The 1085521-nt window shown below is 39.9% G+C and overlaps 5 protein-coding genes, 2 long non-coding RNA genes and 1 other non-coding gene across 31 annotated transcripts; 3 read left to right on the top strand and 5 right to left on the bottom strand.

Annotated features, from left to right (window-relative positions):
* Positions 1 to 5116: 5116 nt before the first annotated feature.
* TASP1 (taspase 1) lies at positions 5117 to 85547 on the bottom strand. 5 transcript variants are annotated; one of them, XM_065059909.1, is made up of 15 exons: positions 85429 to 85547; positions 81235 to 81452; positions 79437 to 79504; positions 77825 to 77893; positions 69323 to 69443; positions 67878 to 67962; positions 61720 to 61799; positions 49883 to 49989; positions 45024 to 45143; positions 44053 to 44131; positions 28814 to 28924; positions 20672 to 20782; positions 18156 to 18229; positions 13459 to 13519; positions 5117 to 6634 (listed from the first exon to the last, which is right to left on the bottom strand). In XM_065059909.1, the coding sequence occupies exons 2-14, from the start codon at positions 81377 to 81379 to the stop codon at positions 13481 to 13483; spliced, it is 1209 nt and encodes a 402-aa protein (XP_064915981.1). In that variant the 5' UTR covers positions 81380 to 81452; positions 85429 to 85547; the 3' UTR covers positions 5117 to 6634; positions 13459 to 13480. The 5 variants fall into 5 exon arrangements, 4 of the variants coding, with proteins under 4 accessions (XP_064915981.1, XP_064915978.1, XP_064915979.1 ...); XM_065059906.1 differs by lacking the exon at positions 13459 to 13519 and having other exon boundaries at positions 85429 to 85546; XM_065059907.1 differs by lacking the exon at positions 13459 to 13519 and having other exon boundaries at positions 61735 to 61799; positions 85429 to 85546.
* Positions 85548 to 94428: 8881 nt separating this feature from the next.
* Positions 94429 to 125225, bottom strand: ESF1 (ESF1 nucleolar pre-rRNA processing protein homolog). 2 transcript variants are annotated; one of them, XM_065059845.1, is made up of 14 exons: positions 125090 to 125225; positions 123098 to 123791; positions 121988 to 122373; positions 121113 to 121226; positions 120446 to 120546; positions 118753 to 118905; positions 117262 to 117376; positions 116173 to 116311; positions 109924 to 110085; positions 102357 to 102478; positions 101860 to 101950; positions 96917 to 96984; positions 95911 to 96057; positions 94429 to 95351 (listed from the first exon to the last, which is right to left on the bottom strand). In XM_065059845.1, the coding sequence occupies exons 2-14, from the start codon at positions 123789 to 123791 to the stop codon at positions 95052 to 95054; spliced, it is 2592 nt and encodes an 863-aa protein (XP_064915917.1). In that variant the 5' UTR covers positions 125090 to 125225; the 3' UTR covers positions 94429 to 95051. The 2 variants fall into 2 exon arrangements, with proteins under 2 accessions (XP_064915917.1, XP_005510750.3); XM_005510693.4 differs by having other exon boundaries at positions 124788 to 125096.
* Positions 125226 to 125228: 3 nt separating this feature from the next.
* NDUFAF5 (NADH:ubiquinone oxidoreductase complex assembly factor 5) lies at positions 125229 to 133296 on the top strand. Of its 6 annotated transcripts, none has more exons than XR_010471913.1 (11): positions 125229 to 125513; positions 125601 to 125641; positions 126319 to 126382; positions 127059 to 127106; positions 127206 to 127309; positions 127785 to 127824; positions 129609 to 129862; positions 130321 to 130381; positions 131618 to 131718; positions 132036 to 132118; positions 132251 to 132391. XR_010471913.1 is itself a non-coding variant. In XM_065059862.1 (11 exons), the coding sequence occupies exons 1-11, from the start codon at positions 125229 to 125231 to the stop codon at positions 132335 to 132337; spliced, it is 1095 nt and encodes a 364-aa protein (XP_064915934.1). In that variant the 3' UTR covers positions 132338 to 133296. The 6 variants fall into 6 exon arrangements, 5 of the variants coding, with proteins under 5 accessions (XP_064915934.1, XP_064915935.1, XP_064915937.1 ...); XM_065059862.1 differs by having other exon boundaries at positions 129609 to 129806; positions 131635 to 131718; positions 132251 to 133296; XM_065059863.1 differs by having other exon boundaries at positions 131635 to 131718; positions 132251 to 133296.
* A 31994-nt stretch (positions 133297 to 165290) lies between these two features.
* Positions 165291 to 180198, bottom strand: LOC110364885 (uncharacterized). The gene is made up of 2 exons (XR_010471914.1): positions 179767 to 180198; positions 165291 to 178058 (listed from the first exon to the last, which is right to left on the bottom strand). It is a non-coding gene; the product is annotated as an uncharacterized LOC110364885 (long non-coding RNA).
* Positions 180199 to 180417: 219 nt separating this feature from the next.
* Positions 180418 to 1049667, top strand: MACROD2 (mono-ADP ribosylhydrolase 2). Of its 14 annotated transcripts, none has more exons than XM_065059851.1 (19): positions 180419 to 180665; positions 193654 to 193752; positions 212853 to 212960; positions 372524 to 372553; positions 447926 to 448042; positions 689522 to 689643; positions 765324 to 765354; positions 791684 to 791757; positions 961319 to 961400; positions 975426 to 975467; positions 982676 to 982756; positions 995033 to 995095; positions 998471 to 998539; positions 1007834 to 1007911; positions 1008548 to 1008622; positions 1009234 to 1009332; positions 1039124 to 1039207; positions 1044424 to 1044492; positions 1046497 to 1049667. In XM_065059851.1, exons 1-18 carry the CDS (start codon positions 180620 to 180622, stop codon positions 1044483 to 1044485), a joined length of 1362 nt encoding a protein of 453 aa, XP_064915923.1. In that variant the 5' UTR covers positions 180419 to 180619; the 3' UTR covers positions 1044486 to 1044492; positions 1046497 to 1049667. The 14 variants fall into 14 exon arrangements, with proteins under 14 accessions (XP_064915924.1, XP_064915929.1, XP_064915923.1 ...); XM_065059850.1 differs by having other exon boundaries at positions 982673 to 982756; XM_065059855.1 differs by lacking the exon at positions 180419 to 180665 and adding an exon at positions 180711 to 180820 and having other exon boundaries at positions 982673 to 982756; positions 1046501 to 1049667.
* FLRT3 (fibronectin leucine rich transmembrane protein 3) lies at positions 287800 to 300424 on the bottom strand. The gene is made up of 3 exons (XM_005510692.4): positions 300267 to 300424; positions 292278 to 293016; positions 287800 to 291171 (listed from the first exon to the last, which is right to left on the bottom strand). Exon 3 carries the CDS (start codon positions 291124 to 291126, stop codon positions 289177 to 289179), a length of 1950 nt encoding a protein of 649 aa, XP_005510749.1. The 5' UTR covers positions 291127 to 291171; positions 292278 to 293016; positions 300267 to 300424; the 3' UTR covers positions 287800 to 289176.
* On the top strand, positions 579660 to 579850 carry LOC135579256 (U2 spliceosomal RNA). The gene has a single exon (XR_010471979.1). It is a non-coding gene; the product is annotated as a U2 spliceosomal RNA (small nuclear RNA).
* LOC110364884 (uncharacterized) lies at positions 813610 to 818172 on the bottom strand. The gene is made up of 2 exons (XR_002423961.2): positions 817939 to 818172; positions 813610 to 813942 (listed from the first exon to the last, which is right to left on the bottom strand). It is a non-coding gene; the product is annotated as an uncharacterized LOC110364884 (long non-coding RNA).
* Positions 1049668 to 1085521: the final 35854 nt, after the last annotated feature.

Raw genomic sequence — 1085521 nt, 5'->3', positions numbered from 1 at the left:
TTCAATTCAGGAACTTACTGCAGTTCTTTATTCTTTCTGGCCACATACATTAATTTAACTTGGGAAACTTAATTGTTTACCGTCTGCTAAGACTGTTGAGCTGAGACAAGCGATGCCATTGGGCAAAGAGAGAAGAAAGAGGAACAGAGAACAGTGAATACACAACATAGATGAACATAAGCCGGACGTGTTATCTCCACATAAGTAAAAGCATCTTTGCTTTAAATGAGTTTATGTGACCTGAGAGATACCTAAAGTAAAAATACTTTTACTCTAGCAAGGCAAAAGCCCCCAGCAACAGCAACAACAACCACCAAAAACCCAAACCATGGCATCTTAAGTTTCAAAATTGAAAACAAATAAAATAGAAAAGTACTAAAAGAAGAACACAGCATTAGCTCATACCTGAACTTAAAACTCTGTCTGAGTCACATTTTGGACAACAGGATAATCAAGTTGCCTTCTGCCCCTTGTACATTGTTTTTAACAGTAAAATTTATCCTGGCATTCTGTTCATCATTTTAGTCTACATTTCATCTACTTTAGGTACCTCCCTGACATTGCTCAAGATTCTTGAAATTACCAGGGATTAACTATTTTTATGTGCAATGGATACACGCAAAATCAGGCTTTTTCTATTAATTCATCCTTTTCCCTGGGGACTGCAGTTTTCAAATTGTAACATTTTGCAGGTCATATATCATAAAGTGTTTTCTGCTGTGCAGTAGCATAGTTTGTCTTCCGGTTTGCTGATTTTCTTCCACAGATGTTACATAACACATTAATACAATAAGTATGGGGTCTGAAACCACCTCCCTTTCCTCCTCAGACACACACAGCATTGGTTTCAAAGGCCATCATGTCACAACACTGACTGTTAATTACATTAAGACTTGTCATGTTCTTATCTCCCCAGAGAAATTCAGGCCTTTCCAAAGGACAGGCCTCCAAACTTCAGAAACTGTTTCTTCATCAGATTGCACTTAAACAGAGTCAATTTCTGTAAAATTAGACACAAACGCTATTTTATAAACATAGCAAGTCTTTCCCAACAACATCCACGGTGCATTGTAGCAGTTATGTCCAGAGATCGACAGGAACAGAATAAAAGCAAAATCCAACAAGATGAATAACCACAGCAAGTGCAATGAGGGGGCAGTTTCATTTTATACCTAATCTGGTATAATGTCAGCCAAAAGTGGGTTATCCCGTCCTCCCCATCCCTCTCACAGCCATGTGCTCCTGTCTCCTTTACATTAGCTCTGACAATCACGCAGCCGCGGGGCACGAAAAATGAGTTCACTAGCCCGAGAGAAAACTAACCTACCAGGAGAATATCTCCTGCAAAGTATTACTTGTGGATTTGGTCCTGAAGGGAGTTCTGGATGCGACTGAAATCGGTGCCTGTGGTGTGTTGGCGCCCAACCAGCCGCTCCCTCCCTCACCTCAAAAGGACAGCAGGGGGAAAAAAATACGATTAAAAAGTTATTGGGTTGAGGTTACCACAAGGAGATCACTTGTAAAGTACCATCATGGGCAAAACAGACTCAACCTGAGGAGAAATTAATTTATTGCCACCTAAAATAGATTTGGATATTGAGAGACAAAGGTGAATTAAAACACCACCTTACCTACACTCCTCTTTCCCAGACTCAACATCACCCCCTCATCCCCAACTCATCCACACCCTCCCACAGCACTGTTTCTTAACTTTTTTTACCTTACTTCTCGCTGCTGAGTGCTGTTTTGTCCCTTTCTTAAGCTGGTTTCCCCGAGGTGCTGCTGGCAGCATGGAGGAGCTGGGCTGTGTGGGGAGCGGCTGTTGGAACCGGCTGGAACCGGCTGGAACCGGCCTGAATGGGCCACACCTGGGGTGGGGCAGCCCCGGAATCTCCTCACAGCACCTGGGCACCTGCACGCAATGCAGCACTACAGACAACGGAGCTGATTTTTAGCCACAAAAAGTGGAAGAAGCAGCGTTTTCAAACGTGGAGAATTTGATGTCAAGTTGAAATTGAATTTTCTCTGGCCCACGGGCAGCGGGGCCAGATTTCCAGCAAGGTGTGTCACACTGCCCAGCTGTATCTGTCAGATACAACTTACATTGTAAGGAAATAATTTCTAGAAAATGATGTTTAATAGGATTTCTACTACAGGTACAGTATGTTACAGTCAAGGCTGGTATTGTGGTTTATTGTCATTTAACCTTGAACACAAGGGTTTTGCCACTGCTGAGAAGCAAACCACAATCCTTGCCGACATTTGTGCCATGATGGTATGGAGTCTATACCATTCAAACACATGCACCTGAAGTGAAACCAGGGCTGTAGAAATGATCACCTTTAGGAAAACTGTTTAAATAATAAAACTACACTGAAAGCCCTTAGCTAATGAAGAGCTCCTTTTAAAGCGGTCATCGCCTGGCTACATCTGATTAATCTGTGGCTTAATTCTTCCACTCGGCTTTTCAAACCCTGCACGCCCACCACATAGGCCAGATAATCCAAAAAAATAAGCCTAAATCATCAAAACATCTTGCATCATTTTATTTCCAATGTCTCCAGTTTTGACATTAAGGAACTCATAATTATTGAGTCCTCTGGAAGAGACACCTCCAAGGGTGACATCTCGGCTCTGTCGTAGCTGATGGCCGAGCTCCAAGTGACCTTGCTGGGGATAAGATCTCACTTCAAACACTTGCCTTCACATGGTGCTTTCTGGAAACTGCATTTTAACAACTTGGAAAAGCTTTTTGTTTTAGGAAGATGAGTTTAGTTGGTCTCGTTCTGTATGTCTATGTGGATATTTACAGTAATGTAACTGAGCAGAACAAATTGGGCAACCCTAGCCTAAATATCTATTACAATTTATTGTAGCTGACAGGCTCCACAAGGGATGGTGACTTCTAAGGCAAGTGAGGCTATTACAGTTAAGGCACAAAGCCATAGGAAAGCTGGTCTCACTGTATATGTTGCTCATGTGGTCACTAACATGTTTTATTTGGTTCATTATGCAGACGGGAGTGGGTAACAAGACAGACGTTTATTGTGCTTAAATCATCATTAAGTGATGCTAATGGTCTTTATGGGGATTTATTGCTCAGGTTATGTGGAAGATAAATGGTTTGTCACTATAGGATCTAAAACAATAAAAGTCAGTGTACAAGTCCTCCTTATCTCTCTGTTATCTCATAATGGAGGGAATGATCAAGCACAGGGCTGTCAGAACAGAACAATTTACCACAAGGTTTCCTGTAAAAATGGGGAAAAAGAGAAGGGGTAAGTTTTATTAATCAGTAGTGCTACATTTAGACTCACTACAGGAAGCCTTTTCCTCAAGCTATTGGTCATGTCAGCTTCCATATAAAATCTCAATACAATTTCCTGCAAGTTGTAGGAACTGTGAAAAGTTGCACCTATTTCACCTGTAATACCATAAAATAACCAGTAATTTTGGCTTATTTCTCTAGACTCTGCTCTTAACTTGCAGTTTAGGAAATGACAACAGTTCCCACAGCCTTGCTAATACCCCTGGATTTATTAGTGGCTTTGTTTCCACTTTGGCTTCATTCTTCTTTCACAGTACCTTCCATATTGGCCTTGACAGAGGAAAAGGCTGTGGTTTCCCAAAATCAGGCCCCCTCTGCTTCTTCAGTCAGATCACTTACACTTTGGTGTTTCTAGAGGTTAGAAGCACATTCCTCCTCCCTACCGAGTGTAACAGGCCTCTTCCACGACTTGCTCAGCTGCAGCTCTCTGAAATCACTCATTGCAAGACCATGTTGTTAAGGTACAAAGACTAAAGCGCAGGAGCAAAGGACGACTGAAAATGGGGTATATGTTTGGTTTGTTTTAAGCTATCGCAAGCTTTTAGCAGTGAAATGGACTACAGCAGAAGATTGACAACCCTGGCACCAACCTGTCTGCTACAAAACACTCTCAAACATGTAATTGCATGTTTGAGCATAAAATCAACAGTATCCAAACTGTTTGTATTTATATGCATTTCATCTGGTTGCCCTTCCTTTATAATTTTAGCCAGCTATTGCTGCCAACTGTATAATTTCCTCTTGTACTGTATCTGCTTATGCCAGTGGCAAGGGTTACTCATCACACACGAGTTCACAGACCACGTCACTGCAAAGCGTCCCCACCGTTTATTTTTAATAAGCCACTTTTAAGCTCAAAATAGAACTAGTATCAGAATTAGACCCATAATTAAAGTAGTGGAAGATCTTTCATTGGCTTAAGTGGGAGTTGGATAATAGGAAATTCTACTCCTGCCATTTTTCAAGATTATTGATACGTAAATTCCTATGTGCTAGTACAGTTTCCTTCTCATAAGTACCTTAGGTAGAAACTCAGCTGTGTGCCTGGTTTGTGCTCTGCACCTTGTGATTCTTTAGACAATCCTCCTTTTTTTCCTCTACCTAGACAGAAGGAAGAAAAGTTGGACAATGAAAAGGCAAACTGCTCTATTTCAATGCTGTTTAAGTTATGATTTTGTATATGTATACATAATACACAATTTTGAGATGTTGTGGGGGAAAAAAGTCATATGCTAGAAAACAAATCTCCATAAAGACATAAGCGAGAGGAAGAAGCAATTTATCAATTTACAAACCATTCTGCCGTGCTTATTCCATGAAAGACTGAATTTATGCCAGAGTTTCTGTGAAGTCAACACTGAAAAGCACTTTTAGAATGAAAGCAGGCTAACACGGTTACTGTAGCTTTTCCAAAAACAATGCCATTTTTCAATATGGGTATGTACAAACCCATACACACGGTGACCAATTTTTCACTCACTACATGGTGAGGCATCCACCCAATCATTTAATGTTGCACATTAGAGCAATTTTAATGGCTGAGACAACACAGCTGCGTAGGGGCAACATTTCAGAAGTGTTCTCATATCGTTCTTCATTTAATGAGTATTATCACTAAGGACCCAGCCTGATATCTCAGACATTCAAGACCGATGCATTCCACGTTTTTGTTTTTGCAACCTGGAAAGCTCCTGTTTTATATTATTTACAGAACTGATAGAAATATATTCACCTATGGGACGTTTATGTCACAATTAAAAAAAACCACACAATGATGATATCTCAATGTATCCTGTAACGTAATAGTGAAAATGAACTCAGGCTATTAAAAAAAATTTATTATGTTTTTTTTTTTTCATGAAAGATTGGTACTACAATCAATGTAACCATTTAATCAGTCAAGTAGTTTTGTTATAGGCAGGCACAACATTACAAAACAGGCAAGTACAATGCCCGATTAAGCGAATACAGTCTGAATATCTATTCATCCACTATTTCTGAAAACAGAATTATCAAATATCCACCAGGGAAAAAGATGAACTATTTTAGTTTCTCTTTGGCATACTTATCAGGACAAAGAATTCATTCCAAAAGTCTTCTATTGCTGCCAGTGCTGTGAAGAAAAAATACCGAATGGAAGATTGTGTGTCAGAACTCACTTTTAAGACTCAGGCGAATGTGTTAGTACTGGTGGCAACGGCCAGTTGAGCTGCCAATGCTTCACAAGGCAGACAAGGATTACACTTTATAATGCAGTCTTGTTGAAGGTATAAAAGAATTACAGTAAATTTATGCACAGTACATACTTATTACATACAGTTATATAAATACCCATGCTGTGGCTGGACTTTAGGAAGCTGCTTTATCAATAAGAAAGCTAATATCCGACCTCCTAACATCCATTTCATACACATTGCACTTTGCATCCAGTAATATGTCCATTTCTGTACCTCTCTTAAAAATAGATTTAAAACAGAAGCAAAGAATAATATTGAATCTTTCCATAAACTTTGTTTTCTTATTTACATTGTAATATTCCATTATACATAAAGACTGCGTTACGATACATTATCTTCATATAAGCTTTTTGCAATACATACAGCTTGAAGCTATTAACAGCTTAGTTTGAGAACAGAGATATGATCTATCAGACTATTTAAAAACAATTCTAGCCTTAATTTTGCTTTAGTTTGTTTCACTGAAACCATTATTTGACAAAAAAAATCCTCCTTATTGGGGAGGAAAAAAAACAACCCATGTTTAAACCATCACTGGATTTCCTTAAACTACTGAGAAACTTAGAAATCAAAATAATTTTTGCATAATTCTATAGCCACTTCAAAGGCCTGTTACTTTTAAATTTAGAACATGAATGACAATTGTGACCATATCTTTAAATTATTTTTTTTAGACTTTCGGTTATTTCTCAAACGTAAAACAATGAAAACACAATCATTAATCATACATAATCTTTGCACAACCGGGAAGAGATCCTATTTTATTAGGGGAAAAAAACCGAGCATGCACACACTCCCATTCACAGAGTGAGAACATAAACTACAGCAGTACTTGTCTCAAGTTATGGTGCACATGGTTGCAATACAGGGTATAAAACAAGACTAGAATTTCCAACATCTGGTAAAACACAAAAAAAAACCCTTATTGTACAAAAAGTCTTTCACATTCTTTGCAATGAAGCGAGGAATCAGCTGTTCAGCTGTCTGGACTCTCCAGCCGGCAAACTCCTCCTTCTATGGCCACGGACTGTCCGGCCACGGCTCCAGGAGGAAGCCTTGAAATGTGAGTCTGTGGAAAAGTCAAGAGTATGATCAAGTGAGAAGATGGACAAAACTATAGAGGGCACAAAGCAGCTTGGATGTATTGAACAATTACACTGTTCCATCACTGAAGTCTGAGGGCAAACTACAAAGCAACTTGAAAAGCCGCAAACAACTGGGATTTTTTAATTTTTATTTTGTTTGTGTTAATGTTTAACACAAGAAGAGAAAGGCCATGACAGATGTGTAGAAAAGGTAAACTGGATGACCCAATGCATAGAAAAGAGAAGAAAGGAATATCCAGCATGAAGACAAAAGAAAAAATGGCTGTGGCATTCTATGGATTATAAGTCTATTTCTTAAGGAGATTCAAAAACTGCACACAGAAATATACCTTATGGAAGAGTTAGACACAAACTATTTGACAGAGATAAACCAACACTTAAGAGAATTAGGCAACTGCAATGTTCACGATGCAAAAAATAAATTTCTCTGCATAAAACACTTACTTGTCCACCTAAATAACCAAAGACTTCTTCTAAAATATTTTTTTGCCAACTGACAAATAAATGAACCCAAAGAGCAATTGTGTTTCTGTCAACAGGTATCTCTCCCATTAAGAAGTTTTAAAAGCAGGCCTTTTGAGATGGCTCTGTAATATTTCAGCCAGAAAGAGGGAGCATGCATATGTGTACATAAAATTTTGGCTTACAACTCAGTGACACTAAAAATCTGTTTAAGATGTTTTATATTCTGAAGTGCATTTTATTACTGATGAGCAAAAGCGTTCACTTATGAAAAGATACTCTGACTAACTGTTAAATTAATGTCATTTTTCCCCTTTGCAGTAGGGCTGATAAGAGCATTTCCACGGGCTTGAGGCAGAAGTGGCCCTGGAGGGACCACCAAAGCAGGAGCACTCGCCTCCATGTCCCTCAGGAGCTGCACATCTCATCAAGTGATTCATTAACACTCAGACAATGTAACGCTCAAACAATTATTAAATTATGAACTAGAAATGATTCCTGCTAGAGTCTAAAGCTCACAACAAAGAAGTCGCTGGCGTTTAGAAATTACAGCTTCCCGTAAGTGCAGCCAATTGCATATTTCAGTTTTTATATGTACGTTATTTCATTAAAATATTAAAATGCTGCAAAATGTATAACTTGCAATGAGGCAATGGGTTGTGACATAAAGCATAGATGTAGAAGTTCACCATGAATAACTTGCATTAATTGAGCAGAAAGTGATTTGAGATTGTAACCACTGCATCGAAGAGACATTTTGTACCTCACAGGCAGGTTCTTTTTAATTCCTTTCTTGATAAGGGAATCCTGGTGTCTGCTCTTAGGTGGTCTTGTTTTCAGTTAAATTACAGAATGAGATTTAATTAAAAACTTGTAAAGGTTTTCATTTTACTGCTAAAACTTTGATCTCTGCCCTTTCTGCTTGATATATGAAAACCTTCCTACTCCAGAACAATTTTGGTTACAACTGTAATTTACCACTTCAAGAAGAAAAGATTCCTTTCAAATCTGTTACAGTATTCCCCCAAATGTAACTGACAACTTTTGGAGATGTTGTAATATTTTATAAGTTTAAAGAGAAGGAAGAAATGCAAGTGGAAGAAGGGTATTTTTTATTTTATGACTGACAGACCCAAGACATTCCTCCAGGTCTGTGAAATTTTCTAAATGATAAGTGGGATAGGATGACAGTGTAAAAGCAAAATTGTTCAATGGCACAGTAGCACATTTCCTTAGAATGACACTAAAGTGAGATACTGCAATCAAGGCAAACCAGCGGTCCACTCAAAGGCAGGCAGGACTCAGAGGTGAAATTGCTTATAAAGTGATCAGTCAATATTACTAGCAGATCACTGTAGCAATATTATACAATAAAAAGCACCGAGGCCCAAGGATGTTGCCAAGAGGCATAAGAGAGGAAGCTTGTTACTGAAACAGAAGAAATATTAGCACTATCATGATTATAATGAACCTTATAATCAATTTTTTTAATTATACCTACAACAGAGCTGATTTGTGTAAATTAGGCTTCTGCCCCAAGTTCTGGATTAACCTTTTGCATAGGCTTGGCTCATCTCACAACCCCAAATTAAATGCCTAATAGATCCTTTGATAAATGCAGCAACAAAACATGAGGCTTCATTGAATCCACATGAAAGGTATAAATCCTGTTATTTTTAAAAGTTAAGCAAGTTTCTAGCAAGTTTTTGAACAAGGAAAGGAAATACAAGAGGGGACAAGCAGATAATAATCTATCAATACATTATCAAGTAGCTATGCTTAAATAGCTGTCCAAAACCCGTTTCTAATACAAAACCTCGTTTCCTATAAAAGGAAAAACACATTTCTCATACAAAAACCCCAAACCATTCTACACTAGCATCTGTATATTTCTATTCACAGAAACACCCCAAGCACACATAACAAAACCTTTCTTAAAGCCTTTCCTTGCATCCTGTTTATTTGGATACTTTATACAACAGAACAAATGCAGACGTTGTTTTACACTGACTACTTCTTAATACCTTCACCTATGGCTGCCTTATGTACAACAAAAACGAGACAGATCTAAGATAGTGTTTAAAATATGTTATCTAACAAATAATATGAAAGGATAACATTGCCATGTCAAGACAACTTGAGATAAACTCCCAAGTGAATTCTTACAGTTATATCTCTTTTGTTCTTAGCCATAAGAACTCTAGTAAATAAAAGATCAAAGAATATTTAATATTTTTAAATGCAACCACAGAGCTTATTTGTACAGTTTGTTACATTCTTGTATCCCAACATCATATTTTGCATTAAGTCCAGATTGTACAGTGGATTAGATTGAGATTTTTAAGACACAAAAATGAAAAGCAAACAAAAAAGAACAAAATTGGAAAGCTTTTAATTGAATTTGATTAGTCCGTCAGCTTTACAAGTTGAACAAACCCACATCTGGGGGAAATTGTGCCTGGGAGCACAAAATGCAGGAATAGAAAAAGTTTTCCTGAATTAATCCTCCGCTCAGCTTCATGGAAGCCTCCCTGCGAGGAAACTGTGCCGAGGAAAGGTAGATTAAGAGCAATGTGGCTGTGAACAGCAATGTTACTGTCCCTGAGAATATTTGGATTTGATTTGCTTTCCTAGAGGCAAGTGAGGTTGATGAGGGGCCAGTAGGGGCAGAGCTCCTGACAGGTGGGAATCCAGTTGGTCACCAGACATCTGTCTGCAGCTTGGAGGAGGAACCTCGTGCCCACAGTTCCAAATGGGAAACGGCAGATGAAGTCCTTGATTTTGCTTCCCACCCTTCCATAAAGCACAAACCAGGTAACCGACCGTCAGACGCTGATTCCTGCTCCGTGTTCTTGCCATCCATATGCTCAATGTCTCCCTCTTTCCCTCCTGACCCAACCAAACCCACTGAGTAACCAGCTCCCCAAGCCCAGTGCTGCAGACGCTGCCTGGGGGACCTTCCTCCCTCTCAGTCCCTTTGGATGCACACTGTGAAGTTTCCCTCTACCCTTCAAGTCCAAAACTAACAGGTCTTTCTGCCCTGGAATAAATGTTAACTGCTACAGGGACAATATATGGTTTCACCTTTGTGTCACGAACATTCCAGCTATTTTTGAAGTTCAATATTTTTAGTATACCTTTTAAAAAAAAAACACTACAAATTATGCCAACTCTACTTCATGTCTCCTGGACAAAGATACTGAAACAACCTAGACACCAACTAATACCAAAAAGACTTTTTTCTACTCTTTAAAGAACTACTCTTCTCCTTTCATTCACAGAAAAGTATTCATTTGTCACAACAGCTTCATTTTTATTTTAAAGCAGAAATACAATGTAAAATGAATATAAAGTTAAAGCCAGAAGACTGACAGCACTGTGGGAGAAAACTGAAGTCAATCAAACACCGCCAAGAGGACAGAGTACAACTACCAGATGGCAGCACATTCAGTTCTTCATTAAATCGGGGGAGTACTTCATGTGTTTAGCTTTCTCATTACATGCTCAAGACGTGCTTTGGACGGAATAATTTATAAACCAAACTTTTTCCATTCATGACTCTATTGAGATGAAATATAATGAAAAACCAAGGACATCATGCACTTAATGAAATTGCTTTCTAGCACCTTAAAGAAAAGCAGCACCAAACCCTAGATATTCTTTCAAAATTCTAAATCGCTCAGAGGTTTACAGGCTTTATAGCTGGTACACGCTTCCACCATGAGAACCATTTGGTCACCTATTCTCAATTAATTTTCTAGGCAGTAACAGCCCATTTTGGCAGCAACACACATCCTCTGCTGCTCTGTCTCCCGGGAAGCTTTCCTGCAACACAGTTGGAACGTACACCTATCATATGAGATGAGAAGGTGCCATGCAAAATAGAGGAGAAGAGGCAGAGGAGAAGAGGCAGAGGAGAAGAGGCAGAGGAGAAGAGGCAGAGGAGAAGAGGCAGAGGAGAAGAGGCAGAGGAGAAGAGGCAGAGGAGAAGAGGCAGAGGAGAAGAGGCAGAGGAGAAGAGGCAGAGGAGAAGAGGCAGAGGAGAAGAGGCAGAGGAGAAGAGGCAGAGGAGAAGAGGCAGAGGAGAAGAGGCAGAGGAGAAGAGGCAGAGGAGAAGAGGCAGAGGAGAAGAGGCAGAGGAGAAGAGGCAGAGGAGAAGAGGCAGAGGAGAAGAGGCAGAGGAGAAGAGGCAGAGGAGAAGAGGCAGAGGAGAAGAGGCAGAGGAGAAGAGGCAGAGGAGAAGAGGCAGAGGAGAAGAAAAGAAAAAGAACGATTGCCATGTTGGCAAAAGATACACAGACATACTGCTGGCATTCTTCTGGCTCTCAGGTGCTAAAAATACTACTACAAGTTTATTTCAAAGCGAACAGTTTTCCAAGCTCAAATTAATTCTGTGGATTAAGTATATTACGATACACTATTTTTGTAGCTAAAAACATTAATATAATGCATTAGGGAAAAAAATCAAATTATAAGAAAGTTGGCAGCTAAACTAAAGCACTTCAATCTAAGTAATTCACACGTGTATTTAGACAGTCTAAATTAGTTTATCAACCAATCATCTATTCAGCTCAGCATCCCAGACTCTTTACCTTAAAATGTCATTCTTACCATTCTGAATCGCAGGTGCTAAGCCAGGTTATTGCATTTACATTTGCATAGCTGGATACGCAATTCCATCTTCCATGCTTTGTTCTAAAATACGCCAGCCAAACATGAGGAGAGTTGCAGAACTACTGGCTTTATGCAAGAACTCAACCCCAAAAGTGAATTTATCTTCCAACCTCAGAGCCCATAATTTCCACTCAATTCTATGAGCCAAATATTTTAACTGGTATCATAGCACTTAAGGTTATTTCCAAGAAATATAAATACCTTACTTTTATGAGAGAACTAGATGCTCTGTTGTATGAACAGAGTTGTTTTCAAGTGAAAATTTCTGACCAATTCCCCAGTCTCCAGACAAGAGTGCAGATTAAAGAAAAAAAGAAGTAGTATAAGTGACATATACTTTTCCTGTCTCCTGAAGTTAAAAGACTGCTTCTGTAGTCTGAAATGAATAACTGAATTATTTGACTTAGTAATTTCTGTTAACTAAACAGGCTCAGTAATTTTTTTCCACTAATTTTCAAGTTTGAATTAAGATTCTTCCAGGATGTATTTCCTCACCCAGTGAACACTGGATAACTGCCCTTCTCCTGACAAAAGGCTTTTACAGACCTTTTATTCACAAGGTAAAACACAGAAGCCCATCATCAGAAATCCAGCAAGAATCCCTACAACCAGCGTTTGTCATATGTAACACTTCAAACATAGAGGGAAGTGATTTTGCTAAATTGTACAGTGTTAGTGAAGGCGAATAAATCTGATGACGATACCTAACATCTCAACAGGAAAAATGAATTGGACACGGTCTGCCTTGTCCACTATGTCTCCATGTACCGGAAAATGAAATTAACTGTCAAAGTTTTTGTTCGCATATTGCAATCACAACATTAGGTGTAGACAGCACTTGTTGCTGACAGATGTTTTCAAACATAGCAAGATGCAACACTCTCCATGACTGCTACCCCATATCTTGCACAGCAACTTGATTTCGGTTCATTAGAATATGGAAAGAACAGCATATAAAGCTTCGCAATATTTAAACCTGCCATAACATAGCTTAGTAATTCATGTTGTAAGAACCAAACATCTGCCAAAGAGAGATTTAAAATTGCAAGCGAAATGGATTATATCCAATGCTACAATTAGATTTTTAGAAATTCATTGCCTGGGTCATCCAGTTGTTACAAAAACTAAAACCTATGAAGCTGAACTACACGAATATCTCAAAAGTATTGCAGCATTTACAATAATTGCAAAAGTTAGCAACATTATGCACAGGTCATAAAGCTAATCCATACCTACTAAGAACCACAGTGAGCTGACAAAATATTTCAAATACCTACACATATCACAGGACCAAAACTGCTCATTGTTGGTGTTGACACTGAGTGTTTCACTGGAAAGCAAGCATTCTGACTTCAAACACTACCGAAAACAGAGCGAAGAAGTACCTGTTTTCAAGCAAAAACATCATCTACCACCAACTACCCTCAGTCACCAAGATAATATAAGAAACTTGGGAGACTCCGGAAGAAATTTCTGTGGTACATCCTGCCCACAGAATATCAAGGGCCTTGAGTGAATAAATATTCTGCAGACCCTGCCTAAGACAAAGAGCTCCTGCTTGATTATGCACAGATACACAACATTAAAACAAAGGAAGGTCGCCTACCCATAACCAGAACCTTCAAGAGACGCAGTTGGAATGTGAACTCACATTGCAGGCATATGCTGCACTGTCATTTGAGATGGAAGAACTTCTTTTCCTTTGCAGCGTCCTCCATTGGGCAAGCAGACAAGGAACAAGAAAATACGAAGACTATGTAACTAAAAGGAGTGAATTAACCTGTAGCCTACCTGCTAACCTCTTTTCTTTCCTGTTCTCCATTTACATCTAAAAAATCACATTATGGGTGAATACAAGGAGTTATTTCTCCCACTCCCAAATGACAAGGCAGAAGGTCTCAGAACCCTTTGTGTAAACTGACCCTTAAACTGCTCTACCAGATGGTACACCAACTGCTAAGGCCTCAAATATTGCACACGGCCTGCAACAGTATGGACAGAGCTCCAAGAAGCAACACTGCAGTCATCAGAATAGAACTGCTTTCCTAATGGTGACAACACAATTGCTTAAGCACTCAGAATGTAACCTAATCGGTTCACAAAAATTGGAACCGATTAACTGAAAGCTGCCAGAATATCTTTAAAGAGGTTGCAGCTCCAGTAATAGGATGACCTTCTGTGATCAGTTGTTGGATCTATTACGGGTCCATAAAAGAAAAAAGATCTGGAAGGTTATTCTGAAGACTAGTGTCTCCAGAAAGAGAAGGTTTGGGCAGGAAATCTAAAAGCATTAAGTGCTTATCAAAGATCTTGAATTCATAAAGTAATTTGTCAGTCAACATCACGATAACAAAAAACAACATACCTCCTCAGTTCATGAAGATATTTAATGTTCCAGTCCTTCAATTCAGAAGACTTAACCTTTGCTGATACAGCAGTTACTGCTGCAAAAGGAGCTTGGCAAGTGCAGGGGAAGTCTAATATTTCCCATCTATTCTCATGGCTACAGCCAGAAACTTCCACTGCAGCCTAGAATATTCTAGCAACCTCACTAATGGCTAGAAACAGCTGACTGTCTGCTTATGTGACAATTCTACTGTCATATAGATGGCAATGCAGAAACTTGCTTCAGGAGATCTCTGGAAGTCTACTCATCTTCCCAAAGAACAGACCTAATGTTGAAACAATCTTTGACGGTATTGCTTCAGGAAGGATGTCTGGGATTGGCAGCTTCTAAAATAGATATATCTGTTTTTTTTTAAACTCATCACAACTGATGCTCCCAAGCGCCAGCCTGGATAAGTTATAGCAATAGGTGGTACAGGTTAGTTTCGAGACAGAGTTAAAGCTGTTCAGATAAAAAGTTTGTTTCCTTCCAAATCCAATATGCGACAAAAAACATGGGCACCGAGTGATTCTGGAACTGCTCGTGTCAAGAGGGATGACAAAAAACAAGGAAGAGTGAACCAGTGAGGATTTGTTTTGATCAGCTGCTTGTGGCAGTGATATAAGGGTTCAAGGGCATAAGAACCATGGGATGTCAACGAGATATCTACTGTCCAGGTAGTAAAGGTGACATTGCCAGGGATATCAGTGGTGGAGGAGCTGAAATACTCCCAGCCTTGAGAGAGAGTGAAAGGCAAGTAATTGGACACACAACCAGAGATGACTGTGTCAGTGATAAGGTATGAACTCAGTTCATCTGGCAAGCGTCCACAGTATTTTTAAAGTAACCATCACCCAAACCCTTTAAATGTTTGACCAGGCATTTTAAACCAGTGTTCAACAGGAAACAGTGACTTTCCCAGGAAACAGGTTTTTCCCAAAAAAGACTGGACACCTTTCCAAAGAGTATGCTTTAAATCAAACGACCACTAGTCACAGTGAGAAATCGTTCCACAGCTCTTGCAGGCTCAGCCATTTTATACATTGGCATTCAGGCAGTCTAGTTTGGAGGTGAGCGGTCAGCTGCAGAACCCCATCTTGTCTACATCGGGAGGAAACAAAACCCCGTTGCAAAGATACTTCCAAACCGGTACTTGGAGAGCTCATGGAGCTAAGAGCCAGAAGCACCAGCAGGTCAGGATGTCCAAAGCACTTCAAGTCTCCGATTGCACTTTGCTGTCCCACTGTTCTTCTAAGGAGTTGCTGAGAGCTGGTTGAGTGTGTTTCCACCTCTTGACGACACCCAGGTCTGCAGGTGAGCTGGTATCTAGCATACAAGTGTCTGTTTGCCTTAAAAGAAAGGCCTCCAATACCTCCACAATCTGGGGTTCAGAACCAGCTAGGTCCTATTATTAAACGCATTAGCCTCCAACGTGCAAAGAGTCACTCTAAGACTATAAAGCAGGATCCTTTTTTCCGTAGTACGTACCCCTTGATATAATTACGATTCTAGTATTAGTCTAATTCATAACAGCAGACACTTAAAAACCTTCTCACTTTCTGAAAGTCTTGCTACAAAAATATGTTTTCATGTTCATTCCATTGAACCAGCACAAAATCAGCCACTGTGACAACCCCTTGGTTTAAGAATAAAACTCGAGTCCTAGATTGATGAAAGAAATAAAAACTGAAGCTCTTTACCACCCTAGAACAACAGGAAAGCAAGATGTTTCCCTACAAGCTGCTGCCTGATCATTTCCCTATGGTACTCATAAACAAGTGATATTTTATACTTTTATGAATTCTTACACCATTATTCTTTCATGGCAAGTACCCAAAATTAATTGTACCAAAACAGTTACTCTATTAAAGAAAAGGGATTTTTTTTTTTTTTTACTTACAAGGCATTGTGTTCTATTTCAAGCCCAGTTTTCTGTCTATAACTTAGCCCTAGTTGTAGCAGAATAAAATTCCAGCTTTTATGACAGAAGACTTTTTTTGATCAATAGAAGTCAGCAGCAAAAGCATTTGTGGTTTTTCTCTGGAAAGCATTTGTGGCCACAGACTCAAAGAAGGAAGAAAGGGAGGGGGATTAACTCTTCAATGAAGGTCAAAAACATAATTTAAAAGTGAACCAAGAAGAGCAGCTGTGCCTGTCAGCGCAATCAAGATTACCAGCTGGAGAATTTACCAGCAGTATGAAAACAATGCACACCAGATGTCAAATGTTGCAACTGTGAGTAGGAAAACATCTCTGGGCATGGCACTGTCATGCTAGTACTCATTACCAGACAGACTTCATATTTAGCATTTATTTATTAATTAGACAGACACTACCGGGAAGAAACAAGAGTGTTTCCTTAGAAACGGCTTTTGAGCATGCAGTGTAAGCCAGAGGCAGGTGTGCACACTGTAATCATTTAACGTGCATTCTAATAATTCTCCTTATTTTACTATAAACACAATACGATGACTTTTAAACTAACTAGCAAATACTGGAATATTTGCAGCTGAGCTTATTTAGCTTCATTCAATTCAATCTGAGCTTTTAGCTTGAGTATGGATTCTTATCCAACAAATCTAAAATAAATATTAAGATAACAAATAAAACCACACCCTATTCCACAGATAATCAACTGCAAAGGACTCGACATAAGCCATGAAGTGAGTACTTCAATAACACCTCTACCAGCAGTTCCCTCACCAGCTGCTTTTTATCTTCCTCCTCCTTCTGGGGCATTCTTGTCTTTTTTTTCCTATACATATTCATATTCCTATACACATTTCCTATACATATTCACTCACATGTTCCTTTGTATTTATCTCTCAAATGAAATATGAAGGAGAAAGAAAAAAAAACAAAATTAAGGAGAGAGAAAGATATGGGTTTTGTATTGTCCTCCCGCATTGCTGATGACTAAATATTCTTCCCCAGCAGACCCACAAGCAGCCACTTCTAGTGAAAATCAAACAAATCCAGGCCCTCAAATTCTTTCCTTTTCTAGGCTTTAAAATTCATTCTCCTTTAAATTCTACCATCAAAATGCTGGATGTCTGTCTTGCTCTTATCTGCTGGTACAAGCTTCCTGGCTGTCATCTCCTCCTCAAATACATGCAAATATTCCAGTAAACACCCCCGCCTCCCCTATTAGTTGAACCATAGTGGGAGCCTTCTTATTCTAGCTTTTCCCCCCACTTTTGTCACTTCCTTTAACTAGTTCTGACTGTTAATGCTTAATCTTGAATACCGACAGCTGTACATTTATAAATGTCTATAAATTATGACTGTTTTTCTCTGCTTGCAGCTTCTCCCATGTTCATCCTCATTGTCCAAACACCTCTCCTAAATATCCTATTGCTGCATCACAAAACCTGCCTTTTTCTCCTTTCAATGCTATATTCCCTAAGGGTTAATCCCTACTATTTGATGTTAAGGATTTTTCCAGTTTCCACTGTTAAATGCAGTTTTAACATATTATTTCTCTCATTCCAGAAAAACAATAAATAATTAGATCCCAAGAAACTAAAAGAACCATGGATGTTAATAATCAAATTGTCAACTACGGATGCTATTCTAGGAACTACCTCGAAGTTTGTTTTATATCCTCTTCCTTCTTCCTTGGTGCAAATGCAGACACGCTCATATAAAAATACCGTACCACCCTAACTAGCCAGGGTAACTGAGTCAAACTGTAGTTATTCAAATACAATTACTGTCAGCAGAGGAAATGAAAATGTTTATGGCACCTTTTCCTGATATAATCTATATGTTAGCGCAGGTTTGTTAACTGCTGCAATTGAAATAAATGTGCAATCAACAGATATATTTAACTGCTTACGCACCCATTACTTCTTCTGTTCTCTTAATGATAGAAATTTCTTATAAATATATATAATTATTTTGTATTTTCTTTAGCTTCTGCACTTGTTCTACTGTATTACAACCTATTCTTCATGGCTTACCTTAGCTTTGCCATCCTGTGCAGACATATAGCCTACACACATGCTCTCGGTCGTATGGCTCCACAGAAATTCCACTAGAAAGGAAAATGCAACAAGTCACACACACACACACAAAAATCTATTGATTCCTATTCATCACATTCCTTTAATATGGTTGACGAAGGTCACAGCATGCTGGGTACGGTTATCCTTTGAACCATTTATCCTTGCATAGCAATTAACTCAGAGTAGGAGATCAAAGTTTAGACAATCCCAGCAAGACTGGGAGATCCTGACGGATAAGTAGATATCATCATAAAAGAAAAATGAACTTCGTTTAGGTATGTGCTTTGCTCCCCCGTAATAGATTCATGACTGATACCACCAAAGGTTCGTCAAAAGCTTTCAGAGAGTGAAACATATTTAGTGCAATAGAACCGCATTTGATGAGGCCAACCCCTCCCTAACACCCTACAGGTTCAACTGGCAGGGAAAACATTCATTTTTTTGGAGACAAATTTAATCTTATCTTTTGGTTTTGAGAAGTTCAGGCCAAATACCCTCAAAATATTATTTCTTTGCCTTTGGTAACTCTAGGCATATTCTTTTAAGCTTTTAATATTTTTTTCCTTCTATATTATCCACCAAAGGCAGCATGTACTAGCAGAAAACATGGTAATTGCTGGCTATTACAAGACCTGGAATTACAATGAAAATCCTAAATTACATACTTATCTGAAGACATTGCACATATTTTCAACTACCTAATACATTACTTTCTTGCAATTTGTTTCAGTAGTTACCAAAAAAATCATCCCTGCAATAAAGACATGAGATTTAGTTACCCTGTAGAACAAATTCTTCAGTATGACTTCTGTGGTACATAAAAAATCTTGAGAATAAGCTGTGCTACATGAATCTTATTTCAGTGAAAGAAAACCAAAAATCAATGGACAAATAGTCTTTACTTATTACATATGATGTATGGGGATTTTCTTTATTACCTTTTCAGGAAAAAACATATCAAATCTTCCTTAATAGAAAAACGTTTTCTTACATAAATGACAAACATTAAATGAATAGAAATATTTCTCTCACTTGCAAACATAAGAAACAGAAGGCTAAGGTGATCTCATTTGTTCTTAGTTAAGGAAACTTCCATTTTCATTTTTTCAACTCCTTTTTAGGGATAGGATTTTTGTTGTAGGATGCTTTTCCACTAGATCAATAATGTCACAATTATTCCATTCTTAAATCTGAAAACTGAAAAATCAAACTTGCAATATTCTCTTATGTTTAGTAACCCATGCCCTGATTCTGGAGTCAGGATTAGACAGTCTTGGCTTTCAAAGAGTTGAAAGCCAAGAGCAAGATGATCGTCAAAGTCTATTTTATAGTCTCCTTCTTCAAAAACACATGCTATTCAAATAATAACTCCAAAAATATAATATACAAAAGCTATTTCTAAAACCTTTTCCCACCCAAGCCTTCCAAAACTCCTTTGTTGTCCATCAGGATAATCTCAGAACCATCATCAGCACTTTAAGGATTCACCTCCCAAATCACAGGTTCTTTGTAAGAGCAAAATAAATGTACATGAAACTCTTATGGATAAGATGACATGTTGACCAAAAGCATAAAACACACAAACTACAACTGTTGGCTAGAGAAACGCTAATGTTATTAACTGGATTGAGCAAAATCACTTCTTAGAGTGAATGACTGGAGGGGGATACGATCAGACCCAAGTTGACCAACACAGACAAAAGAGTACATGATATTTAAAGACTCTTGTAATGCAAACCAGCAAGGTGTAATATGAGAACAAAACAAGGACAACATACACCTCATCCTGTGCAACTGTGATAGCTTGACCTTAATGTCCTGGAAGTCACTGAACAGACACAGCAAGAAACACTGGAGTTTGTGTGGGTTAACCCATTGGTAAGAATATTAAGACTATATCTGCCAGCTCCCCTTAAGCACACGCTCTGCCTGCTGCTCCCGGCGGGCTGTAAGAGGGCAGGCTCTGGGGACACCACGTTAGGATTTAGTGGGACAAAAGCAGTAATGAATTAAAACAAAGGTGAGGTGACTTTCTAAACAATAGCCTAGAGGTTAAAAAGAATTTCTAGGGGAAAAAAAAAAAGAAATCTAACGGCATTTTTAGTGTATCAACCACTAAGAAGCAGTGAACAGTCATGTGCGTTATCTCTTGCTAAAAATGCAATCAGTTTTATGTGGAGTATACCTTGCCTTTCCACAAGCAACCATAATTTCTGTGCTGTAGTTTCAGAAGGAAATCTGAATCACAATGCTGATCAGAAGTCAGGAAAAAAAATGCTCTTTTCTGCAGTTTTAGAGAACAAGGCTAATACTACTATTGCGTTTTCTAGAGTTCTATCATCTCAGACAATTTCAATTCCTTTTTCTCTGTGGCCTCTGAACAATGGGAAACACGCACACATGCGGATTTCATCTCTCACCTGGAGTTAGCACCTAGCTAAATGAAGTAAAAATGAAGGAGAACTTCTTACCTAGTAAAGTTGGCTTTTCCTGTGAAGATTCAGGCTCTGCTGAACACCTGCAAGACCGAAGAACTATCACACCTCCAAGAACTCCATCTTCATTGGCAAGAAAAGGGGAACCTAGGAAAAATCATGGGGAAGAATTATCTGCAATAGGAGCAGTTTCTTGTGTGATTGTCTTATTTCACTTTCCTGCCTTCCCCCTTTGATCTTGTCACTAAACATTGAGAAGACTCTCAGGTCAAGCAGGGCTTTTACAAAAGAAAAAGGAAGAATAGCTACATGGAATAAAAACAATACTGGAAACTGTATCTGTGAGTACAAAACCATTTGTTCTCGGATCAAGGAAGATATAATAATGAAAAACAGAGTTTCAAGTTGAAAAAAAAAAACTCATGTCTCAATATTTACTTCTTTCTGTACTATAATTAATATAAAGATGGCCACATATGAAAAAAATCAAGCAAATTTGGGTCACTTCTACAGTTTATTCATTTTTCCCAATTTAAAGCACTTTGTACAGAGACATCATCAAACTGCTATAGACTGTCTTCCTTGCTGTTTTATGAATATTAGCAGAAAAGCCAAAACACATCCTACTTTTTAAAGTGGCTTTTCTGTTCTTAATTTGAGACATATGATATAAAACATCTTCTATCAGAAGCTGGAAAAGTTTTAAAGTTAGCTGAATCAAGTCTAAGTATTCTTTCTCTGGTTTGTAATTTGAAATGAGATTCCTATAGTTTTAAATGTGGAAACAATGCTATGATTTACATACGACTTCAAATGTCTTCAGCCACAAAATTAACCAAGTTCTTGCACTTGAGCCCAAACAGACCCCAGTCACACATTTGCAATAAACTGTGATTTGAAGCTGAACATACAATTGCAACACACATTTTATATATCCCTTTTCAATTATTTTCTTTTAAATCAATTAGTATTCTATGTCTAGTGTACAGACACTGTAAAAGGCTTTGCTGACCACAAGGACTTTAGAGCAGATTTACTCAGCCTCCTTCAACTGCCCATAGCTATTTGTGTGTTTAGAATTATTCCTTTAATGTAAATAATACAACAACAACAGACAAGAACCAACTTCAAGCCTCACTGTAAGGAAAACTAAAAGCTTTACCATGTTCTCTCTAGACATAAGAGCAGCTACGTTCAAAAGCGATACAAGGTGGTCACTGGAACAGAAGTCCATATTGCAGAAAAATGATAAATGTGTTAAGCTTAATGAACAGTAATACCTTATTTAATCTAAACAGATATTACCTTTAAAGAGCCACTTGCTCTGTACAAGAACTATAACTAGGTCCCAATTACACCTCCTGTATTAGTCCTTGGCCGCAACCAAATCCCTGCAAACCATGAATCCCGCCAATCATAACACAATAGATAACAACACAGTAAAATCTGTTTGATTAAAACAGAAATGCAAGGCTTGGGAAATGGCAAAGAGCTCTACCATCCAAATCAAAATTTTCTACTCCATATTTTCTGAGATTTTAAGTGTGTCTTATACTTTCACTACATTAACCAAACGCTGGTTAAGTATTTGGTATGACTTCTGCAAGCAAATGAACAAAAAGAGTGGGAACATACATCCTTTGGTCTTCAGAAACTCAGGTAATTCAAAGACCACGTCTTAACCTGAACTTGGTCTGCAGACCTAAACCTATATTCAGCTGCAGAAACTGTTCAGTCTATAAGACATGCTGCGGTGAAAAGTCACGGCAAACAGACAGAATAGTTCAGGTTGGATTGTTGTGTTGTTTTTTGGTTTGTTTTTCATTTGCTTGGTGGTTGTTTTTGTTTGGAGTTTTTGTTTGTTGGGGGTTTTGTTCATTTCTTTCTTCTTTCTCCTCTTTCGAGGCCTAAACAGTATCTAAAAATTAAGCCATCGAGAAAAAAAAAATAAGAGAACAGACTTCTGTAAAAAATAACTATATAGGTAATGGCATTTTTTCACATAACATTAATTAGTATTTAAACAGGAAGAGAAAAGGCGCAACTGAAGCACAGTCACGTATATTAAAGTTATAGTGGTTTCTCATTAGAAGAAAAAAGTAATCTGGCTCCCACACTCTCACATCATTTTGCTCTCTCTGTACTCTAAAGAATGACAGATCTTGCTGTACAGTTAGAAATTCAGTAAAAATAGAACAAAATATGCCTACTAGTAAAAAAAAATATACTGTAACAAAATAAAATTGCTAGTTAAAGCTTTGATCTAATAGATTGCTAATGACAAAACTACAAAAACCTGGAGATTTTAATAATATTTTAAGTCTCATGAAACCCATCGTTCCTTCCCAGTCGCATTGGTGTAACACTGAAGAATTTGGCATGAAAAGATCCAAATCAAAACTTCAACTCCAGCATTAACTAATAATGTTAGCACTGCCTGGTCACACCAGAAAGAAGAAGTAGGAAAAACCATCTTTCAATAGTTGTGGTTTAATCCTCACCTCCCCTAGTCACAAAACTGTATTTACAAAACACATTTCCCTCCTTCAAAGCTCAACTATTCTGCTATTGCTGTCTGACATATAAAAAGCATTAGCGGCTTTTATTTATATATTTTGTATCTGCAGCAATGGTCTCTTAAAAATAAGCAACTAGGTCTTCATAGCAGCCCCACTGATCCCATCACATTCTGCAAGAACAAGCACAACTGAACGCCAAGACCCAGGTCCAGGCTCAGAGAGCAGGGACAGAGCACGTGGATTTCCCAACTGTTAAGGCAAATCATGGCCTCAACATTCAGTCTTGCTCTGGAGGAGCTACAGTGATGAGCAAAGAACGTTTTATTTCTTCTATGTAAACTAAACTACTCCCATGATGAAGGTCACCTGCTCCACGGCAAGCGATCAAGTTGCTCATTTCTGACCCTCTTCTCCCATTCCAGACAGATCCAGCCTAACACAGATTCAATACTAAACCGTAAAAAGAAGTGTTTTGTTTACACTTGCCCAGCCGAAGCGCTAACCAGCTGTTCATCAGATGTTTTACATTCATACTTTTCCACAGTAGAGAAACCATCACCAGCTTGATCGTTTACATTAGATTTCAAAGCCTTCAGAACTTTGGTCTGAACGGGGTGTAATCAAAGTGCTTTAGCATCCCTCAGTTTTAACGGAGTGCAGCTAAACAGCTCTAAATCTGACCATGCTGTAATGTGAGTGAAATCCAGATTCTTTCAGGTCAATAATCTATAGATCACCTACCCCACTGGACTTCATCCAGCCTGTGTACAGAATGTGTTTAAAGTGAAGCTCTTTACCACTCTGCTTCTGCCGTGTATTCCACTAAACTTCCAGCTTACAATTTAAACAAACATTAGAGGAATATATAAGCACTAAATGAAGCCTGCTTTTAATTTCGTGCACCATTATTTGTTAAATGTTTAAGTGCAAGCTGCCTGAAACCAGAGATCTTTATATTTTATGGTAAGTAAGTAATTTAAAACATCTCTTTAGAATTTTTAAAGAACCTACAAGGAAATGCACCTGTACTTTCAAACTTCACATGAAAAATTTTAAGAAATTAAATAACTGAGGATACCGCTGTCCAATAAATTCCCACTGCTTTTGGGAGAAGCACAGTCAGGACCAAGACAAACCCTCGTGTAATATCACCATGTTGTATTAATATTAATTTTTCAGCTGGTTTTATTGTACAGGTAATGCATATAATTTAACATTCAAGCCTGTCTGCCATACAACACAAATACAAACCTGTGAAATTCTAAACTTGCAGTGGATAAAACAGATTATATGAAACTTTAGGATCACTTCATACTCTTCTCAAATCTTTTCCTTTGTGTCATGGAGAAGACATCTCAATGCTCTCATAGCGTGCTTCCTCCACTATAAAACCACAAAGGACACTACAAAGCATATTCTGTGATTCCCAACTGCCCAAACTCCTGCTCCTAAGAGAGGTATTTGACACAACATTTCTGAAAGAGAAACTGTCAGCGTCATCCTTCTGCTGTTACCTTTCTGCAGACATTGCTCATTTGTGAATTGAAGCACAACTTGAAAACAGACAACATATTTCCGCTAAGGAAAGAACAAATAACAGATTCCATCTATGTTTTTCAGCTCATTATTTTCTAATACGTTATAAAAAGCTTTAAAGTACAATTCATAACATTGCCATTGATAAAAGCCCAGATTTCCCGCCAGTGAGATGACACAAACATTAAGTCTACATTCCGCAAACTTGGCCACATTTGAAAGGAATGATGAGTAACAAAATCCTCTGTTCTTCTGTTTGGAAGGTATTTGTGTTTACAGAACATCATTCTTCGACCGCATACCAACACTAGCGCTCTTCAACTAATGATATCAAGCCTGCTCAATTTACAAAAAAATCTAAATCTAATTTCTCTCACCTCCAATTCAACCATCAATTGTGCATTATCCATAGTGAGCTGGCTCTGAGAAAGGACGAGAGAAGCACATCTGCCATTAGTTTGCTCATCACCTGCTGTTTAAACAGCACTCACTGTTTAAGCCAGGCATTCCCTAGCTGGAAGGATTCCCAGGGCTCCGCGGAGACTCGGAAAGTTCTGTAAACAGGAAGCACCAAACTGATGGCAACTGCCAAAAGCAGCTGTTCATCCCTCCAACACAAGTAACGCACATTTTGACTTCTGACAAAACGTTCTAGCTCTGCTTTGTTAAAGCTGTTGGGTTTTTTTTCTGGCTTCAGTCCATTATAATTCTGGCGAAAGTTTGACATGACCACAAAATACGGCTTTTAGAAAGAGTAGTAAGGACAGAAGCCATGCTATTAAAACAGGCTAATAGCCAACTTGCTATCTTCTTGTTTCACACTGGTAAGAAATCCTGTATCGTACCATATATCCTGAGATATCAACTAGTGCACCAGCATCTATGAAAATTGAGAGGAAAAAGTTATTTAGTATAAGCCTAATGTTAAGTTTAATGCCTTTTTTAAACTGTTGCACTATATTGGCAAGACAACTTTCCTGTTCCATCTTCAGAATTGCCAAGATGTTGGTCTCTTCTCCCAAGTAGCGAGTGATAGGATTAGAGGAAATGGCCTCAAGCTGCACCAGGGGATGTTTAGATTGGATATTAGGAAAAAATTCTTCACGGAAAGGGTTGTCAGGCACTGGAACAGGCTGCCCAGGGCAGTGGTGGAGTCACCATCCCTGGAGGGGTTTAAAAGGCGTTTAGACGAGGTTCTTAGGGACATGGGTTAGTGCCAGAGTTAGGTTATGGTTGGACTCGATGATCCTGAGGGTTAATTCCAACCAAAATGATTCTATGATTTGAAGATCCCCCCAAACTACACTACTGGCTACAAACTTAATACTATGTCACATGTGAACAGCAAGACGTATCTGGATTTTGATGTTTCCCTCAATCAGTCCTCATGACAGCAAACTAGATTTCAGGCTTTCTCATCAAAACACGGAATCCAAGCGTTTCACCTACACTAAAAAGGTGGCTGTATCTTAGTTGTTTCACACGCCAGCACTTTCTGATAGCACAACTAAGATAATACACATACCTGCTGTTAGGCAACAAAAACTAATTAGAACATGAAACTTTACAAAGGAATTTTAAAGCACTTTTTTTTCAAATTTTCCTGTCATGAAAAGTATTAATTTGATACTGTAATTCTTTTTACTTTCCCTTGTTCTGTTTGTTTTAGTGTGTCTTCCCAAGGCAATCTGACATCACACTGTTAGTCTGGTACCTCTGCAGCTTCTCTTTCTCTGCAATTGATAATTACAGGTAAAACAAAAACCTTAGCAACATTCAATATGTTCTTAAGTCCCACACAAACGTTTACACATTTTCTGTGAAGAATTCAATATATATATAATTTGACAGTCAGTTGACATTTAAAATAAAAGCATTTGCTGTGCCAACTGATGGCAAAATATATTTGGACCAAACAGCAATATTTACCAAAAAGAAAGCCCAGAAAACTCAAAGCATCTTAAAGGAGGTATCTCAACTGAACAGTTTCTGAATTTTTTGACTTTTATCAGGCAGTTTTTATGAATTACTTTGGCAGTAGCTTTCCATTTTGTATTTGTACATGCGCTAACATGAAATTGCATGAGGATACGTACAATTTGTGCTTGCTTCTAGTACTCCTACCACAAACAGCAGAAGAAATGCTAAGAGCGTGGATTAAAGATCTGACTTTACTGAAGTTAGGTCAATTCCATACAACAGAGTAGTGTTACAAATTAGTGAAGCTTTAATATCACGGGCATCCTTCCTAAAGGCTTCTCTTGGGTAAATAAATCCCTAATTTTGTGCCACTATGCACTGGAACAACTGATTAAATACAAAAAGTCATATTTGTGCTTCTTGCATGATAACGTCTTTGGGGAACACACCGGGATTACTTTGCTCTGCATTCTTACAGCACCTAGAAATGGGTGCAATACAGCAGCAGATTATCAAGTGCAGCCTTCCAGTGTGAAGGTGACTTGACTTCCCCTCAAACAGTCAAATGTAATGTTGTCAGTAGCAGAGTTTAATATAGATTCAACATTCTAAACACAAATAAAGAAATGGCAACACACTGCTTGCCAGGACCAAGGGCAACAGTTCTTGGGTCCCAAAAAGGAATGCTTATCTTCCTCTTTCAGTTCTAATTAAAACACCATAAAAATGAACTCTTGTAACACAGTGTACAGTAAGTGCTATGTTGCTCACAATAAATTTTTAAGGCTAAAATTGTCTGCAGATTCTAAACGTTTAAAAATTGTAAGGGCTATAAAGACAATGCAAGTCAACATATCTGACGGAAGCCTCACTGGAATCTAGGCTGTCTTTAAATGTTCAAGCTTATACAGATATTTCTAATTCCACATTGTCCTGGTTTTGTTAAAAACAAGTTTCTCTTTTAGTGAATTTTGCCTGTCAGCTAAAGCCTTCATATTACCTGCATTTTCCTGGAGAACCAGACACATGTTTTGGTAAACCTAGCAATGGAATGCAAACTTATTGATAAGCACGGATGGACATCTCGCAAGAGGGGTGACAAGAAACAAGTGACCAAGAAACTGACCAACTGTGTATAACATTCCATTCATGTGAATACTTCATATAAAAGTGGGAGATCACGAGGATCTCGTCCCTTTTTCCTTTTTCCCTTCTGCTTATGGCCGACATTAGGAGAGGACCTTGCTAGTCGTCCCTGCGAACTGAGGCCTAGTGAGAGACTGAATCCAGCTCCGACTGGCTGCAGAGTCCAATCCAGGACTTTGGGTGCCGGCTCTGCAGTTGCTGAGACTTTCAAGATTGGTTTTGTATATTTTGTATTATTTTCTCTATTCTTATTAGTAGCATTAGTAAAACTTCTTTAATTTTTCCAACTCTCTTCTCTCTGTCCTTCTTTTCCTCCCAATCGCCTCTCCTTAGTGAAAAGGGGGGAGAGGGAAGGGTAAAAAGGGGGAAGTGGGGGGGGAGAGGGGGTTAACAATACATCTGCCAGGGTTTTATTGTCACCCCGCAATCTTAACCCTCAACACACATTCATATCTTGGTTATGGCTTCAAGAAAGAAAACAAGATCTATATTCACAAGAAATCAAACAGGTATAAGTAGTCATGTGTAATCCTCTCAAATCAAGGAAAAAAATGGGTTTAACTTACAATAGTCTTGAATGAAGTCTACTTCATATTTCAATAAGTTAATTTCATCATGTAAATAGCAAACCAGAACCTGTCTGTCCAAAGCATTTAATTAAAACACGCAGTGGTTTTGAGGGCTATTATATTTACAAGGGTTAACATGATTAATAATTTTTATTAATACTCCTAAATCACCAACTTGAAAAATATGCAATTCTACAGCAGAGCCAGTGATTCAGGCAGGAAATTATTTCTTCAAACCTCTCTGGGTAGTCTATGACTCACATAACAATTGAGATATTTCCAAGGATTTTCTGTGCGATTTCCTAAAATATTCTTCTGTAGTTTGATTTAACATTTTTAGGTGTAACACAACACTAACTTTGAAGCCAACTGCAACATAAGGCTACAACAGAAATCACAAAAATAAGTCTCTTACCTTTATTTATTAGGGTTAATTGCACTTTTAATGATGTTACACAATGCGTAGGCAACTAGCACCATATACTTACCAATAAACTTGTTTTGCATAGTCTCTAGGAGAGCTTGGTGGGCATCTTCCGTTTGCAAAGCACATGAACATTCTCTGGCCAGTATGGTTCGGACAAGGTGCTCTCCACAACCTAAAGAAATATTAAGATTTGGAATAGTCAAAATATAGATATCACTGTGAAGAAACTCTGTCATTATTTTACATCCCCACGGCCAAAATGGGGGGAAAAAAAGCATGACAGGTGTCTGCCATATTTTTAAAATATTTTTTAAAGATTGTGACACTGCGTCACATGAAAATTGAAGATGTCAGCAGTTTTTCCTCACAACTTTCCTGCACAAAGTCATAAACCAAAAAAGGTTAAGTACAGAAAGAAGGAACAGAAATACTGAGAAGGAACTCTGAGACTGTCTCTGACTCGTCATCTTAATCCAGATCCTCCAATTCTCTCCCAAATAATCCACTTACTAATCATTCTCACAGGAACGATCTTGGATGCAACTCTCTTGAAGCCAAGAACATTATTAGTGAATGCCACAGTAACTCCTTTGCATGACACAATCTTCTATTTAGTCCATCTGATTTAACCTTTTGTCAACAAAGAACACATGAATTCATCTATGCTTTTTGACAGGGTGGCTGCTCATTGGACTCCTACTAAAAATTCTTGTAATTTTTAAAGGTTAGTCTTTAAGAAACAACAAAGCTCCAGCAAACAACCACTTATTGCCTCTGTGCTTTCTGTAATTATACCCCAAAACCATTAGTGCTACTTTTGCTCTGTAGGAACACTTTTTCTCCCACAGTCTATTGTTGTAACGTGATTTGGGATGTACAGCTGTGGTCAAATGATACAGTGCATGTTTATTGTCAAAGTTATCTTGGACAGGAAAACACATTGGTGATACCTATATATATATATATATGTATATATATATATATATATGTATATATATACACACACACACACATATATACAAAAGTATATATATATATATATGTATGTATATATATACACACACATATATACAAAAGTCATCATGTCTTCCATCTGTTGACATTTTTCCTCAATGGCAAGGAAGCAGATGAAGCAGCTAGAAGAGGTCTAACCAAGCACCAGTTAAGCTGAAATGTGTTATCCAGTTAGGAAGAAAGGAAAACCACAGCTAACCAATTCAACGGCTGATTTTAATGATCTAAATCATCTGACAATTATTTTAATTATTTAAGTGACTACAGTCTGATCAGACATACATCAGGGTCTAAAACAGCATTAGACACCAGAATATATATATAGAGAGGTCAAATATAGTCAGTTCCCTATTATCTATATGTATTTCTAGCGAATTTCTCATTAACCAAGACAACATGCAAGCACTGTGCTGGCTTCCATACAAAAATCAGCTATAATCCAGTTATTATTACTATTATCCTTAGAAGCTCAGGTGCAGAACTACACAAATAAGCACACCTATGTAGCTTCCAAAGACAATTTCTGGCTGGAAACAACCTATTAACAGCTGCTTTCACATGGCAGAGAGCTGCACCTGGTATAAGACATCAGACCTAAGCTGGTTTCAGCCAAAGGCAGCTCAGCCTCCATGGCCAACATTCACTTCACTAACAAGGTTGGAACAGAGAGAACTGAGTGACTCTGGCTGCAGCCAGCCTAGATCTGGCAGAAAGCAAGAACTAATAAATAAACCCAACCCAAAGTGGCTCCAGCGCAGCCTGCTGAGCGTCTCATCGCTCTGCTTCCCAATGTGCTGAGTTTAGGTTTGGGCACAACATCTCACAGAGCGGATTCTTGTTCTTGCCACCACTTTTCAGCCCTAATTAACATGGCAACCAAGAATCTCTCTGCTTACTTGTCACAGAATTACATCCTTCCCCTAAAAGGCAAAGTGAGTCCACAAACACTCTTTTTCAAAGACTGCTATTAGATAGAAAAAGAAGACACTTCACCCCTCATTTTCAACATTAAACAAACTGCAAAAAAACCCTATGGAGCATTATGTATGTGTTAAATGTCAGAGAATAACGCCAGGGAACAGATTGCAGAAGAACTGTGTACACGTGTCCTGCAATCTTGGTATCTTCGATCATCAAAATTACACATTAGTCTTGAGTTAAGTATTCCAGGCAGTGTTTCCTGATTAATACGATTCAGTTAAACTGAACTGTTCAAATTGAGGTACTTTGGTGTTGAATCAACATGTAATTGGCACACCAGAGAGACAAAAAATTCTTTGTATAGCAAACAGATTGAGTAAAAAGCAGTTATAAATTTAGAGCATGGAAACCCAAGGAAAACAAACTTCTGTGATAGCTGAAAATGAAGGAGCTGAAATACAAATGCACAGCAAAAGGAGACGGTTCTTGAGAGCACAAGCAGAAAGAGTGTTTATTGAAGTTATTGAGAGCAGGGTCCTGGTTAGGATATTATCTTCAAGAGGCTCACAGCTCAACAGCTGCTTACAGGAGGATCTATCTGTTCGTTGCCTCCATGCTCAAGAGCTTTTGACCACAATAGAATTGAGAGTTATCTAAATTCAGGATAAAGTAATGTACAAAGAATATGCAAAAACTGCAAAACGCATTTTAGGCATAGACCATAACACGACTATCACTTCTTTTTAAACTAAGTAAACGTATTCCTCATGGAGTTTTGCTGTGAAGAATCAAACTAAATAAGCATGTGCTCCAGCAAAAACTTAGCAAGTTGATATTTTTTTCTCTTGAAAAGAATCTGTTAACAGCTTTCAATATAATATTTATACCCTATATGAGGTAAGAAGCATGGGACTTAGAATGTGAATCAAGCAAATGAGACACAAAAATCAGAGTGAGCTTACGCATCTCCTATGCATCTAGTAATAAAAACAGATGTTACTACTTCACCATTTTTAAGTAATTCCTAAATTAGCATCAAAAAGACAATAGCCATTTTTTAGCATGATGTATAATGTTATTTTCCCCTAGGAGAATTATTTTATTGAAGAGTTCCCATAACATCAAGTCTGCTACAAAAAAAGAGAGAGAGAAAACTTAATACGGGTTAAGAACAGCTGCAGCCCACTGATGTGATCCAGGATCAACCACAAGGAAAGCAGCCTTGCAATTCTACTAACACATCACACATCTCTACATCCCTACAGACAAAGTCATTTCTTTTTGTCATATTTATGTCAACCTATAAGGCAGCAAACTTACAGACTGCTGCTGGCAGTGTATGTAAAAATCTTTCAACACATCACATGCCAGCAATCTGCAGGGACAGATAACTAAGGAAAATAATCCCCCCATCTTGAAAAGGAATATTTGTTACTGCAGTTTTTGATGTAGGAGCATCTATTTTTGAACAAGAAAAAGAACTAAGCAGTGTTTCACATACTTTGACCAGATAAAGGCTGAGAAAAATAACTACCCTAATTATTCCAATAGATCTGCCCTTCCTATCATTTCACGTTAGAACCAAATACTACAGTGTGAACTGTCTTGCAGGTTTAGCAGACCTATATGTCTTTATAGTCTCAAACTGGGAAACACTGTAGATTATATTATGGCTAGACACAAAATGAATGTTTATAGAATTACAGTAATCAAAACCTAATTTATAACTTACAATATAAAGTTGCGGGTTCAAACTTATAGTTCCATTCACTTGTAATGTGAATTAGCCAACAGCATTAGCCAACTGCTTCAAAACTTTTACTAAGATGACTCGAGACAGCAACTACAGTTGAAACTACCTTAACACACTTCCAAACCACGCACATAAACTGATGGAAATGTAAATCTCGTCCATTGGCATAACTATCTCACATTGTACTGCATTTAACTGTATGCATTGTTATATTTTGCTGTTTGTCACCGAATAATACTGAAACCAAAGCACCAGGGACTCCTAGGAAGAATTTTTCAATTCTACATTGAAGTCTCAAATGCACTTGTTTCAGAAACTTTCCTGCAAGCCGAGTTTACACCATTTTATTATCCTTTCCCAGATAAGACAACTTCTTCAGTAACCTGAAGCTCATTACACCTCAAAGACAAACAGTTTGCAGTGACAGACCAGAGCTTTCCTAAGTCTTCACACACAAGCGACTCAAATGGAGACGACCGTCTGGAAAAATGTACTGGGTTCGGTTAGTGCATTTTACTGAAATAACTTTAATATAATAAGAAAATTCTTTTTCTAGTATTGTGCAAACATATTGCATACTCATAACCCAGCTGCTGACAAACTACTGCAGTCCATGCTTGCAGAAGTAAGTACAATTAGTTGCTCTTCTCTAGGATAACTACTGGTGAAATAAGCAATGTTTCTACAGAAAATGTCTCTGGTTTGACAGAGAAATAAATACATACATAAATGCAAAGACGCATATTTTGATGCAAGTTTAAAGCCGCCTCGATTAAGGGGAAAGAAGTTTAAAAAAACAGATTCCTAAAGGCTCCAGAGGTCTATGGCAGCAACAGGCTCCTATGACAAGGGAAGCAAAGAAGGATAAGGCTCAACAGTCGTAACATTTATTTTACACTTAAACCAACACACTTAGCAAGAAGCAGAATAAACTAAAGAAACAACACACACAAAAAGCCCACTCATAAAAACAACAAATGCAACAACAACAAACAAACAGACAAACCTCACCCAAAAAAACCCCAACTTCTCTTCAACCAGAAGCTTCTAACCCTGCCTGAGAACTTGGAGATCAAACAGAAAACCCCTGATGATCATAGAGAACTGATTTTCAGAGACATGTAGCTTCTTGGATCACACCACAGTACAGCTTCTACTGCAGTGTTTCTTTCAAAGTGCAAAGCTGACCAACAGTGGAATATGACTTCCCTCTTCTGTAGGTATTTAAACGTGTAATTAATTTCTGGGAATAAGAAGCACTTCTCCTATTCAGACATCCCTCATTGATTCCTGCAAGATCCCCACAAGAACAATCTGGGAATCTACAGCTTCTTCTTTTTTCACAGTCTCTTTTTCTTCTCTTATCCCATTATAACTTCACAGTTATATATGTATCAATAGCCCTCGAGTTACTATTTAAGCCAAAAATAGCACAGAAAAGCAAAAACCCCCAGCAGGTTTTGGCACAGTAAGATGGTCATTCCTGCACTCCATGCTCCAGATATTGCTGTCAATCAGATCAGGAAAACTACAAGTACCTGTTACGTTGTACAGTGCTGTAAAAGTGAGATACATAAGAGATAGGAACTGATCATGGAAACCTGTTACTATCCTGACAAACAATAATTTTTCCACTGTCATTCACAATTCCAGTAGTGGGCAGATACTCTAGAAAGCAACTCTTCGGTACCTAAATATCAATATATGTACAAGACGAGAAATGTATCGGGGCTGCATACCTTAGCAGGCATAAACACAAACTGCACACCCATTTAAAGATTTAATGACTTTTTTTGTTGTTATAGTCCATAAAGTTAAACAATTTCAGTGTTTGCTGCATATACTTGATCGTATTAGTACTGAACAAAGCCCAGCAAAGGCCCACAAGCCACCAGCCATTATGCTGTAGAGCCAGGCCCTGTCTTCGCATTCCACATAGTGCTTAGCGCTGTGTGCTTATAGTGGTTTTAAGCTCTATTTTTGAATGTTTTGTTCCATTTAGCTTGTCAGTAAATTAAAGCAATGAAATTCAGCAGCACAGGTAGGTACCAGGCAGGTACACAGTGCAGCACAGCAGCTGCAGAGACAATCCAGATGCTCTTTGGGAAAGTGTCAGCTGCTGAACTAGGAAACCAGGCAAGTCAATGACATGGAAACTAGAGCTTAACATTTTTTATTTTACCTACCAAATTGATCCTTAATAGTCCATAGTTCTATTGTATAGTAGTTTACTAGTTAGCCTACACAAGACTTTTGCAACAACCAAGTTAACAGTTGGTTTGGGGTTGGTTTGGTGTTTTTGTTTTGTTAGATTGTTAACATCTTTGATTTTGAGCTATTACATTAGATACTATTTTACACTACATACTATTTTGAAGAAAAGGCAAGAAACCTGTGCTATAATACTTAAATTTTAACCCAGCCTTCTGTACCAAACAATAACTAATTGTCTACTTGATTCATAGGTTATACAAACCTTAACTTGCTATAGACTTTAGTCCTTAATTTGAGCTTCACGCAAGAAACTAAGGATTAAATTACTGTTTTTTTTTTTTTCCTCAGCACAGTGACTTCTCTTTTTCTATTTCTAATGCTTGAAATAACCACAAGAGGGGAAAGAACACAGCACAATATAAGCTGGACATCTTATACAATGCACGCTCTGCGTCTCGTAATGTTCTACCAATGGAACCAAGATGGCAAGTGAAAGGGAGGCCTTCTGCAAAGCCAGGGCCTCCGAGCAGTGTGTCAGAAAGAAATTGTTTTTCTGCTTCTTTTGATGGGAGATGCTTTCAAGTCAGGAAATTAGAAACAGGTGTGCCAGAGGGCACACACACAGCCATGCACCACACTGAAAAACACGCGTTTTCAATTTTCAGACATGAAAGAGACTCCTGTTGAATGGAAGGAGAAATGAAAATCTAGCTTGCTTTCTGCGAGCCATAAGCAGAGAGCTTATGGAGCTTTGACAAGCTGCTGGAGCCAGTCGAGCTATTGAAACATACGGTACCTCAAGACAAAGTGTTGGAACTTGTTTTAAAGGAGTACAAAATGGAAACTTGCATTACTCACATTCATTTGAGAATGGAAAAATTAATCTAGTTTACTCCCCTGCCAAAGTATGACTCTTCTCTTTTCAGAAGCTAAAGACAGAAGTTACAGGTTATCTGTGTTTTATTATCTATTCCAGAGTCTGAACCCGGTCCTGTTAAGTTGTTTCAACTTCGGTATTATTTTCAGTTAAACAGTAGTGCCTATAAAAGAAATGTCAGTAAACAAGTTAAAAAATTACTATTTCTGCTTTCTTTCCTGAATAACTTCTAGTTATGCCTAATGAAAACACAGTGAAACCTGGGTTTTAGTACACTCTGGTTGTCATTACCAGCATCTCCAGAAAGAGCTGACTGAAAACTTGCAAGTCAATGATTTTAAAAAACAAAATACAGTACAATCAAAAGATTTGGCTGGCAAGATATCGATACAGTTAGTTACATATTAAAATTAAAATTTAAAGTCCAATTCTGCAAAGGCATAAAATGCTGCAGACTAGCATAAATGCTCTACAGTACTAAATTAAAGTTGCACAACTCTTTTCTTTCTGTACTCCTATCAGCTGCTGCATCTTACTGACCTGGTGCCAGGAAGAGCACCTGCAAACAAAGTCCGGTCCAATTCCTAGAGCATCGATCCTGGAGGGATCAATGGAGCACATTCTTGCTGCAGACAGAAAATTTTTAGATGATCAAACTTCTAAACTAACAAACACTCACTAGTGGCAATTTTTCAAAAGGCTGTAACTTCAATAAGTTTGGGTAGGTTTCAAAGATAACAAAGACAAATTCAGCATCCAGGCAAACTATGTCTTAAAGTATCTCCTCTAAGGAAAGGTGGGAAAATACTTTTTGTATTTTTAAGTTTTTAATATGGGCAAATAAACTAAAATCACTCAGAAGATCAACTCATACAGCTTTTCTACAATTTGACAGATAAGAAAAAAAAGGCTAAAGAGTTAAAATATGCCAAATGTATGAATCCTTCACTTCTAAATAGTGGGAAATGCTAGATAACTTTGACTATTAAAAAGAGCTATTTGCTTCAATTATCACAAACAAGAAGAATTTCAGATATAGCTCCAAGAAAGGTTAGAATGATGAAAAAATGTAGTTTCATTACAGAGGATATGGATTTTTACATTGTCCTTTACATTTAATATATTTTGAAAGATTAATTTCAGTCAAACTGAAAAGGAAAAAGCAAACTCTTTTGCCTCGGCTTTCATCAGAAGCTTTATTGCTATTGATCTCTTCCTAAAAATACTACACCTCTCCAAACTACATCACTTTTGTCATTTAAGATTTACAGGAAAGGAAGACAGTAGCTTAATATATAAGCTAACTACATGTATATGATTATTTTCTCCCAATCACAGAAAAATGTTTGAAAGCAGAGTTAAGTTTGCCACTGTCTCCATTTCACTTGATATCATTGCACCTGTTTCAAAGCATTTGGGCAAGACATGGCAAACGGGAACAGGACTAAGAGCATTGAGAGGACAAGACTGTGCTGCATGGCCGGCTGCTGCCCCCACTAATGAACACCCTGATCCGCAGCAGCAGGGCTTCTGCAGGACACACCACTTCCAAGAAGCCCCTGCTACTTCATGTTTACAACATGTTATTACGATAAGTCCAATTAAAATTTCAAGAGGCAATAAGCACTCTTTGATTGTTGCATCCATCCCGTTCTGCTTCAAAACAACCCTCCCAAAGGCCATTTAAACCACCGTTCTGATTATTTTGTGCACAAACCCCCTCAGCTTTGAACACTGCGGTACCGTGTTCACTTCTTCACGCTACCATTCTCACAAATCATCTCTGCCTGGTGCTTCCTCTCTCTCCGTACAGCCTCGTGGTGGTGGTTTGGCTCACTGTATCAATGACATAACTCTTCTCCATATGCAGCTGCTTCATCTGCGATGCATTAAAATTACCTATTATTCCCCAAATCTTACAGGACCAGACTGATTTTGAGATAACACAGATTTCTACAAAGACAAACTGCACCATAGCATGTATCTCACATAGTGCAGCTCAGAGGATCTATACAGGATACAAGATTTGCATGTGAAATTCCTCTGGTCGTTTGGAGCACAGACTCCGAAGGACAAAGGCCAGACAGACAAACAGCACCAGCCCAGGTATCGGCAGTCACTGGATCCCAGCCCTCAACACACGGGGATCACAAAGGCAAAGCCCTACATCATAAGTCAATTCATTGGCGTTAAACCTTCCCTAAAAAATATTTACTCCACAGATTTGCATATCACTGTGGTTCCTGTCAAAAATGAGTTTAACTCAGAACATTGGCTTCATAAGGAAAGAGGGAAATTGGCTTCGTTGGGAGGAATTGGCTTAATCGAGGGAATTGGCTTCCATAAGGAGAGAGGGAAATGTTCCTGTTCCATTTTGCTAGCAAAAGCATCCATGAGCTACAAAATGGACTGGGAAGGAGAACAGATATGAACAACAAGTAAAAGTTTGAACAGCAAAAGGCAGGGAGCAGAAGAGTGAACATACTTATTTCCTTATGAATAAGGATTTAAAAAAAAACAAGAGAACCCTCCTTGAGCAGGGGACTGGACTAGATGATCTCCAGAGGTTCTTTCCAAGCTAAACCATTCTGTGACTTTTCACAATACAAAATGTGTTCTTTTTCACTTCATGGAATGGTGCATCATATATATGTATGTATAACAGCTTTTAAAGTATTTTGATGTAATCCCTAAAATGCCTTTATGAGAAGAGAGGCCACTGCTCTCGACCAGAGATCTTAACAGTCACTCCCTTAGGATCTTGGTGAATTCACCAGCACAAGAAATTGTTAAGGGAGTCAGGCACATGCTTCTTATTTGCACAGAATACATACAGTCTATCTGCCTTCATTAAAACATGGCTGTTACCTGTACCTGATTTTCATTCAGTCAGTAACGGACTCTGGGCAGGGGAGCAGAGCAAGACATCATTGAATAACTTCTCTTAGGCTGAATCCTCACCTACACCTCACTTTGGGTCCAGAAACCAGATATCTCTGTTGTTTTCTCAACAAAACACCAGTTCAGGCTCAGTCCTCAAGCCCAACTATATTTGTTAACATGCTTAAGTCTTCTGAAAGAACTCAATAAATTGAAAGATTCTACTCCTTTTTCTTTAGGATTATAAACCCCATTTAAACTTTCCCTAGGACATCACATCACTGTCCCTTTCCTATATCAAATATTCTCCTCAGAGGGAATAAAAGCTGGAGACTTTGCAGCTTTGTGATACAGAATTTCTGCATTTAAGTAATGCAAGACCTCCTGTGCGTCTTCAGAAACACAACATTAAAAGGTTTGAGGGTTTCAATGGCTGACACACATATACAAAGCACATTCTTGAAGAATGGGTAAATATGCTTTCTACTGCCTACTGTTGTAAAGATGTAAAAAAGGGAATTCAACTTTATTCTCGGTCTCTACATTTCCACTCAAAAATTCCACTTATAGTTGCATTTTCAAAGCCTCCAGCATCAACAGTTTCTGTAAATTTTATATTTACCTTTATATATTGAAGGTCCTGTATATTCAAAGAGAATTATTACTTTTCAAGTTATCTCTGAGGAAAAGCACAGCCCGCCTCTTACCCCGGTAGTATTATTTCTGGCACGGTTAGTAGAGGAATATTCACAATCATCATGGATAGTCCAACTGGAGAAGAGATTCCATGTCACACTTGATATTATTTTGAATGAGAAGAATATACACAAAGTCTTTGATTCCTATTATGTTCAGGAAAAAAAGGAAATGTTTTCTTCAAGTACAGCCAAAGAATGGACTATTGTTTCTCCTGTGGTCAGGGTTTGTTCACAAATGTTTTTGCTCCAAATAATACCCATCTTCCTATGTTTACATTCATATCCCAACAAAAAACATTCACTAGAGTTCCAAGCAGCCTTAGGAGTGTGGTTTTGGCCTCTTTTTTTGGGGGAGCTCGAGGTGGTGGGGGTGTTTACAAGGTTTTAAAGTCTCAAGATTTGTCTTCTGCTGTTTCTCCAAAAGCCAGTTTAGCTGTTTCTTACATTTATACCACATAAAGGCCAGTGGCCATGCTCACCTCATTAACAAGCTTTCACTCTGTCCCTATCATCATTCTAGCATGGAACGGTGCTTACATGAATGTTGCTACGTGTCACTGTTAGGGTTGCCCAGGTATCTTAGCTATGCCTTCAACATTCTCTGAACTTCTTGAATTTGAACACTGGTTTTGAGATACACACAGAATTCCTCCAATGTTTATAAATATATACCTATATATATATATATATATATATATATGAAATTCAGAGTTCATATGTTGAAATGTCTCCAAAAGTAAATTCTAAAAAATCAGAAAGATTTTACTTGTATTATACTGAGATTACAGAATAAACCTTGAATAAAAGGCCCCTTATTTTCACAGTCGTTTCGAAGTTCCATCGTCTCCCCCATCCTGTCTTCAGAAAGTCTTCATCTTTTCATTTCAGTTGTTCCACCTCCTGTTAAACTATATCCATAAAATATGAGTTTTACAATATCCTGTGTTTTATAAACCATGAAGTAACTTTTGAAAAGCCAAAAAAAATAAAATCAAAGACAGTGTGGCTAAACAACAAGGCCAAGGCACTGTTAGAGGTAAGAAAATACTGTTCAAAAAGTTGAAGTCGTGCCCAAACAAGTTCAGAACCACCACCTTTGGCACATTCAATATAAAATCAGGTTAAAAATGGCCAAAAATATTTGAGAAGCAACTTGGTAAAGGCATAAGAGCTAATAGCAAATCCTCCTTGAACATACAAAAAGCAGGAAGCCTGCCAGCATCCACAGGGCCAACAAATGATCAAGATATAAAAGCATGTCTTCAAATAATACATGGCCATTGAAAGCAAGCTACATGAATTTGGAAGTACTTTTAATGAAGTACTTTTATGGTATTGCTTTCTTTTTTCTCTTTTAATGAGGAAGCTACTGAAAGTTATGCCTCAAACTGAAGCTTCAATAGAAGGATTTTAGAACAAAATAAATAGAAATTATAAAACCTACTGTGTTACTAACCATGCCATTTAAACTAACACTTTTTCCAAGAAAACTTCTACAAAGGTAAACCATCACAGAAAGACATAACTGGCCTTCTAAGTGCAAAAACAGAGAAATCTTGAGGAATCATCCTGACCTATTAAAACCAGAGGTATCTACAGCTTATAAAGTCCCAATATCACAAATTGCTGGTAGTTTGGAGATCACAGTGAAGGTGCTTTTCCCCGTCCCATGTTGTTCCTTGGAGACCTGCAAACACCCTCTTCTATCTGAAATAAGACACCAGCCATCTGGAGCTGTGGCTCGACCCAGTCTGTCCATTCTTACATTCCTGCCAACTCTGCATGGATTTCAATACGCAAGAGTTTGGATTCTGTATACTTTGAATTAGGATTTCAAAATCTCCCCACACCAGAGGTTTTCCTCAACTGGTTTGACATTTGCTGCTCATAGCCTCCAAAACTCAAAGGCATGATCAATTTCATAAGTATGGAAGCAAACCTGGCCCTCAGAAATTGCTTGTAGGAAAGTGATGCCAAAGAACATCCTTTATCAAGACCAAATATAGAGCTTGATGTACTAAAATCAAGGTTTGAATTTCCACCCCCAGCTACCACTAATACAAAGTTTAAAAGCTTAAAACAGCAGGAATGCAAAACCTTTTATGTCCCAAAGAATCTTTAAGTTAAAATTATTTTGTTTAACATATATTAATACTTAATAATTTAGACCATACTTTTGGTAAAGCTTTAAGGGAAACAGTTAAACTTTCCTCTTCATTAAAGATTTTTGTTTTAATTACAAATGTGGTTTGATGAACTAAAGACTCTATGAAATCTTTCAATAATAAATATTAAAGATCTACACATAACGTACTCAATACACACAGCAACCAAAGCCTAATTGTCTTTTCCACCTCCAATACAACAGAAGAAATATCCCCTGTAGAAAATGGTAGGATAACTTTGTGCCAAATTTACCACTTAAAGACAAATTAAAATGTAAAAACATGTGAAATTAAAACAATAAAATGTTAAATTGTGAAAAGCCCATAAATCTAAACCAATTGTAAATTTCAGTTTTAAGTACTTATTTTAAATGTGTTTACATAGAAGCATATAAGTATGTTAAATGAAACATGAAATGAATATGCATGCACACACAGTTTTTACTTAGACGTAACATACAAGTTTCATTTGTTGCTATTTTTTTTAAATGTATGTCCACACAAAACCAATTTAGAAACCTGCAAGAGGTGGGTATAACCACTGCTATAAATACAGTCTAGTCTGATTTTACTACAGATATATCAAGTGAAAAAACACTTATAGAATCCCAGAATGGTTTGGGTTGGAAGGGACCTCAAAGCTCATCTAGTCCAACCCCTGCCATGGGCAGGGACACCTTCCACTGGACCAGGTTGCTCAGAGCCCTGTCCAACCTGACCTTGAACACTCCCAGGGATGGGGCACCCACAGCTTCTCTGGGCAGCCTGTTCAGTGCCTCAGCACCCTCTTCTTCTCTTAGGAAGCTCTGTCAATTTGAGACAAGTTTCATTCTTTCAACCTTTCCTATAATTTAATTTTTCCATTCCTCTATCCCTTAATTAACTTCACGGTTCACATTTTTGGATACTCATCTTTTCAATAAGGGTCAGGCATCAATATATTTTTAAAATGCACTAAACATAAAATACATTATAAAACAAAACATTATGAGCTTCTGAAAATGGAAAAAAGAATGGTATTGATTACAGTTCCCACTTCCTGTAAACATTTCTATCTCCCTCTCTCTCACACACACAAACACTTTAAAGGAAAGCCAGCAACAAGAGTTTAATTAAACACCGCTAGTCTGAATTTTGAATCACTGAATAAACAGATGGCCATGCTTCATAAACCGTTAGCAGTCTATTTCAATTAACCGGGATTGGTACTAAAGTAATGTCATGGAAGCTAGAAAATTTGAACCAAAGAAACATATATATGTGTGTGATAAGTTATAAATAACATTAAAGTATTTACCACTGTATAAAATTGGTACCAGCAAAAAGAAAGGGGATTTCTGTTTAAGGCTATCATTAAACCCAGACGTCTCCTTTAAATGGATTGGGACTTCAAATCCAGTTGACTTTGAAAACAGAGTTTTAAAAAATTCAATAAAGGTGTCCTTCTCAACTTTTCCACCATCTCTAATATTGGACTTAGACTTGCTAATTATTATGGTCCCAAATATTGCAATATTTACATATATTTGCTTACATAGGTAAGCATTTATTAAACTAGATCAATACAGTGTTCCTTGAGGGGAAAGATCTTCCAACACTTCTGCATTCAGTAGGACTTTCCTTCGCTTAAGTACTAAAAAGGACACTCGCTATTACAACATTAAACATCTACATGGATTTTCAACAGCCCACGACAGACATAAATAGAGGGGAAATTTGAAAGGTATATGACTTTAAACTTTAACTTTTTTTTTTTTTACTATCTTTTTACTAGTTTTCATGTCTTACTATTTGTGACTATTCATACAACTAGAAAAAAGATGAAATGCAGTCTTTTCAAGTGCTTTTATGAAGGAGTTGCAAAGTCTAAGTAACTACCACATAACTTCGCCTTAAAGGTTTTGTGTTCTACAGTATTCACCCAGTATCGTATACCAATACAATTGTCTTTTCACTGTCTGTTCCTGTCAAGCCAAAACAACCTGTCTTACATTCTCAAATCTTGCACTATGAGCTATTTTCCCAGTTATCTTTAGTTGCTTTTGGTGTTTGAGGTTTTGTTTTGAGAATACCAACTGACAGCTGGCTGATAGGCTTCATCTGAACAAAATATGTTTGCGTGTAAAGGATCCTGAGACTTCCAAATGGAAGAGAAGCTACCCTAATTCTAACATGACTTTCACAATTTCTAAACAAATGTTTTCCAAGGCACTCTAATAATTTAGTTCTGCCTTTTCTCCTTCCTTTTGAGAGGAAAAGAGATGAAGAACAAATTCATTTAAATATTCACTTAAAATAGTAATAAAATATTTTGGAGGTAAAAATGCTGTGTGTAGCATTTTTGTACCCAAGGGACCCTCTATGTTAAAGGGCGCTCTAATTATCTTAGTCCTGTACAGAATGCATCCAGTCACAGAAGAATTTTGTGTTTAACGCCATATCAGGCTTATAAAAGCACTTCTTTACAGGAAGACAGGTCCCTTCATACATAACAAACACAGTATATCCTTTCAGTGAAACACAAAATCCTTTAAATGGGATAAAAATTCACATGGTTGTTAATTAAGTAAAAAGATAAGCAACCAACAGAGTAATTAATGGACTTAACGACAGTACTGACAAATATATCTATGTGTAAACAAATGATACACACGTACAATGTAGTCTGGAAATAATATTATAATTCACCATTCATAGAAATCTTTTATTTAGAATTTGTAAACTAATTACAGAGAAAGATAGCAACTTTTAAAAAATATTGATAAAAGTAGTAAATACCTGAAGTACTCACAGCAGTGGAGTAAGGGGTATGAGCTCCTGTATTTTCAGCCCAGCAGCCACAACCATAAAGAGCTGCCTAAGGAAAAAAGTATATCTTTCATAAATTTAAGTATCCAAGGTTTTTAGCTTGTTCCTTTCCCTTAGTTTTAAACAAAAACAAAACCCAAAACACCAACACACCAAAAAAACAAACAAACCCTACACAACAAATAAAGAAACCCAGGAAAAATTCAAGTATTATTAACAGTCAAAATAGCAATTCCAATTCATTTTGCTACGTCTTCCATTACTATTCTTCAGAACTGAGTGATTATCTTCGAGGTGTGGTATTCTAACCTAAATTCACAAAAATGAGGATACAGATCCCAAAAAGAGAAAATAATGCCAACTGTTTCCTATTTGTAGAAAGTCCCTTTCACTCTGCTATTCCAAATGAAAACTTTAACTACATTTCCAAAGAGAACTCCTTATAGAACAGTGGCAAAAGTTGACCCGAAATACAGCTGTAAAGCAACAGAGTATGACATTGCTGATGCAGCTCAAAATTCCCTTGCCGAATAACAATAAGGAATGCCTATACCTGATGTGTCCTTTGTCACTTCAACCAATTCACAAGAAAATTTTACAATTAAATTATTAGGACAACTTCCTTAATATTAATGACAATATTATTTAAAAGCGTTGTAAGCATTTCAGAGACTATTTGTGGTATCAAGGAGGTGATGAAGCCCAAATAATTAAGTTACTAATGGCTTTGGCAAAAGGTAACTGACTATAGAACAGTTTCTTACCTATCAGTGTTTTATAACACTGATGGAGGACACTAAAAACAAAACTTGCATTCCAATGCAGTGATAATGCCTCTGGAGTTTAATGTAAAGGAAGGGAGAGTAACAGTTTGCTATCACAGCTCTTGTTTAGTGCCACAACTCCTGAACAATCATTTTCAACCAAAAAAGCATGTTCACCTGACCAACTCTTCCAGGATGCTTTAGTGCTAAACCTCCACTGGAGACAGCAGCAGCAACATTTCCTTCTTGGTCAACAACGACTGCACCAACTGTATCCAATGTTCCTGAGTCATTCTCCTGCAGGACACACAAACAGAAACAACTACTAAAAACAGGATATTGAACTCAGATAATCTTTCTCAGGAGTGTGAAAACTAATGTGCGCAAAACCAAGTGACAGGCCGATTAACAAAACAGATTTGTTGTCATGCATATTGTACTGATTGTGCTGCCATAAATGTGCTTCCCAAAATGCTCTCTTCCCTCAGGACCTGAAAAAAACTTCTCTGGAAACAAGAAGGTAATAAATATCTCAGAATTCATTAAATGCTTAGATTACCAGCCTTTACTCACAAAAGCGTCAAAAATGCTGTTTTCTTAGTGGTGGGCCCTTGTCCTCTAAGAAATGATTCAGCAACACATTCCAAAGAGGTCACATCAAAATGTCTTTCCCCAAAGCTTTGAGATGGCATTTTTGGAGACTCTGATATTTAAAGCTATACATTATTAAAACAAATATCCACAAGAAGCAGTTTACCACATAAAGAGAAAATTCTGATATTCTGAGCAAGACAATAAATAGAAACCTTAAGTAGAAATCTCCCCCAGGAAAGATTTTCTCTCCCAGACTTGTTCTTGGTTCAGCAACCTTTAGTGGCTTCTTGGTTGAACCAAATTACCCTTTGCTCCCTCTGGGTCACGAGCAAAGAGTCTTCACTTCCATCGCTTGCTCCCCTAAGGTCTTTCAGCATTCATTCCCGATGCAAGCGCTCTGCCTGCTGTCTCACCAACACTTCAGCTGTCTTACCTTGGATCTTTCTGTCCTTCCTTCTTCCTTAATACACCACATTCCCCCACTCTAAGAGCAGTTTTCCCCTGCCTAGGCTTGCCCCAGATACCCTTCTCTACAGAACCCAGGACAAGGCACTTGGACTTCATGCCCAATCACACGCTTTTGATGAGCCACAGCATGCAGCCTATGTAAAATGAATAAACAAAACCAATATATCATCCATCACATACTCCAAAGATGAACGCTGCTGTTGCAGAAGCCCTCCAGTCTCTGGCTGATCGGTTTTTCCTGTATAAGAACTTACCTGCATTAAAAAAATCCTATATAAACACCCAAGCAAAGAATCCCAATGGATATTAGGCTATCCATATAAATGTATGTTTTCTGGACTAGGATCCAGAGGGAGGAAGGAAAAATACCTCTAGACCAAATTATTCAAATTATCAATTCCCATCACCTATTAAAATTTCCTTGGACATACAATGTCATTCGTCAAGCAGAATTCTTAAGAGACTCATGCTGATGATACTCAGGCCACACTCAATTTAAGAGATAACACTTCAGTTAATACTGCCCCACTCGGAAAAATACACAATGCAACACTACAGTGTTCTACAGCACTTTTCAAGCAACTGGAACTCCTAAGCAGGAGTGTCATCCGTGGCTTTTACTCAGAGTAACACTAAGTTTCTTCTCTTTACCTACACATAGATCTTCCTGAACGAGTTCTACACTCAGAAGCTGGCAATAACCATATTCAAAATTAAAACAAAGAGATGTCCTAACAGTAAAGAAGAATAACTGCTTAGAAAAAGAATGGTGAAAAATTATGCATCTAGGGTCTCAGCTGGCATTAGGAAGAATAACAAATCGAAAAGCAGAGGAAGGTAAAAACCAGGATTAGGGAAGGCAAGAGAAGAAGAGAAAGGAATTTTGAGGACTGGAGTAAAGGTGGTAAGGAAAGAGCACATCACCTTCCAAGTTGTAAAGACAAAAGAAAATTAAGGAACCCTTCCTTAACATCTCATGGGCAAATGTATTTCACATGCCCCAGGACTGCCAGCCACAATGTAGTTCAGGTATTACTAACCCAGTTAGAACAACACTATTCAGTGGATTGAAAAGATCTTAAACAGCAGAGCAGGCTGCTCCCCGGAGGTGCAGACTCGCATCCTTGGAGTTTTTCAAGATCAGACTGGATAAAGCTCTTGCCAACATGAATTTTCCTATAATCATATGATTTCTATACAGAGAACTACTAAAAGTCTTCCACATATGTAAACTGCACTGACAACCCTGTCATTTCAGAACCAGTGAATGAAGAGCTCATCACAATTTATCAAAGAAACTTTCCATACGCCTCTAAAAAAAAATGCCTCAATGTTCCTGAAGAGTTCAGGAAGAATGCACCTGATGAGAAGACTCCAATGTCACACTTTTCATCTCTTCAAACAATATAAATGTTGAAAAATAAAAAGTTCACATGGCACATTCAAGGTGATCAGTAACAAAAAATACAATGCACAAAATACTCCAAAGAAAATAATGTATTTCTGTACAACGACGTATTTTTCTTTTCTAAATATGTTCAGTGTTATTGCCCCAATACAGTAGCTGAAAAATAAGGAACTGCCAATTCCATACATAAAATTCAAACTGTTGTGCACATACTTGAGTGCATATGTTAAACTAGATAAAAACCAAATCAGTTTTAGTAAACCTCAAATCAAATAATGTTGTTTATGGAGTTAAATAACTAGCCTACAAAAAAATAACCTACAAGAAATATTCATGTGCACTGGAAATTCTTAATACCACTTATTCAAACCAATCTTACAAGTAACTTCAGCATAGAAGCATCAGTTACTTCTGACGTTTACTGGTGCTTGAGGTCCAAATTATCATACCCAGTCCCCCTATAATTATGTTTAGTTAATTCACGCACAAAAGTGATTTCTTAACTATGCAAGTCCATATGTAAGTCACTATGACTTGAAAAAAGTCTCAATTGTCACATCTTCAAAACTCAGTGAAGCTATTAATGGATCTTTGTATGTGCAATCATATAACGCTCTTACAAATCCTACATAGGGTAAACAATGAAAAATACAGCAAAGGGAATATTCCATTTACTCAAGTCCTTTAGTAAGTTACACTGCCTAGCTTTTCCATACAATCTTTATTAAATTTCAACAGCTTCTCACTCTTTTTGAGCTCAGTATAATCTAACTTTTATTGAAAAGCAGTTTTTAAAACTGTATGTTAATTTTTAGCTAGTCAAATTTATCAGCAGCTACAACTACCAGGTAATTTCAGCCATTTTTGGTCTACTATACTATTTCTTTACATAGGCCTTTTAGTTATGATTCCCATTCAACTGTTAGCATCCTTTCTACTTTGTTCTTCCCCCAACTTTCAAAATCTCGTAGATAAAACTGACCAGATTTTATAAGAACTGTGCAGTGCTGATAGAAGCACACAAGCTCAGCTGCAGCACAGGGTTGAAGCAGGTGAAACTCAAACCAGACAATGAAACCGTTATGAAGTCCTGCTGAAAGGGTCAGGCCCGCAGCTCCAGAGATGCACAGCAAATTAAAAAATTAAGTTATTATTTATCAATTAAAGCTTGAGTTTGACAAGAAGATAAACTTTGAATTATTCAAGTACTTAAAAGGTTTTTAAACAATTATTTTTAAACCTTTTATGAGAGCTTAGCTTTGACAGTACGAGTTTGGGGATCACATCATGTGGATCATGCTTGCTAAAGGACCTCTTCCTAACAGCTTAGAGAGAATTATTCTACCTTTTTTTTTATTATTTAATTTTTCATTTCCATTTCATTTTGAAAAACTAAATTTCCTGTAAGGCTGAAGTTGTCTTCCGCTGGGTGGATAACAACAAGCAGCCCATATTGTTCGCACAGTTTGATTTTCATCCCCCCTCCGTGAGCAAGATGTGCCCAGAAAGTTGCCAAAACCTGTGTGTTCCGTTACTGGATTACTCACTGGTGAGTAGAGCTCTATTTGATCACCTCCTTTACCTACCCCATCATTGGCCTTTGGGGGTCTCCCATAAGCGCTGCACATGACTCTGGACCCTTCGAAATTTCAAATTGCAGGTCGGTAAGCTCATGCATTGGCATATGTTTCAAGCATTGACTTGTCCCTTATTACATGAACACCAATAATGTACAGAGACCCCTCCTCCCTTGGGTACATTTTAACACCAGTAGTTTCACAAGGAGGTATGTGACATACCATAAAAAGGAAAGATTCCAAAATGAATAACTAACTTTCCCCCCTGCCTCTATCCTTACTTTCTTCACAGGTCTTATCTCCTTGAAAATAGAAAAATTAGCACCTGCTAGGGAAAACTTCGTAGCTAAGAACATAAAACACCTAATTTAACACTGACTTGCACAGGCTACAGAGAATAAACTTTTTTGACAATTCTCTAGGATTGATGCAGTTGCGTATCTTGATATAAATAACATATAAGGTCAGTCAGCTTACCAAAGCAAAGAGAAACGGCCAATTTGAAAGGCCACGGGGCCCCAAATGAAGCACAGGCATTTAATTGAATGAGCTATACTTTGATACTCAACAATAAACACAAATACTGTGATTGACATTCTGAGATGGTAACAAAGGCTCTAAATTCAAACTAAGAGTGAGGGAAACTGAGGGAATCCTAAATAGTTCTGTAGTACAAGTAATATGGGCCAGGTCAATGCCAGACGCATGCACAGATGCACATGTTTACCTACCTGTTATTTCAAATTTCACCAATTCCAGTTCAAAATGAGCAAAGTATTTTTCACAGCACAAAGATACAAAGTGACAGTTTTGTTTTCAAATAGCAAGGCAGAGAAGTTTTAATTGCACTAAGTTATCATTATATCATCTAAACATTAGGATGGTCAAGGAGAAGTGGATTCTGATGCTACGTTAGTCTCATATATGACAGGAATTTTATTAGCAATCAGTGCAAGTTTAGGATGACAACATTTGAAACAGGAACTAACCTTTTCATTTGATTGTCTCCTCTTCTTTAGTTGAATGAGATCTGTTTCCACCTTTTCAGCCAACTCCAGCTTCCTCTTGTTCCTCTTAAAAGCTGCTAAACTAAACCCTATAAAAATAATTCAAAAGCATTTAACTAAGTAAAATTTACTTAATTTAAACAAATATTGGTAACTTTACATTTTGGAGGTCATGCCACCCAAATATTTTTGTTTGTGCAAAAAGCATCACTAAAAAAGCCACCAACAATGTATTTAAGTTTCAGTACAACATGTTTACGTATTTTCCTAAGGGAAAAAAGTTCTGCTATTGTTCAGCAACAGTGATGGGTAAATTATCTGGTAGGAACAAGTCACTGAACACATATGGAAGCTGTGCTGCTCTAAACAGCTCTCTGGCTTGCAAAGGAGCATCACTGCACAGAAGAGAATGGAATAAGTGGCTTACGTTAAAATTATTGGGTTTGGCTGTAAATAGATACCATGTGAGCTCATTCCGATATCCATAAAATTAGGCTTCTATTTTATTACCTTAATTGCATATCTGTATGTTGACCCATATATTTAAAGCCACATGATAGTCTAGCAATACTTTTATGTTCCATACTCCAACGTAGTCTAAAGACCACCTGGGTATTGAAGAGACAAACATGTATTTTCCACATCTAAGTCCCACATTCAGAAAGGAAGTGTTCTCCAAAGTGCAGTAATAAAATACATTATGCTTAAGAGAACAAAATGACATATTCCCATTTTAGGCATTTCAGTTCATTAAAAAAGTGTAGATATTGACATATTTAAACTAGTTTTGACTTAATATTATCCACAGATTGTCTTCGAAATGTAGATAAAAGAGGAGGGGGGGAAATGTCTTCTGTTGCTTGTTTAGTCATGTAAAAATCAAGCTATTAGAAGGGCAGAGTTCTACATAGGTAAGTTAGAAATTCAACTGAAGTTAGAAGCATAGGTTTCCTATTTAATCTATAAGCCTTAAAAAACTCACTTAAAATGAAATTCTGAATATAGCTACACCACTACTATTCGGAAGGCTGGAACAGCTGCAAGAACTGTCTAGGAATAAAATCAATATTGCAGAGTCAACAGAACACAAAGCTTTCATTTACAATTTTCAAAGTACACAGACAGCGAGCATTTTACTTCTTTGAAACTCTCCCATGCAGGTGCCAAAATCACCTAGTGAACTCTCCTTTAAAGCTGTTTTTAAGTACATAAAACTAGACCTGAAACTACCACAGTTGTTCAAGTATATAACCTGAAATTAATGAGAAAGCTGGCACTTCTCTCCAAAAACCTGATGAATACCAGTTTCTTTAAAGTGTAAACACATATTAATCTGCCATCACCAAGAAAGGAACTCTTTCTGCCATACAAAGCTGATTAATGCAGCCACTTTGGACAATATGTTTCTATGTTTGAAATGAGGTCCAAGAGGTAAAAAAACAACACTTGAAAAGGGGGAGCAGGAAAAGAATCATTTTAGTCTACTACTAATTGGGGGTGGGGAGAAACAGACAAAAAACTCACCCGCAGATGCAGAATTTGTTAATAAGAAGTGCCGCAAAATAAACCAAGCCAGTACATTGTTTTTAATAGAATTTTTAAACAAGAGAGCCTGTAAGTTGACATTACTCCAATAAATCTAACAAATACCTATAGGCAGAGCCACAATACGGGTGAGTAAGCATGGTACCTGGCCTTAGTACTCCTCAAAATAAGTATTACACAGGAATAAATATGCCTAAGCCTGTTACTTGCTGCTGCCTTTGCCTCCTGCCAATTCAGAAAAGAGATGTACCTACACAAGCAAGACGAATATTTTATACAAGGGTGCAGGAGCCCATACATGAAAACCAGGACGCGACAAGTTTTCCTTGCACTCCAAAATCTAATGCTAGCGATGGCCTGAAAACTTCTGCAATATTTGCATGTTCACCACTTCAAATATATGCACAAAGATCCCATCAAAACTGGAGAAGACGGGGGCTGGTTCCAAGCTGCCCTGCCCGCTACACAAAGTGCAGCTGTACAGCCTCTCGGCATCACCACCCCAACTGTACCTTGGGTGCTACTTATCCTGCCATTTTTTCCACAACATACTAAATTCTCCAAGCTTAAGAGCAATGTTTCTGTCACCCAAGTCCCAAGTCTCTAGCTAAGCAATGAAACAATTTTCAGGTTTTGCCTTGTGAGATTCTATTTGTCTTTTCAAAACAAGAAAAAAACCTGAAGATTCGCTTTGAAAGATCTCATTGTTCATAGTAATTTCATATCTGTATCGTTAATTTGAAGTGGTATCAGTAAGCTTGGAAATATAGGGCAGAAAACAGGCCATTATTAACGAAAAAGTATATGCTTTACTAGGCAATTAGAAACACTGCGTATGAAATTAGGCTGGCGATGTACCAACCATGTTTACAGAATGGATGACTCTATCCTACAAAGCAATAATTACAGCTGACAAGAAACTGTATTTAGCTCTCAGGTGTCAGAAATATTGTCAGTTCCTGGGTATCCCAACTGCGTTTCATGTGCACATTGGGATAAAGCCCTATCATGCATATTTTCCTCTACTGCGGTTCTTACTTCGCTAGTCTCATATGTGGGAGAAGTGGCGCAGTGCATCATGGAATATTTTATTGGGCGATCAGATATCCAGAGCCCCAGGCTCTGCATATTTTAGATCATGTCAGACAGACAAAGAAGTTTTGTAGTAACATACAGTGATGCAGGAAGGGATCTTAGGAGGTTGCATAGTCCAATCTCCTAAGAAAAGCAAGTCCAATTCAAAAGAGCTGCACAAGAACTTGTCAAGTTTTTAATATCTTCAAGGAGGGAGATTTCACAACTCCTCTGTTACAGTACTTCATTAACCACGTTTAAAAAAAATTAGTCAAAACCTCACGTATTCTAATTTATGTCAGTCCTCTATGATCCTACCCCTGTGCAGACACACCACCATAACTAAGTAACATAACAATTAAATGCACAAACACAGACCAGTCTACGCTAAGGAAGCTTGCAGGTTTGCCAAGTAAATACACAAACTTGCCCAGTTTCCTCCATCATAATATCTACAAAACTTAATAATTATTTGTGACAGGTTCTGTGACATTTACCACATTAGGAAGTTCATACTGCTCCACCAGACTGAGGTGCCAGGCATGATTCGGTACTTCTGGATGACATGAATTTCGATCAGAAACATCTGAGGGGAGCAGATTGTTTGGGGGAAGTTCTTTTTCAAGCGTGGAAGAGGCTGCTTTTTACTATTGTGTCTCCCTTCCCAGATGAATTTACATGAATTATTGTCTTAATTCCATAACTCTTAAGTTTTGTTCAGTTTAGCATGAAATGTCTTGCCTTTCAATACTGTGAGGGAAAGAAAGTCTATTCAGACTTCTCCTTGAGTGGAAATTCTTGTGCTCGGGCTATATCCAACTTCAGACCAGTTATTAGGATCAACTTCCATCTGAAAGCTTAAGATTTTGTTTTAACAAGGACTGATGAAAAATTGCCTTTCATTACTTAGGGGAAATAATTACTATCAGTGATTATCAATTCCTCTTGGCAGGATAAAACAGCTAATACTTCCAAAGCGACCAGAGAATTGTGAAATAATGGACTGGTTTGTAAAACAAATGCTAGCAATTTCTCTTTTATCCTGTAACATAAATTTATGCCCAACTTCGGATGATCAGTTAAATATAAAATGTCTTGATTCTTAAATTTGATATTTTTTTTCCAGAATAAGGCAATAAAGGCTAAGAACAGGTGAAAGGCTGCCCGCCCTGTTTATTCCACCTTTGTGATGTTCTTTACATGGGAAACCACTATAAATGCCATCGAACTGGCTAGCACTGTGGATGCTTTTTCTTGCTCTACAAGTGACAACAAAAACTGGAAAACATAAATGAGCTTCACACTAAACAAATGAAAGATGACATTGATTTTTTTTAAAACATCCTGTAAGTTTGATCCTTGTCAAACAATATATTTTAAGTTCAATAACACATTTTATGAACTAAAAAATAAAAATCCAGGATTCAAATGTGCTTGGTTAAGGATGCACAAATTACATTAAAAAAACACACTGAAAAATTATTTTGAAAATTAGCACTATATATAGAAGGAAAATGCCAGTTTAAGTTGATAATTCACATTAAGTCTAAAGCAAAAACTCAACTTCGTGGTGCAAGGATCAAGAAACTTGATTTGTCCTAAATGACAGTACAAAAAACCACTCTCACCTTCTCCAGCAACGCAGCATATTCCACACTTGGGAAGAAGAAAAGGACACAACCAAAACCAAATGCAATATAACTACATCAGCCTGATGTTGCCTGGGCCAAGGAGAAAGGGAAGCAAGAGGGCAGAGCTTATTGACTGAGGAGGGGAGAAAGCTGGAAAAACAGAGGTAAAGGAGTAGATAGAATTTTAGTTTGGAAAATTCTTGGATCACAGCCCAGATGTATTGCTGCTGGAATCTACAGAAATGTATTTCACACACCATCCTTTGATTTTGCTTAAGTATTTAAACATTTAGATGAAAAATCAAACGTGCTTTCAGATGAAAGTCCCTGACGATCACTACCCTACGTGGTAAGGGTCTGTACACTCCAACCCATTCTTAAAAGAATTGCATCTCAGAAGCCACAGAGTACAACCAGCCATTCTGTTTTGCTTTCTCATTTATGTACAGTCTTTAAATGCAATGCTCAGGCCTCATCCAGATTAAAACATGTAACGACTGACAACATAAGCATTTCAGAACTAGAACACTATTAAAAGCTCAGGACTCCAGTCTCACGTTTATGGTATTTACCACATGGCCCTGCGATGCAGCATGGGGTCCCTCCTTAAGAACGAATAATCTTCAAGGACCTCAAAACATCTTCCCAGTCCTCCGCATTCTCCTTTCAGCCCTGCAAGGTACCAACAGGAGCTACCCACATGTACTCTGTATGTAAATACACTGTATTTTGGGTCTAACTGTGCTAGATGGCAGAAGCACTGGGTGGAATACTTGGGCAGAGCAGAGTTCGAGAAGTTGAGACAAGTGGAGGGGATTGCAGTGGAAAAGGCTCCGTGGCTGAGCACAGGACAGGTGGAAGGAGTTCCCACTCAACACCACTCACCTGTATGAGAGGGTGGTATTAGCAGAGATGGTGCCAGAATGTGTGCTTGATAATATGATGTATTATATCTATAAATAAATGAGAAAAAAAAATCTCACAGGCACATCTTGCTCAAAATGAAGAATAATAGAGATTTTCCCATTTTCAAAAGGTTCCATTGTTACTGATGAGAAAGGACCACAAGACCTTCATTGCATCATACATTAGCACTGGATCCTAATCTACGTTATCATGGCTGGGTAATAAATACAGCTTTTATACATGCTTTTTACATTGTTATCATCACTTTACAGAAAGAGATGAGTACGAAATTTTCAGCAAGCAGCTCAGCAGAAGAAAAAGAAAGAGAACATCGGTCTCTGAGGCAGCTCAGAGATGTCAACCGTGTAACAATTGTTTGCCATAACACTTCTACATCATTTACTCATCTCTTGTATGAATCCCGTTGGCACTCTGACAGCCTGATCATTCCCATAACTCCTTTTACCTTTATACAATGTACTGTAAAAATTTAACCAAAAATCTTGACAGTTTTACTATATAATGATACAGCGACTCAGTAAATTGAAGACAACACTATTTTCCTTTCTACATAGCTCTTCTTAGCCACTTTTCACAGCCCACTAGAGATGATCCAGACAACAGAGGTAAGAGAAAAATTATTATAGAGAAAATTAGAATTGTCGCGTTCATGGACTCCTTGAAACCACTGAACTGTATATACAGAACTAAATGTAAGACTATGGCACTTTTTATTTTTCTCTTCTAATAATGGTAAAAGTCATACATAGCTACTTGTTAATTCTAGGTCTGTGTGCTTTAAGTCTGTAGCTGACAAAGCTGTTTACTACAGTACACTAATCCTTCTTGTCTGGTAAAAAGCCCATGTTTCCTTAACATTCCTATGCTTTTGTAAGTCACATCTCTTCCGTTGCATATTTTCAGGCTAGGTAAAAAAATATTGAAGTGAACAACTAAATTTTCAACTAGGAGTTAACAAACACAAATCTCTAACACCACTAAACCACAAACCAAGTTCACGACAACATTAAAACCTCCCTATTTACAGTGGTGGAACAGCAAGCTGGGAACACAAACACCAATGTTTCTATTACGGAAGCTGGGAACACAAACACCAATGTTTCTATTACGGACATAAATTATTATGCAACAAAACATTATGCAACCTATGACTATTCAGCAATCCTTGCTTAAAAGCAAACTGTAAATTGGAAATACTAAGAAATTACAAATAATATTTTGGAGTACAGATTGAGCTCTGACCAATCATATAGCACCCCCTGGCAGGCACTTCTTTCAGTCAACGGAAAGAACCAGAAAGAACTTTCTACATTTTATCTTTCTATTCCTTATTAAAAGAGTATGCAACTATTGGAGGGAAGCGAATTACAAAGTAAATTAGTTAACCCACAGGAACTATAATGATCCAGTGAAGAACTCTATTGAGCAGTTGCTAAAATAATTGGCACAAATGAAAACAGACAAATTAAAATAAAGTTTATTTTAACAAAGCTTTTTAAAACGACAAATTAACACCACTTATGCTGCTTGTTGGGCCCAAAGACTGCTAGTGCTGCTTTCCCATGTTGCCACACTGCTGTAAATGGAAAAAAACCTGGAACTCAGCATCGAAAGCATATAAAAGTATTAACATGTCTTTCTCAGAGCACTACTGTACAGATCTGTTCTTTCTAACAGGAACTCAGGGTGAACTGTTGCCGGACACACTATTTCTTGCACCTTCCTGGAAGAAATCTCTTTTTATTCCCCCATCAAAGAGTTTTCCTGCTCCCTGATTTTCATTCAAAGCATCTTCTGGATAATTCAGCCCAACCTTTTTTCCTGGCTAACTTGTACTCTTCCTATTGGCTGCAGTAAGCTGTCTGGATTTCAGAACTGCAAGTGAACCTACACTATTATGTCCAATTCCAGGCAGGGAGGATTTACATCATGTCTGGCCTTTTTTTTTTTCCTTTCTTTCATTTTTTTTTAATTGCCAGTGAAAAACATACACTAACCAGAGTTCATTTACTTTGCATCCTACAGAACAGAGATAGCAAGTTCTACCTCTGTTCTTTTAACAGTAGTTAAAAAAGCACCTTCTACCTGTTAGTTTCCTAAAACCAGATTAACCAAGCTTCCTAATGAAAGCCCTTGAGTTTCCCTCCAGATCTCTTTCATTCTCACCCTAAATACAAAGCAACAAAACACGGTCTAAGCCAGCGCCCTGAGCCACTGACTGAACCTTGTAGCACAGTTGCAGCAATATGGCAAATGTTTTTCTTAATGCAATAATAGTGAAGTGCAGGAGAGAACTGGGAGTGGGGTGAGGTTTGGAGGAGAAGCAGCTTAAGCAGAGAACAGGGAGACATACGGTGTCACCTGAAGTGTGACAATCTGCATGACACTTTTCTAGAAAAGACTTCCAAGCAGTCACGAGAGAAAAGGGAATTCCCTTGAGTAGACAAAATTGGTTAAAAAATGCAAAACAAAGTATGAGTAAAGAAATGGTCTTTTCCAAGTGGAATGCCAAACCAATATATAGTAGCACTTACTCTGTTCAACAACAAGATGTGATTTTTCTGATGACACTAATTTATTCAAGGTAATAATAAAAGGGCTTGGCTGAAGAATTATTCTGAAAAGCGACCTGACAATAAAACAGCAGATTTGATTCAGCAAGGCTCAAAATAACAAAGAGCTAACTCTTCACACAAGCCAAAGCTGTAAAGGTTTTTGCAGATGCTAGAAATTAATATGTGCTCAAAAGGAAACGACAATTTCATGGCAGAAAATGCCGCTGATCACCTCCATGTATGCAGGAACCAGCCACAACTCAGGAATATAGAGTCTGGGATAGTAAACGGGGTAGCGAACGCGAAGTACAGATTTGCTCTGTTCTTATATTCTTCCTTAAGTATCATTTGTGGCTACTCTTGAATTCCAGTTATCAAGCTACGTGGCTCCACTGCAGCTGCTTTTGTTCTCATATAATATAACTTATTGCACCTACTATCGGCTGAACTGAGAAATTCAGATAGAAGCACTTTGGTTATTACAAGTACAGGCAAAGATACGGACAGTTGAAGATGTACCTCAAATCTATGTTGCCTATTTAAAGTATACTTTTAACATTTATAGGAGGTTGCATGAAACAGTAAGTTAGCATTTCTAAACTGTAATTACAATTAAACTCTTAATACTTCGATCACATTTTTCAAAGCAGTCTCTCTAGTATAGACCGTAGGCAATACAGGCACATCACACTTCAAGTTTTTATTTTTTAAGAAAAAAAAAAACACCCACTGACTATACTGGAAAGCCACCAGTTTTCTACAGAGTAGAAATCCCATTTCCTAGCACAACTGGCAACCCAAAGACGATGAGCAAGGTGAGCCTTGACATAACCTTGAGGTAGTTCAGCAAGTAACATGGTTTAAAACACCATTTTAGTTCGGTGCTTGGACACATGGAGAGTTCTGAGAGAATTATGGAGCGTGACCACAAATCTGATCGCACAACTTTCTCTGTAACTGATCATATAGAGAGCTTTATCCGTGCAAAACCAGCCCCAGTCCTATAGCACATATACCATTACTCCTGACATCTCAGGTCTAGGAAAAGGAAGACAAAATAACGCGACTTCAAGAATATATTTTCCATGTGCAGCGCAGAGAACCCAAAATATATGCACCTAGTTCTCCCTGCTAATACTTACTGGAAGTACATGCCTAAGACTTGGATTGGTGTTTGGGGGGGGTTGGTTTTTTGTAATTAAGTTACTAAACATATTTTCCTCATGTTTGGCAATTACTTCAGTTGTTAATTTTACACAGCTATTCAACAGTCACAGAATTTGAAGCTAATTTACCCCCAATTCTCCATGCAAACTACCACAGCAATTGTAGCAAGCAGAATCAAAAACCCTCCCATTTTCAGAAGCTTGTTAGAGTATTTAGTGCAATGGCTTCCTTCAGATGAGGTCTTTTGTGGTTGCTTGGAAACAACATTTTCTTTCATTGTTTCTGAAGCACATGGAACTTTCCTTCCCCTGCTAACGCTAGAAAAAACAATTCTGGCTTTCTTACAAGTTACCGGTGAGACAGTTTCCAACTTGTTTTCAGCTATAACAATCCTATGTTGTCACACATGCTGTTAATGGTTCTTTTCCAGCCTCACTGACCAGAAGTCTACTTGTTACAGGAGTAGCTTTACTAAGCACTGATGTGTAAACTAGCATAACATTTTCTGGAATTGATTTTTCAGGCTTTTGTTTGCCCTTTCTTGCTGCTGTGTTGTTGGTTTTTTAAAGAGAAAAAAATCAGATATATTACCATTAATATACTGCAAAATTAACTGTACTCAAATCTTAGGAAAATGACCAATTTTAAGTTGCTCAAGCAATATTTTACCCAGATGCCTCTCAGAATGATCAATAATGCAGTTTCAATGTAAGCTAATATTGTTTTCCTACGTATCCATTTCAAGCACTTAAACAGCAGACGCTGCCACCTCACCTGTTTTGAAAAGGCAACTAAAGCACAAATGATAATAGTCAAATAACTCCTTTTTGTAAATCCAGTTAGACACAGATTATCATTTATGCTAAGGTTAAGCAACAGAATTAGAGAATATCTACAAAAAAATCAGTTTAAAGTTATTTGTTGAGTATTACAAAGAATATCTGATTGAATCTCAGTCTCTGCCACGGAATTTTTCAGCATATCCTTCCATTACCCTAATTTGAAGGCATCCTTCCAGCAAAACGTTCACATAGTCTTAAATCTTATCAGTCAGATCCTGCTTCCCAGCATCAGGTCATTCTTCCAGCAGGTCCATCCTATGCAATGCTCAAGCACATAATCACACGTGTGTGTGTGTGTGTTTCAGTACGTACGAACCTGGGTGAAAGCAGAGGGTGCATGGAACGGAGCGGGGTTGGCAACTTTAATACCAATATTTTTTTCACTGGCATTGCAACAGCAAATGGTATTTTTGCAGTGACTTTACAATAGGAATAATTTCCTGATCCTGGTTATTTTAGTTGTTGAAATGCAAAATGTTGTGCTAAATAGAATTTTGCTGAATACACTGAGGAGACAAAATCTCTGGTGTTTTGGAGCAAGTTTGTGAAAATATGTTGGCTGGGATTATTCTTACGATGTTTCTCCAATGTAAATTCATAATCTGGGTTAGCTAAACCAAATTAGCAGTGGCAATCCTTATTTTTAAGCCATACCATGTATGTTTTAGCTAGTAATCTGGCAATTAACATTATAATCTAATCATCTCTGTCACAACAGAAACACAGAGGTACTAGAAACAATGGAAACTTCTGTGCATGCAAACAGCATTAGTCAACAAACCTTCCTTCTGGAGCATCTCCTACACATAAATAGCAACTACTTTCTTAAAAACAAAACAAACCCACAACACAAACACACCAAATCTTAAAGTGTTTTACTCTTCCTAGAGTCCTAGAGTCACAGAAATAAAGCTTAACTGAGCCCAAAAGTTGTTCTGCAAACGCTGCCCTTTTGGACATTAGATGGATAGGGCAAAAGGTTCACTCATGTGGAACTAGAAATCAAAACTTTCAGTTCAAAATGAAATGTATCATGAGTACGTATGAAAATTGGCATGATCAAGTAAAACGCTGCCACTGTTTCAGGGATTACTTTTAACCATTGAGTATTAGCAACTTGGAACTGCAGCTTCTGGCTGTTTACCCACATTTAGAACTAGACCAAATAAAAGCCTTAATGGCTTAACGGGAGCCCTGGGTTTCAATCTCTGGTTTACAGACTACCTATGTATTTTATGCAGTAATAGTGTTTACTGTAAAATAAAGAAACATTCTATAATCTGTTGGGTAATGATCTCCCATTCTTTCCTGCATAACTTCAACAAGAAGTGTAGGGCAGGCTCTCACCTGGACCAAACTCCAGACTAGCAGTAATGGCACTTTCCAAAAGGGAGGGGGACTGAAGAAGGAAAGGGAACGACATCCTCCTTTCCATGGGTAAGTGCACTAATTTTTAGCCTAGTTTACAGATGGTGTATCAATATAACATAATCACTTACTTTCCTTTAAGAAAAAAGGTTTTGTAAGAGACTTGGCTACTGTACAGTATAATCCAAGTCCCTTTTCCAGGTCAGGTTATTCTACTACATTAGATGAAGCAAAGCCTATCTAGGTTAAAAAAAAAAAAGACAAATTAATTCAACTGCCTGTTTAGACAGTTCTGCACAACCACTCAGAGATGGCTGTAACTGCAGAATCAGAGATTCAAACTGGCACCTGCTGAATTCAGACCCATGGCTAGCTGGTGCTTTTAGCATCCAAGATGGATCGCAACTGGAGACCCGCAGGACTGAGCAGTGAAAGAGCCTACATTTCCGTAAAGGAAATCCTTCATGGGATTTAATCCTAGAATCACAAACTCACTTGAATTTGAGTCGCTATAAATGCAGCTGAAGTAATAGTTTATATTTTTTTCTACTTAGATACGTAACAGAAAATTAGTAAACTTAAACCAAGCTTATATACCATAATACCATGAGCTAGTTAAGAACAGTGAAGTGATGCACGCCTCAAAATACGAGGCACCATTTAAAATTACTCTGTCCTGTTCTTCCTACTGACACCACCAGTTTACTCACTTGTAGCCATGATACCTGGAGGACATGCTGGTATCCCGTGATCAACTGCCCATCTGTAAGCTCCTTCACCAACTAAAAAGCTAGGAGACACAGAAGAGGGAGTTTAAACAAAACCATATAACAAATCCCCCTTTTCTTGCAATTATTTTTTTCTATTTGGTTTGGTCATTTAAAAATTGTAAGCTGTCTACATTTCACAGAAATGTCAGCTATAATTACATTTGGCAACCTTGTGTAGTTTCATTAAAAGTCTATGCAGCTCTGACATTAAGCTCAGTATCAGATAAAAATGTGCTATTAAATTTGAAATTAATTACCGAATAGCACCAGCTTTTCATTGCAGCTAAACCAGGGCAAAGCCATCTAGAGTCTGGCCTCTATAACAACTTAGTAAGATCCTGAAGACCAACAACAAGGGATGAATGAGGTGAGAATGGCGAGCAAGGCACTTCCAGTGAAGTCAGCCAATGCCACAGGAATATCATGAAGTCCTTGGAAAAGTACAACACAAGTTAAAAATGAGCCTTATTCAGAATGATAAAGGTCTGTCTCATGGAGTTTTATCAAGAATTTCCAAATGAGTCAAGTCTACTGAATTTTTAATACATTAAAAAAGACAAAGAACAACCCAACAATTTGAATTGTCTTCTAGTCTGAAGATTTTACAGTATAGAGACAGTACACACTACTGTGACAATGAATAATAGCAAAAAAAAAATATATATATATATACACGTAGACATATAACTTTTAGGGGGAAAAAAAGCTTCAGTTATCTATATTGCTTCCCCTTAAATAAACTAATCTCAGTTCCTGAAAAGGGGAATATGGTAGTTGGAAATCACACATTTTCAGAAAGCTGCTGCACAACAGTACCAACAACAACAACACAGTAAAGGACAACTATTTCCAATTGTAACTTCATATCCCCCTTTTGAAATAAGAGTAACACAATTGCCTAATGGAAACAACAAGTAAAGCCTGAGGATCTGCAGCTATTTCAAAAAGTTTCACAGAAATAGCAGAATTACAAATACGAGGCTAAAGAAGTTATTTCAGCTACAAAGAAGTCCCTGGGGCCACAGAGTGCTACAGTCTGAGAACATTATTGATATAGCAAATTTGTTGGCATTAATGGTGTTGGAAGTTTTCTTGATGGTGCTATATCTGACACCTGCAGCTTTCAGTATGTAGGATTTTGAGGTAGTATATCTACCTTCTCTGTGACTTAACCCATACAAGAGGTACGTCCAGTCTTTTCTTACAAAAGTCTCCAAAAAAGAGTTTCTATAAGAACTTTAATTGTTAAACACATATTTCTTACCATTGTTACTGTAGCTCCAGATTAATATTGTTCATGTTGCAAGATACTGGAGAAAGTTACTGGCTACTTTATGAGAACTCAAGCATCTCCTAATAGGTAAGCTAGTGCTCAAGAAAAGACCTATCTCCTTCATTAATACAAGAGAGAAATGCAAACCACAGCCAAATCTAATTAAGTAGTATTGTCTATTGACTAAAAAAAGAAGATTTTGGTCTTTAAAATTAAAGTTTTCTATCAACAATACCTTCTCAGGAAGTGAATAAGCACTTTCTGTTCAAATAAAACAATTTACACAGAAAGGAAGGCTAAGTGGAAAAACTATCAAGCTCAAATATTAGGAGTTTTATAGACGATAACTTGAATAGCACAGATCAGCTAGAAACACTGCATTTTACAAGCAATCTCACAATTGCTTTTTTAATGCTTAAAAACACAGCAGTCACTATTATTTATGAAGAGCGCAAAAAAAAGCACCCAAGAATGTCTCAAAACTTAAGTAACATGACTTGTACTTTGCTCACACATCCGTCCATAATTCCTCTCCCTCCTATAAGATGGACACACAGTATTTCCCAGTTCTGGTCCCAGAGGATGGTTAGATTAGCAGAACATCTCCTGCTGACATCTAATTGAGGCCCTGTACCACGGAGATCATCCACTTTTTAAAACTTTTCCGTTCAGATGCCTTGAAACAATAGAATAACCACAGAAAAGTTAAAATAAACAGTATACAAAAAAAAGAAACCAGGATCTCACTGCACTGTTGTCTGTAGCACCTATACTGTATCTCCTATAAACTGATGTAGTTGGTAAGAGACTCCTACAGGACATACATAAAATCTAAGCAAGACTAAACAGTCTTGACACCATCCCAAAAGGCAAGTTTTGTGACCCAGTTCCACATCCAGCTGCAGACACCACTGTACCAGCCACAGGTGACAGGGTGGCAAGGGGGGGACCAGCCACCTGGCACCAGGGAAGGGCTTGAGTTGCCATGAGAGTCATCCATGTAAAAAATGGTGTTTTCTACATATAGCTGCAGCAGGCAAGAATGAACAGGGCAATATTTTAAGCTGACAAAAAACCCAAACTACCTCTAAACAGCTACCAACAAGCTCGATTTACTGGGGGAAAGGGAAAACGGGGAATAAAGCCAATGGGCTATAGAAAGCAGCCAAAAATCTCAGGCTTCAAAAACCCTTAGGCTAATTAAAAATACCAAAAAAAGGATGAATGAGTTTGTGCTCCCCTACTCTGAAAAATGCTTCTGCACAAACAAGATGAAAAGATCTGTCTTGCAAGTATATTAGTCCTCTGTAGTTTTCAGAGCCTCAGAACACACAGAAGATGAAAACGTCCTCCCAGCAAAGAGTTGACGCTTGGATGCACTTTCCAGTTCCAGGCAAACTAGATCATGTTAACAGAAAATGCAAATAAAGGTAGCTAAAAATGGTCTTTTTAGGGCATTTTCTCCAACAACATTGTTATCCTGGTGTTATTTGCTCCAAACAGGACCATTGAATAGGAGCTGTATGGAGACGGGCCACACCAAGCTAAACAGAATTGGCAGAAGAAGGTTAAGTTCATTAAAGATAGGAACAAACTCAGTCTGTAACATTGATTATAAAATGCAGCAAGGACTCAAAAATCACTGTTAAAAAGAAGAAATTGTTCTGAAGAAATACATATAGGTGGTGCAAGTCTTCACTCTAGCCACATTCTTGACTATGTGCTCCCTACGAGTTACACCGTGTACGTATCCTGCCTATCATAGCGTAAAACTGTGAAGCAACTACAAATCCCTGTATCCCTGAAAGGGGTAAAAAACACCGAAGAAGGGGTTCTTTCCCATATGGGTTACTATTAATACTGAAAAAGGGATATAGACATGAACTTAGGTATCAGTAGTTCTAAGGAGCTGTAAGAAAGGAGCCGTTCAGGTGTATTTGTATCATCCTGCAATTTTTATGTATCTCAAGTTAATAGTAAACAAATGTAAATAGGCTTTTTCCTTAAGCAGGAAAAGGTTTCAGCATGAGAAATAGAAAAACTTGAAACTTATTACTAAAAGCCATCTAATCCATTATTCTGTGACCAAAGACCACTTCCAAAGATCCACCTAATACATAATTCTGAAATTACATTAGTAATTTCTTTCGAAAAGTTCTACAATGAACAGGAATATATTATATGATAATATGTAACGTCTACAAGTTCAGTATTTTCTGTTCTTGCATACAGAGGCAGAGAAAATCCTGACAACATCAAGATAAATAAAATATCATAGAAAGATGTAAGGATCTTAGAAGCTTCAGCAAATGCACTCATGCATTCAGAGATTGTCTACTTTAAACTTTTGAAATTTTAATTTGGATAGTGGGATTCTGCATTTTAAACAAGATGACAAGACACTGAGCCAGAATAACACACTCCACAGAAGAACTTACAGCAAATTGGATACATCAGTTAGGACACTCGATCCCTCCTTCCCAATAAACTTACTATCTCAGAATAAATTCATTCACACTCTTTAGAATTTCTACTGAAAATGAGAAGTGCACCACTTCAAATCGCTTTTCAACTGTCACTATAAAAATGGGTGCTGAACAGGGGTAAAGAGGCAAAACTCCCTCCATATGTTCTTTTATAGACAAGCATCTCCATAATGCCACTGCTAATAATATCACAGTTCCTGATTTTTTTCTTGTGGGGTCGTGTACCAAACATTTCGGCCAGAAAACATTCAGCTAGGTCAAATCATGCCATAGAAATGGTCTCTTCCACCAGGTTGTTTAACAAGACAGGTTTTTAGGCTAAGCAGTATTGGGAAGATTCCCTGATAAGCTTTCCCATGAGAAATACAATGAAACTTGCAGATCTTTATTTGTAAAGATCAGTTACTAAAAATCCTGACATTTGGTAGGAATGCCAAAAATACAGCTGTTCTCTTGTTATTTGACTATCTATATTCCCACCTGGTGCAGGAATATATTTCAATCCCAAAACAACCATGTGTCATGCCAAACCCCACCAGAAAGGCAAGGCATGAAATTGTCAATACTCATCGCCTATAATGAACATTCCGAACGTGGGATATCCTTACAGGCAGGAGCATCTACCAAAGCAAGTCTAACGCACAACGCATCATATCCCACTCGTTTAGGTTGTTCCCAGAGTAACTAATCTGCTGTGATAAAATTCATGTTCAAAATCCAGAATGGAGAAATCAAAATTAAAATATGTATTAAGAAACTCAGGTCCACAATGTTTGCACAATAAACTGTACGTGTCACCTCCATCATTTGAGCTCCCTTGTCTTTAAAAGCATCTGTTAGCCAAGACCTTGCAGCGTTTGAAAGATTTAGTCTTGCCTTTTGAGGGCAAAAGAATGTAGTTCCCTTTGTATTTGTTAAGTAATAGCAAGAAAAACTAGGTCATGAAGTTACAGCAAATATGCTAAAATGCCCAAGTGTTCTTCTGTACCAAAATTCAAGAAAACACTGTAATGATACAGACGAAACTAAATCACAAGTGCTTGCTCCTGCAGCCGACTTCAGTACTAGCTCTGGAATATCAAAAAACCTCACCTCATTTGATACTCTTTAATATAATTCAGCTAAACCCTGCCTTTCTCCTGACACCTAAAGAAATGAGCTGCTAACAACAGCTGAAATTAAGATACCTATTCCTTAGCAAACAACTCCTGTGAAAAAAAAGAAAAGAAAAATAAGTCAACTCACCAACTACGCTTACTCTTTTCCTTCTTCATTAAAGAGTTTTACATATAATATCTGCTTGTTGATGGTTTGGTTTCAGGGTGGCTTTTTTTGATCTATGACCTTCCTTTGCAGCATGGTACAACACTGAAATAGTGCTTTTCCTCACTGTTTAAGTTGGAATATTATACCATCCAGATACAGATTATTGGATAATTTTACAGAATAACAAAGTAAGGAAAGAAAAATTTGTGAATCTAAATATACATATCTTAAACAACATAAGTGTTAGTTTATTACATCTGCAAATACTGCAGTCCATTAGTCAGCAAATGGTAGCAAATTTCTGCAACATTTATTGATAACTGAGGATAGCAGACAAAAAATATGAAGGGATTATTCAAGTTCCCTGTTTGTCAATTTAAACTGCTAATGAAAATAAGATGGTTTTAAGAGCAATTCATTTTGACACATTTCTTGGATTCCTTTCAAAACGATGCAAGAATAGCTAAAGTTGTTATGCGTTCAATGGTTACCTCTTCCATCTAAGTATTATACCTATCTCAGTCAAGGAGTGCATGTTTCCATTATTGTTGTAAATACTATGAAATTAATCTTTAAAATAACTTCTCATTTTGGCTAAGAAAACAGGAAGTAACTAAACATTGCATGTTTCCACACTATAGCTACAAAATAAAGCCATAAAGACAGGCAGTATAGAATGATTTTTGTATCTACTTGTTTAAAACCGCTGCTTTTTTTAAAGGTAGACAGAGGCAAAGGCACTAGAATTTCATTTTAATCTTGATGTATTCAGAGATTTTTCAAAATGATACAGTAAAAAAAAAGTAAGAATTCAGTCTGGCAATAATCACACAGACAAATTATCACAAAATGATGTTGCCATCTATTCACAAAATACTTCATTCGGCCCACAACTTCACCAAGTGCACAAGATGCTTCAAGATGACAGAACAAAGCTTATCTTCTTTTTAAAGGCACATTATCACAGGCATGTAAAACAGCACCAGCCTTCTTGGGCTAAGATATAACCTTCAAATATTGCATGCAGTAGAGGTGAAAGACCCAAGTAAAGTCAAGCAGAACAAAGCATTTACCAAGGTGGAATTCTGCCAGCAGAGAGTTTTCCCTTCTGCCCTTCACACAACAATCTATTTGCAACTGAAACCGGATTCTTGATTCCTGAAAAGAAAAATTAGCAAGAAAATGGGAACAAAACATTAAAATATTTTTCCACGTAGCATTGTAGCATTCATTTTGGCAATGGGAGTCAGCTTCCTTTAATTCCTAAACCTTTGCCAATTCATTAAGAGACACCTTGTGGTGTTATATTTCAATTTAATAAAAACTTCATCAGTTTTTCCTTCACATGTCCTAGCAGTGGTGACAAGGCCTCCTAATGAACACTTCCCACCCTCTGGTTTTTTGTTTGGTTGGCTGGATTTTTTTAATCATATTGAAATATCAGGAGTGATCTCCTACCACAGAAATCTCAAATTAAATCTGTGGTATTCTACAGGCCAGAGATGTTTCATGAACATTAATTTTTCAGGATGGAAAGAGCTTTCATTTGGATCTATCTGGCCAGAACAGGGATTACAGGATTCAGACTCAGTCTCTCATTTCCTCCTTCCCCATGCTTGGAAGCACACATTTCGTAACAAACAAGCCTTGAAACACTTAATTTTACTATTTATTTTAGATTTATATCTACATGAGGAAGTTATTACCATGGTTTAGAACTATTCTAGGATAAAGAACAAAGCCTGAAGTGTTGTCAGAAAAGCTGTTCAATAGTAACAGTCAAGGCTGTTCAATGTACTTATGACAAAACCTCAACAATCCCTATTTGGGACTCTATATTTGTTTTGTACTGAAAGCTAAAACTAGATCAAAAAAAAAAAAAAAGCACATTAGTTCTCAGATTAAATATATCCCATATGCAAAGGTATTTAGCCTTGTAACAGTATCACACAAAATAAATCCAAATGTAACTGCTTATGTGAGAGAATCATAGAATCATCAAATCATGGATTCGATGATTCTATGAAAAGAAACTTCGTTCCCTTAGAATCCTAATTTGATCAATTTAGCTATGATACCAAAATATCATTTGGCCTTATGACTGATATACCAGTAGGTTCTTCGAGGAGACAGAGAACAAAAACAAATACAAAGCTTAATTGAAATGCTTGTACCTTTTTTTTTAATAGTTGCATTTCATTATAAAGCTGCTATTCTATAACACAAATCCATCTCAGCAAACTCACTCCCATTGTGAATACTCTATAGTATCATCCGTTTGTTCTGCATCAAAGGATTACCAGCGAACCAAGACCACACACTTATGTAAAACAGATTAACACAAAACAGTGCTTCAGGGAGCAGGAATGCCTCCCTTTTTTATTTTATAGGAGGCAGAATTTATTTATATGAGGCAATATTTACAATGTGCCCGTCACTCTGAAAAAGTAACAAAAGAGGACAAAATTATCTTTGCACTTAAACCAGTAGTTAGCTTTACAATACATAGTTAACGTACCACTCAGTGCTCCAACTGCTCCAAAATTTAATGACTTTCCATCCATTATACTGGCATCACATTCTATCTCACCCAGAAGGTTTAAGTTAGACCCCAATCCTGCATTTGTAAAAGGAGAATCCTAAAAACAAGAACAAAACACTATAAGGCCACATCCATAATAGACGAGATCAAAACTTTTGTATAACTGATCTGATGACACTGATCTTGGTACAACACACTTTCTTGCTCTAATAATTTAATCTTCCGTAACAAAACCAACAGTAATTGGAACAGGGCATCTCAAACTACTATAATAGATACCTTACACCCTCTATAGGGTGTGACATATCTCCAGCGTAATAATGGGCTAATATAAAAACCAATCACCCAATAATTTAAGATGATCATTTATATGCAAGCAAAAGCTTTATGACGCAAGTGAAAATCTCTTCCTCCCTCCCCCAAAATTCACACTTCATGTGGGCCCTTACCCGTCAGTTTAAGTCACACCTAACAACCACTGCATAGACCACAGTCTACCTTAGAAACTCTTAAGTATGATACAGCAGCAAACTGTCCCCTCAACATCCTAAGCCTATGATTCAGCTCTGCACACAGAAACTAAGAATCAGCATTAGTAATAATTCGCTTTGTAAAATATCTATTTGATCGTTAGTGTAAGGACAGTCGTTACTGTGATCTGTAAGTTTAACCAAGGCGTATTTCATAGAAAGTATAGCACATTTAATAAACTAATTTACAACTAACTCCTCTTCTATAATCACCTTCTGTAGCTTTTTGCAAAGTCAAGGCTCACAAACAAGAAGCTTTACATGCTAGAATCAAAACCACCCACCCCAATTCCATCAGAGCATCCCCATGACTTGAAAAACACCAAGTTTTTAAGTAGGGCAGTTGAGGACTCTCACTGGCAGTTCAATATAATTCCCTCTTTCTAGATGTGAGCACAAAACAGAGCACAGGGCAAAGAAAGAGAACAGCCCAGAACAGCCAAACAGCAACATTTCAGAGGGATGCTGCTGGATTTCAGAGTTTATCTGTTTTTATTACAACCTGATGTGACAAAGAAGATGGTTGTCTAGACCAAGTGTGAACATGCCAATGAAACTAGATGGTCATACTATCACAGTGTATGTAATATAAGCTGAATTAGTAAACAAATCTACTGGAAACAGCTCAAGGTTCTGTCTTCAATGTTAAATGAACCGGTTCTTTTTTGTACATACTAATTTGTAATGAACACAAGGAAACAAAAGAAAGAGAGAACACAGAAATGGAAAATTTGTCGATGAGCTTTTGTCAACTTCCAAATAAGCAACTAGTAAGTAAATTTAAAACCTGTTTTCCAAGATTTTCAGTCTAATTTACGGATGTATTTAAAGTGTTCTTAATGTTTGAGTCACCAAAACGCTATCTTCCTGAAGAATCATGAATACATAATGCATGATTAATATATAATCTTGAAACACTATACTATCTGTGTTCATTTTATACTACTCATCTTTACTATCTGCTTTTTGCTTCCGCATCCAAGAAGTAGCAAGAGATTTTATCCTATTTTATCACACACCACAACAGATCTTAAGATTCACTGTGTACTTCATTGTGGTGTTCGACAGCTATGCCTCACAGCACTTAAGGAAACTCAAAAAGATCTTAGGATAATGAAATATTTGCAGTTTAGTGCACAGGGAATGACTTTCCCTAAAAGGGAGTGGGGGGAAAAGGGGGTGGAATATGATTTTTAAAAGGCTACCAAGATGATGGCAGAAGACTACAGAGCAGCCATTGGCTTAACTGATTTCATTGCTCCCCAGGCTCTACAACTATAAAGAAAATTACATCAGTGAAGTTTAGAACAAAAGGATGATAGAAGGGATGGAAGAAAACTAAACATGAATGGTGAAAGGTACTTGGAGGACAAAGTAAAACCAGGAATGCATTAGGATGAACAATTCTTACTCCTAGCACTGTCCAAGTTCCTTGGGTCATCAGAGCACATAGACCTGGAAGCAAAGACAAATTTCTGACATTCTATTCCAAAAACATTCGCTCAGTGCACTATACTCTAAAGGATCAGCAAAGAGGAAAAACTTTGTGCTCTACAGATTTGTCACAGCCACAAAGCAAAGACAGCTGTTATCTTAAGACCAGATGTCATGGACAAATCAAGGGAGTAAGAAGGGCCCATCAGAACAGAAGTTCTAGTAACACGGTCCAGAATCCTGCAGCCAAGACACAAAGCTCTCTATCGTCAGATAAACATAATAATCAAAAGAGGGTAGGCAAAAAATACAGAATACAGAGGGGCAGTAGTTCAGTTTATTTCTAAAAATCTAGATGTGCTTGATGCTTTGGCATATCACCTTCACTGGCACAACATCAGGGATGCACCAAGATAAACTACTCTGATCTCAAGACCAAGGAAATGCCACGTGTCTCTCCATACAGAATATTTCTCACCATAGTACAGAATATTGGACAAATAAAACTCTACACCAACAAAACTGTAGAAGCCTCTTTGGTGGTGTACCTCTTTCTAGAACACAGAAGGAATCTTACCACTACAATCAGTCACAATATGAGTTACTCCCTCAGTAAAAAGAAATAAAGACCAAATTCCAAGTACCTGTTCAAAATTTCTGTGGACCTTTACAGTCTGAACTCAACTAAGAAGATGGTCTCAGAATTGCCAAGAGCAAGATGGTCTAACTCTGTCTTCACAGATCTGAAAGGTGATGTGGTAACAGCTTTAGACAATGGAGGAACTGGGTGTGAACACACTGAATTTATGATACCTACCCGAGTGTCTCCAAGATGAGATAATAAGCCTTAGAAATGAGGCAGGGAAAAGCCTTCATGAAAAATGGAAACAGAAATTCACACCCACCTCTATGAATAGGCAAGGACATGGAATATACCACACAGATACATCTCTCTTTGAAAACATGAATTTCTGCAAAGTCTGACAAAAGATTTCAAGAGTGATATACAAATGGAGGAATACAACTTATGAAAACTAAGGTGTATTTTTGAATGAAAATTCAAAACGTTCAAGGAATGAAGAAACATTATGAAACCAGAAGTGTACATGCTTTCAAAAGGGGAAAGAAAATAAACTGAGTTAACTGAAACAGTCTCTTCACACACTCGGACAGAAAAATGCAGTACTGCAAGCACTATCTTATATGACTGCCGTAGGATGGGGAAGAACCCAGTCAAAGCATGTATGCAAGAAGAGGGGGAAAGGGAAAGGGAAAGGGAAAGGGAAAGGGAAAGGGAAAGGGAAAGGGAAAGGGAAAGGGAAAGGGAAAGGGAAAGGGAAAGGGAAAGGGAAAGGGAAAGGGAAAGGGAAAGGGAAAGGGAAAGGGAAAGGGAAAGGGAAAGGGAAAGGGAAAGGGAAAGGGAAAGGGAAAGGGAAAGGGAAAGGGAAAGGGAAAGGGAAAGGGAAAGGGAAAGGGAAAGGGAAAGGGAAAGGGGGAAACCACTTGTAATACAGAAGGTGTCTTCAGGAATATACTTCTAAATAAAAACCCAAGCAGAAATCAGCCTTCGTATTTCAAAGGAAACTGAAAAAAGACAAGAAAGCAAACCAAGCATGATCTTTGCATGAACAGCGAGCCCTACTACCATAGAAAAGAGGGAAAAGACACACAAATGGCTATTCAAAGCATTTTCACAAAAGATAAGCTTTCAATTATGTGAAAAATATTAGAATACCTGGCAATTACTCCACTATTGAAGTATCTCTAACTTACAACATAAACCTATCGCAAAGGAGGTAATTCAAAGCTTTAAGACATGAAACAAAAGTTTCATTTGCCCAAGTCAACTCATCTTGTAAAAACTCTCAAGCTATCGAGGGTATATTTTTTATTTTTAGAACCCTTTTTACTTCAGGATGTATTTATAAATGCTCTGGCAGGAAACACAGGCACGCTCAAGTCTCTAGCTGTGGTCAAAGTTGGAATGCTTGAAGAAGTTACTCAACACTGTAACACTAATAGTGCTGAATTACATCTAGGCAAATAGTTAAACTGCTCTATTTTCAATATGCATTAAAGAACTTTCCATCCATCTTTGATACAGTTTTGGCTACGGTTTACCTGCAACTTTTAAAAGGCATTCAAAGTCTAAAGGCATTTCTTTTTACACACTGTAATTTTAAAATTTATTTTTCTGAGGGAATTTAGTGACAAGAACTAGTAGTCTACAAGAATGAGTCACATCCCTTTCAATTAAACCCGCTAAAATTTTTTTAAAGAACACTTCTGCCACAGATTACTGTTGGCCACTCTGCTGCAAAACATCAGAGTATTGCTTTTAATTAGCATTAACAACTTCCAGTTCATTACCCATTAAAAGTTCATCTATGGTGACCGCCTTAATACAAAGAGACTGCTGGTGCTGTGCTCTCTTCTTTAAAGAGAAGTCCCTGGGACTCAGATTGTATATTGAAAAATCTTCATTAGTACAAAATAAGCAAACAAACAAATAAAAAACAATTCAAGAAGAAACAAGTTCTTCCACTGCAAAATTTTGCTGACAGCCACTCAAACCCACTGCCTGAGTATTTCAACAGGTTCAAAATATCCTTTGCATTGATCCACAACAATAAAAGAGTAAATTCCGCAGTTTCAGGAGCAAGGAGATCAAACCCCAAAATGTGACACGCGCTTCCCCATCATATTAATTTCCAATTTACATGATGTTCCTAAAGAACATTCTACTCAAATCAGATTAAAAAACACAAGTGAACTATACAGTATTAATACACTAAACTTCAAAAAAGTTCGAAATCTTCATCATTCTTTACAACAAACTTACATTTTTGTCTCCAGTACCTGAACAGCAGAGCTTCTGAAATGCTCCATAGTCAAAGGAAAGCTTGAGATTGCACGTTATCCTCATATCCAGCTAAAAATGCAATGTGTTTCTGTTGAAAACTGCAAGTTTTAAGGGAGCTTGTGGAGGGGGATCTCCTCCTCCCCCTAGAAAAGCTGCCCAAATCACATTATGTTTCAAGAGAAGTTCAGACTTCATATGGTGGCTGATAGCAAGAGTGCAAAAAGAAACATGACTGCAATCATGTCTTTGTGGAAGCATCCAGTGTAAATGATGAGAGTTATGAGGCACCTTGTCTACACCCATTTTATTACCAAAAGCTGAAAGAAATAACGTATTCATTTGTTCCTCTGCAATGACAAGAGTTCACAAACTGGAAAACATAACTGCCTTTAATCACCTTATCAAATTCAGCTGATGCTTACGAAGGCCAACATGGTTATTTTAACAGTATTCTGGGTCAGCTGCTCTTGTTACTTTGCCAAGGAAATCTACCTTTTCTCTAGTTAACTATTAGCTGAATATTATCTTGATCACAGAATACTATTTAACTTGAGATTCATATAGTCCCACAAATAAAGGCTGTTCTTTCTTCCCTTGGAGCCTGCAAAAATAAAACAGAAAACAGACAGCATACCACAAGCAAACTGTCAGCTTGCTCATAAAAGATCAAGAGCAAGTCTTGCGCCTCAACAACTCTTTGAAGTGATGCCTCTTGGATTAGCTGAAATTCTGTGTAATAAGAGTTGTGTAATTGAGTGGAACTGAGGAAAAAAAATCATCTTTTGTGACATTTCCATGAAAAGATATTTATGCCTTGCAAAGACTAGAGATTTCTGGAACGCAGCATCAAAAGTCCTAGAGAACTGTGAAAGTGATTAAATATTTCTGATAAACTCACAGCAACGTGTTCTACATCAGCCAAAATATCAAGTAGTTACAAACAGTACTGCACAATGGAATCTGTTAACACATGTTATACAAACTTTTGTTGTTCTGTGTCTTCATCTGTATTACAGTGACACATGTAAACAAACACTGTTTGCATAGAGATTTTTGTATTTGCCAACTCAAAATGCCAAAGTACTTTACGAAAAGTCACTATTTCTTCCTGCACAAACAAAAGGGTAGTGAGAACTCATTACAGAAACAGTCAACATACAAACCTACATTTTTAACTGTAAAATTTTGTAATTGATGAGAAAAACTATTCTGTTTGCTTTGTTGACTTGCCACATGCAGTTTCTGTTTTCCATAGAGCAATAGGAAAAAAATATCATAATTAAAACAAAAGCTCTAGAAATGGCAAGCGATGTCTGAAGGTGGTATTCAGAATGAGATAATAGTAGACATAAACCTTTCAATATTTTGAAAGATGACAGTCTAACACATTGGAATTTCTAATTCAAGATCCAAAAAACCTGCCACTAGAAACCACACAATTTTCTGTTTTGAGCATACCTTTGATTTTTCCTCAATGTAACTCCATAGCAACATCCTTTAACTCAAAAGAAGCACAAACCCCAAAGCCTACACCTTTATCCCAGTAACAGAAAGAACAACCCGCAATTCAGAGGTTAAATAAATCACTTAATGAATAAATGAAAGCAAATAATTACATTAATGACAGCAGTATAACCTGAACAAAATAATATTTGATCTTAAAAAGGAGAAAAAGGGAAAAAAAATAGGTTTTGTGCAACAGTGCACATGAAAATACTACCAAAGGAAATGATAAAACCAGAAAGTCAAATTATGGCAGGCCCGACCAGAATAGTAGCACGAGAGATGAGGAGAAAAAGGTTGGTGATGGGAGTAATTTCATAAAAAGGTTTTTATTTTCATCTTAAAGCTGTAGCTTCTTACACAGATGTCACTTCAGAGTATTTAAATCTACTAAATAAGTCTCTTGGAGATAAGAAAAACAAATAAAATCTTTACCCCAGGCACAGCTGCAAAGAGTTACATATAATAGCTGTTAAGCTTCTCAAAATATGTTTTTTTCTGTGTAGACCAGGAACATGATAAAAATCACAACATAAGGTAGATTTCTTTCTTTCCACTGAAGAGCCAACTGACACACAAAACAATCTTGTGGAGCAATAGCAGCCTCAGTTAGTTTATGGAAGTGCATTCTAAATAATTCCATTAGAGATATACACATTAGAGTATTGGCAGGTGAAAACAAAAGGTAAGATAACACATGAAAGCATATTTGAACACTTCAGTGGAGACCAAAAGTACCGTTCAAAGCCTGCCTTACTTACAAAGCCTGCTAACCTTATCAAGTATGCAAATTAACACCTTCCCAACATATGTGTCAGCAAATCCACTGCTAACCCTCTCAGAACACCACCACAAATTCCAAAGGCAGCTAATTATTTTTACAGCACAACACTTACCTTGGCTTCCTTCTTTATTAATAAAGCTGGAGAGGAAGAAGCAATTACTCCTTACAGGAGAAGAGTAATACCCATTTCAATCATTATTGCCATGAGGGATTAATGGACCTTGGACAATAACCAAACTGTCTCATCTATATCCCAGAAATTTTAGCTTTACTCTCTCCGACATTATTTCGTAGGGACACTTCACTAAAATCAGATGCTGTAAAAACTTCACCACTCCAAGAAGACACTTTTCCAAAAGCCTCACAAACCGCTGCTTATCTCTTTATAATTAGCAAGACTTTCTATCTTAATTAACAAGTACCATTTTGAAATAAAGGCCTTACTTGTCCTATTGTTCCCCGCACAGTTGTCGTGAAAATCAGAAAAAGGCGTTATCTTACACTGAAGTCACATTTCTCTGTACAGCCTGCTTCTAGTCTCTTATCCCATCAGGGAGATCATACAGAAACAAAGTAAAAAATGTCAGGAAAAAAGCCTTTGAGAACCACATTAATTTAAGCCCATAGCAGAAGTACATTGTGGGACAAACGAGAACTTAAAATTCCTACTTCATTTTCACATAGTCCTTTATTTCGATGGAGAGACAAGCACCCTTAAATTTATGTAATCACTTTTGTAGATTTAACCTGAAGAAGTGAAAAGAGTATGAGTAACACAACCCAAGAAAGCTCAGAGATACTCAGAGATAGTTACCTCAATGTAAATACTACATGAGAGTATCAGTAGAACTACTGAAGAGAAGACAAACTACATCTCAATTATTCGGATCATAATTTCAACAAATGAAACATAACTTAGTGTGAGATATTAATGCAGACAAAAGGAATGAAGACTTAGCCTAGATTTTCTACCTAACAGATGTGACCAGTCGCATGATTTTTTTCCCCCCCCGTGTAAGAAACAGGGCCAGTGCAGTCTACCTGTAGCTGTTCCCTACAAAGTGTTTGTTAAGTCTTGAATCACTGTATTTATTCTTGAAAGTTAAAGACTATCTGATAACACATGCCTAAGATGACAATCAAATTGCACCAACAACTTTTATTCAGATTGCATTTTTAGAAACTCTTTAAATACATTTACTTCAAAATACAGTGGATGAGCTTCCATGTCTGTACAGATAGCTAAATATAAGATACAAAAACAGAAATCCCAGCAGATTTTATCATTTGAATTAATACCTTCCTACAGAAAAATCTGGCAATGTACTAGAGAGACATATTTACTACTAGTCAGAAATTCGTACCTCTAATTCTATAAGTGCTGCAGTCACTGCATCTGTTGCAAGAGCACCAGCCTGTAGCTTTTCAATTGCCTGCAAAACAGAGTTTTTTGCTGATGATTAGTAAATTCTGATCTTCTATGACTAAGCCCTGCATTTTCCTAACCCTATACAAAACAAAATCTTTGCCAAATCAGTTTAAAATGTAGGAGGACATAAAACCAAGAAGCACTGGAAACAGTCAGTATGCACCACGTAAGGGCAGATCTGAAGGCGTGATTTCACTACTTTGACATTGCGACGCTGCGCTTCGTAGCACATTACTGCATCATCAAATTTATAGGAAAATACATTCTTATACCTGGTGTCCTCAAACAATGTTTCAATCAAGAAGTTTCTAATATTCCTTCCAAGATTCAACAAAAACCTCTAGTGCCACATACAGCAATTAGTATGAAATTGAACAAAAACCATGAAGTAAGCTTATCTAAAAGGTAACACACAAAACCACATCAAATAAGACAATGTTATAGTCAAACTATATATCCATTAAAAAAAAAAATGAACTTCTAGAGCCTAATGTTATTTTAGATCCACACTGGTCATGAATTTACAGTCAAGTCTCTCAGGGAACCCCAAAAAAACAACTATGGCTGCATCTGCAGTTGCAAGACAAATCTGCAGCTGTTTGTTCTTCATACAAGTTATTTATGTTGGCTACCTAGCTTAATGAACCAAACAGAATCTCAAATGAAGACTTTACATTCAACAACAGCCTTCTTTTTTTTTCACACATGCGTAACTACTGCACAACTTCAATGAACTAGTGTTATGTTTGGATGATTTTTGAAGCTTCTCATTACAAAATTAGATCGGTATTAAGATTGAGCAACAGAACTGTGAGATGAAGTGATATAATTATCAGAGGCCAACTCTGAGACTCTTCTAAAAAGCCTGCGAAGTTCCCCAGCTGAAGAAAGGAAAACGCATTAAAAATTTCGGAGACAGGTCTTCAAGCTTCTCATTCCACACTTAATAGACAGGACTTGCCAGCTCCAAAACTAGAGTTCTTGGAGAAGATTAAAAAAACCTAATAATTTCAATGGAAATTAAAATCTTGCCATTTCTCCCCTTCCAGCTTTGGGAAGAGGGTTTTGATTTTCCTGTTTCTACCTCCTCTCCAATTAAGAAGTTAAGAGCTATCAAGGAGAACAGAATTCTAAAAATCCCTGTGTTCACAGAGCAACCTGGATGCTAGAGTTTAAATAAATTCCAAAAAGAGTGGACATAGTTGAAAGAAAACCCCAGGTACCGTATTTAGCTCCAGAAATCCCAGAGCCTTGGGAACAGTGCAGGAAGCTGTAGAAATATTCCATGTAGGTACCAGTGTGACCTTCTTCTGTTCCCCCACCGTTCCGTTGGTATCTGCTATTTGCCACCACTGATGAGAATGTTGCTGCACCTCATGGCAACGCACTCTCCTGACTCTGTATTTTAACTTTTGCTGCTTCATTTTTCCTCTAGAAATGCATACGGCCTAAATAAACCCAAACATGCCCGTTCATACTGAAGGAACAGCGCTACCAAATGTATTTCTTCTGTAACACCACAAGACCGTAGAGCTGGTAAGACGTACCTTCTGACAGGCTCTTTTGCACACATGTTTGTATTCTTTAGCTTTGGATTCTGAATGATAACCTGCACCTACAATGAAGGCAAAAGGAAAAGAGATTAAACTACCTATCAAACTACAGCCTGTAGTTCGCATAAAGAATTAAGATACAGCCAGAACCAGCCTTCCTTATTTTGGATTACATTGGTAGTTCCTTTTTGTATCAATGATTGACAATTTTATGCATTCCAACGTTGATTCAAATACGCTCAGTAAAACACAGGATACAGAGCATGCATGCAGAAGCGTGCAGGTATAGATCTCAGCATCATACAATCTCTTACTACAGACACTTTCCAAAAGATCGCCGTTTTCCCCATTACTGGAGGATTTCCAGCAGAGCTTTTTGTACTTATTGTCCATCACTGGGCAAAACCTTTGGTTTTAAGTCAAACTCCGATTTTTCTTCTACTGCTGGTTTGCAAGTTGGCAACTACCATTCTGTTCATCTTCTCATGTTTATGCTACATTTTAGACCCCATTATTGCTGCTTTCGAACCAGGAGAGTTCCTTCAAATCAAGAACATAACAAGGTTTTAATATTTTTCCCATTTTCAGTCTTTCTGTCTATCCTGTTGCATCTAACCCTTTTGCTCTGCTTTACTGCTACTGCCCCCTGCTTCCATACTGTAAAGATTTATCAGTGCCCTCTATTAGACTAAATACAGCATCAGAAAAATAACAGACAAGACTAACATGCTGATATTCATACTCCACCTTCTTAGGTTTTCCTGGTTTTTGAAACTGAAAAATATGCTCGTATTTATCTCCACTTCCCTTTCCTCACCTTTACAAATGTTAGCGTTGAGAAACTCTAATAAGTTTTAACACTACTAGTGAAAGACAAATTGATTTTCAACAAAGTAACACAGTAAACACATACTGAAAAATTCTATTTGCTCTTAAAATAGAATACCAGGGTCTTCAAATTTCAGCACAGAAAAAGTTCTTTGAGGAATTTTTCTTTGCCTTAAGGATTCTGTGTTTTTCTAAACCAAGTAGCGTGTGGTTTTTCAAATACTTTAGGTGTCACCAGGCTACTTTGCTCAATTTCACCTCATGTCATCACACGTATGTTAAAACCAAATATACAGCCAGATATAAGCATCACTAATGTTTTCAAGACTAACAGCATTTGAGAATTTATGAACAAGACACACGTAGGACATCATTTTTTTATCAAATCTGCGTGGATGACCTCTTCATTACATGTGGAAAGAATAACAGGTAATTCACTTAAATATGAAGAAAATGGGAATTAGAATCGGAGGAAAACTTTAAAAGGGTAAAAAAAAATATGTCAAGTTCTGCAACAAACTGCCTAAGGAGGTTTCACAAAGTCTTAACGAGACTGTTCTTATGGACAAACCAAACACAATAACGGACGGTAATGCTTGATCTTTCCGTTGGGTAAGAAAATAGACTGAAAGATCTCTCACACTGTGTAAATTTCCCAAGCTTAGCAGATAACTGCAGAATTTGACATTTTACAACCATATACACTATGGGATTTTGTTTGCGGTTTTCTTTGTCAAGGAGAAAAAAAGTACCATTCAGAATACTCAAAACCTGCATTTTTATTAATAGCTTCCAAGGTCCTCCGATCCAATGCAACTTCCAATCAAACACTCCCAGATTTACATCCTAAGTTAATGTCACTTCATTAACATACTAGAATTCTAAGGCCAAGACAACATTTTAGTTGATATTTAATTTGTATATGGATTATTTCCATTCCAGTTGTTACACATCTGCATCTTACCTGCATGGACAAGCACAAATCCCACTCGTTTCCCTCTTTGGGTTTGCTTTGTTGTGGACTCTTTGACCACCACTTTTACAGCTGTAACCTGAGACGATTTGGAAGGTAACACTTCTACTGAACTTATTCCCTTTTCCATGATCATACATTAGGATCACCATCTTCTACTGGGAAAGAGCATCCTTCCATTCAAAAATAGACTCTGCAGAGGAATCATCCTAAAAACAAAACACATGCATATGTTAGACGCTGATTTCCAAGAGACAAAGTTCATACAAATCAACTTCAGAAAGAACATTTGGAAGAGAGGTTTGAAACAAGGAGATTACGCCTCTTGAAAGATGGGCTTTCAGGTACTGCCTCTTCCCTACCTAACAGTATTAATAAGGCTTGGAATAATCCAAGTCCATGTTCTAAGTCGAAAGAAGCCTTTTCATTACAACTTCAGTTGAACCTAATCATCTTTCCAGACATTGTAGGGAACTGTTAATCTAAGGTCTGCCTATAATGGAGAAAAAGCTGCTTTCCACGGTCTCCTTTTATTCAACAGTACAACTTATCTCCCCACCCATCACACTTAACTGGTTTTTAATGTGATGATGCTCCACAGCCACAACCTTTATTTCTTAAAAAAAGTCATTCTCTGCTTGTATGGAAAGGCCTAAGCAGCACCGCAGCAGCACCGGCAAAAGCCAAACGTATCCATGGTTGCGCAGCCAAATCTCCTGTCCTCAAACCACATGCTGGCATCTGCCTGCGTGATTTTGTGTCTACATTTTATGTAGGGATGTAGAATCCGTGCATTAACACAAATTACATAGTCATATAATAAGTTACAAACATGTGCTCCAGAGACTTGTAGCATATGAGTAACACTTAAAAATCCTGTACCTTTAACATTCTTTTGCAGGAAATAGATGTTTAAGATCCTATAATGAACTCATATTCTTCAACACTTTCATTCCTTACCCTTATTATTCTCCATTAATTTGCAAGGGGAAATATTTTTTTTTAATGGCAAAGTATTTCTAAAAAAATGCCAAAGAAGCCTAAAACAGTGAAAGTTTCCCTGGATAAGCATAAGAACAGCTAACATGATTATTAGTGAACCACAACATGCTTTAGTTGATTTCAAATAATTTAGTAACCCATTTGGTTTTGATCTTAACACTTAACGTTTACAGAAAGCTCATGAAAAAAATGACAGTATATTCTAGTATACAAAACAAAAAAGCTCTCAGGTTAAAGTATAGAATAATGCATTTCAGGAACCAGAAAACAAATTCACTGTATTTACTGCTCCTCTTATCCACAGCCTAACACACAACAATCCTGACACAATACCATTTCTCCAGTTCAGCAGATAAAATTAAAAACAGGGATGTTCCATATACTGAATTAATTCAGGAAGCGAACAAGCTTTAATGCACAAATGGAGAGCACCTCTATAACATATTAGGATATTCCAATATGATAGATATCACTCCTACCAACTTCAAAGGGACGACTTGTGACGTAAGAATACTAATAAGTGAAGAGAAATGAAAAAAATGGGATGTTTAATACATAGAGTTTAGACCACAGATTTTGCAAATGCTATATGGCTCACTCCAGTAATTAAATAGCATTCCGTTTAAACAACCAAAACCATGCAAACGACATTGAGCAAGATTCAGCACTGGCACAGAACAGACAAACTTGCTGGTTTACCACAACCATCTTTTCAACAATTAAAATTAGCCCAGCTTTCTAGGAAGTTGTTTATTTCTGCCCATTTATTTTCTGCGAACATCAAGAGGTATCTTCGTATGTTTAGAAATTTCTATTTTAAAATTAAATATGAATTTTTGGTAGAATTATAAATATTTGTACAAAATGAAAGACCACTGCGAAGCACAGACTACAGAGAGAAAAAGCATTTATGGACTATATCAAATTATAATGGTCTCCTGTATAAACTTCAGAGCGACAATTAAAGTCCTAATCACTGCATTTACTTTCTTTTTGCTAATAATAAAAATAATAATAATAACTAAAAGCTCCAGCAGCTATCAGTACAGGTCGTAAGAAGAAACACAGTCTGTTTCTACAAAATCTGCTTTCCTACTTACACCACACGGAATGTCATAGCAACAGAGGCACAACAAGGACTCAAGTAAAATGCTAGAGGAACAAGTAAGGAACACATATTCTTGCAAAATGGAAAAATAGTGAGGTGGTAGGGAAAGTCATAATGACGGTAGTTGTTTTTCAAAGTGACAATACAGATGCCACTTTGAGCCTCAGAAATAGCATAACTCCAGACTGAAGACTTTAATTAGGCCTTTACATGCACTTGGGTTTGAGGATGCATCTACTTTTACTAGACAATGTATAGTCAATCTATCTCAATACATTTCTTCAGTTTATAACACTTCTTGCACATCAACTCTATTCTGTCAAACCCCCTCCATCTCAAACTATTCTACAAATCCTTTCAAGTTTCATTCACAAACCTGCTGCTTCCACTTTCTAAGCTCCCAGTGGACCAAACCTTCCCCTTTTCAGCTTCTTCTAGTATTTATCTGTTTTCTTCACTGCCTGTCACACATTCATCACTTCTGATCACATCCCTCCTTGTTACACAGGTCAGTGTTCTACATCTGTACAGCTACAGCAATGGGGGAGGAATATATTCTAGTTTGACTCTGCAGAATATGAACCACAATTTTACCAAAGTAGCCCAAAAGCACTTATTGCAATGAAAAAGTAATTTTGAAATCCTACACACGCACACAGAAAAAGGTAAATAATTTGAGTGTCACACCCAGTGTAGAAGGTGTTACTCAGACTTTCCACGCACTTGCCATGGACACTATGGCTATTTTAGCAGCCATGAGGTGACCCTCACCGCTCCCTGCAGACTCAAAGCTCTGCCTAACACACCCTGCACAGAACACAGCCCTACAGAGCAATCCCAAACGTGGCAGAGGGACAAAGGAAGAGACGCACATATCGACATCTCTACCGCGATACTGGCAATATGGAAAAGTTTCTTTTTAAGAGCTTTGGGGTGTTACAGTATGAGGCCAAGGGCTGGAGGATGAAGAGCAACAGGGTGAGGAAAGCGCTCAACCCCCTGAGTTGAGTGAGCAGCCCAGTCCTTGCAAGGGAATCTTCCGACAACTGAGAGGGAACAAGAGCAACTGAGAATCAGTTGGGTTTGGAAGGGATCTCTGGAGATCGTCCAGTCCAACCCACCTGCCAAAGCAGGTTCACCAGAGCAGATCACACAGGAACGTGTCCAGGTGGGTTTGAATGTCTCCAGAGAAGGAGACTCCACAATGTCTCTGGGCAGCCTGTTCCAGGGCTCCAGCACCTCAAAGTAAAGAAGTTTCTCCTCATATTCAGATGGGACCTCCTGTGCTTCAGTCTGTGCCCATTGCCCCTCATCCTGTCATTAGGCACCACTGAAAAGAGTCTGGTCCATCCTCTTGACACCCACCCTTGAGATATTTATAAACATTGATGAGATCCCCTCTCAGCTTCTCTTCTCCAGGCTGAACAGCCCCAGCTCTCTCAGTCTCTCCTCAGCACAAAGATGCTTCAGACTCCTCACCCTCTGTGTGGGTCTCACCTGGACTCCCTCCAGTAACTCCTCCTCACGCTTCCTAAATCGGGAGCCCAGAACTGGACACAGCTCTCCAAGAAGCTGACGAGGAAACGAGCCATCGGCAGCCGCGAACCGAAAGTAGAAAACAAACTTTTGTGTTTTTTGGGGAAAAAAATCCAACAACACAAACAAGCGCTCGGCGAGACCGGACCAGGGCCGGGCGGCCCCTCTCCGGCAGGAACCAGCGCACGGGCGGGAAACGCGGGGGCGGCCGCAGGGCGGGAAGAAGCCGCCGCCCGGCGCCCCTCAGCCCGTCACCCCCTCAGGGAACTCCCGCCGGGCCCCGCCGTCGCCATGGCAACGCCCGGGGGCGGGGCCGCAGCGGAGGGGGTGACGTCACCCAGGAGAGCCCCCACCGGCGGAGCGCGGGAGCCCGCGCGGCCGCCTCGCGGCGCGGCCGTTACGCCCCATGGCCGCCCCCGGAGCCCCGGGCGGAGTGGGAAGATAGGCGAGCGCGGGGAGGTGGGGGAGGCCGGGCCGGGGAGAGGCGGGGAGCGGCGGGCTGAGGCGGGGCAGGGCGGAACCAGGCGCGCAGCACTCACCCTCCGCCGCCGCCAGCTCCGCGCACACCCGGAACAGCCCGCCCGCCCGTTGCCTCGGTGAAGATGAGGCGTCCCGCCCACCGCCTCCCTCCCATTGGGCGAGACCAGTCAGGCGACCGGAAGTGGCGTCACGCCGATTGGCGGTTCGGAAGGCGAATGCTGTGCCAATGGCGGTAGTGGGAGGATAGAGCGTCCCCGCGCCCCCGTCAGGCCGGGCGGACCGAGCGGGGTCCCGGCGCCGCTTGTCGCCTGTCGGGGTGGCCACTGAGCCGGGCGGTCACGAAGCCACAGAGCGGCTGGCGGTGCGCGTTTGCGAACCGGAAAGCAAATCGTGCCTTGGGCTGCATCAGAAGCTGCGTGTGCAGCAGGTGGAGGGGGGGATTGCGCTCTGTGCGCTGGTCAGACCCACCTCGCGTCCTGAGCTCGGGTTCCTCAGCACAGGACAGACAGGGACCTGTTGGAGAGGGGACAGAGGAGCCACCGAAATGATCAGAGGCTGGAACAGCTCTGCTCCGAACAAAACAAATGGCAACCAGCTGCATACGTGTGTGCCGCTTCATGTATCCCAGTTCACGTTGTCCGTGGTTCCTGAAGTGCTTTACTTCTTCATGTGACACTGAAACAAGACCAGCTGCTTTTACGGACTTAGATTTCTCATAGAGTACATTTATCCTAGCTGATGCCTCTAATTTTCATTCGCAAAGATCAGCTTTTTCAAGTTGAAACTGTAAAGTTTTTATATGACCAAGACACAGTTGTTCATTTTGCAGAATCCACTTAAAGCTGTGCACAAGGGATACGCGTTTGCTATTAAACTCGGTGAGTCACTTAACACCATAGCAAGCAAAATCGTTTGCCTCAGCTCAGGGAAACAAGGCGAAATCCAACCTGTGTCACCTCACAACTCCTGTTTCAGACTCAGGAGTATAAACTCCCGTGAAGCAGGGTTAGGGTGGATGCCCTACACACATCCTATAGTTCCTTAACTGCGGTTTTGGTTTTGTTCTGTCTCTTGTTGATTATCTTCGATTTCTTCTTGCACTTTGTCTGTGTTTTGAAGCAGATTCTACTAGTTTTACTTCCTAATTTGATAAAGAGCTCATCTGCTGCTTTAATTTATTGTGAATAAAAGTGACTTTTCAAGCCCAGAGGCTTCAGTGAGCCTTCATCTCTCTTTCTGTGTTACAATGAAACCATTATAAAAACTGAGGTAAGAACGCAGAGATGTGCGCCACCGCTTAATTACTTCTTGGAACTTATTGTTTTAATACTGACACCCTCCATTTCCTGAAATAAAAGCTCAGACAGTGGGTACTTTTTGGGTTTTTTTGACCAAAGGTTGAGTGGGGTGATCCCATGTGCTAAGTAAGAATTCAAATGCATTTGCAGCCAGACAGACCCACGGACATTCACGCAAGAACAAGCACATCCCTACAAGAAGCATTTTAACACAATGCAGCTGGAAATTTCTCCTTTGACCAGGATTTTGAGAAACCTTCTGCTCCAGATGTGTGAGCGACACTCAGTTAGGAGCTGTGCACAAGGGATACGCGTTTGCTATTAAACTCGGTGAGTCACTTAACACCACAGCAAGCAAAATCGTTTGCCTCAGCTCAGGGAAACAAGGCGAAATCCAACCTCTCTGTCACCTCACAACTCCTGTTTCAGACTCAGGAGTATAAACTCCTGTGAAGCAGGGTTAGGGTGGATGCCCTACACACATCCTATAGTTCCTTAACTGCGGAAATTCCTTGCACAGACAAATTATGGTGCTTCTTTGCATAAGTCTCGGCAACACAGTTTGCATCTATGAGGTTTCCGTCCAGTCAGGCTCATGTATGTGACAACACATATTCAGGGATTGGATTAGTTTGTTACAATGATGTGGACAAAGTGCAATGAAAAGGAATAAACTATTTGAAACCTCCACTAGTTATAAACCATTCAGCACTGCTCAGTTTTATTTGTAACATGACATAACTTTGTTAAGAAACATATAGCAAAGTAATTTGGCTACTTCACTTGAAGGCAGACTAGAATTTGGAGATGGAAGTGCAAAGCTGTGGCCCTCAGGTGCAATGGAGCAGAATGACTTAATTTAATAATTGGAGACAGGGAAGGCAGGCTTTTCATCACACCTCACATCTCCATTCTGATACTTCTTCAGCTACTTTGCGTGGCGACACAAGAGGTGCTTTGGATAAAGAGATCCTGATCACACAAAATTTCAGGCAGCAAATAGCTGAACCTTCGGTTTGGGAGGTTTCAGTGCTTTTGGGTACCTGTTAAAGGACAGAGGAGCTGGGAAAAGGCATTACATCCCTCTCCTATCTCTTTTGACCTAGATAAGAGGACAACCTTTAACAGTCAATTTGATGCTTTAATGCTTTAACAAAGAATTTGTCTGGGAAGTGGCCATATAGTGAAAAAAAAATACAGCCCTATATCAACCATCCCACTTGCATTTCAGAACTTAGCAACTCATTTCTACAGCCAACAGAAAAAGAAGCTGAATGCACCAACAAATACAAACAGAAATTGTTATCGGAATGACTACATGCAAAAGGAGAATAGGGTCTGAAAGCCATTGTAAAGGCTGGAATCAATCCACTCAGATACCCCATTATTAATCTCCCTGAAAGGCTGGCTGATCTTTGTAGGTAGCATAAATAAGCCTGCAGTCATTTCCAGGCATGCTTGTTGTTTCCTCTGCACACGAAGAGGCCCCTTCTTTGACTTCCAGCCAATAAAATAATGTTTTTTCCAGATAATGAGCTGCTTTACATGAGGAAAATACTCCAGCATCCTGGACCTGTCTAAATTGCATTCCATGTACTCCCGCCCGCTCAACACCCACACACAGTTATTTCCAATGCTTGTTCCATCGCACCTCAAAAAACTCTAATTCAGTGTGATTGTAGCCTTCTCTCAGCCAGCTTTCACAGTTGTAACTCGATGGGGGCCGAATCATAAGACACAGGACTTTTGAGAAATGAAACTTCAAATATGCATTTACCAGCTGTTGCCAAAGTAATCACCAGTAGTAAATCCCTGCAAGGTTTTTGTCTTTATTCCTTGAAGATGGAAAGCGAGTTCTGTGTGTCGTGGGTACGTCCTGGCCGTTGTAGCAGGATAGTTGTCTCCCCACCAACCGCTATGGGAAATCAGGAAGCCAGGGCTCACAGAACAGTGGTTTTGCAACTCGGAGATCATTTGTCTTCAAGCCCACACAAAGCACGGTGCAGATTTAAATGTGACAATTTGAAAGTACATATTTTGGCAAAACAAGCCAAGTCGGTGACTAAGTAAATCCTGGACTAGATTTTCTCCGCAGGTTTTATCATCTCATTATTTTTATGGGTTTTGACCTGCATGGTTGCTTTCTGCAGCAATCCGTGGGTAATGATTTAGTCCAAACCAAAGTTGTTTTATTGCACCCGAGGTGTGATACAATTTCGGTTGGGCAGTCTTCACAACATCCTCCTCTTCAAACTCTGTGATACTGATCCAATTGCAACAAAGAGAGTTTAGGACACCTAAATGCACTATGAAGCTTTAAGAATAATTGGCAGAAACATTCTTTCATTGGGGAAGTTCTGATGTTCAGGATGCAAAACGAGGAAGAAAAAACACCCATTCTCATCTCTCGGAGTAGCTCGTGCTCTGTCAGCAAATTCACATTTTGGAGGGGTTGAGATCTGTACAAAAATCGATGCAGGTTTACTTTAGAACAGAATTTGCGCTTTTAAACTACATCTCTTAATACATAAATTTAAGTTCATTACTGTTACCCGTCTTCTGTATATTGTACCTTTAGCCTTTCCAAAAATTTGACATAAAGCAAAGGCAGTCATTTCTGTGACAAATGCATCTTCGCTTACCAAAGCAACTTCTACCAAGCTAACTTTAGTGGTAGATTTGTGTTCATTTTAAGTGTCATTGGTCTGCTACACCTGGTTTGATATCAATATATATAATGGATGGATTTACAGCCATCGCCTTGTGCAGCATCCCTTGGGCTGGGTGGGCTCCACACAGGCTGTACCCAGCACCCTGCTGGTCACTGCCAGCTGGTAGCACATGCAATGACACAGTCAGTCTGGTGACGATCCACACGTGAGGCAGATTGGGCTTCCACGGAGCTACAGGGTTGTGGGGTTTATGTAATTATAATCAATTAAAATTAACCCGCTGCTAACAAAACAGTTATTTTGCAAAGTGGAGCACTTGAACACCAAAATAGAGAACAATGAAGACTGCTTCCCTTCATGACGTTTTCCTGTCAGAGCACAGCTCAAAGAAAAGCATCCATTGATATAACTGAAACAGATGCCAGAGCTGATTGATTTTCTGTCCAACGTGGTTTTGGTTCCTAGGCATTTGTATTTAGTTTCCTCATACAGAGCTTTAAAATTCGCCAAATGAGAAACACGCGAAAAAAAATGCAGTTAGTCTGGGAATTCCTGACCTTCTTTCCCACCTCCGGCTGTCAGGACGCCCTTCAGAACAACTCATCGTTCAGCACTGTGCATCCTCTCGGGCTCCCTCCTCAGTGGTGCTGCTCAGGCGCTACTTTTGCAGAACTCTTCAAGGAAAAGAAGCGACTGCCCCAGGCTGCCCCAAAATCCCACTCAAGCCCAAGGCATCCGCTCTCGGGGCAGCTCACGCACCCACTCCCCTCTTTGGGCATTGACCTAAAGGAAAAAGCAGCCAGGGGAAGGAGGAGGGGAAGCAGCTTGTGCTTAGGGGGCTTTGCACTGCACAAGGGTGATTTTAACTCTTAATCACCTGTAGAAATCTCAGCCATCCCGAGACAGTCACTTTGCTATTCTTAGTCCTTTCGGTAACCACTTCTGCTCAGACTTATATTTTCCACGGACAAACTGCCAACTCATCTGAGCGGTGGTTCAGCCACACACGTTGCAGGCTGACACAGGTTGTTTCTGTTGTAGTTCAGACTTAAAATGCCAATCAAACTCAGGGTGTTGCAAGTCAATACAAACCTTACCAGCCTCAGTAGTCCTTTCCTTCCTTCCTTGTCACAGAAATAGAAAAAGGTTTAAGTGCATAGGGCAGGATTTCTGTGCAAAGCCGAGAGATTTGCACGGTGCCAGGGAGCACATGGGACGCAGGCCAAGAGCGTTTGCCCATGAAAACGTGGCGAACGGCCTTTGGGTTGGGTGTCTCTTTGAGAAGGGGATGGGAGCAAGGTCCCACCTGGCTCAGATCCAGAGCTGGAACAGCGCTGAGCAGGGATTACTCATCTGCTGGTGATGAGAAGGATATAAAGTAATAATGACCTTAAGTGACATTAATTTAGATTGGATCCAGAAGCTGAGCACAAATATTGCCATTCGTAACACTGTATGCCAAGCACAAAACCCACTCCCCCAAGACAATATAGGAACATAGTCATGAACATGGAAAGGTACATTTTTATATTAGGAGGGTGGCAGTTTTTTGAAGTATTCTACAAAATAATGAAAATTACTGTGCCATCAGAACTACTGTTTTTGTTGCTCTTATAGCTACAAAACTGAGGTTGAAGTATTTAACTCATGCTTTAAGACAAGTGCAAAACAACCTAATTACTTCAGTAGTTTTAAATCTGTACCATATATAACAGAAGTTTCTAAGACTTTATTAAAAAAGACACAGTATGTAGCTTGGTTGTTTTGTTTGCTAAAAAAGTATGTGACAGCACAACTTGCTCTTGCTTTTGGACACTACTGAAATGTGAAAAGAAGAAAAAGCCAGCTTGTTATTAATTGGAAATAATACATTTAACATTTAGAAAGAAGGAATAATTGAAAACATACATGGCTCTTCATCACTGCTTGTCTGATCTTTCTCGGTTTTTAAATAAATCAAACCCTCTTGTGATTTCCACTTGTAATATTAGATCGTTAAACGCCTGGCTTACACTCTAGCATGAGCTCTGATGGCTGCCAACTTGGAGACAAACTACTTCATCCCAGACCTCCATAAGTCACTAGAAAAATTAGTTCCATCTTACTTTTAATAGTCATTTTTTAAATGTGTTATTTTACTTAATTGCTGTCACTTTTGCTGGATACAGGACATTTAGTGAAAGAGAAAAATAAAAATCATATTTTGAAGTTCAGAGGTTAGAACTTCTAGATCCTGTTTTCCTGTTTCAAAGGATGAGATGGTCAAAAACATCCTTTGTTGTGTTTACACCAAGGGGAATGAACTGCAAGGAATTCTAGATGAGACGTGACCGCTTCTTACTAGACTTCCAAGATATGCTGGTGGTGAAAGCACAGAAAGAAATCACTTTGTATTTTGTTAACATTGTTCTGGAATTACGGAGATCAGATGATGGGCTATGAGCTATAAGCAATTAATTATCAATAACTTGATTTAACAAAAAAGTGGGGATGGAGAGAAGTGGATTTAGACCTAATGGTTTTATAAACAGACCAAAAATTTCTCACCTAAGATGCCTGCTGGGACAGATCCGGCAGTTCTTCCCAACCAAGATGCCCCTTCAGGACTCAGCAACTCGAGAACAAAACCAACAACAAATAAGAACATCTGATTAGATAAAATTATCACACAGCAAGCATTTTCATGATAACAAATATGCATTACCACACAGCAAAATACTTTTTTCAAGCAACAGCTGTAATCATTGTCAAGTCTGCCTTCATAGTTTTGTGCATTTTGTGTTGCTATGACTTCCAAGTGCAGGCTGAGCTTCCCACCCGCAAGAGAATGTAGCCAGCACATGTACACTGGAGGAAAAAACACAATGTAACTCATACCTTCTAATTTAATAAGAAATCATCACTACTTGTGAGTGTTTGATTTTATAATTTGTTGTTGTTTTCAAATTAGTCCTCCAGCAAAGTTACTGCAAAGGAGGGATGTGTTGCAGAAGTACAGAAGTCCTGTTGGAGAGTTTTGTACCAGCGAGTCATTCTGCGTATCTGGGCGATCCGGAGGAACGGACATTCGCTGGTGCCACCCATTGTTTTCCAGTAAAGTTATAAAAGCATCAAGCCAAAAAGAAGAGCACTGATAATTCCACTGCCAGGAAATCAAACCCAGCAGGCAATGGCCACTGCGAGCGCGCACACACAAGGAACAGTCCCGTGGAAACACATCAAATGCATCACAACACAAGTATTTGGTAGAACTTAGCAGGGTTAGAGGATTCAAGAGACAGTACAGTTTGTTGCTTTCATCCCTCACCCAATTTGCTTTTCCATACAAATTATTAAAGTTAAAGGAGACTGTCTGTGGAGCTGGTATTAAAACAGAATTTGTAAGCGCACCAACACAGAATGAAACTCCCTGCTCCGACAACTACAAAAAGGTGCTTTTACAAAGTGAGTACCTACAACAATTTGTCCTGCCCAAGATGTATTTCTCAAAGTTAAAACAATTATGAACTTATCCACGTCCCCACTGACAAGATGCAATATTATAAGTGCACCAGGAGGATCTCCTGTCACAGACCATGCACTGAGCTGGCTGGTTCCTTCATTTGACTTCTGTTTCTGTTCACACCTTTTGCTTTTGTTCTCAGCTGTCCAATTTTCCGCATGCTTTACACATAAAAGCTTCCCCTTCCATCACATTAGTATATCCAACCTCTAAATCCCATTCAAGGTACTGTCCCTTGTGCATTTCGTATGCCTACAATACAAAAATCATACAATGAATCACACTTAGAAGTCTGTACAAATAAATGGTACATCTAAATTTTACCTTTTCAGCTTGCTATCACTACTTAGTGCCTGGAAATCATGTCACAGGTGCCAGTCTTCAGAAACTGCATTGAAGACAACCACTTAGTTTCCCATGCCACAAATTTTAGCATAAAATTAATTTAATCTCTCATTATGGGAGAAGCTTGTCTCCTTATCCACTGTCTGTATCAGATGCATATGTGTACACTTTTATCACTTTTGTATGACACTTCACATTCTTTTAAGCAGGAACACTTGCCTTGGTGGAAAATTCTGTTTCCCAAAGTGTCTGTCTTTCCTTCTTTATAAATTTGTAGCTTCCTGTATATTATTATGCTGGTCTCAACTGTACAGCCACGTTCAGAAGCTTCTTGCCACTTCCAGCAGGACAAATTTCCCTTGTTCTCCATCACAGCTGGTCAGTTCCTACTACAAAATGTGGGTTTGCATCCAGGTGTATTACCTGAAAGGCTAACAAGCCACAGAAGCTGGATCCAAGTTATGTATGATAGACAGTAATATCTCCTCAGCTTTTTCTGTTAGCTGCTTGAATACGAATCTGAGATGTTCAAATGTTTATGAAGAGCAATTACATTTAAACGTTTGAGGTCTGCAAATATTCCTCATGCCCACCATTGCAAAGCATTCTTGCAAAAATCATCTCCACCTGCATTTCTAGGTTGTGTTCCTTAATTACTTGGTCCGTTTTGGCCTCTCACGAGCTACATTGGACTCCGTAATCTCTTTTACATATCGACATATATTTCTTTCATATTAACACTAGTTTTGATTGCCTGTAGTTTCTAACCTCTGTTTTAAAAGAATTATCTGAATTAGTAGAATGCCTTAGAAATTAATGGTATTTCTTTAAATTTACAAATTATCTTTTATCTCATTGTTTGTAATATTTTCATTTCTGATACAATGTATCTCTATTAGAGCTGCTACAGCAAACACTTCAGAACAACAAACCAAACCAACCCTTAACACAAATCAATTGTCACACTCCAGCCAAGAAAGAGCCTTTTCCACCTACTGTATTTTCCCTGCACCATTGATACCTTAATTACCAGCACTAATACCAACATAACCAAACAACAGGGTTTCTAAAATTGTATCATCTAGATCTCCCTTTGGCCCTTCCCTTTCCAACACTTGCAGTGCTGGAAAACTTTGTATATGTGTAACCACATTAATGAGAATGCAATATTAATAGCAAAAAGTTGAATTTTGATGTAATGTCATTTAGGCGCAGAAGAAAACATAGCTAAGTGCCCAAAAGTCCTTCAGGCCAATTTAAACCGTTTATTTCCAATATATATTAATGAAACGCTTCTAAATGGCAATATTTCCATTCATTAGTTCTATGATCCAAAAGTCTTCAAGTATTTAAAGGAGAAATTAATGAAGCACATGTAATCTTTTAAAAATATACAAAAACCTTGTATACAAAATTTCTTCAATTTGTAGTTATGTTACTACCTTCTTTATCAATAGAGAAACGCTTTACAGACTTCTGTGGAATTAAAAACATTAAGACCACTCAGCAATAAACTTGCACAGAAGTGTTCCTCTTATTTATAAATACAACCATAATTATGAAGTTTTGTAGCCATCTTCAGCACTTTTATTATCTTCAAAAGGTGACACGATACAAAACAAACTACCCCCCAACTCATTAATTGCTTATTTCCAATGTGTAGTTTTTCAATAATAGTACAAAACAGTATTTGTTGTGGTAGAAGAGTGATTATTACTCTACTTACTTCAAACCTCACCACCATAATTGACTTTTTGGGAAGTTTTAGGTGGATGGGAATCAGAGCAGGGGGTAGTACCTTTAACACATGTTACCAGTTAGAAGAACTGAGACTAAAGTGAAGTCTGAGTAAAAACAAAGTTCGGTTATTTGAGTTTCTGCTTTTTCCTTGCCTGAAACTCTTCGGTTTTATTTTTGACAGATTTTATGAGCATTGACAAGGCAGGATCTATGGCTTTCTTAGCGACCTCTCCTTTCTTCGCCACCTTGTTCTCCTGCCCCTTGCTTGTCTCCTGAAGATCTTGCTCCTTTTCTTCTCTTCGCCGAGCTTTCTCTTCCAAGATCTTTTCTACTGCTTTTGTCTTCTTGAAATTTGGATCGGAAGGATCCAAATTAAACAGGGGAGAAGTAAACATGGCTTGGAATCTTCTATCGGCAACATCGACCTGAAGGCAGAAACGGAGTATTTATTTTCAGTGACCTTTACCCACGATAGCAAAGCTTTTGAACACAATAAAATATGAGCTGCCTAAGGAGTCACAGCTCATGAGACTGTTCATCATCCCTGGAACTGCTCCAGTCACAACATCCCAGTGAGCGTGCAGAAGAGAGCCAGAAGATACTATTGGTATTAATTATTGGTAATAAACCAGACAAGTGAACGCTTGTACAAATCCCGCCCACGCCTCTGTCGGCAAGCCGAGGAAAGGCTTGTTGTTGAGAATGAAAGCAGCAGTGGTATCAATCAGAACAAACATACCAATGAGTATTTTAGTTGTACAAGGCCTTGCATAAATAGAGTCTTGTTATCTTACACAGAGTCTGCTCCCTTCAACACCATATCAGAATATTTCTCGCTTTTTGAAAACAGCCTGTAACTCCCTAATAAAGTAGATCTAGTACTTCTCCTTCAGATAGAGAAAGGGAGGAGACGCATGTGAAACCACCCAATTTGTCCTGGAAATAATGGATATCAACAAGGGTTCTAGCTGAGTATACCATTACCTGGAAGTCATCTTCTAGTAATTCTTTCTTTTTCATTAAAAGCTTCTTTTTCTTCTTGCTCAAATTCTGTTGTTCTACAATCTTTTTATAATTAAAATGTTTTCTGGCATCATCCTCATCATCCATCATAAGCAGGGCCATTTCAGCCTGTTACAAAATAAGAAAGTTCACATACACAATGAAATTAAGTTTTCTACGAAAAATATAGCATATTGTTAATAAAGCCTGTATGAGTCTACATACATATAAATGAGTTGCAATAAGGTTGTCAGAGCAGTGTTATTTCATCCATAACAACATTCTTTTAACATTGCGGTGTAATATTAAATACAATAGTTTATTTGCTTTTTGTTACATATAGAATAATTGCAAATGCCCACATTCAACTTTCAAATATACAAATAATTTAGTATGAAAACTGTACACCATAACTTAGAAATCCCAAACAGATACCATTTTATATTGATATTTAAAGAGCAAAATAAAAAATTAACATATATTCATTTAATAAATCTAGTCAATTCACTTGTTCTGAGAAAGAAGGAGAAACAAACACGCAATAGCAAACAATTCCATTCAAGGTTAAAAGCCCACAGGACAAGGTTTGAACACACAAATGTTTCATACCATACTGATGTTAAAAGTAAATGTTCAGCAACACCCAACACACAAACATACATGGATAGTTTTAAAGGCAGAGAGACTATCAGCACAACCAGTTTGGCTTCTGTGCCCCTACATTTCAGTGTTACCTGACGCCGCTGAGCTGGGTTCAACTAGAACCTTCCAGAAAGATACCCTGGTGTGATCTTAACACATCAAGGCATGGACCTTCTACCATTCTCCTTGGGTAGTTTTTGTTCCAAAAGCTCTCACTATTAAAATGCTACAGTTTTATTTTATTGCCATCCTATGGAATTCAGTAATCCCACTCACAAACATATAAATATTTGCAGAATTCAGGCAACGCAACATCTGTAGCTCTTAACATTTTAAACCACTTTACCTTCTGTTTTTCAACTTCATCTTCATCCTCTGAGGTACTTGCAACTGATTCTGGCTTCTTCTTTAAACCTAAGTGCAAATATAGGACATGCACACATTTATTTGAGCTTATGCAAGAGAGCATCATTTACCTATGAATAGAACCTCTAAGTGTGTCTCACTTTCTTGTAATCAATATTTAAACATCAGATGCAGAAAAAGACTGAAAAGAAACACCAGTTAGACTTAAAGCAATACAAATCCACTCAATAATTGTTGACCTTAAGGAGGCAGCAATATTCAAGGGGCATAAAAAAGTCAATAAAAATAACAGAAAAAATGATTTTACTGTATTTTTTCATAGAGAGTAGAGAGAAGTATTACAACAATGCAGGCAGACATGTGAAATTGTTCCACTCCCAGGGCGTTTTAAAGATAAATTAGTTTATATTCTCATAAATGTAACTGAAGTGTTCTGCAGTTCTCAAATTGTTCATTCTTAAGAAGACAATGCAATAAATACTTTAGAATAAATAGCAAATGCACATCTCTTCTCTGTATCCAGTCTGCCAGCTGAATAGGGATATATCGGTCAAAAAGAAGAACAATAAAAAGGACAAACAGTTTAAAAAATTTACATGCAAGGCTAAAGACCCTATTGTGCTGTTAGCCATGTTAGGGCAAAAAATCCTTGTGAAAAAGACATGAACAGAATCACAGGAATGAAAATATGATTGATTTGGAACAGACTGAATTGAATATTCTTCTGGTGGAGCCTTCTTACTCTCTTAGAGTTTACTTTAGATGCACAGCGCTGATTAGACAGGCATAATGAATAGTAACATCATAAGACATTAGTCAAACACAGATTTTAACAAAACAGACCCGTTTAGCAATCCTGTGGAATACAATTCTCTTTGGAAGGCCTGCACACCTCAGTCTGGAAGGAGCAGGGAAAGCAGCAGCTTTCCTGACCTGAACCGCATACTCTGACCTTTGAGTTTGGAATTAGATTCCCAGGCAATTTATTACAGGGTACTCTTAAGGAAGCTAATTGGCCCCACTTTGTTAAGCCAGATTTGTAGTCAGACTAGGAATACAAACATGCCAGAAAAATGTCGAGTTACATCGCTAAGTATACTCTGGAACAAGACACACTTCTTCAAGAACAATTTTTCCTCCCTTGACTATTCTCTTGACTATTTCCAAATGAATTCCAAGCTGGAAAAGGACTTCTAGAAGAAACAAACCACCACCACCAAAAAATCAACTATCCAGATGAGCAATGTCACCAGCTCAAGAACTACATTGTTGATTTAGTAGTTCCACAGAACATGCAGGAAAATCAGATTCAGATATAATGTTGTTACCTAACCTACACAATTTATATTAATGTGTGGAAGGGAAAAACAAATGCCTTATGTAAGACTTCAACAACTATGAAATATTTTGTTTCTTCCCAGACCTGGATAAACTACAGAAGATGAAACAGGACACAGAGATACAAACTGGAGACAATTATTCTAGAAGTTAAATCAGTAAATGGCTTAGCCTTCCCACCCAATGCTGAAAGAAGGGCTCCTCAAGTCACCTCTCCTTGTCTTTCACTGTATATAGAAACCCAGAGCTGTTCATTGCTGATCTTCATGCCTTCAGACACATCTGCTGCTGCATATGGGGGTGAACCAGCCACTAGTATCAAACTATTTATTTCTTCCTATGACCCTGTGCAGCTAATAAAAACAATCTGGTACCTGAAGTTTACTCTGAGCGCTAAAAACTTTGCATTGTGCTGAAAATAATTTGGTTTCAGAATTCACAAATACATAATTTTCTCTTTTTCCTGACATAGTCCCTCTCCCCACATATATTCAGCTCCAGAATTTAGTTTGCAACATTGATTTTGCACATCAACAACTTTCCAGTGCTAACAGTAAAAGCTTATCAGAATTTTGAGACTTGTACACAGACGGACCCCAGGCTAAAAACTCCTCTCACAAGACCTCTCATCTTACTCAGCAGCTTGAAAATCAGTCTCCAAAGCCTTGCAAAGACCTGTATCTTCCACGTACCGGTCCCAAAACTATACACAGATTTTGCTGTCAGCCTCTTATGTCCCCGCAGTCATGCTGCTACCTTCCAGCATTAAAAAGCCATCAGTTCCCACATATATCATAAATTAGATCATGAGAAGGCACCGAATGGTTTGGAACCTATAAGAGTTAGAATAACCTAACGTAGCCCTTTTCCTCAAAGAGAGATCAATAGAAACTGTGTTTAATAGTCTGAAATGTTCTGAAACTATTCAGTGATCTCCAAGAGCAGGATGTTGCTCTCGTGTTAATAAGCAATTACCCTATTCATCTATTAATCTTCCAACAGTTTAAGCTACAAAAGTCATCCTGTCTTACATGAACCTTTTCTAAGAGCCCATAGAAACAAATGCAGAAAGACTGAAACTGGCCAAGGCAAATGAAAGTTTTACAGCGCTTTTTGAAACCGCATGCGCATCAATGTAAAAAAGAAAAAGACAGATCATGTTTTTCTTGACAACATCAAACAAGAATCAAGCTTCTGAAACGCAACATCAAGGCTCATATATATGCAGCATTTTACATTTTAGCCTGCGGTACTATTGAAGAGCCACAAAGGGATGATGCGCATGTGAGAAGTTTGTGCAGGGCAAGCACTGTGATGAATGTCAGGAGTGCAAATTTGCACACACACTCTTTGGGCGCAGCACAAAGAATTTGCTCTCTCTCGGCTCTCCCAGGATGAAGCATCCACAGAGCAGGAATCACCGCCAGCTTCACAAACAGTCTTGAAGAACAAAGACAAACCTGATGAATTCATGCTCGAGTAGACTTGCCATAACTTCCAGTTTTCCTTTCACGGCACTCAAATTTATCAGGCCCTTTGGCTAATAGCTCCTGATGTTCTTGCTTCCCTTCAGTTACCTCAGTTTGTGAAAAACAAACTTACACAAGACCCATCCACATTACAGTCAAGAAGTGAATTCAGTTTGGGAGCAAATAAACCACTGCAAAACCCTAATGATACTACGACGTTCTCACAGTTTCTGCTCCGGTCCACCTGCGTCTGCAAATATATTCTATCCTTTTTCAGCATAATCTAAGATCATCTGACAGCCAGTTTAAGGGAGAAATTTCAGTCTTTCACGGGAATTGTGGAAGGCTTATGAAAAATCATGATCATGCGAGTTATTGCTGCCTGTACCCTAAATACAAAGTTGGCAGAGCTACCACCTACTTCAAAGAAGACCGTAACCCATTTTCCCCAACTGGATAAGCTCGCTGTGCTTAAAAACAACCCCAGCTATGAGACAGAGGCTGTTCAGGGTAAACTTGCTGAAAGCCAGGCAAAGTTGTGCTGTGTAATCATCCTTCAAATGTCAACTGGCTTGCAGCCAGCGACTGTATTCTTCCTTTCAAAGTTCTCCAGAGTTAGCCACATTCTGTTTTTCTCCTCCTTCTCTGTAGATTATCAGTAATCTTGCAGACAACAGCTTCACTTTCTTAACCTTTATGTCTATTTTACTACCCCCAAAGACTCCACGTGCACTAAAAGCCTGTTGGCTGTGTTATGGACCAAAAGGTTTAAAAATCTGCAGATACAATTGTTCTCTGCTGAGCCCCTCCGTGACAGAAAGAATTTCTTGCATAACATTTTTTTCAGAGATTCCACAGAGAACACCGAAACATTAAACATTAGTACGAAAGTACGTACATAATCCTTCTAGTAACAAAAAAAGTGGTGGAAGGAAGGAATGGCATCTTTACAGTAAGTCCTGAAACAGCCTATATACAAAAGTCAGCAGGAAAGCATGGCAGAAAACAGCATTGCATGACACCTTCAATTGTGATACTTTCTGTAAAACATGGATAGGACTTACCATACTGTTCTGTGCTTCAGACTATTAAGACATGTACATAAGTAGGTTAAGATACAAAGAAGTCCAGATTTTGTTTTTTAATTCTTTACTTTCTCCTAATATAATCTTCAAACAATCAGGACAGAAGCCTATGCTGTCTGGTATCAGATTAAAAGTAACTTACTCTTTTAAAATGGAACGTGGATCTGCACTGCTATATTAAAAAATAACACAAACCAAAACAATAAACTGGTGATATTTGTAAATCTGTTGCTATCTTATCTTCGTTTGTTTGTTTCCTTAATAACTTTTTTTTTTTTTAATTGTCTTTTTTTCTTAATACCATAGTACGAGCCACCCTTAGGTTTTGGGTCCCAAAAGCATGGAAAGCCAGGAACTCACACTTCTTGATTATTCCTTCCTTAACATTTTAACCAGCTAAATCATACACAAATAAATTTGCTGCTACCACAGGAAATGCCACCTTAAACATCAGACTAAAAAGCCTGTAAAAAACTATCCAAAAAATCTAAAATGGACAAGTTGTTTCCTAAAATATTACGTTTCACTGTTTGGGTTTCCAGGCAGGCAGAGTACACCAGTAAAAATGTGTATCAGACTAAGGTAAAACAAAACTGATTGCTTCTGAAAGACAACTTTGGTTATGATGCAAAAAACATTTGACATTTATGTAATTGCCCCAAACTTCAGAGAGACCCATCCATATCTGGCTCCTCCTATGTAAAAGAAAACAGGCTTTGAAAGCGATGAAGTTCTTTTCTCTGGAATATTTAGGGGAACAGATGGTCAGCTTCTTTCTAACAGCTGTCCCCAGAAACTGGCTAAATAATGGTCTCTGGTGAAAGCAAAGAGAATAGTGTTCCCCACCATTCCACATATCAAAATATACATCATTTTACAAGAACATCACCTGCAACTTTAGGCAAATGACACCAACTTTATTTCACTCTGAACATGCTATCTCTGCATTTACTCTAGCCTGACTTTGTTTCTAAAGCTCATTATTTAAAGAAAGGGTAGATTTATTCCAGAAGTCACCTGTCTTGACCCACCTGTTTTCTTAAGTTCTTCAGCAAAATACGGGTCGTTGAGATCAACATCAGATGGAACTTCATCTTCACTCTGGTCTGTCTCAGCAGTAGCCTGTAACAAAGCATGGACGTTATTTCAATCAACATATAAACTATTACTTAACTTTCACTGGAATCAGATGTTTCTTCTGTTGGTAACTATGAAGATGAAAACTGAAATACCGAACATCATGAAACCAGAATATACTAAAAATCGCTAGTAAAGACAAATCAATGATTTAAAATCGGTTTCACAGATTGAAAGCTTTTAATATAGCTAAAGAAGGACTATTTACATATTCCAAGGATCTGTAAGTTGGATGATGCACTCTCAGTCTTTCCAAACAAGTGACCGCTGCACATTCAATAGCACTGGAAGCTGTACAATTTTGTATTTAGTTTATCCAAAGCAAACAGTAACAGCAACTTAAGAAAAACAAACAAACAACTCCCCCCCCAGTGGCCAATGCAAACATTACCTTTCTCTTTTTTTTAAGCATTCTTTTCTCTTTCTTCTTCTCTAGATACTTTTGCCATGGAGTTAGGTTATCCTTTCCTTCCAACCTGTTTTTGACCATTTCTTCAGCAGTTTCTTTGAGGCCTAGAACAACAAACAGCAAGTAAAAAAAAATGAGATTAATTAATTTGTTTTTTTTAAATCAACTGTTTTCTCCTTTGTAAAATAACCGTCTAGTTTTTCTTTAACAAGTCTGTGAAAACAACAAATATTGCTTAAAACACATTTATAAATAAGATTAGTTTATAGTATATGTTTTTCCAAATAAAACATTTCTTCAGTAATAAATGGTACAAGAGCCAGAAGAAAAGCTTGTTTATGTGCCATCTGATTCCCAACACTCTTGCTATTCTTCAGAAAGGTCTCCCTCTGCAATCTACACAAGCCCCTTTCTAAGGGTGAGTAACACAACAAAAATAACCAACAGACATATACAGAGCTTTTATATGTAATCTATCTTACTGTGATTAGTTAAGATTCTCAAATACAGTCCAGTCATTCCCATTTTTTCTGCGTTGCAAAACAAAGTACAAGAGATGAAGCTCAGGGTCATGTCACAGCTGGCTCGAACCTCTCTAGCTGGTCTCTCTGTTCCTCATAGATATTATCTGGTTGTCGCTGTATCAGCGTGCCTCCCTCCCATGATAAAGTTGCTATATATAGTTGCTATATATGTTAATATCATCTCTATTGCTGAAACTCTTTCTCTGTGATCACACTCTGACAATACTGCAGCATCTCTGATGACCAGTGTATTTTTCATCCATTGTTGTAAGAGAAGCAGCTATTATTTGTATAAGTTTAAGGTAAAAATAAATTTCTAGCTAAAAAGCACAGAAAAACATAAATAAAACCACAAATAATTTCTTGCATTATGTACTAATGTCACGTGACATGTATTAAGTTAAACTAGACAAGTTTTCAAGTAATCTTTTAAAGCTACTTAGTACCAGTCTGCTTTAACAACAGAAAACTATCTACAATTAAAGAACAGTACACACCTGGTATGACAGTAAACCTACGTCTATCTTCAATGCTTAAGATAAACAGAAACAGAGATTAAGGGCATAAACTCCTTGAAACACATCAGCATCTCAAAGAAACAAAACCAATATTTGAAAGAATATTTTCTGTTATCACTGATTACCAGTTCAAATGTTATTAACTCAAGATCAAAAATAGAAGAGAAATAAACTATCCTCTTATTTGCTTGGCCACATCAAGTTTTGAATTTTGAATTTAGCAGTGACATGACCTGAAAAATCAAAGGCGAAGATTTGGTGAGGAACTGTAACTATTAGACCATTCACTCCGACCTGTGCCCCCTCTGTGTCCTTTTGTTAGCGGTTTGCTGTAAGTGAGGCCCTCAAGTTTCAATTTCCCAACCTGTCAACAGTGGGAATGGTGGCTTCATACTTGGCTGAAGGAAGTTTCCTCTTTACTTCCAGAGCATGACAGTTTTCCTAGAGTCCTAGAAAAGCAAACCCCATAGAACTGCAACATATCTGGCTCTAAATAATTCTCACATAACAGGATCAGTTAAGCTTGGATGCATTCAGTAGGTTTCCATTAAATGCCACAGTTTAGGACAGGCTGCCACTGTTTCAAAGTCTAGCACTTGAAGCTGCATGGACAAGTATGTCCTAACTTTTAATTTAGCTTTTTGGATCATATGATAATATTTTACCTTTTTCCAGAGGATCTTAACTGTTTGATCTACAGATCATGAACACTTAACTACTCAATATTTTGTCTTACTGTTTAATTTATAGCTAAGTTACTGACCGTAGTAATGCACAGCAGAACTACCAAACGTAACTGAAACCTACTCTAAAACAGAATGAAGTTTTCTATTGTGTATCATTACAGTATTCAATGCTGCAAAAACATCACCTTAAAAAAGAATCAGTTAAATTACTGGAGCATCCCCATTTGACATCTAGAATATTTAAGTCCAGAATAAGACCTTCAATTAAAAGCAATCTTCATTTTTTGGTGAAAAAAATTCAGGAATGCTTTTTCAAAAGTCTTTACATCACAAACCACTTGTATGTTATGACGACAAATACTGATTTCAGATGCAGCTTATACACTTTCAACCCTTCTTCTCAAGATGGGCACTTGCAAAACCAAAACTTTATGATGTAAAGAGATGAACGCGCTTGCCTTGCAACCCACGGGAGCAGAATTCAGTGGCAGAAAGACAATTCACTTCCCTGGCAGGAGATAACAGCCTGAGCACTGAAGTATTTTTCTCCTACCTTCGTTCACTACACACTTTTTCTTTTTAAACTTCTGTAACAAATGAGTCAGGCATCCTATATTTAACATCCTCCTTTATGACATGATTGACAGATCTTGGGAGCGTACAGGAATCATGTTTTCCTTCTGCCTCCAAGTATTGGCATCTCTTACCCAATTCTACTTGTCCCAACCGTCTCTCTTCAGCATCCCCACATCCCCAGCCCAGCCCAGCCCTCTCCTGACCAAATCCTGCCCCTCATACTAGTTTTATTGCTCAAAAAAAATCACACTTAGACCTCTCCTGATGTCCTAGACTTAGATCCCATTCTTTCTCCCAGATTTCTCCTTTGGCCAGTGCCCACTCCTCATCATTCCTTCCAGCTCTCCTAAGTAACAAGGAACCAAAAACAGAGTTCATAATGGAAAAAAAATGGGCAGCCTTCATGGACCGTTCTACCCGTCGTCAGAAAAGCAGGCAGAACATTTCTGAAAAACTGCAAACACCAATTCCTGTTCTTGCGCTTGTCGACACTCCAAAAATAATTCAAAGGCTGGAAAGCTGGTTACAACATGTCTGAAACACAAAGTGTGGACACGATCTAAAATCATATTAAACCATGCCTTATAGGAAGAAAAGTGTAGAGCAAAATAAAGATAAAGGGTCCTTCTTCTACCCTGGGAAGAAGCCAGAATTAACAGTAAGTGGCAAACTGTTACGGCCACAAAAACTGGGTAACTAAACCAGCAAGAAAATGCAGCGCCACAATAAAATAAAGATATTGCATAGGTTCACTGAAAACATGCCCCTAAGAAACCCTCTCATACAACAAGAATATTATTTCCAACATAAGTTCTTTCCAGCTGTACACCTCTTCCTCTCCAAAGACAATGAAAGAGTTGTCAGCTTCCCAGAAATTTAACTATATTACTTTGGATATTATTTCACAGTATTTTTGTGGAAAAAATTGCTGCTCAGGTAGCAACCTTGTAGATTGTCTCTGAAGACAATAAATACTGGATTTAAAAAAAAATATATGTCACATCTCCAGAAAAAGAGAAACCCAAAATCTCAAAGGAGGTTAAAAGATTTCTGATTTATTTGCCTGGAAAATGGAATCATTTGATCCATCTGGCACAGAAGGACTTGGAGGAAAATACAGCCCTTTCTTGTGGTATCTGGCAGTCTCACGAAAAGCATTAGAGTTTCTCCGCAGATTAGAATGGCTTAGAAACTACTGTCCAGACCACTTCCCGAGAAGAAGAGTGTGTTTAAGTGGTCAAAAAGGCTTTTGATTGCAAAAGGGGAAAGGAATTGTCTACTTGAGGTAGAACTATTAACTGGCCATAGATAAGGGTAATTTATACCCTTATCTATATATGTGGGGTTTTTTAAATGAATCACACTAGGCTTATGTAATCTCCACAAATAGGGGCCAGAAAAAGAGGGGAAAATGGTCTTCTATATTAACATACAACCAAATCATACCGAGATAAAGGATGGAAAGTGTGATAAATGCTATAACAAATGCCAGTATGTCGCTTCTCAGACTGGGACAGGTGGGACAGTGAGGGAAGGTGGGCGGGCCAGAATTTGTACTCCTCTAAACACTTAGTTTTGAAAACTTGTGGGATGCAAGTGTCACAATTATTAGAAGCTAAGATGATCCTTCTCTTTTTTTCAGGAAATCTAAATGAGCAAGGTCATCTTGCACATAATACCAGAAAAATAAATCACCGTGTTGCAGAAGCTAAAAGGAATGGCAAACAGAAATATTCTGATAACATCAGAATTTGTCACCCCTGAAGACAAGACATCTGAAGAGTGTTCCTAACATAGTAGAACTGCCTGAAAAAAGCCCACCACCCTCAGCAGCCAAGATGTCAAGTGTGGAGAACACACTAAGCAGTGATATAGATTGAGGTATATATATTCCATTATGAGCATTTTTTGTGCTCCATATAATCTGTAACAACATACAGCTGGGGTTCACTACACACTTTACAGAGACCTGACTGCCAGCTATTCTACCTGTGATGAAAACAAATGTTAAAGTTTCCTTCATGCCTAGCTAAATATTTACATCTTATTCTTCCCAAATGAAGAATTAAGTACAATTAAAAACAAATCTGTGTGAAAAACTGCTGAATAGCATCAAGAAATGCAGTTGTGATCTTCTCCTTCTTCACCTTCTAAAGGGAGGTTTGGGAGCTGGATAATGATGCATAGTAATTGTTGCTCAAATCAGATGTGATTAAGAAAACAGATGGATGTTTAAATATAACACTGATTTTGTGCCTAAAAGAAACAGACCAAAGAGAGTTGGAACTACATCTAATTTATTTTTGCTGGCACTGTGGTTTATTTAAAACTATTTTGATTCAAGAATAACTGAATCATTCACAAAGTATGCTTTCTATAACCATGTGTAAATATTTGTGCCAAAACTCAAATTTTTAAACTAAGGCAAATCTCTGCCTTTCAGTTGAAAAGGTTCCTAGATTTAACTGTTGTAACTCTCTTTATATTAAATATTGGGTCAGGAAAAAGATTTTGCAATAAGTCAAACAGATTAAGGCAGATCTTGATAATAAAAACACTTCAACAGACATAAACTAGTTCTGAAAAAACTAAGGAGTCGTAAGACAAAACTATTTTTGAATTCCCCAACTGAACATAATGAAATTGTTTTGGAATTTAAATAAGCACAATTGTTCAAGAAAAAAAAATTTGGAGAAAATTTTTTGGAGAAAACCATATTTCAGGGGATAAGAGCTGGTAGTGGTGTTGACTGACCTCATGGAGGGGAACAGGCCAAGTAGCAAAGAAGTGAACACATCTGTGATTTCCAGAACCTCTGCTCTTTGATAATACTTCAACTTTTTCCGAATAAGAAATGAGGAAACATTAACACATGCTGCAAAATCAGAGCTGCTAAACTCACAGCAAATACTATAAACTACCAATGTAAAATAAACTGTGCACACGTGCACATCCAACCCGTCACTAGATGAACAAATCTGACCCAGTGCACAGACATAAAATTGACTCTAGATAGAGTCAGCCATGGTTAGGAGGATAGGTGTGTGTTGGGTTTGTTGTTGGTTTGTTTGTGTTGTGTTTTGCTTTTTCCCATCCCTCTCTCAATAGAGATGAGGATACAGATGAGGTCTCCCCTGGGAGACCCACAACAAGGTGCGGTAAGGAAGGGCTGGGACCAGATATAATACCAAACACATCCCATTTTCTAAAGTCAAGTTCAGTTGCAAGGAACTGGATTCCATCTGTACTACAGTTTCTAAACACTAATATAATTTACTTGTAACACGCAAGGCACAGCTTTAAGAGGCAGAACCTTTCAGAAAACTTATTGCTCTCCCTGTGCAAGAGAGACTAAACAAAGTTTCCTTTAGTTTCTCTTAAAACTACTTCCATCTCCTCCAATGAATGGTTTGCTCTAGAGTCCTAGACCTTTTTTTAACAGAATTTCACTCATACTATTTTCAAGATTCTTCGAAAGACAGACTGTATAACAAATAAAACCCCAAACATGTTTTCCAAACCAACACCAAAAATAGTAGTTTCTCTAGCTGTTTACACAATGCCTGGCCTATATATTATAAATACAGAGCCCATTTCCAGCAACAATTGTTGACTGTGGTATCCACCTTCAGTCTGAAAGGTGGAAACAACCAGTCTTTGTAAAAATCTTACAACAGCTACCTATGTATGAAAACTCATTTGTGTTGAATGCTCTGTGGCACAACGAATCAAAGCTACTAAGTGAGCAACATCAAGAATGCGAATACTGACACAGTGTGGCCCGATGAAGTAAAACATGATGATACAGCTGTGTCAGCAAGCACTTGTCCTGTCCTGCACAATATGTGGTTTCTCTTAAGTTTTAGGAGAATTCTTGCTAGAAATTATTGGAATTGTATAAGCACGACTGAAAACAGACAATTATTTTTAATGGCAGTGTATGCTTTCGAATATAGTTCTTATCGAGAACGAGGAATAAAACTATTCAATTCAGTTCAATCCATCTCAGTGACTCAGTACAGACCAGAACAAGATTTTTAAAGGGAGCATTTACATTCAACAGAAGCTACCAGAGTGAATTCAGAACAATATGAGTGTAAAACGTATAATTAGATATGTATTCCTAGCTGGAATTAACACATCACTGGTGAAAGGGCTGGATTCTATTATGTCTCTGGTCTCAGTATTTACAGGATCAGATCAGGCTGGGTCCTTATACCTACCGAGCCAACACAGCAACCAAAAAAGTAATGGCCCATTTCCGCAGCCCTTGGACTGCATAATTCAACCCCCTGAGCATTCCCTACATGCTTCCATTTGCCTATTTGACTGACTAACTCAGTGGAAAAGATCCAGATTTTTTCTTCTTTTCCAGAATAATTCTGTCATTTTCTTAGCGAAGGAAATTAAGCTGGCAAAGAGATCTAACAAGTGCCAGGGCTTGTACAGGCAGTCAGGATGGGCTCTGAGCCAGGATCAAGGAGGAGAGGCCACAGTGAAAACCCTTTGTGGATGTAGCGAGTTGTTTAACTGGCTCATTGTATCTTGTGGAAAGCACGCACCCATAAATAAAAAATACACATTTAAAAAATAAATAAAGAGAACGGGAAAAAAAAGATCAGTGTGGCTGCCTTTTCATCATAAAGGAAAAAAACAGACATTGGTTTTCAGATCTCAGGATGAATTCTGCCGGGATGCTATATGCTCTATCTCCAGATGAAAATCTGGATGTCACTAAATACACTTAAATACCCCTGGTAGCTGGGATTTCTTCCTGGTAGCTTGCTTTCCCACAGAGGAGTCTCACTGGAAGGTCAAGCTTCACCCTTCTCTGTTCCCCTTCGTCTTCAGCATTATGGAGGCCAGATTTTAAAACCATTCTCCTCTAATTTTAAGCTACGTTTCTAAATCATACTGGTTGTCATTTTTAAAATCGTAGGTATGTTTTACGACTCTATGGTAAAAACATGAATTTTATTCAAGAAAATCTATAAAGGGATGAATGAAAAAGCAAAGCACCAAAAAAACCTGGCAAAAAATAAAAAGTAACAAAGATAAGCTTACAGCTGAGGAACTGAGTTCAGTCAAATTAATTATTTACCTCATTGTAATCAAACTGGATTTCAATTTATGGAAAGAAAACAACAGTTTCTACTAGCATAAATCTGACACCTTACACTATATTCCTACCAGAACGCTAATACTTCATATCCTGCAAGTTAGTAGAAGAAAAAGTATAGCTTACCTGGAACCCATTTAATCTCCATTCCTATATCCTTTTCTTCCTGTTTTTTCTCTTTTTCTTGGATACTTTGCAAAAGTTCTCTGTACTTGGCGATTTGTTCTTCATCATCTTTCTGGCTTTTCCTGGGTTTGTCATCTTCTATTTCATGGGCTACATCACCACCTAGAAAGAGAGAGCAAAGATATCAAAGACAGACGTAAGAAAGTAATCAATTGAAGTTAATGTTTAGGAAACACACCTAAGGCACATACATTGTTCCTAAAAAACTTGCATCTATTATTGCCCAGTTTTAAAATTCTCCTACTTACATGAAATAAAAATAACATCTGAAAAGACAAAAGAAAAATTGTCCAGCAAAGGAAATCATGATTTGACACAGCACCCTTTACTGCATTTTACAATTATTAGTTTCAGAGTCCCTTTCAGAAGAGTAGCGCCTAAATCTCAAAAAAATAGTTGTGTAAGGCATTTTGAAAAGACATTTTAACAAATAAACCTGTAACAGAGATAATTGTTCAATGCCTTAACCTGATTTAACAAATTAAACAAGATGGAAAGAGGTTTTCTTCTTCCTTTTTTTCAGAAAAACAGAACTACAATGTGACTTACAATAACCTTTCACACAAGTGTTTTAGAAAGAACAGGCTTTTTTAAGGCTTTAAAGATGCTGCAGCTCCTTGAACCGTAGAAAACTAGGATTGGCAGGCTCCTTTTTTCTTTTTCTCTGGTTTAGCAGTAGCACCGTGCTTCCTACAATACCAAGTAGCACGGAATGAATAACCAGTGTCTAGAGAGACAGACCGCAGATTCAAGTTAACAGAGTGATCTCTGGTCTTTGGTTAAACCTGAGGTGTGACACTGTTGTTCTCTTTCATATCCCATCACCGCACGGAGCTGGTTGTTGGCTGGGAGCAGAAATCTTTACTGTTCAGTCCACTGCAGCTGCTTTTCCACTCTCCTCATCGGTAGCTGCGATCTAAGAGGAAAGCATCTGCTCATGCAGCTAGCAAAAGGCTTTTGGTTTTCAAGGCTAAAAAGAAAAATGAGCCATTCTGTTGTTTTTTTCTTCCTGGACAAGTAAGGGCTACTGATTTGTATTTATGACCACTTTTGTTAAGATTGCTAGGAGAAATTTAAGCAGCAACGCATATTGTCTTACTTTCTCATTGAGAGAAAACATGCATTTCTTTCATCAAATGCTCAACATCACCTTCAAAAAGTCCTTAAGAGCCTTTTCATTCTGTAAGCAAATAATACTTGACAACAGCTGTAAGAAAGGAAAATGAGCTGACTATGTTCTCCAAGTTTGTTCAGAGTTCAAATAACCTTGTCACCAGCTTTCAAGTATCATGCTGTAATGCACAACATGAGGAACCACTTTTGGATGGATATTAAGGCAGTAATGCTTTCTGCCAATAGCTTGTTCAAAGACTTTTTGAACTAAACACACAAACAAAACACACTGGTGCATTAACAGCTGCACTACAAGAGAAATACAATTAAGAGAAAAAAGCTTAAACTGTGAAGGAGAAAAGGGCAAAGGCTGATGAAGTTTACAGTATAAAATACAAGCACATTCTTAACATTTTCAAAGGAGGGTAGTAACAGAAGTGCTAAAAGAATAATGAAAAAAAAGTTAAAATCCTGAGGCAGGTCAGAAACATTCTGATACAATAGTTCATAGGGTTTGTTTTCAATAGCTCTAATTAACAATATTTAAAAATGCCGAGTCTCAATTGCTGTCAGCTGAGATTATCTTCTTGTAATTACAGTGTTTTGAAGAGATCATATTCTTAGTTTAAGAAGATTATCTTAAAATGGCTGAGGAAATGATTCGTCTTTTCTTTTTAAACTCGATCTTACAAAACTAAAGAGAGTCGAAAAATTGTAACAAACAACATTTGACAAGAGGTCTGCTGCAAAACTGAGTTTCTTTTAAAGATGGAAAGATATAAAATTCTCCCTCATGATGTAACGGCACACCAGAAAATTCAGCTACTGATCTGCACGCTGATGCTCATACCATAAAAATGCACTAAATGTCCCAGTTCTACCCAGGGCAGTTACTCTAATTCAGACAGACACAAAAAATCCCTACTATGCATGTAGAACCACAGAATGAAAAATAAAAAGCTCTACACTCCAGCGTTCCGGAAACAAGTCTGAGATGGAGGTTATTGCATTGTACTACAGCATATGAAAAACTCAAGTTGTTGAGCTCAGTCTTGAACCAGAAAATAGCGTGAACCAAAACTATGGGTTTTAACCCCGCTTTCCCACATTCTCAGCACTCTCTGAACAAGAAGTTGTGCAAATCCCATTAGTTCGTCCAAATGATTATACAAAAGGACAAATTTTTGAATCCAAGGTAATCAAAATACACTTATTCAAAGGTATCACGGCAGACATCTTTTTGTAAAAGATTTTTATGCAGAAGACATACTAGAAGATAATTCAAACAGATAGCAATAAATGAATGGGAAGCACTACATTTGGGTTTTTTTGCAGCCTTTAAGCACCTGGCTGCACACGAGAGGTGACTATACATTCCTAGAGCCAAGATTAACACACTTGCAATTAGAGCTGGCCCCAGTTGAGTCATTTCTGAGTAGGGGGACACTGGCCTGCAAAAGCACACACAGATGTGTTCTTCAAGTCTATGTTACTGGACACCTCCAGCAGCTTGTATGAACTTTTCAGAAAGAAAAGTGGAGATGACTCTTGTTCCTGGCCTTCCAAACACCTTCTGGTTTTCATTAAACACCACACCAACCCAAGACAAAAGCTCCTGCAAACGTGCTTTAGAAATGTCTCCAACACCTGCGTCACTTGTGTCAAGCTCCTGATGCTTCACAGAAAAGGAAATAACCAGGTTGTGGTATTTCTTTTCTGTCCCATGGAATTCCACACAAGTTTGGCTAAATCATAAACTGCTAACTCCTCTTGCTAGCTTATTTCCTTAGGAAATACGTTAACAACACACCACAACTAAGCCAACAGAAATACTCTAAAAAGTCAGATCTTTGTTACTGTTGAAGCAGCAGTGATGCCTGGGAACATCCAAAGCAGCTACACAGGAATAAGGAATAGAAACCAACTCCAATAATATCCTGTTTAATGCATTTTATAAATACCCACTGGATTCAGGGACAATATTAAATAATTGCATGTTCTACCTCTGTCACCTTCCACTTCTTAGCTTTCCATAATAGTTCTAGCAAATATAAACACATATGAATACTGTTCATTTTTAAGACAGCATGAAGGACTGTACTGTCATGCAATAATTGCACCAAATAGATTTCAAAATTGTAAAAAGATTTAATAAATGGTCTGATTTTATTTGACATTGATCAGTAAAAATAAGGTTAGCAGCGTTATTTACAAAAGTCCGACTCCACCCAGCAACTCCTCTTTCCCAACAACTACATTTTGTTTCTCTACACTTGTGAAGTTTTAAGTTGCCCTGTGCGGAGTCAGGACTTGGACTCAATGATCCTTGAGGGCCCCTTCCCACTCAGGATATCCTATGATTCCACCATCAGGGACAGCTACTTAAAAATACACTGATCAAAGTATTTTGTCATACAGTCTATTCAGGTATTCTGTGTGGCTCTGTGAAGTAGAACAGCAGAAAAGATGTTGCTCTTGCAAAGATAACAAAAATTAGAATAAAAGCTTAGTCATAAAAACCATAATGCTTAATTTGAAGCACCATTTAAAATGCCATACACTAAGTCATTGGTGCTTGTGGTCAAAATCGCAATTTTGGGCTGGACTGGATTTGATGCACACCACAAACACTTCCTCACTGGAACAAAGGCATCCAAGTAACAGAAAATTCAGAAGCCACGTAAAGGAGATACTGCATGCTCTGAACCACAACATACCAGGTCACTGAAATACTTGACATTACAAAACTGTTGTATAATAGTAATACTCACATTCATGACATGCATATTTTAATTCTAAAAATTCCATTAAAAACATATTAGGTTGGGCCAACAAAAACCTGTTTATAAATAAAACATTTTAATAAGTTTTTTTAAAAAAAGTCCAGAACATTTTTTCCGTCTTATCACAATGCGACTTTTCCATTCAAACAGCTGACATTGATTTCTCCCATTTGTTCATTGCCCATTTTGTCCCATTGCACATAATTCCGCTGGACGGAATCCTGTCAGATGGAATCCTATTTTCTATCACATTAACTGCATGGATAAAAGGTCAAGAACATACTGAAGAAATGGCAACATAATTCATCTATTAATAACTGATTTTTCAAAACATCATTACAATCTAGACAGTTCCAGGTTTAAAATTTATTAGTGTGACGAGATTAGTTAAGGTCAATTTATTTTCCTTCCCAGCAATGGAAGTTTACTTTTTAAAATTTCAGAAATGTTGGCCACTTACAGATGCTGTAAGATGGAAATGCTTTCCCCTGCATCTACTGCTCCCATTCAGATACTTTACTAAGCATTACCAGAGAAAATAAAGCTCACAAAGGTGCAGTTCCTAAGTGTGTTTTTATGTAAGACAAGAAACAAACGGACATTAACCCTGCCAAGATATTGCCAAGCTGAGTTTGCTGCCAGAAGATTTCCCAACTGTATAACTGGAAAAATCTGTAATGTCCTTTTGCACGCTCCAAACTCATCTCCGACTCAACAACGTGCTTTAACGCAGTATAAATCAATTTTAACATCTGTTTGAAAGACCTGGCTAAGGTTTAATGACATTCTCTTTGCCTTGCAACTTAGGCTATATACTATTCAAGAAGATTGAATTTTAGAGCGTAAACAAGCAAGGTAATTGACCCTGTCTAGGCCACCCCAACAAGCAGAGTCTTAGCGCAGCTTCTTCAGTCTCTCCTTGCCCTGCAGAGACTTTAGTAGGTGTATAGAGGGCAATGAAGAGAACACACAACTATATTAACCCACAAATAGATTTCCACAGTGAGCATCATACCTAACTCTTTTAGTCATTAACCACTTCACATGTCAAACTAGGACTTTTCATCTGAAAAAGAAGCACCTCCAGTTCTATTGAAAATAATTTAATCTCAGAAACGCAGAGACTAAAGTAGGTATTGTCAAACTTGACAAAGAAATGCCAAGGTATCCTGAAAAAAAAGGAAGAGAGGGATAAAAGAAAAGAAGAAGAAAAAATTCTTTTACACTCAGAGGTGCAAGCTCCTAATTCAGAAAGCAGCTATTCAGGGGCTTAAACATTAGGGTAACTCCTAATCACCTACCATTTGGCAATTTTTGATTAGTGTTACTCAGACTTCTACAGAAAGGCAGCAGATCTTCATTCAGCACTGAATCAACAGAATAGCTACCACATTTTCTACATAAATCACTCAGATGTACGAGGAAAAACAACTTTAACAGATTTATCATACCAACAATAAAGAAAATATGCCATGACTGGGATCTTGCTACTTGAAATCACTCACATTACAACCATAATACTTAATCAAACATTAATTACACCAGGTAAAGACATCTTGCAGAACAGAAATGGAAACTGGAAAGCTGTTTTAAGGCTAGGGTGATAATGCCTAAGTCAAACTCTCACTAACAAATCTAAGTAAGCTGTAACTTCAAATTCAGCTAATGTACTTTGTTTTCAAAAAGAACGTAGTAATTTTGGGGTCGTGCTAGTGATATTATTTATTTGGAGAATCAGAATAGGGGTTGTGTAATTATCTCAACAGCGGCTTTAGAGATATCATTTTAAAAACTAGTACATGTGTCTTATTGTCATGTGTAAAGAAGACTGGAAATGTGTATTTAGCTCCAACAAACAAAAGAAGAAATAAAGAAAAACAAATGTTGAGTTCCAGTAAATTTCAAGAACTCTACAGCTTCCATGTTAACAAGCCTAACCTACCAATCTTAAAAAGCATTTTTAGCATCTCTTAGTGTTCTGTCATCAATCCATTTATTTCATAATTGAAAAGAGCAAACAAAAAAATACTAACGTGCTCACCACCAATTTCCCTCCACCTTTGGGTCACACACAAAAAGTGTCACTTTTGGAGATGTTTAGCTCTGGAGGAAAGTTAGGTTATTTTCATAGTAGAACCTAAGCACAGCTTTTCTACAATAAGCATAATATTGTCCCTGTAAAAGATGACTTACAAAGCATTTTCTAAAGATACAGAATTTACACATTCAAATAACTTGTGTTCAGACCACTGCAGCTAATGACTTTGTGGACAGCACTTATTAAAGCAAGTACCTTGCTGCTGTTCTTCCTCTTCTTCACTAGACGAAGCCAAGTAAGCTTGAAAATCCATGTCAAGAAGTTCATCTTTGTTAAAAGTTCTGCTGAGTGACGTCACTCGTTCGTGATCTGTCTCATCCCATGTGATTTCTACCTTAAAAATAAGAACGCCACTTGTAGAAGCTGAAACACTAAAATTAAACATTGTAACTGTCTGTTTAGGGAAAATTACTTGATACCTTCCATTTAAGCAGTAACATAAACCTGTTACTAATGTTCTCTACATCAATTAGCTATAATAACCATTTACCAAAATAAATTTAATTACAACTTCTAGGAATTTGTTCTACAATGAGTTTCAAGGAGTGAAAGAATGAAAAATTCTGCTCATGCAGTGAAGGATTCTGTAACAGCAGGTCACACAACACGAGATCTCCGTAAGCCACATTTCCTTTGCAGCAGCAGACACTGATGCCGAAGCAGCCAACTCTTCTCCTTTCCTCCTCCAGCACTAACTCATTCCTGGAATCACGCACGGATTGCAACAGGGACAATGAAAGCGCTTGCACAACGGCACCCTCAACCAAAAGATGAGACAAATCTGACTGAAAAATGACTTATTTCTCAACTAATCACTTCTCCAATACGGTTCACTTCATGGCCAGATGAAAGTTTTGGCTGTCACATAAGAGAGTAGGAATGAAGAGCTGCAAGGAGGGAAAGCAGCTGTTCAAGCCCAGCACCACCACTAAAAAGGCTCTTGAGCTACACACAAATGCCCATTTTAGGCAAATTAGATGATTTAACTGTGAATAACAAAGTAATTCCATGTGCAACTTGTAATAGAAGCATAATGAGGTCAAAATATAGTACTTAATTTGTAACAAAGAAGCCAAATTTCTTTTAAAATCCAAAACTTGATCTTATTTATGGGGTTGCAACTTGTAGCTCTGTAACATGCTTACATTTTTAATACGTTTGATGTCTTTATTTCGAAATGGTGGAGATAATCAGGGTTCTTTTTCCCCACTACTTATCTAATTCATAGCTTGACAACAAAACTAAACAAATCAGAAAAACGTTACAAAAACATTGTAAAGATACCTTTGATGTCCCCATAGCTGCAGATGTGAAGTACTTTGGCTTATATGCAGCTACGTTCACTTCTGAGGCTTCATCTTTTGGCTTATCATCAAATGTAACATTATCTGGAATAAATCTTAAATAAAACATAAAGCATGTTATTATTCAAATACACTGGAATAGCACAGTATAAACACTAAGCTTTTCATGAGCATGGTACATCAACACGAAAGAATTTGCTAAAAGTTCATAAGCCTGAAAGGAAATAAAAGGACAAGTACTCCACACATAGGAGATTAACTCTCGGGCTTCTGCACAGCTATTCCACAGGTTGTTGACATATAATCTCACCATGCTGGTGAGGTAAAGTAAATGAATTTCAGTCTGGTATTGGCAGGGTCAGGGGTGGTTTTTTAGGTGTTTCGTTGTTTGTTTTACGAATCATCTTTTCAGAAAGCTTAGTGTTAAAAATTCAGAAGAAAGAGTGAATAAAATAGAATTTGGGATCAGATAAATTAAAAAATGGAACACACTTCAGGAAAGCCTGGTACGTCATTAACATTACAATTAGTAGGGAAAAAATGTTTAAAAGACCAAAGTCACATATAATGATGGAGTCAAATATATTTTAGAATATGTGCACTGTATGAGAAATACAGTGCACTGTATGAGAAATAACTTTTTTAATCATTGTAAATATACCATGATGAATACTATTCATCGTTAAAATATAACAAAGTAGAAGCCTACAAAAAGCATTGGAGAATTTTAAACAGCTGTGGCTGTTGTAAAACATTATCTCTCTAGGTTTAAAAGCATGAAACATTACACGTTCATTTGGCAGAGATCATCTTCTCCACAACAGTTCAAAGCAAATGAATTAAGCTCCTCTAGAAAATAATTCAAAGAAAACCAGTTATCTTTCACTGATTTCCAAGAGTGCCCATGACACAGGCCCCAGCAGACAAAGCCAGCTTCTGTCAGTACTTATGATTTACTAACTTCTGCTCAGACTAGAAGGCTTTTTGGTAACAAAAGGAAATATTAATAATGAGCACAACTATAATTTAAAATTCTTTCTTTCCCAAACGTGACTTTAGAAATATTACAGCTTCCAGCTCATTTGTAGGGGCTGGCATAGTAATCTACTGCAGCTTCATGACAACTGCAGCAATATTCTTGCCCTGCAATCCTGAAAAAAAGCCACTTCCGGACCCATGGCGGGAGATGGGACGAGCAACACTAAATTGTTTTGTTTTCTAAATCCTACCACTTAATTGTACAAAAAGGTTGAAGATACAACCAGAACATGTGACCAGTAAAAATGCTCAAAAAGAAGAAAAAAAGAATCAAAGGGAAACTTAAGAACTCACTGGATGCCTAATTTATTTACATATCTCACTTTGGTTACAGGATAAAGACAATATAGTTTACTCCAAATTATTTTAAATTGGCTTTAATTCTCCCTCTCCTCCCCAGCCCAATATATAATAAAGCCACCGCTGGAGTTACCTCAGGTCTATGAAAGAACAGCTACTTTCAAATTCCAGTCCATCACATTCCTCATAAATCTTATTGGCTGTTTCAGGAGAATCACATTCTACCACTGCATAGAAGTATTTCAGTCGCTTAAATTGATACTCTCGCAGTTTTTCCCTATAAAGCCTGCAAAAGTGGGAAACAGCACAATCAAGTGAGCTGACTTTAACAACTTTTCATTTGCAAAATATTTTAATTCAACTCATTAAAAACAGGCACCAAACACTCTCCAAATCTTATAATATGATTAGATGTTAAACAGCATGAAGTTCCACCAGTATCTACTCAGCTTTACTCAAGTAAAAAGACAAATTCACACAGTTTTATTAAGTCTACACTTTATCTGACTGTGCTTCCCACAGGCATTCTGAGGTTAGAGTCCCTGTGCAGGTCGTAGAGTAGTGTCTCCGTCTGCCTCTCTGTAGGCCAGAGAAAGTAGCATTTAGTAGTTCCTATCTAGCTGTTTTGCAATTATCCTGGCTTTTAACAAGGTTGATGAAAAGGATGTTCATACATAAGTCAGGGTACATGTTAAGAACTGTAAGAGTAACCAGGAGACCGTAAGGAAAGATCCTCATGCTAGAGCAAGGCAGTATAGGAGTGATGAGTGAGAAAGTGGTACACGTGAGAAAAAGAATTGGGATACTAACTCGGGTCGCACGGGTGGTGGTGTCATAGAAAACGTCAGCAAAAGCAAAGCAGAAAAGAGACTGGGAAGTGGATGAATTGGTGGAAGGGTGCAAGAGAGAGATCGCAGGGCTGAGGTCCTGCCCCATGGATTTAAAGGGTGCGTACACAGGTACCACTGAGGAATCTCTGGGGTATTTGGGCTTCTGTTTGTTGTATTCCAGAATTTCTAGAATCCACTCTCTGGAACACTTCAGGATGCACCTTGGCGTACACAGTGCAGCTGACTTCAGCACGCACTCTGTGTTCATCATACAATTCCCTGATGCACTAGAGACTTTCTTCAAATACTTATTTTAGAATCATCAAGATTTTTCAAACATAGGACAGTCTAGAGGGATGTATTATCCAAAAGTGGCCCCAGTCAGGCTGCCAAACATCTGGAAATTCTGGAAAAATATAAAAGCAAAACCTCTCAAGTTCCATATAGACAAGACCTCCAAGCAGAACAAAAAGAAAAAAACAACACAAACCCAAAACAAAACAAAAACCAACATGCCTGAAGAAGCCTGGACAACAATAGGCCTGGAGAGCTCAGCCTAGTAAGGCAGGGCTGCTGCTGGTGGCATTCAAGAAATCTCAGCCTGGGAATTCTTGGCCTAAGTTAAGGTCCCTGTTGGTTATGCAGATAAAAATTTCGACAGTAAGCAAAAAAGGGAGTTTACTGCATGAATGGCAACTTGTAGAGGAGAAATGCTATGTTAAGCTCTCCACACATTTGTTCAATTTTTTGTTCGAATCAGCTATATAATACCAATTTGGAACTCAGTTATCAGCAAGCAAATTTTCTCAAGTTTCATTATAATGCATTTATTCAATGCATTGATCATGAATCAGGGCAGCGTTAAAATATCCCTTGGAAAAAAACCATAAAATTAAGGCATCCACAGGGGACCGCCACATTAAATTTTGGAAACAGGAGTTGATTGGGATTTTCACTGAAAATTAGACATATTATCTCTCTCATCTGAAGATATACCCATCATTCTCTGTGGTATTCTCTGGAAGATCAAAGAGCTCCACAGGTCCTTTTTGTTCTTCCTCTTTCAATCTCTCTTTTCCAAATTCTGAAGGATAAATCTACAAATAGAACAATAAGAAAGTAAATTTTTAACAGTAGCAGCATAATTTACTAATGTATTTTTTATTAGTTGCACTAAAACACAACTAAGAAAAAATCTCATGAAGCCTTTTAGACTTTATCTTTTTTCTCTAAAATCAGTGAAGGGATCAACTCCATAAACTTTAATATCCTCTTAACTTTAATTTACAGAAAAGACAATACAATATAGAAACTGCTTGTTAGGAATTAGAGTATTTTGGGAGAGATAAAACACAAAAGGAACCCTGATTTTGTCCATTTCATTGTGGCCCTTCCTAGAAAGGGGTATTTGACCAACATTTCTTCAGAAAACTGGAGGCAGATACTAAAAATGGAAAAATGTAACTTAACTGATCAGAATTCAACCAGTTTATTAATAACTCAAAAGTGCTGAAAAACAAGAAGTGTTGTGCAATGGGTTGGAAGGCATTTAGAAAATGCCAGATTTAAGGTTGGGCTAACTACCATAAAGACCATTGAACATTAAACTAGCAAGCTTTTTTTACAATAAAATCCATTACTCCTTTTAAAAATCAGGTCTTACCTTAACAGAAAATACCGTTCCTCCTTTGGGTGTGAAAGAATTAAATAGAGCCAGCAAATCCTTAGCCTTCAACCTATCCCAATCCATATTACAAACTGCCAATCTACTTGTAATCTGAACAGAAAGGGGAAGAAAAAAAGACAGACATAAAGTTCATAGGTTTAATTCCTGACTGCTATGGGGAATACACAATCCTCTAGCAACTATCCTTGATGAAAATAAAAGTCATCAGTAAACTCTGCTGAAAAAAACAAAGTAAGCATTTTCCTCAAGAGCTTCTATCACTTAAACAAAGGTCAGAAGCAGCAACCACTGGTGCAGATAAAAAAGACGCAGTGATGCACCACAGAACAGACTGTACCAATCACAGATTTAATACTGCAGTTACGACATTAACATTTAAGATTTTGTTATCATGATAGCAATAGCAACTACTGTCACAGAGCAGCACTAGAGTACTGTGATTTCTTATACACTACATGTGCTCAGTTTTAAAGTCTAAGCATTTGTAAATCTCTTAATGTGCAAGTTAAAACACTAAATTAAAAAGAGAAAAAAAAACATAGTGAACAAGAGCGAGAATATTTAAATTCTAGAATTTCTGAAAAGCTCAGTTGTTTGTTCTATCACTTCGAGATAACTCATGTGTCTACAGGTGAACCTCTGCTTAGAGGGAAAGGAGACACTGATGAAAACTGCAAGTCTCATTCTCAGTCAATTTCATCATCATTTGCATTTTGTAACTGAAGTGCTGAAAAACCTTCATGAAAAATACCTCCGCAAACTATTTCACAGATCATCTATAAGGAACTTATTATAACATATGTTTCTGACTTTGTCATGTAGCAACTTCTCACATGCAGAACTATTATTACCTCATCTCCACGAGGGGCATCTTTATCTAGCTCACGCCACGAATGCTCGATCTCTGGCTCCTTTGGAAATATGTCATTTAAATCCTCATCATCCTCTGAGCTCGTTTCAATGTTCCCTATGCCTCTGGCTAGGTCAGGCCCACTACCACTTTCCTCATCGTCTTCTGAATCACTGTCTTCTTCATCCGTTTCCTCATCGTCTTCTTGCTCCTCTTCCTCGCCTGTTTCCCCACCATCTTCTGGCTCCTCTTCCTCGCCCGTTTCCCCATCACTTTCAGGCTCTTCTGCCGATTCTGCACATTCAAAATCTTCACTTGCAGAAATGTCTTCCTTTAATTGTCTTTTAGTGATGTCACGTTGATCATCGGTGTCTGTGCATATAGTCACTGAAAGATAAACATTAGGTATCTGTTTTTATGTTGTAATTACATATGATTCTTCACAAGGAAGAAAAAAACCTCAGGTTTTCTTCATACAGTCTTACAGACCCCTTGAAATATGTAACAATGCAGAAAAAAATTACATCAGGGAAGTGCGAACATAAATCAGTATTGGCTCTTCAGCTTGTCTAAGCTATTGCTCTTTACGCCCACAATTGTATTATCACTCTTAAACTCTGAGAAAATGTTAACCTGTTATTCTATTTATAAACACAGAATCAAAAGGTAAAAGTTAGACTGCAATAATGCACATTATATGCATGCATAAGCAGTATAAAGAAAGCTTTTCTTCAAGTCACCAGTTCTCTCTACTGGCCTCTCATATGAGTGGCTCGATGCTGCCATGCTTATGCTTTCAGTCAATAAGCACTGACAGGCAGAAGCATTCATGGTATCACACCTTATATTGCCACACAGTTTGAAACTACAATACTATATATGCTACAATGTTTTGGATTTCTAACTGAACAACAATTTCAACTCCAACAGTCTTACTGAAGAATCAGCACTAATTCTGTGAAGAGCTGACCATCTCCGATTCCTCAGCAACACCGAATCCGAGTCAGTCAGCTATTTTACAACTGATCTTGAGAAAGACTTTCCATGGATAAAACCAAAGCAACAACCAAGAAAACACAAGCAAATTCTAGTTGTTATTTGAACAACTAACCTGATTCTTTTATTTTACCTCCTAGGGAACCATCCCTCCTGGAAGCTTTAACTGATTTAGTATCGCTTGGCTGTGAAGACTTTAGCTTGTTCTGAACCGAAATAGATCCTCCTCCTGACGCATCTCCTTGCTTGGTTTCTCTTTTGTTTAAAACCCCCTTGTTTCCCCGAGGACAATCAATTTCTGTTGCAATTTTCTTAGAGTCCCCTTTCAAGTTGAATTTGGATGTAATTTTTTGTCCTTCCTTTTTAAGGTCATCCACTTTTGTCACTGCTGCACATGTTTGGTCCACCCCTTGTCTGTTCTGCCTCTCCTCCCTAGAGCGACCATCAGCAAGTACTTTTACAGAATCTGCTTTTCCTTTAGGTTTAGCTTTTTTTTTCTTCTTTTTCTTTTCAGCGTGTTCTTTACTGTCATCTTCTGAAAGATCAGAGTCAGATTCTGACAGGGCATAAAATTTCCTGAGGTTCTCTGTAGAAGTATAGTTAACAGGTCGACCTCTTTTATCCACTGTATATTTCAGTTTAAATTTCTTGTCGTGAAACATAGCTCGGAATCGTTTGTCAATCTTGATTTTACGTTCTTTTTCTGGCATCTCCCAAAATCGGGGATCCCTAGCAACGCGGCTAAACCGCCCATCACTCAGTATTTCCTCTTGAGATGACATTTTGGATGCTGGTGAAGACTTGGACATCTATAATGAAAAAAAAAAAAAAAAATTCTGATTAAAAAAAGCTTATTAATACAGATTTAGATATATAATTGAAAATGCATGCAAATGAGCCAATTTCTGCACGCAGAGATGACATATCGATTTTATTACAGAGTGGTACAAGTCTGGATGTTAGACCAAACTACCATACCAGCAATATAAAAGTCTCAGTCATTTATACAAAACTTTATATACACTCCCTCAGGACAGTCCTATAGTGCTGACTGGTTATGATACCTGCATGCAAGTTATACATTATTTTTACTACACGTGCTCAGTGAGTAGGGGTATTCTCCCGGAGGCGGGAAGCCTTCAACGAAGAGGTGTGGTTTTGGGTTAAAATGATATTGTAAAGAGCAAAGTTTACTTTAGGTTAAGCATGTCCATAAAATTTGGCAATAATCACTAGATACTCAAACTGTCCGCGGTTGACTTCTCAGTTCCGAGAGAGGTTTTGTTATAGAATCATAGAATCATTTTGGTTGGAAGAGACCCTCAGGATCATCGAGTGCAACCATAACCTAACTCTGACAACTAACCCACGTCCCTAAGAACCTCATCTAGACGTCTTTTAAACACCTCCAGGGATGGTGACTCCGCCACTTCCTTGGGCAGCCTGTTCCAGTGCTTCACAACACTTTCCATGAAGACATTTTTCCTAATATCCAGTCTGAACCTCCCCTGGCACAACTTGTGGCCATTTCCTCTTGTCCTATCACTTGCTACTTGGGAGAAGAGACCAACACCCTCCATGCCACAACCTCCTTTCAGGTAGTTGCAGACAGCGATAAGGTCTCCCCTCAGCCTCCTTTTCTCCAGGCTGAACAGCCCCAGGTCTCTCAGCTGCTCCTCATCACACTTGTGCTCCAGACCCCTCACCAGCCTCGTTGTCCTTCTCTGAACTCTCTCCAGCACCTCAATGTCTTTCCTGTAGTGAGGGGCCCAAACCTGAACACAAGATTCGAGTTGTGGCCTCACCAGTGCCGAGTACAGTGAGGTTGTTCTACAATCGGAAGTTAATTACTGCCAGACATCAGTTACTAGTCTAAGATTAACTTTCCAGGAGGCCTCATGGTCGGTCTTTCGGCATTTCTAGCAACATCAGCGCGGCCCAGCAGCAGCACAGCCTTCTCCAAGGCGCTCCTTGCTCTGCGACCCAACCGGTCACGACACGACACGACACGACACGACACGACACGACACGACACGACACGACACGACACGACACGACACGACACGACACCCCCGCTCCCTCACAGCCCCTGGCCGCTCGCACCCACCGTCACCGGCCGCACTCCCTCACGCGGAGCCTCACACCCACAATCCACCGCGCGCTACGGTGGCCGCGGCAGGACAAGCCCCTCCCAGCCAATCACACGGCGCGACGGGCGCAAAGCTGGTGGCGGGGCGGCAACGCGCATGCGCAGAGGCGGCGGACACCGAGCCCGCTGCCTTCGGTTCTTTATTTTCCCGCCCATGGCCGCGGTGGCCGTTGCTGTCGCGCGGGCGCTGCGCGTGGGCTGTGGCGGCGGGCGCCGCGGGCTCTGGGCGCTCTCAGGAGCGTCCGCCGCCGCTTCTCCTCCCGCCGGGGCTTCGCCGGGCTCGGGCGCGCTGAGCCCCTTCGACCGGCGGCTGAAGCGGAAGCAGAAGAACTGGGCGGCGCTGCAGGCCGAGCCGGCCAAGTGCGACTACCTGCGGGAGGAGGTGGGGGGCGGTGTCACAGCGGGTCGCGGTGAGGGGGGAAACTGCCGGGGGGGGGCCGGCCCGCTGACTGGCGGCTTTTCCCCTCAGGTCGGCAGCAGGATCGCGGACAGAGTGTTCGACATCACCAGGTGAGCGTCGCCATGAGGGGACGCGGGACTTGGCGCCAGAGCCCGTCAGCTGCCGAGCGGGCGGGAATGGTCAGGGGACGGCACAAACCAACAGAATCGTGGTGGTTGGAAGAGACCATCAAGATCAGAGTGCAACCATAACCTAACTCTGGCACTAAACTATGTCCCTAAGAACCTCGTCTAAACGCCGTTTAAACCCCTCCAGGGATGGTGACTCCACCACTTCCCTGGGCAGCCTGTTCCAGTGCTTCACAACCCTTTCCATGAAGACATTTTTCCTAATATCCAGTCTGAGCCTTCCCTGGCACAACTTGTGGCCATTTCCTCTTGTCCTATCACTTGCTACTTGGGAGAAGAGACCAAGCCCCTCCATGCCACAACCTCCTTTCAGGTAGTTGCAGACAGCGATAAGGTCTCCCCTCAGCCTCCTTTTCTCCAGGCTGAACAGCCCCAGCTCCCTCAGCCGCTCCTCATCACACTTGTGCTCCAGACCCCTCACCAGCCTTGTTGCGCTTGTGAGTGCATTCTGCCACACTTTCTCCTAGTGGTTACTGCAGAAGTATATATAGTCAATGTGTTTAGTTCAAAAATATGCATGGAAATGAGCAGACAAAACAATGTAATCTAAAACTTGAAATAGTTGAGGTCGTGATAATGTTGCTGAACTTATCCTTTAGAACGTTCCCTCTTGCTTTGGATGTTGGCTCTGGAAGAGGTTACATAGCTCAACATTTAAACAAGGTACTGGCTCTTCAAGCTTCAAAGTGTTTAAAATAAGTATGTGTTTATCCCTCTGTTTTCAAATAGAGCTCTATTGTAACTTAAAACAATTACCTGAATCTTGATAAGGCAACTCTTTTTTTTTTTTTCCTTTAGTGTCTGTAACCACAGTCCAAAGACGTGTGTTGTGCAGGCTGTTGTTCTATTATTTATTGTCACCAAAGACTAGGAAAATAGTAATGCAAGGGAAGCTGTATGTTGTACGACAGTTAAGCTTTAGTCCTGAGTAAGAACATGAATGTTTTTTGATCTGTCTTTGTTGGATGCACTTAATTGTTAAATAGAAGCATTGTTATACAGATTTCTAAGTGGTGAACAGTTTACCCCTTGTGAACTGTGCTGTAAGTAAAAGTACTTCAGTGGCTGTTTATCTATGATTTATATCAAACTGAACTTATATTTAAAAGTACAGAGTGTGTTTTCTGTTACTACTTTTATTTCAGCTATTCTTGCTGGGAGCTATTTCTAAGTATTATGTTGGGGGGGAAAATGCTTTCTGCTTTATCTAAAGTTTTATCAAGTATTAAAGAGATTCCTTCCAACTTAGTATAAATATATATAAGCATTCAAAAAACTGACTAACATCAGCTTGTAAAACAACTTAAAATTTTAAAAGTTTATCAAATATTTATTTCAGGAAACCATTGAAAAACTTATTCAAGTTGATATTGCAGAGAATGCTTTAGTAAGTAGCTTTCTGAATGCTAATACGCTTCAATTTCATAATACGGGAAAGTGAAAGAAGTGAGTTTCTGATGTCATTTTTCTTCTAACCCAACGTTAGAAAAATGCTGTAGAATCTGAAATCCCTACGGTCAGTGTTGTAGCTGATGAGGAATTCCTTCCTTTCAAAGAAGATACATTTGATCTTGTCGTTAGCAGCTTAAGGTATGTTTTAATCCTTTTTTACATTTTATTTTTTGGTTAAAGATGTTAAATAATGTTATTGTCATAATAACTTTAGGAACAGAAAAGAGAAGGATTAGCAGTCCATTAAACAGCAATAAGAAATGTACTTGCATAGTTAGCATGAGTGTTCGTTAAGAAAACCTGCTGTCCTGATGGTTCTTACTTTTTTGTTTCTTTGTTTTCATTCAAAACACATGTAGCTTCTCTCTTTCCTACATTTTGGCAAACTAGTCTTCAGGACTTGCATCTTGTCAACTTCCAAAAAAATCCTATGTCTGTGAACTGTCATTTTTATTTAATATCACTTTTATGAGGATATTTCAGAAAGTTTTCAGCTTGAAAAACTAGTTCGTTGCTTTGCTTCTGAAACATTCTTAGTTGATGTAACAATTATTTTCATTCCCTAAATTCTATTTTATATGCAATTATAAAAGGTATGCCTCTATTATTTCAGTTTGCATTGGGTGAATGACCTTCCTAGAGCTTTTAGAGAGGTAAGAAACTGCTTTTTTAATTCAAAAAAATCAATACTTGCCATTACTTGCATTCAGAGCACTCCATATTTACAGATCTTGTTTAAAGAAGAGGCACAGAAATAGCTCGTGTTTACACAAATATTTTTGCAGTATATTTGGCAGTTTGAGGAGCATCTGTTGCAACTTCTACTAATTTACTGTCTCAAATCAGTTAGGGATAAATAACTGTGAAACAGCATGTTTCTATAACCTTTTATAGTCTCAACAGCTTAGAGCTTGGTAACTAATACAAACTGAGCTAATACTATTGATTTTTTGTGTGTTAGCCCTTACTAATAGTCCAGAAGTTTTCAAAATCTAACTTCTCCAGTACTGGTTTTTGGAACTAGTATTATTTTTATGTCTCAGCTATTTATTTTGAAATACAGGTTTAATCAGATAAAGGGTTTTTTATTTTTAAATACAGCAAGTAGTGTTTGAGGACAGAAAACTAAAACTATTACTGAAAAAAAATCTTATTTTGCACTATTTCAACTCCTTCCTGTAGGTGTGGGTTTTTTTTGTTTCAAATTAGCTACGTTTGAAGCAAGAGCAAGCAATGTTTTAACCACTTTGCTGGTTTTTGATTTATTTCAAAGTGGTCAGTCATTACAGTGTTATTTTATCACCTGTTAATGCAAACACAAGTACCCTGCTGTTATGGTAAAAATAAAAATGGAAATTAAAATGCCTTCTGTACTTTAAAAAACATAAGTCTTGGAAAGAAATATATCATTTTCTCCAGAATTAAAGTATTCTGTGGAGGGTCAAATGTTTTTACCCCCACAATAAAAATAACTGATACATTATAACTTCCCACAAAGAGGAGGGAACTGGAGTTCTTGGCCAACTCTCACTGTGAATGCTTATTTCTTACGTTGGGACCACTGGCTTTAACTATGGAAATTGCCTTCAACTGCCCAAATTTCTTACCTGTCAACCAAAGGCTTCTTTACTACCATAGAAAACATAGTTTGATTAATACTTAATTAAAAAACATTTAAAATTTTTAATTTCAAATCAGTAAGGTAAACTGTTGGAAGCTTTTGCTGTCCTGTTAGCCTGATGGTGTAATATGGCACTTCTGGATACCTAAATCAAGGATCGTTGCCAGTTCTTCAGGAAAAATAAAACATGAATTTATTGACCTTCTCAGTAGGAAGGGAGCTAGGACTTACTAGACAAGAAATCAGCTTCTCAGCCTTGGCGTTTGAGTCATAGTATTGCTGTTCCAGCCAGTTAAAAGTAAGTAGGGGTAGAAATAACAAGAACTGCATTACTCTATTGTGTGTTGAGAAGTGCGAAGATCACTTATGGAAGGTCAGGCCTCTATTTCTCTTAAATCAAGCCATTGAACTGTATTTTTGCTGCCCTCATCTGAGAAAGCTAAATGTGAGCGGAAGCTATGTTAATCTACCTTATTTTCAGAAGTAAATTAATTGAGGGTATTGTTTTAGGAGTATCCCACTGAAAACAGTTTCCACTGTACATTTTTTGTTTTCTGACTGTAAATGTGTTTTTAGGGCATACACTCTTTCTTAAGAATAAATAGTTTCTTTTCAGACAGAGTATTTATCTTGCAGTGTTATAAAAAGCTTTGACATAGCTTGGCTTTGTGGAATACAGTCAATATTAAAGATCTGTTACAACTATTATAATGACTGCTTTTAAGTTAATTAAAAAAAAAGAGTCCTAATAACTTCTTAGTTACCTAGACTTAAGAAGTTTTTTGTTTTTTTTTCTTCTTTTTTTCTGTGTTGTAGATTCACCAAGTTCTTAAGCCAGATGGAGTATTCATTGGTGCAATGTTTGGGGGGGACACACTGTATGAGCTTCGCTGCTCTTTGCAGCTGGCGGAATTGGAGAGAGAAGGAGGATTTTCTCCTCACGTGTCACCGTTCACTGCGGTCTCTGATTTGGGACATCTGCTGTCGAGAGCTGGCTTTACCACCCTGACTGTGGTAATTAAAAATAAGAGAACAGTCAGGCAGAACAGTTCAGAACATCAAAGCTGTTGGTATATAAATATAGAAAAAAACCCTATTTACTAATGGATTAGTAATGTATTGCTTCCTTCTGCAAGTCCTGTACCTTGCTGAATAGTTTTCTGAAACAATCCGGACTGCCTCTGTTCTCAGCTTTGCTGTGATTAATGAAACCAACTGAAGCGTAGGATTTGCATGGTCTTCTTGGAGAAATGTGTCAGAGAAAGTTAGACCTGCTCAAAAAAACTTTAGGCACTCTTATGGTTTCTTCTAAAACTGAGAAGAAAATAATGGCATTTCAATTAAAATTTGATTGCATTTCAGCTACTAAACAAATCCTTTTAGAAATTTTAAGACATTATATTCTTCTGAGGAATGTGCAGTCTGAACAGAAGTGGCAGATGAGTTGTCTGTTAGCAGCTCTGAAGACTAGCATAATGCTGGTCTTTTAGCTTGATAGCCCTAAAACTAAGCTTCTCAATTCTTTTAGGATACTGATGAAATTCAAGTCAACTACCCAGGGTTGTTTGAGCTTATGGAAGACTTGCAAGGCAAGTATATACTTTGTGGAAATATAAATGTTTTCTGTATTAGTGATGTAGACACAGAGGAGTTTAATTATATGTTTCTTAACTCCAAAGCATAGAATAGTTTGTGTTGGAAGGGACCTCCAAAGCTCATCCAGTGCCACCCCTGCCATGAGCAGGGCCATCTTCACCAGATCAGGTTGCTCAGAGCCCCATCCAGCCTGGCCTGGGATGTCTCCAGGGATGGGGCATCTACCACCTGTCTGGGCAACTGGGGCCAGTGTTTTACCACCCTCACTGTCAAATATTTCTTCCTTCAAACAAACAAAGAAACAAAAAATCTAATTGCAGCTCTGGAAGCGTTACTTTTTTCCTGATCTCCAGTAGGTCAGGAAGTTATGCCAGTCAGCAGATTTGTGTTGTCAAAACTTTGCCACTTCGTGGTCTGCTCTGAATTTTCTACTTCCCTTGTATTCCTGTGCTTTGTGAGCCCATTCAATCTAAGCTTCTGGAGGACCCTGGAAGGGAGACAGAATTATATATCCCACATACTAACTTCTGTGAGCCTCCCTAATTATCAGGACATTCAGGAGCCTGCTTTGTAATGAGAATAAATAGAGCCTCAAATTGAAGTCATCTGAAGAATGCAAAGAACAATTGAGATGCTTAACAATTGAGTTAGTGTTGTGATTGCATTTGTCATGGATTGTAAAGCATTTGTATGCAGTCAGTTGATACAGAGCAATTCAGGGTGTCTTCATACTCTGGATCAGCTGCTGTTGTTTAGAGTAATTCCTTAATTAAAATAAAACTTTCGTTCTCTGCAGAAACATTTAGATGCAGTAAACGATTAAAGAGATTAGAGTTGTGGTTGGTTGATTTCTAACCAGAAATGTCTTGGGATAGTAATTTTGATGTTTATCTGTTTAAAAAAAAAACCCTTATGTGTAGTGTGTCTGAATACACACTTTGTACTCATGATTAAAATAAATTATACTAGAAAATCTAAATGTTTGAAGACTCAGGCTGGAGAAGTATTAATTTGAAGTCATTCCTAGCAAAACAAACTGAATTGCAAAGCATTGGCACTAAGAGACTTGTATTCTTATAGGTAAGAAACTTGCCTAATTATTTGTGATATGTTGTTCTCTCTCAGAGTGAGATTCAGAGGATTCTATACTTACTCTGGTTTAGTAAAAATCTGTCATTAGTGCATGACACTTAACTCATGGCATATGCTATATCTTCTTTTTCTTAAAGCTAAAACATATTTTTAGGTATGGGTGAGAGTAATTGCTCTTGGAACAGAAAACCTCTGCTACACAGGGAGACGATGGTGGCAGCTGCTGCAATATACCGAGGTAAGTATTTGAGGGGTAATGAGTTAATGGCTTCAAGAACATATTTTCTGTGTATTTTTTTTCTGACCTCTGTAAGAAAAAAAAAGAACAAAATAGGATTATCGTACAGATATTTTTAACCTTAATTTTAATGGTAGGTTTTGAACTATGTTGAGGCACTAGTATGAGATATTTTTATTGTTCCAAATCTTTCACCAAGAGTCGTCATGACAAATATGTCATACTTAGTTTTAATGTTCTGAGAACTAAGTATTTCTCAGAACTGATATTCTGTGTATATCTTTTATTTTTTTTTCTCTCCCTTCCTACCCTAACAGAAATGTATGGAAATAGTGATGGCTCGGTACCTGCCACGTTTCAGATATTCTACATGATTGGCTGGAAATTCCATGAATCGCAGGTAATGTTAAGCTGAACTATTTTCTGTTTGAAGACACTTTTTATGTTACTGATGCTTTAAAAGCTTTTTACAAAATATTTTAACTTAAGATTAGCCCTATATACTTGTTTCTTCTTTTTTTTTTTTCCTTAGGCAAGACCAGCCCAGAGAGGTTCTGCAACAGTTTCATTTGGAGATCTGGCAAATATAGGTGGACTTCTTTCAACAGAAAAAAAATAGTTCTTCATCAGAAATAATATTTGTCTTGAAGCTTCTATAAAACTTCTCCCTGCAGATAGTCTTCACTTGTGCTTATTTTGTGGCGACATTCTGAGATTATAATAATCTGCACGCAGCAGTGGATGTTTTTGGTGGTTTTTTGTTTGTTTGTTTGGGTGTTTTGTTTTGGTTTGTTTTACTGGCTGTGCTATGACATCAGCTGTGTAAAATGCTGTTCATTTTTTGTTTCTAGAGAAATATTTGAGCAGTATTCGAAGTGAGTACATGCTCTCCCAACTTTTGATTAAATTACTGTTCTCAAATATAATGCCTCTTCCAGCATTTCAGCATTATACACTGCCCTGGGTATGATTTCCAAGTATTGAGTGTATATCACCGTGCATTATTTTTAAATTATTCTTAAAGGGTGGTAGATCATAATAAACAATAGTACTTGGTGGCCACTTTATTTATAAGACATCCTATACGAGAAAATATAAGCTAATACACAGATCTAAACGATTATGGTTTTTTGTGGGTTGAAAATTACAGGTAAAAGGTTGTTTGAAATGTGAATGTTTGACTTGTATATGAGGAAGTGGTTAAGTAAGTTCTGTATTATAAAAATATATGGGCTTGCTACGCTTTACCTACAGCCCTCAAATTCTATTACTTTTCCTTCCACATCCAAAACTAGAAACATTTCTAGTTTCTGAATGTGAATAGTAGAGTGTAGCCATAAAGAAAGTTGGATACTTCATTGTAGCTCTTAACAAAATGTATGTGAAGAGTAGCAAGCAGAAGAGTCACCTGCCACTCAGATGTGTACATTTCAAATAGTTAATTACCTTAGAACTGGCATTCTCTGGAGCTGGTACTCATTTGGAGTTTCATGGCTTTTTTTTTTTAACCTGTTCTTTTATCTCATAGCACTTGAAAAATTAAAGGCAATACTTTATCTAAACGTTGGTTAAAAATTACGTATATGTGTGCTTTTTTCTCCTTAGCTATGACATGGAGCTTTGCATGGCTTTTCTGCATATAACCACATTACCAGAAATTGCTATTAGTTACAAATATGGCCTATTAACCTGAGGCCTTTAGAAAAAATATCTACCTGGTCATTTCGCTTGATTGTGGTACTGCTAGAGAATGGTAGAAATGAAAAATGTAAAGCATAATCAGGTGTACTGTTCAATCAGTTTTATCATCATATCCAGGTGGTTTATCAATACTGGTGAAATGAAAGCTTCTCTAGGCTTGTTTTAAGATTTACCCAGCAGGTGGAGTTTGACAGACTGGTGTAGCACAGACAGAATAGATAAGGTAGGCAGAAGCCTTCATATTCTGTCAAGGATTATTGAATTATGTTTCAAAGACTAGTACTGATATTGAAGTTACCTCCTACTGCTTAACCAATGTTTAATTTTCAAAATAACTAAAATGCTCTTTAAAAAGAAACTGTTCATGCAGTATTCAGCTGGCTAGAAGATCAATTTAAGGGCCTAATGTGGGGTTTATTTTATCTACCAGGCTTTGATTTTGAATAAGAAGTGGGCAGAGAAGATGTAAAACCTCATAAGGGAGGGTAGGAACATTTTGTCCTGCTTGTGCTCACAATCCTAATTCATTGTTATTCAAGGGGAATGAGTTCATCTTTCATTTTCCTTAGAAAATAACAGTAACCCTCCTAGAAAAAGGGAGAGAGGCTGTAAGTAGTCTGATAACCTTTATAGCCGTTTACCTGAAGACTAAATCGAAAACAAGGGATTGTTTCTCCAAAAGCCTCCTTTTTTTTTTAATAGTACGTCAGTGGACCTCATACAAGATACCGCATTTCTCTACAGATCTTCTCTGGCTTAAATAAAATTCATTTATTTCAAGGGCAAACTCTCCAATTTCCAAGATGTAGGTTTCTATGAAGTTTTATGTCAAATGTAACTTTATGCATTTTTGCTTTGGTAGGTTAATTTGCAGTCACTTGAGCTGGTGGTTGTGACTCAGATGTGTTAAGGGAGTGAGGAGGTGGAATGTGCTGGGGAAATGTTAATTGGAGAAGTGCTCCTGCTGTGTTTGAAGCACTCACTTAAGTTACAGAGAGAAGGATTTCCAGTTCTTTGATTCTATATTCCACTGATAGAATATGTAAACAGTAAGGCAGGTAAGAATGTGGTTTGGTAATGGGGAAACGTACCTTCTGAACAGGGAGAAACTGAAGAGTAGTTTTCTTCCTAGCACTTGGGAAAAGAAGTTCAGATATTCTGTTACCTTGGAAAGGAACTGGGGAGTAGTAATGTGAGGAGTAAGAAATAAAGCAGTGGAGCAGTGCTGGTTGGAATTAGGGGGCATGCAACTGACAAGTAAGGTGTTTGTTTCTGTCACTGACTACGTTTAAATAGCTGTTTTTTATGTGTATTTTTTAACTGCAGTTATTTTTTTTGTCTGTAGTATTTCTTCTTGGAAACCTAGGTTACTCTGGTTTCCACTAGTCACTTTTTGTATGGCACTTAGCTTTGAAAACAGTTGGTTTACTATGAACAGATGTTTTTGTCATGTGAGGCTCTGTTATATTTTAATTCTCTTTTTCAGATTTAAGTCTTTATGGCGTTCTGAAATTGTAATGAAGACAACTGTGGTTGCCAGTTGCTAGTCTAGAAATTACTTCTTACTCTAAGTGTGTGTTAAAAATCAGCTTTTGCAGAGTAAGTAACTTCTAAAAAGTAGTTGCTAAGGTGACATAATGTGAGCTTAGTTTTAAAAATCTTTATGCATAATACAGAATGTTTTTCTCTTGATTGCAGAAGAATGGAGGAAAAGCATTCTGGGAGATAATTCATTTGACTACTCAAAAGTTAGAGCCCACAAATTAAAAAAAAAAATTTAGAAGCAGCACATTTACACTTAAAGAACATTAGTATTCTTGAGACTGAAAAAGGTTCTGAGGGTCTGAGTCACACATCAACGAGCATCCGTGTTCAGGGTCTTTGATTACAAGATCTGTCGATGTATAGTTTATGCAGGTCTGCTTAATATATAGAGATGATAAGGAGGCCCTACATTTTGTAACCCAAGCATTAGATTTGTCAGATCCTCTGCTTTCAAAAGACTCTCAGATGTGAAGTTAAAACATGGGAAAGGATTCTCAATTACCTCTAATCTATAAAAATGTCATCAGCAGAAATACAGAAGTGAACCGTACTAAATTAACTGCATGTTTTTACTCTGCTTAAAAAAGAAATGAATATGAATGACACTTTTTTCAGTGTTTTCTAGAAGTGAGCTAAAACCTAACTTTATCAGTTGCAGGGGGAGAAACACACCTATCTTTCATATGGTGTTTAACTGGAATTTCCTGATCCAAAGATCTGATCTAGTAGCTTAAATTCATTAGAGCATCTTATTCAAGAAGCCACAGGAAGAAAACTAGCATATATGTTAAACCTTTTAAATTTTCATTTGTCTAACAAAACAACTTAATATTCACTTTTTAAAGACTTCATGTATTTTGATCCAGGTTTTGGAGCCATTATTTTGGGGGAGTACAGTTATTGTAGTAGTTTGATTGGAGTCAGTGTGAGTATAGAAGCAAATGTGACCTGTGCAGCTATTTGGTTGATTTCCAGAGTATCTTAGGTGCCCTCAGGTGAAGGAAAAGAATTTTAAAAATGAGAAAGAAAAACCTGAGACAGTTAAGTTTTAGCCAAAGGCTGCTGATCAGCGTGAAGCAGAAAACACTGAAGAGATTATATGTGCCTGTTGTAGGGGAAAACAACTTGCAACTTAAGTTAGAACTAAAGTGGTCTGCTGATTTATTAATAGCTTGTTAGTCCGTGAACTATACGTGCAGGATTAATAGCAGCAATATAACAGATAAATGATTATACTGGACCCTTACAAAACCTTAGTAAACACCTTCAGATATCTAAACACCCTTCTACAGCAACACCGTGTCAGGCTGGGTTTTGACTGCTCTTTTCTTACTGTTAGAAATCTTTGACTCTCTTTTTCCTACCCAAGGTCTTTTGGTAACTGCCTGGTTACTGTTTAATATGGCTGATACTTCATTTTCAGCCCTACCAGATTTCGAGCAAGATATCTGATTTTTAGATATTCTGTTTACACACATTGCACTCGTATTTCTATCTTAGCAGCTGATGCTGTCCAGGCTTTTTGCCAAGAGGAGGCTGTGTGGATTTCCCCCACTATTTGGAGCTGGTTCTTGGGGTACAAGGTACATTCATAAAGTAAGAGACCAAGTCCTTCTCAGAAAACATGTTTATGTTTGGAACCTTATGTTGGAGCAGTGATGATGAATGCTGGGGAATCTCATTTGGCCTCAAAGTGTTCATGATAGGCCAGAACATATCGCACAATAGCAGTTTTATAATGACTGCATAAAATAAGGAGCCTTTGTTTTTACCCCACTAATAAATGCATTTGTTTTTCTGTATTCTGTAGGGATTCCTTTCACTTTGTAGATGCAGAAGTGCAACTTGAAGTTGGGATCTGCATGTTGTGTGTGACATCTGATTATTGTGCACCTTGGATGCATTTCTGCTGTATATAATACCATGTTTTTAGCCAAATGAATAACCTAAAAAAGGTGACTTTTATTTAGTACATGCATTAATAAATGGTTTGAAGCACTAATCTTAAACTTTTTACCTCTAAGGTGAAATGCCCTAATAGTAAGAAATTACTTATTCTGTGGAAATGCTATCCAAAATGAAGAGTTTACTAAGGGAATGAACAATTTACTGAGGGAATCTAATGGATAACAGGTAATTACATCTCATGTACGTCTAATAGGTAGTGACTTCTTATTTTTGTTGGTGCTGGAATAGCTGTACTCTGTTTTCTCCATTAACTGAGCCTCTGATGGATGTAGGTAATGCCCCCTTTTTAGCTCCACTATCTCATTTCTACAAAATGTATACTGGTTTAGCATTCAGGGGGCAGGTGCATCCATTCTGTCCAAAAGCTACTGAAGAGATGGTGTTAAGTCTCCCACTTCTTTTCTACTCTGTCTTTTGTTTTTGTGAAGATCTATTAGTTTATTGAAGTTCTGGAATTATTCACTGCTTTAATTTGATGCAGAACTTGCTGACATTTGATACAGGACTTTTGGTATTTCCTAATATCAGAGTTGCTTCCACTTTTGTAATTAAAAATGTAATTCCCTTAAGAACCACTTTAGATTTGATGGTCATATTCCCAGTCAATGTCTTTTCTGACTTAGCAGTAAAACGCCTGATCTTACAGGAGTAATATCGCTGTTCTGAGGCAACAGCGGTAGCAAGGCTTAGTTAGTGAACTAATGCTAAATGCCATAGTTAGCCAGGTTCAAAATAGAACCAAAGTTATGTCTTAGTATCCACGTAACATGCAATTGCGTAGCATCCCATCCATGCCTGGTATTTTGCCTGTGAATTTCTTCAGTTACCTATGGTTATTTCTGGAATTCCAAAAAATAGCAGAGATGTAGCTACTGCCAAGAGGTTTTGTTAGTCACGTCTGAAACATAAGCATTCCTTAGATTATTTTGCCTACAGGAGTCAACTTAGAAGACATTCTCAGGAGGAGCTGCAGTGCTGTCACAGCACCGTTCAGTCAACAGAAACAGAGCACTTGTTTGATGCACGGATGACTGATCTTCGGTTTCCGCCTTCCAAAAAACAAACTAAAACATCTGTTATTTGTATGTGAGCTTTCCCAATAGTAGCTTACAGTTTTGTGGGGGTTTTTTTGTTTGTAGTTTTTGTTTGTGGTTGTGATGGGGTTTTCTTTGTTTGTGGGCTTTTGTGTGTTGGGGGGGGTGGTTTGTTTTTGTTGTTTTTTTGTTTGGGTTTGTTGTTTTGTTTTCTTCTGTGTCAGTGAATCTTTATTGTATGAATTTTGAACACTGAATGGATTGAGTGATGGTGTCTATATTCAGGACACTTTACAGCATGGTGGTTGGTACTTTTTGGTAGCTGAGAGTTAATTATCCCTTACTCAGAAGATCTAATTTAATGTATAGCTTCTATGACTCTGTGGTAAGTAATCTCAAAGATATAGAATTAAAAGATAGTAGTACAGTTATTTATTGGCCTCTGAGATATGTTTGGAGTAGATTTAGTTATTCTGCTTTAGGAAAGGATTCAGGTTTATGAAGCCAAAGACTTTCTAAGCGCAGGGAAGTGTTTCCCTGCAGCTTTCTGCAGAGAGTTAGTATCTCTTCACAAATATAAAATTACTTTGTCTCCATGCATCCCAGTCTCCCATAGCATCCTAGCTGCTAAGTTGAGGAGGTGTGGTCTGGACAATAGAGTAGTGAGGTGGATTGCAAACTGGCTTAAGGAGAGAAGCCAGAGAGTGGTAGTCAATGGTGCGGAGTCTAGTTGGAGGCCAGTATCTAGTGGAGTGCCTCAGGGGTCGGTACTGGGGCCAATATTATTCAATATATTCGTTAACGATTTAGACGAGGGAATAGAGTGTACTATCAGCAAGTTTGCTGATGACACTAAGCTGGGAGGAGTGGCTGACATGCCAAAAGGCTGTGCTGCCATCAAGGGGGATCTGGACAGGCTGGAGAGTTGGGTGGGGAATAACCTGATGATATTTAACGAGGGCAAGTGTAGAGTCCTGCATCTGGGCAGGAACAACCCCAGGTTCCAGTATAGGCTGGGGAATGACCTATTAGAGAGCAGTGTAGGGGAAAGGGACCTGGGAGTCCTGGTGGACAGCAGGATGACCATGAGCCAGCACTGTGCCCTTGTGGCCAGGAAGGCCAATGGCATCCTGGGGTAGATTAGAAGGAGGGTGGTTAGTAGATCGAGAGAGGTTCTCCTGCCCCTCTACTCTGCCCTGGTGAGACCCCATCTGGAATATTGTGTCCAGTTCTGGGCCCCTCAGTTCAAGAAGGACAGGGAACTGCTGGAGAGAGTCCAGCATAGGGCAACAAAGATGATGGAGTGGAGCATCTCCCTTATGAAGAAAGGCTGAGGGAGCTGGGTCTCTTTAGTTTGGAGAAGAGGAGGCTAAGGGGGGACCTTATTAATGTCTATAAGTATATAAAAGGTGAGTGCCATGAGGATGGAGCCAGGCTCTTCTCGGTGGCAAACAATGATAGGACAAGGGGTAATGGTATCAAGCTGGAACATAAGAGGTTCCACTTAAATTTGAGAAGAAACTTCTCAGTGAGGGTGACAGACACTGGAACAGGCTGCCCGGGGGGTTGTGGAGTCTCCTTCTCTGGAGACATTCAAAACCCACCTGGACATGTTCCTGTGTGTCCTCATCTAGGCGTTCCTGCTCTGGCAGAGGAATTGGACTGGATGATCTTCTGAGGTCCCTTCCAATCCCAAACATACTGTGATGCTGTGATGCCCCTTGCTGATATTTTTTGCTGGGCAGCTTGGCTTTGTTATACCGGCTTTTCTAGATCTCTGAACAGTCACATAGAGACTCTGTGTAACTTCAGACGTCTGGATCATGGAGTCCCTTAGCCGTAAAGGGATCTAAGAGTTCGATGTTGGAATACTGGGTACTGCAGCATACAAATGTTTCTGTGGACCTATCTTTTCACATTCTGCTGTTGAGTATGGCTGTGTAACTCCATGTTAATTGTACTGTAAATATTATTTGTTTTCTGACAGTTAACCGTATTGAAAGCACATCAACCTGACTTAGTAAGTATAAGACGAGACTTGAGATTAATTTCCAAATGAATATTGGCATAAGACAAATGTATTTTAACACTGCGGTTTTTATGCCTGCTCCCTGCATATTTATTTTCAACCTCCGGTTGATTAGCTGCTTTGTCTTCTGTACAGAAAATGGCCTGTTTAATGCAGTGGGAAGTCGAGTAGAAGCCAGCGTTTGTTAATGGGTGCTTAGAATGGGCACAGTCAGTTTAAATTATTCTAACTAAGCAGTAATTCTAACTTATTTTTAAAGATGGAAGTATAACAACCCAATTACCTAGATTCCTCGCAGACTGTAATGGGTACAGTTAGCATAAAATTGGTCTATAAATTTAATGGGTGATTTCTTGTGTGGACATTGAAAACACTAGCAAAAATGCGGCAAGCCATGTTAGAGTCTGTGTAGTAACTTGCTCCCATTGAATGCTTCCGTGACAAAATGCATAACTGTAAAATACCAATCTGATCTGTTCAGTACAAGGAGTTTTTAAAATATTGGCTCAAACAGTAGAGTTGAAAGTTTCCTCAAGATTTTTTTTTTTTAAATCTAGATTAGCAGTAGGGTTTTCTTTTTCCTTTTTAACATGGTATTATGACTATATATATATTCAAACTTGTAATATATGGCAGGATGTGGCTGATATCAGGCCAGGTCTTTATGTGGAGGCTCATAAGAATAGTTGGATTAGTTCTTGAAATGTAGAATATACACATATAAGATAGAGATAAAAAATACATGTTAATACTCTGCTGAAGAGGGAAGGGGGTGCTGGAGTCCCAGTGCTGAGACAGCGATTCAAACCATGATTCAGGCAACTGCTCCCACACACGGGTGCCAGCCGTTGTGCAGTTCGTTGCATGTAACCAGGTGTGGGGCACTTGAGAAGAATTTCTGGCTGATAGAATACGAAGGACACTTTTCCCTCCCTTGTAGAGCTCATTTGTTTATGAAGGGAAATTCTCTTTGTGTCTGTATTTTCATACAGTACAGTAAAGAAAACTGAGAAGGACCTGGCAAAATTGCAGTGACCTGCTGAGACTGAAGTGGTGAAGACTGTGGGCCCCGAGAACATGTACTTAGGAAAACATGAAGTTTTTTTTACTTTGTCTGTTCCCTAGAGAGTGAATAAACAAAAACCTCAAGATTTGAAGAACAGAACCAAGTTTTTTGAAGTATGTTTTTGTGATGGACTTTTGATTTCACCTCTCCTATGCAAGCAGGCATTACTGGAAAGAGAGATGAATGTAGAACACTTCATTGTGAACTTCTTGATCATGGAAATGCTCTAATTACTTCAACAGTGCCTCCATTTAAAAAATACTTTTATTGCATTCTATTCTGTTAAGTACAATGAATACCATTATAACTGTGACCGTGAAAGTAGCAGCAAGTTATTTATTGTGCATTAGGACACCAACTTAGTGGCACCACCTTCCCTAGGGATTTATGCTTTGCCACTTTTCCCTACACGATAATTTTGTATAGCATGCTTGCCTGCTTTTCTCTTTTGCATTATAATGCCAACTGAGCAAATGGAATAGTGTGGCTGATCCTGGGCTGCTTTTGTGGGCTGGTGGGCCACTATTTGTGGTCTGTGGTTAGCAGCCTGCCGAACCAAACAATACTTGTTTATATGTCCATTAAAAGATGCATCTTTACATTTTTAGGATTTAACTCAAGGCAATGTAAAGTATTTTATTAAATTGCATTATTTGCATACATTGTAGAAAGAAATATGATATTTCGGTTTCCTGAGCGCGTAATGTTGGCTCTTCATACTGATCTCCTATTAACAATTACATTCCAAGTTAGACCCAAAGAATTTTAACCCTGTGGGATTTTGAACTTCAGTTTCTTCAAGAAATAGTATTTAAAAGCAGGTATTAAAATGAATAAGTTTCTTTTTTAGTTCCCCAACTCAACTTGAAAGCCTCAGTGAGGGGAGAAGTGTATGGAGCATTGCTGGCCTCCATCAAACTGAGATGAACTCTTCTAAAATAGAAATTCTTATGCAGGACAAGTGTACTCAGGTCTTTTGTTCAGAGAGGGCCACTGAAAAGGTAGGTCAACGTTTTAAATCTCTTTAGAGAGTGTATTCATATCCAGTAAATCAGTGCATCTCTCTTCACTAGTAGCGAAAGAGTCAAGATCTAAATGAAGTGGAAATTAATACTTATTCCTCCTGGAAAACACCTTGGGACTGACAACATAGGAGCAGGTATAAGCACAAAGCAAAGTCCTTTTTCCCAGGAAGTTTCCTATGTAAAATATGGGCACGTGGGTAAGTTTGGAAGTTGGCTGCAAGGGCAGGTAAGTAAAGCAATATTATCATTTATAAGAATATTTGTGTTGCAGTCCAATATTTGATTTTTCTCTTTTTTTTTTTTTATTTTTTTAGCTCAGGTTTTCACTATCAGTTGGAAGTAGAATGCTTGTGTTCTGTAATGAATGCAAATATCCATTGCAATATACATCATAGGCCTGTCCTGTGTCAGTACTGTCTTCCACTTGCATTTTCTTATGGACAAATTGCATACAACTGTTAAGAGAAAATGAGAATGTGATGTTAAGGAGCTTGCGAAAAACACTTCACTGTTGCAATGGCAGGAACATAATCTATGTTCATATAACTTAGGTCAGAGTTTTTCTATAGAGTCATTCTCACAGTTTTTAGGTTGTGTATGAGTTACGGCTCAAGATTTGCGATGTAAAACCCAGCACGTATGTACACATACGTGTTTTTCTTCATGTGAAACTTGGCGTTCAGAACAGGGACCTCCAGTGATCCCCACCAGCCACCCACTGAAAGTCCTACACAAATCTCATTTTTCATGTTTTCCTACATATTTTCAGCAGTGTTCTTGTGGAACTGAGCACGTTTCACTTAAAAACAAACAAAACCCAACCCCAAACTCCAATACAGTGCCATTAACTGACAAAATTTTTAAAAAATGGTACACCTGAGAAGAAAATAATTTACCAGTATGAGGACATTAAAATCAGTATTCTATGAGGCACATGCAGTTTGTATTTTAGTAAAACATGCATCTTTCATTTTTTATAATGTATCTCGCAGCAATACGGAATGTGATTACTCTTCGTTTAGTGTCTATATTTGCACTTCCTGTCACTTGCATTAAGTTGCTTTGCAGCTTGTCTGGCTCTGTGGAATACAGTTTACTGTATGTTGCTGATTATTTATATGTAACTTTTTTTCTCAAAAGGCAAAAAGGCATCATTATTTTTAACACTATGTGTGAAAGTACCTGTTCTGGTAGATTTTACTCGAGTGCAGTATAAATTGACCACAGGAGAATGAAGTTTGTGATGGAAGAGAAATGTAACTTGAAAAGATAGAGCTGTAGTAGATGAATGTGTGTGATAACCATGAAAACTTCCCTCTTAACAAGAACTATTACAGCAAAGAGAAGGAAAGTAAGGAAAGATGGCTCACAACTTGTATATTGAAGTTTGCATTCAAAACTAATGACAAAGACAAAAAAGGCAAAAAGTAATATTTTTCTTTAAGCTTATTTAATAATTTAGATTTTTATACGTATTTTTTCCATTTCACTTTTTCATGCCCTGCCTTCCCCTTTAAATACTGTAGATGATTCTCTGCTAGCTTTTCATTTTCAAGCTGTGTTGCTTAGGGGTACTCAATCACAATGATGTGTTTCTTTCCATTTAGTAAACTAAAGCGTGCACATCATTTCTGGATTGAGTGGTAAGTTTGGTTGCCATGAATGCTTTGGCTTAAGACCTTGACATTCATTCCCTCTCCACAGGCATTTATGTCAGGAGAACTCAATTGTGTGAGCACTCACGGAAAGTAAATGCAAGAAGGGTCCAGTATGACTAAAGCAAATTCACTGAAAAATGTAAGTCTGTAGATGGTTTTCAGTACTTTCTGCAACAGCCAAAACTAACAAAAAAACCCTGAAATTCCCTAACTGGTAACACAACCATGATGTGTGGTAGTTTTTTGATTCCAAAATAAATCTGGTAATGACAAGAAAAAAGGTACAAACTGAAAATGTGTGGCTGCAGAACTGAAATGTGATTAGACGTGGAAATAAGCTTTTTAGCTGGCTTGAGCACCATTTTTTTAATTACTCATGCAGAAATTAGTTGCACATTGCACAATAAACTTGACAGATCACACAAGTCTGGCTGGAGCAGGTCTGGAACTTTGACCTCCATATCACTGAGTTATCACAATCTATGTTTTCCTTTGCTGAATGAATTTATTACTGTTTTTTAAAGCTGGTGATTATTACCACATGCTACTCTGAAAGGCAATAAATGGCACAGCTACAAAGAGTGGAGCTGGCATTTATGGCCAGTGTATAAATAATATCATTGTTCTAAGCAGTCCTAGATAGTTTCAGGGCTGGAAGTTCCAGTTTGAGGCAGCAGGCTCCTGATAAGTGTGTGCAAAGGGAGAGCAGGAGGCACAAAGAATAGAAAAATGGATCTTTCTCACAGTTTTCTGTTTGCACCTTGTTGCTCAGGCCTTCAAGTGCAAAACTTGCAAAGGGGCTTGAAAGTTTCTGCTATTTGTTTTTTTAAATTGGAGATTGTGCTTTGCCTTTTAAATCATAAAAATAAATAAGGTGTAAAAATTCAAATTACTGGCTTTGTCCTTGTTAATTTTATATATGTTCAGCTCCACCATGGTCCCATGTTATTCCTGGAAGGACCTAAACCATGTTCATTGATACATAAGGCAACTGAACAGGGATTGAGTGCTACTGTGATTAGCTGTAACATAATCTGTTGTGCAAATGTAGGAGTGATAATGGCTGATTTCAAATTTAGAAAGTATTTCTTAGGGGGGGGGAAAAAAGTTGAACTATATTTTGTGCAGAACTTAGTTTTCTTCCATTTATCTGGTGTTAAAATGAAGAATTGCACTTTCTATGATAGAAATCCTATGATTTATAATAAATAGGAGAGAGATTAAGAAAGAAATCTTAACCTAAAATTCTTAGTGGTTATTCCAAACAGAATAGTATTGGATAAAGGTGTCGAAGTACAGACTGAGAACACTGTGAAAAGGACGCAGAAACAGCGCATTTGGAGGGGGAGGACTGAGGCAGCACCATAGGCTGAACTAAAGGCCGAGGTGTCAGTTTAGGTAAGAGTTGGAGAGTTCTGAAGCTGAATCGAAAAGCCTGGATGTAATGTGCAAGGTAAAAGAAGGACAAAACCAGGTGCCAAGGGCAGGGTGGTTGGGAGCTGTACTCCCAATAAACCAAGGAATGCAGGGTGACAAGTGGGAAAAGGGGTAATGTCAAAAGTATCTACTATGGTTTCAGGATCAGAGAGAAAGAAAAACAGATTTCAAGAACAACATGAAAAGGAAGCAGATAGGATTTAGCAATAGCTTAGCTAAAGGAGAAATAGGTTTGAGTGTTCTCATGGTGGAAGAAAAGAAAAAGTTTGACAGAAGGGAAGGAGATCTAACAAACTTGAAACATTCTTTTTGTTGTTGTTGTTAGCTGGAGGTGACAATGCACACCTTCGATTCTACTGCTAAAAATGGGAGCTGGGAGTACAGCCAGCAGAGATTTAGATCGCTCAAAGGCAAAAATGACTTGGAAGTACTGAGAATAGGTGATGTCATTTAGGTGAAAGAGACAAAGTGCACCAAAGGAGCTCCCCTCGAGGCTGCAGGAAAAGGAAATTTGTCTTTTATCAGCTTATTCAAGGAGATGAAATTATAGGAGGAGGAGTTATTACTTTTCCTTTCTTCTTTGACATTATCTAGATTGATAGGTGCAATCACTGAAAATATTAAAAAAAAATATTATGAAGATAAGATTTGAATTTTGTCAGTGTCTTCCTGGTTGCTTGGATAAGTCAAATTTCAGTCAAGGAAAGGGAAGGTGTATGCTGTAGATTCAAAAGGTTTACAGCTAGTGGAGCAACAGGAGTTACTTCGCTATACAAAACACTGAAAAAGTTTTGGAGAGAGGTTCACTGGAACAGGTTCAATAGTGAAGATGAGGCTGACAGTGAGAGAAGAGCCCATGTGGAGAGTGGTGCAGGCTGACTACTGTATGTGAAGTTCAGGGTAAGCTCAGTATTTCCTAGCAGTGTGAGAAGGTTGAGTTTTAATGTCCAAGAGGTGAGGGGAAAGTATATTTTCTTTCCCAGAGAGGATGAAAAGTGACTCCTGTGACTGCTTCTACCTGCCTGAGAGAGTAAGTCTGCAGCCATTGTAGACAAGAAGTCAGACACAGTGCCATGGCAACTGCTATGAGACCTGGCAAGTCTGTCTCTTGTTGTCTTCGTATGTTATGTTTTTTCCATCCCATTGATCTGAAAGGTTTTCTTCTCTTCTCCCCACCCCCTGTAATTGCTTGCTTTGCTAATATGGTGAATGAAAATGAGGAATGGTGTCGTACAAATTGTTAGCCAAAGGTAAGGGCACCCACAGGGATGAAATCACTTCAGAAGGCATCAACAGCCAAACTGGCTGTTTTTAATGGGCAGATGAAAAGGCATGTTTCTCTTTTCTGAGTAAATATTTTACTGTCTAGAAGGAAAAGTTAAGTCCATCAGTAGGAGTTATTACTACAGATTGATTTAAGGGTACAGATGAGGAAGTAATTCAGGATATCTGTTTGCTTCATGTTGGCAGCTTCATATGATATGGTCTGTTAGTTTTCGAAGGCTCCAGTGGAGTCGTCTTTCCTTGAAAATATCTTGGAATTTTTCATGTTGACTGGTAAAGCTTTTTGTGCCTGGAGTCTTGATTACATCAGGGGCTTGATATCAGTCTTTGTGCCATCACCTCATAGCGGCATCATTCATAATACCAAAGAAGCCTGAACAACTTCAGTAAAGGACTTAAAAGATGTTTTGTCCTGATCTGAGAGCTCAAATGCCAAAGAACCTGCTACAGACCTTATCTGCAATGGTTAATTGTTTTTGCTTTTTCAAAAGGTGAGCCTTACCCTTAGCCTTAAACCTTGAGCTGCTGAATTGATCACAGATTGCCTTATTAGACTAGCCCTTCAGAGTCAAAACTTATCCAAGAGTAGGTGGTGATCAAATTATATTTTAACACGCTTGGATGAAGAGTCAAGTAAATGTTTAGACCTGCTTATTCTTGAAATAGTATTTAACCGAACTAAGTACTGTATATTTAATAAGGAACATCTTTTTACCTGTTTCCCTCAGGTTTTATGCTTAATTTTCTTCAATCTGGGGAGGGAACAAAGTGATGTGTTTCTCCAGAAGATATTCATTTCACTAAAGGCAGCTTTTTTTTCTTTTATAGCTTTACTGATTGTAGGTATACAGACTGCACATGGTAGAGAATTTCTTATAAAAAGAATATTAATGTATGATGATTATGTAAATGAGTAGTACGGTTGTACAACTTGAGGATATGAAGACCTACAATCTATCTGTAATTTTTAATATGTTTAAGCTTTATAGTACATCTTATTTTGTGAACTGATGCAAGAATAAATCCTATAATAGAACAACTGCAGTTCACAGTACCAAACCAAATGTGGATTTATTCCACCAATTTGGGAAAGAAAATATGCAGTATGGAAGTTCTTAGAGCAGCTTTCCAGTTCAAAAGCACTTTGGTAAAGCTGGACAGAAAATAAGCGGTAGAACTAAGTGAGATTTTACACTTTTGCAGCAAATCTGAGCAATCAGTCAGACCTTAGTGTTTTAATATGCATAATCCATTCTATGGCTTAATGAGATCTTGAGCTGTTGGCTCTGAAGATTGTTAGTACCCCAGTGAATAGCCCTTCAGAGTTCAGCCATACAATGACATTTTGCTTCCTCTTTCAATTCTTCAACTTCTTGGATAGAATTTATTACTTCCCTAAATATAAGCAGCTGCCAAAATTCCTTACATATTATAGTAACGCTTTCTGCTATATTTAACTCTGTCTCGTTAAGTGGATTACACGGTTTCCCGTGGTAATCAAGTGCAGATCAAATACTGTATTGCAATATCATTTTAAAAACATAAGAGATTACACTTTTTCAGTTGGCATTCTGAAATTCTTAGAGACAGAAGTGCTGCTCTGATGCTGATGTTTATTTCCAGAAACATCTGGTCAATATAAAAAGTATATCTTTTCTTTATAGATGTGATAGTAAAGTCAGAATATCACAGATGACATATGCTGTTCTTTCCCACTTTAATACCATTTAAAGAGAGTTCTTTCTTTTCCTATCTTATCCTTTCAGTCCTGGGTAATAATGACTTCCTTCAGAGATTTATTTTGGATATGGGTTACCTGGGCACCAGCAAACTTATATATTGGTAGAGCTCAGGCAACAGAGAAAAAAAATGTAAATCTAATAGAGGCTTATGTAATAATTTGGTAAGTATTTGTTTTATTTTATAACAAAATAGCATTTCTATTTCCACTAGTTACTTAAGGCCAAATCAGTCTTTGAGAATTGCTTATAAAAATTCTCCTGCATGTTTTAAAAATCGACCAAGACAAGCATTGTGAACCCAAGCCTTTCTTCATATGAACTGGTGGAGTCCCAAATCTAAATTCAACCCATTTAACACCAATCACATATGAAGGTTCTTCAGTTAAGACTCTCTATAGAAATAAGAGATGGATTTGTTGTTCTACAGACTTTATTCCTACCGAAGATTTGCATGACCTTTGAAGGAACCTCTCTGCCTTTATTGGCCACAAGGCAGTGCAAGGCAGCCATGCTCATGATCCACGTGTCCCTGATAGTGCCTCAAATTGGGGGATAAAATGCAACCGAACTGCTCTGTGTAACTTGGTCCTCTATCTTTGGAGTTAAATAGTAGGCAAATGACAGCATTTCTCAGAGATTGGTTCAGGTATGATTTAAGCATCAGCTAAGTGTATGTTATTACTTATCTCAGTCTGTATCCTAGAGAGATTTCTTTGGAGAATACTGTTGCTAACTCTAATTTATCTGCTTTCAAACTGAGTCACTAATTACATGATTTCTAAGAGCTAAAGTCTATTTCCCAGCTCCAAGAGTAAGTAGAGATGAGAAGGTGGGTAGTTTACTATTGCATGTGTAAGAAAACAATTCCCACTATGTACGTGTCCCAGCTCTGTACTGCTCAGCTCTGCCTTTTACTCTTTTGTACCTTTTTCCATCCTACGTGGCTGTGATGTAGTGGCAATCAGCCCATTCTGTCACCAGTGCTTGAGTCAAGCTACAGCATTTTCTTGAAAGGAACAAAGGAAAGGCATCATACTACTCTTATTTACCTGAGCAGCTGCATTAGACCTTGCTATTACAAATCCTTAATTATGGCAATTTATCAAATTAGCCTTGAAGTGACAATACCTTTTTCTGAATGCAATATCATTAGCATGCCCTGTCTTTATGAAATAGTATAAAACTTTCTTTAAAATAAGGCAATCTTTCCATACACCCCCTTTGGGGCTGAAACGAGCTTGTACGTTTTCACTTTGTCTTATATGGGTTGAAAAGTATTAAAATGCACAAAAAATGAGTTTCCCTGATCAGGTTCTTAATCTGTAATTTCTCGCAAAAAGTGATTATTGCATGTGGAGTCCCACTCAACGGAGATTCATGATGACAACATAGCCATCGTTTCGTGTGGGAGGTGGAAAGTGGCTGAATTTTAAGGTCATATGGGAACAGTTCCATATTTCAGCTGAAAAGACTTCTCTCTAAAGAACAAGGTCAAGTTAGCTCTGCAAGAGCCATACAAACCAGCAATCTGAAATGTGTGTTGCAGTGAATTGGTATATATGGAAAGTGCATTACTTTTTGTGAAAACATCCATTAGTGTTCATAAGTATTATCACTTAAAATACATTCCCTGCTCTGCCCAGCTGATGATAGTATCTCCAAAAGTGCTCGGCAAAGTATAAAATGTAATCAATATATATATATTTATGTGTGTGTGTGATTTATATTTGTGGTTTTTGAGAGGGCAAGCCTTAGGCATAAGGAAGTACTTGCATCTTTGTTATTTCACAAAGCCTTGAGGACTATGCTGACCTAGTAAGTCAGAAGTTGTTCCATCTTCTCTTCTGACAGTAGGAATAGAAATAGAAAGAGAAGACAACTCACTTTCTGATTTAATTGCTTTTCCTACAGCCCTAAAGTGGGAAGGAACTTTCCCCTAGTTTTATTGTCTGGCAGCCTCAGTCCCCTTTTAGTTGGAGACCTAGAACCTACTTTGATTCCAGATTTGCAGCTGCTTCTGTGCTGCTCCCTTTTTGCCCCACACTCCCAAACAATTTTATCAAAGTATTTGAGTGTGTCTCCCAAGTCCTCTGTTACCCAACACATAGCTTAGTGGTTAAAGGCTCAATGTTTTTGCTAGTATATCTTCAATCTTTTTAACCTAACAGCAGTTGATAAACTGTAAGACCTAAAGTTGAGATGAAATAGCAGTATATAGTAAGACAAAGAAATCAGAACAGCCAGCTTATGTTAAACATAATGAAACTGTGCACAAACTTGTTAGGTAACTAGAATAAACATGCACAAGAAAATATTTCCAATGCTCTTCATTTCTCCGTTTAGTAATTATTAGACGGTTCAGAAAAACAAGAACAGTATCTTCACATAAGATCACTTCTCACTAATGGCAAAATTCCTCAACAAGTCAGCACAGAATGGGTTGTTTTGAGGGGACTGGGGAAGATACACAGATAGGTTTCTTTGTTAAGAAATAATGCCTTGGCTCTGTTATTATTGTTCTAGCATGGTACAGGATAACTGGTCTGTCTCCTGGTCCTGCGTACCCAAGTAAATTGGTGAAATCTGAAAACTACCAAAAAGCCTCTGACAAATCGTCATACAGATAGTTTTGCTGGTGGCTCAACAGGAGCTGCGTCTATGAAGAAGCAGATAAAGCCTTCACTCTTCTCGGTCTGTGAGGCAAAAGGTAAGAATTAGAATTTAGAAAAAGAGTCAGTGCCAGGGCTTACACTGCAAATTATCAATAGTTTGACCTTCATTTGGCTGCAGTGACAAGGCCAACAAGAATTGAGAAACAATGATCATATTTACCAAAATGTAGGGTATTTCTGTGAGCTCTGTATTTACTGTTGCTACACCAATGGAACTATTTGAGGACTGTTGGTTTGCAGAATTAGATACTTTTATTTTACCATAATAACTCAAACAAACTTGATGCCCTACTGCTGTTACAATAAGGATAAAATTCTGCAAAACCAGAATAATGTAAGAAAAATCAAGTTGACTGTATTAACTTCAGATGGTAAAATACGGTTTCAGCCCTTACAAATACAATTTCTTATGAAGCTCACTGTACTTTAGAAAAAAGTTGAAAGAAAAATATATTACTTAAGGTACAATACAGATACACTTTTTAAGTACAGTATATTCTTGTGAATTAGGGAAACTTTTAGTTAACCCTTCAGATTCAGGGTTCGCAGTTGTTCCTATCTATACCCATTTGCCACTTGCAGAATGGATTTCACCACCAGTTCCCACAGGAAGCTTAATCAGCTCTGTTCAATAAATTGCCATAGTATGGTTTTAAATTGTATGATAGAACTTGACACCTACTCCTGCAGTTAATGTAGGGTACAGTCAATTATAAAGAAAAAAGTATTTGGGGAACTCGTAACTCAAGTGGCTGAGCAGATTTTGCTGATAATGGGAGTGAAGCAGTACAGGTCTCATGAGTTCTGGCTCTGCTTGCTGGCTGAGCTTCATTTCTATGAAATCTTAAGCTCTCGTGCTTTACAAGACTAAATAGGGTTTAAGTATAATCAAATGTGAAGCCATTAAAGCTGCAGAGTTTTTCAGTCAGATTCATTTTTCCACTTAAAACACTGGTGCACCGCTGAAATTTGAGATGCAAGTCTACAAGGGCACTCAGTGCATCAAACTGCATCTGGTGGAAACTCCGCAAATTTTCTTCTTAGAATATGTCAGCTACTCAAATGAGAAGCATTTTTCAGGAAGACGTATACCCAGTTGATTCAGTAAAGATTTCATAGGCGCACTTTGGAAATTCTTATGAAGAACGGAAAGAGAGTTAATTGGGTATTGGTAAAATCCAAGTTCTTCCTCTGTATAAGTTATGTTTTTCATTTAAAAACCAGCAACAAACCAAACAAAAAAACCCCTCAAAACCTCAATTTTTGGATCTAGTCTAGAATAGAAATGTCTTTGATATCTAAAAAAAGCATTATTTGCTGTGTAGGCTACCAAGAACTAGACTTAGTCAAAGAGGATTGGACTAGATGATCTTTCGAGGTCCCTTCCAATCCCTAACATTCAGTGATTCTGTGAAACAGGTGGCAATGGCTCAGAAGTGCATATAATCACATAATTCTAAAGGCTGGGAACCCACAAATAATTTCAGAATTAAAACTATGGAAGAAAAATTCTATTTCTTCCTCATTTAACATCTTAGCATCTTCTTTTAAACTGTACAGGTTGGGTTTTTCTGTTTGTGTGGAGTTTTGGGGTGTGTTTTTGTGTTTGTTTTTTTCTAAACCTGGTGGGCTGCAAAAGGTACATGAATTATACACTCATCTTTCCCCGTCATCCATTTTAAAGGCTCTGAAGAACTGCTTCTTGCTTTAAAAATGCATTATATACATACAAAGTTTAAAGGAAAAACGTGCTGAAGCACGTGAGAGACTTTTGACCAAATGCAGTGGAAGATTCACAGTTAAGAGTCACAACATCCAAGCAGGACTGCAGTGTGGCACACTGTTTCTTGCAAAGCTATAACAAACTGCTACCCTAACAAGGTTTTATTCTACAATTGCAGCTTAAGTTGTTATCTAGTACAGAAGTCCTTGTTGGCCATGGCATTTTGTTTCATTTTAATTTTATTTATTGTAAAACTACAGGAAATGTCTCAAAGGAATTACAGGAAAAGAAGCTTATTTTTCAGGTGCTCTGCGGGAGACTGGAGCAGGCTGCCAGGCAGAAGTTTCAAATGCAGCTTTGCTAAGTGAGATGCTATGAGAGCGCGGAGCAGCTGAGGAACAGAGAATTGCCATTAACAAACCTTCTAGTTCCTGGTGGAACAAGACAGATTTCTTGTAGAAACTGAAGTTACAAGCTAATGGAAATCCCTAACATGTGTGACCAAAAAAAGTATCACAGCGCAGCGGGAAAAGGCATCCAGTGTCAGAGCTCTGGCTGGATGAACCCAAGAGGGGCAGCTGCCCCAGGTGTCTGTCTGTGAGGTGCATCAAACGAAATGTAGGTGAGTCAAATTGTTTTACTGACAAAAAAGAAGGGGCAAAGAAAGTGGAATGAGCAGGTCTGACTTGTATGGACAAGGAAAAGAAGCAAATGGTGCCATGCTGACAGGAGCCTTGACTTCTCTCCACCTAATGCCATCGAAGGCACTTAGCATCAGGTCCTTTGCAGTGGGATGCAGTCATGGGGTAGGTACCAAACTGTGCCAGGTGCAGTGTCCCACTCCTTTGAAATGCACACTTCATGGGGAAGAGCAAGCAGAGGTCCTGCTAGGGTTCTTGGTGGATTCAGTTCAGCCGTAAATACTTGTTTCTTCCATCTTTGGAAGGAAGAAAAAAAGGCAAAATTCATGGAGAGAGTGCTGTCATTTGGAAAAGAAATTCTTGCTCAATCGAGGACTGGGCAAAGTTGATATAAATCTTGGTTTGATTAGCATGTATATCAGTCATTTACAGTCACTTACCTGCTTTTTTACCTAATGCTTTTGTCCTAAACTAGTTATTTTGCTCTGCAAAAATAATGCAGCAATCAGCTGCTTTTCTGTTATCCTCTGAGGGAAGAGTTCTGTGTGTGCTGAACTGCACTCAGAACAGTGGAGAACGATCACCATGATTTACAAGGAAGCTTCAGGTCAATACCCTGCTGAGGAAGAGAAGGAACAGGTTCTGATCAGAGAAAGATAACTGCTTCTACCTCAAAGTTAAACAGCTGCCCTTGAGGGGAGACCACACAGGGATCACAGATTCAGAGATATGGTAATCACTAGATGGGTCATTTACCTAAGTAGTCTAGAGGTAGCAATAACTATTCATTACTGCACAGCTATCAAAATGATGGTTCTTTTTTTTCCTTCTTTTCATGGGCTTCCTTCCCTCAGCACATAGAGAGCAAAACAGGAAAGCTATTATATTAAATAGCTCTTAAATAAGGTGGAACAATGAGCTTGGTTATAAGTAGTGTTTATAAATGGTATTGATGGAGAAAAAAATCCACAGACGATGGTCTACGGCTATTAACACAAATGATTTCCACTCATGGGTTTGGAACGTTCTTAGTCCAAATTAACCTAACTTTCTACCTTTGGGCGAGTAACATCACAAGAGATTGATAGTCTTTCCTTTTGAGCACAGGAATAAAAGAAGAAGAAAGATGGGCATTCAAATCAGTGTCATCCAATGAAAGGCAGATCAGGCCACAGAAATCTGGAAGTGCAAACTGCCCAAGACGCAATCTGGCACAACAGTCAAAACAAGTTATTCAAAGCTGCACGTATAAAGAGGGCAGGTTAAAGAGGCCGGACAGTTGATACCCATTGAAGAGAGAGCTGTTCCCATATTGATAAGACTAATCTGTTCTCTTAGACATTCAGCTGGAATGCAGAAGACTTGTATTTAGTTCCAGGCTTTAAAAACAGCCTGTGCTTCCTGGGTAGTGAGTTATTTGACCTCTTCTGTGGTTCCTATATGAGAAATCGGTGTCATAGTTCTTTAGCTCATGGTCGTGTGCTGGTAGCCAACAGTAAAGATCACTGCGAAGCTGCTCTAACTCTGTGCTCCATCAACTCAAAGATAGTTCAGAGAAACAAGAATGGATGTTTTCTTTCTGTGAGCTTTGCTTTTGAAATATGTTCTCACCGGCAGCCATTAATCAAAACATGGTTTGATGCATGGTTATTTGCTTGATCAAATGTTTACTGAAGTCAGCAGGAATCTTTCACTGAATGTTTAATGTCTTCCTCCCCACTGTCTTGCTGTGATGCTTTATGGTCAGTGGACCAGCTGAGGAGAAATGCTTGAGAGTGAAAGCCCTTGGGATGAGTATGAGGCAACAAGGATCCAGGAAAATTAATCTGAAGGGTTACATAGTTTGTAGTTTAAAAGTAATCATAACCCTACAGTTAAGAGACAGTGTAAGTACTGTTTCAAAGGTATAAAGGAAATAAGATTTATTTAACTTATGTTCTAAATCAACTTTAAATGCATTTATTCTTCATTTTAATACACTTATCCCCATAGTCTGAACTGCAGAATAGATGAACACTGCAAGAAGATGAACACTGACCCGATAAATCTTTGTATTTCATCAGGTAAAACAATTGAATTTTGAAGTTATAAGTGGCATTGTTTGAACTTCTGGAATTCTTTCCTTGAGACGTAACCTTGATTAGATAACACTGTCTTGAATTTGCCTTATGTTCCCCCAAAGCCTGAGAGTAACCTAGCATACAGTCTGTAGGTAAGGAAGAGAAGCAGCATGTGGTGCAAGAAAGGATTGTGTCCAGCCGCAGGCCACCCAGCTCTGCTCCAGCACAGGTGGTGGTTGCCTTAGCACTTGCTCCTTGAGGAGAGCTCAGTGCCAGAGCCTCCAAGTGGTGAGATTCCCACTTTGGGGACACCAAACAAACTCAATGTGCAAGGATGTAGGCAATGGCAAGGGAAACCAGAGAGGTCATTCCTGAAATGGCAGGATTTTGTTTTGATGGGAATGAGGTGGAGTTCAGTTTTTGCCTCTTCTGGAAAAAAAATCCCACCATTAGTGTATTCTTCTTTCTCTCCCACTCCCGTTCTGTGATTCATGTATCCTGAGTTATTTTATTATAAATAAGAACTCCATGATGAACTTGTCAGCATTTTGGCATGTTCAGCATATTTTTTTCTCATCGAGTGCTTATTTAGTAAATACTGGAACACAATTTGTAATTACGGGAACAAAGTCAGGATGTCCACCGAGTGTTTTAACTGGATTTATTTTAATCTACTTGTTTTATCTTTCTGCTAATTGTTTCCAGAGTGATTTTTGTGCCTCTAAGACAAATTAACTGATGAACCTGGATTGAAAAGTAAGATTTATTCCTAAAGACCAAAATTCCTAAAAGGCCCTTAAATTCTACAGCTATGGGATTTTTATGAAGGAAATAAGGAGCAGCACACAAGAGGTCTTCAGGTAAGATGCTTTCATAGTACGTATATTAAGTGAAAATGCATCTTGAAAATTCTGCTCTCACTTCATATTTATTCTGCTATCCATTATGCATTGTCTGTAGGACTATGCTTTCTATTCTGTATTATTGCACAGTGATAAATGTTTCAACAGAGTTGAAAATTAATATGATGAAAAATGGGAATGCGATTATGTACTTTTACGATGACTTGTCTGGTTTGTAAAGATAAAGGAGTGTATGAAATACAATATTATCAGTTTAATCTATGTTACTTTGGACATTACCATACTTACAGTTCATTAACAGTGATGTTTTTACTGTGTAGGTTTTGTACCAGTTAAGTTGCTTAGCAACCTTAACTCTAAGATAATGATGTCTTGCTGCCTGTGATTAAGGAATGTTTTTTCCTGTATTCTGTTTATAATCTATCTAGTGTACTTATTTGCTTGTTTGCAAACTCTGGTCCCTATTTTTCATTCCAAATATAGCAAGGTATATATACGTTCCTTGAATAATATTATATTTAAAATCCACCACATAGTCACCTACTCAAGTGAACGCAAATAATACAAGAGTATTATGAAAAAAAACCCACACTGTACAGTAATGCAAAGAACATAAAATGGAGGAGGAGTCTATAGAACTACTACTCATACTGCCAAATAAATCCTTAAAACCTTTTCAGCAGAGTGCATTGCTAATAACCGTGGATAATGCTTTAGTTCTATGATATAATTCTCATCTTAAATAAATAGAAAGCCATGGGACTTGCCCATATGCGATGCTGTACTTTGGAACTGGTCCCAAAAAGTGAAATACTATACTTTAAGTGGTAGCAAATGTCTCTTGATACTGTTAGTAGAGGGATCAATTAGTTTAATAGTATTTACAGAAGCTCATTGGACCTCAACACTAACAGTTTTCCAAGCTAATATCTGAAGGATGGAGCACATTAAAATGGATATTGGGTGATATTATCTATTTAATAGATTTCAAATGATTCTTCTAATTCCTGCAGAACTTAGCACTGTGGTTACCATGACAGAAATGGAACAAAGAGGAAAACTTGAAAATTTCTCCGCCTTTAATAAGATTCCAATGGGATTTAGAGCCTCTTTTAAGCATTGGGAGACACATTACAGAGTGATAGCTCTTTAGCTAATAGTACAACCCATGCCTACTGGAAGGAGGTGTTCTGTCCTAGGTTTTGGTGTCTCTGTCATAAATGACTTTCCAGATGGCACCATATAGGAAGTGGTGGTTTTGGAATGGAGGGAAGCCTTGATAGGAGTTACTGATTCAAACTGTCAGCTTCCAATAGACTGGAATTAAACCAAAAATTCTTCATGGTATAGAGATTCGTGACTGAAGTACTAATATTAGTACAGATGCACTATAAATGGAAATACAGGTATGTGACAGCACCAGAAGTTACAACAAATTAAGTGTTACAAGATTGGGACTTGTACTGAACTCTCAGGACACTGTACCCAGTAGTAACATTGAGAAATATGCTGCTTAAATCCAAATGAGAAAGCTTGCACTCTGGTAAGAGCACAGCACGGATGCTTCTGCAGCGCAAGACCCTCCATCCTAAACCCAGGAGGACGGCAATGAGTTGCAGCATATCACATATGCCAATCCTTTTCTTTTTCCCCAATGGGCAAACATACATTTCAAACAAACAAACAAAAAGTAAAAACAGGCAGTGCATGGAAAGCTTAGCTGAGGCTTATGGAGCTGCTAGAGTCAAAAGCAAAGCAAGGCATCAGCTACCAAAGTGGGTAAATGGCTTGTCTCTGTGGTTCAGCATTACTTTAATTCTAAATTCAACTATCTGCATCCAAGAGATTCGAAAAATTCCTGGAGTATGGCATTTACCTACCATTTTGAAAGGCTTCTAATAGATTAAGTTGCTTACAATACTTAGCTGTTCATATTTATTTCAACAATTATCATTACTTAAAAATACATAAATTCTGATCTAACTGAGCATTTAGAGTAGGTTTTTAGTTACTGAACTTGCCTGACTTTCACTGCAATGTTGGGTATGTGAGGATGTTATAGAAAGCAGGAGGGGAAGGTATCTATATTATGCATTTATGTTAATGTCTATAGTGAACTTACTGTTACAGTAGTTTCTTTAGACCAGTGATGTAAAATCTCATCATTTGTACAGTGAATTCCTGCTGGATCAGTCTGTTATTTCTTCTATGTTTTTGTAAAGAGTACTTTAAAAACCAGATGTGTTTACCTTAGTAGAAGCTGGAAGTTGTCCTGTGTAGGATATAGTCCCTCTACATGAAGCATTTGTTTCAAATGCCTACCTTGCAGATGTATAACAAATTCGAGATCATGTTTGGTGCTTAGTTTGAACTGGAAACCCTGTCTGCTTGCCATGGGATCTGAAGTGAGTTTAAAAAGTATTCTTCACAAGGAAATTCATGCAACCAAAGTGCAAAACCTTGATAAGAGCAATAGCAAGGCATAAAAGGAATATAGTGATGTCAATTAAAATACCCTCTGGGGTGACAGGGAGTTCTGGTAAGTTTAGTTCATGTTTTCTTTACATTTTACTACAGCAAATAAGCATGCTTATACACGCAAATCTTCAGCATCTGGAGATCCCCCTTTACTTGAAATGAGGCATCAATTAGAACACTTCAGCTTATACTGATCTAAATATTAGTCTGACAAAACCGTACAGTGAGAAACATTTGGGAAGCTATTAACAGACATACAAGGTTGAGGATCTCATCCACTGATAACTATGAATGAATTAATTAGAATGTGGAGCACCTGATTTATTTTTGTAATGAGGTCCCCAATGGCATGTTCACAGAGGTGATGTTGGCTGGGTCTGGAGTGGAAGCTACGCTGAATTATAGTGAGTAATAATGGCATTTGAATCTCGTATGAATCATCAGAAAGCAGCAACTTGGAATAACGCAGCATTTTTAAAGGAATCCCCTATAACCCATGTAGTGCATGTGGAGTCACAAAGGAGTTTTGCTCAGCCCCAAATTCTTCTAAATGACACCTAGCATGTAAGAAAATCAAGCAAATCAGAAAGAGTGCACTGTGCTAAGTTAAAATATTTTCTGTTTCTTAATTATAACTAATGTTTTTCCACTGGGAAGCATTTCCCACAGAAAAACATTTTGACCTTGGCAGCATTTAAAGACAAACCTATAACTTCAACAGCCAAATATAGTTTTCAGTGGTGGTGTAGAACATCTGAAATAAAATAGTCAAAACAACTCTTATATTATACAGTCACCCAAAATTCACATTTAAAACCTTCCTGGGGAATCATATTTAATATTTAGTTAAACATTGCCAATTATCTTTGGAACCACAGAATAAAACAGAACTCTAGTACTTGTCACAAAAAGTGACATGGAACAGCCTATTCCAAAATGAATGAAGCTCTGAACACAAGTAATCCTTTCAAAGAATAAAAAGGAAGTACATTAAAGGTTCAGTGGCTCTCATTAAAATTAGTTATTCCCAACACTGATCAGGAAATGTGATCCTCTTAAAGCTATCTCAAGGAGGATACTGTCGTTTTGATAATTACACATGACCCCAATTTATGCTGAGATGTATGTAAAAGTAAACTACATCTTACTGCTATTCAAATATTTATAAGCCTTCCAGCTGAGCAGTGCTAATTAAAGCTTTATACACTTGAAAAGGAAATTTAACTAGTACTTTTAGCTTGGCTTTTATGAAGTTATTGTTTTCGCCAAGATGTGATACAGCAGCAGAGCTGCAGTGGCTTTATGTGCAGAAGGCCATCATAACTGAAGAGTAAATCAGGAGCTACCGTTTCCATTGCATTCAAATTCTCCATGACTTGTTTTCTTGGCATTGGTAGAGCTTAATTCAGAATTGTGGGGTTCAAATTTAATTATTTAAGTTGAATGTTTCCCGAGGCTTTTAAGAGCGGTTATGGAGAGTGGTCTGAACACCCATAGCTGTTATTCCACTCTCCGCTGGCTAACTACAATACGTTTTTTTGGCAACAGATGTCTTTGAAGTTCTGTTTCTCCTCTCACACTCTCTGAGGTTCAAGCTTCAACTTAATCTGACTATTATTTGGTAACATTAATATTAACATCAGGTGTAGGGTTAATAACATTAAAGGAATAAAAAATATCATAGAATCATAGAACAGTTTGGGTTGGAAGGGACCTTTCAAAGCTCTTTCAGTCCAACCCCTGCCATGAGCAGGGACATCTTCACCAGATCAGGTTGCTCAGAGCCCCGTCCAGCCTGGCCTGGGATGTCTCCAGGGATGGTTCATCCACCACCTCTCTGGGCAACCTGAGCCAGGGTCTCATCAACCTCAGTGTAAAACATTTCTTCCTCGTGTCTGGCCTGAGTCTCTCCTCTTTTAGTTTTAAACCATCACCCCTTGTCCTGTTGTAATAGGCCCAGCTAATAAGTCTGTCCCCATCTTTCTTACAGGCTACTTTTAAGCACTGAAAAGCTGCAATAAGTCTCCTGGTGTTTTCTTTCAAGGAGAAAGAAGAGAAACAGAGTATGTACTCATGTGCCTGTGTGCTACACAACTGCTTTGCACCTCGGTACACACTTGGGCTGTTCTGGGCAATAAATGGGGAAGTACTTACTTGAAAAGGAAGAATACATGCCCTGATATTTGCAGCTTCAAATGTTTGTCACTTCCTAAAGTAAAATCACTGAGTGTCAATATTACTTGATAAAGGTGACATTAGGCAGCAGTACTGCAAGATTTTAGGTGGAGGAACATTCTTCCTCTTGTCAGGTGCTACAGCTGCCAAGTGCTCTCTGTAGAGAGTGCTGTGCATCAGACAGCAGCTCATTATGGGGACAGGCCTTAGCTACTGAGATCTTTCAGTACACCTGTCCTACATTCTTATTGAGCATGCTGGATGCTTATTTTTCCATAATATAGATGAGGGCAGGTATGTACCACAAGTTATTTTTTTGAGTTCTTTAGATGTTTGTGCTGTGAATGGCTGCTAGAAAAGTACAAATTGCTGCCTTATTATGAGCAGCACTCTCCCTTCTCAGTCTGCCTTCCCTCATCCTCAAGTTCTAAATGAGATTTTTCAGCTATTTTTCTTTTGTGTTTTTAAGGATTAAAAGTTACCATTATCTTGCATATTTAATCTTTTCTTATGTTAAAACCTACAGCTACTTTAAGGAGATGCTTATATTGAAGAATAGTACTTATAAAATCTATTAAAGCTAAGTGTGATATTTTATTCAGGTATTGCTGTTCTCAGCTGCATTCTAGTTGAGTGTAACTTTTTGAAAAGCTTTATTTCAATACTTAACATCTTTGACATATATAATATCTTATAGAGCTATTTAACTTGTAACAGTAATGCATTGATGTGATACAAATTAATATCATTATTTATAATTCGGGTGATCTCATTAATATAACTGTATAAAGTAACGTTATCTTATTGCAATAATATTGTAAAATGATACATCTTACTATCATATTTACTGTGTAGTTTAGACTATGCTTGACATTTGACAATGGTCATATAGTTCAGAGCACAGATCCTGTGATCCCAAACCACTCTTCAGTGTTCCCCTGCTCATGTGCACTCTAAGAGAGCAGTGTGTGCTGGGAAGGTTGGTTTGGATCTCTTCCAGCTCCCCTTTTTTTACCATTTTTTTTTCTCCTTCCTTTTTTATCTTCATCTCCATCTTTTCTGTTATTTCCTATTTTCTGCAATAATTTGTTTCTTCCTGCAATGCTTAAGGGAGGACACTTCAGCCTTGAGAGCAGACTTCTGCTTGGCCTTGAGAGGAGACTCAACAGTGGCCAAATGAGAATGGTTCCGAAAGATTAAAAATGGGTGAGTACATAGGATACTTTCTAGCCTCCATCTACTGAGTAGCTCAGAGGCTTCTTGACCTAGATATAGTGCCTGAGCATTTAATAGCCCTCAGTGGTTTCATTTTCTATGAAGTAGTCCAGTCTCCCCTAGGGTTCCTGTAGGCTTTTGGCACTCACCATACCTTTTGGCAAGTAGTTCCTTAAATCTGTTCTCTGCTACATGAAGAAAACTCTTTCATTTGTTTCTGTTGTAGCTCCTAATAGCTTAATGTGATCTCCTGCAGTTTTTGTTTTGGAAGAGGCAACGAATACTTGGTCTCTATCCAACCTCTCTGTACCACTCATGATTTTGCAGATCATTCCTCTTTTTACTCATCACTTTTTCACACTAAAAGAAAAATATGTATTTGACAAGTTCTTTAAAAAACACTTTACTCAAATGTTTTTAAGACTTTTGGAAAACATTGCTGCTTATGAAAGACACTAATGGTTCTGTGGAATGATTGGCAGTGTTCTGCTTTGCTCCACGATTAATAGATGGTTGAGCTACCTGCTTTTGTGTTTGGTATGCCTTTATTGTCACTAACTGGGGACAGTCCCTTTACTTGCATGTAATCCTTACCATAACGAGGTTTGCTGCAGTCTGCCTGGCTGTTCTGTGGGCAAACAGAACCACCCAAATAAATTACAGCACCGATAATAGGTAAGAGACATTTTCTTCTTCCCTATTTAATATCTTACTGAAACAGCTTTAGTAATAAATAGTTAACAGAAACAGACTTTTCAATTGATTTTAAAAGGACTATCAATCACAGTGGAGGTAATACCATTCTGTCTGCTATTTGTAGAAAATGACATGTTCATTGAATCTTCCTGTAGACACAAAATAGGAGTTTTTGCTGAACTTGGCAAGAATCTACAATCTCAGCACATGACAATCAAGTAGAAACAAGCAAACGGACAACATCAACTTGAAATAATCAGAAGAACTGCAATGCACTACTTGAAAAAATCTAGTAATTTAAATAGATTATTATTCTTTTGGGGTACTTCAGTGTAGATTAGATTACATCAAGCAAAAAATACCATGATTCTGGCTGCTTTTTAAATATATATATATATATATTTTTTTTTTTTCTAATAGAGGCAACTGGATTTCTTTGCTTAATTTTTTCATAGAATCACAAAACGGATGAGGTTAGGTGGGACCTCTGAAAATCAGCTGGTCCAATGTCCCTGCTCAGGCACAGTCACCCCGAGCACGTTGCCCAGGACCCCGTCCCATCAGGTTTTGTCTATCTCCAAGGGTGGAGCCTCCACAATCGCTCAGGGGAACCTATTCTAGTGTTCAAACACCTTCACTTAAATAAGTAGGTTTTTTAATATATCCAGCCAAAGTTTCCTATGTTTTACTATGCTTCTTGTCCTGTTAGGTACTACAGAGAAGAGTGTGGCAGTTTTCTTTACTGAAGGTCAGGTGCAACAGGAAAGAGTGAAGCGAAGAAGGCATTGAGTGTTCTGATCTTTCCTGTGTCCTTTGTCATCAGGTCCCCGTCCCATTCAGCAGCAGGACTGCATTTTCCCTAGACTTCTTTTGGCTGCTCATCTGCTTGTAGAAGCCCATCTTTTTGCAGTTCACACCCTTCAACAGATTCAACTCCAGATGGGCTTTGGTTTAATGTAACAGATGATTTTAGATAGATTTAGCTAATTCCAAAGCCTCTTGCAAATTAGTCTGGCTCTAGCAGGGGTTTCAAGACCGAGTTTTACAGATCCTACTTGTTACTTGAAGAACCATGAGTTTAAGAAAAGTAAAATTGCAGTTCCAAACCAGCACAATTCTAGCTTTGGACCTCAGTTTCCTGAAATACAGGAGATCTGTTTACTTTCAAATTAATTTTTGCCAGCAAAGCAAATCAGTCTCTCACGGAGCTGTTGTAACTGACAAAGCACTTAGAAATTGAATGACCTGTATGAAAACTGAACTAACTGTTACATTGCTCAAACTGTCTGCCTCTGGTTTTCGCCCTTCTCTGTAATTTGCCCTTTAAAAGAATGCATAATACTTCCTGAGGAGATTAAATGTTATTGTCACTCAACTTAGCTGGAGTTTATGTGAAACAGGTAGCTTATTAGAATTAGCATGTAATTAATAAATTTCCTAACTATAAATAATTGATTTTTGAGTAGGCAGTAAGAAGATATTTGGTATAGATGGTACAGTGCTCTAGAAGCATGAGGTCAAAAAATTCCTTTGCCTCACAAATCCCTCTGACACATCCTACAGCACTGAACAATACTATTGACAACAATATAGATCTGAAGGCTGTGTATTTCACACTTAGAATACATAGAATGTTTAAAAGGTTAAGAACGCTTCATGTTTTTCCTCTAACCATGCCTATTTCTTCATTGTAATGTGCTGACTGCACATTTTCCCCCACTGAGTCACTTATATCATGAAACAATCTATAATCTCATTTTTTAAAACCTTTCTGTAAAATACATAATCTATTCCCAAATGCAAATTAAGCGAACAATGATGAATTGGGCCCGCATTCAAAAAAAAACATTCAATTAAAAGTATAAGCAAATGCTCAAACGTTTTACCATATGGAAGTAACTTTAAGCAAGAATTCAAAATTAAACCTGTATGGGATGAACATGCTGAACTGGGAGAGCAGGCTGTGTTTGTAGGATAAAAAGGTGAGCACCCAGAAGTCAAGTGTAATACTTCTATTTACTGACTGATTCATTGTCCTCTTTTATCATGATAGTAAGGAAGAAGAGATGGGGGAGTGCAGTTCTCCACACCTGATCTGCAAGCAGAGAGACGTTACCATCTATACATGTGCTTTACTTGCAACTTGTAGTTTTTTGGTGCATGCGTGAGTATTTTTTTAATATCGTATGTGTGAAATGAGAAGGAGAAATGACCATTTACTATGATTTCCATGGTGACAATCCTCATTTTGTTGTCATTAAACTGTTTGTTAATGTTGGATTAACTACACATGACATCTGGAGTGGACATGATATAACAAGTAAAAGTATCAGAAAGTGAAACTTAGTGCTTTAAATTTTTTAGAGACATCAGTTTTCGAAAAGCTCTGCAATTCTGTTGTCTTACGCTGTCAGCATGCTTTACACAAGGCAAACAGCATGCGGGGAAAACAACTACTTACAGCCAAGGCTGTTAACTTGCAGAGAGGTTATGTCTTATGTTCTTAACCTTGGAATTTCAATCAGTGTGCCCTGGATATAAGAAAAGAAACTATGCATCATTTCTTTCAAAACCATTTTTATTTTTGAGGTATACATACATTTATATGCACTTCTAGATATCATACATCATTCACATTAGCAATAACTGAAATAAAATGTCACTTGTTTCTCTACTTTTGTTCTTAATATATAGGGTATACATTAAACAGTCTTGTCATGCTGCTACTGAGCTGCATTTGCAACATTTGTTAAGACTGAAATCCCATAAATAAATCATCTAAGAATTCAGCTTATCTACTTTTGAGGTGGCACAAATATGTTCACATATTGTATAAGCTGAAGGAATCTGGGATTCTTAGATTGAAGAAAAATAGGTTATAATTCATAGCAGCAGATAGTGCGATCGTCAAGAAAATGTACACTGTATGTGTTGACTTTTAATCAACAGGGGTAACAGCTCCTTTTCTGTTTAGTAGAAGACACTTCAATAAGTATTTAGAGATTCTGCTTTATTAGCACTAGGAATTTAGTAGCAACAGGTATGAGAACTCCCATGTTACCAATGAAATCTCAAGTTAAATGTTATTTAATACTTGCTAATTTTGCAGAAAACCAAAAGCAAAAGGAATGGTTGTGTGGTAAACATTTACGTCATCCATTTGTTACTGTTAATAATTTTGTCTGTGCTTCTTTTTTTTCACTATTTAAAATGTTTCTTGATTGTTCTTATTCGAGGATCCTGTTCCTTTCCAGATTTATGGATTTGCTTACACTTACGCACCACCATTATTTCACCCAAGTCAACACGTTTATAGAACTTGCAAACCTGAAACCAAAGCATGTCTCAATAAGTAAGTAAATCAGAATCTTTCCAAGTATAATATCTGTCAAATGTAATGTAAATACAATAATGGAGGGGGCTTTCTCTAAGGAGATAGGTTGGTCTGTTAACTACGTAGTAACGTTGTGAAATGTTGCCATTTCTCCACCTAAATTCCAAGGCCCAGGTGAAGCTGCTCCCCGTCTCATCATAGTTGGACCACAGCAAGCCAGACATTAGCCCAGGTACTTGTGGTTAATGTTTGGAGATCGACAACACTTTGCTGTTGACCACTCAGCTAAGTGGATGATGTGAAACACTCTCACTGCAGAGCAAAAGTTTGCTTTGGCGTAGTGTCCAGGATTTCTTTGGCAATTATTAATTTTGCTAAACACGGTATCAAAGTAGTGTATTTAAAAGTAAAGGTACTGTTTTCTTCTATTTAAACACAGTAAATATCTTCTTTTCACCACAGTCAAAAATCTCTGACTTAAAGCTTTTTGAGCCACCATATGGCTGTAAATTAAAATTTCTTAGGCAGGCATTTTTAAAGACAAAATAACTGAGGTCTAGTCTATAGTCAGTGACTTTTGTCAGTCCATACAAGCATGACAGGTATAGCGTGAAGGCTGTTTTTTCTTAGGGATCATTGTTCTGTCTTATGCTAACATTGCCCACATTTTGGTGACATCTTTCTTTATGTGCTTTGAGGAGTGTTACATTCCTGGTTAAAGGACATAAAAGTTCACTGAAATCCTCTCAAACTATTGTTTCATTTAGTGCCATAGGCATCACAATCACTTAAACATTTTTTCTACACGTTTGCCTGATTGTATTTCACATCAGCCTGGCCTGACTTACCCACATATGAAAGGTCACGTCAGGTTTCATTCCCTGTAAGTCAGCACAGCCTCTAGTGACAGCCTGGGGATAAATACAGATCTGGAGAGAGTAGCTATATGGCTTGTTTTACTATCGCTGGAATTTGAGCTATAAGAGGAAACCTGGCTTCAGTTTTTATCCTGCAGAAGCTGTTTCTTAAGCCAAGGAACAGAAATTCTGCTTTTCCCTGCAGTTTTTTTCTTTCTCATATCTAAGCTGACTACTGAACTATTTTGGTGGTTTCCGAAAAGCATGCTGGTGTTTCCTTATTTAAAAACAAAACACAATTTCCCACTCACCTCCACCCACCAAAACACTCTCTGTGCCTACTGATATAAATCATGTTAATGCCCTTCATTGTGATTTTGTGTTTGGACCTATTCTTGATCTACTTTTTCTTCCAGAAGGAAACTCCTATAAAAACCTTTTCTATAAAGGGAGATTGTTATAATTCTTCGAAGAAATAACATTTCAGTATCCTCACTATAACTTAATCAGAATTTGGAGCGCAGCTTCTTGTGTTCAGGTGGTTCCTTATCCCATTTTAGTTTTCCCTTTCAAGGCATTACTTTTTCAATTGGAACTTGACTTCACTTTTGAAATGGCATTTATGACCCTGGGTGCGATTCAACCATCATTAAGGGCAGCAGTGACTTTTGTCTGCAGCAGCTGCTCTTTGGGACTAAAAACCCCTTCAGGCTTCTCTCTAATCCTGCTCGGATGCAGGAATATACCCTGAGAATCCAAGAAGACTCTAACATCAGAGCAGTTTTAACAGTTCTATACCATTTACTTATAGTAAGCTATAGTATAGCGTACCAAAGAAAGTCAGGTTAATGCAGACAGTATAAACCTGTAGGTATCACTGCTGAATCACTGCAGAACTCGATTTGAATAACATAATGTGAAATTGCATGTAGAGGGTGATGGCTAATTAAACATAGAAAGAAAGGCAGAAACAGATCTCGTATGAGGCTGGATAATACATATGAAACAGTTTGCTGGCAGAGTAGCATCAGTAAATGAACATTTTGGCTAGACTTGCTTTTATTGGTTCATCAAGCAAAGCCAGTTGTACTTTCAAAAGCACTTTGATATCAGCCTTATGTCTATACTGGAGAATTAATTAAAAAATAATGAAAAAATTCCCTAGGGTTTATAAGTTGGAACTTTAAATTTTTAGAGTGGGTTTAAATTGATTTTTGCTAAGTAACTACTGCTAGTATTTCTATTTTCTGGGATTTCTTTCTATGCATGATTTGCATTCTACTGGCCTTCTTAATCTAGGCTTTAAATAATGTCTATCAAACTATATTATCTTGGTATTATATTGATAATGTGTTTTGTTTTCAGCTTGGCAGTCTTGTTCGAGAATGTACATCATTTATATTCAGGTAAGACTTTATTTGCATGAAGAAGTTCAAGTGCGGCAGCTTTTCTATTTTCCCTGGAAGGTTTTTCACATTTTAAGCATGTAACCATTCTAGATCACCTTTTCCATAGCTTGTGTAAGTCTATGAAAATCAAATTTGCTCTAGGCAATAAACCAGCTTAAAGCTGCAATACAGGCTGTAACCCTTTGGAAAGATGGAAAGAATTTATCAGAAGAAGTGTTGTGTCCCTTTGGCAATGTCACAATTAATTATCCTTCTGACATTGTATATCTAGCAAGTATATTGCCATCAAATGGCCAGGGCGAACTAAAATGTATTCTGTTTTTCCATATTTCATACAGAAAAAAAATTTAAAGTTAAGCAGATATTGTTATTATAGAAAGGGGAATATTGTGAAAACTTACAGCAAAGGCAGCTGTAGCGATATATTTCTAAGTCCACTGTTAATCTAGCATTTTAACATCTCCTGAATGTTCTGGTGTGTACCTTCTGCTGCTATCTTAAGTGTTATGTTTAACCAGAAAAACAGAAGTAGAAAACACAATTTATCTATAGGTAAATTGTAGCTGATCTTTTGATTGATCCAGGTGAATTTTACCTGCTGCACCTACATGTGTGGGTTAGTGTTGGGGGACTGACAGAGAGTTGTTCTGTCAGCTCTTCTTCAACTAACCTCATTACTCTGGGATTCTTCCCTGAGGCTATTTCTACCCCATTTTGTACAACTAGAGCAATGTGAAGAGACTGAAGTTTTGCAGAGACGTGAGTTTACAACATGAACTACTGATTTATCGAACTTCTTTGTTTGTCTGAGTAGCTGGTTTTCCTTCTACAAGACACTAAATTGTCCAATTAGATTGCCAGAAGGAGCATTTTACTATTAAGATCTGAGAAGGTATGTTTGAGGTGTTTGTGTTTTAAAATCTGTTATGATTAACCAATATTTTTTTCATAAAATTCTGTGGTTTTTAATGTTTAGGGTGAGGTTAAATATGGGAAATGATCAACAAATAAGATGTGTGAAAAATCATCATGAAAATTGTTTTGCTACCTTTACAGACGCAGTCTGTAATCATAATATTTTTAAAAATTAGAATACCTATTTTGTGCACAGAAAGCTGTGTACAATGTATTTCATGAACTACAGAAAATCTTAATGATAAATACAGGATTTTTCTTTCTGATGGCATTTACCTATCCACAGAAGTTAACATGGTTTTCAAATGCAACTTAGGCCAATGTTCAAAGAACTAACTGAAATATTTGATAAATACACACTGGTTTCAGGTGGATTGTATATTGGTAAAACTGTTTGTTACTCCACATGCAAAGCATCAGCAAAAGAAGGTTCAGTCTAAAATACGCTCATATCTCTAGCAGAAAAAGATTAGCAATAAAAAGCTTATGGAGAGCAGCCTACAATAATACTGTTCATAGATAAGAACCTTCTTTGATAAAGTTTCTTGTTTCAAATAAGATGAGTGCCTTAAACCTTGACAATGCACTACTAAAATAATTGCATCTGGAAGCGAGTATTTGATAAGCACTTCTTATATACATCACAGCTATAGCTCAACACTCAAAACTGAACATTTAATAAGTGGCATCTTCACAAATCACATCTATGGAATATTGAGTGAGATACAAAAAATGAGCAGATCCAATATTAATGACCACTTTGCTAAATGTAGTTTTACTCAAATATTGTGGGGCAACTGTAGCTGTATTTGGTGAATTTCCATTTCCACCAGATTGCTAGTGTAAGAACCTGGACTGATTTATCAGTCTTGGGGAGTACTTTTCAGTTTCTTGCCCTACAAGCAGCAATATACAAGACACTGACATTATATGCTGTTGTGTATAACAGCAGCTTATTGCTATTTAATTTTTCTAAGAATAATCATATATTTCACCACAATAATTATATTGTATCATAATTTAATTAATTTTATGGAAAATTGCAATTTTTAACTGTCGCATGAGAAAACACTTACTGTAAGAAGCAGTTTTTCAGACTCAGGAGTTAAAAATGAGCTCACATTTGTTCTACCCGTTTCAGATGCTACGTGTTCAAATGTATTTCACTGACCACTTCTGTATTGGTGACCAGCTACCAGAAAGATGGACAGAAGATGAGAGACATTTGTGGCTCAGCTAATAACTAGTAAGTCCACCTGTAGTAAGGTGTGTGGTGGTGGGAGGGAGCACGATTTCTGTGAGGTAGTGACCGTTTACCAAATTCATTGCTGGGGGCCTGGGGACAAACACCAGAGCGTGTGTCCCACCAGTGGCCCTGCTCAGTACTGTGACACAGTGGCTGGACTTGGCTGCTGTGTGCAGACCTGGCATCTGCTACTTCTGGTGACAAGTCACTTGGGAGCACGTGGCCTTTGACATCTGTGGTGGCCAGGGTGGGACAACCAAATCGTAAGTGCAGGCGGCTGCGCTCTTAAGCTCACAGGCTGATTTCTTGAGGGGAGGAATAAAAATAAACCTGATTCCTGCAGATCAAGAAACCCATGTGGATTACGGTTTGCTAATAACAAGATTTGCACTGATTTGGGCACATTAGGAAAAGCCACTAATATGTTAGCAACAAAAAATATTGTAATGAGCTAAAATGTATGTTAAAACTAAAGGTGATGAGTACTATAAAAAATGAAAGTCTGAATGAAAACATTTTGTAAGAAATATGATGTAAATATCCTGCTTTCCTAGTATTTCATGTGCTATAAAGCCAATGATACATTAACATGCTATTTAGTAACACAAAGCAATAAAATACAATTGATGAGGAGGACATTTTAATCACCAGCATTCAGTCTGAGTATTATTGCAAATCTCCTAAAAAATTGCACTCCCAAATTATGAACCTATTTTTGCCAGGTGATATAACATAAACTAAAACCAGTACACAAACTGTTATGATACTCGGGTGATCAGAGGTAAAGCAGTTATTTACATTACATTACTGTGCTACCCTCACACCAAACAAATCATTTAGAACAGCTTAGTTGAGAGGAAAGTACTGAAGTGGATATGGGGTGTATTGCATTAAGATAAATATAAGGAAAACATATATATGCTTTTGCAATGCTAGAAGCATTCCAAGAAAAAGAGCGGGAATAAGCATTGTATTTATAGGGGATAAAACTCAAGAGTACTACTAATGCAAAAATGAGCAATAAGTAACAGGAAAGGTTAGGTGAAGCAAACGAAATAAAAGAGAAGACAAAAGAGTAAAGTTAGAAAGAAAAATAGCCTGGAAAATAACCATGTCATTGCTTCAACAAAGTTGAAGCACACCCCCCCCCCTTTGTTTTGTTTTCATGTTGGGCTCCACAGAAGTGAAGAGAAACAATTCTTTGTCTGAAAGCCTCACAATCCAGTATGAAGGCCAAAATGGAATGCAAGGAAGGTACTGCGTAAAAGTGATACGCTCTTATAGTTTTATGTTTTGTGGTACATCAGTTAATTGGACTTAAATTGTATAAGCTAATTTTAAAAATCTTGAAGATGAAAATGCAAGAAAGATGGTGGTAAACTTCAGCATATCTATCAGGAGTTGGGACAGGTTGCCAAGAGAGGCTGTGGAGCTGCTATCCCTGGAGTTTTTCAGCACCCAACATGTAAAAGCCCTGAGCACCCTGATGAGAATTCAGCACAAACTTGCTTTAGGCAAAAACTTGGAGTAGGGACCTCCCGCCAGCCCTCCAGCCACAGTGAATTTGTAATTCTTTCGTTTTCTTCTAGCTCTAATTCCGCATGTATCACAAGCACTATCTCGCTCATGTTAGTTAGCAGATGTACTTTTATAACCTTGAGAAGAGATTTGCCTTCGAACTACAAAAGGTGGGTAGGAATTGATTAATTTAAAACAACAGAATCAGTCAGAAATGGATAACCATGAGCAGATGGCATCATTTGAGGGGAAAGAAGCCAAAATAAACAAAACAAAGGAGAAAGGTGGAAAAGCAATGAGCTGAAATATTAATTCAGTTATTTCTTATATGAGAACTAAACATATATTTGCGGTAGTATAATTCCACTGATTTTGATGATGCATGATATCGCTTTTAATGAAAGTAGTAAGTTGCATAACATTTACATTCAACTTTTCATCAATAACTATTTTGTACCAACTTTCCAGTATATATAATTTTAACTTGTCTTTCCAATTCTTAAATCTTTTATCTACTCTCTGTGCTCATTCTTTCAACTCTCAACCATATCTCTTAGCTTTTCTTTTTTTTTCCCTGTCTGCTTGAAAAGTTGTTGTGAAAGACAAAACAGATAAAATAGCAGAATAATGAAAGTGGATGTCCCCTCTGGTGAGATCTAGATTTCCTCAGTGGAGACTATATGACCTTCTTTCATTTTTGACACTTGAAAGCTTTCTTTAATAATGTCATTTCAATCTAATTTTATCTAATCAGCATGTTAGATGTCTTTTAAAAGTACTCCCATCTTTTATTGTTTTTAGCAACCAATTAGTTCCCAGCCCAACGAGTCCCAGTTGCTCAGCTGTATTCTGGGGATCTGGCATAGCGTGTTGGAATAAATCACTCACTCTCTGCCCCTTGCAGCCTTAAAATACAAATAAATGTAGATGAGTGCGGTGACAATGGAAGAACCAAAACAACAAAATCATCTGTTTACCCCTTCTTAAAGTCAACCTATGTAAACCTTTCTAATGCCAGGATGTTCTTTTTCTGGCAAGGAAGCAATCATTTAAGGAAGATTGTGATTAAGAAATATTTCTTCTACTACTGCAGATTAATATGCTTTCCTCTGCTAGACCTGATCACATTTAATTATCTTCTGTCCTTGCAATGATGATGTGACTCTCTTGATTATAAGCAGGTTGTACGCAGCCAGCAGAGGTCAAGTTGCCAAAGGTGGTACCATACATCAGTGATGCCAAATTACTTTTATGTACTTCGAGTTTGAGCATATAGTTAAGCTTTGCTTTTTTTTCTTTTCCTCTTCTGTGTTGAGGTCACTCTGACTGTTTCATTCTATTTATGCTCTCAATCTCCTTTTTTTGACTGAGGACATTGTAGGCTGAACAGGAATCCCACGTTTTCAAGTGTCATACTGAAAAGTGATTTCCCGCTTGAAGTTCTTCCTCTTTATTAAGTACTTTCTGCAATACATCTTAGTTTATTCTGATACAGAATGACTGAGGCCAAAAGGTATTTCTGTTTCCAACAGCTGCAGGCAGAGGCCTGAAAAGGCTTGTGCAAGCACGGGCATCACAACTGCAAACATCTCACATGTGGCAAAGTCCCTGGAATTATAGCTGGGACCAGGGTGCCAGTTTGGCGTTCCTCTCCCCACTCCATTGTGTCAGCTCCGAGGTGGGACACTTCTCTTTTCTTCCTCTCTAAGCCAAGAACAGTTCCAGGAGCAAAAGGCAGTTTCAGTCTAGATCACCTGCTGTTTCTTTACTTGTATTTTTATCTCTTCCATATGATGCTGGTACCTGAGAGAAGCCCAAGTTGAACGTTCCTGTCTTTTTTCTGGTCGCTCTGCTGCACATAAAAATGTGGTTGTCTGAGGTTCTTTTGGAAACTCTGAAAAGCTCCTTGTCCTTTGCATTTGCAGACATGGATGTCGATCATAGGATATGGCTGGTGTGAACAGCAGCGTTCCCCAGAGCGCAGAACTCAGGTACAACACGGTATTGCCATTGCAATAATTAAAACATGCCTTGGTCTCACATGGTGCACATACTGAGACTTCAAAACTGTAATTAAGTTTTGGGACTTGTGCAAAGCTTGGGAACACGCTCTGCTTATTTATAGCATTAGGATACTGTTATTTTGGAATAATGTTTTCCAAAATAGTTGACTTAAAATAGGTCTGACTTCAAATGATCTACAAATTTATCTTCTAAAAGCCTAACAAATAAATCAAATAGACAAGTGTATATGTAAATAATAGAAAATAAGTCTTAATTGTCAGAAGAGTCACTTAATGTGTATATATTAGATGATATGAATAATTAACTCAAATTATTTGTTTTGTGTGTTTAATATTCTATTTCTTTACTATCAAAAATGACCATTTCTAGACACAAGCATAACCTTAGTGGTTAAACTGAAAAACTATGCATCTGACTGCTCATGAAATCATATCTCTACTAAATCGTATTAACAAACATATCAACAGGACAGAAATGTTCCTTTTCTCTTTGAATAGTTTAGTTATCACACTGTTTGATGGACCAAAGTGTATTTCTCTGACAAAACGAATTAAAATCGTAAAGCTGTAAGAAACACGTGAGCACATTGCATTTCATCTTTGTCTCCAATCACCCAGTTGGACAAATGGGTCTTGCAGTTACTTGCCTCCTCTTGAGCTCATTTGCCCAAGGCAGCAAACCATAGAAATTACAGGTACCAATTTATCAAATGCTTGTAGTCAGTTAACTCCCTCTCTACCTGCCACTATTCTATAGCATTTTATTAACAGAATCTTGACCCAAGTGCACTAGCAGCTTGAAAGTTCAGGAGGTAGGATGTAACTTTCAAATCAAATATGAATGATGTGCATTTTATGTTTTCAATGCACGTTAGTGTATCTGAGAATGAATGTGCTAATAAAAGGTGACATTTTATCAATGGTATTGTGAAAGCCTTGTGAAAAGGACTCAGCAGTTTTAGCATATGATATAAATGGACAGGAGAGACTTGATGGTTAATACACAGGGGCTCTAAGTTTGCATTTGAATTTCCTGCGGTGGGATTTAATCAAACCAAGGCCATGCATAACATGCAGTTTGCTACACAAGCGAGCTTGGATAAATAAAAATAATGGTGCTTGAAATACATTTTTATTAAATATAAATAATTTATAAACCCATTTTAGATTTTTATATTGCTCTGGTATTGGTATAATAAAGCAATTTGGTTTAATAGCTACTGAAATTATACGTTTAAAAAAGTACCTTCATATACAAGAGGAAGGAATTTTCTCTTAACATGTGAAACTGTCTGTAACGTTCTGTTGCCTTTTTTCTAAACGAGCTAGAAATGGAGGAAATAATCTTAATCTTGATTGAAATTTGTGATTAATTTTTTAATCAATTAATTACAATGATATTTAATTATGAAAATTCAAAATTACTTACGAGTATGTAAGACTTCTTAATTTCATCTTTACCTTTTTCACTGTATTCAATGAAAAGTTGAATAAACGGTGTAAATACTGAAGAAATAAAGGACTACTTTCCATTATACACAATGAAAATGACTGCTTAGTGTCCTTTTAATTTCTCTTAATTTATTTTGTTGTTCCGTACCCCAGTGTTTAACTTTGTAGCCACACAAGAAGCCCTTGAAATGAATTCATAACCAAGGCAACTTCTAGTTAAAAAAAGGAGAGAGAAGAACAACTCCAATGTTTTGTGTTAGATGAGATTAAAAAAAACTTCCAGGTAAAAAGATTGAAAACATAGTTTATCTCTTGATTCTGTTTGCAGTTTGTATACTATTTTGTTGGTTTATATTTTTTTTTAATAAAAACCAACCAACCAAAGAATCAATCTTTTTTTTTTTTGGTTGGCATTTACAGCCAACTGAGTGTTATTATCTATATAAACACACTTTTTGAAGTGAAGCATAAGGAAATAAGAATTTATTCCAGGTAACTCACGTTGCATGACCTGTAAAATGAACATATCTACTTTTTTCTTTTTATGTATTTTAAACTGCTTTATGGGGCAGCAGCTTCTGCCAGCTTCTTCTGTGATGAAGATGATGTAAACTTTCTTCTTACTAAACATTAAGGCTTTTCCCACAAAAGCGTTCAGTTTTAATGTCCCGCATCGTGGCGCGTTCATGAATGTGGTGTTGGTTTGCCACATCGAAGCGCCCGCATCTCTTTGCATAGAATTTTCCAAACGTTTTTTCCATTTCTCCAGCAACTGATATTTTTATTCTTCCTTTAGGATTTGCATCTTGGAGCAACCTCCTCCTTCCGCTCTTCTGCTGTGCTTTGTACCGCACGCCGTGACTGACCCCTTGGAGCCAGTGCTTGCCCAGTGGCCAGGACCTGCCTCCTCCTGGCACCCCCATCTCTGCTTTACTCCGCTACAGGCTCCATGTGGAATCTGCCTTGATTTTGGTGACAATGGTTGATGGCGATTGTAATGCTGTATATAGGTGTCTTCATGCTGGTTTGGCTGGATGATCCTGCAGTTTGAATTGAGGCTCCAGCTCTCCTTTGGCACATTTATTCACTCCTGTATTAATTTACATTTCCTATTATATCTCTAACAGGAACTCTCTAACCAGTCATTACTTTATGCGTATATTAAATGTTAATTTTACAGTTATTAGTAGAAACCTATATTCTGCCCAGGTTATATATCTCTTCAATGCTATTTTGGACGTTTCCCAGTTTTCCTGGCTGCAGAATGTCACCAGTGTGTTCACTAGGCGTTGGGTGGACTAAATACACCCAGATCTTGAGACAAGTACCCATTCCCTATCAGTCTCATCTTCATGCTCATTGTTTTAACAAAACATTTTAAAGCCCTCTGAGCATTCCTTTAGCCTACCACATATACAGCTCACAACAGTTTTCACAAAAAAAAAAATCATCTCCTGTTTTGCAGTCTGTCTGGTTTTCATCCAAGTACCGAAATGCTGCTTTTTAGATAAATTTTCGCACCATGTTTAATACTTCTGATTACATCTCTCAATTGCTTCTCTCACGTCTTTGAATTCCACGCTTCTGTCATAGTGCTTCTGCTCTTTTCTGGCCCTTGCGCTGGTGGTTTTTGTGTAGGTTTGTTCTCCATTAGCAGCTCCTGGGATTTCTGTTCGTGCTCAGTCTGCCTCTTTGCTGTAAATCCAGTGTCGTCCTTGAACAACCTCATCCATTTACATGGACAGTTAAGTGTCTGCCTAGAGGCAGGAGTTAATTACTGTATTGTGTGTTAGACAAATTAGCATTGTGTCGAAGCATCACTCCGCTTCTAGGACGCTATTTGTTTCCTTGCCCGGTAACAATGGGCAAACTTTCCACTTCAGGCTAAATCTCCGATCAGCTATGTTATGAAAAAGAGAATAAAATGTATTTATATTTAATGTTATGCTTCTGTGCCTGCTAGTCTGTTGCAGGAAGAAAAAGACAATCTATATTTTGTTGCTGCTTTCCTTGGAGTTCATTGCCGTGTGTTAGTCTGCTGCCAGCATCCAGGGAGCGGGATTATTATTCTCGTCATGTGGACGTTTTCTTTTCTCCGCTGACTGAGAGCCACAAACTTGTCAGAGAAAATCTCTGATACATTTGTACCTTTGTCCCTTTAAAATTCATTCGCGGCAGGCATCACATGTAGTCAACCAGGGAAAAACATCTTTCTTTATAAAGAAATTAGGTGTGTTCCCCAAACAGCATTTCTAACAGCTGATTTCCCATATATTATTCTAGCTCTGGCTGTGGGAATTGCATGCTTGCAGACAGCTGTGGAATGATTATTCATGTTTCATATCTACCAAGCTGAACGTTTTGTTCCTTTCCAGGAACAGCGTGGAAGACCTAACCCAAGTTAGCTGGAAAATGACTTACAATTTTACTTGACCTGGCGGATCAGTGATCTTCGGAAGATTTAAGGCCTCCAGAATCAACAAGTGTGAGAAGTGAAGGAGAGGTCATGCTCATATTGAAGTCAGTGACATATTTTCTCACTGCTTCAATGGAATCAATGGTATGACCAGCACCTGGGAGGGGAAAAAAGTAAAATGCCATAATAATTTTCCTACTGGAATTGGAACATCTGAACATTTCTAAGTTGAAGAAAGTTTTACTCTTATCTTTTACATGGTCTTCCCTTTTGGTGCTGGTGTAAACATCAGGCTTCATATTTTTTTTCTCTTTTGTATATGTAGATAATTTCTTTACCTATTTTCCAAAATTATGATTGATGTAGCTGCTTTTACAAATGAAACTGAAGAATGTGTGCAGATGCCCTTTATAGGAAGAGACTTAAGTTTTCTCTCTCTCCCTTTCTGGTCCAATAAGCGTTGATTTACAAAATGTGGAACAGATCCCACAGGACACTAGAATATTCAGTAGCTTGGTAAATATGCAGTGATATGGGTTCAAATATTTGCTCTACATCACGCAAGCAAGCATGATTTAAACCAAGGTATCTTTTTATTAATGCCTGTTACCTGTTGGCTTCTCTCATTTTTATTATCAAGATTAGAGAACTATGCTTGGGCTACCGAAGCACATCACCTGGGCAAAGTGAGGAAATCAAGTAAAGACGGAAGATGATGGTGTTCCCTTAGGAGCTGATCTAATCTGAATATTAAAATATTCTGTGTAAGAGGAATCTTAGTCTGATTTATAACTGTTTAAAAGGTAAACCAAAGTGCTCCCTCGTGTCAGTGTGATAAGACTAAGGATTTTGCTGTAAGGAATTGTACCGTGAGCTAAGATTAACGGCAATGGTAGAGGTGTGTTTGTTAATCAGAAACTACGAGAAAAGAAGTTGAAATGCTGCTCCGTTGACCCTCACCTTTCTGTGTTAGAGGTCAAGCAAACAGCCCGTTCTTGACCCGAAGGTATGCTTAATATACTCTGTATGATTTAGCTGAGATGGTGCATTTTTCATGTGGACAGATGGGGACACCTTCCTATGCTTGACTTCAACCTGACATCTACGTCCCACTGTGCACTACTCCTTATAGGTGGAGTTGTGTTGTGTTACAGGACAGAGGAAGGTCAGGAGCACGTCCTTTGTCCCCAGCCCCTTGTGACTCCAAGTTAAGCACCTGCCAGCACTGTGTTCCAGAGCCACAGAATCACAGACTGGTTGGATTTGGAAGGGATCTCTGGAGATGATCCAGTCCAACCCACCTGCTAAAGCAGGTTCACCAGAGCAGATCACACAGGAATGTGTCCAGGTGGGTTTGAATGTCTCCAGAGGAGGAGACTCCGCAGCCTCTCTGGGCAGCCTCTTCCAGGGCTCTGGCACCTCAAAGCAGAGAAGTTTCTCTGCATATTCTGATGGAACCTCCTGTGTTTCATTCTGTGCCCATTGCCCCTCATCCTGTCATTAGGCACCACAGAAGAGAGTCTGGTCCATCCTCTTGACACCCACCCTTGAGATATTTATAAGCATTGTTGCGATTCCATCTCAGCTTCTCTTCCCCAGGCTGATCAGCCCCAGCTCTCTCATTCTCTCCTCAGAAGAAAGATGCTCCAGACCCCTCATTCTCATCCTTCCTAACCTGGGGAGGCCAGGCCCAGCCAGTTCTCCTGCAGGAGGAAGAGCCTTTACCTCCATGTAGGTGCAAGTGAGGATCTGTACAGCTGCCAGGAAGCTTTTGTATTTACCACTTTTGTCTACAGAAGTTTGTGTGTTTATTTAGACAAGGAAACTGAGTCTCAGTAAGGAAAACAGTACGTGGCTTCCCTGACCTTCAGTCCCCGGGTGGACGTTGACCCCTGCGGCATGAGCGGTGGTTTCCACAGCAGCGGTGCGGGGAGTTCCGAGCTTCGCTACACCAACAGCGCGCCGGGGGAACCCCGTGAGCCGATGGAACGCGGGCGGGAGCGCTCGGCCAACCGGGGCGGGCTCTGCCGCCCCCGGGACACCCCCCGGCCCGCAGGCCTTGGCCCCGACGGGCCCCGACGCCGTCACTTAGCAACGGCTCCCGGCCAATCGGCGGCGCTCTCGGTAACGGCCGACAACCCGGAAGCAAAGCGCGGAAGAGGCGGGGCGGGGGGCGGCGGCGGGACGGGGGTGCCCGCCCGGTCCCTCCCTCCCTCCCCGCGGGGGCACCGAGCGCTGCCGCGGGCACCGCGCGCAGGCGGCCACTGTCGCACCCAAGCACCCCCCCACAACCGCCGGTCCCAGCGGCCCCACACGCATCTCTCGGTCAAAAAACAAAACACCCCGGCGCCGCCGTCCGCACCGGCGCCGCGCTCAGGCCCCTCCTGGCCGGTGCGTCCGCCGGGCCCGGTCCGGCGGCGGCGGCAGCGGCGGGCGGAGGAGGGGGCTGCTGAGCGGCGTCTGGCGGAGCCAACGGGCGGCGGAGAGGGGGGCGGGCGCTGCGGGGGTGTCGGGTTAGAGCGAGGCGTGACCCAGCTGACGGGCGCCGTGCAGAGCCGGGCGGCGGGTGCGGAGCCGGAGCCGGCGGGGAGCGGGAGCAGCGGCAGCAGCGGCGGCGCACGGCGGCGTCGGTAGCGCTCGGCTCTGGCGCGGCGTCTCCTCCACCCCCTCGTGAGCCTGGGGAACCTGCAGCTCAAAGCCGCCGCCAGCCACAGCACCATGTACTCCGGCAACAAGCGGAAAAAGCCCTGGCGGGAGGAGAAAGGTATTCACCGCCCTTCCCGCCGCACGGTGCCGGGCCCGCTGCTCCCGCCTCCACCTCCCGCTGACTTGTGCGGGGTGCAGGGGGTGTCCTGTCCCCTCGGAGCCGCCGCCCCGCCGGGGAGTTGCCTGGCGGCGCTTCCCGCCGCCTGGGCTGAGGTGACGGGAGGGGGGGAGGGCGGTGCGCCGGGCTCTCCGCCCTGAAACACCCGAAAACCGCGCACCCCTCCGACGGACGGGGCGGGGGGGACCCCGGGTTGCGGAATTCTGAGGTGTTGCCCCCCGCGTTGGTTGTCGCTGACTGACTTTGCCCGTGAGGAGAAGGGCGGTGGGGGTGGGAAGTGCCCCTCAGGGCCGCCCGCCCCCGAGTCACCTTGGGCAAGTGTTTCAGGCCGAAAAGTTGGGCACGTGCTGCCCAAACGTGCCTTTTTCTCGTTTTAATGCGTATGTTTTTCAGAGGGGGAAAAAATGGTTTATTGGTACGGCAGGTTAAATGCACTGTAGTGTAGTTTCTGGCGTTGATCAGCCAGGGTGAAGCGTTGGGGGTATGGGGCTTGCAAAACACACACAGCCCCCTGTAAGAAATACTTATTCTGGTTTTTTTAAGGGTCCCCAGCCTGTGTAGTGTCAGCTTATAAACCCCCAGCGTTCAACTCCAGAGTGTGAGAACCATGGGACAAGCATTTTACGCAAACTTTGCCCTTTAGATATTTTATATTGATCACTTCTAAGTTTTCTTTCTTGTCTTCCACCAACCCTGTGGCTGTGTCTGCATTTCAAGCCAAGAAGGCAGAAGACTAGTTCGAAGGAGGGGATTTGTCCTTGTTGTCTGTGGCAGAAATCAAGTGCGTGTTTCTGAGGGAAAAAAGCGTTAAAACAGAAATAAACTGAGCTCTCTGCAGGTTAGCTGCTCCTGCCAAACTCTTCTCAAAGGAAGCAAGTTTTGTTACGTACTTTTTCTTTCAAAACTGCCTTACAGAGCATGTTTGTGTAGTTAAGGTGAGGAAACAAATTTTTGTCAGATGTCTAAGTTGTTTCCAATAGTTAAATCTTCTCAGGCCTTGCAAATGTGTGATCAACTATAACTGACTTTCCCTGTGCAACTTCTTAATGCTTTATGTTGTTACCTTCAAAAAACCACTGGTTTTGTGCTGGGGACAGATGGGGAAAGGTTTCTTGTAGGCTCTGGTGAGTGCTCCCGTTGTTCATCTCTTCCAGCTCTGCTGCTGCCTGTGTGAATTCGCAGCCTGGCTTGTAAACTCGAACCCTCGACAGGAGGGTTGAGCGGAGGGGCTGAAGGGTAAGCTGGGAACCTGGACGGCAGACACGCGTTGCTTGTCTCGGCTGTCAGGACGGTGGTCTCCATCGGTATGGCGATGCTGCTGAATGCAAACCGGAGCTTATGATTACTGCTGAGATTTTTCTCTCTAGGGCAGCATATTTGCAAGTGCTGGCTGGCCAGAACGCGGTGTCTCTTTGTCTAGTGAGAACGAACAGTGTTTGCCAGTCTTCTGCTCCAGTAACTGCGTTCCAGCACCGTGCTCATGATGCTGGCCCTGGGTATTTTGAGTGAGAAGGCCAGAAAAAACTTCAGCGTTTATTGTTGGCTTTGTTCTTCAGTTCGTGGCCCTGTGTGACTGATCTTACCAAGTGCCTTCTTTGCTACAGAGGAAAACTGTAGAAACCCAACTTCCTACCTAGACTGCACTTTTGAAATAAAATCATTTCTTAGGTGCATTTTTGCCTTTCCCAGGTGCTCCTGAACCCTCGTAAAGCTGCTGTGCTCGCTGGTTCTGCTCTTCCCAGGAAGCTCTGAGCGCAATAGTTTTCAGCCTGCTACATTCTGCAGAACTTTCTTCTTAAAAAGTGCCAGTTGCTAAATATTGAGTTCAAACCCACTGACAATACGCTTACTTTCCTTAATTACTTTCTTGGTAATTAAAAGTTGGTCCCCATTCTCCCAGGGTGGATCTTACTTGAGGACAGCTGAAACCGAGTAGGAGCAGGACTGGAGTTGATTTCGGTCTTACAGCACAGGACTGGTCTGTTCGCAAGCTTTCAAGGCACTTCATAAAGCTACATGCAGAAAACTACTTGTAGCTGAGGATGGTGAAAGCATCTTCTGGGACGTCCCTATACAACTCAGACTCAGTTTAAATTCTTCCTGCTGACTTGCAAGAGCGGAGTTTTATAAAACCTTACTAGAGAGAGGAGCTTGTGTTTTGAAGGCACTGAACTGGCTCTGTAACCTCTTCAGCAAAGGGCAGTTGAACTTCTGCCTGTCAGTCTCTCAAACCTGACATGCACAGAAACACTCTCAGGTTTCCCCTGCTGTGGTAGTTCCACTGCGCACCTTAGATACTTGGTGTTTTGCTTGAAGATCAAGTAGTGGAGTTAAGTGTGTATCTGTTGTGCATCATGGTGATCCTAATCTCATTAGCTTTACTTTTGCATGTGTAAATATCCAATTAAGATACCAAGCCTGAATAATAGGAGAGAAATGTTTTTGTCAACTGAAGAAATTGGTAATACTGTCAAAAGAAAAATCAAAATAAATAACCGAGTCTGTGCTCAAAACCTGCCTTTGGTTATTGGACTGTGGTAATTGCAGCTTGCATAAATAGAAAACCTTATTTTGCAAATAAAACCCATGAAAGTTATTTTTCTTAAGGTTTGATCTGAGAAGCAATTTCCATGTTTAGCTTACTCACTGCTCCTTCAGCTTGAGATGAAAATATATTTTCATGTCTGTCTAGTGCTTTATGCTAAAGGCAATAATGTGGGTCTAGCCCTCCCCTACACCCCTAAAAACTCCTGAATCATCAAAGAGCATTTATTAGTGATTAATGCGTCAAGAAAAACTGTTAGCATGGTAATAGTAGCACAGTGCCGCTGGTAAAAACAGACCCAGAAACTTGATTAGTGTATGAGTATAGTTTTTTTTTCCCCCCCCTCCTTTTGGAAAGGGAAAAGCTCTTCTGCATCTTGTGCTGAGCTCATACTAAGTATTGATGAGGTGGGGAGGGAGAGGAGGATGTAGCTGGAAAAATCAGGTACAGGGTCTTGCTGAAGCATCAGGGTTGTTTGCGGTGTTGGGTCACTGGGATGTGTGTTCTTTTTTTTCTTTCTTTTCTTAGAAGTTGGTCCATTTATAGCAAGTTCTGAAGAAGAGTGCAGTTGGCAGTAGCCGTCACAATTGTACAATCTTTGAGGCTTTACTTTTCACTAAATGGCTTGTTATAAATAAGAGCCAATCAATCGATTCTGAGTCAATCAATCGATTTTATTTAGCAAGCGGTAATTAGGCAAAACAGCGCTGGGTGACCGGGGGAAGCTCAGTTCCACCAACAGGCACACCAAATCAACCTTTCGTATGTGCTTATATACGTTATACGTTCGTTTACGTGCTGGGAATTTCCGTCTCTGGAACTTTTGTTATCTGTTGCAACATCCGAGCGCTTTGTTATCTGTAACACCATCTGGGAGTCCTATTATCTGTGGCACCATCCGGGAGTCCTGTTATCTATGACACCATCCGGTAGTCCTGTTATTTATGGCACCACCTGGTAGTCCTGGTATTTATGGCATTGTCTTTAACTACTACTACAAGGTTCTACAAAACATAATCAAACTCGCACAAGCACAGTTACTGCTTACAATAATATGCATAATACAATTGAATCCTACTCGATTTGTTCAACATTAACAATTTTGACCATCACTTATTACAATTCCCCCCTTTTTTTTTTTACTCATTTATTTGTTGATCAAATCGAGTTACCGCTTTTCGGGCTAGTAAGGTTATTTCAGCTTCTTCATCAGTTCCATGTTTCTGTAGCAACATAAGGTGTACCCGCTCTATACGGTTTTTAACTAGTCTAATAAGTCGATTTAGGATACAGGGTCCAAAGGTTAGGGTGAGTAATAATATCATCAAGGGTCCAGCTACTGTGGATAGCAATGTAGTTAGCCACGGAGACTGAATAAACCAAGACTCGTACCACCCTTTTGCAGCTTCTCTTTCCCTTTTTCTCTGTTCCAGTCTCTCCCTTAATTTTGCCATCGAGTCTCGGACTACCCCTGTGTGATCTGCATAAAAACAGCATTCTTCCTTCAAGGCAGCGCATAGTCCACCTTGCTGTAAGAAAAGGAGATCCATCCCTCTCCTGTTTTGCAACACCACTTCAGATAGTGAGGTTAGAGACCTCTCTAAGGCGGTTATGGAGTTTTCAATTCTCTCTAGGTCCTCATCTATCGCAGTCTTCAAGGAATTGAATCCTTGATTTTGTTGAACAAGTGAAGCTATCCCTGTTCCTGCTCCGGCTACCCCTAACCCTAGCAACGTAGCTAGAGTAATGGCTGTAATGGGTTCCCGTTTGGTACGATGGAGCCCTGTATCCCAAATATCATACATTACATTTTCTTGATGATACAATATCCTTGGGATGATGGTAACTAACATGCAATACTCTCGGGAACTGTTGAACACCTTTAAAGACACACATGGAGTAAGTCCCGTCCTGGAACATATCCATTTTGTTCCATTCGGAGGAATAATATATCCTGTGGTTTCATTAAGGCTCAGTACGATATTCCCACAAAGTGGTCTCTTGGAATTTGGTACTCTACCTATACAAGTCCCTAACCCAGTTACATGTTGCATAGTTATCCCTCTTTTCTGCTTTTCCCAAGGACATTGAATAGGCACAGACTCCTTGCTTATGGTATACCGACGATTATCCCCTATAGCTTCATAAAAGGGTGGATTAACATTATAACACAACCAGCAACCCATGGTTAAGTTGGGTTGCGTATAGTTTAGAGTTTGATAAGCAGCCAGGATAATTCCCCATAAAGGATTCAAAGATTCCGGGGCTTCAATATTCAGAGAGTTCAAGGCTTCAGTGACAGTTTCCTTTATTACTATTATATTCTCCCTCTCTACTGTCTTTGTCTCCCTACCCAGAGAGGGAGGCGATTTTACTACTGGATTGGGACCTATCGCTCGAGAGGTCGGTTTAACTTCTTCTTTCTTTATGAGAAACATGCCTCCTCGATCAGCACCCGGTTGATAATATCGCATTCCCCAGGTTTTTCCAACAAACCATCCACTATGTTCAGGATCTGTTACGTTAAGGAATATATATTCACAGTTGCCATCGGGTGGGGTGTACCCGCGGGGAGCTAATTGTAGGGAACTCCTTTCTCCCGAGGGAGGAGTGCACCCTGCAGGTCCCCATCCAACCCTTAAGAACTTATCAGTATTTGCCCGAGGAATTGGCCAGTTTGAAGCAATCGTTTCACACCCCCAGTAAGTGCAGTAATAATGTCCTGGGGTATTACAATACGAGGGTCCTGTACTGGGGCACATATAAACCCTATTTTGTTAAAGCATGGCTCAATTTGAACTAATTGGCATAAGGTTACAGTAAAAGAAGGTGACCCTGATGTGGTCTGTTGTTGTATTATCGTTTGGTCCTCCCATCGATAGAGAGTCCATTTAAAAGGTTGGTGGGAACTCCCCTGGTTTATTGCTATTATTACCGGTAAGGTAAGGAGGATTAGGGAGAGCGACCTGGCCCCTGGTTGGCTGAAAATCAGCCAGTGGAGGTTCATTTTGTTGAGGGTTGTTCTGCTTAAGGAGATGCTTTATTTTAGAAGTCTTCGGAGGCACTTGCCAATCCCCACAAGGATACCCCTCTGCCTTGCCCTGGGCCTACTCTGTTGCTTCAGAGTAGCCGGGTAAGTTATCTTCTCGGCAGCAGTTGTAGTCTTCAGGGGACTGCCTCCTAAATTCTCTCCTTGTTCTGTCACAACCCACTTTCCAATACTGAACCCAATAGGGCTATCTTCAAATACAAGGGTTTTGCCACTGTCCCGAATCCTCACAGGGTTTGGAACACTTTCTCTTGGTTATTTCCCAAATGTCTGGACTTTTTTACTGCTGTATCCCGCACCCGTTACACACACGACGTACTCACAGATTGCATTGCTTACATACAGGACATGCGAAGGGCGACTTATGTAATTCCCTACAATTGTCCATAAAAAGCCTAGTGTCCAGGGCTATGCGTCACATGTCTGTTTCCTCTTGAAGGTCAGCTTCAACTCATCTGGATCACCGGTGACTTCCCAGTCTGTATGTAGGATAGGACCTTTTACTCGGCTAGCGTGTGTCCATCCTCTTTCCGCGGTGCGGACTGCGGTATCTGTAGTGAGTAAAACAAGGAAAGGTCCCTCCCAGCGAGGGGTTAACGATGATTCCTTCCATGTTTTTACGAGTACTTGATCTCCCGGCTTAATACTATGTATTGCTACATCTAAAGGTGGTCTTTGAACCACCAGGCCTCGCTTTAACAGTTCTTGCCTCCTTCTCATGAGTTCTATAAGATATTCTTGTAACATCTTTTCTTCCACTTTAGGGTGTTCGATTGGTTTCTCCAAATCATAGGGCATTCCATATAACATTTCAAAGGAGGAAAGTCCTGTATCAGCCCTCGGTTGTGTCCTTATATTCAAGAGGGCTAAGGGGAGGCACTTTACCCAGTTCATTCTGGTTTCTATCATTAATTTGGTCAGGTGCTTTTTAATTTCTCCGTTCATCCTTTCAACTTTTCCTGAACTCTGGGGGTGCCAAGGAGTGTGATACTCCCACTTGGTTCCCAGAGCTTCTAACGTTTCTCTAATTATTTTGGAAGTAAAATGGGGTCCTCTGTCCGAATCAATAACTGACATGATCCCATATCTAGGTATGATATGCTCTAATAATATTTTTACTACTGTCCTCGCAGTGGCCCGAACTACCGGAAAGGCTTCGACAAAGTGAGTTAGGTGATCTACCAAAACTAGGAGATACTTATACCTGCCTACCTTTGGTAATTCCGTAAAGTCTACCTGAATCCTTTCAAATGGCTTCTTGGCCAGTTGCCTCCCCCCAGGGACTCTTTCCCTAAGACACTGTTTATTTATCCTTTGACAGGTTAAACATTCTCCAACGATTCTTTTTGCTAAATCATACACTCCCAGGGTCATATATTTATTAGCGAACTGGTCTACCAGGGCCTGTACTCCCCAATGGGTTTGCCTATGAAATTCTCTTAAAACTCGCCAAGCCACTCCTTTCGGGAGCATTTCCCTCTCATCAGGTAGCCACCACTTCCCCTCTTGTTCGACTACTCCCATTTGCCCCAATTTCTCCTTTTCCTGATTTGTAAATCTCATAGCATACCTAGTTTGTACAGAGTCCTGTTCAACTGCTTTTATCACCAGTAACGCAGCTTTCTTAGCTTCCTCATCTGCTAAATTATTCCCTCTTATACGCGTGGAGGTTCCCTTCCGATGGCCCTTTACATAAACTACCGCGATTTGTTTGGGCCCTCTTAATGCCTCCAAAGTTTGCTTTATTAAGGTCTCATGTATTAATCCTTTACCCTGAGAATTCATTAGTCCCCTCTCTTCCCAAATTTTTCCGAACGTGTGAACCACCCCAAACGCATATTTAGAATCTGTAAATATTGTTCCTCTCTTATCTTTTAACAACTGTAACGCCCTCAATACTGCGAACAGCTCACAAGCCTGCGCCGACCATCCTGAGTTAAGCGGACCTGACTCCTTAGTTGTCCAGCTATTTCCATCTATTATGGCGTATCCTGATTTCCTCTTTCCATCCACTACCCGCGATGATCCATCTACAAATAATTTTTCTCCACATAGCAACTCCTCTTCTTCTAAATCCTCTCTTATTTTGACTTGATATTCTATTACCCTGATACAATCATGGGAAAGAGATTCGCTCGGTTCCCCATACAAAAATTGGGCTGGATTCTGCAAGTTAGTGGTTTCAAGCTCTAACTTAGGAGAGTGCAATAGGATCCCTTCATATTTCAATAACCTAGCATCCGTAATCCATTTGTCAGCTTTCTGCTGCAATACCCCTCGTATATTATGAGGTGTGTATACCTTTAATTCCCCTCCCATAGTTATTTTTCCAGCTTCTTCAACTAGGAGAGCAGTAGCAACTATGGCCTGTAAACAGGTAGGCCAGCCGCGACTAACTGGATCTAATAATTTGGAATAATATCCTACGGGTTTCTTTTTACCTGCCCATTCTTGTGTTAGGACTCCAAAAGCTGTTCCACCCTCCGTGTTAACAAATAAGTAAAAAGGTCTTCGGGCATCTACCAGACTCAGTACTGGGGCATTTACTAAATCAGCTTTTAAGTTTTCTAATTGTTTATCATCTTCTGTACTCCATTTCATCAGACCTTCCCCCACTAACTTCTGATATAAGAACTTAACCTTGTTACTGTAATTTTCAATCCATTGTCTACAGTAGCCGAAAAGACCTAAAAGTTGTCGCACCTGCCTTTTATTCTTGGGAGGCTGGAGGGATAAAATAGCATTTACTCGATCTGGATCCAGCTTCTTAGTCCCTTTGCTCAACCAGTGCCCTAAATATTTTACCTCTTCCTCGGTAAATTGCAGTTTAGATCTTGATACCTTTAAACCCTTTAGACTCAGGAAATTTAATAACTTAATGCTGGTGCTTCGCACACTATCTTGACTTTTTCCAGCTATTAATAGATCATCTACATATTGTACTAAAACTACTCCAAGTTCCAGGTCAAAATTCTCCAAGACTTGTTCCAGGGCCTGCCCAAAGAGGTTTGGAGATTCAGTAAATCCTTGTGGAAGAACCGTCCATCTAAGTTGTTGCTTCCGATGGGTATCAGGGTTCTCCCACTCAAAGGCAAAATAGTCACGACATTCTTCTCTCAAAGGACAGGCCCAGAAGGCATCCTTTAGGTCTATTACACTATACCAGGTCAACTCTGGGGACACTTGGCTTAATAGGTTATAAGGGTTGGCCACTACCGGAAATCTAGTTACTGTTCTTTTATTTACTTCACGGAGGTCTTGTACTAGACGATAGGACCCATCTGATTTCTTTACAGGTAAGATGGGGGTATTGTGGGGCGACATACATGGTTCTAGTAACCCTTGTTGTAACAATCGATTAATGACTGGTTGCAGCCCGCGTCTCCCATCCTGTGATATAGGGTATTGTTTAACACGTATTGGTACTTCCGGATCCGTTATTGTCACTGTAATTGGTGGAATATCTAATTTTCCAACCGACTCAGGAGTGTACCATACTTCAGGATTGATCTTAGCTTCGTCTTCGGTTGTTAAAGCGTACAGTTTTACTTTCAATTCTCGATCTTTTACCTCCAAACTAATTCCCAATTCGACGATTAAATCCCTTCCTAACAGGTTATATTCAGCTTCAGATACTAATAAAAAGGACCCTACCCCTATCCGGGATGGGGATTCTACTTCCACTCCTTTAATTATGGGTACAGAAAAGGGTTCTCCTTTTGCTCCTATTATTTGTACTTTCTCCGAGGATGGAGTGCATCCCCAGGGTACAGTTTGGACAGTAGATCTTTCTGCCCCTGAATCTACCAGGAATTCCATCTCCTGGTGCTGGGGACCTAATTTCAATTTTATCAAGGGCTCTGTTGTTTTAGAAGTCCCCAGCAGATAGAGCCCCTGACACCCCTACTCGGCAGAATACATTTTCTCATCCTGTATACGTTTCCTACAGTTCCTTCGCATATGTCCCTTCCTCTGACAGTAAAAACATTCGATTTCCTTCCAGTCCTTCAGTCCGACTTGACTTCCCTGAGGTGGCCCATTCCCACCTATGCGTGGTGGCCCTCCCTTCTGTGGAGCCGTCCTCTGTCCCTCTCGAACTGCCGCTACTAAAATTTTAGCTTGCCTCTTCTGAGTCTCTTCCTCCCTTCTCACATAAACCTTCTGTGCTTCCCTTAGCAACTCATCCAACCCTTTCTCTTGCCAATCTTCCAACTTTTCTAACTTCTTTCTAATATCCGGCCATGACTTCGCCACAAACTGTGTTTTTAAAAGAGCTTGCCCGACTGGTGTCATCGGGTCTATCCCAGAATAAAGCTGCAAGCTCTTTCTTAGTCTTTCTAACCATTCTGTGGGAGTTTCATCTTTCTTTTGTTGTTCATTAAAGGCTTTATTTATGTTCTGCCCTCGAGGGACAGATTCCTTAATCCCTTGGATGATTATAGTGCGAAGATCTCCCATATGGCCCCTGTGTTCCGGGTTTTGATTATCCCAGTTAGGACGCTGCTGGGGCCACTTAATGTCAGCACCCGGCCCTTGTTGGTGTTGCTGGTCCCAAACTCTCATCCCAGCCCTCCGAATCATTTCCCGCTCTTCTGCGGTAAATAGTATCCCTAAAATAGCTTGCAGTTCATCCCAGGTATATAAATTAGGTCCTAAAAACTGATCTACCCTTTCCGAAACTCCTAAGGGATCTTCTAACAAATTCCCCATTTCCTTCTTAAATTCTCTTACATCCCCCGAATTTAGAGGCACTGACACAAACCCCACTCCGGGTTGTGGACCTCCCATCGCTATTTCTCGTAATGGGTATAGCCCTGTTTCTGATGATGCTTGCTGTCCTGCCCCTGATGTCGTTTGCTGCCTAGCTTGACTCCTCGTGAGTCTTCGGGTTCCCCTAAGTGACCCCGAAGAATCGGAATCCTCCTCAGAAGCCGAAGGCATAAGGGGAGAGGAGGGCCTTGGATTCGCTGCTGGCGGGGGATCATAGGGAGGGGGAGGGGGTGGAGGTTCCTCGGGAGCCCTCTTTTTGCGGCCAGATTTCTTTTCGCTTATGGTAAAAATCCCAGCGCGAGTCGCAGGAGGTAGCCAACAACGCGCATATTCGCTCTCCTCAGGATCAAAGGGCTCCTTATCATTTACATAAAAATTTAGGGCCTGACAAATCCAATCTTCAAATGAACCAAAAATTGGCCAAAATAAATGATCTGGTCTAATCTGCTGGTTTCCCCAGACATGCATGCAATAATAAACCATTTTTTCCCTCTCTTTGTTTCGCGTGCAAGCTGCACCTTCCCAATTCTTGAGCATAAGGCCCAATGGGGAATCTTGGGGAATATCCGGTAACCTCTCCTTGGGTCCCTTCCCCATGAGATCAGAAGGCTTGCTCTTCCTCTGTCCCATCTTCCGGAGTGTCTTCTTTCACACACACACACGCACCCCTCGTTCGTGGCTCACGCCCTCGCGGGCTATGAGAACCGCACTACTAGAGAGTCCCGCCCTGCCTTACGGCAGGGTCCACACTCACTTCGCTTCCTCCCCAAGCTGGGGGGGCGTCTCGTTCATGCACACTCCAGGATACCCACCCCAACCGAACGGAATTACTTTATACTTACCCTCCCCGGGGTCTTCGTCCGGTTCTTCGTGCACAAAGGTTTACGGGGTTCAATTCTTTTGCCTAATTACCTAAATTTCGGGTTCGGAGGTTAAGGTTTCAGGGCGATCCTCCGTCCACTCCAGGGCCGTCTGAAAACGGGACGGGGCGCCTCCCTGAAGTTTAGGAGTCCCTCCCGGAGATCCTTAATCCGAGTCACGGCACCAAAATTTGTTATAAATAAGAGCCAATCAATCGATTCTGAGTCAATCAATCGATTTTATTTAGCAAGCGGTAATTAGGCAAAACAGCGCTGGGTGACCGGGGGAAGCTCAGTTCCACCAACAGGCACACCAAATCAACCTTTCGTATGTGCTTATATACGTTATACGTTCGTTTACGTGCTGGGAATTTCCGTCTCTGGAACTTTTGTTATCTGTTGCAACATCCGAGCGCTTTGTTATCTGTAACACCATCTGGGAGTCCTATTATCTGTGGCACCATCCGGGAGTCCTGTTATCTATGACACCATCCGGTAGTCCTGTTATTTATGGCACCACCTGGTAGTCCTGGTATTTATGGCATTGTCTTTAACTACTACTACAAGGTTCTACAAAACATAATCAAACTCGCACAAGCACAGTTACTGCTTACAATAATATGCATAATACAATTGAATCCTACTCGATTTGTTCAACATTAACAATTTTGACCATCACTTATTACAGGCTGAAAAAAGACGTGGTGACTTTCTCAGGAGAAAACAACCATCCGTATGCATTTTAGTGCAGTAACCAAGTGTTGTTAGTGCTCAAAATAAAAATCTCTAAAGCTTAACCCATGCTGCTTGCTTTAAACTCTGGTTCTGTTTTGTAGCCCTTTAAATGCAGCAGATGCGTTTTGTGCTGGTCCTGCTCTGCTTTTCAGAAGCAGCTGGTGGATGGCAGTCGCCTTTCCTAGTGCTTGGGATTATGTTCAGCCAAAGTTTGTCAAACTTTGTCATACTTCTATCGCTTACCTCTCGAGTACCTAACAGATATCTTTATTTTCTACAGCTACTTCTTTTGGGCCCCAAATGGGACTAAATGCATGTGTCTAAAGCAAACAACAGTGCCTTTCTCATGTTGAAAATTACATTTTCTGCTGAAGAAATAAAGCCCAACCAAGGGGAAACGCTTTTCTCTTCACCCCAGTCATCTAGAAAGTGACATAACTTTTGCTTTAGCTCTGACTTCACTAATTTTGTCCTGTGCTCCCTGCCTTCATTTGCTGGCATTGGTAAACTCATTTCAGTAAAAATGTTTCAATTTAGATCTTACTTTTTTTTTTTTAAGTTATCATTTACAAATGCAGAACCCAAAGAACAGACTTTAATACCTGAAAACTCTCTATAAACCAATAATTCCTTACTTAATAAATGTGCTGTTAGTTTTCTGATCCTTGAATTAAAGTGGCAGGAAAAAGGCACAGTGGTGATGTGAGGAGGAAGACGGGACAGCTGAGAGTGCTGTGAAGAGGCCTTTTGTTTTACTGAATAGGGATATCCAGAAATAGGCAGGTGTAGTTGTTTAGATGCACTGTGTTTAGCTCCCATTACTTTGTAACTCATTGAATCACCAGTGCTTTGTTCTCTCAAATGGGTTTTAATTGCATCAAGGGCACTGAATTGGTCACTACTTGGCCAATGTGCCGAAATATATGAAAGCTTGCAAAACTTGTTTTTATTTCTTTTTCCTCTAAACAGAGCGTTTGCTGAAGATGACCTTGGAAGAAAGACGCAAAGAGTACTTAAGGGGCTACGTTGCATTGAAAAATATTCCAACGTGGATGGAAGACTTAAAAAGTAAGAACAAAAATGATGGTAATTAAAACAGGGGAATGTTTTTAAATGTTTTTAAATGTTTTTAAACCATTCTGGTTTCTCAGTCTAAAGTTACTTTTAGGAGGGCCAAGACTCAGAATCCCCATTGTGGCAGCCTGACATGGGGACAAGAGCACTTTGGGGTGAGGGGGAAACCCCAGCAAAATTCATTAAGCCTCAGTGGTGTCTGCTAATTCTGCAAGTATTCCCAGAGAGAGTCATAATAATAGCGATACCCTTAAGTGTGTAAAATAGCTATTCTCTGCATGAGTCTTACGTTCCAGATACTCCACCAGTCAGCCATGCCTGATGAACTCACCAAGCAAAACAATATCGAGAACCTGGAAAAAATAGTGTTGTTCTGCTAGGTGGCTGAAAAGCAGAGGAAAATTGCACAAATTGTGTTGTTATCTGAAAATCCAGGAGCGGGAGAAGATTGGATTGGAAGTCTCTCTTGAAAACAGCATTTATGGTTCTTTGTGCTTTCTTGGGCTGAGGAACATCAGCCTGGCCTGGATTGACTCCACTTCTCTTAGCATGTGTAGCGTTATGGTTACGATCACCTGCAAAGTTGTCTAAATACTTGCAGTGAAAGCTGACCAAAAATGAGAATCCGATTCACTGGGATAATTCTGCATGTAATTCTTGAACTAAACAAAGATGTGTTGTTATCTTTCATCCACAAAAGGGTGTGGAAGAAGAGGGACTTTTCCGGAGCCGGTTTCCTCCTCCTTTTTTCTTCGTGTGTCTTGTCATCTCACTCAGCTGAAGCTTGTGTTTTTTGGAGGAGGATCTAACTATGAGACCTGAAGTGCTTCCTGCTTCTGCAGGTGCATGACTAGTTTTCTGATGCTTCTGTTGTCATTAAGGGACAATAAATTCTGGCCTGTGTGAACAGGTGTGGAGAATAATCTCGTGGCTGCAGGTGAACATGATGAGGCCTGGAACTAATCAGCTGTTTTTAATAAAATGGGCAAGCTGCAACACTTTTTTAGTACAATCTGGAGGAGCTGACAGATTCGCAGATGCCGTTGTCATAAGCAAGTACTGCCATCATCTACTCCCGAAAGCATCTTTAGTGACTTTTGAAGTGAATAAAACGTGAGTGGTGGCTGAGTAGTTGTGTTTCTCTCTGTGTTGTGTACACAGAGACCTCATTCTCCCATTAGAGTGGGTCTTTGTATCTTACAATATCAAGAACCCTGTCCATCTAGAAAACAAAGGCTGCATAAAATAAAAAAGATGACCTGGCTTATCCAAAGTTCACATTGGAGGCCTGCAGTGCATGGGGATGTGCAGTATATCATGTGGTTTAACTGGGAGACTAAACTATGTTTTTATTCTAACTGCTCTCAGATTCTGTATAACATGCTAAGATTCACAGTTCTTGTATTACTTGGGCTGCTGAACCTGACAAGGTGTGGATTTAAGTTGTGATTGCTCTTACACTTCACGTAAGGAAAACGTCAGTGTGTAGTGTGCAGGTATTGGGTTGTGGCAGTGGTGAATATATGTTCTTGTAGCTGCTCTTGCATTCTTTCTGTTAGTACCCAGTACACTGCAAAAAGTGCTGGAAGGCAAAAGTGGAGCTGAAACACTTCTTCTCTGCTACTTGAAGCTTTTGTTATACTGTACATTCAGGAGAAAATATCCATAGTCACTTGTTTTCTTTGATGTGTTTGTTGTAAATAAGCCATGTGGAATAGTGAACTTCTAGGAGGTTAGATGCTGAGATGCTTTATTTTTCAACTGATCAGTACAATTAAAAGAAATGTATATTAACGTGACTATTACTGCATCTGTTTCAAACTTTATTTCCCTTATATGTTGACCCCACTCTGTTGCCTTGCTGATGAGAACTTCGTCTCTTGTATACTGGGACATACAGAGGGCAACTGGTACAACGTAAATTACATTGTGGAGATGTGATGAAATCGGTGGTGCCTTGACAGTGCCATGCCTGAGTTTTGCTGTTTTCTTCAAGTGAAAGGCTACTTCTTGTAGTGACAAACTGAGGAGGTCTGAAGGGGTGGGAAAAAAGTTCTCTGTATGCTTGACAAGCCAAAAGAGCAACTGATGGGGAATGTGGAAAAAGTCCTTTACCATTTACTTCCGACACTGTATACAGTGGAAAAAAATGACAGCTTGATGAGTAAAGTGTGGAGTGGCTGTTCAAGAAGAGTGATGAGGAAAAATCAAGAAAGGAATCGAGAACAAATAGAGCGAAGCAGGTGCAATCAATCAGCTGCTGGAGTAAGAAGCTGTAGGAGAAGGGGAGAGCATCTGGCTTGGCAATAGTCCCCGTAGATACTCAACTGGAGATTAAGGGTGTTCAGTGCTCCACAAATTTTTGTACTGACTGTTAGGAAAAATTGTGTGAAAAATACCATGTCTTTGTGGTACCCATTTTTAAATGCGAATGACTCGCTGGAGAATGTTAGGAGATTACAGTTAGGCACACATTTTTGTTACATGGAAGTTTAACAGAAGATTCTTGGAAAGTGTGTGTGGAAGTGCTGAAACTGAGGTGACTGAAGAACTTCATGTTGGGAAGGAACCAACCTGACCCCCATGATACATCTGCATGCTCTTTATTGACAAGTTTGGAGAACATACCTTAGTTTGTGAAGGAAAGTGTTTTTTCCACACCCCTCCTCCTCCACCTCTTGGTGTCAAGTTGCGTACAGAACAAAATTCTGAAGAAAACCATAAAACTTGGTATAAGTTGATGTTGACGTAAATTTGGACAAGGCTGGAAGTCTTTATAACAGAGGGATGCGTAACAATGTAAAGGCTTCTGAGGAGTGAAGTTAGGGAATTCTGGATGGCAGCTGATGAGGGTTTATATATATATATATATAGCAGCGAAGGTGTTTGAAAACTTTCAGAAGTTGAAAGCAGCTGTGGAGAGTTTTTGTTCTGCTTTTCTGTGTGTAAAACAAACCTGTGATTTTTGCAGGTGTCCTCATATGGCTAGCCATAAGAAATTAAGTTGGTGTGTGTTCTAGTGTGGAATTTGGTCAATATATCTGATAATTTTTGATTTTTTTGGTGGGCGTGGGGGGAGTGGCGCAGTGTGGAATGCAGGGACTAAGCCTGGTGCTGGTGTGGGTATGTGCATTTCCAGAAGGATGGCGTTGTCAGTACACTGTATTTTGGCGTACAGCTTGCCAGGCTGCACAAGTGGCCTTCAGAGATCAAGTATCATAATATTGTCCCTTTTCTTTCTGCTGCTGTTATTGACCGGTGGTCCTCTTGAATGTTGGAGAAGATGGTAGGGATGGAAAAGATAAATTGTTCTTGAAGCAGTTCTGTAAGTGTAAACTTCTTTTGTTTTAACCACGTTTATTAAGAAAATGAGGAGTTGTCTACTTTGGAAACAAAGAGTGAGCTTGACGTACAGGTCTGGATATATACTGCAATCCATTGTTCCTCCAGCTTCTTATCCTTCAGATATACCAAAGGCAGACACATCTCATCTGTTTTGTACTTTGAAGTAGAATTCCTCCCTGACAATATGCAAATAATGGAATTGTTTTCTGAAGCTCCGGAATTTATATACCTTTATTTCAATGCTATGAATTATGGCAGGCACTCATCCTGTGCCGCAGTGGTAACTTATGTTTTGTGATGCTTGGTGAATAAAATGCCACCATGCAGTTGAATAACTAGAGTTGTTTTTTGAAGTTAAATACCTATATTAGCTTTTTCTTGGGTACACAGTTATTCCCAAAGATGTCTTTACTCTTCAGCGGGGAGTGTGAGAGATGACTTCAGACAACGTTTTCTTGAAAGCTTTTTGAAAAATCAGGGTCTCGGGAATTCCGTTGTCACCGAGTTCTGTGTGTCACTGGTAGAAAAATGTTCTGTTGCGCTAACGGGATAATTCAGAAAATGGAATAACTTATATAGTTTAACTCGAGGCAGCTGTCAGTCCTGCTGACTGTCATGGCCTCTGGGATTCATTGGTGTAGCAGTGGTAGCAAGAAAACAGCAAATTCAGGTGATGGTTTAAAGAACTTTGCTAACTGTAAAAACTACTTTTGATTGGATGAAGATAAAATGGAAGACACAGTAACTGTTGAGTCTTTTATTTTCGTTCAAGATTAAATGACATGAAAGGTCTGCATTCTTTTTTTTAAGCAAGTCTTGAAGTATGTTTAGATGTTTTGGCAGCATCTGGATTTTCTTAATCTGCTATATTTTTAGAAAAATTATATGGTTCAAACTATTCAGATTAATCTACTTTAACACGGAGGGGTTTATGTACAATAGTAAGGTTTTGATTTAATTATGTATCTTTGTACTATGAATCTGTAGCTTTCTAAATATTCACAGTGAATTGACACAGGATTATAGTGTCAAAGCATCTAGATGAGCCACTTCAAGTACTTCATGCTGGAAAGAAAATACATGGTAATAGTGAGCTCTGACCAGCGTTTCTAGAGGTGGTTAACGGAACACAGGTAATACTGGGTTCTTCAGAGCATCTCCGTGTGGCCCTGTTAGATGTGAATATCTATCCCGCAGGAACCAGAAACCAAGGTGGCGATCATCAAACAGCCTTTGGAAACTCATGTCGCTACTAAGCTGTGGTGGAATTCAGCCAGATGTCTACAGGAGAGAAATAACACCTCTCTAAATCACTCATTATTTTCAGCGAGTTATACAGAACAAGGAATTATGTTCTACTAGAACATAAAGATTGTCAAAAGTTGCCCGATGATCAATGAGTTCTGTCTGTAATAGCTACACGAAGCCAGTACCATTCAAGACCGTCCCTCTGCCAAAGAAACAAGCCCATCAGCTCACATTATCTTTTTTTTCTTATAGTGACTTTAACAACCATCTTTAAAACAGATTTTGTAGCTGAGTGACAAGGAAGAAAGTAAATTGAGACATCTTAGTGTGATTCCTGCTGTCAGTCTAAGAAAATGGTGCTTTTGCTACTGGAACTGTTTGGTTAAGGTCACAGTACAACAGTTTTTCCACAGACTTCATGTGGAAAATGGCAATAACTTGTGTGCCACAGTTCAGGGTGTCCTGCTCTTGGCCGTGGCCTTGAATGTGAGTTCCAGCTTTGCTGACAATCAGTGCTGTGTTTAGTTTTGTCCTTACTTTTCATATATTGGCATGCTGTTCTGTTACTCACGCTGAACATTTTATCACAAGGTTTAAGGTTAGAGAGCTGTGTCATTTAGATGCATGTGGAGATCACCGCGTATTAATTGCTGTGCGTAATAACTGGGGGAGGTCCACTAAAAGACTAACAATGTGGCTTCTGTGAATTGTGTGACGATCATGGTAATGAAATATTTTTAATGTTTAGGAAATAATGTGCTTTTTGTGGAAGTGGCTCATTTCTGTTATCTGTCCACATTATGCATGTGTTAAGGAGGAAGCAAAGGACCTGGTTTGCTGTTGCTACCACTCTGTGTTTGCAGTTTATTAGTGTGTTCTAAAGGTGTCTGGGGGGCCGTGTGCCCATGGCCTAACACGGAGTGACTTTAAGACTGGGGTGGTTGGCGTTTAGCTGCCACAGATGTCAGAGGCTGCCGGAGCCATGGGGAGTAGCCAGAGCGCTGTGTGCTCCGCTCGTCCCAGGCTCTTGGCTGCCCTTTGGGGATCTGTTCTGAACAGATGCAAAGTTGCAGAGTGGTGCAAATCTGACCCTGTGAGCTCCTGACCCTGCACACCTTTCTGTCTTGCTAAATATATACCTCAGCTATTCTTTTCCAAAGATAGCTCTGAAATGGGAAAGAACTCTGCAGGTGCAAGCTTCTTTGTGTTTAAACTGAGAAATAACCTTTTTTTTGGGGGGGTCTTTGTTTTTAGAGGCAAGTAGTCCTATCTAGTTGGTGGTATTCCTGATCTAAGTGGACAAAGCAGAGTGTTTATTACAGTGGGGGGACAAAACTACACTAAACAAAAAGAACCAATATGTATTCAATTGACTTTGTAATTCCCTGGTGAGCTGCATGTATATAACCTTTATAGGATGGATTAGCTGTCAAAAAAATGAATGCTTGCATTAAAGCGTTTTGGGAAAAAACAGAAAAATCTTGCTTTCAGCAAGTGTGAGAGGTGATTATTAAAAAGTAAAAAAAAATCAACTCTGTCTATATAGATTAAGAACACATAATCCAGTGTGGCTAATCCTCTCTCTAAGGAAGTAAATCACTTGTCTTTGATGTAATTAAGATGATGACTTCTTTTTAAGCTACTGTCCCATGATTTTTTTTAACAAGTTAACTTCCACACAGCATGAAGCTTATACAGGTCCTTGATAGAGTTATCGTTTTGCAGCCTTTCTGCGTGCAGCTATGAGAACTCTCTGATCTCAAGGGGCAAGAGTTAACTGTAGGAAACGATGCTGCTCTCAGCAATAAATTAATATCGTTATTGAAGCTCTGCAAGCTCTCAGCGTGTTTTAGAGAGTGACAGTAGGTGCAGATGCAAAGGGAAGTTAAGCACATCTTTGCCAGAAAGAATATTTCTAATGTTTTTGTTGGTAATATGAGTTTTGGCCAGATTAATAACACTTAAGCCTCTGTTCCTTGCAGTATGATAAACAATACATTTTTGTTGCTACTGAACATCACTGTGCACTGATGTTTTCTACAAAGGTCCTGAAGGAAGTTTGAACCAGAGCTCAAGTCCAGAGGACACGGTGTGCTGTCAGCTCGTGGCCTTGTCCAGAGTGTAAGAACAGCGGCTTCAGCAGCAGTGACGCTGTAAGCCAGAATGTGCTGTTCCTCAGAAATCACTGAGAAAGTGTGGAGTTTCTCAGGTTCTAGCCTGGACTTGTCTCATAGTCAAGACGCCTAAGGGAAAGAAGAACAACAGTAACTTTTTTGAATTAGAGAGTTTAATGTATGCAGGGGAAAAGTAATGGGTTATACATCTTGCTTTCCAGTAATTTGTGTTTATGCATATGTCTGTCTTTTATTATTATTTCCCCCTCCCTTTTTTGGTGTTTGAAGGCTGAGCTCCTATTGAGCATGGGGGATTGCCAGATCAAATCCCCAAATAAATTTCTTGCTCTACAAAGGCAGTTCAGTAAGTCATCTCGTTTTGCTCAGTATGGTAGCTTGGCTAAAGGTATCAGCTATAATTTATGATGGATTGTGGCATCTGTTCTCACACTCTTTTGCAGACAGATGTGAGCCAATGTGCCAGCCTGACTAGCAGCCATGTGTCTATGATTAGGTTGAGGCCAAGATCAAGCTGTTAAATTGTACCCTTACCGTGGCTGACTAGTGTAGACCTGATGCTCTGTCGACTGGCTACATGACTCAATGATACCTTCAAATGTAGGTGGAAAAAGCTGATGTCCTGCAGAAGACTGGGAGCATCTCTTGATAAGACAGTAAAAGACTGGTATGCCTTGTCTTAATTTGCTGTAGCTTAGATGTCACAGACATTTATAAAGGTGCTGAACTATTGCTTCAATGGGGATTTGCTGTTTGGGGCTAATAATAATTAGTGATCACACAGGGCAGGCCTATCAGCTGCTGTTCTCTGGGTGTGGGAGGCTTGCATCGAGTTTGAAAGTTAATCATCGTGTAAGGACACTGGTTTTACTCCTTAATAAGGTCGGGGGATCACTGATGCAGTTTGAGCTCATTGAGCTCTCTGGATCATATTAACCAACTTTCATGCATAGCTGCATTTGCTTCATGCACAATTAAACACTTGATTACGCATGTGTTAAGAACCCCATCAGTGAAAACCAGATGAGCTTTGTTTCTCTTTTTCAGTTCACCAGAGCTGAAGTGCTCACCACATAGAAGTGTCTCCAACAATCCAGTTTATGTCTGAAAAAGTTGTTGCAGTGCTCCCTATGTGGAGTGATGTGTGGCTTTCTCTGTGAGAGGGCATCTATCTGATCTGCTGTTGGAAAATCCAGTTGATACAGAATCCTCAGCCCCGTAGGAAGTGCTGTGTACAGACATGTTTGTTACGATGCACAGGAAATGTTATTTTGCGCTGGAGAGAAGGCTTAACAATCCGGTTTATATTTACATTTCTACCTTGCACAGCCTTAAAAACCATTGAAACTATGATTTTTATATGTGGCTCCATTTCACTAAGAAATATTTCTTATTTGAATGGTGGGGGAGAGGGAAGCATAGTGTTTGTACACAGAAAAGGTACTGAGACTTGCAGCTGTTGTGTGTTGACTTGGCATCTTTGCAGAAGTTTGTATCACAAGGGTCTTTACCAAAGTTGCCAGATGGGTTTTTTTGTGGACCGGGTGCTATAGAATGCACATCTTGCACATTGAATCCTCTCAGCCTTGTGCTGGTATAGCCAATACATTTATTTCTGAAAGTGTAAGTAGTTCTCTACATGCACCTTTGCACTAATAGCGTCTCTAGCAGTTCATGGTCAAACACTGAGTTAGAAAAGACTGCTCTGTAGTTTACTAGAAGATCCTGTCCAAAAGACTCAGTAATGCAGATACGAAGGAAGTGTAGAACTGGTTGCACATCTGTCTTGCTTTAAAATGTCTACCTGCCTTATCCTGCCCTTTGCTTCTTCACAGAGGCTTGTTTATTCAAATTTTGTTCGTCTTTTTGTTACTGATGGTTAGTCTGTAAAGGTCTTGCAGGTTATTAGTTTTTCATTTGCTGCACAAGTACAACTTGAAGTTAAACCCTCATTGGATTTGTTCCTGTAGGCTTAATGTAGTAGTTTCTGTATGAATAAGGTACTCTTTAAAAGAGGTACTGCTCTCATACAAACATATTGTGTGTTGCAGTGCTGCCTGTTTGTGGGAATAGTTAATGAATCTATATTAACTGAAAGCAAACACCAGATTTTTTGTAACTGTTATGGATCAGTTACATTTAAGGCAAAAGAAGAGTTCGTTGTTGTTGTTGTTGGGGTTCTTTTGTTGTTGTGTTTTTTTGTTTCCCCCACTTTCTGCATTGCTATCAGAGTTTTTACAGGAGAAGGTTTGTAAGTGTGTTGCAAATAATTAAATCAAGTGGTGCACGCCAACATGTCTATGTTGACTTAAGGGCTTTGAGGGTTGTTGTGTCTTTTATTTCCAGATGGACATGGAGGATAAGATAGAGCTAAATCTTTCTCCTGACTGCTAGTGGGTTTGTAACTGCTTGTGAGTTTGTATTACTTTGTGTTTTTTCCAGTCCTTAGTGTAAGCAAGTGTGACTCACAACACTAGTGGGTCTTGGTGGAGACCTCTTCAAATATTGAAGACTTTCTTCTGTACCTTGCTGTTTGGATTTGGAGCCCCGTTGTTTATGAGGGTAACAAATTACATGTGGTATCTCGGGGAGTCGGGAAGAGGAAATGCTGCTAGGTAAGCACTACCCACCAAGCAGAAAACATTCTTTTGTACTTGCATAAAAACTGACATATCTGTCCCCTGGTACTAGAAAACTAAAGTTCCTGTTCCCACCTGGTAAGCAGTCATCACTATATCTCATGCAGAGAAGTTCTTGAATGACAATGCCATGAAATATTTGCCGACAGTTTTGCAGAAGTTTCATAGTTTGCTGGTGGTAACTTTTTATTTCCAAGCTCCACAGTAAGTCCTGCAAAAGGCTGTAATGCTGAACTGGAGAAGCTGTTGCTTAGCAATGGTGTAGGCATTTCAAAAAGCAGAGAATGTAGAGTAAAAATTGTCTGACTGCTTAGTAAGCTAGTGAATGAAAGCTAGTGAATTTGTGGCTTCTCACTATAGACTTATTTTAATTCTGCTTGAAGCTGTGTGTGCTGTGCACACCTATTAAAATGGGTTTTCACTTCTTGGTAAATAAAATAGGTGGTGCTGAAGACTGAACACCTGGTTGCTCGTGAAGACATGTTTTTTCCAGCCCGTTTCTAAAGCTTAGTGTTGGGATACTGTGCTGCTGGTGAGGTGAGTCTTGGATGAAGGGTCGTAGTTATCCCAGGAGGTACTGGATTGATTTGAACCTACCAGGAGTAGTTGTATGAATGCTGTGACATTACCAAGACACAGCCCTTGTAACGAAGGTGATCTGCTTTGTCTTTGAAGTACTCTAGCGAAGTAGCTTCACCTATAGTCTTTTAGCGTTACAGAAAAGTATCAACATATTTCTGTGAGGCCATGAAGAGGCGTCTAAGAGTGTAATATGTTTTTCCTCTCAATTTTTGAACTTTCATTGTTAATTAAAGGTTTTCTGTAGTAGAAAGAGGTTCTGAAGTAGGAACCGAGTCAGAGATAATGTGTAGTTCTTGTCTCCATATGCCCTTGTTTGACCATTTAACATACTTAAGTACAATACACACTGCTGTTCTAGAAGAAGGATTTATGTATCAGATTTCTTGCTGTCCCTCAGAGTGATGGACTGATGATCAGGTTTGGGCAAGAGCTTAGTAAATATGCTATCCAACAGCATTTTTCTGCCAGTATGTAGTCACAAAGTCTTAAATCCCTCTGAAGGCTCACATTTAAAAACAAAACAAAACCAAACACTGAACAAGAGAGCTAGTGAACTTCTTTAAATACACAGAGCGCAGCTCCTTCTGGGTCACAGCTAAACCAGCAACCATTCCTATGGACCCTAAATCATGAAATCTCAAGCCAGCAGAAGCAAGCACAGCGACTACAGGAGCTGAATGCTGACTCTCCAAGTAAACACAGATACCCCAGGGCCTCAGCCTACTTATGTCGTGTCTTTGCTGTCACTGTGCATGCCACTGAAGTGAGAAGACTTTGATGTATGAGTTGACAATTGCATGTCCCTGCAGACCAGGTTGCATCGCAAATAAGAAAGGAGAATATATTCCTTTTCTTGTTCTCCTTGTTTGTTATTACTGCTTCCTCAAACTTTGTGCTTCACTACTTTTGCTCTCCATACCAAGTCTTCCCTTGTTTTACAAAAACTTCAGAAAAAGGGCAAGCTTCTCCATTCTCTCTCCTTGCTCTGCTTCCAGACTTAAAAGGATTTTTTGCTTCTTTAATTTGTTTTTGGGGGACATACAGTGCTATGTGGAGTAGACTGAGGAAAAGGTTGGAACATAACACTGTTAAGGACTACTCAGGACCTTTGTAACACAAGAATAACTGCATTTTGCATGAGCGCTGTGTGGGTTGTTAGGACTGACTGGCTATTTTTTATCAATTCTCATGGTACAGCACTCTTTATTAAATGTGTAATGTAGTCCTCAGTGGCCCCAATTCAATCATGTGGCTTTAGGGTAGTGGCTCATATTTACAACCCTGCTTGTGGGCTGCTGGTGGCCAAATGACTGCATTTAACTTGGACCAAGCGAGTTAGTCCTGGACTTTTTGCAAGTACTTTAAAAGGGGTGTGTAATAGCGCTGTTGAACTCAATTACGATGTGGTTAATGGGATGTGAGCTCCACAGTTAACCAGTGGACATCAAGTGATGCTTGCATCCTCAGATGGGGATGTTTCATACCTCCTGACAAACCCTGAATGGGAGATACTGTGATCTCCTGACCTGGAGGATGCAACCTCAGCAAATCTGTGAGTGGAACAATACTAGGAGGTGTAGTTGATGCCACAAAGATGATTAAGGGACTGGAGCATCTCTCCTGCAAGGAGAGGCTGAGAGCTGGGGTTTAGCCTGAAGATACCCCAGATGGTGTCTAATCAATACCTATGAACATATGATGGCAGGGTGTGAAGAAGATGTCTTCAGACCCTTCTCAGCAGTACAGAGTGACAGGACAAGAGGCAATGGGCACACGGGGAAAGAGCAAATTCTTTTTGAGCGTAAGAAAACGCGTACTGTGGGAGTGGCTGAACACTGGAGCACATTGTTCAGAGAGGTTGTGGAGTCTCTGTCTTTGGAGATACTCGAAATCCAGCTGGGACAGGGTCTGGGGCAACTTGCACTGGATGACCCTGCTTTGAGCAGGGACGTTGGACTTTGTGATCTCCAGAGGGTCCACTCAGCATCATTCGTTCTGTGATTCACAGTGTCTCTGTGCCTCATAAGCTTCGTACTTGGCTATAGCCCTCAGCTAATCCCATCATGCCGCTTTGTAATTAGCTGAAACAGAGCATATTGGCAGAGCGTGCAGGCAGGGAGGTGTTGGTGTGTTCATCATCAAGCGCTCTTGACTTGCATGATGTGCTGCATTTTTGGCTAGGTAGAAAGTGATTTGTCTGCAACAGATGTTTCTTCCTTGTGCTCAGGTTCTGATCTTGTTTAAGTCCAAGAAGTGATAGGACAAATCTGTACTACAAATCTGAAGTACGAGAGTGCATCTGTGAATGCTTTCCCCCTGGTGATGGAACATATGGAAATAGTGCTTATCTTGATTTAGATAAGCAATTGCCTTTCCTGTACAATCATCCACGGTTAGTAGGAGTAGAAGCAGGCACGTAATGTAACGCATCTTACAATCTGTCTTTTCTGATGCTCCGTAAGCCTATGCAGAAACAAACTGAATGGAAAGCTGCGTTAAATGTGAGGTTAGTAATTGCTAATAGTTTGTCATTTTTAATCTGTACAAGACACTTGTAAAAACAAAGCATTAAAAAAAAAAAGGCACTGAAGGCAAGAGCACACAGAGTATGTAGTAAAATGTTTGCTGTACCTTTCCCAATGGTCATCGCTCAACTCCTTTGTTTTTCAGCAGCCCGAGAGAAGCGGAGTGGTCACGGTCCAGCCTTCGAGGGTTCCCCTAGGAGGGGAAGGGCTGGCTCTTGTCTGGGCTTGATGTTGGGACTCTTGTCCCTTGCTCAGGTTCTTCTCCCAGCGCGTTTTCCAGATCATGTTATGGACTGCTGTTGGAGAAGCCTTCCTTGTGGGGATACGTGTTTCTACTAGTAGCTATTGAAGCAGGGATGAGATAGTGGGCAGACTTACTTATTTTTAACTTGAAATTTATTTCCTTCAGCTGTGCATTCTAAAGCTGACTATAAATGATGATTTTCCATTTTCAGCTTTGTTTCTTGCAATTCAGTCTCTTACTCTTGTTTTTATCAACTAGAGGGGAAAAAACCCTGAAGTCCTCTGACTTGTTTAAATATCTTTTTAATATCGCAAGCCTGTGAGCCTGGCTGCTGTAAATCCTGTTCACTTGTTCTTTGATTTCTTCTCATATCTGCTTGTGCTCATGGAGTGCCAAGAGCCATGTTCTTTGCCACAGGTATTGCTTTATACTATGGGGTTTTAATATCTACTTTTACTACTTTGTGTGTGCTCTAATCTTTCATTATCAAATAGTTTTAAAATAAAAATACGTTCTTAACAGAAGCTCTTGCTTCTGTGGGCTTTTCCATTCCCTTTGGTTGCAAGCTCTTTCGTATTGCTGTAGAGATTGCTGTAGTTGGATGTCTACGACCTGTTTAAAAATTTAAGGTACTTTAAAGTGTATGAGACTCTAAAATCCTGGATATTTTAGCAATGACTGAGTTTCAGAGTTGATTTTACAAAGGTGTTAGGTTTGTGCCGTCCTTTTTCCATCTCACAAGCCTGGCATATTCATGCCCTTTATGGGGGCTCCCTCTAGTGACCTGTTCTGAAACTCCTTTTTCCTCTTAGTTGAGAGAAACTTTCTGCGTTTTATTTCCAAGTGCAATTTTTGTTTGCTAAATGCAATGCGTTTATTAGTACATATATTAGAAGATGTAAGGGTCGTTTTCCTTTGATGTGAGCTAGAAGGAATTGTAAGCAAAGCTGAGCCACAGGACTGCCTGTTTACTATACTTGGCGTTCAGACCTCAGCTGATGAACTTCATCGTATTTCGAGCTGTGCCTAGAAAGAGCTCAGGGACATTGGGAGCGTGATTAAAGGCCCAAAGGATGTGACCAAGGAGAAGCTGAAGGATGTCAGGTTGGGTAGACAGAGGGCTGGAAGATGATGGGATGGATCTGGAGGGAAAAATGGTGGCGGGACAACAATGTTTAACTGCTCTGTATTGAAGATTTTTAACCCTAATATATTCTTGAGGCAGGGAGGTTGTAGAGGAGGACCCCAGAGTGTTTGTGGTATCCACCCAGTTTTGTGTCTTTAAAACCAGCCTAAACAGAACAGATTTTGGCAAGGATGTAACAGGATCAACTCTGTCTTCTGTGCACACGGGTACACAGATGATTTAATGACCATTGATTTTGCTTTCTGATAGGAGATACAGTGATCTTGTTAGCTTATTAAAAAGCTTTAATAGTGCAATCTTTATTTTTGCTGTATTTCTGTATTTGATACTTTTCAGTATATTGCTGTATTTCCCTAGCTGATGTTATTTCTTGATTTATTTTTTTTCCCATGAAATTTGCCTCAGAGAAGGCATCGATAACATCTGGGTTAGAGCTGGGTGGGCACAGGAGGAAGGTTTGGGAATTATTTATGTCTGACAAGTGGCAGAGAGGCTGAGTAGGCAGTTGAGAAGAAATTCAGAACTTAGTCTTATGAACGGCTTTCGTGTTGGGTGTTTCCTTAGAGTTCTGTCAGGTCCTCACCTGCTTGTGAATATGCAGATTTTTGGCGTTTGTGTGGGTGTTGCTTTACGCCTCAGTGTCTCACTTTGCGAATTTAATTTCATTTCTTCAGAGTGAATAGACTTGAACAGACTGTAGTTATGCCCACCGTCACTTCACAATACCATTTCTATTGTGAGATGTGAGTGGAATTCAGAAAGGCATGTCAAAAGTTTGTGGATGTTCCATTTACCCTCTTCCTTAATAGTTTTCTTTGTGCCAGTTATTTCTTTGAATTCATCTGACCTTGAAAGTTCTAAGTGGTTGTGAATTCTACCTGTATGGGAGATCATTGCTTTGCTGATGCTTTTAGCCCATGGTCTTGAATTAAGAAGGGCTTTTTATTCCAGATACAGGGCTGGCATTAACTGGTCTTGGGAGGTCATCAGGGATGAAGACTCTGGGATTGCACTGTCTTGGAAATCAGATAGCCAGACTTCACATGAACACACCTTGTAAAATTCAGGTTTACCAAACAAAAGCTATGTTTGCTTTTGATATGCACATATAATTGTAATGAAGTACAAATGCTAGTGTGCTTAAGCTGCAGTTTGAGTCCATTCATAGTCCCCACTGTTCATAGAACAAACTTAAGTGCACAGGTGTTGAGATTAAGGAATAAAACTGAGTAATGAAATGCACTAATGTGCAAGAGCGGGGATGGAATCAAGATGGCCAAAGTAATGTTGATTATCACTGCTTTGTGAGAGCCCCCCATGGGTTTCTTTTTCTTTTTTTTTTTCCTTTTCTTTCTTTTTAGGAACATCTCCCAGTATTTCTCTAGTTTTACATTTTGGATGAAGTTGGGTTAGAAGGGCTGGGCAGAGTCTTACTCAGGAGGGAAGCAAAGCCCTAGAAGCATTCTTCTGGTGGGATACACAAGGACAAAACCCCAAATAACGCAGAAGCTATTGCTCATGTTTAATACTGCCACAATCCTGTTTTAGCATTTTACTAACCACAGCTTGATTAAAACTGGTGATCTGCAGGTGCACAGGTGCTCGCTATGTGTTTGGTTTGGCTTGTGAGCGCTGGAGGAGATGGGAGCAGCTCTGCCTGCAGGCAGGGAGCTTTCCTTCTGGACAATCTTCACTGCCCAGCTGGATAATCTTAAAATCCTTCTAGTGCCTCTTAAATTTAGCTGTAGTGATGTTGGAATTGCTGAGGAGGTACTTCAGAAAATTCAGTCTCTTATTCTGCTTCTCTGTCCTGAAAACTCATATTCACAGCCACAGACCAAATAAAGTATCTTCTTCTCTTGGAGTCTGTGATGCCTCCATCTAAAACTGAGGTGGACTTTGTTGTTGCCTTGATGTAGCGTGGGTTTAGTTTGTGTGTGTGGTATTCTTTTTGGGGGCAATTAGAATATATGTGAATTTTCCTGGTTTTCCAGCTGTTCTGCCTTTAAGGTGCATTCTGGACAACCAGTGTGGTAACAGACTCTCAAGTTTTGATTTGCTTGCCAAGCAGGCTTTCTTATTTATGAAAACTTACACCTTTGAGCCTAAGTACTCCTGGTTTGTATTTTGAAGACTAGGTTACATAGCAACCGCTTCAGAGGGTTTATTTCCTGAGGATGTATGTAAAGCTGTTTTATTAGTGAGAGCAAGAAATATTCTCATTCTGCTACAAGTGCAAGGTAAATCTGTCACTGTTAGGATTTGTATTAATGTGCTAGTATGTACACATGGTGTGTGTTCTTCCTGAAACACACAGTGCCATGGAACTGTTGGTTTGTCCTTGCTGAGTTACGCTGCCATGAATTATAGGGTGATACCTACAGCATTTGAGTTTCTTGGGCATATTTGAGGACTAACCATGCTTATTCACAGATCTGAGCTTCATCATTAGCTTGGGAAGAGACTTAGAAGTAGATGAGTGCAGGTTGTTTTTAATCTGAGAAGCAGACAAAAATGTGTGTGCTGAAAAGAGATGGGAGACAAAGGTGCGAAGCGAGTGATTTGTAACAGCCAGGAATGACTTTGCTGTCCCTGCCAGGATGACTATGTTGACTACAGGGGAAGAAAATACCCAAATCAGATATCAGTTCTGACCTCGTTAGGAAATGTGGTCTGCCAGCCCTAGAGGTCTAACAGATGGCAAAAGAAAATCAGTTGTCTCTCCTACAACTATTGGTATCATACTGGGATTACTTTTGTAATCAGCAGCATATCGGTAGATTTGTTGAGTATCTTTGATTGCGAATGAGACTCAGCTTTCCACTGCTTCCATCAGCATCGAGCATCCTTCTAGAACAACCAGAACGAAACAAAGTGCAGGCTCAAATCCTCTGTTAAATCAGACCTTTATGGAAAGAAATAGGGGTAATCTATCAGAGATGTACAAGGCAGCATGTGCTCTTAACTGCTGAACTGTATTAAAGACAATGGTCATTAGGGCTCTTTCAAGAACTATGGGGCAGGTGAGGAGCTTGCTGAAGAGGATGTGGTAGATGATACAGGAGTGTTGTGCAGTGAATTTACTGATGCTTTTCCACGGGGAAGGAGTCTCAGGAGAATGACACACAGGGAATACTCAGTACTTGGCAAAGAGGGAGAACTAGAAGCAGACTTGTGAAGGCTGTGGAAAATCAGGAGGCAGCACCAATGTGTGCAGTGTCGTGTTGTGTGGCACTCTGCAGAAAGAGTGAGATGACCTTGCTGGTGAGTTGACTAAGGGACAATCTCTGCTTTCCTTTTGGCTTAGAAATTAGGGATAATGAGAATTAGCTTTTTGTGTGTGTGTGGTATCTTCCGGTGGATATTTTTTTAATATTGAAACAAATAGTGTAGTATCTAAACTGTACTTTTCTATTTAAATAGTTTTAGAGAACTCAACATGATTAATTTGATGTTAACTGGTGTTGCAATAACTCGGGCAGAAGGTGGAGGATGATGGTGTGCGTTTAAATTTGGTGGAGCTCCAGTAGGATTCTCCCTGGGGAGGGATGGGGAAAACTACTGTCCTGCTTGCTGGCAGAACGCAGTTAACGTGAAAGCAGATGACAAATCCGACTATAAATTGGTCACAGGCTGATTTTTATTTTAATACAGCTCAACAGCTAATTGCAATGGTTACCTTCTGCAGAAAAATGGATGAACAGCATAACTTGTAGGTTAAAGTGATGAAAGGTTCTTAATATGAAAATCAAAACTTGATACCTTTCCACAAAAATGCTTTCTTTGCTTTGGCTGAGACACTGCGGGTGAGCTGGTGACAATGGAGTAGTCACTAGAGGAGCCAAATACATAAATTAAACTCCTGAACTAGAGACACTTGAATACAAGACACCTTTGTTTTGGTCAGTCACAGCAGCAATGTATCTTTTGTTGGGGGAGACATGGATTTTGCACTAGGCATGTGGTAGCTGATCTCAAGTAGAATTGAACTGTTTATTGTTGGAATGGTTGAGATAAATGATGATTTCTGGTACTGGTCCTTTGTACTGAAGTTAGAACACCTATGGTTGCTTGTGATGCTGACACACTGGACCAAGTATACTCAAATTCGTGGAAACAGATTAAAATAAAGGGTGATGTGAAAACTAGGGGGGCAGATTTGTTTGGACTCTTACCTTCTCAGTGAATCTCAGGGTTTTTTCCTTACAAAAAAAATGTCACTTGTTTTGAAGACTGGGAACCGTTTCCCATTTAAGTTTTTACTTTAGTAATTCAGTTCTGTTTCTGGCCAATGTACAAACCTCTTTAGACTTGGCTTGTGTTGAAGATAATTAATTTAAAAAAATAGTAATAATAAAAAAGTCAATTAGGCGATGTTACCTTCTCTCATTAGTTCCTTGCTAATGATGTGGTTATCTAACAACACAAGACTATGTTAAGCTTTTAGCAAATGTGTGTCTGTAGAAGTGTTTGAGGTAACTGGACACTTATATAGATTGATACAAATGAAGTCAATTGGTGATGCAAAAAATGAAGAGTTTACTGGAATAAGGGACGTATTATAACATAGTTTAGTAATGAATCTTTTGAAAGATTCATGTTTTGTCTTCGCCCCCCACTTCTTGATGACTGATTTCCGATGGCAAAGCTCCAAGTTAAAATTTGCTGGTGTTTTCATTCAGGTTTTTTCTTCTACCTGCTGCCAGAGCTGGTTGTAAATTTGGGGGCTGTTGGCAAACAGCATGCTTGTGCGTATTCAGAATAATTCTGAATTGGATAAATCATCGCTTCAGTAGGAGAGTTATTTTAACCATTTTTTCCTATTTTGTAATTTGGACCCTTGTAGCTAGCAAAGAAAATTATTTGATGAATCAAGCTCCAAAAAATAGATATGTGTGTGTGTATATTTTAATGAAATGATACATGGACAAGAAATCAGTGCTTCATAGTAGCCTTTATTGGAAAACAAATAAAAAGCAAGTAGGTGGTGAGGTTTGTTTTGTGGTTTGGTTCCCTGTCCCTCTTATTATTTTCTATTGTCCTGTTTTCCTTTTCTTATGGGAAATGCTGGTATCTTTGTGTGTTCCCGGTGCCCTCTGGAGCTGAAACTGCAAACTGCAACAGTCTGACAGCAACAGTGTCACTGGAACTGTTGAGTCTTGCTCTGAACTTCTGAGTAGTGATCTCAGACCCACGTTTATCATCTGGTTTTGCTGCTTTCTTGTTTTGTAGGTGAAGATGCTAAAGATGATCTGCAGGGGAAGAAAAGTCTGAGCGAGAAGGTGTCTCTTTATCGAGGTGACATTACACTGCTTGAGGTCGATGCCATCGTTAATGCTGGTAGGTGATTAAATACTTTACACTCTTGAAAATCCTTTATAGTGCCACATTGGAAGTTTGAACTTCAAGTTGCATAAAACTGGTATGTCCTGTGGAGATCTGTTGGAAACGACCTATTTTTTCCCAACTTCTCTATATTGCATCTGTCTCTCCTGTGTGCCTTTACTGTGACAGGGATTATTGTGAAACTTCAATAGCATGGTCACCAAGAGAAAAATAACAATCTCATGTGCATCTTTTTACTTGAGTAACTGAAGCTTCACACTTTATATTGTAGAAGACTGAACTTTGATACTAAGCTACTGCGGTACATTCCAGTCTGTTTTTATAGATCAAGCCATTTGTGGGTTTGTGAAAACCTTAAGTAGGAAAACTGGATTTCTGTTTTATGTAGTTTGACTATTTGCTTTCTTGTAGGGAGATATTTTTCAAATTTTTGCTCGTGACCGACAGAGCTGAAAATATTTTAGTTCCACTTCTTGCTTAGTGACCGCGTCTCCATGTATGCAACTGAGGTGAAGAACTGTGTGTAGCATCATCATCTTGAGACAAAAGGGGGAGGAAAAGCCTGTGCAATTAATTCCTTTGTATATTAGATAATAATAAGCTAATGTAACTGGTTGGGAAAGACTATGTGAAGGTTTCCCCCTAAACGTATACCACAACCAGATCTTGCCTGCACTCCCCACCTGAAAAAGTGTTATGGTTTGTGTGTCCCGAGGCTGGAATTTTTTTCCCCCTTGTATTTGGCTAGCATTGTCCTTTGTTGTTAGGAGTATTGATTAATTTTCAATAATTAATTTTTGGTAGCATCCACTTATTGGAGGGCAACGTACTGCAGTATCTTGTCTGTGATTGAATAAAAGTGCAGAGATTCCCAAGGTTGTATTGGCCAAAATTGATGTGCTTGCTTGCTACAGTAAAAAGCTGTGTGTGGATACAGGCTCATGTCTGTAAAGAGTGTAGAAATGCTTGCTCGTACAGTTTAGAAGTCACTTAACAGACTCTCTTGGATTGTTTAATGACGTTTATCTCTGCGCGACTCCCCGCTTTCCAGTGGAGACATGCCAGTGGGTTTTGTGAAGTACAGGTAGAATCTTTAGTTATCACAAAATGCCTTATTTTCCACTCCAACAAATAATAAGGATGGCGTTTCCATGTGAAAGTTTAAAATTAATCTTCTAGTTTACTGATGCACGAAAGCCTTCCTAAGTTACAGACAAACAATACAGCAGCATCCATGTAACGTGATTCTCTCCTCGCTGTGTTGGCGAGGCCTCTGAAGCTTTAATCTTTTAATTTTTTTTCCCTCTTATTCTTTCAAGCTGACATTTCCAGTTGTGCTCTCGCTCGCTTTCTTACCTTATTACTCTACAGTGAGTCAATATTAGCATACTTGTCTCGATTTATATTTAGATTCTCTTTTTTTATAGGCTGCCCTTGAATTACAGGCTGGAACTAGTTGCAGGTTAGTTTTGAAATAGAAGTACTTTTTTTTTTCTTGATTTAAAGGGGTTTTCTCCCTTTCTCTTCAAGTATCCAATAACCTATATCCCAGACTGCTGATGGCATTATCTACTTGCAAACTTGCCTGCCATCCTGGTAAGGAATGCATCTATCAGAATAGAAATACAAAAATAGGACCCAATTAAAATCAACATGTATTAATATGTAAGTTTGAGGAAAGAATTAAAGACCACTCAAAACAACACAATGCAACTGAGGTTGAAAGACCTAAAGAGGGACATAAATACCCTTCAAGTACCTGGAAGGCTTTTAGCAAAAAGAAAGTATTTGTTTCTACTGTCGTCTTCTGTAGGTAGGTTAAAGAGGAGTTGGATTTGGGCTTAATGAGAAATTCAGGTTACATCTTGGCAAAATTACTCACTGGAAGGGACAGTGATATTATACTTTGCTGTGTCAGGCTGATATGTAGCAGCAGGCCTAGGTCAGGACATTGGGAGAGGTGATTTTTGAGATTCTTCTAGCCCTTTTCTTCTGTAATCTCTTATAGCTCCTTAAGTACGTAATATGTGAACTATTATGACTTGTTAATATGCCTAGATTAAACTACTAGCCTACAGTTACATTGAAAAACCAAACATTCTCTATATATTAATGCAGTAATTAAATTTTAAGTGTAAGCCTTTGATTTGATCGTGATTTCAGCGGGTTTTTGGGGCTTTTGGTTTTGGTTATTTTCCTTTTGAAGTTAAACTTACTGTTAAATTTACATCTGGGAAGCTAAATGAGGAGGAGGATGTCTTTGTTCAAGATCCATGTTATTTATGCAAAAGCTGAGGGGTTTTTGCTACACAAACACTTCTCTTAAATTCAGTAGTTAGCTTATACTCTGAATTCTGTTTCTTATTTGAATTTATCCTACATAAATAACAGTTAAATTGATAACCAAATTTCTTGTGTTTGCTAGAAAGGGTGTTAATGGTGATCTTACACAGTTAAATACAAAGCTGTTGCTGAAGAGCACTGCTACAAAAAGATCCCTTCTTCTGCTAGACTTTAGCAGACAAACTGAATGTTATTTACTTTTCAAAAATGTTTTACAAATATTTTATGCTGAAAGAGGACAACCATGGAAATGGTGGAAAAGTTCGTGTCTTTGCTCGTTGTCAAAACAGCCACGTTAAAACAGCTGCTTTGACATCATTTGTGATCAAAGTGAGGATCTATTTTTGTGGTTTCTGAAGAGTAATTTAACCTGAGGTGTGTGTGGTGGAGAAGGTAGCTGGAAAAGGGGGCTGATGTGCCACTTTGCTAAAAGAGATGTCAATTATTTACCTCTGTAAATGTGTTATCCTCCCAGAATGGTTCCCTAAAACTTCCCTGTTACTGTTTGTATTGCAGACAAATAGTAGTTTAACTTTATGTTTTGCCTAAGGTGTCCTGTTTTGTTTCCTTCCCCCCCCCCCCTTTTTAAGGATTCAGGCAAGATTTGTACAAAAATCTGATTTTTGTTCCTATATTCTTCGCCGTTCTTTCAGTATTACACTTTCAGAATGTGTACAGGCTCTTCTTGAGGCACGTACTGCATAAATCCATGATAACTGGCCTTTTTAAATAAATTAACTATTCCTGGATGTCACTTGATCCTGATGCCAAAAGTGCTTCAAGCACCTGGGAGCCAGATAACCACCATTAATTATCCTACTTCCAAATAACTCATGAGAACTGAGCTTTGGGGGGGGGGGGGGGGGGTGTTTAGGGGAGGGACAGGGGGGATGGTTTAGTCCCTTTGCCCTGTTCATCTCAACTATTTTAACATAAGTTTTATTCGCTCTGCAGGCATGTCCTGATAGAAAACATTTGTGTGGACCAAGTGGGCTATGTGTGAAAAATAGTTTGAGATAACATTGAAATACTAAGCCGAGAAAACGTGTAATACCACCCCACCACAGTATTTATTTTATCAGCTAAGCAGTAAATACTAAATTTCCTATGCAGTTTTAATAAATACAGGGAAAACTACATTGCTATTTATATCCTATGCAGTAACTCTCTTAAATCAGAAGTGGATAAAGAAGTTGCGTGTTCACAGTGGATGTGATAAGTATGTCTGTGTACCTGATAACACCTTAAACAGTAGTTGTTCATTATTGACCTCAGGTATTAATTAACTTCTTAACAAATCTTACCGGCCAAGTTTTCAGATAATTAAGCGTGTATTAATGTGCTTGTGAGGTTTTTACTGGGAGCAGGATCGAGGGGAACAAAGGATTATCCATATTTTTATTTGATTATGGGAAGGAGGAGGATGACTTGCAGAACACTAAAAGAAATGTTATTTTTTCTTAGCTTTGAAAAGTGTTATTGGATATTGGTACAAAAGTATGGTAGTGAACAGAAACCTTTAAACTACAGGAAAAAGGAAGGTGATCAGTTCTGGTTAAGTAGATATTTCTGGTAATCTATAGTGTTGCTCCTAAGTTAGCAATTACTGTTGCTACAGTTAGAGCAACTAGGTGGCTCCCTTTAAACTATTTGAGTGCTGCAATCATCTCTAATCCTCGCAAATCTGGGGAGAAACTATCCATTTTTAAAGGGAATATTTTTTCCTTGTGGGACAGCAAATGGGAAGTAAAATCGTACTCTGATAAGTAGTGAAAAGATTTAGTGGATAAAATAATTAAACCACTTTTTTTACAAACCTCTGCTGGGATTTAATCACTGAACCTCATACTGTTCAAGAAGAGGTTTCCTTTGTGGAAACCATCTCCATGTCTGCAAGTGGGTGACTTCAGCTGGGGATGCTGGTTTGGCAAACACGCTACACAGGCTTCTTGCCTTCTGGGCATATTGTGCAGGGCCAGATGAGCGAAGGTATGCGGGGGGAGGATTTCTTGCTCGCTGTAAGAGGCAAGGGTGTTTTCAGGGAGCGAATAAGTTTGGAGCACTCCTCCTGCTCCTGCTGTACCTCCCTGGCCCAGTTCTGGAAGCGTGTGGAACTGGAAAACGTTTGGGTTTGAATATGCTATGTTTGCTTTGCTCCTTGTGGGACTGGTTTCAACTGGAGCCTCCGCATGACTCTAATTAGAGGATGAAACAGCCGTTTTCTTATTAAGTCTCAACTTTCCCTAATGAAATATGCCTTTTCTCCCTCAGGCTTCTGACTTCACAGCTGTGTTTAAGTATTTCAGTGTAAGAGCAATATCTTCCTCAGTTTTAACTGGAGATAGCAGCAGTTTTTCTTCTGGGGTATTTTTTTTTGCCTCGTTCTCCCTGGCCTTGACCTTGAAGTATAATCTGATTGTTTAATTTTGTGAGGCATCCCATTTTTCTCAAGTCCAAAATTACACATCAAGCTAGAAGTACTATGTATTGAAGCTGGGAACTGAATATATTATCAGTGAATTATGCTTAAACGAGTGTGTAAGTATAGATAGTGGCTGAACTATGCCTTTCCACATAAACAGCTTGTTAATGTGCAATCAGTCACTGCATTTGCCTTGAACTTGGTGCTTAATGAACAGGTGGGGAAAAAGGATGGATTCTAATCTGGAACAGATCTGACATCAGGCAATTTCACTGATTGCTAATCCATTTCATCTGGCAACTTAATTTATCACACGAAATTTTCATCTTATAGCTTGTGAAGTAGAAATTATTTCAGAAGTGGCCTGTGTGAATATTATGAAGATATTTGAGTCGGTCGCTGGGCCTGAGCTACAGTTGTGCATATACTTACTCTCTTTTTATTTTACAGTGACCAGTAGTTCTAAATCTGGAGTTTATTTGAAATTATTTTTCAGCTCTTCATTCACTTTAAAAAAAAGTCACTTAAGTGAAGTGTTAAAGTGTTTCTGCTATTGAAAGTAGAATCAACAAAATGTAAAATCTGCACTTAAGTTGCTTGTATGATTTTTGCACGGGATGTTTGCATTTATGATAATTTTATTTTTCGAACTGAGTTAAAAGTAAATTGTTGCTTATGCTGGTGGAAGTTCCTGAGAGAGTTTAATGTCTAGCAGCATGTTTTGTTAACGCATTTGAAATGTTTTATATCCAGTGTACAGACAGGGAAACTGAAAGCTTGTATTGAAATTTCTTGCGTGGAGTCATCTGGCATCTGCCTATTTAACTGTTGTCTTTTCCTCTAGGAGTAGGACCAATAATGCTGACAAATTGTTGTTAATTTGGTTTTCATCTTGAATGTGAGCAGACCGTGGTGTTAATCAAAGGTTTCTCAGGTTAATTTACAGTTGGTGCGATTATACTTCAGTGTAAAGCCCTGGACTAATTCATATGTAGTCCCCAGTTTTTCATAAGAAAAATCAATGTTAGTAGTTGAGGGAATTGGTCATTCTCAGTCATGGCATCCGTGAGTTTATTACTGCTTTCTGTGGGAAATACTTGAAATGCGCCTGGTGAGTAGTAGACATGGTTAAACTTGCCCTCTGCTTTGTGTAGAACCTCATTTCAGTGTAGTTCTTCCCTTTAGTGTAATACTCATTTGGATGAAAACTAAAAATCTGTGTCAAGTGACAATGATCAAGAGAATGAAACCAAAGATAAGTGCTGCTGGAGGTGCAGTTCCATTTAGGTGGGTTACTTTATCTACTCTCTCAGTCAAACACCATTTGCTCTAAGGATGTGGCAAAGGCTGAAGATTGAGGAGACTCACTCAGAATTGCGCTGTAGCAAGGATGCTCATGATATTATTTGAAAATATCCCAGGTATAATCAGTATAACTTAAGAACAAGAAAAGAAAGGATTGTCAGTGCTGCAGACACATGGTGTGACTGAACTTCTTTTCCTCATCCTGGGGTGCTTTGGGAGGGGGAAATCAATTGTGGTGGAATGTTTCCAGGATGCTATTATATTCCACCAGTGTGCTTACAGCTGTGTTGCTCAGCTGGCAGAGGTGGCTTTGGGTGGGTCCGTGCCTCAAAATAAAAGCAGTAGAGAAGAAAATATACTTTCCATTGGAACAATTAACTCAAAAGGCTCCTTAAACTAACAGTTTGTGGATGGAGGCACCAGATGCTCAGCAAGTTGAAGTTTAGTGCAATGCTGTTTGACTTCCCATGTTATTCCATGGCGGCACAGAAATCTGAGTACAATGAGATGAGGGTGCAGGATATTAAGGTATCTGATATCTAAAGCATGCTGCCCAGAGAAGCTGTGGGTGCCACATCCTGGGAGTGTTTAAGGCCAGGCCGGACAGGGCTTTGAGCAACCTGGTCCAGGGGAAGGTGTCCCTGCCCGTGGCAGGGGTTGGACTAGATGAGCTTTGGATGCCCCTTCCAACCCAAACCATTCCATGAAATACCCTGGCACAAAGTTAGGTGACCAACTATCTCCTCTGATTGGATTGAGCATAATCTGTTAGTCTTCTAATAATGTAGTATAAAATGGGCAAGGTAGACATTTTAGTAGCCCAGTCTAACCTGATGGTCTATTGTATGTGAATTTATTGAACAATCTGGTTTTCATCAGTGTTGATGTTTCAGGCCATGGTGTGTTTTACCTTGACAAATATGTTCTCCTTGTTTCTTTGTGCATCCATTGTTGAACCCATTTATTGTCTGATTCTTTCTGGCTCCCTGGGGCAATAACCGTCTGTATAAACTGTGTGTTGCCGATACTTTTGTTCATAAAAAAAAAAAAAGAAACTGCTTAGGAGCCTTATGAATACAAACAAAACGTTTCCAATGACTTTGACACTTTCTGGAGTAGAAAAGGAATGAGTGGGAGAAGAGGACACTGCTGGTATCAGTTGTGACTTGTCAGGTTTAGAAGTAGCTCATTCTGTTGTAGTGTTTGTGCTTTCACTTGATCTCTGCTTCTCAGGTTTGTGCTTGGCCACTCAAACCCGGCAGATTTTATCTCCCTAAGACCAAGGACTGTGCGTGTTGCAAGCAGGGCAGCCAGAGCTGTGTGGGCTCTGCTGCAGATCCATGTGTCTAGCAATGTGCAGTAATTAAGAGCAGTATTACAGGCTGTGAAATATCAGGCCTTTCACTGTATCTCTTGCTTTTTTTAGCTTCTCTGGCCTCACACACTGCTGTATTTTATTCTTTGTGGTTGGAAGAGGTGGTAAGTTAAACTCCTTGCTCCAGTTCGCAGAAACTTCCTTCCCGTGTTCCAGGAATGCGATGTGGACTTGTCTAACCGTCAGACCAGTGTGGTTATTGATCCTTCATGCCATGGTTACACTGAACCTTTTTTGTGTGTTCTCTTTCTAGAGAAAACTAGCAACGTAGAGGAAGAACACCTGCAAAGTTGGATTTCTTCAGTCTTTACGCTTGAGTTATGATGTATGAGGTGTCGTGGATGCCATGAGCACTTTCTGACAGCAGATGGCAATAGTGCCTCTGGTATCGTGAAGCCGCTTTCTGCCTGTACACCTTAATTTTCCTGGACATAAAATCAGTAATGACTTAAGCAGAGGAAACAAAATACATGTGTTGTAGGGCTGCTCGTTGGATAGGCCATCGATATGGCTCATGCTTATTAAATGTCTACTCCGTTTCATTGCATGTGTTTTAGTGTGTATTTGAAATAGAGCAGGAGGCAGACGTGGTTTGGAAGAACTGTAAGCATCTGTTTTACTTCACAGAGGAGTATATTTAGGAAGGACCTTGCTTTCAGCCTGTCTCATCCAACATCCGACAGTGGAACTGTCATCTTGAGTGCACTGATGGAGCAATGTGGTCTAAGAAACAACTTCAGGTTGTCTTGAACAGTTATGCTTCATTTCGTAATATTAAATCCACTTTTAATCAGGACTTCGGGGGGGGGGGGGATTATCTGAAGGATTGTGGGCTTTTTAAGCCAATAGTTGCAACAGTATGTTCTCAGTCAATATAGGCATGCAACATGGTGCTTTTTCAAGCTTTTGCATTGAAAAAAAACCCTAAAGCAGTCAAGCTTCTAGTAATTGAAAAGCGTTAGGATGCAAGAGAAGACTTTTAAAAGTCTCTTCTCTCTCTGCAATACTTCTAAAATCTTGGCAGTGATAGGCTGAAATTATCTGTGTAGTGTTAATGTTGCCCCCTCATACTTCTCTGTCCTGATGTATGTTTGCTCTTTGCTGCCTTTATGTTGTAAGTATAAACACACTGGGATGGACTAGGTTGTTCTGGGCTTGTACAGGTATTAGCTCAACTTAGTGTAAGTAGCACGGTGAGGTTAGCGTGAGAATTAGTATTTCTTTGCAAAACATAATCCCATTAAATATATGCAGTGAAGTATTGAATAGGGGAAGGTCTACTTTGACTGGAGCAAGTAAACTTTAGGCTTATCTCATGTAACAGTAGATGCAGAAAATGGGATAAAAAAGTCTGACTAACCCTGTCTGTCTCCTCCTCTTTTCCTTTGGCAAGAGGCATTGCTTTTGCTGAATTCTCTTAGCTGCTGGCTAGAAGACTGATGCTGTGTCTTTTACCCTTGGTTACAATATCAGATTTGCTTAGAGCCTTGCCATTTGCTACAGGTTTTGGGAAAGCTTTTCAGAAACACTAGTCACTTGAAATACAGTCTGTTACTTGTTACGTAAATAATTATGGACTGTGAAATGCAGTTTAGGTTTTGTTTTGACCTATGGGTGTTAGAAACCAACTTTTCTGACAAAAGGAAAAAACATTTCTGTTGCAAAACCAGAAGTGGCTTTCTTTAGGAATTCAGAATGTCTCTCGCTTCAAAATCACTATTAAGGGTGCAGCTTGGCTTTAAAAATCTGGGCTCCAAACCCCTTTGTGTGACCTGCTGTCACAGCCATGAAAATCAGTAATAGCAGCTAAATACACATCAAAGCACGGCGGAGGCTTGTGAAGGCAGTATTTGCTTGTTAATCCAAGCACAATGGCAAGTGTTGTTTGCATCATGTGCAAATAATAGACACTTGTATGTTTATATGCCATTGTTCAGAGTTGTTTCTGAACCATGCTGTGTTGTTTGGATGGATGTGGCAATTGGTTTAATTATAGTATTGACGGTGCTGTAAAATCCTATGGTTTCTTCAGAACAGTGTGACATCGAGCTACCGGTGTTCCCCTGTGCTTCGGATTCCTGTAAAATTCACACTTAGAGGTGACAAGAATGTTCAAACATGGTTTTAATATCTCCTGCCTGGATTGTCACTTGCACAATGCGCTCGGATGGCCAAGAGGGGAAATAGGTGGTACTGTTCTTGCCTTCTTTGGGGTACCCTGTCCCAAATACTGTCCCCTTTGCTGCAGAGGAGCTGCTTGGAGTTTTGCTCCTTCTCCTCTGAGCTGTATGGGAGGGTGGGCACACTCATAAAGAAATGACTTGGCTCATGTAGGAGGTATGTTGTGATGGCCCTTGCACTCAGATGGTTTCAGCAGTGATGCCTTGAAGCCTGAGGCTTTTATTGCCTCTTGTGTTTGAATAGTTGGGATTTGTGGAAAAACACTGACTCAGAAAACTTTGGCATTACTGCTCCTTTTCTCTTTTGTCACCTGCACGTCTATGCTGCAGTAACTTTAATCTGCTGTACAACATGAATCACTTAACTGTGTCTCTGCAGCACCTTCATTTTATGCTTTAAAGTTGGTTCCTGCAGAGTAATAAATAGAAGTAGTTAATATCTGGTATGCCTGGTTGTAGGCTGCATCAAAAAGATGGTTCTGTCAGCTACATTTGATTTGTATTTAGAATGGTTTGCATTGCAAATCTGTGTTAGAAATGCTTTTAAATTTGAAGTGTGAACCATATTGCTTTTTCGAGAGAACTGTACTCTTGTGTCATGTGAAATAACTTTTTATTTAAGGAAGAGATGGTATTGCTTTCATCTCCATCAAACCAGGTTATAGAGGGATGTAAGTCTTCCCAGTGACTTGATGTGCTAGACAATATTAACTGGCAACTCATTTCCTTTACATTTCTAAGAATTTGTGGTTTATAGCCTATTTCAGAGAAACTCTGGTTTTTCATCCTGTCGGGTTCCATCCATTTTGAAGTGATTACATTGGGCAGTATGGTCCAGGTCACTACTTGACTAGCTCTGAATTTCTGTAAATCTGAGTCCTGATATTACTCTTTCTGAAATTAAAATCAATTTTTATAATGACTTTCAGAATAGTCGGTGAAAAAATGGTGGGTTTTGCCTGCGGAGTTCACTAAACTATATTGGGAAAACGAACAGAAATCCAGAATTTATGCATGGCTTCTTATTTTTGAGGCTCTGTGACAATTTTCCTTTTAGGCTGGTCATTACCTTAGAAACATAAAATAACTGAATGTACCCCGGGGGAAGGGTGGACTAGGACAAATACAGCAATTCTTAGTTTTGCTTTGATCCCTTGGATGAAGGCATCTCCAAATGCTGGAGGCCTGATCATTTTTGCCTTGTCAGAGCAGAGCTTTGCCCAGCAGCAGTTCTAACCTTGGCCCTAACCCAGCTAATTATAGTTTTGTTCTGTTTCTCTCCCTGTTTTTTCTCTCTTTGTTTTTTAAGATGACAAAATGCAGTGTTTCGGAGAGTTGAGTGATCAGCATTGGTGCTGTCTCACCACAAAGAGTGATTTCTCTACCTTGTATCTCCTTTCCTGCAAAAATAAACTTGCTTATGATGCCCAAACTTGGTGTCTTGTTAGGGCTTAGAGCCCAAAGGCTCTTTCGATCATGAATTTACAGCTTCAAAGGCTGCAGCTCTAGTTCAGACCAGTCCCCAAGACCAGTAAAATATTAAATTGAATTTGAGAAACACCTTTTATTTTAAAGTGAATCCCCTGACAGCACACAGGGTGTTTTCAGGTGGGAGCGTTTCTCTCTATTATATACTCTTATCAAAGACAGCATAACATTTTGGTTCCCTCCTTCTTGCTTATTGCCCACATCCAAGGGGTTGAGTTTATCTGGCTTCTCATCTTCCTTCATGTTGGCATCATCAGATTTCACAGAGTGGTTGTGGTTGGAATGGACCTCTGGAGATCATCCAGTCCAACCCACCTGCTAAAGCAGGTTCACCAGAGCAGATCGCACAGGAATGTGTCCAGGCGGGTTTGAACGTCTCCAGAGAAGGAGGCTCCATTTGACCCAGACAGTATAGTTTGGCAGGATCTCTGTTGCCGCCTTCTTCTGTCCTCATCCTCTCAGGGTTGGCACCCAGCAGAGCAACTTGTGTTGCCTGCAGCCTCCCTTTCTCACCTTCCCACCCTCCTCCTTCTCGGGGAGAAGGATGAGAGAGTAGAAGCATCCACAGCGTTACCTTCTCTCCCTAAAAGGCCACTATGAGCTGTTGTCAGATGTAGCCTCAACTGCAAATCAGTGTCTGAAATCATGACCTTGAACTGGTGGTTTCAGCAGCCAGGGGCACAAGCAGTCAGGGAAACTGTGCTGATGTATTTAAACCCACTTTTTCTTATTTGAGCCAGTGCTAATCATCCAGGAAGGCTGAATTTTGTTGTTCTTTCTTGTCTGCCTCTTTTAGAGATCAAGGCTGTTCTGCTTTGCCTGGGGGAGGGAGTGAGATGGATGGTTCTTGGTGTCTTTGCTATAGACACCGAGCCTCGGGAGTGTCCCCTGAGCGCTGCTGGAGTCACTTCATATTTCATAATCCCCCGCTGACAATTAAGTCAATTTGCGGGTGCAGGCATGATGAAGCTAAGCTAGGACATGTTCCTTTTTTAGCCAGGACACGGAGTGAGTTTGCTCTTCTTCTGCTTTGATTGAATTGAAAACCGAAGTGTATCGGTACCTGTCCCTGGCTTGGAAAGCAGATCAGATTTACCAATGGCATTGCCACCCTTGCTGGTCTCCTTACTTATGTTTTATAGACACAGATTCTTTTTAGTTGATGTTTATCATGTTTAGCATAGTATTTAATTCTCAGTGCCTATGCTGCAACATGTAATGTGTGTATTTGTGCTCATTGCATTTTGATTTTTTAAACTTAGCTGCTGTTTTAAGTGTTTTTTCTAGACCAGCATTGTACAAATACTGAAGATAACTTCTATATAATTAGCGAGACTGAAGAGTTTTAAGTTAGGATCCTGAGCTCTGCTCCCTTGCACAATACCTCATGTGAGTGCATATAATGAATCTATTAATTAGGTAAGAAAGCAAATGTGCCTATAAACTGGAAATAAAAGCCATTGCTGAACAGCCCCAGGCTTTTAATTCAACTTTTTTACAAATTGGTCCAGGTATCCCACAGTGGCCCAATTCTTAACAAGATTCAGGTAAATACATTAATACAACTTCAGTGGTGTACACATTAAAGTACTGGGTTTATATTATGGAAGTTTGTATAATCTTTCTTTCAATTAGATTATCTTTTAAATGCCCTTTTGTTTTTCTGTATAGTATTGTAATTGAGTTTCCCACCATATAACACAACGTGCATGTGTGAAGATGGGAGAAGGGAATGGAAAAAAGATATTGTTTGAAAAGATTGTTTATGGGGGTTTTTTTTGTAGTACTAATGGAACTGGTGTCTCATTTATTTGGAGAACATTGCTGGGAGCAGCTGATATGGTAATGGATGTAGGATTTCCAGGAACTATTTCAGCTTAAGAATCAGAAAATCTGAATCTGGTGCTTGCAAAGCAACTTTCTTCGTCTTTGTCCAAAATATTTGCTTTTTGGAGTGCATGGGAGACTCTTTTTGGTAAACACGTTATTCTTCTGAAGCTTAATACCTGTACTGTATATAATAGCTTGCAAATTTTATGAAAATGCTGGTTTTAAACAAGGTACTACTGTCATGGGATAGGTTTAAGTTTAAGCCTTGAACCTGGAAAAAGCTGCGCAAGTTCTTAAATTCTAGTGTAGGCATAGCCATGCTCACTTTGGGAGGATTGTTCATATGTGATTTAGGACATATACAAGTCTTGAAAAATGATGTGTTGAAGGGCTGTTTCTCATTGAAGTTTTTTTTTTCCCCCTGGTATTTAATAAAAAGGCACTAATTTTTGTTCTCTTTGAAAGCTGCTCTCTAATCACTGTAGTTCATTATTTCAGCTTCAAAGTGTAGTCTGTACAGAGAGGCAATGAGGTGTATCCACATCTAGAAATTAAGCAATAATCATGTAGTTTGGTGTTTCAACAGGCTTTGTTCATTAGGAAGTACAATGATCCATTTGTAAGTACTTGCTGTAGTCATGATGTTCTTAACAGTCTGAAACTTCAACTCTCCAGAATGATTTTTAAATATATATTCCTGATTGAAGCAGTACTACCAGGTGTACCAAATGCAATTCCACGTGGATTGAGGTAATGGTGCGTGTTCTGCAGAGCCATTATGGGAAAGATATCGGAAATTTTGTGTGTAATGGGTGCGTACGTGGCTTTGGATTTGCGAACGATTCGTGATCGCACTTAGAGCAAGAGCAACCACCATAGACCTGGCTGAATGATTGGAAAAGCTTCTTTAAATAAAACACATTTGGAAAAATTGAAGAGAAAGAGAAAACGAAGACACAGAGAACATGAAAAGAGGAGGAAATAAAACCAAAGTGTTGCAAATTAGTGGGAGAAAGAAGTCGGCATTCACAGGTGCGCACATGCAGAAGAGATTGTTAGTGATTTGATGGGTTTTGATTATTGAAGCTCGTCTTGCAGCTCCATGGACCTAATTCTTAACGATTAAAACAAAGCCTAGATTGTGAAGTTTAATTAATCGAGACCGTAGGACGTGAAGAAGTGGATGCTTTTAATTTATGAGAAAATGAGGGAATATTTAGATGTGCTAAAGGTGCGAGTGGGCTGGAGCGGGAGAGGGTCACTTAACCCAGGTGTTGTATGTTGGAGCTGTAATTGTACAGCAATTCAGAAGCTTCTGGGCAACAAAACCAGTTGATGCTTTATTCTGAATGACAGGGGTCTGTCTGGGCTTTAACTCCTCCCCTGGAAGCTGCCAACCCAAGATTGCCCTGGGCAAGTGCTAAAAATGTCTGCTGCGCAGTTAAATTTCTTTCGTCTTTCCAACCTTAGTGAAGCAATTGTGACTGTATGTATGTAGTTGTTGTTAATAGTGTGTGCAAGTTAACTGCAAACCTCTTATGTGTGGTAGAGGGGGTGAGGAAGAGTACCTTGTTTCTTATTAATTTTTGGCATGCAAGCGGACTATTTGTTACGGTAACTATCCTCCATCTATGAAACTGAACCACCTGTAAAAAAAACCTGCGGATTTTCACTGTTTTACAGTGCAGAGTGCACCTGTAGTGTGGAAACTGTGAGAAGATACCACACTGCGATCTCTTGAATTGGGTATTTTTTGGGAAGGAGGGGTGTCCAGGACAGCCCTGCAGAAGCTCGTGTGGTGCCGCCGCTGTTTGCCGCACAGCCACTAAGAAAAGCGCAAAGCTGTAGTTTGTAAACTATTTAACTATCAGTGTTTAAATCCAATCCAAAGAAACGTCAAGCTGGTTAATAACCACAGTAGCCTCCACATTCTGGTGAGAGCAAGAGGTCAGCGATCCCTGACCAACGCTGGTCTATCCTTTGCCTCCTAACGAGCATCAAATGTTTTATAAATTGAGGCAGAGTTCAAATTACTAATATTTTGGATTTATTTATTTATTTGTTTGTTTATTTCCCCCGTGAGCACAGCACTGGATTTATTTCATTTATATGGCGGAGACTTGGGTCGCTAGAGTGTGCTGCGAGCCCAGCCCTGTGCGGGCGGCTCTGAGCTTGCCCAGAGCTCTCCCCGCTGTTCATTTCTCATCGCGTCACTTTGCTGTCGCCTGGGCAACTTGGGCGAATTCCCCTGCTATTTCCTTTGCGTTAGGTCCCGCTTCCCCGCCAGTGAATGACCTGGTGGCTCATTAGCCTGGTACCTGGGTGCCCCAGGAGAGCATCGTGTCGTTAAGCGTTAGAACATCCCTACGGCCGCCTTTATTTTGCCGAACGAGGAGCCCGTGTGAGGTTGCCTCGCTGGTGCCTTATAAAGAGTTGGTATCAACAGCTTTTAATTAAACCCTTTATGGGTGTTCTGTGGTAATGTTTATGGAGTTGGGCTTTTGAGCTTTGTGGTGGTGAACGTGGGGAAGAAACAGCCCTGTGCAGCAGGTCTGCATTATGGAAGAAAATACAGTGTATATGGTGCTTGGAAATGTATTTGTTGTCTTTATCAAAAAGACTTAGTTCTGCCTTTTTAGAATTAATGTGGTCTGTTTTCCATGTTCCTGCAAGTTATTCTTTGATAGAGATGCACAAATTAAAAGTAGTAATTTTTTGTTGACGTTCAGTGCTTTTCTACTTGGTCAGGAAAACCTTGTACTGTTGAATTCTTTTCATATTTTTGGTGAAGGCTGAGGCAGTCCGGATGTCTAGCTTGAGGACAAATCCAAAACTCTAGAAATGTAATTAAAAGATCTTTTTATTACTTCTGCTGTCTTGTCTTATTTTAATTAAGTTCATCCTCTGGTGAAAATTGCACGCTGAAATATAGTGGGAAATCCATAATGTCTTCTCTTCTTCTTGGATGAAGATCACGGTTGACAATTCTCCTCTGCGGGCGTACTGTGAGTTTCTGCTGTGAGAGTAAAACTCAGCTGTGCAGGGAACAGTGTTCATAGGGACAGGGCTGAAGTCATGGGGCTTCATACACCAACGAAGGCCAGTTCCCTTCCCTCTGAAGCGTGAGACAAACCTGTCTTCCACGTAAGTAAATGTGTATTTTTGAAGTTGTAACTTTCCAACACCAACAGAAAAAGCACTATGTGTATGTTCCTATACCTATACATTCTGCAAAGAATGAAAAAAACATAGAGTTGTTGCTCAATGCTCTACTGGAGAGCAATCTAATCCAAGGGCAAAGTCTATCTGAGCACCCGTGTATACACCACAGGATTACCAGCAGTTACTGAGCATCAGGCCGCTGTCAGGGCAACCTCTTTGATTTAACCGCAGCTGTGTGTGCTGTTGCACGCTCCAGTATTCATCTCATAACCCATTCTGCAGAGCAGGCATTCCGTCTTGTGCAGTTCAACAGAAAACTGTGGCAAATACAGGTGTGGATTAGGACAGCTAGGAAAAAATACTCCGAATGGTCCCTTTTCCCCCTCTGATAATTTTATCTTTACACAAAAATAAGTTGTCCAGCTATTTACTGTCTCCAGCCTGGGGATGAAGTGGCCAGATCAGACCGGCAGAATCTTTAAGTGGTGTTGGTGTTTTACGGCAATATGACAACGTTATTTAATCTGGAAATAGTTACGGCTGCTAATATGTCTGGAATTTGTGCCAGATGGTCTTTTTCTTGTCTAGAATCATACAAGCTAAACCTGAAGGAAAAAAAACCAACCACCCTACAAACAGGTCTAGCAGCTTCCCCGCTAATCCAATGCATGGAGCTGTTTTGTCTGGTGTCTTGGAGTTCCATGTGATGAACGTAGGTTTGACACACCAACTTCCAAAAAGTATAAACTCTCCTTTTCAGGCCAGTAAAGGAAAAAGACTTCTTGTAAATTTTTGCTTCACTAATGTGAGAAATAATTTTTTTCTTTTTTAATTATTTTTGAGTTCTATGTTAAGCTTGGAAGTTTCCTTGGAAAGCTGGCAAATGGGACATGCCTATGAAGAGATTAAAGTAATTATACTGTAATGCTCCACTAGCAACGGAGAGCAGTCTGGGAAGAAATTATTTGGAGAGATGCCAAAGCCAAGTTCGGTTCCATTTTAAGCTAAAACTAATTAAAGTTGTCAGGTCTTGCAGTGGTCAAAGGTTGCTTAGCTGCTATTTGAAATAAATGAATCTTTTTTTCAATCAGTAACGCTAACAGCTACGTGTTTGTAGCCGTCTTCGTGATAAAAAGAGCTCCAAGAACCTTCTAGTTCTTGTATGTATGTTTACCTTGGTGTGTCTATTTTAGCATGTCAAATGATATATTCTGGCCGTAATACGGAGTTACCTGTCTCGCCAGATCTACCCATTAGTCTTGTCTATGCTGCTTCTGTTATTTCATTAGCGGGAGGGAATTCTTATGAAGGTACTTCATCAGCAGGCTGCTTTAAGACTTTCTAAGCTACTTTGGGTCATTCTGTATATTAAAAACAGATTCAGGAGAATAAACACGGATTCTTAGGATATAAAGTCTTATAGAATACTAATTTTTCTAAAGTATTCTAAATTTTTCAAATGTTATATGTCAAATAAAATCTACCCCAAATGTTAAGTGAGCTGTTGGTCATGAAGATAGTCACGAATTTGTCAGTTTAGAGTGGTATAGCTATCCTGAAACTCTAGATTTTAAAAATTATTATTTCTTTTAATAGTGATAAATGTATTCCTCAAGCTAATATTGATGTGTAATCATTCAAAATATGCTTATGGGACTTGAAAGGATGGAGAGCCTATACTCACTGTCAGTAGTAGGTTTTTGCAAGAATCTGTATAGGGAATAATGTAATATCTATTATGAGGATATGTTATCTATATGTTCCTAAAAAATGAAATAGGGAAAAAAAAGAGAAGTTGGTATTATTGAGGATTTTTTGCTATTGCATGTGCATCGACATAGAGGTAGGTGTATATACTCAAGGTTTGATTTTGACATGTTAAAACCGAATTTTTGTCCTCTTGCATTTTGTAGTTTGAAGATGGAGAATTTGAAAATGTGTTTTCCATTGTCAAACTGCATTTACATACCCATTTCTGGCTTTCTGGGATGCAAACCAGCCCGAACGTTTGGAAGCCGCTTCACTTATGCACCTGTGCACATGTGCACACACACAAGTGTGGAAACGACACAGCCGGGCAGGTCAGTCTGTCGTGCTTTTCTTATGGATGACATGTGAAATTTAGGCACTGTTTTTTAGGGTTTTTTTTAATCATAGTAGCACTCAGGAGTGGTGCTGGGCCACTGTCTAGGTAGAATTTATGTTTTTACCCAAAGAACTATCTGTAAATAAATTTCTTTGTGCTACACATTAGTCCAACTGTTTTCCCTCCAAAAGTACAAACAAACAATGTTGATTTTTTTTTTTTTTTTTTTTTAACCAATTTAGAATTTTCTTATTAAATTAAGCTGGATCTATTTGTACATGAGGAAGATAAAGATCTGAGAAGACATGGAGGAAAGAGGCTGACCCCGCCAGAGCTACTTGCTGAAACACTTGAATGTGTTTCACATTTATAGACCACTTCCAATAAATAAGCTTTTACCTCTAAATTTTCCCTTAGCTCTACTGTATCCTTATCATGAAATTTGGATGTCGGGCTTGGCTGGCGCAATTCCAACTGGGATAATTAAGAATTTGTCCTAGCAAATTCGTGTAGTGATTTTTATTCCTTTTTATTTTTCTTTAGCATGACTGGCTTTGAAGTGGTACTTCTAGGTATACTGTGTGTGTATGTTTTACTATTGTGCATTACTATAATGAGGAGCATTGAGGAGACAAGCTTGAAAGCGTGAGTTGGGGTTGGATGTCGGGTGGCTTTTGTGCTTCTGGAAGTCTCAACCCTGATATTTCATTAAAGGTATTGGGTTAAATTCACTTTGCGCATTAGTCTGAGGAAGTGAAAAAGCTTAGTGGATATTGCAGGTTGCGAAGAGGCACTTTTACAGCTATTAACTAGTTGCCAAGATATTTTTCATATATGAAAATTATAAACATATGAGATCAAACGCGTTGTGTAAGGCTTGCTTTGACTTTATAGCATCTATGTATAATTTTAGTAATAATGTTTAAGCACACTTATGAAATCCTGCTGCTTCCTTTCCTGTGAATTTTTGTTGTTGTAGAACTTACCCTTACAGCGAGTTCATGTTTCTGTAGCTGTTCACAACAAGCTTTCAACAGCAGCTACGCAGAGGGGGCTTATTTAGCCGTGCTGGAACAGCAATCTAAAGCAACGCTAACGAACCCCGTGGGATCAGGATCACTCTTAGTTCTAGCAGGTGCTCGCTGAGCTGGGCTTTAGCAATTTGTTGCCTCAGACTGTGAGGAAGGCGACCTGTCTGACCGGACTGTCAGTTCATGAAACTTCTATGGAAATGACTCCAGACTGGCCAACCTGTAATGGAAAAAAAACCTAACAAGACCTTTTTATTAAAAAGGAAAAAAAATAGACTTGCGCTGAGAGCGTTGAGAAAGCCGAATAAGTGCAACTGCTGTATTTATTTTTCAGTGAAAGAATCTTAATAGTCTTTATTAAGAATACAAAAAGTTGTGTTATGAGCATTTTAGACAGGCTGCTGTGTTTATGTGTTGCCCTACTCAGAGAATTACCTGCCTGTGGCATCTCCCCTATGTCTGTCTGTCTGTCCTTTGCAGGAGAAAAGCACTGTCTGACCACAGCATGCTGTCCTGTGTTTATGGATGTGGAGAACTTGTTCTCTAGGATCAAGCAGCAGCCTCTAAACACCGACTTTCTTAATGTGAAATGCGTTTTAAATTGTTTATTGCTATTGCTGTAAAATTCCTAGACCAACTTTCTACCCAACTCCTCTGTTGTGGGCATCTCGCTGCCTGTGGGAGGAAGGGCTGGCTGCCCTTGGCCTTTCAGGAGAACTGAGGGAGCGTCACTGTTAAACTTCTCAACCTCTAAATCTTATTGTAAAAGCGATTAGACAGGTTCATAGTCAACGGGTCGTAAATGGATAGTAAAAGAACTGGACATAAATGTATGTTCTAACGTCCTTAATGGCGCAGTTAGAGATGCAAGGGTAAGGGACCGCCGGCCTTTTTCGGGCTGACATGTTCTCCTGGAGCATCATCCCCTGTTGGTCCCATCAAGGAGAAAATCCTGGGCTAGACAGACCATTAGCATTACCTGGTAAGGCATTTATTCCTTTTAATACTATAATGGAGTAGGTATCTCTTGCTCTTAAAAACTAAGCTGCTCAGGCTTCTCAGGACGGACTCATTTCCCCTCACTGCCCCTGTCATCAGGAATAAATTTAAATTTGCATAAAATATGAGGAAATGCTTCTGCATCAATTTCAGATAGCACTGATGTCTGGAGCCATCCTTCACTTGTGGGAAGCAATGTCGTAAGCTACATCCACCTTCTCTAAATAAACATATATTTATTTATTTTTAATGTTCAGAAGTTGCCTTGTAATGTGTGACAGCTCAATTATTTCAGCAATATGTGGCTATTTGGGATGTCATGGAGTGGCATGTAATACCTATATATAAGGGCTCTAGGAGTTAAAGCCAACCAAGGCTTTGATGTGAAGCGTTGTGTTCCTAGAAACGGGAATATCCAAATGGCTTGTAATACAGTGATCTGAACAAGGTATCTGTTGGGTGCATTAATAAACAATAACTATTGAAACAGAGATAAACATCCACATAGGCTTTTCTTCACCACAGCATTTTAAGTACAGAGTATGTAGGAGAAAGTATGTTGTTGTTTCTGTGTACATAGCACAGTTAAAACTATTTTTCTTGCAAAATTCACAGTGGATTGCCAGATTATTATTTTTTGGGGATTTGCTTTTTGCTACCCCATGACAAACTGCACTTGCCAGTCTGAGTTGCTAACAGTATCTAGAAACCTTATGTTAATCACTAAAACCCACAAGCCCCCGAACAAGCAAACAAATCAAAGAAGTCATGGATTAGCTTGTTATGCTGTCCTGGCTGACTTGTTTTTCAGTGTGCTTATGGGGATTGATTTCTGCTGCCCGCTAGTTATTTAATCCTGTTTTTTAACATGGAAATATGGTGGAAAAAGCTACTAGGTCTCTTTTTTCTAAAACAGAAGGTCTTTATTTCTTGTTTATCATAGAACAATTAAAATTAATGTGAATATCTGTTCATGAAGGCACTAAAGCTTGCAATAGCTTTCTTGTTTGCTTTGGGGTTTATTTAGGGGTTTTTGAGGACTACCAATGCCAGGAAGGAAATAAAAGTCTTTTGAAATGGAGACGGCGCACTGGGGCTTTGCAAATATTGTTGTTATTGGAATTTTAGGATTCAGTTATGATTATAAAGGAGACAGGCCTTCAAACGGTGCCAAAACAGTAGCTACCGTGTCTAATTCATGTGTGGTGTTCCATCGGTAAAATCATTGAACTGTGTGTACTTGTAGGTCAAAAGATTAATTTTTGAGTGATGTTATGTGCACACATGATGGTTTTTATCACTGAGTGTAAATATTATGTCACACAGAGAAATAAAGTGGTGGGTTCTTTGTTTCTTCCCAGTAAACAGTCAACATGCTCTTCATGTTTCAGTGCTTGTACAGATAAGTATCTAATGCTCTATGATGGAAAACCCCCAAAGCTTCCAGGTGAGAGAGGTCACGTTTGCAGCTGAGAACAGATTGATGGGCTCTGCCGTAATGTGGTTATTCCCCATCAATGCCAGGCAAACAGAAACACCCCAGGTCAAGGCAGAAGCGTAACCTGCGCTTCTCCCGCTCAGCTGGAGCGGCTGCCGCCTGTGCCAAACAGAAACGCTTTTGCTTCCATATGTGGTCTGTGGTGGAAGGACAAAAGGGGAGACTTTCAAAAGCCATGGTGAGAAGCACGAGCTGCAATCCCATTTGACTTGTAACGAAGGTTTGGGGTTTTGTTGTGGGTCAGAAAGTTCCCTTCTCTTTCTCAGTTGTCCAGGTTGCTGGGAGTCAAGATGTGCCTGTGCTACCTTCTGGACTCCTTTAGGAACAAAAGTTGTCTTGACTTATTTTGTTTGCTGTCTTGGCTGAGCTTGTTTCCATGAAGAGCAGTCTGTAGTCACTCACACATCTCCATCCCTCTCCTCTATGTGCTGCAGAGCCATGTCACTTGAAAATGTCACTTGAAAGATAAAAGTACCCAGAACTTGCTGCTTGTATGCTTTGTGCTGGAGCACTGGGGGTACACTGAGAAAACAGCTTGAAGTTTTTCTGAAGGTATCTTGTTGTTCTGTTGTATGGGGGAGATTTTACCTGGTGACCTGCAAAAGCTGGTGTTGCAAAGATCTCTTTCAAGCGGCGTTAGAAATACCTTCCATGTACCTACCTATGGCTGTGCTTACAGGAAAGGTAGTTTAACAAGTTGAAAATACTTTATTCCTTGAATGACTGGAAAAGACATGGCCCTTTTTTCTTTGATAACATATGAAGATGCTGTCGCAATTTATATATTTTTATAATATTACCAGTCACAACCTTGGAAGAAGTGCTGCTAGCATATGAGGCTTTTTTAAAATTATATTTTAAAACAATTGGATCTTCCTCTTCAGGTAGCCCAGGGAGTTTCTGACGGTCTCTGCCCATTGCAGAGCAGAGTCACAGCCTCCTGATGCAAAGGGCTGGAGATGGAGGAGTATTATTGTTCGGGGGAATATATGAGGCCATACATAGACCAATTTGAGACTTAAAGTATTCCTGGATACACCATGGCATTAAACCTAGTTTTAAATCTTGGTGTTTGTGTTCTCATTGCCAGCTGGTTCTTCTCTATCTGCCTCCTCTGTGAGTGCATTGTGTGCTATAATCTCTGAGGATTTAAACCGACTCTTAGTTGCTTTTGATAAAATTCTTGATCCTTCCTTTTATGTTTGGGCGTCTTTATATTTTGTGTGGTTATTGAAACTGCAGCATTTAGTTTTAAAACGTGAAACTAATGAACTATGGGGAGTCTGCAGCAAGTACCTCTATTTCCAGCATTATTTTAGGAGCTGAGAAGGAGATGCACCTGTATGTAACACTCGCTTCTTTGGAAAAAGGTCTTGTGATACATTATGGATGAAGCTAGAGACAAAGTGCTTTTTAAAAAGTTTATCTTGCATAGTCACGCTATATATGAATGTACAATCTATACCTCTTACAATGACTAGACTGTTGTCCACCTTTTTGCTTGTGGCTTTCCTCCACAATTCAATAATCATCTTTATTATGCATATAGAAAATGATGAATGATCGCTTGATGAAACTGCGTTGGAAAGTATGGGAGGCGATGTAGGCTCGCCGTTGGTCTTGAGTTTCACAAATAGCCGCGTCTTGCCTGAACCGATATTTGCTGAAGCTGCTTTTCGATGTGGATTTTCTGTAGAAAAAGGCCGGTTTTTGTAAGTGCGTCTGCCTACCTCTGTGCGTGTGTTACGTATGGATTTTTCTTTACCATATCGCCTCAGAAAGCTCAGTGTATCGCTGGAAGTTAACGTGCTTTCTATAACACGATGAAGTAATCTACATCGGTGGTTGTTCTTCCTAAAGGTTAGAACATGTTTTTGTAACCTGAACAGTTTCTACTGGAAAACTAAGCTGAGTTCTCTGATTTTTGCTATTAATATTATACCCTTCAGCTGTCCTATCTGCATCTTTGTAGTTATGTAACTTTATTTGTGGTTTAATCTTTACATTATATAAACTTTTTCTCATTTTTTTTAAGAGCAGATTATAAAAGCACGAGTCAGAAGAAACTAGTCTGGGGTGCTTCTGGAAAAAAGTGAACATAAGGGCATATGGTAATATCTTTATCAGTGATTTTAAAAAAAAGGGAGAAGATAGGGAACAGTTTCAACCACCTGAGCAATGTTTTCTTGGCTGTAACCAGCACTTTGTGCTGAAAATGGGCAGTAACCTGTGTGTTATTTTTGTTATCTGTGTCTTATGTAACATTTGCCCAAAACCTAAGCTGTTTTGATAACTGAGAATGTGACAGAAGGTTATTAAAAAGTAGAAATCTTGAAAGTTTCCAGAATAATTAAAACGCATAAAGCACAAGTAAGTAGCAGATGGCAAGCAAGTGGTTGAATTAAACCAATAACTCTTTAACTGCATAACCTTAACAGCTAATGTACTGACATGGCAGACTGTACTACAGTTCTTACCAGCATTGTTCTAATGATGGCAAGAGCTGAAATTCAGTCTTGGAGACTATATTTGAAGAAAAAAGTCACTAACTTAGTGGGTTTTAGGTGTGATCTCATCCTTCCTCCCGCCCGCGTTCACGTGGATTTTGTTCTTCGGGCTGGTGTTCCTCCAACTGTTAGACGGGCTGAAGGACGGAGAGGAGTTGGCACCTCTCACTTGTCGGTGTTTACAAAAATAACATGAAAGTAGGTTTGCTACGTGAATTTCAGTAAATACAGTCAAGGCTCAAATCGTGTTTGTTGCTTTGTGAAGGGAAGAAGCGTTATTTAGGAGGCTTTGGAGAGAGCGTAGCTGGGAAGGCGTTTCTTGTGTGTTTTGTAGTGTGGGGTTTGTTGTAACGTCACCCACATCATTTGCTCTCTGTTAACTGTGAAATTTAGACTTACAGGATTGGCAGAGTGAACCCAAAAAAGGCTATAGACCTGGGCCTTTATTTGCTGCTTTTGTGCCCACCTGGTTATAGCACTTATGTTCTAAATGCTTGTAAATTGAACTTTTTCTAGTTTTGACATGAGAAGGTGGTGTGCTTTTGTTAAAAACAAGACCAGTTTCAGCTGCTAGTGTATGTTATTTTGGGATTTATTTTTGTTTTGGTCTTTAAACAGTAGCATTACCAACTCAAAGATGTTCTTCATATTCTGATGTTTCTAAGATGGGTCAAACAGAGGGATTAATTGATTGCTATGGTGGCACATACAGTATAAAAACTGTTCCGTGCCTCCCCAGAGCTGAGCTTGCAGACATAACTGTGCTGCACATGTACTTGTGAGTAGGAGAAATGGGGTTTGCTGCTAATTCTTCAGCTTAAACTATAGAATAAACAGTTGAATGGTATTAGAGCCATTAGCAGTGTATGTATATTGTCATGGTAACAAGGGTGCCTGGGATAATGCAAGTCTAATTCATTTTTTTTTTAAGAAAATTGGATTAATGGAATATTACCTACTTCTTACTTACCTTCATGTCTTATTGACTTAATCTATGAGAAAATGCATTTGCTCAGCCCACTCTGAGTACCCCCAAGTCCCCATTCTGTCCAACATTGCAGACTCCCTTGGGTATCCATGTATCCATGTCAGGCTGTGCTGTGGTTTTGGTCGGTCCTGTGCCAATCTTTGGGACAGATGCTGCATTCATTTTGATGTATGTAAATCTCAGCATGGGGGGAAAGAAGAAAAGTATAGGAAAGGGTTGTCTCTAGCCATGCGAGAGTTCACGAGCGTTAACTTTCTCACCTTCTTTCCTAACTTCAGCTTAGCAGAATTCCTTGGCATGATTCCTTGGTGTTGCTGAACATCATGATGAATGGGATTTCTCTGGAAGTGAGACAGGTAGCCAGGGTTTTGGAAGCAGAAATCCTTTGTAGGTGGGAAGTTAATGAGACAGAAACAAGGAGAAATGTAGTAGCGGAAGCATCCGCTGTAGTTCGGTGGTTTTCTTTGTGTGAGAGCTGCTCTGTGCTTCCCTTCCAGTGTGGGCTGCTGCACAAAAATGAAGGAAAAAATATGGTTTAAACTTCTCTCCGTCTCATGTTTCTGCCTCTTCTTAGGGAAAGCAGGAGTCTGGTCACTTATTCTGGAGAGGGGCTGCCCAGGATTTGTTTTCTGCCTAAGCAATGCATTTTCATCAAAGCAGAGCTACTCTGGTGGAATGAGAATTTTGAAGACAGTTTTTTCTTCAAGCTTCATATGACTTCATAAGGAATTTAATATTTCCAAATGAGAACAGGATTTGTGAATACACATGCTTGGGATTCTCTTAGTCAAATCTTATATTTTCAAATTCAGGCTTCTCGGTGCATTTGCAAGAAATCAAGAACAGAAACGTCTGAATAATTTAAAGCAATATGTGTTGTGACAATTTCCTTTTCAAAATTTCCATAGCAAGGCAAGATCATTCGCTTAGAACTGTAATGCAGACGTTCAGCAGGATATCAAGATGCTGTCTGCAGTGTATGTTAACAGAGAGGTGGTACCAGGTAGTGCTTTTGTTATGACACTATTAAAAGTTACATAAATATTCCCTGCTGCACAATAGTAATGCTCAACGAGTCATTAGAATATTGTTGCCAGATATTTTGAATAAATTGTTTTCCTTGAGAATGCAAAATTTATCAGCAAATTGAAGAGTGTATCCAGTTATGCCAGACGTACAATAAGAAATTTGAATATGCATAAGTAATTTCCCTTGGATTGCTAATGAAGTTGACAGGCAAGAAAACAAATGATATGCGTTTTTATTTGTTAAACTGATTATTTAATTGAAAAATTATTTAAAACTTCTGATATAATGACTACTGCTAGAACCTTGGCTTTGTATTAGTCTCTTCTTAATTGCCTTTAATTCCCATCTTTTTTCCCCCCAGCCTTTTTAAAGTGTTGTACACGATCTGAATTGAGACGTGTGGGATCCGAGTTACTCTGGATCTGTTCTTCTGGTATTCTCTGCGCTTTTGGCCATATGGGCATCTTTGGTTTTCTTTTGTGAGTCTACTGAAAAGCCTTATATCTTACTGTAAACAAAACCACTTGCTTTTTCCCTAATGTATTTGTTTTCGCTTCTCCAAGGATATTAAAATCCAGGCAAAGGGAGATAAAAAAGGTGATTCCTATGAAGTGAGTTGGGATGAGGTTACATTCTATTGAAAGGCCAGGAGCCCTAGGTGTCTGGCTTGGGCAAACCTGTAAATTTCCCTCTTGGAGTTAGGAAAGAAATTCAAAAGTTTATTTTATCTTAATCCACTAAGGAAAGTATCTGTTGCCATTTATGTTGCCATAAATACCGTGATATAGCAGCATTTTATTGAGCTTGGTTGACAGCTGTATACAGACCAGGTTTTCTTCATTTGTTTTCTTCTTGGTATCTTTGGTGCAGTAAAGATGAAATTGTACGTTTATATACAGCCAACACTGCACTGGAATGGAAATACAAAGGAAAAAGTTCCTTTAAGGCTGAATTTAGGTTTGAGACTGCAGTGTAATGAAGAAGGATGGGAATAGTGATAGAACCTGGTCATTTTTAATGGCATTAGGTTTTCTTGTAGCTTAAACATGTTAACTTGATTAAAATGAAGCTAAAGGTGCTCCTTGGTTCTCCTTCAAATATACTGGGCTCCTGGAAAGCTTTTGTTAACTAACATTTGGTAGCTGGTAACATCAAAACTGCCTTTCAGGGTGTGTTGGCTGGGACTCAGCGCTCAGCGATTTGCACCAGTAAGTAGTAAAGCCTCAGGATAAAGTTCTCTGTTGCCTTGGTGGTGATAAATTTCCTTCTGACAGGTTTTCCTTACCTCTTTGTGTCTTAACCATTTCGTACAAGTAAGCAAATTCTTTAGTAATACTCGTGTTTTGAGTTCCAAGTGTTTGGAAATCACCGCGGTAGTTCTGTTCCTAAAATACGTGATCATCTACGTGGCAGCCCGGAGGAGGAGGGTGAGGGTTGAGCTGTGGCTGTAATACAACCAGGACACACATCCACTCGTGTCTGAAGAGCATTTCTGTAAGGAGAAGTTACGTTTTGCAAACAGGAATGAATTTGAGAGAACTGGATCATAGGGAAGACTTTGGAGCAAAACAGTTCACAGTATCACAGTATGTTTGGGATTGGAAGGGACCTCAAAAGATCATCCAGTCCAATCCCCCCATGGAGCAGGAACGCCTAAGTGAGGTCGCACAGAAACATGTCCAGGCAGGTTTTGAATGTCTCCAGAGAAGGAGACTCCACAACCCCCCTGGGCAGCCTGTTCCAGTGTCTGTCACCCTCACTGAGAAGAAGTTTCCTCTCAAATTTAAGCGGAACCTCTTGTGTTCCAGCTTGATCCCATTACCCCTTGTCCTATCACTGTTTGCCACCAAGAAGAGCCTGGCTCCATCCTCATGGCACTCACCCTTTATATATTTATAAGCATTGATAAGGTTCCCCCTTAGTCTCCTCTTCTCCAAACTAAAGAGACCCAGCTCCCTCAGCCTTTCTTCATAAGGGAGATGCTCCACTCCCTTAATCATCTTTGTTGCCCTACGCTGGACCCTCTCCAGCAGTTCCCTGTCCTTCTTGAACTGAGGGCCCAGAACTGGACACAATATTCCAGATGTGGTCTCACCAGGGCGGAGTAAAACAGTTGTAGCATCTGAGCTCAGAAATGCGAAAGAAAATGCAACACGCTGCCTGTGCCAGCTCTGAGCTGCGGCATCGCCCGACCTCCCATGGCTTCTGCCTCCAAAGCAGCCGGGAAGGCTGAGGGTGTTTGCATTTCCTGCCTCAAACAGCAAGCTATTCAACATACAGGTGTATAATTTTAGAGCGTTTAGTACTAACAGAGTCATGTTTGCCACAAAGTGCTGCTCTTTTAAGGAAGGAAATTCAAATGCAAGACTTTAATTCAACTAACCTCTTACAGAATTGGGCTCTTGCGTGATTCAACAGATGAGATGTTCACCAGCCAGGTCTTTATAAAGCGTAATGCTGAGTGTTTTGTGTACTGTGAGCAGGAATAGTATCCCCTTGAGAACTTGTATCTCCCTGAGAACTTGTGAGTCACCAGGTTCTTAAATGAGTCTTGAAACAGGGCAGTGCTAAAGGAATTTATGGGGTAGGTTTATAATCAACTGATAATTTAATTAATCTAGCATCTTAACTACTTGTCTCTGATTTATTATTTTCCAGATGTTTAGTTCTAATGAAAGTCTCTTTAGAGACTCATAAGGAAGGTAACATCTGGGGAGAGCATTTAAGACAAGCTTCCAAAACAAAACACACACAAACCCCCACAACCCTCCCCCCCAGATCGCCTCCAAAACAACCAAAAAACCACAAACCAAACCAACAACTTCAATATTTTTATTTTTTTAAAACAAATCAGAACCCCTTCACAACTGTCACTAGGCAAGTGGTAATGACATTTTATACTGGCAGCGTTTTTGTGGAGTTGGACAACAGCGCGGTGGTTGCTACAAGTGGTGTACACAGAGGTCAGCTTGGCCTAAATACAGCTAAGTTTGCTCCTGTCTTACCGTAAGACTTGGCCTGTAAAGCAGGAGAGTTCATCTGCAATACTGGCAATACGACAGAAATGAAAACAAGAGCTGTTGAGTTTTATTTTGCTGAAAACAAGTATTTTAATGTGCTTTTAAGGTTCCTGTGTTGGAGGCGTGTGAATGGGCTGAGAGCAGGAGCAACTGGGGCAGCTCATGGTTGTAAGATCTTTAACAGTCACTTTAGGAGGATTTTTCATTCATTGTCTTGACTCCATTCAGATGAAAATCAAAAAGCAGACTCTTTATGTCAATAGCTCAGCAAGCTTTTGCTTTTATAATACACTATAGAATTACAGGATAACTTATCTGTGTTTTCTATCCATATGCAAATGCTTCCAAACCCAAAAAATCCCTTGCAAATTGATTATCAGTCTTAAATGATCTAGCTGCTGTTTCTTTAGTTTGCATAGCAAAGTGATTTTATTAGTATATTTTTCACATTCTAGAAGAGTCTATATTAGGACTTGTAAGTGGTAGCGTCCAAACACAAAAAGCAGTGGGAAATCCTCTCCTGAAGTCCCGTCCCAATGGGACATGCAAAACACTTTGAGATATGTTTGAAGGATTAATTTAAAACAAAAAATCGCTTTTCAAAAAGCTTAATGTTAAAAAGCGTATCTACCCATATGTTTTAGATAGGCTATCTATATTTTTTTAGAAAACTGATATTAAATGGAAATTCAAGCCTTGGCGGCTTTCTTAACAAAAGACACTTGTGGTCCAGAGCGCTGAGGTCCCAGGATGGTTCCATTACTGTAATTCCACAGCGTGAGCTTTAAACGTATCTGGAGATTTTAATGGATCACATGGGAAGTAAATCTCTTTGTACCTGCCTTAAGCCATATGTTACTGATCCGAGATGCCGAGCTGCCCATCTCTTTCACTCGGCCGCAGCTGTGCCCTTCCAGAAGGGAAGGGTTGGGGTTTTTTGAACTGTAAAGAGTAGTTTCAGATTGCATTCTTCTTCCCCATTACAGGCGATCTCATGCTTTGTCATTTCAGTTGCGTAATTTTATAGATTTTTTTCCAGACGAGGGAATTTTTTGATACATTTCTAAATCTAATGATGCTTTTAAAAATGCTTTATGACTTTTAATGTAGTCGCTTCATTCTTTGGTTTCCGTATGCTTTTCTTACTGTTGATCAAGTTTCTTTGTTCTCACTATTTAATAGCATGTACAAAACTTACTTGCTTCCAATTGATATTGCTGGATATCGATGCATAGCAAAATTAAACATTAGGTTTAAATAATGGACTTGTTTTTCATACTCCTTGTTTTATTATTTTCTAATATAACTGTAATCAGTGAATATTGTAAACAATTCATATAACCATGAGACAAATAAAACAGGATTGAAATTTTATGCATGATAAGACACACAGGCTGTTAATGTCTAAGATGCATTTTTTCTTAATAAACTAACAGTTCCCATTTACAACTCCAACCACTCTTCTGCATGCTGCTTGTGTTTTATTTGTCTTTCAAAAGTCATAGTAGTTAACTTGCAGTTCTTGCAGGGACACCTTAAATCACTGGTTGAACTCCCCACCCTGGCAATCAGAGGCTGATGTTCTCCCTCAATAACCAGAACCTCTGCTACAATTATGGCAAATAGTAAATCTTCAATAGTGAAGGAAGGCTTCTTCATCCAGAGTGTCTTGGTGGTAGTTGTAAACTCAGCCTTTCTTTCTTACATTTAGGTGACATGAGACTTAAGGCAGCTGACCACTCTTTTTATAAAGTTTTCTTTTTTGTTTTCATTGTCAGAGGAAGCGTTTATGTAAAAATTAAAAATGGGAGTGAGGAAGAAGTACCAGGGGAAGTGCTTAGAAATGCATTCCACACAGAGCTGCAGGTAGCAGGCAGCTGCTTTCTCAGGAGGCTATTTTAAATAGCAGAGAGATGGAACCTCTGTAGAGAAATTTTGAAATAGAGGGAGAATAACGTGATGACAGCGGAGAGTAATATTTTACTACTTTTTTCTGTGGTTAGGAGAAGATGGTTTTGTGGAGAAAATACATATATAAATACATATATATATATACACACACATATACATACAAACAAACCCCCACAGCCAAACACAAATGAATAGTGATGAATAGTGATGGGGTGTTGGTGGGTGTGAGGAGGTGAAGTGGCTGAGGGGGAAATGAGCAGAACTGAAGGGGGCAGATAAAGGGTGAATGTTGGTGTGGAGGTTTGGATGAAGTTTATCCAGTTCTTCAGAATGGAGTTACTCCAGCTAAAATTGTAAAGCAGCCTTTTTGGTATGACTTCTGTTTCAGGGAGTAACTACTAGAATCTTCAGTTTCTGTAGAAATCTTAATTTATTTTAGCATTAAGCAATATGAAACTTATCCTTTTAAAAAGAAGATTGATGCAGTTATTACTCCTTTCAGCAAGACGCATATTATATGCAATATTACCAATAAAGTTTATACAAGATGCTCTGTGCTCATTGTCTTAGGTTTAATGAGCTACGCTAATTATACCATGCCATAACTAACCAAGTAATAATAAAATTGATTTTTTTCTTCTTCTACAAGATGCTCTAGGCTTGTAGTTCCCGGATTTAATATACCCATGTAATTGCACAATGCTGTAGTTCAGCAAGTCATCTGAGAGCATTTAGATTGTAAGTAGTGTTGCGAGAGTGTGCAGTTCTTGTCCGCTTTGTCCACACAAGTCTGCACTTTGACTTCTGAGGAAAAACCTTGTCGACTTAAACACAGAGTTGCTGAATCTCAGTCATCTACAGATGGGGGGGGAAAGTGTTTCTCAATTTCACATTTTCATTTCCTCTTTTATTTAAGTGAGCCAAAGGCAAACTACAGTGTTTCTGTAATAATGTATTTCTTCTGTAGACAAAATAGCGTGGATAGAATTTGTCTGAATTTCAACTGTCCAACTCTGCTTCTGTGGGTAATGGAGCAAGAGCTCGTCTCCAAATGGCAACTCTTCCAGAAATAGGTGAATCCACCTCCAGCTGAGGTGCATTCTCCTTTGGAGTGGATGTATCTCTGTAGGCAGAGATGTAAATTATTTAACGTAAGCAAAATACCTAATTTAGGCCTTTGTCTTGGTTTAAATACATTAAATGTAGTTTCTTTCGCTTCTTCATCGTCTTTAATTGAACTTTGCAACAACTGCCTGTTTCAGACTTTTGTTTCTATTCAGTTGCACTGGGCTTTAGTGGGCATTAGAACCTCTTTACATTGAGAGAAGTGGCTTCTTGTTCAGGAACGTGGGTGGCCTTTGAACTGGGACACCTTAACAAGGTTTCCCCCAGCACCTCTGGGTGTCCAGAGGGTCACGGACAAGCCAGGTGGACTCGTTTGAGCAGATAACGAAGGGTCACAGAGCGGCTCAGCCAAAGATGTGGCTGGTGGTAACCAGGAAAGCTCCAGGACGCAGCAGGATTTTGCAGAACTTGAGTCCACAGGGTCATGAGGCTTGTGGGTTTTTGGTTTCTAATCTGGAAGTCTGGATTAGTTACTGTGGCTTGTGCTGTTGCATTTGAGGCCAATGTGATGCTCAGTCATGGTAACGTGCTGTTGTGGGGAAGTTTTGCATTTAGGTCTGTATGAGCCAGCTTAGCTCTTGTGACTGCTAACTTGAAAGTCTTTTTTCTGTACCTTAGATTAAGCTTAATGATTGTGCCATCTTTTCTGTTACCTTCCTTTAAGCAGGAAGTCAAAAAACCCAACTACCTTGTAAAGTAACATCCTTTGTTATTTTATTTTAAATAAAAGAGTTGATAGAGCAGCCAAGGCTATTTAAAATAACCATAGAATATATTGTGCAGAAAGTAAAGCCACCAAATAAGTGGATTTAGAATTATAATTTGACCACCAATAGGTTCCTTTTGAGTGTTGAATGATTAATACAGTTCAAAGTGTAAAACAAAGCAAAAGTTGCTTCCTTTTTCATATTTCATGTGAGGCGTTTTAGGTTTACGTTTTTGAACCAACTATACTCTGTCTTGAATATGATAAAACTGTTAAGCCAAAGGGCAAGTTGTCCATTATACTTTTTAATCAGCTGAAGAAGGCTTAATTTTACCAGCAGTGTAATTTGTGTTCTCCCCTACACTTCCTGAAGAGTTGCAGAATATAAATGACAGATACTCTGCAATTAGGTACCTGATATTTCACATCATTGGAACTAATGCTGCTGTTGCCATAATATTACAAAAATCACAATCACAGAATGGTTAGGCTTGGAAGGGACCTCTGGAGATTGTTTAGTCCAACCCAGAACACCTTCAATGCATCTGTCTTCCCAGGACTGAATTCCAGAAGTTAGTTTACAGTCTGCTGTCTGCTTGGTTTTGGTGGTTTTGTCAAGTTCCAGGTCAAAATGACGACTTGTTTGCTCTCAAGACAACACCAGCATTTGCAACACCCATATCTTAGGCTGAAGGCTTGTCTGTAGTTGCAGTCTAACTTGCGATTTTCCTTTACATTGCTAGACAAAATGCATACATAGCATGAGTCTGCAGTAATTGTATGTGACCCTACTTGTGTGCGTACGCTCCTTGGTTTCTGGTGTGCGAGACTTAGAGGCTGTGCAGCTCTGAATTTTTGGGAAGAGACGATGACCTTCTCATCTTGCACAAGTGTTGAAACTCCTCCTCGATGCAGCCATCAAAAGCCGGGTGTAATCTCGATTCTACGACTGTAGTAAACGTTGGGTTTATTGCTAAGCGAAAACATTTTCAGCTATTAACTGCGGGGTTGTAAACTACACCTCCGTGACAGCAAAAATAAATCTCAGTCTCTCACTTTGAGACATGGCTGAAGGATGTGTGCTAACAAATATTCTAGGATGTGGGGTTTTTTTTTTGCTAAAAGCCTGCATTTGAATTAATGTGAAATTAGCGACGTGCAGCCTTACTTAGAAACTCATTATAGTTCCAATGATTATTTAACACTTCAAAAGATAAGTACACTTAATCTCTTCTCTGACCTATGTTGGTAGTTTTTTTCTTTTTCCACGGAATTTGTGTTTCCCCCTCGTCTCTTTCATGGTCAGATGAAACCATAGTGAAGAAAGGGGGGTGCTTGGAGAGTGATATGTGTCTGTGCTGTTGTTTTTTTGCCTTGAGAACACTGTAGGAGTTCGTAGTGTTCCAAAAGTGATGTCTTGAGGTCAGGCACAGCAGACATACACAGATGAGCAAAACAGCGCATATGCACAACTAATGGGAATAGTAGCAGCTCCTTTGATTTAGCCTGTGGTCAAGTTTTCCCTGCAATTTATCAAATGTGAGTTGCAATCTTTCCTCTTGGTGAAGTTCTCCAAAGGATGCTCAGTGCTGACAGGTCTGTGCCCGTGTCCTCTGCCTTGATTTTCCCTTGGGAACAAACATTGTGCCGTACACGTTTTAAGAAGCAACTGACTGCACTTGGGCGAGATTTGCATTCAAATGAATTTTATTTCTTTAATGAAATATCACACACTGAGTTTTAAAAGTATTGGGTTATAAACACTTTAGTTCTTCATTTAGCTTCCAGTGACTTGTATTTATGATGTATCTCTTTTTAGGCCTATTCCTTTCTTTTTACCTGGTCAGAAATATGTTCGTATGTTTTAACTTTGCTTCCCTCTTAAAGGAAAGTCGATATTAGAGACACTTTTGAAATAGGCGATAGTCTCACTTTGAAACCTTCAGTAGTAATCAGTGCTGGTGGTCACGTTTAACACATCTTTCTGCCATTGAGTTAATTCATATATATATATATATATATATATATACATATATATATGTATGAATTATATTGGTGCTGTGAATGGTCCATTAAAATGCTTCATGCTTAGTGTTACCATATTGAATATTGAATTATTGAATTACATTTATATATATAAATATATATATATATATTGAATTATATTGGTGCTGTGAATGGTCCATTAAAATGCTTCTTGCTTAGTGTTACCGTGCAAATGAAATAATGCAAGAGACAATTTTTTGAATGTTACTGGTTTTTTGGTTTTTTAAGGCAGTAATCCATGTCTCTAATGTAGTAGAGAGTGAAATAGTGGGTTGTAATGACTTCTCAAAAGGCAACAAAAAACTTCTATATCTCTGCTTTTATAACCCAAAGTCCGGATAAGTAAATGTTCAGAAAAGGAAAGCACTTATAGCAGTGTAATTAATGCCTAGCTTATTTTGTTTCTATTCAATAAACTAAAACTTGTTTTGCCACAGTTAAAATGGAACTTATTTTTTTAGACTGGTAAAACACTGAGAGAATAGGACCTTGTTTTCCTTCTGTGAATTTGCTTCCATCCTTCAGCTTCAGTCTCAATTCTGTTATTCTTGCTGTTATTCCTATTATTAGGGAGCTTCCTTAAAAGCTCGGAAAACCATAAAATCTTCTCTGTTGGGTTTCACTGGCAGCTCAGAATCAAGACTCGGGGCAATCTGGCTCTGTCAGACCTTGGGGACACCAGGAATTGGGGCCTCAGGGTTGTTGGGGAAGCCCTTTGTTTGCCACATGTCTCTGCCCACCGCGAATTTATAGGGGATTTGGTATCGGATGTGGAATAGAAATTTATTAGCCTCTTGTTTTGTATTTTGGTGCTTTTAATGGCATTTTACTTAATCATGGTAATATTCACATATTGAATTTAGGTTTGTGCGGATATTTTGTTTCCTAGAGCTATAATGAAACCAAGTTTTCTTCTTATGTATCTTGTTATGTTGCCGAGTGAGCACAAAAGTTAGCAAACAGTTTTAGCGACTGTTGTGATTTTAACATAGTGCTTCGAAGCATTGTGTACTTTTGGGTAAAATATACTTTTCTGAGCACTCGTACTGATGTTCCCAATGGCACCGCTACCAGCCAGGGAGTCAGGGTAATAATCCTCTTTACTGAACCTTTTTCAGATGGAATTTGTGCTAAAAAACCCATCTGATGGTTGCAGTAAGTCATATTCTGTTTGTTTGTAGGAATGGGATAAATGGTTCTGTCAGTGATGGAGCAGAGGAAGCAGGAGGAACATCCCAGATACCTAATATTTAAACTTTGGTTAAGGAATGTTAGTGAGTGTTATTTCTTTTAAAGGAAAAGACATAACAAGGGAGATTGAAGAAACTTATAGTATTGGTGACTAAATCATGTTTGTTATGAAAATGTTTGATTTGTATATTAATAGAAATGTAAAAGTAGACATTGGTTTTGCTAAAAAGCAGCTGGTGCTGCTTAATGCCAGAGAACTCGATGCCAAAGAACTTCCAGCAAATCCTATTGAATAAAAACTGAAGAGGAGACAAAGGATGAATCACAGCAATGAAGAAGTTACAATAGGAATAAGAAGGAAAGGTAACTCTTCCAAACTCAGGTGAGGACTTTTTCAGTCAGGGATGTTCTACATCAGGGGCCACATCGGTCTCGCCGTTGCCTTTAAAGGGCCAAATGTAATTTTAGGACTGCTCATACAGTCCTAAAATTACATTTATGCAGGCCTAAAATTACATTTGGCCCTTTAAAGGCAACAATGAGGCTGATGTGGCTCCCAGTGAAAACGAATTGGATGCCCTGTACGTAGTATGGTGATGCTCATCCCTGTGAAATACCTTCATAGTGTTCAACTTTGGTTGGGAATCCATGGGAGATGCGTTTAATGTCCATGCACAGGTGGACGCAGGAATTGTCTTTGAAGGGGACAAGACTACGTAGTATTAAAAAATTCCGTGGCCAAGCTGTTTGATCTTTGGGGACACGGCTTACGTGTGGTGATGCCAAATGCTATGACAGGGATACGTGACTTGCTGTTGTCTGTTAAGAACCACGTTGCTTTAACTCAGAGTTTCTTAAGAGTTTTTATAGACGGGTACAAGAAAGGTTGAATGTGGTGGGTGTCTTTATGGGGGCGGGTGGGGAGGGGACTGAATTGGAACTGATATTTATTAAAATCCCTGAAGACTCAGTGAGGTATTAGTGAGATTTGAAAGAACAATCCCACGTAGGGTGGGCACTCGCAAAGCCCTCAAGTGCCACATCTAGGAAATGTGACAAAACGTGGCAGATTTTCCAACGGTCTATAAAAATAGAGCCTGAGAGGCAGCGTGTGCTGGTGGCTGGATCAGCGAATTTCTCCTCCCTTAATAACAGTGCCCTGAAGACACCGCTCAGCTTGGTTTCAAAATGGTCGTGATCATTAAAAGCAACAAGCTGCTTCGAAAGTCTATTGAAATTTAGGATGCTCTGTTTCAAAACGGAGAAAGGAATTACAAGGCCAGAGCGAACGAGTCAGGTTGTAACTCTTCTCCCTTACGAAAGAGTCCTTGATGCAGCTTTTCAAGCGCAGCCTTAGAGCGTACGATTTCATGTGAAGCGTCAGTCAATAAAGAATACTTTGGCAATAATGAAATTATTACCTTACTAGAATTGAAAAATACATGAGGGAAAGTTATTTTCCCGAAAGAGATTGATTTAGACAAAACAATTTAATGCATTGAGCAGTGGGTGATGTTACACTTGCAGAGCAAATGTTTAAATACTGAATTTAGCGTGAAAACGTTGTATAAAACAGATGCATAGAATAGAATGCAACTCTTAAAAGGAAAAGTAAGCTAAATGACACAAAAATGACATTATGGAGTGTTTATCTTAGAATTAATTATCCCTATGTGTGTGTATATATATAAAATGTATAACGCAATAGTTGTAATAACCAGAAATGGCGTGATGGGCATGAGTCTCAATTAATTGTTTCATATTGTCACTTTTGTAATAGAAATTTAAGGTGTTTTAAACAGTGAGTCCAATGCAATATTCGTTTTCACGCAAAGTTCACGAGTCCTAATTAGAACAGTAAACTTGGGGAGAATTTTGGTATGATGTCAGTATTCATGTTTAAGGCAGTACCATAAATCTGTAGTTGCTATTCTGTTGTTAAGCCCAATTACTACAAGGGCTTGCATCGTTTGAAGAGTATTAGCCTTTTCTACCACATTTAACTTCTGCTGCACATCTAATTAGCAATAATGATAGGTGTATATCATCATTTTTTGGTTTTGTTTTTTTTTTTACAAATGTGATAGTATTTTTTGAAGTAAATGCAAAGAATTTCCTTTGATACAAATATTAAAATTTTCTTAAACTGCATAATGAATTACAGACTGTGAAAATTCGTTCTAGAGTTTGGGTAAATAATGATTGGTTGAGTCCTCAGAACTGTTGCATCCATAGGGTACCAAAATTACCAGCAGGGCTTTGCAGCTTCCCCATTGCGAGAGCACATGCTGACAGTCTCAATTAAGCATGGTATTTATATAAAGCCTTGTCAAAACTGTGTGTACAATAGCGTATTTTTACTGTGGTGTCTGTCATAACTTGTAATAAATGATCTGAACTAAGTTTCTTACCTGCAAGTAATACACGGTGGTTGTGAGGGATGCTTTTGTCTTTACACAGGGAACACCAACCATAGGGACCACTCAGAAGTTGAAGAAAAATCAGTTATCTTATAATGTTTAATAAAAAACATCCTAGACACCTGTGATATTTTAACTGGAACTACTGTTTTGTGTCATTTAGTGGCCTCGCTGGTAGCACCTGGAGTTTATGCTCGTCCGATATATCCTGGATTCTTAAACATGAGAGCGATGTTGATTGCATGTGTGCTTTTAGTTTTTAAATTGTTTGGGATTTGTATATATGAAGTCAGCTTGTTCTACAAACATTCAAAGTTGGCCAGTCAACAGTAGAAGTACAGCTCCCAGTAGGTAAAAGGATGTTAAAATCAAGGTGTAATGGAGAATGTAAAATGTGTCTTTTCTGAGAGAAAGGAAAAAGAAATAGTAGAAGATGGTTTGTTTGGTTTTTTTCTTACTCCCGTAGACACTAAGCTTGGGTTGAGCTCTAGATGGCCGGATACGAAATGGATTCATTCTCATGGTACTCTATGAAAACCTCGTCAAAACTTTGTAAGATCTGGGTCTTGATTAGATGAAATTTCAATGATCACCTTGGTTAAATTGTTTGAATCTGTTTAAAGCTTCCGTTTTACTATTCACATGAGGGAAAAATCCCTTAAGCACAAAGAATAATATTGCTTTCTGGTTTCATGTCACAAAACAAGAGGCAACCTGTGCATTTCATGCTTTGTATCACACAAAAGGGTCACCACTTTTTTTACTGACTGCTTTTTGTCCCCTTCAATGGCACTGACCAAGAGGAATAAACCTAATGTCTCTGTTTAATGAACTCGGCAGAACTGTGTCTCAGCCTGACAAATTTAGCCCATACATTGCTGGACAATCGAGAAGAACTTTGATTTTTATTGGTCTAAAATGTCCATGGATTTCTCTCTGGAGTGTCCATGTGGATGTGCATTAAGGTAAATACGTTCTTACAGCCAGATGTCAGAGCGCATCTTTCCTTCCCTTGTCCCCAAATGCCATTTCTACACCTTTTCTTCTTATCTTTTTTAATATTTTGTTTTTGGTGTGGATGTGGTGTTGTGAGTTTAGCAAGATGTTCACCTAGGTCTCTGTAATCCACACCGACTCACTGATTTGTGCCAAGCATTTAACTAAATACCTGCAGTCTCTGTGCCTCTGAAGCTTGCGAGTTAGTCCAGGGAGGAATGGTCACAAAAGTCCCTTTCCTTAGGAAAAACGTTTATCCCACCAACAGTTTTTCCTGTTCCATGATCTAACACTGTTTTATCAATCAGAAGTGTAACCATTTGCTATTGTTTTATGAAGTATCAGAGTTGAATTTGGCAAAGATTTTATTTACCACCTTGATTTTTATTTTCATGGATCACTGTGCTTTTCGAATTCTCTTTTTCTGCTCTTTTTGACCCCGGTTGCAGCTGAACTTCTGAACATGAAGGCTCGTTTCGGTTCAGACTGATATTGATTGCTCCCGCTGTTCTGTGGTCTACTTGCTTCCAAACTGAATAAAATGAAGAGGGTTGTTTCTTAGGCCTGGCTTATGTCTCTCGATACAACCATTTTCAAGAACGTGATGAAAACCAGATGTTCTTAGCGCTTGAGCTGTCTTGGCCAATATCTTCCACTTCTTACTTTGGAGTAACTTTAGAGGATGAGGTTAGAATTCTAGAAAATGCAAAAATAATACGGGTTTCATACTTTAAAAGCAAAATAAGGTCATTATCCGTAGTTGTTAGTTTTAAGAACATGGTTGCTGTTTGCGCAAATGATTTCTGGAGGAAGAAATCATCGCAGTTGAGAATGTGTAACAAAATGCATATTAAAAATCTACTGAATACTTGATTGTGTGTGTGTGTGTGCGGGAAGATGAAATTCTAAAAAGCTGCAAAGTTCATGATCTGTCCTCTTGGCTTCTGGGCTCTTTCACTCATACATTCTGTCATTCATCAGAATTTCTCATTTCTCTCTAATGTTCTGTAATTCCGAAGGGAACAGGGGATACGGCACTGGCTGTGGCCCTGGGTCCTGTTCCTGCTCGTGCATAAAAATTTCCATTTCCCTTTCTGAGGGCAAAGTTTATCAGATGTTGTCTGTATTCATTTAGGAAAATTTCTGGTACTTAATACACCAGCTTGTTTTCTTTGATGTCATCGCATTTCGTGGAATCTTCTCAGATATTCCTGAGGAGAATCTGTGGGGTTTTTTCTCAATAGCTTTCTCAATTTCTAAACCTCGAGACCTTGTATCCCTGAAGCTCGCTTGGCTTTCGTAGTCACGCCAGCCTATTTCTCAAGGTAGTTAAGGAATGATTTATTCTTTTTCACTTCAGAGTTAGTTTTATTCTTCTGAGGGGAAAAAATGGAAGAAACAAAGCAGAGGAAAATTGACAATATTGCACAAAACCTTGAATATAAAACAGCTGCAGCACATTCATGTGTTATGGGAACTCTTGGCTTTGTGAATTAACTCCTTTACCAGACTGAAGCTGATTTATTACCTATGAGAAGTACTGACTGAGACCATAAAAATCTAAGGTCTTGTATTTGAAATGCTGTAAAGAAGGTTGTTATGCATAAACTTACGAATTTACCTTTTTTCTTTATTTCCCCCCCCTTGAGGCATTTAAAGATAACAGTATGTCTAATTTCTCTGAGTAGCTCTGTCTGCTAGGTAGCCCAGGGACTAAAATCCTGATTTTGTTGGCTGTATGATGTATAGAATATCTAGCTTGTAGAAAAAGGCTTCTCATTTTAGCAGAAACAGATCCAAGATCATCATTTTTATTCCCTCCCATCTGTTAACCCACCTTCTTTGTTTACCGTGCTATGTCTAGGAAATACAAATGTAAGAAGCTGGAAAGCCAGTAGAAACCTCTTTCTAAATCGAATTGAAGTAACTTAATTCTATTGTTGCACGGGAAATTAAAGCTTAAATTCTGATATTCCTAATTGATCGATGCAAACTCGTTTATCGAGCAGCAGCAGCGTGTTGCAGTGAAGACGGGTCAGTTCCTCGCTCAGGTCGGGGTTTCTCTGGCCATATGGTGGGACATATGGCTCTCGCGGGACTCCGTGCCGGGTGTGAGCTGGAGAAAGGTGAGGAGCTCTGGACGTGCAAACAGCACCTCCGATGCCTTTTTCTTTCCCCACACCGTCACGGGAAAGTCTTTAACTTGAATTCCTCAGTTGCTCTTTCTGTTTTTCGGCAAGTTAAATCGCACAGAGGCAGCTGAGGCCACCGCTGACCCAACGTTGCAGACGGGCTCCACCAGCCCCTGTGACAGCAAGATCCTCTGCCCACTGGGCAAAACATTATTTTACCTGTTTTAAATGAACATTTCCCTAGTTTTAAATCCCTTTAATTTTGTGTTGTGTTTTCAGCCTCTTCACTCCCTGTGCTGCTTTACAAACTTGGGTTGTGTCTCACCTCCACCTTTTCTTTTCTGGTCCAGAGAGTTCCAACCTTCCCAGTCCTAATGCGGCTGCATGAATGTATGTTTTCAGCCATATAGCTTTTAAATTATAGCTTGCTATGTAACGTACAGGACTTCGGTAGCGTTTACAGTCAGTGTTTGCTGGGAGATAAGCAGCAGTCAGATTAAATGCTTTCACCCAAGAGAATAAATGTCCTCATAGAGCTGTACTTTAGAGATTCATAAAGGATTAAAAAATGCTTTTAATGAAAATTCTCAGAAGGTTTCAGATGATGAAAATGTAAGAGTGAGGCTAAGCTGCTGTGTGTGTTTGTATCTTGTGTTACTCTCAAAAAATCTGTGACACTGGAGTTCTTTAAAAAAACCCCTCAAAACTCATGGAAGTGATTGGGTTTGACATTAAACCGTGGGACATCTTCATAATTTCTGTCCCCTCCCAACTCTGTCACACAAGCATTATGTCCCTCTGGTATCAGACATTACATTATTATGTGCACAGCGAAAGCTGCGAAGCTTTTATCGCTCTTTTCCCACCGTGTGGACAACCTGTGCAAGCACGTCTCTGGTTTGTTTGTTTGCTTTGGTCTGAAACATGGCTGCTCTTTGAACACTTTTACATCAATTCTTAAAACTACTGCTTTTTCTGAGATTTTTGTTGTTCTTCTTCTCTTGTAAAAACTATATGTATTTTTTAATTTATCTCTATTATATCCAAATAATCAGATGGCCAATGGCAGGTCGCTGGGACGGGGTCTCGGCTGGTTTCGATGGGGCTCGTGTCTCATCCAAGTCAGTAACTGAACTTCTAGCAGAGTTGTGGGGCTGTGACTCTGGCCTTAGGGGTTACCATTGTAGTGCACTATTATTTATAGTAACGTTGGATCTGAGCAGATAAACAAGCATATTTTTAACTTTGTGTCCACTCCTTGTTTTTTGTACTCTTCTATCTTAAACCATCTTCTATATGTTTCTTTATTTCAGCTCTTGTCTTGCTCTGTACTTATTCCCCCATCATGGTCTTTGTCAGCAACTTCTTCCATTTTTCTGCCTTTCAAGTTAGTTCATTGACTTTAATCCTCTGTTTCTTTAGAATCTGGCAATTTATACCTCACATATTCTAAACCTTTCCCATATAGATGTTTTCTAACCTCTTACTGTTGCCTGTGCCCCTTTCATTGTTCATCAGGCTTGAACACGTATCATCTCACGTATATCAATAGCGCTTTGGATTTTCTAGCTCCAGACACCCTATTTAGCTCTGATTCTCTGTTGCTCTTCTCTACTTATCTCTAACCTTACAGATTAGAAGTTCAGAAGAATAAATCTGCTACCTTTTATCATCCCTTGATAGGATGGAAATTACTCGCAGATCTAGATGAATTTTATGTATTCACTGCTAAGTAATCAAGTTGTAAAGTTGCTTCTCTCCCGTTTCCTCTCTTGTTTTCCCTGAGGTGTCATAAATTTTCAGTCATGAAAATCAGTCCTTCAGATATTTGGAGACAGCGATACTGATGGACAGGCTACGTTGCACTTGGCAGAAATTGGATAACAATTCTCTTCTTCTGGAAAACCTATTAAAGGGAAGTTGAGATGCCCTTAAAACTTACCATTAATGTTTGATATTTGTTGGTTTTGTTGTTGTTTGTGGTGCGTTCGGTTGTGTGGTGGTGTTTGGGTTTTGTTTGTGGGTTTTTTTGCTGTTTTATTTTTATTCCCCCTCTGGTGACTGAGAAGCTGTAGACACGTTGGTTTTAGAAGGAGGTTTTAGAGTCTTGCTGCCAGGCAGAGTTTTGAAGTGGGTCTGCTTAGACTTGGATGAATGTTGGAAAGCTTGGAAACAGGAAAAAAAGACAGGCTTTATTACACTATAAACTAGAATAATTGACTGTTTAGACAGAAGCAAAATTATACGGGAAGGTGTAAAAGAAATTAAGAGGATCACATACAAATCTTTTCTTGACCCTTGTGTCCTGGCAAGTAGATTCATTCTCCCAGCCTTGATTTCAATTGCTCGCTGACTTTGTGGTGGCAAGCCTGTACCTCAAGATATGGTATTTACTTGTTTTCATCTTCTAGTTTTTAATAAGGAGGTGAGAAGGGTTAAATGGGCCCATTTATGATTTCTGGCAATGGGATGGTGAGCATGCAGGAATATATTTTCCTCGAGTACTTTCAGCTGCTGGAGTGGTTTTACTATTTGTCATTTTTCTGCTGTGCATTTATTCAGTCACTTTTTGAGCCTGTTCCAGCTGAACTATAGTTCAACTATATGTACAGTGGTTTCTTTTGAACTTGCTCCTCGCTGGTTTTATTGAGTTTTGCTTAATCATTGCGTTGGAAGGGACAGAGAAAAGCAGCGCCTGGCGGTCTCCTGCGCTGCTCTCACCTCTCAGACCTTCACCTTTGCAGGTGGAGGATTTCTAGGGCTTTATGCTGGAAAAACAGTCAGTGAACTTCATCACCCCCCTGTTTTACCTGCTCCTCGGGTCAGCTGTGAGCGGTGCTCTCCCACCGGCGGGGTTTCACTGATGCTATTTTGGCCAAGAGAACCGGCCACGTGCTCTATGCTCTTGCCTGCAGTCCTTCTTCTAACTATTTAGATATAGATATACGGCCTTTGCTATCCCACAGCCACCTCTTTGAATTCAGCTAAGAACACAAGATATTGTGGCCCCCAGCAACAAAGTTCTTGCTTTAAACCAGGTTTTGATTGATCAGCTGAGAAAAGAGTGACTATTACTAGGCATATCTGATTGTATTCCTTTGGGGGCTTTGGTTTCTTTTCTTCTGGTAGATCTTTGCTCAGCTCTTAAGCTTTTGGAAGGTGTTTTGCTTTCAGTGCGTGCTTAATGTGAGTTGGTGGGGAAATGCAGCCATTTAAAAGAGACCGAAAATTGAGAAAACCTAATACATCGAGACAGAAAAGAAGGAGAACGAAAGCGATTTCTTCTCCTCCTTGACTCAGGTTTCTACTTCACTGGTAAATTGCAATAACAATGTAAAAGTAGGGCAGCAGCACTAGAAAGCAGGAAAACTAATTGCTGAAAATGATGATTATTTTTGTCAATAGCTGTGTCAACGTACAATTCCGAATGGGAAAGGCGTCTGGTGTCACGGCGGCGATGCAAATGGCACAAATCTAATAGGAAATTACAAGGCTTCTCCGAGGGGCTTGATCTCTGTCAAATGCAGGCTGCTGGATGTATTTGCTTTGGAGTATTTTATTCTTGTTAAAATAATTGTGTGTTTAGCAGATTTCTCGGTGAAATGGCAGCTTTCTGGGCAGCTTTGCAGTTACAGATCAACAGTGGCCGTATTCAGAAAGAATAGGTATTTTTGTTGCATTTACTTGAGCAGCAATACTGTAAAGTGTCTTTTTGTCCTAAGCAGTATGAAAAGTGCTTAATCGTGTAACAGCTGTATTCAAAGGATAACTGTAGAGCCCACTAAAGAATTTATTAAATGAACAAAATTTTAAGGGGTTTAGTCAATATTTGAATCTTAAAATGGTAGGAAAAAGAAAGGTCTTTCTCTGATGAACTTTCTGTTTCTCTTTTTAAATTTTGGAGGGAATAATTCTGGTTTTTACATGGCAAATAAATTGTTTTCTTTGTAAATATAAATACAGCCTTTCCTATTCTGAAATGGGCTCACTGACTCTGGTACTTTCAATGCATGTTTTCTATCTTCTGTGCACCTGGGGAGAAACATTTGTGTTCTCAAGTGAAATGGTACATTTTTGAAAGGGCAATAAATATCATCTTCATTTTCCTTTAAAAGAAATAACAACAACCCCCCTATGTATAGGCATTTTTTCTCTCTGATTCCTATTTGTGAAAGGGGAGAAAAAGCACACTGATATCTTCAATATGTCAGTATATCTGAGCACAAAATATCGGATGCATTGAAGCAGAATAAGAGGTCGTCTGTGTTTCTAGCCAGTTTCTTCCACTCTAAATTAGATATGTTAATGTGACAAAAAACTTTGTGTCACTGACATGCCTTACAAATCTTCATCTGGAGGCCTGTTCTTATTTCATTAATTTTCCCTTAAATAGCAGTGCCCTATGAGCTATAACACATTCAAGCTTATATAAAAGGGGGAAAATCTGATGGAGATAAAATCACATTTTCTTTCTGTTTTACGGGCTTTCTGGGAGCTACTTTTGAACTGGAATAACAGTAATGACAATTAAAAAAAATTGCTCTGACTTCAGGGGTCTTTTCTAGCCCCAGGAGCTGGACAAATTGTAGTTGAAAGGACCTTTCCAATTAACACGCCGTCTTCTGCTCGTGTGTCGGACAATACACTGAATAGCCGATAAATTACACATGTTTCAGCTTGTGTGGTTTTAGGTCACATCATAGATGTGGCTCGTGCCTTGTGATAGTTGGGTTTTTATTTTTCTCCTCCAATAGCATAATGAGAAAATAAGCGAGATCCAGCGACAATGGGGAGGAGTTGGTAGGATTGAAATGTCTCACCCCAGAATGGGTCTGGTGCGTATGGGAAGGTTTTTGCCGTACGGCGACTTCTTTGCAATCACTTTGCTTCTCTTCTGGACAAGAAATTGAAAAGCAGAGGTAGCACTGAGGAAATTAAGATGGGTAAGAATCTGCATAGTAAAGTGTTTTCTAGAAAATACTGCAAAGGGTAATTTACTCATTATTTATCTTCATTGAAAACATCCTGGTTTTGAGCTTTTTTATTGTAATAACTCAACTTCTGGATGGAAGAGTTGCCAAACAGATGTAGAGGTTGTACTGCCATGCCATTTGCAACCTCAGAACTAGCTGAACTTGGATCTTGTTGTCTACTTCTTTTTGAGGTGTGGGATTTGCTGTCAGCTGTTTCAGCATGACTTTGTGTGTGAAATTTAAAATAATCTGAATGAAGGTGGTAAGAAAGTAGGCTAAATATTCAAGAAGCTTTCTACGTCCTATTGGCATTTTTACAGAATCACAGAATGTTGGGGATTGGAAGGGACCTCAAAGGCTCATCCAGTCCAGTCCCCCTGCCGGAGCAGGAACACCCGGATGAGGTTACACAGGAAGGTGTCCAGGTGGGTTTGAATGTCTGCAGAGTAGGAGACTCCACAACCCCCCTGGACAGCCTGGGCCAGTGTCTGTCACCCTCACTGAGAAGAAGTTTCTTTTCAAATTTAAGTGGAACTTTTTGTGTTCCAGTTTGAACCCATTACCCCTTGTCCTATCATTGGTTGTCACCAAGAAGAGCCTGGCTCCATCCTCCTGACACTCACCCTTTATATATCTGTAAACATTAATGAGGTCACCCCTCAGTCTCCTCTTCTCCAAGCTCAAGAGCCCCAGCTCCCTCAGCCTTTCTTCATAAGGGAGATGCTCCACTCCCTTCATCATCTTCGTTGCCCTACGCTGGACCCTCTCCAGCAGTTCCCTGACCTTCTGGAACTGAGGGCCCAGAACTGGACACAATATTCCAGATGTGGTCTCACCAGGGCAGAGTAGAGGGGAAGGAGAACCTCTCTCGACCTACTAACCACCCCCCTTCTAATACACCCCAGGATGCCATTGGCCTTCCTGGCCATGAGGGCACAGTGCTGGCTCATGGTCATCCAGCTGTCCACCAGGACCCCCAGGTCCCTTTCCCCTATGCTGCTTTCTAATAGGTCATTCCCCAACTTATACTGGAACCTGGGGTTGTTCCTGCCCAGATGCAGGACTCTACACTTGCCCTTGTTATATTTCATTAAATTTTTCCCTGTCCAACTCTCCAGCCTGTCCAGGTCTCTGGATGGCAGCACAGCCTTCTGGTGTGTCAGCCACTCCTCCCAGCTTGGTGTCATCAGCAAACTTGCTGATAGTGCACTCTATTCCCTCGTCCAAATAATTGATGAATATATTGAATAATACCGGCCCCCGTAGTGACCCCTGAGGCACTCCACTAGATACAGGCCTCCAACTGGACTCTGCCCCGTTGACCACAACTCTCTGGCTTTTACAGAAACTATCATCCCCCTAAACTGTCTGGGAGCCTAAAAGGAAGGCTGTTAATCTTTACGTATTTATTGTATGCTCTGCCTCACCCAAAGGCTCTGTCTCAGGAGACATACTTGACTTGTTTTTTTCCTCTGCAGTGTGACTGTTTGCAAGGCCAGCAGTTCACTTCCCTGGATGCTGACTGGAGTTTTCACTTGGCCTATAAACTATATTTTGCACCCACAGAGCTGAAATCTGTGCACCTTCTGCACCGAGGTTCTGTTTCCAACTTTCAGCAGCCAAGACGTTGGTTTAAAGAAACTGCAGCCATGAAATAGGATTTTTGATTTTTCTACCTTGAGTGCATAATATTCTCCTCTACCCTTCAAACTTTGAGGAAAGTCTCCAGTCAGTGACAGGTTGCTGATGAGGTAGAAAATGTGTGCATGAGCCATATTAATAGAAATGTTTGTGGCTGAACCACATTAGTACTAACCCTGCTTGTTGCGATCCTGGGAGAGGTTGATAATGCTCGTTATGAAATGCTGAAGTGGTAAATTAGCCATTAGGATCTTCAGAGCTGATGTTTTTATTAAATGCTCGTTGCAGGGCGTTTTGGCCTCAGATATTGATGTGCTAAGGGTGTAATGTCTCTATAACTTGTCTTTGGCCACCTGAGAATGTTCTTCTTGGTGGGGGGGGAAATCAGTGGTCGTCTAATGAGACGCAGTGTCTTAAAAGTGATGCTCAGGGTATCAATATATACTTCTAATTTTGCTCCATTTTAGGGATGGCTACAGCCTGTCCCCTGAAGAGGCCTCTGGGTTTGTTTAGGAGACAGAGGTGGGAAAACCATGTTTTTTCCCTGGAAGATCACACTAGAGGACTTTTAGGGCAAGGGGAATGTTGAGTGCTGGTTCTGTGGTTGAACCAAAAAAACCCAAGCATCAGAGCTGCTTTTCCCCTCTGTTTCATCACAAACATCTGGATTCCAGAATGCTGGTTACTATGGTGCTGGTGGAGATCCAGTGGTGATTTTGGGACTTAGTTCCTTCCTTTGACCGTGTGAGGAGCTGTGGATGTGACAGTTGTGGATCCTGGAAAGAGCTTGAAGTTCCCAGGTACTAAATAACGTTGTCTCTTTTCTCTCTGTAATGAGAAGGTGGGGTAAAGGGCTGAGGGGTGATTCAGGATCTGTAAAATGATGTTGGAACAAATGAAGTGCCTCTCAAGTGCAAAATAAATAGATAGATGTTGACGTCATCTACTGTTAAGCTAATAAAATATGTCTGCTGCTCAAAATCCATTTAATTTTCTTATATCTATGCCTTTGAAATAGGTCTGGCTTCAATTTATTTTGTTGACTTCAAAAAAATTGTTTATTTGGACATTAAAAATTGAATTGTCAATTCCATTATCCTCCTCGTGCACTTCAATTTCAGGCTTATCTGCATCGATGAAGAAGTGTTCTAGGAGATTCTTTTTTAATTGAAAAAGATCTATTATTACTTGCAAAACCTATGTAGAAAGTTGCACAGTTGCTAATAATCTAAGATTTCCCTAGTGTATATTTTTTGCTTGCTTAGAGTATTTGCAATTAGAAGTCTCCATCTCGATGGGATAATTAAAAAATAATTTACCACTTGGAAGGAATAGGTCTCTTTGGGCAATCTGCACTGCTACTGGTTAATTATTCCTAATTTTTGGTTATCTGATACAGATCTTCCTGACCTGACTTCTGCATAATGTAGGAGCTAATGAGAACAGAAATTAAGCCTGATAGTTGACATGTCCTCTATTTCATTTGAGAGAGTTAGGTGGAAAGAAATTAAAACCAAAATTGTCAAAGCGGGACTTCAGCATTACTGGAAACTTTATTATGCATAGTTGTTTTTTTAATATAGATATATATGTATTGAGAGAAAGACACATGTGATTTATCAACCCTTCAATTGCTTTCTGACATACTAGCTGAAATACTGACCACAAAATCTGAATATTACAGCGTACTCTGCATAAGCTGAGTACCTTGTTTGCTGTGGGGCTTGCTGTGAAATCAAACGTTTCTTCTCTCTTTGCAATAAATCAACAGTTGCTAAGGAAATATTTCCATTGCATGATATGCAATGCATTATAACTTTCAGATTATAAGTTAGTGTACTTTTCATAAAACAAATTTTTAGGAACATTCTGAGATGAAATTTTTCAAGTGGACAATACAAACATATTAAATATTTCTCTTGTGGTCTTTATATATGAAACAAAAAATACTATATAGAAATATCAAATAAGGTTTTACAAAAGTAGGTGAACACCTCATACAGCAATTTATGAGAAAGATAGTTACTGTACTGTGGAGGGGACATTGTCTCACATAGAAGCATTAAAACTTAGTTTCAAAAGGTGAGAAATCCCTTAAAAACAATAACAAGCACTATAACACCACTACCACAATATATCCATTACAACTCATGCAGAGTAATGTTATTTTCAAAAGCGCATTTTTCATTGGCTTTCAGGTGTCAAAACCTTCAGCTACTGTTTCTCACTTATATATATATAAATATGAAAATTCAAATACCATAGAGTTTAAGTGACTGAATAAAGGAGACTTATTTTGTAAGTCTCAGGTATACTATTAATACTATTAATATACTCAGGTATATTATTAATATACCTGAGTGACATCTCAATTTACAAACTGCATCAGGTTGTCAGACTTTCCTTGTGTGGTTCATCCTCTTGCACCAGGGCAGTTCTTGCTCAGTGTTAAGCCCTGTGGGTTTATACACCTTTCTTGGCTCCAAAACATTTATCGTTGTCAATATTTGACTTTGTCAAAGTTGAAACTATTCATAGAGCGGCAGTGGAGGTTCTGGGATCTAACAACATTTCAAAAGACTCTGTGTGTTTTAACGCCATAAAAACAGGCACATAAACCTCGGTTAAGATGGCATTTCAGTAGTTAATGCAAATCTCAATATGAAGCAAACGGATGTTTTCTGCAAAGTGGTCAGTGTGAAACCTTTTCTCCTCATTGCTGGCAAGAGGTTTGTGCCCGTGCGTGCACCCGCAGAATAAAGATGCGATATTTGCTCCCCGGTCAATCACTGCCTGTAGCTCCAGGAGGCACTTTGTGCTAATAGTGTTGTGAGGCCAGTTTCTGATTTCTCTGTGATTTGGGGGCAGATAAGAGGAAAGAAGGAGAAGTTGTCTAAATGTTTCTCTTGTATCCATTTCACTAAGCTCCAAATGTCTGGGCGCAAGCTCAGCATGAGCTATTGGGGAGGCAAATCAGTTATTTTGGTGGCGTAGGGCAAGGGGAGAAGGAGAATTTAGGCTCCCAAAAGAAAGAGGAAAGAGGTTTGCAGAGACACAAGTGTTCTAAAATTTCTCTAAAAGGAACTGCTCTGCCTTGAAACTCATAGCAAAACTCTTTCCAGCATTTAATTTCTGTGCGTGTATTTCCATTTTTGTATCTAATAGGCATCTCCAATGGCTCATGGGCACATGGAGACCAGTGACATAAATGGAATGCACATGTAAAATATAATAAACTGCGTGTGATTATGTTAAAGCAAATAAAGGTGAGATACATGATAAGGCCATTACGGGAAATACTAATCTGATGTTCAGCTTGGGTCTTGCAGCACTTGTACAGTGGTAAAAGGTTGTTTTATTTGGCTGAGACCAAGTTATTCCAATTAGCTGTGAACATGTACAGGTTTATTCACAGATGAAAGGCCACCCAGCACATTTTGGAGGTAGTTTACCCATGTAGCTGTGACCTTTATTGATCCAGACGCATTATTCTGTTCTTCAAAAAATGCTCCATTTTACTTTTTTTGACTGCAGAGCAATAAAATCATGTTACACTTTGATTTTTTTCTTAATGAGAAAATAGCCATATCCCAATTGAGAGGATTATTACGATAAACAGGCAAAATCTGCTCTCATCTCAAAAATTAAACATTGTTTTTTCTATTCGGCAGCCACACAGCTCATGAAATACGGTGACAGATGCGAACAGGCAAGTTTAAAAGCCCGTACAATGAGAAGGCAGCAGAACTTTTGAAAAGGGGCAGTTCAGCATATGAAACGCAGCCATCTGGCTGCGTGTCACAAAACATCCCTTCCCTTGCAGGATGAAAATTACAGGTCTGGATTTTTGCACTAAATTGTCCCTAATGGAACCGATTCCTAATAATATAAAATAAGCTTGTGCTACTGTACATTCCATGGAGTATACCCACAGAGTTATAATTTCCATTGGTGTTTTCCACCCCTCCGATGGCATTAGGTGAGAACAGTCTATCAGTGGTAGCGGTTTACTGACCCCACGGCTTGTCATGAGAAAAAGCTCTTTCGTGCTTTATCAATAAAATAATTCGGTATGTTGGAACAATTCTTTTCTGGATGGCAGCTAAATTCTCAGTCCTGCTGCTCTAAGTGAGAAATTGCTTTTGGGCTTGCTAAATAGTAATTATAACTTTTAGATAAAATCACAAGAGTATCTGAATTGTATTTCTCCCAAAAGGGAAAATTGAACAAATTTCAGTATTTAGCTTTGCATTCTGGAATATAATTTTTAACCTATTTTTAGCTAAAGTATTACTGTTTTAAATAATATTACTGTTTTGAATAATACACATAGGTATATGTGAATCATTCAATTCACAGTCTGTTGTTCCACTTAGTCATAAATGACTTATTTTAAAAAAAGGTGTTTTAAGACTTGGTGTTAGAGTAGAACTGAATCAGGTCATTTTTACTTGGACCGTGGCTGAATTATAGTGCTGTCCTGGAGATAGGAAAGATGGTATTCAAGAATATAGCACTGCTCTCTGTAAACTGTTTCATTGCTTGTGTCATTTTACTTACTTTAAAATGAGGCTTCTAAAATAAATACAGCACAGAATAGAATCTTCTCGTGGAAATGAGATTCCTGTTACCTCCTTATATTGGCTATAAGTTTCTTGATGAATGGAAGGTATGGAATAGGTACTGGGATGTGCTTCGGCACAAAAAGTAATAATGCACTTAAGGGAAACATTAGGAGGAGTGAAGTATGATGATCTTGAAGTGCTTTCTACTCAGAGGACTTGGGAGCATTCAGCACGCTATTAAAAAATAAAGAAGATGGTTTATATTTTGTGTGTACCTATTCCCCCTGAGTAATTCTGTCACTGATGTTCCAGGTGCGCATCACTCTCCTGCTCCCGCGTTCTGGCTGCGTCCCAGTGTGCTTCTCTATCCTGGAGTTTATATGGGGTATCTAGAAGAATCCTACTCCTTGAAGCAATAATATTTACCTTTTTAAATTCCTGTGAAGCTGTTCAGTGAGGTCAGATTTGCCACCAGTTTGCAGCTTTTTATCGGCTTCCAATCATGCACCCTCTGTGCACGTTTGTTGCTTTTGCTACCGGGCTAGAGATACTGTAGGCCCAAGGAGACTATGGAGGAGGGAGAAGGGGAGTCCCCTAAAATATCGATTAACTCAGCCATCTTAAATTCCAGTATCAGCTGCTGCCCGGCCTCAGGTGGCCAAACATCTTTTGGTTGGTGGTAAAAAGGAAAATCTGTCATTTTTCCCTGTATTCCCAGGATCTGCTGGCTGCTCTGGAACTGACTGTTGGCTTCCATCTGTATGTTAGATACTTACCCACAAGTTTGGCTCTGAAACAATTCCCAAGATTTGTTTCTTTCCAGTCACTTGTGAAAGGTCTTTCCATTAGTCTTGCCCTCACTAGGCTCGGTTTTAATGTCCCTGTCACCTTACAGTCCATGGACCGATGCCGGTGACACGCAGCTTTCCTTTTCCAAAATTATGGTGTTGCTTTGGGTGGCATCTGCTTTTATGTTCTCTTCCAGTCTTCCAGTAACAGATGTTTATTTAAAAACAAATATTAATGCATTAGTATGCGATGCTCAGAGCGGCAATTTGAGAACACAGTTAATGTAATTTCCCTGTTCTGTAACACTTGTTTTCCTTGTATGCAAACTTCGGTGGAGCAACTGTGACAGTCTTCTCAGTCAAAGTTTGAATATTAATTTTGCGCTGGCTATAGGAGCTGGTAACAGTGTAGATTTTAATAAGGCTGGCACTCAAAAGCAGCGAAGCATAACTGCTGCTGTCTTGAGAAAAGATGAAAACTCTCTCACGTCACCAAGGGACAGCTGAAGTCGAGAAGAAGCTTTTGCCGGCTTTTATTATCTCCTTGATGGTCTCTTCTGGTTGGTTTTGTGGGGCTCAATCCGTCTTCTTCAAGAATATGCAGGGTTTCTTGTATTTTCTATTTTAAGATTTTCTCATTAATTTACCAGTGTGCTGCCTTTTAACAAGCAAAAACTGAGCACCCTTTGTGAATTTTGTGGAAAATAGCCCCCTGACATCGGAGTATTTGGATAATGTAGATGCTACAGGGAACGGAGGGGAATTGATATGGAGCTTCTGCTCGCTGACAGAAAACAAAGGTTTTCCATACCTGAGATGTATCTGTAAGGATGTTTGGACACTGGACCCCATCCTGTGCAGGGAACGGACTCATTTGAGATGGTAGTAATTGTGGTTTTGCCCTGGCTATTCTCAATATTTATTTGTGTGTTGCAAAACTCACATTCCAGTAAACTTAGCAGATGCTTAACAGTAAGTTACATTTCTTTTATACTAAGTTTTGCCTGTTAGTATGAATTTTCCCAGCAGTTGTTTTTTTTAATCTTGAAGGTACACAGCTATTAATACACCAGCTATTCTTATAAGAAAACAAAACAAATAACAAAAGAATGAACATGAAACAAATACCAAAACCGAACCAAAGAACAAACCAGAACAAACAGAAGAAAGCATCCCAATGAGTAAAGAGCCCTCCCTACACTCACCAAAAGCGAACAGCAAAAAACACACCCGGACTATTCTCTAAAGGATCTTTTGCAGTCGTTGGCTGTGGGGCTTTTGGTGCTACGTGGAACAGAGCTATAATTTTCAGTGGATTAGTAGGCTTTTTTTTCCTAAAGAAGGTTAATTGGGCAGATTTTCAATCTGGCCAGTTGAGAAAACTGGGGCAAGTTCTACCGTTGGTAATCCCAATGACTGGAGCTGCTTATCCAGAGAAAAACACAAGCAGAATTTGGTCTGTCACGGATAACCACTAAAAACTAAAACTGACCGAGTCTTAACAAAATGTGCGTGCAGAGAGAGCTGTTGGGTGCAGGTTCGGGTAGGAAAGGGATGGTATTTCGTGGCATTGTGAATGCATTTCATTTGGGATGAGTTTCCTCTCGTTCAGCTGAAGCTTTAGCGATGCTCCGATCGGTGCTTGGGAGGAAACTACAGACTTGAATCCTGGGATTACAACCAGCAGCTCTGCTTCCAACTTGTGCCGCTTTGGACAAATCACTTCAACTCTTTTCATTGAATCAAAGATAAACTTCGCTTTGTTACAGTGGAACTTGGTTTAATCTTCTGCAGTTTCTTGTGTTTTTTCAGGTGAAAAAATGATCCAATATTGATCATCAACAGCATAATTAGAATGCCAGCAGCAGAGAAACAAGCAAATAAAAACCTATCGTGGCTGCATGCATTAAGACTTTCTTTGCACTGATGCTTTCCTTGGTTGGTTATTGAACAATTTTGCATTTTTGTCATTTCCACTTCTTAAAATCTGTCGTTTTAATGACTTTTTTTTCACTCATTACATTTTTAAAACATTTGCTTTCTGACAAGTTTGCCTGTGGTATTTGCACACGCAGCGTTATTATACTCCTGTGATGCTGCCTTTTGCTCACTGAAAATAAAAACAACTGCTGAAACATATTAGGAAATAAATGTAGTAAATTACTTAATGCTCTAAGTACATAGTTAGTCTTACCAACTATCAGAAAATAACCCACTTTAATACATTCTAATCTCTGTACAAGTATTTCCAGAATACGACATGATAAGCAATAGATTTGGGTTCCCCAAATTAAGGTTTATGACAGAATCACAGAATGTTGGGGATTGGAAGGGACCTTGAAAGCTCATCCAGTCCAATCCCCCTGCCGGAGCAGGAACACCCAGATGAGGTTACACAGGAAGGTGTCCAGGCAGGTCTTGAATGGAGACTCCACAACCTCCCCGGGCAGCCTGTTCCAGTGTCTGTCACCCTCACTGAGAAGAAGTTTCTTCTGAAGTTTAAGTGGAGCCTCTTGTGTTCCAGTTTGAACCCATTACCCCTTGTCCTATCATTGGTTGTCACCAAGAAGAGCCTGGCTCCATCCTCCTGACATCCACCCTTTATATATCTGTAAACACTAATGTGGTCACCCCTCAGTCTCCTCTTCTCCAAGCTCCAGAGCCCCAGCTCCCTCAGCCTTTCCTCATAAGGGAGATACTCCACTCCATCATCTTAGTTGCCCTGCACTGGACTCTCTCCAGCAGTTCCCTGACCTTCTGGAACTGAGGGGCCCAGAACTGGACACAATATTCCAGATGTGGTCTCACCAGGGCAGAGTAGAGGGGCAGGAGAACCTCTCTGGACCTACTGACCACCCCCCTTCTGATCCACCCCAGGATGCCATTGGCCTTCCTGGCCACAAGGGCACAGTGTGTTATTTAATAAACGGCCCTTGAAGATGGTTGAAAAGTTGCTGGTGGTGGAGAGTGGAGCTTTGCTTTAGGTTCATCTTTCTTCTGCTGCTACACACCCGTTTCCTGACTCCAGCTCAATTTTACAGTTTGCAAACAGTACTTTGTTCTTTCTCACAAAGTTGGGAGGATAGGTAGAGAGGAGAGGTTTGTAGCTACCAATCTCCAAGGTTTTAAAGTGAAAAAGAGGATGTTAATTGTGACCAAGGAATTAAACCATCGTCTGATTTCCCATAGTTTAATTTTCAGTTACTGCTGACTGTGTGATCTGAACAAGCCACACAAAAAGGAACGATTATGGATAGGATTATTCAGTGTTGCAATTTTAGTTTGCCCTAATCCTGAATTCTATAACATGAATTAGCAAATTAAATAATGAGAGAATTTCAGAAACTTGAAACTACGTAAGTAGGACAGGTTTTACAAATTCCTATGTAATATTTTATATATGGTACCTTTACTAATACTCACTTAATATCAGGTGTGGAGTTCATTGCACTCTTGATGTATTTCCCTGAGAATTTTCTTTTTACCTTCTTTTATTTACTTTTTTCAGCCAGTCTTTGCAAAGCATCAGTTGTCACATTCAGACTGAAATGCCAGAGGAGAGTGCCGGCAGTTTCTATTTCAGCGTGGTAATACATTGAGAATTGCTCTATCTCTAACAAAAAAAGCAGGCAGGATTCTAGTTCTATTAAAAGGCTGTAAAGTCAATCTTCTCCCACTTTTTTTTTTTTTAAACTTTTAAGAAAAACTGATTTAATAAGAATATTTGAGCCTACTCTGTCATTTTTAACATAATAAAATCTACGCTGCAAACACAGTTCTAACAAAAGGTAGAATATAGTGTTAAGAGGTTAAATGTTTGTTTATTTCAGGGATTGTTTATGTGACAAGGAGGAAATACAGTGGCAGAGAAACTTCTTAGTAGGCAGAACAAAGTCTCATCTTCAGCCTGTTGCTCCAATATGTTTTATATGGTTCATGAAGGCAGCTGCTTTTCTATAATCATGGCTATATAAACAAACAGAAGACGCTTCAAATGTTTCTTTAACTACATTGACTGGATATTAATATATATGAATATTTCTTATTCTGCTTTGTGACAAATTGAAGGTATGAACGCAAAGCCTACTCTGATAAGAGTTTGCTGTATCTTAGCTGCAGGGAAATGAAAAGAAAATCCATGAATGGAATTAGTGAATTAGTGTGTGGTGGTTTTCTTGTTGTTTGTTTGTTTTAGGTTCATTTGTTTTTATTCCCTGAATTGGAATCTAATATCTTTGAATGACAATTTGCTATGTCACTGAGAAGAGCTTGGTCTTTTGGAATCCAAGTCTTGGAGATCTGTTTTATATAAATATTTTTCATTTTAAACTCTGACTGTAACGTTCTAATATCCCATCCAGAAAACTGTGCTGGTGAAACTTTTGTTTATAAACATACCTGTGGATATTTGACTTATAGTCCTATAGTGTACAGTAACCTTGTGCAACTGCAGAGCTCTTTGGTGTGCGGCCTTTAGGGATAAGAGATGAACCTCTTTCCCTGGTAGACAAAGAGTTCTTATTTGTCGTCTTTTTATGGGACTTCAATCCAAAAGTTATCGAAGCCTGTGGAAACCACCCTACTGACTTCAATGGGAATTGAGTGAGGAACATGACTTCTGTGGTCCAGTGTTTCAAAAAATAACAACAATGACAACTTTGCAGTAAAGTCATGATTGTATCCAGATGAGTTTCTCTAAGGGGTTGTGAAGCAGCTGGTGGAAATGCCTTGATCTGACCAGAATTCAGCCACTTGTTTCTCTATGTGGGAAAATCTGACACAATCTGGAAGTAATTAGGCGGGAACCACCAGCCCCCCAAGCAGTCCATTTTAAATGAGTTGAAAACAAAAAGGCTAGAAAATCCTTAATACAAAGTCTATCATCTGCCGTGCATAGTGGAGCGTGTTTTTATCAGTAACTTGGCTTTTAGTTTTTTCCTTAATGTGTTTTTTTTTGCGTGCATCAAGCTGAACATGCAACACATCAGATGATGGTTGTCATCCTATTGCTCTGTTTTCTCTCTTCTTCCACACATTATGCTCTGTTCTGGGCCAAACCCCTATTTTTACATTAATATATAGGACACACAACTTGAATTTCTAAGCAAGATGCTGGTGATATGGGCATGGGAGTCATATGGGCATGGGAGTCATGGGCATGGGAGTCATATGGGCATGGGAGTCTTTGCTTTGGACAATTTTCTGGGCCCTTTAGTCTATTGCTGCAGAGGAGAAAAGAAATATAAATGAAACACTCATGAATAAAACTAAAAACCAAAACACTTTAACCCCCCCCAACCAAAAAACAATAACAATTAAATGGTGAAATGGAGAGAAGCGTGTAGGTAATGGTCAACAGCAGGTGTATTCCTCATGCTGCTCCTCTCTTTGCAATGGGAATGTGGCGATTCATCCCCAAGCCCAGCGCTCGGGGCAGAGCATGGTCCTGCCTCCGGCTGCTCAGCAACAGCTGTTTAAGACGACAATAAAAAAATAAGACAAACCGCTAGTAATAGCTCACCAGAATTGTCTTCCCATCTTCCAAAATGGGCCATAAATGTATCTCGCCAATTGAAGCGGAATTATTTGTGCTGGTTCAAGTAAAGGAAATATGAAGGCGGTGGCCCTGTGTCTTTTTTTTTGTCAGCTATTACTGCTTGACCAGAGACCCTGAAAAAATAGGTCGGGGTAAAAGAGAGAAGCAGCTAAAAAATTTAAAACCATATGATATATTTTTTTGAGAGGCAGCGTATACAAGAATGGAGGCATTCATAGGCATGCCTTTTCAAAAATAGATGTATTTCGTAACAGAAAATGGGAAGAGGGAACAAAAGAGGAATTTGAGAGCGATGCACTGATGGGAAACCAGCAAGATGTAATATAGTCTCAAGCTTCAAAAACAGAGAAAGAAAATTAACTTTTTAAATTCTGTTATGATTAGCTGAGCTGTAATGTAATATAGTAAATCTCTCAGCATTATGTAATGAAATTAGTCAAAAGATGACAAAAGCATAAAGAATGCACTAATGAAACAGCTTTGCAGGACTCGTATTTAAATTGGATTGCGTCTGTTTGATTTATGCTGGTGTGTAAATACACTCAGCTCAAGTGTTTGTGAAGCACGGACTGTATCCTCTTTGCGTTTGCTATTCCTTTTCTGTCTTTTTTTTAAAGGTTTGTAGATACATTGCTAAATATTGTAACAGCACTGTCAATTATAGGGTGCTGGAAATAGATAAGTCTGTTGTGCACTGTGAGAATATGATTAGGAACAAGCAAAAAGCCATAGTTTACTGTAACATGGTAAATGGTGGAATTGCTAGATAGTCCTGAGCTCGCTTGGCTCACTTAGATGCACATAAAGCCCATCAGCAGCAAACTTTTCACTTGAGCAATATCGATGCATTTTAGGAGGGAGCGACCCCCTGGTGTCTTTTGGATTGCAGGCCAGAGCTCTGCACTTATTGGTGCTTCAGCAAACAAAATACATGCAAACATGTTTTCCCCGCATTGTTTCTGAAGGTGTTATACCTCTGTCGCCGTGATACTAATGATGGAGGTGGCTGCTTTGTACATGCATGACGTGCAGGAGCCTGCCAGCCGTGCAAACCCTATTAGCCGCTTTTAAACCCCAAAACGAGTTATATAGATGGAAATTTATAGCTGTGAAAAATGAGGGGAAACAGAAGCGGCTTATCAAGGTTCCTTGCTCTGTGTCCGAGTCTTATTTCTGCTCCCCCTGTCTGCTGACAGAAATGCCATTTGATGCTTCATCAGTTTGTTGTTTTCAGCTGTAACATGCAAATACCGTCCATGTTTTAGGATCCCAAGACACTAGAGCTTAGTTCTTTCCTATTTTGATTCAACAGAGAAGATACATCTGAAACCTCTGTTGTGAACAAGTGTTGGGAGCTGCTTTATAATGCAAGTTATGAAGAAGGTAGCATAATGCAGTGAGGGAGATTAAAGAAGAAAGATATTGAAACTGAGTATTTTGCAAAACATAATCAATTTAAATGAAGAAAAAAAAAGAGGATTGAATATAACCAAATGTAACGCTAACTGCTCCGGAATGAAATAGGATGGACTGCAGGCTCAGATGTGTTCCTGCATTCAGAATCCTGTTTGCTTGAAAACCCTTGGTGAATTTATTTATACTTTGCTTCCCCAGCCAGGCCAGGGGACTCCGTGCGGTAGCCGCAGAGCGATTAGGACTGCGCCTCCTTGAAGAGGGCAGGGATGAGTTAACTCAGTAGGGTTTAATGGGATCCGTGCGACTTGAGCTGCTAATACCAACACCCTGATTTATGCGCTGATGTGTATGACGAGCACCCAGCCTCCTATGAACACCCCTGGCCTGCGCTGTGGGGAGGCAACGAGGCAAAGCTCATCTCTGCGTTGTCTCAGTCCACCCACACGCACCATATGCATAATTTTTCCATAAAGGCTGGCTGTTGGGATGGATGTGATCTGAATTTAAGGCAGTCGCACGTAGTGCCTTCTGTTTTTCGCAAACAAACTGCTTAGCTATATAATTTATCTCGCCAAAGCTAATTTGTTGCACACCTGAAACAGCCTGTTTATTGCGTTTTGAAAATGCACCGTGACTTGTTTGTTTGTCTTTGGTTTTGGTTTATGTTTGTTTGTTTGTTTTCTTATGAAGAACTTGATATCTAGTATCTTATTTTTCTGTTGCTCAGTTTCATTGGAAGTTTTGCGTTTGTAAATATAAATGCTCTTTATGGGGATTTTTATTAAGTATGACAATACTGTTTGCGTACTGAATCACAGATGAATAGTCGGCTTTTTGGAGGTGCTTGTTGTTGGGTGAATTTCATTTATTTCACGGGGAAATCCTTCATTAGTAGCAAAACCAGTGCAGTTAAGGGAACACATGAGCACTTTCGAAAATCAGGTGCTAGGAAGGTGTCTGTTCGCTTGCAGGACTGATAACAAGCTCATCGCTTCTGTGACAATGCTAGAATTTGCCTATTTGCATAATATAGAGCAGTACCACATTTACAATTCATGAATAAGCCTTTCAGACAGTAGTTTCAGACACCACTGAAATTTGTGAATGCTTCTCAAGTAAATTGCTGGTTTTGAGCACGTTTTATTATTTATTGGGAAGCCGAAATTATATTCAGATGCCCAAGCCTGAAAACAAAATGTTGTTTGGTGTTCGTGCATAAAAGGTTCCTGAAGAAGGATGGTGGGGAGGGACTGAGATGATGCAGTATTTAGTTGTTCATGTAATAGGTAAACTTGTTTATTCTGTGCTTGCTTTTTAAGTGTATTGGTTTTGTTAATCAGGTGGCTGTGAAGAGGCTGCAGTTAATGAAATCAAGATAAAACGTTTTTGTTGTTCAGTATTTAAGGGCAGTGCTAGTCCTGGAGAAGCCCTGCTTGCTTTAGAGCTGTAAGAAGCTCTGGTGGGTTTAAAAAGGCACTTCTGTGCGTATTCTACACGATTAAAAGAAATTGCGGGAGCTTTTCCTGTGGTCGCTGTACCAGTCATTTGGGTACCGTGTCAGATAGAGCGCGGGGGGGTCTGCGAAGCGTCTGGTTTTGGTGTTCATGGACCACATGAACTCGTCTCCCAACAGCGGGATCACGGTGTTCCCGAGGCCAGGGAGGCTGTGAGAAGATGAAGGTGGGAGTGGAGCCAGATGTGCTGAGTAACGAGCTGCATCAGGAGATGAGGAGCTGAAATATATAATAGAAGATAAAGTCACGGATGATGCCTACGCGATAAACACGATAAAATCTTGCTGAGGAGCAGCTTGGGTTACAAAGAACTTCTTGCCTCTTTCATGTCTCACGATAATGAAACAGTCCATTTTTATTCGACGTCTTTCAAATAGGGTTCTAATTAAGCAATAACGAATGAAATACAAGATTAGGCATCAGCAAATCTCTGGTGGCGAGACAGCGTGCCCAGGGCAAAGTCCAAAAGAGTTCTGTAACATTTCTGTTTGAGACAAAGCAAAATAGTTACTGGAAAAAGAGTTTGAGACAGATTCTGGGAGTGCAAATGCAGATTGAATTAATTTTCTTCATATTTTGCTGAACTGAAAAAATATAGAATTAAATATGTATCCCTTTTAATGTGGTCGCTGTATCATCACCACAAATTTTTAAAAAATGCATCCGTAGCCAGATAAGAAGATGCTATCAGGCACTTTTAATTTTAATTAAGGTTTAACCTATTGGAGGAGTATCTATTTAAAGAATTAATTAAAATGCTGCTCACTGTATAAGAGATTTCGATATAGGAAATGAGTTAATAGCGATATCATAGGGGATCTGTGCTTTGTGAGCTGTTTTGTGGTGCTAAAAAAGCATCTTCATGTGGATGATAGGGGCCTCTTGGGAGAAGCAGGAGATGATGATGTCCTTTTTGGTTAGCTTGAGTAGAAGTAGTTGCTGGTCTTGCTGCATCTGTGTGTGTCCAACAGTCTTACTTCAGTTTCTGTTTTTCTTCAGGGTGGGTGGCTGGCACGAATGCTCAAAATACTTGAGATAATTGAGCATAATTTGATTGCATCATGGTAATCCTGTATCCTGCAAGCAGGGGTTTTAAGGTGGTTAAAAATACCTTTAAAGACTGAAGTCTTTCACACTGTCGTTCTCGATAACCTTGTAGCACTGCAAATTTGGTTTTTTTCTCATTCTGCTGAACATACAGAGTTACTCCTGGAGCTCCTCAAGGATCAAATCACGCCTTATTTAATATTTTCATTAGCAGCCTTTACAGAAGAATTAGAAGCATGGTAAATAAATTTGCCGACTGGAATGCGGCGAGATGTTGGCCGGGCAGGGGAGGACTGGATTATTATGTGAGAAGAACCGTTTTCCTCTGCTGTTAATTGGTTTCAGGAGAATGTCATGTGCTTAAGGATGGATGATATTAATTTCTTCTCTAAGCTCAGCCTCATCATTTGGGAGCAGCAAAGAATGAAGGTGTCCTGCTTGTATTTAGGAAGATGAGTTTAAATTGCCACAGGTCAAGGAAGGGTAATTAGGATGATGGGGGGAGGATTCGCCAGCCTTTTTATGAGTAGCCTGGAAGAGCTTGGCTTCTTCAGCCTACAGAAACCTGAGAGGAGGTAGAAATGTTCTCTATATGTATATGAAAGAGAAAAAAAAACGCACAGAGTTATTTAAGGTAAGGGTTGGTTTTAGGATGTGAAATCGGGTATATATATGGTGCCTTGAGCATTAACTACTCTTGACAAAGCCCAAGGTCAAGCATTGGAAGCGACTCTCTTCAGAGCGCATTGACTGGAGACCTTGCTTTAAATGATTTCTTTGAGAGGGAAGAACAAAGCTTCTAGGGAAGTATTTAAAAAGTGAACATAATGCATAGGCAGCCCTGTCTTCCTTAAAGATTTACTGCTGCTCTTGGTGGTTGCTTGGACGCGCCAGACGTCTCTCGACACCTCCGAGTAGGTGCCAGTCTGCCAGATTAGCTCCACTAAAATAAGCCTTTCTCCCACTCCCTGCCTGCTATCGGTCCTTTGAGAGAGAACATGCCTTTTAAGATGTCCTGGGGTGTTTGCTGGGCTTTTATTCTGCAGTTTTAAACCAGTTTTTAAATGAGCAGAGAGGAGGTGAGAAATGTTGGCCACTTTTAATACTGTCATTTAATGATCTTATCCTTTGAGCCAGTGTTTGTGGAGAGATGGCTTATCTTGAGCTGTTCTTTCCTTGCCTGTTTTCTGTGAGAGTGTTTCCTATTGTGTTAAGCCAATACCCCTTTTTTATATAGGTCAGCATATAGTATTAATGAGCTTTTATACTGCGGTTATAAATGTCACACACATTTCTTAGAGTAGGAGCGGGGAATAGAAAATATTGCCTGGATTTGTGCTTTCCAACAGTAGTTGTATGAAACATTTGACCTTCTGATAGGAGGAAAAATAAAAGCAGCTTTGATTAATCAGAGTCTTTAAGGTTTTGTCGTTTAAAATGCAGTCCCAAAGACCAAATCTTGCGGTGTGTGCCTTCCAAAGCACCTGCTTTAGGGAAATTTAAAACCCCAAATTGCTGTGAGATGGGTGTACCCATAAGAAGAGAATTTTACAGGACAACTTGCAAGTAAAAGTTGGAAGTTCTTATTTGCCTTGTGAACCCGCAGAAGCGCTCGGCTGTGCCCACAGAGCAACGCGAGTTTTCCTATCGCCTCAAAAGGCAGCAGAATTGGTGCTGATAGAGATATAAACCTGGCAGGCCGGGCTTAGGTAAAGTTTGTTTGACTGGGTGTAACGTGTCTTGGTCTCCACGTGGATGGCAGGTATAAGAAAACACATTGAGCAGCTGCTCCAGCACAGTTACTCCTGGTAGAGCCGAGGCAGTCGCTTCCATGTCCACAGTTATCTTAGTAAACAAAGGCTTGAACATCTGCAGTTTTGCTTTATCAAATAGCCCTATAGTGTTGCAAAGGGGAAGCTGGACACATTTGGAAGTAGCTTAATTAGTATCAGTATTGTAATTTGCTCAGTCTTTACTTTTGCATTTTGGCTACTTAGCAAAAAATTATTTGGAAGGGCTATTAATTTTACCATAAGAATGATGATGCTGTACGCAGAAAATATCTGACCATATGTTTGTGTCTTTATTTTAAAGGACAATGATGCAATTTAATTTAAAGGGGAAAATAAATTATTGTTAGATGTTATGCTTTCTAAGAAAATGAAGAATAGATGGATTTAATGCCCTAATAGGTGGATTTAATGCCCTAATTTTCTCATTGGCACTATGGCTGTGCATAATATGTGCTTTTGAGAGTTCAGGCTAAGTGTCAGCTCAAGAGCATTCTTGAATGGAAAAGTAAATACCACAAATTTAAACAGATGTTAAACAGACAATCTGATATGTACTTGCACGAATTTCAGTATTTTATAGCTGTTTCCATAGCTGGTTAGTATATTTTACGTTCCTCTGGCATATTGTGCTTATTCCTTCTAGTGCTGCTACAGCTGAATTACTGTCAAGTTGTAAGGTCCCTTTCAAGCTTTTAAAAAGCATTAGTGAAGAAACAATATTACAAAAAGGCCTTCAAAAGCTTATTTTTGATTTTTATTTTCCTGGACACAGAAAGTAAGTACTTCCAGGGTTTAAAATCAAGTTGGAATACGGAAATTGGTCACTACTTTATTTTCTCTCAATTTCCCGCTAGTTTTATTCGAAGGTGAAACACCTGCAATTATCATCATTGCCCTTCACCATACAGGGCATGTCTTATTTCTTTTTTTCTAGGCAGGTACAATGATTACTCCTGCAAAACTGTCAATTTAACACCAACCCTCCCAGCGCTTTGCAGCATTCGAGGAACCTGCATCATCAGCGTATAATCATGTACTGCAGGTATTAAACAGCGAGTGGTTCTTTTACCATTAGAGAAATGGGCAAATCAGGGTTAGCCCCAGGAGAATAAGAGTATAAAGGTCTTGGACAACTTTGTAGTGCCCACGTATCAATCGGTCACCTCCTTGTTTCTATCACACTAACCAGCTCAGCCAGATGGTAAATGTCACAGAGATATCTTCATATTTGGCTTTTTCTTTGTGTGTGAGGTGAAGCAAATTTCACTAATCCCTTATCTGATCATGAAGAATAAATTTGATGTTGCTTTTGGGTAGACTTATTCCATATCTTCTTTATTACATGTTTTCAGGACATAAGTGACACTAATTTGCACTTGCGTGGTTTTTCTATCTTGATTACTGATGAGCAGGCTGGATGATGTGAAGATCAGCAGTGACATTTTGAAAGGCTGGGTGCTTGCTGGGATCTTCACGACTTTCTGCTTTTCCTTCCTTGTCTGATCAAGCCCCAGGGTGAGATGTCAGAGGCAGCTCCATACAAATGCAAAAGCAGTAGAAAATGTGATCCCTGGCTTGTTCATCAGATGAAAGTTCATCCTAACTATATACATGGTTTTAATTTGATGTGACTCTTTTGACCAGACCTAGCACAGGTGACACCACTTGCTGAAGCTTCTTCAGGGTAGGGGGGAAAAGATATTTCCTCCCTCCATCCCAGCATTTCAGCAGGTTGTGAGACGTGAGAAAACCCTTTAGCAAGTCTCCAGTACCTGTTGTAACCTGGCGTGATTATTTCCCTATTTTAGGGAATGCTGCTTCAGCATTTGAACACATCGAACGCATCCTTGGTGGGTTCATCGGTTGATGGTGATGGACCCGAGCATATGCAGGTGTGAGCTGCTTCTCTGCTTGGACATTTCTGTGTTTATTGGCTTTAAGCACCAGTTTATGGCAGTGCCGCAGAGATTTATATGAATGACTCCAAGAGACCACACATTTCACTCACAGATTGACTTTCAAACCTCAGAAGGAAGTCGGTGTTGTGTGGATTTGGCCTAATATCTTGCTAGAACTAGTGAGTGAAGCAGAATAAGAAAGATTTTAAAGAGCTGGATGCATTTTGCTTCTCTTGAAAGCCTTTTGCCACTGAAATCTTTGCATCAGCCAATTGCTGCAGCAGAATTGCATAATCCAAACCAGGCTTTTGTTAATACTTCACTGGTATCCTTTCAACCGTTGAATGCTTTTTAATTGATTTGTAGGGATTATACTGAAGGATGAAGTTAGTTTTTATTAGCAGGAGGAGAACAATAGGTAACTTTTTATTTAAAATCAAACAACAGCGAGCGCGTTCAGTAGCGTTCGGTATTCTGTGGAAAATACCTGTCAAAAATGCGCTGATTATGGCAGCTTGCCCAGGGCTAAACTCATTGTAAGAAAACCTCCCAGAGCAGAACGTGGTGCCGTTCATGCCGTTCACCTCCTGAGCGGTTTTGGCAGCATTTGAACCCAAAGCCAAGAGCTCTCAGGTCGCGAAGGGCCCAAGAGCTGCCCTGGGGCTTCTGTCCTTTGGAGCCTGGAGGAGCTGAAAGTGCAGGATTAAAAGGGTTTACATCCTTAGGCTTTGTACCGGATCACTGCACTGAAATCACTTTGATAAGTGCTTTTTGGGGATTTTGCAGGGTTGCTTATTTTTTTATTTGTTCGGGGTTTTATTTTTTTGGAAGTCTCTGGAACTATAGGCTGAGTTGCTTGCCCTCTAGTTTCGCAGCAACACTAGTATCGAGTTTAAAGTGGACATGAAGACAAATCAAGCCTATACTTATCGTGTCAGCAGGGTGCTCCTTCACGGGGTGTAGAATATCACCTTCGCATCAACAGCAAAGAAAGAGAGTCCCGTCCCCTCCCTTCCCACCGGGACGCAGTTGCTTTGGGAACAAGATGCATTTCTTGCATGAGCAGCTCCATAGGTCCTTTTGTCAACACAGCTGCGTTTGTGAAAGGGGTTTTTTGGTCGTGGTGGTTGTGTTTTGTGGGTTTTGTTGTGTTCTTTTTTTTTCTTTTCTTTGTTTTCTCTTTGTTTTTTATGTCAGTAAAACAAGGAATTTACCTGCAGAATATTATGGCACACTTTATTCCCAAATTAACACCCGAGTGTAACACGTCTCCTTCCTTTCCCTCTCCCATCTCCAATACCCTAAGACCTAAACTAACAAACCACTTTTTGTGCTTTTAATATTTAATGACTAAAATGGTATAAATGTTTTTAAAAAGTCGGTTGATAACACAGGGAAAATGGGAAGATGTTGATGAACGATGCTCTACAAACTTCCATCTACTTCTATGCGGAATACATATTGAAACATATTGGGTGGGTGGAGGTTCTAGTTAAAATGTGCTCATGATAGCTGGCATTAGGTGTGAATTCAAATAGAGCAAACCTTTAAAATATTGTTTTAAAATGTGTTCCTGCTCTGGCAGGGGGGTTGGACTGGATGATTTTCCAGGTCCCTTCCAATCCCTAACGTTCCGTGATGCTGTGAATTTATTTTACAGGTAAAACTGAGCATTTTATCAGATCATCTATCCTTGAAAGCTATGCCATATGTGGTTGGTTGGTTTTTAAAGCATAGGATAGTAATAGATTTCAGAGTTTGGGACGAATCAGTGCAGCCCCATCGTCTGCTGGGGCCACAGGCCAGCAGAAAATGAATAAGGCGTACTGACATGGAGCACGTATTGACATGAATATAAGCCATGATAAGTCAAATAACTATTCTTATTTTCAGTATAAGGCGATTTTCAGTAATGTGTTATTTTGTGATGTCGCATCTCTCCTCCAAAATTCTCTTCAGCTGACCTTGTTTATTTGGACTTGATCTGTGTAAATATAAGACAGAGGAAATTAGCAGCATTGACAGCAGCTTCTTAGGAATATATGATTTTTTTTCTTGTCCCCTTAACATCTCATATTTTTAAGCTCAGGTAGTAGTGGAGATTTCCAAGATAAGTATTTTGTCACGTACCTACCTGTATTTAATTGCCAACTCTTTAAGGAGAGTTTAGCACTGTTCCACTGTGTGTCAACAAGTCCAATTAGCAATGAAGAGGTTTTAACATGCAAATCAGTCTCACTCTCTCAATGAGGTTTATTAAAAGAAAGAATGGCAAGAAGAGCTTAGAAGAGGTAGTTACAGTCCTGCTTGTGCTCAACCTTTTTGACCCTTCAGGGTGCTGATAAAATGTTCTGTAGACTAAAGCAGCAAGATGCGGAGCTGGGGGAGCCGAGGGGTCTGTTGGAGGCAGCCGCGGTTGAGCTGCTCGTGTCCTACACGCTGTTCCAGCGCTGCCTTTTCTCCGTTATCTGAGGAAATTGCATGAGATCAGCAGTTTAGCTCCCCCAGCAGTGTTCTCCTGGCTCAGACTTCTCACTTCATTTGGCTGCTCAAGTGCTGAATTTCTGCGACCAAAACAATTTCTGAGATTCTGGGAATACTGTGTTTTGTTTTTTTTCCTTAATTTTTGTTGTAGTCTGCTGTGTGCTATTTCCATATCAAGCAGTAATGAAAAGGTTTGAGGTGGATGAAGTAGGTAACATGCCATTAAGGAGTTCTTAGAGTAAAATAATTGCTTGAAAGACATTAGGCACAGAGGTTCTGCATTATCAGCTAATGCCCTAAAATTCTGTTTACTTGCTGGGTTAGCATTTTCCCCATCCCTGGCTTTCTATCGGTTAATAAGCTCGTGTTCCTTCTGGGCAGTAAAGTATTGTCAGGCTTCAAAAATAAGCGACTTCAACATTTCTTGTGAAGATTATGGAAAATAGGTAAATAGATAAAAAAAGACCCAGATTCTGTAGTTGTCCACATTCTTGCATCATTGTTCAAACTGTGTAGAAAATAGCCTGAATTTCTAGTTCATTTCCTATTACAGGAGCGCAATGCAAATAACTGCCTTTTGATTGATGTAGTTTACATAGGGGGTGAGCATATAATACACGCAATCCAAAAGTGTGTAGGGTTTATGTAGGCTTAGGTTGTGAGTGTACCTTTGGAGTGAAAATAGGACTTCTTAAATCTCTGCTTTATCAGAACATCAGCATTCCTGGGTAAAAGGAAATAATTTATGCCTCTTAATTAATTAAAAAAAGATTAAAAAAATACCCTCCCAACTAAACAAACCGATCCCCACACCCCCAGAAGACATCTGTTTTCATGTAGAAATTCAGTTGACTAGTAGGCATTTATCAGGGACTAAGAGCGCTGGAGGAAATCAGTATTACATACATCAGATGTGCATTTCTCATTAAATATTTTAAAAATATTTTGCATAAATTAAAAAAGTCAAACTATGCATAATACGTGCATAATTCCTTGCTCTTGTAAATGATGTTCCCATAGTTAATGATTACGGAACATCGTGCAGTCCCTTGATTTAGGACAATTAAACCTTCCACGTCTGCGTCTATAGATAGACATTCCTTAAGCTCAGCAAGGGGATGGGAGGGCCTGTGAGCACTTGGCTATGATCCGCTCCCTTTTTTGATTACTTAAGAGGGCTGTTCAGGACAGAGTATCAGCCTATATGAATACTATCAACCAGCCTGAACAAGTCAGATTATTTAATTATCCCTATTAAGACGCTTCTATTTTTATGACTTATCGATGAGTACTCTCGCTAAGCTTAGAAGGTCCAGCTTCAGATCTCAAAAAGCATTTTCGGCTCACGTTGTTAATCTTGAGGGGTTTTATACCGTGACTCCACTACGTTTTCATCCTAAGAAGACACAAAGAGGCTCTGAAAAGCAGTTGAAATTTGGTGATAGGCTTCTGCACCCCTGGCCTGCAGGTTTCGGGTGCAGAACATTCACGATGTCCGTGCATGATGGACATTTGGTTTCCAAAATGTCTGTTTTGCACCTTTGCCTTAGACCACCGATAACGCCGAGGAGACTTATTTCTTTTAACACCCATTTTGTTGAAGTGTTTTGCTTTCCCCCAAGGGCAGGAATGTCCCCCGGCCATCATTTGAAGACTACCTTAAAATGAGTATCTTGCTTCATCTCCAGTGCTGGTAAAACCCAGGTGACACTTGTTTTGAGCTACATGCTCTGTCACCATTTCACTGGGATCCATGTTTCAAAAAGATGGACCCAATTTGAAATCACTGTATCTCTGCAACCACAAAACCACCCATGAATCAAACTCTTATCACTTGGAAGGGTGGGGAAGAGAGTTTCAAGTGATTCCCAGGGCACAAACAGCCCCAGCTTCGGTCATTCGCAAGGTGGCAACCCCACAACACAAGGCAGTGACCCCACAACACAAGGTGCTCTGCATTCTGCAGTTCATAGAATCATGTAATCAGTTTGCTTGGAAGAGACCCTCATGGTCATTAAGTCCAACCATAACCTCACTCTGGCACTAACCCATGTCCCTAAGAACCTCACCTACACGTCTTTTAAACCCCTCCAGGGACAGTGACTCAGTTCACCAAGACTGAATCCGTTAATTGCAATGCAGCGTGCGTTTAATCAGCGTTCTAGCATTGATCCACCAATGCCAAAGACTATTTGTTGTTGGTACCGACAATTTGAGGAAACGGGCTGTTCGTGTAAAGGGAAGAGCACAAGGCGACCAGGCACTTCAGAAATTGGGTCCATCTGTTCGAAACACGCTGTACTTCATGTGTTTTTATGTAGATTTTTTTCAGAGGAGCAGGAAATTATATGATGGAATAACTATTAAAATTAAATCAAACACACATATTTTTTAAAAAATAGATCTTTCAAAGCACTGGTATCCAAAATCTGATGCCTGTGTCATGTTTGTACCCTCAGAATGTTTGAAAAGCCTCTAATTTCATCACAAGGGCAGGACTCCTACTTCACCACCCTCAAAATTAAATTCATTTGCAAAGAAAAAACATACGCTTTCAAGTGTGAAATTTTCATGTCTGGATTCAGTCAATGGGCTTTTCCTTTCTGGCTAAACCACTCCTGACTAGTTGGGAAGAAGAAACTCCCCAGTTATGGAATAACTTTGTGCTTTGTAAGAAAAACTTCACCAGTGGTAAGTGCTGGGCTTGTGGCTCAAAACTTGTTGTGGTGGTGGTGTCAGTGAAGAAACTAATTAATTAAACAAAGATCAGTCCCACGGTGATGCTGAAACAATATATGGATTTGGAAGCAAGGTTAAGGTGTTCTGAAAGCAGAGGGTATCTGTGTAAATCACGGTTCCACCCAAAACTATCCAAACCAGAAGTGTTTTGGATAAATCCATGCAGATGGCATCTCCCAGCTCACATCTGAACATGTTACTCACCTTTAGTTGCAGGTGAATATACAAAATAGCACTGTCTTATTAGCAGAGAAGTCTATATACGTGCTTAGTGCATATGGCATCAGTAAATTATTTTAATAGCAAATAAGGCTTTATTACTTTTGCTCTTGCTTTATTGCATTTGCTGCTCTACATTCAGTATGTACAGCATTGGCACAATATAGCTTGCATGCTAGCGAGTGCATTAGCAGAAGAAATGGTAACTGTGTTCCACGACCATAGTACTTTGGTACCATTAAAGCCGGGAGAAGAAAAAACCAACCAAACAAAAAAATCCCAATAGTTGTTGCATTTCAGGCTGTTGTACAAAGCTAGGAAATAATAGCTTGTAAATGAAGCAAATTTACTTCTGGAAGGTACCAAGATGAGACAAAATTAATATGGTTTCTGAAAGTACCAAGGTGTTTTTGGAGTCAGCTTTCAGGCTAAAACAGAATGGTGAGCAATTCAGAATAGCAATATAAATTTTAAAAGATGGGATAATAATAAAGAATGTAAAAGATACTTGGCATAGTATTTTAATATGGAGGCTGCTGATTCAATTACCTCTGTACATAGATTTAGGCAACGCTGAAAAAAAAATCCACTCCTTGCTCCACAATTAAGCATTGAGCAGTACACTGAAATAACATGGTATTAGAAAATTCTTTGAGATAAATTTAATGTGGATTAGTGTTATTTTGATAAATGTGTTGACTAAACTGCTCAATGTAATAATCTGATTTGCCTACGTATGTAAGTGTCCAATAGAACAGATTTATGGATGGTGCTAGAGAGCATTGCGTGCTGTAACTGCAGTGCTGTGATAAGTTAAAGACTCTTGAAGAGACGGGCATGACATGGAGCAGAATAGACATTTGTATAAATATCCAAAAATACAGAGTTTAGTTGGAAATCAATCTTTCACTTGCAAAATTAACCTCATGCATGTTGTGTAAAAGTTTCTGTAGAACCTAGGGAAGATGTTGTGTGCATGGATATACCCATTTTCTATTGACATGGATTGTGGGAGGAGGACACCAGCTCTCCCTGCAAAGCTGCCCGGTCCTCAGCCAGGTTCTCACCTTCTTTCTTACTTCAGCCTGCTGAAGTAGCTTTGGATTTGTCTCACAGTACAGAAATTTCACAGGGAAAGTCCTCATACTCAAGATTTATGTGCAATTATCTTCTCAGCTGGCAGAAATTTATAGCCCGTATGACCCTTGCGCAGCATCACCTGAGGTGTGCAGTACATGGTATGTTCCATGACCTCAGAAGAGGGTTCCTTCACTGGTATTTTACCCTTCTCACAACAGAAATTTGGAGTCAAGTAGGAGAGAGGTTTTCATGTAAATAGCTTGAAAATCCAGCAAAACCTATTTTGTTATCTGGGAGCTGATGGCAAAGAGTGACCCAGCCATTAGATGGATCTCTGATGTAAGGGGTCCTTATATGCTGTTTAGATTAAAAAATGGGTCCATCTTCCCCATTGGTGTTGGTTTTCCTTTCTCACTTTCTGCTCAGGAAGCTTTTTACACAAGAATCAAGGCACCATGTATTTCGTCTTGGCCTTCCCTGCATTTGTACCTGGTGGGAAAATAGAGCAAAATAGTCTTGTTTAGTGCGTCACACTGAGCTGAGCACATAGTTGTTCAGCATAACGTGCCCCTTCCTGTTGCTTTCGGCACCGCGGGTCCCATCAACGCTCCACGTGAAGGAGAAGATGCGATGTATGTGAGGTCGGTAGGGGAGCCCGGTGCTGCTCCTCCATCTGGGGACTCCTCCACCGCTCAGGAACTGCAGGACGTATTTTGGAAGGTGAGGCTGAGGAAACAGCACCGTGGCACAGGGGGCTGGGAGAAGAGATCCCCTGGGCACATCTGGAAAATGAGGATGGAAAGAGCTGGAAGTTTGGGGTCTGGAGCCCTGGCAGAATGATTTGCAGGCTGACTGTTGAAACCATCAGTCTTGGTGTTTGTCACCGTTTCTTTTAATTGTCACGTTCCATCCTTTACCACTCTTAGGGAAAGAGGCCAAGCAGCGCTAAAATTATCTTAAAAATGAATTGCATTTGGTTATACATTCCTTATTGTCTGAGATATTGTCCAAAATATTAAGTATTTTTGTTTCTATTTGTTTTTTTTCTGTCGGAAAAAATAATCATATCTCAAAGGGTTGTAACTCCGTGCCCTCCCTCCCTTTCGTTGTTGACATGCTTCAAAGCTGTAAAAACTTGTTTTCCAAGTAATTAATAATAAGGAAACCCTGCAAGTGTGATACTGTCAAGGTGAACAAAGAAGAAGGTTCATGACAGGAACAGTAGTGGCTTCTGTGTGGGGTTCCTATCAATGCACTGCAGATAAGTGGCATTAATTCTGAACTAATTTTTCCAACTTTATTCATCAATAAGACCAGTATTTTTCATAGTTAAGTTATGTATGAAAAAGTGGGTATTTTATTATTTTTTTTCTCTTTTTGTTGTTTTGTTTTTAAAAGCTTGATACATGTAGCGTTGGATCAAGGCACATACAAGACTGGCCAAAGGGCGTACAAAGCACTTTGGTTTTCAGTTGAAGAAACAAATGATTATGGCAACAAAGAGCGGCTTGGGGTTTAAACACGAGATAGCTCATAGTTCAGTAGGAAGGCAGAAAGAAACATGTTACCTTACAGATTTATCAAGGAATTTCTGGAAAACTGTGACAGTAATGGGCAGTATTCCCGACTGTGATGGCAGTATATAGAACATACACCTGTATACTGTATGGGTATACGCCTTACAATAGCTGTATTCCCCAATTGTTGGCTTACCTTGGTGTCTAAAGTTTTTGAGACCTTGCTTACATTGCTCTTTTTCCCCCATGAAACTGCATTTTCAACCCTTTTTCTATTCAGAGCAGTTTCTACGTGTTGTCTCTGTCCTCCTGTCCTTGCCTCTCAAATGCCTGTGACTGTCCATCACTGTTTGCTCTGGAATAAGCAGACTACCGGTTTTAATAACCAGAAATCTATCCCTAAACTGTATCTACCCCTTTGCTTTGTAGATCCTAGCACATTTTATTTAAATTCCTTGTTAGGAATTTGATTGTGCTTTCTTTCAGGGCTCAATTCTTTACACGTGTCAGCAGCTTCAGTCTCATGCATGTCATTGATTTGATTATTTTCTCTTAAATTGGATTTCACCATTGTTGAATGGATATGTCCAGACAGCTGATATTGCCCATTACTACACGCACTTTTGTTTATTGAATATCCTTGTGGTTTACAGATTTAATAGACCCAACATTGAAGTTCTGTGAGTTTTTGCAACCACTTCTTGATCTTCCTGATTTGCCAGGTTCAACGTCATTTTATTGATACCAAAGTGAAAAATGGCCTGTGCTTACACTTACAAGGATCTCAGATGAATGTTCTGACTGCTCAACACGGCAAGATAATTCACTTTCACAGTCAACAAGTCATCTTACTCAGTAGAACACAAAAGTTAAATGGTCTGTAACTTCAATATTAGCAAGGAAAATACAGTACAAATTACTAAAAAATACTAAAATATAGAATTGTGGTCAGGTATCCCCACTACATGAATCGCAGCAGTAGCCTGAAATTTGAAACTTTTAATAAAAAGTTCTTAAATATAAATTATATGGCAAATGTACAGTACATTGCTTTGTCAGTCTTTTAATCCAGTGTTTTGCAGTAGAACAGCAACCGTTAAGTCAGTCTTTTTCTTGTTTTCTTTAAAAAACAAAACCGAACCAAAAAAACCCAACGCAACCCCAAACCAGTCTTTCACGCCCTTCAGTATCATGAGTGTGAATGATCTGAATCTGGAATACCACTGTCTCTGTAGCTCCTGTTACTACTGCTTTCACTGTGGCTGTTCTTGTACAGATTCATGCCGTTGGGGGGGAAAATGGTGTGTATTACAAACTCCTCCTTGGACACTTGGTCGTTGGTTATCGGGATCATCTGGAAAGAAGTCTCCCTGATTTCTAGGATGGAGTTATCCTTCTTGGTTCCCGCTTCGGCGTAGTCGTCTTTTCTCCGGCGTCCCTTGCTGTAGGCGCAGTTCCGGGAGAAGAGGGACCCGTTTCTGTGGACGTACCAGCAGACCAGGGCCAGCAGCGCGATGGCCACCAGCGCCACCGCGCCGCCGATGATGGCAGCCAAGGGCAAGCTGGAGTTTTTGTAAGGTTCTTTCTCCTGCTCCCGGTTGAGGGTGGTGGTGGGGTTGTACATCTTGAGCGGCGCCGTCTCGGTCTCGATGCACTCGGGCGTTTCGTCGGAGAGATAGATGTTGCTGGTTTCCATGGGAACCATGCAGACACGGTACGGCGATTCTGGCTCGAGAGCCGTGAGCAAATAGTCGTTTCTGTCGCCCGTAACTATCGTTTCAGTTATAGATCCAAAGGCAGGGCTGTGACCCATCTTGAGCCAGCTCAGTCTTAAAGCAGTCATGGGTAATGCAACTTTCCAGGAGATGTGGATAGTCTCCGTGCTTACGGATTTCACAAATATTGTAATGATTTTGCGTACCGGGCTGGCTGTGGTTCTGTAGTTTTTATTGATGTTGGGAGTCTTGATGTCTGGTTGTTTGGTCACGGAAACCGGCCGGTGTCCCTGAGCCGGGTACAACGTGTTTGGTACCGCTGTAGTGATTTGGATGGTGCTTATCATGCCATCGTCCTTACAATCAAATACTTCCGCGTTGAGGTCTTTGATAGCCATTCCACGTACTTTTTCTGGTGCCTGGCACATCAGTCCACGTACGTTAACTTTCAAAGGCAATGACTGTAACCAGTCGCGTACCCATTTCATTTTGCACCCACAGTGCCAAGGGTTGTTGCGAAGAAACAGCTGAGTTATGTTGTCCAGATCGTCAAAGACGCCCTGAGGTAAATTGCTAAGATTGTTATTGGACATATCTAGTCGATACAACTGCCTTAAGTAAGAGAAAGCATTGGGTGGCACACGGTTGATGTGGTTTTCTTGAAGATAAAGCCTCCTCAGGTTTGTCCCCGGCAAATTTACCGGCGCGGCTGTGAGCGAATTGCGGACCAGTGACAGTTCTGTAAGATTGACTAGATTCATAAAGACTTTGTCTCCTAATCCATGGTTATTTAGAAGATTTCCGTCTAAAACAAGGCGTTTTAGATTTGTAAGGTCTTGAAGGGACAGCTCTGAAATCGTGGAAATACGATTATCATCCAAGCGTAGCTCTTCTATCGTTTTAGGCAAACCCCAGGGAATGGTGCTAAGGTGATTTCGGGAGAGAAAAAGAAGTCTGAGATAGATGTTGTCCCGGAAAGCTCCATCCTCGATGCTAACAGCGGAAACGGAATTATCATCCAAATGCAGTTCTTCCAGATAAGGAATTTGTGAAAGTGAATCATAAGTAATGGTCCTTATGTTATTCTCCTGCAAATGCAGTTCCTTAACGTACTTAGGGAGGTTAGTGGGGAATTCATCTAGGCTGTTGTGGTATAAATATATTCTTTCCACCCTAAGCAAGTTCTTCAGTTCTGAAGGAATCCCAGCATTATTTATTTGATTGTTCTGAAGGAAGAGGGTAGTAGCATCCTCTGGGATTCCTGTAGGAATAGACGTCAAATCGCGATCATTACAATAAATGAAACCCACATCACAGCGACATACTGAAGGGCATGGTTTGGCACTAACAGAATAAGGTGCCATGTCAAGTAACAGCCCTATTTTAGTCCAAACTAGGAAGATGCTCCAGGTTACACTAATCATGGTCAGGAATGATGAGATTTGTATACAGTTCTGATCTTCAACAATCTAAAAAAACCAAACAAACAAAATTATCCAGATCATCAGTGAAGAAACTGCAATGAAAATTCAACATTACAGAAGACATCAGAAACATGCGTATTAAACTCAAATTCAAGCTTATAAACACATTTTACTTTCTTTTCCTCACATCAATAATGATATTACTTCTTGTGCTAATTCAATGAACAGGTTATTCTGCATAGTAATGAAAAACAATATAAACAAAGTTCGTCTGATCTGTGAGTTGTTTTGTGTAAGCAAGAAGGCTCTTTCTAAGGATTCCTTCACATTTCAAGTGCAGAGACCATCTTTGTTCGCAGGGCCCACATAACTACAGAGCCACACCAGAGTTCAAGTAAATCATTCTATATCTTAAAGATAAGAAGTAATTCTCTAAGCCAGCTAACTAGCCCAGGAGCCCTTAATTGAACTATAAACCCCTTACCAAACCTACAAGTTTAGCAGTAGCTATTTTGGAGGCTCAAAAAAAGTCCTAACGGCAAAGCATAAAATGCAGACAATAGAGCAAGGGCCAGCTAAAGGCTTTCTGCATGTGTTTCAACATCACCCTGTGTATCTTACAAATACTGTGGCCTAGTTTTCTTGGTTTTCAAGCTGGAGTGTTTACAGAGGTGAATATAACAACTGGTAGGTAACTAACAACCTGATGCAGCTGGTAGAGCTACTACAGCTTTTTAGTTGACCATATAGAGTATTTCATTACATGCTTAATTTCGTATTTAAATATTTGTCGCTCTCAAAAGTCTTCTTACTAGCAGTATGCTAATAACAGACTATTTGGTAGGTTTAACCACATTTCCCCATCTTATTAGTTCGAACTGTACAGGGAAGGATAATATAAATTAACTCTTGAGACTGAAATTGTACTTTGCACTGGGTAGTGTGTTTGTACATTGAGCTCAGGTAATTAGCATTTTTATAGCTTTTAAGACAACATAACTCAATTACCATTGTAATTAGAGTTGTGAGAACTCCTGCACGATGACCTACGCATTAAGCGGTGTCATGACCTTTCCTCTTGTGGGTTCATATATTAATTGAACTTTATTCTCCGAGGCACGAAAAGAGAAAGAAATGAATATTGATCCTACCGTATTTAAAGGTACGAGTAAATTTTGTGCTTGAGGATATCCAGTACAGGAATGTCTTTCTTGCGAGTCACTCTTACGGTTTACTCCATGGAGCTGTGTTTACTCAGCCGGTGCTTCTCTTCTCGGTGGTGTGTGTTCCCCGGCCCCTGGCACAGCACTCAATGAGCATTCCAACCAAGATTTATCATGGTACGTAAGCACACCAGGCTGGCCTGTAGAAGAGCTTTAGCTTCCCTTTGGTTTTGTCCTCCTGGAAAGTCTGTGAATGAAGAGCCTCCTTTGTTTGGTTTAATGCCTTTAGCAGGAATTACTTTCTTTGTAACTCTTACAAACTCTTGTGTGCGGCGTAGTAGTCGGAGGTGGCAACTTCACCGCCGTGTGATGGAAACTATTCATTATGCTGAGGCCTGAAGGATGGCAGCCTCTTCAGAAAAGGTCAGGAACAGAGCTTTTTTTTTTCCAATCCAGAATTATCCAAGTATAAACTTCGTACAGTAGCTACATCCTGATACATCCACACCTCTTTGAGAGAACCATTTTCCGACCCTCACTTTTGAACGCTGCTTCCAAATTTGTAATGCAAAAAACCAATTCCTCTTGTGCTGAAAGAACAGAAGTTACTCTACCGTGGAAATGTTAGACAATTCAGATGGTTTTCTTCATCAAAAAACCCCCACAAAAGTACGATTTCCTTCCCAGAAAACTCCCCTTTTAAGGCTTTCCTTGACCTCTTAATTTCCTGTGAAAATAAAAACAAACATAAAAAAATTGGAATTAATAACTGGTGGACACTTGCATTCTGGTAGTGTTGTATCCCCTCTATAAATTATATGATGTTTGTTGTATACATGACGAGCACTTCTTGTTTTCCCAACGTATTGATATTTCAGCCAAATACAGAGCTCTTTAAGAAAGCATAGTGCTGGAACTATATTTTCCTTTTAGTAGCAAATAAAGTCATCTTGAATTGACAGACAGTAACAAAATATTTGTAAATGATATTTCCCACTTGATTACAAATGCCAGTCCTGCCTTTTTGGAGGAGACCAAAATGGTTGGTTGCTTTGTGTTCTTGGTAAATGGATGTAGATGATGATGATCCTCTCCTTGGTTTTAAATGTAAAGGGAGCTAATTACCATTCAGCAATTACTGGATGAAAGGGAAAAAGGTTTTGCTAAAATATGATCTTAATATTTGCAACGTGCTGACTCTGAACTGGGGACTAGGGAGGTACCTGCATCAGCTCTTAGAGAGCACAGGTACATATGAGAGTTTTGTCCATGCTCAATATGCTGCTCCATAGGAACTCCTAAGCCATTGTGTTTGTCATTTTGCAGGGTGGAATCAGTGTTTAGATCAGCATTTTATCCGATCTGTTTTAATTTCAGAAAAAGCAAAATATCCTCAATCCTGCCTGTTGCCGTTTCTTGAAGAACTCTAATTATTGGCTTATTTTATAATGGTGTATTTTAACCCTGGCCACTTCATCTTACTGTTGCAGAAAGTATCCAGTGATGGTCTTGCTTTCCCTGAGTGCAAACAGGTAGTGTGTCTGAAATAGAAATGGTGACATCTGAAATGTTAAAATGCCTTAATGTTGACTTGCTTCTGCTGTTGCTGATCACATGTTGTCTGGGGAACTGAGCACAATGCTGGGAAGAACCAGCGTGCTGAGGAAATGCTTTGCTTGGCTGCCTTCTGAGTAACTTCTGGTCCTTCAGAACAGGTTAGACCTAAAGGAAAACTCCTTTGCAATTCGAAGCAGGTCCATCACGAAATAGATCAGTCGTAATCCTACAGCAAGGGGAAATGTGCACTGACACGAAATCGTTGACATAGATACAAATGATGCTGCTCTTTATCATAGAAAAATGTTGGCCATTAAAAAAAAATTAATAAAAAGCCCCCCACTTTGGAGATGGTGTGATTGTCTGGGGAGAGGATGGTCAAGCGGCTCCTGATGCTGCTTTCAGTCTCAGCTGAGCTTTGTTGTTGCACCTTGTTTTCAGAAGTTGTGTAATGGAAATAGTAACTTCAAATGAGACCTCCACTGTGGCGTAAGTAAGTACTTTAACAGATGCTTTATTTAAGGCAAAAATGCAATCTGTGTGGCCACGTTTTAGAATATGCAGAAATGCATATTTTTTTTGGTAACTTATGTAACTTGGGTAGCTTATACAATCAGTATTATAAAATGGGAGAAAAATGCTCCATAGTCTTGCAGTGTCCACTTTTCTTAGTCTGTATTACTGGACTGTTTGGGGATGTAAGTCCAGGTTTTATTCCTGAGACTTTGAAATAAACACCTGCTTAACAGCTGTATAAAAAATGGTACCTCTTAGGAACTAATGGGAAATTGTGACAGAGGGTATTTTCTGGAAGTATGTTGTGAAGAAGGGATATGAATTCCTTAAATAGGCCTTTGAAGGCTACAGTAACTTTTAAGTACTTAAAAAAAACCCCAAACATACATTTTCTGTAGAAATTTTAGAGCTGTAACAAACACGTTGGTATTAAGCAAAACAGAGGCTGTAGTATGCATACATTACATATATCCATACACAAGAAAGTAAATCCATTTGTTTTACCCTTCTAGCATATAAACTGTTTCCTCTTTGCTCCATTTGATAGTCATCCCTTCATTTATTGCCACTATTATAATAGCAGTAATGTGTAGGATTAAAATGAAAGCACTAAAGCTTATGAAGTCCTTGGAACTTTTTTTTATCCCTTCTCTCCAAATTACATGAAAACGAGAGACAAATAAAAGCAGGTCTCTTTGGAGAGGACGACACTGTTTCAAAAATGTGGATTAAGACTATACCCCCCACTCCCTTTTCTAAACTTAGAATAGTTTTCTTCAGGTTTTGATTGTTTGATATCTTGCACTTCCCTTTTATATCTGAAACCATAGCTGAAAACAATGTTTTTGCATATCAAAGGCTCCAGTGATGTGTCTACAGAGAAGAAGGGAATCCTGCTGCCTTGCTCCAACTTTCTCCTCCTTGAGCCGTCTCTAAATATTCCCTGACATCAAGTCATTAGAGCTGATCTGGCAGGATGAAAAGAAAAGTGACCCCCACTGGTACAGACACTGTGTCCAGGTTTCTGCTACATCAAATTGGGGAGGCTTCATGGACACATGGTTTTCAAAGAAGCCATTACTTTCAAACACGTTTTAGAAAGTGTGGGCTAAAACTCTTTTTTTAAATGCAAAAATGACTTTTTGGGTAACAAAACTAACGTCGAACAACTGAACGGCAGCTTTTTTTGCTTATCTTCATTGCGAGCTGAATGTTTTCATGAACTTTGCTGAACCGCCTGGTTAAATTACTTTTCCCGGGACATTGTGTAAGCAAGTGAATTACTACAGATAGTGGTAACGCGTGAGCCTCGCGCGTGGACTTATCGCTGTGGTACAGCTTATTTTAAAATGTTCAAAATAATCTGCGCTATACCAGAGAAAATGTACCAAGAAGAATATTATATATTGAGGTAGGCAACAGGGGAAAAAAAAAAAGTATATTTGAAAAGTTAGAAGTTTTTCTAAAAACGGTGCCAGAGATGTTTTCTTTTCAAGCTGTGATAAAACATGAATAAAATCAAGACCTGGCTCACTCGAGGTCACACAATGCTTATTTGAATTTCTAATCTACCTCTGTGTTCTCCGGCAGGAACTCTGGTAGTTCAGTGGCTTCTTTCTAACCATCCAAGTAACAGTGGGAAGGGGAACAGCTCGGTATTTTTAGGTTCTAAATGCCGAGGGTATAATTTAAGGTTAACATTAGAATATACATACTTGAGAAGCCTAACAATTTTGCTTAATCAGTGTGCCGACATTCCAGATTTACCTCCATATTTGCTTATAATCTGAAATGTATCAGAAACATAAAACGCACTTTGCTTTTAAAATACTCGTCAAGTCTGTCTATTGCATGTATTGCATGTGGAGTTTACAAAGGTCATGCTGCCTCTTCAACAACTTTTAAAAAGCAAAGTTCCACAGTGCTAATCTACACTTAAAACAGTGCCCGTACTTTGTTTTCTTTAAGTGTATTACTCAGGGTTAGTTGGTCGTGACAGCAAAATGCTTTCTAAGCACCCTGTCTAGGAGCTGCAATTTCCACGATCATCATATTTCAGGAAGGTGCCCCAGCCTTTTGTTTGGTGCCAGGCAAGCAGAAGATCCTCTGGCTGCCTTGCCAAGGGGGAAAAATGCAAAGGAGTTTGTTAAAGTGAGGGTGAGCCCTTCAGTCACCTTGTGGCTCTGCCTGGGTGCAATTTGGGGTTTTCTTCTGTTACAGAAGGTTTTATATAGTGGTAGAAAATTTGCTCCCCCCCCCGCCCTGCTTCTGTAGTAGTTGAATACAATATTGCTTTTGTCTTCCCAGCTCTAACTCAAGTGCCTTAAAACAAAATGCAAATTTTCATGTGATCTTCCCTCAAATGCAAGCAAATCCGACTTAGAAATTGATTTTTTGAGCAAAAGCTCGACTCCATGCCTAAGATGAGTCAAACCAGTATTTGCTGTAGAGGATGGAAATGAGCCTAAGAGTTGTTTTCTTCTGAAGTTTTACTTTTAAAACCTTTCCTGGTTTTGAAGATGCTGGGTTGAAAAGATCCAGGCTGTTCCTCTTGTTTTGACTCCTCTGCTGCTGCAAAGGTTGGACGTTAAAAGCACTTTGAGGGGGAGTGTTTTGCAATGGCTTTTTGTTTGGTGTTTTTTAGTGCTCTTTGAGTTTAACCAATTATGGCTTCTAGGTTTTCTTTTAAGAGCTGCTGCTGAGGTAACTCGCCCATGCTTAAAATAAAAGAATAGAGAACAAATGCTGCCACTGTTTCAAGGGACAAATCAATGTTTTTCACTCTTGACAAGTTTAGGTGGAATTATATCTGATAGGGAGTTCCTGGCACAAAATGTTAAGCCTGTATAAAATATTAAGCCTGTATAAAATATTACTTAAACGCTGGTTAAAGTTCCAGTAGTTTTGTTTCTTTCCCTTTTAAAACAGTTGTTTCTCATCTCCCCCGATTCCTAAATTTGCTCCTCAAAAAATAAGACTTTAAAAAAGTGAAGCTGTAAGATTCCTTGAATTCTTACAGCTGAAGAAAAGAAGAATGGAGTTTGGGATGATATATTCACTGAACACTTTTCAATGTGCCTGCCCTGAGTGATGTTGGGTCGCTTATCAAAAATCAATGTCAGCAATCCCATTTTAATTCTTCTGTTCATTCCTGTGCTTTGGGAGTGATAAAGGAAAAAAACAACAAAAAGAACCAGCCATCAGCATCCACGCCTCCTGCTAGGAGACAAAGGTGGGCATTTGAAACCACTTCAAATAATTGCAGTGCAAAGTTTGCAAACTCCAGCAATTTGCTTTGATTACTCACCATCGTCTTACTTAATATCCTTCAACTTGTAGCTATTGCTTACAAAGGAAAAATTAATGTAAAAAAACCCCAAACAAACAAAAAAAAACCCCACCACCCCAATTTAGAAACGCTTCTTTATTTTGTTCTTGCTGTAAAAGGTATACACGATATTTCTGGAGATGAAAGCTTGCTGCTGGGAGTTTACTACAGAGTTTTTTTGCCCACTGGGGGGTGGTACACGCTGCAAAAATGGTGCTTTTAAGAGCCACAAGTCAGATGTTTTTTGCTGCTGTCCAGTTTTCTCTGCTTTAATTACAACAAAGTCTCCTGGTGAGAAAAACAGAGGCAGCCTCCTAAGGAGGGATTTAGAAAAAATATATATTAAAAAGAATTACTCTTTTCAGAACATGTACAGATCCCTATTTCCCAAGTTGATTGTATTAAGTACAGTATTTATCTGGTTGTTCTCCAGTAAAAATACAATTGAATGAATGTACAAAAATAATATTAAAAAGAGATAATTAGCGTTTTAAATACATGCCAAAGGTTGTCACTGTTTCTGGTATAGAGGAGGAACACAGAAGGCAGGAAAAAAATGCAGCTTTTAGAAGTGATTAAATGTAGATGGAAAAATAGAAAAGCTTGATAACAGTATGAATAAGAGGATTAGAATAACCTCCATATACTTTAAGATAATTGGCTTTCTGTAAACCCAGGTATACCTTTTGTTTATGAAATACTTGAAAACCAATCTTAAACAGGGCAGTACTGTATGGGTTTGGAATAAATTAAAGGAAACTTAAGGGTGGGTTGTTGTTCTATTTTGAGGGAGGGAAGGGCACTGAAACCCCTTCAGTATGACCTAATGTGTGGCATATACTGACAAGGAAAACGCATCCTGATCTTTCTATTTTATAGCAGAGAATTATTTTCTTCGTACACTTGAATTGACAAACGCATTTTTCACTCTAATTCAAAGAAATGTTCATTAAGACGCCATATCCTCAGGCAACAGACGGTGAGCATAATTGATGCTTCTATCTCTTTGGGCAGCATATTTTAGGCAATGAAATTGGGGTCAGGATAATGAATTGGTTTTTTAAGTCTGAGCATTTTCAGCCTCTTCTTTCAGTACTTTTTCTCCGCATAGAGGATTTACATAGAAATGCAAATTGTGAATCTTCGGAGTGGCCATAAGAAAATGCGTTCAGCTGAGGTGCTCCTTCTCAGGAGTATGATTTATTTCACTGTCAAATAATCCTGCATTTCGGAGTGAATCTGGTGTCCAGAAAGCTCTGCTGCTCTGTTAACTGACCGCAATTGATCCCTTGAAGAAGGGAAGCGACTTGCCTTCGGTCCTAATTAGTAACCCATGGCTAACAGCACTCCACGAATTAGTTAATTACGCGCCCTCCTCGTTGGCGTTTGCAACACTCCTCGCAACTTTGAATGGATGCGCCAGGGTTGGGCTCAAAAAACCCCTTTGCGGTCAAAGAGATTAAAATGTACGCTACCTCAAAAGAACAGGACTGAGCCAGCGAGGCAGCTGTCTGTGCAAGAGCTTTTCTTCGCCAAGGGGGTGAGCTAGAAAACTAGGCAGGAACCAAAAGAAATCAGAAAAAAAAATGAGAAAGCTTGAGCCTAGATGCTGCAAGCCCGACTGCTGGGCTGGGAAACGCAGGGATCCTCGGGCTTCACCTTATAACTAAGTTGCAGCTCTTGATTTGATTGTGTGCGAGGAAAAGGGTAAAACAAAAGGCTCCGGCACATCTACCCGGCGTGGAACGGTGTTCGGGGCGAGAATAACGTAGAGATGAAGTGGGCAAAGGTTTAAGTGGATGAAATATTTATTCGCGTAGCCGTTTAGAAATTAAGTTGCTGAGCTTGTGAGAGCGCAGACGATCACTTAATACACGGAAAACAGCAGAAAAGTTGATTAAAACTAGGCGAGGGCGTTTCGAATGCTAGGGAGATGATCAGCCAGCTCTTCTTCCCCAAGAAAGTGGGGTGTTTTGGAGGGGAATTCGGGCCTGTTGCATTCTTTCTTAACGCCTGTGCAACCATTTTGTTCCCCATCTCCTCGCCCGCAGAATCGGTGCGTGAGGAGCGGCTGCGCTGGGGAGGGGGCACAACGGCTCCTTTTATTTGATTTTTATCTTTTTTCTCAATATATACGGGGGAGGGGGGGAAGTTTCCAAACCAAGGCAGCGATGCGCGGTACGGACAGGAAGATTCCCCCCGCGGCGCCCCGTTAAAACGAGGGGGGGGTCCCAGCACGCCGGCGTTGCTATGCGGATCCCCCCCGGGCTCCCCTCCGCTCCCGCGGAGCTTTTGCGCTCGTTCTCCCGGAGCCGGTGCACCGCTCGGCTCGGGGAGCAGCCGGCTTGCACACCCCAACCGTACGGCGGGTGTGTGGCTGAGCAAAGCGCCGCGCTGCTCCGCGCTCCTCCGCGCCCCGCCGCGCACTCCCCGCCGCAGCGCCCTGCCCGCACCCCGGCGCCTGTGCGTGTGTGCGGAGAGGGGGATACCCAAACTTCCCGCCGCATCCTCCTCCTCGAACTCCGCACCCTTCCCACCCCCCTGACCCGCGGAAAAGCGCTGATCCCCGCACTTACCCGCGGGGCGCGGAACGGGGGCCGATCCGTGCGCGGCGGGGCGCGGGAATGGCGCTGGCGGCGGGAGCGGAGCGCGCACCGGACCCGGCGGGCGCTGCGCTGGCGCGGGGCAGGCGCGGAGCTCGGCGCGCGCCCTCAAGTCGAGGCGGCAGCGGCTGAGCCGGGGGGGCGGGGCCACACGTCAGCGCGGGGCGGGGCGGGGCGCGCGGCGCGGCCGCCAGGGGGAGCAGCAGGCGGCGCCATGACCGGCGGGACGGCGGGGGAGGGAGAGCAAAGAGAAAGAGAAGCGGCGCCTCAGCCCTGGGGACAGCGGGGAGACCCCGAGCCGGGAGGGGACGATTCTCTGACATTTCTTGTTTTCTTTTTCGTTTTTATTTATTTCTCTTTTTTTTTTTTTTTTTTTGTTCCGGTGGTGCCATTGCGGGAAGGGGGTGCCCTCTCTCTGACCAATCCATCCGGCTCCTCACAGGGCAGAAGTCAACCCCGGCCCCACCGCCTGCCCCTTGGTTTTGGCCCAAAGGTCAGGGGTGGTTGAGAGTTGCACAGGTACTTTTAAAAGAAAAAAAAACATGGATAAATCGGTGGCTGCTAAAAGGCACCATAGAATCATTTTGTTTGGAAGAGACCCTCAAGATCATCGAGCGCAGCCATAACCTGACTCTGGCACTAACCCACGTCCCTAAGAACCTCGTCTAAGCGCCTTTAAAACCCCTTCAGGGATGGTGACTCCACCACTTCCCTGGGCAGCCTGTTCCAGTGCTTCACAACCCTTTCCATGAAGAAATGTTTCCTAATATCCAATGTGAACCTCCTCTGGCACAACTTGAGGCCATTTTCTCTCGTCCTATGACTTGCTACTCTGGAGAAGAGACCAATGCTCTCCATGCTACAACCTCCTTTCAGGTAGTTGCAGACAGTGATAAGGTCTCCCCTCAGCCTCCTGTTCTCCAGGCTGAACAGCCCCAGGCCCCTCAGCCGCTCCTCATCAGACTCATAAGCCATCGTGCTCCAAAAGCCGCAGCACCTCGTGTGAGACACTGCAGGCCACAGTGGCAGCTTTGGGAGGTTCAGAGGTATTTTCAAGGTATTAGCACTTAAGGCTGTTTAAAATCAGCAGGTGGATCAGAGCTGCCTGCTTTGTGCGCTCCACCCAGGACGGCACTGGCTCGGAAGCACCTTATTGTGCCTGGTGAGACTGGGATTGTGGGCACAAGGCCCGTCCAGCCTGCGGCCTTCAGGGATTGTTTGGTTGGAAAACAAACTTTCTGCTATTCTAACAGAACCAAAAATTTATGGTAATAACAGCATGAGCTAGAAAATATATTCCCCAGGTGTTTTTTCATGAAATCTAGTTTCCTTTTACTCGTAGTTTATTAACTCACAGATAGCGTTGCATTTGGTACATGCGGTTGTCTCTGCTCTTCGCTGTTGTCCTGAGATTGCACTTTTTGCTGATATCAGAACACAGCAAGGCCAAGCTCCATTAAGTTTAGAGAGAGTTTGTTTTCTTTAAGGCCTTTGGAAACCACCAGGTAGTTGCAATTTCTGTGTGGAGTTTGAATATTTACGCTCCCTTCGTTTACCTTTTGGCAAAACCAGAGCCAGACAAACTAGAAAGCGTCAAACTTCATCCGTTCCTGAGAGGAATTTTAATAGTTTCTTGAACGCTGCTTGATGTTATTTGGGATTTAGATGTTTGAAATGTTATATACATGCTGTATTTATTCAGCTAATTAAAATCCTAGATTGATTTTCTTTTACAATGAGGGAAAAGGTTTTTTTCTCTCTTATCACTTGATTTCTGTTCTTTCCCTGAGGAGAGTAAAAACTAGTAAGAAATTGACTTCAAGTTAAGGTACAATTGTCTGTATTGATAGTCCTGGCAGAGTGAGCTGTGCCCTAATCAGCTCAGTGTATACAACTCTGTTTCATAGACAATGTATATACAGCATGTTATATGCAGGCCTGTATGGATACATAGTTGTACCACACAAATACAGGTAAGCCTGGTGTTGCAGTGTGTTTGTGTGGGATAGAACGTGGCTCTGGTGGCTATGGTAATGCACAAGGCATTTTGAGATCCTGCAAATACCCTGTAGATTTTTTTTTTTAACTGAGATTCTCTTAAGATTTTAGCAGCATTTTTAAAAAATGTCTTGTATTTGGTATTTCTTACTCCCAGCTTGGTTGTATTAGTTAACAGATTCCAACATTGCCATGTTGCTAAGTCTTAACGTATTTCTGTGGGATATTCATAAAAGATGTATGTGGTATGCATTCAGCTATCTTTCGGTTTTATTCCAAGGCTGGTGTAGTGCTTGTGGCACCAGTTAGAAATTACAGTAAGTATTCCTAGAGAATTCTAAAGGGCATGTGAGAAATAATTAGATTTTACCAGGTCACAGCTGCTTTAGAGTACTAAAAAGTCTTTACTGTGCCATTGCAAGCACATTTTTTGCATTCTTTTATGTAAACTCCTTAAATATACTCCTTAAGAACACGGGCAGCCTTTAAAATACTCTCCACAAAAAAACCCTGTTGTATGCGGAGACCTTGGCCATGTTCTCCGTCTTCTTAAAATACAGAATTTCAAGGCCTCTTGAATTCCAGGAGAATGGTGGAACTCTGTTAATATTGATGGAGTTACTCATATGCGAGGAATAAAAATTTGCATATGTAACACAGATGTATCAACCCCTAGGAATATAATGAGATATTTTAATTGAATTTCTAAGTTAAAATAGTCTTTTACCTGTATTTTGTTTATAAAATTAATTAACGCTCACGACATGGAGATTAAAGTTCTCATCAGACCCATAGGGAAATCACCTTTCAAAGACACGTCAGTCTTGTTAACACTTAATGGGCTGAGTTTAGAAGGTGGCAGATGGGAAATTCAGAATACTTACACTAAATAACGTGTTTCAAAGAGTCTTAATGCAAGTTTATAACACACGCTTGTAAGGTGCTATTAGGTCAATGTGATAATGATGACGCTTGTTGTTATTTTTTCTTTCCCTGAGCACCCTGATGGGATGATAAGAATCAAAGTTCTGGGAACTCCCTTGGCCAAAGGTCGGCCTGAGTGACTCTCCTATGACTTGACAGGCGTTTTGGTTCTGCTTCGTCCTGCTGTAAATCTGGCTCCAGTCATAAGTGTTTCTGGGCAGGACATTTATGAAATGTTAAGAAACCAAACACATTGACCGGGAAGGAAAATTGAATCTGAGATCACTCATCCTCAGTGCAGAGGAGAGAGAGCTGTCTTCAAGCAGCAAAGCTGAGCTGTTGCTTCTTTGAGGACAGATTTCTTTTAGATAAAGTTGAGAGTAATAGTCTGATATTCAATGAAATGCCCTGAAATGAACGTTAGTGGTTTTTAGCTTTAGGCTTTTATCAGGTTATATTGATTTTTCAAAGCAGGCTGTACCCAATCCAGGTTAGGCATTGGTTGATTTGTAGAGGCATCTAAGAAAAAAAGATACTGTAATATATGAACTTCTGTATGATTCATGTCCTATAAGCTTTCCTGTTATTGGCTAAGTACAGTTTCTCAGCAAATATGTATTGTAGTTTGTATTAGAATTTAATCTTTAAACAATCTGAACCATTTCAAAATTAGAATCCAATTTTGGATACATTCCTTCAAAAAGAAATGCCTGTCAAATTCAGCTTTCAGCATTGTGTGTGTACATAGAGTACCTTGTCAAAGTTGGTGCTCTGTATCAAATGCAACAAAAATGAGAATGTAATCATGCAAGACAGTCTGTGGTAGAGCTAAAAAGCTATGAAGAGCGTAAAGCTAAATATTTGTTTAAAATTAGGTGGGCTCAAAAGTGCTGCTTTTTCCTTTTTTTCCCCTGACAGAGGAATGTTTGAGAGATAACAGTTTTAATTGTGATTATTCTTTTGTCTGTCTGTAAAGGCCAGGAGATTAGACCATGGCACCTGTGCTGTCTGCCATTCCTCACCCTTCTCTCCCTGTTCTTTCCAGCTCTCCTAAACAGCCCCAGGGAAAAGCCCTGTCTGCTCAGAAACACCCCTGATGCAACCACATCTCTATTTTTCCTGCAGCAAATAAACACTTTTGCTTATCAGATCATGTGCTATTGATAGCAAAATTAAGTAACTTAATGGGGTACTTGAAATTGCAAAGCCTATGAGTAAGATGAGGGCTTTTTTTTTGATTCACAGAACACAGAGAAATGGATAAAGAAAGCTGATTGGGTAAAGTCCACGCAAAGTTTGCTCCTAATGCTTAAGACTCATTGCTTTTTTTATATTTAGAAGGCAATTTCCTCTGTTACATGTCAAACCATGAAGCCACGAGGACAAAATTTTTAGGAGAAACAGTGCTAACTCCTTCATAGCTACGAAGAATATGGAGTATGTGCTTGCAAACTTGACAAAGTGAGCGATGCTATCAGAACAGAATAGCCTTTCCGTACGCTTGACGTGGCTTTACGGTGTATTAAAGAAAGGAAAAATAGCGTTCCCCCAAAACAACCTTGAAAACTTTAAGTGAGGTTGTTAATAATGTGTAGTATGTGCGAGGAAGAATCCTGTAGAGGACAAAACTACTGTTCTTCCCTGAGGGTACTTCTTACATTTGCAAGTTCAGGTTTTTATGGGTGCAACCTATACTGAGCTGAACAAAGTGGTAAATGAATTTTTATACCTGCCTCTGTTTAGAGTATCCTAGTAATAGAGAAAATCTTATATATATATATATATATACACACACAAGCATATTAAACATCCTGAAATGGCAGGAAAAAAAATCTGGTGCAACTTTGGTCTTGGATTCTTTTTCTTGGAGCTTTAATTGCTGCTTATGTGACAGCTGCTCAAAGCTGGCCATCAAGAATAGAATTACGCCAGGCAGCAGTGATTTGGGGTTGGGATGGATGGCTCCTGTCCGTGTTCCTGTCCTGCCTGTTGGTATTTGTGAACTCTTTGCTGCTCCTGCTGTTGACTGGTTAGATACTAAGCAGACATCCGTTTGGTGAAAATTCATGTTTCTTGTTGCATTCCTTGTGTCTAGCAGGTGTATATCTCCTTGAAGACTAAATCTGCTTTCTTCATTACTCGACGAATTGGACAGTTTTCAGGAGACTTTTTGGATGAAAAAAGTATGTGCTGGAAGTTAAATAACAAAATATGAAAAAGTTATTGTAAGTGCACTTAGATTGCAAGTTATCTTGAAGTGTTTGTTACCTAGATTTGAAGATTGTTTGAGCGTGATTTCACTACACAAAATAAAGACCAGCTCTCACATTAAATGCCTTAACTCAAAATGAGAGTCTCTCAGACAAATGTTTTCACAGAAAAGTTAATGTTCCCTTGGTGATGGATTTTATGGTGGAATTTTGCCTTTTCTGAGGTAGAAGTTTAAACAATGCATGTAGCTAAATGGGCAGTTAGAGCAGTTTTTGTAAATCTCAGTTCTTCATAGCTGAATACCAAAAGCTTGAAAGTCACGTTCTTTCTCCTGAGTTTCTTTTCAGGCCACCAACCCTCAGAGTGGTTCGAAAGAATGTTTGTTGATACGGTGATGAGTGCTTTATATATAGATATACATATATATTCTCCTGGTCCTTCCTCTTAGTTTTATTTTACTGCCTGATAGCTCCAGAATTTTTGCCACCTCTCTCTTTCTTCTCACCGTTGTCAGCCTCTCTCTGGCAGGCTTTCTGCATCCTCTCTGCCTCTTACCCACCTCCTCTCCTCCTCCCGCCGTGCCCAATAGCTGCTCTTCTGCACATCCAGCCCACACAGCAGCATTTACATTCCAGCTCTTTGTGCATTGTTCTTCTGCCACGAGAAGCTGCTGCTTCTGAACTCTCTTCTCTCCATTGTTTTATTTCTCCTTTGGCCCCCTTTTACATGCTAAAGAGTTTCTTATTTTCATCCCTTCTCCTATTAGTCCCAGATCAGGTGAGCAGCTTCACAAAGGCCTAAGCTTGTAAAATTAGAGTAGCCAGGGTCTATGCAGATCTATAATCTATTAATTACCCAATTTGAGTATTTAGCATTCTTTGAAAACTTAAAGCAGTTGCATTTATATAGTGCTGCTGAAGGCTTTAAGTGGTGATCTATTATCTCTAAAAAAATGTACACCCCTCACTTTCCATGCAAATCAAACCATTAACATGCTGTTTTGACCAAATGCGCCACCCTAGTTGTTTGCGTTGTTTGTGTCTAGTCTGTGTTAAGATCTAGCAATAAACTGGAGTCTGCGCCTTTGCTGATTTGCTTGTGTAATACCTGGTTTTGAAATTACGGAAGGCTATGTGCCAGTGTTGAATATATGAATAACTCAAAAGCATTTATTCTCAGGAAGGACTAAGTTTACATTGTCTGAACAGATTTGTTTAGTCGTAAGTAGGGGTGATTATTCCGTCTTTGTCTATTTTGCAAGAGAGGGCGTTTCAGAAATGACTTTGCAATACAGCAGTTAATGCCGTTGGCAGAAAGTTACAAGTTGATACAGTGATTAAAATTAAGTTAACAGGAATTTTGAAATTTCCCTGGCCATGAAGAGTATAGTTACATTTGGTGAGGTTCTGACTCAGAAAGAGGGTATATATGCAGAAACTGTATCTCAGTTGAGAAGACAAACTGCTCTTGTAGGAGAATCAACTCCACCAGCACCATCTGTGTGAATCAGTGTGGAAGCTGGCTTGTCTGCAGCCTCTGCTGGCTGAATGTACTGTGGAAAGCTCCTTGAAGCTAAACAGAAAAAAAAGTAGTTGTAAGGCATATGTATATTCTTTCCCATTTGCTTTTCCTAGTTATACATTATTAATCCTGATTTTAGTTTTTACCAGTGAAACTTTCTCTAGAATCTACCTGGAATGTAAAAGACAACTCATTTCTAAAGTGTTGGCGTGCTCAGCGGAGGCAGACTGTTTCCTTTGAGTCTCAGAAGCACATTCCTGTTGGAGGGTTTCCTGGGTATTCCTAGAGCAATCCCTCTTCAGTTTTCACCCTTGTCCCAGTTGCAACACTGGAGAGAATGCCTGGGAACACTGGTTAGTGGAAAGAAGCTGACCCTGCCAGGTGTCTGCCCAGGGCTTGCTGGTAAAGCGGGGAAGTGAGAAGGCCTGAGACTCAGGAATGGCTTAGACCAGGCGATGGGCACGAGTTAGTTTGTTGATGGGTATGCATTGCTGCTGCTGAGGATGAAGTTCCTTGAAGTGCTAAGAGATTCACGTTTCATGGGAATGAGATCTAAAGGCCATTTCAAGCTTAGCATCTGCAGCACTGTTCTACACTTTTTCTTCATTAATCCATCTTTCATCTCCTCCCTCAAAGTTTTTGTTCTTTGTCCTTTTGTGAACATGCGCTAATTGCTGCTGCCAGTCCCAGGGCCTTGGGGGAAATATTGGGAATCCTGAAGAGACACAGCCTGTAGAAACCCATAAGAAACCTTCAGGTCTGTGACTGAGGGAAGCGGAGGCATTTTGGCTGAGCTCAGGATGGATGTGGCTGCGTGTGATGTGCAGCATGCAGGTGAGATGTCTTGTCTGAGAAGGTGACAGCAGTGGCTTTGTTACCAAAGAACAGAGTCTGTCTGAATTTGGACGGTTCCAAGAAATAGGAGATTGCAGAAGGCAGGATGGAGAAGGGCCTGTAGTAAAGTCGTTAGAGTTTAAGTGATGCTTTGGGATAGAGAGATCAGTGAGCTATTTATGCTCTTAGGTGGTCTGGCTTTGCATTTCTTTGCTTAGTACTCTAGACAGGTTATAAAACCAGAATATAAATCAATTCCTGATTTTCAGGTATTAGGACAAAACTTCTATGAAAGCAAAAACTACTTGGCGGTGTGACAGGGCTAGCTCGACCTGTGAGCTGTATCAAATATGGTACGTCCATGGTCCTAATTAGAGCATTAATTTATCTGTTCCTAGATAAGCAGGCTTTCAGATACAGTAACGTGTGTGAGAAATAGTTAATTTGCCCTTATTGTTGAAAAAAATAATCTTAATTTGAATGAGAGAAAGAGACCAGATCCCCTGATGAAAACTGGAGTAGTTCTTGACCTTAACAATGATCTTTAAAATCATGCCTTTCTAAAACCACTAGCGGTGCCTGAACTAGCACATTCTTTCTAGTTGTTCACCTGATGCATATCTCAGTATGTCTTTTGATAGATTAAGAAACATACAAGACGCTTGTTAGAATAGCAGTGTAGTTTGATACATAAAACTTCAAACATTTTATAAATAAAATGACCAGAGTATCTCCTGAGATACAAAGTGTGATTATTAGAAGTAATGCTTGAAACATGTTCTTTTGTAGTTTTAAAGTGCTAAAACCAGAGGTTTGCCTTGCAAATGCCAGCAGATGCAACACCCAGACTCCAAGAGAAGCTCAGGAAGAGCTGTTAACAGCTGCACTGGGAAATTACCTTCATATTTAAATATGAGTACATCTAAAAATAACCCCAATGAGAAATGAAAACTCTATTTGTTGTTAGCTCGCCTAGCATTTGTCTTTATTTCTATTTTATGTTATTTTATGTTATTGTTCGTGGATATAACAAAGCCTATTTCATTTCTTCTTGATCATTTTTCCCAGGGGACGTAGAGAGGCTCTGATTGCAATTGTAAATTCTTTAGCGAACAAGTCACGATTGCTGTGGATTGTTCAACCACAATCATTTCAGGCCTGTGCTGGGTCAGCTCTGTACTCTGCACACACAGTGGAGCCTAAAAGCATATAACAGAAGGATTCAGGTTATTGAGTTCAGTTCCCTGATACTCCAGGCAAGAGCATCTAAAAACGGGTTTAACAATACAGCTGGGCTGTTATAATGGCCGGCTGCTACCACAGAGGGCACCCCCGTCTCCTCCTTTGCATCAGTGCTTGTGTTTGGCCAATCCTTTCAGTAGCTCAGCTGCCAGAAAATCACACTTCTCACTGAAATAAAATATGTTCTGCCAGTGCTGCTTTTCCATCCAACTCACGATGGAGCCAGACAAGTGCTGGTGCCTGCGCCACTGCAATAAAGGGAGCAGGACCATCCTCTTCCGCTGCAGCTTGCTGGTTAGGTCAGGCTTACTACCCTATAGGCCTGGCTTTTGTGTTTGGCTTCAACAGTACTGCAGCTATGCTTTGCAGAAAGATGAGAAGTCAAGTTTTAAGCCTCAATAAGAGCTCAGCTTAGTATCCACAGATTTACTGGAAAATCAGTGTGTGTGTGTGTGTGTGTGTGTGAAACAGTTTCAAGTAGAACACATCAGCTGGAAGAGCAGATGAGCCAGCTCTGAATGACAGCCGGTGACAGCGCACGTCACAAATTGCTGCTGGCTCACTTTCACTTATTTGTTTATTTACTTCACTGTTCTGTGCTGCCTGCAAAACAACTGCAAAGCCTGGCTGCCTGCTAGTTAGCTGCGGTCTTCCACCCATCGGCGCCGTTCAAAGCCGACTTCAATGCAGCATCTGTGAACTTCTGCTTTGGAGCTCTCGTATAAACTTGTTCTTAGTAAACGTGCGAGTTTGGCATATGCAGCTATCAACTTTCTTATTGTTTATGTCGCCTGTCATCTTACTACAAAAACAGTTTTCTTCTTTGTTTTTTAATTTCTGAAATGAAAAAGTACTAGTTTCTCTCTGTAACCTCCAGTGCTAAATCTGCTGTATTTTTAAAGGTGATAAATACCATAACATACTGGGGCTGTTACAGTGGAATCACTTTGTTGTTTTCCCAGTGGTCTTAAGGATTTTAATATGTTGGCAAAATGCCTCATGGAAGGAATTGTGGTATTGGCATGGAAACTGGCAGCTTCGTCAAATTGTGTGGCAGCTGTTCATTTTGTCATGACTAGCAACCCTTTGCTCTCTTGCAATGTGGTGCGTATGTTACTTCAGATTTCAGGTACAGTCTCATGTAACTATTGATGAAATACGCAGCATTTATTCTGGTGGTCACCTGTGCAGTGGGGTTGCTGCTTGGTGGCTACTGAGGACAGTACAGTCCATTAATCCTGTGTAGCCAACTATGAAATCCAAGCGCCTTCTCATCCGAGGGTGATGGGGGCTCTTTTCCCTCTTAGAGATGAAGAGAAGTTATTAACATGGACCATTAGTTGCTTTTGGAGTGACTGCTGGAAAAACACGACTGTAACTCTTGTAAACCCAGGAACACTGTGGAGAAGCGCAGGGAACTGGCAGTTTGTCCTTTGCCATGAGATCCCACCCTGTCAAAGACTGTATACCAGAGATATTAGTGTATGCTGGGCCAGAGAGCTGGGTGGATCTGGGACGTTTTTGCATTCTCATTTCAGCCAGCAAACATGTTGCTGTGTTGTATTTGCGGTGAAAAGCAGAGGCAGATGAGAAGGAAGGCAGCCGTGGCAGCCAAACCATAAGTCATTTACAAGGATAATGATGAGGCATCACAGTAACAGGCACTGACCTGTTGCTGGCCTGTGAAGGATTGCACCTTTTCTCTTTGAAGCTACGTGAGCTTAGTAGTTTTTACCTGAAAACTCTTTAATACTGTTGGATATCCTTATAATACCGTAGATAGTTCTGCATATATTTTTTATTTCGTCTCAAGGCAGGAGTATTTTACCTGGATTGTAGGCATCTTTTGGAAATCACAGATTAAAGTTCCTTTAAAGTTTGTGGATTTGCAGCCTGACCTAAGTCTTTTGGGGATTATTTCACAAGTGGGTGTTGTAAATTTTGCAGGCATTAATGTGTTGTTTAGGAAACAGACGTTACTTGATATCTTCAAATCATCTGACTTTTTTCTGGGTGAAGGAGAACACTGCAGAGCGAGCAGACTTTGAAAACCTGTGTGCTGTCCATTAGTGTGTCCCATTGCCTGCCAGCTCCTTTACCTCTTTCTGGATGGCTTAGTCATCTGCGTAGTTAGTGGTGTGTCTCCTTTAATGTAGGTACTTGAGGTCTGTGTTTTGGGTCTGTTATTTGAAATGGAGTTAATAGAACATGCCTTTTAAAATTTTAAACCAATTACTTTGTAATAGTATATTGCAGTGATCCACAGCACAGGAATCAAATCGGTAGGAGTACGGTACCGGCGTAAATAATCTGCTAGAATAAGGGAAACAACATTTAGAAGAATAAGAGAGATATTTTATAGCTTCCAGAACGATTTTTATCATTGAGTGTGACTACTTTCCTCTCTGTCCGTGCTCTGCACACATGTGCATGTGCTTATTTTCCTTATATTTCAAGTGTTTCTGATCAGTGCAGCTAGTTTCAGGCAAAAATATTGTTAGGAAAATATCAATTCTGGAAATGGCAGCTATTGAAAGATTAGAAGCGACTGAACACAAAATCTTGTAAAAGAATTTCTAATGTAATTGTAACATAATTTGCTGCTGCTCTTGCTCTACTGTGGCATGATTAAGTACTGAATTTGAATCAGCTTTTAAAAGAAAATGCTTAGTTTCATCCCACAGCACAATTGGCAACTAAATAAAAGTTCAGACTGGATTTTTTTTTTTCCCAACCCTCTTTTCACAGAGCAAGAAAAATGTACATAGAGTCTTTTGTATTTTGCAGAGAGGAAGTGTAGCACAATAGGCTGTTGGAGGAAAGCAATTCCGATAATCAGTTTTCTGTACTACTTATTACAACTGGTCAGGACTGGGTTTTAATTAAATTTTAGGGATAAAGGACAATAGTGTGTGCTAAGGATAGCGAGTCAGCTTAAACTTAGAATTTCCTGGCTTTTATCCATTTCTGTGCCAACTCAGTGGTACTTTAATGTATGACTTCACGTCGGATTCACTTGTATAGAAAGTAATAACTGTTGAGGTTTTAGGAGTTTTTCAAAGTCTCTTTTGACTTCCAGAGTGGATATTTGTTCAGAGGGGAGGAGGGGGTAACAGGATTGTGGCACCTGGTAATGCCCCCTTTCTGTGCCAAACTTCAGCACAGCGTGTTTGTACAGTAAGTTGTGAAGCTTGTTCGTTTGTTGTTATTTTAAAAATAAACTTTAAAATATAGTGATTTCAAAATCATAATTTATGAAGAGCCAATGCTTTTTGACTCTTAAATATTTTGTGTCAGGTTCAGAGGAGATGAAAGCAGCTTGGTGTGCCATTATGACGTTTAGCGCGACCTTCTGTATAATGGAGCCCAAATAACCTCTCGACATTTTTTGTTTTTATATCAGAGCTTCACAAAGCATCTGATCTTCCAAGGTGAAATGAAGAACCTACTGCATATCTTAAATATTAACTGTTGCATGGTTGCTCTCCAGACTGCCCTGGCTATTAAAATCTGTTCTCTCTAGTTTGTGATTTGTCTGGCTTCAGTGGCTTTGGACATTCTTTGCAAGATGAGTAATCTACTTGATAAGAGTTTGCACACATTCTGGGTTTTAATGGCTGCAGGTAAATCACTCTTAACTTGCTGTTGGACACGTATATTGATTACATTCCTCCGCTTGCCCCCACTGAAGCAAATTTTCTAGGTTTTTAATTCCTTCTCATAGGGCTGCTCTAGTGCTTTTCTAGAGCCATTAACATTTTTTCCCAGGGTGGATACGGTTGCAGCAGCGATAGGTTCTCTGCCAACAGACCATTCGAATTCTTCACTGATAACATCCCCACTTTTGCATAGTTTCTGCCATGCTTTCTTGTCAGGCTGGTAGTCTATAGACCTTTCGAAAGCAGTTCTGTAGAATTCTGTTTCTCAGACACTGCTAGAGTACTAAAAAAATGAAAAGCAACAAGGGCTGTCTTACGGGGTACCTGGAATTTTGCTTTGGTATTCTTGAATACCCCCAGAATATCTTAGAAGCTTGAGCTGCGTGTTTATTCAGGAACAAGCAACACTGTTTCAGCATCTACTTTGTGGAGCGTGATATTTATTAGATAATTTAATAAAACATACTAATTGTGGAAAACCCGAAAACACAATGCATTTAATTTACCTGCTATAAAGGAGGACACTGCTTCACAAACTTCCCTTTTATACTTTTGTGGGTGATACACTCAGCTGAACTGGCATGTTATGTACATATAGTACATATGCATTACAATAGTTTTTCAGCAATGATATAAGAAATTTAAAAATATCCAACAGCACAATAAATCAGTAGACAACATAGATCTTTTGTATCTATCTGCTTGTTAGCTGGTATTATATGTTACATTTGCGGTCCTACACGGTATGGGGTGGGATACCTAAAATTTGGAAAGCTTTAGGTTTAAAAAAATATTATTCACAAATTAGTTGATTTTAATCCAGAATTAATTTCATTGACTAAATTGTAAACCACTTGAAAATGGAGGAGCTTATGGATTTTGCTGACACATCCTTAAAGTGAACACTGCTAGCTTCACAGTACACAATTGTATAAACAGTGTTAATAAGCCTAATTATTAAGACTGTAAATATTTGGATTGGTATTTGAGGTAGCATTTTGTTAGGGCACGTTCCTATTCTGTATTTATTCTAAGTCTGAGGCATCTGCTGCTTTTACACAGATGTTCAAAATCAGTATATTCAAGCTGCTTATTCCCACTCACTTTCATGAATCATTTGAAAAGGAAGGATGGAAAACACTGACAATTTTATCAAATGCGGTCCCAGAAACACATTAATAAATACTTTCTGCACGCCCCCAAAAGCTTGAATTAACCATAAACACTATGTGAGAATATGAAATTGATACCTGCTACCCATTTTTTCCCGTGTTTGTGTTGTAAATGGTACAGGGAAGGCTACTGAGTAATTTTGCTCAATGATGGGTTATATATTGCTTTTACGGAGACCAATTTTTACTTTAGACAACAAAAGCTCTAGTATATTTTTTTATTCTAATAGCTGAAAAATTATTTCAGCTAGTCTTGCTTATCATATAACAATAAAGCTTTAGGGCAATTGACCTGCTGACCTTAATTCCCAGGAAACTGTTACATTTCTTCTTTATTCCTTTGTTCAGCCTAACAATGTGACCCAAAATACTACCCGGCTTTAAAGTTTCTCAGCGTTGTAAGGTCAAGCTTTGGTCTCCATAGTTACAGTTCAGCTCCGCGGGTCGGAGGGCAAATAGATTAATGATGTCAGACACATCTTTAAATGGTTCTTACACCGCTTCGCCATGCGGTAAGCAGCTGAGCATATTTGAGATGACAAAGGCCTTCTTAAGTCTTGCTAATAGGAAGATCTGTGGAGGCATCTGATGGAAAGGTCCTTTCTGCTGCGCGCCGCTGTTCAATATCGAGCGGCGGCGCGCACCGGTGGCGGGCTGTGTCGCTTCATACTGTCAGAAGAATATCGCGAAGAGTGGATAAAGAGCTGCTGCTCCCCCGCGTCTTTCTGGGCAACCGGTTCCTTTGTTCAGGATTCAGTCCAGTGGTTAAAAGCCCCAGAGAGGATGTAAAATAGTAAACTGGAAGAATATATTAGCATTCTTGATGAAAGACGTGCTCTCTCTTTCGCAGCGGTGAGGTGACGCGCAAGCCAAGAGTAATGTGGTTTATGTGCCTGCTTTCTGTTAGTTGTTAATAAAAGGCCTTCTTCATACATGTAATAGTTGCACATATATTAAAAACATGTCTAGGTTCTTCCTCTAGATAATGAGACTTTTTAAATTAAAAAAAGGAAATATGGCTCGCTTCGTGAATTACGTGAGTTCCTCATGGAATGGGCCTTGGTGGTTTGGTCTCATGTACCACATTTGTGTTGGAACTCACTAAGACTAAGCAGCTCTATGATCATTTTAGTTTACAAGCAAGAAGCTTTTTCCTTTATAAAATCTTATTACTTGCACACCTGCACTATTGCACTTTTTTTCAGAGAATGAAGCATGTTGTACAAAAATGAGGAGCTGCAGATGACTTTATGTTGTCGCTATGTTAGTTTTAAAAAATCCCACAAAACCCCAAAACCAAAGCAAAGTACTTTCATGTGCACTGTGTTTGAATGTCTTCGGCAAACCCCTGGTTTTGAAACACCACCTGTGTGAACCATGAATTTATTCTTGAAATGGAAATCCAACTAATGGCACATGTAAGTGACCAAAATGAATGAAAGGAGTAAAAAAGTTTATTGCCCGGTAGTTAAACAAACTCAATATTTTTCATTACATATATATTGTATCCTTCATCAAAATGCATGATCAATTCATCATTGGGATAGGTGACAGCAGGAAAGTAGGAACTGTTGATATAAAACTGATTTAGCTGAAGAGTGGGGTCAGAACCTCTCCCTATCCAAGCGTGTTGATGCTGGTGCTAGACGAGTAGTGTCAGTTCTTGGTCACCTGGGGCTGGTTCACAGCCTAGTCTTGCGATTAGCGGAACCACGCAGCGTTTCCTTTTCAGTCCACTGGAATTAATTGTGGTGGAAGAATTTGGAAACCTCATGATCAACCAAATAAATGCTGATCTGTCAGGGCTTATTCTATTGTGCTGCATTAGGGGAATGACAAATATTTATGGTCTTTAAGAGTCATCAATACATTACTTCTGCCTCTGAAGGGTGAGTTCTTAGCTTTTTGGGTAGTTTTACTAAACGTTTTTTATTTTAATATTTGATATTTAACAGATTCTGTTCCTTTTAATCCAAAAGTCGATGAATGCAAAGTTGTCTTTATGCTATAACTCCTGAAGAATATACCACTCTCATCAGGTTTAGATATGTTTTGTTGGCATTGCTGTAAGCAAATGAAGGGACTCTTTATTTTCTGGTATTACATTTCCAGTCCCGTAGGATATATTGCAGCCGCTTTCTTTATAGCTCTCTCATTGACCTGGCTCAGTGCAAAATTCCCTTTCCTTCTGTAGAACACTATTGTAGTACCTGAGAGGTGAGTGCTGTCGCCCATTCCTCGTGTTCACAGCGCCCTTCTCCCCCACCCCAAATTGCTTCACTGATACTCTCACATGTTCCCCTGTGAAAACAGTCTGGTTTTGCACCAAGCATTTCCATCTGAAGTAATTTTGATTCCTCCGGTTCTTCTGTTGTATAAATTCTTGCAACCTTATTAGCGTTTTGGAGACTTTGATATGTCAGCTGAGTTTAAGAAGTTAACTGGTATTTTTGAAGAGTATTTCTCTTAAAGAGTAGTTTATTTTGTCTTGGCCTTGGGGAAAACTGAGGAGTTTCATATACCTGACATACCTGGATGCGCTAAATACTCCGACTTAGCCCATGGCACACAACCAGAGGGGGAGAACATCTCAATGCAGTAGACCAGGGGCAGTGCTGCCAACACTGAAAAACGATTTGCATGAGTAGTAAATTATTGATAGAGCCCTATTTACTAAATGAGCGAGGCACTGCTGGTCCTTGTACTGGTGCCATCCTGGACAGGGAGAATTGTTTTCAGTGTTGACCTCTTAATGCAAAGATATTGTCTTGCACGATGAAGAAAGAGCAGCTGCTGCAAACTCTGCCACTTGCGATAGAACAGCTCAACTAAGGTACTTCTTGATGTGGCAAGTACTGAACTCATGGCATTTGTGTCCTCTTGGCGTTGTCAAATACAATTCCTGGAGTTTGATTTGGCTGTGATCATTTGACGATCAGTAAAGACACTATTCTTTATGGTCATTATTTTGAATCAATTTTATGTGATTGACAGAATCACATAGTTAAGAAAGAAAAACAAAAAACCAAACCAAAGCACAACCACCCCCCCAAACAAGCAAAAACAGAACACAAACAAACAAACCTTTAAGCACTAGCCGGCTACCATAATGTGCTTGTCATGCAGGAAAATATAAGCGTTATCTCCTTTTGTATATAGATTGATTTAGACACTGAAAATGTAACCTAAAATCCCTTTATTTCTACAGCCTTGCCTTCACTATATAGCCTATTAATATGGTTAGGAACTATGTCTAAAATGATATTAGTATTCCATAACACTGGAAAATAAAAAGGTAAGACATAATTTTCGTGTCGTATGTTGAAGTGTATTAAAGGGATTTGCATGTCCTTAATTGATGAAGAGTGAGGCAAACTGATGTGACATAATAGAAGAATTGTAAGCCTAATGGAACAAATACTGCAAGAGGAAAAAACGTGGTACAGTGATCTCTGGCTGCAAATTTTGTGTGCCATATCCTACCAAGATAACCATTGAAACCAAGGAAATTCAGTAATGTAGTAGTGAGTTTGTTAGATTTGGAGTCACATATTATTCTTGTGCCCTCTAACATTGCCCCATCAGTCGTCCCTGTGTCTGAGCTTTCATTCCCAGTGAGACTCGAGGCACTGTTACCAGCCCATCCTTTCCCCTATCTGAAAATCATTTTTCTTCCTTATGGTCTCTAGGACAATGCGTGCTAGTCACTTCAAAGGTCTGGTTTCTTTCAGGGAAATTGTTGATAAGCATGGAAATTTCCAGAATCCTTTCCTGACATTAATAGAGGACCTCTGTTTTTTGTGAGATATAATTCTTCTAGATCTATGTTTTAGAATTGGTGAAGTTGCTTGTGTCCAGGGTATTATTAGATTAGGTATCTATTTTCATAATAAAAATCTTGGATAAGAGGAGGCTTAGCATCAAGTTTCAGAAAGGTAACTGTTAAAAAAATACTGAATAGTGTAATTTTTTATCAGGATACTTGGTTTTATACTAATCTCACTATGCAAAATGGAACTGCTGAAACACAACTTACAGTGAATTTTTGTCTACTTCTGAAGAATAATTGTAATGTGTTGTAATTAAGTGACTTCTGATATCTCTGTGTCATCAAGTACAGTGATTTCCCTTTTTCCTTGTTAAACTAAGTCCTTTCTTGGTGGCTACCACGAAGATGGTTACCCCTATTTCTTATGTAACATACCGCTGCTGTCCTCATCACTATATACAAATAGACCTGTTGAACTAAAATTTTCACAATTGGTGTGTCTCAAAACATGTATTTGGGAAGCTTGAAATGAAGACTCTTCTTTCTAGTGTGAAGCACATTGTAATTGCCCTGGACTTTGAAAGTAGATTTTTCACAGTGATGTCCTGGAAAACAAGGCTGGTGCCATTGCACGTGAGGTGTGGGTATGTGGATAATTGTGTACGGTAACTTTTAAGCTGTTTACCAATTTAAGGCAAATGTGAATTAAATGATGGGGAAAACTTCTAGTATCCAAATGTACTGACATGCACCTTTTTTAATACGAAGTTTATGAAAACGCATGAGTGTTGCGTCTGATCTGATTGTCTGCCGTTATAAAGGGTGTCTGGCAGAGTAGATGTAATTTGTGTACAAAAATGAAACGAGTGCTTAAGGGTAGAAAGTACTACAGCTTTTTAAATATAAACACAAGCATAACGCAGGCTGCTTGTTGGGGCCTCTTTTTTCTGAATTAAATCTCATCATTTACTGTGCGCCACCACTTAGGTAATGTTTCTTTTTAATTCCATTCGTAGTTCACATCTTCATTTCTGTCGAGCATCTGAGATTTCTTTTTGGTCAAGAAGCCTTTTGGAGTGCCCGACAGTGCTACTTGCAGCTGCATAAATGGTTTGGCACTGTAATTATGATCCCATTTCTCAAAGGTATGCAAGGGGAGAAACAAAAGGGGGCTTCCCCTAATCCTGCTTGGTTCCAAGAATGGCAAAAAGAGATCAGAGACTCTAAAAATAACGATTGCAGATTCAGAGAAAGTCAGGAATTGGCAGGGAGCTGCAGTAGGGTACGTTTCTTTGCAGATGTTTAACGTAGAAACTAAACAGTGTGACATAGCTCATATTAAAAAAACAATATTTAAAAAGTTGATTTAGAAGGAGAGTAAGAAAGACGAAGGCATTTTTCCCTTGATAGAACTGGAGATAGGGTAATCATCTCAGACAAGGCTTGGAAATCAAAATGCATAAACAAAGTTCAATTTAGTTGTACATGTGCGTCCTTTCAGCTGGTAGACGAAATTATTCTGATTGTTCCTCATCAGATTTTAGTCCTTCTGCTTTGTGCTGTTTATACTAACTTCCATTAACCTACATGTTTTGAGTGAAAGTTTAAAATGGGCTATGAAAATTGCTTTCATCACTTCTCAATTTTAAAGTAAGCATCAACACTGGATTACTCTGTTCCTATAATAGATCAGTTTTAATCCACAATAACGTAACCCAGAATGACTGCATGCTTTTAAATAGACGTTTTAAAGTTTAATTTTTTGTTTTGGTCAGTGATTTTAATAGATTTGCAGCACATGTAAGAGAGAGTTGTGTTTATTGAATGCTAGAAATCAGATATTTAGGAGTTTTCGCTTTTGCAGTTGAGATATCTTGTTGCACTTCAATGTAATGCACTTACAACAGCAAATCTATACATTGAATAGGCTGAATTTGCTGCCTCCATGTACAGGTTAACTTCGAGTTTGAGTACATTTTCCGTTCTTTTAAAATCATCGGTGATGAATATAGTCTAAGGATCTGAGAGTATATATATGCATATATTTTAAGCATTGTTGTCCGCTGAATAATTCATGTGAAAGCTGCTCATAAAGCTTGGCTAGTAATGTACCTTTGAAAGGTATTGCCATCAATATCTGACACGACTTTGATTTCCGCTAATGATATGTAACCAGGAAGAATGCTTAATCTGTCTCTGTGTATAAATCACTGTGTTTGGGTGGTCAAGGAGACCACTGTATTCGGTAGTTTGTGAATGTAAATCCCTAATCCATCACTGGGAAACGAGATTTCTAAGTGCTGCTTTATATGTTCTGTTGTAGGGCTTTGTTTATAACATATTTGATAGGTTTGGAGCTAGTAAGAGGTGAAATTGAGCAGAAAAGCATTTATTTAATGTTAAAATCCCAGCACGTAATGCTCATTTGAATAAGGAGAGCTAAAATGTAGAGCAACAAAAGGTGAATAAACTATAAATGAGCTATGAACTGCTAACCAGCTGTTACATTCCATTTTAGAAGCAAAACAAATTCATGCAAAGGAAAAAAAAACCAAACCCAAGGAGAGCAGAAATGGATTTTTGAAGCAAAGCACAAGTAAACAAGTAGCGGCACGGCTGAAGCAGGAGGCCGGCTCGGTCGGGATGGCAGGCGAGGATACCGTCCATAATTGTTTTGTAACGCTCTGCCCTTGCGCAGCGTGTGTGTGTGTGCACGCACAGACGTGGGATGCGCATCCCCGGCGTGTTTTATCCTCATTTCGCACCTGAAGAAGCAAAGATGCTTCACCCATTGCTACGGAAAGACTCAGTACGGAGCCAAGGTCAGAATTTAATTTGATTGGCTCTTAGCGAGAAGGAAGGACATGCGATTAGAAAGTGATGAAGAGCCTGTCGATACACCTATGGAAGCCTTTGCTGGGTGGAAGAAATATTCTGCGTAGTGACATGTTTGGGTGACAAAATACCACCAACTTTGTAAGAAGTCAGTTCATTTCATGCAATTATGGCGGTTATTTTCACAACCACATCCTAGGCCGGTCCTGTTGGGAAGCTAAGGAAACCAAGGGGATTAGGATTTCAAGTTTTATGAGCAGTGAAGAAAATAGCCTTAATGTTTTTATCTAGTAAAATCTGTCTTCAGTTTCCAACTAAATATAACAGCTTTTGGGAAGGAAAACCCAAGAAGCCAGAGGATCATGGAGCTGTGAGCAGCAAGTGGGTTGAGCTTGAAATAATTAAGCATTGCTGGCAAAAGTTTATTAGGGAAGTTTTGCACAAAGGACATAGGATGGTCTAAATGAATCCAAGCCTTTCGTATCTGTCACGCAAAATCAGCATCCTGAAAAACAAATTGCTGTTAAGTACTGTTTGACACTCTGCAATGTATGCAAACCTGGTTAAAGAATCACGAGCAGACTAGTTCAAAACAATGCGGTCAGTTAATGAATCAATTGGCCATTTGCATTTTATGGAGATTATCAGTATATGTGTCCTTTCGTTGCATCAGGCCGAAATGATCGATGATAAGTAAACTTGTTTGCTTTGAAGATAATACTTAGTTTGAAGAGTTCAAAAAAACCAAGTATAAAAAGAAGTTAAGGAAAGGAAAAGGTAATTATTTTCCTATGTGGGAAGTCTTGTGCATCCGGGGGAAAAAAAAGTGCCCAGTAAGTAAAAAAATGGGACACCAAGCTGTTATGGTGAAAAGGGACTTAGGAGGTAGTAAACAGGAAAAATGATGGGAATAACTTCACAACTTGTTGTCCTATGGAGAAATAAAAGTTGGGGGGTTTTCTCTAGTATCAAATAAAACATTTCATGAAAAGGGTTTTCAAGCACTAGAACAGGCTGCCCAGGAAAGTGGTGGAGTCACCATCCCTGGAGGGGTTTAAAAGACGTGTAGATGAGGCTCTCAGGGATATGATTTAGTGCTAGATTTAGGTTATGGTTGGACTCAATGATCTTGAGGGTCTCTTCCAACCAAAACGATTCTATGATTCCACGCTAATGCAAACCTAGCAATCCCTTGGTGTGCTGAGACGGGCTACTGAAACGCACATAGGAGGTGGCCTCTCCAACCAGCCAAAACCTCTGTAGCGTCCTCTCTCTCAGACTCGAAACACCAGGACATTCAACCGTAGCCCCAGGATCTGCTGCACCATCTCGTCTCTTCCCCCATCTTTCCGCAGAATTGGGTGAGCTGTACGTAGTGCATCAACAGCAAATTGAGAACTAAATCCCTCTCAGAAAAAGAGCTTCAGCTCTTGACTCTTTACATCAAGTTGAAGACTGAAGTTCTTGTAGCAAGAACTAAAAGCAAGCTAACATGATTTTCTTTTTTTAAGAAGTGAAAGGGTTGAGGGATGTTAAGACACCAAAAGAAAAAGTATTGAACTGAACTTAAACAGGCAAAACAATGCAGTATCTTAATTGGATCCTATAAAAACTTGTTTCAGTATGGTAGTTACCCTTTTATCGTTTTGCAGTTTCTAAGACATTATAGAGAAATCACTTCTTTTCTATGTTTACTTTGAAATGAACTAATGCAGAATGCTCAGTTTTCTGGTTTATGACTTGCATTATTGCTTCCCTGTGTTAAAATCCTCTCCAAGTTCTTCAACTAGCACAGATCTGTTGATAATTGAAATCTAAGAATCAGCTCTCTAACCAAGGAAAAGGACGGATAATTTTCCCCCCTGTGCTAAAGTAAATACTGATTAAGTCAATTGCATGGCAATAGAAAAACTAAAGTGAAAAAGTGTCTCTGATTTTTAGATTCCCTTCTTTTGGTGCATAAGGATATTTAGCAGCGGGCAGGAGTGGAGATCGTGAGGCCGTATATGTGGAGGCAAATCCCAAACAGGAGTTACTTGCTTCTCATGCCTTTCTGACTTGAAGTGAAATTATTTACAAATTCCAAATAATAAAAAATTAACAGGCCAGGTTTCATTGGTTTTATTAAAAGTGGCTAATCTATGCTTATCTCCTATTACAGTCTTAATAAAGTTAATACTGCTTTTATGAAGCCTTTAAAAATGGAATGACTTTTTCCCTCTCTTCTCAAGCTGTGTTTGGAGGGGCTTTTTGTGAGGTCCTTGCAGCCCACTGGGCATTGCTGACCCCCACGTTCTGAGCTCACAGACTGCTCACCTCTTCAGCTTTACCTTTGTAATTATAATGTGAACTTGTAACAGAGCTAAGAATGCGATTTTACACAGGCATTTGGCTGGCTTTCCCCCCTGTTCAAACAGAAACAAATACTCCTCCTGATTTTGGTGACAAGATGCTGTGTATATCATTTAAGTACCAGTTCACAACAGTAATTGCTACTGTGTGACAGTTGGTGAAATGAAGCCGCGATTTGCCAGCTTTTTGTGGATTTTCAAATTATACTGGATCACCAGTCGCTGCTGATTGTTGCTCTGCAGCGCAGAATTTTAAGGAGAAACAATGCAAAGATGGGGCTTCTTGTAACGGTGAGATCCGAGCTGCCTTAGGTCGTGTTGGAGAGAGGCTGATGAAGTGTTCTGGAGGAGCTCGTTTCTGCCCAGGACGAGCTGCTTACTTGATTGAACAGGCGACTCTGTTCTTGACAGCTGTCAATCTTGATGAGTGCTTCTGAACCTCTGCTTTGCCTCAGTGATCATAATCTCTGCTTTTCTTTCCCATTGTTTTCTTGCTTCGTCTCCTGTGCTCATTTAAGTTCTGTCTTGCCTCTTCCTTTTGAGTGGCAAACCTTCCACTGCTTTCCTGGAGTCCCCTCCCCATGCAAAGATATAAGTAGGCTGCTGATTTTAAATTCTAATTAAAAATAAAATAAAATACAGAATCTGCAGGAAAGATGATATATTTTAAAATCTCAAAAAGCACTCTAAAGATGAATAATGAAGTTCCCTTTGTCCAGAATGGCTAATATAAGGTAGATAGAAAGGTATATATAAAAGATACCTCAGTTGGGAAATGGCTGGCTGAAAATCAAGATGAGATTTTCACAATTAATATGTATGTATCTGCCTAAGCAATTTTTTAAAGGCACTTTGACCATCACATAAACTGAATTTTGCTGATTTTTTTTTCTAGGGGAAAAGCAAACAAACAAAACCACAACAAAACAAACCCCAACCAAAAGAGAAGAGCGATGTCTCTGGAAGTTGCCCAGAGATGTAGCCTGAACCAAATATTTTGTGCACACAAATCTCAGAACTTGCTCCTCAGCTTATAAATAAAGTATTGTTCTTGTTATATCCAGTTATGAATTATGAATAGGAGTGCCAAAAAAGTGAAAAGCTACAATAGTTTCCAGACTATTGACTGAAATTAGAGATGTTTAATACTTTATTTCTTTTAGACTAACTCTCAAAGTACTGTAGTAGATTAATCTTGCAATTCTTAAAAAAGAATTGAAATTACATACATCATGCCATTTGTTGAACTGTCGCATGCATTGTTTGTAAAAGATAACACTACTTAAATATTAAATACATTTGAAAACAGATATAAATTTGCTCCAACACTAGAACAATGAAGCCAGGAGGCCTTGAATCCATCCCCAGATGTGCAGTAATTTTGTGACCTTTTGTGTACAGTCTGTTAACATTAATTTCCCTTGCTCAGGAACAGGCAGGTAGGTAGGGAATTTAAGTGTCTAACTGAGAAATCTTGCTGAATGAGTAATACGCTAGTAATTGTGTGTGCATATGATAACGATAATTTTTTGTAATATTTTCCTCAATATCCAGAATGAAATTGGAATGTTATCAAGAGGGAAACTGGGCTGTCACCTTTTAATTAACGGCTTAAAGACTGTCCATTTATTTGTAATAATTTAAAGAGCAAAAACTCTTGTGCCTGTGGAGTCTTTGAAATAGGAAAGGAGATTTTATCTCTCCTGTTTTCGTGCTTATGCACTTCTCCGTGTCAGGGTTCCAAAAGTGTTGGATCTGGTGCCGTGTGTTGCTAGGTGGCACAGATGACAGAAGACGAATTGTCAAGTGTTCCTCTAAATGATGTTGTTTGTGGTTGATCTGTGTGTATTGGTGGCTTTTTCTTTTTTTCTGGGGGTGGTGTGGTGGTGGGGAGGAGGAGAGCCGCTAAATTCGGGTTTATAAAGCAAATAATAAAAGATGTTCACACCCTCAAAATGGTAGTTTGGCCAAAAGCGTGGTAGTTTTGCAAGTTCTTCTAACATGTTTATGTGAGAGTAAAGTGAGTTTTTTCTCTCAGAGTTTTAAGTTGTCAAAACCAAGATGACGTATTACTGGAGTTGCTTTCTTGTAGGTGACGACAGATTGTGGTTTTACAAGACATGATGCTGTTTTCTGAAAGGACAGGCACAGAATACATATGGTTGAAAGTGACTTCTGGAGTCTTCCAGTCCAACCCCGCATTCAAACCAGACCCAGTTGGATCAGGTTGTCTCTAGGGATGGAGATTTTTCAACCTTTCTGGGCAACCTTTTCTAGTACTTAACTGCCCAAATGGTGAAAAGCATTGCCTTGCATCTCATTGGAATTTCCAGTTAATGGAAATCTAAGGTGGCAGGTGCCAGGATGTCACGCAGAGGATGGACAAACGCACACTAGGGCGTTTCTTACTGGTCCAGTTATGTTTTGTGCGGCGTGTGAGCTTTCTTGTCAGAGCAATGAGGTAAACGGTTTGACATTCCGTACTGAGCATCTGCTCTTTTGGCTTCTTCGTTATGGGGAGAAGATGGGTTGGACTCCAGCTAAGTTGACCAGAAACGTAATGTCCTTTTCATTCCTGAAGGCACGGCCATCGGGACGCAGGAATCCTGCTTCACGTCGTTGACACACGCCTGCAACAATTTTGGGTTTGGAGTGGTAGGATCCGCTGATGATCAGTTCAAGTGATTTTGCTGTCTGCGCTGTCACTTGTCAGATCAGATCGTGTTCCTCCTGTAGATGCTACTTGTTCACGCTCTCATTATTTAAACCTAGATGATCTCTGTTTATGTGTTTGTAGCAAGTCCTTGTTCTTTTCTCTAGCAGTATGCACTGTGTGTTTTTATGAAAACTGCATTTCCCCAGTTCTTAAATAGCTTGAGTTTGCTGGGGAGGATACCTCTCATCTCAAACTCATACTTTTGGATGAATCATTTTAGTTGAAGGTAAGATCCATCTTACTCCCTCTTACATGTCTAACCTTTAAACACCTAGATGTGAGGTACCCATCTCTCAGCTTTCTCTTACAATCAGTGGAGAGAAATAAATCACAGAAAGTGATTCAGCTTGATGAAATTAGGAATTGAAGATAAGTTAAGAGTAATTGCTGTCTGAAGCCATTTATTCCTTTCCATTGTCTGTTGGCAACTTTGACAGTTAAATGTGAGCTACTTACATTAACTCGTGGAAACCTTACCTTAGGTGACTGAAATTCCACCTTTCTGTTATGCTGCACTTCATATATTCTGCTTGCTTAATTATGGATTCTGCTTTTAGCAGACAGCAGTTCTGTCTGTTTAATGTCACAAATTCAGGGACGGATACGCTTCGGAAAGAGATTTTGGGGTGAGCGATGTGTTAACGATTTAAACGATTGAACGTATTTTGATGTGACAGTTACGTTGTCTAACTAGAAATTAGTATTTTCTGAGTTCTGAGGAAGAACAAATGATAGTGCTGTGTGAAGGCGGCTGACAGCCTGTGCACGGTGGTCTGAAATATCCAGACACAAAGACTGTGCGCATGTCGACAGGACATAAAAAAGTACATGTGAAATGTTGTAGTTGGTCTGGAGAGTAATAAGCCAAATTTTAGCCAAACTATTTCCGCTTGAGGCCAGCACTCAAGTGTCTGGGAAGACACTAGATGACCTACAAAGAGAAGACGTGGGATTTTTGTGTATGTTTGGTGGTTTTTGCCTTTTCTTTTTAGGCGGCTAACCTGAACTGCTGGCACTAGTTGTCAAACAAATACTTGTTTGAAAGATGGAGACTGGCCAATATTTCTGAGTTAGGAGTAAAGGCAGAAATAAAACTTAATGTAGAAGCCTGAATCTATTACAAGTTGGTTGTGGGGTTTTTTTGGTTTGTTTTAGTTTTTCCATCATATTGTCAACTTTGTGGATTGATGGCATGGAAACTATTTTGTCTAAGCAGCAAAAAACTTAGATGACCAGTTGTTGCTCAGAGGTAGAAAGAAGATGCACCTGACGCTGATAATTTATGAGATAATTCTCTGCAAACTCTGGAGTCGGAACTGAAAACTTGCACTTCGAGACTGGGGTAAATTTGTGGCAACGCTCGATTGTTCGGGAGGAAAGAGATTCTGACTTGTGGTTGGGGTGTGATGTTTATTTTAGAGCTCTTCAAGAGCATGATAGTATTTGGAAGATACTTTAATAGCAAGTGGAGCTGTCACATCTACATGATAAAATGCATTTTATTATGTGCTTTTGCAATTCACCAAATGGATAACCCTACGTTAAGTGTAGAATTTATAGATAGAAAAGCATTGCAAGAATATAGCTCAATATTCAGAAGTGTACCATCTACAAGAGGCAATGAAAACATGTCTCAGTGTTTGGAATTGCATTCATTCATAGTTCATCACCAGCAATTGTGAAAGTAACTTTCACTAAAATACTCTGATTTTTTTTTTCCATATTAGATATAAAGCCTCTTAAAGTTTTATGTTGCTTTCATTTTTTTGAGTTTTCCATTTTGGCTTCAATAACTTACAGGGAGTAAATGTTGTTTGCTTTTCTTCAGGCATGTTTTCTTTCGCCAAGAAGGAAGCGTTGTGCTCTTACAGTGTTCACCTTTCCAACATCCCTGGGCGATATTCGTGCATGAATTTTGTCTCAGTCCACAGGGACATTGTCCCCCCGGAGCTACGGGAAGAAGTTGTTAAGAACCTGGACTAAAAAGCCCTTGGGTCCCTTGCAGTAAAGCTCGTGCTCAGGGAGGGAGATGATGCTTTTCTATGCGGTGACAGGGCTTTTATGGGTGAGTCAAGAACTGCTGGTCGCATGAGAAGTGTTTTGATTAGAAACATCTCCAATCAAACAAATCCCTAAGGACAGAACTGTTGTGTTTCTGAACGAAGAATGATCAAATAAAAGCTTACGGCGAGGTCTTAATTCGGTCCATGACAAAGCATCTGCTGATTTCACTGAGGTCAGCTTACATTTCAAGTACTGAGAAGCTGTCTAAAACCCCCTTCCTTTTTATACATTTTAAAAAGTGAATTGTTAATAATAAATGCATTTCTATCACCATGTCAATATAAATTAGAGATTAAAAGTACAGACAGCATTACCGTTGTCTGTTAATATTTAACTGACTCCACAGATTTTCATATATACGATAAATGAAAGATGTTGTCCGAAAGATTCAGCTCAGGATCTTCATTGTAAATTTTCTATACTGTATTTAATATTGGAAGAAGGGTCCTAAAGTAATTTTAAGTAGTATGAGAGTTTTGCATTGTCCTTTAAATTTTTGCAATGATGCAAGAGAGTGACCTTTCACTGCTTAAAAAAAAAGGAAAAGTACCTACTGCAGGGAGATCAAATGCCATCCACTGTATTTAGATGTAAGTGTTAAAAAGTCATCCAGGTAGAACAGCTTCTTTCTCCTCTTGGTCTGCAAAGATAAATCAATGTTAAACCTTCCAGCACTGGTCTCTCTGAGATAGGATGGTTAGACCTTCTCAAATGAAAAGATGATGAAACATATGATGTTTATTCCTTCCTGACTTTTAACGATGGCAGGAAATACTTTTATTAAAAGCTGAAGCGTTGCTTTTGTTGTTAGTTTCTCTACTGGGGTTTGTCTTGTAAACTTATAGCTCATGACAAGGCAGTAAAGATGTTTTTAATTTACATATTAGTGAAATCTGAATCTCGTTCTGACTACACGTTTCCTGATTAGTCTCAAGTCTATTGAGCAGATTTATTTTAGAGGGAAGAAGGAAAGCTTATTTTTTATTTACAAAAAAAAAAGCATGCAGAGTTTGGTACATTAGCTTAGTTTTGTAAATGCCCTGGGCTGGGGGCTGCGGTAGGAGGGTGCTCCCCAATTCTGCCTGGGGGAAAATAATGAGCTTTGGGATCACCTAAGTCACCTTTTCTCTTCCATGCAGTCACACCTAAGTCACCTTTTCTCTTCCATGCAGTCATTAATATAATTTGGTTATTAGTATTTGCTTATTTACTGCAGTTTCTGTTTAATTGTAGCCAATGGAAGCTTTTCCCTTCTGTTGGCAGGAGGAGAACGTTTACTTTTTACAGTGTTTCCATTTATCTCTTCAGCTCTTGCCTGGGGCTGTGTGTATGTGTATATTCTTTTGCAGATATGAATTATATTTTCTGTCTAGAGATCATAAGTTTTTTTGAAAGTGAAACAAAATGATTTAACTGAAGTCAACTACATTATTTGAAGCTGCTGTATGTGTTTATCCTCACAGTGCTTAATCCTTGACTTTGCCTCAGGCTACTAACCCTGTCTGGTTATTAATTCCTTAAAAATGCCCTGAGCCAATATTGCTGCTGTTATGACTTGTTTGGGGCTGAAATGAAGTTGACGTTTTTTTCTTAGCTGCAGCATCTTCTCGCTGTAATGTCACAGGATCAATTGGTTACAGCAGCGCTGCTCTTTCACCATGTGCCGCAAAAAATCTATTTCTCGTACAGCATCTGTTTAGACTTCTCAAGTTAACGTTTAGTCTACTGGGGACGTAACCTATTTTAATGGGCAAATTTCAGATCTTTTGGAAATTCACTCTACAGATCCTAAGTGGTCTATTATGAAGGAAAGGAAGATGGGAAACTTGGGTCGTTATTCTGTAGGAAGAGAAAAACCGTGAAATGGGGGTGAAATACAATACTGTTTGAAATGTTATAAACTTCTTTCTGTATGCATTTTGGGGCTGATTTCACAAACTACTTTAAAATGCTCCCAGGGACAAAAAGTTGGCCCAGCACATTTGAAATTTTCCTTTCCTGCATGTGTGGATGAGCTTCTTCCAAGGCTGGAGCTGAGAGATTTCTGTTTTAATAGAAGCCTTCCTATAAAAAAATCAACCAACGTGCTGTAAAATTGCAGATTAGCTTCAGGAGCAGCGAAACAGCTTGGAGAATTATCTCCTAGTGCTAACGCCGTCCCCTCCTTCGTCAGCTGGCGCGGGCTGCGCGATAGCCAGTGTAGCACAGACAGTTTGTGCTGCCCGACGCCCAGCGTGACTCCGACCGACTCAGCGGTGACGGGGGGACGTGTCGGAGGGAGGATGAGCCTGAAGGATGTGACGGCACGCAGCCGAGATGTTGTCCTGGGAAATTCCCAGGGCAGGATGAGGTAAAATGGCTTTAAAAGCACCTTCAAAACCCAGAACATACTTCCCTTTCCCCCACTATCTCCAGATTTCGATTTTGAAAGCCTTAAAAGTTCACTGCGTAAAGAAAATCCCAAACCACTCGTACTGCCTTTCAGGAAACCTTGCCCAGTAGACATCTTGGAAGAAAAATCACTGGATTAAAAAACAGCACCAGAAAAAGGTTATCCCTTCCCATCAACAGTAGTATTTAGCAATCTACTCCTCACCTACTCACAGATGTCCAAAATGCAGAATACTTCTAAGTGTCCTGGTGTGTCCAACCACCAGAGCATCTTCCAGCTTGTCTTATAGATCGGGCAAATAACTTGGTTTCTAATCCTCATGCGAGAGACAACACAGAATGTTATTTCAACGCCTCTTCATACCAATCTATAAAGAAGACTTAAATATTTGAATAATATAGTGAAAACCTTTAGTCTGATATGTTACATTTATTATGTTTCATTGACCTATTTGTGTCTTGTTCTGTTTGTATCACACCATCACAAAGTGTCCTCTGTTCTCGTAGTGCCAGAAACTGTAGAATCACTGAGTGGTTTGGGTTGGAACGGACCTTAAAGCTCTTCTAGTTCCAAACCCGCTGCCATGGGGAGGGACATCTTCAACCAGAGCAAGTTGCTCAGAGCCTCGTCCAGCCTGGCCTTGAACACTCCCAGGGATGGTGTCATCTGCAAACTCACTGAGGGTGCCCTCGATCCTGCTGTCCATGTCACCATTAAAGATGTTAAACAGCGCCAGTCCCAGTACTGACCTCTGAGGAATGTTTCAAATTACCATTTAAATGGTAGAGTTAATCATTATGGATAATTAAAGCAAAGGCCGTGTGAAGAATGCTGAAATTCTCTGAGTATTAAGCCAAGAAATTATTTTTATGTAAGGTTACTGTAGTGAATATAATATGAAGTAATTTCATCCATGCTAAAAAACTTCATTAGCTATAATCCATACTTGCTATCTCACCATTTTCCCTGTTACGACACTTGTGGGAGACAAAGTTAACAAGACAGTCAGCAGTCTGTAATTAAGAGGCAAGTGGCCCCATGGCGTGGGACATCACAAGCAAGTGTTTTTGGGTCAGTGGATATAATTTATACTTCTAAGTTTGTTTTCAGCGTATTTTTTATGATGTTGTCCAACAGCAGTATAATAGCTTACTGAAGTCGAAATGCGAGGTGCGTAACGCTAGTGGTATGTAAAGCGCTCCAGAAATTATACGGAGACATCCAACTGCCTTTTCTCTCGGGGAAAGAAGAGTGTCGCCTTTCGTAGCTGCATAAATTTTCCTTAACCAGAGCAAGTTCCTGCTTCACATGGGAGGAGAAGGGTCTGGGCTGGATCTGTAATGCTTCCTGAAAGGCCTTTCTTTTGACCAGCGTGCAGCGTGAAGCTGGTTCTGCCACCGCCATCCTGCAGCAAACTTGCTCTTGTGGATGGTGGCAAACCCAGAGCAAATTACATTGGGGAAGCCTGGATTGATGTGATATGGTCTGTAAAAGCAATGGGGAAGCTAATTCAGATAAGTGTTATTTCTTATGCATTAAAAGCTGTGAATTAGATGCTGGAAATGAAAGATCCTAATCTTGAGAAAGTAGAACAAATTTAGTTTCAGTGTTGAACTCGGTCCTTCTGACTGCACTGAGGAATCTGCGAAGATTTTGAACATTTAGCAGAATTGGGCTGAGCATCAAAACAGGCTGGAGTTTGAATCAAGCTCCGCTGCTCTTGTCCCCCATCGCAAATGGAGGTTCAGCTCCCCGAAGTGTGCAGCACAGCCTGTGACATGGGAGGGAATCAGCAAAGGGTTAAGAAGCCAGAGCGGTTGATCAGAACAGCTAAAATTTCCATAGCACTTGTTGTGTTTTCAGAGCCACATCGTCGGCGCTTACGCTGGCGCGGGAGCAGGCAGGGAGCTGCTGGCAGGGAGACAGCGCATCCCAGCTGCTCACAGTGCCACCAAACTGCACGGTGGGGAGAAGGGGATGAGGAGGACGACATGCATACATTGCATTAAAGATCTGCTAGTTGGGGGAAAAGAAAGTGAGTCATTTTAGTCTTGTCTCGTCATCCCCCCCGCTTCAAATCACTCACAGCCCTTCTCCGCTCCCTTGCTTCAAGCACAGCCCTAGAAGCACAATCTAGTTGTTTCAAGAGGAGTTCTGCTCTGGAAAACATCCCCTTTCTGACTCAATGGCGCTGCCAAAGATTATTGAGAGCCTGTATCTGCTGACTCCAGTGACAATTTCTATTAAGTTTTCCACCACGAATTTCTATGGTGATGCATGAACAAAAAAGAGCACAGCTTGACTTTCAGCTCCAGAGCTATTTTTACAAGTCTGGCTGTTAAAGACAAACAAAAGAAAACATTTTCTTTCTAAACTGAGTGTATTTGACATTAAAGGTCAATGAGAGATAATACAACCAGAACTCTGATGTTTATGCACGCGGTTGCTTGTAGAACAAATTAAATGATTTAATGACCTGATGCTGTTTTCTTCTATCTTCCCTAAATGAAATATAAGCCTCTTCACCCCTTTGTGTGCCCTCAGCCTGTCCCTCCACCCAAAAACCCTTAAAGGATTTTGTCTGTGAAATCTACACCTTCCATTACCCTTCCAGGTGCAGCAACTGGAATTCCTGCGATGAGATTCAGGGGTGTGGTGTGACCACTGCTGCCGTGATTCACTCGGTCATTTCTTCCCTTGCTAATTAATATCAAACAACCGGAGAAGGATTAAAAGGTACCATGTGCCTCAAATCCTTTTTTTCCTTGTATTCTCTAAAAGAAAGAAAGAAAATAACCCTGGGAAGCTGTTGGGTCAGGGGAATGCAGAGGGTTGGTGTCTGTTGATGCTCAGAGCCGCACGTGAGCCTGCTCCTCCTCCAAGGAGAGAGAAGGGAGAAGGAGAGGTGTGGATGTTTTTATCGGAAGGTGCTTTTCTCACGGTGCCCAAGATAAAGGGACTGACATTCTCACAGTGGAAGAGTAACTGGATCCTGAATTAGGTAGTTCACTAATGTGCCTATTTTTTCCAGTCCAAGTAGTTCTGCCTAGCGCCTCAGGCTTCTAGAACGGTGGTTTATGCCACTTAAGGTCTCACATTTGTACTTTCCAAACCAAAGAAGATGCGAGTTTTGTAACTTCTTCATCCTCTCCCCCGTTTTTAAATACAAGGTTCAGTCCAAGGGATGGTTTTGATTTTGGGGATTTTTTTTTTTTGGAATCAGCTTAATTGTGATATTATGTGGTTAATTTTATTTGGATGGCAATAATTTAACACAGCACATAATGTAGTGAGATCCTGATTTTTTTTTTTTTTTTTTTTTGTCGAGTTTACAGTCTTTTTTCCAATGTGGGCTGTGGTTTCATTACAGTAAGTTCCTGCTTTGGATGCAGAGACTTACGTCAGATTCACCAGCTGCTGCTCTCTCTGAACAGGCAGTGTGCCAGTACCAAGGATTAGCTGGGTTACTGTTTGTGCCACCAGTTGTTTTTAAAATCTTTAACTGCAGAAACATCCTTGTGTGTCATCCCTGCAACTCAGGGCTTGACGCCCTCTCTTCCCACCCTTCTATTCCCCCCACCCCTACCAAGGTGATCTATTTTGTTGGCACTTTTGGTATTCAGTTTCACTTTTCTAAACATATCTGTGTTTTACTGTAAGCTAGCAACCTTCTGTATAAATATCTTCCACCTCTTTTCTTAGATGATGGCTTTTTGGGAGTGGGTTTCCTTCCCCTATGACAGTGGCTCTAGTATTCAGATACTGTCATTAAAATGCTTATCATAGGGGCTGAATGACTCGCTTTCTGATAACGCTGGATGAGGAGACAGCAGCAGTAAGCAGTGCTTACCCGAACCACAGTTTACTCAGCTCCTGGAACAATTTTGTCAATAAAATTACATTTGTCCTGGAGGAGCCATGGCTCGAAGACACTAACTTTGTGCAAGTCATTCTCAGCCCATCAACTTCACTGGTAAAACTGAACTGAAATCCTAAACTGACTCCTAATTTAAGCAAAATTGCCACATGGGTGCAGGCGGGGATTTGCCTTCCAGGGGCTGCCTGGTGTATTTCCCCCGAGGAACGGGGGCTGAGCGCCTGCGTGATGGCACTGGGAGCAGAGCTACACCCCTGTTGTTGTTTGTGTGCTATTTCTGTGCTCCCACGAGAGCATCTTGGGACGTACCTCATGTTTCTTTCTACTAAGATGCTTCTGCAGTCTTCAGTTCTCCCCCTCGCCCAAGTTAATCGTGACAGTTTTGGAGCAGGCATGTCCTTTAGGGCAAATAGTGGGAAAGTTATTGGAAGACCATGAACACTTCAGTGCATTTGCTGCTGTGCTCCTTGCAAAGATGACAGGTTTTAGCCCAAGTTTAGAAAGGAAATCTGAATTGTAAGCGCCGCCTAAGCCAGTACAACCAGCCTGGATTGACTTACTTGTACCAAAGGTGATGATATTGGGCCAAAACACATGCAGGAGCTGAGGGGAACCGTGAGTTGAGTGAAGAGAGATAACAGTGCTGTTCTGCTGCCCCAGGGCAGCTGTTTCCCTCGCAGCTATGGGTTTTAACTTTGTTAACCACACTAGGTCGATCAGAGCGTGCATTTTAAGGTCTACAGAAGATTTATTCTCAGAAGGAGGAAGAACATTTTGAGGCCTATAATATTCATGCTGTGAGCGTAAAGAACTGTCTGGCAGAAGAAAAACAGTAGCTTGGCTGGGGAAGAAAACGTGGCAGGTTTAAGACTGTGTTTTCTCTCTTTCCCCCTAAATACTCTTTGGACAGAATGGTGTGGATCTTTACTCTGAAACCCTCTTGCTTTTTCCTCAGCACACCATTTTGCCAGGGGAGCACAATTGTGATGGGAAATCTGTGTGGAGCTGCATCATCTTCAGTTTCAATCTTTGTCAGCAGCCTTATGATAGCAGGATGTGTTTATATTTAGACTATCGGTATGTGTCTCGTGAATGAATAGGGAAAAGCTTTTGTTCAGACCTCCCCTGGATGCTGCAGCTATTGTCAGGTCTTCAGCATTGCAGACCAAAGTGCCCCAGCAGTGAGTGGCTGAACCAGCTGCAGCGTATAGGTGGCTATATGGGCCTGTGCACTGTAAACATTTCCCCCCCCAGTTCTTGCTGGTACTTAATGTGATGAGCTCTGCACTGCTGATCAGCCCAAGCCATGTTTGGAGAACTTATTGCAGCCTTTCAGTACTTAAAATGGGGCTATAAGAAAGATGGGGACAGACCTTTTAGCAGGGCCTGTTACAAAAGGACAAGGGGTGATGGTTTTAAACTAAAGGAGGGGAGATTCAGGCTGGACATGAGGGAGACATTTTTTCCAATGAGGGTTGTGAAACCCTGGCCCAGGTTGCCCAGAGAGGTGGTGGATGCCCCATCCCTGGAGACATCCCAGGCCAGGCTGGACGGGGCTCTGAGCAGCCTGATCTGGTGAAGATGTCCCTGCTCATGGCAGGGGTGGCACTGGATGGGCTTTGAAGGTCCCTTCCAACCCAAACTGTTCTACAGATCTATGATTCTATGTTGTTTCTCTTCAAAGAACTCCAAGCTTTCCCTCCCCACACTCGTCTCTCATGATTTCCAGGAAAGTACTCAAAACCACCATCAGGTGATTGTTTTGCTTGGTTGTTCATGCATCAGTTATCCTACGGATGTGTCCTGCCCAGAGGACTGTGCACCGGTGTGCCAGGAGTGCCCACTAAATTCTTAAATGTACTTCTTCTACCGGGTTTAAGGTCACCTGAGGAAGCCAAAGGGATAGTAAAGGGAGGAGAAAAGATCCCACCATAATTTTAATAAATACTGGACTTTTAGATTGTTTTATATATATATAAATATTATAACATTTCAATAATATGTAAGAGGGCGTTACTTAACCATTTGATACCTTGTAGCTTGCAAGCTATTGAAGATGACTTAATTGGGGAATTCAGTAGTGGCATATGTCTGATTTGAATTTTTTAAGAACGTTTTCTTAATATAAGTTTCACAGTAAGAACGTTAACTGTCTTGTGTTCTCCTTGATAAACTCTTATGTACTGCATAGGCCAAAAGATTCCAGTGTTTGGGTTTTCTTTAAATTTTGATAGTACCTCTCTTAGTACAGTAACACATAGCTTGTTAGTACTCCGAATGACAGGAGGAAAAGGTGATTTCCTCTGATACTTGGAGAGCTGGGACCTACTTAGCAAGCATCCTACCTCAAAGATATTCTTTCCTTTGTCAAGTGCCATGTTTCATCTTGTAAATGACACACAGCTACAATGGCCCATGTCTCATTGGCTCTCCCTTAACAAGGAAAATACAAAATCCTACAGTGTTACGGCAGCATTTTGTTGTCGCACGGACTGTTACTAAGACTGTGTAAATGATGCTTGTTTAATTATTGGAGAACTGACATCGCCATGCCACTAAACGATGTTCTCCGTTGAGGAGAGAAAAATCCACTTCCTGACTGTAATGACTTAAAATGACCTTAAAAATCCACGTAATTTAAGGAAGTTAAAAAGAAGACAGTTCTGAAAGCTCCACAATGCAAGGAATGAATTTTTTCTTTAATGGCAGCCTGACCTGTTGTAGCTGTATCATCTTAGGTTCAGGTGCCAGTTAGCAGCACGATCTCGACAAAATGAATTTATTGTTCCTCAAACTCCATTTTTGTTTAACTGTTGTCCGTGGTGGGTAAGCCGCTTTTTTGATGATTCAATGGATCGTCATAACGGTCCATCTTGTCTCTCTATGTTTTTCCTTCTTTCCCCATGCCACCTTCCAAGGCCGTGTTAGCAAACAGATGATCAGCAACGGATTAAGCGCTGCTTACGGGGAACCAGCTGCGGACTAGGACCTGATCCAGCAAACCATTGAGCACCGACCTTGTTTCACTGATGTCAGCCCTGACTATGTGTGTTCTTAAAGGTGAACACACGCTTTGGTGAATAGGTCTGCAAGGATATTTGTAAGTTTATGTCAGGATTGTGAAGGGGAAATAGGTGTCTTTGTCTTAGCAGTGCTGCTTTACTCTTGCAGATAAGATCATGATTTCACTCTGACTTCACTCAGAATTTATGAAGAGTTGCCTATATATGTCTTGGACAAATACTGCTGTGTTCCCAGGTGAGGTTGGTCAAGTTGTTATGTCAAAAGTTTAGAGGCCTGTGGGAGAGTTTTGCGCTGTTTATGGTTGGACCCATTCTTCTTCTGGAAAGGGAAGTAAAACGCTCTCCAAAATACATAGCTAGACCTCCCCTGAAATATTCCTCATGTTGCCAAGTCTCATTCTTGTGTTATAACACAAGATATTTTCTCTGCTTGTGGTACATTTGTTAAAGGGAAGCATTCGCCTGTCTCAAGGTTGGTGCCGGTGGTCCTGGACTTGTTTGTGCGCAGGGTAATCATGGTAGGCCACCGAGCTCTTCCACTTTCAAAATGCGTGTTCCTTCTTTAAAATGGAGAAAACCTGGGAAAAACAATCCTCCTGTTTTCATTGGTTTCCTGGCGGCTGCGAGGATTTGTTAGAGCTTGGCTGTGTGCTTAGATGTAGTGCAGTTCTTGGAATAAAATACACAGATTCATTAAACACCAGAGAAAGAAAAATGGTGCTCATTGTATTAGTATTGCTTCAATCTTTAGTTTATTGTGGATATGAAGTTAAAACACTAGTATCAAAGAGTGTTCTAAGAAAATGCATAAGTTAAATTATTTAATATCATTTTCTTTTATAAATGTCATAGATATCTTATTAGTATTGCTTAAGTTGTCTGATTTTGCTTTATACTAGCAATAAAGAAAGTTATATTTGTGAGTTGATACAGAAAGGATCATTCAAAACATAATGATTAAAACCAAATTCCTTCTCAAATGCTTTTAAGAACCCATACCACGCAGTGCGTTTTGTAAGAGAACTTTTACATAAATCAGCATCACCCTGATTTGTTTTTAAAATAAATATTAACACAACTGTGTAGCATTTTAAAAACATAACATTCAAACGTTAGAAATCAAGATAGCTGTAGTGTTACCACATATTACAGATGTTAGTATGTAAATACATTAAACAAGAGAATTACACTTTTAAACCGAAATTTACTGGTTTGAATATCGTTTGAAGGTAGCGCAGCAGTAGAATAGTGGCTGATCCATCACATGGTTGGCTGTAACCGCCACAATCTTTTTCATTATCAGTTCAGTATTGGGAAACTGCAGAGTCCTAGAACATTACGGCTTTAGGAGGAACGGTGTGTTTTGTCTTGCTTTGCTTGCTCATACGCCAAATGGTTGTGCTGATGACTAAACTGCTTTGAAGATTCCCCAGGTTCTTCTCTCAGGACTAATACTCTTACAGACCAGAATTCAGGTGACACGAGGGCTCCCTTGTAACTACTGAGACTGAAAACTCAAGTCAGGGAAGTGTAAAATCATACGAAGAGACTATGCTGTATATAAGAAATAATCTTGGTGTTAAGATTGTATAGTTTATATAAAAACCTTTGTTCCTTAGGATATTGGTGCTTTTGTGCTTTGCTAGTGTCACTATAGTCAGTTAATTTCACAATGTGGACTTTTTGAAATTGTACTTGTAAAAGTCATGTAAAGAGAATCCAGGTGAAGATGTTGAGTTAAATTTTGGGTTTCTTTTTGCCATTCAAGCTGAAGGTGGCAATTAATGCAGTCTTCTTGATCTTTTTTGCGTTTAGTCATTCAGCAGAAAGCGTGAAGCTCTCAATTCAAGCCTCCAGACAGCGAGTGATTGCTTCCTACCATGCTGAATAGGGCTGTTTCTGAACTGCGACTGTATCTAATCAGCAGAGAGTGGGCTGACTTCACACCAGTTATTGAAAACACATTTTCAGAAGGCTTCTTTGCTGATAAATATCCAACCAGAATTCTCTTATATGTTGTAGTATGCATTGCTATTGAGAAATGTTTAGAAATGCATGTATAGTATCAACCGTACAAATACAGGTTTGTAATACTTCTTAGCATATTCGTTATGAATTCTTGAAATGTTAAGTTATCTCTGTCTTACAGTATATCTGTGCTGAGCAAGCCATGGCTGGGGGCCAAATCCATTTTACAGCTATCCAAAACAGTCTTGTGACCAATCAATCAAGTTTACACTTATAAAATGCCCGTAGTGTAAGCACGTAAGGCGCTGCGCATAATCCATACTAAAATAAATATGATATACCGTCTCTGAATAGTGAAGTCAGGTGAAATTAGACATGTGCCTCTGAGGTGGTACTAGCTATAGGAATACAGTTCTGTAGGAGGAGGTACAAATGCGCACAACTCATAAGGCAGTCGCACGTTTAAGATGTGAATGGAAAATTGATTGAATGTCTGAAGGGACTGAAAGGAGAGTGAATAAGAAGGTTTTATAAATGGGGCACAATCAGGGCACTGCAGCTTCTTCTGCAAACTAATGCTTAGCCCTGTGGAGAAGGCTTCTCCTCTCATCTACCACAATCACAACTCCGTGAGCTTCGATTACTACTAACACGTACCTGCTGTTTGGTCAGGGGTATTGACTGTAAGGGTGGACAACCCTTAAGCTTAACAGATTTTGCAATAACAGCACTTGCATATTGGTAAAGTGTGCAGCTTGGTCGGCATCCTTTTTTCTTTAGAAAAAGGGAAACAGACGCCTTCTCATGAATGAGAAACATAAAAAAAAAGGTGTGGGAGAACATACAGCACACAGTGGGTCTGGATGCTGTGGTGTGGTTAAAACCAACGAGATGAGGGCTTTACGCTGTTTGGCATCACCTTCGCTACATAAGCCTGATTTCCAGGATCTGCCCTCCAACCAGCATCTTCACCTTCTTCTTCCTGCCTCCCAAGCCCCCGTTTTCCTGACATGACTGGTGCCTGTGCAGAAGCACAATGTACAATCCGCCTCCTAGTTTGCTGTTCTGTCTCATTTCTGCATAGACTGTGCCGCTACTGAGCATCCAGCCGCTCTGCGTGTGTGACAGCAGCAAGGATTGAAAGAAAATGGTGGTTTCGAGAAAGGGTAAAATAGTTTAGATAGTGCAGAATTCTGATACATGAATCCAGCATTTAACGCTCAGGTAGAAAAAATGACTTCCTGTTCTGCTAATCCTTGGCTGGGTAATTGACATCCTTCTGGAACTTCATTTCTAGCCTTTTCAGCTTCCATTGATAAAGATGCAAAAAAGACAGACGTGTACAAAAGGACTGTATATAGCGTATAATTCATTTTGTCGAGCTAGAACATCTAGCTGAATATGCCATTGATTTATCCTGGCACTAATTCCTGGTGAGTAGCTCATTTTGAAAGTAGCTACAAGTTGGCATATTTGCAGGAGCGTTGAATTCTGGCACGCAGGCACTGTCGTATTAAAAACGTGATGTGCAGTGAGTCTGGAGAGCCTTTGAAAGTGAGATATCAATAGAAGCTCCGAGTTGCATTGTTATTCTCAGTACATACAGTGTAAAAAAACCCAAACAGAGTAAGCTATGTATGTTACCAATAGTGTGCAGTTTGTGGCATGGATTTTTCTTGCAAAATGTTTTAGCAATGTTACGTTTATTAAAAAATTGTAGTCAAAGCCACTTTAAAGTCCATATGGTATCTGTTATGATTGGCTTAATAACAATAGCGTAGTTATGGGTATTATATCTTTGTAGCACTGAATGTGCAACAAACATTGCTTGTGAGCAGCAAGTTTTCATAAGAGATGACAGCTGTTTCAGAACCAAAATTATAGCTTATTTATTGAGTGTATACAGTCGAGCTGGGCGCAAAATAGGAAAAGAATGAAAATCTGCGAAAGAACTATTTCTTGCTAAGTGATATTTTGCAATAATAAAGCTAGTTGTGTAGTAATGAACAATAAGAATGGGTTGGTTGGAAATAACGTATTTCTGTAAAATAAGATGTTTCAAAAGAGTGTCTCTAGCTGCAGAATTTACCCACTATCGCATTTTTTTCCCCTTTCCTTGGAGAGAGGTGGAAGACAAGAAGGGGGAGCTCCTCCAGAATTGGAAAACTTTGCTCAGCAGTAGAAAGTTGCAGTGGAAAACATGGAACTAAAAGACATGACTAATCATCACCTCTGTACAGGCAGGATGGATACGGCCCTGATGAGAACAGAAGGGAGAGAAGGAAGGAGCTGCCAAAGGTTCATCATATTTTGTATGATCTTGTGATGGAAAGTCTCTGCACTCTGGTCTGGCAGGGCCAGCGCTGACCAGCCCTTGTACGATCACCCCAAGCATTAGGGATACGAGAGTGAATTGAGTAGAAAAGATTGATTCCAAGGTTAAGTAGTTGATTGCTTGCTTGCTTGCTTGATTGATTCTAAGGTTAAATAGTAGGTTGTCTTCTCTCACTTTTTTTGTGACTCCGCTAAACCTGGGCCTGTCTGAAGGATTGGTGGGCACCACCCCAAAACTGCGTCTATCTCAAGCCTTTTAGATGCTGTAATCTTGGTGTTGGACATGATGGCCAGGTCCTTAGGATAGGTTGCAAACAAAAGTGTTGTTACAAGGAGTATTTTGATGGTTTTATACTGGTGTGAGCAACCTATACTGCTTGCAGGTTTTGGGAACTTGTTGAAGGTTACAGAAAATCCACAGTTTTAACTTGCATATTGTTATTGCAGAGACCATCACCTTTTCCCAGAACTAAAGACATGTGAGGTGAGAACTTTTAAAAGCTGGATGGAGGAGCTGGGGTGGAGAGGAGTTCAGATGGGGGTGTTCATTGCTGCAGATAAGCGAGTCTGTGGCTTCCAGGAAGGGGGGAGAAAAAGAATGTGCATCGCAGATGAGCAGACATTTCATTGTAAGGCTTAAAAAGCATTAAAATTCAGGCACAAATACTGTACAAATACAAACCAGGGCTCTTGCATATACAGAAAGGAACTTCTGTGTGAAGGATCTTGGCACAAAGGGAGTTTTCAAAATATTATAAGGTTGTTAAAAACTGGTTCCCGGGCATAAATTAGTGTAAAATTTCTGGTGTTGCCTATGAGTGAATGTCCCATTGGTTGTGTCTTACTGACATCTAAAACTGGGACTAAGAGTGACAGCTCAGATTCACCCTGCGGTGATCCTCTGACAACTCTGTTGGGCAATTTCCCTGGAACAGAGGAGAAAGGTTGATCAGAGATAAACTAGGCTACAAAAAATAACTTCAGCGATCTCGCAAATCCTGAGCGCTGTGAGGGAAAAATAAACGTGAACAGAAATCCTGTAAAATCCCCGTTGAGGCTGTGTATTTTGTTCCCGAAGCGAATGTGTCTGTGGACTCACTGGATGAAGGGCTGTTGCCTAGAGGGCTGCTGCATTGTATATTATAGGGAAGACTAAGGAGGAAAAGGAGAATTCAGGTAGCGGGAAGGTTTTGAGTTGCTTGGAGGCATCATTGCTGGCGTGGGCTCACAGGCTGGGCTCAGCCTGCAGCCACCTCTTGGGTTTTGTCTACATTTAAACTCTATAATGCCTCACCGGCGTTTGCTTTACGCGTATGCAGCTGAGTGCAGTGGGAGTCTTGGTTTTGAGGAGTTTTTGGAGGGCTGTCGCCACACAGATGGGGAGCAAAGGCCTGTGGAAGATGCAGCATATTGTTATTGCAGAGACTATCACCAGCAGAGAGTTTCTGTGCTCCAAACATTAACAGAGATCACTCTTCTGTATGGAAGAGATTTTTCCAGATGGCATCATGGAAAGAAGTACCGGGCAATGGTTTGCTTTGAAAAGACTTTGTAAACTCAGGACTTCTCTTGGCTTTGTAAAAACCTAGTGTTGTGTGCTTTTAAATTTTGCTTTTCACGATCATTTTCAACTTAGTGGGATGCCAAATCCTTTTGAACGGCAAATGCTGGCAGACTGTATCATATCTCTTTTGTGATAGAAATTGTTGTCAACAGGGTGAAAATGTAATGTTGACTATCTGTGCAGTGATAGTTTTGTTTAAGTAGCTTTAAGTTCTGTAGGTCTTGTTAATCTCTGGAAAACTGTTCTAAAATGCAGTGGAGTTTAATGATCTTGGGTTTTATTCTGTGGCTGCATGGTTTTTTATTTTTACCAAAGCTATGAAATGGTTGCTGGTCTTAGAATTTTATGGAAATGCTTTGTAAAATAATAACCATGTTACTCAGTTTTGTCTGTAGTCTCTGATGCGATTTAGAGCGAAGTTTAAAAAACGTTTTGCAAATTGCCAGAGCTCAATACCTAATGCATTGAATTACAGATGGAAAGAAATGCTGTAGTGGGTTAGTAAAAGTATAATGGCTGATCCTGTTGGGACCAGGCTGCAGTATCTTTAAAATGTGTACATCCTAAGTACAATATAAGGTGTAATTTCTAGGTCTGACTTGTTCCAATGTTGACATTTGCATGGAAATTATTTTGCTAGATTCCAGAATGCTTTGCATAGAAATCCAACAAACAAGGTTAAGTTAGACAGGAAAAGTGATTACTTTTTTCTTCAATGGTAACATCTACAGGTTTTCCAGTGATATGGAAACCTGTTTGCCATTAAAAAGACTGAATGGCTGCTTTTCCTTTTAGGAAAGTGCGTGCTCAAAATCTTGAAGTTCCGATGGGAAAAAAACATGGAGCTAATGGGGAATTTTTGCTTCTAGGCAAAAACCCAATCTCTTTTAGTATGAAATGTTTGCATCTGAAACACCTTCCTAGTTCTGATTTTTGCTAACATAAGCTTGTATTAAAAATATATATGTACATCTAGAACAAAATGTTACACTGAAACCAAAAAAGTTAAACGTTTTTTCTGGTTCCAGAAATGAGTTGCAGAAGCTTATGACTGTCTCTTGGCTTCTTTCCACTTCAGAATATGAAGGGTTTAGATGTGGAGTATTTGGCATAAGAGAAAATACGATTCGAACTGCAATCTAGTGTTTGCAAAGCAGTCAGATAAGCCGTTGTAATTTGATTTTAATTTTTTCATGTCAGCCTTTATAAGGTGCACCTTATGGAATAACCTAGAAGCATCTGCTGCTTGGGTGTTATTATTAGGATTTGAGGCGATAAATTGTGTTTACCTAAAGAGGTTTTGGTTTCTGAGGAAAATAATGTATTTCGAAGATGATAGGACAGTTTTGCTGGATTCTGCCAACATTAGTTGAACACTTTTAATATTCAAGAGTACTTAGTCTCTCCCGGTTTTCCTACTTAGGAGTTACTCCAAGACATTATAACTATTGTTACTGCAACTGCTGCTGTTTTTCTTTGCTTTGCGTGAAGCTGATGTTGGCGAGTGAACGAGCCGCCTATTGTGATGAATCTTTTGAAGAATTATTTTAGGAAACCGTCCGTCTTTCAGAGTTATTTTTAATGACGGGACTGACTCAAGGAGGGAGAAAAAAAATCTTGCTGATAACACGTGTCTGAATTTTGTAGGTCTGTATTGTCATTTGTTAGGCTGATCCAGGTCTTGCCAGGGTTCCCACGGCAGCTCTAAGTCTTGCTTTCACTTAACTGCATGTTGAATCTACCTTGAGTAAAGACGCAACAGGTTTGTAATTAAATGAGTGCGACGCTGAACTCTCGTTTGCCTTCTTGGCGTAGTCATCTGCATCTGAGACCCATGAACAAACTCTGTGGTGGTGAAAACCATCTGATATTTGCCGCTGTGACATAGCAGCCCTTTGTACCCACAGGAAAGGACACGTGATAGGACCAGACCAGACTTTTCTTACATAAAAACCCCAATACTTCATCTGTAGTAAGAGACCCTTGACATAGAGCCAGGATCGTTTCCAAAGCGATTCATTATTTTCCCGTATTCGTTTATTAAGTCTTAAACATTACAGGGGATATTTAGGTTATATAAATTGCACTGGTTATTGGAAATGCGTTTTCAGGTGGGTATTGTGGTACCAAAGCTTGTCTGCTTTTAAATCCTGGAGTGTCATAGAGAGTACTGGTACAACATGAAGAATGATGTTGCTGTGGTATAATACACACACCAGAAGGGATTTGCACTGAAATGCTGGTAACCACAAAGAGCAGAGAATTTTCCTCTCCAGTTTCCATTGTCAGAGATGGCCCAACATGGATTTGGGGGAGAAGCGCATGCTTGACATGATACAAGCTGCGTTTTGCTTTTTGTTGTGTGGCTTGAGATCAAATCAACACCTCTCACCCTCAAGAAATAGATATTGCAAAAAAAAAAGTGTGGGATAAAATGATCTGTTTGCTTTCGGGTGAGTGCCAAAAGCAAAACTTTGAATGCTTCATCATTTAATGATTCGAATAATCAGTTTGGTTGAAATAGCATACTGTTCTCAGGCCTGTTTTAAAATCTAACCTGTTCAGGCTAGAAAGGAACTCGAAAATAAAACAACATCAGAATCTTAATGTCTTTGCAGACAAACACCTACATATTCCCACTGAGTAAGTCTACTACTTAAATATTCTTTGCTCTTCTGGTTCTGTATCTGCCTGTGATCTTCGGGACCATTCCTTGGAGATGGAGGAGTCAAGCCAACCAACACAAACACAGAAGTGTTGACAGCAGAGGAGAAATCTGCTCCTTTGCAATCTCTATCTTGGGTTTGCAGGAGTTTCATCATTGTGCAAACAACTGAAGGGCCTGGGGTATGACCACTGTTTGGGTGTTTTTTCTGAACATAACACTAATGTGAAAGTAAAAAAGCATATCTTAAACTAGCGTAGTCCTTTTAATTATCCTTATTTACTTCTTTCTGGTTGATTAGACTGCTCTTATTTATTTGACTCATAATATTTTAATAATAAACCTGTTTCTGTTTCTTATTTGTCCAATCAGTGAGTGGAATATTTTTGCTTTGCAAAAGAATGTAAACACTATCAATAGAAATGGATCTTTTAATTGTGTTCATCACTTGGACTTTTCCAGAGAGTTTAATAGCCCATAAAAACCATGGGAAGACAAATTATCATCGCTTACCCCCCACCCCCCCCTGCAAAAACCCAAAGAATCTTGATTTGTTACAGATGAATATACAGAATACTTACTATAATCTAAATAAACTGCAGCAATGCATGAAAAAGAGGAGTTGCACAGATTAAGATACATAAGTAATATTTGCTACTGAAAAGTAATTGTCTCTATATGTTATTCTGCAAGTCTCATGTTTAAAATTTGGTATGAATATTCAAGTAAGGTTCTTTAATATGTTAAAATTACATCTTACCTCATATTTGTCAGTTGAAATTTGTTTCCTGCAATAGGAAAATAACAGAACTTCTCTTAATTAACATTTTGTTTGGATTACATTCGTATTCAAATTCATTTGTTTTCATTCTGTCATCAGTTAAAGAAGAGCTTGTAGAGACGAGTTGCAGTCTTGTGTGCCAAGATGATCAGGTCGAAATGCTGTGACTTGTAAAGTCTTTTTGTTATAAATATATTCCAGACAATTCCATCTATTTTATTCTCATCAAAATCAAATTATAGCAAATGCTTTCTTTACCCAAGATCCTGTGTTCCCCAAGAGCCCTTCAGCATTACCTTTAACATTACTTTAAATTACTGATGAATTTAAAAATACCAAAACCAGAATTTAAGCTGATTACATTTAGCGCCTTTTTGTTATGTAGGTGACTTGGGCTCACTCGCCTTTCTTTAAGTCGAGCTTTTCTGGAGGTTTTTCCATTCACACCCTTTCCCTGTGATGGTTCCAGAATAAGGCCCATTCCACTGAAGGTTTGTCAGATGAGTGAAGAAAAATCAAACTCTTACAGCAAAGCTGGAAAGGATGTAAAAAGCTCTCTAATGTATTTGCTATAAGTAAGGCACATAGCAAAAAGTCTTATTTACAGAAGGTCAGTGAGTAGCTCATTCCTGTGTAATTTTTGGTGGGGATATAAAAATTGATGTGAGGGCTCCCCACCGAGTCCCATTTTTCTGTTGCCTTTGTATTTAATTGTGGTTGTGAATTACAATATATTGCAGGAATCCCTGTTTTACTGTCTTCACAACCCTTTTAGAGGGGTCCAAAAGAGACCACTTAAAATCAGCATTGAGTTTGCGAACCATGGAGAAAAAAACTGATTTGATTATTCAGTTGCGAATAATTTAAAGGATTTGGGGGAGAGAGGGTTGAGCCTTTACATTAAACTGTATGAAGTAGAAAAGTGGTTTTGCACTGACTTCACTCAGCAAAACAAAAAGAGACGAGGGTCAGAGATTATTGTATTCATTAAAAACAACCTGGCTTTCCTTTTTCCTGCCCCTGTGAAAAGTCAGTTTGCTTCTGACTATCATAGATGATAAATTCAGGTTTGGCAAAATGGTTTTGCCTGAACTGGAGGGGCCGGCTGCTGTCTCATTATTGCCGATTGAAACAACGTGCAGCCCAGGAGAGGTGGAGCAGAGGAGGTGGAAACCCCACTGGGGAGGGTGATTTCTTTGTGTCCCTGGAAGAAACCAAAGAGATTTGTGCTACATCAGACTTTCTTGTTGGAGATTTAGAGGCTGTGTCTGAGGATAAATGTGAAAGAGGTTAGGAGGCAGATGGACAAACACGGCAGCAGTGTGTTTCTCAAATGTGAAGATGCTCAAGAATGCAAAAGGTGAATTACTGATGGTGTAAACTTTTGGCTAAAGCGGTGTTGAAGTGTAAGGTGGCAGATGGAACATCATTATCTTGCACACTGTTTTGGGAAAGCCAAGGGCTGCAAGCCTGCAAGCTTTGTGTGTTCTGAGCAAGGCCTTAAAAAGTGTAATAAAAACTAAAACTTGCATAAATAGAGTTAGCGCCAGGATCGGAGCATGCGGAAACCCACCTTTGTATGCAGTGGGTACTGAGCTCGTGAAACTTGTTGCCAAAGGGTATTACAGATGCGTATGGTTTAAAGAGAGGCTGGATGAGTTCATGGACAAGAAAGCCACTGGGGATTATTTAGAAACAACCAATTTAGGAATTCTCTGAGCTGAAAGCATTATGTGGTATTAGGAAGATTGCACTTGATTATTCTATCTCATACTTTTTCTTGGTCACCTTTTCATGACATCTGTTAGAAGGTGGATCTTAGGCTGGGTGGATCTTTGCTTTGAAATAGTACTGCAGTTCTCATGGTCTTTTCTTCCAGAACACCATCTGCCATGTATGACAGGCTGCTTACAAAAATAAACCAGCAAACGGCAGAAAACACAGTCGATTAGAAAAATTATGGCAGTGTGCGTGGAGAGGTCAGCAGACCAGTCACGTATCCATCACATTGTGTCACTCTTCTCCTTTCTTTGTCCCTGCAGAACAACACTGAGTTACCAACAAGGCGGCAAAGGAACGCTCCAAGGGAGATCAGGGCATGGCCTCTGAGTTTGTGCACGTCTGGTGGGTTGAAAGGAATTGCAGAGTCTGTTTCTTATCCCATGCTCTGGCTTAGGGTACAAAAGGCAGGGGTGGGAACGTCTGGAGGGGAGTGGGAGGTCAGATAATAGTATTTGGTTTTGTTTAGTGACCTGCATTCCTTGCTCCTGATTACCTATCATTAGTTTGTGCGGTGCTGCTCTCCTTGCCCTGGGAGCAGCTTTAGCTCTTTTCTTTGGGGTTGGGGTTACTGTCTGAGTTCCCAGGCTGGTGTATGGAAAGAGGAGGAACAAGTGCTTCTCCTGAGGGCAGGACCTTTCAGATCTTGTTCTTTTGCTTCCGTATGAAGTGGCAGGCTGTCTGTTTTTTTGCTGAGATAGTGGGCATGAGCTTGGCAGCAGGAGCACTCCCTTCCTGGAAGAAGGATGCAAAAAAGGCAATTGCAGGGGGCAGGATAGGACACCATCCAGTAAGAAGTTGTATATAATAAGCAACATTGGACTCCCGACTCTCCATGAGCCTCCACACAGGATAAACCTTACTGAAAAATACGAAACATGCATACTAGGTCATGCTTTTGGGAATAAATGGCACACGTAGCCCCATTTTTGGTTCAGTCAGTTGCCTCATGATACTGGGCCTCTGTCTTGGAGGACTTGAATTCTAGAAGCAGGCTAGAGAGTGATTTCCTTTCCTGTCCTTTTGCAAGAATAGGCTGTATTTCGGATCTTCTTATTTTTCAATTCCTGAGGCTGCAAATCTGAGAAGTGGTGTATGGAACTGGAAGAGTGGAGGTCATTGACTTTCATTTGCCTAGCCACTGGAGTATTAAAATCATACGATTAAGAAAAGTCCTATTAAACTTTCCACATTAAAGTATCGCATTTGTATGACTTTGCAAACTTTTAGGTCCTATCAAATTAGAACTTTCCAGAACCCACGTAGCATCAGGACTTCATCGTACAGGCGCAGTGCAGCGTGGTCTCATCCTTACATTAGAGGAATGTGCATCTAAATAAGTAGGATTTGGGGAGAGACTGAGAAGCAGACTGCAGATTTTATGTGGTTCCTCACCATATTGAATCAGGTGAACCAGCCTTCTGTTTGGGGCTGCTGCAGCGTGGAGCCATCGCACAGCGGCCCAGGGGCACTTGCCGAGGATGAAAATGTTGGAGAAGGCTGTGATTCTTTTAATTTTAAGCATTAGTTTTGGGTGTGGGTTGTTTTGGTTTTCTTTGTTGTTGTTTGTTTGTTTGTTTTCCCTACAGCAGTTTTTGGCAGTCTGTAAGGACCATTAATTTGTTCAGACCTCTAGTTAGTGACAGAGGAAACAATGGCATTCAGTCTGACACGGACAATTAAGTGTTTTATTTTCAGGATCAGATAGGCAGGGTTACTTTAGAAAGGAAAAGCAGAGGAGAAATATGATTACCAGTGAAGCCTAGATAACACTTATAATATTTTAGATGCATGTGCTTGGACAATGACTTGTATTGCAATGATCTGCAAATTTATGATTGTTTGTAGAGGTGGGTTACAAGCAGGGTTGTAATACTTCGTTTTTAATTACAACTGGTAGCACTGAAGCCAACAGCAAAAAACAGTACAGTGGAGAAACAACTATTTAGGGTCTTAAAAAGCAAACCCAACCCTCTCTAGAGGCAATAGTTAACAATTTTTTCCATTGTTACAGAGTGTGGATTCATTTTTTAGTCCCTAATAAAAGATGCTGAAATAGACTTCCTAGAACTGTGCATGTGAGTTACCATCCTTGGTGGCTGCGAAAGTGTGTGGGGGGACATCTGTTTATAAAAATTGCTCATTCTCTGGCAAGCAGTGTTTATTTATTTTAATTACAGAGGATTTAAGATTGACTGGCATATTTTTCATAGCTGTTTATGTGCACAAGTATCGCTTTTAAATTTGTCTAATTTCTGAACTTCACTTTTGATAATCCTGAGATTTCCTCAGCAAAGTTTCAACTGAATGTGACAGGATTTAGTTGAGAACTTGTTCAGTGACTCTTAAATATTGAGGCAGTTGAAGTGGATTGATTCTTCAGGCACCCAAGGTGAATTCGGTATATGTACATTAGGTTAATAAGAGCAGAATACTTCTTAAATAATATTGTAAATGCTTCTAAATAGCTAGCTTTGATTAGTGTTATGGGCATAACTTCTGGAATAAATCCTTCATTGCATCCCATATCTCAGGTGTGGATGACGGGAGGAATACCTGCCTCGGAGCAACAAGATTTGTCTCTCCATGTCAAAGGAGAAAGGCAAGACAAACATCTAAAACCAAACCCATATGCAGCAGGAAGGCTGCTGTGCCTGCTGAGATGAAGATGCTTGCTAGTTGTTAGAAATTATATTTGGTTTTGAAATGTCTGCTTTGTGATAGGATCATTATTTGTTTAAGCAACTCAAAGAAGCTGGTCTTCACTGTATTTTCATCTAAATCCCCCATCTAAATTTTAAAAATCAGTATTTTGGACCATGAGTTGTTTTTATTTTCCCTCCTGGGAAAGTGGGCCTGGCCAGTTCTTCCCTTGAGCATCTTCCTCAGCCTGACACACTCAACAGGCAGGATTTTTGTTGACAACAAGGATGATAGAATTAAGAGAAATGGTTGTTAACCTTCTAATCCTTTCACAGATAGTGATTTTGAAATTCATAGTCTTTAAGTCAGGCTTTTTGAGAGTCAGGACAGCAGCCAGGAATTCATCCAGCTAACTCTGTTGTTTGGGATTATATTCCGGGAGCACCGTGTTTAGTTAGTGCTTTGCTTTTGCTTCCCAGTTGTTGAACCTTTGTTTCCAACGAATGGGGTTTTTTCATTGCTGGTGCCAGATGCAAGAGGCATCTTTTTGTGTTTGTTAAATGGGCAATGATGAAGAGCTTTAAGTGCTCCAAAGGTTTCCCCTTCTATTTATGTAAAACAACAACAACAACAAAACAGCTACAAGTGAACTTCTAAAGCTTTTTTTTTCTAGCAGTGGTAGCACTCCGGTGAAAATAATTGAAGCTCGTTGTTTCTTCTGAATATGTGGCTAAACCCTTGTGCTTTTCGGAGCAGAAGGAGCCGAAGGCTGGATGGACCTTTTACTTACATTTCTATTCATGGTTTATTCCTCATTGTGGCTCTTCATAGCTCCAGGCATGTCGGTGTTTCAGTGTTAAGGGTGCTTCAGATTGCCACGTTTTGCTATGTAAAATTAATAAAATCAGGAAGGAGAAAACAGGACCAAGAAGCGAGTTTGCCAGTTATTTGTCTTTAGTTTTGAGACATGGCCTCTGTATCCTCCAGCACGTCATGGTTAATCGGTGGGAGCTGGTAATGCCGTGGAAGGCAGGGGAGTTCCATGCCCTGGGGCTGTGCGGGGAGCTGCGGCACAGCGGCAAATACCGAGGTTTTCCCGCTTTGTGTTCATTTGTTGCCGTTCTGGCTCCATCTTCTCTCAAGTGGCATTTTAAAAGCTTTGTGTTTTGTGAGGAGTGTCTGAACGGTTTTATTTCTGGGTAGTTTATTAAAGGGGCAAAAAATATCGTTGCCCATTGCAGAAAAAATAGCTGATATGTGTCCCCCCCCCCCTACTTTGGTGGACCTGAACTTGGCCTCCTGAGGACTCTCCTTTCAAGACAGATGCCTCTCCTATAATCGCCATCCTTAAGCTGCTCTTGGGTGGGGAAAAAGTTAATGAAATTTAACAAGGGCAAGTGTAGAGTCCTACATCTGGGCAGGAACAACCCCAGGTTCCAGTATAAATTGGGGAATGACCTATTAGAAAGCAGTGTAGGGGAAGGGGACCTCGGGGTCCTGGTGGACAACCGGATGACCATGAGCCAGCACTGTGCCCTTGTGGCCAGGAAGGCCAATAGCATCCTGGGGTGTATTACAAGGGGGGTGGTTAGTAGGTCGAGAGAGGTTCTCCTTCCCCTCTACTCTGCCCTGGTGAGACCACATCTGGATATTGTGTCCAGTTCTGGGCCCCTCAGTTCCAGAAGGACAGGGAACTGCTGGAGAGGGTCCAGCGTAGGGCAACAAAGATGATGAAGGGAGTGGAGCATCTCCCTTATGAGGAAAGGCTGAGGGAGCTGGGGCTCTTGAGCTTGGAGGAAACTGAGGGGTGACCTCATTAATGTTTACAGATATATAAAGGGTGAGTGTCAGGAGGATGGAGCCAGGCTCTTCTTGGTGACAACCAATGATAGGACAAGGGGTAATGGGTACAAACTGGAACACAAAAGGTGCCACTTAAATTTCAGAAGAAGCTTCTTCTCAGTGAGGGTGACAGACACTGGCACAGGCTGCCCAGGGGGGTTGTGGAGTCTCCTACTCTGGAGACATTCAAAACCCACCAGGACACCTTCCTGTGTAACCTCATCTGGGTGTTCCTGCTCCAGCAGGGGGATTGGACTGGATGGTCTTCTGGCGTCCCTTCCAATCCCTGACATTCTGTGGTTCTGTTATTCTGTGAAGAGCGTCTGGGCTCTTGAATACAACCACAAACCAGCTCTGCTGTGGCATTAGAGAGAATCTGGAGGGGCTGACGAGACCAGATTCCTGCCTGGAGCAAAACTGTGCCTGCCATTTTCTGCGCTTTCATCTGTGCTGTTAGGTGCTCAGTATTTTCTTCACCGTCCTATTTGAGAACTGTTAGATGGAATTGTTTTTCAAATACGATTGTTCAGCCTCTCTTTTCTGGATGACGTATTTTGGTGTTAAATTTCTGATTTAAACATCGCTTATGGCCCAATATCACCCCCGAGGAGTTCCTGTAAAGCAGGTGGCAGGATATCGGCACATTAATTCATGTCATGATGCCTTCAGTTGTTAATTCAGGTTCCCACTACCTACTTCTATATGTTGCAATCAGTATTCCTTCATGAAAATACCAGGTAAATATTAAACAAATGGTCATAAGTTAAAAATCCCCCAAAGTTGGGGTTTTAACATAGTTATTTTTCAGTTAATGGTAGAAGGGTGGTTGTTTGACCTACTGCACTTGGAATGCAATTGCAATATAGGATTTTGTTGGTTTATTCGTTGGTGATCACATAAACAAGTGGAAGAAAGGATAGGGAAAGTAAACTTAATTTGAGAAGAGATAACTCTTCTGAGGCAAATCTTAAATCTTGCTGAACCAGGGAGGTTAAAATAGTACTCACTGAGCACTAAAGTTAACTTTTCCAGTATTTAGTTCCTGTAGGCTGATTAAATTGTCTAGTCCCAAGAGAGCAGGTTTTTTTCACATTGTGATAATGATTGGTATTCAATATTCAATTTAGGTTGTTTGTTTAGTAATTCAATATTCGTGATGAATCTTGTTAAGTGAAACTTTTTGCAAATATATCTGAGTTGTAGTTGAAAAATGGATTAATATCTAATTTTAATACTCCATACATAAATTTATATCTTCTCCACTTCTGTTTTTCAATAAATAATACAATTCCACAACACGTTTCTCTAGAGCTTCGTAATAGTATTGCTAGCTTTTATGAGACACCAAGGGACAAACTGTAAATAATCTATATGGTGTCCAGTAAAATGTTCTTACAAGCTTTGTTTTTGAGAGAAACAAAATTACCATAACGCATATGAAAAGATAATGGCTATTCTTCAATCAAGTGATTTCCCGGTCTCGTGTGACCTTTTAACTCCCGAGCTATCAGATGAGGTTTTCTAGTTAGCAGCTGCATTCCCTCTCAGGAGAAAGCCCTGAGAAATTAATTTGAATCTGAGTTTTTCTTGCCTCTCCAGGGGTGTGTTGGAGGTACCTTTCATGAAGGATGACTTGGGAAGATGGAATCAGTTGGGAAGTTGCATGCGGTTTTTATTGGGGCAGTGGAAAAAGGGTCACTTTCTCAAATGTCAGTGTGGCTTGGATGAAGCCCGCTTTTAGGCATTGACATCTAATAGCTGCTTGTTTACATATTTGCCTTCTTTCTAGCTTAAGGCACTTTAATCCGGTTACTGGAAACCATATGTGCTGAAGCCAAAAGGCAAAATGTCAGATTGCAGTGGGAAGCCGGAGAGCAAACGGTGAGAGGGCACAGAAGCAGACGGAGCAGAGAGGGGTGGAAAAGCAAGCTGGTTAAGGCACCATTGACCCTGGTGCAGGGAGAAAGCAGCTGGAGAAGAAGAACCTGGTAGAAGATGTGGTTGTGAGAAAACGGCATGTGTAGAGCCTTGGAAAAACAGGACAAACATAGGGAGTAGGTTGGGGGAGGAAACTATGAGTGGGACTTGGACGGTAGAAGCACTGAGGTTGGGTGGCTTTGCTGTGCAAGACAATCTTGGAGACAAATGGCTCTTGTTGGCCCTGATAGCAGCAACTCATTGGGTTCAAGATTATTTCTCTCTTCAGGAGCAGCACTTCCCAAAGGGTTCCTTTCAGTTAAGTGCTACAGATTGTGGTATTTTGGGTGCAACTTGTCTTTAGTTAAACACGTGCAGTCGCGGCAGGATGAAATTGTCGTATAAAACAATCCCTTGCAGGAGTCTTGGGCCAGACAGAAGTCATGAGGAATGGGAAAGTCCAGCTGGTAACTGTAAGTTCATACAAGCTGATGTAAACTTGTGTTTGTGGGTGAAAGCCTGGTCTGAATCAGTCTCTGATGCATTCCGCTGACTGGTGACGGTATCTGCTGTACCTGCTGTGAATTTCTGCAAAGGGTTCACTTCTGCTGACGTGTGTTATTGTGGGTAAAACCCCAGACTTTTCTACTGTGTTGTTTGACTGTGTTGCACCAAAGCAAAAATGCTGACATGTTCCCCAACTGCAGTAACCTCTTACTTTTCAAAATCTTGAAAACTGATATCGGCTGCCCCGTATTTTCCTCCAGAGAGCACATTTCCAGCTCTCAACATGTAGGATATGGCTGCTGGAAAGCTTCCAGGTCAAACGCTGTTTCTAAACCTACAGAAGGATATTCTCAAAAGGTAACTAGATCCATTATCCAAGTGGTGGAAAGAGGGACATGGCTCCACAGGGTGGAAAGTTTGGTGGCTACATCCACAGCCTGCTCCAACTCACTTTCTAGGGCTGATGGCTGCACAGGGAACCAAGGAGAGCAGTATGTGATGCTAAAGTGATTATTTGTGAGCACCCTTGGAAATATAATAGTCCAAACGCCGTCATTTGCAAATTCCCGATCTGCTTTCCGCTCATGTGGCTTCAGCAGCATTAGTTAAAGTTGGCTGGTTTAGCAAACATTTTTTGTCATTATGTATATTTGCTATTACATTCTTCAAGTGTAAATCATGGAAAAGTAAAAGCATTAAGCGGTTGAATAGTAATAAAAATATCTCAGCTCGATGTTCTAGAGATGATATATACGCAGCCATTTATAAAAGGAGAATAAAATGGAAGAAAGAAGAAAGGAATAGCAGTTGGGAAAGATATTTTGTGTTTCTGGCAGTTTTTAAAGCTACTACAAGTTTTAGTAGTTTTCTTTTTCAAGCAAAGAAATCTTTTTTTTTTTCAATTTAATGAATTTAATAAGTTATATTATCCAGAATTTTTAGTTACAGCTTTTTTTTCAACCGCAACTGTGTAAAAAAAGTATTTATAGGTTAACAAAATAAAAGCTGATAATTTAGCTTTTAAAAATATTCCTTTGGGCTGTAGAGAGTTTTCTTATGGTTTCTAGGCTTTAAGACGATGTCCCATGAATAAACAATATTTTGCATCTTTTCTGATGGATTTTCTTCCTTCTGTGGAGCTTTTTAAACGATGTGTTAAAGTGGAATGTGTGATCCTTTTTCCCTCTATGTTTTAACAGAATGTTTTCACATGCGAGTACCATATTGCTCATAAACGGTCATCATCTGTTATTAAATAGATGATGTTAATAGAAGATCTTTAATGCATTCACCAAGCATCTTAATTAATATTGGTAAAACCTGGTTTATACCTTGGGAAATAATGCAAGGTTGAGTTCCAGCTTATTGGCTCTTTGTCAACCCCGCTTAAAGCCGCTGGCCGTCAGGGTCTTAAGCCTGTACTTAGGATTTACCTGTTGAATCTGGTTTTGCTGACAAATGTAATGAAAGTTCATATATGGAATAAAGCTTCTACACCATGGCAACAATATCAAAACATCGCTGCTCTTCCTGCTCTCCTTTTACTGGCCAGAAAAGCATTTTGTGACTGGGGACTCTGAGAGACTCGTGAAAGCGGAGAACGGATTTTTGGTGGTTGAGTTGGGGGTTTATGTGGGTTTTTTTCCATCGCTTATCTGTAGCCTCAGTGTAAGTCAAAAGTTCCAAGATGGAAAGTATGCATATATTAAAATTAACTAGAACTCCCCCTAAATAAATAAGCAAAACCCCCAAATAACCCAGCTTTGACAGAAAGACACACAGAACTGGTTTTTTCTCCTCAATAGTAGCTCTACAGTTCTCTCTCGTAGTGGGTTAAATTGAGCCCGCTGGGGTCATTGGAACATTTTTCCTCAATAAAGGTTATAAAAACACCTGCTTTCCTCTACCGATAGATGCCATAAAACCTCTCATGCTCTGGAGCTACCAGTGTAACTGGAAGCCTCGTTTCTAGAAGTGGTTTTGGGGGCAGACACCCCTGGAAGGTGCTCAACAGTGTGAAAAACTGGCTGGAGAGGGAAGGTCAAAGCATCTGATAATGGGGACTTCTAGAACTTTGCAACAGTAACTGCAAAGGGTATTAATTTTGTCTGTCAAAACAGACTGAAGCAGTATTTAGGAGCTGGAGATTATTCATTTAAATTATGAAAAGGCTAAAGTTACAGTGATGGATGTTTCGAAGGACTGAAGAGGGGACTGAAGTTATATTTAAATACGAATCCACTGTGAAGCTCTCATAACATCCCTTACAGTAAAAAGTGAAATTGCTGAGCTGCAAGATTTGTTGTGTGAAACAATACTTAGGACATATCCTGCCTTCTGCTTCTGCAGAATTTCTCAGACTAGGGAATGTAATCTGTTTAGGCCTGGCTGTTCAGTCAGTACTAACCCTCCTGTATGTGGCACTGGAGCTTTCCCAGCAGCTCCAAGTCCGGTTGGGTCCCGCGGGAGCTCTCGAGGTTGCATGAAAGGGTCTTGAACCTCCAAATGCACATCCTCTGGAGTGATTGATTGGGAAGAACGGGAAATACACGTTAAGTGCATTTATCCTTCTCAAGAGTCCTTTGCGCCCACCGATGGTTGAATTTATCTTCATGAAAGGGTGTTTTGTATGCTGGACGTAATGCATTTCAAATCTTGGCTTCAATGGGATGGCAGTGATATATAGAGATATTCTCTCTGTTGCAAAACTAACATGGGCTGCTTCATTTCTAGTTCTTTTTCTTCATTTCGGATGCTTCAAACAAATACAATTCTGTTCTTTAAAAGATAAATTTTGAAATTGTAATGGTGGAACATATAGTCTGATTGCATTAGTAACAGCTGGCGTCATCTTGCCGTATGGAGATGCAGTTAGTGTGGGCCCAATGGAAATGTTCTCCAGTTTGCTACAGGAGAGGTGTCCCTGATGGTGACAGCGATACCAGGCTGATGAGACCAGCCTCCAATAATACATACACCTCATCTTTGTGCCGTTTCTTGTAGGACCTGTTGCAGCTTTTATAACTATAATTCTTTTCAAAAGTGTCTCGTAGATACATTTCGTGAGGTGTACTTAAAATTTGTGATGTGAATGGAAAATACAGATACCTTGGTGTATCTTCTGGGGGAAGAAAAGAGATGGGTTTTGGCAAATCTTTTGTCTTTTGCCTTTGTTTGCTTCCTTGTGATCTTGTTCTTAATATTTCTTGTTTGTTGGATTTCTTGGGGTTTTGTGTGGTGTTGCGGTGTTTTGTTGGTTTTGGTTTTGTCTTTTTCTTCCCCCTCTGGTCCTCTCTTCTTATTCTGTTTTCTAATTGTTTATCTTGCAGAGGAAAATCAAATTCTATCATGAATGGAGCAGGCACAAAGCCATCACCTAGTAAGGAGTTACTGCTAATAGATCCATGCTTCTGAATTGTTTAAATTATTTCCCCATTTTATTCAGTGGAGATTTTATTAGTGCTTCAAAAGTCAGAAACTTCAGGATTTGCAAGGTACTTCTCTGCAGCTTTCCCGGTCTTCTGAGAGAACAAAAGTCTAGGAAAAACTTGGGAAAGGATTGGATGAAATATCCTCTAAAGTGTTTATGACAAAGCAGTTGGGAGTGGGGAAGGATACATGGGGACATCTTATCTCCGTCTAGACCTTTAGGAGACTTTGATAGAGGTGGATTGTCCTATTAGATATGCTTGATCCCATTAACGCTATGTTCAAAGCCAGGTATTTTTGAACAAAGGCTGTGAATAAGTGACTTGCATTTACGTAAACATGAGGATTCTCCACCCTGGGAGCTTATATCACAATGTCCTTGATTAGATAGTCCCATCAGGAGGGCACTGTGGACTCAGATATGGTGTGTTTGCTCATCAAGATACTCTGTCTGCAGTTCTTTACAAACCAAGAGGATTTTTGGAGATTCCATGGCTGCAGACATCTTGGCACAGGAGGAGACCTTGTGAAAAGCATTTGTGTTGTCTTGCAACAAAGCGGGGTTTTTTGTTTAAAACACATGACGTATTTCTTTAAGAAAATGTGTGGTTTGCCTTTTGGCAAAGTTTCAATAGTTTCCCATTCCATGTTTCTGTGCAGATCGCAGGACGCTGAATACTGCTCTGGTATTCCACCCCTGCCCAGTTTCCATTATTAAAAGACTGGTGAAAACAATTAGTTAAAAACTTGTCCTGGATTTCACAAGTTTCCTTTTTGGAGGAGGATTAGAGCTTTTGTCTGTGGGAAGCTTCCCTTTTCCACTCGGCATGTTCCAAAATAAAAAGCTGGCCGATTGGTGATTGCAGCAAGAATAAAATAACATGTTCCAAAATGTTTAGACTTGGGAGTGCTGCTGTCTCTTCTTACTGGTATCAATCCTTGTTTATGGCTATTGCTCCTACCAGCAGTATTAGTAGAATGCAAACTAGCAGTTTAACTGAGATTACAGAGAAGTGGTCTTGACCGAGATCCTTAAAATTACGAAGTAGACAGTAAAGTGATTATGATCAAAGAGGAAAAATGATAAAAAGAAGATGCAATGGAGGAATGGATTTCTTAAAATGTTTTGTGTATTTCCAAAGAAATAAAGGCATGATAATACCTTGTATTTTTCTGATCAGCGTAGAAGTTTCCTTGTGGCAAGAGATAAAGGAAACATGCCATGAAATATATATTTTTTTAAAAAGGAAGTTTTGCAACACTAATGAATATTTGGCTGTGAAAATGACATGGAGGAAAACATGCATACTGACTCTCTAAATATTTCTTTATATATGTTTCTTTATATATATTTCTTTTTATATAAAATAGACCATTTCAATTAGCACTTTTTCTTTCACCCCTCTTCTGTTATAAGGATTTTTTCCATCTCAATCCTGCCCTTGTTTGTTAGGATCCATTCTCCTCCTGGAGATTTATTCTTCTCTTGGTTTCCACCAGAGTGTTTTTCTCCGCTTCAGACACTTATCTCCATGTTTTCTCTTGGTTTCTCCTTCCTTAGTGTGAACTAACAGAACAATTTTGCTTTAGAGCCATGGCAAGAAAAGAGTGTGACTCCTATCCTAGTTTTCTCTCCACATGCATGAACAGCTCTCCTGTGCTTGAATTATTAACAGGTTTCCTTTGGTGGGAAAGAGCGAATGAAGCCATCCTGGGTGGTGCATGGTTCCACCTCAGTCTGATAGCTGTTGTCATAGGAATATTAGAATTTGCCTTTATTTTTGGTCATTTCCTCTCCCTCCCGTGCAGTGCCAAACTGTTGCCACCTGATATTCTTGTGCTACCGTGTGCAGCTTTTCTCCTTCGTTCTGGTGTAAGAAGTAAGGGTGTGTTTTTTTTTTTTGTTGTAATTTTCAGTAATTAAACTGATTAGAATTAAACTGGTGGGGAAACTGCATTTGATTACACAGGCAATACAGAGGAGGTAAAACTCATCTAACTAGGTTCCTTGCCAGCCTTTAGGCTTTTAATAGCAAAGTTAATTTCCTAGAGGAATATGGGCTGATTGAAGGAAAAACTATAATCATTAATTGCAGTAGATTTAATTTGTTTGAAGTATAAAGAAAAGACTGCCTGAGACTTCAGGGGAAGAAAAGAGCCGTGCTCCTGCACAGTCACTTATTCCAGCCAGATCAGTATGATTTTTGCTGCCCATAACAAATTCTAGTAAAATTTTTGGACTGTGGGTTTTATACATATCTGTAGGAGTGATATTCTTAGATTACAGCTTTATTATAGAGAAATTAACAGGACATCTCTTCCTGCAAGTCATGACCATGAACTTACGCCATATGTAATATTTAGTAGTGCGAGTTTCATATTTTGATCTATTTACCTGATGCTTCAGGGACTTAATATCTTCTCTAGCTATCCACTGAACCATTTCTTTGTTAATGTGGTTATAGAATATGAGATTGCTGTGGTTCCTTTCCAAGAGAAAAAGGAGATTTTCTGTATTCAGTAAAGCTTCTTTTTTATTAATTGTCATTTAATTTCTTTCTCCCTGATGATCAGAGCATGTGACTGGTGTATTGGGACCTCTCTATTAATTGCCACTAAAGAAGTAATTTTATGTAGTCCTTTAAAAGATGATTAATCTTTTTGTTTTCTGAGCAGCTATAAAAACATACTTTACGTGCCTTACAGATGTGCTTATATATAGCATAAGATGTATATATCCTTTGACATGACTGGTTTCTCTGTATAAGCAACATTTGTGCTTTGCCTAAATCTGTCTTTATTTTCTTAGTACGTTTTTCAGAAGTACTCAGGTGATGCTTAAATCACGCTAGTGGTATTAAAATAATGAAATGAAGTGTTTGATATGCCAAAAATATATTCTAGTATTCCTTCTTGTATTTTCTACATGTGGAATATATACTAAACCTGGATGCAGAAGGTCTGTATGAAAGCTTGGAGCTTCTTAAAATTTTGAATGTTCCTGTTATAAAGTATAGAAGGAATGATATAACTCATAAAAATATGAATTTATGGAGAATACGTTTTCAGAAAGTTGCTCTAGATGGACTGTATGCGTTCCAGCATTTGGGAGGAAAAGGACTGAGCGTGGACTGGGCACGTTTGACCTATTGTGGTTTTTGTGCTGTATGTATTTGCCTCCCTTTTTGCCTTACAGAAAGATAAGTGAAACCAAAACCATAGAAATGCTTCTTGGATCAACACTTTAAAAATACTCAGTAACAGGAAAAAAAAAGGAGCAGCGTAGTTTGAAGTGATTAATCAGCTTTCCCAACTTTATCTGCAGCCTAATTGTCTGTAGAAATTGTTTGTAGGATTATTTCTTTGGCTTTGTTTCCTCTGTCTTAAGCTCTAATTAGTGAGCCACAGTCCTTTTTATTGAAGCTTGCAGCGAGAATACCTCCGACAATTAGGTGGTATGACATACAAAACCCTTGCGATTGAGTTGTGGCCCAGGCAAAGGGTCAGACTTGTTCTCTAATTTGTTTTACCAAGTGGTACGACTCTTGAGTCAATGGGCAAACTGTTACTAGAAGCAATGAAAGAAAGTGTTAGCAAAAATATCAAGTACAAGCAGTTCTTGCGGTTTTGGGTAGAGGTTGTAGCTGAAAGGATTTGTGGTGGAAGTGCTTGTGGGGATGATGGTAAATTAACCACAAGCATCTCTGCCACAAGGGACTGAATTCCCATCATCTGTCTTGGGTTCACAAAACACGGATGTCCCACGGTGCGACCTCTCTAAATTTGTCCATTTAGGGAAATAAGCTTTCCACACGTGGTCTTCTGATCCGCACCCAAAAGATTGGTCTCTTCTAGGGACCTCAAATATATTGTCTACCTGAGAACAGGCCTATGTGGCAAGGTAGTCTGAGTCCTGCTTGATATGGGCAACATTCCCGTATCCATATTTGACGAGTGAAATCAGCAGGAAGCAAGGGTGGGGAATTTGAGGGATGATACTCTGGTGCATGGACAGTGAAGTTATTGATGAGGTGTTGCAGCTTGAGGAATTCTCTTTGTGCGTGGCGTGATTGGCGTGGGACCGCGCGACCAGCCAACCCTCCCGTTGCGCTTCAGAGAACATGAAAGATCCTTGTCCAGCCTAACCTCGGTACATTTTTCATCAAAGCCTTAATACCACTTCTGCCAGATATTATCTGCTTGAATGCACAGCCTTGTTAACAACAGTGCCTATTTACTGCATTTTTTTTTTCATAATAGCTTTAATCTCCTTCATCATTAAGAAGTGGCTGTAATCTTAGTGTTAAAAGAGGTATTTTCAGAGTACAATGAAGTGGACTCCTTGGGGCACCCAAGGAGTTGGTAACACAGGTGAATGAGGTGCAGGGCAGTTTTTGGGAGGCAGGTAACTGAGCAGTGCGGCTCCACCCTCACAGTTGTTGGTATAAATCATGAACGGTGAGAGTCTGCAGAGTCTGAGAACCCCCCAACAACCCATCGGGAACAAAGAATTGTCCTCCACCCTCTGAAATCCCATCATTGCCAGGGTTTCCATCTGGCCTTTGGCTTTGTCACACCTTGGAATACTGAAAGTATCAACAGGCCTTCACATCATGTTGATTATTGTGATCTCCCTTTTACTTTAAAGTTCCTGATGAGAGTTTTTAAAGTTTCCAGGGCATGTGAAAATGGTGAGCTAACAGTAGTGTTGGGGTTTTTTTCCTGTATTGATATTATGTTTCTCCACTTTAAGGCACACAATGGATTGTATGTTCCAGGAGCAGTAAAATGAAGAGGGTAATCTGTCTCCTCCTGACTAAGCCGACGTAACTTTTATAATAAAAGGGGCAATTTCTGGTTTCTCTGATAGAGTAAGTTGATGGCTACACTTTTTGTCTTTTTCTTTCTTTTCAGGATTTTTTTTTGTTTAGCTTATAGATGGCAACATTTTGAAACAATCGGATATGGATGGTATATTTGGCAACAGTCTACAGAACTATTTGGGACAATATTCTTACGGACAGTTTAAGATGTCCGCTCCATATGTTACTGTAATGCATTATTCCTTTCTCAAAATAACCAGGTTATTAAGTTCTACTTCCCCTTATAAAGAAATACATGACTGTTGTTATACAAATATTTAGCCCTATAGCAACAGTTTGGGCCTGTGTTTGAAAACAAAACAGTGCAGTAAAATACATAACCAGATTCTCTGTTTTTGCTGTAATATGGCTCACACTGGCCACAGTGGGAGCTGCTTCTAATTTCAGGCTATATAACGAAAGGATCATTAGAGATGTTATACAACGCGTTCATACGCAGAGCATGTTACATTCGCCCAGTTGGATCCATTTTAAAGGAGACTTTACTTCAGAGCTTTACTCGCAGGCTCTGCAGATCCTACATGTCTGTGCTCGTCGCTTGCAGGAGCTTGTAATTCATTGTCAAAATCTTCCTTCCAGGCTGCTCTTGCAAAAACAGCGCAATAACACCTCGCCTTCCTCTAACTTCGCAGCAAAATTCGCAAGTGAAGTCTTGTCTGCGTAGCTGGAAAAAAGTGTGAGGGCTGGTTTGGTAGGACATGAGGTGTGCCTTTTTTCTTTTTCTTTTCTTTCCCTTTTTTCCTCCTTCTTTTGAAAACTGAGTTTTTTTTCACAAGTGTTAATACCCTGAGACAAACCAGTGGTGGTGTGGACACGCGGTGCTTTTACTCCAAAATACGCCCACTGAGGGCAGCCCTGCAGCTGGAGCCAGGACTGAGCTCCTTTGAGTAAATGAGGAGCAGCACGGGCTGTGCCCACACCACAGTTACACCCTGCAGAAACATCCACCGTGCTCTTCTCAGGGAAAGGCCCCAGGGAGCTTCTTTTCCAGCAGTAGACTTGGATTTTGTAACAAGTTTAGGGATTTTTATAGTTTTGAAGCCTGAATGTTGAATATTAATATTTCAAGACTGAAACATGTTAGTTTGTATCACCTTTTGATTTCTTTTTGATTTTCAGGGCAGAATTGTTGCCTTATTAAAACTTTTTCCAATCTGATCTTTTCCTTCGTGAAATCAAATCTTACGCAATTATTTCCTAGTGAATAGAATTGAAATGAAATATTGTGATTAAGAACAGCATAAGTACCATAGCAGTGTTTGTGTACAGGTAAACCTTGGGAGGTTCAGGGCTGGTTGTAATTTTGAAAATACAAAAGAAAAGAAAGCACTAAGAACTTCCCTCTATTTTTTTCTGTTATCCAGGTAACACATCCCTTGGGATACTGTGAAGATACATGAATGATATAAATTTCACTAATTATTTTGAAATAATTACCACCAAAACTGCTTTTCTAATTGTGCAGGTAGAACCTCGGACAGCCTCTTATTCTATTTTGCGTAGGCTTTTAAATATTGATGATGAGTCTACTTAAATGGATTAATTATACACTGCAGCACTTTAATTCCTTTTAACGCTACATTTACAAACCGCACAAATGGCCCAAATTATGAGATGAAGAACTGACCGGAGTAGACCTGGATATTTTTTTCCTCATTATTCTGCCCTGAAATAAGTTCCTGTTGCTTTAGGATTCAGCTCGGCTATATTTTAAAATACATTGATGATCTAGAAGGCACCTTTAAGTGGTTGAGCAAACCATGAATCGACAGACAAAAATGGATGAAATCTTAATTCATAACGTAACTTTCCCTTTAGCATCTGCTATTGTGTGTGATCATTTTTCAATGCGTGTTTTAGAATGAAATTATTCCTGCTTTGTGCCTTTCTCGCGTTTGCCAGGAAGAATGTGAAAAATGAGCAAGGGGTTCGTGCAAAACGCGCCGATGGACGTTTCTGTGCTTACCAGCCACTTTGAGCTTTTCTGTCTCCTTCCCTTCAAACTGCCGCTTCTGATTCAACGCGTCTGTCATCGATGAGATCAGCCTCATCAAACAGGCTCTAACTGTCCTTTGTGCTGCTGGGAAACCTTTTCCTTTTGCATCGCCTTCTTCCCACGGATTTGAAATAGGTGTTTTTGTCTAGCTGAAAGTAGTACCGGTGGATGGGTGTGAATTTCATTGGTACGAACGCGTGATGTGCTGGTTTTGCGGCATTTCACCTGGAAATGCTTTGTGGTGTTGCGTTTGGGACTGAAGATCTCCTGATGAATACCATTCTTAAAAATAAACTTATCTCTTCTTTTTGGATATTCTTTTCAGTTCCATTTTTTTTGCTGTGGTTGACTGACTTACCCACCAAGAAGCAATTGTGGTGATTTTGAGTCCTCAGGCTACTGTAAAGTTTCGGCTCCTTTTAAAGTTGGAGCTTAATCTTCAGTCTATACAGAGGTTTATACAGCAGCATTTAGGAAGCACTCCAGGCCAAACGCCTTCTCTCGTGTGTTTTTCTCAGCATGTGTTAGTCAGCTTCGATTGCTGTTCGTTTCCTCTCACTCTGCATTAAAGCAATCACTGTATTTCACTGTCAGGTCAAAACCTGTCATTTTTCTCCTTTGACGGTCCGCCTTCCATATATTCTACATTTTAATGCCAGGCTGAGAGCTATGTGCTTGTTTCTATACGGTGTTCACGCTGCTGCTGACTGCTGCCTTGCCCACATCGGCTTTTGTGGGTTTGGTGTTTGGTTTTGGTTGTGGTTTTGGTTTTTTTCCCCTTCATATCAGATTTCAAAGATGCTTTGCATATGACTGATTAAGCTTAATGGGTGTAATATATAACTTTTAAAAATAGCTTTCTTGCATAAATGCACTTTATATATTGAGTTGCTAATGTATTAGAAGAAGAAAAATAACTGAAAAGTTGTGACAGTTATTGTTTCCTTATTGAATTCAGAATGTTGTGAAGGCAATTTCCTTGACAGGATCAACTCCAGAGCACTTACTAGTATGCTGATGGCTTTTTTTTCCTTAATCTACCTATGAAATACCCTTTACAAGCCTGAAATTGGAGATAATGACTACTTTATTTGCAAAGATGGCAAAACATAGTTTTAACAATTTGTTCTCTATACAAAATTTGTGAGCGGGGAATAGAATAGCACAGATTGTATGACAAGGAAACCACAAAGCCGTTTTATTAGTTCCAAATACAAACCCTGTGCTTTTAGTTGCACAAAGCCTTCCGTTAGATTTTGTTTATCTTTAAAACAGAGAAATTGGTAGGGTGGACTTTTGGTATCCTTGAAAAAAAGTAAGGCGTGGAAAACTCAGCCCATTTCTCATGTCTCCCACATCATCTGTTTTGCTAACGCAGATGGTGGCAACTTCATGAAGGGAATGCATTGGGTCGTGATTCTGGACATCTTGGCTTTGTAGAAAAAGAGCTTGAAGTTGGTGCTTTGTACTAACACCAACATATGACTGGGTAGATGTTCAGCCCAAAATAGTCCACACAGCTCCAGCTCGTGCGTGAGCCAAGGGATTCCATCCCAGTTCAGCTTTTGGTGTTAGTCCAGAGGGGCAAAAGCCCTTTCCAGGTATAGAGAGAAGCAGCTTGTTTGTAGAAATCTTCTGCATTGTAGGAAACAATTAATAATTTGCTACTACCTGTATTAGGGAGCTATTTCTGGTATATGGTTGCATGCAGGTTATTGTCACACCCTCCATACTGAGTAAGTATCTGGAGGCTGTATTTACAGAAGGCACATAGATGTCTGAAGATGCTAATGCTGGGACTTTACAATGTTCCTCAGCGTTTTAAGTCAATTGTATTTTGGAGGCTGGGTGGTTTGCTGATTTCCAGTAATCTCTGCTTTGCATCATTAGGCACATAACTTTGCAAATCTGGCCCAGTCTGTTAGTATAATGTTATTTTACCTCTCCTTATTGCCATGGCTTTGTGTGCAAGGGAGTATTTTGAGTAAAGTTAATTATAGGGGTGACTGTGCTGTAGTATATTGTGTTTGGCTGTATTTTATCTACTTCGAAATGACTTCATGGTCTTTAAGCTTAAAGCTTTTTACCCTAAGGCACCACAACAGATCTCAAGTTAAAAATGGCCGAATGTACAAGGTGCAGTTATTAGCTCACTCTTCTTTATTCTTTCTCTTTCTTGAGAAAGGATCAAACAAAATGCAGTGACAGGTAAGGATGTCTCACAAAACATGTAGAAGAAATGTAGCTTCCTGTTTCATAAATTGCTGGTACTCTTCTCACCAGCGGCCTGTTATGATGTTTTATTGATGAATAAAAATGGTGTCTGAGGCAATAGACTGTCTTGCATCTTCCCACACTGCCAGTTATAAAGATGTCTTCTTGAATAAATTTCACAATTAGAAAGTATTGACAAAAATATTTAATCTTTTTTACATCAAAATAAGCTCAAACATCTGCTGCCAAAGTCAGACAGTATCAAGTAATCTTTTAAGAGTATATTTTTATTATACTGACAGATGCATGGCTGCATGACATAGATGTCAATTTAAGTTACTAGTGCCATTAATACTTGACAAAGACAAGCTCCCAGAAGAATTTATGTTTTAAAAATGTTGTCAGATGAGTATGTGCCAACAAAAAGTAACCAGAGTTATCCAGCTATGTTGTTAACAAAGCTAAAAGTGTGTTATCTCCAAAGACATCCAAAAAATTGGTATTTGCATCTTACCTATTTTCTAAATTCCACAGAACTGACAGCGGAAACATTAATTCTGTGTCTACGAATGTCTCTTTCAGCAACACATACATACATCCTTGTTCATTTTTTATACCTTTTGGCTTACAGTGCAGAAAGATTTTCAGTTTCATTTGAGGTGAACTTCTTCAGCATTCATTTGTTTTCCACAGAATTCCAAATAATCCTCCTTCTTGGCAATGACACCGTTGTAAAGGGAAGATCGAGGAAAATGTTAAGACCTGTGCCAGAGATTCTGGTCTGTTTATTCACTTGAAAAAGTGTTGGAAAACTCCATGACTTAAGTCATTAAGAAGGCTGAGATGTAAAACATTCACATCAAGTTCTTATTTGTCAAATATGCTGGTATATTCATTATTCAAATCTGTACTTTTTAGTAACCTGAGATTTCATTATGGGTATTCCATAATGAGAAACTAAGCTTAGTTTAAATACTTTCCTTCCAGGTTGGTCAGGTTGGTGGTTTTTGTTGTTGTTGTGGTTGGTGTTGTTTTTTTGGTGATTTGTTTTGTTCTGTTTCCCCCTCCTCTTTCCCCACAGAAGTGTTTTGGAAGGAGTTTTGTTTCTTAGAGCAAGAGTGTAGTTTTGTGGGTAGACCAGCCCAGTATTGATGGAGTTTGTTTAGTAGCGCTGTCCTGCTCCTCTTCCTCTGTGTTAAAAAGCAGAAAAGTCTAGTCCATTGAGGTGCCCTGTCATTTGAAATACTGAATTTCTGGTTGAATCTGGGGTCATAAACATCTCGTTAAGGGCTAAATCGTTACACAGGGTGATTAGAGCCTGGATTTGTTTTTTAGAGTGGATTTTTTCTTAAGAGATGAGCCTGAACTTTTTACAAACAATTTTTACTGCTGATGCTTCTCATATATCTCATAAAAAGAAATCTAGACCTAAAAGGCTGAAAGCCCTATTACTATTTTTAAATGTATTTCTGTTCACTGTACAGAGGCAGACTCTTGTGGGCCATCACCAAGTGAGATGTCTTGGATGGGGCTTTATCACCATGTGTTGTATTTCAGTCTGAGAAGGAAGTTCCTAGTCTGCTGACTGCTCTGTGTCATCCCTCCTCTTAGTATAAATAAGCAGGTGTTAAAATAATATTTCAAGGTTTGTATTGTGAGTGGATTTTCAGAATTAATGCCCAGGAATCTATTGTCGTTTGTAAGGAGGCAATTTTAGAAAGGTTGGGCAGGTTGAATTGGAAGGGTAACACAGGGAATGAAATGAGGTGCAAGAAGTCCTAATGTCAATTATGGCCTGCCCAGGGAGGTAGTGGACTCGCCGTCCCTAGAGGTTTTTAAACTGAGATTGGACATGGCACTTAGTGCCATGATCTAGTAAACGGACTAGAGTTGGACCAAGTGTTGGACTCGATGATCTCAGGTCTTTTCCAACCCAGTCGATTCTGTGATTCTGTGATTCTGTCATGTTTGTTTGGAGCCCCTCTTACAGTTGGTTGTTGTCTTCTACTGTTCTCACCTTGGTAACTTGGCAGCAATTCACTCTTTCCCTTTCCTCCACCCCAGCTCTCCTGTCACTTGAGAATCTTGTTCAGCTCTGTGATAGAGAAATATGGACAAGAGGTTATTTAAGATGGATTTACTAGTTGTCTACAACTGTTGTAATGTGTGCTACCTGAGGCCGGGCACACCCCAAGTCAGGCGTGGGAGTTGTACCTGGACACAGTGTAGTGGTACAACCCGGGGAGCAATTTGGACTGTGTCAGGTTTGGAGGTTGACAGCTCCTAGGGTCCCACCGCTGGTTGCTCATTACCTACTCATAGTTGAACTTCCACAGCAGGAGCCCCTTTCAAAGTGTTTTGCAAGATTTGGTCATTTGAGAGCTCTGATGGACAAAACGCAGCTGTAGATTAACACCGTGGGACTGAGAAGAGAGGCAACACTTGCTCCAACATAATATGATGTGATTGCAGCCATGGGGCTGTGCTGACCTCCTCTCCATCCAGATGAAAATGCTCAGCTCTGGCTGGGGGTAGCTATGCTTTAGGTGGGAAGTGACAAGTTACTTCTGTCATGGTGAGGCTTCCCCAAAAATTGACAGGTATATTTTATTGAACTTTTTGAGTACAATCAAAAAAATCTGAAAATAAAATGATTTTTTAGTGACACATTGTGTTTCTGGAAAGGATGCTGTAAATGTAATTCAGTCATGTTCTTTCCTGGCATCATAGGAAAGTGGTTTGATTTTCTTCCTAATAGTCAAACATAATGCTTTAAAAAAAAAAAAAAAGAAGAAAGCCTATGAATTATTACTGTAATTTCAACAGCTGTAATAGATGCACTGCAGCCAAAAATCTGTTTGAACTGTTTTTGCTGTTTCTATAGAGAAGTGTGTGATGCTATATGCTGTTAACAAATTGTAGAAAATATTGGAAAGATGAACATTGTCAGTTAAAAGTTAATGAGAGAAACACAATTCTCCGAGAAGCCCGCAAAGAGAGTTTGCATAGGGGATGTTGGACCCGTATCAGAAGAAACTTTTTTAGCAGTGGAAACTTTGGTTTCAGTGAGGTATTACAGGTCTTAGCTGTGTCTCTTAAGTCTCTCAAACTTAATAACTGAAATACTAGAATTTGACTCATTCAAGAACTAGAATGGTACTTCTAGGTGCATTCTACAGGGCCAAAAAGAATGATCTTGAATAGCAGACTTGTGGAAGTAGATGAGACTTTGTTACTTTTCTATTCTTCTGTTAGGAAGCACGCTCAATTTTGTCTCAGATACACTGGATTCACTGCAGGGAAGGTGATGGTACCTGTTACAAGATTCCTTTGGAACCTGCTGTAGAAACACGTGGGGCTGTTTTTAATTTGTATCTTGTGTTTAATAGTGAATTTCATTGAGGACAAGGGCAGATAAGTGTAGGAAGATTGAAGTTCAGTGACACTCTTTACAATATGACTGCATACTTTTATGATTACTATCATTGTATCTTTTTCAAAGGCAATTTGTGTATGGCAATATTTGCTCCCTGTTAGCACTTTATAGAGGATAGCCAAGAGCCTAAAGCGGTCTTGTTATGCTATGTATGTTTTAGAAACAAAGATTATTTGCCCCATTTTCCTCCATCTACTCTCCAGATTATTACCAGACTTGGATCAGAAAGATGCACGAGAACATCCCTCTACGTTTGGGTCTCAACAGTTCACTCAATAAGTGTAGGAACAACCAGCCCTAAGATGGATAACTGTCCCTACAGGTGGCAGTTTATTTTGATTAGATTTCGTCAGCTAAGCTAGATATAAAGCTGTATATTTATTTCTTTAAAGAGCATTGCATTTTTTGCTAATATAAAGCTGCTTCTTGAGTCACTCTAAGATAATAATATTAACGGTATGTGTCGCTTTATAAATCAGGGCTCTTGGGTGTGCTACTTTGATGGAGAATTTAGCTTTTCAATGGAGATCGTTTCACTGCAGTGTCGGGGCTGCAAATGGTTGGGCTGAAAGCGGATGTTAAGTGAAAGATGTTTTCAGAGTATCTGAAAAAGAAATGAGGAAAGACCAAGGTAACTGTTGATTTTTTGTGAGAGTCTCAAGAAAGTGATGGAAAAAAAAAAACCAACAGGAAATTTGCTGTTTACATTCTTTTATGTAGGAAGCAGAGGGAAGTCATAGAAATAATAATGGAAAACAGTAGAAAGTTTGGATACTGGAAAATACTGGATTTATTCTGTATATCATGCCATCTGCCCTTGTCCTGAAGCAGGAAATTGTTTGATGTCTTGCTTCTCCCTTACTCATCACCAAGCAATAAGAGATACCTATGTCCATCTTTCATGCTCTTGCTTTTATACTGTGTTTTATCTATATGAGGATAGGACAGGGATTTGTTTCCCACACATCTAAAGGGTGGATAGTTTACTCAGGTCAGGCTTAGATGCCTGGGCTTTCCTTCTGTTTTTGCCTAGGCAGTGGAAGGAAAATGTTTGGCATGGCTCCAGTTGTACTAGCTTAATTTGAAGGACCATCTTGTGTCACCATGCTCTGAAAATTGCTTTCCATAAGTGATTTACCCACTTGGACAGCTGGATGGTTACAGTACGGAGGCAATTAAGCATACTGAGTAAAATCCCAAATCAATTGCATACCGTGGTAAAACACCCTTCGATATCAGTGGGGCCAGTTTCTCATCATCATCCTCAGTGATCCCCTGCCATAGAAAACAAGGAGAGCTAATCAAAAGTTGCATCAAAGTCTGCTTAAGTTTCTTTAAAATGAAGGACTTTTACATAATTCTGTAATCAAAAAGGAATGTGGTTCATAGAATGACAAATCCAAGACTGCAATTTACAAGCTATTCAACACATTAAGCTTTAATAATTGTATTACTGTTTTATTTATTAGCTTACAAGTTTAAAGATATTGCAAAATAGTGCAAAGGTAAAGATTGCCATTACAATTTACAGAAATGATTATTTTGCAGTAAATGTTTTTAGGAAAATGGAGAGTAGCAAACTTACTGAAAGAATGGAAAATCTCCTGGGAAACATCTTCTGTTTTGGTTCCATCTATATTTAGGAAGCTCAATGCTAATGATTCTCCTTTTGTTCTTCTTGCAGCTAATTCCAGCCTTCTTGGAGGTGGAGGAGGTGAGTCTTTGTGCAATGCTCTATTTCTTCTTAAAGAAACGTGGAATATATGCCGAGCAAATGTAGTGTTTAGTTGGTTGTAGAGCAGTATATGCTATGTTCAAAATGTAGAAAAGTAAAATTACTAGATGGGAAAACTCACCAAATTCAGTGACGTTTAGTGTCATCAAGAGGTTACATGTGTGACTGCTGCTGAATTTGATTTGCGCTCTGGATTGAACTGGGGCTGACCTGTGTATGGGGTTAACTGAAATACAGAGGAACTGAGCTGCCTTATGTTGTGTTGCGTTTAAGTTGTTTCTTCTTTCTTCTTTCTTCTTTCTTCTTTCTTCTTCCTTCTTCCTTCTTCCTTCTTCCTTCTTTCTTCTTTCTTCTTCCTTCTTTCTTCTTCCTTCTTTCTTCTTCTTTCTTCTTCGCGTTTAAGTTGTTTCTTTATTACTATTATTATTACTATTATTATTACTATTATTATTATTAGTTTGATTATTTATTTATTAATATTTTTATTTAACTTGAATGCCTAAATAAAAGTGTTGTTTGTTGGTTCTTAGTTTGTTTTTAAGTGAAATAATTAAAACATGGTAAAAACTGATTTTAGTAAATTAATGATATGTTGTATTCCCACTTTTTAAAACAAAACCAAACAAAAACAACTTAGTTGTTTGCCTCATTCTGCTTGCTGAAACAGCCAAAAAGATTTCAACAGAAATCTTTGTTGTATGTAAGAGATGCTACCAACGTATACATTATAAGCCAAAGAGGCACAAGTGCACATAGTCGATATTGTTTCCAAGTATATGCATACTGTAGGTTGATGCTATTTTGCCTTTTGTAATACTGTAGTACCACGGCTGTAAGAGTTTACACAAGTGTTAGCAAGTGAGGAAAAAGAATAATACTTAAAAAAAAGCCACGAAGAGCCTGATGTGGGTTTTCTGTGACTTCCCGTGCCTCCAAGAGGGAAGCAGGAGAGCTCAGTTCTGGAAATTTCCCAGCGCAGGAGCGGTACGGCAGCCGCTAATCTTCCTTCCTGGCTGGAGTTAAAAGGACTGGATGATCAGAGCTTACATATGCAAGGGGAAAGGAAAGGAAAGGGCTCTGTAAAAAGGCAGAAGATTGCTGTTGCTTGTGAGGCTTGAGGATAAATCATCGAAGCTTTTGTTTTAGCAGCCTTAGCCGAACACGCAGCCTTTATTTGAGGGCCGTGAAAAGGTGCTTGACAACTGCACCCAGGCATCTAAATAAAACCATTAATGTTTCTCAGCTGTGTGTCTGGACATTAAAGTGTGGGGAAGCCTTACCTGGTAATCCTGTTGGATTAATCTGTTTCTTTTGATTCGTGTTAGTTGTTTGCGGTATACCAAATTTTTCTTTGTTTAAAAGATAATCCTTTACAAGGTAATCCTTCGCTAGCTGTTGATGTGCCTGTGGAGCCATTACATACCTCCTCTCCAGCGCTTGTTCCCAGCCGGTAACGTCAAAAAAATAATAAAAATCCATGCAAATGTTAAAATTCCAATCCGATTCCCAGAGTACTGCTGGTGCTGAAAGGATTTGGCTCTTGACTTTCTATGGTATTTATTCAGCTGGACCATACTACAGGAGTTGATGTCCATTCAGCGTGGCACGAGGTAACGTGGCTCTCCCTCGGTGGCAGATGAGATGAGACTGCGCTGTGGGGCAAATTGGATTTTTTCCTGTATTTTATGTGTTAAGAGTGGGATAGTTTCAATAGAATTCATTTATTGGCAATTAAAAGCACTTCCCTCCCCCCCGCCCCCCCCCCCCCCCCACACACACTTCCTGTTTTCCCGCCTCTCAGGACACGCTGAGGTGATGCTGGGTCAGTGTGCTGCTGCACCTTCTGCATCTCCCCCCGTTCTCCTGCCTATAAAACACAATCCCAGATCCTTTAATCTCCAGTGGAAGGATAACAACATACCCCCTTGCTTACGATACAGGTAAAATGCCGAATTTGTCTATTTTATGGCTTAGTGTTTGTGTGTTGATGGTCGAAGGGCCCCGTTTGTGCTCTGGAGGTGCCGTGAGCCACCCTTGGGCAGGGTGGGTGACGCAGCCTCAGACTGGACTCCCTTAAGTTTTTTGAATCTTTTGAGGAAAATTTCTGAGAATTTTGTTACCAAAGTACTCCCAAGTTTGGGCAGCTGCCGTGGGGTGTCTGTGGCTCCATTTTTGGGTACATGCGTTGGCCGTGCCCTTTGGGAAAAGGGAAGGTCTGTGGCTGGAGCCCCTTCAGGAGAGCACAAGATGGAGGCACCTCGTGGCTGGGTCACCCACCCGCCCACAGCCTCTGCCTCTTGGAAAAATGACTTGTCACTGCCAACGTCCTGCTGTCTGTAGAAGGGATCGTTTCATTTCCAGTTCAACGCTTTGGGATTTCAAATTCTGGAAGTATTTTTTCCTTTTTCCAGAAGGAAGTAATGGCAGCACTCCATGTGAAATATTGCTGGTGAATTATTAAAATTTTATTATATACATAGATACCAAAGCCATCTTTTGATTGCAAGTGCTGAATATTTATGATAATGCATAATACCAGTGTAGTTTCTCCAATAATGGGATTCAGATCTCTTCAGTAACTGTTGTTAAGTTAATCTCTCTGTCACTGCTGGGGGTATGAATATGTATCTTAGTTTTACAGAAAATGAAAACCAGAAATTTCTGCTTGTGCAACAGGTTTTGTGACTTTGAGCTCCTTTTGAGCTAGTCTATGTTTGAAATCTTGCCAGAATCGATCACAAAACAATTGGAAACGGGTATTTGAACACTCTGATCTAAGGTTTGCAAATTACTAATTACGTACATTAAAACCATCGGCAAACATTGGTTGTAAGTTCAGGTGCTGGTGGTTTTGGGCAGCTGCACATCATCCTGTGTCATCTCGGAGCCACATCAGGGCACGGGTGGACTTGGATTTTGTGGAGCCGGAGGAATGATTTGTTGCATTCCCCATTGAAATGCTGTCTATTCATTTTCATGACCATTTGGAATGAAGAGATAAAAGTACAAAAGATACCAGAAACAATTTTTCACAGAACTGTTTAATCATCAAATTGAGAAACCCACAACAGAGTCTTAGAAGAATCTTTAGTTAAATATAGATGTCGAAGGTTTCTTTCTGCTTTTCAAATAACTCTGAAGTTTCCAGGATTTCATTATGAGTTTGGTGAGTGAGCCTTTTTTCTTTTTAATTCTTTACTGGTTTTAATAATTGATTTTTAATTAGGAGGCATATTTCACTTTCGAGATCTAGATTTATCACACATTCAGCATCTCACTGCTCCTGTTAACTTGCACAGAGCATTATGACTTATTTGTGCATCATGTATTATTTGTCCCATTATGTTCAACAGTGCAAAGGTGAAAATTATTAAGAAAATTACCTGCATTTGGAGAGAGTGAGGAAAAAGCATTTGATGGTTTGAGAAAAAGTGACCCCTTTTAAAAATGTATCATTTTGGCTGTTGAGAAATTGAAACGTCCTATTTTGCATGGCAAATTGTGCTTTACATTCTTTTACAGCTATGTCAAGGATGAAAGTATGTGATTTCATGCACTTGGTTAGAGCAAAGTGAGCAAGAGCTCAGATTTCTGCTCCCCCTTATGATTTTGGATACTCTGTGGGTTTTTGGGGATTTTGTGCCCCCGTGTCCCCACTTTGCTTTTTTGTTATTTCCCTCAGGGTTGATTTTTCCTTTACTTCATTTGCTGACTGTAATCAAGTTCTTGTTGCATGCTGATTTCTGGATTGGCTTGCTTTCTTTGACCTTAAATTTGGGATATATTTAAAATAGCAAGCTAGGGATTTTTTTCCCCCCTCATAAGATTTTATTGCCTATGCTAGAGTTGGGGAAGGACATATCATTGTTTAGTGAAAATGGTAACTTTGTCTTTAACAACTCTGAGAGGAGACAGGTTATATTCACAGTGTTTTGGAAGAATCGTTTAGACCCAGTTTAAGTTGGTTGCCCCAAAAGCTCTGTCTGCTTTTCTCTTTCTCTCCATCTCTCTTTCTTTTTTTTTGGCCAGTGTAACTGTGCCGTTTTCTGGGGCTCCGACTGGCTTGGAAAAGATTAATTCATATATAACCGTAAGTATGTTAGCATATCTTAAATGTAGACCAGACCTACCTCTCCAGTCTGCCAAGATACGCTTTTGTAGGCATGTCATTTTCAGCAACTGTTACCACATGGGGAACTTGTGTTTGTGATCACAGGAGGGAACCGGGTTTCTCTGTAGTTGTTTGGTAGACGCCATTTTGAAAGTGGGATCTGCTTGCCTTCTTTGTTTGCCTTTATATCTGTGTTAAATTATAATAATGGCAAAAAAAAAGAAAAGAAGTTTTTTGATCTGCTAGAAAGAAATTACCACAGACTGGCTTCTATCCTGGAAAAGGGGTTTATCGGGAAGGAAATGAGTCTTCTGCTGAGCCTGAGCACAAAATGATGACGCAGGAGATGGACTTTTTGTGAGGGTTAGTAATGCCACCTCTAAACGCGAGCAGCTCCACTCACCTGTATCTAGTACCACATCAGCCCAAGGGGATCGCTGAGATACAGCCGTGGATCTGGCAAATGGGACACAGGGTGGGGTGGGCATTTGCACCTTTCCAGAATGGCAGTGGAGGGTCAGATGTATCACGTTGGGGTAGCTGAAGTGCCGCTGCATGCCGGTGTTTGAGCATCTGGGTTGTACCACTTGGGTCCAAATAAATGGTGGAGTTGTTTGTCTTTATAAACATGGGTATAGCAGGTGTGCAAGCAAAACCGTCATGCTGCTAATGCTGTGGAAATAGAGAATAACTGCTGGTAGGGTGCTGCTGCAAACTCACTGGTGTTTGTCAGCCACCCTGTCTATTTGTCAATTAATTTCAGACTAATGAGTTAAAAAGGCCAGTGATTATCCAGTCAGTAGTGGCAGGAAGGAATAGCTGACACAAATAACTTCTATTAACATCCCTCCCCGTGGCCTGGGATACAGTTTTTATTCTCATGGCTTTGATTTAGCTGCACTATGAAATATTTCCAGCTACCTTCTGATAGTTAAATCTCTACCAAAACAAGGAGGTTTTGCACTGTCTAAATAGTAACTGACATCAGCAAATGAATATACATGACTCTGAGAATTGACGGTTGTACAAGAGAAGATTGGAGGCAGGAATGAGACAACTTGCAAAGCAGCCCATAGCAATGCAAAAGGAGAATACTTTAAATATTAGACTGGCCCTATGCTGGCCCATTTAAAATCTGTAACAGGAAGAAGACAAGCCTGTTTTATCCTGAACCAGGATGAGATGCTCTCTGGTTTGGATTTCACAGGGCTTGGGCTTGATATTTACATAATATAAATGCAAGTGAAGCAAAGGTTCAAATCCAAAGTTCAAATTTGTGCACGATGTGCACATAACATGAGTACATCCCTTGAGAGGAGAAGAAGGAGTTTGGGAAAGGAGCAGCGACAGGATTCTTTCATCAAGAAAACAAGCATTATTATTTTGTAATTTGTATGTTGGTCTGTTGGCATTTTCTTGTATCGCGTCAAATGCGTTTGTCAGATTGGGGTGTGCTTGCAACAAATGGCTCAAATGGAACAAATGTGCTTCATCTGGGATTTCAAGTAGCTTCAAAAGCTTTCAGTTGCTTTGTACACTGCGTCATCATATCTTAGGTATTCAGATAATAGCTATGAAGGTACAAAGATTTTTCCTAGCGGATAATGATCATGTAGAAGAACTGATAATTTAAGGCAAACGGCCATTTGCCTTTGTTGCTAATTAATCCCTTTCTGCTCGAAGATTGCCGCTGCAATTCTGTAGGGTTGTTAAAGTGTTTTATGTCTTTTTTCTATTTGCATGCTGTTCTTTTTCATCTCGGTAAATAGAGTGGGTTTGAGAGGGCTGTATATGCCAGTTCCCCCACTGTGACAGTACATCAGCCAATTAAAATTTTAATATTTATGCATTTATGTATTTCTTCCTGTACAGCTGTAATACTAGTTCCATGGGTAGCCCAGTAGCTCAGGGCAGCCTGAAACCTTTTCAGGGTGTTTGGTCCAGCCCAAATCCTGTTATTGTTTATGAGCTTTTTGTTGGATTAGATCAAAGCAAATAGATTTCTATGTAATTTAACTGCTTTTATAGAATTTATTCGAAGTTTCTGTGTAAGCAAAGTCTTTCTTCACAGGTCAGTTATTCTTGACATGTTTTTCTTTCTTCAGTCTGTGTATGTATGTTTGCTTTTGGCCTTCTGTTATTGTGGTGGAGATTGCCACCTGAGTTTCAGTTCAGCTTTAATTAAAATCAGTGGATTTTCTCATTTCGTAGTGCATGTAGAGATTTAGTGATAATAGCTCTATAAACAAATAAGCATAGTTTATTTCAAAAGACCCTTAACCCACACTATCATGACTGTGTTTAAAATGTGTGCTTTATTCTACAGAGTTTCTTTTTTTGTTGTTGTTGTTCAAATATATATTTATTGCTCTTTGACTATACAGGGTGGTAGCTTCCTTTCTTCAATCATTTTACACATTCTTATAGTTATGGGTAATAATAATAATAAGCAGGAAGTCTCTGGATTGATTTTAAGTATTTCTTAGTTGTTGCCTAATTGTATCCTGTTAATTACACTTTCCCAGCAGTTACTTAAAAATTAAATAAATTATGTTTTGCTATTTACAGGAAGGAATACAGGTATGTGATCAGGTGTTAAGTTTCAAATGTGTACATATAGTTGTTGATGCACATAAATGACTTTACCTTTTTAAAAATACATGTTCAGCCTGTGATCCTTTAAGGTGGTTCTCATATTCCAGCCAGTGGTATAGGAACATGACTGCATGTTTCTGTCATGTAAATAATCTAAAATTTACTGTTCCAGGCATACTTACTCACTGCTGACCTCAGCCTTTTAATATTGCTGCTGTGTTGACTTCACTAGGAATTAGAAGGTGATGTTTTATTTTTCACTCATCAGTTACTGGATGCTGAATCCAGAACACACTGAGCTCCCATCTAATGGTGAGGTCTTTTTCTTACTCAGATAGACTTATTTTGTTTAATTTTGTTACGAGGTAATTACAGTGTTATGTGCCCACAACTAAAAAACAGACAGTTTCTGCCATATAGACATATGGCTTTCATATATACTTATATATATGCATGTCACAATATATATATTTGTGACTGAATCTTGCAGGCTTTTCAGAAAGTCTGACTTTGTGTGTGTGCTCGTGCATATGCGCATGTGTGTAAATAAAAATACGGCATTAATTTTGTTAGACCGGGAAAGACCTTTAGTTCATGGTCATTGAAAATCTAAGGTGCTCTTGATAAAAATCCAAGCTGAAAAGGCAGGCAGTTATGTAAGGAATGTATGTATTTCTTTTTTTCCTATTTGTTTCATGGTATGGGACAGAGCTGCAAATCAAGATGAGAGATCACAAATGTTCCCTAATCCACAGATATCACATGATAGATAAACATACCATGAATTGCCTTATCATGTGAGTTGGATGTATGCTCTAAACATGTTAAACACTTTTTCTACATATAAAGAAATACTACGTATATGTCTCTCACGTATGTCTTGAATGCAGAAAGTACAATTATTTTTTCGTTTACCAAGGGTGGTGCTCGAGCACCTTCAGATACTTCTATTGAGACTCTCCCCTTGTAGCTGAAGATGAAGAGCAGTGGCTGGGAGTGCAGGAGGTGACACGAGTGGCCGTGTGCTACAATCACCATGTAGCAAGTCAGGCATTTGGGTATATATATGTGCCAGCCTACAGAAGACATGTTTTAAAATTAAGCATTTGGTTGGTTTCCTTAAAGAAAAATCTCTAAATTGGGACACCCGTCAAAGTTGTTCAGTTTCATGCCGAACAATCTCAGCCGTGTCCCTTTTGCTGAGGTAAGAATGAAGCGAGTGCTGCAGTGAAGACACGTCGTGTTAGGCTCAAACGGGTAGTGCTGGTTTTAAATCTGTTTTTCAGATTTAAGGTCTACTGGTGTTTTCCTGGTCCTGTAACAGAAGTACCAGCTATTCAGTAGGAAGAAAATGTGAAATGCAATTTAAAACATTTTTAAAATACATTGTTTTATTTTTACTGCTGATATTAAAAGAAGTATAACAAATGAAAAAAGGAGTGATGGAGGTACTTGACTTGTAGACTCAGAGCCACTTTTAAATATCAGACTGTTTACTGAAGCCTTCACTCTGGTGTGAATAAATCCAAAACAAAGACCTTAATCAGTAGAGAGTTCCTTAAAAGTATCTTTAAGCCCTAAGCTCCTTGCAAATGTATATAAATGACATGGTGTGAGCAGCAAGACATGGAAAAATGGCAGCAGCTATTTGTCGATCCTTGTTGGTTATTCTTTTTAAAATATGTATGTGTCCAATACAATGAAAATCTAGGTGTTTTATGACACTGGCACCTCCCCGGCAGGAGGGAGGAAATAGCTCTAACTACATCTGCTGAAGTACCTGGGCATGAAAACTCATGTTCCCCAAAGGTCAGAGATTGGAGGTTGACATCATCCTCAACACTCTGCCCTCCCATAGCGGGAAGAATTCACAACAGTTACTTCTTTTTTCTTTTTTTTCTTTCTCCTTTTTTTTTTTTTTTTTTTTTTTTTAAATGAAAGCAATTAATTCTTAGTCATGATATTTTCAAAGAAAATCTTAAACAAAATCCAGGCAAGCAAAAATCAAGTATTGAAACTACTGATATTATAGGAAGAGTTTACAACTCTCTTCCTGCCGCATAGAATGAAGGATTTTGGAATCAGGTCTTTATTAAACTCTCACCTTCTATTTCACTACTCATTTATGAGTTGCTCTTTGCTGATCACATTTTTCCAAAGTTCCTTTGTTCTGTGCAAAACGCTTACAGATTATAACATGCAGCTTTTCAAAAGCCAAGAAAATCTCCAGCAGAGCAGCTGGCAAGATGGTTGTGTCTTGGAAAGCTCTGTCCTTCTTTGTTTTCTGTGTGCCTGGCTTTGCAGTTCTCTTCCTTTCAGTTCTGAGAACCCTCTATCAAACAGACAGTATAAAGCGGAATGAACTTTTGGCATAATAAAAATAAATGAAATGTGGTGATGGCTAACGATGGATTAAAACTCTTACATAGGTGGAAATGATTTTGAAGATATATTAGTGGAAAATCTGCATGTACAAGTCTGTCTCTGCAGTTGCTCATCTTTTCTACCTGGTAATATTGGATGGTAATGTAGCTTCCAGTTGCTCATTTTCCTGCTAATGCCATAGGACAAGCTACAAAGTAGACAGCTCCTATGATTTAAGAAACAAATAAAGAGCTCCCCACCCTTTCTAGGGCTTCAAGTTTAGCCTGAATGACTTTGTACATTCAATTTACACTTTATTTTTAAAATCAGTTGTAGTAGGGGCGCAGTAAACTGAGCTGTGAAGTAACCAGGGACAAGAACTGCTGAAGATGGCTTTTCTGTGAAAGAAAACACAGGATGAACCTCGTCTGTATGAGCATTATTACCGCAGAATCTAAATGCTCCACAGACCTTGGGTGCATTTATCGTAATTGCTCTGTAAACAGAGAAGTAATGTTTTCTCCATTTAACACTTGGGGAAATGAGACAAGGAAACCGTATGTTTTGCAAAAGGTCCAAATAGAAAAGAGCAAAAATCAGCTCTCTGAAGGCAAAGTGTAACTCACTGGGGTTTCATAATGCCTATTTCAGTTTTGCAAATAGGAATTTTGATTCCTATTTGGAAGGAAGAGGAATTTTAATTTTAGTATCAGCTTCATGGGTAGAGACAGGATGATATTTGGAAAAAGTGAAAACGTACTCTACTGAGAGCAACTTTCTGACAATTAGACCTTAATTGGTTATACAGCAAATTCTCTAAAGGAAGGGCAGAAGGACCACCAACTGGAAAAAAGACACTGCTAGATAACCAGTTTTATACTAATGGAGATAAAATTTGAATACAGAAAAAATGTGGTATATTTGAGGTTACCACCATTAATAGTTCTAAATATACAGGAATTCACTCTTCTTATATGGGGCTTTTAAGTTAGAGAAGGGCTGTTTACTCTTAATTTGAATTTTTATAGGATCAATAACAGAGCATTTTAAAATCTTTTTGATGACAAAAAGAGAGTCTTCTAGATAAAGAAAGTATCTAATTTTTTCATCAACCAAATCTGGCCTCTTCCAAAAGCAGAAGAATTTCAATGATTCTACCATTAAACATACTACCTTATAATTATGTGTAAAATAGTTGTGTTTTATTGTTGTGGTGGTGGTGGTTTTTTTTCTTTACAAATTCACTTTATTTACATCTTTTTCCTTATGATCTTTTTCCTTGTTCTTATGCAAATACCTTGTAATGTATAGGGTTTATCACTCGGGTTTCTTTTAAAGTTCGTTTATCTTTTTAAAATTCCCAGTCATATTTTTGCCATTTGGACTGACAGATCTGTAGTGTTGTAGTTTTGGCTACATATACAGTAGCAAAGAACAAAATATTTTTTGTCACACTTTTACTGTTACAGTTCAGTCTGTTCCTTTTACATTATCAGCTTGTTTCTCTGGGCTCCTCAGAGGCATCTGTTTTAATTTTCATTGGGCAGGGCTGCAACTTAGCAAACTCATGTAAGCTTCACAAATCATTCACGAATGTAGATGATTAAATCAATTAGGTCTTGGCTGAGTGATCTATGACTGTATTATACGCACACCATGTTAAAAGAATGTTATTAAGGTGCAAAACCAAGTACTTAAAGTTAAGAAGTGCCAAAATTAAAGTTGCCTGCAGGCTTGCAGTGTCTATGCATATATGTATTATCATATTGCCTCTAACTGTACAATTGCACTGTTTCTCCAGCTGGAACCTCATCTCATTCATCCCCTTTGTTCCAAGCATAAACCATGGTTCACTTTTTTTTCTACTTCAACTGTGGTGTGTAAACCAGTGTCTGTTATGGCACTTATCAGTTTGGTAGATGATTTCATAAGTAAATTAAAGATTTCATAGGTAATATATTTGTCTTCCCCAAAACAATGGTGTTATCTTTACCAAAAGAAAAAAAGGAGAAAAGTGGAGATTATGATCAGAATTCTAATTTTAAGGCCCTAGCTATTCAACAGGTGAGTCTTTAGATTTCAAAAAGTGTGCCTGCTAAAAGCCAAGCAATTCTGTAAACTGGAACTTTTACCTCAACTCAGGATATAATGCAACATTATCAACTGCCAGACCTTGAGATTCCCACCTTCTTCTCTACTTCTTATTCCTAGTCACACTACCTGCATTTTACAGTTTACTGCTCCCTTAATCACACCCATTCAATAGTCTGTTGGCCTAAATTTACATATTAAAAAGGGATTGGTTTTAGGGAGGGTTTTTACTTACACCGTTTCAGACTGTGGTCTTTAAAAAGTTTGCTTTGACATGATTAAGGAACCAGTGCTGAGTGAGAGGAGAGATGGGTGTGGAAAGCAGTGGGAAGGGATGAGATGAGTGAAAACTTCCTCTGCTGTGGGGCACATTGGAATGTGAGGCCCAGTTCTCAGACATTTGGGGTGTGGGGCGTGAGTCTCCCCTTCATAACTTACTGCCTTAATGTTCACTTCTAGAAATTAGTCTCCATGTCTAGCCAGTCACTGTTTCTCTCAGCTCCTGACTCAACTGTCTGATTTCTTTACAGGGAAATGGTTCACAGAATCACAGTTTTAGTCCCAGGCCAGTTTCCCAGGTTCTCTCACTTTGAATTTGCATGCCTGTGCCATTTCATTGCAGCCTTCACTCTTACGCAGTATTCTGATCACAGCTTTAATCACCAGCCCCTCTCATCTTGAACCCTTCCGTCTGCTCCCAAATGCAGGTAGTGCCCTTTCTCCATCCTTGCACCAGTTCAAACTGAGACACAGGGAGAAGTATTCTGAATAGGCAGTGATTTGTCAAGCCAAATGAATTCATTATTCAGGCACACGAAAGAGAGCTGCCACTTTCAGATTTGCTGTAAGTGAAGAAAAGCTTTATGAAGGCCTCCAGTTATGGTTGTCATCTCTGTTTATCTCTTAATCACAATTTTGATTTAAAATGGTTAGCTCAGCCTAGCTGTACCACGGTGGTCGCCCCATCTGCTGTTCCATTGCTCTTAGGAATGAAGGCAGTATTGTCAGTGTAAAGGGATAAAACCCCCGGTGTTACTGCCTTCTTTGTATTTCTTCACCCTTCATGATTCGGCAATAATTTCTCCACGGGGATTATTTGTTCAAGGGTGGGGCCTCTGTTCAATCCAGATATAACCCAGCTGTGGTGGAATTCAGCCTCTTCTTTGGGCTTAGGAGCAATTAGCACTTCAACCAGGACTGCCTGCTCTCCCGGGGAACAAAAGATTCAGTAGAAAACTTGCCCCTTGAAATGGCAGCTGGACAAAGAATCAGCAGATTTATCAGACAACTATTTCAAGGCACTTTTTACAGAAAAGTAGCGTGACCTCACCATGGACCAAGATGAGACCTTTTATGACTTTATATGGAGATAACTAGTGGAACAGGTGTCAAAAAAATGAATATTCTTAATAACACTAGGTACAGATAACAGTCATCTATGAGTTTTGAAGGAAATTTGCTCTGAAGACAGGTCAGTTTTTCAAAAACTGCAAACATACGATTATTCAAATCAGATGATATCTGCAAATAGGGTATACTAGGCACATACTGTAAGTTCGTATGTGATATTATCTTCTGCCTTGAGAGTTGTTTCTGTAGGACCAGTTGATTTTTTTTTAAATGCAAAGAATGTGCATGTTTAGAGGAGATTGTTTCATTATAAAGGAAAAAAGTACTAATGCACATCAAATATTAAAAAAGGATTCTCTCTTTTTCAAAATTAATTCCCAAATCTGATGCTATAAAATTTTAACAGTTGTGGGAGAGGTCCCAGAAGGCCCTTCATTATGTCTCATTATTACAGCATATGTGAGGCCATGGTACCCTTGGTTGCCATAGTTCCTTATTTAATCAAGAAAAAAGTGTTTCATGGCTGCACAGCTGGGTAACCTTATGTATCTGTAGTTTTCACAAGAAACAATCATATCTATGCCCCATACTATCTTAGTGGGAATTTTGCTTCAAAAATTCATAAACCAGACTTCTTACTTTTTATTTCTTGACTACACAGCAAAGTTCAAGGTCAGACCACAATTTTGCCTAGTGCTTCTCTTGGTTTTCTTAATAAAGGGAAGGCTTTTTTTTCCTTTGCAAGGGCAAATGTGGTTGCAGGGTCTTAGTATTACGGCACAAAGAAGGCAAGAGAATCCACACTGGTGGGTGTGACAGATTTGCCATCAAGCATATGGTTGTATGGTTTTTAAAAACAGTCTGAATTCCTAATTATGTATTTTTCTTTCATTTATGTTACTTAAAACCTAATACAAAACCTAAATTATATCAGGTCTCCTCTGGAATGGCGATCAAATAGTGGTTTAAATATTATCCAACTTTAGGTGCTAGCTTTAGTTAAATATCTGACCTACCAGGGTAGACACTGTGAGGAAGATTTGTTTAGCTTTACGATTTCAGTGGTAATGTTTAAATAACTTCGCAGGCATGAAATATCCAGGAAGGCTGCTGTAGTCTCTAGGAGCTTCTTAGAACGAATTAATGCCTTAATACTCAGGGAATATTTACCGTTTAATAATTGAGGAAAGTTGATTAAATATACAAAGCATTTAAATGCCCATATTAAGCTCACATTTATTCCTGACAAATTAAAGTATCTTGGCATTTAGAGAATTGCAGACTTCTAGCAGAAAGTTTGGGCCTTACAGCAATGTGCCCATTTTGTGTGAAATATTAACATTTGTGTTCATGAGGCTGTGATGTGCATGGTTGTATTTAGTCAGAGTCTGATCTCTTGTGCTTGTGGTCTGTGAAGATTTGTGAGTACTGCTCCCCCTTCGATGGTACAAGACAACCAGAAACCTTTTTTTGTTATAACCATGGGGATAATTTCTTTCCCTAGTGTGACTCTGCACACAGACATCAGGGCTGCTGATGTTTAGCAGGTCTGTGTAAGAGTATCCCAAGTATTTTAGAAGATTCTGTAAGTAATCAGAGGAAAGTGAGGCTGGATCAGACAGTGTCACTTCTGCTTAAGTCATTCCCGGTCAATACTTGACAAACTCTTGTGTTCTTGCTTGCGACGCTGTAGGAAATATTTTCCAGTGCATTACTATCTATACCATTACGCCGTTGAAACATTTTTCCCTGGAATCTTTTTGTTGTTGTTGTTACAGCTTTAAGCCTGAAATTAAAGGATTCCTGTTGCTTGGGGGCGGGAGGGGGGTAAACTGTCATGTCATTCTCAATGTCTGCTCTGTGAGAAAAGCGGGTGCCTGTGAAACAGCCCACAAGGCTAATGATGAAGGATCAGGACACATAAGAAATTTGGAGGCTCATTAGTTTGTTCCAGGCTGCCCAACCTGGTTTTGCTTTTGTAGCACAAAATGTCTGTAAACAAAAGTACACCTGAATTTCTGGAGAGAGACAAGATGACAGCGGTACTCCTGCCTGCTCCTTTGTGAGTAAATCTCCCCTGGATGCAGTTGCCCTGAAATTAAAAAAGGGTACAAATGGCTATCTCCTCCTCATCTGTGGGAATAAATCAGACATGAGACTTGTAGGCTTGGCAGTTAAGCATTTCCATTTGTAGAACACTGACATACTAATGATGGTAATTTTGCATTTGTTACGACATGCCTAATCTAATTAAGTTTTTCTTAGGGTACAATTGTTGTTTTCTGTATTTAATTATGTAAGCACCAGGTGCAAATGTTAACAGTAGCTGAATTCAGAAGGAAATCTTTTATCTTTGTGTTATGCAAGACTTTTTTTCTGTATCTTTAATTTTGCAGTTAAAAAAATGTATACAGTATTTGGTTGTTCCAAGGTGTCACATTAACATTTCTGATTGATACACATCGGAAGCACTAATGAGGACTGAAAGTTTATATTACTCTTAGTTTTAATGCGTTTAGAACTATTTATGAGCTCTGTATTTTTGGTTTCAGGTGCTGCAATAGTTCAGACTCCTTTTTCCCAGCTACACTGCTGATTTTGAGGGTTGGCAGACTTCCCACACCCCATGACAGATCTGCCCTTGTCTGTTTGAAAAGGTCTGAACTATGTAGGGGTCTCTTGTCTGAAACTGAATTTTGCGGAGCTCTGGTAAAACTGCTTCTGTGACTGCCAGCCTGGCTCTGAACTTTTTGCCACCATTTCATCAATGCTTGTTCAGACATTGAAACAGAGTCTTCAGTAGATTTCTTTTCCTGGAAAAATAAATTCAAGTATTATTTTTAAAGCTCAAGGACTTGGGCTTTGAAATGATGTGTAAGACTGAACAGAGGCAAGTAACTTTCAAAATATTTTGAAATTATAATGTTAATTTTTAAATAAAGTGAACAGGAATTGCAGTAGACTTTCCCACCTGTAGAGAATTTTTTAATCTATTAAGTAAAAATAAGTACAGCCTCTATTTTCTTGTTTCTAATCATTCATTAGTAAGCTGTATTTACATAAATTTGGCTTTAAGCGTAACAGAAAAATGAGATAAATGATTGATGTGTGTTTGTTCTACAGCGTAAGGTACCCATAAAATATTCCTGTTACTAATGAATGAACATTTTCGACAGAAGCATTTTTTGGCCTTTCCTAGCTTGTGAATTGCCATACATTTTATAGTAGATGTATGGCCTGGATGTCCCATGCATTTAAGCCCGCTGCCAGCCTGCCTTTTGTGGATTCCTTCAAAGTTGGATCTTAAGCCATCCATGGATCACAAGTCAGTAGTAGTGACCTGAAATACGCTACCTTTCTCTTAGGATCCCGTGTGATGGCTTTTCACTGGGCTGTGAGGTGCGATTTTACCATTGATTGTTAAACCATTTTCAGTATAGAAACATAAAGGTTCACTTTTATACTGGCATAAGATTGACAACATCCATTGTTTTAATTCTAGATCCAGGTAAACAAAGAAGCTGTGTCTGATAGTTGTTTTGAATTCAGCTTTCCAGTGTTGTTAACGGTGGAGATTTCTCCCTCCCTGCCATTGTTCTTAGACACCTCAGTTGTTTCAAGTTCCGTTTGTTTCTTACCCTTCAGGCTTTTAATTCAAACTCCACTCCTTTGATGGTTTATCACAAAATTTGTTCAGAGGCTTCAATTTTTTAAGGTAGTCTTTTAACTACTACTGATTATGCATTGCATCAAAGAAGAGTGGTTGAAAACTTTAAAACCACAAATAAAATATACATCAATGGCTTACAGTAATGAATGCTAACGCACCTTTTCTTCAGGAAGAGCCGTTTAGGGACAGAAGACCGTGTTTCAGGTGATGTGAAAAATAGTGAGCTTGACTTCTGAGAACAGCTTGCTAGAGTTAGGTGTCAGGTTTTACTAAAAATGAATTTAAAAAATATTAAAATAGGTAAGTTTAGTATTGGGTCATAGAAGTCTTCAAATTAGTTTCAGGATTAATTCTTTCTGGCAATGAGGCCTGCACACTGGTGGGAATAATAGTAATAATAGCTTGTCACTTAGTTCCTACACATTTTTTTGCCTTAGGATTCATTTTTCCATTATTCCTCTTCCAGGTGCTGGGGTTTTTGGGGGGTTTATTTTGGTTTTTTTTCTTTCCCTAGAAGTCCAATGATTTATTTGGGTGATAATACACAGGCTGCAGTATTTCAGAAGATGATATCTGTTTCTATGTAGGGATGCTTGGAAAAAAAGGCAAATAAGACCATCTTGCAAAAAAACACGCCAGCCTCATTAGATGCAAAAGTGTCTCAAATGGCCCATAAGCAACACTTTGGCTTGTCCAGCTTCTCAGCATGAAAACATGTCTAAGTAAGTTATATTATTTCAGGAGAGTGAACAGCTTGCTTTAGATCCAGCAACTGTGTTTATTCTTCAGTTTTGGTTTTTCTCCCAAATGAAGAATGTCACTCTGCATTGTTTACATTTACATCTCAAAACAATTAAGCTAAAACAGCTTCATAAGATTTGGAGCTGGCTTTCTCTCAGGGAAGGCTTTACATTTCGTTCCCAGAGTCATGCAGTAAAGAGACTTCTTTTTCTTTCTTTTTCTTTTTTCAGGCTAGTACAGTTGCATATGTTCATCTTTGTGAACAGGTTTGAATGCTGTTGATTTTAAATTGTGCATATTGTCAAAGAAACTTACCCGTAATTGTTGTATAGTGCTTTAATTATCTTTATGAGAAGAACAACTAACTGATTTAATATATCTTTGGGTGTATTTTTTTATTGTATCTTTGGGTATCTCACTGAAATACCTTTTTTTTCATAAAGAAGTAGACTAGAAAAGAGTAAAAGCTTGCTTGCCTTTGGTTACAAGATCAGATACAAACAAAATTCAGAGACTTTACTCCTTATATTTTTCCGTGTCCTTGTACTATACCCATCTGTGACATATACGAAGAACTTTTCTAATCTGAACTGACCTTGATTTATAACGTTGTTCTAGTGCTTAGTCACAGAAATATTACAATATGGAGGGAACTTCAAACAGATGTAGTGGTGCTAAGTTTTTAGGGAACTACCCTGCTCTCTTTCATTCCTTCCCTATTTCCAGGTTTCATCAACTTACTCCTATAGAGTCATGGTACATGTTGCTGAGTGTGCAATCCAATATTTCTTTGTTCCCCGTTAAAATCACTGACCTTTCTTTCTCAGTAGGCAAAACTTTAAAAGTATTTTTCCCTTACTGCAAGCCACTGGGGTGGAATTTTAGGAAAGGCTGTAAAGCTTAAGACCTTCTTGGCTTTCTCATTTCTGGATCCTGATTGTGTTTTCTCCTTGAGGGCTGAAAGGGGGTACCTGAGGTGGTTGCACAAACAATTTGCCATCTCTACGCTGTTGCTTCCTCCTGTCGTTCCTTAGCATGGGCAAAGCCTCATTTCAGCAAGGAGTCAGAGTGGTTTGTACTAGATGTGCTATAAGGGCCATGCACACGTGGGACTGAACAGATCAGAACTGTTATTTACCTGCTTATATAGCTGTTTGCCATAGTGACCTGCCATCCAGGGCTGTATGAAGACCTTCTGATGCATGGGCAACATAGGACATGAGTTTTGTACCCTGTGTCCTTCCCTAGATACATACTGGCTGGGTTCTTTGAAGTAGCAATAGTACCTTATAGACAGTGTCTGTCCCTCATCCTCTGACCTGAGCAATTCCCCTGTAAAGAGTCACACAATGTTTTCCTATCCTGCATACCCACCAGGGAACAGAGCAGGTCTGAAGCAGAACAAACAGGTGCTCAGTCACTTGCAGACTGAAGGAGCCCCTAATTTTCCTCCAGATGCATGTCATGCTTTTTCCTGCAGGTTGTCCCCACAGAGCTGGGGCACAGCCTGCACCCTGGCATTGGTTTGTGCTCAGCAGAGACAGGCGTGGGGCTGTGAGGAAGGTGCTCCTTGTTCCCAGGGCCTGCGCTGTCACCCCTGACGTTCCCTATACCCCCTGTTCGTTCCCCCAGCAGCGGCCAGAATGATCAGCTCGATCCTCTGCTGGTTTTGCAAACCGTGCAGGCGCAGTGCAGAGGTCTGCAGCCAGCAGGGGCTCCGAGGGCACCAGCCGGGATTTAGCCGCTGTTGCATATACAGTTCAGAATAATTTTCTGCTCCTTTGATTGTTCTTGATGTGTTTTATTCAGTTCCAGCCTAATCAAGTTAAGTGTTTTAGCACGTTGTCTTTCTTCAGACTTTTTACAGAAGGCAAGTGTAATCTTCCTTAAAAAGTAAAAAAAAAAAATCATTCCCCTTTCATCTTTCTAGGGAGATCACTTTATTCATGTGTAGTGACCTGGCTCAACATTTGATAACTAGTGTGTCAGTGAAAATTCCTCATTATGGTCCCAGCTTGCAGACCACCTGGAGTGCTTCATTATTAATGTGAACTTCAGGTTAATTTTTTTAGATCTGTGCAGGTGCATTTGCACTATTCATTGCGGGCTGGTGACACATGCCTCATGAAGGGACAAGAGTACGTGAGGCTGAATGTGTCTAAAGGCATATGGAGCGCTTATTGTTTTGACACCAGCCATATGAGGAGTATAAGGACTGAGGCTTGAGCTCTGTGTTGATTATAATCTAACTTTTGCTTTTCTTGGCAATCGTTCTTTGATATATAGGCACTTAATCTCAGCGCCTGGAGAAAAGAAGTAGAGGAGTCAGAGAGGGGAGGATAAAGGGGAAGCCACGCTCCAGTTAAAGCCAGTAACGTGGGAAAAGCTTAGTTCTTATTCCAGACAGGAATGTATCTTGTGTGTAGATGATAGTTACATGGCAACCAGACACTGCAGAGCCCTCCAGATTGCTACTGGTTGTACTGCAAGATGCAAGTAATCCTGTTGGTGCTGCTAGGATGCTGCTAAGGTGATGAGTTTAGAAAGAATCTGCCATCTCCTCCATGGAAGCCTAATTTTGACTGTTTTTTTGCAGTAGCTGCTTAAACCACGTAAACTTCACCAGCCATCCATCTTTCCCTCCTGAAATCAAATAAGTGATCTACTGAATTAAATTTATGATCTTAACTTGTTTGGTTTGTATCCTAAAGAAATAAAAAAGCAAAAGATAACAGATTCTGATGTCACATACAGAACAGCAGAGCTCTGTACAGTTGCAGAGTTATTAATTGTTTTTCCTGAGTTTTTGTTTGTGGGTTATTTTTCCTTTTTTAAGGGGGAATTCCTTTGGGGACTTCTCTCTCTCTCTCTCCCTCTGTTTTTGTTTAGTTTTGTTTTAAAAGAAATATGGAAATAGCAGAAGTGGGAGGAGAGGTGGATTCATAGGAGCAGTGAAGCTGGAAGGACAAAAGGAGATGGGCTGAAAGGAGGGTGACAAGAATGGCTACAAGTTTGTGAAAGTGAGTGGGAAGAGGAAATCTGAGTGCTGGGAAACGTGGGCAGGAATAAATTGGGCAGGGGAAGAAAACTCCTGAAACGTGGTATTGTTTTCTTTAAAGATGCTTTGTTATAGTAAGATAGTGTCCACTTTACTCATTGAGGGCCAGATCTACTAAAAATGAGTAATAAAATACATTACTGCCTTTAAAAGAAATTTTTATGAAGAGCTAAAGCACCGAAAGCTCTTTCCTAAATAGCTTAATATTATAAACAAGCATCTATCCCAAATGCTGAAGAACTACTCCTTTTACTCTTATTTAAACTGAATATATGTTGATTGTTTTCCCTGTACACATGTAAAGAGCAAAGCCCTGGTTTTCTAACAGGGTATTGTAGCATCTGCTTTAGTTGACTTGAAAATAACATATGGTCTGAAAAATGGGAATGCAAATGGTAAAAAGTGGTTTTGGTGACTAAGGTGGTCGTCATAGTTGCTTTGAATTGAAAAGCTGATAGAAAATTAACAGATCTGATGACACTGAAATGACTACAGACTAGAATTTCATTAAAATAACCATTTTTGAAAATAACTGTTTTGTGAATAAGCCTAATCCATATAGTAGCTCTGACTGCATGAATGTTAACAAATCAAAGTAAGGGTATTTTAGATTAATGTTTCTGGTTCTGGCCAGTAGCACTAGATGATGAAATCTCTTTCTGATATGACCCAGTTCCTGAAAATTGTATTGTTCCTTTAAAAGAATAATTTAAATTAGATCTCTAGGCACAGATTTTTCTAGATTTGCTGTTAATACAGTGATTTTGCCTTTTGGAATGGTTTTCAAATATGTAGGTATACATATCTTGTGACATTTTAAAGTGCTAAATTGCCATTTAAAAGCTGCAAGAAGTTTGGAAATTTATTGAATAGTTTAAAAATTAATTAAAAATACCAACCAAAGTTATTCAATATCTGTTATAATTTTTCATCTACACCTCAAATATTTATGGGAAAACATCCAAGAATTTGTACGAGATATTTAAAATGTGTCTGGTGAATGTCCCATGTGTCATAAATTATTTTTATTGCATTTTGGAAAAGTATATATTTAATAGCGAAATACTTTGCTTATGTACTTCTGTGACTCTAGTGTATTATATGGGTCCAAAGGTCTTTAATTTATTATAAAGATAGGACTTTAATGACAAAATAATGGCTCTGATGTATGTGTAAGTTTGAGATTGGATATTAGAAAGGTATCATATCTTTCAACTCTTCCTTATGTGATGTGACATTGCTGCCCCAGACATATTTTACTGCATGAGCAATCAACATAAATGAAAACTAGAAAGCATTCATGTTAGGACAAGAAGCAGCGTTACTTTCAATAAGGTGCCTTCAGAAACTGTCACACAGATATTTCACTGGAGACATTCTGGTTTGACCTCTACCTCACCATTCCTGCTCTCTTTTATTTTTTTTTTTAAGATTAAACAGTGGAGAAGGGGTTTGTAAAAGCCCTCAAGAAAACCAACAGTTCCTTGCAGAATGGAGCTCTTTCTCATTTCCATATATTTTCCTGCAGGAGAATGGCTCTCTAAGAGCACATTAGCCTTCAACCTTGGCAGGTGTAGAAGTAAATCTGCAGTGTTATGATTGAAACGTTATACCTACTTATTCGAAAACTGACATGAGAGGTGACAAATGACAGAGGCATTACTGGGTCAGGTGAAGTCTTTGTCATAATCCCTTTTCCCCTAACTTTTAGCTGGTGCAGCAAAGAGAATCCTGTTTCAAGGGTTATTAACACCACCTGCTACGAAATTCCTTTGGGAAGGACCAGAATATTTTGGATTCGAACAGCGACTTTGAAACATGCAGGAAAATGACACAATCTCTTCAGATGCTCTAATGACTATTTTGATTTTCTTATAAGCCAGTCTTTCCACTGTAAAATGTATTATTAAGGGTATAATGTAAAAATATATTATTTTTAAATGAATTATTTAAATACTTGTGGTTCACATGATTTAGACGTGCCGCCTGCTGCAATGGATTGTGCAGCAAGGTTTAACTGATGTCCAGCTTGAGGGCTCACCCTGTAGTTCTGGGTAGCGCAAATAGAAAGCTCCTTCTCCATTGTATAGGATGTTTTAGTCACCTTTCTTCTCCAGCACCATTTCTTGTAAGTTTTACGTTATGTCTGGTTCATCCATAAGGCAGATTCTTCCCACAAGACTGCCTATAGTAAAAATGTTGCTCTATCCTACTCCTGGGCAAGCCCTGTGCAGTGGGAAGGAATACACCACCTCACTGGCTCATCTCCTGCGTGGGCAACATCTCGGAGAGCAGAGAGGACAAGCACCTGACAAGAAGCCTGAGCATCAAGTTTAACCCCGGTTCATCTCCCATCCCATGCTGGCTTTTGGACTTTTTCAAAAGCCAGATGAGAGAAGGGTGTGCTTGCTTTTAATTGGTGAGCGGCATTGATATGGTCTGTGTCCAGCTGGAAATGCCTGCAGCACAACGGGCAGAGCAGAGAACTGGGAGAAGCCCCAGGCTCTTTGCATCTCAGTCTCTGATTGCAGATTCCCCCCAGAACCAGAGGGTGAATCTTTCCCTTTGTATTTTTGAGTGAAGTGAGTGCTGATTGATTTGTCAAGTGATTACATGCTCAGATGAGATACGGGAATGTATAGTTTGATTCGTATTCAGAACCACAGCAATGCCTAGGAATAGCTTCATATAGTACAATGAGGATTATAGTCATTGTAGGAGAATGTGTGCGTGGAAATCACCATTCTGAATGACTTTTAGAACCTTATTCAGCATCGTATCTTTTAGTTTGTTTTCTTTTGGGGGAATTTTCTGACCTTGCACTTGCAAAAATTGAATGCTGCAGTTTAAATGCTGGCCAGGAGGACTTGTTTCTAAATAAACAATACCAAAGTGCACAGAAGTTAATTGCCTTTTGAGGCTGTATCTGTCCTTTCTGAACTCAGATGCTGTAATGTGTACCTAAGCCATGAGGAGGTTTCAACTCAGCAAGAAGAGCTTTAAACAAATACTTTGGTAGGTTGGCACATTTATACTATGGAAGATGTTGTTCTTGTGAATATGAATTCTGGAAGCATTTTCTACATAAATGCTCGCTCTGTCTTTCAAAATAAATCGCCCCCAAGCTCCAGCTACCTGTATTTTGTTCTTGACTTGGCATTTTGTGCTGCTATCCTCTGTCTGCCCCTTCCCCTGTCACGACATATTATTTACAGGGTCAAACTTACACTGTTGGGGAATCCGTAAGCTCCTTTCAGACGAGGCCGCTTTCCATAATTTTAAGCTTTGAAACAAAATAAAAGGTGGCATTTTACACAGTTTTTAGGCCTAGGTGCTGTTTGCTGCTGGCACTGATTACTCATGTATGTGTGTTTCTTGAAAAGTAGTTTTCTATATTTGAGGCAAAACATACTTTGAGTCTTTCTTTTAATTCAGAAGAGGTTCTTAAGAAGCAATCATTATGATGTGAATGTGTGAAATTATGATTTCTGAGCTAATCTTGGAGTCTATTTTAGAAATTGAGAGGATGAGGCTATTTAAAACAATTCTGGCGCAGTAGTTGCTTTTACTAAGCTCTTTACTTTGCTGAAAGCAGGGAGTGAGGAAGGTATTTTTTTTGTATTGCACATTAATCTCACATGTTTGCAAGTAGTGGCTCTCTGATTAAGGACATTGCTTTTCCAGAACAGAAATAATAGTTTTGTAGGTTTTATTGCCATCAAGCCACTAGTAAAAACAAGTCATTTTAGGAATACCAGAACTAATAAAACCTTGACTTCCTTTGATGTTGTGGCTTTGATTTGATTGTGAGCTCAACCAAAACTCTTTCTCTGGCAGTTTGGGTGTCTGAAACCTGAGAAATAATTATTATACTAATTGTTATTTGTTCCGCGGAGACCCGACTGGATAGTACCAGATTGAAACTAGAAGTGGAACAAAGAATGTGTGGTCTGAAGCTGAGAAAGATGCAGGCTGATAAACCAAAGGCAGCCCAAATATTAAATAGGAGATTGAGTTTGTTCCTTGGATTTGTAGTGGGGGGTTGAACTGGTGTAAATTAAAACCAGGCCTGTGAAGCTGTAGTGAATCTGAATCTCTCAATTGTCTGCAGGTCACTTGGTGGCAGTGGCCTGAGGCGTATTTAATCCCTTGGGACTGGCTTTATTCAAGTCAGGGGCATGTGTGTGGATCTATCTATTTAGATGTGCTTGTGTGTGTAGGTCTATATAATAAATACAGATATGCATTTAGCAGATTTCAGTTCAGTTTTTGCACTCTCACTTTTTTTTTTAACAACTATAATAGTTGCAAAGGAATGTTTCTGTATTTACTGTCCTGTATGAAAGATGGGTTGTCACAAAGATGTTGCACATCATTTAAGAAATGTTTGAGGCCTGTTGGTTGAAAGTATCTAAACTGGCTAGCTTCTGAGACTCACATCAAGTGAAAGACAAAATTCAACAAAAAGCTTGAGTGTTTCGAGATGGATGGGCACTAAAATGATTGACAAGCTGCTCAGCATGGGCCTGATCTTTTGAAGTCACAGAACAATGTAGCTTTTGGGATGGGACCTTCTAGTTTGTTTATTTTGTCTCTAGAAGCCAAGTTCTGGGTTTCTCTGAAAGGTCAAAAGACACTTTCAACTCCTCTCAGGGCAAAATTATATTGTCAGTGGGTTATCTTAGTGCTGGCTTGGAACCCACTTAGGAAACAGAATCCCGTTCTCTTCTACTTGCATTTTGTAACAATCTCTCCCAGTACCTCTTGAAATACCAGTGGTAATAAAACACAGATTCTTTCCAGATGAATCTGGTGGTATCCACACATCAACGTACATTATTTAGGAGGCGAGGATAATTCTTAGATGAATACCAGAAAATACTAAAGGATATATTGTTGCTCTGATTTCCCCAAACCAGAGCGAAGGAGGGTAGTGTGTCTTCCCTCTCCTGCCCCATGGAAAGCATAGGGAAAAGGGGAGATGTTTGCACGTCTGAGAGGAAATAGGGTTCTCAGGAGAAGGAAGGCATAAAAAAGATGAAAAGGAGTATGTGTGGTACTTGAATATTACCTGGGTTGCTGCTGGACCATGGAGCGAAAGGAAGGCCTTTTGGGAGGAAGCTGCAAGACAATACGGCCTTTCTCGCACCGGATCATTGTCTTGTGTCTGGCGTGATCTCTGGAAATGTATTTCAGGAAGTAATTTTTAAACTTCTTTTAAACATCACTGACATGTTGAAGCGATCGATGTTTTCATTCCATTGTGTTGACAAACTGTTTAAGAGAGTGTTGTTGCAGTGAAGGTGAGCCTGTAGCGCAGACTTGCAACCGGCCGAAATGTGGTATGTTTTAAGGAATCTGTAGCGCTCTAATGACATTCACAAACAAAGCAAACCAAAACCAGTCTCTCGCCTGTCAGTTCTGATGTGTTTAGAAATTTCTCTCTGCAGTGGCTGTATGCTAAACAGATAACTTCCTTTGTATAGTATAGTGAATTTCTTTTTAAAAAATATAGTGTATTAAGAGAATGGCAGACATAATCTTCATTGCCAGTCTGGAATGTGCAGTTTTTAAGATGGAAAGAAATGTCTCTTAACTTGCCAAAATAAAAATATCCCTTGAAACACAGGTGGGGAACATAATTTGTTCCTTTACTCCATACAGATATTTTGATGATCAAATCAGATGCAGAATTCCTGTGTGTTTTGTTTTTCATTAGAGTTCTGCATCTATTTCCTTACCTTAGTGTATAACACTTCATGATACATATGGAAATCTGTGTTGGAGTAATTTATTTTAAATCCTAAATGAGATTACTGATGCTCACCCAAGTTTCTTTGGCACATACGTGTATCTCCTCCATCAGTGCTGTAAATAACAAAGAGCAAGTCGTTCCCCGTTTCATTAATGCACCTCAGCTTCATTATTTGAAGTTCCTGTCTCATATATGTAATAAGTGAAAAGGAAATGAGACTTGGGAGTAGATAATGTAAACACACACCATTTCTGTGGTTTAACTGAAATGAAATTAAATGAATGCTTTGTTTTGTAAAAACCTAATTATTGCTATACCTTCCATGCATCCAGACTCTAACTCTGGCCTGGCAAAGCCTGTGGTGCCTCCATTATTTCAGGGAACAGGTTTTATGAAATACAGTATTTAATACCGTAAACACAAAGGTGCTTAATTCTCTGCTGACTTCTTAAAAAAAAGATGAAAAAAGGGTTTTCACTTTACTCTCTTGATGTTTGTTAGCTTAGAGATAGGAACAATTTAATTCTCAGTACTTCAGATTTCATTTTGAAGGTGTGTTCTTGTTACGTGTGCTGTATGTAGGTAAAATAAACTGAGAACTAGGAACAAAATTACTTAAACATAACACAAAAAATTGCAAATCAGTGCACAGGCCTCCCCAGCTGTAACTTTGTCTTTAATTCTTAGCTCTTTTGTCCTGGGTTATTTTCCCATTGTTCCAGCTAGGAGTTCTACCAAGTTCTTGTTTCTGTCTAGTTTCCCTCCCCTGCTGCCAAGCTGCTGTGATTCAATCCTTAGATTAAATAGTCCAGACATGTTCTTGAGAGTTTTTGATTTTCTTGGCTGAATCTTCTTCCTTTTTTCTTTTTCTTTTAAATTCCAAAGTGTAAAATTTAAAAACTGGTGAAGTTACAGACAGACTCTGGACCTTATAGCAGATTTAATTATTTTTTCTTTCTTTGTATTGATGCATGTCATCATTCTTTGCATTACAGAACTGAAAAGGGATTTGTATCTCTGTTCTGTGTATCTTGTCTTTGAAAACTTCATTACTGTCAGTTTTGACCACTATCTATCTATTTATATTCTCAGACAAAGCTGTGATTCCAGAACGGTAATTGTTCCATGTTTTTATCCCTCTTCCTTTGGGCAGTTCTGTGGGTGGGGGTTGATAACTAAAGCTCTTGTTCACTCAACCAAATGCCTATCAGCCTCACTTCTATTTTCAGTTCTTGCATACTGTTTTGAAAAATAGAAGAAATATTCTCTTTGGTTTAAAAATCTTATAAAATGGCCTAGACATAAGCAGCAAGTAGCATATTTAGATGAGCTTCATAATCCTAACAGAAGGAAGTATTTGTAATGTGTTTTGTGTGTGTCATGTCTAGATGACGGAGACCACTTTGCAGGAGTTGCCTCTGGTCTCTTAGAGGCAATCAAGAAGGGTTTTCTGCCCTTGCCAAATGTATAAATTAGGAAAGAGTAAATAAAAACCTTGTCATTTTAGAAATTTCATCTGTACTGTCAAAGTTTCATGTAGGCATTTTTTAAATATGAAATTAGTGCTGTGCTGTCTACTTTATGTCTTTGTTTAAGAATGATAAAGAGCATTAATACACCTGGAGTGATATGGAGAGAGATATGGAGCTTAATTGGCTGTTGAAGGTTTTCCTGCAGTCTGGAATATCTAAGAACCTTCAGACATTTAGCAGGTACAAAGGGTTTTGTGAAGATTGGCCCCAGGTTTTTAAAGATACAGGAGTCTGAGTGATTAGAGTGAAATAACCTTTCTCATACTGCAAAAAGATTCAAGATGCCTTTTCAGCACCACTTATTTCTCAGGTTGCTTCTCATCCACAACAGTTTGTTTTGGAGAGGAGAGTCCAGAGAAATGTGTCAAAACCAAATATATTTAAAACCTGATCTTTGAGAAAAGGTTGACAGACTTGGATTTGTTTTGTTTGAAAGAGAATAATGATCCGTTGTTTTCCATGCCTGGTGGCTACATTAGGAGAAATAACAAATTTGTAGCAGAGGGATTTTAATAGGAGGAAATCTCAGCTACATAGCAGTTAAATACCGAATAGGCAGAAAGGCTTTTTAAATATCACACAGATAAAGATTGGGCAGGGATGCCGTATTTAAGCAGCATCGGTGGGACTGTGTGACTTCTTGAGATCTGGCCTTAATTTCTATGAATTCTGTCTGTAGAAATCTCTCCTTATTTACATCAGCATATCAAGAATGAACTTTTTGGGTAGAAAACCCACAATTTCTGAGGAATCCTTCACTTGTTTAATTTTATCTAATTGGGCATCCAAGCATAGGAAGTGTCAGATTATATAATTGAGTTTTATTGCTGCCGGATAAGGAGAGAAATTAAGAGGTTGCCAGAATTCCATTAACCATTTGAAGTGCAACCTTCTCAGAATGCTTCATCTGGAACATCCCCAGAGCCATCCGCCTCTTCAGCATGTTTTTCCACTGCGGTAGAACCAAATACCTAGAGACCTACCAAGACTGTTTCCATAGAATACCAGCTAGACAGTTGTCCTGTAGAAAGTGTATAAAGTTAAGGTAGAAAGCACATTGATCATCCATATAGGCACGTGAGACCACAAACACGTAACCTTATTCTCTTCAGCTGTGAAAAAAGACTTTGAGTTCTTAAGCTGTCTGCTACCTGTAATGGAAGTGACTGATGTCTCAGTCATCATTTTAAGCATATGTATAATTCACAGCTTTGTTTCTATCTAAGTACATATATGTTCTCTGTGGAACTGAAATGGTTTTATTTCAATGAATATTAGAAACATTTTGCATAGTCCTCTGCTAAGTATGAAGTGCTAATATGTGCATAACAATAAAAGGCGTTCTGATAATAGACTATAACTTTGCTATTAATGTTGCTGTCAGTTAACAGATAATCACTTGTATGCAAAATCCTTCTGGGACTTTCTTTAAGGTAAACAGTTGCCTTTAAATAAGAGAGAAATGACTGCTGCTAGCCATAACATGCAGAGGTTTTTACGCTGTAACAATTTTAAATTTGCATTCAGAAACAGGCTCTTGTTATGGATGGAACAGCCAAAGTCAAGGCTATTTAAAACCCTTTTTCTTGGGTCATGTGAATGACAGGCTGTTGTGTTCCAAAGCTGATTAACTAGTACCAGATTTAGGTGCTACAGAAATATTTTTCTTACACATGAAAATTTATATGCCAAAGATACGCTTGTGTCAAAAAGTCAAAGGCTTGAAAACTTCTGTGTTTTGCTTTGTGTCGGCTCTAATATTCTTCCCTCCCTCTTCCTTTTTATCTTTTGTTTCTGTGTTTTCTCTATGATTGCTGGGCTTAAAGTTTAGTAAGTAAAGCATTGTCTTCACTGTATTTACTGGAAGTTTCAGGTATCTGTTGCGAACCTTCTCAGTGTTTACATCAAGGAGTAAGGGCTCATTAACAGCCGAGCAATGTCTTGCTGCTTTCGTGGAATATTTGTATTAAGAGAGATTTGGTCTTAAAATGCTACTAAGTAGCCTTTTAAACCATCTGAATGAATGTTGTTTTTCTCAGAATCAAATTTAACTCTTATCTGGAATATTACTTTACCACCCTTCTATACTGTTATATCTGAAAAATGGAATAGAAAAAACAGAGCCTTCTAATTAAAAAAGAGAAACCACAGTGTATCTAGAGGACGTGAATGTTCTGTATCTGTCACAACAGTCTGCACACTGCAAAAAATTCCTTTTTTCTCTGGGAACATCACTTTTAAAGATGACTAATAGATGGGATGGCCCATCTAAAGAGATGAAAAATTATGCAGTCTCTAAATATTGATCCTTTGTGTACAAATATGTGTGCTTTTTCTACTACATTGTCAGGAAGACTTGACTGATTATGTGTTATATTAGATCATTGTGTACAAAGAAGAGACATTAGCTTCTTAGTCATCAGGAATTACATAAATTCAGCCTGTGTGCTCAACGTGGAGTGTGTCTCACATAACAATTTTGAGTTGGTTTACTCTGTCTTTGGCTCTACTGTACTGCTTCATAAATAGATTTATTTAATTATTATTTTATAATGCTATTCTCTATAATAACGTTTTCGTTTGCTTTATATGAATTGAACATGTTTCTACAAGTAAAATCGCCCAAGCAAGTATTTTTATAGCGCATCCAAATGTGTTACAAACTTCACTCCTAACTTAGAAGTGTATTTTTTAAAATACGAAGGTATTTCAATTGTCCATGAGCATTTGTTCCTATTAAAAACAGCAACACATCCATTTCAAAGCCAGACTGGGGCAACTAGTGTGTTTTGAACTTAAGCCTTTCAAAAATTCGAGACCCAATGAGCTGGAAGATTCAGTGTTTCATTACTTAAGTCCTGACCCATGCAGATGTCACCCATGGTTTTTAGGTTTGAAAGCTTTATGCCAGAGGCACATTTACAAGGTAACTGTAGCAGACTAGAGAATTTTAATTTTGAAATAAAGTAGTATGATAGTTTATGCTGTTATTCACTCACCGTGTCAGATGTCGTTAATCTTCATGTCAGTTTTAGATGTTTAAGAAAAGCCGAACACTCATTTACAAAGTACTTACAAGGTACTTACTACAGCCGTTTAGGGAAGGGTGGTGGTGGGTGGGTGAGTGGAAGGGATGCTTGCACAGTTCTTGTTGCTAGCAATAAATTATATGCAAGTAAAAATCAGTATTTAAACGAGTGATAATCCTTTTACTATTTCAAGTCTCAGTGCATAAAAATATTCATAATTAAAGGGAGGTAAAAAAATGCAAATTGTGTATCTTCATGACTAAGTATTCTAGATCTCTTGTATCATATCGACCATTTTATTAAAGTTGATCTGCAAAGTGCAGAACACCTTACCCTTCCCGGAAATGCAGAAACCCAAAATACATCAGGAGAGGGTTAGAGATTGATGAACTTGATATCTGAGGAAAGTACTCAAACATCATCATGAGATCAAAATGAAGGGGCAAATAAAAAGAGCTTAGGTCAGCTTTTAAAATGTAATATTCTTTGGCTGAGATCCCACTCCTTCATGCTTCGATTTAATCTGTCAGGGCTAAAGGGCAAAGGTTCGCATGATTGCTGGGGAGGGTACGAGATGCATGACAGAGAAATTTGCTGAGTTTCTCTGGATAAGTGTAGACAAAGCTTGCATGTCTTTGCTCTTTCTGTCTCTGACAGTAGCCTTTAACATAGTCCTTATTGTTCACTTTTTGGGTCACTGAAAGGCATTTGTAAGGTATTTGTGATGCAGAAAGCACATGAAACTGTTTTCTAATTTGTCTTAATTGCTTGTCTCACTAAATGGTTAATTCACATTTGTATGTGCTCGGCAGTTTAGAAAAAAAGGTGTTTGTTCATACATGAAATCCCTTTAATTGCCAAAAGTCATTAGAGGTGTTGGTGGATGATCAGCATTAGACCACCTTAAACCCTTTATTCTCACTTCACCTACTTTACTTTTAAAAGTGCCAGATAATTATTTTATAATTTGTAGCACTTTATTGAAGTTGTACTCCATCCTTTTTCCCCTTTGGTCATTTGAGATTGTATTTCTTCATTTCCCTTGGTGATAGCGTGTGTTTTAACCCTTTCTTGTGCTGTTAGAATCCTATAGACTCAAAGTGTCTTTCAGGTTACAAACCAGTATATGTGTGTCTCTCTTTCAAGTCAACCGACTTGGTAGCAAATAGAGGAAAATATGTGAGCACAGAAGCATGTCGAAAATTTTTCTTATTTGGTCAGAACACAGTTATTTCTAAGTCATGAGAATTCCAAAGACAGTTATTTTTTACTGTTCTGTGCATTATTGCTAACATTACTTCTAAAGAAAATGGAAAACTGCGGCTTTTCAGGTTTGTAGATTGAAGCATTGATGCTGCAATCAAATATACCCAACAGAGGGACTTTCCAACCGGCCACAATGGTCTGTTTCAAAATTTGTCATAGGTTTGGAATCAAAGTCCATACAAAATACCTTCCTGCTTTAAAGAGTTAAATGCCTTCATGCAGTTTACAGAAATAGGTTGGAAGCTTCGTGTCTCTTGCTTCATTTAATTCAACTTCTCTGTTATTACAGAAAATTTAAGTTTACCATTAGCAGAACTAATGCAATGTTTTTAATACATCTTGCGTATGATAGTAATGTTCGATAAGTCACTTGTAGTAGCAACAAATGCCTTAGAACAAGGTTAATTTTGTTAAAGAATGGCAAGGCTGCTGGTAGCCAGGAAAGCAGAGAGGAAAAGACTCTACCTTGTATTTGGACAGTTAACCTAAAAGCATTCTGCTTCATCTCTGTGCAGATTCATTCTCGTTGCATTTTTAAGCAAAAGAGGAAAATTACTAATGGGACTGCAGTAGGTCATTTTACGGTCCAGGTTTGTGTCATCGTATTAAATAATGAGTGCTAGGTATTTAAAGGAAATGATTAAATGCATCACAACATTCTAGATCTCATGAGTGTTTACTGACTGCTAGTGTAGTCAGGCATACAGCACATCAGTGTGTCAATACTTCAAACTTCGGGAAAAAAGCAAAAAGCGTAATTTGTTTATATTTCATAATAATTTAAGAGTCATCCTCTTCCCCCCTTTTTGCCTCTTCTTTTAATAACTGCCTCATTTTGGTTGGTATTTTTGGGAGTTATAATTTTACCAGTTCGCCAGACAAAATGGTGTCTTCATAGATCTGAAGATTTAAGACAAATAACAATTATTAAAGAATGCTGACTTGCTGGTTTGGAAGCAGCAGTACTAGCCATAATTTTGGGGAGCATGTCCTCTAAATTCAGTTACATTTGTGCCTTTCCCAGCAGTATCATCAGCTGTTCTATGTCCACGCAGACGCCCCCTCCTCGGTGCCCACGAGGAGGTCAACATGAAGAACCTTTTCCACTTGCATCATTTCTATATTTTACACTGACTGAGTGTATTTCTGTGCTCAGAACTGTCCCAGTTTAGCACAGATAGCTCCTTAAATGAAGTGCAAGGAACTTACTTCAAAATCATCTGTTTCCAGAAATCACAGGGCCAGCGTTTTTGTTTAGATCCTTTAAATAAGTGGAAATTGAGTAAACTTTTTTTTTCTTTCCAATATTTTGTGCTGCATCTTACATTAAATCAGTATCCAAAAATTTAACTAGCTTTACTGTTTGTAATGTCTTTATTATTTTTCTGTTATATCTGTCATGCCTTCCTCTGCTTATGTTGACATTTATTCTGATTAGTTTAAATGAAGGTCTTAACCCTGGCTCTATCCTTTTAGATGGCATTGCTTATGAAAGAACAGGCAAGGCAATTGTATCTAACTGTGCAATGCATTTAGGTAGTTTGTATTTAATGTCTGTAAAAATGTATTTCTTTTCTGAGGTAAACGAACCATGCACATTATGTGAGAAGTCCATGTTCCTACATTCAGTTGCTCAATGAAAAATACTTTTTAGATACTGAGGAGAATAAGGCTTTAATCTGCTGGTGCTTTCTGATGTGGTACAAGGGTCAGGAAGATTGTTCTGTTGCTTCTGCTTGCATGTGTCCAATGATAGGATTTCAGGGTGATTTTAAAAAAAATGCTAAAAATATATATTTTTAATGAAGTATAAATGATACCGAGATGTTCTATTTCATTCTTTCAGGGCCCAGTTTGTAAGTTACTGGATTCCTGGGACTGTTCCTAATACGGCATGAGGTGTCTCTTACCTGGGAAGCCAGGGGGATACATTCAATTATTTTTTAAAATATGTATCCTCTTTACCCCTTGTTATTCGTAATGTTAGGGAAACCGGCATGTTTGTGGTTGGCAAGACTAGGGTATGTGGCTTGCTTCTAGCTTTACAAATGTTTTTTATTTGAGTAGTATTTTCATTTGCAATTAGATCCTCAAACTGTGACATGTGGAATTGAATGATGACATGAAAATCTTGTCTTTCATTTGAAAAGTTACTGCTTCTCATGCCACAGAGTGTGGCTTTGTCAAAGTGGGCTGTGTCAGGGAACGTTGTCCTACCACTGGATATGAATATGACATCTATAGAATGTCATAAATGTATAGAATGTCATAAAGCCCTCTGCGTGGGCTTTACCTATTTCCAACAAACTCTGAATAGATAAAACATAAAAATTGTCTTCATTTTTTTTAAAGACCACCATACGTAAGCTACTTCAGAAGCACCTGAATGCTTGAACTGTGAATGCTGGCTATTGAAAGTCCTCTTCAGAACTGGCTGCCTTGATTTTGGCTGCTGCCTCTTTCCATCTGCAGTTCAGGGAAAACCAGAGAGTCTGCACAAAGATTTTGTCTCAGGTGACTCGTACTCAAATGAAAATCTCCTCCTAGGTCATTGAGTCAATCAGCTTTCCTAGAACACCGCACTTAAACCTTTTCCTGCATTGTGCTGTTCCCAGTTTTAAATCGTTCTGTCTTTCCTGATTTGTGGCTGTGTGCCGGAGGACTCCTACCTGCAAAACTACCATTAAACTTGCCTACAAATGCTTTCAGTGGAACGTAGATACCACCCAGTTTTACTTAATTCCTATTTCTTCCTGCATTTCAAGACTTTTTTGCTTTTGTAGACTGAAGTATAAACAGGATGGAGGATTCCTCTCTTCCCTTTTTGCAGTTGTGATTAAAGAAAAATATTTAATTCAAGGTATTAGTTTTCTTTCATTGGTTTTGTGAGGTATGCTTCAAGAAGACGTTTTTTGCTATACAGCCTTTTTCATTGATTGGGGACTATAATGTGTCACAGGAAAATGGAGAATATGTATTTGTTGGGGTCACACTGTGCATGCAGTATAAACCAAACATTTTTAGGTGCTTGATGCTTGACAAACATGTTGATTTGCCTGTCATTTGAGGAAAGGTTTGGGAAGAATAGTAAAGCCAAAGTTGGTTTGTATTTTCTAAGTGAAAATACTCGTTTTGATAGAATCAGATCCTTCATATACATAACCTACGTGAATTATGTGTAGACTATCTGGAGTAAAACAGGAAAAGCCAAAGATAATTCCTGCAGTCTTACATACCTGAAGGAGTTGGCATTCAGTCACCCAGACAATGCTGTCAGCATTTCTGCAGGGGCAAAACCTGCCATTGCGAAGTAGCCAGATCAAACACAAAGTTAGCTAATATAATGAATCCTTTGTTTCATTTAAATATACATTCCAGTTTATGTGCTTGTTAATATTACATCTGGCTTCTGACTGGCATTAGATCTGAAGATGAAAAAAATAACCTAGACTTGGTTTGAACAGTTGTTAGTATCATACTCTTTTTTTTTAAGTTTATTTTGTGGACAGAGTAAAAAAACATAAGAATCGAGAGACTAGAGGAGAAGTTATGTTCTTGAGAGCAGTACATGATAACTCCTTAATCATTTTGGTTATATCACTTTGCAGCTGTGGGTTTTGACAGACTAGTATTGACTTATTTTATGGTTATGAGCTGAACAGAAGCCTCCCTATTCTCTTGTAAATAAATCTGACAGCTCCTAAAGAGAATAAAAATCTATGTACCAAAAATTCTTTTTAACAACTTAATTTTTGACAGTGAAGGCTGTCTGTCTCCAGTAAAACACTTACCGGTGGCTGATTTGGTTTAGTTAATCATCGATTTGCCACACAAATAATAATGACAAATTATGTAAACTAAGCTGAAAACTCAAGTTTGTTACACTTAACATTTACTTTGCATTTTGTAACCCATTGTGCATAATTTTACATTTTTAGAGCAACGACTGAACTTGATAAGTAAGTGGGAACTGATGCTCCAAAGCTGCCAGTGGTATGACTTAGGTTATCCAATAAGTCAGGCTTCTTTCTGACACTGCAAAATGGTGTAGCAGGTTTCAGATGATTAAAGCCCATCTCCTGTTAAGGCTGGAATTTAATATTGTGCCATTCTAGAGCAGTGTGCACTTGGATTATTGCTTGAAAATGTGGAAAAAGTGAATGCTGTGAAAGTAAAAGAAACAAACACACTCATGTAATTAATATCCCCAAGGAAAGGAACCAGAGCTGTGTAAGGTAATTAAAATGGCTTGCGATAAGCACGACTTTCAGACTAGTTGATGGTGGATGCACCATTTTGATCTCTTCTGACAGCTACGTTCTGGGAATCTCATTTGAGGGGTCACACTGAGTCCCAGGAGCTTATCAGGCTCAGACAAATAACAGCCCTGTTACAAAACACAGAATAATGCGGGAAGGAGAGAGGAGGACAGACAAATACATCTGGAAAGGTCAGAGATATTCTCACAAGTACTGGTGGCCAGTTTTCTACAGATTTGTGTATTTTCTGTTTTGAGAGTGCTTGATTTATTATGTTGTGGAAATAATACCAATTTTGTAATAATCTATTCTAAAGATTAATTATTAAAGCCCATTATTAAGGGCAGTATATTCTTAACCTTATCTTTAATTTACGAAGGTCATAAATATATTCGAACAAGGGCAAGACCACTATCTAGAAAGCAGATGCGAGAGCCAAGAGCTTTGGACCTCTTCCAAGTGGTTATTCTGGGCTGTGGACCAGCTCTGCATCTCATAGTAAGAAGTGGTTTTCTGGGATCACTTCAGAGTAGAGTGGCCACTTGATCCAGAGCTGTGTACAGGAGCTTCCCCACCCTGCTCTGATCTCTGCACAAAACGGCCTCTTGGGGTTTGTTTTTCCTTTTACTTTGTTTGGGAGATTGTGTCATGTTGAACTAGGTCAGAATTTGTTTCTCCCGTTGTCGTCTGTGAAACGCACTGTCCCCAAATGGTGTTTAAGAATCTCATGTGGCAAAACCTGGTGACTGTCATTTTCAGCAAATGTTTTGAACGATGGTAAAGCAATTTGGGGAATCTTTTAGCATGCAAATTAATTTGCGATATTAATATTTTCTCATATATGAAACAAAGGGGTTTTTTGATAGAAGATTTTATCTCCAGGTATTCTGCATTTCTCTAACACAGAAATTGGAGTCAGTGGCACAAGGAAGTCGCTGCTATGTGAGTTAGAATGAAAAACATTTTCATGTGTTCTTTTTATTTGAACTTGATTCCCATCTGTGAGTTTGTTCTTGCACTTTCAAACCATTTCCTTCCTGTTATCAGTAGATGCTCCCTAATTAAAAGCCTCTAAAATGTAACATAAATTAAGTATAGAGGAAGGAGGCAAGAGTAAAGAGATGTTTATAACTAGCTTGCTCTCAGTCTGGGGTGTAGCTGTTTGAGGTGGAGGGATGAATAAAGCTTAAAAAAACCACAACCAAGCTGTAGAAGCTGAGGAAAAAAAAATGGAGAAAGCTGAAAAACTACCTGAGACAAAAAGTGATTTGAGAACTGGAAATATGAACAGGATCATTAATGATGTATTACTTGCCCTTTTGTCTTAGGGATATTAGGATGACTGAATCGCAATATATCAAAATATTCCTTAATTTTTTTTTTCCTGTTTTTTAAGTGGTATAAATGGGCAGCCTTCTGACTTAAAATGGTAACTGTTCTTTTTTTTTCTTATCAAGATGAAGACTTCACTGTGTAGTGAGTTATCGCTTGTGACCTGGCTCCTCTTGTGCTCTTACAGCACCGAAAGTATGCTGGAGGAGGGGTGAGACATAATAAAGTAGATCTCAGTGACAGTAATTCCGAAGCCATTGACACAAATTACTGCTGTCTCAGAAAGTGCCCTGCCAGGCTGGAATTGCATTTGGGTGCCTTTTAAGTCTCTCCCCTATTCTCTGCAGTTGGGCAGAACATCAGCTCAGGACCCCAAGGGCCATGTTGATTACAGCATCACTTTACAAATTCACTTCCACTTTTTTTTTTTTTTTTAGATAGTATTAGTTTAGTATTATTAATGTCTTCATTTCCAGTAGTGGTGATTCTGCCAAAAATAGTTAGGTTGGAATTTCTCATGGTCAGCTGGATGATGATTTTGCGCTTTTTTTTGGCCATTTTTTTATAACAAATATATGAAATGTTTCAGCTGGTAGTCCTTGAAGAATAAGTGTCTTGTTGGACAGTGGAAAATATAAACTTCTTCACGCTCTCCAATGTATGTGTCAAAGAGAATAATCAGTAATGAGATAAGTACTAGGCAAGGATACAAAAAAATGTGCTAATTACTTTTGATGGGAAAATTAGTTTTTAATTTATTTAATGTCTTAATCTGATACATTGAAGACATTTACTATTAGTAATGATCAAGAAAATCAAGAGCAGCTGCACATTCTGAGGAACCTTATATTAGAAACTGAGCTGAGATCACTGATACTTAGCTCTTCATATTATTTGAATGCGCAACATCAGCATTTATCTCTATTTTGCAGGGCTTTTTCCATTCCAGTATTTCAAAAGTTTGGGTGGGATGGGAACTTGACAAATGCTCATAACCGCTTATAAATAATACCTCTACTCTCAACCATGCCATGACATTAATGGTACTAAAATTGAGCATCGCTAAAGGTATTTTCATCATTGTATCTCAGAGGGCTGTGCACAGATTGGAAATTTTAATCCCAGCATATGGGTAGAGAAAAACTAAGCAAAGTAGTTTTGGTACATCTTTAATGGTGAGGTGTTTGTGGACCTAACCTTAGATTCATCAATTCTCTTATTTCCCATCTGTTCTTCTAGTAGCTGCATGTAGAGGGATTTTTCTGTTTCCCCCAGTTGTGGCAGGAGAGCAGAGGTTGATGGATGGAAAAAAACCCAGCGCTCCAACACACGTGTTTGCTGACCCTGGAGCGGATGTGGAGTCGGTAGGAACCTGCAGGGGACCAGTTGGAGCCGAGCTAACGCAAGAGGAGCAGAGGGAGCAGATGCTTTGCACGCTGCCTCGCTCTGTGTGATGTGGCTTTAGGAGAGGAGAACGTCACTGAGATGAAACAGGCTCAGGACAGAGATCGAGTTGGCAGGAGCCTGTAAAACCAGTTGCACGTGAAGTTCTGAGACGCTGGATAAATTCCTGGTCTCCCCATTCCCACCATTTTGTATTTCGGCCTGTCTGATCCGCAGCTGCGTGTTCAACACGCTCCCTTTCATCTGTCCTCTCTCAAGCAATCTTTTTTAGTCTAATAGGAACTTGATTGCTATTTCCCTTTTTTCTTTTTCTGTCTTTGTTTCCGTATTTTCATTTAATTTGCCTCTGATATGCCCTTTCTGATGTCATCTTTGTTGTTTACTTTCCTAATAATTTCCCTGCAAAGCCTCCTTCCAGCTGTAGGGAAGGAACACACATAACCTGCTCAATATCGACTGACCATCGTATTTCCTCTGCACCTAAGTTGTATTACCAAATCCTCCTCTGTTTTGTCAGCCCTGGAGAGCCAGGATTGACTACTCCACATCAAACATTTAGCCAAGGGAACTATCATTTAAAAAAAAGGTTTTATCCATCAGTATGTATGTGAGTATTCATAACTCTGTGTCTCACAAGCGCTTGAAAAATGGAGTCCTGTGCAGTGCTGAGCTGTTCTCCGAAGGCTCAAAGCTCTGTCAGCTCTCCCTGACTCGAGGGCAGGCAGCAGGTCACGCTTCTCCACATCGCATCACTGTGACAATTTATTTCAATAGTTTCAAGTCAATTCAGCATGGGATGCTTGAAAAATCATGGCCATAAAGTTTTAAATATATTTTTTTAGTAGCTCGGGTTCCCAAAGATTATCTTGGTCTCAAGTGTGCATACTGAGTCTTTAAAAATGTGTGGGAGTGTATGGGTATATCTATAGATAGTCCTAACTTGGAATTCTTTGATCAATGCTTTACATAAACAGATTTTTTTAAGTAATTCTAGGGCATTTTAAGTTATTGTTTTCAGAATTAATAATGAAAAAATATCCTAAAGATAGTATATTATAAAGCATATAGTGATTTTAAAATAAGCTTGTTTCAATATATAATTTAATACTAATACAATGTTAATATAAGGTATAAGTAAAGAACAGAGAGGCATTGCTTGACCTTGGTTTTTTAACTGTATCACTTGCATGGACGCATTATTCATTTGCTACGGTCAAAATGAAAAAGGAATCTGGAATTGTTTTCACAGCCAAAGGAAAATATGTGAGCAGTAATAAGAGGACTGGCCATGTCAAAATCTGGAATCATTCTTCAAATTTGCTTTGAAAATTAAGCTTTTAACACCAAGCAACTGGCTCTCTCAAATATCTTGTTTCAAGGAAAATACAGCAAGCAATAAATTGCAGTATCAAATGGCCACTGTAACTAAATCTTGTTCTTCCTTCAGTGGCCTCAGGACAATTGGTCTAAAGTCTCCTTTAAAGAAGAAGGCTATAATTACTGCTCCAATTGTTTGCTTTGCCTCAGATGTAGAAAACCTGCTTCCCACTCCTTTGTCCTTTTTGTGGCTGTTTTAGCTTCACCTTCCAAAGTATAACTATTTATGTCTAAGTAGATTCTCTGTAAGGCTTTATGACTGCAAGTGCTAAAATGTAAATCAACAGCTTTTTTTGGTAAATTGAACATCATAAAATGTATTAATACTATAAAATACAAATTTTGTGTTGAGAAAAGCTCAACACTAACACTTAACAGATGGGTTGTATCAGGAGAACATTCACTAGCAGTACTTGAAGACCTGCTGATACCTTGTGCAAAATATTTGAGAACCGGTTCAGAACAGATTAAAGGAAAAGGCTTCTGATGACGCAGGTTTCACAACTGTATACGTTGCTTTAATGGACTAATTAAACAGATCTCAATGTCTGAATTAGTTGTTCCACATGTCCGTTTATGTGGTTGTGAGTTCTTCTATGGGAGTATAGGTTTTGACTTCAGCGTCACGATCTTAAATAGACTTCTGCTGTATATTGGATTTTTTAAAACGCATATTCAGAATTTTCTGAGACAAAGAATTAGATTTACATATTTAATTAAGTGAATTTAAACAGGAAGCATACTATGAAAAGAGGACTTCAGTTGTGCTGAAACTTTGTGGCATTTCAGGATGGTACAGCTCTGTAATAGAGGAAACCAGGCTTAAACGGCTTGCAACTGGAGATGAAAAGGAATTCAAAGGCAGGGAGGTAGAAGTTCATTGTAAAATATTTATTTTGCTACAGTGCATGAAAGTAATGGATTTTTGGGGCATTAAATCATTCATATTCTCTTTAGAGGAAAAGGTTCTTCTTGCTGTAATACGAATTATTTTAAAAACACATTTGTTGAAATTTACTGTTAGCACAGAGCATCTCCAGTTATCTTAGGTACTCCTGCATTTCCCATCCCAGATAAATGGAAGCATGTTAGTGCCTCGGATGTTTTAGTCTCTTTTGCACCAGGAACTGAAGGACAAGACCAATGATGGTCTAAGGTGAGGGGACTCTCATAACTAAACAATGGTCTTACTTACATACACATTATCAAAGGGAAAATGGTTAACATGTTTGGGTTACTTCTAAGATGTCTTATCCTTTGCACACAACCATCTTCTTATAGGTTGTAAATTTACCCACTTGTTTGTTCAAAGTGAAATATTTATCACTGGCTGTTTGCGAAGCTTATTCATTTTTCATAATTTGCAGGTAAAATGGCTTTCCAAGTTCCCAAGAAAAGCCTAGAATAATTATTTTCCTTAAATAGGTCTAGTACTTCTGAGTTTTAGAGTACGAAACTGATGTTTGGCTACAGGATGAGCATTTTTCCACCATTCTGATGTTATTTTATTACTTGGACAAGTATTAAACAGTAGTTTCATTTCAGACTTCTTAACATTTTAACAAATATATTCAGTAGGGACTGCATCCATGTGGAACGTTGTCTGATTCAGAGATGAAAGAGACTTTTAGGTAAGTGTGTTTCCATGCTGGTCACAAATGCAAATAATAGTGCTGTTTCATTAGTATGAAAATAAGCTGAGGAACATTATTAAGCACACAGATAATTTCGTGTCAAATGCCACGACTCTTACCAGGATATTTTTATAAATAGGTTTTCATGGTTGGTCCTGAGAAGCATCTGAGCAAAAAGTAACCCAGAAAAGTAAACAAGAATTAAAATTTTGAATATCTAGAGCGCCGTCCATTCTTGGTACTGAGTCAGGCAGATGGTATTGGGGGAAACGCAGCCACCTATGTAGGATAATACAAAGGACTGAATTCAGACTGTACACATAAAATTCAAACTGGCATTTCCTAACTCTCAAGTGGTTCTCCATACAATAATTATCTTAAAACATAACTTTGATGTGAAAGATAAACATTTCCTATGTAGCTCGTGATAACTCTATCAAACTGTGTGCTGAGGAGATCCATATCTGAAAGTGCATGGAATAATTTGCTGTTATTACACATCTTCAGCTGCTTTGCCCCTGTTTGTAACCTCAATCCTTTTTTTTTTCCTCTGCTTACACTCCATATGTGTTTCCCCTTATAAAGCGTATCTGTGGATGTCCTGTTACTCTCCAAGTGCTTCAAGTCAAGGATTTGCGAATGTTTTCATAGTGTGGACCACACTTTAGCTGTACTTCAGGCTGTAGGTTCTGTGTATTCTGCTTCTGGCTTCATGTACAGCCTTTCTGCTTTATCAATACTTCAGCAGTTGCTCAGAAGGAAAATAAATATTTCAGGAGTATTTTGTGCCTCTAAATGCAGTTCAACAGTTGAAGAGGACCCATTGCTATCAGATAATAGCAAGCTTATCTACAAACTTCTTTGCTAAGCCCTGGTGTTCCATAGATGACATGATGAGAATCTGTGCCATAACTTGATATTTTTCCCACAGATACCGTATATTTCAGGTAATGAGCAAAGAGTGTGTTTCCTAACTTGTCTAAATTAGTTATATGCATCAGTGCTGAACAGGAACTTTTTCATCATCACAAAAATCTGGCTCTGGGAAAGAGATGTACTCTTCATTCCCGAAGGTAAGCTGCTGTTTGAATGGCAGACTTAGAGCCACATGTTCCCTCATTGTTGAAAAAGCTTTGTTAAATCAAGCTGAATGCTGCCTCTTGTGTAAGCCTGGAAAAAATAAAATATCATTGACTTTGTATTCAGTAAATCAGAACTTCTGATAACAGAGCCCACAGCAGCATGAAATGTCCTTCGTTTTGCAAAGAGACACTGAAGCCAGGAAACTCTGTTACAGGCCGTTTGTTACAGCTTGAGGGTGTAGCTGACAGGCCAGGACAGAGAAATAAATTCCCTTCCAGGCAAATGACAATTGTTTTGAAAACACCTGAAGAAGATGAGTGATGTGGACAGACTTATCCCTGGCACTTGCTTAACTAGCTCAGTTCTAAAACTTTATATGCACACAAACTAACTCCAGATGGTGGATTACTTAGTCTTTAGGCTTTGTTTTGTTTTAAAATGTTGACGTTTAAAATGTGTTAATACTTCTGCTTCTTGCTTACCTATTCATGACTCTCAAGGGGATGGTGTTTTACCTTGATGCTATACGTTTCCTGGGAGATGCGCTCTCCCTTGATGCTGGATGCCGACTTATGTTGCCATTAAAAATAAGCTTTAAAATTCATCTGAGTTAGGGAATTTGGAAGAGGCGAGGGTGTGAATGCAAAACCTCCCCTAGAATATCTTTATTTTTGTTTCTTGGTGTGGACAGAAGCGGGGAACTGCACATCTGTCTGCTCAGCTGGGAGAAGCACCCCAAGCAGTCTGGGGCAGCTGTGCTCCCTCTCCTCTTGTGATGAGAAAGGTTCATGTGAAGAAACCATAATTTCCTGTAAAATCTGTTCATCATCTTTCCTGGAAGCATCTACTACCAAGTTTCTCCCCTTCTGCATAGAAATACTTTTTACAGTTGTCAAACAGTAAATGGTAAGTTGTTTTGGTTTGGTTTGTTTTTTTTAATCCCTCGAGGTTCTCACTTTGAAGATAAAACTTGTTAGGTCATCTCTTCCATCTGCTGGCACATTCAGGATCATCTCACAAAAGCAGTGACAGCTCTTTGTCCAATTTAGTGCTCCCACTTCCCCCAGAGACCAGGCTTGAGACAATAGTCTAATGCATTGCAGTGGCAGCTACTTTGTGAGATGTGCCTGACTTTTTTCCGTGCACTGTGTCAGCTTATGATTCATATTTAAAATTAAGATATTACTTTACCTGTATGAGTAATAGCAATTTAAAAAGTAAAAAAAAACACCACCAACAACAAGCACCAAAATAAAACAATCCTCTTTAATAATCTATTGTGTTGTATCTTGTTAGACAGTTTCCAGGGCATGAACAGATTAATGGAGTCAGGACTGGTTTTGTTGAGTTTGCAGTAGAGGTTGTGCAGCACTTGAACTGTACAATTTGTTTGCAGAACTTTGTGTCTCTTTAATTCAAATTAGAAAGAAAAAACAGTCTAGCAGTCACACATTTATAAAAATTCCCCTCTTACCTTTGCCTGTTTCTAGTGGTAGTTATTTTTTTCACTTTTGGGGGGTCAACATACCTTTCTTGTTAAAAAACTTTAAATGAAAATCTATTTTAAAAAACCCCTCCTTTTGTATACGCTCCTAAGTAATTTACAGCATCCTGTGTCAGAAGCTGTTCCAACTGGTTAATTATATATCTTAATTATGAACCTTATTTCTGGCTGAACATTTCCGGACTCAGATTTTAAGCACTGGACCTTTGCTTTATTTGTTATATCAAAGAGTCTTTTAATGTCAGATATCGCTGCATGTGTTGCAGGGAGTGGTGGGAAGACAACGTGCTCTTTATTTCTTTATAATTTTCATGTCCACTGGGGAAAAAGGTTTATGATATTATTGCCCATTTCTCACCTCAGCTTTAGATGAATTTCCAGACAGAGGTTTCTTGTTTGACTTTTGCTGAGATTGTTGGATCTTCTGTCCTGTGTGGGGCCAGAAAACCACACTCCAAGGTCTTGTTTTTTTCCACCCCAAGCAATAACAACTGATACATAGCACTGGACATACGAGCCTATCTGAGCGTCATAGGCCTCAGCTGCTAGTTTGTTTGGTTTAAATCAGGTGTATGTTCCTGTTTTATTTTTTATTTTCATTTTTTTTTCCCCTTGAAAAGCTACTAGAAAATATTTACATGAATATTTATCTTAAATATTTAAATTATGGTTAGTAAAGAGAGAAGGTGCAGTGAGGTTCTTAGATATGTATTCATAGCACTTAATTTGGTATTTTTATCACCACGTTGTGATCTGGCCCCTAAGGAGTTAGTAAATGGCAGTGACTTCAGAGTTAAGTGATGTTTGGGTAACTCTTGGCACACAAGCATCATACAATGCTGCACCCTTGGCACCTTCTAGATATAAACCCCAGTGAATAGCAGCATATGATCTCATCAAAGATTTATAAACTCGTGGGAGGGTACAAAGCCAAGGGATAAAAATGGACAAAAGATGCCAGAAAAACCTGGGGGATAGACTGGAAGCTCCTCACACCTTATATTGTAAGGGACAAAAAAACAAGACAAAACCACTTTCCCCAGCTACCAGCCGAAGGGAAGAATGACACTTCCTGCCATTTTTGTCAGATAACTCTTAGTGCAGATGAATTATAACCCAACTAAACCATACCCCCCACTGCTGCTTCTGTGTGCAAGACAAAAGAGATTGTTGTTGTGGAAGAAAAAAGTAGTCCTGAGGTCTGATTTTTGTGTAGACAACAAAGGAGTACAGCTGTGAACTGATCTCTTGTCAGCATCTGCAGAGACAAGTATTTTTTGCATGTGTATTTAACCTCAGCTTTTAATCTTTCGGCAGTTTAATAGCATTTGTTTACATTGTTACAGTATTTCTGTAAGGATTCTCACCCATTGCGTTTTCAAAAAGGGATGCTCGGCTTCACCACAGACCATTTTAGATTCGGCAAATCTGTGATTAGTTTGAATTTCTGTCCAAGAGAACTTGTCAGTATCTCTCTGAGAAATAACCTCATTCCTGTCCTACTGACTTCCTGTAATTTGAGTCTATGGGTTTCTTTCCTGTAAAATCATTCTAGATTTTAAGGACTTCTTAGTCATACAAAGTCACTAAAGACAATTTGTGAATAGTAACTTTGAAGTAAACTCACATTTTTTCCAGCCAACTTAAAAAATAAATAATCCTATAAATACAGTTTTATAATCAAAATGCCAGCATGACTTTATTCATGGCCACATAAATACCTCTGGTGAGATGTAGTAATGGAGGTATAACACTACCTGCTTAATTTTAGATGCTCTTATATAAATTTGCTCTGTTTGTGTCATGTAATGAATTGAAGCAATGCTGCAGGCAGTTAATGAGGTTAGCTCCAACTTATAATATTTGCAGAATTCTTCTCCGTATGTTATGGCATTTAAATATTGTTATGCTGTACTGCTAGTGACATTGTTAGTCTTGACAATAAAATCAAAATGGTTGGTGATTGCTATTTATTTGAAGTGGAGTTTACATAATTTTTTGCAGAGATGAATGTTCTTTACAGTGTCTTCTTTTCAACCTGAAAAATGTGATTTTTATGAATGTCTTTACTCTGAAAGATGGACAATGTATTTCCTTTTCCCAGACTCTGGATCGATCTTCCACTCCCAGTCTATTCCCAGTGTTACTTAGGGTGTCAAGGGGACTTGTAACATCTGGCGTTGTCCTTTTCCCAGGCCTCCCTTTCCCCTCATAGGTTGAGGCTCCTTTTCCAGTTTCCTTGGACAACAGAGTGTAGGGACAAAGTAGGTTTGCTTGGGTTGGAAAGATGCTTTACTCCTGGCAGTTTTCCATTTTCCTGTTTGCCAGAGGTCTGACACTGGCCGACCTTTAGTGTGAAATCACCTTTTCCATTACAAACACAGCCTGTCTCCTGCACCCGCTATGAATTTCCAGCCCGATGGCAAATAGTGCATCCTGGCTGTCGTGTTTTGCCCCGTAATGCATTAGAAAAACACTGGCTTGCAAGCAATAACTATTTTCTGGAACAGAAGAAAAGCTTACAGAAAGAGCAGTGCATTTAAGGGTAGCAAGATACCCTAAATAATTCTGTGGTTATGCGAATTGGAATACACTGGGGGAAGGGAGAGGCAAAGCTGTTGCAAGACCTTGAATTGTCCAGAGCTGGGAAGTGGATCTGCCCAGCGGCAGAGCCTTTAAACTCAGAAAGCCACATTGTGTTTGAATGCAAACTATAATATCTTGCATCTTAAACACAGAAAACTTGAAGTGATTAGGCAAGGCAGAAGAAAAACAAAAAGGGTTTATAGACAATCTCCCCTTTTGTCCTGGCAGGCAGCTTTTTGCTTTCAAGCCCTGGTTCAGTCAGCTTGGTGCCCTGAGATAGCAACAGGGTGATGGGGATAAGCGTTCGGAGAGCAGGCAGCCGGCCCTGTGCCTCCTGCTGCAGCCGCTGTGAGCACACGGGCTCCCCACATCTGGCTGGGAATCCCCCTTTCCTGTGAGCACACGGGCTCCCCACATCTGGCTGGGAATCCCCCTTTCCTGTCTGCCATAGCTGGCCGGGGGAGCCTTCTGCCATGGAGAAGAGTCTGCTGCGTCCAGCAGAGAGCCGGTCTCCCCATATCCCTTCGTAGCTGTTTAAGGCAACACATCATAACTGTAAACTGAGGAGATTGCTTTCAAATCAAAGGAAAGATTGGGAAAATGCCACTTTTTGGCATAAAACTGCTTTCAGATTGCAACAGTTAGACAGAATTTTTCTGCAGTAGCATTGCTCTTAAGGCTTGGGTTAGATCCTAAGATTTCTGTCAAAATCAGTTTCTTCTTATAACACAGTTGTGGTTTCCCTTTTTCTGCACTAAATCTTCTGTTCTTGCCTCCTCCTGAGGGTGCGTGTGGGCTGTGGTCACTGCAGATCTCATCTGGGCATTAGCAGTAACTGGGAGCTGCTGAAGCCTGGAGTCCAGTGCATCCTGCAAAATCTACCAAAGAACGAACACCAAATTAGTTAAAATACGCCCAACTCTGTGCTGCCATAGACATTTTAAGACTAGCACAGGTATCTGCACACAGCACAGGTTGGCTACTTGGTAAAGTCCAAATCTCTGCGTTACTTGCACGTACCCATTTGCAGCTCTCTTTTTATCACAAATATGCCCTCCTGCAAGAGCCTTCAGCAAACGTAGCCCATTTTGAGTGAATTCAATACCGTGAATTCTAATTTTCACATCTAGATTCTGTTCTTCACGTACTCCTGATGTGCTGATGAATGTGTACAATTTTAGAGGTTTTTTTGGCCATGTCCTTGGCTTGTGTGTGTTGCAGGGGAGGCAGATGTTCCTCCTAAAGTGTCTCAAATAATTAGTTTCCTTTGGTTGTTTTACTGGTTTGTTATATATTGCGTGAGGCTAATCCTTACCAAAACAGATTTTTACTTTACTGGAGAGGTGCAAATCCATTACTTCACTGTTAATTTCTGTGTCTGGCTGCTTTGTTAGATCTGTAGTCAGTAGGAGTTTTGCCCCAAAGCAAAATAATGGACATTGTATCTTGTGCTACTCTGTACGAATGACATCCAGATGAAACTTCCAGCACTGTGCCTTATTGAGGACTATTAAAAAGCATCACCATACTATTACATTTCATAGACGCAGCTCCCCCAAAGTGCTATTAATGTGACTGAAGGATTTCTGCAAGCAAGCTGAGGTTGGAAGGGCTGTAAAAGGGGGAGAGAGGAGTTTTGACATTTCTACTTATTGCAAATTCAGGCTTTAACTATTGCCGTGTACTTCCTCTGCTTGGCCTCGCAGAGCTTTTCTCTCCTATTATGTTGTAAGACGGTACTATGTAGCTTCTCATAATATACCCATCTCTGATCCCAAGTTTTACGATTTGTTATCCGCTGTATGTTTTGACTACTTACAGATTTTCATTATTCCTAAATTGCCTGCATTTTAAAATGAGGTGTGGGGTCGTGAGACAGAATATTCAGGCACTTATCTAGACTTTGAACCATAAACTAGATCAATGATTTTTTTAGGAAACAGAAGAGGGAGCATTATCTGCAGAAAGAATTGCACTCGTGGGCACTTGGCAGCAGCATGTGGATATCTTGCTTTTATACCTATGAAACTAAACTTTAAAAAATATAGTAGGTTTGTTAGGCATTGTAGCTTGTTTATAGAGCTTTTTGGTGAAAATTATCTACCCAGATGTTAGATCATCAAGAGCAGGCGAGTTTAAACACAAATGGACACAGTGCTCAGTTATTAAGTATTTAATTCTCAGTAGTGGATTATTACAACAAGTTTTGTTTTTCTGTATTATATAGTTAGGTATTGATTAAATAGAGGTTTAACTTATACATCGAAATATGAGAAGTTGGTAAGTCATAGCAAGGAAAAACACTAAGTAATATACAGAAATCGTATTAGGTACCTTTTATGGTCTGATGTTGAATATGGCTCTTCTATTTTTGCTGGTGGAGGCCTTATTAAGTCTGTCTCCAATTTGTTTAACAAATTGAAAGTAAGACTAAAATCCAACTGGTTCACTTGAATGCCATTTCTTTATGACAGCCCCTTCAACACTGTCATGGAAGCTTGTTATTTTTGACAGAAGCACAGGGCGTATGATGTCTTTGGGGCATGTGTGGCCTTTGTGTGTTTCTCTTGCGAGGCCAGGCAGCGGTATCATGCTGATAGGGTGCATGCTGCTCCATCGGCCCGGAATCATCAAGGTCCCATGGCACGCTGGATCTTTATGGTGTTTTATATGAGGCTTCGTCAGTGACATTGTTCCCTGGTGGCAGAAGCAGAGCGAGACAGATGGCAAAAGCCATTCTTTGTTGGAAAAGCTGAGGTAGAGACAGGAAAATGGAAGGAGAAAGTGTCAATATAAATGTGTATAACAGGGAAACCAGGAAGGACAGCAAATGATGGCGTACAGGGCTTAAAAAAGCAGGAAAAATCAATGTCTCGCTTCTTGGTTAACATTTCCCATTGATTTCAGAAGATCTCTATTTCAAATAGTTTTTCTTTGCTGGTTTGTCTGAAGACAGGCGACCTAGCGGTGATATTATCGCCATATGTATTTCTTTCTAGCCTTGAAAGCTAAAATTTCCTGTGGGTAAAGGTATTGTGCTCTGGTGTGTAAGGGTTGCTCCAGCATCAGCCTTTAGTTTTCTAGAGGGCCTGAAGCATTTTCCTCAGAAATGGGAAGAGCAGTCAGAAACTGCATCAAGAAATGAGATGGCTATATAAATTCATGCAAATTACATTAGTACTGCTTTTTCTGTCATCATGGAAAACGGAGTCACAGGTTATCAGGCTAGCAAGTACAGGACATACCTGAACAGGTTGGCAGACTGGCTAAGGCAAATTCTTTGTAAATAATACCAACATGGAAGTTTGGGAGGAAGGAGACATTTTTGCTATGTAAAAATTACCCAATTTTGAGCTCTTTGTGGACACAGATTAGCTATTTGGTTCAAATACTTTTTATAATCTTCCCATCAAAGAACAAACCTGTCTCACTTGAGTCAGGAAAGGAAAACAGCGGATAAGTATCCACGCATCTGGGAACAGTGCAGTGCACTGGCCAGGCCGGGGCTGTGGGTTTTGTCTACAGTGTCCATACACATGATCAGAAAATGACTCAAGTCTTATGAAGCCTAATTTTAGTGGATCTGCAAGGCCTTCCTGAACCTTTTTACTTCTTTCCTGGTTTCCTTAAATCTGGATTTTTATGGTAGTTATTTCTATCCTGTTCTTCCACTGCCTGCTGTAAAACAAGTCAAGCTTTCCTAGCCCATGTGGCTTTCTGCGGCTCAGCTATGCTCCCCGAGATACTGATAGCTTTACCAGATCAGTTTTCTTGGAAAGGCTTCCAAACAGTGATCTAATAAACCTGATATGTTAAAATACTTAAGCATTCAACAAGTGTTTGGCGAGACAGGAGGATGTTCTTGGAGTTAATATCCAAAGAATATGCAACACGTAGTGTCTTACCGTGCTCACAGTGCTCTAACTCATTTTATATTTTGCTGCCTGTAGATTATTTTTTTTTACCCCAGTCTTGTTTGTTTTCTTTTTTTCCCTGGTCTGCAATCTGAATTCCTGAGGTCCAAGCACATACATGGGGCAGGTCAGTGTTCAGAAGTGGCTTTCTCCAGCTGGATGCTCTCTGGGCTTGTTTGGCCAGTGAGAATTTGTACTAATACATTGACTTTAAGTGGATGCTTTGCTGATTGACTCTGTCATCACCTGACAGCTTTGTGCAGACCTGGGGGATTTGGGGAGGCCAGCAACAGGGTGGAATGGCTGTTCAGCAAACCAAAGCCTAGTTCTTCCTCTTGAAACAAGCTGATTGTTTCCCAAGTGATTGATAGAAAGGAGGTAAAAATCTTAACAAGGCATTATGTGGTTTCATTGAGAGATTTTTTTTTCTATGAATGGATGGAGGCCTAAGGAAGACCTTCCAAAGGACTGGTTTGATGTCTTCTGGGTTTTGTGTGTGTGCACATGTAGGCATTTTATATATATATATATATATACACACAGAAATATGCATATATTTCTGTGTGTATATATAGATAATCTCTCTCAAAAGAGGGGGGAATAGAGTTTTCCTATCCCTGCTGTATTGGCTGAGGAGTTGGCCCATTGCCTTAGAAAGCCCCAAGTTTTCCTCTCTTTGCCCAGATCTCCTTTTTTTGTTGAATTGGGAAGTGTTTTACCTCTTCTAGCACTCATCCCCAGTTTGTAGAAAGGTGAGGGTCAGCGATGTGCAGCGTGAGGGTGGGAAAGGGCAAGAATAACTGGTGTCATGGTTAGAGGAGTTATGTTGAAAATACATCATATCCACTCCTTTTTTAAGCTTATAACAGGAATTGCACCAATTCTGTCTGCGTAAGTCCATGCAGGCATTGTGCTGTAAGCAGATTTTGGAAGCAGGGTGAAATAGAATAGTCTAATAAAACACTTGATGACTTTAATTTCTTGTATTTAGAGATGGTCCTTAATTGTGTAAGGGTGAAAAATTAATCTAATAGTTTTAGCTGGCACACAATGGCCATTGAAAAACATTCTAAACTCTTCTATTTAATCTATAATCTAGAACCCCTTTTCCAGTGTTTTTTGGGATTATGCAGTGTACTCAATTTGCAGGTATAGCTTTTTAGGATATTACACTGAACTGTCTGTTTTCTCCTTCATGGTGTCCAAAAGTTTTGGAGTTTGAAAACACTGTTGATTTAGGTTGCTTAAAGATATTATTCTCCATTCTCCAGTATTCATCAGTGTGAACATTCTTCTCAATGTAATACGTATCCAACTTAAAACATCAGAACAAGATCAAGTGGGTAATAGAGATTCGAGCTACCTTGATTTCTACCTAGAAAAATACACAAGATGGTGAAATAAAAGCCTGGACACATAATTAATTATTGACTTGAAAAACAGTAAGGAACAGACAAGCTACATTAAAATTATTAAGTTGTGCCTTCAGAAAACAGTATTTTTCCACACATAGAAGAGTAGTGATCTGTGTTTTTCATGAAGCTGTCAATGAATGTTTTTCTACAAAGCTTTAGTTGTATAACATTTTCTGCTGACTTAAAAAAAAAAAAGTGAAATATTACAGAACACAAAACCAAACTGGATTTAAATTAACAATAAATTGTCATGATAAATTAGAGCTGCTTGTTATGTTAAAAATCTGCTTCAGTAAGTGAAGATTTAATAAAAATATTTCCCTTCTCACCCTCCACTCCTGAAGAAATTAAGTAACATTGACAATTCAGACACTTGGTAAAGAAAACAACCTGGATGATTAATCTGTTTATTTCTCCAACTGACATTTACACGGCTAATTGTGTAGTGATGATGCTTCTTTAATATATCTGAATATTAATGGAAGTTTTGGTTAAAGTTGAAAGTTGTTTGTTATCGCTGGAGAAATAAGAATGCTTCATCAACTTCAGATTTTCATCACAGCTTTTATGACATATCATGGAATTTAAGTGCTTTTATGACTTGCAAAAAAAATTGCTTCAATATTTGACATTCTGTGGTTCAAGGAATCCTGATTGGCAGTTGATTAGCCTTTCGCTCAAGTCATTATCTTCTTTAGTGAAATTAGTTGGCTAGAAAATTGCATTGTAATTTATCAAGAGGAAAGTAACGTTTCAAAAACCCTTGAGAGTATACTCCTTTTTATTTAGTATACATTATGATTTATTTTCCTAGCACACTCCTCTAAAATGTACTATTCATCGTATTATGAAAGTTTGTATTAAATTATTGTATTTGTTTTCATTTCAGTCTTTTATTGAAACTAGATGATCCCTGCGTTTAAATTAGCTCATGAGTAATATTGAAGGATGTGTGTACAAGAAAGAGTTTGGCTTTGAATCAGAAAAACACTGAAACATGCATTTAAAAACTAACCCAAAAATGTGAAAACCTCTTTTGCCATATTGAACGCAATGCTAGGAGTCAGATCGTTTTCATTCGAAAGGAGAACAGTCATGCAGTGGAGATGGTTCTCTTTCTCTTCTGGTAATTCTCCTTCTGTCTCCAGCCATGGCCTAAGGTCACGTTAGGCACAAAGTGATGCTTTTTGACACACTGGGTGTCACCAACTGAATTAACTTCAGATTGTGATACAATTAACAAGGTGCTTTTTAGTGGTGTTTTTCTGCTTTCACAGCACGCATGTTTTTAGATGTTTTAAAGCAGGATCTTGATATTAGAATTTCTAGATGAATTAAATATATATTTAATTGGAATACAACCATGTGTGTACCATACAAAATCAGCTACTGTGCAGTTATTATCCAGTGGAATTTAATTGCTGGCTTGTCTTTTCCTTTTGAATCTTTTCCTACACAGAAAGAGAGAAAACATTTTATCATTATGTTTAGCATTCCTCCTGTGAAGTGAACGTCTGGAAGAAAACACATGTCAGATGAAATAAGAACATTCTTTGTAGGTGATTTAATACCAGTTAACTCACTGGACATCCTTTAAGACCTTAATTAAAATTACGTTCTTGTATGTAGCTTTGTTCCAGTATTGACAAAACGTGTCTGCCCAAAATCACTTAATGAATCACCTCACCATTGAAAATAACGGCAATTTCTCATAACTTAAGTGTTTCTTCTCTGTGTTTCTTCTCTGTGCTACAATAGCCTTATTCTTACTTCATGCCTTTCCATCTTCAGTGCACCATTATCTATTGCTACCGTGTGCTGCTCTTGCCCAGGATCTGATAGATGAGCAGCAAAATTCAGTTGGGCAGAAACGAGTCAGTCTAAATTGTATTTACTGTAAATGGTCTGAAAAAAAACAGTTTCACAAAGTTGCCTCCCTAGTTTGAAAGTCAGAATTGTATGCATTTTGTGTGGCATGTTTTGTATCTTTTCTGCCTTAATTATTGTTAGAGTAATAAAACCAGGAGGTGGGGGCTGGCGGGGGGTGGGGGGGAAGTAAAAAACTTAAATTCCTGGGTCGTTAATAAAACATACCTGCATTACACTGTACAAAATATTTGTCAGAAGGAGTAATTAAAATTAATTAATACTTCTGGTAAAATAGTAATTGTCCCCTGAAGGTATTGAGCACTGGCCTGGAAGATGTTTAAGAGGTTCTAACAAAGTAAACAAAACAAATTTCTTTAGAAGAAATGCTGCTTTGAAATTCAACCCGTATTATTGCAGCTTGGCTCTTGAGCTTATTGATCGCTTCTTGTCTTAACAAAAGGAACTCTGCAGTGTCTCCAGGAAACGTGACCGGCTCCCAGCCAGCCCTCCGGACCACACCATCAAGTGTCTATCACTCCTCATGCATCAAATACAGGATGGAGGCATTGGTCATGTCTGTTCCTCCCACCCCCAGATGTTCTATTCCGATATGCTTACCAGGAGTAATGTCCCAGCCTCTCATTACTTGCAAAAGTCATAGTAGCAGTCAGTGTAATGATGAGGATACTTTGTGTATCTCTAGGTCTTCTATCTGAGGAATGTAAAGTACTTTACAAACATTAGTTAGGCAAGTGTTATCTTTCCATCACTATTAGTAACCGGCCCGACTGGAGTAATCAGGCTGCTATTAACTTAAGGTTCCCTCCTCTCCATTCATGTTTAACATGCTAAAATAATTCATGTATTTACACTGTGCTCCTATTTGCCCTTTTCCTTTCTGCCTTACTCCTCTAGGGCTACTTTAAGAACTTAATTTTTTTTAAATGTTTATCCTTTAAATGTGAAAGTAAAAAAAAAAAAACTTATGGAGGTTGTTTTATGAATAGTTTAAGAACTTGTAAGACTTGGGTCCCCAAAGTCAGGCTCTCTAAGGCTGGATCTCAATGTTTGCTGCAGAGCTGGAGAATATGCTGCTTTCTCCAATGTTTGTAGAATTGCCAGAGCACCTTTTAGACAGAGGGGGAAATATCATTTTTAAAAATTGTTTGGCAGTAGCAATAGGCTAATGTGTGTGGTTCTAAAGCTTCTTGGCAATATTGTGAAACTCTTCTGTCTAGGAAAAATAGAAAAGTTGCAGACAGCTTTTAACTAACCTGACAGGGTGCAGTACAATACTGTACTCACAGCTCAGGAGGTGCTATCTTTCCAAATGCTGCCAAAATATATCGGTGTGCCACAACACAGTGCTGCTTTAGAATTCTCCAAACGAGAAAGTGGGGTGGGATTTACGCATTTCCTACCTCATTATCCAGAAGCACCTCTGTTCTCTTTCTTAGGGAAAACCATATTCTAAGTCTCTTGTTTTATATTCACTTGAAGGTCTGAGACCTCGTATCGCTTATTTGCATTGAAAGTGTGATGGAACAAAACCAACAGAAAAGGTTTTCTCTTTGGCTTTGTTGATTTTGTTGATGAGTGCTTTGGAAACTTTGGTGTTGACAAGTGAAAAAGTCATGGGAAGGGCAAGGGACATCTTACAGCAGGAAAACAATACCAATTCTTTCGCAGTGTATTTCGAATTTCTTTCCCTGGCAGATGTCAGAGTAATACCATAATACCATATTTGAAAAGACAGAAGGGTTTGGGACGTCCTCTAGATGGTAATTCCAATTATTTGTCACCATTACCTGTCCTGAAGGACTCATCAAAATCTGTCCCTTCAGTTTCTGCAGTGTTTCTGAATCTTCTGAGTTGAATTAAGGGTATTTGAACAGAAGTAACTTTGTGTTGAGTTCCTGTTCTTTAATGTGATCGTTGTGCTTGACAAAGGATACTTACTTTATTGCGCAGGAAAAAAAAATTGTACAAGGGTAGGTTTATGCTTAAAATTTGTAGTATTTCTTCAGCTTGGTAAAATCGACTAGAGGCATTACAGAAGCTCTGAGGCATAAGGAAAAGAAATCAAATTTCATGTTTTCTAATCTTACACACATTAAATTTGTTCTACAGTGATTTTTAAGCTGCACTGTGTTAGGTCAGCTATGTTCCTTGCCTCTTCTGGGGAATCTCTGCATATGTTTGAGTGTAATAACATCGACACATTCCCCCCGCCCCGCTTTTAGTAGCTTTCTTTTTCAGTATTGTAAAAGAATTACATTTATGCTCTTGGGAACTGTTAATGGTTTTGATTCAGTAAAGCACTCTTTGTATGAACAGATAACATTTATCATTTGCTTAATAACTGTCAATTTATGTGGTAATGTTGAATAATCGCAACTAAGATAGAGAAAACACATTTGGTTCTTTAACAATGCCATTTGACTGTTCGTAGTCTTTTGAGAGAGACTATATAACTATATATGCGAGAGAGACATTGACGGTACAGGTATTCAGGAATAATTTATTTGTTTGTTGGAAAAACGATATGTTTGACAAAAGCTTAATTGTTGTTTTTCCTGTGCCAAGGAAAATTATGTACTGCAGTTAGCATGGGGCTTTTGTGCTTTCACCCAAGTGTCTCAGCATTCTGGAAAGAGTTCTCACAAACTCCTCATTTTGGAAGATCCCTTTCAAATAGCCACATTTACCCTCTACAGCGGAGTGTGTGCTATTGCGTCCCATTTTGAGGCTTTCGAAAAATTATGCCGCATTTCATACACTGTAAATCCATCTCTGCTTCGCTTTGGAGTGGGTTTTGTTTTGCTGTGTAGTGAAGCGGTATCTGAACCAGTGGAACTAAATGGAGCGCGAGAATTGGGGAAAAAGTAAAGTACAACAATGACACCTACTGCAGCAGAAATGGGAGCAGAGCCATGAATACCTAATTGACTGTAGTGATGACTGCCCCGTACAGACGTTATTTTTGAGTGTGTTTTAGCAATGCTTCAATTTTAACTCTTTCACAAAGCTCTAAACCAGAATATGTTTAGAAAGGGCCATTCAAAGGTAAGCCGGACAACTGGGTGAGGTTTTCATCTGAGTCAAGGAGCCTTGCGCGCTGCAAGAAGTTGCTCTCCTTGCATCATGGGAATAGTTTATTTTGTTGTTGAGATGAATTTAAGAATGTATTGATGGAAATGAGGATGGTGAAGGTGACTGTTGGGTCTTCTGGCCCGTCCTAGCATTTACATTCTACAAAAAGCTTTACATATGCATCTCTACACTTCTTCCTCTCCCTCCTGCAGTCCATCTGACTTGTTATGCTCTTTTGTTGTTGTTTTTCAAGGGATCAATCCATTGGTAATGTCATTTTACTATTAAAGTACTTCTACATCAGTTTAAGCATATCTGGAGGCCAGTAAGTAGACAGAAGTCTTAAGAGGAAGGAAGGGACATTTTTGGAGCTATTCTGCAGTGATTTTTAATTCCTTCCGGGATTCTGGAGGCACCTGTGGCCGGGGTGGCCGTCTGGAGTCCTGTAGACAAGCGGGCTGGTTGGACCCCTGAATCACAAAGGCCTATTATGGAAATGAGGTGGTGCCAAATTTTGGACTAAATCCATTGTGGAATTACCAAGGAACTCTGGCTTTTGGGAAATGCTGTTAAAATGTGGCTCTGTGTTTGCAGGGGAGACCTATACCTCCTGATCTGTGCAATTAAAACTTAATTAGGCCAGGTTTCTCTGAGAACCCCTAATAATTGCATTCTCCTTTAAAAACCTGCAGGTTTATGAATAATGGAAGGGAAAGATTGAACATAGCTATCTAAACTTTTTTTCTTTTCACCTTTTATTCTTCGCTTTCCTGGTGTATCTATTTGAAGTATCAAGAAAACACTATTAGTTTCACCATGATTAACTCCATGGCATCTAAACAAAGTGCAAATGCTGTCTCGTGGAGCTGTTTTGTTGCTTTCAAGTAGCTGGGCTTGCAACACTAGCTCATCTTGTATTTGATAGGGAATCTGCTGAACATGAGATTATGTTCAGACTGCGTGACTTGTTGGTCAATGTGGCACCAATGAATGCTGGAGGTGGAAGTTCAAACCCTGATGATCACTGAGTCATTTTGTCCGTCATGTCCGTGATCTTTGCTGCGTTTCATCAGTGTCGTGACCACAGGTGCACTCACTTCTCTTACTCATTCACAGATGGACAGATTGCTGTCTGTCCACCCCGGCTCCTTGAAGCCAAAGATGATTTTGTCAGGGATTTCTTGTCAGACTGGAAGAGAAAGATGTGATAGTATCCATTTGTGCACTGTTTATGTGCCCTCTTATATGATCAGGCTGCAGATTTTGAAACACACTCATTCTGTTTTCCTTGCCTACTATTAATTAATTCCCAACCTATTATTTAATCTACTGGTTATTCTGCAGATTTGTTTGACAGAGGGTTGAAACTTTCAAAACAAGTGGGTTTCTGCACATTTCTGAATGCTGTTGTCCAGAGAGAAGCTAAAGCTTCTTTTAAGGAGGGGAAATCAAAGGAGACTCAGCTCTTATACATTTTGTTGTCACTGTGTTCCTGGGCAGTGTTTCAGATTCAGCACAGCACGGGTGGCTTTTACCCTGCTGGCAAACCAAAAACGTCCAGGTTGGAGGTGTGGAAGAACTGAGTGTAGAATAAGTGGAGACTGGAGATGTGGGGTTTTCTGGAGCCATAGGGAGGGTCTGGAAGGTGTTGAAAGTTCCACATAGCACTTTACCCTTGTTTTCCCTCTCTGCGCTTTTTCCGTATCTGTCTCCCATGTGAAGTACATAAAATCGTCTAATAAAAAAGCTGTGTAGAGCCTTGAGGAGTTGTTTTGATGTGATCAAAACTCCTGCATTCAAATTATGTCTGGTCTGTAAAACATTGCTCAATGAGATTTCTATTGCAAACGAATATTCTTGTAATATCTGTATCTGTGCTGACATGCATATAAGGCATTAATGGAGAAAGAACAATATATTGGTACTTGAAAAAAATCCTATTAATTTTAAACAAAAAAACCCAAGTAGTTCAATAGAGAAAACAGCCTTTGAGAAGGTCGTGGATGTCACTCTCACCCTTTTACGACAGTCAAGCCGCTAAATAACTATATCCCACTGGACTTTATGCAGTAGTATTTTTGAAAATGGTTTTGCTGGGTTGTTTATGTAAGCGCTTCCAATGGGCAAATAGATTTGTTCAGACAAAACAATACTTAAACCCCAGGTATTGCATACCAGTGTGAACTAATTAAAATCATCTTGTGCGATAGGTCAATACATCAGGAAGTTGGCCTTCTAATTAGGAGAGCTAGCTGTAAAAAACTCGTTCTCGTTAAAAACGAAGAGCAAAATTAAGAAAAACAATCTAGACGTGAGGAAAGGGAATCAGAGCTCTGCTGAGAGCTGTGTTAAAAGTCAGCCCTGTCTCTTTTGAATCACACCGTGTTAGGCGCTGAGAGATTTGAGGCTTTGGATTGTCCCTCATTAAGGATCCTCGCGCTGATCCTCGCCTGCAGAGCCTGCCCTTGTTGTGCATACCTCAGTCTGCAGATAACAAATTACAGCCTGGCCTCCGCAAGTGGAGGATTCAGATCTGGTTTGGATTTGCTTTCAGCTTAGACCTTTCATCCTCCTTAATACTTAAGCTACACCTATTTTTTGTGGTTCTTGCTGTCACCACAAAGAGGTGCCGGGCCAGACTGAATAGGTGTCGTCCTGGGACTGTTTTGGAGTGAGCCTTTTGTACCAATTATTGTTTAGCTCTCAGTCTTCCATCTTAATAATTGAAAAACATTTATTTTCAATAACATGTAGGTGTTGGGTGTTGTTTTACCCTGGAGCATAAACATAAGTATTAAAACTAATAACAATAAAAAGATTTTAGATGGTAGAACAGCTTCTCAACTTTGTCTGTAGATTTTCATCGCTTCAGGAGGGTGGGAGGCAGATCTGTTTCAGCTATGCTTTTGTTTCGTAAAGAAAAATTGAGCAGGGGGTTGGACTGCATAACCAACCTCCAGGGTCCTATCCAGCCTATGTTATTCTCCAATTCTCTGAAATGATATGTGTTGGAAAAATATACATTAATACTATTGGAGCTAGTAAATGTAGGATGTGCATTTACTGGAGTGAAGAGCATCATCTTTTCATAGGACCGTGACGAGCTAGTCTTTACAGTGTAATGCTGCTGATATTGAAACATGTGAAATACTTATGGTGTGGGATTGCAAGTTAACCGTAGATCTTCTGGAGGATGTTTCGCCAGCCATCTTCATGCATTTTGTGTACTCGATTTGAACTGAGATGTGTATTTTGCAAATACTTACCTATGTAAAATTTTATACATAATATTGTGAAGGCAGGGGTGGATTACTTTTCTCAATCATCTTCCCGTCAGAAGTAACTAGGACTATGGCATTAGATTATTGGTGTAGATCACCTCGACACTCTGAAAGAAGTTCTCCATCATTCCCTCATTCTTCATGCTTCCTGATGCTTCATCCTTCACATCCCCAGAACACATTAGTCATTCTAAGACAAGGCTTGTTTATGCAGGTACCCCAAGGTGACTGTTTTTTCTGCTATTGCACAGTTGTTTGTTAGTACCAGTTTACAAGTAAAACCTTAAGGGAAGGCTATCCAATCATGCTGCCTTCTGTGTGTGGCTGGTGCGGAGTTTGATGTGAATTGTTGCTTTGGTCTTTCGAACTTGGATTCATACAGAACTGCTACCCTCTTCTAATGCAGAAATTTGGTTTATTTGCATGTGAGAATGGGGGCTTTTCCCCTTTATTTGCAGGTACACTAACTCAGGCATTCCTGAAAATCCTGAAAAATTCAAATAAATTTCAAATAAAAATACTTAAATACCTTGTTTATAGTTGAGTCTGAGAATGTGCTTTTGAAGGAAATCCCCTCAGTCTTCTCACTGCTTTGGTATTTAGCATCATCAGGTATCTCGGAGCACATGAGCTGGGTTTCTTTTTGATAAAAGTAGACTGGAGGATGCGTCCCTAAGGAACGTCACTGGAAAACTGGCCTTCAGTCCACGGACCAGACAAGAACTAGCCCAAAAGAAAAATAAATCAAGAACAAAACAAACAAAAAAACCCCATCTCCACCACCAGGGAAAAACCCTGAAATGTGTCTAGTATTTCTGCTACAGGTTCTTAACACCAGTTGTTTTACTCCACGATGTGCTCTTATTGGTCCTCTGTATTTGCTAATAAAGATGTACTGAAAGTGCTAAATTTTAATAGAAAAATGTAGATGGTGTTTAATACACCTTTTGTATAGATGGCAGCTCACAATGCCTCTCCAAGCTTCCTTACCAGATTCACCAACGTTTCTTCTCATAATCCTGTGTACGAGTTCCTATTTGCAGGCCTCTGAATAATAAGAAAGGCAGGCAAAGCTATTTTTAAAAGTGTGCTTGCTGGCAGTGAGTGGAGTAATATTACGAATTATGATGAAATTTATTCTGCATTTGACACCATTGGCATAAGCTGTTGTGGTTGGTTTGTTTGTTTGTTTTTTAATATGGGTAAAGATTCTGCTCTGTAAATGTTTCTGGAAGGGATCCTGATTTGGAATTTATGCCCCGGCTCCATCACCAATACAGTCTTTGGAGCTTGAGTATCTTCAGCCAGCATTACGTGTCTTCTCACTTTATTGTTTGGCATATCAGAGTGTTTATTTCTTTCTAATGGTGTCAGGCTGTGTTTTAGATATGAACCACATATGGTTAATAGGAAATTTAATGAGTCTGGCTTAAAGGTTCTGACATAACTTTTCAGAAACGGATTAACTCTTTCTTATTTTTATTTCTTTGTAAGCTTTTTAAACTGGAACTTTCCATCTTTTTTGTCCAATGCTAGAAATAACCCTCCTTCCCCTTTTAATGAAAGCTGGAAAGGAAAATCTAGAGGCTTAAGTATAATACCAAATATCACAGGATATATATTGTTCAGACTTTCTACTTATGTTCATATGTGCTTCCTTTAAAAGCTGTGGCTTTATATATTGGACATATGCACATTTGAATATGTTTACATTTATGGGCAAATGTTGAGCTGCTTTTTCCTCTTAAAGTCATATCTCAGTGCTATTGTATTTTTTTTGTGAATACTGCTCAAACTGTGGAGAACTTGAGACACTTTGGATAAATCATTGTTCAGAATTACCTTTTAAAAATTTGGTTAATACATGGTGTATCTGTGGTACATTGCTATGGAATTGATGCTATTTACTTGTTAATCACTGCAGGCTGCAGCTCACAGTGCTGGCACTGTGGCTTGTTTGTTACATGTGATGATCACTTTATAAATGTCAATAAAATCAAGACAAAAACCTCTAGTACAACTGGAAGTAACAACTCAGTATTTTCCTCATTAGTTTTGGCAGCAAAGTAGTCTTACAAAGCAGTATGCAATGTAACACCAGCCAACTGAGTCCCACACTGTGGCTATAATTACATATTTTTGCTTGCTAATCAGTAGAATTTTTCTGTGTACACTATTATACTTTAATGGTTCTGTTGCAACACCAAATTTACTACAGTGTTCTCTTGAAGAAAATGGCACATAATGATTTTGTATTTACTACAAGAAGATATTAAACTAAATAATACATAATGATGCTGCATAGATTAACCAGCTCTTTAGTTCTTCTGTTCCTTATCTCTCTTTTAATAGTGTTTTAGGACAAACATAAAGTTATTTGGGAGGGAATTACCAGAATTACCGAACTGGTAAATATAGCCATCTGAGTGGGATGGCTTGTTTCTTACTCGAAAAGTATTAGGTTGTAATTTTAAGCTCTGCTTAGTACTTTAATTTCCCTTCCCACAACTCGAGGAGCATAAGGAGGGTTGCAGGCAGCTCAGATAAGTAATAAGTTCATTAATGACAGGCTTACCTTTCTTGTAGGGTAACAAAGTTTGTGTGGGACACAGGCTGTTGATAGAGCCTGGCGGAGGGCGGGAGAGGGAGCAGCCCAGAGAAGTTCCCCCTGCAATTTTGGGATTCACAGTCTAAAGGTCACTGGCTACAATCAGGCTTTGTGTCCTTCTCCTTCCTAAAACTGTTTTTGTCCAAAGTGATTACACTGAAAAAAAAACCCCAAAACCCACAAACAAAAAAAAAACTACAGTGGGCAGTGTGGAAGGCGTTTTTATATAATGCTCTTTCCTTTATCTCATTTTTTTTTCCTGACCTTGAATAAATAAGCACTCAATATTTTTTATTCCTTTTCATTTTATTCATGGTTATGCAGTCACTTAAATTCCACTTGATCATTATGAATATATCTGACAATCTTAGGTCAGTATAATGGCTTTCCATTTACCTTGCAAGCAGAACTTGACTGTCAGAGCCAATCTGAGCGGAGATGGAAGGCAGGGTCTGATGATGGCAGTTTACCCCCTTTACTCCATACACAGTTAATTATGTGTGAAGCTTGTGCTGATGCCCCTAATATTTTTATAGATTTGTCAGATTCTGCAATGCAATCTGACATATTAGTGAGAGTAATTAGTTTTTCTTCTATATTTGATTTGTGGTATGAGGCTGGATCAGGATATGACACTGGTTTTATAGGGAAAATTGTACTTAGTGCATGTGAATCTTTTGTGCATGGTGCTGGAAAACATTTGATATTTCAACATTGCTGAGCAATTGTATCCTAGATCTTTTCAGTTATCTTTTGGCAAGCATTTGTCTTAGATGTGTTGCACATATGAGTTGCCATAGCCTCTCAACAAAAGGAAAAGGTATTTGAGACTTTTTATGGGTAATTAGTTCTCAGGCTTGTGTTAAAACACTATCTGAAAGAACCTTGTTCATACATCTCTGGTTAATCTAGTGTTTACCTTTCCCTTCCCTTGTATTTATTCCATTTGAACACATTGTAATGTGTTCGATTGCAGTTATTTGTTGCAAGGCAATTTTTATATAATTAATACTGTTAATTAATCTGGCTTGAAACAGCACTCCAAATGGAGAGGATGTGTCTGTGATTGCAGACCGAAAAGTATCTCAACCAAGTTTTCTCCCTTCAGTGGTTCACAATAAAAGTAAATTAGCGCAAGTGAAAATGGTCCAGGAAATAAGAAAACGAGCCTCTGTAAATAATTTGTAGTATTCCTATAGCCTGCTAATGCTAAGCCTTACTGCAAGCAAGAGAATGTCTCCTTGTGGATACTTAGTCTTATTCCTTTGTACATTCCAGCTGTTGCCTGGATTCAGAGTTCCGACAATCCCTGTGTTTTTTAAAGTTCCTGTTGAATTTTGCACAGAAGTGGAGGTACTTTGGTTCTGTAACTAACCTTTCCTCTGGTACTTTCCTCATCTTGTCTCTCATAGATAAGGCATCGCTTAAGCCTGCATGAAGATCCAGTGCTGTTGAGTAGTCAAGCTGAACCCATATGGGTTAGAGGGAAAGGGAGGAGATGGCTCTTGAAAACCAACAAGCCAGTTGCTCATAAAAAGATCTTAGAATGTAATATTTGAAGTCATAAGTGATAAAGCCCTTTTTTTGGCAGGGTGGCCCATCTTTGGCAAGATTTTTAAAGGAAGCAGAGCTACTTGCCTTGTATCATGTATCTGGCTAAGGCTCCCAGGTTTCCTCCAAAGCTTTAATGTATACTTTTGTTCTAGCAGTGATGTATGGTGTTCTGGTGCTTGGTGCACCCCATAGCTAAAAGAAACATCACATTCTCCTGTATTTGATTTAGTTATATTTAGTTAGAAGTCATATTTCGCTACAGAAGCCTTCAGGCTTCAAATCCTCAAATGCCTATGTGAGAATGGCTTTGCTTCCACGTTCACTGTGAAGAGAAGGTCTTAGATCACATCCCCTGGCATTTCTGTGGGGAAAAAGTGGTTAACTTGCGACATTTTTTTTGTTTTGATTTTCACTGTACCTTTAAAACTCTTAGGAATGACATGCGAACAGCCTGCTGGGCTGTGAGGATGCACCCTGGTTACAAGGCTTCCTTTTACACTGTCATTTTGCAACTATTACTTGGTAGCCCATTCTGTCTAAATCCTTGACTTGCGCTTGACAGCTGATCCTAGTGAAGAAATTTGTATAAACCCTGTGTGATGGCTGCTTAATAACTATACTCCAAATATGCAAATACCTATTCTGGCTTAATACAGTTCATCTGCCATGACTGGCCCGTGCACTTGGCATTTTTGAAATGTTTGCAAGTAGTGGAGCACACCATGGCAGTTGCCTGTGCTTTCATGCAGAGCCCTAAAATGCTGAAACCTACAGCGAAGGAAAAGATGTATTACAAAAAACCCGAAGAAAAATAGTTATCGAACAACAGAGCGGAAGTACTTGTCTGTGTGTGTTGTAAATGGGGGAAAAAATGACAAAAAACTTCCTTAAAGACTTTGCAGTATTTTTTTTCATTCTTTTTTTCTAGGTTAGCAGCGTGCTTTTATTCAGAATAATCTGCTCTATTTATTTCCTTGCTAATGGTGCTGCCCACAATACACAGAGGACTGCATAAAATTGAAAAATACAAATCCAAATGCTTGTATGAGTCTGAGATGCTCAGAAAATGCTAAAACAAACCAAAACCAAGGAAAAGGCATGTCGAGAATGATACAGAAAAGACATCTTGCTCAGGTTTGTGAGCTGCCGCTAGTGAAGGGTTGGAAGAATATTCTGTGGAAGCACTGGTAATTTCTTTCTCTGATTTTGCCCTCTTCTTTTAAGCATTTTGTTTGGCCATCATGTGAGACAGGTTTTAGAGACAGATGGACAGTGAGTCTTACCAGTTTGTCCATTTCTGTGTTCTTTATTTCATTTACATGCAGCATCAGAACATTAGTAATTTTTTTTTTAAATAAAATCTGAGTTTTGTTGCCCTTTCAGGCTTGTTTTTTATCTTTTTAGATTCTGTTTCTCAGAATTTAACTTAGTGTTTCCAAACAGTGCAGGAGGAAAAATAGACTGTGTAGTTCTGTGTGCCAGACAGAGATGGATGCAATGGTAGTAGCCCAATGTTGTCAATAGCTTAACAGCCATTGTGGCAAAAGAGAGTTTCAGTGAGATTTAAAAATAATAATGTGGACATTTACTGGGAGTTTTGCCTGTGCTTGAGGGAGGAAGCACAAAGGTGCTTGTTTAAAACTATTAAAGTGAGGGGCTGGAGTAGGCATCTTGGTCCAAGTGAAGGTGGGCATCAACTTTTCCGTGTGGAATTAGAAGTAAGTGCTAAGCAGAGCCTAATGTACAAACAGCTTTGAAAATGGGGAGGTTTGTGTGTCATCTCCCTAAACATTTACATCATTTCAGTTGGTGATGTAAACTCCTAAATGGTAGGTTAAAGCTTAACTAATAGAACTCAATTTGTATGTCTGAACTAGGTAGTACAAGGAGTGTAACTGACCTTCCCAATTTGCTGCCTTTTCAGATGGACACAACTACATATTTTTGTTTTGCACAAGGTCCTATTTCTAATCTGTTCCACATGCTTTTTATTTTTTAATGGGCATAAGAAGAGTCTATGATGCATGAAGTAGGACTTCAGAGTTATTTTCTTGATGAAGAATGAGTCCTGTAATAATAGCACATTGACATGAACACAAAACCAGGACTAATAGGCATCCTACCAATGAAATATAGTTAAAATATATAAAATATAGTTAAAGAGTTTTGTCCTCCTAATCTATGTGGTATCCAGCTGTGACTGCCCAGCAGGATGAAGAAAGGACTTTGAGCTCACCAAACTCATTTCTTCTGTGCGATACCATATTAAAAAAAACTTGCAGCCTCTTATTAGTCAGTTTGGGAAGCTGGGGGAGCAAACTGAGATGAACACGAGTTTGGTTTAATAGCCTGAAATTTCACCAGATTTCGCTTCTCAATAAACAGCAACACGCGTTTGGTTTTTTTTGCTTGCTGCAGTGAGGTATTGAAGGTGTAGCCGTCTCCTTCCCATCTGCAGAAGAGTGTGTTGTGTCAGGTGTTGCAACATGAACAGAATTCGAAGGAAGTGAACGCTTCCTTCGCACATGCCGTAATGTCAGCGTTTTGGACTGGGAAAAACACAGTTGGAGCCTTTCCTAGTTCTTTTTTTCCTGCCAAAAGTGTGACATTCAGACAGGTTTATCAGACCCATGTTTCTCTGAGCCCTTATGCTGCTTGAGTGGGCTGACGGAAGTGTGAATCCTATTGACATTCTAACTTTGTGTACAAAATTGGAGTGGAGCACTCGGAGACGAAGAAAGATGATGTCCTAAGTGTGAGATAAAACGAGCACTTTCCTTATTGCTTAGTTGTTTATGGAAGGAATTTACCCATCGTCATTGCTAACGTGACAGAACAACTTTTACTTGGCTTTTCATATATTTTTAATGAGTTTCTGATATCCCAAGATATTTGACTAAAGTAAAGAAGTCTGCCAAAATGTGTGGTTTTACAACCGTTTCGTGTTTTTGTCGAAGTAAGAATAATTGGTTTTGTGCAATAGATGTAGGACACTTAAAATTGAACAGGTCCATGGGTGAGCTTTATTTTGAATCATTATTGACTTCTTTGTTTCCATATGTCTTTTTGCTGGTTAATAGTGTGGACACTGGTTATGTTGGATCTTTCAGCTGCTTTTATTGTGCTTGAATGTGAACTGCACCCAGATCAAGGGCAGCCTTCTCTTAAAAGAACCAGTAGGTCTTAAAATTTAATTCCCAGCACTTTTCATCATAGCCGGCCGTAACTGATGGTTTTTAATGCGACATTTGGAGCATTTCAGCTAAACAATATTCTAAAATACAAATTGCTCATGTATGACTTAACAATAAGGCTTACACATGCCTTTGTTATGAGTAGTTTTGCTCCTTGCAGTTTGTGCTGGAATAATGGTCTTATTACACCTTATGATGACTTTTCATTAAACTCTCTGCAACACGGGTGGTGGTTGGAGCTGGGAGGACCCAGAATTTTAATTCTGGCTGCAATGAGGCCCCTTGTGCAGTCTCAAAACGTTGATTCTTAAATAAAGAATCAACACTATAGAGAGAATGGGAATGGACACATTAGGTAATCAGTAGATTAAGCATTAAGACCTTAAACTCACTGGTTTGTCTTGATTTAGCTCAGATGTCGGCACCAAGAGTTTCTGAAAATAAGAATATTTAGAAAACTATACATTTAGATTGTGATGAAATGTGAACCTAACGCAGGAAATTAGCCATTTCAAAATAAATAGTTGCTTTTTGTTTTAAAAACAGAGAATTTTAAGGCTAGATCAGATCATGCTTTTAAACTCGTTGAGATCGTGGCCAGAGAGTACTGTATAAATGCTAAGTATTTAAAATTAATTATGTCGGAGGCCTATAAACCAGCGTGTTGATTAAAAATCTTCCGTTCGTTAAACTTCCCAATGGCAGAGGCCATCTCCACAATATAAACCGCTGGTTTTAGCAGCAGCAGTCGCCTGGCATCTGTGTTGTAATCTGTTGAAGATCCCCACCTTTGTTCATTAGACCAGCAGCTGTTGTCTCTTGCTGGGCAGGATTTATTTCCCCTTGATGTCGGTCTCAGAGGTGCAGTTGCAACTTTGGCAGCACTTGGTTCCAATGAACTTCCTCGAGATACTTCACCAGTTTTGCAGAATGAGGTTGCTTTAGATTGTGAGCTTGTTTTTGTGTTGTTGGGGGGGGGCTTGGGGCTGCGTTTGTGGGGTTTTTGTTTGTTTCTTTCTTTTTCCCCCCCTAGTTTCCATACACATCCTTGCAATGGGTATTTTGGAAAAGTCCTGAGGGCCTATATACCAGAGGTGTGGTACAGCTGGGGCAAAACAGCTTCCTCTGGTGTGTCCCAGGCAATATATCTGATATAATGACTTTTTTTTTCTGTTTTTATTCACTCCTGGCATTTGCCGTGTGGCAGAACAGTCGTGTTTCACAGATAAATCATGCACAGCTAACTTTCTTAAGTAAGTAAATCTCCTGAAGTTCCTAGTGAAAAGGAGAAATGAAAATCTGGAAAAGCACCAGAGAACAACAACTACTATATATATATATATATATATATGTATATATATATAGGTTCTTGAAATATAACATGATAAATCTGCATGTGTTGTTTACACTGTAACTTCAATTTATCCAGACTTGCACACAAGGTCACAAAAGAAATTTGGGACTTATTATTCCCAGGGGAATGTGTATATTTTGCTGCGGTGTTTGATTGCCTTCCCCTTTTTATTACCATCTGTACTGCAAGGCTAGTTTTGCTGAGGTTATTTTTTTTTTAAGCAGCATCCCACGATACCCTTAATTCTGTGTTTCCTGCGCTTTTGCTTCATTTGCAATTTTAAGAGATTTCTGTGAGAAACAGATTTGTTCTATATTGTACATCAATAATTTCACTAGTTTTCACTATATAACCCTTTAAATCTGGAGGACACATACAATTGCTTTACAATAGATAAGAAAGGATTTAACCTTTTAGCATCCTTTAGTGTGCAGTGCAGAAAGATGTTGTCAAAGATTCCCATATTTTTGTTCAATGCATTGTTGTTCACAAACTCTCACTTGGACTGGGAGTTTTATTTTGATTCTGGGGTTTGTCCATGTATTTTAAGCTATTATTTTTCAGGTGACTTGTTTGTGCAACCACTACCGTTGATTGCAGTATCTTTGAAAAGAGTTTTTCTTCATTAACAGCTTCTGCTGCATTGTTGGGAGGACAAAATGCTGTCCCTAGTGGCTCCTAAAACTTCTGGAGGCATGCAGTGAGGTTGCTAATATTATTTTTAATGAAAAAATGTTGGAGTAGTACTTTTGATGGCTTTATGGAATGCAGAAGAAGGACCATCCTGTGGGTATGAAGATGTCCCTGCTCATTGCAGGGGTTGGACTAGATGACCTTTGATGGTCCATCCAATCCAAACTATTCTGTGATTCTGTGATATTTACCACATTGCTGGTGGCTCAGGGCAGGACTCATTTAGTATTAGTGCTATAAAAAATCCTTACAAATAGCTTGGTTTGTAAGCATAACTCATATCAAGAAGCACAGTATCATAAGGACAGGTAGCAGCCCTGACTTTAGTGCCTTCAAGTGTTACCAAGGACTTAGAAATGCCAATTAACCATCACGTAGACCAGACATAGGCTTTCTAGTCAAACTATGATTGATAATTTTGTCTGTGGGATTATCCCACGTCTTTCCCATAGCTGTGAAATGACAGGTCTCTGTGTATATAAGTGGCCCAGAATATAGATATGATTTCCATAAATCTGGATGGGAAGGGCAGCCTGTAAAAAAAGGCAACCTGTGATAGCTTCAAAGTAAAATGACATTTTACATTGGTTGTAAAGCACAGTGATAATACAGAATTCCTTATCACTGTCACACGATGCAAGGCAGATTTGACCGTAGGTGTCTGGGTTTTTCATCCAGTTGCACAAAGAAATTCCAGGGAAAGAACAGTGGGATATGGTTTAAAGTTTTCCGGATCTGTTTTGAAGAATTCAGATAAGCATCTATATATCAAACCAATGAAGTATCTGAAACCAATATATCAAAGAGTCTTCACTTTCCTATAAAGATAATTTGGCAGCATGCCATTATTATAATGTAAATCTCCTACTACACAATAACAATATCTCTTTGGCCATAATTTTTCCCTCCTGAGGTTGTTGCTGTTATGTGTAATTTCCATAAAGTTTCCACGTTAACAGCACTTACTTCTCCCTACACTTATTAGTCAGTGTACACTTCCAGAAGAACAGAATATCTCACATAAATGTTTTGTGCATGCCCGTTCCATGTTTTTTGAATGAGTACATCTAGGACGTGTTTTAGCAGAGGCTGAAGTAGCACATTTAGATTTGCTAATCTACGCCACCTCTGCCAATTTTTTCCTTTATGTTATGCAGAGTGCTCATATTGGCAAGATATTTCACTGCCTGGGTTTTTGCTTTAAGAATAATCAAACTTGTATTATAGATTGTATTTACTATTGGAGACAGAGTATTTCTAGCATGATTTCTTGAGTTATCATATTAAATGGAAAATGTGTACATAGGTCAGAGGTCATCTCTGCTCAAGTATTTAATAAAGTATAGTAGAAGAAAAGAGGTTATTCAGAAAATTGTGGGTGAGTTAGTGTTATTTTATTTTTTGGTGGGTTTTTTTTGTTGTTGTTATTGTTCTTTTGGTTGTTGTCCCCCCCATTCTTCATTCTTCTATGTCATCAGTCACTGGTGTATATCAAATGCTAATGTCTACATTTCCATCTGTCTGGAGTATTCAATCATTTTCTATTATGCCACCTTTATAAGGGAAATATGCACATCTACTTGTTTGGTTTTGGCAGGTGTCTTCCATTTTCCTTGTCATATGTCAAAACTGGTTATGATAGAATTGATTTTCCTCTGTTAAGAATTTTTTTTTTAATTATGTTTTCATATTTCTGGAAGCTGATTCAGTGACAAGGGCTGGACATGGAACCAGCTCCAGGAAATTCATGGTAGACCATCCATACCACAGCTGGATGTATGTGCATTAAAAGCTTCTTCCATCATGAGGTGGTTTATAGATGGGGAGCTGGGGCCACCTGTGTTTTGGCCGTCACAGCTGGTCTGGCATGTGGTACGTTAACACATTAGGTATGTTCATACATTGCAGATTCAGAAGAAGTGATAAATCTGCGCTTCCACTTCCCTGCCAGAACCTGTGCTTCCTTTTCTTGCGGGTTGTGGTTTTTGGCTGTTCTCTGAGCTGGACTTAGGATCATAGAATCATAGAATCATTTTAGTTGGAAGAGACCCTCAGGATCATTGAGTCCAGCCGTAACCTGAGTCTAGCACTAAACCATGTCCCTAGGAACCTCATCTAAATGCCTTTTAAACACCTCCAGGGATGGTGACTCCACCACTTCCCTGGGCAGCCTGTTCCAGTGCCTGGCAACCCTTTCCATGAAGAATTCTTTCCTAATATCCAATCTAATGCTCCCCGGGTGCGACTTGAGGCCGTTTCCTCTCATCCTGTTACTTGCTACTTGGGAGAAGAGACCAACCCCCTCCATGCTACAACCTCCTTTCAGGTAGTTGCAGGCAGCGATAAGGTCTCCCCTCAGCTCCTGCTCTTCTCCAGGCTGAACCCCCCAGGTCCCTCAGCTGCTCCTCATCACACTTATTCTTCAGACCCCTCACCAGCTTCATCGCCTTCTCTGAACTGTCTCTAGTACTTCAATGTCCTTCTTATGGCGAGGGACTTGGGTTAAAGTGAATGGAGTTTGGGAGAAGAGAGCTTGTTTGTCCAGATGATTCGGTTGAGACAGCTGCTGAACCAATAATTGTACAGACACTGCTTGAGGGAGGGTGCCTGCTTGTTAGGGACAAAAAGGAGCTTGGGGTGGGATGAATCCACTGCCAAGGGAATCATTGCACGGATTCCAACCCTTGTCCATACTCCTGAGCTGAAAGACTTCTTCTATAAAGGATCATGCAGAAAGTGTTAGTCCTAACCATCAGTGCTGCTTTTTTGTTAATGTCTCAGGAAATATTAATGTTGGTAAAGATTGTCGTGGTCATGCTTATAAAAATATTATTGAGGTTTCAATGCATACTGATTTGCTTATTGTGCTTGCTTTGGAAAAGCATTTAGTAATTAAGTTAAAATGATTAAACTGGATATTATGAGCACAAGATAGATTCCAAGCATTCTTTTTTCACCTCGAGGTTACAAAATATTATTCTTGCATTAGCATCTTGGAGTCTGTTGAGCAGAGATTTTGAGTAGGTTACAAACAAAAGTTCGGCTAAGGTAGAGTAAATAGATTTGGTGTCTTGGTACAGAGGTATCCGCATAATTTCAATAAGAAAATTATAGAAAATGTCATTGAAAGTGCAACATCGCATGACTCTGTAACTATTTTTCTGTCTAATATAAAGTATTTCAAAATGATATTTTGAAACTTGGGCACCATGTCCAGAGTGAGGATGGAGTTTTATAAGGAACCACTTATCCAGTTTTACTGTGTCGTCTGAATATTGACCCTGACATAAAACAATCAAGTTTTTAACACTTATTAGGAGGTGGCTTCATTCAGATAAAGATGTTATCTGCCTCTCTCCTTGGGGATACATGGCTTCAAAACCAGCTATACCCTTAATGTAGAAAGGCCAGTTGTCATTTCCATTCCAGCTTCAAAAAACAACAGATTATATGCATCTCTTGAAAACCCACCTACACTTGGCTTTTCAAACCTTTTCTGGTTTAATTGCCTCAACATAGTGCTGCAACTTTGAACTGGTGAAATCTGAAATAATATCTGAAATAAATATTGGATGATAGTCATACAGAATCTTCCTTGTCTCCATAAGTACCCTCTTTCTCCAAAAATAAGACCTGCCCCAAAAATACGCCCTAGTGTGATTTTTCAGGATTTTTGAGGGTATCCAGAATATAAGCCCTACTGCAAAAATAAGCCCTAGTTACAGTTCAAAAAAAAAGTCAATTTAAATAATATCCAGGCAGCCATACATGTAAAATAATAAGCATCTTTTGGCGCAAAGATTACTACTGGCCCTGTCTTATTTTTGGGGAAACAGGGTATTTGTTTAGCCTTTATACTTCAGCTTATATTACCTTTTTTGAATTGATATTGTAGCTTTTATGATGATTATTTCCTACAGTTGAACTTCATCGTTGCTGCTGACTTAGGGCTTTACCATAGTTAATATGTTCATGCACACAGTATTTCCCGGTTTTGTTTCGTTCTGTTTCCTTTTTCTTAAACTTTTTGCCATAATTACAGTAAATAATTTCTCTGATTGCATGTAGAGAGGGCAGAAATGCTGTGCCAGCAGCCTTTTTTTTTATTCTTTGCTGTTGCTATTATTCTTTCGCTGGCTCCCGAGGGCAGTAAGATCTATGCACTCTCCTCATTTTCTTGCATACTTAGCTGCAATTGCAACCTTTAGTAATTATTATTTAATTAACTCCGAAGTATTGCTTGAATAATGCAAAATTTAAACATAGAGGAAAAAAAAAAAAAGGGAAAAAAAGGTCATAGAATCATAGAATTAGTGAATGGTTTGGATTGGAAGGGACCTTAAAGCCCATCCAGTGCCACCCCTGCCATGAGCGTGGACATCTTCACCAGCTCAGGTTGCTCAGAGCCCCGTCCAGCCTGGCCTGGGATGTCTCCAGGGATGGGGCATCCACCACCTCTCTGGGCAACCTGGGCCAGGGTTTCACCACCCTCAGTGTGAAACATTTCTTCCTCATGTCCAGCCTGAATCTCCCCTCCTTTAGTTTAAAACCATCATCCCTTGTCCTATCATAATATTATGTATTTTTATACCTTTCTCTGCTTCAATGACAAAGTCAGTGCCAGTCGAGCCCCCTCCTCAGAGCAGGGTCAGCGAGAGCGGGTGTCCCACATACACGTGTCCAGACGGGCTCCAGGTGGGCCCAGGGGTGGCCGGTAGGTGACACAACAGTGTGTTGCCATAGCAACGTGCTGATGCAACAATGCACGTGGCTCCATAAACCACTGCTGGGGGAGCTGCCTCTGGAGCCAGAGGAGCCAGCGCAGCGTCGCAGCTCAGGAGAGTCTCGGCAACTAGAAACAAGGTTTATAGAATCATAGAACGGTTTGGGTTGGAAGGACCTTCAAAGCTCATCCAGTGCCACCCCTGCCATGAACGGGGACATCTTCACCAGATCAGGTTGCTCAGAGCCCCGTCCAGCCTGGCCTGGGATGTCTCCAGGGATGGGGCATCCACCACCTCTCTGGACAACCTCTTCAGTGCCTCACCACCCTCGTGGGGAAGAATTTCACCCTTTTATCCGATCTGATCTACCCTCTTTCAGTTTAAAACCATTACCCCTTGTCCTATCACCATATGCTTTTGTAAAAAGTCCCTCTCCAGCTTTCCAAATGAGGCATTTTTTGTATTTGAAATCCATAGGCATCATTTCTTGGAATTTTTGTATAAGACATTAGTAGGACAGTGACATCAAATAGTCTGTGTGTCAGAGGTATGTAGTAAAAAAGTTTGGCATTTAGCTGAGGATCAAATCTATTTTCATAGTTTTCATAAGTGACAATTTCTTAGAGCCTTGAATAAGACCCATTTCTAATATTGAAATTTTAATTCTGCTTTACCTTTTTCCAGGTATTTTCAGTTACGTGGAGTTGAATAAATACATACATATAGATATTTTTATAAACTCATTGACTCCTTCTGGCAGAAAAAAATGTATAGGTTTGGCTATCTACTTATAGATCAGTAAGTCTGTGCAGTGAGTGTAAAAATGAGCAGTAAATGTCACCGTATATTTGTGTGAAGGCAACATAAAGACTGGCTTTGAATAAATCCCGTTTTCTGGGTTTGTTTTGTAGTGGATGGCTGCATACACAGAGCTGCCGGGCCCTGCCTAGTTGCCGAATGTCGCAACCTGAGCGGCTGTGAGACTGGACAAGCAAAAATCACCTGTGGATACGACCTCCCTGCAAAATGTAAGTCAACCCAAAGCGTTTTCTTTTTGTTTTAAGCAAGTGGAGGGGGCGTGCATGCTTTATTTCCCTGTGGTGTAATTCAACAAGGTCTTCATTTTACAAAAATTAGCAGTGGGACTTAATTAAGCATGTTTTGTAATAATGCCTTCCCCTCAAAAGGGAACGATTATTTCACCTGTGTTATCCTATGAAACCTACACGTCTCTAAAATATAAAGCAGCTTTCATGTTTAGTTTTTTGCAAGCTTAAACATATCATATGCATAATAAAGGTTTGGAAATGCTTTATGAAGTATGAACAAAATACACATTATCATATTCTAAGTTCCATGGAGACAATTTCTGGAAATGCTGCGTATTTCATATTCTTCACGCAGATTCCTTGATTGTGAATACTTGGAGAGCGGAGGAGATCAAAGTGATGTGTTGTGTTTTCAGCTGTACGTAGTGGCTGATTGGGAATTACTGAGAAGGCATCTGTCACACTTGAGCTTTCAGCAGAGCATAGCTCAGTGCTGGATTGTTTTTGCACATTGAAAGTGTACAAATTCCCATCCTATTTAAAATAGGAAGATGGCTATTTGACCTTGTTGCATACGTGTTGAGCTTGTCTTGGAAAACCTAGCATGTTGACAGCATGTTGGTTGGCCACTCTATTATGTAAGAATGAAAAGTAGGAAATCTGCAAGTTAGGATCTTACAGAATGGTATATTAAGTTATGATGATACAAATACCAAGAAAGCATTACAAACAGCATGTAACTAGAGTTCAACATCTCTTTTTTAATACGCAGATTGCACTAGGAACATGACTCATTCAGATGTATTTAGATCACATCTCGTAATTTTTTCTACTTTCATGTAAAATCAAATGCTTACTGCAGTAGCAGGTTCCTGTGGTCCTTAATGCCTTTGGTAAAGAAGTAAATTGTTGGCACCTTCTGTGATCATGATGATGAGAGCTTCCAATTATTTCCTTGACAGTGATAATTGCTATATTTTTACCACTCTAATAGTTACTTCTGAAAGGTGAATTTGACTAGAGTTCAGGGAAATTGTTGAGGAAGATTCCATATGCTAGCAATGTTGGGTTTGTTTATGGCCAAAATCTTCACCAGATTCTTATAAAGCTGATAGGATTGTTTTATAACACATTGTAATTTACTGGGGATTTTTGATGATTAATTGTTCCTCTTTAAGAAAATATCTGGGAGGTATGGAAAAACTGTTCATGTATAGGTGCATAATTCCTCCCATGTATTTTGATAAAAGAAATTCAATAGAAGGTACCAAAGCAAGGAGCACAGAACTGTGCTAGAGAGGATCACGTCTGAGATACGGCCTCCCTTTAAATATTGTAGCAGTTTAATGGGTCTTGCTTAAGTTCGGTTTGTAGAATGAGATGCTGTTTGAAGACTATAGGAAAATTTTTTGCTTGTTTTTTATGTAGGAATAACAAAACAAAGCAATGAGAAAACCCATTATCACTTGCAGTTGGAAATAAAACCTTAACCAGACATAGAGAAAAGTCAATATTCTGCTTAATCAATATTCTTAGAAATTGAAATTGCATCAAAGACACATCTGTTTCTGTTTGATCATACATCAACATGAGAAGTGGAAAGACACTTTATCTGACACACAGGCACAAGCAGGGAAATGTACGGTTTGCGTGCAGAGCCTGAGAATTAGATGCTCTTGATTTCTTAGATTTTTTTTCCTGAAAACGTAATTGTGTTCACTGGCTGTTATTTTCTTTTACTTTTCCTGTTTGGTTGTAGACTCATTAAATTATTGTGCCTTGTAGCCCATTCATCTGAAAGTAATCAAACAATCAAGACTCTGTTTTCATGTTTTAAAGAGCTATAGAGCCACTAGAAATCTTTTGTCACTCTGTGTCACTTTGCCGTGATAGTATTACAGTTTGACTGTGGAAGCTGTTTCACATCTGATTTTGGTGATGAAAGCAACAACATGACGAGAGGTCTGGACTTCTCCATCCAGATGTGCCGTGATGCAATTTGGTGTGTCAGCGACTCATGGGAGGTTATAGGTGAATGGACAACTGCCAGCTCTCACAATGAGTTTGCTTTTCACTTATCTGTTTGTATATAGGAGACCAACTACTGGAATGCATTAACAATTTGAGTAGTGCAGTGATTATTTTGTTGTCTCCGCTCTTGTCATGATTGCAGTTGGATGAGTAATGGTAGTAAATGTGAAATCTATTTCCTAGCGTGATGAATTGTTATTTTTTGTTGTTATTTAACAGATTTGCAAAATGTTACGATCGCATTTCCTACCCCTGGGGTTTTCCCGTCTCTAGTTCTGGATCCTGAACTGCTTTGCTTGGGAGCATTTTGCTGAAATCAGCAGAGCTGCCGTGGGCCAGGCCGGCCTGGCTGAGGGAGGCAGGACTTGGGCTGGAGATGAGGACTCCATGTTAAACAATATTTAGTATTCAAAGATCATTCAGCGTATTGCTTTATTTTATAGACAACTTGGAGGAATTTGGAGTTAAATTCAGCATTTGAAGCAAAGATACGCTTTGGTAGGAAGCTGGTAGTCGGTAGATAAAAAGCACTCTTGCAATCTCCTTTATGATCTGTTTTGTTTTTATTGAGTACTTTGCTGTATTTACTTAGGTTGAATAAGAACAGGTCTGCTAAATGATTTCTTCACAAAGGAAGAATTGAAAACTACTGTCTGACTGAAAGATGTGAAGATTTAGGCTATAGGCTAGCTTTCTGTGGTTTGTTCTTGTTGCATCTGAGTCAGAGATCAGCTTGTGAAATACACAAATAACAGTAAATGTTCAGGGAGAGAATACATAAAATCATCAACTTTTTTTCCCTCATCTTTTTATCCTGATAGCGCGAATAGACCACGACTAACACGTCTGTAGCCTGGAGATGTTGCTCTATGAACTTTTCGAGATATGTATTTTTGAATGCCAAAAAATAGTCTCTATGAAAATAGAAGTGAAATCAAATTGTTTTCTAATTACCAGTTAATGTAATGTTCAGTATGGTTTTACAGAAGTCAGTGCGATCACCATCTGCCTTGTGTGCTGCCAGAGCCTACACAAAGCCCCCAAAAATGCCAATGGAGTTGTTTGCTGAATACATAATTTGGTTGATGTCATCTATTGTTTTTCAGCAAACACCTATGCAGGCACCCACGTTTTCATAGCGCTTTGCAGGGCTGAAAAAGGCAGTGCCTTTTGCTTGGAGATATTTTCCTTTCACGCTCTCCCAGACTGATCATCAATTAACTTCTGCACTTCATATTGTTGTTCCTTTTAAATAAAAGTTCATTCTAAATATTGTACAACTGCTCCTCAAACATTGAGCAGTACCCTGATAGCGTCATGCTTTAAATAACAGATGAACGGTGTCTGTTTAAAGCTCTACAAATGCTTGTTTTCTTTCTCGGTTGATTAATAGTCTCAGTTGGTTATACTGGCAGAAAATGGTCTGAATGTAAATCGTGTTTATGGCTGGAACCGAGGGTCCATAACAGCCTTGTGGCTTGTTATCTGCTTGCAGAGGTCCACTAGAAAAAAAAAGACCCTGTCAGAACACATTAAAAAATACAGTCCCACTCTGCAAGGTATTTAACGGGCTTAAAACCAATTGGAGATGTGGCGACAACATTCGGCACAGGGAATCAGTACCCTGACCTTGGCAGGAAAGGAGCCCCAAACCATCTTTTTTCTATTCTTAGTATTTCCACTAATAATTTCTTTATTTTTTTCTGAAAAATGTTTGATAATAAAACTCCTAAACCTAGGAAAATAAAATTTTATGGCCCCTAATATGGGATAGAGCCAACCATTGGTAAATGAAATCCAACAGGTGGACTTTCAGTGGAGGTGCCTTGCTGGAAATGCCAGGCAGTTTCTAATACGTTGGTTTATGTTGCTAATAAACCTCTAATATTTAGAATAAATTTTTCTGTTTGCTTGATATTTTTAGTGCTTTAAGCAATGTCCTTTAGGAAATGCTGTATATAGCATAGTCTCCTGGTCCAAAGCCACTGTGTAGATCAATCTGGAGTAATAATGTGCTTGTGCTCTCAAAGACAATTCCTGCTGTGAAATAAGTAGTTAGGAGGAGTGCTGGTATTAAACGCAGTAGGAGGAAGCAGCCTTTAAATTTGTTTAATCAGATTAAAAAGTGGGGATTAAAAAGCAGAGATTAAAAAGTGTTCTACTATGTAGGCATCATTTTCTGTATTTAAAAGGTGAATATTTGGAGGGTATTATTTTAAAGTAAGGCTGTGAGGTTAGCAGTTTTAACTCTTTCTGTATTTGCTTGGAGATTGCTTACAGAGCTGTAATTAAAAGGTTGACACCAAAACCCTACTCCAGCACTCTAAGCCAGATCAATTGGAGAAATGGGGCATAATATTCAAGCATATTATTCAAATTCCCAGGGTTCCACAAAACTTTGTTAACTTACTTTTTAAACCTTGATTGATTTAATAATACTTAAATTTTGTCTCAAATGATTCTAAATTTCTGGTAGGCAAGAATCAGAGCGATACTTTCTTCTGCGTGCTTCTAATGTGCAGCAGAACGTTATCTTTGCATGATTATTCAGTTTGGTACCTTCCTATTTCGTCTGGAAAGAGGTGACTCTGGGAATAGGATAATAAGTCTGGGAATTGAAAAGAAGGCATTAAAAGCGAGCAATAAGTGGCCAAGAGAGGATTGCTTGGAGAAGACTAACTTGTCCATGTTGGAACAATGTCCTTGATCTTCTCCCACAATTGCTTTTAAATATCTAAGTGAAAACACATGTGCCACCAGATGCATAAATAGACTGAAGTTTGATGAAATTTCAGCTGAAAAAGGCTGCTGGTAAGCACAGGGTGACACAATCATTAATATAATTGAAGCTTCATAAATGTTATTATCATTTTGTCTTTATACTGGTTGTCTTACTTGAGTAGCATCAAATTTTTGTCAGCGTTGTGCCCAAACTGCTTGACACCTGTAGACAGAGCCAGAAAAAAGCTCTAGTTGGGTATTTCCTGGAACAGCACTGAATTGCAGCAACTGTTTGCTGTCCTTTGCTGTATTTCTTAAATCTGTATCGTTGCTTCAGATTTGAAAATTAAATTTAAAATGAAGCAAAGCAAGTTAATAATGATCAAAGGTCCAGGACTCCTTGTTCTTGAGCAATGCTTTTGTTGTTTGGATTTCTTCGGGAAAGGGTTTTTGATGGTTAATAAAAGCATTTACTGTGTATTTGTGTGTTCTTCTGGTTTTGTCTAGATTTCAAAGGTGTTTTTTTTATATGCTCAATTCATGTATTTTATAACCATTTTGAAAATAAGTGCAGTGATGTCTTTATTGTGCTTTAATTTCACCTAATTGGCTCCAGTCATCTTAATGACCTGCTATATTCGCCATTAAAAACAGCATACATTGCATATGCTGTAAATGTGTTGGAAGGGAAATATTAATGATTACTTCTTTGGTCCTAAAACCTGCTTAGATTTTATGTTATATTGTAAAGCTTTATGACTTGTCTCTCCCTTAGGTACCCCCATACACATACAAAGGGAAAAGTTAGGACTCCTGGGGAATAACATGGAATGCATTTATCAACTGCAACTAAACAAGTTCCAACACTGAATTCTCTTCCAAGTCTGCTCAGGGTCTGTCATTGGTTTGGGTAGAATACGGCCAGGGGCTGTAGCCACCAGTTGAAATGTGTGGCTATGAATCAGCAAGAATCTTCCATCTTGAGAGTCTATGGTCTTTATCCTTGGATTTGAGCCTAGCTCATATACATTTTTTAATGATAGATTCTTTAAAATTTAATTTGTGAATGGACCGGAGTGCACGTTTGTCAGCGCTCCATGTAGGGTCGTGCTGCGGTTAACGCTGGAAATCCTCATTTCACATCAAACTGTTCAGTTAACAAATGCATGAGTTGTGGCTAAAGGAAATGTTTTACTATCGATCCCCACTGCTAAATCTAAACCTTCTTCTTCTGGTCATCACTTGCTCCAATCTGGTTGAACACCAGGACAGGAGCGGGCACAGCCCAAATTTCCCTCTGTTTGGTACCGCGGCTCTCTGGTGTCAGTGTCCCCTCTGAATACCCTCCTGACGAAACAGAGAGTAAGTTACAAGGTGTAAACTCTTTCCTAATGCTTAATTTATGTGGAAGGCGCTATTTAAAATGCCTCCTAATTCAGTGAAAAATGATTTTCAGTGGAACATGCCTTTCCACAGTGGTGGCATACAGTCATTCCTCAGGCGTGTTGGCGCTGGAGCAGGGCGTTTTGTCCCTTAAGGCTAATATATTTTATTTCCACTATATTTGGATATAGTTGGTCCTTTTTACTCAAAGAATAATAAGGAAAAGTCTAATGTGTAGCAGAAAAATAAACAAAATTCTGGTTGCTGCAGTCAGCTGACAAGGAGAAGGAGTTATAATGGGTTATAATGGAAACGTTTATGCTCCTTTAACTGCAGCGGTTGCTTCTGCTCCCACTCTAATATTTTCTCTCAGTAGTGAAAGCCTACGCTCAGTACTGGAAAAATTAATCTTTGATGCATGAGATTTTGTCTGCCTGAATTTTGCTTGTCTCATTTTAAATGGTGATAGAAGTTGCTTACTGTAGTAAAACACAACATTAACCTCATAGTGTGTTGGCACTCTGTGATTTATGCTGGTTTAGTCTCTGAAAAATATTCAGCTTGTCTCCCAAACCTGGGTTTAGCTTATAAAATATGTTGGCACAGGCTTGGGGCTTGAATTGGAACACTAACTGCTGATCCTCCAGCTCCCTATGGCAGGAAAAAGGTTTAAAATTGTAGCCTCTCGGAGGTCATTATCTTGATATCATTTCTTCAGATTCATAATAATTATATTATTGTATCTGGAATGTTTTAAAAGCAGTACAGCCTCATTTTCTTTCTCGCAAGCAAAGTATAGGATTCCTTTTTGTGCCGATTCTGCATATTCCTCAGCCAAAAATACGGCAAATTATTTTCAAATACAAATAGTCAGATCATAGGTAACAAATAAGGACATAGCTATTTTCAGTCTACTATTTGGAAATAAGGCAAAAGGAATAACAAGGACATGAAAGGTGCTGTGATTTTTTGAATTATCCTTCATTCACCCCCAAACATCAGTTTACTTGACGTTTAAAGCTGCTAATTTTATTTCTATTTTTTTCTGAATATATTTTGAAAGAATGTTATGGATGAAAAGCGGGACTATTTCCAGAGGCGTTCTTTACCTGTAATCTAATTCCTTTAGATCAGTCCAAAGTGGATAGGATGGGGAGATTACGTAAAATGATTTTACAAAGATTTTTGTTTGAGCAGAGGAATTTTGAGGCTGTTTCATATGACCTAAGTGCACAGACCCAAATACATGTTTGTTTGGGGTTTTTTGGTCAAAACTGATGTCAAATGTTTGGAACATTTCTCTTCAGGAAAAAGACATCAGGTGTGAGACTGCAGAGCGTAAATAATGTTTTAATTGCTGTAGGAAAGAATCTAAATACTGATTAACCGGATAGAGAGAGAGAGAGAGATACAAGAGATAGATAGATAGAGAGAGAGATATAGATAGATAGATAGATAGATAGATAGACAGATAGATAGACAGATAGACAGATAGATAGATAGATAGATAAAAGTGGTATTACTTTACATCCTGAAATGTTGTTTTACTACTGATGAAAAGGCACCATCATCCAGGATGTTTTACCTTCTCGTATGGGGATCAGAATCACATGGATTTTTTGTTGTTGTGCAGCAGTAGGGATTTATGAAAAATGAATTCCCTGCTTTTTTAGATTTCCGATAATATCCCCCATTTCTTAACATTGTCTTCACACTCCATTTTTTTTTGTTATTTTTTAAAAAATTATTTTAGTTTTATTTGAAATATTTGGTACATTTCAAAGAGGATCCATTAGGGTTGGGTTTTTGTTTTTTCATTTATTAGGCTTCTCAGATTCTTCTTTTTTTGGTATTGGTGAATTTTTGATGGTGTTTATGAGGATTCTTGAGTTATTCTCAGTGATCTTGTACCTTTTTACGAAAAAAAAAAAGGGAAAATTAAGTGATGGAGGGGATACACTTATATTACTATGTGTCTGTAGCTATACATCTATTTCTCTGTGTGTTTGTATTTTCTCTGTGCATGCTGGTCAGTGTTGCAGATTATTTTCACCACTGTGTGAATTGCAAATGTTCTGCAACTCTGGATAGGTGGCAGTAACTTTTAGCTTAATTATCAGGTAATAAAAAGTAGGTTCAGAATGTCATTGATTTTTAGCCTTTTTCAGGATACTCCGAGCAGAAACGTTACTTTTTAGTGGTTGCAGCACAGAGTTCTCAGGTTGCTGGATTAGGGCTGAAGTTTCACTGCTGGAATACAGAGGAATTTTGAGATGCATCATCTACAGGGCACAGCGCTCACTCTGACCTGGGCTTTCCACCTTCCTGGGTGCCTTGGAATAGTATCAGCGAAACAATCTGTAACAAAAAAGACCCAACAATACCCGCAGTGACTGGTAGTAGTTCTGAGACCAAGTTTAAGAGGAAAATGTATTAGTGCAAGATACAGTATTTTCAGTGTAAACTTTTTTATAGCCGTTTCTGCCCACATGCTGGTTGGTAGGTGAGCATAATTTGTATAAAATAATACACGCAGTGAGAAGCCAGAAGAAAGTGTTAATTAAACAACTGTCGCCAGCTTTGAATTACTACTTCTTACATGCTCTTCCTTAGTGATTTGTCATGCTACAAATCTCTCTGCTGGCTCCTTGGGAAAGTGAGTTATACTGAATTCCCTTTAACCTCAGTCACAGTGGTCTGATTTTCTGCTGATGTAACAGAGAGATGGATAGAGAAACGTCCGACCGTTTTAATGTTTCAACATGGCAAAAAGAAATGTGTTTGATACATCACTGCACAGTTCTAAGTAAGCATCCTATTTAGTTTTCAATAAAATTCGTTAGTAGCTTTCCAGGGCTTTTCCAGGCTCATAAATAAATACATACATAAATGAGAAATGCTTTGCAACACTAAAAATAACCCCTTTGATATCTAATTATATGTCTATCTGTCTGGATCGCATTTATTTTGTTGCAACTTTCTTACTGTGCTTTCAGTCTATTTTCATGCAGTGTTTGCATTACAATTAAAACATGTGGGTCGGCTTTGAGAAAGTAAGAATACAGTAAGAATATTGTTTAATATCTCGTAGCCTGCATGGGCTATAAACAGCAGGTCATCGAGCCTGTAAACTGTTTGAAGAACCCGTGAACACAAAGGAGGAAACAGTTTCTTGTTGAAGCTTTTTGTTTTAACAGCTGCATTATTCATTTTTAATTTGCCAGTAAAACTGGGGAGACTCCACACACATTGTATGTGAAGCAGAGAAGGGCGAAAAAGCCTTGAGACTTTGAGAGGTGTCATGGATAGCAAAATAATGTCATATAATACACTCTGAAAGCCCACAGTTTTGAAAATCACTATTCATTTAAGTAAAAGGTTACACTCATGTCAGGTGTAATCCTGTCAGAGGTGTAATCTTGTTTAAACCAACTCTTTTCTCACAAAATGGAGCACAAATGTTTCCAGGGAAGACTGTTCATTTAAAATGTATTTGTTGTAATACAGCGCTATTCATGAGAAGCTGGAAGTGAACACAAAATTGACTGGGGAGCCATGAATAATGCTGGATTTCTTTCAGTTTAGAGAGTCAAATATAAACAAAGATGCAAACCAAGTCGTTTTAAATCAGAATCTTATACTTGGCAATGAAAGACAACTGCACAAAATGAGCTTTGGCTTTGAACGACTGGCCACAACTTAAGAATAAAACCGCCTCCCCATCACTGCCAGGATCCCCCCTTATTGCACTGTTTTTGAAAGGCGTAAAAACTCTCCTCTTATGGGTAAAATGCTTCCTGTCATGTCCCTGCCTTTCTCAGGAGCTCATGGTCCTGGGTGACATTGGCTGCCCTATGGCACGGCCACCACTCTGGATCTGCTGCTTTTGCCAAGGGAAGGGACCTCTCTGACACCCCAGGCTGAGATGTGAAAGAAAATATAGATTCCGTTTGATCACCTGCAGTGCCTGTGTTAGCACAGGAATAATTAGGCCAGTAGTAAAGAAAACTTATAGACAGGTTTTCCCCCATGGGTAATTCAGAGGCATTGGTGAAAAGGCATAAGATCTGTGTCAGAGAGCTCTGAATCTTACAGCTACCAGGGTGTCCTCTTGGATGTACAGATCCAGGAGTCCTCTTTCTTTGTGGAAATTTAATTATACAATGGGGGTATCTAGGTTTTTCTCATTTAAAAAAAAATGCAACTCTAGAAGTTCCTGAGACACTTTTTGACAAAATAATTTGTAACATTTCACAATCTCTAAAAACACAGTAAGATTTCATCTTATTTTTCCTCTGTCCTTTTGTTGTTGGTTTTAGCCAGTGCTTTGCTTAGCTTTTCTACCAGTTGGTTTTATCAAAAAGAGCAGTTAGTTCATGGGTCAGAGAATCTCTTGTGATCATCCAAAGAGGGTGAGGCTGAAAATGAGAGAGGACATTTTTTGATCTTTATTTTTAGTAACATTTTTATGGAGACCAAATGACTATGAACAAGAACTCGGGGCAGCACAAAGGAGTAAATCCCCTGTATAGCAGACACAGCATGTTCTGAAAGGAAATCCTCTAAGGTGGGACACGTCCTCACCTCCTGTCCCAAAGAGCTTGGGGGTCTTTGGCCTTTTCCAGACGTTGCGATGCTGTTCGGTTGTGTCGTGTGTTCCTGTGGTGAATGGAGAAGTTGTAGCTGCAGAGCTGCTGTTGCTCCTTGTCCCAGACAGCTCAGAGCCGCACTCGTGCCTGCGGGAATATACACTTTAAGCACTGGTTTTCAAAAGAAAAGATAACCCCCCCTTGTGTGTAACCCACATTAAACAGGTGCCATTAGCACGATGGAAAGTTTCCAACTCTTAGCCTGAGTATCTTTTAATAGATGAGGAAGATCTTTATTTTTCAGGGTTTTTTTGAACGTTCTATGCTTTAAAATATTCTTTGAATTAGTTCAAACTATAGATGTGACTTTTGTATCGGAGTAACTTACCCACTGAGGCCAAACTTATGCCATCAGTGAATTTCAAGTAATCTGTAGAACCAGCATCAGTTGGTAATAATTGTCTGTCGCTGCTATTCAGTGCTGGATTTGAAGCAGAAGTGTGTAAGCAAATGGCTCTGTAACCCATTATCTAATCTAGTGCCTCATAAGAATCCTATTTTATTAAATAAATGGCGATTCATATTAGATGCATGTGTGAAAAGTCCCTGTCTTGTGTTGTTCCAGCAGCCTGCCAGCATGAGCAGCCTGAGATTTCGACACATCACTCTAAAGTGAATGAATAGTTCCTTAATCTGCCCATTTTTCAGGAGGTGAATTCAGTGGCTGTAGAGGGGGCAAAGCTTTGGGCAGGGCCCGTTGCACTGAACGCTGCTCTGAAGCGAACGTCTCCAAGGCCGTCACCTCTCAGTGATGCCATTTTGGCCACGCTTTTCTCACTTTTCCACATTATCCAACCAGCCAAATGTATCTCCCAGCCTAGAGCAGGGAACCCAATGTGTTCCCTTGCTGCTAGGCCTTGGATTTAACAATTAGCTCCAGGCTGTCCTTAATACAAAACAGTACTAATGCTCATTAGGATTATTGTGTATTTTATTGGAGAAATTGTAACAGACGTATTGATGTTTGGAAAACAACGTATTTACCTACCAGTGTTTTTTCTGTTTTTCAAAAGCACTCCTGCTGGTTTACAGTAGCTGGAGGTTAAGCAGCAGGAGCTCTGATTTGGCTCCAAGCCCAGCATCCATTATGTCTTGCACCTTTAGCCTCCAAATTGATAAAATGGCAGGTGTACAATTAGCAGATTTAACTACAGTTAAATCTTATCTCAATGCTGTTTCTGGCAAGTATGTTATGCCTTTCCTACCCCTGCGTTTTTCTGTTTCTTCAAACATCCACCTAATTTCCACCACTTCCTCGGGCAGCCACTTGTAGTGGCAATCTCTTCATGTTGTTATTGTGTCTTTTTGGAGACTTGACAGAGCATCCTTGGTCAGTTTAGTTTTTCCAAACCATCCCTCACCCTGTCTGTCCTTTCCCAGTCATTGTCCAGCTTGCTTCTGTTTGATGTGACCTCTTTTTTGACCTTAGTGTTTACCTCTGTTTCTTCCCTCCACCTAATGGAATGAACACCTCCTCTTAGCACAAAATTTGGTCTACATCTTGGGTTTCATTAAAGTCAGACTAGTTTAAATTCAGATTTAAGGTTCATTCCTAGTAAATGCAAGAGAAGCATCTGAGCTTGGGCTATGTGGAGATGGAAATGCTGTCATCCCAGAAGCAAACCAGTCCTCGTTCATCAGATATGCTCAAGCATTTCCAGTTGATCTGGAAATATTATTTTCTCATCTAAACCATTATGTTAATTCAAGCCATAGTTAATTCACAATGCAAGTTCAATGACAAAGATTTTATTTTTCATCTCAGTTCTGCACCTTGTTTAAATATATGCATTAAAAATATGATTGACATTTCTTTTTACTGCATGAGGTACAATATGCACAATTCTCTCTTCTATACATACAGGGAACACCCCTTCATTTTTAAGAATCACATTGCTTGTTGATCAAACCCTACACATTTAAAAATGTATTCCTTCTGCTTCTTTCCTATCAGATGTTGAGAAACGGTTGATTGCAATTTCTCCAAGTTGCAAGAACTAGTCTAAGCTTGCCTTCTGATCCAATGAAGTCTTAAGATATAATGCTTTATAACAGGCCAGACTCTATGATTAAACACGTGGAGTTTTAACTTGTGAATACTTGACCAAATAAATGCCATAATCAACAGGAATAGATGGCATGTGATGATTTACTGGTTGTGAAAATCCTCCTTTATTAAGGCATTTGTTACTTTGATGACATGAGTTTCATCTACAGTCAGTCTCACAATAAGCGTAGTATCAATAAAATTATATATATATTGTTTTTTCTTTTTAAAGAAACATTGGCCTTTCAGATGGTTGTGTTTGGGGTCTTCATGGAGAATTATGCATTCAGCTGGTGGGCTGAATGAATATTTCTTTATGCTGCCTAGTGTAACATCACTCATGGCTTGTTATCCTATTAGAAGTGTTTTGAGATAATAAAACAACGATTGGCCATTGTTATTGAAAACTAGGGAGATATTTGTTCCTCAGCGTTCAGTCTGAAACAGCATGCATTTCTTCAGTCTTTAAAATGCGAGGTTTCTGTGTAACCAAGACTTGTGAGATCCTTTCTTTTGTACATTTATGTTAGAAGGTATTCATTTGAGGGTAATTCCACATGAAACCTAGTCTCTTGTGGCACAGTGGTTGTCTGCAGGTGTCCTGGTCTCCTGCTCTATCACTGGCTGGGAGATTTCACCTTCATCTTTAGGGAGTTCATGCGGGCTAATCAGGATTGGCAACTCTGTGCAAATGAGATTGTAAATGAAGCTTGAAAGTGGAATTTCTTTTAAAGAAAATATTTGGATTAAAGAAGTTGTGAGGTATTTATCATTCTATTTTCTTCTCCCAGCTGAACACTCGACATTCTCTTCTTTTATTAAATTATATTAAAAATTTTTTAAAATGTAAAAGAGATAGAGGTGGATCATTAATATTTTTTTTTCCCCGAATATCAGTCATGCTTAATGCATTCAGAACATAATTGTAATGTATGGAGAATTCAATCATAACTAACAAGCTGAGAAAGAGACGAGTAAATCAGTTTTCCTTCTTCATCTTGAAGTGTTTTCCTTGAGAACGATGTTCCAAAGGGAAGAAGGTTAAATTATGGGTCCTATTTAGGTAGCTCTGCTTTGAAGAGCAGCGAGAGATGTTATTAAATGCCGTTCCCCCTGCAGCCCTTGCTAAACTCAGCGAAGCCGGCTTGAAAACAGAGAGCGCTTTGCCCTTCGTGAGCCGCTACCTTATCTTTATGTTTCTGAAGACTTCTGGAATTTACTAAATCCTTTAAGGAATAAATGGGGTATACTTTATATGTCCAGATTTTTATCTATTTCCTTTTCTTTTATTGATGTTCCATGGGTATGCGAGCTCTGTGAGCTGGGCTCCCCACGCCGCCAGTGCCGCTCTGCTCTCACAAGCACTCCTGGTTCTCTCCCTTCAAGTTCCTACTTGACGAACGAAAGGTTTGCGATGCTCTTTTGCCCAGTTCCTGACAACTCCCGGAGGAGCTGTTTTCACTTTCTGCAGAGCATTTACATTTTATCTTTGTAAGAGAGGTGTTTGGCACTATTCTTGTTTTCTACTTTAATGGGATTGATTTCGGAGTTACCTACACAACCATTCCTGCATAACTATAAACCTTCAAAATACATGGAACAATGACCTTTACATATCAGAAGATTAACCAAACTGGAGAACAATAAAACTTAGTGAAGCAGGAAACTTCAGATTATGTGGAATGATTTTTGAAGCTGATGTCAGTTTTGTTAGCGCTTTAATTTTACATTCCTGTACGCTTCAGATTACTTGAGAATAGTGAGCAAATAGTAAGGTGCACTTTTTCTGCTTAGAGAGAGGAATGGAACAATTTGAAAAAGAAAAAGTGTCTTGCTTGAGAGGAGTGGTACTTGTTATCTGAGACTTCTGAGACACAGGAAATTCAGTTTGCCCCCTGTTAGAGATGTCATTTCAGCAACCTCAACAAAGTGCTGGTGAGAAATGGTTCTTGGAAAGCCTTTTCAGGAGCTTAATATAGTCTGCAGGGGTTTTAGTGACATTTAAAAACAATTGCTTACATTGCGGCAGAGACAACCCTTAGTTATGGAAGCAGAGGTGGGTTTTATTGCTCTGACTTGTGCCCTTCATGTTAAGATGGTTACTGTAGAGTTAAATATGCTGTCTGCATAAATCTATTTTGATCTTGGGGATAGCTCTATCTGTACGTTCATACAACATAGGATTGTGTTCTTCACATCAGGGAAATCTTGATCAAATGAATTTTTGAAGTACATAAATGAGCACCTTTACCATTCAATTTATTTTTTCTTTTCCATTTTTTTGGGCTTACCCAGACGTGGTCCATATGTGTAATTCCAAAATAATGGCAACAATAACATTGTGGGATGAAATGCCCTCTTTTTGGAGAAAACAAACATGAAACTGGAATTAAAGCTGGAGTAGCTGGGAAGAAAACGGTTTGTTAAAAAGTGTATAATTTTGAAGAGATTTATTCTTTACAGCTTGAACTTTCATATTTCAGACTGCTTCCTACAGTAGAATATTGGAAGTTTCCAATTCAGATTGTCAACAAAGATTAAACAAAGTATATTATCATTGCCCTATGTGAATCCTTGTCCTGAGGAATTTGCAAGTAGTGTTATTGAGATATGTTATTTTCTCAGCGGAGAAAGCAAACTTGCCTTCCCGAGACTTATCTGTCACTTCCTAAATACCTTATTGAAAATATGCATATATTTTCATTTGTTTGTGATAGGCACAGAAGTGGGAAATCCCCATCCATCCCTACTGCTCTCAACACAATCTCTAACAAGGCTGACAGGTCTTGTAATTTGTTTGCTGCTTCTATTCTTTCATTTCTTTAATTCACAAAAGAGCCATATTCCAACTCCTGTCACTTCATGTGTGCTTAATTCACTTCCAGTGAACTTGCATTTAAAATCACAAATATTCTGCTCTGAATTGGAAGATTGCTGCACTTACATGAATAGATTTTAAGGATGAAAATAATAAGCCTCAGTAGCTTAATATTTTATTGCTTAATCTGTTACTACATGCTAATTCTAAGCATTCCAGTGCTGATTTAGGATCTTACTAGATGCCTTTTCAGAGATATTGCAGAATGAGTGCGTGGGTACCAGGCACGTTGGAAAATCTGGCCACTAAATAATTCCTTAGATTAAAAAAAAAGGGCACTGTGGAGCCTGAAGAGTCTTGCTTAAATGGTGCCCTGGGTTGAAAATTCAGTCCAGCAATCCCCGATTGCTACAAGCAGCAAAATGTCTTAAAACCAGGTTGCAGGTACTTTATCTGGTGCATTGCTTGATGGAAGATACCACTTTCAAAGCTCCAAGTGCACATTTCCATGGCCTGGGAGTGGCACCCCAGCCGCATAGACTTTAATTAAGGGTTTATAAAGCATTATGTTGCAGGGGGAAGAGAGGGCTGAGAAGAGACAGGAATTGAGAACTCTGACCAAATGTAGAATTTAGGCCACAAAGTTGCCTTTTAGCTCCATGCCATTTTCAGTGTTAAAATTCAGTGAGATGTAAAAGGAAGAGGAATAGTTGAGTGATGAGTTGCTGCATGAAAATTTCAAGGAGGAGTTTCTGATTTGTGGCTCCGTGTCAAGGGTTTTCTTACTACGTGGTTTCTTACCAAGTGGAGAAGTGGTTGAAAATGTGGGTTATATTGAAGCATACTACAGTAAACTGTTATTAAACGATCAAGATCTTTTGCCCTGTGTAACACTTCTCTGCCTGTGGTGGTTTTGTGAACACTGGATCTCATGAGGCTCCGTGTGCACAGCTAAAAATCTCAACTTGCTTTGCAAGTTCTTGGCACCTTTCAGGAGTGGATGAAGGAAGAATGTACCAAACTTGTTGGAACAGAGCGGTCTATGAGTGCATGGAAAAAATTCTTCCAGCTCTACCATGACTGGAGATAGGGTGTGTCCCATGAAATTCGGGACGGGAAAGATTGTTTCCCGGAGGCAATCGTCGTCCTCCCGCTGCTGCCTCTTCCCAGAGTGAGCTCAGAGGCGTGTGTAGGAGGACACCCATTGGTTTTGGCTCAGGTCTGTTGTCAGAGCCGGCTCCTGTATGGGGCTGTGGGCATCTCTGGGACATTGTGCTCCTTCAATGTGTTCACACTCTGCCCCACAGGATGTGTCCTTTGTGTTTGACATCGTGGCGTAATGCTTGTCCTTTCGCAAAGAGGAGCGAGGGGGTCTCCCAATCTTCGTTGTGCGCCATTGCAATGCGAATAATGAAATAATCCAGTATTTTAATTATCAGAAAGGATTTAGGCCTATTTACACATTCATTTTGGATTTCCTTATTTGTGATTCTTGAAGGCGCAAGGTTAAAAAAAAAAAAGAAAGAAATTGGAAGGTACATATTTCCCCAGCAGGTCATTAGTAATAAAATAGCGAACTTTATCTTCTAATTTATATTGTTAGTAGATCAAACTTCCAGACATTTATCTTAATGCTTGTTTCCATGTTTAGTGGCTGAGCTAAAGGTTAAAAAAAATGGGCTGCTTCATCATTCTCTCAGCATTAGGAGGAAGTTAGTCCAGCTTTAAGGTTTCTGTACCAACATGTTCCAAGTCTGAGCTGCATGATTGGCTTCTAACCAAGGGCTTTGCAAGGCATGGATGATCATGGTGTGTTGGAGATAACAAAGCATACCACATTATAACAATTCACTTTCTTTTCCTTTTATGCTTTCACAGAGCAGAGGAGTTTTTTCCCTAATTTTTATTGAGGGAATCAGTGATTAACTTCTGGAAAATAAAATCATTTTATTGGAAGACATAAGTGCTTAAACCTAATATTGAAGCAGCAGGTGAAAAATAATAGTGAAGCTGGTTTTAATGCGGGTAGTGAAGAATGCGTAATTGAAACAGTATGATGATGAAAAGGCATTATGTGAATCTGTCAGAAGTCATTATAATACACTAATTAACACACTTTGCACTCTTAGCTTATGCTGTTGTGTGCTAATATTTCTTCCTCTTTTGCTTTTGTATTCCTTAGTGTTTTCTGCAGGTATTTGAAGGCAGGCAATGGTATTTCCCATACTTGGCTATTTTAAATGCTTTTGTTAGAGGAACCTGTCACCTCCGTAGTATGGATTTTCCTCTTGATAGCAATTTAATATGTATGCTTGGGCTTTTGTTTTGTTTTCCTAATGTCTAGAAGAAAACAGAGATTATATTTCAACCTAGGTAGATAATGTCAGATTGTAAAGGGAAAACTTTGGCCTGTGTGTGTGACTGATATTTTCCTTTGCTTGCAGCTTATCTGCCTTATGTCATGAGTCTTTCTGGACAAAGCCTCCTTTTGAATATCACAAATGTAAACAACCCAGTAGATCTTCATATCTCACAGGACTTCTGGAAATGGTTCAGTGTGAAATCACCCTGCTTAAAATGCTATTATAAGATTTATGCACCACCTGAGGAAATAACAGTTTAAATGATACGTAGGGCAGGAATTGGTTCCGTGTATGAATTTCATCCATCACGCTGAATTTAGCTAATAACGCTTTAGACTGTTCACCCTGATCTTTACAGACTTATGATTGAATTTTACTCATGCTGCTCCTCTGATCTCCCTAAAGGGTCTATATACTACGTAGTTTAAAGCCTACTACAACTTTTCAGTACCTTTCCAGGCTCCAAAATACAGAAAGCAGGGCATAAGCTTCTGTCCAGCCTTTCCTAACTGGTCCATGCTTTGCTAGGCTTAGTTGTTGAGCTCTCCATCCCTAGATGCCCCAACTGATCTAAAGCACAGTCAGGGCTTCCCTCTGCTCAGATATGTTTAGCCATCTCAATAAACCTCGCTCAGTTAATATTTTCTGCAAGGAAATTTGAGATGAAAAGGGAGAAATATCGCTTGTGGAAGTACATCTTGGAAGGGAACAATCACGGTGAAATCAGGCTCCTGTTTCTCTCGCTGGTGCTGGATTGGAGATGGGAGCAGTTCTTTCATTCCCAAAGTATTTAGAGCAATTCTGATTCTTTCCAAGGCCAAACACGGAAAACTTCAGTTCAGCGGATGGAAAAGCTCTCAACAGAAGATTCTGTTTATGGAAACGGTTTTGCAACCCATGACTGCCATGGCTTTTCTTACTCCAGTGCACGTGCCCACACACACATCCCTGCTGAAAGTACCATTTACAGTTAATGCCTTAGGCGCATCTCCAGCATAGTGAACATGTATAATTTCTACTTAAGATTATGTGGTAATTGTTGGCAAACTGTTCACTCTGTGATGGAAGTCAACTTAATTACTTTTTGATGTTAGGAAACAGCAGCTCTGAGAGGTACAAACCGTCCCGTGTGTTTCAAGGGCAAGTTCCCGTCACGTTCAGGCGAGCTCCTCCTGGAACTCACCGTGTGGGACGATCCCAGAACATACACGTTTTTTGGAGGATGCTGCTTGGGGCAGCGGGTGGGTACCAGGCAGGGAACAAGGGCTGCGAAGGGGAGCCGGGGGGTGTCACTTCCACTGAGGGGTTCTGCTGGAAGGGTGGTTTTTCCATGGGCTGCAGGTGCCATAATCTATTCCTGAACTCTGATGCGGTTGTGAAATCGCATTTCCTCCTCCTTAGGTTTTTGCGTAATCATGTGAGAAATAGCTAGATATGCATCAGGCCTGGTGCTGCTTCAGGACTTCACAGTTTCCCAAGATGTTGTGGATAAGGGGGCGCCTTGTGGCTGAGATCCTGTTCGTCACGGAGTTTAGCAAAATAGATTTTACATAGCACGAAGGCACAAGTGTTGGCTGCTTGTGAACAGCCATTCTGGAACCCAGGCCTTTGGTTCTGTGACAGCAACATATGAAGAACACTTTCAGAAAAGTATTTCGGTTATCATATTTAAGGTTGTGTCTTCACAATAGCTCTAACCTTGATTCACTCTCACAAGTTTACAAAATTACTTGAGGGTGAGAGAAGTGTAAAAAATTACTTAAATCCTCATATCCTCTTTTAATGTGACCAGAGTGATTTTGTAGGGAGGCATTTCTGCAGTTGTAATTTGGGAGTTCTTTGATGCTCTGAATAACACATATAACCTGAATTATACCTGGAAATGATAACTGTGTTGGAACGTTTCTCTTTTAAAGTCAACATCTGTTTGATTTGCTCGAGTTTCTTTTTAATACAAGATAGATTTCTGTGTATGTCATTTTAGATGGATTGATTTGCTTTTCTGTCGTCAAGGCTTGCCGCTCAGTTATTATTGGCAGTCTGGAATACTTCTAAGATCCTCTCAGTAAATTGAACATTTATCGAGGGTAGTTTTCCATAGCAGCTGATACAGTGCATCATATCAGTTATTTTCTACTTTAATGAGTAGTTGAGTCAGAAAATAATGGGATTTACCTGGGCAAACCCAATTCCTTTCCATTTTGCTCAGCAAAGGTACTGTACCTACCAAACTTAGGATGTGTTCCAATAAGAAATTGATAAAAATGACATTAATATTGAATCTCTGAGGTGAAACTTGCAGGTATGCCGTGCTCTGCCTGATGATAAGCTCACTTTTGGAATGTGCTTTAAGTACACAAATTGGTTTTTTTTACCTGGTCAGACCATGCTGTCCACTTGCTATCTGATTTATTATTATTTTTTTCCATCAAAAAGAAACTACTCAACACTAACACTAGAATAAGATTTGCACTTATATAACAAATCTATTAGGCATTCAAAAAGAGCTTTCTAAATCTTCCTCTCTATTACTTTCACTGGCACTGTCAGATATTTATAGCAAAAGCAATTATGTTTGGTGGGGGTGGCAGTGATGGGGACAGACAGGATGGAAAGCGGTTATAAAATACCGATTCTCACAAATGGTAGGTGTCAAACAAAATGTAAAATCTGAAGGCGCCATGTAAGCTCTGTTCTCAGAACCTTTGTTTGGAAGACATGAGTTTTCCTGACAGCGTATGACGGGAAGCTTACAGTTTGCAGGGTGGGCTGAAATGTGTCTGGAACGGATGGCAGTCAGTCTCAGCCATTCACTTCTCTGGTTTTCACGTGTCGACGCAGCTAGAATGAAATGAAAGAAGCACTAAAGAAGCACAAACGAAGTAATTGGAACCTAATCATGCTTAATTATTAGGCATGTGTTTAATTTCAGGCATATAAATAGGATTGCTGAAGGGAAAAGGACATATTCTTTTCATTGCCTAATACGACTTTTAAAACTGCCTGCTCTTCAAGTAGTTGGATGCTTTTGATGTTTTTGCAGAAGAATCTTTACAGTCATCCAGTTACACGGGAATTTTTTTGTTAAATGGGCTTTAACTCTTTGTTTTGTTTCCCTGAAAATAGATAATCTGACAATAGCATTAGCAGAATTGAAAATGGAGCCATGTTTCATTGCCTTACTTCAGGTTTATATCCAAGCATGCAACTGCTTGCTCTCCCCTTTTAGTTTACATACAAATTTGTTGTCTGTTTCTGTCTTTTAGAGTCATCTTGCCTTCATTAAATAAGAAAGGCTAAAATACCTTTGATTGTAACATCACCCCTTTCCCTTTCCCTTTCCCTTTCCCTTTCCCTTTCCCTTTCCCTTTCCCTTTCCCTTTCCCTTTCCCTTTCCCTTTCCCTTTCCCTTTCCCTTTCCCTTTCCCTTTCCCTTTCCCTTTCCCTTTTCTTTCCTTTTTCTTTTCTCTTATTCTCCTTTCTCTCTCTTTCTCTCTCTTTCTCTCTCTCTTTCTCTTTCTCTCTCTTTCTCTTTCTCTTTCTCTTTCTCTTTCTCTTTCTCTTTCTCTTTCTCTTTCTCTTTCTCTTTCTCTTTCTCTTTCTCTTTCTCTTTCTCTTTCTCTTTCTCTTTCTCTTTCTCTTTCTCTCTCTCTCTCTCTCTCTCTTTCTCTTTCTCTTTCTCTCTCTCTTTCTCTTTCTCTCTCTCTTTCTCTTTCTCTCTCTCTCTCTCTTTCTCTTTCTCTTTCTCTTTCTCTCTCTCTTTCTCTCTCTCTTTCTCTCCTCTCTCTCCATTGTTCATTGTTTCTTTTACTTTCCCTTAAATTCTTGCTATGGGAAAGATGTGTGCCTGGGCGGCATGACTCGCATGGACCCTGATCCTGCAAACCTGCCTGGAGTAAGACAATAGCAATGGTTATTGCTGGTGCTGTCAACTACTCATAGTAAACAGCATTAAAAATGAAGCATGTCCAGGTTCCAGAGTCAGCTGCCAATGGACAGACACCTCTGTCAACTCCTATTTTTAAAAAATAATAAAAATGTTTTGCTTTGGGGTTTCTGCTGAACGGGTTTTGTCAGCTCACCCAGCCCTTCGCTTGCACGGGAGGCCGGGTCAGAGCAGCCCTCAGAGGCCAGCGGCTTTCACGGCTGCTTTTCCACCCAGCACACTCTGATTTGAACCAGGCAGTTCAGGAGCTCATGTCCCAGGTTCCTGCAGTTCAAGCTTAGCAACCGAGGTCCTGGTGACAGCATCCGAAACAGCATCCCTTCTGCACGGCTTGCGCGTCCTCATCCATCACTCTGCACGGGAGAGACTCGGCTGTGCCTGAGGAGATGCTGAGAATGTGCAAGATGCTGATAACACAACTATAGTTTATTACATTTACCTGCCATCTCTAGAAAAGTGCTTGTCCTGATCTGTGCACTCTTCGTTACTGTCTGGTTGTGTCTTGGATAATCTCTTGGTCTATGCCTGTGCTTTCAGTGGTGGCGTTTTCATCCTTTAAACAATTGTATCAGACGGTGTTACATTCTTGAAACACCGTGCATTGTGTTTGACCATATGCTGGGTTTGTATCCTTGGAAGCCATCCTTCCCCATGGCCTGGGTATTGGTCCCTGCACAAACCCCGTGTAAAGAACACGACAGCACTAATCCCAGGTCTAAGCCCAAGGAGCCCTGGCTGACACCCAACTCAGCCACCGCTCTCTGTGGTTGTGCTTTATTCATTTATCTGCATGATACCAGTGGCATGAGATGTAACAACTTATTTCTGCATTTCATGCATTTGTCTCTTTCATGCCTTTTTTTCCCCTCCTCTGGAGAAGGGAGCATATGTTCCTCACTGTTTGCATTAATGAGCCATCGATGCCATTGCTAAATGGAGCAGGTGGGGGAAACTTATCCTTGATATCTGCTAATGATTACAGATGGTATTATTAATTTCTCATTTAAAGAGGACCTGTTGATATATTAAAATACATTTTTTTTTTCTTTAGGTTGGATGCTCAGTTTTCCTTGGCACAATCACTTTTGTGGCACTAGATGTTTGAAGCATATAGCAAAGTTTTTGTTCCTGTGCCATAAATTGGCATAGGTAAAACTTTTATGTGAATGTAGCTTTCTGCTTAGAGTGTCTACATCAGAGTTACGTTGCACCACTGCATCAGTAAAAATATGTACCTTCACATTGTCATAGGAAAAAATACTGAAGCAATAAAGAACTGTGGGTTTTATGATAAAGGGTAAGACTTTTAAATGTCTTTCTATGCATCTGGTGCTAACTGGGTGATATTTTACATGGACGCTTTCTATTTGTAGAATGTATTATTAAAGCAGAGGTGTGTTGCATTTCAGTTTTTACACCTAGGTCTCCTATTGGCCCCTAGGGATGTATAGCATACGTTTTCTCTTCTGAAAGTTCATTGGTGCTGACATTCTCATTTTTAACTCATGAGGAGCCCCTGTAGCAGAGAGGCTGAGGTACGTTTTGCAGTCCTGAATTTATGTATCACTGGGGTACCACTAAAGCCTTGAAAGCTCCAGAGGACTGAGTTTCAAAGAACACGGCAAAGCCAAAAGGTTGCCTGAAATCATCTGTCCCAGCACCTAACCCCATCACCCCAGTCGTTTTCAGTTGTTCATAGTCATATGCTTTTCGGTCTTGTTCAATAACAGGTTTGCAGACCTTTGACATCTCTATTTAAAAATGAACTGACAGCTTTCCAACAACAGCTGCTGAGGGGCACTTTTTAGCTGTTCATTATGAAATTGATTAAAAAAAAAAGCACATGGTTTTGTATTTCATAGTTTGCCTCTAAGTTCAAACTAATATTTACTGATTTTTTTGTTTCTGCTTGACATTGATTTAGCTTATACATAATATGTGTTTTTTACTAAACATTCCCTTATGTGGGAAGTGTGAAGACAACAGTCTTGGCATGGTATTTCAGCATTATGAGTAAATTTCCTAATTGGTTGAATTGCTTTTAAAATGTTAGCTGCATTAATTTCCTCTGATGCTGTGTCTCTGACGTTTCTATACAATTCAAAGAGACCATGCAGTTGATTGCAATTTGAATTGTATTTGCAAATTAAGCATAACAAATTGAAATCTAACTTGGAGAGCCCCATTGAAATACTGTAGCAACTATCAGTAATCTTTCTCTATACATTTCTTTATAAATAAGTCAGTTTCTCATTAATGTACCTGGTTAATTTTAACAACTGAGTGCAGAGGAGAGTCAGAGTTTTTCTGGAGTCAGCTGGCAAAGGTTGTTTTAAACAAGGAAATAACTTCATAACTTAGAAGGCCATCCACACGCTTACACATTGCTAAATGCAAATTGTAAAGCTGATTTCCATGTCAGTATTCAAATATTTCCCTAGACTGATGGCTGGCATTTTCTTGATAGTTTGAAGTACAAAGCTGTGTGTTTATGAACAATCTGAAGGCTCAAATCTTCAGTGATGGCAGTAACCAGCTTCTAAACAAATAACATTCATCTGACTGCTGTGATCTTCAACCACGGCTATCATGCTATTGAAAGTTCCCCAAATATGTCAATTTGCTTTCAAACTTTGATCCCTGACTCTTCTCTTGAGTTCCCTCAGGGCAACATTCCACTTCCCTGACCATCTTGTATGTAAATTATTTTCAAATGAGTGAATTAATCAGCATCACAGAACCTTAATTGAAAATACAACTGATGATGCATGTCAGTTCATTCAAGTTAGAAATATATTTTAATTTTCATGTTCCCTGGTGAAATCAGCATCTCTAACATTTCAGTGCTGCAAAATTACAAAGAGATTTTAACCTGAAAAATACCAAATCACGATTGACAAATACCAGCTTTAACTTCCCTTGTGTTAAAACCCCCTAGAAGCATCTGAGAAATAGTTATCACAAAATTTCCAACACAGCCAGAAAGTCAGAAAGAAGTTCCTACCAGAAGACAAAACGGTTAATTTTGTTTTACTTGGTGAACTGAGATGCCAAACCTTAAATACCAGTTTGGGCGTATTCCCAAAAGAGTTTTCAAGTGTTTCAGAGAATCGTTTCTGTAGTGATACTTTTAGGAAACTAATTGTGGCAAAAGCGGGAGGACATGAAGAGAGATCATACATTTCAGAGGGAGGGAAACTGGATCTCGAGGCAAAGTGCTCAGTTGACACCGAGCTCTGCAGTCGTTTGCTGCGCCGTTTGTCCCTGGGCTACACAGTCCTTGATGCATTTTTTTGTGTCTTTCTTCAAATAACAATCTAGCAAGACTAGTGAAAGCAAACGACAAAGTTAATAAGTTCATTTTTGTATCTCTGCACCTATGAAATGTGCTTTGATTTCCGTGCTCACATATTAGCCTTTGCATTGTACTTGCACCCATTATGTTTACTGTTTATCAAGTATAATATATATGCGTTACTGATTGATCAAACACCCATGGTAGGTATTATGCTGTCCCTATTTTCTCCCAGCAAGATTTTCCAATGAAGATAAGTATCCAGGTGGTAGCGTGGGAGGGGGTAACCTGGTGACTAAACACAGATGAACATTTAGGTCAAGTATTTGATTTTTTTCCCTGTACAGTGGTACCTCTACCTCCTTGCTATAACAATTCTTACTGTCAGCTTCAAGTAATTCCTTCCCCCACCTCTTTCAGTCTATTAAATGAATAAAGTGGTTCACGTGACTCAAACAGCTGTACTAGGAAGGTTTGGGTATATATTTTTTTTAAACTATTCTTATTTTTAAATTGAAGAGCTTATTAAAAAAGAAGTACTTCAGTAATTTGAATTACTTAATGCTGCACATCCTTGGAACCCTAATCACTTCCAGATGGAGCAATTCATACTTCTAAGAGAGCACTAATTTTAAAGTGAATTGGGGTTGTGGGTATATGCATCCTAGAGCACCCTTGTACGTTGCAGAGCCAGAGCCCTTAAAAAATTAAGCAATCTAGTTTTGAAAATAAGTACCTTATTTTTAAACTTCATTTCAGTAGTTCCCATTAAAAATAGATTTTATTTCCTGCTGCTGTTCATGTGGTACTCGTACACATTCTTTTGAAACTGCGGTAAGGACAGAGACAGGAAAGCAGGAAATGTAATTCAGTGAAATGCCTTAACTTACCTCTGGAAATGCAACCTCTGTGTAGGGGAGACCAAGTTACCTTTGCAGGTACCATTTGAGGCATTTTGTATTATTTGCTTTCTTTGCTAAAATTCTTACATTTCTCCTCATACGTCTTGTTTTCAAATACCATTTTCAAATTATCTTTTTACAGTTAATTACCTTCAGTAGCTAACCCATTTCTGGTTTTGTCTTATGGGCTCAAGGATATAACTATATCACTTACTGCTGCAGTATTTGAACACCTTCTCCATAAAATCAATGCAAAACCATAGCATCATGACTTGCTGCTTGGCCTATTGGGGCACTTTCTTACAACAGCAACACGTTCTCAGTGACCGAAACATGTTGCAGCTGCATCTTTTCCCTTAACAGTATTGCACAGTCTGGTATTCAGTGAGAAATGGTTAAGTACGTAGTAGTGTTCCATCCTACATTGAGTACTAGGATAACTCTGTGTTGCTCAGAGCCGTACCTTTCGCTCAAAGAGAGGGTGAGAGAGTCTCTGTCTCTGCAGTTGCAAAGAAAACTTAGTAAATTTGAAGCAAACACAACTTGTATAGTCAGTTCTGTTTGAAATTTTAGATATTTCTAACCAGGACTGTCCTATTTGTTTCAGTGGGTGTGATTTCAGAAGGTAGATGCTGTTGTGGGTAGCCCCACTGCTTGTTGTTTCCTTGCTTAGCAGAGGGAATGAAAGAACAGCGTAACTTATCTGACATGTAAAACAAGTCTAGCAAATGCTAAGTCACATGTTCATTTTGCCGTGCGGATCTAGGTAAAAAATCTTAATGTGGAATTCTGCATAATCTGCTTGATGGTTTTTTATGTTGGGGTCAGCAGAGGGTAAGATGGGAAATTATAGTCATCGTTTTTCTCCTTGTGCTCAGCAGAAAAAAGGAAAAGCAGCGAGGAACCTGGGAGAAACCAGGTGGTAAGGACCAAATGAACCGTGCCATATTCACTGACACGTTCATTTGGGACAACACCAAATACATTTCATCATTTCTGACCTCGTGACTTTTACTATTTGCGTGGTGATCTCTTGGCCAGCCAAAGGCACATCCCAAATGTAGCTCCAGTCCCAAAGAGCACCCTTTTGGCCCTAAAGACGATGCAAACGGCTGCACTGAAACCTGCCACAGAGATCCTGTCAGCTCAGTGTTTTCAGTAACAATGTCGTTGCTTCTAATAGCAAAAGAAAAACGCTGCAGCACAGTGTTGGTGGCTTTCAGCCCAAGTGCGGTGCTTTTTTAACATGCAGTGTGGCTGCTTTGCCCGGGAGAGAGAGGCTTTATTTAATAATGAGTCCTGGTTAGAAAAGAAAAAAGGTGCATTTTATCATGTTTTGTGCTTGTCAGAGGTGTTTTTATTTACTTTGAAGTCACTCGCTCGCATCCTGAAGCGAGCCTGGATTCTGTCTGTGTTTTCTTCCTACTCACAGCCTCAGTAATTTATGTAAAGATTTTGTTGTTAGATATGGAGAGATTTTAATGATCTGTAAATTAACATTCTGCATTTTCCTCTCATGGATTGTCATATAAAAACTAATTCTACATGTGAGTGGGTCAAAATACAGTGCATACATTTCTCAGTAGATACGAGTACAGTTTTTCTGTGATGATAAGCTAGAATGTTTCCTATTATGACAACCATTTTTTTGGTTGTAGATATGACATATTTTATCAATAATGTATTAGTAAATTTCTGAAAGCTGTTTCCATCTTTACTGTGTGTCTATAACAAACTCCATGTACAGTTAGAGGTACATACACGTGGAACATTTATCCCATTTTGAATCTGTTAAACGTAACTTGAGCAAAGCAGGAAAGGTTTGATAATTCTCTTGTTACAATAGTCGGATGATAATAACTTCAATATTGTGAAGATTTAAAGGAAAGAGCAACATTACAAAATATTGCTGTTAAACAAATAACCAGCGCATCATGAAAGCAAGTGAAGCGGTGGTGTTAATGTTTGACAATCTCTGTTTATTGGAAATACCCTTAACTTTTGGATCGTTATCAAATGCTGTTTTCTTTCAAAGTTTTACAACAAAACAGAAGTATGTGCTGTGATATATATTTACCAAACATGTTTATAAAAGCTGACACTGTAAAAGGATCTAAAGCAAACCCATTTTTTTTGTGGAACAGGTCATACTCTTAAGAAACAAGGTTTTATAGTTGAGTGTGTTGGTTGAACATAGAATTTACAGACTTGAAAATTTGCTGCTGCTCATTTTGTGAAAGCTAGATTAGCAATGAAAGCCTATGTATTCATGTGATATGCAAAGTCTGGCCCTGCCTTGCCAACTGGTCAGCTGCCAGTTATAAATTATGCTCTAGGTGTTTTCATGTAGAATATGGATAACATACTGCAATTTCTGTATTTCATTTATTAAAGTGTAGTGTGAAGCCATTTATAGTCAGCATTTGCATACTTTAACTGCACAGTAGGCATATGCTTTTGTTCTAAATGTAATCAAAATTATGGTATCTCGGATACCACTTAATGAAATCCATTGGCAAAGGCTACAGTTTTTACTGTGATGACTATATTTTTACATGTCTTAAAATGAAATGGCATCGCTGGAGCTGAGGTTGGAGGCAGCGTTCTTTCCCCCACAGCTGCTTTGTGAATCAGGAAACTGCTCCATGCTAATAACACAGGGAGAGAAGTCAGAATCTCTCCTCTAATTCTCTTCTGTGTCTTTCTAGCACCTGCTGGAGGGGCGGCCGTGAGTAAGTTGACAAGTAGTCCCATGACTCAGATTAAAGCGTCTTGGTGGATGCTGGCAACAGTTTTCTTCTGTTGAGGGGAACATCCCACAGGGTATAGTCAGCATATACTCTCTTGGAAGATCATTATAGCATAGGATATGTGGTGTAGTATAGCTTTTAAAAATTTCACATGCAAATCTTCTGTTTGGGTTCAAGACAGGGAGAGGGAGTAGAACATCATTGCACGATGCCAGCCCTTGTTCCTCCATAAATTAGCTTAAAAGGTGATGCAAAGTTATCTTTGAAGATTCAAACGCCAATTAAAGCAATAGCAACATAATCAGTCATTACAGCGTACTGTATTTTAATGACCTGAAGAGCTTAAATCTTCTTTTTCATCTTTTGACCACACCTCTACATATTTTATTTCCATATGAGATGTCAGACATTCAAATGGTTTTCTAATGTTGGGTGACTATTCTGGAGGGCCGGAGTAACTTCTGTATTTTACCTATTCCATAAGGAAATTCAAGTTTTAGGGGAAATACTTATGTATAAGTATAAATATTTATATAAATACTTACAAAATATTTACATATGTCAATATTTCTTGGTAACCGTAATTATCGGATCTTCACTGCCTATAAAGGAAGGGCTTGCTTCACTTTTCACCCTCCTTTATACTTTGCTTAAGGGTATGAGCCTTATCCAGATAAGTTGTTTAACCCTGTGGTCCTGTCACACAATAAAATATATATATATATCTCTTTTGCGTTCAGGGCAAATTTTGGGTTCTGAGCCAAAATCTGTGGGCTTTTCTGGCCTCCGTATAGTGAATTAAAACCCCAAATGTTTTCATAGCTATAACCTTGAGCAGTTGTTTTGGGATAGATACCAATAAATATAATGGGTCCACTGGGAAGAGACAGAGCATTTTCAGATTTATGAAGGGGAAAAAATCAATAGTCTCCCTGAGGCTGTATAAGTCATGAGTAGTACCAGTATTTTTATGCAAAGTTGACAATATCATGAAATATAAACCCTTGGTTTGGAATTTTACCAGAAATTAAAGTGGCATTAAAAAGAAAAGTAAATGTTTTGGCATGTGTATTAAGAAGGTGGTTTGTATTTCTTATCATTTTGCACTGCAGATTCCTTTCAACTGAGCAATGAAAGACAGTTCAGAAAAGATTTAAGAAGAGTTTGGTTCTCAATCCATGAATCCATGTCTCTCCTCTAAATTAAGTCTTCCCCCCCCCCCGCCCCATTAAATGTGTCTGTCTCTGAGGAATAATCATTCTGTAAATGACAAGTCACTCAGACTGTTCGTTAGCAAACTGGATGTAATGGAATTAGGAATAGATGCTGGTTTTGAAAAGGTTGGAACATGCTATTCAATTTTAATAGCATTTAATTGCAAATATTTATATCTAAATACACAATAGTTTTGTGAAGACATCTTGTTGTTCCCAGGTCTCCCTGGCTGATGGTTCTCCTCTGCCCTTGCTGGTTTGGTTTTCAGTTTGTTCCATTTTCTTTGTCTCAAATAAGGGAAAAGGAAAAGAAATTGCACTCAAGTTCTTACAGGTATATTTGGGAGGAGGGATAGGTCGTTTTGAGGCAGAAGGAAAAGCCATTCTTTACACAAAACCGTTCAACCAAAAGAAGTTCAGTACATGAGTAGCATGAATTATCCTGTAGCATGAATTGTTCCATACATAGTGGAGATTGTACTTAAAGTGTTATTGTCTTGTGGAGATTGTCTTTAAAGTGTTATTTCTATAAGGCTGACCTGTATTTGTGAATGAAACAAAGGGAAGATAATTCCATACTGAGAACATTCTGGTTTGGTACCACCCTCATGAGTTAAGTCCATTTGCAAAGCACCTCATCCTTCTACTATCCTATCAATATTTTTAGAACGATAATTTGTCATGTTCCCATATACTTTGTAGTATGTCCAAAGACTAGCATTGACCATATATATTTCATTACCAGCTGCTTTTACCGGTAGGTTGGGAAGGAATTTGGAATGGATGACTCCCTGATGGCACTCAGGCATGTTGTGAACGTGGTGTGTTGTTTGAAGGCCGTGCGCAGGTTGCGTTGTGGAAGTTCCATACTTACTTTCTCTCAGTATATTACAAATGGAGATACCACAGTGAAGATCACAGAATAAAACCACAGGGGATGTTAAATTGAGAAGTACTGGTATTACCCAACTAACAAGTGATAGGATGAGAGGAAATGGCCTCAAGTTGCACCAGGGGAGGTTTAGGTTGGGTATTAGGAAAAAATTCTTCACGGAAAGGGTTGTCAGGCCCTGGAACAGGCTGCCCATGGAAGTGGTGGAGTCACCATCCCTGAAGCGCTTTCAAAGGCATTTAGACGAGGTTCTTAGGGACATGAGTTAGTGCTAGAGTTAGGTTGTGGTTGGACTCAATGATCTTGAGGGTCTCTTCCAACCAAAATTATTCCATGATTCTATGATTATATTTCTGTTGCCCCCTCAAAAAAGAAAAAGTGTCTTGTTGCTGCTGGGAAATTGAGAAGTTTAACAGCATGTGAAAGCATTTTTTCCGCTCTTTATCTACAGTGAAAAACGCTTGAAGGAGGCATTTGTTTTACATACAGGCTGGAAGAGAATACTGCTTACTCCTTGTTAGTTATGCTAATGGAGGTATAAATAAGAAGACATATGTAATCTATACTGGCATCTGCGCAGCAGCTTTCTGGTCGCAGCTTTCGGCTGGGTTGCTTAACCAGCAGCCAGGTGGCTCTGCCCCTGCAGGTCGATTCATGTGGCCAACCTCCTCCTGCTGCCTCCTGCCCCGGCAGCCTTTGAGGTGGCCAGGGCTGGTTCTCCCTGGTCCCAGGCAGCTGTGTTGTGCGGGGAGAAGCTGGGTCTCTTCCCATGCGAACGGTGCGATAAAAGAACAGGGAACCTGCGCTCCGGGTACGGTGCTCTTCTCAGCAAGCTGGGCTTTGCAGGGCTGGTTCTTTCCGCTGCGAGCAGGGAATCTCGCCATCCTTGGCTTTGCAGAGGGAAAGGGAGAAGAGTTTTGCATTGTCCGTTTCAGGGTTTGGCTTTGTCTATGATCCAAAAGATCAAATTGTACCAGATACCAGACCCTGTTCTAAATATAGTACCTGCATGTCATTTAAATAAAGTTTCAGTTGTTCAGGATGTGCACAAAGTTGGGATATGCACAAGTGGAAATAAATTTAAACATGCAGCTCCAAAGTAAACAGATCTGACTGTGAATATACACGGGGAGCAGATCAGTTGAGCTTTACATAGTCATTTTTCAAGTTAAACATGCTTTAATGTAAGTCATAAATTTCATCATATGAATATTCTTATGAGCTGCATTTCATCCATTTATTATTCTGGAGTTCCAGATAGTGACAACGGGTAAATACAGTGCCAGTCTGCCTGCATGTTGAGACACTGGGAGCCTTCCCTCTCCTACGTGTTGTTTAAACAAGGGTAACAAATCACTGGTATTATTTCAGACATATTTCAGTGAAATTTTTCTTGAACAGTGCAGCTGCCAAGATTTCTTGTGCAGGACCAGGCCGTGGATTTCTGACTTCAGGTTCAAGGTAGAGGTTCTAGTTTTGAGGATTCAAATGTGATACACATTGCAGCTTCTTTGCACCACTTTCACGTATTCTGGAGCAGGTTGTACTTAGACTCTCGACTCTCAGTTTATATATTAACGTAACAATTTCTAAATCTGTAGGACAGTGGTGCTCATGGACCAATAAAGTATGCTAAACGTAACATGTGTTAGAATAATTTACAATGGATTTTATACAGATTACTGTACACTTGCCTTATTTTATGCACCAGTGTTATTAAAGAAAAAGAATAAAAGTAATTCTGGTTCTGATTGACTAAGAACTGTTTGAGAAACAATGTTGTGACAGGGAGCCCTGCTGTAGTCTGCCTTGGGTGAAAGAAGGTCCTGATTCCCTAAAAATATTCAGGTGAGGACCTGGAGTCCTGTGAGGTGACCCTGGCTTGGCAAGGACCAAATCCATGTCTTTGGGTACGTAACTGAGGGATCGGAGTTTAGATATTATATCTGCAGATAAGGGTGAAGAGGGTACACTTCTCCATGTTCCCCAAAGAGCTAAGTTGGTAATTCAGGCATATTCATTAAGTGTGTGATGGTAGGGTGGGATAAATGCCGCCCATAAACGTGGGCAAAAGACAGTTTGTTATTGGAAGACGGAAAATGTTGGACATGATGTATTTAACCCAGTCTGTTTTCTGTAATCACCTATGTGGAATAAAATATCTTCTCTGATACAGAACATGCCTTGGAAAGACATTTTATGTACATCAAGGCACGAATAAAGTGAAAAAAGCTAATTTACAGGTAACTTATTATTCACTCTATTGGTGCTTCATACATACAAATAAACATACTGTATATTTAGAAAGCAGTTCAATATTTTTCCTACACATACCTGAGAAGTAATGATCTCTTTTGAAAGTTTTACTGCAGAGAAGTACATCATAGCACAGTCCAAGAGACAGTGCAGCTCCCTAAATTTGCTTTTCCTATTTCAGACTTCTTAGTATTTTAATCACTACCTTAAAATTGATCAAGGAAGACAAGTCCTTGCAGCCATGAAATAAGGTGCTGGAAGCAGTCGTTGCCTTTACGAGTGCTGTACCATAGCAACCCTATCTGTGGTATGTACCAAAGCATCACAATTTGAATTTTGGTAGATGAAGGAGCGAGCTATACTATTAACAGACATTACTCTGCAAATGACGTAGAGCTTTGAATGTGAGTGACCCTGTGTGCTGGGCATAGCCCTGGGCCGGGGAGCTCTAGTAGCTTTCCATTACTTTTATTTTCCAAGAGAAATTATATCTCTCACCCATGCATTGATGACAAAATTGCCATGTGTCTATCTATAGAAGGGATTGTATTGTATCATGTAATCTTCTTCTCTGTCTTCACCCAGAAAGAGATGATATTTGCTTTAAAACCTCACAGTAACAAGAAGCTGATTGTGTAAACTTGAGAATGACACCTTTCCTTTGCCCCAAATATCCAAACCTTCTATTTTTGATTGTTATTCATGTCTTTATGTAGGGAAATTCACTGTTGCCTTTGGTCTTTGCAGCATCTTATATCTTCTACTAGTGCCGCACTTAAAGGTTTTGTCATAACAATTCAAATAAAAATTATATGCTGAACTGGAAATGCTTTATGGTCCTTACAGTGGATAAAATATGTTAATTTGTGTAAATGCTCTTCTGAGTGCAGATGCTTGCACTGAAAGCATGCTTATCTTAAAAGCTGCATGTCTTTCATTTTGGCCTCCTTTTATATGCACAGTTTATTTTTTTTAATACAAGTCTTAATATTTGAGAAGAGTTTTTAAAGGACATATTTGAAGCTAAGTGAAAAAAACCCTATATTTTTCATAAACCCTATATTTTTCATAAATATTTATGGTTTCATAGAAAATCTTGTAACTGAATTGCTATTTTCTTTTGAGGTTTTGTGTGTTCTTCCCCTTACCCCCTTCTTTTTTTCCCATTTATGCTTCATTTCATTGCTATAGATTAGCAAATTAAGAATGCTGGGTTGGCTGAGCCATTATATGCTTGACATCAAGTCTGGTATGTGAAGTGTTAGTCTGCTCACTTTTGTTGCAGAAGTCTTATGTATCTTAATAACGTGATAACACACAAAAAAGTGAATTAAGCTGAGTTAATACGATAGGCTATGTACTTTCAAGATTTAGAGTATAATCTCTAGTATATATTTGTATGTTATTTAGCTTATAAATAGGAATATATGCAAGTTGCATTTGAGGCAAATAGCCACAATATTGCATTATACATTTATTATGAAGGAAAATTTAGAGAGAAACTTGTATTTGGAAATACTTCTGTTCGAATGCTTCTTACTGAAAAGGATTTCCTTCAGAACTCAGCGGTTAAATTCATATTCTGAATCCAATGCTCATTCCATTTAAGCAAGACGACAGGGAAATAGGCTATTTCTGATTCAGGGGAAGTTGCTTTTGTTTCATCAGATTCAATCATTTTGCTCATTGAAAAGATGTCATCTTACTCTTTAGTAGAACCTCTTTTACTAGAGTTTGGTAGAAGTGATGCCAGGTAGAGTAGAAATACATGTCTGATACCAAGACCTGGACAAATACTGACCTGTTAGAAAAATATAATGGCATTTATGCAGCAAAATACACTGATATATTTTCCTTACAACAAAATATGGGCATATATAATGTTATAATCATTAAATATTCATTTTTCAGGTTTTCGAGTCTACACCTGTGGTAAATCGGTACACTATATAATACATAAAAGATGGACTGTGTAGTGTGATAAGAGTAATGAATTTCACATTTCCTGCTATGAAACCCACAGAGCCTGGTACCAACTGATCATAAATAAATGCCCAGTCAAAAGCAATGTCAGTCCCTGTAAGGAGAACATCGGGGTAAATAAATCAAATGTTGTTTAGGACATTTTTCTCAGTAGGAAAGAAACACACAAGTGCTTTCTGGATGTTATTCACTGCTGATTATTCACTGCACACTTTATTCCATCTCATTCACTGAATTTCAATGTGTTAGACATTTAAAATTCAGTCAAACGCTGGGGAAAGAGGGTAGAAATGGCAAAGGACTAGGATATTCAAATCTCACTGAAGAAGTGAGTATATAAAGCTGAAAACTGGCAGCTCACTATAATAGCAAAGACCTGTAGTCCTTTTTCCCTGGTCAATAGCTTAGTCAAAAAGACAGCTTTGCATATATTACAAAGATATCTTTTCATAATGTGTTTCCCTCTTAGAGATTTACCCTGCTTCCCCTGTCTTTTTTAAGCATTTTTCACCACGTGCAATTTGCATTCATATCAAATATTCCTGTTGGAATAACATACATGTGTGCTGTCATTTTTACAGCTTAGACCCATCAGTCTCTCTCTTGGGGGCAAAGGGGGAAGCGATTTTTAAAGTCCCAAACTCACCTGTTAGTGCTCACCGTAGAATGCACTGGATTGGAAAATTATTATGCAGAACGCTGCATTTTAGTTTTTTTTTGCCGTACTTTAAATTTCTAACACTGTTTCTAGGAAAACTAGTTAAAGCAGAAAAAGAGGTTGCAAATTCAGATAGTTTCTTGTCCTTCCAGTTCCTTGTTTTGAGTATGGCCTTGGGAATGGAAAATCCAGTGATTTGTCACACTGGACTACAAAGGAAGGGGAGGTGTGTGTATGTAGTAAAAAAAGGTGTTTGTATGTTATGTAAGCTGACCTAAAATACAAATTGATACAAGTCATCCCTAGTAGTAGCAAATAAGAAGCAAAGTATTATGCACAAGCTTCCCATCTTCCGGCCTCTTGGAGCCTGTATACACTTCCATAGCATTTAATGATGAAATCAGAAATTAATCTGAGGTGCTGATTTCTTCCTCTGTTGCGGATTATCCACTGTGAAGCACAGGGCTATTGCGGTGAAGGCTGATGTTTGGCCATCCATATGTGTATTTTCTTTCTGTTTCAGTATGTTTGGGTTCTTGGAGTTGAAGATTTCGGCCCATTGCCATTTTTGTTAGCGTGGTTGGAGATGGCAGGGACCCAAGAGACATGAAAGTCTTCTGAGATGAGTTACATCTGTAAAGAGTCGCACCAATGCTAGCCTTGTCATCAACTCCTCCTCTCCTTCAACAAATAGACCAAATTATATAATCAATGTATAATACAGAAATTGCCTCCTTCCACTCCTTTGAAGTGTTTAGACATTTAAAATTCAGTCAAATGCTGGAGACAGAGCGTAAAAATGGCAAAGGACTAGGATATTCAAATCTCACCGGAGAAGGGAGTATATAAAGCTGAAAGCTGGCAGCTCAACCAAATTATGTAATCAATGTATAAGAAAAAAATTGCCTCCTTCTACTCTGTTCAAGTGCTTTTGCGTAGAAAAGGTCTACCGAAATTTATGTGAAACATAAAATTGTTCTGGCTGTTTGCCCTCTGCTGCAATGCTACCAAAAGAGAAGGTGTTGAAATAGCTTTGGAAGTTCTACAGTTTGTTCTCCTGGCTGTTTAAATGGTGGTTTCTCGCTTGCTGAAACACACACAGTGGTTCCACTGCAGGGTGGAGGCCTCTCTTGCTGGTTATTTTGGTTGTGTGCAGCATGCAGCTGTGAAACAAAGATAATAAAGATTATGTGACCCAGCTTACCGGGAAAGCCAGATCTATGACCCTTTATAATGTTGAAAACTACAAGCTTCTAGAAGCTACCAGTGTAAATTATAATACAAACCTGAACTCCATTTTCATTTTTTTTTATATGGATTCAGAGTTTCCTTTTCATTGGAGCGTATTTACGTCACTTTTCCTCGAGTTCAGAGCAGGAAAGAAGTGGTTCCCCAAAGTCAGCAGATGCAGATTGTATCCTCCTGTACCCTGTTGTCATCAGTACACATGCTACTGCTCTAGCACAATGTTTGCTGGATACTAGAGAAAAATACTTTAATAATAATAACAGCAACAACAATATCAACTTCCAGTAAAAGTATTGAATACTACATTGACAGCTTGGTGACACAGTGAATCTCTGTCTTTCAGCTATAATGATAGTATGTCTTACTGCAATGTTCAATTAGTAAAATGATTAGCTGTACTTTGTTTAAACAAAAGTTAACAGCAAAATGTGGATAAGCATAAGCTGGCCATAGGCAGAATCAAAGGAGAGGTGAAGTGGCTTGAGTAGCAATATTTTGGAGGTATATAAAAGGAATTGTAGCAGATATGCGGAAGCTCAAGAACAGGCTTGAGGATCCTTTCATCATCATAAGACATACCTAGGACCTGAATGGGAGACTTATAAGGGTTGAAGAGAGAGCTATTACAAATTCTGCAATGGGTAAATAAAGAAAAAACTTTGAAGAGACTGTTGGGAAGGGAAAAAAAGTACTGAAAACCAAGAAGATATGCATTTCAGTTGATAGGGAGCAGTGGCAATGTCACTCATAGTTGGAACCGGAGGAGATTCAGCAAGAAAGAGAAACAGTTGAATTGTTCTCTGCCTGTGTATTTGAGATACTAGTCGCCTATCCAGGTTATGATTACTGGAAATATGTAAAGTGGCAAGGAGATAAAGGGGAAAAGGATATAAAATGGTCTGAGAAAATATTAGTGCTAGTTTATTCTTCTTTAGTACGGTACATATAGAATTAATAAACGAAAAGGAAATCATGATATAAAATGAAAGAGCAAGGCAGACATCAGTTAACACATTTAAAGGACTTGATCCAGTTGGTTTAATGTGTTTAAGAGCTTAGTGTATATCCTGATGCGTCTCAGATGAAACGCTCATTGATGTGTGCTAAAAGAAAATAGATGAAAGACACTCAAATTTTCAAGGCAGGTATTATTTTTTTAGCTGTGAAATCTTGACTACCAGTGCATAAAGATTTCCTGTTAAGTGAAAACAGAACAAGGGAAAACTGAGATAAAATCTCTTCCATCAAATTCTGTTGTATCAAATCATATAAGGCAAATCTTCATCTCACATTTGTTCGGTGAATATTAGTGTTCAAATCTTAGGGGAGACCTTGGTCCACAAAACGTTATCACCCTTTATTTTTGCCGACACTACGCTGTAGTTTTCAGGAGAGAAGTGGAGCAGAAGTAAGAATGGCCATACAATTAAATACCTTACACTGTCGTAACCAGCCGTGGAACAAAACATGGGAAAGCGTTACACTTCAGCGATAAACCACCAAAGCTTCAGAGCGTTTTAATATCCCCCCAAAATCCTGTCATTGCCATCATACACTTCAAGTGCTCTGTGCCACGACTCATGGTTTTGTACGGTGGGACGCGTTGACAATGGAGCAGCTGTCACTTGCTGGCTCTGCTACTGGTCTCCGAATCAGAAACGTAACTGGAAACAATGGGAGACTGAGTGGTGCTGCTGGGAAGAGACAATTCTGACTTCTACACCTGCTTTATTAATGTTGACAGAGGAAATGCTGTAAGCATTAAGTGATTCTGTATTTAATAATATCATACTTCGTGTGTGTCTGCTTTAAGTGTCTTAGACAACTGAAAATCAGTCTTTATTTTAGATCATAAAGAATAGTAAACTTTATATTGGCAGAAAATAGATTGCAGTTGATATAGAAATATTTGGATATATTGCATGAACAATTCTAAAAAAAATGTTGTAAACAGAGAAGGAGGGACCAGGGTATTTACTTTAAAAGTATCTTAACTTACTAAGGTGCTGAATCTTTTTAGTCAGTAGTGACTGTTTAACTCAGAGTCTCCACCCAGACGATCTTAGTATCTAGGTTAGATATGAGGTGACACAAGAGAGAATAAGAAAACATTAGGCCTGGGAAAGGGAGAGGACATTTACATAAAGTAAATGAAGCTCTTTGATTGCACTCGGTTACACAAGATAATGGGTTACTGTGGTCATTTCTTTGGGGAAGGATTTTATTTTTTGTTTATGAATAGGTTTAAAGAGCAGAAGAGTAATGCTATGGCTCAAACTGCTCAAATTGAAAGGGAGGATTTGGCCTAATACAGTTTGATAGAAGCATCTACTAAAATGATTCAAAAGGCTTTTTCTGCATTCCTTTGATCATGTAGCTTTCAAAACACAACCAACCTGCTCTTCGGTTCTAAAGTAGGGCATTATCAAAGAACATGTGCTACATGACATCTTGCTTCCCTGTAGTCAACCGACTGCATCACTTAGTCTTCCCTTGGAAAGATGCAACATGGGCCACTGCGGTTTGTCTCAGTTTTTCTCATTTGTTTTTTACAGCCTTAATTTGTTGCATCAATATGAAAAGAGACACCCCCTACACTGGGGGACTGTTGTGCCACTACCTTGGGGGATGGCATTCCGGTACCACCTGCCTGGAAAAGTAACATTTCTGTTTTCAGTGCACCAAGAACTCAGGTTTCGCTGCCTTTTACATATCATTGTGGTGCTTTGTTTTTCCACTCTGTTATCTCCATAGACTCCTTTTCTCTGAGCTTCTGCACAGCCTGGCATTGCGTAGACCCAACCATGTCTTTATGACACAGCTTTCTTTGCCTTGCTGTCCCCTGGGTTGTTTCCAGCCTCAGGAGAAAAGAAGTGTTTATGCTCCTTATCGTAGATAGCAGTGAACTTTGGCTTCAGTGACTAGGCTGACTGCTGCTTGTGTGTTGTAAAGTTTGAAATCGCAGCCATCTAGAGTAATGACCTCTGTGTCTTGGGTGTTTAATTCATGCATTAAATAGAAAGCTTTTCTGTGCTTGCTTCAGTTTTGTGATCTTACCACATGAAAGGGATTCTTTGCACTCATGAGATCCCGTGGGCATTGATCCAGAGTCTTTATCTGTGCACGTAGTTGCTCCAAGAGAATGCAAGAGTTGGAAAGCTTGTCCTGTAGTGCAATCCAGACTAGCAGGTATGTTTGTGTTCTTGGAGGATGTGTTTGTCTGATTGCCTGGGTGAGATAGTAGTTTTGTAGATAGAGTCGGTATCCAGTGTTCAAGCATGTTTGCCAGAGGTAGTTAGCTGATCCTGCCTGTCTCCAAAGTAGATGAATGGCTTTTCATTTCTTTTCAGCAACAAGGAATTTGGGGATTTCTGAAACGGTACATTGGGCTTAACTTTGGAAATAATCCAATATAAGTTTTGTAAATTGTTAGAGCTAGTGTGCAAACGAGTGGCTCAGACACGGGTGATTTAGGAAGTACAGCAGCTATTTTGATTGGGAAATTGGGGACCACTGTGATGGGAGTATTTTGGCAGATTTCAGGAGCCACAGAGAAACGTTTATCTATGCTAAACTACTATGCTATTTATCACTTAACAACTACAAGTCGAGCATTAATCGAAGATATGAGTCAAGCCTTAGCTGTACAGTACCATAGATCTGATGCTGTATTGTTGGCTCTGCTGGCTGCAGACGATGACCTCTCTTCATCCCTGAGGTCGAGCTGGCTCAGCACGAGAACTCTTTGATGAGATCACTTTTCTTCCTCAGCCTCCACTGTGCATCACTGGTGTTTATAGACACTTTTTCCAGCCCTGTCCAAAGGATGATTTCCTTTTTTCATAGGTCAGAACAAGTCCATTCCAGCATGTTCAGAGGGCTGTTGCCTTCTGTTGCCTTGCTGATCCATTCTGGCCTCTTCAGATGTGTGTCACCGATCTTCATACTGTGTCATAGTCATCACATTTCTTTAAGGTGTTGCAGACTGCATATGACTTATGACCGGCTATGATTATCTCAGTCTCTACTACTTCTTCTTTTAACTCTGCCAAGCACAGATGCTATAAAATATTTCAGTCCCTACCCAATGACGTGCCCTCTTGTGGTATTTTTGGGGTAGAGGGCAAATGAGTTGAGTTCCACAAACAGGCCTCATGCTGCAGTTGAATGGGAATGGCCCTGGAACTATGTACACCTCATGTCACCTCCATCAGATAGCATCACACAGGAATTTAGCTGCAGCGTCAGATCCTTTCTAATTGAACGGATATCACTTGGGCCTCTTCTCATTGAAGACTACCCACACATTTTCTTTGAGATCCAATCATGAGTTCCTTTACTGAGGAGGCACCCGTAGAGTAGCTGAGCAGATGCCTTTGTAATTAATCTATTTGGCCGTCTAAAGTCATCAAAGCCATGAACTTATATCAAAAAAGCATTCTGCCTGTGTTAATTTTATAATCACATGTCTTCCTAGATTAAAACGTAACAAAGAATCTTCTGTGTGTTCGAGACAACAAAACCATGCAAACCTCGAGTTACTCAGACTACCAAGCGTGCTCAGTAAAAGGCATGATGTGGGATTTTTTTTGCAAAGTGTACATATCTGCTTATGCAGAAGAATTTTGCATATAATGAATTTTAGGAAGGCTCTCTGATAGGTGGTGCCTTGACTTGGTTGATGAGACCTCTTCTATTTTGTCTCTTCCAAAGCTTTGGGTGCAGTGTACAGCATGTTGGACTTATCTGTGAACATGGCTTGTTGGCAGGGAATGGAGCTCAATGGGGTCCCATCCAAGTCTCTGAAAGGAAAGGAAATTCCACCCACCTAAGACTCAATAAAATACAACTCAAGTTTCATCTAAGCTGTGGGAAAATCCTGTCATTTCTGCTTTCTTGCTTCACTGAAATGCAAACAAAAATCTTTTCAAAAGCAATCTTTTATCTAATTTGGCAGATATGGCCAAGTTGTGCCATAATGAGAACTACATTTCCAAAAGGTAGTTTATGTAATCACATGGTGTAATCACATGTAATCACTCCCTGTTTAAAGAGGTAGATGCTATGTATGTGTCGTCATGGCTTGTACATGTTAGAGCAAGGAGGTCTTCCCTCATGTGGACTTCTCCCCTGTCTGGTGCTGTAGCATGAGTAGAAATCTAGAGCAGGAGTATCAAGATTCAGAATACATTATTGCAATCCTACTATAAAGCACAGACAAAAGTTCTCTTCACTTCTCCCCTTTAGGATAAAACATGATGATATTTTTTGTGGAGAAGCATGCCCAATTAAGCTATCCTGGCTTGTTAGTCACTAAGTCTTATCAAATCTTGCAGGATTTTACAAAAGATTTCCTATCATCCTCTGCTTAAAGAACCCTCTCTATTAAAGCACAAAGTTTCTTGGTTATTATTAAATATTTCGAAGTGGAATGATCGAGTGAATCAGAAATTGCCTTTTTCCCAACAGAGTCCTTTGAGAGTGTCTCTTCTATGAACTGGATGTGCTGCCATAAGTTTGGTTGCTCTGTGTTTAACCATACATTTCATAAAACTAACCCTCTATAAAGCTTTTTCGCAGAATCACTGCTTCTCTGAGGCTGCGATACTCTAAGATACAAAGGCAGTATGTATTATTCAGAAAATATCTCCTTTGCTTTGTGAAGAAATGGAACCTGCTTGGCGTTTGCATGTCATTACCCCGCTCACAGCTGCTGCTGAGCGGTGCTGCTGTCTCAGCTCTGGGAACAAACAGGTTTGGGCGTGCAGGTGGATGACATGGTTCATTCCTGTCTGTTTTGCAAGCCAGAATTGGGGAAGTATCTCCCATTCTTGGCTCGGCTGTTGTTCTCTGTAGCAAGCCTTATTTTCCCAGGCAGATTGTTGAAATGTGCTAATGAGCCTCCAAATAATATAAAATATATGCTCCCATGGTTCCACATTTTGTAGTTCAAAAGCTACTTCTCGTGGCAGACCCGGGTATAACAATATAAGGCTATCTGAGCTCATTTGCTGGGCTGTTTGCATGTCCACACCCAGAACGCACATCGAGTTTGCTATTGTCTTATAAACAGTAGCGCTGGCTGAGGCCCAGATATTCAAATAAAGGTTTGGACTGATGTGCTTTTTTGATATACACTCATTTTCCTTCCATAGTAAACCAATGCTAATAGCTTCTTCCGAAGTAGAACATAATAAACTAGAAGGCAGATGTATATATGTATTATATTGCTCAATAATAATTTTCTTTTCACAGCCGTAGCAACTGCAGTTAGGACCCTATATGCTATACATATATTAATTTCTTCCATTTTACTATGTACCAGCTTCCTTGCATACAGTGAGTTCCCTGAGAAACTGGTCTTTGGAGGCTGACAGGTGTCCTCTATAATTTCTGTTTGAGAAAAAAAAGGGGTTCCTCAGATACAAGTCTTCTTTCCCATGCCACAGACATTATCTCCAGAATAAATGGACACCTGCCAAGATTATCTGTTATCCGTATGATCAGAGCAGCCTGTGTCTCTTGACTTTATCCCTCCGTAACACGTGTGACTTGCTTGGCCCAGCTCCTTCCCTTTGCTGGGTCTCAGGTACCTGGGGGAATGTGAAGGTGGGGAGAAGGTGTGGCCGTTCCCACCGCAATGCCTTGAGTCCTCTCAAGTCCCAGCTGGATAGTATAAGGTATTCAAATCAAATTCTGAAAGTAGGCGGTGACTTTTTTTTGGATTTCTACAATCCTAACGTAATCACAAATAAGCACTGCATGTGCTTTCCACCAGCACACTCTTCTCTGGCTCTACACAGCTAAGGAGATGTTGTGTATACTTGGCTTTATAAAGCTGGAGACTGAAACATTTTGCCAAATTCCCGAATGGAAAAGATTTGGGTGATTTTAATTAAAATATCCCATGTCAACTGAGCTTAATTCTTTAGCATTAATACTCCATTTTTGAAAATCAAATTTCCAGTGGAAAATTTCTGAGTTTTGGATGATATTTTCTAGAAATCCTTTGCCCAGCTCATTTCAAAATCCAAATGTTCAATAAAATCAAAGACACAGTAGGTGTTTGTACTTCCATGGTTTCACAGGAAAACTGGATGACTTCACTTTTTGTTGTTTTTGTAGATCTACAGTGCTTTATTTTTGCAATGTACCTGTGATTTAGGGCCTTTTCTCTGCTTTTTAGAAAACAAAATTCACAACTTCAGTAAATTGGCAATGTGGTTCTTATTTTGTCACCTATTTGAAAGTGTGAAATCATTTTTGGCAGAAAAAAAATAAGGCTTAAATATTTCTTACAAAGAAGCATTAAACTTCTTATATGAAGTATGAGTATTTAGTATTAACCAAATCAGTACCACGCGCTGCTACACTGGAGTCTTTTAAAAACAAGGTGTGTTATGTTTCTCATTGATCAAGATGACTTTACCTCGGTTTTCATAAGTCTTTGCTGACCTGGAATGTTGTGCAAATTGTCATTTATGACTGTTGTTTATACAAACCTCTCCTTAATCGGACAGAAAGCAGCAAGTGTGTAATAGCTGTGCTTGTCCACATTGGAGCATCCACACGAGGTGGCAGCTCAGACAAAACTCAAGAGTTCTCAACCTCTGTTGTTATTATCACGAGTTTTATCTTAATCTTTCCATTCTCGTGGTGTCTCTTCTCGTAATTCCCACCGCTTGGCTGCTTTTTCTAGTATTCTTTGAACTAGTTGGCTACAACAGGGGTCACATCACAACCTCATGTGAATCACACTTGCTCCTTGGAATGAATTAGAGAGCCAGACTTAACCTGTTCACCATCTGCTCCATTTCTTGCACATGGAGGAGTAAGTACTTCTGCTAAACGCATTGGGTAGGGTTTGTTGTTTGATTGCTTCGAGTCCCTGATAAATCATTAAAGATTGATCTCAAAAAGAAATCTTAACAAAGGAAAGGGAATTGATTTTAAACATTGACAGAAAACACATTCTTTGCTCTGCTAACAATTTTGAGTGAGTAGGAATGATTTTTGCGAGGTCTAATTTTACCTCTCCAAATGTTCTTCAGAAATGAAGAGAGAAAGAAAAGTTTCCTTGCAGGAGCTGAGTGTTGTCTGTAGTACAAATCTGATGTATTAGTATCTCATGAATAAAGCAGAGTGAGTGCTTGCAAAAAATGCTCTAACCAGAGATGAACATACCGCGTGGTGAAGAGTGTAAATAATTCTATCTGTAAAGAGTCCGATATAAACTCTGCATACATGGCAGAGTACAGCGCGACACCAATATGTAGATAAAAGTAGAATTCTTTTAAGGTATGACTGTCTGTATTTCAGAGTAAAGCAATTTATTAATATGGCATTTACAGTTAAAAGTATCTTCCAACTATCTGTAGCTTTCAGAGCTGTTAGTTCATAATGATTTTATCTCTACATGCCATGGCATTATAAAATGTCTCTCCAAGACTTCACCATTAGGGTATGCGTAGCCCACAGTCAAAGTGCAGTAGCTTGAAAAAGAAGTGTGATGTTTATTAGGTCTAATTGTGCCTAATTTTTAAAAGCTGTTTGACATCTAAGAAGAGATAAATGTTTTCACACTTGGAACGTTCAGCCACAGCACGCTGTCTTCACACCAATTATACTGCTGTATCCTATGAGGTGACCTTCTCTTTAGTTTTCAATCTTCTTCTTTTTTATTAAATTCTGTCCTAGAAATTAAGTAGATACTCTGCTTAAAGATTTCATAAAGCATTGGATTTTTCTGCTTTTCTTCTGTTTTACTATGTGTTAAGTAAGAGACAGGCGTTTTTGGAATTAATGTGCCTGAACATCCTCCTTGAACCTAAAATTCAAATTACATTCACATCTACACAGAGTAATACTTGGGAGGAAAAATTTCAAATTTCAAAGCATGTATATAGTTGAGGTTCACTCATTATTCATTGTACAAATTATACTTACGTGCTGGATCATTAAGTGTTGTTTTTTATTGCAGAAAATCTTGGAAGTGCCTTGTGTATTATAAGGAACCAGCATTAATTTGCTTTCTCATGCAAGTAGGATCTTTTCTCATCAGATTTTCATATCTGATCCAATAATTTGTATTTTAATAGCCACATAATAATGTTTCTGTTTAGATTTCTATCTCTTTTAAATAGAATAAAGAATAAGGATGTAATTGTAACATGTTTTACATATGCCTCGAATACTTTAAGAAAGGAAGGAAGAATGATGATTAAAAAAACGGAGACAACAAAGTGGTAATGCATAATTTTGTAGTCAAATTTGGATGACATTTAAAGTTGTTGAATCTGGGTATTAAGCCTCTGAGGTTTATTCATCTTAGGGCCTCAAATAAATATTTTAATTCTCATCATAACTTTTAAGAAATACAGCCAATGAATGAGAACCAGAAACGCAGAAAATGTGTTGGGTAGGTAGAAAAACCTGGACGAGGTCCGTGGTTTGTATTAGAAGAAGAAGGCAGTCTGAAGAAAGGGGAGGGAAAGACAGACAACTCAATGCAAGAAGGAAGAGGTATTCATAGTATATACTTAATGAAAAATTCAGTTTCGGTGGCAAAGTTCCGAAGGAAACCTAAGGAAGTGATGGAGGAAGGGAGACGACATGAACATTAGGGACATACCTCTGTATTATGCATTGAAGTATTTGATCAAAAGGCAGGGTCAGAAACTAGTTGGAAATTGTCGCATTTTCAGTGAAGAACAGGAAGAGCAAATCATGTAAGGATGCAGCAATGGATGGCAAGAGGAAAGGCATCACTATAGTACTAACAATGGTGAAAATGGCAGGTTAGGGAGTGGAGCCTATGGAAGATTATGAAGTTGTGCTAGTGAACAGAAAATCTTATTTTTTTCCTTTAAGTGAGTCCAGAAATTTTCCTTATAAGCCTCTTCTTCAAAACTGAAAATGACGAAAGGTTGACAAGGTTACAGTGCATTCAGAGAGCAGCAGAAAATAGTTAATTTTGGAGTATATAAAAAAAATACTGCCGCCCGTTTGGGTATGTAGTGGTGTGGTAGATGTAGGTTAGCAGGAGGGACAGGGGAGTGGTGGGGGGGACCAAGCAGAAAGGAAGAGATGCAAAACTTTTTTGATGGAAAATGCCCAAAATTCTTAGGGCTACCTGCAGTCTTAGATTTGTCAGTCATGACACCGACTGTCTTCAGCAAACACTAGATGGAAACCTTAACTGTTTTTGAAGAATAAAAACATAGAAGCACGAATCTGTTGAATTGTAGCATCCAGTATACTAAAATAAATATCAAATTCACACCGAAGAAACGTTTACAGAAATACAGCAGCACAGAACGTATAAAGGAGACCCAGCAGATGAGCTCAGTGGGCAGCATAACTCGCATGCCCAAACACACCGTCTCAGAAATGCAAGATAATAATGGCAGTTATGAATTGGAGAAAACCTTGAATTCCTCCATCTTCAGTTTGAAGACCTAACGCAGAAAGGCTGGTTCCTTCTGTTTTATTTGAAAGACAGAAATCTCGTGTTCCCCACGACAGAAATGTCAGCTTTATAATAATAAACCACTAACAAACAAATGGAACTTGCCGTGGATTCCAGGAGATGGTGAGAAATATTATCTGCGTAGTATTTGCTGAAGTAGATATTAAGCGATCCATTTCTACTGCTGGTTTCCAGGTGATGTTTTCATGGCAGCCTGTTACAGCCTTACTAATGAATGAAAAATTAGAGAAGTGACTTATTTAGACCATGCAAGTATGAAGCACATCTTGGTTAACTGGATCACTAAATACAGTGACACCAGTGGGAGTTCAGAAAATATAAAAAGGATGTTCTTACTTGACTTGTGGACTAAAACACAATATTTAATAATGCTTTTTCCAAACACAAAAACTTAATGAGAAAAACTTGTATGAAAGTCTCAAAGAGATTGTTTTAGGCATGTATGTGTGTTCATACCCCATTCCCTTGTTAGATGGATGGTTTTCAGTTATTTTCATATCACAGAAATGCCATATTAGATACAAATATCAAATATGTTCCTATTAAACAAGTCTAGTTGCCAAGAGGCAACTAGAAAAGGAATGGGAAAGACCTTAAATAGCTCTTTGATATTCATTTATGCAGTGCTGAAAAGCCATATAGAAAGCCTAGGAAAAAAATATTTAGGGCCCCATAAAAATAAGTAAGATTTGTTATTACAAGGAAATTGCTCTTATATAATGCTCATTCCACACTCCATTTGAGACAATTTCAGTACTGTTCCTTCTTAGTTTCATTATTTCACGGTTAAGAAGGTTCTCAAGCTAAGCCCAGTAAAAGTTGGGTGCGTCTGAGCTTTTCTGCAGGATCAGTAGACTTGAACTTATCAGATTCTTAGGCCAGCGTGGAAAAGGGGTGTTAGGCATTCTCTAGCAGTTAGAGAAACATCTAATGTCTTGCATCACGTAGTTTTGCCATAATAATATGTTTTATTCAACCAACAATCTTCTGGCCTGGGACAAAGCAGAATAAAGCGATATTTTTTTATTTTCACGCACTGAGAGTGAATAGAGCCCCATCTCTGAATGATGAGCTTTAAAGGTCCCTTTCAACCCAAACTCTTCCATGACTCCGTATCTCAGCTGGGAATAATCAGCAAAATTAACTGCATCTGTGTGGTGCCGCCTGAAGGCCATCACGGTTTATTCAAGAGTCAAGGGTGTGGAGCAGGGTAGATTTAGGAGAAATGTTTGGTGTAGTGAAAGGTGATGTAGCCTTTGTGGAGGACCTGGCCGGGGAGGATTCTTGGTTAAGTAGGTTGAAACTGAAATTGTGCATGAATCTTCACTTCTGTTACTCTCTGTTGAGTTTGGGGGTTGTTTGTGGTTTTGTTTGCTTGTGGTTTTAAATTTTTTTTCTATAGAGATTATTTTTTCAATTTCATGGTACACTTTCTCTGATCCTTATTCAAAAAACAACACGTGCCATGGTTATGGTTGCTAGGATGGTGGCTTTTTCCCCCCCCCGAGGGTGTCTGTTAGTCCTTTACCCATCGTCCAAAGATTATTTTGATTTTTATCTTTGTAGATTCACTTGTTTATAATTCTCTATACATTAGGAGGTTTTACTTTAATCTGAAAAGTAATTTCAGACATTGAAACCAATAGATACTGTGTTTCCCAACAGTATAATAGGAGAAACTGAAAACAAACCAGCACATTGATATGGGACCAAGGTTCGATTACCTAACTCATCAGTATTCAATCATTCATTCTGTTCATTTCCAGAAAACTCTTCCAATAAATCTCTTTCTTCAAGGTTGTCGTTAAAAGGTATACACATACCCGGATAGCTTATGGGCATTGTCATGACTTGTGAGTTGAATTAGTCTTTATGTGGAGTTGTATTTTTCTTGTTTCCTTATTTGAATTTGTGTAACTTACAGCAAGGGTGCACTGGCAATGTGTTTCACTTGAAGCTCTCCTTCATTTTTTTTTGTGGTATGGAAGTGACCAGCTGTGCCTGAAAAAGAAATAACAGTATTGCAAGAGTCTGGTACGTGTTCACTGTTTTATGTGTTACATACACTTTTCCTCCAAAATTGGGTTTTCATCATTGGCACTTGGCATTGCTGATAGGTTGTCAGTGAGAAAAAAGGAGTTCAAAGTGGACATGATAAATGAATTTGAAAGCGTGTGTTGTTGCCTCAGAAGGTTTAGAAGCCGCATTGCCTGGGCAGATTGCACTGTGGATACCAGCATTCTACATGTTATAGTAATAAATGCAGATGCTTCATCTTTATCTCTATTACACACACTGACATCTGCCATGAGTATTATATTTGCTTGCTGAAAAAGAGCTTTTTCCAGCACCCTCAATGGTGCAGAGATACATTCTGAAATGAGTCTTTTTCCACATTAGCCACGTTTATTAATGACTCCAGCAGAACTTTTTTCACATCTACCAATTCAGAAATTTAACATGTTCACCTGCAGCATATTGTAATTCAGATCACTGCAGGGAAATTGGAGCTCAACATTTGCAGATAGACTCTATTTCACTGGATATGATGGATGTGGATATAGATTCTCTGTACACTGAATGGGTTGCGGGTAAAAGCAAGTATTCTGTTTTGCACTGAATGTGATGAATATGAGACTTGAATGCCTGGATATTGAAAACACACCTAGCTCGAACAGACAGGTAGACCATATCCACACTTCTGAATCTCTGCTTCATACCAATCCACACTCATCTTTTCCTTTGGTGCCTGCTGTGTGCCAGATTGGTAGAGGGAGAATTCACTGTGAATATAAAACCCAGGATTTCTGGGCCACTAATTGAGACAACGTGGGAAATATCAAGGAGCATCTGTTACCTGTGCTCATATTTTAGAATAAAACAAGCAGGGGAAGTTTCCTCCTTTCATTAGTTTGCTAGCCCTCAGTGTAAGAAATAAGTATAGGATGTTTGTTTGGTGTTTGGCATTCATTTTCTTGAAGGGACAAGAATGCAGGTACCTCCTCTGCTTTTCCCACTCTCCTCCTGGCCACGTTGATGGTGAATGGACCATTATTGATTGCTGGTGGTCCAGGAGCTCCTTCAATATTCGTTCAACTTACAGTCTAGAAGTGAGCAATTTGCTTTGGAAAGTGCCAGTCCATGTTTCTCGCAGTGAGAGGAGACTTGATACCATGAAGCTGTGTGATCTGGTAGACTGAACAAAGGATTACTTTTGTCTCGGACACGGTCTTGTTTTTGTACCATTTTCAGAGTCACGCAAGCCAAGCCTTTCATGCTGTACAGCCAGAGTCTAGAGAAGCTGAGCGCTTGCATTTTCCACTGGAAACAATGAAAGCACAGCAATTCTGAGAAAAACATGCCGCTTTTAATTTCGGAAAGTAGAGAGAGATTATGGGGCTATTTGGGAATAGAACATTGATATAAAGTCAATATCTGCAGCCTTTGAGAAGGGCCTTTAATTACTGTTAAAATCCAGGATGCAGCAGAAAGACTAGTGCTAAAAAGATGTGTAAGCAGGGAATGGCAGGCTTCAAAGTGCTATTAAATTTGTCAAGAATTATACTCTATATCCTTCTCCCCAGCCATCCTTAGGGCTTTCTTTCTATCCCTTTGAATACTCTTCCAGCCAGGTGGACTTGACCCTTTAAAAGCAGAAATGGTCCAGACAGGACACTAGCATCAGCATGGAGATTGAAGAAGAATAAAGTAAAATCTAATTGATTCAGAAGAGAAAAGGAAGGTGTAGAAGCTCAGCTGCTCTGAAATACAAGCTCAATTTTATTACATGGACTAGATTGCAATTCTCAGTGACACACCTGCTTCTTTCCTGACTTGAGTTTCTGCAGTCATTTCTAATAATATACTCAAAAAATACTTTTGAGGCCCTTAGGAGGTGGCGAGGGACTGTTGGGATTTACAATATGATTAATAGAGAATGAGCTGTCAATTCTGAACGGCAGCTATCCAAAAATGCCAGGAAGATCCCTCTGGCACACAGAGTGTGAATGCAAGTGAGCTGATCAAAATCTTTATTATAATTATAATCATAGTGTAAGGCTTACTACAGTGTAGTCCTGTGTTTTAACGTGAACATGTTTTTCAAATTGTTCTGGATAAAGTGTATGATCACACATCCCCCCCAGCACATAGTACTGAGTGAATACATTTCATGATGTATCAGTTGTCTTAACAAGCCTGCCCAAGGATTGGAGGAAAGCAAATGTCACTCCAGTCTTCAAAAAGGGCAAGAAGGAGGACCTGGGTAATTATAGACCGGTCAGCCTCACCTCTGTCCCTGGGAAAGTAATGGAACAGCTTATCCTTGGTGCCATCTCAAGGCATATCAAGGATAAGAGGGTTATTAGGGGCAGTCAGCATGGCTTTACCAAGGGTAAGTCATGCTTGACCAACCTCATAGCCTTTTATGAGAATGTAACAAGGTGGATGGATGATGGCAGAGCGGTGGATGTAGTCTACCTTGACTTCAGTAAAGACTTTGACACAGTCTCCCACAGCATCCTCACAGCTAAGTTGAAGAAGTGTGGTCTAGACAATAGAGTAGTGAGGAGGGTTGCAAACTGGCTTAAGGAGAGAAGCCAGAGAGTGGTAGTCAATGGTGCGGAGTCTAGTTGGAGGCCAGTATCTAGTGGAGTGCCTCAGGGGTCGGTACTGGGGCCAATATTATTCAATATATTCATTAACGATTTAGACGAGGGAATAGAGTGTGCTATCAGCAAGTTTGCTGATGACACTAAGCTGGGAGGTGTGGCTGACATACCAGAAGGCTGTGCTGCCATCCAGCGGGACCTGACAGGCTGGAGAGTTGGGTGGGGGATAACCTGATGAAATTTAACAAGGGAAAGTGTAGAGTCCTGCATCTGGGCAGGAATAACCCCAGGTTCCAGTATAGGTTGGGAAATTACATATTAGAGAGCAGTGTAGGGGAAAGGGACCTGGGGGTCCTGGTGGACAACAGGATGACCATGAGCCAGCACTGTGCCCTTGTGGCCAGGAAGGCCAATGGCATCCTGGGGTGTATTAGAAGGAGGGTGGTTAGTAGATCGAGAGAGGTTCTCCTTCCCCTCTACTCCACCCTGGTGAGACCACATCTGGAATATTGTGTCCAGTTCTGGGCCCCTCAGTTCCAGAAGGACAGGGAACTGCTGGAGAGAGTCCAGTGTAGGGCAATGAAGATGATTAAGGGAGTGGAGCATCTCCCTTATGAGGAAAGGCTGAGGGAGCTGGGTCTCTTTAGTTTGGAGAAGAGGAGACTGAGGGGTGACCTTATTAATGCTTATAAATATATAAAGGGTGAGTGCCATGAGGACGGAGCAAGGCTCTTCTCGGTGGCAAACAATGATAGGACAAGGGGTAATGGGATCAAGCTGGAACACAAGAGGTTCCACTTAAATTTGAGAAGAAACAACTTCTCAGTGAGGGTGACAGACACTGGAACAGGCTGCCCAGGGGGGTTGTGGAGTCTCCTACTCTGGAAACATTCAAAACCCACCTGGACATGTTCCTGTACGACCTCACCTAGGTGTTCCTGCTCCAGCAGGGGGCTTGGACTGGATGATCTTTTGAGGTCCCTTCCAATCCCAAACATACTGTGATACCATCACTTTTCTCTAGATACAGAGCACACAAGAAAAAGAATTTCTCTTAGAAATGTAGCATGAAGGTGTTTTTTGTTGTGTGTGTGGTATTTTTTAAAATTCTACAAAGAAGAAAGGAATATTTTGCCTTTTCAAAACCAATGAATAAAAACTCATCTTCCATACAGCATACATTTGTTTTAATGGCTTAGTCTGTGTGTATAAGGACCACATGCTATTGGAAATAACTATGACATAGAAGGTGGTGTGGGGAACTGTATTTGGTAAAAATACTTCAGTAGAACTGGTTAAAGTATATACAGTTAAATGTTTATCAATCTCACGGTTTTTTGTGAGGTACTTTAAATTTTCAGTGTAAAAGAGACATTTGAATTATTCATTTTACGTTTTGTTTACGTAGTGCCCCATGGAAAGGAGTTTGCTTAAAACTGCACAGAGCAGTCCTTCTTTTCAATAGGAATTAGAATAACCGCTCGTTTATCTATAGATAGTTGCAGCCTTATATGGTTGTCATTATTAATAAATATGTGACCCGTTTTAAGTTGTTTTTCTTGATAAAGTTGGAAGTTGCCAGTTCAGTACGGGAGCTGCGTGAATGTGAGATGAGTACACTAGGAGAGCTGCAGAAGGTTTAGTGGGTGAAGAAGCGTTTTGCACTTTTATCTCTTGATTAGAGATAACTGGACATCTAAATATATTTCCATGTATATTAAGACAGTTTTGTCTTAAACATATTACTAACCTTAAGTACGTTCTATACTTTCAGTAGCTTAAAGTGGTGGGTTTTTAAATTTTTTTCAAATTGTACTTGAAACTATTTAAAATATGTTTTTAATGTACTCTTATTCAGACCAAAACAAAAAAAAATAAAATGCCCACACTGAAAATAACTTGCTTTTTGACAGGTTTATGGATCAAAAGAGAGAGAAGTAGAATCTCTTAAAATTTCTTGAGCCATAGCAGCTAAATAGAGTTCACTTTCTCTTTGCTTCTGAAGCTTTCAAGCTGTTCCATGACAGCCATCGCAGCCTGTGCTTTATGCACATATATAGTTTGATAAGAGGGAAAATGACAAAATTGGAGAAGATGAATTTTCCCTTGATTGACCTTGGGCTCTTAATTGCTGGTTAGTGAAGGAACACTCCCTTTGAAGTGCAGAAGCAGTCACTGCATGTAGAGACTTGGGCTGCACAAGTGGGAAAACAATCTCTTGGACGTTTTTCATTGAAAAAGTTGATATGGAAATGATAACCAAAGAGCAAGCTATTCAAGAGTTTCTTCTCTTGTTGTTTTGAATACTTTCTGTTCTTATTCTGCATTCCTTGTGCTGTGCTTTGGCATTTGGAGATGAATGCCATCTCATATGGTGACAATAAGGCCAATTCAGTGCCCTTCTGTAGTACATTAGGCTGGATGTCCCACTACACATAAGGGACTAATTAAATAGCTGTGAATAGCATATTTGAGACAGAAAGGTCACTGTCAGCACTTTGTGTGCTTATGCTAACCAGTTATGTTAGGAGAATAAAGTGATATATTAAGCATAATTAAACGTGAGTTTGAGATGCTTCAAACTAGAACCAGTTGTTGTCAACTAATTGATGTGGTGGTGTTTTGTGTAAGTGGTTCACTTCAGACTTTGTTAGTGACAGAGTATTTCCATATTTTTGACAAGGTATTTACAGGGTGTTTCAAAAAGATGGGCCCCATTTCAAAGCAGTGTGTTTCACAATGGCAGCGTGTTAAAATGTTTGTGTGCTGGGAGAGCTGTGTTTTCTTAGCAGTCTGATTTGAGTTGTCTTGTCAGGTGGCCCATCCTTTGGTTGTGTAACTGTATTTATAACTCATCTGTCTATGTTATCAGCCTGTATCTACTCTAAAAAAGAAAAAAAAAAAAAAGTATTTGGAAAACCACCATTTCTAAAATCCCTTTTGGAAGAAGGTCTTGTCTTAGTTGGTATCATTTTGTAATGTTGACCCCTGCATATCTCCCTGTGTCCTGGCCATATTGACCACTCCGGGATGTTCTCTTCCTCCTTTATTCCTTTGTACAGTGCTCAGGACAAGGGGAGCAGAGTTAGGGCACAACCAAAAGCTTGCATGATTTTCTTCTCCCCTGCCCACTGCTGCAACCTCTTCTGGGGCATGTTACCAGCTTGCCAGCCTTGGATCAAGAGCTTAAGTAACAGAGAGCCTACACTAAGAAAGTAAAGACCATCTTCTTCATGCCCCCGTGGCCGCCAGGCTGCTTCTCCATGTGTCCTTTCATGTGCCCTGTGATGCCTGTGTGAAGCTGCAGCAGAGATTCTTATGTCCATCTTTGTTGGCAGATGGGCTGCAAATTGCAACCCTGCTTGGATACGAGCTCTGTGTTACAAATGGGATGTTTTCTTTTTGATTATTACTAATATAAATGGACTGCTGCTATTCTGGGTGCTGTGAGAATGGATAATAAATGGCGGTCTTTGTCAGAAAGACTTAGACGTCCAGATTGTTCTGTGGGTCAGTGATGAGGCAGTAGGCTACTAATGCACAAAAACTGTTCGTGCACATGAGAAATATTTAAGTACGACTGTCATGATGTTTTCTATGCTCAATTTACTGGTATTATTATGTCATATTGGTGAGTTCATCACCAGGCCCTCTCATATTGCTCTGTATGTACTATAATGAATACAACTTAGTTTGTGTGCTTTTATTTGAAATGATATAATATTGATAGCGTATTCTTTTGGTTTGTTTTTTTTTTTTCTGGAAAAAAAAATGAAGAGAGCAGAATTCTTGAACATTGTTTGGGAGGGCTGTTTGCCTTTTAATATGTGCAGGTGAAGATACTTATGCGTATTCAGCTGGCTTTTTCTCACAATGACAGGTCATCACTTTAGTACTGTAGGATAAGACTTTGTGTTCATTATATATGGCAGAGGATCGCCTTCCATAGCCTCTAAGGTTTAAAACTGTTTATCTGGCTGTGAAAGAATCATTTGGTAATGTGCCAGATTTTGCTGTCGAACCGAAAAGCCTCTCGGATAAACTGGTGATCTGTGCATCTCTCGTTGGTGCACTGAGTCCTTAGCTCTGGACACCTGTATCTCCAAACACTTGCGTTACCTGGTCTGCATCACAAACTTGTCCCGACGTCTTAAACATTTGTATTGGAGTCATTGAGGTCATGTTAACATTCTTTCTGATCGTTTTACAAATACGTCATCAGAGGTTGTTCTGGACGTTCTTTTAAATGGTTTTCCTCATCAGTTGATAAATGAGTCTCTTGACAAGAACAGCTCATTCAGTGCATAGTAACTGGTAGCTTGTGTTGGTTATAAAACAAGGGCCACATATCTTTTGGAACTTCATGGCTTACCCAGAAGTATAATTTCAGTCAAAATAAATCCATAATGCATGCAGAAAGTGCCACAAAAGGTGCATCCATTTTTTTTTTGTGCAAGGGAAAGCAAAAAATTAAAACCCATCTACTGAAGCAAGGAAAAATATAATAACTAATTTATGTGTATAATTAAATAATAACTAAATTAATAATTAACACAGTGGCTATTTAATAGTACATTTTGGTTTTACATCTGTTTTATTCTCAGTACAAGAGAGGAAAATATGTGCTCTACTCTCATGCAGTGGGAGATGATTTTGATAGTTTTAAAACTTTAAATACCTTTTTAGCAGAGGAAGACAGCATTTGATATTAAACAGTGATGAAATTAACTTAATAAATTTGAACTTGTGTTATTGAATAATGCTGATAGGCACATAAGTTAAACCTTCATATGTGGAAACTTTACACCGGTGCAAAGTCAGGCGCTTGTGTTACCAGCAGACGGCTCATGGAAAAATATTATTTCATTTATGAGTTTATGCTATGTCTTTGATGCACCGTGTAAAATTAACTTTTATCTCTAGACACGATCTAAAACGTTTCCAACAGTTCACTTAAAAGGGTGGGGAAAAAGAACAGTGTGTTAACTAAGAAGGAGACATGTTGCCTGAGGCAGTCTGCTTTTCTCTTGGCTCTAGAAGGAATTTGGTGTCTCCTAAAGGTCTAATTCTTTATAAGTGGGTTGTGTTTTGTTGTTCTTTGTTTTTTTTAAACAATAAGTAGCTGTGGTCTTCTCAGACATTTTATGAGTGACAGTTACCAAAACAAAACAAGAATGAAAATAATCCATAATTCTGGCTAAGATGAATCACCTGCTAGCCTGCCCCATCTTCAGTTTAAATACTGCGTTTGATCTGCGTAGCCCTGGGGAGTGTTCTGATCCTGAAACAACTGGAACCCATAAAGGAAAATTGATCCAGTTTTAAAACATGGAAGGCGATGTGTCTCACAAGTGCTTTTCATTGAGAAAATGATAACTGAATGGCGTTTCGGTAGCACTCAAGTGGCTCGGCTATCGCGTGTCCGACAGAAGGAATCGTAACAGCTGTCACCCCAAACAAAGGGATCCCTTCTGAGTTTATTTCGGGCCACGTTTTACCACAGGTCTCAGCTTTACAAGCGTGTTTACGGACAATGAAATAGTCTCCTTAAAGATACTTTAAGAACAGGAAATGGCAAAAAATTCTAATAAATTAGCAAAGAAGTGTTTCACTGAGAAAGTGAACAAGTTTTGAATACAGTGCGGCTTCACGTGTAGTACATATGTCTCTCTATGGAAAAGGCAATCCTAAGGACTGTCATTTCAGAGCATGCTGCTAATCGGAACCCCAATGCTATTTGGAAAATCACCATGGGAATGTCTGCAAATAATAACCATTTTTGCACAAATTAAAATATAAATTAACTTGGACATTAACACTGTCATCATCTTTAATATTGAAAATGCTACTGAGCTTTAATGAGTTTTTCCATCCACTTAGACAGATATTCTGCCCTGATTCGTTCTCAGGCATAAGACTGGGCCTCAGCATCTGTTTTATCCTTGCATAGAAACCAATCCAAAGCCCACAAAAGTCTTACGAAGTTTTGAAATTTAGATCTGATATCCATCTTAATTTACTGGTTTTTAATGAGGATTATCGGGGGTGAAATTCACTTCCTTGCATGCCACAGCAAAACATACTAATTGGAATTCTGTGTTTTTCTCAGCTTTGTCTTCCATGGCACCTTCCAATTCCCATGAGGTGAGCCTGAGGTTGGACGAGTGTGAGAATAGGTCCGTGTGCCACATCCTGACGGCTCCGAAGGTTACGTAGCCGTAATGGATGGATGTGGCAGGCCAGGTAGCTGGGCCTGTCTATGGTCACAAATTCTACATATCACTCCTGCAGAGGAAAAATAAAATCATTTTGTGGTGATGTGATGTGAGCTGGAAAACAGTAGAAGAATGGAGATGTATAAAGGAAAAAGGGAATCAGAATAGGATTATCTGTATTTTGGCTTCCATGTGCTTCTGTAGCCGTTAAATCTGGCCCTTGAAAGGTCTCTTTCCTTTCTCATGCTGTGGAATGAGCCGTCTCTACACCTCTGCTACGCGCTTCTACTTGCAGCCCGCTCTGGCTACTTTGGCACTCCTTCTGTGGCTGTATGTTTGTGTAGCTTTGTTTTAAAATACAGTATTATTATTTTTATAATCATTTCAGAAGCCAAAATATTACAGACTCCCACAGATTTTTTTTAAATTGAGAATAGGTCCTTCCCTCCCTTCCTTTTCCTAATCCCAAGTCACAAGAATGCCAGTTTCTGAGCTTATGAAATCCGAAGTCCACTCAGCACTTCTTAATTCCTGTGCAAAACGTGGCAGGTGACACTTGCCACCGAATTCTTGTACTCAGGCACAGTCTTAGTGTCACAAGTTAAATGTTAGGGAAGGTGGTAGCAGAAATATTGGCATACCTTAACTCAGTGTTCAGCACCAAACGGCTAAAAATATTACTGGCCGTGGGTAACACCTTCCTCTTCCAGTGATTCTGTTCATGGGTTAAGGTATTTCACTGTGTGAAAGGTTTGCCGTTCAACCCATTGCAAAGCAGTAATAAGGACGCATGAAATCAGTGAAAATAATTGCTTCTATCACCTCATTAAGATTTTGTATTAATTTGACTAGCTATAAGTACTTTTTTAATCACAAGGACATTATTTTTAACTTTGAAACATATTCTGCAGGTATTTAACCATGCATTCTTTTTGAGTGAAAAGGGTCTACCATTTTTTAACCACTTTTTGGAAAGAGTCAGTTTTCATGGTGTGTTTTGTTGATCTGATGACTTGTGCTTTGTAACGTTCAAAATTAAAATGTTTTCCTGTAAGCCTTTTTACAGGAGTGCTCTGTTGCCTGAGATGATTAAACCAAGGGCCGACATGGGAACCTCCAGCTTGCCTATTCGGTGTGGTCTATATTCAGTGTATAGACATAGGATATTTTTCAAGTAATTGTGGATCCCGTACTTGCTTAGGTTACCTATAGCGTAGGATCTCAGAGGGAGCTTTGTTAGTTGTATCTCTGTGAACCAAAAGACCATTAACTGGAAGGGTCAAAGGGTTAATGGAAGAAATAGTCTCCACTTGCCATTATCTTGCAACATTCTGCAGGAACCGGGGAAAGATAACACTTGCTCCCCTATTTCTGTAGGTGGTTTCTAAAAGGTGACCTCGGTGTTCTGCAACTAAATAAAAGATTAAATGCAAATACAGAGGCCAACAGAAACAAACTTGCTCAAGCTGGTAGCGGAGAGCCACACTCCATTAAATGACCACTTTGGTAGCATCAGGTCAAATTCTTTTTAGATGGGTAAAGGTCATAGAGATTGTATTGCTTAATTGCCCAACTTTCTCTTTGTATGCAATGTCGTTAACTTTTGGGTACTCCAGGAGAAGAGCGCTTACTTTCTCTGGGGATTCACTACATGGAAGGTAGAACATGGAGACAGATAAAAGGAAAACTTCAGCTTTTTATCATAGCAGTGATACACTGATCAACTAAACAATCTTCCAGAGTGTTAAAAAAATGCTTGACCGATACTTGAAAGCATTAAAATCAAAATGTGTAGCTTTCTCTAAGATACTCTCGTGGTTCTTTAAATAGACAGGAATATGTATATCTTGCCTCTGGGGAGGATTTTCCTTCAAAAATCTCATGAAGCTGTTTCATATGTTATAAATTCTTTTATTAATTATTAATGATTCTTATAACCTCACTTCTGATGCTTGGTTAGTCTTTTGGAATGGCAGAAACAAATGTAAATCATAAAGGTAGTCCATGGTAAGTTGTATAAAAAGGTCACACACTGATAGAGTGGAACGTAACTAAGGTGACGTGATATCGGAAAATTGGAGAAGATGCTACACAAGAAAGATGAGATTCACTTTTTGACATCCACATTGCATTTGGTATCAATTCTAGATAACCTGGTAACAGTTCTGAGGGGGAATGACAGAAGGGTCAAAAGCAAAAAAGAATAAAGGGAGAGTCCAAAGGGAAGGTTTAAAGAGGTGATATGCTGATAGTTCAAGTGGTTTTTTGCTTCTTTAGTTTTAGGCTGGTAAATCAGATTGGCTTATGACAGCCAACGCAAACTGAGTTATTAGCCATAGGAGAGAGATTCAGTGTGGATGTGAAAAGTGGAATTGATGCATGAATTTTAAGTTTCATGGTCCAAAGAATACCAAGTAGCACTTTTTAATGGAATTTTTAAGACTGTCCTAAACATCTAAATAGTCTTGAAAGCCTCAGTTCAGCTTTTGAACTGCATTTCCTGTATTTGTCTCCACAATATTTTAAAGCTGCCTTAGAACTGAATTTGGAGTGAATTAGTTGATTGTAACTTCAGATTAGAATGCACACACAGAATCACAGAATGTCAGGGATTGGAAAGGACCTTGAAAGCTCATCCAGTCCAATCCCCCTGCTGGAGCAGGAACACCCAGATGAGGTTACACAGGAAGGTGTCCAGGCAGGTTTTGAATGTCTCCAGAGAAGGAGACTCCACAACACACAAAGGTGCATGATAATACATTGGTTAAAACTACATATATGCATCTGTGTATGTGTAGAGAGGGTTTATCTACAGCGTATCACCAAGAGGAATCTAAAAGAGGAGTGCTTCCTTTGGTTTTTTTGAGCCTAAGCCAGGTTGGAGTCATCACTGTTGTTGTTCACAAAGCTCTATTCTAAGTTGAAGTGCAAGTATCCTTTTGATACTTCTGGCTACAAATACTTTCTGTACATCAATCTGGCCGCGGTCACAGGGCACGCCGAGGCTGATGGACAGGTTACAAAGCAAATCCCGGCGTTATGCCCAAGGCATAATGTGTTGTGGCCAGCTGTGTAGCTGTGGTGTTCATCCCAGCTCTGATTTGGAAGGCAGCTTGAAGTTGTTGACAGCATCGGTTACCGCTGTCACTTCATTTCACTAATTCTGACAAGAGAACCAGGTTTGGATAAAATAAAGGGAAGGAGCACTGCTGTCGTTTTTAATGGTATCCCAGACAGCTCTATCCTTTTCCCTTTAGGCTTTAGTTATTTTGAGTCACGTAGTAATTCAGTTTTCCGTTTATATTCTTCACCTCCATTACAGTAAGATGCATTAGTGAACAAGACCACCCTCTTGTTTGTAAAAGCCCCACTGTGGAAATGATTTGGCAAAATTCTGCTATTGTCTTTGTCACCTGTAAGATTTTCTTTCAATATCTTTTCAAATTACACTGTTTCATTTCCAATGCATCACTTTCCATATATTAAACACTCTAGATCTTAACATTGCAAGTGCCTTGACTATTTTATTCCTGCACAATGAATACGGTGATTAAAGGGACGTGCCGCACATGTTAGGCTTGTGCTAAGCACACAAGGCACCATGGGGAAAAACATGAGACCGTTCCCAATTGCAATTGAGAGACAAGACTAAACTTGTGCAATTTAAACTGTTATTGAAAACTCTGCCTTCAGTTTGACCCTCATCGTATGACTTCTTACTTCACTGAACTAAACTTTGTGATGAATCCTGTTAATCAATTGTACATTTTTTTAAAAAGTTGCTGCAAAGTCTTAGAGCAGTTTTCTGTTTGCTGCTCCTGTTGTTTTGTTGTTTAATTTATAACTGAACGCTAGTCTTTTCCTTTCAGTATTTTGATTCATAATGCTGCTTTTGACAGAAAATTACATACAGCTTGTGAACAAAAACACATACCTTGTAATAACTGTTTAGTTTAATTGTTCAAGGGAAAATGGACTTGAGTTTTTTGTCATATTTGCATCCATGAGTTATTTCTTGCTATGCAGGTCCAATAGGAGTTGCATAAACTTAGCTAACAAAATAATTTTCTGTCTTTTCAGGTGAATAAATACTGTTCATTAAGATAAATTAGCTCACTGTTATTCATTGCCAGTGAAGAAAAAATCATTTCCTATAGCTACATTGGTGATTTCACAAATGAAATTCACGCCACATCATGTTTGACTCTGAAAAGATTTTAAGCGTTTCCTTCATTCTCCCGTAGAAGATCCTTTCTCACTTATTTTGGCTTCTGTGATCTTAAGCCAGCAGACTTTGTCTTTTTTAAGGCCGGAGGTTAATTGGACCAAGCATTTCTTCACTCCCATTTCAAAGTCTTCTATCTGATTTTTCACTTTGTGGAAAGTCTTTGAACTTCTTTTGGAATGTCAGCTCTCTAAAAAGACTTCATTCGGGGAACCTCAATTTTTTTTTAGCCCTACTTCAGGGGTTGGGGCAATAAATGTCTCTGAAAACTGCACAGCTAATTCTATGTACTTTAATTATACTGGCCACGAGTCTCCAATAAGTTGCCTTTTCTGTTCGTAGAGAGCAGGTGACCTTTTTGACTGAGGGAGCAACATCTACCAAGTCTGTCAAGAGTATTTGTGTGGCTACCAAAGGGAGCCTTTCTTGGGCAAATGAGGGAGAAAACTGGGGCTTGAAAAGGCTGGTGCTGACGTGGCTGTGGGGAATTTCTACCCTGTTTACCCGAAAATAAGACCTACCCCCAAAATAAGCCCTAGCATGATTTTTCAGTAAGTTGATGATACTTGAAATATAAGCCCTACTCCAAAAATAAGCCCTAGTTACAGATCGTAAAAACGTCAATTTAAATAGTGTCCGGGCAGCTATACTTGTAAAAAAAGCAAAATTAATTTGCAATAGAATGCGCCAGGACAGATGTGACAGAATGCAATGGCATGACTGTGATTAAATAAATGTTGATTGTTTTTGTTCAAGAATAAATGTAGATTGTTCATGGAAAAATGTATCCCCTGAAAATAATCCCTAACGCATCTTTTGGAGCAAAAATTAATTTAAGACCCTGTCTTATTTTTGGGGAAACAGGGCATGAATGAGGTAGATCAATGTTGATCAGGCAGGGGATTTAATTCACTGCTCTTTAAATGCTGAAATGTAATTCTTAAGACCTCAGGAAATTCAGAATTAGCCTTTACTCCGTTATGTATTCTTAAAACTTTAGCTTGTGAATAAACCCTTTCACACAGCCTTATCTGTCATATGTTCCTATAGAAGAATCAAATGGTTTGGGAAAAACTGTTGTATTACCTGTACTATTTTTAATCTCTGTCACAGGCTAAATCCCAAATATTTTGTAGGTGCTGAATTTTGTCATTGCGAAAGCATCTAGCAGGATAAATACTAATATTGATGGACTTTTCTAATTGTATTTCCTGACGTGGATCTTTTATCTTGTCTCTGCAATGTTTTTTCCCATATTATCTGCTATGCTTTTTTGCTGTACATCTTTGGCACCCAGTAACCCATAGAGAATTTAGTTTAGGACAAAATAGTGACTCCAGCAGAAAATAAGTGGAGCCTTTGCCTGTGTAAGTTGTAATTGAGGTTATGGCATGGCAGATTGCCTTTGGCTGAGTCCTATTACTGAGAAACTGAAACCCTGATTTTGAGGCTGCTGCAGTGTAAGCAAAATGAATTAATTATTAGAGACATAGGAAGAATTAGGAGGAAAAGAGAACGGCTTCTTGAGTGAAATACGATGTATTGACTTATGGAAAAAGAGAGGAGCAGAGCAAACAACTTAGTAATGAATAATCCACTTGCAAGTAACTAATGACTTCTTTGCAGATCTGCGAGAGTTTTTCTGCTGGTTGGGTTGGTTCTCCAAAGTCTATCAAATGTTTCTTAGGAATTAGATTTTTGTTATGTAGCTCTTGATTTGGATTTAACTGTGAGTCTCTGATATTGAGCCACTAATATTGTCCGTAAGTTGGTTTTAAATGTCTGTTTTTAATTTATTGCAATAGCTGTCACGTCAGGAAAAGAAAATCATTGGGGGAAAAATAAAGAAACAAAATGTGGGGTTTTTTTTGATAAATTAGAGGAAAATACCGGCCTGATGAAGAAAACATTCTAAGATTATTATTTAAAGGAAATAGCATATGCTATTGAATAAATCTTCACAGCTGTGTGCCTCTTAAGCAATTCCTGAATCAAATCTTTCACAGAGGGACACAGTGCTTTAAGTTTGAGGTGTTTTTTCTTTTTACCTGCTTTGAAAGCAGGATGTTTGCAGTCTTGGATGGTCTCTGCATGAGTTTAGGTGCATATAGAAAAAGAGCCGATCTATGTTTGGGTTTTCCTACATACTCTGGTGTAAATTTATACCTTATGAGCTGCCTTTTAGAGACGGCAAGTGGATAATAGGGACTATTTGACATGTGTAATACGGCGCAAGCCCGGCCTTTTCTCATTTTTGCCCATCTTGCACTTTGTAGCGTTGTTGTTTACCTTTTTGTTTCTACAATTTTACTGTTACAATTCCTCATTGAGCTCCGTTATTTTTATCAGATGTCAGTGAAGCCATTATTCTTTATTTTCTGGGGTTTGAGGAACGCTGTGAGTCTCCTTACACTGGCAAAAAGTGATTTTTTTTTTTTTTAATTTATTTTATTTTAAATCTCCTTTGCGTAGGCTCACTTCTCATTCATCTTGCGGTTCCAAGATGTTCAGTTTTGGTGGTAGGACATGGCTTTGTGAGTATCAAAGGTATCACTCTTCAGCAGTCCACACTTAGAGGTGCTTTTGGTTAAGCCCCCTGCCTCTTCAATTTATGTATTTATAATGGGAGAAGGATCTTGCAAGCATAGAATTAGGTCACAGAATTTCATGATGCTTTTACGAGTTTCTAGTAGTACCCTTATCTCTTTGTTTCGCTCCTTAAAGTGAGTTTTAAATAGGAGAGGGGTGTATCTCTACAACGCTCATTTAGATACAGCCATAGTTTTCACATTCTAAGAAAATCTAAGTTTGTCAGGAAAATAGGAAAGGACAAATATTATCTTTCAGAATCCTTGATATATCAAAAAAAGGTGTTTGTGGTGGTAGGAAATGGAAGTAACTCTGATAGTAAGGAAGTGAAGATGCACGGTAGGGCAGCAGAAAGCTTTTGAAGACTCTTGTCCTAAAGTCAAGACTTAAACCAACCCCCAACACACAACTTCTCTGTGAGGTCAGACTATGAACGTTGTTGAAAGTCAGTTGGACTTGTGCATTTGAAAAAGGCACCTTTAAAATAGTATGTGGCGTGTAATGAAATAGATGTTTAAACGCACGTATTAATATATTTAAGTTGGGTTCAGACTGAAATTATTCGAATGATTGAAGAGGTAAGGGAATAATCTTTCAAGTTCTTCCACTATATATTTTTCTTAATAGGCTTGATATTTTTATAATAGACTTTAGCTTACCTTTCTTTTCGTGGTGTTAACACCCTGAATTGAAAATTACAGCATAGCTCAAGGATGAGATGGATTGAAGTGCTTTTTATTATAGACTGTTCCCAGACGAAATGTTTTAAGCCAGCTGGGTAATGGAGGTAAATTACATTACATGGGGTGCTGGCCTTAAAGTGATCTTTCTATTATGCCTTCTGATAAAACAAAATTTCATTTAAGTTATGTAAACTGATAAAGCAAATGAATAATTGCAGCATGTAAACAAGAAAATAAGTGTGTTTTGACTGATTAAATAGAAAATCCATGAAGCTGAGTAGGCTTTTACTTGAAGATGTTTGATAGAGGACATCCAGTCTACTGGAAGGCTACTAATTTTTAATTTTAAAGGAGCCTGAAAAAACTGTCAGATAGGAGCTAACAGCTCACCAGAGGTCTGGAGCCTTTTGGATCAAAGTGCCTCTGTCACAGTTAGGGACACAGAGTTTAAAGGTCGAAGTCCCCAGGAACCATCTGCAAATGTTACCAGTTTTGACAAAAGAAAATGCTGCTGGCTGTACTGGATCAGACTGGAGGTGTGTTTAGCCTGATGTCATGTCAGGCCAAGAAGAATATTCCCAAATCTCAGATTATTCTCCCATCTTCTGGGTATTTGTAACAGAAACTTCCTCAGCCTGGTACTGTTAATTTCATTTTTTTAATAACTCTCACAAGATTTTAGTTTCCCGAATGTCTCTTGTTGCTTTTAAACTCACATAATGCTTCAGATTTGCAGCGTTCTGTCACATTTTTCACTGTTTTATTGCATGTTTAATGAAGCACCGTGTCCCCTTGTTTTTCTTCTGTCTGGATTCTTTTTCAGCCTCCTGCTGCCTGTTACTCCAGTTCTTGCATGTGAAGAGGCAGCAAACAGCTGCTGCTTAATCACCTTTGCCAGGCCACTCCATTTACTATGATCCTTCATCACAATTTAAAAAAAAATATGTAGTTGATATATAATATAGTGATATTTTATGTTAATTGATGAAAGAGAGTGAGGAGTTTTTATATACTTAATGGTTTCTGCATATCGGTTAGGGCTACATGCTGAGTTCCTGAAGACCTTAGTGGGGTTTCAAGGAAAACTTACTGCAGTCCTGTGTTACGAGAACAGGGTGGTGCCCGTGCGTTCATACAAACACACGTAATTCTGAGGTTGCCAAAGGGGTGTGTAGAGCTGCATTTTCTTTGTTTTGATTTGTCTTTTTTGTACGTCTCCAAGGTAATTCCTTTGATGTGCTCCCGTGGCTTCTGTTGCACCAAGAAGGAGCCAGCGCTCTGTTCTCCTTACTAATGCGCTGCTGCTGTTCATGTGGCCAGATAACTCATGTTTCAAAGGGCACTGCACTATAGTTCATTTCCATTTATTTTACATCATGCATGTTTTGCTTTACATCTGCCTTAATGTACTTTGCTTTACATTTGCCTTAATATGTTGGTTGTAAGAGGGGCAGGCATCCTTTTAAATGTAATTATGGCACGTCTCTTGGGGTAGTAAACCCCAGTTGTGTGCTCTGTGGGATGGCGTGGTTCTGAGGGTTGGTATACTGAAACATCTGTTACTGGCAAAGGTGTCATTTCTAGCTGGGATTGAATAACTGGTGTAAGAACCTGCTTTAATAAATTGCATATTAATCAGCAGCCATAGCAAAGAGGTCAGTGCCACGTGTGCCTCTGTCTGAGCTGTGTGCTTCACCATCCCAGCATGTTTAGACAGCGTTGGTGCAAACGTAACATGCTCAGAATCCGTCTCTGAAGAGGAAACTTTAGTCACCTGCAGGTGACTCAATCTGGCAACGAAAGAAACGGGCAACAAGACAGCATAAAACAATGGTTTTCATAAAATCTTCATGACAGATGGTGGTGGCTTATTTGAGAAGGATGGTGGGCAAAGCAAGAAAGGGGGAGAAACAACCAAAACTGCAAAAACAACAAGAAGAACAAAAAATGAAACACACAAAAGAGAATGCTTGTCTACAGTTCATAAAACAGACCTCAGAAGTTCTCATGGTTGTTTTCCCCATCCTGTGATAGTTCTCTTTTCATAAGAAACAGCCCCTACAAGAATAAGGTGTGTTATTTCATAGTTAATTTTTTTCAAAATTTTCAGTATCTTTTGAAGATTTTTTTTTTTACATGAATGTGATTGATAAGATGACATGGCCCCAGTTGGCCTAAACACTTAAGCATGGGCTTTAGAGCCTTGCTGAAAAATGGCTGATATAGAAAGTTCTCTGGTGGTCTGATTTAAACAATCCATTTTCCCTTTCGCTTGTATTCTGTTTTCCTGCAAATTGCCATCTTTTTGCCATCAAATTGCCAGCACTAACATTCCCTTGTCTTCAATGTAACAGTGTAGCATTAGAAGAATTGGTGTTTGGGCTGGCTTTGCGGGACACAATTTAGAAGAATTTAGTGTCACCAAACTGCAGCACTGTGCACTTTCCTTCTCAATCTGCTTGTGTTTAGCAGTCTGAAAATCGGTCATTAGGCCCTGAGGGAAGGTGTGTATTTACTCAGTTAATTTTGGGACGTGCACATTGTTAGAGCACAGTTGGTCTTTACCACCTAGGTAGAACATGCTGTATTCAGCAAGGCTTTTGAGCTGTCTCTTACTTGGATTTTAGGACGTCATGCCATGGTGGCCAGATTGAGAGGCTCTTCATTTGCCTTTCACAGGGAATTTATGGCCCTCAGCCAAATTAAGTTCACATATTCTCCTCATGCTCCATGTGCATGGGCGGGGAAGCAAGGATAGAAGTTCTGGCTTTCCTATAATGGGATAATGGAGAGTCTGTAGGGAATGGGACAATAATTTCCCCATTATGAATGGGCCTAGGAAATGAGTTTTCAGTTTCACTAATGTAAATCTTCCCTGTGCCCACTCAATTTACTCTCTGCTGTGCATCTGGGGCTGCACTAACAATTTCTTCAGCACTTGTCTAGGCTGATTAAGATTCATATAAATAGATGCTTTCTGCATGAAATGTATTTTGGCACTGTATTGACATTGGAATATATTACTCTTTTAGCCTTTAGCAGTTGAACAAATTTAAATAAAATGATGGTTCATTTTTACAAGGTGATAAAATGAATATAATTGGGTTAATATCTTAATATGGCAGCCTGGAATTAGATTACGCATACCTGTACGCACAAAACTCGATTAGAGGAAATCATATTTTCCATTCCACTCCCTCCCTTTGTGACCTTTGGATGTTCCATCTCATTGCCCTGTTCAGCCCTGGTGGTGTCACTTGTTCCTCTCCTCAATTGCTTTTTGTCTGTCACGTTTTCATACTGTGGGAGAACATTTGTTTTCCCTTAGTATTCCTAACCAAATTTCCTGCAGAAATGGCAGTAAGGTGAAGGGGGTTTTGCTGCTACTTTGATAGGTGGCTCTCACAATTATTTCACAATAAAACTGACAAATTGGCTGAGATGGATTTTGGGATACTAGCAATGGTTAATTTGGCTTCATTGTATTTGCTGCCTGGGCTCAGCTTGTTGAGTTTTGTGCATGGACTCATAATCAGTGGTCATTGTTTAAGTATTTTATATCACTAGTCATTGCTGATCTGCATATTACTATTTTTTAATCTGGGATATGATATGATTTAGAGAAGATACTTTTGTGCTGAGTATCCGTGTACCACAATAAACATTAGTTAGTTGGTTGATTAGAAAAAAAGAGACATAACCTGGCTTGCTTTCAAAAGAATAAAATCTTATGAAGGTAAGGATAGGTAAAGAGGCATTTTAAGAGTCTTCCACCTCCGCAAAAATCCAAGAGTCTAGTTCTTGCCAGGGCAAAGGGGTTTTGCTCCATCACAGAATCACAGAATGTCGGGGATTGGAAGGGACCTCAAAAGCTCATCCAGTCCAATCCCCCTGCTGGGGCAGGAACACCCAGATGAGGTTACACAGGAAGGTGTCCAGGCGGGTTTTGAATGTCTCCAGAGAAGGAGACTCCACAACCCCCCTGGGCAGCCTGTTCCAGTGTCTGTCACCCTCACCATGAAGAAGTTTCTTCTGAAATTTAAGTGGAACCTCTTGTGTTCCAGTTTGAACCCATTACCCCTTGTGTTATCATTGGTTGACACCAAGAAGAGCCTGGCTCCATCCTCAGTTATATTCCGTGTTATATCAGTTATATTTTGAGCACTGCCTACGCTGCATCCACCTGGATCTTATCACACACACACACTGTCCATTTTGTCATTATTCTAACAGTTTATTCTGGGTTTGGCAGATTTGGTGTCTCTGAATTGTGCTGTGTTGTGTTGATGTTGCTTCACCACCTGCTGCTTTGCAGCCTCTCCTTTTCTCTCTTCAAGTATTAAAATACTGCCCTGGGACCACCAGGTTACATTTGTGACATGTGCTCTTGATAAGGCATAGTAAATGAATCCTAATTGCTTTATTGCCCCTTCAGGTTGAAACATTTATATATGACTAATGTTGACAGCAATTTAAAAGCTTAAATACCAATTGGTGTTCCAGGAAAAAAAAGTGGTTTTAAATTAATCACGTAAAATTCAAATTCAATGTAGTCAAGTTTAGCAATTCAGTACACTATTTAAATAGAGCATCAAATTAATAGATCCGGAAGCTTCTGTTTGAATGAACAAATTAATGCATCAATGCTCATTATTTAGGCTATTAAGGAGAAAATAATGTCAAAGCTGAAGGTTGGAAAAAGTTACTTTTTCTAGGACGTGTTCATCAGCCCTTTGTTTCCCGGTCAAGAGGTGCAGTAGCACTTCCCTTACATTATGAATTCCGCTGTATTTTCAGTGGTGTCTGCTTGGATGTGTCACACGTGTCATTCAGGTGCTTTGTGAATTTGCTCCCTGTGCCCCAGCGGGCACCCCAGGATGTTTATATGAAAAGTTTCACCTATGTTCGAGTATGGGTGAACTATTTCCCTCTCTTCCAGGTCCTTTTCTGCCTGTAGGGCTGTTAATAGCAATTTCATTCACTAGAATCAATAACAATAAATCGCAGTGCCATTGTTCGCTTCTGGTTTTATTTTTTAATTGGCTTTTTCTTACTGTCTGTTGCTGTGCAAACTTTGTGTATGTGTATCTTCTAAAATAAAATGGCTTTCCAATGATTATTTCATCCTTGAAAGTTTAGTCCACTTTTTAGTATATAATTTTATTGTGCTTTCAAACAGATAGTTTGTGTTACTGGTATTGTACTGGTATATATGATAACACCTCTGAGGGAATGCAGATGAAATTAATCTCAGCATTCCAAACATGTCTAAATTCCTTATCCTGTACAGGGTTGTATTGCTGATATTAGTGCCTTTCTATGTAAACATGTATTGAATCTCAGATGCTCCCCTTTTAAAAAAAATACTTAATGTGGACTGTTGACCAATGTATGATTGCAGCTTTAACAAACACCACCAAAACAAAAAAACCCTGAAACAAACAAAATCCCACAAAACAAAACAATAACAGAACTCCACAACCAAAGAAAACATGAACTTGACTAAGGCATGGACTCCAAGTCTGTGCAGAAGACGCTGTAAGGATGAATGAATGGTGTGCTTGTGCCTTGGATGCTTCTAGACATGTTTTCTCAGAGAGAAGCTGTCACAGAACTTAAAATGATCCACATTTAGGCAGTGAAAATAATTCAGGGGCACAGAATCTTTCATAGAGGAAGACTCAAAAGAGACATCCTCTGTTGGGAAAGGTGCAGAGAACATTGAATAGTTGTTATATATAACATGGAGGTGAGAACTTTGTGGTGCATGAGGAGGAAGGTGGGAGAAGTTTATTGAAACTGAACAAGCTACAGAAAGCAAAAGGTGATATAAAAATATGTAATGTTTGATTAGTTACAGCTCTAATGTATTAGGTCAAGCTTTTAAAAGATGTAAAAGCAAAAGATGGGAGGGGAGACGCTGGAATTAGACCTTTGTATGGTCAGTAGATACATGCAGAGGAAAAAGGTTCTCAGGATACTCAATGACCAGTCAAATGAACGAAACCACCTTTCCTCTGGGTACGTGTTCTTTGTCACCTGAATATCCCCAAAGAATTAAGAGCAGCTCCACTCCTTCTCCTCCCCTGGGCCATGCAGAAGCCCTTTACCTCTCCTGGGTCAAAAGGCTTTGGCTTGGGCCGGACATGGTTTGGTTGATCAACCTGTAAGTGTGATGTGATTGATGGGCTGGGTGCTGCCAAATGGGCCGTGTATCTGCAGACCATGGCTCATCATTGCCACAGCAGATGTGTGATTTTAGGTGTGTCCGCTGCCTGCCATGACACTTTGGGAATATAATTGTCTGGTAGACTTCCATGCCCTTTCATTTTAGTTTTGATGAAATTGGCCAAAAGGTTCAAAAGTCACATTTTGGTGGTGGAAGACGGGAAAATGTTATGGCCAGAGTGATCACGTAAGCCTTCTTGCTGTGTGAAATTAGACCTAAATGAGAAAACCTGGGGTTTGGAAGTAATTTAACCCTGCTTGAGGGCAAAAGACAAACTCAGATTTCGTTCACAATGTGGAGAAAACATTTACCTTTAAGCATAATGTTATCCCTTAACTGTATCCATCTGGATTTCTTGTATCTTCCTCAGAAACATCTGGTATTGGCCACAGTTGGTGAAATGATACTGAAGAAGTCAAATCAGGGAGATGATCTTGTCTGGCAATTCCTAGACTGCTAAGTCATTCATCTGTCACTTTGTCCTTAGTTCTCCTGATTCATACAGCTTATGAATATTCTTATTTTTCTAAGTAATTTTGTTGTACATGCTGCTAATTTATTTTCTGTGTGGTCAAGTCATTTTGATTCCTTCCAGAAGATGCTAAAAGGTAAATTTCAAACTAAAACGCTGTTGCCTTTCGGAGCAGGAATGGCATGTGATGGTATGGGAAAGTGCAGCCTTGCTCCCTTCCTTCTTAAATGTGCCCCAGGAGCAAATTGGAACAGCAGTCACTGACATTTGAATGTAACATATGTTCTGTGTTGATCCAGCTCTCTAGCCTTATAAAAAAGGGAGGGGGCTAAAAAAGATGCTGACAGGCCAGCGTAGTTTTTGCGGTGTGTGATATGTGCCAAATTTCCAGTGATCCAACAGAGCCATCTGCTTTCACATTTATCAAAGGTCAGTACTTATGAATTCTAGCAGCACAGCTGAATTGATTCACTGACATGAAGGTAATTATGAGCTCGGGTCAGAGGTATAGCGGTGAAAAAGTCCATATTTTGATGTCAGTCCTTTATACTGTCTAGACCATACTAAACTGAGCTGTTGTTAAATCCTTGGTTTTCTTCAGGGCGTATGGACCGAACATTTGGGAGAAAATAATTCACTTCATAAGGAACATCTATATAATATTCTTATTTTTTAACAAAACTCCTAGAAACTAAACCAAAAAGCTGGGAAACTTGAAACATCGCTTTGGAATGGGAAAGATCTAGTCACTGTCTTTCTGGCACAAAAAAATATAAAGCAGCTCTCGATTCAGTTCTTAAGTTTAATGCTTCCAAGTGTATAGATTGTATAACCACATTTGTCTGTTAAAACTCATTGATATTATTAATTTTCAGGACCTTTATGAAACAATATTTTTTCACTTAGATTTTCATTAGCTTTTCATATAAAAGCAGTGGAATCAGTTTTTGCTCCGCTGGTTCACACATTTGTCTCTAGTCTAGAATGTGAAGCACTAGAATCTTACGCACATTTTAAAACATGAGGTTATGTGGTTTAGAAGCATCGCAGCCATATGACACTCTCTCATTACAGAAAAAAAACCAGTTATAGCTTCACAGTGAAACATGTTTTACGACTGAAGAGATGTACTTACATCCATAGATGATCTATGATCCATGTGTGAGAGGCTGAACCTAGAGGATCAGAAGAAGTTCCTTGATTCTTTGATATTATTCCATGATATTGTTGTGTTGATAATGTTACCATCTTGCAGACGAGGAATGGAAAGCAAGTTTGTCCTAGTGGACATACAATAAAAGCGAAAGGTGGTGTATTGGTGACCACTACCTGGCTTTCTTGATTTATTCCACTGCCAAGCAAGCCAGATTATTGTATCCTTTCCTCAGAGGATCTCCTGTGCCGATTTGCTCAGGAAACCTCAGCTAAGTGCTCTGTAGAAGAGCTTTTCTGGGAGTCTTCAAAGAGTAAGGCCCAAAATCCATTAATTTCCTCTTGAGCTTGAGTAAGTATGACATGTCCCACTTTGCTTCTTCAAGAGGGAGAGATTTGCTGACACACTAAGCTTTACTGTAATTCTTAAAGCCATAAAGATTTATTTTTTTCTATATTGTCCTTCATCATCATCCTTTGAAGAGAAAGCTTATATAGTCTTGAAATTCATGAAGAGCAATTCCTCCATCCCAACCTGAACTCTCATAAGGCAAATAACCTTTGTCAAGTCAGCAACATCCAAATTCTTCCCTTTCAACAAGAAAGCGTTCAGAGGTATTGATTACTCTTCTTCCTTTCTTTTTCTTCTGATTGGCTCTAGTAAGATGAAAGTTAATCTGTTGCTAAGGCTCCTGTTTCCTCAGCAGATGCAGATACTCACTGTGGAAACACATCTCGTCGTGCAGCCCAATCAAACCCAAGAATATTTTGAAAGACAAACGCTTAGCAGGTCACCCATTTTTGTCCTTCACATTGTAGAAGACTACCCGTCCCTCTGATCAACGGTTTCATTTTGGCACAGAATTCACCAGCTGACAATGCTCATTTGGCGTATTTTAATTACTCTTGTTTTTTTTTAAAAAAAAGCATTTTATATCTTGGAAAGGATGTCTAGAAGTATGTATACATCTAGAAGGATGTATAGAAGTCCGTCTGTTGGAACGGAGTGGAAGTTTTGGTATTGACTTCAGCAAGGTCAGGATTGCATCCATTATTTTTTTAACACTGTTAAGAGGAAAGACAGAATCTCTTCCTGTCAGTAACCATTAGTTGTGGAAGTACGCTGGAATTATTACTAGAGCTTTAATGGCCCAATAAATCAAAGTGCTTCAAGTTATGAGGGCAGCCTAAGATACTGCCAGTGTCTGACAAACCAGGGTATTGTGGTTCCTTTTGCTGTTCTTTCAGCATTTATTTCTTCTCTCCATACAGCAATTTCTGGAGAGAAGAAGGAGGGCATGAAGCTGGAAGCAACAAGCCAAACCTACACTGCAATGTTAAAATTCTATCATGACCGATTTTTACAGATTTAAAGGGTAACCATTAAACCATGGTTGACTACATCACCATGAAATATAGCTATTGAGTGGTTTTGCTTCTTAGCTTTTCCCTTTTCCCCATAAAATTTCTGCTTGATTGGCTGAGATTCAGTGAAACCTCTCATTAGGGCACCATGGTTCATTAGAGCTTAAGGAGGCATCACTGAAAATTGATTTGACTGTGCTGTGCTTCTCTAGTTGCTGTGATTAGTAATCGTCTGACGTTGTGCTATGTCCTTTGCATGTGTCTTTCTACACTCCACACAATTTGTTAAAGAGTTAATTTGTTTAATGGTTAAACTCTGTATTTCAAGCTTGACGGAGAAATTCACTGTACGATGACAAAAAATACAAGCAATGTTCTTTCATTATGAAATAGCTTTTGGAAATGAGTCTGATAATCTGTACAAAATAGTAATTTTCCAAGCTGCGTTTTCTTAATCTTCTTTTTTGAGAGATGAGAATCTGACAATTCCATGGGCTTGCTACTGCCATTAGCCAGATTTATAATCAGAGGAACAAATGCCATCATGAAAAATCGATCTTTATACCTCTTCTCCCCGTCCCCCCAATAAATGGAACAATAACACATAATTTGGTATTTTTAATGAAAGTTAGAGTCACATTCACCAGAGCACCAGTGTGATGCTGCATCTGTAATTCATTGACAACAAAATGAAGTCTGTCCTGATTTAAATAGTGAAGTAGAATATATGGAAAGGGATGGGGTCTGATTTCAGTAACTAATAATTGAATCGGTGAAATCAGCGACAAAAGATACGTTTTCTCATATGCTGGCACAGAGAATCCTATTTGTTCCCCAGGGAGGGCAATTGTACTTATAAACATGGTTTGCTGATGAAACAGGGGGGGCAGACCATGACATGTGAAACGATGATATAGATCATAATTGAGCTTTACTCTGGAGTGATGATGATGTGACTATATTTGACCTGGGAACTGGTTCCTTTTTGCCCTACAGCTACAAATCTGACATTTTAGGAAATCATTGATCCTTGAAATGGCAACATTGTTTCTTTTTTTAAACCTTTTTTCAAGGAAGGAGGTTCCCTGCCTTGCTCTGGAGGTGCAGAGGACCTCCACAAAACAACCTCAGTGGAAGAGAAACATATATTGTCTTGTTTTTATGCACATAATAGTCTGTTAATTGCCAAGAAATTTAACTACGTAGCTGTAGTTAAACTGGGGAGTGCAGTTTTGAGTTAGATGAACTGGTTTGGGGAGTGCTTGCAAGCCTCTGGTACAAACATCAGTATTGTTTAAATTTGTCATTAGCAAGCCTCAGAAAGAATATTGTGCCGTTATTGTTGGGATCACACGAACTTGGGTTTATTTCAAATAATAGAGCGCAAGAAACAATGATAATCTCCATTTTCATCTGTGTACTCTGTGAAATGAAACATCATGCAAAATTACTGGGTTTTGTCTCAGAAGAGCCAGAGCACACTGATACAATGACATATTTAATCAGAAGGAATATGTTTAATAAGAAGGAATTATGTGACAAAAAATGTGACTAAATGACATGGGAGCTGCTTGGAGATATCAAGACGCAAAATTTACACTTTCTCTTCCATTTCTATGAAATGAGCATTTAAAGGTCAGGAAGAAAGGCTAGTATTTGCATTTAAATGGAGATATTCTAAGTTGAAATGGTGATTGCTGACCTCTGTCCTCACTCAAGTGGATTCTTGTTTTGTTTTTAGGACTTGGAAGGAGACATCAAAAAAAAAAAAAAAAATAGTGAAAACACTATAAATCAGTAAAATGCTAAAACTAGCTCTCAGGCTCTACTTGATTGCTACCTTTTGTGTAGTTTTAAAGAGATATTTGACCTCTACAGCATGACCACGGTAGAGTCTTCTGAGGGTGAATACAAGTTCAAGGATTCTGGCTAAGAAAATACTACAGGTAACTGCCAATGCACACGTTTAAGCTCTTTTCTCTCAGAACACATACAGTTTGGGCACTGAGAAGTTTATGCTGTTTAGCCCAACATGTACCTGAGTGACTTGTAATGTTTTTGTCATGTATTGGCGGTGTGCAAACTGATGTGCCAGCTTTGGAACTACACAGAAGTGTCTCAAGGCTGCAGGTTTGATTTGAAGTATAGTTTTTCTTTCTGCCTCTCAGTGCTGGTGGGTGGGATGTTGGTGACCTTTAGCTGGGTATCTCCAGCCTCAGCTTTGTGTTTCCCTCTGGAGCAAGTAACGCTTGGATTGCACCGTGCGGTTGGGAGCTGAGGCTTGTTCCTTGCATTACTTTGCACTGAGTGGAAGTACTAATGCAGCAAAGATCGTTTTTCCAGTTCTTCTCTCATCTGTGATGTGGATAGGCTAGATCAGGGGTGTCAAACTCATTTTCACAGGGGGCTGCGTCAGCCTCACAGTTCCCTTCAAAGGGCTGAATGTGATTTAGGACTCTATAAATGTAACTACTCCCATATTGGGCCAGACCACGCTCAAACAGAAGTCACAATCCCAAGATCCAGATTTGCTGTGGTTACGATGCTGCCACCCATTCTGCTGATAACCCCTCAGGTAAGACTTGAAGGAACCTGGCTGTGAACAGAGTTTTGAGGGGATTTTTACTTGGTGTCACATCCCCTACAAGTGTGTGGAAAAAATACCATGTTACCTTCTGAGAACTGCCTTGAACCTGTCACCTGCATCATCTTATGAGCTCTCAGGATTGGCAGCAAAATTTTCACTTCTTGAAGAACTTTTTTGCTATAGGGGTCTGATGCATTGGAAATAACACAAAGCAGATGAGAGAGATGCATATAAAACATAGAACCTGAAATAGCCTTGAAAGATACTAATATTAGAAGAGAAACCTGCTATACTTAAAACTTTGATAAGTAACTGTGTTTTTTGCATGCAATATATTATGCTGTAGATAATCTCTACAATCAGGTAGTATTTAGATTGCCTGAACATCTATTCTCTTTAAATACAGACTGTATATTTCATATTTGCTAAAGAGGGATTTTGAGTAGTTTCAGCTCTTTCACTGATGACATATTCCTTTAACATTTCTAGTCTTAAAAACCACATGGTTGCAAACTGGTTTTATCATTCCAAAACATGAAATACTCATGTGAGCTTTTGGGAGCTACCTGGCAAAACTGGGACGTGCATGTGGGCAGAGAACTGGAGAAAAACAACACAGCAGGAGAAGTATTTATTACCCATTAGTAATGATAAAGCCTTAAGACTTATTGGTAATAAAATGTTCAACTAGAAATATGAGGTTTTAATTGATCCTGCCCTTTCAATAAATCATGTTCAGTATTAAGGATTCCTGTTCCCATAGACTTCAGCAGGGGTGAAGGGTCAGCTCTGTTTGCAACTGCTTGCCTCTTGAAAAAGGAAGAAATCCTTCTTTGCTCAGTCTCCCCATTAAGGGCAAAACAAGATATTGAATTTCTGGTTTTGTCAGTGCTGCCTCATGAGTGACTTCCAAAGCTGCTGGGGTGACTTTTGGGTTGTTTGTTTTTTTTTTTTCCTGGAAATACTGCATTGCGGTACATCTTGGTCTTGTGGTACCGAGGAGTCAATACATTTGTTCAGTCAGAAAAGCACTTTCTTTTTTGATCATGACTTTTTGAGTCTTGCTGCTCTGGAAAAAGTGTTTCTCACCTCATGTCGTTTCTTAATTATTAATTATATTTATTAGCTATGATTAATATTGATCATCCTTCTTCAGTTTCTGATGCCAGTATTATAAGAAGAATCATATCTCGCCATGATGGACTTGCTCTTATTGATGCTGAGGGATGCTGGTGCTCATGGCTGAGCAGGCAGGTATAGGAAAGTTCACAGGTTCCTGCAGTTGTGCTCCCTAGTGACAAAATTCTGCCTGAAGAGATGCTGGTTGAGTGCTCGTATATTCTATTTTTGCTGTTAAATGAATGGTTTTAAAACTAGTGACTTGACTTTGCATGTATGGACCATTACATCTGTATGCAAATAAATAAATACTAGATTTTTCAGTTGTAAAAGGAGTTAATCTGCAGAGGAAGATGAGAATATTTTGATAAATATATTTGAGCACTTCCCCTACATTTATAGTTTTGTCATTTTTTTTTGCTACTTTTATATTATCAAGGATTTCTTATATTTATCGAAGATTTGCTGTATTTTTTTAATGCCCATTTATTTGGCTTTTGGTATAATATAAAAAGCTACATTTATTTGGTAGTAAACAATTCATTGTGCTAGCAACTGAAGCCAGCCTAAGTGTTCTTACCTGAACAAGGCTGACATCTCCTGAATAAGAATTAAAATTAGTTCCACTTCTCATGTTCTGAGGATCAAACACTTACTTTTGACCTTGGGCTTAGTCATCGAGTTTTTTCTGGGGTTTAGACAGTCTGTGTGTCTGTAGACCAACATCTTTACCTTAATTGTGTCACAGGAGGTTACGCTATTCTTACCAAACAAGATGTGCTTGTGGACGTAAAATCTCTATCTACTAAAACTCTAAGTACATATTTCACCATCAGGAAGGAACAACATATTGTGTCTTAGCTGAGAAAGGGTGAGACTATTTAAAAACCGAGTTTATTAGTATAGATGCTTCTAAATTCAGGGCTCATTAATCAATTTCACAATCAGAGCAGCAAAAAATAACAAGTGTCTCCTCTGGAGCTGTGATTATTTCCATCAACTGCAGCAGTTCAAAATGTGACTTGTGTAAGTAAGGTAATAAGGAGGAAGTACAAAAAAAAAATATATTCCCCAAAGACCATAACATTTTAAATTGGAGGTTATATACCAAGCAGAAAGCAGCCAGGAAAACGGATGGTTCTTGCTTTTTGCTGAGTGAAGGGTGAACTTTTGACATGCTGACTTTAACTCTTTGCCTGAATTTAGCTAGTTGGAGATCCACTGCCTTCGTATCTTCCGACATTCTACTGGGACCCAGTTCGTTCTTTACAGCTAAGGCCAAATTCATGAGTGAGGGGAACCCTTGCACTTACTTCAGCCAGACTCACCTTTTACAAGTGACACTAGCATTTTCACATTTCTGTTGGGGGCATTCGCAAGGGGAAGAAAATACATGCAGTAATAAAAGTGAGAAGATTATTGTCAGGAAAATGAAATGGGAAAAGAGAAAAAGTAATTTAAACAAAAGAAGGGAAAGCCAGCTAGGAATTACATTTTCTCTGGTCTGCTTTTGTTAATGTGGAAACCAACTTGCTGAAGGAACAACCAGATCCTGCGTTAGCCTACGGAGAGGAGAAAACAGCAGAAGACATTTGCGGTGCTGTGAACCTGGTCTTGCTGCCTTCGTCTTGATTTCCCTCGTGCTAATAGCAGGGGAAACAGCAACAAAGGTGGACTGGCTGCTGCTGCGTCTTACTCAACATTCTGCTGTTTAAATGTGCACTGAGCAAGTCGATTTGAGAGGCTGGGACACCAAGGTTATGCTTGGCTGTGAGTGGGACAGGTGGCATTTCTGCATCCCATAATAACCTGCAAATTTTCAAAGGTTGTTGAGGACGTTATAGCAAACTGGGGCTTCTGACAGCCCTATAGTCCAGAAGGGGCCAAGAATTTTATTGTGTTGATGAAAACAACCTAAAGAAATATAGTGCTGTAGGAAAATAGATGCATTTTCTTAGTATAGTATGGAAATAGCAGGGTAGAGAAAGATTTTCAGTTTAAGTGTTGGAAGAGGATTTCTATCCATCACCTGGAACATTATTCTCTATCGCGCACCATATAAAGAAATGTTTTGGGGTATATTTTTAAAAAGTATTTGAAACAGAATTTCTGATCTTATTTTTTTTTGTGTCTGTGGCTTGGAGTGGTATTTAGCGAAACTGATGAAGTTTAAATGGTGCTGTCAATTTGTGCTATGCTGAATTATATCTGTGATGACTTGTCTAACATCAGTGAAGTCACTGACTTTAACTTTTGCATATGTGATCGTTTTGAGGTTTCTCTAAAGGCTTTTTTAAAGAAATAGTATTTTTAAAAAAATTGTCCAATACTGGGTTGGGAATATTTAGGTGCAACATTACCTGTGGTTGGCTAAACATGTATATGATTCAGAGTCGATGCCATCAACAGTATGTGCGCCTGTCTATGTAATGATGGACAATTCCATAATGTTTGAAAACCATAAACATAAAGCTGTCACAGTACGTGACAGTGGCAGCCTGCTGAGAAGATAACCATGGTGCAATTAAGGGTGATCATAGTGCTTTGTGGCCAGTAAATGTAAATTGAAGAAAGATACAACAGAGATAGGGACACACGTGTTATAAACTTGGTCAAATAAGTGGCAAACACTTTATTCTCCAGCTACCTAAAGTGTTTTGTGACACGCAGTCACTTCTGCAATGATGAACTCCGTACAGATCTCGTTCCCTCAGATCAGAGTGTTTCAAAAAGATGGACCCAACTTGAAATCACCACAGCTTTGAAACCGGGTCCATGTTTTTAAAATACCCTATATATTTATCCTTTTGTTACCTTTGTGTGGGCATGATTTTCAAGGAAGAGCAGTCGCACAATGTGAAAATAATCCACTACAAAAAGGGGTGCCTTACCCTTCTGCTCATCTGACACAATTCTAGCTGTGTATTCATCTTCGTAGCCATGTATTTCCAGTTCCTTTTAAAATGCACTTTTAAAAAATTTTGGAAAGCTTTAAGGCTAAATGATAAGTGTAGAGAGATGTGTAACGATGGTTTAAGGTGATGATTTCCTGCTATATCATGTCTTCATTGTGTGATGTCAAGACCCATATGTTGATTTTTTTTTTTACTATGAATGGATTTAGGTCCTGTGAAGTCTGAAGTCTCCCTTTTACTTCATTTCCAGCTTCTTAAAAAACGTGCTTGATAATATGAGGATTCCATCTTAATCTAACAGACCAATGGAAATGTAAAGTTGTGTATTCTGTCCTTTTGCTGTTCCTTTTCTGCCAATGAAAATATTGTGGCATGGAGATTGTCAGTCATTAAATAGCGCTGAGTTGGGTTTCCTGATGAGTTTTGGCTGTCAGCAGTGTATGTGCAGCATAACACAGAATGCTTTCAAATCCCTCAGTGCCACACAGTATTTGGCAAAAGAATAGGTCTTGATCTCTCCCCCCCTTGATTTTAAATAATGTTTTTCCCGATATGGCTAGATCTTTGTAGATGTGCTTTTCAGTTTGCTTGTAACACAAGATCCTGATGAGTTCACATGTGCTGCGTAGTATTATGTGTGGCATAAATTTTTACTTAGGAGCTGGTAAATTGGCATGAGGACATAAGAATAGAGCTAGCAATTTATGTTTAATGTCATCAAAAAGTTGCCTATAACCCTTTTTGCATGGGCTTGCAAGAAGAATGACACACACTAAAGAGCAGATTTAATTAGATGTCAGCTTTGCTAAGCTAATTTGTTTAGAGATGTATCTGGCAAAAAGTTGCATAGCTGCAGGTTCCTGTTGGTATCCGATGATTTTAGTAGGGCTGCCTTCATCTGATCTCAGTTTTGTCTGTGGTTGGTCTCAACCCTGTGACTGGTGTTAGAGCCCAGGCAGATGCTTCCAACTTTTGTCGTCTTCACCTTCCAACTGATTTCGAGGAGCCGGACTTCCATGGAAAAGGTCCTCGCCCTGGAGATCTGCCACTTGCTAATTGATTTAGTTTAAGCAGCAACATCCTGATCTGCCTGGACAGACACCGAAAGCAGTGGTGGTGCTGGTGATGGAAAGAAAATTGAATATGCAAGAAAGAATCATTCCCTGTCCTGGCAAACCTATCCAGCACAATTAAATTGTGTCTTATTGTGAACCCGTGGCTATGCAAGTGGGTTACGCTTGAAAAAATACCTGTATCATAGACATTGTCAGTTGGGACAGATGATGCCCTGCCTTGCTTAGACCTCTTTCAAAACCAACTCACTTAAACAGGACCTGGGGACACAAACCATAAACCAAAAAAGGTCCGTGACCTCTTTGATCCTGCTTGACCAGCAAGCGCTGCCCCGTCTCTGAGGCTGCCCTAATGACACTTACTCATTTCAGCTTTGTATGGTGTTAAGTGTTGTTTTAATTAAAATTAAATAGGTAAAATAACTCCTTAGAAGTGACTTCCCAGGAACAGAATTCTTCAGGGTATTTTGCTGAAGTTAGGCTTGTTTTCATCAATTTTCCTGGAGGACATGGGGGATAGATGACAATTCTGTGATCTCAGTTATGTATGTTAAAGCTAAAGGAACAGTAAAAAGGTTACAGCTAAAATTGACCTTAAGCCCATTTGATGTTCGAATCTTTTATGTGTTGACAGGTCCTCTCAAGTGAAGGTCGCTGCTTCAACAGCAGTAGTTTTCCACTTCCTTGTAATGCTCACCTCCCTCATGAAAATATTACGTTCAAAGTGAAAATTAGAGGGGCTGTTGATTTTCAGCTTCTGGATAACTCAAACTGGGTCCCCCTAAATAGTCTGTTGGTGTATTTCCCTGTAAATACACCTTTTAAATCTGCAATAGGTCTTTATTTAAATAACAGTATTTCTGTCTGGTGTGTTTATTTTTTTTTTCCTCATTAGTTAAAATAGGAGTGCTTCAATTCGTAGGTGATTTGTTACTTCTTATTAGGCCTAAATTTTATGTTTCTCTGTTCTACCCATTGTGGCCAATAATACCTACCCTCAGATAAAAATGAATAACTTATCTCTGTCTTGTCTACCGATTGCCTCCCCAGTATGGAAACAATTAAGCCCCATGAATACTCAATCATTCCTTAGCCAAGGAATGGGTTGAATTTTGGCAAGAAAGAGACAGACTCTTCTGTGTAGGTCTTGCGCTACACCAAAGTATGTCAGAAATGTCCAGCATTTCCTAAAGCACCGAATGGAGCAATCTGACCGATTCCTGTCACCAGTGGGAGGAATGTGTGCAGGACACAGTCCTGTTTCTGTTGGGTCTTCTGCTGCTTTTCCTTTGTGCGCACAATGGAGTATCTAATGAAGTGCTGGGTTTGGTGCGCAGTTAAGAGTTTGTTCACTTGATCGCTGAAAGCCTGTGCTGTATTTTTTATATCTCATTTTGTATCTGAGTCTGGCCAGATTGGAGTCTTAGGTTTATTCTTTCTGAACTCCCTGCAGTTTGTCCACATCGTTCACAGGAGTCAGCGTAGTGTAGAGGTTGGGTAATAAATCTGGGTTCCTGGCTCTGCCTCAGCCTTCTAGTGTGATCTTGATAAATCATTTACCCTTATTGCCTCAATTACGAAGCAAAAAGAGGTAATATTTACTTACCTCAGAGGCGCTGTAAAGTTAAAATGTTTGAAAGCTCTTCCACCTCCTGCTCTGGCTCATTATGTATCTTTCTTTCCATATTGAGCTTTGGTGTGTGTCTCTTTTTTTTCTTTCTCCCTTTTCTCAGTGGCCACTCTCCATTTTCTATCCCATTTTCTCCATAGTGGAGGGTATAAAGTTCTGTGGCTCATGATCTCTCACTGTGTGGGTCATCCAGAAACTCTCCTCTTTTGAGGTCTTCTTGACCATTTTGTTATGCTGTAGGTTTTTGGTGCTTTTTGTCCAAGCTTTGCAAAACTGTAGCTTTGTAATGTGTTCCTGCTTTGTTAGTACCACCTCATTGTTTTCATATAAAGGTTCAAAGATGTGGTGCCCTTTCATATATTCTATTCATACTCATGCTTTTTATTTTACATAACCTTTTCATGTTGGTGGAAGAAGCATCACCAAGAAATCGTACTATATTCTCAGGTAGGGAACAATAAATTGTTCAGTAGTAATCACTTTCTTAAAAATACACGTGTATTCTTAAACAAAGTAACACCTTTTAAGTTTTGAGGTAGAGCAGAGATGCCCGCATACCTGAATTGCTTCCAAAAGTGCTTGTTGTACGGTTGTATCATCAGGGAACATGTATTTTACGTTCCTCCAGGAGCATCTGTCACAAGGATTATGTAAACGACAGATGAATAAACAATTGTGTGAAAATGAATATGCTTGAAATTTGAGTATTATTGTTCTTTTAATTTGCACATTTATTGTGCATAATAGATTGCTAAAATGACAAACCGGTAAGATTTTCTGCTGCTTGTCGTTGATTTTACTTGGGACATGAACTGCTATCTTTCAAAGGTATTTTGCAGTAGATCTAGGGCTCTTCTCCCTGTATTTAATTTTGTAATGATAGAATACAATACTTATGAATACAATATTTATGAATTTAGGGAGATGAATCTATGCTTCATTTCAAATAAGGAGATGCCTATTTAAAATGTACTAATGATACCTAGGGAGAGATGAATGAGAATTAGAGTTGAAAACCTCCTTGTTCCTGGTCATTCAGTGAAGGGGGTGCAAAGTCAAGCAGTTCCTGTGAAATATGTGTTCTGGTTTGGTTTCGTTTGGTTTGGTTTGGTTTTTTCTCTCTCCTCTCTGCTGGACAGCTTCAGACTTCATGGTTTTTCAGTCTGCCTTCCGTACTGTCCCTGGTACAACTTGCAGGAATGTTTGCTACATGTCCAGAGCCTGCTGTGAGTTGCAGGCCTAATCAACAGAGTCCATGAGAGATTACTAGAGAAGCGATTTACGTTCTTCTCTCCAGGTTTAGACGTTTTCTGCAACTCTTCATCTTCCAGGGCATGTGCTGGAGCCTCTTGTTTACCCCAGTTCTCTCTCTGCTTCACAGGCATTGGGATTTAGATTGACAAACCTTAAAATATCCCAGGCGTTTGAATCTCATGAAGCAGGTTGAGAGCTATGGAGTACAGAACCATAGAACAGTTTGGGTTGGAAGGGACCTTCAAAGCCCATCCAGTGCCACCCCTGCCATGAGCAGGGACATCTTCACCAGCTCAGGTTGCTCAGAGCCCCGTCCAGCCTGGCCTGGGATGTCTCCAGGGATGGGGCATCCACCACCTCTCTCTGGCCAGTATTTCATCACCCGCATTGTAAAAAATTTCTCATGTCTAGCCTGAATCTCTTCTCTTTTAGAATCGTGGCAGGAGCTTTTATATTTGGCACCAGGTCTGTTCGGAGGTGGTTCATTTAATGATCGTGTCCCTGGCTGGAGTTCCTGTTCCTCTCCAGCCCTCCCACAGCGAGGAAGTCTGATATTTTAGTGTTTGGAAGCTAAATCAATAGCAGACATTCATGAGGATAGAGGTCTGCAAGCATTAGCGGGAGCAGTTCTTGTTCCCATGCCAGTAACTCTTGTGCCTTAAACGCTGGGTGAGAGATACCTGTTTAAACTGAAACAAATGTGGGAGTTCAGTGCTTGTAGTTACTCCCTCTTCTGTGGTGTTAACTATAACGTATCAATTAGAATGATGATTTTGCAGTTTAAACAGCACCTGTTTTTCTATTTTGAATTGGCACTTTAAAAGCTAGTGATTGAGTTATTGCTTTATTAACGTAGATCTGGTGAATATACTAACTAATGACTTTGGAATTTGATGTGACGTGAATGTTCTATTAATGCAAAGGAAAAATTAGGCTATCGTGCTTGTCAAGCAAGAAACAAAAGAATGATGAATGGGATGAATAGTTATCCTAGCTCCGTGCAGTTTCACGCAAGTTTGAGGTACCACCCTGAGATTATCATTTGAAGAGTTATTTTTAGAACAAAAAAAGGAATAAAATGAGGCAGCACTTGCCATGTGTTAGATCCCCTGAATGGCAATATAACAGGAGTTTTCTAGGCACACAGGGCAGGGAAGTCTTCGTGTTTCATCTTCAGCATCCATCACTGGTGGTTACTGCACGGCAGTGTCGTGAATAAACATTAATGACGTGATTTTCAGTAAACTCGGGGGTGTTGTTGTTATGTTGGTGTGGGTTTGTTTTGTGTTGGTCACTTAAAAGGCAATAAAGTCTCCTGACATAAAGTTGCATCTGCAAAGTGATGGAAGCTGTTTTGTAGCCCCTGCAGCATTTATGCTAAGGACCAGCTTAAGGTCTCCTCTCCTTCAGGTACAGTTGAATGGAATGAATACTGCAACCATTTGTTCCAGAGATATATTCCTCTAAAAGGTTTCTTTATTGACTTTTTTTTTCAGTGCTCCCTTTCTGTAATTTCTGTGGAGTTTAATTATTAGCCCCAGGTATCCTTGTTGAAATCCAGACTCTAAGAAATGGAGGTTTAAATTGAGACTTGTCTGGTGAAGTGCTGTGGAATAGTTTTAATATAGTTCCTATAATGTGTGTTTTCCTGTTTACGCTGTTGGGTAAATGAGACAAAAATGATAGCAGCTGCTTGAATTTTGATATATGAAGTCAGAGTCCCAGAGCAAATGTCTGTGTGATTAAGGTGATATTAAAAAGCTGTAATTTCAAATATTTTATGCTTTGTCTCACATACAGTCAATCTACAATGAAGACTAGTTACTTAATGTAATTCTGTTGCTTGCGCTCTACTGAAGTTGAAGAAACTTTTCATTGGTCCCAGTTGGCTTTGGATCAAGCCCATGGTTTAGAGTATTGATTAAAAGAGAAACTCAATATGAATGGGAAGCCAAGAGAATTAAAACAGTGAATACGATGAATTAGCCAAAAAAAAAAAAAAAAAGGGAGAGGGGGGTAGCTCTGGAACAATTGTATCCACAAATGCAATTTGTTCCTTTGATTTGATGAATCTGGTTCCACGTGCTTATTCAAAAACCATCTAAGTAGTGGCTTTGCCTGTACCTACCCAAATGCTTTTTTCCTTCCTCTTTATTCCTTTTCTAATAACTCTACTGTTTAATAGATTTTGTTTTCCTAGTATTTATTACAGTGCTCTGCAGTAAAAAATATGAACAGAGGAAATTTAATTAAGGACTGCTACAGCTGTTGAACCTTCAAGGACAAAATACTGTAGTAGTGAAGATTGTCAAGCACCCCAATAAAAGATAAAATGCCCGCTGGAGGAACCATAATTGTCACTTAAATACGGAGGGAAAATTGGGATGGTTCAAGGTGTCTGCTGTATTCCTGTCTTTCCTAAATCACAGTCCTCAGTGATACAAATGCATGTTTTTAAAAGGAAAAGGGAAAATAGAATTGAGTATGTTCTCAAACAGCTCCCTAACGTCTGCCATGTCTAAATACCACGAGCAGAAACTGCTGAATAAAATGAATGCAGCCTGTTTGACAAATCATATGGTGATTTACCTGAGTTTTTGTATCCTTAGGAGGATTATGCAGCAGAGAAAACAACTCAAAAATAACACAAATCAGGAGAACATATCACAAAACTTTGTTGCGCAAGTGTGCTGTGTTTCAAGTCACATTGATTGGATAGACCAATGCTTATGATTTAGGAACTAATTTGCAATTGAGTAAATAATGTTTTATATATCCCTTAAGGTGTTTGACATTTCAGTCATCCAGGTCTGTAAAATAAAAGCAAATTTGAAGGACAACTATAATTGCAGTCCAGGTAGAAAGAAGAGTAATGAATATATTATTCATCACAGCACTGCTCACTGGGGATATGGTAGTTTTTTATCTACAGCCACAAACACCAAAGAGAAGGATGCATTTTAGGGACATACTCCTCATCATGGTTCCCTCTCCCTTTTTTACACAGCATGGCCTTTGTCCTGGGAACCTTCTTCCTTTGGCAGCCCTCCTGTGTCAGGAAAACCTGTAAGCCCCTTGTCACAGCAGCCTGCGGCTGAGTCTGTCACTTCATTAGGCTGCAAGTGAGACCCCTCCCTACCACACTGAGGCCAAATTGCCCTTGGCCTGATCTTCTGGCAGGGGGAAAATTTTGCAGACTCTCACTGTGCAGGGAAAGCATCTGTAACAGCAGAACACCAGGTATTTTGGCTCTTTGTTAGGTCAGTCGTTTCACTGGCGCAATCAAAATAGTGGGGAAATAGAGTTTGGGGACAGAGGAGAAGAGGGAAGAGTTATGTCCCCTTGTATACCCTATGGTTTACTTATTCTCAAAGCACTACTTGTATCTTCAAAATATATTTGCTAGGCTTAAAAGTTCAGTCCTGCTCCTGTGAATGGCCAAGTCTGATCAGTTAAGTTTCAGAGTCATAACCAGAATAGATCTATTGCTTTGATGGGAAGGTATCTTTTAAAAATTTTCTTCCAGTTAGAGTTTGTCTGCCCTTACCGAAAATTCTGGAAATCACGTTATAGAGTGTGTTTTTAGGCAGAGCTGGTCAAGAATTTTCCAAGATAAAGCTTTTTCCTCAGAGCTCACCAGTTCCTCAACAGAGAAATATTTTCAAGAAATGTATTTCATATGCAGCTGATAGAGCTAAATAATTAACGGGGATCTGCCAATTAATTGCCTGCTTTTTCAACTTTAGTAATTTATTAATTTTCTACCTGTTTATACAATTGATCAATGAGTCAGGTCTGTTTCCCTGAATCTTTGCAGTTAACATTTCAGCGCTCTGTGAGAAGAATGTATATTCAGTAACAAATTAAGGATAAATACTTCATAGATAAACCAACTTAAAAATTCTTTACTTATTCTTCATATCAACTTACCACATCTATAGAACAGCAAAGGAAGTATTTGATTTGGGAATGAGGTGTGAAATTTGATATGCGATCAAAAGTACATACTTGATTTTTCTGCCCTGTTATTTTATTTTTACTGGAGAATAAAAGTGTCTCTGTGCATCCCTCACTTGATGCTGTGAAATGCAAGACCAATGAGAGTATGTCTAATAAATTAAAGAAGAAGTTTCACTCCTATATTCAAAGGGGAGTTTAATGAGTTTTTCACACAGTAAACAGTAGTGAGTTTATGAACAGTCGTACCACGCTTGTGGTGAAGGCTATGTAAATTACAGTGATGTATATTTATTCAGGTATTTCTTGTGGGAATATATTCAGGGACCTATAAGCATATATCAGAATTTGTTACAGGGAAGGAAACTTATGAGGAAGGTTTATTATCCCATGAGTGGAATTAAGGTGAAATTAACAAGTAATTGAAGTTATCTTTGATCGTGATTTTTCATTCGTTTTTTTTCCCCTGCTCTAAGGAAGTGAATATTTTTGATGTTCAGTAGAGCAGTACAATGCTGCACGGAGAAGCATAATGCTGAATTTTCATAATAATGTTTGTAATGCAAATGAGGGACACTTCAAAACCAGGTTGATTAGCATTTCTTAATAAAACGCCAGTCTCCTCCTTTTTCTTCATTAATTCTATCAGCAGATTACAGAGCTAGATTTTTAACATTAGTAAATGTGAAGTGTGCAGTGGCTTCTCGTGATATAATTATTTGGTGGCTCTAAATAGTTTCAGATTGTGCGTTTAAAACAGTTCCTCCAGCACTAAAGCGTTGCAGTGAATTAATGAGCAGTTAGTCACCTCTGGGACCTTTCCTTTGAAACCCAGTCTGGCTCAAAGTGAACTCCTACCATTTCAGGCCAGCAGCTGGTAAAAGGTTAGAAAATGAATGAGCTCCAGGGACATCGCTGAACTTCTACAGGAGCATATATTGACTTTAGCGCTGTTTTTCAGAGATCAAACCGGGGGAAACGCGGAGCTGCTGTGCGGTTCCTCGCACAGGCTGTGTCAGCCGGGCAGAGTGTTCCCCATCACTCAGTAACCTGCTTTGCTCTTCTTTCCGTCCCCGGCTTCTGCACGGGAGGCCACAGCAACACAGCTTCAGCAAAAGAACTGCCTTCTCCTCCTTATATGTCATTTAGGCTTTTTCTTAATTACTTTTTGTCGTCTTCTTTGTAATGGCCGAAGCTTCCACTTGTCCTTTATTTCATCTTAAAAATAATTTGTTCTCTTCCTTATCTCTCCAATCTTGCTTTTCCCCAGTGTGTGTTTTTGTTCTCCTTTTGCTCTGTTGTTTCTGGACCCAGCAAGATGTCTCATACTCCACACCAGGTGCATCTTGCCTTCTAGACACCTATGAGGAGCTACTATCTCTGTTGCCGTTTTTGTTCCCACTAGAGAGACTTCAGAGAGTGAAATGCTTGTTGTGCTGCTTTGATTATAGAGGAGAAACAGGAGTGACATTGTATGAGCATAATACATGAGAGCATCAGTAAGAGCAGTTGGTGAGTGAAAGCCTCCGTCCAGTTTTAATTCCAGCTGAGCATCACTTTGCTGGTCAGATTTCTTTTCCTAACTGCATAAGGCACAAACAAACTGAGTTTTCCTGAGCAGTATTTAATTAATACATGCAACTTGCGATAAGTACTCAGATTGTACAACTGAGATTGGAGATTTAAAAGCTGTGGAAGAACTGAAGCTGGTTTCTGTCCCTGGAAAAGCACTGAATTAGAGATACTTTAATCTGTTCTAGTTTTTGCACCTAAATTCTGTCTTTGCTAGTGGGGCTGGATCAATGTGATCAGACTGTGTAACTATGTAAAATAACTCAATATATTGTTTCTTCGAAGTCTCTCCAGGACTTTTTATTTTCTTCTCCAAATTCGAATGTAGAAATAATGTATAACAGTTCCTCTTATTAAGGTGGCCCCGGAGTCCTGTCTTTGTTAGTAAATCATCTTGACAATCTTCTTCCTTTCATGTGTGTTGATTTTGATTAGATAATTCATCAAAGCCTGTTATTTGCCCCTTTAGGCCTTCTGTCTTAGCCAACCACTCGTCATTTTATCTGGTTGTGGGTTACCTCTCAGCGATCCAGGCAAGGCTCACTGGGTGCCAGGCAGCTCAGTCCTCCCATTTTCCACGCAATACTGCAGGAAAGTCATGTAGAATTCTCCTTTTTCAATAACGGAGTCACTTAAGTTTGGCATTTAGGATACAACAATGCTTTGTACTATTGATGATTGCTTAAGCGCTTTGCCAGTGATATTGAGTAGGATCTTAACCATTTCAAAAATAAATGCAGCCCCAACAAGCTGTGTATTTTTACAACCCAGCAGTTTAGTTTAATTTGTGCGCGGCAGGTTACATCGATGGCTTTTGCTCTCCTCTTTATTTGATTAGAGAGAGAGAGGGAGTTGTGTTATTTAAAAAAGGTTGTTGCTAAATGAATTGAGTGAAGGAAATTAATCTGTGGCAATACCTTCACTTAGAGAAAAATGTTGCTTCTTTTTTTTTTCTCCTTTGTTTTTGGTTTTGAATTAAAACCCCAGATAAGTCTGGGTTGGAAGACACTTGTCTAACATTCTGTTGCAAGCCTTAGATACTTCAGGCCTTGGTTTAGGTTACCCAGGACATGACCAAGCTTGGCCTTGATTGTTATCTTCGTACCAGCAAGCAGATTCCCGCACTTCTCTGAGCGCTGCATTCCAACACTCAGTTGCTCTCATGGTGAAGAGGTTTTTTTTATATCCAGCTGTGCTTTCCCTTGAAGGAACTTGTGCCCATTGCCTCATGTTCTGTCAAAATGCATCCTGACGAGAAGAGTACTTCTGCTTTCTCTCTAACTTTTTTTTAAGTATTGTAAGTTTATAAATAGATATTCTGAGCCTTTTCTTCTCATGCCTGCTTCATTCAGCTTTGCTTCATATGATAAGTTCTCCAATTCTCTAACCATCCTGGTGGCCCTTTGCTGGACCATGTCCAATTTTTTCAGCATCTCTGTGGAAATGCGAGGGGACCAAAACTGGGCACGGTATTCCAGACATGCCCTAGCAGGTACTGAATAGAGTACAGTAATCACATCCCTTGACTGGCTGCAGAACTGTTTTATGGACTTGGTGTATGTCCAGTTTGTACAGCTGGGCCCTAACTCATCTCTCATCTGCACCTACAGGCATCTCCAGCCTTTTGAGTGGGGTTGTATTGGGTCATGATTGTTGCAGTGAGAGGTGCTGGGTGGGAATTACTTTAACTGTGTCTTCTGGAGGGCGGATGGGACGTGTACAGACACACACACCCCTTCACCTCAGTGCTCTGACACTAATGGAAGGGAACTGGTGTTTTAATTTCTTCATGCTTACAGAAGCAATCTGGTTTTTGATCAGGAAGATACTGTAAGAGCATGAACTGTTTCTGTGTTGGATAAAAACACCTGCCCGGCCTCACGTGTTCGCTGCTGGATGTGCTGTTGTCAGAATCTTGACCTTGCCAGGCTCTCATCCTGTCTGGCTTCTTTCTCTCTCTTTTTGCAAGCTGATGTGCTCGCTTTGCCTGTTCTCCAAGTCAGGCATCCAGCACCCATCTGCAAAGCCAGAGATGATGGGCTGCGTTAGCATCGCCTCATCTTCCTCAGCAGGGCCCAAGGGCTCAATGGCAGCACTTGGCAGGGGCTCCAGGCCCACCTGAGCTGGGGCACCATGCAATATCCAGTCTGTTGTGGAAGACCTGCTGTACTTATCACCTACCAAGGCAGAATGAGAGGGAGAAGCAAGAGGACACACTGCACAGCTTCCCTAAATACCCAGTGTTTCTTTATTCTCTGCTGCTGCCTGCAACACCTTCATTACAAAGGTTTTCTTGGGTCACAGGCAGCAAACTCAGCCTTTACGCAGCTCTGTCAACAATTATGTTACAGGTGAGTACTGCCAAAATTTTGATCACTTACGAAGTTGAGAGCTGGATGCATTTGCGTGGTAGAAACAGGGTTGTGCAGCCCTCCACATTAGGGCAGGACAGTTGTCAGAGCTCTGGGAAGGTCATCTAGCTCAGGACTGCCCAGCTACAACAGCAGCTCCACTGCCTGACCAGGACGGAGCGGTGATGGAGCTTCTGCTCTTGCCCATCCTTTTATTCAAAACGTAATAGTGATGTGTTGTCAGGTGCCTGGCCAGGTTTCCAACATGAAAGGGGGAAGATTATGTTTAATTTTTAAGGCTAAATAATTTCAGTAATTATTTATCTTGAAGTGCCTTATACCCGAACTACTTTCGGAGTCTGTGGCTCTATTGATGGCCTGTATTACTTGGCAACAGTTACGTAGGACTCTTGACAGATGGACGATATGGGGCCAACCTCTTTGTTAAGCCTGTGGGCTCTTTGCATGATTAGATTAGGTCAGTTCCTAATGGGATCTTTTTCCATATCACAAGCCAGACTCAATACGATGTAATCAGAGAATTGCAGCTAGAATGCTAGCATGGCTACTTGTAATAAAGTAAAAAATCAACTTCCCTTTTTCTTAGGTAGTTGCAGTAATTTATTATAACAGTTAAAAATGAATTCGGTCACGAACCTGCTACAAAGTGATGGTAGTGCTGCTGACAGTCTGAGGGAGGAAGTTTTCTTACCTCCCCTGAAAAGCAAGAGAGAAGCAAAAGATGATCAGCGTGGCATCTGATGGACTGAGAAGCACCAAAGGTCTTCAAAGTCCTTATTAGTTCTCGCTAGATGTTCAGAACTTGACTTGGAATGGCTTTTGGAGGGGTAAAAAGAAGAAGAATATGTAAATATGGCAAGTTTTCCTTTAGGCTTGAGGGGATGGTATCTTAGCCAGGTTATTAACATTCACTTTTTAGCAATAGTTTGGTCATATGGCTTATTTGAAACCTTCTGTGAACAAAGGAAAAGAGAGACTGTTTCTCTGGTAATGGTAAAAGCCCACTGTCCTTTGTCAGTAATGGAGCAGAAACGGTACTTTTTGCCATCATTACAAGTTTCCAATTATTTTTCCTTCATTCTGAAGTTAAAACACATTCAAAATTCTGCTCACGTTGTTTGATGAAGGTGAAATTTCAGAAAGTTCAGTGTTCAGGAACAGGACTAACTTGATTTATGTTAGCTGTCCTCCGGGGAGCATTGCTTTGCTTCCAGGTATAAAGGCTAAGGAAAGCCAAACAGTTCCCATACATTCCAAATATGACACCCCATGTGTCTGACACTGCAACAGAGTTTGGCCCAAGACCCAAGGGACTGTGTCCTTTGCAGGCTACTGAATTCTAGTCCAACTTGATCCTGAAGTTACAGGAATGGTAGGTTACAGGTAGTAAATTGATGCTAAGAGTAGATTTTAGTAAGCAAAATAAACCCCTCCAATTAGTTTCCTCCATGATTCATTTAAATTTTCAGTAGGATTCATATCTGGGCTGATGACAGCACTGGAAGATCAGTATGCTACTGGTGAGCAGGAAATTGTATCTGGAAGGGCATGGCAGGAAGTGGGATCCGTTTTATAAATTCTTAGGAAATTAAGTTTTCAATTAAAATAAAATTAATTTATTTGCCCAGAGATAGCTCTGTGGAGGGTTACATTTAGGAGATTATCATCAAACAGATGGCTCCCATATTTCTTTACTTAAAACCTACCCAAGCAGGGGGAAAAAATAGATAAATCAGTGCTCCTGGAGTCTTGTTGGGGAGCTGGAGAATTGACAAGAGTCAGGTGTATGTGGGTAGGGGGATCCCTGCTGCTCAGACTGTTGGACTTATTCATGGAGAGAAGGATCCACAATGAACAGTGGAAGAAAACAGAGGAGATGACAGAAGCAATCAGCTGAAGTCAGCAAGTTAAACTCATTTGTCCCAATGACGTATGTTTTTCACATAAAGGTATTTTTTTTTCTATTGGAAAAGTTAGCGGGGATTCTTGTCCCTTAAAAGCCAAACACAGTCCCCATAACACCTCCCCAAAGAAAAACCCAAACAGACAGACAAAAACCCCCACACGAAACAAAAAACAAACACCCCAACCTCTCTGTAAAATCATAAAATTATATTGACTTCATTTTACCTGTGTTGGGATGAGGGAAGGGAATATTGAGAGAGGCAGCTCAGTGTTTGGTATTTGAGATTTGAAAAAAGTTAGTATTCTGGAAGCTATTGTTTAAAACAACCTGAATAAATATTTTTGAATGTTTCAGTGGTAAGTGCTGTGGTGTCATTTGGAGGAAATCACTTGATCTCCTGTTGTGCTGGAAGCCCCCAGCAGGGTGTGGGGAAGGCGCAAAGTTCTCTGGTTCAGATTGTTCTGCTGTTCCCCCAAACTATTCCCATCCTGCTTGTTTCCCTATTCAAGCACTTGCTAGCATGTGCAAAATTCCCAAAAAGCCTAGTTCTCTTGAAAATTATCCTTTCTAAACCAAGGCTCCATCTTTTCCCACAGATGCAGAGTTTGATTTATGTTTGGGAGGCCGGGGTTTTACAAGCGAAGAGTTTATATTTACTCTTAGTTGGTGGTAGGTGGACATTTGGGAGTGCTCAATCCCTCCCTCCCTTCATCCCGTGCTTTCACTTCCACACAGCTAGAAATGCTACAGATGTGCCAGACAACTGGAAACTGCATTTTTAAGTGGAGAAGGAAGAAAAATAAATGCTAATATCAAATAGAGTTCACCACTGCAATTCAGGGTGAACAGCTGGAGGTGGCAGACAGAAAATGGAAGAATTCAAATAATCCTACATTTGTATTCACAAAACCATGGGAAGAGAATTTCTCTTCAAAACTACCCAGTCCTGAGGTGTGTGCAACCGGGGTAGAAAATAAAGACTGAAGGCAAGGCAAACAATGACCAAGAATGTTGGTTCCGTTAAGAAATAAACAAAAATATTAAATATTGAAAGGAAACATGTTGAAGGATAGAAGCTGGCACTGAAGAGAAGTCTAATGCTTTGAGGTATTGATCCAGAAAATGCCCTATAAGCTTTGCAAAGAAAGATGTGATGCTTTGGTTTCCCTGGAGCATACAGGTACAATACTTTTGAAACAATTCAGATCAAGGGGAAAAAAAGGTATCTTAAATCTAGTAGAAAGATGAAGCTTCTGTCACTTTTCTGAATCAAAGTTATTACGCATTTCACCAGACTTGAAATGCAGTCCTCTTTTGGGAATCACTGGAATCTGGGATTACAGATCTCACTTGCCGTGGTCATCTACATTCTGAGAATTGTTGTGCAAATGAATATAGGAAATGCCCCCATACTGACATGTAACAGATTTGATATAAAAATATTGTAGAGAGAAGGACAGATAGAGAAATTTATATATAATAATACAAAAATATAGAGTTCAATCTCAATCTGAAATAGTTGCTGAGTGTCGATACTGATTTACCAAAAGCAGAATGGAACCGTTTGCAGTGAATAATGTATTAAGTAGTTGGAATGTGAAGTGTTTACTAAAATAACAGTAATTATACAAACCAAGCTAATCACAGTGAAGCTGTCGGGAAGCCTGTGGAATGTAATACGTTGATTTGCTGCAGTATGGATGCTATGGGTAAGGGTTTTTTTAATTACACAATACTCGGAATATTTTAAGTTTTACTGTTTTTTTGGTTTTTTGAATTGCTTTTACATCAGAATATGGGAGCACCAAGTAAGGCAGGTTTTTTGCTAGTTCTATTGTCTCTTCATACCACATTGAAAAACACCCACACAGTGCCACATGCAACATGGAGTTGAGTTTTCCTTTCAAAAAATGTCTGAGCTTTTAAGTACTGCACTGAGATTGCACCTTCTCTCTTGTTTTAAGCAGCTTGCATCACAACATAACGTAATAAAAAGGAAAAAAAATGAGAATAGTTCTTCAGCATCTTCTGTCTGAGACAATGGCCAACAATATTTTTCATTATGTCATTGTACAGATTTGCTGTTTATTTTAAGGGCTGCATCCATAACATTCAAATTGCACTAGAAGGCTCATGAAGAACTTTGTGTTCTCTGCTGCAAAACTAAACTGATCCTGTGCCCACTGGCAAAGGCTGAAATTTCCATTGACAATTGTGTACAATATGTAGAGACTTGGATTATGTATTTTTTTTTTACAGCCAAAATTCATACTTTGATCTTTTAAAGGAAATTTTAGGATACTGTCAGAACGTCCTTTTAATAATTTTATTCATGACTCAGTGTGTTTTCAAATATTTAATCTGTCTTTTGCATTTTAATGTGAAACTTAATCTGTTTATTAATATCTCTTCAGATACACAAATGCTCATTTTCACAGATGTACACATGTGCAATAGAACAGAGAGTTATTTAACTATAAAACTTGGAATCCAACCCCAGGCCATAGATGCCAAGTCAGAATTAATCTTGCCTTCCAATTTAGAAAAAAAAGCAACAAACTACTAACACACCATTTCTAGAAAGATTTGGATCAAAAATGTTTTTACCATTTTAATTATTCACCATTCCTCATTTTATTAAACTAATTAACAAAAAAATCCCTCATCTTGATATTGTGGGTAGGATGTGTTGCGAGAAACAAAGTGTTTTTTTCTTCTACCAGTCTGCTTTGGTTTGTGTATAATTTACAGGGGAAGACAGAAAGTAAGCTAATAAAAATAACTGGAAATGGATTGGCATGTCACGGGACGGGAGCATCGAGCTCCCTTCTGGCTGTGATGAACCGTGGCCATGGGTGGATGGAAGTGGTTGCTTGTGCTTGGTGTGATCCATAAGCTTCCACTTCAGAAAGTGTCCTTAATTGTGACAAGGGGTGAAAGAGTCCTGTGGACAGCAGAGCAAAAAACCCCACATTTTCCCGAGATTTCTGTTGTTGGTTCCTAAACGCCTTTGGCGTTCTTCAACCAGCTCAAAGCCAGGAGCCATCTGAACAGCTTTCCAGTGTCCACAGGATCTGTCCGGCAGCACTGGAGATGGCAGGAGCATCTTGCCTTGTTGTGGTTGTGAATTCAGGGGCCTCCCTGCTACCCATTTCCCTAATTGCAGGGAAATTAATTGCGTACCATTTTCCACCCCTCTTCCAGGTCTGGTTGAAGCTGCCCGATGGCTCCAAAAGCGTTAGGAGACAATTTCCATAGAAAAGGAAGGAGAGGCAGGTAGATAGGAGGGAATTGCCTGGGCCTTATTTATTCTAGGGTGCTAGGATGTATGCATTACAAGAATTAATCTAGGCTTTGGGACTAATGCTGTGTGGGAATAAAGGATATAAATACGTATACATTCAGACTGCCTTTCCAGATTTCTCATATACTATTGACAAAAGAGGAATAGATGACATAGTGATCTAGAGGAGGACCAGGTTAACATGGAGTGGATATACAAAATGGGCAATAAACCAGGTGAGCAGCTCTCCTTGTTAAAGTTCCTCTCAAGACAGCTGAAGACTAATGGTGATGCAGTAAAACAGATGGGAGCTGTTAAGTCTCGTCTAGGGCTGAGTCCCTTGCAAACACTTCCCTCTCCAACGGTCCCAGTTGGAACCTTTATGTCACGACTCTGCATTTTGGTACTTAAAAGGGGCTGATAAGAAAAATGGGGACAGGCTTTTTAGCAGGGCCTGTTGTGATAGCACAAGGGGTGATGGTTTTAAACTGAAAGATGGGAGATTCAGGGCAGATATAAGGAAGAAATTTTTTACAGTGAGGGTGGTGAAACCCTGTCCCAGGTTGCCCAGAGAGGTGGTGGATGCCCCATCCCTGGAGACATCCCAGGCCAGGCTGGACGGGGCTCTGAGCAACCTGAGCTGGTGAAGATGTCCCTGCTCATGGCAGGGGTGGCACTGGATGAACTTTAAGGTCCCTTCCAACCCGAACTGTTCTATGATTTTGAACACAGGTGCTGTAGACTCAGGTCTTGGCAGTGTATCAGTGTGTCCCACGTGTGGTGGGGAATCTATTCTGAACTGGTTTGTTGTCTACTGAGAGTCGATTATTGAAAGCTGGGACTATCAGTGAACTTTGGGTCTCATGAATGAACTGTTATGGTTACGTGGAAACACCTTGTAACTGAGGAATTGACTTTGGAGTAGTAATAATTGTATTAATTAGCATTAATTAAAAAAAAAACTTAGTTTAGCAAATGCATGTGAGAAGAATGAAATAGTAGGCCTCAGAGGTTAGGCTGGGTGAAGAAGCAAAGAACACCGTTAAAATAACCTCTACCAGCAGTGGTGGAAGGTGTTTCAGCAGCTTTACATTTTGAGCATAAAAGGTGTGTGCATGAAAGCGTCAAGATACGTATCCCCGGCAAAGTTGCTTCTCTAATTGTTCCTGTTGTATAGATGCTAATTAATTGGTGCATTTAGAAGTTTTGAAGCAGAATGAAGGTGAACTGAGCTGGTTCGGTTTAAAGCATATCCAGCAAGTTGTATACGACAGAAGCTGCCCAAGCAGAACTCTGGCTTTGACAGCAAAGATTAATGACCCACCGCCCTTTAATTGTTGGTGTCCAAAGCTGCTCCTCTCCCCTGCCTGGGGCAGCTACCAGAGCCTGCAGCAGGTACGTCCACTCCACTGGGTTATTGCATTTCTTTGATTGTCATTGGAAGGAACGTTTAAAAACAAAATCTGCCATATATGAAACTCTACATGTTTTCTGTGGACCCAGTCTCTTGGTGGTCATTTATATTTAGGAACTGACATGTTCAGTTTTATTAAATTAGCCTGAGAAAGGAAAGCAACTTGAAGACCAGAGCTGTTGACCTTATATTTCACAAGTAATAAGATTTTATTTACTGTAGCTACTGCAGGCTTACTGAAAACTGAGGATTTAAAAAATTCTTTTAATACTTTGCTATTTCTGTTTCATATATTTAGATACACTGTTCTTGTACGTTGTTCAAAAGAACAACCGAAAGTAGTTAAAAAAATATGAAAGTAGGCTCAAAAATATCTGAATGCACAAGCGCTGTTTTCAGTTCAGACCATGAGTTTCCGAGCAGAAATGTGCACCAGTTTTACAGAATATTTAATCTTATTTTGGTTTGACACACAAGTCCTGTAGGATGCAGGTGGACCTGTGGCATCAGTATCACTCTCAGAAAAGAACAGGATCCATTTCAGTCAAAGAGCGGTTGATTTTTTTCCCGTTGTGTTAATTTTCGTGTCTATGTTCATGATTCCTGCCACTTGTTTTGCTGTACTATAAAGGAGTTGTGCTTTCACACTGTGTTTTATTTACCGTTCTACTTAGGCTTTAGAAGTCAGATATTTTCCTGTGAGACGGGATTATGCTTGAAGCCGTGAAGCTGCCTGGTAGGATTGGGTTTTTCAGTTTGGTTTTAATGGGTTTTTTTGCTTTGTTTTTCTGAGAAGGTAAAGAGAATGAGGAAATACATTCAATTAGGTAACAAAATAGTTTGCAATAATGATAGCATTGTGGAGGTTTTTTGGTTGGTTGGTTTGGTTTGTTTGTTGCTTTGTTGTTCTCCCAGAGTGAAAGATAAATAAATGAAACCACAGGAGATTGTTGGGAATGACTTTTCTTAGCAGGATGCTTCAGTTGCCCACCCTGTACGTGAAACCAGAGTCTGTATATCACACAGGGATTTTGCTCAGGACTTTGGTTACATCTTCCAGGAGGCTCCAGGATACATGGGATCCACCATCTTCCCGTTGCCTCTGAGACATAAATTTTCCAGATCAAAGCAAAGGGAATGTATTTATTTTAACATGCGTGGCAGATGAAATAACTCTTACGACTGTGGTTGAGCAAATAACTCCAGTGACTCCACATTGCAGTCCTGTCTGAAGGCAGAGATTTCAAGGATTTCAGCAGAGTGGAAAGGACTGATGTATAGAAGTATAGAAAATGCTTTGGGTGAGGTAGGCTGAGGCATTAGGTGGGAAAAAGGCAAACGGGTCCTTTTTCATAGCCAAGTGTCCTGCTTGAGTGTAGCAGCAAAATCACGAAAGAGGGAGAGAAAGAAATATTACATGGGTTGCAATAAATAACAACTACAAGAAGAAAACAAAGGATTTGGTTTGGTAAAAAAATGATTTACTTTTTCTCAGTGATGAAAATCGACCCAGGAGGATACCTACAGATCTGCTGGTTTTGTGTGTATCTGCCTTTCATGGTGCCTGCATACCAAGTACATACAGAATAATTTATTGCACGTTTCAGAACTGATCATCCGCATAAGCCTGTCAAGAGCACAACATTAACTGAGCATAGAGGGAAAATAGAGTTTGGTTTTGATCTTGCCATGACCTTGCAGTGGAGATTTATCAAAAATTTGCCACCCCTTAAAGAAAGAACACATATTCCTATGGCATGCCAGAATTCCTAAAATATACTTGTTTAAAATCAATTTTTATATCAAAAAATCAGTATTCTGTGTAACAAAATGACTACAACGGAGAGTTTGATGGAGAAGCAAAGGGAATTGGTTTCAATTCTTTTGTATACTCTTGCAAAACCCATTAAGAGAGCAGCTGATTCGTACCTCAGTCGTGACACACGCCAATAGCTCGGGTATCTCTGTCTTTTAGAAGTGTCAGGTTCGCTCTTCAACATGCAAAGTGGCAGCTAGATGTTAACTCAACTCTCTTATTTCTGAATGGATTAATAATTACTTGCCAAAACAATATTGATGTTAGATTATGGACTAACACTAGGCTTTCTCATGCATGGATTTTTTTATCAAAGAGGCAGGAGGTCTAAATTCTCTTACGAAATATTTTCCTAGTTTGCATTCCCTTGTTGGCAGGTAAGTATGTGCTCCCTCTCTTGACAGTGAGCTGGAAGTGGCACTTTTCAGAATAACTTGACAAAGATACTTTCAAAAACTGTCACTTCCTCATGGTAATCTAATTATTCCCTTTCTTTTCAAAGAAAACTTTGTCTACTTGCAGCTTCTCATGCACATTTTTATCCAATGCTTTTGGAATTGGAGCAGAATATTACTGTAAGCTAACAGCATAAGAAAAAGTGATTGTCGCTTACAACTGTAGTTTTTGGTATTACAAGTATGCTGGGTTTATAAATAAAATAGAAATATTAATATCTGACCAAAAAATGATGATATTTTTTGAATTGAAACTGTCAAATAATCAGTTAACAATATAAATTGCATTTCCCACGTTTTCATGCATAGCATGTTAATGAATACAAAGATTTCAGGCTAGATTATAGTTTTATAAAATATATCATTGTACTTCATACAATTGTGTGTTTTAAGGAAACTGGTTTTTATTTTAAAATATCTTTTGTTGAATGGGTCGTTTTGATTCTTCTAGAAGGTCCAGGAGAGAGTATTTTGGACTATTAAGGGAGAGTTTCAATAGAAGCACAAATATGCTTAAGAGGGCTTAAGTGTTGTGTGTTTAATCAGATTTTTTCCAATATTTCAGGTTAATTATGTATAACAGAATTTGAGTTGGTAGTAGCGAGACCTGGGTAGGTGACTATTTTTAGAGGTAGCTCCCTTCAGTAATCATTGAACAGTTTGGGTTGGAAGGACCTTCAAAGCTCATCCAGTGCCACCCCTGCCATGAGCAGGGACATCTTCACCAGATCAGGTTGCTCAGAGCCCCGTCCAGCCTGGCCTGGGATGTCTCCAGGGATGGGGCATCCACCACCTCTCTGGGCAACCTGGGCCAGGGTTTCACCACCCTCGTTGGAAAAAACGTCTCCCTCATGTCCAGCCTGAATCTCCCCTCCTTTAGTTTAAAACCATCACCCCTTGTCCTATCATAATACCATGTATTTTAATACCTTTCTCTGCTTCAGTGACAAAGTCAGTGCCAGTCGAGCCCCCTCCTCAGAGCAGGGTCAGCGAGAGTGGGTGTCCCACACACATGTGTCCAGACGGGCTCCAGGTGGGCCCAGGGGTGGCCGGTTGGTGACACAACAGTGTGTTGCCATAGCAACGTGCTGATGCAACAATGCCCGTGGCTCCATAAACCACTGCTGGGGGAGCTGCCTCTGGAGCCAGAGGAGCCAGTGCAGCGTCGCAGCTCAGGAGAGTCTCGGTAGGAGCCGTGGAGTTGCTGTGACCGTGGGTGGACACATGGCCGAGCGCAGCGGGAACAGGGAGAGGTGAGCGAGGGGCTGATGAAGGGGCTCATCCCGGGAGCCTGGGACGTGCGGGGCTGCTCCTGGGCCTTGGGACGTGCTTGCAGAGCTGGGAGGGATCTCCCAAGTAGCAAGTGATAGGATGAGAGGAAATGGCCTCGTGTTGTGCCAGGGGAGGTTCAGATTGGATATTAGGAAAAATTTCACAGAAAGGGCAGTCAAACACTGGAACAGGCTGCTCATGGAAGTGGTGGAGCCACCATTCCTGGAGGTGTTTAAAATTAGGAACGTGGTTTAGTGCCAGAGTGAGGTTGGACTTGGTTGGACTTGGTGATCTTGAGGTTCTTCTCCAACCAAAACGATTCTATGATCTATGGATAAAAGAATATGTATTTTAGAACATCCAGCTGTAAGGATGTCATGTTACTGGGAGTCTCACTTGTTGCTGCCTTCTTTGTGGGGTGAACTGAAGACCTGGTTTGGGTTCCAGAGCTTGAGCCACCACTTACAGGTTCCTTTATCATCTGAGGAGTTTTCTGATATTGCCTTTTTGTTGTTTTGTATGTATTTGCAGACTGGTTAGATTTAGTGAAACATTTGCAAAATTTCATTCTAATTTCTAAGATGAGAATGACTGTGGTGAATTTTTAAATGTACACGTCCATACTTAGGTTTGTCTGTATACACATACACACAAACACTGTGTATATTCACATTACCTTCTATGTGGAGATATCTCTATTTTTAACGTCAAAGTAGTGATGGCCCCAAAACATTTATTATTTCTAGAATATAGACAGTTTTAGTTTATAAAGACAAACACTTGCAAATTGAAATGAAAAAGTGACATTCAGAAAACAGTAATGTCACAGTAGTACTATCCGCACATAGTATGTAATACTGTATATACTGCATTATGGGGAATGGCAGTATGTATAGGCATTTGCCTAAAATTCCATCATAGTTCATGTCTAGTGTAGCTGAATATTGTTGCAAAGACCTTTTTTAAAAATCTCCAGCATTAGAGGATTCAACTGAAAATAGCTGTGTGACATGCCCGAAAGAGATTCAGATGTCTTTGCCGAGCATAAGGAAAGACCTGAATACCAGAATTACAGATCCCACAAATCCCCTTCTCAGTTTTACAGAAGGATCAGGCAGTTTATGTACTCAGTTTAATCTATTTTCACTTCAATGTAATGACATGCAGCTGTAACCCCCTTCATTGGCAGATCAGAAGCTACACCGTAATATCTGTGCGATACATACCATTTGGCTTGGAAGGCTAATTCTTTAGCTTGTGGCATGTTTTATTCTCCCAGACTATGCTTAAAATATAAACGGAGCCCGGGCAACCCGCACCCTGCTCCCCTGCGATAACTCTGCCATGTCCAACACTTGCTGCCTGCACGGAAGCGCGGGCAGCGCGGATCCATCTCACCGCTCCTCTCTGAGTGGTCAGTCCATACGTCTTGTGAGGACCATTCCACAGATCCTTTTCAGATACCTCCTAAGGCCGAGGCTTGAAAACCCTTCAGCTCACCCCGGTTGGGGCTGCTGAGGTGGGCAGACAGATTTTGTCACCCAGCGTTCAGAGGATAACCCAGCCTCTAAAACCGTGGTGCCTCCTGGGGTTGTCAGTCTTTTGTTTATTTTTAAAACATCCCTCTGAAGCTGTGTTATTTCATTTAACAAAGAGCAGTTTACTGCTGTCTATAATCTGTGTGTATCCATGGCTAAGTCTGTCTGAAGGTCTCCAAGTCTGTAGGTCTGGCTCTGGTTTCCAGGGAAAACACCATCAGAGCTGGGCAGCTGCTGTGCAGCACCTACAATAGCTGAGCTGTCGCGTGTGAACCATGTCCTGCAAAGCTTCAGAAAATTGCAGTTGCTCTGATGTTTTCTATGCTAAGAGGAAGTTTGTTGGGGAGCTCAATGAACTCTCAAGTTTTCAGGTCATCACATGACTTGAAAATGAGAAGATTCTTCTTTTCTGAGAGGAAAAACGTTCAGTTCTTTCGAAGTATGAAGTGATTAGAGCTCATAGAATCTGAGATCCTGTTGGCTTCCAGTGATGTGTTGGCATCTGTATCATTTTGGAAGAAAGGACCAAGTCATTTGGGCAGTTCTGAAAATTTCACATCAAAGCCTCAGTATTTAGAGACCTACATTGACCTACTGTGGATAGAGAACAGGGTGGCGAGACAACTTGTCTGTGTCCTGCCAAGAAGCATGGAGTTTCATTCCATCAAGCCAGTGTGCGCCAGAAGGTGACACGAACTTCCCACATCACAACGTGGTGCCTGACGAGCAGGTATTTATTTGTGCGGAGGTTCTCATCGGATCAGTCTTTCAACATTTGCTTATGCAAAAACGAAAACCTGACTGGTAACACCTGTGAAAATATATGTATATGACCAAACATATGCAGTAAATATATAGGCAACCTTGGGACGTGAATTTTCTATGGGTTAAAAAAGTTATAAGTGTGTGTGCACACCATCATGTTTCCTTCTTTGCTGCGCATATTTTGGACATGATTCATTTCCATCCACCAGTAATTAGATGTTCGGTCCAGAAATATTTTAAGACTGCTCTGTTTTTTCTCCTATCACTTTGGATGCAGATCAACTCACTTAGAGCTCAGGATTTAATGCAAACTTCTGCAATTAAACCCTTCCCCATGGCATTTTACCACATGGTCTCATGCTGCAGTGCTGTTTGCTTCATCATCTGCCTTTGCTGGATGGCAAGGGTTTCGTTAGGAACTGTTATGAATTTGTTATAATGCAACGTAACCTAATGAGGTCTTGTCTCCAGTCAGGACAGGTTTGTCTTACTGGTTAATATGATTATCTAGGTAAAGCCTCAGTATAAACTGGACTAGGGAGTCTTTCGCACACACGTTTTAAAATAAAATCACATTGTCGCTAAATGACACACCTGCAAGATTTAATAGCTCAGCTGTGAAATACTGCAAAAGACTTTACATTTTAAAAGTTCACACAATTAATTTACCAGGTAAATGGTAATTGTTTGGAGCGATACTATGGCTGTGTATTAGCATCATTCTTGGTTTATTTTGCTAAACTTAAATTTAGCATAGTGTTGTAAAGGCAGAAGCATGCTTTTATTTTGAATTATAAAAGTAAGCTGAAACATTGTCTTCTGGTATTTGAAGTGATTTCTCATCTTTGATTTTCTGCAAAGTTAGTGGTGGGAATGATTTTAGAGCCTGTGATTCAAATTCAGTCTTTGGCAAGAACCTTGGTTCGGGTTTAATCTAGATTTTGGCAATGCTAACAAAGGTGAAGTATCATTATTTACCAAACGGCATTGAAATGGCATCTAAATTAAGCACTAATCACATGTGGAATTATTTGTATAAAGATAACATGTGCATTCAGTGCTACTCCATAGGAAAATGCTGTGGCTCCTCTGTGAGCACCACAGGAATTTTCAGCCTGTGTTTCCCTGTTGAGTCTCCTTCGCCTCCTTTTTCAGACGGTGCGTGAATCTTTGAGTCAGATCTATTCTATCTTCACGGGAATGAAATGCAGATTTATAGGAGACTGAGATGCTTGGCAAATGGGCAGCTTATTCTTTGGAAATGTTTTTTACACCTTATTAACTGTGTGTCCTTAAGAAATGGTATTTTTTTCCCTCCTTTTTCCCCCCTTTTCTTTCCTTTTTTGTTGACTTGTCTCTCTTTTGCCCCTTTTTCCTTCCACCCCTTTTCCATGATCGCGTAAGTTTCCTAACTGTGAATTGTTGAGCAGTGATTTTTATTATTCTCCCCTATTTTCACCCCATCCTGTGGCTCTCGCGTGTTCACACTCTGTGCAGCTTCATCTATTCCCGGACTCCAGCGTTCAGTACAAGTGGCTCTACACATGAAAATGCCACAGAAAGGACACCGGCTGCCGCTTCAGCACATTCCCCTCAGCGACCCTTTCATGTGTAAAGCTCACACAACCCACTGGTGAGAGAAACGGGTTTGGCAAATCCATTTCTCCCTGCAGCGGACTCAGCACGCAAAGAGCTGGCAGCGCTGAGATACAGAGAAATCCAAGTGTGACATGAAGGCCGGAGTATTCATCGTCTGGGCCTGAGTTTGGCACCACTTTATGCTCTTAAGAAAAAAAAAAGAGAAAAAGAAAAGAAAAAGAAAACCCAAACAAACACCCCTCAAGCCCTTATCTCCCTCTGCCTGAGAGCTGCTAGTTTATTTTCTAGCAAAATATCTAAAGTATTCAGTGCTAAACTTCGTTTTAGATGAAAGTTCGAGGGAGCTTTACAAGATATGTGCAGAAATTAATGTTAGCGACAGATGTTTAAGCTTTACCTAAATGAAACATTCTTTAGCCAGATGATATAGCTTGTTGTTATGCCAAAATATTGATCTAGAATTATGAATTCCTAATCCCTTCCTCAGGCTCCCACTGCTGGATTCCAGATGTGGAAGATAATGTGTTAAAAAGCGCTGCCTCTTTTGCATCCCTCTGAGTTGCATTTCATCTCTTTTGAACTACATCTCCTCTTCAAAGATACAATTTATTGATTCATGAACATCATCGGTAGTAAGCAATGCCCTGTCCCAGCACCCTTATTGTGATACGGTTGTAGTTATACACAAAATTAACAGTTCTTTAGCAATTTGACCTTAAGCTTTTTCTCTGCCCCACACTTCTCAACAATCAGGTGCCTTTACTACTTCTGTGTAGCAATGCTTTTGAAGCTCAATTAAGAAAATGCAGTACAGGCTGATTTAATAAGTATCAGAAGAATTAGAAGGCAGGTGTTTTGAAGAGTTTTCCTAGATGATGGTTCTGCCAAACCTGTGGATGAGTTGTTCACTGTATGTATTTGACTCCAATTTAATTTGACTCATTTAATATGAATAATTCTGAATTATTATTAAATATTAGGAATACTTATATTTAATAAGAAACTTATTAGATTGCTCTAAATTAGAACTTATTACCCAGATTTTCCCCAAACCAATGGAAATATGTTGTCTGCCTAGCGTAAGTATAGACTACGGATTCCTTCTTTTGGTGATCCTTCTGGGGACTGCTTAGTAGGAAATAGAGTTTATCTCCATTCCAAGGACACATTTGTGCTCATACATGTGCACACACTCAGGTAAAGTAGGATTCGAGAGCTCCTTGTAGCCCATTCTATAGCGTGCTGCATAGACTAAAAGAGTATATGATATATTTTTTAATGTACAGATTTCCAGTGCTAGGTAACTGATTATCCTTTTGTCGCTTCCCGGTTCTTTTAGGGAACAAAACCCCGTAACAAACAGGTGAGAGAAGCACACATTTGAGTTTCATATTGCAGTATGGATGGCCTTAAAAGGGTTTTATAAATTTATGGCCTCTATCGTCTGAAGTTCTGCTCTTCCATAGCATTACAATAGGTTGGCTGCTGAGTTGTGTGTTACTGTGCTCTACTCGAGCTGTTTGGAATATTACTTTGAGAATTGGAAGGGCTCCGGGGTGCTAAAACTGATTATGAGATTTTTCTTTGCTTGACAAGATGAGCAGGTCCACGTGAAGTATAAGGCAGTTATGTGGATTGACGGCAGACAGGTTTCAATCACAGAGTCATGTTGTGTTTTGCTCATCTTTGAGGTGGGATGCCGGCAAAATTGATTTTCAAGAGGATAATTACAGCCCAATCAAATCCTCAGGTTAAGTTTCATGATCTTTTTTTTTGTTATTATTATTCTTAAAGAGATTCCTTCCAGTGACTCAGTGTGTTCTGAGAGTTCATCAGAAACTTTGCTTATAATTGCTCTTCCTGAAAATCAGAGTAGAAGGCAGTAAACTGAGCAAAAACTCCAACCGTCCAAAAATCTTAACTTAAAAAGTTAATGTTGAGGGTCCCCAGTCCTTATTAGTACATTTTTCTCTCTGTTAATGAATGTTTTTTTTCAGCATGCCTTTGGCCATGGTTTTGTGTGCTGATAGCTCTGTCAGGTAGGGCTCTCTGCAGGCTGGTTAAGTAATCCCAGCTGGTAATCGCCCACCCCAGCGCTAACTGTCCATCCTGAAGTACCCGGCCCTCTTAAAACATCAAGAGTTAACTCTATGAATGGGGACTGTTTTGAGTGGTAAAATAATCCCTTTAGCTAAGCAGGATAAGCCCTGAGACCAGGCAAAGCCCTTTTAGGAAGATATAGTTATACATTCCACAACAATAACACTACATTCACAATTCCCCCAGTGTCATTATACCATTTATTGGTCTCTGACCACAGAGTTTGGGTAAGGGCTACGGCTTTTCTTAATCTACTTTCTTGAGAACCGTTTGCTGCAGTCCCTGGTTTTCATTTGTGTGCTGGAAAGTCTCGATCCAGGCTCCCGTTGCTCGAACGGTCCCTCTTGCCAACTGCTTTGCACTTCCAAGTTGAGTCAACCCAAACTGCTTCACTGGGGATCGGATTGGACTCCTGCTCAGCCCCAAAATCCAACTCCTCGCCCAGCAGGTTTGTCCTTCCCAAACCTCTCCAAAAGACGTTCTGGTGTGATGTACCAGAATATTCCAGACGTTCCCCTTGGGTTTGGACAGACCGATGTCTTCCACTGAACTCCAGGTAGCTGGCGTGCCACCTCTGCTCTCTGGGCTGCTCTTTGTCCCGCATTGGTACAAGTTATTATTTTTATCATTATTATTATAAGCCATTATTTCACGAGGGGGAATCCTGCATGAAGCTGCTCCTCACCCTTGCAAGTTTACACTTGATGCTTTAGATTTTGATACTGTAACACACAGTTCTGTCGTTTAAGACATTCCCATTACTTTTTTTTGTTTTTGTTATAAATGTTCTTTTGTACCATTTGGAGTTTTTTCTACTGGTTCTACTTCTCCTATTCCTCCTTCTTTAATTATAATCATACCTGAGCTGTAGAAAGCTGCATTTTAACTCTGTAGCTGGTGGTGTGATTCAGCAGTGTTGTAGTGGATGAACTAACAGGTTTTATTTTGTTGAGGTTCACTTTTGGTCTGGAAACTGAACTCCCAAGGCGTCTTTGAAGAAATCCTACTGAATTCCTTGAACAAAGTTGGGTCGCTCTTGTGAGCAATGCCATGTTCGTTTCTCTCATAACCAGTGAAAAATAACATAGCTTTTCACTTCAAAATAACCTAAGGTGGTTGGCACTAACCCTTGGACAAAATGCAATTGAAGTGTTCCAGTCAAAATCCAGTTTAAGCAATTTTGATGTTTTTCTTCCAAATTAATTGATTGGTACTGTGTAATTCTTTAATACAAAGCAGTTGTTTTCATTTTTAATGTTGGTTACAGGAAAATTTATGATGCATTTTTATTTCTCTGCAAATATTCAAGTGCTCTTCTGGAAGAGGGTATGTAATAAATAACGTTGCTTCGTACACGGAGTGGACGTTAAATCATTTAATTGTATAATAAGAAAGCCTTGAACTAAAATCCTTGTGGACTTTCCAAAGGTTTTTTTAAATTAGATTTTCCAGTATTGTGTTCTTTAATGGAAAACTTTCCCTCCTGCTTGTATGTTTTCAGTTTTATCTCAAAATTAAAATATGGCAAAATATTTAACTACAAAACAGAGATATACAGAAGCGAGAAAATGCATCTGTATTACATCATCATGCTACAATTAAAAAATTCACATGCCTTTTAAGAATACTGGCAAGTCCAAGTGGCCGCCAATATAGAGTGGTGCTTGCATTAGCTTAAATTTGCAAATACCAAATACCTTGCAGCCCCATTTTAGCTTAGTAACTTTATTTACAATTCTATTCACTAGATATATTCACTTTTCAGAGCATGAGTCTGTCCCTGAAAGACACAGGCTTAGAACTGCACCAGAAAGCACAGGTTAGCTTAGTGTAATTGTAAATTTATGCATTTCTTTGGTCTCGGTGGCTTAGATTAAATGTAGTGTGTACAGACAAAAATATTTCTCTGTAGCTGGCTGTTTTTCCAAGAGTTTGCAATTCAGGCTTCATGCTTTCTCACCAACTATCATCTCCCTATCCAGCTTCAGATGAAGGTATATGGAGGAGATCTAAAAATAGGAGGAACTGTCTTCAACTTGTCACCCTTTAGGATGAAATCACAGTTAAAAATGTTGTAAACCTGATAATTAAATTACAGTTTCTGCTTTGATTCAAAGAAGGAGAAAAGGCTTGTGTCCAGTACAGAGGATCTGACCCCAGAAGAGGTGCTGGCAACAATCTCTCCATGGGGCAAGGCTGGTGCTGGGCTCTGTCCGAGAATTGCTATATCAAAATACTTGGTCAGAAATGATGCAAATTAGCTCAGATTCTTGGTCTGTAGGGATGACATGTCAGAAGATGTGAAATTTCCAGTGGAATAACTTGTATATTAGTGCAGTGAGATCCGCCTGCGTACATTCTTGTGTGTAGTGCGAACACCCCCGGATCTGCTTTTATTGCCTCCTTCCCTCCAGTTGAGATTTCGTGAAATCCCACTCAGAGGGGGGCAGATTTTATGACTGGATTTGATTTTATTGCTTCTGCTTCTGCATTCGCTCTCTGTATTTTTGAAGCTCCTTTGCGAATCTGTGTGTGGTGGTAGAAATGTGGGAATAAATTCACAACTCGACGAAACCCTCGCAATGCAACGCTTTCCTTCACGAAGGCTTTTTGGTCACGTATTTGCTTTTATGAAGAAGTGGGAATAGGTTGAAATACTTAAAGAAAATATTCTGGTGAGAACTTATGTTGTGCTTACTGTGACTTTTAGCTGTGGTTAACAAAACCATAGTGCCTTATACAGCACAGCAGCTACTTCAGCTCTACACATTCGCTCTTTCAAGAAGTTCCACCAAGAATATTTAATTTCTATTTTATTTCTGTGTTTTTTAGTCCCCTCTTTGTTCCGAAAAAGTGGAGTGTGGTGTGTTTCAATTCCTTTGCTCCCTAGAAATGTTAAAGCCATTTGCTGTTCTAACTGATCCCTGCTTGGAGTGTTTCATTACTGACACAATCTCGAGGTGAGCGTTGTAAAGTGAAGTATTATTCTTGATCTCACTGCGAAGCGGTAGGGAGTCAAACTGCAGGCAGCCAATGTCAAAATCACCTTTTCTAAAGGAATTTTATTCTTGTTTTAGTGTGAGGGTGAAGAGCGTTTAAGGCTGTGTTTGCTGATCTTGAAGCTCGGGATGTAACGAGTAAAGTGACAGAAGAATATTGACCTTGCAAAGAACGAGAGGGATAAAATCTACGCGAGCTTTGGGAATAATGGAAGTGAGGAATGGCCTAAATGAATGAGACCTTTAAAGGTTGCCTTTCCCCTCAAAAAGGCTTTTGATACAGTACGGAGCTTCTAACAAACCCTTAAGAAAAGATAATTATGGTACTATCCATTGGGTTCAGAATTCAAGGTGTTCAGACTGGCTGCAGTTTGACAGCCATAGAAACCATTTTCCATTTAATCTATTTAACAAGAATTAAAGTGTGTTTTCTTGCTCTTAGTATGTAGAATATTTAGTCATTAATTTGGTTTTATTCTGCTTTCACTGCTGAGATTTGAGCATATTGTGGAAAATTAATTATCTTTGCACACACCATACTTATGAAGTATTGATTTGCCTTTTCCAGTTATAGAAAATTGTACCTTTTTTTCCTCTTTAATTGAATTTATTTCTTCAGAGGAGTTAGACTTGAAAACGCTGCATGAAAAGCCAGTATTTTGAAGAGCAGAGTGTATGGAGTGGGTTTTTTTAAAACTAATTTGAAACGTTTGGGGCAGTTTTCTTTCACAACCGCCTCTTGTAATGTATTATTCCCCCCAAAAAATGACACGGTGCATCTTCAGCTGTTACAGAATGAGGAATGATTATGCGCAGATGTGAAAGCCATGGATGAAGGTGCACATGGAGAGCCTGGTCTGGGGAAAGGCAATTCAACAGTTTCCCTTTGGTAGCTCAGGCCCTATGAGAAGATGGAGCGATGAGGTTTCTGTGGATACTCATGTTTCTCACACCGAGTGATGTTTTTCACTCTATGGTGCAGCTGTCTTTAGCTTTCTACACAGTCATGTTATTGCTGATTTTCACCACATTCAAAGCTTCATCTGTCCCTGCCATCGTGTAACTGAACTGGTGTCTTTTCCCTTTCATCCTAGAGTTGCTGATTTTGGAAAAGTGAAGGAGAGATGGGGGTGAAAGGAAGCTGGTTGGTTCGGTGTGTGGGCTTTTCATTGGGTTGTTTTTTTTTTTTTTCATTATCCTCATTTTCTTGGAACCAAAGTCTGTAATTTTAGGAAGTGTGTAAAAAGCTATGTTTGCTTTCATTTTTCTGTTGTATTTTTGCTTTCCATGCCAAATTTCTCTAGACTCCTCTCATGACCGGCACCGGTCACACATTGATGCTCTTCACGCACATCCTGTTGTAGTTCCTTTGTGTAACAAACCCTCCCTCCCCATCATATGCTGCACTTTTCCTTTCTCCTTTTCTACCAGATTTCATTGGTGATCTCTTTAATTGACATGCGAACGCTCCGCGTTTCGGAGCATCCCACAGCTGCAATTAGCCATTTGTCACGGTGTGCATGAACCAACCGGCCCCCTCGCTGCCATTAAGTCCTTCAGTTGTTCTGCTGACACACCACAAAGTTATCCTCTTAGCTCAATGGATGAGAAAAGTCTCATAGCAGTAGATGCTGTCCAGGTAATGTATAAAAAATCAAATTGTGTGCATTCACGTTTTTCTTTTTTTTTTTTTAATTTTCCCACCTCGCTCTAATGTAGAGTTGTTTTTCCCTTTCATCTCAGTGTTTCTGAGGGCAATAAAAGCTTTGTCCACCAGCGGTTATAAATTTCTGCTGTGCCACACCCCCAATTCACCACTATTATGCTGCGGCTTGTACGGCTGGAACCCCACGAGGCATTTTCAAGTATCTCCTCCATCCGACTCAAGCAGTTCTCATCACTCCAGAAACGTCTTTCTTTAGCTTACAGGACAGAAGAATGAGTTCCCTTCAGAGCTTAATATACCTTTGCTTCCCACAGAAGCTGAAGGGGTGCTGAGCTAACGTAATGAGAGCACAGGCAATCTGAGTTGGAAGTAAAATACATTTTACCTGTGATGTGCTCAACCTTTTCTGCCCTGGGGCTTAAAAACGGAAAGCTACTCTTTAATTTAGCATTCTCCGCCTGTACACTGAAACGCTGCTAATGATTCGAGAGAGTTAACAAGGGGGTAGCAAAAATGGTATGTCAGTTATGTCTGAAACCATAAAAAGTCGAGAGGCAAGACAATTTGACTTGTGTCAATGGATTTTGAAAATACAATTTGCTGTCTACTGGAGGCCAGGGAGGAGAATGTAGTGAGTTCATTTGTGTCGCAGCATTTTTAAAAACTCCTTATTAAATCAAACTTGAAGTTAAGGTTCATTTTAACAATGGTTAGTGTGCTATCACCTTTATATCTTTAGAATGACAAAATCTAGATCACTTCAAAACAGAGACATGTTTTGGCCATGGTGGGTTTTGTTTTTGTTCTTGTTGTTTCTTTTTGTTTGTTTGGGGTTTTTGTGTTTGGTTGTTTGGTTGGGTTTGGTCTGTAGAAGCAGTGCTCCCAGGAAAAAGATTTGGGATTCACCAGCTCAGTTATTCTTATGAATGTGTCAGGCGTGCCAGTTCTGGTTGTGATGGGGTTTGGTTTTTGTGTGTGGTTTGTTTGGTTTGTTTTTCCTCTCCATGGGCTTCTGCTGGGTAAGCTTGCTGCGTGTCATGAGTGCAAGGACATGTGTTCCAAGGAGATTAATATCTATTTCCAGAAACATGGCTGTTTCTCATGATTTGTGATCCACAGACGTGGCTATTTACACCATCTAAAAATGTTGAATAGGGCATCTGTTATTTAATCTGTCTGATTTTTCTTTTAATGCTGTAAAGAAGTTAATTTACTCTGTGAGATAGCTGCTTTTCATGACACTTTAACATCTATTTCTGAATGATATCTTCAGCTCTGTAGTGCAACTTAAACCTACTTTGGAGTTGGAGGCTATTGCTTGTTAGTCATGGCAGACAATGCAATTCTAAGCTGTTCATGTGTATTTAAAATAAGATTGATTTACAGTACTTTCTTTCCCAGGGAAGTACAACTTAAACTAATTGTTAATGATCCAAATACATTTAAAACTGGTTCGTAAACTCCTCAAAAACACAAAGCTCAGAGATTTTTCAAAGCCGGTTTTCTCCAGCATTACTGCCGTGGCTAAAAACACACACGTTCCTGACAACTGACTGCATGCTCGCCATGTTTCTTCTTGGCACTGCCTTTCCATAGCTCACAAAGTGAGACGGAAAAATACATTACTGCAATATATCTTTTCGGTGCGAGTCGGCTGGAGATGCACATTTCTCAGAGAACAGGGCTGTTTCCTAACAGAAGGCTGCAACTAAAAGTAAATCCCCAAAGTAGCCTGTACACAGCTGTGTGCCACATGAGTATTTGGGGTGTGCAGCCAACTACCCCAGCAGCCATCAACTTTGTCCTCATCGGAAGAGTAATATTTTATTTTATCTTATTTTATTTTATTTTTAAGAAGTGTAGTCTTGAGGGCTACTCCCATCCCTTTATGTGGCTTATATTCTCCTGGTCATCATATCTATCCCATGTCTTCTTCCAGTTAGCCTGAGAGCCTTTTCAGATGCAGCAAGGACTCTGAGTGGGAAGAAGAAAGGAAAAGAATGAAAAGCCAGTTAATTGGGCAAGAGATGATGGAAGCTTTGTCCCGCACTGGGTGGTGGGCGATGGTTACTGCAGGTTCTGGTTTTGGAGGGGATATTTGCAAAGGTCAGAGCACAGGATGCTGAGCACAACGGATGATACTTGGGGAGAACCAACTCGCCTTGTAACAGCCCAAGCGCTGAATTTTCACCTGCAGCTGCGGCTGAATCCATGTTAGGGTGTGACCGGCATTTTACAGATGTGATGTAAATGGAGTCAAATGTCATATTAGATCACGTCATCAAGGCAAAGTGAAAAGCGTATTGGTGCTATCCGATTAACAGCATAGTAAATTTAATGTGTTAGGTCTAGACAAAATTTGCTTTGGTCCCTAATTTTGAGCATACCATCATTATTTTTAATGGATTGAAGCTGACAGGAGATTTGTGTAAGAAGATTTCACATAATTCTAATGAGAATCCGAGTCCCTTGTAGGCACGTGACAAAAATCCCAAATCATTCCCAGAATTTAAGATGGTGTTAATGTTATCCAAGATTATTTACAGAATATTCTATAAATGGCTAAATGCTTCTTCATAATAATATATAAAATGTTCATGACCTTGTATATGTGGTCTCACCAACTGGGGATGTGAATATATCCAAGACCATTAGCCTTTGCTGTTACAGATGTGCTGGGTAGAGTCACCACAGTATTAATACTAAATAATTATTATTCCGTGACAAAACAAAAAGGCATCCAGGTGAGAACTTTCTAAGTACTTTTGGGAAGCAGAAGCCCTGGAGGTTCTCTCCAGGTTTTCACCTGCTGCCTGTGGTGCTGCCGCCACGCAGGGAAGCGGGAAAGGGACCTTTGTTCTGCTCTGTGCTGGATCGAGCCGGTCCTGCATCCCCCTGGCCTCACACTGAGCTTTGAGACCCAAATTCCTCCTCAAACAGGAGACACTTGGTGGCTCTTCAACAAAACCCTGCAGAATCATGTTGCCTTGTGTCATATCTGGGCCATTAAAGGTGTGCCAGCCTTCGTTTTTACCTCAGGAGAAGAAATGGCCTCCAAGGCTCACCTGTCTCTCGCTGGGGAGGAGGTGGGTTTTATTGACTCAAACACAGCTTGAGCGCTGTAAACTGAGGTAATGCCGAGAAATAGCTAGAAGATTGATGCAGGAAGCCAGGTGAGAACTTTCTAAATGCTTTTGGGAAGCAGAAGCCCTGGAGGTTCTCTCCAGGTTTTCACCTGCTGCCTGTGGTGCTGCCGCCGCGCAGGGAAGCGGGAAAGGGACTTCCATTCTGCTCTGTGCTGCATCGAGCTGGTCCTGCATCCCCCTGCCTCACACTGAGCTTTGAGACCCAAATTCCTCCTCAAACAAGAGACACTTGGTGTCTCTTCATCAAAACCCTGCAGAATCATGTTGCCTTGTGTCATATCTGGGCCATTAAAGGTGTGCCAGCCTTCGTTTTCACCTCAGGAGAAGAAATGGCCTCCAAGGCTCACCTGTCTCTCGCTGGGGAGGAGGTGGGTTTTATTGACTCAAACACAGCTTGAGCGCTGTAAACTGAGGTAATGCTGAGAAATAGCTAAATGATTGATGCAGGAAGCCAGATGAGAACTTTCTAAATGCCTTTGGGAAGCAGAAGCCCTGGAGGTTCTCTCCAGGTTTTCACCTGCTGCTTGTGGCGCTGCCGCCGCGCAGGGAAGCGGGAAAGGGACTTTCATTCTGCTCTGTGCTGGATCGGGCCGGTTCTGCATCCCCCTGGCCTCACACTGAGCTTTGAGACCCAAATTCCTCCTCAAACAGGAGACACTTGGTGGCTCTTCAACAAAACCCTGCAGAATCATGTTGCCTTGTGTCATATCTGGGCCATTAAAGGTGTGCCAGCCTTCGTTTTTACCTCAGGAGAAGAAATGGCCTCCAAGGCTCACCTGTCTCTCGCTGGGGAGGAGGTGGGTTTTATTGACTCAAACACAGCTTGAGCGCTGTAAACTGAGGTAATGCCGAGAAATAGCTAGAAGATTGATGCAGGAAGCCAGGTGAGAACTTTCTAAATGCTTTTGGGAAGCAGAAGCCCTGGAGGTTCTCTCCAGGTTTTCACCTGCTGCCTGTGGCGCTGCCGCTGCGCAGGGAAGCGGGAAAGGGACTTCCATTCTGCCCTGTGCTGCATCGAGCTGGTCCTGCATCCCCCTGGCCTCACACTGAGCTTTGAGACCCAAATTCCTCCTCAAACAGGAGACACTTGGTGGCTCTTCAACAAAACCCTGCAGAATCATGTTGCCTTGTGTCATATCTGGGCCATTAAAGGTGTGCCAGCCTTTGTTTTCACCTCAGGAGAAGAAATGGCCTCCAAGGCTCACCTGTCTCTCGCTGGGGAGGAGGTGGGTTTTATTGACTCAAACACAGCTTGAGCGCTGCAAACTGAGGTAATGCTGAGAAATAGCTAGAAGATTGATGCAGGAAGCCAGATGAGAACTTTCTAAATGCCTTTGGGAAGCAGAAGCCCTGGAGGTTCTCTCCAGGTTTTCACCTGCTGCCTGTGGTGCTGCCGCCGCGCAGGGAAGCGGGAAAGGGACTTTCATTCTGCTCTGTGCTGCATTGGGCTGGTCCTGCATCCCCCTGGCCTCACACTGAGCTCTGAGACCCAAATTCCTCCTCAAACAGGAGACACTTGGTGGCTCTTCAACAAAACCCTGCAGAATCATGTTGCCTTGTGTCATATCTGGGCCATTAAAGGTGTGCCAGCCTTCGTTTTTACCTCAGGAGAAGAAATGGCCTCCAAGGCTCACCTGTCTCTCGCTGGGGAGGAGGTGGGTTTTATTGACTCAAACACAGCTTGAGCGCTGTAAACTGAGGTAATGCCGAGAAATAGCTAGAAGATTGATGCAGGAAGCCAGATGAGAACTTTCTAAATGCCTTTGGGAAGCAGAAGCCCTGGAGGTTCTCTCCAGGTTTTCACCTGCTGCCTGTGGTGCTGCCGCCGCGCAGGGAATGGGAAAGGGACTTCCATTCTGCTCTGTGCTGGATCGAGCTGGTCCTGCATCCCCCTGCCTCACACTGAGCTTTGAGACCCAAATTCCTCCTCAGACAGGAGACACTTGGTGGCTCTTCAACAAAACCCTGCAGAATCATGTTGCCTTGTGTCATATCTGGGCCATTAAAGGTGTGCCAGCCTTCGTTTTCACCTCAGGAGAAGAAATGGCCTCCAAGGCTCACCTGTCTCTCGCTGGGGAGGAGGTGGGTTTTATTGACTCAAACACAGCTTGAGCGCTGTAAACTCAGGTAATGCTGAGAAATAGCTAAAAGATTGATGCAGGAAGCCAGATGAGAACTTTCTAAATGCCTTTGGAAAGAAGAAACCCTGGAGGTGCCCTCCGTGTTGCCAGCTCCCGCCTGGGCCCTCAGGCACGCAGGGAAGGGCCTGTGGTGGGTCAGTCAGCCCTGGCGGACCCAGAAATTGGGTTTTGTGCAAAAAGCAGCTCATCAGGCATTTCTCTCCATGAAAGGCAGCGAGGTGTAGTTCAGGTAAGACTGTTTCTGCGGGTACCTGCTCTTCCCCCAGCAATTGCTGGTGTGTACTAACCAGGCCTAGCTTTGTTAGCTCCTGCCTACATCTGCAGGGGTCGTTGCAATATCCTGTGAGCAGCTGTGAGCAAATGTAAACTTCTGTACTGGTGAGAAATGCTGCACGGAGTGTTTAATCCCTATTACATATGTAGCCTGTTTTCAATATCTTTTCGCAATGCCTGTTCTGTTTTCTTGGAGCATGTAGGCGCTGCTGAAATTATATATTAAGAGGGAAACAGAATTTTCCCGCTGTCTCAGTAGTAGGCTTCAATTTCTGGGGTTGTGGACTTGTATAAAATTTATCTTATCTATGTCTCACGATCTGGTGGCTATTTAGCAATAACGGTCACCCACACGGTGTGCCGGGACACCACGCTGTTGGGTAATGAGAACTCCTGGAGATCTGCGAAGGCACCAATTAATCATCTTAGTGCCAATTAAAAAGGCCATTAGAAATGGTGTCCGTGGCCATAAATCCATAAATCCTGCATAGGTGTTCTTTCTCAAAGAGATGTGCGTATAGTGCATTCAGATTTGCACACATACGTGTGCTGCTTATTCCAAGTCAATATGACCTGGCAGAACAATTGGGCAAAATACATGGGCAGCAGCAATGCATTCATATTCTGCCCTATAGTTAGATCCCAAATTTATTCCAATCTGTTAAATCTTAAATCAGGTTTTGTTTTTCTGAGTGGAAAATAGTCCTTCCTGTGGCACAGTTATACTCAAGCTGTCACTGGAGTTGCACTGCGGCATTATCAGAGTATGATTTTTAAGGCCAGCATCCATGAAATCTTTTCGGAAGAGGGACTTTGTTGTCCCACAGTTCCTGCTGGGGACCTGTGTGCCATTTGGGTCTCCAAGCACTCCGGTAATATAAAGAATTGTGGGTGGAGCAGGTACATTTTTACTTTGCATTGTTTATTACTTTTCGTTTTGAATTATTTCTGTCAGCTGCTCATAAGTTTTTTGTATTTTACTTGTTTGAATTGAGACATTTTTATTCCCATTGTGTGCATGTGGTGGTGTTTTGTTGTTTTCGTATAGTTTTTTCTCCCCAAAAGTGCATTTGAAAACACTTGAAGCATTTGTGAGACCGAGAGTAAAGTAGAATACTGGTGTGTCCATATTTGAACAGAAAGGTTTTTCATTAAGAAGCAGAGCTCTTGCTTTGAGCAAGGGTTTGGAAATTCTTAAGGTTTGTTGTTCTTTTTCTCTTGTAAAACATCTGTCTAAGCTGTTCAAAGTTACAAGGGGCTGAAAACCCCAGTTGTTCCATGCTGAGCAGAGGTGTTAATGTTTGAGAGCTGTGATCTGCAAGGGAATGGAGCCGGGTGGGACGCATCTGTAATAAGTGTAATAAGCACCTTTATCACGAATCTGGAATTGAATTCAGGAATTTGCTCTGCTGTTAGCAAATAGCTTACGAAACACAGTAGCAGATATATATTTATTGTCTTGTTATCACAGAAGATAATCTGTTACCTCTGTCTTTTACTTCAGTTGCTTAACTACCAGATTTTTGATAAGTGGATCTTTGGAACTGATGATATGCCTTTTGGCATCAACATGCTGCTCCATAGTGGGATATCACTTTGGCTCTCCTGTTTACAATTAAAAAAAGAAAATCCAAACAACCAGTTTACATTAAAAAAATAATCATCCAAACAAACCAATTCCTATATTTTTTTCCAAACTCCAGAAATTACATACAGAGGCTGTGCATTAGAAGAAAGTCAGAGTTATAATCACTTGTATGTCTTTGCTCAAGTTTTTCTCCTATGGGTATCATAATTCAGTTTTTAGTGATGTGATCATAGAGCCCAAAAGATTTTTTGACCATGAAAACTAGGATGATATTAAGAATTTTGCATTCAGAGCAAAATCTAGAGTACGTTACAAGACAGCCAGAAATTACAATATAGCTATTAACTTTATATTAACTATCATTCAGGGAGAGCCCATGTTTGTCACTTATATTGGGGCAGAAGGAAAATGCAGCTTGTGGACAAATGTTGGAGTTTTAAAGGGTGAAAAATTAAATGAGAGTCTTTGTAAAAATAAAGGAACATAAGGCTTGTATCTGTTAAAAGCAGATTTTAAAATGAAGCTTCTTTCCTGCCCTTCAACTTAAAATCTTGTGATTATCTTAAATCCCCAAATGTGGCTTCATTGTTCATTTCCTTTTTACCAGAATGTAAAATAACAGGAACTTGAGGTTTTAGTGTATTAAAAATATATATATATATATATGTAATCTTTTTTCATTATAACTTGTGGTAGTGTTTTAATTAAGGATATTAAGAGAATCATCACATGCAACACATTTTAAAATTCTTGTGCCATGTGCTAGGAGTATCTAGGAAAGGGATTATGTGCATAACTTGTTCACTCGCAGTGAAGCAGACTGGATTTTGTTATTCGTGACTATATATCACCTGCAACTTGGTCATGTGTTTTTATGTGGGTAAGAGGAAGAACCTGTTTTTCTGTGTTCTTTGCAGTTCATAATCTATTTAACAAATTGAGACTGTTTTTAACAAAGCTCAGTGCTGTTTCTTCATACTGGAAGAAACCTCATTAAAGAAAGCTACATAAAATTTGGACAAGCAGTTAAAAATATGACCAAGAAAACAGTTTTTTATGCCTTTTGTGTTTTTCTCGAAGAGTTTGCATTATGTCACTAAAACTGGGTCAAATGTATAAGTATGAGCAATAGAGGGTGAAGTTTCATACATTGTTGAAAGGTTTGGGGTTTTAACCTCCAGCAGTTTAAATGAGAAGAGGATGGAGGAAGGAACTGGGGAGGTTGTCCCCAGGAATTGTAATATAACGTTTACTTGTGTAAATTTTGAAAAGTGTAAAGTGTAAGGTTTTAGGGAGATGTTTTAGAAGTCGAATGGTGTTTCCACCCACTCCTTGGCCTCCGTGTCTGACAGGGGTGTCACCACTTCAGCAGCTGCCGCTGCAGCTGACCTGGCTTTGAATGGAAAGATCTTGGTGATTGACGTTTAAACAAAATGTTGATTTGTTTACATGCCATGTGGTCCCAGTGGACTCGTTTAGATCACCAGGTGCCTTGAAAAGCCAAAGTCTTTGACCATTATAAGGAATTCGGGCAATTTTCTGTTTATTCTTTGTACTATTATCTTCCTCCAGCAGATCTGATTCGCTTTTAAGGTCTCTTTAAATAGGTCTTTTTGCTTTCATATTCAGTTAAGAAAAAAGTTAAACAGGTGTCTAAATTCAGCTAAAGTTACTGAGTATAAGCACTTAAAACCGATTTATTAGGTGAAGTAGGTTTGCTGTTCAGAGGGACAAGTGTCCCCCTGAGATAATAGCATGGCTGGCTTTTCTGCTGGGAAGAGAGGAGGAGTTGTTTGGTTCTGTGCTCTTTTGGAACAGTTAGTAAATAATGTCACTTGACTTTTTCATGTATCTTTTTTTTTTACCTTGATTTTGTCATTGAAATCTGATTTACCAGCCATTCTGAAAGCAGGTGGGAAACCCCGTTCAGATGCCCCTTTTCTCTTTTTCATTTTTTAAGCCCTCAGGATCTCACCTAATTTCAAGGTGTGTGAAGTGCCTGTGGCCTAATTTCTTTTACCAAAACAAGAAACATCCATTCAGGAATCTGGGTTTTCCTCCCATGTTTTCCCCAGATGAACGGATCTCAAGTTTAATTAGCAAAAATACAATAAATTAAATTTATATTGCTATGAATGTATGAAAGAGAGCATAAAATAAATTCGTACTTCTTCCCATCTGTGCTTGGTACAAGCATTGAGATACTCATAATGAAAATTAGGTCCAAGTGTTTCAACAAAAGGAAAATTTTATTATTTCTTATTACACAAAAGCAAAGTATTTATCTTGTATTCGAAGGTTTATAATTCCATGTGAAGAAATTTCTGCCCATTAATGCACATTATTAATGAATGCCTCTGGTTCATATGAGAGCTTTGTATATACGAACCAATATTAATAGAATTGTGTGTATGAATTTTTCTAAAGTGTCTGCAATAGTATCAATGTCCTGTGGGCGTTTTGCAATACCAGCATTTGAGCAGAAAGCCCAAGGTCAGGTTTTACACGGTATACTTGGGATGTTTCAGCTGGTTATAACATGAAATAACTATATAGAACATAATTAAGTAATAGAATTATTTGAAAAGGTACTATAGATAAGTCTTGCAGTTTGTATTTGTTGAAGTGTTATAAGATGCTGAATCTGAAAGGATTTAAAACGTTGCAGTGTATGAGTGAATGTGTCGCTGTGCTTAGCTGTGTCGTGCTACTCTACCATATAATATACCTATAATTTTTGATTACATGGCCATTGTAATCTCTCAGTTTTGTGCCCATCAGGAGCAACTTCTGCAGCGCTTTCGGTCTTTGAGTGAATGAAACTCTTGGCTTGACAGAATATTTCTGAGAATCTCAGAGAGCTCTGTGGGAACCGGTTTAAAATCCAAAGTTACTGGAAGAAATGTCCCCCTAGGTGTCAGGGGTCCCTATAGCGAATTTAAGTGCGCTTTTAGTTTCCTTGTCAATGAGATGAAAATGGAACTATTGCCCTGAGAAAGTGGAAGACAGCGGCTGCACAGCAGTTTGCAGGAGAGGTGGGTGAAGGTGCCTGGGAAGCAGGAAAGCTGGTGTCTGTCACCGTCTCCCTGCATTAATGGGCTCCTGCGCATTAATGGGCTGCTGTGCATGGGGATGCAGGCAGGTTTTAAAAGTGGGGAGAGCAAATAGCTGTCACTGAGTTTATTCCCATTATTGCTTCTGCAAAACCGAGGGAAGCCTCTGATAATTTACTCCTGGCAAAAACATTTGTCCAGTTTTTACTGCCTCATGTTGGGCAAAGTGAACAAGCGTAAAATTGAAGTAGGGACAAGAAGAGGGGAGGAGGAAAGTCCTAGAGAGCAAGTTACACAATGCTAGCCCTTAAAGCCGAGGAAAAAAAGCTGCTTAAAATTGCTGAGTATGAAGCAAAGATCGCCTGGGTCAGCTTTCCTGCATGACAGCAATAAGCACATGACCAATAATTGAAGCCGACAGAAGAGGTGTTGGAGAATACAAATATGCCTGCTCTGTTCTGCTTATGCACTCGAAATGCAATACGTAACCTGGACTTCCCCGGCAGCGCTCTGTCTCTCCCGTCCTCTCATTTGATGAGCGTCTTCCATGTGAAAGCGCAGCCTTTCTGGTCCTTTTTGCACCCTGTGCACTCTGTGAAATGCGCTGTGTGTGAGGGATTTGTTAAGAGATGCATCGGGACCTAACATGTCGCAGGCAGACTTGTTACCGATGAAACACGGTTGACAGGATTAGCTGGAACTGAGAGATAGAAAGGAATAATCATATTTTTAAAGGAAGATCGTGGTGTAAAATTATTGTGCAAGAAGATAGTCAGGGCTTTGTGTTACTAGGGATTCTGTACCCTAGAAAACTGGCAGCAAATTCAGCCCGGTGCTGCCAAACTGTACTTCAGAATCTGAGATTTCATATGAACAAGGTGGAAAAAAGCAAAACAAACAGAAAACCTGCAGCTGCAGAGAAAATACTCAGAAACTCAGTGCCACCAGAGTTGCGTTCTTGTCTTGAGTCAGCAATCAGCTTGAAGCGATACCTTTGAGAAGAGCGAACTGCGCTGGTCATTTAAATGCATGTGGGCTATGGAGTCTGACGTGTTTACACAGCAGCTAGCTCGTTTCTGTGCTGCTTTTGCAAAACCACAGTGTAATGCATGCTGTTTCAGAACGTGTTTTCTGGGGACAGAAGAAGAGAACCAGAAGGAGTATTTGTTATTTTTCTTGTAAATTAGAATTAATGTTAAACTTCCTGTCCTCTCTTCTTCTTCCCCTCACTCTCTCCCATTCCCCACTGCCCCCCCCCCCCCCGAAAAAAAAAAAGGCAAGCGACTTCAAATTGTGGAGAAACAAAGAAACAAGGGGTATTTTCTTTGCCCACCGGAAAGAGCTTTAGTCATATCCGGACTCCTGAAAAAAATCAAAACAAAACCCCCTTCTTCCCTCTAACTCCTACATTCTCCTTAGTGCCATATGCCCCAACTTACAATTATCCAGCTTTCAATACATTCCACTTCTGCTCTGACAGCTATACAATGTACCACAGTTGCACGGAGTCAGAAGGCAAATCTGTGAAGCACAAAGAATAAAGAATTTGCTGACAGTTTAAAACAAATGCAGTGAATATGTAAGTAAATAACATAAGTGAAACTGGAATACTGATGGTATTTTTTTCATTTCTGTATGTCTGTCTAAACATGTCTCAATTTTACCTTTACAGTACTGTGAATTTCCCGTTCAGCATCAGCTCCACTGAATTTACTTTTAAAAGGCTGCAAAATATGGGGGAATCTTGTACTTGATACTCGTGATCACCATGAGGAACCTGTGAATCAGTGGAACAGTTGTATGGTTATATGGCTCGCGTCATATTTGAGCATTGGAGCTCAACATTAGAAAAACACGGTAATTGCTAATAATTAGTACCGGGTAAGCCTCACAAGGTTTACTTAAGAGTCCCCTTGTGTCAGATTCATATCCAAAATGTATCTGAAGTATCTGAACTGCTTAAGGAACTGGGAGGAAACACAGGGTGTTTCAAAAAGATGGACCTGGTTTCAAAGATACAGTGATTTCAGATTGAGTCCACCTTTTTGAAACACCCTATACTTTGTCATTGTGTAAGGCAGAAGACTTGTGTATGAAAGGGCAAGGGGATTGTGAAATAATTATCGGCTCTGCATTTAATTTGAGTCAATGAAAATGCCAGAATGATTGAAGTGTTTGTGCTGAAGATCAAGGAGTTAGATTGGAATAGGGTAATCAGAACCAGGGACCATCTTTTTAAAGTCTTTTAATATTTCTTAGGGAGGAGAGAATGGAGAACTGTGAGAGTATGGCAAGGGAGTGTTGGAAGGAAAATCAGGATCAGAGGTCACACCTGTGTGAAGTGATGGTTTGAAAATGACAAGTAAGAATAGAAATATGCTTCACTTGGCGGTGATGAATGGGTTCCTTGACCTGAGGAGGAAGACTAAAGGTGGATTTGCGCTGTGGAGATGGTAATTTGATAGCGGCAGTTACAGGTGAGAAAGTTTGCTGATAAAAATACAGTGGAAAAAATAACTGGTCTTAATTATGTGTGGGTACTCATGCCCCTGGGCCGCTGCGCTTTTCTGCAGTGACACTGTGACACTTTCTGTTTGCCATTTTTTTTGTATTTTCCATGTGATTCTCCCATCCCCAGTTTCTCCATCTGTTCCCAGTATGCCTTTTGCTTTGTGTGTGTGCTTATCTTCAGCATTGGAGCATCCTGGACCACTCGCCTGCCCCTTTCCTCTGGCACCACAAAACTGCTCAACTGGCCTCGTTAAGCTGACGAGCAAGACTCACAGAGTCAGAATTGCAGTACCTGGGTCTGTACATGTAGTTTCCATGACGTGTGACGTGGGATCAGTCATATCTTATATCCCTAGGGCAGGGAAACGTTTGCCAACGGCCTATAACTTTGCCTCTCTGCAAGCAATAAATACCAAGAGTCTTGTCAGCTTTTTACATATTAAGGCAAAAAGCATGTTACGGGCTGCTGGATGCTTCTGTTCAAACACCGAGTGCGAATTTTCAGGTTAGTAGAGGTCTGTTTGCTTAAAAGAGGTTCCGATCGAGATGAATTATGAAAATGTCAATAAATACCACATTTTAAAAGGTAATAAACTGAATATTAATGTTGAAGGCAGAGCTCCAGGCAAACATTAGCAGCAGCCTGAACCACCTACCTTTATGTACCTTGTTCCTCCGTAGCACTCAGCACGAGGAGCCGAAGCAGCCCTGGACCCCAGACGGGAGTTCTTAAACACATAAATAGTCAAAAATGCTCCACAGACACTATATTCATGGATTTTATTCCTTTGTGTGTGAGTTTCAGCCGTAAATACCCATGCACGTCCCTTATGCGCATGTGACATCAATCCGTTTCTTGGCTAAAAATACGTAGGACATTGCAGTTTAGTATGGTGCAATTAATCATATGTTTGGCCACTTTGATGCCAACTTTTATTTTGTTTTCAAATACCGTGTGCGGAAAATTGGAAAACATAAATAGCAAAATGGTGTGTCTAGTATAGTTCTTTTGCAGTTCTTCGTGAAAATGCACTCGAGATTTCTTCTAAAGATTTCAGTTAAAAAGTAAATAATCTTTTCATAGATCAGCTCGGGGTTGACTTGCTTGCCCACCAGTCAGGAGTTACCTGCTGCTCGCCCAGTTCTGATCCATATGCTATCACAAGCCCAGTTTAAAGATGATCACTCATGGTCACCCATATCCATAGGTCTCCCCACTTTCCCTTTACTGGACTTGAAGTCTGATTAGTGTTTAGACATCGCTTTGAGATAATGATAATGTGCCTTTTAATTAGCATCAATATTTCTAATCTTTTGGGAACCGATAATGTGTTTCTTTTTTACTCCCTGACTGTTGACAGATGGCCACTTATTAAACATCATTAAATTCTGACATCAATCATTTTTGTGCTTTTTAAAGTATGTTCGCCATTTCAATGAAATGATGTATATAGGAGGAAGGCTTTTCATGCCACATTTGATGCCGTGCTGCGACAGTGTTTGGTGGAGGCCTTGTTTTTTAAGATGTTATACGTATAATCTCCAAGGCCTTGCTAAATTGTAATTTCAGTGTACATGCATATGTTCAAAGAAGCTCTTGTGTGGAAGTAGCCCCAATGCTTTTTTGAGACAAAGCCACTATTTAAGCATATAGAAATTGGAACTTTTGAGAAGCTTGTGCTTATGTGCAGAACACATTTCATGCATTTACACAATAATTCGTACTCTATGTGTTTTTGTGAATGCAGTGAAAAAGCAAAGATGCTTTATTTGCCTTAATGCATTCTTGGCTAGAACCTCTAATTTGTTATTTGTGAAACTTTGTTTAATGGGTACAATTACGATCTGCATTGTGTCCTTGCTCATCTTAATAGCAGTATTAATTTGCAGGAAGGGACAAAAATTATCTTGCGGTGTTATCAAGCAGTGTTTAGGCTTTCTGAATGCTAATTAATTCAGAGCTCCAATGCTGTACCTGCTGTTTAAAAGGCTGGCAGCTTGTATTCATCACCTGAGTGACAGCTGTTGTAGCCTTTTTTGCTCCTAAAATGAGTGGGGAAGATTAACTCCTTCTGTGCTAATGGCTGCCATAGTGGTGGCACAGTTGTTACAGTCAAAATCTAAAGTTGCGGATTTTTGGCTTCAGAAGATTTGCTGATTTTGACAGTATATTAGAGAAAGGATTGGTGGCAGCATATTGTTAAGAGAAATCGATAAATATTTGTCCAGTGGACTGTTTTTCTGGACAGGGCAAAAAAAAGAAAAGCCTTTCTGACATTTGATGTCAGAATCAGCTTCTCTGTGTAACTAAAATATTGCCAAGTCAGTTTTGACCATTTATAGCAAGTGTGGAATCTAAATAATATTTCTTTTGGAGTTAAATATTTTTTCTAATGTTTGCTGTCAAGGAAAATATTTATTAGTTGCAATTCAATTAAATGCTCACTTACACCATTTAAATGTCACACAATAGTAAAGAATAGTTTTATATTTTACATGCTGCGTACAATGATCATTGAGTTATTTGTTAAACTAAACTCTACACTGGGAAGTAATGGTAGTCTGTAGTAATAAAAAAGGGAACTTAAAGGCATGCAGGTAATTTAATTTAATCTGAGAACGAGGAGCATCTGGTATAATGCAGGTTCATATGCAGGTTTGAGAGGATTACACAGTTTGCCTGAATGATTGAGGAGGTGAGATACGAATATCGGATTACATTCCTTCTTTTCCACTGAGGAACAGATAGCTGAAGTATATGGTAACGCCATCTCTCCATTCCCTCCTGCCCTAAATCTAAGTATTTTAATTGTACTACATGTTCTTTTTGGAGGAACCACGAGACAAATCAACAGTTGTCTTGCGTCAAAGGGCATTGCTTAAATACTGATACCAAACAAAATGCCACAAAATATTCCAGTTAGTATTTTAGGATAATTCAAGGGGTTTTGCCTTCTGCTACTTTAAAGATCTACAAAGTCTGGCATGTGTTTTGCTACATAAGCATTTCAGAAATACGGATGTACAGTAGACATGTCGTAATAATTACAAAAATTCTCATTCTCATTTTGGAGGTCCTGTATCTTTAGGGAGACACAGGGTGGACTTGACTAATGCCTCTGGGCTTTGATTCTGCTCACATCAGTTTTCACGCATTCTGATTCAGTAAATCTCATTAAGCACGTGTTTCACTTCCAGTATTCACTGAAAGTTCTGTTGACTTCAGGAGCAAATTAAGCACATGCTTAAATGTTGTTCGGAGCCTTAGGGGAAGGTGATTATACTAAAGAACAAAGCTATGCTATTAAGATATTTTAACTCATTGAAATCCAGTAGATTTTCTAATCCTGGGTCACTGAATACTCTGTGTTTAAAGTAAAACAATTACCTTATAGTTGGCTGGCTCTGTTGTGCAGCTCAGAACACCACCATCAGTATATTAGCTGGGTATTTCTGCCGTGACAATACATTTCCTTTTACTTTTGACCTACTGTTCTATTCTTATAAATAATTAGTGATTATAATGAGTGACTGAAAACATAATGGGAAATAAGAAGGTTTCCAAGCTTGTTTACGAAGTACTTTTGAAAATGAAAATATTTTTTCAGGAATTGTTGTCTTATTCCAAGTTACTCAACCATCTTTTGTTATTACTCATTAACTTCAAAACACGTTTTTAGTCTCCACGCACAGGAATGATTTTTTGAAGCTCTAGCCATATTATCTTAGTGTTCCTTGTGTGTGGACATTTTCAGTGTTAATTTATGGTGGAGTTTGATACAGAGTAATTAAGAATTATGCTTTGACAAGACTGAGATGTAGTCTTTGAATTAGCGTGTAAGATGCTCTAATGAGCCCAGCAAGTATTAGGAAAATGCACTGCAGCATGTACTTCTGCCCTTCATATGTTGTTTATTAAAAAGTCCCTCAACTTTTTAGAATCTTGTGAAATACTTTCTGTACGGGAGATTTGTTGCTCTCTAACCCATGGGGAGAAGCTGCTAAAATAACCCCGTAATGATTCAGAAACCAGAAGGTTGTGTGAGTGTTTGGGGGGTGGGGGGGGCAGCAGGAGGTTACATGGAAGGCTGTTGGGTGTTTTTTAATTCTTATTTAGTTTCCCATAGAGAAAATAATCAGCCAAAGACTGGAATATTTTGGGAGGCTGAACGTGGCATCGTTAGCTTTCCCCAGTTCCTGTCCTGGAACAGTTACTGTGCGTGCGAAATCATGAGCTCATTGAAATCCTGCAGTGAGTTATTTGGGCTCTGTCTGCAGCTTCTTGAAATAAATCTGAGTGATAAAGCTACATAATTGTCGCTACTGCGGTGTTAAACTCTTGCGATGATTCAGGCTTTGTGTGCTCACCGAGTCAGACCAACAAACCATCGAGTCCGCTGACTCATGTTTGCTTCTTGACCTTTTGGCAAAGATCAAGCATAGCATATGTTTCTATCAGTTTAATATCTGTCGTGTCCTCAACTTGAGGATTTTATATTAAATGAGTTTGGGGACTGGGAAATGTGCTTGGAGCTTACACCATCCTCTTCATGCATGAAACCTGCTATTGCTGTGTTTCTAGAATGCTATGAAAAGAAAAAGGAAAAAAAAAGGCAACAAGGCCCCTAATGAGCATAGATGAGTGCAAAGGGAAGAGCCAGAAGCATAGATTATCCTTCTCTAAAGTATTCGTTTAATCTTCACCTATTTTCAGCTCAGGGGTTTTCCTGAGCCTCAATAAAACCCCTGTGAAAGGAGAATAAAATAGCATTTCTGATTGCATTTTAATCTTTCAGTCACTGTCTTCTCAATCCATATTAGTATATTTTGTAACATCCAGTGTTATAACATCAGGGTATCACCTTCAGGACTGGGCATTACCTTGCACTGACCGATATGGTGACCCCCATCCTTGGCAACGAGAGAGTTCTTGCATCACCATTGCTGTTTATCTTCCCTGACGACTCTTACAGATGCTATTTTTCTGAAAAAAATAGATAAAATGACGATCAGAAATAACCTCAAAATCCAAAAGAGAAGAAACTTACTACATCATGGTGAAATAGTGCATGTAGGATTATATTTGGGTTGATGAAAGACCATTGGAAAGTCATAGATGCAGTTGATAGCTTTGAGGAAACACTGCTGTCACAAGTGTTTAAAACATATTCTGAAATGTGCCCCAAAACCGTGGAGGGTTGGGGTTGACTCAAACATTTTTGATCAATGAAACCCCAGCTTATGCTGTTTTACAAACTGAAGGTCCAGAACTGTTCCTACGTGTCGCAATCAGTGGGTGGCGAACCAATTTGCTTTTATTTGGCCTGTGCCATAGTTACCGCTGAGGTCTATGTAATGCAGCAGGTGATGACAAGCGTGGTTTATGACATCTTTAGAAACAGAATCAAGCTATTAAATGGCAAGCTGATGTGACAGGGTGAAAATTGGAAGTTGTATTAGAAGCAAAACGAATGTAGTTCAGATAGAAAGTGATCAAAATAATTTCTAGGTGACATAAGAATTTGACCCTTCAAGGAGTTCTTACTAAGTATGTGAGGTAATACAGAAAGAAGGAACCTGTGTCATTGTAAATTAGTGTCCTTGAGTTAAGTCTCATTACCAAGACACCTTTAGTTTTTTAATTATTTGACCTGCCATGGTTAATAAAAAGAAAGTTGATTTGGTGTGACATTTTTGGTGGTAGCTTGGTGAGCTACCAAATTAATTGCAATGGAACAGTAGTTTTAAAAAAAAATCCCCAAACTTTCTGTTCCTTGCATTTTGAATCAGCTGATGATTTCTTAGTTATTATTTATGTTCTCAATATTTAAATTAGGACATGTTAAAGCTGATGCTCTGGGGGGGAGATAAATCAAGTGTTTGTAAATTGAACTATTTTAATGTTGATATTTAATGGAAAATACTAGATTTAAAATTTCTGTTTGGAACCAAAAAATAATGTCTACAAGATAGAAATCCACTGCAGCAAAATACCGTCTTATTACTATGTGCACTACGACTCTCACAGGTTATTGTCAATATGCGGTGTCTACTGGCAAGGAAGCTTTTGTTTGTCATGGGAACAAAATGATTGCTCCTCATTTTTCTTGACTGCTGAGTTCTTTAAGCGAAAACCATTTTGATCCTGGAATAAATATTGATTCTCTCTTTTCGCTCTCTGAGAAAATTAATTTAGTGTGAGTTATATTCACCCAGGTGAGGTGAGGGCAGCTCAGGACCCCACAGGCTACTTAAACCTGTGACATGGGCCGGCATTCAAGAAGCGTCTTCATTACCCTGGGGTCAGCACATACGTGCTGGTTCTTTTGAAGAGTGTCTCCTGGGGCAGAGCATGGGAGGATTTGTGGCCCACTTGTCTATAGCAAAAGGACTGCAGGCTTCTTTTTTCTAGCCGAAACTGAGTAGAATCCATCCTGCCCTCTTCCTCCACTTCTGAGTGGTTCTATACCCCAAAACCAGGTGATCTATGTGAAGCCAAAGGCACTAGTGCATTTCTGCCTTCCAGAGGCAGCCAGGGGAGAAACATAAAGATCTGCGTTTTGCTGTGCCGATTTTCAGCATGCAGAAATCCATTGGGGGAAAGTAGAGAGGTTTGTGATAGCCAAGTCTTGCTTTTGTGTGTAGGTAGAAAGCACAGAAGAGAGAATGCATTGAGATAATGCATGGGAATGTGTTTACAAAACTCTGCATCCATCGCTTACTTTGAGCTGACGGGGACATATGTGCTCATCCTTTGAGACGGGCTCGGCGGCATTTTCTTGATACGCACATTGAAAGAATTGGCGAGAGCAGTGGGAAGAGTTGGACAGATTTCTTGAAAGAATTGAATACTTCCACTTCCTCCTCTTTGCACCTCTCTTAAGAAGACATTATTGTGAGAATCATAGAAGAATTGGGGTTAGAAGAACCTTCTGAAGTCATCCAGTGCCACCCCTGCCATGAGCAGGGACAGCTTCACCAGATCAGGTTGCTCAGAGCCCCGTCCAGCCTGGCCTGGGATGTCTCCAGGGATGGGGCAGAAACATCTGAACCTTTGTGCAGGTGACTGCGTGTGCCTGTTGCTATCATAATGTTCTATACCAGTCTGCGTCCTTAGCAAATTCAAAACATAAGCCCATGTTACTGGAAGTTGTCACGCAACAGCAACATTTCCGCTGCCCTGACTTAAAAATTAACTTCCGTTAGTCAATTGACAATTAGACCACATAGGTAAGATTGCTGGGTTCCCTTTAGAGAGTGATACCTAGGGTGTCTTGAATTGACTATTTATAAAAGCAACAATTATAAAAACAATTATAAGAAATCAGTTTAGTGGAATTCATTGAAACATGATAAACTTCGCTATTTGTTAAATTCTGTGTAAGTTTCTGATGTGCTCAATCACTGGATATTATTGTGAAACTATGCTTTTTTAAACTTATGTGCTGTACGCTGGTCTTTGTGTTATAGCATTGGCCATTTCCTTAGTAAAATGTTTTGAAGAGATGAAGAAAAATGATAAGGATTGTACATCCCTAAACCACCGTTAACTGTACATCTCCAGCGTGATGTTATCACACTTCTGTCCCAGAGTCAGTACTATTGAATTGATGTTGAATTCACATTTTATTTCATTTTTTATTTTTTCACTCCTCATATTTATTTTTTTTAGACATTCACCACAATAAAAAATAAACAAAAATGAGCTAACATATAAATATAACTCAATTCTTCTGTGCCTCAGAGCGTAATCCTGCCATTGACTTTCTGAAAATGGTCAGGGTTGTTTGAGAAGGTTTAAAGTTAAAATGGGGCCTTTCATATGGCCTGTATTATCTCCCCTCTAGGGAATGCATTTCGTTAAAGTGATGATTTACGAGATTCAGTACTAATGTCAAACTTCATTCTGCTATATGAAGTAACACAATTAAAACACCAAAACAACAGAACAGAAGCAGTGAAACCTTGTTGAACTTGTAGATATTTCCACGTAGGTGATTTAAAATTTGATGGAACAGTGATATGAGTGTTTGAGGCATGTCCATGTGAGATGTAAGAAAAACAAGCCTTAAGCAACTCGGCTCTTTCCCTCAAAAGGATTTTATCCAGAGAAGAAGATGCAATATTTATGTGCAGTAGCAGCTGGATGTTCTTTAGTATTATTTGAAGTTTCCTTATAGTTAAGTCTCTGCATGATTGGAGAATAGATACAAATCAGGCAACAGTTTGTCCCATTTGTGTGAAGTGGTCTTCCAGGATAAAATTACAATTCATTTCATTCTAAATGCTGTATTCATTTGGGAGTAAATTAATTAAGGCTGAGCTGATAACTATCTGCTGCTGTTCTGCAGTCATGACGTGGCAGCAGAAGAGGTATCTACACACAAAACTCATTCGTACATCAAAAAAATAAATAAAGTGCCAGTGCCTGTTGGTTCTAGAGCTGTTCTGTGATGCTTTACGTGAAGGACATAATTCTGTGTTCAGATGCAGATGAACATAATGGAAATCAAGGATCCTGAAGTGACTGTTAGGGGTTCCTTCAATGGTCTTTACTGATGGCCAGGGCATATTTGGAGGTTTTATCCCTGGGATCATGATAAGGATTGCGTAGTTACTCTGTATATTCTGGAAAAAAAGGTGGTTTCCTTGTTTCTCTTTGAGGGAAAATGTTGAAGACCGTCAGTGTTTGGAAAGTCAGACAACGAAGCACTGCACACGAGCTTTCCATCGAGCTGTACAAGGTCCTTGACTCGATGTCTGTGTGTCTTTAAACACTATTGCTTTCTATGCTTATTCGAGTCACCTTACATCATTTTCTGTTGAATTATTTTTCTGGCCTAAAATTGAACTAATTGCAAAACAGTTTCATAGAATAATATTGAATGCAAAGGTGGATATTTCTACATAAATGTTCTTTTGTGTGAGTTCTCTGCAATGTTATCTCAATGAAGCGGGTAGAATATCAAGTGCTGAATCTCTTAAAAATGCTTTCGAATGAGATCTTCAAGCAAATATTATGAGGAATGAATATGGCCAGAGCTTAATCATAAACTTTTCCTTTTCCTGACAGTACTGACATTTACGTGTTTCCAGACAAACAGATGAATCATAACTAACGAGTTGTTTTGATCATTAACGGTGTTAATGCAAAACTAAGGCTCCTATATTTTGACCCTATACTCCTGATTTAACTGGAAAAGCCTGAAAGCTGATGCTTTGCAAAGGCTTCTAAGCTACTCAAAAGTTGCTCTGTTCAGTAGGATTCAGCCTGGGGTAACAACCATGGGTGACTGCGCAGGGCAATCCATCATCCAGGGGACGTTTGCTGGCATGAAGCACTGGAAGCTGAATATTTAGTAACACCCTTTTTCTTTTTTTTTTTCCCCATTTCTTTCTCTTGGAGCTTTACCGATAGCTCTTGCTGTGAGGGAAATTGAGCAGTAGCCTGTGATCCCAGTAAGTCTGGTTCACAGCAGGCTTTTGAGTTTTAGAGGCTTTCACAGCGCTATGTCTGCACTTCTTACTGGTTGCTTGATTGTCCAAATATCCTCCGTGAGAGCAAGAAAAGGAAATGCATGTGAAAGAGGATTGAAAAGAGAGATGCTAAATATAGAAAGTAAAAAGGGAAACCTCAAGCAGATTGAAGTTGAAAATACTTACCTGTTCCTGTTTTACTTACTATCCCTATATTTTTGTATGAAGAGCAACGTAAAGGAATATGGGGTTTCAAAGCACCTGTGACATGTTGTTAGACGCTGGTACAAGATTTCGATTCTGAAGTTGGCTTCCGAGAGTCAGTTTGGGAAGCATGATAATAAGTATTTCTCTGGGGAGCAGTACTAGACTTTGCTTGGAATTCAGCTAAGGCATCAAATTTAGTCGTTGAACCTCCATGTTTTTGTGATTTTAAAAATATTTTGCTGTATGTAGGGCTTTTTTTCTTTTTCAAAGTGGATATCTAACCCACAGGCCACATACAAGCCTTGAAGTTTAACCTTTTCATTTTACTTGACACTCTAGAAGAAGACAAGGGGGGAATGCTGTCAGAGAGTTTTCACAGAGCATGGAGAGTGGTGGTGGTGAAGGGGATAATGACTTCAGCTCTGATTTTCTTCCTCCCGCTGCAACAAGGCATCTGTATTCTCTGCTGGGTGCAACCAGCCTGCACCAAGCTTTTCATTCCCACAAACCGCAAGTAAGTCAGCAGATCATCTGGGGAAATTAAAGAGACATCAGAGCTGGACTTGCGACGACCTGTTTAAAGAAGAAAAAAAGAAAATAAAAAGTGTGGAAGGGTGGTGAAAGGGAATGGTGGGAAGAACACAAGGAAGGATGTAGGTTTATCTCTATCTGCAGTCTTGTAAAGATAATAGTGCTGTGGTATCAGGTGCCACGAGCTGCCAGCCAGCCGTGGCAACAGATCTTTGCCTTCCATTTCACATAGGAAGGGCAGAGCTCATTCAAAACTCAACTTGCATGTGGTTTGTACTTCTGACAGTGGGGAAGGAATAATGTTTCTTGGCTGAGATTAGCTGAAGTCTTCTCTTATCATATAATGGCTTATTATAACATAGTATTCAGACAAATGTGTATAGTGTAACTGTATGCCAATTATTTTGTCTAATATTCAGACTCTTCATTTTGTGCTGGAGAAACAAATGCCTTTTTCAATTACTTTATGCTGTATTCTTTAAATTAGGTGGTCTATAGGCAGCATATAAACAGCACTCTCCAATATTATTTCAGAAAATGAATAGCACATGTGATGCCCACACTCATCTACAAGAGAAACTGCAGGGTGACATAGGTTCTTGTTATTTGCTTCCATATGAACAGCTCTGAGTAAGTGAGCGTTGTCAAGAAATACACATTTGCTGGGTTGCGGCCCGGGAAGACTGTGTGTCTGTTTGACGTGCTCTCAGCAGAGAATTGCTTATCCATGCCTGATCCTGACTGGTTTCACCTTCCAAAAGAAACGAGCGTAGGTCAAAAGTTGGCAAGACGGATTGAAAAGTGTTTCCAGCTGATGGAAACGCTTTTGGTAACCAAGTGGGGGAATTTGAAATCTAATCTGTTCTCAAGGGAAAAGCAGCAAATAGTACATGTTTCAACATGAACAAGCGATGCCAGTATCCGAAGTGCTGACATACATGAGTTTTTCAAATAGCAGAGACTGTGAATCAAATACTTCTGCATGAGAGGTACAAATACAAAATATCTTCTTTAATGGACCATGGTATGCCAGGAGAACTTTCCTGTTTACCAGGTCACTGCAGTGCTAATTGCCAGACCTGCATGTGGATGTCTCCAGGCTCCCTGTCCTCCTCCAGTTCTTATGTTCATGGGTATTGGCATTCCTAATTTCTCATTTCTTTCCCTTTCTAAATTTTTACTGTTTTCCCTTCTGTAGCTGAATCTTTCCCTCCCCTATTTGAATATTCGTAATTTCCATTTTGCCTTTTTTCTCATCTGAATTTCTTTGCCTGTTTACTTTTTTCACTCCTGCCTGTTTGCCATGTTTAGGTTCTCCCATATGCCATTTCTTCACAAGTAGCGCCTGTATTGTCCAACACTCAGAGAGAAACACACGTTCTCAGCTGTTACCTGTTCCTCTACATGGAAGAGTGTGTGCTGTGGGCTTAGGAGGAGAAAAACATTTCTCATTGGACAAAGATTATTTTATTCCTCCTTGATTTTCTTAGCTGCTTTTCTTTGCCCTCCATTCCTTCCATCTGTCTCTGCCTGTGAGCAAAGTATAAGGCGAAGTGAGGGCCAAGTGTCTGTTGTGTTTCCTGTTGAAATACAGAATAATGATGAGGATGTGAGTCAGAGACTAGCACTGGGCACAACAGCATAGAAGTACTCGACATATGTTTCTTTATTATAATTTTCCTGGGTTTTAGTCTGGGTTTAGTTCTATACCTCTCCTAGCCAGCTCAAATGTACAACTAATAGATGTATTATAGGAGATCTTTAATCTAACAGAGTTACCTTCTCATTTGTCAGGAACAGTGAGCTCTGTAGGTATAGGAATTGTACCAGGAGTGCTGAGCTGCCTTCCATGGCTCTGCAGGGCTAATGAAACCTCGTTATACCCATATCCACCCCACTGCCCTTTGCACATCCAACTGGTGCATGCACATTTCTGGTGTCAATTCAGACCTAAACAAGGCAAGGAGCCCTTGCACTTGTTTTGGTGAAATCTTTAAAACCAGTTTCAAAATTTAATTTCCCCTGACAAGGGCAATTGGTAAAGACAGATTTCTACAGCGCAGCAGCAATCTTGTTTGCCCGCCTTGAGCAAATTCTCCCATTACCAACTGACTACTGAGATGAAGTGGAATTTCTAACAAATCCTGTTACAATGGGTCAAGTGCTGTCTCTCTCATTGTATGTATTTGCTGCAAGCCTCAGTAGAGGTTTATTTTAATGCAGCCATTTTACGGTGCTTGAAATAATCTTCATCCTCTGGATTGCTGCTACTATAGATAATGGATGACCACTTGGTTAATGTTTGACGGCAGTTACAATACACATCCCCCAAAGTTAAGTGTCCTTATGTCTTTATATGAGAACTGACCTTCAGGGACAGTAAACATATTGTTTGGCAACAAGTTAATTACAGACTTTATCTTCCAAAAACATTCATGTCACGGGTGGGATAATTAAGATGTCCTTGCAAGTGAAAAAAGTTCTTGAGTTATAGTAATGTTCCAAAGTAGGTGTTAGAAACCGAGGTCACAACAGTATTACAAGAGCTGTGTACTCATGTTATTTTGACTAAATAATTCTCCTCTCCAGACTATAAAAATGAAAGATGGACTTAACTGATATGGATGGCAATATATTCTGTAAGTCTGTGTAAAAAAACAAAGGGATTTGGGTTGTGCAGGGGTATGATTGGCAAGCAGAACTGATTGTATGTGATTTACGGGGGGACTGATGGCTAGGGTTTATTTTGGTTTTCTCCCCTTTCCTCCCTTTAAAGCCCGTATCTTTTGTTAAGTGGTTAGGATTACGTTGGCCCTTTCTAATTTTATAATGTGAACTTCATGGTGATAAATAGCTAATGACTTGCAATTGAATTAGGCTATGAATTGAAATATGACAGAAACAGATGTACCGGTGATTACCTTCAATGCATTGCTCAGGGGAGCCAAGTTTAACATAGTATAAACACCTTCCAGAGATGGTATTTCTGAAGTGGAACAGTGCAGCTATTCAAGAATCTATCACAGAGACACTACTGAGTTCTGTGGTACATGAATATCCTCCAGACTGATATATCTCAGATATGACATGGTGTTTTGTTTTGTTTTGCTATTTTCTGGAAGAATTCGAGGAGGGAGAAGCATTTACTGCTGAGATCTGGCGTTCCGGTTCTGGAATATTGAATCTCTGAGTTGGAAGCACGTCATTTGGAGGAAGTTCTGAAGTATTTGTTTCACAATGTAATACAAAAGAGGAGCCCCTATAGGGGCAAACTGCAGTGGAACAAAACAGTTATCAGAAAAATGCTGGTTTGTGGGCGCTACTTGAAAGTCTTTGTCAGCTGGTTCAATTAGAACGTGATGGAGCAGGTTAACTACCCCAGCATGCCTTTATATTCACAGGAAACTAAGAGTCAATACACAGATTAATGGAATTGAAGGATTTGGATTGTAATATCTGAAAAAAAAGTGTGGACTCTGCCTGTGTTCTCTTTCTCAAATCTTGTTTCAGGAGACAGATGGGTCTTCTAATCAGATAATTCTGAGCTACTGTTTTCAGTTTCAGTTTTTCTATCTGGGAAACTTACATTCTAGTAGAAATAAGTCATTCCTTTTTTAATGGACAGTGCAATTTTGGACAATCAAATAACTGCAGAATGAGTTTAATTTTCTTCAGTAGGAGAAAAGTTGTTTAAAATCAAACCATTCCCCAAGCTTATCCACCATATGTAGCAGCTGATGAGTCCTACCTTGCAAACGTGTAGCAGGAGTACAAATGATGGAAACACACACCCTGAGACCTCTTTCTGGGTATCTGTTTGTGGCTGGAATGATAATATCTATAAGCATCTCAACATTCGAGGGTAATAGAAAAATGGGATCTGAGCACAAAGGTTGGTGAAACTATGTCATTCATATCTAATGCAGCATGGTTAGCACACCCATACTGAATTGATACAGTGAAGCAGAACGTGTCCAGGCTGTGTTTATAGAACAAAACCTTCAAAATGGTTAATTTTGAGGCTGTCCCAGTGCCTGTCTTGACAGTTAAATCCCTGTATCTTTGCACTAATGAAAATGTTGTCTGTACATTTTTGGCCATGGTGTGCTCAAAAAGAGTCAGATAATCTTTTCCAGATTCCTTCATTATTAAACAGCACTGGAATGTGATTTTTACTGTGCAGATCAATTCAGGGATTGCATATTTTGCAATTCATCTCCAGCCCTCACCCGAACACTAGTTCATATTTGTTTTACCTTCTGCAGCACGTGAGGGTTGAGTAAGTCAGTTGTTCTCTCAGTCAGGTTATGGTGTATCTTAAGTTATCCGTGAATATCGCATTGTGTACTGTTTTTATTTTCATGTAAACTAGGTAGTTTTTGGTGAGCAAGCTTTTTAGTTTTGCATGTTTTCACTTTTCAAATATGTGGCTTCCTCTTTGGTTGCTTTTTTTTTGGAAACTTCATAGCTTATTTTCAGGTTGTCTGTGTTGTTTATCAGGTTCACTTGTGTATTCTACTCAATGCTCTGTTGAGTTTCATTTGAGGTGAATTTTCTGCATAGCCGTGTGCAAATAAGTGTTCTGATAATCCCCTTCTTTTTAAATCAACCAGTTTAATACTTCTGTCACTGTTACATGGAGATGAGACACTTGACCTATTTTTCAAAAAGAGCTTTTTAGCTTTGTTAGCTCCAGAAACACATAATTTTATAATTTTATAATTTATTTTTTAATTAGATAGTTGTTGTTAGATTTTCCTGGGCCACACATGGATGATATTTTCCTTTTAAGTGTTATCTTTTGCAGTGGAATTTAACCCCTAGTCCTTCCTAACCTGCTTAGTTCTCTTGAACGTTTGACTTGTACAGTACAGTACAGGCTTCAGCTTTGTCACTTAAAAATTGCTTGGATGCTGCTAGAATGTATAGATTATTCCATTTCATGTGCATTCAAGGAACAGTCATGAAAGTTGGTTTGTATATGATTACAGTTATTTCTAATGTGACATTTACCCCAGAACTATATTAAGTTGTTAGCCTTGGGGTGGGGGGGGAAAGTGTTTTGTTAATGCTATTCAGTGTTCAATGGCTTTGATGGTACTTGTTGCAGATGTTTCAGATTACTGTCAAAACTTCATTATCAATGATAATGTACTAATGCAGTAAGTTGACATAGGGACTGACTGGATGACTATTGCAATATATAACGGAGTTGGTGTAATGTGATACGTTTCCACTGATCCTACACAGCTTTTAAATGAAACTTGTTTGAGACTGAATTATCTTGCTACATTGTTACTGTTCCCAGAGTGACTGGTACCATTCTTTTTTTAGAATTGGGGGGAGGCATTACATATGTTAAAGAAACTCCATGTTACACAGCTACAAATACATTTTTTCTTTCAAATTTTCTTTTAATATTCATATCACTGGAAAAATAATATCATTATAGAGTTTGAAGAACATCCTTCTCTGTCTCAGTCTCGTAAATCAGATCAAAACATATTGTGTTTATATTATATATAATCCATATACTGTATATTACCAGTATCTACAAGTATTAAGCCATTTGAGAGCTTTTGCAGTTTCTAACCTGTATAAACAAGAGGTTGTTTGCAGAGATGTTTGTCTGCAAAGGGAAAAACTGAAATTTTAATGGAATCCTTCCAATAGCTGTCAGTTTCTTCCTCAGAGTTTGATAATTGAAAGGTTTATTATTTTTTTTTAGAAAAGGAAGGTGGTTTCAATTATCCAAACCTAGTGGAATGTTTAACTACCCTTCTGCTATCAGTGGACTTGTTTACATTGGGATTTTGACTAAATTGAGATTGCACATATCCAGATGTTATCTGCCCGGGTGACTTTTTCGTTTGCTTTGGCGAAGGATTGGATGGTATATTGCTACCATCTCCTTGTCAGTTTTCACATTATGTATTGCAGGCTATATTTAAACTTCACTTTTATAGAATTCCCCTCAATTGTTAACTCCTGAACTTTTGCCGCTCTTTTCTAAGGGTCAAATCTCATTTTACGGTAGGGTCATCTGCATAAAGATTATAGGGTACGGAAGATTGTATGCTGTATCCTGGCATACACAGCTGAGCAAAAGCTAAGTTTTATTTTTCACTTTTCATAGTTCATTTATTTTGGTCCCATACGCATTGGGAATATCATTGCTAGAAGTCTAGACTGCAGCCTTGCATTTTGCCTCATGTGGAAATACTGTGTTATTAGGCTGCCCAAGCGGCAGCAATAGGAACCAAACTGAAACCAAGAGTTTTAATTCTTACTGCATGTTTTCTCACTGGTTAGCATGAAAAAAAGCCAAAGTCCCAGACAAACAAATCTAAAATCCAAAAGAAACTTTTCTGAGAAGCAGCTTGAACAAATAATGCCATTTTTAATGTTTAGAGTGCTAAAGGTGTAAAGTGGACAAGTGCTCATACTCAGTAGGGGTCAGACAGAGCTGCAGCCAAACAGAAAGAGGGGCTGAAAGTGTGAGATCCTAATCTATATCCTAGGGAACCTTTCTGTGGACTTGTTTTACCTGCTTCAACCTCCACACCTTCTGGTTGGAAATTAAAGAGAGTTCATGCTGGTCCTCATGTGACATTAGATCTGAAAGGAGCCCCACTTGTTAATGTTTGTACAGACTGGGTACATCCAATTCTATCTGCAAGCCTTTAAAATGCCAACTTTTTGTTTTAAGCCTGGCTTACTTGAACCTCATTATTTAACCTCAGCCCTGTGTTTGTGTGATTTTTCCTCAATGACATTTTTAAAACTGTGAGGCTTTAAATCTCTAATAGTAAAGAAAATGTATATGCTTTTTTGCATGTGTGATATAAGCAAATCTATCATGTAACCAGACACAGAGGGATTTGAATCAAGTAGACTTAATTGTTGCTAATACTGTTTATTTTGGTAATGCCTAAAGACCAGCTTTGCTTGGTAATGTAGAAGCACATGGGGATGGGTTTATAATCTCTTGTAGTAGCCAGGGATGAGCGATATCCATAGAAGTTTGTGGTAAAATGCACAAATAGTTGATGTCAGCAAGTATCAGACTGGTTTTGGTTTGAATATGGGAGAAAGAATACAAAGGGAGAAGGAAAAACTGTTTATGAAGTTGCAAGACAGTTGAGGAAAAGGTCTTATATGTATCTTACAGCATTTTCTGGATGGGGATCTATCCTGCAGCGTTAACTTTTGTATACATTTGAACAATATTGCTTTTAGGTACAGGAGCAATAGCAGAGTATCACGAAAATCTGAAAGAATCAATTATCCTGCTTTTTCCATTGGCCTCCCCGAGGACACATTTGGTTTGCTTTTCTTTAGAGAACGGTTTTTAAAAGGTTGGGATTTTCTTTTTATAGGATGATTTTACACAGAGAGAGAGGGGCTGCCACTTGTGGGCAGGTGAACATGGGGACAAACAAGTGTTAGAAACTTGTCTTTTCTTTCTCCTGTTGGTATTTCTGATAGCACCGGTGCTTTGCACTTTGTTGCATTACTACATTAGCAATTACAGCCCAGCCGGAAAGAAAGGGCAAGGGCAGGGGAAAATTCACCTGTGCTGCTTTTTGGGTCAGCCAAGTTTCCTTCAGGAGCTCTCAGTGGGTCATTCTTCCCTTTGCTCCTTGCCTTGTATATAATTAATTTGGGCTTTTTAAGCGAGTTCTGAGTTAGCCGCTCACTCAGGGAGCGGGGCCAGGCTGTCAGCCTCTCATCTGCTGACCGTTACCAGATGTCTTCTCAATCGCCGGTAATCATTTACTTAGAACAAACAAAAATGTGGGCTCTGCTTAAAACCTGAGGTTCCCATGTCTTCTTCCTTGCAGAGCCTTGAGAAGAAAGGGAATTTAGACAGGCGCAGAGCAAAGAAACCAGGATTAGTGGTGGGATTTGGAGAGATGGAGCTCTCTGGCTGGAGGACAGAGGGACAGCTGGTGCCAAAGGACATCAGAGAGGGCTCTTCTAAATTCCAAGAGTGAAGAAAGTGAAGCTTTGGGATGGAGGGATGTTTGTTTTATTTTTGTCTAGGTTTTTTTTCTCTCTTGGTATATGTAGAGGTTCACAGGACCTCTTTACTAAAGCTGTATGTTACATACATCATCCAGTAAGTCAGGGGGCCCAGAAGGAAGGAGCTGTGAGAAAAGGGTAGATTTAAGCTATCAGGTTGTTAATTTTTTATGAGAGGTGTTGTGAAGGAGGAGGGAAGCTGGAGATTATCTCTCTCAGTAACTCTTGCCAGAAAAAAAGAGACTGAGCTGGTACTAACTTACTCCAAAGGAAACTTGAGAGCACCTGGGTGCACACCATGTCTAGTTATAACACAAGAACTGCAGCTGACACTGTTTCCCTGAAAACTTGACAGGTTGAAATAACAGTGGGAGACTTATGAAAAGACTGGAAAGAAATATTGTACAAAGAGCTACATGGCTGATTGCATCAGTGCCTTTATGTCAGTAAGTCTTCACCGTGACACATGCACGGAGGCTATGGAGCGTGTGTACGCATATGGTGGCATATACGTGTCTTCTGAGGTGTCATTAACAATAACAGCTGTTTCTTCTAAAGTTTTCTAGGAATTATATTTAATGAAAATGAGCAGCATCAATCTCCTCCTGAAGCATGCTCAGATTTTCCGACTCTAGTATTCAGCTCACTATGTTTCATTTCGCGTTTCATTCCCATTAACAGGCAGGCAGGATTAGTTGGAAGCAAGAAGGCACAAACTGCTTTTATTTGAGAAAAGAAGGTAAAATATACAGCATGAAATGAGCAAAACTTGAAGAGAATTCCAGCCTTAGAATCTCAGTTATTAATTACTTTGCCTCTCGAGTCTCTGAATTGTAGCTCACAAAAGCAAAATTAAACAAAACTCCGTTACCAAAACTTTATCAATCCAAACGGAATGTGCAGCGGTGAAGGCATTGCCAGCAAACAGCACCCTTCAACCCACTGGGGACCAGGGGAGGCTGTAGATACCAAATGCTCTTAATCCAGTTGCTCTAGACTAGATGCCATAATTGTTCAGCCATTTAATAACTACACATACCTATATTCGATATTATTTCCTAAAGTAAATTGGAACTCTGAACAGTGTAATGCAAATGCAACAAGGACAAAATAACATGTATAATAAGTTCGCTGGCTGACATTTGCTCTTATTTCTAAAACAAGAGCATAATTTCTTTACCCTTTAATCCATTTTTTATTTTAAGTTTCATGTACACACTTTTAGCTTTCGTAGAAACAACAATATCAGGGCATACCTTTATAATGCTTTTGAACCAGGAGGTGTTAATATTTTTCTCTTGAGTTCAGATCCTTTTTCACCTCTTCCTAAAAGTGTTTCCTTAGTCCAAATTTGCTATGCTTGTCTCAAGCATGTGAATGTTCCCTTGGATCATCTGCAACGAGCAGCTGCAAGGACATCTCAGAAAGATAGAAGATGGCAAGTAAATTAGTAGTTTTAGTGAAAACTAAAGCTAGTGGTTTTAGTTTTAGTGAAAACTAAAGCTAGTGTTTTTAGTTTTAGTGAAAACTATGATATTACGCACTCATTTATGAACTTAGGAGTGAGTTTCCATAGTTCCAGAAAGCTCCTGGTTTTGCTGTGTGGAATTGCGGTGAGCAGGAACTTCTGACAATAGGTTTTCCCAATATTAAACCTTTACAATGTCAGTGAAGGCAAGCTCAGATGTTTAATTTTTCCCTTGTGTCACCCCCAAAATACCTTTTTTCTGCACATTTAACAGTCACAGTTAAGAAGCTTTACTGATGAACACCTTAGTATGAAAGTAGCATCCCTTGACCTTTTTTACATTAAGAGGGTACGTGTTACAGAAACCATATTTTATCCATACAGCTGTTGTCCCAGCTATCACTCGTGCTTTAACACTGCTCTTTGATGTCGGAGAATTTCAGGGTAAAGTGTCAGTCATAAATCTTCATATGGATAAAATTCCTGAAATGTGGTCGCTACATTTATACATATATACTTTATTGTGTATCCATAATTCAGCCTGTTACGTGCTGATGAAATTGCAGGAGGGGGAGCAGGGGACTTGGGGTGGATTTTTGATGTCTTGGAAGTTAAAAAGCATTAAATACATCAATGTCATTCTAGCATATGCCATCATTTCATGGTAATTTATGGAAAGTAGTAAAATGTATGTTCCAAACTGCTTCTCCATTATGAAGTAGCATGAACTGTTAGGAAAGCTATTTGAAACAGGTTTGAAAAAAACGAGACCAGCAAAAATTGGGTTTAAAATGTGTGGAAAGCACGGCGTGTTTTGAGATTGACTTCTACGCAAAATTTCATTGTTCCCTCTTTAAAAAACACTGAGAGTTGTTAAAAGACCCTGAGAGTTCTGAATTGATTTGACAGATGGCAAAAAAAGTCTGAATTGAGCAAAATTTATCCCACTACCTGTTATGTCAGAACAGAGAAAATTAGCCCTTTACAAATAAGATGCTGATAATAAAGACTATAAAAGATTTATTAGTTTGTGCCAACTTTCAGAAACACATGAAATATGCAGAGATTTTGAGAATACGTGGTATTTGCGCAGCCACCCTAAGAAATGCCGCTTTCTTCTGCTAAAAAATATGGGTAAATAATCTTGTTAAAGTACATGCTGAGCTGTAATTTATCACACTAAGGTTTTTCTGTCATCTGTCATAGGAACAGCAGCATGCTTCCCGCAACATTTTATCTGTAACCATCAGAAAACAAGCTGATCCTCATTGTCAAAAGCAGTATTTTCATTATGTCGGTAACTAAAGGGAAATATTGTTACACCAGAGATATGCATTGTTATGAACACACTTTATACTTACTGAGAAGTTTTGACTTTAATAGAGAGATGTGTTTGGGAATTTTTTCCTGTCAGAGTAGCAGATGGGATGGTTCTACATTAGCACTTGTGGGATTTATCTGTATTTCGCACTACAACTGTTAAAAATTACTCACACAAGCACCTGCATCTACGGAAGAAGAATCATCCTAGACCAGTAATAGTCCCCAAATCTGTCATTTTTGTGCCGGGATTTGAATGCAGCATTCCAGCTGCTAATGGATACTCATGGCCCTTCCGGATGGAACCTTGATTAGTGGATGACAGATGAACACAAGAGCTGTGTTTTATGGTTGGGGAGGTTAAACAAAACTCACGTTGCCTTTTGGATGGAGGATCATTCGGAGACTTCGCAGGAAGTCACGGGTGAGGAGTTGCCACAGTGATGGATGGAGTTGGTCCATTATCAAACACTTTGTGAAAACTTTGATTTCCTCTAAGTAAATCACATGGCTTGTGCAGGGCACAAGTGGAGAATTAATTTTGTTGCATTTTGCTGGAATTATGTCAAACAGCATTCAAGCCAAAATTTAGGAAGGGAAATTGCATAGTATATTTAAGCCAATCATGCAGTTGATGTTCGCTTTGATTTTAGCAGCTTTTATTGTTTGATAAATAATGTTTTGTCGGAAATGAACTTTTAATGTCAAGGTCTTTTAGATTTGTATATCCAGGCACATGAAATAGAGTCACGTAAGTTATAAGCTTTTTCTGTAATGTAAATATGTAAATAGGTTGGTTATTTCCATCTTAGAATATTGCCATTTTCTTTTATTCTTACCAAAACTATATGTAAGTATTATTTAAGGAAATGATGTTTTCTCACTTGCTATTAGCATTTGAGGCCATGTCTATCCCCTAGCTAAGGAAACCCACCCTTGGGAAGTAATAGTTTTGTACCTACCGTGTATTGCAAAAGCATTCTTTTGGATAGGAAAGCTGCAAAGGTGTTCAAGCCCACAAAATTCATTTGACAAATCCTTCCGAACAGGAACGGTACGTGCAGTTGTCCTGGGCTTTCCAGACTGCACAATCCACAAGAAGCGCAGCAGCCTGGCATGTAGGAAAGGATATATTAATATTATCCCTGATAGATATAGATGGGACTTGTTCTGTCGAATGGCTTCGGAGATCAGGATTGAGGTTTTCAGCTTGAATAGATGTGGGCTGGAATCTACTAGGAGCAAAAGATAATGTCCATGAGGGACTGGGAAGCAGATTCATCACTTCTAGATGCAGAAATGCTGCTGAATGTTTCCGAGCAGCTGCATTTTGCACAAGCTTGAACGTTTACATTGCTTCTAGGTACACCTTCATCTGGCAGGTGAATGGATCTGGTGTGTGTCTGAATCACCGAGAGGACCCTGCCCGAGTAAATGATTGAATTTTAAGCCATGTGCAGGCTGGAGATAGCTTTCTGTAGGCAATTATTTTAGTTGATTGTCTTAATTAAATTAATATTTAAGCATGATTCTAAGCTTCACATCAGGCTGGAAGGAAGGGTGGGGATGAGCTGAAAAGGGAAAAGGATTCTCAGGGAGTCCTCAAAAAGTCACAGGGTACAAACAGCCACAGAATTGCTCTTATCTTTCTAGACTTGTAAACATGTCTGTAAAATCCAAGTGACAACAGGTAGTTTACAAGAGGCTGGTGTGGGCTTCTGTGGCATAACAAAGGTTTTCATGTGTTAATAACCTGTATTTTAAAGTGCTTTTAATACTTTAAAGGAGAGATGCCAAGATCTGCAGCAGCCATTGCAAAACCCAGGGGTCTTCCCCTGTCCCTCCCTGCTCACTGGGCGCCCCGAGAACATTGGCCAAGTGTGTTCATTTTCAGTTTCAAGACCCAGGCTCAGGCTGCCTTGCCCGTGTGCAAGTGCTTGAAGTATTTCAGGGTCCTCCTTCAAGTGGAGTGAAGATGTGGAAGGAGGGGACTGCAAAAATAAGTGGCCTTTTTTCAGTGCAGTCCCTGGTTCCAGTCTGTTCTAGCAGCACGAAGTGCAAGAAATTAATTTAGAAGCAGCTTTTGAAGAGGCCTCCATTACTGAGGGATGGCCGAGTCCTGTCTGTTGTGTTTGACATCTAACATTTATCGGGTCTTTTAAAAATTTTTAAGTGACTTTGACTTTTTAAGATTTAATACTTTCTCCCAATTAAGGTGACCAGGCCTTGAACTTAAATATCTTCTCTCAGCTTCTACCAGTTGATGATCCTCTGGGTGACTCTCCTGACTAAATTTCCATTAAGCCTTTTGGAGGGGGTAAAGGAAGTTTTTCAACTTACCTTTTTTAGTTCTTTTGAAACTAACTTTCCCGATAGAGCTGTGTTTAATTTGAGGAGGCATACAGCACAAATCCTGTGTCTTTTATTGCTTAATGCACTGGAATATCTGATGCAAATAGGTTTTTTCTGCCTTTGCGACCGTCGAGGTTTTGGTTGCGGGGTGACAGTAAAACCATGGCAGATGTATTGTTAACCTCCTCTCCCCCTCCTTCCCCCTTCGGCCCGTCTCTCTCCCCCCGTTCCCACTAAGGACAGGCAATCGGGAGGGAAAAAAGGACAGAGAGAAGAGGGTTGGAAAAATTAAAAATGTTTTACTAATGCTACTAATAAGAATAGAGAAAATAATACAAAAATATACAAAACCAATCTTGAAAGACTCAGCAACTGCAGAGCCGGCACCCGAAGTCCTGGACTGGACTCTGCAGCCAACCGGAGCTGGATTCAGTCTGTCACTAGGCCGCAGTTCGCAGGGACGGTTAGCAAGGTCCTCTCCTAATGTCGGCCATGAGGAAAAGGGACGAGATCCTCATGATCTCCCACTTTTATATGAAGGATCATGTGAATGGGATGTTATACTCCCTTGGTCAGTTTCTTGGCCACCTGTTTCTCGTTGCCCCTCTTGTGAGAGGTGTATCAATTATTACCAATAACCTCGCATTCCATTGCTATGTTTACCAAAACATGTTTCTGGTTCTCCAGGAAAGTGCAGCTAATATGAAGGCTTTAGCTGACAGGCAAATTCACTAAAAGAGAAGCTTGTTTTTAACAAAACCAGGACAGCGACAAAGTGTGCCGGTAAAACAAGGAGCCTGTTGTTATGTTTTCATTTGGTATCAGTGTTTTACTAAAGATTCCAAATGACTCAAGCCATTAGGACTGTAAAATTACCTGATAACAGACAATGCAGGCCTGAAATCTGTATCTGTGATAGAAGGTTTTCTATAAATAAATACTCAGGACTCAGTCTCTTTAAACTTTTTGGTTTTTCTGTCCAGTACAGATTGAATCTACAACCCAGAGGATGTGCAAAATGAACTCTGCTCCTTCCCTTGATCTGACAGCTCTTCATGCCCATACCCGGCCTCGCTTCCTTAGGCAGCACAGTGATTTCTTACCATTTCTCCTGTGCCCATATTCCTCACCAATCCTACTTGAAAACTTCACTCAAATAGCGCTACTCTTTTCTATCTCCCGCAATGTCTTTGCAGTTCTTATAATTCCTGCTGTATGGTAGAAGAAAAAAAGACACCTGGGGGTAGGGCTGTAAACACATTTTCCACAGTGGTCTCCTTATCCTGCTTCCTCTGTCTTCTTCAAAAAAGAGGCTTCCAGGTTGAATGATTTTTAGTAGCAAAATCCATTTTCTGGTAGAGTTGATTCAAACTGCCTTTCTCATCTTTCAAACTCTCCCTATAGTTTGAACCTTTTTTGGCACCATTTTTTGTATATTAGTAACTAACTTTCACAAATGGTAATGAAATAGTGAAAGTTCTTGTATAGAAAATATCATCTAAAATAGAAATACAGATTTTTGATAGTTACTACTTCTGGTAAATAGAAGCTGATTTGTTTCTGGTGGGAGGAATTTTCAGTGTAGCTTGATTGTGGAGTGAAAACGTGCACCTGAAGAAGATCTACACGTTAGTCTTTCAAGTTGCCACCTGGTGGTATTGCAGATTGAATGTACTATTTGGGGTACTGCAAAATCCTTAATAGATGGAAGGTAAAATTTTACATATATGACAACTTTGTGCATAACAAAAGATAATCTTGATGTTTGTGTGAAACATCATCATGCTGGCCCATGATTTGAATTTTATTATGATCAGAAATGCAAAAACTGCAAAGATTTTGCAAATCAGGGACTGTTTAGATTGATTTACATGTGACATATTTGTTTCCTTTGTTTTGACAGCTAGCCCTACACATTTGCTTGTAAATGATGTAAAGAATCAGATCCATATGACTTCTTTCAGAAAGCCTCTTTAGAATCTGCATAACGATAAGCATAAGGGACGTTCAGATGGTTCGAATATAAGTTCACTTCTGAATAATCATGTCTTTAATTGCTTTGCTAAATCGAGCAATGGCTTCCAGTCAGCAATAGCATGTAAGCGTGTCTCTGCTTAACTTCAGATGTTTCTTGAGTAGGGATATTTTGTTAACAGTGGCCCCCCATATCTAAGGGAGGTGATTGATCTGAAATAAGCGGTATGAAAAGGAAAGAAGCGTGGACTGTGTTTCAGCATTGCTGTTGCAGAATGCGGTGTCTGCCCGGGATGCCGTGGCTTTGTCCTCTCTGCGGGGACACACAGGTACAGTCCGGTCCATGGCCAACCCAGCACCACCCTGAGTGCTGGCCCAGGTCTCTTTTTTCCTTCCTTTGTGGCCCCAGCATCATTATTTTGGAGGCTGGTTGTGTTTTGCCCCAGAAATGCATCTCACAGGGACATTGTACTGAGATTAGAGATACACCGTTGTTTATCGTGTTACATTCATGATGGTAAAAGTAATTCCTTTTTGAGCTTGTGCATTTTTCATTTTGACTAATTTAGAGGAAGGAAGTTTAACTACTAACATGTAAAGAAGTTTGGTTTCTTCATTGCACAAGTGTTCAGTTAGCACGATCTCTGCCATTCTTACGAGGGAAAAACAGTTGTGAAGAATTCTAAGGTGGAGGGAGGCCCACTCTTTAAGGTAATTACATGGGCTGATTTTCAGTGGTTCTTAAAAAATAGATCTGAAAAAATCAGTAATAGGTTTTTCTCATGTGCATAGTAGACCTTGTGAAATCAGAGAATGCTGAGGGGTTTTTTTGTATTTATCACAGGGTTTCTTTGTTAATAGAAAAAAAGAATAGGGAGAAAACAGATTTTAATTTGTTATTTTGGGCTTATAACCGTTTTGCATGATACCTGTGCAGCTTAGCTCCCTGGGAGGTTTGGAAGGTGTGTGCATGAGATGAGCTGAATATGGGGGTGACTTGGTAAAATCTGTCACAGAATTCTGCAGTTGAGCAAGTAAGAAGAGATAAAGGGGGGAAATCGGTCTTCTGTGGAATGGGGGAATTAAAAAAGCTGCTGCCATTTTGTGGAAAGAGTGGTGAGGAGAAAGGACACAGGTGTGTGAGCTCCCAGGTGAGGGGCTGAGGATCAGCAGCAGATGCTGTGCAGCTGTGGGAAACAAGGCAAGAATGGGCTGTAGTGCTTCAGAGAGCACAGGATAGTGTGGGGAAGGGGAGATGCTGGAATATTGGCTGTGAATCCTGAAATATTGGGTGTGATCCTGATATTCTTGCCTTCAAGAGAGATCTATCTGGAGTTGCTGGACTGTAGGAGGAGAGAGAGGTCGCCATACATCAGGTAGGGAGATGCTGATGAGGGCATGAGGTCGCCTTTGTTTGTCTGAACCTGGCAGAGGCTCAAATAATCAGGTCTTGGTGTTCCCTTGGGGTGCTGGGGAGGGAACGAAGATAGAACTTGAAAAGTTTCTGAATGGATTTATGTGATATTGTCCTTGAACTACACAATTTTTAGAGGCCACTCTTCTCTATGTTCCTGGGTACTAACTGGATATTAATACTTACTACTATTACCAGTTATCATGCTGTTAAGGAAAAACTGCTTTTGAGAAAATAATTGGAGAAGCCTTTTGTTCTTACTGAAGAATATTTAATGAATGTGTTCTTCAGGTTTGTTTTCCTGTGGTTATTTTTGTTGAGGAAACAAGCTTCAGTTGGTTTGGATACTACAGTAAGATGGAGATCAGTGAGCAAAAGATAAGGTGAATATTTACTAAAAATAACAAAAGGTGATTTATGTATTTTTGTTAGGTGCTGTTTCATGTTTTCTGATACAGTGATGAGAATAAATGATATATCATCTAGTTCTGTGCAGTTATGCAGATTCATCTGTGTTTTCATACTGTACTTAGAGTTCTCAGCAAATCATGGAATATAACAAGTGTTGATTTAAAAAGAACCAAAAAGAACAACACAAACCACTCCAGCAGAGTTAAGTGTGTTGTTATGCCCTTAATTCTGTATTTTTCTTTCTGCATGCAATCATTTCTATTATATGGCAATCATTATGTGGTGTAATGGAAGTGAGTGCAAAGCACAGAGTTATCTTTATAAAGAGATTTTTAGAAAGAAATGGGTTGTGGCAGGGGATTATTATCTGAAATGCATCGGCATACGCAGAGTGTCTTCCATATTTAGTGGCACTATAAAAATATTCATAATTAAATGTGTGATGCATGGCGTAACCCTCATGGGAGCTATTTCATATAATTAATTTCCAATAATTGCGTTACTGTGTTATATCATATTACACAAGCAGACAAATACTCTGAATGGTTGTTGGAAAGTATAAATGGCTAATTCTTCAGTTCTTCGAAGAGAATGGATCCATACAGAATGACTCCTTGTAGGGGAAATAACGCAAATGAAATGTTGCGTGCTTTTGGTCAAGGTTTTGGTCACAAAATAATTGGGCTTTTTATTATTTTCACCTCAATTGGAAATCGTAAGAATTCTTTAAGTAAGTCTACTTATGTAAGCCTGCTGAAGATGACACTTTTTCATTAAAGCGTAAGTCTTCTGGCTTACAGTATATTCAAGTTCGTTGGATGTTCTGCAATAGCTAATAGGAGGCCTGATTAAAAATGCAGAGGGCTTGTCAGGCTGCAAGAGGTGATTTACGCAGCTTTTGGGCAGCTTTCTGCATAGGAAACAGGGACCTTTCTCCCATGGTGTTTGTCAAATCTTCCATTTTTACCCACCCACTTTTCCATTATCTTGTATAGTGTGAGTAATAGCAATGAATAAATTGTGGATGTCAGTTAAAAGCCAAGTCTCTGTCTATTATAACTAATGAAAATATATTGAATTTAATATACTTGGTTGGAGATATTAGTTTCTGACAGTAAATGATTGCTTACGCTAATTATGGTCATTATCACGTAAGTAGAGTGCATTCTTTAAGTCTGAGGTATTACTGGTATTTGGAATGCAAACAAAAAAGATTTTTTTAACTTAAAAAAAAATACGTTAATCTTATTTTCGATGTTTTTACTCTGGCCAATTCTAAGAGAACCGAGTCCATCACAGCTCAGTGGGCTGGTAAGGAGGCTCTGAGGCATTCAGAATTACTTGGCTTGTGTGGGACAGTGGCGAAAAGGCAACATGTTGACTTGGTGGCTCTTTTATTTTTCTAACTCCTTTTGTTTGTTTTTTGTTTTCTTTTTGCCTCTTAATTTCCACCGTCTCCAAGGGAGTGGCCAGCACAAGTGATTCAGGTGGTTGGGGCCACAGAGGTCCTCTTCAGGCATATGTGAAGAGATGAAGGATAAAAAGAGAGCTGTGGAAATCCAGCTTTCATGAGCTGCTGGGATCTAAACTGATGTTTGGGGTTTTTTTCCTGCAATGGAGACAAAAGCTCTAATGAAAAAAATCACTTTTTTCCTGTGATAACAGCTGGGCAAAGTCAGGCTAGCCCAAATTTGCGAAAGAAAAGGAAAAAATAGTCTTCTACTTTTGAAAAGCTGATGCTAACAAAGACGTCAAGTGGGTTCCTTTGGCTGTGGCTTGGTAGGGAGAGCTGCGCCGGTGCCGCCAGCGCTCTGTCAGTCACAGCGCAGCGGCTCAACTACATCCCTGTCCTGCCAAGGGGCTTTTTCCAGACTTAATTTCTCGAGCTTCCCCTGGGGAGAGGGAGAAGGAAGCCTTTAAAATCCTCCTAGACTGATTTTTAAGTGATGGCTTATTTAAGCCGGACACCGTGGTTCAGCATGAAGTGAACATGTTGGCTGTGCGGTGAGTGTCCCCAGCGCTGCCCCATATCAGCCAGCACAAGGGTGCTGGAAATTTGCTCTGCGAGGCTCTTTGCTACAGTGAAACAAAGCCAAAACAAATTACAAGCCTAGTTTTGTTTTAAATCCAGTGAGAAATAAAGCTTATATGTCTGTAAGTGTGTGCGAGGGGGGCAAAATCCAGACAGTGTTCTTTCTCTTCTACACAGCAGCACAACTGTCAGAGGTTATTATATCTTTAATTATTCTAAATTACTTTATACAAGAATATTTGATCAAGTATGCACTTTTCTATTAGGCTGCTCATTCCTTTCAGAAAAGTTTGTGTCTCAGTTAGCAGTGTTGTTGCTTTGAGAACACACTATACCTTAGTAATACTTTCCTATGCTGTTCCTAGGAAAATTTCTATATTAATTTCTCAATTACTTATTTTAAGCGTGTTTTTAGAATACCAGAGGTGTTGCCTGTAGGATGCTGCTCCTGTTTGACTTCCTGCTACTTACAATAAGTTAAATAATTAATTTCGCAAGCAGAGTGGGAATTCTCAGGGTAATCTATGGAAAAACTGTTGTACTGAAGCTGATTTTTCTCTTTAAGAAGCCACCTAGCTTAAAAACAAACAAAAAACAGCAACAAAAAAACCATAAGGCAGAGAATTTTGTATGAAGTGACTACTCAGTAAGAGGTTCTTATGGACATGGGTTAGTGCCAGAGTTGGGTTAATGGTTGGACTTGATCATCTTGAGGGTCCCTTCCAAAATGATTATATGGTTCTAAGTTGATGGGAAGCAAAGTAGTAGTAAAATCTATAAATACACTGGTGTGTGTGTGGACATTTGCTCATTGGCTTGTTTAATGGTGATCAATGAAAGTCAACAAGGTAAGAACTCTGAGATGAGTATTATACCACAAGTTAAGGGCTGATGTCTACCCCAAAGTGCTTTTGACCTAAAGACTGTCTTGTTACTGTTGTTTGGGGATAATAGGAGAAGCTCAGTGAATAAAAAGAGAAGAGGAGGAAGGAGTAAACTTAGTAAGAGGTGGAAAACTTGAAGGAGTATGGAGGAGGAGGCAGAATAAAGTTGAGGTGAAGATAAACTGCAACAGCAAAGGCAGGGGAGAGCTCAAAGACTTCTCAGTGTGGGAACGTGCATTGTGTGGGCCTGCTAAGAATTCTGCCGCCTTCCCTCTCCCAGCATGTACCTCCATCTCTTCCAAGGACCGAGTCACCTTGGTGGGGTGACAATGAGTATTAAGGGAGAGCTTTTCTAAGGGAACTCATTCTTTCTTCTCTGTTATTTTTCCAGGATGTTGATGGCAGCTCTGGCTCTCCCAGCTCAGGCCCCAAGCTGTGGCTTCTCTTGTGTGATCAGCTATTCTGAAACCCGCTTTTGAGCACAGCTGAATGTGCTTGCTTGCCACTCATCCTCTTGATTAATTGTGCCTGCTGGGAATGCCTCTTGGGGGAGGGCTGTCTGCCATCAAGCAGCTCTTAGGATCAGAGTTACAGATCTCAGAGATGGCTTGTGAAGTGCTGGAATTGCCTTGGTAGTTGTGAAAAGCACTGGAAGGCAAGCACTTGTAAGGCTCGTGCTTGCGTGAAGTAGGAGGCAAAGCATCAGGTTCAACACGTCTGTGTGTCCCTCTGTGCCGAGCGCGTTGCAGAGGTGGAAGGGGAGGAGAAGAGGAGTTTGAAGACGGGAGGCAATGAGCTCCCAGGAGAAGACAGAAATCTCACCTCAGAAGTAATAACTTCAGAGGGTTTCCATTTGGCCTGATAATATCCTGTACTAATGAGTCTTTGGCTTGTTAGGAAGCTCATTGGATACCTGTGAATGCTTTTACATTTTTTCCTGTTGGGCTTTGGAGCATTCCACAGTCACAATTGGGTTATGCTAGGAAGGTGTTTCAATTGTTTCATTTTTCATGTCCTGATCTATACTTAAATTTATATATATATATTTGTGAAGACAAGTAGTGGTAGAGACTTGATAGGTATGCTCCCAGTTTTTTATTGTGAGGATGTGTCAGGAGGGAGAATTAAGTACTTTAGTCAGAAGAGTTTCTACTTCTAGTGTAGTAATAGATGAAACAGGTCTCTTTGACTGTGAGTGTATTTAGAAAGTATGTGCTCCTCCTGTGACAGTGTGTTCAGGTTTCAGCTTCATGTTGTCTTCCTAACAACAGAAAGGAAAACTAAAAACACTTTCAAGCTTAGACTTTTACAGGAGGAGAGTAGATGCACAAGAGTATGGTAATAGCTTAATACAGTTTTTGGTTGTTGCTCTTTGTTACTTCAGCAGGAGTAATAGTTGGCATTGTAACTTCTGGCATATTTACAAAAGAAGAATTTGTGAGATCTTATGTTAAAAAAACTCCTTGGGATGTATCTCTTACCAAGACCTATGGTCCCAATTTATTCATAGTTGCTTAAGATGAATACTTGAACATGAATGTCTTTCTAAATTGGGGCTTATGACTAATTCTTTTCCCTCCTTTTTTAGTTAGTTCATGACAGCTGTAATTCACATAGAGAAATGTACAAGTCATAAACTAAATGTAAAAGGGTGGAAATATTTAACAAGCATAAGTAATATTTTCAGGATACTCTCATGCTTTTGGTAAACTCCCTAGTTTGACAAAACATCTGTGTGTAAATATAGGATAGATCGCTATTAGAATGTGAAAACAGAAATGCTGATTTCCTTTTTTTTTTAGTGTTTCACTTATATATGATAATAAAATGCTGAATTCTGCAGTAAAATGTATTTGATTTAACACACTTGCTTGAGAAAATCTGTCTCTGTCAACTGCATCCTATGGTTCAATTTAACTGTAATTATTGTATGGTAAATGGGATGCATTTTGGAGATGCAGCCATATTTTCCTTGCCCTTTTCCTCAAGGCCATGGAAATTCAGAAGAATTTCAGTTCTGAAGTGCAATGGGTGCATGGGTACATAGGCACCCAGATTTTAAATAAATGCAGAATACAAGATGCAGCTATAGGCCTTGCATTTTTAGATATGCATCATTGGCTGTGCTTTTGCGGTTTTATTGCACTGAGAGAATGGTTGTGCTGATTATGCTGAAGTTATAAGAGCTGGATGATTCTGGCAAGTTAAAAATGTAAAAGCGACGTTTTCACTGTTAAAAAATGCAGGAGTGTAGCCAGTGATATATTGAATTAAGGTAACTGCATGTAAATGTCCAGTGTGTATTCATTTAGCCTGTTGCTTGGACTGGCTGTCAGATGACTAATGTTTCACTTCATATTAGTCAGCAGATGCGGTTAATTCATCTGCTCATCCAGCCTGAGCAGCTCTTGAACACCTCTGCCTCTCCAGCTTTTCTAATGTGAATAAAATGTAGTATCTGCATTAATTAGTATTTTTGGGAAGAGGCCAAAAGGAGGAATGTGCTTGTTTATTAATAATAATGATTGTATAATTTCCTTTGACTACATCAGCATTTTGCAGTAGTTTTCTTGTTAACGATAATGTCTTTCCTCTTCTGGTAGGGCAAGTCGTGCGGAGGCGGAACCACTCGTTGATGTGTTTGCGAAGTCTGTAGTGCTGGGTACTGCTCAGAATATACATATTCATTTATATTTATTTTCCAAGCTTTTTAGGAATTCTGTGTTGGTTGTTTACATGAGTAGTTAATGGACCGGCTCTTTTATTCTTAATGGGAATGGCTCCTCCTGATGTGCTCGGAGGCGATCTTCTAATCAGTAAAGTGCTTAATTCTAAGAAAATGAGTACTTTTGTTGTTTCCAACTTAAAATCCTTGTCGTTTTTATTTAAATATATTAAACTCTGCCATTTTCTAACTACTACCCTTCGTTGCATGATGGCAACCTGACAGTCTGAAGGGGAAGGCAGGGAGATGGTGGCACAGTATTTTTAATTGGTTGTGTGTGTTTCTTGTCCTCTCGGTGCTCACACTGCTGTCCATACCCATTTGACTCTAGATGAATGCTCTTTCTTCCAGCTGCCCAACCACTTATTATTTGTGAACAAATCATTTAGCAGATGAATATCGAAATACTGTAGAATATCTGAACCCTGCAGAAAAAGAAAATAGCCAGGAAAGACTATTTAAATGCAGGGGAATTAAGTGTTTGATGCTATCAATAATAGTCTGGCCATCACAGGGCTGACATGTCTCAGTTGACAAGAAGATGAAAAAGAAAGTAAGCATTTAGACCATCTGTATGTCTTTAAACTGATTTAAGATCCAAGAAGACATCCGATTTCACTAAATAAACTAAACATTCTCAAGAAAACAGTAGTAATATCAGGAGCTAAAAGTAGATCCTATTTTATTTTTCTTGGGGATAATGGGAAGCAGCTCATCCGAGATAACTGTGTCTGTTCTTAGGGAAAACAGAAGCTTACTGAAACTGGAAGACTTCGCTGCACCGTTCTCTGGGCTTAAAATACTTTAATTTTCTTTAATGAATTTTCCCTTCTGCTTTTCCCCATGGCACTTACACATTTTGGCTTGGAATGGATCCCAGGGCAGCGATGCTTTTTGTACAGTTAGCTTTAATGCATCTACAGCTTTTTCTCACACACGTGCCATAAAAATTAAAACGACGGGTTTTTTTTGGAAGAATAACAGGGAAATGATGCTCTAACTAAAAACCAGTTACCTGTGCCCAGTAAGAGTATATATCACTACCGAAACTACTACAGAGCTCAAACGCCAAACGAATTTTTCGGACTTGCACATGCAGCTTTTGAGAGACGTATATACAGCAACTCGGAGCATGAATTAAAAATGCTTACTTATCAATCCCTGCTGCATCAGTTTAGGATGTTTTAGACTCCATGTAGGTGTTAGACTCCATGTAGGTGGATAATAGTTTGTGACTGATTGACAAATGTGTAATTTGTTGCTGTTGCCTATGCTGGCACCTAGAGATGAGTGAGGCAAATGCTCTGGAGAGGTCAAATAACTTTTCTTATTAGTCATAATTTGGTAGCAGCATCTTTGCATTGGGATGCAAAGAATTAAGTCTAAATTGGGCAATCCTACTGGTATGATCTGGTAAATGCAAAAAGTAACTTGAACTAGTGACTTTTGAATCTCACAGAATCACAGAATGTCAGGGATTGGAAGGGACCTTGAAAGCTCATCCAGTGCAATCCCCCTGCCGGAGCAGGAACACCCAGATGAGGTTACACAGGAAGGTGTCCAGGTGGGTTTGAATGTCTGCAGAGAAGGAGACTCCACAACCCCTCTGGGCAGCCTGGTCCAGTGTCTGTCACCCTCACTGAGAAGAAGTTTCTTCTCACATCTAAGTGGAACCTCTTGTGTTCCAGTTTGTACCCATTGCCCCTTGTCCTAACATTGGCTGTCACCGAGAAGAGCCTGGCTTCTGACACTCACCCTTTATATATCTGTAAACATTAATGAGGTCACCCCTCGGTCTCCTCCAAGCTCAAGAGCCCCAGCTCCCTCAGCCTTTCCTCACACGGGAGATGCTCCACTCCCTTCATCATCTTTGTTGCCCTGTGCTGGACTCTCTCCAGCAGTTCCCTGTCCTTCTGGAACTGAGAGGCCCAGAACTGGACACAATATCCAGATGTATGTGTATATTGGTCTGTAGGTCCTTTTGAAGACGTATAATAGTTGGGAAGACTAGATTTGGTTTAATATAATGAAAACTTTGTTTACAGGTATAAAAGTTATCTCACTGTTAAAAAATAGTAGTTACTCTTGAACAAATGCAATAGGTCCTGGCAAACAGGTTTTACCCAGTTTTACAATGCAGCACCTGACTGGGAAACTGGAGGTGATATTCTGACCTGCCACAAATGTCAGTGCTGAGTGTGAAAGTTGAGGGGTGGGTTTGCTTTTTCTAAACATTTTGTCACTACCAAAATGGTTGTGGTCTTCAACTGGATTATGGTTGTCCCTTGGAGAGGAAAATAATATTATTTACCTTATTTTTTCATTGTAAAGGAGTGATGAGAACTTAGTGCACATGAAGGTGGACTATCTGAAGTTGCACAAGGACATACTTTTGTTTTTAAATCTCTGAAGTGTCTCTTCATAGACTAACCTTGTGGTAGTCATGTTGTGTGTGAAAGTCTCTATCAGCGTAAGATGAAATAATCATTAAAATAATTTAAAAAACAACCTTGGGCCGATTCCCATTCTGAAAGAGCACAGCCTCTCTGTAGATGCCAAGAAAGAACAACCATGACATTATATGAGACTTGGAAACATTTGCAGTTGTGTCCTCATTTTTTAAGGTATAAATGCATTTAAAGGGGAGAACTGCATTTTAGTGAGTTTAATGGTATTGATAGAACTTCTCTCGCCTTAATCGGTCCCTGGAGCAACTTAAATCTATATATAATGAGCATTCTGGAAACAGCATGTCTACCTCTACTGTTAGAGCTTACACTTTTTTGCTTTTGTAATTGGTGTGATGTTCAACTTGAGTAAATTTTGCTGACATTAACCTTGAAGTAAGGAGCTTCAAGTTGTTGATAATTTATTTTTTCAAGTCTCGAGTGTTTTGTTTCTCATTTCTTTGTGCTTTTTATCATAGGAAAGTAGAAATGGAATAAACAAAATCTGTTTGCAATGTCTTTTATATTCTTTGGTTACAAGGAAGGCTTTTATTTCAGTTGCTTGTATAAGGAAAGAAAATTAAAACCAGGTGATATCAGCTCTATTGCTTCCAAAAGCACTTTTAAACAGACGCTAACAAGGTAGCTGGGTTTATGGGCTTATTGAGAGACAACAAATGGATTTCATCCCTTTTCTTCTCTTCACTGCTGCTGCTTTTTCCTCTTTGTTGCAGTTTTCTGGGCAGGCATAATAATTGAAGTGTACAGCATATGAATGTTACTGACGGTGAGGTGATGAGATACCGTCTGCACGTGGCTTCTTGCTTCCCTGCATGTGAATACAGTCAATTGTTTTACAGCTTCCCTGATGAAGGTTTTTAAAGGCAATGATTGGGAAAAGGTAGATCTTACATTTTCCTGTCTTGTAAGATCCTGTTTCAGAAGTATAATACCCAAACTTCATTTAAGGCTTTGAATAGTACAGTAAATATTTTAAATAGAACACAACAGAAATTGCTGTGTAACTTTTTGTCACATCCAGTGAGTTTCATGAATTGTCTCTTACATTTCCCTCTTTTAAGCATAACTTAAGATTGGATTATCTTCTGGGGTTTTTCTTGCTTTTTCTGTCGTGTGTGTGTTTTGTTTGGGGTTTTTGTGTGTGTGTTTTTTGTTGTTAACTAGACTAGATATACAAGTTGTGGAGGATATCAAGGATGTCAGGTATGTGGTAGAAAGTAGTCTGATTTCACCTGATGCATGTATGTTTGTTCTGTACCTAAGGGAATTCTCTTTCCTTCTTCACTGGCTTGTTTTCCGCTTTCCCTTATTCTCAGCATTCGTTAACTGTGCCTTGTGATGTTGGTCTTTAGTGGACGATCCTTTTTTCTCTTTTCCATCAAAGTGGTGTTTCATGTTTCTTCATCCTTTTAGTTTGCTGTTGTGGGTTTTTTTAAGGACAACATTGCAACAGTTAATCTACGTTTGTACATATACAGAAGAGAGAAGCTGTGGCCAGGTAGTTACTTCTACATAGTAAAAACAACAAGGAGAATGCTGCAGAGTATGTTGCTGTTTCTGAACACTGTTTCCCTGAAAGGCTGTATGTATTTTGCCTTTAGGCCTCATCAGATGGAGACGGTGTCAAGCCAATGAAGAAAATGAGTAGCTAAAAAAGAGGCAGAGAACGTGTTCAATTATTTTTATATCATCTGCTGAACAAGGTCTCATTCTGTTGCTGGCTGTTTGAGCAGAGCCTCAGCTAATATTGACTGTTTTTTGTCTTAAATATGGTCCCTTCAGATCTATCTCTGAGGATTTTTCATCAGTGCTGTGATTCAAGTGAAGGAGTCTCTTGTGCTTGTCCTGTTGCAAAATATGGGTGCTTAAGTGTTGTCACGATACATCCTTAACACACCAGGAAGGATCGCATTGGATTGGCTTATTACTGTGTATTAATAATATGTATGTGGCAGTTGCAGACCTCTCCATTGCCGTGAGGTCTGGAGCTGCCAGTGTGTCAATTGATGGCTCTTTAGCACCTTGTGTGTCCCACTGTGCCTGTCCCCACAGACGTGCCATGGTCAGTGTGACAGTCCCTGTCCCCCCGCCCCAGGACACAGTGACTCCTCCTGGTCACATCCCCATCATTGTGACCTGTTGTAATAGACAGGGAAGTTTCTAGACCATGCTGGTGATGACCACAGCCAGATCAGAACAGGCTATAAAACCGGGCCCTTGTGGGAGACCCACCTTGGGCGATCCTCTCAGAGCTGTGGGGGTGTGATCTGAGCCCTCCCCTGAGATCAGGGACTCTGTCTGAAGGAGAATTCCTGGGACTGGGAGCCATCACCTGCTCTCTGGTGAATGATTTTCTTCTGGGTGTATCCTCGAGTGAGACCTTGAACAAGTGGTTATTTCTTGTGGGTACTCTTGAGTGAAAGAGACCTCTTCTTTTTGCAAGTGTGTGTGCCGTGGATCATTATTACTGTGTGGTTGGATGGTAATAATCTACTCAACTGGTGTATTGAATCTGCAGTTTATTAAACGTTGCTGGAGTGCTGAATAATGGAGCCCTCAGCACAGGACAGACATGGACCTGTTGAAGAGGGGCCAGAGGAGCCACAGAAATGATCAGAGACTGGAACAGCTCTGCTGTGAGGACAGGCTGAGAGAGTTGAGGTGTTCAGCTGGAGAAGAGAAGGTTCCACAGAGACCTTATTTCAGCCTTTCTGTACTTAAAAGGAACCTATAAGAAGGATGGAGGTAGACTTTTTAGTAGGCCTTGTTGCAGCAGGACAAGGGGTGATGTTTTTATACTAAAAGAGGGAAGATTGAGGCTGGGCATGAGGAAAAAATGTTTTACACTGAGGGTGGTGAAACCCTGTCCCAGGTTGCCCAGAGAGGTGGTGGATGCCCCATCCTTGGAGACATCCCAGGCCAGGCTGGACGGGGCTCTGAGCAACCTGATCTGGTGAAGATGTCCCTGCTCATGGCAGGGGTGGCACTGGATGAGCTTTGAAGGTCCTTCCAACCCAAACTGGTCTATGATTCCGTAAACCTTGTTTCTAGTTGCCGAGACTCTCCTGAGCTGCGACGCTGCGCTGGCTCCTCTGGCTCCAGAGGCAGCTCCCCCAGCAGTGGTTTATGGAGCCACGTGCATTGTTGCATCAGCACGTTGCTGCGGCACTGCACTGTTGTTGTGTCACCGACCGGCCACCCCTGGGCCCACCTGGAGCCCGTCTGGACACGTGTGTGTGGGACACCCGCTCTCGCTGACCCTGCTCTGAGAAGGGGGCTCGACTGGCACTGACTTTGTCACTGAAGCAGAGAAAGGTATTAAAATACATGGTATTATGATAGGACAAGGGGTGATGGTTTTAAACTAAAGGAGGGGGAAATTCAGGCTGGACATGAGGAAGAAATGTTTTACAGTGAGGGTGGTGAAACCCTGACCCAGGTTGCCCAGAGAGGTGGTGGATGCCCCATCCCTGGAGACATCCCAGGCCAGGCTGGACGGGGCTCTGAGCAACCTGAGCTGGTGAAGATGTCCCTGCTCATGGCAGGGGTGGCACTGGATGGGCTTTGAAGGTCCCTTGCAACCCAAACTGGTCTATGATTCTGTAAACCTTGTTTTCAGTTGGTTATCTGCTAAACATTTGTGGTTAGAATAAAGTCTGTTTGGAGTTTATCACCAAAGTTGATATCTGGGGTGACTCTGTGACAACAGCTTACACTGTGTTCTTGATTTATTTTATGGTGTTTTTTAAATATGTATTTATACCTAGTGACAAAAGTATATGGAAGCATGCGGGATCTCCAGTATAGAATTCATTTGCATGTATGTGTAATGTTTTGTTTCTGTTTCTCTTGGTTTTGCCGGTTTTCATCCACATTCTTCCAAATGGGTGATGATATTTAAAGAAAATTGTTAGGCAGGAAATGTTCTTCAATATGAGATAAGATATTGCAAATATCAACACTTCCATTGAAGAATATGTTCTCTGACAACCTGGTATTTTCAACATGCATTAACCTCTCAGTATATGAACTTATTTTGTAGATGAACAAGATTTGTAAAATGTACATTTAGTTTATTTGTAATATTGTATGATGACATACTAACAAGCTGTGCTCCTCAACAGGTAAAGTCCCATGTTTTTAATGATTCTATACATATGATGAAACTTTCAGTGGTAGTATCATGACTGAAATTTGTGTATTACTTCATAAAAATGTGTGGGAAGCTGCAAATTAATGATTTTTATACCAGTCTGAAAGAGGTGGAATCTTTTCTGGTGCTGTCATGCCATAATGGCGACTGTTTGTGCATACAATTACGCTACTAAATTTTTAAAGCTAGTATGAAATTTAAACAAAACAGTTGAAACTGTTTTGAAATGTTTAGTTGTAGATGCTGGAAAAATACAAATCGGGTCTGTTAAGTAGCTGCTTTTTTTTTATTGCTTTTATACTTAGTCACATTTATTCCCTGTTCAGCCACATTATTTGCTTGTTAAATGCACAAGAGAATAATTTTGGTAAGTTATCTACACTTCTAATAGCAAATACACACTTAGTGCAGGAAAATAGCATTACCAACACAAATCCATTTTAGATGAGCTGCTAGTTAAAATGTATAGATATGGATGTTAGGCAGTTTGATGTACACTACTCAAATGTCCCCTGTAGCAGGTCCATGAACTGTTAAGGTTCTAATGTGCATTGAACCATATGGGAGATTTTTCCATCCCTTTTGGTGTAGTTTGCAAAGACGAATGGAATTGTTTATAGCGTTATTATTTTTGTGCAGTTCACACAATATACAAACCCTATTACTGTTTTGTAGAATGCCAGGTCTGGACAAGAACCCTTCTTGGTCATCTGGCTGGCGTTCCTCCTAATTAACTCTCTGATTATGGAAAATAAGCAGTTGTTTGACCTTCAGAAGAAAAACCTGTGGGTGAGGCTGGTGCCGATCCGAAATGTGGGAACACCGCTGAGGTGGCCTCTCCATTTCTGAGTTGTGGAGCGCAGCGACATTAAACAGCTCCCACATGAATTTACGAAATAAAATGGAAGATAAATGGGATGAATGTAGCCACAACTCATTAGTGAGGCAGAAGGTTAAAAATCAAAACACCAAAATATTTCCTACAAAAAGCCTTTTTTTTTCATCTTGGACCTGCTTGTCCTCTCTTAGATCATAGAACGCCTGGCTTATTGCACTGTAATTCTTGTATTTGTTGTGTATAAGGACATCGCAATGACATTTCTGTGTGGCTACTCGACATTTTTTCTTAAACTATCAGTCAACAGAGTAGGAACAGTGTCTAGCCAGAAATTGCATTTTAGGAAGAAAACTACAAGTTCCCAGATTATTAAAACCCAATTCTTTAATTACTATTTTAAACAATGTTTGTTAGAAAAATATAATTAAACTTTTTAAAAGTCTAATTGAGAAGCTGAAGAATTAATGCTCTTAAAGCACTTTGGAGGTGTAGGGCGCTGTTTCCAGCAACAGCAATTTGATTTTTTTGCTGTTTTTTGGGGTTTTTTTTGGCATAGGAATAAAGGTGTTTGTCCTTATTATTGAGAATAAACCCTTGCAGTGTGAGAGGAGACCTGCTGGACTGTGCTGAGCACACGTTGTGCACAACGGAAGGTGTTTGGCTTCCCCCTGGCGTCTCGCTGCCCGACCAGGGATGTGCGTTATCAGCACCGCTCTGTCTCGCTGCTTAATTATCCTTGTGCGCAAGGCTGGAAAAAGAACACAGGCAAGAAAAATGTCTTTGCACAGCAATAAGCAATAAGACCAGCGGTATTTTAGGCCTCTGGTGATGACAATTTAGTTGTTTTGAAAACAATCGCAAGAAAGACTAATGATGTAAAACTTGTAATTTGCTGATTGTTCCTGACAATTCGGAAGAAATTGTGTTAGGAATGGGTTTAATTAAATATTGTGTTTATCTGATTGCATTAGTGAAGGTTTGAAATATTAAGTGTAATTTATACTATGGAGCTTAAAATCAATGGCAAAGCTTTAGTTCTGTTCTGGATAACATCTCTTTGCCGAGTTTGGGGGTCTCCGTGTACCCTCTCAGGCCCAACTCCATTGTAAACTGATGCGAGCTGAAGCAGCTCTGCAGCTTCTGCTTCTGGGGCAGTGTTGGGGTGTTTGGCTAAAGAGATTAACCACCTATGTCTGAAAAATTACTTCCGATGAAGGTGGGTGAGGCTAGAAGCAGCAGGTTTATTTTTTCATAATGATGTGTAAAGTTGGAGGGGAAATACAATATAATTTTCTATTAAGTTTCAGCTAAACAGTTGGGTTGCACTGCTGGAAAGTGCTCCAGGTTTTCAGTGGACCGTATAGTGCAATCTCCTTTTGTGGAATTCAAATGCATATATATTTCTACGAGGATAACTTTTCTCTTGGCTTTCTGAGCCAGATAAGTGATGGTTGGTGTTAGTCTTGTATGGTAGCATCAAGTTACAGGGTGCACTTTGGGAATAAAATGTTTATTATCTATTGGTTAACATACATCTTTTCCAGCAAGTAATATGTTATGTTCGGGACATTTTATATGAAGAATGACACATAAACAAGTTAAAACTCAGAAAACATCCAAGCTGCTTCCTTTGAGACCCCAAATAAGATGTCTAAGGACAGACTTGAGAACAAAATATGATCACCTTTGTGAATTTGTTGTAAATATAAAATACAATTTTATTAAGAAGTGATTTTGGCTGAGCCACTGAACTGCATAGCAGCTGCTATGAGGACAAAAGCAGCGAGGATGTGAAGCGTAAAACATCCAGCTATCTCTTCAATGGTTACTTTGGTATGAAGTCATTGTAGTTAGGGAACCAGCGTGGAAAGGCTTCTAAAATAAACAGTATTTTTGGAATTATGTTTTGCTGACCACAGGTTCATCAATATGATAAAGGTGCAAAAAAACGTGCACCAGAGAGCACGTTACTAGGAATTGCACGTTACTAGGACTTGCATGTCTAAATTGGGGGGGGGAAGGAGTGATGGTTCTGTCTCGATGCTTCTGAGACTACCCGTGGGATGGCAGGTCTTTTGTATTAAAAGGTTTCTATTTAAAAATACAGCAATCTTCCATTTTCTGTATCTTGTGGGGGAAACTCCAGAAGCAATTGTTTTAATTGGAAGCAAAAATGGTTTTCTTTGGATGTCAGAAAACCTTTTCGAAGTCATAGGCTTAAAATAATTTTTAATGGAATTTCCTTTATAAAAGAGAATTCATATATACTTATCTATCTAAAGCAGCCTTGTGGATATGCAAATGTGTTTCTGTAGAAGTTCTATGGAAATGTATTTCCATAGAAGGCTCGGGACTATATAATCTCTTTCACCTCTGTATTTCTCTGATCCTCTGGCAATTTATATTTTTCTTGCTTTGACCAAGAGAGCTACTTGAAATGTGCGTTAGTGGTTATTTCTTGTGGTAGGTTCTTGAGAAAATGCACTGAAATTCATTTTAAGCTGCAGATACTACAATCTGCAATTTTTAAGTCTATTGTAGTTTCTGCTGTATCCTAATAAAGAACTGGTTAAACAGCCTGTTTTAAAAGACAAAACTATAATGAAGCAAACCAATCTTCTTCCAAGAGATTTACTGCTGAACACGCTTTCTAGTCTTCAGATTGACTGAGATTACCTGAGTAAATAATAAAACTTTAATTCTTAATAGAAAGAAGAATTGACAGTGTCCTGGCAACCATTCAAGCAAGCCTTGCTGTAAGCAGTCATGATGTGCATTGACTTTGGCTCCTGTGCAGCATATTTTCTAATTGAGCACCTTTTTCTGGCTGTTTTCAGTTGGTTGTTTTATTGTTTGGTGGTGGTTTTGGTGTGTGTGTGTGTGTTGTGAAGCATGGGCTTAAACTCTGCCAGGGGAAATTTAGGCTGGATATTAGAAAGAAATTCTTTATGGAGAGAGTGATCAGGCATTGGAATGGCTGCCCAGGGAGGTGCTGGACTCACCAGCCCTGGAGGTTTTTAAACTGAGATTGGACATGGCACTTAGTGCCATGATCTAGTCAATGGACTGGAGTTGGACCAAGGGTTGGACTTGAAGATCTCTGAGGTCTTTTCCAACCCAGTCGATTCTGTGATTCTGTTTGTGTTTTGTCTTCCCTCCCTACCCTGGTGAACCATTGTCTTCTAGTTATGAGATTCTTCTGCCACTCTAATAAATCTGGGATGGAGCAGAAAGTGAATAACATACCTTGAAATGCTTCTTGTGCCTAAAATATTATGAAGACACCAATATTTCACTGAGAACCTTGGCAACTATTCATACAATGGGGATTAAATATATTTGCTTGGATCATTCTGGGCTGAGCTGTGCTCAGTTATACTTTGCGTGGAATTGGTCCACAGATGCTTTTTGCAGATTTTTCGGAGCGCTGCCAAGTGGTCTGAGGTCCATAGGATGGAGGGGCTGTGTTCATGGTTACTTGCAGGCAAACTTGACAATCTCGACCTATATTCTGAGCCAGCTGAAGCTCTCGGACCATGTTCATTTGCTTCCACAGACTGAGCGAACATCCTCCTTCTCTGCCCTGGGAAGTCTGCTTGTATTGGAGAGCAAGGAGAACAATTGTCACTCAGCCTGAGAAGGGATCTCGTGTACAAAAAGATCTTTTAATACTAGTTGTTTAGAGCCATGTGTTATATTAGCAAAAAGTTTCTCAGCTTCCCAATTGAAAAGAACGTTTTTCTGAATGTAAATCTTGATGACGCAGGGTTAAGATGCTGTTAAATAAGATCTTTAAAATTTTTTTTAGCTGAAGTTCATGTTTGTTGAATGAATTGTGATTCCCCCAAAAAAACTTAGTAGGAGGAAAAAACGTATTAGGATTGTTTACCTGCACTTTTTGCATTTTGCCATGTTAAAGTTCGGGGGACCTGGTAAATTGGGGTTTTAAGTAGTTCCAAGGGTTGTGTGTGGAAATGGAACCTCGGGCTATACCCGACTGCTCTCGGAGGCCAATACTCAAGGCATTTGAGATGAGGAGAAGAAGGTGGTTTTCATACTGTGTTTATTGGTTCGTAGGCTGGGTTTTGTGGCCAAAACATATCACGTGATTGCATTTTAGAATGTCTTTATGTGCTTGGGAAAAACAGTGGGAGGAAGATACCTGATGTAGTGGAAGGTGTCCCTACCCATGGTAGGGGGGTTGGAACCAAATGATCTTTAAGGTCCTTTCCAACCCAACCCATTCTACGATTAACAGAGCAATCACATTTAGATTACCTACACAACTTCTTGTGCAGCTCTTGGATATCCTGTTATTTCTTCAGAGTGAATCTTTTAGAGGAGCTCACTGAAAAAGTAGCTGCTGCTTTTTTTTTTTGGTTTGGTTTTCAGACAATGGTTTTAAATTTTCATTAAAATGAGACAGTATCCACTTGAGCAGGATTCCCCAGGATGTGACCCTTGTAGCACTCAGCACCCCTTGCAGACTAGCTAGAAGCTACGGAGCCCATCATTCTAAAGAAAGATGCCTTGGTTGCTCCTTAGGAGTTTTACAGCACTAGCAGTCATTTTACAGATTATAAATCACACATTTGGGCTGTTCTTACTCTTTCATTATATAGATTAAAGCACACCAATAGAAGGTTTTCTTACTAAAATGTGTAAATAGCCTGAGTGAGGTTTGCTCATCGTTAAAAGGTTTGATTTCAACACAGTGTGCAGAAGGTGTTGTATTGGGGCTTTCTCTGCCATTGTACATAGAATCAAATGCAATTTTGCGATGTGTGGGATAAGGAGAAGCCTGTGCTCATCCATCATCTGGGTCAAGAGGCCCATTCTCGAGAAGCCTCAGTCTCTAACAAAAATATTTTCCATTTTCCTTTTAATTAATACTCTTCTAGGTAGGAGACAATGTTTCCTTTTACCAGGAAAGACCAGGAAAATGTTGTATTACACAAATATTGAAAAAAAAAAAAAAAAAAAAGGAGCAGAGGCCCTGATAATTGTTTTTCAATCATCTGCTTTTACTGTTTTGGGGTTTATTCAGAGAAAAAGTTAAATTTTTGTGAGACAATGTGTTATTGAACAATATTTAAACATTTGCAATATTCCCTTTTTAGAGCTCCTTAAGAGTTATAAGTAAGATTTCTAGAAATTGCATACTGTGCATCAGAACTACAATAATATCCAATTATTAAACTTTTAAAAGCAGCAGAAAGAGTCACTGTTAATTCAGCGCAAATGTAAATAGGCCTTGTGGCTTATCCTGAAATTTGGGAACTTTTTTGAATTCTAAGTGTTTTTTAACTGCTACTCTTGTCTTTTTCTTGAATGTGGCTCCAGGAAGGTAACAACGTGTATGGTGACAGTATTTCTGTAATAAGGAGGATATACATGGGGTGGAAGAGAGATTTAGTGAAAATTTTAGTGCGAACTTTACTTGGGAGAATTGTATAGGGGTCTTGGGGAAATCGGAGACATTCTGAAACTTCCAACTTGGATATAAAATGTATTTTCCAAGCAATGTGCTGTTGGCTTTGTATACAAATATTTGCCTTCGCAAATATCTTTAATTATTGGAAATGTATTTTTTGGATTTCCTGTTGTGGTTCAGGTAAGGCCAGCCTGGTACCGGTATCAAAAAAGATACATGTACTTAAGCCTCAAGATAGGACAAGGGGTAATGGGTACAAACTGGAACACAAAAAGTTCCACTTAGATGTGAGAAGAAGCTTCTTCTCAGTGAGGGTGACAGACACGGGACCAGGCTGCCCAGGGGGGTTGTGGAGTAGGGGGGTTGTGGAGTCTCCTTCTCTGGAGACATTCAAACCCGCCTGGACACCTTCCTGTGTGACCTCATCTGGGTGTTCCTGCTCCGGCAGGGGGATTGGACTGGATGAGCTTTCGAGGTCCCTTCCAATCCCTGACATTCTGTGATTCTGTGTTTGCTTCTGTGCTTTGACATCCAGTGTGTACAATATCATTTACTGATACAATTAGTTTACGGCTTGTCGTTTTGGGAAGGCTCGTGTTGAATAGTAAGAAAATATTTTAGTTAAAACTCAGTTCAGCTAAAAAATGTTTAGTCACATCTTACGATGCTCTTTCTTGTTGTTCTGTTTTTCCTGATGAACGAAGGAAAACAACAACAAAACAAACCACAGTCCACATTTATTTTTGGAAGTTTACTTGAAGTGTTCTGCTTTTCAGAGTATGAAGACAGCCAGGGAACTAACTAGTTTCCTGGAAAGTTTGCATTGATTTTAATTTAGCAACGTGACTAAATCAGGTGCATTTATTCAAGGGATTTATTGTTATTTGCTTTAAAAAAAAAAAAGCGCTATTGAATCTCAGTGAGTGTTTTAAAATCCAGTAATAAAATAAGTAATATGGCTGAAAAATGCACATTGGAATTAGCTTTGACACTCTTATTTGCTTTATGTCTAGCTTTATCTTATGATGCATTATTCACCGGTAATATACAGACTACTTTATTAAGTCTTAATCAAATGCATTTTATCATAAGTGTCGATTCAATATTTTGCTATTGTATTTCTGTTTTAAAATACTGAGCTTTTTGTAAGGGAGTGATAAATATATAGCAGCTTGGCCAGGAAGGGACAGTTTTATATTGGCATTTTGTAAAATTATCTCTAAACTGTAGTTCTACATTGTGTTCTAAAATGCCTGTGGTTTCAGTCTACTTTATTAGCTTGTATGAAATGGCAAAAATGAGGAAGCAAAGTGGCTGATACGTGTTTATCACATTTATAGATGCGTTGGAAAGAGTGTGTGGAAGTGTATCTGAATGTGAATTAAGCCTTTTTGTTTATTGCAGATTGTGTTTGCATTAGAAGTTACATGTGCGTGGCGTTTAGGGTGTGTATCCTATGTGTGGGGTTTGTATGTAAAACTGGGGAGCAGGTGCTGTACACAACTGTGTAATGCCATAGCTAGAGACACACATGGTTTGCATACATTAATCTGTTTTTTGGACTATTGAGATGTTTGGGTTTGCATAGATTGTACTCAAAAAGGTGGTTTCATCCACCTTGAGCTGACTGGGTCATGTACAGCAACAATCAGTAGCTGCTTTAAATCCGAATCTTGGCACTTTTGCCCACTTTCCTAGCGGGGCTGGATGATTAGCCCCATGTAGAGCTGTAAGGAGGCTGTAGTTTTGCAGGCAAGTGAAGTAAAAGGTGAGAATTTTGAATTTTCAGCACCTCAGCTTAAGGCTTTTGCAGGATCTTCCTTATAAAATACCAATAGGTTAAATGGTTGCTTAACAGTCTCCTATATGGGGAGCAAGAATTAAGTGGTTTCCATGTCACTAATCAATTTATTTTGTTACTCCCATAAATTTCTATTGCTCTGCAGCAACAAAGACCTGTCTAACTACAAAGCACGCTTAAAAGCAGCTGCTATTTTTCATTAAGAGGGACCAAAAGATAAAACAGCCCATTCACTTGGGGCTAATACAAACCCTTCGTTTTTCCTCCATAAATTTGGTATTAAGCTTCACTAATTCTGATGGGAATTAAGCACATGTATGGTGAAGAACAGACCTCTGGGGCCACGACAAACTCTTTCACAAACAAAGTACATTATATTCATTGCTGATACTTTTTTTTGCCCCCCATGCTGACTGAACTGTGTGATATGAACAGCCATGGTGATAAACAAAGTGTATTTATAGTAGCATTGGGAGGTTTACAGGCTCGGAATCAGTGCAGCAGTTGCAGTGTTACAGATTCTGGCTCTTTTCAATTTCATGGCCTTGAAGATGTGGCATCTAGAAAACGTTAGGACATCCGTTCTCAAAGAAGGGCTGGGAAGTGTTTAAGTATTATTGGTTATTTCATTTGTTTGCAGAGCAGAAGTTAAGGTAGAGGATAACACACCTGCCTGGGGCATGAAGCAGTTATGTCTCAGAACTGTGAAATACAATCATTTCTCTTGAGTTCTTCTTTCCTCTCTCAATCAGGCCGTGCTTTGCTGCTGATTGTATGTGTGCTTAATGACCAAAAAAAACTCAAAAAGCTTATATAAAAGTCCTACTGTACCAATCAGATTCAGTCCTGCCATTCTCAGGTGCTTAAGCCTGTTGAAATGAGGTGATGCCTGTGTTTAGAAGCAGCTTTTAACTTGTAATAAAAGGCAGTTTGAATATGTGCCCTGCAATTTCTGGCGTATATGCTATCGGATACTGTTTTTCCATACGTCCTTGAATGAATGAAATTAAGCCTATATATAAAAGAAATACAGGAAACCTTGCTTTGAGCTATGAATAGCAGATGTTAAGAGTTGACACACTTGACTTTTTCAGCCTTATTCACTGTTACTTGATGATTTGTAATATAAATTGAACAGGTCTGTGGAGTTGTCAAGACAGTATAACCCAATAGAAACCTGGATGGCTGCAGCTTGAGAGAAGGTAGAAAATACTCCTGTGCTGAGAGCATTGCAAATATTTTTGAGGTTCAGTTTCAAAATTTTAAAGGTTATTTAAATGGTAGATATGGTGTGTTTTCACTTTGTGTTTTATAGCATTTTTACAGTTAAACATATTAAAATTAATGCCAAAATGTATTCTGATTCAGGCTGCAATGGCTCCAATCTCTGTCCTTTTTGGGAAAACGCACCTGTGGTTGAACAGGAGACTTTGCTAATCTCCCACTTGAGGTGCTTGGGTTCAGTTAGCAGGTATAAAATCTTGCTCTGCTGGCAGTGCTGTGATTTGTGTGTAAATTCTACAGATTATCCTTTGTGAAAACAGGATAAAATCCCCAATCCGACTCAGAAGACATTGGGTTCCTGTACTCTGAGGTGCTTGTGTGCTTGAATTTGAATACTGGGTTACGTTGGTACCTTGTGATTTCCTTAAAGACTTTGCTACTGTGCCGAAGCTATACAGAAGCTTCTCCGGCCTTCGTAAAAAGTATATATGGTTATGATACCTAAACAATCCATTGGTAAGACTGCTATTTTTGGTGGGTATTGTGATCATACTTCATCTTTCTGCAAAAAGCGTTTTCTCTGTGAACACAAACTCATTAAACAGAATGGGGAGAGAGATGAGCGTAACAAGCCGTAGAATTATATGGAAAAATCAGTATGGCTTTTCAGTTACATACATTGCCTTTTTTTCTTGGCGGTCGTCAGATCTCTTTGTATTAAAAAAAACTTGACAGATGCGATAACATTTTCCTTGCTTCACCTGCTTCATTTTTATAGCTTCCAAAACTTTGGTTTCACTGCTCTTTATAAGCTGGCACCACAACACAGTGTTTAAAGTCTCTTAGTAGAAGAACATATGAAAGCTACTGCAACCTTTTGTCTGTCTGTGCATTCCTACTAACAGCTAATGTACTTCAGCCTACTCATTGCTTTTAGTATTTTGCCAGTGGGCTTTACGGGGTTTTTTCTTTCGCTTTTCTTCCTTGTAGAAAAAGATGTTTTCAGATCTAACTATTTTTGGACTTGAAGGTGCCTCTGGCACTGCCAAATGAATTTTTTTCTTTGCTATGTTGAAGTAAAAAGTAATATAAAGCTAGAGAAGTGATTGACTGATAATTTGCTAACATGTCATCCTTCTGATTCAGTTTCAGACAACTAGCTTGAATAAGAGAAAACAGTTTGTAGTTGCGTGTGTGTGTATAGATGTTAAATCTATCAGATTAGGTTTTTTTTTAAAAACAAACAACACATTATTTTGTGTTTCTCTATTCTTTATTTTGAAGAAATGAGAATACTGCTTGACCTGGCTTGCAGAGACACTAATGCTTCTCTTTTGAAAGATGTATATGGTTCCCCCAGGTAACTATTAAGTGTCAGATCTGTGCCACAGTTGTGCTGGAGGGCTGGGAAGACAGCGAGCTTGTCATCATTATGTGGTTCTGCCACCATCTGAAGTAGTAGGATTGTTTTCTAGGAATTTCCCCCATAATTTTAGTGTTTTCTGTACCCTTATCATCTTGTCTTCCCTTCCTGACCGCCCCCTATCTCCCCATTCTCAATACTTAATACTGGTCCCCAGTATTAATAATCATCAGTATAAACACAAGTATAAAAGACTATAAATATCAAGACTATGGCATTTGAAATAAACCCTGTAGAAAATTCCCTTCCTGGGAAGGTAGGTGGCCTTTCAGAGCAAAGAATCCTGATCTTACTTCCAAGTATGTCCTGTGCTGGGATCTGGTTTAGGTCTTCAAAACAATGAGCCCTTCGATCCTGGAAACATAATCTATTATAAACTATGACAGGACTGCCCTTTTAAAATGTGTTTTAAAAGATATGTAAAAGTCTAGGAGTAATTTGCAAGCGAAGTACATTTTCCCTTTGGGATGTCGTAATTATTTTAGAGACTTAATTTGTCATGTATTCCCTGCTGAGTTCTTGACATATTAGTTTGCTGTCTTGAGGTTTCTCTGATGTGCAAGGGCAAATTCAGATATTTGATCCTCTGGCTATAGCTGCTATTGATATGATGGATAGATCAATTTGTGTTTCTAATCATGCTGATAATGTAGAATTCAAATCCTTGATGACAAACAAACACATATGTACATTATGGAAGGAGAAAAAAAGTTGTCTCTTTAAAAAAGGCAGGATGTTTATATGAAATTTTTCAGTCATTATACTTTGAAATGTAACATTTATCTTGGCATTCAGTTTCATTCTGTACTCCTGAAGGCCCCTTTCTCATTTATTACTGTTAGCATACCAGAACAAATGTCTTTCAGATGTGAAAAATCAATCATCTCAAAAACGTCTCCAGTAGTTATTTGGGTGGATTAATGCAAGGTGTTGGGAGAGTAAGGTTGAAATGAAATGTCATAATTGAGCAGCACAAGTCACCAGAGAAATAATAGTCAATTGATCACGGTTCCAACTTGAAAAGCTTTTAAAAAAATAAACCAGAAAAAAAAAAAATCACCAAAAAAAAGGAAAGGAAGAAAAGTCATAGTGATATGCAGTACATTAGATACTGGAATGAGCATGCACTTTGCAAGTTAAGTTCATTGAATACAGCACAGAGTCTTTTACTTCTCAGATTTTTGTTTGCTGGCCCTCTGTCTGTTTTCAGACCTGCTTCATAGTCCTTTGGCAAAAAGAAAATGTAGACCAGACTTATTCTGTAATCTCTAATGCTCGAGAGTCAAGGCCAAAATCTTTCTATCAAGTCCACATAGACTTGTCACCTGCAAGGGAGAAGAAGAGTAGTGATAGGCTTGTTAAATGAGTTGCAGAGGTAAAAAAAAATATAAGCTATATTTAGATATAGAATTGTATCTATATTTATATATATATATTTTATATATGTATCAGTTTAAACCTGTTTCCTACAAATACTGAGAGTTTTAGCTCATTTGTGGTAGGATAAATCTTGTCTGTGTATCTGGGGAGGTTGTCCAGATACCAAACAAATTGTAACAAGCCTTTTTTTGCTACTGTAAAGTGCTAAAGAGTAACTCTTATGAATAAGACATCACCCACATTTACACTATTCCCTGCATAGGCAACTGGCATTATGGAAAACACGTTGCTGACTCCTGCCACATTCTGACTGTTGTCTTCAGTGACTGAAGCTTCCATGAGGGTCATTAATAGATTATTAATAGAAAAATGTATTATCAACATATAGTGTATTTTGAAAGCAGAGGAACGTTTTATTATACAAACATAATCTTTTCCTCCAGTCTTCTGATGGTCTTAATTTAGTCTGGTTTTCCCTTTGCAGCATACAAATAAACTTGGAGAAATGAGAGATTTGTACCCGTGTTAGGGTGTCTGGTGTGTTTTCAGCGAAGGAATGTCTACATTTTCTTCTATGTATGAATCAAACACTGAAGCTGACTTGTGGAGAAGAAATCTTTTTGAAAGCTAAATAGGTTTGCTTGGCAGAGGGGGGAAATGGAAATAGGGTCTTGTCATACATAAGGCTCCACTCAGTGTCCATTGCAGTGAATCTTACAGACCCATGAGGACGTTATGGGTTTTGGTGGTAGTAGATTTTTGATTTTTAAATAATTTTTAATAGCCTGTGGCATGGGCTGGCTTAATTTGCATTGTAATGAGCCATTCGTTTTCCAGAAAGCACCAATGACGCTGAAGTGTCTGTATGCAAATTACCCACAGGTCATATTGTCTGAAACCTGAACGCTTTTGTGCAAATTCGGAAACTAATGATGAAACGCCAGTTGTCGTTGCTGCAGACTCTGAGAGTGCGAGAGGAACAGGATTCTGATAAAGAACACAAAGCAGGACACAACAGATGTTTGAAAGTTAACCCCGAGTTGAAAGCGAGTAGGGAAAAAAGACCATTGTTTGATAGTATTTTGACATTACGTTAATTTGTGGAATTCAGTTATGCTTTGTGGTGTGTTTTAGTGTTAATTTGTGGAATTCAGTTATGCTTTGTGGTGTGTTTTAGTGTAGATACAAAAGAGGGTGTTGGGGGGGGCAGGTGAGGTGGGAAGTGGAATTGTACAAGGCAGGGAAATATAGAAATGTCATTTTGGGAGCTCAGTTTATATACACTATATACCTTTTATATGTATGTTATATACCTTTTCTCAATACAAGTTTTCATAGACCTCTAAAGAACCTTTCTGGGGATGGACTTGTAGGTCAAAATTCAATGTTTGTCCAGGCTAATAAGACAGTGTTTTGTTAGTGATCACCGTGTGTATGTTCTGGTTATCATCTTTACCATATTACCTTGAATGAGGAAAAACTTTGCTGTAAAGCAGGATAAAAGCTTTTTAAGGTCAGGAATCTAAAGTAAACTGTAGAGTACCAGAGCTGTTTCCTCGTTTTACCAGGCATATTTGGGGGAAATCACGGCCCCGTTGAGTTAAATGGCAAAATTTGTGTCAAGTCTGAAGTCAGAGTTTCATACTTAATTTTTTTAATTATTTTTTTCTTGTATCCCTCTACCATAAGCCATATCTTAAAATGAAACCATTACAAAAGACATTAGTGTGGAGGCTTTCCTTGATGATAAAAGATTAAATTAGCTGAGAAACATGTGCAAGTTGGTTAAACGTTGATTTTTCTCCTTCCTTGCCCTCAGTTCACTTGAATGTGGATTTGTCCTTCTAGCTGTGAGATCCCTGCTCTGACACAGAGATCTGCATTCATTCGGGAACCTCCTCAAAAAGAGCACCAAGTGATCTGTATTTAAATTGTGTGTATTAATTTGCATCCAGCATTGTCCTACCAGCGTACCTAAACACAATAGACGTATGCAGCCATACATCACACTTGAAAGTATCTTCTTCAAGGTGAACTGTAGCTTCTGTTTATGAAAAGCATTTATAAATTAGCAAAGATAAAACAATAAAATCCAAAACCACTAACAAATTAAATAGTTTTGTTTAGACGGTAAGTAATTCAGCATGGATCATTAAAATTAATTAGAACTGTGTGCTTATTTTGAAGCTGTAAGAATTCAAAGCAGATGGGAATTTGAAGGAAAAGGGTAAATCACCCTTTCTGAATCTTTGAAGAGTTTTAAAAATAACTAAGTCACTTCATTACAGTCCACTAAGGTTCCTTCAGCTGGTATGCTACATTGTTCAATGCCTTTCTGTTCTATGTGGCATCCCTCTAGATGCTTCACTGTGTTTTCAAACTTACAGTTAAAGGACAAATATTTTGAAAATATTAATCTTCCAGTTAGTAAACATGGGTTTTTTTAAGTTTATCAGGAGACTCCAGTTGGAGCATGATCAACAGTTATGGAAGAAACCATGGTATGTGAGCTGGAGCAATGATTTAAGCAGATTAATAAGTGACTAAAAATGTCAGGATATTAAGATGTATTGCTCTGTGTTGTGGTTGGATTTGGTGCAAACTTGTGCTTTCAGTGCACCAAGCCTGGCTCCAGAAGCTGAAGTTGGAAGGTTGGCTGAAGGCCCATATGCAGATTGCACAGGTGCTTAGTAAGTGAAGAAGAGCAATAAAGAGCATCGTTTAGAATACTCATTTTATTGTGTTACATTTTAGCATTCAGATTGCTCCCACTTCCAAACAGCCTTTCTGTAACTTTCAGAGGTTATTTTCCCCTGGCAAAGGACACTGAGATTTTGTTCTTGATATGGTCGCAAAGCCTGGTAACTGTTGAGTCCTGGAGGTGGCACGGTGTCTGTGGGAGCATGACAGTCCAGGACAAGAATATCTGGTCATCCCATGGGCAGGTGTTGACTGGGAAGCAGTGTGATCACACTGGAGTGTTTTCAGTGGACTGGATGTCTCAGGAAGCCTTAGATTTGAACCTGGGTCTGGTTTGGACTTAGTCTACCAATTGTTCCATTCAGTGGGGTTTTAGTTAATTTGCAGATTGTTCTTATACTTTAATGATTGTGAATTTGAAATATTGAGCCAATAAAAATATTCCTGTCGCTTCAACATACAACCTCAGCAGTACAGTCCCTGGCCTTTCTAAACAAATCGCCCATGATCAAGGGGTTTTTAGGCAAGCTCAGCTGCTTGATAGAAAACCATGTACTTGAAGCTCATGTGGTGTTTTCCCTGTCCTACTTAGTCTTAGTTCAGTGACTGCAAGGTCAGCCTTTGCTGTAGGCTGCTGAAGACGTGAGCTGTCACTACATAGATACTACTCACTTCCCAGAGATCATAAACTAGAACTTTAAAGGTAAATCAATGGTTCCTATAATCTATGAATTGTTACCACATAAGTTTAAAGGGAACATTCAGTGAGTCAGCTAGCCAAATATGAGTGGGGACCCCTGGGAAGAACAGAGTTTGAAAGTAAAACAGCTTTTCCAAATGGAGCAGCAGGCTCGCCCATACTGTTTCAGTGTGCTTGTTCCTTACACACGCATTATCTTTTTTGAGGGGGAAAAAATAATTTCAATTTTTCTGTTTTAAATAATGTATACAGCTAGTACTCCTTCAGTATGTTTGGAAATGAGTCTGCCAAAACCAAGATCAACTTTAATATAGTTTTTTCTAAAAGTGAAATTAAGGTAATTCGCTCCAACTGTAGGTTTTTTTAACTTGCAGTACTCATCATCTCAGCTGTCAGTTCAAACTATGGGCATTTACAAGAGCTTGGCCCTATGTAGGGTTTGTACTTATGAATTCTGAAATCTGTTTAAGATTGGGGAAAAGGGATATGAATTCCATGTAATTTTTAGGAATCTGTGCTTTGCATAGCATCTTTTCGGTAGATACTGGGCCAATACTGTGTTTCTTTACTGTTTTATAGGGCTATATAGTGTATGCTTGAGAAGGTATTGGTTATGACACCCAAATCCTTTTCCTGTGTGAGGTGTTAAAAGATGTCATACGGTTAGATTATATCAACTGATAAAGAGTCAAGAGTTGAGGATGCCTTGTTCCCTACTGATGTTTGAATGTGTATCATGATGTGTAAACTAGTTCAGTTCAGAAATCGGCCACCCAGGTAGCAGACAGGTGGGAGGGTTACAGGTTTGGGATAACAGCAGGTCATAAGGTGAAATCCTGTTGTTACATAAAAAGACACCTGATTTCAAGGTGTAAACAGGAGAATGGCCTGACAGAGATACCCAGTAGTTCTCCAGACTCCATTCAGCTTTGGCAAAGCCTCAAGATACTGTGCCAGTTTGGAAAGACAAGGACCATTTGAAGAAAACCTGAAGGAGACTGGTGGGAGGTCTAGAAAACCTGACTCCGCTAGGTATGAACAGGAGATGTTCAGACTGAAGAAAAGAATGAATGACACTCTAATAGTTTTTAAAATACGTAGTCTTACAGTAAAGAAAAAGGGAATAATCTGTCTTGCTTTGTGAAGTACAAGTTGAGCAACAACGGGATAAAAGATAGTAAGTTAAAGCCTAGGAAAGACTGCCTGTTTATAATGGTAGCAAATTGGTAGAATAAAGCAACGTGAGATTCCATCCTTGGGAATCTTTAAGGACAGTTAGAAAAACATCTTGTTGAACCGATCTTTTGAAGCTGAGAAATAACTTCTCAAGATCCCTGGCAGCCCTGCTCTGGGGCTGGGTGTGCTGTATTCTGCCCCTGTTTTGTGTGAATGTGATTTGTGCACTGGCAAATGCCTGGGAGGGTGAGCAATGGTTGGGCTTAGGTTCGCTTAGATTTTAGGTATTTATGTTAGATGCAGAAGAAATGCAAGTGCTACCATCTCTATTTAAGTGGTAACAGCTTTTCTCACAACTAAAGGTGGTTTCTTAGAGCTCCGTAGGGGAACCTTCTGCTGCAGTGGATCACAGTGCTGCTGGGTGTCCTTAGTAGTCCTGAGGATCTACAAAGTGGCCACGTGCAAATGCAGATTAAATTATGAAAAACTGGCTTTTGAAATACATCTTTGCTGACACCAAGAGAGTGTAGTAAACTACACGACTTGTGAAGAAGTGCTGACAGGGAATAAATTTGATAGCCATGCCCATAGGTGAGCTCCTCATGGGCTCCCTGTAGTCAGCCAGGTATTCTAAAGATAGCTTGAAATAGATTTTATTATTATTATTTCACTAAGGAATAAGAGATGAAGTTCATTACAAATACAGCAAGTAAGAAGGTCAGACACCTCGCTGCTTCACTGAAGAGTCTGATTAATCAACTGTTGATCTATAGTGAGAGAAACAGCGTAATTAGAAAAACGGATTAACTGTAAGTAAGCTTAAATCACCCAGTTTAAAAAATTATATAGAAGGAAATCCTCTCTTGCAAATGACATTCAAAATAAATTTGGGGTTTTGTGAGGAGGTTACTCTTCCTTTACAGATGAAGCCTTGTCTACACAAAAAAAGGTGTATCTGTTAGCTCAGTTAAGTGTGGTGACAGCCGTGTCACCCTGCTGGACTTGTGCAGGATGGATGTTCCTGCACTGGCAGAAAGGGGAATAAGCTGTGTCAGTGTAATGGATCTTTACAGTGCAAGCATATCTGTAATCCTAGCGATAAAGACAAAACTATTTCTAGTGAGGAACACTTCAAAAAATCCAGCAACAAAATATCTTCTGGGCCAAGCCTAACAGGCAGCAGCAAACAAAAATGTTGTTCTACCTCCTACCCAGATGGTTCTGTTAAGTGCTATGTAGCTTGGGAGCAGGATTAATGCTGTGTAGACAGGGAACAGCTTTATCTCTGTTCTCTTGGGCCCAGGAAATGTGCAATTTGGGGTTGCAATTTCTTTGTGACTGCAAGTCGCTATAAACGTAGAAGGGAAGGTAATATGAACAGTGCGTGAATACAACTTATAAATGAGTCCTTTCTTACCTGTTCTCTACCTCACTATGAACCACAGAATCTCCCTTTCCCGCAGAGAAAAGAAGTGGCTCTTTCCTCTGCCTTCTCCTCATTGCTTTTTTCTTTGCCCTGCTTAGCTTGAAGATTGCTGGGTTTAGGAAGGCAGATGGGTGTCTCTTACTGAACAAGAGCAAAGCTTTAATTTGCTTCTTCTGAAGAGGACCATGGGGACATAAACGCTGTCCTACCTGACTGGGAAACAACACTTTGTGTTCTCCCCAACCCCGAGGTGATGTGGTGTGTTCTGTGCTCACCCTTCCCCAGTGAATGCCGCCTTTGTGCAGCCAGCAGCGACAAATACAGAGGCACAGGTGCAGCAGTTAAACCAGTCAGCAGGAACCAAAGCACTAATTTTGCAATATGAAAGACCTGAAGGAATAGCTTGCAAGCCATTTAAGCTAAAAGCTGTAGGAGGCTCAATTGGCTGTCTCTCTGTCTTAGGACTGGACTTGTATTTTGGTAGTGCTCGGTATTTTTGGAAGCTTAGTCCAACTTTGTTTCTGTTGTCAATAAATGTTTAATTTTATCCATTTTGCATTTGATATGCATCATCTCTTCTCAAGCCTAACCTACTTACTCAGCCAGTAACAACACCCAAACCTTTTAGTGTGTTTCTATCTCAGTTACCAGCACAGAAGTAGCTGTGGACTGGAAAGGTTTTCTGGTTACTAACGTGTGACTGAGCTCTCTTTGTGTCTTGTTTGTTTGGTGTTGTCTCTGTTGGTCATTTGTTCCCAGCTACCTTCCAGCAGGAGCCTTGTTTTCTGTGCTGATAGTGGTCATCTTCCTCACAGCCCAGTTCCTCATACGCTTCACTTATCTTGCTGCTTTCCCAGACTTTCCTGCCCTTTTCTTTCTTTGCCTTGCAATGACCTTCTCGTCTTCCCTCTCTCACCCTTTTTCTATTGTTTCTTTATTATTTTTTTGCATTTTTTTCCTGTTTTGTTGCATCTACCCTGGCTGTTTCCCGCTCCCCCGCAGCTCCATGTGTTTGTGATTGTTTGCCAAGAGCAGGACATCCAGTGGGGTTGGCCAGCACATGGTTTTGCAGCTGCTGTATGCATCCAAAAGGAACATTTTGAGCATAGAAGCTGCTCTTTGCTTGCCACTCAGTATGCGTAAGTTACCACCTCAAGCACAGGCCCTCTACAAGAGCTGAGGGAGAATGGGAAAGAGATTTTGAAGCAGTCAGCTCTTTATCCGTAGTTTAGGGATTATGCCCACAGTGGGTGGGTTAGATACACAACTTTCCAGCTCTGCAACTTCTATGTCCCCTGTATCTAACAGTGCTAAATTCCAGTAGGATTTCAAACAGCGAACATGCTTTTGTACTGAAGTTTAAGTCAGGTATAGGTTAGATTAAGCCGCTTTCGTTAGGGAGGGAAAGTATGTGAAGATGTTTAAAGGTCTTGGTGTGGGAGGTGGTCAGAAGAACAGACTGTGCTGGCAGCTGTGCAAGCACCAGGGAAGGTGGTTGTATAGGCACCGAGATTTCATGGTGCCAGGTTTCTGTTTCCTTCTAGCTGTGGTGGTTGGATTAATGACAAGAGCTCAAAATTTACTTTTTATAGTGTTTTTTTCCTGCAGTTCACTGCCCTGGTATGTATAAGCTTTTAAGGTGACTGAATGAGTCAACAATGTGCCCTTGTGGCCAAGAAGGCCAACGGTATCCTGGGGTGCATTAAGAAGAGTGTGACCAGCAGGTCAAGGGAGGTTTATCCACCCCTCTATTCTGCCCTGGTGAGGTCACATCTGGAATACTGCATCCAGTTCTGGGCTCCCCAGTTTATGAAGGATAAGGAATTACTGGAGGGAGTCCAGCGGCAGGCTAGGAAGATGGTGAGGGGCCTAGAGCACCTTTCTTATTAGGAGAGACTGAGAGAGCTGGGTCTGTTCAGCCTGGAGAAGAGAAGCTGAGAGGGGATCTCATCAATGTTTATAAATATCTCAAGGGTGAGTATCAAGAGGATGGGACCAGACTCCTTTCAGTGGATAGTATGAGGGGCAATGGGCACAGGCTGAAACTCAGGAAATTCCATCTGAATATGAGGAGAAACTTCCTTACAGTGAGGTGCCAGAGCCCTGGAACAGGCTGCCCAGAGAGGTTGTGGAGTCTCCTTCTCTGGAGACATTCAACCCCACCTGGAAATGTTCCTCTGTGATCTGCTCTGGTGAAGCTGCTTTAGCAGGTGGGTTGGACTGGATCATCTCCAGAGGTCTCTTCCAACCACAACCATTCTGTGAATCTGTAATTCTGAGACTAACCCAAGGGGAAACCCTCCAGTTTGGTGGATCCAGTATGTAAGGTGGGGTGGCAAATAGAAATTGAATGAATGGTTTTGAGACTTAAGACTTGATGATAAATGGTGTTCTGTTACACCTATCGCACAACTGGAAATCCTGAAATGCAGCGGCCTTGGATTGCGCCTAAGTTGGATAGATATCTGTCCTGGTCTGTTCTTCAGCTGATTACTCCTTATTTTGCAGGGGCTCAGTTGGAAACTATTGTGGTTGCTACTTTGAAAGAACCTCTGGGTGGTTTCTGGCAACCAGGGCATTGGGGCCTGTGAAGGTGGTAACACAACTGGTTGATGTCTACGAAGAAAATACCAGTGTTTTCAGGGATCAGTTGGCTGCCATGGGGGATTCTGGAAGACAGGATCAATAAAGAGCTGCCCCAAAGTGGGGCTGAGGGGGAGGAGTTTGGAGAGGGTTTGAGGTTCAGATTCTCTTTACCCTTGTTCTGCCCAGCCCTACTGTGAGTTGTGCTAGTATTTTAATTCAAAATTAAGATACCAAAATGTCACTATTATTTACTGCTTGGAACGTGGCATAAAACTTATTTCTAACTCAGATACAATGTGAACATCAAATCCAGTGTGGTTTTTTTTTGATGTGAGTTGGTTCTTTAAAATTTCTTTAATGAGCATAAAAGGTTTCTAAAATATACTGAGAGATATGCAGCTGCTTAAAATCTAAAATTTTTGAAATACATTTTCTATTAAATGACATTTGTTATCTTGGTGTTTTCTTCAGCTGCAGACATTATTTGAAATGAAATCTGGCTGTAAGTCTCCAGAGCTGCAGATATTGAATTTCTGTTTTCAAGACATCCCACTAAAACCAAAATTCAGAGTGATTTGTGATTGCTTAACTGTGCGACATGCTCAAATCAATCATAGTTCCTATCATGTTTATCAGCCAAGAATTCTGTTTATGTTAATAGGGGTAAAGTAATTGTGCATGCTAAGGGGTTGTTGTACTTTGGAGCTGATAGCTTCTGGTTCTTCCTTCCTTTTTCGTGTTCTTCTTTTGAAATTTAAGGTGGGTAGGCTGGAACAGCTACAATGAGTCAGATTTTTCCTACAGTGTTTTTAAAATAGGAAAGTTTTCTGTTCCTCATTTTCATGAAAATGTGATTCATTGTATAATGGATGAATTCCACTGTTTAGGAAAGGTTTTTTTTGCAGTTTTGGTTAAATACAGCACCTTGTCCTATGGTGAGGAGTTAAAGGGGAGCTTTAACATCGCATTGGTTTGTGCTTGGTGGGTTTTTTTTCTTTCCTCCCTCTCCTATTTCTCTATTGTTTCTTGATCATTATTGAAATAGAATTGCTGGGGAAAGCATGGAAATGTCATGTCTGTGCAATGTCCGCCAAATAAATAATTTTGCATATGTGGTTCTGTCTTCAGTTGCCACACTCTAACATACAGAAGATGATAAAGGAAAAAAATCAATGCAAAACCATTCTAGTAACTAAATGGATCCCTATTAATTTTCAGCCGATTGATTTTTAGTAGGCATTTGTGTATGTTAGCAGCACTTTTGCTGTTAGTGAGGTGGTATTTCCAATTAGATTTTTTAACTGTCAGTGATTTGCTAAGCATGTTATGTCATTGATTATGTTCCACACAAGGGACAGAATGGGGAGAGGAAAAAAAAATGAAGAAAAAAGTGTTTTTCTGGTCCACGTGAAGGCTGAATTTTTCTGTTACACCATTGTTACAGATGACTTACCTAATCTGTTGATTTTCCCCAGTGCCATTGCTTTTTATGATTAGGTTTGGGTTTCTTGAGAAGTTTATGCTATAATTAGGTTGGCTTCATGGCAAACTCTGCTGTATGATTTCAGCGAAAAAAGCCCAGGAGGATTTCAAATTTTGTCTTTAAATTTTATTGCTTTTCAGGTTGTAGCATCAGTCCTGATTAGATTTCATCAAATGAACTCAAGGCTACTGTGTTGGAGCTGTGATGCATAGTGGAATGCAAGATATTAATCCATTTTCTTACTGTGGGGCACAGCTACTAACTCTACCCCTTTTAAGACTTGTATTCATAATATATCATTAAAAAGAAAACAACACTTGATATTCATATCCTGCCTGCTAAGCCATTTGAGTTTCAGCAAATGAAACTGGATTTTCAAGCTGCTAAAGGTGACTAAAATGACAGTGGTGATAGCAGGAAAGTTTTGCATTGCAGTACACTGAGCCTATTGATCTCGAAATGAAAGTTCAGTGGAAAAGCTGATGGAAAAAGTAACAGAGCACAAAAAGACAAGCTGCAGAACTGATTCAAATGAACTGCCTGGCTGTGAACGTTCATGTGAAAGAAATGCTAATGCAAACAACGCAGAAAAAGAAACCATAATGGAAAGAAATACCTCCAGTACTGTGACTTCTTGAGTGTACACAAGACACATTTTCTTATGGAAAAAGAAGTGGTAGCGGTTAGTCAAATAAACTAAAGTGTTCTGGTGTGTCTGTGAAAGCAGGAACTCAATGCCTGAGGTTTCTCTGCAAAAAACACTCTTGGATGTGTAATGACTGGAGGTCACATACTTCCAAAGTGTTTTTAAGAGAAAACTATGGATGTGAACGTGCTGCTTGATGACGTGTATTGAAAGGCAAATGCAATCGAAGTCCATTATAGCGTATGGCTGAGTACAGTAAAACAATGTCAACTCTAAAGAAATTTTGAAAATAGCTGAAAGGCAGCTGTAAAGAAGATGCACATTTCTGTTACTTGTTAGGTACCCGTGAATATGTGGCTTACAGAATGTAAAGAATTTAGCTATGGGGAGGTTGCCCTTTAGAAATATAATTTACTTTTGTGGAGTGAAATACAGGAAAAACTGACGTGGCATCTAAACTCTTGGGGCAAATGAGTTCTCGTGATGAGTGAATCACACATACTTTCTCAGAGATGTACTTGAGTTTGCAGTGTCACTGTACGTGCAAGAGGATGGAGGAGTTTCCCTACAAACTTGACCGAACAATCAGAGGACAATGCTGAGCGCAGTGATGGGAGCTGATGAGGGAAGATGTCCCTCATGGAAGAGGTGCCATAGAGGACATGTTATAGTGGCCTTTCAGAAAAAGGTGTCAAAGTGCAAGGAACAGTCAGAGGAGCATTTTTATTGTCAGCGTAAAAATTAAGTGTTGATTTTTCTCTCAGATTGATCATGCGACATAACTGGGTCTCTCATAAGACTGCTGAATTTTCTTTCTTCAATATCACAGGTAGCAAAGTATGTAGATAGAGAGACTGGGGAAGTGAAACCCAGAGTTATCAGTGACAATAAAAAACCTTAACCCAGAATGAAGATACTGATGGATCTATACCCAGTTGCTAAAAGGCTAGCATCACACGTTCATAAAATAGCTTAAATACACACTGCATGAAAAAATGTGGTGAAATTAAACAGTTCTTTTGTGAACTGTTCAGTGTCTCTGGATCTTACTGTCAAGTCACATCCAGCGAGTACGGTCAGAGAGACCTACTGTATTTGTGATTTGGCTTTAGACTATTTTACAGGTTTTAGGTGGTTTTACGACTAAAGTTTGAATTTTAAAGGGAAAACTTAATTGCAGTTGGGAAAGAAATAATTGTTCTGAAGTGTTTCAATTTGCCATTCTTCTGACCACCACAAAAGCCTCCTGGGGCCCCAGGTTTTTTCAAGTGCTGATCCGCTTCTGTTTTTCATAAGCGCTTCTTGATCTTGTATGTATTAACAATGAACTTCATTTGCACCACACATAAACTGCACAGCCACGGATCGGGGAGAAATGTGTCAGGATTTATTTTTAAAAATGCCTTTCAGTTTTCATATAAACAGTCTGGGATGATCAAAATGTAAGAGAAAGCGTAACCCAGATGAAGGGTCAGCATCTGTGTAAACTTGAATGCCAAGCACATGTGTGGCTGGATTGTATCCTTCGCAGGAATATGTGTTATTTATTATGTGGTTTTATGGCTTTTATTAAAAAACAAACAACGACAACACTAAAAAAACCTTAACCCCGAAGCTCTCATTTTCACTAGTATAAATACATTTGCATAGTAAACAATGCAAAGTTGACATCAGATTAAATATAGTCAGAAATATTGAAAATGTCACTTGTGTACCTAAGGCTGAATCACATAAGTTTCTGGCTCAAGACAAGCAAAGTGAGATCAGTAATGTGTCCCCTACTGTGTTATAGCTCTATAGCATATATTTAACCCACACCATTCTGTGATTTCACTTTTCTGTAGGAATTTAACAGCTGAATAACTAACCTGTGTTTCAGCCTTTGTGTTCCGTAGTAATATAGTTAAGCTGACAGCTTTCAGCAGAGAAAATACATTCTGAATAAACTCTGCTTTGATTGGAGAGGACTGTAGCATGAAAGCGTGACAACAGAAAGTTCAGTGCTTTAATATCTAAAATTAGATATCACTGGAAGTGCTAATTGACTAGAAATATATTTTCAAAAAGCTGCTAGGAAGAGTATATCCATATGATGACTCGTCCTCTTAAACAGATCTGCTTTTATCCTGCAGGGGTATTGCATCAGCACACATCAAAGTTGTTAAACATATGTTGCTTTACAAATAATGTTATCTATTTTCTTTTCCTTCTATAAGATATGCCAAATAAAAAGCCTTATTAAGCTTTTCAAGACAATTTGAATAAGATGAAACTCGTCAATGGTGTTGAGCTGCCAAAAACAAATGATATAACGTCAACATTAGAAGAACAAACTATTCCCTGAACAGTCTGTTGGGCTTTTATGCCAATCAGAAAGCACCACATTTCATCCTTGAGTGTGATCTGTAATTGTATGATAACTCCCCCAGATAGTGATAAAAATATTTCAGGTCGGTCTCGAGCGCTTCAGCACTCGGGTTCTGGAAGAGCTAGACCTGTGTTAGGTGAGTGTAGTTAAGCCGGCGTTGCCTTTGCTGTCACCGAGCACCCCAGAGCCCGTTGGGCTCCTCTGGGATCCCGGGGCGGCTTGTTTGCCACTTCTCTAAGCACAGACAGACCGCCAGGGACTGACAGGGCTTGGATAAGTGTATGTTGAACATCCAGATTTATGAAGTATGTGTAGAAACGGGTTGTAATAAGATTAAATCCAGCAAGCTTGCCTTTTGTGTCTCTTGCCATGTACATGCAAGTAGCAGAAGAAAATCACAAGCCGTCACCCTTTGAGGATTTATCTCGCCCCCCCTTTTTCCCTCCTTGCATTCAGCTGCAGCGTTCAGAAGAAAATTAAGTACGCAGATTATGCGTTATTTACTTAAATCGACATAAAGGAAAATAAAGCCACTGTGAGACTATGCAGTCACATTAAGACATCTTCTCTTGTTTAAAATGCAGGTCTGGAAAGTGAAAAGATGAACTGCTGTCTTGAGCAGAACTGTGTTAACGTGGTAAATGTGATGATTGTCCAGACAAATCTCATTTTAATTCTTTGCAGAGATTGTAAGGAAGCATAAGGAATTTATAAACTTCGCTGAAGTAATACAGCTTGAGTTTATGACGGTACAAATTGGCAGTTGATGCTGATGAGAAGTATGGCTGGACAGATGAGAAGAAAATGACTGGAGGGATGATGGAAACGTATGGCAGTATGACAAAGAGCGTGGTTTTGCATGGCGATGCATTGGTTGCATTTCCCGGCAGCAATCGGTTCAGAGAAGTATTTCAATGACTTCATTACAGATGACATCTGAAACTGCCTTTAAAAATTAAGAAAAAAATCTGATGGGTTTAATCGAACTCCCTGGAAGCTTAAACGTGATATCTGTTACTCTGCAAAATTTCCCAACCTTTGTGCTGTGTGCATAGTTTGTTATTGTAGGATTTCTGAAGAGATTTGACTTAGTCACTTGACTGTTTTACAAAGCAAAAGGCGGTGTGAAAACATTAGCTTTTCAAAAGAATCTCTAAACAAAATCAGATAGACTTCCAGGAAAAAAAAAAAAAGAGAGAAATGATAGCCTAGGCTTAATATCCTGGAGGCTGTAATGCTTGTTTGGCATTTGAGGTCTGTTTCTTTTAGGACAGAAGGCAGAACAGGCTCAGAGAGGATGGACCTGGCACTGAGATATCTGACTTCTGTACTGCAAAGGTAGTCTGATCCTTCTTTGGGACTAGATTTTTAATCATAATGAGAAGTTTCTAATATCCTGTAATTTGGAGGTGTACCGCCAACATGTAAACTGGGAAGGGATAATAGTTGAAGTCCAGATTTTTTATGTGCATAGTCCAATGCACATTCACTGTAGCTGCCTTGCTGGGATTTTTGCTGTGTGTGCAAGTTTGCACTCTATCATTCTAGATAATTAGTTCCTATTTAGCAATTAAATCAGAAAGTATCAGGTTGCTTTTATATGTTTGAAATTTGCATCTGAGGTAGTTGGACAACTTTATGAAACACCCAGTCCTAAATCTGTGACTAAATAGTATGAGATATCAATTGAGATGAAAGTCTAGAAATGTGGCACAGAGTAATTTTTTTTAAAGCCAATATTATGCATAGCTCAGGTTTAGTTCCTTTCTGAAATGGTGCAACATCTTGCAAACAATAATAGAACTCACATTTTTGCGTAGTTTGCAGTTTGACATACTTGGGCTCTGATAGTTTCATAAAGTAAAACATCCCACAAAACCAGTTGAAAGCAATTACTCAGATTGTATCTGCAAGAGGAGCTGATTGTGCTTATGTGTCATAATGGGAGGGCACATCCACATTTTTATTCCAGGAAAGTATGTTTGCGATTACATTTTTCATCTCTTAGCCTGGAAGTGCTTTCTGGCTCTCACAGCGCATGTGTATGACCATCGATACCATAGTAAGGTTTGTGTTCCTAAGCATAGAAGGATGGAGAAAAAAGATTCCCATTGATTTTTTTTCATTCTGGCTATTGATAAGGAGGTTCTTGACCTCTTCTGCAAAAAGAGGTGGAAAAGTCTGAATCTACAACTTGAATTTACGAAGAACCAGAGGAGTAAAGGAGAAAAGCAGTTAAGAATTTCCTTAGCGCCATGAATAGGAGAACGGGATCTGTGCTCGTAGTAAAACAGGTAGTGAATCCCTCATCATTGCACCCATCCTCTTGTACACGACCTTGTGAGCCGAGGAGTAACTTGGTGAGGACCTGAGTCTTCTCACGTGGTTGCATTGTAAAAATAAAGTAGGTATTGTATGGGAAGCTAAAAATAAGGACAGGAACCGCTAGGGTTGTGGTCTTGTGAGAGTGGATGAGATAGTTCAGGATGGTTCCCCCATGAAGAGCATTTAATGCTATGTTTACTTGTTATGCAAAATATATGTAAATTTATGTAAATACGCACGCAGAATAGCTTTGACCCTCAGGCTGTTGGCAAGATGCCCACGAGGCTCCGGATACTACAGCACTTTGGATCTCTATATCCTGGCAATTTCCTGGGACTATATTATCATTTGGTTTCTAACGCGAGTTCCAGCCACTTAACAGTCTGATCCGTTTCCCTTTTACCACCAGCTTTGCTCCCGCAGAAGTAAACAAACGTATTTATCACCCCTGGGATCAGTAAGTGCTAATAAAGTTGCTGTTGCTTGCTTTTTAGGTTTGGTTTTCTGACAGACGCGTTGTAAATGGACTAGTAGCGTTGTACTTGTGCCACAGCTCAGCGGGAAGGTAAAGATCCGAACCGAACAGCGCAGGGCGATGGCTGCAGGAGCCTGTGCCTGGGCCCTGTCCCCTGGGTCAGCCCGGCGAAGGGTTTGGAAAAATAAGAGGAAAAGAAAAACCAGCCAGGTTGGTTGTGCTTCAAGACCGATGTTTCTGATGGTCTTGTTCTGGTTTAGTTCGAATAACTCAGTGTTTATAGAGAAGCAGAAATGAGAGTCTGTGACAAACTCGAACCACTGTAGGGGGTTGGTTTCCTTTCTTGAAAAAACAAAAGTTGGCTGCAGCGTGCTGAAACTGGCTTCGTTTTTGGAAGGAATACTGCCTGACTTGTTACATGTGGAAATCCTGCAATTACATTTTTGAAAGCGTAGTTAGATGTCTGTCCTAAGTGTGTTCCCCTGGGAATCCATAATAATACATTACCTTCATTAAAAACCCATGTTGGTACGTAACGCCATTGCAAGGCAGGACATTGTAGCATTCATGTTTGAGTTGTTAGGTATTCTAATTCCTGGGCTCTGCTGTGCCTTTTAAACTGTTGCTGGCAGATATTGCCACTGAGACGTTCTGTGTTAAAAGCTTTAGGTTTGGGGTTTTTGCAGCAGTATTTACAAATGTAATGAATTGCTTTTGATCTAACAGGAAGTTACTTTTTGCAAAAGCAGCACTGACTGTGTGGCCCCTGAATTTCTTGCAAGATGACATTTCTTTTGCAGTACAGGTTGTATTGAAGTATAAAAGTAACTTCCACATTCATGTGAGATGCTTCATTTATAGAATAAAATGTGATTCTCTAATTTGCCCGTGAAACTATTTCAATTATTGGCTCCCACACATGTAATAAAATATGTAAAATAAATAAAAAGAAAACAAATAAAACATCTCTTTCCCCTGTGTTGCATTTAGCAATTTTAATTCCTTTTAATTTAGCAAGTCTGCTTGTATCTTTTGATTTTCTAGTTTCCCTTGACAGTAATAAGGCTAACAACATTTTCTGAACACTATTAGTTTTGTATATTGAGTCATTCTTGCATTTTCACTTCCCTGTTATTATTAGTGAACTTGCTGTTCATCAGCCAGTTACAGGCCTTGGAAATATGACCAAACCTGTTCTTGGATATGTGAGAGCACGTCGTTATTCAGAAACACGTGCATGGGATGGGTTTGTAAAGCAGAAAGATCACGCTGTATTCGCATGTGCATTGAAACAATGTCCTTGGTATCACTTAGAAAATACTTAGAAAAATCTTCCTGATATAGTTGTAGTCCTCCTCATGTATATGGGGGATCTAGAGCAGGAATAATCCTGTATAGGATTTTCTGGAATGGTTTGGTCAACCTACATGTTGGCTTCTGTTAAGCCTCATTGCAACTGTGGTCGATATTTACAGTATGGAGATGTCTCTTGGGAAAAAAAGATTTGATAAGTACTCTTGTATCTGGATGGTGCTGCTTTTGTGTGTGTAGTAGCTGTAGGTTTTCTTGTTAGCCTTGAAGGTCACTTCTTAAGGAAGCAGCGGCTTCCTTGTTTACTGAATGGAAAAATCTATTGATAGGAAATGGAATATAGAAAATGAGAAAATACTTTTTTTATAAAAAGGTGAAAAGTAGCTTTGAGCTCAAGATGTTGAGGTTTGAAAAGGCAGATGACAGGATCTGTTAGATTTTGAACCTTCTGTTGGGCTCATTATATTTTCCTAAATGTTTTGCAAATAATCGCTGATGAAACAGCAAACGGTGTTTCTGTGAGGCTTATGGAGCTCTGATGTTAACACTGACATCATGGTAGCGTTACATCTGAGACACTAACAGCACACAGAAGCACAGAACAAAGACTGTTTGCCCTATGAGAGAAACTCACACTCACTGGGTTTAAAGGTGGTTTGATGTTTTTTACCACCTTGGACTTTGATTGCCGAGTACTGTAGTGCTTTTTGGGCACTAAGTCCTCTGGAGTGCTAAAATAGCCTTGGTAATGAAGAATTACAGTGTTTTGTCTGTTTTAAATAAATAACTTTAGTTTCAAGCCTTACTTTTCATACTAAAAATACTGAATTTTCTTATCATATTTAGACATTTATTTTTAGAGTGATTCTTACAGGAAAAAGAATAGTATGATCTTTGTCATGTGGTTGTTGCCTTTCCTTTCAAGTGCAAAGGCTTACAGTGGTGAGTGCTTGGTAAGCAGAAGTTATATCTTGATCTGTTAATATTGGCATCATCTGTCTTTGGAGCCACATTGAGCTGAATCAATGATTACGATGGAAAGGGTAATACTTGGATAAAGACAATTGATTCAGTTGTGTTGCCAGTCAAAGTTGTCATTGGATCTCAGTTACAAAGCAATCAAAAAGCTGTTGCACTGATCTTTAACCGTAATGCATAACATATATAGCTTATTTGTAATAGTATTAATGTAGCCACTTAACTTGGCTCTGTGGCTATTGATGCCAATATATCAGCTGCTTCCTCAAAACAACGGATCCTGAAACTACTGACAGATGGGGAATTTTTGCCTTTTCTGTAGGAGTTTGTTTCATCAAGGCCTCCAGGCACGTCGAACTTCAGTCATCTTCGTGCGTGGGCTTGAACCCCAGCCTTTCAAAAACTTGTTTCCACTAAGGATTGTTCCTCCTCCTGCCAGACGCTCCTTCCCATTGCGTCTATTCCTTCCCATTGCGTCTATTCCTTCCCATTGCGTCTATTCCTTCCCATTGCGTCTATTCCTTCCCATTGCGTCTATTCCTGGCGGGAGACACGTGCAGCGCTTGGCTCTGGACTCTGTTACGAAGGAACACAGAAGTCGGCAGTGTTTTCTCTTTTTCCTATTGATTTGCTTTCATGTCACCCTCTCTTTCAGTAGCTCATTTTCTTTCAGACTTAACATCAGGAGAATTGCAAAAGAGGAGGAGGAAATGTACTCGTGGTGAAAGCCATGCGTTGCTCTCATTTGAACATAATTAGGACCGAAAGTTGTGGTCATGTCTTTGTGATAACAGCATGATTTTTTTTTGGACTCCTCAGATGTTAATGACCTCAATCAGAAGATGCAAAAAAGTGTCAATATGTTTGCATACTCTTGCTTGATGGGTGATTTTTGGTATTAAAAACCAAGGTCAACTTTTATAGCTGCAGAATTTACTTTTTCACCCATGCGGTTGTAAGATTAGTTCACAGAGACCATCCACTCCTGTTCCCCTCTACCGTATTTCAGTATTTGGGCAGGAATATGAGATTTGGTCTTGGAGGACAGTGGATGAGATAGTCCAGAACACAGGCTCTGGTGAGAGAAAATGGGGGGGTAAAATGGGATGGTAAACCTTGTTATTTTTTCCAGTGTTGAATACGTGGCTTCGAAGTTGGTGTCATTAGTTTAGTTTCTGCTGTTCCTTGTTGTTTGCATAGACTTTTCTTAGCCCTGTTAGGGTGAGATGATGTGTATTACACAGAACAAAAATCTCAGCATTTGTTTGAACATCTCTGTTATACTCCCCAGTTAGCCACAGTACAGGATGTTTCAAAAAGATGGACCCCATTTGAAATTACTGTATCTTTGAAATTGGGTCCATCTCTTTGAAACACTCTGTATTTTCTTAAAAAATAAAACGAGATATTCCTTGTGAGCTGCTGATTTGTCTCTTGGATGTGCATGTCAGCTGGCCTTGCAAATAGAAATACTGACCTTCTGGATTTGTTCAGCTGCGGTACAGAAATGTATGTTCTTTAATTGTTCACTTCAGGATCACAGAAACGCGATCTCATCAATATGCACTTGAGGCTTAAGAGCTCCATGCTGTTACATCTGTGTAATTTAGGAAGTTTAAAATAGGCTTTGCAGATGTTGGAAGTAATGGAGTAAGTTGTTTACTTTTTATTCATTTCCATCATATGTCATACTCTAGACATGACTACTCAATCATTTTGGAGCGTATCTTCTGTAAGGCTTTTCCTGTGCTTTCAGTGTGTCTTGTTTATAAATATTTAACTTTTGTTTGTTAAATTTGGGTTAGGCAATATTTCACAAGCATCTTTTTCATAAGCAAGAAACGCAAATTAATTTGTTTTATAGGTTGAGTTATTGGTGGTTTTACTCACATGGATGTTTTGCAATAGTACCGTAAAGCTTCTAAAATACGGCTGTATTTTTTTTTATTAAGATACGTATTGCAACAGCCAGAAGTCGATACCAAAGATCAGCTACTGTGACTTGTGTTGCTGTGATTAATGTTCAACATGCCACATTTCACAGCTACAGTGATACCAACAAAGAAACCTGAACTGTAAACTGGAGGGTTATTGCTTTTCTTAAGATTCTCTTCAAAGAAGATCAATGTGACATCAGTTTTGCTGGGCAGTGTGTCTTTTGTGATGCTTTGAATTTTGCTTCAACACGGACCACAATGTGCAAATTAATTATTATTCATTACCCTAAGACAAGTTAGTGTAAGTTATGCCTGTTGCATACATGAGTGGTGCTGCTTTGATTACTGCTTGAATGTGCTTTTACTGCTGCAATAGCGCGTTCTTCTTTTACACGAGTCCTCCTACAGTCGTTTTCCACCTCTGTTTTACATATATATGCTATACTAAAGAACAAAAGTGAGATAAAACTCACTCAGACTTGATCTCCAGACTCTTGTCTTCTTGGTCCAGCAGTTGTGTTTTGATAGCAAATTGTCCCTGTAGCTGAGGGACGAAAGCTGAAGGGATGCTGTTGAGCTTCCTTGCATTACTTTAAGAAAGAGTAAAATATAAAACTAGCATTTGCTTGTAGGTATGATCAGATTTTCTATACAAATTTTACTAGCGACTGCAGTTTGGGGAAGAAATATTTCTATCTTAGCCAGCTGGAACCGCGCTGGACTGCAGCTTAGCAATTGTTCCTGGATTTTTGGTGTCCGTGTGTTCATAACCACAAATCTTTTTAAATTAGATCCAGCACTTGCATTTATATGTGCACTGTATTATCTTTAAAATACAAGCTGTTATGCATCTACGTGTTTTAGCGTACAGCCAGACTTTAACATAGAAATGGTCATCTTCAATGCCAAATCAGTTGCGGTGTTAAACTAACTCTGAACCGTGATTTTTTGATTACGTAATATTATAGGCATTGAATACGCAAACAAAAAAATGTTGGGGTTTGATTTACCTCTGTATGCAGTGCTAAACTAAAATTTGTGGGCTTTGAAATGTCTAAGCAACATGCTGCTAGCACTTAATATTTAAAATAGGCACAGAATGCAAGTAATTGTTTTATTGCTATCAACATATGTCTCTCCATGATTGTTTTTGGCTTGTGCTCTGGGTGAGTTAGGAAGTGACAACTGTGACTTTGAATATTCTCATCCCTGTGCTCCTTTTTCTTTCCTTTTCTGTTTTCCTCTTAGCTGTGAAGAAACTGGTCTCTTAAAATGGTTTAGGCTGAGCTCTTACTTGTGCTCTACTGTCTCCCAGGTTTTTTTCCTTGTGATGTGACAATGATGAGCGAGGGGAAACAATATAAAATAGAAGTTTTGTTCTCCAGTGCGGAAAACAGCCCTAGAGAAATTAGTGGGTGAATGATAATGTTTTTCCATGTGAAACTCGGGGAAAAAAAGGATGATACCTCTTTAGTCAGAGACCTGAAAGTGGGAGAGTATTACATTACCTTGAGGCTTATACTGTAAAGAAATCCTTAGTTGAAAGGTGGAGCCCAATTCCTTTGGCTTACCAGGACAGGAATGGTAGTGTAGGTGGCATAGAAAAATGTAAAAAGAGCTGCCAGCACCTGTAGAAATGAGAGAAGATCAGTTATTTCTTGAAGATAACAGTATTGTGCTGCACAGTGTTGTGTTCTACCATTCGTAGACTTCCCAAAGAACTTCGAAGACCTGATCTCGGCTTCTAATGAATAAGTAGTGTTGCGACTTTGTTGTAAATCCCTCCCTTGCTCTCAGAAGATGATGACATTTAGTATTTGTTACTCAGCAGAAGCCTGTCAGCTGCAGGGTGTTTGTGTTTCGGTGTGGATTTGGTTGCGAGTGTGTGAGGGCTCTGTAATGCATTGCTCTGCCGAGACCTTTGCTTTTGGAGGTGGTTCCTTCTACGTGTGCTTGTAAAGCCACTTTTCTCTGATGCTGGCAAGGGTTTTTTTTGGTAAGGTGAGGTTTTCTGGAGGGCTGTTGGGTAGGAGTAGAAGAATGATTGGCATCATGATAAAGCTGGAACTGCTGGAGAGAGTCCAGCGCAGGGCAACAAAGATGATGAAGGGAGTGGAGCATCTCCCTTATGAGGAAAGGCTGAGGGAGATGGGGCTCTTGAGCCTGGAGGAGACTGAGGGGTGACCTCATTAATGTTTACAAATATATAAAGGATGAGTGTCACGAGGATGGAGCCAGGCTCTTCTCGGTGACAACCAATGATAGGACAAGGGGTAATGGGTTGAAACTGAAACACAAGAGGTTCTACTTAAATTTGAGAAAAAACTTATTCTCAGTGAGGGTGACAGACACTGGACCAGGCTGCCCAGGGGAGTTGTGGAGTCTCCTTCTCTGGAGACATTCAAACCCGCCTGGACGCCTTCCTGTGTAGCCTCATTTAAGTGTTCCTGCTCCAGCAGGAGGATTGGACTAGGTGATCTTTTGAGGTCCTTTCCAATCCCCAACATTCTGTGCTTCTGTGAAAGCTAATGGTCAAATTGTGCTCTATGCATTCAGTTTGCAACATGCCGAAAGGATAAAATACATGAAATGGAAACCAGTTGTAAGATGTGATGTTATAAGTAGGTGAGAGGAAGGATGGCAGAAGGCGCCGGGCTGACATTTTTGTTATATTGACTTTCAAAGCCTGTTTGACATGGAGCGAGTACCTGAAGTTTCCATGAGGGACTCATGTAGAAATTGCAGCAGATGTTTGTGGAAAGCGCCCGGATCTGCTCCAGCGACGCCAGATCGCTCTGGGGGCCACTATGGGATTATCCACATCACAGGAGACAGGAAGGCACCCTTAATATTTGTAATTACAAAGTGCAATAGTGACATCCACAGACAGGAGGCACAGCAACAGGACATCAGAGACAACCACCTTTGTGCCACGGCTTGACACAACTGTCCCCAGAAATAGGGGACAACATCGTAATACTAGAGACCATCTTCGGCTTTGCTTTTTCCTCTTTCAAGATGGATGGCTACATAAATGTGTAGGAATGCTACTTATTTCCTACTTATATATGGAAAAGATTTAAATGAGGGATAGTAATTTCTGTTTTCAGTCCAAAACATGCTTCTCAAGGTCAAATACTCAAATGTGTCTTCAAAATAAGTTTGTTAGTAGGTAGGGAAATAGTGCAAAAGCTCGACTATGCTTAAAATGTAATATATGCCACGTTGGTGCTAATCATTTTGTGATACATGGTGTGATTCCTCTAATCACCTATGAGAACTTTCAGGAGTTGTTAACATTTTCTTTCATTTGTACAGCAATGTCACACTCTGTTTTTTAAGGAAAGAATAACCCTCTGTTGGCTTATGCAAATAAATCATCTCTTAATGCACTTGAAACAGGACGATTCCCAAAGGAAGATGAGTGGCAAATCAAACTGGCTGCAAATGAAAGTAACCTCTCAGACCAGAGTTACAAATGTTTTATTCAGATGAACAAAGCGTCTTTATTTTAGCACTTTAATCCATTTTTCCTTGCGCTTTTTTTCCAAATAGTACCGTCATCCTGAAATGACAAGGATTGATCGTTAAATTACTGTTGCGTAATTTGCCTCATCGCTCCTCTGTAGACACTGTTTGATTGAAAGTTCAAGTCTTTTGACTTGGGTAATTCTAATATAGACTTTTCAAAGTTTTGGGCAATATATTACAATTTTTGACAAAAATGCAAACCGTTTGCTACTTGGATGATGAACATTTAATTAACAGTTCTGCAAAAGAATCAAATGTGCTGTTTCTAATTAGACAAAGGATTATTTTCTTAGTGCGTTGCAACATTATAGTTTTATTGGTTTTTTTTCCCAAATGGCCTCTGTAGCTGCTTATTTAAAATTCTGAATGTTGTCTTTATCATGGGTAGCTTTTACAAGTTTTACTTTGGTATTAGTCTGTCACGAATTAGCTAGGGGATCATGTTCTGTAAACGTTCATATAGTATTGTCATACAGCACCCCTCTGCCAGCTGGCCTGGATTCTCTAACTGTATTTTATTATACCTGTATTTTTACCTGTGGTGCTTAACAGTGCAAGTTTCCTCAGAAAGGAAAGACCCAGCAGATAAATGTTGCCTTGCTTCTGAGAGTTTGCAAAGCTGAACGAGAGGCAAGTGGCTGCTTTGGACTGTAAGCACGAGCTTTTCTTTTTGCCCTTTCTTTTCCTTTCCCTGAGCGCTGTTTTGCTGAGCAGATTGGATCCGCTGTCTGTGCCAGCACTGCACGTTTCCATGTTCAGGAGGATTTTTGATGATCCAGCTCTCAGCCGCTAGAAGCGGCGTCAATGAACTGATGCTCCCAAGGTCGCCCGTAAACCCTGTTCACAGCCAGCCCAGGAACTGGAAATGGCTTTGATTTTTATATCTTTTTTTTAAATTTATCTCTTTTTTTTCTGGGCTTTGGCTGTAGCTTCAGACAAATCTGCCTCTTCACTTAAAGCTGGGGAGAGAGAAACCTGACGAATATAGAGAAGACAGATGTAGAAACAATGCGTTTTATTGGGCTTTAATTGAAATCCCAGTGCAAATTTTACTGAATGTACACTGCACCGTTTATGCTGAAGTTTAGTAAAAGCACATTTAAGCGCTCATTTTTTAAGCTTTTTTTTTAGGCAAGGGGTAGTTGACGCTGGCAATGCAAAAGATTCATTTGCATCTCTAGATTGCAGTCGGCGATGCTCTTACGCTGTTGGTTTTAATGGTTTTGTGGTATTTACTTCTGATGCCAAGCAAAGGAAACTCTAAATGTAATGAGAGATTTTAAAAGTGGCTGAAAGCAACGGAAGTTCCTGTAAATAAAATTCAGTTCACTTCTCTCTAAGGCAGAAGATAAGAATAATCTCATATATATGTCTGTTTGTATATGTGCAAATTAATGTACATATATTTATTAAGGGAGGACCTGCATTTCTTTCTATGAATGCTCAGGCAGATGGGCTTTATTTCTTTTTTCTTTCTACTTTGAAAGACAAGGTAGTTTTGTATTTGAACATACTGAGGGCAAGCTTTGTGCTTAGTTTTGCATGGATGGAAGCAAATACCAAAATGATTGTGGTCATCTGCTCTGACTTTTTATGCCTCTTCTGTGCAAGTTGTTTGGGTTGGATTTCCCTGATGTATAAAATCATGAGGTGCAGGTGCCACTGTTGACATGAGCTGCTCCATAAAAGACAGCGTTACATTTGTCTGTGTGTTCACAGTGGGTCGGATATAATATACACAGAACAGCCTCGTTGACGGGGCACCCAGACACCAGCAAGTCATGTTTATCTCCATGGTGTTTTGGCTACAACCCCTTTGAGAGTCCAAATATAAAGCCCTAAAGCATCATATACTCTCAGATGAACCTTTTGTCCAGAAAGTAAAAACTACTAGAAGTCCCCAATGTGAGTCTATAGGTAGCTGGGAGATGTAACTGGACAGCTGTAGGCTGGTTTTATTGATTTCTTTCTTTCTTTAAATTCAGGACCTATGACCATTCTATCACCCAGTCAGCAGCATGGAAGAACCATGACCTTGTTCTTGATGAAGTCAATGGCAGTTTTGCTGTTGACTTCAACAAGAGAACAAGTCCAAGGTGAGAAAACTGGCTGCAGATCTTTAATAGAATAAGTCTAATAATTCTTATTTCTTAGTTAACTGTTTAGGTTTTGTTCTCTGATGTTTACACAGAAAAGAGAGTTCTTCCTTGCAGGAGTTCATTGCAAGACTCAAGTTTAAGTTATATGCTGTTGCATAACGTTGCTTGGCTGCTCTTGTAGGGGGTTTTATTAATTGGCATTATTATTTTAGGTGTGACAAATGAAGGAGGCAGAGAAATCATGAGATTTATTGAAAGCTTTTTTACTGACAACATGGTATTAGTTGTGGTTTTTAAGATGCTGAGCACTGGTGATTGCTCAGTGTTCCTTGTAAACAGACCCATCACTATGGCAAACAAGTTAAGTAGCCAGATGAATCAGAGATAGGACTGTGCCCTGGAGCTGGGCATCCAGAACAGAAATTGTTTTCTGTAGTGGGTTTTAAAGATTTCTCTTTTCTTTTTCTTCAGATTATGAAGACAGGCTTACTCCCAGTGATTTGTCCCTGTGGTCCTGTGGAAACTTCTTAACCTTTTAGCAGGGGTTCTCTTATATGACCCTGCAGGGGCCTGTTAAGCAGCAAGAACCAAGATTATTTTTTCCTTTTCCAGATAAACCACTGGCACAGATATGATCCATTGAGAGAAGAGCTGAGAGCTTGCTAGGTGTTGTAGTATTTCTCTAGCAATTGTTCATTAAGGGTCTAAATATGCCACTGGAGACTTGACAGAATTGAGAGCAGGATAATTGTAATGAGATGATGATTCCTCCTTGGTCCTTATCCTGCTGCTGGCGTATGGGGCCATGTATGACTAATCGTGGACCGAGGTCCAGACTTGTAAATATTGTTTGTATCACAAGATTTATTTTTTTTTAGGTGAAGTTCACACTTCCATATTCTGTCTCTATTTGTCTGCATACATATTTCCTTTATCAGTTTGTAGTTATTACAAAGAAGGTTTAATATGCAGTCTCCTCTGTATCTTGCTTCACTTTTTTTTTCCTTGGTACGCCCCTTCACATCCAACTGGGGTGGCTCCTTAGCAAACAACCATCTTCTGTGATTAAAATACCCTTTTGTACTAGTGTGGATGCAGGAGCTTCTGCAGCCTGTGAGGATGACTCTGCATTTGGAGAAAGAAAATCTAGGGAAAAGCCAACTCTGCCCCATACAATCTTTAAATTTTGTATTTTGAAGATACCTTATCTGAAGGACTAGAACTTGATTGTTACCAAAACAAAGAGAAGGGGTGGGAAGCAGATCACAGGACTGTGCTGTACCTAAAAATGCGATGCTAATGTTTCTTGTTCAAAGTTGTCTTCTTTCAACATGTTTGTCATGGCTCAGACTGTAGAAAGCATTGAGTGTTGTATCCTATCGCTGCTGTGACCTGATCCACAGGACTTGATGCTATGGAAACCCATTGGGTTTTTCTTTCCGTACTCCTGCTGGTATTTTGAAGAAGTTGAATACCATTATAGTGTTTCATTTAGTTGAAAAATAAGCAGGTATATGCGAAGTGACTTATCTAAGACGTGCATGTAACCTGTCAGTGCTAAAGTCTAGAAAAATAACTGCACGATCTTGTATTCTATGTGTGCATATATATATGTATATATATATAATATGTATATGTATAGAGATATATATATGAAAAGTACTTCCTAAGCCGCTTTTAAGGAAATGCGGGGTGGGTGGGGGTCTTATGGACTTGTTTATACATAGTAATCTTTGCCTTTGAATACTTATTTTTCCCTTTCGTTATCTAAGAGAAAAGAACAAATAGAGTAACTTTCTAAAAAATGCCGTTCCTGTGTTTGGTTTATGAAAGAAGTGGAAAGCATCCTCTGAAAAATCGTGGCTGTTCAGAAGTTCAGTTTCAGTAGCCACATCTGATGTACAGATCTCCAGTTTTACTTCAAGGATGTGAAGTTATTGACAATCTTACACATCCGTGAAAGGATGAGTAAATGAATTGTTATTAGGAGGTGCTGAAAGAAGTGATTGTCATTGAAGAGTTAGAAAAATGTTAATGTCAGGATTGACAAGGAGGTAATTATACTTCAGTAGCTTTGTATTCAGTTGATGGTTACTGGCAGGAAATCTAGAGAGTGTTTCATGGGCCTCCTCCTTATTCGCATTTTCTGCCTTTCTCTTCGCTGTTTCTGGTCTTGTTTGCCCCTTTTATGTACGCAACACTTACATGTGTATTCTCTTAGGGGATGGCTTTAAAAAACTACAACCCTCTTTCTCTTTTCACTGGATGTAAAAAGATTGTTTCATTCAGATTAGAACTGAATTCAGTTTGTTGGAAATCATTATCAATTATGAGAACAGTATGGGCTCTATTCTGACATTTCATGTGTTTTCAGTGTCTTTGGTTATCTGTGGTTTAAATGGCAGGGGCGGGAGGGAAGTTCTAGTTTAAAGTACGTAGTGGTGTTGTCCTCTCTTTTTAGCTGCTTGAGTGTTTATTAAGGTACTTGTCAGAAAACTGCAAGTGTTGGGCTTATTTTCCACAAGGAGGTAAAAATAATGAGAGGGGAATGACTGAGGAGTCAGTGTGATGTGGTTTATGTATCCATTAACATTTTTCAATGCTCTCATTTGCCGTGACTGGGAAGTTGCATATTCAGTCTGGTGCAAAGTTGAAGGTTCTGACACCCCAAAAATCTCCCCAGGTCCTGTCCCTTTGTGGCCAGGAGTTAATGCCATTTCCTTCATGACCTAGGAAGCAGGCCATCTTTATAGTATGGTGTGAATGAACAGGTTTTCCTTAGAGCCATCTACTTCTTTTGGAGCTTTTGAGGTCCAAATTGGGAGTACATTGCAGCTGCAAGATGTGAATGAACCAGAACCGAAGGACGCAGAGATTTTTTTTTAATGTATTTTACGTCAATATCCACAGTCTATTTATGAAGGAATTACAGCAGTTGAATCTTGCTCCTAAACTGCCTGGGCAGAAGATGCATGTTATTGTCTCACTGTTTAGCATGCCAAAAGTGATGTATTCTCTGGGGTATGATGATGACTTCTGGGAAGCCAAGGAGCAATGGGAATGCCCCTGTGATGAAAGGCCATTTTGGGTGAGGGACACTTCTTTCCGAAGTACAGCAGCTTGGGCAGAAGAGACCCAAAAGGTCTGAAGAGCTTGAAAGCTGCAGAGCAATTTTTTGGTAGTGATACCTTCCCCAGGCTGCAGTTGCTGCAGAGACATTTCTGGTGGGTAGAGGAAAGAGCTGTTGCTCTATTTCAATCAGTCAGTCACTTGAGTGCTCCTGCCTGTGCTCCACCAGGACCTGGTCCCCCTCATCTGTAGTGGGAGACATTTTGTCTTTCTTCTAGAGCGCACAAAGTTGGCAACAATCTGGGTTTGGGTATTTATTTAGGGTACCAACATTGCAGATACCAATGCAGATAAAGCCATCTTGTTCCTGGAGGCACCTGGTCTTGTGTGTCGGGCATCTCCAATGCTTCTTGCTGTATTGGATCAGGAGACCGTGCCCTTTGCCTTCAGGAACTGGGGTGTGAAAAACAAATGCTGGGCACCAGTGCTTTGTCGATGGGGAGACAGATGCCAGCAGCTCTCCATAACTGGCCTTACGAAACAATTGTCTGGCAGTTTACAGACATAAATAGCTGTGGTGCTAATTTTTAGAGGTGCTCAGCACCATCTGCTCTCGTAGGACTCACCTTAGTGAAGAGAAGGTTAAGTGGCTATTTAATCATGGTCTGTAAATACCCACTGAGGGATGTCTGAAGCGAAGGACTCTTAAGCTAGCAGGCAAAAACACAAGATCTAGCGGCTGCGAGTTAAAGTCGGCAAAGATCGTAGGAAATGCGAGACGTATTTTTAAGTGAGGGTAATTAGTCCATGGAACAACTTGCCAGTGGACATGGTGAAACTGTCCATCACCGCAAGCGTTTAAATCCCGTCTTACGCTCTGTTGCCATCACAAGTAGTTGGGCTGGACAAGAGAGGCTTGGCAGGGAGAAACGCTGCAACCTGCATCGTGTGGGAGCTCACGCGAGATGGGACAGAACCCTTCTGGCTGTATAACTGGACACCTGGGGTCTGCGGTGCTCCACAAAACCCAGTGCCAGAGGAGAGTTTCTTATAGCGCCTCTCCAGCTTTCACAATTAGCTTTCATCCTCCGAGGAGCTACAAAAGTGTCTTTGTGTGTGGAAAGATGTATATGGCTTACAGATGGGCAGTTACGTTACAGAGCTGGGAAACAAAATTGCGAGTCTCTGATCTGTGTCAAGCAGGGCAAGGTTTTTCATCGCAAGCTGCAAAATTGGACAATGGATGGAATTGAGTCCAGCCTTCCCATCTTCTTGGCTACTGACCTGTCGACCGAAATACTTTAGGTCTACCCCTGAAAGCTAGTGTTTTGGTTTTTTTTTTTGTTTTTTGGTTTTTTTTTTTAATGAATTGAGCTCAAATAAAATGTGGTATTTTTATTAAAATTTACAATTGGATCACGTGCTCCAGACTCGTGAAAATCAGCTCTGAGTGAACAGGAAATGAAACAATTCCATCACAATTCGGGCTGGAAGAAATTTTGCTATTTCATTGAAGAGATAACGGAGTTCTGCAAGCTGAGGGTTAACCACGACAATCTCCTGGAGAAGTGTGTGTGGGGGGGGTGGGGGGAGATGTTTTGTTGGGGATTCAAAAGCGAGAGGCCAGCTGGGGCAGGCAGTGAAAGGTCTTTCAGTTGCAGGCTGTGCTGTGAATAAAGATGCAGAGGATCTCAGAGCCAGGGAGGAGGGAGAAGGACGAGCTCTGCCCGAATGAGCTCCCCAGCCAGGACCGCTGGCCGTGGCTCATCTGCTGTGCCACACGTGGGTTCACGTCAGCACGTGCGGCACTCGCTTCCAGCCAGAACACAGAGCCAGAGAGTGTGAGCACAAAGACTCAGATCGTACCCTCTCTCTCCCAGTGCATAGAATGCTTTACAGTAAATTAACTAAGATATGTCATTGCTGGAGTCCACGTAAGGGCTGGATTTGTGTGTGATGTTTTGTAGGGGGCTGGTTGCGCAGTCTTCGGTTTTGCCTAGTTTGATGGGTTTTGGATTGTTTTCTTGACGCTGAGCAAACATCTGAACTCTCTCAGCATGTAACAGGAATGATCCTTTCTGCTTGCAGCATGAGTGCTTGTTAGCTCTCTCTTTTTATGCATTGATAGCGGTCACCCTATAGATCCACCCTTTTCCTGATGATGAACCAAGGCGTTTGTCTGTCCCCTGACATCTTTGTATGTGTGGCCAGCGCTTCAGTCAGATCCATTTGTTGGGTTGGCAATACCTGGGATCTAGTAATACATCGTTCACGCAAGCCACCACCCTCTGCCCTCCACAAAGCGTGATGTGAGGGTAGGAAAGAAGTTAAAATACAACCCCAAGACGGGTTGAAAAGAAAAAGAAAAGCCTTGGGCTCCTCAGCATTTTGGGTCTGTCAGTCACTGCTAATTGCTGCCTGTGGAGGGCTTAGCTCCACAGGCAAAGCATTTTCCTTATCAATGTTGCCACAGAGCACAGGGGCTTTCTTTAAAGCTTTAAAGAAAATAGAGTGTTTTTAGAGATGTGAGCTTTTCTTAGAATCAACTGTCACTTCTACATCGCACTCTTAATACTAATAAGTTAATACTGTATGTGCCTGGAAACAAATGGTGTTTCATTAATACTGAGAAAGTCTGGAGGCTATTTGATTGTATGCTCGTTTGATGAAATTACAATAAATCAGTGGTCTAAAGGATGTTACATGGTAAGTTACACAACACTCGGGGCAAATCGGAGAGCACTTTTAGCTGGCATGCATGGTAAAATGTGCAGCGCTCACAATATTTTTGCTCCCTTAATTTGTCTCTGAAGTATTATATGGGTTTGAATTTTGTGCAGGAAATTTATAACTCAAATATTAAAATTTAGCCTTTTGAGTGCTTTAATATGCTTTTTGTCTGTGTGTTTAAATCACATCTGAAACCATGTACAAAGTTTACAAAACAATTTAGAAACTAGGTGCAAGGAAAGACAACCTTCAATAGTAGGATGATTTTGAACAGTAATTTTAGTGTACAAGATCTGACCTGTGATAGGAGTTGTGGCTGCCCACTCATCACAGGAACACACTGTGGTCTCATGTCTACTCTCTGCCAAATTTGGCCAAATCCTGTGTTTTTAAGAGAGCAGCTGTATTAGTTTGCAGCACGCTGCTTTGCCTCCGACTTGAACACAGCCTGACCTTATTGAATAAGATGTGACAAGTGTAACAAGATATAACAATAACAGAAGATCAAAAATAATATCTTCAAAGCTTGCACTGGAAGTCTCCGAAGGGGTCCGCAGTCTTTTCTTTTCCATCCCCCTTCCATAGACAAATGTTAGAATAAATTTTTCAAATAAAGCGTGCCCAGGGGAAGGAGGCACGGCTGGCTTCATGTCAAGGAAGAAGAATGTACGTGAACGAACTCTATTGCGGTCAGGTAACCACAAGCAATTTGGACTCGCATCTGGCATTTTATATGTATGGGCTTCATCTGCAACTATTATCATCAGGGGCTTGGGTGGAGAGAAAGGACTAGACTTGATTGGCTTCCGTATTTTGGCTTAGAAGATTTAAACTTTGTGGGAGACATCTGCTTTATTTCACAGCAACAAAAAGCAGCTGGGGAAGAGGATATAAACCAGACAACAGTGAGGCGCAAGGTTAACAGCGATAACTGTGTCTGCTGTTGAGATACCTGTGTATTTCTTTGGATAAGATAACATACAATTATAAAAAGGTTTAATAAGATTTGTGTTCATTATCAATAACACAGTTGTAATTGTTCTAGTATTGCCTATGTACTACGTTTATAGGAAAGGATTTATCTTCGCTGACGTACATTGAAAAAAAGCTGGATCAGCAGTAATAGGATAAACGGATCTGTTCTGAAATACATGAAAACAAATTATAACACTGCCGGTAGCATCATTTAAGTGGGAGTTTCTGTTTTGAAGCTGACAGGGCGGGAGTTCCTTGTGCCAACAGCTGCCCGAGCAGACTTGACCCATCCCCTTGTGAGGTTCAGAGCTGGGCTTGCTTTGCCAAAGTGCCCCCTGCCCATCTCCAGTGCTATCAAAACTGCTTTTCTGCATTGTAAAGTGAACAGTCACAGTGAACTTCAGGGACTGTTGGCAAAAGCTTCGCTGACCTTACTTCAACAAGAATTTTCTGTGATTAAGGAGAAGGAATTCCTGACCCTTTCTATATTGCAAGACTGAACAGGCTGCCATTCCATTGAATCTCAATCTGAGTGAAATGAGAAAAAAACAGCTATAGCCATGCTCTCTTTGGATGCCAGGCTAAGATACAGTGTTGGAGTGACTCAAAGTAATAAACAGCCAGTGCGGTGATAATTCAAGTTTGGGTAATTTGCACATTCATTTGAGAAAGAGCCCTCAGATCTGAGCTGTAAAACCTTGGGTATGCTTGCAGGTTTAGGTGTAGTTTGAAGGAGATCAGAGTATCAGGATTTCACAAACCCTGAAATAATTAATGCGAGGTAGTTTCTGTAAACAAATATATATTCTTTTTCTGGGTAGGTGATGCATAAAGTTGCACGCTTGCTGGTATGTTGTTGGGAGGCAGCACCTCTATAGCTGTTCCCAGTAACTCAGGATCTCTTCTGGAGCTAAATCCACCTCAGAAGCACAAATCTGGTGTTTCTGCAGGCACACGGACCAAGCCCAAAGTCCCGTGCAAAACACAGCAGCTGCCCGTGTCTGTGTAAGAATCACGGGGAGGAAGGAGAGAAATACCCTGCTGTGTTTTTGGACGTCGCACCCCTGGATTCTGCGTGCTCCCACTTTGGCTGGTAGCTCCCAGCCAGGCCGAGTCACACAGAATCACAGAATCCATTGGGTTGGAAAAGACCTCAGAGATCATCAAGTCCAACCCTTGGTCCAATTCCAGTCCATTGACTAGATCATGGCACTAAGTGCCATGTCCAATCTCAGTTTAAAAACCTCCAGGGATGGTGAGTCCAGCACCTCCCTGGGCAGCCATTCCAATGCCTGACCACTCTCTCTGGAAAGAATTTCTTTCTAATATCCAGCCTAAATTTCCCCTGGCAGAGTTTAAGCCCATGACCCCTTGTCCTGTTGCTAACTGCCTCTCCATCATAAAGCTTTTAGGTTATTTATCCTGACAAAACTGCGGATTTCTGGCCCCAAATGCAGGCGAAGGGGGAAAGCTGAGACCAAGCTGCCTCGGGCCACGTGTAACTGTCACCTCCCTGCAAAGCCCCGCACGGGTTTTACCTGCGATAGTTCAATCCTTCCAGCGCCCTGGGCAGCCCAAGTCGCTGCTCTGAAATTTTGGCTGCCTGATGTTTTATTACTCGTTTCTGCAGAACTGTAATGGGAAACGTTTTGTGTGAACTTCTTGCGTTATGTTTACTCGATCCTATGCAACGAGGCTTTTAGGAAGAATAGTTTTATGTATCTTTGTAATCAATATGTGTTTGTGCATGTGATGAAGGATGAAGGCATGCTTGGAGGCAAGCGCCCAGGCTTGTACTTATGCATATATATCCTTCCTTTTATGTTCTCATATCATTGCATTATGTTCTTGGATGAGACACGTGCATGGTTCTAGACTAAATATTTTATTATGTTTTTGTTAATGTCCTAAGCATACTGAGAAACGTAGCCACTGGAAGGTGTTTTAAAATGATATCTAAGTATTTATTTGTATGTTTACTAGCTTTTCATATGCCAGACTACTTTAATGACAGTTTTTTAAATACATGTGCTTGGCTATATCTTTTCAAGAAAAAAAATCTTGTGACATTAGAAATGTGGCTTTTTTTCCAATGCTCCCACTGATTTCAGTTGGTAATTTCTAATGAAATGCAAACATCCAATCTCCATGTCTAGTGTGAGAATTAAATATGAATATGACATTAGAGCATTTAATTCAGATGCTATTTAAGCTCACCTTTAATAGCAATAACATTTTAAGGTGGAACATTTCAGAACTATGGGAGGCTTTGGAAAAAGTGACCAAGTTTCTTTTTAGGCTTTTTAAACCCAACAGTGGCTAAATGCACAATATGGTTTGACAGGATGTGTAACCTACATGCATTTCCTTAGTCAAAGACACCTTTAGTGCTAGGTGCTAATTTAATTTATATTGTAACAGCTAAATTATAAACCTGGGACACAATTCACGTTAATTATGTCGCAGTTAAAACCCTCGTTCAGGTATGAATTGTCAGGATGACAATAACAAATAGAGTGTACGCTTTGTGTGTTAAATCTTTGTTGGACTCTGGCTGTGCAGGAAACCTGGATGTTAATTCCTGAATCACACCTTGGTAGCGATAAAAATGGTTTCTGTACATGTGCCATATTTTACACCCAAGCGTAACCTGCTCATTGAAAAGTAACCTGAGAGTCTGCCAGCCCATCCCTTGAGTCTGGAGGGGGCGAAGGGGGCAAAATGTTGGCGAGATGGGATGGGTTGATTTGACATAATTTTGTGTGTGTGTGTGTGTTTTCTATGTATTACGTGCAAGGCAGTACATTACTAGAGCTGGCAACTCAAAAAATGGTCTTCCAGTAGAAAAAAGGGCCACAATTACTGAATATGGGTGAAAAGAATGTCGTCAAATTAATCTAATTCTGCACAACACAGAGCTCATTCCCTTTCAGGAGAATTCTGAAAACTGGCTGGATTTCAAGCTATATTTTAATGCAGCTTTTTGGCTGTCTGCCTGTTTGGCAAGTCAAGGGTCACTGCTCAATAATAGAGTATAAATACAGTCCGTGCAGTAGGCCTTGGTTCCAGTCATGCAGAACCAATTTTAGTTTGACCGTATCACTGTTGCGTACTTTTAATTGAAACTGTGGTGAGAAACACTGACATATCTCATTATTATTCTATTTTTCCTGGAAGCTTATGGTGCTGTCTGACTTTGTTTGATATTGCTGTGATCACCAGCACTGATATTGAAATGTAGTTGTATCCGCAAGTTTGGGAATTGGGATAAGAATTACCTTTTGATGATTAAAACCAGGGTACTAGAGAGTACCAGTGTATTCATTAAGCTGTTAATCAAATGCTTCTGCTAATGCCAGTTGTTATAAATATTTAATAGGTTTAACATGGGACTGTGGCACAACCCCAGCAGTCCTTAGTGATCTCACTGAATCTAAATATCCATCCTGGCCAATAGACCTGATGTTTTTTCCTTAGTGATCACTCCCCCTCCCTCCCCAACAACCAAGTGAACCTCTAATGTATGGTAAACGTTTCCCTCTAAACTGTATTTTTAACATAACAGGAACTTTCCCTGAGACTCTGTTTTTCTACCTTCTTAAAATTAGCAGTTCACATTAATAAGTCATCTCTAGAAGATAATTATATCTTTTATAAAGAGATTCTTTTAATCAGTAACCTTTTGTAGATAATGACTCTTGTACATTGACACTTAGATGCTAAAAAAGACACTGTCGGCGTAGTTGATTTGTAGGTGACAAAAAGTTGATGTAACTTATGCCTTGTCCATTAAGTTTGCTGGGCCACGTGTCTGGCAAACTTCCTTGTGGCCTTTGCTGGTACCCAGCTCCCAAGAGGAGGGCGAAAGCCCTAATTAGTCAATTTAGAAAATTAATGCAGTTGTAGAAGGGAAAACTTATTTTTCAGCAAGGGTCAGGTTTTGAAATTCATCCGCCACTTTCTCTCAGCTTTGTGATTGGAATGGCTATAGGGGCTTTATCGCTGTGAGCTCTTCCATCCCCCTCACTCTTAAAGGTTATCTCAGGAAGAATCTCAAATGTAGCTCTACGATACCATTACTATGCAGGGAAATGTGCTATATATTTATATTTTTTTATATATATATATATATGAGTGATGCTGAAGCACATGGGAGGCAAAAGGGCATGAGCTGTTTGAGTGTCACTATTTTGAGGAAATCTTTTCAGGTCTGTGTGTTTTCAGGGCTGGGTTTGTTCAGTGACCTGTCCCAGCAAGGAGCCCAGCACAGCAAAGACTGGAGTTTTTGCCCCTTTGTAGTTGGGATCTGATTACATAGGTTAATTTTTCCTCATGGATTTATATGTACAAAAATAAGTCTGTTCCTTAGCTGATTTATAGCTCTTTATGGATTATTGTGATCTGAGCTCTTTAATTTCCATCACCGTATCTCATAAATTAATAGCAATATTTAGCTGGAGTGATGGCAGCTGTAATGGTTTCATATCGAAACATCTTTGCTTCCTTTTGTCCTCTATGCATATCCAAGTTTCTTATATTGTCTTACAAGATTTTTTTTCCTCTATAACAAACCTGGAATTTCAGAACCAATGCAAGAATATAAATAGTAGAGTTTCATGTTCTCCTTTGTCTCCTCCCTTTTTAAGCTAATGTCACTGTGTCTGCTCAGAGCAGATCTGGTTATTACCTTTACTTTTTCATACCTATAAGGTAGTTAACATTTTTGTCACCACCTACTGCTTCTGCTTTACTCTGTAAGCATAATTCAAGATGCTAAAATCCACCTGTAGCCCTTCATCATCCGAGTCACTTAAAATGGGTGACACTCCCTGTTGGCAAAGTAAATTTCCAGGTTTCTTTCTGTGTGCTTGAGTGTATTGTTAAATATTTGAATGTTCTCAATATTTAATCACTTAGGTTTTTTCAAAGGCACAAAAAAAGAGCCGGCAGTCCTTCTGTTTATTTATAAGTAGCAGGCTCAGGTAGGGTGATTATATGTTGTGTCAGTAGCAGCAGGAAAGGAATGTTTGGGAACACTCTGAAATGTAAATTTGGTGAACAGCCTACCAGGGGGGGAACAAAGATGGGGATTATAGGAAAGAATTTGCAAGCAAAGACAGATTAGAGGGACTTTGTTTTTCTCATTAGTTTCTGCTCCTTTGAGAGATCAGCTACAAATCACCAGCAGAACTCAAGGGTCCACTTGCAGGCTCTGTGCACTTGAAACTGAGTTGGTTTCCATTTCTCCCCGCCTTTCCCTCCAATACCAGCATAATGGGAAAGAAAAGGTATATCTGCCATGTGCATGCTGATGGGTAGTATAGATATGGGTAGTATAGATATGCACACTTTATATAACGCTCTAACTTTTTAGCTGGGTCTTCCGGTATTGTTTTTGTTCCTTTATGGGGAAAACTTGGCCCAAACTCTGCTCTGGCCTATGTGAGCCCAGACACTGTCTGTGGAAGCACATTTATCTGAAATTTGTGCGGTAAATGGCTAGGAAAATACATACTGATGTGAATCTCATGGATGGACTTAGTTTCTTAGTTGGAAAAGCAGCGGCAGGAGGTGAATAACCTACAACGGTGGGGTCTTGCTCTCCCTTCTGGCCTCTGGGGAACACATTTACCTTCTGTGGTCTCTGTGGGTTTGTAATCTTAAATTGGACCAAGCTTTCCTCTTAAAATTGTTGCTGTTTTTCCCTATTTAAGCCTTTGGCGCAAAGGTCCCCAACATTTGTAGGCAGTGCTAGGTCTGTTTTCTAGGAAGCCTTCTAAGCAGCTTAGTTAGTGTGAGGAAGGAGTTTTGCTTTCAGCTTCAAGGAGCTGCAGAAGCCTTCTCTTTATGGCACAGAAAACCCATTAGGCCTGAAATGTCCTTCCCGGCTCAGCGTGGTGATCAGGCAAAGCCGTGTGTCCATCACTGAGCAACACCCAATTACAGCACAAATTTCCTAATGCTGTCAGAAGCAATTTACCCAATGGCTTGGCCAGCAGTGTAATTGCAGGTGGAGATTCACATTAGATAATCTGAGCAGACAGGTAGAACAAATTAAAGAAATAACATGGTGGAGCAGGGTGGGTTGGCAGAGCGTCGCTCGCTGCTTCCTCCAGCTGTGTGATCACCCCTCTGAATTCCTCTGGACCCTTTGAGCCTCATATTGTGCTTTTCATTATCCCTGCGCTTTCATCAGGTGTCACTTGGCAAGTGGTTGTTGGGACATTAAGGGAGTGGAGCATCTCCCTTATGAAGAAAGGCTGAGGGAGCTGGGTCTCTTTAGTTTGGAGAAGAGGAGACTGAGGGGTGACCTTATTAATGCTTATAAATATATAAAGGGTGAGTGCCACGAGGATGGAGCCAGGCTCTTCCTGGTGACAACCAATGATAGGACAGGGGCAGTGGGTACAAACTGGAACACAAAAGGTGCCACTTAAATCTGAGAAGAAACTTCTTGTCAGTGAGGGTGACAGACACTGGAACAGGCTGCCCGGGGGGTTGTGGAGTCTCCTTCTCTGGAGACATTCAAAACCCGCCTGGACATGTTCCTGTGCGACCTCACCTAGGCGTTCCTGCTCCAGCAGGGGGATTGGACTGGATGAGCTTTTGAGGTCCCTGCCAATCCCAAACATACTGTGATACTGTGACTCCTCAAAACCTCATCTGTGGGGAGACAGGGGCTGCCAGTTTGTTTATTTGGTGAGATTTTAACTGACTGACTCCTCTTGCCTGCTGATACCTGCTGGTGTGTGACTTTTGCCCTGCTCTGCCCCTCGGTTTCTGATTCTGCACCAAGACTATGATCCCCCATCACCACAGAAATTGCAGGGTCCTCATTATGAGTTTACTGTAGGGTCTGCCAGGGAAGTTCCTTTTTGAAACTGCGTGTTGATAAATTTCATGTGGGTTTTCTGCAACAGTCCTTGTTCTGATTTATTTTTCCCCACCCTTATTTTGACTCCAGTTTCAGTTTGTGTTGCAGAACATCTGCCATTCTATGCAATACATACACATGCAAGACCTCTTGTATCTTATTGTACTTGGAAGTATGCGAGACAAACTCAAGTGTTGTTCACTAAAATGCACTTACTTTGAGCAAGCTTTGAAATTTCGGGTTTAATTTCAATTTATAAGGCATAATTAACCTTTTTGGTTCATGTGTTATCAAATTAGTGCAGCTGAGTTTACTATAAATGCAAATGAAGTTTCTTTTGTAAGATATGTAACAATTGAACTTAGCCAAACGCAAAGCAGAGAATCAAAATACCATGTAACATAAGAGATAATGAATACGTGATAGGATTGGGTTGGATTGGCATAACCAGAGGTAATATACAGGGCAACCAAAGTATTTAGTAGCAGGAAACAATGTGGTTCAATCTTCCATTGAATGAAGAACACAGGACAGAATGATTGACTGTAGTTCAGCCTTCAGTGGTCATCAGACTCTGTACATTTTTATGCACAATGTATTGTCTATAAATTACTTAGCTACTTTCTTTGCATTAAGCAAATGGAGATTGGTAAATAGAGAAACAAAACTTATTAAAATAAGACTTCACGCAGTTTGATGAATCAGTATTGAAAATAATTTAGTGTTCCAGTGCTTACCTGTTGATGGTTTTTGTTCACTCATTAGAAACAAGCAAACAAATCGCACTTCCCCCAGTTTATAACAAGACTCATTTTTTTGGCTTCTTGTGCTTGAAATAAAATCCAACTTTATTCATAAATAGATAAGGTCAGCTCTGTCTCAAAAGAAATAATGCTATGATGGTATTAGCTGGTGAGAAAAAGAGGAGAATAAACATCATTAGGTACTAAAAAATATTAACCATCGTTTGCCTTTAGCATTGTGGTTGTAATTTATATTATTTTCTATTGCAAAATTTATCTGTCTATTGTATTGACTTTATGCCTACAAATTATACTTTTCGTTGATAATATACATTAATTCATGAAATCTGCAATTAAGGGACATTTGCAAGTAAGAGACATACTTGCAGGAGACATTCCCATGCAGGACTTCAGTATTCCATTTAAAAATGAAAATCAAATAATTGCAGAATATGGTAGCATAGCAATTTACATGGAGTATAAATTGGGTTAGACACATTTTCTTTGACCATTAAATCCTGATTTTGGATCTAGGTCGTTCATAACGTGATGTTTACCAACCTGCTGTCATGTGGCATGGAGTTTGTAAGAGAAGCCTGGGATGGGGTCAGGACGTAGATGCAGAGCTCATAAATACAGCAATGTTATTTAGTTTTTAATTGTGTTGGAGCTTAGTGGCATTTTTGCTAAATCTACGCCACTGCCAGAATGCCATGGGGCCTTGAATTTGCAAAGACACTGGGTTCTTTTTATATGATGCCTCAACTGGAAGGGGTCTCTTTGGCCTTAGTGACTCTTGATATTTTTCTTTATATGAGTGCCTTGTTACGATTGTATTTGCCAGCTCTCCTTGGGATTTCAGTTTACTTAACTGACCAACTTTTTAAAAAAGGCTTTTCCGTAAGTACAGAACAACCCTCTTCTCTGCACGTTGGGATCTTTCAGAATAAAACAGTGATATAATCAAAAATCATGATCATCCCTCCAGCTCCAATGATGGGGTTTTGGGGATTTTAACATCTGTCGTGTAACTCTTCCCAATAATTTTGGCGCTGAGCTCCGTACTGAGCGGAAACAGTGCAAGACATGAACACTCTGTAATTGTGAGCCATCCAGAGAGCCTCATATGTACCTCATGGCAGTGCTGTCACGGACTTGCTCTAGTCATTATTTCTTCCACTTATTCACAAAATAAATTGTCTTAGCTTCAATCCATCTGTGCTGGAAACATCCACAAAACTTCCTCCAATGTGGACAGAAGCACAAGCTCTTCATTTGCACCAAGGCAGCTGGTCCTCTAAATTTGCTTTTCATTGCGGTGCTTTTGAGTTTTGAAATGAAAAGGCAAAGGCTGCTCCTGACAGCAGGCGAGTCTGTTCTCTGGGAATGACTTGAGAAGTTCTGGAGTCAATGGATGTGGCTGGATGGGGCACGGGGATATTTCTAAACACTTCTGCTAAAATCAGTGCTGCTGGTGCACAGTCGTTTGTGGTAATATAATATCAAACCGGTCAATAACTACCACTCTAGACTCTTGCACTGAAGAACTATCTTGTTTGGCTTATTTTTGTAGTAGGCAACGTTATTTCTTTCCCCAAAATATTAGGTTCTTTCAAAGGGATGGCCAAATAATTAGAGGGGGAAGAGGATGTCTTTAAATACATGATAGCATAAATACCTGTTTCTGCTTGAAGTCAACAGATGTTTCGCTCTTCCCCAATACCAGATGTTTTTGTGAATGCCTAACTGAAGTCAGAGAGGGATGAATCCAGCTGGGTTTGCAAGTGGCACATGTTCACAACACGTGAACATGTCAACTCATGCACAGAGCCCTCAAAGCCAACAACATCTGGCAAAAACGCTGCCAGAAAGCCGAGGAGGAATTGGTCCAGAATTGAGCTGAGACTCTGGTGCTTCAAGTGATCCCAGCTGTGATGTGGACATGATAATAAAGCAAAACATCATCTGTCAGTGATCATTCATTCTGTGATTCAGCAAAATGCCTTAGTCTTTTTGCAGTCATTGAAGTTCACGATTGCAAATTTTCCTTAAGATAAGGGAAAGGAAACTTCTCTTTGATTTTTTGGGCATACAAGATTTTATATGATGATATTTGAAAATGGTTCGCATAGTTACTGTATGTGCAACCTTTCGTGTGTTCCATGGTCAGTCCCTGATGTCTGAAACCCTGTAATTAAGCACCTGTCAACCCTGTAACCATGTCATCATCTCTAGGATGGCCTTCTTTTCCATGTGCTCAAAATGTTTTGTCTTTAAACCTCATTCTTCTAACCGTACAGTTCTGTTTCTCATGATGAAATTTCCATGTTTCAATAATAGTATTCTACCATATTGTTTTGAAAGAGCAGAAATGCAAAGAGTTTTAAAGAAGTTTTTATAAACATCCTCAGTATACATAGTCTGATAAATCAGGTGGTGGCTATCGCATTGATCTTGGTTCATTCAGTTGAAAATTGAGAGTCTGACTCTTGGTAATTGGTGGGAATTCTATACTACTAGTTATTGTCAAAATGAAATTAAATATTGAGCTTAAAATCCAGTCGAATACCGAACAGTGTTAGTGGCAGATACTCCTTCTTGCATCTGATTGACTCTAGGAGAAGTTAAATGAAAAGACAGGGTTACCTGCTCTGCTGGCTGTATGTGTGTATTTACAGTTGGGCATGTATTTCAATATGTGGATGACATTTGTGGAAACTGACTGGTTTCCATCTTTCTCACAGTGTCTAATTTTATTTTTTCTTACACATAAGCAAAAGAAAAAAAGTAAAGGATTTTTCCTTTTGGCTGTTTTGGTATATAGAAGCTGTTTAAACTAATTAGATTTATTTTGTGAATACTAGGTCTATGCAAAGAAACAATGTTTTAAAATGCATAACCCTGCTGGCTTCAAAGCATCAAAGAAAAGCATAACATGCCTGATTCCTCGGTACACTGCCCTGCTTTCACCCCAGCATACTCAGCTTTATTTTCTCTGCAAAAGCTTTTTGGGCTGATGTGGGTAAAGAGCTGGTGGAACGCACAGCGGAGCATCAGGCCCAGATCTGGACGCAGTGGTGGCCTCCAGAGAGTTGGTTGTGCCCACTGTCCCTGCTGGGTCTTGGTGGCCCGGACTGTGCCACACACAGTGAAGGATTTTCCTCTCGATGCGCCAGCCAGGGAATTATTCTGTGGAGGTATTAACTTGGCAAAGAGAATTGACCTCCTGCTCTTTAGCAGGAATATCAAGTCACTGGATAATAGTGTTGTGTGCTTCCACTAACAAGGAGGTTGATTTAAAGTCTTAGCAGTTGATGTTCCCACATGGATCTATGCCAAGGAGCCTTCGTTGAGAAAACTATCGAGCTAAAATGGAAATAATGTGTGCTAGAGGGGAATAGCAGCCGTATGGAAATATTCATAATGGTTTGTGTTTAAATAACACACTGCAGCATCTTTCAACAGATGCATATTGTGGGTGATAAAATAAACACATTAGGTTAACTGTTGTAGGTACAGGTTATGTGCCGATGAGGAAAATCCTTCTGTACTTCTGGTAACTTATGCACGTGGCAGTTCCTCATGGGTGCAATGTTTGGCTGTTTGGCCCTTCAGGAGCAAAGATTGATCAACATCTTATGAGGAGCGACTGAGGGAGCTGAGGCTGTTCAACCTGGAGAAAAGGAGGCTGAGGGGAGACCTTACGGTGTCTGCAACTGCCTGAAAGGAGGTTGTAGCATGGAGGGTGTTGGTCTCTTCTCCCAAGTAGCAAGTGACAGGATGAGGGGAAATGGCCTGACGTCGCACCAGGGAAGGTTCAGATTGGATATTAGGAAAACATTCTTCATGGAAAGCGTTGTGAAGCACTGGAACAGGCTGCCCTGGGAAGTGGTGGAGTCATCATCACTGAAGGTGTTTAAAAGACGGGTAGATGAGGTTCTTAGGGACGTGCGTTAGTGCCAGAATGAGGTTATGGTTTGGCTCCATGATCTTGAGGTTCTCCTCCAACCAAAATGATTCTGTGATCTATGGCTAAAAGAATATATATTTCAGAATTTCATCCAACTATAAGCATGCCACGTTATTGGAAGCCTCTCTCGCTCGTTGCTGCCTTTCTTCCAATATTTCAGGTTAATTATATATAATAGAACTCCACTTAATAGTAGCGAGGCCTGGGTAGATTACTATTTTTAGAGGTAGCTCTCTTTAGTGATCATTGAACAGTTTGGGTTGGAAGGACCTTCAAAGCCCATCCAGTGCCACCCCTGCCATGAGCAGGGACATCTTCACCAGCTCAGGTTGCTCAGAGCCCCGTCCAGCCTGGCCTGGGATGTCTGCAGGGATGGGGCATCCACCACCTCTCTGGGCAACCTGGGACAGGGTTTCACCACCCTCACTGTAAAACATTTCTCCCTCATGTCCATCCTGAATCTCCCCTCCTTTAGTTTAAAACCATCATCCCTTGTCCTATCATAATACCATGTATTTTAATACCTTTCTCTGCTTCAGTGACAAAGTCAGTGCCAGTCGAGCCCCCTTCTCAGAGCAGGGTCAGCGAGAGCGGGTGTCCCACACACACGTGTCCAGGTGGGCCCGGGGGTGGCCGGTCGGTGACACAACAGCGCGGTGCCGCAGCAACATGCTGATGCAACAATGCACGTGGCTCCATAAACCACTGCTGGGGGAGCTGCCTCTGGAGCCAGAGGAGCCAGCGCAGCGTCGCAGATCAGGAGAATCTCGGTAGGAGCCGTGGAGCTGTTGTGACCGCGGGTGGACACACGGCTGAGTGCAGCGGGAACAGGGAGAGGTGAGCGAGGGGCTGATGAAAGGCGCTCATCCTGGGATGTGTGGGGCTGCTCCAGGGCCTTGGGATGCACTTGTGGAGCTGGGAGGGATCTCCCAAGTAGCAAGTGATAGGATGGGAGGAAATGGCCTCGTGTTGCACCACGGAAGGTTCAGATTAGATAAGAGGAAAAATTTATTCACAGGAGGGGTTGTGAAGCATTAAAACAGGCTGCCCAGGGAAGCGGCAGAGTCACCATCCCTGGAGGTGTTTAAAAGATGTGTGGATGAGGTTCTTAGGGACGTGGTTTAGTGCCAGAGTGAGGTTGTGGCTGGACTCGATGATCTTGAGGGTCTCTTCCAACCAAAATGATTCTATAAGTATCGTAACACTTTTAACAGGCTAATGGAAGAGATAAGGGGGCAGCAAGAAAACGTGCTGAAAAGGCGCCAAGCGCAACAGAATTACACCTTAGTCCGGTGCCGTGAGGGGTAAAATACTGTGTCTTTTGGCTGATAATCTGGAATCCCATTATCACAGAGCCGTAAACTGAATTATTGGTGATGTACAGGCTGGATTATTCTATCTACTTTTTGTACCATGTATCAAAAAGTTGACACTTAATTATGTTGTCCCACAGTAGATCAAGTTTTACAACAGCAACAAAAGATTAAAATGGTTTTATATTGGGGACATTCAGAGGATAAACAGTGCTGAATTGTAGGAGAGAACAGCAGTCAGCTGTGTTGCCATCTGGGAGAGGGAGCATTGAAGTGCTATTAATATTTAAACCTTTTAGTTTTTTGGGTTTTGTGTTTTGTTTTCGAGTTGGTAGTATTCCTAAAAATGATTATAACTCTGTAGTAAATTTTGGTGTCAAAGGATGCTTCAAGTAGTATTACAGCAGCAATTAATGTGGGCAGAGCTATGATCTCATTTGCTTTAAAGGTATCTTCTTCATATGCTAAGAGTAACAGATCAGATGAAGTTGCATGTATGGCAATAAATCTACTGTGTTGCATAAACACTCTTCATTTGATAAGGAAGAGGACAGTGCATGTTCTTTTTTTACTATCTCAGAGCTTATCCATGTTTATTTCAGCTAATCTTTTGATTGAATGTGGTAATCACTTAAATATCCTAATTGACTAATTTAATTACTACATTCTCTGCTAATGTGCTAGTTGTTTTATTTCTGGGAAAGTTGTAAAAAAATGCTACTCAGTATTGATTTGTTTATCTTCGTCTCCATTTATTTTTATTAAAATATGGTTTGATTTAAATCCTAATCATACATAAGCATGTCAGGGAAGAAGGGTAGGGGCAGAGTGAAAAAGAGAGAGGTGCTGTTATACAGAAGAGATATGAATACAAGGGAGAAATTCTGGGTTTAAATGCATTTGTTGTGCGGTCAAAACACGTGTGGCTGCATTTCATTCATGTACTTTCCTTGCAACAACACACAATAATGAAAAGCCAATCAGTATGAAGTCTCTAGGGTTTTACTGTCCTGGTTTCTGGTTAACAAGGCCCAGTTGCCTCTTTACTTTCTGGAAAGCATCATCCCTTTGAAAAGGCTCGTGTAGCTGTGCCTAATTGCTGAGAGTGTCTTTCTGCACAGCCCTGAGCCATAGCAGGGAATGTGCTCCCCAGGGTGAGGACACTTTCCTTTGCAGGAGAGCAGGGGGAACAGCTTCTTGTCAGGATGATTCCAGGTGAACCTACAGGAACTTCTTAGTCCCATCTGGGAACAGCTCCCTCCATTAGAGGCACAAAATTCAAATAATTACACTATTTCATCGGTTTGTTTGCTGTATTTTTTGCTACGCTAATAGTGATGGCTGTGTTTGTTATTCCATAGGCCAGTGCTGAGACTTTTAGGTGTAAAAAGCAAGTAAATGCTAAGGATTTGCTGCAGTTGTATTTTTGCCCTCTAGCTTATTCCCATTGAAGCCGCGGGAACATTGCAGAGAACTAAAATAATGCTAAGGCTTAAAATTGAGCCCATGCTGAATGGAGGTCAGTACCATTTTCCACCTTTTGCATTTACGGCGTCAAAACTGGCAGCAAGACTCAGGGTTTTGAGTCTCCTCAGTTGTAGCTAATTCTCAAAACTGTATCCTACTTGCAGAAGGTGCTCGTGGATCTGATGTCTATATAGGGAGGCTTCTCATGGTTCAGAGCTATTAGTGACTATCAATATGGTTAATGGTTTGGTTTTTGCTCTTTCTGATATGGGGAAGGAAAAAAGGAAGTGTGCTCTGACCTCCATAATTTCTCTGTTTCATTGCAACACAATCTAGACTCTACACATGCTTAATTTATATCTAATCCTAATCCTTGGGCTTTGAATTTACCTTTTAGTCATGGAAATAAGGAATTTGAATTCACGGAAACCATTAAAGAATCAAATAAAGCATTTGGAAGGGTCAGCTGGATAATACTAGACTTGAATATCCAAATAGTACTGAACACTCTTCTCAAACACTGTCTTCTCTAAGAAGTTAGGAATATGCAAAAAAAATAAAAGCCTCCTTTAACAAGAAGTTATATTTGGAAGTGTTATTACTTCTTGGACTTTCAGATGAAGCTGGGTGCCAATAAGCCTTTCATGAATTTTACAGAACCTTCTACTTGTCCCCCCACTTCTCCCTCTCTGTATTACAGTGTAAGGAATCTTTGCTTCCATAGGAGCAGTCCCCCAAATTTATTTCCACCCAGAGCTTTATGCTTTATGTGCGTTAGCTTTTCCTAATGTGAAGTTGCAACAGTATGCACAGCTTATATCCACAGTAGTCATCTATCACTTGAAAGAAGGCTTTAATTAACAGAACCCTAATTTTAATGAGGTACTGAGCCATCATCTTGTAAATTCTGTGGCACAGAGAATCACTTAGTTCAGGTTCACTTGCAGCAATCCTCAACAGCACGGTGCTTTTTATGACATTGTTTAACAGATTTTGGTGTTAATCTAGGAGCCCTTTTTGGAGTGACTGTGTGTTTTGCCTTGTAAGCATATTTTGAATTAATTGTGTTAAAGCAATGATACTGTTGCTTGCCTTCTGAACAAAATCTACTGGTACATCTGAACTATTCACCCTGTGTCCACCGCAGGACTCCAAGGGCGTTGTTGTGGTTTAACTCCCACTGGTAACTCAGCACCACGCAGCCACTCACTCACTCCCCTCTGGTGGGATGGAGGAGAGAATCAGAAGGGTAAGAAATGAGAAAACTCATAGGTTGAGATAAAGACAGTTTAATAAGCGAAGCAAAAGCCGCACACACAAGGAAAGCAAAACAAGGGATTAATTTACCGCTTCCCACGGGCAGGCAGGCGCTCAGCAGTCTCCAGGAAAGCTGGACTCCATCATGCGTTGGGAAGACAAATGCCATCACTGCCAATGTCCCCCCCTTCCAACTTCTTCCCCAGCTTTATGTACTGAGCATGACATAGTACGGTGTGGAATACCCCTTTGGTCAGCTGTCCCGGCCAGGTCCCCTCCCAGCTTTGTGTGCCTGGCACAGCTTGAAAAACTTGAGAAGTCCTTGACTAATTACCCTCATGTTTTAGTTGTTATTATCAACATTATCCTCATTCTAAATCCAAAACACAGCTCTGTATCAGCTACTAGGAAGACAACTCTATCCCAGCCAAACCCAGGGCAGGGATTAATCTCTCTCAAATCCATTCCAAAAGCAGCTTTGCTGCCTCAGCTGGGTCAGTCAAATTCCACTATTTTTCACAGAAATCACTTGTGTTTAAAAGCTGCATCAAAGAAAACAGGTTCTGTCGCTTCCCCAGCTTCTTCCAGTTGCAACCACAGCACTGAGTGCTGGGCAGTGAGAAAGGGCAGTTCTCAGCGGTACGTTTAATACCCTGGCTGAGATGCTCCGTTTTAAACAGGCCGCACTTGACATTAGCCCAGAAGAAGGTGTGAAGTGAGGCAGGAGGGTTTGGTGCCAGATTTCTCTGTCCTTGTGTCTGAGCCAGCCGCTCTCCAGCCCTCAGCTGATCGCAAGTGACAGCAGCACCTTGAGCTGCTTAACCTGTGACGGGCTCTCGTGCTCCCAAGGGGCGATTCCGGCAGCGCTGGAGATGCTGGGGACAGAAAGACGCGTCCATGAGAGCCCTTGCCCTGAAAATGCTGCAAGGGGTGGAGCTGGTGGCTCTGCAGCCTGTGTAAATGTTCCCATTGCAGAGGGATGCCCTGGGGCAGCAAGCCTGCTGCTTTCCCACTGCTTCCCAGAGCCCTCACAGAGCTCCATTTAAGAGTGAATCCCTATATGACTTTTTTTTTTAAGTATGATCACAAGAAACCATTCAAGCTGTTGTGAATGTTATTTTGATGAGGCTATTAGAAAGACAGGGCTCCCCCACAGAACCAAGAACCAGAAATGTTGGAATAGCTACCTGACAATGGGGAAAAAAATAACATTCTGGCAGATTTTAAGCACTAAATATCTAATTATTTATCCATAGCAAATGAGGAAATTCGGAAGGCTTAAAGCATGGGACCACTTTTTCAGACAATAATCACACAGTAATCCAAACTGTTTATTATTTGATTGTGAATAATCCAAATGCTTCCAGTATTTACTGTTAACTCTTTTAGACCTCTAGTATTTTTTTTAAGTAAATATTATGTTTTTAACAGATTGATGTGTTATTTAATATCCTACTGGTTACCATTCAGTTATTTGAGAAGATAATGTTATATTCATCTTTATATTGCCAGGATTCACACTTGAAGTATAGATTTTTGTTTGCGTTTTTTTGAAGAGTGCGTTTCATAGCATTTGAGTTCAGCATAATTGTTTAACTTCCTCATGAATCTCTATTTTATATTATCCAAGGATCTGCATTTCCAGGACTTGTTAACTGGTGCTTCGGTTCAAGTTATTAGTAAATTGTTCTGTACTAAGATCAGCAAAATATAAGAAGTAATTTTATTTGAAACGAAGTAATCTCCCTATTTAGGAGTTTTTCAAAGAATTATTAAATCAGCATTCAAGTTACTATTCAGACTCTGTTTATTTTAACTGATTATGGATTTTTATTGTCTTATTGTGCTAATCATATTGCAGTGATAGTGTAGAATTAGGCCTTCTGGTATCTGTGGTTCGTACCACAAATAAATGTAATTCTACCTGACTTGTTCACCAGCTGGTAATTGAAAGCATCAGCAGTGCTTGCCATTTTAGTCTTAGGTCTCCAATAGTTGTGTTTGTGATTTGGTTGCTCATTTTCTGTTTATGTGGGGCTTTGTGTTTTATTTTTTTCCCTTTTCTTTCCTCTTTTTTCCCCTTTTGTATGTGGGGTTTTTGTTTGGTTGGGGTTTTTTTGTTGTTGTTTTGGGGTATTTTTGTTTGGTTTTTTAATTTAGCAGACGTGCACACATGCTTATTCTGGCAATCCCATTGCAAAGAATGTTATTAGAAACTTCTTGTTGGAAGCATCAGTGTGATGTTCTTGGTCCTGAACCACCGTTGAACACTTTTCACAATCTGTTGTCCTGCAAAGTAATAAATGGCCCAAATTTTCTACACACTAATTAAAATTCCATTTCTCATGAATTCCTTAATCGAGAGCAAGTCATTATGTGCTTTGTTGATTCTTAAGTGCAAAGATAATTGCAATGGGCAGCATGAAAGTGGTTTGATTATTGCCTGTCGACTCTTGTGAATTCTAATAGGTCTAATTGCATAGCATCAATTCATCATCTCAGCATCACTTCTTTTTATTATTAGCTCTCTGAATTGTAATGTGCTCATAAAGAAGTGTAGTAGTATATCAGGGCTGACATGGTACCTGGCCTATTGTAATTTTCCTTCCTTACCTAATGTTACTATTGAAAGTCCCACTTTGCAGAAACTAGTTTAAAAATGTGTCTTTATGAAGAGAAGGATATAGTCTTTCCTCTGAACTTGCATTTGTCATCTCTCTGCTAAAAGATAGTCCTGTTCTTCACTTTTCCACGTTGTTCCTGCAAATCCTGACTCGATGTTGGCTGCAAGACATCTATCAAAAGCTTTATGACAGAGCTTTTTGTGATTGCTGAACATTATTTTGACGATGCAATGAAGTTCCCAACAAAAACTTTATTGGATGAGAAGAGGGAGAAATTGAGCACTCGGCTATATTAGCATTGTAATCTGGGGGAAACTGGGAAGAAGGATTGGTTTGGTGTCCTTTTTTTTTTGCTTTTTATTTCCCCCGCCCCTAAAGCAAGTGTATCAGTTCAGAAAATGTGATCTTGAAGCAGCCAAAGATAGTTATAGATGAAACCACAATCTTGTAACTAAAGGTTCCAAGATTCTGAATTAGTAACTTGAAATAGATTTTCCTGCAAACGTGCAGAAAAATCCCAGCTTCCCTGAAAAAATGAAGTTTCTACTAAGCCCAAGTATTGCAAATATTTAAATTATAAAATATAAACAGCGCTAACGTGGGCTAAATGACTTCTTTTCTAAGAAGTTTCCTTTTGAGTTTTCATGCCAATGGAAAGATACCTTTGTGCTTATGCTGAAACTTCACTTTGTTCTACAACTTGGTGAGCACAGTGAAATCATCATCCCAGATTCCTGTGCTGGGCTGACTTTGTGCAGTTAGAAACTGTTCTTTTTCGTAGCTAGCTTGGTCATTATTTGGATTTAGTTTGAGAATGAGATGATAACACCTTGGGACAGAGTTAAAGTTTGTCATTGTTGTCTGGGAGCCAAGGATGGTTCAGAGCCCACAGGTGTGAGGCAGCTGGGAAGGGGGCAGAGATGGGTCAGACCTTGACTGACATCCAGACTGATCAATAAGAATAATCCGGCCCATTAGCCTCGTGTTTCATATTTAAGGAGAGTTGACATCTTCTGGCTGGAGGATATTAGCAGTGCAATAAGCCTCTATAAGGTACTAACAGTTTGCTTTGTAATAGGCTTTATCTTGACAGAAAAAAAAGTTCCTCTGTTTGTTGTTTCAGTATGCTTGCTGCTGCTTCACATTCAGCTGTTTACAACTTCCACTGATGCAAAATACTCTCAAGATGTTTGTCAAAGCTTGTTTTTCACTTAAATCCACACGAGCATTACAAAATAACATACCACAATTTTCATGAAATAATCCTTATTGGATGCATTTTGTTTCTCTGTGTAGTATTTGTATCTTGCCAGCACTTCTGTGCACGTTTGTTGGAGACTCGGAGCTCCTCTCCACCTCAGCAGTGCTCATCCCTGTCATAGAACCAGAGAATAGTTTGGGTTGGAAGGACCTTCAAAGCCCATCCAGTGCCACCCCTGCCATGAGCAGGGACATCTTCACCAGATCAGGTTGCTCAGAGCCCCGTCCAGCCTGGCCTGGGATGTCTCCAGGAATGGGGCATCCACCACCTCTCTGGGCAACCTGGGCCCCGGTTTCATCACCCTCATTGTAAAACATTTCTTCCTCATGTCTGGCCTGAATCTCTCCTCCTTTAATTTAAAAACATTACCTCTTGTTTTGTCATAACAGGCCTGTTGTTGGTGAACTGAACTGTGACGGCAGCTGGCGGCTTTGGTAGCACAGTGGGCCAGTAGCCTGGCTGAGCTGGTCCCAGCCTGTAGGAGGGTGGATGTGCCTTAGTGTGAAATCCAGTATCTGCTGAGCCAAATATTGTGACACAAACTCAATCCAGACAGCAAGTGGGTTAAAGATGGATAGTGTTGTCTTGCTACGCCATGTGCAGAGGTACAGATTGAAGTGCAAATTGTAAGCTTGGCCTCAAATTTAAGGAACATGAAAACTGAGCAAGACACAGCTGGGAAGTCAAGGCTAATGTCCTTTTTGTATTGGGCACAGGCTGCAGTTGGCTGACGTGCACAGAACAGAGGGGGCAGGGGGGGCAACCCCGACTGGGCCAAGGATCTGCTCTCAGTCTCAGTTCGAGCCTTATGCTTACCTAGTTCTGCTAAAATAGTAGCTGGTTTTATTAATAATACAAGTTGCCCTGTTTTCTCGTTTTGTTTGAAGTATTTGGTGAAACAATAATTGTCTATTAATCAAGCCTTAAGGTAGCAGGGTCGAGGCACTGAAGTTCTTCTCTGAATCTGTTATTTTTTTCATTAGTCCACATCTACAGTATAGCCTGGTCTGTGCAGATATGTGCCTTTCCATTTTCCCTCACCCTCTTACATTCAGGCTTGCTCGTGCCCCCATCATCTGCTTGGTTTGCTTTTAAGATGGGTTGCAGAGCAGTGAATTCCAAGTGCTAATGTGTGTCTTGTTGGAACTATCTTTCAAACCAGAAAGCATATCTGGGAAAGACACTGGGAGGAAACAGTCAGAGCAATTTATGACAGATGCTCGGCATGTTCTGCATTCCCACAAGTTGGTATCTGGAATGTGTTGATATCTGGAGGGTGCTTTAGCGTGGTTTCAGCCACCTAAAATTAAAATAAAATGGATGATGGAAAGCTAGACTCCTCTTTTAGGCATGAAGTCTCATGTTACGCTTCAAAGAGCCATCCAGTTATTTCACTTATCGCGCTTCTATGAAGCAATTAAAGTGGCATTGCCAACCTGAAATCTAGTCAGCTTTTAAAAATGACTTTTTGTGCTACTTGTCCCTGTTTCCATTGACTATTTTTGTTGTGTGAGTTTGGGAGAGAAGTGGTGATAGTTATTTTCTTTATTTCCATTGTTTTGTGATGGACTCACAGGAGCAACAGGGGAAACCATCTCTAAAGGAACCGACTGTGGACAAAGGTCTGCGAAATGCAACTTCCTAAAAGTACGAAAGAGGAATACTGAAAGCGAATTGGAGGGATTAGCTATATTTTCCTTGTTATAATAAAAGAAGTGCTAAAAGTGAGATGTATTCCTTTTTTTTCAGTGATGACACTTAAAAGATAAAGTGATGGTTCGCGTGTTTTCCTTAGCTCTATCTTTTTAAAATGAGAACGCATGTTTTAAGAAATACGTAATGGTTTAAGGCCTTTTTTGTTCCGAACTTTCTTCTTCCTCTGTGAAGGAGAGGAAGAAGAAAGTTTGTCATCTCAGAGAGATGATAGATGGTACCAACAAGCTACGTGAGGCTCTTCTCTCTGTGTTCCAAAAGCAGAGTGTTTGTGGCAAGGGAAATACTAAACTTCCCTACCATGGTTGCCTAAGTTTTAAGTGTTCAAACTTTGAGGTTAACCAGACTGATTGAGCTACTGCTGGTTCCTCTAGAAGATGTGTGGAGAGCCTGTAATTTTATCACCTTTTTTTTCTTAAAGATGATGCACAGAATTCTTAGCAAAGCGTGTGTTTTCTGGTGTGAAGGTTACGTGGATTAGAGAAGTGTCGCATGAAAAAGATGTGCTCCAGTTTTGATGGTGAAAGAAGCTTTTTTATTCCCGTTAAATACATAGAAAAAGTAAATGAAAAAATGAACGTGGTAACTTTTTTTATCGTGCCACCATTGAGGAATAGATGTACCACAGTGAAGCTATGAATATACTACAATTTTCCTTAAAACATTAAATCATGCTTTATTGCGGCTTTAAGAAGCCCATAAAACTTCTAATTAAGGAAAGAATTCTTTCAGTCTGATTTTTTTACCTGAAGCAATCGGATTTTAAAACCTTGTGTCTCTTTACTAGGCAGATGAGATGGTGTTGGCATTTTCCTCTCCTCACACCTGAGATTATTCTGCTGCTAATGTGTGATCGACGGTTCTTTAGTTTGTTCTTCTGAAAACTTCTTGCTATAATCACCCGTCCTTTCAAATGAAGTGTAGTAAATTTTTATGCCGATACTCTTAAATCTCACGTGAAGGACAAATATTTTGAATGATTCAATAATTTGATAAAGGGAAAGAAAGCTTTGAAGTGTTGGCACAGCAAACCCTGTTCCTTGATATTCACCCTGTGAATGATCAGGGGATCTGCTCATATTCAAGACCCATTTGGAGGTTTCCCATGTCCATAGCAAACATTAAACGTTAGGGGGATTTTTGTTAGTCCTTTTATTGTAGTTTTCTTGGGATGCCTTCCTTTGTTTCAGCATCCCTGCAAAGATCTCAAATGAATAATGAAAGGTGGTTTAATAAGGAGTGTTAGTGATGTTATCAAAACAGAATTTACACGGGAAAAATCTTTAGGAAATAAAAGGCTTTTCCTATAACTTCTTGTTGAATTATTAGAGTACTGTGTAACACTGTTTGGCACTCAGAGGAAAAGTGGAAGAATTTAGGTTCTGAGTATAAATCTTCACTGTATAAAATTAGCCTGGTATTAAGCTTTGTAGTGAGTCTCAGTGGGACTTGTGTGTGTGTGATGTGGGGTTTTTTTCTCTTTATTTTCTTTCATCTCTTCCACCTTCCCCCAGCCCTTCTCTCCCCACTCCCCCCCGGCATATCTATAATTTAATTGTGTGATACAGCACCAGAGGTAACTAAATCAGCTTTAATGGAACTGGGTTGGACCCTGAAAACAGCCCAAGTGCAACAAGGATTAATCCAGTTCCAAAACGGGAACTCTGAGGCTAAGTTAAACCCCAACATATTTGAAGCATTTTTGCATATATTATGACTTGATTTGTGCTGTATGATTTGTAGAGTAATATTTGAAAGCTTCTCTTCTGAATCAGGTCTGGTTAAACATACCTTGAATTTATGTGGCTAGTGTTATATCCTTCACCATGCTGTGTATCTTGGTTTGAAATTCTTGTGGAATGGCAGACTGAAACTCTTTCCTACTGAGTGTCTTAAGAATAAGCACTTTCAATTTAAGGGCAAACAAGTTTATTTTTGAGTGCTGAAAAGCCGACTGACTGAATTACGAGACGAATTAAAGACAAACTCATTCCCAAACATGCTTTTACTGCTCAATAAAGAGAGAATCTTTGTGGCTCGTGCTTTCCTACATGTAGCAAACATAAACCAAAAGACAGATTAAGGGAGTCTTTGTCTATAGCCTTGTCCACTTGCAAAGAATAATAGTCGGAGAGCATTGCGTGGGTCAAGGGGGTCACTTGGGATGTGTTTCCCCAGCCACTCAATGAGGAGGGTGCTTGGCCAAGCTCCTTCGCTGCTACAGCAAAATGAGGTTTGTTGTTTTATGATGAGGATAAAATCAGCTTGGGGGAGCGTATTTTCATTTCTTGTTCTGTTTTCATAGGTAAGTTAAGGTCTTGATTTGGGTAGATGATTTGTAGAGGGGAACGAGGATGGCATTGGAGCACTTCTGCTGCAAATGCTTCAAGTCCTGATTGAAAAAGAAAATAAATAGCAAATCATGGATGTCAGAATTTCACATTAAGTCATGCCGTGTTCATTTCATGTTCACCCATATCATATCACACTATGAATATCCCAAATGGAGCTGTTGCCTTTTAGTTTTACACATAGGCAATTATTTCCATCCAAGTTGTGGGGCCGTCTGTCTAGTCACTGCTTTGACATCTGTCATCGTCGCACTAAATTGCTTTTGTAAAACCTATTACTTTGGGATATAGCGTAGCGTCTCTTAATTGCACCACTCGCTTCTCCTGCCTGAACAGAGCCGACTTTTGTTCCAGACATTGTCGGCGAGGCCCTGGTGGCAGAAGGATGCTGGGAGGGAAACCGCTCTGGGATCGCACGAGTAGACTCGGGCCTTGTATTTTATGACGGGCACAAGTGTCAAAAAGGCTTTGGGGGGGTTCACCTGTGTGACTTAATTCTCTGGCCGGCTGTCGAGGCGAGTGGTGCAACCATTGCGAACTTCCTCTCTCCCTTTGGGAATATTGTTTTCTGGCTGGCTCTGCTGTCTCCTACTTAAAATACACATTTAATCCACAAAGAGTGATGCTGCTTAATTATTTACAATAAACATACTATTTACCTTTTCTCGGGAAGACAATGCTATTTAGGTAAAAAGTGGCTTAAATATTTTATATGAATGACTTCTAGATATCGTAGTTTTGTGGCTCCTGAAACATTTTTTTGGTTCACCCAAATCAGCTCTTTAATCACTGAAGGCAGCTATAAAAGATACAAACTTCAGATTGAGCAGTGCTTAGTGCTTCAAGCCTAAAAAACTGAGACTGTCTCTTTAATTGCTGATAAATGCGATATATATCTACACAAAGCAAAAAAATACTTCCAAACTGAGGAGCTGTGTGATATGTAGTCAAGTTTTGCATTGTGTGATCTATAAAAGATGTCATCTTGCACTTAAAATATTCAACTGAGCTAATCTAGTTTTGGAGACACACGTTAGTAAATAACTCCAATTAGGCTGCGGTCCTGGGGGATTCATTTAAGCTGAACTTAAATTAACAGTTGTTTGTTACACACTGAAAATGCACATTTTATGTGCAAGTGCATGTAACTAGAGATAGAAAATGAACAAGCTGAGCAAATTCGTATACCAAAGCGTTAGGTTATGTGTGTTCCTTAAGAACAGGGATATTCAGTTTGTATGAATATCTGGAGGTAATTCCATTTCCCATCAGTTGAACATCAGCTGCCCCTTTTAGCACCAACATGGTGGGTGTTTATTGTGTAAATCAATTGATAAGATTTACAAATTGAGCCCTAAATCCTCTGACTTTTTGACAGATTTTTAAAATTTTAACTGAATTCACGCAGTGTGGTAGATTCCTTCTTAAAATGCCTTCAGTCCCTGCTGTGATTGACAGGGTAGAGCTTCATTATGCAGTTTGCTAGATGGGCCGATTATGGCTGTGAATGCGTGAACAGGATGAATGAGAGGAAAGTGTAATTGATTCTATCTGTGGTCAGCTGGTTCATTAGTGGAGTGTGAACGCACCGCGCTTGCTTCTGTAAGGGAAGAAATGAGAGAAGCCGGTTTGTACTTTTCGGTTGTTTCAGAAAAATTCATTGTGTTAATACTTTTGCCATCTAGTGTCACTTTAACGAAGAATGAGGGAAGAGTAAATTACATCAAAAGTAAATTGCATCGGTCTTCCAGGTTGGTTTCTGAGGCACAGTCACTTCATCCTTGTTTTGTCTTGGCCTGCGCTGCTCTGCCCTTTATGTGTATGAGTGCGGGTAAAAACTGGTGTGACAAACAGCATGTTAAGGTGTAGTGACTGACTTCTTTAATGAAGAAAACCGGAGAAAAGAAGCCTCATTGGTCTTCTTACATATAGAGCAGATGTGTTTGCATTTTTGGCTGGCCTATACAGAAGTTTGATGGGAGAGTCGCTGTGCTTTTGAAGTGTCGATTAAATGAGCGAATTACATTTATTTACACTAGTGGTGGAGTAGTGACAGGGATGTTTTTAAATGCTTAAGTGCCTGTTACATCTCCAGATTAGTCTGTGGCTTACATAAGGTTCAGTGGTCTGCTTCTATTATAGTGTTTCAGGGGGAAAGAAGATGACGCTGAACAGAATCAAGTAGAGAGTGCACACACAAATCGGTGTGTGATTGCCCTGGGCCTGTTTTGGCCACTAGAATTTCAAAGCACATGCCTGAACGTCAAATGACCAAAAAGAGAAGGTTATATCCTGTAAGCTCTCTGTGGAACAAGCATATGTTGCAACGCAAATCTTCGAAAAGCCAGTGTGAAAATAACACGTTTCAGCCCCAAAAGAGCTCCAAAACACAGTTGCACAGTGTAGATCTGTGCTGATGCTTTTATTCAACCGCCTCTACCTCCTCTTTGGAAGCATTTCTGTAGGAAAAAGTATCTCCTTTCCTTATAAATATCACTTTAAAATTAAGCAGCTTGGTTAGCATTAAAGCAGTTTGATGCATTGCTGTGGCCTTGACTGAGGATCTCCCTTATTCTGGGCCTCACTGTGCTGTTAGAGCTGTGAGCAAACAGCTCTGCGCTGGGTACACAGGGAAAGTGATTTACGAACACACGGATTGCAGCTTTCTGTTTAATGAAGTTTCTTATCAATGTGCTTGGCTGGAAGACTGGCCGTAGTAAATCAGAAGCTTCAAAGCAGTGCTGGCAGCTTCATTTGACACGAAAATTAAAATACTACAAACGGTGAATGTGGTATTCTCTGAGAGCTGGCTGTTCCAACTTTTTCTCTGTTTATGTAGTTTGCAAGAACAAAAAAACACATGAGAGGACACTTTGGGGAAATGTTCATATCCCTTTCTCCTGTTTGACCTCATTAAGAAGAGCTCCGATGGCAAAGCGGTGCAGGAGGTCCAAGAAGAAACAGGTGCTGTTTGGTAGCAGGGATCTCTACCAGGCCTTTCCAGCCAAACAAAATCTTTTTGGAGTTTCTCTGCATTTTCCCCAGTTTAAAAATCTTCAGGTTATGAGATCACTTCTGTTTCACGCCATTGTGCTTCTGCATATGTGCAGTGCATCTTCAGCCCATCATCATGTTCATCCCCTTGGTGCTGGGGACTGGTGCTCCCATCTTGGTTTCCCTCTGCAGTCAGGTTGCCTTCCTCTGCGGTGAAACTCATCCCTGCACGTGCCCTGCGATGGTCCTTTGCCATCGCTGAAGCCCGACTTGGAAGTCATGTTTGCTTCAGGAAGGCTTCTTTGGGGTGGATGCTCGTTCTGGCCCTGGCTATACTCATATAGAAGGTGGTCAACTGGGGTTTGCACGTCTGTGTTTGTCCTCACCTGGCGGTGCTGGAGGTTTGCATTTGGTGATGCAGCTGTAGCGGGTGGCCAGGGTAGCAGTTCGGCCCCTTTATGTTCTCAGACAAATGCCTGTAGACCTCCATGCTCCAGCACACCCACCCTCCTTCGTTCTCCAGCTCCACAGCGTAGAAATTTCCCCCCCCCCCGCCCCATCTACACAGAGCTGGAGAATGTGTGAGCAGAAAGGAAACCTCATTGTGACAGACAAGCTGCAAGATTGACACAGTCTTTGTAGATAATATTAAAAATAAATGGCTCTGCTTCAGCCTATGAAGTCTCATCCTCGTACATTAACTGTATGGGCTGAAGGGGGAAAAGCTGTTTTATTTTCTGGTCTGTTTGCTTTATGCCTGTTTAATCTCAAAGGGTTTTTACCTGCTTACAAACCTTAACATATTGTGGAATAGCCTGTGCAGAATAATGAATAGTTTAGACAATGTATGTATACACTGATTTTACTGACAATGTACTACAATGAAATTATTACTTCCCTGTTTGTCTGCTGACCATGAAACTGGCACTTCATTAATGCTGCTCCACTAGTAAAATCTTACTCTATCATGTGTTTCACAATAAGAATGTGCCTAAGTATTTTTGCAAACGCTACTCTGTAAACAATTACAAAAGTTTTGATGATTTATAAACCAATTCATAACCATCTCAAGTGTCTTGTCTAAAGATCCAGCTGTGATGAGTTTGTAAAAGTTAAAACATAAAAGCTAATAATCGCATTGAAGGTTACCTATCTATGTGAAGTGTCTGGTGCAGTGGTAGAGGGTTGGTGATGAAGCACCATGAAAGTGCTAAATCAGGAAGTTCTGGAAAAAAAAAGAATAACATATCCCATTCATTGAGCTGAGAGTGTTTTAAATTAGTGTTTAATAATGGAAGACTAAAGGAATGGAGTGAAACATTTAATGAGTGAAATGCATCTAGAAATTATACCAAGGGGAGTTTTGTACAGAAAGACTCAAGCAAGGATTTGGTACTTGGGCTGTTCCCCAAATCTCCTTCTTGCTAAGTAAGTAATTAATATTTTAAGCTATTAGGCTTCAATTTTAAACAGCTGCACCTTGAAATGCAAGTTAACTCAGCCTTAGCAGAAAGAGGGAAATCTTTTATGATTCTTTCTTTTATTCACCATTTACACTTTAAAATAAAGTTGATTTTATGGCCATAGCTTTATTTGGATTTTATTTACTGGGTGTTGTGAATTTGAAACGCGTCACAGTGCCTTTGATATTAGCGTGTGTAAATGTAAAATGACCTTGATTGAGGTCCCATTCACTGGTATAGTCCTTTCCCTTTGCTCAGTAACAAAAACAAATAAGAATTAAGAAAAAAAAGCCAAGAGAAGCTTTTTCTTTGTCTGAAGTTGCCAAGTGCCAACATTTCTGAACAGAAACCTTCCTTGCAAAGTTTCAACCCGAAGGAACCTGCTGTGGTTGTGGGCTGAAATTACGGTCTTTCCTAATGGTGATGCTCACACAACCTTATTTCCGCAAGCAGAAGCAAACTTTAAACTAGCTGTGGTGTTTCTTTTTTCCTAGGCCTTAATAGTTCTCTGTTTATTATAGTAGCTAAAATGCATCTTAAAAACAAATTTTAAAAGGCAAACCAAAAATAAAGGACAAAGACTCACCTACTTGATGGTTCAGGGTTTGCTGGAGTTGCCGTCTGGCAGCTATGAGGTTGAACAGAAATTATCCGAAAATGACTGGGATCAAAATGTAAATGTAGAGTAGTTAGTGGAAATAGAGAGTAGTTAACCTTTTATTTACTCCTCAGTCGGGTGGTTTTCTGGAGCGGTTGGGAAGTTTGGCTCTTGCGGGCTTGAGTTTCCCATCACAGCTGGTGTGTTTCTGGGCACTGATATTCTCTGACCTGAATTTATTTTGCTGAATGTCGATACTTGCTGACTGATGTAAAGAAAAGCTTTGGAAATGTTCAAAACATGCCTTAGAATGTAAGTCACCTTTTAAGTAGTAGAGACCAAGATTCAACAAATGATGTCAAGATTTTTTTCATGTTTGACCATTTTCACTTGCACTTGGGTGTAGGTTGGATGGAAATAATCAAAAACAGCTTGGAAAGAGAATAATGGTGTGAGTTCTGTAGGATTTGCAAATAAATTAAAATACTCTGGATTGTAATAACAGCAGATGTTGCTTGGAAACCTGTCTCGTATGGGACAGAAACACAACCTGGCCAATAGAACCAGCAGTACCAGAACTGAAAGCGTTTGCCTAATCCTTTTCTGTAGTAAAGTTGTGAAAAATAGTACCTCTGTTTATTGCTGCTGCTGTATATTGTATGGGGATGATAAGGGGGAAAAAAAGTATCTGACATTATAACTCATTCTAGTGTATTCACACATGCTGGGGAAAATGATGTTTGAAAAGTAAATGTGCTTCCTTCTAGTTAAGTGAGGGGTGTGGAAAAATCCTAACACCTTTTAGTTTGTAGATGTATTTTCAAGGTTGTTTCAGCTGGGTGTTGTGGGGGTGGTGGTTAGTGATTTGTTGTTGGTGGTTGGTTTTGGTTTTAGTCATTTTTCTTATAGCACTTTGGAGACTTTGATTGCAGCATCTGATTTGGATGAGCCCAGAGACATCACACCTGAGATATTTCCTGACTATACCTTCCCTTTTTCTTCATTAAGTTCCTTCAAACAGAATATTTTGAGTTATTGCATGGTGTCTCCATCTGGCCTGATATGAGAGGAAAGCACATTCTTTGAATAACTAACACATCCATAGGTCACGACTTAAAGTATGAGACAAAAATGGTGACCTGGGTATCACCATCAAAGTTCTGAGGTCTTGTGTAGTGAACTTTCCCAGTGAGGGAACCTTCAAGGGCTGAAAACAACTGGGGGTTTCAAACACTTGTGAAATATTTACACTTGTACAGCCCTGAAGATTTAGGGTATTTATGAGAACATTTAATCTATCCCGCATGTAGATTGCAGGGCATGTATAACAAGCATTAAGTCAATTTTCCTCATCTAGTCCTTCAATCCAAATACTTAAAAATTTAGACTTTACTGCTTTTAATTTTTATTTAATGATCAATGTTGCATCTTTTTATATGGTTTCCAATCATAATTTTCTTACAATATAATTCCTACCTCTGTCTCTAGGTATTATACAGAATGAATTTACTTGCAATAAATCAATAAATAGGCCACATTAAGGCAGCTAGAGTATAATTTTTATTTTATTTTTAATTTCTTGCAGATGTGATCCATACTGTGGGGCCGATCGCAAGAGGCCATCTCACCGACACTCATAAAGAAAACTTGGCAAATTGCTATAAATCCTCTCTGAAACTGGCAAAAGAAAACAACATCAGATCAATTGTAAGTACTCTGTGAGAACACATTGTTGTTTTTTCTAATTTGGATCTTTGTTTTCTTGCTGTAGAATAATAATAAATATAATGGTAGGCTTCCAGAAGGATTTCTTGCTGTAGGTAATGTGAAAAAGCAAGAAATTAAGTATCATTTGACAAAAATAGTTGTTAGAGAAAGGGATATGGTTATTTTAGGAGAAAAGGAAAGCTGGCCTGGTAGTAGGTTTAAAAACAGCTGAATAAATAAGGAAGAGAGGGAGGTGTCCTCCTGGTTAGTTTCCTAAATGTTGAACCAAGAAGGAGGGCGTCACCTGGGAAGAACTTCACACCTTATGGGTCAGTTTGGCTGGTTATGTGATAACACGTGTTCAGCAACTTAGAAAATATGTTTAATGTAAAAAAATGTTAATTGAACCAATGGTATTATATGGCGGTGAAACACTCTGGAAGGAAAAGTGATTAACATGAAAAATCAGAAGTGGAAGATAAAAGGTTTTTGAGGAGGGGGTAGGACAGGTCTAGGGCTTTGAGCCTGAGTTAGATGTACTCTTCAGAGCCAACACTGATGGATATTAGTTATGTCTTTCTTTCTGGAGAAACCTGTGCTCTCTTCACACTTTTTCTGCTGATGAAGTGGTCTCTGTACTTCTCAAACATGGTGTCCAGTGGTCCCCGTCTTTGGCATTACCCAGCCCCAAAACAGAGGTGGTACCCAATTGAGTTATTACTTGATATTTTTCTTTTTCTTTTAATGCTAGGCACATAAGTCAGAACTGAAAGCAACCTTGGGGTGGGGGGCATGTTTCGAACTTCTCTGTGGGATTGTTTAAACGCACAAGGATGTTTTTGTCCTGCTGTGATTCTCATTGGAGCCAGTAAGATCTCAGTGCTGTTGCTCCTGCATTCATCCTCATTCCTGCCTTCAGTCTCTGGGCAATTACATGCTGCTTCTGGGGTATTCAGCTTAGAGAGAATAATGTTTCTAACATGCAGCGGTGTGGGGGAAGAAAAGAAAGAAATAATAATGAAAATGTGTAAAAAAGCATCTTGAAATAATAAAGGAAAAGGTGACGGTAGACAGTCAGTGCTGGTAGTCCTTGCGTCTGTAGGGATCCTGTAATTTTAGAACATTCTAGGTGGTAGCTTGGTCGTAACACGGAATAATAAAGAATGGTCATACTCATGGGTTGCAGGAAAACTAGCCTGGTATTTTAGTAATAAAAGATGACCACAGGAGAAATCATCCATGGATTATTTCCTTTCTGGTTAAGAGCTGTTGACTGTGCACCTGTTTGAGATAAAAAATACTCGACACCCGGACTCGCAGAACACAGCTGCCCAAGCTGAACAGGAGCCAAGAGCCATTCATTCGTACCGGCATTAAGAAGCTTAGCAAGCAATATGGATTTTAAAGTCCACATTGGCAGATCACAGACTGTTCTGAAAAGCCCTAAGTCCAGTGATTTCAGTGATGCTTTGGGAAGTGAAGGCTACTTGAGCACTGGCCCTAATGAACAAATCAGGCCCGGAGCAAAGTGAAATGTATAATTCATTCAGTTAAGGAGCAGTAGATTACTGTGAGTCTGAAGAAAAGAATACAAAGTGCAAGTGGCTTTTGCAAGATCTAGCGTAGCAGACATCAAGGGAAAGGAAAGAAAAATACCTGCAGACTTCTGAGGCTTGTAGAGACCAAGTAGAGAGAACATAAGTGAATATTGATTCAAATAGGCAACATCTGAGTGTGGACTGGATTATGGCAGCAGATATATTTGCTATAGGGAGAAGATAAAAACTGGAGGGGCAGGGAAGTTACCTGTGTAAATTAAGGAAGAGAAAATAATCGGTGCTGATGGACAGTATATTGTGCGGGCCTCTGTGACAAGAAGATGAAATGAGCATGGGAAAGAGGGAAATGAAGAGTTTTTAAATAGGTACTGAGTAAATGCAGGAAAAGCAACCTACTTATAATTAAATAGGTAATGATGATAATAAGTTGTAGAATACGAAAAGAATTAACTAAACTAGAAAGCATGGGGTACTAGTAGTTGTACCAAGTGAGAAGGAAACAAGGAAGCATGAAATTATTGTAACAAGGTGAAGGTGTTACCCTCCAAACAGAAAGGACAGCAAGTTTAGGAAATGATGCAAAAAGAGGTGTGGGGGGGGGAACCCACCACAATTCAGTTTAGACCATGAATTGTGTCATAGGAATTAGAATTGCTGGAGGCATTATGAATGGAGAGTAGTGATGAATGGCCCCGTATTGAGTTGGGCAGAAGTGTGCAGGGTGACTCAGGGTGCACCACTAAACACAGTTTAATTTAACATCTTTATTAATGATTTTTGAAGCGTACATAAACAGCTCATTAATTACATTTACAAATGATGCTACATTAGGCAGTGTTGCAAACGCCAGAAAGGGACAGAGATGTATGATGACAATTGATTACAGAGATGGCGAATATAACCTCGTCCAGCATCCGCCGCCGCACCAGAGGGGAGTTTTTGCCTCCACTTCAGTGGGGGGCAGATCAGAACCAGAGCTCACAGCTACTGAGTAACTCAGCACGGGTAAAGATGAAATAGCATCTGGTGGGGAAAAATAACCCAGTTCGCAAACAGTCAAAGGGATGAGCATGCTGGAAACCAGCATAATGAGAAAATGGTCTTGAATAATGAGCCTCAAATTAGATATACTTACTGCAGTCACTTGTTTTGTTTCAGTATTATATGTATTGTTGAGCTGCCTATAAATGATGAATGCCGTAGAGGTTGTAGTTTCTGTTCAAAATGGACTGGGGAGAACAGGAATAAGATTTAAAATAGATCAAAACTCACTTATATGTGTATGTAGATGTTTTACGTACTGAGGAAGGAAAGCAGTGGTCTTGAAACACTGTGTAAATTGTGAGATGCAGCTTTGTGGAGGGGGGAAGAGAAGAATGTCATTGTGTATATGACAAAATGAGAAATAAATGGTGTAGCTGATATTAATTTGGGTTGTGTTTGTGTCCAAGGTGAGGTAACCAGACACGGATGAGAGCAACTCTGTGCTAACTCTTGGGGGAGCACTCAAATCTCATTGGAAAGTGTTATAATCTCAGCATTTAAAAAAAAAAGTGAAACGAGATGAGGGAATATAATAAAACACCAGTCAGTGTCATTGCCAAGGTTCGTAATTCACCAGCAGCCCAGCTATGGGTGAGGATTTCCATAGCCATTAAGGCAGAAAGAAGAGCCTCAGGAACAAATTTGATCACCCACAGGATTCTTGAGAGAGAAATCAAACATCCCCTGACGTTTGTCTCCCACTCCTGCTTTCTCAGACCTTTTATGTTCAATGTAAGGTTTCGAATGCCACATTGGCTCTTTTCATACTGGAGTTCGTCTCTCTCAGGTCACTTACTCCATCTTTTCGCTTACTAGAAGTAAAGTGTATGTTTGTATTTGCTCCTGTTATCTGGCATTCCTGAAAACATGCATCGCTTTTTCCTTCGCACTTGTTTATGTAGCTGTGCCCACTGTCAGACACTTGAGTTACTCTTTGTGTGCTCATCGGCGCTGGGTGCACCTTTTGTGTTGGATGGGCCTGTTATTTATACAGTTAAGAGGATACTTGAGACGTTGTTTCTGTTTATCTCCACCTAAGTCAGTACAGATCAATGAGAGAGAAGATTTGGTAATCCAAGGAATTTATTTTAGGAGTAAATAGTTGGAATTTAAGCAAATTAAGTTTATTAAATGTTCAGAATAGTTTCCTCGTAGTGTAAAAAATTGTATTTTGATGTTGGTCTCTTAAACACATCAGTGGCAGTTGCTGTCTTGCATCAATTAAATCTCTGCTGCCTGAAACACTGGGAATACATTATAGGCACCAAATCTTTCCTGAAGAAGAAATGCTAAAAATATTCTGCTAGATTAGTCTTCTGTTTCCTGTGTTGCTTTTTTAAATAAGAGTCTTATAAGGCTAAATAATTGTTAGATTATCAAGCTTGGAGAGTTGTACTCATTGTATTCGGGGATTAAGTTGGTCCCCTCTTCATGCATTGCTTGAAATTATTTACTCTGTGTGTTCTGACTTTCTCAGAGGACCTCCTGTCCTGCTTCTCTTTGCATACGCTGCTTTGAAGCCGCCTGATATCTTAAACTTTTCTGAACATCAAGCATTTCCCTGCCACATACTTCATTCACACTTTGCTTGTGGTTGAAAAAAAATCGTAATCAATTGAGGTCAGTCAGAGCTGAGATTGCAGTTAATCAGACACTTTCTGAATTAAACAGAAAGTTTTTTAAAAAGTTGTACATTTTTGTGGCTGGGTCCGAGTCCAAAGTGTGTTTGCAGGGAAGGGAGGTTGGTGCTGATCCCTCACCCATACGGCAAGGCCGGGTTCCTCTGCCACGGGGGCAGAAATGGAGAAGTTCTGTTGGGGACAGCAGCTCTGCTGTTGTTCAGGACCGTGTTTGGCATTGCTGTCTTCAGGATCACTTCTTGTTGGCAGGGGGTGAACTGTGAAGCTTTATAAGAAGCATTTCTTTAGATGGCGCTCTGTGACCTCCACCTCCTGGGAGGATTGTGGCTGGTGTGTGGGGGTTGGAGGAAATCCTCACAGAAGGTGGCTTTGTGAGTTGCTGAAGGAGACCTGCTTACTGCCACCAAATATATTAACAGGCTTAAATACAAAATACAGACATTTTTCCTATCAGATCCCTAGAGTCAGGTAGGGAAGAGCTCACGCTATTCTAGAGACTTCCTAGGTTTGCTGTTGCATTATAAATAAATAAATAAATAAATAAATGTCTAACAGTCCATCTTTCTGCCTGGATCACAGAATAGTTTGGATTGGAAGGGACCTTCAAAGCCCATCCAGTGCCACCCCTGCCATGAGCAGGGACATCTTCACCAGATCAGGTTGCTCAGAGCCCCGTCCAGCCTGGCCTGGGATGTCTCCAGGGATGGGGCATCCACCACCTCTCTGGGCAACCTGGGACAGGGTTTCACCACCCTCATTGTGAGACATTTCTTTCTCATGTCTGGCCTGAATCTCTCCTCCTTTGGTTCAAAACCATCAACCCTTGTCCTGTTGTAACAGGCCATGCTAAAAAAAGCTGTCCCCATCTTTCTTACAGGCCCCTTTTCAGTACGAAAAGGCTGCAATAAGGTCTCCCCCGAGCTTCTCTTCTCCAGGCTGAACAACCCCAGCTCTCTCAGCCATGGATGTTTGTTATAGATGCCCAAGATTAGTCCTGCTCCAGGGAAAGCCTCTTCACTGGACTGTGCTGCTCAGCACAACCACCCTGTTCTTTCTTTCTATAGTGTAGAAAGGCAAAAGGCCATATAGAAATCCTTCAGAACTGAGAGAACCCATTCAGGGGCTGACTTGCTCATGTTCAGGTCGAGTGGAAAAGCCACCGTTTGGCTTTTCCAGTGAAACAGCTGGTGGCCTGTAATGATGGGATATTTCTGGAAGGGTAAGTTGTCTCTTTTGACCCTGGATAAAACGGGTCCCTCTGGTGCATGCAGGTTATGTTGCACTTTGGTTAGGGCTATTACAAAAATATGCTAAATAAGGTTGGGAAATGCTTTTTGAAATCCACATTGTTCATCTATATTTACATCAGTGTACACAAGACATATAACTAGTTCTGCGTATGCAGTCCTTTTATATTAAAGTATTATTTGAGGCTTTGTGAGATAACTATTCCTTTCACATTAAGTTAATATACAGGGAGTTCAAACTCATATTTTCACAAGTGTTTTTCACAAACAAGGGTCATTTAATTTTATTTGTTGTCCTGGTGTTGCTCAAATAAATAACAATACTAACATATCTAATTTGTACAGAAATAAAACCTATTATTCATGTAAAAAATACATCAAGAAAGGTACCTCTTACGTATCTGTTCATAGCACTTAAGAAATAACCTAATTGTGGTTTTAATTGATTTAAATATTTGTTCTCACCTGTAATTATGGATTTTTAAAGTAGACTTTGCAGCTGTGCAGTGTTATCCTTGGTATTTGTATCTACCTTTAAAAGGAAGGTGTACTTGTGATAGGCTGCCCTGTTTCTTTGAGATTTGTTTGAGTGAAGATGTATTTAGCCACGGCCATGCCCGAATCTTCACATTTTCCTCATGGACCTAAATTATTAATACCGATTTCAAACCCAGAGTGTTCTCAGCAAGTCCTGTGCTAAATTATAAAATTAATCAGAGGAATTTTACTTGGATTGTAGAAAGACACTTGGAATGGTGTACTGTAAGGTATTGGTCTAACAGATTGTTTTACAGTCTTGCCTTTACCTGTCTTGTTCTCTCATGATGTGGAGTAGTTTTAAGGAAAAGTAAGGCAATTTTTTTCTAATATTTTAAGGAAACTTATTTCCTGCTGAGAATGTTGCCATAGCAATGAGTTATAAGTCTGAAATTCTTAAGGCTTGACTTTATTTTATCATCTGGTTTTCTGATATAGATTCATATCCATCAATCAGAAGAGTTACCTTGGAAGGAAATTTCCGCAGCATCATAAATCCACTTAATTTGTTTCTTTGAAGCACTTGTTTAACTATAGCTATGATATGACTGATTTTTTTTCCATTTTCAAAGTGAGTTTTCTATCTAGCTTGGCTTTTTACATCTACATCAGATGAGGAGGTTATGATCTTTCTTTTTGGCTACAGAAATTGTCATAGCCGGCCATGCTTTTGTTAACCCAAGGTGAACCTGCTGCTGCGTGTTGCTTGTGCTCCCAACCATTTCTTTCAAAATGATCTTGGCAGATTGAATCACGAGACAGTTTCTTCAGTAAAGATTTTGTTAAGTAAGATGTATCCAGCAAGATCAAGTGTAAATGGTTACAGCTAAACAGAGATACTCATTCAACTGAGAAAGGTTGAGGGATGATTGTAGCCCTAGGCAGAGGTTCCTTGGAGAATTAAGCCGGAGTTTGTAGTGGATGATGCACTGGGAGTGAGTTGACAACCTGTTGTGGGGAAAACTGAGAAAGGAGTAGCTGTAGAGTGACAATTAAATCTGTGAATTTATCTATTGCTCGACTTCAATGAAGTTGACTTGACTGTTGTGTCCAGCATAGGGAACTGGAGACAGATTTTTTTTAGCCAGGGATGGTTAGAGACTTAGAAGCAGCACCAACAGCAGAGTGACAGAAAACATATATATATATATATATATATATATATATATATAAATAATATTTATATTTATTGAAACCCAGGTTCTTAACGCACTAAGTGCTTCCAAAAGCCCAAAGGTTGGGCTCCAGCTGCAAGTCCATTGCAGCCTTGTGGAAATTGGTCACGGCAGGAGCCGACAGATTGTTTTATGTTGCAAACAGAGTTCCTTTAAAAACAACATGTTTTTAATGCGGTTGTGTTTTCTTGGTTTGTTTTGGTCACACAGTTGCACAATTCTGGGGGGTTTTCTCTTTTGTTGTGTGTTTGTGGTTTTGGTGGGGAGTTTTTTGTGTTTTTTTTGGTTGTGTGGTTGCGTTTTTATCTTTTCCTCCTTCTTGTTAATTTGTTTTTACAGCCTTGCCAGTGTGCCACTGGGAATGGTTTTCCCATTGAGATAAATGCCTTTGATTTCTGTTTCTCCTGCTACCCGGCTTTCCTTCCATCTCACCACAGAGGGTTTTGTACAGACACTGAGAAGATACCCGGGTTGGGGCGCCCATACAACTCATGCAATGATGTTCTAACCACTTGTGTACACTTGTTTGCTTTTCTTAATTATCGGTTTAAATTTTGTAAATTTACCTATTCAGTATGTATTTTCTAGGAGGAAGTGGATTTGTTTTATTTGATGCCTGAGGCATATTGTGGTATTTTTTTTCTATGGCCAGGAGCAGCTGAGAGGGACACACGGGTCAGTCACAGATGTTTCATAGCCAGGTACCACATGGAAATTATTCATGGTAATGGTGGTGTGACCTGATGCTGATTCTTCCTCTTTTTAAATATGACATGATGACTTCTGAATAAGGATATCCCTTTTATTTTTCCTCCCCTCTCAGCTGTCCCAGGTGTTTAGAAGTGATTTGAGTACAGACTGGAGCAAGTGCTTGAACTTGTATTGACTCATCTCAGGGTGCTGGGGCTTAGATGCTGCACCAAGTGTTGTTATCAGAGGATGGAAGGCACTGTGGTCCTTTGACCTGCCTGGTTCATCTTCTGCCTGACAACAAATAACTGTCTAGATAGTATAAAGAAACAATAGCAGTGCTTTAATAAACATTGCATTGCTAGGGAGGAGTCTCAGCTATCCATTCTGTTGTTCTGTGATATTAGTCTTGTAGTCGTTCTGCACCATGGTGATTTTGTGATGTGAAGAGGGAGAAAGGTTAGTTATTTTTGTTAGGTTTAATGAAATGCAGAATCTACACTTAAAAATGAACTGGTGGAATAAAAAGTAAATCGCTTATTGAAGAATAAATTCTGCAAGTTTGTGTATATGGTGGGTTTAACGTGTGATAATTTGCCCATCACCCTGTGGGAATCCTGTGCTTGAAAGGATGAAACTTTCTAGAAAACACTGCCTGTTGGCTGGATAATTGGGGAACTGTCTCATTAGGGAAGGACAAAGTACGAACCTGTCAGACAGTGGACCAAGATGCTACTTATATGAGACAGCTCATAAAATCTAGGGATTGCTGGAAAGTCTACACTGTGAAGTGCAGGGGAAGAAAATGATTTATGTTCCAGTGCAGAGGAAATTGTACTGCAAAAAAAACCCTCTTCATTTTGATTGAAAAAGGAAAGAAAATGTTAAAGTAGACTAGAGGAATACTTGTTTGTAGTGGAAATTCAGAGCGCAAGTTGATGGCATGTACAAGTTCCTAACAAAGCCCATGAAGCTGGTGGGCTGAGGCCATCAGGCTCCGTCCAAAGTCAGCGTTGCCCTTCTACTTTATTGTCTTCTGCTGACCTATTCCCTGTCACCTTCTTTGCAGTTTGTAGGCGCTTTGGGAGGGCTTGTATTTGCTCTATAAGGACAGTCTGTATGTGCTGCAAAGGTGCAACCCCTGTTAAGACTCACAGGATTCACCAGTAATAGCAGTAACAGAAAATAATAGTTGCAACAGGGACTTTGTCTGGCAGACGCTTACTTGCCACTACCAGGCTATTTTCCTTGTAATTTAATGGTGAAGCAAAGAACACGTGATGCTGAATTTAACACTTCATGGTGCTCATGAGGTCCTGTCAGTTGGCATTTTTCATCTAATAATTTTGAGAGACTTCTGTACCTCCTGTTTGTTTAAACATTGCCTTAATTTACCTGTACAAAGAATGAGCTATCATGTGAAATTCGTATCTGCTTTTTTTTACGTGAAATTGGTCCATTTTTCAAATATCAAATTTAAAAAGAAGATTGTTTTGAATGTTTTAATATATATTTATACAGCTAATATACAGGAAATAAAACTAAGAGCATCAATTATTCTGTGTATCAGATGGGTACCACAATACTTAACTAGGTTAAAAATAACATTCATTACAGCATAATATCTGTTTAGGAGAAGAGCCAATATATTGGAAAGCAGTTCTGAAAAATCAACAGAAGGGGCATGTTTTCATGAGCCTTGTTTGCAGGTCATTAAATGTGTTTTCCCTGAATTGCTGCTAGTCACTTGGAGCCACATACATCACACAGAATTGATATAGTATGTCATAGCTACCTATAAAGAAATAGCAATGATCAGTGATTAGCTGCAAAATTTATACCCTGACCTGAGAGGTTTTTAATATTGTTTGAGTATGATTATGTCACATTATCTTTTAAGGCCTGTACAGAGTAAAACCAGTATAACCTGAATGGTCTAATTAAAGTAATATGACAGGTACTTCAGTATTTTATTCTGATGAAATATTAATTTCTTTAATCTGAAAAACTGTTCTCACCAAATATCAACTACATGCAGCCCGTATTGAAGTAAACAGTTTACAGCCTTATTTTTTCAAAGCTGACTTGCTTATCAACTCCTAGTGATGCTGCCAATTAGGATTTAGAAATAGGTTCATAGCACAGATGAAAGCAAATATAGCATGTAGCGTTAGTTGTTTTGGTAAGGATAACTATTTGAGAAAAGATGGGTATTGTAACATGACTTCCCGTAATTTGCCACAGAAAGACATCGCTGCAAGGCGGAGAGAATATTTTAAACTGGGTTAATTACCAGTAGATTAATTCTTTAATTTTACCTTGTTATGCCTTTCCTTCCTAAAAGATGACTCCTCAAGCAAAGCTATAAGCCAGTAACACACATTTCTGTAGACTGCGGTTTGCTTGAGCATTTACTTTACGAGTGGTCTTATTAAAAACTAGTATTTGTGTTCTTTTCATATTGGTATATAGAAAAAATAATATTGAAAACATTTTTCGAAGAAATGACTATATTGCTAGTTTTTGAGTTGCCATACCCTTCTGAACTTTCTCTGACATAAACTGGCTGGGTTAAATCTTGAATCTCAACCTGTGTCTATTCCACACAACCGTGCGCTTCCAGAAGAGGAGCAGACATGACACAATGGGGTTATTTTTCATGCCAAATGACGCAGTTTAGACAGACACCTTGGATTATGACCTCAATTGAGAAAACTTAGGCGGTGTTGGGGTGGAATTATCCGTTACCATGTCCTCCCTGATCATGCAATCCTGACTGCAGCACCATAAACACAGCGCAGCTCCTTCCTCCATTTGTGAGAAAAGGAGGAAAACTGCAAGTGTGTCAGAGCCCATATGGAAGGTGTGAGAGCACCATAAGCCAAACATATTCTTACGTTTATTACCTGTTGGTATTCCTTGCTGTGGAATGCATCCTTCCCTGAGTCAAGCACATGACAAGAAATTTTGCTGGCATAGTGATGATGGGATTAATCCTCTTGATTTGTAAGTAGATGATGCTGTTTCAATGGGACCTCTCTGTGCTCTTGATTTTTTGCATGGCCACCTTTGAAAATATATTTCTTTGGGTTTTGGAGTGCTGGAACTGAAATGTGCCCCCCAACCTTCCCCTACCCGTGGAGCTGAATCTCTTAGTGTTCGCATGATAGAGAAAGTTTTGTTCCTACCTGCCTCCTGCAGAAGGAGAAAACGTTGCCATTGATGATTTTGGATCACCAAAATATTTTTGATATTGATCTTAAATCCTTATCTCCTATTCAGTTCTTATTTATGTTCTTTTCTAAGTCCTTGTGTGAGCATCTTTTCTAACTGGATCATTGCAGATCAGAATTGTGATCTTCAAAGCAAACTACATGATGGTGCAAAGCATTTCTTCATACACCTGTTACATTCAGACATTCCTGTTTGACCTTTTTGTATCTATGCTTGCATTCTCAAATACACCAAGGCTAAGTTAAGTGACCAGGGCAAGCTCAAGACAAATTTAAGTCATCAAACTGTCATCTATTTTCTTTCTGCTGAATTAATGTTTCCTTGCATTCCAGATCCCCTGTTTATGTACTGTGGTGCCATATTTGCTTTCTTCAACATACAAATGCTGTGTTCCCAACATAGTGTTATTAATTACTGCAATCTTGAGTTGTTTTTGTCATTGTCTGTAGATTTTTTCCCTTTTAAGCGTTTACATACTTCCCTCCTTTGATCCTCCAAAGTGTGTTTCATAATTTTAAATTCCATAGGACATTTATTTATCCATTTCCCTAATCTCTCCCCATCTCCTTTTTGTTCTATATTCTCATATGTCTTCATTATTTCACCCCTTTTAAATCAGCTGCAAAATTATGAAGGGTCTTTGACTCTCAGAGCTGCTGAGTTGCATTCTATAGAAGAAAAGTTGTCTCCAGACCAGTGATGGCAGATACAGAAATATTCTCATAAACACGTCTTTATGGCCCTGGCACAGAGATGAGGAGTGTGGTATATAAGCTGAATTTTTGATGCCATGTTAATATCTGAAATTTTGTAAAACACCAGTTCAGAAAACGCAGCTCCCAGTTTTCTTAGGGAAGCAAACCTATAGGACCATGTGCAGGTATAGACAAAGTTAGGTATAAAAGTTTTGCTACAATATGAGAGTCATAAAAAATAGTTTCATTAGACCACCGGTCATTTGGTGGTCAAAGCAGCATATTGCTAAAAAACTGCAGGGCAGTGACACTGTCTGACATTGGTTCATTCAAATAAGCTTCTGTCTGAGAGAGGACGTATATCTATCATATTTCAGAGGCTAATGACGTTAATGACAGCTAATTCTACTTAAGCCTGATGATGGTGGTGACTACAGCTTGTAATTGGGCATTAGGAACAACCCACTTGATAAATTCAAAGATGCTGAGCCAAGTCACCTACCACACTGTTGGCTTTAATTAAAATTGCTAGTGATCGATGGTTTTAAAAGGAAGAACTGCTGGTGTTCTTCATCACCATTTATTGTGCATCATTTCAGTGTTATGTCTGTTTCCTTCATTTGTAGCTCGGGGGGGGGAACACTTTGCTGTTTTCTCATGTTTTGGGCTTAAACTGGATTCATTTCTAAAAGGTCTAGTCCAGCATCATCAACACGAGCTGCAGGATTTCTGCAGGTACCAGAGACAATCGAAATAACTTATCCCATTCTGGCTAAATACTCGCGAATCTCGACCAAAAATAGCTCTGTCATAGCTGCACCATGTGTAGTCCCTGAACTGGGTAGCCTGGATGTGTTAGTCCGATTTATCATCATCCCTTTCCTTTGCAGTGTGGAGGTATTTTAAGTAAATGAAACCATTTTTCTTTATTATCTCCTTGTTAAAAACAAACAGCCCTTGCGTTTTCCCCAAGTGTAGGGTTTCTCTGAATAAATATGCAAAGTATTGTTTCACAAAATGCCATTCTACCAAGTCCCTTTGTACTCAGTGCTGCCAGAGGTGGGAGAGCTGAGATGGTTTATGAAACAAATGTGTGCACCTTGCAAGTGTTGATGAGGTGGTTTGGGGAGAATAATGGAATGCTACACAAGTGTCAGGGAGATTTTGGTTATATGAGAGGCTCAAGAAAATGCTTTGGAGTATAAAATACCAAGGTAAATTCTCACTAGAACCTTAATAATATCCTGGACTGTATAAAACCGTTTCTAGCAGTGTAAAACATCAGATGGTTTGGGCTAAATCGTGAAAGATTTTTAGATAAAGACACCCTTGTAATTCTGGCTTGTGAATAGTACCCATTTCAGTGGTTAAATCTAAAAGAATAGCAAATAGGAAGGGATGCTCAAATGCAAATGCAAGAGCTAGTAAAATCCTACTCAAGGCAGACTTGCAAATTGTATGAATGCTCATGGAGGGGGATAATTAAAAGCAAATGCTGAGTTCTTTGGAGTTCTGGTAGGACTTGGGGGCAGGTCTTGGGAAGGATGAAGGCAAAGAGTTCCTAAAAGTGTATGTGAAATACATCAGCCATATAACCATGTATTGTTGTGAGCACACAGGTGGTGATGTTTAATTGAGCTGCTCCTAAAAAGAGTTGTTGGGGGCTTTTTCAATGTGTTTTGTTCCCTTTGGTGTGTTCTGAGAGGGTGACTCATGGCAGAACGCCAAGGGCAGCAGGGAAGTTTTCACTGAGATGTTTGTGTGTCTCATCTTGGTGTCTTCTGGTCTGCAAAAGATGTGGAATTTCACTACAGAGAAAGAATAGCTGATCAAGACTAAGTGCTCCTCCAAAAATTAACGAGCTATAGTGGTACTATTAATAATCCTAAGGTCCCTCCATCAGTAGGAGGAACTGGTTTGTATTGCCAAAAACCACTAGCGGTTATGAATGCCTGTCCAGACCTTTGTCATAAAAAGGTCTCTGGAAACCTTTTGTGCCCCTAGACTGTTTTTCATTATTTTTGGGGGTTGGTTTTGTTTGTTTGTTTGTTTCTTCTTCATTTGAGTGACTCAGGAGATCTTGTAAATTCTTTGGGTTCTGTGGCCATCAAGGAAAGCACCGTCCTGAAATATTTAGACTTAGAGTCAATGAGCTAAGTTCACATCAAGTGATAGCTCACTTGCAAATGAAAGTACGTTCTTATGCTAAAATATCAGAAAACCTGAAATCTGTAGGTAAAGGGTGTGTGTCCAAGGGACCATAGCCTATTTTTCCCCAAGGTTTTTCTAGATTGTTTCTAGCATGTTTATTAATCTCTTCCAGAATACATTGTTCAGATGTTCTGTGCTGAAGAATAAATAAATCAAATCCCTTTAATGCAGCAGGCTCTCTTAATGGTGAAGAGCAGGTTTGCAGCATATACTGCTATCCTCTTCTGAGGCATTATCATGAGAAATAAAGCTTTACAAGGGCTCTTGAAAACAATGGCATGGAGCACTTGCTGGGTGCACATTAGGAAATGTTTGTTTTACAAAAAAAACCCAAAACAACACAAAAATACGAAATGGTTTGACTTTCAAATAGACTGATCGTAAGTGTGTTTTTCCCCAGCTGTTGTGGATGAAAAATTTGGACTCAGCTGAAGCTATTGGTGTTAAGATCCCATGTTTTGTATCTAGGCAAATCTCTGAGTGAGTAGGTAAAGTCTTAGTGCCCAAAACGATTTCAGCTGGCGTAAAGACTATGATCAATAAGTAATAATCAATATTCAGACTTGAGAAGGGAAGGCTCTGAAAATGTTCTGGTACATCGCACATCACCACATTGATGTCAGAAAACAGCATCAGTGGAAGCGATCGAAGCGGGGCAATATTCTGCAGCAGCAAAGTGTCAAAAAACTGAAGTTCCTGCAAAAAGATTTACGTGGTTTTGTATAAATTTTGATTTCACAGTATACTTGGAGTTTCACTGCACGAGTGCTCAGCTGTTGCTGCAAGCGGTTCGAGTCTGCTTAGTGCAGCTTGTGGTCCTTGGCTTCCAATCAGTTCAACATAACAAAAATGATTAACGGCTCATGGAAAGTAATAATTGAAGAGACAAAAATGCTGGTATACTTTGAAAGCTAATAGGCAACGTTTGTCATAAAGAGGACAAAGCCCCGGCAGTGGAAGAGTTGCAAATAATTGGACATTTACTAATGGGAGAGTTCAGCCTGTCTGGTTCAGTGTGATGCTCTGTCTGCGGGGAAATGTTTGACATGGGCAGGTTTCAGATTCCTACGCCGTGCGCAGAGAACCAAGGCTGATGGTAGGTTTGCTTTATTTTCCTTGCCTTGGTTTTAAGGAGAGAGGTTTGTGTCCTGTTCTGATTGACTGAGGGAGAGGTGAAAACCTTGGCACACTGTGAACTTGGAGGCATTCCTGTAGTAATGGCCAGCATGGAAAAAGGCACGCTTAAGGGGGTAGGAAATTTAATCTAGAGGGGCTCTGATTACGGGATCACTGACAGAGATAGAAAGAGTGAAGGATAATGTAATTTAAAAAAATAGAATAAAATTCGGTTGTCAGATTAGATAGATGATGTGGTTGCAGAACGTAGTTTGAGTCATGGTACCTTGGAACTAGAAGGAGGCAGAATAGATAGGAAGTGTTGGATATTTTTATTTTTAAAGTGAGTTCTAGGTCACAGTAGAACAAAAGTTTGGGTGTTTGGGGAGAAGCCTTGGGAGCTGCCCTCAAGGTTGCTGCCTCTCTGAAAAAGGCCAAGATGAAAGGCTGGTGAAGAAAGAAGAAAAGTGGAGGCTCCCTGAAAGGGAAATGGGGAAAAGACAATAAGGCTTTACCAGGTAAACAAACCTGGGCATTTATTTTTTCCTTGGAAAAGCAGATAGGCATGTATGGACAACAGGCAGGACAATAGGCAGGCTGGACAACAGAGATGTTTCCATGCAAAGCAGTGGCAGGAGTGCCTTGGTGACCCTGTAGAGGCCACACACACATAAATATTTATTGGCAAGGAGAGTGAAGTTAGCTACTCTCTACATAACACAGCTATCATGAAACAGCTACCTCTGAATCCTAATTAATTACTTTCCACCTGTAACTTAACTGGTGTGGGCTTGAGTTGGGTGGACAACCTTTTACGTGTGGGATGCATGTAAAAATAGTAGGGACTGTCAATGGAAATCATAACCTGACTCATTAATGCAGCTTTCGTAGCAGCAAGAAGAAGACTGTAACTTTTCCCTGGTACATTTGGAGCCAGTAATTAGCCAGTGACATTGTCAGTGTTGCACTAGTATTTTTATAGCACCTACAGATGAGCTGTTCTTGGGTGACTTGTTACTCCATTATACTTGGCGTTTAAGAAAGATGGGGACAAACTTTTTAGTGGGGCCTGTTACAACACAAAAGAGGTGATGGTTTTAAATTAAAGGAGGGGAGATTCAGGCCAGACATGAGGAAGGAATTGTTTACAATGAGGGTGGTGAGAAACTGTCCCAGGTTGCCCAGAGAGGTGGTGGATGCCCCATCCCTGGAGACATCCCGGGCCAGGCTGGATGGGGCTCTGAGCAACCCGATCTGGTGAAGATGTCCCTGCTCATGGCAGGGGTGGCACTGGATGAGCTTTGAAGGTCCTTCCAACCCAAACCGTTCTATGATTCCATAAACCTTGTTTCTAGTTGCCGAGACTCGCCTGAGCTGCGGCGCTGCGCTGGCTCCTCTGGCTCCAGAGGCAGCTCCCCCAGCAGTGGTTTATGGAGCCACGTGCATTGTTGCATCAGCACGTTGCTGTGGCACCGCGCTGTTGTGTCACCGACCGGCCACCCCCGGGCCCATCTGGACACGTGTGTGTGGGACACCCGCTCTCGCTGACCCTGCTCTGAGGAGGGGCCTCGACTGGCACTGACTTTGTCACTGAAGCAGAGAAGGGTATTAAAATACATGGTATTATGATAGGACAAGGGATGATGGTTTTAAACTAAAGGAGGGGAGATTCATGCTACAGACGAGGAAGAAATTGTTTACAATGAGGGTGCTGAGAAGCTGTCCCAGGTTGCCCAGAGAGGTGGTGGATGCCCCATCCCTGGAGACATCCCAGGCCAGGCTGGACGGGGCTCTGAGCAACCTGATCTGGTGAAGATGTCCCTGCTCATGGCAGGGGTGGCACTGGATGAGCTTTGAAGGTCCTTCCAACCCAAACTATTTTGTGATTCTATGATTTTTGGGGGAAAAATGTTTTCAAATTCTTTGTTCCCCTGCTTTTTCTTTTCTTGCAGTTACACAGAAAATATTAGAAATACAAGTGTGTTATTTTAAGACACTTTAATGCATCTTAGTCTTTTCCCCAACAGATGTGGATTTCCAAAATGTTACTTTTGTCATTAAATAGACAATGTTTAAAATAAGGATAGTTTTGAAAAGTTTTTATTATATTGCCAGTGTGTGCAACATGAGAACAGTAGCTCAGCTTGAAGTATTTTTAATTAGGGATCAGGGTTTTTTCCACATTGTTAACCAGATAGACAGAACAAATGGAGAAAGGCTGATTGACTTGCCTTGCTCATTTTATCAGAATGCTTTTGATAACATTTGACATCATTTTATTAAACAGGAGGGAGAAGGGAGAGTGGTGGAATGTTTTGTTCTTCCTGGTGTGTTATTTTTGGTAAGTGTCTAGGGTGCATTTAGATAAAGTACAGTGCTAAGCCTGAGCAAGAAAGACCTAAATATCCAGTGAATTACTCCTATTTGCATTGAGAAATTAACCATAATTAGCATTCAAGTTTTAATGATATTGTATTTGTGACGCTGATAAGGCCTCTGGGAGTGCGGTTGCAAGAAAAGTCTATTGTTTACTATATGCAAATCTAGCCACTTAGCTTTAATTAGAGGTTGAAACCTGGAGCAGTTATCAGCAGTCACTTCAGTATTAATGAGCTTGACAGAGCTGTCCATCATGGTGTTTTATATGATTGAGAATTATAATATTCAATCCCAGTTGGTTTCACTGTTCAAAGAACTTGCAGCCTTTGTCAAGCAAAACCATTTCATTTAGTATGCCATACATTTGGTTAGTTCCAGTCATTGGAAAGACTGAAGTCCTTATAAATTTGTATAGCTGCTATTTTCTGCATGATGGTTTGAGAATATGAAAGAAATTCTTTTAAAGGCATACATTGCCAATACGTTTTGGAAAAAGTAGATCATTCTAAGAGCAGTTATATGGTTGCAATATAAAATTTAGATGCTTGATGGATGAGTAATGCAGTTCACGATAACTGTTGGCTGATGAATTTCCTCACAAAATTATCTGGTGTCTCCTTTCGTGTCATGGTGTTGGATACTTCCTTTCATATTCTGGTTTTAATAGAGGACAACAAGAGAGGAAAGGCTGAGGGAGCTGGGGCTCTTTAGCTTGGAGGAGAGGAGACTGAGGGGTGACCTTATTAATGTATACAGATACATAAAGGGTGAGTGTCAGGAGGATGGAGCCAGGCTCTTCTTGGTGACAACCAATGATAGGACAAGGGGTAGTGGGTACAAACTGGAACACAAAAGGTGCCACTTAAATCTGAGAAGAAACTTCTTCTCAGTGAGGGTGACAGACACTGGACCAGGCTGCCCAGGGGGGTTGTGGAGTCTCCTACTCTGCAGACATTCAAAACCCAGCTGGACACCTTCCTGTGTAACCTCATCTGGGTGTTCCTGCTCTGGCAGGGGGATTGGACTGGATGAGCTTTCGGGGTTCCTTCCAGTCCCCAACATTCTGTGATATGTAAGGGAAAGAGTGAAAAAACTTACAATGCCTAGCCCCTTAAATGTTTATTTCACTCTTGATGGAAGCATTACCCATTACTGATTTCTGTTGCTGCACTTGTGTTTTTTTCTTTTAAAGCAGCTTTTCTGTCAAAGAGGTAAAAAGGTTCTACAGAAGATCTATATAGAAGAAAATAAAAATAGAAAACGTCACTTGAAGTTAGTTGTTTTGGTAAACACTGTTGAAAGTTTTCTATTTTTGGACTATTTGTGAGACAGTTCTCCTTTCCACAAGCCTTTGAGCACTTAGAATAGATGCTTTAGAAAGGTATCTTATTTTTTGTGTGTGTGTATAATACATGTTTTGTATTTTTAATTATTTTTATTGTATTTTGACAGATAGCAAAATGTAACTGTGAACTTTCTCTTGCTCTGGCAGGCGAGGCTGAAATGAAATCACCAGTGATGTTTTTAACATATCTCGGTATTCCTTAGGGTGTAAAACTTTACGGTATCGAATGCCGGTGCAATGCCATTTAAACCACTGACCACCGGGGCGTGAAACGCCGTGTTAGTCACACATGTATTGAAATACTAGAGGCCATAATTTATTTCAACAGAGATGAGAGCCTGGAAGCACTTCCAGAACATTATTTTATGAGGTGCTATTGTACAGCTCCATCTTTGAAAGTACAAAGGGGGCTGAGCTCTGGGCATGGCTTGCAGCAGTGGGGAGCAGCTTTTTGGGGTCTGGCCCTGCCATCGGCATGTAGATTTGGTTTCTTGTGTGGACAAGAGCTGCTACCCTCTGGCTGCAGGGTGGGTTTTTCCTTCTGCTCTGAATGAGTCCGGGTCCCCTGCTGTCCCCCACTGCTCCAGAGCAGCTGCCACCACACCCCAAAGCCTGGTTACGCACTTAGCATCGGAAAGAGCATCTTGAAAAAGAAACCCTCGTTTTTCAGGGGGAAAAAGACAACTGTAGAAAGTTTTAAAAGCCTAAATATCAATATATGTTCTAGATCAGTATCTTTTCACAACTAAACACTGTCTGGAAAATCACACCCTGAATCTCGGTCAGTTGTAATTCGAAGTAAGGCAGCTAGAGCCAGGTGGAGAATTAGAAATGGGATACGGAGATGCTAGTACCAATTTATTCCTGCAGGAAAACAGAGCTTCAAACCTCCGAGCTTCCTGGTGAAACCACACTTCTTCATTCATTTTCTAGGTGAACAGAGTCGAGGTTAAGGGAGTAATGCTGTACTGCATGGGCAATCAATTGTTTTTATTGCATTGGTTTGTTGTGCAGCTGTGCTGTGTAGGAAATGTACCATCTAGCGATACTCTTAGCTGTTTCATCTTTGGGAAAAGGCTAGTTAGGGATCATCAAATAAGGAATCCAGCTGGCTGATTAGAAGCCATTAATTACTAACTAGCTTTCAAATCATCACCCTTCCACTTCTGGCCTGTGAGTCACTTCTCAGATTGTCCGTAGCGGGGCCAACTTTGGTGTAATCGCATGTAATAGTAATCAATAATTCACACAGTGTCTGGTAATTTGATTTAAGCAACAGACCACACAGGCTACTAAAGGAGAAGAGACAGCACATAAGTTACTCACCTTAATGAGGCTTGTTTGAGCTGTGCCTCGCCAGTTTATTATTAAACAGTGAAAACGGGATCCGTTTTATCCTTCTACCCTCTGGCATATGAGGAAATTAAAAAATTGCTGCATGTATCATTTCCCTACTGATACTTTGCCTGCTATTAACTTTATAATAATACCATGTGCATTTTTCAGTTCCTAAATTACATTCAGCATTCATTCTTCAAAAGTTTGTTCTTCCTGTGTTTTTCAGCAAGGAAACGGTGATTTAGTCTTGCCCTAATTTGCCCTGAAGGTTATATGTGCTTAAAAGAAAAGGAGAGACTGTTATTTTGTGTTGGTTTTAAATGCTGCTAAGCAGTTAAAGTATATTTGGCATGCAGACCATTTACTGTTATTATATATGTATTTTTTTGGTATAGCAGAACTTATAGTAATACATCCTTAACATTTGTTATCTTTATTTATGGCTCCTATTAGCTATTATATTCATAAAGATAAAAGACCCATAAATTACCAGTGAATCAAAACCATGTTAAGCTATATTTACTCATCCAGCCAGGCAATGTTTCTGTTCTTGTTTAGGGCTCTTTTTCTTGTTTCTGTCCCATTATTCTTTTATATTTATAGCCATTCATCAGCAACAGCTTTGTTAAAATTTTGCAAATAGGTGACACATTTAACATTTCTTAAAGCCTTCCAGCAGCAGTATTTTTCATTGGTGTGTTGTTTCATTTCCATGTTTCACCCTCTTTATTTGCACTTGTGAAGTCTTTGTGGCAGGAAACTGGAGGGGGAAGTTTGGGTTATTTTTTAAATCGTATTTATTTTATATTCTTTGGAAACTGGAAGCAGGCTCAACATTAACATTCCTTTTAGGAAAGATCTTGCCGGCTCTCTGATCAGATGTGAAGCAGATCAAACAATCGTCCCTGTGAACATAATAAAGTTTGGAAGCGGAGGTTGTATTTGCTAGGGGTGCCACAGGCGTTTTAGAAGATACCGTGTTGTTTGTTCTAGATATAACTCTTTGGGTTTGCTTACATCAAATCTCCTTTGCCCTCGCCTAAGTGGTGGCTCTGATAAGTTCCCCTGTAAACAACCCAAGGTCATTGCAATCCATTCCCACAAGTCGCTTCTCGCCGCGGAGCGATCACTTCAAGGCACACGTTTGTTACTGAGCAGAGAGCAGAGCAGAGATGGGACCGCGCAGCTGCTTTACAGCGGCTTTGATCTCCCCTTTCCTGACAACAGCGCACGATGCTAATTACGGTTCCTTTTAAAACATATTAGAGAGGTAGGATAATGAGCAAAAAGGGAATTTTGAGTCATTTTCAGTGTCGATGAATGCGTTATTAACTCCCAGGGATTCTGCAGATGCTGTTTCTGCCAGATGAGCCCGAATGAGCGGTGCCTGCCAGATCGGCTATTTAAGGAACTCTGCTTTCTGCACTCTGCGAGGGATGGTTTCAGTCAAGCCTACTTGTAAATCCAAATCTGGGAGACAGGGTGTCTGTTGGGGCTGCCAGGATATTATGTTACCCCAGCTCTGATTCTTTTCTCTAGAACAAGACCAAAAACCCTGCTAGAAAATCCCCTTTTTGATGAATGCAGCCCTAGCTGCCGGGCTTATTTCTTCATCGTGGAAGGGCAATTAGCGTTGCAGATGGACATGGGTGAGGTCGTGAAACTGCAGGAGGCTGCCAAGGGACAAAATGGACCACAAAATTTGGAGCAGCACCACCCATGCAAGGAATTAGTGTGTTTTCTCTTAGGATTGCCCTTGTGTGACTGCCTGGGTTACCTTCTGATCTCCATTGCGTTTTGCAGTGCGTAAAATTTGAATAAAGAACTTGCATGTGACTGTGACTCCCTCAAAATAAAAATATTCAAATAGATCAGTCACTGGGCAGCTAGTATGCTATTTTTTTACAAAAAAGGAAAAAATGGGGATTTTCAAGGCTAAAAAATTCTAAGTTTTCAAAAATTCTCCTAACCCATAGATCTGGGTGAGTTTTTTTAAGATTATTTTGACTTTTTTGACTAATTCTTTGTTTAGTAAAAGTTGTAAAGGAATTCCTGAGCTCATAAATAGTGGCACAGCTAAGTGATCACTTATAATCAGCCATTTGTAATATTACCTACAATGAAAACGTGTACGTTTCAAAATGATCTGAGTGGAAATCTAATCAGGCTTAGTCACACCCTTTGGATGACTAACTTCTACCTAGTAACTTTGCTTGATTTCTCATGTGCATTAAGAAATGAATTTTTGTGGTTTCATGGAAGATTATCTAATGTAATAGCTTTTCAGAACAGCTCTGCTGTTAAAGAATGTGTGAGGACTTCCATGGTTGTTTTTTTCCTAGACAATATTGCAGGACTAAACCTCTCCCTCTATTTTGTTCAATCTTGACAGTTGTAGCTCCTAATATGCTTTACTTACTGTTCTCAATATGTCTGGATGTGGTAAAGGGAAAAAGTATCAACTAGTCAAAACATTCATGTGATGCTGTGGAGTCTTTGTTCTTATTACATTAGGAAGTGGAACTTCAGATTTGTAATTTGAAATTTGTGTGCCATAAAATTGGAATCAAGAAAACAATTTATTGAACAAATAACAGCACCTGTAGCAACATGATGACCACAAGCTGTTTGCCATGTTATCTTTAAAATGCTGATTTTGAGAGATCCAGAAAAAACTCAGTTTTTAAATTTGATCAGTTGTTTATGTGAATTTTTCTAAGAGGACTTATTGCCTTCCTAAGTGTTTTCTTGTGTATCCTGATGTAGAATATTTGGGGCACAGGTAAATGTAATGAAAATTAATGCAAGGATTAAGTGAAATGATTGCTCTGAGATATTTTCAAAGTCAAGATAGTACTAAAGATATAGAGTAGCTGTTTTCTGAGAAGGAAGCTTTGATCAAATTTCTCTTGTGAAGACACTGCTCCTATTTAGGATTCACTTGCAGAATTATTTCTACTGAAAGATGACAATCAAAAACATTTTTCACAGGACTTAGAGCTGGACTTCGTGCTCTATGTAAATGGAATTTAAATATTTCCTGCTCCATTTTTAAAAATTTTGTTTTCCTGGCTATCTTTTACTTTGATTTAGTGTCTCACTTGTAACGTTATTATTTTACTTCATTTTTCTTTTTGCCCTTCAGTGTATCTGGGGTCTGGAATCCATAGAGGTGATTGAAGGGTTTTACGGTGGAGTGACTTCAGGAGGAAAAAAGAAGTCTTGCACCTACCACAATAAGAGCTCAGCATATTTGATGTGTAATTAGCTTCTGGTTTGAGTTGGTAGCAAGAACACTTACAAGGATGTGTACACGTTCCCGCTGCAGTCTCTTCTGGTCACTTGAATGCCTACAATCAGAATTAAAGCCCTTAAGTGGGTAGTGACATACCATTGTCACTTGTGCGCTGTGGAGTGAGTTATTTTACTATGCGTAGAAGGGGGTTCCCTTCCTGACTGGCCCTAAAAATACAATGTGCCCCTTTGTGAGACATTCTGAGGTGTCATGTTATTGTGTAGTATGGGATGGATGAGTTTGTAGGTGGTTTGAAGTTGCCTATTCCCTGTATGTCATTATTGATGATATCAATGATTGATGAGCTGAGGCCAATTGTATGAGGTTCAACAAGGCCAAGTGTGGGCCCTGCGCTTGGGTCACAACAACCCCAGGCTACAGGCTCAGGGAAGAGTGGCTGGAAAGGTGTCAGTGGAAAAGGACCTGAGGGCTGTTGATTGAATGGTTGACTGAATATGAGCCAGCAGTGTGCCCAGGTGGCCATGAAAAATCAACAGCATCCTGGCTTGTATCAGGAATAGTGTGGCCAGCAGGACCAGGGCAGTGATCAACCCCTGTACTGGACACTGGTGAGGCCCAGCATTGAATCCCATGTTCAGGTTTGGGCCTCTCACTACAGGAAAGACATTGAGGTGCTGGAGAGAGTTCAGAGAAGGGCAACGAAGCTGGTGAGGGATCTGGAGCACAAGTGTGATGAGGAGCAGCTGAGGGACCTGGGGCTGTTCAGCCTGGAGAAAAGGAGGCTGAGGGGAGACGTTATCACTGTCTACAACTACCTGAAAGGAGGTTGTAGCATGGAGGGGGTTGGTCTCTTCTCACAAGTAGCAAGTGATAGGATGAGAGGAAATGGCCTCAAGTTGCACCAGGGGGTGTTCAGATTTCATTTCACGAAAAATTTCTCCGTGGAAAGGGTTGTCAGGCACTGGAACAGGCTGCCCAGGGGAGTGGTGGAGTCACCATCCCCAGAGGGGTTTAAAAGACATGTAGACAAGGTTCTTAGGGACATGGTTTAGTGCCACAGTCAGCTTATGGTTGGACTCGAAGATCTTGATGGTCCCTTCCAACCAAAATGATTCCATGATTCTATTACTGTTAACTAAACAAATGTCAGCTTGTGTAGAAGCCCATTTCATTAATGGGATTCTGCTATTGACTACAGTGGGATTTGTTTTCCGTCCGTATTAGGCTGAAAGTGCTTTTGAAGAGATCTGCAACTGCCCTCTTTATAAATTCCTTATTTTGGTCACAGTTTTATATAGGGTGTTGGGGGTCACTGACATTTAACATAATGTATTTTGCTTCCCGTAGTTATGCAATGGCAATATACAACAATCAAACTTTTCAAATTTCTATCACTTTTTCCTGAGCCATCTGGCTCATCCTATAAATAAACTTTGTAACAACCAGGAAGGCATTTTTAGCCTACCTAGTGTTGACGCTATTAACTTGAAATTCTTGTAAATGTAATAATGTTTTAATTCATACTCTCTTTATCAAATGGCATAGGTGGGGCATCTGAAAGGTGTTACTGAATCAGATCAGAGGTTGATCTGACTTTCACTGTGTGCTCTGGAAGAGTGGCCAGGAGCAAATACTTGGAAAAAAATAGGAGGAAAGGAGAAGCATACAACAATATGAATATTTTTGTTCATGGTTTGCTTTTCTTAATCTCTGCCTAAGTACTGAGCATTTTTTTTTTTCAGAACTACATATAACTCCAGGCTCTTGTTTCTGAGTTCTAATAGCTAAATTGCAGCTTATCATTGTGTAAGTTAAGTCAGGAATGTTTTTTCAATGCGTGTTAATTTACATTTGTCAACATGCTATTTCATCTGCCTTTTCATCACCTAAGCAGTCAATTATTGTGGCATCTTTGTGCAGCTGTTTGCAGCGGGATTTGTTTTTCAGCTGTCTTGAATAGCTCTGCCCAGGAGCTGGTCTCTGCCAAAGGACAGGGTTGTTGGTGGGTGTATAGGTGCTTTCGTAGAACAGTTTGAGTTGGAAGGGACCTTCAAAGCCCATCCAGTGCCACCCCTGCCATGAGCAGGGACATCTTCACCAGATCAGGTTGCTCAGAGCCCCGTCCAGCCTGGCCTGGGATGTCTCCAGGGATGGGGCATCCACCACCTCTCTGGGCAACCTGGGACAGGGTTTCACCACCCTCATTGTGAGACATTCCTTCCTCATGTCTGGCCTGAATCTCCCCTCCTTTGGTTTAAAACCATCACCCCTTGTCCTGTCCTGACAGGCCCTGCTAAAAAGTCTGTCCCCATCCTTCTTATAGGCTCCTTTTAAGTTCTTGGTGGCTCCTGGCCATCTGTGCTGGGCCTTGGAAGAATCAGCAAAGAAGAGTGGTGGTGGTGGTGGCGACTGTCCCGAGACATTAGTTCTCAGGGTTGTAACTCTTCAGAATATTTCAGTAAGGGCTGAATTGTATCTAACACTGTTAGAAATGCTTGTGAGCTTTGGTCGAGCTTCCATTGCTTGGTTTCTTTTCTTGGCTTAAGTATCTGAAGTAGTTCATCAGCGCTTTCTTACAGTGTTTAGGGGTGGCTCGCTGGCTTTGCAATGTCTTCATCATGGGACATGCCCATCTGAATTGGCTGCTGGCTTAGTCTTATCTCATGTCTGTAGGAAAAGTATTGAGGATGAGAAGAGTACACCCTTGCAAGTGGTTCTGTGTGGATTAAGGAATCTGATACAAGATGCTCCTTTTGACTGGTCATAGTCCGAATCTGTCAGATTTTATAATTTAACACTTCCAGAAATGGTACTCCCGGTTGCTCTGCTGTTGTCTCTGAAAGTTCAGCATGTGTTTTCTGTTCTGATTATTGTTCATGCTGTTATTGTTGTCCATGCTTTTTTCACAAATGATCCCATTTAACTGAATTGCAAAAATAAAGAAGTTTCTCGACTCTTCCTTCTTCCATGGCACTGGCTAAAGCATCCTTGGTGAGTTGCTTATTGCAAGCAGGCTGCACATTTTGGTAGTAGGAAACGAAACAAAACTGCTGTCAGTTCTTTAGATAGATGCTGGTGAGAGGCATTGGCATGCCTGGCTCCCAGTGGGGAGCGCGAGTCAACAAATGAGAGCTGGTGTGAAGATAATAAAGGAGTTTTGCTTAACATTTACTTCTTTGTGTTTCACTAGTGTCTTAAGAACATTACTGTTAAAAGACTTATTTGTCTCCTGAGAAGAAATGCCACACATTTGTGGTGATGTATTCTTGGAAGAAAAATGAAACTATGTACTTTAGGCAGCCTCATTAATTTGGCATTTGGTTCGGGGTTTTTTTTGGGGGGTGGGGAGGAGAGTGTTGGTTTGGGGTGTTTTGGTTTGGGCTTCTTAATTTTTTTTTAATTATTATTTTTAAATTAATTTTAACTCCATTTTAAATACGATGCATTAGATGCTCTAGGTGTTTTGTGTAAATCTTCTGCCCAGATCTGGCTGCGTTTTGATCAATGTGTGCCCAGGGACAAGCAGCACTTTTTTATCTCTTTAGAGAAAACTCCTTTAGTTTGATGAGGATTGTGAGGACTATTTGTATTTTTAATTATTTTATTATGTGCCTTCCAAATAAACTTTATCCTAAAGGAGTTTTATACAGGGGGGTTAGGAAAGTGTATGAATGGTGGCAGGACATAAAGTACGAACCAGTAAGAAAGGATGTGACTGAGACTTGGGGCTGTATCTGATGATGTATTGCTCTTAAACAACTCATTTTTTTATTAAAAACCAAAGCCCTGTCCTCCTCCTTCCCAGGCGAAGTGATGCTTCAAAACACTGTCATGGTGTTATATGAGATTTTATATGTTCATATGTTGCTTAAAGAAATACGAAGGAAGGTTTAGCAGAGGGGTTATTTGGAAGAAAAAAAACGAGCGCTTTAGTCATTTAAGTGACCACCCTGGGACAACTTATTTTGTCAGTAATTATTATACTTTTTTTTTTTGACAATTTATCTTCTGCTAGAGAACACAATTTAAATGTCAGTTTTAAATAATAGTCTTAATAATTTTCCTGTTTTTATTCCTGTTACTGGAAACTTCCAATAAAGCCTTTTTAATCATTAGCAGTTGCATTTCTTGATAATTAAATGCAAATGTCATAATCTCACCACTTCTAATTTGTTCTGGAACGTTGTGAGAGAATGAGGAGGTTGGTGTAATGCTAATAGTCAAGGACACAGTTTTAAATGTCTCTGCATCTTAGAAGTTTTGCAGAACTGGTGATCGGGCAGCTTTCTGAGGTGCATATAAATCCTTGCTCGCTGTCGGAAAGTGATAGACAGAATGTTTTGAAGTAGAAACAGGTTTGACAAAGCAGTTGGCAGCAATATTGGGTCTTGGAAGACTTTAAATCTCAGAACTTGATCTCACAGGCAGGGAAAAGCTGTTCTTTATTTCTGAAAGATACTTGAAGGACCACAGAAAGATGCAGCAATTTAACTGCCTTGTTAATCACACTTTACTGCTGCTTTACCCATTGGAACCAGGATATTCAGGGGGGTCTTCCTGGTTTTGCGTTATAGGCTCCTATTTTGGTCCAGCTGAAAGTTTTGGGAGCATCAAGTGCATCGTGATTCGAGTGATGGATAGATTTGCAATTTTGTGTTGAAAGGTTTGGAAGGAGGGAGGTTTATGCTAACTTTATTTTATTTGTTAATTAACTATTTTGAGTTTTAATTCAGTTTTTGGGCGGAAAAACATGGTGCTTGAAAATGTCATGCTAGTCCGTTGAGGTCTCTTACTGAGGCAAATACAGAGAATGAGAGTGGTTGTTAAGCAGAGTAGGAAAGACATAATGAAAATACTACATGGTGCTATTTCATGGATAAGCATCACAGAAAAAAATGATCTTCTGTAGTAATAATGAGAAAGCTCGTATGGATGCATTTCTCTGTCTTGTTCAAATGTGAAACAGTCAGCACTCTGTCCCATTTCTGTTCAGAAATGTCATGGGGTTTATTGTTCCTTGCCATTTTGAGACAAACCTTGTAAATACAATGTCAGATATTTCTGATTCCATAGCCTCTAATAGAGACACCCTCCCTGCTTCATTTTCTGAGCTCCCATCTACACCCTCCCTGCTTCATTTTCTGAGCTCCCATCTGAATTTCAAATCTGATGTATATTTCCTCTAATTTAATATTAAGAAAATTCAAGCTTTATTGAATCTAGTAGCAAGGCTAAGTCACATACATTTATTTCTGAACTATCCTGTGGCAGCGAGTTCCACAGTTCCATATTACATCATTGATGAGTGTTTGTGGCAATATGAAAAAAAAATGGAAATAAAGTAATAATTTGCTTTTTCTGTATATTACCGATCTATATTTCAGTCTTCTTCCTTGTTATGCACCTTCCTTCTGCCATATGAGTACAGTGAATATTTATATTAGTTTAAATGGAGGCAGCAGTGCCATATGGGCCTTGTCATGGGTGCCTTGCACTGCTTCATTGCACATAACCCCGTGTGATGCACATGTAGCCCAGGGTCATCGATTCCAGTCTTTACAGTTGCTTTTTGTGAGGGCTCCTCTCGGCAGTTCAGGAGTCGTTGAACCCTCTCTAATTCTACTAAATGCTTTTGGTGGTACTCGGTGTGCTCATAACCTCTCGCGTCATTCCATGCTGACACCTGCACGTCCCAGTGTTCCCAGTATCTTGGGGCTTTCCTCATGGCACTGATCCTCTTTAACATATTTGCAATAGCAAAATACATAGGGACTGTTATGAAATATTTGTTATCTTCAACTCTGGGTTAACTTGATTTTATTAATGTCAGTCTGTGAACTTTAGTTGAATGCTTAATGTGGTCTAATATCCTCAGATAGTTTATACGTCTCCTTTCTTCGCTTCTTTAAGGCTAAGCGTCCTTTCTTTCCTATTCTGCTGTGTTCAAAGAGTAGTTTGGAAAAGCTGATGCTTTCCTATACTCTGAGGTTAGTGAGTGCTCACCCATGCACAAAAATCAGTAGGGTAGGACTGGAACAAAGGGAAGATCTTCATCAGGTTAGGTTTCCAGAAGATTTAGAGAAATTTGAAACACAGAAGGATCCTTTGTCACAATTTGCTGTATTCCTTGAATGGCAGTTTCCCAATAAGCAATAAGTGAAACTATAATTTAAGTGAGGACGGAATTGCCAAAGCAAAACTCTCAGAAATTATCACTCTACAAACCAAGAGGGATAGTGATGATGGTGGGCTCCCTTGTGCTTTAAAAATCATGGCACTCATTGATTTTTCTATTCAGACGTATGTTTACGAGTACTTAAAATGTAATGGTCGTGTTTTGTAAGGGGGGGAAAATATACAGCAAGAGTAAGCCAATAGATGGTCCACCAACTTCTTTCTTTTGCATGTAGGTATATTGACTGTTACTCAGAAAATACCAGGTTATTTTAAAGGTGTGATATTACAGCTAAGTTATCAGATAGCATTTTGTATGGATAGGTAGAGAAGAATTGTCTCAAGAGTTGTTTGAGTATTCTGACTACTTTGGAAGAGAGGAAAATGAGGTTATTTAAAATGCTGTACGGCATATTCCATGACCAAACATACTTTATCGATCTTTCTATTCAGAACCTTTCAAAAATATAGAAGAACAATGTGAAAAGTTAATACGTAGGCTGAAGGATGGATTGTTTGAAGTTGCAATGTTCCGTACGAATGGATATTTTGGAAGAATTACACTTTTAATTATGATTTGTGGCCACTTAACAATATGAGAAACATAAGATTTGCATCGGCATGATGTTATTGATGATACGCGTTAGAGAGAATAGATCATTCTCTTCATTAGTTATACCAACACGGCACAGCTTGAGATGACAGAGGAGGACAGAATGACTGGTTGCTGTAACATGGGAGGACTTCTGAAGAAGCTGAGGTAGTTCAGTTATTCTTTCTGGGAAAGGGCCAAACCACAAAAGTTTCTGTGCATGTTACGGCTTTTCTCCTTTCTTTCTCCAACCCTTTTTTTCCTTTTAAATGCCTGTTTTAGTTTCTCTTGTCTCATCTAAGCAGCTGGAGACTGTTCACCGTGTAGACCAGCTATCCTGAAACTGGGAGCCAAGAGGAATATTCTTGTTACCTCCCACTTTCATTCTGGATTTTCACAATATCCTAGGCAATCTGCAGGAAGAAAAGAGTGAGAACTGTAAAAAAAACACCCTTCTTTTTATAAATTCTGGATCATTTAGGTCATGTTTTCCATGCTGATGTCAGACATTGATGGGACAAGTGTAGCAGGAGCCTGAGGCCAAGGTACTGGCAGGTCTCCTTCTTGTGACCAAAATGCTTGCTCTAAGTCGTGCTTGAACCAAATTAAGTGCTTTTGGGAAGTGAATGACGATTTAGATTCCTGGGAAAGCTCCCTCTAACATTTTCTGTTCATATATTCATAAATAAATTCTTAATTCATGGTGGTATGCTGTAGACATAACGGGTAACTGTTCCACAGTGACATCTTTGGACATGAAAAAGTCATGTCACTGTTGCATGTCTGCTTTTCCACACAATTGATCCATCTGGGCATACAATGGATAAATTCTTACTAGGCAGATATGTTTGTTTCTCCTCTGTCTCTTGAAGGGGGTTAAGAGGAGGAAGGGGAAGCTTTTCCTATATAATGCATATCAATACAAACATAGTAAGCAAAATAAAATTATTAGAGACATAAAATTACACATTATTCACCACTGATCTAGAAAACATTAATGTCTGAACCGTGGAGGTTCCTTCTCTTGAAGAGTTTAGGAAGCAAACAACAAAAAGCACACAAAAAACCACCCCACCCAAACCAAACCAAACCCAGAAAAAATAATGAACAACCTCACCTCAAAACCAGATTTCTGGATTTACTGGGAAACTCTTCAAATACGTGTCTTTTTGCTGTATAAGGTCAGGCACTACATGATTTCCAGTCGGTGACCTCTTGTCCGCATCTAAGGAGCAGATGAAATGAGGTTGGAGGTCCAAGGCAGCAGAAAGTACCTTTATTTATCATGGTATAGCTACCTGTGCAGTATAGCACTCTTTCCTTGAGAAAAATCACTTGATTTAATTTCTTACTGTTGTTGTTAAGAGTTTTATACATCCTTTAAGAATAGTTTCAAAAAGCTTACTGAAATCAAAATACTGCTCACTGGAAAACTTAATTATGTATCACCGAAGGATGCTTTTCAGAAAAAATGTCATTTTTCAACTCCCAGCTGTTTTGGTACTGAAGAAGTTGAACTAAAGGATTTTTCAAATTATATTTTAATGAAAAATGTTTTTTTGACTGTTCCCGCAAAAATGGCTGAATCGGAATCAATTTCTTCAAAGTACCTAGAAAAAATCAGCTGAGGACACACCAGATGGAAACTGAAATAATCTTAAATAGAAATGCTGGTTTTCTAGACAATCTTAAAGGTACTGCTCTGCATGCTTCGCCTTCCGTTATAAGAAGCCTGAGAGAATTTGGTGTAATATTAATCTGTAAACATGCATTTAGCAAGAGTGTAGGTCTGCAAAGGGATTGTATTAAGCTAAAACACTTGTTAAATCAGGGACTATAACATTAAGTAAAACTATCTCTTTTAATTAAATGTATTAAAATGAACAAGGGCCATATATCATGTAAACTTTTAAACTCCGATTTGTGATGTTTTTTGGCCTTTCTGCCAGTTGCAACCTGCTATGAAAGTGCCAGTATCCCTTTGATCCAGCAGTTCTGTGGGCCGTACAGATCCTGCTTGTTCAAATGGTCCAAATTTTTAGAGCCATTTCTGTAGTTGATAGTTTCTTGTGGTCACTAATATGATTTATACATCCTGGAATAAGCTTGACAGTATGAAGGGATCCTCCATCTCAAAAGCTGAAACTTCATTTGGACATGTAGATTTTACACCCTAAAATTGGTTTATAAAGTACTTTCTTTTTCACTCCAGTCTGTAGGAGACTTTCCAGCTCCTGGGATGTTCATGTTTAGCAATAGGAGCCTGCACTGCTTATCCCCACCTTTAGATATCAGTACATTTATGAAAAGCATCACGATTTTCTGTACACGTGGTTTCAGTGCTGAACTGAAGACGTTCACTGTAGATATTACTGTAAAATCCATTTGAAATGAGTGAGGAGCTTGTTCAGTCAACCCGGATTTTGTAGACTTTTCCTCAGAAAGACACGTTTCCAGAATCTCAATGGAGGAGATGGATTTTATGGATTGCCTGTATCCAAAATGCATTGCAGCTCTTCGGAACAGCGTTACCTTGCTGATGCTTCACCAAACCAGTCTCGGCATAATTTGCAGATGTCTTGACGTTTAAGACAGTCTTCCAGCCCAAACCTTTGAATGTATTTTCAGTCATACTTTGACTTCTTCCTGATCTTATTTCTCACCAACCTTTAACACTGTAATGCCTGAGAGGTTTTTAAAATTATTATTACTGATGTACAGCCAGGCTCTCGTAGCTCGGTCATTGTCCCACGCTCTAGATTCAGTACTGAGATAGGTCTTGGCTTAGCTGTGTCAGACCTGATGTCCTTCCATCCCCAACACTAACCCTGGTGTCCTTGGGTGCTTCAGACAAGGTGCTTCTACTACTGAGCAACCGAAAAGGCGGCAAAAACATTTGCTAATGACTTGGGAGATCAAGTTGAGGAGATTGATGATGCTTTACTTTTTATTCTTAAGGAGAGGAGCAAGGGCATTTTCTTCAAACCTGATTTAATATTGTATTTAATGTATAGATAACTGAGCAGCTGATCTTTGACAATTTGTGGAAACCTCTTTGCCAGTAATTTCTAGCTCTAAAGCTGGGCTATTACTCCTTTTTTCCTCCAAGTTTGAAGGTTGGTTAATCAAAACATTTGGATAATGAAAAGTTGTTCATAATTAAATTGCTCAGAAGACCAGTTTTGTAAAGAATTTCTAGATCTCAGTTTGGAATGAAACAAAAAGCTATTTCTGAACAAGCAAGTCTTCCCCAAAGCAAACCAGATGTAGGAACGCTGCTTTAGGCAAAGCAAGAGCCTCATAGGTTGGACAGTCTCCTGAGCTGTGACAAATGCGGATTTCTTTGGCGCTGCAGCGTTCTCTAAACTTCAGGTGGTTTTGTCAGCCTCTTCCTCAGCTTCTCCTGATGTCCCTGTTTTACTTATTACAGATAATTAAATATTCATTTGGATGAATATTTGATAAGAATATGGAGAGTGAGACTGATGCTAAAGATGAGGGATTTTTTCATTATGTGGGAGGCCTGGGTTCCATGTAACAGTCTGTCCAGTTCATAGAATCACAGAATGTTGGGGATTGGAAGGGACCTCGAAAGCTCATCCAGTCCAATCCCCCTGCCGGAGCAGGAACACCCAGATGAGGTTACACAGGAAGGTGTCCAGGCGGTTTTGAATGTCTCCAGAGAAGGAGACTCCACAACCCCCCTGGGCAGCCTGTTCCAGTGTCTGTCACCCTCACTGAGAAGAAGTTTCTTCTCAAGTTTAAGTGGAACCTCTTATGTTCCAGCTGAAACCCACTACCTCTTGTCCTACAATTGGTTGACACCAAGAAGAGCCTGGCTTCATCCTCGTGACACTCACCCTTTGTATATTTATAAACATTAATAAGGTCACCCCTCAGTCTCCTCCAAACTAAAGAGACCCAGCTCCCTCAGTCTTTCCTCATAAGGGAGTTCTCTCTGAACATACAAATACTGAGTTGTCCACATCATCTGGGGCAGCTTCGATGGGACGGACTGAGAGACCCAACTCCTCAATCTGCTAGGTAGGGAATTGCTTTTGGAATAAGTAGAAAAAAGAATTCAACTGCTTTCATCACCTTACACTGTATGTGCTCTTCTATCTTACTGAAGGCACGTTTACAAAGAGAACATACAAGAACTACAATAGCTGTTGGTTCTCACTGGGTTTTAGACGATGCTTCCTTCATTATATTTGATTTGAGTATCTGAAGCTTCATGGCAGAAACCTTTATCCTCTGCATGACCGAAGAGGAGGAACCACATGTGAGTTGGCAAGAGATGTCAAATAGACCACCTCTGAAATCGGTTCGCTTCTATAACCCACCTTATTGATCTGTTGTTACGGCTACGTCTATGGCTGGAAAAAAACATCTGTATTTCGGCAAAGTTGGATATAATACGATTGCTTGCTCCGTGACAGTTTCTCCTTCTGCAGTCTGCTGAGTTCAGTACAGTGTCGATCAAGTATGCGTAAGGTTTTTTGTTAGACCTTGAGTTGCTTTTTAATCTGGGCTTAATTGAAGACTATTGCATATTCAGGGCACTGTTCTAGTCTCACACTGGAGGTTAGTGTTAAGATGCAAAAACGGAGTATTCACTGTCTGTGGTACTTGTTTAGAGTTTTCCTTTGGGGTGAAAAAACAAGCTTTGTAAGAGTCTGTTTCATATAGTGAATCAAATCAGCCTCTAAGGAATGTTAATGAGTCTAATTACTAAAAATTATGTGACACTTGATAGTTTTACTAATTTGGGAGGAGCTGGTGTTTTATCTTGATTACAGTAAGTGGTTTTGTTGACATTTAAGAAAGCCTTTTCTTCAGGGGAAGAATGAATCCAATTTTCATTTATTTTTTCATTTGCTTTTGGTTCTGGGCAAATATTTTCAGATTATTGTTAAACAATTAAGGTAGGATTCTATTTTGGTTGTCACAGAACATTAATTCCCGAAGATATTATTGTACACAAGTGAAAATGAGATAGGTTTGAGTAAAGGGCAGATGTCTTAGTGATGTCTGGTGTTTTTTAATGATATAGCCTAGAACCTTTGTTCTGATCTTTTCAAATCACATGGAAAAAATATTGAATCTGGGTTAGAGACAGGCAAATAGTTATGACCTTCATTTGAGGCATTAAACCTTTGTTTTGGAACAAAGATTTTGTTAGGCTGCAGAGCTATAGTTCAAATTTAGAATGATGGTAGCACTGAAGTTGAAAATAAACTAAAGCAAGTACATTAATTCCCTCTGCTTTTGACTTAACACACATAATAGACACCCAAGATGGTGATTCACAAACTTTTTGGAGGAAATGGCCACTTTCAGGGCCACGGTGTTGGAGGAAAAACATCATTGTTCTTCATTGTCATATGTTTTAGAGCTGAGACGTGGCAGTTTTACTGGTTAATGTGATTTGCTGGAGCAGCTCCCAGCTCCTGGCTGGGAACCGTGGACCAGCACATGAGCAGCTTTGGGAACAGAGGGACATCTTGTGTGGTGTCCTTTAAATATGAGATGGAGCTGATATACTGTATATTCAAGTGGTTCTACCTGCCAGTGCTTTTGTCTCTTCAGATCCTTGATTTAACCGGGTTTCTTTGATCCACTTTTTTATTTGTGAAATTTCTCACCATAAATCGGAGATGGAAGTTAGTGATTATACTTTTTTTGTATTTTATGCCTGAAGAAATAATGATTCCAACAGCTAAGAAATGTTTAACAATTGCCTGCTTGCAGTGGGCCTTTGACAAATGAAATGTAACTGTATTTGTCCCTCTCAGTTGACAGCGCTTGGGCTGGCTATTTCATTTGATGATATTCTGCTTGCGGAGGCAACTTTGCTGGTGTTGCCGCATCTATTTCTAACGCCAAGCGTCATTCTCTTTGTCTTCAATTGCTGTATATTTTAGCTCCGACCTTAACATCATGAATCAGATGCATAATTGTATCTCATTACTTAAGTCACCAATCTGCGTTAACTACAAAGGGTTTTTTTTTTTTGCCATGACAAGGCCTTTTATTATTAGCCATTATCTAATACGACAAATCTTGACCAAATAACCTGAAAAGAGGTGAGCTAAAATTTGCGTAAGGGGTAGCCATAAATTCAGCTGTGTTAATACTGCAGGTGGACGTGGATGCTATTTTAAGCAGAACATTGCAGAATTAAAATTGGTTCCAAGTCTTCCGCGCTGGTTTTGAGACCTTCTCTGCCAAGGTTGCTGTAAGTTTTATTCTGTTCCTTTTCACTCACGAAGCTCAACGCAAACCCCAAATCAGCAAGGGCTGTGTTCTCTCTTCCTTTAGTCTGTTCAGGCTAAAAGGATGTGTGTGCATCTATACAGCGTTATGTGTGATATATGAATCTGAGTGTTACATTGAACATGAATCAGATTGTGCCTGGCAGATCAGTGTTTGGTCTCTTTTTTTCCTTCCTTTTCAACCAGTGTTTTACTAATTCTGACAAATGAAAGGTGTAGAGAAAGAAGCTTAAAAATGCAAAATATTGTACTTGGAATGGGAAAAGAGCATGCGTGAACTTTATCATATATTTCATGTTTTATTCTGCTGTTAGTGGATTGTAATTTACTTTTGATCAGCAGTAGAAAATAATTTTAGCCAAGGGTCTGGTTGAAGGTTTTAAAGTATGTTAAATTCACTGAAGTCCATTGCAATTCTACTCCGACTTGATAACAAATGGATTGAGTAGCGCTCCGAAGTTACTGAAAACATTTTACGGTCAATGGGGAATGTGGTGTTTTTCAGAAATTCCATTATGGCTGTGGAAGGAACGATCTCTTAGATGTTGGGACAAATCCAGTTCTACAGCGTTTCTTGCAGGGCTGGGCTCTTTGGTTGTATAAATACTCTGTGGAGATGTGAAGGTGTCTGCCTGTTCCTCATCCCAACCTCAGGCCACAGCATGAGAACGATGGGAAGACAACAGGGTGAGAACAAAGATAACCAGATTTGCCGAAATCTCCAGATGGATTTCAGCAAATCTGAGTTTTAATCTGTCGGAGTGTGGGAAGGGAATCTATAATTCGTTTTTGGCTCGGTGGTTTGAGATTTGTATTATTCAAGAGGGTGCTGGTTTCTCCCATTGCTGCAGGCAGGCTCACCTACGTGTCCGTGGTAAAGCTGCAATAAGTGAACTGCCCCGCAGAGACACAAGGATGAATGGGCTTGTATAGCACCCTAGCTCAGTGATACATATGTGGTTTGTGTCTTAATATATATTACCATGGTAAATGAGCTTGAAAATCACAACTCTGACCTCTGGCTAAACTACCTCGCATACTCGTGCGGAATTGGTGGGGTTCTGTGTTCATTAGAGGTTTAATGCTATGAGCCGTTAAGAAAGTTGAATTATTTCTCCACTTTACAACAAATTTGCTACAGATCATTATTGAGGGCAACGGCTTGAAAGTTTGAAAAAGTATTTGCAGAGCTATTGGAACTATCCATCTCTCCAAGGGACAATTACATTAGTTATTTGTAAAATATCTGTCACTAATGAAAATGGAGGATTATAAAAGGGAATTCAGTGACCCAACACGGAACTGGGGAAAAGAATATGTTTGTTGTTGAGATGGATGTAAGAAATAAGCAATAATGAGTAAAAGACTTGCATTCCCCTTGTTCCCCAACACAATATAAGTGTAAGATCTGTGGTATCATCCAGAAGCAGTTCTTGGCACTTTTACTCAGTTGATGAATATGCTCTCGTCCGTTTGTGCACTTGGACATGTCCAAGAGTGGAGTGAGTATTGAGATTAAAATTGCTTCTCTCTGTGAGGCAGTAGAAAATGGAGGTGATTTTTCATATTAGCACATTTGCATGCTCCTCTGATAATAATACGGGGGTTGGGGATTACATAAAAGCCTGATTCCTTAGTGCTGTCTTGTCTTTCTGTGCTAAAATAAGACTATTTGAGTTTTATTTTTTGAAATGGAGGGGAAAAAAATCACCTCAGTAAAGCATATGGGAACTGTGCTGACCTAGCACAGTAGCGTGGTACATTATCAGAAACTCAAAGTACTCTCAGTTTGATAGCAGTGCTCGGTAATATATTGGAATCCGTAAAAGCAGATAAGATTTATTATTTAATAATACGACCTTATCCTTTCCGGTGATGTGCGAAATATGTTTGACAAAGCCTTGTTCAGTGTTGACTTTTTTCCCGCATGCATAAATAGCAAACTGAAGTTCTAGTGCCACAGAGTAGCTCCTTGATTTAAGGAATCGTTTTGTGGTGAGAGGGGGAAGATGTTACTGCAACCGTGGGGTTTTCCCCCATGAAACCTGCCTACATTTTGAATTACAGTTTGTTATTAATAAGCCACATGCAGACTAAAATTAATGACCTCTTTCATACGCTACAGTGCAGTGTAATTCATGAATGTTTTTCACAGAGTCACAGAGTAGCTGAGGTTGGATGGGACCTCTGGAGATCATTTTGTCCAACCCCCCTTCTCAAAGCGTGACCACCTGGAGCAGGTTGTGCAGGACCATGTCCTTTTTGGGGTTGGAAGTTCTTGAAAGATGGAGACCCCACAACCTTGCTGGGCAACTCTAATCCCTACCAATAGCACGGTGAGTGCTATTATAGCGGGTAATCAGTGAATTTTTATGAAAGAAAGAAAAAGGCTACTATTAGCTTAGGTGGATATAGTCACTATAGTATTTTGTGAGCCTGAATCAAGATACTACTTCAGCGAGTTGTCACTTAATTCAGAATGTGATGTGGTTTTGTTTATTTTTCCACTGATGAGGCTGATTAGTTTTATTTGTCAGAATTGCATTGAAAGAGGAAATTACCAAACCAGTTCTTCCTGAGAAACTTTCATTTCAGATGAGCAGCCCATGCCTTGCTTTTCAAGGCTGTGTCAGTGTGTTACAGATACCATTTGGGACAGAACCATCAACCACAGGACATTTTGTCATGGAACGAGTTAATTGATTTCTGATGCAGAGCTTGTGAGGACCGCAGACTACCAAGAATCGTTTCTGTTTATTAGAATGAATCCTCGAGGTCATTTGTGGCGTATCAAAGCAAAGTTCCTAATTAGGATAAGTTGCAGGTCTTAAAGAAATTGATTTTGATAGCTTAGGAAATTGGAAAAGATCTGAAGAGTGTGCTGTTCTTAGCATTGTCAGTGATGAAAGTTTTGATTGAATTAGAGGAAGAGTCTTAATGGCTTTTTTGTGAGCAAAAGAGACGATTTTGTTTTGAGTTGGTTAAAGAATTATACTAGGTTTTTTTAGAGGCTTAACCTGTTGAAACCAGCCAGAGAAGTGCACATTATTAAAATAACTCCTGAATTTCTCACTGGCATCGGTAACTGGCTTTTCAGTTACTGTGGTGCTATCGATCCACATGTACGTTTTTATGTATGGATAGATTTGTATTATTTATAGACAGCACATTTAATGTAGAATTATAGTGAGACTTGTGCAATAGACAGAAGTAGCTTAGCTCAGGTTTCTGCTTTACATTTAAAATTGTTGTGTATAATGATTTCATCAGTTTGCTCCCATGTTGTTTAGCCTAATTTTGAACCCCAGAGAACAGGACAGAGGGGATCAAGCTACCAAAATAATACGCAGTCCTGCCAGGTGTTCCAGAGGCTTTAAGTTAGTTGTTAGTCTTTCACTACAAGAAACTAAATCTTCTTTTGATCAGAAGAGAAAATAAATTCAGCGATGTCAGCCAGAGCCCAAGCTGACATTAGGCAACACTGCAAAACCACCACCTAGTTAGAAACTTTTTGCTTGCCTGATTTCAGAGCAATTGAGAACTGCAATGATGGGTGTACTTTTGATAAAGATTCAGACGTACAAGCAAGGCTCTGCAGAGAATTCAGCCGTAGCTGCTGTTTATAATGCCAGATAGCTTGCATTTAAATTTATTATTTGATATTTTTGTCTAGTGTTCCTCTGTTATTTTCTATTTCATTCTGTTGGAGTTAGTTCCACAGTTAATTCGAACGAACCAACCAACCGATTCCTTTTGCATTTTCAACTACCTTTCAATTTCAGTCACTGCCACTTTGATCTGCTAGAGGGACTAGAAGTTCCTAATACATATTTCTTATGTAATTTATTCTTATATCATCTTGTGCTTTGATCTTTCCCCGTGCCTCCCATGCTGCCCAGCAGTGTAGCCCTCAGAGAGGGGTCGCACCAGATTGGAGCAGCGAAAGCGATTCCTGGTCTGGCACGCAACATAGGTCACGTATGCAAGTCAAAACAACAGCAGGGCTCGCTCGTGGGCACATCTCTAAGGCAAGAAACTGCTTGTGCTCTATTCAGCTCAATTAAAAGAGACTGTTCTGCCTGTTCGCTGGTCGTGTTTTGTTGTGTGTGCTGGTTTGGAGATGTAAAACGTGTTATACAAACTCTCCCTGCGTAGCACCACTTCCCATGAACAGGCTTGAGATTATATCAGCTGCGTGTTTTCTAGTTGCAGAATAGACCTGTGCCTGATACGTGGATTTTTCTTTTATGTGGTGTTTTTCTCATCAATAGGATATTACAAATAATTGCTATTGGCAAGAAAAAATAAATTTGAGGAGTGTGGAGTCAGTCAGCTGCTATAACTATTTTATACCATAAAGCACCTATATTGTCTAAATCCACTGATATTTTCTTATAGCTCAGTTTGATTTATGGCACATGTTGAGCCCTGTTGGAATGCTGCTATACATTAGTATCAACATTTTCTTTTCTTTTTGAACTAGACATTCCTGCTTATCCCGACTTGCCGCTCTTAAAATCTGCAATATCCTCTGCATGTATTTTCCAAGAGTCAAGCCTGAGGTGGCCAGCTACATTTTGTTCTCGTTAAAGGCGTTAAGGAGCCCGTTCGGGAGCTCTGCTGCCCGGGGAGCATCTCAGCACATGATGGCATGATGCTATTCTGGGCCTTTCTCCTCCTCTATAAAAAAGAAGGGGAAATGATAGTATACTGAACAGCTTCTTGAGTCTTTTTCTGCAACTATTTATGTTTTACCTACGCTGCGTCTGAGCGACCATGAAGTAAAGGCAAAAGGGTAATCGGGAAAACTCAAAAGCTTTAAAAATAATTGGAGAGGAAAAGCCTTTGGCATCTGGAACAGAAGAGGAGGGCAGACTGAACAAGCATTTCCAGCTTCCTAATCGGCACTAAATGTGTGTTGCTGCTAAACCAGCTTGGTTCTTCATTATATATGGTTTACAAGTTATTTTAAAAGACCTTCATAGTAATAGTCCCATTTCTTTTCTGTCTTTCCAATAACCACTTTTCCTCCACCACTTCATTTTCAGCTCCAGCATTTCAATTGCATGGCACACCAAGAACTGCTGTTAGTTGCTGGGTTATGGTGGAATACATTTGTGCTCAGTAGCAGAAGTACATTGTGTGGGGTGATGTATTAGGTGATATATAGTATTTTGTCTCACACGTTGGTTTTGAATGTGTTGTTTTTAAGAATGAATGGAGAGCGAGCGAGCTGAATGCGGCATTAGGAGGATGCAGCAGCTCGGCCAAATCTATCGTGGAGTTTACCAAGTGACAGAGGCAGCACTGAGGCAATCAGTGCAACTGTCTGCCGTGCCTGCCAAATACCTACGAGTCATGTTATGTGCCAAAAATACTTTCCCCAGCTTGCCATGTATTTGCTGCAATGACTTGAGTCAAATGCAGTTGCTGGAGAAAAATATCAAGGAGTAACAAAACCAGTTTGGTAGTTCAATGTGAAGCTGCCATTTAGGAAGGGTTCAAATTATGTTGATGGACCCTGTGCTTATGGTGATTTTGAACCTTTAAAAAGATTAAAGAGGAGATTAACGGTTTTCTGGCTTGACTACCTCTGCTTCAGTGTGAAGTCCAAGCTTTTCTCATACTGATCATTTTGCCTCTTGTTGGTACTTCCTTATCATTTTAAGGATTATTTTTTTTTCTTATATTAGTTTCCCCCTACTCCTTACAATTGATAATGTTTGGCTAAAAAATAATACTAAAATACCCTTATCCAGTCCCAGTGTTGCCTTTCCTAATGAAGATTGATTGAGGAAGTATTTTTCCTTTCTATTCCTGGGCACCTTCCCCAAAGATATATTACAGCCTGCGTTTAGTTTTGGCTGTAGTACAGGAACAGCTTTCTCCTGTGTTTTATTATCTCCCTCACCTTTCTGGTTATGACAGTTCCATTTCCCCCGCCTCTGCTTGCACTTTGAGAATAAGGTCTGTTACTTTCTCCATCATCACTTCCTCAGTGATTTCTGGTAGGTTTGCTTGTTTTCTTCCGCCATGCGGGCGCTAGCCAAGAAATTGAAGTGTTTTCCCTTCTGCTAGTGACTGTCCCTCTACTTTGTAACTCTTGGCAGGGATAATAAACTCATCCCAAATATGACTAGTCCTGGACTTGTAAACTTCCTTTCCCCAGATCTTTGCCAGAGGGGCCCAGCTTGACATCTGCCTAGGGATGTTCTTCATGTGCTTGGCGCTTGGTACCAGCAATCCCCAGCCTAAGCCTGGCAGGTGATGGGGAGGCTGTGCCTGGGGCTCTGGAGAGCCCTGTGACATGTGCGGAGCGATGGGCACTCAGTAAGAAGAGCTGGGACAACTCCTGTGGGATCTGAGGTTTCTCCACCTGTCCCTGGACATCTTTGTTGTTATTCAGGATTTGCAAATGAAGACAAATTATAGAATCATAGAAGAGTTTGAGTTGGAAGGAACCTTCAAAGCCCATCCAGTGCCACCCCTGCCATGAGCAGGGACATCTTCACCAGCTCAGGTTGCTCAGAGCCCCGTCCAGCCTGGCCTGGGATGTCTCCAGGGATGGGGCATCCACCACCTCTCTGGGCAACCTGGGACAGTGTTTCACCACCCTCAGTGTAAAAAATTCCTTCTTCACATCTGACCTGAATCTCCCCTCCTTTGGTTCAAAACCATCATCCCTTGTCCTGTTGTAACAGGCCCTGCTAAAAAGTCTGTCCCCGTCTTTCTTACAGGCCCCTTTTAAGCACTGAAAGGCCACAATAAGGCCTCTCCAGAGCCTTCTCTTCTCCAGGCTGAACAACCCCAACTCTCTCAGCCTGTCCTCCCAGCAGAGCTGTTCCAGCCTCTGATCATTTCTGTGGCTCCTCTGTCCCCTCTCCAACAGGTCCATGTCTGTCCTGTGCTGAGGAACCGGAGCTGGACACAGGACTCCAGGTGGGGTCTGAAATGAAGTTGATTTGATTACAGTACAAAGTAAATACTTGGTAGGAGATTGGGAATGAAGTTGCAAGGAGATGTTAACGTGACGTGCTGCTGCTGTCAGTGCAGTGACTGGCAAGTCCCTTCCAGGCTTTCTAGGGTGTCCTGCTGCTTTGCTGGCTTCCCCAACATCCCGCCTTGTCCCTGCTGCCAAACTGCAGGCTGGTGGTCTCACACAGTCACATCGTTCTGAGGGACCCCCAGCTGTCATCTGTTCAAGCTGCCAGTGCTGAGCAGGTCAAGGAAAGCAGAGAATATTATTTAAGAAGCAAGAGTTAGACAAACAGCTGATTAATATCATAGCCTTGGAGCTGCACAGAGATGGAACGCTGACAGGTGACTGGAACAAATGGTGGGGCTGGAAGAAGGGATTTTAACCTGCGTAATGCCCCCTTTGTGCTGAGTGTTTGTTCCATGGGACGCTGTCAGAGATTGGATGAGAAGCAAGTTGGTAGGGATGAGAGATCAAGAGATTGTTAGGAGAACTCACTAAACTGGAAAATTAAAAACAAACTCATTTATGTTTTGTGTATTATATACTATGTCTAAGGAAATGGAAGGGACAATATGAATTAAGTAAAAAACAAAGCAATGTCGTGTCTAACTCTTGAGGTCTGTGAGATTTTGCTTTTGGTGCTTACTGAATTCACTTACTGGCTTGCATTCCAATAGAATGTTATTTTTATTTGCACTGATCTTGACCACTTCCAACTTTCACTTGTTGTTTAAATTGGCAGGATTTCATAAAACTGAAAAAGCACCGATAAATCTCTATGTCTACACATCATAGTTATGTCCATGTTATAACGTCAGGGGTATATCATAAGCAGGGACTGGTTTTGCCCCCTTCCCCAGCATCTGCAGAGTACACACAATGTTATACCAGTGCTTTTGTCAGCAAGGCTTTGTGATTGAAACCAGCCATAGTGCACTTTCTAAGTACACCTAGGGAATTGTGGAACAAAATTACATTTGAATCTGTTGATTCATTGTGATGTAATATAGAACGTATTTGGGATTGAGCTTATTGTTTATTACAGAAATGTGCATGCAGCGTGTAAGATATAAAGACCTCAAATGTAGTGTGAACACAGGGAAGACCTTGTCAAAACAACTGAAAAAGAATGACATGATATTTGGAAATGAGGTAGTTCAGCCCACAAAATAACAGCTGCAAAGTTTTTATCTTCGATGTCTCCAGTTGTGTTGTGGTGAAAATTGAAATATTTGAGCAAGGAAACTATTTCAATTAACTGTGCTCAGTGTTCTGCAACGAGTAACTGATTTGAATGAAACACCTGAAAATTACTTATCTCTCCTTTAGATCTCGCATAAGGAAAAACAATACTGTTTCTGCTGTGGGAAGGCACTTATAAGTACAAGATAAGTTACCAGAGAAATATTTCCAGTGGGACTTGGGGTCCCTTCCCCTGCTGAGCTGTGGGTGAGAGAAGCATTTTAGCAGCCAGTTCTTCCATCTGTACTGCAGCAGGCTGGCAGCCAGGGGTAGAGCTCCCTCAACAGCCCCAAGAGGATTTGGCTTACCAGCCAGTGAGTAATCTGTTTGCCCGTTTGGGGTTTTGTAGACTTTTTTTTTTCACTAGAAATTGCCAAAGTAGCAGCCCACCTGCCAGCAGTCCAGTCTTTGCCAAATAATTTGTGCTGGCATCCAAATTATCTGGGAAGTCCAATTCAAAAAGCAGAGCTGCAGGCAGGAGGGAGAGGAGCATTGAAGACATTTTAAAAACTGTTTCACTGACAGGAAGGGATTTTTGGATATATTTTATTTTTGAAAGGGATACAATTCTGTTTGAATTCTGCCTCCTAGAAATGTGCAGTAGTTTCCTGCCCAGCGTATGGCCTGCAGCAGGGGTGCAAAGCAGTGATTTAAGCATCCTTGATGGAAGTCCTCCAAGGAAAAAAAATCTGTGTGCTTGCAGGCACATGAAGAGCAAGTTGGATGGTTCTGTAGGCGGCTCTCCTTCCTCTGGAGTCTGTCTGTCCCCCAGCCGTATGGGCAGCAGGTTTCCACAGCATTGCCAAGCCTGGGTTTACTTGAGATCGTGCAGCTTAGAGTTGTATTAATTAACGAGAGAGCAGATTGAATTCTAGATGAACTGAGCGTTTTTGCCAGACAGATGAGCTAAGAAATTGGGGTAATGAGAATGTGGATATAGAGAGGTAAGTAAGAAATGACGTGGGAGATGACAGCCGTAGCATCATCCAGCCAGCACGTGCCACAGAAGATGGGTTCCTCTGAAAAGCAGGAGATCCCAGGAGGCCAAGGACTGGAAAGCTTTGGCTTCAGTGGTGAAGGGAATTCAGTCCTGCGTTATCTTTAAATGTCAGGAATTTGTTCTGGTAGTGCCATGAGTCCAGACCATATTTTAGAGATCATATCTCATAACAAATCCTAGACAGCCGATGCCTGTAGTAAGCAACGCTACTGGTGTCTCATACTTTTGTCTTCATCCCTTTACATCAAAGCAGCAGCTCAAGGGATATTTTCCACTTATTAAAGAGAGAAGATGGTGGCAAGCAAGACAGGCGAAGTGTCCAGACAGAATCATGAATCTGAATCAGGGTCTCCTGAACTGAATGGTGCTCTGGCTTTCAGGTGAAATGTCTCCCTTTAACAGGTTCTTGTGCCCATAGGATTTGATGCTGGCAACCTGCGGGCTACTTGTCTTAATTTCAAACACCTTCTGGTCCCGTTGACTTTGGACAAAGCCAAGGGCCTGCAGCTAGAAAGACCTAATCTTTGGTACATTGGTTTTTCTAAATAAACATCTAAGGCTCACACTGTAGCAAACCTTATTTGGCACATGGACAAAGTTTAATACGCCAGCTTGTATGGGCTTGGCAGTGTGTACAGTCTTGTGCAGTTGGGCTTAGCAAAACATTGCATTTGGACTCAGCAAAGTATTTAAGTATGTGCTAAACTTCTTCACAATTTAGCAAATCACATAAGAACCTTAATGTTTTGTTCTGTGCTGGGATGTAGTACAGGAATTTAAGTCATTTTCTCAATCAGTGCTCATGTTGTTTCTTACAAAAAGAAGGAAAATACCAACAGAATCTTCTGTCAGTTCACAGTTATTTGGCTGCTACAGTAAATACAGTTGTTTCAAAAGACTTATTACAAGAATTGATAAAAATACTGTAATTGATAAAAACATCTTTTATTTCAAATATGGAGAGCAGATAAGGTATATTCTAAAGGAACATTTACTTCTGCAAGAACAGTGGGGTTTGGCTTGCAGCAATTCTTTTCCTCATTGCATTGCTGAATAACATTTGTTATACCAAAAGAGAATTTGTCTAAAATAGGATGTATTATTATATGTTGATTTTGGTGAACAAGGTTGTTTTTGATTATTTCTTTTGTTTGCATGAATTTATGGAGTGCACTTTACCAACAAGTCCAATTGCACTCTGTACTGGGCAGTTTTCTTTCGGTGCGTTTCATTTGTATGCCAGCATTGCTTACAAATAGTATATCTTGTGCCTTGCTATTCATTGTAGGATTGTTTTTAAGATTTGGCATTTTCATTACTTCAGTGTGTGGGGTTTTTTTTCTTTTTCATTTGGCATAATTATGCACTCATGATTATTACCTGCATAAGTCAGCTAGGCATTTCCATGCTTTAATGTTAATCTTTTTTCAATTCTTCACCCACTAAGCACGAAGTTAATAGTATTGCTAACTGGTTTCTGTGAGGCTGCATGCTGAAAAACATTTCACATTAACAGGGTAATTGAAACTGTAGCTAATGTATTGGTCAGAGTTGGTAAGCTTTCTAAAGGCTTCTTGCAGTGATCTTACAGAGAGATCTTGTGGCAATTATCTTAAAGAATAGACAATGTATGTAGTGAGCTATTCAGCCTGGAAATTCAATGCTTTACATGCCATTTGGGGTACTGATTCCACCACGCTGCCTCTTTTGGACATTGGCAGGACTATTGACGGGGTAAAGTCTTACTCAAGCAGAATAAAAGGCGCTGTAATTTTCTTTGGCTTTGTCTTGTTATGAATGGTGCTTATGATTCAATGCACGGGTCACGCATGCATCCCGTCAACTTACTTTGCTTTTCATATTTTTTGCAACTGGAGTATTTTATTTATTTTTAGTTAAATGTAAAAGTTTGCAACTCAACAGAGAGTACTGAAAATCCTTACGTTTAAACCAATTATTGTCACCCACCTGTTTTTAAATTTAAGGGATACGTTTCCTGCTGCATTACTAAGGGTGAATTTGACTTTTTTGCGCAACATCTGTTCCCTTTGTCTCTCTCTTTTAGCTGTCTACATAAGCCAGTTGTCTGGAATTTTACATAGCTTTGAGTTTTTCCCCTTGGGGAAGCTGGGAAAACATGAGAAAAAGAGGTACAATCTGTCCCTCTTCAAGTTAGCGGCAAAACTCTCGCTGTTGTAATAGCCCAGTATCATTCTAACCCCTGTGCTGATTCTTTTAGGAGATAGGGCAAATTGGTTGACATAGAGATTGCAAATTGTTTTGATAGATTTTTATAGACTAAGCCCTCATTCATTACACGAGCCTGAATCACTGGAGGCAGCAGCACGGAAAAAATTGGATGTTGTCCTCAACTTTTAAGAACAAACCTTAAGCCAAGAGAACCTGTGGGATGAAATTGATGCCGGTTCAGCTGCCAGTTGTGGGCTCTCCTACCAGACCTCTGCCACTGGAGTGACTGCAATAACTGGAAGCCACAGGCTGGTGGGTCAGGAGAAGAGTCTGAGATGCGGAGGTAGGGAAACGGGGGGGACAAACAGCATAAAATGAACTTGGATGGTTCTCTGCCAAAGTGTGTGTGTGTTTGTTTGTTTAAAATTAAGTTTTGCATTTCTCGAAGCTCTGCCAATGGAATTTTTTAAAGCAAGATGCAGTATTTTTCCAGAAACGTCTCCTGGTAAGCTACTATTACTGAGTACATAATAAATATTACTTGACAGAATACCATGGATGTGTTGCAGTATGCTCAGAATACATTATTATAGTGGTTTGGACTGCTGTAAACTTTATAAAAGTAATTTGCCTTGAAGGTGTGGAAAAAGGAAGAAATTCAAATGTGTGGTTACTTTAGCAACTGTGGTTTTCCCCATGAAACTCCATAGTGTGGATGCTGTATGGATCAACGCCCCTGTTCAACCTCATACAATTGGCCTCAGCCCAACGATCCAGCTGGTCCAGATCCCTCTGTAGGACCTTCCTGCCCTCCAGCAGGTCAACACTCCCACCCAGCTTGGTGTCATCTGCAAACCTGCTGAGGATGCACTCAGTCCCCTCGTCTCAATCATTGATAAAGAGATTAAACAGAACTGGCCTAAATGCTGAGCCCTGGGCAACACCACTGACCCATTAACCTTCTCCACAGTTTAGATTGATGGCAGGAAGACAGATAGTCACAGTCATCAGGCTGGCCCTGAATAGGGGATTTTGATCAACACTTACATGCATTATGGTAGGAGTAATGAAAGATTTCTTTGTCGTCACTGCAGTTCTCAGCTGGACCTCCAAATCCTTGTTTTCAGGATTCTCTCTCCCCCTTTATAAAGATCAGTTTTCAAGAAGTCTCTTCTGAAGAGCTCAGAAAACATGAGAAACAAGTAGTTACTAGCTGATTTGCTTCATGGTGAATGCATATATGGGTTTTGGTGCTGCGGACACTGTATCTTTTTTCTGTCAGTTCCTACAAAAGAGAAGTTTGTCTTTACATGAGGCTTAGCGAAGTTCCTTTGACATGTTATTTCCAAATTTCATTGAGACAGCACCTGAGATCTGGGCTTGGGCTGGGAAACCTGAGATTTGGAGTTGTTTTTGCGGTTCTGGCGAAATAGTCTTTCACTTTATTGCAGTAGCTTGTCCTGTCAAGGTCAAGAAAGCTTAATGTGCTCGCTGGTTGTTAGCATATCAACCTGCAGCAGAGCTGCGAGGTAATCTTACAGCTCAATGGGGATTTTACAAGATATTTACAGTATTGGAAGGCAGTTATCAGGAAGAAGTTTATGATTAAAAGAGGACAAAAGGTAAAAAACACCTGTGCTCCTTACCTAGATGCTATTTCATTTCCTTGAAGTAGTTGTTTGTCTCCATTGAATTTAATATGAATTTTTTTGGAGGGGGAGGAGGTAGGAGCACTTAGAAACAACAATATTGGTAAAGGTAACGTGAAGTTTAAGACCCGAAAATCCAGAATTTCCTTCAATTTTTTGCTATTCTGTTTTGGCTTCTGTTTTGTGTCAACTTCTCTTCATTCTCGCAGGCATCCTTTTGAAGAGCTAATTTTATTCCTAGACATAGAAAAAGAAGCAACTGGGGTTGTATCTGCTGGCAGATCTTGCATTAATAAGGGCATTTTCTGCTGCAGAACGTTACTGGTACAATCGGATTCCCAAGAAGCTGCAACCAGCCACATGTACGCTTAAAAAAAATAACTTGGAGCAATTATCCAGCACGAGCTTTACGGGTTGTGCACCAGTTGTTGCTTTCTGCCGTTAATAAGTATGCTAACGGAATAACAAATCCCGACCCGTTGTGGATATTAATGAGTGTGTTGTCTCCTAAGATGAATCCGGGTGACAGTCTAAAAAGATCCCAGCAGTATATTGCAAGTTAAAGTCGATACAAAAAGAAACTGATATAGTGTGCAAAATTTTGTCTTTCTCCTGTAAGCTTCCCAGCCAGAGAAAACTGTACATTTTAGTTTTATATACTAGATTTACCTTATATTTAACTGTTTTGTTCTGTTACTAACCAAAACACTGCTGTTACTTAAAGAAAACCTAATAGCTGGTTGTATCCTTACTTGATAAGATCTTTGTTGTAAAATTACGTATTGTACAGATCTCCAGAGTTTTGAACATATACATAAGGTGAAAAGTTTGCTATATGAGGAGCTTGGTTTTATATGCACACACACACGTGTGTATATGAAACAACAATTATACACCATTTAAAATAATATATAATTATTTTATTTAGCAATTTCTATGATTTCATTAATAATGGGTAGCGGTATACTGGCAAATTAAGCTAGAGCAAGATTTACTATAACTCTTTTCTTGCTAACATTATATATAACATTTATATAAAATAGCAATTATATATTATTATATTAGTGATTATATATAATTGGCAACTGCAATATAAAATAACAATTCTATTATTAACGATGATATGTAATTGTTAATGTATATCCAGGAAGACTTCGGGAGTAAAGAACAAAACTTCAGATATTTAAGATGAAGGTTAGAAAAGGCAAATGTTTGTTTGTGCTGAGTTTGAAAGTGTCTGGTTACAGATGAGGCTTTGTAATCACTAATAATCCCTTTAATACTTAGTCTATTCGTTGTTGTCCGTCTCCATGTTATTTTTGTGTTTGTCAAATGTACTTCTACTTGAAAACTCTCTTCTTTATTTTCTGCTTCTTACTTCAACTGCTTTCTGGAAGAGCATAAAGTATAAGGAGGCAAATTCCCCACTGTACAGATTGCATTGTATCTCCCCCTTTTAATGGATTTCAACGGACTTTATTAAAATAGTCAAGACAGATGAGCCTTCTGCAGAAATACCCCTTTTCCTCCAAGTCCAAAAAACTTGCTTTTCACTAAAACAAAGATAAGATTTTAGAGAAGGAGCTTGAAAGCCTTAATCATCATCTCTTACCCGTTAGAGGTATGAGGAATTGTTTGATGTTTTCAATAGGCAGAGACTGAGAATGGAAAGGCTGATACTCTAGCAGATCAGTCAAATGTGCAGTAAGAATACAGAATGAAAGGCTCATTATTCCCAGTTAAAATCTCAGACGTGATACTTTCAGCAAAGGGAGAGACCAGTCTGCAGCAATCTGCTACAGCTGGAAACATGTGGGATCTCAACAGCCAATATGACAATTGCTCAGAATGTTACCCTGGTAATTATAAATTCCTTCCAAAAGATGCCCAGTCTGTCTGTGGATCAGCTGGGGAAAGAGTTTTGAGGTTCCCTTTACAACAGTTCAGGCAAATCCCAGGTTCTGACCTACAATCACAAACATTTTTAAGCCTTTGCTGGGCTTCTGCCCTGGTAGTTATTCGGGTATCTTTTTACCTACCTATTTTCTAGCTTTACGGTTAACAGTGAGCTGTGGCAAACCAACCACAATAACAACTCTGCGACTTTGTTAGTCGTGTCCACCCTGCAGCCTTTGCAGGCCAGAGGAACATCCGTGTCACTACCCCGTTTTCTATAATGAGGTTTTTTTGTCAACACATCCACCGCCAGACACGGCTCTGGCTGGCACAGCTGCAATCTGTGCGGGTCTTGCTTCCAGGAAAATGACGCATGGGGTCATTTTTCACCTCTTGTAATTAAATCAGCCCATGATGATGATTGCGTTATTGGCCTAATGAAGAAAATCTATCTTCCAGCAGATTGGTAAGGTAGCAGGAATGATTTCTGTTATCCTAGGTATGAACCAGAAAAAAAAAGCTCATGAATTTTTGGCAGCAGTATATTGGCAAATTAAGTCAGAGCAAGCTTTGGCGTAACCTTTTTCTTGCTAACATCCAAATGGCGATGACACGGTTGGTAGCAGAAAGGTAACTCGTGTAACCATTGTTAGAGAAGGGAGAACTTAGATTAAAATACCTAAAAATAGCTCCAAGAAGTAACCTACAAAAATAGGTTAATTAAATAGTGAATGGGCATTGGGAGAACAGACGGGGACTAATGTGATCGTTAAGTTGACTCTATGCTAAATTTATTCAGTAGAAGAATTCATTTTTTTCCCCAAGGTTAAAAAATAATAATTCAGGAGTGCAGAGTTGTAGGTCAGCCGGAGTGAATCCCTGTCCTCTTCTACTCCATCCACTCCAGCACAAAGTCTTTTGGGGTGCTAACTGTGTTTGTGTGTATATATATACGCACACACATACATATATATATATATATTATTTTTTAATAATAGTACATTGCACAATTATAGGAATTTCTGATTCATATTGTAATTCTAAAAATTGTTTTATCTGTTGTTATATGGGAAGTCATGTCATAGAACAGTGAGATTACAAAGATGGGTCTGGTGAAGCCCGCTGTGTCTGGAGCTCAAAACAATGGGAAAATGCTTTGGGAGATTATGTTAGTGAGGTACTTGATTTTACAGAGGGTGGTGAAACACTGTCCCAGGTTGCCCAGAGAGGTGGTGGATGCCCCATCCCTGGAGACATCCCAGGCCAGGCTGGACGGGGCTCTGAGCAACCTGATCTGGTGAAGATGTCCCTGCTCATGGCAGGGGTGGCACTGGATGAGCTTTGAAGGTCCTTCCAACCCAAACTCCTCTGTGATTCTATGTTGCTGATTTATTACATAATGAAAATGACTCTGTGGAGCCCCAGCCTCGGGCTGGTCTGGGAGGGCAGAATGCTGGGAGCAAGGGCTCTTGGAAAAAGCTGCTCATTTTGATACTTTCAAAATATATAAGCTTAGAAAACTCTTTCACAGGTAGAGCACACAAGGCTATTTCTGCACTCTGAAGTTCGATTAGCAGAGCACGGCTACTATGGGGAACTTCCAAAAGGATATTAGTGGGCTTTTCCAGAAAGAAATAGTGAAGGAGAAAATCTACAGGCGTTTGTTGGCAAAATGTATTCCAGCTGTGCTAATTAGATCCCTGTAGCATTAGTTCTGTTTTTATTTTTATTTGTCTCCAGCCAAAGGCTGGTATACAGTAAGATGTCATCGCCTCAAGGATGCGAATAGAAATGGAAGATTTAATAAAGATCAGGGTAACAAAACCAAAAGCCATTTAATTTTGCATGTGGGAGTGCGCCAAAATGCAAATTAATCCTAAGGTTCCTTGCCTCTATATTTTGCTAACAGGTGAGAAGATTTCTGCCTTTTTTTTTCTTTTTGTAAACAGTGGAATGCTTTCTTTTAATGCTCTGTAACCAGACGTCGTCTGACCACAAGAATTCCCCACAGTGAGTGCTGCTTGTATGATGCTGTTCAATATAGAAGGCAGACAATGTAGCTACCATTAATGGTAGCTGATGGCCGTTAAGTGTTACTGTTGAACAAACAGGAAGGTTGTAGAACTTCACAGATACTGTGGAAGACATATCTGATAAACTGGTTGGCTGGTGTTTGAAATCACCACAAATACCAGAATTCCAACCTGTGTCGTACAAGCTGCTGCTTTGCAAGCAACACCAAGTGAGACTTGACACTGGTAGAAAAGCAAATCCTTGAGGAGGTAACAGGGGTGAAGCACGTGCTTTTAGGAGAATTTCAGCAGAATGACTTGTTTCGTGTACTTTTTTCATTACTTAGCTATTTATGTATCTTATGAATTCACCTTTGAAAATTATATTCTTTTGAAAATAGTTTCAAAGTAAACATTTCAAAATTGTAAAGAAACCATTTATTTCAGTAGCAAAAAATGGGAAGACTACCCGTTGTGAGGAGGCAGCTCTCTGAGTGTCATGGTTTAAACCCCAGCCAGCAACTCAGCACCACACAGCCGCTCGTCCATGCCCCTTCCAGTGAGACAGGGAGAGAATCAATAAAGTGAGAAAACTTGCAGGTTGAGACAAAGACAGTTTAATAAGCAAAGCAAAACAAAACACGGGATTAATTCACCACTTCCCACCGGCAGGCAGGTGTTCGGCCACCTTCAGGAAAGCCAGGCGTTCTCGTGGTTACTTCAGAAGACAAACACCACCGCTCCAAATGCCCCCACCGTCCTCCCCCAAAATACATACCAGGCATGGCATCATATGGTGTGGAGTATCCTTTGGGTCAGCTGTCCTGGCTGTCCCCCCTCCCAGCTCCCTCTGCTCCCCCAGCCCACCCACAGATGGGTGGTGTGAGGAGCAGAAAAGGCCTCAGCTTTGCGTAAGCACTCGTCAGCGATAACAAAGTCATCCCTGTGTTATCGAGACTGTTTCCAGTGTTTTACGCTGCAAAGTTAGCTTCCAGGTCAGCCAAACTGAGGGACAGGTGTGTGCTGTTTCCAAAATTCGTTCTTCTAATCTCGCTCTAAAAGGCTGGATGTAAGTGGAGCTTATCAGTGATCAAAAGAAAACACACAGATTTATCCACAGCTAATCTCTAGTGGAAAAAAAAAGGTGGGGTGATGAGTCAAGCAGCTATATGTCTAACTACTGATTTTTGTGATTTTTTTTTTCCGCATGTGAATACCCCACACTAGGAAATTAAGTGGCTCCTATTTCAACTGTGGTTTGATGATACAGTAAATCTATTTGGGGGCTCTCAGTGCTGCGGTGAGGCTGCCACAGCCATGTGCTGAGCAGCACTGTTCTGGCATAAAATCGTTATGTTGGCTCGATTGCAAAAACCTTGTCATAATAGGTATTACCCCTCTGCACCTCACTACTTTTATGCTGGATTAAGGTTTGTCTGCTTTAGTATCAGCAGCTCAAAGCCAACACAAAGTTTGTGTGTGGCGTTCTGCCTCCTTCTGCTGAAATGCTGAGTGAGTCCATCTGAGTCCTGGTCAAGGTGATACCGCTGATGGATCCAGGTGTTCACAAAGCCTTTATGGTGAGTGGTGTGTGGTTTGGAGGGTCAGAAAAACCCATAAGTTCAGGCACACCCTTCAGAAGATGCTTAAAATGACGTACTTCATGCTGGTGACTTGAATTGTGCTTTTGTGAAGTGAATGAGTTAGGGCTCAGCAGAAAGAATCATTTAATAATAAAAAAGTATATCCAAGGGAGAGTGAATGAGTGAACTATGGTAAGAGCAATATTAATTCTAGAGTTTTGTGGGGTTTTTTGATTGTCTATACTGGCAGCCTTAAAGAATATTTTTAAAAGCTATCTTTATATGCAGGGTATGATTACATTAGTTCCCAGGAACTAAATGGTCTAATTGGTAGTTCAGAGAGCTTATCTTACTAAAAATGTGCGTGAGATAGAAATGGCTGAATAGAAATTGTTTTGTGTGCTGAAGGAAATGCTTTGCAAGCTTCAAATGAGCTTGTGTTTGGAAACAGTCTCTCCAACACTTGTTTTGCCCTCTATCTTTAATGTCATGGCATGCTTTTATAGCAAAGCCTGTTTATATGTAAATAGTTACTTGATGGAGAAATCGGCTTAGTCAAGGATATGCAGCAGCCTTCCTGGGGCTTGCCGGCTTTACGGGGCCAATAAAATCTCTTATCATGATATGCTGCAGATATGTTCATTGGAGTGGCGTACTTGCAATATTTAAATCCTTGGAAATGTTGACTTCCCACCCCGTTCCCTAAGGGACTACTTGAGACAGTCGCTCACCAGGAAACGGCTCCTAGATGAGGGCAGGTTCGGCTAAGCCTATCATTGCAGTTCTGGTAGCACCCAGAATATGTTTTTTCTTAAAATATGAAAAATAATGACCTATTCAAGGACTGTGTCTTGGGTCAGGTTCAGGTTTTTATGTGTCTGGGTTGAAGATAAGCAGTGTCTGTACTGAAACACCTGTGCTGGAAGCACTTCAGGCAATGACTTTTGTGTGCTCTTTTTCTGCAGGGTTTCCAAACACCCAACAAGTTTGGTGTGTTTATTATCCCACTGTGCTTTAAGAAAATGTTAGCTGCCTCTCCTTATATTTTGGTTGAATATAGAACAATGCTTACGTGAAGCTGATTTTCCTATAGCTTGCATAATCCACTTTCAACTTTGTTTCTTCCTGAATTATTCTCTGTCAGGAAAGAAGTGAATACATTGGTGAGACTGAAAATCATATTTTCTGTGGCTAAACTACCTCTGTGTATCCAATACATATGAAATGAGCATGATATCAACACAAAGGCAGCTAAAGCAAAATGTTTTAATGGCATCAGAAACTGAATTTGCTGTTGCAGGCACAGCCACTGGCAGTCCTGTGTGTGACAGGATTGACTTTGTCCCCACAACAGGAACAATTGTGGAAGAGGATGTACTCTCCTGTTATGTGTTTAGGGCAAAGAGTTGTCTTTCTAGTTCATGTTGACAAAACTTGATCAGTTTACACTGTTTCTCTGAGAAATTAATACCCTCCATCTGGGATTTAGGCCATTACATATGGATTTCGTGGCATCTACATTGTGGTGAAAAGTATTGTCTATCTGCTTTTTTTTGCGGAATAAAATGTATTTATCTACTAGTTTTCCTTTTGCATCTCAGTTAAGTAGAAACAGAGTAGGTAGATGTTGTCTCTTTTTGGCATGAAATACAAAAGAATGGACCTTTCTGCCCTTTGTGAAGTGAGGTGAATTATTTTGCAACAGAAGAATGTTGAAGTTGTGCTGTAACTTGAATTGGCAGTAAAAATATTTCCGTTGTTAGATTTGGAAGTTAGAGATGATGCTGAGGAAGAAAAGTTTTGTATACAACTGTCTATTAAATCTGTGCTAATGGACATCATCTGTCTTTTTTGGGAGTAGTTAATTCATGGCTATAAGGAAAAACTGTTGGTTTTGCCCATTGCTTTTTGGATTTAATCGACTTCTTGAAACTTAAGTAATCAGGAGACGCTATTAATTACCTTAGCAAGAGCTTGTGTTACTTTTTCTGTCATGGAAATTGGTGACACAGCGAATGCTCACATCTTTAAAGTTGCTTTATAACTGCACTGGAGAGTTTGCAACGCTGCGTCAGAAGAGTTTAGGCACAAAACAAAACAAAAACCCAACAAACCTTACCAAACAGCCTAGGAAGTTCAAACTGTTCTGGAATAACCGTGATGGTAAAGAGTTCTGCTGACTTTCAGTTGCACAGCGCACCGGTTCAGCTGGATTTGCGTGTCAGCAGGAGTGAGATGGTCAAAGCGTAATGTAGCAAGCACCACGCTTGATAATGTTTTTAGAGTAGAAATGTTTGTATTAGATAAAAAAGAGATTATGTAGCTCATACTGAAGTTTCACAAGGAAGCAAGTAAAACTTGAAACAGTCTTTTCCCTTATGCATTTCTAACACAGGAGTCTCTATTGCTTTCTGGGAATTTCCTAAAAAGCTTTGAGGTGGGGATGGACTCTTTTCACCTTTCTCCTCTTATTTGTCCACACGTGTAGCAAGTAAAATCATTATGCGGGAGGTACATGCTAGTGTTGCATGAATTAGGTTTGTTGCTTGTTTATTCTTGGAGTTCTTGCATTAAAATACTGGATAAATTTTATAGTTTATGGTGTCTGCAATTGCAGCCAAATGTTCTCTGAATCTCTTTGATCTGGGTAGTGTTCTTAGAGCAGGACTTGTATCCTCATGGGCTTTCCCTTTCAACCTTCTATCATTCCCCAGTTCTCCTTCAATGGACATAATATTACAATTCCCAGACAAGGCTTTTCTGTACATGATTATTTGTTACAGGTGCCATGTAACCAACCCTTCAGTATCCCGAACAATGGCACAGCCACGTCCTGGGAGCTCTCAGGACTTGGGACCTCACCAGGGAGTGTTGCAGCTGCAGGATGGACATAGAAGTGACTACAATTTGCCAGATAACATATGGTGTTTCTGAGTCGCATTATGGAGTTGGCCGCTTTCTGTTCCATACCGTAATGGAAGACTTATGGCTATACTTGTTCTAATACAGTAAAACATATTAGCGTTGATGTTAATTATGGGTGAAGTGGCAGCCAAAATCCTGAATTATATTAAAGTGGGTTTAGCTTAATCTGTATATTTTAATGTTCTGCATTTTTAGTCCATAAAGAATTTATGGGTTGTCTTTACTGATCCCAGAAGTTCAAGAGACCAAATCAGTCACAGCTGATGCTTTTTTATTGCTGGTGTATTTAAGAGCTCTGCTTGAAGACCAGGAGCCCACTGAAGAGCTGGTGTTGGCTATTGTGATTTGAAGCAGGCTCATTGTAACACCAGGTTATGTTTTGTCATGTTTTTTAAATGCTGATGTAAAAATAAAAGGTTTTAAGGAATATTTTGAAAGAGAGAAATGGTGGTACGGTCAGGGACCACTGTTGATTACACGTAGTGTTCAAACTGTTTCTCTCATTTATTATTAGAACAGGTCCAAACTTGACTGAAACATTAGGTGTGTTTGCCTCCCTCTTTTTTGTTCACTTCTACATGCTGTTACTATTTTGCCCAGCACTCCCTGTCTGTCCTGGGCAGTGTGTGCTCCCCTTCACAGTTATTGACAGCAGGCAAAAAAACCCTGAGACAGAAGTTAATAGTCTTTAGAAGTTATAGATTAAAAATCAATTAGCAGATTATAAATTAATACAAAGAATAATTATTAAAAAAATCCATTCTCCTGATGGAAGAGGTTAGCAGTAGTATTAAGGGAGGCAGTCTTAGGACCAGTTTTGCTCCATATATTTGACAGCGTTTCCAGCAATGCACTAAAGAGGGCTGTAATTTGCTGATGGCTTAGAATGACTGACGTTATATAAACTTCAAAGACTTTAGATAAAAATTGCAAAATCCACAATGGAATCATATAAATGGCTAAAACACGGATGGGTTCTTAATTAGTTGTAATTCCTTGGGGAAAAGTTTTCTGAAAGTGATTTTGGATGACTTCTTGAAAATAGTGCTGGCTGGAGAGGGAAATAAAGTTCTCAGCTCTTAAGGTGTGGCCAGGAATGATATTTTTGTTAAGGGGAGTGAATGATGTGAGTGTTACTCTCAGGTGGGACACTGAGCTACAGAAAAAAAGGATGTAGCAGGAGTAGTAAAGATCTATCAGATACTCAAAAGATTATGACAAATGGTGTATTTAATACATACATGAAAGGAGAGTGTAAAATGTGCCTCCTCCTCGTGTTTATTTTGTCGTAAAGCAAGAGGACACTAATAATGTAAGGTTATGTAGTACTTTGTTTTTCTGATTCAGAAAGCTATTCGCTGGTCAGGGATGAAGTCCTTCCTAAAGCCTTCCACAGCAGCACGTTGGGGAAGAAGCAATGAAGACTAGAGAGAGAAGATCTTCTCAGGGCAAGAGAGGATCATAGAATAGTTTGGGTTGAAAGGAAACTTCAAAGGTTGGGGCTGGAGGCAAATCCAGCAAGGATAAGGAGGGTCCATAGTCCCTTTTACCATTGACTAGTGTGATGTGTGTTCCTTGTTCATGCCATAGGAGTGCAAAAGCGTGTTGTGTAGCAAACTCCCCTGCCTGATGGGTTCTTCACAGGCGAGGGGTTGCTCAAAAGAACATCAAGACTTGATCTCCAAACACCTGTGTCTCAGGCACGGCAGAGGAGGCTCGTGGGCTGCTTCCCTGTGATGGTGGCTTTCCTTCCCCTTGGTAAAAAGATACTGCAACAGGGCCATGCCTTTCATATGGGTCCCTTTTAGGCTGGTTCTAACCTTTGGTGACTCTGTTAAGTCGATGTCCATCAACATGTGCCTTTCTCCTTGACTGTCAGTGGTACATCAACAGCTCCATGGGCTGCATCCACCTGAGCTGGCCATCAGCCCGTGATCCACCTGTGCTGTTCGCTGCTTTCATGCTTCTCCTACTAGTTGGGAGTTATTGTTCTGACGCAATTTGTTATTTTCACAGATTTTAGCCTGCAAAAAAAACCCTCTCCTCTTGCCACCTCATCCATAGTTTTCTTGATACTTAAGCAGAAAGTTTGTTGAAGACTGTATGAACGTCCACGCCGGGTCAGACCAGGCGTCTCATTCAGTGTCCTGCCTTTGCTATGGCCAAGAGCTGATGCTCAGTGAGAAGTCTGGACAGGGCAAGGATTTAATAGCAGTTTTCTGAACGCTTTCCCAGCCCTGGCTTTTCAGTGCTCAGGGACTTTTTATGATCCACAGATTTTATCTTCATGCTTTAACTCCCTCATTGACTTTTTCTTAGGTGAATTTCTAATATTGATTTTCAGCTCCCATAAACTTTTCCCTTTTGTTTGGCATCCACTCTGCTTTATGTGAAGAAACATCTCCGTTTGTTTTGAACTTAAAACACGCTGCTTTCATTGATATCCCCTTTTTTTTATTGTCCACCTGCAAGTCTGATTCGAAGGATCCTTAGTTCTCATTGTTGTAGTGTAATGTACTGTCACTGTGTGCCACACTATAATAACAACACGGTTTTATAGTGTTGGTTATTTCATCCTGGGGTTTTGCTGATGTATAAAGGGGACAATGCATACGCTTTAGCTGACGAGGTTTTTTGTTCATTTTTTTTAACTTTATCTGTTTGATTTTTTTTTTTTAATATAGAATTAGTGTCTTGATAATCTGTTAAGTTTAATGTAGTGTTACTTAGTGCTATATTACAAATGATTTGGGATTTTAATTCAACTCTACAATGTGATTATTATCCGAACGTATTTCTTCTCTCACAACTGGGTAAGTCTCGACTATCGTAGTAATTTTGGAATATGACTTTATTCTTGAACTGATGGGTTAATAATGTCAACTTGTAGGGAAATAAACACTTTGTGGATGTGTCTCCATCTACTGGAAAAATACTCAAAAGGACCTCCACGTTTTGCCTATATGTATAATCTCCTCTTTGCTGGCTGACGTGGCAACAATTTAAAAGCCATGGCTGGTAGGTCTGTTAGATGTGGGTGGTGGATGGATGAGTCTCAGGTGGGGAGAGCAGGGCTGGAAGGGTGGGACACACACAAAGACCAAGAGACATTCCTTCCAAAGTAAAATGTGCAAAAAGCTCAGAGAAAGTGTGGCAATGCCTATACGAACAATAAAATCCCTTCTCTAGTTAAAGGAACATTTAAAGGACTGGCAAAACAGATGGTGCATAAGTTAAAACTGTACAGGAGCAACTTACCTTCTGCAGCAATTTGGGCAAGACAGTTATTTCCGCGGTTGTTACTCTATCATTCAATCACAACATGCAATTACTATAGCAAACCTTCTGTCATATTGCACACGTTTTCACACTTGTCAAAGGAAAAGTCATAGATTAAACAATATGGTTTGAAGCCCTGTTTAGTTATGAATTTCATAACTGTATTTTAATGCAAGACAGAAGTGTTCTGTTGAAGCAGATCTCAAAAGAACAGGAACCAGGGGAATGTACTCAGGAAGAAAAACAAGTATCGTTTGCCATACAGATCGCATTAGCACAAGCAGAAATTTCTGTGTTAATGCCTCTGCATTGGTCTGAAAACAAAAATTCGAGCCCCGTCTTGGAGTCGCTGAATGTGCTGAACTCTCGCTGAAATCAGTGGGAGCTTGGAGAAAAGACAGAAAGATGAACTGGGGCCTTAATGCAAACATTTGCCTTTATCTTTTATACAGTCCTTACCGTAGCACACGGTACACAACATTTCACTTAATTCTCTTAAGAGTATTTGAAACCAAGAAGTTGTAAAACCAGTGTCTTAAAACTTTAATGTCCACAGATGCAAGTTCTTAATTTCACTCATTTTCCTCACTGCTTTTGGGGTTTTTTTAGTGTGTGGGTTTGTTTTTGTTTTTCTTTTTTTCTCTTTTCCTCCTCTCCTCCCTTTGTGTGCTATATTTGTTCTCCAGAACTGATATCTATTTGGCATACATAGCTGTTTAGATATATATATCCTGCTTTTATCTCTCACGCTAAATGGTTTGCATGAATGATAAAGTATTAGTAATGCAAGTGGTTGTTCCTTATAACGTTTCTTGAATAATAATGTGTCTCTGGTTTAGACCTTTTCATGTCTGTCTTGCCTTTAAAAAAGAAATTCAAAGCAACAGCACAAGGATCTCAATATGCTTTTTTGTAAAAATGAAAAAGGGCATCAGGAGGCAACTCATCCAGAAAAGACAGGAAAATCAAAGCCATAGCTATATTTTTCTGTTCCGTTTTGATTATTCTGTGCAGTTCTCTTCATTTGGGAAATATATATTCTAAATATATATATATATATATATATCTTTATACCTTTCCTTCAGTTTTGCTGCTTTTATGGTTATGGTTTGACTCAATGATCTGGAGGGGTCTCTTCCAACCAAAATGATTCTATGCTGCTATTTTAAAAATATACATACCAGTTATTTACATTCAAAACATTGGAAAATTGGAAGAATTTGACAAGGCATTAAGTGGTACTTGAATCCAATACAAAAATATGTCTGGATCATTATATTAAACAGGAGGACACAGAAAATTAAAGTCACACTTCCATTTAAAGTCATTAACCTTTTATTTTTGCAGCAGCACCTATTGAAAGAATAAATGTGTGTAAGAGAATGAAAGCTTGGAGATATTAGAGGAAAAAAATATATATATTTATTTTTTTTCCCAACTTACATGTTGACCTTTCTTGCATTGACATCGAAGTTTATTGAGATGTATCTTGACACGTTTGCTGATGCCCAGTGAAGCATTATGCAGATTCATTCAACTTGGTAGAAACACTGTTGGGGTCACTCAGAATGTGGAAATGTGTGCGAACCTGCAAACCTGGACTGGCCTTTCTTTGAGACTCCTGATGTTCTGAATGCCCCACTGAGCACATTACCACTGATTTTTCCAAAATCTTTTTTTTCAGCCACTTTTCCATTTTCTGAACCAGCCTCAGTGTACCAGGAATGAGGCATCCGGAGTTGTTGACCTGTTTTTGGCCATATCGGTGCAGCTTAACTTGTTTGTGTCATTTGGCGGCAGTTTGAAAGCAGAAAAAATAGTAGAAATAAGATTTGGGTTGCGCTGGAAGTCGAGGTTTTCTTGCTGCCTGCGATGGCTCCGAATCAAGGCACAGATGGTGATGAGGTTCCTGTAGCTGCTGCTGTTCTTGCAGGGGCTCCAGCGATGCTGGGAGCAAGGAAGGGCCTTAGGAAATATCGTGAAGTGGATGTGAAAGCAGATGTGCCACAGCTGTAAGGGAAGTGATGATGGAAGCAGTGGATTCCGGATGGGGTGGATGGCAGCAATCTGTCACCTGGGGCGGGGTGGAGGGATGGAAAGGAAAAAGCTACGTTTGGGGTGACAGCAGAGAATAAATAGGGAGGGGAAAAATACTGCATTGAGGGGGCTCACGATAGCCATAGAAACATCTGTAGAGACTGTGCCTGGAAACAGTAGAAAATGATTTAAACAATACAAATAATCTCCTTGGTCTTTAAAAAGAGTCTCAAGTTCCCTTTATCGTGATTTATGTTACCAGCCCTCCTCAACAGAATTACAGTCGCGTAATCCACAACTGCTGTTATTTATTCTGGCTAAAGAAGGCAATTTTGACTGTGATCTCCCTTGACATTTCCCAAGGTCTACTCCTGTCTCGTACCTTTCATCATCATGTACTTCTTCAAGGCAATCAGCAGCTCCCTTACCTCTCTCAAAAAGAAGCACGCATTTCAGTCACTCACCCTGGACCAGAGTGACACAGACGTTACAGGTGAGGGGAGATCAATTGCACAGCCCTGCTCCTCTTCACCTGGGAGGATCTTTGATGTGTTGACAAGGTTGGAATCCAGATAAGACATTAACCCGCTCTGTCGCAGCGGCTGAGGTGGCAGGAAGGAAAGAAAATAGCCTCTTATTCAACAAGGTATCCTCCCTTTTTCATTTTACAATCTGTGTCAATGGCAGTTGGAACTATTAGACCTGCATTAAAATTACGTATTACTTATATAAATGGGAGCTATAAATATCACAAATGATAAAGCTAAAATTGCACCAAGGTTCAGGAGACGGTATGTCTAAAACCTACAAAATTAAGGACATTTAGAGGAAAGCCTCAACCTCCATCTGCCCTTAATTTACCTCATTATTCTTAGTTGTCAGAGAATTATCTCAATAGTACGTTAATGTCATTTAATGGCTTTTTCTTGCAAGGTTGGCTCAAATGTGAATCAGACCACAGGAAAAGGTGCAGCGGTGTTTCTCTGGGTGTGTTGGTTTAGGTGAAGCAGTAAGGACAGGCTAACCTAGTGTTAGGATGAAACAGTCAGCAAATGCTTTTAGAATCAGAGAATGTCCTGAGGTGGAAGGGACCCACAAGGATCATCGAGTCCAATTCCTTGTTGCTGAACATCTCCTTTCAGATGTTTTCATATTAGTATAGTCTTGTGGGTTCTTCTTCCTTTATCTTTTAATTTGATACTGCTATAAATGTAAAGCTAGTATTGATCTGTAGATGTGGATCAGGGCCCTAGGCACTAAATTTGAGCTTGTTAAGAATATGTTAGTAAGCGTAGCAACCTGTATGCTGGAGATGCTAATGCTGCATTAGATATGTCCTCTCTGACCAGCCTGTGTGGGCTCAGGCCAGGCTTGCAATACTAATGATAATATCTGTGTCTTCTGAGCTCAATGGATGTCTCAGCATTTGTACTCCATGGGGTGGAAATGACCCTGGGCTACCAGGAGCCTGTGCTGTGGCCAGCAGATCTGATTTTCACAGCTGCTCTGCTGGAAACAAGATCAGTGCCCAAGACCGGGGATGTTGTGTGGTTCTTAATTAGCCCTTTTGAGAAAAAGTGTGTTTGCTGGCCCGGAGGTGCCTGCTCAGCGCTGGCATGTGTGTATTTCTGTCTGAGGCAGGATTGTGCCAGACAGACATTTTCCTGGACTGTTTTAGGTTCTCTTTTGCCATCATACGCATGAGGCTGACTACAACAGATGATCTCATGAAGCTGGAGAAGTCTGGCCCATCATTTTTTATTAGAAGTGATTTTGTACTGAATCAATGGAAAGAATATTCCTGTGGTTAGGACTCAAGAGAACGAGAGTTCCTGAATGTGCTTTCTGGCAAACATGTATGATTTCCTGTGCTCAGGGAGAGATTTGTTTCACCTAAATTTAGCTTAGGTATCTAGCTTCACTCTGTAGTCAGCAGTTCCCCATGAGTGCCATTCATTTGACCAGAATCAGCTGAATTACCCTCTTTATTAACTGTAGAGAGAACCTTAGACCTGAAGTCCAGCCTCAAAACGGCTTAAGTGAGATGAAGCTGGATCTTATCTTTCGTCTTAGCAATACTCACGGAAGATGAGGTCAATGGATCCTGCGGGATCTTGTGAGTAGAAATATGGTGGTGGGGGTGAGATGCCCAACCACCTCTGTGAAGGTGGCCTCTGAGGCTAAAGAATTGGAATCCCTTAATACAACAGGTTTGTTTTCTTTTTTGAAGGATGATTGAACAGTGGTATTAGTCTTCTGAAAATGGTCAATATCCTCCATGTTAAAAAGTAATAAGGGCTCTGTCTGTGGTGTTCTTGTGAAGGAAGTTGCATGTTCAAGTTCTTCTTCACAAAACAATTAGATACTGGTAGTTCAGGGACTCCAGAGGCAAACGCAGAACTGCTCCATGCTCTGCGGTGCCAAGAGGCTGATGCCATATGGGTCACATAGGTGAACATCCCGTTCTCTTTTTGAAAAAGCCAAGGCAGGGGTAATTTCTTGCTCTTTGACACAAAGGAAGCTCACAACTTTTCTATACTGAGGCTAAAAGCACATAACAGATGTGGTTCAAAATAAAATCATCATTCATTTCAAGCCTGTTTTGGCATGGGTTGCTGTAGAAAGGAAAAAACCAAAATCTGTTCTAGGTTCTCATTTGGTGTTTTCTTCTTTCCTCATTATCTGTGCTTTTGCTGCATTAATTAGTGTTTCAACTGCAATGGCTTCTCAACATCCAAGGCAGATGCTGTCTTATAAATCCAATTGTCATGTTTCTCTCTATAGTTTTTTGCTGTGTGTGAGGTAGACTGAAAACTGGCTGAGCTACTGGGAATAAGGGGTTGTGGTCAGTGGCACAAGGTCCAGCTGGAGGCCAGTAACTGGTAGTGAACCCCAGGGATCGATAGTGGGGCCAGTACTTGTAAAGATCTTCATGAGTGACTTAGATGATGGGGAAGAAAGCACCCCAGGGAGTTTTCAGACAATCCAAGGCTGGGAGGAGCAGCTGATACACCAGATGGTCATGCTGCCTTTTGGGGGGCTCTGACAGGCTGGAGAATTGGACAGAGGGGACCTCATGAAGTTCAGCAGAGGGAAATGCAGAGTCCTGCCCCTGGCAAGGAATAGGCCCCATGCACACGTACATGCTTGGGAGTGACTAGATGGAAAATAGAGGTTGTCCTGGGGGGGTCTCAGTGGGCAGCAAGCTGACCCTGAGCCAGCGATGCATCCTGGAGGAGAAGAGGGCCACCAGCCTCCTGGGCTGCATGAGGAAGACCATTGCCAGCAGGTCAAGGGAGGTGAGCCTTCCCCTCTACTGAGCTCTCAAGGGAGACATGGACTCCAGTGAAGGGTCCACAAAGATGGTGAAGGGCTCGGACTGTATTTCACAGAAGGAGGTGCTGAGAGACTGTTCAGCCAGAAGACGACTCAGCAAAAGATGTTTTCTATGTATATAAATGCCTGGTAAGTGTGAGTAAACATAAGCACCTCAGTGGACAGTGTGTACAAAGTGAAAGAGAGGAAATCCCATTTAAACATAAAAAATGACTTATTTACTCTAGGGTTGGTCGAACAGCAGAAGAGGTTGTCCACAGAGGTTGTGGGATCTCCATCCTTGGAGATGCTCCAGCCTGACTGGCCGTGGTCCTGGGTGACCAGCTTTGAGCCAGTGTCTTAGACGGGGCAATCTCTAGTGCTTTCCAACCTCAGCTATTCTGCAGCTCTTTAAAACATACAAATTACTTTCCGAGGATTTCTAAATAGGAATGGTTTATGATTTTTTTTTTAAGTGGGTGCCAAACTGTTAGTCCATAGTTCCCCTTTAATCTTTCATTCTAACTACAAATGTGCAGTTTAGAGGAAAAACAGACAACCCCCACCCCACAACTGAGTATATACTTGGGGAAATCAAATAAATTATTTGACCAACTTTCAGTCCAGGTCTTTATCTAGGCAGTTAATTGAGCTATTACTTCTAATTACTGGAAGATAATAAAGTTGAAAGTTTTAAAATATAAATTTGGTGAGATTCCTCAAGTAGTGAATCTTTTTAAGTTAAACCCATACTACAATGCTCAATCTGCTCATATGCTCAGTGCTCATACTACATACTACAATCTTGCATAGTTCATTGTAGAAGCTGTTTTCAGTGTCTTCAAAAATCTATTTTAAATTCATATAAAGTTAGAATGCACAGCTGCTAAAAATAATTTCTAAATCTTAGTAGTGATTCCTCAATGTTATTTTTTCAACATTCTCATTGCTGAGTGAATGTTCTTTGGCTGAAGTTTTTAATTATTTCAGTAAAAATTAGACAAAATTGTCACTCGTCGTGCAAAATGAGACACGCGATTTGACAATGAGAACATTGTCACTTTTGTGGCAAAGACATCATCAAAGGAAGAGAATCCCCCACAGCCCCTTGATCTATTTAGTGTGGTTAACAGGAAATATTAAAGATGTTCTTCTGGCCCTTTTAACCTCTCAGGTGGCCTCTTTCAGTAACTGCCCCTTTGTATAAATAAACAGACTTAAAGAAAACCCACAGTCTTTATGGTAAATATTTATCTGGAGCAGTCTTTAGGTGTAACCAGCAGGGAAGGCTTGGGGAGATCCTGTAAAAAAACGAGACACATTTGTTTTGGTTTTCTGAGTTACGATGAAGTTCTCTATGGACTTGTTGCATCTTTTTTTCATTTTTAAATAGGAGTCCTTCGATCAGCTTTCAGCAGCTTTGCAACAGGTCCTCTCTCTCAATAATCATTAGATGTTTATTTAAAATTGAGTTACTGCTGTGTATAATTTTTCTAAACCACTTGTCCTTTGGTTGTACAATATTAACTTACATTTTTGTAAATGAAGGTGCACAGAAAAGTCTTGAGCCACGATATAGAAAGAACGTCTCACATTGGGTCTGAGTCTGAACTTCAACTGCAGTTGCTTGACCAGCATTTTGCCAGCTCTCTGCATCATTCGAGAACTCTCACATAGCTCACATATAAACTTTTAGGCATGTAAAATAGCCAAACGCTGATGTTTTTACCAGAAAATTCCCCCCAGCTTTTTTGGCACTTGCACGCCCCATGTTTCTGACCGGGCTGAACCGCTGGATGTTGTAGCTCATGGTGTAGCTGGTGTGTGGATAAGGAAGCTGGTCTGGGTGCCTGAAGGTTTGTGTGGGATCTGCTGTATTCAAGGGACTCATTTTTGAGGCAATAATTACTTTTGTATTCTTTAAAGATAGATTAATAAACATGCTAATAAGTTCTGTAAAGAAAACCAAGTTTAAACATTCTCATATTCAGTTCCTACATTTATTTTTTCTCTTCATTTTAAATATAGAGAATTGCACTAGTGTTTTCTATTAATAAGGCTTCTTTGAATGATAGTTACTTGCAAAATTTGTTGTTCATTAAATTACAATTGAGAGTGATGACAAATACAGAATTTATGATGGGAAATTGACGGGGAAATAACAGAAGTTTTTAATTTATTTTCCTTCCAAATAGCAGTATAAGGATTTTAAAAAGGCAGCAGGATGGTATTATAGTTAGTGGTTTATGAAATGGTTTGTTTTATAAGTTTGATGTAGTAAAAGTAGTGAAACTTGGCTCTGAATGTTTGATGTTACCAATATCTTAAATGTGTATGTATGTACCCTGTCAATATTTTGTGCAGCTTAGGAGGTAAAAGTTTATAGGTTTATTATGCTTTTTAGAGTTAGGTGATGTTATAGAGCATGTTGTTTTGAAAACCATCTAAGGCACCCAGTTTTTTTAGGAGTTTTGGCTGATGAACAAGGAGTGTCAGCATCGCTGATACCGAGGTTAGTTGATACACACTGTGAAGTGGTGCTATAACTGGGTTCAGACTGTTTAAGCTCACAGAAATTAAGCTAGGGCAGACTAACAGCAAGGGAAAAGGAACAGTGATTTGCTGCTTCTCCTGGTGGTAACTCGTTAGTTAATGTACTTACCTCCCTCTGCCTTCCTTGTGCTCTCATCCTCCTGTCAAGCTGTTTGTGGTTGTGTAGCACAAAAGCCAGTGTCTGCACAATGGAGATAATAGACTAAAACTGGAGGATGGGAGTACTGGGTGTTAATGCTATACAACTATCTATAACTACCTGAAACGAGGTTGTAGCATGAAGGGTGTTGGTCTCTTCTCCCAAGTAGCAAGTGATAGGATGAGAGGAAATGGCCTCAAGTTGCACCAGGGGAGGTTTAGATTGGATATTAGGAAAAAATTCTTCATGGAAAGGGTTGTGAAGCACTGGAACAGGCTGCCCAGGGCAGTGGTGGAGTCACCATCCCTGGAGGGGTTTAAAAGACGAATAGATGAGGTTCTAAGGGATATGGGTCAGTGCCAGAGTGAGGTTATGGTTGGACTCGATGATCCTGAGGGTCTCTTCCAACCAAAATGATTCTATGATCCTGTGCTGAAGTGCTGTGGCAGGTAAGTGGTGCTGCTGGGGGCACCTGGTGTTAGGTTTGTGTGCACCAGCTCCCAGGGTGGGCATGAATGATCTTGAAGGGCTTCCAGTTTTGAATCTCTCTGCTTGTACATAAAAAATAGCAATTACAATGGGTCTGCAGCGTATGCAGCTGATGGTTAAATGTCGTTTGCTGACACTAAAACAATTGAAAGGTTTTCTCGAAGTTTAGCCAGGATTGTACCTTCTCTGCTGTTCCATATTCCAGCTTGACAACCATAATTCACCTCCAAAGGTCAGCAACACCTAGGGTGGGGTAAGCACTACAAAATGCACATTGCCAGCTGAACAAGGGAAGTGAAAAACACCTTATGTCAAACTACACCGAGCTCTCTCCCATCTTCCCATTTCATGGCTGAGGTCCTGTATGTTCCCTGCCTTTGTAGCACCTTGACCACAAGTTCCAAGTGATAAATGTACACCACTATATTCTCCTCCACACCTCTTCAACACCCATTAGATTCAAACAGCAAAATCTTGTTGTGAAAATAAATTATTCAAACAATTGATACCATTTAAATTAGTTTGCTTTGTGGTTTTGCTGATACTTAGTTTTCATAGTGCTGTACCACAGTCTTGATAAACAGCACTTTGTAATGCCGTGATGTACACGCCACAGCTTTTTGGTGTTGCATATTAAAAGGTATTGGTAGCTTGCTATCTAAACATGTTTGTTGTGGGTTTTTTGTTTGTTTTTTGTGGCAGAAAGCGTAGGTTTAGGTGGTGTTTTTCTTTAAGGTGGACATGACAAGTTGTAGAGGTAGTTCCTGGACAAGGAAACCAGAACATTATTAATCCATGATGTTCTACAAAGTTATTACAAATATATATTTACATTATATATTTACTTCTTGAAAACATACATGGGAACTTAAGGTGCGAAAATTTCTGTATTATACTTTAATTCTACCCAGCAGAGCTCATTGTAGCACAGGCAGCTTTACCTTGTAACCCTCCGCTTTACCTCTGCAGAGTCCCTCTGGCATTCAGCCCCATGGATCGCAGCAGAGCAGCGTTGTCTGGACTGCTCTTAAACAACCAATTTTCTCTCTGCCCACTCATCTGCCACTTCAGTTCGTGAGGCAATCACCACCTCTAAGACAAACAATCTCACCAAGGTGCTCACTGTACTGTTTTTAAGACAAGATTGCCTACTGCCCGGAGGAACTCATCTTCCCACAATATTGTGGTATAAATGAAATGGAAAACAAAAGCTTAGGTCCAGCTTTAAAAACAAGAAAATGAGGCAACTCATGAGCATGGTTTGGCTGAGTTTTGGGCCAGGTCCATGGGTGGCAGGAGTGGGGTGTTCTTCTCCTGTTTATCCAAGACTTCCAGCATCTGCCTGTCTGACATGGAAAGTTATTGGAGCTTTGGGTCTTCTTTTAGCCTGGGCGTTAGTGCTTTTGCAATTCATTAATGCCGCTAAGGTGCTGAAGGGACAGTCTTTCAAAGTGGTAGGCGAGTTAATTTGTTTTGATCCATAAAATGACCGCATATCGTTTTCTTGACCATTATGGAAAATGCAGTACTCAAAGCCAAGACCCAGGGCAACATCCCACTTGCTGGCTAATAAGAGGCAGAAGGTGAGAAATAGAGGCTGCAGATGGGTAACTCCCTACAATGTCAAGGGGATAGAGGCAAACAGTTCAGGAGCTTCTACTTGCAGTTTTAGTAAAAATAAAGACTTTTTAAAGTTCATGAGTTCCTGAAGATTCAGTGATGAAAGCTGCGTGAAGGAATAGCTCCCAAAGAAAAGGGTCTGTCTGCTTTCTCGAGGTGATGCAGCGAAATCAGAGAAAGCTCAAATCTGTGTTTGGTATTATTTTTGTCTGCTCTATTATCTGCTGGAAGAAGAGTACTTACCTTGAATGGGGCTGGATTGTGGCAGAAACGACACTGGGATGCTGGTGCAGAATGCTGAGTGCTTAATTTGAAGGAAGTCCTTGCTCTGTGGTAGCAGTTATTAGGACTGCGGTAGGAGGTATCTGGTCATGTAGACATAGCAATTGTATTCATCTAATGTATAACAGTTAATACGTTGCAGCTCAGTGTGAACTAGAACCCCTTGTTGTAGACAAGCCCTTAAGTATTTAAATACTCAGGTCCCTCTTATTGAAATGTCTTAGAGTCTGACTTGGCCTCCACATGGTGACTATTGTAAATTTTCCTCATGGAACTGCATTATGTTTCATCCTAATTAGCACTGCTGCTGTAGCCTTTGTGAAGAAACATTAGATTAAAAAGTACCAGAGGCTGAGTGAGTTGCCCACATCCTCTCCTACAGGAATTAAATCACTTACAGTATTCACACAGCTGATTTAATTTGCTCCTTTTCTCTAGATGATGGCAGCCGCATGGTAGGAAGCTCTTGCTTTTATTACTTGTGTTCTACTCCAGAGCTGTGTCTGTTTTGAGTGCTGTCAGGGTAGCATTTCTTATTAGTCCCGAAGTAAAAAGAAATCAGGAGACTTCAGTAGCAAAGAATTTAAAGGTTAGTCAATAGTAGATACTGGCAACAAACTAAGATGAGAAACATTTTATTGTGGAAATAGGAATGAATGTGTCCTACTGTGAAATTGTATTTTTTTATTGAAATCATGTATATAATTAAGATATTATGCACACAAAAGGTTAGAAACCTTAACGTCTTTTGTCCATAAGCCAAATATTGTAGTATGTTGATAATCCATGCTGTGAGTTCCCCATTACTGCTCCGCCAGTAATTTCAACCTGACATCGAGACTAAATTGTCTCCCTGGGAGCCAAGAGGAAACACAGTTGATATGTGATCTCAGGCATGGACCTTTCTTGAATGAATAAAAGCACTGTCACATTTTACAAAATTACATCTGCTGTGATCGTCTCTGAATGAGGGAGACGGCAGAGCTCATCTGAGTTACGGCACAGACCGCTGTTCGGAAGGAGCTTGATGGGATTTTACACACTCTTGTAGCTCCGTTCAGATATGTTTCAGGTACATGACAGAAACTGCAAGCAAGATAATGATTATGATGTGTCTACGCAGTAATTTTAAAGTAGGTATTAAGAAACAGGCACAACACACAAATTGCTAGCTAAAGCTTGCTAAACAGCCTGAGAGCAGCGTATTCTGTGAATGAAGATGAACAAATGTGACAAGCGTCTGACGTGCGATGCTGGAGAGGCGGTTGTCTCATCTCCTCTTCCCTGAGCAAAGCTGGAAAGCACCCAGGTCCCCTGGAGCCTGCAGGTTTTCCTTGGGACACTCGGCTCCAGCGTCCCAGCTGCTGGGCAAGGTCATGATGGTGTTTGCAGGGCCTGTCCCATGGTGCCGCAGCCAGTCTTGTAGATCTCTTTGAGATGGCCATCAGGGCTTTCAGTAGATGCATCTTGCTTGGATGCTGTATCAGTCAGATACCCTTTGATTTGTGCAGATGCTAAATCTGCAGCAACATGGGGGGAGCACATGGGGCTGCCATGGGGCTGCAGAACCTCCCCAGCCTGTGGCCCCCCAGGTGGGTGGCGATCTGAAGTCCCTGGTGGTGGTTCTGCTGCCCATGGGCACCGTGTGGTGTTGCCCAAGGAGCTGCAGGACTGATGGGATTTCAGAGGTGCTGCAGGACTGTTTCTCCCTGCCCAAAGTTGTGTGGCAGGTGAGAGAAGGAACCTTGAATACTCTGTTATTTGTTCCCTGTGGCCGAGCAGAGCATCTGAATCACGTGCTGTAACTCAAGTTGTGGAAAAGAATGGAAAACCAAACACTTGTTTGGAGCAATTATCTCTTAACATGTGAAACTTCAACAGTGGGGAATTTTAAAATCTGTTGCTAAACGGGACAAAAATCATCTGTTATGCCTCTCTCTCATTGCTGGAGCATCTCTTGCCACCTCAGCCTGAGCTCTGTAACTGTGTGTAAGTTTTGTTCTTCTTTTTTTCCCCTCCCTACTCCGTTCCTCATTTCCTTAAAGAGCTGATTCGTTGTGATTTATTGGGTACAAACTACAAAGCTAAGTATTTTTCAGGATGTAAGTTGTAGCAGTTGCGAGGAGGAACGAGACTATAATTCTGCCCCACTTTATTTTACTTAAGTATTTTCAGAGGGGAGGGGAGGATATATTTTTCCATTAGACCTCTCCTTTCTTAATCACCATTCCCTAATTAATTCCCTGGTTAAATATAAAGCAAGCATTAGCCTTGAATAATGTTTTCCTGTGTGATTAAGTAAAGAAGAATTCCTTTCTTTTGTATGATGACTCATCGCCAGGGGATCAGGAGGGGAGCCTGAGGGTGGATATTTGAGACTTTGGTCCCAGGTGCTGTGGTACCTTTGAGCTGTGTTTGCCGTCAGTGCAGAGGTGAGAGGCAAAGGTGATATCACATATCAACTGCACACAAAGAAAATCGTCTCTCTTGTGAAACCGTGTACAGCTTTAGTTTCTCCTGGTGGAAAACTGACTCTGGCTCACGGAAATGCAAATCTCTAGACAACGTATACAGCTCGGAGGAACGTAAATTGTCGGGTTTTTTTTCCTGGCACCGTGGCTATAACCATCTTTTGTTGCATATTGCTTTTTCCTTTGGTGTCCAAGCTGACCCAAAAATGTGCCCTTTCTTTTCACCTGGCTCTTTCCAGCTCCTCTCCCCCACCATTTGCAAACCTTCGACTGGGGAAAGGGACCTGGGGTCCTGGGGACAGCAGGATGACCATGAGCCAGCACTGGGCCCTTGTGGCCAGGAAGGCCAATGGCATCCTGGGGTGAATTAGAAGGGGGATGGTTAGTAGGTCAAGAGAGGTTCTCTTTCCCCTCTACTCTGCCCTGGTGCGCCCACGTCTGGAATATTGTGTCCAGTTCTGGGCCCCTCAGTTCCAGAAGGACAGGGAACTGCTGGAGAGTCCAGTGCAGGGCAACGACGATGCTGAAGGGAGTGGAGCATCTCCCGTGTGAGGAAAGGCTGAGGGAGCTGGGGCTCTGGAGCTTGGAGAAGACTGAGGGGTGACCTCGTTAATGTTTAAAGATATATAAAGGGTGAGTGTCAGGAGGATGGAGCCAGGCTCTTCTTGGTGACAACCAATGGTAGGACAAGGGGCAATGGGTTCAAACTAGAACACAAGCGGTTCCACTTAAATTTGAGAAGAAACTTCTTCTCAGTGAGGATGACAGACACTGGAACAGGCTGCCCAGGGGGGTTGTGGAGTCTCCTACTCTGGAGACATTCAAACCTGCCTGGACACCTTCCTGTGTAACCTCATCTGGGTGTTCCTGCTCCGGCAGGGGGATTGGACTGGATGAGCTTTCAAGGTCCCTTCCAATCCCTGACATTCTGTGATTCTGTGGTACCAGTGCAGCTGTGTTGAGTCACACCGCAAACCACATGTCTGAAAGAGCTGAGGTTAAAAATGAAAGGCTCTGAAATAAAAAAAGAGGAGGTTATAGTGAACAAGGGCATGGCAAAAAGGCAGGGGAGGGCAGGGTTTAAGCTGGCCAAGGTTATTTTACTACTGAAGAAACATTGTCTAACTCTATCCAGAGAACATGACCTTTTTTTTTTTTCCTACTGTACTACCTTATGGTGTTAATTTTTAGCTCATGGTAATAATTTTTAGCTCAAAAGGCAGTTTTAATAATGATTCTGGGTTCAAGTGTTGCTCATAGCACAAGATGAGAAAAAGAATGCAGCTTTATTAACATGGCAGCAAGAGAAACATATGGAATATGTTTCATATAATGACATGAAAATGCCCGTGAACTGAATGCCGTAACAGCAAAGTCTACAACATGTAATCTCTGGGTGTTGAAAAACAGGCATTTGGTTTTGATGCCTTTGGTTTTGATAAAAATTTTGGCAAACAGAAATCTCACTGATTTTTTTTTGTTTGTTTGTTTCTTTTCTTTGTTTTACAGGCATTTCCCTGTATTTCAACAGGAATTTATGGTAAGTAAGACCTTAGATGTCACTTATTGCTTACTCATTTTTTTTTCCTATTATTACTATTTTAAACAATGCTATTTCATATCAGCTGTCTCGTCAGTCATTTTGGCTTGGGGAATCTATTTATACTGTGTTAAATAACAGACACGAAGCAGTTGACTAGGACTAGATACCCACGTGCTGATAAATGCGATACTGTTGTGCAGCCCTTGGCGCAACCGTCAGCCCATGAATTGAGGCCCATAACTGCAATTACATTTCTGCGGCTCCGGTAATTCTTAAACACACTCCTGTGGCTTCAACAGGGAAAAATAAGGTTTTTGGCAAAATTTTCCATCCAAAAGGCAACTCTCCTCAATGCCCAAGACTGGGGGAAGAGAATGTTTTCCTCAAGCAAACGTGCTAGAATAACATGTAATAGTCCTAGCTCCCTTGAGATGTGCTTCCACGTTTTTAGTTTAATTAATTTAAATGCAAATTAATACCGCCTGAAGAACTTGGAGGGGAAAGGGTTATTATGAAAGTTTGACACTCGCTTTGTTTGTAATCTTAAGGAAATCCATCTCTGAATCAGCTGCTTTTTGGTTGACATTGTGGAAGAAGTGGGCATGATATTTGAAGGAAGAAAGAGACAGGCTGTTTGGTATTTAGAAAAATATATGGAGAAATTTATGAGAAGCAAGTTGGGAAAAAATCATTTAAAAATAATGTAGGCTGATTTTTCTTTCATTTAAGCTCAGTGAATGCATACAAATGGTAGTAGATTGATTACTCGTATGATTTAGGGGTTTTGGAGAAACAAGTTAAGCAGCACTAAATTAAAAAACAAACCATAGTGTAGCATAGGTGCTACTGCATGGAAATAACAGAGTAACTTTTAGTTAATTTGAGCTTTGATTAATCAGATACTACAGATGGAAGAGAAAAAAGTGACAGGAGTATTTAGGCTTGTTTCTTCTTTTTCAAGGTCTTCTTATTTAAAATTGCTTGTTTGATGATTGTAAATCTGAATTAGGCTTGAGAAGGTAGAATCTGAATTACTTCGGGTGCTGTATCCTTTTCTGTGCAAACTGCGCTTTCATTGTTGCAGAAGAACATGCAGGTGCTGTTTCCACAAACACTGGAAGTCACTGACTGTGAATCAAGTTTCAGATAAATCTCTGCCTTGGTCCTCAAGTCCACCTCTTGAAATTTGAGGGGGACTCTGGACTCTTTGGCTTAACCTTTGATCTTCAAATCCTACCATAGATGCATTTTTATTATTAGTTTACAAAACCAGACAAGATGTGGTGTAAGTGTGTGGAAATAACTAGTAAGTGGAATGTACAAATAATAACAGTTCATTTTATTTTAGAATTGGCCTGGTTAATAGGAAAAGGTCTCAGCGGGTGAGAAATATGGTTTCCTGAAGTCAATAAAGAAAGTTGGAAAGGATCTCTGGTAGGAATCTTGGGTTTTCCTGAGGTAGCAGATGCTATTCTTGAAGTTAGCCTTGATTTCAACTGGAAAGCTATGGCGTTACTGAAACATTATCTAGCGTGGCAGATGCTGTTTCAGTAATTATTTGCTGTCTTCACCTTTGGAAATGAATTAAGACACATTTCTGCTAAAAGACTCTGGTTTTCTGAGGCTGCTTTGTTTATTAGTTTGTTTGGAGAATACAATCTCTTAATTGATTTTACTGTTTATATTTTAATAAATGCTTTCTATTTCTCAATGAAAAAAATACCTTCTTTTCAACCTCTTAGACATACTGCCTGAGAGTAGTAATTAAACAGGCAACCCTGCTTCAGGTGTCAATATTTTCAGGAATGTTTGATAGCAGTTGCTGTGCTAAAATGATGCTGTGTGATGTGCTTGCGGTGTAAAGTACCCCCAAACCCGCAAAGCTGTGCTTTCATCTTTGTGACTTTGTCGGGTTTTTCCCATCTATACATGCACATTCCTTTAGATAAAGTCAGTGTCTAGACAAGCAAGTGGATAAACTTCATTCCTGGTGGCTTGGCTGATTAGTATTGCATTACGTATAGCGCAGTTAACACTGCACTATCCCAATAAAATGTTATTGAGGGAACATAAAGCCTTGATTTCTCACCTCGGATCCATCCAAACAAACACTGTCCCTTCAGAAACCCTTGGCTGAGAACTGAGTTTCACCTCCAAATGGAAGTGGACAAATTTGCAGGAGATCAACTCGAGTGTATCCAATTTAAGAATCTGGTTTGTGTTCTGCTCCAAATTCCTGTAACTGCTTAGATTGCTTCCCTGTTTGTTACGATGAGGAGAGGGTAGTCGCACTTCTCCGGAGAGCAATCTTTTCCTGTTTGCATCACTGCAGAGTGCTCCTTTTCTCCCATAAAAAGGAAACTGGGAAGAAACAAGCAAGTTTTGGCTGAGGGCAGATTGCTTTTCATGAGCAGGGTGTTGGGTAGAGGAAAGTTCTGCCTTTTCTCCCCAAACACTTTGCTGATGTTTCATCTCCACCCATTGCACTGTGGATGTTCCAGCTTAAATGAGTTAGAGCCCCAGGAAGGCAATTAAGGCACCGTGCCAGGGGTTAAAACTTCTATTTTAATGTGCTCCTATTTAAGGAGCGCTGGCAACAAACTCATTCATGAGGGATCTTTGTTTTACAAGTCTGGTAACTTCAAACGAGGGATTAAATCTTTAAAAAATTAGGTAGAAAGCAACCGATGCTGAATGTTCGTAAGGACTGCAAAACAATTAAGGGTATACCCACAGGCACTGTGGAAAAAAAGAGGTGTTATCTTGTCCCAAGAGATCCCTGTCACCTCTAATACGCTGATAAACCGATAATCAGTCTAAGCAAACAAAGGTTGTGAAGACTCATATCCCCATGGATCCTTGGGTTACTCTTGTCTGTTGCAGTAAATGATTTCCTTTATACCAAGAGCATGAAGTTTCACAAACAAAACGGCTCCTGGAGGAGCAGAGAGAACACACGTCGCCCCCATAGCGCCAGATCCTCAGTAGCCATTCAGTAATACTCAAACATAAGTGAGAGTGCAGCCTCAGCCTTAGCAAGGCTTTTCCATAGGCCAGCTGGATTTTTAGGGATTTTCTTACATATTGTCTCTTTTCCATTTTTCAAAGCGATTTTGCTGTCTTTATAGAAAAAAAATTGAGGGGGGAAATGTGACAAAAGTAAATCTACAGACAAATCTGTGGTCAAGAGGGTAGAATGTATTATTTTAGGCTGTAGCATATCAGATTTTCACCCTTAGACACACTGAATCACTGTTTACACATCCACTTTCCCCATTATACCATCTTGTTACATCTGAGGTACTGTCAGAAGGAAAAGAACTAAAAAAGGTGACTTTCTTCAGTAGATTTTATGGAAGGGCACCTCATTATCGTGTCTTTAAGAAGCTATCCACAAATTCTGGTGTTTGCAGCCTGCAAAGTGAACAAGAATGTCTTGATGTGGTGCTACAAACCTTATGAGCTGCAAAATTAAAACAAGGCTCTGCAGATGGCTATGAGAAGAGAGGAGTTTTCATATTTGTCACAGTGCTCTGTTGAGCGATAATTATGGGGTGGACTGCATATGGAAGGAGTTGAAGATGTTACGGTCTATGCACACCTATTTGTTTCCCTCTTACTTTTATTTTACAGTAATGTAGGGTTTGGCTTCCGTTCCTAGATACTGAAGTTGGCAACATAAACCGCTCTCTGGCAACATAAGCAATTTAAATGTTATTTTAAAGTTAAGGAAGGAGAAAAAACAGGAGAAAGAGAGGGAGAAAGATAAACTTTGAGAGAAATCTCCAGCTGGTATTTGGTTTTGCCTCTGCATCAGTGTAGCTGTACATTTTACTTAAGCTTGACTTTCATTAAATATATCATCTGTCCTTTCTGAGAAAAATTATTATGGCGGCTCTTGGGTTTTGTTATGAAGGTATATTTGAGTTTCTTTTAAAAACACAGAGAAAGGGAAAGAAAAAGACCAAAAGCCATAAAAATGCAGAATATCTGCGGTGAGTTAGGCAGTGAAAACTCACAGATTCACCACATTTTAAACACCTTTATTATGTTGGCGTAAGCCTTGTTTCTTTTAGAACCAGGCCACTTATGCTTACTTGTAGCTTTTGGCCTGATCATTGCAAAACATTGCAAAGTTAAATTTATTATGTGTTGCTAAAGGAAAGTCTGAAAAGCAAGCTTAGAAAGCAAGGAAAGAAAAACAAATGTGTGCAGTGTGTGTAGGAAATAAAAACATATAACATGTTCTCAAGGCAGGATGCAGGGAGGTATCACAGATCCTCTATGCTGCTTTGGCTTTATCTAGGGAGAGATGTCCCCTGGTCTAGTGCCATATCGTGTCACAGTTGTCCTGACCCCAGCGCATCCTCCTCCGTATCCAAAGAACAATTCATCCTGCCCATGCACAGAGGCCTGGGAGCGCATCCATCAGCTCTTCTCCCCGTGAGGTGATCCCGGAGAGATTACAACAAGGGATTAACCGACAGGTGTGCCACGGGAGGATTATAAAAGCCCTCTGAAAATCTGAGTCAGAAGACGAAAGCAAATGTTTTCAAAGGCAGAATAAATTCCTGACACAGGGAGAAAGGTTGAAGCAATCTATTTCCATCGTTCTCATCTGTTTCTTCTCATTTTCTGTTGCCGTTTCATTTCTTTCATGAGCAATTCTAGTAAGGGCCGCATTGTCTTCTTTCCAAGGAAGGAGTTAGCTGCGAATTTTTCAAAGCCACTATACTCAATTCTATAACAAGTAACCATATAGCAGTCTTTTATTTATCTCCAGTTGGTGTTTTGAGTCCCTGTAACCATCACAATGGCCTGGTGCTGTACGTCATCATCAGCATTGTGATGTCAATTATGGTGACCGGGGAAAATCGATATTATCATACAAATTCTTTGTGATGGAGAAGAAAAAAATCCAGTAGATCACATAGTAATGTTCCCATTAATGAGATCGTCTCTTATTACTAAGCCAGTTTTTTAGCCTGATCAGCAGCTCCTCATCCCTCAACTCAGACCGCATCAATTGTTTTGATGCTGCTGTGTGGTTTTAACAGTCATTGTTTGAAAGTCTTCAGGAAGTTAATTTGATTTTGTTATTTACTCCATAATTTGTGTAATGTAATATTTTAGTGAAAATGAAGAGAGAACTCATTTTTTGTCACTGCTTTTGGGACTGATCACCAGTTAACTGAGATTATTATTAAAATTAATAATAGTAACAGCTATGGAATGACTATTATAATAGTCAAGTAATCCTAGAAATGTAATTACTACTTGTATAAAAATTTGTTGCATGCATTATTTAACAGTGTTCTTGTTTCAGACAGTGTAGTGTCCATGATACTAATTGGTCTCTTTGCATATTTTAAATACTTAAAAAAAATATTACTGGAAAGTGTAAATGGATGAACTCTCAACAGTCTAAAATTAACATTCATGTGACATATTTAGCAAGGAGAACCTCAGACTTGATTCCAGACAAGAGGCTTAATCAGCTCTCTTTTTCAGTGGAAATTGGCGTTCTATGGATATTGTAGTTAGACTATCTGGAATTTTATCTATTCTGAAGTTCTTGCTGACTGGTCCAGCTTACAGCATTTCCCTTGAATACTGGAGGACAAATTCTGTCCTTCATTAAAACGGCGTTTAGTGACTGTCCTTAAAAACTTCCCTTTGAAAGCTGAGACTGGTGAACACTGAATGCTCGGTTGCCTCATGGCCTTGCTTTTTGTCTTTTCTGTTTGCTTTTTGGGAAGAGATAGACCATGTAGTTACTTTTCTCGTTTAAAATCGGCAGAAGCAAGAACAACTTAAGGCTTTGTGAAGTCTGGAAAGCCTGGCTCCTTTGTTAGGCTCACTGCTCTGAGTTTAGATTTGCAGATACTAATCGCCCTCTTCAATCTTGCAACTTCTACCCACGCTCTTTTTGGCTCTACTCTGCGAGAAATAATAGCTTGTGTGCTCTCTTGCTCTTATTTCATGGCAGCTTACATCTCGAGGCTCCTAGCAAGGTTCATGGCCAGTTGCTTTTGCAGTGAATTTTATAAATATCTGCAGACTGTTGAAGAAAAGCCAGTAACGTCTTCAAAGGCATCAAAACCACATTGCACTTTGGGCACTTTTCCCCTATTTCCTTTCAGTTTTCGTATTTTTCTTTCCAGGCAAACTATTCTAAAAGAGTTGGAAAAGATCTCTGGTGTTCAGAAAACATGTTGCTGATATCACAGACAGGGCTTCAGCTGGTCAGATAGAATGTTTGTTTTGGTATTTGTGGTTTTCCATTCAAAGAGTTAAGAATGTCTCAATTACCACGATGAAAGTAAAAACTCTTTATTGTTATATACCAACAGTATCACTTAATTCACTCTTCTAAATTTTCCTGGCTGATGTCAACAAGATAATCTTACGTGTTTGTTCTGTGGCTTTCCAGTCAGGAAAAGCTAAAGCTCTTTGAAGCGAGTTTATCAAGCAATGAATTTAAGTAAGAAAATATAGATGTATGGAACTTGTCCTGGAGACATTACGTTAGCATGATACATGAAGTATAAATTACTTCCTGCTAAAAGGCCCAGTTATCACAATCCAGAATTTTTCTTGGATGTAATCTTGCCCTTTCCCCCATAAACCAGCATGTCTCTAAAACTAAACCTGGAGCCCAATCTGTTAGTGAATTCCACCATTTGCGTTGGCACGACTGGAACGTACCCCAGCACTGCAGAAGAATCCAGCAGCAGGAGGAGACCCAAGTTCAAAATTATGTGGTTTCACTTAATTTAGTTGTAAATGTATATAAAGGAAACTTACAAATTACTGACTTGAAGAGTTAAGAGGCTACTATCAACTAGTGTAATAATTTGGATACCTGTTCATATAATTAAATCAACCAGTTAAGTGCGTATAATTGCTATTTATGACTACTACTCTACATTTATAATTCATCTTGACAAGTCAGCATTCAGAAGCGAAGACAAAGATGTGCTCTCTTAGGGTTCTCTGAGGCCCTGACTAACCTCATCCAAGTTCCTGCTTTGAGCAGAAGCTTGGACCAGATGACCTCCAACCTTTGGCCCTTCCAACCTGAGTTTTTCTATGATTCCAAGCTTGTTACGTTTTTTCTTCTTCTTTGACAAGTGGGATTTTTATCAGGGAATCATACGATTACTTCAGGTTCCTTGGTGAGATCTCATCAGGTGCAGGTTTCCTTTGCAAAAGCAGAACACTATTGTTGTGAGTGTCTTTTAACCATATTCATGATTAAGTGTAGTGTGACAACTTAGTAATAATAAGAACATCTTTTTCATGCCTTCCCCATTTCTACAGAAAATGTTGTCTACGAAGTATGTTACCTCTGAGTTTTAAACACGTTGTAAAAAGACAGTTTAATGGTTTAAGTCAAATTTCATGATGCAACCGAGCTTCCTTGAAAGAAGGAACTTAATATAAAATCAATCTAGGTAAAGAAGAATATGTGTCATCTTGACAGCTGTAAAACTACTCCTGGGTTTGAAAATTTGCACTAAAGCTGATGTGTGTTGTATTAGCAGCAATTTAATTTACCCATGTGCTGTGGCCTAACTAGTCTTGTATGTGACCTTAGTTATACAACACAAATTCCCTATATTTCAGCAGCTAGAAAAAGATCTAAGAAGGGTCTAGGGTAAGATGTTTAGTGCTGCATCATCACCCACAAGCATTTTAATACTGTGCAGTTGTTTTTTCTGACGTTTACATATGAAAACTGTTAAGTGTATTCAGTTAATACTGAATTCCATTCACAGCTTAAAACGTACTTTATAAGAACAGAATAGTCAGTCTGTACTTGTGGACAGTACAAGTAGCTTTTAAAAACCTTGAGACACTAAATTTGACTAGGGATAAGAGTTGTGGTGTAACACGTCAGTTGGTTTTACCACAAAGGTATTAGCTATATCAAAAATGAACTTGTGTGACTGCATTAAATAGTAAATGCCTTAGGAAAACAGCTCCTCTTTTTCATTGTTTCCTTATTTCTAGTGTACAGTTATCGGTCTGGCCACAAAATATTGTGGAGTTGCCTCTTATTTGTCCTATTTTTTTTTGTTCTCCATAGCATACATTGTCTCTTATTCTGTATTTATACAATGTCTATCATAATGGTCCTGGTCAGTGTTGGAGACCCTAAATACTACTTCAGGACAAATACAGAAAGTCACAAGTACATAAATTTACATTACCGAGATCATTTCTCATTCATATGTTTGGGGCTTTTAGGTGGCCTTTGAAAGGTAAAAATGTAGTGCTGTTAGGGCACATGCTTTCTCCTGAAATGAAAGATCGACAGAATAGACTTGCTCTTCTGAGTCTCATTGGAGAACCCGAAAGGCGATTTAAGGGTGTCTCTGCCTCCGAGGGTCGTTCGCTGTGTTGTCCTTCTTTCTGCATCTTTGTTAGGCAGGAATGCTATTGTATATCATTGGAAAGAGCAGCTGAGGCAGAAGAACAGCAAAGTGGGATGGTTTAGTGGTATGAGTGACTAACCGTGTTCCTAAGCTAGGTTCCTGTTTATAAGCCATATTCTGCAGGTCTTGGTGCTGGTTGTGTTAATGGAAGGCGACCTTGGGCCTGAAGGAGAGGGTTGTGCCTTTGGTCTTCAGAATGTACCTGGACCCATGGTGTGTTGCTGGCTATTGGAAACACATTCACCTCTCTTCTCTCTGAAGATGCGATACCCAAGAGAATAGTGTAAAGCGCAGTGAATTACAACAATAAAAGGAAACATCTATTGCAGTGGTCTGAATTTTCTTGAAGGAAAAGGGATCTCTTTTGTTTGACTGAATTTCTAAGGTAATAGAAAGTTAGATTTCTACACATGCTTTGAATTTATGCAACTTGACTGATTTGTTGGTGGTTGTATCAGGGCGCAAAATGAATTGCATGCATGCGTTGTTGGGACTGAGGCTTTATTTCTCAAATGCCGTCTTAATAATTACTAATACAACATCGGGTCACTGTGGAATTGTTTCCTATTCCATTAATCTATCAGAGTGTGATTGTTCAATTCAAACTAGTTGTCGATATCAATGAAATACTAAGCAGCTTGTGAGAACATGGGGGGTTTACTGCAGAGGAAATGCAGAAAGAGTCAAAATTGACTTTTTTGTGAAGATTGTTCAGGAGGACGTTTGAATGCTTTTAAGAGCTTCTGTGCAGAGCAGAATCGTTACTGGTTTTGTTTACTCTGGTAATGGTATATATATTAAATTCCCCTTCAGGCTTAGTCAGGGTGAGATGTTCAGAAACAAATGTGCACCTTGTTGAAGAGTGTTAAGTCAGAAGTTCAGTATGTCTTAACAAGGTGACTACAAAAATAAATGTGGATGGCCTTTTTGTGTACCTGCCAGGCTGGCAGGATAGAAGTCAACCATTTACCAAAGAGCCAGTCAGAGTGGGGATGGGAAAAGTCACCTTCTGCTTTAAAATACACTTCGGGTCAGGTTTCTGCTCAATAGAGCTGAATTCAGTTTATTTCTGAGCTGTCACTGCTGCAGAATAGCACTGGATCGAGGGGTATTCTGTGAGAAGACTAACTGTAATTGGCAATCCATTTCTTCATTTCCATGCTATAGCCAGCCTTGACAAATTAATCACAATCACATACGGGCTGCGGGAAGGGGGCGACCTAGGTAGCACAGAAAAAAAATGAGTCCTCAGGCTGGCCTGACAGACTAATCTTTCAATTCACCATGTTAGACCGAACGAGAGGACTTGTTGGTGCGCCTGTCACCAGCACCACCCATAAACAAACTGTTCGCTCTCGGCGTGAGGGTTTGGCGGCTGTGATAAAGGTTATTGAGTGCCACCCGGCACCTCGTCCATCACCGCTGTGGATCGAGGATCACCGGGATTAGTCCTGAGGAGGAAGAGTCGCTGTTCTGTGGCTTTACAAGACTGCTGGAGAGGGCACAACCTAAATTATGTCGTGAGGAGTGATGTTGTGTCTGATCCCATAGGAACCGGAATGGCTACTCAGTTTGGGTGGATGTGTTACGGGTGCTGCAACAACAGCAACGATTATTGCTAGCAGGTCTGAGCAATGATAGCTACTCGGTGAAGTTGTCCTAGGGAATGAGACCTAGGCTGGTTCCTGATACAAAGGAAAAACCAGCAGCCAGAAGACCTAATTTACTCTGTCAGCTATGAAAAAAAACTTGAGGTCTTCTGGTAGATATTTTACTTAGCTTTCTTCTTACGTATTTCTTGGAATGGCGCAGAATGTGCGTGGCTTCTAGGGTTATATTTGGAATAGGAGACTTTATTTTAACGGTCTTATTAATAATAATGTTCTTTATACTATCTACTGCTATGGTTTTAGGTTTTGTCTGGTAACTAAGAAGGAAACAGAGCTAAAATTCGTGCTGGAGTAAGTCAATATACCTTGGTTTCAGAGAAGCTATACTGGTTTGCACTAGCTGTGAAATATTCCATTGAATTTAGACGAATAGATCTGGTTTCTTGTAATTAGCCTGTTCGCTTTGACTCCGACTTCATTGACTTCAGCAAAGGAGAGATCTGGTGCAATGTATCGTACCTTTCTTATAATGTTCAATTTAGGCAGAGAAGACTTTGTTATCTTTTCCTTGAAAGAGTATCTAGCCCCTTGGAAGGAACATTATTGTCTGATTTCTAAACGATTTGTGTGTGTCTCTCTTTTTATTCCTTTCAGTGTATTACTCATATATGAAAGAGTGTAGTGCTTGCTTTCCTATATATTACTAGGTGATAAACTATATCTGTCATTTTCCAATTTAGTTTTGGACAATGCAGCGTATCACTCTTTTTTTTTTCCCCTTTCCCTTCTCTCTGAGAGGTTCGAAAGAACCCTTTAAAAGAAATAATGTAGGAAACTATTTATAGGGTAATAATTTACTGTATGTCATTCTGTGGCAGGGGAAGACTTTCTGTCCCCTCCTGTTTTCATTTTTCTCTGGAATAAGAACATTAAACCTCCACTTTCAGGGAGCTAGAAGTATCCCATATGGAAAATACCATCTTTCATCACACATTGAGAGTTGTTCTGTCAAAAAACCCAAAGTTTGGTTTGTTTAGTCAAATTGAGTAGCACTTAGAGGTCACTTGTTGAGGAAGGTCCTGTTCAATGTGAACAACGTTGTGCTGATCCTGCCCGGGAAAGGCCTGGTTCAGACATCGCTGAGATAAATAAGCGCCAAGATAAATGTCAGCACATTGTTCCAGCTGGCACCCATCTAGCCTGTTTTCTGCATCCATTTTCCTGTTTCTCAGTTTTTATGATCAGAAGCGTATTTAAAAATGGAGAAGATGACAGTGTGAGCTGTTGGGCATTCTGATGAGAAAAACACAGAATAGGAAGATGTAGAACCTAATCTTAAAAAAACAGTTGCATCCTTAGGCTAAGAGTAAATGGACTGTTCCAGCGTGACCAGCGTGTGGTGCGTAGTTTAAGCTTTATGTACCAGTTCATTATCCAATGTTGGGAAAAATGAGTATCAGTTTTATGCAGAATGCAGATCAGTGTAAATTGCCCGGTGTAGGCTGTGACCTGTAGAGAGTGCAATCATAATAGCTTTTCAACTGATGCAGTTTTATGGCTTCAGAACACGGATCATTTTCTTATGTCTTTAATTACTGTGAAGTAGTTACACTTGTGTCCATAATAGGTGCTAAACATTATGCCGCTGATAGGCTTTTAGCCGTTCTTTTTGTTGTGGCTAGTAAACAAAATAGAGCAGATGATTATGAGTCCAAAACATTTTCTTTAGCCAAGTGCCATTAGGAACGTTACTGCTCTAAGACCAACAACATTTTGAGCTGGTTTTGCTAGCTGATTGTAGTCTTTTGGGGTTTTTTTGGTGGTGTGCTTGTTTGTTTGGAGTTTGTTGTTGTTTGGGTATTTTTGGTGTGTGTTTTGGTTTTTTCTGGCTTTAGGAATGAGAGAAAAGAACAATTCAGTTGCTAAGCAGGCATTGCTTCAAGAGAAGATGATTTTTGTCCCTTTTAGAAAAATAAAGCCTAGTTCCCAAATGAGAAAGAAAAGTTACCGCATTTTCCATGGGGTTGAACATAATATGGAAGAAAACAGTGATGCTACTTTTACGTGCTGACCATGCTGGTCAGTGACCTAGGAATCTTCTGTTTTATTTTGCTGTTGACTTCATAAGTTGTAATGTACTGGTTTTCAGTAAAGCAGTAGTTTGCTGATGTATAGTAGGCTCTTCGCAATGGAAGATGTGAGATTCAAAAGTCCCTTCTAATGGAAGCTGCCAACCACGATGCAGGTAACGAGGGTGCACATTGGCAATGCTGCTGTGTTGTTCCTAATGAAGATTTCAAGTTGTAGAGCCTTATACGAGTCTCTCTATTGTGTGGCCTGATTAATGAATTGTCAGCATTGTATTGAATATAGGTAATCAGAAGCAGCGATCGTATTTACTATACTTGGCAACCAAGAATTGGAGCATATACGGCTGGCAAACTGAATGTACAAGAATCTCTAGCTGGTTAACTTACACAAGTTTTTATCAACTCCCCATGTGTATTTTCAGTTGATGTCTCTTAAAATTGCGCACAAGTGACATGGAAATATTTAACTGCTCTATGGTTGAATTTCTGTAATAATGCCAACGTATTCAAAATAGTCTCGCCAAAGGCAGTCAGCGATGTTCTAGTTGTGGTATTTTGTGCATTCGATGGTAAAGAATTCACTTACAAATCCTTTCTTAGCTTGTTTCATGTTTTCAAGATTTCTTTTCCTAGTGGTTGACCTTCTTCAGAGTTTCCCATCTTGATTACTTGGCATTTTGCTGACCTTAACTAAGCTGAACAATTTCTGAAAAGGAATAGATAGAAATGTTTCTCCATCAGCACTTATGCCAATAAAATACAGGCCTGTAGTTCATAAACATATATTATATTTAAATTACATATGATTTAAAGAAATTCTATACTTTAAAAAAAATAGATTGGATAATGAATTACGTTTACGTAATAGCCCAATTTTCACAAATTATTGAAGTTTCACAGTATCAAAGCTTCCAGCTAGGAAGAGGTCACCTTGATATTTGCACAGAATATATTTCAGCCTTGGCTCCACATTTTATCATTCTTGGTGTCTTAAGTTTTCTCTTACCTCCACAATTTTTTTAATCTACTTATTTTTATTATTTGTTTTTATGACTCTTGCTGTCAACATATTTCACTGGTTTTCTACTTACTAAACAAAATGGCTCTGCCTGAATTTCATGTGCAGTCTTAATTTTGTAACTTTTAATGTATGATCTCTGCTATTTAACTTACTCTGTATTTATTGCCTTTTTTTTTCCCCCACTGCCTACTAAATACATAATTGTCTGTGCATCTCTAAATTATAAGGCTCCTTTATACCCCTAAAATGTCAGAACTGATGATGAAACTGTCTTCCTCTTCCTTTTCCTTCACAACAAATCTAAATATCCACTTAGTAAACACTAAGAAGCAATGATGTGCTTCAATCCAACTCTGAATTATATGTCTATAATTTTCCGCGCTTAAGACAGTAACATCATATTAATAGGCTTTGGATGCAGTTATTTAAAGATATATAGATATAGATAAAATACATATTAGTTTTGTAGATCTAACTAGAAAAGCATAACTAGAATTGCAACCCCAAACCTCCAAAATACTACTTTGATTGTTTTTAACAAACTCTTACACTGGTCTCAATGCCGTAAGTTCCCTCATGCCTTAATTTTCCATTCTGTGCCTTTTTTTAATAGTTTTTTTTGTGCGTGTTATTGTGACTTCATTTTGCAGTCTTTCAAATGGCGTGTTCTGGTGAAAGAGAAATAGAATAAGCAGAATGTTTTATGACATATTTAATGGTATCAGCTGGAACCAACGTGGGGCAGCCCGGGGCATGGCAGCGCATCCATCCCTGCACACAATACAAGAGCGAAAACTTAACCATAGACCAGGAAATACAATGAACTTTTGTTTTAATTTAGACACATCTTGTCTGTGAGCGTGTCAGTGGAAGGAAGAGAGTTGGTGAAATGTGTTTTTATTCAGTTTTAAAGTGTAGAGCCCATTTCCTTCCTTGAGGGGTAAAACCTGTGAGGAGAGGTGAGGTAAAACCTCCATAAATCTGCCTGAATTGTCCTGGCTTCTCTAGATGGTGTTCCACACAGTGATAATGTTCCCTCATCCATGCAGCTGTGTGTGTTGGGTTTTTTTTCCTGGTTTCTGTCCCCGGAGATGTGAGGAAGACGAGATAATTTGCTGCAATAATCCTGGCCCGAGTCAATATTGCCGTGGTATTTTTCACAATTTGCAGCTGTCGTGTTAATGCAAGCTATCTCAAATGTAATGGTGTATATAGAGAGGACCCTTTGATCTGATAAAATTAATGGAAATCACATTAGCTGGAGCTGCTCGGCAAGATCGACTCTACCGCTTACATTTGGTTTTGATTATGTAAAAAGCTCTTTTGAACTGACCTACTTTCTTTTCACGTTTCCCCTAATTAAAGACCTTTTATTTTTCCCAGTTTGCTTCATTGCTTGATAATCAATGAGGTCTCTCCGTCCGATTAATTCAAGTGCTTTCCCATATGCCTGTGCTAACCTACCTGAGACGTCGTGTGTCCGAGGGATTAGTTGTGCTTGGCCGTGGTGATCTATCCCAAATGCGTGATTTTTCCCCAGATGTAACATGGGTCATCTCACGCTGAGCATATGCACAAGCTAAATGTAATAAAGTGCTCCAATAAACCACCCCCTTTTCTGCCACATGGCCACGTTTACAAGGAAATTTAGGTGGGAGGTAAATTTTCACTTAGACTTGAGATGCCTGTTCTTTTTTTTTAAGTGTAGGTCTTTAAATCTCTGTTTTCTGACAGGTGGGAAGAAATTTACATTTAAATTGTCCAGATCAGCTTCTTATTTGTACTGGGTTGTTTGACAAAAGAAATGTTGTAGTCTTCTATATCCCCTTCACTGCTTGATCTAACCAACCATAGCACAGGCTGCTGCTTTTCAAATATGGCCATTGCTTCTGACTACAGCAATTGTAATTTGCATTGGCATTTCTCTTTGAATGTTGCTCAAAATGACATGGGAACCATGTGTGTTTGCCTTTTTTTTCCCCCTGAAGAATGGCCCCTTGCAAAATAAGATAATTTTACTTTAAAGCCCTATTTACCAATGTTGGTCTAACCAGAAATATTGACATTTGTTAACATTAGGAATTTGCATTACCTAATAAAGCTGAACATGTTTGCTTGTATAATGACTTTTTTTAAAAAAAAGTAAAAAAAAGACACAACTTCTAAGAATATATACTGAAAATACTATTTAAAACAAATGTTAATAGGGCCTAAAGTTCATGTCAAGACTAAATTGGATTTGAATTTGTGGGATTGGAAGTGCCATTAACTAGTTATTTAATTTCATTTTTGATTGAAGTATGCAAAACTGAGTAAATGGATAATTGTGAGTGAAATGCAAATTAGTGATATTAGCAGAAATCGGATTTTTTTAAAAAATACTTGTTTGACAATTAAACCTGCGATCTTTTGACACACTGGAGAACCTGACGAGATCTGGATCTGTTGATCAAGGACTGTTGTTGGCTTTAAAATGCAGCTGATGCAAGGGGCTGATTGTCAGTCAAGAGAAGTTGCAATAAGGGAGCGCTAACACAGGTGTATATATAATCAGCATGTGAGTCAATCAGTCCTTAAAAACAGAAAGAAGGCAGAAGACGGAAGGTTTTCTAAGAGTTTCAACATGAGGACTTGCTGAGAGCATCAGAAGGATGAGATGCACAGTTGTAACCAGTCAGGTTTGCTGAATCAGGGTTTTAAATTTCAAGTTCCTTGCTTTAAACCACTTTTCCCATTAGCTCTAATCATATTTCTCCTTTTGCCTGTATTTCTGTGATGTAACAGAACAAGCAAAAAGTTTTCAGTGCAGCATTGGGAGGAAGCATAGGAGAGCTGTTGGTGTCTTCCATATACTTTTTGTTCACAATGTTGGTGCAATACAGCCTGAAATGAAGTATCCAAAGTAGATTGACTGGTTGCTCAGATATACGGTAGCATAAAATCAAATAAAGCACACTGTGACCCTTGCTGGGCAAAAAGAAGGGAATACATTTTCCAGCAGAGCTCCTATCTTGTCATGCAAATGACTTCTACAGAAATGAAGCAACATCTGGGCAAGGAGGAAAAAAATGCTTCCTCTTAAAAAATTAATGCATATAATGTGGAGGCAGTGCAGTGATGTGCCAAGTCAAACATCCTGCACAAGCGCTTGTTTTAGGAGTGTTCACATAGTGAGTGTTGAAGTAGTATGAAGTGCCCTGCTGTATAGTGAAGAACTGAAGCCATTAAGCCTCAAAAATAAAAGGCACCCCCTTCCCAGTTCCTCCAGAATGTACTGGCATTTTTGAACTCCAGATTATCTGGAAATATTTCCGTCTTGAGCTGTTGTAGATTTCCTGAATACAATAGCTGCTGGTCTGTGTGACCCTTTAGCATGGTTTATCACTGCCTGAGGCAAGAATGGAAAACAAAAATAAAATCCACAGTAAATAATACACACAAACCAAGAATCAATAATGTATTTGTTAAAAAGCATAAACCAAGTAGATGAAATATTCCTTGCACAGTATCTTGCTTTATCACCCAGCCTGCCCTATAACTTATTTCATATATGTCTCTTGGGGGAAAAAGATAAAAGCACATCTTTGTTTCCCTTTATTTTTCTTCACAAGGAGTTTCACAATGTATTTTTAGCTGATTTTCTTTATGTGCTCTTAGGAAATCTTACATTTCCCTTAGAGAGGAGATAAGACTTGTGCTTCAGTAGAAATAATGTCAGATTGTTTTGTTTGGTCTTGTGTGCGTATGGCCTTCACCAAGTACTCTGTTGGTTTTAGATAATCCAGCCAGGTCTTTGGGTTGCATCTGTCAGAGCAATTGAATGTGGTGGAAGAGATTTAAAGCACAGCGCTGGGCTGGCAATGCTGGCTGTTTCCTTTATGTGACTTTGTATTTTTGTCCATTGCCTGCGTGTGTTTTATTCCTCTGAAGTTTCCCAGACTTTCTATACTGTCTTCTCCCTTCATTTTGCTCTGGAAGCTTGTCTTCCCTCATGTTCCTTATATATATGTGTGTGTGTATATATGTGTGTATATATATATATATGTGTGTGTGTGTATATGTGTGTATATATATATATATACACATACATACATACATATATATACACGTTTGTGTGTTCCCAAGTCTTTCTCTTTGTAACTTCTGTCACAACATGCTGCCTGTTCTAGCTGAAATACTGAGAGCTCCAGCGAAGCCAACAGCCCTGATATTGTCCCTACCAGATTTAGCCCTTCTCCCAAAACCTTACACCCCATCTTGCAGCAAGAGGTCTTGTGCTCCCTCGCTCTCCTCCTTCTCACCACCCAAAACCTGCTGCACTTCAGGGCTCTTTCCTGGCCCCCACTGTCTGCAGAAAAATCCTGTCAGCAAGGAGAAGAACAAACCTCTCCTGACAACTTCTCCCCCTGCCCAGACTGTAGTGGCAGATGCATTAGGAGACATCAGGGACTCCAGCAAGGAGAGGCACGTCGAGAATGTCTCAAGTTCAGGCGACCCTGCAATTAGAGTTTGCAATCAATTGCAAGATGCATTTCCAAAGGGAACCGGGCTCTGCGAGATCCAGGAGCCTTATTTTATTCCTGTTGCTGAACAGCACATCTCTGGATGTTCAGGCTTCCCTCAGTGCGTAGCAGCACTGTGCGTCAAGGAGGGCCTGGGATAGCGTCAGTAAAGGGTAAGCATCGCTGCAAAGGAACACTTTTTTAGAAAAACTACCAATTTTAGGTGGAATTCAGAGAGTATGGGTGGGGTAGGGGGGTTGTTTGTTTTTTCTCTCTGGCAGCATTAGCGTGGCACTTCAGGAAAGCAGGATTGATTCTCTACACATTGCTTCAGTGGAGAACAGGAAGGCGTTTTTATTTAAATCAGTGGGTAGCATAAATGTTTAACCTTGTTGGAATTGTAGCCGCAATGAAGCCAATATCCCATTGCTGTTCAATTCAGTGTATGATGGGAGATTTCACAGTTGAGTAGTGCTTTACACTTTGTTTCAAATTACTTTTGCTGTATTTTGTTGCCACCCTGAAGAAACAACTTGCTTGCTATGTAGGGATAAGTTGAAGAGGAAATACTCTGCATTAAGGAGCTCATGTACGCTTTGAAACCTCTTTCAATTAACGTTTCTCTGTACAACAGAATAGCAGTTCTGGATATGGTGTGAAGCGTGTTTTAAGAAGAATGATGTACTTGAGCTCACAAACAGCTGCATACATGTGTCTAAACAGCTGTGCAATTTATGCAAACATTGCATATACACTCTCATAGGTAGATTTTATAATTGCAAAACTACCTGTGTATCTTTCATTTGCATTTGCATTGTGTATATGTTCACTTACCATATGAGAATGTTAATTGCCAGGGTAGTGAGATCTTTTCCTTTTCAGTCTTGCGGTGGTCTTTTTCTGCTGTTTCCCCTATTATGCTCAGCTTGAAGCCTCAATGTTCCACGTGGGCATTAGAAATACCATGACACACAAAAAATCTCCATCATGTAGCACAGTAAACAGCACAGCTCTGAAGCAGTTGCTTCCCAGAGAGTCTCTGAGCATTGCTAGCTATATTTTTTTTTTACAAGACTGTTAGAGAACCCATTTATCCATGGTGTGGTCCCCCCGCAAGCACACTCCCTGTAAATGCTGGAAAAAGAATGAAACCAAAGTTTTGACTTTCAATACAAATCTACTGACTGCTGCAGAACACGGAAATTCTTGCAAATAGGCAGAATCCTGGTATAATACCTCTTGCAGTCAGGTACTCATAGGGAAGCTTGATTCCTCTTCAGCAGCCCAAGTATAAATGCATTTTCTGTTGAACTTTTTTTTTCTTTTCTCTTTTTTTCTCTTATTTTTCTTTCATTCCCCCCTTTTTTATTTTTTCTTTCTTTCTTTCTTTAGTTTTTTTTGCCCCCCTTCCCCTTTTATCTCAATACTAGCAAATATCAAACAGCTTGGTAAACTCAAGATCTAGTTTTTCTTTAATGGAATCCGAACACCTTGTTAGCACAAGCCTATTACCATATCACCTAAATAATTGTATTATATCCCTACATTCAGCTGACACTTTAAAGACAATTATGTGGCAGGCATTTTCCTGATGATATCAGTGTAGTAGATTGTGAAGTGAAGCATGGCATGATACCGTGTGTTTCAGGGAAACAGCATTCATGTGGATTTTCTTGTATCTTAGCCACCTCCTTGTAACTGACTTCTTTTACGCCATTACATTTCACAGAATCACAGAATGTCAGGGATTGGAAGGCACCTTGAAAGCTCATCCAATCCAATCCCCCTGCCGGAGCAGGAACACCCAGATGAGGTTACACAGGAAGGTGTCCAGGCGGGTTTGAATGTCTCCAGAGTAGGAGACTCCACAACCCCCCTGGGCAGCCTGGTCCAGTGTCTGTCATCCTCACTGAGAAGAAGTTTCTTCTGAAATTTAAGTGGCACCTCTTGTGTTCCAGTTTGTACCCATTGCCCCTTGTCCTATCATTGGTTGTCACCAAGAAGAGCCTGGCTCCATCCTCCTGACACTCACCCTTTATATATCTGTAAACATTAACGAGGTCACCCCTCAGTCTCCTCTTCTCCAAGCTCCAGAGCCCCAGCTCCCTCAGCCTTTCCTCACACGGGAGATGCTCCACTCCCTTCGTCATTGTCATTGCCCTGCACTGGACTCTCTCCAGCAGTTCCCTGTCCTTCTGGAACTGAGGGGCCACAACTGGATACAATATTCCAGATGTGGTCTCACCAGGGCAGAGTGGAGGGGAAGAAGAACCTCTTTCGACCTACTGACCACCCTCCTTCTAATCCACCCCAGGATGCCATTGGCCTTCCTGGCCACAAGGGCACAGTGCTGGCTCATGGTCATCCTGCTGTCCACCAGGACCCCCAGGTCCCTTTCCCCTACACTGCTCTCTAATAGGTCATTCCCCAACTTATACTGGAACCTTCATTTCTATGAATGAAGACGGGCTCTCCACCATTTCAATACTGTCCCTGCTTTGTATCACTGCATCATAGCAGAGAGACGTTGTGTTTCTTTCCTTAGTTGCTAGATGCTCATTTTGGGTTTCTTTATTGACCATCTTATACCAGCTGCCTCTTTATCATCTCAGCAATTGAACGCAATTGGCAATCATTCTTTAGGGACTCTATGTATTTTCCTGTTGCAGGTGAATGTCTTCACTCACGGAAAATGAAAAGGCACGTTCCTTGCCTGAGAGGAATTGAGAGACATATAATCATTCCTTCAGAACGATGGTTTTGTTTCTGCATTTTGAAGATTTCTTGTTTTCTCTTGATGTTTTATATGCACAGTAATTAATTAGCATACTCTATAAGGGATCCAGTAAATAGGTAAAGCTTTGTTACTTGGCGTGACTGGGGTAACAGAAAGGTTACTGGCTTTTCACAGTACTTAATTTCACTGTCTTTCTGAGAGTTACTCCTCGAGCGGACAGCAGATAAGGCTTTCTCTGGCTGACTGAGTTCAATAAGGCAAGGTAGGTTATTTAGTAGAAGATTCATGACTGTTCAATACAGCCGATCCAAAGGAGGGCACTTTCTTTCCAAGTTGTGAGTGTCCACAAAAGTCATCAAGCTAGCAACTCAGCTTGTTTACCCAGTCACCGTGGGACCATGGGTACTTAAAAAAAGGCAGGGGGAGACAAAAAAAAGCTCAAAACCAGCAGTAACCTAAGCTCGTTGGTAGGATGCTGCCCTCTACGCTTCTGAACAGACCAGATTTATCATGATAGTGGGAATCAACGTAGCATGAGTGAATGCATTTTGACTACTAAAATATTTCTCTGACAAGATGATTATATGGGATCAGTTGCAAGATTACAGTTTCACAACTGAGGGACAAGTGAATGTATCGAGTAACCCCAACTAAGGCATGCAGGGCTGTGCATCTCATTGGTTTTCTTTTATTGTCATAAAGTGATGAGGCTGAAGTGTTGTGATTAGTGTGCTGTCAATAGCTAGTCTTGACCTACGTGACCATAATGAAGTGCAGTTATTCACATGTCTGATGCGATTCAGAAAGCATTGTGTGGCACCAATAATAATATTGGGTTGCAGAACATATATGGAATAAAGGCTTAGTGCTTTTTTTCCTTTTTTTTAAACAAACCTGAGAAACGTCTTTATTTCCCACACCATCTGGTGCTCATGATTCCCACATAGCAAACTTGATGCATGATGGAAATACCCTGTCATACCGACTGCAGGAAGGGCCTTTGGTGCCCTTGCACAGCTTAAAATGTGACTGTTGAGCTACTATTTGAAGAGCTTTCTTTATATATTATTAAGCGTCGTTGACAATTAGAAAAGCTAAATAAATGCAAATTATTACATTTTGACAGTCATGTTGATTAAACAATGAGACTTGGGTTTGATTTTTAGAACATGGGAACAGTCTGGAAACTGTTGCATCTTGATAGATGCACAATCATGCCAGTGTGGATATTTTTCTGAGAAAGTATGAGAAACACATAATGAGTATTTGTGTTGATGTGCATTTGGTTATTTTCATGATTTGCTTCAAAATGAAACCATTAAAGCTGGCAAATAAGAATATTAAGATTGTGATGAGTCTTTCAGAAACCATCGAGAAGAGAGCATATTTTAAATGAATAAAAACCTGCCTAGCATTTAGGCTGTGCTAACAAAAAAAAATGCAGACTTTTTTTACCGGGATGAGTTGATTTATGAAAAACATTAGGCATCTCAGTTAAGCTGACAAATTATAACACTTACCCTGCAGCTACGGAGTGATTTTCTGGATTGACATCTGCTTTTCAGTATTACAGCTTAACCAATACGATCTGTTATCATCATCTTCAGCTATGTCATACTAAAGGTTGATTATTTAGTACTTAGGTTTTGTTAATGGGCTTTTCTTGGAGAGGTGGCATTACCTGGTTGTAAGTTTGACATTTTAATAAGGTGCAGCTTCGGATTGAGCACAGTAAAAGAGACGGTTAAAGCTACTAGCATCTCCATACAGTTTGGGAGTCCTTTAAATAGTTTTCTATTATTTTTGTCTCACAACATCCTTGTTGCACTGTTTTTCATCGAAAAACTTCTAGTATATCCTTTTCAGATACCACACAGTCAAATTAGGCATACAGTAACAGACACAATAGTGTGAATGTTTCTCTGCTAAATCCCCCAAGCACCAAAGGCTGAGCGTTTACACTGGAGTTTCTAACAATGGGCAATTGATCGCAGATTTTCTGTATGTTGATGAAGCAGGGGGGCCTTATGTTCTCACCAGTTGCTTTCCAGGGAATAAATACAACATATAAGGGCAACTTCAACATACACCTCTATAGTTGCTATTCTTTCTCAAGTCTCCTCCGCACTCTCCTCCTCCGAAACAGCACATTTATTTAGTATCAAATATTTTAAAATAATTCTGCCAGACCTTACCATGCTTCCTCTGGAAAATGATGACCATGATGACTGTGAGAGCTTACAGAGCACACAGCTGGTTTCAGCAGCCATTTCTCCGGTCAGAGTTGTAATTCCCAGGAATAAGATGGTAAAGTCCTGGGAAGAGGTGCAGAAGCTCTTTAGTTTGAAGCTTTCATAGACCGTCACGGTGGGTAATATCTGTGCAAGGACACACCAAAAGCAGCAGAGTTCAGATGAGGTATATTCTATGTGGTGGTAGTAAGGTGAGGTTTCTGTAGTGGGGAGTATGGAGTAATATTCATCTTAGTGAGTTAGCACAGTAGTAGATACATCTGTTAGTAACACAAAGTTTCTAAGTTCAGCTGTAGCTTGATTGGTGCTGGTACCCAAGTCAGCGTTAAAGCTGGCAGTCGCTATTCTGAGGTGTATGCAAAGGCAGCTGTCCTGTCTAGAGTGACATTTTAGCTGTGAAGCAACTGGGCAAAGATGTGAAACCTTTCCTAACAGTTTCCAAGCACATTTTGGAGTAACAAGTGTTTCTGGAGACACAGCTGCAATACAGCTGGGACAGGCACGTAGAGATGGTCAATACTGACATACTTTGCAGAGTTGTTAGTGTTGAATGAACAGAGCAAAGCTCAGCCTGGCCATGCATGCACATGGGACCTCTCTTTCATCCTTCATGTTTTTTAAACCGTGCAGGACATTCTGCACACTTTCCTTCCTATTGACTTATCAGGCTTGCACCCACTGTGCTTTAATCAATAAAACCATACTGTAAAAGAAGGCTCCTGAAGTGAGTGGGGCATGAGAGACGGTGTCTGCTCGCTTCTAGTATTTGCTGTACTTGAAGAGCCGGGTGTAGATTCTGGTGATGGATGGTGAGACGTGGTCAGCCGGCGCTGCAGAATGCACAGGCTGCAGGGGAGCTCTTCGGGAACCCGCCGTTTCTCTGGTGTAGCGAGGTTTGCCATGCCAAAATGTCAGCTTTGCTACTGAAGGGTGGAGGAAGCCCAGCCCGAGTTAGAGGTCTGTGTGGGTAGTTAGACACTTCACCCATCCATGACGTACAGCCTGCCAACCCTCCTTTTTTCTCCAGCCCAATAAACCCAGTGAAGTCCTTCAGAGGCACCGCTTGCCTCTACCGTACGGCTAATGCTTGTTCGCCTTTCTGTGCCCTTGTCCTTTTCAGTATTCTGGAGGAGCACTCACTGCAGTAACGTGGGCCAGTGTCACTCTTATTACTTTACCCGTTTTATCTTTTGTGAAATTGAGCCTTTAGCCAGAATTGCCTGAGCTGCTGCTCCAGCAGCCGGTTAACTGTGAGCCTCCTCGAGCTCATTTCTCTCAAGTAATTTGATTCCCACGTGCTCGCTGAGATTGCTTTGTCGCCAAAAAGAAAGTGTGGAAGGGGGATGGGTGCGTATATGGGAGCTGACCAGAAATGGCATGACCGACAAAACGTGGCTTAGAGATAAAACCACGCAAAAATGTGTTTAAAATATCCCATCTCGCTTTATCTCCCTTCAACCCAGTCCTATAAAACAACATGTTTTTCTGTTCAAGAATCGAAGACACAGGGCCCTTTGTACTGGTGCAGGGTACAGAACAGGAGGCTAAATTCTGTCCTGCTTCTGCATAAAGCTAATAAGGTAATCCTTTCATTAAAATTACCAGAAATGTGTGTAAAATACTAATTAGATTTTTTTTTTCCAAGACATTTTCTGAAATAATACACAGAATTCAAGGCTTTTTATTTTGGTTGCTGAGCTATTTCCTTTGCATTGTGGTTACTTATGAGTAACTGAACACCAGTTTTCTAGATAAGCTTCTATTTAGGATTGATTAGTATGGCAGCAGTTTTCTAAATAATGCCGAATTTATGGAAAGATTCTATAAAATTGCCAGTGCTTTATCACAGTTTTGGGTAAACACCCTGCTGCAAGGAAGCGAAAAACAAGCCTGAAAAGTGAATCTTGCTGGAGGGAGAATTGTTCTGAAAATAAACCATTCAGTACATAAACAATGGTGTATCAGTTGTCTGAAATACGCATTTCTCCCTCTGCATGGAGTTCATTTTATGTCCGGGCAGATCTACCACACTCAGGATACGGAATTTCTATGTTACAAAGTTTTGGTTCGCTAGATAGGATATTACTGATTTAAGCAGACGGTCCCCTTAAAGTTATGTTATTTTCTATGATGAAAATTAGGCTGTTGAAAGTCCCTACTTTGAGCTTCGTTAGTGTTCATTAGTTTGTGTCATAAGACATATGCTTTGATAAGATCAGCAGCATTATTAAATGTCATAAGAATGTATTTACCCAGTGGCAGTATCCCCAGTAACACTTGTAGGCTTTTAGCTAATTTTCCATCTCAGACCTGGGAAAAAAAGAAGATTTAAAAACATTCTTTATGGTGAAATATATGGAAAGGAAGCACATGCTAAATGTCAGTATTACTCAGACATTGGCTATTTTACATGCTACTCTTGCTAGATAGTTGTCATCTATCACTTTGAAACAGGACACGTGCTGCTGGACAAAACCTTTGCGGAGTCCAGTTCCTGGAACAGGGAGTGATGTTTTAGGGATGTGGCTCAGGGTGGAGGGATTTTGGTCCTTTTTGTGTTCTTCTCTAATCTAGCAGAGCACAAGTTCTGACAAAGGGTTAAAGAAGGTACGAGTTTGGAGGTTAACGTGCCAGGTCAAAAAGCTGGACACATCCACTAACATTTGCAGTGTCTGCGTTTCAGTTTATGGTGCGAGGGGTGATGCATGATGTAAAAAATGCTGTATGTACACAGCTGTATGCCGAATTTCATGACTGTTTCTGTCTAGCCCCGTTGCTTGATTGTACACTGTGCCTGCAGCTCCACCTCTTCAAAGACTGTTCTATTAATCTAACCGAATGAGCGCTATTCATACAGCTTATGGGGTTTTATTTTTAAATCCTCACAAAAATGATTTGCTGCCCTCAAGTTAGGAATTTAAAGGAAAATTAAATTAAGGCTGCCTAAGTAATGAAAGCATCTTTAGATTTGATAGATAGAGACCATCAAAGCAAAAAGCCTGTATCCCTGAAAAGATTTTTGATATTGTTTAGTGCTGGGGGGAGTTACAGTTGCTAGTATATCATGCAGTATCAAACCTTAAATTCATACGCTTATGCTTCATGAATTCCTTAACTTCCAAAGTTGCTAATTATATTTTAGGTCATAAATTAAGCGATTTCTAACTCAAACATTTCTATCCTTATACGGCCTGTGGCATTAGGGTCATAGTGTTGTATAGTTTTGCTGACAGATGGATTAAAGAAAGAAAGCCTTAGGAAAGCCCTTAGGGCTTGAAAAATGTCTGATTTCTTTCTTGCATGCCATGAAATGTAAGCCTAGTATTTGTTACTGTGATATATTGTGTTATATTGTTGCCTGCCTAGTATGACACATGTATAACTCTCTATTGTTTCTACTTTTCTTGAGCTGTGGAGTTTTCCTAGAGTTTAAAACAAAACCAAAAAACCCCAAGAAAACATGACAGACCCTATTTACAATTTGTTTACCTCGGGGAAAAAGAGTAATTGATGTCACCTAAACCCTTTATTTTATATAAATCTGCGAAGAAGTGAATTGGCCAAATGTAATCCCAAAATAGTCCAAAAATATTTTAAAAAAGAATCCAGATTTTTGTTATATGTGTATAAAAATGTGTGCCTTTTACTTATCTCTCGTTCCTTCTGTCTTTAGGTTTTCCAAATGAGCCTGCTGCTGTCATTGCCCTTAACACTGCTAAGGAATGGTTAAGCAAGAATTACAATGAGGTATGGAATAAAATATAAATTTCCCAAATGGTCTTTGATTCCAAAATGCTGAAAAGAGTAAACATAGGCTTGAGCCTTGAAGTCTTTTACTATTTATTATTTAGTCTAAGACAAAGGAAATCAGGTCGGGACAATATAGCCGGGGAAAGATTGTTATATTTAAAAGCGACGCTGGAGTTGACGGGAAATACCTTTGTTTGAAACCATACTGTGCGTTTCCTGTGCATTGTAATCTTTCCTGGCAAAGCAAAAGACTATTCTCTTCCTAAGCTCTTTCTGAGCGTCAGAGTTTTTGTGTAACAAGGAGGAGATCCTTGGAAAGGAAATGTATATTGCAGTTGTCAGTGGAAAGAGCCACCAAAGGTCAGTGGTGTCCAGGGGTCACTTTACTGTAAAGAGCAATATGGTAGTATTTTCTTTTTTCTTCCTTTTTTGTTTGTTTGCTTATAGTTGAATATGGCTTTTCCCTGTAATGCTCACTAAATATGTGACACAACTGTGAATTTTTAACAGGACTGGTGGTCTTCCAGTGACAACACGATGGTGATTATTTTTACAAGACAAAAAAAATGCTTTCAACAGAATGATCTCCATATCTCCCCTTTTTAGCGTTTGTCTTTCTCTGGTCAGAGTTGTTAGCAGGCTGATAGTTCCTAGTGTTGAATTGGTGAAATGCAACAGAGAAGTGGCAGAACAAATAAAATAGTCATGATGGTCTTAAACTGGAGATATGCCTGTTTCCTCCTAACGACAGCCAGCATTTCAGACAGCTAGAGTTGTTCGGTATTTTTGTCTGAAAATACTTAACAGAGTATCTAGTGGAGAAGTACTGGATACAGGGACATAATTAGTAGTATTTTTCCTTCAGCAATATATTCATGGGGCCTTTTTTATGTCAAGAGGATGTGATACGTGAGGGTTTTATGTGCTTTGTTTTGTTTTTTACCGACTTTGAATTGGAAGGAAACGCTATGTCAAGATTTGACTGGTAAATTGAGGTTTTCAAACCTGATTTCTGAAAGGTGGACTAAGGAGCGTGTGTGTGTTTGGACGCTGGTTCTTTGTGGCGCTGAGCTCTTGGTAGCTTCCCGTGACTTAGGGATCCAAGCAGCGGAGCAGGGGTTTTGGATGGACAATCTTCATTAGCAGTACGGGTGTCTAAGAGTCGTCAGCCAAGCTCCGGGCTTATATTTTGGGGAGTCTGGTCTGTTAGTATGTAATTTTAACCTTTGAATGGAAGGCTGGAACCTCTGTGTTTGCGCTGCTTTGACATCTTATAATTTCTCTTAGTTGCATTTTTACCATATCATTTAAACATGGACTAAAAAAATATTTAGCTCCAGAAGTTAAGCTGTTCTACCTCAAAAGCTGAATATGTACTGGATATACACCTGCTCGTTACTTTTCTCTTAGTGGTATTACAAGAGTCCTGACTTCATTTGGTAGGCTCCCCATCAGAAGTGTAGAAGTTTTCTCAATGAAAACTATTTTCTGAAGTATTTTGCTCTATAGCTCAGCTATTGCTTCTCAGCTAGAAGACAGCTTTTGCTTTGAATATACACTTTGAGTTTTGCCTTTATCTCCTTTTTCTGCTTCTGGCCTGGAATTTCTCACACACCCTGTGTGTCACCTTTGCCTCTTTCTTACTTTTAATTAGCACATTGCTTCCATGTATTTCTGGTTCCCTCCATAGACTTCAGGTGAGTTCCTGCCCTTGTCCTTGCAAAGCTCTGAGTCTGTTTAGGAAGAAGACTTGAGGCGCGCAGCAGATGGTGGTTGAAGTGACAGAGTTTATCATACATGTTCTTGGCTATTATTTGCATTTCAATAATTTTTTCTATACTTTGACACGAGTTTGCAAAATGTCTCTGTCTTTATGGTTCGCACAAATTAACGTAAACTATAAACACTGAATTGTGCCTGATTCCTCCTTTCTCACTCTCTGTAATGTATTCCCTTCTAATTCTTGACCGCCCAGCTCTAAACCTCCTGTCTTGATCCTGACAAACTCCAATTGAATCTGGATTATTTTTAAATAAGTAGCTGTGGTTTACAATGTTTGGACAGTGAAAAGAGACCAGGCTGCCCTGACTAGAAAACAATTGTAAAAAATTATCCTACTGAGCTTACATCACAGCTGTTTTTTGAATGTGGACTAGTATAGCTAATAGTTGTTACATTAAATGTTTCCTCACAGCCTGAATCCCAAACTCACCAAGTTGAGGTGTCATGCTGTTTGATGCACTTGAAGATGCACGTGTGATGCATTTGATGCAATTATTGCATATTAGCGAGAACGACAATTCGGAGCTAATCCCCAAGAGCTTTCGTTAATTTTAGAAGGCAGTAGAGTACTATAGATTTAGTTATCCATAGCTTTGTATTTTCCTCTACAAAGCTTTCCTTCTTCATAAGGTTTTTCTGCAATCTGCTGGCTTGAATTTTAGACTGTGGCATACTAGTATGTTTTATATGTCATAAATAGGTCAGAAGCAAAATAAAAATACTTAATTCTAATGAAGGAGCAGTAATTTATGCAGTGAAAGGGGTCTTTGAGAAGCATGGATTGTGCTGTTTAGTGCATATGGCAAGATGAGCACAGCTCATCTGGTTTAAATGAATTAGTGTAGTTCTGTGCCAGGTGTCTATCTGATCCATTTTATATCGTGCACACATACTCCTTTGGATTAAATTTTGGGCTGTGAGTAGTAATATTATACATCACCCAAACTTTTCCAGAAGTAGCTCATCGTACAGCAACGGAAATGAAAGAGACTTTGTGTGTCTCAACAATATAATCCACTCTTAGTGCAGATCGCTGTGTAGCATAGTCGTTTCTATAAAATTCTGTCATAAAAGACAGAGCGACTCCCAGGACACCCACTGGATATTTAAATTCACATGTTCTAGACTGGGAGCACAGCTTTTAATGATTTGCCATGAGGTTTGCCATTTTCCTTTTTTTCCCTTGTTTGGTTCCTGTTACTGCTCACCAGACCCGCTGTGCTGTCAAAAGGAGTTGGTGTGTCCTGCGAGCAGCCTCTGCCAATCGAGAGGCCTCCTGCACTTTGGTTGTGACAGAGTTCAATGAATCAAAGTCAGTTCCTTCCCTCCATCCATGACCATGAGCCAGCACTGTGTCCTCGTGGCCAAGAAGGCCAATGGCATCCTGGGGTGGATTAGAAGCGGGGTGGTCAGTAGGTCGAGAGAGGTTCTCCTTCCCCTCTACTCTACCTGGTGAGACCGCATCTGGATATTGTGTCCAATTCTGGGCCCTCAGTTCCAGAAGGGCAGGAAACTGCTGGAGAGAGTCCAGCGCAGGGCAACGACGATGCTGAAGGGAGTGGAGCATCTCCCGTGTGAGGAAAGGCTGAGGGAGCTGGGGCTCTGGAGCTTGGAGAAGAGGAGGCTGAGGAGTGACCTCCTTAATGTTTACAGTTATGTAAAGGGTGAGTGTCAGGAGGATGGAGCCAGGCTCTTCTCGGCGTCAGCCAATGATAGGACAAGGGGTAATGGGTTCAAACTGGAACACAAGAGGTTCCACTTAAATTTGAGAAGAAACTTCTTCTCAGTGAGGGTGACAGACACTGGACCAGGCTGCCGAGGGGGGTTGTGGAGTCTCCTACTCTGGAGACATTCAAAACCCGACTCGACACAATCCTGTGTAACCTCATCTGGGTGTTCCTGCTCTGGCAGGGGGATTGGACTGGATGAGCTTTCGAGGTCCCTTCCAATCCCTGACAATCTGCGATTCTGTGGTCCCTTCTCGTGCGATCTGACTCGGCTTTGAGAAATCCTGTGCGGTTCTGCTCCTTTAGTCCCAAAGATGCTTGGCAGCCAATTGTCCCCTAGGTAATGCTTGATACATGTTGTCCTAAGGAAGTTCTAAAACTCTTTGAGTGTAGGATGTGAATGGATTGATTGAATTCGATAAGTTTTAGTACAAGGTCGAGATCAAAGTGATAGCCTGCTTGCTAGGAAGTTTGCCTACTTAAAAGTACCCTTGGCAGAAGGTAAGGTAGGATGGTAAGGTGGAAGGTAGGATGGAAACCTGACAATTTTGTAAGCTTTTGTTGTGCTCTGCAGCAGCAATGCCTTATCTGCCTTCCTGCATCCCAGGAAACTGTGACAAATTTGTGAAAGATAAGGCGATATTGTTGTTTTCTCCTCTCTACCTTGCTGTAGTACTTCTCTCCTTTGATGCTATAATGAAGATTTTATCCATACTGATATTAATTTAAAGTAAATAAATCAGTGGTTATATTCCTTAGCCTGAGGGCCTGAAAATATAACCTAAACTACTCCGTTCTTGCAAGCTGTGTTAGAGTCCTACAAAGTTCTCTGCCGTAGTATTTACAGGAGAAGTGATTTGCATTTAATAAAAGGTTTTCTTGTCCAAGTCCATTGTTGTGTTTGACCCCTCAGGTGTTTGCATAAAAACTTATTAGCATGCTTAACTCCGATGTCACTCAGATGAATGTCTCATTACCATGCAAATGGAGTTAGCTCCTTCCCGAGGTTAATTGTTACAAAGCAACACAGGGAGAGAGATCTATTGTAATTTACTGAACATGGAACACCAGCCTGGCAGGGCAGCAGCCATCATGGTCTGGCAACCTAAAACTTGACTACCCAAAGTCCACTAGGGAAAACAACAGTATTGTAAGTAATGGTTTGGGCTTAGCTGTATGTAACACGCAGCGCTGTTCTGGTCTTGAAATGGAACTCTTAGCCAAACTAATTTCTGGCCATGTTTTACACCAAGGTCTGCTAACTTGCAGCCAGAGGGCAAATCTAGTTTTGAAGCTGGTAAATGGTGTTATACTGTAAGCGTAGAAATCCCTTGGAGCAAACTCACAAGAATGGCCACAGTCAGCATTACTGGGTTAATTTACTGCAGACCACCTAGGCTATCTCTTTAGCAAACTGCATTTTCACATTTCACAATGTGCTCTAGAGGTTTAATAGAATTCTTCAGAGCACAAAATAGAGTTGGATTCCATCCTTTAGGAAATTATACACTAGGATTCATTTAAAAATGCACATTAAGCTCTTTGAACAGTTCACAATGTTTCTTTCTGGGATAATTTTGGCAAGGTCTGAGATATTGCCACCTGATTTCCCATAATGGTATCACAAAAGAATTGTGCGATCAATGGTATCACAAAAGAATTGTGCCATCTTTAAATAATGGACCCCCCCCCCCCCATTTTTGAGGATGGTAGGGAGAGGCTTATGTTTGGTTTTTTTGTGGTGGCTTATCTTTGAACATTTGCAATGTTAGAAATTATTTGCTTTGCTTCAATACTATGCTGTGTTTCTCAAAATCCTGAAAAATAAAAAATGCTCCATGTATGCCTTACCTTATGTCACTAACATGAAAAGCCTCAGGACTTTTTCACTGCTCAAGAAAAGACTTTAATTTAACAGCACATTTAGTTCAAAGTATTGTTCTTGCTCTTGCACAATATCTCACAACATTTATTACGCACCCCGGTAGAACAACCAGGAAAGCGAGATTGCAGTATACGTTCCATTGAAATAACTGATGGAAATTAAAAGCACATAGTTGGAAAATAAATCAGCACATTCCTGATTCCTTTTCATTAGAAGCACTACTGAAGAGAGACTTTTCCTTATGTTGCCTGAAGTACATGAGATTTAGGTCCCTGTGTTTCAGCGAGCCAGTTATCCATCATCTCACTGCCAACAAAAATATCTGTCTGTTTCCAGCAAAACAGGATGAGCAAAATGCTGGCACAGCTGAAATCAGTGGAACTCTGTTTTCAGTGGAGGGGGCAGAATCCCACTTTTTATACTCCTCATGACAAAAATTTTCAGGAGGAAACACCTGGTTTGTCAAGTTGGGCACAACACAACATGAGCAACCTGCACCTGTGCTACATTTTGTGCGGTGCTTCATCCAAATCACGGTGATGTTTTCCGCTGTTGAGATAGTTGAAGTGAAATTACCTTTCCTGTGCGCTGATTCCTGTACATGTGCCTTGGTGGCACGCAGGGGTTGGGCTGGTCTTGCTGAGCTGAGATGCTCCCTGCATGGGGACGGGGGGTGTGACCAGGGGACTTTTACCCTGCTGATAGAAAGCTGCTGGCGCAATTGAGTTTCTAAGGATGGGGAGGGGGCATAGGAATTTGAGGAAGGGAGGATCCCTGATGAGAAAGCAGAGCTTCGGGGATTGTGCTGGTTTCCCACAGTCCTCATGGAGCTCCTCACCCTGATACTGTGGTAAGCAGGTGTCTCCTCCTGGTCAGGAAAGACCAGAGAAGGGCAGTGAAGGCAGCAGCTTCCTTAAGGGGGTCTTAGATAGCCAAGGGAGGACAGGACCACTGTGTGGGCTGGAAGACATGGCACGGGACCCTCAGGAGATCCAGTGGCCTCCAGAGGGGTATCTGTGTGCCAGGCAAGGCTGTCCTGATCACCTAAAGTGGTGGTGGGTACCGGTGCTAGTTTGGAGAGGTCCATGTTCTGCTGGGCAGCTGCTGCCTGGGAGGACAGAGCAAAGGGTTTCGCTGCTGTTCTCTGTTGCACAGGGCAGCATAGTGCAGGTGTGCCTTTGTGAGCTTTTAAGAACACTAGAGCTTTATTTTGGGATGGAGCAACCCGGTCACGACTTTGTGTCATGTGCAGCTCTCTGCAGCTAAGCATGGCACCCCATGGTATCCATTTGGGTACCATGTTCATTTGACAGTATCTATGTGAGGCAGCATTGTATTATGTAGCAGGTGTAATAGGCCAGATTAGGAACGTTTCTCATGCTTCAAAAGACGGGTTGAACAACTAACAAAGAGTTGTTTTTACCTCCTGAGCCCATGAAAACATCAAGGAAACCCAATTTCGGTAGATCTGCAAACTGCTTACCTGAAAGATTTTTAAATTTTTATTCTTTTTTTTAAATTTCTCTTTTCCCTTCCCTTTGGTGGTCTCAGCAACATAATTTTGGCTCATCATTCTTCAGAGGCAATTAAACAAAGTGGCATCTTGAGATGAGGTCTTGTCTTTATCTCTACAGAAGGATGCAGATGGGAGACAGTGTGTCTTGGAAGATGTTGTCTGATGCAGTTTCCTTTAATGTAACTTCAGTTATATTCCCCTAGGCAGATCAACTAAGTTTCTACATTATTCAAAAAAGTAGGGGAATAACTGGCTGACAAGATTTAATTAATGAAAGCAAATCAAAATTAAAAAAAAAGAAAAATTAACTAATGCAAACAACTCCCCCTAAGATAGTATTACTTTTGGTTTTGCTTGGGTAGTTTCCACGCTTACAGTTTCACAATTGTCAACAAAAGTATGTGTAATTTTGAAAAAAATATATGTATTTATGCCTAAGGTGATATCTTTTATGACAAGTTTGGGCCTGCAGTGGCATGTATTTATTTTAGAGTATATTTATTACTCAGAAATAAAGCTCTGAAAGTACAGGTTTTGATTGAAGCCACTGACAGATTCTCAAGGACAATAAGGGTGCCAATAAAATTCAGGTGGCTATTTTGGTAGCTGTTATATGCCAGTATCATTTGATTAACATAATCTCCTCCCTTCCCCCCGCACGATTCTCTTGGGTAGGTTAAAAAATGATCTCCTTTCTATTTCTACATTCTAATTAGGTGGTAATCATATGCTGCTCTGATTGAAATGAAAATCAGCCATCATGCCACTGTCATCTCACTGAAGTCGAGGAAAAAATGCTTTTCAACTTGTACAAAATTAAAATTATTTACTTGCTCTGTGTAGCTGCTCTTTCCCTGGGCTCAAAGAGATTGTGCGGTCCCCAAAGCCCAAACCGAACTATCATCCCAACAGACAAGTCTTTTTCTGAAATGATAAGTAAGCTGCCAAGGCAGCCGCGCTTCCTTACATGTTCTTCAGACTGCTATTCAGGTAGAGGGCTGATAAAGCAAAGCAGACAAAGCCCGTATTCATCACACGATATGTTATTTATTAAACTTTAAAAGCCTTTGTTATTTTTTGCTATAGCTATTGAGAGAAAGGCAGGAAGGTGTCCCTCTTGGAGAGAAACGTTAGAGCTAGAGAAATGTGATTGCTGTGGATGTCCCATGTGACCGATGTCCTATGTGTCCAGTTTCTATGCTACCCACTTTCAACCAAAAAATAAAAGAAAGGGAGGGTGGGAGAGTTGGAAACGTGTCTTCCTGTCACCCTTTCACCCTAAAATTTCTTGGGGATCAAGCAAACCCACCTCTATGCATAGTGTAGATGTTTTCAGTCCATACATCTTTGTTAAGATTTGTACGCACTTATTGAACTGCATAAATAATGACTCCTGTAACTATTACAGCTAATGAGTGTCAGTAATACAAGACAGGTCTCTGCATGGGTTCTTTTGTGTTTACACTAGTTATCTATCTAATAATTGAAAATTGTCAAAGCATTTATTCTTTTTATCTTTACAATTAAATGGTGGTTATGATAAGAGCTGAATAGCTCAAAAAATGTACATACATGTTGCTAAATTAGCAAAATTGTTGCTAGTACAGGGTTGAGATTTTTGTCTTGTTTCTTTGAATATTTTTTCTCCCCTTCTATTTCTGTATGTTTGGAGGGGCCTGGCTGCTGTAGTGAGCCGTGTAAAAATACCTTAAGAGTAAATAGAAACAATGTTACTTTCCCCCTCCCCCCTTTCCTGTTATTTCTTGCAAGAGAAAAAAAAAAAAGATCACGTTAACATCCTTTTATTTCAGTACTGGCTTTCAGCCAGAAATCCTGATAAATTCAGCTGGCTTGTCAAATCAGCCAAATGCAGAGGAGGTCCAGCCTTTGTTTTGGGAAGGTTCAGTTACTGTTGTTACTCTTCCAGACCCTCTTTTCTTTAAATTGGCTTGTGCTCCTCACCCCATGGGTATGTAGGAGTAAATAAGCAAATAAATGAGGAATAGCAATCCATGCAGCTCTAGTGAGATACACAGATAAAATACATCGTGAGTAACGGAGAAATTGCCGTTGCAATCTTTGTGTCGCTTCTGAGCTTTTCATCCTAATAAATCTGTTGTGATTTATGTTTTGCTATACTTTCATGTCTGACTGAACTGCGGCTGCGGATTACAGCTGGATCTCAGCAGAATGGAGCTGAGATGGGGTAAGAGGAAGGAGGGACAGCAGAAGGTTTGCCTTTGGCTCTCTGGAGGTTGCAAGAGGGGTCTTTGCATGAAGACAGTTTTGGGAGGCTGACAGTGGAAGCTGGCTGGTGAGGATGGGTATGGCCAGGCAGTGGATAAAGCAGGTGGCCAGCTGAAGTGTGTCCCTGATGCCAGGGACGCCACAGCTGCCCACACAGACAGCAGAGGAGTGTCCCTTTGGCCAGTGCCCAGCCTCCTGCTCCACAGCCTGCAGAGGATGTCTTGATTTGGAGGTTTCCTTCCACTGCAGGGTTTTCAGTTCTCTGAGCTGGCTTTTGGCTGGCATGTCCATCGGTCTTTGCAGGCAAGAAGTGTCTGTCTGTGTGACCTCTCTCCGAGTGCCCTGGAGGTGCTGGAGCTGTGCAGCCCAGCGTGTGGTCGGGGCAGACGGATCACGGTGCGGCGCTGGGCGAAGCCGCTCTGCTGGCACGGGCAGCGCTCCTGCCACGCCAGCCAAGAGCGCGGGCTTTGTTCTGCTGGCGCTTTCCTGGCATCCTGCAGAGCGCACGACGTCTGCTTTTTGGTGTTCTGTTTCCAATAAACTCACGTAGCTGTTTCGCTTCTGGAAAGCTGCCGCTTCTGTTCGATTTGCATTCAGTTCCACTGCCTATGATTTTCTGCAAAGCAGAATGTCCGGCATGGCATGTGAGGGTGAAATAATAAGAAGATATAAAAATAAGTTGGGCAAGTCTCATACTGGAGCAAGCACTGGATCACCCTGCAAAGGACCAAACTGGTACAAACTAGCTGACTAAAAAGGGAGTACTTTGTTAAGTTTTAATGTGATCTTTTATCTGGCCAACTTCTACTGAGCATATTAGCCATCAACAGTAGGTCACAGTCAAACCCATACAGAATGAAACCTGCATGGATTCTTATATCCAGTGTGCATTCCCTGTGAGGAATAAAATGAGTTTATTGCTGCTAGACTACCACATCTTGACATATAGTTTGAGATATATGATTCTGACATTTAATAGGTTAGATGATATTGGCCACATACTTCATAGGTTCTGTATCATACTGTATTCCTGGGAAGGTGAAAAATGGGTCTGTCTATTATATATGAAATGACAGAACAGATGAGAAGAGCACTGTGGATGTGGGGAGCATTGACAATAAGAACTGTGGAAACATGGGAATGACTGGTGGGCTTGCAAAATAAAACGCCCCATAATTAATACAGAACAACTCACTTAAATTCTAATGTGAGCACTGTTTAAGGTTGTGTATTGCCGCCTTAGACTTCAGGACAGATTATGTGATTCTTCATTTGTTTGGGATTAATGAAACAAGAATAAATTAGGTAAGCTATGAAATTCTTTACTTCAGTGGGAATAAACAGTGCTTCCTGAGAATAGTTTTTGAACAAAGGCCACAAAAACACTTGCTCAGGTTCTCACCTTGATCCTAACCTGATCTCTCATGAGTTAAGAGTGAAGGTTAATTTTTACTACAGAGGCTGTTTACAGCTACTAAATCTAAGTTGGCTTCATTTATTGAAGTCTAATTTTCTTTTTTTTTTACATTAAAAAAATGATGAATGTACTTTGAGACTAGTAAAATAACTGGAAAACGATCAGTGGTTAAGACTACAAATACTGGCTGAGGGTTAAACCAGAATTAAGTAGGTTTAAAAGCAATCTAATTTCACAGTTGAAATGGAAGTCACCATGGCACAGAGCACAGATTTGACTTGCTGTTACGCCTTGTAAATAACCAGGTTGGCGTTGCCCATGTCTCTCTGCTTTTCTGTCCGTCCTCATCCTGATTCAGGAGTGCATTTTAATATTACCAGAACTGTATTCGGGATGCTTTTCTCAACCAGGAGTATTGAACTTTTCTGAGCCAGTATATTTGTCTTGTCTTTGCTATTAGACTAAAAATACCACATGCTAATACGTTGCTGTGCTCTTTAGTACTGCAGCCTGAAATAAAATTGTAAGAACCAGCTGCTGCACGTTCCTCCAGATGATCGATGTGCAATAAATCCAGGGAGGTAGGTGTCTTTCTGATTTCTCTCCCTTTCCAGAAACCAAGGCCTTTCACGAGCCCATCTCCAAGTGTCCTGGATTTGATGAGGTGAGAGGAGGGGATTTTTCAGGTCCTGCATTCTTTTCTGCCTTCTTCCATCCAGCTTTTCCACACACTTACAAGGGAGTGTATTTAAGCTTCAATCCAGCTACACATTCTCAAGTTGGGGGAGAGGGTTTTACATGTGACTCTCAGCCTTTTCTGCTGGAAATTTCACCTTCCGTTTAAGGTCCCTTTGGGTTTGTAAGCTAAAAGGTTAAAACACCTTAGTCTTCTATTTGTGTATTCGTAGTCTTATCCTTCAGTTGATGTGTTAATGTATAACTATTGTTTTCTTGCTAAAATACAGCATATTTGATTAATTTCATTAATTCTTTTTACTTTCACCTTGTTTTGCAAGAGTACGCGTCAAATGTCTTTTCCTCGTGTGGAAAAAGTCTTTGAACTTGCACCGCCGCTCACTGTTCTGAAGTCAACATGCAAACCTTGCCCTAATATGAAAAGAAACCTATCACATAGCACTTTAACTCCTCTGAATTTAATCTTGGCGCCCGTCAGATGATAACCTCTTCCCTGTGGGCATTTAAACAAACATCTCCCTTTGGGGCTGCATACGAATAATATATGAACTGTATGATGATAACCTCATGATGGGGAAATGTTTTAAAAGGCACAATAGAAATTTTATGCTTTAGTGCTACTGCCTTTCTCTGTGACTCTGTTGCCTCACAGCTCTGTGTTTCCTGTTAAAATCTCTCCCTGCAGACACCACATTAAGTTCATTAATATTTACAAAGCAAATATATTTCCCTTCAGACAGTTGAGGCACAACTGCCCTTGATTTTTGTTGGATTATATGAACATTGACACAGCTTTATGTAGCATAAGTGTAATATCTAATGAATATGCATACTTATATTTGTGGAATACCCTAGGCATTTTTTTTCCAATGTGATTTTTATGGAGCATATCATATGAGAATAAAATCTCATTATAACTACAGGTTAATTTTGCCTTTGTGCTGCTCAGGATGGAGTCTGAGTCTTACTGGGCATTTGGAAAGTGCCTGGGATGCTGTTGGTACTGAAGCTCCTGTTAGCAAGGTGGAGTTGCATGTATACAAAACTGCAGTATCTCAAATGATCAAAGATACTTGTAACTCAAAGCTCTGAGCTTCTGTAGACTAACACTAGTCCTCAAAGCTCTCCTAAAATTTAGGAGAGAGAGCATTTTCATAGTGAAAGAATTTTTGCATCCCAGTTGCTGATGAGGAAGGGCAGGCATCAGTATCCTTAATGATGGCAGTGTTAGTGTTCATTACAGGGTGTAGATGAAAAGGCTGAATTTACTCCGTTGTTGAAAGTATTTAAAGAAAATATAGTTGGCTTTTTGCTAGCATTTGTGGTGCTGTGAGCGTGGTGTTTCAGGTTCTGCAAGGCTCACTCAGAGATGTATTTGAGGGACAATCCCATCACATGCAATTTACAGCCATGGCATTACAGAAGGAAATCTAGCTTGTGTGATGCCTCCAGATAGCAGAAGCTGAGAGGGAAATAAGTAACTGTAAGATTTTTCAGACTCTATTAAGAGAATAAACAATTCTTTACAGACAGATAACACCGCGTATAAATATTGCTTTAATGCCAGATTGCTCAGTGAACTGGGACGTCCACGAAAATGGTCAGTAGCCTGACTTCATTGGCAATTTATGGTCACCTTCTAGGTTTTGTATGTGGGGAAAAAGGGATCCTGCTGTAGTTCAGTTGGCCAAGATCTGGCAAAAGAGGGCAGATGTCGAACCGTAGACAGTCATGAAGAGTGTGAGTGGTTTTTTTCCCCTTTGGTCAGGATTTGGAGTAAGCCAGGAGCAAGGTAGGCAGACACTTTTACCCAGAGTATTGCGGGAACTTTTAGAGTGCAGTGCTGAGAAGCTATTTGATCCGGTTTCTTAGTTCCCAGATCACCTAGTTGAAAGAGAAAGCTGCAATAGGCCTTGAAAGTGCAGCCTTAGCTTTCTGAAGCTTGCTGGTGGAAAAAGTTGATTTTGGATGTCCTACATATCCAGAGCAGTTGCATAGAGTAAAAATGAACTCCTGGAGCAGGGATCTGGCAGGTTCAGTACATCTTGCTCTCCCCTCCTTCATACCTTCTTTCGCTTTGCAATTCTTTATTTTCAGTTGTCGCTGTCCTGCCCCCTGCGTGAGCGGTGAACTTGTCTCTTTATATTCTGCGCTGTTGCCTGGGCACTTAACTAAGCGCTTTGGATCAGGAGGGAGGAAACAAAGACTGTACCTCTGCTCTGGGCCTATCTCGTGTGCGGCAGCTGTTGTTTTTAGGTACGGATTTCAAGTCCAGCTGCTCCTTATTGACCCTGTGGGAAGCGGCAGGTTGAATCCATTATTTGACATGCACATTCTCTGTTGGCAGGATTTTTGAGAGCCTTATAATGGCACAAATGATGTTACTTGCTAGTGCAAAAGAAAGTTACAATTGGGTACAGCAATTAATATGCAATTAGGAAGGCATTCTTTTTTCTTTCCAAGTATTTCTTTTTCCAGTTATTTTTAGATTTGAATTGACTGAATAGTTGAAGAATTCCTTTCGGAGAGGAGGCGGGGAGTAGTACTTTTTCTGCATTAGCTTTGATTTTTTCCTCCTGCAGGGACACCGAGAAGCACGAACAGCTGTTATTTAAACCAAAATTGAACATGATATGCTATCAAACCATTCGCTATCTCTGAACTATAATGCAGCAAGTCCTACGTTTTAACGATGTATTGTTGTTTATTGTGCACTGCATTACTGCTCAAACTTAGGTTTGTTTAGAATGTAATTAGAGTATATGTCTAGAAATGGTCTATGTGTACTACCTAAGGTATTTTGGTCATTTACTGTTTTTGCTGCCCAAGGTAGTGATGCTGCCCAGCAGGATGCGAGGAGAAAAGGGGCTGAAGGGTGTCGGGCTGTGGCTGTGTTGAGATGTCAGCGTGATCAGAAATGACAACGTCTGTGAGCAAAAGAACAGAGCAATCACAGACCCCCCTCAGCCCTGGGCATAACCGCCGAGGCTGCCAACAAGGGTGTCAATTTGTGCCAGTTCCTGGAGCGTTTTTTGTGACGGTGACACGTGTCGCTTTGGAACTGGATTGAGACAATTGGCGCATTTCACACAGGCCACCAAGCAGCCCTGGCCCCGGCTGCTGTCGGCTTTCAGACACGTGTCAGCCGGCCTGTGTTTGACCTAATGATACACAAGCGAAAAAAGGCTTGATATTTTATGATAGTCTCCAGATCCGTCACGTCCCAATTTTTGATGAGATTAATTAGCACCTCTGTGACTAATTCCATACACAGTCATTTAGAGCTGTTACCTTTTTTCCAGATTATTTTCTTCGAACTTCACTGGAAAGTGGTTTTGAAGAAATGTTCAGTGCTGAATAAAAACACCTATGAATGTAAAGCTGTAGATGGTATATAATTTATAAAGCTTTATCCCATGAAAATATATTGCAAGTACAGGGTTTTGCTGGCTGGACGGCCTCTGTGGGCTTTTGCTAAAAGAGGCCAAATTGGATCTGTGAACTTAAAACCACAACTGTATTAATTAATGTGATAGGAAAATGTTAGGAGATGCAATACAATTATTCATAGAGCTGGATCATAATTTCTTTTGCAGTTAGTCTTCCAGGGTGTTGCTACACTGCAGTGCTTTCCATTAATAATGAAGACATTTTGGAGAAATAGTATTAGCAGCTGGTTGACTGTAGTTAATTGACATATTATTGTATTCCAGCACATTCTGTCAGGGACTGCTGTGAATGGCTTAAAGGCTTTTAGAGAGAAATAAAGCAGAGATACCAAAGAGAAGTTATTTTAACTTAACAGTTCTCAGACTCTGTGTACCTTGATTCTAGGAGGCAATTTACTAAAATATGTAGAGAATTTTGGTTTGGAAAATAATGATGTAATGAACTTAATATATTTTGTCAGTGGGAATAGGACATAAGCTTCTGTAGGCGTAGAGCAATGCACTGAGCCTTTGGAGTGTTTCAAAATCTGAGTGACTAAACGACATAAATCCATTTACTTACGGATTTAATCCAGCCTGCTTTGTCAAAAATTGGAGTAATGAATTGACAAGGAGTTTAAGAACTGAACCATATATGTAAGTGAGGCATGCTAATTACTGTCATCTTCCTCTCCCAAAGTTAACGGAGCTTAAAACGAATGCATCTTTGTTTTTAGAATGAGGACTAAAGAAGAGAGACAGAGTGAAGCTGGAGAGGTTACTTTCACCTCCGGGTCACCAGTTCACATCCAGACCATTTTGTTCACATCTGAGAGCTTTTTGGCCTTTGCACTAGTCTGGTCTTTGTAGAATGAAATGGAGAACGTGGCTTTGGGTCCCTGTCACAACTGATGTGACTCTGGTTGTACAGATGAACATTATTGCATTTGAAGAGTCTGATTCTGCAGTCACAGCACCCAGCTGGAAATTTTGCTTTTCTCTCCAGAATAGCTGGGATTAGGAACAAAATAGAAAACTGCAGCCTCTAGTGCTGATGGTTTTAAATGTTCATAGACATATAAAGGCATTTCTTCTTAGATGTGCTTACTGAAGCAAATGGAAAGTGTGTACTTCAAAGGAACTGAGCTATTTGATCATGGGACATTTTATTGTACAGTTAATTACGTAAAATTGGCTGAACTGAGATAGAGCTCTTAGTGACTTTTTTACCGTGTGTATAATTAGATATACAGAGCTGTTTCCTCAGCCAGTGTCAGTCTGCTTCGTTCTATTTAAGTCAATTTGCATCAGCTGAGAAGCTGGACATTGGTATTTATGGAACCATTGACTGTTTATTACACCAGAGTAACACACAGCCCAGTTCCGTACCCTAAGGACATTTAGGCCAAGATGTACAGAGTAAGAAAGATGGTACTGTGTTCAATTTTTAAAGTAATGATGGGCTAATGTCAACCTTCAGCACTTTTATTTGAAGCTTGTTAGAACTTACAGCGATTGGATATGGAAGTAAAGAACTACCATGATGATTTGCAGACGTGCTTGCAATTTGGAAGGAAACGTGTGGGGGATTTTGGTCTTTGTAGGCTGTGATCACAAGGCAAAAAATAACAGGCATGGGAAAGTTTGTTGGGGGCGGGGGGAGGGAAAAGTCTGACCTTTAGAAAAGCTTTTATCACTGAGTATCACAGGAACAAAATAGTAATTGGAGAAACAGTCGTTGATTATGCGCAACCAAGGTACAATAACAGCACTCTGAATGCTCCTGTTTTCAGTTCTTTCCGAAGTGTTTTACATGTGAAAAAATCAGAAACTCTCCACATTCAAGCTTCCAGATTCTGGTTTTAAAAGATAATATTAAAAATAACAAACTTCCCATGTTATCAAAACGTAAGTTGGAGGCCAGCGAGAGTCTGATGCTTCCTACAGCTGAAAACACAGGGATCCCAGAAGAGTAGCAGTCTTCTCTATTAATTAAGTGTCTTTAAACAGTTAATCCTGCAAATTGTGATCAAGCTGTTCATGGGTATTTTTAGCACTGTAGGCCTTGCAATGCCCACTTTGTTGCACTCTGCTTTTGCATTCAGCTTTGCCAGATAAAGGGTATTTTAGAAAATACCAGTATCTAAATCATTGAGAGTAAAAGTCCTGTTTTGTTGAACTGAAATAAATGTGACTGTCCTGTCTTGGAGAGACCTTGATTCAGGAATTACAGACTTGGAGCTGCTTGACTTTGTCATCAACATCCACCGCGTAGCGTTTCTGTGGATAATGTGTGTGACTTTTCTCAGCATTCTGCGCCCGATGAGTTGCTGTTTTTCTGGGCGGGATGAGAACTGCAGACTGTGGTCAGTGCTTGGCTCTGGCACTGTCTGCTGAGGTTACTGCACCCACAAATAATGGTGTGCTCATGGCATTCCTTTCAGAATAAGAAGAAATATCAATCCACATAGTATAAATAGTAATTTAGTCTGATGCTTCTTAATAGTTTCAGAAGACATTTGTCAGAATTGTATTCTTTTGCACTGGGTAAGAATGGTTCATATAGTTTTTTAAATAATTTAACTTTTGTAATTATTTACAGGAATTCCATAATATCCTACATTCCTCTATAGTGTCAAAGCAGTTTAGTTTAAAAGCTCACAATACACCTAGCAATTAATGAAGTTGCAGTCATCTACCTCTGAACTAATTCTGCTTTGAAAAGATGGTTTGCTTCACACTGGATGTTTCTGCGTTGTCCTTATTTGCATCACAGGCATTTCACTGCTCTTCATCTTAACTTATTAAATCCTTCTTGCTCATGCATGAATCTGGACAGCTGGATGCCGCTAATGGGGCAGCTAGTGCTACCCAGTGGTCTATAATCAACGTTCTGTTGCCACACATTAGCATCACACTGCATGCCTAAAAGGACTAAAAATTTGATTTGTGAAGCAACAGCTGATTAGGGATGATTAACAAAAAGACTAGGGGGTGGTGGATATTGTGTAACACTGCTTCCGTCGTTTCAGAATCCAGCAAAGAATGGCATATCTGATGTATCAGTTTGAACAAAAATAGATGAACCATTATCTAAGTGTTTTTATCACTCATCATTTTGCAAAGGCTGTTCAAAACCAAACACTTCTAATAGCATTTAAATGAAAACAGAGATGGGATCATCATAAAACTGTTACAAAGAAGGCATGCCTTTATTTTAAACAAAACATATCAATTTTTTTTCTGCGGTGTCAAGGCAATACAAGATGCCAGAGTAAATATATAAAAATATTGTATTCCTAAATGTACCTTAAATGCCTTGCTAAATACAAGAGACTCCCACACATTGAGGTTGATTTGTAGTCTGTAAAGGGCGACGTTCAATTTGGGTGCAGAATGAGTTACGCTGCCCAAGTGGCAGGAGGCAATCTTGAATGGACACTGCAAAATACATTCACTTGTTTCAGTGTGACCTGATTAAACCTTCATAATAGCTCCATTTCTTCAAAGTGCTCCATGTGTATTATCTGCACTGGTAGGCAGGACAGTTTCCAGTTTCCTTCATTAAAACAAGAATGACAAAAATAAACCGAAACACCAAAATAAAACGCCCCCAAAAGCCTGTGCAAATCCAACAGTTCCTCTTGCATGTCTTTCCTCATCCTGGGGACCTCAGTTCATTCATCTGTTCATCTTCTGCTCTTCTCATGCTGCAGATTGGCCAAGAGAGGAAACAGATACTTCTGCTCTTACTTCTCTTGCTCAAGTGTGATTTTGAATGGAAAGCACTGGTGGTCTTTGCCTGTATTCAACTGTTGTCAGTGCTAGAAGAATCAGTCGGCTGGAAAATGCCCTTTGCTGTGGGATTTTGACAATGTTCCCGTTATTTCAGATTCTTGGCCACCCAGGCTGAGATGTGATGTGAGCAGCGGTTTCAAGAGTGGACATTTCCTTGTTTCAGTAGTGCCATGAGTCCAAACCTGATCTCTGTTTCCCAGGAATTATTTTGGGGTTTTATTTATTAACAACAGAAAAAATGATGTGATATAGCTGGGTCTGGACATGACCCATCAGGGAAGAGCTAAAAAGCAAACAGCAAAAAATTATTTTGCAATAAATATCAAAATATTGTACAAAAATGGTATGCTTTACCTTCTTGCTTCTGTAATACTACCTACTGGCAACTACTAAAAAGGCAAAAATGTGTGTGTTAAAAATTGGGAAGAAAGTGAAGAACTATTACTTGCCACACTCTCAATAATAAACCACAAAGTGATGTGAATTAGAGCTGTTGGTGCACTTCTGAGGTAACTATAGGGAGAGAAACCTAATGCAATCCAAGTGTACATAAATAGCGTACTAATGTACAAACTGCTTGAGTTCATCATTGTAGTGGACATTATTAAGATAATTATTTTATCCTTCATGACTTTCTATTCTATTGTGTTGTTATATAAATCAATCCAGTCTAACTAATACATTTTGAGGGACAATTTTCATCTCCTCTTGCAAAAAAAGGTTTATTGCAGAAGGCAGTCTTATTAAAAACTTGTCACTTCAGAGGTCTGGTGACAATTAGTGCCTGCCTGTTCATTTACTCGCAGGTCACGTTTCCGTTAGGAACAAAAGCAATGCAGGAAGTGGCATGTAAGAAAACTGGTTGTCTAGCTTGGTGCCTTGGCTGCTTCTATTTCTTGTCATTTTGCTTCAAGTCCTATCAAGTTGGGCTTACAACAATGTCTTCAGGATGTTTTGTTTAACCTTCAAAAGTTCAGGAGGTGCCATTGTAACATATATAAAATGCAGATCAAGTTCCAAGTGGAAACTTGTTCTTGACCTGGGCCTTGTCTTTATGTCTCATCCCTTTGCTAATCGTTTGTTTGATTAATTGAAAGCCTGAATGCAAAACTGTAAGCTGTGAGGGTCTGGGAGATGCATGGAAAGATGCTCTAGGTATTACTGAGTATAAGAAGGAAGACTGATTTTCCCTAGATGGAAGCTGTGATCCTCCTTTTCCCTAGATGAATGATATTTGTATGGGGACAACTCAAATAAGGATTTAGTTCAGATCAGTCCATTATAGACTTTTGCTTGCCAATTGAAAATGAGGTTACTCTCTTTGCAACCACACTTAGCTTGCAGGTTGTTTCCCAGCCCTCCAGCAGGACCCTGGTCCTCTGCAGGGAAACTGTATCCCCGCAAAACAAGGTAAAACTTCAGGCTTAAGGAAAGGTGTTAGAGCTGAGTTTACCAAGAGGCTACTTCTGCTGTAAGGATGATGCCACTGTGTCCTGAAGCTAGGGAAGCACTTCCAGGATATGGTTAATTCTCTGCTGTGTATGTGTTATTCCTTTTTTCTGCCTCCCCCTAGCTTAGCTGCCTTCTATATATTTACACAATATATATGAAGTTTGGGTGAAGAAGACCCTCTTTTCATCTCTTTCATTTTCACTACATACGCTGTATTAAAAGCCACAGAAGAGTTCTCAGTGCTTTATAGACATCTATGTATGTTTTGTGCTTACATGTAAAGACTTCAGATTGATGATAGTTGATTGTGTCATCAAACATGATTCCCCTTTCCCCCCAAATAGAAATTACTATTTCATCAACCTTAGTAAGTACTTGGGGGTAACATGTTGTTAAGTATATACTGTAAGTTCTGTGCGATGATCCATGGTCCTTATCCCCGCTTGAGTAAAGGTGCCATATGGATGTTTGGGTCTCTTTTGTCTCAATCCCTAATAGACTCTGCCTGTTTCACAAGAGTATAGAAAAGGGTTTTCTCAAAAAGAAGAAAAAAGCCACATTATATTGTTTATTTGTGGGTACTGATAAAGAAATAAAACACGAAGCATGGAGCTGTATCAAGAAAACAACAACAAAAAATGACCTAAACGTTTTGCAGATGATTACAAACGATCCGCGATCCATAACATCCACTGCAAGCAGTGGAACGTGTTTCACCTTTCTTGTGGGCACATGGGTCTTTCAGTTATTGACTGAACTTGTCATGTGGGAGGAGAAATATGAGGAGTTTGTGTTGACTTTGGAAGGAAACAAATTTAGTGGAAAGCTAAACTTGTGAAAATCATGCTGTTGCCTGTATACAAATGATGGTGTGACTGAGGTGATTTGAATGGCTTGCACACACCAAAGTAAACATTGCAGCTCATCTTGGCCCTAGCAAGGCTGAAACAGTTGCCATCTATGTGTTAAATTAGCTTTTTGGATGATTTGTGGGTTCACTAAACATAATTGGATTCATCTGCATGACTTCAGTAATACCTTTTGGACTAAACTGACCCGATTCTCAATGATGCTATGGATTTATACTCCATCATTGCAGTACCAGTCATGCGCGCGATAGGTGACTCTATAGAATATTTGACAATAAATTTTGTAGATTATATTGTTTCTGGGGCAGTAAGAGTCAATCAAGCAGTGCTAGCTGATGAGTCTGCAAGTACCAGTTGTAGATGTATGTTTGAACGATTAGAGAAATGACAGTGGCAAACAGAACAGACCATAAATAAAATGATATTACAAGGTAATTATTTCTATGTTTTTTTTTTTCTTTGAACTTCTTTATCTGTGTTTTCTGAGGTCAGTGATATTCAGCTGTTATTTAGAATACAGTAGGTATAGGTTAGCTATACTGTATGTTTACTTTCTATGAAAATATAGTGATAGAGGGGTCATAGGCTTGTTCACAGTGCAGCATTGGCGATTACATTTGGCAAAGCCTTTTGGAGAGGGAGTCAAAAACCTATGGTTTTGCATGGATTTGGATGAACACACAAATATGTTTGGGGTTTTTTTTTTGCTGTATAAGGCTCTGGATCATGGTTTTGAGAATTTAAGTCTGATTATTGCCAAAACACCTACAAATTTTACATCTTAAATAGAAAAAAACTAAAACATTACAATTTACTATTTGCACAATATGGCAAGAACTTTAGTGATTTACAGAAGGCAGCACTAGAAAATTAGATCCAAAGGTTTTCTCTGGAATTTGGGATTTTAATAGCAACTTGCGTCTTCAGAATGGAAGTGAAAGAACATGAGGTGTTGTTTATAATATCATTGCAATTATAAGCACAGTAAAAATGACAATAGGTGACAAGTTGAGGGCAGGTCTGCCAAAGAGCTCCATGTGACAGCCCCTTCTATTTGTCAGCACTTCTGTTTCTAGAACCATTTTGCTTTGAACAAATTCAACAAATGAATGTTGACGTATTTGCATATGGCGAAACTGTAGTGACTGGCAGTTGTTGATAAAGCTGCATCGCCCTCTGGTTTTGTTCTTCTTCATCCACACAGAGGTGAACTGGGAGTGTTTGGGCTTTTTATCTCTTCCACATGGGCTGTCTTTGCTGTACAATGACAACGCTGCAAGGCCGGGCACTCATTCCTCATCTTGGGAAACAGTGAAAAGAGTCAATTATTTCCAGTGTTTCAGAGCCTGGTCGTCTGTAAGAGTACTTGAAAAAGAAGAAAACGACTACATATTAAAGAGCTCCATGGCTTTTCTTCAGTGCTTTTGTATACCTCCCTCCTCTCCCATTTTCCCCCATGTAAGTAAAGAAGCAAAGCAGCAGCTCTCTGACATTCATCATGAACATTACTTATGCTATCTTTGGCTTCCAGGACTAAGAGATTATGAGGACTGTATTAGCCATTTTAACTTTTTGAAAATGGTTCCTTATTAATATGGTTTAGTAGGAGTATTGGGTCAGCAATGAGGAGAAGTACACGTCAAGAATGTTAATTTGATTTTGGAATAAATATTTTATTTTGTAAAGCACTCCTTAATTACTTACAGGCAAATACATCTGGGGAGCATCTAGTGGTTGGTCTTAATCTCAAAACTTCCTTTTTCCGTCTAAGCAAGCTAAAATCTTTTCAATCTTAAATTAAAAAGTATTTGGGGGAACAAACCGTGATTCATGTGGTTCAAAGTTATGAGTTAGCTTATTGATTCTGTACACTTGTAATTAGTTTTTTATGTAGGACAAGATACCTTCAATGTTTTGCAGCAGCAATGCTTGCATAATAGAAGCTTTAACAAATCTGTTAGTTGTAAGGGACCTAAATGCAATCTGCCTTCTGTAGAAATCCTGAATGAAGTCTTCCTGTGCTGTCATTATTATGGCAGGATGCTACAATAAACTGGTAATTACTTGTCCAGGCAGATTTATTATTTAGTTCACATGCGGATTCTTTTAGAAACATCACAAAAAGTATTCCTAGCAGATGCCAATTTAAAATCGGACCTAGAAACCAAGCTTTACCGTGAAAAAATATGGTGTTGGGTGTGTCTTTTTGGATAAAATCAAAGATTTCCAGAGATCTGTTGACAGGGAAGCTATTTAAATCTAGATGTACCCCATCTAATTGTTGTAATAGAAGAGCAGATTTTCCCAACAATGGAAGAATTTGCCTTTGAACTTCAACTGTAGGATAAAATTTATGAAAGAGTAGGTTTTAAAAGTATGTGGAGACAATATGAAAGTGAAGAAGGTTTCTCACCACTGAAGTATGATCACAACATTGATGCCACTTCCCAGCTCCTGTCAGTGAAGCTGGGACAGTTTGTCGTACATGAAGACCTGGCCCTATGTGTCATCTAATAAATAGCCCACACATACAACTGGAGGCTTTTGTCCCCTGTCAGAATACGGCACTGTCTATATCTCTGCAGGTTTCCATTGCGGAACTGTATACTACTAAATTTCATTAGAGAAATGGACCATGTTGGTGCAGTGTTGATTGTGCCTTGGAAATTAATTTTCCTTTAATAATTGGGTGGGGATTTGCTGTTTTCCCCAGTTTGGTTTGTTCGTAGGATTTGTTGGTTGGGTTTTTTTGTTTGTGTTTTTGTGTGTGTGGTGGGTTTTTTGTTGGTTGGTTGGTTTGGTTTTTTCAGTTTAACCGTCTCAGTTCAGGCACAGATAATTTAGCATTTCACATCTCGGAGTGTACAACTTGAATAAACAGTCTTAAGTTTTTCCTTTTAGTTGTAACGAGGCATATTTAGGTGTTCACGGCCATTCTTGAATAAGGTTTATGGATTTAATCTGGTTAGTTTTATCTTCTGTAATGAGTTTTCCTAATCAAAAGGTCGGAGTTCAAAAGCAGCGTAGTTTCTACTGTAAGTTAATAAACAGCTGAATAAATTTAAAAAATATAAATGTATACAGCTTAGCCTGTTTTATCTTATTTTGGTGAGGGTGGTGAACAGTGTTTAAGAGTGTGGTTTTGAGAGAGAACCCCTTGAATGCAGATGTAGCACTGACAAATTTGCCAGCTGGACTTGTACTGTGGCTATTACTGCTATACTGTAGGAAGATCTCTGTGCTTCTAGACACGGCATGCAAGAACTTTTGTGCTATTGGGCTAATGGTGGAGAGCACCTTTTCTGCAAGTATTGTCTTCTTATTGGTAGTTATGTCTCCGCAGCATAACAAAAGTTTGTAAATGGACAATAGAGTGGAGCCATGAATGAATTATTCTCTTTTAGCTACAGGTATGTCACACTATTTCTATAATTTCCTGTAGGATTATTAAAATGTCCCTTGAGACCCAGAGGAAACTGCTGAAGTTCTGGGATAATTTTCTATCCCTTTTTTCTGCATTAGTTTAAATGGGTACAGCTTGTTAATCTATCTGAAAAACACAGATAAAACATAGGTCTGGATTGTATAGGGCAGAGGATGTTGTGGTTTCAGTGCTTTGTTTAAAAATACTTTATTTTTCTATGTGGAAAGTCTCCATAGATTTGAGCATGTTGTGTATATGTTTGATAACTCTGAAAATTGTCTGTTCTTAGAATATATGTGTATAGGCATGATGCCCCAAAGACAGAGGCCAGTTTTAATAGACATAGTTTAGTTGAAATCAATAGCCTTTTCAGTGTTATTTTTTCCCCCGCTAGTTCAAGCTCTTTCCCAAAACACTCAGTTGCATTTTTATTAGTACTGACCAGATATACACCCATCTTCCTTCCCTGCAGCTAAAGACAATTTTTGCACAGGTAGAACAGCAAGAGGGGGTGATTGCTCATGTCTGAGAAGAAAGTTGCAGTTGGCGTTTTCTATGTGTCCACACTTCAAATGATCTGTTGGAGAGGGTTCAGTTTTCACTTGTCTCTCAGAGGGTTCCGTGTTGTTGGAGAGGATGGGATGGCACTGAGACGCCCTTTTTCCCGAGCAGGTGAACCGCAAGGCTGCGGCCACTGTAGAAGTTTTCCTGAATTGTGCTACGTTAGATGGGCATGCAAGCTCTTGGAGGGTGATCAAATAAAATTGTCCCTGTAGTGCTGCCTTTCACCTCTGTTTAGAAGCAGCCTGTAGGTAATGTTGCCATGGGATGATTTACTTTAAAATACTGTTTTCTTCCCTTGCGATATTTTTTTATTTTACAATTTAATTGTCCCCATGTTGAGACTAACATGAACTCTAGAAGAAATCTGAGAGAGAAGTCTCTTAGGCATAGATTTAGACAGCATCTATTGTCAACACTACCATCAGCACACTCAGTAATAAAATCCCTACTGTTTTTACTCTGTTCATTCTCTGAACAGTTTGGGATGCTTTTATAATATTGTCATCGTCTTCCAGGATGCAAGGGATGGGCAGTACCATCTATAAAAATACAGTGAATCAGTGACCCAGTAAAACTGACTGAAATTTGGTTTATTACCAGAGGTATTGAGTATTTGTCATTAGCCCCTAAGTTCAGGATGGTTGGTACATACAGGTAAATATTTTACATGTGTGTATATTACTCAAATGGTTGTCTTACTTCAAGTGTATCTCTTAACACCTGGGATCCAGAGTCTAATTAACTTTTAGTGTGACATGTCAAAAGCTTCCCGTGAGAATTGTTCTCCTGAGTGACTGAGTAACCTTTGGAAACGTAACCAAAGGTCCTAGACAGTGAAATACTTCAGTTTTACTCCACTTGGACTTAGAAGCCTTGCATTGAAATCCAGACACATCCAAACTGCCAAGACTGCGCCTCAGAGTAATTGTCACCGTATGGCCATTGTCACTTCTAGTCTAAGTTTGATTCTACCAGTACCATCCGATGGTGGTGTTACTACATTGCGGGCTGGTTTGTGGGCACCATGCCTAGGAGGAAATCAGTGTACCTTAAAGCAAGATGATAGCACTATTATTTTAGAAGGTCACTGAACATCTTTTTGGCATCTGGCATTTATATGTTAAACGGGGAACCCTTCAAAACTGACATTTCAGGTAATGAAAACTAAACCAGTTTGAGACCTGGTACGTATCCATACGGAGCTGAACCAATGCCAAAGCACATCAGTGCTTTTCTGTGGAATCAGTGACATTTTAAGACCTGGTGTTTTGAAACCATCAGAGTCAGAAATTCAGGCATTCTGCTAAACATAAGTTGGCAGTCGTTACTTCGTGCTGCTCTAAAGGTGGATTTTTCCATATCTTTCAACTTACGTTTGGGTTTAGTAAGTGCTTTTCCTAAAATAGTTATAATTTCCAGAGCAGGTTTTGTGGTGACAGGTAGACGTTGCCCCTTGACCAATCTGGCCATGGCAGAGGTTGACACCCGTAGTCAGGTCGCTCGGCATGGGTGGGGTGGCACAAAGCTGGCATTATTTCATCATCAGTGACTGCTTCCAGCAGCAGGTGAGGCTGCACTAGCAGATGTGACAGGATCGTGGATGGTCTCAGAGGAATCCCAGGTGTAAGTCATTGATCTGTTATGTCAGGTTTGTTTCCAGGTTACCCACAGTTCCAGTACTAGAACAGTCAGCCTTGTTTATATGAAGCAACTCATTCAAACATGTTTTATTTTGCAAGTAGAGACACTCCAAAGTGGCATATTGTATTTTTTTGTGCCTAACAATGAAATGCGACTGGAGATTTGACTCAACCAAAACGAATTGTTCATGTGACTTAAAGGAGGACAGCTCACTGAGCTATATCTAAAAACCCTCTTATTGTGAGGCAAAAATCTCTTCAGCAGAATATTTGACAGCTAATACACTTTTTAATGAACTACAGTGTATTACCATTGCACTCTGCTGCTTCCAGATTTCTTTACTTGATTTAAAGTTTCCTCAATGTCAGAGGCATCAGTCTATGGATATTGTAATTTATTTATTTTTTTTTTAACCAAGTCTCATTCAACCAACTGTCTCCATTCACAAATTCAATGAAGCTGTGTGTAGAAGTGGAGATTCCCACACACATTTATTCTCACAGCAAAGCAGTTATTTAATTTGTCCTTTGTTTCCAAGCAGGGAGAATTTTAATCAATATATTTATTATTAGGCAGGCTTGAGCTTAAGGAGAAATCCAATCAAATTATGTTCTCTTCAATGAGAAACCATTTATCATTTGGCTATGTGACTCTCCAGGATGCTGGAAAATTGTAACTTTTGGCAAAGGTACAGGGAGCACATTGGAAAATTAAAGAATTGCATGGTATGCTTACAGTCCACTTAATACTAATGTGCCTATAAATCAGTGCTACAAGGTAAATATTAAGCTGCAAATCTGCTACATGAGACCCCTGTTGATCATCTAACATAATCCTGATAAACTGTTTAGCTGTCAGTTTTAAGCAGATCTCGCTCCTAAACTGTCATCCAAGCTCCTCTTCTTCCTGAGTTTTAAGAAGCAAGAAGATAATAGGGTATTTTGTCCTAAATTCGGTTTCTCAGAGAATTCACCCCTCGGGGTTCCTGGGCACATGCACAACAACTTGGGTGAATAAATCTCTTGCCTTCATGAATCCATGGGGCACTTGCGGCCTTTTCTCAGCTGGATCAAGCCACTCAGGCAGGCAAAAGTGGTCACCTTGTGCATCTGTTTAACTCTTACTTCTCTAATTTGTTATCGAAATCCATCACTCTGCAGTGGTCCTTAAAGCTTAGATGAAGCCATCAGCTGAATGTGTTTCGCAGGGGAGGGAAAACTGTCTTACTTCAAGTGTATCTCTTAACACCTGGGAGCCAAAGTCTAATTAACTTCCAGTGCGACATCTCAAAAGCTTCCCATGAGAATTGTTCTCCTGAGTGACTGAGTAACCTTTGGATAGATGGATGGTAGATGGATAAATGTTTTATAAAGTTATTATATTTTTCCTCATATTTGATAATAAATGTGGATTGGCCCTCTTTTGGGAGTTAGCAACAGAGGAAGTGATGAAAGTCTGTGATTTAGCAATCTGTGCCCCATCAGCTGCACTAAAGGAAAAAAAGGGTTTGTGAGTCTTTGTAAATGTGCTTGTAACTTTGAGATGTGTGTTTGTCCAATGTTTGGATTATGTCTTTGTATATTGTCTATGTTTTCAAACCGATAGCGTCTCTGGATTTGGCAGAAGAGGAAAGATTTGACTGATTTGTGATGTCACTGTCGAAGATTTGCGCCGAGTAACTGATTCTGTAGCGTTTCACATCAGTTCAGAAGTGTTAACATACAAACTGAAAGGCAGAGTTATGGTTTTCAATGAATGCTTTGTGACAAAATAGTCTTAAATAGTATCAGTAGAAGTGAAATACTGGAAGCTAGCTTGAGCTAAATAAGCTACAGCATTTCTTAGAGCTCTGTAAGCGTAATAGCTGCCCTAGCAGTTTGTGTCAAAGTGTGACCATCTCCAGCGTTTTGCTGTTAATATGTCAGAAACTGTTCTTTTCTTTGAGGGCTCATAGCAAAGCTGTATGTTATTGCTAGATCTAAATACTTGATATAGATTTCATATTCCTCATGAATTTATTCGTATTCATTATGTCCTCTGTCTTCGAATACATAATCCAATGCTATCCATAGCAATTATATAAATGATCATCTGTAAAATATGATAAAATAGGTTTTTGCATTAGACTTCATCCTCTAAGTTTTCTCCTCCCTTCTGTTTCTGAGCATTGTTTCTTAGAAGATATTCTCTTCTAACTGTCCTCTTCAGTAAATGACTTTTTGATACTGAATTTGCTTTCTGTTAGTGTAGCTGCATTCCAGTCTTCATCAAAGATTGTTTCTCTCACTCTATTTTTCTTCTGTCTGGACACTGTCAGAGTAGCTCTTCCATTTTGGTATCAAGTTCCTTTTCTTTTGCTACTTCGAAGCCATTACAAATCTTGAACTAAGTTATGGCACTAAAATAAGGATGCACAGTATTAAATTGGCTTCTAGAGTCTTGAACCAACCCTGGATGTGGTTTTTTTTCTTCTTCTGTCTAGATGCTGCTTTAAGGCCTGGTACAGAAAGCTCTGACTAGGTAACGTTCCCTTCCTTCCTCCCAGGCAGACTTCCAGACAAATGTTTCTTGCCACCAAGAGGACTCAACTACAGATTGTGTCACAGAGAAAGAGGAGATACAAATATTCCTACTTGTGTCTTTCCCCAAACTGCAAAATGAGTCAGATTCTTGGATGGAAGAACACAGAAATTCTTAGCTGGAACCAGAAAAAAAACCCAAACTTTTTAAATGCCCCCAATCTTTTTAGAATAAATGCAAAATATATTCCACTAACATTTCAGCTCAACCCTGCTTCCCCCAGTCCCCTGCAGAGGCAGCTTGCAGAGCGGCCCCGCAAGGCACGAGTGCCAGATGCCTTTTCCTGCCCACCCCTTGTTGCTCAAAGAAATCAGCAACATTTTTACCTCCCTCCTGCCCAATGCAAACAGGAAAATGGAAGTGTCGACTGAAATGCCACCCTAGCCCCAGGAAGGAAACAACCAGATATTTCTCATCAGGAGCTTTATTAGGGTTTATCTGTTTACAAGAACATCTCTGAGTAATACAGGGCAAGTTCTCTCTGTGTCATCATAATGCATGAGCTCTCCTCCGAGCCCTCATGGTGATTCTGTGCCTGAATCCTAACGCAGTGCTGAGCAGCTATGTGAGTGTGTGTTCAGTATCTCTGCAGGTGTGAGGTGGGTGTTCTGAAGCTGGTCTCCACTCCTCAGGTGTGGTTGGCCGCCACAAGGGCTATCGGTGGGATCTGTGGCCATGAGTAGTCCCTGCACCATGGTTTATGCTGCCTTTTTGTTGGATTTGGTATCACATTTTCCTCTGCCTATCTTTTTCTTTATCCAAATATCAGCCTTTCCTTAACTAATCTTTCTGAAAGCAGAACCGGCTTTAGATGTTTGATGTGAGGAAGCGCGGCTTACACTCGCCATCTCCCGACGTGCCATCCTCCTTTGATGGATGTCAGTGTGATGGTTCCGAGACGTTTTGCCAGAAGCAGCATCTGGCTCTTCGTCACTCTCCTCAGGCACTATATTTGCAGCTTTGAACTTGCTTCTGTATATATCACACAGTTAACATGTCACTATCTTCCATTAGCCTTCTCGACTGCTGTGCACTTGGTTGGCAGTTTCCAAAGGCAACTTTAAAATTGTCAATGAATTGTGGTCGCTGCATTGCGAGTTTTTGAGAGTCTAACTTTCAGGAGGGATCCTCCCTTTTTGTCGATCACGTTGCACGGCACAGGAGTTCAGGTCTCATGTCTTTGCACAAAGTAAATAGAAAGATCTATTCAGAACCACAGGAACGCCGTCAGAATTTCCGCATTGCTTTTACATGGTGTTACTTCCTGATTGAAAATACTTTTTCTCTGCTTTCTCCTATAAATCCTCAAGTGGTCTGTTACTGTATAGTTTGCACAGAGAGTGTTGAACTGCTCTGTTTGATATCCCTAACTAACCTTAGTAATACACACATCAGTGTTACTTGTGGCAGCAAATGTTATCTGTTACGAAATGCTTGCTTAGTTGTTATAGGCAAGTCAATGGGAAATATCTTACTGTTTTACTAAATTTGAATTCCAGGTTTATTGCCTCGGCATGTGCTAATAGGCAGGTATTTTTAAAGAATCACAAGATGAAACTAGTGTTGTACACAGTGCTTTGTTTTCTCTGCATGAGGGTGGGTTTGAAGAATTGATTTCATTTTTTTTTTTATGAAATTTTCATGTGGCTTATTCAGCAAGAGAGTTAATGCCTGGTAGCTGTAGAATCATTTTGTTTATCTAAAATGAATTATGCATGAATTTACACCTAATGTAAGAGCAGCACCAGTTGTGATGAGATCAATATCCATTGTGGATAAAATTCAGCTCCATGCTAGCGTCCAGTTGAAGGCCTATGCATCACTTATGTCCTAATTTAAACTCTTAAATGAGACTGAAGTGGTTCACGGGTTTTGTGCCATCTATCTGCACAGGAGTGAATTTTACCCAGTGTGTACACGCTGAAGATATATGCCAAATGACCTTGGTGCCTCAGGAAAAATACTTTGTAATTGTTGCTTCTGATAATTTTGCTTTTTGCTAGCACGATTTTATTGTGAGTTTTGCCCTGCTTGCTTGCCTTAAAGCCTCGGGTCCTGGCATCACATAAGACTCTTAGCTTTCATTGAAAATGCAATGGTTTTCCAGTGGCTATAAAGGAAACTGAAGAGCCAGTGTACAATGCTAACAAAGCCAGAGACATAAAAAGGAACCCTGTAGCCTTGTGAAAATGTGATATAAGAATTTAGAAATGGTCACAATAACTAAGTCATTATTTTTTGTACTTTCTCAGATTTACTTCTGTTGGACTGGCATCCACAAGATAATTAACTTTCCTAAAAGTACTAGCTGTGCCGTGTTAGATTTAAGATTGTCCTTGAGTCTTTTGTCATGGCCCAATCCTGCCTGCAAAAACCACAGATTGATATGTATTTGGATTGGATTGGCAGCGTGAAATGTATTTGTTGCTGCTCGGTGCCACTAATGAAGCTTCTTTGATGTAAACAGAATATTAAGTGTTTATTTGTGTATGTGCCAGAGCAATCACAGAGTTTTGATATAGGCAAGCTAGATGGGAGTTTAGATAAGCACCGGAAAATAAACACTTAACACATTGTGTAACTGAGGGTCTCCTTCTATCCCTTACTCTAATTGTAGGGGATTTTACTCAGTGAATACTGGGTAGTGGGAAGAGCATCTGATTATGAATGTTTGTTTGTTTTCATAAGCAGCCCTTCACACTAATAGGTCCTTCAGCCTCATCAGGATCTGTACATGAGTTTTCGCACTTACATGACTAAATAGAACTTTATTGCGGTTTACTCAATGTTATTTTTTGTTTAATGTTGTTATGAAACGATCAGATGCCTCACTGAAGCTGCTCATACTTCACTCCTGATGGCTGGGCTTTTGCTTATATATCCACTGATTCAGCATTGAACAAACAGTCCTCACACAAATTTCTTACCCTTCAAGTTTCATTCTTCAAAGTTTTGCTTAAGGAGCACTGATGGCAAGAGGAGAGAGCAGTGCTGACACAATTTAAGTAAAAAGCAAACACTAATCCTATCAAACACCAAGGCTGGTGGTTACATGGAAAGTTCTTCTGCATGGGAAGTACATTCTCTGATATAGTTTCCTAATTCCTTAGACATTGCAAAACCTTCCACTCTAGGTCTTACTCCTCTGACACACGTTTGATGCCCAACAGGATGCTGACCCCTCATGGGATGTGGAGGCAAAGTGAGATACAGTCGCAAAGCTGAACAGAAATCTCTTCCTCTTGTTGCTTATTATTTTTGTACTTATTTATATAACCAGGTCTATTGCTCAGTTGATAAATAGCAGAGAATACTTTTCTCCCCTGATAACAAAATAAGCAGTTTCTTAAATATGAAAAGTCATAAAAAACTTCTCCTGTATTTGTTTCTCAGTCTTCAGAATATTTAGGAACAGTTCACTGGGAACATTTGCCATTCATAATTTGTGGAGTGCTAATTAGACTTGTACGTCACATGGCGATGTTGGTTTTACAGGGTTGAATGAACAGCCATCTCAGCATGAATCAGAAAGTCAGCACGTGAACATACTGTAGATAATTTTCTTCTGAATGTTTTAGCAAGTAAGATCAAAATGTGCTGTTGGTGAGTAGCAGTGTGAGTAAACTCATGAGTCTTGGATTTTTGTGGGTAATGAGCACAAAAGACATGTATCCTGGAATGAATATTTGCAGGGAATGTTTTCCACCATCACCTACTGCCTGCTTGGGCCATAAGAATTTCGGTTGGATTGCTCTGGTTAACGTTTCCAACTATTGAAAGATTAGTAAAATTAAATAATGCGGATTTATCATTAGAGTTTTCTGCTTCTGTGGTTCCAGCTATCCAAAATATAAAATCACTGTGTGATCCTATTAATAATTCCATGTTTTATCAATACAATTTAATGTAAAAGTCATTGCACTGAAGAAGCCTATTGGATGGTGGTATGAAGATGGTATCATAACCAGGGAGGTTTGCTAAGTTAGCTAAAAATAAATTACTGTGAGCATCAAAAGTCTGGTGAGATACTGATGAAAACTGATGGCATTTCAGGTTTATGGCCTGTGCTTATATTGCTCAATGGGAATTCTTCACCCGAGGCAGTTCTGCAAATTAATTTGAGTGTACAAGTGTGATATTTACAGCTCTGTAGAGTGTTCAGATGGAGAACAAGTATCTGTTTCTGACTGAAGGTGGTTTAGTTGAGAACCAGCGCCTGGTCTTTATTTCTCAGGAGTCATAAATGGATCACTCACTTCCGTCACTCTTTGAGACCTGCTGTTGAACTGCGTCTTGTTCGGCGAAGCATACGGACTCGGAGGAGGAAAATTTAAAAGGGTCATATACGTCTGTGTTTTCTTTCAGGCATGTCATGAAAATAGCCATTCTGGGAACATTCTAAAAGCTTTACCCATCTGTCCATTTCAGACCGTTTGGGGAGTCTTCAGCTCCGGCATCTCAATGAATAGTGCTGTAATGATATGACACACGCTGGCAAGATAAATGTCTTGTATGCTGAAAATTTGATGCAGGTAGTGGGTTTGTGTCTTTTTTTTCATAAGGAGATATTCAGATTTATAGCACTCCTGAGTTAGACTATGAAATCTTGCTTGTTTTTCTGAAGTACTTGTTTATATTGAGTTGATTTACTTACAACAAAAACGAGCTTACTTTGAGTTGTGTCAAGTAAATAGCAGGTTTTGATATACTGCCCGCTTATAGTTTCCCTGTTAAATGTAGTATGTTATTTATGGTTATATGATTCCTCCTCAGTGATCTTGAGTAGCAAAGTGTGCAGCACAGTGTAAGAGCCATTTCTAACTTCTGAAGACCTGGTTTAAAGTTAATGCTCTTTTTTCCTTAATATAATTAATCTGATAAATAGAATATATACAGATACGCGGACACTGTCTAACATTTTGTAATGTATATTATGTACTCTAAGAAGTTGTTTCTGAGGGATTGAGAGTTTTCCGGCGGTAGTTTGTTTTTGGGAGAGGATGGAGCAGTGTGGGGAGGGCACTTGGCTCCAGTGAGCGCTCAGGAATAACTATGGGAAAGTCGGTGTCTTCCGTGGCATTACTCCACAGTTATGTCCTCCACCCCACAAAGTAGTAAAGCATGTGTATAACTTATAGAATATGCCTTTTGCTAACCCCTCTGAATATGTGATGGAAAACATTGCACAGTGTAATTTCAGGCTTGCATCGTTCCTTTATCTGTTGGATCACAGTAAGAGCTGAAATCAAATCCAGTAGCTTTGTTTGAAGAATCGAAATTCAGCTGCCTGTCCAGCCTTTTATCTTATTTGGTATTCTAGAGCGGCATGAAATTCTCCTTATTGTTGTAAAACGTAATATCCGTATATGTAATATAAATATTTATTTTACAGGGGAAGCAGAATATTGAACCAAAGCTGATATCCCTCATCTTTGCTAAGCTGTTTGTCTTTTGGGCAGCAAGGGAGGTTTCAATCTTCCTGTTTTGTGATTTGCTATCGTATTACCTCCTGAGCATATTTAGCATACAATGTTTTTTTTATATGTGCTGTTTGCCATGCAGAACATCATAAACTACTTTACAGTCAGAGATAAACCAGAGGAAGAATTCTTTAGTTACAAACAGTGAGTAGCAGGCAGCCAAAGAGGGAAAGAACAGTGCATTAAGATGCAGTAAAAAATGAAAGTTGAAATTTGAAAGTAGTAAAAATGCTAATCAGCATGCTGAAATGATTCATTGTAGCCTCTTTTCAGAGACGCGCGCTGTAGTACGCTGCTTTCCATGCTGATATCTGCAAGGATCAGCATATGCTGTGTAGTATACGTTCCAGCTTCTGGATGCTGGAGCGTGGCTGTGAATGAGATGGGAAAAGCACAACTTTTCTGGGAAGTTGGATTAGATCTAGGGAATGAAAAAACAAGCGAATGAAAAATATTAAGTGCCGTATTTGTAGTATAATGATCACAAATACCTGTGCGCCTTTAGGAAATCTGCAGTTTGTTCCGTTGTTGTCAGGTCAGAGTTGATATTTGTGGTGACCTAAAAGCTATTTATTTATTTAAAGCACTTGCCCAGCTGTATGAGAAGAAAGGTTTTTTCTGACGTTGCGACCAAACAAGTGTTTACTCCATATAAATCAATAAAAGCAGCCCACACTCAGCTTCCTCCTGCAGCCATGGCTTTGCTGAAAAAGACAATGACACCACTATGCTTAGTATATCATAGCTGTTATTTTAATGCGAATAGGCCTGTGGGCTCTTGGTATAGTGTGCATAGTCCGCTCTTGATGGCCAGTGTGCTGCCAGCTAGACAATTCTGCCAGATAGTGGTCCCCAAACTACTAGATGTTATTACCTTTTCTGTTTGTTTCCTCAGCTGGATAGGCAAATGTTAGAGGTGTGATTCACATAGAATAAGAATAGTCTTTAAACTTATCCCTGAATTGAAAAGGAACATCAGGCAAACAGAAAAACATGCGGTCGGTCTCACTTTCAAAGTATGTAATTGTGCTACGTGTCTTGAATTTCTTCATTTCTGGGTCCAGCTAGAGCTCAAATCAGGAGGGACAAGCTACATAAGAAGAGCTGTTCTAGTGGTGTTATCAGGCCTGTTCCATTCGCTTCAGAAATTCTACAAGTTACAGCTTCTCGTCATTTTCTTTGAAGAGGTTTGAAATGTTTTGGTGCCTGTATATTGTGTCAGGCAGGATGCAATGAAATGTATGCAAGCACAAACCTTCCCTTCAACGGTGTTAGTTCAGTGGGTGCTGCCTTTTCAAAAACCAGTGCTTTCAGATAATGTTCAGGAAGTTTTAATTTCATAGTGCCTGATTGTAAATGACAGCATATTTTAGAATCTCAACCCAAATAACAACACCGACTATATCGTTTTAATAATCCTTTTTTTTTTTCCTGAGGATGTGCTTCTTAAAATGGAGAATTAACAATTGCTAGCAGAATTAAAATGCTGACTTTTAAAAATTAACTTTCCACTGTGGGTTATCCTCAGCTGCATTTCTCCATAAGTAGAGCAGACTTTTATCATGTTTTATTAGTGTATTCTATATGAAGTTGCATAAAAGTGACATATCTGCCACCACTAGACCAAAACTAAACGCTGTCATCACTGCGATGGCTTTGTTTTCTGAAATCAGCACTTTTTGCACCTCTTTGTCAGTGACAGGCTTTTGCCTTTGGCCTTTGGATAAAAATCAAACAAAAACATTTGACACTGAAATTAAGATGGTGAAAGTGCATAGAAAGCTCCTGTGGCATCTTCAGACAACTCTTTAGCCTTCCTTGTTTGCAGTGAATTATTTAGCGGTAGTTATCATTAAACCGGCACATACACTGGCTTTGAGATGCTTTTTCCTTTGTAACAATATAAACCCAGGGGGCTGTTGAGGGGATTAAAAGAAATAGCAAGACAAACCATGGTATCATAGGAGATATTGCAGAATCCCTTCCTGACATCTTCATGTTAAACAAGTACCTGTTTAATCCCCTGAGAACGTTATTATGTATTATTTTAGTATGATCACCATGTAGATCACTTTGCTGTGTTACTAGAAGTCCCTGTTGTGAAGAGGTAACAGTCTAATTTGAAGTGCAACAATTCAAAGGAAGAGCAAGGGAGAACAGAGAAGAGTGCAAACTAAAATTGCACTGTCACTGTGGCTATGATTGTTTGCAAAAATCTTATTTTTATTTTGTTTAATCAGCTATCACCAGCTACTGCTTAGCCATAATTGGTTGGCTGTGGTTTTCTTCTGCCTTTAAAATAGAGGTGAATTTTGAGGCTGAAGTGGGAGAGAGATAGTGCAGCTTGATTCAGTTTAGAGGCAATTTTATCTTGTGGCCAGCAATGCTTTGGAAGCAGATCTGTGCTGGATCAGGCATCGCTATTTGCTGCATGCTGGGACAGTAGGTTGACATACAGATACAGTTACTCTTCTGTATGTCTTTGACATGTGAAACCATGTCAGCAAATTGGGAAAAGTACTTTGGATTTCCTCTGGTATGGACATGACATGATCAAGGCCAGGATAGTAAACCCTCTTCAGGAATCTGTTTCATTTGACTAGGCCTGCTCTGTTCTATCTTACAACACTGTATCTGGATGTGACAATATTGCCTAATTTAGGAGGGTGAACTTCCTGACTTTCTGGCTTTGTTACTTTACTTTTTGCTTCCCGCTCCCTGTCCTTGCTGCCATCACCAGGCTTTGCGCTCCTACCCATGTGGCAGTAGCTCCGAGCCCTCCTGCATCTTAAACCGCTTTTTCTGGCCATCATGGGTTGGTTTTTCCTGGTTCTTAATTCAACCTTCCTTTCCCAGCAATGGCTGATCACACCTTTCACTATCTAAAAGTGGTTCTCATCCCGGCTTAGTTCACACATTCAAAAGCTATCTCAAACTGTCAATTTTAGCTGCCCAAGTTGGCAGCTCTCCTCCTGGTATAGATTAGTTTCCCATTCTCAGCTTAGTATAGATTAGTTTCATATTTCTGACCCAGCAAGATGCTGCCTGTCCTCAGCTGCTGTCACACTCTCTGTTCTCCGCTCTCCCGGGAGGAAAACGGGTGACCACAGAAGGCAAAGCAAGGCAGCATTGGAAACGCTGCTTTTTTCCCTTGAGCGATGTAGTCTGACAGTTGCCCTGTGCAATATCCTATCGCTGAGAGGTGCAGGCTTTTCATTTAGTTACGTGTCCCTTGTCCTGACCCTTCCTTCAAACAACCTGGCATAAAACTCCCCATTTCTGCTTGTGCTTGTCTCACAGGTGTGGAGGCAATCACATTTCTGCCTTTATATTTTTTTTTTCTCCCAGAGACTGAATGTTTTTTTCCTTCCAAGTTAATCCTGGAGAAGCTCTTCAGCTGCTTTTTTCTTCAGACTAAGTCTTGAAAGCCTTTTGCCATCTCTGTTCATACCAAGTATTTTCTCTTCTGTGAGAAACCCCACTGATACCCGCATCGCTTTCAAAGTAACACATTCTCGGTGCGCACATGCGTAGCATCATTGCACTTATTAATATTGACCACATCGTGGAAATATGCTACTCTGAAGAATTAAAGCTAGCACAGGTATGCTTCACATAAAGACATTCAGTGAGAAGGTAGGGCAGAGACAGGGTGCCTCACAGGAATTCGTGTATGGAAATGAATAGTATCATAATGAAGGTGGAAGCCAAGCTCTAAAGTCCTTACATAAATGCTCTGAAGTCATGGGAGCCGATATAATCTCCAGAATTCGGGAAGACCCGATAACATGAAATGACTTCTCTAATAGCAAGGGTTGGTGATAAATCTTTCAAATCAGGGACAGCCAATCAAAGGAAGACAAAGTGATCTGGCCCACTACAAACTTGATAATCAATATGCAGATTTTTTGAGCAAGAAAAGAAATAAAGAATAATTAAAGGCAGAGGTTAATGGAGAAGTGGGATAAAATATAACTGTGACTTTGCCAAAGACGTTGTTTCAGATATTCCCTAATACTTTTTTTTTATATACATATAATGGGACTGACTTCCTATTTGAAGGGAAAACATTAGATCTTACCTGCATTTTGATAAAGCACATGATGTGCTATTCTGTAGAAAATTTTCATTAGCTGAAGAAGGTGGAGATCTGTAGAAAACTGTATGATTGACTGGCCCAGGCTGTGGCGGTGATGAGATGCCTACAAGTAGTAAACTAGAGAAAAGTCACGGATCAGAAACTTTGGCTGTGGTTTTGATTTTCTGTGTTATTTCCACTGATGGCTTCAGTGTGACTGTTACATGAAGCGACTGAATTTATCAATGAAAGTTGTGGACTTTTGCTATATCCATCACAATAGCAGATAACGTTGAAGATTGAGTAACAGAAATACGCAGGGCAGTTATAAGGCAAATGCACATTGTGGTTAATGTGTGGGTTCAGTAGCTGGAAAGGACATACAAAAAAGCTTCAGGACTATTAAATCACATAATGACTGGGAATGAGCAATGTGCTGATGCCATGGCTAAGGCAAGTGCAGTCTTAGGGGAGGTATAGAATGAAATATTCTAGTAAAAGCAGGGACATGGTCATGATGGAGAAGACACTAGAGAAACCGGGTCTTGTATTTAGTGTAGTGTTGCGATCAGTTGTGTTTAAGGAGGAATGCAGACTGACGCTGGAAAACAACAGGGGGAGCTTACTTATTGAGAGCAGGATTAAACCTCGCAACAGTGAGGTTAGAGAGAAGTTATAGTTATTCTCTGTAAGTATGTCAGGCAGGTAAACAGCGAGAACAGCTGCTGAAGCTGGAGGGTGATGCTGGCACAGGAGCAAATGGAGATAAAGTAGCCACAAATGAGTTGAAACTGGCATGAAGATACTTAACCATCAGTGGAGAAATTGTGAGCAACCTGTCCAGCAGGGGACAAAATACCTTCATTAGTTTTGAGACAGAGCTTAATCAGTTTATGGAAGGGGGTTCACAACTTCATTGCCAGTGGCAGAAGGAGACTGAACTCAGAGAGGTAGAGTGAGTCCAAGTTGCTCTTTGTCTAAAATTCCAGAAGGAACACCTAATTGTACAGTGAATTCTGTATTTAAGCAGCTGGGCAAAAATAGTCCAGGCTATTTAGTGTTTGGAAGTACTGACATCTGCTTGGATTTAGTGAGATATCTGTAGAACTCAGGCTTTCACGTAGTTACCTCTGTATTTAAACACAACGAGGAGGTTAACACCAAGAAGACCCGTCGCAGCAAAGTATTTGAACATCATAAATCTACAGAAGCCAGATGTGAAGTTTCAGGATCTGACCCCAGTGTTTTAACAAAAACAATAATTCTTCTACTCTGTTGTTTCTTTTGTTAATATTTATAAATAAGTGCATCACTAGGATCTGTATAGTCACATCCCCTATGTTGCTCCTATCTATACAGGATGCTGCTACAGGGTTTTAATTTTCAGAGAGACTGGTTGCAAGCGTACATTGATATTTCTGAATGGTCGTATGTCATTATTATAATTCTCCGGAGTTTAAAAATTAATATCATTCTGGAGTGGAACAGAATCTCAATCGCCTATTTAGCGAGTAGTTAGCTAGAAAAAGGGTGCAATGCCATGTATGTGCTCCTGGGCTGATCGTGGCAAGAAGTTTCTGCAGTCTCCCCCTCATGCTCTGGTTTGTTCACTGCTGAAACAGAGGGCAGCATTTTTTCCTCTTTCCTTTTGCTTCTACATTATTTCTTGATATTAAAAGGGGATTTGAATAAGTTCATTTAAATCAGCCCAAACTTCTGTTTGGCTTAGATCCTCCCAGACTTCCTTGAGTGTACTTTTATTCCACATAGTCGATATGTTCCCAGTTTAGTACCGACAGCGAGTGACACTGAATGAGTATTTGCTGCACCAGTTTCTCTGTCAGTTGTTATCACTTCAAATCATAGCAAGAAAGATATTCAGTAAGTATATTACAATACAGCCTCAAATCGGTAACAGTTTCAAATAACATTAGCACATTTTAGTTGCTATCCTTCTAGGCTGCTTTACACAACGTAACTTTGACAGGCATTTGACAGAAAGTGCCTGCAGGTGATCTTTTGTTACAGGCTGTAGAATATGTAGAAAAATTTAAAATTATGAAGAGGATGTGTGTTATCCCATGAGGGAATATGATTGAGTCTGCCTTTTTTCCCCAGTACCGTTTCACCCTCTGCATATTGGATTATATTTTTTATTTTAGGCTTCCAGCTACTCCAGCAGCGGCCGATTGTGCACATTGTGCTGTAGTGTTCCACAGCTCTAAACCACTTCACGTCTTGTTGAGGATGTTATACCGTGGATATAGCCATTAAGAGGCTGGTAGATGGTACCGCAATCCTTGGTTAGCAGAGCTACAGATCGTGGGAACAAAGAGGAAGTGCTCTGTAGTCTGTAATAAAATCTTTATTTACAGATAGCGTTTGTACATGTCTTTTTATAAATGATTCAATGTTTTCCAGTTGTCAGCAGCTCCACTTAACCTGTCAGTTAACCTGTAACCTCTTTCACAAAGGTTTCCCAGCAGAAGGCTTCACAAATGCAAATTTCCTTTCAGAATTCCCAAGAGTGGTTGCATATAGGTGACATCTGAAACAATGATAAAAGATGCTTCCAAGGACAACTTGTAAATCTGCTAAATGCTCAGGGAACTGTATGTGGTATTCTATAATCAACCTTTTCAGAAGAAAAATGGAGATGCTCTCATTAAAACATTTCTATTATGTAGGCTAATAGCTTGGGTGGTGTTTTAGAAGGATTTTATTTGCTTGTTTTGTTTTGGCATAATTGTATAATTTTAACGGAAGACAGTGTTGTAAGTGAATCATCTTGCATAATAATGCTGAAAAGGGCTTTCTTGTGAATGCAAACAGAACTGGCTCAACTGTTTGAGAAATGGCATCAAGACTTTAATAAAAAATAAATGTTATTGCACAGATATGGCAAAATGTCAAGGACATGTACACTTGAAGCAGCATTAATGAGGGTGAACTTTGCTCATATGCAAGGGGTTTTGATAAAGTAAAAATTTGAAAAGTCATCGTGTTTAAACCATTTTCGTTTCAAATACAAATTTGGAGGACTGAGTTTCTTTAGTCTGGGAGTAAAATACAGCACTTTTCACCTTACAGACATACGCTCCACTCTGTTCCTTGGTTCTTATAGCCCCATCCCAAATAAAATATATTTATTCTCGATTCTATTAATGTATGTTTGAAGGAGAAAAGAGATACAACATTGTGACAAGAAAATGTCACATGTTATTCTCTTTCCTTCTATGTCATCGTCTCATGACTTTTTTCTACAGTTCCCCATAAAGGCTTTTTCTGTAGTGGCCAGAAATAATGATCATTTGACAACTGTTCACCTCTGTGAAATTATCTGACTAGTCCAGTGCCAGGTATCCATTTCACAACACAGAAAGTGTTATCATTGTTGGCGGTAATTAGTGTGTTTTTCAGCAGCCTTGCAGGAGATGTGAAGGTTTGAATGGCCAGGGGGAAGGTGGTCACCCCTCGAGGTGCCCGTGTTGGCAGAACACTAAGCTCCGTGTCATTAAATGGATTAATAGTATTTCCTTTCCAAGCTTTTGTCAATAATTTTAGCTATTTTAATTTCTTAAAATGCATACAAAATAAAAACATTAAGATAGCATTAGTAAGTGTTAACCTGGATCCATTTGCATCCTGAAAGCCTGTATCTAATTTCTAGTGTTAAGGGGATTATTTCCTCCCCATTCCCTATTTTCAGTGCTTTTACATAGAAGTCCCTCCGTACCTATTAAGGAAAAAGGGCCAGATTTGCTAGATCTGTGGTGGATGTTTTGGGTACTGTGTTGTGAAAGGTATTTGAGTTTATTCTTATACCTCTCCAAATCTCCAGCAGAGCAAAAACTAGTAATGATGGTGGTAGCTTGTCTTCTAGATCTGTGGTTTACATTTGTGTATCACATCAATATGCAACAGCAAAATTAACATATAATGTCATAGCATATATAATTTAGAGAAGGCTGGTTTCAAGATCTATAGTCAAAATAGCCCATTATGTCCCATTTTATGACCTGCTTTCCTTTGCTTAAAAGTTTGCCAAGCATTTCCCTAGCTACAGTGTGTTTTTTTTCTCCAGGATGCACAGATGGCATGTGCTTTGGACAAATCACAGTTAAGCAGAAAAAAAACGATGCTGTTGTTTCAAGGAGCTTCATAAGGATGTTGTGTCACACCATATGTAGCAGAATTGAGAAGATGAAAAACTGATGGATGCTTATAAAAGAGTCATATGGTGGCCAAGAAAGCTGCCCTGAGAACTAGTGCCTGGGCCTGTGAATGAGTCATCCTGCATGACTTTAACAGAACTTCTTCGCATGTCCAAGGAGAAATATTAATATCTGGCTTTCAACAGCTAAACAGCTAGAGTCAGCATTAGTGGAAAAGCTAAGTTACCTCAAATAGGGCGCTCAGAAATAGTAGATGCTTCTTTAGCTCATCCTTGTTGTTCCCAGTTCCCTGTGTGTAAGTTGCATTGCAGTATTGCGTGTTCACCCTGCTGGTGTAAATCCATGAATGTCTCTAACGTTTGGAGAAACACAATATTTAGATACTGGCGAAAAGTTAACATATTTTAAGAATATTTGTAGTAACGTGCAGTTAGCAAGATGGGGATGTAGGGAAAAAGTACTTTCCTCATTAGTTCCTCCTCTTGTTCAGAAGTACATAATATTAAACCTGTGCTTGTTTTGTGGCCATTAGTATTCTGTGTACCGGTTAAAGAATGAACAATGTGGAAAAATATAGTATATGATTGTATACTTGTATAATTCAACTTGTTTAGCTCTTCCCATCTGAGTGCTTTAGCAGACTTTGTACATGTTTGAGGCAGTAAATGGAGCAAATGGGAAATGTGACATTTCCTATATGGGGATATAGCATAACAGAGGGCAATGTCAAGAGGAAGTTACCAAAGGTTTGTGTAGGTGCATTCTTGCAGGCTGGGGTGGATTATCTCACTTTACTGTGTAGCGTGTGCTGCCAAATAGATGTTGTGGTCTTGCCGAATGACAGGACATACACAAGAACCGTGCGGCTGCATTAAAACTTCCAGGCTATCGCAATGATTTGCTACAAGAACGAGACATTAATTCACTCACTCACCTTGGGGAGAGTCCATATGACATGTGGGGATTTGTTAACAGCATAGCAAAGCTTGTGCTTACACATGGCAACAATAGAAAGGGATTTGTGCATTTAATACCTATTGTCACTTTTCCTGATCTGAGTTCTGAATGGCTCCAATTATCTTTTGCCTATTCAGCTACAGAAATGTTTTGCTGGGTACTGAATGAGCATTGAGTCCTAGTTCCCAAGCTACAGGGAAAGGACTGAGCTGATACAAGGGGAGTAGAATGGAGTAAGGATAATGCTTTGTACACCTACTCCTGTTCAGATCAGCATTGCCCCAACAGTTAGTTACATATCCATACCCACCAGCTATCTGCACTGAAACTTGTAGTATTCAGTCCCTGGCAACACTTGGAGAAGGGTCTGAAAGGTGTGATGAATTTGCAGGGTATTTACTTCAAAAGTGTGTTTGGTTAAGGAGGAGCCAAGCAGATGACTCCTGAGGCAAGTGGAATGTGCTTAAGTGCTGTTGCCAAAATTTAAGGGAGGCAATGGGGTATACAAGTTAGGATGTGGGAGAACACATTTCTGGCCATGTGGGTATAACACCAGCATGCTGCTAAATATGACCATAAAGATGTAATGTAGTACTTTTAAAAAATGCACCACAGGCCCTTTGTAACCCCAGGGAGATTTATTTAGCAAGATGTTTGTCCAGAGTCACACCTGGAGTTACACATGTTTATGTACCTGTACGATGCTTGTATCTAATGCAGTGGTTGATACAGGAGCGCTGCAGGAAGTCACGGAAGGGAAGCAGGAGAGGATTCCTTCCTTTGTCAAAGCAAGGGGGGTTGCTCAGTAACCACTCAATGCTGGCATTGTGTCTTACAGCGATATTTGCATCTCTAAAGGAGGAAAGCAATGATTATTTTATCAGAAAAAAAGTAGTAAGACCATCTTCTGGATAAGGGGAGATTAGAGTGCATTTTGGAATGAAAGATCAGATCTGTCTGGACACCTGGGAAACTTCAAAGGAGAGATTAGCTATAAAGGCTTGTGTGCTCGGGGAAGATGGAGCCACGTGAGGGTGAGATCTGACAGATGCTTCCCAGGGTTTTCTTTTATTGGAAGCTCTCCATGGGGAAACTCTCTTTTACAGGGAAATTTTCTGACAAAACTCAGATGTAGGCACTGTCTAGCAGATACAACCTCAGGCATAAACTATGCACAGAGAGTGAAACTGTGCAATGAGATGTATAAAGAAGACAGTAAAATTAAAGCATTGCTTTCAGTTCTTCACCTATGTCTTTTAGAAAGTTGTGTGACTGTGCTGCTTAATTTGGCTATTCTAAATAAAATGCCTTTTTTTGTTGTCGTTAATCTTAAATTGGCTTTAAGCTGTAGCACCAGATGGGAAGGTTTGACACCCGGCAGTCAGGAAAGCATCGTGCAATGGACCTGGCACGTGTTGGTAAAATATCAGGGCGCCTGTATGAAACCCAAGTCTTCAGAGAGCATGTTGGACATGCCGTTAGTCTAAACATTATTTTACTCATCTTTTTCTTGTACTTCAGGAACATGGTGTGGCCAAAACACTGAGCTGGGGGGATATTCTGTGATTTATCTGGATTTGGTTCCAGCAAGTGTGACTTGAAGATGATTGAATGGACTGAGCTTTTGGCCTGATTGTATTACAGTTTCATTACAGAAGTTGGAATTGAACGTGGCAAAGGCAAACTCTGCTTTTACCTGGGAGCCTTGTTATGTGAAGAGAGCCATAACCTACAATTCACAGTTTGTTAGAAAGTGTTTGGTAGGTCCTTGAAGTGAAAAATACAGACATGGGTAGAATCCTGTTGTCATATTTTCTGTTTGAATTCTTCCAGCCTAGAAAGGCTGAGACAAGGTGCTGATTTTCTTTTTCTGGTCTGCCGTGTCAAACCGCACTTTGTGTGTGTGCAATGTTTTCCTGTTAAAAGCTTTTAGGATTTGCAGGCCTTGCTTGCTTTCCCAGATTTGCCAAAACAACTGTCCTTTCCTCGTTTTATCAGTATCAGCCTGAATTTACACTTTCGCTGCTTTGATTCGAGTATTGTCTTCTGAAGCTGTAAGAATTTATGGGATAAAGTATGTTTTCTTCTTTACTTAAAGGGCATTTTTAGTTTTATTGGAAAAGGTGTTTGTGCTAATTGCCTGTCAAACTCCAATACTTCATTTTTAGTTCTTCTGATAACCCCCTAAAACTGCTACAGTTTTCCTGCCTAGGGCAAACAGTAGTGTTATTGAAAGCAATGCTTAATTTTAAGTGTAACAGCAGATCTGTGAAAATGATAAATACTGCTTTACGTATAGCGTTAGATATATGTTGTGGGCTCTCCTCAGATATTTGTTTTCATGCCTAGGATGCTAATGTACAATATCCAGAGAGAGACAGCGAAGTGTTAGGTGTCCGTGGATATTTTAGACCTATGGTGGGACTTGCAAGTATCTCTTGTCCTCATTGCACCCTGCATCGCCAGCTTTGTACAGATCCGTATGAATTGACATCGTAAACATTTCTCCTGCTAAAACTGCCTTTTATGGCAGTAAAACAGGGGGATGTGGGTTTCCACCATGCAGATTTTCACTGCAGTGTGATATTAACTTGTAGGCGGAGACAATAGCACTAGTTTTTGTAATAGCAGTGTGAACGCTTGCCAAAACCACTTATATAAATCGATACATGCACAGCTATAAATCTGAAGCATTTAGACCGGTATTTTGACCGACTCCTATTGTTACTTTGTAATATTAATATTTTCTAAATCTGTGCAGCCAAACATTTTATTGAGTCTTTTTACTTTTCTCCTAATTTCTTCTTTAAACAGGGCAGTCAGCATTCATTATTAACATAGATCCACACTGCTGGTTGGGGAAGGGAAGGCAGCTTATTTTTTTTTATTTTATAGATATATATGTATATATATTATTTTTTGTTATTGGAATATATTGGGGAAATTCAGAAAAACAGAAAAGGTCGGTTTTTCCTCAAGAGTGTGATGTGGTCTGGCATATTTGCCCCCGCACTGTTGCAACGTTACCTTTAAGACTAGTTTATTAGGAAGAAAAAAAAATACGTGTACGTTTTTAAGGCATATTTGGTATGTACAGAGGATCTCAAAGTGGTCATCAAGAAGAAGCCAGTGGGTAATCACACTCGGGCTGAGGCTTCGTAGCTAAGCTGCTTGGAACTCAACTGGCCTCAGGCACAACTTGCTCATCTTGTTAAGGGAGGAGGAGGAAAGTCAGTGTACATTTTCATAACCCTGAAAGGAGCTGGGAGTTTTTAGGTGTTTCATCTGACCTTAGGGCTAATGCTACTTATTTTGCACTGTGTAATCACATTTACTGTTCCCCAAGGCGGCAAAGACAAGTACTGTGGAAAGCCTGTGAAGCAGCAAAGGCTGAAGTAATGAAAGACCTTAATTTTCCTACTTTTTAAAGGAAGTCTCAGATATTAATTTTTAAGTCTGCTGTCTTTTATAAAGATTTCTACAGAGGGAGCTTGCTTTTAAAATTGTAATGGATTTTTTGAAGATTACTTTCTCCAACCTCTGGCAGGTTTGGGGTGCAGAGCATGGATTTTGAAGTGGCTTTCACAGGAACTTAGCAACATATGCCTCAGGTCATGACAAGAGTGAAAGACATGACTTTAAATATACAATCCTAAAAATCTACAGGAAATTTTATAAAATTATTACTATTACTTGCATCATTTCTGCTTGGAAGCATCTCAAGATAAAGGAGTTGTGAACTACCCAAAGTCTACGTTCCTTTTTCCTTCTGCACTTTGCCTAATGTTGCATACATGATGCAGTTAGTAGAATCTAACTTCTTGTAAGGGATAGACTAAGCTCTCCAGGATGTCATGCTTAAAATCTGGAATAAGATTATTTTTATTGCTGGTAAATGCAGCTAAAGGGCATGGAAGAATTTAGTTGTTTGTGATGCAACTGTTAGCCAACCTTCCAGATTTCCATCTCCTCACTGAACCAGGCTTATTTTCTTCGTTAAGTTCATATAGTAACTTATTTTAAACTTTCTTCAGCCTAGCATATAATTAAACTCCATGCTCATCAAATGAAATGTTGGTTGAATTTGAGTTTTACTAGTATGAGATGCCTTCCCCCCACCTTATCCTGCCTGTAAATGTTTTTTTCTGATCTCAGGTGAAAGTAGAATTCTGTATTGATTTTTTTGGATTATTAAATGTCTCTTGAAACACCACAGTTCAGGTTTTTTGATATGTCCCTTCAGTATTTGCAAGAGTATAATTATCTTTTTCTGAGGAAGAAGCTGCTGAAATAATTGCATTGTAATTTGGAAGTTGATTTCTCTTCTTCATAGTCTGCTAATCCAGCTGAGAGGCAGCTCACGTTGCACTGAAGGCTTTAGTTTATACTCTTTTTTTGTAACTGCTCACAGTTGATTACTTTAAATATTGCTTCTGTTCTTTCATTAAGATTACACTTTGTTTTCCATGTGTTCTTTTACAGTTTTCCAGCACTCTTTCTCGCATGCCTAAGTAATTTTGAGACTCCAAATGCCTGCACAGTGCGTTGCTGTCTATGGATGCTGCGTGTAGGTAGAGGACTTTTCATTAGGTGCATCGTGTTGCCATCAGAAAATCTGATGTTCCCGCTATCAAACCACTGGCGGTCCTCTTTGGTCCCATGATTTAGTCAGCATTGGCTCACTTAAAGAGACTTGAGACTATGATTTTCAGAAGGATAGTTGAGGGAGTCTCTTGTCAGGTTGGATTTCTGGACTCCAAGGACCAAACACGAGCTGTATGGAGAGCACGTCAGTGGAGTTGTTCTGAGTTTACTCCTGTGACTGAAGTCAGCATCCAATCTCACTTTTTCTGCTCTGCTGTCTTCATCAGAGAAATGTTATGTTTGATTGTCGTAGGTCAGAGCTCATCTGTCTACATTGGAAAGACATTTTTCACTCTGTCAAAAATGTTGCAGGTTTGCAAGCAGGAATGACTGTTTCTTTACAGAGAACGTGCGATTTTTTGCAGCTGCTGAATTCTCCAGTACTGACCTAGGGCCAAGTGTCTGTTCCTCATCATCTGCTCAGAGTGTGCCAAAAATTGGGAACAAGGTAGCAGCTGAAATTAGAAATGACCTTTGTCAGGAAATCTTTCTTCTGTGAGAAATAGAGTTGTTGGAGATGCTTCCTCTCCCGTATCTATGTTCCCTACAAATTTTAGACTTAACGCTGTCCTGAGTTTTCATTTCTTTATGTTTTATTATTAGAAAATGTCTATTCACAGTCATGAGATGATTTTCCTTTGTGAGTTCATCAACTTGTATTGTTGCATTGCCTGTTTTGATGGCTGTTGGAGCTCATGTTTGAGGCCCAGGAGGATGTACACCAGTGAGTAATCCCAGCTCACTTTCTGAATTATGCATCTAGCTCTTGGCTGCCATCTCCCATTTAACAGTGTACTTCCGAATAATGATTCTTCTGATTAGGGACTTTTTTGATATATAAAAACGCAGTTCTCTGACTAGATCGTAATTAAGCCAGGAAGCAAGTGTGTTTAGTTACTTACGCTGCTCAGATATGTAGTGATTTACTATTTGCACTTAGAAACTTGTCTAAGGCCTTCTAACTGAAAGCTGTTCAAGGACACTAAGTTTATGACAATCTGTTAATCTCTTGGCATCTTCTGCGTCTCTCAATAGCGCTATTAACGCCTTCCATTCTATTCTTGCCATGTGATTGCATATATCTGTTCTGTCTTCTGCTGGACTTCAGTTTATTGAGCACCAGTGAGCTAAGTGACTGCCTATTACTAGTTAACCTGGCACAACTGAACACCCGCTTTAATAAAACTTTAGTGCTTAATTAATTAGAAAGCAAACCCAAGATCTGGACTATGTAAAAGACAACCAGCTCTGAGTCAGCAGCAGATGCTTATTTTCTTTCTACACTAACCAAAGAGGTATTTATGGTTGAGGCTGTCAGGTATTAAAATTGCTGTATATTTGTTTGATGAACGGTACAGTGAATTCTTGAATATGATGTATCTGTCTATTAATAAAATGTCCTACTGACACAGTGAGTCCTGAATGTGGAGAGGAGTGGGACAGGAGTGACTGCTGTTGGAGCAGCTCTGTTTTGGACTCTTCACATTCACATGTGCATGCATGTACAGCTATCTGTATTTACCCTGTTTAGGCACCAAATGGGTTGATTTTTGTGGCAATCATAATACAGAGAGCGATGAAGCAGAAGTACTCCCAGGACCCCTTGTCCTCCAGTTCTCTAACTGGGATCTACAGTTCATCACTTCTGCTGCCCTTGCACCCTGTGTCCTCTCTAAACAAGGGTCATGATCACACTTGAGTCCTGTCAGACCATTGGGGGTGACAGTGACAGAACCACCTGCATATCAGTAAAAATCTGAAGTGCAGCTAAATTTTTGTTCTAACGACAAATGTCTCAACCTCAATTTGCAGCACTCGGGCTCCTTTCCATCTTTTTGCCTGCAGTGTGCCATCTCCCATTCTGCCTGTGAAAATGGAAGCACTTTTCTGCTCTTCTTCAGCTTCAACTTACTTTACCTTTGATCATCATGTAAATTTCTGGCCGATTCAGGCAGAGCTTTTCAAACCACAATCCACTGAGCAGGGGTTTTCAGTCGCTCTTCATCACAAAGCCTCGCAATCTAGCTCTTTGTTCCTGATGTTCAACTTGCAGGCCACACTCCCAGTAATGGTTACTTGTTCCCCTATAATTATTCGCAGCCCCATTTTGGCTCTTTGCGAGGGAATTTGTCCAAGTATACAGTATACCGCATCTGTTGCAGATGATGCTGCAGTTGCTATGTCTGCTGCATCGGCGATTTAAGATAGTTGAGGAGCTGTACGAGCACCTTGAAGCGCTTGACTTTGACCTTGCAAGGACATAAGCAACAGTGTGAATATCAATGTGTATCCAACTCCTTTTTTGAGTGCAAAAAATCATTTTTATTTGTTTTTCTAATCCACATGACACATACAATTTTGGTTTTGTTTTGTGTTGCAAGTAACGGGATGTATAGTTTGGGCATGTATTAAAAGCCAAGCGATGAATGACTGCACCAACAACCAACTCTTAGTGCACTGAGACTTGACTGCTACCTGCTAATATGTTAGTTGGGTTTAGAAAAATATAATTATAGGGGGGTTTTGCTTTCACAGTATGACCAAATAGATATTGACTGTTGCAAATCCTGTTATAATAGAGTTGTACGGAGATCTCAGAAGATCTTGTTTTATTATTATGGGCTCCAGCATTGCTTAGCTTGGCCATCATTGTCCACGTTACCCACACCCTCTCAAACCTCTTTTCCTTCTCTGCTCCTTTATTCGTTGTTCCTGTAGGGGAGTCTTTTAATTTGCTTTTGCAAGTTAAAATATTTCCATGTGACAATTTGTATGAAAACTCTCCAGGCTGGTTTTGTTAACACGTACAGCCCACCTAACGGTGTTTTCTCTGTATGAAGTCCTATGGTGCTGCTTTTGATGTATCCGCATCCCACATTCGAGAACTTGCTACACTGTTGTTTTTCAACATTACGTGTGTCTTTTGCTACTGTTTATTTTTAAATGTTGCGTAGTTCAGGGCATTTTGGCTAAATGTCTCATCTTTTTTCAGCTCTTTATGGAATAGAGTTGTTTAGCATCCATGCTCCAGACTTTCACAAGTCCTGACTTTTATTTCATTGCTGATTTTTTCAGCCTCTTAAAGCTCCTTCTTCCCTGAAATATTCCCTGAAGATTCGTTTGTATCAGTTTTGAATTCTGCCCATATAATCTGGTTGATAATCATTATCGAAGGAGTGCTATTCCTATAGATGAGCATCTTTACTAATACTGAGATAAGTATTGCTCTTAATGCAGTTAATTTTTTTCTCTCCATACTTCATTGATATCCATGATTGGTTTGACTTTGTAAAATTATATATGTGAGTCCTGGTGAGCGAGGATGGGATTACTGGGTTACCAACAAATATTTCTGAAAGCAACTGTTAGATTAGATTGCTATTTTTTGAAGTATCTTGAGTGTTGAATCATTTTGTTTCTCATCAGGTTTTGACTGAGCTAGTTTACCTTCCTTACCTTTTTACCTCTGTAACTTCTTAGTGGTTCAATAAAATAATTTGACCACTTCTATAGTGAGAGAAACAGCTGCTTATTGCTTTCCAAAATGGAGATAATACAAGCAATCATCAGACAATTTTGTAAGAATTGGAATTGCTTTTGGCCAGGGCTCTAATGCACATTTAAAACCTGTGCTCTTAGAAAGCGGAATGTGCATTATGTGGGTTTAGCATCTGACATTTTCATTCTGCGTGCGTTAGGCTCTTTGAAAAGCTCCCAAAGTAACTTCTAAGGTTTGCGTGCAAGCTTTATTGAATATAAGCTCTGAATTACTGTGCTCCACATCACTGGACTTCCCATCCCCAAGTACAGGGGGTATGTGTTTCTCTTAGTTTGCAAATTGATGTAGAAAACTTATCTTTTTGATTTAGTCTTTACTAGGTGTTGAATTTTACGTCAGCGTTATAAGCTGCAGTGGTGTTTTATCTGCTGATTAGTCTTATAATGTAAAGTGCCTAGTGATGCATTGCATAGAAGGTGCTATAAAAATAGTTTATGGTGTGATAGCAAGGAGAAATGTGGAGAGCGCAGATTCACTTTATTCGATGAGCAGGAGTCCCCAAGCAATCGTTTGTCAACAGTAGCTAAAGATTAGTTTATCTTCAATCATTGAACCTTTAATAAACATGTTTTTAGCTAAAATAAAATGGTTATATTGAAAATAAAGTAAAGGGAATTTATATGTTCGTGCCAGTTTTATCTATCGAGAGAAAAAATTTGAATGTGTATCTAATTTTCACACTAAATATATTTTCCAGTAATGGTGTTGAGGAAAATATAAAAAATAGTCTTTCTCAACGTTATATCAAGAAAGTCCCGTGACAAAAGCAACTGAACTTAAATGTGTTTAATTCTCTCTATAATATGTGTATTATATTTAACAGTAATAAAGCACAACCATTCTAGAGAGAGAGATCCTGTTAATTGCAAACGTAATTTTTCAAGTGCAGTCAGTCATGTTGTGGCCTGTCTGATGGCGGTCAGCTTGTTTTCAAGCCCTATTTGACTGGGGCCTTGGACAGTAATGGTCTTGACAAAGTCAGCATCGAAGAGTAACTTTGGCACTTGGCTCTTCACAAATATTATCCAGCAAATTTCAGACAGCCCTGCTAGGTGACACTGGTATGATCATCTTAGTTTTACAAATGGGGGAACATAAGGCTCCGACAGCTTTAACCAAAGGTTTTGAACTCAGCGTGCTTGTTTTTTTGGTTTGGAGTGGTTTGGGTGGGTTTTTTTGGCTGACTTAAGAAGTGTTACCAGAATTCCTGAATCTTGCAATAAAGCTTGTCCTGAAACCTTTTAAACATTAGCAGTAAGTTTATTAAGGACTATCTGTGTGACCACACCGCAGCAGCTTAGGCTGAGGTTAGAGCTATCTGCAGGAGAGACACATTTTTCATATGTGGGTTTGCTTCTGCTCCATGTAATTGATGCCTTATGGTAGCTTCAGTGTGGCTTTTCTGTGAATTATTTTTTTCAGAGAATGTTAATGGTACATAATTGTCTGCAGCAGATAAGAGGATTGTCTTGGGATGGTTTTGTCTGATTGCGTTTTAGGGACAGTTTTGCTCCTCCGCTATTGCTGAAGTCAATGAAATTAAAGGAAATTGGCTTCCATCAAGAGAAACGTGTGCATTAACTGCATTTTTCAAAATACAGAGAGATGTGCTCTGCGTGTAATTAGATAACCAGCACTAGTGGCTGTGACATCTGATCTTTATATCAAAGATGTAATATGAGGCTGCAAAATAACTAGCATTTTGAAAGTAAAGATTAATGTGGAGAACAGCAACCTCTTGTCTTCTCTCATATGCGTATTGAACTCTGTATATAACTGTGGAAATGTAATTGTGACAAGCTATAGAGTATTCCGATATTACAAACTAGCCTCAGCGTGAATCATATCGTAGTATTGATTTCGGTAAAACAGGTCCCAAAGCCTAAATTGTTCAGGTGACGCGTACGCCAAGTTCGTGTTGTTTGAACGGTGCGATGCAAAGAGGAGCACAGACCTTCAGAGCATCTGCAGAGGTGGGAGGGTCTCACCACCGGTACTTAGGAGGAGATGCTGAGGGTGGCTCTACCTCGTCCTCCACAGGGAAAAAAGCACCAAACAGGTGTTGATTCCCACATACATCCTTTGAAAGCCTCTTAGTGCTCTTCACTTGCATATTTTTGGAAATAAATGAGTAATTTTTTTTCCATTCGGTTGCCATGCCTCCAGCTGACAAGTGGTTCTCTATCAGCCGAGATACAGGATTCCTTTCTTTGGATCTATTGTTTTAGCTGTTATTACTCATTTTACCTTCAGAAGCAGTTTTGCTTCTAATTAGCTTAATGGAAAGGCATTAAAACAGCATTTTTTCCAATGTGGTTTTAGATAATCTAAGCAGGGTGGGAAGCAGAGTGGGGCAAACAGGGCGACATCTTCACTTTCATGCAGGAGCCATTTAGATAGAACTTCTGCTGGGGGCTTTGAATGACATGGCAAATAATTCCTAGGAGCCATTTACGTTGTAGGTGTCTAGTTAATGAAAAATAAAAATGGGCCTATTAATTATTAAAAGGAGAAGGCGTGCTGCAAGCTACCAAAATCTACAGGAGAGTAGCTGGGAAATGTTGACAATTTTGAGAAGAAATATAATAATGTGAAAAACAGGAATGCTTTTTAAAAAGCCACTATGAAATGTAAGTAGGATCTGGTGAGGTTAAAGAAAGAAATTATATTACTCCTCTTGCTGTATATGTTACATTATGGAAAATACAGAAATTGGATATGCCTCTGTCTTTATTCATGTAAAAATATGTACATTTCCAATTTTGTTTTTAAGTGGCTTTTCTTCAAATTCTAAGAATTTTAGTGCAACATAAACAGCTTTTTCCTGTTTCTGAAAGGAGGATGAGTAATATACATTACTAATGAAACTGGAAAACAGTTTTGTGAGTGTTCAAATTGATCTGTTATCATCTTCTTAAAATAACAATCTCTTAACAGAAATTCAGTGCAAGCCCTCCTGAGTGGCATTGTTATAATAATCGAACATCAGAGTTAATGAAATATTCAGAAGGTTCCCTTCTTCGTTTTCTCTCTTGTCTGTTAAGTGAGATCAGTAGTTAATGAATCTTGAGGTAACAGAATTGTTCTTTTACCCTCTTGATATATATGGACTTCCAGTAGAAAGGAAATTTTTAAACCTACAATTTAATATCTTTTTATTGTCTAAGAGCTGTCTCTTGCTAAAAAAATATATATATATATATATTATTTCTATGTATTGAAAAGCTTAGAAATTACATTAGTTAATAAAATAATATCTGACTCATTATCCAGAGAATAATTTAATGGAGGGGGCATTAGAAAAGGAATGATTCGTATTAAAATGTAGTTTTAAGTTGAATCTGTGACGAATTTTTCTGTTCTATTTTTGCAGTAAAAAAAAAATAGATTGTGTCTACTTTTAAATGGGTACTTACAAGGCAAAAGAGGAGGGAGTTTTCTAATGGACTCAGAATTTTTTATTATTTTTTTAAAATATTGATGTCCAGGTTGCCTTTGCACATCATCATCATCTCCCGTGAGACTGCGCCACTTGATTCTCTCACATTGAGTCTCTCCAAGCAAATTGATAACATAGGCTTGTTTTAATCTTCACTGTGTTATAAAGAGAATCTCTGATATTTATAGCCAGCGTTAAATATGTGTCCTGATGAGACTTTTGTCCTGCAATTCACTAGTCTGATCTGTGCCCCGATTTCTGTAGCAGCAGAACTCTTGAAGCTACTCTAGTTAGAGAAGCCACCCAGCAAAGTTGCATTAGTTTTGTCATCATCTTCGTTACTGGGAAGAAAAGCATTTTTCTTCAAAGGTGTTTGCTGTTTCTCCTTTATTGCTAGAAAATACTTCTCATGTGCTGTTCCACTCATAACACTTTCTCTGTCATGTCCAGAGGCAAGTGGAGGAACAAATGTCCAAGTTGCTGTCAATGAAGAAGGGAAGGAAATGGTCCATGTGCATATCTTCAGGATCACAGAGCTAATGTAGCACTATGAGAATTTTATGCACAGTGGTGAAATTTTGACTTCAAAATATCCTTGTAATCATGTTCTTTGTAATACAAGCTTGTGTGAAGCTACTGATCTTGTTCAATTGAGCTACATGACAAAATTTTAAAATCTTTCTGATCATTTGTGCAAATTTAAAATAGTTCAAACTTCTAGTGAACACACAAAATTATTAAGAGATTATTTCTGATAAACATTTTGCCCTTCTTTCTCTTTGGGAGAGATTATAGATGGTTTTTTGGCATGGCTGTCTGAAGTTGGGCCCCTATAGGAACAGCCTGGTTTTTGAGAGGTACTGAGCACCTACTATTCCCACTGAATGTTGAAGGACTGTCAGAAGTCCCACCGAGAGGCACTGAGATTTTTAAGAAGCTCTTACTGAAGTGTCCTTGGTGAAATGGTTGTAAGACAGCTGGTACAGTGCTTGTGTTATGAATGGTTCGATCTCTCGGGTGGGCGGCTGGGCTCGTATTTCTCTATTCGGTGCCTACATAAACATCTAGCGGTGCCTTGGAGTATATACAGTTCTCAGACCTGTGTAAATCTCATCAGTCTTTAAGCATGCAAAATGATTCTTGGGTAATTCTTCCCATGTAGATCCCAAACCAATGAAGATTCATGAAATGGGGAATGCTTCTCTTGATTTTCAAGCTTGTTTTTAATGAATCTGACCTATCTAAATATTTTCAGTATATCTATATGTTTACAGGAGCAGGATCTGAATTTCCAGCTAGCAACAAGACATCCAGAATTGTCAGGACACACAGTAACTTAGTTTTAAGCAACAGCCACTTGGTATAAGCTAATGTTTTGAGATACAGTAAAAGGATGTGGATGAGAAACCCCACATAAAAAATGTTTTGATATAGCTCTCTAATCCAACTGTGTGAGCAAATAATGTATCTTCCACTTGGCAAAGCTGGCAATTGAAAAACATACTTGAGAATGGGAATTTATAGCAAGATGACAATTTAATGACTTTTTACGGTTTCAGGAGGTTTTCCCCTTTTCCTGATTATTATCAGCAGTACTGTAGGAAACAGAAGTTGTTTGCCTAATAATTGCTAACACATATTTTATAAACTTCTTCAGTAACTTTCCCACTTTCTAAACCCAGCATCATTTAACACCAGACATCTAAATCTTAAACTAAACTGTCAAGACTGGTGGTTTCTCACAGCTGGCACAAAAATGAACAATATAAGGAGGAAGAGATTCCTCAAGGAACACATTCAGTTGGATGCCTGAAATGCATAGAGCTGCCTGCCTATTGCGGAACATTTTAAACATGGGTTTTAAAGGAGTTAAACTAATGGACAGAAGATGAGAAATTATGATAAAGGTTCTGTATAGTAGGGATTTGTAGAAGCAGGTTTTTAATACAGTCGTTGTAATTTCAGGGTCTGTTGTATGTTTGTATTTTTTGAGAACGGAAGTATCAAGCAAAAATACCAGTAGTGTTCTTTATGAGACTGTTGCCATCCTGTTATAATCCATGTCTTCAGCTATTGGTGTGTGTAGATGTTACTTATGGATGAAGGGCCCAACTAACAAAAGCGGTGCAGCACTTGTCAAGTTGCCAAAAAGTTTGAGACATCACCCTATTGACTACAGCAGTTTTCTACCACTTTCCTTGTCTACGATCAAGAACACTTAGCCTAGTGTTTGCCAAGCGCCACTGACCCCGTCATATGAATGAAGTCAGCTTTGCTCTTGGTTTGTGTGGATTGAGATAAACCAGACTGCAACCAGATGCTATGAGACGGTTGGCTTGGATGCTCGGGTAAAGCCCTATACAAGTATCTCATCCAAGATTAAATGTCAGGGTAGAGTGTATGCTATGTGTCCATATCTTGACGTAAGTTTTGTCCACTGCAGGGCTTGGAGGGGTTTAGTATGTGCTCTGTAACAGAGAGAAATCAAATTCTTTGGTCCTTTTAGGAGCCTTGAGGAAAGAGTTGGACAATCCTTCAGATGGATCTGGAGGTCTGGGACACAACAAGAGCCCAGCAGCTGTTGTGGCAGGCTGGTCTCTGGCCTTGGCTCAGAGGCCACCAAGCTGCTACTGCTCTCTTCTGCATTTGGCATTTGATTCTTGGCCATCCAGCTGCACTGAGCCCTCTCCCCTTAGTTTCCCCTTTCCTCTCGAACTGTGGGTGCACAAGAAGTTTGCTTTCCCTGCCTGGCGTCTGTTGTTTTGTCATAAGAAAAATGTGAGGTACCTTCCTCGCTTTGAGGCAGGACAGCTCGCTCTTGGAAAAAATTCTTCAGGGGCCCTGTAACTACAGACAATTCCAATCTCCATACAAAAGGCTGCTGATTGCTCAGCTGGTCTCCAGGTGAGTTACAAGCCCTTCTGCTTGTCTTTTTTCACCTAGTCGTCTCTTTTCTGGGGATCCTGAATATCAGAGGGAGAATAACAACTCATTCCATGGGCGTCCAAAATTGGTGTTTCTTTCCTGACCAGTCAAATGTCCCAGTTAGTGAAACCATCACAGCCCACAGCCATGTTCATACTGACGTGTGTCCGATTTAAAGTGTACTAACAGTTCTTCTGTTCTCCATCTGGAAATTCCAGGATCGGAACTGCTTCTTTTTAAGTCTCATCAGTAGCAAAATTTGAACTCATAGTGACAGTAAGAATGAAAATTTTTAAAAGTATAGTTATTTTTTAAAGTTTTCAGCAGCAGTGGAAAGTCTAGTTAGTGATGCTCTGATCAAAAGCCACATTTAAAAGTGAATGCAAGAAAGAAGCAATGAAAATTGAGGACAATTCTTATGTTTATCCTAGACAGCTACAGCAATTACTGTGGCACCTTTAATACTGACATAGAAGACCTGTACTGCTTTCAGCTAAATAAAAGAAACCACAGCAATGGGTAACTAGTGATGCAGCACGCTCATGGAAAAATTACCTTTTGAAAGTTATAACAAAAGCTTTATAGACTAGGGGTTTTATTTCATGCTAAGAGTTAATGCTTATTCTTCAGAAAGTCCCCTCAAAGTAAGATATAGTATTTTTAGCCTATGACGTTGAAAGGCGTGCTGCTTGTCAGTTTTAAACCTACCTGACTAAAAATGATGATAAATACCTATTCCTTCCATATACTTATGTCCATTTAGTTCAGTGACCCTCAGCCTGAGGGTTTAGGACAGGAATTGTATATGGACTTGTTTCTTCTCATTGAAGGTTTACCTAACACTGAGCCTGAGACTATGCAGATACTTGCATTAAATGAGTATCTGATGGAGTTCAGAATCTTTGCTCCTGATATGGCTGGAAATTATCAACGAGTTTCTGAAAAAATAAGACTGGGTAAACAACATTTGAAACCTGAAAGTTAGACCACAATTTTATGCCTGTAAATATTAGATCTATGCATTGCCACATCAAATAGAAGTAGAGATTTTATCTGATCTGATATAGACATATGATCAAATTGCCTGAAATGTGATATGGAGCTTATGGTAGCTTAAATTATTAGGAATGAGGGTGAAAGCACAGATAATTCCTAATGTGGCTTAACACCATCTGTGGGACTGGTGACACGTGAAAACAATTTTTGACTAGTGTGATCTTATAAATTTATTTCAGTAAGTCTTTGCATCATGGAATTGGAGACTTTCTCAGCTTAATGCTGTGTATTCAAAAGTGGGACTTTCAGTAGTATTTATCCCACAGCTATCAGGGACCTGTCTACCCGAACTCATTGTCACATGGGCTCTGTTGCAGGGCTGTCTATCTTGTGTCAAGCTCTATACATCGTATTTAGCTGAAGGTGACACCGCCACATGTTTGGTAGAACTGAGATTTTTCTGCTTTATCAGTATTTATTGGGTTTTGCCTTATTTTTTCTGTAGATCGCAAAATCACCAAGAAAGAACATTAATTCAGTTTAGTTTTGAATCCCTTATTACTGCCGATGTTTTTGCTGTGTGTTCGAAGATCTGAATCTGGTTATCCCATTTGAACATCAGCATTCAGTCAGTAGCAGGCAGGCTTTAAGTCTTTATTCACTTGTCTGACAAAGGAGCAAAGAGGCTTCCAATAATCTAGGGAAATCCACCTCGTGTCTTATGGAAGTGAATATGCTAAAGGTAAATTACTGCAAATCTTACAGCGAGGAATCAGGAGAGAAGACTAGGTACATAAATATATCACGAAGACTAGGTACACAAAAACATCTAAAGTTTCAGAAGGAATACCGGTGCCTAATGAAAGTGTAAGTTAAATTTCATAAGCTAATGTGAGGAATCTGCAGATTTATAAGCACTACACTGATGTCTGTAGCATAGACAGAGGAATCTTTAGCACTTCTAAAATACAGAATTGTCTGCTGGATTGCAGAACAGGGAAATAAAATTTGTTGCCCCTGTAAATGTTGTTATTAAATATCCCTGGCATATTGCCTATCTCTTCTTAAACCACACTAAATGGAGCTTAGAATTATATAGTTGTAGTTGAATATACTTTCTCTAATGCATACATTAAATGCTCAGGTTTTGCTGCTTGAGGAGCTGTATGTCATGTTCGTTCGTCTCTGTGTGACAGCATTAAAGTAGTATGAATATTTCTCAACTTGATAGAAGGTTTATTAGAAATCAGCGCCGCTATATTAATTAACTTTCAAAAAATTAATCAGTACTTCGCCTCATGATAATTTTATGTAAAGTCAAATTCTTGTATCTTTTAAAATCCTCTCCTGAATATATTAATGCTTATTGCCATTGTGTATTGTTCTCCATTATACTTTGGCCAGGGAATCTTCCAAGGGTCCTACAGAGCAACATCCAATTATTCTTTTACGTTATTTTGACATCAGATCTTCTTCACAAAATCTTCAAACAAAGCTCAAAGCATTGTGATGTTTTTCTTCAACAGCACCTGTGTTTTAGTGTCATTTCTAAGTGCACATTAAGAGCTGCTGGTTCTAGGTAAACATAAATATATAAAACACAAATATACAAATAGTGAGAATGCAGTTGCACACACAGACAAGGTATTGCAGAGCCCACAGCAAACATGACTTCGAAGTTGTCCAGGATGGCATAGGTTGAGTAGGATGGAGAAAACATGTTCATTTCTAATAATAGCCCTACCTATTTTTTTTTGTTGTTTGGTTTGTTTGTTTTATTTTAACAGAGAGGAGCATGTTTCCGTTCTGAACAGGGCACGAGCCATTTTACTCTTTATCTGATAAATGTTCTGCATGGTTTTCATGGTTAGTGTTAACCTGCAGTCTCTGCACTGTGTGACATAGCATCAGCTTTGGGTCTTGAGTTGCACTGAATACTTGGGCTCCTGCTTTCTAGTAAGTGGGAAGTAAAGAAGGACTGTTTGGAAACAACCCAGACATTTTTCAAAATATAGAAATAATTGCAAGTGGCTAATCTAATTGGCAATTTAATATTTGCTGCTAAAATGCAAAACTCAAAGATTCAGAGTAAGACACACAGCTTAGACTGTATCTCACTATGGTTACTGGTTTATCGGATTATTTAGAATTAAGCTTGTGTGGTTTTTGTATTTTTGTGTGGCTGTGTAAACCACATTTCCATTACGCTCTGCTGTTCATACACATGACCTTCAAAAACTTTTCCTGGCCTTTAACCTAGATGACAGTGCTGGGATTCATTACATGGCTGTCTAAGCACTTTCTTCTTATATCAAAATGATTTATGTGTTCTGTACTTCTCCCATTTCCTTTTTGGAGAATGCCAGAAAAGGAAGACCAGTGCAACCGTTGCTGTGATTGCTACTATGCATTTGAAGACAGGTGGGAATTATTTAATGCCAGGGGACTTTCCAGTTAGCTCTCTATCCTACCTGTGTTTAGAATTACCAGTTAATTTTGTATGCCAAGGTAGCTCAGCAGCTCCTGTCACAGACACACTTAGCAGCACCAAGGACTGAGAAGCTGATATCAAACACTTTTCAGCTGATTATGTCACCTAGAGTTGGAATGGCTTTCCAGGTATTTATTCAGGAGTAACCCTTAATATTTAAGGTGTTTTACATCAGCATAGGGCTGCTAACCTTGAGTAAATGTCTCCCAAGACAAGCCATTAGAAGTGACCTTCTTTTACTAGCTGATTTTCCATTACCGATGAGGGGAAGCAACGCTAAATGTGATTGATATTTTATCTTTATTATTCTACCCCCAAACTTAGCAAATAAAGTTGAAACACACAGAAGCGGAGGTTTTAATAACTGGTAGGCCCTCAGAGCCTCTGCAGTCATAGGGCTTCTGCAAAGCATCACTCCAACACCCAAAGCACCAGGTATGAAAAATCCCAGGGTATTTCAGGCAGTTGTGCTCTTTGGCATTATCCCCAGAAACAGCAGCTCCTGAAATCGCCATTTTAACAAATGTGTTGGGTGATGAGTCTGATGCTAGAAAATAGTTGCCCTGCTTTTGAAAAAGAGGACGCTGAAAACCTGTAGCGGTTTTGCAAGCCAGACAGAAGCCTGCGCAGGCGACAGTGAGTATCGCTTCACCGTGAACAGAACACACAAGATATTCTCTCTGATGATAACCCATTATTGTGCATATTTTCCCTCTCTCCAGCTCTGCCTGATGATGACATTAAGGCGCTTGGCAAGACCATGCAATTTTAAGTATCCAGCCACTTGTAACTGGAAATACGTAGAGCTTTGAAAGAAGCGAAGCGCACCTTTACGTGTTTTACTGGGCAACAGTATGTTTCTGTGCTGGTTTTGTAGTGTTCCTCTCCAGTAAAAAGCTTCGCTCATGCTGCATTATCACTACAATCTCCCATTCAGTTTTACAGTGGCAGAAATGATAGCTTGAGTAAAACATTTTCCTCAAAATACCCTTTCTTGTAGAAGCATTTTTAGCAGCAATGGGTTGGTTGGTTTTTTTTGCACGTAACATAGATTTCTGTGATATCCAGAACGTGACACACTCCTGCACTTACTCCAGAAAACTACTATTCATTCATTGGGAACAATGTAAGTCCATATAAGAGGCATTTCAACTATTTGTGATAAGTAACAGTGATTACTCTGTTTCAGTGCTGCATTGCCATTCTGAAGAGAGATTTGCTTTTTGCATTGACAAAGACGCATGAACACCACTGACAAATTCTCTCTTTATTTGCCCTTGGCAATATATCGTTTGTATGTAGGTATAGACTGTGAGGATTAATTACATTTTCTTACATGCTACTAAACAAAGTAAAAAGACTGACAGGTAATGGGCAAAGGTATTTATCAGTCTTATTTTCTCCATTAGATTCACTGCTATCCTTGACAGTGGTCCCAAGTAAAAAATAATATTGAACCATTAAGTTCTCATCAGTGAGCAGATTGTTGTGAAAAATCTCACATTTCTTTAAGGGAAAGGGAGAGTATCACAGAATCACAGAATGTCAGGGGTTGGAAGGGACCTCGAAAGCTCATCCAGTCCAATCCCCCTGCCGGAGCAGGAACACCCAGATGAGGTTACACAGGAAGGTGTCCAGGCGGGTTTTGAATGCCTTAGAGTAGGAGACATCACAACCCCCCTGGGCAGCCTGTTCCAGTGTCTGTCACCCTCACTGAGAAGAAGATTCTTCTCAAATTTAAGTGGCACCTTTTGTGTTCCAGTTTGTACCCATTACCCCTTGTCCTATCATTGGCTGTCACCAAGAAGAGCCTGGCTCCGTCCTCCTGACGCTCACCCTTTATATATTTGTAAACATTAATGAGGTCACCCCTCAGTCTCCTCTTCTCCAAACTAAAGAGACCCAGCTTCCTCAGCCTTTCCTCATAAGGGAGATGCTCCACTCCCTTCATCATCTTTGTTGCCCTGCGCTGGACTCTCTCCAGCAGTTCCCTGTCCTTCTGGAACTGAGGGGCCCAGAACTGGATACAATATTCCAGATGTGGTCTCACCAGGGCAGAGTAGAGGGGAAGGAGAACCTCTCTGACCTACTGACCACCCCCCTTCTAATACACCCCAGGATGCCATTGGCCTTCCTGGCCACAAGGGCACCGTGCTGGCTCATGGTCATCCTGCTGTCCCCAGGACCCCCAGGTCCCTTTCCCCTACACTGCTCTCTAGTGTGTGTACGAGTCTAGAAATCCCAGTGAAATAAATTCCTTTTTTTAAAAAAAACCTGCTTCTATAATTCTAATGAATGAGCTTATCAAGTGTCACCTACACTTGCCTAGGTACTCGAGATTAGTTATTTTTTAGCCACTCTTTTTTTTTCTCCTTAAAAATACTAATTTTTCTTTTGTTCAGCTAATCAGGCAACAAGTACTTGCCCATTGTTATCTCCATGTTAACTTGAATGTTGCACCATAATTGAACTCATTCTTTAACCTTATCACATGAACTTAAGTGAATTGAAAATCTCGTATATCTTCATAATCCATTACTTATCTTTCATTGCTTAGGAGGTAAAATACATCCAGTGAACTCAGCTCACCTAGGAGATTTATAAAATACTAGTACCTGAAAATTGCTAATTTAGTCTATTTAGATTCCTACTTATTATGCAGACATACTCACTGTACATTCAACCCAACCACCTTTATGCTGCTCCATCTACCCTGTTGTTCAGAATTGGATTCACAAGATTTTGCAGCAGGGACTGCAGGCTGAGTCCAGCTCTGCCGACTCCAATGGGAATCGTGTCATTGATTCCTGGAGGTCAGGATTTATTTTGTAACCTTTAATATTTTTGTTGTCTTGACAAATAGCATCCTGTGCTGTAGAACCTCTGGTTGCCAGTGTAATCATGATAGCCCTGTACCAATGTGTAGGAATGTATACCCTTCTGGTGTACGTGTAAGGTCGTATTTTATATCTCCTATGCTGATTTGTGGACACCTGCCCTGTGATAGTAAATGCAGTCTCCGATTTGTAAATTTGGGTATGGCAGCAATGGCTAAAATGCTTTTTTCTTACACTACTTATCATAAACAGACTTGGTGTGTTGAGAATTCCAGACGTTCATCCTGCATTCAGTGTGTCTTATACCTGGATTTTCTGTTCACACATTTGGAAGCAGCTTGCCTTTACAATAATTCAAAAGAATTACACAGGAGAAAATGGGTTTTGTGCTTTCATTTCTACTATTTCATCTCTGGAGTCTAAGCGAGGGGTTTTTTTTTCCCTTGTGCTGCGTTGTGACTGCAATGGGATATGAGCCCCTGGATACTGTCTGTTTAGGCAGCTGCTTAATGGTTGTCCTTAAAACCATGGCTAATGCTGTCAGGTTTTCGGAACGCCTCCTGCTCTTCCACAGCACCGCAGTGTATTTACTCCTTCAAATCCTTCCTGTTTCTTCAGCTCCCAGTGCTCAAGGCCAGTGCCTGCTAAAGCAGTCTGAGCGCTCTGCAAAATGCCATTTTTAAAGCCATGCAACTAGATTATTTTTCTCTCTTTTTTATTTTATTCATCAGAACTCTCCACATCCTACTTTGGGTTAGTGGAGAAAGTCAAAGCAGTAAGGTCGGGGCCTTTTTTTTTATCCATCATCCATCTGTCTCCCACCACTTGGTCAGGATCTGGCTGCAGAATTGCCCTCTAGAGCTCTGTTTTAATCTGCTAAACTAGGTTTAGGGAGACCTGTGCTGAAGGGAGAAAGAAGCAAGAGCCGATCTGTGCTGTTGGTGCTGCAGAGCTGCTTTTGCCTTTCTCAGGCTTCAGGGGCAATTACAGGTGTGCTGCCAGGGATCAGATTCCGACTTAAAGAAAATCAGGGAATTGATTTTAGTAGCTAGAAGCTTCTTAAAAGTACCCTAGGACTTTTAACAGAGTGAACTGTTAGGGTTGGTATGTTGTAGGTTATTAAATTCTGGCTGTTTAAATTCGTTAGATCTGTCTTAGACTGTGAACACCCAGAACAGCTATGGCACATTTGAATTGCTTTTCTGGATCAGGGTCTTGCTTGCAGGGCCATGTCACCACTGGTTTTGTTTTTAATCCAAAACAGGTTGGGTCTGGGTATGTTTCAGTGTTGGAAATGCCGTCCTTCCCTTTATACGTTTGAACAAATGATTCTTCCAGTGTGTCTTTCTATTACAACAATGATCCATTATAATCCCGCTCCCATCCGATCATGTTCAGCTTCTCCCTCTATTTGCAAGTTTGCACCTGCCTAATGTCACTCACAACCGCAAGCGGCCTCACGATGCCGCGGCGCTCGTCCCCTTCCCGAATCCACGCGTTCCCGGTGCTGCTCATCCCCGAAACGGCCGTGATTGGATGCCGGGACGTATCCTAGGAGATGCTCTCGGCCTCCCAAAGCTTGCAGTTTACATTATTAATGGCTGGGTTGTGGTTTGGGACGTTCATACCAACAGAGATCATGCAGGTCCCAATTATTTTTGCACTTGTCTCACCGATTCCCGTTTTCCACTCTAAGTCAGAAATTTTCTAAAGAGAAGCAAAAGCACAGGAGCGGTTTTCTGTTCTTCGTCAGATATTTGAAGAGGCAAAAAGACTTACCAAAGCTTTATATCGGCAAGAACTAAATGGAAATCAATGAATTAGAACGCATGCTTTAGAAAGGGATATTTTCAATGCCTCATCACTTTGTATCAGGCAGCCTGTGATTTTGGCTGAAATAATATCATCCTAAATTTTATTTAGATCTAACTCTCTAGAAATGAAATGTTGTCAAATTGAAGAGAGATTATTATTCCCCCCCCCTTTCCTTTCTCTTCCTTCCTGTTTTTTCATGAAATGGATTGTGCTGCTTCTTTTTTTAAAGGTCTCTTTCTTTTAGCAAGTCTGCTGCTGCCTTTGTTTTGTGTATTACAGCATCCTACAGGAAATGTGTATTTGCTTGTCAAAATAGCAGTGGACGAATAATTGTTGAGAGTCAGTTTATTCACATTGAAATAGTTTTTGTGTCTACCCCTTGTTTCACAGGATCTCCTCTTTGCTTTATTCTTGGTGTTCATTATGTCAGACAAATGCTCGTGTACTGAACAGAGGTAATTAAAGATCAGATCTGTCATGTCACGGCAGTATTTTTTATATTCAGAGAAAGCACTTGCTTTGTGAAAATAGTGTGCCTGCTCTAAAGCTACTCAGACTGATTCCTGGTTTTGTATCAGCTGCAAGTTTCCCGTTGGCTGCTCCAAACCATGGAAATTGAAATAAATACTTCTGTTAATGTGACAAGCTGTGATAATACAAGATGAAAGTGTCTTGCATTATGCTGTCCACCACAGCCAATGTCTGTTTCTACATTTCCTTGTAAAAATCCCCCACTTCATTATAGTTGGGCCTTTAGAACCATCAGATCATAGCAAATTAATTTGTTTGCTTGGATGCGTAAGGAACCACCATCCAGCAATTTAAAGTTGTACCGTGCCACAAATAAGGACGTGTTCCCTTGTTGGAAGTGCCTGGATGTCTGGTGTTTTACTGCAGTTCATTCTTCTCTTGCTGTTGGATGTGTAAATAGGATAGATGTGTTCAATATAAAGTGCCCCCCAGACTGGCACAGGTGGAGGGATGGATGGATAGATCACAGAATCACAGAATGTCAGGGGTTGGAAGGGACCTCGAAAGCTCATCCAGTCCAACCCCCCTGCCGGAGCAGGAACACCCAGGTGAGGTTACACAGGAAGGTGTCCAGGCGGGTTTGAATGCCTCCGGAGTAGGAGACTCCACAACCCCCCTGGGCAGCCTGTTCCAGTGTCTGTCACCCTCACCGAGAAGAAGTTTTTTCTCACATCTAAGTGGCACCTTTTGTGTTCCAGTTTGTACCCATTACACCTTGTCCTATCATTGGTTGTCACCAGGAAGAGCCTGGCTCCATCCTCCTGACACTCACCCTTTATATATCTGTAAACATTAATGAGGTCACTCCTCAGTCTCCTCTTCTCCAAGCTCAAGAGCCCCAGCTCCCTCAGCCTTTCTTCACAAGGGAGGTGCTCCACGCCCTTCATCATCTTCGTTGCCCTACACTGGACTCTCTCCAGCAGTTCCCTGTCCTGGATGGACAGGATGGAGTGTGCATCACAGGTGCTGTCTCCAGCACGGAGGGTGCACTTGGCTCCAGCTTTGCTTCGGCATTTGGGAGCAAAGGAACAAGCGGGAGCCCTTGCTCCTCTGAAAGGCCAAATAGTGCTGCTGGGGAGGACAGATGTTCCTGACTCTGCTTCAGCGTCCGTCACAGCTCAGCAGGTTCCCACAGCGCGGATCGGTAGCGCAGGGAGTCAACTTCTGCACATCAGCATGTGCCGGTTAGAACAAAACCAGAGGGGGTTATAAAATGGCAAAGTGCTGCATACAAGCACGTTTCCAGTGCTGTCCTCACCTCGAAAGAACACGGATGAAAGTGGCATCACACAGACCTTGTTAAAAAGAAGAAAAAGAGAAAAAAGGGTTCAGGATCTGACATATCCATAGCTCAGTGTTGCAAAGCATTTTAGCATTTCTTGTGAAGTGCTGGCTGCTCTCAATTCTCACTTCCTTTAATGGACATTCAAGGCACTTAGCACCTCGCAGGAGGCATTCACCACTGTTCAGCATTGGTCCCTTCCTAGGTCTTCACTTATGAAATAACCAGCTCTGCAAAGCAGAGTACAAGTTTGTTTTGACAACCCACTGTGATGTATGGGTCCAATTACTGAAGTCTCCAGACTCATGTTGGTTCTGGAATTTTTTTTGAGGGGATAGTAGAAGCATAATCCAAAACAAGGAATTCTCCTTTATGTTACATTCCCTTCAGGCAAAAAAAAAATATCATAAGGAAAGGAAGTAATGGAAACTATAACTCATATTGGTTTTGTTTGTTCATATACATTATATTACTCTGCCACACTCACTTTCTCTCATTATTCTTTCCCCACTCCCAGCTCTCCCTTCTCTTATCGTATTTTTAGATCTGCATAACTTTTTGGATTTTGCAGGATCCTGTCCTAATTTAAACTAATGCCAACAACATGGACGCTGGAGATGTAATTTACACCATCAAATTGAACTGGGGCCAGGCTCTTCTCTAAAAGCTGCACCTGCTTTCTCTAGGCTGTATTTAGTGGAATTTTTCCTTTCATGTTTAATTCATATTCCTTCTGGGAAAATATTTAGTGAGCTAACAATTGAAGTTGAGGGGTAGGGGAACTTAGTACAGCTTGGAGTTCTGTAATGCAGATAAAACATTTTCCAAACGTTTTGGATATAACAAAATGAGTTTTGAATTAGGTGAATTTCTCTCTTTGCTCTTTCTCATTATTAAATCTGTGTTCCTTTTCATCTAATTTCCATTTAAAACATATATTTTTCTGCCCTGGAGAGGGGGGGGGGGGGAAGAAAAAAGCCCACCAAGAAAACCCCTATGAACAAGTAAGCTTTATAACTTATCCTTCTATTCGGGAACAATGCTCGATCACTGCCCCTTCCCTCTATAGGAGAGAAATAAATGCATTTTGTTTTGTGAAGTAATCTGCCATTTAGAACATAGCACATAAAAAGTGCTTAACTGCATGCTCAGAGATATGTCAATGAACATATAAAGAGTTAAAAAAGAGAATTATTTGTGACTTTGGGGATTGCCCGATGAGCATGTGTTGTTCATTGAAGTTAATGTAATTTAGTCAATACAATGCTCTTTTTTCTGTGGTTCTGCATTAAAAACCAGCTCATGCTTATTTTCAGCAATGTTAGAGCATCTTCCTCCCTATTTTTGACACAGATCGGTAAAGACAGTTAGATGGCCTAAGGTATGTGGGATTAGGAAGATACCATCTATACTTAGAAATGTTGTTCGTTCTCTCGCTGCCTAGTTTTTGATTCTTCCATTTTTCAAGAGCAGTTAATCCCCAGCAACAACAGTATAGTTTTTATTGGGCATGAAACAAAGTTCTCTGACCGTGTCTTATGAGCTCAGTCCTAGGGGACAGCAGATGAATACAGGAGGAGTTTCATGGTCAGTGCATGGGGCAGTGACTTCATCTGGCTGAGGTCCTTTCTGGCTCTAGCCTGGATTTTGGGGGGTTTCTAAATCCAATAATTACTACTTTGTTGTTGTCTGTAAATTGAGGAAATAGTATAGACTTACACAAACCAAAGGTGGCCAAAACCCTTTCATCTCTCAACAATGTTGTGTTGATTGTCCTTTAGAAAACTGGGATGCCTCAAGTTTCAACTCTTCTAGAAGACTCTAAGGCAGTTTTGGGTGACCTTTTTCCTCTTTCTTATGGGAACGAATGGGAACTTCCCTGCATCATGTGTAATGTCCGTGGTTTGGACAGCTACAGTACAGTAAACCTCTTTGTTGGTCCCTTAGCAGTACCAAGAAGATATCAGACTTGTGTTGGTAGATCTAAGAAAATATACGAGCTAAACAAACTTGTCATTGAATTGTATGAAGACGCCTGGTACAAGTACTCAAAACTCCCACAAAGCCTGGGGTCTATAACAGAGGAAAAGATGCTTTTAGAAATTCACCTTGCAGTTTATTATCGAAATTATACTCCTATATGACTGTAACTTTTTCAAGGTCATGTCAAAAATGATAAATGCTTAAATTGCCGGTAGCAATCTATGTCTGCTCTTGAATTCCTGCTCAGCTAAACGTCCACTTAGAGGGAAGCGTAAGAATTCAAAGGGTCAGCTTAAAATTTCAGGGTGATTTTATTGTGGTGCCTTTAAAGAGCTCATTGTGGTAAAGCCAAGAAAGAAACAAACAGAACAGATTGCCCAGCCTGTGGCTGGACTGGTACAAGCAATCTGTGCAAGATTTCTCTAGAGGGAGAATCTTGAGACTTCTGCTGCTGAGAAACACAGCAGAGAGTGGCAAACTGAATAGTGTTGAAGAAGCAGAACCTATACTGGGCTTAAGATAGAAACAGATCCCAGAGAGTTCTGCTGTGCTAGTAATTCTTCTGTTCAGCCTGCATCCCTTTCTCAGCATTTTTCTGTTAGAAATGAATATTCTGCTGGGCTAGAAGTGGAGTAAGGGAAACTTTTACAACTGGGGCTGTTATGGGAAAGCCTGGCCATTTTTTGATTTAACTTTTATTCTACTACAAAACTTCTCAGCTGCTTGGAACTTTGGCTTATCCGTACATCCCACTTTCTCAATATCAAAGTTAGAAAATAATTGCTTAATTATTAGAAGCCTGTGTCAGAGGTTTGTGTAATATCTTGGAGTCCCAAACCAGAGAAAGAGCAGCAGCCTTGTGACTTTGTTGAAAATCCCCTTTTTCTGAAAATTATGTGGTTCCCTTGGTTCATCTTGCAGCGCACAGTTGATTCCAGGTGGACGTTTGATGGAAAAATCAATGCTACGATACCTTCCTGTTTTCATGCATTAATGTTGTTTGCTTCCATAACCGTGACACTGTCAGTAGCTCAGTGTTTGCTTGATGCCTTGCTGAGAAGCGAGGCATTCCGTCTCCTAGAGGAGGCACACAACTGGAATAAACCTGTGTAAATTGTGTCTCTGCTCGATATGGTTTTGATTCTCTGGAATTTGTCGCAAAATGGGAGGAAAGTGGCAACAAATGATAGAGGGCTAATGCCTGGGTTTGGCAGAGTAGCGCTCTCTTTGCTTGCTGTTGGGGCTGGCAACGGCCCGGTGCTGTAAAAGCTGCGGGTCATTGGGAGAATCCACCTCACACAATCAGCTCTGGGCTCTCCAGGGGTGTTGGCAGGATGGGATAGCACAGATAAAGCAAAACCTGGATGAGCGTGTCTGCTGAGCGCATTCGGAACACATCCCCTTTCAAAACACTGGCAGCTGTTTTCTGCAAGCATAAGGGCGACTGAGCAGAAAGACATGACCGTGGCCGAACGCCTGAGGCGTGTGCTCTGTATCAGGAACACCACAATGCTGAGCCCTGCCTACCCTGTTTCCCCAAAAACAAGCCCTAGCAGGATTTTTCAGGATTTTTGAGGATGCTCGAAATATAAGCCCTACTCCAAAAATAAGCCCTAGTTGCAGTTCATTTAAAGAGTCAATTTAAATAAGTGTCCAGGCAGCTGTGCATGTAAAAAAGGAAGCATCGTTAGGAGGAAAAATTAATATAAGACCACGTCTTATTTTTGGGATAACAGGGTACCAGTGTGGGAGGAAGATGGGGGCTTTTTTCATCCTCAGCCTAGAAATCCCACTTGCTGATTATTGAGTGCTGTAGGTTAGAGCTTTTTGCTGTTGGTTTCACCCTCACCTCCTGTTCAGTGTTTGCCTAAAGCTGCTTTTCCAGAGCTCTTCCACGGGATGGCAGGTTGAAGAGTCATCCTCACAAAATTACTGGTAAGGTCACGTCTTTGTAAGCAGCATGTGGGCACAGCATGTTTCTGTTCAATAACATGCCACGACATATGCTAGACAGGATTTTATGTTCCAGACACATCCTGGAACAGGGCTTTTTTTATTGAGTTTTTTTGTGTGTGTGTGGTTGCGTGGTTTTTTCCCACCTCTAGTTTTTGCCTCTGAGCTGTACAAGATATTCAGATACTTGGGAGAATGAATCAAACAACACCCACTTTTCACGCCATTGAAAACGTATTCCTGATTTTGCCATTCAGCCTTTTAAAATGCCAAGCTACGTACAGGACTTGTGAGCCTGCGTAACGCGTATCACTTGTTGAAAGCCTTATTCTCAAGTGCTTCGAGACTATCTAGATTGTTGTTGTTCACCCTGTTCTCAGACTGTTTGGAGAAAACATCACTTTTATTCTAATTAAAATGCCTGCAGATTAAATAGTGTGAGCTTTTGAAAGACTTCCATAGGGATCTGTGCTATTTGCAGTAGATATTGTCAAAGGCAGTCAATGAGCAATGACAGCTATGTCATCTTGTATCTAATTGCCTGAAATACATCGCTCTCCCCTCGCTTTCTTTGTGCTTCTTTATGATTGAAGCACATAAGACTTAATGCATTAAGGGAGTTTCTTTCAGGAAACCATTCTCATAAGCGTAAAGTACTACAGTTCTGTGTGGTTAGAAAACGGCACCAGTGCTGTCACCCCAGTTATTTTTTGGGAGAGAACAATGATTATAATCTGTTGTAGGGGGTTTTGTCTGTTATTCAGAAACCAGTTTAAAGCATATATATAAGTGAGGGTGCGGTCTCTCTTACTCAAGTTTACTGTTCCTAAATCGTTGCCTCAGCTTCGAACAGCCACAAACACGTTTTCCAAAATAATTTTCATTGTCTGTTTCACTGGTCACTGCAACCTAAACTGCTCCTCCTCATCCTGTTCTGAGGGGCCACTGCTACTTATCTCTAGGGCCTCACATCTTTGCTGTATTAAGCTCTGATCCAAACATCATCTCACGTTTTGTTTCCAGCTATCTTTATTTTTTCTTTGGCTCTCCCACATTCAATTGTGGCCTCTTTATCTGTTTGGGGTGCTGCTGTAAAGGTCATATCCTTATCTCTTTCCTTGGCCATCTTACTCCTATTTTTTGTGGTCCCTTTTTGCAGCACAACAGATGGACGTGTTCGCTTCTGTGCCCTTTTTTCCATACCAACCCCACACTGAGCTCTTCAGCTGGGACAACCTCTCTCTGTTATATTCTGAGATAAGACCTTTTATGAGTCCTGCAAATTATTCCCCTTGTTCTCCCTGGAAACCTTTTCAAAAATTTGTTAAAACCTTGAAGTCCTCCCTTAAAATATCCTTTGGCATAATTCTCACAACATAGTTGACATCTCTCTGCATCCATCTGTTGTCACTTACCTTATAATGAGGCTGTAAAATTCAGGACTATTTTTTTTTCACATTTGCACAATATTTTTGAAGTGAGCCTTGCCCATGCCAGTGACCTCTAAAGTACTACAGCAGCTATTGTTGTCAGGGACAGACAGGCTGTTGATAACTAACGGGGTTTCTGCCTGTACATTATTATCACAGTCCTTGCCATTAGCCTCCCCTTTATATAACCTATTTTTAAATGACACTGGGAGGATGTTCCCAGATGGTGGGAAGACTTTGTATCTCCTTATGCTTTGCTGAACTATACTATAGATAGCATCCCTGACAATCCAGAAAATACACCTCATAGATAACCAGCTGTTCTTCATTCCAAAGACAACAGGCTGAGATTTGCTGCTGGAAGCGTAAAATCTCATCATTATCTATATGAGGCACAGTCTAGCCTGCTTTCTGCAGTTCAATGTAAGTCCTTGCAAGGAAGAGAAGGAAGAAATGGGTTCTTGGTGAATATTCATCATTGAGTAAACAAAAGAAAACAACAACAAAAAATTAATCATTAATTAGCAGTGATTGTACCCTTTTTGTAATAAGCAGGCATTTAATTGCAGGTAACACCAAACTCAAAGTGTTTACAGAGTGATGGTGATTCTCTTAGATTCAGAAAACCCTATGGCATGAAAAGGGCTGATCTCTTTCATTGAAATGCAAGTGACAACAGTGCCATCCATTTGCACAGTATGATCAAAGGCCTTTTACCAGCAAGAGTCACATCTGCATCTTTTCATCAGTTCCCAATAACCGCACACCTTTGGGGGAGTTTTGCATGCACAGTGCTGTTTCTCTAAGTATCCTGAGAATATCAGATTTTCTCAGTAAGTGTGGGACAACCAGGCTGGACATGTTCTGGTTGTCCAATCCATGTCCCTCCGTAGCGCACAGCACACAGATGGTGGTCCTGTTCTTGTATTGCGGCAGCAAAGAAACCTTCGTAAATTTAAAGTGACTTGAAATTATATTTATTTGTTAAGACCTGCTGCAGCCAATTCCGTTGTAGTTAATATAAGAAAAGAAATCAAGTTTTAAACTGGAGTCTGAAATAAATGGTACATGGTCTCATAGTTCATGGTGTTTATGCTTTATTATCCCGTGGTGACATTTGCCAGAGGCGTGGTACAATGATGCTAGGCTGGGGACAAAGCAACAGCATCTACACAGGGTAAAGGCATTGCTAGTTGTCTTCTCCCCCTATTTTCCTATAGTCATAGATCTTTTATCTTTGTCCATATGCCACATTTTTCCATCTCCTCACTCTCCTGTTTTTACGTTTCCTCTGTCATCTTTCATGGGGGAGCGCAGCCTGTTGTTTATAGGCTGGAAAACTCTTGAAAAGCTTTTCTCGATTTCTAGTCTTATGGGAGTCCACCTTATTTGGTAATGAGCTATCACAATCAGGCAGGGAGCATGTTGCCAGCTAGGAAACCAACACATATGCTACCAGGATAAAAATAAGAAGTCTTCTTCCCTTGACTTAACTTAAAAAGCTAGGCTGAGCTCTGATGCCTTTGAAAGCAGGACATCTTTATCCACTGCTTTTAGCAGCACTCACTAAATTGTCAGGATGTCTTTAGCTATACTTAGTTACCTTTCTGCTCGGCTGTTTCTCAGTATTCTTAGACCTACGTAGCTCTTGGGTGTGTATTATTTTCCAAGACTGAGCAGACTGACATCATCAGCCATGATTCTGTGGGTTTCTCCTGAAGCCATTACCATAATTGAGATAATGATGTTTAAAGTGAATGTTTATTCCATACTGTTTTGTATGGCAAAATATAATTAGGTGTTTGGCTGAATTTGTATATGGTTGAAAAGGATTTAGTATTTTGAAAGAAGCTGTAAATCTGAATAAAGCAGTAGTTTTAACTCTTAGAGTGACTCCGAAACTCCAGGCAAGCGTGCCATGAGCACACTATGAAATTTGCCAATGCAGGGTGGCAGGACTCTTGATTTGCTTCCACCTGACGAATTGTTTGTCCAGCGTGACAACTGTAACTTTAAATTTAGAAAATTCCCAGAAGCCTTGTATTAACTGTGCTAAGTTAATCTTGTAAATATTTATCTGCCTTACATTGAAGCTAAATAAAGAACATTTTATTATCACGCTCTGTAGTGCAATTTGGGTTTTTCCTTGTAGGAGCTTGTTTATCTTGCCCGTGTAGACTCTTAAAACCTGAGATCCTGAGCACGGAAGCAGTTTGCAAGTGTATGAATTCACTTGGCTGTTAGGCGGTTCAAATGCATCCTTTTCTATTTGAAATAGTGAGCTTTGGAAATGTTGATACCTTATGGTCAAAGCTGTATGAAAAAGAAGTTGCCTTCATGTTTTGTTCTGACATTTTAGGCTTCACTTGATGCCATTTGGTTTTTTTCTTTTAGACAGGACTTCTCTATTTTTTGAATGTTAGCAAGGATAAGACACAACCTGACAAGATGAAGAGAGCCTTTTCTGTGTCTTGCTTCCCATGTTAAAAAAAAGCGAGCAGAGAAGAGGATGATCTGTCTACCGAATAGCAACACTACAAGTAATATGAAAGTCAGAGAATACAGGAAGAGAACAAAGAGATTTAAGCTTAAATATGTCAACTTCTTTCAAAACCAATTGAGTGCTGCTGTAATTATTTGTTTGTTGCACACAATAGTAATGACTTGCGTTCAGTATTAGGTAAAATGTTTAAACTATTATCTCTTTGAGGAGATGCTTTTGTTGTTTTCATACTGTCAAGAGCTCTTATTCTTACACATGCTTTCTTAGCCAAGTCCTGAAGAAGGTCTCACTTTTTCAACCATTGTAGCACACGCTACGTGCCTCATCCATTTCACCTTTCCGGATGCCTCCCTTCTGAATACTTCTATCAGCAGGAAAAATGATTTCTTCGTTTTCTGTCAGTCAGTGATCCCTGCAAATATTTATCCTTCACATTTTTAGCACCATGTTGAACACTGTGGACCACATCCATTTCTCTGGGATGACTCTCAAAGTCGATTTTTGCATCAGCATTACTCTTTCTCATAGTTTCTAGTTAAAATCTTCATCTCTCATCTTGATTACATCATTCATCTGTGACTTTGGAACGTTCTTTTCACCCACTAGTGTAGTTTACTTAGGCTTTACTGTCTAGATTGCCTAGGCGAGACAGTTTGTCTATTTTTCTGTTACAAATCCCACCATAAAATTTAAAATCTAAGCCATTGGCCTGATAGTTTTTGAGCTATGTTACTATTATTTTAGTGTGTCTTTGTTCTATGTTGAGGAATTTGTAGTGGATACCATTGGTCTGGATTCTAAAGAGACTATTCTTCACTTTTCTAAGTAGTTGTTTTATGCAACCTGAATCTTTATTGGTAAGTGTCAGTAATAAAGCACATAGGTTGGTCATCTTAGAGACAGTCTGTTCTGTTTTCAACTTGGCTTACTCTTGAATCTCTGTGATTTTAATTTGTTCTCATTTCAAGGCCTGTCCTTAAACTGAAATGTTATTCCTGTTGAATTTTATAGCAAATTCTTGGGTTTCAGTGAAACTGTGGTTTTATTTCCTGTGCTTAGCTGCACTTCAAAGCATTTTGCCAGATTTGGCAAAACACGGGGAGATAAAAAACAACAGGAAACTTGGCCATCTATATGATTTAGCTAGATAATGCACATACATGCCTCCCACCTGAAGACAATTGTAAGATCAAAATGACTAATTAATTTGGCCTAATAAAAGGTACAATTAAGGTTTTAAAAGTTAGACCTATTAAGCTACTTAACTGAAAAAGATGTTTCCAGCCTTGCATTTTGCCATATTTGAGGTTTTCCTTCGAGTGAGGGTGGAGTCCAGTTATAAGTCTGAAAAGGAGTCTAAAAAGGGCTGCAGCATTTTATGGTAGGGAGATGCATGTCAAATGTTGGCCTTTTGTGTGTGTGTGTGTGTGTGTGTGAGGTTGGTCTCCAGTGGCTGGGGAAAAAAAGGGAAGGGTGTTAAATAATACTGTTATTAGATAATAATTAGATAATAATACTGTTATTAGAACCAAATGGAACAAGTGTCCTTTAGCTCTGGTGAAGGAAGGACAAATGTTTTAGATATAGAGTCCAGTTCTGGTGACTTTACTAGTGAGGGTGTTTGCACGTGAGCTTTATTGCAGTTATATATTTGTTAAAACTGATCCCAGCCAAAGGGGGTGAAGAAATACTGCAATCGCAGTTTCTTGTGTTTCAAATGACCAGGAAGGCTAAAAGAGTATTTTAAAATTAAATCAAAAGTGCTCTTGTATTTCCAAACCTCTTTGTTAAGTGTTTTAATGGAAGCAAGAGAATTTGCCAGTCTGTTTGTCTGATCCTGACAAATCATAAAGCATCAGAAATCGTATCCGTTTGTTAAGCTGTTTATTTTGAAAGTTGCTGAAATCTGACATTAATTTTTACTGATCCCTTTGCATGAGGAATGTGCAGGTGACTTGAACTTACTACATACATATTAAAGCTTCTTCTATAAAATGTATTGTCTTTGTAGTGTAGAAGAAAGACAGTTTCAGCTGTCTTGTGCTACCTGCTATATATACAGATGTTTAAAACGTCACACACTAGGATATATATTTACTGTGAGATTTCTCTGAGGTTCATTCTTGACTGTGGTAATGGGCAGGTTTTAGAGGAAAAATTACTTTGAAATATAAGGCACGTTTCAGGTTGAAATGGCTTCTTTTGTGGAAAGAGCTGTCTAGGAACTTCAGTGCTGGTGGTGTTTTTGAAAACATGTAGAATTCAGTAGACCCTAATAGCGGCAAATTATTTTTCAGTACAGGTCTTTTCGAGTTCTGTTACTCTCGTTTTCCTCCACTTTCCTCCTTTTGATTTACTGGCTTTGTGTGTGAGATTCGGTACATTTGGGCAGATGCAAGCAGCTGGAAGTAATAGAGTTAGAGCACTTTGAAAGGCTGAATTTTCACAAGTGGTTTGGGGTTTAGATGCCGGGAGTCATTATCTGGTGCTTCAGAATAACATTTAGAGAACTTGCTCTCATGGCAGAGATTTGAAAGAGGTTATTCATGGGTTGTATTTCACTTCTCAAAAGTTGAATAAAATTACATTGCATTGTATTTTTAAATGAAGAAATCTGATTGAGCCATGCAGGCACATGTTAGAATAATATGTATTTTAATTGCACAAATCGCTACTTTTATTCCACATATTCCATGTATTCAGGAAAACATATGCTCCCAGAAGCTTTGGAGAGAACCTTTTTTCTTGCCAACTATATATAGTGTAGTAAGTGTTTCCTTTAAAGTCAAGCCAACGTCCCATGTAAACATGATAAAGTTAGCTATGGCAGTTTTATGGGAGAGCAAGAATTTGTGGTCTTATATTGTGCATTTTTTTTTGTTGCGGTGTTTCTTTCACCACTATCCTCTCTTGTCTCTGGAGGTTGGTTTCATTACTTGTCATACAAACAAGTTTCCCTTGTTTCATCCATGCCTCTCTGTGATTCCACATCCTCCACTTATTGTATTTTATGTTTGCTTTCAGTAGGGTTTTTCAATACTGACAAAATCTTGAGGGGCACCTATATATAAAGGCACCCAGTGCATTATTTCCTCATATTGTGTCCTCTTCTCCTTTATGGTGTGTCAGATGGAGTACTTTTCCCCTCACGAACAGCACGGGGAATGGAGCCACCATAAAGCAGAGTGAAAGGCGCAGATTGTTTCAGTGGATGTGTGTTCGCCGTAATTGCCATTCCAGCTCCAGCGCAGCAGTTCGTGCAACAAATTGCTCTGTAGACGTGGGCAAAGTGTAGCACAGCTGCTGTTACCCTTTCCTTAGCTGGTTTGCTCTTCCTTCTGTGAGTGAAATACTGGGTAAGTTTTCCCACATCTATCTCTCTGCTCGTAAGGCAGGTTGTAGGAGAGCAGTAGTGCCATAGCAATTATATACGCTCTTTGGATGCTGTTGTACGCTGTCACTTTCAAACAGAAAACATAAATGTGTGTGACCTATAAAGGTGTGTGAGGATGTGTGCTGCATCCCTACCTTCTGCAGAGCCCAGATAGCACATTACTGATACCTTCATCCACCAAGCTTTTGTTTCTATATATCTTTAAAGGGATTAATACTGAATTCTTACAAATAATTTTGGAATAACAGACCATTTAAACAGTTACAGCCCCTCCTCTCCCTGAACGAACCAGAAATGACAGTTTTGGCCTCCTTTAAAATGGGGATGTCTCAGTCTAAATGAATATCAGCTTTTTAAGAATGTGATCATCCAGAGGAACGTCTGCAGGCAGCTGGAAGCTGACAGGTCTTCTGTGCTGGATTTACAGGACAGATAACAAAATACCACTGCAGACAAAACCGAAAAGACTCTGGGATAGGCTGTAGGGGATATGGTGAAGTCTGGAATTCTTCAAAAGAAAAGGTGAAATATGTGAGCTATGTTTACTTCTAGTAAAAATACGTGTGGTTTTAGTGAAGCTGTAGTAAAAATACGTGTGGTTTTAGTGAAGCTGTAGCTGTGTAGGTGTTCATATTTGTAACTGTAGTGGCAGTGTGTGTTCAGGACCAGTTTTTTCCTCTGTTGCTTGAAAAGATAAGATATCCAGGCAGGCTTTATTATCAGGCTCTGTTGCAATCTGTTTTGAACTTTCTTTTTTTAACGCGCCAGGCTTTGAGTGGGACTGAAAAGGTGATTTTAGAAAGATTACAAACTCCATGCTGCCTTTGTTTAAAGAGAAAACATAGTTACTCACACTCTCTTATTTGAATATCTACTGCATGAACGTGATTTAAAGCCTGCCTTTAACAGAAGTTGCATTTAAAAGATATCACTTCCATGTGGTTTCAAAATGATATAAAGATAAATCTTTTATTTCTCTACATAGACTGAGCACTCTCTGGGGTAATTCCTAGCAAAATTTGGTGATGATTTCTATAGTTGATATATTCTACCTAGGGAAATCAAAAATGTGAAGTAAAGGTTGGAATCAGCAGCTGAAATGGTCTCATTTCCTGCCAGACAATTTGCCTTTGGTTTGTATTGAAGTTGATGTCAGCCGGGAAGAAAATAATGCTCTGGTTTTACATTTCAGTTCTTTAAAAATAATTACCCTTATCTTATATTCTGTTCAACTTTACTACTCCCAGTTTAAAAGAAATTGAGGTCAAAAGGCCCATAAATAACCATCTGGTCAGTAACAATACAGAAGAGTGATAGTATTGGTATTTCCTACAAAATTTCAGATGCCAGCTGTCACTTGACGTTTTCCTACTTTACTTACACAACAAATTCATCAGGAATGTTTTGATTTCCAGTTTTGCTTAATGTTCACATTTGGAGTATGAAAGGAGAAAGATATTATTCTTCTTAAAGGGGAAAAAGTAATATCTATTTATCTATAGAGATATAGATATATCTTAATCTGTTTTCCACCCAGTGATTTTGCTCCAGAAGATATTTCTTAGTTTTGTTTTCTGCGTCCCCAGTCTAAGTGCATTTACAAGTTACAAAAGGTATAGCTCTCAACGAAGTATTCTGTGCCAGATGTCGTTTCTCTTTGGTGCTTCATATTACCATGTTGAAAGACAAATAAAGCCCAAGTTGCTCAAGTAACAGATGTTTCTCCCCATACCCACGGTCCATTTACCAGTGTTACATTAGCCATTTTTCTCTTCCAGGGACCAGTCAATCTGAATTTTCCATGATTCCGAATTCTTAGCATCAGAACGCAAATGTTCATTGCAAGCAGAGCTCGTTACTTTACAGACTGTAACATTCTTTCCTGAAAGAATGAATTACTCATTTCACTGTTCAGCTTACAAGTGCTGTGTAGATGACATTATTGGGACCGATGCGATGCTGCTCAGCAGATTTGCAGAATCCTTCCTACTTTTGGGGAGGCGCATGGGAACGGGTTCATTCTGGGTCGTGGGGAGGGAGCGCAATGCTGTTAAGTGGAAAGATTTGGGTGCATATTGCAGCGTGCAGTGTGTCCTAGATAGAAGCAGGCAAGTTGTGGTGGGCCTCAAGATGTGATTACAAAGGAACATTCCCATGGATGAGTTGTCACCACTTTAACTGTTGACACAATCAACTGCTGCTGCTGCCAGGTCACCCCAAGGTCTTGGTGTAGAGTGGGTTTACGTGGTGAGTTGTTGGCCTTTGGAAACGCTTTCTCCCTGATAATGAAACGACGTTCAGGGGAGGTACCACTGTTTGCATCGCATCCTCTCTTGTGTGAGTGTCCGTTTTTGGTGGTGATAAAGACAGGTAGACCTTTGTCTTGCTGTTCTGTTGGAACTGTGGGTTTATTTGCAAAGACTTCAGTGCAGGATTATGCCAAATGGGTGAAGTCTAAGTTCAAAATTCTGCATTGTTTGTATCAGTCTTATATATATATATATATATATAAAAGAGCATATGTACAGTCATAAATATATATATATATATATAAAAGCTTTTTTTACATAAAAAGGTCCTGGTTTAAGGCACTCTGAAAAAGCAGCTGTCAATTAGTGCTGAAGGCTGATCCTACTCCAGTCTAGGTATTGATAGCTACCTGGTCAATACAGGTTAGGAGGGCAAAGTTGCCACAAAGGATAGTCAGCCCATTATTCACTGCAGTGCCTTGGGGTACACAAGCTGTGTGCTCTAGGCCAGGTACACTGTGGGCTGGGTGAATGGAGGAGAGAGATTCTGCTGCTTTCTTTAATCTGTTTCAGAAAAGACGAGGTAGGTCACGAACAAGGACAGATTGTCAATTTGTTTGGAAGAACGAGTGATTCTTGAGGAGTGCATTAGTATATTTTACAAATATCATAGTAAAGTGCTGCCACATGGCTATCCTATTTTATATCCACTGAAATCAGAATTCACAACTGTTCAAGTAAAAGATTTCTAAAAGAAGGTTCATGACCAAATAGCTTGTAACCAAATTGAGATGATGTTTCTTACTTTCACACTGTCTTAACACTCTCTGGGTGGGGAGAGGTGAACAAGCCACCCAAACTCCAAATGCCATTAGCTCCAATAATCAATCCCAGAAGACATTTACATATACAGTTGGGTTGTCTCGTTAGAAGTTAAGCTCAGCTGCTGCCAATTAGGATGTGCTAATTTGCATAGGCAACTTGATTGTGTAGCATTGTTAGAGTTGGAGGAAGCAACAAGAAAACCTTAGTGTGTTGTCAGATGGATTTAACTCATCTGAAGTCAAAGTGTCTTTGGCGTGTGTAACTGAGGATACATCCATGTTTGCAACTTCTTCGTGTCGTATTTTTTACTACATTTAACTTTGAGGCAGGATATAATTTTTTTGCTCAGAATTGGATACTTAGGAAGATTTCAATCTTCCAACTTACTAGGGGGAATGTGTTTGAGATGTTATGAAATAGAACTTTTATGGGTATTGCTTACTGAGAAGAGAACAGCACAGTGTGCAATTCCCTAGAAATATGCATCATCTAGAGTTCAAATTTCTCCAAGTTTCCTAAATCCTGTGGCTTTGAAAATAACTAATGATGTAGCTTGTAAGGTAGAGAGACAGCAAAATGGCTCAATTTCAAGAACAGATATATTTCTGCAATGACTGGCAGTATATTCCCTCTCTTTAAGGGTGTAGGCACATTAGCCATTAGAAGACAACATGTTGCTCAGCGACAGTGACAGGCAGCAAATCATTGTGGTGTCATCCCACTTCATTACTTGAGCACAAAGCTACAGGAGAAAACTATACGGTGATTCTAAGCAATTATCAGATGTTTTTTTCTTCTGTTTCTGGATTTTTGAGTGTAACTGTGTCAATTATAAGCTGCAGAATATGGGACTATATATCGGGAAATAAAATAGTAGAAGTCTGTTAGATGTTTAGATGTGACTGTGAATTTGGTATTGCTTATTTTGGTTTCCCAACATGGGATTTCTTCTCGCTACTCACTTCTGTTTTCAAATTGGAGTATGTGCTGCTGTTTAATTCGGTTCCTTTTCTGCTTCCTCTAAAATACCTGTGGTCCTCAGCACAGCGTTCAGGAGGGAGCAATGAGCTGTTTCTGTGTCACGGAACACCTCAGGCTGGTGAGAACACTGTCAGCAGCTAAACAGAATGGTTATGTTTCTGGAGAGCATTAACTTTATTGTAGCAAAGAACTGGTCATTGAAATTTGCACAGTTGCGTGAAAAAAAATCTTAGAGACATTTCAGATATTTTAATTAAAACTTCTCTTGGAATTGTTACTATATCACATCATTCAGAAAATGAATACATCATTCGGCTTTGAATACTAAAATTTTGTTTTATGTGGTATGTTTAGTCTCGGACAAGCAAGGGAAGTACTGAAAGTTTAGAGGCTTTAGACTCAAGCGCTTTAACTTGAGTGCAGGCAGATAATTAGAGAAAATGGTGATATTGTTGGATGGCCAGTTTTATCAAGTGAACAGTCTGTTTGAGAGCGGGTACGAGCTTTTTTCTGCTCTTCTGTATTTCCCTTTTGCACAGATTTGACAGAGGTCAGTGATGAAATGGGCAGAAAACTTGATAACTCTCTTTGCTCTGAAATGTAGTGGCATTGTTATTTAATAGAGAGTTTGGGCAGAGGATTTCAGGGGCTGGGGCCATTAATTTGTGGGGTTTTTTTTGAGCAGTGACATTTAAAAAGTATTTAGGAAAAGGAGGAAAAAAGTAAGGCTAAGACAACTAGAAGAGCTGGGTTTAGTGTTTGCTGAATTTGTCATCAGTTAAGCTTTTCGATCTGAGGCATTATTCCAAAAGGAGTTTGGGGGTGTTTATATAGCTTTTCATCTCCAAACAGTTACATAAAACTTCTTTTTGAGCCTTGGCTTTTTCACTCGCTCTGTTTGCATTGTAAGCTCAGCCTGGCTACACTTAGCAGCCTTGGAGAGCATCCGCACATATTTATGGACTCCGAAGTTTGAAAACATCAGATTGCCAGGTTATAGTGAGACTCTGGCCAAGTAAATGCACCATTGGTCATTGCAAATATTAGTCAGAATGATAACATGCCATTTCCATCATTATTTAAATAGAAGAGTCATTGAAAGCCGTGTGTGTGAGTATATATATAGAAGTCCCCATGAAACTAAAATATGGAGAATATAAGAAGTGTACTTAAGCGGATTCCACTTCTTCTTGTGAACTGTCAAAACTCACGTTGAAATGAACTGTTAGAACATACACCGGAGCCAGTTTTCCTTTCTAGAGGCCAAAATGTACTTGATATAATGGGGAGCCTGCAGGAATGTCGTGCTTTGCTGAGTCCTTGGTGCCTGCAATATGGGGAGGGACTGAATTGGTGTATGGCAATAACAGGCATAAAAATTTTCCATGCATTAAGTATTGAGGATATGTCTTTAGATGGACTAAAAAGCACAAGTACCAGTTTGAAAACTGGGTGCGTGAAAACACTTGAGAAAGAATGAAAACGTTGTTTGAAACGCTACCAAGTTGACAGCTGTTCATCCTTCTGTGAAAGGTACAGGAGGCTTTGCTGATGCAGAGAAGTGGGAAGGAAGCACCTCTCTCAGAGAAAACACCTTGTGTGGTGCTAAGGAATTTGGAGGTTGGATCCCCTGGAGCGTGAATTCTGGGAAGTGACCTTTGCTGCTGTATTAAAATTTCATTAGCAGTGTCTCACACCTGGAAGGGAACGGCTGACAGGGGATTGTTTTTAAAGAGCTGGACAAAGCCTCGGCTTGTGCGGATGCTGCAGAACATGCCCCGCAGCCACCGCCACATCTGCTGCCTCCGCCAACCCCAGCGCTCACCTCCCAAGACAAGATTGTCCCTGCTTGGAATCTGATCCCTTAAAGGTTAAACCTTCACTGAATTCATTGGTAGATATTTTTCAGCCATTGATTTTCATTATTTGGGGATTTTTATTTATTTATGTCCAGAAATCAGCTGTGGTATGCCAACACTTGACTGTACTTAACCATACTTTTTATCTTTAAATCATGGATATGTTGCTTGAGATGCCTTATTTTTTAATTGGGAAAGTTCCTCTTTTAATCAGTAGTTCGAAAATTCAGTGTTGGTTTATATATTCCCAGTTAATTGCTTATGGTTACTTCAAAAAACCCCAAACAACCCAAAAGCTCGTGTTTTTGAGACTGAATTATAGATACCAAACATGGTCATTTTTAAGAGGAATAGAGAAGAACGTGAATTAAAAAAAAAACCCAAACCAACAGTGTTTCTAGGCAATTAAATACTAACTTCAGACTTGGTAACTGCAAAACCAGTTAATGAGTGTACTGTGTACACACCAACACTGTGTTAGACTTAATAAGGTATAAGGCAATAGCAGCTCAGCTACTGTAATATTTAAAAGGGAATGAAGTTCTGGCACGTAATAATTAAAAAAAAAATGTCCTCCTGTTTCCTGGGATATACATCAGTGTCACTTTAGTGACAGCTAAAGGGCAGGGTAACAAAGTGAAAAATGACAGCTTGGTCCTCAAAGTGAAAAAGTATTTGGCATGTGTGGCCAAGAAACAATGTGATGGGACGTGGTGAAAGCCTGACCTCAGCAAATTGAGTGGCAGAACTGGCATTGACCTTATCGGGGTACCAGGATGTCCTTTGTGAGCCCGTGTCTGCTTTCATTCTTTTCTTCGTGGAGTAAAACTGGTTGAACTGCTGCTCTTGTTTCATATGTATGTTACCTGCTCATATGGCTCTGTAAGTACTAAGTATTACAGCATGTGAATCAAATAGAGTTTTGAAGGATAAAATGTCATAATTTTTGTTGTCCTGAATTTATCAAGGCAGTGGAAAAGGGGCACTTTTCTTTTTGTGATGCATGAGTCTTCATAATCAATTAACTGTGCTACTTTTTGCATTTTTACATTCTACTTATCACATGCAAAAGACAGAGCTCTTGCTTTCTTCCCCTTCCCAAAGGGCTATCAATATTCATTGAGAAGTGTCCTGGGATCACAGCAGACATGAGTCTGTTTCTAACACTTTGGCTGCTTTTAGTTTTTAAAGCTGGACAATGGTCAGCTATATCTAAAGGTTTTCCATCTTGGAGTAAATGGTTTTACAGTCTTTACAGCAGTTATCAGTTATATCGGTTCTGGTGTTTTGCTCTTCTAGATATAAAATATGACCTGAAATGCTGCTCTCTCCCAGTTCACTGTAAACAGTGTATTTTAGAGCTGTCAAGTCCATGTATTTATGCTCCCATCCATGCTCTTTTATTTATCTTTATGACAAACCTTTGAAGTTCTAGCTAATAAATCAGGAGTGCAGCAACTAGTTTTGAAAAGTACAAATCTTGGCAATTTTATTTGTTCCATAATTTACCCGATCTTTTGGTTAATGCCAACAAAACAGCCTAACTCTGGATATTTTCTAAGTCAGCTGATGCATCCCAAATATAAATCTGTCTTACAAAGATCAGGGGTAAAATACCTTAAATACCATAGCTGTGCTCAGTATTTGTATAATTGATCTATTAATTTTTCCCAAGCTTTTAGAGTGGTCAAAGTGAAAAGCACAGTATCGCTACCATTCTCAAAGTTTGACATTAACCGAGTTTTGAATATATATATCGCTAAAACATTAGAGTCCTCACAAATCATTTAAACTAAGTTAGGAGATACGGATGCCAAACAGGTGCTTTAATAGCTCACTGTAAAGCATGTTGTTTAAAATATGCTTTCTGTTATCTGCTGCATTGACCTCCAGGGCACATCACAAAGGCTCATTTCTTCTCAGGGCCACCAGTGGTAAGTAGTAGATGTTCCAATGTAAGTAGATGTAAGTAGTAGAAACATGTTCTCTAGTGTTTCTTGAAACAGCATGTGAATTGCTGTTGCAGTTCCCATTCCTGCTTTTAGATGGGTACGATGGATACAGGTAAGCGCTGCAATAAACTCAATTAAAGAGGTAAACTTCCATTTGCTGCTGCGTTCCTTTGTGGTAGACTTGAGAAAAAACATCCTTTTCTATAACTTCGAAGCTGTGAGAGGAAGATGAGCCACCAAATAACCGTGAAGACATGGAAATACTCTGTAAAATACAGGCATTCTTTTGTTTTTAAGCAACATGCAAAGAAACCCTTGTAGCCAAGTCATGCTCTATGGTGGCAGTATTGGGTTCTGATGTCTGTTGGTTAAGAATGTGATGCCTATGGCAATACACAAATCTGTTGTGTTTGAGTGAAAATTAACCCAGGGCTTAATTTTCTGTCTGTCTTTAATTGTATATGACCTGGAAAGAAACCCAGTGTGTCCATTTGCTTTGTAAATAAAGAATCAGTTTCTGTTGTTCTTGATCGAGAAAGCACATAGTGTGTGTAGTTGAAGACTAGAGACCGGTTGGATGTCCATGACTATAACTGTTTCGAGCCAGAAAGATGGCAAGAAAAATGACTGAATAAAAGGGTACAAACTTTTTGGTTTTTTAATGGTCTCTATGGTGGCAAAAGCTCCCACATTTAGCATTCTTACCTGTTGTATTTCTTTTTCAGAAACTGCTGTTTTCAGCCCTGGCAGGGGAGGGCGAAGTGGTTCAGGTAGCTTTGAATTTAGAGTAAAGCGTAGAGAAATACTGAAATATTCTCTGAAGTACAGGACCAGAGCTACAAATAAATGTGTATTTGAGCTGTTTGGGCACCGGCTGCGTAATCTTGTCGCTGCTTCCCTAGGTGAGGTGGTAAAGAAGCTGCCCAAGCCATACATCCCTTAGGGCCAGAGTTATCTGCTGGAATTCTGGGATCCTCCAACAGTCTCTGCTTCTGCCAACCTATAAATGCACCTGGGCATGGAAAGAGTGGTGAAAAGCAACTAACACAGGCAAATTTTGCGTTGTTAACCACCCAGAATCGTGGGAGGACGCCTGAAGCTGAGGCAATTGCCCAATGCCCTTGGGGATTGGAATCTCGCTTGAAAGACTGAGGCTGATTTATTACTTACTAATTTTCCAACTTTTTCCTGAGATTCCTTCCTTTCCCAGCAGAATTCTCAGTGTTTTAAACCCTGCAATTCAGTAAAGAAACAAGTCAGGAAAGTAGTATTACCTACAAAGATTGCTCAAGGGAAGTTATCAACTTTTCCCACATTTCTGAGCAGGCACTTGGGTGGTGGTTTTGAACTTCTAAGGAGGAATCCCCAGATAATGTAAATGGCTGGTTTTGCTACTGACTGCACCTGGAACAATCAGAGATAATGGTAATTAATGGCTGCTGTGCACTCATGGATGGTAAATCACTGTTACGCTGTGGTTTTTACCTGCATTTTTATTAACAAGAAAACAATGCAGTATTGCTTTCAGGAATAGACATTGCCATCTGGACCAAACTAGTAGTCCATCTTATCTCATTTTCATCCCTGACAGCTACAGAACCTAGAACTAAAGAGTGTTTCTCTTCTTAAGCATGAGGACATCATTGCAAACTAATCACACCATCCCTAATTTTGGCTAATTTTCAGTGTTTGCCAACGCTGCTTTCCTTCAGGTGCTGTAGGCAGGACCTGGTTTTATCTCAGTGGCAATGACAAGATTTTTGCGTGTCATTTCAGTATAACGTGAACAATTTGTACTAACGACCTCCTGGGAGGGGAGGGCTGAAGATTACTGTGAATTTTTATTATGATTAAATAAAAATAATGAATGATTAGACAGAGATCGGCCACTAATTTTACTCAGTCAACAGCTCCATCCTAAGAAAATATTGCAGACATATTCTGTCCTTGCATTTTAGCAACACAACTTACATGTTGCGGCTTTTTGGAAAATTTGCTTTTAGCGATTTTCTAGGAGTTGTAATATTAATTGCTAGTGCTGCGTTTGAGTCAAATATATCGTCTTGATGTGCAGTCAAGATGAATTTCAGAAACAGGGATGTTAGTGACTTGGGAGTTTTTAAGTATCAAAGTTTTAATGGATTTTCTTCATTTTGCAGATTTAATCACCACACAGTAGGCATGTCATTGATTTTTAAGCATATTTCATTATTGACTTCAATTGGGAGTGCATTTTAAAAATCAATGGCATGATATGGCCATGTATCTTTCTACTGTTTTCTGCAATCTGTGCAGTGCTGAGGGTCGGTCATTGGATTGTATTAATTCTATGAAGTGGTCATGGATACAGTTTATTGGAAAACACTCTACAGCCTAAAGTCGATTCATAATTTTTAAGTATCTGAAAGAGACAAAAATAGTAGCTGGAGAAGACTTCAGTGAAGCGCCTGTTCAGTGCAGAGTTCATCCTTCACCCTCCGCAATCCGCTGTTGACTTGAGCTCATAAAAGGTCAGTGGGACCTCAGCACAATTTTAGGATGTCAGCAAAAGTCCTTTTGATTTCATTTCACCACCACTTACCGTTCTTTCTAGAACCGCTCTATTTGTATTGTTCATTATTTCCAGTATAGGGGTGTCTACTACTATTTTTTATACCCACAGAGATTTCACAGATGGAGGGAAAAAAAAACCAAACCCTAAACCATTGAGTTATATTACTTCAAAGTTATGCTTACCATTTTGGGTAGTAAATTGAGAAAACAAAGCAGAATTAAACGTTTGTGTGTCTGTAGCTTTGCTTGGACCTATAAAATATAGAGAGACAGAGATTGATGTCAGTGAAGTGCTGAGACAAAATATTCATAATATAATTTTGGGTATGGGACGGCTTGGTACAAAATAGCCAAGCAAAAGAGTTTGATGATAGGTGATTAGAAGCACATTGAAAGATTTATCCTTAGGGCGGGAAGAGGGAATGGATGGGTGTAGGAAATGGTTTGGAGGATTAACTGCAGTTTGAAGAAGGGGAGAAGATGGGAAATAAGTGGCAATAGTTTGTAACATAATGATTTATATAACAAAAATCATATTTCCAACCAATGTTTCCTACCTGGAGGTTTGCGGGGTATAGTGACTGGAAATGATGCCTTTACTTTGTTTTAAATAAATATGAGTGAATATAGAAAAGTACAAAACAATCAGAACATCACCTGGAATTCATGCAGACGGTGTTGGGGTTTTTCTGCAGTAAGGTAGATGTACTAGTTTTGTTGCAGGGAGGGTCAGAAACAGGTAAAATTAATAAAATCTCATTCTGCATGATTCATGCACACTGATTAGATTAATGACAGTGAAATGTTTTCTCTTTTGGGATTTTGACATTTTAGTCATAAAAAAAGTATGTTATTTTATCAACTTGGCATTCCCTACAGTTATTACACTATCTCATGGTCTGGTTTAGGGAGCAACATTTTGTTGTATCACGTACAACAGAACACTTTCAGATTCATAAAAATGTATTGACTAAATCTTCCGTGTTCATATGGAACAAGCCTCAAGAATGTATAGGTGTAGAGATATACTGTTGCTATTAGAAACGCAGTAAAAGGAGTTGTCTAAACTCTGCTACATGTCCGTAAGATGTCTGCTTTACCTGTAGCAAATTTGTAAGAATCGGCAAGCGCCAATCTGACATTTACCGTTTGCAGCCCAAGCAATGATCCCTTATCAGTTCCTCCTGGGACTTCACTGTCCGTGACAGTTTTGAGTTACTGTAAACAATATGCTGAAAAATTTGCCTGTCATATTTTACTTCCAGAAGTCTTTCTTCTGCAGCCTTTCCTCTTTGTGCTACAACAGCGTGTAGTGGAGGGCTTACTGGCTCTTGTATCTAGCTAAGTTTTTGGAAGAGATCATTATTTTGTAATAAGCACATCTGAAATGAAAGGTAATAAATTCTGCAAACTCTGTCATTGCCAACTGTTCTAAATCCTGGTGCTAATTCACATTATTCATCTTACTTAATGCCATAAGTCAGAGCTTTCTTGTCATCATCTTGATGCCCTATTGCTAACTTATTGCGTCTTTCCTTCTAAAAGTGACCAGTGGAGACAATAAATAGTGCTTTTCAGAGTGTAATAATAAAACTCATCATCAATGAACAATTTATCCCCAGTATTTTAAGTGATAGCTTGTGTAATATTTAGAAGTCACACACAGAACCACAGAATGTCGGAATGTTAGGGATTGGAAGGGACCAAGTCACTGGCTTTGCTTGCCTTGAAAACAAGTATTGAATTTGAACACCATGGATAAATATTAGTTATAATGCCAAGAGTAAGTGAACAGTTTTCTCCATTATTTTTCAGGCAGAAATGGTGCTGCAGCACAGACACTTAATCTCCTTTTAGCATTTATCATAAAGTGCAGAGATTCTTGGAGGGTAATTTTGTATTGTAATTGTTGACAACAGACAAATTGGTTTAGTACATGCATAACTTTGGCATGAATTGTTCAAATGGTTTCGGGGAGTAAACCACCCAGGATTAAGAAATAATAACATCTGGAATCCCTGTTTCACAACTTTTATTGCCAGGCTTAAATATTATACGTGTCTTTAGAGTATGCGCAGTACAGACAGGACAGCTTGAAATAAGTAAGACATCAGTCACTGGGAAAAGTCTTTATACGAATAGTCCGCCTGTGAGGGACTTTTATTTGTTTGAAAGCTGTTTTATTCTAATGGACTTTTCTGCTCAAGGGTGTAAAGGTTGGGAATGTGAATTTACGGATTGCCAGCAGTGGACCTGTTTGCCTGGACACTCTTTTTAGCAGGTGGAGAGGCTTTTGTGATGGTCAAGAGCAAGGACCTGCCCTGAGCTCTCCAGTGGATGCTTTGTCTGCAAGGGAATACTCCAGCTGGGTACAGGTTGCTGAAGGACACTTCAGGTGCCTAGAATTGTGTGTTGTGGATACTCAGCTCCTGAGATCCTATTGCCTCTGTAGATTCAGGTACTTCCAATGTTTGACCTGTTCTCCAATGCATTAAGCTATGCCTGTGAAAGATCCTGGCTGTGGAGACAGAAAATAGCCATACGGAGATGGGTGCGAAATAGCATGTTGTGAACTATCGCCCTAACTCATGTTCCTCTAGCTTTGCATGCCTGATGTAAAACACCTAGAAACCCAGCCATGACGTACTGGACTTACTACTGCAGTGATAGTATGCATGAGTTGCAATGATAATTTTTAAAAGAACTTTGTAACTCATTATTTTAAGCACTGTCTTTGTTAGAATTGAGTAAATTGTTGGCAGCTTGTTTCATTTGTGTGCTGTAACACAGCCTGGTGAAAGCCCCTTTCTCAGGTGCAGCGATGATGGAAAGAGACTCGCCAAGAGCTACATCCAAAAACCAGCAGGTTTCCTACTGGAAAAAGATACGCGTATATACTTGGGAATTCAGGTGGCTTTCAGGAGCCATTACCTTGCCTGGTTACCCAAGCTCTTGGTTTTGAACACAGACCGGAGTGTAGTTAGCTGAAATTAACGGGGGGATGGTGTTAGAAATGAGGAAAGCAGCTAAAGGGAGAGAAGGGAGGCTGCCCCTGCCCAGTGGAAGCGGTGAAGTTTGGTGATGGAGTTATGCACGTGCATCTCTGGAGGCTATGAAAGTGTGCAGCAATCGCTTGTATGTATAACGTGGGTATCTTATTTGCACAAATGACCTCTTCAGGGCTTTCTGGCTGAGAAAGAACCGTTACATCTCACCTCCAAAATTATGTCTGTACTTTCTTTGGGCCAGAAGTCTTCTCTTGTGTCTTTCCACATCTGCTGCCATTTGGCATTACTTTAGCCTACTCTCTTTTCCAAATGGATTAGATATGGGCCACTCACATAATATGGTCTGTGGACCAACTCTTTCCCCTTATATTTTCACCTTTGTGATATTTTCTTCATTCTCTGCTTTCTGCAGACCTGTTATTCATTCTATATAGCACTGTCCCCAATAACCATAGTACCAGAAAGAAACTTTTCACTTTAAATTGTTTATAGAGACAAAGCTAAAGACCTGAAGTAGATTTGTGACCCTTTCTGTGTAAAGCAATCTGTAGAACGGCATGATGATTTTGAAAAACTCCGTCATCTCCGTGGGTATCAGTAATACAAAAAGCACATTTAATAAGTTTTTCAGGATCCACTTTATTACCTTATCATTGTTCCTAGTGGTAGCTTACTGTAATGGACTGAGCATATAAAACACCCCCGGGAACTCCTGTGATTAAATTGAATTTCTGATAATGATTTGCACTGTGAACTTGAGAGAATCATTTAAAGCCCACCTGTGAACCTTTACTGCCATATTGGAGCAGCTGTTTCACAGAATTAGTACTGAAACAATGTGATGACTCTGGTGAGTAAACGCTTACAGCCTGGACCTTGATCCATCTCTGCTTGCTTCTATTAAAAAAAATGGGATACTTACCCGTCTCACAAATTAATGTGAGGATCGGCTGTTTGATGTTTAAGATCTGTTAAACACGCTTTTTCATGGAGGAAGGACAAGGGAAAAGGCTAATTACAATTGTTCTTCTTTTTGAAAGACAAAGTGAACATGCATCTTCTCTGTCATTTCTCGGGTTTGCTCTTTTTTTCGGGTTGCTTTTCATTCTTCAGCCAATTTATCTACAGCAGCATATATTTAGAATTAAGCATATTTTCAAATTCACCAGCCAAATATATAAAAATGCAAAGGCGATGGGATGAAACACGCGTTTTTGTGGGTTTTTCTGGGCCGATGCGCTGCTAATTGTGAGAAGCAGAGAATGACGTGCCGAGGACAGGTCGCTCCATAAGGCAGAACCCGTTTTGTGCCTGGAAGGGACAACTCTGTGCACTGAAGTCTGCTTGCAATCTTCTTTTTTTTCCCCTGACATAACTTATGCATCTGATACTGAAAATCTGATCCAGAACGTTTTACAAACAAACCCCAGGGGCTGCATGTATGCTAAAATAGCACTTTATATTTTGTTTACATCCCTTGCGGAAGAATGGTATGATATAAATTACTGGTTCAGAGATCCTATTTCTGTGCTTGCTTCAGACACATGCGCATTTTAGCTCGCTAGTTCTGGAATCTTAAACAAAACAAAACAAAAAAAGCCTTAGAACAAAGTTTTGAGCAGAAATAACCATTGCTTTGTATTACTGTCATTTGTCCAAGCAGGCACAGTTAAGAGCTCTCACCCGCAGGAGACAGGTTAAGGTCTGTACGCAGATTTTGCCGGCTGAACTTGTGACTCAAGCTGAAAATACTGAAGCATCCAGTAGTTACTGAAGGTGCCACGCGTTCACGTTGACAGCCCCACATCTTCTTTTCAGACTTCTGCTTTTTATCAGCCTTGTTGGTGTTGAGCTCTTTTGCCAGGTATGTTTTGTGATTAACGTGTTTGTCCCGTTGAAGCAGGGAATAAACTCGAATGCACCAGTCGCTGTATCTGTAACAAGCGCTTTAGGCAGAAAGCACCGTATTAGTAAATATTGAGTCCTAGCTATTCTTCAGAAATGGCACTTAATCATGAGATTCAGATCAGAGTTTCCCCGTAGTCTGGAGGGGCAAGAAAAAGAGCAGATTTGGGATTTGTCATTTCACGAGTGAGCTGTTCCAAAGGAGCCCCATTAAAGCATGAGCTTTCCTGTGTTGTATGCTTGTATCTCATCATAGTCTTCTCAGAGGAAATGGTAGCTGGGCGTGCAAACACTTTAAAATAGCTATTGAAGGATTATACACACTGCAATGCAATAAAATATATTTCAGCTGAAAAAGAAGTGAAGAATTTGGATTCTTGGTGACTCAGTTTGAACTGTTCTGAAAGCAAGATTCAGGTTCATCCGGCTCATCTAGCTGTTACTGATGTGCATATTAAAGCAGCTGGCAATTAAGAAATGTGTGTCTGGGCAATAAGTAAACGTAAAAGCAGATCACAGAGCCAGGCCTGTGGAGGCCCTCACAAAGGTGTCTGGTGAACCCCCTTGGTCTGAGTCAGTACTGAGTATCCTCATGTCTTTGGGAGATGTGTCTAACATATATCTTGAAACAACCCTCCAGTAATGTGGATGCCACTGTTTCTTTAGGTTACTCTGCTCCTTTGCTTAAATGAATGTACAGTGAGGTGATTTGGTCTAGTACCTTAAATTGATGTTGCTGCAAGTTCAGCTGATGAGATCTCGTTGCCCCAGACCTGATACACGGAGTATTTGGTGGTCACCGTCTACTCAACCATGTTTGAGTGCATAGCTGGAGCTTGTTCCTCAGTTATCTTTTTGTAGGCTGGACATGCACACACACACGCTTCTCTAAGCCTTTCTAAAATCACACTCCTAAACCTCTGTGGTTTTTATTTGGTCTCTTACCAGTCTGCCTGGTGTTATTCTTCTTGTGCCTGAAACCTCATCATTGTTGGACTAGGGATAGTGATGGACTAATTGCTCTGGGATATTACAAATGGCATTCCTGTTAGTGCATTCCTAGAATAATGCTTTTCATCCTTTGTGGCAAATTTTGCGTCAGATTGTTTATTCATTTATCCTGTGATGCACATGAGATTCCTCAGATCCTGTTTTCATAGTCTGGCACTGACCAATCTGTATTTATGACTTGTCTGTTGTAGGTGAAGTATTTTTTACTTGCCTTTGGTTTCAGACTGTTTCTCTATTTCAGCAAGATACTGCAAAGTAATCACCCTTCCTCTCAGGTTTTTCACCAGCCAATTTTGTATGTGTATTCATTCCATCATTAATGGTATCAACAATCAAGCATCGGAGCCCAGAACTGAGCCACTGATACCTGTATCGATACCTGTTCTAGCTTTGCCAGGAAATCACTGATCATTGACCCTGAGGGCAGTTTTTCACGTAGTCCAGCATCTGTTCTGTTGTGGGTTCATGTTAACCCACATTTCTGTGGTTTGCTTAGGAGCGTGTCATGTGGAATATGTCATGACTGAAGTAAAGGTAGATGCCATCTGATGCTTTCTCTTTAGCCCACTGTAGACCACTGTAGGAAATTAGGTTGGTTTTGACAGCATTTGTTTTAAGCAGCTCCATGCTGGCTATCTGCAGGCAACTCATTATCCTCTAGATGTCTGCTTAGGGATGGTTAATTTTTTTTTTTTTTTCTGGATTAGAACCTTTCTAATTTATTTGATTGCTGTGTAATTTCCTAAATCCTCATTCTCTTGATTTTTCCCTTTCTTGCTTCCTACCTGTCCTTTCGGATTTCTCTCATCATCCATGAATTCTTCAGGACAATGGTCAATTTTTCCCTGGACTCTCTGAAGTGATTTCCTCAGGCTCCACTGATAATTCTTTTACCTATATACATCCAAATATATTATTTCTCTTTTTTTTTAATCCCTTTTCTTTGTTTTTGCGTTTCATTCTGTTAAGGGTTTGATCACAATGAACATTTTTGCAAAGAGTGAAGCAAAAAGGCGCTGAATGCATCAGTTGTCTCCATTTGCCCATTGCTTTAGTATTTATAAGTAAAGGATCTTTCCTTTGCTTCATTTTTATTGCTCCTAATGTGTTTACAAGCTCTTTTCTTTCTGCATCTTTTCTTGCAGCATTTTACATCCTCACACCAGAATGTTGTAAAATCACTGTCAGGCTAAAAAAACCGATTAGTTCAGTAACTGTAACCAAACAGTAACTGTTGTGTGTTCTGCATGATAGGAAAATCTGAAACATACGTAGAAGATGCTCTGCTTCTCTGGACCACCATTTCCACCCGTGCTTGGGGTTCATCGCCTCTTCAGTTTGTCAGTTTGCCACTTGTTACAGGGAAATCATCTCCGTTTTATTTATAAAGGGGATTTCAGCTTTGTTTTTCTCCATGGAAGGGGAAACATTTGGCCTGTTGTCAGAAAGTGACATTAGGAAAGTCCTTCAAAAGGAAATGGTAAGAGAAGTGCATATGGCAAGAACTATATATATTGTGGACGTTACAGAATGTCTGCTCCTTTGAAATACAAACCGTCAGGCTGTGTGGGTGGCCAGAGATAAAAGGCTGATCCTGATAGCAGAGAGAGGATAAAAGATAAGTGTAAACGACAGTTGAGTCTTTAAATATATTTGAAGTGAAAACTGTGTGTTCCTGAGTGTTGAATGTAGAAGAGGGCAGATCTAAGTAGGGGTGAACTGGCGAAGCTGCATCAGCTTTGTGGCCCCTTTTTCTGAAAATCTGGCAATATCCTGGAGTTTTATACATTAAATCCATTGAGCCTTGCTTTTGTTACTTGGAAAAAGCCCAACAGAATCTTGTAATGGAACTGTCTTGGTCGCAGGAACTAACTTAACTCACTGGACAAAATCAGTGATATGAAAATGTAGTTTATGCATGAATAAAAGGATATAATTATGTTATATAAGCTGTTAAGTAATGCTGGTGTCAGTTCTGGTTTTAATTTGAAAAGAGAAAGCAGCACTTTGAATGTGTAATTAACTTCTTCAAATTGCCTGTGAAACTATGACCAATCATAATTAATTTTATTTTGAAAATTGCATCTATGGACTTCAGTGCATTGAATAACATCATAAATGTTACACAATTAAAAATAAAATTTTCAAAATATTGTTTTCAATGGAGAAGGTTACAAAAGGAGTCCTGTAGATCTTTAATTTCGAGTGTGTAGAAACATAACATACAAAGTTTTAGTCCCTGAGTACGTTATGTGTGTTTAGCAGGTTTTAGTACTAGTGATTTTTTTAAATTCCTAATTTTTTTAGCTCTAGCAGATGTGTACATTGGATGTTCATAGTGAAAAAACATTTTCACCAAAAAATGAGATCTTATGAAGTAGTAAGATTTTTTTATTAAGTCTCTTTATGCACAAAGCATTTGTTTTTGAAACACTGTGGGTATATAAACATTAAAGAATTAATGCTGTATATTCACAACATGATGTGCCTATCACTTCTTTTTGTCAGAATTTCTCCCCAAGTGATACTTGCAATTGTAGAGTTTCTAATAGTTTACCCAGCTTTATACTTCCGATGGCATCCTGGAGCAGTGATTTAATGTTCTGCTGGGACTACTTTCAGCATTGGGATTCTTGAATGCTGGAACATTACTCTTGGTTGGTTTATTTGTGCTGTAGTTGTTTCACCTTCCCTTATTATTTCTTCCTTCCATCAGTGGGATAATAAGAGTATAATTCTCTTAAGAATTAGAATAGGAAGAAAAGCAATCTTGTTTTCCTGTCACATATAGCTTATAAGGCTGGAGAAGAGGATTGTGATGGACCTTCCTTCTGGAAGAGGCAAGATATGGAAGTACTCTGACTTTTGAACTGGAATATGTCTTAGAAAATCCATCACTGTTTTGTAAGGGCGCTAAAGTTCCGTTTACATTGGTGTTAACTTTTGCACCTTAATTCTAGCCTGAATTTATCTGAATTCTTTTTGTATGCATTTTCTTTAAGCTGCAAGGTTAGAGGCCTCGTAATGTCGTATTTGGAGCTCATGTTTGGTTGATTAAATAGAGTCAGAATCAAAGAGTAATTCAGAGTGGAAAGGAGCTCTGGAGAGACCTTGTCCAAGCTACCTGCTTGAAGCTCTGCTTTGAGCTGCGTCTGTTGAGTTTTGAATCTCTCCAAGGGTCAAGATCTGATGTTATAGACTGTTTATCCGAACCACATCACAAGAATTTGGCTACAACACATTTCAAAAAGATATATGGTGAGTGCCAATGACGAAAGCTTTGCTGAAATGAAGGTCATCAATGCCTGCTAATCCTCCTTTGTCCTCTGAGTCCTAGAAAGCAACCAGGTTTGTCAGGCAAGACTTGCCCTTTGTGCATCCCTGATGGTTTCTCCAGTCACCTTCTTGTCCTTCACGTACTTGGAGATGGATTTGGGAGGATTTGCTCTGTGATTTCCCCAGGAAATTAGGTGCGGCCGACTGACCTGTAGTTTCTCGTATCCTCCTTCTCTTTCTTCTTGGACAAGGGCACAATTGTCCTAAGTTTTTGAAGATGATGTTGCAGTGGTGCCAGGTGGCTGCCCAGCAGCTCAGCACGTCCTTTTCCCTCGCTGCTTTCTAGGATGAAGTAATTACTCCTTAAATATGGTTTTAATTCTTCGTTTCTGGATTTATGTTCAGTAGCAGTAGGGTAGAGGTTTGGTCCTTTTTGGCCTCTGCTTGGAAAACATCCAATTCAATTTTAAAACCTGTCATTTAGCTGATCTTTCCTATATTTAATGTATTACATTGAAATTGTAGCGTTCTGATTTCTTAAAATATTACACGACACTGAATTGCATACCTCAGGGAAGTTTGTCATCTCAGCACCTTTATTAACACTTTAGTGTGTAATGTCATAAGCACATACGTTGAGTTAGATTGGCAAGACCATAAGCACTTTTAAATGATACAGTCCTTTTTGAATTACTTACTCAAAATGGCTATTTTGCTTGTTCCATAATTTTGTCCAGGATTGACTTTGGGTTGCAGGTCTCTATCTACTTATATCACTAAGTACTCTTTTTGCTATATTAGCATGTTTACTTTCTTCCAAACCTCTTGAATTTCCTTGGTGCTGTTCCAAAGAGTTGCTAGAAATTGATGTTGATGGTAAAAATTGCTCCTTGCCAAATATTCTTTGAAGGTTTTGGCCTGAAGCTTGTGTGGGCCTGCTGCTTTAAAAAGCTCTAACTTCAGAAGCTTTTCTTCATCACCCTCTGTTACTTTCAAAATGAAAGATAAATATCATCATTAAGTCATATGACTTTATCTTCTGTCTTATTTTCCTGATGCAGGAGAGAGAAATTTATTTAATGCTTGCTCCCTTTTGCATCAACATCGACAACTAATCATCTTCATTTGCTAATCAACAAGAAAATTGCGGAGTCCTTTTGTTCCTAACACAGTTTTTAAAAAACCTTTCCTTTGCATCTCCAATAATTGCCAGTTATCTCTTTTCCTTTAATTCTTACTTGCAGCCTGTGGTCACCTCTGTCGAGTGCTTTACTGAGATATCATGTAATAGGATTTATTTATATACATATCTCCACACGTGTTTACATTGGAGATTGATGCAGGGTCTGTATATATCCATAGACTTGATTTTTTTTGCCTGTTTAAGCCATTCTGAGTATGTGTGCCTCTTTATTCACAGAACCCTGATTTCTGTCTTCCTTGTGCCAATTTTTGGTTGGTTTTTTTTTTCCGTATATGTGTAGCCTTCTTTCTCAATTGTGAGTTACGAGGCAGTTGGTGATATGTATTTAAACAATGTTTAATTATCTGACACATTTCTTACTTGGACTCCATGTTTGTTTCTTGGTACATAAACTTTTTCTCAAACTATTACAGATTATTTTATTTTTCCAGTAAAAATAATCACCTTTCGATCATTTCCGTGAAGGCACTAATGACTTTTACATGTGGTCAGTCTGTTTTTCAAGATGATACCTTAATGCTGAACGTATCATTATATAGACTTGTAGAATTTTCACCTGCAGGTTTTGAAAATTCTGAGGAAACTGACCCTACAGATTATGGCAATATTGAAGAAATTATCATAAATTGACTGCGTAATATAAGTTGTGAAATTATAATCATCCGGTGCTTACCATTATGCATTCTCTGATTACCTGAGCAGGGTTTATGTCATTCCCTCAGCCAAGGTAGCCTGTAAATATTTTCAGGGAAGCAAGAAATTTGAAAGATGGAATTATTTCCTTCATTTTTTTCTTTGCACACTAAATCAAAAGGTATAGAAACACATGCTTTTGATTAGCTAATAAGCAAAAACCACAAAGCTCGAGGCTTTATCTTCTGATATGCTAATTCTCGAAATAAAAAAGAGCAATGAAACTCTCTGTAAATGGAAAGCGCTGAACGTCTGACGACCATACACTTGCCAGAGCGCTGAGAACCATTTCTTATCTCAGCAAATCCTTCCAGCCTCGACTGTCATATTAGCCAGTTTTATTCTTCATTGCTTGTCTTTGATCTGCTGCGTATTCCCGTGGCAGAAAGTTGTGCCTATTTGCCTCTGAGCTACTTGTGATGTTTAATGAGTATCTGCACATTCTATCAAGTTTTTAAAAGCACTTCTGCTCGGATAAATTGAGCAATCCTTTCATTAGCTTTATATACGCAGACTTTCTGTTCCTCTCTAAGATAATAAGGCGTTAGAGTATTTATTTTGTGGGAGGACTTTCACATTGGTATTTTTTAAAGGTTATTTTTGCCAATATTTTCATTTCAGCCGAATCAAGACCTAGTTTATACCAGTTTCTGCATTACAGTGTAATGCTATCTCTGTTAGGTCTTTTTCCAAAGAGATCGCAAAAGATTACATTTGTAAACACTGGTGTGTAATATGTTAAAATAAAAGATCTTATTGATTGTGACATCTGACAAGTTATATATCAAGTATTTCCCAAAAGGGACTAACAGTATTTTTTTGGCACCGCCTGCCTTGAAGTGGTATTTTTATTTGATCAATCCTTACAAGCAAGTGCTTAGAAATTGCGGTTTTAATGCAAATCCTTCAATCTATTATTTTTTTTTAAATCCAGATTAATTTTCCTCATTTTTATCTTGCCCGGTTTTTCATTGTTATGGTGTCAATAGTATATAGGTGCAAAATTGACCTAAAGAACTGCAGTGTAGGCATGTGCTGTGCAAATCTTGTGCCCATTGCATTTTATGTTGGATATTCATTTACTTTCATGCCTATCCTTATTTTTAGGCTTTCTGCATTTAATTTTAAGCTCCTCAGTATGCGTAAATTGTTCCAAATGTAATTAAAGCTGTCCACTTGTGACAGCATTATTGATTCCTCAACAATTGCTTTGTTATCATAGTAGATTATACATTTAAGGAGGAGGAAGCGTACCCAGTAGCAAATAGATCCTTCGCATTGGAAGGACCTCAGTGCTGGTGTCTTCATGAAAATTAGGAAGAAAAGAGCAACCTGGCCACTGCTGTCCAGGGGGAGGAGTGTTTTTCAAGGTTGTAAAAGGGAGTTGTGTGATTGAGAACTACAGGCCCCTTTAGCCAGGTGGTTCCTGGGAAGAGCAAGAGTGCTTTTGGTGCCTGAATTCAGATACCGGAGTGCATTCGTGATGCGAGCACCATTTAGAAATCAGGGCAACCAGAAATGGGAACGTTTTAGAAGCAGATTAGCCACTTCTCCATCTTTCCTTTCTCAGGGAAATTTAATTTCATGCGTAGATTTAAATTACTTTTTGTCATTACAGAATGACGTGAAAACAAATAATACTTAAAAGATACATTTCATTCTTCTTCAGAAGGCATTTGGAGCAGGAGTGTGGAGCATTTTAAGCTTTTCTTTAGAAACATTGAAGAGTCTTTGAACCATATAGGAGATAAACTGTTCTTTGCAGTGTTGGCACGGTGGTGGGAACAGAGGTGAGCTCTTTGCTACACCAGCTTGCACTGGAACCTCATTTCTGTGTCAGTTCCATGTGTGCGTGTGGAGCGCAAAGAGCTCCTGGTTTAAAGAACAGGCTAAAACCTGCAGTGGGGAATAAAGGGTAAAAATGCTGCTTTCAGGTAAGCTGGCATTATTATTTTCTCTCTGTGCGAACCAACAAATGATGCTACTCATTGTGGAGGGCAAATGGCAAGCTGTATAGCAGCTTTAATTACTAGAGGACATAGACCAAAGTTTGTTCAACGCCTTTTTTTCTGTTGCTCCCGTGGACTTGGCAGCTTGTCTTACATGTCTGCCAGAGAAGGATGTTCTCTAGATGTGGCCGATGTCATCTTGGTTTTTCATGCCTTCTCTGGGCCTGATTACCAGAAACTATAAAAGCATAAATGCGTGTGGCTGCTGATTTTCCAGCCTGGCCCTATTCCCTCTTCAGGGAAAGGTGAAGTCGTCTTGCAGTGAGGAAGAGGAGGATGGAGCAAAGTTCTAGGAAATCAGTGACTATATTTTCCACAGTAAGACAAGTAGAAGTTTGGAAGGGTTTAACTCAGGCTTAATGCAGACCGTGCCAGCCTCAGAAAAACGAGCAATATTGCAGTCTGTGAGCTGGTCTGTGTGCAGGCAGTGAACGTGCTGCTGCTGATAGCTAAGAAGCAAATTATTTACTTTAGTTTTGAACCGAAGGCATCTCTGAGAGTTGGATTTCTAAGTGAGCCCTGTTAGACTGCAGGAAGGATCTGAGAAAGGGAGGAAATTTTGCATGGCAACCCTGGAGCAAGGGGCAGGACTGGGACCGGCAGATGCGCGTCACTGAGCAGATGTGGGGGACTAAATGATGAGAACAAAGGAACAAAAGGAATTTCTGAATACGCTGACAAGCAGGGATTTGAAGTGAGGAAAGAACAATGAAAAGAAAGAATATGGCAAATCAAGGGGAGGAGATCTCTAGAAAGAAGGAAAAAGTGATAAATAAAGGAATAATTTGGCATATAATGAAGATAAAGAATGGGAGAAAATAGAGTGATTAGTCTTAAGAAATATTATGAGAGTGTCTTTAGTGTCAAAATTATGCATTATTTTCCTCACATAGATGAAGTGTTCAAAAAAACCAGTTTCATCACAGTAGATGGACGTGTTTCATCAGCTGCACAAAACTGAGTCAATAAGCAGAAATATAATGTGTTCAGTTGAAATAGTATACGATAGATACACCTGCAGCAGGTAACATCACAAAGTAGGGGAGAGTGAGTTCAAAAAGAAGCCATATTGCAAAAACCTCTTGATAGGTAATGTGTAGTCTTCTTACTGAAAACTCCATGGGTTAATGTTCTTTATCCATTGAGGGTGAAGTCAAATGCATCAGTTGCCTAATATTGGATCAAAGCGGTGAAATGCTTTTCAGGAGCGTCTACTTCGATATCTTGAAAACTGAGCAGAAGAGGGTTGTCCAACCTGCTACTTGTGGGTAAGACATAAGCCTGCAGGAGCTGCAGTAAGCGGTTCCAAAATATTTGGGAGGAAATAATACGCAACTGCTATCCAGAAGGATGAAGTGAATTAGCTTCAGGTAAGAGTATTTTGTTGCAGAGGTTGCATCCCTCGATATTAAGCAAATAAGTGGGCACAGCTTTTCTGGCTGTGTATGTGTTATCCGGGCATTCAGTTAGAAACCGTGTGACAGTTTATTTATAGTTTGATTTTATTGCAGTGTGTTTGTTCTTGTATCCTAAAATACAGAATAGGGAAAATGACCAAGCCCAGTAGAAGACTATTTACTTAGTATATTTTGGAGTTTCACAAATATTAATTATTTGTTAATTGACTGTGAACAGCAGATGCAGTGATATCCTGCTGTAATATAGGCTCACCACATAGGTCACCCCTCTTTCCCACCAAGTACATAGCTAGAAGACCCCGGTGTTTCCACAGCAAAGTATTCACTTATCACTAGCTGCTTTAGCCTGCAACTGCATATTGGCAAAGATTCCACATCATCACAGTGGTTGGCTTGTTACTCGTCCAACCCAAGCAACACAACCATCTTCTTCTACTCCAAAGTCATTTAATGGTTTTACAACTCAACTGCAGATTGTAAATCTGTGTGGTAGGCAAAGGAGAGCACATGCACAGACTAATATGTAGTTGAAATTCATTGATGCTCTGTCAAAGCCTGCAATGTTTAACCACGTGCAAGTTTAACGACCAGAACTTCACTGGAGATCAAGGGATCTCCAGTGTTGCGAGTCTACAGATGTATTTCTGCATCATACAATTTGTTTCAGTGCTGGACCCCTTGTTCTTCTGTCAGATCTTATTAACTTGTGTAGGTTTGTGAATTTACCATCATCTAGCTCAGGGGTGTCAAACTCCTTTTCACCAGGGGCCACATCAGCCTTGCGGTTCCCTTCAAAGGGCCGAATGTAATTTTAGGACTGTATAAATGTAGGAGTAGTTACATTAAAAGATGGTGTAGCCAGTTGCCTGTTGGAACCTACCAGAAGCATATTAAGTATAGGTGGTGTTGGCAACAGAAAGATTAAACAAAACTCTTCCACTCAAACCCAAAACTTCATTACTGCTCATGATACAGAAAAGTTAGTTCAGTAATTGAAGCACAGAGCTCATAATTCAGAAAATCCAATTGTCAAATCCTCAATAATAAATTTAAAATCCTAGCTTTAGTGTCTATTCATTGGCTGTCCTTCAGTTCTGTGGTACAGCATAGCCCCTTTCTCATGAAGAAGATCATTTACTGAATGTATTCAGATTTATATGGAAACTGTTTTATGTTACAGCTGGAAATGTTTTTCCCCTCAAACTGTTCAGTTACTGCATGTGACAGCTCCTCCAGTTTTACACCACAGTAGATCAGATGCACCGGATCACTTCCAAGATAAAAGTAATTTCAGTGTGTTCATGATCTTTAAAAAGGCACGTTCCAGATGTTTGTTAACTCCTTGACTACCATCAGAAGAATGATATAAGTACTGATGTAATACAGCATTTTTTTAATGAAATAGCAAAGGTCTTCAGCTACTAACACAGCAAGGGTTAACAAAATCTGTTATTTCCACATGTGCTCTAAGTTCTGTCTATTAACTTGGCACAAGTTTAAGCTTTATAAAATAACAACAACGTGCCGCTCAACAAGCTTTATTTGTAACTGTGTCATCCTAATATTGCTCTTTAGTTGTAATTAGTAAAAATAGAAAATTATGTGCTGCTAGTCACTTTCAAATTGATTTAAAGAAAGATAAATATATTTCAAAAATCTATAAACAGATCTTTTAATAAGACACCCTTAGCACAGACCTTTACTGATGACATTTCTGGCTGTTGCTTCAACAACAATTAATTCCATAATTAATTATTTTAAGAAGAAAATTCTCTTTGATTTTTGAAGAAACGCAATGGCACAGATAAAACCTGAAGTTAGTGGGTTTGGGTGCAAAGATTTCCTGCCTTGATTCCCTCCCTGCTAAAGATGAACGTCAGTCTCAGGTCCCATCTCCCCGCTAGCAGGAGAGGAATGGTCAGTTTCAGTTGCCCTTAATTGGGTTTGTCTGCGTGGGATGGTTGTGTGTGGTAATTCAAGGTGGGATTTAACAGATCATTAGCTACTCTGCTTTAACTCTCCGGCGAACACAGTTGGTACACACTAAGTGTGAAGTTGGGTGATGTGACCCGCTGGATTTTGTAACTTAAGACAGGGGACTTCAGTTTGTCTCCGTTAGCCTGGTGAGGCAGAATAGTTCCATTCTTGGAGATCTTTGATGTCCGATGCAGTTGGGGTCAACCCTGTATTACCAGGCACATATGAAGGGATCTGTATAAAATATGATACCCAAGGAAGACAGAAGAACAGTAACAACTGGAGAGATTTCATGGGATGAGGTTTCAATTCCTTCATTTGCATGGAGTAATTCCCAAGATTGTCGCAGGAATGCATTCAGTCAGGCGGTTAGGGACATTGCTGTGAGCACGGACATTGCACCAGTGCTTTCCTAATGACGTCCTAGTAAAAGCTGTGACTTCCAGAAAACTTCTCCTCTGTGGGAATATCTTTCCGGAAGCAAAGCACCAGGGAAAAGATATCTAAAAAGGGAAGAGCTGGACACAAGCCCTCCTCTCCTGGGCTGGGGCTCTGAGCAGCCTGAGCTGGTGAAGATGTCCCTGCTCATGGCAGGGATTGGACTGGATGAGCTTTGAAGGTCCCTTCCAACCCAAACTGTTCTATGATTGAGAAGATGCCAAACAGCTTCACAACGTGTAGCTAGCTAATGGTGAAATCTTTGTAGAGTGAGTAGTTAAACTGAAGAGATGGCACAGGACTCTGCAGATCAACACTTCTGTACTCATTATCCATTCATGACAGCCTGCTGTCCCCATGGAGATCTTTCTATCATACCTTGGTGGGTGAACCATGTGTTAGTGTTGTTAATGTCAGTATAGCCAGTACATAATACTTTATTTTTTTTACAACTGCTTCATTCCCGTAAAAGTACTGAAAGAATCCCTGGGACAAAACATCTCAGTATTAAGGAAATGGTCAAAGTCCTTATCTCATTATACTGCTGGAATCACTATTCTAACAGCTAATAAAGGCAGTTGTAATTTCTTCCTCATGGAAACCTGTCTTGATTTCTTTCTTTTGCTTCTAAATGATAAAATAAGCTGAGAACAGCAAAAGATTTAATTGGGTCACTAATTAAATGTCAGGCATGGGCTGCCTGTTAAAATCGAAGGTTAACTGGCAGTAAGAGCATTTGGTGACAGGGGGGCTCCAATGTCTAGAGATATGCAAAATAGTAAGATCAATTTTTATAGAATATGTTGCTCTCCACCGATAAAATGCATTTGTAGATGACTTATCACTATTTTTTGGTTTATGGTATTACCAAAGACAGGGGATCCCGTAGTTTCTTCTTCAAGAAGTGTGCCTTTTAAAATCGGCGTATTAAAAATGCAGTAATTACTATGCTGAGACTGCAGCTATCTCAGGAAAATATTTTGTTCAGATGCTGCTAAAGAGATCGCTTCTGTGTTTAAAAAAAGAGATGTTAGAATAATATTGAATTAAAGCACAAAACTTTTTGTATTGGAATCAGCAGTCAGCTTATCTGTGCGGTGGGAGTTTGGAATTTGTGGTTCGTGTGACTGAAGAACCTGACACTCTTTAATATATTACAGAGCTCCTTTTTGGCATTGACTAATATCCCCATTTTATAGATGGGGAATAGAGTACAAAGAGATCAAGGTATGTTGATGCTCCCAGGGGGAGTTCAGTGTAGATAAAAGCTTTAGAGGAGCTATTTAGCCCTGGAAGTGTATGGAGGCTCTGCTTAGATTCCCTTACCCTGGTTTTCATCAAGGTAAATGAACCTTCATACTGATGTGTCTAGGACTGCTAGCTCATGCACATTTCGGGTGGAGATTCGGAAATCTCACATTCTCTCATACAGAAGAAATATGGATCTTTTTCTTTTGAGAATGGAACTCTTCGGAATGTTTAACTTGTAATAGTGCTGGTAGAAATAATGGGAATTATAAACCATTGCTTTTGAATATATATTTATAGGTATATCTCTTTACATATCCATTCTTAGGGGTGTGTGTGTATCTAAAACTGAGTTTCCTAAAAAAAAGGCATTGAGAATGAATGTCAGGTGAATTTTTAACATTTTCAAAAGTTTTAAGAAGCTACGAGCCACAGGATGCTAGAAAATAATTCGTAAATGTCCACATAATAAAAGTGTATTTCAGCATAATACTGGAATTTTACTTCACTGAATAAATTTTTTAAAACGGAACAAAACCACCTTCTGACTCTTAAGCTGTGCTGAATGCTTCATTGCTGTCATGATGACGGGCAACAAATCCTTGAAGTGCTTGTATTAGCTGGGTAGTGTATTAGTATTAATTGGGTGAGACAGATCAAGTAATGCCAGAAAACATTCAAAGACGACATTCTTGTAGCCTCAAGGTAAGTTTATTGTAGGCTGAAAGCTTTTTGCCTTCATTATGTCAGACTTGTGGCTAGTTCGTCAGTTCATCTATTGTTGATATGAAATGGAGATCAGATGGTGTGTTTTGCAAAGGCGGGTGACCTGCTTTGATCCACGGTCCCCAGAGTTTACAGTTAAGCTTGTGTTTCCAATTAAACAGAAAGTCAGCTGTCCTGAGGGGTTTCCCACTTGTTTATCACACAGATAGCTTTAGGGGCTGCTAGTCTACCCTTTCCGTCGCCTGTCAAAAACTCAAGTTGGTTATTGAGAAGAAAGCCTTAATGTTTTATGCCAAACCAACTTTTTTCCAGTCTTTTGAAAACTACTGTTGAGCAAACAACAAGGAGAAAATGGTGTGTTTCTATTTGCAAAGTTTTACAGTCATCATTTTCAGTCAAGAGGGTTTCGTCTATTTTTTCTGAGCTGTGAAATCAGCAAAGAGAAAAACTCCCCAAAGCAAATCCCAGATTCATGAAGGCACCCTCTCTATTATTGCATTCTGAGAACTGGATGGGTTTTAGTAATAAAGCGTTACCTCACTAAAACTGAACTACTAGCCTTGCTCCTGTAAAGTAAAGCATACATTTAAGTGCTTTCCTAGGTCAGGGACTACTCCTTCATCATGTTCAAATTGGATCTCAAAACCTGGGTAACCGCCAAGAAGCTGTTCCAATGTGTGCTCCAAATGTGCCAAGTTCTCAAACCTTTAGCCTGCAAAAGCAGAGGGGGAAGGAACTATGGCTCTTTATGTGAGAAAATCAGTTATACTGCATATTTTAAATGTATAGTCATTGCATTGTACTGGTTAGATGGATAAAGTCAGCTACCCCTGTGCCAAAATTTTTGGGAGTAATTTCATCCCACTTCTTTTTTGTCTTTTTCCCGAAAAGGATGGGAAATGGGGCAAGCCCTAGTTGGGGTGGTGGAGGCATTTTATCAAATGATGAAATATCATTGTAATGGCCACCAGAATAAACACAAAGGCCTTCTGCACTTAGCATTGATAGAAGTAGTAATCCTGCTCAGGTTCCCATAGTGGTCTGGGCATCTGAGAGGGACGGGAGAAGAACTACACAAAAACATTTTAACTAACCTGTACAGGCGGCTGTACCAAATTAAGTTGGCTCTAGGCCTCTAAGGCCATGTTAAATCTCTCTGCAGCTCTGACTAATTAAGTAATTTAGGCTGAATATTTAGTAAAAACCTGTGAAATCTGACAGTTTTTGTATTACAGATCGCTTTTCGTTAGAGCTTTATTCCTGCTGTGTGGTGCTCTACTTCAAGAGCACTTTCAGAAATCTATCTGAAATTTATTAAATCTATCTGAGATCCTTTTGAAATACGAAGGAAGGGTGTATCTTAAGATTTAGCATGTTTGGAAACTGGAATTTTTATGTAGAAGTCTGGCTGCTTTCAACCTTCAGATTTTCTGTGTAGGTAAATCTCTCTGAAAGTTCAGCTTGAAGTTGAACAAAGCTGTTGTGAATAACAGCTCTTACTAAGAGAGAATTATGGTGTTTTACTTGGAGCTTGCCCTGGAGCAGGTCAGTGTATTTTGGAAGATTCTTTATGCTGCCCGTATGGCCATTCTTTTCCACCTTTGTTCCAGCACTCATAGAAATGCAGATTGAAGTTCCTGCTGGAAGTCACAGGTGAGGTGGTTTAGTTTAGTGGTTTGGAGTTGGCTTTTCAGCTTGTAACACTGTGCTGCACGGTGGCATCAAATGATAGACCTTGCAGGAGGTGATTTTGGCGCCATTTTGCGCCCTGAGGTGATTTTGGCGCCATTTTGCGCCCTGAGGTGATTTTGGCGCCATTTTGCGCTCTGAGGTGATCCTGGCGCCATTTTGCACTCTGAGGTGATCCTGGTGCCATTTTGAGCCCTGAGCTGAACTTGGTGCAGCCATTTTGAGCCCTGAGGTGTGGAGCCCAAACCTGACACCAGGATTCACGGTGTGGCCTCTTCTTATATTGACCGTATTTGTTTTTTTGGTGTCTTTCGTAAGGAAGTTCAAACCATAATTGTAATAAAGGTCAAACTTATTTTAACAGGGAAAAGATGAAGGGCCTTTTGCAGGAGGAGTTCTTTGGGGTTTCGTTGTCATGAATCTTAAGTCACCTGCAAAAGCAATTGCTTTGTAAATACCGCAGTCAAAATTCAGTGAAGATTTTGCTAAAACCCTCATGCAAGTGATTACATAGACAAAAAAAGCTTCTTTTTTAAATTTGAAAACAAGCGGTCAGACTTTTTCTATGCTCTGGTTCTTCACAATGACTAACAACTCTTTCAAAAACTGGCCAAATTCTGATCCTTTTACAGCTTTCTGCTGTTGACTTGATTTTCTGCAGCTATGGGAATGATTTCAAAATTGCACAGACAAAAAAAAAAAATCAGACCATTTAACAAGAGGCTTATTAATTGGTGATGAAGTGACTGGTGCAGGAGAGGTATAGGTTGATTTTCAGTCCATTCAGGACTGCGTGGCTACCAAATATTAAGACATCTGAGGGTTTTTGCATGATTAAATGGAGGTTATGGTCTCTGAATGCCACAGGTATGTATCACGGGTCTCAGTCTTTCATCTGTGTACAAAAGATAGAAAGCCCAGTGTGAGCATTGCTGGCTAATAATGAAGTAGTTATCTGGAGCGTGGTCTCAGTTTGGAATACAGATAAAAGACCAAGTATAATGCACATGTCATTGAATTGGTTAGTGAAACAAAGTTTGCATTTAAAATCCTTTGCATTTGTGGTACCGAGTCTATTTTAAAACTGTGGTAAGGCATTACATGAAGTGTAAATGAATGTGGGTAATCTTCCACCGTATTAACAAAAACTTTTTCTCTGAGTTAAAATATTTAGTTTATTTAAATTGCTCTGTTGTGATGTTACATATGTAGTAAATGCTTTAATTAGAGCTTGTTCCTTTAGCACCTGTGAATTTGAGTGTTGAGCAGGTCAGCACCCTGTAGATGGTAAAGAAATCAGATGATGAAGAAGACAGAGTTTGTCATCTCTTCATTAGAGAAAACATCAGACATGTGAGTTCAGAAGGGAATGGAAAGTGAACTTTCCTCCTGATTAGTGAAGTCCAGCTGTTATTACTTGACAGTGGGGACAGACACTGTAAGGGGCAAATATTAGAATTTGGAAAGATGCTTTCTGCCTCAGGAGAGCATGACAAATGAGAATTATGGCATACCACATATTTAATTGCATTTACCATGTCATCTAGCAGATGCTGGGAGAAAATGGGATCAATAGTTTTGTGTCCCACGGGAAGGTCAGCTCACACCAGATGTACCAGTTTTCTCCCCCCTTTTTATATCATAAAAAATGTGCTGTGAATTGATTTAAATCTTACTTGAGTCTCCCCAGAGAAGTATGTGTGTGATAGTATTTCAGCTTTACTGACAATATAGGTACCATTCATTTACCCAAACTCATTCCACCATGCTAATGAGGTAATCTTATTCTGAAAGAACAAGCCATTAGGAGTAAAGTTTGTATATAGAAGCATAACACTTCTTAATGGGGTTTGTGCTGCCTTTTGCTAGTAGTCACCAGGGAGTTTAAAATAGGAAAGAATGAATTTTTGCCCATCATGTACCTTTTATATGATTTACTTTATAAAAAATGCAAAACTTAAGCTTGGAGACAGACATAGAAACAAGAATGAAAATTGCTTTTATAGGAGTATATAAAGCACAGCATGATGTGTTGTGCAAAATGCCATTATTCTAGCAGTGGAAAGAAAAAATGTAAACTTTAGGAAGAGACTCTTCTGATCAATGGTGTGTTATCAGAGATTAATTTTGACACCTGCCTATCTTTTGGTTTCAAATAAATCATCTGCTCAGTTCTGAGGTTTTTTTTAATCCTTGCTTTATAGACATATTCCCCACTAGAGAGCTGAACTTCTATCTTAAAAAAAGGCAATGGTTTAAGCAGAGAAGTAGTTAATCAGGGTGTTTCAGACTGTTGAAAACCGGGCAGGTTACTATATCTCTGCTTAGGTGAAAGTTAAATCTGCTGGATGCTGTCAAACATTTAATTTGATGAAAGAATGATTTTACAGATGGGCCCATCATTTTCGGATACCACCTAGGAATTAAGTGTTATGTAAAGGTCAGCTGTATTTGTAGAAATCTGTAGTCTCTTGATGCTTGGAAAGAGATTTCCTGGAGAAACTGTTTATTAACTCTATGGTGTGGTATACAGCCTTGTACTTTTGATCACACAGAGCAAGTGGCTATCAAAGAGAGGGCATGGCAAGGTCATTAAGTTTTTTTTCATGCTGGGTAATCATACCCTCTGCAGATAACCAGTTGCCCTGTACTCCGTGTCTCACAGCAGGGTAAATTACAGAATCCCTACAGGTGCACTTATTGATTTTAGTTGCATCTGCAGGCCATTTCTTCACTCACAGCAAATACAGGGTGTGTAGCTGGCTATTACTGGTTGTTTCCCCCTTTCATGTGGCATCACCAAAATGTAAAGACAGGAAGATTCTCATTCTGTTTCTCTTCTGAAAGAGTGGCTGTATCTCAAGCTTTTGGTCCTGTTTTCATTGTTAATTAACAATATAAAGGATGCTGGAAGATTCTATTCAGAAGCAGCTGTTCTTTCATGACCTTTGACATGTTCTGATTATGTATTATTTGATTTACCTGATCTATAAAGACGATAAGAATTCAGGACCAATGGGTGAAATTATAGTAACTAATGTTCCCTGACACTTTCAATGATGTGAATAAGTAGCCATTGAAGGTTGGGCTGAGAGGTGGGGATACTGAGGATCGTCTGTGATCCAACAGGCTTTGCCTTAGGTGTGAGTAGAAAAATTAATGAGCATAATTGCTCCTTCTGTTTTAATTGCTTACTTAAATCTGAGCTTGAATGATGTTCACAGCAGTAATGGGAATCTGGTATTTTCTTGTGAGTTTTCAATGTCTGTTTCCAGTCCCTTACAGAAGAAGTGCTCACAGTCATTATGTGGAGTCAGTAGGGAGTTCTCATATTGTTCCTGCAAGAAAAAGTTGAAGGCTTTGAAACACGCGCTTCTTGGCATCTACAACCCTAGTGCAAAGGACATAGGCAGTGTAATAGGTAAGAGAGAAATCAGCTGCAAAAAGGGCAAAGGCAAACTGAGGTCAAGCTGGAAAAAGGGGAGTTTGAAGACAGTCATCTAAGCCCCTGTGCACACTCAACGAACATCCAGCTCTGTGTTTTATTGCCAGGTAATGTCCTTGGAAGATTGTGTCCTTCGTGTCTTGTATGCCTTTTTGTCATGGAAATTGAAGATACAATACAGTAACAAGAAAAGTAATATTTGCAAAGTCAGTTATTGACAGGGTTTTATTAGTTTTACAGAATCAGTTCTCAGTTTCGAGCCCACAGCAGAAGTTTTGTTGACCGAGTTATAGGTGCTCAGCACCTCTGCCAATGAGGGCTTTTCCCCATGAGAAACTAGGAGACCATCTGTGAAGCCCACATCATTCGGGGCTTTCCAGAGGGGGTTATACTTGCATGATTTTCAGGTTTTTCCTAATGGCTTTGTTACTGTTTTTAGCAGACCTGGGGAGCAAGTTGTAAAGATGCTCCCTCAATGTAATGAATAGTCATTAGCTAGTGTTGCCGTAAACACGTCAGAAGGCGTTCCTTGAATGAATACTTCTTTCTGCAAAAACCTACCAGATCTCCCTCCCCCTTAATTTAGTGTACAGAATGTGCAGGGAAAGAAAATTAGTTCCAATAATCTACTTATCCAACCAGAAATATATATAGCCCCAAAGCACTCTGAAAATTAATGTCTTCTGTTATAAATGAATGTTTTCCATATATTTTTAGGGGTTTTGTTTGGTTGGTTTGTGGTTCGAGTCTTTTTAGGAAAAGAGATAAGTGAAACATTTGAAATTACTTTTGATTAGATATATTTATTTCATACTGCAACAAAGATTGAATTGGTTTTGTTGTTTCAAAGTGTTCTCATTCAGTTGAATGGCAATTTTCCCACTCTTTTCAACCATATGGGTTCAGGACCTTTCAGTGCAATGGATTTTTCTGAGAAAGGAATGAAGTACTTTTAATCTGAACTAACTGCTTGGAGTTCCTGGATTAGACTCATAATCTGACACAAGCCTATTGACCTGGCTTTACTCTGGGCTCATAAAGTATTAATTATGCTGAAGTATTTTGAATAATTGAATAGTAGATCTGACTTTGTTGGTATGAAATTCAGTTCATGTTGGGGGTGGAAAGAGCCCCAGGGCTGCAGGCAGAGTTCTGGGCCTTTGCTGTACCACCTGGTTTTTGGTTCGCTAACGGTACAAACATTAATTAATGAGTCCAGTAAAGATGTGACAAAGCTGCCGCTGTTTCTGCCTCCTGTTTGTTTTCCCTTTTCATGACACATTGAGCAAGATATGGAATCTCGTTCAAAAGGCTGTAAGTGATAAAATATTACAGTCAAGGAAGAAATGTACTGTAAATGGCATCTTTTAGTTGTGATTTCTGCCTTCCATCAGCAAGAAATGATTGAATCTACTAAATGAGAGGAGGCTGCTGAGCCAGTTAGGGTATTATTGAAATGGATTTTGACATAGACTGCTGCCTAAACAATCGAAGATTTCAGCAGAGATAGGGCACAGTGTATATATCCTGTCTATATAGCATTTCAGGCACCTTGAGGGTTTTTTTCCTGTGGCTCCTGACTGCAAGTGTTTTCCTCTGTGTTTGTGGTGACTGGAATTGGTATGACTTGACTTAGTGCCAGTCTTGGAAAACAAAAAATCATATGACGCTTCAGAATGTTGGAATAAGAACAGAAGTTAGTATTGTAGCTGAGCTTTGTGAAAACAGAAATAATATGAAAGCATGTGAGTGAAAAAAGGGGGGAACAAGAAGTAAAGGGAGCTGTTGAGAGGAAAAGTATCTCACGCTGTAGTTTGAGCGGCTGTGGTATTGTATACATGAAGAGAAAAGAGGCTGTGAATTCCTGATTAAGAAAAAAGCATTGCAGTCCTTCAGTCGCAGTGATCTGCTTTGCCTTACGTATTGTCTCCTTGCTTACAGCAGAGCTACTCACACAGTAGGATATTATTTGTTTTGAGTAGCTGCTTTAAAGCACAGCCTTAACAATGGCAGGTGAGTTTTGAGGAGTTTATGCACAGAGAAATCCCTGAGAGCGCTTTTAAAAAAACCCAAAGGGCAGAAAGACAGTCAGGTACATTGAATGCCAATGCGGATGACATGGGCATTTCTCTCCTGAATATACGTTGGCCATGCAGGATCTAAAAGGATTTCTGACAAATCCCGTCTTGCCACAGTTGCCTCTGCTGAGATTGCAGGGCTGAACTTACTCTTAAGCCAAGACTCATCATCTGGCTTCTGGCTTCTCCTGCCCCTGCTCACGCCTTTTACCACCAGTGCCATTTCTAATGTGGAACCCTAGGAATGAGCTGAATCCATCAGTTGAAGCAATCTCACGCCAGTGCCACAGGCTACAAAATACTTGGTGAAAGGAGCGGTCCGGCGGCGAGTTTGGCTGGTGTGGATGCACCTAATAGCACTGCCATCTGCATTTTGTATCGATTCATGGGCTGATCTGGAAAACGGTTTCAGCTTCTTGTAGGCAAAATGAATTAGGAATGCTTTAAAATGCCTTCATTGTTTTATACTTTTTGTGTGTTTGCTATAGTGGGGAAAAAAAGGGTGAGTGACAGATTTGTTACACGTTTCTGTAAGCAGTGATAGCATTTCAAAAGGAATGCAGCTGGAAATACTACATGGTAAAATCATGGCACAAAAAGATAACTTGTGTCAGATGGATTTGTGTAGCATTCTCTTAATTGCTATCAGAGCCATGATATATGAAGTCTCAAAAGCATCTGGAAACATGGAGACTTTATCAACAGGAAAACGCTTAAAAGTAACATATAAAATAAACACAGCTTTTTATTCACCTCAGATGATTTTTCTTGGAGGATTAAGATCTCTCTCACATCAGCAAGTGAGCAGCACATGAGGTGTATCATTAGCAACTTACTGCTTCTGCAGAATCTTTTTGGGCAGATCTGTTTTTATCATGACCTCAGACTAATATTCTGCTGACTGGTGGCTCATGCAGGGGAGGTTTCTTCTTTATTACCTTTGTTTCAGCTCTGTGCTCTTTTAGAAGCCCAGGAATGGGAATTTCCTCTGGAGAGCTTTGGTTTCCCTCTGTCCCAGCTTTGCGGGCAGCGGGTGGGTGTTGGAGCAGCATTGCTGGGCCAGGCCACGTGCCTGGAAGGAGAAAAGATGCGAGGCCTTTGCAGGGTTATAGGGAGGCTTGTGATCTGAGACCATTATACAGGAAAGATTTCATGGGGAAGATTCTTTGCAGACAAGCAGAATTGCAAAAATATTTCAAGTTCAGTGGAACTCCTCTTGAAAAATCCCCAAGGGAATGCTGAAATTGTAGAACTGGTAGATGTTGCCCCGTTCTCCTAATCTTCGCGTTGCTCACGCGGGAGCCCGGGTGCAGCTGGCACTGCCCAGGAATGTCCCAAACCAGCACCCCAGTCCTGCGGTTGCTGTTTGAGCTCCCGCCCGGCTCCTGGGAAAGCGCGAGGTGACATGTCACCCCTCCTGCTGTGACAGGCTCTTATCGATCCCCCCGGCGACTCCATCCATCATTTATATCCTCTGAAAAATAGCAAAGGCTTCTTCCCAGGCCACTTAAACATTATATTTTGTGAGCTCAGGACCTGACAGCGTGTATTACAATCTGTGCTTGTCTTTTTTTTAATAATAATTAGCTATCTAATTGCATGTCCAAGCCTAGTTGATGCATTTGCATTTGTAAGTAATTAGGATTTATTTGAAAGCATGCTGGTTTAATGTTTTTCTGCAGATAAAATTACAGATAAATTTAATTTCAAGTAATAAAGCAAAAACAAAACAAAACAAACACCAACCGAAACCAAGCAAAAAAAGTCCATAAATCACACCAAACATATTGATCAATCCCAGATCACACAGCACTGGCTTCTGTGAGCTTTAATAATGGAAGAGTTTGCCTTCAATTCTGTTGAACTTGCCTGAGTAAGATTTACTCTCTTGAGTAATAGCTAGAAGCACATTGTGGACCCATTACAAATGCAACCACATTTGTAATAAACTTGCAGAACCAAGTACCAATTACAGGTATGTACCTGCCTAATAATTTGTTATACCCAAATTATGTCCCACAGTATCTGCCTTTTTGTCTAAATGCCAACAATCTCATTTGTCTTTCTCCCAGCCTGGATGCTCAACGAAAATGAGACAGAATAACAAATGATATCATTATCCTCCTAAATTAATATAAAGGAGAGAAAATAAAATTAAGAGTGAGGCAGGAAATTGTTGATATGTTTATAGAATTATTGTTATTGCATTAGTGAAAATAGGTTTTCATCTACTTCTGGCTTTCCTTTTGATTGCAACAGTCATTTGAGTAAAGCAGGATCAAGATATTACTGGCTTTTGAAGTTGTTTCTGTGCAGCTGCAGGCACGTAGGTACTACATTCATGAGCAAGAGGGTGAAGATAGGTATGTTGTCATAAAGGAAAAATATTTTCAAAGTTCAGCTGTGATTTACCATTTCAGATGATCTGGTTAAAGATGCATCTGTAGAAGTTACTGAGAAAACATTCATTATTTGTTTGTGTTCTTTTGTTGTTCTTTTGCTCTGGGGAAGAAGGCAACATCTCAGGGAAAAAGGCTCTGTGTCAGAAGAGTCACTGATGCTCTTCGTAACAAGTTTTCTTCAGATGTCTCTTTATGCTGTTGCATCATGGTTTTCATACTGTGCTTGAAAAAAAGGGGAATACTCTGAAGTGCCAGGGCTGCTGTAGTCTGGTTTGGGAGCCCAGGGCACAAAGAATGAGAGTGGGAGATGATGAGCCTCTGCTCCCCCAGAGCACTGCAGTGGTGAATGCCCCGTGGTTGGTTTGGGTTGGCACTCTCCTCTCTAAGAGAGTCTTTTTCACAAAAAGTGGAGCATATCTACAAAGTGGTTACATCTGGAGAGGCATTGATTTGGCAGAAAACTACATTTCATATTCGAGGATGAGTCCAGCTTGAAATATAAATACGCCCTGGTTGCATTTGTGGTCAGAAGTTCAGAGCCTCCTGAGGGCCTTACCGCAGCTGAGGTGGCAATACACCATCTCACTTGGTTAAACTATGATATCTGTGAGGCCATGGACACGGGTGCCCATTACAGCTGTGTTGGTAGAGAGGGTATTTTTACCCTAAGTCTGGACAAACCCTCTGCATCTCTAGCAGGATGCCATCACTGTTCTGCCACTGTTTCTCCTCCACTTCCACCAGCTACTTATAATGTAAAAATATTCCTATTTATTTTTATGTGATGATGTACATGTGGTTAGACCGTATGGGATGCTTAAAATGTATGTTTTGAAAAAAATTGCCTTTTGACTTTGTGGCTTTTTATGTTTTTTTTTACTGTGGGCAACATCAGCCAGGAAGTAGTCTGTTTATGAAATAATATTGCCCACTGGCGGTGAAGGAAGAGACAGATAAAGTAAGTGTCTTGTGTCATTTTGACAGCTTTCAAAGCAGCTCATTCTAACAATATAGTCCAGGAGGAAGAAGCATTAGTGTGTGCCTGGAAGAATTTTATACTACAAAACATACATATAAGTTCATATTAGAACATATATTGAACAAAAAGGCTGAAGATCTCAAGGGGCTTCAATTTCAATACTAAGCCTCAGAGAGCAGGTACAATGAATGCAGTATTGCACATGCCACACTCTAATAATAGCATTCAGAAGCCCCCCTACTAAATAACATAAAAATGGCACTCGAGGTTTAAAAGAATCAAACTTTATTATGGTTGTGAAACAGTCAGAAATTAAGAAATGCCAATACTAAGAGTGTTTCTCCAGTATGAATCCAGCTGCCTCGTGTCACTGGTGTTCTGGATTTTCATGACATCTGCAAATGCAGAAGGGAGCTGAAGAAAGGTTGTATGGGCCATTTATTTCATGCATTTCTTAACTTTTTCATGATGACAGCTTTTCCCGTGTTCTTTTGTGTAGGTCTTCAAATGCAGCTGCCTTGGGTTTTAAAAGAAAGAACTGTGATGAGGCATCTACTTGATGCCTTTTGTTACTCATCAGGGCTCTCTGTGCTTCACCGAGAGAGGAGCTGGTGGCAGAAGTCAGTGTTAGCCTTGACATGAGGCAGCACTAGAAAGGCACTGTAGGGCATCTCAGGGATATTTACTGGTAGATAAGCATGGTGAGATGCCGTGGTGACTTCTTCTCCAGGCACCCTGCGGGAGAAACTGCCTGGTCCTCAAACCTGGACTTTTTCAGTGTTCCCTGATGATCCCTGCCCTGTTGGTTTTCCCGCTGCCTACTCAAGCCAAGTCTTTGCTTGGAAAGCTCCCACCTATCTTCATGGTCTTTGTACTCAGACTCAATCCTAGTCTTGCTCTCCAGCCTCATGTTAGTAGTCACTGCCTTCACCCAGCTGTAGCTGGATACCAGTCCATCTCACCTGTTTGTCTTCTTCTCTCCCAGTTTACCCGTTTATGTGGATTAAGATCAGACCCCTCCTCAGAGCTGCCATCCTCGCCTTCTCTTTCCCAGATTCGTTTTCCACATGCTGTTTTAGTTCCTCATAAGTGGGGTTTTTTTTAACACTGTTTAAAATGCAAGGCAAGTAGTTGCTTTAGAATGACTTACATGCTGGTGACTCTGACACTGGGTAAACCTTCCTCAGTAATCGACATTTAGAAGTAGCGTTCTCGGCGGGGATTTGATAAAACCACCAATCGAAGTAGAATTGTGAAGCCTGGTAGTGTTTCGATGGTTCAGTGGATTCCCACTGCAGTCCGTCCTGTTTGATCTGGATTTATAAATATCAGAGCAGTTAATGCTACCAAAGAGGTTGTTGGCTGTGTCCAAATGCAAAGCCGTAGAGTAAATATGAACGGGGATGTAATGTGTAATATGAATCATTTGCTTAGAGCTAAGTGATCATTCTGCTGTGTGAGTTAGATTAATTGGTGACATCTTGGTGTATCCAAACCTGGATTTCAATAAACAGAGAAATGAAAACAAGTGATTTTTTTTAAAATGAGTACTTTATGTGTTTATAGTTGCATCTGGTCTGTGATTGCTGAGGTTAACAGCTGCTACTTTTATTTTTTGCTGATTTTTTCAATCATAAAATGATGCCCTCTTCCAAGCAGGGGATTTTGGGAAAATGCTGGAACAGATGAACAATATTAGCAAGTTGCTAACTAACTGTAATAGAGGAGGTATGCATTTCGATGTATTCAATTTTGTGGGATTATGGAGTTGGCATAGCATTAAAATGGGGCCTTATTATTAAGCTATCAGCTACAGAAAGTGATTTCATGTAATATTATCATTTATCTGATTTCTAATTTGGCTTCAGACAAACTCTATTACCCAAATTTTCATCTAACTATGAAAATGGGACAGTCAGTGTGAGCCTGCTGCTCAGTAGGACTGAATGAATCCTAGTTGTTCACTGGCGACATAAAAGTTATGTATGACTTGCAGGTGGTAAGGAGGCAGAAGGAATAAGGGATTCTCTTCAGAAATCTTGAAAATTTCAAGCTCCTTTAAATTTAAACCTTACGCATAGGGTAATAATGATATTTTAATTAGAAAAAATTACAGCTCCATCCCATTGCTCCAAGGGACCTTTTAATAATATAAAAAGCAAGATTACATTTTCTTTAATCATTACTTTTAAGAACTAGCTTGAACAAAGAATTTCTTTGATTGGTCTTTATAGCTCTGCATTGTGACTAGGGACGCTGTCACCCCACAAATCCCCTTTATTGGGAACTTGGCGTAACCACCAGCTCAGGGACTGAAAATGTGTGGATTTGGTGTACTTCTGCAAGCACACATTATTCTTTTCTTCTTTTGCATCTGAAGCAAATGACATGGTGTAATTAAAAAAATGAACATATTTTTTACCAGTATAAAAACTGAGAGCATGTCAGGTCTATGTTATGTCTTGCAGGACAAGGTTTGCAAGGTTTAATTATGATTTGTGTTTAGCTTTTGTCTTGATATTTGGAAAATGCATACCCTAAATAAATGCACAGAAAATCACTGATTAGGGGAAAGGCTGAGCTGGGTTCCTGCCACGTTGGTGCAACATTCCAGCCTGTTGAGCTCCAGCTGAGGACGTGGGTCTGTCACCCACATGGCAGGAGGGGTCCCAGGATTTGGGAACTGGCTCAGGGAATTTACGCTGGGCACTTCAGGTTTGCATTGCTCGTTTGCAGGGCAATAACATATGGTTATTCCCAGCTCTGGAATAAGCATTATCTAAAGAGCTAATGAGATGAAGTTGTTGTCTTTGTCCATTACTGCCATAAATATTAAATAATTCTTCTGTGAGTGAATAAACTGTTCTCAAGTTGGCTAAATAATGATTCCAGGAGTCTCAATAATCCTGTAAGGGGAAAAAAATCTACCGGTTCTGTATTGTCAATGTGTATAATGGTATGGCAGTCTTTACTGTCACCTCTCTGCTACCATAGATGCTTGTTCACAACTACCTCTGTCATTTTGGTTCGAGCAACATTCAACAAGATGCTCTCGCCCTCCTAAGTAATGACCATTCTGTTGAGGTTCAGTGTGTATATGCAGAGGGGTAAGGATATTCCCGTCGGGGGAGAGCATGGCCATAAGTGACAGACAGCTTACAAGTAGCGTGATGTGACACAAATATCGGACAACCACAAAGTATGTTTTTGTTTTGAAAATCGTGCAACTGATGGCAGTTTAGCACTTTTTTTTTTTTCTGTTTTGGATGAAAATTATGAAAAGGGTACATTTTGGTTATCTGTCGTTAATTTAGTATCCATGGATAATTCATAACTCACAGATCTCACAGACTATTTATATCTTTTGACGGCTGATACAGTCCCGTTTCCCAGTTGTAATACAATCAGGGCACCAGTTCAGAAGCTGCTGCCATATCCTCTTAATTAATGTACAGTTAAAATCTGAATGAGAATAATGGATTAGACGAACACAGATGCAGTCAAGGGAAATGTCAAACATCTATCTAGCAACAAAACACAAAAGGCAGAAAAGATTCAACTTCAGCTTCATTTCAAGTGTGTTTTCCTTTCTTTTTTGTCTCATGAAGCAATATGTGAGGGGAAAAAAAACACCCCACCAGCATTTGCCAGAGCAGCAGAAGCTGTGCACTTAGCACACAGCAAAGTCTGCATTATTTCGTAGCAGTTTTGGGGGAAGGTGCTTTATCTTTTTTTCCCGTGCTGTCTCAGCGTAATAGCAGCGCTTCCCATGTAGGTCAAGAGACCGTGATTTTGTTGGTCTCTTTACCCTAGCATCCAAAGTATATAAGTGTTACCTTATTTGAGTCCCAGTGGGGCTTTCTTTCTGATTTTTTTATTTTTGTTATTTGGATACGGAGAGGGTGAATGAAAGGTCTTGTTAAATATAAATTGGAGCACACAAAGGAAAAAAAATATGTATTATAAAAAAGATATGAGTAGTGCTCTGTGTGATAGCTATATTAAGCATCAGTAGATAACGCAGCGTTTTTCACAGTAGACATCTGATCTTTTTGCTTCTTTTTTCTTCTTTTTCCCCTTGCTTTCTCCCTGTGATTACACTTTACTCCCTCTCTGGTGTCTTCCACACCTCTTAGCCTTTCCTGACCTGTGTGATATTGAAAGTATGCTCAGCATCTGAAACGCCCTCATCTCAAGGATCAGTCACCCTAAAGCACAGCACTTTCTTCAGGTTCAGTGACTTGCTCGCAGGCTCTTCTAGGGCATCTCTTCCCTGCTGCCAAAACAGACGCTTTAACTTTGAGGAGTGGTGAAAATGGAGTTTCACATGGAGTGAAAATAGAAAGGTCTGGGACTGCGAGGCTGGTGGTAAATACAAGATAGCAGCTCTGCCCGCTCCCTCTGCGTCCCACTCAATCTCACCTAAAGATTTTTGCATGTCAACATCTAAATTAATCTTGTATATGCTTGCATGAAGCAGCAGCCGTGACATTAACTCGGTCACTGTTGGTGAAGGTTCAGTCAGTAAGATTACATGGAATAGTGGTTGACTCCCCGAAGGCTGCGTGGGTTGAAGGCTTTAGTGTTGAGGCAGCACTGATTTAGTGTTAATACATCCATTTCCTCTACCTAAGGCTTGAGCAAGGCTTTTTCTATAAGGAAAAATACTGTGATATTTTGTGAAATGTCAAGTGATTATTTTGTAAACTTCTCAGCAAAAATTGAATATCAGTGGCTTAGCTGAACTAAAAAATGAGGGAATCTAATCTTTGCCATAACCGAGAGAAAAGCCTAAATAACTCTCTGGGCCCAGATCTCCAGTTTGTTGTAGAAGCACGTCACAAAGAAGCACAGCCCTGTGAGCAGCATTGCGCAGAACAGAGCGCTTGAACTCACCCCTATATCCATCTGTTCTCAGTGCTTAAGCCTGGGTAATAATGTTCAATAAATGAAATTGTTCCATATATATGATAATGTTAATTTCAAGATAATGTTAATATGTACTGCTGTGCAACTGGGAAACGTGGGGTTGCTGGTTAACTTCACACGTGGGGCACAGATACCTATTACAATCTATGAAGAAGTGATAGTGGAAATGAGAGTATGTTTGAATATAGTTTCAGATTATTTCTTTTTTCTTTTTTTTTTCCCTTTTGCTCGAAAAAGAAGTGTTTTCCCTGAGGTAGACAAGGCCAAAATATTGGTTATTCTAAAATGAGAATCTGAAAATGTTCCTATCTCAGCAGATGTGACTAAGCCATTAAGATTACTGCTTGGGTAGAGAATTTGACGTGAAAGAAAACACAGTATCTGGAGCTGGTCCTTCCTTGAGCAAGGTTCCAGATACCTCAGCTTTTGGATTGCTAGATGGTCATTTCTGTCTCTGCCACTCTGCAAAATAGCAGTTCGACACTCCTGGCTCCTGCCCACCCTTCTCACTCCAGCCCCAGGGAAATGGAGGGTGGAAAGTATGATTAAAATTAGCCTTTCCAATCCCAAATCAATTTTACCATGAGGCTGCATTGGGGTAGAAGTCACCCAGGAATAAGGAAGCTTCATTATTGTAGCTGTGCAACTCTGGTTCATGGCTTGTGTCCATGAACCCAGGGTATTAAAAATTTGCCATCAATCTCCCCTGTAGGCTGGGATTAATAATAGTAGAGTGAGCTATTGCAATTCAAGCATTTGGTGTAATCCGGGATGAACGTGTCCATAGCTACACCTCTTTGCACACATTGGTGTTCTTCAGTTGGAATATGCCAAAATATTAATTTTCAGATTAATTAGATGAGCACTGTTCTGTTCATGAAAAATAACCCCTACAGCTCCTGAAATAAGGAAAATGCAAAATGCCTAGTGTCTTATGCATCTGATTATACATGTTATCAAAGCAGTGAATGTACGCTTACAAATAAATATATGAGGATATTTTATTTGTAAGCATACATTAAAAATTATATTACATCTGTCTCTATGTAGGTATTTACCGTAGATACTGGATCAGGTGCAGAGAGGTCAGCTACGCTGAAATTATTTGCAAATGATTCCCATTTATTTGTGCTGTATGAGAAAAGCGTGCTCTGTTCCTTAGAGCTGCTGCATGCTGTGTTTTGGTATTGACTTGCCTCTCATACCTTGAAACGCACTGACGATAAAGACAAATGAGCAAATAAAGTACTCCATAAAATATTCTTCAGGAGACTTGTTGCTCGGTGTAATGACTTTCTGACTAGTATAGGCAGTCTTTGAGGGCTGGTGCTTGACATGTCCATCTTTGATAGTGTAAATTTTAATTTAGTGCATTTAATTTGTATTGTTAAGTGGCAAGAATGTGTGTTATTGGAGTAATTACTGTAAAGCTATTTAATTATTGATTTGCCCAACATAGCGGGCTTGACATTTTACTAGATATAATGAAGGAAAAGGTGCACATTAACAGGATGGATATGGAACAAACAAGCATTTTCAATAGAGACTTAATTCATTTTAATAGATATACAGTAATTACCTAGACAGTAGGACTGTTTTCTTCATCATGACGATAATGATTCAGATGAAGTGACAGTGAGGTAATGTATAGGTATATTATGACTGTGTTTAAAACATTAGGGTTGGCTTATGAGAGTCTGGAGGACACCAGTGTTGGCTTTAAAGATGCATCTTTTTTTCTTTACCATTAAACAGAATTTTGTAATAACATGTATTTACTTCCCCCACCCCCATCCCTCTCATCTTTAAATGGTTCTCCATCTCCATTTGAATTACCCTGAGAAAAGGAATTGACTTTGCTCCTAGTTGGAGAGCCTGTGGCCAAGGGGATGTGGCTGCCCCGGCTCTGCCCACAGCAGCTGCCAGCCCCCGGCTCCCATCTCGGTGCGGGACACCCCGTGGCCTGAACCCCACCCTCTGCAATTTACGTTTCTTAGAAAGCTGATGACCTGAGGCTCCCAGGCCCCTTCCAGGGCTCAAATGTGTGATTTCAGGGATCTGCAGCCGTTTTAAACTGGCTTTGTGGGCCGGCGAGCTTGCTCTTTTCGCATAGCACCTGTATTGTAGCTCAGCGATTCAGCCACTGCTGTCCTGGAGGAGATAAAGAATAATGTGGCTTTCTCCTGGGAGAAGAGCAGTGTATCAAACGCAGATGCAATCACACGATGAAGATTTTTCTGTGCCAGACAGTCCTGTATCTGTGTATGTGAACATACTAAGACCGTTAGCTGAGGCCACCATTGAGGAGAAGTTGCATTGCTGCAGATGCCGCTTGTTTCCTCATGTTTTTAATACGCTTTTGTTGCTTTCCATTTCTCGATGAGCAGCCCTGTGCGCTCCACTGCTGCCCCAGCATCCCCCCACACCTGAGCTCATCACACAGGCTCCAGCGTGGTCCCAAATTCACATAACCTACTTTTAAAAGCAGCAGGAGTGTGTTGTTATGGAGAAGTGTTGTACTTGCTTTGAAGCGGGTTTTAGTTGTGTGATGGGCCATAGATGAAAGCATAGAAGAATGCTTCCAGGGCTAAGGTTTATCTGGTATTTGGGAATTTTTAAACTATTAGGATGTATTCATGTCCAGGGAGAGTAAAGATGCCTGTAACTCCTGTGGCTTCTTCTAGAGCTGATGGCATCGTATAAAAGGTAAACCTAGGTACTTAAAAATAAAAGGCAATAACAGGGAGACATTACTTCTGGTAACTGTTGATTAATGCCTGGTTCTGAAATGCAAGTTCCTCTAAGCAACTGGGGTTATGGGGCTTTCCCCCTTCCTGAGCAACACCTACATCATGTACATTTTATCATAGCAACACTAGGCTTTGAAAGAGTTTGGATTTTGTGTTAGGAAGCATTTACCCCAAGCAGGTAAGCTCTGGGTCCTGAAGGAACGTTACTGAATTGATATCATACCATATAGTATCAAGTGTTTAAGTGGTTTCTTGGACAGAGACACCTGATTTTTCTGTAAGTCTGTCACTTGCTTGAATTTTGCAGCTATGAAAAATCAACAGGTTGCACAGAGGCAAAGGAGATAAATAAGACACCTAGTGCTTGGGTAGGATGTCTGACTCATTGCTTTCTGAAGTCCTCATGAGGACAGGCCATCCTGTCTGCAGTCAAATGGAGAGCTGATAAGGGGTTGCAGCCTACTTTCAAATACACGTGTGATTTCTGCTGGTGTTCGAAACTGCATAGGTTAACATTAGGAAATGCATAATAGGCTCTACGGTAGGACTGCTGGCTTCTGCTGTTCACGTGAAAGTGAAATGGAAGATTTGCTGGCATCTGCAGAGATTTACACCTTGACTGAGGGAGGCTGATGGTGAAAACTGCTGTTGTATGGTGCATGGTATAAAGAAATAAAAGTCCAGATTGTGGATAGGCAAGTTTTTCTTTATTCCTTCAAAGGCAGCTACCCAGATTGTTCGTATTACCAAGGGACAGAGCAGGCTGCGTGCAGCTGCCGTGCCGTTTGTAGCCAGCGCTCTGCAGGGAATACCCTGCACCAGGTCTCCGCTTTGGATGGAGATCTCACCTTTCAGACCAAAGGGAAAACCTGTTTGGCCAGCACAGCCCCTTGTGACAGATGTTTTGCATGCGTGACAGCTGAAAAAACATAGTTTTTCCCCATGTGTGTCTTATGATGGATCAGTTTCCTGATGCCATTCGCCGTGCTCAGCGTCTGGGCTCGCTGCAGAGGGTGGTGTGGGGCAGGGCTGGGAGGCGGATGGGGAGAAACTTGCAAAACGCTGCCATCAAATGTGAAAAATGGCCTTTCGGCTGGGCTGGGATTTGGGATAAAGCTCCAAAGTGTCCCTGTGAGCTCCACAGGTGCTGTGGGCAGGCGGTTCCTAAGCCACAGCTCTCCCCACACCTGCCGTCGTGGTGGCTGAGAGGGAGAAACAGCGAAAACTGTGTTTCTTTTATCACCACCCTTGGCTTTCCTTAATGATGTTCAGGCTCTTGGCCCTTTTTGTTTCACAGACTAGTAGGAAGTGTCATTAAATCCATTTGCTTTCCTTGGGAAAACTCTTTAAAGGAAAAGATGTTTTGTCTCATTTAACACACGTTTATATCATTTTACTGTACTTTGTGTTAGGCTTGCCTTGTGAAGTAAACTGGTCGAAGTCCTAAACTCATGTGCTATGCTATACAAAATTATCTAGGGGGTCCTCGGCCCCACACCTGAGTGTTTCAGTAAGTGACCAAGAAAACCAGCAGAAGGCTCAGTAATAACTCCTGTGAGACACAAAGAGGAATAGCCAGCAGCCTCCTGAAAGGCTGATGCTAATGCCATGGCCGCATTGTGGATAAGATGTTTGGAAACGAGGAGGACGGGGACTTCGTGCCATTGCTTGTCAAGAGCAAACCAACAAACGGTAATGCCCTGCATATCGCCTGCACACAGAAGGGTGTCATTCATATCCTTTTATTTCCAGGCACAAGTATTTTAAGATCATTACATCGGGGATTTCATATTGTACTTTGACTAATAATGTGATGATGTAGTTCTGAGTGCAGCAGTGACACCACTAGAATGGCAACTTCAGTCTCTAAATTTATTAGATGATGATTTGCTTTCCAACCTATTAATTAAGATTTAGTAAAAACTGAAGAAATTTAAATATTAATTTGCAAACAACAAATCCTTAGCTGCTACAAATCTGCCTAGAGCCGTATTCTCCTTCTGAGAATAAGGGCTAAATAAGATATAGTCTGCTGGATTCATGCTCAGCGTGTGGCTGTTGGTCAACTAATGGCACTATAGATACCACTTACAAAATCTCCTCTAATTTCAGTGCAACCTAGATTGAAAAACTGTATTATTAGAAAAATAAATTATGTATGTTCATGAAGAACATAAATGTTTTTAATAAACATACCTTTGGAGTAATATTCATTTTTATAAGTACAGGAAATAGTACATTTTATCATTGCAGAGAACTTGACAGCTAGTGTAATAATATTACTACGTGTTTTATATATACTTGGGAAATATTAGGAAAAGCCAAATGTCTTCCTCTTTGTGAATCCAAGTCTGCAATACTCCAAATAATTGAAAAACTAGGAATCTGAAAGTTAATCTCTTATTTCCTGCCATCTGTGCAATTACTATTTTTTGAAAAATTATAACCTTTTCTTGAGTAGGAAATCTATCTCAGTGCCACGGTGGAATTTCGCAGTGGTACTCAAGATAGTACGCTCTTGTGGAAAAGTTATTCCTCATTTTTAGGAGTAAGAGATAAACATATTGCAGAAGTTTCTTGATACTTTCTAGTAATTTGAGGAATAATCTTTGCATTTAAAATGAGTGACCCTTACTGGATTCGTTAATGTTTCCTAGAATGGAAGTAGATTTTGTAATGCTGTACACTTGCATGTGATATACTAGATACTGAACTTCAGCTCTAGTTCCTGTAAATTGTTAACAAGAAATCCAAGGGAGAAAATATATAGAAACCATCTTCTGTAAATTAGTATCCTCAGATTGTTTACAGTTGTTTCTTACCTTTTCCTTGGCCTGTCAGTGCCAGTGATTTAACAAGCATGAAGAGTCAGATTTTCAGAGTTTGGTTTCCATGGTTAAAGACTCTTTTTAAAAAGGGTTCCTGTTTAGGCAAGCTATGCATGGTAGAATTTTCATTTGGGGCTTGATGTGTATGTATTGCATTACTGCCATTACTTCTACAGGCAAGCTTCTTGATTATTTTTTGGTTAGGATAGAGTCTATATCTTCTTACAGGTTAATGCATTTATGGAAAAAGGAAAATGTATGAAGGAGGGAAAGATGTATACATAATCTTTAAAAAAACCTGTATTTCTAGTCCTATTTTTTGTTGCTGTGTACTAAGTTTTTAGCCTCTCTCTCATACATGAATTGTCAACAGGAAACATTTGAGCTTTGAAAGCTGAGGCTGGGGCTACTGCAATTGAGCAATCTATTCTTGTAACAAAGTCTTGTCTACTTCCTCAGTCTTAAAGATCTCAGACTTCCCCCTTTCCTTTCCCCTTGCCCCTTTTTCTCCTTACCCCTTTTTCCCCTTTCCCCTTTTTGAAATAGTATTCTTTGAGATTTCTTTTTCCTCAGATGAGACTCGTAATGTTCTTTAAGCCTTACAATTTTCCAGTTGTTCCTGCAATTTATTCATTAGAAGTTCCACTTGATTTTTGAACTTTTGGGTCACCAGACTGCACCAGTTTTCTGTTAAATAATTTAAACCTTATTTAAACAGAAAACAAAGACAGTTGAATGGTTTGGATAGCAAATCTTCCAAGAGGCAGTGTAATGCACTTAAGAAACTCTATGACAATAATAACTTTAATGAGCAATCAAATATGCAATCTTAAAGTCTCAAGGAGTTAAAAAAACTCTGCCATTTCAAGGATGACATATCTCCTTTCTGTTTTGACATTCATCTGCATTAGTGTACACTTGTTAAACTCGTATATCTAAATCCCACTTGTCAGATATTCTAGAATCTACTTCCACTTTCACCCGGGGCTCAAGTTGCACCACTCTCAAACCTCTTAACACATTTCAAGTGCCTAAGTGCTAACAAAGCCTCCCCTCCATCACACAAAGTGCTGCTATTATAGCTCCCCAAAAGTACTTTTAGGCATGCAATGGACAATTAATAAACTTGAATGCTAATAATAACGAAATAATGCTGCTAAAAGCAAGGTAGGGCTGAAAAAGGGTCTTTCATTAGAATTCACTTACAACACTTATAATCCACTTCGCTTGTAGAAGCAACCCCAGACAAACTACCTTGGCCACAGCAGATGGGATTTTCAAAGTTACTTTACAACCTTGAACTTTTTCTTGTCTTTTTGGATTGTCACATTTTTCCATCCTTCTGTAGGTTTACCCTGGACATTACCCCGGTTATTTGTATTTTTGATGTGCATGAGATAAAAGGGGCTGCATCAGGTTTCAAAGTGCTGAATTTGTTGTAAGGGAAGAAGATGATCCGATCTCCAGGCTCAGCACAGCTCTGCCTCTTCCATAGTGCCAGAGACCTGGTTTCCAGCCATCACACGTGCACCCAAATGTTTCCATCCCTTCGCACCGAGCATTAACAGCTCTTAATATAAGGGTAGCTGAGGGTGTTTACTGCAAGATCAAGCTGTTTGGACTGAATTATGAAAATAGTTATTTCTGTAATTGTTTGCTTATGGTCCAGTAGCTGTAAAGACCCTCAGTGCTTAGCTCAGGAGTACGCTGAAGTGCTCTCCTGAATGGGAGCCAGAATTTATACCCAAACCCCCTTGTTCCTCTTGCCCCTAAGTCATATATAGAAATGTTCTCTGATTGACAGCATTTCACTAATTTAATTGTATTGTCGAGCATGTTGGTTGAACATACGCCGTGGTCAAAAGGTTCCATGCGCCTGAAAGACGTCATCTCTTTTCCTCCAAGAAAAGCAGTGCTGGCTTTGAAATGTACGGTAACCCGATACTGATTTGGATGTGTGTCGTTAGACTTTCACAATATTTTAATAGGGATGGGCAGATTAGTTGACCTTCTTAGGAGCTTGCCAATGCCAGTGATGATTAGGAGGGATATGCGTATCGCAGTAATAAAAGGTTTTTTAAAATGTTTGCTTAACACCTGAATTCAGTGACCTTAACGTGCACCTGCAAAAAATGTGATTATCTTTCCTTCCAGTTTGTGCTTATAGATGGAGTTTTATTATGTGTTTGCTTTTGCATTTGGGTTGTATTTGCACTATGGCTAGAATGCCTGTCAGTGAAAACACCAAGTCAGACACAGTATGAAGGGACATAATATACAGTCCTTTCCATTATTCATAAATGCAGCATACATGGGACCTAAACAGACACTCCACTTAAGAAATGAGAGATTTATATGGATGACCCGACTCATTAATCGTTCAGAATGTCTGAATATATTTATCCCAGAGGGGCTAACTCAAGGTTTAATGTTTTGTCTTATTTTATTTCATGTCATTATGCTTATTATGTGTTGTGCATCTCCTTTGGAACGTAAATTTCTGTCAGTAAATTAATAACTCACAGTGAGACACCCTGGTATATGAATCCAGTCTTTCACCAGTACAGTCAGATTATTTTCATTGATGTTAAAATCTGATATGAAACAGAAATGAAGGCGTGGTAAATCTGATTAATAATTTCTTTATGGAAATCTATGCTTATGCTACTAAACCTCCCATATGTCTGTAAAAATTGTCGTAAAAACAGGTTGGAGAAAATATTTTTAAGGGCTGCATATGTATTTGACTTCAAACACCTCTGTTTCTCATAGTTATTAATTCTTCCATACATTTTTTTCTTTGTAGTCGTGGCTGTTTAAGCAGCATTGTTCATTGTGTATATTATTATGGTCTCACTGTAAACCATAATTAGCGGGGAAATTCTGAGTTTAAGGTAATTCTCCTGCTTAGCTTAAGTAAGAGTTCCCTTTTATTTCCATTGGATGGACACCGAGGGATTTTAGATATTCACCACACCGAATGAGAAAAGAATTGAGCATTGATAGTGCTTTTAGACTCTCTTTTCAAGTAAATTATGTTCCTTAGCAGTTTTGGCCCAGGTGCAAGATTATGAGTATATTTTTTTTCAATTTTTTTAGTTCAACTTCATTGACTTTTTGGGGTCTTTTGGAAAAGTGAAGTGCTGCTCAGCAAAAATACCACAATGGTACGCATAATAATGGTGTGCTAGCTGCCTTCTAAAGGTTTAATCCAAACTCATTCAGTTCAGTTCAACCTCAGATCCGTGAGGTTGAATTTGAAGCAGAATTTGGTGCTCCCGTTTGAGCAAGGAAAAAAATAATTTGATGGCTTTGAGTTTGGGAACAGCAGAGCTCCTTTTTTTCTTCAACTTACGAAAGATCTACCCGGAAGGTCAAGACCCATTTCAGCTTGCTTAATAAAGTGCTAGCTCATCTGGTTAGGTGTTGTTAACAGATCATACATGTTGACCTGTGGGATGGTCCTCCTCTGAACAAGCCATGAGATGAAGCTGTTAGGGATGAGATGTAACCAGCTCTGGGCAGCAGGCAGCTTTCCAGAGCCACCACATCCCCCATCTCCTCCTGCTTCTGTTTACTGCATCTCTTTTGGTAGGAACGAGGAGGGAGTTTAATTCCCATGTTTCTTCCTGCGTTAAATTATTGTTAAATTTTGAGATAACAGTTTACTTGCCTGACAACACAATGCTGAGTAGAACCATAGAATAGTTTGGGTTGGAAGGACCTTCAAAGCCCATCCAGTGCCACCCCTGCCATGAGCAGGGACATCTTCACCAGATCAGGTTGCTCAGAGCCCCGTCCAGCCTGGCCTGGGATGTCTCCAGGGATGGGGCATCCACCACCTCTCTGGGCAACCTGGGCCAGGGTTTCACCACCCTCACTGTAAAACATTTCTTCCTCATGTCCAGCCTGAATCTCCCCTCCTTTAGTTTAAAACCATCACCCCTTGTCCTATCGTAATACTATTTATTTTAATACCTTTCTCTGCTTCAGTGACAAAGTCAGTGCCAGTCGAGGCCCCTCCTCAGAGCAGGGTCAGCGAGAGCGGGTGTCCCACACACACGTGTCCAGACGGGCTCCAGGTGGGCCCGGGGGTGGCCGGTCGGTGACACAACAACAGTGCAGTGCCGCAGCAACGTGCTGATGCAACAATGCACGTGGCTCCATAAACCACTGCTGGGGGAGCTGCCTCTGGAGCCAGAGGAGCCAGCGCAGCGTCGCAGCTCAGGAGAGTCTCGGCAACTAGAAACAAGGTTTATAGAATCATAGAACGGTTGGGGTTGGAAGGACCTTCAAAGCCCATCCAGTGCCACCCCTGCCACGAGCAGGGACATCTTCACCAGATCAGGTTGCTCAGAGCCCCGTCCAGCCTGGCCTGGGATGTCTCCAGGGATGGGGCATCCACCACCTCTCTAGGCAACCTGGGACAGTGTTTCACCACCCTCGGTGTAAAAAATTTCTTCCTCATGTCCATTCTGAATCTCTCCTCTTCTAGTTTAAAACCATCCACCCTTGTCCAGTCACAACATGCCTTTCCTTCTAAAAAGTCTGTCCCAGTCCTTCTTACAGGCTCCTTTTAAGCACTGAAACGCCACAATAAGCTCTCCCAGAGCCTTCTCTTTTCCAGGTAGAAGAATAGAAGTTATCTTTTCAGTTGGAGGTCACAGAAATGTATTTACTGTTTAAAAATGTAGTTTGTTCCGTTGCTGTTCAGTGCATTGACCCAGCTGCAGTAGGAACAAGGCAGAAGTAGATGGGACTGTTGTTTGAAGGTTAAGTGCCAACCTTCCCTGCGTTGTCTGTTGTTCTTACAGACTTTAGTACGGAATGAAAGCTGTCTGCTGTGAGCAAGTAAAACAAATGCTGCGTGAATTTAATTCATACTGAAAAGCATATATAGTAAAACACATTTGTTTACTTCATGCTGTGGAATGGGGCCTTTAAGTCTGTTTCTAATTTATTCCAAGTTAGAAATATGAGGTAAATGCAGAAATCATGCATTAATAAAATCTCTTTATGTTCCCAGCTGGCATGAGAAATAACAGTTGTGGTTCACTGAAAATGACTTTGGGCCAACACTTTTGATGTGATTTTAGGTTTTATTTTCAGCCATGCAAGAACTCTCCCGCGATGCTTTCTTTTTGGTGTTTTATGAGCAGTTAGTGTTCTTCTGTGTTGCTCTAGAATGAATATAGAAACACACGCCCATCCCCCCCCTTTTTTTTTCTTTTTTTCAGCAAAGAGCATTAGAAAACCCAGGTCTATCCAATGTTTATCACCAGAAGAAGAGCTGGTAAAATAAATTTAAAAATAAATAAATAAAAATGTAGGCACATATTTGCAAGTAGGAATGTTAGTGAATTATTTGGTTCTATCTAACAGCAAAATTTTAGCAGTCAAGAAGCAGCTCTTATTTCTGAGGATCCTTACTTCTGTGTGGACCATTGGCCTCGTTTCTGTTACTATTTCCCCTTCATTTGCCACCCTTTCATCTCTCCTTAGAATATGCATCCTTACACTTCTTTTTTTACTGCATCTTTTTCTCTGTGCAATTTCCTTCTTTATGGTGTTACCTGGCATCTTTATTTCTCCACTTGTTAATTTTTTCCTCTTCTGAAACTTGTCTGTACCCCAAATTCTGGCAGTTTCATGACTACCCTATTTGTGAATTAACACTGCCAAAAAGAAAGATCTGCTTTCAGCTGTAACTCAACAGTGCTCATGTATTTGTATTTTCAACAGAAACGATTATGCCTTGTCAATTTGTACCACATTTTGCAAATGAACTTGTTCGTATTGTGGAATAGAGAAGAGGCGCATGATTAGTATGCAAATTGACCTCTGAAATATGAAAATGTACAAGATCAGAGTCTCATTTTCAATAAATTGTCATATTTCCACTGGAAATACAGAACAGTTAATCAGGAAAAGAGACAGTTCCATACTAAAGAGCTAATATTATATAGTAATTAAAATGTTCAATAGTTTTTTACTTCAAACTGAAATGCAGGCTGTTTTTTTTTTATATATGGTAGAGCAAAGCAGGATATTTGTTAAAAGGTCTGTTGTGCTTTGTGTTATTGTTCCTTAAATAAATTATGTCCTTTTCTTCTGTGTTGTTAGAACACTGACATAGGTAGTTAGTACATCCCCCATCATGAGCTCTTCAACAGTACAAGATGAAGTCCCTTAACTACAACAAGGTGTGACTTGGGTTTTGCCCTCCTGAAGAAGGAACCTTTCCTGAATCAGCATCTCTGTTGCCATCCTTAGAACTGCCAAGCCTGAGCCTATATGGCTTATGATAGGGTAGTCCTTCCTAAAGGAATTCTCAAACATAGCGTAATACTCATCTTTAAAGTCATTCTGGAGTCAAGGGTTGTTGGTCCCCAAGTGTTTCATTCTGCTGCCGCAGCCATTAGTGCCACGGGTAGTTATTCGTCTTCCTGACTGTCAGGTCAACCATCGTTATTTGGAAACATTGTCTGACTTGAGCTGTATGATCTGTAGTATCTTCTTAAATATTGGCCTACAATCCTTTTGTGCTATTTAACTTGAAAATGCAATCCATGTGTCAAAATTGGATGTTAAAAATAGCTCAGGGTTGGTCTACCTTTGCTGTCAGTGAGGAAACACCCCCTTTTTTTTAAGCACTTCCAGAAATGCCACACATCTGAGCCAATACTGTTAATGAATGCGAGCAAATTCCACCCAAAATAGTTATTCCTTGTGCTATTTTATTACTGGATGCACTGAGGGAGACTTTTTCTCCAGCAAAGGAAATTCCAATATATGTAAGTTGAAGTCTTCAGGGAAAATGATTTGCTGGAAAAAAGAACTTCTCATATTCAATAAATATGCACTGCATTTAATTCTCATTCAGCAAAATAACTTTGTTGTTTTTATTGTTCTTTTATATTGAATGATACTTGTCTTCCTCTCAGCTTTTGAAAATTGTGGCTTGAATTCTGCAAACATTTCTCACTCTTCAATAAGGCTGTAACTTTTCTTATGTGTTGACTGCAGTTCTGTCCATTTTTACTCGACTTTTTACATGACCTTGGCAAGTGGCTTTATCTTTCTACATCATAAATTTCCCATATGTAAAATGAGCAGAATAATTCTTACCCCACAGGGATCCTTGTGGCTTAGTTCATTAATGCGTGTAAAGCACTAAATAGAAAAAAAAGCACTGCAAAAGTTTAGAATATCACTATTGATATAGCTGTGAGTCTACAGGCATTCAATTATTACAGACCAGAGGATGATAGGATTCACATCAAAGCCACAGTGCAAATTTATATATATGCAATCTACATCTGGAGTGAGAACAAATTCATATGTTATGTTCCCCAAAGAAATGTTTACTCAGCTGCAGAATATGTATTGTTTTAGTCAACATCAAAAATGATGGGAGTTTAAGACACTCTCCTGGCAGTAACCTAATTAACTCACTCTTGATCAAATATTTCAAATGCCGGAATCAAAATAATTACCTCTGCAGTCCCAACTGAAGACAATACGCTGGGAAATAACATGGGGTCAGTTCTTGGACTAGTGTTAAATAGCACAGATTTGTTGACTTTGGTGGAGCCACGCTGATTAACTGCAGATGAGGGTCTGGCCTGCAGTGTTTCAGCTGGGAGCTAGAAGAGAGTTGGGCTTTTAAAAAACAAGGGTATTACATAGTTGAGCTATGTCTTTAAAGTCAGGAAGGTTGTACTTTTCTCTGGCACTGAATTTTGCAGAAAGTACTGTCCTGGAGGAAAAAAATCTCATTGTGAAGTGCTGGTGAAGTACTGTGTCTGTCATTTTGTCCTCTAGGTCAATTAGACTTGGAATATATCTGGTTGACTGTGCTCTTAATTACTTTATTTGTTCATCTCCAGTGTATATTGTGGGTTTTAATGCTTTAGTTGCTTGTTTTTCTTTTAATAAATTTAGCGGAATATGCTATCAATTATTGAGTACATTACATTTATCTTGCAAGATACTCTTAATCTAATGCTAAACTATGCCAGAAGCTGAATTAATTGAGAGGGAAAAGCTGCAAAATCTACCCAAGGCACCTTGGTCTCTGATGGGGATCCCTGATGTCTCAGGCTTCTTGACAGTGAACTTGGGAAAAAAATAGCAGAAAGAGGAAAAATCCTGGATGTAGATCAAGAATGTCTAACAAATGCTGTCTAAAAATTGCTCCAGATTATTTTCTATTTTTTTTTTAAACAGCACTTGTTAAAAATGTTGGTTCTGGAGCAATCACCGTGGGTGATTTATGAAGCAGTTTTGAGGGTGCTCAACATAGATGAAACTTTGTCATTGTACAAGCTGAGTCATAACTTAGGTTCTCACGTAGCATGCAGTGTGCAAACCTCAAATGTCAGCTCCAAACCTTTAGACCTTCTGGACCTTTGTCAGAACATAAGAGCTTCAGAAGTATCAGTAGCACATTCTGATTGTTTCATTGTGTTTGACTGCCGTCTCTCATCTCCCTGAATTCGGGCTTTGGCTGTTCTTCCTTGTTCAGGTTATTGATTTGTTTGTGCAACCGTCATGTTTTATAGTATTACTTCACACTGTTAAAGGACTTTCTATCTCTTGAATATTAAGTGATTTACTCCAAACTCAATCGAATGAGAGTCTGCAGATAAAGAGATGGATGCTGAAGGACTGTTCTCCCCAGGAATGATTTAGTGGCAGAACCAAGGACTCTTCTGGCTCTGGGCTCTGAATTGCATCCTTATTGCCTTCCATCATTTCTATTTCATTCAGCTTTTTGGTTTGTTGTTTTTTGTGGGTTTTTTGGTTGGTTGGTTGGTTTGTTTTCTTTTTTGAGGCAGGGGTGTTTTTGTTATCTTAATATGTATTTGCTGACTAGAAGGGGTATTTTCTATTTTGTTATTTTATGATGTAATAATACTTGTCATATCTCTTCCAGTCTTTTCGGACACCTTATTTCTTTCTTCCTTTCTAAGGAAACTGGGGACTTCAAGAGCAACAGAAGTGTCTCTTTGACAAAGGTGTTAATAGTGCATTTAGTTCCTTTTTTCTTGTAAAGTATACTCAGGAATGTGGACCAGCTAGTAAAATAACCAAGCCCTGTGTACTTCGCCTTAGGATGTGATAACATCAAAGGGTAATTTATGGTTCTGTTTGCCAGGTGTCAGTGTGTTCACAGGGCTAATTAAAGTTGTATGGGAATATATATTGGTTCAACAGTGGAAGGATCAATGAATTGATTTATTGTAAATTGCTGTCAACAGTTTAGTCTTGCTGCACTTAGCAAGCAGAGTTTATGTGTTAGTGGTGCATGAATGAGCACCGGAGATTCACATGGGCCAGCTATGCTGCTAATTCTTTCACTGTTTCAAAACAGATTCTGCTTTTGCTGTGATCTTTTCATATTTCTTGGCCATCAGGATTCAGATGCAGCACAGAAAATGGTAAAATGTGGAATGCAGGGGCTTATGCTGCCGCAGTATCGGTCTAATTGGCCCTGCAGGCCCAGAGATTTTGGATGCAAAGGAATTGTGACTTTTTTGTACCTTGGAGCACCCCAGTTTTTACTTTTGTTGTGGCAGTAGGCATGGGAATGGGCGAATAAAGAGAATTGCATGTTTTTAAGCCTTCCATTCTTCCTCTGTTCAACACCGATGCACAGAGCAGCGCAACATACACCTCCCTGTGTGGCGGACGCGAGGGGGTTGGAGCAGGGAATTGCTCCCCATCTACCCAGAGCAGGGCACCGCAGGGTTGGGTACGATGCTCCAGCGAGAAGGACATAGGACCGAGCTCCTTTGTCCACCACAGGTCACAGAGCTGGCTGCCGGCACTTCAGCGAGGGTGGTGGGACGATGGGGCTGTCCCAGGGCTGCTGCCTTTCACAGCAAGGGCCACGCCGCAGCATTGCTCAGACCATCCCATGACCGGGCTGTTCACAGCTCTGGTTTGTATTTAGTGTGTCTGCACACACTGACTGGCTATGAGAATACTTGCAGCCAGAGGTGTGTGCATGGCAGGCTTTCCCGTTTTAAGAATACTTAGATGCGCATACATTATGCATTTCTTCTAATTGATGCATCATTTAATACAACTTTTCAATATTTACTGTGTATTAATCTGTTGTTTTAATGCATTTCCAATCAACGTATCTTCTGCAGTTGGTCTCCAGTGGCTACTCCGTGCATACGCAATTATCACTTTTCCTGGAATGAAATAATTGTTGAAATACATTTCTCTTAATGCCTGCCTTTCCCTCCAGCTCTTTTTTTTTAGCTGTACCAACAGTAGGATTTGTTATTAGGCCAAAACATATTGACCTTCTTGTCATTGTGGTTTTGCATCTCCCTTCCTGATTACACCTAAGCACCACAGCTGGATATCCATATTCATGTTGCTCTGCCACAGGAAAAAATAGTCCATCTGCATAGACTTAGCAGTACATTCCCACCTGAAAAAGAAAGCTTTAGCCCATCCATCAAACTGGGAACGTACTTTCTGAACCAGGATTACATCAGTGACATGCACTGCGGCGTCGTTCTGGATATGTCATTTTAACATCCTGAGGTGAATGCAGTGTATAAAGAAAACCTAGAGAACAGAATCTGGGAGAATTAAAGAAAACAAACAGCCCGTAAATCCAAGGAAATGAAGATTCAAAGAGATGAAGTGATATATACGGCCACACAATGAGCAGAAAGAAAGATTTGAGATGTTACATTATGCCCACAGAATTTAATTAATTATACGAGGAATGGATCATCCTGATAAGCTGTTCAGAGTACAAAATAAATAATGAAGTGTCTGTAATTAAAAATAGTGTTCGAAAATAACTGACCTGCATTTCTTACCCTTGCACTGAGCATGAAATATGCTGCCTCTTTGCAATGTGCCTGTTAAAAGCTCTTCGTGCCAGGAGAGGAGGCAGAAAAAATGAAAGCTGGGCTGCCCCAAGGAAAGTTCCCAATTATTGTGGTCAAGTGGGAGCTTGTTTGCTCCATTCTGGAACCGCCAGAGGAGCACAAATGGATGCAGACCAGAGATGGGAAGAAAACCCACTTCTGCTCCCTCAGAAAAAGCCCCATGGAGCTCACAGAGCAAAGCCCAGCTGCCTCTGCTCATGTCTAGAGCTTTGAGTGTATTGGGAAAGTTTTCAAATGTTCCTGGGTGATGTAGTGTATAAACCCCACCAAAAGCAAGTGGGGCTAAACGGCTAAGGCTGCTCGGGCACTTCTGAAAATGTTATCCTGTAACATTATCCTCAAAGATCAAAACACTGAATTGGATACACTAGCTTAAATGAAATTACCGCTGCGTGCCAATCTTTTATCAGTCAGTTTGCTCCAGGGCGTCATCTGTTGTGGTCAGAAGAAATATTTCTTATTTTCCCATGCTGTAAATTGTACAGTAAGGGTCAAAATCTGCTCTAGAGCTCACTACTGTCTTGGTTTCAGCCGGGTTGATTAGTATGTGAATTAATCTTGCTAGCAGCAGAATTTAATCTAACTTGTTCTGAAGCATCTGGCACTGACAAGGATACTGGACCCTCGGTCTATTCTAACGTGGCAGTTCCTGTATTTTTAAGGACTGAAGTGAACAGATTTTGGACGTGAGCCCATGGTCAGTGGCCATTTATTAGCAAGATTGCTGCTAAATGCAAACATGGTTTAGTTCAAAACCAGCTTCTAACTAAAGTCAGGGCATTTGAGAATTCAGCGTTTGGGATTTCAGTCCTGTTATTTCATACTCATATGCCTGATTGCAAAGCTGCGTTTAGGTGCATCTTGGGAGATTTCCCGCTGCACAAAGCTCTGTAAATATGATCTGAAACAAGCATAAAGTTTTAATTCTGGATTTATTAGCTTAGGACACATCTCTGTCCATTTCACATTTACCAACCTGACCCTTGGTCTACTGCCTACACTCCAACCCTGACTTCAATGAGGGAAGGAAAATTCCTCCCTCTTTTCCTCCACAGTCTGGCAGGGTGGAAGAGGTGGGAGCCGAGAGCCCTGGGGCTGGTTGGCCAGATCAGAAAACACAGTGTGAAGCCCTTTGGGCTCTCATGTATTTGGAAGAGAGGGATTATAACCCAGGATAGCTTTCCCTATTGAAAGATGGCTTCTTCTGTGGTCTTCAGCAAATATGAATAAGAAATATTTCTCCTTACCATCTTAGTTGTTCTTTTTTGTTCTTTCAACAGCTGTGTTTTCTTTTTCATCTCTCTTTTGATCTAATGTTGTTTGCCTTTTGGTCTTCTTTACTCCTTTGTAATAGGTGGCAAGCATTTCGAGGCACCCTCGTCTCCATCCTCCTGCAGCTGGTACTTTTGGGGAAGGGGAAATCCTTCCTGGATGCGTTTGCACAAAAGGCACAGGCTGATGGGACCTGCAGCCTGTCCCCAGCCACCAGCTCTGTAGATTAAGCCCTATACAGCCCTCTCCTCCTATACATCACTCTCCTCCAGCAAGAGCTGAGGCTGCAAATATCTCTGTCACGGAGGCGTTGTCTTCATCTCCCTGAGCACTTGCAGCATCCAACCATGGCTGGGCAGGCTGAGCATGGGGAAAAGTGATAAATGTCTTCACAACACTTACAGTAATTTCAGCTTAACTACAGGGGCCCCCTTATTACTTAATTACACTCCCTTTGAAAAGATATTTGTTTCCTTACATGGGCTGATATCACGTACAGCTATTTATTAGGTCTGGATGCATACTCTTACTATATTAATGTGTTTGCGCCCAAGTTAATTAAGCATGACTTTCCTTAGTGTTGCCCTAGGAAATGGACAAACCAGATTTTTCCCTTTCTGCATGAATTTTACACGTGCAAGGAAATGCTGAATCAGAATCTGATGCAGTAAGAATAGTTTATAGCAGCAAGGCAGAAATGTCCCATATAAATATAGCTAACAAGTGCCTCATATATCTGTAGAACTTTAGAAGGGTTCAGCTGATGTTTTATTTAGTAACGACATGATGAAAAAGCTTATTGAACACGAATAATGCTGAACGCTCAGGCTACTTGTCCTGAAAAGCGGACTTGTCAAACTGTTTTTGAGAACAACTCCTTTTTTGTATGAAGTTAAAGGGAATATTTGAGATAAGAACAGTAGAACATCATGTACCTGTATTTGCCACTGGTCTTGCCTGTGTGTGACATGGAGCACAGAGAAGCTGGGTGCATCATTACTCCGTAGCAAGCAAAGAGGTTTGGTGGTTCGTGTCCGACACCTGACCCGCGGTGTCTGCACCTTTGCACCTTCAGAATAAGCTGCGCAGACCTTCTGCATGGTTTTATTCTGAATATTACAGAGCAGCTAAGTGCTGCCTTTCATAAATATGCATTAGATACCTCTCTGTTTTGCAATTTATTACGTTAGGTAGGGAAAATCGGTTCTGCATTTTAAAAGCAGTTATGCCTTTCTCTGAATGCATTTGTCTTTATATCCTCAAAAAAGAAAAAAATCGGATTAACTACCTTGTTTCCTGCACGGTGCTGGGGATATGTTTTAGTGATATTGTTTGGTATTTAATTAAAATAAACACAGGATAGATTCTCCCTAAGGAAAGAAGCTGACTAATTGAGGCTTCTCCACATTAATTCAGAGTGTTAAAGCATTAATGCTTTTATAAAACTGTCTTTTTGACCTGCATAGGTTTGGGTGGAATTAGAAACTACTGTTAAGGGCTCTAATTTGTCCATGTAGAAAAAATTGTGTTTGTTTTTGTAATGCACCATCTTAAATGGCTTATGATGTTGCTTTAAAAGTCTGCATGAAATAAAGTTATGGGGTTAAAGTATTGTGCTGTAAGTTAAAGTGTTTCACTTAGAAATGGTTAGTGCTGGGAGTGATAGGTTGCTGTGCTTGGGTGAGGAGCTGTACGTTGTTCACTTGCACTAATCCCTTTCTTTGCTTCTAGCCTAAATTTTCATATGTAAAACCCCAGCCTGGGCAAAAAACATCGTGTTTTATGGATGAAGGGAACTCGGTAGTAGTAGGAACTCTTGCCTGCCTGGCTCCTCCTGCCCACAGAGGATGCTTTCAGCAAAACACAGCGGTGCCCTCTGAGGTCCCCAAATTCATAGAATCATAGGATGTCCTGAGTTGGAAGGGACCCACAAGGACTATCAAGTCCAACTCCTGTCCCTGCATAGAACAACCCTGCAGTTCACACCATGTGTCTGAGGGTGTTGTCCAGTCTCGAACACTGTCAGGTTTGGAGCTGTGACACCTCCCTGGGGAGCCTGTCCCAGTTCCAAATCTCAGGGGACATCTCTGTGCTTCATTCCCTATGCTACCCTCTGCTCCTGCAAAGCTGTATAGGTTTAAGGGTCTCTCTTTTCAGGTGTAGGCTATAAATGCTCTTCCTTGATCCATCTTGGGTAGGATTTTTGTTTCGCTGTGGCTCTAAGAACTTCTATTTGTTTTGGTTGTCCTGTTTTTGAATACATATTTAAGTCCTTTTTATGTATGAAATATTTTCCCAAATGTAAAAAGTGTTTCCCCTATGAAAAATCACTGTAAGATTTAAAAGGTAATGGTGATAATTCTGCAGAGGTTTTGTTAGAAAATGAAGCACAAAACATTATGCCTATGGGATAGAAATCATAAGATGCTTCAAAAACATATAAAAAGCTTGTCATTCTCTGATAAATTCTTCAGCTGTTCAGACTATTTTCCTGTTCAACTCAATTAGTTTCAGCTAAAGGCATCTAGAGGCACTTTCCTTATAGGAATTGATGAGACTATTTATCTGGTAATTCCTATTATTATGTTGTAATTATACATAATGATTAATTTTTCATGCAAAAAGCTTAACTGTTTTGCCTAAAATGCATCTGATGATTTTTATCATAATGCAGCACTTGTGGAAAAACCCAATACAAGTGAGTAATAATGAAATATATGGTTTCTGTGGACATTTACTAGATCTGTGCAGTCGTTGTCCTGGAGAGCAACCATATTTAATGGTGAATATGGTACTTATAAGATTATACTGCATTTCATAGCATTGGTCAGTCATACTCCTTCTCCTCTTGGTACACATCAATGCTCCTCATCAATGCAATGTCTGAGAATCATCCTGTTGTTTTATAAACATGTTTCCACATTTGAAAGTTAAGAAAATGTAATAATATGGGCTTTCAATTCTGAGCTAATGATCAGCAAATACAGGTGTTGCTGGGTTTTTGTTTCAGTTTTCTAAGTTATCCTATTTACAGTAGTCTCAATCCTTTGGAGATTTTAGATGGCTTTCGTCTTTTGTATTTAAAGAAATTAATGATAAATGACCTTTAGATCCTTTGGCACTAATGTATTCCAATTCTAATGAGCTGCTAAAGGAATAATAAGTGCAGTAAACGGTGTTTGTCACCACTAACGAGGATAGAGAGGGCTGACTTTTGAGAGAAGTTGAACTAATTGACTTAAAAATAGTAGAATGGTCCCTGTGGGTGGCAGGCTACAGGCGATCTTTTTTTCTTGCTTAAATCAGAACTTTTAATATGTTTGTACTACTGCATGTGCATAATCTGCCCTTTGCATTAATTATTGGTTCTGTAGCAGCTTTAGAAGAGGGTGCTGAAAGTAATGGCAATCTTCCAGTTAGTGCCTTTGAGACATCACTTGATTTTAAGATTAAAGCAGCTCCATGCCAGTAGAATTTCTAATAACTGTTAGCCTATCCAAATATTGCTATTTCTGTATGGAAGATGAATGGATTACAACCTTGGTCCCTATGACTTTAATGGAGCTATGCCAATTTGGATCCATTTAAGATCTGTCGCATCCTTTTAGTTTTGCTTTGTTCTTTTGTATTGTGGAAGCAATGTGAATTTACATCAATTCTGCTCTATTAAGTTGAAATACCATGTATGTTCTTGTACTCCTGTGTTTGTAGCAGAGGACAAAAAGGCAGGCGATTTGATTTTTAATCTTACCTGGCTCTCTTCTCACGTTTTTGTGCCTCAGTTGTCCCAAGTGTATGTTTGTTTATCTCTAAATAAGATACCTGTCTATTCAGGCTGGCGTGACGACTGAAAATGCACTTTGACATCTTCAAACAGAAGTTGCCAGAGTAGTTTAAAGCGTTATCAGTTTCCAGCTCAGGGACCCATTCCAAAATGAGAAATCGACGCTGCAAATTTTGAAATTGTGCCAAGCAATTGTACCAAATGGATTATACAAGCCATACCAGTAAAGCAGTAAAATGCAGTGAATTTGTGAGCTTCTGCTTCATGGAGTAAGAGCTGGACAGGAGTTATCCTGCTTACTCAGCCTGGAGTGAGATACCAGACTAGAGGTAGCTCACATTTTGCATTGTGTTGGAATAGTGCATTTTACAAAGTAGCTAGAATAAATATCAATGAATATCATTACAGAAAGGTGCTAATTTGCTACGTTTAAATACTTAATTTCCGCACACCTCTTCACAGGATGCTGAGTGTCATGAACTCCAGAAATCCCTGGGTTGCAGTTAGTAGCTCACAGCCAGTGCTGGTTGCATTGCCCACAGTGGTGTAGAAATCACGACACCTGAAGCAAGGGTGGGAGGAGAGAGGATGTGACTGTGTATAGCTGTCAGGATTTTGATCTGGAATTATCCTGAATCACAAATATCAGATATTTAATTTGTAGACTGGTTTAACTGTTAACCCAGCCAGTGATGTAAAAGCTAGGCAGGCTCTTTTGGCCCATATATTTACTGGTGTAAAATTGTAATACTCATTTCTGAAGCCAGACTTAAGAATTTTCCTTAAAACGCTGAATTTGGCCTGTGTGGTTCCAACCAGAGCGGTTCTAGTAGTTCCCTTTCCTTTGCCTTACATCGGTCTGGAGTGATGTGGGATACGCTTTAGAGGCGCCGTGCAGGACGAACATACACAAGCCTGCTTGTCTGTTAACCAAATTTAAGCATGCACCTCCAAAGTACCTCTTTGAAATATTACTCTCAATTTAGGTCTTTGCTGCAGGTGTCAAGGAACAAATTTCAGATCCTTCTTGTGCTGACATTTGCTCTTGGGGAGAAGGAAATTAGATTTCTACTAGTCTGAAACCAGAAACAAATGTTAGAACTGAGAGCAGTTTGTTTGAGCCATAAGTTATAAGACTGCAAAAATAATGAAGTTGGTAGCAGAAGCTGCTTTTTGCCCTTCTGCTCAAGAAAGCTGATATGATTCCTTCTTTATCGTCCAGTTTTCTTTTTTTCCTTTTCCCTAATGTGTAAGATAGAAGGAAGGACTTTTTCTGATTGTAATTTCTTGCTTCGGAATTGTTGGTCTTTCCACATTCGCGTCCGGCTGATGCTGGAGCAGATTCTCCTTCCTTTCCATGCAGCTCAGCACAGAGGCTGAGGGAGAAGCTTCTCCACAATTTGCATGGCCAGAGCGTGTTACAGGATGGGGCTGGTTTTGTACCTAAAGAGAAGCAAAGAAATGATGGTTATGCAGGGAAGCTGTTCCACAAAATGGGAAAACAGGGGCAGTGCGGGTAACGTCAATATGTTATGAATTAGGAGTTTTGTTCCTTCGATCACATCTAAAATAAAGCTATAGCTGCCTAAAAACGAATGGGGAGCAATACGACCTGCTTTTATTGAACAGAAAAGAAAAAGGAATTACAAAAAAGAAAGAAAATGTTAGAAATCCATGTCTCATCTGCACGTGGGTCCTTTAAAGCAGTGTTAAGTTTCATAATTACCGTTTGTTCTCTGAGAAAAATTGTCCAGTCCAGCTTGTACTTGTCAGGTTGGAATTAGTCTACAATTCATTGAATGTTAAAGGGCAAGTTTAGTCCCAAGGATGGGGTTTTTTTCTTTGTCTATTATTTGACCTACAGGGGTACATATGTCAGAAATCTTGTTAGCATATAGGTAACAATGCTTCCTTCTCATCGCCTCATCCTAGGGGCTGATTTTCGTAAGTACACATTTCTGCCAGGAGATTTAAATACTGTGTTTTTCTTCTCCCACTGAAATTCATTATAGTATATTTTCAGTAAAATACACAGCATAATATATGTTTTGTTTTTTCAGTAGTTACTCTAATTAGTCCCCAGCCACAGGCTCAGAGCAGATGATTAGAGAGAGCATAAGTAACGAATCTTTAAATGTTCTTTAACTGTTAGGAGAAGGCTTTTTTGTTTTCCAACAGATATTTCCGTGGTACCAAATGATGACAGAATTTTCTGGACTTAGCCAGCAAACAGATTTGATGTGTCTCTTCAGAGATGCAACCCTGGATATTGGTTCTGCTATTTCTTTTTGCAAATCCTGCAGCAGTATCATTCTTCTGCTGCTGTCAAAACTCAGTGCTTTGACTTTTGAACTTAAATATGCTTTTAGAAATAGCTGATCTCTGCTGGAGCTTTCATTTTTTCAGTCGACCAATGACTACGTCCTCACACGGTGACTGGCTTAGCCTTCATGATCCATATGATGACTGGGATTTCCTGGAGTTCATGGGACAAACAGGGAAATGCGGTATAAATAAGTGGAGAGAATTTTTCTCTGCCTAATTTGGTTTTATGGACTAAAATCTGTTGTGGAATCTGGTTCATGACTGCCATCAAAATCTCCAGCAGCTTCAAAATAATAGTCAAAAGCATCAAAGGAAGAAGCTTGTTACTACCAGAGCTTCTGAAAGCACATCAGATAGGTGCTTTGAAATAATTCAGGCTCTTCTGAATATCTCAGATTGATGCGTGCATTATCAGGTAAAATTATGATAGTCCTCAGAGATGATGCAGTAGGAGGAGACAGCAGAGTTTCTCTGGTGCTCTTTGAAAACCTCCCTGATTTCCCGTAGTCCCTGAAGGTGCTGATCCCTCCCACGGCCAGATTGCCGGCTCAGAAACACCGTAGCCGCCTTTGGGCCCCCACACCCCTGCTCTGGGCTTTTAGGGCTCAGGCACTTTCATATCCCCTCCATGAATCACAGCTTCTGAGTCTTTTTGACATCTGCTGACACTCCTGCCTCTCTTCAGTGTGACCTCAGACTGAATTGCACGCTTGGATGTGTAGGTTTCAATGGGACGGTTGCCTCTGCAATGAAATTGTCCTTTCTGGCATCAAGACTTTTCCCCTTGTTACCTTCTAGAAGGCCAATGTATAAAAAATGTTTGTTTCTCTCTTCCTCTGGCCTTGTGGTGACTTTTACAGGACTGTCATCCATAGATAAGGAATTTGTCTTAGTTTAATACCTAACCTTCAGAAGGGAAGTTTTCTGGCCCTTTGCAAATTAATACTGAAATATTTTTGGCCTCTCAGCCTAGTACATGCATATTATCACCATTGCAAGAGTATATACACACACAAAAATACGTTGGGTTATTTTTAAAGTGTTTTCAGCACTTTATAATTATGGATGACTTCATGTCAAATATCATAGACTTGTTTATAAGCAAAATATTTTGAGCAATCTAAGGAACCTTGAAAAGCTGATGTAGGATGCTTTTTAACAGAACATGTGATGACTAAAGGAGATGATGAGCCTTGTAGTGCTACTAGCCAATATTGCAGTGAGCAAGGTGTGGACAAGGTGAGAGATATATATGCATCCATAGCTGCTAAAGCACTCTGATCCATAGGTTGAGCAGCCACTGGCATCAACATAACCCCTCAGGTTACTTCACAGCCCCAGCATTTGTGTAAAGAACAATCCGGTCTCCTACCGATTACACCTCGAGGTTTAATACTCTTCTCTGGGCTCTCTGTATGTTCCCCAGATTAGTTTTTTCTTGTACCTGGTATTTCTTTTCAGTGTCCCCACTGTGTGGCATCACCACTTGGCTTTCCTGGTGGCAACGTGGAGCCACATCTGCCTGTGGTCGATCATGCCAGGCACTAATGAAGTTACCAAGCAGGACATCAAAAGCAGGACGTTTAGGTCATCTTAAAACTCTCCCACTGTGCCTCTCTGAGAAGAACAGCAGCAGAAGAGGTTGTTTCGGTGCCTTTCTGGCACAGGGAGAAAAAGCACTAAAAAGGCTGTTGACCACCTTCAGGAGATTAATGAATCCTTGGTGGAGAACTTGGATATAAATCTGTTTATAGGGCAAGTGAGGCAGAAGTAGCCAGCCTCATGCAGAAACAAACGGGGGCAGAGGCACAGAAATATCCCATTCTTAGGAGAAGTGCAGATGGAAGATGACCGTTGTGCTTTTTGAGGTAAAATGGGATATTAACAGTAATTCAGTTGATAAAATTGGCCAAGAGATTATGACATGACTGCTTTGAAAGGTGGGGAGAACCACGAGGCAGCGGCACAATAGCAGCTCGGGCAAGCAGGGAGTTACCAAGAGTTGAGTGGATGGAGCCGCTGCCCAGGGCAACGGTGAGGAATAGCCAGCAGCTTTGTTGGAAGTTACACAGTAAACACTAAAGGATTTAGGAACATGTTTTTTCTTCCAAGGAGTCTTGAGGGGCTATAAATAGTAAGGGATAGGTAAACGGTAAAGTTGAATGAGAAGTTGTGCACAGGCCAGCACGTCATAGGTATGACTGTCCTGTGCTGGAAGCACCACGTGCCATTAGTTTTGGGGCCCCACCAAGGTAAAGAGGTTGTTAATCTGGACATATGTGGGTCGTGTGGACTTTGCACAGCAAGGAGCAGAACATTGCTTCTGATAATGAGTGCTACTCAATACATAAATGTATTCACATAGCAAAAAATATTGTGACTGTATTTTAAGTTGATACTTCAAAAGTAGGCTGAATGAAGTAAGGCAAAGTAATGTAAACATATTTATGCATACTCAATATAGAAACATTCATTTTCATAAGCATACATCAGAGGCTCAGGGACAATGCTGTACGTCCAACAGATAGATGTACCTTCAGTGTGATGTTCAATCCATGGTTTTACTGCTTTCCCCTCAGCTACTTCAAGTCCATTAAAAATCACACTCGTTAGAGTGTCACTTGACAACACATCAAGTGGTTGGCTTCTAACAATAGTGTTTTACTGAAAACTGAAGTGTATATATTTAATTTAAATGAATACTGCAAAGTTGTTAAGATTATTTTATGAACACTTCTCACCAAAGCAACACAGCTGGGAGAAGGAAATCTAACACTTAAGTGTTAATGTCTGAAAATTATGCAGAATTATTTAGCCCATTAGCTTGTTAACCAGGTGCTCCTTGCACTTAGCCTTATTTTCTAAACTCAGGCTATGCCTAATATTTACTTGCAGGTAATGAGGTAATGTTGTGAGATGTAGAGGACACCTAATTCTTTCTTGGACTTCTTCCATTTTCAGGCTTTGGCAGTGTAACAGCTTGTCAGAGAGAGACATCTGGAATGTGATTGTTACTGGAGATGGCTGAATATGTCTGTTACAGCTTGCTTTTTTTTTTTTTTTTTTGCACAGGAGATAGGGGGATTTGTCCATTTCAAATTTGTGGCAGGTATCTTATTTTCCTAGTTAAAAGCAAAAGTCTGTGGAAAATGCTGCCTCTCTTCCATTCTGTCCCTTTCATGCCCCTGGATTGGGGGCAGAGACGAGGTTTTGGGCTGAGAAATTTTACCTTGGGATTTATAAAGAGAAGTATAAACCTTCCTAGAAAGAGAAGACACAACAAGAAATCAGTTAAAAGGTCTGTCTGCCCTCATGTAGGTTTTCCTTTGTTACCATATCTGAGCATCTAGGAAAGGCTTATATTTCTCAGTACTCGTAATCTGGCCTGAAATCATTTCACTTTATTCCAACGTTTGTAGAATACAACTTATTTGTTCATCTTTTCCAGTCCACAATTGTCCTTTTTTGAGTCAAGGCTGAACAGAGTCTCAGCACAACACCATAGCTGTTCTTTTCATTGGTCCAGCCCTTCTTGTGCCACACGGTGCTGCCTTTCCAAAAATACAGCTTGATTCCGCTCCCCTTACATGCATCAAATAGGCCTGAGCCCTGTAAACATGGACACTGCAGGAGTTAATTTAATAAATTAGCTGTTAGCACATTCAAAACTTTCAACCGATAGGGTGTTTTTCTGCAGTGAGGGAGGAATTTTCATCAGATCAGAAGTCGTTCTAATCACTGCTGTGAGTTACAGCTCAGGAAACTGCCACCAGTGTTATTAGCAGCAGCTCCTTAGCATGCCAAGGGAACAGGGGGATCGAAGTTTAACCCTTACACTGCCCTTGTTTTTCTAATTGGTCAGCCAAATGAGTGCAAGAGAAATCCATTCATAGGCGCTGTGCAGAGAATCAAGCTATTTTCTCTTATAATGGAGGTCTCAATCCTAGAAACCCGTGCAATCGAAAGGATTATTTTAGTGCAACTGCTCTTGGTACTGAGAGTCAGACCCAGAGGCAGGAGATCAGCTCGGATACCCCGTATCTGGTTGTATTTGCTGCTCTATATTATAGGCTTTGCAAAGCAGCTGTAAACAATGTGCCTGTTGCATTCGATAGGATGTCGTTGTTGGAAATAGATTCCTGCAGGATTAGAGGTGCAATCACAGTGCCTGACTCTTGAGAATCTTCTGAATAACAAGTCCTCGTATTGATTTCCCTTTATGGTGAGAAGTCAGGCGATCAGGGGAGATGGATATAGATAAGCACATTTCTACTTAGATGAGAACTGTTTTGGGTCTGCTGAAAATCCCATTGCTGTGGGAGAGAAAATCCTCGGTTGCTTTCCAAGCTATTAATCTGTTTGTGATTACTTTATTAAAAATTCCTCCGCTGTTCTCTTAAGACTGTCATTTATAGGGTTAACCACACAATTATCTCCTGCTATTTGCTAGCTATTTTTGTTCCTTTTTATTTATTTAAACAATTTGCCGTCAAAGACTAAGTGATGCGTTTAGATAATGGCCACAGGTAATTGCTCTAACAAGAGAGTCACCAGTGAAATTGCTGTTTTAATACCAGCCTGGGATGACCATTCCCTGCTAGACTGTAAGGAAAGCAGTGTCATATGGCAAACCTCACCAGTTTCAGAGGAAATCATGAGAATTCCAAGCAGACAGGAGTTTAGCAGCGAAAGTCAGGCAGAAACCACAACTATTTCTTTGTAGGAGCTCCAGCTGTGCATTAGGTATAATATGCCTGGGAGTGGTCGCCTCTGTAAATGGAAAACAGAAGGGGAAACGCCGTGTGCCTGCCTGGCCTCTCTTCATGCTAATGAGAAAATCCTTGGCCCGCGTTCAATCGGTGTTGGTGTTTTTCCTGGAAGGCGCGTCGGGCATCTTGCGTGGTATATAATGCACAGCGTCTGCCCAAATGTAGTTTATGAAGTGTTCTGCGTATATCTGTTGTTAAGAGATTTGGCATTGTCTATTCGGCTTTAGAAACAGCCCTCCCCAAAGAAGCCCCACCAGAGAGCAGAGACCCAAACAGCCTCCCAACACATCAGCATTGGTAATTCAATACCACCACGCCATTAAATAGACAAAAGAAGTAGAAGGGACCCCACAGCTTGAAAGCTATTTTGGTCTGTACCAGAAGTCTTTGCTTTGGAAAAGAAAATATATTTGTTAAACTACTTAAGGAGTTAATCTTCAGGCACTGAAGGCAGGGTTGACATTAAGAAAAAAAAAAAGTTAAAACACGTGTGACAAGACGTTTTTATTCTATCAGGAAATTAAAACAATAGTTTGTAAAAGGCTGATGCAGATTCAGCGCTGAAGAAGAACGAGGCCCAAGGGGGCAAATCCTCCGCCCTGCAAATCAGGGATGCTCTTGCAGTTTAATGGGAGGTTCTGCCCTTTCCTGTTTGCAGACTTATGTGAAGAGAATCTGGGTTTTTCTGCCATCTTTTATTATTGATTTCTCAAAATTAGAAGTCTCTTTCTAATAGAGAGGAGGCTTAAAAGCAATCAATAGTGTTTATCTTAGGAGACAGTAGTTCAAACTGCAGTGGAAGGTGGTGTAATTCACCCTTTCCCTTGTTACTGATTGTCTCATATAGGGTAGTACTTCACAACAGCTCCAGGTTTTAAGGTTGTAAATCCCTTAATTTTGCACTCACCAAATGTGTTAAGAATCATTTAAAAGTGTTACTTGGGCATTTCTGACTACATCGCCCTCCTCCCTCCCTCATATTCTGCTTGCAAATCACTACAACTTAACTATGTGATTTGTATTGGAAAGATTGGTTTTTTTGGTTCATTTCACTTTATTATCTTTCAGCAGAGCTGTGACATCCACTTAGATATCTTTACTGCAATTGTTTCTTGATGAGATCAGATTGCCCACTGCAGCTATATCACAATAACAGTAAGATAAAATTCAGGCCGCCTTGCTTCCTTTTGATGAGCTGCGGTCGCCTGGCTTCACAGGGGAAAGAATAGCACATAGAAGAATGATAAAAAAAAAGTTTGCAATCAAAATTGCTTTGGATTAAGGCAGATTGAACCTTTTAAATAAACACAACATGAATAACAGGGCAGTAGACCGTTCTGAGTGTTACAACGGGGTAAGGAAAAAGTAAAAACTCCTAAACCCAGCGATTTGTGTACTTGTCTCATTTCAACAGAGAGCACGTTTCAGTTCCTCTGATTGAAAATATTTTTGATAGCTACTTTCTGTTGCCAGAACATGTTTAGTAGCAGGCTTTAAAACCTGTCCATGGTTGTATTGTTTACTGCAAAGCGAAGGTTTTCGTTTTGAGTTGTGCTGATCCCAGCTGAAGGAATCCTGTCTGCAGCACTTCTCCGCTCACCACCTCGAATCATGGCCTCTCAAATCAAACAACATGCTCTCCCAGGAGCTTGCAACAGGCAATATTTTTGAAGTTGTTAACTTTCCAGGTGAACTTCTCAGGTCAGGTTGAAACCTCATACGAAAAGTCCCACTGAAGGCTTCCATGGCAAAAGGCAGGATCCTCTCAAGATTATTTTGGAGTTTTCTTGCCACTTTCTTCTTAGAGAAGGAAAGGATAGTGGTAGCTTTTTGAGAGTGAGCTGCAGCTCTGTGCCTGGCAGCATCACTGCAGCAGGTCCCCTGTATCATTGGTGTTATTCCCTGATGCCACGTTACAGGCTCCAGTGGAAAAGCTCTGCAGGGCAACAAAGCCTAGAAATACAGATCCAAGTTGCAGTATGTCCTGGGGCACACGCTAAGAAAAAGCACAGCAGAAAAAAAGCTCATTCCCAGAGCTGCTCCTTCTGCTGCCACTTCAAACCCTCAGAGCCCCTTCTTGGATGTTTCAGGAGAGAATGACCTGCTTTACAAAAAAACGCCGCCTCTCTTTTCAGCGCAGTAAAGAGAAATAACCATGCAGAGATGCTTATATACAGATAACAGCAGGAGGGATATGGAGCGTTGTTTTTTTCCATGGAGGCAGAAGTGTGCAAGAGTGGTCACGGAAAGCGTGACCCAAGTCCCCTCATAATCAAAGGAGCCTGACCGAGTTCAGTATGAACAGGTCAGAGCCAGAGCAACCTTGCAAATCATATCGGGGAGTTTCAGCTGGGTCGTGGTTATTTCATGTTCCTGTGCTCCTGAAGAATGGATAGTATGGTCTATATTGTTGCCAGCTCCTGTGATATTTGAAATTTTTCCTCAAAGCCTGAGCTTTGGAGGCATCCAAGATGCGGTTTGTTTTTTGTTGGTTCGTTTTGGTTTTTAAACTATTGCATGTATGTGCTTTTAATATGTTTCAGTTTTTATAGTTGGAAAACACAGGTGAAAACATTACCTGAGTTCCTAAAACCTCAGAAATTACAAGGCAGAAGAGATACCCACAATCAGTAGTTTGTGAAATGCCATGATCTTTTTTAAGCTGTTGTGACTTTTTTGGATGGTTAAGGCTGCAAATGTGGTGTTTACAGCAACAGTATGTTTTCAGTTCTGCAGACAGAATGAGGCACGTGCTGACCAAGCGCTGCCTTAGTTCCACAGAAGCTCAATCATCTATCACTCCATAGGGATCTCTTATTAGTAGGCAGAGTTGCCTTCTAAGAGGAAGGTGCCATCTTAATTCTGTACGATAATCAGAAAATAATGAAAGTCTTCCTCCCCCAAGAAAGTATCATCTTGCCGTGGATCAAGAGTCAATTCAAACATCATATAACATCCCTTGAAAACTGGCATTTGTTGGAATGGCACATTTGAAATGTTATAGTCATAGGACTTCCATTATATGTATTATAAATCCACATTTTAGAGGGTTGTAATTTAACTGTATACAGTCATTCTGCTTTGAAACTTGGCATAAAAATCATGGCCCTGGAGCTTTTATTTTTACAACAGAAAATACGTGAGAAAATTGATTTGGCTTTTCAGAGATTTAGACGTGTTCAAGTTGTTGTTGAGCACATCGTACTTACAGAGCGAAATCTTTTGGTGAGTTACCATGTACAAGAAAGTGGAGCTTTGGGTGGGTGTTATGTGATCCACAGCAAGTAATGATTTAGTTGCGATAATCATAAATAATGCAAATACAGGGACATGCTGTGTGAGTTTTAACACGAGACTGTCGCACGTCAGAGCCAGGAGCTAAATCAGCCGGAGTCAGCTCTGAGATCAGCTTTGCAGATGCTCCGTGAGTACTCACAGGCTGCGTCTGTAGTGAGGACTCTGAATGCAGCCGCTCGTCTGTGTAGGTGTTAATCAGGTCCTGGCTGTGTAAGGGGGACAAGTGCCACTAATTACCCCAGCCATGGGTTCAGGGACTCCCTGTCCTCTTGGTGCTTGAGGTGTCAGAGAACTGGAATTGGCAGGAGGTCTTGAAAAGAGGCACCTGGTAGACTCATGTCTGTTATTGGAGTTGATTGTTTTAGGTGAAATAGTTTATTTACAGTGTTTGCAGGAGATGTGCTATTATTCTTTTTTGTTTGTTTCTCCTTCACCTACAGCCAATTAAAGGGCTGTCGAGAATATTATATAAGTCTGTAGCTCATTGAGTAATCTGGAATCCTGAACTGTACAGATTTTTAACAGCAATAATTACTGAACCTGGAGAGCAAGGTGCCAGACGAAAAGCAGCCCCACTCCATTCACAGCAGCCAACTCTCCTCTGCCCTCCCTGTGTTTTTCTTTTTTCTGTCTGGCTCGAACGAGGTAAAGGTGTTGCTCGGTGAGTGGGAGCTACTGAGAGCTCACCATGGAGCCAGGCAGGATAAGAGCAGTTGCTGAGCAATATTTCCAAGCGGTTCATCTCCCTCTTGACAGCCTCGGTCCGCCCTTTGGCTCAGCAGCTGCACCCAAGCAAATGCTGGTCCTGCAAGGCCACACGATGCTGGGAACCACTATACGATCTCACCATGTTTACCTTATGGATAAGATGCCCCAGAGTGGTTTGCAAATATAAAATGTTTCATCTTTTCAAAGTCATTTGGTTTAAATATCCTTTCTTTCTGTTCTTTCTTATTAAAAGTCACTAAATTAGTTTCTCTATTGCCAGTGGAGAAAATAGGTCCAAGCTTTGTAGATCAGTGTTAACCATATTAGATATTTCTTGCTCCTTGTTTTTCTTTCTCCATTAGTTCAAGAATGAAAAATGATGCTGAATAAATATACTTATTAGCTATAAAGGGTCTAGTATGGTAGTGGTTAATAGGAGTTGGGTGTGGTGTATTACAGACAAAGTTCTTTAAAACTCTCTAAATCTGAACATCCGGACAGATTTGTAGAAGAGAAATTCTTGGCTAGGTTAATCCCACACAGACTAATATATAACATGGATAGACATGTGTTTAAACAAGTACAAGGCATGCATAAAATATCTCCTGATTGGAGAGTTATAACAATGATGGGAGCATATCACCACCGGGTCAGCTAGGAAGCCAAAACCTTTGGAAACGTGGGGCTGACCTGACTGCAGGTGGTACTCAAGCCAGCTGTAAGTCATCGTTGTTCTTATTAGCAATCCAAACAAGAGAATAGTGAAGTTGTGTTGTTTTTTGGTTATTTGAGACTTAGATTTCCTCCATGAATGTGATTACAAAGAAGCAATTTTGTGCAAGGATGGGATTGCCAAGCTTATTTTTTTTTTTCAAGGATGAAGCTACAGATGTGCTTACAGGTATAAAATGTGGCCTTGTGAAGGTTCTCTGCGCTCTCAACTTGGGAAGAATAGTCATGGTCATGGCATCTCTTCAGTCACAAAGGATAAGAGGGGAGAAAAAAAGCCCAGACAGAGGGTGATCAGAGGGGAGAAAATCACAGCATGGGGATAGATAATGATGATACCATCTATTTCTTACATAATGCTTTTCACCAGGAGATCACAAAATAATTTGAGAGCAACAGCTTTCAGAAAGGTGAAAGGGAATCCCAGTTCTGTGTTATATCCTTAAGCCTGTTGCATCTTGTACAGATCAAAGGGAGGGAGTTAAGTCACATTCTCAAATGTTTTGAGAAAATGAGGAGAATACAATAAAATGTTTGCTGCCTCACTAGGCAATGTTAATTAAAAGGCAGTGAAGGCACCTTATACCTGATATTATATATTGTGAAGAACTCAGTAATGAAAGTGTTGCAGAAAATGTCCAGCTGAAACCCGAACAGGACCATTTACAGATGTTTTATGAAACACCAGTGCCAAATCTTAGGTTAGGTTTTGGCTGTGGACCAAAAATACTTTCCAGAAGAGGTGATTATTGTGTATGATTCATACAGTGAGTCCACATGAGTAAAAATAATACTGCTTAGCTCTCAGTGTTCAAAGTGCCTTTACATTTTCAAAGGGCTGTGCAAACATTAGTTAATTAGTGGCATAAAGTATGTTACATTTTTGCACATTTAGCATTGACATTTTGACAATAAATTATTTTGGAGACTTTATATTCATCAGTGCATTTAAGCAGCTCCTATAAATTGTGCTAATGTTCTCAATAGTGTTTGGGCAACATCTTAGTAATTTAGATGTGTTTTATCTTATGATGAGCAGATAGAGCGAAGGCTATCTGTAGATAGCAATGTACCATAAATAAGGTATCTTCTAGTCCTTTCTAATAAAAAGTAAATCTGTGCTTACTCGTCTCTGTGGCTCGTACACCCTGATCCACTGCAGAAATAAACACACTGGTATAAGTCAGAAACCACTAAAAGCCATCATTAGCGTTCCAGCTGTGGAAACAGCACTGGCCAGAAGATGGATTTTGTGGGACTGGTATACCTAAGGCCAGACATCAGGACTTGGTAAAGCACTGAACATCTGCTGGCCATTTTCAGAGAGCTGTCAGCCTATTACCATCTATTAAAATTAATTTAAAAGTGATCTTTTAGAGATTAATCTCTTTTTTTCCCTTCCTGATTCTTATGAAAAATGTTGGCATACAGTTGACATTTATATCCCAGCGGGTTATCTTTTTTTTTAAATAACCTATATTAAAGTTGCAATATCCTCCATGGAACCCATTTGTCAATTGTACCAAGCTGGCTTAATGACCTTTCACGTGGGGCTGTTTTGGCTGAATCGCAGACCAAGCCCACATGCCAAATCTATAATCACATCTGCTCTCAAGCACAGATCTTCCTTACTGGTCCCAGTGTCCTAGAGGCGCTGAAGTGCAGCTGTTCCCCAAACTGACCCAGCCAGTGGCTCAAGCCTTGGACTTCTCAGAAAATAAGTATTTTATGTCCAGTTTTCTTGTCTTACTGTTCCTCCTAATCCCAAGAAACACTGCAGACGTTGCGCTGAGATCATACAGACTACTGACTTGTTTTCTTTCAAGATGATGGGAATCAGCCATTGTGAAATCTTGTGAAAATAACTCACCACTCTACAGTCTGTCTTATTTAACAAAAACATACATTATTTTGTCGCATCTACCTAGGTATCTCAGGCATGGATAGGCTGTAATTTTGACTGTAAGAAGTGACTTTCTACATAAAGAAAAAAATGTGTAGGAAGGAGATAAATAGATTTTTAAAAAACCCCAACACCATATACTTTACCTGGCATGTATCTGACATGCAGTAAGTGAATGATCCTGCGTTGATCTCCTTTTTGGAAGATAACACTGGAGTGAGCATCCTAACAATGGAAGTGGTTTTTTTCTAGCAGTGCTGGAAACTGAATAGCTTCAGAATACCTCTCTGCCTGTTTCTGCCTTTTTCTGATGGTAAAAAAGCTTATCTCTAGCATTAGAATGAGAGACGTACAGTATTTGAGAAAGTCAGCCTTGTCCTTTATAAATGGTCTTTAATAGCTTGCATTAATGAGTTTAATTTGATCTATAAATGACAGATAACTTAATCGTAAAACATTTTCTTCAAGGAGAGAGATAAGGTAATATTTACATAAATGAGATTCAGTCCAGGTTTTAGTACAAGCAGTGGTTTCAAAGCTGTTTCAAGTTATGCAATGTGGCCTGTATTCTTGGGAAAGCAATTTATGATTTATTTTTTTTTAACTTTCTACACCACTGTTATCTATACCTATGTTTTCCCTTGAATAGAGAATATACGGAGGTGCTGGGGAGGCGAACTTCCAATACGTTGCAGATGATCACAGTGGTAGTGCTGCTACTACAGATTAATTGAGCACTCTTCATCCCTAAAGGTGCAGTTTTTATGACACTTCTTGTATTTTTTGGGAATGTAGCTGTAGTCAGGTAATGTTGGTGTTCAAAGTGCTTCTGTCATCCACCCACCAGTGTGGGAAACGCTTGGCTGCGCTGATCCAAAACACCTTTGAAGTCAATGGCTTTTGGATAAAGAGTAACTAACATGAACTTTGATGTAGGATGAAGGTGAGATGATTAAATAAGCGATAGCAAAGAAGGGAAATACCCAGAGCTGTCAATTGCATTAGGTTTGAGGGATTTCTGCATCAAATTGTGTATTTTGCATGGCTTTCTGAGGTGAAACCTTCCAGGTTCTAGGTGCGTGTGTAATTTTGTATGTGAGAGTCATCTGGCCTCTTTTGATAGAAATACTTACGTTGAATTTTAAACCAACTTTGTAAGATCAAGCCAGATTTCTTTCCTGTGTCAGTAATTTAGAACATAACATGAAAAGCCCAAGTGATAGCAGTCGACAGTTGTGAAGCACCCCAGCCCCAAAGTGAGGTAAAACCTTTGCTCGACCTCAGTGAGAAAATTGTTGCTTAGTTTATCACAACTGCAAATACCCCCTGCCTGGAAGGCAAGGAGGACGTTACATTTCTATTTTCAAGCACATTCTTTTTTCTTGAGTGGTGCATTGTGAGCAAGTGGTGCTGATTCTCCTGCTGGCCCTGGTAAGGGCTGGAAATTATATTGGTAGATATTACGTGGTACTGCAGCAAAACTGATAAAAACATCAGAAATACAAGGATTTTCCAAAGTGACACCTCAGCCTCAGGGTATCCAGCAAAGAGCTTTTGGTGTTAGCAGAACACGGCATCTTTTAAGAATTAGTCTACCATAGGCTGGATGCCCAAACAGACTTAGGATGCTCATAATCATTAGGAACTTCGGGGTATTTAAGTCCAAATTGTACTAAAAAGATACTGCAATATTTATATTGGGAGGTAAAATGTGGTGCAGAAGGTTGGCCTGTGGGATTACAACCCCCTGCTTGATTGTACGCCACAATACCATCTTATTCAGCAGAGATCCACAATGAGCGTATAATGATAACTTTAAGTAAGCTGACGATTTATCTCCTCAAAAACGCGTGGTTGTTGTAAAACTGCCGATCAGATATTTTCAGAGTACTATCCTTCACAAGCCCTTATTTAACGCAGTTATATTTGCATGCGTACCCTCTCTTCACATTTGCCATTTGTCACTGAGATAGCAAATTACATTCATCAGAATCCATTCATTCCCCCAGTTTCGCTGAATACAGGATTATCTTGGCTGTGTCAGCTGCCCTATGACTGGTAACTGTGAAAAATGGAGGTCGCCTTCAGATATTCCAAACATGTGTCTTCAAAGGACAGTAGGTATTAAGCTGGAAAAGATTAATGGGCTTTATGTCATTGTGTTTGTGTGGCATAAAAGTGAATTGTGCAGATTGATGGATATCTTGGTAAAAACAAATGCATTTTTAAACTACTCTCTTGCCCCTTTCCTGACAAGTTTTAGTGACCATCAAAAGAAATATACTGTGACATTGCCTTAAATCCTGGGCTGATTTTACAGGTTTTTTCACCCTTAGGAAACTGAAAAACTTTAAGTTGTTGGGCAACAACCCACACGTGGACTATTAACTACTAGTTATTCTTTAGTCTGTCTGTGTCTATATTAGCACTACCAGACTATCATGTCTTATTTGTTATATAAGCATGCAATATGTAAGTAACTGGGACACATACAATTTTGTTGCTGACCATTTGTAAATTCCCCAGAAAACTTTGTCATAATTTCTTATTTTAGATCCAGATTGCTTCTTTAGGACAGCCACTCTGCTCGTCTGGCAGGTGATTTGTTCACACACAAAGAAACAACAGCTCAGCACAAAGAGTCACCAGGCCCAAAAGGGAAAGCTCTACCTGTCCTTGAACAATACACTCTATTAAAAAGGTATAGAAGGCACAGAGTGGATTGTCTGAAGGAAAATAAGTAACCTTTAAAAAATAACCGATGTATTAGGGAAAACGAGTTATTGTTATTGATTCTCACAGTACATGAGTACATTGAAAGGCTATGCCAGAAGACAACTGGTGGTGTACAGTGAAGCTTGTGACCACTGATAGGATATTTTTTTTCCCCTGTAGTATTTTTTGCTTGAGAGAGAACAGGAGAAAAAAATCCCAGGGTCCTGGTCTAGTTCTGCTCCTCTTGTTCTCTGTGACCTTGGGCACATCAAATCTCCACCTGGAGGCAGAGATCTATCGGAACTATCACAAAACTGTAATGCCGACCTGTGTTTGAGATCCGAGGGTGAAAGTGCTTCTCCGCTGGAAAGTGTTATGGTTTTTAATGTGTTTCAGACACATGGAGATAGGCTTGCGCTCTAGCGATAACTGTGGTCGTATGTCTGGCAGTGATACAGGGAGTGATTTGCCCTCGTCCATTGAATACAAGCAGAGCTGTAGGAACAGGCACAGTAGACAGGGAGAGACATTCTGACCGTGTTTTACGTTTATCTGGAGTTTCGTTGCTAAGTGTGTTGCTACTGCTTTTTGTTTTAGAGGCAGGGATTGCTGCAAAGTATAGCGTACTGTTCCTTTGGGATGTTGTTTGTGTTAATATTTTAAACTTGTAATAAATTTCTGGGTTTTTTTGTTGTTATGGGGGTTTTTGTTTGTTTTGTTGTTCTTGTGGTTTTGTTTGGTTTGTTTCATTTTTAAATTGCCTTTGGACGTTTAATTATCTCTCCTAGCAAAGTAAGCATCCCATCATGAAGCAGGGTATTAAATCACTAATAATAACTTTCTGTTTCTGTTTTTTAACTTCAGTAAGACCACCACAGAAAACATTCCACTCTTATTTCTGATAAGCATAGATCATTTTATAATTCGTATGTTTCATATCATTTTTTCTTTCAATGACTGCCTAAGCAATACGATAGTTTAAGTAAGAGTTGCTTTTTCACAGCTGGTCCTCAGCGGGTATTTGCTCTTGATGCGATATCGTAACGTTCCATTAATACCAGTACTTGCAGGAGGTTCATGGTAATGTGGATTTTTATTTAGATTTTTTGCTTTGGATTCAAAGAATCTCAGGACTCTAATCCATGAAAATCCAAGTCCTTTTTCCTCAGAGAGTATGTCATTCTCCCTCCACCAGCGGGACTGAGGGATGATCTAGAGATGGCATGTCAGCCTAAAGCTGGGCTCCTTGGGGTGGCTGCAAGTTCAATAAACAGGAGTGTGTTTTGGCTCAGGTCTGCAGTGGATTTGAAGCTGGGCCAGGTGTAAAGATCTTAAGGCTGGGTGAATTGCTTTGTGGACATCATCACACAGTTCATTGATTGTCAAATTCACTGTATCACCAGTCTGACACACCTGCCCCGCTTAAATCTTGTTAAGAGGATGGATGTGGCACCGAAGCTTTGTATTTTCCATAAATACTTGACTGAAGTTCTTTCTGAGAGTAATTCTGCAATTATAGACCGTGATGTCATGCTGAAAGGCGCAGACAGAACTAGACTCTATGCTTTAGTGATTTCTGTGAAATTAATAAGCCTGAAGGCTGAATTTTAATTTACAGTGCTGTGAAATGGATAGTTTTTATAGGGCCTGAATCATTCACCTTTGGAAGGAGAATGTGAAAACTTCTGTCTTTGACCATGGCTCATTCCCAGTTTGGGTGCAGTGCTCTCTGCTCTTTGTTTGCAGTCGGGCAGACTCCTGTCTGGACAGCTGGCCAGATGTGCACGGTGCTCAGGAAAGCAGTGCCTCTGGCAAAGTGGATCATGGCTGCTGCAAGGGATAAGTCAGATGCCTGTGTTATTTTACAAAGCTGGTATTTCCATCTGTTAGTTGGTTGCAATAGGATTACTGGAGGATCAGGTTGGGCAGAGGATAGGCCGAAGGGGGACTGTCGGCATCAAGAACATCGTTTACCGGTACTTGAAGGGGACAGAAACAGATGTCGTTCTCTTTGAAGTGTACCTCTGCCTGTCGTCAGTTCAAGGTGTCAGCTCGGTGCTGGGCAGGGAGGAGCTCTGGCAGAAAACTAGAAAAGAGGGAGGTGGAAAATGGTGTCCCTGAAGATAGAGAGATGTGGACTTAGAACAGCAAAGTGAGCCTTTGCTGCAGAATAGAAGAAATTTTACCATGTGCAGGGACCTGCTAGGACACTTGTAGCCTGATCCTGCGGTGCATTAAAAATCTCTTCCTCCTTATTCTTTGCTTCCCACAATTAAGATTTTGATTCCAGGAGGGCATGCCTTGGAAACCTGACTTAGGTGGCCTTGTTCCCTCTGGTCTCTATCAGGGAATTCTTGTCAGGTAGTGAGAGCCAACAGGATTGCCTGAGCAGCTGCAGTCCAAACAGAGGGAAAATATAGGATTTTGGAACAGTTGAAGGTTCAGGACTGCTTCCTTACAGACACAGTAATCAAGACTTAATGGGTACAGACAGCTCTGAACTGTGACTGTTAAGGATAAGTTTGAGAAAGTATTTGAAGATTTAGAGTAATAAAATTTGAATATCAGAATGAAATTTGAATATCAGAAGAATTCTTAAAGAGGCAAATGTTATTTCTGTCATTACGGAGTATAGGCGCCAATCCAAGCACACTGAAGTCAATAAAAAGCCTCTGTTTGGCTTCAGTGAGTTTTGAATTAAGTCCACAGAATTTTTGATAAACTAGGAATGTTACAGCAAGCTTCTGGTGTTCACCATCGCCTTATGACAATATGTCCTGGTGGGATCAGGCAAGGGTGTTTCATAAAAGGGATTTGCGATGCATACAAAGAGCAGAAAACTGCTTCATTGTCTTTGTTGCTTGTTACCATTAATTTGATTTGGGGTTGGGAAACAGTTTTTGCAATTCACATTGTTTTTCTATTGTGTATTTTCTGGTAAGATGTAAATTATGATGAAACTTCTTGTCACATGTAATAAAAAGCAGTCGCTGCCTGCTGGGTAAGTGTCTTGGCACTGGGGATTCACATGAAATCCTTGGGATTGCTGAAATGCAGTTGGGTTTATTTTCATTGCAAGTTGTTATTTTGTTAGACACGAGGTGGCAATGACATCGAAACACTCATTAGATAAAATAGTCTAGAATGTCTTTTGATCTGTTTTCTGCTTCAAATCTGTGCTTGATAATACGCAGCTTGGTACCTGGGTACACGTACAGCTATACATGTGACAGTTTGGCATGTCCTGCAGATGGTGCTTGGCAATACTTCTTTGGAGCACAGCTGAGCACTACTGTCCCCTGAACAGAGGGAAACTAAGTCAGAGGAACTGGACAGCCTGCCAAATGCCACAGCAAAAGAGCTGAGATAAAAAAGTACATTTTAGGATCGAAAATGTCTCTATAAGTACAGCTGTAGAGTATGAACGCCTCCTGCATTGGTGGCTGCACATGCAGATGTGTGCTTAGACATGTGGCGTCCTCACCCACGAGGGAAGGGTCCTTTGGGGAACATGGTGGCTACTTCTAGTTTGCTGGGAAGGCAGGGCTTTTTTCCTGCTCAAAGGATCCATAAAAAAAAGAATGTAAAGTCGCCCAAAAGTGTCAGCAGGCTCTTGTCTTTTCACCGTTCCATGGTGTGGTGACAGAGCAGTCCCTGACCACTCACCCAACCTCCCATGGAGCTTCTTCTAGACCATTAGTGGTCTATGAGTGAACTAACCCAGGGTGCATTAACCCACCAATAAACTTAAAACTCACTAGATGCAAAGTGCTCCCAAATTCACCAGGGGAAGAAAACAAACAAATCCCCACTGAACAAAAAACAGCAGGAAATTTTTGTTGCTAGCTTCTTTGTATTAAGATCAACGCTGCTGCTATTAAGACCAAGAGTATTTTTATACCCAGTGGAGAGGGTTGCAGTTCATGAGATGTGGCTGTATCGTTGTAAAATCCTGGTGTTAATGACTGACTCTGGGTCTGTTCCGCTGCAGAACAGCCTGAGCCCTGTGAGCCGTGCAGAGCCCCAGAAGTTCGCTGAACCTTATCAGGTGCGGCTAGCAAAGCCGCTAGGAAGGTATCCCTCTCAAAATTAAATGGAGCCTGGCAAAGAGAGAAAGGCCCAAGGAAAGAAGAAAAAAATAAAGGAAAATATATCTAAATAAATTAATGTGTGTGCAGCCTGGGCCGTGAAGCTGCCTACTAAGCGAACAGCTCATGCAATTTAACTCCCTTCTTCCTGCGTTGCGGTGCTCTTGATTTGGGGGTTCTTTGATCCACCTATTCATAGCTGCGAAGCGAGCAGAATTTAATCAGGCTGTGACAGGGGATGGTTGATTTTTAATACCGGCCTCTAAAAAAGAGCTGTCGATCAAGGATGAGCTTTAATACCTTCAACTTGCAGCTCCTTTAAACTTCTGCTGCAGTCGAGTGGTGCTTGGTCAGCTGTGGAGGAGACGGGCATCTACAAAAGGCGCCGGGGGCTCTTTGGGCACCCTCGGGGGGGTCCCTGGAGATACTCCCTGCCCTCTCTAAGGGGCGACATGAAATGTCTAAAATCGAGTTGGCATTTCCTAGCCACATGAGAGGAGAGATTTCTTCTTTGAATAAGGAGCGGCTTTCCTAAGCGTGCATCCCAAAAGGCCTGCCGAGCTTTTGTGAGGTTTGGAGTCGCTTGGATTAAACCTTTCCTTATTGTAGCTGGAATGGGAACGGTGGGGACAGGAGTTACTTTCTATACCTGATTTCCAGTTATTTTAGCCGGGGATGTTAGATAAAATAGTCAGTGACTGGCAGGATGATAGAATATGGTTTAATTTCAGGTTTACTATCTGCCAACACATGCCATTCAATCAGATAAACACAGGATTTCAGCTGTCATCACAATATCTTATGCATACTTAAAAATAGAGCACTTTTTCTCACAGGAAGAAGAAATTGAATAGTTTTATATATAGGATGTGTACAGTCAGGAGGCTAGAAATTTTTAAAGTCTGGCATTTCTAGAGAGATTCCCTATCTTTAAATTAAGGAATTATATTAGAAGTAGTAGAAATTATCAGTACTGCAGAAGTTTTATCATTGTTCACTGCTCAGAATAAATAAAAGTAAATGGAACACCTTGAGAAGTTGTACTGTATAAAATGAGGGAAATGTCTGTATTGTTTACAGCAAAGGATGTGAGACTATAGAAAGAGCAAGACAACTCAGAATTTCTCTGCATGGTAATGTAATCCCTCCTGTGGTTTATAAGTTTCCATCCTTGGTCTTTTGTCTGTCCTGGTTCTCCTATTTGGCCTATCACTGTGATGCTTGAATATCTGCTCTGCTCAGGAGGCAGAGATCGAAGACGACAATCTGGCATCACCCCAGCACTATCCTAAAACAATTTTCACAATAAATGTAATTTAAGCATTCACTGTCTAAAGCTTCCTTCCTGAAAAGACACAACTTTACTTAGGTGGAAACTCTGATATAGGTAAAATGTGACACCACTTGCTGCCGGTGCTTTGCATTATAAACTTGTGAGTGCACAGATGAGTATGGCTTTTGGGCTTGAGCACTCAATCGGTATTTCGGTTCTTTATTATATCCCTTGTGAAGAGAAGCTGATGACATGGCCCGGCATATTTTTAAGGTCTAGCCTGGTCTGTTTACGAGGGATGCACAGAGCGGCTTATTTCTGTGAACATCACACAAGCAGGCAGCAACAGGCGGTTTTTTGGCTTACGAATCTGCCCCTGTGCTTCCCCGGCAAGCAGCGGCCGCCCCGGCTCTGCCCTGCTGCTTTCTGTCCTGCTCACAAGCCTCTTTCTTCCTTAACACCCACATCACCTGGACCTTCAGTCTTCTATTTCCCCCCTAGTTTGCTCTTTCAGGTTTTGTAGGCAGCTTTGATTCAGAGATGTCCTTGTTAGCAACTACAAGCGCTTTCCTTCTGTATTCTACCAGGCTGCTCCAAAATGAGCTTTAAAATGATGTCCTGAGCTGCTCGACATAATGGTGTCTTTGAAGCCATGACTTGTACTTCGCTTCAAAAAGCAGCTCTAGCAAAAGGACAGCATTTTCTACTGAAGATAAGGGAAAGAAGGCATTTTTTTGAGAGCGCTCCTCCCGCTGGTCTCCCTGTGGGGGGTGAGACTGGTGCGTTTCCTTGCATGTGCGAAGGTGCTCTTGAGGAGCTCTGCTACAGCTCATCGGCTCATTGCCCGTGGAGACGCGAGGAGAGCGTAATGCCAGCCAAAATGCTGATTTTCCTTTGCTTGGGTTTCATCCTTTACTGGTTAAGCTCTCGTGCACTTAGAGAAAAACTTGATTATCAGGTTGCAGGTCCCTCAGCTCAGCCGTGGGAGGGTCTTTTTGACTTCCAGAGCTCCCTCCTGGTGCTGGGTTTTGGTTGCGGAGGCAATTTGTACTGGGCTATGCAAACAGGTAAAGAAATAGCAAGGCTAGAGTGAAGTCCAGCGTGGGTGTTTTTCAGTCTTAAAGGCTCTGGAATTCTCATTTTAATTTTGTTTGGCTTTTTATTTGGTCTCTTTTAGAAAAGCCTTTCACATACAATGATCTCCCAAACAATTTATTTGAAATCATTGGTGGGTAGCACATACATTATGGGCTGTGGTTTCATTGATATTCTCAACCTTGCTAAGTAGATGGCATATTAAATGTTTTATTTACCCTGTGTGCTACCTGTCATCTAATCAGCTTTTGTTTTTGCTGCATTCTGCTTGTATTATAGCAAGAGTAAGTGGTTTCATGTAAATTAAAGCCACATGAAACCTTTTAAAGCCATTTTAAAATACTAAATGGTTTTGCAAATAGGCTTGTCGGACAAGGATTGGAAAAAGAGCTCTTTCCTTGTCCGTTTACTCTTTTGTATGCTTATTAAAGCCCCCCATGTGACTTTTTCATCAAACATTGCATCCCAGGACTCATCTAGAATGCCAAAAGTCATTTATACTGTGCTCAAGAGTAGTTTGCGTAAACAGGAGGCAGTTAACAAAGAATACAGTTGTGAGCTGCGATTGCAAATGTTATTTTAGAAATTACAACACAGATGCACTATAAAGTCAAAACATGCCTCCTTGTGATGTTTCCTTTCTTGCCTGGAGCATAAAAGCGTGTTGGCTTTAAAGTGTCTTTGCTTTTATTATTGCCAGTGTTCATGATTGCCATCATTTCACTGTGAATAATTTTGTTTCTTACAGGTGGATCGTATCATCTTCTGCGTCTTCTTGGAGGTTGACTACAAAATTTTCAAGAAGAAAATGGGCGAGTTTTTCCCTCTAGGTAGGTATGCTAATCGAGTGCCGTCTGATTTTAAAATATGATGCAGCAAAAAGACAACAGTTGGTGTCCTTTCTTCTTTCTCTGGCTAAGCCAAATATTAAAATGTGAACTTTCTTTAAAGATCAGCTGCACAGAGAGGTTCTGATCCTGGACAAATGCAGACATTTAAAATTTGGGAACCAGCAGAACTACTTGTGATACTGCTTTTGCAAAATCAAGGCCCACTTTTGCATTCTCAGTACAGCCAGTTGCTTCGTTCTCTGCTGTATTCTTATCTCCTCCAGAAACCTGGGCCATGGCGCTGGCTCTCTTGACTGTGAGAAGAAAATTATTTGCACTAATGTGTATAGCTCCCAGTGTATATTGCTTTTCCATGCACTTTGTGCATGCTTTGCTCTTTCATTAATGATGCTGGTGGGGTTTCTCTGGGTCTGAAAAGATACCGCAGGGGTTAGAGCCCAACTGTGTCTGAATGAGAACTTTAAACTTGAGCTGTCCCTGTGCAAGAATGAATGGGAGAAAGATGGCTCTCACTGGAGCACTTGGGAAATGTTAGCCATTCATCTTATGTTTCACACAGGAGGTTACTTTCTAGAATTTAAGAAAACCTGGTGGATAGTAAATTTGTTAATCCCGCTCCCCTGCCCCCATGTGTCTGTGATTTATTTTTATCATATATCATTAGAAGTCTGTGCTCCATATCTTTATCAACCCTAACCTTCTCCCATTTTATTTTGCTTTCTATGATATCAGTCCTACAATATGTGACATGATCTGGATTTTAGTATTTTGTTTTATCCCCCCATTTCAGAAGTGGCAGTCAATTAAATAATCCCCACGCTGTCTGTTTAGTGGAAAGGGTCTTTGAGTAATAGGAAGCAGAGCTTTGGTGTATTGTGAGTCTCTGTTAATTCTACAGCACTGTGTTGTCACAGTAGCCACAGTGGTTTTTTGCCTTTTGCTTTGGCTGGTAGCATGGAAATGGTGATGTTTCTGTTTCATCTCACTAGAACAAAGCTTTTCATAGACGACTTTGTAATCTCCAGTTTGCAATGACTGGCAGCTGAAATGTAAAGACCTATTGAATTATTCAGGTGGCACAGAATGGTGTCTAACTGCTTAATAATATTTTTGTCTGGAACACATTGAGCATGCATTCCAAAGGCTGCATTGGTGTCTAATCCATTCATTGTGTGATTTTATTTTTTTGGCCAGTGTACCCCAACACATAGGATAAAGTGGCTGTACTCTGGCTCTGTCCCTGTCCTTCACATTAAGCCAGAGTAGACTATAGTGTCAGTTTGTCAACAAATTAGAGTATTAATGCTCACCTTCATCATTAAGGTCTTTGAAATAATGGATTAAAGTCTGGTATTGTTGTTGTAAAACCCACGTGGGTTTGAAAGCCTGAGAGTCAAGAAGATGCTACAGAGCTGAAGCATGGTAAGCCCAAAGGGGAAAACAGAGGAACATGGGAGATTTATTTCTTTTCTGGGGTTTTCAAAATCTGTCATTGTTGAACTCCTCTCTTCAGAGAACCTGTGTGGTTGGATGTCATGTTATATAAAGACTTAGAATTGCATTATGCCATGTTAGGTAGATGATCAGTTGTACCGTAGTTCTAAAAGTATGTTTATTCTCATGCATAGAAAGTTTTGACAGGTTTTTCTTGCTTGAATTAAAACTGGCAATGTGATATGTGACCATAGAAAGATGGTCATGGTGGGAACCCTATAAGGTGCAGCAAATCCAGTGGTTTGCGACTATGTGACTATGCAAAAAGCTGATCCCGCTGATCCACAGACAACTGTCCAGAGAAAGATGTTTTAGTTCTCAGCAAACAGCAAATTTGGTATAGATTGCTAAAAGATCTCAGGACCAATTTTCATAGTCTCCCTGCTGCACGTTTCTCATAACTAATGATTCTGAATACCAGTTGATATGCCTTAATGATGGTGGTTTGCAGAAGGACCTGACCGCCTACTGGCTGGTGAGCTAGAGCTTTAAAAGGAACCAGTTTTGCACCTGAAGCTTGATCCCTGACTCAGTGAGGGATTTCCTGTGATCAGGGCAGTGGTTAGTGATTCAGGAGATCTGATTTTAATATCTTATATCACCATGGATGTTTGGTATGTCCTTGTAGGAGTCACTTAGATCTTCAGCTTATGAGGAGACAGGGAGAGGCGATGAGTGCTGCTCAAATGAGTCTCCGTAAGTGTCCCTGGAGAAATGATCAGTAGCTGTCTCTCTCAGAGGAGTGCCCTAAAAATTAGTGCACAGTCTCAGGCTTACTTTGCCATCTTGATACTTTTTCACAGGGTACCACCTCTTCAACAGATGTCAGCTGAAGTCAACCCCATCCTAAATTGCCTGTAGCCTACTGGTGGGAACATCAGTTGAAGGTCCAGATGGTGATCTCCAGAGAACCATCATGTCTGCATCTGCTGTTTGTTCCTTTTTCCTGGTTTCTTGTGAATTGCCACCCGGATTTAACATAGTAGACTTTGATGAGTTATCAGTAGCTTCTCCTGCTGGAGGGATATTCCGTTTCTCTGTAGGACTGGTTTCTTGCACAGAGAACTTAGTCAACATGGCTCTGTGTCAAGGAATTAGCAACTATCTCTACCTTTGGCAATAAATTCCTGCTATTTAGACTGTGAAAGGAATTGCCAAAAGTCTGGTGTTATAGTTTTGTTTTTAAGTGAATCTATTAATGGAGTGAAATGGGAGTCTTTAAGAATAGACTTGCCCTAAATTTAAATTGATAGGACACTATTTGAACACTCACAAGAGAGAATAACACTGAGATATTGCTTTAAGCTTAGAGAAAAAAACATCGAGACATTTTTAAAGTGTCTCACATTCTGAAACATTATGAAATATGTCTGCTTTAATAGATGTGGACAAAAATGCTTAGAAAGAAGAATATATTCACGGAGTTATATACATAAATAGTTATTACTTTAAACCCAGTGCATTAATAAATCCGAAAAGACATCCAAGTGCTTGAGTTAGTCAAGTGATAATGAAATGAAGCTAGAGTTACACCTCAGTGCATTAGAGTAAGTGGAATATAGATATAGGGAAATTGTTCCATTAGTTGAACATATCATTAGGCCTGTTTTGCGAGTGGAATGCCAGAAAAATTAGTCGAGTAATAGTACTGGTATTAAGACAACTGCCAAGAGCCTTGTCATTTGCAAACTTTAAATATATAGGAGGAAGATATAGACTTCTAAGTAATTTCATGTCTTAGGAGCAAAGCTGTTCAGTAACAGACCAGTTGTCACAGTCTCAGCATTTCTGATTTAATCTTGGTAATCAGTAGCCTGTACAGAACCCGAGCCAAAGCCAGGGTGCTGCACTGGGGAGCACCACTTAATCTTTAACTCAGACTTAGGATCTCATCCTAGTGGTCATCTAGAAAAGCACTGGTTCAGAAAGTAAAGGGTCCTGCTCCACGCAGAATTTTCTGTTTAACCGCTGGGGTTTTTGCTGAGGAGTTTTTGTATGTCCTGATAGAAAAAGAGCAAGGATGGAAGACTGTTTTGGTAGAACAACCAACCGTCGGTGCTGAAGATGGATCACTGTTTAAACACTGGTTTTTTTTCTCCTTACCAGTTGAGTCGTATCTCTTAGTGGAACGAGATAGCCCAGACATTCTCCCTTCAGCTGTGTTGGGAAATTCTCTCTGCTTAATCCAAGGGAATGTCTTGCTACATATCTTTCAGGCAAATAAAATATCCTTGCCTGCAGTTCTGGCTCAGATGTGTAGTTCTTACATTGCTGGATTCATTGCTACTAGTATTATCAGTGAGCTTTCCAGGAAAGGAGCTGATGCTCATACCATTTTTTCTCTGCGAATTCATAATTTCTTCTAACAGAACTCTGCATGGAGCTTAGGTACCAGGCATTACTTATATTACTAAATATATGTGTTTATAAGACTGACCAGGAAATGGTATAAAAACAGTCTCCCTTGGAAAGCTAGATTTGCCAACATTTACCTTGCAGTGATACGCACTTCTAGGATACTGTTTGTAGGAGTAAAATAAATTAAGGGTATTTGTAAACAGTCGCCAGCTGGAGGCAAAGATACCTTTTTTTTCTTTCTCCTGTATACTGTGTGTACCCAGCTACATAATAAGTCAGACAGATAATCTTGAAAGGACCTTTGACAAATGCTTATTTTTCATTGTGGCTGTTGTATATTATGAAAAGTTTATCTTAAATTGTAATGCTTAAAGTGTTTTTAGACCTACCACCTGTTATCAGTGGATTGGAGAGGGAAATAATTTTTTCTGAAAATGTTCTTTGGCCAAAAATAATGTTATAAAGTGTACGTACTGTGGAGCTGCAGCATTCAAGGTTATATTACATTCTTACTACTTTAAACAGAATAACAAAATTACTTCACTAAAACATTGCTAAAATTGTTAGAGAGAAGACAGGTTTGAACTTTTATTAGACCAATTGATAGATAGAAGATGCAAGCTTTTAGCCTCCATGTCCTTTCAGATCTAACGAAAGGATGCTGAGCCCAAGACCTTGTTCTTGGTTTTGGTTTTTTTTGAGGCATATTAGTTGTGTTAGGAAAAAGAGAGAGAAATTGCTTCATTTTGAAAAAAATTTCTCTCCCTTCTATTCCAGGTTATGACATTTAATGCATTTTTTTTGCTTTTATCTTGGATGGCGAAAATGCTGTCCCCCCATACCCAAAACATATGGATAAGAGCTACTGTCTTACATTAATACTCCTGTTACTTCAGGAGGATGCACAGCATCCTCGTTGTGCATAAACGTGCAAATATATTACAATTGCAGAGGAAATTCATTGTTAAGAGATCTACCAGGCTCGGAATCAAATTGGAAACTGTAAATGGCTGAGTGAAGGGCTTTGTATTAAAAAGGTAGATCCCTGCACTAATACGTGAGTGAACTCCAAAGCAGAGATTGTAATTTCTGTACTGGCATGGAGAAGCATCGCCCTCTCCCCTTGATATGGCAGACTTCACTGGGGCTAAAGCGGTCTTCAGTGTGAGCAAAGGAATCATAAGTTAGACCTTAGTAACTAATCCTGTATCAAATGGGTAATTCGCTTGATAAATTTAGCCTCTCTATTTGCATTTGCAGTGTTCATGAGCCGATTCGTTTCCTTAATTCATCACCTGAATGTATTCCACAAAATATTTTTCATTGGCTTTATTTTACTAGGTGGATAGGTGCCAAGCAGTTTACTGGAAGTACCCGGTATCCTTTGCCTGAGATTTCACCTGGGTAGTGATTTGCCTCATAAATCATGAGGCTCTGTTTTTTCTGATTGGTTCAGGCAGGTGTGCAAAGGCCACCGGGGCCCTCCAGCAATACAAGTTAGGGAGTAAGATTTGGGGAATTTGAAATCCCTTTGTCCTTCTTGTCCTGATCAGTGAGGGCCATCCTGAAGGTTTTGGTTGCAAGTACTTTTCCCGTCCCCACACAGAATTTTCAGGTTGTCATGTTCACAGCTGATAACCGCCTGTGTGTTTTCACAGGTTTAAAGTAGAGGCAGTCAAACTGTCATCTCATTTTCTTTGCTGCTTTCCCTCACAAAGCTTCCAAGACCCTGTGTATGAGCTGGGTCCTTGCTGATGACACGGAGCCTAAATCTGTGACCTGATACCTGCTGTGGGTACATGAGCACGTCTGGGGCTGAGCAGAAGCTGGGACAGAGCTGGAGTGACCGGTCACAGCAGCGGCAGATTGGGACGTGGTGTCACAGTCTTTGGTCTGTGCCCTGGCTGTGGGCAGGATCATCTGCAGCCCGGGCCTGTTTGCTGGAAGGAGCCCAATGAGTTTCGCTTCCCTGATGCCACAGCTCTGATGGAGCTGGTGTCCCTGTTGTTGTGTTGGGTGCTCAGGGGACTCTGGCTTCTCTGGCTTGTGAAACTCTTGACTTGTCACTCGAAGGTCCTGCTTGCCTCTTCAGGTGGTGAATGTGCAATGAGATGGGTGCATGACCATGCATCACTTTCCCAGGGCTGTGTGAGCCTGCCAGGGTACCACTCGGTCTTTATGCATTCACAGCCATTTGGCATGCTCTGGACTTCATGCCAGCATGTAATGTTCCCCCCAAATGAGAAATCTTGGAGGGAGTCTTGTGTACAGGCAGAGACAAGTGAGTTTTTCAGTGGGTGGAAGGCAGCAGTGGTTTTGGAGAAGCTATGACACACTGACAATTTCACGTGGGTGTGAAATATGCACTTGCACTCTTTCGAGCTGTCTTTGTATTGGAGGATGTCATCTTCAGATGGCTTCTGCAAGACCCCTCGCTGAAGGACTTAATTCAAAAGAGCTGGAGAGAAGCAGGGCCCTGCTGTTTCGCATGATGGTTCCTTGTCCCCCAGTAGTGGAGGGTTCAGAGGAAGCACCAACTATATGGGGGAGCTGGAGAAGCCTCTGCCCCAGAACAGGATGCTGGTTTTGCTCTAGTTCTCTCTCACAGCACCTACAGATCCTGATAAGGTACACTCCAATGTAAACAGGATGCTATAAAAATTGTTCTCAATCCAGAAGTTTACTCTAGCCATAACGCTTAAAATATCTGTCCATTTCAAAATGTGTCTGAAACAGTTTACCTCATAAAATCTCAAGCTAACTGCAAGCTAATGGTGTTTGTAAAACTGTAAACCAAATTTTTTCTATGGCTTTTTGTCTTCATTTGCTGTAGCAATGACTGTGCCAGTCCTACCACTCATTGACCCCTTTTGCCAGCATCTCAGTGTGGTGCAGGAGGATGAACAAGAAGCAGCTCAGGAGTGGTGTCTGGGAGACAGAATCTGTAATTAATGGCTCAGATACTATTTTTAGGATCTTAGACATGCAGACCCAAGGCAGGTTTCTAACACCTTCTAACATGGCAGTGGGTTTCCAGTATCTAATAAAAAGTTAATGGGCAGTTTTCTGCTTTAGTTTGAACCATAATAAAACTTCCTGCTACAATCACTTCTGCATTATTTCCTGGCTGACTGCTGACAGGGCATTGCTCTAGCCTTTGGCTGTGTGTTGCAAGTATGGCTCAGCTCAAAATCTGTGCTTGGGTCTTCTGCTTGTACATGGTTTGACAGAGGCTCGTGATATTGATGTTGGTCTCTTCTCCCAAGTAGCAAGTGACAGGACAAGAGGAAATGGCCTCAAGTTGCACCAGGGGAGGTATAGATTGGATATTAGGAAAAAAATTGTCAGATAAAAGGTGGTCAGGCACTGGAACAGGCTGCCCAGGGAAGTGGTGGAGTCACCATCCCTGGAGGGGTTTAAAAGGCATTTAGATGAGGTTCTTAGGGGCATGGTTTAGTGCCAGAGTTAGGCTGTGGTTGGACTCGAGGATCCTGAGGGTCTCTTCCAACTGAAATGATTCTATGATTGTGTGGAAAATTGTTTGCTTCCTCATTCCTGATAACAGCAATGACACTTCCTGGAGCAGGGTCTGGACAGATAATGGGACCATAACCTACTGAAGTGCTGTTGCCAGTAGTATTTTCCTTACTAAATGGAGTGTTCTCTTCTTTGCTCCAGTAGTATCTTGTGGACATTTTCCTTGTCTCCTTTTGTGAAGCTGACAGTGGAGCCTGCAGTCAATCCGGTAATCACAGGAAATGTCTGTTTCTCTGTATGTGTCCACTCACTCAAATCCCTGAGCTCTCCAGCTCCGGGAAGACACCTGGATAAGGGCTGTGTTGAAACAATGATGTGGCAGGCGATGAGGATGCCCTTGAAGGCACAGCGGTCATGCAGATGCAAGGACCAGGCTGCTGCTTGATGAGTGCAGTAATTAGAAAGGTGAATATGGAGCAATTATTTACCATCTCTTGTAACAGAAGAAGTGCAAGGTGTCCCAGGAAATGATGAATCGGAACGAAAACAAGCAAAAGGAAGTAATTTTTCACCCAACACATAGTTAGGATGTAAGAATGCTTGCTATGAGGTGCTGCGGAGCCTGCGGGTCTTAAATATAGTTAAAAAGAGGATTATCCCAACCAACAGAGGACTGGTCCAACAGTGGCTGTTAATCACCATGGTCTATATGTAATAGGCTCAGGGAGAGACCGGTAGGGAAATGTGTTGCTGTTCTGTTCTGTACTCTGTCCTTCACACACAGATGCCTGGCACCAGAAGGTGAACAAGCAGAAGCTTTTTCTGTATAATATCTTACATGAATACATCTTTGATCAGGGATCTTTTCTTCCTGCTGTGTTGCATCTCATGGCATCCCACGTAAAGCGTTCCAAATGCATTTTATGTCACATTCAAAAATATCCTGTCCTCTCTGGTCACTGACACTGAGTCACTTTGTGTGCTTGAGTGCTTCTAATTGCAAAGGATGCAGTTAAATTTGTGTTTGTCTCATTTGATTGCCTCTGCCTTAAGTTACTGATGAGATTTTGTTAGAAGGTTGTATTTAGAAACGTGTCACCACATGCAAAACATACCATTTTGTGTGTGACTATTACATTAGCATACATGTGGGTGAGAAATCCACTTTAGCACTTGTGTAAACAAAACTCAGGTTTTTTCAGTATTTTAGAACAGGGAGGAAATAAGGAGTTTTTGCAATAGGTTCTTTTCAAAAAACTGATGTGTACTTTCCCAAGGAGTGCCTCATTCCTTTTGTGTAAGGTAGAAGCATCTGGGAAATAGAAATCCAAATCTGATCCTGGCTGTGAGCACCATTTCCTGCACTGGAACAATGTTGTCCAGTTGACTCGCAGTGGGAATGGCAGCTACCGCGTAGCCTTTATATGCAGCTGAGGCTCGTACGGGTATATGTATTTTACAGCAGATCAAGTGATACGGTACATAAAAGAAGCCATCTATGCAGTGACAAAAAAAAAACAACCAGTGCCTAACTTCTTAGGAGGCTGGTACTAAGGGTTTCTATTTGATACGGCTTCAAAAGCTACAAACACATTTTACATTCACTGAGACTCTGGTGTTGTGGGACTGGTGTAACTAAGCAACGCGGGAAGAAAAACCGCACCAGTGCTGCAGTGAGGCCAGGATGTGCAGAGTGTATCGGTGGAAGTTTCTTTATAAGCAGACTAAAAAGTTTGATTACGCTTGCTTAGTGGCAGATGGAGGTTTATATAGTGCCTATTGCTCTGTATGAGGATGGCATGATTAAAAGATACAAATGTTCAGAGCCAAAACATGTCCTATTTCCTCTTCCAAAGCAGAAGTATGTACTTTTTTGTTAAGGATCTTTTTGTTTTACCTTTTTATTTTTTGCTTCTTCCTCTTAAAAGCACTGAGGATGAGGGAAAGCTTTATGGAAAATACACATTTTTACAAGTAGAGGCAAGAGTCAGGCCTGGGTTTCGTTGATCTCATCTGGCAGAGATTTCCAAATCTGCTTTTTCTCCAAGAAAATGTTCCCTTTTTCAGTGCTATTGGTCAGTCTGTTATATTCTTCTGGTGGAGAACTGAGTTGGAGGGATCAGAACAACCCAAATTGTTCATGAGCTTCTAGGTTATTGTAAGCTTCATATGTACGTTTGGGCTTCATCAGACACCAGGGTGTTCTCATGTGTTTTACTATGCTACAAAACATTGACTCTTTTATGTTGAGATGGAGATAGAGCCTGTATACTATTGTGGAGCTTCTGTTGGGTAGCAGCAATGGCCATAAGCAATCAAAACCAAGTTATTTTTTCAATTACTAAGTGTTGAAAAGAGACATGAGACACGTGATTATAAAGCTCCTTAAGGATAGTAAGATGATCATGTATGTAGGTGGGTGAAGCTTTGCGACAAAGTTTCAGAAAGACAAGTGCAGCAGAGAGAAATTTGGAAACTGAGAACACACTTGGTTCTGGAAACCTGGTATTATCATGGTTTAGACCGTTTGTATCAGGCAGGTGCCCTGGCCCACGCTGCTGCCCACTAGCAGGTTGGACAAGAGAAGCTTTTCATTTGAACAAGCAGAGACTGCCCTGAAATGGGATCAGTTTTCCTCAATGTTGTGAGACTTGTGCTGCACATCTTCTGCTGTTCTAGTGAAAACTGTGCAGGCAGATCATGGAATACCTGCTGGGCAAATCCTTGACCGCAGGAACTTTTTCAGCTGGACTCCTTGTCTTTGTATAGCAAACAAGCTCAACGGGATGACTGCAGCTTTTAGTGCTGAAAGGTTTTATGGGGTTTTTTTTGGGGTTGGTGTGTTTTTGAGTCATCAGCAGCATGATCACCAACCTGTGTCTTCAGCCTCCTGTACAGCTCTGCCCACCTTGTTGCTCTGTTTGCCGGTGTGTGTGTGTGTGTGTGCACACCGAGGGGAGTTCAGTCCATCCTCACCAACCCCTTCCAGACCCTCCTGGGGGTATGTTCACTACACAGAGCCACGCGTGCAAGGAGGAGCAGACCGAGACACACGGGTTGGCTGGAAATAAGGAAATGTCCCTAAATTAGGAAGCGGCAGCAATGCTGAGGAAAGGAATGAATCCTGAAGGATGAGACGAGGCAGCTGAGGAGAGGTTAGAGGAGGAAGGCAGGGGGGAGCCAGCAGTGTGCGGTGCCCGGGCTCTGAACGCAGAGGAAAGAGCAGCCTCCTGCTCTCCTGTAAGAGCTTTTCAATGCCTGCACAGTTAAAAATAAAAGGTGTTTGTACAGCGTTGAGTCTCGGCATGCTAGCGTGAAGAAGAATGCAAATAGAAGCGTGAGCAACAAGGTGGAGGCGGTTTAATGGCTTTGGGGATTAGCAGCGGTATTTAGAGCCTTTCACCTCTCTGTTCCTAACATAAATCTTAACGCAGATTGATGGTTTTAGCCATCTGGCTTGTGTATGCTTGTATGCAATGACTAGTGAGATAGAGAAAGAACCTGACCAGCAAGGTAAAAGAAGAAACAAAAAAAGGTATATGACAGAAGGCGGCATTTTCTTCTCCATAGCAGTAAGAGCAGGTATGGTGCAATTACTCAGTTTCACAGGGCTCAGCACGTTACAAGAGAGAGAGGAATAAAGAGTAACAGGCATCACTTAGTGCATGACTCTACTATGAAGCCCTGACTTATGCAAATGTGTATGCTTTGAGCAACCTGGTGCCACATGCAAAGCTCTGTGATCTTCAGAGGTGCATTACAGGTGTTACCCCAGATTATATGAGAGTTAGACGGCGAGTTTCAATCATATGTTGACTCTCAACTGTAGGTTATTTTATACTTCACTGGAAACACTTCTCCCATACATCACCCATCTGACTACCCTTATTTTGTATACTATGGTGCAGTTTATATGGTGTAAAATTTTGCACTTTTTACCATATCACACATTTTGGATTAGACGATTCCTTGTATCCTGAGCCTTCTAAAGACTGATGCGGGTTTTCTTGGGGCTGGGTTGACGATTGCAGGAGTCGTTGGTAGTTTTCCTCTCACTCCAGGTTGCAAGACACATCATTCCTCATTCCTGTTCCACCAAGGTCATCTTGGTAGAGCTTCCCAAAATCCAGGGCTTTAATAGGGAAGTCATGTGAGATGTTGCTGTTCTGCTTCTCCAGACAAGAGAGTAAATCAAGAGTGGGTATACGTGCACATACTATGGCGTGTTTTCCTAGTCAGTTATTTTTCAACAGCTCCTAAGTAAGGGGTGAGAGTTACAGAGGATCTCACTTCTGGTCTTTCAAATGGGGAAGTTTGGGCAAGAAATATGAATCATATGTCTTTAAAAAAATTACCTGCTGGTGACAAAGACGCACTCTTGGGTTCTTCCATGGTTTTACTAATTTGGCTTTGCGATTGACTGTGGTGCATATTTCAAACCAAAGCAAACCTCTAAGATGCAAATCTTGTAGGGTAAGAAAATGCACAGGGAATATTAAAAAACCAAAACAACCTGAGGTATTACAAATCTCATTTATACCAGTCTTTGCACTGATTTTGCTTTATATTAGGCATGTAGAGCTTCAGTAAAAAATATTTTTACTTGCTTTTACTTCTTCAGACCAAATAACCAAGAAACTGACTGTAATATCATTATTCTGGGTGGAAAGTGAATGAATTTTGGCTTTAGATTTCAAAACCACTGGTTTTTATCTCAAATAATTGATTTTGGCATGGAACCCTGACAGCTAAACATGGTGTTTTTCACTTCAGCCAACCACACCAAGGTCAGTGAAAGAGACTGCATTGTGTTTGACAGGGAGGCTCTTCTAGCAGATGCATTAATAATGTGAGAATAAGAATTATAGACACGGGAAGTGACTGGGGAGTGCTGTGTGCCAAAGTGGAAGTCAGATTTAGATCAATGTTGGGGTAGAATCTTCAAAGGCACCACAGTGACCTGGAGATGGTGTCACCAAGTGATTGGGAGCCCAATCTCCATTTTCAGAAATGGCATAAGGACTTCACTGCCTTTCAGCAAGACTTAAGTTCACTTTCCCAGGAAAAACATCCTTTAATTCACAATTAATTCACAAAAGCAGTCCTTGCCTCTTCATAATTATGTTGCATAATGACTTCACTACTTTTTAATAACATTAGATTTCTTGTCTGTGTCCATTATCACCATCTTAGAAGCTATTCTGTTGCTTTGGGAATTTCTTATTCCAAGTCACTTACAGAACTATAATTAAGAACTTTTGCAGAAGACCAGGTGATATATGCATGTTAAGCTATTATATTCTGCTGATTTAGTGTCAAGCCTTAGATTAATTTGAAATTTTGGCATGCTGGTTTCATTATAAACACTTCCATGGAAAGAACATGTTATTGGAAACTGAACAATTAATAATCTCTATGTTAAACAAATGTTTTTTGAATGATTTGCTGAAAAATGTCAGGACTCCAGTTGAAAATTCTGGCTCTGATGAAGTCAGTGGCAGAATTCCCATTGGATTTAACAAGATTTTTCATTTTCTCATCTCAAAAATGACTTGTCAAAACTCCTTAAAGTTTCTGTGTACAGATCTATATTTGTGTAGTAGGAGCCCATGTGCCATTCTGGTCTCTAAAAGCATTGTTTGCAGAATAAGGGGAAAGGAAGTAAAATGTGCAATGACTTTTTTCAGTCCTGATCCTTTGGGCCAGACTAAAACGTACTCAAGAGAAAGGGAACCTGCTGGTTTTTTGTGGCCTCTGTTATTAACCAGTTGCTCTATTTTCATGCTACTTAAAGTTTCGGGCTCCAAACCTTATGAAAGCAGAGCTTAATCTTCATAGTGTGTGTCACAGCATCTGGGTCTCAGTGGAGTTTATAGTGTAAAGATCTGACCCTGTAAATTAGCACCTAAATACTGCTGTTAGTTTCCATTGCCGTTGGTCATAGTATTGCAAAACTCTTTTAGGTTCAAATGGTGACCGTAATATCCACAAATGCAAGCTTGAAAGCTGTTAATTTTTGGACAGGCTTGCTGCAGAAGCTGCATGTGCCCAAATGCATTTAAAAGGGTATAAATGGAGTCAATATGAGTTAGAAACACGGTTGACATAAACTTCTACGGTCAGTGAGTTCTGCAGTACAAAATTCCTTTGTTACTAAGTGCATTTTTTGCAAAATGAATCTGCTTTCTTCATATATCATCTTAATAATTGCAAGTGTTCAATTCTTGGCAAGCACGAGCTTGGTCTTAAACCAAAGTCCTGTCTGGCAAATTTATATTAATAGTAACTTCTTTATGTGGTATGATTTCTGGATAAATAGTTCTCTGCTTAACATGGCCAGCTGTTCTGAGGAAAAAAGGCAAACTGAAACTTTATGAGTAAACCAAAAACTCTACTAGAAAAGAGAATTCCATTTCATTTTATACAAGTCAAAATTTGCAAATTCTTTACATATTATGCAGAATTCTCTTTATTCTCTGCATTTCCTGCATCTGGTAGTAACAGTCTAGTATCAAAACCTCCTTTTCCCATCTACTTCTAGGTTTCACTGCAAAATGCTAACTGGGAGCAGGCAAATGAAGACATGGGTGATTTGAAACATAGAATATTTCGTTTTAGATCTTTCCTGGTTCTCTTATTAATCATTTTCTTTCTTTTTTTTTTTTTTTTTGACAGATGATGCTAATGAAGAAGGGACTGAGCTGAGTGAAGAGAGAGGTGAGCAAACAATATTTTATGCTAAAATATATCACTTCTCCAAAGCATCAACCAAACTGAAAGAATTCTCGAAAGTATTTGCCTTGGTTGTGATAAGTAGTGCCAGTCATTTATTGTCAATGTTACAACAGTCATCTCTGGTTTTTAGCGTAACATAGGGTAAACTATCCCTGATAATACATAGTAAGAATGGCTGAGACTACCTTTTTAGTGCCATCATCTGTTATGAGCCTCTGAGTGCGTTTTCATTGCTATTTATTAATAACTAGTTGGAACATGAATGGGAAATAATTAAAATTCTGCAGTCCTTTGTCAGTATAGTAGTGTGAATACAGCAATTCTTGAATCAAATGCAATTCTGATTAGTAGCCATGATTTGTTTGCACCTAAAACAGAAGCAAAACTCTCCTGCAGACTCTTAAATACATTGAACTTGACTGGACAGTATTTTCAGAGGACTTTTGTCCTGGTCCTCCTAGTTTGCTTTGTTTTTAAAACAAGTATCAATGTTTATGGTTTGTGGATGGGTATAGACTTGAAATGGGAATGTTGGATAGGTGTAAAGGAAAGAAAAGCCTGAGGAACAAGAAAAGGAAAGTCAGAGGATTAGGTATCTCCCATCAGAAGACTTTTCCTAGTTTTTTTTTGTAGAGAGCTTCATCCATTTAACCTTCTTGATCAGCCTTTTGGTAACAGGCTTCCACCACGGCACCCGGTGTTACCTTCCTGCCGATCTTCACTTAGAGTTTCTCAGTGGACATCTCCTGTTCCATAAGATGTTTTTCTGCAGTCAAGCACCTCCTTTTATACACAGCATAGCTCCACTACTCTTCTGCTCTGCCTTCCCTTCCCAACCAGCCTGGTACCCACCCGTTACTGTGCACCAGGCGTGGGTACTGTGACCCTGATCCCATCATAGCCCAGTGCATGTGCGGGAACTCCCGGTTCTTTGTGGAAAGCTACAGGATCCAAAAGGAAAGCCACATAGAGAAAGGCAGAGATATCCCAGCCAGAAAACAGAGGGAAAACATTTTGAAGCGTTATGCTGGCTGCTTAAATCGGAAAGATTGTCCTAAAGACAAATCGATTACGATGATTTATGCAACCGTTTAATTAGCCTAGAAATTAGAAATACTTGAAGAATGGTGTATATGCATAGATGTGAAAACATGGATATACACAGATAGATACGTGTTACTCTGATAGATTAGTACATTCTTTTATGGCTGTTCTGGCCTGTTGATTTTATTACATATAATTATAATTATTTTTTGGTGTCAAGTTTACTGGATAGGAACATTCAGAAATTTTAACACAATTAGTGCGATTGATAGAGTTGTACACACATACATAAAAGTAGAAAAATAAAGACCGTCATTATACAACAAACATTTGCCAAAGATTATCCTACAGTTGAATTTGCAGTATTCATCTGACATTTCCAATTTCACTTTTTATAGTTATCATGGCATGTATACTTTTATAAGCCAAATTATTTTGCATTTTTTGTCTTGTTGCTTTTATGGAGATTATGCAAATTACTAAAAAAAAAAAACCCAAACTAAACAAAAAAACCCCCACAACATTTTAAATTAGAATTAAAAGTACATTTCAACTTAGTAGCTGCTTTCCTCTTTCTTGCCTTGTATCCTTCACAGGTTCATTAATTTAGGTGAAGCTACATAGCTGCTCTGGGAAATTATCACTGAATTAAGTCATTCAAGGAAGATATTTCCCTACTTGTCTCTTTGTGCATATGAGATGGGTGAGATCATAGCTTCTCTCACAGGGCTGCTTTTAGGGTGCTTTGAGCTTCCACAGCACGTACTTGCTTATTTCTTCATCACTTGGAGATATTTCGGGAATCAGTGCATTGATTGTCAGTATCTTTTTATATTTGCTCCAGCAGTGGGGCAGATATTCAAAAGTTTTGCCCTTTTGACCTCTTTGTATATGGACTTTTTAATGATTGCAGGATGCCTTCGTGGGAACTGTGAATACACATAATTACTGCATTGTGAGGAGTTTTCGTCTTTATACTCAGATTTTTATCAGTTTGAAGGATATCTGTTTTTTACTGTTCTAAGGAGAAAACAGAGTAGGAACTTCTAGTCACCACTTCAAGATATTAATTGAATAATCATTCTTCATTCCACTTGACTTCACGGGTCGTGACTCCAGCAGATGGAGTCAGCAGTTGGCACCAATATCGATGACCCTGTTTTTTTGAGCTGTCCATATCCAATCTGTTTTAGGGTTGTTTCTCCAATTCTTGTGCTTAAGGAAAAAAAAAAGGTTGAATTCCTGGAAAGCGTATGTTACAGACTACACACATGTAGGACCTTTTGCAGAGATTCAAATATTCTACATCTTACTTAAGTTCCTGTACCTCCAGTTTCCATTTACTACGTGTTCCGAGGGCCAATATCGAACCAAGAGAAAACACAAATGAGATGTAGACTCATTGTATCTGTACCAGTTTCTGTTTGAAGACTGTAGTAGGATGAAGTGGGGGTTATAGAATCCATCCTAATTTAAAGCTGGTGGCAAGAACTAGAGAAAAAAAAACCTGATCCTGGTCTGGTGTCAGCTGAAATCAATGAGAATCTGTCCATTGACTTCAGCACACACCAGATTAGGGCTTGGGAACAGCTAGAGCCTTAGCTGGGAGTAAAGAATAACAGATGACCAAATGTGTGTATTACTGAGTGATGGACACATTGTGAAAGTGATCTGTCTTGTGTTTCTGCCACCCCGAAGTGCAAATATCTCATTATGTGCAGTAAGGCCTTTCTTTCTGTGATTTCTCTTCAAAATAAATAAGGGAATATCTAGATTACATCTGCCAGATAATTTCCATTAATATCTACATTAATAGTATAAAATAAACAGGCAGGAATGATCATTTTAGTGAGTTAATCACATAACATCACTGCATATATTTGAAGTACTTGAGTAAGAAAAACATTTAAAAATAAAGATAACATAGTCATATTAAATATAGATGCTTAAGACCACTCTTGTAATGGCATTTGGCTCAGAGGATTTTAACCCATCAGTTTTTTTCTGGATTCTGTATCTCATAGCAACTGCTGACTTAACAGCACCATTTAATTTAAAGTGCTTTGATGTTATCGTGTGCCATACAGTTTGCTGTTAGAATGGCTTGAGTCAAAGGGCAGATATAGCAACGGTGGGTATGGACCTGTGCAGTTCTATGTCTCTGCTTTCCTTTATGAATTATTTCCTACATAGGCAAAGAGAAGGACCAGATGACCAAGTAGTCTTGTCTGCCTTTAACTTCAGTGATTTAACAGTGCAAAGTCATGGTGCTTAATGTTTTAAGCTTCATTAAGGGAAGATTATTCTAAACTTTAACTTCTGAAGGACTTGGCTTTTATACCCATAGATTCACATATCTATGCACAGAACTGTGCAAAATAAGCCCTAATACTGCCATAATTATGGGCGCAATTGCAGTGATTGCATGTGGAAATTAGAGAAGCGTGTGCTATTATGAGAAGCACTGTCCAGATTCCTACACAATGGTATTGCATTATTATCCACTGACGTAAGTTAATTCTCTTCCAAAGAAAAAGAAACACATGGAAAAGTATTTCAATTCTGAATCTATATTCTCCCTCAACCTGTTCAGCTTCACTCTCCACCAGGTACCAAAACCTTTTACCTTTTGACCTCATCTGTATGGATGCTGCCACACTACTGTCTCTCATTTCCCCTCTAATAGTTCGTGATAAATACCCTGCTGGTTATCCTGTTTGTATCCTGAGCATCCTAATTAACCACCTATTCATTGCTTCGGAAGCAACAGCCAGCTGGGATGGCAAGACGAAGGTTCGCATTCACACTAACAGGGAAACCTCTATTGTAAACAATTCTGTATAACCAGAATTTCGTTGTATGTTGTACTGTGTGCACATTCTTGGGCGCTCTTCTGGTTTAGAACTGGACTTGACAGCATTATGTTCATGGTTGGGCTCAATGATCTTAAAGGTCTTTTCTAACTAAAATGATGCTATGATATTTTTTTTGTTCTCCTGAGATGAAATTAGCAATCACTTGTAACCAGGGAGATTTGGAAGTTGTGAGGGATTTAGGGAACAGCTTACTTGGAGACATACTGTGACATTTAAGTAGCTTGTTGACCCTCTGAATTAGCCTATAAAGAAGAATCATTTCTCCCAGTGTTAGAGCTCGGAAACCTTTTTGCACAGATGATGACAATTAGAAAAGCTTTTAGTATGATCAGTTCAGACACCTGTCTAGGTGTGCTGTTTTTTAAACAGAAATTTGCAGGCAAAATTTCTCTAGTGCTTGGCTAACTGTTCTGGAAGACTGGAGAGCAGAAAGGGTTAAGAGTTGTGTTTTGACCAAAATGAAATTATTTTGAAGCTTACAAAAATCCTTTTCTGTCTCTGGAATGAGAGATATCTGCTAAAAAAGCAGTGAAATTGTGATGGAAATCTTGTTCTCCTGGGCCAGTGGCTCTACATCCTTTTTTGAGCATTTTAATGCTTTTTATAGAGTGAAAAAAAAAAGATAATTTATTTTGAGATAGTAACAATTCTGACTTCTCCCTCTCCATCTTTGTGCTGTCGATTTACATGTTGGCTATATTATCTAACGTATTCAGATACTCCTGAAAGACCTGACTGGACACTTGCACTTAAACTTGACTGACATTTGACTCGTGGGACTGGAGGAGCACAGATTGGTTAGGTGATAAAATTCAACATCAGAGGGGTGAGTGTTGATTGAAACACTCCTATTGATTCGGTCCCCTGATGTGAATTGTTGTCAACCAAAAAAGGGAACATAGCAGGTAGTTCAGAGTGGCATTAGAACCAAAGGAGCCGTACATCTATATGGTCCGCTATAAATATTCAAGTTATTTTTTTAAAAGAATGGGAGAGTGTTGGCAGGAATCAACGTTTGAAAGCCTGGTTATTTTCAGGATCTTGCATTTATATTGAAGTTCTTGTTGAACTCTATCACCGCTGCTCCTGAGTAACCCCTTCAAAGGGTTGACAAAGTGTGTCTTTATTTGGCAGGTTTTGCCTTTATTTTTCCCCACGGTATTTCTTGTGGTTACTCCTACGTTCTCACCACTCCAGAAATAAATTCATCTTAGCACTTCAAACCTCTTGTTTTCTTCAGAATATAGTATTTGAATTTCAAATTCAGATGAGCAAATGTGATGACATGACACATGACGTGTCATATGATAAGTGCTCTCAGGGAAGGTCTACCTCCTGATAACAAGCCAAACCTCAAAGCATGTTCTGCTTTATTCTGTAGCTTTGTTTACTGATCGCTAAGGGCCCTTTGTGCTCTCTGAACTATAGGGAATTCTATAATGAAACAGAAATACCATTGTAGAAGTAACTTTGAAAAACAATAGTCAGTTTGGCTTTTTTGGGGTCATGCTCATTCCTTAAAATTGAGCAAGTGAGGTGGACTTTAATTACTCATATACGGTTCTCCACTGGAATTTTTGTTCATGTTTTGCCGGCATCCCAATCCGTGGCTCTTTCTTTTGTTTTGTTTTTGCGACATAAATACAGTAGAACAACCAGTTTCCCCAGACAGCAGGCAGAAAGCATTTCTGAGTTTCCTGGGTTCCATGCAAAACCAAAATTCACTCCTTTTTCGTTTCTTGCACAAACACAATATTCCACTTGACCTGCAAATTCCCTTTCCCCATCCTCGCCTACTTCTTCCATATTCCTGTTTGGAAACTTTCAGCATTTTGGTTCTAGATATAGAAGTTTTGGAAGGGTAGGAGATAAAAGGATAGTATCTACAGCTCTTTGCAGAGCTGAGTCCTGTATGAGAACCGGGCATCAAATTGCTGAGAGCGGTTTAAAAATCCAGGAACATACAGAGTAGATGATTGTGTGGGGTATGTATGACAGCAGAAGAGACGGGAGGTTTTAAAACACTTAAGCAATTTATGATACACATGTAGACAGTTTTTTTTTCCCAGTTACTAATGAGCTAATCAGTTTGAGGTAATACCATGATTCTTATTTTCTCACAGCACTGCAGTAGGGGAATATAAGGCAATGTCATACATTTTCCTAAATTTCCCAGATAGACTTGGTCAAGGTTTCTTTCCAGCATGCACAAATGTATGTTTTCTATAGGCATCTCCTTCACAGAAGCCCACAGGGAATCAGGAGGTTTGACAGAAAGTCATTTTTCCGTCACAGTTGAATAGATTCAGTAGGTGAAATGAATTGAGTTTTAATTCTCTGCCTTTGTAGTTAAGCAACAGTGTTTGAAGAATGTTTTAATCAGTGAACCTGCTTTCATTAAATGTCTTAATTACAAATACTTTATGTTTAATTTCCAGCTTGCGCTCCCTTTTGTACTAACAGACTTTCTGTGCTACCAGTATGTACCTTGAGGTCTGTCTTATCAAGCAAACAGTAATTTCATTCTTTATATGAAAACGACAGGGTATCTTGAAAATGTTGTAAAAAAAGTTCAAAGTTTTTGAAGTTTAACCAACTGACAGTAAACACCATGAACTTTAGTCCCTACAAATAGGGGAGACCTTAAGCTTCACTGGCCTCAGTTACAGTTTTTACTTAAGAGATTTTCCTTTTCGTCCATCATCTTGTTGCTTTCTGGCTAAAAGGTTGGGATGGATTTTTTCAGTCAGAACATTTCTATCTTGTAAAGCTTTCATTTCCTTAACTTCACTATCAAACCTGCTTCTCTCATTTCATTACTAATTTCGGTCAATATTCATTTGTTACTCTGTTATAACATTGAATGGAGAATTGAGCTGAGAGGGAAAAATCATTTCATTCAGATTATTTCTCCACACATCCATAATGCAGTATAATATATATTACATTAAAAACTACAAATTAAAACTTTTTTTTTTTTTCTGAAGAGATTAAGAGCTTGTGAAGAAGCAGATTATTTTAGTGTGAGTTTTTTTCGCTGCTGCCATGTGAAAGTTAGGGAAATCCAGTCCAAGCTGAAGGGTACCTATTATGACTTTAATAACAGATGATGCAGTCATTAATTTTAATAATAGAAAGATAGGAATTGGGCACTGACTGGAGTGCTGAGATAAGATGTGGTCACAGCTGTGGTGTCATGCATAGTAATATTTGATGCAGTAAAACAATTTCAAAATAATATATGTAGTTATTTTTTTATGTTTAAAGAAGGATTGGAACAAAAAGGCCAGCCTCCATCTCCCACAAAGAGCAAAGCAGAGCAGCCTGAGGACCTGCACGATGATGCTGAAGGTAGGTGGCCTGACAGCTTTTCAGAGCTAGTAATCAATTTTGCATTTGGGGGGAAAGGTTTACTCTCAATTCTTGGCAAAGAACTGGAAAACCTTCATTAAGAATGTTGTTTGCACACATTTAGAAAGTTCCTTTTGGCCTAGATCATAAGATTGCAATTTTTCTGAATTATATTTCATTTCAAGGTAGATTCAGAATTACAGATGCTATTTTTATGTCATGGACTAGTGATTATTGCTGATATAAAATGAGAAATTCTTGCTGGTTTATCTCTGGCCTGTTCTGACTATCTAATTAGTAATACAAAATGTAACACGTGTTGTGCAGGGCTTGGGTCATAGTCGGGTTTAAGTTGATCAGGTAAATCAGCTACCTGCTGCAAAACACAGAGCAATAAAATTCTTTCTTTCTTCTTCTACAATAAATGTTTGCCGTATCCCTTTCCACTCCAGTTACGGTGTTTAATGCAATGTATTACATCTATCTATGGTCAGAAGTCACAGGTGCTTAACATTATGCCCATAGCATTGTTCCTGTAAGAGTGCTTTCCTGTGCTTGAGTCTTCACAGAGCAGCTTGTCCGTGTGTATGGAAGTAAATGTGGTCTACATTGACCTAAAATCAGATCAGTGTATCTTTTCTTAATCTATATCTCATTGGGAGAGTTGTTAAAAGACGGTAACATCAAAGGCTTATTTTCAGAGTGCAGAGTTTCACATTGCTCTCATATGTGTGGAAGAGCAAAATGCCCTAATGCTGGAGAATTCCCCTTATGAGAAGTAGTTAAAAAGATGAACCTTAATCTTTAATCCATGACAGTTCCTTATCCTGGATTCTCTTTGACCTAATGTTCCTCAAATGACATGTCTCATTCTGGACCTCAACCAGTGGCTCCCCCATCTTCACCATTTTGACCCGGTGCTGTGCATCCAGCTCCTAAAATATTCTGACTGGGGTATAGTGTGAGTCATAAAGAGCAGAAAAATGTTAACATCTATCACTTTAAGTAACTGCTAGTAACATCCTGTCACTAACATTGTGACTGGTTGTTAATGGCAAGTACTTAAAGCAATAGCTGTCATCACCTGGAAGGTGTGGGGGGACCCAAGAAATCTCATCCTGACCGCTTGTCTTTCCTTTCATGCTGCACTAACCCCAGCTGAAATAAAAAATACCAATTTTACGTTTCGATTATAGAATTCAGTGATGACAAACCACATGTCAGTTTGTGTGTAGGCTAAACGGCGTGCGGGATCATGGTGTCATTTTCCATATTCCTAAACAGGCAAAACAATAATAGTTCTGATGATATATTTTTATTGGAAGGGTGGCTAAAAGCTTTCATTGTATCAGTGTCAAAAAAAGAAAGAAAAGAGCTGGGAAAAAATGTTTTAAAAAAGTGTAAGGTTTCCCTTCCATTGGAAAAATAACCAATGTTGTTCCACTATTTCTGTGGCTTACTAGATACGGTTTCCTCGTTTACTATGCCTGTCAGTGTTTCCTGGTGACCTACAGTTCACTTTGTGGGGCACAAACAAATGCATTGGAAGGGTGAAGTAAATAGCATGACAATAGAATGATTGCGTGACCCTCGAGCTGTAAAATGCCTGAACTCCTTGAATTCGATGCCATACAGTAGGTTTTGCTGATGCAGAATTGAGGCCTGTAACGCATAATCACCGCTGCAGAATTTAGTTTAGCCTGTGATGAAGCCCTCTATTCCTTAGGCAGGAATCAGGCCTGTAATGTTTAGGATTGAAAGGCTGAATTTAGACTTGAGGGTGGTTGTGATGGGGAAAAGAAAAGGGTAATTAAAGTGTTTGCTGAGGGGGGCTGGGGAAGAAACCTGGATCAGATTTCTATGGCATTACCTGTGCCTCTGTTTTGAAGAGGACTCAAGCTGTTCAGCTCCAGACACTGAATTCCTATAAATTCCTATAATTTAACACCCCTGTGAACCCTTTCCATTTCAGTAAATGGCATTTGCACGCATTTGTCTGAGAATAGGATTTAGTTTCTACTGTTCTAGTTATTAGCTGTCGGTTTTGACTAATTAAAAGAACTTTTAATGGAGAGCCTTGAAGATTATGAAACCATGTGACATGAACCAGAACCACATGTCTGACTAATTTTGTTTAGGTAGGAGTTTGTCTTCACTTCCAAAAAACTGCCTTTTTATCTTTTTTATTTTATTTTTTTTAATTTATAAAAAGAACTTCTAAATAGCTAATGCATATAGTCTCAAATAAAACACAGTAAAGCCAAACTCTGCCTTAGGTGAGCTTTGTTGAATTTTCCTCATGGTAAAACTGAAGTGCTTTGCTGCTCAGCGTGTTTTAACTTTGGGATAGTTCACATGCTCTAGGTACCTGAAATTTAAAAAGACAAAGAAAAATAAGGCAAACAAACAAAAAAACCCCAACCAACCCATAGCTTTTAGCAATAAAAGCAAGTCCAAGGATACTTATATTAAACATAGTATTTTTCTGTTAGTAACGTGACCAGATATAAAATATTTAACAAATACACGCTGAGGTGCAGGAAGAACCAGATATTTTTTCCTTTGCTTAATTGTCAGTGTCCTTTTAGACTGATGATGGGAATACAACTTGCTGTTTTAGCAGCCTCATGCATGCCCATGTGGCAGTCTGCAAAAACTATCCTACCGAGTTCAGTAATATTTTTGCCGTAATATTTTTCTCCAGTGTGCCCAGCTGGCTCATTGGCCAGAGGCAATGGAGCAATATCTTTTCAGGGCATGCAGAAATCTCCACAGAAGATCACAGAAAGTAGACTCCTTCATTATTACCCTCTCCACAATCAAGGGAAGTTGCATAAGTGGCTGTATGTAAGGAGCTTGTTTTGCAGTAAGCTAAAATAAACACTTGACATGCTAATGAAAGCAATTTTATGCTGAACCTCTAGAGTATTAATGGTGTCTGTTATTATGCTATTAGATATATTGTTCTCTGCCTTCAGACCATTGATAGAGAAAAGCAAGTGTGAACTGCAACCTGTCAATGGTTGTATTCTGTAGTTTTTCACGGTAGCGCAGGTTATTGTCTGGGGAAATGTTTAGACTGGATACATGGAGAAACATTCTTTACTCCCAGGCTCCCTGCAGTATTTTCAGGTTTGACATGTGCAAACATGCAGTGTAATTTTCTTCCCCCCCCGCCCTTTTCCTGGGTCCTGCGAGAGTAAAATCAGCCACTGAGAATTTTGACTTTCCCCTCGGTCAGGTGCACTCAGTGACTGCGTGATTGTAGAGAAAAACACCTTCGGCACGAAACAAAACTTAGCATGTCTTACATCAGTAGCTTCATAACACAATCTTAAAGTAATTACATAGGCAAAATGGTGGTGTTTGTCACAGCATAGCAGCCACAAGTCAGCACAAATGCCACAGGTCACCTGCTCTCATTTTACTGATTATCACCAAGCAAAAGCAAACAATTTTTGTGAAAGCCTAACAAAACAAAAATTTAGAATGTTCCTTATTTCTCTTAGATATCTCCCCAAACATCCTCCTATATGTACTGAAAGGCAAGGTGTGCACAAGATTTTCTTGATACTTGTTTGCCCTTTCTTTCATTACAGGATTTCAGAGCCCGCCCGAAATTCTATTCCAAAATTCCTACTCCTTCCATTCCCCATGGTCTGCTGGTGATCAATATTGTATCAAAGACAATTAATACACCTAATAGCAGCAGCATAAATGCCTGATCTTTCTCCTTTTCCAGGAGAAAGATAATCAATCCATGCAGTAAAAGCCATTTCTGTGCCTCCTGAGGTCAGGATCATCCTTTCCATCCCTCAAGGGATGTGAAGACAGAACTGGAGTTGCAAGTTGTCTTGCTCCAGGTTTTCTCATAAGCTTCGCCCAAAATTAATTATTAGATCAGGGGTGTCAAACTCATTTTCACCGGAGACCACATCAGCCTCACGGTTGCCTTCAAATGGCCAAATGTAATTTTAGGACTGTATAAACATAACTACTCCTACATTTATACTGGACTAGATGCTTCCTGATAGACTGATAGGTTGTTGTTCTCATGCGATCACCTTAGCTGAAGTTCAGTGTATGTGCTCTTCTGGGATGAACTTTGTCTGCTTTCTGCTCACTTGGTGGAAAGGAGCACAGTTTGATGGATAAGCCAAGCCAGGAAGGTCAAACTAAACACAAATCACCTTTAAGATAGTTGGTAAAGTTGGTTCCTTTGCTTGATGGGGTCATCACACTATCAACCCTTTAGCTTTCAAGGGCAACATCAAATGTCTGAAATGTTGCTTGGCAGTGTCAGGAGTTGAGGCTCACCAGCAGGCTCCCGCCTCTCTGCCTGGATGCTCTGTCCACAAGAGACGCCAGTCTAGTGATAGGAGTACATGGTAGAAAATGGGGCAAAATGGGGGTCGCATCATATCGCAACAACTCACTGGTTCAGCAGGTCACATCAATTAGGTAGGATGCTCACTGAGATGGAGATACCCTGACCCCTCATCCCTTGGCCCATGATATTTTTGTCCAGTGACAAAAAGCGCGTAGTGTTAGAGCCAGAAAGTAAAACTAATTTTACAGCTTAGTCCTTTGATTGTGAGATTAACATAAGGCTTCCCCTTCCTGATATTCCTTTATGGACCACAATTTTTGCAACTCTGCTGCTCACTCCCTAGCTTCATAGGGAGGGATAATAGGGTATGCACCCCCAAAAGTCAACAGTCCCCCTCTGAAATGGGCTTGATCCCCCCTGGGGCTAGGGGTTGTGTACAGCAGGAATGCCAATTGCATGGCCACGTTCAATGCATCTTTTCTAAGGGTCTTCTAATACTATGCAGGCCCGATTGTCTCTCTTTATAGGGTATGGATTTATATTAACTAGATTTGACTTCCGATTAGTTTTGAAACGTTCTTCTACCATTTGAGAAATTGTGGCTACGTTTCTTCTTTGCATCCCACAGGGCGGTAATATTCTTCAGTAAATTTCTGCTCCACTCATAATCTACTGAAAATGAACATCTAGACACATAATTATACTTCAAAACCACAAACTCTCTTATACAGCCTTAAAAGTGCTACTTCTTATTAAGATAGCTTAGAAGTTACTGTATTCTTTTTGCTACCAAAGCAAATCCTTAAATGAAATTTTAAATTAAGATAAAGCACTGCAGAAGAAATTCCCTGGGAAGTGTGTGTATCAAACATGTCTGTAAAATGTTTCACCTTAATGCAGATTGGTTATATTTGAAGTGATGCTATTAACCCCTGTCCACTTTGGTTGATAGCTTTTTTTTTTTCCACTTCTGTTTTGAGGTCCACCATCTGTCTTGACTGATTACGGCTCTCAGAATATCAGATGATCACCTTCCACTTAGCCAGGAGGAAAACAGGGCATTATCTGTATTTCTGTTTGCTCTCCTAGCAAACCCTTCTTAAAAGATTCTTTTCATCGATGAAGTGACTTCTACTGTTTCATTCAATTGCCATGCAGTGGCTACACAAGACAACACAGCTCATTTTGGCCTCCGCAGGTGACACGCAGTCCTGTTGTGTTCGCCATTTACCCGTTTGGGTTTCTTTTAGCAACTGAATAAATTTGTGTGAAAACGGTAACAGGCAAACCGTTGCAATTCCTGTTTTCACGCTAGATGCTTCGGAGTAGATTTTCTTTCTCCTGAGATGAGCTAAGGTGCAAAATACTAAGTTACTAAAGTGACTAATGCAGTGTTGTCAGAGAAGAATTATACACAGTGACAAACGAGCATACCTGCAGGGGACTCATCTGTCAAGGAATTCATTTCTCATTTCTAACCATGATGTGAATAACAGTAAACCGTTGTGATTGTCCGGGCCCAGTGTAGAATACAGGGCTAGTCCCTTAATTCTGAAATATTAATGCAAGATAGTGCATGTTTTGGTTCACATTATATGCTGGTTTTAAAAAACGTGATCTCCTGTGTGGCTTCTCCGTGCATTTCTTCACTTTGTTACATTGCCTCACCACATGATTTTGTGACCCTTATGTAAAAAAAAGAAAATATGGAATCGGTCTCATGTTTTATTTTAACTGTGGCTTGGAAAAGCAGCCGTGCTGCAGTCCTTAATGGTGTGCAGTTACCTGGTCTCTTGGGCACACCAAGGAAATATGAACAAATAGTAAATTGACATAGTAATAATAAAAATTGTGATTGTTTTCTGCACCTTTCATGTATGAGGTCCCTTTGTTTCTCTGTCTCTTAGACGGGACTGCCCGTCAGGACTCCTCCGTTCTGCTCTGAGCTCTGCCTTGGCTTGCTCTTCAACATACATCAGCTCACTTTTGTATACCATATAACAATGATAGCACTTGCACGGCACCATGTGTGTATTTTTTGCATCGAAATGCCAATTTAAACTTTTTTCTCTGTACAGGCCGTGTATCATGTGTGGGCTGTGATGTCCATATTCTGGTTACGCTGGAGAGCTCAAGCTTCCAGGAGATGCCTACTTCCATTTTTTTTGAACAGTCACAGTTTCAGAATGTCAGAAATAGCGAAAATCAGCACCTTTGGCAATTAAATTTCATCTCTCGCCAGGCATCTGGATTGCAAAATCTGAGTCACACTGCATGTCAGATGGAAGAATTGCACACAGTGAAAAACCAGCATAGCACAAGGTTCCCAGCAAAGTGGGTTCAGACAAATCTTAGTGCTTGCACCTAATTTGGTGCTGTAGCTCTTGTCCCATGGCTCTTGCCTGGCCAGGAAAGGTATGACAAAGCCGAGTTACTTGCCTTGTTGTCCATGGAGGGGTGAGGCGAGGGAACACACCTAGTGACTTCAGCGCGCTTTACATTAGGCTTCTATATTTCTCATGACGTTAAATAGGTGGAATACAATAGTGTTATTTTTAACTTCTGAGACAATCCCCACAAGCTACAGCTTTCTCATTCTTTTCCCACGCTCCCTGACAATTCTTAACAAACTGCTGCATGAAAATGAAAACCTATTATTTATTACGCTGCCAGCTTCGCTAGGCCAGGCGCATTGACAGCACATTCGGGTCTGCGGCTGCAGTGAGGTAAATTGTTGAAGCAGAACGGAGGGAGGAAGTCTCATAACTCCATTAAGCAATTACTGCAGATAACTCTTTACTAACCCTTCTTAAAATTTACCCCAAAGGGGTTATATGCAAGTTGTGATTAAAACTGACCTAAATCATAATTTAATTAAAAGAAATTAAAATGCAAACTGAAAATGTTTGGTAACCTCAGGCCACCACCCTAATGATTCATTTTAATGTGTTTGTAGTTCTACAATAGTGGCCTTTTTGTGTATGTGCTTTTTGTGTTATGCCTGATATCACTTTGCCACTGGAATAGTCTGAAAATGGTTGCAGGCTGTACGATCTTGAGTATATATATATAGATATAGATATACGTGTGCTTTCTTCTCGTATATTAGGAGTTTCACTGAAGTCAGCATATCTACTCAAGTGTGCAGAATGTAACAGCTGTAAGATCAAGGCCTATATTTTTAATTTTCTCATTAATTAGTTTCCCTGTTGTCCTAGAAGGACCTTCACATCATTAGTATGATTACCGTGGCAATATTTTTGTGCTCTAAAAAAGAGAATTCAGAACTGGCATCCCTTATCTGCCAGATCTTGGTTTGCGTTTGTCATAGAAGCGTGGCCCAGCTTGCAGAGAGACACACGGTCACGGGCCACCCGGAGAACCAGAGGATACACCCAGAATTGCACAGCAAGCGCCATGTGGGGATATAACAGTGTCAAACCCAGTGCCTGGGGCTTTTGTACATACACAGATATGTGAGAGTAGCAAAGAAGGTGTGAGCTTGAGGCATTAGCTCTCTATCTCTTTTTATTTCTACTCCAGGAAGGAGATTAGTTGAAGGAACCTTACGCTGAGTGTTGACACTCTATGGGTGATATAAGTACAGCTCTCTCAGTAGTGAAAACAATTTTAATGCTAATAACGTCTGTGTTGGAGGGGTAGAAGTAGACTGGTTTGTACTGGTTATGCAGACTTTCTTCCTTTCGCTAAAAATACATTGTCTCCAATTCCACTTTCTTTTGGGAAATGTCTTTTTTGTACCCATTTTTGAGACAGTGACTTTAGCCTCAGCTCTAAGTACATCGCTGACTGCTTGTGGAGAAAGGTACTGCTGAAGAGGAGTAGGTGTATGAGCAAACCTGGCACTTATTCAGCTCTGAAATGGGAAGAGCCAAGAGGCCAGCAGGCTATTAATATTTTTGACTTGCCATGTTTGTCGCAAGACCAGTGGAAGATGTAAAAAGCCATGTACCTGTAGGCTCTCACAGAGAAAATGGCAAGAATACTAAAACCTGCTCTGGTGCTGCTGCTGCTGTGAATTTGTCCTCTGGTCTTTCATTAGGGATCTTGTCCCAGCCCTCTCCCATCTGACTGCCGGCTTATTATTTATCATATCATCTGCTTCGTTTAGGGGCTGCTGCTGCAGCTGGCACATCACTGTGCATGCTAAATACCTCTCCTTAACGTAAAGTGGGCAGGCACTCGCAGACTATCCAGTTTTTTGGTTCAGTTGAAAGTGCCGCTTGCTCCGCCAGCTTGCTGAGTGTGCTGATTGATCGCTGTTTAGCCTGTTTTCTACCAAGTATAAATGAGGGTATATATCATTTGCGAGGGGCAAGAATTTTCTTGCTGATCCCAAAGAAAAAGGCCAAGAGGAGAGAGCAAGCACCTATCAGGCAGTAGTCAGCTTGGCAAAAGAAAACAAAATATATGACCAGAAGGAGGAATTTTAGTGTCTGATGTGCTTATTTTGTTTGTACAGTGCTACTGTAATTCTCAAACTCCTGTTTTTTCAACTGACTGCCATGCCATGAAAAATAAACAGATGTTCCCATTTGTCTTTTGATGTGGCTCAAAATCATTTACATTTGCTGGCCTAAAATGACACGACATGTCGTTTGCCACTTTTTCTGTCTCCTTTGGAGTGAGTGACAGATTGCTGTTCAATTACTAGTGTAATGGAAAAGCAGATATTGTGAGGACAGCTTTCACCTGAAGGAAATGCAATCGCCAGTTACTGCAGTAGTGGAAAGAGAAGGATGGCAGATACTGTAGAAGCCATCCAGTGGAAAAGACATTTTTATTATTAATAATGTCATGGGGAAGACTCAAGGGAAATGCACTGGGTTTGGCTTTTCTGCCTGGAGAAAAGGAGAGCCAGAGGTGAATAAAAATATGGTGAAAAACCGGCTTGCTACTCTTGTAAAATATATTTCCAGCTCCTTGCCTTGAGCATGTGCTACTTAAAGCCTTTCCCTTTGCTCTGCACCCAGCTCCAATAGAGAGCAATAATTACAGAAAGACTCCTCATCAGTAGAAGGCGCTCGGTGAGAGGCTTATTAGAAGGGTTTTTTAAAAATGGAAAAAACCTGTTTGTCAGATGCTTTGGGATTAGTCACTTCTCCACCCTATATGGTTTGTTTTCTTATCAGTGCATTCATACGCTGCTTCCTCCCTTTCCCTGGAGATGAAGAGATTCTCCAGGCCAAGCAGAGCTTAACCCTTCCTTCTGCAAGTCATTCACTCGAGCATCACTCGTCCACTCCTAATTTTTTAGCGTTTCTTTTTCTCTAATTGTATCAAAGTCACTTGGCAGGCACGACACATACGTTCCATGTGCTGATTGAGATTAATTTTCATGTCACGATCCAGTCAGTGTGTTGGGCTGGGTGAGAGTACAAGAGGTGAAGCTTCTGCTTAAAGTATTTTACATTTTTCTTTCTGAAGGAACAAAACGATGTGTTAGAAGGAAAACATGTTGCGAATCCCATATATACTGCTGTAATTATCGTTCTATTATACCAGTTTTAGACAGTGAATCTCCAGTGAAATAATAGGCTTAGGGTTGACAAAACGCACTGATGAATATGTGCTTTATCTGATAATCTGATGTACTGGATGATCATTTAAACTTTCTTTTGTAGTTCAACTTCGGTCTGAGTGGTTGAGTTTAACAAGACATATAGACCCTTGGCAATAAACATGAATGAATCCTTGAACTCATGGTCGTAGTCGTACTTGTTATAATTGATGTAGAAACAAGTGTTGTCTGGAAATATAGTTTTACTTTGTGAATGCAGTAAGGTAGTCAGTGAAACGATTTGCAGTGATACATCGGTAGTTACCATTTTTTCCTAATCTGTTTTCTCTGAATGTAAAGTCTTTCTGTGCAAAGCGAAACGTGTTGCACTTGGCCATAATGAAATCCTTTGTGCTTTGGCACCACTTGTTTCGCAGTGATGCAATATTCTTTTTGGATCTGACCTAATGGTAGAAGATTTTTCAAGTGTCACTGCATTGTTGCATTACAGTATTGTCTCGAACGTACTGTTCCCTTCTGCACCTCCTGATCTAGATGACTTTAGCCCTTGGAAATACGTCCTGGTGATGCACAGGATTTTTTCCTGTATTTATTAATTGCTTGCTGCAAGGCTCACAAAGTCCCAAGCCCATGGTTTAAAAGAAAAGGAGACGAAGAGAGAAAAATTTGTCTTGTAATACAAGTAACCTTCCATTTTGTGTCCAGTTTCCTATTGTGTGCAGACAGGCAGAACACTGATTCTGAAAAGAGCACTTTATGATTTCAAGTAGGGGAAGGAGAAACCCAGCTGGTTTTATCAAGCCGTTTTGATCATCCATATAATGCAATTTTTTACAGGTTAGAGCTCACAAATGTGCTAAGAAATCGCTATAGCAAGTCATGTATTAAGGCTGGTTAAAATCCATAGGAAGAGCGACCAAGCGGGCAGGAGGCTGGAGTCCCCTCTGGTCCCTGCCCACCTCTCCCCTCTCAGGTGGGGTTTCAAACTCCTGCCCCATCCCCTCTCCTCCTGAGAGCGGCTCTGTGCGGGGTCAGCCTGGAAATACTTCTCCACGAGTCCCATCTGCTGGATGCCAGGCTGTATTGCCTGCTGGAAAGAGAAAGAGCATTGTGCCTCAGCCTGCAACTATAATATTAGCTGAATGCAGCGTGCCACCAGATGTATGTTTGCTTCTGAAATACACGCGCTCTCTGTTTGTCTTCCATGCCCCTAATTGTATTTGGACGACCGCTGTTCCCTTCAACAGCCTCCGTGTGTCAAGCAAAAGCAAGGTGGAGGCGCGAGGAACTTTTAAGTGCGTTGCTCTGGAGAAGCTGTAATCAGAAAAACCCAGGAGCCAGCAAAGATCACAGCAAAAAATATGTGTATCATTATCAAGACGTTTACAGGCCTCGGAATGAATTTCCTTCCTCCCAGTGTATGTGCTCAGCAGTCAGTTTTTCAAATGCCTCATTAAGGCTGGTACTCAGCTGTTTGCACCGTCTATCTCGCCACGCTGCAGAAGGAGGAGTGTAGCCATCGCATCTGATCCCGCATGCAGCACCGCAGCCTTTAATGTTATTATGAAGCTAAACAAGCCTTCTCCATCATTGAAAATACAGTCTCCCTGCTCTATTTCTAATCGGGCCAAGCAAAGGTTAAGAGAGCTTGATGTCCTGTCCGTAGATGTTCCCCAGGGTATTACTTTTCTTGGTGGTAATTCGCTGTTTGGTACCTGCCTTCAGAAAGGGAGCTGGAGGGAAGAAAATGGATAATGAATGTGAATGCAAGTAGTGGAGAAAATTGGAAATGAATGTGAATGGAAAAAGGGCAAAAATGCATTAAATCCTTGCAATCTTCGGTTTATTTTGTGCTCCTCTTTGCAGTCATTTGGTGATGCATTTTTATACTTTATGCTAAGTGGTGTTGTGCCTTTTGTTATAAAATAAAATTCAGGCGATTCTCCCCCTCCTATTCTTACTTTCAATAGCCATTAAAGTAGGTTCTGCAAGTCAGAACGCAGCCACTTCAAGGATCTTGTGGAAATGTTACTGGAGGAAAATAATCCCAGAAAAAAAATCTTCCCAAAATACACAGACCAAGATCAAGCAACAATTTCATCTATTGCTGACAGTGTTTAGGGAAACATAACTCTGTTTCGTATACAGATAATTCCTGTTGACATAAAATCTTTAATCTCACCCCTGCTTCCTCAGCTCGAGATGTGAAAATGTGACTGTTTTAAATGTAGCTGGTTATGTTTGCAGGTTTTTTCAGTTTACCTTTATATCTCTTGCCTTTTATCACAGCACCTTGCTGTAAACTAGCAGTTTGTGCTGAATTGGTTACAATTAATATCGCTGCCGCTGCTGTTCCCTATAAAAAGATGTATCATAAATAATTTTTATGTGTTTTCTTCATTAGGTGGTAACAGCACAGAGGAGAAGCAAAACACTGAAGAAACGGAGGCCCAGAGCCGAGAGGCAGGTTTGTGCCAAGTTCCTTGAAGGATTTACTTAGGTTTTATCCACCTTGGTGAACAATAACCTTAGTCAATGCTATTGAGGGAGAATGTTTGTACATTTTCACCAAATTAGCTCAGCTCTTGAGGAATTCTCCCATTAGAAACCCAACTCCATTCATTATGAATGAATGTATTGCAATGCAGGAATGCAGACTTCCCTCTTAGCTTACCAGCTTTACATTCTCCCTTTAAGGTGGACTATCTCTAGCTAATCCTCTTAAGTATTAAGAAATAATTTCCCTCTTTCTACAACGGAGTAGCCCTCTGCATAGAATAGAAATGGGGCAAAAGGAAATTTGGAGAGGGAGGAAGCAGGTTTCCTTTGATGAAAACTGTACTTCTGAAGATTTTTAAAGGGTATTTTCAAGTTTTAATAAATTGTCTACACAAGTCTCGGGGGTTATGAAGACCTAAATACACACTGAAAGATATTGCATATACTGCAAATGAATGTCAGAGTTCACAAGCAGCAGGTTTTGCAGATGGCACACTTACAAATTATAGTGAGTTTAATATTTTAAAATATAATGTCATTCTGTGTTCCAGATAGGTTTTCTGGGGTTTTTTTTCTGTTTGTGGTTGTATTTTTCATCCTCCTCAACCCTGTTCAGTGCAGAAGACAACTAGAATTAATCAGTTTTCAAAAGAGCTGAAGTGACAATCAAAATGTCTGTAAATCCCCTTATTTCTTAAGGATTTCTTCCAGTGTAGTATTACATGTAACACAATGCTTTTCTTGTTTGGTTTTTGGTATTTTTTTCGTTGTAATGCAGGATGTTGCCTACACATAGTTAATCCAGAGAGCATGAAGCTAGCGTTTTCTTCAGAACATCTTCTTTAAAATAAACAAATAAAAAAATGTGAATTCAGGGCTGTTTTCAGTATGGGGAAGATTGAGCTGAAGAAAGCCAGCTAGTAAATGCAGCAAAAAAATTTAGAAGGCCTAGATTCTTGACTTCTCTGGTTTCCTTACTGCATTGTGGCTGTTTCCAGACAAGGAATTCGTTTGGCAAGTCCTTCTTTTTGTCCTGTGCATTGGGTGTATTTCTCCCTGCACTCCACAGGTCAGTCTTCTGCTCCCAGGTGTTGACAGCTGATGCTGTCTGCGAGTGCTTGAAGTCCTTCTGTGTTTCATGTCCTCTTTGTCACCTCTTCTGCATGTCCTCACATGGAGCAAGCAGTAGGAGGCGAAGCCATAGGCAGTGCAGAATAAGAAAGATTCCCATGGACCTCAGTGAATTTTGGACGTAGACCCTTTATCCTCCCCAAGATAAGCATGCAGTGGTATTTTTTAAGTGCTGGAGGACAACCACTTTTCCTTTCCTGGGTTTTTCGCTTTTATGCTGGTCATATCTTAAACAGGCAAAGGAGACCGGAGAGAAGGGGAAAATGAGTTGCTCTGTCTGAATTTGGACTCTTGTTTTGAATCTCTGACTAGGCAGGGGGATATTTTTTCCTGAGCAATATTGAGCTTTTAAATATACCAAATACTGCTTGGCTGCCAGCTTGCCTAAGAGCAAGTGCTGCCAGGACCTGCGACTGCAGAGGTTCCTGTTAAACCTGCTTATACCGCTCTCTGCAGATGCCAAATACAGCTCGCTGTGCTTGTTAGCTATGTTCCCTCTGATGGGGTGCCTATTTCCCTGGTGTTAATATATTGATTTGCAAAACGGTTTGATTGAATATGTTTCATTTTTCCCAAGAGAATTAAGGAATACATACCTCTCAAAATTATTACTTTGCTCCTGGAGGTGTCTTAAATGCATTGTGTTTTTCCCAAAACTGTCATGACCTGTTACATTACGAGCTGTCAGAGCCGGTTTATCATAGCCACAATGTACATTCTTTTCCTATCTCGTATTGGTAGTCATGTTTTGTTACTCGCATGAAGAGCGTCAAAGAAAAGTTCCAGACGTTTTAGGTCCCGGATCCAGAAAATGTCATACTTTAGGAACGTGGTTTAGGTACATGCCTGGAGATAGCGTTGTGCCTATGCATAGCCCATGAATCACCTCCTTGGCCACAGGCACGCAGAGTTAAAAGAAAAAACTATTTGGCTTAACGTTTATCCCCAGTGGTTCACATAGCGACAAGAACAGAGAGCTGTACAATTACCTTGAGTTAGTTACATTCAGCTAATGAGTTGCTGCTGCTTTCCACTCATTGTGGAGACGAAACATCATCAGGAACTTTTAGATTGCTGCTTCTGTGCCCATCAGGAAATGACCCGATTTTCTAAGATACGCAGTTGTATGCCTCAAATGTTTCTAATCACTATGAATGATCCCTGTAAGGAGCAATCCCATCAGATGTTAAAGTTCTTATTTGTATTTGCTAAACCAAAAGGCATAACCTTCATCTCAGTGTTGCAAATTACAAATGGTATACTTTGATATTGTAAAAGAAAACGTAGGAAAAATAGACGCTGTATGCTTACCCAGTCCATTACATCAAGATTTATATATTATTCTTATACAGTAGAGAAAAAGCCAGTTATAGTGTACAAAAACTGGCCTGAAATTTCCCAGCTATTACTAGTATGGTTTTTTTAAAGTCTGACCTCCAGTCTATCATCAGTGAACTTTCAAGGTTAACATGTGGAAAAACAAAATGGCAGGTGGTTCAGAGCTCTTGTTTCGAGCTGGTTAAAAATACTCAATGGCTATATTAGGGAAAAAAAATGTTAGAATCATCAGATACAAATCTTTTGACAGAAATGAAAGGCTAAAAATGAAAACAAAGGCGCTTAAAGGTTTTAGAACTAAAAAAAACTGCCAAGAAAAAGCAACAGGGAAAGCTGAAAAATTCTGTTGAAGTGTTAGTTTTATCTTTTAACTATGTTAGTTTTACCTGCATGCTCTACCATTAAAAAACTCCAAGTTGCAGATTTCCATGGACTTGCTGATTTCACGAAAGCTTCTATTTTCAGGAAAGCATTTGCATGTAATCATTTTGATTCCAATGGCATTCATGGACATGATTAAGAATGGCTTAAATATTTTTTCTCAAAATAGATGGATTAAATGAAAATAAAGGAATCTTAAATAGCAACACCAGCCTACCCATGAAACTGATAACTGTTCTTCCCTCTGTATTACGAGAAATTGAAATAGAGACTTGGTCTGGCAGTATTGTAATGTAAGTTTAGCCCTGGCCTAGGGGAGACAATGAGACCAGTAGTGACTGGTGAACACAATGTGAATGGATGGAAGCCCAGAAAAATGAAATTCAGGTCTAACTTCTTGCCTCAATAAAGTGTAACGCTTGTTTTCACTAAAGTGGTTCATCAGTTTGGTATCTAATGAATAACTTCTCTTTCATTTCCCTGGTTCTTATAGATGAGACGAAACCTTCAGCTGTAGCCAGCCTATTATCATCAGAAGAAACAGAGCTGAGCGAGGATAAAGGTACAGATTGTAAATTGTGTCTCAAACACAATCCTGTCCCAAGGGGACATTTCATAAACCCTTCTTTTCCTTTGTCTGGAAATTGCCAAAATCACATTTAAACAACACAGAAATAGGTAAATGCTTGGATTTTCATTTACAGAAGTCTTTGTAATGAAGTACTTGGCACCAGCTGTTGTGCTGGTAGGAGAGATGCCATAAATTCCTAAGTCCCCTTGTTATAGAGGTAATACTAAAATATCATACATGACATATCAGAAATAAACCCAAAGCTTGGGCTCGCTGGGGTGACTCACAGGCGTAGAGTTAAGCATGCATGTCTTTCTCGGCAGTATTAGCTCCCTGTTCAGTGCTCTCCTGATGGGGAAAGAGAAAAACACAATAGCTATAAACACATCAAGAGGAGACAGGAGGAGATGAAGTCATAATTGAGAGGGAGAAAGTAATGTTTATCTTGTGCAGACTGTGCTGGGCACTCAGATCATTTAGTTTGTGATAAATATTTTAAAGTGTCATGTGGCCAAATGACAGGGAGTTTAGGAAACAAGAAAGAAGGATGATCTAATTTAAATATTTCAAGCTGAGATTTTTCCTGTGGAATTGTTGGTTTACATATAAGAACGAGTGCACAGACATACTGGTTTTGATTCTCTTATGCTATCATGCTATTAATTGCTTGTGCCGGTCTGAGTTTTTCAACATTTTTTTTGGGGGGTGTACATCAAGGAAAAGGCCTGGGTGATTTATAAAATGTTTGCTACTGGTAATTCAAAACAGGAGTTACGCTGTCTATAATAAATACAGTCCATTGGTACAACCTTCAAGAAAGACTAATAGAAAATTTTAATGGCATTTTACTGAGATAACATAATTATTAACATCCATTAACTTATTTATTTTAAAAGATTTAATGTTTAATTCAGCATTGCTGCTTGACTCTCTTCTCATTTTTCTAGATAAGTGTGACGGACTGTGAGATCTTGCCCTTTTGTTCCAAAGACACATCCTAGAGAGCCCGCATACTCACTTGATTATGAGTTCAAAGCCTTGTGCAGGTTGATTTAAGTGCTCTCTTAACTGATTGATTGATCCTGCAGGGAAGAAAAACCCCACAAACTGGCTTTTGCTTTTGATATCTTTGCAGATGAAGGTTGTGGCAAGGCTAGAGGAAGGCAGAAATAGTGGGTGATTCAGCCCCAGCGTAGCTGGTGATTGCCTGTCATTCATTTATCTTCTTTTTTTCTGACATTTGGCCTGTTTATGTATGCTGTATCTATAAGATTCCCCCATCGGATGTGTTTTCTACATTTCATAATGTGAGGGTCATGGTGAGGCTTTGGGTCTGGATAATTTCGATGCTGCTTGGAGTGCTTGTTCCTGACTATGAAGCCGGTGTCTTCTGATACGCTTTTCAGGGACCATCTCAACATGTAACCACTCCAGTTCTCTGACCCTCTGTATTATTTGTCTCTTCTCAGGAGAGTAGCCATTGCAGTGCTATAGGTCTCACTTTTCCTGTAATACGCTACGAGTATAGTGTTTTCCCATCTTCTCTTGAGAGGCTGACAGAAGAGATAGTGCCCTGAGAAATCCAAAGGGCAGTTTCTCTTTGATGTCCTGCCTCTCCTCAAAAGTAAGACAGAAAGCATCTGGAAGGGAAAAAGCAGCAAGACAGACTCTCTTCCATGTAATTTGTTTGTAAAGTCGTACAAGTAGGAAAAAAAAAAGGAATGGTGGGGAAAATATTTGCTTGCTTATTTTTTTAACCATAACTAAGAATTTTGAACGATGAGGCTGCCGCACCCCCCTGGCCATGATTTTAATCCTTATTTCCATTAGTAGATTATCAACTCTCCAGATTTGAGATTTTGAATTGTTTTAAAATGAATATCAGTGTTACAAAAAAACTTGCTACCACTTGGGAAATGGCGCTTTTACAAAATCCTGGCATTTCTGAAAACACCTGCTGCTCCTGAAATAAATTTCAGCCTTCAAATTGTTTGCCCACTGAGTTAACACAGCTAAAAACCTGCCAGGTTCTGGAACATACTCATTTCTGTAGTTTATCTTCAATTGAATGAACGGGATGTAAAGCATTTACAGAAATTATGTTTTTCCAATCCTTCCACCTAATTACTGTGAAAGGAGATTTGTGGCAAATAAGTCTAGGCTACATATTCCCAAAATGCGTAGTTAAAAGTGCTCAGAATAGGAGGTTTCCAAGCCTACTATAAAAGTACCGCAGTCTTTCAAATGTCAGCTCTTGTGAGTGCACCAAAACAAGTATTTTGACACCAATTAGTGTTGACTAGTAGCTTTTCTACTTTGTGCATGTATTTCTGGGATTAGGAAATAGTAAACACATTGAAATAGTTATTTGTTGTTCTAAAATGTGATGATATGCAAAACAAATCACATGCGTCTCTGCTGTCAGGAAGTTCTAGTATTCTTATCTTACCTGAGATGTTTTTATCAGGCTTTTTTTAAAGGAAAAAGTGAACATAAAAGGGAATAATTTGTGATAACTGTGTAGAACGGTGCAGGAATTATGTTTTGAGGGGTTGTGATTAAAACGAAAATGTACTGTGTGATTGCATATCCCACATTATTGTGAAGGTGTATCTCTTCTGTTACTCATAATAGAATAGATACTGTCCAGGAAATAAAGAAGACACTTCACATGGGCCCAGTTTGCATGTGGCCTTTGAAAAGACTGAATTTTTTGAGCGCTCTGTCTCTCCTCAAAGAAAAAAAAAGCAGAACAGTCGTATTCCAAGAATATCAAGATGTTTGATGTTATGCTACGGAGGTATCTTCTTACTCCAGTCCATGCCAAGTTTCTATTTCTACTGTCTGGAAATGCTGCGAAGAAATGTTGCAGTTTTACCCTTGAAAACTTGCATGCATAACTATGAGCTCTTGAGGGGAGAGCTGACATCTCTGGGCAGCACCTTCGTAGCACTTCATTACTGTGCATGTGGAAGCAGATCCTTTATACGCAGCGTATTTCAAGTTAGAGATGCTTCACTTTATGAAGTGTAAGGGCAGAACAAAGTGATTAAAGTCGTTAATGTTTATGCAGCAGATAAAACACGGATCAGACAGGCTGCGCTTAGTCTAGTGTACCTGTCCATGCGGGATTGTGCTGGGACTACAAACTGATTTTAAATGGACTATATTATATAGCTGTGGATTGGTTTGAAGCTGTGATTATATTTTTTTTAAATATATATGTGTGTGTGCATTCATGTCTGTGTGAGTGTTCTGCACCCTCATCTCAGTTGCCAGTCCTACCAATTACTGTTTAACCTGATGTAATGTTAGGGCTTTCTGGCAGAAAAATGGAAAAAGGAACTGGATTTACTACAGGTGAAGAATTAACTCCCCACTATGCAATCATTGCAAAGTTTCTGTGCACAATATGCTGATTTTAATTCATTAGCACTTAATAAGAACTGAATTTTCATTTGCAGGTCAACTAAATTAAATCATATGCTAATTAATTTTAAAAATAAAGTAGCGATTAATTATTTCCAGGTGTTCACCAAAGTCTATGCTCCTGTGAGAGTGCCATTTAAAGCAAATCACTATTTTTCTACATTCTCTGAAGCGGAGTCAGGTTCAGTCAGCTGGAGGGTTTATGTTGTCAGAAACAGCATTAGCTATATGCCTTGGCTAGGGGCTTGCCCTAAAAACTCACTTTGTGCAACCCAGCAGCCTGTAAGTATCCTGCCCGTAAAACATAATGGGTATAAAATTCCTGTTTGGCCAGCTGTAGTTCTCACCATGGAAAAATCCTGGTGTCCTAAAGACATAAATGATTGAGAAGGGATAAACTGAAAGACAGAGCATTTCAAATGCAGGGGAGCTGTGCAAATCGACATAAATTAGACATTGATAAGTGGGTGAAAAAGATTGACTGAAAGGCCAATATGTCAAAAAGAGGTGTTTAAAATCAGCTCTTAAGTATACATTAAGACATCTAAATGAATGACCTGATTTTCAGAAGTGCTGAGTGCTCAGCAGCTACCAATGAAATGTTTTTACTTTACCCTTGGGCTATGATTAGACCTGGAAAATTTCAGCCTGAAAAATTTCAATTATAGGTAACTGAAAAAGAACCTTTCTAATGGAAGAGTTTCAACACCTCCAACCGTAGCTGTGGCTCTGCATGCCAGCTACAGTGATAACATTTTTCTCTCCCTTGGTTAGAAGGATTTATATGAAAGCAAATTGGCGAACACAAGCTAAATGGTGTGGTTTCTTTTTATTGTTTTCGGTTTGTTGTTTTTTTTTTAAACCAGGTACATAACCATCACCATTCAGCCAAGTGCCTGTTCTCCTAACACCCTCCACAATGGTCACATAATGTGGGTTGTTCACTTCTCCTTTTAATCTGTAGCATTGTGCATCCAGATGAGCTCCAGACCATAAACTACTCAAGAGGTATTTCTGCTCTGCCCTTCCCCAGCACAGGCAGCTGCAACAGCTGACATTAATCTACTTAGCTGGTTTATTTAGATCCTACTTATTTTTAAATATTAGCTGACCTGGAGCCATCCAGCTGTGCTCCTGTCAATCTGTTAGAGTGAGTGCTCCTTCCATCTCTCTCCTGAAGCCTTTACCACATCTTCCCCTGGGCAGGGTCTGACCCAAGAAACTAGGTTTTTCTCAGCTTTTTCCTTTCGCTGTACAACCACCCCTGCCCCTTACGGTTATCATTCCAGCTGCGCCCAAAATTTCCCTTGCAAACAAAAGGTGAGGAGAGATGAGATGCCCGTCTGTCCGCTCAAAGCACAGGCAGGTGGGGGAATTACTCGGTGGACCCCACCTGCAGAGATGAACCGCCCGGTCTCTGACCCGAACACTCGCAAAAATGGATCTACAGGTTGTGGCACCCAAAAAGTGTGTTTTACCAAGCCATATAAACTTGGGCCCCAATAAATCTAATCCATCATAAAGATAGATTAAAATGAATTCTTGGTGGATATAAAAATAACGTTTTAAAGTCAAAGCTCAAGAATATCTCCCTAACTTCTCGTAAATCACCGTTTTATAGTACTTCATTTTAAACACATTTTCCTCGGTTTATGAGGCAAAAGAATACCCTAATCATGTGGCAGCCTCCATGCACACCATTACCTGTAATTTTAGACGCCTGCTTGATTTCTTTCACTCTAGAAATATTCCAGTCATTTTTCACAGTATCATGCTTAAAAAATAAAAATGCACCGAATCTCTTTCTTTCATAATGACCAGCTTTCTCCCTCTTTAATCTTCTTACAGCTCCCTAAAACATGGTGATTTATCTGTGCTGTATGCGGGACCCAGGTGTGTTGCACATTAGAAACGACTCAGTAAATAAGCCATACAGAGAGTAGCTGGGGAAGTGAATTTTAAAAGATCATTAAAACCACTTAATATTCAGATCTTACCATTTGTCCTCTTCGTAGCATTTGCAAAGTTTTGTTTGAGCAGTGTTGCTTTGTACAGTCAAAAAAATACGAATGATATGGAAAAGCCTGGGGGTTTATGCAGTATATAGATAAAATAGTGTCTGATTATTGGCAGGAAGGGTAGGATTGGTAGTTTATTACAAGCTACATGGTTTTGTTGGAGCAAAATTCAACATACACTTGATATATTGGAACAGTGAATGTATTTAAGGAGTATTCTGACCAGCTTACTTGAAGGCCAGATATTTTCTTCACGGGTTTTTAAAGGTTGGGGTTAATTCCCAGGTGCATTCAACCATGCAGCCCCATGAGAGGGTTGTTTCAATCCAGTGAAGCGGTGCAGTGTCCAGGCGTGGGCACTGTCACTACAGCCAGCCAGGAACAGCAGCTTGGAAGGAACCAAGTGATGCTCGGACTTCAATGAACACTTCAGGGCTTGATGTGTATTAGATAAAAGTGGCCTATCTTTGGTTCATTTATGTCATTAAATGTCATGTTTAGTTCATTCATACGTGAGCAATGATGACATTAGGAGCTGTGTTCCAGTGTAGTATCAGAAACTCTGATTGTTCTCAGTCCTGCCTGGAGGAATGCTAACCCTTACAGTCCCAGTTTGTGGTTCCCAAGGTGAATAATGCCCAACGTGTGTTATCAAAAAAATAAGCGTACCGTGCTGCAAAATAATATCCTGACCTGGACTCTTCCGCACAACTTAACAGATAAGTAACGGTGTTAGGAGAAGACTGGCACTGGTTTATGCTGTTTAAAAAATCAGTTAGTTCCCTAGCCAATTAGACATGAACAAGGGCTTTAGGATTGGCCCGAGCTTTTGTAGACCCTGGAACGATTTAGGACTGTGATACTGGCTTATGCGCAATTCAACAAGGCTCTAAAGGGCTAAGCAAGCACAGAGGACCAGCTGAGCCCAAGCAATACCACTACCATACTGAAAACTTGCATGCAGAAACCAGTGTATCACCAGCATTTGTGGGATTCCCACCACTGCTTGCCAACTGAAATTGAGGTGGCACTCGCCTCGTATCCAATCTGGGAACAGCTTTTATTGACTGGTGACTTTTACTCTTGCTGGGCTCAGATTTTCTTCATAAAGCTGGCGTTATTCCTTTGCTTTATTTTATTCTTGTTAATCCTAAAAGTAAGTCTGTCTTTGGACTTTTTGGCTTGAATATTTGATCTAATATTTGCATTTGAAAAGAAATCTTTGATACGGTCTTGACCTTAAAGATTTTGAATCTCAGAATTTGCATACTAATGCAAAGACTGATTCCTGCTGCTGAAATAAGAGCGGCAGACTCTCACAGTGAGGCATAACTCCTGCCCATGTTCTGCTCCTTTCAGAAATAAGCTTTACAAAAAATAACTTGTCCAAAGTGATCATTGTATGTTACCTGGGATAATTTTAAATTCTGTGCATTTAAATTGCTCTCTTGAACCTTGGAACAATTAGAAGAAAAGCGCTTACGATCAAAATGAAAGTTCAATGCAAAATTACAGTCTCGTAAGAATAAACTGCGCAGAGGCAGCTATGGGAATGTGTGAAGATGTGTCAGTTAGCAGAGGTGGTCAGTCTGCCAGCTGTGCCCAAGGTTGGGAGTAGCAGCAACTCCTCACGCTCTGCGATACCTGTAGTTTACAATACCTGTAGTTTACAATACCTGTAGTTTGCCATCGGCTACGCAATGCTCCCCTCCAAACAGCAGCGTGATGGGGCACATCTATCAGCCGAGCACGAGACCCCTTAAACTCCATTTGTTATTATTGATCAAAGCGCGTAATTGTTCCTCTGATGCTGGGGATTGATTTTTGCATGAAATTGGAGTCATTCCTCATTCTGGGAGAAAAGGTGGCACCTGTGAACTGAGATTAAAGGTACAGATGCGGGAGGATGAAGTATTGTGCAAAAGGTGTAGGATGAGATAGCTCCAAGGGTCTGATGGGACAGAACTGCGTGCATATCTCCCAGCCATAGCAGGTAATATCACACTTTATCATCACTTTTGGCTCTTTGAAGGGCTGTGTTCAAGCCCTGGCTGCACAGTACTTAACGCAGAGGACTTCTGATTCCAGCTTTGTCAGTACAGTTCCTTTTACAAACGTGCAGCTAAATCATACAGAAGAAAATTATATTAATTATGGGTATGGGGCTGCAGGTGGTACAAATCTTAACTTGTTTGAAATCCTGAAAGCTTTGTCAAAACCTTCAGCAAAGCCAGAATTTCACCCAGTGGGTTTAAAGTTCACTGGAAAAAATCACTTCAGGTCTTTAGTGCCATTTCCATTTTTACCTAGAGGTCCTTCAACTCGTTTTTTGGCTATACTTGGAATTTGATGAAATGCTAATTTATTTTTTGCTCTGATTTGGTAATCCCTTGGAACTCACAGCACAAAGCAGCATCCTAGTGTGAAAAGCCAGTGCAGAGGTCCAGCTGATGGGAGTGAGTAGCGTTTTTAAGTCCACAATAGGCTGAATAAAAGTGCAGCAAGGGCAAATTTTATCAAATTGTACATCAGTGGGATATTCGGCTTTCAAATTTGGATTTCTAAACTTATTGTCATGCCACGAAAGAAGTAAGAAGCTATGCAGGTAATGAAATATTTGCCTTGGGGAATTATTTGCAGTTAATTAAAGCCACACATTTTCAGTGCATACCTTTTCTACAGATTATTAAATTTGGATCAGATATTAACAACCCAGCTTTCTCACTTATCCATCAGAGATCATTCTTGGCAAGTTTCAGGAACGGAGTTTTACAGGCGCATCCTTTGGTATATTGTAAGATCTACTCTGCTATCCTGTAGAAGTGGACCTTCCAGAAGTAGAGCCGTAGCAAGACTGTCGTAGCGTAATTTATGATCATGCACCATGGATGTTTTGGCACAGTTACTTAGGTTTTCCATCTAGCAGCATTTTAGGAAGTATTTCACTCTGCAACACAGAGTTATGACCTCAAGTGTACTCTACCCTTGTAGTTTGCAGAAATGTCCAGTTAGATCTGCAGTGGTTTTTAACAAGGCTCAAAGAGAGCCCGGTGAGAGCTGCGTGTTACGCGGATGAGCAGAGCTACAACAGGTAGCTGCATTGCTGTGATTTCCTCACTGTGCTGGCACGATACATTTCTCCATCACCACCCAAAAACTAAGGAGAAAACGTCTTTCGACACAACAAAACCATGTCCTGTGATTATGGCGACTGCAGATAGCTCATCTAGTTTAAACCTTGCTGTGCTTGTGGTTCAGGATATGGCTTTAGGCAGTTCATTGTGATGGTCTGCCCCAAAAGGAAAAGCGGTCTTGGCCACGATAATGACCTTGGGAATTCTGTCACCAGGAGAAATGAGGCTAGGGCTTGCACTGGCATTTCTAGGACTTAATGTTTGTCGAACTTGTGGAAATATAACCAAGAAAAGTGTTGTTTTAAATAAATAAGAAAACAATTTATTTATCATGTAGGTGGTTTGTGCTGTTTCTCGTAGCTTTGTGCCACTCCGTTCATTAGAAATAAAGTTCTCAGTAGCACTACTGATAATTCTTACGTGTCCTTTCTTGACAGTTTCTTGTTTAAGGTTTGTACTGCAGGCAAAAAACTGCTCAGTAAGTGTACAGATTTTGAAATCAATTTGAATAATTGAAACCCACGAGTATACTTTTTGTATTACAGTGTATAAGTCTGTAGTTAAACAGATAGAAAATTTGTCAGCGTGTCAGAATGCCTAATATGAAGCCAGTACCTAAGGGCTACCTGAAGTAACTACCAGACTTTTCCAACAGGAAAACCGCTGCAGGGTCATTTGGTTTGTTTGTTTTGCTGTTTCCTCAGACTCCCTGAAAGACTTCAAAGGCGCACGGGAGGGTGACCCAGCGCATCCTGCGGGATGCCAACAAGATCAAGCCCAAGGTAAAGTTTTGTATCGAAATTCTTAAGACAGAGATAATGAACCAGTTGGGAATCTTAGTTCTTCCAGTCTCAGTATCCAGTGTTTTTCAGCCTGACCTCTGCCACCTTAAGAAAACGCTGTCAGCTAGTAGAGGTTGTGTGGCAACCAGTTGTGTTGCAGTAATCTCTGATGTTGCTGGAAAAGACATGCATCTCCAAATATGTGGGTTTAACCATATTGATCCCAGGTGCACAGCGTTGTTATTATTGTCCTTCTTCTTTGTTTTTGTTGTTGTTCTATAATACAAGCCTGTGGGGTGATTCTGTTCCTTCTGCCAAGCTGCCAAGTGCGAGTGCTTCACAACAACTCCTATGAGAAACGGTGTGTCAAGGCTGAGCTACAAAAGTAGAAAAGAAAAAGAGAGAAGTGTTGCAGCATCAGTTTTGACCGGCCATTCAACATACTTAATGCTTAGAGTTTGTTAAGTGATATTTTAATATATAAGTCCAACATTGTTAATTTAATAGGAAAATAAAGTGGTACTTGGCTGAAAAGTACCGTGCTTTATGTTCGGTTCATGTCCTGTTTTGGTGAACTTGCCGTTGTGTGCACACAGCCATCTTGCTGATGGCATTTTCAATTTGTCCTGTTGACAGGACAACAGGATGTTTCTGCAGAGGAGGAGGTGAAAACTGGGGCAGACTCCCAAGGCTCCTGCATGGAACTAGAAGGTACTGCATGTGGCTTGAGACCAAGGAGCAAGATTAACAGGCAAAACCACTAGTTATTGCTTGGATATTATCAATAGTGTTCCCTTTCTTTCTCCACGTGTACAAAGGTAGATCTGTGGAGCCAGATCTTCTTATGGAAACTCTAAATTCAACCCTGGGGAGCGTCTAAGGATTTTCAGTGATAAAAGCTGACTTTTCAAATGACTGCAACTGTTAGAGAAAGAAGTGAACGTGCATTTCTTATGCCTGATGACGAGCACTTCAGCCTTGTACGTTCAGAGAACTAAATTCTCTGTCCCCAGCCCTGCAAAATGCTGGAGTACATGTTTCTCTGGGTTTGCAATGAGTCCTGGTAAAGGCCCGTGCTTGGAGCCAGACACGTGGGGGTTTTGTGCTAAATCCCAGAAAGCCCAGCATCTTGGGAGGATCAAGGTCTTGCTCTCAAATACAGCCCCTTGGATTTCCCTGAGACCGCTTTTGTACCTGTACTCTTGGGAAAAAGGATCCTTTTCCTCTGCCGGTGTTTTTAATACTAATGTCTCTAGTGTACGCTAATCCTTTCGTGTCCTTAAAAGCCTTACTGTTCATCTTCTTTTATCAAATTTATTCAGAGCCACTATTGAACCAGGACGACACAACAGAAGTTGAGATACCTTTGAGTCATGGTGCAGTGGAAAAAGAAGAAGGAAAAGAAGAAGAAGGAGGAGGAGGTAAGACTACTTATAAAATAGTTTGAGACAGAGAATGCTGCTGGGCTCGTGTTTTCCTCTTCTATTGTGAAAAAACATGGAAGGAGCACATAAAAGCATTTTTTTTCCTGAAAAAAATCCTTTTTGCCTATCCTTGAGTATTGTTTTGATGTGTTGGACCTGGATTTACATAAGAAATAAGTGCAAAAAATTGCACACTCAGGTTCTAAAGTGACTTCAAAATAAATACCCTTTCATTGTTTGTTTTCTGCATTGAAGTGCATAAGGCTGATTAAATAACCAATTTATGTCCATTTAAGTACCCGCCTGATCATGCTCACTAGAAGCATCAAGACTATTCACAATAAATGGGTATGATAGTTATTTGTGAGGTTATTAGTAGAGATTTAACTAGTAATTAACTAAAACTAGTAATTCTAATAAGGAAACCAATGCTTGGAGCAGGAACAGAGTCTTGCTGAAGCAGTAATTTTTTCTGGGAGTGAAGTATTTAAATCCTTAGGAATGTTTTGCAAAGAAACGTAGAAGTTCAATTTTAAGTGTTGAACACCTCAGGGAACCCTGTGTTCAGGTCACCGTTTGTAACAGGCACGTGATTGTATAAAAAATAACATACTATGTAAAGTAACTGCAAGTTAATAATTATATGGTCATTTTTAGAGCACAGGGATGAATTTTACAGTTCCAAATTAAAATCCAGACATGATTTTTATTGAAAATTCAGGTCAATACTAACTCTGTAGTCCTAATTATTAACTCCTTTTCCCAGTCAAATTGACACCAACTTAATTGCAAACCTGTGTTAGCTATATTGACACTTTTCTTCAGTGCTAAACCCAGGTTAATGGAACCTCTTTGTTCATATACAGCTAAACAACATTTCCTCTCCTTTTTTTTTCTTAATTGCCTATCCAAGTTGAGACTAATCACATCTCTTTATTATCAGACATGTTAATGGTATTGGGTTTGTGTTTTATTACTGATGGTGAAAATAGAATTGATATAATCCTTACTTCAAATCCAGGTAAATGGTATTGCGCTACCTCACTTGCAAATCTGGGTTATATAGTACAAGCTCACTCTGACTGTTATGTTAATTTCCTCCTAATAGAAATTATTTACATTTTATTTTATACCTCATCGAAAGCAAGTTGGACAAAATGTACTTTCATTATTTGGACGGTTCCTTCTCTTTAATACTTTAGTGTCCCCTACAGCTAGTGACTGTTATTTAGTTCTCAGTGGAGAGATTATATTTCACCATCTGTTCCAGCTACTATTAGAATACACAACATTAAGAAGGTAATGTCAGAAAAGGCTTGTTCTCGGCACTTTTCCTGGCCCTGATTTAAAAGGTTCAAGTACCAGGTAAGTAAACAGTTCTTTCCACACATTTTGGAATTTGTCCCTACCTGGGGGTTCAGGTATTGCTCTTGTGCAGGATTCATCTGATCCAAAGCTCGTTGAAGTTCGTAGAAGGACTCTCATTGACTTAAGTGAGCTTTTGGTCGGTTTGGCCGTCAGAGGAGATGACGTGTTGAATCTATGTGCAGGGTAACAGCACTTAGGTAGCTGCATAGATATTCTGTTCAACTTCTTTCAAACATACTGTCTTTGGGCCAGGGAAAATAAAAGTCTGCTTTTCCAGGGTTTTGAAAAGGGAAGGAAGTGAAGGATTTCCCTTGCTTTGTTTCATTCTTATGGGTAAAAGGACACGTAAAGCAACCTGAGTGCTCGTCTTGCTACATGCTTCCAGTTCTGATGGCACATACTCTGCCTTGTGAGTTTTGGAAGTTCACCACAAAGCAAGGTGGATCTGGACAAACAGAGGTAAAAAAGTCAGCTAAAGTTCAGGCTGATAAAATAATATATATTCCCCAAAGAGAGTCTCCTCTTAATGGAAGGAGATTACCTGACATAAAGCAGAGGTTTGATATGTAACATTATTTTATGTAACACAAGTGCTACCTCATGCTACCTTATAAACTCATTCAGTTAAATAGTTTTCCAGCAGCATCCACAGTATGTTTGACATACTGTGACATGGCATATTTTTGTCTAAGAATGTGTGGGGAAAAAGCTAACATAGGACTGCTAGTGCCATTAAATAGAAATACATGGATTTTAAGTGGTTTTGACCTGTACTAGATCTATATGCGTAGCCAAATGTAGCAACTACTAGGCTGCAAACTACCTGGTCTTTCTGTTCTGCATCTGATATTTTTGGGGGGTTACCAAGCTCATTCTGGAGCAAAGGGTAGCACATAGCTGCCTCTCTCCTCTCTCTCTCTCATCAGGAGCCATTAGATTAATGGGAGTCATCTGTGCCCTGTGTGGTCTCCAGCACTGCAGCTGTGGAAGCCACTAAATGACCAACCAAGATCAAAGCCCCTTTTCCAACCTAAAACTAGTTTTCTGCTTTGCTGCTGATTGTGGCTTTGAAGTGTGCTAGGAATTTTTTCACTGATCTGGTTTTCTGTGGGAAAAAAAAAAAAAAAACACTATTTCTTGCTGGTTTTGAGACGTGTCACAGTTTTTGCAAACTTCTGGCAAAAGGGAGGTAAGCTGCTGATCTGATTGTGCAGGTTTTACTGCCAGCTCATCTATGTGTTCTGGGGGATTTTAGGGTTTGCAGGGTCCTTTCTTTGTAGCACATTTGGCTTCACAGCTCCAGGGTCACGCTGTAGCACATCTTGCCAAGGAGTCACGGATCCTGGTGCTTTTGAGGTTCTGGGTCGCCAGGAGTCCACAGGAACGAGGAATCAAAGTCTTGGCAGTCTCACTACTGTTCCCCATTGCCAGCAGTGAGAAATAAGACAGATTACCCTAAAGAATTTAACAATGTAAGGCACTGTGTGTGTTTCATAAAAACCTGCTGTTGCTTTTTCCAAAATTAGTAATAAAATATAGCATGTGCCAATTTATTCCCTTTTTTCCTACCGTAACTTAGAGTTATATATTACTAGGGAGCAACTAAAGAAAAAAAGACCAACTGAGATGCCTTTTGGATTTTTTTCCTCCTACTATCATGCAAAGATTCCAGTTCACAAAAGAGTAAGAAAAATCTATGTTTCTTATAAGATTAGGGAATATTCTCAAATCCCTTTATTAAAAAGCAGAGTAAGTGGTGGTCACTGACCTAATTGCTGACGAGGTAAGTGTACACGCTGTTAATAGACCATTTGCCAGTCCCTTTATATGTGTACTTGGAAGTAGTCCCATCATGTTGTAATGATCATGGATTCAGCATTTAGTTGTAGTTTTAATCAGTAACACAATTACAGGGAAATAAAACTCAAGTTTATTTGTATGAGTATGTCATCTTTTCCTCCTCCAAGCCTGCTCTCCCCTCTGTCTTATTTCCCACCTCTTTCTATCTCCCTTTATCAAGACATTAGATAATGATGTTTTCCCTTACTGGTCATCTCTGGAAGTTGCTTAACTCTTTCCAGGATAGGATTTCTGCCAGAGCACTGAAAATGAATAGAAGTAGTAGTTATTTCTCTGTTGGCTCTCTTCTGTACTCGGGATAAAACATTTTGTCTCATCGTGCTGTTTGGAACATGGTTCCAGATTGACCTGGGGTGTTTATCCATCCAAAAAGCAAATGTAGAGTGATTGGGTAGCGTCCTCCCTGGGCAAAGGACACTTCTGTTTTCTGTTGGATGAGTCCAGAAATGCAGCAGCAGGTTGTTGCTGAAGCACAATCAAGGAGAGAAATACCATAATTAACACCTATTAAAAAGATATTAAAGTGTCCAGAGATTTAGCTTAAGAGCAGGACACAGCCCTTACAATTAGTATTTCTGTGCAGTTGCATCTTAGTCTGTTTAGGAAACTGTGTTAACCATCTCGTTTTCTGTATGAACCATGCAATATTAAGGCAGGCTTGGAAAAGGCTGGGGCAGGTTTCACAGTTTAAATCTTTTGCAGTATGTGTGATTTCATTCGCCAGTCTTCTGGTCAGTGCGTGTTTACTGTAAATTTGGATTCTGCCTTATTTATCTTCTAAGTAAGCCCCGTTTCGCTCAGCAGCCTTTGTTACGTGAGTAGCTATGTAACTCTGTAGCCATCATTTTGTCCATTCTTCACTTAAACGGCTGGATTTTCAGGTCATTTACCCATCTCTTTTGCAAGAGAGATAATTTTATGGTATAATCTTGGAGAGAATTAAATATTGGAAAACCTGGAAGAAGAGAGCTCTCAATTTTTTATAGTTTCAGTCTCAGGCATTTATAGGATTTTATATGCATTGGTACAGCTGTAAAGAATGTCAAAATAATGACTTTCTTTGATATGATATTTTGGCTGTGGAGAAACTAAACACTTCTTGAGAAAGATCTTTTTGGACAAATCTGACGTCTTTATTCTTGAATCATGGCAATTGTAACTACCTTTTATTTCATAACCAAACTTACTCTCAGCTTCAAGTAGAGATGGATGAGACATGTTTTGGGAAAAAAATACTTAGATATTTTAAATATCTTCCATACATATGTTTTAAAATATGTTTTCTTTCTTTTTGGAAAGAAAAGAATACAAGCGATTCTGGAGTGTTGTGGCTCCAAAGATCTAGTATAAAGGCTCCAACTTCTTTTATTCAGTTGCCCAAAGGAGAAAGAAATAAATATTCCAAATCAGATACAGGGTGTTTGGTCTTTGATAACAACCCATAGATCAGATGACATTTTGGGGGCTGTTACAGAATAGTCTGGCCCTAAATATGAAATATATCTTTAAAATGTACTTCTGATGGGTACTGATATTTGGCAAAGAAAAAGAAGGTGCACCTTTGGACCTTTTGCAGAAATGCCAGAAGTGCTGTGGCACCAGAAAACTGCAAATGGGTATTTAAACTCACATCTCTAGAGCTCCAAGCTACACAGCGAAGCAAGTAGCTGGGAGTAATTGGAGGTACACAGTAACAGGATTATCACTGGAAAGCTAAAAACGTGCCTTTATCCAGGGGGTGCCTGTAGGTTTTAAAAAGCCTCACTTGACGTGTCTTTATCTTCTCGAGGACTTCCCGGAACTCAAGTGAGCTTTGCAGTTGCAATATCAGCCAGATGAGGAGCTTTCATCGCCAGATTCTGCTGTGGTCCATCTGTGGTGGTCTGAGGGCTGTTTGGTCTGTATCTCCCAGTGCAAAGCACTTTACTCTTCTGAAGGCATCATAACTGTGGCAGACAAGTATATTCAGGTAATTTCTATACCATGTGGAAGTAGCAAAGTCTGTAACTGTAGGCAGGGAAAAGAAACCCTTTTGTCTAGCAAGAGATTACTTTTGGAAGGTGAGGTGGCATTTTTTCCTAAGTTTGCAAATGATATGTTGAATTTCATCAACATACTTAAAATGTCTTGCAGATATGGAATCAGGGTAGCTCTCTTAAAAGCTGAAGGCAGGTGAGGCAGACCTGCCTGTGGCTCTGTGTAAGCATGTTTTCTACCTGGGTGTTGCAGCTTGCAGAAGAGGAGTGGGGTTTTTGGTCCCACTGTCAGTGTTATATTTGTGATGGCTTTGTCACTTCTGAACTGGGAAGTCTCCAGGCTCTTATAGCAGCAAAGGATAGTTGTCATTAGCAATTGCTTCACTGACGGCAAAGGATCAGCAAGTTTATTATAGAATCATGGAATAGAATCATAGAATAGTTTGGGTTGGAAGGGACCTTCAAAGCTCATCCAGTGCCACCCCTGCCATGAGCAGGGACATCTTCACCAGATCAGGTTGCTCAGAGCCCCGTCCAGCCTGGCCTGGGATGTCTCCAGGGATGGGGCATCCACCACCTCTCTGGGCAACCTGGGCCAGTGTTTCACCACCCTTAGTATGAAAAATGTCTTCCTCATGTGTAGCCTGAATCTCCCCTCCTTTAGTTTAAAACCATCACCCCTTGTCTTATTGCAACAGGCCCTGCTAAAAAGTCTGTCCCCATCTTTCTTATAGGCGCCTTTTAAGCACAGAAAGGCCACAATAAGATCTCTCCAGAGCCTTCTCTTCTCCAGGCTGAACAACCCCAACTCTCTCAGCCTGTCCTCACAGCAGAGCTGTTCCAGTTTCTGATCATTTCTGTGGCTCTTCTGGACCCTCTCCAACAGGTCCATGTCTGTCCTGTGCTGAGGAACCAGAGCGGGACACAGGACTCCAGGTGGGGTCTCTTAGGAGGGAGCGTTGCTTCTGTGGACCAGCTTTGCTGCTCCATGTCCCCTTGCAGGCAGCTGTGACCACTGGTGTGCACCAGCAGGACTATGGAGGTGATGAGATTCATTCATTTTCTGAGCACGGGCTGGTGCAGAAGTCATTCCACACCAGGCAGCACACGCTGCCCAAAATGATGTTCCTTGCCAGTGCTGAACGAGGCAGCAAATGGGCTTCAGACCCCCTACAGACCTTCCCCAAGGGTGCTGCTGGGCCATGCTGAGCAGCGCTGAGCACTGACGGGATGGGGTGGTTATTATACTGTCACCAGTCTGCTCCAGGTATTGATTTCAGTCTCTCTAGGGGGAGAAAGTCATATTTTTTTTCCTGCCACAGGAGGAATCTGTTTCTTTTCATTACTCTCTGTATATCAGATTCTAGCCTGAATTTATGTAAAGAATAGTTGGTGCAAGATCAATTTTAAGTTTTAATTATTTTTCATCTCTTTCAATGACAAGTGATGTATTTTGTGTGTGTGCTTTTCTAATAAAAAGTAGAAAATGTAAAGAGTTTTTCAGCTTAAACATTTTGCCTGCTGTCACAGTCACTTTATATTATCAGGCTTGATGGTAGCATACAAGACAAAAAGCCAAAAGGAAAGGAAAAAAGGAAACAAGAAAAGGGAATACTTTAACAATGATAGTTTTTAAGGTTTATTGTGTGTATCTGATTGCTTTCTTCATTTCATTTTCACTAAGCAGAATAGAAATACTACTATGAATTGGCAATTTTTATTTCATTTGAAAATATCATCTCTTTGTTCTTGCTGAAACTGTTGACAATGTGGCCTTTGTTTAGTTTAATTAACTGATGTTACAGCACTGAATTGAAACACACTCAGCATTAAATCAAGTAAAATAATTTTTAGAACTCTTTTCCATCTCCAGAAAATAAAAAGAAACAAAAAAAAATAAATCCTCTGAGAAGCTGGAAGAGAAACTGGATATTTTTAATGCAATATTTTGAAGTGCCATTTTCGTTTTTATTTTCCATGGTAGGAATGCCAAAAAATATAGAGTCTTGAAATCCCACTGAAAAGCAGATGCTATGAAGTCTTTCAAAGTCTTCATACGTTTATAATACAGGGCCATCAAAAAGATGGACTCAGTTTCAAAGCAGAATATTTCATGATGGCAACATGTTACAAAAATTTACGAATTATTTCATGAGTTATCAGGTTTTAGTAATCTTTTTATAAGTGCTATGTGTTCCTTCCACCTACTGTATGGACAACATTGAGACAGTAGCTGAATTAATGTCAAAATCTTTTTGAAAATACCCTGTAATATTACATGATGTTACATGTTGTGTACTTGTGAGTTACAAGGATTAAAGAGCTTTAAGATATTGATAATGCCCTTTTAGCACATGAAAACTGGGAAGATAATGGAATCCGTATTTTGTGTGCTTGTGTCGAAGTCACAGAATCACAGAACGTTAGGGATTGGAAGGGACCTCGAAAGATCATCTAGTCCAATCCTACTAGGCTTTGGTTTTAGCTCGAATCTCCAGAGAGGCAGTGATGCCTTATGCAAACCAAATGTGTATCTCTTTCAAATAATCTGAAATAGCACCCAAGGAACAAGTGAATGGAACATGGGAGAGACACTGACATCTTAGAAACTTTTTCCTGTAGCATATTGAAAAAGTAGAGCTCACTGGCCAAGGACTGCGCTGTTACAGATGGCATCCTAGTTAACAGTATATCTGGAAATTAGCTTTAGCACCTCCTGAGAAACAGCACCGTACAGCTACAGAGGCGTGTTGGAACAGCAGGCTTAACTCCCTTTGGTGACAGTAAGAACTGTGGTCTTAAATTAGACTAAGTCCAGCAGCCCAATGGAGTGCAGGGAGCTACACAAGGAAAGAATTTGATCCCTCGTGGACAAATTTTATGTTCTGGTGTCCCGTCTGCTACAAAAGGAGGCTTCATTTTGTTATGCAGTGGTTAATTTTGGAATCCTACTTCCTTTAATAAAGTTTGCTTATGATGGAGTATGCACAGATCCATTTGAGCTGGCTCTGGGAACTGAAAATTCTGTACTCCCCCTTGCTTACGTTATGTATGGATGTACCATGCTGTCCAGGTTATTCCCCTATTTTATAGCTATTTCATAAACACAAATGGCCACACACTTAGGGCAGCAGAGAAAGAAACTGCATTTAGCCAGTGATTTTCAGGAAATAGAGTGAGTGGAGTGCGGTCATAAATAAGTGTGGAAAAAACCGTAAGCAGTGGGAGTGGGAAGGGCATGATTTGGAAGAACTGTCTTTTATTTCAAGTACATCTGGAACGAACTCAAAGAAAGCAGTGTATGTCCTAGAATCAAAAATTATCTTGTTTGTTCTTTTGGGGCAGTAGGGGAATGACATTGTTGCTTTGTTGACAGTAGTTTTTGTTGCTGTAGTTGTGCCCAGTGGTGTGGGTGAGTAGTTAACCTTGTTCTCATGTGAGAAGGGTGGCATTTACTCACTGCATACTATCAGGTGGGTCAGGAGGGACATGTTTTTATTCTGCTCTGTGCATCCCTATGGTGTTGGCTCTGCTGGGGAGGATTGCTGTGGCTTCACAGATGCCCTTGCATCTGGCATTTGAGAAGGAGGCCAGTGCTCTACAAGGATTATTATGACTATTACACAAGGAGGGGGAAAATGTGTCTACAACTTGTAAATTGGAGGTTGCCTTGAATAGAGCATGACCCTGACTAACATTAAATCTGCTTCTCACTACTGAGCAGGAAAAATCCCACCCGACCTCATTCAGATCTTTGAAACATTACCCTTTCCTCATGCCTCTGAATCTCCTCTTCCTTTTTTCTGCCAGTTACTCATGATTTTTTGGCAGCAAGTTTTCTGTCCCCTCACCTTTTCCTAATGCAGTTGACAGGTGAGAGTTCTCTTGAACAGATCTCGCCATCAGTTTTCCTCTGCTTGGTTTGCTTTCATCTCATTTCACCTCCAGACAAGCATAAGGGCACCCAGTATACCTGGCCCATAGCGCTAGCCCAACAGCCCAAGATGACCTTGTCTCTAGTTGCTGTGAATTATCTGCTGGGGAGGAAGCGAGCGATTATCTCGCTTCCTGCATCTCTTTGACTGCACCTTTGTCTTAATCATGCAGTAGTGGTATATCACCATACTGGTGCAGGAGTGCGGCAATTTGGGTCTTCCTGTTATTTAACAAAAAGTTCAGCACCTCCTTTTTGGGGTCTTGCATGAGTTCTGGAGGCCCTTTCCTGGAGTACTTCAGTTTGCTGTGAATGTGGTCGCAGCTGCAATTAAACCAGTCCAGCAAAGCAGGTGCTCCGGATGATGCACTTTCAGTTGCAGCTGCAGACAGTCTTTAGGCAACTGCAAAAATACTTCGTTTTGTTTGAGAGAGCCAAGAAAAATATGAAGAGTACAGATTGGCACAGTCTTTTACTTACCCGTGTACTTGCTGGGATGCTTGTAGTGTAATTGTTCCATACCTGATTAACACTGTCCTTTGCTCAAGTGTTTATTAAGGATTTTTCTCCAACATTCAGAATTTACTTATGACTTCTGACCTGAGTTTTAAAATCCATAGCTTTCTGCAGTCTGCAAAGGTCAACCACAAAACAATCTTCATTATTGTTTCACAAAACACTCTTCATTATTGTTTCTCTGGCGCAGAATCTTTACCCTGAAATGTTGGGATGTGTAAGCCTTTTGTCCCATTATGCCCCTTTGCAGATGTGCAGCCGTGTTTGTTTGTTTGTTCCCCAGTCACTAGTGTGAAGGGCATAGCTCTGCCAGTAATCATAGCTACCGCAGGGGCCAAAAATGCCTTTATTCCATTTACAGCACCCTGTCAAAAAACACTCAATACCTACATTACTTGACAGCCCTTGAAAGACGGCATGTTTACACGTTCAGCATTTTCTCTGTGGAGGAAATAAGCAGTCACTTACAGGCTATACCATTCTTACCTGGATAGAAAATCAGTTAAACTGTGTTCTGGATTCTGAGAAGAAAAAGTCAATAATCTTTTCTCCATTGCCCCCTGGTTACAGCTAACAATGGTATATAGTTAGGGGGTCATGGTGGCAAAGGCACTGTCTCACTGGCTGGAAAAAATTGAGATTCCCAATTTGTGGCCAAATGCTATCATGGTTACAAGGTGTTTCATCAGTTGAAACACATTCACTGGATGTGTTTGTATGATCTGTCAGCCTGAAATGTAGCACAAAAGCATCAAATGAACACAAATGGAGATACCTCAGGTGCTTCAAAATAAGATGTCACTGTGCTGAAAAATCAGTACCTAACTCCAGCAACTCAATTCAAGGAAATTAAATTGACTGATTCTTCCAGCTGTCCAGGCAAGATGGAAGATCAGCAGAAAAGCTCACAGACTAGAACAGGGAGATGGTCAGCAGGGCTGTGTCTTAGTGTCACCCCCTTTCTGGGATGCTGGTACCCAAGCATGGTGCCTCAGCCCAGGACCCAGATGGTCCAGAGAGGATGGAAAACAGAGCAGGACTTTTTATTTGGAGTGTGCAGCAGCTACACTCTCTTTTGTTTTGCTTATTCCTGAGTGTGAAAAGGGCTCCACAGGTCACACATTTTTGTTGGTGGTAGCCTGGCATGCATGGGAAGAATGGAAGGGGCTTTCCCTCACAACTGCCTCACAGGGATCTCTAGGATGTGAGGATAAGGATTTGACCCCTTCCAGCACCGAGAGGGCCTCCAACTCATATTTATTTCCGGTGTGCTCTGATCAGCAGGGCACAAGGGCAGTGGTAAGTTGGAGTTTGGATACTGGTGACTGCTGCAATCACAGCTCAGTTCAGTTGCTGACCCTGGCTCTTGTTATCCCCACCTCACACTCTCACAGTGTCTTGGTGAGGTCCCTACCAGCATACCCAGTCTTTCTTTGGGTATCAGGATCCCTGCTCCGGTGGTCGCACTGGTCTGCAAAGCTGGGTTTCCAGAAGAGACCAGAGCTCCATTTCTAGGGCCTCCTCCTTGGGACAGCAGACACTTTGCAGTTCCTCTAACATGAGTGTAGCTAAGAATTCTCATACTGGTCTTGGAGTGGCAAAACTGGCATCCTCTGTGGTTTTGTTTGTCTTAGCTCTCTGGCTTCCAAAGTAGTAACTGTCCAATGCAGAGTAAGCACAGCTATTGTAGTCACTTTATACAATGGTTAATTTTTTAAAATTCCTGCCTCATCATAAATCCACTTGCATGTATAAACCTGAGTCTTAAACTGCATCATCTGCACTGGATGACTCAGTAATCACATGGTGGTACTGCAGCCCCCACAGCGTCAAGGGCCAGCTGGAGCAGAGCTGCTTTTCAGGTAAATGTCCAACAGTCTGGATGATTTTTTAGCTTGGTTTTGAATCTCCTGGCCCTGCAAACATGGGCAAGTTTGCTTAAAAGAGAAAGAAAAGGGAAAAATCCCTTAAGCAATATTTCTAATATTGCCTGCTTCCAGCATTGCAATGGATGTGGAGGGGAATATAATAGATTTTCTGGATGCAGTTCTGCTTGCAGATCCAGCTGGCTCTTGAAGTATGTGAGCGTGAAAAGCAGATGATAAGAAATACATTTATATCCAGTACATCTCTAAAGGAATCCAAGTTATCTTAGAAACTGATATATACAGAGATCACAGAATCTGCTTGTGAAACTGTTCCCTCTGGCATTAAATGCAGCCAATGTTTAACAGTACTGTTTAAAAGTGCGATAGTTTAAGACACAGGAAGTCTTTCCAAATGAACCTTCAAGGAGAGCTTGGTGGAGCGAAATTCATGTTGAGATTTGGCTGAATAATAGGGAAATGCCATTTGTTCTCATCACAACAGCTACAGGATATTTAACAACCACAGGTCATCAAGGCCTGGGTTTATATATCTGATCCTGGAGACAGGAGCACAGCGCAATGCATTCAGATTGCCGGTACCGCTTCCTTCTTTTAATGAGATTTCCCATCCAAGGATGGATATATAGCCCGCTCTTGCTCAGCTTGTGAATCTGACTGGATCACAGCACACAGCCGAAATAATTGGAGAAGAATCTGCGTGTGGGAGGGAAGGAAATCAGCTGCACGTATCCGCATCCCGAAGCGAGAGTTAGCATCGCTCCGCTTTTTGGCAGGGGTTTGGTCACAGCTTCCGACATCGAAACCAGCCTGCTCTTTGCTAGCCTGCACCTATAGTCACCCGTAGCTGTATCCAGCTCGAGAGGAGAAGACAGGGGAGGGCTCCTCATTTGGATTGCGCTGGCATGTTCACAGCTTATGGCTGGCGAAGCCATTTAGAGCAAAAAATAGCTCAGATTTTGCTCCGGTGTGTGAAGTTTGCCCTCTGAACGCTGTGATTTTTCTCTAGCTGATCTTAGAGATGGGAAAACACAGATGAGCCTTAACCAGGCCTAAGGAGGCTGGAGCACGTCAGCTGCTTGCCGTACCGATGAAACACCTGGGGTGTTCATTAGAAACCTAAGCTCAGTCTGTTCACTTGCATTGCCAAATACAACAGAAGCTTCCTTCTGGCTGGTGGGGTGGTATTAATTTAAAGAGAGGACTATCTGCAGGGCCTTGGAGAACAGCAGTTGGAGGAAAGAGGTAGAGAGGTTGCTGGAAAAGGTCTCGTTCTGATCTAGGGGCCTCGCTGCCCCTGTCTATTATCTGTCATTTCTAATTAGTGGATGTATCTTGGGGAAAGCTGCTCCGATTCATTTTCTTACAGATGCTTTTCCTGCTAAGAGCTGTTTTTTTTTACTGAGCCTCCTAAGCTTGTTTTGTGGGCTTTCACAGGCATTTGGAGTGGTAATGGTCTCAGTGACCCAGTAATTAAAGGAATCCTGTACCTCCTTGCTGCCCCTTTGTCCTTTCTCTTTCTTCTCTGCAATGCCACTACCAGATGGTCGGAGATTTTTCACCCTTTCAAAAGCTTTGTGTATTTCCCATCTCATCAAGCATGTCTCAGCCATGCTTAATTAGCTTAAGGCTTTTCAGGAGATCAGTTAAGGACCTGAACAATTTCAATAAAGAGCTTGGAAAGCAAAGCCTTAGAGGCAAGGCATAGCTGCAGGGGAATGTAATGTTACATAGTGTTGGGGACCAGACCTTTGTTCTTTCTTCTCTCCCTTCCTTCCGTCCGTCTGTCTGTCTTCCCATCCATCCTCCTGTCCGTCTTTCTTTTCCTATTCTTATCTTAGAATGTTCAGGGATGGCACTTGGGTCTTGGCAGTGTTTGGCATTGTCTGATGGCTGGCGGTATTCACCCTTCGGCCAGCGCCTCAGTACTGTTGCTTTTAACATGTTTTAATCTGTTTAGGTGTCCCCCCACCCCCCGAATGAAAAAAGGCAAACATAATTCGCTAACCAGTGCTAGGAGACAGTTGAGTTGGGGTATTTTGGTTTAGGGTTTGGGTTTTTGTTTGCTTAATTCCCAGACTTATTTGAAACTAGCTTGTGAGCTTTATTTACAGATCAGAGCAGTTGAGATGAAAGCTCGGTTAATTAACAGAAAAATAAATTTGCATCTTGCTTTGTATTTGACATTGAACAGCATTTGTTTCTGCATTGTTACATATGCACTTTTATTATTAATCTCCGAGCTTTAGCTGTACGACTGCAAATGTAATTTAAAAAGAAACAAACAAACAAACAAAACCCCTCTTTCCCTTCTTCCCTCCCTCCATATAGAGCTTGACAGAAAGCTGTTTAAGCATGTGAAGCACAGATTTTGTGGGGGATGTTGGATACCTCAGAGGTACCTGTGGACATTTGCCACATAATTGAATTCAGTGGCTTGTGTTTTGCATATACAGGCAAATGAGAGCATCCAGCCATCAGGTGTTTGCATCACTAGAATTAAATACCTACTAATTTAGCTGCTCAGGAGATAAATATTTAGATATAATTAAAGTGGCTAGCTGTAAATACATGGAAGTGTCCAGAGATGATGGGAAAATGTGGGAGGGGGTTTCCTGACAAACACGGAGGATGTGACCTCAATTACTGCAGTTTTGTCCCCGACGCTCCCCCTCATGGTATATATAAAGTAGATGTTGCTGGGTGCACGCTACCCAGAGGAGCACAGTGCCTTATATAAAGCTAGATTGCAATGCTGTTCTTATTCTATTCCAATTCTTGGCATTTTTTTAAGCGATCAAGGGAAATAAAATGCAAAGAGTGTGTCTAAATGAATGCATGATGTAGTTTTTTGTCGCAGGGAAGGCCTGTAACATTGCTACCTCCATTTGAGTAACTCAGGCTGTTGTTAAATAAAGAGGAACGCAGCTCCCTGGTGTATTGACATTGCTATTTATAGACCATGTTGTAATCTTTGAAGTGCTAACTGGCTTTTTTTTTTTTTAAGAGATGCTGCATTTTTCTTTTATATTTGTTTTCCACGAAAAAAAAAGAATGTTAGTATTTTTACGATGGTGCTTAGTGGAACTCCTCTGCGTAAAGATAACAAATGAGTTATGCGACCTGACATTCTCCCTGGGAATGTGCTCAGAACGAAGCAAGCCAGTGGCATTTCAAAGTCTGCTTTGAAAGTAGCTGCTTATATACTTTGTGTATCACAATTGCTAGGAAATGCCATTTCTCTGGTATTTTGCACCTTCTCTTAATTGACTGGGAGGTGGAAGAATCTTTTGGCAAAGACCCCAGGACCCAAAGGACGCATATGCAGAATGAAGTGACACCGCTTGAAGCTGCTCTGTGCTTTACTGTGTCGCTGTCCTGTCTGGTAGCTTGGAAGTAGTCAGGTCTGCTGGAGGCTTTGGGAATGGAATGAGCTCTCTAACCCTTCGAGAACCAGCTACAGATTGCCAGGCACACTTCACAATTCCTGTCTCTCGTGTCCTCTTGCTGTGATGTTGCTGAGGAGGCATCGCCTGGAGCAGCGGGGCTCCCCGGTCACCCCCCAAGCAGCCCTGCTGATGCTGATCTGTGTCCCCATGTGGGCAATAAATCACAGCTGGGAGGATACATCTGCAGAGAAGCTGGAGGGAGGGAGGGACAGGAGGCTGGTCCATCCTTGGCTGTGCTCAGCCAGGGTGGCCGAAGACACCGGAGAGGCTGCCACCCACCCCGCAACCTTCGTGACAAGGTTTGTGTAAGTTCTGTGTTTCTAAAAAAACATTTTGTCTTTGAGCCAACATTGTATATTACCAGAAATTTTATTTTGGCAATAAGGCAACTATTTTTCCAGATTTCACCGTTTTCTGGTTTCCGGAGACTTCACGGTTGTGTGCTATAAACTGTCACGCACTTAAACTGATTGGCCCTCTAGCAGCCCTTGAAAGACTGTTTGAAATAAAACCTGCTAAGACAGAAAACCTCCTTTCCGGAGGCCTGATATTCAAATCACTTTTGTGCTGCCCTCGGGAGGGATGGCCTTTGGTTATAAGCTCCGCTCTATCAGCAGAGAGCTGGCTGCACACGACCACAGTGGCAGCACTCCAAGGACTGAACTTTAATGATGAATGTCACAAAATGCTGCTACGTGGGCTCACTCTGGGGAGAGTAATTCTGTGTACAGTGCATGATCTATGTCACCTGGAGGCCTTATCGTTTCTTTCAGCTATTTGCAGAGTTCTTTTGTGTTTGGGCTATGGAAAGAGCTGCATTAATTTGGAGTTAGTAAACTTGAGGACAGGCAGAAATAAAATGGATCTGAACTTTCAGGCTTGCTATGGCAAGCCTGCTGTGAGAGTGACGAGTTGGTAAACTGAACTTAGCAAGCTTTAATTTGGGTCTATTTCCATTATACTTTCTATTGTATTGTAATTGGTACACCATTAAGTTGTCTCTTGGGTTATGAATTACTACTGTATTAAGGAAATGAAACATAATGGAAGAATTTTGCTGACAATGAACATGCCAGAAGGAGAAGCAGGATCTTTTTAACCATTAGTGTTGTTACTATCTCCACTAGTCATTACTGCCATATCGCGTGCAACACAGTTTCTTAGAAATCATATTATCGTGCAAGGTACTGTACACGGTTTTCTACCCAAGGAATGCACAGCCTGAATTTCATGGATTTGCATGCATATCAGCCCACTTGAGCATCCGTTTCATGGATTTCCAACACAGTGGTACTGCTGTCTTATACGTGTCTCATCTGTGACCAGCAGGCTTCCTCTGGCTCCTGCTGGTTAAGGAGCAGCTCGCTTAGCTCTGCCAGAAATACTTGTTGCATCAGTGACCAATACACGCACTCATAGGTGCTTCCTGCTACTAGTTAGAAGCATGTCCTTCTTATTCCTCTCCCCACGAGAATTGTTTTACAAAATAAAAAAAATACTCATTTTAAATTTGGGAATTTTTAAACTTTTTTCTGATTTTTTTTTTTTTTTTAAACATGGTTTATAGTTTGGGCAAGAACCAGCAACATTTCTCTGGAAAGCTTGGGCTTCTCAGGCTCCATTTCCATGACTCCCTGGAAACATGATGTTTCCCATAAAGCTATGTGTTCTTTTGAAAGAAAGAAAGAAAGAAAGATATATGCATATATATATATATATATATATAAAAAAGGTAATTTGATTCAGGAAGAGGTTTTGTTAGAAATATTTTTATCAACTCCACATGTGCCTTCCTAGTTGTTTCCCTTTGCGGCAGGACCACACGCTGCCTGCAGGATGTAGTAGCTGCTGTGGCTTTGGCGTGGTGTGGGTGGTTTTGGCGTAGGGTCGGTGGCTTTGGCGTGGTGTCAGTGGCTTTGGCGTGGTGTTAGTGGCTTTGGCGTGGTGTCAGTGGCTTTGGCGTGGTGTCAGTGGCTTTGGCATGGTTCGGGGCTGCTGCCAACTGCCCAGCCAGTGTCTATACTGAGCCATGCACTTTCAAGAGCTTTGATGGTAGGAAACAAAGCAACCAAAATTTCTGTGAGGTGCCGCACGACATGGCGTGTCATGGAGGCTTACCCTCTCCTTCTCCTTCCCCATGTTTGAGGCTTAGGTAAGGTTTGGTTTTATTCAGCTGTTGCATTTTTGCAAGACCGTATTTCTGGAACAAATGTAAAAACCTGTGGCTCTCATGTGTAAATGCAGGCTAGCCTCCAGCATGTAAATTCCTCCTCAGTTTGTACTGCACAATGCTGAAGTCCAAGTTAGCTTTGCACAACAGTCCCAAATTTCAGCAGAATTTATCAGGCTGAGGATGAATAGTACTCTGTGTGTAGGACCCTCACAATCCATTAAGGCACAAGGCATATTTCTTCCCTACCACCCCAAATAATCTATATACCTGATAAGTGAAAGGCCACAGATTTTTAACTTAAAGTGCATATCATGCAGGGGCCTCCTTTAGGTGCTTACGTCAGAAAAACAAAGTTAAGTAGGTAAGATACTTATCTAGATTTGCTGTGAACTGCAAACTCTTTAGGCAAAGACCACCTATTTTTGATTTAGCAGGCCCTCCCCTTTAGCATCTGTAGTATTTGAAATAGATTCTATGTGAAAAGAGCCATGCAAGGTGTTTATTTTATTTCTCTGCTTTCCTTATATATGTAAGAAACATCCTGTGTGCAGTTGTGAAGTTGTTTGTCTCTCCTCAGACTGTCAGACTGATGTTTTTTAAAAATGGAAACTATAAAACAATTTAACATGAATTGCCTAGACCTTTAAACCTATTCATGAAGTCGAGATATATATGTATTTTTCAAGAAACTCAATAAAACTTGTTCTTAAGATTGCGAAATTTGCAATTGACAGGGCTGAACAAAAACACGGTTCAAGGCGAGGGACTTAATGTTAGGTGACACCACTCCTAATCTTTTACGGCTGAATCCTTCAGTTTTATCTGTGACTCTTGGGAAAACATCTGTCAAGGCTGAAGTCACTTGCACCAGGGGATTAACACTTTTTGCATTCTTCTGAAAGCTTCGGTAGTTCTGTGAACGAAACGGACGCTGAGGCATTTGTGGAGACTGTGGGCAGTTGCAATCCTTACCCCGACGTTCAGATTCTTGCAGACATGGACCATCAGAAATAGTGCCCATCTGATTCTGCTCCTTGTGCCATGTGCTGGCAAAAGCTCTATGTTGTCCTCCAGCTGTGGGGACTCGAGGAAAAGAAGAGAGGAGATGCTGCTGCCGGTTGACCTAAGGGTGGAACCACTATATCAATTTATTCTTCTTTTTTAAGCCCGGAATAGTTGAAAGCTGTATAATGAAAAGGCTTTGGGCATCTGCAAGTTCACGAGCTAAGCAGCTCTTCATTATGAATAAGTCATACAACGTGGTCCAAATCCAGTGATCTGAAGGAGTTTAGCTTGAGGAAATGCTTTTAATGTGTGCATGTCATCTTCCTTTAGCGGGACAAAAATCTTCTGCTATCAGCCGCTAATACAATTATTCTCTTCTGGCTTAATTGGCAGAGAGGTCTCGACTTTGGCGCTAAGATCCCAAGTATAAGCCTTTCAGTTTTTTGGCACCTCGTGGCAGGGGATGGCATTACGGGAAGGGATAAGTACTGCAGCGTGCCTGCCTGGGTTTGGTACTTTTATACGGCATGTGGCATTTCTGAGTATCCCACAGCACTGGCTGCTGTATTCTGGCCAACCTTCAGGACACCTCATTGTAAGGAACCTGTGTTAGCCATCAATTATTAAGAGGATTTTGGGAGATGTTATAGACTTGCTCAATAGCTTCGAGGAAAATTATAGTTATCTTGTTAGACTCAAGAGTCTGCCATTTTTTGTGATAGACACAGGTTTTATTAACAGTTCTGTAAATTCTGTTGTGGGAAAAAGAAGGCAAAAGCCATATTGTTAGTTGTAATGTCACTGAGCTTTCTAAGCATGGGTTAGAGAGGTGGTATCATCCTTAGTGCAGTGAGAATTGGCATTGAATGTTTAAGTCTGTGTTTAAGATCCCAAATAGGTGGCCTGATTTTCAAAAATGCTGAGCACATCCCAAACACCGTATGAAGTGAGATCCCCTTGGAACCCCCTGGAGCTGCAGGGCACTTGGAGCTTTTGAAAAAATCTGGATCTAAATTCCATTTTAAAGAGCTCCTAATGTAAGTCACCTATTTTTTAAAATACTGACCTATGTCTGCTGGCATCTAGAACAACCTCTGTGTTGAAAGAGTGTTTGATGGAGAGAGGGGATACAATCTCTACTGCTAAAGGGAAAAATCCTGGTCTTTTTGAAAGCATATTATCTGATAAGAAACATATTGAGAAAAACCTGAAAGTTTACTTCCCCCTCACTTTTTTTTAAAGACTTTTGTTCAAACTCTGTTATGTGTTTTGGATTTTTGGCCTCCAGTTTCTATTTAGTGCCTCAAGATACTCTGAGGAATCTTCAATAATTTGGAGTAAAGGCATGAGGAAAAAAATGGTTGAGGTGAAAGTTGAGGAAAAATGTGCCTAAGCCTTCCAAATGAGTTGCTTCAATTTGTACCCAGTGTCCTAAGCCAGCCTTGGTCTGTCTTCCTATTAGAATTTACTTAGTTTTGTTACAAATAAGCCTCTGGCATGTGTGGAACCTAGAGTAGATTTCTGACCCCTTGCTTATAAAGTTGCCAGAGCGACCAATAACAGCAGGATGGACCTCTTCAAACAGTGGGAACAAGCCTATATAAGGGAAAATGTAATTAGGAATAAAGTTGTTTGGGAGACAAAATAGCCCTCAGTACTTGCCCTCTCCACCTAGTCTGAGCTGGAGGAAAAGAGAAAGAAAGAGAGAGAGACCTGAATGTTAGGCTACAGGAGAAAGGAAATGTTAGGTTAAAGCAAATAAGGCAGATCCCTGCTTTACAAAGCTGAGGTCAGCTGGGAAGTACTCAGAGCTGTTTGGAGGGGGGAGGATTATGGTTGTTAATATTCTTTGCATTATGTTATCTAAATGTAAATTCCTGTCTCTGATGTAACGTCCTAGTTAGACCCTAGAATGTACGAACCAAACAAAGGATGAAATGTGAAAAAGTTGAGAAGAAAAATCTGCAGCTCTGTCTTTGTGTAATTCTTACTGAGCAGCTGATATAAATGGAAGACAAATCAAAGGCAACAATAGCGTCGCACATTTTATCTCACACCCTGTGATGCATATTAGTGTTGTTTCCCATTGTGAGCCAGAAAGAACATTTACAATTTTAGAAAACACTGCATAATGGCTCTCCACAAGGAGGAGAAGCAAGTGTATGACTGCCAGTACTGACACTTGCTTTTTCCTGGCCCGCAAAATTGCTCTTCTGGAAGCTGTGATGCGGGCAAATTTTTTCTACCCCCACACTGTGAATTTTGAATTTAGTCTTAACATTTTCTCCAAGAAATAGAGCAAGTAAGCTTCATTGATTTGGTAGCCTCAATCCAGTCTTTAGTCTTGCCAGGAAATACGGGCCAAGCCAATCATCACATGGTGATACACTCCAGTGGTGCGGAGAATGACACCCAGGCTGCTGGATGACTTTGTTCCAAAAGCAGGCCACAGGAGTCATCTTTTCCATTCTGCTTGTCAGCATTCGGGAAATACTCTTGGCTTCATGGGAGGAGGTGGGTGCCAGGAGGACAGGTGGGTATTTCAGGTGTTAAACACAAGCTACACTATCACTGTCTGGCTCTGCACCTCCCTCGCTCCCCAAAATATCTGTGGTAAAAGCTGAATTTTAAGACATTCCACTAAAATGAGTAGGAGAACATGACTGCCAGCATGGAGCTAAATGCCTACAGTAGTAGCTAGGTTGCGCTTTTAGGCTTGCCTTGGTTCGGGAGTAGACAGCACGTGATTCCCTCTAGCAGTGCTGTGATTTGGGGATTTTGGTCCTCTCAAGGCTTATTTCTATATGCTCTGTGTTTAGAGGAGGACGTGGTTATTGCCTCCTGGTGTAGGGCAGCCAGAGGTCAGACCACCCCTTGTTCTGATGTAGTTTTGCTATTTCCTGGGGAAGCATCTTCCACCACATCATTGTTTCAGACTTGTGCTTTTATATTCATCAGTAGAAATTAAAAATGACATCCATGCCTAGGAGGTAATATAGCACTTGCAATATGTTTGTTTTCCCTCCCCTTCCTTTGAGGCTGGCTGGTGCTGACTCCATCACTGCTCTAGAGGAGGATGCCAGGCTTTCACCCAAGAAATGGGGGCAGCAATCAGCATTAATGACACCCTGTGACAGCAAAAGCCACACAAACCTCCAGAAGCCAGATTTTTAGCCATGGTTTCTCTCCTCAGGGCACATGGCACTTCCCGAGCAGTATGGAGAGCATCACTTGGGTAATAAATCCCGCACCACCATTTATCACCCGGCTGTTTCCCTTCCTTGCAGAGGGAAAACAATCCCCAGCCATTTATGGAAAATTGCTTTCTGCCCTTGCACATAAATTATTTTATTTAAACATCTGTTATATTTTTGATGAGTCACTATCCAGGTCTGAAATGACGGCCCTGAGAACCAGAACAGGTGAGGAGCTCAGCAGCAAAATTAGTCCTTTATAGTAGATTTGTGTTTATTACCGTCTAGTTAAAGCTGACTGTAAAATTTTGGCTTTGAAGGAGTCAGAGCAGAGCTTAGTTTAAAATAAATAGATAGATAAATGTACATTTCTTTAATTGTTTTTGAAAACTGATCATTATTAAATGTGTTTCAGTGGGGGAAAAATACAATAAGTATCATCTGTAAGGTCTTTGTTATTAAGCACTGCCAATTACTACTTATTTTCGAGCAAATGAGTTCCGTATTATGCTCAGCTTTGTTTTAGGAAGGTAACAGGTTTCTGAAAATTAAAACAGAGTTCTTCATCGGGGGTGATGAGCCTTTAGAAATGCAAGTACTCTTTCCAAAGAGCAAGACATTTCAGCTAGGCGTGTTGTATACTCTATCTCTGATTATCCAAGTTTTTATTGAAGTTTGGGGTTTTTTTGGCCTTTGGAGTTTTTTTAATTAATTTTTATTTTTCATGCTGGCTGTTGCATCTTTATATCACAAAATGTTTGAAAATTACAGCATACCTGTAAGGTCACATCTATTAGCAGAACTATGTTGCACCTCATGTGCCTTTCCTTGCGGTGAATATTCTGGTTTATTTTAAGCCGCAAAATTTTAGTTGTGGTCTCTGGACAAATAACAGGGAAGAGTCTTTTTACCATACCATGTATTGTTGCTGTCTTTCAGCTAGATCCATACACCCTCCTCATTTACCCGTCTGCAGTTCCCTGCTACTTTGAAGCTTATTTTTCATATACTTGGCAATAGTCTCCTTGAAAAGGAATTGAACAGGATATTTTCCAAGCCTACTCTTTGTCTCTGTGGTAATCTCTTTCAGAAGCGGTGACCCCAGAAATAAATGGTTGAAGCTGTAAGGGTGAGCAGCCCTGCCTGTGTGTTATCAGAAACTCAGGCAAAGCCTTTTTTTGTCCTGTGCTCCTTCACCCCATCATCTGCTCTTTTGTAGCCAGGGAGTGGGGACTTGGAAAATATGAGGGTGCTTGTCTGAAAGAAACTTTCCTAATTTTCAGGTTTTTGATGAAATTTTGCTATTTGTGTCAGGTTCTTATCCTCTCCCTCCCCACCCTTTCCTTATAATTTCTTTTATAGTTTCTATTCACTCCCAGCACCCACCTAGTTCTTGAGCAGCTGTTGAGGGCTGAGGACTGGCACAGTCTCTCCTGTTTGGAGCAGCCCCTTTGGAGGGGAATGGAAAGTTTCTTTCTCTTTTCTGAAATAAATAGTGTGGCGTTCTGACAAATCTGGCCTGCTTAGGAGATCTAGGACCTTCTTGCTTTCACAGTCTATTGCTTTGCTGTCATTGCTTCAAGATCATTGGAAATGCTTAGAAAATACAGCGAATGCAAGATTGAAATGGAGTAGAGGCGCAGTATGTGCTGATGGAAAATCCAGCGGCAGCACAAGCTATTAAGTTGTTCGTGTTGGAGGGGAGAGCAAGGCCTATTAAAACCATTGGGCTCCTGACTCAGTTCTTCAAAATTAAGGACTGAGTCCTCATCCTAGGTTAGTGATGCAGAGGAATTAAACTGGCTGTACAAGGACAGCTGGAGGCAGACTAAGTACATGGTAATGAGCATGGTGAGTGTGCCGAAAAAATACTGTTGTGGTGGGAGTGGAGATGCGCAGGTATCGTTCTGGCAGCCAGCAGTTGTTCAGAAGGCTGAACAATTCTTTAGTTCCTATGGCCATGGAATTAGAGAAGCATTTCTGAATGCCCAACATCATTTCCTCGTGGTGAAAGCTGAGCCTTAGGAGACCTGAAGATTTCCTGCAGCTCACACCAAAGGGTCCTCCAGTGCTATAACTCCTCATATCTACACAGCTTTTTAGGATCAGGAAGCTAGCAATCAGGAGCGGAACCAAATCACTTAGGAGTTTCATAAACAATTGAGGGAATTGGCAGGGGAAATGACAGAATGGGAAAGAAAGGTAAATAATCGTGCCATTTCTATTCATTCAGGATCCCTTCAGTTTTCATAACACCGCTGGGCATGCCATGTCTGCCTTATTTGTAGGCAGGGAAATGGAGCATAAGGACTTTGGCAGTTGTTTGGGACAGGTGATCTACTAGTTTGAATATAAACAGACAACATTTAGTTGAGTTAACAGCTAGTGACTGAGGAATGCGATGAAAGCTTCTGGGTGCCCCATGTCAGATATTCCATGCTGCGAGCTTCTTCTCTATGAGAGGTTTCAGCGAAAGAGCATCTGGAAAACAGCTACGTGGCCTCTTAAACAGCTAAGGCTTTGTAAGAACAAAAAAATTCAAAAAAGGCTTTCCTTAAAGGGAAATGTGCTTGTATTTATGAAGAGCCTGCTGTGTGCATGTTTATCCTGTGGTTGCAGAGAGACAAAAGATACAAAGAGCGCCTGATGGGCATTAGCAATTTTAGAGACGCCCAATTTGTATGGATCTTATGGACCGTATTGCTGAGAGACAATCTTCACTGCATTCCCGTTCCCACCTTTAGGGAAAAGGAGGCATAATGAGATTTACTAAGAGTATGTTTAATAAAGGGCTGGAAGGGGATAGGGATAAGCAGATCTTAGACACTTAAATCACGTTAAAAATAAAATGCGGTTCAGCTTGAGCTGGAAATACCAGTGGCTGGAAGCAGTACGATGCCTTTAGGTACAGTTGTGTGCACAAACACAGAGAGCTGACATGATGCACTGGAGGGACAGGGAGCCTTATAGCGCTGGCTTACTCTGGGAGACAAAGCCAAACTGCCAAAAGGGAGGGTAAACACTCCGTTTAACAACGAAGGGGCTGCAATGTGAGTCCTGGTAGCCCACGCGTGGCATTAAGAAATAGCGTTCAGCACCTTCAAAAGCGAAGCTACTGTCCCAGCCAGCACACCTTCCTCTGAAATCTGCAGCATCAAGTTTGCTTTTCATCTCCATGGTGTCTAATTGCTGGGCATTTTTCTGATCAAGGTAGAGTATTCCTGATTTAACAGATGGAGATGTTTGTTAACGAAGCCACGCTTATTAGCGAGAGGCACCTTTGCAGTAGTATCATTCCCGCAGGCTTGGTGCTGTCGTGCTCGACTTGTGCACTGCAGAAAGGGAAAAACTGCCCCCCGACTTGAACATAACAAAGTACAGATAGACAGCAGTTGCTGCGTTTGTTTTGGAGCCCCGAGAGCAGCAGGTTGGGTGGTTTTGCATGGAGAAACAGGCAAGAAAACAGCATAAATGTTTTATGTGGGAGAATCTGGTCTGGTTAAAGGGGTCAGTTGTTCCAGATGGAGGTGTCGCACAGGAGTCAAACCGAGCCCGTGTATCACTGACAGCTTCAGTTTCTAAGTGAAGTAACATTTATAATGCCACTAAAATACAGCGGTAAACAAAGTACATGAAGGCTTGACAGTCACATTAGCAAAGAGCTACAGTGAAATGACTGGGAAGAAGGAAAAAAACAGCTCTGGCTATTTGCAGAGCAAGAAAAATGGAACTGGTTTTGACAGATAAGACAATGTAGCTGTGGGTCAGAAGAGCTTTGTCGGCCTTTTTTGTTGCTGCAGATGAAAAATGGTGCCTTCAAATTTTAACCAGAGAAATTTGGATTTTAACAAGACTCCGTGTCGTGGAGGCACCTCAAAAGTCAATTCAGGCAGGCGACAAGCTCTGAACAGACTTTATTCTAATGAGAGCTGTTTAACAGAAACCAACTACATACGGGGTTCATCCAAAATTATTCACTGCTCTGATAACATTATACAATGCAGGTTCAGATACCGGTTAGGCGTTCAGTTGCTACACAACCAACTCAAATCTCAAGGCAATTAGATCCTAGACCTGTAGAGTAATGATTCAAAATGTGCATCTTCTCACTCTGTGTCAAAGTGAGGACACTTAAGGCTACCCAGATGATTGTTTACCAGGTCGGTGAGGTGTCTCAGTCCCCAGGGAATGTTCCTTAGATGACCAGTCTAAGGAGGAGAGTCTTTGACTGCAGACCTGCCGCTTTGAGGAAGACCGACTCAAAAGGAGTTTCTGGCAGGTTCCATTTATACCCTGCCACACTCTGTCTCTCAGAGTCTCCCAATTAGGGAAAGCATATTTACAGCTAAATGCAAAGCAATACATTTTATTCAGTGGGTATGAATCGGGGAAATCTGGATTTTCATATTGCATAATGACAGAGGTGATTTTTTTTTTCAAAGTATATAACATGAGTAGAAGCAACTGCTCTACAAATAATTTATGATTAATGAATTTCTCCTGGTTGCAAATTGTCCATGGTCAGGATACTATTTTATGGGAATTCCCATGGCAACACCCAGAATTGCTGGGCAGACATCTTAGAGGAATTACCTCGTAATTTTGCCTGTCAAAATAGTGGTTGCTTGGACTGTTGTATTATTGATAACCCTTTTTTTCCTCAAATATTCAGAATGACCTTAGGGCCAGGATTTCCCACTCAGTTGCAAGACTCATAAAATTGGGAAATTTTTAAGATTTCAGTTATCTTGACATTGCCCAGTGGCACTGACAGAACTCACGCATACACGAAGTCTGTTTTTCTGTTTGTCGCCAAGCTAGTCTACAAGCTTGTAACAAGCTAGGAGTGAATAGCAGAAATCCAGATTCCCGATTCAGAGCCCGCTTGACAATCCCTTCCCCATAGTGGGTGCAGGGGCTCTGCAGAGAGAGAAATAAAGTTCTTTGGGTGGGCAGCTCGGAGCAGAAACCTAATTCAGGCACCTTCCAAGAGTGATTCATCGATTCAAAGGAGACTGCCTTGGGATTTTGCTTTGAATTACCTGCGAGAGGAGCCTGCCTCTCTCTCCTGATTACAAAGGCGTTCTTCAGTACACGGCAAAGCCTTGCTGATGATCAAGTAAAAATGAGTTTTATGGATTGCTCTGTGTTACAGCTTCTAAGCCTGCATAGTTGCCTGCTTTTATCACTTAAAATAGGTGTAAACCTTGTGCAAGGGGAGGAGGAGGAGGAGGGTTACACTTTTTACTTATTAGGATTTATCAGGGGTGTGAAGAATAGATGTTTGACCTTTGTACTCGGGCACTTTTAAAATTGATGCTAATGTACCAACAACGACCACATCTCCATGTCAGTCTTGTGAATCATACATCAATCTGGAACCATGTTTCTCTAGAGAAGGAACACTGTATTAGCTGTAACCGTGTGGAACTATTGACAGATTGTGACTATAAAGGAGGAAAAAATGATGAAATAGCAGCAGAGAGATTTCTGTCTTCCCGGTCTTATGCGTTTCACAAGGCAGGGAGCCATCCTTGCCCGTGCCAGAAGCCTGTTGTCACTTAGTGCCGGGCTGGTTGTGTAACCAGCCTGCCAAGGGCTCAGGTAATGAGCTCTGTCAGGAGCGCAATTGGAAATGGTAATTGAAATTGAAAGTGGTTTCTCCCAAGCTCCCTCCCCTTCAGTAACTCTCAGCTCCTGCTCAGAGACCCAAAATACTTTGCTTGTTTGTGCTCTAACCTGGAGCAATCAAAACAAGGGGGTGAGGGGAGGCCTTTAGAATAAATTGATTGTGAAGGTGGTTCTGGTATTGATCGAGTTCTGCTGTTTAAGTGAAATGGGCTCATTTCTTTGTGGCACTTAGTTTTTACTGCACAGCAGGGAAGAAGCTTTTTGAATAATACCCTTTCCATATGCATGGCAGTATAGCGAATTCTTCTGTTCCCCACCCACAATAAGAACAAGGAAAGAAATGCAGATTTATATGGACCGAGTTTGAAAGTCTTGCCAAAAATGGGATGATAGAATGTGCAAGCCTCCTCCCAAGTTTGCAGTAGTGCCTGGCTTTGTTAAGGTTTAAAATATCTTCTGCCTTGTTTGTCCCTGAACGTTGTTTCCCACTATCGTTTTCTTGCTGACAATATCCAGTAATCAACATACACAATTCAAAGAAAAATAAAAAAGGTATGACCATAATCCCATCCTAGAAGGGGTGGGGAATCAGCTATTCTGACTTGGAAAGAACATGAAAAAGCAGAAGACACATTAGTGTTCTTCTGACAATGTTTATGGCCTTAAACCTCTCGAAAAAGTAATTTTGCAAGTCTACTGCTGCTGTTGTTCCTCTTTCCAGCCTCTCTCTGGGGTTGCTCGCCTGTGGCTTTTGGTATCGAGCACCCTCAATGCCTTCTGCTTTCGTCCCTACAACCGCAGGCCTAATTAGCACCTGTGCACACGTGTGCACACACACGTGTATGCACGGAATGTCTTCTCTTTAATTAGGCTCAGTCTGCACCTAGTGCCATGCCAATAATCCTTTGCACCTGTCAGCTGCATGAGAGATTTCTGAAATGGAAAGTGAAAAATCTGTTGGCAGAGTGGAGAGGCCAGGCGTGCCGGCTGGTTAACGGGAGATCTTGGGATACGGACTGGGAACTTCATGTGGGCTGACAAGAAGAGAGCGACGAGGTATCTCTGGCTCTTAGAGAAACCAGGAGACAAGACAATACCTGTCATATCGTATCTGCTTTATTTGGTTAATTGACGGTGGTTTAGAGGAGGCAAAGTCGGATTCAGAGGTATCAGCTGCCAGTCGGGATGCGTTGGTAATTAGCAGGGATCCCATATCCCCAAGTCAGATATCTGAGTGTCTTGGTGGGAAGGGCTGTGTCCACTGCAGGCTGCACTTGTGGTGAGACTGTTGATACTCCAAAATTTTGCTTCCCCAAGCTAATCAAAATGTAGCACAACCTGATTTTCATTGTTTCTTCCTTGATTTATCAGTGCTCTCATAGTCACCCAAATTTCATACTGATTTTGCTAGCAGTCAGGCAGGGATTTTGAACATGCCTTCTCAGCCTTCTACTTGACAATTCCCTGCCATGTGTGCACACTTCCACAGTGGGGTGACCTGGGTTTATAATTTTCATGAGCCAAAAAGAGCCATGGGTGAGTTCTGGGAAAGCTTAGGCTTGTTGCTGCATAAGGAACCTCAGGAGAAAACCTCACTTGCTCTCCTGAATTCCCCAGAGAAGCATCAGGAATTTGATGTATCCTCAAAGGGGCCATCTCAGTCATTTGCTGACAGGTGAGTTCACAGTCACAGATGTTTACAGACATTTTGTTTGTACAGGGAGGTGATTTTAAACCCGTGAGGAAGAGGTGGAGTTATTGATACGACAGTCCACTGAAGGATTTCTGCAGTAGAAGTAAGATCTATTGAAACGATGGGTGACATCTCCATCACTGTAAAGCCTTCCTTCACACTTTCCCCCGTGCTCACTGAGATTGCTAATTGAGCTTTCCAGTGGTTATTTTTTGTTGCTTTCTATATGTGCTGGATCCTTGATTTAGTATTTCAATGCTTGGTAGGACCAGTTGCCTGTGAATAGCATTGCCAACATAGCGAGCACAGAGGGAACTAAAGTCTCTGTGACATTGGCTTGTGGATATGATTAAAAGTGAAACTGGCTGAAAACTTCAGCGGTAGATACATGTTGAGCAACCAGTAGCTTGGCAGCGTGTAGTTCAGCCACAGGGTGGGTGCCGCAGGCTTTAGAGCAGCCACAAATGTAGAGAAGTAGCATGATGGAAATTAACTAAAAATTGGCTTCTCAGCACTCGAAATGGCAGAATATTAGGAGGATTGTGTACAAAACAGCAAAACCACTTTTTTTTTTCCATTTCAAATATTATTAGGAGATTGAATCTAAGCTTCTAGATAAGCCAGAGGCAAAGGAGATAAAAATGTTGAGTTACAGTGATAAAACGCATTTTCCAAATTCAAATTCTGGTTTGTGTCTGACTATATTTGAACTCTCACTGTATCTATTTTTATTCTGCTAGCTAGAGAAACTTTGTAACTGTGATTAGGTCCCCATCATATATTGTATTTTATGAGCAGAAGGGATTCTTCAAAAATGATGAGAAAAGAATGGCAGGGACGCAGAAAAACCATGATGTGGTCTTAACAATCCCAGTCAGAAGAGTGCAGATCGCTACAAATATTCAAGCAATTATTTTCAAATCGCATTCCTCCCCCTATATCCTCTGCCCTTTCCTCTAATGGGTACCACCATACAGCAGCAAAGTCTATGAAGGTAAGAGCATCCCGGAAGAAAAAGGGAAAAAACAGGCATGCGGAGTCTGAGAATTATACATTATTCAGGTACTGTATTGATTTTTCTCCTTCTTTGGCTTGTCTTATAGGGGTGCAAGGGAAAGAGGAAACTTCTGTGGAGCCTATGAAAGTTGACCCTCCATGTGAAGCAGCAGATGTTTCAAATAAAGATGGTATGTTGTTCTAATATTTTAATTGTCCTGAAGTAGATATGTAGCATGCTTGTTTGGACACTCCGCCCCTGAAATTAGAAGTCTTCTTGAGAGTTGACACAATCTCCATTGTCTTGGAAGTCTAAGCGGAGGTACCTTTCAGTGCCATAACCCTGCTTTTCTGTAGTTGACTGGCTTTAGGTGTTCAGTTGGTATGTTCAATCTGCTTGCCTTTTAACTAAACAGTATTTTAGGCCCATTGTAATCAGTAGTCTGAAAATTTCTGTGCTAGCGCCCAACTCCATCACGGGGCAAGCACTGACTATACAAGCACTCTGAACTCATCAGCTCAGAACTGGTTTCCCTTCCTCCTCCTCCTCCTTCAGCGTCCTTGCGGAGCTCAATGTGGTAGTAGATGAAAGTTCTCTCCCTAGAACATTTACTGTTGATAAAACTGTCGCGATTTGGTGAGCCAACAGCAATTGCGGTCAGGTTTGCAGACATTCTCAACCCAAATCTCCTGACTGGGAAGTGAAATTTTTTTGTTATTCACCTCAGTGAGCCAATGACCCAGCTGTCATCTGGCAAAGTCCTGGCAAGGGCTGCGTCCCAGGATGCTACACCAGTGGATGAAGGGAGTGGAGCATCTCCCTTATGAGGAAAGGCTGAGGGAGCTGGGGCTCTTGAGCTTGGAGAAGAGGAGACTGAGGGGTGACCTCATTAATGTTTACAGATATCTAAAGGGTGAGTGTCAGGAGGATGGAGCCAGGCTCTTCTCGGTGACAGCCAATGATAAGACAAGGGGTAATGGGTACAAACTGGAATGCAAGAGAGGTTCCACTTAAATTTGAGAAGAAACTTCTCTCAGTGAGGGTGACAGACACTGGAACAGGCTGCCCAGGGGGGTTGTGGAGTCTCCTACTCTGGAGGCATTCAAAACCCGCCTGGATGCCTTCCTGTGTAACCTCATCTGGGTGTTTCTGCTCCGGCAGGGGGATTGGATTGGATGATCTTTCGAGGTCCCTTCCAATCTCTTAACATTCTGTGATTCTGCAGTGCCTAACATAAGAAAAATTGCTTTCTAGGCTCTCTTTGTGTGTAAAGAAATCCTGGATGGAATCAGGGTCCCAGTGCTTAGGTTTTGGTGAGGCAAACCCTTTATCGCTCCTCTGGATGGGCTCTTAGAGTTTAGCAGAGCTACATCAAGGACTTTCTTGGTTTTTACGCAAAAAGCCCCCTTTACTGCTCCAAGACGCGGTGCTTTTGGAATTGGGGTTCCAGTCCTTGTTTTCTTATCATAAAGTGGACCCCTCTCTGTAGCAAAGACTTGGTTTTTGATTCCTCCTTTAACCTCTTCAGTGCTGACATACTATAAACTCAAGGCATACTTTTTTACATTTCTAAGACAAAACAATTATATTCTTTTGATATTAGTTGCACAAAGACTCTAATGTTGATTTCCATTCTCTGGTGTCAGATTGTGCTGCAGCGTTTGAATTGGTGGCTGATTTAGATACTGGCCTGTAGGGAAGTTTTCGCAAGAATGGGAAAAGAAAGCATGCATAATGGATTTTCTTTAAAAAAATAATGCTAGAGACTATGCTATTTCTAGTAAGTGTGCAGAATAAAGCCAGACCAGGCTTCTCTCGTCAGCCCTTGAACAAACCAGCCAAAACCTTGTAGTCACGTTAAAATATTTGACCTTTGGATCCCTGCAATGGTCTGGGCTACTTCATGAAAACAAATCCAAATTTACTAAAAGAATATCTTGAGGGATTTCGCACTGGGAAGAAGAACAATCGTATAACTCTTGGATCAGCTGACAGCTTCTGAAATGACAATCACAATAGGTTTCTTAGTTTCAAATCTTGATTATCTGGTAGGGTCTTCTACATATAACTCATCCTGTGGCTTGCTTTCTGTGACATTCTGACGTTATATGCGAGGTCAGGAAAAAGAGTGTTTGCCAAGGCTGCAGAGAAGTACTCAGCTGTTCAGGGAGGTCTTTGTTTCTCCACAGCTTAAGTTGCTACTGGGATTGTGTTACAGGGTATTTTTTCTTGTGGACGTGTATTACACATTTACATAAATCAGAACAGCGAAAGGATCAAACTCCCCATACTCTCCTTTCTCTGAAGGGTTAAGTTTCACTGGGGAAAAAAAAGCCATAAATTTTCTTTATGTACTGGTTACTAGTTGAGATTTTTAAAAAGAAAAAAAAAAAAAAAATGAAAGGTTCCATTTGACAGTAATTTTTATGTAAATTGCCTATTTTTACTCTGGTCCCCTTCCTTCCACCCCAGGAGAGCTCATCTCTTCACAGCTGAAAGCACAAGCATATATCATCAGGTACCCCTTGGCAGCCTGGCTCTTGTGTTTTAATTTCATGTACCATGTCACAATGAAAAGTGCTTTAGAAATGCAGAGAGTTTAGATAGCTCAGGTGCATCTCAATATTGGTTCATCTAGTGGGCAGGGCTGTAATAGTGATATATTTCAGAAATTACTATTATTTGAAAGCTGGGCGTGATTCCCCATCAGGAAAGCTGTCAGAGGGTAAGCCTGAATAGGGATGCGTATACAGAGATACAGTTGCTGCTGGCAATCTCCATAGACCACCAGAACAAAGACCCCTGGATATTAAATTTCTTGTACCCAGGATAGATTTTCTGATTAGTATTTTTTTAATTATGAGAAAACCCACCTTTGGTGATTGGTTTCCTAGATCGTGTTTCGTGCTGGCAGCCTTTTGTTTTGTTTTGTTCTTTTTGTTGTTGTTTTACACCAGCAAAGCTTTTCAGGATTACTAAGGTAGATGTTAGTTTCCAACTGGTATTAGGCAGCTCAAACTCTTCACTCCTTTTATAATGGGTTTATTCATTCGCCTTTTTTATTTCAAGCCCGTGGAAAGCTGCCTCCTCACTTGCTGACACAATAGAGGAAAATAAAAAGATGAAGGCAGTGTCAAACCTGAAATTTCCCATTTCTTTATAAGCTTTTACAGGCTGATGAATGCACCATCAGCAACCTGACCTTCCTGTGATTCACCAAAGCAATACAAAAGGAAGATCTCAACAGCTAACACCCTCATGCTTTTTTTCTGGTGTTGATGAAATATCCAAGAAACAAGTGACTACCAAGTAAACAGGTTGCATGTGTTTCATCACCGCACAGCAGGCTGAATTCAAAATAGATGGTTTTCTTTCTAGGCAGTCTGGAGTTATAGGTGAATATGCTATAGCCAAGTTATGTAGATGCAAGAGGAAAACATTGTTTAGGACGTGGCTGAAGAAGTAAGTTATGTTTGCAAGTAAGAGTCTGACCAAGCTCCTGCTTGAATCAAGACAGTAATATTTTGCTTTCATCTGCCATCTGGGTCTACAGTATAATATCCCGGGGTGGGGAAACGTGCTCGCTCGCTCTCACAGATGATGCTAAACTTGGTTTTCCAGTCTCCCGTTTGGCTGTCTCTTCTACTTAGGTGCAGCCCTGTGTCCGCTGGCTACCTGACCTTTAAGAACGCGGCTTCTTGCAGGGGAGAGGCGGATGCCTTGCCGCACATCCCTGCCTCGGCACATCCACCTGGTCAGCAGCAACTGCAGCGCTTTGACAGATGTGGACTGTGTGCCGGGCTATTTCTTCTCTTCTTGCGGGGAAACTCGCTTGCTTTTGGGGATAAATCCTTCCCCGATTGTAATTTGAGAGCTGCTAAAGCAGCTCACAGATTGACAAGAGGAGGTACAGATGGGTCCTCCACGACAGGCCAAAATTTAAGGGAAAAGAGAGCGGGAAAGTGCAGACTAATATCCATTTCCATTGCACAGAAATGTTCGTTTGTGGCCTAAAACGTCCTGTGCAAAGCTGCAAAAGTTGGAATGGATAAAAATGAATTTAGGAGATGCGCAGCCTCCTTGAACTTGGGGTGCTTTGCTGAGCTGCTGGGTGTTGTAGTGTATTACAGTAGATGCAAAAAGACCAGTAATGTAAGTTAGCAGTTTAACACCTCTAAACACATTGCTTAGTGGGGAGAAGGTCAGTTTTGACCTGCGATGCAGTCACATGTAGCGTGCCCAGGGCTAACGACATTGTTCTGACGCTGACTCCTGCTGGGAGTCACATCCCCACCATACCCAGTGGCAGCTCTTCCATCCATGTTATTTTCCAGCTAAATCGAGAGGATTGCATAGGTGGCCTCATAGTGACATCTGTTGTTGGAGTCTGCAGGAGTTTATCCTTCAGTTAGACCTTCCTGTCCTGACCAGTGTTAATGCAAACATGATGGGGGTTGACTACTCACAGCTGTAAAGAAGGGAAGGGGAAGGAGGCATCCTCATCAAGGGTGCTGATGGAGCCTAACCTCAGGTTTCAAAGCAAGCTTTATTTTTGCAGGAGATCTCTGTAAAATGCAAGTGAAGCCTTACGGTATTTTCAGAAAACCCAGCCAGTGAAACTGGCCGGCATAATGAGGCTGAGAAAAGCTGCTGTTGTCAGTGTGCAGCAGCCTTCCCTTAATGATTTTTTATTAAGCATCCTGTCTTTGCTATGCAAATGCACGTAAAGAACACAACATCGCTAAATACGATGTGCATCAGAGCTCCGTAATCAGGAGCTGATACTTTTCTTATTATTCATTGCATACATCCAGGAAGCCATTATGGTATCTCTTCTGCATATGGATGATGCACAATTTACAAATAGTTCATTAAAACCCCAACAGGTGTATTGACATGATATTGACTCACAAAGAGATCATACTGCCTGGCTTGAAGTAGCATAGTTATTGATTTTTGGCTTTTTTTTCCCCTCCCCACTCACATCTTCCCTTAGTTTCCAAATCTCCCATTCAGGTGTGAGGGTTTTCCCCATCGCCTGTGTCAAATGACTCATAATGTGCAGTTGATGACACAACATAAAGCAAGGTTAAAGAAAGGAAAAAAGTCTTGATACAAATATCTATATTCATATTCATTGCAGCACAAATCCTAAATACCAATCTTAAAAAATGCAGGTGCTAAAGTAACACTTTTATATTTAGCCTAGATAAGACCAATCACACCTGCCATAGTTTAGATGATATTTTTGGCAAAGGCCATGCTGAATTGAGTTTAAGCCTTCTATTTAAATTATTTTTAGCAATTTTAAATGGGAAAAAAAAGTTTGGTTCAAAGTGGTTATTACTCAACGTGATATACTTCACAAATATCATGAATTTTATGACTGTCTCATTTTGTTTTCAGCTGAAATGAACAGTCAAGTTGAAAGTAGAAATGATCCTATGGAAACAGAGCGGGAAGTTTAAGTAACAGGTAAGACCTTTATGGCTATTTTTATACCCATTTTCCTGTCTTCCATTCTGTTTCTGTTTGAAAACTTGCTTTAAAAATTACCGTAATTAAAAGTAGAATTTACCAAAAAAGGGGGGAAAAAAAGGAAGAAAAAAATACGAAGGAAAAGAAAATAATATGGCCTGTATTGCACCAAAAAAATGAAAATACCCAGTAGACTTGATTTGTCAACTAAATATTATAGTAGCAGTCTGCAACTGTAATGCATTTAGACAGTGCACGGTCCTAGATCATCAGAAGGCAAGACAGCAGAGAGATAAGGAGTGGAAGAGTAACTGAGTGAACAATTTTTGGCATTGCTTAGGAAAATGACAGGCAATTTATACCGGTTGGAACCGAGTTCAGTTCTGTACGATCAGTATTCTGGGAACAACAGGTTCACGTCATGAGGGGTTTATTGCTCTTGGCTCTTCGATGCCGAACGTCACCCGTAGCAATAGCACGGAAAAACAAGGCAAAGTCAGGGAGCTGCCTTCTGGAGCTCTGCCGCCTTTTAGAGCTTTTAATGGCTTTATGCGCTCAATGATAGTGGCATGGCACAAATGTGCAATGGTTGTTGTTGCCTGTAGAGTTTGTCATAGGCATAAACAGCCTAGATAAAAATTAATAATTTGGTAGGAAGTCAGAGGCTTATCACCAATTACAAGAAGCATTTGTCCCTCAAAAGTAGTTTTTAGCATCAACGCACAGTTTCCTTTGGCGTGGGGTGATCATGAGATGCTGATATCACATACAGCAAGATGCGTTATTTGCACTTGTAATGGGATTTCATGTAGACCAAATATAGCGGCTTTACAATGGCAGCAGCTGTATCACAGAGGTTTAAAATACAAGGTCTTATTACTGAGTGTAGCCGTTCGTCCTCATCAGCTTATAGACGATGTGCTGCTGTACTGCTGGAGTGAGAAATAGGCCTGATGGGGTCCCTGGTAAAAAGTACTGAGGCAAAACTAGAAGGCAACCTCACCATTAAAATGCAGCTTCCACAACTCTTCCTTCCCCCGCCCCTGGCTTCTGGGTTTATGTTCCCTTCAATCAAAAAAAAAGGAGGAGGAATTAATGAAAATCTTGCTGTTAAAAATACACGGAAAGGTTAATACCCTTCCTCAGTTTAAAAAAAAATACATCTGACAGTTACTAGTGCTTTCATGCAGCCTGTAGGAAGTCTGTGTTTCATGCTGCATTTTCCCATGGAAATTAATATCTGTGAATGATAGAATCATAAAATCATTTTAGTTGGAAAAGATCCTCAGGATCATCGAGTCCAACCATTAACTCAACACTGTCAGTAAACCATGTCCCTGAGAACCTCAGCTATGCTGATGGAGTCTTTTTGCTTTACAAAGGTGGAATTCACAGGAATAATACCACAACTAGCAATCAATGAATAAATCTCCTTAATTCCGCTGCAAGGCACCTTTCTGAAGCAAAGGGACACACCATATCTTGCCCGGCATTTTAATGGCGTGCACGGGACTAGAAGCAGGTATCGAATCCTCAGCTCTCTACTGAAGTCCTCTCAACCCTATTGCTGCTGTTTTAATTATAAGGAGCGGGTTCCCAGGGAGCATTGTTTAGCCTGGTAAACTTCAAAGCATCTCACTAGGGTCTTTCAGAGCTGAGGGGATCCCTTTGCTTAGTATGGTGAGTATTTTATTGTGTTGTTTTTAACGTCTATTCTGTGGTCTAGCACTAAAGCACCCACCAGAGCTGGGGGTCTGTGATATCAAACCAGGTAGCACAGTGCTATGGAAAAGCAAGAAACCCTAATGAGCACAATCAGTTTGCTATAGAGATAATAGTGGCTGTGATACATATAAACTGCGTGACATGTATATGTGCTGTGCATGTGACAAAGAGATAAACTGTAGTAGGCATCTGTGGTAGAAAGATGAGGCTGGGTTCTGTACAGACATTTGAAATTCTGCATTTTCTTTGTGTTTTCTCTCCCCTGCTGTGGTGAAGGAAGGATGCAGGAGAGGAGAGACCCGAGGAAACCCGACGGGCAGGCACTGACATCCTACGGCATCATTCTCGGCAGAAAAGAGCACACAGAGATGCTCCACGGGTTGGGAGGGAGGGAGCTTTGGGGAAATGACTCTTTGCTTTAATTTCTCTTTGTTCTTCATTGCATTTTGTTCTGTAAGCCTGTTGAAAAAAACATAACTTCCCACTTCTAACGATGTTTTGCAATTATCCCTGCAATTACAACAGTTTCTTCTGAACTGTGAGTCCCTGTCTTATATTGGGTCTCTTTTCTTCCTGCATCGTATCATCAGTAGCCTGTTTCCAGGCCCACCCCTTTTCTAGCATCTTTATCTTCTTTCTTAGTTACGGTACTGTCTGCAAACCACCTGTGGGAGCCAGTTTATTCTCCTCCACCCCCTCTTTTTTTTTTTGTTGTTTAAACTTTTTCCTAGGATATAAACAGAGATTTTCATCGAGAACCTGAACTGCTGCAGAGGATTATAATCTGCACACACTGATTAACAAACGCCCTCCTTGTGCTAGGGATTTGAAAGACTAGATGCTCCAAAATCTCAGAAATATTGATAGAGACAGCCCTACACATTGCCCGCCTCCGGGCTTGTCACTTGGCACCCGCCAGCAGGTCACCGTGTCCAAACCGTGGCTGCTAGAAAAGACCGCGGCCGTATTCCCTTGAGTCCGTACTGGAGGCAGAGTTTGTGCATTAACTCTTACATCCCCACACCTCGGGATCACCCACGGCTCTGCCCTTCACTTTCAGTCTGGCCTGGGAAAGCCAAACCGTGACCAGCCCACGCTGCAGCGTGTCCCTCTGTGGGTCCTACATGTGAGTAACACACGTGGCACTGAACAGCCGGTGCCCCAAATCATCCTGCGCTTTCCCACTTAGCACCGCGCACCTTGAAATCGGTGCTGTGAGCGTGACCTTCGGGCGCCGGTAGGCGACACATGTTTCCTTGAGCCTGTGAGTGACAGAGGAAAACATGCACTCTGCGTTCAAGGCGCCTTTAAATATGGCTTCTGGCTTTAACAACCTCACACTGTATCTTGTGTGAGCCCTCATTATATTTTCTACTGCATATGCATGATTTCTTTTTTTGAATTTTTTTTAAAAAGCAATTAACAGTTATTTGGATAAGAATGTCTTACCATATGTCAATTGTTCTGCCAGCAAATGCTGCATTGAAATTTTTAGAAAAGGAACAAAAGGGTTTCACATACCAGTCATACCCAACCATGCTGTAACTGAAACTGATAGACAATTGATTCTGTTCTTTTTTTTTCCTCCCAAATACACATGAATCTCAAAATAGTGATTTACTAGCTGGCCTCTACCTACTGCACATCCTGTATGTTTCTGTATATTTTCTGTACTGGGTGATTTTGCTGGAAACAGCCTGTCGTAATAGGTGAGGCAGGAGTTGATAGCTACCTTGGGAGGAGGGGGAATGAATGCATTGGGTGTCTGTCCTCTCAATTCCCCTTTTGTGCAGGTTGCTGTGAAGAGATCAGGTTGAAGGGCTCCCTCCATCTGGGTGAGTGAGGGAACCAGCCGTGCAGGGAATGGACTCATCAGGCTCGACTTGGAGCTGTGCGAAGTGTCAAGGAGATCTGAGGTGGCCAGGTCTTCAGCCAAGAGAAAGTATCCAGTGCTCTGAATCTAGCTCTGCTCATTTCCATCATGCCTGCTGGTGGGCAATGTTAAAGGAGCTGTAGGCTGCTCTTAGCCATGTCCCTCTTGCCATCACCAACTAGCTGTAGCTGGGGAGCCAAAGGGAGAGCCCCACAGAAGGCTGGGGTGTGACGGTTCAGCGAGGAGACAAAGACTCCTTAAAGTCTTGGTAAAGACTGACTGATATGAAAAAAAAAAAAAAAAAAAAAAAGAAAATTTGCAAAGATGCATCAAATTAGACACTCTAACCCCTGACAGTAATTTCATTGCACTTCCCATTTAAACTTTTTCCTCAAACAGCAGCGAGTCTTTGAAACTATGAACCATTTGGCCAAGGATGCAGCAGCAAAGCATGAAGCCCAGGTAGGATGTGTAAAGCAAGGAAACGCAGGAGGTGGTTAAGTAAGTCCTTACAGGACACTTTGCAGCCGTGTCTGTATCTGGCTTTCTCCAAGTGGGTTTTTGTTTTGAGTTGTTGGGGTTTTTTTACCTGTCATAAACTGGGTTATATAGTTCGGCAGTGTCAAGTGTTTCAGCAGAGCAAGTTAGTCAGGGGCTGGACCTATGGCCCTGACTGCAGCCTCTGCCACTCTTGCTAGGGCTGCAGAAATGCAGGGAGGGACTTTCACAGAGGAGCAAGTGTCAGGCCAGAAATCACTCTGCAGGGATTTTTGGCATGGGTTTTTGGTTTAAACTCAAACCACGTTTGTGGTATGTGGCGTAAAGAGAACAGCAGCCCTTTGGTACTGTGTTTGCAAACAAAGTATCAGGCTCTGCCTTGTCTTGTCACTCCTGTGTCCAAAAGTGCTCAGCCCTGCCATTAGGCATGATAACGTTCAGGCTGGTGGCTGCTCTGATGGAGGATGGTTTCCTCATGTGCTGACACCCAAAGGTGATGTTTGAGACACAGTCTATAGCACCAGGTCACACATTTACCAATTGTCAGTCTTTCTATAAAGCTCTGAGAAAGTCTCTCTGGATTAACAGTGGTTGGCTTTAGGCATTTGAATAAAAATATACTTATTAAAAAACAACAACAAAATGAGATACTTTTCTCTATATGCAGTGCATGCCAGCTTTGCTTTTAAAATGACAAACTTAACAGAGTATGTGGATCTATTTTCTTGGGAAAAAGGGGTTTTTATCATATGATTCATCCAGGATTTGCCTTACCCTGGCATTTGTGATATAAAGTTGTTTAAAAAAAAACTCAATCCAAAAATATGTTTCTACTTCAATGCAAAGAAATGTAGACTGTTGCTTGCAAAATGTCTTCTAATAGATGGTCTAGCAGCTACATCAGTTAACACATGCCTCTTCTGGTACTCTGTCATTTACGTGCTGAATTTGCCTCTGAGTCTGTTATTTTTCCTTTTGTCTATGCCATGCATTGGAAAACTTAAAGAACCAATGCTTTCATGCTACATACAATGTTTGTTAAAGCAAAACTTTAATAAAGCTTGTTCTGAAGATGAGGCAATGCCACTTGTGTGTTGATTCCCTCTTAACTGTGCTGACCATGCAGTAGTAGTTTCAGTTGTCAGTGTTTTGGTCTGGACACACAATTGCCAGTGCACACAGCCAGTTCCTCATTTAAATTTATTGTTCACTTGATGGTGGAGAAACAGATACCTTGGGAGGATTTTTGGACAGCATCAGTAAAAGGTAAGAACAGGGATTTTGCAGGTTGGAGGGGAAAAGGTCGCTCTGTTGGCCCCATCGCTGCACCAGAGAAGTTACAGAACCCCTCTGGCTGTTTTAGCAGGAGAGAGTGGTAGAAGAGGAGCTTTCCAGGATTCTCTGGATGCCAGGTAAGCGTGCTCAAGAAAATCATGGGGCTGTTGTGAGATTGCAGGGGAAACAGCACCCAGTCACCCCCTAAATGCTTCTGCAGTGGAGGTTCCTATAGTCCAGCCCCATGTGTCTGGACACATCGCACCTAGAAATGGTACCACCACCAAGACAGGATTATAAATGGAGCTTTGATTTTCATCAGCAATAAAGGGTGTTTGGGACAGGAGACTGAGAAAAGTCCCCCCACCCCTTAGAAAGGGTGTTTAGTCAATATTAACATGGGTACAAAAGGGCAAGGAAGCCAAGCCCAGCGAGAATGACCTTGCTGCCACAATGCAGGGAAGAACGGAGCAAGCTTTTATTAGTATTTTCAGCACAAGCCTGGGAAGCAGTTTTGCAGAGTCCAAGGAGCTGTTTGGGTCTGGGCCATGCACTTCCAACTCCTACTCGTTTCACACCAGCTTCTGAGCACCTGCTCACTAGAAGAGGCCTTCTGGACGGAAAATGTAAGCCTAAACTTGAATTTTCATTTATTTTTTTCTCCCTTTTATCTCCCCACTCTCTAGCAAACCAGGACATTACATTTGAAATAAAAGCAGAAACAAAGATGGAGCAGAGAAAGATGAAATCAAGACAGTTGAAATGAGCCCCGGTCTGTCTGGATGAGGAGTCTCTGCCTGCCTGTCCCATCACGTGCATTTATATAAGACATTTCATCTAAAATACAAGACTTAGATAGCATATGCTCTAAGAGAGAATATTAGATGTAGTATATATAGTATGCAGTAGCATGTATGACATAAATAATACATGATGTGGCATATATTCTGTATTTACTATACTATGTATTAGATTATGTGTAGTTAATATATTTTAAATGGTATACAGTATGTTATTATAGATCTAATTCAAGTAGATAAGCTGTGTATCCTATAGAGAATGTATTTTAGAACAAACTTGTTTTAATTCACTCTGAAAACAATACAGGTAAAGGTTGTAATACAATACCTTGTATGTATAATACTATGTAACTTGTGCCCTTCTACTATGAAGTTACATATCTCTCTCCAGCTATGCAGAGATATCTACCATGCCTCTACCAGCTATCTACTACAAATACTTTGTTATCGAGCACTTTATAGATAACATACTGCTTAATATGATGTAAAAAAAATATTTCCTATAACACAGTACATTATTAGTGGCATTTAAGGTAGTATATATGTAACTTAGGTGCTATATCTGAACAGAACAGAATAGATTATGTAGTATATAGTCTCTATGCTATAATATTCTGATATGTGTACTATTCCTATATGTAATATATGGGTATCATACTATAGAGTGATTCCATCATACTATATTCTCTGTATAACATATTAAATAATACTAATACACTATGTAAATGATTTAGTATAAATACATTACATGTTATGGTCACATAATATTCAGTACTTAGATAATCGGTTTAGATGCAATAGGGCCTATATTGCATATAATATCTATGGAATGTAGAGTATGTTCTTGTAGTTGGTTTTTATGTAGTATATTAGTTTAATAAAATCAAGAACAAACATATCTCACATAGTGTCTATCAATCTCCCTTCACTTTACCCTCCCTTAGTTCTTTTTTGTACTGTCTTTGAAAATAATAATCATTTAGCCCAGATTTTATTGTATGGTTTTACTGTTCATTATTACATTTTTTGGCATCATAAACAGCAACTTAGGACTGTTTTACATCCCTAGTGGGAGGGTTTTTGTGGTGGGAGTCATAACCACGCTGGTTGATCTCACTGTTTCTCTTCTGTGCTCATATTATTCCTGCTCCAGAGATCATAACATGTTGTTATGTCCATCTCTTCTGATAATACGGAGACAGGAGTGGGGGTTTGCAAAAACATTTTGTTTGGCCAGCCTATTTATTTTCCCACCTCCATGCTCGCTGTGAGATCAGCTACTTTAACAATAAAGTTTTTCATGTTGTTACAATTACTCCATCACTACCAGTCAAGAAACACTTAACAGCACAGAACACAGCACTAACATTTTGGAGAACATAATTGTACCATTTTGCAGACTCAGCAATGTGACAGAACACCGCTCATGGACACTGTCACCTGCTGATACTGTTCTGCAGTCCAAGGCTCCTTGATTCTCCAGCACTGCTGCAAACTGCAATGAGAACAGTTTCTTTCCAGAAAGGACTTCATCTCAGCATTTTAGACTAGCAGTTTCCAATAAACGGACAAAGCTGAGAGGTGTCACCTCCTATGTAACCCCCCGTCATAGAACCAATAATGACAGAAGCCCAGCCCTGGAGGTCTGAAGGACTCGTGCGTCCTGCTCCATTGAGAGGAGAGCCCCAGAGCATGCCAGGTCCCTCCTGCACCATGACCAGCCCTGATCAGAAGACAACTCTGACAGAGCTCCTTCCCTTGCCTGATCCTTCTGGAAAGCCTGGTATGTACAGAAGGAAACTTCTCAAAAGCAAACAATGCATTAGCTTCCAACTACCATTAACTTTTCAGTATGACTTGAGCATAACTTCCACAAAATGCAGCTTTCATTGCCCAGAAATCCTTCCTACTTAAAAAACACATAGAAAAACCCCACTCCAGAAGCAAGAAAACTCTTAAGAATTTAACACTAATAGCGTTTTCCTCCTTGTGTGTGGGCTGTTGGGTCGCTGGTTTGGTTTGCTGGATGCACCAATGCTTCTGATAAATCTATGACATGCCTTTCCGTCCACCCACAGATGGGAAGCAAGACAGTGCTGTGCAGAGTAGTTATGGGGGACTGACAGGAAGAGAACGGCTCCTACAACCAGCCCAAGATTCATGTAACACAGTCCAGAGGAGAATGAACTCTGGGCGGTACAGCAACTGCACAGTCTAAGAGGGAACAAAAAAGAAAAACCACACAAAAACAAGCAAACACCACATACCACAAACCAAACACCACCACCTCACAAACAAGGAAAGTCAGTTCTCCAAACAAAATGGAGTGGAAGGAAGGCTCTACTGCTGCTTTGCAGCATTCTTGTCACAAAGCACTTGCAGAAATCAGCAATAAAAAACTGTGGGTGAGAGCTGATCCACTTAATTCCTGTGGTGAAGCACCTGCAGTGCTTCAATAGCAGTGGCAGGGACAGGGCTGGCAGGCACTCACCTGCCCGAGGTGCCCTGCACCAAGGGTTGGGCCAGGTGCCAATATCCAGGTACAAGGCATCCCGGTGGTTCTGCACATGAATGAGGCCGAAGAGGCTGAGAGGAGGGAGACAGAGGGATTTTGCCAAAGCAACTCACTTGGCAAAATCCCCATGTTAAAAGAGAAGGACTGGCTGGAAGCCACATCACATCTCCCATCCCCACACCACCACCTGGCTTTTCAGACAGATGCATGCATGCCATCAGAAAAGAAAATCAAACGATTTTCAAAATTGCTTGAAATCTGGTGCATCCAGCTGGCCACCACAGTAAATTCCTTGCACTGAAGAGCGCATACGCACAGGTGCATCTGTGGAATCACTCTTGACAAGTGCCAGTGTGCTTGGTCCTTGCTGTCTTTGCCATGAGCGGTCAAGTCTGGGGTACAGTCCAGCTGTGATACAGCTAGATGCAGAAATAGGCTGCAGAGTGCTACAGTCATCCTACCACACAATCTGCAAGCAAGGCTGCTGCTGCCCACCAGAAAGACACCTCAGGTGGGCCAGGATATCCTTTGCCCCTCCCACACTTCTTGCTTGTTTGGTTTTATTTTTGGCAGGTGTAACTATAACCATTTCCACTCCTCTTCTCCACATAAATTTAAAAAAAAAAATGCGGTATCAAATCCCTCCTTCTCCTGCCTCACAAGACCCGCCTGAAGCCACAAACCCCACTGTTTCATCTCTTAACACTGCTCCTCACTGCTGCCATGCTCCTTGTAGAGCCCCAGCCACCCCTGCTGGGCACATTGCTCTGGCTGAAGCTGGATGGCAGATGAACACCAGTCCTACCTACGTTCTTTGCACTGAGACTTGAACAGAGAGTATTTGAGATTAATAAAGCTACTAGGCACAGTGGTTTTGTTGTTTTACATCACTGGAAATGAGATCAGCATCTGCCTCTGTGTGGTTCAGGTGATTTGTACCATGATCAAAAGAGAGAAAACAAAGTTTTAAAAACCTTGATAACAAGCAGCATATTTTTTGTTTGTTTCCAGTCAAACCTACTGACAAATGTCAAAGATGAGAGTTTAATTTAAAAACAACATAATAAAAAGGTTGCAATCCCCTTTTGCTTTATCCTGTCATACAGAGCAAGTATCACAAAACCTGCAATACAGAGAAAATTGCCTGGCAAAGCTGCATGATTTCTCTTCTCTTGCTGCGAAGGGGAGGCCCTGGATTGCCTTTTTTATTCTCCCCCTAGGCTGTGTTAGTTAACACACAGTAAGACTTGGGGACAGCACAAAATTATTTAGGCTGGTGGGTGCCACAGCAGCCCTCAAGCCAGCCAGGCACTAACACCATTCACAGAGCCAATGGCTCCAAGACAGCAAGCAGCCCTTGCCCAAAACTTGGGCCAAAGGCCCATCAGCAGGCTGGAGAATTTGGGTGGGAGGCAGATGCAGTCAGCTGCTTGCCTGAGAAGGAAAGGGGACAGCGGAAACATGACAGTGGCAGACAGGGATGGCAAGCCAGCCTTGGCAACCGCACAGCAGCCCCGGCAGTGTGACCCCAAGAAAAAGCAGCGTGCTTTTCACTAGCTATTAGTCCAAAAGAGATTTGGAGCTGTGAGCAATGAAAATGCCTCCTGCTGTTTCAGCCTCACTGTGGTCGGAGAAAATAGGACCGAGATGAAACATCGCTTCCTCTCCTACACGGAAAGCACCCAGCTCAAATACAATTTCTCCTGCTGGTGGAGACAACATGCAACACTCTCAAAACAATAATTTAAGTTGTTTTTTTGCTAAAGTTTTGACTTGCATTGCTGAACCCCTTGGAAAGGTAGACTTTTACCACTGCTAGTTCCAAAACTACAGCCAAAACTGTGGGAGCTGTATGTCTTTCAAGAACTTCTGTTTGGCTACATCGCTTCTACCCAAACATGCTTAGCAGACCAACCAGCTACATAGGTTCTGTCCTCATGTACTTACAAAAGTGTCTAAAAAAAACCAGACAGTAGTCTCACAGGAAAGCAGAGGGCTCAGCATCTCTCAAGGAGCGTTAGGAAGGGGTTGAAGGCAACAAGTGACAGCTTCGGTTCAGAGGTGCTACAGACCACATCCCTCACTTAAACGCTGGGCTGCCTCACTTACACTGGGCTCCTGTGATGACCTTTTCCTTATCTTGAAGCTGAGCCTCTTTGGGGTATATCTTGTTTAAGCCAGCATCAAAAGCAAGATCAGCATGCCTTGCAGACACTCGGGTGACACAACCTCATACTTGCTGTCTACAGTCAGGTCAAACATTAAACTGCCTCAGTGAAGTAGCAGCACCTTAAACTATAATAAGGCCCAGCTTCATATTTTTATATACCTGTTATAACCCTTACATCCTTTCTGTAACGCAGCATATTTCAAGGGTGTGAAATAACCAGGAAACACAAGAGGAGTCAAGAACACCTCTTTGTCCCAAAAAAGACACAAACAAAGACTGTTGAAGTAGCAGTATTATAATCACTAAATAAATCACTCAAAGACACCCTTGTTGTGGACAGGCTAAGCACATTTCCTTTACCTTGATGTGTGAAAAGGCACATATTCATGCAAGACTGTGGAAAGCAAAGAGACGCCACAATTCTCAGCTTCATTGCTAAACAAAGAGGAAAAGAGTTGGACAAGCTGCATACACAGCCTCTTGCCACAGGACAGCCTTGATGACAACCATTACTGTTGACTCAGATGGAGAGCAGCACCTGGGCCAAAGTCACCTTCTCAACCCCCACACAAGCCTCAATGGAGCAAGACTAAAAGAGGAGCAGAGAATAGCAGCCCCCAACCTGGATGAGTGACTCCAATATACACATTGAACAAAGACCAGGCCCCTCTAAGGGAGGAGGCCAAGTCACCCTCAGACATAGGGTTTTGGGGAGAAAACACGCCAGAACACAAGAGCAGGATCTCAGAAAGCCTGCAAGCATTACAGTAAAGGTTGTGGCTGACTTTTGCAGCTGAACTCTCAGTTGACAGCTGCAGGGGTCAAACAGGCAAGTGCAATGTGTCTTTCGAGCTGCCAAGAACTCCTGAGAAGTCCCAGGACACAGGGAGGACTTGGGCTTGAAGGGCCAAGAGGTGGGCCAACCCCAGCCTGCAAAGCCCCAAAGGCAGGTGGGAGTGGAGAAGGAAGCATTTGTATCTTGGCTTTAATCAATTTCCCAAGAGCTAAAGGTCACACCACTTAAATCCAACTTCTCTTGAGTAAGCAGCACTAGGTGTTTGGCAGGTACTTTCACAAGAACACCATCAATACAGCATGAAAATACCTCACAAAGTGAGAGGTATGGCAGCTAGCACCCAACCACACCAGCCCAACTTTGTGCTCCAGAAGGGCCGTGGTGCTCCAGACCATCCTCACATGAGCTCAGAGGAGAACTGTCTGTCCAGACTGCTGCTGGTTTGCCCATCAATCATGCAGGTTTTCTGCAAGCACCTCTCTCTGCATCAGCCTGCAAATAGCCAGGTGTCCCCCATAGCTACACCACAGGGTCCCTTCTCCTTCCCTACTTCTGCTCCTCCTGTCCCCAGCAACCACCAGCCATCAACTTTGCTAGTAAGCAGCAAACCTTTACGTCTTATTACTCCCAGCTAGAGTAATAAATATGCAGCTTAGGTGCCCAGGACCACAACTTTCTCATCTTCAAATCACACACAAAGCACCTCTTGTTTTCTCTCATCCCCCATGACTGGGAAGGAGAAGAGATCTTCAAGAGATCCCTTTCAGACAAAGTAAGTTTTCTAAGGAACAGGTTTGGAGCCCTTTGTTTTAAACACCACACTAGAAACCAAACATGCACTTATAGACATGCAAAGCTGCAGAGACTCTCTGCACACACAGGCACTTTCTACATGTTTGAGCAAAAGCAAAATAGGTTTAACACACATACCCCACTAAGAAGCAGCCAGTCACCACTTACCTGTGTCTAGCAGGAGATATATTCCCACAGCTCCCATCCCAAATGGTGGTTTCACAGTAGCTCCTGGTCCAAGTTAGCAAGGCAAAGTTGAACTTGGACTCTCAGCCTCACATTCATTCTGAACCTCTTGCTAGAAGAGCAAAAACAACCCCAAAGTTGCTCTTACTGCAGTGGAACAGGCTCTGACCTAACACTACAAAGATTGCCACAGGTGCAATGCATTCCGGTGCAAAATCTCCCTCCCATTTGGCCCCAGCCTTCCTTGCCAGGTGCTGCTCGTTTTGCACATGTGGGGCATTAGTTCTTCCAGCTAAAAAGTGGTATTTTTTTAATATTTTTTTTTTCCTGGGAGACATCTTTTCCCTTTATGGTATTACCCATCAGCAGCTGGAAAAAGTTGTTGCAAACACCTCCAGGTGAGCCCCTCCAGGGCTGAGAGATCTCAGGCTTCTCCACAAATATCACTTTGTTCCAGGAGGGGCACAACCTCCTGCAGCAGCCCTGAGGAAATGCTCTTCTAGGTTTTAACAAAACAGAACCCACAGGAGGATGGAGGTTGAAAGGTTTGACGTGTGGCTGCACAAGGGACAAATTAAATACAATAGTATAGCAAACAAAGAAACCAGACAAAAAAAAAAAAGGGGGGTGGGGGGGGAAGGGAGAAAGGAGGCAGGACTGATAGACACAGATCTCAGTCCACATGGCCCCCATACGGTGGGGTAGAGGGGGGTGTGCAAAGCTGAGAGTTTGGTGTGTGGTCAAGAGTGTCCCTGCCACAACTGCAAGCCAGATTTCATTGATCTGGAATGGCCTGTGGTGGCATTTTTCACTGGCAAGTATGTTGATAAGAATGTACTTAAAATAAATATTGAAAAACCACATTTTCTTCCATAAAATTGCCTCTGAGGACTCGCAAAGCTGAGTGTGTTTGTGGAGTAGGAAATGGGAAAAAAGAGATTTAAATAATTACAGCTTTCTTCCAGTAAGTCTGCTTAAGAGGAGATTAAAAAAAAAAAAGCATATTGAAAAAAATCCTCTTGACTCTTACCTCTGTTAGCATCCATCTACTGCTTACCTAACCCATCCCGACATGTGCAGGGGAGCTGTGGTGGCAGTGCTGCTGTAGGGGACCACTGGATGAAGGTGACAGGATGGCTTTTTCCTCCCAAAGACTGACCTGATGTCCCCACACGTTCCTGGCTGCCTCTCCTGCTCCTGCCTCCCTCTCCACCGTGGTTTCAGTCTCACACTGAACGTATTTAGATTTGTCTTTAGAATAAAACACTATATACAAAACTAAACTATTTCAGTAGGAAACTTGTATTACCTTCTGCAGAGAGATCCCAAATGCTTTGTTTCACAGAATCACAGAATGTTAGGGACTGGAAGGGACCTCGAAAGCTCATCCAGTCCAATCCCCTGCCGGAGCAGGAACACCCAGATGAGGTTACACAGGAAGGTGTCCAGGCAGGTCTTGAATGCCTCTAGAGTAAGAGACTCCACAACCCCCCCTGGGCAGCCTGTTCCAGTGTCTGTCACCCTCACTGAGAAGAACTTTCTTCTCAATTTTAAGTGGAACCTCTTGTGTTCCAGCTTGATCCCATTACCCCTTGTCCTATCATTGGTTGTCACCAAGAAGAGCCTGGCTCCATCCTCCTGACACTCACCCTTTATATATCTATAAACATTAATGAGGTCACCCCACAGTCTCCTCCAAGCTAAAAAGCCCCAGCTCCCTCAGCCTTTCCTCATAAGGGAGATGCTCCACTCCCTTTGTTTTCTGCATGCTGACAAGGGCCTGTTAAGAGTTACTTCTCTGGGAGGTCCGTATCACCCCATGCAACCTGCGTTCACAAAAGGGTCCTGGGGAGTCAAATTAACAGCAAAGCGACATTACACGGAAGGTGCCGTGGTGCAGTTGACCTCCATTTCCACTCAGCGTGGGCTTACATCTGCAGAGGACAAAAAAAAAAAAAGAAGAAAAATGTTGTGGAACTCATTTCTGAGAAGTTTTCAGTGCGGCAGATACTGAGATCGAGACTTTTTCCCCCAACACCTGGCCTAGGAGGAAGAACGGCTGGTGACAAATGCCAGCAGAGAAATGGCTCCCAAGCCACCATGGAGATGATGGCAGCTGAGTCCCAAAGGCAAAAGCAAATGGAGAGGGGAAGAAACATTTTAATATTAATAAATACAGCCAAGCTACAGTGAACATTTGGAAACAGTTAATGAGGACCTGGGGAAACCTTTAGCTATTTGCACCGAGATCGGTGAACACGCCTCAGAAAGCAGGCTGGTGATGCGATGGCGTGGGGGAACTTCATGGAGCCGTGTGCAGGGCACGGCTGCCTCACCGCACCCATCCCTCCCAATGTCAGATGCCCTTTTTCTGTGTTGGATGATTTATCTCCTTGCCCCTGGGTAAGAAAAACCCATTTGTGTGCTTTGGCATTTCTGGAAGGGAAAGGAAACGTTTTTCCCACTGTGGAAATCCAGAGAAGTTGCAAGCATTTTCTGAGTCTGAAAAGCCTGTGTTCCAGTGTGCGATGTCAGTGCTTATGTATGCAATTAATTTACATAAGAAAATTTTAATAGCAATGCCTGATGAATTCTCAGCTGTGCTTTGCCTGCTTGCAAATGGGGAATCTCTGACTAAACACCCAGTGCCAAGCAGCAGAGGAATTAAATCGACTCCAGCAGCAGCGAGTGCCAGCAGACCCAGGCACTGAGTTAGAAACCGGTCTTTCTTCCCATCAACTTGGGCAAACCCCTGAAATGGAGGATGCCAGAGCCCGGGAAGCTCCTCTGGATGTAGGGACCAACAGACACCTGTGCTGGGATGGGAATGGAGGAAGAGCTGAGTCTTCTGTAACCCCTGGCACAGGGACCACTGTGCTTCAGGGAGCCAGGGGTACTTGGACTTATTCCCCTGACATGAATAATCCTTCAAGCACAAGGAACATTCATTAACACTGTCAAATAGACCAAGTGGAAATAAATAAATATGCAGGCATCTTATGTGTTTCAGGTTCTCCTTCCTTACGTATTTAAGTTCTCCTTCTGTGGCAGTTAGCATGACAAATTTGGCAGAGGTCCACTCAGTGTGGCACACCCCCTTGGTGACCACCCCATTAACTGACCATAGCAGGGAGGCTGTGGTCCAGGACCCCTCTCAATCCCGCTCTTCTCTGCTGCATAAGGTCCTCAGCTATGTCCTACAGGCTTCAGGGGGCTGAGCTGCACCCCTGGCTTCCAAATTTCTGTTGCTCTCTCCATCTGCTTCTATACATCTATGGGCAAACCAGAACCACCCCCCCAGCCACATTCCCTCATGCAGCAAGCTGAACAGCCATGTCAGGTCCCCGTCCTGACATGACATGCTCTGCAAAATAACCAAGTCATCTCTAATTAGGTGCAAGATGACTGTATTCATTTAAAGGTGCTATATTGATCAGAGCTCACGCTGCGCCGATCAGTCACTCCAGTTTAAACTTCCTGCCTCTCTGGGAATCGATACACGCAAATAAAACTGCTAGGGAATTTAGATGATTTAATTCTTACCAAAACCGCCAAAAGATGAGAAAGATCTTGAGAGGAAAGCCAAGCGCAGGCCTGCCTGCCACACTCCAGAGAGGTGTTTTGTAATGTTCTTACGCCTTGCTTTTGTTGATGGCAGCTTAGGTCTTCTTAGGGTTTGGGGAAGGCAAGCAGAATTACAGGGGTAGGTGGGATTCCAAATTGAATTTCATTTGACTTTTTATTATTTCCTCCAGTCTCAGCAGGAGCTGTGGAACCTGCTTGTGATGGTCTCCAGAGGGACAGATGGTGAGGTCCAGTCCTGCTGGTGGGCAGTGCCTGGCAACCCTGGCCCTCTAAAAGACCTGAGCTATCTCCTCCTGCTTGCCTCGCAGGCAGCTCACGGTGGGGGAAATATAACACGTTGGTGGATAAAATAGGCAGAGAAGAAAAGTTATAGAGAGGAGGAAGAAGAAGGGATGAAAAAGGACAACTGTATATATATATAAAAAAGCTCTTAGGAAAGGCTGGTTTGAAGCCCCCCCCCCCCCAAAAAAAAAGCTTTCACAGCTTCAGCTTCACAGGATTTTTCAAGTCATTAATATAAAAGAAACATTAGGAAGTCACCATCGTCTCACCATCACCCACCTCCACGGCTCACTTTCAGGCTTGGTCCTGGTAACCTGTGGGTGAAGGAATCCCATTTTGAAAAGGATGGTGGTCTAATTTCATCTCTTTCTTCTAGAGGAATGATGGCAGCCTCTTTGATTACCTCACAGATTGCTCTAGTCACCAGGAGACCACTGCTTCTCAGGACAACATCATCACAATTAGACAGCCCCTAATTAGATCCCTCACCACCCTGATGCACATTTAAATACTAACAGGAGCCACTCGAAATCTCCAACGTGCTGCTGAGGTAATTGGAGTGTTTCATATTTTGGCATGTCAGCAATTAAATCCAGACCAAAATGGTCAAAAGAATTTTGTCATTTTCTTTCTTACTTTCCCTTTTCCCTTTCTGTATTTTCTTGCTGCCACAGGTAAAATCTGGGGAGGACTGAAAGCTTCAGCTGCAAAACCAAAGGCAGAAGAAGTCAGTTACTTAGACAACTGCCCCCAGACAGACTCCTGTTACAGCTTGGCCATGGATTATTGCCCTTTTAAAATCCTCTTTGGAGGAAATACACCTTTGCAGGGATTTGGTGACACCAGGGGAGACCCTTCAAGCACTTGGAGCCAGGGGCTGGTTGGACAGACCCAGCTGCTGGGAGGAGATAGATTTGTATGTACATGTATATATAGAAAAAAAAAGCTCCTTCGCCAACCAATCAAATGTCCTGTTTTGAACTGCTTCTCCAGGCAGCAGACTGGGAGCTAATTGCCAGGCATCAAGCTTAAATAGTCTTGTGACAGGAAAAAAAACTGCGGCGAGGTGTGCTAAACGCCTGTGCGATAGGCTGTCTCAGCATGCGCGGTTTGCTGCTGGAAGCATTTGATGCAGATTAACCTCGTCTGGGGTGTTATTAAAGACAAGAAGAGTGGACAAAGCCAAGGGTTATGGAGCTCATTTATCTTTGCATGCCTCCCTGGATGCATTCATCACTTACTCTCTTGCAGATGGTGTCTCTGTAAGTGTTCCCAGCGCTGGCGCAGGGCAAAGCCACGTCCATCTCCACACCTGGGCAAGGCGACCGCCGGCCACACCGGGACCCGCTGGCTACCAGCAGCTGTGAAAGGACAGGACTTGAAGGCTCATGCACATGGTGATGTGGGTGCCTCTAGGATTAATTTTCAATCAGTGTGGCAGCAAAGGTATCTGCTCAGGTATCTACACCCCCTCCACACTGCCTGGCCCTGCGGTGTCAGCTCTGAAAGACAGGGATCAGTCTCCTTGTCCATCGCTTGGCTCCCGTGGACTTGATGATAACCTGATTAGGTGGGATGGCAAACAGAGAGGGAAGGTGTGGCCATGTATGGCCAGGGTGAAGGCCACGAGCTGGATCTCCCTCTCCCCCCATGCAAACTCTGGCCTCTCCGGTTTCTACATCTATCAGAGGCAGGTCTACCCTCTACCCCTTTCTCTAACAGATGCATCTTTAAAAGTGACACTTGGGAAGGACCCAGTATCATGTGTCCAGTCAGGAGGGTTGTCCCGATCTGGATTTTATGGAGTTAGAAACCTGACATTTGTAAAAGTTCCGGATTTGGGCACTCTGACCCCAGAAGTACCTGTGACAGCAGGGTTCTTTGCCCCTCCTTCACACCCATGTACGTCAATCCTGTGTGATTAATTCATTAGCACATCTCCCTTCGAGGACAGCCGATTGTCTCAGTGGGCACAAATCCCCTTCGGGCATGCATGTTGTGTACTGGAGACCCAGCTAATTGGAGAGGCTGTGACAGCCCCTTTGCTCACCTCGCAGCCACTCAGGACACAAGGCAGCGCTCGTTGATCACGTTGCTCTGGGGCATCGCTTGGCATTTTGTAGTGGCATTAAAACATCACGGCACAAATAAAGCCATAAGTAAGCCTGGTTTGGGGATGATGATGTCTCCATAATGCTGCGGATGGCGACAGTCAGTGTGAGCACTGGAGGCACTGCAGACACTTGCAAAGATGCTGCTGAAAGCCAGCCTGCAGCCTGACTGCTGGCGATTGAGTGCTGGAATACGATGACCATGCTCCGTGCAATTACTCTGCTCTCTTACAAACCTGTGAGGAAAAAAAAAAAAAGGAGAAAAATAAGTGTTTCAGCTGCAGATTAAGTGTTGATGTCAAGCTCTGCTCAAAGACAAATCTTGCTCAGTCTTAGCCTGAAAAAACACTAAAGCATATTCACTAAAGCAAACAGCGTAAGCAAATGAAGAAATAAGGCTGCATATGCATAAAACAAAGCAAAGACCAGAAAATGAGGTGATATTTCACCTCTTAGGAAATTACAGCATTGACACGATCATTTTACTGATTTGAAATGCTAAACAACTGAGTCACCTCTAATTAAGTGGAAAGCTGCAATATTAATCCAAACGTGCTGTATTGATTACAGCGAACTCTGAAACCAATCAATCTTCCCATTTTAAGTACTGTGAGTTTAAGAGCCATTTCCATTTTAAGAGCCACAAGTGAAGCAGCAACACCGGCAACGCTACCCAACTGCTATTGATAACTTCACACCCTGTTTCCAACCCCTTTCGAACGCCCAGCGACCGAAAATGTGTCAATCCCATCATTTTTACTCCCTGTCACTGCCTGCTCTTACAGAGTTTCCCCATCTCTCTTCCCGTCTTCCTTGCTCCCACTTCTTATTTTGGGGATTTGCAATGTACCCAATGCTAAATCAGCCTGAAATGTGGTGAGAAAACCCAAGTATGGTTGCTGGGCTGTGTGTGGATGCTTGAATGGCACTGCAGTGATTTTTTTTTCGATATTGGAAGCAAAGCAGCACAGTAAGCAGCAGATCAGCTCTCAAAAGGGGATTTATTTATTTTTAATCTGGTTTGTGCAGTGTAAAGCTCCTCACCCCCAGCCCTCGGGCAGAGTGGGGGCACAAAGCATCCCTGGAGGACACTCCAGCTTACAGGCATGGGAGGAAGGGACACTCTGGGTTGACCTTTGTCAATTTAGCTAATTTGGGTGGGTCTGGGATTTTTCTGGAGCAAGGAGAGGAGTGCTTCCCTTGCTCATGGTGGCCTGGTCCTTATTTTGTTTTGCCTCCAACAAGCAAGTTGCCTTCAGGAAAAGAAAGAAGAGTCTTAAATAGCTATTAAAAGTGAGTTTCCATTTTGGTCTATTGGGGTTTCATTTTCTGGAGAAGTAGAATCTCACTCTCATCATACCATTCCAGACACACATGCACCTGACCTGGCATTGGGAAAACACAGGCTGATAAGCCCAGTGTTGCCCATGTAACAGATTCCCCCTTTCCTCCCCAGATCTCCATTCCTTAAAAAACATATACTAGGGGTTAAAAGAAGGCACAAACATACCCTTTCCCTTTCAGGTCAAGTTTAACTAGGAAAGGAAATCACAGCCCTTCTTGGATGTGCACGTGATGAACAAATCCAGTTTACCTGGTGTGAGGTCCAAAGTGGCTCTGGGCAGACATGGTCCTCATGCCACCCAAATCTGCCAGGCAGGAACAGCAGCTTTCAGCAGAGCTTTTGTCACCAGTTCTGGTGGAGAAAAAGGTGCTTCCTTTCTGCTTCAAACTCTTCCAGCTCTGCAGATATCAGGCGAAATAAAAAATAAAAAGCCAAACACTCCTCTATCTGTCTTCATCATTTTAGGCCAGTCACTTTAATTTGGTGGGGAGGGGAATTAACTCTTTAGACTGAGTATGTAGGAGTGGTAATAATAACAACAAAAAATCACCTTCTGGCATCAAGAAATAATTTGCCATTTGGAACTTTTCTCTAGCTCATTTCCCAGGAATCTGCGATCTTATTAATTACAAGAATGCATTATAATGCGCCAGCATTACATGAATTTAGAAGTTTAGAAAAATGAGCAGCATGTTATGATTTAACTTAGTGAATACAGTTTTCTCGCCAGAAATTATTTTCTCGGTTGCAGACTTCTTTGAGAAACTTGCAGTAATTGTTTAGGAGTGCCAGACAATAAAGTGAAAAACTGTAATTAACCATGTAGAGAAGCAGTAAATGTTTTGCTCAGAGTAAGGCACGTATCTCCCATTCATGAAAAGCTGGGAACTGAAGATTTTTATATTTTTTTGCTAAGAGTCATGTTTGTTGTCAGTGATGAAATATTAAAAAATCAATATTAATGAGAAGCAGATAGAGGAAATGCTATAAATCCAATCGTGCTGTTTGCACCATCTTCCTGAACGGAACGCTGTTACTTCCTTTAAAAAATTACAATGAGGGAGGGGGGAAATAAAATAGAATGGGATAACAGCCCCCAGCCTGAGGACATTGCTCACAGATGGGCCGGTCTCTTTGCCACTCGCTTGGACAAGAGCGGCACAGCTCTGCTTGCCAGCCTACGAACTTTTCAAACACTTACGCCATATGTGTACTGCCGACTGGATGCCATCTCCAACAAAACGAATTACAGAGGCTCCCTCTGGTGCAAATTGGATGCGTTCTCAGTTTTCTTTAACTTTTAAGCCTTGCGTTTTCAGCCAAAGCTGGTCCTTAACTACTTGGCGTTCAAGGCTGAAGCAGAACGAGGGAGCGAGAAGGCCAAATGGTGAAATGGCAGCTCCCCAAAGAGACTCCTCTCAGAAGAGCCCTTCTGCTTACATGAGGAAGGCTCTGCAGGGAGCAAAGCTGATGGCTGGAGAATGAGGAGACCAGAGGCCATTGATGCCAACCAAGCACGAAATCCAAGCCATGTGTGTTCAAGAAACCTACAGGAAACAGAATTTGGATGAATTTGCTTAGTTTGGAAGAAAGCATGCATTGCCTGTGCAGACCAGAAATTGTCACCAAGCTTGAGATGCGCTGGAAGGTATCCTGCAAGATGGGCCTAATTCAGAGCAGCTTAAAGCAACTGACTGAGGCTCATCTGGACTTCAACCATTCTGGATAAAGTCACTGAGCAAACTTCTTGAAAATGTCACTTTTTCCAGGAGACTTCTGAGTTCTTTGAAAACTCTTCAAAATATTTGAGAAATGGAGAAGCTGCTGTTTATCTGAAACAGGACACCTTGCAGAGATTTAGTGAACTTCTTGTTGGAAAAGCCAATCTTAAAATTAAAAGCATGAAATATGTATTTAAAATATTGTTAAACAGGCCGTGTTTCATTATGTTTACAAAGAGATTCCCGATTTATTTCTGATCTTTCCATTAACCACCATATACAGCAATCAATGATAGAGTCACAATGTTTTCCTCCAGATTTGGTTATTGACTCAAGATGTCCCAGGATAAATAATTTGGTCAAGAAAGTACCTGCTTTGGGCACACACCATCTGAAGTACCGAGTCCTGAGTCTGTTGACGTTGAAGGCAAAGCAACCCCGGACACAAGTGAGGCCAGATGTCCTGTAGGAGGTCCCTGGATTTTTGGAGTCTAGAGGGATGGACAACCACTGTACTTGCCGGTTCCTGGGACCCTCTTGTATTTGACAGCTAGTGATTTGCCCAGGGCTCATTTGTCGCTAACGTCCTCTGCTCAGCTCTCCAACATCCCCAGGGACACACTTCCTGGATTCCCACTTCTTGTGTGGTTTAGGAGCTCAGGTCTTCTTTTACCTTTATTTAACCCTTTGTTCCACCCTGTACTTCAGTGATCCTTATCAAACATTTACACTTCTCTATTTCCCCACTGCAGACCATTTCATTTCCACTCCACTATGACATTTTGTATCTTCGGCCTGCTACTTTCTTTTTTTCTTACCTGCTACACAAAACCAGTCTTTTTCATACGGTTATATCTTTTTATTCCCAATGTGCTTCCTTCTGACGCACATCATCTGTCTGCAATGCAACATTTAAGGATGCAGACAACCCTCCTACGACACCCTTCCTTTCCTCCATGCTTTCTTTTGCCACTCTGAGTATCTCAGCCAGACATTTGCCCTCTCTTTTCTCTCCTGTGGATATTGAGCTCTAGATCATAATAGTCTAGACTTTTCTTCACTCTAGCTAATGTTATTGATCGCTGCATAACCAACCTGGTGAATCATACAGGAAGCATTTGGGAGGGTTGGATTTTGGAGACCTCAATGAGCAAACAAGGTAATCCATAAAATGGTAATTGTGGCCCAAACACTGCCCCTTGTTCAGACTGTTGCTGCTCATCAACACAAAGCCAGCTCTTACAGACCTGCCTCTGGGTGAGGTGCCACCTTGTCAGTAAAGCAAATAAGCGAAATCTTTGAAGTGTGTTGTCACAAACTATGCCATGGTTGTACATGGACAAAAGTTTTCCAGTGACTTGGTAAAAGCTAAAATCAGGTCCTAGCTCTTATATTCTTTTTTCCCCACAACTTTCTCACATCATTTTGAGCAGCTAAGTTACTTCAAAGTGCCAGAGCAATGCTTAGTGGCACGCAATAGCCATGACCTTCAGAAGGAAAACGGTGTGGTGCAACCACTAGCATGACAGTTTTCTGAAGGGAAGAGATTCTAATGAACATATTTTACTAAAATATGCCCATTCCCAAGGGGCAAGAGAATTCTGATTTTTTTTTAAAGACACGGGACCTTCCAGGAAATAACACTGGCAGCTTATTTTGTCCTGGAAAGTGCTTACCTGACTTTCATGTGAAAAGTTGCACAGGAGAAGCTTCAGTGGGACATGAGGCAGCACTTCTGGCAGGCAGCACCAGGAATGAAATCACTGCAGAAAGGCAGGGGGAGGATGTTTCTAAGGACTTCAATAAGCTCAGTTTCCTGTAGACGTAATGAGCAAAAGATGACATAAAAAGAAAATCTCCCAGTTTCATCCACCACAGTGATTATTGCAGGTTGGGAGGTAAGGGTCACAGCAAAAGGGAAAATTCCAAAGGTAAAAATTGGGCAAATTGAGTTGCTTCATGTTCCCAACAGGAAACTCAAGACTTCGGGGGTGTAGGATTGTATTTTTCTTCTATTTTTCTTGTTTTCAAAGTTCATATTGTTTTTATAAAGTCAGTTTTAACAGTGTCACATTTAGGCAAGCATGCCAATGCAAGTCAAAGAGACAAGAGAAGTGCCACAGAAATGCATGGATACAAGAGGCCCCATGAGACTGCAATGCCAGATCAATACCCTGGAAACTTAGCAGGTTATTAAGATAAATTATTATCATGACATTGGTTTGAAAGTTTGCAATACCTGCAGAAATTAAAAGGCCTGCTGAAATTATGGTGGCAAATGTTACTGCTTCAGAAAAGTTCTTCTAGCAGCAAGGAATATGAGAGGGACAATATATAGGGAAAAAAAATCAATAAATGCCTGTGAACTAAATCTGGGGTTTCATATTAATTATAAAGTGTTTTTTTAAGGCATTTGAATCCTCAGCTTCTGTTGCAGTGTTTAAAGCATTAACATAGTGATACGCTGGTTCTAAAAGGAACCACAGGAACAGACCAAATATAAGACCTATTTCATAGGAAATGAATCTCTATGAAAAGGATAAGGAGGTATTATTTTTTGTAACTTTTCTATACAATGAAGTAGTTTTTAGGTAAAAGGGAGAGGGTGTAAAAATTCATGAAGCCCAATGGCCTTTTCTGTCCTTGTGGTGATTTGTGCTGGCATTAGAATACTATTGGCAATTAACTATTTTAAGTCCCAAAGCTATTTGACTTGAAAAAAGTTGTTATAATTTTGTCTCTGATGAGGCACAGGTCAGATTCATCTAAAGAAAGTCCATTAATCCATTCTGACTCAAGAGACAAAGTACACAGCAATTTAACTGCCTTGCCCAGTGCAGTTCTCCCTCTGTTTTGATTCAGAGGTTCTGTAAAAGTTGAAGAAACACTGATAACAACTGATTAAAAAAGAAGTTTTAGTTTATCATGAGTAGAGTAAATGCAGCTGGGCAGATTGCTTTGGAAAAAAACACAAGTACTGACAGAGAGAGAAGGTACAAGATCTTGTGCTGACCAAATATCAACCACTATCTGGTTGGGTCTGAACAAATCCTTGATGTGGTAAAGCAATGTGTTTTGATGTACTGCTTAATGCAGAGGGCATCAGGGCTTCCAGCTGTGCAACAAAAACACCTTATGTTTTTGTCATATGGGATGTGATGTAATCTGAAGGTTAAAGACAGACTGGAAGCCATTGGGTTAACTGGGTTTACATTGTTTTCTTGTTTAGAGATGGGGTTTCAACACAAACAGCTTTTTCTCCTTTATTTTGCTGGCTTGGTACCTCCTGGCAATGAAACCCCCTTTGGATAACTCATTTCTTGTGTCTGATGCAGAAGCAGCCTCTAGCATTTAACATGTTTTGGGTACATAGTTTGGAGCAGTGGTTTGTTGCCAGCTGTCACTTCAACAACTTTGCAAATGTGAGCACTGAAGGACGTCTCTAGAAATCAGCTTAAAAACATGCACAGTAGCATCTCCTGCACACTCTGGAACGTCATTTCCAGGATGCACTATAGACAGTATCCACCCAAAAAGGATCTCTCCATAAAGAGGAGACAGAGAACTTGATAAAAATTTTGGAGCTAGATACTGTCTCAAGTTTTCATCTGAAAAAGAATAGCTTAAAACAGTATCTGATGTGGTTGCCGTAAATGTTCAAAGGGGCAGTTAGGAAAGGGAGAACATCGCCCGCAGGTAACAGAAGAGTGCACGGGCCGCACCTTCCTTAGCAGACTTCTTATGGTGCAAGAGCTGCTATTCAAGGTCAGTGATAAACAACTCCTGTGTTTAGAGATAACAAAAAACATAAAATGAAGTTCTGCACAGAAAGTGGACAGCCTTGTACATCAAGCCCCTCTGGACACTACAAACAGACAATAAGAAGGACTGCATTTGTGCATCTTCCTGGGGAAAGGAGTTGGAGAAAAAAGCAAAAAGCCCCAAGATGTCTCTGTGTACTGGAAAAGCCTTCATTTTATATGGTCTGCCATCAAGAGTACGTTCTTCCTCTCGGCAGAAGAGGATCAGGACTCACCATGGAAACCTCATTCCTACCTGATTAATCTGTGCAGAGGGTCACTTGCTTGGCTGTTGGGTGTATAAGAGGCCGCCATGAGGTTCTTCAGGAATTCAGACGAGAAGTAGATTATTCACGGATGAAAGGAGGACTGTCAAGGTTCAGAGCATCACCCTGAAGATGGTATAAGGACATGAAATCTTAGCACAAGAAAACAAACAGGGAAAGCTGAAATAACTTTGAAAACAAACATTTGGAAAAGATTGGGAGGATCAAGTAGAGAAGACGTCAAGGAGATAATGAGGCATAAATGGCTGTCAGAGAATAGGAAGCTCCAGAGGGTGGATGAGATGCTCATGACAGAAAAGTGAAAACAGACAAAACAAGTGATGAAGGGTGAGCTCAGATGTTCAAAGAGTATCAGACTCTTCACTGGAGGACTGAGATGCTTTGAAGCAAAGGATGCAGTTGGGAAGGTGTTCAAAAAGGGGTGGGGACCGAGCAGAAAGGAGAGAGAGATGAAGTCAAGGGTCAAAGACAAATGACACAAAGCATGGCACCGCCAGAGACCAAAGGGAGCCCATGTTCTGTGTGCGGCAGCGCAAAGCGCCACCAAAGCTGGGGTGCAGCCTCTGCTTGCCCATGTTCATGGGGCATTTCTGCAAGCAGTAAATTCAGGCTGATCATTAACGGGAGGCAGATACCAGAGGGAACATGGGCTTCAGAGCAGCAATGGAATAGACCATCTGACCAGCAGCAAATCTTAAAGGATCAACGTGCAGCTGGGAGGGGAGAAAGGGTGAAGTCTCAAATTGAGTAATCTGCTTGTTCTTCTGTCCACCTGCTTTCCCAAGCGGCTGCAGCAGGCGGCTGGGAGGTCTGGCATCACTGCAGGTTTTAGGGCCGGTGTGGTGAAAAACTGCTAGAGTTTTCAGGAAGCTGCCCCACTATCATCCTGTAATAAGATATTTTTTTACAACTGTTGATTTTCTGTCCACTAATATCCAGACTTAATTAAAAGCAACTAGAGAGAGCAAGAGAGACAGAGGGAGGAGGAGAGAGGGGAAAAATAAAGTTATTTGACTTCATGTTCCAGAGACCCAAGCAAAATTTGCCAACAAAGTGGGGCTCTTGAGGGTTTTTTTCTTTTTTTATCTTTTTTTTTTTTTTCTTCTTCTTTTTAATGATATGTGCTAAGTTTATATTTATAGAGCTCCAGCTCCCTGGCACTGTCACTCCCAGCCAGCCTCATTACAGCTCTCACAGTACATGGCCGTTAATACTAATTCCATAATGACAGTGGAGCACTGAAGTAAAATTTAACAGTTCCTCAGTTAATCATTAAAATTAGCCTAGCTCGGTGGATGCTGGATCTTCTAATGTTTCAGTGCAATGCAATTTCGGGTAATAAATGAGATGGCAAAAGAGGGTTTTAATGTGTTATCATCACCCCGTGGAGGGCAATAGGAATCTCTCCATCCTGGCTCAGAAATGTTGGAGGGGGCTGCGTGAGCCGGTTCCTTTCCACAACGGTTCACCAGGCAAAATCTATTTGGATGCAGCCACAAGGGATTGAAAGGTCAAAGATGGTTAAGCAAATCAAAGACAGCCGGAGCACATGGCAAGCAAAGCACCGTGCTGTATTTTTCTGATGTACTTTCAGAGATGATGCTGGGGAAAGGGAAATGAAAAGGAAGGCACAATGCTGGTCAGGTTGATCTGTACTGTGATTAACCTCACCACAAACAGATGCTTGGGGCTTTTTTCTGGCTTCAGTCAGATTTTTTTACTATTATTATTATTCATTATTTTTTATTTTATTATTACTAAATTGGATAGTCTTGCCTACAAGATGAAATGCTGTGGCGTGACCTAGAGATTAAAGCTGCCTCAGAACCTGGGGGGGATGTTTGAAATGGTTCAGGAAAGGGACAGCTGTCTTATCAGGGTAATGAGGAATTCTTGACGATGAAGGTTTTCTACCAGGGGAAGGAAAAAAAAAAAAAAAGAAAGTATTTTATAACTGAAAAGACAAGACTGACAACAATAAAAGATGAAAATTTTGTTCTTCCTTACGAGTGGATGACTGGTGGGAAATCATTATTACAGATACTTCAGAAATAATCACCGTCGTCTCTTCTCAAATGTTGCTTCTTAAAAGCCACAGACAGGTTTTCTTAAAGAATGGCCTCAAAATCTTTGCTCCTTTCTAGAAGAAAACCGCTGAGCTAAATAACTGCTAGGCTAATAAGTACTTTAAGTTTTGGTCTAGTTGCTCCTTTATGAGCTATCGGCTTTAATGCCATCACCTTGAGTGCTGTGGCCACACAAAGCTGTCTGTACTCCATAGGGCGACGATTTTATTTTAGAAAACCTTAAAGTAATTCATCCTATGGGGCTGGAGTGCCCACCTCTGCATCCTAATTGCAGATATCATCAGTGCTGGTGACGGACAGTGTTTCAAGGCAGCCCCTGTAAATAAGTGCAAGTTGGTGTAAGTCAGAGCCACTGAATTTGTTTTGATCTTTGAGTCAATTTGTGGCGCTTGTGGTCCTGCTGCTGCCCTGCGTGTCCTTTTCTCCCACCTCTTCTTCGTCCCTCTCTGCCTCCTGCCACTAACACCCCGATGCCGCGGGCTAAGTCAGGATTTGTCTTCTAACAGCTGCTGTGAGTCTGTGACCAAAACCAAAGCTTGAAATATTTTGAACAGACGCTGGTACATGTTGACGGAGGTTTCGAGTGACTGATAGTACCACATACTGTGCTTATCTTTCTTCAGCTGTAGGAAAAGACAACAGCAAAGAGGAAAGATGCATTTTTGGGAGTTGGTGCTCTCATTTCCCCTTTTTGGCCTTTGCATATACTGTTTTGTCTTCAGGAAAACAGCATACACTCTTCATAACAAAAGCAACTTGCAAGACCTCAAGGAACTTGTCCTCTTAGGCCACCTGTCCTCCCAGGAGACATTCGGGCCCTCTCTTCATCTCAACAGACTGCTGAACCAGGGGCATATCCTTTTCTTAAAAGAAAATTATACGCAAAATAACATTTTTACTGCCAGTGAACGTGTGCGAGAGGTCAAGGCCAATCGCAGATCTTGTTTAGCTACATGGCATTGTTTAGTGTCAAAGCCAAGTTATCACCTGTGACCCCCCATAGCTATTTATTCCCTATCATTAACAGGGCAGAAAAAGCAAGTTGTGAATGGCATCACTGTGGTTTTAAGTGCACAGGGAGTGGCTGTACCTGCTCCATGGCTTCACAAGGGACCCGTTGTCCTGGTTTTGTTAAAAACAAGTTTCTCTTTTAGTGAATTTTGCCTGTCAGCTAAAGCCTTCATATTAACTGCATTTTCCTGGAGAACCAGACACATGTTTTGGTAAACCTAGCAATGGAATGCAAACTTATTGATAAGCACGGATGGACATCTCGCGAGAGGGGCGACGAGAAACAAGAGAGCAAGAAACTGACCAACTGTGTATAACATTCCATTCACGTGAATACTTCATATAAAGTGGGAGATCACGAGGATCTCGTTTGGCTTTTCCCTTTTTGCCTTTTTTCCCTTCTGCTTATGGCCGACATTAGAAGAGGACCTTGCTAGTCGTCCCTGCGAACTGAGGCCTAGTGAGAGACTGAATCCAGCTTCGATTGGCTGCAGAGTCTAATCCAGGACTTCAGGTGCCGGCTCTGCAGTTGCTGAGAGTTTCAAGATTGGTTTTGTATATTTTGTATTATTTTCTCTATTCTTATTAGTAGCATTAGTAAAACATCTTTAATTTTTTTCCAACTCTCTTCACTCTGTGCTTCTTTTCCTCCCAATCGCCTCTCCTTAGTGAAAAGGGGGGAGAGGGAGGGGGAAGTGTGGGGGGGAGAGGGGGTTAGCAATACATCTGCCAGGGTTTTATTGTCACCCCGCAATCTTAACCCTCGACACCCGTCCTGACGATGTTCATGGTACCGCCTGTGAGCAGCCGGCCTTGCCGCCCCAATCACGGTAATAAATGCTAATCCCCAACACAGCCCTGTGTCATTTCCCATTGACTTTCCCGCTTCTGCTCTGCATTTTATCCAAGGTCACAGCTCCAGGCAAGTATTTGCAACCCTTCCCTGGCTATTTGCAGGAGATTGTTTCTTGCTGGAAATAAATCTTGTCAGGGTGTTAATTGACCTCCTTTCTAGTGTTTATTATCTTATTCTTCTCTGCAGCTTACAGAAAGGAGGTGCTCGATGTAATAGATATTGCTTGCTTTGCTGTTGAGCTTTTGGAGGCAAAGCTGGTATTATCCTTAAGCTTTCCCTGTAGCATCTGCTTGTAACAAATCTCAGCAACTTGCAGATTGAAGCCAACCTCCCCAGCAAGGCAGAAGGGTTACTCTCTCCCTTCCAGGTGGCTGCTACAGTCTGGCAGCGATCGATAGACACAGGGCCATGAAATGAAGCTTCACAGAGGGGCTGGAGAGCTGCCTGCAGGTGGGACCGCTTGGTCGGTGGTTGATTTTGCTGCTGCAGAAAACAAAGATTTCCTCATGCTGCTGCCCCCTCTCCCCTGACCCCCAACACTCTTTCCACCTGGCTGCCGGACACCCCAAATACTTTATCAAAGCAAAAGGATGCTACATCATCAGGAATAGTGGGAAAATGCTAATTAAACAATGTGTTTAATGAACTGGGAACAAGATCAGAGTTGACTGTGTAGCTGTGAGGCCTTCTTTAGGCAGCAAGAAAACAAAAATATACGGAATAAGGTTAGTTAATGTTGTCCGCCTAAACGAACATTATAAGGACAAATATTCTGTTCACATGTACCCTTTCAGCAGCATGTTTAATTTGTTAAGCCCAAGTGGATTCATAAAATGAGCCCCTTTATCTTCATTAAAACTGATGAGAATGAATTGCAAGATGTAGCGTTATTATTCTGGTGTGATTCACTCCGTGTGCAAGCCTCCGAAGCATTAAAGGGTGCAAATAGGCTGCAGCACGGCCACATTAGGCTTTGCCATCGCTGCCTTGACAAACCCGAGCTGTTCACTCGCCCACCTCAGGATACATTAAAGTTATGGCAGTCCAGCAGCAGTGGCTAATAAAAAAAGGCAGAGAAGTCTCTCATTTAAGGCGGAATTAAAGGAACCGCTTTTCTGACGTCAAAAAGAGACTGCTACAAACCCAGCAAGGAGATGCCGAAACAGCTCTTCAGCCTTTACAAAATATTGCTTCATGTCCCTTATTGTACGACAAAATTAGTACTTAATGTTTGAAACCGCTCTTTCTAGGCGTACAAGGATTTTAATTGACATTTTCTTCATCATAAAGAGGCAGAGCTGTGTCACTTCTTGTTCTCAGATTGCCTGTAGTATGCACCTTTCTTTTGGTCTCTCTCCCTGGCACTGATATTGCTTCCAGAGCTTTTCAAGGCTTTCTGAGAAAGCTCATTACTTGGGTCATTAGTCTAAATTAGGCCAAAAAATAAATTTAAGAGTAAGCAAAGCATGTAGACAGACTGCTCCAACTAGAGGGTGCCTGTGGGCTGGGCAAAGCATCCTTGAGGTTCATAGATATAACCATAAACCTTCCTTTGTTTTGCAGAAGAACCAGTAAAAGTCTTACAGGAAATAGCAATGGCCTGTCAACAATGATGCTACATATCACAGCTTCAGGAAAAGGCATATATGGGACCATTCAGGAATGTGCTTTATGTGGACATAAGAGTAAAATGCTACAGCTGAAGGAGGAGACAGCTTCTAGCAAATCATTGCTTTCCTAGTGAAACCCTTTGGTGAAACCCTACGTGAATGCCAAATTCTTTAAACAGAAGAAGAATCCACCAAGCATCGCAATGCTTGGTTACAGATGGGCACCAAGAGCTCATCAGCCTTCCTTTGCCAAGTATGCAAACCCAGCAGTAAATTATTTTTGCCTTGTGGGACACAGCTATGGCCTGGTCACCCAAAGCAGCTTGAAAGTGTTTGATATGATATCTCATCGGGAGAATAGTGTTGCTGCTACTAGTTCAGTGCCACAGCGTCTCCCGCCTCTGGCTTTCTCAGGATGAGCTTGATTTAATAAACAGCTATCCCAGACATGGTTAAGTGCTAAATGCAATGCACATATAGAGCAGATTAGACCTACTGTTCATATATTATAGCTTCATTAGATCAAATCCATAGCCTCACTTTGGTACATGAAGAATGACTGTCATTCAAGAAAAGGACTTCTTCTCTTGGCCAAAAATACATCTTACCTCCAAACTCTCAATCAGATGATCACAGCATCTCAAACCAAACTATGAACCCCTAACCAACACCTCTATGTGCTTTCTACCCAAAGGTGCAACCTGATTATACCCTCATTCCTTGATCAATCTTCTCCCTTTGTTAGACTTGTTTCTTTGAGATCGTCTGGGTGAAGGCCAGGAGAGAATGAGGTCTGTATCAAGTTCTGAACATGATCCATACAGAATTGATTTCCTAGAAGAGGCACTTGCCCAGCAGCACTGCTACCGGAGGCACCTTTCTGCAACTCAACAAGCTGGTGCCATCCCTCCCACCCTGGATTTGGGTCTAGAGAGGGTGAATTCCTCAGGCATTGGGGAAGCTGTGGTCCACCTTGCTTTGAAGATTAAATTCAAGACCCTGCACCACAGTAAGAGCAGAACTGAGCATAAGCCTCTCACCTGATGCATTTTCAGACCCCCTCTGCTCCTTTGGCTGCTCACAGAGATGGCATGAAAAGAAGGCACAGTGAGCTTTGGGCAGAAGTGTAAGGAAAATGCCACCATAAGGGAAATGCAGTAGCAGGGAGCCCAGAGATGTGTCCATACCCAGTGTTTCCCCAAGAGACACAGACATCACTGTGCACTGAAGGTGCAGCTGCTCCTGCGGGCACGTAACACTCACTGAGCAGAAATGAATCCAGTGCCTCTGAGGCTTTGGTTCCTTTTGCTGTCAAGAGAGCAGGCATCCCCACCAGCTCCTGGTAATCAGATTTTGACTAGCTTCTCAATAAATTTCTTTTTCCTTCTCCCTTATTTTTGTTAAACTCCAGACAGTTGTCGCTTATCCACATACGTCTCGCTGGTGCACACTGTGACATCTGTTTAATGTGCTGTCGAGGAAGGACGAGGAGCGAAACAATCCCAGCATTTTGGTTATTAGTTTTTGAGGAGCTAAAGGCTCTTTGTGGCATTTCAATGACAGGAGGAGACAGCTCTGTTCTTCTTCAGTGGGACTTATAAATATGGATATGAGGAAAACTTCAGAAATCAGAGGCAGGGAGAAGCAAACAGGCTGGCTCTGACCTCAGGGCTGGCACTTGCTCGCTGTGCTGAGTGTATGAAATCTGTAAATAGATGTACATAACCAGGGCAAGGCTTTTCCTTCATGTGTTTGCTTTTTAAAACAACGGGTAGACAAACCAAATTATTGTTTGGGTGCTTAGCCACCTGATGACTCCTTAGAAAGAGATTTGCACATAAAAATCTCTTGACTGTGTGGGAAAACTTGGTTGTAGCTTCTCCACCAGCACTTCCAGGCAAAGCTGGGCGCAGCCTTCAGGCACCAAGTAGCAGATGAAGGTTTGATGATGCCACGTCTGTCCACAAAGGGATATCGAGCGGCTGATGGGACAGCGGGGAGCGCAGAAACCTCCTGTCCCCTGAGGCAAAAGAGCAGGCAGGCATGCAGATTAACTTATAGAAATTAATAGTTAGCTCACTGGAAGACCTAAAGGCAGCACTTAGTACACACAGGGAGAAGCCCATGCTGAGGAGCTTTAATTAAACTAAGCAGCTTGCAGAACAACGTGGCAAAAAAAGTGGATAAAAAAGCACACGGTGCCAAGGAGTTATTACCATAAGCCCTCACCAGACAACCCACCGGGGACATCCTCCTTTCCCCACGCAGCTGATTTAGGATGCCAGCGATCCCACAGCAGCTGATGGATGAGCAAGCGGGTTGCCAGAAGGGATCCCTGCTCGGGGCTGGCAGCGGGAGCGCGGCACAGCGCGGCGGCCGGCTTTCCTCTCATTACACCGGCGCTGGCTGACGGCCAGGGCTCTCGGCGCTCTCTTGGCCCTGGTTGGGAGCAAGGAGCCAGAATTGCTCCATATTGGATTTTGGAGCTTGCAGAAAGGGATTTTTTTCTTTAGACTGTCTCCTTTCAGACGGCACAGCTCGGCTCTCTGCAGATCATGTAATTTTGTCCGCAGGCTTCTCTGGGCAATGTTGTGGCATTTGCTTGGCACCAGCGTTTTTGTTGCCCTTTCTTTGCTGGCCTTCTGAAGACAGGTGCACTTGTTCTGATCCAGTTTGGAGCACCAGTTTGAAAAATGCAGGCACTGGCTTTGCTGTTATTTCATGATGTTTTATGGTCACTGCTGGAAAAGAGATTTTTATTTGGAAGCTGCCTCCTCTGCTTATACAAACGGGGGAAATCTCCACAAATCTTACAAATAAAATCCTCGTGGTATAAAATGAACACATGCGATTCATATGTGATTCCTCTTTAGTACCTCTTCCTCTTGGTATCTATAACTTAGCAGTGAACTCGGTGCTTTACACCACAGCACAATGGAGCTTCTGAGTGAGCCTGTGGATTACATGATTCCTCACAGGTGGGATTGAACTCAGAAATGTTTGAGAGAAACCTAAAAACAATCGATGGATGGATCAACCCAAGTGAATATTTTACCTCTGCTACAGCCACAAAGCATCACCTACCCTTGCTCACGGTGCCCTGACTGCTGGGGAGGGGGTCCAGGATGCCAACAGAGGTAGCTGGACTGAGGATTTTCAGGTTCATTTCTGGGCTGTTTTCACTGGTCTTCATGGTCACAGGGGAGACAAGTTCAGACAAAGCTGGTTCAGAGCCAGCATGCAAATAGCACTGCTTTCCCCTCTTCTGCCCCACATCACCCCTTATGGGGTTGAATTGCTCCATTGCACCAGTGGGCAGATGGTGAAACTCCAGCAGCGGTGTTTTCTAACCCACAAAAGTGCTTGTGCAAGAGACACCAAACATCAAAACCATCTATTTTATTTGCTGCAGTGGGTCTGAAGGCAGAGAGCTCGGAACACAAGTCATTCTGCTGAAACCCCTTGCTGTTGGGCATTGCCGTGTGTGCGATGAAGTGTCCTCCACCAGCACGTGGACCGGTGGCATGATGCATGTTGGAGATCACTTTGGCCATGACAGGGCACATCGGATGCAAGGAGACCGTGCCAGGCACCCACTCCTCTGCTGCATAGCCTGTGCTCAGCATGTTGCCAATACATGGGAACTTTTACATAATCGATATTTGAGGGAGGGATAATTACCAGCTTAACTTGCCCACTGACATCAATATTATCAAAGAAGCCTAAATGCATGCTCTCTTTTCTGAGGAATTACCACCCTGTAAAGCAATACCTTTGGCTCGTATCGATCCACCCGTGGTGGATTATGCGCAGCTGTTGACAGATAAGACCGAAAATATGTAACAGCCCCCTCAAAGTGCTGGTACCGTACAAAGCCTTTATTGAATAGCAATCTAAACATTCAGGCTGCTCCTCTCAGAAAACCTAATCTTTTCCTGCGTTAACACCTCCGTACTGAAAGGAATCAATTATGTCTATCAGTCCATATAGATTGGGTGCTGCATTTTTGGAAGCTTACTCCTGTTCCTTCATTATTGGGTGATCAATAAATCCTTTCAGTAGGAGCATTTCATGATTATGTAATGAAAAACATCATATAAGTTTGGCTTCAGCTGATCCTCCGTGTTGTTCTTTTTTGGGGGGGTTGGATTTACATTTTTTTGTTGTTTAATGACTATGAATTAATCACATAAAGCAGTCTTAAAAACAGAAACCCAATCTGTTCTTTCACAAACTGGGCAATTATTTTGTTGCTTATAAAGAAAAAAAAAAAAAAGAAGAAAAGAAAACTAGCAATAATAAACCAGAAATGAGCTGTAAATATTTCATGTTTTCATTTTCCCTGAATTAACTGTTACTCTTCCCTTATTAATAAGCTACAGAAGCATTGTCATAGCAACAGCAGCAGCTCATTGAGGAAAATACAAGTGAAATGTAACCCTAAGGTGGCTGCAGCCGTGCCCTGTGCAGGTGGGACCAGAGCGATTGTCCAGATAGGCTCCAAGGGTGCTCCAGGAAAGGTTGTGCACACCGGCACACCAAGATAAAAGGTGCCAACAAACTCATTACACCGGTGCTTGGGGCAGAGGAGGCTGCTTCTTTTGTTCTTGACACATCTTACCTGGCTCCGCTTTTCTTCGGAAAGAGATCTGTCGCTACCATTGCATCTTACTGGATGCACCTGCAAACCTTCTACAGCTGAAAAGGTGAAGAAGACAGTGAATTTAAGCAAAGACTTTCAATAACACACACCCAATTAAAAAAAATCATTGGAAAGGAAGTGTCCGGATTCCCCAAAGAATTTGCCATATTTCCCCAAGGTCACTGTGAGATAAACTGTTTCTTTTCTTTTAAATCAAAGTATGCTGGAACATGGTATGGGTTTATCGAGTTTTCAGAAGGATGTTCTCTGTTTATGAAAAAACTTTGTCAGTGAGGGAAAACTGTGCCTTGAGTTTGGATAAAAATTTAGCATTCCCCACTGAAATGTATTTGCAGACAAAAATGGGTGTTTTTATGGCATGTATTTTCACAAATACTTTCTGCTGAAAAAAGTCTGACCAGTTCTGTGTGGGTTGTTTTTATACTATGTCCAAAGGAGCACTGCCAATCCCAAACATGCACAAAACCCCCATGTGTCAGACATTTAAACCATTTAAACTGGCTTTTCTTAAAAGCAACAAGGACTAGGGTTGCCACACCATTTCTGACTTCTAGGATTTATTTCAGTGATGTTTCCAGGTTTTTCTCTGCAAGCATGAATGGTACAGACCTGGAAGGTACAGGAGACATGGACACTTCTTTTTTGGTGGCCAACTGCTGATGTCAGTCAGGCTTCTGTGGAGTGAGGTATCCACTGTTTTCGAAGGGTTTGAAGAGGTTTCTCTGTCACCTTTCCTCCTCTGTCAGCTGATCACCTCTGTCAGAAGAGATGCAAAATCTGGGATGTTTTCTAGACCAAGTTTTTCACAGAAGCAAGATGTTGAGTGATGGCAATGTTGAATCCATGTCCTCTGCCTGCTGCAAGGCCACCAGCAGCACTGAGGCTGCTCTTTAAATGCCCCCTGGAGTGGGGCCAGCTCAGGTGCTGTGAAAAGGAGCCATTTATTTTTCCAAAGCTCTGCTCAATATCAGATAATTCAAGAGACTTTCTGCATATGTGCAGGAAGCAATCTGTGGGAAGAATCCTATCAAGCAAGACACTCAGGATGGTGATCTGCATCCCTGGTCTCCGTCATTTGATATTCATTTACAGGCCAGATTCAGCGAAGGCAGAACACCCTCAGCTGCTGTTTCACCTGGTTCGGCTGCTTTAGGTTTCCAGTTGGTGGCAGGCAGAAGATGAGCTTTGTAAAAGTTTCCACTGGCTCTTGCAGTACGACTGCTCCGAGCAGATTCGCCCCAATGTCAGGTCTAGTGAAGGCTTCATGGAGAGCCTGCACCTCCAAGGGTCTTTCATTCCTCCAGAGCCTTTTTCACCATCAGCCACAGCACCATGCTCAGCACCAGACTGTCACATGCATTGGCATATTGCTAATTGCTTGTTTGCTCCCCGCTTGTTCATAAAGATTTACAGACCACCCTACCTCCCTCCAATGGGAGGGAAATAGAGGGTCCCATTCAGCTTTTCAAGTGTATCTGAAAGTGCATTCAGGCTTTGTTTTCTGAAAAAAAGCCTGTGAACCACTGGACGCACAAAGATGTTGTTGCCAGCAACATGCCCAGTTGTCTTAAGATGAGGGTGATTGCATGCAGATGAACATCAAGGTGTAGAAGAGCTATGGGAAAGGATGAATATCAGATGAATACATGCAGCCGTGATAATCACATCGCACTAAAGAAAATGTCAGGGAGACTTGATGAAGTGTTAATGAGAATGGTTTTCCAGGCTTTACTGTGCTAAAGCAAAAAAAAAAAATTGAAAATGTGGCCCAGAAGCCATCAATGTAATAATAATTTTGTGGTTCTCTTGGAGAGCCTGAGAGAACAGCTCTGGAAAGGACTCTGTGTCCCAGAGCTTCTCAACAGGCAGAATGCCCTAAATCCTACAAATGGGAAACCTCAGGCACTCATGCGCCAAGTCAGTAACTCATATTAATATTACAGGTGCACTATTTGGAAACACCACAATGGAGCTTGAACTGAGAGGCTGGGAAAAGGCTGTGTAAGTGACACTTTTCCGTAACACCTTCCACGGCAGACCACGCGCTGTGGCAGGCTGGGCTTCCCATAACAAGCCTGATGCTGGTCATGTTTCCAGGAAGGGTGAAACCCCTACGTGGGGCTCTTGGGGCACCTAGCTTTGCAATGTGCCATAATGAATTTAATGGAATAGAACAGAGAAATTTTCAGCTGGAAGTGACCTACTTTGATCATGTAGACCAACTCCCTGACCACTTCAGGGCTGACCACAAGTCAAAGTGTATAAGGGCATTGTCCAAATGCCTCTTAAATGCTGACAGGCTTAGTGCATCAATCACCTCTCTAGGAAGCCTGTTTCAGTGTTTGACCACTTGGTAAAGAAATACTTCTTCATGTTCAGTCTAAACCTCTCTAGTTTGTGCGTATGGTTCTGTGGCCCCCAGGAACCGCCTTTGCTAATGAAGAGAGTACTCATGTATGCCCAGAGCTGCCTTCAACATCTTGCAGGTGCTGACATGCAAAAGAGAAGCTTCACCAGGAATAGGGCACCTGAATCAGGAGATAAATAAAAGTTAGGATTGAAACATGGTAACAATCCTGAAAAAGCAACTGAATTCCAGAATGTAAATTGGAGTGAGAAGCCCGCAGACAAGGTTTCTCTCCAAGGAACACCATGGGGCTGTGGAGTGAAATGGGCTACAGGGGAAATCTCAGGTAACAGCCCAAGCCTGGCTTGGGTTGTGGTTTTGGTTTTGGTGGTTAGTTGGTTGGTTTTGTTTGTTTTCTATATAGGTTTTCCAAATCTGTAATCAGATGCCCAGCATTTCACTTAAATAAAATAAAGTTAGTGAGACATCTATAACTAAAAGCACTGCTTGCAGAGAGATCTGAGACACCCTGGTATCTCTAGAAACATCTGCCCCCAGCCTGGACTGGGACATTCCTGAACTGCCTGGTTGACAGGGATTGTTAGCAAAGCCTTATTTATTCATTTTTTAAAATGGTTCACACATCTTCCAGCAAGCTATAGTGGCAAGTGAACAAGCCAAGTTTGAGAAGTGCCACGTCAGTGGAGAAAAACCTCCTTTGCCATAGAGAAGCAGGGCATCAACTTCTTAGGCTGTCAACAGAGGGAAATATGGACCCCAGACAGACAGCCTGTCATCTTTGGGTTAAACGCATAAATTATGCTCTCCCTCTACACGCCTTCAAAACAACGTGTCTCTCCAACAGGCACTTCAAACGGCAAGTCAGATGCCTGCATTAGATCCAACTTCCCCCCTGTGGACTCCAGTGCCTCTATCAACCTCCACTTTTCTACTATTCATGGCATAATGATGTAATTAGCACTCATTATTACTGCTAAATAATGAAATACATAGCTATGTCATAAGCAAAATAGATATATCTCTGAAATACAACTATTATATAAAATATAATAAAATGCAAGTATTATACAATGGATAAGTATTATATATGCACTAACAACATCCTGGGCACAAACTAAAATGATATGGCGGGTTTCTTTGCGGTTCTTCAAGACACACTGAATGCTACAGCGACTCATTGAACTGCCTGTCAATCTAGAGCAATTTGGTGCTTTTTGCCCCACACTGGGTAATTGTTTGGCTAGTTTGCTTGTAACAGCTGATTAACTGTGGCATAAAATACCTAGAAGCCATTAGCCTTCTGTAAAGCACTTATAAATGCACTCATCTGGTAATTTGTGGCTACTTCTTTGGGAAAAAAACCAAACCACCATGTCTACTAGGAGCACTTCTAGCTGCATATTTAAAATTCATAAATATTTCAGTGTTGAAATTTTCTCCTTCCCGAACTTGATTGCTCTAATATTCATAGTAAGTGAACTCCAAAAGACTGGAAACAAATGTAATGTTACTTTTAGGCAATGAGACAGTTTCCAGCTGTATTCACCTAATGTAACCTCTCTAAGGAAAGGTCCTTGTTCCCCAGGCTTTGCTGACAGGCAGTGTGCCCTCCCAGGGGTCCCTCTGGGGGAACACGATCTTTAAAACCTTTGCAATTCACTCTACAGCTATCCAAGAATGCAATGAGGAAAACAAAGTAATTAATGTGGACCTAACACATGTGATTTTTTCTGCAAAGCAGCTTATAAGTACTGAATTCATTAAAAAAAAATAAAATAGAGGAACAGGTTCTGCAGCAGCAATGTTTGTTTGCTCAGAAAGCCTCGGTCACAAACAAGCCTGACCCCATTATAGCCTGAAGGATTTCTTAGTTCATGGGAAACTCAAGTATTGACTGAGTAATGGTTATAGCTCTTGCTGCCATTGGTGTAAATTTGTCCAAGAGGAAAGACTAAATCAAATTATTAAACAAGTCAACAAGCTAAAAATTTACCTTTTCCTCTAATGCTTCTGGCAATGGCTAAATGAACTACTAAATCAAACACATCATAGCAAATTAGCAAAGTATGTTACAGCAAAAATGAAGTTTAATGGCACACAGCAACTGCCAAGATTTTTAATCAATTCTTTGCAGCCTTAGTCTTTAAATGTTTAACAATGGAGGCATAACATAAAGAAGATTAGCTCAGAACACAAAAGGAAATTCCCTAGCGAAGTTAGCAACATGGAAAGTATTTTTTTTCCCCCTTCAGGACTGTCTGTACAACGCCACTGCATTTTCACACTAATTTCAATTGGAGTTTCCGTACTGCTTAAATTAAACAACCAAAACAAAACATAACTGCAAATGGCCATATTTGCTCACATCCCCCTACATCTTTAAAGGTATGAAATGGAAGACAGGAAAATTACTAGGAGACAATAAAATTACGGGCTCACCTTTCACACTAACACAGGCTCTTCTTTGGAAGAAAACCAACATATTGTAAAGTTCCTAAAACTGCTGAATATGCTTGCAAATTTTATACGCTTTTTTATATCTCCATCAAATACATTATTTCTTTAAGACACAGTATTTTTTCTCAGGAAAAGTGTTGACTTTTCGGAACCATTTGGGTTACACAGTGAAACAAAAGAGCTTTATGGTGCCAGTTTGGCCCATGTACACCA

Source organism: Columba livia, chromosome 3, assembly GCF_036013475.1.
Source record: "Columba livia isolate bColLiv1 breed racing homer chromosome 3, bColLiv1.pat.W.v2, whole genome shotgun sequence".
In the NCBI taxonomy this organism is placed as follows: domain Eukaryota; kingdom Metazoa; phylum Chordata; class Aves; order Columbiformes; family Columbidae; genus Columba; species Columba livia.
Note: the sequence above shows the minus strand (reverse complement) of the source record. Positions and strands in the feature narration are given on the sequence as shown.

Bases quoted from the DNA above. Each gene is read 5' to 3' on its own strand.
- TASP1 (XM_065059906.1), bottom strand. From the start codon at position 81,379: ATGATCATGGAAAAGGGAATAAGTTCAGTAGAAGTGTTACCTTCCAAA. The intron at 28,925-44,052 runs GTATTTACTACT...ATATTTCTTTAG, and splicing joins CACTGCTGTGAGTACTTCAG to GTTGTGGAGAGCACCTTGTC. The intron at 20,783-28,813 runs GTAAGTATATGG...GATTTTTCCTAG, and splicing joins TATGCAAAACAAGTTTATTG to GTTCCCCTTTTCTTGCCAAT.
- NDUFAF5 (XM_065059862.1), top strand. From the start codon at position 125,229: ATGCGCAGAGGCGGCGGACACCGAGCCCGCTGCCTTCGGTTCTTTATT. The intron at 126,383-127,058 runs GTACTGGCTCTT...TATTTATTTCAG, and splicing joins TAGCTCAACATTTAAACAAG to GAAACCATTGAAAAACTTAT. The intron at 127,310-127,784 runs GTATGTTTTAAT...CTATTATTTCAG, and splicing joins CTTGTCGTTAGCAGCTTAAG to TTTGCATTGGGTGAATGACC.
- ESF1 (XM_065059845.1), bottom strand. From the start codon at position 123,791: ATGTCCAAGTCTTCACCAGCATCCAAAATGTCATCTCAAGAGGAAATA. The intron at 118,906-120,445 runs GTATATCTTCAG...CCACTTTTGCAG, and splicing joins AATACCACAGAGAATGATGG to GCTTTATAGGGAAAAACTGC. The intron at 96,985-101,859 runs GTGGGTCAAGAC...ATTTGCACTTAG, and splicing joins TGAAGAACTTAAGAAAACAG to GTTTAAAGAAGAAGCCAGAA.
- MACROD2 (XM_065059850.1), top strand. From the start codon at position 180,620: ATGTACTCCGGCAACAAGCGGAAAAAGCCCTGGCGGGAGGAGAAAG. The intron at 212,961-372,523 runs GTAGGTGATTAA...TTCTTCTTGCAG, and splicing joins CGATGCCATCGTTAATGCTG to CTAATTCCAGCCTTCTTGGA. The intron at 372,554-447,925 runs GTGAGTCTTTGT...TTTGTTTTGTAG, and splicing joins CCTTCTTGGAGGTGGAGGAG to TGGATGGCTGCATACACAGA.
- FLRT3 (XM_005510692.4), bottom strand. From the start codon at position 291,126: ATGATTAGTGTAACCTGGAGCATCTTCCTAGTTTGGACTAAAATAGGG.